The 1153433-nt window shown below is 40.0% G+C and overlaps 16 protein-coding genes and 6 long non-coding RNA genes across 52 annotated transcripts; 11 read left to right on the top strand and 11 right to left on the bottom strand.

Moving 5' to 3' along the window:
- Window positions 1-48474: 48474 nt before the first annotated feature.
- Window positions 48475-57209, bottom strand: PSMG1 (proteasome assembly chaperone 1). The gene is made up of 7 exons (XM_080573767.1): window positions 57041-57209; window positions 56839-56948; window positions 55057-55208; window positions 54604-54666; window positions 52391-52589; window positions 51404-51540; window positions 48475-50414 (listed from the first exon to the last, which is right to left on the bottom strand). The coding sequence occupies exons 1-7, from the start codon at window positions 57175-57177 to the stop codon at window positions 50340-50342; spliced, it is 873 nt and encodes a 290-aa protein (XP_080429893.1). The 5' UTR covers window positions 57178-57209; the 3' UTR covers window positions 48475-50339.
- Window positions 57210-57414: 205 nt separating this feature from the next.
- BRWD1 (bromodomain and WD repeat domain containing 1) lies at window positions 57415-116786 on the bottom strand. Of its 4 annotated transcripts, none has more exons than XM_080573710.1 (41): window positions 116593-116785; window positions 116398-116456; window positions 116134-116163; window positions 115894-115953; window positions 112691-112841; window positions 111350-111448; window positions 110617-110777; window positions 109809-110030; window positions 106676-106776; window positions 105798-105868; window positions 104718-104818; window positions 103094-103134; window positions 100534-100632; window positions 99367-99517; window positions 98617-98751; window positions 97161-97289; window positions 95681-95906; window positions 95063-95245; window positions 93558-93741; window positions 92582-92675; window positions 91644-91784; window positions 89381-89466; window positions 88308-88503; window positions 87310-87426; window positions 87095-87202; window positions 86602-86726; window positions 86415-86497; window positions 85849-85960; window positions 81414-81475; window positions 77634-77789; window positions 77229-77349; window positions 75537-75662; window positions 75059-75137; window positions 73743-73787; window positions 73006-73149; window positions 71489-71641; window positions 71038-71207; window positions 69632-69867; window positions 68460-68651; window positions 67027-68001; window positions 57415-61344 (listed from the first exon to the last, which is right to left on the bottom strand). In XM_080573710.1, exons 1-41 carry the CDS (start codon window positions 116651-116653, stop codon window positions 60200-60202), a joined length of 6930 nt encoding a protein of 2309 aa, XP_080429836.1. In that variant the 5' UTR covers window positions 116654-116785; the 3' UTR covers window positions 57415-60199. The 4 variants fall into 4 exon arrangements, 2 of the variants coding, with proteins under 2 accessions (XP_080429836.1, XP_080429835.1); XM_080573709.1 differs by having other exon boundaries at window positions 69632-69870; XR_013943423.1 differs by having other exon boundaries at window positions 60550-61344; window positions 75059-75160; window positions 116593-116786.
- A 90-nt stretch (window positions 116787-116876) lies between these two features.
- LOC308185545 lies at window positions 116877-120055 on the top strand. The gene is made up of 2 exons (XR_013943452.1): window positions 116877-116973; window positions 117386-120055. It is a non-coding gene; the product is annotated as an uncharacterized lncRNA (long non-coding RNA).
- On the bottom strand, window positions 119620-126183 carry HMGN1 (high mobility group nucleosome binding domain 1). The gene is made up of 6 exons (XM_080573811.1): window positions 125885-126183; window positions 125558-125590; window positions 125446-125475; window positions 125298-125348; window positions 122688-122819; window positions 119620-120589 (listed from the first exon to the last, which is right to left on the bottom strand). The coding sequence occupies exons 1-6, from the start codon at window positions 125897-125899 to the stop codon at window positions 120542-120544; spliced, it is 309 nt and encodes a 102-aa protein (XP_080429937.1). The 5' UTR covers window positions 125900-126183; the 3' UTR covers window positions 119620-120541.
- Window positions 126184-126252: 69 nt separating this feature from the next.
- Window positions 126253-133686, top strand: GET1 (guided entry of tail-anchored proteins factor 1). Its single transcript, XM_080573792.1, has 5 exons — window positions 126253-126412; window positions 127842-128007; window positions 129429-129496; window positions 130370-130484; window positions 132029-133686. The coding sequence occupies exons 1-5, from the start codon at window positions 126323-126325 to the stop codon at window positions 132100-132102; spliced, it is 513 nt and encodes a 170-aa protein (XP_080429918.1). The 5' UTR covers window positions 126253-126322; the 3' UTR covers window positions 132103-133686.
- LCA5L (lebercilin LCA5 like) lies at window positions 132593-151243 on the bottom strand (the record flags this gene model as incomplete). Its single annotated transcript, XM_080573737.1, has 8 exons — window positions 132593-135851; window positions 137389-137521; window positions 137797-137906; window positions 141724-141817; window positions 143203-143340; window positions 144866-145401; window positions 148288-148419; window positions 151117-151243. 8 exons carry the CDS (start codon window positions 151241-151243, stop codon window positions 135274-135276), a joined length of 1848 nt encoding a protein of 615 aa, XP_080429863.1. The 3' UTR covers window positions 132593-135273.
- Window positions 151244-151536: 293 nt separating this feature from the next.
- Window positions 151537-181166, top strand: LOC308185522 (adapter SH3BGRL-like). Of its 3 annotated transcripts, none has more exons than XM_080573769.1 (7): window positions 151537-151628; window positions 158657-158842; window positions 164781-164861; window positions 172815-172928; window positions 177576-177605; window positions 179599-179718; window positions 180660-181166. In XM_080573769.1, the coding sequence occupies exons 1-6, from the start codon at window positions 151626-151628 to the stop codon at window positions 179674-179676; spliced, it is 492 nt and encodes a 163-aa protein (XP_080429895.1). In that variant the 5' UTR covers window positions 151537-151625; the 3' UTR covers window positions 179677-179718; window positions 180660-181166. The 3 variants fall into 3 exon arrangements, with proteins under 3 accessions (XP_080429895.1, XP_080429894.1, XP_080429896.1); XM_080573768.1 differs by lacking the exon at window positions 151537-151628 and adding an exon at window positions 151671-153083; XM_080573770.1 differs by lacking the exon at window positions 151537-151628 and adding an exon at window positions 155102-155139.
- A 13411-nt stretch (window positions 181167-194577) lies between these two features.
- On the top strand, window positions 194578-211279 carry B3GALT5 (beta-1,3-galactosyltransferase 5). Of its 8 annotated transcripts, none has more exons than XR_013954887.1 (6): window positions 194580-195654; window positions 201252-201391; window positions 202737-202820; window positions 204145-204334; window positions 204713-206096; window positions 206239-211279. XR_013954887.1 is itself a non-coding variant. In XM_080604263.1 (6 exons), exons 5-6 carry the CDS (start codon window positions 204242-204244, stop codon window positions 205667-205669), a joined length of 1050 nt encoding a protein of 349 aa, XP_080460389.1. In that variant the 5' UTR covers window positions 194580-195654; window positions 201252-201391; window positions 202737-202820; window positions 203342-203445; window positions 204145-204241; the 3' UTR covers window positions 205670-211279. The 8 variants fall into 8 exon arrangements, 7 of the variants coding, with proteins under 7 accessions (XP_080460391.1, XP_080460389.1, XP_080460385.1 ...); XM_080604263.1 differs by adding an exon at window positions 203342-203445 and having other exon boundaries at window positions 204713-211279; XM_080604265.1 differs by having other exon boundaries at window positions 194578-195654; window positions 204142-204334; window positions 204713-211279.
- Window positions 211280-218173: 6894 nt separating this feature from the next.
- On the bottom strand, window positions 218174-220517 carry LOC308185569. The gene is made up of 3 exons (XR_013943474.1): window positions 220410-220517; window positions 219726-219876; window positions 218174-218972 (listed from the first exon to the last, which is right to left on the bottom strand). It is a non-coding gene; the product is annotated as an uncharacterized lncRNA (long non-coding RNA).
- Window positions 220518-220622: 105 nt separating this feature from the next.
- Window positions 220623-250665, top strand: IGSF5 (immunoglobulin superfamily member 5). 4 transcript variants are annotated; one of them, XM_080573821.1, is made up of 9 exons: window positions 220623-220767; window positions 223010-223212; window positions 230279-230599; window positions 231655-231963; window positions 236284-236412; window positions 236914-236938; window positions 239530-239642; window positions 241465-241541; window positions 249230-250665. In XM_080573821.1, the coding sequence occupies exons 2-9, from the start codon at window positions 223155-223157 to the stop codon at window positions 249296-249298; spliced, it is 1101 nt and encodes a 366-aa protein (XP_080429947.1). In that variant the 5' UTR covers window positions 220623-220767; window positions 223010-223154; the 3' UTR covers window positions 249299-250665. The 4 variants fall into 4 exon arrangements, with proteins under 4 accessions (XP_080429947.1, XP_080429949.1, XP_080429950.1 ...); XM_080573822.1 differs by having other exon boundaries at window positions 220637-220767; window positions 223134-223212; XM_080573823.1 differs by lacking the exon at window positions 236284-236412.
- A 6726-nt stretch (window positions 250666-257391) lies between these two features.
- On the top strand, window positions 257392-320367 carry PCP4 (Purkinje cell protein 4; the record flags this gene model as incomplete). The annotated part of the gene is made up of 4 exons (XM_080575920.1): window positions 257392-257475; window positions 265793-266236; window positions 286072-286123; window positions 317859-320367. The coding sequence occupies 4 exons, from the start codon at window positions 257392-257394 to the stop codon at window positions 317984-317986; spliced, it is 708 nt and encodes a 235-aa protein (XP_080432046.1). The 3' UTR covers window positions 317987-320367.
- A 33953-nt stretch (window positions 320368-354320) lies between these two features.
- DSCAM (DS cell adhesion molecule) lies at window positions 354321-827436 on the bottom strand. 7 transcript variants are annotated; one of them, XM_080576586.1, is made up of 34 exons: window positions 827263-827428; window positions 754085-754402; window positions 748315-748461; window positions 541006-541152; window positions 535200-535478; window positions 532551-532826; window positions 529953-529993; window positions 529697-529778; window positions 528598-528873; window positions 516734-517012; window positions 505437-505556; window positions 501151-501324; window positions 469280-469476; window positions 466126-466222; window positions 464517-464645; window positions 457950-458117; window positions 453909-453979; window positions 447012-447252; window positions 445131-445277; window positions 443141-443296; window positions 435060-435193; window positions 418294-418447; window positions 410038-410155; window positions 409016-409179; window positions 405603-405701; window positions 404823-405011; window positions 402255-402545; window positions 396796-396972; window positions 389759-389789; window positions 383961-384076; window positions 380931-381080; window positions 377334-377531; window positions 372821-373123; window positions 354321-355264 (listed from the first exon to the last, which is right to left on the bottom strand). In XM_080576586.1, the coding sequence occupies exons 1-34, from the start codon at window positions 827303-827305 to the stop codon at window positions 354924-354926; spliced, it is 5853 nt and encodes a 1950-aa protein (XP_080432712.1). In that variant the 5' UTR covers window positions 827306-827428; the 3' UTR covers window positions 354321-354923. The 7 variants fall into 7 exon arrangements, 5 of the variants coding, with proteins under 5 accessions (XP_080432712.1, XP_080432711.1, XP_080432713.1 ...); XM_080576585.1 differs by having other exon boundaries at window positions 529697-529993; window positions 827263-827427; XR_013945106.1 differs by lacking the exons at window positions 354321-355264; window positions 372821-373123 and adding an exon at window positions 379975-380050 and having other exon boundaries at window positions 377394-377531; window positions 529697-529993; window positions 827263-827436.
- On the top strand, window positions 516906-518027 carry LOC308188101. Its single transcript, XR_013945155.1, has 2 exons — window positions 516906-517045; window positions 517195-518027. It is a non-coding gene; the product is annotated as an uncharacterized lncRNA (long non-coding RNA).
- LOC308188083 (uncharacterized protein) lies at window positions 698825-739744 on the top strand. Its single transcript, XM_080576722.1, has 2 exons — window positions 698825-707066; window positions 707212-739744. The coding sequence occupies exons 1-2, from the start codon at window positions 707063-707065 to the stop codon at window positions 708120-708122; spliced, it is 915 nt and encodes a 304-aa protein (XP_080432848.1). The 5' UTR covers window positions 698825-707062; the 3' UTR covers window positions 708123-739744.
- Window positions 827437-834231: 6795 nt separating the features above from the next.
- Window positions 834232-841827, bottom strand: LOC308188088 (uncharacterized protein). Of its 3 annotated transcripts, XR_013945148.1 has the most exons (4): window positions 838257-841827; window positions 836357-836463; window positions 834871-835037; window positions 834232-834368 (listed from the first exon to the last, which is right to left on the bottom strand). XR_013945148.1 is itself a non-coding variant. In XM_080576735.1 (3 exons), exons 1-3 carry the CDS (start codon window positions 838559-838561, stop codon window positions 834982-834984), a joined length of 468 nt encoding a protein of 155 aa, XP_080432861.1. In that variant the 5' UTR covers window positions 838562-841827; the 3' UTR covers window positions 834848-834981. The 3 variants fall into 3 exon arrangements, 2 of the variants coding, with proteins under 2 accessions (XP_080432861.1, XP_080432862.1); XM_080576735.1 differs by lacking the exon at window positions 834232-834368 and having other exon boundaries at window positions 834848-835037; XM_080576736.1 differs by lacking the exons at window positions 834232-834368; window positions 836357-836463 and having other exon boundaries at window positions 834848-835037.
- A 147748-nt stretch (window positions 841828-989575) lies between these two features.
- LOC308176379 lies at window positions 989576-998939 on the bottom strand. Of its 2 annotated transcripts, none has more exons than XR_013938240.1 (3): window positions 998807-998939; window positions 992416-992508; window positions 989576-991765 (listed from the first exon to the last, which is right to left on the bottom strand). It is a non-coding gene; the product is annotated as an uncharacterized lncRNA (long non-coding RNA). The 2 variants fall into 2 exon arrangements; XR_013938241.1 differs by lacking the exon at window positions 998807-998939 and adding an exon at window positions 997496-998751.
- Window positions 998907-1052442, top strand: BACE2 (beta-secretase 2). The gene is made up of 9 exons (XM_080552001.1): window positions 998907-999681; window positions 1020387-1020475; window positions 1026969-1027185; window positions 1028758-1028886; window positions 1030079-1030213; window positions 1034103-1034204; window positions 1037814-1037963; window positions 1039164-1039332; window positions 1045325-1052442. Exons 1-9 carry the CDS (start codon window positions 998971-998973, stop codon window positions 1045576-1045578), a joined length of 1956 nt encoding a protein of 651 aa, XP_080408127.1. The 5' UTR covers window positions 998907-998970; the 3' UTR covers window positions 1045579-1052442.
- An 11795-nt stretch (window positions 1052443-1064237) lies between these two features.
- On the top strand, window positions 1064238-1080626 carry FAM3B (FAM3 metabolism regulating signaling molecule B). 3 transcript variants are annotated; one of them, XM_080576695.1, is made up of 8 exons: window positions 1064238-1064589; window positions 1072292-1072435; window positions 1073221-1073344; window positions 1074750-1074808; window positions 1076956-1077006; window positions 1078194-1078281; window positions 1079019-1079151; window positions 1079807-1080626. In XM_080576695.1, the coding sequence occupies exons 1-8, from the start codon at window positions 1064565-1064567 to the stop codon at window positions 1079894-1079896; spliced, it is 714 nt and encodes a 237-aa protein (XP_080432821.1). In that variant the 5' UTR covers window positions 1064238-1064564; the 3' UTR covers window positions 1079897-1080626. The 3 variants fall into 3 exon arrangements, with proteins under 3 accessions (XP_080432821.1, XP_080432819.1, XP_080432820.1); XM_080576693.1 differs by lacking the exon at window positions 1064238-1064589 and adding an exon at window positions 1064630-1065245; XM_080576694.1 differs by lacking the exon at window positions 1064238-1064589 and adding an exon at window positions 1069177-1069365.
- Window positions 1080627-1080768: 142 nt separating this feature from the next.
- LOC308188104 lies at window positions 1080769-1087069 on the bottom strand. The gene is made up of 3 exons (XR_013945156.1): window positions 1087030-1087069; window positions 1086193-1086304; window positions 1080769-1086058 (listed from the first exon to the last, which is right to left on the bottom strand). It is a non-coding gene; the product is annotated as an uncharacterized lncRNA (long non-coding RNA).
- MX1 (MX dynamin like GTPase 1) lies at window positions 1087070-1114718 on the top strand. 4 transcript variants are annotated; one of them, XM_080576641.1, is made up of 14 exons: window positions 1087070-1087159; window positions 1097527-1097848; window positions 1099371-1099566; window positions 1100979-1101116; window positions 1102372-1102526; window positions 1104142-1104280; window positions 1104784-1104982; window positions 1106424-1106502; window positions 1107412-1107534; window positions 1108269-1108410; window positions 1109086-1109244; window positions 1110042-1110118; window positions 1111843-1112082; window positions 1114195-1114718. In XM_080576641.1, exons 2-14 carry the CDS (start codon window positions 1097618-1097620, stop codon window positions 1114426-1114428), a joined length of 2112 nt encoding a protein of 703 aa, XP_080432767.1. In that variant the 5' UTR covers window positions 1087070-1087159; window positions 1097527-1097617; the 3' UTR covers window positions 1114429-1114718. The 4 variants fall into 4 exon arrangements, with proteins under 4 accessions (XP_080432767.1, XP_080432766.1, XP_080432765.1 ...); XM_080576640.1 differs by lacking the exon at window positions 1087070-1087159 and adding an exon at window positions 1094184-1094324; XM_080576639.1 differs by lacking the exon at window positions 1087070-1087159 and adding an exon at window positions 1094272-1094420.
- Window positions 1114719-1116040: 1322 nt separating this feature from the next.
- TMPRSS2 (transmembrane serine protease 2) lies at window positions 1116041-1139686 on the bottom strand. 2 transcript variants are annotated; one of them, XM_080576674.1, is made up of 15 exons: window positions 1137597-1139685; window positions 1130162-1130319; window positions 1128890-1128960; window positions 1127871-1128063; window positions 1127478-1127561; window positions 1126125-1126244; window positions 1124584-1124713; window positions 1123647-1123757; window positions 1122908-1122951; window positions 1122014-1122188; window positions 1120108-1120283; window positions 1118817-1118912; window positions 1118132-1118274; window positions 1117444-1117596; window positions 1116041-1117270 (listed from the first exon to the last, which is right to left on the bottom strand). In XM_080576674.1, exons 3-15 carry the CDS (start codon window positions 1128902-1128904, stop codon window positions 1117259-1117261), a joined length of 1452 nt encoding a protein of 483 aa, XP_080432800.1. In that variant the 5' UTR covers window positions 1128905-1128960; window positions 1130162-1130319; window positions 1137597-1139685; the 3' UTR covers window positions 1116041-1117258. The 2 variants fall into 2 exon arrangements, with proteins under 2 accessions (XP_080432800.1, XP_080432801.1); XM_080576675.1 differs by lacking the exon at window positions 1130162-1130319 and having other exon boundaries at window positions 1137597-1139686.
- A 6030-nt stretch (window positions 1139687-1145716) lies between these two features.
- LOC308189741 lies at window positions 1145717-1148956 on the bottom strand. The gene is made up of 2 exons (XR_013946564.1): window positions 1148751-1148956; window positions 1145717-1148384 (listed from the first exon to the last, which is right to left on the bottom strand). It is a non-coding gene; the product is annotated as an uncharacterized lncRNA (long non-coding RNA).
- Window positions 1148957-1153433: the final 4477 nt, after the last annotated feature.

A 1153433-nucleotide genomic window follows, 5' to 3' on the forward strand; every position in this document is an offset into this window, starting at 1 on the left:
CCTAGGTGAGACCAGCCAGGAAAGCAAGAGTGTGCTGCAGTGACAGTGCCAACAGGAGCATTGCCGGAGGTGTAAAGCTGTCTCATCCTTTGTGATCCGCTGCACAGATGGCTTTTGTGCCAGGGAAACAACACCTCAAGTTTCTCTGAAATACCACGGTGTGGGAAGGGCGGCGGGCAGACTTTTCTTGACTGGTTCTTCAGCTGGGCTGCGAAGGAGACCCACCTTACAAATACTTTCCTTAAATATCACACAGCGGCATCCAAAAAACACCTTTTATTCCACACATAGCTTTCTTCAAAGAAAGATGGTTTGTGAGAAGAGGAAATGGCTTTTCTTAGGTTTCCTAACATAGCTGGAAAACACGCGTGAGGTTTTGGGCACACAGCCCTTTTTATGGGTTCTTTCTCTTATAATTGCTTTAGGATGTGTAACGGAGGTACAGCACACACAGGGCGAAAAGGATTCAATTCGACAGTATTAGCATGAATGTGAACTTTCCAGCAGGACCGCCCTTTTCACTCCTGGGGCACTCTTCTGCCAAAATTGGGAGCTGTTTAATTATAGCTTGAAGGCTGCTGGTCTTTTGGGCTGTGCCAAGGTGGGAGCAGGCAGGCAGGCTGCTGCAGCCCGGCCTGCAGAGCAAAGGCTAACGGGCAGAAACAGGACGCCTTTTCCCCTCTGACTGCCTCAGTCTCCCAATAGCTTTGCGAGGTTAAAATCACTAATGAATCATTTTCAGACACATTTTACTACACAAACAAATTAGTCTAGAAAGTTTTCAAAGGTGGTTTCTAACCCAGGCAGCAAAACAGACTTAGTATCTTAGCACTCTCCTATCTGAAATATCCTGAAAACAAATAAATCCATTGAATTTGGCAGAGGAAATAAACACATTAAAGCCCTCGAAAACACTCGGGGAAAACAATGGCACTTGCAGTGACTTTCCTCCAGCACATCAAGGGCGAAAGAACAAAGGTCCGATGGATCAGACATGCGAAGAATGGAGTTGTTGTTCTTCTGTCAGCCGCAAACCACCTCCCAAACAGGCACGAGCCCTCCCCAGAGCAGTGCCACGCTGCAGACGCTCGGTGCCCGTCCCATCCGACCCATCCCAGCAGCAAAGCGCGGCGCTGCACTGGGCTGAGCAGGCAGCTACTACCCCTGGGAAGTATCTCGGGGATTTCTGAAGCTAAATTTACATACAGGTGGAACGAAGCAGCTCTGACTTGTCTCCACCTTTGAAATCTCATTAATTTTTCTGTTGATTCATTTGTTCAGTTACCTAGTTAACATGTAACATACTGCATGCCGAAACTTGACCTCCAAGCGTATGAAAAGCCCAGAGAGAAGTACCGGTCTGATTAGCATCTCCATAAACAAGTATTTTCCAGTAAGAAGAAACATTTCTGCAGGATGACTGCAGCAGGAGCTGCTGTGACGTCTGCCACATGTTCCAGCGATGGCTGTGCAAACTCAGGGCTATAAATTACTGCCCAGAAAATGTTCTTTCCCATGTCAGGGCTTCATGCCTGGCCCCGCTGGCTGCTTACTGGCGAAAGCTGCCGAGCCTCGAGGAGCTGCCAGGAGAAAAATATCAAACATATGACGACCACCAGGAACAACTACTGCTTCTGTGATGAATGAGATAGAAACTGTCTGCACGCTGCCTGACATGGTGGTGTCCTAACTCGGGCCTACTGGAGACTGGCTGCAGCAAAGTAAGCATGGATGCCAAGCTCATTTCTTTCTGTTATGTGTAGGACTTCCAGCCTGATTTTTAAAGCTAGCAGAAAAGTAAAAGCAAGTGAAAGCACACAAGAGGCAGCTACCTCTTAAGTAAAGTCCTTCACCTTGCTTTGTGCTTTTATGATTCACTACGAAAATCCTTCCATCAAAATACTTGAAGAATCTTTTAAGTGCAAAATCAGATTTACAGGAGAAAGCATGACAGCATTGTTCTCAGCACAGCTGGCCTTTGTTTTTCTGAGCCACTGAATTTCTGCTCTCTTCACACTGAAATAAAAAAAGAAGTTACCATAACTCCGGGAGTGCTTACATGTTTTCTTACATTATGAGTAAAGCCAAGTGAAATCACTTTACATTTGCCCAGGCTAAAGAGGAAAATCTAGGGCAATTCACCTTACCCTGAGACAGAAAGCAAAAACAGACCAGCTTTTTCTAACGCCCGAAACACACCCATTTCGCCTGTAAACCGTAAAGGTGTCGATGTAGGCAGCCATAGCATAGATATGTAGAGGTGGGTGAGTCGAATCCCACCCTGGCATGGGAACCCTCAGCCTCGGTCCAGTTCCTGCCACCAGAGAGACAAGGATGAGACCAATCTCTTCTCTCCTCACATCCCATACAAAGCAGTCAAAGGGCATTCGTTTCAGAAAGAGAGCATTTCTGTCACTTCCAGGAGTCGTGTGGAGAGATGTTTCCTATCCAGCTCTTGCTACTCGTAACCCAGACCACTGTTGCCCTTCACCACTGAAGAAGACCCATTTGGCTGCAGGGTTTGCCGAGGTGCTTTCCAGTGGTGGCAACAGGTGCCCTGGAGCTCCAATCTCACCTCAGGGATTTTGGGTGCATGTGCATGACATGGCTGCCAGCACACACTGCCACCTCTCCAAACTGGCCAGGGACCTTTTGGTACCCTCACTTGAGCACCACTGGAGCTTTTGGTACCCTCTCCTGAGCCCATGTGCTTGGTCTCCTCAGTTTCTGTGTCAATGTCCCATTGAGCAGAGCGATTACACTTCATTGCTATCACAACTGGCATTAGGCTTAACAGTGATCCTTGTACCTCAGATAAGCCAGCATAGATGCTGGGCACCCTTGGGCCCATGTAGCTCAGAGGAGGGCAGGGGGATGGCCCCTCCACCGAGGCCACCAGCACCTGCTCCCACAATAGACCACAGAGAGAAGGCCTCCAAGGGACAGCAGGACCAGAAAGGTCCCAGAGGTGCCATGGGATCCCCAGGCTCAGCGTAGGGGCCATCAAGCAGCAGCCAGTAACAAACCCCAGCTCTTGGAGGGACGCAGTAACCCAGGGACGGTGCCCACGCTCTCCTCTCAGACGTCCCAGCTCTGATGGGAAGGGCCTGGCGGATGCTGGGGCGAGGGATGAATTGTACACACTGATGGTATTAAGTAATATGCACAGTAGGGAAATGAATGTTACACGTGTGCACAGAGATGTGCATTCACTCAGAGGGTGTAAAAGTTCTTCAGGCGGATTTCAGCTAAGAGAAAACCAGAGGAAAGCAAAGGGATCTCGCCCACTAAGCAAACGTACCACAACGAGAATTTAGCCTGCAAAAGTGAAAAATAACTGCTGCATAGTTCGGAAATATAAAAATAGTTTGGCTGCTCCCTGCCCCTTTCCCTTCAGTCATGCCTTCCCTGCAGCTCTCAGTTTGTTTGCCTGAGTTGCCATGGGGAGGCCGCGCCGCGAGCCCTGCGCCGCGGCACAGGCGCTGCAGTCACGCACCTACCCGGGGCTGGCGGCTCTCTGAAACCATTAACACATGCGTTCTCGCTTTCCTTTTGAGCATCCGACTCCAACGTATCTTGATGCAATAAGGCATCACCGCATCTTCCTTGCAAACTGTTTTCGGAGAAGAGCATGCCCATAGCCATGCCCAGCAAAACCGAGCAGGACAGACTCTGCTTTCTTTTTCACGCCGTGCCCGTGCCGCTGTGCCAGCACTGAAACGTGGGGGCTTTGAATCCTCCCAAATCCAGGGGTGTCAGCGGTGCCCCGGGCTGCTGCAGTTCTTGGGGAGGTTTGGGGAAGTGGATACATATGGGGTCTGCCCAGGGCAGGGTGCCCAGCAGTCCTGTGGTCGTGCTTCCAGTGCGCATCACCCTGCAGGGAAATAAATGCCTCTGGCGTGTGCCCAACAGCAGCGCTGGCAAGTATTTGCAGGCAGGGGCTTGCAGCGCTCACTTTTATCACCCTCGCTCTATTCATAGGCTGCTTGCGGGAAACTTCAGCCTCCTTCATGTCCTCCTTCACCTCTGCCTGTGCCCTCCCAGACGTTCGGTGCCTGGGATCACCAGGCTGTGGATGCGGTGATTCGCCTTTCGGTGTCTGCTGCCTGGTGCCGCCTGTGCTTCGTGGGGTGCCTGCAGTCCATCACCTCCTAATAAATGCATTTTGGCACCTCCTTTATTTGTGAGTTTAAGCATTCCTGTCTGCAATAAACCTGCCTTGCTAGACCCACAACTGTGTGAAGGCCGTATTTCCCTTTCCTGCGGTGTTCAAACACGCTGCTTGGCACCTGAATGCCACACATTCGTATAACACCTCCTATGTTCGCTGCACTGTGCAGACATTCATTGCCTCTCCCACCACCCCAGCGAGGTCGGCAAGCAAATATTATTCTCTTTTCTCACACGGAAGGGCTGGGATGAAGTGCAAGGGGCTTGCCCGAGCCACCACGGCTCAGTTTCTGCAGGCACCCCGGGGCTCTGGAGCCTGCTGTCCCTGTGCAGGAGCGCTGTGATCGCGCTCGGCCTGTGGAGTTGCTCACACCTGGAGCCCATCCGCACGGCTGGCAGAGGCGTTTGTTCTTCATGAGCTTGGCTGCCGGCACAGGGCATCATGTGAGAGTAGCATGAGTAAGAAACATTTCCTGCCGGAGACTTGACTCGGGGCTGCTTTTTCACATCCACCAAGCATGCCGTGGAAACACCCAGCTCCTGAGAGCGTGCTCAGCTTTCTCTGGCCAGCCAGCCTGCAAGTGCCGGAGCGCAGATTTGCAAAGGCAAGCGTGAAAAATGTGCAGGCACTTTCCAGAGCTCGTGGGTGGTCTCGCTGCCATGCAGACGTGGACAGTGAGCTGAGCAGGACAGCAGGAGGGGGGCTGTGTAACCCCCCAAATCCTGGTCCTGTGCTAGCCCCAAATGTCAGACCAACGACAGTTTGCTTCTACACAGAACAGAGGGGTTTTTCACATCAAGCTTCCTGCCCGTTTGAGTCATTGATTCTTATTTACGTAAGGATCAGCAGCCACGTGGCTCCAAAAAATGAGGAGAAAGCTGCCGTGGCCGCCCTGCCAACATTTACTCACTCTTACTCCCTCGCCCTGCAGTGGTGAAGGCAGAGCCCTGAACACGAAGCATCGGGCACAGGCAGTCCCCCGGCAGCACAGCCACCACAGGGCAAGTGGCTGCAGAAAGAGGGCTCTGCCCTCACACCGAGGACAACTCGGCTCCCAGACTGCCGCAGCCAGCACCTGCACACTGGCGGAGGACCCGGGCTCTTCTTCCCCATGCTCCCCAGCAGGTGGGGAGAGCCCCCAGGAGGAGTGGTTTGCAGCTGGAAAGCCTGAACGGGCCACTCCTCATTGATTTTCTAGGGATTGGTTTTTTTTCTCTCTTGGTGTGAGTTTTGACTCTGCACTCGTGCACTTTTGACTCTTGCACTGAGTTCACTTTCAGTTCAGAAACTTGCTCTGTTTGTACATTCAAGGGACAGGGCTTTTTAAAGTGCTTTATGAGCAACACTCACACCTCACACCCTTGCCACACCTTTCAGACACATTGCTGCAGCACTGCAACAGCCCATGCTATTAAAACAAAAATAAAAAGGAGAAAGAGAGGGATGCACCCAAGTATTAGAAAGTTTTTAAGGAGCATTTCAGGCACGCTGGTGGTTCAGCAGAAAATTGGTAGCACATCTACGCCAGCTACAAATTTACCTGGCATTCGCTGTTCCAGATTCCAGGGCATTATCCAGGCTAGGGCACTGCTTCAAGTTATTAGTTTTACAGCCTGCTAGTAACTACAGAGAGCAATTTATATAATTACGTCCTTGCCACAAAAGAGCTTGAAAGCTGGGTGAAAGGAGAATGGGAAGGTATGACAACACTCTTGGAAAACAGATCAGCTGGGGCTGTGGGACAGAAGTGGGTCAGAGACACCTTTGTTGGAGAGATGCTCAGCTAAGCGGACACCTCGCTTCATCCCTGATCGCAGCAGCCCCCCAAATACCTCCCCTCTGGTACCACCAGCATCCGGGCACCATACGGGCACATCGAGCATGCTGCCCACGGAGCAGCCCCTGCTTCCTCTCTAGGAAATGCTCTCGGGGCTCAGAAGGAGAGTTCCTGGGGGCTGAGGAGGGGCCCCTGGGGTGTCACTGGGGACAGGTCGGAGACCCCCGCGTGGCCCCGGTCACCCACATTGCGCCTCCGGGTACCACGCCTGCCAACCAAAAGCACCAGGGGAAATGATGAGGGTTTACACTACAGATCTCTGTTTAGGGCAGCGTTAGTCATCTGCTGTGGGTGTGATTCAGGACCAAAGTTAGCTGACCAAATTCCCTATATAGTCAAGAAAGAGACCAAGAAAGACGGGGGTGTGATCCAAAGTGCCTACGCTACATGCCTAAAGTAAAACAGCGTCAATGCTGCCATTGTATACACAGAGGTATTTTAGTTTCTGGCTGTATTGAATTTTCTGTGGCATCTGCAAAAGTAAAGCAGTCTTTTAATACTTCATCAAAGTGGTTTTCCTTTTTCTGCCACCAGCAGGAGGTATCACATGTGTTTTGCTGGTATGCATTCACCGCCAATAAACAGCACCACTTTGGCTGCACTTACCAGGTGTTTGTGAAGGTTTTGTGCAGAACCAATCCAAAAACCAGCCCAAAAATGGCACTGCTCTTCACCACCTCCAAAGCAGGGCTGGCAAAGAGTGCTGCAAGGCAGATCACAACAAGAAGATTTTAAAAGACCTTAGAAATCCAATGCAAATACACTGAAGTGAAAAAAGTGAGGGCAAAGACAAAGGTGCAAGACCCCTGCAAGTTCCCGTGAGCTCAGGTCGTGGTAAATAATGGAAACAAGGGAAACCCTAAGTAGCTACAGTCACCACGCAGGGGATGACAGCAGGAGCCTGGAAGAAAAATGCGTCCGGGGAATAAAGAGTTAGGATTAGTGAAATACAAATGGCAGAACAACTGAATCATAAATACATCTGCAGAGACACAGGTCACTTACTGCCAGCTGTCAAGGAACTGCGTAAGAAAGAGCTACTATCTTTAGTTATCCATCATCTGTGGAGGCAGAGAAAATGATGCAGTGATGCAGCAGAGATAGAAAAGAGTAAGTAAGCATCATAGAAAGTTCATCCACCAGGGAGGAAGGGGCAGGTTGTCTAACCTAACATTAATATTGGCAAAATAACAAGCCATTCAATTTCTGAGCATTTCTGAAGTTAAAGAGAGCACAGCCAAAACTTTGGTGCCGGTGTTCTTATCAGTTTTCCTAATTCCCTTGTTTCTCCCTCCATCAATCATTTTCCTTCAGGCTGTGTTACAGATTCTGGTTCTCCATCCCTCCCCATCCCGTTAAGCCCGCTTCCTGCTGATCGAAGATGCCTGGATGTTTGTATCAGACAGCTTACCCAGCAACACCACGACTTTCTATCTTTGGAACAACCGAGCCCATATCTATTTCCAAGCACGCTTTCATGACTCGAAGTGATGCAATCTTCCAGTTAGCATCCATCAATTGTTCTTAAACAGTTCACTGGGAGTATTTGTTATTGGCAATTAAGCTGTGTTGCTCACATAAAATTGCACGCCATTGTTTCCATTTCCTGACCGGAGGACAAGGTGAATAAATTCAGTGCTAATATTAACAGTGTGATTTTCCATTTGCTTCTGCAAGTACTAGTACCTGGAGCTTTGAGCTAATCACTCTCTGAGCCACCATGATAACGTGGTCCAGCTAACCTAATGGTAGTGACAGGCACATGCAAATGGAAGGCAAGAACAGTTAAGCAAATTTCCTTAGCCACGTGCACAAGTACGAGTGGGTTTTCACTTTACTGCTAGCTACCCAGTTCTCCATCCCTACAGTTAGCTTGATTTCTCGTGTGTTCTCTTCCTAGTTCTTTTCTTGGTACAGCTTCATCTCATGGCCATTTCCCCTTCTTCCCAGATTCATTCCCAGATTCTGCTACTAACAGAAAGACAGCAAACCTGCTGCTTTACCCATGCTGCTCTCATGTGGTCTGAGGCAGGGCAGAAGGGATGCCTGCCATGTAAGCAGACGATCTGCGTGGCCACCAGGGAACTTCTGCACCGCTTGGCTGGCTTGGCAGCGGGCTCAGCATCCGTCCTCAGACCATCAGCAGCAGTAACACTGAGTTTTTGATGCCTAGAAGTTGCTTATCTGATGTGTCCACACCTAGGATCATTTTGTCCTTTCCACAGGGGACAGTTGTAAAGATAAGCCTGGCAAATTTTCCTGGATGCTTTCAATAAAAAAACACTGAGGGGAATTTTCAGAGTTGAGTGTTACTATAAAGGAAATGTCCTTTTTTCTTAGGGGAAGAGGTGTGACTTGCAGAACGAATGCCCTTCAGCTAAACGTCAGCACCATGAGCTATCGGCAGGCACCGCGTATTTTCCAGGCATGCCCCACCCTGCCAGGATTCCACCTTCTGCCCATGCAACAAGCAGGAGCTCGTCTTTGTTCAGACGGGATGCTCTCAAAATAAACTTTGTGAGGCAAGCACGCCTCTGGTGCCGCTCCATCAAAGCAGAAGGATCTGCACACACACCAATTAAAAAAAAAAAAAAGTGTTGAGAAATACTCGATGTTGGTGTGCAGGTAAGGGAACACACATCCGCAAAATGAAAGGAAATAAAAATTAAGCTACCCAACAGTATTTATCTCCCTATTCATTCAGGCATGGTCCTACGCAATTTTCTACCAATTCAGTTAAAGTGAATCTCCATGCAGATCACAGGATCACAGGGTGGGTGAGGTGGGAAGGGACCCCTGGAGGCCACCTGCTCCAAGCCCTGCCCAAGCAGGACCACCCAGAGCAGGCTGCCCAGGGCCGTGCCCAGGCAGCTTTTGGAGATCCCCAAGGAGGAGCCCCCACAGCTCTCTGGGCAGCCCATGCCAGGGCTCCTCACCCGCACAGCACAAAAGCATTTCCAGATGTGCCATAACCATTCTAGTTTTATCTCCTTTCTGGATTTCAGAGCTTGGCAAGGTAGATGTATTAAAATAATAGTCTAGTTTTCATAGCCCTGCTGTCACAAGCACATCTAAATAGTGTCTGGGGATACAATACTATCTCTTTATATCTTTTATGATCTCTTACTACAGCAAACACAACACGCAGAGATATATAATAGGCCTAATAATAGAAATCAGGAACTTGAGCCAGCGATGCAAATCCCTAATGTCAGGAACAGCCCAGGCACTTTAGAAGATGCAAATTTGCCTCTTGTTCCTGCAGCCAGGCAGTTGCCTGATGACTGGGGAGCCAGGCAAGGGTTTGGAGGCCTGCACTGAAATTTCCAGCGCAACCACAGCTTCCTGCATGACCTTAATCTAGTCACTTAATTAATCCTGTCGATCTGTTTACAGTTGGTAAAACAAGAATGCATGCTTTCCCTATCAGAGGGTGATTATGAAGGTAAAATCCCTTAATTGCTGTATGGAATGAAAGGTTTTGAGGGCTCTGGCAGCCTCTGGCAGGACCGTAAACACAGATTTCACCCCTGAGTCTGCAGGCACAGGTCAGACAAACAGGCTCACAGCCAGGCAGCAATGCCTGTTTTGGGGCAGTCGGACACTGTTTTGGTTGGAGCTGCCACGGATTTAGAGGCAGCCTTACACCCCAGCTGTTCATTGCTGTTTCTAAATCAGCATAGCTGTGCCTGTGCAGACATTTAATTTTAGGAGAGCTGTAGAGCTACAGCCTTAGAATTAACAGTTTAAAGATTAGTTAAACTGTTGCGCCATCTATGTTTGGACAAGTCCCGTGTGAGTATGCTCAGTCACCCCTGATGGGGCACAGCTCTCACCAAAGCCTGTTCCCAGCCACCAGCTCGTAGCAATGAGCTCTGGGGGCTGACATGGGTTTGGGGCACCATCCTTGTATTACAGGGGCATTCACATTTGGGTTGGCAAACCCGCAAGTCCCCAGTGATGCTGTGATGTTCCTTCAGCTGCCAGGAGCGACATCAGCGAAGGTCCACGAGGCTCCGTGCTTGGCCACCTGCAAGGGATAAATAAAACAGCCTAGTCAATAAAAGCAAAGCTTGTCACAGACACTGAGGGAGTTCTGGCTGCTGCAGGCAGGAGAATCAGCTCGTCATTCCTCAAAAACAAGAGACACCCAAACACATTTTTTCCTCAAACGACTGCCCTTTTCACCACTTGCTTTTTAAAGCGCTGTGGTTTCATGCTCCATTTTCTAAAGTGCCAGGAGTTGCACTGCCAGGCATCCCTATTTTATAAGTCTGCTTCTTTTCCTTATTGCCCTGTCTGCACTGTCCTCCTCACAGCTGAACTGATATCACTGCAATAAAGCCATACTGGAGATAACAGAATCACTGCCATCGGCAGAGGCACATAACATCCTTCCAACAGGATGGCTTAAGGGGGAAAAGGGTTTCAAAATGAACATTTGGGATATTTCTTTCTTACGAAAGCTTCCCACTGGATTTTCACCCTAAAAAGAGGTGATTCAGGTCATGGTACCTGTAAATGCCTCATTTTAAACACGCACAGAGTCTCTTAGAGGCTCATACCACGCAAACACCAGGCTAACCATTTGCAAACATAGTCACTGCATTTGCACTCAGCAGAGGAGCTCTTTGTCTCAGCCAAATGAAGGGCTCTGCACATACCCTGCACGTACCTGTGAACAGCACCCGTGCAGCCAGCTACCGTCCTGCGTGCACATTAGCAGCCTGAGTGTGAACCTGGCTCTGAATTCAGCAATTTGTCTTCTTTGCTTCTGTTGTTCTTCCTTCAGTGCTTTCCCCTTCACCTTCTCCCAAAGGAGGGTATGCGGTCTATTCACCAGCTTGTGTCCAAAACTGGCACCTCTTAAACGAGCAGAAAAGGGCCAAACTGAACCAGCCTCTCTGCTCCAAGCTCCATTCCCTCTCCTCCACTTCCCTATCTCACTCCCATGGCAAATCCTCAATTCCCAGTCACTTTTGTTTTTGCAAAAGTGTTCTTTGATCCCACTCCTTCTGTTCCTTCCTCCTTTTCCCAGTGGTTATGACAGTCATGTAGTCTGTAGTGGGCCATGGAGACCCACTCCCAGATCTCAGCAGCCTCTCTGCTTTACACACAATAACCTCTGGAAAGAGCACAGAAGAAGATTTTGGGTAAGCAAAGAGATTCCTGGACCATGTGCAGGCAGAAGCTGTGGTGGCTCCCAAGCAGGGCTCTGCCCCATTCCTCCAGCCCCATGAACGGTGAGCTCCAGGTGCCTTTAGGCTGAGAAGAAGTTGAAAAGATATTTTCAAGACCACAGCTTCAAACTTCATCCTTAACTGGATCTGGGCTCGTCCTCACGCTTACCTCTCTGCTTTATAGGCCCCTGCCAAAGGAGTGCCCCTGCAGCTGAGCTCTGGAGTTGCAAACAAGGCAGATTTTCCAGGGGAGTTTCCCAGAGGTCCAAACAGCAGCCAGATATCCAACCCTCAGTGGCTTTCAGCTCTGCCCATTACTCAAGCGTGGTGCATTTCAAAGCATATTTCAAAGAAGGCTATCTTTCTGGAAAGGTACTAAGCTGTTAACTAACCGAAGTTAGTTGCAGAGTGCGGGGTGGTGGTGGAGGGAGTTTGCAATCCATTAATGACTCCAGAATCACTCAGCAGCAACACATCTGAGGGAGGCTGGGAGATATATGAGCTGCTTGTGAAAACTATTTTATTGTGAAAAGTGTTAAAGGTGTCCTTTAAACTGCTCCTCCTTGGCACGTTTTATTAGCAATTCATTTCTGTCGCACCTCAGGTCAAGCTACTGTGGATCTTGCAGCGATTTTTTTTTAAATGTGTTTGTATTTAATTGGTGTCTCAAAGAGTGTTTTGAATCCTGTGCATGCCCAATGAGCGGCTGTCTGGCTCCTCTTCCAAGTTGGCCTCCACAGGGAAGAGTGAAACTTAACAGTGTTTTGCTTCATGTGACTGCAGTTACTAAAGGACCACTGCCACACACTGGCAAACTTTGAAATCTGTATTTTCTTAACATCCCACTGACATTTTTTTCCATCCATCATCTCAGCTTCCCAAAGGATTTGAGTGGAAACAAAAATTTCTCTTTTCTTAGCCAGATTCCTGCCTTTGCCTGATTAAATTAGGGATGCCGCACAATCTGCTCCGCAGGTGGCACCAAGCTTCATCACCACAAAACCTGTTGGTGCATCCTTGCGGGAGGAATGGCAGGAGGAGAGGGCTGGCCATAGCACAACAAACTGAGCATCTGCACACAAACACTCTTGCAACAAATCAGCGACAACTGGGAACGTCTTAAAGGAAATGCTGACTGCAGTGAGGCTCTGAATTTAGGCAGGTCTCTGGGCAAGCAGGTGAGGGTCTTCTGGGACTCGTCAGCTCCTGAGAAAGTCCTGGTGCCGTACCACAAGGACGGTCCCAGTTCAAGGGTAGCTTGCTACTGAAATCTCCCTCAGGCTTTCAGTGCTCTCTCTGCACAACTGTTCCTGAGAATATGACTGAACTTGTCCTGAAGGAGACATTAACAGAGGGTGGCAAGAAAAACATCACTCAGGCTTTGGGTTCAGCTTGTGCCGACACTTCTCAGGCATCAGGGAAGGCTGAATCCTGCCGCGACTCCTGGCCTAGATGGATGGGGCTGTTGTTTCTCTTCAGAGTCTCAGCTCCATCATTTTGTTCTTCCTCCAGCTGGGTGTTATCAGTGACGCTGGCCTAACACACAGATCTGAACAGATAACTCTGCTCTCGCTTTTATTAACTTTGGCAAATGGCTAACAGTCGTGATTACAGAAGTTTGTTTTAATTGCTTTTGATATCCCAGTGTGTTCTGTTTCCATGAGACTATTTTGCTTTATCAGTTTTCTAGCTGGACTTTTTCCTTCCCCAAAACAAAGATTCACTACCTTTTGTCTTGCTGATAAGAGTTCCTCAGAGCTATCTGCTGGGTGCTATGGTCTGCAGCAAAAGCTTGGCCAAAACCTAATGGAAGTTAACAGGACTGCAATGGAACTGAGACCCACTTTGAAATATTATCACTTTGACTTCTATTTTAAAACAGTTTCAGTTGCATTCTGTAGTTGTCCTGGAATTATTCTTGTAAACCTCAGATGACTTGTTTGAGGCTGGCATCACTTCTTTGACCTGGTTGGGAGCTTCTTGCTGTCTCTGCCAACATTGGTCAAACAGAACTGCTTAGAGCAGCACCCCAAATCTGCTTAAAACTGCTTCTCAGGTAGAAAACCTTTCTACTTCTTCAGTAGCCATACATCAACGACTATTCAAGGAAGTGACTGAGGAGGAGGAAAGCTGATGAGAAGAATGGTTTCAGAAGAAGCTGTTATGCCCCAAGAACTCCAGCCCAGCTGGGAGGTCTCCTCGTGCATCTGTCTTCCTGGTTCAGTACAAAATGCACTGAATTGAAAAAAGAATGAGCACCTTAAAAAAACGAACAAACAAAAAAAAAAACAACACTATGAGGTAATACTTCTATTAATCACTCCTGAAGTCTTGTGATGCTGGAAATTTATTTCATTTGACTAAAAAGTTGGTGCTACTAACACGGTTCCAACCCTTCTGCTTTTCAACTTTTCTTACCTCAAACACCCAAGCACTGAAACACTGACTCGCAACTCACCTGACACAACTCCTTCATATACAGATCCACAAAACTGAAGCTGATGCTGTAAGACATGTTTGTTGGTTGTTTTTAAGCTAAATGGTCACATGAAACTTTTGTCTAATAATTGTGGTCAGTTATAGCTGCTGTGACTTTGTTGTTGTTGTTCCAACATTTTATGACAGCAAAAGCCTTAATATAGAATCAGCCCTTTAAGCACAGAAAAGATTTGCTCTTGTACATCTTATATTGCTCACCATGCCTGCAGTACATATTGTCAAAGCATTTTTGCCAGCGTGTACTGCCTGCAGCCAGGGGTTTGGTCAGGGTGGTTACCCTGGCAGAACTTTTTACGGCTAAACGATGTCCAAAAGCCCTAGCCCCCATAATTACTTTGTGGAGGCAATGGAATTTGCATGCCTGAACTCTGTGAGTGGGTGTTTTAGGGAACATGAGTAGAATACAGGCTTCTTTTTCCCCTCAGAATTTAGTGATTTCAAGTGGATACCCAATATTTTTCTATAGTACGTATAAAGACTCTTTTGCTGAAGACTGTAATTTTTCCTGTTTGATTTTTTTTTTTCATGGAGGTGGAAAGTAGCAGGTTCTTCTTTTCTGAAATGCCTAGCCTTCAGGGTTTGTTGCATGAAGTGTCAGACACGCTATAAGCCTTTCAAAGGAGAGGCTGCTGCATGCTTTTTTTGCTACATTGTTTGTACAATGTTTTCTCGTTCTTTTTCCTTTCATACCAAGTATTCCTTATTTCTTTTTAGAAGAATTTTAGCTGAAAGACCTTCATTTTTCACGAGGTTGTGATACAATCACAATGTAAACAGGTTGCTCAATAATTAATTAGATCTGCCTAGTAATTTAAGTGGCATTATATGGAAAGCCCATTTACTTTAGAAACCCCTTAAAACTCAACAGCCAATGGATCAGCAAGCAGCTTGTCATGGAGCACTAGCATGATGGGGCCCAGTTTCCCTCAGTAGCTCAGACTTCATTCAGAGCACTCAGGATAGCAATGAGAGATGTCCATGAAGACCTAAAACACTCTCAGACCAAACCCAAACAGCCTGACTGGGAAAAGTGGTGAGACTGCCTGTCCTTTCCTTGCACTGGGAGAGACAGTGATCAGTACCACTGGACCATCCAGGACAAGCAGTGGCTGAGGAGGTTTCTTGATGAGGAGAACATTTGAGTGTCTGAGAAATCTTCTGGTTTGGGTTTTTCAGGTGACATTCACTGGGAAGTGTTTTTAATACTTATCTACATGTCAAAATGTCTAGACTCTTTTTGCAGGCCAAGGGACCCGATGTAGGCTTTCCCAGTGGCTTTACTGCTTGGCCTGTTGTTGCTACTGTCTTCTGTACTCCTCAATAAACTGTTCAAAATTTATGAGTGCTGATGGATGGGTGCCTGCCAAAGATGTTCACGCGTTCATCTTTTCCTAAACAGCAGCAGGGCATAGGCACAGCTCTCCGAACTGCCACGGGCGTCATCTTCACCCAGTAACCATGCCATGTGGCAAGAATGACCTCCTGTTTATGTTCTTGTGTAAAGAGCCAGTCTCCTCAGGTCCACACAGTATGCACGTTACTGATACAGCCCAGCTTTCCCTGGCTTGGATTAACTCTACATTCCTCAGAGCAGGAGACCTCTGTCCCCCAGTACCACCTACCACACAGGGACAGAAGGGTGACCACTGCATCCTACCCAGCACATCCAGTTTTTCCACGTCCCGTGTAGCAACCTGAGGCTGCCTACCCTGCTCGAGCTTCTCCTGAACACCTTCACCTCTGTCTTTTACTCTGTTGTACTCTGTTTTACTTTAGGATCTCTTCTTGCTCTGTCCTTGAAACTATCTGAAGTCACTTATCAGAGGATGGTGCTGGAATAAGTGTTCTGACCCAGCAAGTGCTCTTGCGATATTGTTATTGAACTTAGCAGCCAGTAAATCCTGCCACAGTCCTGCTCTGTGTTTCTGCTGTCCGCTTGCCTGCTGTGCTAATTTCTAGCCCTTTTTGTAGTTTCACCATCTTACAGCATCCAATTTTGCTACAAAGCTCAGAAACCCTCCTGCCTGTCTGTGGAGAAGACACTAAAATACCAAACAACAAATTATTGTAGCTATGTGCTGTGCTAAGACCGTCCTCGGCATTTCCTGGGGCGTTTTTATGTCTGAATTTTAATTCACTATATTAAAAGCTGCTTGAAGCAGAAAGTGTGTTTGCCCTCATTTCTCACCCCAGCACCAAACGCAGCATGAGCCCTTGTGTAACTGTGAGGGGCTGTGCAGGCTGGAAGCAGGAGCTCTCATCTCCTTATTCGCAGCTCCAGCTCTCCGTACCCCTCTGGAAAAGAGGCCCCCAGAGCTGGCTGCAGCACTAGCAGCTTGGCCAGACTGCCCTCGTGTGTTTTCCAGCTCTGCTTCTTCTCTCTGGCCTCTGTGGCCTCACTCCAACCTCGTAGGTTCTCACCCTTGTCAGGGCAGCCTCGAGCTCTCCCCAGGACAGAAACCAACAGGTAGATGCGAGCCTCGTGCTTCATCCCAGGAGTCTGTCTACATGAAGGAGGAGGTATTTGCATAAACCTCTTCTTGGGAGGGGGTTTCTTTCTTCAGTGCTTTTTAAATTTTTGATGCTTTGTAATGAGATGCAGTTTTCTGGAGGGCGATGTGACCGCAGGACCACCTTTCATCCCAGCGTGCTGTTGCGCAGTGTTTGGAGGAGCCGCTTGCTTTTATTAGCCTTCTATTCATAGCTCTTCTGCAAAAGTGAGCCCTGCACAGCCAAACTCAACAGAAAATATTCTCTTCTGGAAACAGAACCATTCTCCAGGCTTTGTGTCTATTTACAGCCAAAAGATCAAATGCATAAATTAAAAGGGTAGGTAGAGGCTCCGAAGAGTTTGATCCAGCCAGGGCACTCGCATGCTATGTACATTTATTAAGGATAGGGTTTTTTGGACGGGAAACATTACTTTTTCATGTCTGACTTCTGCAGTTCCAGTAAGATATACGGTGGCATTTGAAGATGGTGGGAACACTGTGACACCTCCTCACTTTGACTTGCTCCCTGGTATGAAACCTTGGCATTTGGAGATGGCAGAGAGGAAATCCTGGAACAGGACTGAGAGCTGAACGAAAGCACAGCTAACAGCTGCAAGATTTAAATACTATGAATGGGAAGTATGTCTCCAGAAAGTCTCAGGGGCCTTTATCTAAAGGAGATATGCCTGGAGGTGGTGGCCATAGGGGGCCATTTGGGGATTTCATCCTCTCCTGCCAGCGTAAGCTTACTTTCTGCCTGCAGGCACCCCAGAGGAACACCCAGGGCTGGAGGCTGGGCAATAAACACTGCCTTCAACATTGGTGCTCACTCTGTGCCGAAGCAGGCTGGCGAGAGCGTGCCGAGCAGCTGAGGTCTCTGCGCTGGGAGCCAGCCGTGCTTCCACACGCAGCCACAGGCTAAATGGAAACCAGACGGGAACCTCTCCAGCCCCACAGGGCTCGCCTTCCACAGGGTCTGCAATTAATTAAGACTGAAGGGGAGGTTTTGAATAACCCCTTTGTGGAACAAAATACACACAGTCAAAACCCAGCTGACAAACACAACAAAACTGACTTCATGGTTTCTTATGAGAAAACCATTAATGGCTGGAGAAATGAAGAAACACTTTGTTCAAGTCACTGGTGTGAATGCAGCATATTCAGATTACAAAGCCATCCTGCCCTGCTATAATAAATATCATATAGCTTTATCCATGGGTAACCAGGTATATAAAAGCCAGTAATAACACATTAGATTTCAAGTTAGCATACAGTACCTACTATTACATTTTCATGGAGCTCACTCACAAAGAGTCAGCATTTCGACACCAGCCGGTGCTTCCAACTCAGCAAACACCAACGGGACGGTCACCTGATACCTTCCACGGCTCTGGCCTGCTTTCAACTCTTTGTTCCTGCTCTCCTCTTATGTCAGTGCTCAAGGGAGAGGGGGGCTAAGCGCTAAAAGGTTTAATAAAGAAATATCTCCTTTACCTCGGTGGCATGTCGTCTTCTTTTCCACTTTGGTGTACGTTAGAGCCTGCTGATGAATAGTGACAGGTTGCTCAAACAGTCAGGCGGGAAGAACTAGGAAAAAAAAAAAAAAAGAGATGGTATTTGGAGAAACATTTACAGCCTCCAGACCGCAGTCAGGGTGAAGTCTGATGGTGTGTGTTATGTGGCAGGTCAGAGCAAAGGCTGTAGCAGGCTCCTCTCCCTGTACGGGCTGTGAAAGCGGTATTCACCACAAGTTTTACTTACTGCCAGCACCCGAGAGAGTCTCACAGGTGTCCAAGCCTGGCTGTTTCCTCTTGGCATAGGTTGGTTAGCCATGCTCCATGATGCCTGTGAACCTGGCAGAGCACTGATGCACCCAGGGCCAACCATAAGAGTCAGCCTATGAAGCACAGACCCAGCAGGTCCTGGTCCGTTCTCATGTCGCATTCTCCCATTACGCATTAGTACTAAAAGCCCCTGAAGTCAGCAAGCATCTTTTTGTCTGCACCAACCCCTCAGCTCTGTCTATGTTCCTCTCCTAAACTGCAGATGACTGAGCTGGAGATGAGACTGCAAAACTCATTGCTTTTTGAGGTCTGATCTAACCTGGGAACCCAAGTCCCCTGTGGGAAAAGGCTGCCACCATGCCAAGTCAGCATTTCAGGCACAAATCTGGATAATTTTTTGTAATATCAGTGTTAGCATCCAGAAACACAGTAATTTCTAACCTTTTGTCACAGTCCTGAAAAGACAATAACTTCAAATCAAATAGGTTCAGATCAACACACAGCACTCATGAGGTTTTCAGAAAAACAGCACCTTATTTTCTTCCACAGTTCTGCAGCAGTTATCTTTGACTGTCCATGCTTGTCTCCATCATTCCAGCATGCCAAGTGGGAGAAAAAATAATTGTTTTACTTCCAGAACACAAAAAGAACCCACTACAAAAGAAATGAAGAAATCCCGTTCTACGTAATGGACAATGGAAATCTTGCTTCACGTTTGTCAGCGTTCAGGAGCCTGAACGATTCAATACCTGAGGTAGTAAGTGTGCAAATTCAACAAGTTTCTATAGGCTGCATTGCAAAGTAATTAACCACTCCATAACAAGCCCTCTTTACAGACTTACGATCTGGGTTGTTTGCTAACGTTTTACACAGTTGTCACCCAATAACTTCAAACATGAATTTGGTCTTACCTCTTCACCTTTTCCTGTCATGCTACAAGACTAACTGTTCTCCTCAGGCCCATGAACAATAAGATAATCAAACAACCCTTCGGGTAAGAAAGATGTGCTGAGAGTAACTATGATCATATGTTATAAGCCTTCCAGTCACAAGAAAGTGGCTCAGCATCCCAGATTTGACCTACTGAGATCAGGAGACCACATCAGAACCACCACTGGCCCTGCAGTTCAGTACTCATCTGCCCACAGGCTTCTGCTGTCTTTCCTAATGGATGTACAGAGCTCTTCCCTTCACAACTGGTAGGAGGTGATTTCTCCCTCTCTCTCCCTCATTTCCAATGTGTGATCATAAAGTCCGTGGTTTATAAACAGGTTCAGGTCAGGTCTTGCCCTCCTCCACAAAGTGTTGTAGGGATGAGGATCTTTTTCATGGACTTACCAGTCTCAAAAACAACTAGAACTGCTAATACAAGCTTTACCACCTTTGGATTTTCAGTGCTCTACTGGTCTCTCAGACTCTTCTATTGAGAGACCATGAAGTTTGATTCAGAAAGATGACCTGAACAGTATGGGTGGGAATCACTGCAAGAACTGAAAGACCTGACTTTTCCCTTCCCCCAGATCATTGCAATATTACTTGGTACACAATTGGCCTTAGAAAGACTTCTCACTACAAGCCATTCATGATTTTAGATTTACAGAAATACTAGAGATTAAGTCAAGCTTTCTCTTAAGATAAGATCTTAACTTCAAAAGGACCACTGAAAATCTGGACAAGGTAATCACCCAGACTGAAGCAGCATATATCCAAATGAACATAAAACCCCATGGTTCCCACTCCTCTCAATAATGCAGGCTTGGTCTTTAGGTCATTTAACATGGATGGTTACAACTCCCACCTGTGGACCAGGTGGCAGGGCCATTGACACCCCTCTAAATGTGCAAGAGACCTTAATTTCAGTGACTTGTCTCCTCAAGCACTTACTCAAATTGCAATTAACTTAATGCACAAATTTCCCCCTCCTAAGGTTTCTCTCATTTCTTCATAACTGACAGGGCATTCAGCTCTCCACAGCTCCTGTCAGAGCTCCCCTTCTTCCCCCTGGTTACTTTGGGTCTTAGTTTCACATTATGACTTTCTGCTTTCATCCATAGGATAAGCTACCTGTCCTTCGAGTCCAGCTACATCCTTAGGCCCTTCAGGAAATACTAAGGAAGAGGTTGTTTCTTCGCACCCCACTTCAACCAAACCACAGGCTACTTCTTAAATATCCATTCTGGCAACCACAAGACCACAGGAGCTGTGTCCTTCCTGGCACTGACCCCAGCTCCCTTTGAGCAGATCATTGCGCCATCCTAACCTACTGAATGCAAGGACCTACTCAGCTTTTTTACCTTGTGTAATTCTTGTACATGGTACGAGTCAATGGGATGCATGCAGCCTTGAGAAAGACCAAAGAACCTGCCACATCTGCACATTCAAAGCTTTAAAAAGTTTCTGAATAGATCTTCTTCCAGAAGTACCACATGTGTGATGATCATCAAAAAGTAAGCTATTTCTACCTAACGTTTCTAAGTGATACCTGTACATGAAATTTCTCATCAAGTCCTCTTCCACACAACTGAAAGGATAAGCTGTGTTTGCTCTGCTTAACCTTCACAGAACAGAATTTCCCTTTTGCCAAGAGAGACCATCATAGCATAGAGCAGTTTCCTCTAGAGAATAAGATGGGCAGAGCTAAGAACAGCTGGGAACGGAGGGGTATGAACAGAAATTAAACCTCAGGCTTACTTATATCCTCCAGTAACAACATTTACTGTAATTTGGAATTTTCTCTATAACAGATTTGTTAAAACGTCAACCACTTTGTTAGAAAGACAATAAAAGTTATCACATCAGAAAGATAATACAAGATATCATTCTGTTCATATGTAGACCTTTTTTTTTCACTGAAGAGAGAATTTCTTTCTGCAGCCCACTGCCCCCACAAAACAGGAGAATGAAATAAAGAAGGAAATGGAAGAACCTAGTAAAAATGTGGTAGGTAGAAAAAGAGGGGAAAAAAAGAGAGTACTCTTTCCCCGATGAATTTATCATAAGACAGAACAACCTTTGCAAAAAAATGAATAGTTGTACTCTGATCAATTATTATATATAGGTGGCTGTTGGATACTGAAACAGAATAAAAACCTTTGTGGAGAAAAGTGGTGGATAAAGCCTATTTTTAAAAGTCTCTGGTTTTGAGGTGATCAGCATAGAGTGCTTTTACAAAATCACACTAAAAAAGTGAAACGGTGATTAGAAGTTCCCAGAAGTCAGGATCTTTTCTAGAGTCTCAAATACAAGATAATTTAAAATTAGTATCAGTACATTGAGGTCATTGCAACAGTCAAAGTTTTAGTCACCACATTGTTCTTTCTCCATGTGTCATGCTCTTTCTTCATTGCTATTTTTTTAAGACATAAGCCCACACATAGATTTTGTCCAAAGTACTACCAATAGCGCATAAATGTTGTTTACTTTTCTATAAATGGAACAGTTTATTACAGCAATTTTTGCGTGATTACTGCTCTGCACAAGAATGTTTTCAATGTCAAAGCAAGAAGGCTGATGAAATTCTGCTTGAAAGCAATTCCTATTGTACATGGAGTATAAAAAGAAAAAAACCACATTTCTTAGCATTTTAATGATTTGATAGTATACTAAAGCTCAGGCCTGAACGCACAACAAAGTGCAATGACTCTGCCCGTTTGAAGCCAAACAAAAGACCAGGGTTGTTAAGGAAACAGCTACCGAAACTCCCACTTTAAGAGAGATAACAAGGTCATGAGAGCTTCTGTTCACTCCATGGACCTCGAGACTCTGCATCATCCAAAGGGCCCTACTGAAGCTCTCATATAGGAAGGGCATCCACTCACCAGCCTTTTGTTCTTGGATTCATTGTAGATGGCCATGGCAAACTCCTCCGCAACCTCCAGCTTCCAGACTCCAAAATGGAGAGTTTCAAAACTCAATTGGAGAAGAGCTTGAGCAACCTGATCCGGCTTTACAGTTACTCATGCTCAGATCTGGGGACATGTCCAGAGGCCTCCAGAGGTCCCTTCGCAGCCAAAACTCACCACAATTCCATCAAAACTTTGTATTTTTTTTTCTATTGAATCAGTTAATATTTGATCCCAATTCAAAGAGGTCTTCCGTTATGTTGAAATCACTTTTTTCTTGGCCAAATCAACACTGGAAAAATGCTTTTCAACCCTACCAGTAAAAAAAAGAACATGACATTTGAAAATCATTGAGTTTAACTGAACACCTGCTGTCTTATTATAATGGAGGAAGAAGTACTGTGAACTGCATGTAACTCTAAAAATAGGAAGGGACTGAAGAAAACCCATAAGATATCCTCTGTGTACAATTTCTGAAAAATACACTCATTATCTGGCTAGAAACTTCAGCTGTCAGCTAAATGCGACGTGGGTACAGGAAAAAACAACTCAGAACTTATTCCTTTGGGAATCTAAATAAGAAATATCTGCATCTTTCAGAGCTGAATCATATTGTACTTCCATTTACAAAGTTCCTATTTACTCCAGTAGCCAAATATTCTCAGGAAATGCATATTTATTTAAAAAGAAAGAAGCTTTTGCTAGGCAGGTGAACACCAGGATGAAAGGCTATCATTTATAAGTTGCCAGTAGAGCAGGGTGAGCTGAATTGGAGACCTTAATGAACATAGCATCAAATAAAAGAGCAGCAGAGGACTTATATCTTCTTCTACTGTTTTGGTCTGGGTGTTTCAAGCTGGTTATTTATTTATTTATTTATTTTTATTTTTAAGGGTCCTTGCAACACAAATACATTCACCCATATCTTATTTTGACCAGCCTTGGTAAATTAAGCACACTATACTCTTATTTCCACATGGAGATTACAGTGGATCACATGCTGGTTTCCACCTGTCCATAATCTGTGCCATATTAAATCAAATTCACTTCATACACACAGAAGTAAGGAGCTAAATCTCTCCTGCAAGGTGTTAAACATTGGTAAGCCATTTTTGGTTTTAGCACAACTAACCTCATTGTTTCCTCTCTGTTTGGCAGTCAGACTCCCTCTAAAGTGCTCCTCAAAGCACCGCCTTTCAGCAGACACCACCTCTGCCTTTGCTCTGCCCAAGTTGACAGCAGAGCAAGGGCCCTATTTCTAGGGTTTTCATATCTACAAATATTGTAGCAAAAAACTGCAAAAGGCTTCAAGCATGAATCTCAAGGGAAAGGTTAGATGCACAGTAGACTATAAGCAAGGGGAAAGGATCTCATGCCTGAAAGCTTCTGGGCTTTACTCCCATTATCTCTCCTTTTAATGAAAGGTACTACTTCTGCTTACCAGTGTCCCCACATCGTGCCTTTGGCACTGTCACGATAACAAGGTTATCTGCCACGATTCACATTCAAGCTGGAGGTGCTGGTGCCAAGGGATGCTCCGAGCAGGGCTCAGCACCTGACGTGCCAGCTGCCCCATGTCCACGCTGCCTGGCTGGAAGGAGGGAGAAGAGCGAGGATTTCCTCTGCAAAACACCCGTGTGTCTCTGGACTTTGAGAGCTGCCTTGAGCAGCAGATGCTTAGCAGTGAGGTTTGAAATACTGTACTTTACAGATTCAAGTAAATCTGCTTTTATAAAATTCTCAGAGAGCAGGAATGACATATACTGTGTCACTTGCTGCAAAGGCTCTCCTTAGCAGATTAAACCAGCAGAAGATAAATGTATGTATTATCCAAATCAGTTATTAATCTATCGCACCTGATGAGAAAATTAATTCATCTACTAATCAGCAGTTTACATCCCTTGTAATTTTTGAAGAAAAAATCCACCTCTGGCTGTCCCCAGGGCTGTCCCCATGTCCAGGTCAAATCGTTGGGGTTGAGGCCCCCCCGAGTTTCCAAGCTAAGCCTGCTGCTCCACCACCTCCTTAAAACCTTTTGCATTTTAGCTTTGCTCAACCCATCATTAACCATCCAGCCCTCTGTCAAGAGTTGTACTACGTTTCTGAAAGTAGCCTCAAAGACGTCAGGTTTCTGACATCTTTTGAAGACATATGTCTGAGCTATGAGTTACTTATGTGTGCTCTTGTGCAAACTGGAACACTGGAGCAATGTGTCCTATTTATATCATCTGGCTCGAAAGTAGAAAAGAGGAGAAGGAAGAGAGGGTACTGCAAAAAGAAAAACCATCTTAACACTGTCCAGGTCCTCCATCTTTCTCTGAAAGAAAGGCAGTGATGCTGGAGGGCTGTGACATGTTGTTTTAGCTCTCAGATAATACTTATCAAGCTCTTGGATCAATTTTCTTCCATGTTACATGAGGGAGAGAGAGTGAAGATGTTGCCTTTTATTATCCCAAATCTCAAGGTACCCGTTTAAAACCAGGCAGAATTACTTTCATATTTCTCTATTATTATTTTTTTAAATCATTCTTTATCTCCTTACACAAAAAAAAAAAAAAAAAAAAAAAAAAGATCTATGTGAATTCTACCAATCTGCATGAGAAAAGGAACCCACCCTTCCCAGGTTCCTACGGTGGACTTGCTACCCATTGTAAACCCAAATGCACCCTTCTGGAGGTACCCGCTGTCTCTGTTTTCAGGGAGAATGATGGAGAAAGACAGTTACTAAGATTTTATTACTTATTCCACGAACAAGGGACTGGATTCCCTTGAAGAGACAATAATCTTCCCATTGTGCATCCCACTGTGCAAATTACAATATTGACATAAAACAGGAAAATGACTGTCTCTTAGACAGAATGAGATCTTTCTGGTCCTGCGCCTGTGGGATAAAACAACCAACCTATCTCATCTTATGTAAGCTGGAGACCTTGATGGCAGAGCCTGACTCCAAGCTAGGTTCCCTCTACCTTCCATGGATGGAGATTATAGAAGAACAAATTATAGAAGATTAATCATCCCATCTTGAAACCAGCGTCTAAAATAGATGGGATTATTCACTCTCTGGAAGTTCCTGCCTCCCTCTATTGACTAGGGAGGGGTTTTTACAGGAAGCATCATAGTAAGTAACAGCCATTTGTTGTGACAGCCCAATCCTGTTCAAGACACTACCAAAACACCCATTTAGTGCCATGGCTGCAGGGTTTCATGCAGTGTTTCCAGGCAAACTGTGGTTTTACGTCACGGCCAGTCCTGAAGGAGGGGCTGGATGGCTGCATTTCTGCAGGGCTCCAGCTGAGTCAAAAAAAGTAGCTCATCAACAGGTTCCCCCACATCCTGGTGGCCAAAGAAGAAGTTTTCCATCCTTTTATGGCTATAATGTGCACTTCTCCCAGGCCTTCTTTCCTAAAAGCAGGCTGCGTCGTGGTCATGCCACCCACCAGCTCAGCAGTCACACTGTCTTTTAACATTTTGGGGAGAGAGTTTACATCCTAGCATGAAGAGTTTACATGCCAACCAGAAGAGTTTCTCCACCAGTCAGTAGAGGTGCTGATGGAAGAAAAGTAAGAGAACTACAAGAAATGCTTACTCCCTTCACCCACTCTGCACTTGCTGCCTTTTTCAGGCACACACAGGTAGGGTTGTAGTTATCAGGAGATCCGTACAGGAATCCCTGCCAGACATCTCCATTTGTGAAGGCAATGGGAAAACCCAGTAGGAGTAGGGGTGCGGAATGGATATTGCAGGTGCCTGAGCTGCGACGGCTGTCCTCCTCACGGAAGCCATAGTTCACTAGCAGGTACAGACAGCCTTGCAAAGAGCAACTGAGAACACACTAGGAGATGCAGCATCAGGCTGCACAATCGTTTAAAGAACACATCCAGAAAGGTGCTGGTTATTTGAGATTGTTCCTAGAGAAAAATATACCTCTGCTCCTGATGCCCATGAGCTACTGAGGGCATGTCACACACAGACCAGGCACTGCACTAACACCAAGCCCTCCGAGCTGGGACCCAGGACCTGCCTTCAAGGCTGAAACCCCCCGTGGTTCAGTGGTCCACGAGGAAGGTCCTTCTCCTCCTGGAGGCACTTACCTGCACCCAACCAGTGCCAGTTGCTCAACCTGCAGAGGAAAAGCCCTGAAAGTATGACCTCTTAAAGGGTCAAACTAGGACATGACTAAAATTTTCAGTTTATTTTTTTGTTTTTAATGCTATGATTTTTGAGGAACAACACTAGTGCATAATCCTGTCTCCACTTCACTAATGGGTTTATTTTTATCCCAAAGTTATATTGTCCTTCGGGGGGGATCTCTCACTCCGCAGAAGACTGTCCTGAGAGGAGAGAAATGCAGCATGAGAGAGGCCAGACCCAGACCCACCCTTAAAGGAACAGCATAGTCAGCACTTTATCAGCCTTTGAAAGTAGTGCCAGTTGGAAAGGAACAGAAAATAAAAGTTTTCTTTTTTTTTTTTTTTTTTAAGAGCTGGAAGAACTGAGCAACAATGAGGTCAAACTGGCTCCAGAAACCACCAAAATTGGCTAAAAAAAATGGAACAAACAGACTGCTCGAACTCTAAACCCACAAACACTTGCACATCAGTAACGCGATTTGTGACAAGTCTCACTCAGGAACTTTCTAGCAAGTGTAAAATATTATGTGTGTAGATTATTCATTGTAAAATAAGTATGCTTTTAGATATCACACACTTAAACATACATTTGTAATGCAGAACACCACATCACAGAGCATCCTAAGACTGTACCTGCTGACAGACAAGCTTCCAAGTTTCACAATAGCTGTATTCTCTGAGAGAGGCAGAAATTATTTTCTTCTGCCTGTTATTATGACAGCTACCCTCCCTGGAGAGGAAAGTTTGTTAAAGAAAGCTCCAAGGCCAGGCCAGGCCATGGTGAACCAAATGGAGAAGCATTCTGCAGCCTCATGCAGCTCCCAACATGGTTCCCCAGCTATCTGGGCTCAGGACAGATCCTGAGCTATCAATAGAGCCCCACACAGGGGGATAGAGATCACTGTTCCTTTGGCTCACATAGGGTAAAGTCAGCCCCAGGCTACCAGGTTAAGAGCATCCCATGGTATCCCTGGTTAACAGCATCCCACGGAGGGTACAGTATTGGCAAGCAGAAAATTAAAAGAGGAAAAAAAAAAAAAAAAAAAAGAAGAAGAAAAGAAGAAATACCAAAAGACCTCCACACAAATTGCACACAAAATGATATAGGCTTCAGACAAAGACAGGTAGAACTGTAGTTCTGCAGTCAGCTTACAGAAATTACATGAAATGTTGCTATTTGTATAATATAAAACATAAAAATAGGGTGTTAGAACAAATGGTTTCTCAAGAAAAGGATGTATGGGCTGGTTAAGTGCAAGATAAGAGTTTATCTTCTAGCTATAGCTTGCTGATAAAGATAGCAGATGCGATGGCAAGACTAGGAGTTGAATGTCACACTAATTTGGGTCTCTCCCTTTATACCTGCTCATTATTAAGTAAGGACAATAATAAAGTTTAGCTCAACACAGCCACTCAGTTCTCAGATACACAGTGACAGCCTCTGACAAATTTGGCTCCTGCATCCACAGCTTGCTGAAGAAGCATCTGAGCCATGTGTCCATGTCAGATGTTGACCTGGTCACTGGCCTGGGCAATGGTGGACAACGAAGCAAGCCTGCACCGCTAAAAGTCAGAGACTGTGCTCCTGCTATTCATGTTGTGTCTTGCACAATGCTCCAGACAAACACACATATATATACATATTTTTAAAGTTTGTCCAGCTGTGTACAGCATAAAACTTTCCAGGGAGACATTCGGCACAGAGGAATACTGTAGCCTCATTCACTTCATTTAAGGTCTCTGTTGCTTTCCCGTCCAAATAATACATGTACAACTTCTAAATTGGTTTAAAAAAGTTAAATGGAAAAAATAAAGGAAGGAAAAAACTCACCCCACAAAACCCTGGGTGAAACTTTAGCAACCAAGCTCCAATTAAGACATGCACGAACCATTTAAGCTTGGGCCCATTGGGCTCTATGGATTACTGTAGCACCCAAATTTTTCCAGAAATATCAGACAAGTTTACCACAGCAATTAAGCTGTCTACCATCTGTAAAAGATTTACCCAAGAGTTTTCTTAATGTTTTTTCCCCTGAATTACATTTAACTTAATTCTTTCAACATTTTGCCTATCACTCAAGTCTATATACATTAAGTATTGCAGAGTTGGCTAGATTTTTGAGGGTAACTTTTCCTTCTAAGGATTAGCTGTGCACTGGTGCGCTGAAATTTTATATACAGAGTAACACTCTGAATATGAATTATTTCTTGAGGAACACTGTGCCTATTCTTGGGAATGGAGAAGTAAAAACTTTACTAGGAATTTCAGCCAAGGAACTGAGATTAACACCCTTTATTCTCCTCCCAAATGGTGAGTTATTTTCAGAATCCTAGACCAGCCTTGAGCTTAATGTCTCCGTTGCACTGTATTAAAAGTGCCCTACGAGTAAATAAGCGCACTCACAGAGTGACAATGAAAGACATGGATCTGAATTCTTCAGAGTGCTGGAGAGAGTTCACATTTTCTCGGCAACATTTAGTGCACCTTGCAGTCCAAGAAAAACAGTGGTTAGAGAAACTGAAGGCTATTCTTGATGTTTCTCTTCCATCTAGATTGAGCATTAAATGGTTGTTCCCAAAGGCTTAGCACTTGGGGAGCGGGGGGTCACTTTTCTCTATGGAGACTATTTGAAGGCACCTTTTTTAGGTGACTCTCAAGATGCAGTTTGCTTATATGAAAAATAACCTGTCTACACCAATTTATTTTCTCTTATTTATGCTCTTATCGCAGCTTTTGTTCTCCCTTCATATGCCCAAATACCAAGTCTCCTAAAATAACCCCTGAACAATTAGCCTGTTCACAATTAAAAGGCAGCAGGGGATGACCTTCTTCTCCTCACATAGGCATGGTGTCCTGTTTGGAACCTGATTTTGACAGAATTGGGAACAAATGTATGCTGCTTCTGTGACTCTGCAGAACCGTAAGATTAGGTCAGGCCTTAGAGCAATTGAGAGTACAGACCAGAGTTTTAACAATGCCCAATAAATGACTACATAACTGAGAAGAGTTGCAATTACAAAAAGGAAGAACTAAACCTGGGTTTTGCAGAGCCTTTGAAATCCTTGAGTGATGAGATCTACCTGTAAAATATAAAACAATCCTTTGCTGCCCAAAGCTCATATTAAATTTTTGGATGGTGGTTTTACATGATTAAAAACAATTTGTCAGTCTCAGTGATTTTACAGCTGATGCTCTGCATTCATAAAACAACACATTCCTGACTTCTTTCAGTTTCTTATCATGCATTGTTTTTTGTTTTCTGAATTTCACCTGGACAGCTGCGTCATCTGGTCACATGTCCAAGGAAAGTACCTGAAAGCACAGAGAAGACTGATCCTGCAACCCATTATGGATGAGTGATTCTAAGACCATGGCACTGTGTGGGTTCCTGGAGCTGGGGCTGAAGCCCTGCTGGCCGCAGGCTGTGTGGGGCTGCAGAGAAACCGCTGGTCCCCCCTCCTAACATCACCCCATTGCCCAGCCTGTGCTGCCAGGGGGTGTGGGGCAGGAACCAAGTGTAAGGTGGTGGCCCCAGCCAGCCCCTGCCACCAGCCACAGGGACATGGCCCAGAGCTTAGCCACACTTGGCTGGTGCACACTGGCACCACGTCTACAACAGGTTCAGGGCAGACAGCTTGCTCTCCTGGAGCCATCACCCGTCACTTCTCCATCAGGAACTGTCACCAGCCCCTCGGCTGTGAGGGCTGGGAGGTCTGTGCCATGGTCGTACTGGACAGTAAGTGTCAGACTTTTTACAAGCTGCACTGCAGGGCAGCAGGGAGAGAAGCATGACTGACATTTACCTTCAGTCAGGGTGCTGAAAACCACCTTAACAGTACATTGAGCACTATTCGGTTAAGCCTTGCTACCTTCCGTGCCATACTGACACGCTTGCTGCTATGCCTCTCCGCTGCTGCTGTTTTTCTTTGAGTTATAGCAGAAGTGCTGGTGATGGAGGAGCTGACACAGATGCCCAAAGGTTTCAACCAGTAAAGTTCTTCGCTGTTTGCTCTTCCCCCTGTACAGAAAGGAAAAATTACAGCATGAAAATGAGGTGTCTGTCCACCCTGCTTCACACGCGCTTTTAAAAATATCGCTGCTATTAAAAACAGTGCGTGTTAGGCGCTAAAAAATAACAATCAGCAGGGTGGCGCAGATTCTTTCCATTCAATTTTATTAAAGCCCACGGTCCCAGCCCTGATCCCACAGAACAGGAGGCACAAAAACCATGGACAAACTGCCAGACGGGCTGTGTGAGGACGGGGAGCCCGGGCAGCAGGAGGAGAGGGGCAGCAGTGAGGGGGTAGAAAAGAGAAAAAGGGCAGCTGTCAGGATTGGGAAGAACGCAGGGCAGCAACAACAGAGAGGGGGAAATTGTGGTCAGGAACGTGGGGGAAAAGGAGGAGGAGAAGGGGGAAACTGAAAGCGATGCTGTAAGAGAGGGGAGGCTGCTGGGCAGGCAGGAGCTGTGTGACAGGCATGGCATGGAGGGGAGCAGGCCTCAGGCAAAGGTCTGAGGTAAACAGAGAGAAAACCAGGTGCGGCCAGCAGCGGACTGAGGGCCTGGCACCCCTCCCTGTCACCCAGAAAATTTGGGGAAAGTATTTCTGAGATAGTTCGAGCACAGCTTCCCTCAGGTCACTGCTAAAATATTCAGTCCCTGCAAAGGGGACAGGATCTGGCCTCAGGTAAATGAAGCAGGTGGATCCACAGAGCTGAGACCCCTGTGGCAGCAGCCCCTGGGCGCCCGCTTCATCCATCCATCACACACATGCCTTCCTTTCCTTGGACACTTCTCACAAGTAACTTAAAATGATCCCATAGCTCCCCGGAGCCACATCCATGATCCTAAATCCCTCCTCCTGCCACGCAGGACTGCCAGCACCCACCCTGCTGTGCTTCACAGCAGGTGGAAAAGCAGGCAGCCACGGTCTACTGCTCCCTTGGACTCATGTGAGAAGGTGCTGCATCCAGAAGACCCAGACACACCACCAGAAACAAAACAAAGGCTTGAAAGAATAGGTTCAGAACTATTTTCTCCTGATTATCACCACTGAAAGAGGGAAAAGGAAAGTAGTGCACAGAGTCCCTCTGAGTTCAGCTTCCTCTCCATCAGGACAGGCTACCAAACATGTTATCTCCACTGAGACATCAACAGTCATCTTCCTGCTGGTTTCTGAGAACTCTGCAAACGCTGCCACCCAAAGAGGCACAATGAATACACTTCCAGCATCAGATTTACCTTGACCCAGAGGTGCCAATCCCCTCAGACACTTCCAGCAGATATCTGACACACCAGAGTGAGCCCTTCCTGGCCTCTGTGATTTCCCAAAACTTTTCACTCCCTTGGAAATGTTAGAAGGAACAATTCCAAAATTGTATCACTGACATCCATTTCTTACAGTTTTGGTTCACTAACAAGAAGTGTAACTGCTACATCCTTATATCCAAAATGGTCACAGGACCCCTGAATCATTTTCCTTCCCTTGTCCTTGCTCATGTTGTTTGTTGTTGGCCAGGCTCTCACGGGAAGGAGACACAGTCTCATACCTTACTCCAGTGTGCAGGCTAAGGAAGGGCCATGTAAACACTGAGTTGTGAGTTACCTGCTGTACCTCAGACCAGAGCCTTTCTTACAACTCCTTCAGCTCCATGGAGTCACCCCTCATCTCCACCACAGCAAGGTCCCAGTTCAGCAGAGCATTCAGACCATGCTTATACTGAACGGCAGTCAGGAGATGAAGGGAGGTGGAGGGACCTTATGGGAGCAAGGAACTGCTGGCTTTCTAGGAAAGTGCTTAAAAACAGAAGGACATAGTAAGGGGAAAATTAAAATAAACCATCTTATGCGAGGAGGTGAAGGGAAAGGAGGTGTGTATAGCATGAATGCCCCGTGAGTAAAGGCTGAAGCTCAGCTGTCATTCCTGCCCATCCCATTAGACCTCTACGTGACTCGAAGTGTCCTGGCCACAAAGCCCAACAGCTACGGCTGCCTCTCCCTGCCTCTCCTCCACTCTGTCTGCACCCTGTCAATTTTATGGACTTCTGCTCTCTCTGTATATCCCAAATATAAATTTCCCGAATCCCCCGAGAGCTACATTCTGCCACAGCTTTCAGTGGTCTCTGTAAGCAGCACCTGGCTGCCAGGCTGCAGTCGCTGCAGAGCTTCCACCACACCTGAGAGAGCAAAGACCAGAGGTCCCCAAACATGGCACACACCAGAGGTGCCAACAGCACTGCCATGCCTGGAGAGACAGCTTCCAAACAGTACCCACGAGGGGAAAAGCTGATGCTGAAAATCCCCCTTTGTGACATCAACTCAGAGTTCGTTCTCCATGTTCATCACAAAAATCACTCTCCAGTTGCACAGCAGCTTTGTCTGTGTGCAACGAGGACAGAGGTTATGTCCTTGGACATCAAGACACATCCTTTCGCAGAGATGGGCCCCAAGGAGGTTTGCTTGTTCAGTCTCCACTTCTGCTCAGTCTGTGCCATACACAATTGCAAGGCACTAACCTGGCTATAAGCCTCTCCCAAGTCTTACTCTTATCCCATTTGTATGCATATTTTGCTCAGCATTTAACTTTGTGGGACATTCATGATAGATATCAAATATGTAATGGGCCCATTTGGAAAAGAAAAATTACAGATAGAGTCAAAGTGCCTGTGAGTGACTAACCCTACATCACTTGGTACAATGCAAAACTCTTATCGGCTTCACTGGAGGGAATTCAAGCAGGAAGGCAGCAATAATAATTTAAAATATTGGGTTTCAGTTTCACTAGGATGTGAATTGTTGTAAAATTGACACTTTGCAGCAAGCAAAAAAATAACAAAAGAAATTTATAATCAGCCGAATATGCTTTATCATAATACGTATGCACAAACACATTTAGGCATATGCTTATCCACAGGCTGGAGGCTGGCAATTTGAAGTCAGTGCATATATTATTTTTAGCATGAGTTAAAATGCTGTCATTGAGGGACAGGTTGTTTATTTTTTTTCCTCCAAATGAAACCTCTGGCAAAAGCATATAAATAAAGCAGGTCCTATTTAATTTTTTTCTCTTTTAAATAACTTCCATGGGAACTCACCAAATTCATTTTGGGAAGGATTAGAAATAGCGTACTTATGCTGACAGCAGCATTGTTCAAAAACATAACGTGTAAAACCAAAAATTCAATGTGAAAGAAGTTGTTGGTTAAAACATCATTGCATACTATCGGGGAAAAAAAAATCTTTGACTTACAGATGTGCATTGAAAACCACAATCCCATTTTCCTAGCAGCTCAGGCCATTTCCACAAAGAACATATATCAGCAAAGACCCAAAGCCAAACTTAGGGCAGGGAGCAAGGATGGGGGCTTTGCTCAGCTGTGGGGTCTCCCCAACACAGAGCTCCATTTACAGAGACACAACGGTTTAAAGCAAAGCAGCAAGTATCAGCGCACTGAAATTCATATGATGTGGCAACACTGCCATCCTGCTTCCTACTGATTCCTGCTCTTTTCTCACAGTCAGCATACCAAAAGATGTCTCGGGCAGCTTCTCCAGCTACAAAAGCGCTAAGGGACTTTGTGTCTCCTTCACCCTGCTACAATCTCCTTGTGCAAGCAGCAAAGAAACATTTCACTAGGGAAAAATAAATTAATTAAAGTAAAAGCCCAAAAGTTTAATTTCACAGTTTTCTCAGGGGCAGTTACACTCAGCTATAAAGACTATTTCAAAATCTGTTGTTCAGTTTCTGGGTTCAGCTTCAAGCTTTATAACTCAGGTTAATACTTTATAACTGAATTAACAACAAATAATAAAATGATAATTAGCTCATTTTATAACTGAAAATGGTTTATTCCTATTATTTTCCTTAGACTAAACACGACAGAAAGGGCTAAAATCACAGGGGAAATAGATCATTGGATCAAATTAGATTAACCCTACTCATTCTGCATTCAGTGTTTTGGTAATGGCAGAGAGGGAAACATGCAACACTCCATCCCTGGCCAGGCTCTCCCCTGCAATTAAAAATATTAATCCCAATGACCTGTTATTCCAATCCACTCATATTGAAAAGGGTGTCTTCTGCAGATCAATGAAACAAGCATCCTGTTGATGAAAATGGGAAAAAGAATGGAAAAAAATTCCTGTTGTCTGTTCTCAAACGCCAGGAGGCTGCCACGCAGCTTCAGCACAGGTCCTGCAACCAGGAACATCCACTAACGCTGCTCCAGGAGAGCTGCGAAGCCCAAAGTGATCAATGGGATGACCGAGTTAATGGAAGTGTATGATACAGAAGGAAAGGAAAATAAGGATGGACACTGCACCTGTTACCTTTGTGTAATATTTTTGTAAAATACTTCATGGAAGCCTCTGCATGTTTTTTTCTTTAAGAAACAAAAATAAGCTGGACTGTGCAAATAAACCAAAGAAGGGAGAAGTAAGAAAGGAGCAGCTTGCAAGGCAATTGTGAAAAACAACTAACAGCAGTAATGAGAGAGGAACAGAAAAAGCTTCTCAAAGAGAGATTGTGGTTCAGGATTTAGAAAGGATCGGAAACACTCCAAAGGTTCAGGAAAAAGCTTGAAAAGGCTTACTGAACACAGGAGCTGAACAAGACGGAATAGCAAAATGAGAAAAAGGAGATTTACAAAGAAAAAAAAAATAAGAAAAAAAAATCTCTTTTCCAAGTTCCTGTAGATCAGGCGCATGGGAACTGCTGGTGAACGAGTTAAGTCTCTGGTACTCGTTGGTACCTGACTGTCCCAGACCCAAAGCTAGCTTTTCAGTCCCCTCCGTTGTCACATAATTGTCCACACTGAAATGGTCTTCACCTGGTGAAAATTGTCTAAGTGCTGGATGCTTCAGGAAGGACGTCTCTGTTTCCAAACACAAACAAAAAGGTAGAAAAAGCAGACATAGGCACTAGTCTTGCCTACTTGGTTGCCTCAAGTTCCCTACAGTTTTGAACCCAAATTGTGGATTAGAACCCAATATATGATGGATTTGTTCAGACCCAAATTATCCAGTAGAGCCCTTTCTCCCTTATCTCCTTGTCTTCCCTCCTCACTGACCCAATTGGACACTTTTCTGCAATTTGCACATTCAGTAATTATCACAGCCAACTTCTCTGGTGGCGCAGCACCACAGGCCCCTGACACTGGGTAGGCCACACTTGCGCGCACCCCAGAGCCTCATGGTGGTGGCACCTGTGGCACTGTCCTCCTTCATCCCTCCCTGAGGGGACAGGGCACTTCGGGAAAAGGAGTTTTGGGGTCCAGACGCGCTGCTTTCCCCATGGTCCTCACAACGTGCTCAATGGCATTTTGTGTCACCCAGCACCAGCGTGGCCAAAGGCCCGCGGGAAATGGCTGAAGCCATTTTCACTGGAGTGTTACTACTCCATCAGCATGGGTCTGCACACCGGCCTCGTGCTGCCCCGCGCCTTCCTTCCAGGCTTTCTCTGTCGGTCGGGCTTTCCTGCCATGTGGCACTGCTTTGATGCCTGTAAGCCCGGCTTTCCTCTGCAGGCAGAGGTCACACAGAGTGCTTTTTCAAAGCATCCTCCACGCCAGCCCCCTGACAATGACAAATCTTGGTTTATTGCCTCTCCCAAGGCCTCACAGTGCTTCCTAACAGACATCCTAGCGGTATTCTCACATCCATCACTCTTGAAGCCAGATGTAAAGCAACCACGGAAAGCTGTACACAGCCATCAAACCATATGAACGGTTTTATAACTACTGGCAACCCACCGCATATTAAATATTGGATTAACATTCAGCAGCTCTGCTGGTGCTTCCTGCACTTTGGCAGCGCACTCTCCCTGATTTGTCACACACTCACAGAGTGACCTAAAACTCATTTTAGGAAAAAATCGCCAAATGGAGGTATTCCTTCTGCTGTGCCAGACCTGCACCCTGCAGCCAGAAGGGAGGGGGATAATGCTGTAAGGCCCTGGGCAGGGGATAGGGATGCTGATGCTTTTTACACCCAGGTGCTGGCTGCACCATGCATGGTGCTAAAAATGCTAACACATGATGAACACATGATGCTAAAAGACCCCTGGGCAGGGGTGGCCACTGCCCTCAAAACACCATTTTAAGAAAGGCAACCTAGTGAGTTTGCTTACACTGCAAGGCTCAGCCCCAGAGGACTGCAGCGTGTTTCCAACACATCCAACTAATTGCAGTTTACATTCGTTTCACTCTGTATTAGCGGTGCTCTGCTTTCCAGGAAACCCAATTTCATCCGCAGCGCTGGCTGGCCACTGCTTGCTGCGTGAAACCGGAGCGGCTCTTTTCCCCGAAAGGGTAACAGCCAGCGGAAAATGTGTGGCGTGTCACCCCGAGCACTGCTACATGCCGAAAATAGTCGGGGCTTCCTCCGCCCCGCGCAGCCTGGAAATAAAACATATGGAGTTAGCACGGCCGCTGATTGGATTTTGATTGTCCTGAAACGCTGCCAAGTTTAAAGTGGAGAGTGCGGCCTGAAAGGAAATACAGTAGACACTAGACAATTTATTTGTTTCTGAGCAGGGACCTGGCTGACAGGCTGCGTCGAAGGTGGCTAACAAGAGCAACATGTTCCCATATGGAAACCATATGGGGAAATCAGCCAGGATCTGGAAACATGGCACAACGTGTGTACCGTGGCAAGGGAAAAAAGCGGCGCGCTGTAAAATCGGTGCCAATCACAACAGCAAATTGCTGATGGATAGTGCTGATAAATAACTGAAATAGTTAACATGCCGGCAGGTTTCAGACAGAGCACTCTCAGGGCTGTTAAGGGGAAACGCAAACACGAGATGGACTCGAAAAAGCAGCGGCGTGCTGGCTGGCATTACCAGTGGGATGCGTTCACCGCGTTCTCCCGGCTTGGCATCGCTGCTAGCCCCGCAAAAATGAGAACCTCCACAACTCTGGAACGTGAAGCCAGCTGAAAGGGCAAATATTTAGATGTAGTGAGAAAGAGTACTGAGCTCCGGGGTGCTATGGGGTGCTGGGAGAGACGGGGCCGAGAGGAAAGGGGCCGAGGGCTGGCAGCGGCTGGCCGGAGCCTTGCGCTGGGCGACGTCGCCCTCCCGCGGCTGGGAAGCGCTTGGGAGCCTTCATTAAAAGGCACCTGTGCAAGGGAGAAGTGGTCTGGACTTAAATAAATTCAATTGTAAAACCCACTAAAAACAACAACAACAAAAAGAAAACACTAAAAATGAATACTTATACTCTAAATAAATGAGACTTTTCGGTCATTAAAAGTCCTTTTTGAATATTTTTTTCTTTTCACCTTGTCGAGACAGCTGAGTTTTTTCGTGCTTTTTATAGACCCCAAAGCACTCACTAGTCCAAGGTTAGTTTGGTTCAGTCACTAAAGCAGAAAATAAGAAATACTCGCACAGTTTTAACTCCGCGTGGAGCGGGAGAAGGAAATAGCTGCAGAACCCTGGTCAATCCAGCAAGCCACTGAGGTCACGTTTTGTGCTGCTAACGAGTTGCTGAAATGCTTCCAGGACAGTAGTATTTCGTACAAAAACAGTAACCAGAGCATTAAAGCACATTACTGTATATATAGGTTACACTACCCTCGTCTTTCAAGAAGGAGACACGCCGTTTTCCCATCTCATGAGTTACTAACTGACTTTTTATTTCTAAAATTTATGATTTTAAAGATATATGGAACAGATTTTTTAAAACTTTCTGTGGAAAAGGTATTAGCTTTTCCACATTAACTTGAAGATTTACAGCTTTCCTTTTCACGGGTGACAGTTTAGGAACTGTTTCACTGGTTCTGTATATTGTTACTTATTCAGTTGATGTCTTCAGTAATATTAAGACCAAAGCAGTGATTTTGTGTTTATTAAACTCATATACGATTTACACACAAGGAAGCTGGTCCAAAGCACACAGAAATCAACAGCATTTATGGTGACTCTGAGAAAAACCCTTGCAGAAAAATATCTTTTGTTACAGTTTTGCCTAGCATCAAACAACCCTTTCACTCTTTCTGAAAGATCCTTGTAGGAAGATTCCTGGAATAACATTTCTCGTGATTTGTCTTGGTTATGCTGGGTCCTCCAGGAATGCCTGCAACATATATTTCTATAGGAAATTCTGCAAACTGCTTTAACCAGACCCCGAGCCCAGGCTGCCCCAGCACGCAGCTTGTGCTACATCCCAGGCCTCTCAGATACCTTTATAAACAGGTGGTTCGTGCTGCAAGGAGGGAGGACTGGGGGCAGCATGGGCCCCCAGCTGGAATATGTAGTGGCTGACCTCTAATTTTAGCTTTAAAAATAATTAAAAAAAAAAAATGAGGGAATAGGGGCAGGTCTTTAAAACCAACCTTGAAGATGTCAGCACCTTAGCACTATCAGCACTGGGAAGTCTGAATTACCCCAGTATTCTCTTGGCCTGGAAGAGACATTCCCAATTTTTTTGTCACCCAAAAATACTTCATCGTATCAGCAGTCTCTGTGCACTGCAGCATTCTCAGCAGCACCAGCTTATCTGCTGGTAACCAGAGCTGCAGGCTCCTACTCTTCTTGCCTTTCCCAGTGCTCATTCTAGGGGCAGACACTACTGGAAATATGAAGTCCTTAACACCAGAGATGTACTCTTGATGAACTTTGGGCCCAGATATTTGGGTCCAAGACTGGATATACAGATGCCTTGTATGGCCTGTTCAGAGGACGGAGCACAAGCACCAAATCCAACACGTTCAGAAAACATCAAAGGTACCACACACACGCACACCCTATTTCAAGCCTGTTGCTTTCTGAGCACCTTGGATTTGCTGCTCCTGGCCTGCACAGGTGGTTGACACAAGCTCGGTGAATGTATCCAGAATTTCTGGATACCCAGAACAAATGCACAAACTCTTCCAATTCTGACTGAACATATTTTAGAGTGGGGAGGAGAGATTTTTTTTTCTTTAAAACTATGTGTGAGTGCGTTGCTTAGCTGGGATTCTGCAGATGAAGGGAGTGGGTTTTGCACAGCAGTGACTTGAAGTGCATGAGTGCATACACATTCACATGCCATTAGTGCTCCCATTTGTCAGACCCTAACAGACATCTTTAATGCTAAACTACGTAGCCAAGACATCAAAGCAGACAATTTTTTTGGTGATGATCTACCTGGTTAAATAAACCAGCCTTCAAAAGAAGAGTAACACATATTTTATTCAAAAGATCCAAAGCTGTAAGTGTCAAAAGGCCTCTGAATATAATCTCAACAATTGTAAATTAATACCTACATGGCAAAAATGCATACATAAACATGCAAATCCATATATATATGTGTATGTTCACATTCAGCGTGATTTGGGACAAAACCAACAAATATTGAGGTGGGTTTTAGCTTATTTCAGGATAATGCAGAAGTTACCACACATTTCACCATCACCTAGTACACAACACAGCAACAAAGATGAATGTTTATTTCAATCATGCAAAAGTTTTGTTTTGTTTTAATGATAGAACAGGAGAAGTCTGCCCCATCCCGGTCTCCAGCTGCAAGCATTTTTTGCCTGTGTAACACCCATACTCCATGAGCAGAAAGGTCACATGAAGGTAGAAACCACATGTCCTGCAGGAAAAGCCAACTAGACTTATTGTTATGAGATCCAGCAGCAGTGGCACTCATACTTTCAGTCCTCAAGTCAGATTTTCATTGGCCATCCATGATCACCCCCGTCAGTACATTTCACTGACTGGTGTTCTTATTTTCTTTCTCAACTCAGAAGATGTAGCAGAACTATGAGTTTTAATGAAACAACAGCCTCTGGAGTATTCCACTCTTCTCTTTAAGCAAAACACATCAATTCTGGCCAAAGACATTGGCACCTGACTTGCACTTTCTCACCTTGGATAAGTTCATTGAGATTCAAGCAGGTGAGACAATCCAGATACCAAAAGTTATGACCAAATCATCTTTGGATAAATAAGGGTAAAACCGAATTCCCTGCAACCAATTGTCCCTTGAAGATTGGGTCCTTTTTCCTACTCCTAATCTTAAACTGAGAGCCACAATGTTTCTGTGACTGTACCACACTTTCCTACTGCAGGAAATAGTGGCAACAGGCTCCAAGTGGCCGGGATGGCACTGTGCGGGTGCGTAGCCCTGGCACAGGCTGCCCAGAGAGCTGTGGGGTCTCCTCCTTGGGGATCTCCAAAAGCCGCCTGGGCACAGCCCTGGGCAGCCTGCTCTGGGTGGCCCTGCTTGGGCAGGGCTTGGAGCAGGTGGCCTCCAGGGGTTCCTTCCCACCTCAGCACTTCTGTGATTCTGTGCCCTACCATCTGCTGGCCATCTAACATATTATCTTCGCATTTAATAGCCTTTGATCAACTTTTTTCTTTCAAGAGTTTGCCAAGTCATTCAGCAAACGGCTCGAATCTTCTGGCCTCTGCACCTTGCCCCCTCTAAGCAGAGCTGCCTCACCTGTGGGCCAGGAGGAGCTGCTGCTCCATCCCCATCACCGCTGCCAGCACAAATAAAGGCAGGAGCACCAGGAGAAAGGCTGAGAGTCTTCCTGCAGAGCACGGGGGCCTAGAAGCTCTCCCTGCAAGAGGCTGGGCAGTGTTCAAAATGCAAGGAGAGGACAGGAGGAGGATGGCAGAGAAGCATGGGCAGGCGGGAGGAGGCAAGGGAGACAACTGGAGAGGGGCAACAGAAGAGTGGGGTGAGTGCATAAAGCAGTATTTATCCCAAGCTGAAGAAGCCAGAGGTGACATTTCCTATGAGAGTGGCTGTAGGAGTGAGTAGGGTCTTGCCCTTTGGTTATTGCTGGCTTAGAGACATTCACTGATTTTCCTGAAGTCCCAGCTCTTAGACATGTGCGACTTCATCAGAACCTTAATTTTCATCACAGGGAAAGAAAGAAAAAAGTCTAGCCCTCATAGTTATAGGATAAACTCAAAACCTCGGGAGACAAATTAAAGAAAAAAAAAAAAGTATTCATATTTTAGAAGTGACGTGGTGTCTGAAGCAGATGCGCAGCTCACACGCTTGGAGCTAGCTGCATCAAATGAGACTGTGTATGTATTTGCTTGTAAACAACATCTTTATCCTTGAAAGCAGCACTTCACTTTGCTTCTAAAGAGACTTGTTAGACAGCCACATAGTACTGTAATGTTTGCCTCTTGCCAGCAACTTTTTCATTTCTGGCTCTCAAGCTCTGACCAAACGAGTAATTTTTCAATCATCAGAGAATAGGCTCGACAGTTAAGATTTATTGCCCCATAATTACGTCTTTAAGGTCAAAAAGTTTAAGTGTAATAATAATAATAATAATAATAATAATAAAACCTGGGCCAGAAAATAGCAGCTGAGAATGCTGCTGGAACAATATATATATATATATATATATATATATACACAAAAAAAAAAAACACTTTTTATCTTTTATACACTCAAATAATTTTGTCCAACTGCAGTAACGACTGAAACTTTTTTTCTCCTCATTTTGAACACACCTCTAAAACAAACCACAACAATGGACAAAGCTTCCTGCACCCACTTCCTGCTAGGAACCATTCTAATTCTTTGAAATAAATATGTTTTGGGTTATTTTTGTAAGGGCAATGTTTAATATCAGTCCCCCAGTGTGTAAATGTGTAGAATACACCAAAGATTTAACATCTGCTGCAAATAATTATACAGAGGATCTCAAGTCCTCTATTTTAAGATTATTAGGATATTGTACAGGTGGCCAAATTATTAAAATATGGTTTAAATTCACCACGCATTAATTTTCATAACACGCGTTGGGTCCTGAAGCCTGGAAGCCACATGTCAGCACCAGAAAAGGCAAGGCTGGCTTGCTGCTGTTCCAACTTGAAAGGCCTCTTTCTGGATGTCGCAGTGTCCCGGCTTGGGCCGCGGGCTGCTCTGCAGGAGCCCTGGGCTGCAGCCCCAGGCAGAGGTGACACAGGGAGCTAAGGCAGAAGGCTTCCCTCTCAGACAACTGACTGTTTCGGTGAGCATTGCTTTCTCTGGCCCCTGCTGATTAAGTCAAGACCTTTACCAGCTGACCTGAATTTTAGGGTCCGACTTGAGGTGCACGCAGCAAGGGTAACTCAGGATGAAAACACCACAGCCAAAAAAACCGCTTTTGATCCTGCTCACAAAGCACTATAAAGGACTGAAAACTAAATAAATGTGATGTTATAGCATCCTACTTACTCTTATGGAGCAAGACTTGTTATTTATTTCCATTACAAATGAGCTGCTTCCCAGTGGATGAAGAGGAGCTTCTTGCCTGCTGCCGAGACACAGCACAGAGCTCTGGGGACATCGCTGGAGAGTTTGGCTCCCATCTGTGAGGAAGTACGTGATTCACACCGGCACACACAACGTGAAACCCACTTCTGCAGCCTGTGGTTTTACTGGGCTGCTCTGAAGACCACAGAACACTTTTAGCACGGGAACTTTTGCACCTTCTTTGGGGGAAGCACTGGCTGTTCTGCTGCCAGGAGAAGACGCCCTCTGCCCCACGGTGCAGCAGTACATGCCATTACCCGCAGCACCGACTGAGCTGCCCGGGTCTGAGACCCCAGCCAGAACAGCTCCTGTTTTATTTCCTAGGAGCAGGCAGGTGTCTTTGTTCCTCCAGGTGATCCCTTCGAAGGCAGGATGTGTGACCAGGAGAAGGAGCTGGGATGGTGCACGGTGCTCATGTGCTCTGAGCACCCCTGCCATGAGCCCTTCCATTCAAACAAGAGGTTTTGTGTTCCAGCAGCATAGTGGGTTTACGTGGCAAGGTTTTGGTAGCAGGGGGCCATAGGGGTGGCTTCTGTGAGAAGGATCTAGAAGCTGCCCCATGTTAGGTAAGGGCCCTGCTGCTGGCCAGAGCTGAGCCAATAAGTGATGTTGTTTGCGCCTCTGTGAGAGCATATTTAAGACAGGGAAAAAAAAACGCTGTGCCACACAGCAGCTGGGAGAGTGATAGGAGTGAGGAACAGCCTTGCAGGCGCCAAGGTCAGTGAAGAAGGAGTGGGAGAGGTGCTCCAGGCGCCGGAGCCGGAGCCTAAGCCTGCGGCCTGTGGAGAGGCCCCCGGTGGAGCAGGCTGTCCCCCTGCAGCCCATGGGTCCCACACGGAGCAGATCTCCACGCTGCAGCCCGTGGAGGAGCCCACGTGGAGCAGGTGGATGTGGCCTGGAGGAGGCTGCGGCCCATGGAGAGCCCCCGCAGGAGCAGGCCCCGGGCCGGAGCTGCAGCCCGTGGAGAGGAGCCCACGCAGGAGCAGGGGGTCTGGGGGGAGCTGCCGCCCGCCCGTGGGGGACCCGTGCTGGAGCAGTTTGCTCCTGGGGGATGGATGGACCCCGTGGTACGGAGCCGTGTGGGAGCAGTTCTGGAAGAGCTGCTGCCTGTGGGCAGCCCCCGCAGGCTCAGCTCGGGAAGGACGGCATCCCGTGGGAGGGACCCCACGGGGAGCAGGGGCAGAGAGGGACCGTGAGGGAGCGGCGGAGACAAAATGCTATAGACTGACCACAGACCCCACTCCCGGATCCCCTGCACTGCTTGGGGGGAGGAGGTAGAAAAGGGTGGATGGGGGGGAAGGTGCTTTTGGTTTCTTTCCTTTGTTTCTCACTTCTCTAGCTTGTTAGTAATAGGCAATAAATCTCACTGTCTCCCTATGCTGAGTCTGTTTTGCCCATCACAATAATTACTGCGCAATCTCCCTGTCCTTATCTCAACCCTTGAGCCCTTTTCATCGTATTTTCTCCCCCTTCCTCTTAGAGAAGGGGGAGTGAGAGCAGTTGTGGTGTAGCTCGGCCGCCCACCCGAGTAAAACCACCACAAGCAGGTGTTATACTCTGAATGTATTTAGGTAACCGCATCAAGGACCAGACTCTTACTGCCTGACGGTGAATAACATCAGGCATGGCTGGGGACGAATCAGAACTGAGCCAAAAAAAATCAGAAATAAACCCGCACAAAATCTGTTTTCCAGCACTGACTTCTCCTCAACTTTTTTTTCTTTTAAATGCAAGTATTCAGCTAATTGAAAAGGTTAATGAAAAACTAAAATTTACATGAGCCTTTGAAAGCAGTATTGCCACAAATGAGTGCCACAGAACTAACTAGCCTGCAGTTTTCATTTCTGACCTTGTAGTCACCTCCACATCGGCATGCTCCAAAAAAGCAAACAATAGGACTATTGTCCAGGAGGACACAAAACAGAGCATTTCCAGTTATAACCAACAAAGTCTTCAATGTCGATTATCCCAGACAAACCCGCACCACCCAAACTTTCTTTACGTGCCAGGCAGGGTGTCAGCTGGGAGCCGTAGGGATTCATGCTTAATTTTCTTCATTCCTAAGACTTCTGCAACAAGAGTCATAGGAGCAGAAGTCCACGTTCACAAAGATAGAAAATGTGCTTACAGTAATCCATAAGTGTAAGTCTACATATTAAAAACCCAGAGATTGAATTATTTTGTTAAAATCTACTAAAATTCGATAGTCCTTTTCAATACGTTCTCACATGCACCCTCATGCACCTCACAGTGAAATGGATAAAGTACAAACCATAAGGGAAGTTGCTGAATCGCCTTTTTTTGTATCCACTATTGCAGAGCATCTCTTCACACGTGGCACTGCAAGACCACCTCAAACGTGCTTGTTTCCTGCCACTCTGCAAAAATTACCAAACTGATGGAGCCCCAAGGGGGGCTCTCAGTTCCCACTTCAGGTGAAAGAGTTTGGTACCAGCATTTCCCAAGCACTGCACAAAAGAACTGCTTGCTGCTGACAGTATCCGTAGGGTTCATTGCGGGGGCTCTCCAGGGTTAAAGGATGGAAATAGCCTGACACAGTACTTCACACTTGCTCTCTGTGCTTGTTCTGTACTAAAAATATCTTTTTCAATCCAAATTGGAAGGGAATTAAGCTGAGCAGCACATAGGCCTTCCCTGTGACCTGTCTGAGCTACCCAGGGCCAGCAGGGAACAGCCAACACTCCTTGCCCCCGCTCCTTTCCTATTTCTCAGCAGCCGTCCCAAACCCCAGTTTTATAGGATGATCAGCATGAAGTTTTTTTCAGCTATGCCATCGCCTTCCTTTTCCATACTGGCTGCCTCTGCTCTCACACAACTGCAGCTCTTCTACCCATAGATGTCTAAGCAAGGCCGTGCACTCACCACTCATCTGTTCGGCTGTGACACTGCTGCACGTAGTGGTGGTGACACTTTTGCCTTCATTCCCCTGACTGTTAATTCTCTACAAAGCAGTAGATGGCTTCAAAGAGCTGGTGGAAAAAATATATGTATTTTTCGGTAGATCATGAAAAAAGGATACAAGTCTGAATCAGACCTAACAGAAGAATTCAAATATCAATCCCAAACACAAGAAATATAGTGCATTTAGCATATGAAAGCATTCTGTAATCCTCTATCAGAGGGGAAGAACCCAAGTTTTTTTCAGGAAATGCCTATGTTTAGAAGCTGCCCTTTGAAGGTATACCACCATTCTTACAAAACACTTGCTGCTTTAAAGCAATTATACAAGCAAGTATATAACCTCCCATATAAAGAATATTTTAAGCATTTTATTATACCATTATTTGAAAGTTTTGTGTTTTTTTTAAAAAAAAGTAAAACAAAAGAAATTATAGCCTGCCATTCAATCTTTAATTTTCTTTGCACATACACACTGTTTGGGGTCTATGGTTTCCTCCCCTCACTGAAGACATCTCAGGACACCCTGCTAAAAAAGTGAAAGCAGTGCTTTATGTTTTTATCCTGGCTGGTTAATGGCTTCCCACAGTATTTATTGTATGAAATTCAAGCCATTTTGATCATAAACTATTCTAGGCTATTAATCAACAGCATCTCTGTTTCCTGTAAAGTAAGAAAGTCCGACCTCAAAGCTCTGAGCTAGGCAAAAGTGCCCATTACTGCTAGCAAAGATTTTAGTCTACAATGCTTAAAGAAAACAAACAAACAAACAGAAAGAACACCTAAGGTTGTACAAAATGTTTTTTTTTTTAAATCGTTTTCATTACCTGCAACGTTTCAACCATTTCCAAGTTTCACTACAATAATTCTGTTTCTACTTTCAGCATCCTGATCCAGATTTATTCCCACAGCTCATCTTGCGAGCGCTCAGGACGCTGGCAAACCAGGTCCCAGGTACCTCTGCTTGGCCACCCTCAAGAGAGGCAGACACCAGCCGCATGCCAGGCACCATTCATGAGGCTCACCCAGCATTACGCAGGAAACTTGCCTGAAGTGGAGGAAGAAACAAATTCCTCCTCCTTCAGCCTTGCCCATCTTTGACATTGGACCTTTAGAGTACTCACTTGCCTCAGTTATCACTCCCTCCAACATGGAGAAAAAATGAAGCCAAGAGGGGAGGACCCCCACAGTGTTTTAGCTGAGCATCGCTAGATAGATTGGTAGATAGATAGATCGCTAAATAGATTGGTAGAGCAGGTTTATGGAGGGAAAAAGTGCTTAACTTTGTAATTAAAGACACAAATGTCTTTGGGCATTGGGACACGTGTGATATGGTTTAGTGGGGGACTTGTTAGTGTTAGGTCAGAGGTTGGACTAGGTGATCTTGGAGGTCTCTTCCAACCTAAATGATTCTGTGATCGGGGCTGAACAAGAGTTTGCACAGGCAACCTTCCAGAATTTTTCTGTATTTTGCCTCCTCCACTACCCCCAACAAGGTTCAGGAGCACATTAAAGGACAGGAGACAGGCAGGCACTGAAAGCAGCCCTCAGAAAGTAAGCACCAAGAGCACTGCCTTAGTGCCACTAAAGGCTTGGGCTCTTTTCTACTGATGAGCCACATGAAGGAGAACTTGTACACAATGTCAAATGAAAAAGGAATAATGAGATAGAGAAAAGGTCAAGGAGAGCACAATTTTTTCATGCTGCACTTTCAGAAGACTGCAGGCATTTCATTACTGGAGAGCCACTGCACTGTACATCACCCCACCAAAAAAAAAAAAAAAGGAAAATGAAAGCAGAGTAATAGCTGTATTGCTACTTTGGGCTTTCAAGTATGGAGGTTTCATAATATATTTGAATAAAATCCAGATTTCTTGTATTAAAGACTACATTCTAAGTGTGTCTGTACAGTCCTGTACTCTCCATCTGTGCTCTGAACTGCACAGACACCAAGGAGTTACCGCCAAGAGTGAGGAGCCTCACTAAATATCCCTGCAGCTCCAAGACTCATGAATTAAGTCCGGCACATCACCTTTGTGTCACACAGAGCCTTTGAGGAAATAAAGAACATTTCTGTCTACCAAACGTATTTGCAGCATGATAAAGCAGACCAGACTTGAGAAAAGGCTGTGACCTTTGCTTGGAAGACAACATTCATCAGCAGAAGAGAGGTTGATGTTTACCTGAAAAAATATTGTCAGCAAGTGGCTTAGATGACGTGAAAAGTGGAAAAAGAAAACTCTTCCAGTCTAACAGTTTGCCCTGTCTGATTTGATCACTTGCATTTAGCTCAATGCCCTAAGGAAACAAGTCTTCAGCAGTCACATTTCAGACTTGCAGGCAAGAATCCACAAGTCACTTCTTCCCCCAAAGCTTCTGAAGCCATCAGCAACATTTGATAAATGAGTTTAATGTTCATACATTCTTGCGTACATTACAAAAGCCAGTACCTGTTATAAACAACAGAAACTTATTGCAGGCTCTTAACTTTACCAGAAAACATATTCAAATATGAGAAAAATTTTAGTCATTACTCACACCTTAGGAGATACTTGAATCGCTAGCTCTGATGCTTCTAGGTGACTCAAGGGGGAAAAGCTGAGCTACTTCATACATATGGAAAAAATAGCATTTTTAAATCAAAATATCTTCTTGCATTGCCCTATACTACTTATCGTGTACCAGAAAAGGTTTCAAATTCGCAGTGCAATCCAGTCCGCACAGATAAGGGACCACTATTACTTAGCGTCTTTGTTGTCTATGTGGACACTGGGATTAATTGCAGCCCTGGAGGTGCTCAAGGCCAGGCTGGATGGGGCTTTGGGCAGCCTGGTCTGGTGGGAGGTGTCCCTGCCCATGGCAGGGGGTGGAACCAGGTGGTCTTTAATGGCCGATTCCAACTCCAATTGTTCTATGATTCTAAGGGAGAGAGAGTGACTTACCATACGGTGTGCACGTGCCCAGACCAACAGATTCACACCAGAGAGAACTACCCCTGCACAAAGCTTGACCTCACCTGCAAAGTCATTCACAGAAACAAACCTGGATGCAGAGTGAAATCACTAGCCAAAAGGTATCTTAACAGAAAAATCATCACATCCCAGGTAAACATTCCCGCCTACAGAGAGTGATCACAGCCTTGGGCAGAATGCTCCGAAACTGTAATTATTCTAGCTTCAAAGTATACAAAGTTTTCAGTCTTTTAATTGTCAAACTGCTAGAGTTTTGTTTGCCACTTTTATTCAAGATGTTCAAGTGTTCTCACATCTCAGCATAAGCCCCGGTAGTAAAAACTGTATTCTGCTTCAAAGGGTAACATTTTAAAACACTGCAAATTGCATAAAAATATATTTACAGTTCTCTAAGAGCCTGCATATTTTTTATTAAAGATTTTTCTTGTTCTGTATTTTTAATCAAACACCTTCAGAATGCAAGAAAACAGCTCATCCAACATGCAACTCTTTCAGAGCAACACAATTCTCAACTTATATTATGTGTACAAACAGATTTTAATTAAAACGCTGTGCAGAAATGGAGAGAACAGCAGGAACTGTGTCCTGCACTTCATGCTTCAAGAGCTTATTTGAAAGTACAGTACCATTTAAAGCAACAGTTTCTTCATTAACTAGTTATATTAACTGAAGTTGAAATAATGTCGTAAGTAATGATCTTTATATCCATAACAAGAATATCCTACTACAGTGGAAACTGATACAGTGTGCAGTTAAAAGCTTCAAAAAAACAGAATTCATAGTGGGCCTGCTGAAGCCAAGAGTGGACACTCAGTGGACATTGACTTCAGCTTCAGAGGACATTGACTAAGCTGACCATTTTCAAACCAGAAGGGATGACAGCTCCATGAAGGGAACATGCACCATTCCAAAATTTCCACTGGACATCCAGTGTAAGTCAAAGTTAAATGAAGCAGAGAACTCTGAAGCTGCTACCCGTATTGCCCAAAAGGACAGGCTATGTGCAATTTGAAGATCTCTGTTCAGTGACTACACCAGTGACGCACCTGGTAGCAACAGAAATATTTTCTTAAGCACCACATACTTAAATAAAATGTTGAGTTAAATAGCATTTTCACAAGTCAGAAATACATGCCAATCCTAATAAACATCTTAAATACACTGTTGAAATTGTCAGGAAATTTCAGGGCTTTTGGAACACTTTAGAATTTGAACTTCTACTTTCCTCTGAAAATCACACATTCAGCATAGAAGACTTTGTACACTTCCTACTATTGACAGCAACTAAAATTATTAAAGTCAAAAGATGAAATTTAAAATTTTAAAGTTCGCCCTGGTGAATCCAGATGAAGCAGTTTGCAAGCCCACCACCCAGTTTCACCAGAAGCTCCTGTCTCTGTCAGAGGTCTGGCACAAGGGATTGCCTGCTCCTGCACCTCTACGGCTCCAGCTCAAGGTCTGAAGCTGAAACTGCCAACAAAGGTGAGCCTGCGGCGAGATACTGCAAACAGGAACTGCAGCAGCTGAATGCAGGCACGCACCTCTTCCTGCCAGACTCGTAGGCGGTGTCATCCTCCTAAACTGCAGTGGTGATTTACGCAGTGAATCCAAGTCACAACCCTTCCACATAGGTCAAAAGAGCTCTGTGTTCCCATCTCTTCTCCTCATCTGTAAAGCAAGCTTGTTGTCCACTAGCAAGTCTTTAAAAGGTATTTACCATACTTTACTTACTGTATTTTGTATCACTACATATAAAGCCTGTATATGCACATGTACATACTTATATATCTTTTATATATATATATACACACAATACACGTGTAGAAAGATGCAGAGAACATTTGCTTCACCATAGACAAATCTTTAAAGAGGATATTAAAAAAAACTTGTTTCAAACTGAAGTAGAAAAAAATAGGTGCCCTCATTAGATACAGACAGAATACCTTAACTGCATTTCCTCTTTTGTATATAGGGGATACATTTAGATAAGACAATTCCTTCAGGAAGAGAAAAAATTGCTTTTTATATACCAGGTATCTTTTCTACATAAAATTGCTCCTGAAGAGAGTCTCCCATCCCCTGCAGAAGAAATATACATGTTTGTATCGATGAATTAGAAAGTACCAAAAATGAATTCAGAAGTAAAAATTGAGCAGAATTTATTCCACTTTTAAGGGAAAACTACAATTCCAACATGTCCTCTACAGAAGAAACAGGAGTTTAAAAAAGTGCAGTCTGTGTTGTAAGTGTCCTCTTTAGATATAGATATTATTGTGATTTTCGTTGGTTGTCAGCAACTTCTTCAAACTCTTCGTGCTTTCGGATACATCCTAGGAAAAGGAAGAGATGATCAGCATTAGCTACGTTAATGACAAAAGCAAACCAAACAAAAAAAAACCCAAGCCCTCACTGTCACCCATGCCAATTTTCAATACCATGAATAACAGTTTGGTTAACGTGTTAACTGTAAGCAAAGCTCATGTCTTCTGAATGAAGGTATCCAGAAAACTGCTAAAGGCTCCAAAGGAATTTGCAATTTAACAATGCAATGGGATTCCTCAATTTGCGTTCCCCCTCCCTCGTACAGTGGAGGGCCTGCATTTCTGTTGTTTTCCTCCAAAGCTTAAACATTTACACGCTAGTCTGGTAGACTTACTTAGCAGACCTGTAACTCCAATTCCTGCACTTAAAGCTGAAGTACTTCAGTACCTATAAACCTCTTCTGTCACTGAAATAGAAGTCCAAGCGGCAAAACTGAGGAATGGATTTTGAATCAACTATACTTCAATTAAAAACACTTCAGAAAGCAGCAAGACATCTGCTTTAGTAGGCAGAACGCCACGATTTCGGAGCTGTTTGGTTAGTGCAAAACTGCAAAATCATCTTTATGGATTCAGTCTTGTAAGTCTAGTAAAAAGCTGTAGGTTAAAAATTTCTTAAGCAGCTTTTGTGTTATCACAAAAGGCAGTTAGATACAGAGCGAAAACAGAACTATCTTTCATATGCACGTAGAATGTCTAAAACAGATACATATACTGAGACATTTTAGACACTTCCAAAGGAGGCTGTAGCTTGAATAATCACAAGAAATTACTCCTTGATATACCAATACCACTGCAAGAGCCTGAAAAGTTGCAGCGAGTACTATTCCAGAAATCACTTCCTACATTAAGGAACTCTGTCAGTAAAGCCTGTACCTTTCTGCACAGTACACACGCTCACTCTTACTGGTGGGTGACATCACCAGCCAAATACAAGAAATGACAGACTGAACAAGACAGACCAAATCTCCCATTAATTTTACAATATGAGATCTTACTTTGACTAAATTCTTCAGGGTCTCAGAAGAAAGCAGAGGCTTGAACGCTTCAATTGTAACCGTGTCCAGTTTGATGACATCAGTGTAACACTGATACAATACTGCAGGAATCTGCCATACTTGACAGTAACTCAGAACTAAATACAAGTGAAAAGAAAACGCGTATTACATTCAGCAGCGAAGAAGCCTTACTTCTAAGTATAAAATCACACTTGATCTTGCCAGAACTTTAAAAGCATGAAAATTTATAAATCAACTACTCAGGATCCTGACTGCTAGAGAAGCCATCCCTCATTCCCCAGTTACACAAGAAAATAAACTAACAAAAAGCAGTAAAATGCAGTTCATCTTTCTTTCTGGTAAATACCTTCACTGGAAATCACGTATTATTAGTAAACAAAAGTAATAGGAGTTTCTGTTAAAACAAAATCAAAGTGCAAATGAGATAAATTTTCTTTTTCTAGAAAAAACATCTGCTTTTAGCTCTTGCAATGCAAATTTTTCCTCGTGATGCTTCCATTAATTTGGTCCTCCATAATGAGTACACAATAGAACTAAATTTAACTTTTTCATGAGGTCAATCAGTAGTATCGAGGAACCTATTTTAACTTTAGAAAGGAGAAAGGAGTTTATAAACCTCAAATTGGACACTACCAGAGGGAAATAACTTACCGGAACATGTTTATTTCACAAGAAACTAAAATACTCCAGAAAACAATATACAGTACACTTCACATAGTTATGCTGAATAATTTGCTAGTACTGATGTCATGCACATAAGTGGTAAAAGGCATTGCGTGTGTTTTTTAGATCTGTCCTTATTTTATGAGGCAACAAAAGATATTGAATAGTTAAGAATAAACTTTCAAAAAGATAACTTGCTAGACACTTCATATAATTAACTAAAAATTCTAATTGCAATGGGATGCTCTTCAAAAAAATTTATATATTGCTACCAGCACCACAATAAATGAGATTGCAAAATACCAGCAGCAGGAAGATCTCGCACTATGTTTGGTTGTTCCAGCAGTGGGCAGCAGACCTGCTCTTTGAATTCTTTTGTCTTTAAGGCTTTCAGAAATGGAGATGGAAGTGTTAAAGTGGATTCCTGAGTTTTATAATCAGCTACAGGACACGTTGAAAGAATGGTTACTTGCAAGCCTTCCTTTCGTATATGGCCAAAAACCTGAAAAAAAAATGTTAATACATCAGCCAAATTTATCTGCTCACAGTAACGGTGTAAAAACACAAAGACAAATTTCATTTTCAGTTTAGGTAGCAAACAGCTGCCTTCTGCTCCAGACACTCTCCTCTCCAGGATCGTGCTCAGCAATGAAACCAAGGGGAGTTGGCAGGAGGGCTGCCGCTGCTCAGAGACAGGCTGGGCATTGGTTGGCTGGTGGTGAGCAGCTCTGTTGTGTACCACGTGCTTTGTATAGTGTTTTTGTTATTTTTTTCCTGTTTCTCTCCCCCCCCATCCTATTTGTATCCCATCCTATATGTATCCCCTTTCTTATTAAATTGACCTTATCTAAAGCCATGAGTTCTTGCACTTTTTAACTTTCACTTCCATCCTGCTGCAGAAGAATAAAGGGTGTGAGGAAATGGCTGTATAGCGTTTTGCTGTCTGCCAGATTAAACCACAATGGTTTATTTTGTTGGAAGCACCAGCTAGTACACATTTCTGCAAAACTTCACTTTCTGCGTTCTTACTTCGTCTGTGATCGCTTACTGAGAAAGCACAGGAATGAAAAGATCTGATTCATGCAGACTGTGAGGATGCACAGTTAATGAGAATTTACACAGCATACAGAACAGGCCCGTAACTCACACTGAAAGCAAAAGCACAACACTTCAGCTGTATGTTTAAAACTAACGATAACCATAACTTCTAAAAATAAATAACACAGTAACATTGGCTCGGTAAAAACTGTGTAATTCTTCTGTTCAAAACCACCTATGTTTGTAATAATACATATGCAAACAGCTGCAAAAAACAGCAGCGGAGAAGACAATGAAGCCACAATAATCTTTCTTTTCTTATACCAATTTAAATGAAGGGGAATATAGCAAAACAAAAACGTTTAAGGTCCTAAGGTTTCTAAACTTTGAAGTCAATCACTAACTCCCAAAAGTGAATTAAACTTTTCAGCAAGCCATGGAACAACAAAAAGCTCGTTTTCCACAAACCTCTGCCTGAAATCTCTAAATCACTCAACGAAGTTACCCCAGCTTTTCATCCTCTTTGCCCTCCCACAATCTCTCTGGCTGTCTCACAGCGGCAGCCTCCTACAGCTCTACCCTGCTCCCGAGGTAATCCTTCTCCGGTGCCAGCTGCCCCAGCTGGCAGGCTGGACAAAGCAGGCACCGCTTAGCTTGGCCTGAGGCCTTGGCAGACACGCTGCTCTGATCTCACACCACAGACCTGCACAACTTCGGCATGATGTAATGGCTTTCGAATCAAAATGCTTGCTCATCGGATCAGTACAGATTCAAAGGAAGGCAGATTAGCAAACAAGCAGCAATACAAAATAAGTCCTTCTTGCCTGAGGCTAAGATGTGACCCAAATTCACACAGAAAAATCAACAGCCAGAAAATTCCCCCTGGTTTTATGTTATTAAAATCAATGTGGTGTTGTCTGGGGCGATCTGAACAACCAGCAGCATTCGTGTACTTGAGTTTGTGTACATGGGGCAGCCCACATAGCAAACAATATATGACAAGAATGGGATAGATACTGCTTTGGAGGCAGCTTCCTTTAGAGTTCCACCTTGTGAATGAAACAGATCACACCCATTAGTAAGGACACTTTCTACCATGAGTTTCACAACATGTTTATCTGGGAACTGTACACGTTGTTATTTTTTAGGGAAGAATTCTCCCACAGCTGCAATACAGTTGAAACAAGCCATGGAAAGAGATCGGAAAACAGAAAAGGAACAAAATTGGAACTCTCTAAAAGATGTAACTGCACAGTGAGTTACAGCAGATATAACTGGCAGCACTAAAAAATTAAATCAAAGGATTTGCGAACAGATTTGTTCATTTGTTGAGTACTCAGGAAAGAAAGCCACAGTAGAAAGTTACTTACAATACTGTTGTGTTTAGAAGAGTAGAGAGAAAAGAAGCAAATGCAGTAACTTAAAGACCCCCCAGTCCTAAGATTTCATTGCTCTATAAATTGTTTTGACAATCATACCTTTTCAAGCCACTGGAACTGTTGATCCTCAGCAACATAGCAACTACACTGACACAACAAAACCTGAAGGGAAAAAAAAAAGGTTGTGTGAGCAAATGGTTTAAAGAACATAACAGCTCATGATCGCATATAAAGGTGGTACGACTGCAGCTGACAACTTGTTAAATATTCTTGGGCTTCTTCACCTTTATTTCAACATGAGCTTTTCATTTATAACTGGTGTTAAAACATTCAGCCGTGCAACGCATCATCTTTGTACTGAACTTCCTCGGACAGAACTTCAGGTGATCTCAGCCAGTGTAACAACCCTTCAAACCTTCTGTGAGTTTAATCCAAATACAGCACCATAATCCTTTGTGTTCAGTTTGCTCCTGGCAGGGCGGGGGTTGCAAGGAGGCTGCTCTCTTTTTCAGAAAGCTAAAATGCAGAAGAATTCACGCATAAGTCACTTACTGTTGGATCTGATATTAATCGATAGAAGAGGCAGAAAGAATCTGTTGGGAGAACGTTTGTTGTATTGGATGTTCGACACCATTCATTCCACAGTTTCACAGCTCCAACTACTTCCCAACACGTAGAATCCAGAATAAAAGACGACAGGAAAGCTGCAAAATAAATTCTGTTAATTTATAAAGAATAAAATCTCTGTTCTACAAATAAGTAGCTGAACTAGCTGTATTTCTTTACAACCTCCTCAAATTAAAATGTAATAATAGCGTATTTATTGACCACATCTAGCAAAGATCAAGAACGTGAGTAATCTCATTGTACCAAGACTTAAGATAAAGAGCAGTTCTAGATATAGGTAGAGATCCCTAACATCGAAAACATGTACTACTAGGAACTGCATTGCTACAATCAACTTTGATTCTGTTAGCATACAGTAAGAACAAATGCTACTAAATATTTAATGCTATTAATTGTTAAGTATTAAATATTACTAAATATTATTAAATGCTACTCTAACACTTTTTTGACATTTACCAGATTTCTCAGACAAAACAAACACTGAGCCAGCAAGGCAAAACTATTAGGCTGTCTCTAGGAAGCAGACACATGAGTACCCAAGGCTTTGTGACAAAAGAGATACTAAATCAAAAGATCATAAATCAAATTAGTTCCTGTTAAACATATGACAGGTCTAAAATATATCTTTAACTATTTTTAAAGGAAACACCTGAATGATAAATGTATTGAAAACTTAAAAAGAAAACTACAAAAAACTTTATATCTACAGGAAAAGAGCTACTCAGAAGCTCAAGACCATGGTGTGGGGAGGAAGGGGGAAGGGAGAGGTTACCTTAAGACTCTGGACCTAATGAGTAAATAGCCACCTCAAACAGGACATTATGAACAATCGTAGAATTAAAAGGTAAAAAAAAGGACTGATCAAGAAAAAAAAGATGTGCAAAACGATCATTGTTCATTAGTAAAGAAAGAAGGTGAGCAAGAACTAAAGTCAGAAGTATTCACATTTAAGCTAGACTTTGCCAAGGATGTTAAAAAAAATGAAATGGACTTTACAGGAGGACATGGAAAATTTCCAAAATTCGGACAATAAAACCTCAGATATATTCTTATACTCACGTAGGAAGAGTTAATGCACATCCGAGAACTTTAAAAGAAAGTGGTGAGCGAAAGAACATTTGCAATTGTAAGAACGCTAACCAAAATATTTGGTCAGTTCTAAACGATCTGAGGACAGCAGGGATGAAGGCAAGTTCATGTAACTCCAGGCCATCTCATGTGTATTTTCAAGTATGGACAGAAACGTTACGGCTTACTGACATGCAGTTTTATAATGTTGATAGTCACCTAACTTGTAAACACCAGACTGCACTGAGCAACCTGTCATCACTGGAAGGAAACTTCCAAATTAACAAACTATCCAGACACCAGACACAAATCAGTTGAAAGATAAAGGGCGCTGTCCCCATTAAGGTCCAGAGAGAAAACAATCTCTGCTTTCTCCCTCTTTACTGAGAAGAGATTGTTTTTCCACGTAAGCTGCTGGAACAAGAACCGTGCTTTATAGGCACAGCCTAACTCCGGCTTTCTCTGGACAGCTCAGCAGCCTCGGGGTTAAACCTGTGCTTCCTAAATGACGGGCTGGACACCCGTGAGGGCTGCAGCACGCAGAGAAAACACCTTCCCCAACTCCTCGCTTTGTGAAGCTCGCACCACACGCCACCCCGGGAGGACCGACCGGCCGGCTTCCCGGCGCGCACCGCCTACCTGCGGCGTTGTGTCCCACGGCGACGACGAACCTGGAGCATGGCAGGGGCTCCGGGGCGACTCCCGGCGCGGCTTCTCCCGCGGGCAGCGCCCAGCGCACGGCCACCTCCCTGCGACACAGCCGGAGGGGCCCTGCAGCAGCCCGGACACCGCCGCCGCGGACCCCCCCCTTCCTCCCCGCCCAGCCTCCCCTCACCGCTACCTCTTCTCCTCCACCCTCCTGCGGATCTCCCGGTCCTCGGGCGTCTCCTCCAGGGCCTCCCCCGCCGCCTCCTCCTCGTCGTCGTCCACGCCGGCCCGGGACGGCGCCGCCACCACCTCCCCGAAGAACGTCGCCATGGCCGCCCGCCCCCGGCCTCTCCCCGTCACCGCCCCGCGCATGCGCGCCGCGCCCGCAGGGCTCCCCTCAGCGCCACCGAGCGGGCGCCCGTTACGGCCGTTAGGGCCGTTACCGCCGTTAGGGCCGTTACCCGCCTCAGCCGCCCCCCCCCCACCCGCACACCCCCTCAGCCCGTTACCAAGGGGGGGGGGGAGTGGAGGTGCCAGGCGTTCGCAAATAATACAGTGAGGTTAGGGTTGAGACGTATAGCTTTACTTTGGTCCGCGTCTACATGTACAGCGCAAGTCTTCGGGACTAAGAGTGATTTCGCCTAACGCTTTTGGCCTGCGCTTTTAGTATTGCCCGCTGTTGGTGCTGTTAGCCTAGTCAGGTCCTGCTTTAAAAAGCAAAAAACAAAAAAAACACCCAAAACACAGAAAACCGGCATCACACATTAAGCAGCTTTAAATAAAAGATACTACTTTTTTTTTTTTTTTCAGGTCTACTTAAATCACTTTACTTCCCTGAGTACAGCTAGACCAAATAATAAATAGTGTTGAATGATTGCGGTCACCAGGAAGAGGGCAAGGGGGGCTTCTCTGCAAGACTCAGGAGACCCAGTTCTCAGAGTAACCGTGCCCCATTTACAAATAAATAAATAAATACATCCAAACTCATAGGGGGTGAAAGAGCAACAAAAATCCCTTTACCATTTAATTGTCTCCCCTCCTCCTGGCTCCGCAATCTGGGTATAAAAACAAGAAATACAAAACAGTATTTGCTTTGCTTACAAAAGAAAGTGTTACAACCCCTAAGCTAGTAATTTCCTCTTGGATAGACAAATACAGAGGCCAGAATCTGCTCTCAGTGGTCTGGGATCATCACGAACATACAGTGCATGAGTGCAGTATGACAGAGAATACAGCATCTGAATGGCAAGAAAGAAAACCTTCTTTTTAAATCTAAGGCTGAATTATAAATACAAACCTAGCAGCCCAATTTTAGCTGTTTGAACTTAATAAAAATTGTGATGATCACTTATAAAAGCTCTTATACCAGTTTTTACCCCTATATTGGAAGTTATATTTCATAGAACGTTACTTATAAGCAGCTGCTAAACAAAGTACTCAATTTATGGATAACACAAAAATACCAGTTGACTTGTTCTTTTTAACAGAGATGCTGATAAGAGATAAAACACACAAAGCCACTTTGAAGAGTCAGGTTTCATCACTAAACACAACTGTGTTCATATTTTATAAACCAACTTAAAGATTTCAAATAAACATGTACGTTGAATGTACAAAATTCTGCTATTATATTAAAGACTATGCACTAAATAAAGAAAATTCCTGGGGCAAGAATGACATAAACTAGGTTAATCTTGGACTTCATACAGAAGTTTTAAGGAAAAAAAATAGTACTTCTCTATACCGAGATGACATTCTAGATCCAAAATGCTGTGATAGTCAATGCACCTTTTGGCACAATGTCAGCACCACTGCTGGAGACGTGGTTCTCACTAACTTCTGGTAGGCAGCACTTGGTCCTTTTTCCATTACTTCACTGCCATTTGCATAAGCACTTGTTAATAAGTCTGATTATAAAGCTGCACTAACATTTTTTTTTTCCCCAAAGCCCTTCCAGATACTATCACCTGTCCAAGCTGCTAGAAAACTAACTCACAAGCTTGCTAGTTCAGTTAAAACGAGCTGAGCTAGGACAGATCTAACACTACCGTATCCCCTATTGAACAAGGAGATCAGGAACTGCATACATCAGCTGTGTGAGAAACTGAACCAGCAGAGGAGAGGCAGGAAAACCTATAGCAGAGTGGGACAGGAGCTGAGATTGCCAAGCACCTCGTGTTGGATTGAAGGCAGTAACCTGGTGGCTTCAGCCAGCACAGCTCCACGAAAAAACAAGGGAAGAATTTAGAGGTGCTACACATTCCCGTTTGATACACAGGCCAACCAAGAATTTATACATTTTTTCCGTGGAGAAATTTTCTCTGATCTCCTATGCAATAATTATTTCTTGACAACAGGAGCCACCTCAAGCATTTCAAAAATCGGTAGATATACTTCAACAGTCCAAACTGATATGTTTAATCAATGCAAAAATCTAACATTAAAGCACTTAGAAGTTTAAATATGGAAGAACAACAGAGATATAGCAAAAAGGTCTGGAATGTAAGAATCCTGCACCTCAAACTTTTCACGCATAAAAAAAACAGAACAAGTGTTTTGTTGGTTTTTCTATTTTATAAAGAAAACACACAAAAACCCTTAGGCCCAAGAGTTCACCTGCATTTCATATTCTTAAGTTTAGTTTACAGGATAGAAGTCACATTAATGATAGTACTACCTGTCAGCATAAACTCTCTTCACCAGCACCAATATGCCTTTTTAATTGGCAAATACACTTTTTCACTGGTAACTGGTCCTAGTTGTATGTTTTCAATTACAAATGTACAGAACATTTAGCATCTGTACTAATACAAGCTGTAATGTTGTTACCTTAGTGACTGCTCATTACGCTTTTGATGCAACACTAGCATCCACCGGATTTTTATAGTGTACATTATTATTTATAAGCCTGTTAATATTGTATATGATTTCATACAGCATTAGAGATGTTTGAAATCTGTTCTTGAATGTTGTATGACCTAGGTAGTATTCCATTGCAGCACCCATAACAATAATACTCAACATACTGCTATTAACCTGTTGCGCAGTGTTTTAACTTCGTTTTTTTTAAACTCTTGTTATATGTAATAAAATACCAGTAAAGACAAAAAAATTGCCCCTATAATGAGGCACATTTTGGCATCTGTGCTAAATGCTGCTACATGGGCAGGCAAGTGCAAGTCAAAATATGAAAAGGAGAAAGTCATGATCTAATCACATTCATAACTTTTTCATAGAAAAATATAAATATATTCCCTGAAATGTAGGACAAGGAAGAGCCAGCATCCGTCGTGAGTTCTAGTGCTATTACCATAATAAAAAAAAAAAAGTGGGCTGGCTTTTCCTCTTAAGGTTACGTTTCACGAACTACGTCACCTAAACCTCTGTCATCGTCGTCGTCATCGTCACAATCGTCGTATCTCACAGTCCGTCTACCCCTATTTCGAGTTCTTATCTTAGAACGCCGATTAGCTCTTCTATATTTGGTGTAATCCAAATCTTCAGAGTCATTTTCTTGATTAGGTTTCCAACGTTTCCTTCGCTGGGGTCTTCTGGAAGGCTTAGATAAATTGGAAGTTTCTTTTCTAATGACGTCTGTTTTTCTTTTTCTCTTTTTTGTTTCTGTGGCATCACTGTAGATACTGTTATCAGTTCCAGAGTCTGAATCAGAAGAACAATTGAAACTGGCTTTTGAGCTTCCTGCAGTCTCAGGTGTTTCCATGTTCTCCGATACTGAGCTTTTTTCATCTTTCTTCCCCCCCGTTTCAGATTCTGGTGTTTCTTTTAAGTCATTTGATAATTTTGATCTTTTGAAGCGAGCTCTAGACTTTCTTTTTGGTACTTGTCTCATATTTTTAGTTTCACGTTTACCTAACTCAGAATCCACCTCCTCCTCAGAGTTGCTCATATGATGGTTGTGAGCTGAAGTTGACTGACCAGAAGTTCTCCAGTTTCTCCCGTTTTCTACCTTGTGGTTTGTGGAATCCTCCCCTGAAGAGTGGCATGCGTTTTTAAGAGCTGCAGCACGGACAGTTCTATGCGTCTGCTTGTTGTTACCATCATTCTGCTTCTGAGTCACTTCTACCTCCACCTCAGATTCCGTTTTTTCATTTTCAGACTCGCTAATATATTTTCTCTTAGGAGCAGATGATTCAGGGCAAGAAAGCTTTTTTCTGCCAGAACACTGTTCTTTCTCATTTTCAGACATTAAGCTAACATCTACCTCCGAGCTGCTGATTGGTTTCTTCCTGGATGCTGCAGATACACCGCCATGAAGCTGCCTCCTGTTCTTTTTCACTGTGTAAACACTTTCTGAGCTTGATAACTCTTCCTTTGTATCACTCATTATCTTTATCTTATTAGCTGCCAGAGTGGCACACCTTCGTGGATTTTTTTTCTCCATCACATTAGACAGCTTTGTATGTTTCTTGTAGTTAATGATACATGTCCGGCTCCTGAGCACTTTTCCACTTTGTCCAGTCTTCTCAGACGTTGATTCTACAAAAAAGATTGAAAAATGCCTTTTAATAACTTACATTCCTGCAACAGCTAGTTCATTAAGCACAAACACTCCCATGTTTAATGAAATACACAAAAGCATTTTTTGATTTCAACTGTTATGTGGAATTTACCTTAAGCCTTTATTAAAAATACAGCCACCGAGTCCCAAGCATATATTTAACTCTCAGGATTAGTCTTTTGCTTTGAGATGATGAAAGGGTTGTAAATTAACATTCTTTAGCATCCCTCTAGAAATTAGCTTACAAATTACCTAGCTTAGCAAACACCTGCTTTCACACTACTAATACTTCCATCATTAAAGCTGTAATTTTCATACCAAAATTACTTTTTAAAATGAATTATTACACTTTTTAGACTCTCTGTTCAAAAAAGAGGTTATTATTTCATGCAGATACAAGCCCTGGATAGATTTCACAATTTTAAGCGCTTTCACATACAGAGAAAGCACTTAAACCGTTCAGTTCCTTAGAGACTGAAACTGCAAGATTACTTCTAACAGGGAATCTTCCAATCAGTATTTTTATTTTTAATACAACACTTGCTTCTTAAGCTGGGCTTTAAAACAGATATTCGATCAGTAAATACCATGAATGATGCTACCAAAATAAATGCTTTAGACATTTTGCATTCTAATGAAAACAGAATTGTTGATAAGATACTGCCAAAAATTAACACCAGAAGTTCTTAAAATAGATTTGCATAGATTTGATTTTTTTTTAAAAATTGCTGTTTTGGTGGAAGTGTCTTTTGCAAAGTTCACTTTCCTCAGAATTGATGCCTATCTCCTATTTCTTTGGAGCCATTACTGATTTTTTCACCAAGATGGGTAAACATGGGAACCACAAAATCATCTACATTATATTACATGACATTATTTCCTGATAACAGAATGAACAGCCAATTTTGTTCTAGCTCGGTCTCATTGCTTTTCATGATTCTCTACCTGTACTCTGCAAACAGAGGGAAAAATCACAGCAGCTCCTGTGTATTCCTTTGCAGAAAGGTAGGCAACTAAACATTTTTTCAAGCAAACATTTAGGGAAGAGGAGGTTTTACAGGTAATGCTCTAATTTCACAGCAGATGAAAAAAGCTCGTCTTGCTAATGCTGTTCAACTGTTGGAATGAGTGGCCCAACGTCTTTTGAGAATGATGGCTCCTCAGGCACTGGAACACCGGCCCGAGACAAACCTGAGCAAGGTTCAGTTCCTTGCTCCTGGCCAGCTTACTGTGTTTAGCACTGGCGAGGCATTTGGTCTTTTTATTCCCCAATATATCACTTGTCAAGCTAGGATAGGGCAACATTTTCCCTAAATTCTGTCAAGGATACATGCAATGAAGATGTATTCTAAGAGACTGGGAAATTATTTAAGTTAAAAAAGAAGTAATAGGACAAATCCAATATGTCCAACTTGAATGCCGATATTAAAAATCTGTTCAGATGCCAAACCTAGTCTTTATGTGAAGGTAGATCCTCTTATTTACTGCTCACATACAGTATTCCTCTTTCAGTATTTCCAAAAGTTAATTCATTTACTGCCTGTTTTAACAGCTTCCAGAAATTACACATGGGTGTTACTATTATTTGTACTGTGTGATTTTATGGCCAAAATATAGCACGCTGCTGAATACTGCATAAAAGCTGAATTAATTCACATAAAAGAAAGTGAAGAGCTGAAACTTAAATTATACACTGTCTTCCAATACTATCACATAGACAAATAGCTGCTGCTCATAGCAGTTATTATATGAAGTAAGGCTGAACAGGCAGATGCAAGATATTTAATGTGGTAAGTTATACCTGAAACAGGAAAAGTATTGTAAATACTTGTAACAGTATATCATAACATACTAGTGGCACACATGTTACTGGTTCAAATTGATCATTTTGACCAGTTATTAAGTGTGGATGAAATTGCGTAACCCAACCTTAGGGTTAAGATCCCCCTATAACTGCTTTGACACACTCCCATTCTAGAAGGGCAATACAGAAAGGTGCAAAGGACAGCATTCAGCATTAAGGTTGAGCAAAACTTAATCCGCTTTGGCCACCTGAAGAAATGACTGTTTAAAAACTTAGATATCATCTGGAAATATCCCAATAGAATCAGCTTTAAAAGAAAAAAACTGCACACAAACATTTTAGCCATTTTTCCACATAGAGAGGCGTTTATAGGTTCATTCTTTTAAAACAAAACAACTTTACCATAACAGATTATGCATATTTTCAAAGTTTCAGCAGCTCATTCATAAAACCAAATGCAAGACTAAAGGATAGAGCAGCATTGCAATCTACTTGGGAGAGGAGTCCAGCCTTTCTGCAACACACTACAAGAATATTAAACCTATACTTTGTACACAAATTGGCAGTAAAATAGTGGAAAGCTCTTCCCCCTCCCCATTCTTTGTCTTTTAAATAAAGCTTCTTACTAGAATTAAAATCCGCTCTGGAATAACTTCAACATCCCCCCACGCCACAGTACTAAAAGAAACAGCTCGCATCAGCTTAATGAAACTTTAAAACAAATATCCAGAATTAAATGCTGCAAACAGATTGCATGGGCAGGAAGAGGGAAGATCAAATAAAAAAACTCCATTTATCACATGAACTGGGAGAGCATTTACAAGAAAGGCACCACGATACGAAGGCCTTGTCCATCAAGTTTACTACTGTGACAAGGAAGGCTGGTGTTCGTGCTACCAGACTCCAAACCTGGTAGTGTGGGCTGCAGCACTGGGCAGAAATATCCAGCCACCCCTTGAGTCATATACAGTCATATATTCAAATAAATGTATTATATACATACGTAAGTATTTAAATAAAAGCATGCATGTACTCCAGCAGCACCTAATGAATAACTTTCACAGGTACAAACAGGTTTAGCTTCTTATTTACAAGCAACTATCAGCCTCTCCAGAGAGAGGAACGCACACACCAGTTTGGCAAACCACAGTAAACTAGGCTGTGCTAGCAGCATGCCTGTTGTACCTGTTATCTGTTAAGGATTAAAATGGGCATCTGCTAATATAAAAATAGTTATTTGACCACCTGTGGTAATATCCCAAAATAAGGATGAGATAAACGGAAATGGAGAATAAATGTGGTTTAGTGTAGATATCCAAGTCTATGTATCAGTTCACACAAAGGACAACAGTTCAACAACACCACGTAGGGAACATCTCCCAAAGTAAAGTAAATGCCCAGAAGTTGCTTGTCAGGAACTCTGTACAGACAATGACACATTCCCCTTTCACATGAGAGGTCTTCACTTCAGCCCTTTGTCTTTAACCATCCTGATTCTGCACATATTGGAAACAATGGTGTGGTTTTTTTTTTTTTCTTTTCCCCCCCTAAGCAAACAGTTCACTGAGCCCTCTTCTCAAATAACCATTCTTACTTAACAGTGAGACCCAAACAATGCAAGTATTCATTACCGTATTTCATCCTTATTTAAAGAACATATTTCATGGCCTCGTAGAAGTTTAATGATACTTGCTCTTGCCCCATATTTATCTTACATATAAGAATTTTCTAACTTTAGATGGGGCCTCTTCATTTAATGTATGAGTTTTAAAAGGGCTTCACCTTAAAAATGTTGTTGAAAATGACAAAAGAATAGTCTACTGCATGTGCACTGCACCATTTGGAAGGTTCGACATGGCAGAGAAGTTAAACATTTCTGTAGAAAATAAGATTGCTCTATAAAAAATGCAAAAATATTAAAGTAAAAAGTATGTCATTTATGCACTAATTCTTATAAAAGCCATTAGTAATTTTATTACGATCATGTAACAGATGCAGCTCATTAACTACTAATACATCCTTGACAGTGGCACCAGTTACAGACTGAAAATAATGCTGAATGTGTTTTTATGATTGGTAGTTTTACCTAATAGATGAACATTGACTACTAATGAATCTAAAGGATAAAGTAGAAAGAAAGCATTCGTCATCCAAAGGAACAGGATATTCACTCTAACCTGAAAACTGATGGAAGAGGAAATCATCGAGGAAGTTTAAGAAAAAAAATAATGTAAGTAAGAGGAGTTCTGCTCCAAGTTATAGCTAGAAGACAATATAACAACACACCCCCAGCCGTAAATGGTACAATACAAGAGAAGCTACAATTTAACCGGAGTGTTAAAAAGCTGGCAGGAAAAAAAAATAAATCACATTTTCAGCAAGCTTTAACCACTCCAGTAAAAACAGTTAAGACACCCATGTTACATTCAAAGGACAACCTAAAGAGACCAAAACCCTGCAGTTCACACGCTGGCTACTCAGTGTGGCAGTTTCTACGTATTTCATGGAGAAACGCTTACATTAAAAAAATGTGTAATGAAAGATTTGTAAGTTGACCAGTGCTAATTTCCCCTTAGAAATGCTGTGTTGGACAAATTTGGTATGGAAAATGTTACTGACTACCCACTTTTAAAAAATACAAATCTCCACTACATGAAGTATTTAAACAGAAATACCTTCTCTCTTTGCCATATTAAAAATCTCTTCAACCTCAAAGTAAGGATGCACGTTTAAAAAAACTAGTTAGAACGGTGTCGTATTCTTCAGTTAGTCACAACATTGCAAAGACACCTATAAACCCATGAAACTAGAGAAAGCAAGGAACAGAAGAGTCACCCCCGTATTTGGTAACAGAACCCCATCCACACGCTCTCCAAAAAAACCCACCCAAACCTCAAATACTCCTAATCTTAAATGGGGGAGAAGCCAGACAAGCATCAGAACATTACCATCACAGCATCAAAACATCTCTACCTTGAAAAGGAGACTACGCATCACTGACAATAAATTCCAAAAGGCAAATTAAGTTAGAAATTCCAGTATATGCCATGGAAGTAAAAAAAAAAAATAATTAAAACATCTATCAATTTTATTTTGAAAGATTACAAAGGTACTTCAGATGAAAAAAATGTCTGTACATCTGCTTTCACACGGAAGTTTGTCAACAGAAAAAGGCAACAATCTAAATAAAGAACTACTATCTTGAGTTTGTGGGTGAAGTAACAGAACTACAACTCAGATTTTCATTTCTGAAGTTCTCCAAACAAGCAGCAGGCTGATGAAAGAGAGTGAACTTTTCTTTTTGAGATTTTCTGGTGCCTTGACCTACATGCGATAGCAATATTCTGAAGGTTGCTGTGAACGTGACTTTAGTTTTGTGCCAACACCCTGAAAGCCAGTGGTTCTTTAATTTATCTGTCAACACACACACAGTAATGCTACTTCAACACAGGTATTTTAGCATCAGTTAATATATACTGCTACATAGGTAAGGAAATGCAGATTAAATATGAAAACAACAATCATTATTTAATGACAACTTTTTCCACAGAAAAATGTATTCCCTGTATTGCTCGAGAACTTCCAGAACCCCTCATGAATTCTAAATACCAAAAAACTGTCACCACAGAACTGTAATACTTTTCTCTCAGTGCTGTTTGGTAACTCTCCAGTTCTCCTGTCAGCATCACTGTACCTTATAATTCACCCTCCCTGATATCTAGTTCAGATTTTAGAACAGCGAGAAAGACTATTACACTGTACAGTTCAAATCCCCCCAGTCATTACCCATTTTAATCCGACTTCGTTTCCTCCCAGTCACCATTAGAATCAGACGCACTAGCTTTAGTAATTTTACCTTTTCTGAAGATTTTTGTTTTTCCTTTCCTTCTCCTCTTTCTTGTTTTTGTAGAAGTGTCGCAATAATTACTGTTATTGGAATTTGCTTCAGATTCTGTATCAGAAGAGTCATTGTAACTGGTACCAGGTCCAGATTTTGAATTCCCTGCAATTCTAGATGGCACCAAGGTCTCCGAAATATAACTTCTCCCATTCTCTCTGCCTTCCACTTCAGATTCTGCTGTGTCCTCTAAGTCACTCAAGACTTTTGCTTTCTTTAAGGGAGCAACAATATGCAGACTAGTCATTTTTTTGTCATTCCACCTATCTGATTCAGAATCCACTTCATCCTCAGAGTTGCTCACTGCAAGCTTATGTGCAGACGTTGACTCATCGGCTTTTTGACTGCTCCCATCCTCTGAATTATGGCTTTTGGAATCATCTTCTGAAGAGTCTTGCGTGGGACTTCTCACTTTGGGAGACGCAGAATGGAGTGTCCCACGTAACTGTCTGTGGCCATTGCTTTGCCAGGTTTTCTGTTTCACCTGCATGTCTATCTCAGAATCTGAACTTCCATTTTCAGATTCACTAACAAATTTTCTTCGTGGAGCAGATGAACCAGGAATAGAAAGATTTTTCCTCTTGGTAAGCTGCTCTTCATTTTCTTTTTCACTTTCAGACTTCACACCTGTGTCATCCTCAGACCCCTCCAGTAACATTCGCCTGGCTGCAGCTGAGGCATTTCGGTGAGGCAGTTTCCTGTTTTTGCACCCAATACCAATACTTTCTGAGCTTGAAACCTCTTCTTCCACATCACTCATTAGCCTTAACTTATTAGCAGCCACAGTAGCACTTCTGCGTGGAATTTTTCTGTGTCTACCAGTACTATTACTCAGAGGCTCAGATGTCACCACTGAAGTATTTTCAGAATCACTTCCATATAACCTTTTCCTGACAGTTTTTCTTGTATTCCCATTCTCCTGCAGAAGTGTTCCTGTAAAGTAGAGAAGGGATTAAAATCTTAAAAGAGTAGAAGCTTCTTAAGCCTTGTCAAACCTGGAACAGATTAAACCTACAGACATGACAAATGCAATACACCCCTAGTAGTAGTTACATGGTTTTGTTCTCTGGCAAGAAAAAAAATGTCAAATTTTGGATTCATTCTAGCTCTGTGAAAACTAGAACTGCTTTATGAACTACTGCTTTTACTTTAAGATATAAAAAGTTGCAAGACATATCCTCTCAGCAGGCTCTTGGCTTCTGCCCTCCTACCCTAAGTACTGAAAGGGATCTTCTGAAAAGTTCAGAAAGTAGTATTTTGAGAGCAACAGAACTAGTACTAATCAAACAATGCCACATATACAACAATTAAAAAAAATACTGATTACATTTAGTTTTATACATACACACCTGGATTACTGGCCATTCGGAAGAAGACTGCTTGAATCTTACCTGTTTGTTTTCTTTGAGCAGCTCGATTCCTAGTTATTCTACAGTTGATGTTCTTTCTCCTACATACACCATTGTGTAGTGGAGGTGACACAAGAGCAACAGAGCTTTCTTTGCTCTCTTCCGAGCTACTTGTAGAGGATGAAGATGAAGAGGATGTAGATGAAGAAGCTAAAGAACCTTCTATTTCACTTTCTGTTAAAAAAATAAAAAAATTGTCAATCAGAATTCTAACCATGCAGTTAGCTTGCAGTTAAGGGCTACATTTTGCTCATCCAGGAAATCTTCAAGTTTCCTCACAGTATTATCTTACAGTACACTGGTTATCATGCTGTAATGTCTTGCACATATGAAATTGCTAGTTCTACGAAATATACCACTCCACATTTATGAGATTTCTGGTGATAAGTTTCTTTGAGCTGCATTTAAGTTTCAAGTAAAATAGCAGAGCTGCTCCCAAATAGCAGACTTAAGAGAAGAGCATGTTAAAAAATCCTGAATCATCTGATAAATCCCTTCTTTTGCCAGGACTTGCATCCTTGTTCTTTGAAAGGAGATGAAGTTTTGCCAAGGTAAAGTGTAGGGGGAGAAAAAAAAGAGACAGGAAACATTTTATGACTCCAGAAACTTTTGCCATTTGCTAATTTTGGATTTTAATTTTTGTGTGACATGCATGGGTGTATAACCTGTATTTTATATCACATACAACGCATTTTCCTCTCAGATAAGAGGCATCCATTCCCCACAACAATTTTCCTAGAAGATCCACTTGAAGAAATTCTATTACTGTATTTGGTAAGAGTTAAGAACATCAAGTAATCATGCAGTTTGTATGTCAGCTTATGCTTATCATTAGTCTTACTCAATTCAGCTTTGCTGTGAATTCCCACACAAGGCCGTAGAAAAGTACACTTGACTGCAAAATGGATATATAACCAAGACAACCCTGCCTCCATGTAAATTATGCTAGTAATAAATTTCTGCTTAGGAGCAGGATTTATCATCAACAAAATTAAGCTAATTGCATTCTATGTTAAAGAATGTTAAAGCAGAGCATTCTTTAGTACACAGAACTTTTTATAATATCCACAGATATAAACAAACATTAGTAGATAATTCACAGATAAGACAGATGAAAATCCTCATCTGAAACAGATCTTTCAAACATTTCTTACCTGATGACAATGCAGAACAGTTTGTTAGTGTTGTAGATCTAGCTTTTCCATTCCTTTCAAAAGATGCCAGGCATACAGAATCAGAGGATTCACCAGAGGAACTATGGTTGTAATTGCTAGCATTTGTTTTATGGCTTGCAACACAGGCTGCTCTGCTTGAGGTAGGTTGACTAAAAGCATCTTCCTGCTCAGATTCAATTTTTGCCTGAGACTTTAATGGTTTCTGCTTCACATTTCTGCTGAAAGGGGAAAGAAGTAAAAGCAACATGGGTTGTAAACTATGAAAAAATATCGGCAATTAAGTATTTCAAAAATTATGTTCTCTGAAAGCTTAATTAACCATATACCATATGATTTTACATTTATGGAATGGCAGTTAGGTTTGTGAGCTAACATGGTATGGGACAATTTTGACAAGGATAAGCATTAACTACTTTCATTAAAATAACAGTCTACAGTCCTAGCAAAGTTCCACACGAAGAAACTTTCTATCTCTAATCAAAACCAAAAAAGGTAACACTGAATACCTTTTAGGTCTATGTCCTCTTATTGTTTACCAAGATATTGCAACAACAGCCTCAACTTCTGGTGAATTCAGTCTCTTGTTAATTGCACATAAGCCTCAAAGCACAAATTAACATTATTCCATGATAAACTGAGTTCTAAAGACATGAAGGCAGCACATTTTTCAAAGTCTACGGTCTAAAATAAAATGCACATTTGGAGAGGAACTCACTGATTTGATCCTTTCTTTAAATGCATGCTATATGTAATCCTGACATCATTTTTGACTAAAGTAAAACAATAGTGATCTAGATGGGATTATTCCTATCCCTTCACTATCAGACAAAAAAGCTGGACAGCAGCAGAAAAGTATACGCTCAGTTCCAACAATTTAGCATGTTTAGTTTTTGTATTTTATCTCACTTCACCCCATATGCAAATTAACAACAAGAGTTAATCATGTCAACCAACAGTGGTGTCAAGCGTGTGTTTTCCTTCAAAAGAGGAGATGCATACTAAATTAGCAACAGAATGCCACAGTAAGTTAAAATCCACAGGACTACCTTTCTTCTGCTCATAGTAAAATAACTGCAATACATGCAGCAAGTTTTGCTAATTATTACAGTCAGATTAAACACTGATTTTCCTCACTTAAGTATTTAAAACAAAGCAAACAAAACAAAGCCACCCCTATTCTATTTTTCAGTCCTTCCACTGTTCCATGGGCAGTTTACATTACAACAGAACTTTTTAAGCATGCCTGCCCTACTGAAAAAGGATTCTAAAAATTCTCACCGAAATTAGCTAACCACTTAATAAAACAATTGTTCTCTTCTTGTATGTCAGTGAATATGAATATTAGTCAGCTGTGATAAGCCTCCACATCTTCATAATTTTGTTACCTGAGCATTTTGGTAGGTTGCTGCATCGAGCTTTGATTCTGAAGTCTTCTAGTATACCTCTGGTTTCTTCTTAGTTTTTCATTCTGTTTTTGACCATTTTTGAAATCTGAAACAATTCTTCTTATTTTCTCTTCAAATAATGCTGACAATCTCAAGGTCATACTGTAAATCTAGGCAAGAAAGTGGCTTATATTAACAACCAAAATTTTCATGCAAGACTAGCATTTCTAAAATGTAAAAATGTACAGAAAAAAGATAGAAAAAGTCTGGCACATGATGGACTGTAGCACTAGATAAACAAGACATGCCATGCACAAACTAATGTTTAATATAATTTATTGCACTTCTCACCTATATCTAATCAACCAGAAACTTTATTCAAAATATTGATAAGGAAGCTAATTCCAAAATAATACTTAATTGCATTAAAAAAAAAAATATTAACAGGTACCTTTGACTTTTTGTTTGGAGTATAAGACTTGGCATTACTAAATATTAGTCTTATATCTTTGCACAGTTCCATTGGAGTGTCATAATTTCCAGCTTCCAGAGTTTCTTTCACTGTACCAAAGTCCATTGGAGTGTCTATAATATGTCTGTAATCCTAGATAAAACATGAAAAGAAATAGTTCAAGAAGTTAGAGGAAAAACACTTTTGAATTTTACTCCTAGAATTTAAGAGGAGCTCAGATTATCTTAACCATCAGCGCTCAAGACACAGACACGTACCACAGCAGAGAACTAAGCTGTTGCAGAAACTACTTGACTTAAAGTCTCTATGTTACCCCCTATAAAACCTCGCTTATTTTCAGTGTCACCTTCAGAATTTATTAAAGATCACTGTTTAATACAATGCCATGTGCTTGTACATGCAGCTTTGCTGTTTTGTTTCTCCTGATTTACCTCAGTATCTACCGACTGACAATACCATGCAGGTTGACCTTTTTATCGGTAATCAAAAAGGGAAAGAAGATTCACTGCAGACTTAATTTACTCATTTCATTGATGCATTTTACAATGAGAAACTGATCTGGCTTTAAAAAAATTATAATAATTAAGAAAGCACTATAACACTGTTATGTAACTTCTTCTCCACTGTAAATGAGTTTTAGAGAACCCCCAACATGTTCTTAAAACCTGACGTGAAACCCAAACTCAAGATGTGAAGCCACAGGAAAACAGCCGCATGCTTATGCTTGTTAAAAAGTTTTTTTTCCCCCCTTAAGTTTCTTTTTCTTTTGGTCTAAATGCCCAATAAAGGGCTTGAAACCACTACTGTAGCAAAGAATAGCAAATTTTACAGAAGAGAGAAATGAAATTCTGATATCAGATAAATTGCTGAAGAAAGTACACCATGAGGCTGCAGAAGGCCTTCAACAACAAAATATTTTATTGATATGGAAGAGGAGCCATTAGAGCACAAAGATGTTCTGAGATGCATTTTAAACAGAATTTAAAAGAATATGCATACCAGATTGGACAGAATCCATACTTCAGAGGTATATATGAACCAATGCCTACATTCTACCTAAATGTGAAGCTTCAAAGTGGGGACAGATTCCTAAAAACATACAGTGAGCTGAAGAGCAGAAAAAATAATAATGGCAGCAGTGAAAACAGGAAAACTAGAAAGTCATGGGACTACAAATAACAAGTTCATGTTTGCAGTCCATTTTTTTGTTTTTAATTTTACCGTCAGAGTTAATAATTAAAGGCAAAACAAAGAACTCATTTAATATATCACGACATTTGTAGACATTATACTGCTGCTCTACAATTGTTTTGTGCTGTCTCAATACTTTGATGGATCTTACCTTGATGCAGTCAAGCATCAATGGTTGGAAACTGAAACCCTAAAGAGAAAAAATAGCTCCAAGAGAAATGTGGAGATCTTATTATGACACCAAATGCTAAAAGAAAGAAACAAATTAACCTTGTAAGATATAAATAATTATAAGAACAACTTACAGGATATTGATCCAAATCAACTGGCTGCCTAAAAGGTTCAGAATCTTCACACTGGAAAATTAAGTTCACGAGTTCCATACACTGCTTTTTCCAACAGTTTTCATCATAGCCGTTTTTAATGCCTTTTCCTTTTTTCCCCCGTCCCTTGAAAAAAAAAGTCAAAAAACATTACTGAAACCCAGCCTGAAAAACTAAACCTAATAGTCTTTCTGGAATTATTTTCGTATTAAGAAATGTGCTTCCAAAAATACTGTTTTGTAACAAAACTTTGCAACTCTACTACTAGAAGATTTTTTTACTGATGTTTATTAATAACACTAACAAATCACACAACTTTTTTGAATTTGTTTTTAAATACTAAATAAAGCACACAAAAAGATACCTCCTGATTTCTTCCAAATTATTCTTAAGAGATCTGAATAATATCTATCGCTCAAAATACTTTTTCCTCACATCTCAGCTGAATAATGCTTTTACTTCAGTAGCATACATATAATTGAAACCTGTTAAACTGAACAGTATTGGTATCAAATTTGTAAGTACAGAAGCATTAAAATAACAATGAACTATTTAGGCAAAGTGTATAATTCCTTTTTATTCCTTTTTATCATCAAAAAAATCTGTTCTATCTATGACTATTAAAAAACAAAACATCACTCCCATAGAATTTCAACAGTCTGCTAACCAATCCCACCAGACCTGAATTGGGTATATATGGTAAAGATTAGCCAACTCACTCTTCTCCTCCTATATGACGTTCTCGGACGACATTTTTCATCATCCTGCATAAAATAAAATTAGTTATGAAACAATAGGCAATGTTTGCTCAAAGCAACATTGAATTTTACACCACAGTTAAAACAGACTTTTATTCTAATTTCTCTCAATGAAACAGAACATGAGTGTATCAAAAACTACAGCACAGTGATTGAAAAACTAGGAAAGTAAGATCCTAAAGATGTCCCACCACTGAAGACTCTTCACTCCAACTCTTGACCTTAATACAAAGGAAAAACCACCATAAGAAGTTGCAAGTTCTCTTTTCGATAAGAATTGAGAAGACATCCACTAGCTTTGAATCTCAATGACTAAAGACCATCAGTAATTCAATTAACATATAATAGAAGTCAAAGAACTCTTTGAATTTTGCTTGTCCTGAGTTTAGGATGAAGAAATCTTTGTGATCAATTTACTTCTGATAAAAGAAGAACATTACAATACGAAAGTAATAAGATAATGCTGAAGTAGAGCGACTGCTCAATGTAATTTCTTCCCTAAATATTACCCTGAAAGAGAATGCTGCCACTTTGTGGTTTTCAGAAGTCTAGCTGCTGAATTAGAAACCAAAATGCGTAAAAGACATTCAGATTAGGTAGTTTGGGGTATATTGTTAATAAATGTAAGATATTGTAGACAACATGCACTGTTATGCAGTGAATGCTACCTCTCAGATTTAAGATAAATATACTTCATTATATTCTCAATGAGGCATGCAAAACTGATGCATGATCATAGCTGGGTATACAAAGAAACTGCAGTGTATGTTACTGCAAAGCACCACTGCAGTAGTCATAACTTGCCAACTTTTAGCATTTACCACTGCATGCCAATTTTACCCTTAGCAATAACCAATTATGCGTATAATTAAAAATATAATGAAAGATATACATTCATACACTCCTGAAATATTACATTACTGCATATTAATATGCTTCAGAAATGTATCACTCACAAAACATCGAAGTATTGTTCTATTTGATGGCAAATAGTCACAGTAGAAAATGCATGTTTGTTGTACTTCTGAACAAGTATTGACAACTCAAATGTTTTCATTAAAGCATCTCCCCATATCACTTCTCACATTCCTAGTATATTAAATGTTTGTATTAGCTACATAAGTAGTTAAGTACATGCAAGGATCTTTATTAAAAAAAGGACAATTTTGTGCACTTTAGTACTTTTAGTAATTTTAGTACTACAAATACTTGAAGATGGGCGTTATTTTCTTACCACTGCTAATGCATTATTGCAGTTATTCACAAGAAAAGCTTACCAGATCATCGTCATCAAGACAATCTTGCTCATCATCTGTTGTGCTACATAGTTCAAAAATGTTTGTACAGTCTTGATCACTGTAATGCAATTAGGTCTGTTACTGGAATAGCAAAAACATACCTATCACTTCCTAGATTAAATCCAGACATGACCAAAAGCTACATATAAACTTAAAGACAGTAACAAAGAATTAACTGAAATATAAACTCACAAGGTGATTATAGTAATCTTTGTACTATAAATACCAGTGAATGCTACTATGAGAAAAAGTCAAAATGTCTCTTTGCGGAACATTTCAGTATTTTCCCCAGTTAAAATAATACTCAAGAAGAATTATACAACTGTCCTGCAGTGCATGGAAGAAGAGTAGGAAATCAAAGGAAGCAGGATTTTCAAAGGGATCTTAGATGTTCATGCTCCCCCACAGTTTAAGATCGCAAACATTCAAGCACTATTTAAATTAAAAAGCCACTCACTTGATAAATTTTAAGAGTTGTGTAGTGATCTTTTTTGCAGCTCTAGCAATAGCACTCCCAGGTTCATTGAAGGTCCTGGCATTGCTTTCAATGTATCTTACTTCCCAAACCAATGCAGAGATTCTCCTTAAAATTAAAAATAAAAATGCACCTTTAAACTAAGCTGAAAAACTGTGAAGTTATTCTCTTAGTAATTATATGTCTGTTATATATATATATATATCCTAGTTCAATGTCCTTTGTTTTAATTGAAGTTTTATTACACTAGACTCAAACTTCTCGTTCACATGGAAAACTGAAGTGTATTCACATATACACAAGCACACACAATTCAAGATAGTGAAATCAACATTGGACACCTTTGTTAACTCATTTTCCAACTAATTACGGATAATTCATCTTCAGAAAGGTTGCAAAATTCTAACAGTCTTCGATTTCATTCCTAAAATTCTGTTAATACAACTAGCCCAGTAAAGCACTGGCTTTTGATACCACTGAATTATGAAATACCACTGAAATAATTTAACTAGTGAGGAATTCCTTGGGTCTTTAAAAATCCATGCATTTTTATAAAGCTTATATTTGACCCTATTCAAAATGGGAAGAAAAACAGAAGTAGTATTTAACCACTACTTTAATTTACAACATTTGTTCTGGAAACATCTAACAGCAGTTGCCTGTGGAACTGTCCTCTCAAATGGAACACAAGTTGTGTAGTACACTAATAATTCTTAAGAACAAATAAACACAAGACACAAGCAATTAAAAAAGCAGTGAGAAAAGGCCTGACCTAAATACATTTTTATATACACCTATTATGATCTTTTCTGTCTCCCCTCAAATACTTTCCTTTGAGACCAACTGATCAGTCATGAAGTAGTTGTCCTCTGTAAGATACACTTGTAGAAACTGCTACAAGCTAACACTATGGAAGTGAGCTAGCACAACTGTATAGCTTTTCTATCATTTCAGTTTCCAATTCCTTGTAATTTTGAAGCCATAATACCCCAGATTTGCAGCTCTTCATCTAAAAAATTTCAAACCATTTCCCAAGTCATTATTTCAGGCTCGCTGAGGAGAAAAACAACCATAAATATCTTTTCATTTTATTTACAGACACTCTGAATGCAAGTCCAGATAAGGAACACCCTTTAATTTCTATTATCAAAATTGATAAGCTGCACATCCAACAAATCAGAACTTTATCAACTCCACACTGAAGCTTCTTCCCCCCTTTCTTTGTGGCGTTTCTATCATTTAAAGTATTGGTGGTAATATTTAACATTTCACCTCTGTGTTTAGACTTGTTTCTGCAAGTACTAAGTGTCTAAGAGCTGAACCCTCTTCAAGTTCAAACTAAGTACAGCACCTCAAAACTTGAATGAAATTGAAAAAAATAAGACAATCATTGAAGTATTTACTCATTTCAAATCGCAAATTTCACAAAAAAATGTCAATGTTCATTGTAACTCTGAAAATAGTATCAATATAGGCTGAAATCAATTTCCTTGAGAAATAAGAAACTTAATAAAATGTACATTAATGTTGCTACAGAGTACTAGTAATGCTGAATTCAGGTACTGGACTGCTGGTTTTCAAAATGTTTATTAAAGGAAAAAGAAAAGTTTAGATCTTCTCACAAGGTACAAACCTAAGACCATATTCCCCCTTGTTTCCGCTGCTAGTACTTACCTGTAAAATCGGTTAGCCAGTCTTGTTCGAATAGTGTTCAGGTCTGTTGGGTAAGCAATCACTGTACAGTACTTGGGATATGTACACAGGTCAACTGGACCAGCAAAAGCTGCTGAAATGTCTGTTAAGAAACAATAAGATTAACTGAACTATTTTGAAGCTTGTATGCATACAAAAATTGAGTCAGACATTCAATTGCTATGCATAATTATCCTTGATAAAACCAATGATGTACAAAAACAAATCTGAGCACAGAGACAGTGAGAGGATTGCACATAGAAATGTGTAAACATTTACAGTACTTTATTATAGGACATTTTTAAAGGATGCCATGTATATTCTGCAGACCTGTTTATAAATTTAATGCGAGGAGAAAACTCCCTAAAGCTTGGAGGACATGCTTACCGAGAGTCAGAAGCTGATCAATACCACTGATAATCCGTTCACAAGCTTCATCACGAGACCGCATCCCCCACTCCCCTTCTTGGGGTTTGTATAGTAGCTTCTCCATTTCTTCAAAAGTCACGGAAACACTAGCTCCTAATTCTTCAGGCTGGTCAACTGAAGAGTAACAGCAAATAGGAAAAAGTGTGAGCAGGGAGAACATGAAACAAGACAAACTGTTAAATATTCATGATCATATAAGTATTTAACAAGAATAACCAAGAAAAAATATCTTGCCTTAAGTGAAGTTTGACACTAATAGCATGGGGAAAAGGAAATACACAAAGAAAATACAACAACGATATCCCTTATTCTCCTTTTGTGCAGTTCTGAATTTCCTGAAGACTTTTTACTCTCTTGATTTAATTACTAGCCTGAAAAGAAGACTTCAACTCTGAGTTAATCACACACTTTTGTTTTAAAATGCATGCCCCAGACTTCACAGTATCATAACTTAGTTTAATGAGTCCATTTGTGCCCTCAACCATTAAACATGTGCAAGATAGGCAATACACTGTGTGATGTCCTTCCCAGAATTACTGTGACCTTTAGGGCATTTTTAAAAAATGTGTGCTTTGAATATGGCAGATCAATTGAATTTCAAAGCAAAAATTACTAGTATACATGTAAAGCTGTGATGGATGGTTCCACAGAAAGTCACGCTTCCAAAGATTAATGCAACCCAGCTAATGCAGAATGACTGAGTAGATAAGGTTTTACCTCTGGGTATCTTTCCCCTCAATTCCACAGACTGTTTTTAGTACATCTTCAGTCTCAGTTTCTGTACTTTATTTTTGAAAAACCAAGTTCCTCATTTTGTTTAAGCACATAAAAAGGAACAAGATCATGAAGGCTCCTGATCAGACACAGTAAGTCCTTCAGTCCATCTTTGTACTGATTAGGACAACTGGAATAGCAGATTAAATTCAGCAGTCTAAAGCATATAGGCTTACAGCTAGAAACTAACAGTAGGAGCTTCTATTAGCATCTGAGAGTCTGTCCATTAAAATGAAAGCAAGAAAGATGATAGGGTACTTGCTAGCATTATGAAGACTGCAATCCACAAATAGGTTACAAATTCTAAAACATTTCCACTCCAACTGTTGTAGAGACCAAAACAAAACAAAAAGATCTAAACAAGTTTACCGGGGATCTTCTAAATTTATGAAAAGGACTGTTTTTTCCTTTGGCTGAACATGTATTAATAACCCAAAGTCTTTTCTAGTTCTTTGTTCATTACTGCATTGACAGAGCCCTAACAACATTTGTTATCCATTCAATACCAAAGATGAGGCAGGTCTTCAAAAAACAAATGGATAAATAACAAAAAGGCACTAGGAAAAGCTGAAGAGAGGGAGGTGACTCACTTGTATTCCTTCTAACTCATCTTTGAGCTGAAACACTTCTGCAATCAGACTTCCTGAAGACAACACTAATAGAAAGCAGCAAGTAATTCTTCTACGCTTACACTTGTATCAAGAAGAACTCTACATCGTACGTGGTACTCCACTGCATAAGCGCTCAAGAGGGACATTCTCCTGCAGGAGTAACATCTAAAGGAGAATGACAGACTAAAACAAATCTCTGTCCTACTCAAGAAGCATGGGAAGATCACTGCTTTGTGTTTTTTTGCAGCACCCCGGTACATGTGAAAGAAGACTTGTCATAATTTGTAGCACATTATATACATAGGGTGACCATATGGTCCACTCTTCAGGAGTAAATGGGTCATAGACAGCTGAACCCTCCGAAGGAGGGTTACAGTGCTCACTGCACAGATCGGTAGTACAGACTACAGACAGTCCACACCAGTAACAGTTTAGTAAGCAGGCTGCTGAAAACTGAGTTTTCATATGCATATTTATCCTGATCTTGACAATGTTGTGCCTGCCAAGACAAGGGTTGGACATCTCATACTCTATCTCGATAATCATGAGACAGAATTTATGCCTGCAGGTTAAAAAAAGGTAATAAATTAAAGTTGTGACCTGCTAGTCAATCCAACTTCAGTGTTGCTCTTGTCCCACACATTTATCTTAGTAAACTGAATAAAGAAAATTTTGAGAGAAGAGTGGCAAATGTAAGATGCAATTTCAATTCAATTTGTAAGTCATTCAATTGAAGAAGGAACAAAAAGCAAAGGAGAAGGGGTGTAACCTGTTTTATATTATATTACTAATATAATAATGCTTTCTAGGAAAGCATAAAACTTTTCCGTAAGAGCCTTATTTCCCTACTAAATCAAAGAAAGAAGTTGCAATTTGCCTCTGATACAGCCAGTAAATGACAATGTACATACATACTACTACCCAGATCTAGATAAGTGTCTGTAGGATGTCTCTGTCATTACATTGTCACTGTAGCAATTTCAGAAATTCTGGTTCCTTGATATCAAACTTAAGTGGTTAGGAACACTACATTTTATATTTCAAACCACAGAGGGAGAACATCATTAATACTCTCATAAAAAGCAACTTAAACCACTGTATAGAATATTCAGAAGAAATTGATGCTGTTTGTCCTGTTAGCAAAACATAAATATTCTGACCAGTTCGCACGTAAGGCTTGTTATAGAGCTTCTGACAATCATATATGGTAAGCATTAACCAGATCATGATGAATAAGAAGAAAACAGAGCTTTATGTTTGAAGGAGACGGATGTTGGTGATGATAAAATGGAGTGTTTCAATTAAATTTCTGGGTAAAAGAGAACACAATCCTGCTGACTCCTTGTTTTATATAAACTGAAATGTATAAAAATTTTAATTCCATATTTTGAATCCAGACTTGCGGCATTCCTCATCACAAGATGCAACTGAAGCAGCCAGCTCATACTTCAAACATTGGATGGTCAGGTGGCTACTGAGAACATCAAAATGTGTGCAACATAATGGTACTTTATTTATATATGTATATATATATATATAAAAATGTGTATATATATAAATATCATAAGCCTTAATATAATAATATCATATATAAATAATTATCATAAACCTTTCTGGCATTTGGGAAACAAGCTAACTCCTGGCAAAGGTGATTAGGAAAATGAATAAATATCCTGTTGACAGCTTATTCAATGATTACTCTCTCAGTATTTCACAAACTTTCCTCCCTTCTCCAAGCTCTTATCATTATCAAGAAGCATTGGAAAACTGAATTGAGTAAGATAAACTAGGAATCCAGCAATTTAATTTAGAATTAATTTGGGTTTGACCAGTAAACCTTGCAAACCGCTGTTTTTAAAGTAACAGTTAACATTTGCTGACTGGAAATTATTTCATATATATTCTTTCCTCCTCCTCCCTCCTATACTGTACCATATTATAGCTAACTATTTTTTTGTTACTTGGGACATTTGCAAAACTTGGCTTTTAGAAATATCAGGCTTTATTGTATTTCAACTATTTCCTTCAAAACTACTTAGGAAGATGGAAAGTTTCAGGGGAAAAAAATAGAGATATATTCAAGATATTTCACCAAACCTGAAGTGAGACTATCTTAATGAGCATTCTTGACTAAAGGCACATAAAAAACCTGCTGATGTTCTTGACATTTCAAAGATAACTACTGCAATACCAGTTCCACCTGTTACATAGATATGCAAAATGGATACTGTACTCAGATGATTCAGTGGCAAGAGTTGCAAAAAAGGTAAGAATCATCTAAGGTCCACTACCCGCATATAACGAAGGGTCTGGAAAGAGAGAGAAGCATATAATTAAGTGAATTTCTACCTACCATTCTCAGATATTGGTTCCATGTCCCACGGACTAAGCTTTTCAACTTCACCGTTGTCCCATCTGATTCACCAAGTTAAAAAAAAAAAAAAAACAACATACAAGTTAACATTACCTTAAGCTAGAAGTATTTCCTCTGAGCATATTTAATGAAATTCTCCATCACTGCTATTTTTAGGCATTAATAAAAATAAACTGTATGAGTGTATATAAAAAAGCATTAGTTAGTAACCAATTGTGACATAAAAAGGAAAAACTCTTCATAATGAATTTCCAACTAAAATTGTACTCCTGATTTTGGCTTTGCACAACTTATCCAATATAAAAAATCGGTATTACAAATGCTATATCAAGAAGTGTCAGAAAAAATAAGCCATACACTTGGAAAAAAATGAGAACATTAAGCAGAAGACATCAAGAAAACAAAAGGGGAACAGACTTTTTTTCCCAACCACAACAGTAGTTGTGTAAGTCTGTGGAATGTTTCAGAGAAAGGAAGAATAAGAATTGAGGTATCGGGCGTATTAATATTTCATTATCTAAGGCATATCACATTAAGACAAAGAAGAATAAAATGTAGAAACTAAAGTTAAGAAACAGGAAGCAAAAGCAGAGCTAATATTCACAGAGCAACTGCATATTCACTCCGATATTTAACTATTACAGCATTAACATAATAGTAGTCTCCCCAAATCACAGAACATTCAGGCAGATTTTTACATGCTTTTATCAACATCAAAGTTACCAATGAATTTTAGTATTTCAAACATAAGAAATAGAAGAAATGGCCTACTGGATCAGTTCAGTGCCCTGTAGGTCCAGCTACACCAGTAATCTGTCTTCCAAAGTATTAGTCTGAAGCCAGTCTGATCCAGGTACAAGTGCATTCTACTCATACATTCAATATTCACTATCACTGCGTTCCTCTAGGCATGTTATTGAATACATTCCACGTTATTTCCTTTAGTATCTATTTTTTGTCTAATACCTTTACCAGCCTGCTAACACTGCCTGTTTCTGTCAATGAGTACCTCAACACTTCCTTCCTCAGCTGTAGCTACTACAAAGAAAAAAGTCACAAGCATAAACAAGACTACTATTCCCTCAGATGTCCTATCTAACATACCTGCGCTGAAAATTACGTGGAACTTTTTTTAACTAGTCATTCATTTTTATTGGGTCTTTGTTAGTCATTTCTTATAGCATTTTGTTTGTCTTCCTTGAAATGACTTGCATCTTCTAGAGACTTGGGTAGTTCACTACTCACGCCCTACAACATGCTTACGAGGACTCTGGGTAAAGCTGGTCCCAGCTCTGATTTGTGCAGGAGCCCATTACCATTGCTCTAGCCTTAAACATGATTGTTAAGAACCGTTCTTTTGCTCCCTATCATTTAACCAGTTTTCAACACACAAAAACATTTGCTCCAATGCCATATCATCTTAGTTTCTTTAACATCTCTTGGAGAGAAATCCTGCCAAAGGCTTCTCTTAAAACAAACAGAAACCAACAAAAAAATGAACACACAAATACTATGCAATAAAGTTGATAATGTAAGTATATGCTTACTAAAAAGTCACAGAGTTGCAAAAGGGCCAGAGGCAGAACCTCCCTATAGAGATGCAATGCTAACTCTCTCCTACATCTGGGTTTAACCATACGCTCAATGGTATTATTATCATACATATTATGTATATTATATGCATATACCAGAAACTGCAGTCAAATACATCAGTCTACAGTTCACTGATTTCCCGCCAGACCCTTTTCTGCTGGCAGGAGCTACAATCTGCTTGCGTACCAGTGCATGATCCAACGGTAGCATAGGTTGCAACTTTGCCAGGAGTTTCAAATTAGAGTTCTTCACATGCCTGATTACATGCCACCTACTTTTGATGACTTAATACATCTAATTTAGTATTGGTCTAATACTTCTTGCATATTTATTTCAAACACAAACTGAAAATTTAGATGATAATCTTCATAATATTTATTAACTAAAAACTCTGCTTATGCAAGAAAACCTCTCTACTATTTTGGACAGTCCATTGATTCAGGAAAACTTTGCTGCATCTACATTCAGCCTGTTTGATTATTTATGAATTAAGAGACTTCTGAAAGCTTGTCTACTGAGTTCTAATCTCAATTAATTCACAATACCTCAAAAGTTATTGTCATAAATAAATTTATACACTACTTCATAATATTTTATGAAAGACCCGTTCAGTTCCGCTTAAGCACCATTCATCCAGACAAAACAACTTACATAATACCCAGAGCTACTTCTATATAAATACCTATTTTTATGGGGCAAATAAAACAAAACGTTCAATTTATACAACTTCTGTCTATTTATTAACTATTCTACAGTGGTGATGATAATTTGAGATGATGCCTATGTGTGATGACCTGGTTACTGAGAAGACTGACTTTAATCTATTCAGAAGAATAAATCAGGAGTAAGCAATTTGAAGGTATGTGTCAAGTACTCCCTTTCATCTCATTCAAATGAGGTTTCCAACATTCCTTGTCATTGACTGTTCTGAAACCATCTTTTGAAGGTTGTTTTTGGTATGAAATAAAAAGCACTTCTATTGTAATAAAGCTCTGACTCAGAAGCAGTGAACAACTGCAGATGCCCAAAATCTGCTGGATTATCAAAATTACGCCAGTTTAGGAAGCACCTTAACCCAAATCCTGCATGACAAAGACAGACAACTGATTGCAGTTTTTCCAAGACAGAGTTGCCTCCCCCCCACACACACTTTAAATAGATGTAAAATGAAGTGAATTAAAAAATTTCTTTGCATCCAATTTTAAAAGCCTGTGAATGCAAATTAGGAAGCCACTGTTACTGAACCAGATGCAGATACTTTGACAAACAAGACATGAGGTTCTCTAATAAAGGATCATGTTTACAAAAAGAGCCAAGAATCCAGCTAAGTTACTAAATCTATCTACACCTGCAAAACACTCCAGACATTTTCATACAGTGTTTACCTATACAAATGTTAGAAATCTTTTCTAGACAAGTTGTTTGAGAGTCACATTCTTGACAGAAGTACCACAAATTTTGGAAGAGCTCTCTTTTGAGAATGATCTTTAAACACCACCGAATTCCTTAACTATTAAATTTTTAAGCCAACTTCAAAGCAGCTCTGGACTGTGCTCTGTTAAAAGCTAGTGCATTGAAAATACTTCAGCACTCAAAGAAGAAAGGAGTCTAGGAAGTTGGCTATAGGCTCTTTTTCATAACTAAAAATGTTATTTTGAACTGGCCAAAAAAGAAACCAAAAACTCATCTGAACTTACTTATAAGGAACAACTGTAATAATATAACAAAACACGTGAAAGGTTTACTGCATGTTCCCCACTGCAACATATCAAAGGGTTTGAGCTATCTTGTAACAGGTAAAAATCCTCTGAGTTCAGATACCAGAATGAAAAGTATTACTACTACCTTTTATTTCAGAGTACTATTTTTTGTTTTTATTTTTTAATTATTTTGGAGTACTTTTCTGTACTGGGGCCTAGTAGGGAGTCATTTTTCAGCACATGCCTACGTCCAAGTATCTTGCTACCAGTTTGAATCTGATGTTCTGGCGTTTCCTGTTCAAGCAGGTTTTTATCCCTACTCTAATATCCCCGTATTTGCCATATTTTGAACAATGCATTTGACACCATATGCCTTCACCTATGCAGTATTATCTCTTGACACGCAGACTGGTCAAATGGATTTCTCTGTCAGACAGTAGCAGGGGGCTACTTTACCTGCAAGTTCTCCTGCTAAATACAACCCAAAGAGGAAAATGCAGGAGAAACCACAAGCCGAATCTGCATAATAGCAAATATGATGGAATACCAATAGGCAGTGAAAGGACAAGTTGTGTCTTCATATTCATTTAGCAAGCATGAGGATAGAGCAACACTTAGAAACATCCTTTACACGAGGCTCAAATGATGGCTTGAAATAAAGTTACAGTTATACTTGTTCTTGTAGACTCAGTGCTAATAGTTCACATAATACATGAAAGACAAAAGTGGGAGAACTTGAAGTGTAAGAATCATGATGTTAATAACAGGAAAGATTCAACATGCCCCATCCAAAACCAATTATCAATGAAGAATAATAATTTATATACATTGGAAATTGCATGGTTTGCTTCATGGAAGATATTCAGCAGTAGTTGTTACAGATCATTTGCAGTTGTGAGAGGTCAATAACTTGTTCTATCCTGTTATTCTTCATTTAAAAAGTTGCTTCAAATTATTACAAATTCACATTATGCCAGATTAGCAACTTTAAGGCATTCAGAAGTGATAATATGGCCAGTAAAATCATTAAACAACTTTCATATTCTTATACCAATAGTCTAGCTACATAAAAGGCAATCCACACTACTAATATCAGAAGTCTAAAACCCTTTTATACTTACTTTACACTGTAACACTGAAAATGACTATCTGGATATTGAGGCTGATACGGTTCTTGACCCAGCACTGTTCCAAACCACCATGCATCATCAATAATGGATCGGAACCTGTCAGCTAGAACAACACCAACAAAAAAGTCTGATCCTGTATTCTATTAACAAGAGTTACTTAAATACACTTCTTCTGTTCGTAATTAAAACCTTTTTAACAATGTATTTCAGTTTAAAGTCCTAAAAATACTGATACTCGGTAAAGATGAGACAACCTATTATGCCAAAAAATGTTACGTTAAAACTGCTTGCTACTTAACTACAAAACAAGAAAAGACAACACTAGAACCTCACTTTATGTTTTAAAGACTTCATCTTAGATCTGTGGTAACCCCTCCAAAATACTTAGTACTGGCACTAGTAGTTTCGTAGTTCAAACAGGCAGAAGAAACTTACATAACAGAAAACCCTTTGAAATTACAAGCAAATAACTAGCATATCCAGTAATTAGACAAGGATATTTTTATTTATTTCATCAGGGTTCTTTTGTCAAACATTCAGAGAACGAACGGACTTACAGGCTTGCCAGTTCCTTTGCCGTGCTTCATCATAGAACTGACGTAATATAAGGAAGTCGATAACATCTGGCATATCATGGTATCTAGGTTAAAAAGAAATTGCTTTCAGATGTGTACCTTGGGGTTTTAGGAAGAAGCTTTAAGAAATATTTTTGAATACTTTTCAGGAAAATAAAGATGCACATACTTGATGGAGAATGATTTGTCTGTATGTTTTCCAGTGGCATGATCTATAAAGGCAAGCTTGAGGCAACACAATGTGGGAGGACCAACCTCGTATCTAATTCCAACAATTTTTACCAACTCCTGATCCTACAGGCAAGAATGAACAGTTTCAGAACGTATTACCCTCTGGTCTATGCACAGAACTATTAATTTAATAATAGTTTAACCAAACACATGATTTGTACCCACATCCAAAATGGCAAAAATATTGACACAATTTCTGAGATTAATGGAACACGCCTATCAGACTCAGAAATATTAGAACAACTATTTATAGTCAGGCTTCCCACGTGTAACTCCAAAGCTATTCTAATAATTGAAGACAATTCATAGGAAAGCAATATAAGGCAAATGGCATAACCTCAGAAATTAATATTTTGGAACAAATTTAACACAACACTTTTCATTCACAGACTACTAGTACTGAACTCACTACATCTTCAATGCAGACCTACCCTAAGGACTACTTTTCTCCAAGGCTCCTTGTGGGGATTCAGTTCATAAATGTTATTTCTTCTAACTGCTTCAATGTAAGCTTCATGTCCTTGTCGAAAATATATTACCTTAAAACAAACACAACAACACAACAAAACAATAGTAAATGTTTCTCCATATTTAGTAACAATAGTAATATGTAAGTAGCATAGGAGATTTTAATAAATATTCTTACTTCATCACCCATCTGAGGGACAAATGGCGATCTCCGAAGAGCTGTGTCTGTTATCCAAACTGGAGGATGCCAGTCATATGACAGTTCCGAGTTTACTGGTTCTGATGGAGCATTAGCCTTCACATTTAAGAGACAGCAAAGTTAGACATGAAACCTTGCTGACAGGACATGAAAAACAACAATTTGGCAGATAAAAGTTTACGTTATGAAAGACAGATGTACATTTCTGAAACTTGTTATTAAAATTCCTTCAAGGCTTTCCTCAAATTGTAACTGTATTTGTAGTACTCACACCACGTAGAAGATTTGAGTGAGCAAGATAACTATTTTGTAGCTCTCAAGAGAATCAAAGCCTTATAATTTAGATGGCATTCTTGGTGCCCAAAAAAAATCTTATCAAGCTGCAAGAAACTATCTGAAGATGGAAAATTATGAGAGAGATCACAAAGTCATTTCAAAGGCCTTGTATACTTACATACTTGACAATATACATCTTTAATTCATTCAGTTCTGGGGGCAGATAAGTTACTTCTGCCCACCCAGAGCATCTTAAAATAGAGCTATAACCAGATTCTTTCGAAGCAGCATTAGCCTAATATCAGAAGCAACAGCGTAATTAAATAAACCAAGTACTTATTCAGTAAATATTAATATTAAAACAGTTGCAAATAATTTAGAGAAATATCTTGAAGAAAGTGAAAGGATTGAGAGAAAATGGCCAAAAATAATTGTTTCAAATTGAAAAATAGAACAACTATTTAACTTAAAAACTTAAGGAACTTGAAAAAAAAGTAATTTTTGTAGTTCACAAAAAATAAAAATTCAACTCAATCAGTAAGTATCCTGGATTTTGAACGTTATCAGATTAATCAAAAGCACACTATTTAGTGATAACTTTCTTGTCTAATGGCAAAAGCCATTACTTCACAAGTTTCCAGTGATAAAGTCTAAAACCTAACAGAAATCTATTAAAAAGATAGAAGAAATCAGTTGTATACCCCCTCCTGCTTTTTTGGTCTGGGCTTTTTTCTCCTTTTTCTTCTTCTTCTCTTTGGAGGAGATGATTTCTCTGCTGACACTTCATCTTCTGAAGTACTGCAGTATCTGATAGCTTTCCGTCGAGAAGTCCGTACAGGAGGTTGCAGGTTAATCCCTGCATCAGCGATCCAGTCAGAGTACCTGCTTGAAGAATCACTGACAACAGTGGACAGGATCAGGGAAGAATACAAACGCAGAACTGAGTTGTCAACACTTTAGAACACTAAGTTCTCTCTGACAAATATCTGCCAATACAGATTATTTTAGAATGTAATATCAGAAGAATTATCAAATTTCTTTGAACTTTTTAAAATTATTTGATATTTTGCTTAATTTTCTGTGAAAACAGAAATTTAAGGCATGTTTTCCACAGCAAAGTCACCCAGTAAATTCTAAAATTATAAATTTATTCAAGAAAGTTGTGCATTGACAGTTTCGGGGACTAGTTAAAAGCCATGCCTACAGAAACATTAAAGCCAAGAGTTACTCAAATTTTTCAAAGACAGTTCAGTTATACAAATCTCACAGGTTCACATTTGTGTTTACCAGTGTTTTTTAATCCTACTACTACACAGTTCTAGAAAGAATATTTAGAAAGCCATATTAAAACCATTAAAAATGCATCTGCTACTTCAGTTCTAAATAAAATTATAACCTGAAACAAACAGAAAAAGTTTGGTTTTGATGAATATTTTCAACCAACCATTTTCTTAAGCACAAGCAACTGACTGTTGCTAGGTTCTTCAAAAACAAAAAATAAAACCAAAATCCCACAGCATTAGAAACATGCTAGTTCATCACCATTTGCCTTGCCATCTAGCAAGAAAATCCAGCAAGTGAAAGGATTAGAAATTACATTAATAGACAGAGGTGTTTGTGCAAAACAGAAGACTAAATAACGACAACAGCGACACTGCAATATTGTAACCTAGAAGTATTACATATGAATCACACTAGAACTTCATACAACTTTAACTTGACAAAATTCATGTGAAATTTGTGACAGTAAAAGTTAGAATTTGTTTGCTTTTACCTAGAGCTATTAGTGTTGCTTTTCTTGTCACTTCTCCATTCTTCCTCTTCATCAGATGAGCCAGAGCCCTCACTTTCTTCAGCTTCCTGAATTTAAAAATACACATCTGAGTCAAACAAAACTTTCTCACAGCACGTTTTAGTGGTTAAACATAAAACAAGTTCTCCATTCATGTTTGCCTATTATCAGGTTAGGAAGAAATCTAGTAAAAAAGAGCTGTTAATACGGAAACAAAAGTACTTCCTTCTTGTAACTTACTCTACTTCAACTTAACCTATTAACCTCAAGACTGCACTATTAATCACTAACTTCTATACATCCACTCCTTTTATTAGCCAAGAGTGGATCTACCTGCTGTAGCCTGTCTTCACAAAGCAATGCTTTCATCCCCCTACCATATGATAGGCCTATTTTTTTTTTTTTACTAATCTAAGTTCACACTGTTTATCAGAATGAACTAGATTGTGATTTTGATTGTTTTGAATTGCAGACTGACGCTGCCACCAGGTCATGTAAAACATACAATAAAATCTAACTCCCTAGAATGCAAAGGAAGAATTTAACAATTGCAACAGGAACAAGTCAAGGAAAGCTGTTATGTCTCCCATCCAAACACAGCCTGGGTATATTCTGTTACAGGAGAAACATTTGTATATTTTTCTTTAATTCAGGTGTTTTTTTTCTCATTTTAGTATTAACTGATTGGTTATTTTCATGCATACATTTAAATGCAAAACTAAGTAGTCCAGATATAGTAAAATATATGACAACATAAGCAATATCCTGACTGTTGTTAAACATCTACATTAACTTCACGTTTAAATAGTTTCCATAACTGAAGTGACTAAATATAATGCATTGCTCATGTCTCCAGCTGTATACTGTCAAGAAAAAAAAAAGATGACTTGCAACTTCAAGTTCAATACTGTTTGAACTAGTCCAACATGATAGTTTGTTCAGTTTGTCAGAGTAACTGAGTCAACAGTTTCCCCCATAAAACCAATGCTGTTCATACAGCATATAGGATCTTTTATCCTACAAATAGCAGGATTTAAAAAGCAACCCTTTTTCCTACATTTACCAAAGCTCATTTTTGTATCATTCATTTTCTTTTTTTTGTTTGTTTGGTTTTGTTTGTTTGTTTGTTTTTTTTAATAGACATTATTTTCACAACGTAAGAGATTTCAAAAATTGATTTCTCTGCCATAAGAAACTTGTATAATAATCATGTTACAAATTGGAAAACTAAAAGCACAGAAGACTGGATGTCAGAAGTTCTAACATCACTTCAAATATTCTTAAGTGTATGTAGTATTTACATGACAGTGCATACTGCTCACTTACTTGTTTGCAGTTTGAGTGCTTAGAATTTGTCAGGTGCCAGAAGTCTCCTGTCAACTCCCCTTCCACCAACTTCCCAAATTAAATAAATTTAATGAAAAGTTCAAGTTTCCCTTAACGTTATTTTTTTTTGTTTGTTTTTAAACACACTGGAGTTCTTCATTAAGAGGCCAAGAAAAGAGTCTTTTTCCAAATAAAAACATCTTTCTTACAGCATTACCTTATCTCCTGAATGACCCCGCTTCATTCAGCATTCTCCGCCACAACAGAGACTAGCAAAAAAAATCTGTCCTTGTCAACTCCTTCCCTCTTTTCCAGTTTGAGACTATTTCCTTGTGTGCAAGGCAAAACAACTGCAGTGCAAGCAGCCATAGCACTCATTTACAGCATCTGATACCATAACAGTCAAAACCTCCTGTTATTCACAGCAAAGCTGTGCTTCATCGCTTAAACTCTGAGCCAGGACTCAGCCAATATAAACAGACTCTGCAGAAGAATTCCTAGACCATAAAAACTCTTTAAATTTAAAACTTTGCAGTTTTAGGTATGCACACAAATTTAGAAGGTTTTCACAACGAAAAAGAAAAAAATCTAAAATCCCAATCTCAGCTTAAGCCAACCTCAGCACTGTACACTGGGTTTTTTTGCATTGGTCTGTAGATTTGACTTAGAAGGTTCTCAGCAAAAATGGTTTAGCCATTTCTGAAGTAACATGAAAGATTATCACTATTAAGGCAACAAAGAACTAGGTTCGAGAAATATTACAGTTTACATTAACAATAATGTTGCTTACAGAAATTATTTCCTTAAAATAAGAGGAGGTTTTGTTACTACTTTGTCTTAAGAGAAAAATGACATTTTTATGAAACCTCACTTATTAAGAAACTTGAGTTCACAATACAGAAGTTAAAATAGAACTTACCTGCTCCATCAAACCAAGGCAGTCCTCTCTCTCCTCATCAGAGGAATCAAGTTGTTCAATGTTATTCCGTGTTCGGTAATTTGGATATTTCCGTCTATGCAGTCTACGCTTAGACTGTATTAATGAAGACTCGGAGTCACTCTAATTTATGTAGAAAGTACAAAAAAAGTTACACAAAAATATATACTTGGCAAACATCTTACAGGGGTCAAAGGGTGTATAAAAAGCACTGATTAACATAAAAACTAAAATGGCCTCATTGCATCACAGCCTTATCACATCACAATTCTTTTTCACAAGAAATAATTTTACTGTAAGCCATTTGTTTTAAATTCCCAGCTCCCAATTTAAGATTTGACAGCTGTTCTAAGAAATTGCTCTTTCTAGACTACTGCAAGCAATAGATCAATTCACATCACTTGACAAATATCAAGAATCAAGATCAGAAATCAGAAATCCTCAACTCCTCCCAACTACGGGAATCATGCAGTACAGTTCTTGTATCAAGCTGTTCTGTACTGCAAGACACAATGAATCAGGCCACAACCTTATAAAGCCAGGCCAGTAACCAATTTTTCCTTCTTACTGATCTCTTCCAAAAAATAGAAAATGAAAAAATTGTTCAAAGTAGGGCAACTCTGATAAAAATTAACCATACACAAAACATTGTAAACTAAAGTAAAACTGCATAGAGCATCACAATATAGCCTATAATTCTTCTTCAAACATAGGATCTTGAACACTCTCGCTTGCATGTCAATGCTTTAGCGTGGACCTGCACAACTGGAAGCAAACCTCGACCTGCAATGAGTGGAAGATGATTCACCAGGAACCTTTGAAGACTATACCTTCAGGAAGTGTCTGCTTTCATTTTTTTAAGAGCATGATTTGTCCTAATCCCATGCAGAACACCTGTTTTCCTAAAAGATGCTGCATACCTTTTCGAATGACTGGAATGACTTCCTTTTCTTCTCTGCCGCATAAAGATCTCTCTCTTCTTCCCCTTTTGCAGTTCGACATTCTTCCTGCTTCCTACAAGGATGGCAAGAAAATCTAATTCTTTATCTCTTTTAACAATATTGAACTTAAGCAGTCCATTTTCTTAAAAAAGAGCTATATAAAAAGCCCTAACACCTAATTCCATTACATTAATTCCAGACATTAATTATTGTTCAAGTGCCTAAGACATAACACAAGTCCTCTCACTTCCAGATAGGGTAAAGAAGTTGGATATTAAAAAAAAAAATCTTCCTCACAAATATCAGAATATAATTAACTTCTGCAACCCCATTTTGAATCTATATTCTTCCCTTTGTAATCTTTCTACCTCCAAGTATTCAACACTGGGAAGGCTTTTTAAAAACTTCAGCGTTGTTGGAACACGTGGTTGTATCATTAAGAAGAATTGTTTACATATCAATATTATTTCTCCTTTTTCACAGATGTGGACTGATAGTACTTTTGAAATCAATCTAACTTCTTTTCCATTGAAGAACCTGTGCTGTTCTGAATTTCACAGTACACCTCTTGGCTTTAGCATATCAAGTGTGCAATGTTGCTTCTGGTCATAACACATTGTGCTTTTCTGAGACTTAGCAATGGCAATCTCTCCAAACTCTTCCACGTATATAAATTTAACCTACACCCCTTTCTTCTGAAAAAAGCATCTTGGATATCTGTCCTTTGAGATGACTCGAAATATTGAAATGTTGGCGAATCACTCTTTAATAAACTAATTTTCCATTCTTTTTGAATGGACTTCACAGTTAAGAGCTTTAAACACAGCTGTCCATTAAATTATTTTAATTCATACCATATGCCTACTTCAATTTAGTTAATAACACTAGATTTAAAAATAATAGCATGATACATTCTCTCTAGTCATGTCAGCAGCTTAGTCAGCTGTCTACAGACCTGAGTAAGCTTGGTGGTATTTCTGGTACAACAACTCTTCGTCTCCAAGCCTGAAGGTCTCGCTCAGTAGCCATCTGGCTTCGTGGAGCATTTTGATGCATCTGACGCACACCTTCAACTTGCCCACTACGGCGCAGACCGATATTGGGAGGAGACTGGATGTCCAGACTTGGTCTTCTAAAAACTAAAATGCACAAGCAAAAACATTTCTTCTAGACTACGCAGAATGGGAACCTTAGTTTTTATCTCTAGTAAGAACAAACAACACTTTTTTTTTTTTTTTTTTTTTACCTCCATGATCCTAGAGCATAGGGATCATATTTAGGAAGTTATCTGTCTTGTAGAACATGTAGTGACAGTACACATATGCTTTTTAAATGGTTGTTTCTACTACTACTTTAAAACAAGTGAAAGTAAGCATAATGTGACAGGTGTTTTTCTGAACTATTTCAGGCAGTGACGTTCAAATAAGCAATCTTTCTGTAGTTGACCGTATGTAATTAAAAGTACATGGACACGCATCATTAAGTTTCCAGTTTAAATTTGCAAAGATGGAAGAAGAGACCCCAGTTTGAATAATAGTAAAATACTGGTTCTCTTTTAAAGTTTTCAGAATAAATGTAGTTCCTGTAAATGACATCTGCATACTCTACGCATATTGCTAAAAGCACAGCACTCTACAATAAATATAATTAATGATTTTTGAAAGGAACAGTGAAAGGCTTTCTTTTGCAATTTAATCACAGCATTAACAGTGTTTTAGAGAAGAAAAAACATCTTAACCAGATATCACCGTTAAGAGAAAGTTGGTCACCAAAACAATGTCCAAGTTAAAGTCCTTTGGAAATAGAACAGAATAATTCAGTTGGAAGGGGCCTACAAAGATCATCAAGTGTAACTGCCTGAGCACCTCAGGGCTACCCAGAAGTTAAAGTATATGAATGAAGGTACTGTCCAAACATCTCTCGAACACTGAGAAGCATGGAGCAACCACCACCACCCTAGGCAGCCTGTTCCAGTGTTTGACCACACTCACAGTAGAGAAATGTTTCCTAATGTTCATCCTGAGCCTCCCCTGGTGCAGCTTAGTGCTGTCACCACGTGTCCTACTGTTGGTTCCCAGGGAGCCGAAGTAAGCACCTCCCTCTCTGCTTCCCCCCTCAGGGAGCTGCCGAGAGCAACGAGGTCACCTCTCAGCCTCCTTTCCCCCAGACTGGACAACCTGTGTCCTCAGCCTCTCCCCACAGGAGATGCCTTCAAGCCCTTCTAACAACTTTTCTGCACTCCTCAGGACACATTCAAGTATCTTAACATCCTTTTTATATTGTGGAGCCCTGAGCTACACACAATATCCAAGGTGAAGCCACACCGACATTAAATACAGTAGGAGGATCATCTCATGACTTACCTGTCCAGAAAACTCTAGTGGATTTTATAATCCATTTCACACAGTAATACAAATGGAGATAAAACAAGCAGCTAAGAACATATCAGCAAGTACTAACCTCTTCTAGGCGTTCCTTCATTCTGTGGGCCACCTGAAGCAGCTTCTTGATCTGCTCCAATTCTTTGATCTTGTTGTAGCTGTAATTGTCTAATCATGCCATCAAGAATGCTGGGCTCCATGCCTTGTTCATCCTGATCAACCGTCTGTTGGCCTATAACTTGTTCAACCACTTCTCCATCACCTTTCAAGTGTAACAGAATGACAAAATGAATGGGTTACCTGACTGATGATGGCAAATGATTTAATCTTTGTTCACATCACAGTGAGACACATTCTGCAACCAAACACAACAAAAACAACTCTGGAAATGATTCAACTTACTTATTCTCAAATGAGACATTTATGGAGCCTAAAACTCAAACACAGTTTATGCATGCCAGCTCCAGGAGGAAAAAAAAAAAGACATTCACTTGAGCTTTTTTTTTTTGGTTGTTTAAAGTAGTATTCACTTTGGGATCCTTCAGGATCCCTAGTGAACAAAAATACACGTGATAGTTGTAAACGTGCAAGAAAAACACCGTATTTATATCACGTGTCATATCTACTTTCTTCCCACGCAGAATTACTGCAGCACGGCTAAGTTTTGGATGTACATCTTTAGCAAGAACGTTCTTACTTGTTGCTACATATCCAAGTTGAGGAATCAAATGTTCATCTGCACAATTCTCTCTTCCTGGCACCAATCTTTGATATCTTGTTGGATGAGGGTTTCCATCCACATCTACTAAGAAGGGAGGGGGCATGAGATGAGGAGCCTGTTGAGTCTGCTCATCTAGGACATAATTGTTAGAGTCTCGAATAAGTGGCCGATAGTCAGTGTGGAAGAACATCTGATCAGGAATCTAGAAAGAAATGAAGAGTTTATGTTGTCAGTTGGAAAGAAAAAAAGAGGTGTGCTAGAGAACATAAAAGAACAAGTGACACTAACTGAAATATCTAAAGCCACCTTAAAAGGTAAAAGGGTAAGTTCTGAACTAGAAGAGTTATGCATCACTACTATAACCTGTGTGTTGCAGTACTCTCATTTTTGATAATGCAAACGCTTTTAGAAAACAATAAACTGCAGTAACTTTAAATGGCACTTAAAACTCAAAATATTTTACATCCCATTCTAATTTTTTCCACGCAATTAAGAAAGCTTCCTTGATTTCTGTGCAAGGAAATCATCATCTCAAGTTCAACGTAAGTTCTCAAAGTAAAGTTCTTTCTTAATCATGCAACGTCCACCAGAAAAGTTTTCTGCAACTGAACAGTCTGTTAAGTCCATGCAGCTGAAGGAAAACAGTTACACAAGTATTAGATCATAGTCAGAATCTTTGCTCCCAGAGATGATGAGCAAGATGAAGAGAGTAAGTTTCAATTTCAGCTAAGAATGTAAAACAAGAAAAAAAATCTTTAAAATGACAAACATAGAATTACCATTGCAACTTTAAAAAAATTGAGGGGGAAGTGAAGAAAAGCATAGGCCAGAACTGCACTTTTGAGAGCTATTTCAAGAGAACAGAAACACATGTTGATACATTCAAAAAAGCAAAGCATTCGATCCTATATACATTTTCCTAGTATTTCAAAGTCAGCAGTGTTGGCTGCATATTTACTTTTGCTTAGACTGCTACAGTGAATTTGGGTTTGAGTAATAAAAGGTCTAAAGAACTGCAAGTTCTAATAATGAAAACAAAACAGCACATTATTCTTAACATAGAAACATTCTGCTTTTTGTTAATTTGGTAGGAGTGCGGTAAACTTTGTGATACATTCCAGCCTTCAAACATTAACCTATTTTGAGAAATCAGAAATAACAGTAATATGTTCTCAAACAATTAACATGCAAATTAGGTGGCTGGGAGATGAATAGATTTATTTCAGGAAAAGTTTACTAGCTACTCCCCAGAGGAATGTTATGACACTGGTTGTTTCTGCCGTGCCAGGACCATATATATAAGAGAACTCACAGGCATCAAGAAACATGTTATATTTAGATCCACTACACATATAAAACTCTTTTTTTACATGCGATGTTTTAGAGGAATTAACATAACTAATCTAATTTCAGTTAGAAGCTTAAATAAACAGTTCTAATAAAAAGCTGAACTTACCTTTTCATAAGGCCTGCTACAGCCAAAACCAAATATCAACAGATGCCCATGAGAATCTGTACATGCAAAATGTTGCCCATCTGGTGAAAATTTACAGTCAAAAACAGCACCGTGTCCTTGGCCTTCAATCTAGATTGAAGGAAAAAAACTCAAGACGATTTTATCAAATTTTTTGAGCAAACAATAATGCAGCATCAAAAGTTAGTTATTCTATCAAAAGCAGCCAAGCACTTCTCAGATACCTCCATTAAAGCACAGATAATGCTCTGTCACTTCAGTTTATTTCGCCTCCCTGATATATTAAGTTCTGAATTATACAATTTTAAAAGGTGGGCACTAAAGGGTATGGAAAACCTACTGTTTAAAAAAAAATAATCTTTTTGAGGCTTTTTAGCTGTTAGTATACTACTGAAGAGTAAATTGTAGCTAATATAAACTGATTGTTAAATCACTTTGAAGAAAAGTACAGGGAATCTTAAAGCTTAAGAAAAAAATCCCTTCCTATTGACAGTAACCAGAAAAAAAGACTAAAAAAATTAATACGAACACTGGATCATACTGAAGCCTCGGAGACGATAACCTACTTATAAGTGTTAATCATAAAGCTGTTAAATATAGTGAATATCACAGGAGCTCTCCAAAAGCACTAAGGTTTATGGTAATAACATTATCATTTTTAGAACAGTTGAGGATACCAATACTTGTCTGTATGACTCCTGAAATGATGGTCTGAAACAGGACCCTTTCAGTCTTTTCCCTGAATCCACCTCATCTCCATTATCAACAGTTACTATGAATGAGGCGCAAAATGATCTCTAGGTCAGTAGTAACAAGGAATGGAAAAGTCCCAGTGTTAACTATCTGCAGCACTCACAGATTGGGAAGTGCTGAAGAACAGGTAAAATCAGAATAGCTGAGACCTCAACTATGATGAAAGCAGTATCTTACTTTGCTCCCTCATGCCTCACATTCTTCCCACCTGACTATAAATTCTCACAATTCATCTTCCTTGACTCAGAAGCTTATCAGAGCACCCTGACCTGACTCAACTCAGGAGCCCTAGAGTAAAGAGGTAGTACAAGAAAGAGGGAAATACTTTTCTAGATTAGTGAACTGACTCAGCTTACTAAATGGTCCAGTGATAGGCATCTTATTCAAGGTAGAAACTGGAAGTTGGGAGCAGACAATGGAGGCTACATCAACCTCCTTTTCTGCCACATTACACTATTAAAACTGGCTTTTGTTTACACTGCACATGTAGTTACAGTAGCCACGGAATTCAAAGGTAAAAGTTCTACAAACAAACTGAACTGAATTTTTGCTGGTGTTGCTTTCTGTTTGATTGTTTTCTAAAAAGGTCCAGCAGGTATGCCTGTTGATGACGATTAATTCTCTAACAAGTAACTGAACACAATGCTGTGTGCTGAGAAAAAGTGGAGTTAAAAAAATGTCTTACCATGTTAAAATAATGCTTTGTTTTTGTGCCTTTTGTAATGTCCCATATGAAGATGTTGCCGTCGTGACCTGCAGACAACATTATCCTGGAATCAAAAGGATGGGTCTCCAAGACAAATACTTCATCCGCATGCCCCTAAAATTCAAAATTGCAAGTCACATGCAAACAAAAGGACAAATCCAAATCAACAGGATATTTACAGTAGAGCCTAAAACACTGTACTATCCCCCCCTCACGCTCAGCCTTTTTGAAAGTGAGATCCCTACAAGCTGCCTCCAAAAAATATATGGATTTTTAGAAACTTCACAGCAATTCCACAGTATCTGGATGGCTACCTGTATGATTAGAGTAGCATACAGAAAGCAGGGCAGAACTCCTGGCAGTCAGAAACTTATTATCATTTGAAATTTAATCATTTCTTAGATTCAAACAAACTCTGGAAATATGGAGCTTCTACCAAATCAATGTGAATTACTAAAAATAGGCAAGGCTTTTTATTTGTTTGCTTGTTTTTTTTTACTCATTTTAATGGAGAGGCAAGTTCAACACAGCACCTAGGGAAGTCTTGTTCAAAAGCAGGAGAGAGCAGTTAGTTTTGGTTAAAAAAATAGCTCCAAGAAACACTACACTTGCCTTACCATTCATATAGAGCTTTCAAGACAAATCAGACCTAATAATGAACTCAGCATGCACATGCCATTCTAAGTATGGAAAGACCATCTACTCCAAAAAGCAAGTAAAATTACATACCACCAAATCATGAAGCAATTGCCCTGTAGAGGAATTCCAAACTTTGAGTAGATGATTATTTACAGCCGTAACAACATAGTTATCATTTTGGTTCCAAGCTATCATGGTTACTTTTGGCTTCATAAATTTGTCCTCTTCTGAACATGTGTCACTATTTTAAAGAGTTACACAGGTATGAGATATTTTTATTAGCCTATCTCAATCTCAAGCTAGAGAAAAATAACCTATTTTTCAGTGTTAACAATCAGGCAAACTATTATTTCCTTATTTTTCTCACCAAACCACATGTATAGGATACCAGGCAGTTCCTCTCAGCATCTTAATTACCTGAAGGAATAGGCTGTCTTTAAAACATACTTTCACACAGAATATTTACATTCCGCATCAACTAAGAAGCCCACCTTACAAAGACTCTCTCAATCATACACAACTATAATTTTACCTACTATGCCAGGAAGATGCCAGTCAAGTCTCAAATACTAATAACTCTATTTCTACCAAAACCACTTACATTTATCCCCCAATCACCTAGTAAAACCTAGGTATCCACCCCCCCAATCTAATCACCTCCAAATTAGTCTCTACAAAAGGTGACTGAGCTTTCATCCACCCTTCAGGTTTATTCAGTGCTGTGTAATATCCCGATCTTCATCTGTAAGGATACTATTCAAACTGCGTGCCACCAGCATACTTCATTAATATGCTTTTTAAAACTGCAAACAGTCAATGAAAATAGTTGGCAAGATCAGTCCTTGATGAAATCCACCTATTATCTTTCATCACCTCTCCTAGAAAAAGCTTATCAAATATATTATTTTTATAAGTTTAATAAGTTCCTCCTCTGATACCATATCAGATGTCTGGCTGAAGGCCAGCTACAGAAAAGTCCTACTGCATTTTCTGTTAACTTTTTGCCTTAACAAATGCAGGCCTGTAATTAATCTGGTTCAGTGTACATTTGAAAGCTATACATTTGAATGCATATTTTTATGCAAGCATAGACAATAATTTAACAAGTTACTACAACACTGAACAGACGTTTCACCCTCCAGAGACCACACCACCCGATCATAACACTGTTAAGTTCTAATTTCTAAGTGTGCTTCATAGTTCTCCAAACATTCTGACCTCACACAACAGATTAAAACAAGGCAACACTTCACCTACCCTGGTAATCGATCAGACATATCCAACAAAATACTCCTCCATTCTGCTTGTTCAAAACGCCAGATCCGAGCTGTTCCATCTCTACTGCCACTTATGAACCTTGAAGAAGTATTAAAAGATAGTTAAAAGATTTTGTTTTAAAGTATTTTCAGAGGTACACGATGCTACAACTTAAAATATCACAACGAAACACCGGTAAAAGTCGTATCTTCGATTTATGCATGAGAGCTCTTTACAGTTACCTGTTATTAGGTTTCTTTCCAGAAGCCCAGGAAAGCCCCCCAGGGCTCAGCACTGGGATGGATTCTATGCAATATGTTTGTCAAAGATCTGGATGAGGGGATCAAGTGCTTCCTCAGTAACTCTGCAGACAACACCAAGTTAGACGGGAGTGTCGATCTGCTTGAGGATAGCAAGGTTCTGCAGAGGGAGCTGGATAGGCTGGATGACGGGCTGAGGCCAATTGTATGAGGTTCAATAAGGCCAAGTGCCAGGTCCTGCACTTGGAGCGCAACAACCCCATGCAATGCTACAGGCTGAGGAAATAGAGGCTGGAAAGCTGCCCAGTGGAAAGGGACCTGGGGGTGCTGGTCAATAGCTGGCTGAACACGAGCCAGTGGTATGCTCAGGTGGCCAAGAAGGCCAACAGCATCCTGGCCTGTATCAGAAATAGCACGGCCAGCAGGACCAGGGAAGTGATTGTTCCTCTGTACTCAGCTCTGGTGAGGCTGCACCTTGAATATTGCTTCACTTGGGGGCCCCCCACTACAAGAAGGACATCGAGGTGCTGGAGTATGTCCAGAGAAGGGCAATGAAGCTGGTGAAGGGTCCAGACAGCAAGTCTTATGAAGAGCAGCTGAGGGAGCTGGGGCTGTTTAGTCTGGAGAAAATGAGGCTCAGGAGAGACCTTACTCTGATCTACAACTACCTCAAAGGAGGTTGTAGCGGGGTGGGGGTCAGTCTCTACTCCCAAGCAAGAAGGGACAGGACAAAGGGAAATGGCCTCAAGTTGCACCAGGGGAGGTTTAGACTGGCACAACGTAAAGGGTTGTGAAGCATTGGAACAGGCTGCCCAGGGAGTAGTGGAGTCATCTTCCCTGGAGGTCTTTAAAAGACTTGTAGATGTGGTGCTTAGGGACATGGTTTAGTGGTAGACTTGGCAGTGCTAGGTTAACAGCTGGACTTGATGATCTCTGAGGTCTTTTCCAAGCTGATGATTCTGTGATTCTACAGAGTTTTTCTGAAGTTGAACAACTTGTCAAAACTCTCCAAATAGAGAAGCAACTTCCAAAGCTAAACTCAATTCACAACTTTATCCTCAACTCCTTCTCAATTACAATTCTCTAAGCATGTATTTTAAGTAAACTGTTCTGAAACTGCAAAGTATCAGGTGCTGATGTAGAGGAAAGGACAGGTCAGCATAACAAAAGCTGAGATGTTCACCCACAGCTGTGCACAGAAGAGAAGACCACTAGGGGTTTTCTCTGAGATATTGAGGTGGAAACCACAGTTCAGGTTTCCATTTCATCAACTGCTGAACTATCAATATAGAAGAATGGAAGTTCCTGAAAAGAGGAACCAAAAAAAAAAAATCTATCAGACATACAAATCACCTCCCTAGTCCATGACTTATAATCCTGAGAAAGACCTCCCACAGAAAAAGTCTGTGTCCTGGGTATATCATGACTATGTTCTAATTAGCTAGAATTCACTTTAGTAGTATTTTAAAATCCTAAACATATTCCATAGAAAGAGTCACCACGAAAAAGTGCAACAGGGGTGGTGTCCTCAAAGCTGATCCATGCAAGTGAGAGGGATCAGTGCAACACAATGGTACCAAAGGTGAGTAATTACAGAAAACCACACTCAAAATGAAGCCACAACAACTTATTTTTTTACAACTTCTAAGCTGAATACTGACTGTTAGCCTTCTTAGTCATAGATGCTTGGCTTTCAAAAAGAGAAAGGACACAAAAATATAGCTGCAACTGATGGTTGCAAATGGAAGTCTGCCCTGAAGGCTAAAATCCCTATTTTAATTTCTGATAGGCCAATGAGAGATCAATTAAGAGATTACTCTGAATTTAAAGTATGGATGAAGATTTACAAATGGAATTTACACAACTACTTTTTTTTTTTATCCCCCAGATGAGCTGTAAAATTGTTGAATTCATTTCCATAAAGAATAATAGTAAGCTAGAAAAAAAAAAGAGCATTAAAACTTATTTTAGACGATTTGCATTGCATTTTCATTGCTTCATATTTTGATCCAATACTTGTTGAAACCAAAAGGGAAGGAGAAGGAAAAGGAGGTTTATGAAGCCACAAATGCATCAGATACGTTAAGAAGTGGCAATATTCCTCCAGATAAGTACAAATTCAACTAGTCCGAAGAGACTGTCTAAAAAAGATCAATAGAAAGCTGAGGTGCACAGCTGCAACTTAACTATACTCTCCTGAATTAGTCCAAGCCTGACCTTTAAATTCAAATAAAATAAAAACACATTATTAATTCCAAAGCAATGTATTGTCTGTTTACATTTGAGTATATTTAACATACCTATCACCACTGTTAGAAAACTGAATGCTGTCAACTTTGTCCTGTAAGAAACACAGTTTGTTAGAAATTATAAACATGAAATATGGTTTTGACAAATCTAAGATTAGGAAAATCTGAAATGATGAAAAATGCATACTGTACAACTTCTAACAGTTTTACTACAGCTTGAGCCAAGCCAAAAGACTTACAGGAACTCACTAATCATTAATGCTATATTTAAAATGCAAGCTTTACAAAAACATTTCTTTTAAATGTGACGTATAGACAGATTAAATAACTGTCCTTTAATAATTTGGCAGCTAGTTAACTTGCATTTGAACATATACTTCTAGTCCTAAACCAATTATAATCTAGAGAAACCCGTTGCTCCCTCTCCTACTTACATATTCCTCAAAGAAATATAAGATTGTATTTATTTTATCAAAATAAAAACAACAGGAAAAGCAAATACCACATTCAAATTAGTTTATCTTACAGAGCTGAAAGTCTTCTCTACAGACAGAATGTGCATTGATCAAATCTTATCACTATAACAAATGGTTAAACTCAGATTTGGTATTAGAAAAAACATATTAAAGCAAACAAAATAAGGGGAGTATTTGAAAAGCTGCCTTTGAAAGAGATTTTAGAGTTCAACTAAATCTAAATTCCCTGTATTAAAGCTAAAACTATGTGGAAAAAAATTAACTGTCTTAACTGATGTTCTATCACAAAGAACATCTAAACAGCACAAAATTCTAAGGAGATTTTAAATCATTTGTTAAAAATATACCTGGCAGAAAAGCTGCCTTCTCATATGAAATATAGAATCATCTTACCAAGCTACACTGGCCTACGAGCAGAGCAATACAAATAGGTGTAAATGACATTATCCAGCAACCTAAGAACCGTACTAATGATTAATTTTACATTCTTATGTTCACATTCAAAAATGACAATGGGGAGCAAGATTGAAATACATTAACAGTGACAGCTGTAAGAAACAAAGTTAAATGCTCAAGTTAAGTGAAAAAAATCCAAGCATAAAATTATACAAATGTAAGGACCCAAGTCCTATTCATGGGAAAATTCACTGTACTGACTGCATAAAAGACACATTAAAAAATATTCCTTAAAGATCCTTTGAGCATCAAGTACTGGAAAAAAAAAAAAAAAAGAAAAAGTGACTCAAACTTCATCATGTGAATGCAAGCCAAGTTTCCCTTAGATTCTTTAGAAGGCAGAATCTGCTAGACTAGGCTACAGAAAAAAAGTAATGGTTCTGGAAAACTCCGGAACCTCAATTCCCAATTAAAGATTTAACACAAAAGGTGTCAAATCATAAATAACTGCATAATGAAATTCGTATTCTCAGTATATATACTTCCTGTATACATCACATAATATGTGGCTAGGCATACTCACATCATAAAGGGAAACAACTGAGCAAGCCACATGCTTTAAAATCGGAGATCCCTGACACCCTTTAAAATGGTCAAGTCACATTGAGATAACTGGCTGAAATATATGCAAGTTCTAAAAATACTTTCAATAAAAACATTGTTAAACATTCACTAACAATATTAATTTGCAACTTTAATACTGCTTTAAGTGACTAACCAGTAGATTTAAAAATCTTACTTACAGCATGACTCTCCAATTCAGCTATTTTCTCAGGTGTTTCGGAGCCAAAAAAATACATCCTTATAACATGGTCAGTACTGCCAGTTGCTAAAAACATGCCACCTGTGAAAAAATAATCAAGCCACCATGTAAGAAATGAAAACAGATCACATTTCTCAAATCCTTATTTCAAATAACTAAAAACTTCTACTGACATCCAGATGTGGAGTGAAATCCCCCCTCTCAGCCTAGAAAGCCTTCTCAGACACTGTAAAAACAAACAGTCATGCTCAATGTTACAAATATTTGTAAATATGTAACTAGGGGAATGCTGAAACATCTACCACCACTGCTTGTGCACACCGGTGTTAGATTATAAGGAATATAGCTAGTCATCATCAGAATTATCTATATGATTCTTTCCCTGTAGCATGTGTGTTATTTGTGGCCTAAGAATCGCTTCACAACTGTGTGGAATTACAGGTACACCAGGATAAGCAGACCAGTGCTTAACTGTGGTACAAAAATATTATCATCTGCTTCTTGGCTCCTGCAAGTCTTGTCCAAAACATTTTGTTGTGAAGAGCTGACAAGCTACACTTCGAGTTGCATTTTATTTCTGTTCCCAAGTTCCTTCTGACATTCATTCTGCCTGGTACAAGCAAACATTCCCACAAAAGTCACCCACGTGATTAGAATGAAAGGAGACTTTCAAGGCCAGGACTGAAGCACTTTTAGAGATACATTTATGAATTCTTAAGTAAGAAGGGATCTTTATGACAATCCTTGCATACAACTGGCACAGAATCAGGAGTCAAATATAAAAATCCAGTAAAGACACGCAAAGAGTAAACAAGCATCAGGTTGATTTTTCCTTCAACAAACCACCAATGGCAGTTCGAAAATAGCATCACTTAGTTCCACAGTCCTTCACCGTCAGCTAAGGCAAAACAATAATGTCCCAGGCTAACAATACACCTATATACAAAGTACACGGTGCCTATTCTTGTATATTTTAAAGCTGTCACCAGAAGAGTATTATAGTATGTGCTCATGGAGGAAGAGAAGTCACAGCGCTAAATTCAATCTGCGCATGACTTACCTACGCTGAACGAAGAACAAAGCATCTGAACTCCTGGTCTAGGTTTCTCTGTGAATTTCACTGGCCGATTGCTACAAAAGAAAGAGTTACTTGAAACAGGACATGTCACACAACTTGGCTTTTCACATAATTTCAGAACATAAGAGTGTGTTTCTTTGAACATCTACATGACAGGTACTTCTTAAACATCTGGGCATCTTGTGCAGGAGGATGAGCAAAAAGGTTTACTTTTCAAAATTCCTGTACAACACAAATGGTATTTGAAGCCCACACACCCAGCAGCTTATGACTCTTCCTGCAAAATGTTATTACCTAGCAAATATAAGATGACATGCCAAAGAGCATGTATTCTCTCTCATCCTTTGATTTGTATGATTTATCCCCTCCAAAACATATCCACGAGGTACCGAACTCGTGCTTTTGCATTACAAATCACCAGTGGTACTTCAAATAAGGCCCACTAGGTTTTGTTACTGCAAAACACCAGGCAAATTCATAACATTTTACAGAAGTAAATACAAGTTTTGCAATACTGCACAATGTGATTTAAAAGACTGGTTTCCTGTTCTGCCAGTCATGTGCATACTCTTCCAGTTGACATGGCCATAATCTCACAAAGCAGCTACTAAGAACAACATTAAGCAGAAAATCCAGCAAACTCAATTAATTTTCCCAGACAACAGAATAACAAGTTTGTAAAGAACATAATTAGTGATCATGCTTTAAAGTAATCATGTCATAGATTATTCCCACAACTTTTTTTAATCACACAAACAAATTTTTGAGCTAGTTAAGCCAAAGTACATTTGCCAAAGCACCCAAATTATTTTAATCGAAGTACGGCATAAGAGGATGTCATCAGCAACCCAGTTACATACTTGAATTTCATGGAATCTGTATCCCATTGCCAAAAGCAAACAGTTCCATCTGCACCCGTAGAGACCATGTAACGCATGGAGCCTTTTACCATTGGACTAAACTGAAGGGGGAAAAAAGCAGAAGTCAGAACCATACAAAACCAGATATTTTAGAACTTTTCAGGAACTTTAAAAAATGCTAATGTGAAATATTGTATTATTATTAACTAAAACTGTTGAGATAAAGTTTTAACTAAAGCAGTTGTTGATAACTGACAATTTTTTAATGTTTCAAAAGTAACACCTCCTATACTCTAAAAATAAGTTTGTGTCGCATGTTCCAATTATTGCATTATATAACAATTCTCTCGCTGCTTTGTTTTGGAAGTTTTAACTAACCACAAGCACTCACTAAAAATTTTTGTCAGAGAAGTAACAAGCAGACAGAGCACTGGAAAAAAATGAAAGCAGATTTCACTAGATAGGCTTTCTTTTTAAATACTATAATTAAACACAGCCTAAGTTATGAGATAGCCTGAGTATGCGTAACCAAGCACATACGACTTCATAGGAAGCCCTCATGCACGCTTAAGACAGTTTTATTGCTGTGCACAAAGCCACCCTTTCAGAAAACTTTACATAACAAGTTGATTAAATTGTTCATCAATTACTACTACCACTGCAATCAGCCGTATAAATCTATTTCAATTATAGCCTTACTGAGAACTATTAAGAAAAAAAACAGCATACTACAATAAAAGAAACAAGTGCTTTGCGAGAAACCAAGAAAAAAATAACAATGAATACAGCAGAAACTGCAAATATTAAGATTGCTCTTGAAGGCAGCATTTTTTTTTTTTTTGAGAAAACTGTGAAGTTGTATATATTTTTAATTGAACTGCAAAAGCTGGCAGGTAACCCCTCTTCAGCCTTCCATGTAAGCCTGTTCGTCTTGAGAAACACAGCAAATCTGGATAATGAGCTGCTGGTTTACCTGATAAATAAGGAATTACAAAGCCCTAAACGAGACTGAGTCCAAAGGGCCACCTTTGGACTGGCACAAGTATCAAAACGCTTTCAAATTTAAATATGCAACATAAAATAATAGAATCACTGAAGTTGGAAAATGCCTTCAAGATCAAGTCCAACCATCAACCTGACCTACTGAGTCCCACCAAAAAATGATGTCCCTCTTCGCCACATGTCTCTTCAATACCCCCAGGGATGGTAGCTTCACCACTCCCCTGGGCAGCCTGTTCCAATACTTCACAACCCTTTCTGAGAAGAAATGTCTCCTTGTTTCCAATCTAAACCTCCCCTGGCACAATCTGAGGCCATTTCCTCTTCTCCTATCACTTGTTGCTTGGGAGAAGAGACTGACCCCCACCCTGCTACAGCCTCCTTTCAGATAGCTACAGAGAGCAATGAGGTCTCTCCTCAGCCTCCTCTCCTCCAGATGAAACAGCCTCAGTTCCCTCAGCCACTCCTCAGAACTTATTGTTTTCTAACATATTACACTAGACATCTTTGCACTTTTGAAATTACATAGTTTTGACAGTAAGACAAATATCCAATCACCGAAGTTGTAAGAATGACCTACTGGACCAGAACAGCCACCCACATAAACCAGCACACCACATCTCCAGGAACTGACACCAGGAGGGCGCAGTGTCACCCAGAACGTCACCCAATGTCACTCCAGTTCCAGCAACTCAAACAGTACAGGTAGAATGTTTGGTGGTTGCCTGGGAACAACTCTCTTAAAGTATTTTAACAAACTGGCTTTACATGTCTTTCAACATCAATGTAGTTCATCTATGAAATTATAAAGTTTAACTTCAGGGGGATTCAGCACTACCATCTTTTATTCAGTGTCTCTAAGTGAGGATAGATTCCTGTCTTTACATTAACTATTCAGGAACTTCACGGAAGCAAGGAACCTATTTTTAAATAGGTTGGTTTCTCTTGTGGTTTTAATTTTTGGCATCAATATTTAAATGTTCAGAAATAATATACACGGTAACACCAAAATAATTTTAGTCGTGTAAAAACCACAGAGACATATGCAGTGAAATTTATTTGCCATTCACATGCCAACTGTCACGGCAAACAGAACATCAGTTCCTTGCATTAGGACGTGAAAAAGTAAGATAGAACAATTGGTGAACTACTTCTTAACCCAGTAACAGCAACCACAAAGTACTTTTCTCCACAAACTGAACATGAGGCACTAATTTTCCTCTCAAAGAAGTAACGACACAAGGACAGATGGCTGTATTCATGTATGGCTTTCATGTAAGTGTGTTTCCCAATATAAGTAAGCAACCAAGAAAAGTGGTTATTTCCCTACCAATATGATAGCTAGCTAATCTTAGGGCATCCCACCAACCTAAATCCTACTACCACACCTGACTCTAAAGTCAGGTGCAAAAATCCCAGCCCCCTCCCCCAAATGACTTCACGTTTTCTACAATTTAAATACCTTCAAACCTTCCATACCATGCTGTCAAGCGAAACTTATCTTTGAGTCTCGCGACCTAGCTGCTTCTTATAACCTATCCACATTTTAAGAGTTTCTACATGCTGAAGCACAAATAACTAGGTTACATGTATAGTCCTCAAGGCCAAGAGGACTTTTTAAGATTTAAGCCATGCACAAGAGTTTTCTAAAAACCTCTCTAGTCACCCAGTGGTCTGGCTGTCCTCACAGTACATTGGCACGCTGGTGCTGGGTAGAAGTGCCAAATGAACAGTAAGACAGGAGGAAAATAACTAAGCAAAACCCCAGAACACCCAAGGTGTATATTCAGTCAGAGCCAAAAACTTCACATTCAATATTAACAAAACAAAGTACTAAATTCTGCTTATGGACTCCTCTTCCACTTCTGTAAATTTACCACTCGCTAATTTGTATGCAAGTACTGATTTTTACTTAGAGAATCTGCAGTACTTACTAAAAGAAATAAAGTTAGCACTAGGCCAAGTTGCATACACCGTTTTATTTTACAAGCCTGAAGCTTTATTTTCAAATGTTCATTTTTAATATCCATTTTGTTCCACATTAAGAAAACAAGCATTGTTTGTTCAATACAACCTCTAATACTGCACAAAGTATCCAACAATCAGAAAATGTAAGCATTAATGCAAAACATACCTGTAATGAGGTAATGGACCCTGTGTGTCCGTGGAGGACAGCAACTGGTGCACAAGTCCTCAGACACCACACTCTGATCATTTTATCACAGCTTCCAGCTGCAATCATAGTGTTCTCATAATTGACAGCCATATCAGAAATCTCTGCTGAATGTCCACGTAATGTGGCAAATAACCTGCCATTATGAGTTGACCAGATCTTTACCAGACAGTCATCTGAACCCTAGAAAGAAATATTTATTATGCTCAGCAAGGAGTTTAAAAGACATTCAGGGTGTTTAGGTGTTCTTTAAAGAACCTGTGCTTTTTCAGAGCTTGGTAAAATTACAAGTCTGTTTAAAATTCTGTATACTACTTAAACTGACAAAAATAATGTCACACTAAGAAATAAAATTTTAATTATGGTTCAAGATTACAGATCTATGCCATATAAAGCAAAAAGTCTGGGCTAAATTTGAGGAGATTCCTTACAGTAATGGCAAGGACCAAAAAAAGGACTGTAAAACAAATTTCTCTTCTACCACTTTATGAAGAACATGAAAAATGCTGAACACACAACTACCTCACCGAAGAAAGCTCCTGCATCAGTATCTGGTCAGGTGCTGACATGAAGTACAGCTATTTCTTAGATGCTTCTGACCTTTTACTTTACCAAATTGTCACACTTGAGCACTGAGATGGAGCTCATCAGCTCTACTTTAACAGCACTGATATCCACCCCGAGAAGTTTTAGCATAGCCTGCATTTCAAAGTACTTTTCCTAGCATCCAACTATGATTATTTTCAGATTCGGATTTATTTCAACTCACAGTAAATATTCTATGTCCAGTCCTATCGAATGCAACACAATACACAGCAGAAAGATGGCCAAGAATCCGTCTGTGCATCTTTACGTGCTGATACATACTTCCTGGAAACGAAGTACTGAACTTTGCATATCCAGTTAATTGCTTTGCTCGATATACTTCCACTAGAACACAAAGAAATCAAAGAATTAACATGTTAACGTGTAAAACAAGTCTACTCTAAAACATCATTATTTACCTTCATTAATACATTACTTAAGGATTTACTAAGAGTGACTTTCATATTTCATGAAGTCAGGGTTGTTGCTTTTTTGAATTTCCAATTTTTTTATCTGTATAAGCAAGACAGTACTTTAAACTTGCTTGAATCCAAACTTTTGCCTCTAAATATGAAGTTCTAAATGTTATCTTTATTTTCCCTTGGCTTTCTATATGTTAAATCGTACGACAGCCCTTCCATCCAAAGGTGAATGATTCACAAATACATACTTGTTGGTTTAACTACTTAATACACAGGCTTTATTAAAAGAGACAGACCTCACCTAGAGGCTACTATCTCACAAGTGCTGTGGGCAGGCCTTTGTACCCATACCTAACTCCACTGAAGGCATACAAAGTTCTCCAGATAAGCCTCCAGATCCAGCTGAGGTGCAATTTTCAGTGTCATAGCAAGACCTGTATCAAGATACACCTCATAAGCGCATATCAACAGAGATGGGTGTTGAACAAGGCTTACCGAGATTTGGTGGTGTGCCATAGTTTACAGGAATTTCAGGAGGTCTTCCTCTATGAAGAGCAGCAAATGCAGAGCCCTTCCAAACAGTGTTCCTGCAGTCTTTAAAATCAAGTGGAAGTTTGTCACAAGCACATGTTAAAAATGCTGTTCAACTGTGGCTTCAAAACATGGTAGTGAATACACCTGTAGATGGTCTTATACGTAGTATTGAAATAACTTAAAAAAAAAAATCAGAAGACTGAAAGCCCCCAAACTTTTGATGAACAGTACAGCACCAGAGAAAGGGAGAGAAAAATTGATATAATAACGAAAGGGAAGGGGGGGGGGCAGGGAACAAGCTTAGAACTACTTCTGAATGGTGATGCCGCTGCAAGTCACATAGCACAAAACTAACTTTTCATCTGAAATTTTCATACTCATTTTCAGAACAAAGTATTTAAGACAAAAAAACAAGCAAAATATACAGCACGTTTATTAATACAAAATTATCAGACTAGATGATCTCAAGAGCTCCCTTCCAATCTTGCAATTCTGTGATTCTTAACTTTACCACAAAGTCATTTTGACTGACTCATGTTGAAATAACTGCAATCCCAACTCTAAGGATAAAACAGTCACCGCATCAGTGTACGTCCTTTAAAGCAGTTAGGACAGATAACTGGAAAAATACTGCATCCAGTAAACCAGTCCCACAACGTAGTATCTAGCTACCCAACAAAACTTTCTACAAACACATGAACACGCCCCTCTCTCCCAAAATGTTCAAAGAGGGAAATTTTAAGCCAAAATCTATTCTGTAAATATCAAATAAACCACATGCTTTTGTATTGCCAACCATTCCTTTAAATTATGGACATGGACTTTCTTTCTGCATACGTACAGAATTTGCATGTACTAATTTTGATGCCATTTGCATTAACCAAGAAAACTTTCAGAAAACTGGTTTTACTGCCTCAGATTTGCACTGAACACAGTACAACAGCAACCACAATCAAAAACCACAGGGGCCAGTGCACTACTCAGAATGCTGGGGGAGGGGAGAGAAGTAGCACCTGTCCCCTGATGGTTCACTATATTGCGCTAACACTGAAAACTGGCAACATTCAGCCCTCAGAGTAACAGTAACTGTCCCGATACAAGTTAAAACTTCCTTTTCACAACAATCAGCATGTAGTTACTCTATTAAGACATAAATCACTGCTGTTTTGGTTCCTTAAGCACAATGCAGGAGTAGCGTGGGCCGCTTTGGTGAAAGCTCACTGCCTTTAAATAATCCAAAAATCTTTACCAGATACTTATGAAAATGTACCATACCCATTTCAAATAATAAACAAACCATACCTTTTGCTGTACGTAACAAGGACTGTCTCCCTGCACCAAGCAAGGAATTCACTCTCGAAATGCTGGGTGGTATCTCTTTATCCAGTATCGGGCCAATACGCTTGCAAATTTGTAATAAATGGTCTGGAGCCACATGTTTGTTGGATAGCACCTGACAGAAATTAAAGTTTTAAACATGTATATGGTACATCCAGAACAGATTAATCTAAAAGTATCAATATTCACATAAATATTTAAACAATGTTTAATATACCCAAAATCAGATTACAAAAAAGCAATTCTGTAAAACTCTCATCTACTGAGCTAAGCAAGTGCTCTTCAGGAATGGGAGAGCTGTAGTAAAAACACCTTCAGCAAAATTACCTACTGCACATCAGTATTTTACTATGGAAAGGCCGCAATATTCATGCATATGGTGTCCATTTCTGTGGTACCCTACAAAGGTTGTCTTTGCCTAACTCACCCAATTATTTTTTTATTAATAAAAATCAGGCACTCGTAACTCTGCATCGTGGAAAATTTTGTTGTAATCAAGCATGAGAATTCATGCAACTAGTACTTCAGCACACAGTACTTGTTCAGTAAAGTGCAGTCTAGTAGGTTTGAGTACAGTATAGTTTCCTTGAAGAACCAGTACTACACAATATAAGACTGACATGCTTCCTTAAACCAAGTGGATCAAAACAATCACCTGTCGAGTCGGGGAGATCCCATGTTATTTACAACTAGCAGTCTAAAAAGATACTTCCCCACATACACTCAGATGCCTCAGTCAAGAACAGATGTGTGGTTTGGGGTTCCCCCACCTGCCCCGGAGGTCAGTCAGAAGAACTCCTAAACTAGCGATGAAGTCAATCACAGTAATGCAGAAGTTAAATGCACAGAGTTTCTACAGACTTGAGTAAACCAAACCAAGAGGATGATAAATTTAAACTAGCGGCAGGTCTGAATCAGCAGGTACAAACATACCCATGGTCACTGTACTCTGTGATCGGGCCACACAAGAACCAGCCAGAGCCAGAAGCCGTGCTGCTGCTCCAGCAGCGAGGCAATTCCCTGACATTGAAGAGAGGCAAAGGGCCACAACAACATCGACATGCGGCCTCTTGCCCATGTTGTTGAAAACACAGGCAGGACTAGCTCATGATGCTACTCCCTCAGCCTCGTGACTGAACATAAATGAGAAACGTCTTGATAAGGCTGATCCCACAATCAGAAGGGCAGGAAAAAAAATACTGTGCGCTGCCAAGTAAGATCTGCTCAACGAAAAGTTGCCCAAACATAAACAGAGTATTGAGAGCAATATGATTTAAGCCACAACCCAACGTGCTTTAAGAATAAAAATCCAAGATAATGTACAAAGTTTGCGGGATTATCAGAAGTATTCTTTGGGGAGTGGCTGGTAACACCAGTGAAACAGTTAACATTACTACACAGCCAAACATACTGAAGTAAATCAGCTCAACAAATGGTTACGGTTGATTATGAGAACAAATTTAGTTGGTAAGACTACAAAAATGCACTTTTTCGTCATTTCTTTCTAAATTTTGCCTCTTCAACTGGCACAGAGTAGTACCAGCCAAGATATTCAGGACAGAATGCTCAGCATAATCTATGTCAAGTATTATAAACCGTTCTGCTTGCACGCCATCATCAGGAATCACTTACAGAAGCATGCTTACCAAACCTAGCATCTTTTTAAAAGTAGCTTTACTCAGATTTTGGAAAGATGGTTATTTTAAACTCTTGCTCCAGTTCCATGATGAACAAAAAGGAAAAGAAATAATCGTACCACTTGATTGTTATCTATCTGCAGTCAATGCAAATTCAGAGTGAGACAGGCAGGACAAAAGGTTCCCAAAGCCCCTCAAAAGCAGAATCTAAAAGCTTCAGAAGATGAATTTTGAGTATTCTGAAATACAACTATCCTGCATACGTACTTCTTGTAAATTGTATGTGGAAAAGAGGTAGAAGTGGCACACATTAAAGAATTCATTTGAGAACTTTATATGCATGAACACAGAAAACTCCTGAAGTCCCAGAAGAACCGGGGTCAAAAAACAAACAACCAAACAAAAAACAGACAAAGCCCTTTTAAACTCAATGCTACTTTCATGTCTGCTAAATTCAAGTCAGAGCTTGAAAGTATTCCTGTTTAGCAAGACTTGGCCTTTTAGTGACTTAAAGCATTAATTTAAGACCTCATCTGCTCAACTGACCACACTGACAACTAAAAGAAATGGAATCCAGTTTATCATTTTAAGCAGCAGTTAAATAATTAAGAAAACGTTATAAACAAAATATCATTCTTTCTCTATACAAGCACTACCCGGAAGTGTTCAAGAAGTACACCCGAGGGACAAGGAGGGGATCTAACTGTAACAGTACACAAGCTGACAGGTAAGGGAGAAGTCCATTAACCTGGGTGGGGGTGGGGGGTGAATAAACATTTGTCTAAAGAAAACACGACCAAGAACAATAAACCAGCACAGAACTACAGCGGCCAGGCACCACCAGGCCATCACTTCACAAGGTTCAAACTGCCAAATACATTCTGCAGTTTAAGAAGCAGTAAAACAAAACGCCAAGATAAAAGCAGCTTTCCATTCTGAAACGGGATGGAAGAAAACATTTGGTGCAAACAATATCGGCGGCAGAAGGCATTCAAGTACACGCCATTGAGAGGTCACTCGTATCTTTGTAATGTTTAGAAACAAAGCTATGACCAGTGAGTGGCCAGAGAAAGAGCGCACACTCGTAGGAACCACAACTGCCAAGCCTTGATTTCTGAACAGCGATTTCATTTCCTAATCTGTTGAAGGGGACTGATGAAGGAAGCCAAGCAGAAAATAAATACCGTCAAATCAAAACGTGCTTGACAAACTTGCTCGCGAAACTCTGAAATGAAACCGTGCTCCAGATTGGCTCCTGCCCGTCTGTAGGCAGCGGCATGTACCAATGCACAACACCAAGCTCCACCTCTGCTATGTAAACAATATCCTCAATTTAAACCACCACTTGTGTTTTTGTTAGTCTAATGTAAAGACATCAAACGCCTTTCCCAACAGGGACTCCAGTGCCTTAACAGAACAGGAATGAATCTGCAAGTTAAAGCTTTGGGCCTAGCTTTAAAGGTTAAAACGTCTTAACATCAGCGTTACCATCATAATTAAAAGGGCTTTTTAAAGAAAAAAAAGTCTCACCAATTCTTCGTAACTTCTGTAATGCTCATTTCCTTCCCAATCCAACCGTTTAGGAAGTAACTAAACAGAGAAGGAAAAAGATAAGTAAGCTAGAGGGGAAGGAGGGAAGAGATCACATCCACAACAATGTGTGTGGAGAGGGGTAAAAAGTTGGGACGTGGGAGCGGAAGAAACTTGAGTGACTTAAGAAGCTTTCTACTACAGCGAGAGGGGTGAGACCGGCGGGGATTCCACACAGACCTGGTGCTGCTCCAGCTCCTGCACCAGCACCTGCGGAGACACGGGAAACAGAAGAGGAGAAAAAAAAAAAAAGAAAAAACAAGGCATCAGCGGGGACGGGAGGCCGGGGGCTGGGGCTTGTCAGGCGGCCGCCGAGGGGCCGGGGGATGGGGGTACCGGCCGCTCACACCTCCCCTGCAATCCTCTCCGCAGCAGCCACCGAACGGCCGAGGGCTCCGAGCGAGCGTGTGCGCCCAGGTGAGCGAGCGGCGCCCCGGTACTCACCTCCAGCGCTCTCCTGCAGGGCCCGGTGGTCAGGAACCGAGCTATGAGGAAGTAGAGCTCTGCGGGAGAGACGGGGACAGAGAGAGAGACACGGGGTGGGGGGGGTGGGGGGGGTGAGGCTGAGCGGCGGCGGCGGCAGCGGGAAGATGGCGGCAGGGAGCGGCGCCGGCTCCCGCCGCGCCCCGCCGGCGTTACCTGATTCAATGAGCGGCACGGACGCGCCGCCGGAGCTGGAGGAAGGCGAGGGCTCGGCCATGGCTCTCTTCGCTTCCTTCCTTCCCTCCCTCCCTCCTGCGGGCGGCCGGGCTCAGGCGGCGGCAGGCGCGGGCCGGGCCCGGCTCAGCAGAGCCCTGTCAGCGCCCCCTCCCCCCTCCTCTGCTCTCCCCCGCCCCCCTCGCTCGCGCTCCCCCCCCCGCGCCTAGCGCAGCCTCAGCGCCGCCATCGCCGCCTGCGCCACCCGCCGCCACCGCCCCGCCGCCGCCTGCGCCGGGCGGAGGGGAAAAGTAGTCCCCGCTCCCGGTGAGGGTGGTTGGCCGGGAAGGAAGGGGGTCGGCGGGGACGGAGCGCGTCGCCGCGGTGAGACGTACGGCGGCGGAGCGGGAGGGGAGAGCGGGACGGCGCGGCGGGGGGGAACGAGAGGGCCGGGCGCGGAAGGATCACGGCCGCGGCTTTGCGCTGCGGCTCGGCGGGCGGGGCCGTTCTGTCAGGAGCGGGAGGGGCCACGGCGCGCGCCGGGGCCGTTACGGCCGTTGGGGCGCTGCGCTCGCGCGGCCGGCAGCCGGCGGCCCGTCAGCCCCTCGTCCCCTGAGGGCCGCCCGCACCGCAGGGCTGAGGGGTGCTTGGCGCTGGAGGAGGAACGGCGGCAGGGCGCTGCCGCGGGGAGCACGTTCTGGAGATCAAATAACCTCGTGGAAACTGGGTTTGCTCTCTAGATGTTGAAGTGGCGTGTTACGTGCAGATCTTCATTAACCGTCACTCCATTCTTCAGTCACACAGAGCAAACGTACCTGCTGTCACAACAGGAAGGAATGCTACTTCCAAAGTACAGCCCTGGAAAGTGTTGTCAGACCTATTTACGTACCTCCCAGTCCAATTCTCCACACGCAGGACTGAGATCTCGTGCCAACACACACAACTCCTCACTCTCCCAGTAGCTGAAGCGTTGGGTTTTGCTGTAACATGCTGACATTTCAAACCATGTGGAGAAGGGCCATAGTAGCTACTGCTTATATCACCTTACTTTTCATGGGGTGTGACTGCCTAGCTTGAAATTTCTTTCAGCTTAAGTGGACTGCTTATGATGACTAACAGTGCTTTGAGAGCTATCATTTTTCTCCCCCTCTTCTCCCAAGTCTGCCCCACCAGCAGCTCCCTTTGCAGGTAAAGCTAAGAGAAGCCTTTCAGGCCTGAGCTTGTGCTGCTCCGAACAGATGTAGGGTTTCTGTGTTCCTGACACAACTACTCTCGTTCCTTTCCTTCTTTCAGTGAGAATTTCTGTCCTGTGAAAGGCAGGCTGCCCGATTTACCTGACAGCTGAGTCCTTTCACTTCCACAATAAAATGAGAAATAACTTTGTCCCCAAGAGTAAATATTAGGGAACAATTATGATTAATATACGTTAGAGACATGTTGGAAGTCAGCAGGATCTCGACATTAGAGACTCAAACCACATGAGAAGTAGGCATTCAATAAGAAGGTAAAAGAGGTTATTTCAGGATACTCACTTGCAAGTTTATTAGTCATTTAACTGTTTTTGACTTGGTAAAAACACAAAGAAAGTGAATAGGCCACATAAGCAGCCATTGCACCCTACTACTAAATTAAACTAACAAATAAGATAATGGAAGGCATGGGAGGTGTTGTAGAAAGAGTGGCATAAACTTAGTTCAAGCCTTTTAAAATACCACAGGATTTGAAGTCAAAGCCAGGTGTGTTCTGCTAGAAACACACCTGTGTCAGGATTGGACCAGCAGCACTTTGTGGTCCAGTGTTGGAAGACATCCTCTGTATAAGGCGAGGAAAAACTAATCTTTTCATAAATAGGTAAGAAGTAAAAAGGGTAAAATGCTTTATTACATGAAAGCATGTGAGAAATTACTCAGATGAAAGTATTCTTTGAGAAAATAAGTCAGAGGTGAAACTTGGGTATCTTTTTATAACTATTAGAAGTTGAAGACAGCACCAAAAATGAAGAGGACTCAGATACTGTACTTGCAGGTGTTAAGAGCATAAACATCAAAGTGAAAAAAAGAAGAAACAAAGACAAAAACATGTTACTTTTTGATCTTGACTCTTCCCAGGAGAAGGTTGACAGCTGACTGGCATCACGCTGATAGGATAAAGCTCTACTACTACGCACAGCTGCAATACAGCAAAAATTAAGTGGTGGTGGTGGGGGGGGGAACAGTTGCACTCTGGGGGAGCTAAAGTGATACTGTCATAGGTTCTCCCAGTCATAGGTTTCATTTTTTAAGATAAAGTAACATATACTTTATATGTCCCCTTCTGATGAAAGGCTGTTAATATATACGTTTTTTAATACAGTGAGTGAGAATCAGGACAGTTTTGTACTGCATGAATGAGCTCTCAGCATGGTTACATTTTACTTTTGTTTGAAACCATGCTCCTCAGCTTGCAACCCTATATAGCAGGCACAGCTGCTCACAGCATGGTTAGCTTACCTAAACAGATCATCAGCATGAGAACAGTCTTCTTGCTCTTCCCTTGCTGCTCCTGCCCGCACTGTTTCCCTGCTTTTCATCTACGGGTTCCACTGCTTGACCCCAGCTAGCTAGCCAGGGAAGTTCACAGCCTAGCTTCATTTCTCTCATGAACAACAGGGAAATTAAAAAAACATTGGGTGTCTTAAAGTCACAAGTCAACTTTCCCCAAAAGTTGATTGGGGAAATTCCAATGCAGTTCCAATGCATTCCAAAAGAAGTTCCAATACAACAGGTAACACTCAAGAGGATTGCTTTTACACATCTTCCTCAGAGCACTGTTTCCACACAAGTGCACGTGCCATCTCTTAGATGCCAGACAAGAAGATCCGATGCTGTTTTTTTTTAAAAGCAAAAGCAGCACCACTACACTATCAACTTTCCATCTCTAAGTCCACTCAAGACTGCAACTACGGTTTTCTATTTGCTGCTCACTGCCTGCGTTACCATCCATCTCTTGGAAAAGTATGGGTTTTACCAACGTTAAGAATACAGTTAGGAATCAAAACCAGGAAGGTATTTATTTATTCATTGTTTTCCAACAGAAACACAACGTGTTCAATGACTACACCACTTATACTGTGAGTTCTCATAGTCAATGCAGGAGCTACAGAAACATCCTTTCTTAATCAAGATTTATTTGGCTTTTGTTTGGTGATCACAGACACTACAAACAATTTTACAATTGTTTTTATTCACATAGGGTTTTTTAATCTAAAAACTATAGGTTTTTTTCTAAGCCTATTTCAAATATTTTTCATCTGATCGTTGTAGACAAGCTGTCCTTTAAAATAGGATGTGAAGTACCAGCTGCCATTAAGTCTACCAATCAGAAACTTTTACCTATTCAGCATTTAAAGTAAAAATTTCCAATCTTTCACACCACAATTACAAAGTTGTTGAGAAAAATCAAGCTGTACCTACCAAAAATAACTTTGTCACAGATATACATCACTCAGCAAGAAATCCAACACTAGGGAGCAGTTTATTAGGTAAGCAATTCTACTGATGGTACAACCATAGATAAATAACTACCATGTTAAGACATCCTCAACATATCGTTACGAACTCTGAAGTCCAACCTGTGTTATGCTTCATTCAATAGGATAAAAAAATTGTCCCTCAATCTATGGAACGTGAAGCCTCATCAAGACTTCAAGAAGCCCCCTCCTTTATGGAACATTCCAGTAATTTCTGGTTTCATAGAAAACAGACAACCAGTACATGATTTTACCACTTAAAAAAAAGCATTTACACTTATCTAAATATGTAAAAAAATGGGTTGGGATTCTCTCCTTTTTAAAAATGTGTTTTCTACAGCTACTAAAAAACTTGCATTTACAAAATAGTTGATAAAAATATTCCTCTGAATTGTACAAGAAGAAAAGTATAAGGACCACCAATCGAAGACTTGGTACCAGATGTTAGTCAGACTTAGCTTCTTTCTCTACAGCTGCATCAGATGCTTGGGTCTGCAAGGGAGAAAACAAAACACTTTAACGCGAAAAATTTCTAAGCAATGAAGTCTTTTAGTTCATAGCATTTTTAACGTGCAATTGAGTTAACTTGACATACAGAACAACCATGCCTTGTTTCTACACACATGCTTTGTAGTCTTAATTAATCGGTGCCATGATCTGCTTACTTCTCTTGGACAACAACCTACTAAAACCAAGCTTTCTTGAAAGGCCTTTTATCTCCTCAGATGCATCAGTATGGATTTCAGAATGTTGATATTGTTACTACTCAATATGTGCTGAAAAGGATTTTTTTTTTAAACCAAGTCTATTTCAATAATTACTGCCTTTATGAAAGAAAGAATTGTTTAAGTTAAAATCCTTGTATAAAATTGTGCTTAGAAAAAACAGATGCATTTTATGCACCCAAGTGCAGCACTGAACATTTTCAAATCTTAGTACATTTTGAGGCAAGCAAGATTTAGGGACTCAGTACTGCACTGAACTAAACATCACTTTGTAAAAATACACTGAATATAGCAGAGCTACATCATTTTTAAGTCAAGCTTCTATATATTGTACTTCAGAACAAGTTCATACAAACTTAATTGATTACAACTGTAACCCCATTTGGATTGGAAAACTCACTGCTTTTGCAGCATACTTTAAAAAAAGGAATGTAACATTATTATCAACATAAAAACTATGCTTAATTTAACTATTCCAAAGCTTTGCAGCACCAACAGAAGATATTTAATCACACTACAACCGAAGCAGGAACCCTAACACCAGCTGTCTTCAGTGCCACCTGGGGGAAGGCTTTGGAAGGATGAAGGACAGTAGCCATTTTTCCCCATGGGCATCACGCTCTTTTTACCATAAGAATTCACTGTCTGTCCAGGAGACTGTGAATTAACAACAGCTTCACTGATTGTATTGGTTGATAACAGTAGTATCTAATGTCAAACAGGACAGACTGCCTTGTCTAGGCTTGGGTATTATATTAGTTCAGTGATTTTGACTGGGGTGACCAACATAAGACAAACATGAAGATGTGCCCCAAAAATCATCATTCATTTCTTAGGTTTATGTCATCTTTACACCAGAGTATTAAACAGATGAGTAACATCACCAAATTTCGATTTGTTATTACTGACATGCCACGTGCACAAATTGAAGGCCTGAATTATGCAATGGTGATAGACAACGAGAGCCATATACAAACTCCAGCCTACCAATGAATTGCTACTTAGAGCACTTTTTTATGAACATCACACCATAAGCTTGCAAATGAAAAAACATTACCCCAAGTAAGTTGTCCTGCATGCTCAAATATCATCCTGTACCTTCCTTGCCCACAAAACCCCACCATCTACCTAAGAAACAAATACACTTTTCCCCTACTTGAAAATACATGTGCACACTGAAAAAAAGAAAATTTAATACACAAACCAGACAGGAAGAATAAATCACATTTAAATTTAAACCAAATCCAAAAACTCAACTAACTGAAGCAAGCAAGGCAGTCAACACTGCAGAAACCTCAGAGTAATTCTAAGCCTACATGAAAACCTGCTTTATCCAATTGTTAACAGCTGCCATAGGAGGCACTGCTGCTCCCTACAAATCTCATCCTGAATTTAAAAACAAGTGATGCCCATCTTCCAGAAAAGGAGTAGCGTGAAGGATGTTTTAAGTTAAATGATCACTAACTCCAAACAGAGAACCACAGCCATTTTAGCAAGGTATTACAATCAAGACTAACTTGGCACGTTCCTCAACAACTATGAGTACTTCTTGCAACTTTCTCTACCATCCCTGCATCAGCCTTTCCCTTCTTCTGGCTGGCAAAACAGCTTCTTGGTGAAGGACATTACTTTAGTAAAATTCTCACCTTTTTCCATAATTTCAAGGACTTACCACATCACTGCAACTCTTTTTGGGGCAACTAGAATTTACCTGGCTTATCTACTAGTGTTTTGATAACCTTTATCTTTCTTTGCACAGAAATAGAATCTAGTAAAAGAACTGCATGTGTTTCTGACAGATGTTTAGGTAACTAGTACAGTAAGTTATCCAGCTGTTTTAGAATAAAGAATACAGACAACTTTACCTCCTCACTTTTCGTTTCCCCATTTTCTGCAGGCAAGTTGTCCTTTGTCTGTTCTTGGTTTGTCTCTTCAGTCTGTTTTCCTTTAGGCCCCTTTTTCCCCTTTGACTGAGCTTTCTTGTCCTCAGACTTATCCTACAATTAAATCAATTTTCAGTAAGTTCATATAACCTACAAGGTAAACTTTGAAAACAATTAAACAAAAACAAGATGGACTTGCCAAACAGCAAGAGCTGCTACCAACAACCAGTGAGCTAATACATAGTTGAATTGCCAAAAAAGCCTCTTCCAAACTACATACAGACAATCCCTATTTCGTGTAGTCAGTACAATGAGAGAATCAAATCAGGACAAAATAAACCTCTCCTGTTCTCTTCCATCCCTCGACCCTGAACAGCAGACATTATGACAATGTTAGGCTCACAGAATCTAAAACCACCACATTGTACAGTAAATAAAAGCACTGCCCAGAGTGGTACAAACCCATCCGAAAAAGCCTATCAGAAAGAAAAGTGGTAGTACTTGATTCTAGCAGCAAGGCAGAACAATTTGTTGTATGTGCTCTAAGTTCTTGCGGCAGAACTAAAAAAACCAAACCAGCAGTGAAGTCCTTCCACTTTGTGTATCACATCCTCTCTACCTGGCGTCACTGTTGTTAAACAGACTGGAGAAAAGTATTTGCTCAGAGCTATTTTTGTATAAACCTGTAACATATCCTCCCAGATACTCCTTACAGCAACCAAATGCTACAAAGTTTGCCTGTCCCCCAGCTGATCCTCAAAATATTTATGTCAATGAAGATTGACATAGGAGCACTGTTTTTAACACCACCTGTCAAACATTAGCGTCACAATTTAATGACGCTAACAAAAGTCTTCCGTAAATGACAAACTAACACTTTTTCTGGGCAGGCTCAATTTGAGTAAGTGACAAGAGAATGTAATGCATTTATTTATACTTCTAAGCTGAAGACTACTACACTGATCTCCCTTAAGGTGCATCTAATCTCATTAAAAATACTGCATGCACTCAATGGAAGGATGTTCTTCAACTTATGGCCTAATTTATTGTCTCTGACCTAAAATTCACTCTGAGAAAAAGAGTTTTCACTTTTGTTCATTCCATGTACTGTAGAAACACGCAGTTCTGATTAGAGACCACTGGGTCACATGTATTCCATACTTTGTGAGGAACACTTGGAGCGAAAACAACAAAAAAGCATCAGGCTACTGGGCTACTTTACACAGCTTTTTACTAGCCGTTTAAATACATTTCCTATTCTATACGAATGCATACGCAAAATATTGTCTTCATCATACAATCTTGCCAAATGATTTTAACTACTGAGCAAAAGTTTTAAATGTTTTACACTGCTGGACACAAACATGCAGTAAGATATGCACATATACAGAGGGCACGATGTAAAAAACAAAAAACACTGCAGCATCTTCTATCCACTAACTACACTGTCAGTGTCCACAGAACTTCAGAAATGCTTTTGTACTGTTTTTAGAAAATGATTTATTAATTTTAAAATCCCCCAGAGCACAGAGACGAATTAAAATACACTGAAGAAAAAAAAACACCTCAGTAGAAGTAATAAATGCTCAGACTCAGTATTACAAAACCAGATAACAATCTCACAACACGCAGACCTCTGTGTTTCAATTTTCAAAATAGCAGTCTCCAACTAGTGGCATCAGCAATTAGATGCACTGCTGAGAAAAACACTTGAAAAAAGGAACTGAAAAACTGAAAGCTTTCAGAAACCTTTAGGCTGTAAACTCAGAGAATGGGGGTACACCAATATTCAACCCATTGGAATGAAGGTGTAGTACTGATCAGTTGAGGACTATAGAAGGGAAGACATCAGAAGGCCCAAAAAGCAGAATTCTGTACTAGTGTCTCTGAAACACTATAAGCCATACATTTGACAACAAAGTTAAACCAAACCCCCTTATAATCACAAACGAACACACAAAAATGCATACACCAACATGCCAATAGATACAGAGCCTCTTTATTTCTTTGAGAATAAGATTTTACACCTCAACTATTGAACTGCTCAGGCTATACTTAAAATTTCATGATTATACTAAACCACAACACACACACACAGACACAAAGCTTGACTACATGAATAGAAGCGTGGATCTTTTTCAACAGCCTGTGTAAGTACTTCAAATAATGTTTTCCTGCTGTAAGACACCGCTTTAATTTGAAAGCATATTCTATCCCCTTCTGTTAGGCAGCAACAAAATCCAATTCTGTGCACAGCTGTCACGATCAGCACCAAAATATCACCTAACAACCAACAAAGCAGCGCCTGTGTTTCTTCGCAATACTTTTGATTACTTTGCAATTATTTTGAGTGCTTTACAAGGGCCTAACCAGGCAGGGTGGAACAAAACTCTCTAGTACACCTGCAGGTCCCAGTACAAGCATGCCAAACCTATCCTTTAGCGAAAGGAGCACTCCCACAGGGAACGGGAGAAGATGAATAAAAACGTTCAGACACCGGGCACCCATGCTGCGAGGCGGGAGGTCCCCAGGCGCCTGCACGGTCAACCGAACCGCCACCTCCCCTCCCTCCCCTCTTCCTCGCTCTCTCACCTTTGCCGCCAGCTTTTTGGGTTTCGGCTCCGCTTTGGCAGGAGCGGGTTTCTGAGGAGACACAACGAGTCAGGGCCCGGCCGCGAGAAGCCGTCAGCCCTCCCCTAGCCCCGTCAGGGGCCGCCTCCCACCTCGCACCCCTACTCACAGCAGACAGCCGCGCCGATCGCCTCTTCGGCTACAGGGAGAGAAGGACAAAGCCCGGCGGCGTCAGGGCCGGCACCGGGACCACCCCCCTTACCCCCCCCCCAATGACTTACCTCCTCAGCGGCCTCCCCTCCCGCCGCGCTCACCTGCCAACACAAACACCGCGCGTCAGGGGCGCGGGGGCGGGGCGCAGCGCCACGAGACACCGCCCCCCTTACACCCCCTCTCGCCCCCCTTACATCCCCCCCCCCCCCCCGCCCCTTCCCGCCGCTGCCTTCGGAGCAGAACCTTCCAGACGCCGCCATTGGGTGCTGTTGAGGGGAACGGGCGGGGTCGCTCCGCTCCTCCCTTAGCCACCCCTCCGCGCCCCGCTGCCCCCTCCCCAGCGGCCCCGCTGCCCCCTCCCCGGCCCCTTTCTCCCCCCCCCCCCATGGCTTCACCTTTCTCTTCGGCATGGCTCCAGCCGCGGCCCTGCGGCGCCCGCTCCCTCCCTCCCTCGTTCCCTTCCCCGCTGCGCGCCGGGTGCCTCACGGCGAGCCGCTGCGGCCGCCCGCCCGCCAGCCGCGCCGCGCAGGGAAGCCGCCCCCCCCCATCCCAGCAGCGCCAGCGGCGCCGCAACAGGATCCAGCCGGATTGGAGGCGGGGGGGGAAGGAAGGAGAAGGGGGGCGCCCCGCTCCCCGCCCTGCCCGCCGGGCTGACCCGGCCCTCCCGCGGGGCGCCCCTCAGCGCCTCCCGTCGTGTGCGCGAGTGTGTGAGGGGAGGGCGGAGCGGCGTGCTGATTGGCCGGCGGCCGTCACGTGGCCGCGACAAGCCGTTCGCCCCCTCGCGCAGGCGCCGTTGGGGTTTTGGCGGAGGGAGGCGGGGGTGTGCGCGCGGCATGGCGGAGAGCGGCGCGTGGCTGCTGGTGCTGAGCGCCGTGCTGGGCTGCAGCGCGCTCAAGGTCCTGCTGCCCTCCTGCTCCTCCGCCGTGAGTGACGTCACCGCCCCGCCCCGCCCCGCCGGCCCACAGCCGCCGGCCGCCATTTCGTTACTGAGGGGGGGCTGGGGAGGGGGCGGCCTGGGAGGGGGGGGAGGGTGAGGGTGAGGAGTCCCGAGGTGTTCCTGTGAGGTGTGGGTGCCGAATAAAGCTGCGTGTGACAAACAGGTGCCCTTCTGCTCGCTCACGTCAATAAATCGGTGTTACGTGGATCATTGCATGCTGCCTGATTATGGATAAGAGTCCTTTAAAGCATAAATTACTGGTGTCCTTTTGGGAATCAACTTGGTGTTACCATCCATCAGTAGTAAAAACCTCAACTTTCTGCAGCGGTTGGTGACAAAGTAATGCTCTCGTTGACTGCGCTACTGATAACACAACTTTTAGGAAAAATGGGTAACTGTGTTGAGAAAGCTGGGAGCATTTCCTAAGTAACCGGAGGGGAAGAGATGTTATGTCCCTTGTGTTTTTCTTCCCAAGATAAAAGAGGTCATGAACCAACCTCATGAAATTAAAGCGGAGAAGTTTATTTTCTTAAAAAAAAAAAGAAAGAGAAGATGCTTGATAACATGATGCGTAATTGCATTTCTACACTTCTACTACTGGAAATTAATTTAAGGAAAAAAAAGGTAGAAAAATGTTATGAGAAGATTGCATTTACACGCATGGCTAACATGTAGATATAGCAAGTGCACATCCATGTTTCTGCTTTTGAGACAGCGGTGAGATGCTGCACTAGAAGGATCACAGCTCCGGTTCAGTCCTTGTGCTTCCAAGAGCCCAGGCTGTAATCTGTAATCGAGAGGAGTGATTCCCGGGTTCTGAGCCTTATGTTATTGGTGAGGTCTGAACTGGGCTCCTGTGAATAAAATTTGGCCACGTTAATCAGTTAAGACTCTTGCTGCAGCTCCTGAATCTGGAAATGGGAACAATGAGTGTAAGGGGTATCGATGGAGCTGGGGAGATGAAAAGGACTGCTTCCCTGGTCCTCCTTCTGCAAGTCTGTGATCCAAGAAGTGCAAGATGAGAATTGCAAGGAGGGAAGACAGCACGTTGGCTCAGGATGCAGGGACAGGGTCCTGCGCAGTTCAAAAGGTTTCAGAAGGCAGCATCACTGAGAGTGGGGAGATGAAGGTAGAAACAGAGACAGAAAAGGCAGTTAACCACAGTTACAAAAGTTGAAAATCGCTGTTTTATGGGAACAGTTTCCTTTGACCCTTTTTGGTTTGTTTCTTAGCTGAGAGAGTATGATTTTTTGACTCTTAGAACATGTTACACTTGTGAAGGTTTTCATATGTATTGGTAAAAGGGTCTTGTTTTATGGGGGCTTTTGAGTATGTATAAGGGAGATAATGCTTTATACATATTGAAATCAGCAGAATTCTGGATAAATAAGTGGTATTATTTCTTTACTTTTTAGATATCCAGGTTGTTACAAAAGGATGCAGAGCAGGAATCCCAAATGAGAGCTGAAATCCAGAACATGAAGCAAGAACTCTCAACCATTAGTATGATGGATGAGTTTGCTAGATATGCCCGTCTGGAAAGAAAGATCAACAAGATGACTGACAAGCTTAAAACTCATGGTAGAGTGCAATGTTTACTCCCTTTTCTACTTCCTGAAAAAAAAAAATAATTTTACAAGCATGTTTTCATTTTTAAGTATATTTCTCTTTCAACTCTCCACCTCCCCTTATCCATCTCCAGTGTTCCCCCCCCCCCTTTTTTTTTTAACCTTAAGTAGTGCATGGCTCTGTATACATTGGTAAGGGAGTAATTTAAATACAAATTTTTTCTTACAAGGATTTTTTTCATCTTTCTCAGTAATGCTTATTTCTGAATCATATTTTGAACACTTTGGCAAAGTCCTTTGCCATTAACAAAAGTAGTGTAGTAAGGCTGCATATATTCATTGCAAAAGGATGAATTGCTTGGTTGGGGCTGTTTGGTTGCTGTGCTACAAAATTCTGGAGAGAAAGTGTTGATCTGTAAGGTAACCAGACGAGATCTTAGCTGTCATTTTGCAATCCCGTTTGACCAAATGCAGTGGCTTTTATGATAAAGCTGTACTGGTGTGTCTCCACTGGGATGATCCATTATGTGATGGCAGAAAGTACACGTAAACCTTTTGCACCAGGGCTTTTGTTCTTGGCTTTGTCCAAACTCACTAACTGAACTTAATAAGATAGGAGAATGCTTGCTTTGTCTGCCTCTTCAGTGGAGAATGCCGGGATGTTTATATGCTTCTTGCTGAGGGAATGGACGGTCTTTACAACTGGCAGTTTTGGACTGTTCTCAGTAGCATTATTCTTTACCAGTAATTTCAATTAAACTAGATTTGAGGAGTATACTTAGCAGCCAACAACATTGTTCAAGAAAACTTCAGGGCACCGTTATGTTTGAAGACGTGCTGTCTTCACTGGGCTTCTCTATGCTGGTCTGGGTTCTGCCACAGAAGACAAGCAGGCATGAGACTTTCGGATATTGAATCTGGCCAAGACTCATTCAGTGCAGGAATAGTCTTCTTGTGAATAGTCTTTAACTGTGTTCCTGAATGAAATAAGGCAACAAGTGCATCTGCTAAAACCACCATTCTCCCGTTTTGTGAAAGGGGAAAACTTGTATTATGCTCCATCTAAAGAAGAGTCTTAAATTAGACAAGACAGTGACTACTCTCATTTGGGAGCAGCATTCTTTATTATATGTGACATTTCTCTGTCTAGGATTTCAGTGTTTTGCAACTTTTCATGGTATCATTAACAAAAAACTCGTGTGTGATATGGACCTAGCACTTCCTTACTTTCACTGTACCTATGAGTCATTTCAAAAGAGATTTTTAAACAGGTATGTGATGTTTAACAGTAACGTGATGGGATGTTTAAACAGGTATGTGATGTTTAACAGTAATGTCCTGATTTGAATACTGTAATATTAATAATTTACTAGTTTTATGTAAGTATAATTTACTATTATACATAATGCAGAGTAATATTTTTTCTTTCAACAGTGAAAGCACGAACTGCCCAATTAGCCAAAATAAAGTGGGTTATAAATATTGTATTCTACATCTTACAAGTAAGTAAATATTTTATTATGAATACAAGCTACTTAACTAAATCCTTGGTAGTGTTACAAATCTCTTCTGCATTTACTGGCTGTATGGTTCTGTGTCAGTAGTTCAGGTCTTTGGCATCCCAATGACACAATTCATACCAAACAGAAACAGTTTCTTGGATGTAGAAAGGAGAGATGCTGCTGATATGCTGTGGTAGTTGTGGATGAAAGAAGTTTGGGATTTTCTTGAAGCTCTGTTTTTCCAGTTTTGTGATGACAAAATAGGAGTTTGTCATAGCTCTTTTATCACTGTTGTTTTGTTTGTTTCATTTATATGTAGTGTTAGACACAGGAAAGTTCTGATACGTGTATATGTATATTTTGCTTATGGTTTTGAAAACATAAAATGTGCTTCAGCTGTGGACGCAAATCTCCTTTTACAGCTGCCACAGCGCCTCATCAGATTATCTTTGTAGTTCAGACTTGATGCCAAAGAATTGTCTAATAAGGAGAAGAGTGCTTAACCTGAAAATGTATTTTGGGTAACGTGAAAGCCAGTTGGATTCCTAGCAGACAAGGATTAGGGCTAAAAACAGTCATCAGAATATAACAATTTGTATTACTATTTTTATCTATGCTAGATTTGACCCAAGGTCTCACAAGAAAGCAGTAGTTTTCAGTGTTGTACTGCTACCTCTTAGTATTGTGTGTAAAGTTAAGGTTATACCCAGTTCAAAATGTTTTGAATTTGCTCGAGGACGATATAAAATATCAGAGAAGCTATATTCTTTCATTAGAATTGGAGATTTACTGATTCAAAATAGCGGTGGAAATCTACTTTGATGTTTTGATTGCTTTGATTGTTACCCAAGCTAATACGAATCTCCACTCTAGGCTGCCCTGATGATCTCTCTCATTTGGAAATACTACTCTGAGCCAGTTACAGTGCTTCCAAGCAAATGGCTCGCTCCACTGGAGCGCTTGGTAGCCTTTCCTACTGGGGTGGCAGGTAAGGACATTTTATGGGGTATTTTACAGTGGAAAACATATTTCCCAAGCCCGTATGGATGCCAAGAATGTAATGATAAGGAGCACCCATGGACTTAAAACACTGCTTCTGTACATTTCATAATAGCAATGTGGCAAGCTTGAGACATTCTTTGCCATGTGTTCGGCTCTTGTTTAACTCACAATGAAATGGGATATCGGTCTTTTTCATCTCTTCTCGAACAGAGCAGCTTTATCTTAATATGGAATACACCCTTGAGAAGACTTCAGAAATATGTTATGTCAGGAATCCACTGAATTAGCAAAATTGGGTTTAGAAATGGGCAAATACTTCATAGGTCTGGATCACTTACATGCGTTTCTTATAAACTCCAGAGGTTTCATAGCGGTGGGACCCTAGAATGATTGAGGTTTGCTCTCTGGTTGGCACTTTGTCTCCTCTGTTCCAACCCTTTTTCTCATTGCGTTTTTATTGCATTTTTACTTAATTAAATCATTCTCTTTTGGTCAGTTTGATGGGTTAATGATCAGAAGAATATTATGAATTGTAGATGCTGGTTTCTGAGTGAAACGTATGCTGGCTGTATGCCAACAGGATAAATAGGCAGAATGACAGGACAGTGTAGTAGGGAAATCTACCATGAAGCTAAAATGCTGCTCATGAATCATCGAATTAGGCTTTTAAGATCCAGCTGCCTTAGAATGAATTCCATATTACATCGTTGTTGTACCATCTTTAATAGCTGTCTAAGGAGTCGTTTGTATCCAGCATGCTGGGTACTGCACAAGATGAGTCTGCTTCTGTGCAGGGTAGAGGAACAGTCCTTGGAAAATACTTATTTAGGTAGACAAGGGTGTCAACCTTGATGCTGCCTTCAAATCTCCTTTTTTCTCCCGGCTGATAATCACAGTATGACTCCGTGTAGTCTGTGACACAGATACACTGCGTGTTACGGTTAGGGTGCACCCTCTGTGCCGTCACACCGATAACAATTTCTACACTGCTCGTTTGAATGACAGCACTCTGTACAACAGAAGTGAGAGGGGTCTGGGGCAGCAGTGAAAGTCTCAGTAGGGGTTTTATGTAGCTCTGGGGGGAGCAAGGGCAAAGGACAGAAGTATGGACTTAAGACTCTTTAAAAATACTGATGTAAGTTTCTGAGAAAATTTACTTTTTAACTTCTCTAAAGTTTCTGAATTTAGGTTCCAAAGCGTTCTGTTATTTGCCATGCCTTTGATTTCAGTGACTTATACATTTTTTCTTAGGTACATAGTGAATGTTTTTAGAAGTTGTAGGTTGTATATACCACACTTTGGCTCACATTCGTGTTATTTGGTGCTCTTCTGCCCCGACAGTCTTCAGGCTCTCTCAGAACCACCGTGGGGTTAACTGCTGTCCCGCGTACCTAGACAGAAAGATGTTCTGTTCCTGTTGACCTGATAACTCTGTGTTTCATTTTTGACACTACAGGGTGGTTTTCAGAAGCTGGCATGCTTCAGGGTTATTGATGCAATAACTTCAGTTGTGTTTTGTATCTCTTTCAGGTGGTGTTGGAATTACCTGTTGGCTTGTGGTTTGTAATAAAGTTGTCGCTATCATGCTTCACCCTTTCAGCTGAAGAAGTCCCAGTAATTCATGGAGTCCTAAAATACGTTTTCATTATTGCTGTTTAAAAAAAAAAAAGTTTGTCTTTCATGACAGACCAGCTCTGAGATATCTTTTGTTAACTTCAGTCAGGTATCAGTCAGTATTCCTTTTGATTTATCTTTCCTTAGTTTGTTTTTCAGTTTTGTAATCAGCAATGTTCAAAGAATGGCATTGCTATTTATAAAACCTCATTTTGACAAGTATGAACATTTATGGTTCTGCCATGAATCAGACTTGCCATGGCATATTCACCAAGGTCTAGAAGTGTTTGATTTTTATAACTGTTAAGGTGGAAATGCACTGGCACTAGGAATTATTTTTGGAGCTTTGTTCGTTCTGTGCTGTATAATATGGCAGTTTCACCCAAAGGTGGGTTTATACTTGGTGATGTGGTTCTAGGTAGAAGTAGGTGATTTGGTTGGCTTAGAGCAAAACAGAATTTATTTCCTCCTTGTTGTTGGTTTCTTTTTTTTTTTTTAAGTCTAGAATTGGGGTATTCTCAGACTGTCTTAGAAAATATTACTGATATATATGCAGAATCAACCTTTTATCTCTTAAGTGACTTTCTCAGTTGACAACTACAGAACAGCTGGCTACTTTTCCCTCACAGAATTTTAAAATTCATTGAACACTTGAATTTCTTCCTACTTTTATTGATAACTGACCTTTTGTTCCTTGACATTTCTTCTGCTTCCCAAGCGGAGTGAATATCAGTGATAGTGCTTCCTTCCATGTTTTGGGAAGAAAGGTCTGGCCAATCTTCTCAAGCTCCACATTAAGAAAGTAAAAGACAGCGCTGTTCCTGCATTCCTAGGAACTACATTCCCAGGGTTTCGGCACATATTAATGACAGTCTGGGACAGTCCAAAACAGCTATGTAAATGTAAAGAGGCAAATGAGTGATTTAACTACCTGAAGTAGTAACAGAATGGTAGCGAGCAGAAGGAGGAGGGAAAAGAATTTTCTGTTTTGTAGTATATGCTTCTTGCTGTATATAGGTAAACAGCCACATCATTTTGAATATAAAGGAGAACAAAATTCTTCCTGGTACCACGTCTGTAGAACAGGGACGAAGCTGTGCTACCTCCTGTGCTGCAGTGCTGCCCACAACTCTGCCCTTGGTGTTCCGCAAGACAAAGCAGTGGTTTTATAAAGCTCTTCTGCGCCTCCCTTTTCTGATGCGAGCCTGAACAAAACTCTCGATGGGCACCCTTCCCTCTTCTGCGGGGCTTTGGGATTCTGGTTCAGCTTCCCACTCTGTACAGCGTTGTGTTATTCCAGGTCCTTTGCCTTCCTGCAGGAAGGCATTAGGGCCCCTCCATAATTAGCATTGTATTTAGAAATTAATTCAGAAGGTCGTGATACATTTTCTGTGTCTGTGTATATGTACATGAATTTTTTTTTCTTAAATGTTAATTAGATTTTTTTTTTAGATTAAGGATTACATTTAGCCAACAGAAAACTGAATGCATTAAATATCAGCAAGAACAAAATGTCAGGATTCAGTCTGTTATGTATAATGGTGTTTTTATTCATGAAATAAAGCTGTTCAGTCTATCTCAGGTTTTCTAATCAATGCTTTTTTAATGTTACAGTTTTCCTAAACAAAACAAAACACAAATACAACCCACCTATGTTTTTGCCTAAGGAGGTACTGTTGGAATCCACAGATTTTTTTTTTAAAGTATTCAGAACAGATTTTTCTAACTGTGACATTGAGGTATTTCTGACTCTAAAGATGTGAGTAATGATATTTCCACTTAGCTTGTTAGAGAGTTTAACACAGTGAAGTCAAGAAAAGCAGTATCCTTTCAAATCTTCTGAATGGTGTTTGCTCTGTATCCACACTTAGCATGAGGTAATCAAATACGCAGTTTGGTGGCAGCTCTAGTCAAACATTTGAGTAAAGGCAGAGAGGCTTTTTGTGATTTAGACAATACAAACAGGATTGTTGCTGTGCTTGTTTACTCTTGACTTTGGTGGCAGCAAGAAAGGCATTATGGAAGTATTAATAGTACGTAATGCAGTCAGAAGAGTGTTTGTCTTTTAAATCATTTTTTAAATCTGTCCACTGCATAGCTCAAGTACTACTTGAAAAACTTCAAAATTGAAGAAAAGTATGCTTCAAGTAGGTTTGGATCAAAATATCTTAATAGCCTTTAAAAGCTTTCGTGGTGTATTTTTTTTCCTTTATGTAAAATTCAGTAAAAAGAAATACACATTTTTTTCCTAGCTTACATTTTAGCAAACGTCTCATGAATTACTATGAGGAACAAGACATAATCCTCCTACCCTCACTTACATAACCTTGAACACAAGATTTTTAAAGGCTTTTTGAGAATTGGATATGCCTGACTTCTCCAAAACAATACTTTACTCTTGCACATTCATCTTTGGATGTCAGCTGTGGAAGTTACCAGGCAAACTGCTTTGATAAGTTCGAACAGCGGAAAAGAACGAAGCTTTAGAGCTTCATAATGCTAGTGAAAACAATGTAATAGCAAATTATTATGTGTGAATTCTGGAAGCTAGTTCAAGAGTGAAGAAAATAAAAAAATATTTTCTTTTAGTGCGCTGTTGGTACTAATCCAATAAAGAACCTTCTGAAAGCAGACAGCTTGCTGCAGCTAGCTAACAAATAGTCAACTTCAAACTGCAGAGAAAACACACACACAAAAATGAAATTTCCCAAAAAGGACCTACTTGGACACCTCTTGATAACAGGTAAACATGTCATATTTGGTAAGGCACTCCTAGTTGCGAAGGTGCATACACATGCACAAAAAACAGAATAATGTTCTGCTGTGACAACTGATTTGCCTGTCATTTTGGAAGAATCATGGAAAGAAATTCTAAAAAGTTATAAGATTTAATATGTGTTTTATGATGTTAGAAACATTGTTTCATTAGGTTTAAAAGATTTAAAGTGCTGTATATTTTAAAAGGAAAGATAAGTTGATATACTTACTGAATATCAAAATAATTATTTGTGTATTCTTAGGACGTTATTCATGATTTCATTGGTGTTAGACACTACATTGTAAAGTAGTGGTGGTGGTTTAAAATTTGGCTTGTGTAGTCATGCATCCCTTCACTGCTTTCTCTCCACTTCTCTCATGCTTGAACTTGAATGGTTGTCTTTTCAAACACAGCTTGGCCCAAAGAGCTCTTCCATAAGACTCTTTTTCTTCTCAGTGAATGTCTTGTAAGCACAGCTTTCTGCTTCAGCTGAACTGTCCCTCTGCCTTGTTTTTGTGGCTTTACCAAAAGATGGTTCATACAGCCCAAACGAATTTTTCACTTTGGATTCAACTCCTTCACTGCAGTCCTGACATGCGTGTCTGTGGTTGCAGTGACTGCACTTCCTGGGTTTTGTACCTGATGCAGGAATCCCATGGTGCAAATTTTCAGCAGCTTCTGAGAACATGTATTGTTTTTTCAGCCTAGTGGGTGATTTGTTTTTTGGACCTGGAGTTACAAATTTACTCCCTGCCTTCCCACTGTTACTTAGTTGTTCATCTAGCTTTTTTTCTTTTTCATATTCTTCCACTGCATCTTGCTCTTGACTGTTCTCTTTTACACTGTCAGTTAGAGGAGTTCGTTCAGTTTTTATCATCTTTTTCAGTTCCTCTTTAAGGAAGTCTCTCTTTCTTTCTTCTTGTTTCATAAATTCCAGACAAGTGTGTTCCTCTGTCAGTGGTTTGTCTTCCTCTAAATATTCTGAAATGGAATATTGTGGTTTTTAGAAATGTTCTTAAATTGGCTAGGATCATAAACTGTCATGAAGCATTAATGAGAGCACATTTTACTTTGTTATTTCATTTCTTAAGTTGTTATTGATGGCTCTTCAGCCTTGAGGGTTCTGACAGTGCTATTTCCTAATACATATAACAGGATGGAGCAAGATTTAAGCAAGATCATTTTCATTGACCTTTTCCATGACACTTAAATGAATTAGCATGCAAATATAATCCGTATTGAATATGTTGCAGTTTCTTAAAGGCTAAATATAGTAGCAATATAGTTGTGTACAAAGTGTCACGGAAACTATATGAGATCTAAACTCTACTTGTCATTTTATTACTATAAAATTGAATTTAAATATAGGTATGGTTTTCTTTCCCTTAGTCGACAACATGCTTCTTGCAGAGAGCAGAATATACTGCAGTTCTCTAACATATAACTGAGTTGGATCCACTTTTTAATGGAAAAGGTATGTGTCTACTGAATGCCTATAAAATGCATTTCTCTGCTATAGGGGACAATTTGTAATAGCTCTGTGCTTTGGAGAGACTCAGAGTACCTCCAGAATGAGACAGAGTCCAAGTTTAAAAGAGAAGTAGGTAGTTGCAATACTGAAAATAACTAAATAAGACTTCAATAAGTCAGTCAAATACTGGCAGTGGGAGAAAGCCAGAGGAGAGACTGGCAAATGGGAGTTAGGAGAGAGTTTTGCAGGCAGAATCAAAAGACCTGAGTTTTCTGTCAGTTTTAACAGGGGATTTGAAATACATAGGGTGACTTTGGCTGTCTGTTTGGGTTCACGGGTGGGCTCTGGAAAGGCTTCAAGCTGAGGAGACGGAATACAATGTACAGGAGTTAAAGCTTTCCAGGTTACTAGCTCTGTTACTGACTGATCTAGTAAGTGACCTCACCAACCTGTTAGTCCTCTGTAAATGTGTGGCCTTCTGGTCACATAATGTCTACCATTTGCGAAGAATTGAGCATGACGGCACTCAGATCTTGGTTGTATATAAAACCCTCACTATAAAAATATGTATAAAAATCTATTTACTGTGATCACTGCAATGAGGAGATACTCCCAGCCCTTGAAGAACTTTTCTTTTCCTTTCTTAGCAATTGATCCTGAGACAGAATTATCTGTTGACATTCACTATGATGAAGATTCACAACCAACAATTTGAGATCAGTATTTGATTATTGGGGAATTAACAGGCAACCATTAACTAAAGTATATTTTTACAGATGAAGCACTGAATTTTTACTAACACCATCAGGAACTGCTTTTAGAAGTACAGCAGTATAACGATGCCTTATACTGTGGAGCTCATCTGCTGTCAGTGTAGCACGACCAGCAGCTGGGTGTCAGCAACTCAAAATACTGCTTTGTAGAGCTAGTTACTGACACTCAGGTGCCAGCTAACGGCTCTCAGACCCGTGTAACTTACCAACATCAGCAGGTCATTCAACTTCTGAAAAGATCAAAGGCATTTCTGAGGAAAATGTTAAAATGTACCTCCATGCATTCTATTGAATGGTTCTGGCTTTGGTGTTTTCTTGGCTGATTGCTTCTTGGTTTTCTGTTGTGCATCTGTGTAAGCTTCATTTGCTTTAGCTTTTTGGTTCTTATCTTCTGAAGGCTTTTTCACCTACAATTGACAATTAAAGGTAAAATACTGGGGAAATAACTTTAGTGACTTTTTAAAGAATACAATCAGTGCAATACTTATAAAAAGACTGATATTTTCTGTTAAGTTCTTTGTATCACAACTTTTGTCCTAGGTATTTTCTGTAATAATTATATTCATACAAAATGCACATCATGAAAAGATAAGATGACTGATAGGTCTGTTACCAAAACTGAGGAAGAACATACAATTTAGTTGAGAGTTTAAGCAAGGGATTGGATCCAGATCTTTCATACCTCCGATAGCAGAATTGGACTTTTTTCTGTTTCCTGGGTTTGGTGCTGTGGCAGCAGCAGTGATCTAAAACTCTGTTTATCTACTTGCACTGATGTGTTTCTGCTGAGACCTATTGAAAAAAGGCAATCATTAGAAATACAGCAGTTTCTGGAATTACATAATTGGTAAAAATAAAATATATGTTTGATGACTAATAATATTGGTATGTGATCTAGGATTTAAGCATCGTTTTGCTGCATGTCTTAAATGCCCTTTAATAAGGGAATTCTTTCTTACGAATCTGGCTGAAATTGGAACCCACATATAGTAAGAGTTAGGTTTTATTAGTTAACACCTGATGTTAATGAGAAGTTTGCAGTTTTAAGTGTACGTCAGTAAATTAAAATCCCACAATGTATCCCACGTTTTGAATATATATCCTTGTATTTATTGCTATGCAAGAGTGCAAACAATGAAAACAAGGAAATAACTAACATAGCTAGTGCACTCTTAGCTGAGTTTGAGGCACAAATGTTGTGGCTTTCCTTTCCAAGGATGTAGTAAAGTTTCATTATCTAAGTTTTCTTGGAATTTTTATTAGAGATTTTGAATTCAGCTACCTAGAAATCCGAGCATTTTCATCAGTACATCAGTGCACTGTAAATATACTTACATTTTAGATTTTCAAAGACATCATGATCAGATAGGACACGTGAAGTCAAGACAAATGTGTCTATAGCCTAAAGACCATATTGGCTTAATTTGTGTGGTAACATCCTAATGTAGATTTAACAGGTCTGGGAAAGGGCCTCAACTTTCAGGCTCCTACATTCAGATCTTACAGAGTATAACAAGCACGCTTGCTTTCATGCCTTCCGACTTGGTTACTCACCTTGCTCAAAGTTAAGCATTTCTATAAGGCTTTGTAGAACCAAACTTTGGGGGCAATACTTCACACTACCTGAAATATCACTGCTATTTGAAAAGGGATTCCAAGGGAGTGATTGAATGCTCCGTTCAAAGAAATACCTGAATGGAGATAGGACAGGATGACAAGGGCAAGGCCAGTATATTGTTCTTTGATTGTATTTTTAGAATAATTTGACATGAGTACAATAGCTAAGAAAGTTGCTAGCACAGGAGCAAGACTGTGATCTTACCTACATCAACATTCAACCTTACTCCCAGTTTTGATATCTGAAATCAGAAGAAGAGTATCCACAAAATGATGATCTTCACATGTTTGTAGTTTGGTGGTAATAAGGATGTTGATAACTAATTTGAGAATAACTTCTGAAATAATGGCACTGATGATGTGGAGGGGAACTGTTTTCTTTTTTGAACCAGTAAGTTTCTTCAGAAGCCTTTTCAACAGGAATCAACAGAACATTCCTCAGATCCAGAACTAGGGGGAGCTGTACCTCTAGATGAGCTGGTGTGACCTTCCAGCAACTGATCAACGTTTGTTCTCACGGACAGCAAACAACGTTAACTAATTTGCTCAAAAGAACAATTTTATTTATGTATATAGAGCTTTCTGATACCCTAAGCCTACCTTCAGTTCTTCATATGGAGTATTAAAAACTGCAGCCCCACAGTTTTTTTTCTTTCCTGCTAAGTAAAAATTTTTACAAACGCAGAAAGGAAAATAACAACTTTAAGAGGTAGCTCTTTCCACATCTGCAAGAGGAAAATTCAGGCCAACAGTGAAAAGGAAAAACAATTCTCAGTAATTCCAGTTCTGGGTTTCTAAATCATCTGTTTCCATTAACTGGCAAAGAATGAAGCACTTACTGGGCAAAAATAACACCAGACAACTTTGCTGAGAACCTATTCACATTGCAAAATATCAGGTCTCTGTTCAGCTAAGCTAACTTAAGTAGTAATCAATGATTTAATAGTGTAATTTAAATAACAATATTGTAAACGTCCACATATGAGTAAAGTTAAAAAAAAACAACACCACAGAGGGTGATGTGATGCAACTGATGTTGGAATTCAGTGCTTCACAAAATAAACTTGTCTGACTTGGAATGAGAAGTAGGAATTTCTTTCTAAATCTTAAAACTTGAATTACCAACTTTATCCCTGTAGTTCACTTATCACTAATGCACAGTAATGGATTTGCAAAAACAATATATTAGGAAAGAAATAAGCATCTGACTACAGCAAGACTTCATACTGATATCATATTTCTAAGAATTCTGGGGGCATGTGCAATATTTCCAGAATTTGTTTGCTACCAAGTAAAATTTAAGTGCTCTTGTGTACCCATGCGAAGAAAGTTCCAATTTCTCCTTTAATATAGAAGCAGGAATATCTAGTATTTTAAAGAGGTGCTTAACGCAGGAAACTCCATGTTCAAATCATTATCCAAAAGTAAAGGGTATTAGGGTGGCTGTGCAGAAAGCTCTCCCACAGAATAGTGACACGATGTTTACAGTCTGGAGTAGGAGACAAAATGTTATTTTCAATGTGGGGAAAGTACTTGAAATTTGTTATTTCCTGTATAAAACACATTTATTAGTAAGTGCTAGATACTACATCTAAAGCATATGTCAATTATTAGAAATGCATAAGTGTTTCAAGAAAACTATCTGCTTCAACATTTTTGTCCCTGAAGAATACAGTGCGCATATGGGCAACAAAGCAGGTTTTGGATTGTATGATTTGTGATTGTTTTCAGCTGCTGCTCCCTCAGGTCAAGGGGTCAGATTCACTTGTCCGAACATAGGTGCTATTTGAGACGCCCTAGAGTATCCAAGGTATCCACATAAGGCTGGCCAACATTACCCAGGAGTGATGGGACACCCGTGTCCTTCTGGAACAGCTACAGGGCCAGGCAATGTGCTGGGACATCTCAAATGCCACTAGATACCCATAATTAGGCAACTGAATCCCACAGAAGGTACCTACTCTGGGAATGGTTGATAGACAAGATTGCGTATGGTAAATAATTCTCTCCAATACCTGTCTGAGTATCAATATGAAGAAAATACTGTTTAATAAAGACTTTTCTTCCTGTTGATAGAATTAACTTTCTATTATTTTATTCCGTCTTTCTACACTATTCTAAATAACATCGATTTTGTCGATGGAATTAATTGAGAGGGTATCCAATTACTGGGTTATTATAGTCTCTGGTTGCCCATTTGAATTTACTTACACTAAATAACCAAAAGACTACTAAGGATAAACACTCGTTTCTCTCAGATATGCTGACAGCATAACCATCAGACTAGCCTTTAAACTTTCTAAACCTTGTATCTGAAAACAACTCCTTTCCTTGCATCCCAACAAAACGAGAGTTGCAGAGGCTTCAATAATGGGCATTGAAGTCTCCCTGCTATTTATAAGCTACAGGCTTGAAGAATTTTAAAAATGAGTGAACAGCTTTTAAAGACCCAACTAAATTCATTATTTTTGGTAATCTAAGGGCACTTTGAAAGTCTGTACTAACACTAGCAACTTGCTACAGGAGGATTGGTCATGAGGTGCTTTGATTTAGTGAGGCATGTTGTAGGAATTTTAACTCTAGATGACCACTTCTGGCCAAATCAAAATGAACAGCCTGAACAAAAACTAGTCTTCAAAAGCTATGTGGAGTGATAGCTTCATGCTCTTAAAAACAAACTGGCAAATGTCTCTTGATGCAAATAGACACTTAAAATAGCAACACTACTTCACTGTCACTGTTAGAATACTAAACCTGTGTGTATCCTAAAGGTTATTCATGATGAAAATTGGGTTAAGTATTAAAAACAGGTCATGTATTTGTATTTATAGAATAAATGAGCAAAAAACAAGCACTTCTGTCCAAAGTGTATGTACGAGAATATTTTTAGCCTATATAAAAGTACCATATTGGCTTTTATTTTGGCATACCTGTCCCAGTTATAAAATAATACTAAGTTTCACATAACTAAGGAAAACGATTATACTCTTACTTTTTTCATGAGGTACTGAATCACCTCTGTCCTTTGGGATTTTAGGCATCCGATTTGCATAGATATTGTTTACATAAAGTTGCCGATCCTTTTCCTAAGAAGAAATTAATACTATTAAGTTTCTAGTATGCATTGAGAATTACTTTTTACCAAACTAATTTTCCTATGCTGGGAGAAAACTGACATCAATTTTGCTTTGTGCCAGATCATTTGGTGACTTTGTCATTTAATTAAACATGGATCAATCATTTTCTTTCATAAGCCAAATCAAAATTCTCCATTTTTAAGGCTAAGAGCACATCTTAGCCTTATAACACAATATTCGGAAGATGGAGCCTTCTGTAACATGACATAAGCTTCAGAGGCACACTTTTAAAAATTATTTTGCAAGAGTCCTGCTTCCATACTGAAATCTATCTTAAAAAAGAGAGATTTCAGTAACATTCTCACTAATCAATTCTTAGTGTGCAAAAGGACCTCCGTTTAATTTGGACATACAGACTGATCTGAAAGAGAATTGTGTGTCTGGACACCCTGAATGGTCTGAATAAGCCAGCTGCGCAAAACTACAAATGTGTGAGTATAAACTCCGTTCTGGCACGGAAATAAGGTTAATAAGCATGATTGTTCTTTGTGGTAAAACAATAGAAGGCTTGGGGAATCTAAATATAACATTAAGAGAACTGAACATGCACAGAAAACTGTGGAAAACACATGAAGTAGAAATATTTAGAGAAGTCTTAAGGTGTGAACTATACTTTAAAATAATTTGCATTCTCGAACAGTTTTACATTAGTGTCCCTGGGACTGTAGTTATTCCCATCTCCCACATTTCCACACGTAGAACAGACTCTGTGGCAGGGAATTAGCACATGCTGTTCAGGGCACCTTGGCAGACTAGGTACGGCACTGTATATCTTCCTCTCCCAGCAGTTCGCTGGTTGCCCAGGTGCGACCCAGGGATATTTGTTCTACTGTACGTTTAGTTTACAACTGTTACAGTATGTGCTGAACTTGACATATTTCTCCCCAAAACACTTGTGTAAAGAACGAGCTGGAATTTGAAACAAACTCTTGAAATATTTACATAAGACTTTTTGTTAAACTGTAGTTTTCCAGATCGCAATATTTGGCTTATTTTGATTGCAAGGTATTTCTGTAAAGGAGCTCATAAAAAGTTATTAGATGGATATATTGGCCTACATTTATCCAAACGGTAACAGGTTGCTGGGGGTTGTGTGTTCAAATTGTGATACATTAGTCTGTTCCAATTAGCTACTGAACTACTTTTAACTTTTGACAAATAGACCCCACAACAATCTCCTTGTATTCTGACTTTTTTTTTTTTTTGGTAGACTGTAGACTCAAACAGGAAACAAAAACTCCGTTAGTAAATAATAAATGAGGCAAAAAGAATAGATAAAATTAAAGACTTGAATCTTCCTGCAGCAGCAGAAACCTCTTTAGAATCTGGAATACCTTAATTTTTTGGTGAAGAGTGCTAATTTCCATTTGCAAGTTCTTTGTAATTATCCCAGCTTCAACAGCTTTTTTACTCTCCTCTGCCAGCTGACGACTAAAGGTGCCATTGTTCAACTTCAGCTGCTTTTCTAGGCTCTTAAAAAAATTACATATTTTACAATATGGATATACTCAGCATGACCATTTAAAAAAAACAATTCTTACCAGATCTAGAAAATAAGCACACTAATATAATGAAAAGTAAGCTTCTAATTATTGTAAACAGTGAATGACATTAAGGAGCATCTCAAAATTTACTTTAAAAATGAGCAAAAACTGGTTTAAAATCTCATTGTATTAAACAAAAAAATAGATATTTGGCATTCAAACATAAAAATTAAGCCTGTACATGAATTAATGAAAATGATAACTTCTGAGACATTTTAAGACATTTCTATTCACACTGAGATGTATTAACTATGGCAGCATAAGGAGGTGTAAATGAAGAGTAGCTACTTTACTGAGCACTTTATCACCAGAACCCAGTGCCATGCACTGAAGTGATAGTTACTAAAATTGTAGGGTGGGAACCCAATCCTGCAAGCTTTTTATAGCTTCTCACTGGGACTTCTGTAAATAGAAAGTTTTCAAAACAGTGTCTGAATTCAGCTGTTTATATTTTCTTTCATGTAATAAAAGTATTTCAGACCTAGCTGTTCAAATGGTTGATTACCTGGCTCTTTGTTTAATTCTATGAATAATGTACCCAATAGAAAATAGAAATTAATTCCCGGAGGACAATGGAAATTTCACTCTTCTAGTTTTGTAGTAAAGAGTGTCTTCTTGTGAAAGGTTCGTTAAGACTAAAGATGCATGAAATAAAGAAGACAAAATGAATTAACTCCTCTTAAACTCTGACCTGGCTTCTACTGCAGTTGCATAATAAATCAGCCGTAGAACCAACCCTAAAATCTACGACTCTGGACTGTTGCCTCATGCAGCAGCTGCCGTCCAGCCAACTGCAGAGAGCAACATTAATTAGTGAACTGGGGATGTAGTTAAGCCCATGCTGCCCACAAACACTGCTTTAAAGGCAAAGTGCACGTTCCAGGTTAGGCAGCTTCGGCTGTACAGGTAGCTCAGCAGCGGGCAGGTGTGCTCTGCCTGTCACGTTAACCCAGGTTTCACCTGGGTGAATCAGGGCTCGGCGAGCTCCACACCATTGCAGCTAGACTGCCCAAGCAATGCTGGGTAACTCCATGCTGCTGGCAGGGAGCAGAGCAGCAAATTTGGGATTAAAACAAAAATAATTTGAGGTTCTCTACCTTCGGCAAATTGGCATTGCCTGCTCTACTGAAGATCACCTGCTCTATTGAAGATTGCTCTCCAGCTACATGCTATGCTTCTCACCTAACAGGGGCAAGACAGAAAACTTAAGTCTTAAAAATTGTTATTGCCGGATTTAATTCAGTCACTCATTACTGACAGATTTTAAAATATTGGAAGGGGGTCCTACTTCCATTTTTAGTACCTTATACTCTGGATTAAAAAGAATGCTCAGTGTTAAAGGACTGTATCAAAATCATCAATGTGACAAGAAGCAGCCAAAACATTTCCACTGCTCATGTACAGAAACCTCTCCTGTTATACTTCTACAAATACAAACATATGCACATATTACCTGTATTCTCTTATTATTCTCATCCATTTTTTCTGTAAGGGCTGATAATCTGTGATAAAGTTCCTCTCTTTCTCCAAGAGCCTGATCTTCTGAAAGCATATGCAAGGCCTGCAAAGCATCTTTAGTTTTTAGCAGCTCTGCTTCAACTTTTCTAAGCTTCATGGATGTGCTTCTTTCTTCCTTCTGAGACATCCTCAGATGTTTCCTTAAAGCTCTCACCTCACTGTAATGCCTTGCTAAAAGATCGGGCAAAATGCTTTCTGAATTTTCATATCCACCTATGGCCTTCAAGTGCCGCCACTGAAGCTGTTTCAACACCTGGTTTTCTAAGTTTGATGCTCTTAATTTCTGTTGTAAATCAAATATTTCATTCTTCAGCTCTTTAATTTTGTGAAGTCTTGCTGATAATATTCGCTGAGCCACTGTATTTTTTTTCTGGGAAATCATATTATTCTGCAGGCTTAAAAATGAAGGATTCTGATGTGGTTTCTTCTTAGCTGGCAATTTTTTTCCCCCTGCATTCAGACCAAAGTAAACTGACATTGATATATAGCAATCATCTGAGACAGCAAAATCACTGTACTTCTTTACTGCCCACATAAGCTCCTATACTACTCATCCAGGCTACTTACACGTGGTACATTTGACAAAACGCCCAAAATCTATACTAAGACACCAATGTTCAAATATTTCATAGATAACTCCATTACAGATTTTATACCTGTGTGTGTATGCATTTATGTGGCTGTACTGGGCTAGAGCTAGCTAAGTTCTCTCCTTTCATTCTCAGAAGCCATTTTCATTTAAGAAATGCCATTAATAGCGTGGCATCATGCTCACTTTCCTTTAATAAGGGTAACTAAGTAGGTGTCATCTTCTGGGGCAAACACTAATAAAACTCTGTGAATAATTTAGTGAAGTATGCTTATAAAGTACACAGTACTCCAGTATCAACAGAAAGTTTTTCCTTCTCTGTAAATATTCACTTAACTAATGTATTCATCATTTGGGGATTGATGAACCAAATGCATCCCATCTAGAAAGATTCCTACAAGCTTCAAGAGCGGGACCTGTGACTTGAATAAGGATGTGATATAAGAAAAATAACAGTAATCTGCAGGTCTGCAAGAACTCAGAAACACGACGTGGTTAAATTTCTCTGCAGCTATGACTTCTAACCAGCATTCTAGAACTTTTAAGTCAGCTTCAAATTGAATTAGGTTTTTAACCCTTACATGCTTGTAAGCATAGAACAATTACGCAGTTGTGTATGCTGCTTCTATACAGTAATTTAAAAAAATCTTTATTGCCTTGCTTTCTAAGTATATCACTGTCATTTGCCTTTCTGTCTGGCCAACATTCTAAGTGAATTATTTTCATTTTCCTTTCCTGAAATCTAATTAGAATTTGAAAATAGTCAAGGCTGTAAATCTCTGTATGCTCTTCTTTTTCAGGCACATACTCAGTTTCACTATAGTTCTCAAGACATTCCAAGCTGTATTTTGCTGAAGTTTATAATAATAATTTATAGATCAAATAACATTTTAAGTATAAACCACACAAGGTCCTAACCCCAAAAATGAACAATTGAAAAGGACAGATTTTTTTCAGAACTTCTGTTGAATTCAAGGGGTTTCTGCACACAAACTATTTAGGGGAGCAGGCCCTGACTAGAATGCCCTGTGGCAGAAGGGAAGCAACATCAAAGGCATGGCAGGAAAAAGCAAAGTAGGACATTGCCTCTGGCAGCAGAAAGCCACAGCCTCGCTCCTTCCGTGACCGCAGCTAGAACAGTGGAAAGCTGTGGAAGGAGTGTTACCTAGGAAGACAGAGGTGAGTGGAACAGTGGCTTCTTTTGGGGGAAAGGTTCTTCCTGCAGCAGCACTTATTCCTATCTTTCCGCTTCCCTGCTGGGGACAGCCAGAACAGCCTTCCTGGTCTCTGCAGCTTCTGTCCAGCTCTGGCACTCCCCTTCCTAGGATGTCTCTTGCCTTGGACCTGACACTGATACCTGATTTTTAAGGCAGGAAGCTAAAAAAAAGTATTGAAAGTGGTCAGCTATATAATTTGGATACAATAAGTAGGCAGATGATAATGGAGTTGGAATGGCAGGAGAGACTGTGATAGGGGCAGGGCGGTTTATTTTTTCACTTGGGCTTTAAATGAATTAAGAAGGATTACCATGGAGATTCAAGTAAGCAGAGAAGAAATTATAGCAGTGACCTAAGGTCAGCGATGTTTAAGACCTTCTGCAGCGAGGAAAATTAACAGGTGCTGTGAAAAAAAACCTCATCAGTTGTAAAAAACAAAGCAAATATGCGATTATCATGCCTGTATGTTCTCTGCAATATGATTCCACTGCAGAAAGACTACAATAAGACCACAAATATGGTCATGCAAATATTTGTAAAATGAGAACAACCATTACAGTACTATCTTATTTTTCCAGAATATAATGACAGGATGTGAATCAAACTGGAAAATACCTTCCTGAAAAAAAATGATGAAAATGCTGTGAAATCTATACAGGTCATACAGGACAAAAAATGTGGGTTATAAGCATCTTCTTGGGAAATTGACCATACCAAGTAACCATGAACAAACAAAAATAATCACTTAAAATATCCAACACAGCAGTTAGCCAATAATAATATTTCTGCTAAAAAGATTTTAAAAACTGGTTATTTTTTTGGTCCTCTAGTTTGATGCCTGTCTGACTTGACACCAGCACATAACTTACATAATAGAAAGATAATCAGTGTTTCTTCTCTCCTTTTTGGTAGATCTAGATGAAGTTTCAAAGCTTAACAGCAAAAAGGTCAACGGTTTGACAGTCATTCTTTGACCTTGTATGGTGGGATTTAGGAAAGCATAGGTCTAGAAATGAAAATACACAGGATAGATTCTTCACTGTTAACATGTACATAGAGGTAATATATTTGTGCTCTGTGGTCATTCAGTTAAAGCATAAATTTAATTTTTACATAATATACTATGATTAAGCTGGCCAAAACATGGCGTTTTGTGTCAAAAACAACACATTTGTGCAGAAATGTCAATTTTGAGTAACCTTCCTCAGGAAAGGCTTTTTCAGATTCGTCATCTTATGAATGGTCAAAACCAGAGCAATTGGAATATTTGCAGGAAAGCTGTTTTAACAATGAGGAATATAGACTATAGAGGTGTTCTTGCATCTCAGCTGATTATCCTGCCTCTTGGATCACTGAACTTTGTGGAATAACATGATAAGGAATCCCTACCTCTTTTTCTCCCCTTCCCAGTGTTTGAAACATGATTTATTATTTTTATTCACTGTCAGAATGTTTCCCTTGCCTTTCTAATTACTGAAAAAATGCCAAAAAGGGGGAGCAGCCATATTTCTCAAGACAGTTTAATTTGCCTACTAACAGAAAACAAATTACCATTTTGGGAGAAGTTATGCTGTCCTTTTTTCTTCTTTTTCTTTTTTTCATCCTTCAGTGTTTTCTTCTTTTCATCTTTCGGTGTTTTCTTTTCTTCAGTTCCTGATAGTTCTAAACAATCACTGCTTCCAGCTGTTTCAGAGCAAGTCATTGACAAAGCCCTCTGAATAGTTAGCGTGAGGATTTTTGCTTCTGTATTCTCCGCTGCGTCGCATACAATCATTACCTCTGCTACAGCTCCTGCTTCTGATACTTCTGTGCTTTAGGGAACCATATGTCCCTGACTTCTCTGCCACATACTGACTTCCTGACTTCTCTGCCACATACTGACTTCCTATGACTTAGTATCTTCTTGCACTAAAATGGGGAGGAAACAATCATCCAAGTTCATCACTGTATTGAGGTAGAAGTCTTAAAAATTAACCTCTATAACCTGTTAGGAATCATAACGTTTGTGAGTTGTTTGCACTTAAATAATACTAAACAGTATGCAACTAAATTAAGCAGTGCTAAGAAACACTAATCCATTAAAATAATTCTGTAGTCTGTAGGAAGCAGCAGGTTTATTTACATAAAGAACTGCAATATGAGATTCAATAATTTTTATCTCAGAATTTACTGTAATACTGGCATAGGTTTTCTGAAGGTTTAAGAGAAGGTTTTCTAAAGGTTTATTACTGTTCAAATGTAATCAGATAGCATAGTTTGTTTCCAGTAACGTACGCATTTTCTCCATGATTAGCATTATTTAAAAGAAGTGCAATTGTATTTATGTTCAATGTCTAAAAAGTGCTTTACAATATTAAAAAATAATTGTTTCTTAAGTCTCTAGATGCCAGATATTGATAGTATTCTTATATTATTTTTAGCTTTCCATTCATATTATAAAAATATCATTTAGTCATATTTTTCAATACTTAGATCACAAATCAGATCACAAAATAAAGTTATGCATTAAAATAGGAAAAAATCTTAACCGGCCCAGTAACCCTGTAAGCAGAGGATGTAGCAGCACATAAAGCTTTACAACAGAGTATTTTATGACTGAAATAAAAGTCTTTTTGAACTCTCGTGTGTTATTTTATCTATTTTCAAACAAAATCAATCAATCAAATAAAAAAACTTCCCAATGTAATCAAAGTATCTCTGCACAATATCAGAAGAACCAGTATGGAAAACTCTACTGTTGCTTAACGAAGGCAATTTATTCACACTCTAACTACACTTAGTACATTTGTTTGCTTTTGAAAATGCTGTAAGAAATTTCATGACATATCTAGGCACTCACATAACTCTGAAAATACCACTTGTAATGCACTGTTGCTGTCAAAGATGTGGAGATCTTATTTTGTCTACGTTCTAAGTAGCATTGCTGCTTCCTTTGGAACTGTCTTTTTTCAATAGTCAATTTTCAAATAAAATGATTTTTCCTAATTGTTTAATTTTTTTTTAAAGAGAACATAATTTGCATAAAATATAAAATGCTAACATTTTCTGTTTCTTTGTAAATATGTTATACCTCAATTTTTTTTGCTTACTGAGTCTACTGGAGCATAAAAGAGATCAGTTTGGCAACATTATTTAAACACTGTAGTTCTGTTAAAAAAAATATTTCCTGGGATACACTTCAGTCTCTTTCTTAATATGACACAAAGACCACCCAGACCATAGTTTTACAAATGCAGAATTCTACCCACTGGTATAATAAGGTGTATATTTTGGGGGGATTTAGGAGGGAATATCAATTACGTAAAAGAAATTTGAGGAGAGCTTAAAATGATATTCTAGTTCAGGTAAATTTTAACAAGTGGCTTCATCTTAAAAAAAAAAAAGGGGGGGGGGTAATATTTATAGTACATTCTAACTACTTGGTTGACATTTTTGCTTTGTGGTAGCATTTTATTTTTAATTAAATTAAATTTCTTAAGGGGAAGAGGTGAATCTCCTACCTCCCCCCTCTGCCCCCACGCCCCCAAAAATAAAAGAAAAAAATGGTGTAATTTAGGATTGAACAAAATATTTTAGGTCAAATCAACACAATTTCCTTACTCTTCATTCCCTTATACAAACTATTCCTTGTTATGGAAGATTAGGCAGTGCCCACGGTCCTGCTAAATTTGAGCCGCTGCCAGAAGCCCTGGCTGATGGGAACTCATATTTTGAGGATTAGACAAAGGACAGCTTGGTACACAGATTTGTAGTTCTGTTTCAGATTGATTTGGCACTGTCAACACTTTCTGGCCAAATTGTGTTTAAATCAAATAAGCTTAAATTAAACTTGAAATTACTGCTTTAATTTGATTTGATGAGAAGCGTGGGTTGAAACTCGCTATCCGACTTCAAAAAGCAGACATTGGGAAGTAAATAAAACAGAAAAGAAGAAGCCAAGAGGCCACCAGCTGACCGCCACCCGCCGTCCAACCCCACCGCCCGGCCCCTCACGCCCCTCCTGCCGCCATTACCGGCCTCTTCTGCCCACGGGGCGCCGCCGTTGCCATGGGGACCGGCGGCGGCCGCAGGGCACCCTGGGACTCGTAGTCTCAGGCGGCTCCGCCATTTTCTCTCGCTCCCGCCCCGTGCAATGTCCCCAGATGAATCCCCCTTCCCCGGCCCCCGCACATATGTGAACCCCACTGATGGGGGTACTGCCCCCACTTTTAGGGGCAGATGCTCCACATTGGCCGCTGGGGAGGTCCAGTGTGCGTCCCGAAACAGCACAAGGCCTTACGTGGAGGGGCGAGGCTAATGGGGGAAAAAGGGAGATCCGAGGGGGAAAATCGCCTAGAAATGAATGCAGCCATGCTGCGAATCGTGCTCTAAAATCCTTACCTGTAAAGATTTCTGGGGACAGAGGCCTTGGGCCGTATCCTGTTTTCTCCCCATCTGTTTCAGGAGGGGTTTTGGGTGCGAAGGACAGGAGAGTGGCATTTACCAGTTCTGTCCCAGCTCTGACCATGTGGTGGTGCAAATATTTAGCACTTTAAGTATTAATTATTAATATTGCAATATTTGCAAGAGTTCATCAGTACACTTTGAAGCAAATGACCTCACCGTCCTTTCTTGCTAACTCTTCAGGGCATTACTATCCAAATTAACTAATTTGGAAACAGTATGTTCCCAATCGCTCATCATTTTCATTCAATTTAGTAGAGTGTACTTACATACAAATTTTCCTGAGAAACAGTCACATATAATAACGCCTGGCAAAAATTTTATGTTTTCAGACTAAGTTGTTTATCTTCCTTTGCAGGTAAATACTCCGTGAAAATACCCGATTCTAACTGGCTTTTCTTTTTGCTGGACCTCCTGTTGCCTCTTAAAAGAAGAAAAAATGACAGATGGCGAGCTACAGTAAACACCGCAAACTATCCATAGCATTATTTTTAGTTTTCACTAAGGTTTCTCAGGATTCCTGTTCAATATAAGAAATACCACATTTGCTGCATTTTCAGCTTCATATAATGGTTCAAACATGCAAAAAAAAACAAAACAAAACAAAACAAAAACTTAGTTTCAAGGGTAGCACTGCTAACTATTGTGTTTTCAGCCCTAATCAACCCTAACAGGAATTTCTATTTAAAGGATTTTTAGGATTGAACACTGCAATGTTCAATCTTAATAATTAGTCCTGCATGAACACTTTCTGAAACCTAGAATTTTCGTCTCTGACACCAGGTCAGCTTGCTGAACTCAGTATCATGGTGCTCGTTTACAGCAAAACCGAACTTGGCCCTTAATACTTGAAAGTTGTCTGTTAACGTTTAACATTCTCAAAATAACTTTCATGCTCAGAGACCTTCTTAAGCAAATATGTGCAGGCAGACACTGAATTGTGACCATCTCTGGGACAGAAGGCAACAACCAGATGGAAAAAAGAGCATCCTGCATACCACAGCAGAACGGAATATTTTTTACCAAGAGTTCTGGACCTCTTCTTGTGCCTTGGGAGTTTTCACTGATGATGCAAAAAGAAGGAAAAAAAAATCCAGTAATAGAGACTGGATACATACAATTGACAAAATCACCCTCCTCAGTATCAGGAAATATAGTGACATACTCATTTCAGATAAGCGCCTGAGCCCTGCCGTTTGGATCATGATCTGAGTTCTTTACAGCTGAGAGCGTTTGTTACAGAGGCTTATTTCAATATGATCTCTACTAGAATTACCTCTGATCCTATGCTCCCCCTACTCTCTCTCCTCCCCTCCCCTTTTTAACGTGAAATTTGTATCTACCACTCTGAAATCTCTTTGTTGTTGTCAGGGAGAGGGCACAAGCCCTTTTATGCAGGAGGTGGCTGTGACAACACCGATGCAACTTTAAACGTTACCCTACGGCTCTGTGATCCTGTTCCCTGTTCCCAGTCCCTTCTCCCTTGTCCCTTCCCCCTCTCCCTAACATTTCTGCAGCCTGCCTCATTGGTGCAGGACTCTCCTTTGCCTTTTACGGGCTGCCATCCTGTCAATCTAATGCAATAAGGCCAGGGGCAGGTGCAAACCTCTTGCTGTGGCTCCTCTTACTAACCAATCCTTTACTGGCCCCTCATCCCAAAATACCTACGAGACAACTGAGTGGGAAAACCCGGGACCCCCAGGGAGAGAGAGAGGCCAAAGCTGGTGGATTGCTGTGGGGTGCACCCATTTAGGATCCGGGTTAGCCCAGGAGCTGCCGAAGGCTGGGATTCCTCTCGGGACTTTGTTGACTTGTGGATAGCAGGCGTGCTCTGCTGATTCCTTTTCATCACTGTCAAAATGGTGATCAAAGTCTTTGTAGCCACATCTTCGGGGTCTACAGCGGTAGGTGTCTCATTTAACATACGTCTCTTTCTGGCTCAGGTTGGTAAATTAGCCTAGAAGATCCCAGGACAGCCTGAGTTTGCATGTAAGAGAAAAACACCAATTTTGTTCTGGACTGTATTTAACACTTTATTCTTGAAAGCAACTCAAAATGTAGAGAATTAGTGTTAATGCAGGCTTGCTTGCATGCTATATTTTACTATAGGTATAACATTTCCATATGAATTATTTGCCAGTTAATAGATTTAATTCTGAAGGAAAGGAAAGGAAAGGAAAGGAAAGGAAAGGAAAGGAAAGGAAAGGAAAGGGAAGGAAAGGGAAGGAAAGGGAAGGAAAGGGAAGGAAAGGGAAGGAAAGGGAAGGAAAGGGAAGGAAAGGGAAGGAAAGGGAAGGAAAGGGAAGGAAAGGGAAGGAAAGGGAAGGAAAGGGAAGGAAAGGGAAGGAAAGGGAAGGAAAGGGAAGGAAAGGGAAGGAAAGGGAAGGAAAGGGAAAGGGAAGGAAAGGGAAGGAAAGGGAAGAAAGAAAGAGAAAGAAAGAAAGAGAAAGAAAGAAAGAAAGAAAGAAAGAAAGAAAGAAAAAGAAAAAAGCAATATATATTCCCTGAAGAAGGAAAAAGTGGATATTGTATTTGCACAAATACCGAGGTAGATTGTTTACAGTAGAAATTAATCTATTTATTTTTAAAAGAGACTTTAGGACACTGCACCTGCTGAAGGGGAACAGTGTCTAGTAAAGAACCTGCAGTCAAAGTAAGCTGAATGAAGTTATGTAGATAAAAATGTCTTCCCATCCTCCTCCCTTTCCCTAGCCCCCTTTTTTTTCATATATATAATGCCTCTTGAAATGGTGTACTGATGATTTTTAGTATTGAGCTCTACTGCTGTATCTGTCAGTATAGTGTATCAGCTGAAGGAAAGGGCATGTGAATAGTAGAGAGATTGGAAGTCTGTGGGAGGTGGAAACCGGGAAAGGACTGTTTCCTTTTATATCCAGTTCCCATATGAGCTCAGATTGCAGCTTTCCTTTGGCGGTCATTCATTCCCAGTGACATGGCTAAACAAATTGGCTGGTGCTTGCACATAGCTTAACTACATCTCTGTTTCTCTGACACCAGCTCCATGTCTTTAAGAAGCTTCCAGAGTTGAACGGTTCCAAAAACACCCCCTGTTCACAGGGCTATCATCTCTAGAAAATGAAATGGGAAACATTCACTAAAATTCAAACTGGAACACAGCTAAGGCAAGTTTGCAGTTCCCTCATCAGCTTTTTTTTTTTTTCTTTTTCTTTTTTTCTTTTCCTTTGCCAGCCTATCTGTAAGCCTGACACTGAATTTACTATTGATATTTTCCCATTCCTTTTTTGCTCAAACAATGTTGTAAATTGCCACACATTGTGCATTGGCAGTCTTTTCTCTCTTGTTTGGTCTCCCGTTTTGGTTTCCTTTGGTTGACCAAACAAGATCCTTACCTGCCTCCTTTGCCAGTCATCCATTTCTGGGGAAAAGCTGTGACCGTGACTGGAATCCCACTGCAGACATCCTGGATGTGTGTCTTGTGGCCATCACCTTGGTTCTCCTTCAAGACTGATGCTGTGTGACGAAGGCATGGATTGTTGCCATTGCAGCTACAGGAGTGGGGCTGTAGTTCAGCAAGTCAGTTTTTCGAGTGCTTCAACTAAACACCGGCATTTAGGAGATCGCTTATGCAATTAAAACTAAGTATATTTAGCACTAGCCAAACCCAAATCTTTCCTACACCGTACATGTTTCTTGTATCTCCCTCCCAGCGAGCAGCTATAGCTAGCTCCTTTCCTTTTGGACTGCAATGAAGGGGTGTGTATGCTACGCTGTGCAACATGCAAGCTTTCTCTGGTCATTTTGAGTTGTTAAGCATTGCTACTGTAGTTTATTACTGCAGAGAAAGATAACTAATGTCAGTGAACTGTAATAGGTCTTAAGCTTATCAATGCCAATCTCTACTATATGTTAGCAGCCTACAAAAGCTGTCAGTGGGATCCTAGACACATACTGGAAGGAAGAGTATGGCATCTTTACATGGTAATGTGCCTCTATATTTCCTTCTTCCTTGTGCAGTGGGTGTATGTATGGCTATAATAATATGAGTAGGTAGCGTGTGTTCAGCTTATTGATACATAATTGCAATTCCAAGTAAACACCATGTTCAGCTGAAGAAGTTTTCCACATTTACTGATGAAATAGATGGAAGGTATCCTTTCAATGAACCTTTAATGAGTTTTGATATATATAAAATAAAACTCACTCCTGCAAGGAGCCAACCCAAACCCTAATATATCACTAAAATCCTATTAAAAACAAATTTTCTATTGGCCTTGTACAGCTTCTCCCTGAGAAGTATGAATTTCATTCCTGTGGAGCTTAAATTGTAAGACTAAATTGTCCTAGTATCACTGATGCTCTCTTCATTGTGGCTGATCTCCATCAAATACATGTTGTTCATTTTGAATTTCAAAATATGATGGGCCTGTATCAGCAGAGTATCATTGGTAAAGAATGAAAATCTTTTCTATTTTATGTACTGTACAATTGCACTACTAATTGCAACTGGTTATCACATTATTAAGTACTTTTCCAAAGTGAATATAGTGAACCCAGTAACATTCTTGTGCTCTGGATAAGTTGCTTGAACGATGTAATTCGGTGTTGCTCTAGAGCAAACCTGAGGTCTGTACTTTCCCTCTCAGTGATTCAGAAATGTATTTTAAATAACTTTCACTTTATTATCTTTGTTTGCCAAACATAGCTGATACTGAGCTATGCATTAAGACAAGCAGAAGTGGAGACACTCATAGCCTAAAAGGGTACTAAATGGTTGTCTTGAAATGTCTTTAGTAAAAACTAAAATAATTTTGGTACTAGCTGCAGAGGTGTTTAGAAATGGGTAATGTCCTGTAAGGTTCTAGTCTACCATAAACCATGAGAGAATTGGGTCTTACACAGAGGATGTCTTCCAAAGCCTTGCTTACTGCTGCTCATGGTTAGGACACCTCTAAAATCCCTTTTTATTCTCAGTGTTTCTGCAGTCATTTTGTGAACTTGCCCATGTTCAAATCTGCAGGTCTCAGTTTTCGTGTAATCCATTCACATCAGAAAGATTGAGCAAAACACAGACTAATGAGACTAACACCTCACTAAATAAAGAGCCATAGCAGAAGTTAGAATCTAATAAATAAGAACAGTGATCAAGAACAGGTTGTCTCTGTCTCAGAACGGAGAGCTGGGGCAGCTCTGCCTGCTGGCATTAATGTTCCTGCTGCGGTAAGCTGTTGACTAGATAACATTTGCTTCTGCCATGGGCAGCTGGTCAACGGGAATGATCTGAATTGCAACAATATAGAAGATAATAGCCAATTATGCATTAGGTGAAATTAATATTAGCTGTAGCTCTTACACTCTAGCTAGGTAATATTTATTTAAAACAGTTCTTTCTTAATGTAAAGGACTATCAGCCATGGGGGAATTTAAGCTCTGTTGAAAGCCAGAATGGCATTGATGAAATAGTATCGTGCTCACCACTACTTTCCAGGGAATCTATGGCCAAGTTATCTGAATTCTCCCCATGCCATCAGACACAAGTGAGGGCACAAACAAGCTCCTGCAATCTCATCCATTCTGGGAAAACCTTTGCATGTCCTCTGTGTTGTTTCATCCTGGAAGATTTCCCTCTCTGAGTGCTGCTTGCTGGAGACCCTTTCAGCTGCCAAGCAACCTAGCGCCAGCCATGGCTTTATGGTTTCATGCTTAATGTATGTCCCAGAAACTAAATCTTTTTCGCTGCTTAAGCCCTAGTAATTGTTAAGACACAGCTCATCTTCTGCATGGTTTATTATTATCGTCATCATGAAAAACATCTTGCCTTATCTTTATTCAGCATAATTACATATAACTGCTTATTTTTCCTCAGCATTCATTTTTCTGGTGCTGTCTGAGCCTCTTGGGTATTATGAACTTCAAACTGAAGAAAAATTGTTTATCCAGTTTTACTGCTACAAGTTATAGCTGCAGCCATAAGCAAGGGAGCTCAGACTCAGTGGTTCCATTTACCTTATCTCCTCAGTGACGTTATCTGTCCAGGCACTAGCTATTCCAGGAGCCGTATCTCCTTCAGTGCCTGTGTCCAAAGAGACAAGCTGATGCTGAAATTGCAGCTGACAGCACTTGAAAGGACTGGCTTTCAGAGCATGTGGTAGCACTCTTAGTACTGGTTCAGGCAGATTTTTTTAACTATTTATGCAAACATTATCCTGCCACCTCCTCCAATGAAGTGGGCATGTGCATTCCTCAGGCAATCCTTTCTGCCATCTGAATGTGTTTGACAAATAATTGTGCGGCTAAATGGCCATTAGGAAAATGACTTCTGTTTAAAAAGTGAAAATAAGAATATATGTGCGATCTGTCAGCTGTGTGGCTTGTGAACACATTAGAGTAGTATTTCCATTCAAAGTGATTTGCTTTTTCTAGCTCACAGTAAGCCTCTCCTGCTGTCTTAAGAATGTACAGCATTCTGTGTGCGTTATTTTTTGCAAGCAAACGTAGCTGTATGGATAGATATTTCCTCACTTAAACAAGAACAAGAAATTGTATCCTTAATAATAAGAATGAAAATGAACTCCTCCAATATAACAGGCTATCATTCTACTTCTTCAGCTTTTCAGGTTTATTAGATTACAGAAATACATAATCCATGGGTTATTTCTCATCTCATTGCATGTCTCAGACTGATTTACACTGGTCTGGTGTCACTTTAAATTTAGGTGTTCGTATTTCTGATTTGTGGAAGACCTGGTTTCAAGTCATAGGAGCAGTTATATGTAAAAACTACATGGATACATCATGCTGGCTACCATCTCTATATGACACTAGCAGGCTGCATGGAGTAGCATAACTGGGAGGAGAAGAGAGTCATCTCTGGATTGTGCTAGGTAGTAATGTGGTTGTGTGTGACCAAAGAGAAAGGTGAGAAAGATTGTACAGATCAGTTAAACAGCGCTTGCTTCAAATACAAACAGAACGTTGCTGTCTATAATGTGGGACATATTCAAGTACAGGAATTAAGCTGTACTTGATTTCTGTTGACTTTATTTAATTATGCCTAGCATTTAAGAACAGGGACAGAAAAACAAATGTGGCTCAGTGAAATCTAAATGTCACATGCAAAGAGTAAGAAAAAAGTGTGTATGGTATATTGGGGAGAGTATGTACATATGTAGGCAGGATTAGTTTAGCTGTTTGTACGTGGCACTCACAGATCTGGTTCGGAGTAGGAGGCTTCCTGCTGAGTTTCTTTTCAAAGATGGAGGTACCACTGCTTCCAGGGAGGAAAGAAAGAAGGTGAGGGAAAGAGAAGTAGTGGCAGTGGTCTGGGTGCTGAGAAGCAATGTTGAATCTGAATCTCAGTTTCAAAAGTGTGGGGGCTCCTGGAGCACTGGATCAAACTTGACATACTTGTATCAGCTCTGCTCGTAATAGTAATCACTTTTGGAAAACATACTGCAATTTTATGAAGCAATTCTGTTTTCTTCTCTTTCCTAACCAGATCAAAAAGAAACAGCAAGAAGTAGTGGGATTTTTAGAGGCCAATAAGATTGACTTTCAGCAAATGGACATAGCAGGTGATGAGGACAACAGGAAATGGATGAGAGAGAATGTCCCAGGTGAAAAAAAGCCTCAAAATGGAATTCCTCTCCCTCCACAGATCTTCAATGAGGAGCGGTACTGTGGGGTAAGAAGCTGTTTGGAAATTTAATGCCTTCAGAGGCACTAAATGTCTTCTTTCCCAGAAAGTCACTCTTTTCCATTAGTTGGAAGTGTCCAATTTGAGATTCAGTTTGAAAGAACAATTGTTAGAAAGTGTTTTTAGGCACAGAAAGGAAATTAAAGACAAAAATATTCCTTTTTAAGACAAAAATACGGTTGGAGGGAAAACTGACTAGAGAAACTCTGCATAATAGGCTGTATGTATTATCCCCCCCCGACCCAGAGCCTGTGCAGGACCCAGAGCTCACTGCAAGGTGTGGAGTTTGCTGCCTGTGAGGAGCTCTGTGTTTTTCCTCTCACATTCTCCTACCTCCTGCTGTGTAGCTCACTCACAAGTTGGCCTGCTGTTGGCTCACTGCCTACACTCTCACTTCAGCTCCTGAAGACCAAAGGCAGTACTGGCTAGGTGATAGTATGGCTTCTTCACACAATATCACAGGATAACCAAATGTAGACTGTAAAAACAGCTCAGCTGCGTTTGGAGTAGTAAGTGCTCAGTTGTGTGGTTTAACAGTACTGACTTATTCAAGACTAGCTGTATGGCACTTCCCTTTTCAAACTTTCAGTTAATTTTGCATGCTGTGTGTTGGTCTTTTGTCTGTTTGACACGGAGCCATCTGGGGTGCTGGGATGTCTGAGACACCAGAGGCCATGAACAGGCATCTTTCTTTTCCGCCATGTTATAAATATAAATAAATAGGAAATGCATTTGACTGGAATAACTCTAATATGTGGTTTGAGTTATTGAAATTATATTGCTTATTCAATAAATCCAACTCTTCGTAACAGAAATTTTAACACATTTTCATATATACTTGTAACAGGTTATTCTCTTGAAAAAGGTCAGATCAGTGGCACATAATACTGCAAAAACATTAATATTAGGACTTGGAATCAAAGCAGATATCAGAGAGTTTTTTGCTCATAGTCTGTATGGAAACAGACTGGAAAGTACTCTAATATGATCTCTGAAATGAACTTGCAAAGTACTATGAAACGCAGCTCACATAGTGAGTCCAGTTTTAGGTTACTCAACAAATCCACTGTGAACTACTGTGAAGGTTGTTTTGGGAGAGAAGGGATTTACATGCCACTACGTTTTCAGAATTAACTTAAGTGCTTTGAGAGAAAGAGTTGCTACTATGAGTAAAGAGTACAATAATTTCCTCATTTTATCATAGCAATCTTAAAAGAGAACTTGGTAGGTTAGAGTTCATGTAATTTCAACATCTAATCGGTACCAATAAAATGTATCACTTGATATATCTTACTCTGAGTTTCGTGGCAGCCAATGTTGCCATAAATATTTCTGAGATTCCCTAGAGAGGTTACTTAGTGAATTAAAGAGTTATTGCCTTGCAGAGCATTGCAGCCCGTCAGCCTTGTCAGTAAATGATAAATATACAATTTTTACTCCATGTGTAAAGCTATTTCAGGAAGCCAAATAATCTGCATCTTAAAATAAAGCTCTGTTAAAGAAGAGTCCTTTGCAAAAACACCCCACATTGGAAAGGGGTCTAGAAAGCAATTGTAGGTACTGTTTTAAAACTAAATCAAATTTATAATTAGTTTGAAAGTCTCCAGAGTTCTCATGTGGCCAGCTCTCAAAGCTCATAGCTAGTGATCCCAGTGGGTGCATAACGAACATTCATTTTTTGCATAGTATCTCAGCACACTTTCCAAATAAATGATGTAAGGATATCAATACATGATCCTTACCCTTCTACACGGGAGGAGGTGCCTTCAGGGAGCTGCACAGTGTGTGCGAAGTGGGATTAGGTGGGCTGCTTGAGAACAAGGCAGGTGGCTGGCAGACTGCTGCAAAATTCCTCAAACATGCACGATGTCTTCCACAGTATATCTACAGCACAAAGCTGGGGATTTGCATTCTACTTCCCTGCAGAGCCTTTGCAGGCCCAACAGACCAATCATTCTGAAATCAAGGACTGTTTCACCCTGTTTGAGGTTTATATAAGGTATATACCTTAACTCTTCCCCTGTGTCCCAATTCCTTTGTCATTGGCCACTTTAGGAAAAACAGCATTGAGGATAAAGAAGATCAGTCTAAGTCACGGACTCCAGTTCTGTGTCCTGAATTCATGAAAGTCCCTTTAAAATATGTTGTCCTTGTTACAACAGTCTTCAGAGATCTCAGCTTCATGGCATCAGGAAACCTTAGAATTTCTAGTCTGGATATATGCAGCAAATTTATACACATTTTCTTGTATGACAAGGTTGCCCTTTAGCATAAGAAGTTCACATCCAGTGTATTTATAACTGGAGATTATATCTTCTTTTAATCTTATTTTTGCAGTGTTAAACAAGTCAAGCTCTTTACGCCATTTTTATACCTTTTTTTTTCTTAAGTCTTTTTTTTTTCTTCTTCCTACTAAATTTTTAATTCCCAAATAGTCTTTATTATTATTATTATTATTTTTAAGGTTAGAACTTGTTACATTTCATTTCTGCTCATTCTTCGTTCTGAGATCTGCCCTTTCCCTCACTTCCTTTCCAATTGATCGTCCTATATGTTTTGTTCCCATTCACATATTTAAGCCTATAATATATACATATAAGCAACATCTTGGTCTGGGGGCAATGGGGATATGAAAATTCAGGATAAAAGGTTTCTTTCCTCACCCAAAGAAAGAGAGATTTGGAGAGAGACACGACAACCTCCAAACACTTTAAAGGCTGAGCCTGTAGCAGAGAGGAATTTGTTATTGGTCTGAATTAAGTAGTGAGCGTGCTATGAGGAGGTTGGACTAGATGGTCTCCTGAGGTTTCTCCCATCTGAATTACCATGTGGGTCTAGGATTTTGTAAAATATGTTCTGTTCCATACCCACTAGAGACAGAAAAAATGTAATGGGCAAAAAATAAAGCAAACGAAGTTTAAATCAGGCACCAAAAAAAAAAAAAAAAAGAAAAAAGAAAAAAAAAGTAATGTTATCTAGTAACCACTTGAAGAAGCAGATTAGAAACATTCGTTTTCTATGCCTGGCTATAGCACCAGTCTCAAGTATCCATTCTAATCCATCAGTGTTGGCAATTAAGTTCTTATCTGATCTTTTTCTTAAGCTGCTTCTTCGCTCATGTCTAGACAGACGTCTGCATCTGTGTCACTTTCTAAATATACTGAACACTGTTGCTCTTGTCTAAATTTCGCTTAAAAAAAAAGGAAAATTGGAAAGAAATGTAAAGTAATCTGATTTTCTCTGTAAACAGAAATCTATGATTTTCTCCTTGAACTTAAATCTATAGACTAGCTTACATTGCATATCTTATAACAAACAAACAAACAAACAAAAAACAACAACACACAACTGTTTTTTAAGTAAGACTTTTATTTCATGCCTTGCATAACTGCTAAAGTCAAATATGGAGAAATCATAGGAACCTTTGGAGGTCTGTGGTCCACCCTCCTGCTCAATTCAGGGGTAGCTGTAAAGTTGTAGAGTGTGTTGCTTGGGGATTTGGCTGTCTGAGTTCCCAAATGCGCCAAGGATGGCGTTTCCACACCGTCTCTGTGCACTCTGGTCTGGGGCTGTACCACTCACTCTGGGAAGAGCTTTCCACTAATGTCCAACTGCAGTTTACTGTTTTGCTGTCTGGCATTTCTACAGTGGCCATATAAAGGATGATATGTAGATTGTATGTGTGCTCATTTCGTAATTTTGTTTTGTTTTGTTTTTATTTTTATTTTTTGGGGGGCAAAATATATGTTTTGCTGTATTTTTCAAAGACTCATTCCAAAGACAGATGACACCCCCACCCTCTGCATATACAATTTATGTGTTCTTATACAGATATAATATTATTGCTTACCTGAAATAAACCGTTGCTGCTTTTTTTTTTTTTTTTCTTACTGCCTTCCTTGGGAGCAGTTATCTTCAGTGGTTCAGTGAGTGGTGATTTGAACGAGTCACCATTAAGAAAGCAAGAGTGCAAATGTACAACACAAAAACTGTTCCACAATCACTGTAATCCTGCTTTTACTTGATTTACCTTACAATTTACTGTGAGATACCACATTTACTCTTTCATATTGTGCACTGCCTCTTGCCAAGGAGTACTTGATATGCTGGAAGATTGTATCCTTCATTGATAAGGGGTTCGTGTGGTCATTCGCACGTCTTGCTTGTGACCTCAGGTCTTGTTATCTACAAGGCTACGTGCCTCTGGAGATTTTTTGTGCATTTGCAGTCTGCTGCTTTTGCTCTGGGGGAGAGCTAACAACATAAAATATCAAGTCCACTTCATGGCCATTCCTTGTTACAGTCTTCTCCTTATTTCCCACCTATTGATACGCTGCGCCATAGTTTGCTCGGTCTGTTTGATGAGTGTGTGGTATGCAGAAGGACACAAAGGTTTCATGTGTTTGTATGGCTTGTCAAAGGCCTGTGTCAAATTCCAGCCTTTCGAATTGCAGAAAATCTTCATGCTCTTGTTTGCTGTAGCACTCTAAAATGTATGGGTCTTCAGACACTTAAGGCAGACTTGGATTAAACAAGAAGGGGAACCCCACAGCAACATGAAAGCAGCAAAGAGGTGGTTTGAGGAATGAATGACCCAGAGCAGCAACAGGTATTCTGCCTGGTCAGGGCGAAAAGTGTTCTGGGGCTTCTCCCAGATGGGGCAGTTCCCACTGCCTGTAGCCAGGCCTGTGTGAAAACCAAGCTGTCCCTCCGATAAATCAGTGAAATGGGCTGTCATTTAACCTGGCTGTTAAGCTATGTTGCCTCTTCCAAACTGGACTGAAATGTCATTGATTCCAGTCTTGTTGGTGTTAGAGTGGCTTCTAAATCATTTGCTGCAGCCTTTCCCTAGGATAGCCTTCGCCAGTCATTTATGGAAATACCAAAACAGCCCAATAAAACAACTCGGGTCCTAAGTCAGCTTTACAAACAAGTCTCAGTGATGAGTCATCACCTTCTTATTTACAGGGTTCTATTTTTGGAGTTATTTGGGGTGAGAGGAAAGATGATAAAGTGGTCATGGCAGTAGTCTAGGACTCAGCAGATGTATTCAGTCCCCTGTCCGATACAGAGCTGCCTTGTGATCGTGGGCCAGCTACTTATGACCAGAGTTTCTGTTAACTTCTTGCACACGTGTTGACTTTTACCTGCCTGAGATGTGAGTTGTGAACTCCCCAGCAACACGCTAGTGATAGCAGAGTTTCCTTACTTGATAGGAAGGTTGTACGGATGAATACAGGAAAGACCGAGTGAGTTCTAGGTGGTAGGATAGGAGCCATCCATTCCATCTTTTCAGTTAGTTTTCATTTTTCAGCACTGAAGAGAAAATGGACATTTTTGATACTGACTTAGCTCTTCAGCTCACATATGGACAAGACATTCTGGCTGGTACATACGTGTCAGAGGGAACAACAAAGCCCTTTGCTAAGTTTGTCTGAAAAGATACTGCATTTTCTGATTAGAGTGCCTTTCTTTAAAATAGTTTTCTCATTGCCCTTTCACTTGTGCCATTATGTTGACTGTTCCCTTTTCTTTGTCATAAAGCTGTCTAAGGTTTTGAGGGCCTATTTTGTGTTCTTTCAGCAAGGTTTATTTTAACATTTAAATGGGAATAGCTTTGCTTTGGTGTGTATAGCTGAGGCACATTAAAATGAGACGTTTGATTTTATCTGATTCTGACATAGATGTGATATTATTAAAGTGTAAGTCTCTGGAGAGATTTGCCCATTTGTTCATTTTGCCAGCCAGGATGAAGCTCCCTTTATCTGAATATTCTTCCTGGGGTTTAGATAATGCAGGCACTGCTACAAATGCATAGTCATTCTCATCAATATAAGGAAGATGTGCCTGTACTAGTCTCTTCCTCCTGTGCTTTTTGTTTTATTGTTGTTACCAATTCTCTGTTGTTTGTTTGTTCCATTTTTAGGACTTTGAATCCTTTTTCTCTGCTAAAGAAGAAAATATTATTTATTCATTCCTGGGTCTTGCTCCTCCTCCAGGCACAAAGGTAGGCACTGCTGTCCTTCCACGGGAGACATATATTTTATTTTCGTAAAAGATGAAGAGAAGCAATGACTCAGCATGTCAAATAAGGGACGGTGACAAGCATTACATTAGACGCTGGTGCATCAAAGTGTTCTTAAGGGGAAAAAAAATATTGCTGGTTCAGTACTAAAAAAATACTTTTCTCTTCCCTTCTTTCACTAAAAGCTTGTGACCATGCCTCCAGCTGATGATTTTCTCTTTTCTTTTTCCCCTCTCCTCTCCTCTCCTCTCCTCTCCTCTCCTCTCCTCTCCTCTCCTCTCCTCTCCTCTCCTCTCCTCTCCTCTCCTCTCCTCTCCTCTCCTCTCCTCTCCTCTCCTCTCCTCTCCTCTCCTCTCCTCTCCTCTCCTCTCCTCTCCTCTCCTCTCCTCTCCTCTCCTCTCCTCTCCTCTCCTCTCCTCTCCTCTCCTCTCCTCTCCTCTCCTCTCCTCTCCTCTCCTCTCCTCTCCTCTCCTCTCCTCTCCTCTCCTCTCCTCTCCTCTCCTCTCCTCTCCTCTCCTCTCCTCTCCTCTCCTCTCCTCTCCTCTCCTCTCCTCTCCTCTCCTCTCCTCTCCTCTCCTCTCCTCTCTCACAAAACAGTATTTTATCATGTTCAGCTTTTAAATGATGCAGAATTTCCAAATGAAATTTATAGATTGTGCTACTTACATGAAGCATTCACTTCTCCCTGACTGCATCAATCTGAGCAAACCAAGTCTGTACACCAGCAGAGGGGCCGAGGTGCTGGACCCATTCCATCCTGAATGGGTGCACAAAGACTGGCACTATAGAGTTCCCTCCCTCTGCCTTGAGATAAGTTAGGGTCCTACCTAGGGCCTCACAAACTCTCTTTGGCAAGTCTACCCCTTTTTCTTCATCCACTATGTTTTGAAAATGTTCTGATATATTTCTGGCAAAAGAATTAGATTTATTTTTCTTTTTCATTTACAGAAAGCAATATTTTGTCTCTCACAAAGGCTTTTCCTAGGTAGAAGCTTTGTAAGTGGGAGTATTATAGCTCTCTTATCTCAAGATCATGCTAGATCATAATCAGATGTTACCATCTTTAATACGGGTGATTCAACAAACAGAAGGAATCAAGAGAGTGATGAGTCAGTGACAGCAGAGGACCTGCAGTGTTGTGGTGACCTGGCTGAAGAACTGCCCCGGAGCATGGGTTCTGCTTTCTGGTCTAACTCTGCTGCCAACTGTGTAGCAACTCTGAGTAAAATGCCATTGTAAATGCCTCTGTTCTTCCTCTTCTATAAAAGCAGAGAGAAAAAACAAGCCTTTTCTTAGTGCTTTGAGAACTACAGATGAAGAGATACACAGGGGAGAGAGACAGTTGCTATAAATGTTGCCTTTGACACTGAGTCCCAGTGTGATAAGGAACTAGTGATTTAAACCTTCTGCTTTAGCTGTCCCATCACCCACTAAGGGAAATAAAAAGTACTTGCCTACCTCACAAGGGTCTTCTGAGATTTCATTTAATTAACATCCACAAAGCCATGCAAGGCTTAAAGGACTCCAGGTATTACATATAATAATCATTATAAAAGATACGTGAAGAATCAATGAGATAAAGAAAATTGCATTTTTCTGTCTTCCCACTTCATACATTATCTGCTGCTTCATGCAAGGTTCTGTTAGATAGCAGGTCTTGAAGCAAAGTAGCAATTTTTTAGAATTCATTCATTCCAAGATGTCAGCTAAGGCTGTTACAGTTTCTACTTCGTGAAAACTTTGTAAATGTTGAAAATAATATGTTCAGTAACTTCTTCTGGGCAGATAACTGTTAGTGCTTTTCATAGAAAACAAGCATGGTTTATACTGATTAATGGCTGCATTGGTTTGGTGATTGTTTCAGTCCAGAAAGGGGAAATAAGTGACAGTGCTTTTAAAAAATCTTTGTAAAGAGTAAAAGTATGCATCCATCCTTTTGGAATCTGTTACTGAATTTGAGAAAGACATATAAAATCTTTTAGCATTTATTTCAGAAGTGTTTCTTAGCATCTTCACTGCATGACAGTCTGGCTGTGCTTTGTCATACAGATAACCTTGCTGCACTGCTTCTGCTTTCCTTTCATTAGGCTGTCAATTCAGCCCTAGCATGAAGTACAATGGGTGGCTCGTGACATTGCTTTTCAGCGGCATGAATCTAGGATAATAAGTCAGGTGTGAAAGAAATGCTAATGATGACACATATGAGAGGGTTTCCTACTAATTCCTTCATAATCAACCTTCCTTCCTTCCTTCCTTCCTCCCTTCCTCCCTCCCTTCCTTCCTTCCTTCCTTCCTTCCTTCCTTCCTTCCTTCCTTCCTTCCTTCCTTCCTTCCTTCCTTCCTTCCTTCCTTCCTTCCTTCCTTCCTTCCTTCCTTTCTTTTTCTTTCCTTCCTTCCTTCCTTCCTTCCTTCCTTCCTTCCTTCCTTCCTTCCTTTTCTTTCTTACTTTTCTTTCTTACTTTTCTTTCTTTCTTTCTTTTCTTTCTTACTTTCTTTTTTTTTCTTCTCTGGAATATGGTGATAATTTAAAACTATAAAGCATGGAAACGCCATAAAACAGCCAGTGAGCATTTGCTTTATAGGTGTTAATACTTCATGGAGTCATTGTAAAGATTAATATGAAGCTGATATGCCTTTTATATTGACTACTCTTGCCTCAGAAGATTCTCTTTCCTTTTCCATTTTTTGACTCATGTTGCTCCAGCAGTAAAAAACCTCTTTAATGACCATGTTGTTTCACAGCACAGCCCACTAGGAACTCGACCAAAGGCTGTTCTGAACTCCATTTCTAGAGCAAGCAGAGAAACTTTTTTGCTACTCCCTTAACAAACTCTAACTTCCCAACAAAATAGTTGGAGTTAAATTCCTTGCTGTGTCAGCCTGCTGAGTGCAAAATATGTTTCAATTTTGCAAATTCTCTTTCTTGTAGCCTCCATGTCTCTCTGAATTAGGTGGCTACAACTTGTCACCAGATAATCATCCAGTGTTTACACTGAACTGTTACTGCTAGGTGTTGCAGCTCTGATGGTGCCAGAGCCTAATGTGCAGGCTTACAGCCTGAGTCTGATATGTCTGAAACACATCAAGACTGTCACCAAGGTGCAGATTGACAGTAAGACACATGTAAAGATTCTTTGAATACACAGGTACATAAAAAAGATCCTTCTCAAATCTGCAGCACGCTCAAATTGGTCTTCACGCACTTATTTAAATATTCTTTTACTTAAGAAAAAGCTTTAATTATTTCACTAGGAAACTGCAAATCAACAACAAAGTTAACCAGGCTGGTCAGCAAACAGTCTGCAGGGCAGCTGCTTAAGAGGCATCTACTACTCCCTACAGTCATGTCCTGACCTATGCTAGATAAAGGGTCTTGGTAAGGTACCACTGTGCAAGTAATGACTTCATGCTGATCTGTGTTCCCAGTTCCAATACAAGGAAGTGTTTTGATGCATGAGTGGCACATGAAAACTTCTGCAGATCTCAGTGGAAAGGATGATGCTCTAATTGCTAAGTATTTGCGTAGTCCACTGTGGGAGTTGGGCAAAGATCTTCAAACTTCTTTTCCTATAAACCAAACATATTACTATCATTTTCACAAAGAGTGCCATGTGGCCATAAAACACAGTGACCCTACCAGGAATCAGTGCATGTTTTTGGTACTTCTGAAAGAGTCAATTAGCTCACACAGTTCTCTCTCCCCTGTTGCCTCGCCATCACACTGGTTACCATATTTTCTAAAGCATCATTTAACAGGAATGATAACACAGTTTTAAATCACAGAATATCCCGAGTTGGAAGGGACCCACAAGAAGATCAAGTTGGATTCCTGGCTTCACACAGGACCACCCAAAAATCAGACCCTATGTCTGAGGGCATTGTCTAAATACTTCTTGAATTCTGCCAGGCTCAGTGCTGTGATCACTGCCCTGGGGAGCTTGTCCCAGTGCCCAACCACCCTATGCCTAAAAGAAGAAGCTGTCAGGGTGTTTGTGCTATAAGTTTTTTAGTCTATTAATATGAAATAACTTCCCACTTGAAGGAATACATGGACTTAAATACCTCTATTGTAATTTTTAAACATCTTTCAAGGCAGGCTGGCACTTATGCCAGACCCAAAGATCACTTGAGTTAGTGATAAATTTCTGAAGGATCCCATTTAATCTTGGATTAAGGGCATGAACAGATAATGATGTGCTAACATGTAAACATATATACAGTTGAGCTATAATCAATGTACTTTTTATGTCTAGGGTCATGCATGTCATTCTCAGCTGCCCCCAAAGCTTTCTTTTTGAAACCCTCATCATGTTTATGAGCCTGAGACTGTTCTCAATGTTCTTGAAAATGCTCTGAAATATTGTTAATATATAAAAAGCCCATTAAAAGCAATGGCTACACTATTTTATTTATTTATTTAATTTATTTATTTTTGGTAAAATGACACAGGTGAATTGTTCTGTTAATGAGATGCATATTACTTAAACTAAGATGACAAACAGTATGCTGCATTATTACACCTTTGAGTATCTTAACAAGGTTTGAATGCAGGCAATTAATTGCTTTTTATTTTCAGGGACCAACAGTTTTTTTGACAATTGTATTAACCAAAACGCAATACTGCTTCCATTTCCCTGAACTCCAGAGAGCGGGTAGCTTGTACAGAGATCATTTACGTTTGCGGCTGTTCTGTGAACTCAAAGAAGCTGCTTTACTCAGACTGAAGGTCTTGTTTCAAATCTTGCATAAACTTAAATCCTTAATCTTAGAATTCTTAATCTTAATACTAAAATCCTGATATCCCCAAACCCATAGATACTTGAGATTTAGTCTTTTAGTTCAAGAAGACTTCTACTAAGACTGCTTTGAATTCCAAATTTACAGTATATGTATTTTATTTAAAGGAAAAGTAACTGGTCAGCCAATCTTAATGAAAGGGAGTTCATTTTACATTAACAAAAAAATAAATAAATTTTGTATTGCTCTGAAGAGCTAGTATGATAATGGTATTCCAAATGCCACAGTTCTCCATAAAAGCAATGAGAACAATGTGTGTGCATGCGTGTGCGTGTCCTTGCTAACAAAAAACTGCTTCTAGAGTTCAGATCTCTCAGCCATCACTTTTATTTGCCTTATGTTCTGAGTGAGTATATGATTCATCTGAGGTAGTTTTACACAATAGGTACATTTGAATTAGAATGCCATCTTCACTCTTTATGTGTTTTGTGTATCTGCCAAAAATATTGACTGCAGGGATTTTGCAATGAAATGTTAAGATACATGCTGAAAATAGATTTCTAACCAATTCAGTTTTCACGAACACTATCCTTTTCGTTTTAGGAATTGCTACAAAGAAAGGATCTGCAAGGATGTTATAGTTTTCTTACAGAAACAATGTATAAACACAGCATTGGACAAGAGAATTTCAATATCTTATGTGTTGCTACATATTTTAATCTTCAAATATTTTGTTATCTTTTGGGGGAAAGTAAAAGATAAATTAAGCCAAACAGTTGTCTCTGTAGATCTGTTTTTCAGAAAAACAGTGCCACCAGCATCAGAGTGCAGTGAGCCTGCAGTTTTATGTACGTTTCAGATGAGACAGCATTGGCAGAAAAAGTAGTCTTTGGTCCTTCCTCTGTCCTCCTTCTCCTGTTTACTCATCGCTGACCCCAGGCATCATCCACGTGCTGGCAAAAACATTCATGTGGCTGTGTAATGGAGGGAACAAATTGTGTGAGGTGCTGGAGAAGCTTTTCTTTCTAAAGCTTTAATCTTGATCAGTCTCCCACTACAATTCACCTTGCAGCCCCGCAGAGGTTTTTGCTGACAGTGGGTAAGGGACAGGGCAGTACTGGGAAGGGCTGCTGGGAGAGCCTGGCAGCTTCTGCGGTGCTGGCTGCTGGTAGTTTACTTGCTGCTGTTCCCAGGAGAGAGGCATGGCAGCCTCTGTGCCCACTCTCTTTTCATTACAGGCTTCTTACAGACGAAATATGTTTTCCCTGATTCAGGAAAAAATTGACAAAAAGAGCATCAAATCTTACAGACAGTGAAGTTTTGGGAAGAAAACACATCTGCAGGATTATTTTGTCTATTTTCACTCTATCGTGATACCTGCTTCCAAACATTCCTGACCTCCTTTCTACCATTTTAATCCCAGTTCAGCAGAGCATCTGAGCAGGAGGACATGTCTTGTATTGCACTCCAGATTTTGGGATAAAGATGTCAGAGTCAGAATTCACTCGAATCTGCACTGGGGCTAAAAGCCAGGTAGATGCACTAGTGTCATGCTTCCACAAGCTAAGTACAGTGGCTGAGGAAATCGTACACGATCATACACAATAAGGACACCAGAGGAGGACCTGTGAAGCTTAAAGGCCAGGGGATCATGACCAATGGATTTTGTGTAACACTAGGGACAGAGATGAAATTATTGAAAAAAAAAAAAAAAGAAAAAAGAAACCCCCAAAGCAATTGGGTGAATGAGTTGTAAGGGTTTGGTCACAGGGATGAGAAAGGAGCTTCTCTTCTGTTCAGGGATGTGCTGCTCTGCCCATAGTGTGTAGGACTTCAGATGGCACAGGACAGAATCTCTGAACCCAATTCTCTGTCGTTGGAGGAAACCACACCAGGTAACACTTCTCAGAAGTGGTCAAATTCCCTTTTGATGAATGAGGTCCATTGCCTCCACTTCTCTACTAGAAACCTCTTCCAGTTTCACACTGCTGATGGTTAGAATTTTTATTTACAGCTGGTTTTACTCATTTTGCATCTACCTCAGTGCTCTTCTTTATCCTATCCCTCCCTGATATTATTCTGATATATTTTTAGAGAGCCATCACGTCCTCTCACTGCATTGCATTCAATAGATTAAAGTAGTAAAGTTTTTTTTTGTCACCCTTTCATAAGACAGGCTCTCCACTCCTTCAGATATTTCTGTGACCCCCCTCTGCACCTGTTCCAGGCTAAATCTCTTTCTTGAGCCTGGATGACTGGAATGGTACAGAGTGATCCAGAGGAGGTTTCACTTTTGCTTCATACAATGGCATTAGTATTTGCTTTCAGCTCCAGCAGATATAATTCACCTCGTGCATCTGAGGATCGTGTTTATTACTGCTTTCACTGTTGCATCATGTTTGTGGCTCAGTTATTCTGTCATTACTTAAATCCATCTATCTTTTTCTTATTTCATGATCGTCAGCTAACAAGGTCCCAAAATACATTATAAACATCTGTTTCTAATATCTGTCCCAGGACTACCTCTCCCAAATAATGTGACTTTGCACTTAATGCTATTGCAGTTCATCCTATTTCTATTATTCCACTCAAGGCCACACAGGTCTCCTTTTATCTGACACAGTGTGTAATGCAGTGTGACCTTTCACAGCTACTTCGCCTGGGCAGGACTTGAAAGGAAGAGTTTTCTGGGAGCTGCTTGGTCATGCTGCTGGAATAAATAGATATGATAGATTGGTGTGTGAATTGAGGGATAGTTACCTAATGGTTTAAAAAAAAAAAAAAGACTATTAAGAGACTGTGCATGAAATCCTTTATTACATCTGCTTTTCTGTAGCCTCCTGGTGAAGTTTAATTGGAGTGCATGCTGGTGAAAAAGCTTTTTTTCTCTGAAGCCATCAGGGTGAGCATCCAATTCTATTAAACTTTCTACAGAAAAGTTAGGGGATCTGCTATGCTCTGAAAAGGAAGAGGTGCTTCAGTTCTTGTTTTCTGTATACAAACCCCAGGCCTTTACCAACAAAGCAACATGCCAACACGCTTCTTTCAAAGGAAAATGTCCGAAAGGGTCGATTTTGATTTGACTGCTGAAGTAAAATTAGAAAAACACCTCCCCAGACCATGAAGTCAAGAGTTGTATGGAAAGGAGTTGTTGTTTATGTGTCCTGAGGCTAATAATGACTTCTTCTTTTCTGCCAGGAAACTGAAAAGTCTGATACCACTAATGAAGCTGTGGCACACACGGAAGACAGTGCAAATGAAGGGACTCATGAAGAGTCTCAGTCTGCTCAGTCACCATCAGAAGATCAACAGGTAATTTTTCCTTTTCCACTTTGTGATTTGAGGATTTCACCTGTGCTAAGCTCAAGAAACAAAACCCCACAGGCCCTCCTAATACATCTTAGGGTGGGAAGACTGATTGCAGAGTGCTCCTGCTTGTCTTTTGGATGCATTTTCTTTGACATCATGGTGATACTAAACAGATGAAACTCCAGGGAACCCCGCTCTGAATCATGGATAACAATTGTCTTTCTTTAGCAGTTTCCTTTTGCTACTTGCTATCATATGCCACTTGCCACTTGCTATCATATGCTTTTTTTTTTTTTTTAACGCTCACTTGGATCTCAACTCTCATTATGGAGAATAATTTAGAACTAGACATCTGAGTCCTATCCATGTGGAAAAATTGGCTGCTGTCAATGACCAGCATCTGCAGTGCTCGTAAATCTATTTGTTAATGTTTGCTGTCAGGTACCAGCGTTGACCTCTGCCACAGCAAGCCATATCTGACAGTGTCTTCTCTAGTCCACGCAGGAGCCCCTGCAGAAATGGAGACCACTGTTATCCTTCCTGCATGCCTTATGGTATGATATCAAAGTCAAACAGGCGGATCTCAAACTGCAGTGCAAGAGGTTCTTGGAAGAAATCGTCTGAGTTCCTTCGACTTTCTAAAATAATAGCTGCAAAACATAACATTTACGTTCCCCTGCAGTTAGCTGACATCAGTAAAGTAGTTATGGTTAAAAGCATAGATGGATCGTGTGAAAAGGGGCAATTTTCTTGTGTAGTCTTCTTCCTCAGTGGGATGTTTGTGTCACTGGCCAGGGTCTAGACAAAGTAGAGACTAAGCAGAAATGGGCCCTGTGTCTGGAGATAGGAATCCTGATACTTTATTTCTCCTGCTGCTGTGCCAGTTTGGCATTTAAGGATGGCTTTGGTTTGATCTTGCAGTATCAGGTGACTCTCTTCCCAAAGAGGCAAGCCTACTGCTGAATCAAGCACTTACACATCTTTTTTTTTTTTTTTTTTTTGTGGTTTCAAATCAGACAGTCCTTGTGGAATATCAGTAACAAATGCATCATCTCTCACTAATTTATTTATGTATTTATTTATTTTTTACATCAGTTGCAATGTTTTTCCAGAGGAAGTACCTCAGTCTTTACAAATTTCCCCATTCCCATTTTTAACAATGACTGAATCATTAGGTTGGAAATGCACCCTTTTGCACAGCCTCATGCAAGTCTGAGGCACTGGAAGTCCCATTTAACATTCCAAAGTTGATCCTACATGATGATGAAAAGAGACACAGTCCTCAGTGGGAACTGAAATTTCTGCTTAAATTGTATCTAAGCACTTTTCATGTCTCTATAAATTCAGCCAACACATGAATGCCATCGAATACCTTTTTCTCTTAAGAGAAATGCCAGCTTTTAAGAGAAACCCAGCATAAAACAGTAGCGCATCCCCTGGCTGGATTAGATTACTTGCCGTTCTGGCTGGCAGTCTACTCTGATGTTTTTCAAATGAGGACAAACTGCTGGAACACGTCTGCAAATATGTCAAGCAGCTACGTATGAGCAGTTTTGTGATGACAATGCAACGCCGCTTCTATACAACAAGCACCGTGCTCCATTTCTCACTGAACAGGTAGGAGCTGTAAGTGGAAAACATATTGCCCTTTAGTTTTGCAGGGAGGGGAGTGGCAGAGGAGTGAACACCAGGCAACAGGGTGCATTTGAACTGATATTTCTGTTGTTATGAGGACATAACACGATTAGTCTTACAAATCCTCCTCTTTCACCTGCATGGTCTTGGCAATGTTGAAATGTTCTTACATGGTCTTACATAAGGGGGAGGAAAAGCCTTCCTGAAATCGCCTGGCTCTGATACCCGCCTTCATTTTGCCAGAGGTGCACTAGCTCCTAGGGGAACTAAAAAGCACTTTTTCTGTTCCTGTCCCAGTCATTGTCAGAGAGGGTACTCACAACTGCAGGCCACGAGGTATTAGTAGCTCATGCCAAGGATGAACAAAGAAACATCTTTCATCCTGTTCTACCGCCCACTTCCCATGTCACATAGGACAAATCACTTCAGTGACGTGGCATCTGTCTGCCTTGCCACAGTTCATCGTAATTAGCACTTCTGTATGGATGGCATGAATCATTCTTTAGAAATTCTGGTATTTTCATTCACTACGGTGAGCATGCAAAGGACTAGTTTAGAAGAGAAGAATAACTTTGAGGTAACTACAGTGGGATGAATTCTGTCTTTTGTGTCTGACTCTCATTTTTTCCCCTGCAAAAGAGAGCTAGAATAACATTTCCTTACCTGGCCAGGGTTTTATGAAGGCAAATACATTTAAAGATCATGAGACTGCCGTTGGAGTATCTCCATTGGATGCTGGGCCCTAAAGGACACATGAGGTATCAATGCAGTATTTTTAGTATTTCCCTCTCCTCTCATTGTGCAGCCCAGCACGTCTTGTTTGACCACTTGACCACACTGAATAGATGTTTTCTGTTTGCTCTACCCACCCATGTTTTATTTATTTATTTATTTTCCTTCTGGCTTATTAAAAGTTGGTCTCTGTGTATCAGGTTCTGAAAGGATGACCTTTTTATCAGTGGCCCATGGTGTTTTGCAGCCACACACTTTCATCTTTTGAACTGTAGTCACGTCCTATTTGGAATGTCAACTTATTTTCACAGACTCTCAGATCAAATTGAGGCAATGTAAATAAACATCACAATTTCATGTTCTGCTACTGAATTAAAATATATTGATGTGAAATTATGCGTGGCATTTTGGCCTCATTTAGCACTCTGTTTCAAGCAAGGTTAAAAACGACTCTCCTGTGTTAAGGCGTAACCCAGCCTGCTTTTCTCCAGCGACTCTGCAAGAGAATTGCAAGTGCTATGGAAAAATTCTAGAAGACTCTTGGCAATGTAAAGGTATCTCAGTCTTCTCAGTCTTTGCCAATGAACATCAGACAGATGACAGAATTTACTGTGGCTCTCTCAATTGTGGAGCCGCACGGAGGTCCCAGGTTTCAGAAGGCTTCTCCAAAGCCTCAGTGGCAGGGCTGGTAACTGGTGGCCAGTGTGGGTCCATGTGGAGGCTGTACCCCTCCCCTGCTGCTTCTGCTGCCCTTGCTGGTAGAAGCAGGAGTTCAGAAGCCCCATCTCTGTCTCAGGCAGGTAGGACTCTGGGGAAGACAGCGAGAGACCCTAATCCTCTGGAAAACAAATTTCTTCCGTCAGAAGCTGCTTCCTGGAAGCAGAAGGAATAAGTGCACAGTGCAACAGGTTGTTCTTCACGCACCTCATGTTAGACCTGCCAGCAGCTTTTCAGACTGCCTAGGATTCAGGAGCTCCAGCTCCTCATTCAAATGTGTGTCCAGGAAAGCCCAGAGCAGATGTTGAAATAGAAAGTCCCTTACACAGGGACTGTAGTAAAGGACAGGAACAGCTCTCAGTCTGTTGCCAAGGGACGGGTGCACTTGGATTTCTTTTGATTATAATTTCTTTCTCACTTTAAACCTGTTGCATTCTTTCCTTCCCTAATCACTTCATCAAGCTTATCCTTCTTAATAATTAGGACATCCCCCTAATCTTTTTTTTTTTTTTCATTCCTAATCCCACAGAGATGGAGAAGGTTGAGGAACCAATTTGCTTGGATATAGTGCCCCTTTCCCCTACTTTGTTTGTCCTTTCATTTTTGAGTTTTTGGAGGAAAAGGCTGTGACCTTCTATGCACTTATTTTTCATTATTTTTACTATACGATTTTAACTTTAGTTTTTAGCTTGGGGGGGTAGAATCTTTTTTAAAGTGGTGTCCCAGTTAAATCAGTTTGTGGTACAGATTAGGCTCACTTCAGGGCAGAATTATTTTAGAAACATGTTCAAAAATCATATTAAAATGCAAGTCTGTATCCTGTCTCCACAATTCCCCAGGCCATATATAAACCCTGGCACTGCAGCTCGCTTCCTTTTCTCAACTCATTCTGTGTAAAGTTGTAACAACCGCTGACACCTCCTGCATGGTGCCGCTGCATTTGCCCTTTCTCTTCGAATTTTTGTGAAAGATTAGCTCTTCTCTCCAACAGTCGGCTTGGTATCTAACATCAAATATTATTCACTGTACATTTATATTTTCTCTCTTTTATCCCTCTTCTCTTCACCACTTTGTCTCGATCTACAGTCAAAAGCCAGTCTGTAGTATTCCTTATTCCTCAGTACTGTTGAGCCAAGGCATCTGTTCCAGCCTACAACAGTTAACAGCATTGCAAGCCAGATCCTGAGAGACAATATATAACACAGATAGATCTCTGTATAATTCTGATTTAACTTTGATTTTGAAGACCAGCTAATTACCACCACCACCACCACCCAATGAAAAAGCAAACAAAACTCAAGCTCTAATGCTTTGCTTGCAAATGACGCAGATTTAACTGGAAGTAATTGAGAAAAAGGGAGCTGTGTCTTAAGATTTTATGTCCCCTTTTCAAAGTAAATGCTTAGCTTAACTGTGCTTTGTGAGCTAATCTGGAGGACTTTATCCCAAAATAAATCCACTGAATTCCATGTAATTTCCGAAATTCCCTGTGTTTTGCCTGTATGACCTCTGAGGTTTTCTTTTTGATCTATCTTTTAAACATTTTCTTTTGTATCTTTCACTTAGGAAAACAAGGAAGAAGATGCAGCAACAGGGGTATAGTATATTCTTTGGACATTTTGCTTTCAGTATTTGTTTGTGTGCACTTCATTCCTTTCCAGTCTCATCAACGCTCAAAAGTTAGCAAATTCTTATTCATGAAATTGAATATACCAGTTATATATTCTGATAGAGAAAATTATTGGTCATAACATAGTCATACTTGGTACCAAAAATAGGTCATTAATTGTTAAAAGCTGTATATTGAAGAGAAGTTTTCTTTCATGGATTCTTTAATAAAATTCACCAAGGGCTCACAAGACAGCTAGGTCTTTGGAAATCTCTAAATGACACCATGCTGATTACAGTGTTATGCTGACAATTTAGGCAGTTCTGCCTACAAAGGGTATATATTCCTTGCCAGAGTTTGTAAGGCCCAGGTGCAAATCCTTATATGCTTTTCTGCTTTGCCCAGCATTGTGAGTTTATGCCTTGAATATTTCTTCAGTCTTCTCAGTAAAGCTAATTATTACTTTAGGCTGTTTTCCACTACAAGCTTGCAATTAGTGAAAGGGCACATTTAATCTTCCCACTTCCAAATGGCAATACATGCATATATACGTGGGTATACATACAGATGCCTCCTGTCAGAGTTGTGAATTGTGGGCCTGGAAGCTGAAATGGAGCTCCTGAGCTCATGGGCAGAGCGTGGAGGTTTCTGGTGGTGAGGCAGGTGAGGGCTCTGAAGGCTTGATAGTGCACCCTGACACCACTACCTCATGCTTCAAGCAAGAAAAATGCCTAGATCTTTTTGTAAAGGGTAATTGAATTCTGAACTAAAGTTGTTCATATTTTAAAAATGTTGCTTGTCTTTGGGTTTCCCAAGCTCCATTTCAAAAACAGTGAAAAAAAAAAAATCAAAGACAATTTTTCTGAGGAAAGACTCAGAAAGATAAAATATTTCACTGGAAGGAGAACTTTGGCTGACCTGTGTGGAAGTTCATATTACATTTCTGGTTTTGTAAGGAAGATCCCCTAGTGCAATAGTTTTCTCTAAAAACATCTACTCAAAACAGGATTCTGATTACAACAGTTCCATTCTCAAGCACATGTATAAACAGGTTTTTACTTCAGTGACTCAGATATGATTCTCATACAGAAAACCTAAGTTCTGTGCTTATACACTACCAGAAATCTGACTGAAAAATATTTATGAAATCTTTAATTAGTTGATTGCTCCGGGAGGAATTTCCCTTAGTTTTTGTAATCAAGATAGTAGATGTAAGTATGACACTTTTGAGATAAAACTGTTTATATTGCAGAGGGAGTGCCTTTAGGCAAGAGTTTGCCAGAAGAGAAGGAACAGAGAAGACTACAGTGCAATTTTTTTTTTTTCAGAGTAGGACTATACTTTAAAGCTTCATTTGCTAGCTACTAAAAAACAGTAAACACAGACATAACATCTCTGTTATACAAATGCTACCATTCAGATGACTGTTCATTTAGTTTACTGAAGGAAAGAAGGAAAGGGCTATTGCCTCTAACTTGTACCTTTTCTTCTTCATAAAACAAAGAGAAAAAAAGTACTTTAGAAACAGAAATAAAGCCTTGTTTTTTATCTCCAAATAATTTTTGGGTTATTTGGGAGTTTAGTTCCTGTGCCATGAATCTTTATTTGTTTACTCCAAGAAAACATCTAATTCCAAATACATTAAACTCTTTGCCATATTTACATATATTTCATATTATCATTTTAATCCTAACCATCTATTTACAACTTAACTATGAACTGTGTTCTAACCTATCTCAGAAAAGGATTCTTATATTCCTTTTCTTGCCTATTAACTGCACAAGGCTAGAGCTGTGGCACGTTAAGAATAAAGACTCCATACATCACACTACTGTTCTATTTTTTAAGCTTTATTAAGATTTATTTTGCTAGAAACATAGCAGTTGCAAAGGCAGAGCTCTGCATTTCAAGACTGTTTATTTTCCTTTAATTCCTAATTGTTCAACTACAACTCTTTTCTGTTTAAAAAAAAAAAAAAAGGAAGAAGAAAAGCAAGAAGAAGAAAAGCAAGAAGAAGGAGAAGAAAAGGAAGAGGTGGAGGAGCAAGAAGAGTCTTAGTACACTTCCTTATGACACATTCTTTCTTGAACAGGTTTTCAGGTAACTATTAAGATTTCCAGCACAGTTTCTAAATCTTCTAAAAGAAACATCAACTTGAAAATTTTGTGTATGTTGTTATATGCAATGCCTGCAATACAAGAATGGAAAGAAATTACCAAAACCATACATATGCCCTAGTTGTCCAACTGGCAGGCCAAATGTACACTTTTCTGCTTATTCATTGCAGCTTCTCTTTTACCTCAGGTAAGAATTCATCTCTCTCCTCTTTCTAATTTCACTGACACTTTTAAGAGCTTCATGTTTCAAAAGAAGTGCTCCCTCAGATGTAGTTGAACTTGGTCAACATGCTCAAAAAACATTAATGGGGAAGGGTGAAGAACCTGACCAGAAGTATGATACACTATAATCTATTAACTATGATTGCTTAGAAACTGGGCCAAAAGTGAGTTTGAGTTTAAAAACTCAAAACAGGAAGCATCTGGGAGGCACAATTTGTACCCATACAGATGTACAAGCATCCAGCATAGCTCGTTTTGTCAGAACAGGTTTTAATCTTCAGATTTCCTTCTTCCTTCTACTGTCTCATCTCCTGTGCACAGAAATAAAGATCAAACAATCTCTTACTAGGGAAAAAAATTCATCTACAAGAGAGTTGGAATTTCCAGCAGATTTTCCTCTGGGTGGTGGGACACCCTCCTGACTGCAGACACAAGGTGTTACAAGCTTTTTCTAGAACTGGTGGGTTTCCCAGCTAACTCTGTTTCTGAGTTAACTGCCATAGGTTTCAGCAAATGTGCTGACACTGATGTGAGACCTAGTGCCTCAACAGGACAGAAAAGGTCAGCTCTTCCACACTGCCTCTCCCAGATCTGGGCCTGTTTCATGGAAATTAATTCAGCCTAATGCTGTCCAGTGTTCAGATATGTAAAGTCACAGAAGGAATGCTAAACTCTGCTCTACTTTTCCTTATTTTTGTTCAGGAAGCACAAACTGGAGCAGCCCTGCCAAAGAAAAAATCACCCTCTCAAGCAAACTGTCACTACCTTTCACACCTGTGTACATGTGAACATATAAATATGTAGCAGCAAAGATGCCACCCTATCCTACCTGCGGCCTTTATATATATATTTGGTATTACAATTGCTTGTTAAAATGGGTCTTCTTATATCTGACTGATGATATTTCAGTTGATTGTTATATGTTGGAATAGAATTGTCCTTGTCATATTTTAGATTGTAAGCTCCTCAGGGCAAGAACCATGTCTTTCTCCATGTTTATGTACTGCCAAACACACTGCTGCCACTCAGCAGATAACTGCACTCACACAAGTGATGTTGTATTCAGAGAAAATGAAATTCAGCACTGAAAACTACAAAGAGGCTTCCTGCATGCAACCTATGTGAGTCACTTCTTCCCCAACTGACTTTTGAAAATGATTAAGATTTCCATTGTACAGAAGTTTAAATAAACATTTTCTGTCACAACTATTCTCTGTCTGTAAAAAGTATTAATTTAATCCTAGAAAGCTCCACCAGCATCTGTAAAATTACGTTTTCTCCATCATTAGAGTTTTAGTTTATACAGTTTTTCGCCTCGCCTCATGTTCCTGCTAATGTTTCTGGTGCTGTGTATACATTTACCTGAGTCCGAAAGGATGTACAAAATACATGAGCATGCTCCTTTCTCAGCAGAGAGGCAGAAATAGATCAGGCACAATCAGAAGCTCATACAAAACAAGAAAAGAAAATAAGGTACTTTCTTCCCCTCTTACCTGGTTGAACCAGGATTAACATATTTATTTAAGACATGGAGAGCACAGGTGTTTATCCTATCTTTGTTTATGAAGGCATCAGCAGCCCAGCTGCAGAAGACCCTAGCCACAAAGATACATGATCTTCTTTGTAGGAAAGAGATGTCCCAGCCTTGTCACTTTTCATGGATAGATCTGTATTCACTGGGTCGGAGAGGCAGAGAAAATTAATTCAGATTTGTGTTCTAACTGTTAGGTAGAAGTTCACCAAGCAGGATGGAGCTTGGATTTCATCCCCTTGTCCAATTACTTGCTAGGAGATTTATAATAACTGCTTACAGGGGAAGTGAGAGGATAAAAAGTACTTATTGCCCAAGTAGCCCATAGCTACATACCCAAAGGAACCGTAACTTTGTGTTTAACTCTGATCCAGAAGAGGCCGGCTTTTTGAACAGAAATTTCCAGTGCTGTGTGTGAGCACTTTAAAAATAACACAACAAATTAGGTAGAAGAAAAAAATGGGGAGGCTTCCTGAACTGCTTGAGCGGGTCCATTTGTTTGTTCAGGATACATCTGAAGTCTGCAGAGCGCTGGGAGGGGAAAGATGGGTAAGCAGTTCTCTGCCCACGCTGTTCTTATGCTTGTAGGTGATGCGGAGCTCAGAGCTGCCAGCTGCAGCGAGGGAAGGACCTTGGAGCCCTCACTGACAGCTCACCAAAATCATCAGCTCAACCTGCAGCAGCAGCCAAGACCCAGCAAAACGCTGGATGCCATCAGGAGACAGCATGACTCTGTTGTCATCTAAAGCCTTGCTGAGTTGACATCTTGAGCATTTTGTGCTGTCTGGGCTCTGCGTTTCGGGGAAGATGTGGTGATATAAGTGGGACAAAGAAAACAACAAAACATCTCGAGAGAATGGAGCAGCTGCTCCACGAGGAGACTAAAAAGACTCTTATATTTTGAGAGGAAGCCAAGGCATTTAGAAAATCATAAAGGCACTGAATAAGATGAATGCAGAACTGCTAGTCAAAAAATACTGCAACACTGTAAAGAAAATCAGTATACACAGCTAGGATGCACAATGAAATTAGAAGATCAGTGTGCAAGACACAAAAGAGAGGGCTTTTTTAGACTGTGGGTAGTGGACTTTTGCAATTTGCTGTCACAGGAAGTTATGGAGACACCTGGAAATACAGAGTCACCCTGGAAATGAGATAAACCCAACACAGTGAGCTCGTGCTGTGTGACAACCTGCACATTTGCAGTAGCCTCGTTGCATTTCGGGCTGCAGAGCTTCGTGCGGCTGATGTCCCCGTAGGCTCTGCCTTCCCCCTGCTGTGGTGCAGAGCCAAGAGCCCCAGCGTACCCAGTCCATCGGGCAGACGCGACAGCTTCAGTCGTGAAACAAAACGACCACACCTCACATATCCAGGTATTACTTTTTAAGGCAGAAATATGGCAACCATCTTCTTGAGAGCGCATAATCTGGCGAGGCCCTCAGGGAATGTGAGGAATGCTAAGCCTCACCTACAGACGCAGTGCACTGACCCAGTCCTAGGATACTCTCAGTGCCTAGGGAGAAAGCCAGCGGTGCACAGCCGTACCTACCAAACAGACCCTCGGGGCTTTCCTTGGGATAACACTTTTTAGCATTTGCTGATCGCCTTTTCTGCCAGACGAAAGGAGGTTGTGAGTATGCAAAGGATAAACTCACTGAAAGCCAGCTGCTGCTCTGCAGGAGTGCCCTGTGATTTTAGCCCTAATGCTACTTCTGCTTGTGTAAGCTTAACACTTTCTGCAGTCGTTTGGTGCAACTAGGAAAAGCATTAAGTCTTTTCTGACTCCACTTTTCTAACAGCAAAAATACGAGAGCTAATGAATTAGATGCAATAGAAAACATACTGTCTGCATTATTCTATCATTTATTTTTTACTGGGAGAAAAAAAAAAACAGCTGGGTAGCAGGGACTGCCTGACACTGCATCTCACTGTGGATGCAAAATCATTTCTGGTGAACCATGGTTAAACACAAAACAGCATGCTGCTTTTGGTGACACTTTGGTATGTAGAGCATTTTCCTCAGGGATTGATGCTAGAAACGTCTAGTATACTGAAACAAGCTAACATTAGAAAGGTTTCAAGCTGTGCTTCCTACAGACCCATGCATGCCATGGGGTGGTGGCTGTTTGCACTTTAAATTAATTGATTGCCAAATTTAACAGACTAATGAAATACGAAAGAAATGACAAGTATCATCACGAAGCACCTGGGCAGACAGGGCTATTCAGTGGCTTGTTTTCCATGAAAATGAGTATTAGGGGCTTCAATCTCTTGCTAGCAATATTGGGGGCTGAATTACAGGTCCAGAAGGCAACCTCTGCCATGTTTTCTCTTGCATGAGAGCACTTCGGAGACACCAAATCTTGTAAGAGGTTTTCTTCTGAGAAAACTCTAAGGGAAATTTATTTCAGAGAAACAAAACTACTCGGTAGTTTTGGCAACACTGTGCTAGCCTTCAGAGTGTGTTTCTGGACGCATTTCCAGCCCCCCTATCTGTTCACCTGCCTTCCATCTAATAAGACTTGCTAATAGTCTTCTGTGTACTGCGAGAATATCGGTGTTAAAGGAGATAAGCTATTTATCGGCATCCTTTGACAACTTCAGAAAGATGGAGATACACTTGACAAACAATCTGGGAAGCTGAAAATTTGACAGAGTAATTTGTTCAGAAGACAGATTGAAAGTTTATGGTTTGATGTCAAATATCTTGAAGAATGAGGACCGTTCCTGCAGTCACACAGTCATTGCCATGCACACAGCAAACAGGGAAACATCAACACTCAGCTGAGACTCTCATCCTTAATGAGTTACTGTCTCCTTCTTGCTCATGGGAAAACAAGTTGCAGAGGTTGGATGATGTGCTTCATGCCACAGGTCAAGGGTACTGGAGTCCAAATTAGATGTGGACTACCTGGTGTGTATCCCCCTGCTTCACAACATATAGCACCCATGGTTTGAAGTAGGAGGGAGCTGTGCAATCCTTACCTCAGAGGGACTACGGATGAATCTGAGAACACCGGGACCTGCATTATGTTGACCACAGCTTCACTGAGGAAAAGTATCCTTCACTTTCAGGATGCTTTGCAAGGAATAAAGTTGTCATGACAGTAAACAAGTTTAAGAGAAGCTGAGTTTTGATACCAGCCTGTCCAAAAACATTTTGGACCACAGACTGTCCAATTAACTTCCTTACACTTTACCTTCCCTATGAAAGCAAAAAAATTATTGTTACAGAAAATTTATGGGCATAAAATCAAAGTATCAATACGTCAATCAGAAGATGGAATTATAACTGCATCTTCTTTCGTTGATAAGCTTTTATGTGTCTGAGTTGTCCACTCCACATTAGAAAATACTCACTTCTACTTTTTTTTCAGTACAGTGATACCTGACAGCTATCAAAACCACCTTCTCCTCCACATTGTATCTTCAATGCTTGCCATCACCTAACTCTACACAGCCTGCAGAATAAATGGTGAACTAAATGGTCATCGGGTGCTGCTGCGCTGGTGGCAGGGGGCGGCTCTTGGTGCTGTGCTGACTTCCAGGATGGCATCCTTGATGATTGTTGTTTTCCTATCAATGCCAATTTCCAGCCTTCTGGGGAAGTTTTTGATTTCTTTTTGACTTTGAAACTTGATGATGTTTCAGCAGAAATCCCCCAGCATCTGCGTGGGCTCAGAAGGGCAGGGCAGAGGCAGAGGTGAGAGCAGAGCAGAGCAACTGAGGGGCACCTGCTGCTGCTGGCCTTAGCTTTTGGAGCCACACCACCCTGACAAAATTAGCATCCTAGGCAGCACAAGGCACACCAGCGGCTTTCTTTCTTGCTGCCCAGCCTGTACTTCCTTCTCCCACTATGGGGATAGTTTTTTTTTTTTCATTTTTGTTTTTAATTTTAGCAAAAATGAGTCACCCACACAATAAGCTCCAAAGAAACAAACAAAACAGAGGACACATCCTCTTCCAGCATCCTCTTTAGTATCCCTCTGGCCAGGGAGACCCCACAGCAGCAGCCCCAGCTCAGAAGCATCCTCTGGTTATCCTATGTGTGTGGTTGCTAGCAGTCGAGGATGGAGCACGGATTATCAGAGTCTTTTTGGCTTCCCGTGTGCTCTAGTACTTTTCCATAAGGGTTGCAAGATCTCTGGATTTTAATGATGCAGCATGCTGTGTTAATGCTGGCTGCAGGCAACTTAAACGGGTCTGGTACCAGTGTCTATGCGCTCCTAATCAGATTTTGATGAAAGCTAGAGGCAGTGATAGAAAATGATATCCAACTTCTGGCCAGCCTGGGGCTGGTTTCAGAGAAGCAGCCGGTACATCCCATCATGGATGCCTGCAGCAGCTGGAAGAAACGGCTCCAGCAGGACTGTGGGGGCCTGAACAGCCAAAATCTGCTGCCCTGGGGGCTGGACAGGATGGGGACGAGGCAGAGAGGATCTGCAGGGATGGGTTTTGGGAACCACGCTTAGCTGATGGCCTGGCACAGGATGACGTGCTGATGAAGTTCAGCACTGGCGAGAAGCTGGGAGGTGTTGTGTGGAGGAGAACAGGGCAATGGGCCAGGCCAGCAGGCCCTGAAGGATACAAACGAGGTAAAATTTGACAGTATGGAGAACCAGCATCACACGCTTTGGGGATAAATAATATTTTCTGCTACCAGCTGGGTGCTTGTCCTGCTGGGGCTGGTCTGGGAGGAGAGGGGCTGCACATGCGTGTGGCACGGGTTCATCTGGGAGCCAGGAGGAGCTGTAACGTGATGCAGTGGTGGCAAGGAGAAATGTGATGAGTGGATGTGTTCAGGAGCTATTTTCAGAAGCGCAGGGTATTACATACCAAGTAATGTTGCATAAGGCTGCAGCGGCACCTTGTTTGGGTATGGGGTGGTGTTTGATACTCTGGTCCAAAAGGATGAATTCACACTGGGCGATCAGGAAAAAGCTGTTCCAGATACCTGGGGCTTGCGCGGCCCTATTTACCATAGGAGGCAACAGGGCCGTGGTTGGTTCAGTCCAGCAAAATGGTGGGTGTTGAGAGTTGCTGTGTGATTGGTGACAGAGGAAGGATGAAGCTGGAGAAGGAACTTGATGCAGAGAAAGGGGAATATGAATGTTCAGCAGATGCACCTGGTGCATCATGCATTGCACGTCATGGGGAACTGCATGAGAGATAAAGCAAGGAAAAGGTATGGCTGACTGTACAACAGCACATACCCAACACATAAGATGGGCCGCCTGACGTGCTGAAAAACAGGGTCTCAGCATGAATATTTCCAAAATCTGGAAATGTCTCTCACCTGAAGAGAGGAAGCAGATGGAGAGACACAAGCATGGGGAATGAGAGGCCTCCTTTACACTGCTACATGGCTTTTCTGTGCAGTGAGAAGGCCAATACTTTGCAGGACTTTGTGAGGTGGCTGGGAATTTCCCTTAAGCAGCTGTCTGCTGTTAGCAGCTGGGGTTTCACGGGTGGAAATCTGCCTGTGGTGCTACCGTCGTGTCAGAGGTGGCTCCAGAGAGTGAGCTCAGGCAGTGCAATATATGTGGTAATGCACTAGTGGTACGTTTTTTCCCCTGTAGAGATCTCAGCCTGACTGTTGCTATTCCTAATGTCAGCACCACCATCTTCCCCCAAGTGACTCATGCAGAAACCACAGGTATCTCGGTGCATGATGTCTTGAAGGCGCATGTTGAAGCCTCGTCAAGGCTGTTTGAACAGCTCGAGGGCCTGGCAGACACTTGATCCCTGTCAGCCTCAGCAGGTGGGCTTCAGAAATGCCCAGGGTGATAATCCCCGTCGAGGCGACGAGCCTCTTTGGGTTACAGAGGGGCCCGTCCGGCGGTCGCCGCGGGGTCTGCCGGCGCTGCAGGAGCTGGCAGCCAGCTTTATCGCCGTGGCTGGGGTGAAGGTCAGCCGCTTTCAGAGGACGGCGCCTCGGCCTGCCCTTCGTGCTCCCAAATTAGAGGTGAGGCCTGGGGCAGGCTCCCCGTGTTGGGGCAGGGCGTAGCACGGGAGGCCAGGCAGCGGCTCCTGCCGTGGGATGGGGGCTGCAGTGGGGCAGCCGCTGCCCCCTAAGAGCCAGCTCCTGGCGCCTGCTGTGCCATGGCAGAAGTGGCATGGAGCAGGAACATTTGGCATAGTGCAGGAGCATTTGATCCTGCACCATCAATGACAGACCAGTCGCTTGCCTCCCAAGCTGTTGGTCTGGCCCCTCTTGCTGTATCCTGAACCTACAAGTCCTCGGGGCTGGCTTGAGCCATTGTCTTGCTTGCCTTGATTTTGTGGCTGATGGTAACGAAAACTTACTGCCCAATGTGGGAATTGTTTTTGGTGCTGAGGGAAACAAGGAAGAAGAAAGATGCTTGCTGTTTTCTACAGGGTAGCAATGGAGGGTGCAATGGCTGTCTTGCAAAGTGGGGAGGGAAGTGATAGATGATGCTAAGAAAGTCACTTCATATTAATGTGCTGTGCTCTAAGTGCATTGCAGAGGGTGTGCGTTAACCTTCAAGATATAGCAGAGAAGTGCAGTGTGTACCTATTTAAAGTTTCTGAGCTATCTATGTTCAGCCATTAAAAATCTTCTTAGACATCTGAGAACATGCATCAGTTTTTTATTTTTACTTTTTGCCCCAAGTGTCTTTTCCTATCGTAACCAGTAGCATGGCTTCATGACTTCCTCCAGGACCACAAGTGCAACACCACGCACTGATGAGTTTGGAGGAGGCTGAAGGCAGTATAGGCATTGGCACGTTTCTGAGCCCAAGGACCAAGGGGGAAAACATGAGCTGGACGTGCAGAATTACCCAGAAACATTTAAATAGCCTTAGCAGAAGGTGCCTGCATCTTTGGGAGATGTGGGTGTCTGGATGTCCTTGGCAAGCAGAGCCGGGAGCCAAAGCCTGGTGTGCTGCCCTCGCTGGGCTGTGTGTATGGGACTGCTGCACAACCCCCGTGGTGTTAATTGATGGAGAAAGATATTAGGGGATATGCTTTGTGGTTGTTAACATGGGGACTGCTTCCAGATAAAAAGCTTTTTTCTTTCTTAATTACAACTCCATTTCCTGAATCCCGTTCAACAGGAAGGAGCATGGAGTGGATTAAGTGGGCAGGAGGAAAAAAGGCCAGGTACATTTATTGCTCCTCTGCGTTTCATGGCATGGTGCTAAAGATTAACAAGCTCCAAACTGGCAAGTGAGGAATCAGAAATAACACAACAGTACTCAACTGGATACCGCGTGCACTCCTGAGATACCCATGTCTAACAGCTAGCTGTAGGAGGGTCAAGGGGAACAAGGGCTAAAGCCAAACCACCAGTCACGAGCACCCTGGAGGCAGACAGACCTGCGCTCCCCAGCTGCCCTTATGCTGAGAAGAGCTGAGGGTGCAGAGGCATGGAGCAGGAGGAGCGGGGCTTTTTGGTGTCATGTTTGAGCTGCCTGCTTGGACAGGGTAAAGAAGAGAGCAGGGTCTGCTCCTGGTCTCACTGACCGCTTGCTTTACGGAGAAACTCCTAAATGAGCTCATGGTGCCCCTTGTAAAGGCAAGTGCTGTAAGCACCAGCCCAGCATATAACAATGAGGGAAGTCTCTGCCCCAAGGAGACGTGCCCTAGGAGGAAGGAGAGTTTCTCTGCTGTGTGAAGGACAGACTGAGTGCACCACTGCCCTCCGTTTCTGTCTGTCAGTCAAAAAAAGAAGAAAAGTTGGAAGCTGTTGATGTAGGAGATGTAAGGCATGAGTTAGATACCTGGAAATCAGATGGAAGATGGACACCCATCAATCTAGCGATAGTTGCCCTCGTTCATCCGGAAAAAAAAATGGAGAAGAACCTGTACAGTTTCTTAAGTATAATATCTAAATCTCTGTGAATGTTACCTCTCTGAGGCAACAGAAAGGGTCAGAGTGCAGCAGAGCTGACCTGTAAACAAGTGGATGAGAGGGAGCAGTGCTGATTAACAGGGTTTCCCTGAAAAAAAGTAGGTGAAAGTTTGCATTTGATTTCAGAGGCTTATGTGGCAAGGCTTTATACATCCATTACAGGTTTTTAAGGAAACAAGTGTTCGCTGAATGGCCTTTTTTTCTTCGTGGAAAAACATGTTTCACTTCTTGAAATTCTGTTTTAAACCAAGTGGGAACATTTCAAAAAGGAATGATGTCAAAAATGATTTCATTTGTGTTGAGCTTTCAGGATAACTTTTTTCCTGAATTTTAAATGTCATTAAAAGTAATATTGGGCCGGATTTCCTTTGAGTCCCGTCCACTGCTGTGTCTGACAGCAAGTTAGCGTAGTGCATTCAGCTGGATTTGCAGCATTTTGCTGCAGAAAAATAGTGTAGGAGCCACTTCTGCTGGTGCTGCAGTACCCCGGTGCTTTTTTTAAAGAAACCCTTGGCTTAGACCAAAACCACCTGCTGGGGTGCACTTGATCCATTAGGGCAAACACATAACAAAGCACCTGATTTCTCAGTCAGCTTTAAACTCATTGAACAACATCACACACTGGGGCTGGCTATACATAGCACCTGCTGGGATGGGCAATTGCCCAGGAGGTAGGCTCACCCTGCCTCCGGGCTGTCCCTGTGGGCTGCTGTTTTTTTAAATGTGAAAGCTTTGGTATACTTGGTTTTGATCCAAATGAACAGAAACTTTCCTGTTGACAGCCTTCGTTTTGAGCCAGATCAAAACTATGCTCTTTGGATACATTCCCCTTGGCATTTCCTCTCTTGCTGGCCCAGCAGAGAAACAGGCTGATAATAAATAAATAAGTAAGAAACTGCATTAAACGCAGTAGCTCAGAGGGATCCATTTGTCAGAGACACAACTGAAGGGTTGGCTTTCTGGCACTGCAGCCAAGCTCCATCCAAGGCTTCATCCCAAGCCACGTACCCGATAATGGTGCTCGGATCAATCAGCACTGAGAAAATGCTTGCAGGCAGATGGGTCAGAGGGGAAGGAGTGGAGGCCATGCCAAACCTGCTTCTCAATCATTTTTTCCTCAGGATCACACCTCTGCCCGGTGGGACGGGGACGTCTGGATGCCTACCTGGGCAACCTGCTCTAGGGAACCTGCTTTGGCAGGGGGGTTGGACCCGGTGATCTCTTGAGGTCCCTTCCAACCCCTACAATTCTGTGATTCTGTGATTCCCCGGGGACCTGGCATCCTGGTCCCTCTGTTTCTTATCATCTTCTGGATGCTCACAAGGCTATGGCAGAAGGAGAACGCCTTCCTGATCAGGATGGGACCAGAAGGCAGGCAGTGGATGCACAGAAGGCCGGGTGGCGGAGCCACAACCTCTGGTGCAGAACAAAAGCAAACCCTCCACATCTGCCCCGGGTCAGGCAGTGGGCTTGGGAGCAGAAATCTCTTCCTGAAAGGAAATCATGGAGCAATGCACGCACTTTTTGGGTTTGCAGCCATTCTGGCCCAGTCGCCTGTAGCTGATCAGGACAGGGTTTTAGTGTCTTTGTTTTGTAGGTTTTTTTTCTATTTTTTTTTTCTTTTCCTTACATTCACTTTGGAGAAAAGCCTACAGAAACAAATAAATAAAAAAGCTCCACATACCTCCCATTAATTACACAGTGAGCAAGGGTGAAAAAAATGCCTTTCCTTATTCCTGTCAGTTGAAGCCCTGGAGCATGTGTTTGATTATCACCACTGTTGTAAAGCAGTGCTTAGCACCTGCTGCAAGACAGCCATGAGGAAGGACTCTTTTGGGGGACTCAGAGGGTCACAGGCTGCTGAAGCAGTGGGGCACCCCTGGCTGTGTCTCTGGAAAGAGCCCACAAGAGAGTAGCAGAAGCACAGTGTAGGAGGTTACAGTTAATGGGTCATAGAATCAGAGAATCACAGAATGGTTTGGGCCAGAAGGGACCTTAAAGACCACCTGGTTCCACCCCCTGCCATGGGCAGGGACACCTCCCACCAGACCGGGCTGCCCAAAGCCCCATCCAGCCTGGCCTTGAACACCTCCAGGGATGGGGCACCCACAGCTTCTCTGGGCAGCCTGTGCCAATGCCTCACCACCCTTTGAGCAAAGAATTTCCTCCTAAACTCTAATCTAAATCTCCCCTCTGTCAGTTTAAACCATTACCTCTTGTCCTACCATGAGGAAGCCGCAGGAGCCCAAACCTCCACACCACAGCCAGGATCCCATGGCCAGGGGTTGGAACCAGATGATCTTTAAGGTCCCTTCCAACCCAAGCCATTTCATGATCCCGCAGCCTCCCATGCTGTGTAGACACCCACCAGGTGTAGCCCTCATCTTGACCTGTCTACCATGGAAGAAGATTGTGGGGAAAATATTGGGCAGCTTATTAATAAGAAAATCAAAAGGCAGCTTCATTGCAGCCTACACTCTCCTTCTGAGTGAGTGTTGCTGTACATGGTGAAGGACCAAGCTCCAGACCTCAGCTGGAGATGCTCTTTGGCTCTCAGAAGGTCTTTGTGCTTTGCAGGAAGGATTAGACAGCAAGAGTCTCACTTAGCTAGCAAAAAAATTTTAGCAATGTATACCAAGAGAAATCAGAACATTTTACTTTTCTACATCTGAATGCAGTTCTCTTCACATATCACTAGCAGGCTTTCTTACAAATAATGGGTAGAAGCTGGTATTAGGCACTCAAACAAAATTAATGCTAAGAACACTATCTACATTGTGAAGGTAAATTAGAGAAACTTTTAAATCAGTATTGGTTTATTTGAGCATTTATTGCCTTTTCTCAGTAAGTGACTTGTCCTTTTATCGATTACCTTAGCTCCTGTATGCAAAATAAGGTGTGAACTGCTGTGGGGCAACTTAAGATTTTTCCCTCTGAATGAAATTCCTATGGGAAATTATTTGTCAGAGTTTTGCATCTGACTGTTCAGGCTTTGGCACTTTCATAAATGGCTTCGTGTTATGTTGTGGTGTGCTACGGCGGAGGTTCACGGGCCTGGGCTCAATCTGCTCTGTAAAAAATGTATGAAGAAACTGCATGAGTATAACACTTAGGGTCATAGTGTGCACATGTTTTTCAAATGGGATGCTTGCTTTCCATAAGCCCCCTTTAAGATGCACTTAAAACATTTTCATTCACATGCAGTGGGCCCATAGTGTATCTGCTGCAGCACTGACCCGAGCCTGGCCAAGGGAGCATAGAGTCCCCTCCCTCCCTGTCCCCATCCCTGTCCTTGTCCCCATGCCACCACAGGAGCACCTGTGCCCAGCAGACGTTAATGAAATGGGGATATAAAAACAAGTGATGTCCTCTGTATTCCCGCATTCACCAGGCAATGTTTCGACAAGCAGATCCTGGACTGAAAATACTTTGTATTTTCAGGTTTGCCTGCAGACAGCCCCAAGCCCCGAGCTGCTGACTCCCTCGGGCACCGTGGAGGAGCGGGGCAGGGCGTGCAGGAGGCAGGGCAGGAGCAGGCCAGCAGAGGAGGGATGGCCCCGTGCCCGCGGGCGGCTGCGGGCAGCGATGCGTGGCACAGGCCGCACAGGTAGGCGTCAGGTATTTAAGGCCTTGTTTGGACAAGTTGTGGTGAGACTTCTAGTATTTTGGTATGGTTAAGTGAGCACGACTCCCACCTTCATTTATCAGGGATGCCATTATGTAGATGAAGGTACACATATAGCGAGGTAACTGGCGTGCCTAGCTCACTGACAGAGCTTGCTCTGTCTGTCAGAGGAGCAGTTCTGCATCACTGGACTTACAATACTATAAATATGAGGGTAGAAGCCATTTGGCTACTATACAAATCGGTTTTATTGGTACCGCTGCTGCTTGCATGAGGTTAAACTGCACTGCTATTAATGTCATTATGACAAACTTTGCCCCGAAACTTCCAACAGCGGTCCTCCTCCTGACTGAAAAAAGTCTGCACAGAGATTCAGTGTAGAAAAATGCTGAAAAGTTCAACTTGAAAATTGGATTTCATGTTGCATAAAGTGAATAACCTTGAAACTCCCAGTGCATCCAGTACCTCTTGCTGGTACACAGCCCGCAAACCACTCACCCTCTTCAGCTGTAAGCACTGCTCTGCCTTCACCCATCTTATCAGCACATGCATTCAGAATAGCCCAAGGACATAGCTCCTATTCACTTTTTCATAATGTTAAAAAAAAAAAACAAAGCAACTACAAAACAACACCACAGCAAATCAAAGCTAATCCCCCACCAAACAACGGCACCTTCTGATGGGTGACTGCAGTTTGACCTTCCCTTTGCCTGCCTTGTGCCGCAGCGAGCTGCGGAAATATTACCTGTCACTTTTTAAGGGCTCTTCCAACCCAAATCACTTGTCTGAGGAGATGACAACACAGAGCCACCAGCGCAATCAGTGCTTCAAGCTCCAGTGTCCTCCTGGAAGGAGAAAGGAGCTATGGGGAGTGCTGGGGGAGAGGGGCTTGGGGACAAATCTGGTTTGGAAGGCAGAAACTTTCCTTTTCCAAGCCCTCTGTGAGCCCCTCTGTGAGCTCCTCAGCCAGCTGAGCAGCATCCATGTTTTCTTTCCTTTTTTTTTTTTTTTTTTTTTTAATTTGATCTAGCCTCTTTTGATGACTAAGGGAACAGGAAGATTATAGTTTAAGTATATAATTTTCATTTGATGTGACAGGTTAAAGCTATGTGCTTTTCGAGAAGGCTGAGGATTATTTTAGTTCAACTACAATGCTGATTTGGGCCCTGACTCACTCTTTGAGAACCGATTTCATGTAGACATATGTTGACTTAAATTGAAATATAGGCATATGTTTACATTACTCTGCTTAAATGCTTTCCCGGCGTAGGGGTGGCCCTACACACCAAGTGCAGTGTTGAATCAGAGGTGGGGTTTGCCTCCTTTTCCCAGCACCAAGGCTATGTTTCTCTGAGTTCCCCTTTATTCCTCACCTCCCCAAAAGACGCCAGCCTCTCAGCCTGCCGTGAACAGGAGCCCTTCAGCGTGTGACCCTTCCCGGGGCTGTGTGTGCCCCATTGGAGCAGTGCTGTCTGCAGTAGGTTTGGAAGTGGTGCCCAACCTATCCTCTTGTATTTCCCCTGCAAAGGAGAAGAAGGAAACGGCGTTTTGTGCATCTCCTACGTGACGTCTATCTATCTATACCCTTGGAGCGGAGGGGGAGGAGGAAGGGAGCTGCCAGCAGCCCGTGGTGATTGATTCGTCCCTTGTTCTTATGCTGCACTGGAGCAACCCATTTCAAAACCTGACAGTGACTAATCAAAGGGAATATTTCTTGCTGGAAGTTCAAACTCCCTGAGTTGTTAGTGGGAAGGCAGCTATTAAATGGGCCTCTTTACCCATAACGTCGATCTGGAAGCGTTCGATCCTGCTCGAGCTTGCAGCCCCAAAGAAAGAAATGTATTTGCCTGAAGCCATTTGCTTCAGTAGCTGTTGTCAAGTGAAACTTTCACCCACTGATTGCAGCCACGGGGGTCGATGTGCATCAGTGGAGGTAAAAATCCTGCGCGTCTCTCTTTTCTGCCGAGGTCCTGGAGGCGGTCCTGGGGCAGATATGGGGTGCTCTTTGCCCCCTGTTTACCTCTTCATCAGGGTGTTGTGGCTCTTAAAGGGAAACCCCATGGCTCAGAGGGTGCCTGGGTGCAAGATTTCCCTCGGGCTGTGAACACCGAGGCAGCCTTGCTCTTAACCCAGAGCACGGTGCCCAACTTTCCCAGCGCTGCAGAGGGCTAGCCCCGCTCCGGCAGAATTTGCGGCTCCGTTAGCAGGGCCGGCATCACCACGGGGGGTCTTTGCCTCCCTCCCCCCCCCCCAGATAAATGCGGAATAACCCCATTTGTGGACAGTTGCTAACTTTCCTTTCCCTGCCGATCCCACTGCAGTGGCATCGCGAGGCTGTTACCTACGGGTGGGAGGGAGAGAGGAAGGGAGGGAGGGAGAGGGAGGAGGAGGAGGAGGATAGAGGGAGGGAAAGAGAGACAGGCAGAGAGCTCGGGTTTCCACCGCCGCAGCGGTGCCTTCCCCGTCTCACCCCACAGCCCACGAGGGGCCGGAGGTGGCCACGCAGCAGCCGCCGTGGGGTCGCTGGGCGGCGCGGGGAGGAGAGCGGAGCGCAGGCAGCGCCTTGCGACCGCCGTGGGAGCCCACTCGCCGCAGCTCCGCGCAGCATGGCCCTGAGAGCCGGAGGATGCTCGTGAGGGAAGGAGGTGCGGATCTCCAAGCGCAGGTACGATCGTGATCACGCGTGGGGCCTCCGCTCGCCCGCCAGCCTTCCCCCGCGGGAGCGGGGTAAGACGAGGCAGCAGGTGCCGTCACGCTTGCCGGGGAGCCAGTGGCGAGGCTTGCTCCGAAGAGCGGTGTCAAAGTCCAGAGCCTGCTACCTGTGAGATCCCGAGCTGAGCCCCGTGCAACCCCAAAGCGGTGGGGAGTTCGTCCCAGGGCTCAGGGCTGCAGCTTCCCTCCTGGGGTAAAAGGGGCAGGAGGTGCACCTTGGCAGGAGAGGCACGCTGATCTGACAGGAGGCAGGTAGCAATCACCGCTCTCGTTTGCCGGAGCTTTAGGGTAGGTTTTAATATCGAGGAGTGTTTTGGCCGCCCGCGAACCTTCCCCCCAGCTACAGAACAGGTTCTGTTTGGGCAGATGAGGTGCGATGTTTTTCTCGCTGTCCCGTGTGTTTGCTGAGACCTTGGAGAAAATGCTTTAAAAGACTCGCGAGGTACAGGTAAGTAATTAAATTGGGCTGCCTCTGTTCTGGGTGGGACTATATGGTGGAGGAAAGCATATGGTGGTGGGAGCTATAGGACAGGAAATATATGATGCCCGGGAACATCCTCCTAAAGTACTGGTTTGCCTCCTTAGTAGGCACGTAAATGCAAAGACTTAGTTAAACTGTTATATGGATAGGGGAAAAATTAAACTTCAAACACTGATAAAGAAATGGTGCCAAGAGGCAGCATGAAAGGAAAGGGCAGAGAAAGGCAGAAGGGCTCACCTACTCCGTGCAAGTGCTGCCCCAGGTTAAAATAGAAAATAAAAACACATCTAAAGGGTAACATCCTGCAAAGTCCTCATTCTACAGTGGCACTGGCTGGGCTGAGAAGCACTCTGTCTGTAAAAGATTTGAGTGACGTTACAATGTCTTTATTGGTAATTTTTCTTGGTTCAGACATTTTCTGTACAGTGTGCATAGCTATTTCTTCTCCGCATTGTTCTTCCTTCTTCCTTCACGTATCTTGAGATTGCTTCTGAGGGAGAAGAGCAGGACCCTCATCCTGTCTCAAATATCATTTTCAGGTTTGTTTTTCAATTTCACTGAGATGAGAAATCCAACTTGTAGCGCTACTTGTAAATGAGGTTGCAATACGTAATTAGTTTTGGGGGACACAAACTCAAGTATAATTTTTGAAGCACAGTGCTCCCACAGATCAGTGAACCAGGCTTTTGGAGTCACAGCACTGAAATCAAGAGCTGAAGGAAGAATTGTTGTCATTGATTTATTTCATTATGAAGGCAAGAGAGTGGCTGTGAGTTGTACCTTACTCCTGTTCAGCACAATGAACCACACTGGCTCATGCTAGGGAAGGCTGCTCTGGTGCATTCAGCTGCGGACAGCCACTAACCTTTGGCATGATCAGGAGTTTGGTATGTAGCAAGTGAAAACAGTAATTGTACTACACCCATTGATTCACAAGGTAATAATAAAAAAGGAAGAGAGCGCATTGGCATTGAAGAGAAATCCAGAAAGGGACATTTGGCACAGAGGCTGTGAGGGGAGGACGGAGACAGAAAGTTTTCAGACCAAACTTTTGGAGGAAATGACTACCAAGAAGGGTAAAGGTCCGTCTGTCAGGGCGAGGAGGCTGCGCCCAGAGGCGCCGCCATCTTCTCCATCCGCGAGGCAGGACGCCTCTCTGCTGGTTGCCTGCCAGCTCTCCATTGATAGCCTGTATTCAGTAAAACCATCCCAATATGCTCCTAAAAATGAGGAAAAGTGACAGCTCTGGGTGCTGGGCTGCAGTGGCTGCCCCTGCGCTGACAGCCTGAGCTTTGCGCAGGGAGCTTCTGCCACAGCCTCTGCTGCCCTGCTGTCCTCCTGCCTCCTGAGAAAGGACTTTGGCCGCATTAACTGCCCAAACTGGTATTTTGGTGGGCTTTTTTCAGAGCCAGGATGTCATCAAGAGGATTTTGTAGGAAGCTTGGAAAAGCAGAATTATATTTAAAACAGAAGTTAGTTTTCCTACTTGGCTAAGTTCCCTGGAAGTGCATTTCTTTTTGACTCTTCAGGTGCAGCATTTCTTTCCTGTGGTGTTACGGGAGCAGCTCCACCTCCTGCCAAACTTTTTGCTGGTTTTGAGAGCAACGGTGTGTTTTGGTCTGAGGATGCTCTTTGGCTTTTCCCAATGAGTGTTACGAGCACGTGGTCATGGCTGTGTCAATGAGGTCAGCGTGTATCAAGAGCATGCAATTCTTGGTGAACTTTTTAACAAGGAGAAAGATGCAGCCTCTGATGCAGAAGGCCCAAAGCTCTGTGAAAACATGCTCGTCCTGGTCTGTATTCTCCTGTAGGTATTGGCCACCAGGGTACTAAGGTGTGCACCTCTGGCCTGGGCCACTTCAGGAATGGAAATCTGCACAGGTGGTGCTGCTGTGTCTGAACTGGGAGGACTGTGTCTGGCGGATGGGAGCCATGAACCTTTGTTCTCTCCTCACGCCCCTCTTGCTTGTGAATGCTGTGTGGCAAAATGTTTGTGTGCCTGGATGATGCACCTGAGAGAGCTGCCATGCTAAGGCTGTGCTTATATGCATGTGCTCGCTCCTTTGCCTACCGGTGCTGTAGTTCACCTCTAGTATATTACCTTGGGTACTATGGGAAACATCATTCAGAGAAGGAATTGGCATAAACTGCTCCCTGAAGAGGTAAGAAGCAAGAAGAAGCTGCAGCAGGTCAGGCAGCTATTCTAAAACTGTCTGTGCTATAGCACAGGCATAGGAGATCTAGGGCAAGCAGGTGAAACCTTCAGAGGCTTTTCCTCCATTACTGAATTTTAAAAAGTTTTATACTTACAAGTCTCTCTCTCTTTTTTTCTTCTTCTTCCTTTTTTTTTTTTTTGGTCATGTTCTTTCTTCGATTTTTAGGAAAAAAGTTTCTCTACTTATTACAACTGTAACAGTGTTTAGGCTGTATTGATCATGATGCTTAAAAATACAGCTGTATGCATATATCTGAATGCAGATCCTATACGCATAGAATTTCCTTGGGATGAGTATTATTCTAGAATTTAACGCATCTCTCGAATCTGTTTTTTACCCTAGAACTACTTAATTTTTCAAAGATGGACTTGTTTCTACTCTTCATTTTTTAAAGACAAAAAATGTTTTTTATTCCTCGTAAGATCCAAAGTAGTAAATAAAACAAGCGCAATCTTCTACGAAGGCAATTCAATTTGCTGGTACAGTTACATGGTCAATAGGCCAAATGTGCATTAGCAGCATAATGACGGTGAACAAGCCAGGCAGCACAGTAGGATTTGCAAATTGGTGACAATAACGCTCCTTCTCCATCCGTCATGTAGCTGCTCACTTGTGGCATAGGAGGACTCTTTGGATAGGCAAGGTTAGGGAAGTCTGTAACTCTGTGTAGGACTGGTAGCACAAGCACCCTGGGTTGATGTGTGATCCTGCAGCACAGAAAGGGTTTTCGGCTGCCCGGCTCTCTCCTTCCACCTGCCCCTCAGGCTATTTAACCTGCAGTGCCACCTGCCCCACAAGGAATAGTCTTCTTTAAATGTTTTTCCATTTAAAAATAGTAGGAAAAGCATTCCTTGTGAGGGACCAGAGTCCACAAGTCTTGTTCATGTGGCTTCTATCTTGTCCTGGTGGCAATCCCATTATGGTTACTACCGGTAGAATAAAATACTATTGTTTGTGAAAACGAAGAGAAAAACAAAACACAAACCAAACCGAAACAAAAAAAACAACACCAGGATTTTGCTGTAAATAAAGTGTCTAACAACTCCATGTTTCAGTGACAGAAACTGGCTTGTATGAAGCACAAGTACAATGTCTTGCATAGATTTGCTGATGGACTGACGAAGGGAGAAAATTCTGATATTGAAGGTTGATGACAAGTAGTAGGGAGAAGAAGGCTTCCTGTGATCTGACAGAAAGACCAGAAGACGGCTTTCCCCTGTCCTTCGCCCTTTTTGGTTTTCCGTCTTCCTTGCCAGCCAATCTTGACTTTCAGTTTGGGTGAGGATGTTAATGTATGCTGCCGTGCGTAGTTCCTTCTGAAGTGAAAAGAGATGTTTTAAAGCATCGTGGAGGACACATTTAGCCACACTGCCTCAGCTGCTACCTGCGTTCAGTTGGAGGTGGCACCACGGCCTAGATCGGCCACCATGGGTGGTGGCCCCGTGGGATGTGGGCACCAAGAACATTCTTGGACAGGGGTCAGCCGGTGCTTCGAGGGGGCAAGGCAGAGTTGTGTGTCCCTGGGCATTGCTTTATTTCAGATACAGGTCAGATGGGTTGGCCGGCCCTAGCTTCCGAGCTTGGCCTAATGAGGGAACCCAGCTGCCCATCAAAGGAACAATTTTTCCTCCCCTTGAAATGTTAGCCTAGCCACTGCCTCGCCAGGGACCTTGACTTTGGGAGCTCAGAGCTGGCCCCCGCTCTTCTAAAATGCTTGTGTTTAGGAAAAAAATAAATGTTTCCTGCTGTACTTGACATTTTCTAATTATCTATGCACATTTAATCCCTCTCTGTGTCCTGCTGAGCTTCTGAGAAAGCAATTTAAAGACTTTGTTCCAGTGAAAATCAAAATTTAGCAGGTATTAGTAGTGCTTACACCAGGATACACGCTACTTTTGCTTATTAGGAAAGGCAAATTGGCATTCCTCTGCTGGCTTTAGCTGTGCCCAAGGTTCCAACTCCCATTTGCATGTTTCAATGGCAGACAGGCTTTTTTTTCAAGGGTCTGCCCTGTAGCAGCCGCGTGCTTCTCTCTTGTACAAGGTGGTGACTGCTGCTGACGGTCAGAAGTGCTTGGGTTGGCTTGTGCTTTGGGTCCTTCACGGCCACTGCCTGCAACCTCAGTGCAAAGCCAACGGTGATCACCCACTGCACTCAGTAGTATGAGAGCAGCAGCTTTGCCCCAGAAAAATTTAGCAACCTTCAGTTCTTTAAATTGGTATTTTGAATCTTTTTCTCATGGGGACTCTAGACCTACTTACCTCCTCTGCCGCCAGCCAGATGGCTTTCCCTGACCCATATGGCACGTAGCCCTGATCTCCTGGTGCTGTTTAGATAATTATACTGATTAACAGACCTAAAGGGGGTGATGGATTAATTTTGATGGAATAACTAGGCTCAGTCAAATGAGTTAACATGGCCCATTCATGGCAGAACACAAAGGAATTTATCAAGGGTCAGTGTTGTAGCAGACACCCTAGAAAATTTGCTCAGCATGGCAAACTTCCACCACGCTTGGGAAACCTCCTGGGACAGCAGAGATGCATTTTTCCCTTTCTCCTCCTTTGCTGAGAGAAATGAAATTCGGGGAGGTTTTATCTTGGTGAGTGCCAGCGAGCTCCAAGTTGCTGTTTTGCTGCTTTCCAGATCACTCTGAGACTTAGGGTGGAAGTGGCTCCTGGTTCTCCAGCAAAGAGCTGCCACCTCAGGCCCCCGGGGATCTTCCCGAGCCGAACTGCAAATACCCCCAATACCTAATGAGTTCAGCTGCTTGCAAGGCAGAGGGCAGCAGCTCAGCTGTCTGGGATCGCAGACCTACATTACCTTCTCCTTTCCTTCCTTTGCTCATTTTAGGTGTGTGCCAGGACAGTGCCCAGATGCAGGCTGCCGTAGCTCTGGTCCCAGGCTTTAGCACAAACCTGGCTGGATCTACCGGAGCCGTATCGCACCCTGCCAGGCTGGGTGAACAAACCCCTCTCTAGGACATGAAGCAGGTAATTTTTTAGCAACGCGCTACATAAAAATATTTTGCAGTTGCAACAATAGGAGATGGAAAAAGCCTTGAGATAATTGCAAACTGCAATTTCTGACTCAGATCAGAGAGAAAACTCAAATAGACCTTAATGCAAAAGGATTTTCTGTAAAGCCTAAAAGATTTATTTTGATGCTAGGGTGCTCTTCAAAATAACCTATGGAAAAGAGACTGTTTGCTAATAAGTCTCCATTGTTTTCTAGACCACCTTCTGTAGACTTATTGTTCACTTCACATTAACATTTCCGGGACTCTTCCATAAAGATAGCTGCTCACAGGCTGGAAATCTTGAATCACAGGCTGTATTATTTGTCAGATGCAGACAAAGGAGAAAAAATACAGTGGAAGTCAAATTTAATTTAGCAACCACGTGTCTTGTCACACCTAACCCATGCTGTAGAACAATATGCTTTAGGCTGGATGACTGCTAAATGCACTCGTGGCCATATTGTGCTGTTTAAACATGACAGAAGCCATTGTTTTCCACCCATCCTTCATATAATAGCAATTTTCCCAGGAAATGAGGGAGACGGAGCATCTGCTTCACCCATTAAGCTAACCCTGCTGTTTACAGGTAGGATGAGGGTGAGATGGGGGCTCAGGAGCCAATGCTGGTAGGATTTAATTCCCTGATAAGACATTTTACATGGTCCCTTGAATCTTCCTACCTCTGCGAGAGGGAAGGAGAGAAGAAGCACCTGGTCTGGGGCTTGTGGGGGTCTGCGGGGCTGGGGGCAGTGGCATGTTGCTGCAGCCAGGGTGAGCGCCCGGACCAGGGCTCAGCATGGGATGCAGACGGGTTGGGAGGCAGTGAAAGGTGAGCCCCCAGCCTATGAATGCCTGAGGTGCTGCTCATACCTCTGAGGGATGATGTAGAAATTTCATTTGAGAAAAAAATAATAAATAAATAGTTCACAGTTCCACAGTTCATAAGTCTATATTTGCTTTTGGTGATTAAACCTATGACAAAAGCCAGCATTTCCCAGCTCTCAGAAGAGACTTTGCTCCAGGAAGTCAATATTTCTTATCAGAGGCCACTGCCCCACTGGCAGTAGGCAGGGACCTGCTGTGATACTGCATGTTTATGTTACATGACTTTCAAAGTTTACAACTACCTTTTACAATTAACATAAATATGCAAGCATTTGCACAGCCCGCACATCTATAGGCAGTATGCTTCTTCATCTGCAGACTGAAAAGGAGGATGGATACTTGCCAGGATACCTGCCAGGATGTGTGCTGGGGACTGCTCTGCCAGACACCCACCCCAGGGGATTTTTGCCTTTTTTTTTTTTTTTTTTTTGCAGATGTGTTACCAGTGACCAAACCCAGAAGAGATGTGAGAGGTAGCTGCAGTCAAGCCATCATCAGTCTGATTCTGCTGAGATCAGGTAAAATGAGCATGGTGTGTTATGGTTGCTTGCTTTTGAGGATTTCCGAAGAAGTTTTAATGGGCTTCTACTGAAGGAAGGGCTTATCTGAAGGGCTTCTGTTTGCGCATGTCCTGGAAGTCCTGCTACAGAGCAATGGCAGACCCTTGAACAGCCTCATGAGAGGCAATGACAGGAGCAGACCCCTTCTGCAGTTCTGTTGGCATTCTCAGAACATCATAATATATATATATATAATGTATATATATACATATGTACACACATATATGCATATGTATATATACATATATACACACATATGCATATATATATGCATTTCCTTCTATCTACACTCTCACACAATTTTACATGTGCATTTAGTTAAAACAACTTTTGAGTTAATCCCAAGTAAGCTATATATACATGAAAAAAAAAATCAGATTTGAGGAATATTCAATTTAAAGACAATATTTTCAATACAAGTGGCAGAAGAAACGTGAAATTTGTTTGCATTTTCAAAAATGATTAGTGAATCATTACAGAAATACATTTCACTATGGGAGGAGTATCAGGATCCAGGACTCCAGTTCTGCTCATTTCATGCTTTTGTGGATACCTATCAAAATTAATGGGACTATTCTTACAGGTAAGGTGAGCTGGACTTGGTCTCAGGCACACCTGGCTGGACTTTAAAATATATTTACGCCTGTAATGAAAAACCTGTTCATTGCATGGAAAGGGAATAAGCTGTGTCTGGATTTGAGCAATTTGAGGGCACTAGAGTGGCTTGGGGGAGTCCAGGCAGAACTGTCCTACTCAGAAGGCAGAGATCAAGTTTCCCTGAAATCTGCATCTCTGAGGCTTGTCAGCTCCTTTTTTTTGTGTGTTTTTGGATGTAAGGCCAGATCAAATTCGTTGTTAGGGAGGGGGGGAAGAGGAAGGGAAAGCTTTTCCCCCAGTGAGAATTCCTGGTGTTCTGAAACAGGAGCTGGTGGGGTCAGGGACTGCGGAGCTCAGGCATCAGGCTTTTCTCAACAGGTTAATTTATGGAGGTATGTAATCCTTTTTGGCACTGTGGCCTTTTTGGCTTTACTTCCATTGTTTTTGTCTCTCTTAAGATTTGTACTAGGTTTGTAACCAGTTACGCAGCACGTTAATCTGTTACAATGATGACCGAATGAGTGTTGTTGTTGTTGATGGGACCGCTTTCACCTAAAAGCATAGGAGTGTACAGACTACCCCCTTTTCCCCTCAGCATGCCCTAGTGAGTCACCTGAATTCTGCAAAAGGGGAAAAATCCCAGCAATCTGACCCACTGCTTTTTTTTTTTTTTTTTTCCAAGCAGCTGACCCAATGTCAAATAAACGGCTCATGGCCCTTCCAGCAGCAAGACCGGGAGCAGTCTCCGGGTTGGTGCAAGAGTCCCACAGGATGCGAAGAAAATGAAGACGGGAGGAACCTGGTTAGGTCTGCTAATGGGCCAGGGCTTGCTGGCTTCAAGAACCAGACATTTTTCCAGTGAATGGATAAATATGGTATTTAAAAAAGCTATTACTGTTATTCTCTCTCATCTGGCATGAGCACATATCTGCCTCTTCCCCACTGTCTGGCTTGTGAGACAGGTCTGAAGCGTTGGTCAGGGTGGCCTGGTGTTGGTGAGCCCTCTTGTGTGGGTTTGTGAGGATATACGGGCTTGGGGCCAGGTTCAGGGAAGCACAAGTGCAAATTTGATTGCCAGCAGAATGCCTTGTAGGGACGATCCTCAGAGAAAAAGTGTGTAGGTGAGTGCCCTGAAAAAGGTAGCTTTTAATTAGAGATGACCTGGCTTTAAATCCCTACACAGGGGGTTTTGTATACAGCACTGAAAGGAACCAGATATTTTTTAATATGCCATTCCTTCTTGTTTCTTTCAGATGGATTTCACAAAACTCAAGATTCTTGTTTGCCTTGTAGGGCTTAGTTGTGCCAGCTTCTGGTTTTCTTACATGAATTTGACCAAACTCTGTATATTCTGTGAAAAAAAACAGAATTTCTTACTACCTACACAGACTTTTAGGAGAATCCAAGGAAGCTTCTTGCAGCTCCCAGATATAGATTGCCATAAGAACCCACCTTTTCTCGTCCTGCTTGTGGCATCCTCATACCAGCACAGCAATGCCAGGATGGCCATCCGGCAAACCTGGGGGAAGGAGAGAATGGTGGCCAGCAAACGCCTTGTGACATATTTCCTCCTGGGAACCACTGTGAATCTCACACAGCAGGCTGACATCACTGATGAAAGCCAAAAATACAAAGACATTATTCAAAAGGACTTTATAGACACATACTACAACCTGACTTTGAAGACCATGATGGGAGTTGAGTGGATTCACAAGTTTTGTAACCAGTCCAGCTTTGTGATGAAAACCGACACAGATGTGTTTGTCAATGTTTTTTACCTCACTGAGCTGCTTCTAAGGAAAAATAGGACCACAAGGTTCTTCACAGGCTTTTTAAAACTGCACGAGTACCCCATAAGGGACAGAGAGAGTAAGTGGTATGTGAGCATAGAAGAATATCCAGGAAAGACCTACCCACCGTTTTGTTCAGGGACTGGCTATGTTTTATCCACTGATGTTGCTAGTCAGATCTATAATGTTTCAGAGAGCATTTTGTTCATCAAACTGGAGGATGTATTCATAGGACTGTGCCTTGACAAATTAAACATTCAGCTGGAAGAGCTTCATTCAGAGCAGACATTTTTTCCAGAAAAGATTACATTCTCTGTTTCTCGCTTTAAGAAAATAGTGATGTGCCATAAAGTAAAACCATCTGAACAGCTGAGCTACTGGAATCACTTAGTGACAGAAGAACACAGAGGAGTGCTCTAGCACATTCCCTGATTGAATTAACAAGCTGAAATGCTCCGAATTTACAGGGCTGCTCTTAACTCCAGCAAAACTCCCAGTTAATTCTAGACCCATCATGTTAAAGACAATTTTCATGGTTATTTTAATCTCCATTTCTGCCTCAGAACACTGTAACCTCTTTCTCTCCTATTCACTCTCATATCTTTCCATCCCTTCTCTACATAAGCCATTATTAATATTTTTTTTTTCTAAGAGATGCAGGCACACAAAACTGTCCTCTCCATGGATCAACTCTCCAAATCTTGCTGCTACAGGACTGGGAACATATCTACGGTGAAAAAAAAAAAATCAAGGTTCCTTCATTCAGAGAAAAAAATTGCACTACCTTCCCTGTCTCCCTTGATAGATTACTGTATTTGCACTCATCTGTGCAGGCATTTAAGAAAAGGTGATTGCTGCTGTCAGGGCATTCCCCTCCTGGCATAGGGAACCACAGCTCTGCAGTTGTGCCTTTGCAGTGAGCTCTGCGAAGGCAAAACTGCGTAGTGGCACAGATACTTCCTTCAATCTACACATATATTTTTTTTCAGAGATGGAAGAATTTTCCCATGCAGCACTCCTGGGATAACCCTAGGTATTGCAGACCATCTTGTGAACATGTAAGACTACACATGAAATGCGTGACATGAAATGTGCATTTGTTTCCCTGTACATGCCACCCATTTGAAATGATCATATGGTAGAGATGGATCCATATCACAGAATCACAGACCGGTTGAGGTTGGAAAGGTCCTCTGGAGGTCATCTGCTCAAACAGGGCCACCTAGTTCCAGTTGCCCAGGATCACTTGGGTTTTGAGTAACTTCAAGGAGGAGACCCCACAGCTCTCTGGGCAGCCTGTGCCAGGGCTCCTCACCCACACAGCACAGAAGGGCTGCCTGGCGTTCAGAAGGAGGCTCCTGGGCTCCACTTTGTGCCCACTGCCTCTGGTCCTGGTGCTGGGCACCACTGAAAAGGGCCTGGCTCCGTCCTCTTTGCACCCTCCCTTCAGGTATTTATGGACATTGATGAGATCCCCCTGAGCCTTCCCTTCTCCAGGCTGAACAGCCCCAGCTCTCTCAGCCTCTCCTCACAGGAGAGGTGCTCCAGTGCCTTCATCATCTTGGTGACCCTTCACTGGACTCTCCCAGATGTCCATGAGGAGTGTCTGTGCAGACTGTCCAGGTCTCTCTATTGCAATAGACCCAGGAGATGCCGTTTACATTTATGCCTCGCTTTGATTGATTGAAAGCTACTGTAAATGGTTTATCAAGGCTAAACTAGATTCCTTAAAGTGAACTAAATAATATATCTGAGATAGATGTTTTCCCTGTGAGGAACTGGGTGTGTATGGTGGAAAAGACAGCAGGATTTTTCTTTTATAAACAAGACCTAGTAGGAGAATATGGCCAAGTAATCATTCAGGCTAGGAAGCTCATTTCTTATTTCATTACCAACTAAACACTCAGGAAATCACTGGGATGTCTGTAGGTTTCATAGGTAAGGAATTGAGTCCTCACAGCAGATGCAGGGAAAACACATTTGGGCAGGGAGGCAGGAGTTCATAAATTCATGAGTTATTCAATACTCTTATTTCATTTGATCCACGCAAAGAAAAGGTCAGTTTTACCAGCAAAGAAAGATTGAATGCCTGTGGAGTGCATGAAATATATTTTCCAGAGAGCAGCAAGAGTGGGGCTTCTCCCTAGGAGAAGTGAGCTGGGATCTGAGCAGATCCCTGCCATGGCTGGCAGGGTTCAGCCCTACACAGCCATGTGAGGGAGCAGAACCGCCAGACCCAACCAAGAGTCCAGATCATAATGGTCGTGAGTTTGGTCCTGAGATCAACGGTGGGCCATAGCGATGACAGGTGGGGTCAGGATTAGGACCGGTGAGGGGAAGCAGGGTCAGACACGGCCCTGGGATGGCAGAGCAGAACCCTCCCTACAGAGCGGTGAGGTTGTGCTCCACAAAACGCCCCATGGTCCCAATCCCCACGTTACCCTGGCCCAGACAGGCAGTGCTGGGCTCTCCTTCTGCCTGAGCCTCGTGGTTTCCTCACGGTGAAAGCCAGGAGGGGTGGGAAGTGCACTTCTGGCTCTGAGGGCTCCTGGCCACATTTGGCCTTCTTGGAAGCAATGTGGTTGGCAGGTGAACACCACCCACGCTTCCAGCCAGGGCAAGGATCACGCAAATAAAGTTAGGTGTCTAACTTGTTATTTAGGATGAGTGAAGAAGCAAGAACTGCCAGCCTTTCTGAGTCTTTTTTGAGGGGCTCACAAGGGAAGATCCAGCGATGAAGAGAGCAAGGAGTGGTATAGGTATTCTGGTCTTTCAAGGTTTTCTATGACACTCTTTCAAATACAGAAATTCTAACATAGAATACTTTTATTACTTTAGTTTTATTTATTTTTATTGTTTCAGTTCTTTTTATTCATCTCAGTGACCATTGTCCAAGTGTCCTTTTTCACTTGCTTGTGTTTGAAGAGCAGGATAAATATTTTCAGCAGAAATATGTCCCATCCTGAAAAATATTTAATAAGAGAGTTATATTTATATAGAGAATATAATGTAGAGAATAGAATATACATTATATTATTTATTTTCTTCTGATGTAAAGTAACCTGAGTCCACAGATTATGATGAAAGAAATACAGGAAAGACTTTTTTTTTTTTTTTGATTGAAGAATAATCTCTATTTTAAGTTTCCCATTCAGAAAATAGCCATGCATATGGTGTTTACAGGGACATGGCTAACCAGGTGGTTGGGTGGGTGGCAAAGGAGGTGTTTGCCTTCCCCTAGCACATAACCTGTGCCAGCGAGTGGGGAGTCCAGCTCCAGGCTGAATGGCATCTCCCTGCCTCCCCTACTAACTTTGCAGGTGTATCCGGCCTTGGACTCAAAGCTCTGCTGTAGCACATCTACTTGTGCTGCTGCCTTCAATACGTGCAAAGGGTCGGACTGGACAAGCCCAGCAACAGCATTTAAATCGCTATTCTTTCCATGTAAACAGCAGAAAAGTCTTTTTGCCATTCGTTGTCATTGTACCTAAGGTGCAAGCTGGCAATTGTACTGCTTGAATTACTTCATTCGGCTCTGGGGTCCCCAGCACAAGGACATGGGCCTGTTGGAGTGGGTCCAGTGGAGGGCCACGAGGATGCTCAGAGGGCTGGAGCACCTCTCCTGTGAAGACAGGCTGAGGGAGCTGGGGTTGTTCAGCCTGGAGAAAAGAAGGCCCTACAGTGGCCTTCCAGTACCTAAAGGGGGCCTGCAGGACAGCTTGGGAGGGACTCTGTGTCAGGGAGTGCAGTGACAGGACAAGACAATGGCTTTAAACTTAAAGCGGGGAGATTTAGATTAGATATAAGGGGGAAATTCTTCACTATGAGGGTGGTGAGGCACTGGGACAGGCTGCGCAGAGAAGCTATGGGTGCCTCATCCCTGGAGGTGTTCAAGGTCTGGGTAGATGGGGCTTTGGGCAACCTGGTCTGGTGGGAGGTGTCCCTGCCCATGGCAGGGGGGTGGAACTGGATGATCTTTAAGGTCCTTTCCAACCCAAACCTGTGATTCTGTGATTCTGTTATTTTCTTTTATGGAAAAATACTGATCATAAAGGAAAGTTTTCTGGCCTCTCCTAGCTCCCACTCCTGTGGGGCAGGAGGGGCTGTGAGCTGGGACAGCACAGTGCAGCCTGGTGCTCACACTGGCCTCTTCTGGTACACAGAGAAATAATCCTTCAGTCCCTGGTGGGTCTCTCCTCCCTTTACACACCACGACATGTGCTTCACTTCCACCTCTGGGCCTGGCGCCAGCCTTACCCCAGATGGCAGGGCCAGTCCAGTCAATGTGTGTGGGCAGAACAGCCCTTTGTTTACATACAGATGAGTTTACTTTTTCACCTTCACTAGGTGTTGAGATCCAAGAGGTATGGTGGCACCTGGCTCCTGGGACGGTGCCGCTGCTGGTCTTCTGTCAGTCTGAGTTGGTGGCCATGGGTGAAGTCTCCTTTCTGGAGACATTTTGTGTTGTTTACTGAAGGATGGCTGTTCTTGAACAGCATTAAAATATGTCTTACCCTAGCTGTTTGTGGCCTTGTACCATCACGGAAATGTTACCCTTGACAGACAGGTTCAGCTAGCCTTATAGACTACGGGTTTAATTTTAGTTAGGAGTGTTCCTGCTTACCTGAATATAGCTACTATCAGGGAAGATGATTCTAGTCGCTGTTAATCACATTTGCAGATGCTAACCCTATATTTTTGGGTTAAATTCATAGCTGCTGTGCCACTGCTAATAAGGTCCTCGGGCCTGTTTTTGCCCCATTCTGGATGCTTTTTCCTGGGAGCATATTTGAAATTTCTAGCAACCTGTGCAAGATGACTACTTATTACTGCATTTGAAATATTTTGTCCCCACTGAATATATGTTGTTAAGCATTTAACGTCCTGCCTAACTGAAACATTTGGCCTACCACCACTAAATCTCCAATAATAAGCAAATGAGTACAGGCTGAAATGTTACGGATTCAGGTAGTTTTTTCCTCTCCTTTTTACAAATTGGCTTCCCAAGTGAACGCTTTAGGTTGCTGCACATTATTTTCCTCAACCTATGATTTTCTGTGTGCTCACATAAATTAGAATTTGATTTCATAAATCTACCAGTTCAATAGACTACTTTGAATTAGAACATAGTAAATGAATAATTAATTATTCAAAATATAAGATTATACTGCTGTAAAAGGTGATTTAAGAGAAGTAGCTGATTGCATGTAAGGCAAATTTATTTACTGAAACAAAGCCACAAAGATAGTCAGTTTTCATGTGTCAGCTAAATAAAATGAGTTTTTGCTGCTTCAGCCACATATCATAACTTTTAACACAATCAAAACTGTTCAGTGGCCTTTTGCCAAAATATGTGTATTTTCCTATGATAGACGACCAGAAAAAGAGTGGAAATATAACTAGGATGATAAATAAAATACTGCAGTGTACATACACTTATCTTTCTAAATTTTTTTATAGACTGATAAGAGAACGTAGACAAATTCTTGGAAGCTTATGTGCATTATCCTAACATTTTTATGCTGCTTGGGTCAGTAGATCATTAAATCAATTTTTTATGAATAGCTTTGGAAAGTTACTCTGAAAAGTTACTTAAGTGCTTCTCGTTTAGTAATAAGACATGTAGAAATCAACAGAGTTTATAGTGTCTTAGAGCTGGTTAAGTGCACTTCAGCATAATGTATTTCTTCCAATGCAAGATCGGTTTTTGAATACAGAAAAATGAATATACTTTTCACAATCCTAACTCATCAACTAACCTATTCTTAATTTAGGTTAAGATTTTCAAAAATGTCCATGAAGGATTTGATCACATACCTTGTCTGATTCAGCATTGCTGAAGAGGTATCACCCTTCCAAGATATTTTGAGAATACGGGGTAGATTTTTGCAATCAAACATTTGCCTTATGTAAAAGCTGAGTGGAACACAAGGGCTAACCACCTATAATGGATCTGGCAGAGACATTGCTCTGAGAATGTTGAGCTAACTATTCAATGTATAATATTTTAGTAAAATATTTTGTTACCATAGATTTGTGTGTTCACTTCTTTTTCAGTTGTGAATGTATTGACATTTTGGGATGAAGTCAAGTCAGGAGGTTTGCTCTTTTTCCAATTAAAATTGATTTTCTTCTCTTCTCTGAAACACTTATTTTTCACATCCTAAAATAAGAGTTGTTGGTTCCTCTTCCTAAGGCAAGTGCATAATTCCCATGAAAGACAAAGTGACCAAGAATGGGAATGTTTTCTCAAGTATTAAGCATGCAGTCCTGCCACATGACACTCTTGTCATTAACAATCTGCACATGGTACACCTTTAAGTCAAAGGCAGCTTAAAACAGAATCTTATAAACAGGCTGTGATCTGAAATACAGAGTAGTTTTGTTTGTTTTTGCTTGTTTGTTTTCAAAAATGACAAGAACGTCAAGTACGAGATTATTAAAACCGTAACAAAGGTAGCAATAAATAAATAAATAAATACAGTTTTAACCACAGTTTATACCATTCTGAAGATCCAGATCCAGAAACAACACAATCCTGAAACTGTGTTGCCTGTGTCACAGTAGCCAGTAGTGTTTGACTGTGCTTGACTGGCATGCTTCTTCGGATCAGGAAGAACAGCTCTGCCCCCCTATCACTTACAAGGGAAGTGTCAAATAACTTAAGCTAGTCAGATTGCCTGCCAAACACAAGCAGTTATGAACTAGGAACTGCAACTAGAAAAGTTCTCCCTCACTATCTGTATCTTTTGATTTATCTTTTTTTTTTTTCTTTTCCCTTGTTTAACTTTCTGGAATGTTTTGCTTTTTTTTTTTTTTTTTTTTTTTGTAGGTGGCCTTAACTTTTTTAGTTCATTCCAACAATAAATTTCCCAAGTATTTACAGATAGTATCGCACTACATAGAGGGAAAGCATCTCAGTCACAAGACAGAGATATGCAGGACATATGAGAGCCAATCTGAAAAAAACAGATCTGTATTTTGAACATGTTCTGACGGAGAAAATAAAGATTTTTTTTTTCAAAGTCTAATAATACAGTGGTCTAAGGCTATCCTTTTAAAAAAATTACTCAAGTACATTTTCACTGAAAAATGTAATTGGACAATTTCTCTTCTTCAGAAATGCCCTTGTTTTTGCCTTATGTTTCAGAAAATCAAAAGCTCATTATTTCTGTGGAAAAAAAAATATCCAAGTCCCCTCTTTGGATTTCTCCAGCTGAACCACTTACATGATAGCCCTTGTGTCTGGCTTCTGACCTAACCTGGCCTTGCTTCCTTTGTGGCTTTGGGTGCAGGGACAGAGGCACACGCAGTCAGTTTCCTGTTCTTCCGTCACCAAAAACACTTAGAAATCACAGCCGCCCTTACACTTAAAAAACATCAGCGTACAGCTGTAGGCACAGAATGTCATAAATTAGTTATGTGGTGTGATTTACACCTCCAGCTTGTAGATCTTCCAGGCAGCTATATTCCCTTCATGTTTAATTTAATTGTTATTGCTGGAACAGTGGTTGTAAGTAAATGTTTGACTCCAGTACATAAAGAGACCTGCAGCTTTTACACGTGCTTCTGCTAGCAAAGGTGCAACGAGGGAATTAAAGAGGGAGCAAAGCCAGGAGGCAGGAGCGGGAGTGAGCTGCGGTGTGCATGAGCCATGCAGCTTGCTCCTGCTGGGGAGAGGAGGCAGCCGAGGAGCAGCACTTGGTGCTGGCATGAAGAGCTCTGTGCCCAGGGTGAGGATGTACAAAGGCACCAAGGCTGGGCTCACCTGGGCCCCCAGCCCATTTTGGGGGTCCCGACCCCTCATGCTGAGGCCAGGTCCTGCATGCATTGCACGTTTATCTTGAGGGGCAGAAGGGTTGCTGCTGGAGACCAATGTAGCTGAGCAGTACTGCCTTCTGTAGAAAATAGTCCATGAAATAGGTGAGAAGAGGGACTGGAAACTTTAGCCTAAAAACACATAAATCTTTACGATATTCTTGAGATCTTTCCATACTCATCAGTTCCCTAAGCTTCTGGGGAATCTTATTTTACATATGAGTGTTGCAAAAGTAATGGCTAAATATCAAAGTAAGTTTTACTGCTCCCATATAAGAGAAAGCCAAAATATAGCAGTGAACACAAGCATAAAGAGAAGCTGAATATCTGAAGCAACCTCTGCTGGGGACTGAGGTTTTCTTACTGCGAAAGGGCAGCTTTCAAATACAGACTCTCTATCACAAGTGCAGTGCATAGGAGACATATTTCAAAGTAAAAAACAAAACCACCACCACCAACAACCACAACAAAACACAAAACCAAACCTGCCTTTTATACATTGTGATCTTGACTGAATGCCCAAAAGGCATTCAGTTAACTGCTGTAAGATGTCAGTCATAAGGATGTATTTCATGAAAATGCAAAAAGGACAGAGCTCTTCCTGTACAGTGTCTACTTTTACGGTGATAATCTGCTCTCTCATCTTTGCAGTGTCAGCTTGGAGCATGCCTGTAGGTCACTTAGGGAATATTCATTAATATTCTATTTTAAGAAGAGTAAGCATTAATGTTTCTCATAACCGTCAACCTTGCAAAAATACCAGCAAAGAAAGAAAAAGGGTATAATTTCATACCCCACGGTAGTTTTCCTGGCACTATCAGGGATGTCCAGGGGAATTTGGAACCCTGGAAATAGTGCTTATGAATGCATATCACTGATGAGGCTTGTGCCCTGTTCATGTGATGCGTGGAGTTGCACTGACTTATTGACAGGTATTGAGAGCGCCAGGTTTAAGGGAGCTCTGGGTAGAGCTGTACTTTACCCAAACTCCTTAAAGACTCTTGTTATGCATATAAAACTCAGAAGGGAATCTAAAATCATGACCCTAAGCAATAACGAAGAATGTAATAGTGATTATAATGAGTGTACAGAATGATGTTTACATTTTCTTGGCATGCTACTGTGCATTGAGAAGTTCCTTAGAATAAACTGAATGATAACTAAAGCAATTAAGCTAACGGTTTGGACCAGAGACAAAACATTTCTAAAGCTGAAGAAAATGTTGCTAGGGTAACTGATATATGAGAGTGCACTAAAAATTTCCTTCTCAGATTTACACTCCTCCTAACAGCACCAAAGCTGCATCTTCTTTCATCCTGTGATTAACTTTCTTACTTACTTACTTATTGTTGCCTGGACTCCATGCTGAATGTTTTCAATATGTTTCCTAAATTATGACATTTTCGTTTTAACAGCTACAACTCATCACCAATTTCAGTACTGGAGAGGAGCAATATACCTGCCAAAGGGGAAGCGAGGAATGATTTTCAGAAGGAATCCTGTCCAGGAAAATACTGGAAGAAAATACTGCAGATGCGCAGGCTTATTAAGGTCAAATAAAAACTGCAAGGATATTAATTCATATAAAGTGTTTAATCATGTGGCCTCCTGTGTGTGAAAATCTGGGAAAAGATTATTTTTAAAGCTCTCCTCATAAAGGGTCCAAGGCAATTCTTCACTGAGTTATGGCTTTATAATAAACTCTAAAGAAAAAAAATCTAAATGAAAAAAATCAGATGAGCTATATTAGTATGATGAGGACTTACTGAGGCCTAGAATTATGGTAACATCACTTTATGAATCTTTAGGTCAAGACAAAAATGACCTGCCTTCCTAGGCAGATAGGACAAGGAGAAGGAGGTAGGACAGGGTGCAACAGCCCACTTCCTCAGACCAATGGGAAGCATCTTCTGTTGGTGGGATTGGTCTCATCTAACTTTTGCAGTCTAAAACAGCATATCCAGTCCAATCCAGTCTTTCAAATTATTCCGTAGTCAAAATAATCTGGAAAATCTCACCAAGTGTGATTTATTTCAGGTTGGAAATTTCTTCTCAGAAAGAGCAGTCAGGCATTGGGACAGGTTGCCAGGGAGATGGAGGAGTCCCTGACCCTGGGGGTGTTTAAGGAAAGGTTGGACGTGGTGCTTAGGGACATGGTTTAGTGGGTGATAGTGGTGGTACAGGGATGGTTGGACCAGATGATCTTGGAGGTCTTTTCCAACCTTAATGATTCTGTGATTCTGTGCTTCTTTATCTTACCTGCCTTAGAACCCTCTTTCAGGATAGGAGAAGTATCAGCTGGTAGTGGTTTTCTATCTTTAGTGACTACAGAAAAACATCCATGATAAATAGTTTAGGATAGACAGGTCTTAGCTGGCTAGCAGCAGTTAAGGGGTGTCCTGCATGCTGTGTACTGTTACTGGTATTCATGAGGATTGTAGCTCCTCTGGAAGTGTCCACACAGCCACACTTTGTAGCACATCAGCTGTTCAAAGGTGGTGTCACAGGAAACAGCCCTGTCTTTCAGACAGTTAATTTATCTGTCCAGTAATTCTCTTTTGTTCACTCACAAAAACATCTTTTACAAATTGACATTTTATTTAAAATGTGAGTTTTCCTCCAGTGCATCTGGGTTCTGATTAAGGAGAATAGTGAAACAAAGCTTAAAGCGATTATTAGTCTTCAATATATTAACAGATGAATTAAAAAAATATATTTAAAACTAAAGCTTGTGAGAGCAGGAGGGCGGGATCTGTATGTCTCACTTAGACTGCTGTAGCTAACTAACACAAACAAAAACTGTTATGAATGAGAAACACCTTACAGAGGGCAAAATATTTTATCAAACAGTAGAAAAAATATGAGTAAGAGCATAGAGAAAGAAACAAAAATGTGGCAGAATTGGAAAAGTCATGTCTTAGCATCACTTTGTCCTGAGCAGCTACTAGACAGAAGGGTCATGTAGGTATCAAGGTAAGAGACAGCTAATTCAATTCCTAGGTCAGCTTGTCTCCTACCCCAGCCTTTTCCAAAGGTTTCACTTCTCCTATTCTTCACTAGAGAAAAGAACATGTATTTCTTAACATACAGCTATTTCTCAAAATCTTTATAATGTTCAAACCACTTTTCAAGCCAATTTCCATAGGAAAATGGAGAATTTTATTCCTGCTTTTAGCACTGATGTCAAGTCAGCTTTAGTGTTGTTTGTAAGTGCCTCTTCCTTATTTCAGTGCTCCCATTCTCTGATCATACTTTCTTTGATAAGTATGATCAGACTTTAAGATCATAAGTATGATCATACTTTCTTTGATAAGTATGAAGCTTTGATAAGCTTCTTTCTAAATAAGCTAATGTACAACATGGAAGTGCAGGGACCGGTGATTTCCCGCACTGTGTTCTTGCTTATTAGAAGTAACTTACAAATGAAAGGAGTCTAACTGCTTTTCAATTCCCGTCACGACAATTTGTCCAATTCTCCTGTGAGGAAAAAAAAATACACTTATGGCCACAGTAACAATGACAAAAGCCTTCACTAGGCAACTCTTTAAAAGTCCATTTCACTCAGAGTGTGGCTTGGCACAGCAGGCTGTATAGACATATGTTCCAGACTAACACAGCCCAGAACAAAAAAATCCTGAGGGTTGCTCCAGCAGCTTACACATTTGAGTAGCTGTAGAAGAAATGATATGGTGTATGAAAAAGACTTTGGAAAGGTTGGAAAAAATGGGCAAAAATCCTCCTACTCACAGGCAGAAGAAAAAGGGAGAATTGGAAAGAAGTGTCTAGAGAAACTGGAGTGGGAGGAAGGAATCTGCATGGTACACAGGCTGATGATTCACAAAATGATTTTCCATTTGCATCAGGCTGGCAAACTTAGGACTTGATCTTTCAAACACTCATGAGTATGGGTAATCTTGTATGTGTACCTTGTTCTTGGTGGCTGGGGATTTGTACCCTTTACCATGCTGCGTAATGTCTTATCCCACGCGCATACTAACCAATGCCAATGGCTGCATTCATCATGATATGACGGTTCATTAGAAAAGTCAAAGCAAAGAAGGAACTAACAAGGGCAGTGAAAAATAATAATAAAATACTAATACATGCGTTGGTTGCCTAAGCAGCCCCAGGGAAAACAAAGGACATTTGAACCCAGTCACTGTGCACCAGATGCACCCAGGAGGATTTCAGCTGATGAGATCAAGCCAGACAGTGCGTGGGTGGAGGTGACAGGTGCTTTTCTGATGACTCCCACTCGGGTCAGATCCAGAACCAGACATGGTGGATGCTCTAGGCCACAGTGCACCCAGTTCCTGCTGTGGGCTTCAACTAATCCTATCTACATCGAGGGGGTGAGAATGATATGCCTGTAACCGAGGCCAGTAGGCTGTGTGAGGGGACAGCAAAACCAGTGAGGTACTGAACAGATGAAGCCTTATCTTCTGCATAGATGGAGGTGCCCCAGCAGAACTGTGAACGTGGAATGTCGAGCTAAAAACCACTTTCCCTGAGCATGCTGGTGGTCTATTGTGCAGTAGTCATCAGGTAATTTTTTCATGAGGTGGGAAATGTGAGTCTTCAGACCACTTTGACCTGAAGAACTCCAAAATCAGAAGGAACCCAGCCTTCCAGGAGAGTGCCTCACCAAGGTACATCTGGGCCTTTGGAAGCAAAAACCTCCTCCCAGACCAGTGGTGCCCCCTGTACGTGACATCTGAGCCTGTTTGGAGAAATCTGGCAATGCTCAGAGTCCTGCGGGCAGTTCCTCCCACTCCCCGTACTCCACTTCTTCCAGAATGGCTGCCAACGTATCTTCACCTCCTCTGTGCTGGCCCTAGTGGCCTGAGTACTAAAGCTCATATAATAAGTCCAGACTGACTCAGAGTCTGCCTACAGATACAGATTTATATGTGTTGCATCCACCAGTCTGCCTGGTTTGAGAAGAACGATGGACCCTGATGCAGATACATGCCCAAGCTCCATGGACATGTTTCCAACATGGTCTGGCCAAATTTAGGTGCTCAGGCACGTCATCTGGTAGGTACTAACATATAAAGCATTCATAGACTGGGGACCACTGCTCAACTCGTCCTGTCAAAGATGGGCCAGAGCATAGCAAATACCAGTTTGCTCATTTGTGGCTGTTTTCCAAGGCCCAATCAATCAGAAACCCTCCCTTTAGAAAAAGGAGAAGGGGGAATGCTGTGTTTGAAAATTCCCTCCAATACTTAGGCATGAAGTAGTGTTTTGTTTTTTTTTTTTTTCTTTTCCTTAAAACTTCTGTATGAAGCCCAAGATTAACCTAGTTTATGTCATTCTTGCCCCAGGAATTTTCTTTATTTAGTGCATAGTCTTTAATATAATAGCAGAATTTTGTACATTCAACGTCCATGTTTATTTGAAATCTTTAAGTTGGTTTATAAAATATGAACACAGTTGTGTTTAGTGATGAAACCTGACTCTTCAAAGTGGCTTTGTGTGTTTTATCTCTTATCAGCATCTTTGTTAGAAAGAACAAGTCAACTGGTATTTTTGTGTTACCCATAAATTGAGTACTTTGTTTAGCAGCTGCTTATGAGTAATGTTCTATGAAAAATAACTTCCAATATAGGGGTAAAAACTGGTATAAGAGCTTTTATAAGTGATCATCACAATTTTTGTTAAGTTCTATTTGTAAATATGACAAACCATGTGCTAGGTCATGTTCAGAGATGAGCTGCCAGCAAGTTCGTAGAAATTATTATGCTCCTTACTAGACACATCTGGAAATCAGTGTATGTCTTCGTGTCCCTCAGTTCAAGTAGGGCATGGAAAACCTGGAGAGGGTCCGGTGACAGGAGGTCAAGTGGTCAGGAATCTAGAGCACGGCACTGGTGAAGAGATGCTGAGGGGGTAGAGCTTTAGTCTGGCAGAGGAGAGGTTAAAGGGTGATCTAATAGCAGCTTAAATCTACCTGAAGATCAATTACAAAGATGACAGCCAATCTCTTCTTGGTAGTGCCGAATGATAGTTTTGTACAAGTTCTAAAAGCAGCTATTATCCTTTCTGAAGCTTTTTTACAAAGAGTTATCTTTATTAATCTAAACTGAAAATCCAGTCAATCCATTTTAACCTTCTGCACTTTTCCCACTTGGGCAACTAGAGATGGAAACTGTTTATTAGATGTTTCCCTTTTTCTTACTATAGTTCTATTTGGATGGAAATCAAAGTATTCATAGAAAGTATCTCAAGAAAACTGTTATGAAATTAGGGCTTTTGGTTGAACAAGAGTGCAATATTTTAGACTTGATAAAAGAGACATGTTTGGAAAAGCAAAGAAGCAAAATGAAAAAAAATATAATTGCTCAGAAAGTCCCAGTAGGTTTGCTCTTTGTTTGTTAACAAGTCAGGGTGATAGTTTTTCTAATAAGGTGAATTTTCTGAAATTTAATTTTGGAAATTGATCAAAATTCCCCAAACAGAATGTTTTGTTTCCCTTTGCTGAAGTGAATCTTTTCTTTTTGAGTCAGCATGGCATTAATTTCTACTTGCTAGAACTGTTACTGTGCTTAGTAGGAAATACAGTTCAGGAAAATCATATGTCCCTTCTTTACGATTTAAGCTTCCCGGCAGAGGGAAGTATCAGTATCTCCTGATGTGTCACATTCATTCAACTTACTGGCCAATGTTGGTGTAACATGAAGGATGCAGTTCAGCTCTCAGAGGAAGAAGGCTGCAGCAGTTGCAAGAGCATCTCTCACAAGGCAGCACTGCAGCTTTGATGAACAGAAATGACTATGGATGTAGCAGAAAAAAGGTTTGGTTTAACCCTGCAAAGTAAATCAAAATATTTTAGAATCAAATAAAAATACATGAATGAACATTTTCTTGACATAGTGTAAAAAAATCCACAAAATAAAAACTGGAAGGCAAGGAAGATAAAAAACGAAAACCCAAATCACATGGGGACTGTTTTCTCCACTAAAAGATGGAAAAACAGTCTAGTTTTCTCACCACCTGCTTATAAACTTGTACTTCACAGGAAGGGCCCGTTTTGCCAGGTCCCTGAGGGCACTCCCTCAGCAGCCCCCCACTGCCAAGGACCCCATCTCAGCCCTTGGGGCCATCATTCCCTGCCCCAGCAATGCCGCAGGCTGGCCCTGGCCCTGGCCCAGTCCCCTTGGTGCCATGTCGTGGGTCTTGTCTCCAGCTCTGTCCCCAGCCCCACCTCTCAGACGGGACCCCATGCTTCTGCTCCCTGCCACGTTGCATGCAGCACTATGATGGTGGCACTAGCTCCATCCCGGGCACACAGCACCAGTGCACACTCTCGTGCCTACAGAATGTGATAAGTAAATGTCACCAAGTCCGTCACTGCGCCCTGTGCAGGCAGCCCAGCAGCCCTCTCCCGAGACATCAGGTGTCGTCGCCAATCCAGCTTTTCAGGTCGGGACGGTCTGCAGCTTTCTGCTGCCAGCCTGCCATCAGCATGACGCCCTTCCTCCTGCAGGACTGGTTAAATATTAACACCACAATATGCATATTGGGGCGGGTGGGAGGAGGCTGGTGGGGGGAAGACACAACCCTTTCCTTATCTACGGAAAGGACAATGTCACACCGAAGCCCAAGCCCAGCGGCAGAGCGGGGAGAGGTCGGCACTCCTGGCCAGAGGTGGCGGCGGCTAGGCCGGGGCCTGGGGAAGGATTCCTCCAGGAGAAAAGGTGAGGGCTTGCCCAGGGCTGGGAGCGTGGCTTTGAATGCTGGCGGTCTGTAAGGGAAAGTGGGCGGAAAAACTCTTTTTGGCGTTCAGGGGAGGTGATCCAGAGGCACTGCGCTGTCTTGGCAGAGGGAGTGGCTGGGAAACACAGCTTAACCCTGTCCCCGGCTCCTTCCTCAGTTGGGCTGGCGGTGGGACGTCGGCTGCCAAGTGTTTAGGCAGATACTGTCCCCTTCCTCTGGTGTGGGTGCGGGATAGGCTCAGGTCAGGGCAAGGCCAGCGATACCGATCACCAGTGCACCTGTGGACCAGGAAAAGATCACTACCGGAGATAAAAAAAGTGGCTGGGGCTAGCCCCAGGCATTTAATTTACCATGAGGCAAAATACTCTGCTTCAGAATATTTTCCCTCTGTGGGGATGAGATCGTTTTTCTTTGAAAGTCCATTTCGAAATGTACAAGGTAAAACTGAAAGCTAGGTTTCCCTTCTTTTCCCTGGTCATTTTATGTCACCCCAAGTTATTTACTGATCTTGGCCTGAATTGTACGGAAGGTCCTAGCACATTTGTTTTCCTCCATAACAATTTGCTCTGCTGAGTTTATATGGGTGCAACTGAGTTTTTAAGTGGGATTACGAGCCACGGCTGCTGGCTTTAGGGATATGCTGGCTCCCGGGGTGCTCTCTGGACATGCAGATCCTCCCTGGGTTGGTGACTTCCTAGAAAAGGACACGACACTGTCTTTTGGACTTGCTTCCTGGTGTTTTGCTCGGGCTGTTTCAGTTAACACCACAGATAATACTAACACTGAAATGCCACCAGCTAGCGTGTGTACGTGCGGAAGGCTAGGGCAGTGAGAGAGAAGGGAAAAGCCCCTGCAGGTCTCACACCCTGACCCTCCCCTCAGCTGCCTGCACCGGGCTCCTCGGCACACAACCCTGCAGGTGAGCGTGTAGCCAAGGAAACACACAGGCTTTCAAAATACCTCAGGAAAACCCAAAGCAACCTGCAAACTAACCCCCTTCCCAACCTACAGATGAAGAAATCAGCACACAGGCTCGGTTTAGAACGTTGATTAACTCACAGGGCTGCCCTTTTAAATTTGTGGGGCAAACTGAAAGCTGGCAAAACGGGGAAAAACAAAGCAAACTGCCAGCCGGTCACGTCACAGCTGCCTCGCTCAGCTCAGCCAGACCCCTGTGTCCAAAGCACAGATTAGTGAACTGAGCTTTTGTGGTTTGTCCCTTGGCACAGTTTTGGTTTAAGCAAGAAGGCGATTAAATGTACACTTCTGACAGCAAACTCACAGTCTCTGTGGTGACACTAATATTTATGCACTGCCACAATGAACACTTCTGAAATCAAAACCGCTTTCCTGACAAGACGTTTGAGCTGACCACAAAACCGCAGCCTCCGGCCTGCATCCCTTTCACGAAGGAAAGCTTGAATTTCCCAGCTGAGAAGTTTGTAAACCAAGCAGCTCAGTCAAACTGCCTCCCACATATTTTGAGGGGGAGGAGAGTAGTATCACAGAAGTGAATCAGAAAAGCTGGAAAAACAGAAAATGCAGAATTAAGGTGATGGCTCCCACCCAAGCTCTGTATCTTATCTCTGTCCACTGTGGAAAGCTGATGGTGTTTTGTTTTGGGGAGTAAGAGCATAGTTTTTGAATCCTAGTTTTGGAGTAAAACATACAGAAAAGCAATACAATATTTTTGGGGGTGTAGGGATGCATCGGGATGTATTTCTACTTCCCACCCCAAAGGCTGCCTGGCACAGAAGGCATTCCTTTGCGCCTGTTTCCCAGGTGGGAAACAGCCCCTCCATACACAGGTCTGCTCCTCTGCAGCCCCAGGGGAGGCTGTGGCCCTGTGCAGTTGCTCTGCGTGACAGTAAGTGATGGAGCACAGGGTTCATTAGCCTGCCAGGACACCGCCGCCGGCACAGGCAGGGCACCCACCACACACACGCAATTGCAGGCAACTAAGAGAATTATTTTCCCCGGCTGCGCCTGATTAACTTTAATGATGCAGATGGGGCTACCCTGACACAGTCAATCCTGAAGCAGTAGCATTGTAATAGCCAGGATGGACTGGGCCTGAGGGATGCCAGGTCTTTCTATGCTGAAGAAAGGTCTGTGTGTTGAAAGCTCATCTACTTCTTTTCAAACAGTTTTTCTGAGAAAAGATACTGTTTTTCTCAGACCAACTGTTCTACTACTGTTTTTCTCCCCTTGTTTGTAATACAGGTCACATAAAGTCACGTTTTGTCAGAGGACACAAAACAGCAGCTGATTTCCAAATTCCTTGACAAGTTCTGTCCTTGAGCTTCTTCTCAAGCATGCAATGACCACCGGTGGCTTTCTGCCTTAGGGACCAGGAGAGAATGCTCCAATGGGGAGGTTCCAGAAATTCTCTTTACTTCTTTTCATCGTATCTGCCTCGCTAACAGGTAGGACACGTTCATAACCCTTGAAGTGAGCCACCGTGGACTAAATGTGTGAACTAATTTTAAAGCTATGTAAATGGCAGTTACTGGCAATATCAGATTAAACAGTAAGTCCCAGAGGGGGATTATTCGAAGTGTTTCAAGTGGATAAGTTTGCATTTGAAGTCTGAATGTTTTAATGGCTTAGATTATAGTATGTATGAATTGGGTTTCAGTATACAGGACTGAGCAGTGGGTGGGGTGGGGAGGCTGCCTTCTCACTTCCAATGAGCTGGGATGTCCCCACTCATTTCTCCTTCTCCTTAGCTCATCCTTCTCTTGTCCATTCAGGACTGCTCTTGAGGGGGTGTCTGCAAAGAACTCAATATCAGCAGCTGATTTTGCTTCTAGAAAGACATGTAAATTATAATTTTCCTATTTGGCCTCCAATTTACATTTCATTTGCCTGAATCTCATACTGAATTCAGATAAAAGGTATCCTGGTGGCAGAGCTTTAAAGAAAATGTGAATATAAAGTGACTAGTTGGGTAATGGAGACAAGGCTGATTTGTTTCCTGTAGTCTGGCTGGGGTTTTAAGAGGCTCTGAAAGGAGAGAGCTGCAGTGGGATGAGAGGGAAGGTATAACTGGTGAAAGGAAACACAATGCAGCAGTATACGGTGAGTTCTCTGAGCAGAGTGGTGTTCCCAGTGGAGTTGCACTGGGATGTGTGATATTCAACAAACTCTTAAACAACCTCATGAAGAGGAGTATGAACTGTGAGGTGGCAGACTTTGCAGGTGGTGCGGAATTACTTGGGACAGCCAAGTGCAAAAAGAGACTATGGGGATTTGTCAGAAAATGTCACAATGCCAAGTGAGTAAGTAATAAAGGAGCAGAAAATATTCAGTTCAAAGCATCACTTAACTGAAGATGTATAGTGGGGGAAAAGAATAGACATCTTTGGAAAGAGAGAGAAAATTACTGAAAAAGAGAAAATTTCACCACTTAGTGTTTTCAACAGGGGAAATACAATGACATTAGAAAAATCCACAGAAAGCTTTTATCTCAAATACTGGATGTTGTGTTAGCCCTTCCATTTCAAAGTGGATATACTAGGTCTGAGAAAGGAATAAAGTGTGACAGAGGTGATCAAAAGTATAAGAAGAGGATTCATTAAACTGGATTATTTTTCTGCTTGTGAAGAAAGAAATAGTAAAGATATTTTAAAATAATTATATGGAGGTGAATAGTGGAGTGGCTACTCACGATTTCTCTAACAAAAAGAACTAATGGAAGGCAGTAAAATGACTAGAAAGTAGATTTAAGGCAAACCAAAGAATGTACTTTTCCTCACAGAATGTCATCAAGTTGTGAAGCTCACGATCACTGGATATGGGTGATACCAAATTACAAAGAGGCTGAACAAAATGAAATAGTTATCATGGAAGGTAGATCCATATGTGCCGATGCAGTTGTTGGCTTGGGCAGTTCCTAAATCTTGTAATTTTGGATGTTGAGTAATTATTGCAAGGAAGCCTCAATTTTGTTCTCTTTTGCCACAGTGGGGTAGCAGGCATTGCTCACACTGCGCCGTGCAGCCATGGGATCACACCCCAAAGCTGGGAGAAAAAGTGTATTGTGGGGAGAGAAAATGCTATTCTTGGAAGAAATGTTGCTGCTCTCGTGATTTGAGGAGGTGTAAGGCCACGTGATGTGGCTAGGCTGCAGAGATAGCTGCATGGCACAGCTGGTTTGAGCATCACCCTGGCTGGCACCACATGCTATTCATCATCAGTAGCTCTGCAGATCGCAGGGTTGATGTGCAGTGCAGGGTCCCAGCTTGCCGTCAGGACGCTGGAGGTGCTCCCAGCACAGGGACCTTCACGACTGGAGACAAGAGACTGTGCAGGAGGAGGATTAATCCAGGGAGAGGTTGCATTAGGCATCTATCAAATAGTGACTGAGAGAAGAGATTGGGAAGACACTCTTGGGGGCTATGGAGAGGTTTGTGTGGGTGGCAAAATATGTCACTGAGTACCAATAGACCAGTGTTACTTGACAGAAACATCCTATATAAATATTTTAAAGCCTTGTTAACATCAAAAAAACAAGCTAGTCCTTCTCTTCAGGCTTTGACAAGCTCTAACCTATTTTGGTTTTCAAAAAGTTCGGCTTTGGGGCTGTTGGTTTGTGAAGTAAACTTGAGATGTGCTGAAGAAAAGTCTTACCAAATCCAAAACAATTTATTGCAGAGCTGTTGCTGGAGCAGTGGGCAAGCTGGGAGGTAGGGGAGGCAGAAAGCAAGGTGTGATGAGCAGGAGACTAAAGAAAGAGTGAAAATAAAAAGGAATTTAAAACAGACTGGAAGTAAAAAATGTAGAAAAGCAAATAAACAGCAGAGAGAGAAGGGAAAGAGACTAGATGCAAAAACTGAAGGATAAAAGGCAGGGTTTATGGGAGGTTGATAAGGGTACAGAGGGGGAGAAAATTTTGGAGTATGATAATGAGGCTAAATAAAGGGAGTCATTATGGCAAAAGGATAAACCCATCCTGTCCTTTGCTGTGTTGCATCCAAATAGACCACTTATAAAAGGAGGACAAACTGACTCAGCAGAGAAGAGGGAAGGAAGAGAAAGGAGCCATGTCTCAGTGCCCTTGTTACTGAAACCTTCATCATGAAAAAGTGGTTCTTTGAAGTTAGTTCAGGTGGGGAAGGAAAAATGTTGGTGACAAAGGGCAAGGGTGGTTCTTCAGGAAATGACATTCCCTCGGTGCAGGCATCACCTGCCACAGCCCCGAAAGCTGAACAATGCACTTCTGTTTCTTCAAAACCCACAACGATGTGACAGTGAATTCATGCAACAGGAAGGAATAAGCAGTTCATACAAGCATTGATGTACATTAAACCTGCTGTTGGGAAGGACTGAGCAACAAACACTTGGCACTTAAACTTTTACCATTGGTGGCCCCAATCTAAGGGTATAGTGATGTGCCTCAAAGAAGGTGTCCCAACAGAGCTCTGTGTTTCAAAATTCAAGGGGTAATGCAGTATCACAAAGACTGTTTGAAATTTCCCTACTGCAAAGACATCAGTGTTGTTATTTGTCTGGGTGGGATATTTTACTGGTTGCGTGTGGGAAAGCAGATGTTAAACCAGCTGTTAAGAGCTGAACACATAATTCCTGTAAAGTGCGAAGGCAATCTAGCCTGAGGCCTTAATTTGTCTGAAAGCAACCATCTGCGAGATATTTTTTAAGCAGTATGCAAATGAAACCAGTGCTGAAATTTTCTCCCTAGTGCAGGAAGCAAAGCCCAGCAAAAGGACTTAGAGCACTGATTTAAAGCACTGGTAACTGTGTTCAGATCACATTTCTGTCGTGAATGTCCTCTTTGACCTTACAGAAGTTACTTTATCAGTGTTTGTATATGGGTTGGACAGTGGAACCCACTATTGGTTTGGGACTTGGCATGCTATTGCAAGATAAAAATTTAAAGCAAAAAGATAAAGAGACAAGGTTATAATTACAAAAAATGTTTTGGCAACAGGTGGAGAAGGCTCATAAAGCTCCATTTTGGTTGTGCTGGGGCTTTACTGAGATCCAAATGAAGGCAAAGTTGAGCTACTTTCCATTTCTTGATTCTCTTGCCACCCATAGGATCCCCATCCAGGGCTTATGGATCTGTTCTCTAGCTCAGGAAAGTCATTGGAAAGCTGTATGTTGCTCCAGCAGGCCTGCTTGGTGGAAAAAAATGTAGATCCCACCATACCTATGGACTGATAAAAAATGATTATATTAGATAAATGAAGGAGTAACTCATACCTACCTGCTATAGTGTCCTGACTGCCTGAACAAGACAAAAGCAGTATCAGCCATACTTTTTTTTTAGAGCAGATGATCCCTCACTGTTCATGTTTAGGGATAAATTTCAAGACTATAGTGGAACTCACAGACATGATCTCATAGCAAATGATTAATTAACAGCTAACAGAGTACTGAAAGTCATTTATTCAGAGCCATGCCAAACCATTATACTCCTTAAGAAAGAAAAGTGTTTACACAGGCTAAGAAATAAAATACAAATGCACAGATACCAACTTGCATTAAGGGGGGCAGTGTGAATAAGTACTGCAGCTCCTGCTTCGTGAGCAACTAAATTCATTTTAGTGTTAATTCTAAGGGTGTTTGTGGACAGCTGAGTCTATCATCATGGTAGCTGTTTATGTCTACTTCAACCAAACGGGAAGAATTCAAACAAAGTGTGAGAGTCAAAAAGCTCAGTACATCAACTTGTAGGCACCATAGATGTACAGGGAGCAGTATTGTAAAGGCTGGTTACAGTATCCGTCCAAAAATATATATATAACTCAAAGATGAATTTGAGCTTAGAACTGTGTCTCAAGCCCAGTAATATCAGTTATGAACAGAAATGGTGGCAAAAAATATCAAGGAAAGGGGGCGTATTACGTGATGTATGGTCTCACTGGAGTGCACTTTCTCAGTGCACTTTCGAAAGAGAACTGGTAGCTCTGCAAATGATGCCATCCACAGACGTGAGCAATCACTAACATTCAGAGTGACAAAGAAAGAGAGACAAAATGGCTTTTAAGCATTTTGTTGGGTTAACTGTTTATAAAGCAATGTATTAATGTATGTGTATAGATTTGACTGCTGAGTTAGTCTTCAAGCTGTATCATGATTTAAAGCATTTCGGTTCACCTTTACATGACTGACGAGAGCTTTGAGTAAATGTTACTGGAAAAAAAGAACCATCTAAGTCAAACATTTAACGTATCTTATCTGGCTTTATTAACTATCAGTAGAAGTGAAGTTTGCTTTTTATTTAATGTTTTATTGCTCACATACAGATATACTTTGGAGAATGAGGTGCTTGACAGAGGTAACATAACCCAGGAATGTGCAAAATTTTTGTGAAGGTTTTTGTAAACAGGAGAGAACTTGGAGTCAACCATACAATGGTCCAGGGAGAGCTAAGTTTGTGTAAACCTGCAAAACAAAGAATGAAAAGACTCTTGTCTGTAAACACATGCGGTGGGTGGGAGGAAAGAGAGGAGCTATTTATATTAAAGAACGATTCTTGGCACGAAGCTGGGTAGATATAAACTCCCAAGGATTAAGTGAGAGCTGGGAATTAGAAATTAATGTGCACATTGGAGCAATGAGATTATGGGCCATATGTGTTGGGTGCATGCTCCAAGGTTCTGTTTGCAACATCGTAACTGAGACTGGGCTCTGGTAGCATTTATGCAAGCATTAAACATCTCTTTTGTGTGAAACAACACAGCATATTCTCCCCTTATCGTGGGAGTTAATGACCAAATGAAAAATTACTTTTTCAGTAATTTGTGAATTAATCCATTAATAATTAAACTACCTAAAATGAACTAAACCCAGGTTGAATGAAATCTTTAAAACCACTTCATTGCCCTGACTTAGCAAGGGAGTAACAGCCATTTCACTCTCCCTTTCTCCTGGAAAATAGCTGAACACTTAGGCTCAGGCTGAATTTGCAGACAGGGGTTTTAGTTACACTGCTGTGGACTGTAGTGTCTAATTGCTGTAACTGTGCAGAACTACAGCTTGAATCATTAGGAGTAATGCTGGCAGTCCTGGTGCTTCTGCGGGATGAATGTTTGCCAGTAAGTGATGTAAAACTTACTGGTGAGTTAGGTCTCACTGGCAGGTCTGCAGGGAGCTCATGAAATCTCTGTCCTAGGAGACATTCAGCATTTTTGACTCCTTGAAAGCCATTGATATTACCTCTGCTTTTGCTCTACTGCACCTGGACATAGCATGTTCTGGAGAACCTAGCCAAAACCCAAAGGGAGTCACAAAGTACAAAGACCCAGAGAAGCAGGCTCTTAATTTCATCCAGTGCTGCTCACTCTTAATCTTTGAAGGTTTGTGCCTCAGAGTATATAATGTTATCTCCTTGACAAATATTTAAAGATTTGCCCACTTTCCCTGGGTATTTCAGGGACTGAAGTCGCAGCTGCCATTTTGGAAAGAGGCTTAATCCCTTACTTTCTGCTTAGTAGAACTGCATGCTTCTGCCTTCCCACGCACACGGGATCCACCACCTGCCTGGGCAACAGCTGCACCTTCGCTCCCTCTGAGGGCAATGAGAGGCCCTGGGTCTGCTGACAAGGAGGAGAAAACAAAATGCCTTGATTAGAAATAAGCTTTCATTTCTGAAAGATAGTATCTAAAATTCATGGTACCTTTTAAGGAGAAAAACTCATGAATTCAAGCAGCTCCGGTTAGCAGAAAGCCTGGGATGGTGGGAAACAATGTATGGGGTGCATGCAAGAGAAATGAGCGAAGAGGCAGGCAAATAGGGGAAAGAGTATGGAAGGAGGCAAAAATTAGTGGCAATAAGAGTTTTGGAGAAAGGACTGGCTACATACTCCTTTATTCATTCAGCATCTAAAGAACTCATGTATTTTCTTATCTAAAAGTGGATTTTTTTTCCTTCAGCAAAATGGTAATTCTGCTCTTTAGTGATCTGCTGAAGAGAGAAAAGTAGGTGATTTCAGAATAGGAGGAGAGACAAAAAGTCACATGCATCTTTAAAGAAAAGCATTTAATCTAAGACACAGCTGAAAGATATCTCCATTTCTGTTAAAAAGGTTTCAGGTTAAATTTTAAAAAAATCCTTGTAAACCTATACTTCCAGGGTTCTAGGTTTAGGGATCCATTAAAACAACGTAGCATTTGATCACTGCTTATGGCTGTGTGGTTAACATTCCTAAGTCACAATTTCAATTCACCATTAATGACTTCAACTATTTTCTGCTGGGCATTATAGAAAATGAGATAAGAATCTTCTTCTGAAAGCATCATGTACTGTTGGCTGTCAGAGGGGAAGTGGTGGCTCAGTTGAGTCAACAGCCTTTTCCAATATGTAACAAAGTGCTCAATACCCCAGTGCCTCCAATTAAAAATACAATTTCAACCAGGGCTCCTGGCTTTTGAGCCTTAAATTGCTGGAAGTAAAAATTAAGTCAGATGTCTTTGTTGGTATTTATGTATTTACAGGTTGTGTGATTTTTTTTTCCTTCCTTCCAGGTCTTGGCTTTTGTTATTCTATTGTAAATGGCCCTACTAATGCAACAGTCCTTGCTGGTTCAGAAGCCCGGTTTAATTGCACTGTTATGAAAGGATGGGTCATTCTCATTTGGTTGTTCAAGGCAAATCCTGTCCTCACTGTCATTAATTCTCAAGGACCTATTGAAACATCAGGCCGCTTCACCTCTCAAAATTATACCAATAATGATGAATTTACCTCAGAGCTGATCATCCACAACACCCAGCTAAATGACTCTGGAAAAATTGAATGCAGCATCCAGCAAGCTGGTGAGAGCAGCTTTGCCTTTCTTTCTGTTCAAGGTGCGTATAACTGCCAATAGAAAGCTATTTTATTGTACCACACTTAAAGATATTCTCTGACGGATTGCCCAAATTATCTCTGTCAAGGAGTACATGCCCTCATTCACCATCATTTGTCTTCTTTCTTCTTTATCTTAATTTTACTGTCAAAGCAGGTTTCAGAGTCACATTCAAAGTGCCATTAACAAAGGTTTGAACTGTCCTGTCTTTTTTCCTGTTATATCTCTTATTCTTTATTGGATTTCATTAAAGTGCCTGGAGGCTGTAGCAGGCCCACCAGCAGTCAGTCAAAAAGAATCTTTTGTCTAGAAACAGTATGGATTACTTCCCTCCACACATGCACGTCTTTGTGCATGAACCTTTACTGTCTTTTGGACAGATCTCCCTCTTGCTTTCTAACTGAGGGATCAGTCTGTGTGCCACTTATTTGAGTTTGATTTAATGGTGTGTAGAAATAAATCCTTTGAGACACAAAGCAATGCTCTTCATGTGATTGCTGCTGTGAGCTATGATTTCCAAGGAACAAAAAGATCCTGCATATCAAGTCCCTGTGTATGAGACCTCTTCCTCCTCTCTGAAGCTTTAGTGGTGACATAGTGCAGGCTGTAAAGCAGAATCTAACCATCAGACACCATCCGTTTGTCAAAGAGGTGCTTAGTGCAGTGAGAACATCTCATCGTCTGTCTGTAAACTTTTCCCAAGAAAACCCAAGAGCTTACTTAAAACTTACAGAGAAACATTGTTATTTCATTATGTTGTCCTTCAGCTATAAATATAAAAGGATGCCTAAAAAGTGTAATTTTCTGCTTTTTATTGAAAAGATATTGAAAGCTGAGACTCGTGCTGTAGACACACTGGACAACATGTCTATGAAGTTGCAATATCTGCATGTTTATATCATGCATATGGTATATCTGTGTTAATAATGACTGTTTTTAAATTCATATCTCAAGATATAGCTAATTTTGGGTAGCAAGGTAAGATTTAAGACTGTCAGCAGGAAAGCAATGCAGATAACTATTCTGAAGGAACAAAACATCTTTTCCCTCCCACAGTTAATGGATCTTTATTCATCAAAAATAGCACCTTAACAGTTAAAGAGAATGAAACACTTGAAATTGTTTGTGAAGCCTTAGGATGGGCTCCAGCTCCAGACATTACTTGGATGACAAATGACTCTCTGATTGATAAGTCGAGGTATGTTACCCAGCAAAGTCAAGGATCTAATGACCTCCACAATGCCTTGAGCGTCCTGACTTTGACTCCAACAGACACTGAGATTTTGACTTGTTTAGCTGATATAGAAGCACTCCCTAGACCTCAGAATGCAACTATAACTGTTTTCTTTGTCAACTCTACTCTAGGTAAGTGAATGTTTGTTGTACTTTGCCTATACTATTTTCTCAGAACTGTGCATTATGCTTTGTATTGTTTTGAAAAGTATTTTATTTGCAAATTAAATACTGTGAGATATGCAAAGGTGATAGAATTAGGACTTGATAGTCACAGCCTGACACATAGGTACAGTTCATTTCACCTCTGTGAAAGGACTGGTACAAGTCTAATGAGCCACAAAGTCCACTTAGACCAAAGAGCCATTGTGCCTGCATTCCTTTATCTGTCATGTTCTTTTTTACATCCTAGAGGAAAGTAAAAATTGTACTACAGCAATATACATGGAATTCTTTGGGCAACGCATTGGTTGCTTCTTATTGCCTTTTATTTAAGGAAATTCAGTGTCTAAGCCAAGCATGAATGTTGAGCAGATCTTTCAAGAACCGCTCGCAAGACTTTGATAACCCTAAGCATTGTTACTAGTGTTGTCAACATATATATATATTTTCATAATACCACAAATCTTTAATTTAATACATTCACAGGTTAGTCGGTAGGTTCATTAGGAAGTTCATCAGTAAAAGGGTGCTTTTATCTGATTTGCTCTGCTAATGTAGAGCAAAGCAATGACTATGATTAAAGATCTGCTTCATGATCTAACTGAATCCTCTGAAAAATATTTTTCTTTTCCAAACCATAACAAAGTAAGAGCAAGTAAGAGAAAGTCTCTCCCTGTGGGTTGACAATGTTTAATGCAGATGAGGGAGACAATACCAGATCATCCTTAAGAGCATTTATCTGTTGGGACTGGCCAAGTGTCTCAACTGTAAGGGAGAAGACTCTCAAGACAAACTGAACTTGAAGGACTAATCACGTGGCAGGGAGCTGAGGTTACTGGGCATAAGTACACTGCCACCGATGGTGACATAGTCCACCCTATGGTGACATCCTTTAAATTAGCCTTTAAATTAGCCTTAGCGTGTGGTATGGGAAATGCACGGAATGTGTAGGGTTTGCAGTGAGTCTATACAACCCCAGCTGCCTGCTGTGTGGAGTAGGGCCTAGAATCTACATTTCTTTTTATGATGTGGTAAGCATCATGAGCTTCTATAATCACATTGACAGCTTCTCTTGATGAACTGATTCATTTTCTGCAATGGGTGAATGTGACACATACAAAGACATTCTCATAGTGGATTGATGAGGGGTATGCTATAGAAGTTTTTACATACAAACAACTGAGGAGGCTGAGTAACTGTGCCTTTTATTTTATGGATGAGTCAATATTAGAGTCTTTCCAGAAGTACTTGCTTTGTAAAGCAGTTGAAAAAGGTCATTTCACCATTCTTAATATGACTATTTTGTAGTCAGATTGCTCGTAATTACTGACTAAGCAAAATAGAACTATCCTGAGGAAATTAATAAATTCCCCTGCCTACTTGTTTGTGAAGTACTGAGGTATCCACCCTCAGTTTCCATAGCTACTCATTGTAAATCAGAAGAGGAGAAAAACAGATGTCATGAAGCACAATTAGTGTATAATTAGTGATTGTATAGGACCATCATTCATTGCTCTTTGGAAAAATCATTTTGCAGCATCAGACACTCAAAATTTGTCAGCAGTTGAGAATATGAAGTCTTCAGATTATTAGAATGAAATAAAGACATGACATTTATGGCAGAAGAAAATTTCTAATGTATGTCACATGTGAAATCTCAGGGCTTGTCTGACTTTTCATATGCAGACTCAACCTCAGCTAGATGGTGTCAGGAACGAAGATTAGCTTTAAAAATTTAAGAAATCCTTCCCCAAAACTGTTGTATTATCAGTTTCAGTTGCTCCTCCTCCAGAGGTACTTCACTCACAGCAGAGTTTTGCTGGGTCCCAGAATTGCGAACTTCTATGGAGTTATCCCAGCAGATGTATTCACAGAGCCATTATTGGAAAATGAGGTCCTCAGTAGAGTCCCTTAGCTGGTCCCAAGCTCTTTGAGGCTTCAGTGTTGACTGCATGCGTTCTTTGTACTGCAGAAGGTGAATGTAGGGAATCCACCAGGAGCCTGATCTTCCTCTGCTTTTTATCTTAGCCAGAAAACTCCAAAGTGTCCAACAAGTGATATCCAGTTTTGTCCAGTCTCTCCTTTCTCCTTGGTCACCAGCACGTGCCTGGGAAAATTCCCTTTTCTGCAAATACTTTGCCCAAGTAAATTCTTAGGTTGCTTTAGGAGGAACCATGTGTCAGAACAGCAGCTGAGAATGGGCCCCATGGAATGAGGAGGTGGCTTTGTACACACCAAACACCTAACGTAATGTGGTGTGGATTTACTCCTACTTTCACGTTGAGCTGGCAGCTCCTGTATTCATACCTGCTGGTCCCAGCCCCAGTTTCTTTCTGGATCCTCCAAAACTGGGAAGAAGCTGCGATGCTGAAGAGCCAGAAGTGTTTGTGTTGCATTTTTTTTAGCTCTGTAGAGCCTCTTTGGACATGTAACCTGAACCTGACAGGGTGGAAAATACCTTGGTCTGACAGCCAGCTTGGACATATGGGCCTGTGTAGGTGTGTTAACTCCACCCTTCATGCAGATGTTAAATTTACCTCTATATTTAAACAGCTATGTGTTTCATATCTTAGCCATCTTGAAACCCTGTGGCATGTTTTATGGAATGAATTAGGATAATATATATGTGTATTTGTTGTGGTACTTCTGGATAAAAATATAATGAACAAGTTTCTCATCAATTGTAATCACAACTGTTTACAGCCTACTGATTTAACTACTAGTCTGCAGGTTAGTGAGTGCTTGTTTTCTCTAATTGTCAGAAGAAATTCAAAACATGCTGATTGTGCATTATGATTAAAGAAGACTGGAACAAATTGCTTAATCATAATGACCTGAGCTTTGGATAACTCAGACTCCTAACAAAGGTCCAAGCTTCATAGGAGGCTCTGCTCCTGTATCTTTGTCGTCTGAAGCCTCCAAACCTCAAGCAAACCAGGCAAATTCATAGATAGAATGGATTTGCTTCTTTATTCCTTACCATAAGTAAAGCAGTGGGTACCCTGGGTCACGCATCAGGGGAACAGCTCTGACACTGTGCAGCTACCAGCCATCTACATGGCTGCGGTACCTTTCCCAGAGGCTGCCAGCTAAATATAACCATGCAGTTGTTAACTGTGACCTCTAATGAGGATGTGACAATCATGAGCCCAGTGTGACAGAAGGGGTATTGTTGAGTTTGGATGTGTTTCACACCCATAATTTGGATTGAAATGTTTCTCTAAACAACTGTCAAAATGATTTGGTGGCTGCTTTTCAAAGGGTAGACAAATTAGATGTAGTTCTGAAATACCTGGTCAAAACCAAAGGGCAGGATGATGTGGCAGGGAGAACTGACACCTTCCTTATGCATCCAGCTGTGTAAGAAACGTGGGGTATTTTTAAAGTTCTGTGATGTGGGAGCTCTCTTAGGAAACCTGCTCATAGCAACCAGGTTCACCAGGATGTTGAATTATCTTGAAATCACCTCATTTAGCACTGTAGTTTACAGCAAAGACAAAGGAATAATTTAATGTTGTTAAAATGCCAGTAGTGAAGATGGGCTAGTAGCTGCAGTATCCCAAACTGTGCTACTCTTTACAGTTTTTGGTCGTCACTGCTCTTTAAGTGAAGACCAAACAGATGAACTACAAAGTATGTCCCAAAATCAAACACCTGCTTAAATTAGTGGGAGAAATTCCAAGGTGGGATTCATCAGAAAGTCATATTTACAGGCTAGAGATCTCCACCTGTACCAGGCACCTGAGACCGTTACTGTGGTCAGTGGGGAAAAATGGACACTTCTTCAGAGCTGACCATCTTATCCAGAGGGACAAATACACATTTGGCCAGGTGAATTGTAACCCAAAATACCTATTTTCTCTCCAGTGACAAATGTAGTTAGGCAAGATGCTTAATATCTTCAGTATAGATATCTAAATTGCATCTTGACCCCTATCCCCAGCCCAAAAGGTCTCCAAAGGATGATGGGAGACTCAGCATATCTGCAAAATAAAACTTTGGGTGGAATATTACAGCTGTATATTCTTCTGAAAAAAAAAAAAATAGCTGTCGGAGAAGTTACCATTGCAATAAAGAAATTTCTTTTGGAAACATTTTGAGTGCTTGGCCACTGCCCATAAATAGAGACCAGCATCAGGAAAACACAGCCTCCTTGCTAAATAGACAAGAAGCAGTTAATAGGTTCTCACAGAAAAGTTAAAAAATATTTTGAAAACAATGTTTTGAGACTCTGATAAAACAATATTTATCCATTCTGATGAAACAATATTTATCCATTTAATTTAACAGAAAATGGTTACAGTGAAGACAGCATAAGCACATGGGTTATTGTACTTGCAGTCGTGTTTTCAGTTGTTGGTTTTATTCTCCTGGTCATTATTATTGTGGTTGTCGTACGCTGCTGCTGCCTGAAGAAAGGTAAGTGGACCTTCACAATTGGCCTATACATTAAAAAGTATCTTGAATTAGGTATAAATCTACTACTCGTGACAGTCCTTGTGTAGTGCAAAGACCTGTAAGCAGAAATGCAAGCAGACTGATCGTGCTTTTAACCAAGACCTCCTTAAGATGCTCCTTACTCTCACCTTGCTCCTTCTCCTATAACTCGGTCCCAAAGTAGTCTGTGGTACAGTTTTGCTACCCACGTTAACGAGAAGGGCATTTCAGGAGCACGTTAACTTCCAATGACGTATAGTTCCTGTGCCGAGGTTCTCTGTTTAAACTTATCTTCAGGGCTGTGATCCTGATTTCCAATTAATTTGTGAGCTGTTCTGCAGGACTATTGCACAGTCCTGGAAATAAGGAGGAGAGATGCTCCCGTGGTAGCTGGAGCACAGTGCACTCTCGGAGAGGAGCTCTCCAGTAGGTCGCGTTTTATTTTCTAGCATTTTAAATACATTTTTCTTTCCTCCCCCCCAGGATCCACGTACGAAAGCGAAGCAAGGTAAGCTGAATAAGGTGGGAACAGCAGGCTGCCTGCCACCGGGTCCCGGGCGTTTGCCGGCACGTCCACAGGAGGTCACTGTGAGCCCAGCAGCGGGGCCCGGGGCTCCGCGGCACATTGGCAGGCAAATAAATTAATAAAATAAAACAAAACATAACAAAACAAAATAAATAAGATAAAGTAAAACAAAACTAAACAAAATAAAATAAAAATAAACAAAACAAAATAAAAAATGTAATAAGCTGCCCTGCCGGTGAGTGTTGACGCTTAATCAAGTGATTACCAGGGGCGCTTGAATACCAAGCTGTTGGTACGGCATTGCACAGAGTTGGAAAATGTTAAAAATCGTGAGCTGATGAGTTTGAATATTAAGGTCCTATCCTTCAGCGGTAGTGCAGCTCTAATAGCAATGTCAGTGGGGTTACTGGAGTTATTTTTCTAAGCTGATAGGGAGCGGTGTAAATTCATGCACAACTTGAGCTTGCGGGGCGTTTATCTCCCTGTCTCTTAATGAGTTTACAAAACGTTACGACACCTTGCCTCTCAATTTGGTAATACCTAGCTTCATTAACGGCCTCTTGTGGGGAAATTTTGTGAAAGTCTGTTGGCAGATTTCCATTTATACACTGTTTTTGGACATGAAATAAAATAAAAACAATACCGTTTTCTCCTGAGGAAACAATGCTAATCATACCATGCCATGCCAGTAAGCTTCCATGTGACTTCTTAGTTTATGATGCTTAATCGATCATTTTACCAAGTGCAGCTATATAAATAGGGCAGGACTACATCAGCAGGGAACGGGAGGTCAAAAGCAAGCGCAACTTACATATTGGTTTTGGTACGAATACGACGCTACAAAGCCTTTTTGCCTCAATTCTGACCTGGTTGTGCCAAAAGCCCTTTGCAAGGGTCAACCCTGCTACGACAAAATCAATTGTACATTCAGGGAGGCATTTACCCAGTCGCAGGGACTGCTATGGCCAGGTCCGTGCCCTCCCTGGGTCCCTGCCTTGCCAGTGCTGCCCCCGGAGGGTCTGCACACTGCCTTCTTACAGGCAACATGAACAGGCCCAGAGGAGGGCTTAGCATTACTTTTTCCCTATGTCTTTGAATGTGGTCTAGAGCAAATATCGTTATATCCTCATGAAAAAAATCCTAGTACAGTAAAGCTCCTATTTTCCCATTAACTTGAATCATGAGTTATCATTCCAGCTTTGTAAAAGTTGCTTCCAGCCTGAGAGTTAAGCAAAAGCTAAAGCACATACTTAAGCACTGGGATGAGTCCAGGCTTTATGGATTAGCTGGGACAAGTCAGTGTTGACAGTTGCGCAAAGGCTTAGTGGTTTTTTTTTTTTCTTTTATTTTCTTGGGGGAACCTACCGGCAGTAAAAAGAATTATGACTGTCCAGACTGTGGAAGCTATGTTGAGGTAGTAGTGAAGAAATAGTGAGACCAAAGATATATTGTTTTAATTCCTACAACATTTGTTTTTAGCTTGGCTGGTTATTTTTCTGTACCTCCCACAGTTTTTTGTAACTGATTTTGGCTTAGCTACAATGCTGGATTTGTTGAGACCTAAGGATCAGATAAAATAGACTGAAAACCATCTTGTGGAGGTAGTACTTCTGAACAATTGCTATCTCCTATCAACCATGACAGATTTCTTAGTGGTATTTAACACATTTATCTCCTAAAAAAAGCAACCATGTAGTCACAACTGGCTACTCAGACTTCCGTGTGCATCAGAAATACTCATCTGAAGCTCTACAGACCTGTAAAGTGATTCTTACTGAACATAAATAAGTTGATGCAACAGTTTCCACAAGTACAGCTAACCGAGAATATTTCCCTCTTTCCCTACAAGTCCCTGGATCATCATAGTCCTGCCATCAGTTTATGCTGGCCACGCTATAAAGCTAGGCAAAGATGGACCTGGGATTATCCCAGAGAGGAATCTGTGGTTAGAACAAATGAATAGTAGCGTTTTTCCTAGCATAAGTTTTGAGTAAAAATGCCCTCTTTTCTCAGCGTGTAGCTCTGCAGGTCACCTCTGCAAGTTCAGAGATGTGTAACTTTAACCAAAGTTCTATCAACTTCCCTGTGACTATGTTCACGTGCACAGTAAATTAACTCTGGGGTGTACAGGTGAATCACCTGGGAGCCAAACCGTGTTGATGTGAGCTGGCATGCTTTGTTATTGCAGTTGGGTGGGTTCAGTCAAAAATGATGACTCGCTGTAGGTGACTTGATTGGTGTTCCCTTGTTGGGCCACTGACTATCCGGTCACTCAGAGATAAAAATTAATTTCCTACAAAGCCTGTGATCTGGAACAGAGTCTTCACTCTGAGAAGATTGCCCACTCTATTTTCCTTCTTGCTGGTAAAGCAGCTGATGGAAACTTTCTATCGAGAACTTCATAAGTAGTATTTATATAGGACAAGATTTGCAGTAGCTAAATATTTGTAAGGCCCAGATGTATTTTGCAGCTATTTTTTTAGAAGTAGGACATATAATATTTTCTCTGTTGCCTACTACCCAGGAGTTCTCATATGATAATGAAGTTCTAATGACAGTATTTTTTTTTCTAGGAAAATTTCAACTACAAAGAAAACAGATGGCCGTGCAGAAAAAAGGCAAAGGAATGGTAGCGAAAATGAGGGATACATTCCAGAGGAACCACAGCACACAGAACGAATCCCTAGTGAGTGAATTACATATTGTCAAGCTGTTTCTCAACACGGGCACACACATTTGGATAACGCATCATGTAATTAAATAACAAGATTCCACAACTACTTGTGAAGGACGTGTTCTCATAAAATTTTGGATCACTGGAGTACAGTCGTTCAAAAGTATTGAGAAAACATTCAAGTTCTTTGGAGCTGAATTTAGTTGTAATTATGTTTTGGTTTGTTTTTAATGACTTTGTTCTTCCAAATACTTTTGAGGGCTAGTACTGGACTACCATGATTGTTGATTTAGGCAACATTTTGCACATGGGACTGAAAAACAAACAAACAAAAAAAAAACAAAAAAAAAGCAACAAAACACAAACCAAACAAACAAAAAAGGAATTAAAAAAGAAAAAAAGAAGAAAGAAAATGAAAAAAAAATAATCCATGGGAAACACAAGAGACATGACAATTGACATTTTGAAGAAGTTCTTTTCATTCGGTTAGCTCCTGGGACTTGTGCTACATCCCTGACTACAGCTGAATCTCTGAAGGTTTTAATGCTAGTTCATTATTATTTTTTTTTGATTTTTTTGTTAATAGCTTTTTCCTGCCCATGCAACTGAAAAATAATAATATTTTTGTTATTTAATTCAATCAGTTATTGGAAGGTCCGTCTGTGCAACATTATTGTCCGAAGTATTCCCTTTGGTAATGATATTTCAGGATAGCATATCACTATCCTCACCTTACTTCCAGAGAGTGTTTCCATATTCTTGGGGAATGATATAGCCATGGGTAAGAGAATGCATCCCTTTGTTGTGCTGAGTAGCATATGTGTTGTCTCCAGCAGTTGTACCATAACAAGACACATAACAGAGGAAGGAGGTCTTTATACATGTCTTTCCTTCCACTCCTTTCCCCTGTCTCTAGCCCAAGTAATTCCATGAAAAAGAGAAGCAATGAAGCCCGGTTTCCAGTCTCACCTGTTGACATGAAAGACTTTGAATATGTCAAAATTTCTGAGACTGTCCAATAAGTTCAAATGCTATTGAGTTACTGAAGTGGGTGGAGATTCACATCCACGGTGAGCATAAGCAGATATTGTTAATTTCCTTAAGAAACCAGGCTTGCAATTACATTTTATGGCAATGGTTCTTACGAATTTTATTCATCTGTGGTCTCTATAGAATAGTTGCTGCACAGTGACTGCAGAGCCATGACAGGGTAGAACATACAGACAGCTAGAGAGGCAGGGATTGGAAGAAATCTTATTTTCAAATGGCTTATGTTTTCCACATGAAAACAGTTGAGCAACCATTCTTTACAGTCCTTTTCCTCACATTGCTGACTTCATTAATAAAAATATGCTAGTGAATTATGATTTTCCCGATAAATTAAGGCATTATAAATTCTAGTCCTTAAGCACAAAGCCTCTTCAAAAGCAAATGTAAATCTCCACCAAATCTTTACCCACCACTTGCATTTAGAACTGCATTATTATCAAAACGTTTAATCAAACACTTAATGGCATAAAATTATTGTGCGGAGTCTGTAATCCAGGCATATACCCTTATCTCTCTAACAAATAAATTGTGAAGAAATAAGTACAGTGGAAAGATTTCAAGAGCATGTGGTATTGTAAAATGTAGCAGGTTCAAAAAATAAAAGGAAAACTAAGATAAACCCAGACAAATTGATTCTGCTGGCTTCTAGATAGGCTTCTTTCATATTCATTAACTAGTGTTTGGCTGACAGTATTAAAGCATATTTAGCTGTATTCCTGAATGGCTTGTGGTTCATACTATAGTGGATACTGAATAACAGTAATTTTGTATATTCTTATTACAGGAATTGTCTCTCCTCCTCCAATGTCTACAAAGTTCATTGTCCGTGATGCAGATTTACAAACCAGTTCTGTACTAAAGGTAATTGTAATGCTGATACCTTGATTTTTTTTTCCACACAGTGCGTATTGTACTTTAACCAAACATAGATTTTGGGTGGATGTAGATGTTTAAAACTCAGTTACAGCTGTAATTGGATAAGTGGAATGATCCCTTAAGCATTCCTGAATCTTCTGTTTATAATGATGCATGCCTTGTGTTTTAGTCTTGCATTTAGATTGATTTATTAGTAGGTGGGAGGAGGGGGAGAAACAGACACCCCAGGTATTTGGAAGAAATGTCTAATAATGCTTTAGCCACCATCTGGTCTCCCCAGATCCCTGTTACATCTTTCTCCCTACCTCCTAGGCTAAAGATACAGAGTCACAGACTGCTCCTCCTCAGTCTGTCTGCTTTTTCATTTCCACTGCTGCTCATATTTTTCTTCCTCCAAATGTCAGGGAGGCCTTTCTCCCAGCACAGTGGGTAGCCCTGACTAGGACAGACTTGCCATAGGAAAAGGCAGTTGTCTTCTCATCATTCCAAGGATTAAAAAATCACCTTCTCTCTCACCAGTCCACTTGATACCACTAATTAAATCTTCCAGCCTCACCAGACAGAATAACTCTGGCTCAGCTTTTGAGATTTCACCTCTGCATACATTAATGTGGAGGTTTGCTTTGCTCCAGGTGTGTAATAATGCTGGACAGCTGTTACACATGTACTGCTGCAAAAGTAGATGTCTGCAATGTTTTTTTTTTCCCCCAGTCACCAGGCTGGACAAGGCGTGGATATGAGATGGAAGCACAGTTGAGTGTGGAGCTTGATGTTCCTTTATAAACAAAATCCAGTGCAGATGCAGTCGATAAATGTGCTTTTTCTCTGGATAATTTAAAGATTGCATTTTCCAGTTGCACTTCCACACTGCAGAAGTTTCTTCAGTCAGGAACTTTGCACCCATCTAAGAGACCTTTGGTATCTCAGCAGAAAATGGTGGAAGGGGAAGCAAGGAGCTAACACCCAGTCCTCATGTGTTTTCCCCTTTCCACAAGGCTAAAAGCATAAAGAAGCAGGGTTCAGTTTTTATTCCTCTACTTCTTTCATCCTCATCTGCCCCTATTCTGAAGCATGGTGCTAGGCTCTCAGCTTCTTGCACAACAGCAACATGGATCTTAATTTATGCCATACATTTGTAAAATAGATTTAATATCTTCATGATGCTTTTTTTTTTTTTTTTTGCCAATATTCTCTTGGGAAAGTAGCAGTGATGTGGTACCAAGTTCGCCATTCAACACAACGATAACTCGTTTATTTTTGAAGATATGTTTCAACATGTGCAATGCAGAAATCTGTCTTGAGATGACATTGCATATAAATCATAGCAGAGTATGTCTAGTTCTTGCAGCACACAATGAAATTTAGGAAGTACTCAATCGATGATTAAAGCAATGATCACAATAATCACAGTAAAAATAATAGGAATGATAATGATGTATCTGTAGCTGGTAGTTATTATGTTTGACATTAATTACTTGTTAAACAAAATATTATTAATGTGAAGCTGAAAAGCATGCACAACACAGCTGAGGGTTGAAACATGAAACTGAAACACAAAGGTGCAGCCCTCTATGTCAGATGCTAGGTGGGATGGCCTAGGAGGTCCTTTGCAGCCCAGTATCTAGGGAAACTTTGAAATCCATCAGAGGGACACAGCATAGAGTTGAACCATTTCTGTTAAACCACTTGTCCCTGGGCAATGTTTGGTACTAGTCTGCTAAGGTGGCTTCTAGTTGCTTTGGTAACTGCATGCAGATTTTTGAAAGATACCGAGAGATAATTTGCAGGTGAAAATTATTTATATGTTTTAATATGTTGAAGGAATATTTAGCAATCTAAAAATGGCTTGTGAACACAAACTATTTCTCAGTGTGAAAGGGCTTCTCAGAATTTTGTGATGGCACCATCTTGTACATACAGGAGCTGATAAAGGAAATGCAAATATTGTCTGATGAATGTTTACCTAAAACTGTGGATTTACAGTCCATGATTTAGGTTTACAGGATTATATAGAAACATAGTGAAACATTTCCCAGGCAAAATACAGTGTTTTTGTCTTTTACATTCATAACCTTCCCTGATAAATGCAAAAGCTCTCTTTTCTGACAAAGAGGTGAGTTACTGGATGCGTTTTAATAAAGTTCAGTCACCACTGTAGCCAATATATTGCACAATAAACATTGTGGTGCTCCTTCATTATAACACATTTCTCGTCTAGCAGCAGAAATCAGGTGGCAAGCCATTTAACTGTTTGCTGATAAGTTGTGTCTCTTTGTTCCCTTTCCCTATATGGATACTGGAAAAATTCCAAAAGGATTTTTTGGGGATTTTTTTTTTTTTGATTTTTTAATGAGAAATGGAGGGAGAACCAGGACAAAGAGGGGTTGCTCAGACAATTTTCTGCAGTCAAGGAGGTTTTATAGGGGTGGACTCCAGCAAGCTACCATTCTCTTTCCTGGGTAATCAGGAAAAATGAGCAAACATCTGTGTGGTGCTTCCATGGGGGTCAATAAGAAGTGAAGAACCCAGGTTCTCCCTCAGGAGCAGTGTGGGGAGGGAACAAGGAGCCCAGCTACTGATGGGAAGAGTCACGGAGACCGAAGACCTAAATCTTTGTCTCTCCCTCTCTGGAAGGTGAAGTTAAGATTTTTGTATCTGGCTTCCTTGAAACCTTAGGGGATCAGGATTCACCACAGCAACAAGGCCAGAAAATAGGGCCAAATGGGCAAAATTTGAATGGAATTCAGAATTAAAATTAGAAGAAACTCATAGATGTGGGGACAAGATGGAAAGCAGGGCAATCATGGTGAATGAAGATTTTTCGACTTAGTATTTTGAATGGGCAAGGGCAAACATACTTGCTACACAGTACGTTTCCCCCACCACCAGGAGAAAACTAGGTGGAAAGTTTCAGCTTGTATAAGCTCCACCAGCACAGACTGGAGGCATTAGAAATCTCCCTGGGTCTCTGAGGGTATCAGCTTTAAATTTGATACCTTCTGTTCCATATGTAAAAGGATCCAGTTTTAAACGATTTGAGAGATTAATGGGGACTCAGTATCAAAGATTTTGCTTCCTCAGAAGTCCTTGCCCATTGACCCAACCTGGTACAAAGCCTGAAACACCTGCTGGGTCTCACAGTAAAAGGTGACAACAGAAATTCATGTAGGTGTAGGCCAATCAAACTCATTGAGTCAGAAACTAAAGCAAAATGTTCACAGAAGATAAATGTTGTCCAGTAATTGCACTGATAAATTCACAACATGAACAAAAGATCTGGCAAGTCATCTCAGGGAAGAGTAATGCGTAAGTGAAGGAGAAGGGAAAAAAAAAAAAGAAAAGAAAAAAAAATGTGCTAGACATTAAAAAAATGAGGAATATCGAACTAAATTATTGAGCTGAGGAAAAAATTACCAGCCACTAGAAGAGGAGGCCAGGAGCATCAGTCAGGGGTGCTGGAAGGTCCTCTTTTTGATTACATTAGCCAAGAAAAGGTCAAATGGAGAGCAGAGTTACCGGCTGCTGCTTAATTGCATATTTTGTTACCGTCAGCAATGGCAGGAGAGCAATCCTTGCTCCCAGTACCAGGGCTGAGCTGCAGGCCAAGTGCCCAGGGGGCTGTTTCATACTCCCTGACCCACTACAGAGAGCTCCTTCCAAAACCCAAGTGCAGTGTGGGGCATCCTTCAGCCCGGCTCCGGCAGATTTTGGGGTAGCCCCATGACCAGCTTAGCCTGAGCAAGGGCCATAGGGCCACCTCAGAGGAATGGTGATGTTGCAAGTCCCACTGCTAGAAAAGGAGCTCTAGGGACTCAGGATCTTGCAGGACTGGACAGTCTCATACACAATAATCATAATTAGTCCATTTAATATGCCATAAATGTCTATGATAAATCAGACCATTTTGTTAAAGGGAGTGCTCGTTTACAGTGGGACAGCCTCACCCCTGCTGTAATTCAGCTGACTTCAGCAGAGCTACCCAAGGCTTGGATTGACCACCACAGCCACACTCTTCAGTCCAGACTGAGTCACTGTTAATGGGGACGGATCTATTTTTCTCCTTAACTACTCCAAATGACACTCTATAAACTGCAAATATTATGTAGTTGTGGTTGTGGTTGTGGTTTTATACCGAGGAGGTAATGAGTGATGGAGTGTAGCTACATTTATTGCGTTGTATATAACTGCTCTGACTCCGTGGATTGTTTGAGAAGAAAAATTAAGCCATCAAAATCAAATTAAAAGACCAATAAAACAGAAATATAAGCCAATGACAGCAAATAATTTTACCCTTCCTGGTGAAATGTACTATAGAGTATGTCATGTTATGACATTCATTGGTCAGCATACCTTGATTAAGAGAGTAATAAATATTGATGATACAGATGTGGAAAGGCAGGTGCAGCTTGAAGACTGAAGTATAATTTTTCCCAAGTGTCTGTGGCAGAAGGGGAGGGGTGAAGCTCCATGGGTGGGAACAAATGACAAAGAAGTAAGAAGGAATTGCCAGTTTGTGTGTCTGTTGATGGACAGGGAAATGCGCTGAGTGTACTAAGAGCTGACAGGATGGAACTGGTTTGCTATTTGAAGCAATGGTGTATCTAAAATATTTTGAGGGTATCCAGAGTTTTTGGGTGGGTGTTTTCCTGTAAATGAAGTGAATTTAGAAAGAGAATTAAAAACTGAGGGAAGGGGGAAAAATAACCTTCAGAAAGCTGTGCCTCCATGATTTTTTGTTCTAGCAGTTAGCAGAATGTGTGATGCATGCAGACACATTTGGAAGTACTCCTACCACATTAATTTCAGCAATTTGTTCTAATGCAGTTAGACTTGGATTTTTTTGGCTGGCTAATAGCAGGCAAAGCCTTCAGCTTGTCACATATTTCCACAGCGTCAGTGTCTGAGGAGCTGCCATCTGTCAAATCAATTTAGAGATCAGAGCCCTGTTTCATAATGCCAGATGTGTGTTCATCATTCATATGACTGATGTCATATGGGTTGCACAAATGACTACAACATGCTTGCAGTAGCAGAAGTCCTTTCTTCATTGACTGAGGAACAGTATCCAAGACATCACCAAAGGATTCAACCCTGCAATCAGCTGATACGCACACTCATTTTGCCCTCTGATTCACCCATGTATTGCTGGAAGAGCTGAAAGAGATGGAAAGATCTGGGCATCTATTTCCCCAACCAAACCACCAAACTATGCAACACTTTTCCCAGTGTAATAGTTCCTTTATACTAATCCCTATAAAAAGGCAGCCAGGGCAGAATGACAGTCAACAGGCAGGTTTTGAAATGAATCAGAAAATGAAGTTTAGGTCAGTGAACCAGCAGCCCCAATTTCAGCAGAGTTATACGTAATTAACTGCAACCTCAGTAAGGCTATGCTACTTCAGAGAAAGCTCCACAGAAAATGGGACAGTAGCCATCATGAACTGATTGGAATTCATGAAATTCTTCATTAATTGATATCACAGCACAGTGAGAATAAAATGTAAGTAACACAGAGCATTTGCTCTAAAGCAGGTAACAATGGAAGATGGAGCAGGGCAGAGAGGAACTTGGTCCATTGTGGGCACAGTCCCCACCCCAGCAGCAAATTTGCTGCTCGGTTCCTTCTTTGGTGGAGAGGAGAAGTGGCACGACAAGGTAGGGACTGGAAGGCTCAGCTTTGCAGATGAGATTTTTAAGGCAAAAGAGGAATACAGGGGTTACATTTTCCCAAGTGCTATCAGATAGGGAAGAATAGTGCAGTTTAGACCCAGCTGGTGCAAGTCCTCAGCCTGTCTCCTTTTCATAAGCACACACAAAACAGCATCTTCTGTAGTATGGCCTCCTAGTGGCCATAAACACTGCCTCTTTCATTGGCATTATCTGATGGCCTTCCTGGTTAGTGTCTTTTTCTTCCTTCTGTAAATCTGGGTGCAAGAATATTTTTGTGCAACAAGTTCTTGGAAGTGTTCCCACCCCCATATTTTGTGAAATATAGGATTCAAATAATTACCTATGCCAGGAATTTTCAGAGACAGCATTCAGTGAGACGTTCTTGGACTCCCTCTGCAATTTTCCAGTTATTCTGTATGCGAACTAGTTCAGTATACTTTATACTCAAAGGACAATGTAGAGTATCTGGGAATGCTTGCTTTCCACAAATATAGCACTTGCCTTCAGCTTTTTCCAGCTGTTCTTTTTTCGTTGTTCTACTCGTTAATTTTTCTGAAGGAGCGGTGGCAGAGAGCATCTCGAAACCTCTGCCCTAGTGAGAATGCCAGCCTTAACAGACCTGTCACTGAAGGACCAGGAAATGCCAAATAACTGTTCTGCAATAAACAGAGCAAATCGCATCATATATTAATCTCCCGGGTAACACAGACCAGAGGAAACTTCTCATATGCTCTGGAAATGAATGAGTGATGTCTCTGTTGAGCACCACTAAGGTCTTTGGGCTATCGCTGAACTATAAGAAATTAAGAGCAGCAGAGAGATCTTGGAAAAGGTCTTTTGAGCAGAGACAGACAATCCTGTTACTTCCCAGAGCACCGCTCCTCTCTGCTGAAATAAACAGTAAAGGAGGGTAAATTTGGAAAACAGCAGCATGTTCTTGCAACAAAAAAAAGAGGGGGGAGGGCAGCGAACAGAGTTGTGTTTAGAACAGAAGGCATCTGTCTTATGAAATGTTTCTAGGATAGTTATATTTATCCCATGGTTTTCCTTGAGGTGCTGGGACTCATTAAATACCAGAGAAATGTTGTCCACATTAGTTATCTAACATTTTCCTCTATGGCTTATTCAATAATGTAGAGGTACCAAATACATTATTAATGATGTTTCATGCTGGAAGAACACCAAGGCAATACAGGCTGTACATGATTAATGATTGAGAAACAAACTATATGAAGTTTGGTCAATAGTTGGGAACCAGCGTAGGCTTGATAAAAATTTCGGCTGGGAAGAAAAGCGAAATTTCCATTAATGCCCAAGGGACTGAGACCAGGTGGGAAAATGCAAGGAACAGTAGCCAGCAGCAGAAGCATGTAAGTAACTGGGACTGGAAATCCACAGCATTGATTTCGAATGAGGACAGCGTTTTCAAAACTGCCGAGCTGATCTCACTGGGGTCAGCTTGAAAACACTGCCGTTGGTGGAAGCAGAATGATGCTAGTCATGGGAACTTTAAAAAAGCCAGCCTTGGATAAACATGGAGATGTTGAGAATGTTCTTTCAGGTGCATGAAATATTGGCATGGTTATTGTTGCAATTTCCAGTGTATTAGGAAAGCAATGTCAGATGTTGAGCTTTTATTACAGCTTATGGGTTAGTTTCTTTAAGAAACCTGGAGGGGAAATGCCCAACACCATCTTCTGCTTGGAATAATAAAGACTGCAGAGCACACAAGTTCTTAGATAGCATAAGACCAATTAATGAATTCCCAAAACTGCCATCGGTGCGTTGCACGTGAGAGTTATATAAGTATTTTTTTTTTTTTGGTTTTGTTCTGCCGTTCCTCCTTTTCTTTGTATTTAGATGTTGAGTGGGTTGCTGATGATAGATTTAATTTTGTCATAACGCTTTGGGGTGAGGGGCGGCAGGTAACCTCCTGAGGACCCTTGTGGGACTGCTTTTCTAGGATTTATTTTAGTTCTATAACTGCTTTTATTCTGTCCTAGGGGCAACCTCAAAGACGTAATGATCATCCAGTCAGCCCAAAGAAAATTAGAAACGTGACACATGTTTAGAATGGACTTCTGGAAATTCCTCTGTCAGCTGCATTTTATACATTTGGATGGCTTCCTGTGACCAAGAAAGGTCACCACCAGTTCTCTCAATTTATAGATTATTTTTGTGTTTATTTATCATGTAACGAAATAAAATTGCAACCTCTGCAATGTAGCATATGATAGCTCAGCAAAATAATGGACACAAATGGCAGCCTTAAATTCAGAGACAATGAGTTTCATGGGACTCTACAACAACAAGAATCTGGTTTGGAACTCGAAGGAATCACCAAAACTCCTATCAGACAGAAATATCAGGTTATCCACAGCAAGTTCAAGGACTGGAACTGTTAGTGATTGATTAGCTCAGAAGAATACTGGTTAATAAACTATCTATTGCTTTTTTAAAATTTACATACAGCTGATCATCTCAAGCTCATAGATCAACCGCATTTTTCAGTTCCTGTTCTGTAATAAAACCAAGGGAAGTTTTCATCAGGGCTGTTTCAAAATTTCTAACAAAAATATCTGTGGATCAGAAGTGATTTTTTTTTAATAAATGAATACATTCTTTTGTTAAAGGTATTTGTCTTAAAAATGTTGTTCCAGTGTTAATTAAAAAGCAATTACCCATATGCCAAAAATCCTGTTTTGACTGAAAGGCAAAAATCTTGAGCTGAAAAATATGGATCTGAAAATCCTGATTTTTAAGAGTTGCTGCTTAATGCTTTATGTCTCTGTTCTACTTGTGGGCTGAGTTTGGCAGCCAAATGATGTGGGTCACAACAAAGGGTGGCTGTTCCCAATCTAAAAACGATGGTTTCATTAAAAAAATGCTTAAACATATCAATTTTTATTTTATTTTATTTTTTTTTAACGCAAAGACAAACTTCTTTCAGAAAAACAAGTTCTTTTCCAGTGTGCTCATCCTTCTACCCACTCAAGGCATTCTGAATTATTCAGCGTTTTGCATGCTAATCTTTTGTATGAACCAATGCAGGTGCTCTTTGAATGCCAAAAGAAGTTGCTGCATCTCAGTGATAATCTGTGTAATGAAAATAAGATATTTGAAACCTAATCTCAGGAAAAAAAAAATGTTATTTTGCATGTTTAGCATTTAGGATCTCATTAAATTGTGACGGATTTTGCACTGCTAGTCACATTTTCATTCAGTCTGTCAGAACAAGCACTGGGACTAATTCATCATCTGCCATGTGCAATTGTATCAAAAGCTCTTTCAGATTCTGTCCATCTCCACTGTTTCTGTCTTGTTTGGTTAAGGAGGAGCTTTGAAATGTATTCCCTTTGAATGTAATTGTACCAAAAACATGTTATGTAAATAACTATAGTGTTTTACAGAGAAAATATAAGTAATTTACACTGTGAAATGTGTCTTTTTTTTTTTTTTTTTTTTCTGAAATAACCATGCATTGAGAGAAAGCTCTGTCATATTCTGGTACGAGTATTGGTATTGCTGACAACTCCTAGTTGCTCTTGCAGCTCAATGTAGCCTAAAAAAACAACAAAAATCCGCTTTATTACAGAAATACCCGTTGCACAAGACAGACGGGCCAAGGGTAACACCAGCCTGTGACCTGGGGGTAAAAGCCATAGACCTTTGGCTTTCTGTGCACATGCATGGTTAGCAAGCCTCCTCTCATCAGAAGAGTAACTGTGCAGTACAGAAATGAAAACTGGATGGAAGCAGTTGTTTTCCTCCAGAAAGTGTTCATTCATTAGAATGCATTTTGAAAAGGAATCAAAATAGAGTGTGTTGCTTATCTCAGAGTCCTTGTTTTCAGGCTTAGCTTTGATATTGTTTGGTGCCACATTAACGTAGCCAACCTTGAACTGAAGACAATTTTTTCTCCATTTCATCTGTATCCTTCCACATTAGTCAAAAAATGGTTGCGTTGAGGACAGCATTAAGAGGACACATGCTGTGAGCCAAAAGAGGGACTCCTGTGTCAATACCACGGTGCCGTCCGTGCTGGCGAGTCCTCATGGAGACCTCCACGCTGTGCTACCTGGTACTTGCGGCTCCTTGGAGGACACCAGCAGTGCTTCCCGAATCATTTCTTTGGCTGTGGTTGGGCCAAAGCACCTCCCAGCACTGCTGTCGAATGAACGAGCCGATGTCAGGTCCCTCATCTGGGAATTGTGTGGGAGACCCTTCCCAGCCGACAGCTCCGAGCTGTCACAGTCAGATGTCCAGGGCCCTCCAGCAGTGCACCTTGCTCCAGAGTGCCACTTTTGCCCTGGGGACCACTTGCCAGCAGATGATTGCCAGTGGATAACACATGGCATCTACAGGAACTACACCTCACTGACTGCACACCTCGATGACTATGGCAAGTGGGTGTTTTTTTTTTTTTTTTTTTTTTCACCTATAGGTACAACAACCATGGAAACATGCCTGATAAACAGAGTCTGGAGCAGTTTTCCTTCCTGCGAGCTACAAGAAAGCATCCCACACAGCTATGGTATACTCTTAACAGAATTAGCATGAGGTTAAAAATTCTTATAGTGTCCTTGAAATTTATAGTTGGAAGGTTCCAGCATTTGTATGCTTCCAGATTTGTTTTCCTCAGGCATGCTATACAGCCTGTATATCATCTCCAGTACTAGCTGTTAGTTATGTTTGCAAATAGAGCTCTACAAACAACAATACATAAAATACAGAGACAATTTTTAGCACTCGGGGAATATAAAATATGCAGGCACTTTCAGAAGACAGAGTAGGCTAAAAATATTGAATTTCAGGCACTTTATGGAGACACCAATCTTTTGAACACATGCATCTAGATTTATAATTATGACTTGGGGGACATTTTAGTAATCTAGAAGTACCTAGTTTTTTACTGCTCACAGACTGTGTGCACAGTTTGATCGTATACAACCCTTCCACGTTCCCTTACAAAATGTTCTGATTTGAATTCCACTTGTGTGTACGATGAAAAAATGCATCAGAGACATCCAGAATTTCATTCTGCAGCAAGGTTTCCTAAAGTTGTCCCTCCGGTTTTATATTTCACAGAGAATTCAGGCTACCTGAAGAGAAAGCCACTTAAAAATAACACTGGCTCCATGTGAAGGTTTCTTTTTACAATGAAAAAGCACCTCATGTGGGGTGAGCACAATCAACAGATGCGCTCTTAGGAAAGGGTACGCACAATATTGACAAAACACTTGGTTTCTTACTGGTCTGATTGAACAGAGCTACTATTTTTGATATTTGTTTGGCAGTATATATAATACGTGCTGTTGCAAACCTACAATAGACCACTCTCAGTCAAGTGTACCTGGGCATCCCAGGTGGATACTCCTTGCTTACCAGCCAACGAGCCTGCCTATCTCTTTCCTCACAAGGATGGACATCATCAGGAAGGACACAGTTTCTTACAAGCTCCCCTGAAACCAGAGTATGGTCCCCTCAAAGTGTTGCAGATAACTCATCTTATTCCCCTGCCCATCCCAAGTGGGGCCCACCTCGTTAACTCTCCCTCCCTGAATTTCTCTAAATCCCACACCCGCATTCCCAGAAATACAATAAAATTAATCCAGTGGCCTCATTGTGCCTGTGTAAGTAAAACTAAGCAATCTGTATGCTCCAGAATGGTCTCTCATGGCCAACCTGTAACTGAAAGATTACCCAGGCTGCCAATAGGGGAACGCTTCCCACAAAACATCTTTGGTATTTTAGTGCTCTTTTTCAGATCAGTCTCCAAAAGTCTGTGCAACAGAAGAGGCTGAGCAGAGAAATTCGTAGAGCCCCTTGACACGAAGGCGCACGCTCTCAGTAGATGTGACTGTCATGATTATACTCTCCTCCTACTCACCACGATCCGCTCTTGTTCCCCAGGCTGTGAACTAGCTGTCTCTTCCCCCCCTAGGTGATAAGTAGCTTTCTTTAACTTTCTAAACTTTCTCTGTCTCTCACTTTCCTCCCTCTTTACCATCCTTTTTTTTTTTTTTTTTCCTCCACAGCTACTGAATACCTTTTCTTTAAACAAAGGGCTAATTGATACATATCTAATTAACATCTGAGCATTTGTTCTCAGCTTGTATTTAGCTTCGCAAATTGCTGCTTCTATTTCAGACCTAAGGAAGGGCTTGCATGTCAGAAAGCTTGTCTAGTATTTCCAGCGATGCCAGCTGATCCAATAAAACACACAACCTCTACCTGCATGCTCTGTCCTGCCTATGCACAGATGCTGATGCCCGCGTATTTCAGTCATTGCACCCACTGGGATGTCAGGAGGACACCATGCAAATTTAAACTGACCTTCCTAAATTGCTGTCGGGAAAAAGTGGAGAGGTAACTGAGGGGATTTCCACTGTGACAGTAAAAGGCAGCCAGTCACTGATTTCTTAAATTCACCAAGGTGATGGAGAAGGCAGGGAGCATAAAAAAACTTGAGCTGGCTTCCCACATACTCAGCCCCTCCAATCCCAAGATATTTAGATTAACCAATGTAACCGATTAGATTAACCAGATGTAACCAATTAGAGAAAGAAGATGGTAAAATTAACCCAACATGGAAGCGAAAGCTTGTCAATAAAGAGGAAATAAAACAACATGTTATTGGTGGAGTGACGACAAGGAGGTGCAGGTTGCTAACAACTCCTTTACATGATCCTAGAAATCGCTGATGGTTTATACTAGATTAGCACAGCTATTTATTTAAACAAGCACGGATATTTGCAGGCTCAGAGGCTATACAATAGGTTATTCCTTCTCAGTTCAGAGTGAATTTCAGTGTTCTCTCTCATATCAGAACTCATGTCACACAGATGCTATTTATGCTGCTTATTTGCTACTGTGGTATGACCACTCCCTCAAATGAGGGCTTACACTAAGTGCTTTTTCTCAAATAACGTTCCAGCAAAACACTCTGTTTGTTTTTGTTTTGGGGAAAGAATGCCAAAATCCAGGGAAAACAATATTGAGATGTTTTGACTCGAGAAGCCAGCCAGAGCCATCTTTGCTCTGCCCCCATCTCATTAGCTTCTCGGCACAAAACGCCCAGGGGCTGCTCTGACCTTGGATCGGCTCAGCTGTGCTATCGATCCCCTTCATCCCAGTGACGTCCCAGCTGGATACGGCTGCTGCGGTCTCAGCTCCACCGGCTTGGGCCACGTGCTCCCACTCCCCGGGTCCCTCTGCTGCACACACCAGTGTTGCTACCACTCATTTTAGACCTAGTGTGCAAGGGCAAAGGGAGACTTGGGAGTCAGACCTCCTGCCCCGCGGCTGGCAGGCTCTCAGAGATAGTGTCAGGCTGCATTTTTCTTTCCCAGGTCAGCAGGGATTCCCAAGGGGCGTTGAGCTGCCAGGTGTTGGGGCAGCTTCATATCGCTCTTCAGAGACACGGGGCGTCATTTAGATGTTTCCCGACTGTCCTTCCAAACAGCAGGCAATGGATTTCCCTTGATGAGGCAACACATCTACTTGGTTTTACCACAAAGCTATACAATTTGCTAAAAGAGCCCCATGCCCCCATGGGTTTGTCTCAGCACTTCTCTTGCATGTTGCAGTGTTGATGCTGAAGCCAGTAACCACCATGAAGATGGCTAGTAGACAGCAAGAGTGGCGGGGCAGCAGCTTCTGCTGGAAAATTAGCCTGATGGATTCTCCAAGCTGGGCAGCCGCCTGCTTCATCACACAGCATGGGAGCACAAATAGTCTGCCACGTGCTCATGGAGGGAAGGATGAGACAAGCCATTTGTCTTTATTAATCTGTGCTCTCTGAGCAACCTGTGTGTATCAGTGCAGCCCCTCACTCCTGTCACGCCGTGGTGCTGCCCTTAAACAGATGTCTGATGAAAATTGCTCATGTCCAGAAATCTCTCCCGTGCAATGCTCTCCTGCTGAGCAGCTATGGCTGTCACCTCTGAGTGACCCACATGTGAACTGTGCCACTGCAAATGTTTCATTTCCCTCAAGAAAGGTTTCCTCTTTCCTCTTGTTTGCAGATGTTTCTTCTCTCCCCCTCTGCCCTCAGTTTGCTGTCACCTCTCCTGGCGCCATGTGTTTAACCAGGAGCCCCGGGCCTGCTCAGCCGGCTGTGAAGCACTGCAGGAGCCACACGGCACCGTGGAAATACCAAGGAAGGACATCTATATTTCTTTACCCTCAGTGGCCAGACTGCTGACAAGTTTTGCCCTGCATTGCAGATGCTCCTCAATTACTGCAATGAACCCCGTCACCAATAATTAATGAAGACTTTCTAATGCATGTTGGGAAGATCATCCAACAAACTCGGGGAGGTTTCCTTTCATCTCTTGCTACGCTCAGCAGCTTCACAGCTAATAAGTTACAAAGCCTTAGCTTCCTTAATTTCAACAGCTAATTCCTTTTAACAGAGCAGAGGTAGACACAATTAAAGCCAGACGATTATGAAGCCGGTGATGTTGCCCTGAAATGGAAGCTGTAAGAAGAGCCATGAGCTACGGTTACTGACAGCGCATGACTAAAGTCACTCTGCTCCTAGTTGTTAATTTTGCTGTTGGCTAAGATTTGCTTAGCAGACACCTATGTCCTTTGTGCCCTTTGTAGCTGCTTAATGGCCAAAGCTGACAGTGGGCAAGCGAGTGACAGCGCACGCCGCCTCGTATTTTCTGTATGTTTAGTCTTCCAGGGGAGCACTGCTCCCAGACATGCTCATGTGTCATTGACCATCTTAACTCGAAACACCAACTCAATAGCCTATAATTGCAACTATTTGCATGCAAGTGCTAGACTGTAGCTACGCTATTTTTTTTCCTACTGTAGATGCACAGTGCAGAGTATTCAGCTCGCACTGCCTGAGCTGATGTTATGCTGGAGACCGCATAGGTAAGAGTTCATTGAACTCGCTTTGCTCCTGTTGCCGTGTTTTCTGCTTCACAAAATGTTGTCAAATGAATAAAATTGCTAGCACAGGGTTGCCGGCTTTTTTCCTGTGAAGGAGAAAGAGGACTTTATGAAGGCGTAGTGATCTTACAAAAAGGTCAATTGGCATAATCAACAATTTAAGGTTACATCTATTATCATGCTTTCAATTTCATTACCCCAATTAATGATTCCTCCCTCTGGGTTAGAACTGGCATTTCAGTGCACAGAGCACAGCGATTCTCATCAGTCAGGTACATTTTTGAATGTACTTTATGGCCAAGATAATTTATAATATGAAAACTCAAAAGGACATAATGGTTACTTTGTTCTCTAGGCATCAGTCATGCACTTCTGTGAATTAGAAATGCATAAACTGGAACAAGGGGAATAAACATCTAATATGGAAATGGGCTCGACTTGGGATGTTTACGTACTTGCCCATCTTTTTGCATTATATTAACTGAAACAAATAAGAAACACTCTGCCCAAGCTTTTAGTGACAGTCCAAAATAGTTCCCCCTCTTTTGCAGCACGGAGGGAGGAAAGTGAGCAAGGAAGGGGAGGGAAAAGCACATTTCAGCAGCAGAAAGCAGAAAGAAGCTGACTGTCATGTCTTTGCTGTTGCAAATCAAACCTCGTTCATTTGAAACCATTTTGTTCAGACACTACACCGAAGATCCTCTGGAGTGACTGGGCCAAGATACCGGTGCGTTCTGCTAACAACTCTCCCAAGAGTCAGTCATGCAGGACTTGCTTTCTAGCTTTATACTAATCATAATTGCCTTTTCCCATTGAACCCCATATATTGCTGATATGCTGTCCATAGGGCAGTGATAGCATTTTCTCACTGCTTTCTAATACAGAATTTAAATGTGGTCTGAGCAGATAAGTAGCAAACTGTTTACGGATGCAGAACAGAGAGCTCAATTAACCATCCTGCTTAATGAGGTACTAGTGGGTATCACCCAAGAGCTCCAGGATATGTATAAAGTATGCTTTCACCTGCCTCTCACTCCTTGTCCTGATCAGTGCCTCGCCACGCTGAGCTCTCAGGAATGAACAACAACAACAAACCCCATTGGGAAGTGAGGCTTCAGGATTCATTAAAGACACTGAGTCAAACCACAGGCTAGGCAGGAGCAGCAGAGTTTTCTCACCGCACCCAGGACTGATATTTGGCAGCCTTTGCCCTCAGGGCCTGGGCTGGGAGGTTTCCTGCCTCCCATACAGCTCGGGCATGGGTCAAAGCCCTAGAAGTGCTGTGGCCTCCAGGGATACACTGAGGGGCACTTCTATGAAACCCTTTGAAACAAGAAGCAAGGTAGGTTTCTGCTCACCAAAATGGCAACGCCCTCTGTAAAAGCAGTTAGCAAGTTTTTGGCCTTCCCTGGATAAGAGATATGTTATTTAATATCTTTCCTCAATATCAGGTGAGCTGTACAGTTGCATAATGTCATTAAAGTTTCAGCTTCTGAAGCTTCAAATACAAACAGATGATAAACTAAATATTTAAGAGAACCTGGGTTTAGATTTCACTGACCTTCAGAAACTCCTAGTAATTTCTATAAACTGATCTACTAATTATTCATAAAAACAAAATGCCTGAAAAGAATGTAAATACAGGACTATTACTGAATTTTACAGCTGGGAAAAGAGTTAGTCTGCATGTTAGTACCCTGCCATTCTGCCAAGTCCACTGAAGAACCTAACCTGCTTCTAATTGTCTTAAAACAACTTATTATTATTATTATTGCCTGGTAATATAGGATGTAGGGGGCACTGGGCTTTTGTTTTTGTCAAATCATAGTGTCCCAGGGTTAATGCCAGACCCTTCTATACTTCATTGCACTACAGCCGCCCAGGGACGAACTACAGGAGAACGCATTAAATCTAAGGGTGCTTTTTTTCCTAGTGCTAAGTAACACGAGGCAGCTATTTTTAATTTCTGTGCAGCAGCAAGTGTTGAACAAGCTACATGTGACCTAGCTTGCATTTTTATGAGGGAGGATAAGAAACAAAGTTTGTAGAAACTGCACAGTGCCAGTTACCCAGACCATGAGGCTGGAATTGGCGGATCCCATGACTTGGCCTTCTTCTCACCCTCTCCCATTGCCATTTGTAGAAGTTTTTCATCTTTTTGGGGAAGGGTTTCTGTCTGGCTCCTAAGGGAACAGCCACAATAGCTGAGAAAAAAGCTTGAGTGCTTTTTTTTCCCTCAGCCAACTAGAAAGTTAAAGGAGGGGGAGAGAGAGCAAAAGAGAGATGCTCTGCTGGGACACAAATCAAGGCGATCACTGGTGTCCTGAAATTCCTGGAGGGAAACTTGTCCTCTCATGGTCTGTGGAGAGATCCCCAAGGGCTCAGCCCTCCAAGCTTGCCATTGTTCTTTCTTCTGTGCTTTGGAAATGCTGCCGAGGGAAACTCTGTGCTGAATAAAATGGCACTGTGGTGAGTCAGGACAGAGAACCACGTCTCTTTTGTGTTCACGGATCTATTTTAGAGTTATGTTGACCTTTACAAGAACCTCTACTTAATAACACCTCAATTAGAGATACTGGGTCAGAGAGAGAGCGCTTTCTAGCAGGTGTGGAAGGTAGACAAGGCCCTCCGAAAAGTCATCAGCCATTCAATTGAAATGTCACCACTAGCCCATAGGAAATGGCTGAACAAGGCATTATTATTGATAACAGGGACATTATAGAAGAAAGATGAAGGAAACAGATCTAAGCATTTATTCTCTTTTAAAAGTGAGACGCTTTTGCTGAGAAGTCATTCATTCCCATTAGTTTGCTGTTAGTTCCTTTTATTTCCATCTCTATTTTAACATTTCTAAGGAAAACTAAACCAAACCCAAATAATTTCATTTAAAAAGACTGTCAAATGAGCCACATCTGCTCGTCTGGTTACTCATACTGGTAGCACATCAGAGCTACTCATCTGGTTAGGTCTTTAGATGCTGAACACGCATAGCTGTTTTCTTCTCTCAGATTTTGTCTTCTTTCCCTTCCCTCCCTCATACTCCTCTCAGCAAACTAACCCTTGCCATAAGGAGAGATTTAACTCAGTGACACGGAACGGGCTATGTTAAAGTGCTTGTTTTTGTATCTCTGAGTATGCCCGTTGCTAAATGGATATTTCTAGAAGCCAGTGCAATTTATCTTGGTCTGTTGTCACACTTCACAGCTCAGAAATCAAAAAGTGCTGATCCTACTTTTTCTTTGACCAGCTCCCTTTCTGAATGGTAACTAAATATTCTTACTTTGATAAGTGGAACAGATCCTATTTCATGAATAAGCTGAAGGTACGAAATAGGCCTAAGAGAGACCTCTTGGATAATCGAGTCCGTATTAGTTGTGGATCCCTGGAGGTGTTCAAGGCCAGGCTGGATGGGGCTTTGAGCAGCCTGGTCTGGTGGGAGGTGTCCCTGCCCATGGCAGGGGCTGGAACCAGGTGGTCCTTAAGGTCCCTTCCAACCCAAACCATGCTATGAAATTATCCAGCTTCCTACCTCCAGCCAACCTCTTATACAATGGTAATTTTAACTAGCTCCATTTCTAAACCAGGTGCATAAGGGTAAAAAGGCACCAGAAGCTGAAGCTGAGAACTCCAAAACTTCAGATATCTATAAATATACCAGAAAAGATACTAGGCAACAGAGACAAGTCTTTCTTCTTTTTATTGACCTTTTTTTTTGTGTGAGCCCTAACATAGTAAGCTTTTCCCTATCCATCTAACTATTTGCTCTTGATTCATGCCCTAAGCTGGAGCATCCTGCACAGCAGAGGCAGGCTCCTGCCCTCTGAGACCATGAAGAACCCCAATTTGTGTTTGTATGAGGTAAGAGCAGAGCTGGAATACATTTGCACTGGGGTCTTCATTTTGGCAGCCACCAATTATGGATCACTTGACCTGATGACTTTAAATTCCTTTTACTGGAATATGTTATGTATAATTACTATCAATACAGCACTAAAATGTTTCTAGGGCAAGTGGAAAGAAAGGGTTTGGATGTCTTGTTTATTTTATTTTATTTTATTTTATTTTATTTTATTTTATCCTGTAAAATGTCTCACAAAACTTGGGAGTGCTGTGACACAAAGATCAGAGGTTGTTTTGAAGCTTCTGCTCTGTCTAAAGATGAAAAGCAAACAGCACAGAAACCTTTCTGAACCTCAGCACTACGCTGCGATAGAGAACAAGAACAAGGAATCCAGTGGATCCAGCAATCACTGTAGCAGTGCTATGTGGTGCACAATGGAGAGGGTCGTACAGCACTAGCACCACCTTTCATTTTTTGGTCAAACCAGCTTTCTGTAGTTGGGGTGGGAGAGAAGACTCTGATCCCTGAGCACTGGTTACCTTTGCAATGTACCTCAGCTCTTCTGAAGCTGGGAGCCTTCTAGATCCATCCTCTGAGCAGAACAGGGATTTAGCGAGTACACAGAGGGGAAAAGGCTCCCTGAACCCTGGCTCCTGTGCAACAGCCCAGGACCAATGAGACCCTCCTAGATGTCTTATCTCACCTTGACATTTGCTGTGTAAATTCATATGTGTACATATATATGGAACGCCTAATGCTCTCAGCTTGTATTGCAACAAAATCCTTCATTTTTGTAAGACACTACTGAGAATTTTAGGGGGACCAATTCAATTTTTTTCATTGCTTGTTTAATCTAAAGGGCACAGAAAACACCAAGAGTTTGCCCTTAACCGTAATTTCTCCAAAGTCACTGAAGTAAGGGAAGGAGGTATGCTTTAAACTTCCTTCTCTCTCCACACTGCAAACTGTAATTGTTGTGGATCTTTTTAATCACATTAATTTCTTTGTCTGTATAGAGATTGAAAATTGTTAACTGATAATTAATATGTCTTTTTACCATTTAATTAAAAAGTTAACTGCCATGGGTAAGTGCCAAGTAACACCTGAATACTATACATTTTCGTATCCTTTCTCCTCTGCAAATCAAAAGCCAATAAAAGAGTCAAAAACCACAGCACACTTCAGGCTTTGAAAGGTTTCGAGAATTTGACTTAAACTGAGAGAGTGGCTTTCTTTACACCAAAGTTCAGGACACTTCTAGGAATTACATCCCTCAAAATTCTTTGTCCAGACTGGAGAATTTGGAGAATTGACACTTATATTTGGGTATTGCTTTTTTTTTTTTTTTTTTTTTTTTTAGGATAGAAGATGACTCATACTGTACAGTAAGTCATGTCATGCAAATCTCTGGAGAAAAGACTCAATTTTTCAAGATTATGTTTGAAATTATACTTGTGACACCAACAGCGGTAAGATTTTGTTGGAACCATTGACTCATTGCTCTTGCATGGGAACAAAGGCTAGATTGTAACAAAGGCCCTAAGGCCCAGATCTTCAAAGGTATTTTGTTCCTCAACTACCCACAGCCATTAGCTTCTTAATTAAAAGGTAAAAAGGCATACTAATGGGAGCTAAGCCTGTGGAAAGTGCTTTTATTCTACATTTGCAATTTTTTAGTTGGGCAAATTAGCTGATATGTATGAACGACCAGTCACGCGGTCTAGGGCTATGCTTGTTAAATCTATTGCTATCAAGGAGCAGACCAAAGCCAATAATTACAGCATGTTCTCTGTAATAAGGTCATGTTCCAGATCCCCTTCTGTTTTCCAGTATTCAAATGCATGTCTTTCTGAAACAAGACCTTCCCATTTGAAATCAGCATCCTTGATTTCAGCTGCAACACAGATTTCCTTTTCTGAAAGTTTGTGTAAAGTTGTTCTACCCATCTCTTGAAAAATTCATAAAACGAAAAAGAGAAAGAGGCACTAGTTTCACTTCAGTGTACCAATCTCAAGCACTTGGAAACTTCAGTTTCTGCAGTCACAATCAAAATTCAAATCTATTTTAGCACCAGAGGAATATGGAACACCTTTCAAGGCACAGTCATATTTCTTTTTTTCTGGGGGGGTGGGGGATGATTTGATTTGAATCAAATTTTGACTGAAAAATAGAGCAGCCTAAGAAGTTATCTTCCCCTGTGTTTTCTATTACTGTTTCTTCTGGAGTGATCCTGCAGCTAGCCATACTTCTAATAAAGCCACCTCACTTCCTAGGCACCTCCAGTGGTGGGGTTTGAGGTGAAGCAAGACTGTGCAGCCACATGTCATTGCCACAGACAAAGACTGAGCGTACAATTACTTGTTTTGTTACATATATGGAATATATGGTTCTCCAAGCAGGCCTCATTCACACTTGCAGAGAAGAGTCGTCTTCAGTCTTCTTGCACAGGTGAAACTCCTCGGAAGTCTGTGAGCATTTCTGCTTCAGAAGCCAGCTCAGATGCTCTTCTCTGTGTTAATTCGTTCAGGTAAGTGGGAGTAAGAGGCAGTAAAATTGTAGTCATATGCCAGCAGACAAGATTGAACGCATAGCAGGTGCAGACATGATGAACAAGAAGGTGGTATTTTAATAGTCAATTTTCAGAATATAACGGCTCTGGAAAATAGAATAGCTTAGAACATTTTCTCTATTTAGAAGTGTCACTACTTGGCAGTGCACTTTAGTAAAAGCTGAGCTTTGGGGCACCTTTAAGGTAAAGCATTGCCAGAGGCTAGAAAGGCTGTCAGCGAAGCCTGAAAACTTAAAAAACTCAAAACTAAAACCTGGTGCCATCAGATAGCATAAATGACAGAACACAAATGAAAAAGAATATTAGAGGTATCTTTATTCTAAGAAAATTCAACTTGCTGCTGCATTTAAAGGTTGGACTAGATGATCGTAGAAGTCTTTTCCAGCCTACATGATTCCATAATTCTATGCTTTCCAGAGCAAGAGATATGTCAAACTAAGCTGGCTCATAAATGAACAAGTCAGAACTCAGGTCGCACCTGGGATTAGGGTGGATCTGTGCGTCTGTGTGTGTGGATGTCCAAGAGCTGTGAAGTTCAGTAGTGCCACTCTAAGAACAAGGAGAGGCACATTGTGTTTCAACCCCCAGTTTATACCTAGATTGCTTTGGTTGGCTGTGGAATTTTTCTCCAGGGTATGAAAAGTAAATCCAGGAGGCAGGAACGAGACGTTCAGAGAGAGAGAGAACAGGAGCACAGCTGGTGCATCACATACTGGGACTGCACGCTGCAGTACATGCAAGCTGTCCCCAAAGCAGGGAGCTAGCACGTGGAGGACATTGCCATCCCCCTCAGCATCACTGCTGTGGAAGAAGAGTGCTGTATTTGCAAAGAGCAAGCTCGGCACCTGGCTATGAACTGCAATTTAACACAGCGCCCTGAGAAGCGAGGGACTGCCACCCTCCTCCACGTCTCCCACTAGATAATCTAGGCAGCTCATTCCTCAAAATGCCAGCTCACATCGACTCATGCCCTGAACTGGGACCTCTGGGCTTTCCTGGGTGCAGCTCAGTGTGCTCTGCAGAGTGCCCCTCTTGAAGCCTGGAAACTCCTCAACGCGGGTCAGAAAATAAAAACACTGTATGTTCCCACGCTGAATCCGGTGGGAAGTGCCTTCCCTGTTAGCACACTTCTCTGCGCACAGCGGAGTACAGCCTGAATTGTAACTCTGGGCTTTTCTGCTTGAATCTGACATATTTGTTTCGATGATGGAGAGACCAGCTCTCGGACAGAAATTAAATTTTTATGTCATATCTCACCAGCACACGTTACACATGCAGTTACAAAATGAACACAGACTACCTGCAACCCAGCTGGCTAACTGGCAACCACCGCGGCCAGTGGCTGTACCCGAGGAGGACATGTGGTGGCCTGTGTTTATGACCCACCTCATCATCCTGCTACTCCTTGGTGTGATTTTGTGGGATTGGATGAGCAAATATATGGAGGGGAAAGAAATGGATTCTGTTTGGGCATGATACAAAAGGAGGCTGTGCCATGCTCCTGGCATTTTTTTTTTCCTCCACTGAGGTAAGCAGCAAGAGGATTTCAGATCCAGCTTTATTATTCTGCAACTAAACTAAAAGGCTCCCAGCATTGTCAGTGGAAACTGAAAAGATTTTCTCTCAGCTGTCTGTATCACCTACCATGTGTTTGTGAGCTCTTTGGTCAGAAGTAACCCTTTAAGAATTTTTTGTTCGCATTGTGCCTTGTACCCATAAGCTCACAGACCAACAGCACTCTAGTCAGAATACAAGTACTAATGCAATATGCCAATGATTACTTTTCACTGGAAAACGTTGTCACATAAGCTGCTTCAGGGGCTGAACTTCATCATTTTTACTTTGTGTCCTCACACCGTACTGACACTCCTGAAGCTGCAGAACAAACTGCTACCCATGCAACGAGCTCTTACCGTGCTTATTGCCCACTTGGTCCACTCGCTACAAGACCTTGGACAATTATTGTCAGTTTTGTAAAATGCCAGATGCCAGTGGAGGTCCTGGTGAAATTAATATAATAAAAGAAGACTGAAGATGGTATTTTAAATAGGGTCTTCCCCCCCCCCCATTTGCTACAGCCAGTAACCTGGGAAAGCCTAAAAAAAATTAAAAAAACAAACAAACAAACAAAAAAAGGGACTGCAGCATTGTGATCCCCAGTTGTAAATGGCAGGATTTATCCATGCATTTGGTGAGGTGATTCTTCTCCAAACACTTCATGCTGTGAACTGTTTCTTTTAAAGAATATGAATAGCTGCAAACACATCATGGGCTCAAGTTAAAGAAGATCAAATGAGAAACTACACAAACTGCAAATGCGCCACTGTGTTTAACAGGGCAAAAGAAAGCTCTCGACCTGGTGCTGGATCGATGCTGCAGAGATTGACGTAGTTCTGCTTCCCTGCAAGACTGGGATCCCAGGTAACCTCACTGAAAATCAAGACGGTGACAGCCCTGATGGCTGCCTGAGGTTAGGAACCGACTCTGTGATTGAGAAGAGCTACGGTGGCTTTTACCTTGCTGGGAAATAGTAAGTTTATCCAGAGCATGGATAAAGCACCATTTAGCATTTAATTCCTGCCCAGAAGTCAGGGCGGCAAGTTTCTGGGTTGGTACAAGATGACATTTATCAGTTCAAGCAAATGGATGTAGAAAGGCTTCCGTGTTCTCCGTCCTCCACGTGAAGGCTAAACTGCACCCCTGAGCCTCTGCAGGTAGCGTGGTGAGAGGCAAAGGCGGCTTCCAGAAAGGCCTCATCACATTTCTTCTGTTGCCTTCACCAAGGCTGGCCCTGGACATGGGCTGTGTAAAAAACCCTGGGCGTGCAAAGGTTGGCAATCCTGGGCTCTCCAAAATGCTGCTTTAACTTTTTTTTTCATCGATTTGAGAGAAATTTGAGGGAGTTGAGTGCATTCCCAGAGCAAATTGAATCTATATTTCTTCACAGATACATGAGTCAGAGCATCTGAGATGTGTATTGCCAAATATAGTAATTGTGCTCCATCAAAAGATGGATACAGGAGTGGAACCGCATAATTTCCAAAGTTTTAATTATTTTTTTCTGAGAAAATTATTGAAAGCACTCTTTTCCATCTTCTTTGGCAAGCAGCCCAATGAAGTAACAGTGAAGGTTTTGAGAGCCGTGGCAGCGGGGCTCGCACCATGGCTGACCCAGCTCAGCTGTAAGAGAGGACAAAGCCGGGTGACAAGAGCAGGGCCCTGAAACTTTCCCCACTTCGCCTCTGACAGCACTTCACGTTTTCAGAGCGCTCCGCCACACGGGCTGGGGAGCTCACCCCTCGCCTCCCTCTGCGCCTGGCAGGCACAAAGCCAGCAGCCCCAGCTTCGAGACCCGTTTTGAGGACGGCGAGCAAACCGCCCCAGCCACAGCCCCAGCCACAGCCTCAGTCCCAGCAACACTCCCAGCCCCAGTCCCCCCTCTCCACCCGCCGCCATTTTGTCCCGGCCTCCCCGCCGCCACCAGGGGGCGCCGCGGCCCCTCGAAATGGCGGCCGGGGGGGCGACGGCGGTGAGGGGGGCGCAGGGGGGCTCGGCGCGGGGCGCGGCGCTCATTGGCTGGGGCCGGGCGGGCCGGGCGCGCGGCGCCGCTTCTTAAAGGGCGACGCGGGGCGGCGGGCGCGCGGCGCGGTGCGGGGCGGGTGCTGCCGGCGGGGCGCGGGCGAGATGAGCGAGGTGGGTGAGCGGCCGGCGGGGGGCCGGGTGTGGGGCACGTCTGCCTGGGGGGGGGGCTGAAATTCACAGCGTCTTTTAAAGCTTCTTCTAATGAACCTCCACAGGTGTCCGTGCGCCTTCAAGGCACGAACCGGTGCAATGCTTCATGCTGTGAAGGAGCATGTGCACCGCCGGGCGATAAATTAACAAAAAAAAACATACTTTAAAGATGTATTTATGGCTTTGCACAGGGACAGGGCGTGTAATGAGTTGTGTGGGCTCACGGAGGAAAAATGCCCTGCTTGTAGTTGATGCAAACTTTGTAAATATTGTCCTGGGGAGGGTTATAATTAAGGGGAAAAAATGCAAGCAGTGCCAAGCATGAAAGGATCGCTGTGTGCTTGTAAATAAATAAGCTGAGAAATATATATATATTTTTTCTGTGGAAGCATTCTTGGGACAAACTAGTATTTTTTTCTTAAAAGTGTGTTCAGGCAGGATGGCTAGTGACAGTCAGTGGATCAAGTGCCTGGTGGAGGCAGCTAGCAGAATCCCAGATTCTCTAGTGCACCTTTTGTGGGGATCAGGAGAGAGATCTACAATTACACCTTATCCAGCACCCTATTTCTAGGGGCTAGCTCCGGTCATAGAAGACCTGCTGCTGCTTTAACAAATGGATGTTCCTTTCTTAGCAACCTGCAAAAAGCAATGCCAAGTAAGTTCAGGCTGTAGTTACTGTGCAGATGTTACACTTGGTGTATTTTTAGGTAAGCGACTTGAAGGGTAAACCTGAGGCAGATGGAGAGCAGTGTAGCAGCATGGTCTCTGGCTAAGAGATCTGTGAGGAGCAGCTTACCTTTTGGTTTGCAGGTCAGGCTAAATGGCGAACACGGAGGAAATCCTCACCGTGCTTTTCTGCTGCTCGCAGAGATCAGACAGTCCAGGTGTAATGCAGCACGCTGTCCGTGACCTCTCCTTGCTCCTGCCTGCATTTGAGTCAGCTGGATAGAGTTCATGCAGTAGGCTTTTAATGCAACTATACTTCTGCCACTCACATTGGCTACTGCTTCAAGATAGCATTTGGGGGGGAAAGAAATTCTGAAGAGGAATGGTAGGGTGATGCTGCTGTGCTTACTGCAACTGTGCAAGGCACTGTTAGGTTATAGTCCTGTGCCTGGCTGTATTTGCTCAGTAATTACCCCTTGATAGTTTGAATTATATTGCTCGCTTTGTGTGCGGTAAGTCCCAATAAACATCAAGATCACTGCTAATACCAGCACAGGGGTTCTCTATTCGTAATGTGTTTCCCAGTGCCTAACAGAATAGCATTCCCAGCACACCTCCAGAGCCAGAAATGATGTCTCTCTGGTGCAGCACTAAGCCCTATACAGATGACACTTTAGAGTGCAGTCAGTGTCTTCGGTCCTATCGTCACTGTCATTCAACAGATAACATTAGAGTGTTTATTGCCCACAGCTCCAGTGAAGAAAAGCTTCCTTGCTGTTACCTGCCTGCCAGCTGTTACTCAAAAGACCATTCTGTTTCCGACGGGCAGGGGAAAGCAACTGGACCCGTCCAAACCACTTCAGTGTGAAAGACTGCTTAAATACAGAGGCAAAAAAAGATCAGCAGAAAGCAAGCTCCTTAGACATCTGTTTGCTGTATTTTGATGGGGGTTCTGGTGGATTTTGCTTGTAATGCTGTAACTGAAAAATATTTTGATTTTTCTCTGTCCTAATCTGCCAGAAAATCTGAGGACAGTGATTAAAAAGGGCTCCTGTAGAGCCATGGAAAGATTACTTGAAAGTGGTGCTGAGATGGTGAGAAGGTTCTTGCTTATGTTAATAATTGTTAGGATTTGAGTGGAACTTAAAATGCGGTTGTAGAAGCCTCTGAAGGGAGCTTTCAGGTCCCTTGGAAGTTACTTGCTGAGACTTTGCATGGATTCTTATTTTACTGCCTCCAGCTAAACTAACTTATTTCCTGTTTGTTTACGGTGATTACCAGTCTCCTGATGGAGAAAGCTGAAGAGAAAGCAGCTGTTAATCTGACTATAGTACTTTATTTTTTAGCAGCTAACACCTTTCAGAACAGATAAAGAATTTTCTTCTACAGAAAAAAAAAAACAAAACACTTTCACTTCATCTGCAGTTTGTCTGAATGTTTAAGATTCTCTGACTGCTGGGCTAAGCTCTGGCACTGTAAATAGTTACAGGGAAGCTGAGGTATAAGGGCTTACCTAGTAGTATTGTGCAAGTGTCCAAACAAATTTAGTACTAGATGCATCTTGGTTTGAGCTGGGGACGGTTCACTTAGCTGCATGGGAGCTTCTCAAACTTCATTAAGTATTGAAATGCATTTTTAGGTGTTGAAGTAACTTGGAAAATCTGTCCTCAAATAACTGAGGAGCCTTTTTTCTAGGTCTGTAGGTGTTTTCCTTCATCTTTAATGAGCCTAGAGAGAACGGCAATGCTGTAAAATGTCAGCTACTGTCAGTGAGCATCTAGGAGACAGGTGCAGCACTTCCATTGAAGATCTCTGGTCACCTAGGGTGAACTGGGGGAAGTGATCTTGGGTACTGGGTTCATAGAAGAATGCCAAATAACTACTCACAACCACCAGTGAGCCTCTGTACTCAACAGTGGCATAAGCTTGATTCACCTCAATGAATCCTGTCATCTTGTCAGAGACTTAACTGATGCTCTGGGTATGATGCCTGGTCATGGTGAGAGTGCCGCTCACAAGAAGCATTTTTACAACTTCACACAAACACTTTTACAACATTCATTGCCACACCTGCCACCTGTGTTGAATGACTCTGGCTTTTGGAGTCAGATCTGGATTTGGGAAGGAGCACATGCAAATGATAGGGTATTAACAGCCCTGGATGCTGTTCCCGTGGTTCAGGGTTGAAGCACATGTGTAATGAGACTGCCTTGTTGGATGAATTTGTTTCCTTTTGTTATTAAAGTGTTTCCTAACAATTGAAGAGTTAGAGTGGTATTTTTGGGGCAGGGGTGGAGTTCAGCTTCAATGTGTAATCTGTGTGCCTAGCTTCAGGAGACCCATTCAGGAAAAATACCTAATCAACATGTGCCCCAGGCTCCTGTGGCTTCGGGGAAGAACATGCCTTGGAAAAGCCTTACACAACCTGACTGACGTGCTCTACTGATAGCCAGTGTGCTGACGTGCCCACCTAAGGCAGGGTTTGAAACAGCAACACTGTATGTCTGGGGAGCAGTCTAGCTAGCAGAGAGCAGCAAAAATATTCCATCTTGTCTTCTGCAGCAGATGCCAAGCAATGGGGCACGTATAATTCACTGGGCACATGTAATTCATAAGTCACCAGAAGAGAGCTATTGGGGTCTCACTCTGTAGAGTGCTTAGGTCTCTTAGCTGGGGACTTGACCTGTGCGTAAATGCTTTTTTTGTCACACTTTGAATACAGACAACCCCAGCTTGTGCATCTCCCTTGGTGTGCAGCAAGCTTCACGTTGTCTTACGTTCCTTCTGGGCTCTTCAATTCTGCACCACCTGCTGTGTTGTGCCCACCTCCTAAAGGATCACAAAGGGGGTGTGTGTGGTTGTGTGACGTGCGATGGGGATGTGCAGGGTATTTCTGGCTCATCAGCTGTCAGTTCAGATCTCATGGGATGTGCCTAATGGCTCACATCTGCAGCCCGAAGCACTTACTTGGTGTGTTCTGGGGCTCAGATCACCTTCAGGTAGGTACCCAGGCAGTCTAATCGGCAAAGATGGAGGCGTCACTGGAAACGTGGTGTGCCATTACACAGGGGTCAAAGACTTCTCAGAAGTCTGAGCTTCACCCACCTTTGGGGTGGGAGGAGACACTTGCCACCAAGGCAGTCTCTCTGTCTGTCTTCAAAACTGGTGGTGTGGGCATGCCCCCAGCTTGGCAAAGCAACATAAGGTGTCTGCTTCCTTCCAGGCTGAGGGAGAACCTGGAGGATGTTTCCATCCCTCCAGACAAGTACTCTCGCCAAGAGGCTGTTACAGAAGGAGAGGAATGTGGCCAAGAATGAAATGCTAGGCAGACGTGGAGGTTTCTGCCTGGAACTGTAGCTGGATCAGGTGGTTAAGTGGGAAAACTGTGTCGCCTTCATGGATTGCTCTCCTGAATGTGGCTTAATATATTCCTGAAACAGAGGAAAACTTGTGGGGTCTTGGGTTATGGGACCAGATACGTTTAAACACTGAAGTGAGGATTTTAACACCAATCCTGGATAGCAGTAAATCAAAAAACTGGTGTTTGTAGGGGGGACAAGATGCAATGTTAGTTCAAAGCAGCTATTTTCCTCTGAGGTGCTTGCAGTCCTGGGGGGTGTCCGAGCAAGCCAGACTTCTATGGTATGTGCGGGAAGATGACACCCTTCTGTATGCATTTTTTTCGGATACTGTGGAGACCCCCAGCTGTTAAACTGCCAGCTTTGCTGAGGGTATAACCACAGCAGTTCTGAAGTACAGCAAGAGCATGGCAGGGTTGAGGAGGAAACTGCAGCTGTTGTAGGATGGGGGTGGGATAAGGAAGGCGCATGAACATCAGTTTTTAATTTTAGCTCAAATCTATTTATTAGCTGGGTGGTAAATTGCAGCTCAGAAGAGGAGGAAGAAGGGAGAACAATAAGTTTTTATCTGTCACTTTGCCCACTCCTTCCATCAGAGTGGATTCAGTGGGATAAGGCATTTTCTAAAATAGCACTTAGAAATGAGGTTGGAAGTTAATTTCCTTAATTTGGTGAAGCTGGCAGATGCACTCTTTAGAAAGAATCATGTTAGTATTCTTGCAATGTGTGTAATGCCAACAGATTAAAACAATGCTCTAATAAAGGACAGTTAGCTTTGGAAGTATGCTTCAGACCATATTTCCTTGTAAGAGTAACTTAAAAACTGCTGCACTTGTAGAATGGGAAAGCTCCATCCAGCACTTCAGCATGAAGATTAATAGAATATTGTTCCAGGCTGCAAAAGCATATTACTTTCTAGTCAGATGTCCCTAAATCTAATATATTGGATAGCTTACAAGAATCATCTTCCAACAGTTTCTGCGCTGGATCATGCTCACGATGACCCGTGTCATATGGTAGTAGGCCACCACTGTTCCTGCTGAAGTTAACTGCTATCAAAGCTTGCTGGATATTTCATTATTGACTTTAATAAAATATTTCATTTCCAGGCCAATGTTTGCTATTGTCTGCCTTGCTTTTTTTTTTTTTTCCTTAGAGATGACTTGGAAGATGTCTGTGTTTACAGGTTTTTCTCTATAACTGCACTACAAAAGAACTTGTAATAGAGTGGCTAGACCTAGACACAGGGTATGTAAATCATGAGACACCCACTTCTTGGCTGAAGAGGACTGGGAGAAGGCTGTGTGCATCATAGGAAAGCGATGCCTTCCTTCATCCTGTCAGTTGCAACAGAGCCTTAAAATCACAGAGCCGTGTAGCACTTAAAGGGATCCTACACCTTGCAGAGAGTAATGATGATGAGTAACAGTCTCGTTTTTCTAAGAAAAGGTGTTCCGTGTTTTTCTCAGTTGTTTGGACACTGGTTTAACAAAAATAGACATGCTAAATAAACAGAAACCAGGTAAAATAACCAACATCCTTCTTCCCTTCTACTTTTAATAGTGACAATTATTCATTATTTCTCTTACGGAAACAGATGCAAGAGAGATCATATAGTCTACTTCTCTCTTGTTAGGAAAATGAATGGCAATCTTCATGGAGTAAGCTCAGAGTAAGCAACTATAGAAGAGCTGCAATTGCAAAACTTGTTTTTAATGACAGGATTTGGGGGGCTCACAATTCATCCCCACTCCAGCCTAGTCTTGGGTCAGTCTCCAGATGGGGAAGCTGTGCAAGTGTCACCTAGGCCAAGTTCAGCTGGTGCTTTCTCATCTGCTCTGTTCATATCCCGTGGCATACAGCCTCATTTATGCGCCAACATGGAACTTGGAGGAAGAAGCACAACTTTAGTCAGAAGTGAAAATTGTCTGCCTACATGCCTTGAATGCTAGTTAGAGCTGAATTGTCTTTCCTCTTGAAAAGTATTGTTTTACAGACACTGAGCGTTCCTACGTTACCACCTTAGTATGCAGTGCATGAAACGTGACCCTGAGCAGAGGTGTAGCTGATACTGTGAGTACAGCAACAGCAGGCAGAATGATGGTAGGGATCTTTTGTTAAAGCTGAAAGTAAAAAACAAAGGGTGAGGAAATGCTGTTAAAGGTGGTGCCCTCCTGACTTCAGAGATTCCCAGATTAGAGACAGCAAACTGGTGAGGAGGGTTGTGCTAGGTCATCAGGTGGGAGAGCTGCAGATTCTCTCTTGTGGGGAGGGTGCTAGCTATGGCAAAGCATGTGCAAGCAATTGTATATTTAGTGTCACAAACAGGGTCTTGGTGTCCAAGTGCCTGGTGGAGAGGAGGTGCAAGCTGCTTTGTCACCAGCCTTATTTGCTGCTCTTTGGCTGGCTGGTTTGATTCTAGCTGCACTGTGGAGCCAGCTGCCCGATAGTGCCAGCAGGACCAGGAAAATGCAGTAGCAGAACCAGATAAACAGGAAACAAATGTTCAGGCTATAACGGCCTAAACTCAAAGGCTGTATGCTGCTGTGCACTTGAGCAGGGGAAGGTTATGTGTAGGATCACCACGCAACACGGCTGTCCTAAAAATGGAGAAGAGCAAAGATCTGCAGGGATCCTGGCTAGTTGTATGCTGATGTAGATGCATTCGTAGCGATTTTAGGTGCCTTCTGTCATCACCAGAAAAGGTGCAGTTCAGAAATGCCCAAGTAAACGCTGACCAGACCTATCCATGGAAATAGGACAACTCTCAGTGCAGTGTTGTGCTTAAGTTTGTTAATCTTGCCAACAGTTAGTAGGCTCTTCCCAAGTGAATTGGTGAGACAGCTGAAATGCTCCTGTTAAGTCAGCATATCTAGCAGGAACTGGTAGGTTTGTGTATGAGAAGCAGCGTTTGATAGAAAGTGCTTTAGTTTTGTAGGGGATGGAAGAGTAGTTTGAGGGAAATTAGGGACCTGTACAGCTTCAAAACCCCTGGAGAGAGCACTGGAAAGCAGACAGTACCTGCTGCTAGTGCCTGGGGATGCTTTTCATCTGCATCTACCCCCTGAGACATCCAAATTAAGTTTTCCAAGACAGCAGATATCATGGCCGTTAATCTGCTTTGACGGTGCTTTGTTCTCTACAAATCTAACACTAGAGGGATTACCAAGCGCTGAGATTGTAGTTGGTGGCATTCTGACTACAGAAGATAAATTTCAAGGAAAAGAGTATCGAGATCATGGTAACTCCCAAATTGGTGCAAGTGTATTTTGGGTATAAAGTAGATGACACAAAGCTGAATAGATCTGAAGGCATCTCTTGATTCCTTGAGGATTTTCGTGAGATTGGACCTTTTCCTAATAACACGCAGGATATGAAGGAAGACCAGTGATTTGTGAGGATCTTTTTATAGTTACGGTAATACTTTCCCACAAAAAGTTTGCCATTAGTGGATTAGTGTTTCCAAGCCAGAGGTATTCAGCTGATTCATGTCTGACCAGACCTACTACCCACATCCTGCTTTACATGCACATCTCTACAAAGAAGTGGTGTGTGTTTCAGCAAAGCCCCCAGTAGGCTCTAGGGTGAAGTTGTGCTGAAGAGAGGAAAGAGTGCCCTCTTCTACTAGAGGGTGGGGGAGCTGGGGTTTGGATGTGCAAGGTAGGCTTATCTTTAGAAGCGACTCACCACTAAATCAGACAAGGTGAGAGTAGACGTCAGGAGGTAGCTGCAATGCTATCTTGTGTGGGAGAGAGGCTGGCCTGAGATAAGCCAAAATGTGTAACACCTAGCTAAATATGAAAACGTGACAGTGCTCAAGTCCAAGTTTCGGGTGAAGCAGTAGGGGACAGGTACAGAGACAGAAAAATAATTCTTATAAAGATCACAAGCATGCCTTTCATCTGATTTCTCATGCTTTTTATCCTCTAGTTCTAATGGTATAAGTAATGAGATTACTGCTGTCTCTACCCTCCCGCTGCAGAAAATATGCTTCTCTTTTAAATCCCAATGATTAAACTATTTTTAGTTTAAGACACTGAATATTCTGCATACTGAATTTTTAAGCAGAATTTCAACACTAGTTGAAATACCCTGTACAATGTCTTTTATTGGAGCTTGAGATATTGTGTGATGTTCAGGAAAGAAATCTGAGCAACACTGAAAGCCAATTCCTTCAATTCCTAACATGTATTAGTGAAATGTGAGGTGAAGGGAGATGGAAGATGGAAACTGCTACAAATTAGGCTAGGCAGACAGCTTTCTGGAAATGGTGGAAAAATAAAACACGAAGCTTCATAGCTACTTCATACATATCACTACTCCACTCAGATCTGACAGGTAACTCAGCAACAGAAAAGAGAGCAAGCACATTGTTGGCTTGGCACACTTTTGAAACACATGTGCCAGCACACGTGTGCTGCAGTTTAAGCAGGTCAGCCAAATGCCTAAGGCAGGCCAACTTCATGCCAATTTTAATTGTCCAGTCAGACGTGGCTAGCTATCACTTCAGCTCATTTCCCAAGCTATGGGACAGCGCTGGCATCCAAGCCAAGCCAAAGGAAGCTCTCATGTAAGGTTGCAGGAGTGTTTGCAGTGATTTCTGAGTGCTGCCTTGTATTCCTGGCTTTGGCTAAAAGCTTGGTGTGCTTGGTGGACATCCTGGAGCTCGGCTTGTGACACAGACCTGCAAATGCAAAAGAATAGTTAGCTAAGGATCTAGCATTAATGGTGTGAATTGCAATACATATATATATATATATATATATCTTGCAAATCTGAATCCTAACTGTCTTTTGTGGTCATGTCATGTAAGACTTAAATTAATAGATGTTTTTGTCAGACTGCAGTGTGTCAGACAGCACAAAGCTGGATCTAAATGAGTGTTGTAATCTGCTTTCTGCATGAAACTTCTCTAAGGAATGTATTTTCTATCTAGTCACAGGATGGGTCTGTTAGGATATTAACAAAATGAATGCATGGCTTTATTTCCTGGAGGAGCACTTTGAAGTCCTCTTTTTAATGTCTTTGCATGATGGGTTGTCATGTCTATGTGTTAGTAAGGTGAATATGTCTAGTTGCGTAACATTGTTCTTCCACTTCATATGCAAGTCACAAAGTGCAGAAGGGACCTTAGTACATAATGGGAGACTGATGATGGAGTGACAGATAACTATTTGGAGTGCAGAAAATGCAAATTTTCATTGAACTTGCATTGGAAGTCACAGTACTGTAGAGGGGGAGTGTTTGAAACAATGTGGTGGGGAAGCTTTTGGTGAATCTGTTTGGCCAGATTTGAAAAAGTGGATTTGAGCCAGCAATGTGCACTTGCAGCCCAGAAAGCCAACTGTATCCTGGGCTGCATCAAAAGCAGCGTGGCCAGCAGGGTGAGGGAGGTGATTCTGCCCCTCTGCTCTGCTCTTCTGAGACCCCACCTGGAGCAGGTGGGTACATTTGGGGCCCCAGCACAAGAAGGACATGGACCTGTTGGAGCAAGTCCATAGGAGGGCCATGAGGATGCTCAGAGGGCTGGAGCACCTCTCCTATGAAGCCACACTGAGGAAGCTGGGGTTGTTCAGCCTGGAGAAGAGAAGGCTCCAAGGAGACCTCAGAGCGGCCTTCCAGTACCTAAAGGGGGCCTGCAGGAAAGCTGGGGAGGGACTCTGTCGGGGAGTGCAGTGATAAGACAAGGGGTAATGGCTTTAAACTAGAAGAGGGTAGGTTTGCATTAGATATTAGGAAGAAATTCTTCACTCAGAGAGAGGGAGGTGAGGCACTGGCACAGGTTGCCCAGAGAAGCTGTGGGTGCCCCATCCCTGGAGGTGTTCAAGGCCAGGCTGGATGGGGCTTTGGGCAGCCTGGCCTGGTGGGAGGTGTCCCTGACCATGGCAGGAGGGCTGGAACTAGACAATCTTTAAGGTCCCTTCCTGCCCAAATCATCCTGTGGTTGTGTGATTTCCCCTGGACTCATTCCAAGGCTAGGGCACTACAGGAACTGGAGAACGTTTAGTCCTAGAGCAGATGAACTTGGTGAGTCTGTGCTAGGTCCAGGGAGCTTGGGAACTACCTACAGCTACACTGCAAATTGCTTTCTTAATTTCTCTGCTGCTATTAATAATGAAGCTGATAGTAGCATCAATTTCACTGAGCAGATGCAGGGTCATGGGAACTTCTGATATGTGGAAATCCCGATTTTCCAGCCAGCTCTTGGACAGAGCTGGTGATCTAGCTTTTTTTCTGCTTTCTGTGGATGAACACGTATGATTGCTGTCCCTGACGCTTGGCAATCAAAGTGACCTTGTGCATCACCCTGTTCATTCTCCTTCTTAGTGTGGTGGGTTTATTTCTAATCGCTTGGCTGCTGTTTAGACTCGCGGTGCCAAGGCAGCTTTGTTCTGAGCTGTGTCACACTCGGAACAAAGCAGCTCCCCCAGAGTCTCAGCGGGCCGGTTTCAATACGGGTTTCAACAATGCGGGACAAATCCTCCATCGAGCGCGGCCCAATTTCAAGGCTGCTTCAGCTGCCAATTCAGGGCTCCCCGTGCAGGGATCCCCTGGTGGCACGGGGCCAAAGATAACAGGTCTGCGTCATCTCTCTGTGCAGCTGGCCCCTGGGCAGGGTGCGCTGCCAAGGCTGCTGCGTGCTCTCCGTCCGTGTCCAGTGATTCCCCCGCTGCTGGAACAGCCTGGCAAGGAGCTGCTGTCGTAGCTGCAAATGGCTCTGGGGATGCTTGTGGTAGCTGCCTGTGACCACGCAGGCTGCCCAGGGGGGTAAAGTGATGCATAAACGTCCGTGCTGCTTCCTCTTGCTGTCGTCTTGAAAAATCAGAAGGCTTTGCCTTATGGCGGGGGCAGAAAGTTGCTTTGTATGGCAACTGGAAACTGCTGTAATTAATACCTTTTCAAAACCCAGCTGGCCAGTTCTAGCAGGCTGTAATAACATCTGTAATAAGACTGTAGTAACATCTGTTTACCTCTGAAATATATAGGAAAAAGGAAAGAGAACAAATTTGGTTTGAACTGTACAGCTGGAAATAAAAAAGCCAACAGCAAAAAGACCAGAACTTCTGCAGACTGGGAAGACGCACACGCAGTCTGTTTTAATAATGTTAAAGTCGATATGATCAGATATGAAGCAATTTGTCAGCGCAGACTTTTGCCATTAATAACCAAGCTGTCCCTTGAAGACAGCCTCTAACTCAATTACAGCTGGGCTTGTATCTCAGTGAATTAAATTACCCTGAATTTCAGAAGGGTTTGGAAGAATGAAATATAAAGTAAATACTTGTTAAAAAAAAAAAAAACAAAACACATCCATAATCAGTTATATCATGCCTGAACAAGGAGCCTGACCCCTTAATTGGTTTAGGGCACTCTTCCTATCCAGGGATGCTAATATTAAAGGGTACCCAGGATCCCTTCTGAATCCAAACACTTGATCCCCAAGGTTCTGAATTGCTCCTAATCAAGTGCCACAGTCAGCTGCCATTATCTGTCTGCTCTGCCTGCACAGACGGCCGAGGCTTACAGCTGAGGCATGCTATTTGAACACGACTAGACTGCCTCTGTCTGTGAGCTGTTTTGGTTCTGCCTGGCTGCATGGACGCAGCCCTTCAGGTACTTGTGTTGCTCTATGTTTTGTTCCACTGCCAGGTGGAGATTTCTAGGAGGTGATGCAACATCACAGGGAGATGCAGATCCGTGTTGAGCTGACCAGTGATTAAATTTTGAGGGATCTATGCAGCAAACAAAATATTTCACATCAGGAACATTAAAATAATTTAAAATTTAAAGATTTTAATGACTCCAAACCATTTTTTGATTAGAACACCATGGCTTCCAAATCCTTTTTATCAATAATTTTTGATTCATCTACAGTCCAGCTCTTTAGGAGGAACCCAGCTCAGAATAAGAGTAACTGCCCAAATCCTTGTGGGATGTAAAGAGTTGCTTTCCCAGCAGTGCTGGAACAGATCTCCCAGAGGGGGGTTTGGATTCTCTGCCCTTGGAGGCTTGCAGGACTTGGCTTGGCATAGAACTGCAGTGTTCCCCTTGGGGTGTTTGTGGGGCCAGGGACTAACAGAGGTACCTTCCAGCCCTGCTTACAAGACTGAAATTCTGCTGTCTTCCAGCTGTACTCCCTCATTTTTGAGCTAGGGCTATTACATCTTTGTTCCCCTGTGGCCAGCAGCCTAAGATTATAGTGGTTCCCACTGTGCTTTAAAGAAATAGAGAAAAAAAGGTTTCTCAAACGTTTCAAAGCAAGGTATGGTTTAGTACTCAGAAGGAAGCACTGACCTGCTCAGATTTTCGGTTCCCAGAGCCAAATTGTGGTGCTTTCTCCCCACGTTGCAGGCTGTTGCCTGTTCTGTTGGACTGAAACAGCTGTGGGTGGGAGATGTCAATTACATTACTGAAGTGATCGAAAGAGACAATTAAGCTCTATATTTATTTATTTATTTCAGCTGGACCATTTCGATGATTGTTTTCAGCACAGCTCTGCAGAAATCTTACTTTTCACTGCAATAATCGTAGTGCTGCTATTTTCTATATGACCTTGCAAACAATTGTGTCCAGACAAATGAGGCCTTGGGGATGGAGAGGTGTGGCTGGATTGGGCCAGACGGGGAAGTGGGAGTTCTCAAGGCTGGTTTCCTGCCACAAACAGCCCTTTTATAGGACTGCGGTACCAAATCTGATGCTACCAGTAGATAAGAAATAATAGGAGGAAAAAAAAATAAAAGGAGAGACCACCTTAAAAACCTCAGTCATTTTTCATTTATACCACTCAGCTTAATCAATCTATTTTTATATAATTGAAATACTCCTCTTGGGTCACCTTGATGTTTCCTCTTTATCAATTTTCAGGGTAATTAGGATATGGGCTGTATCAGCCTTGTCCAAATGAGAGCTGAGGTAATTTTTTGGCAATTGGTGTTTGAAGGCTTATTCCACAGTTAATTTTATTCTGTTTACCCGTTGCTTAACAAAACCTAACATGAAGTTTAGAGATTTCGCAGTACTGCAGTGAGGTTCCAGCTCTTACTAAAGCAAGTAATGCTGCTGAAGTAAAGACAAGTACTTGTCCACATGTGAGTTACCCCTGTAAATAAGCCTTGCAGGATCAAGCCCTGTGTTTCCTGCAGAACAGATGAGGGATTACTTCTCATGGCTGGCATGGTAATTAACAGGATTTGGAAAATACATTCTTGCAGCTGCTTTCAAAATTAACTTCAAAGATTCCATTAATCCCTTCCTCCAAAAAAAAAAAAAAGTGATTACAATGTCTTTGGAGAAATATCTGCTGAATAATGTTTTAATTCAAGATATGCTAATAACCTAAATATTAAGCAAGCTACCGTTTTTGCTAATGATGTTGATTACGTTTGGTGTTGGTGTAAATACTCTGTTTAGAACATTATATTGAATTTGAATACAAAATCAGCAGGTTCTCACTGTGTTGATTTATAAATTGCAGCGCAGTGTTGGTGAAAGTGGGGCACAGGGAAAGTTCCCCTCCGTGCTATTAGGATCTATAAATACAGCACTGTAAGTGGGTTCCTGCATCCCAGGCAGTGATGCTCCGCCCGCCTTCTCTAGCTGCCTCCCTCTTTGCCCTGGAAGCGTGCTGGGTGCTCCTGCTCTGCTGTCCACGTACGCTTAGAAGTGCCTTTTCTGAGGGCTTTTCTCAAGCCAAAAAAACATCTCTCCGGCCCGAATTTTCGGTTCCCATTGCTTTTCTGTGCCTGGCTGTCAGTCCAGTGGTTCAAGAGGGGGGCCAGGACCTCCACCAGCATGCCTCCCTGTGCTGTCCCACGGGAGCTCTGGGTTCACCCGACATAGGCAGTGCTTAAACAACCTGCATGGCCTCCTTCCCAGGGAAATGCGGCACCCCGTGCCTCTCTAGTTATCCACAGCTGTGTTATTAATTTCTGAGGAGTACCTTCTTTGCTAGGATGTCAGTGTGCATGTGTGTGCATGTGTGTGCACGCCCGTCAGTGACTCCAGAAGTTACAGAAAATCATTACTGCTCAAATGTTAATTTTTAGCTGCTGCAGCTTGAATCACGTCACTTCATCTCAGCCCACTTGTGGGGTTTTAATTTATAAAAAAAGCTATAGGAGATCCTTAATAAAATTGAGGACAATCAAGAGCTAGTCAAGTACAACACTGCTTGACCCATGAAGACAATTACAGAAATAGTCAGGGTGCCAGGGATCATTTAATTTTGACAGCCGGTATTGAAAGATGGATTCTGGCACTGCTGCTCTGGCAATATTACACTGCCCTGGCAACACACGAGCCAGAAAGCAGCCCGTAGAGAATTCCCATTGTGTAAAGGGACACGTGGAGAAAGTGCCAAGTGGGTTTCTACTCTTGCACAAAGAGCTGAGATCCTAGGGTGAGAGCAGCCAGGAAAAAGTGGTATTCTCCAGAAAGTCACTTCTACCAGAAACTGTTGGTCATAAAAAGGAGTGGACTGCTCTGTACTGAAGCCTGTGTTGATAAATGGTTTTCCTTTCTGTCAAGTGCACAAAAGATGATCTGTGATTTCTTGCAAAGATGTGTAAGAAGTCATCAGACTCACCCCTCATTCAGACAAAATATTGGCTGGATGTTCTGTGCTTGGTGCTGTTACCTTAAATGTGGGCTTTGAAGGACGCTTTCATCTCATAAATATTCAGTACAAGGTCTGCAGTGGGGAAAAAAAAGTGGGAGAAACTTGTTAGGGTCTCAAATAGACAAGTGAGGAGAGTTTACTTCTAGTGCAGTTTTCATAATGATATTCAAGCTTCTCTGGGATTCTTCAATTCTGCTTGTAAGTGTTTTTCGGTGACTAGCTGTTACGGATGTGAATGGGCCTGTATTGCCACAGCAGTTTGTTTGGGATTTACCACCTGGCTATACCACAGACTAGTTTTGGAGACCTACAGTTGGAGCGAATGAGTGTGACAGTAGAGGTTGTGCATGGCTCTCCAGTAATACACCTCGTATTGCTCACCCAGTTGCTCAGCTTTATGCTCTTTTGTATATAACACCTCCCCTCTCCTTAAAAAAAAAAAAAAAAAAAAGTGTCGCTGCAATTTGGGCCCCATTATTAAGAGGTGAGGTATTCTCTGGGAACTTTGGTAAACAGAAATCTTTCTGTCACAGAACCATCTTTTTTCCTATTCTCAACTTTTTAACTTAAGCATAGCAGTATCCTTTGTCCTTATTAGCAATGATTTACTGAGATATGGTTAAGAGTGGCAAAGAGTGATGTTTTTCACACCTAAATGTGCAAATGCTGAGTGCTATAGTTTCAAGCCAATATATGACCCTAAAAAGGTTGTTGAACACAACAAACCAGAAATGTCCAGTAAATAACAATGTAACCTAATGAGTTATATGAATTCCAAATACTGCAGAGTGTATCTGTACATGTTCCAGGTCGTAGCTGCTTGATTCTTGCCCATACTTAAATTCCGGGTCTTCATCTAGTTTCTGACATACAGTAGTTCTTTGCAAGAGCTTGAAAGAACTTTGTTTTCCTTCGTTCCCGGATGAAGTCCACACCAATTGTAATAATTCAAGGTACTGTACAGGAAATATTTAGTTCTGAAAAACAGCAGATATCAATTGCTGTTACCTCATTCTGCTGAAGACTAGGAAAATTACAAGCTGTACTTACATGGAAAACATGGAAAGTCCTTAAGCAGGTACTTAACATGACATTTTTATTTGCAGAAAGGTTACAAACTTTTAAATTTTCTATAGTGTGTTTTTCAATACTTTTTTTCATTCTGATGCTAAAGCAGCTGAACTCATTGATTAAAGCAGAAGGCTATGAGAAAAGACACTGACGAAATAGTTAGGATACAATTTATACTTTTTACAGAGGATTCTGTACAGAGAACAGATGGTAGTGATGGTAGTACGGATTAAATTCTTCCTTGCTGGCTGACCCCTGACAGACGTTTTTGTGCTGTATTGTACTAACATGTATTTCCTTCTGTCACACACCTAATGACTTTTGTGTTAGAGATGGACATGGTAGCAAAATGAGGCTTAAAAGCTTAGGATATCCACAGATTTCACTGCTGTCCCTTTAGTCAATGAGAACAGAACATCCTAATAACATATTTCATATGTCAGTGAAATTAATTGTTTTTCTCCTGAGTCAAGGCTACACCGGCCATTTCTGATATTAACTTTACAAAACCTTTCCACTGTTTTTAGTCTTTTAATTTTACCCTTGTGTGCTCTTTTTACTTCGATGCAGAAATAAAATACGTCTAAAAATCTGCAGCCACCGCTTTGCTGGGATACAGCATGCTATACCTTATCATCCCTGCACTCTGACGAAAAAGTAGAATAATGTTATTACTGTAAAGCCCCATTTGTCAGGGCTTTCTGGCAGTTTCACCTCCCTGATCTTGGGCTTTCTGAAGCTCATCAAAAAACAAACAGTCCTTCTCCCCCGGGAAACTTAGTAATCAACACCTGGATTCAATCCTTAATGCTGAGGTGCTATAGCCTAACTGAAAAGGTCAAGAAATTTCAAGACGAGAAGGGAATGTTATAAGATAAAAAGCAAAAATTAGGCTGGGGAGTACAGGATGGGTTAGAAGAATGAATCAAAAACCCTACTGCAGTAATTTAACTTTCTTACTGAAACGTCCTCCTGGCTGAAAACTCCATGTTGACCTTAGTTTGTACACCTAGGGGACTAATTTGTGTAGTTGTTATACAACATTATCTAGCTGTTGTGCATAGCAATGAGAATTTATCAGGAAAGTAATGCTGTTCTTCTCTTGCCGTGGCTTTTGGCATATGGTGGGAGCCCTTCTTCCTTCCTTTTCTGACAAACTGGGAGTGACTTTGATTCTGGAGACATTTTTAACGATGTGCCTTTGATGTTCTGCAAAACCGCTGAGTTAAAAATTAATATAGCCCCAAGCAGTCATAAACTATGTTTCCTCCTACGCAACACAGCAACAAAATTGTTTATCCCGTTTTAGTGGATAATCATTATGTTTTTGCCCTCATGTTCATTTTAGCTCTGATGTTTCTTTTTTCATACCTAATGGACAGTTTCTTCAGTGTTTCTGTCCTAGTGCTTGCCTTAGAGGATCTAGAAAATTTTAGAAGCTTTGAATGAGGGAAGCTGGCTACAAGTTATAGAAAACAGAAGAATTAGACTGCTTTTAGCTTTTAAAATACGGTCTGCAACTTGGAGATTGCCTGTTCAAAAACAAAACCAGAAATACAGAACAAAAACCAAAACAAAACAGAAATAAATATTGTTTTTCTTGTATTTCAGTGTTTTTAATTTGATCTCTCGTGTCTAAGGACAATATCAGTTATACCAGCTTTTGAAGGGTTTTCAGCCATTGCTTCTTGAAAATACCCCCAGCAACTCCTCCTGGTGTTCAGTCCTCCTGTGCTTTGGATGACATTAAAAAGCTAAGCCTTGTTTTGCAGCCTGTGGTGGCATCAAGAAAGGTGATGAAAAGAGCAAGAGGCTCCAGGTGCTAATAATATCAGCATCTTGAAATTGTTTTTTAAAAACAGGTTCACTGAATGTACTGAAATAAAAGGCTAAAGGCTTTACAGGTGGATGACCATGCCGTATATGGCTTTTTCATAACAGTTGCAATGTCTTGTTAACAAGAAACTGATTCTTGCTTTCAAATCCGTTGCACTCATTTGGAAAACAGTACAGTGCTTATAGATAGAAATAAATATGTATGTGGCAGAGAAGGAAAGGCTTTCAGAAGCTTGTTCAACAGACTTTCAGGCATCATTCTCCGTATGTCCAGTGGCCTCCAAACAAAGGGCTGTAGTGTGCTTAGACTGATTTCAAACTTACAAAACAATATTGACCTTATGCATGGAAAAAATCTTTATCGACTGAAGCTGAGATTTCATTTGTTTTCTTTATGAGAACTTTCCCCGCTCCCAGAGGGGAAATCCTGAGACACAAAATGCGTGCATCCGTATTCCAGCACTCCATAACAGCAGACCAACCCTGACAGGTATAGCCTAGGGAGGAAAGAGAAGCCTTCATAACAGCTAAGCAGCACAGCCTGAAACACTCAGGAGGACAGACAACCTGGAAAAAAGCATTTCAAAATAAATTTAAAAAAAGCAATATAGTTACCATTTTTTAGATAGTAAAGATCAGTTATATTATTTTTTTAGGAAGTCTTGGTAAATTCGCATGATGAAATCTGGGTTGAGATATGGATTGGAACTGAAATATTGGAATATTAATCAAACTTTAAATAAAAGCATAAATGTTAACGTCTTTAGCAAAATTGTTTTCTGGATCGATTTATTGACTTCTGGCTGTTCTTAATTTATACTTTTATAAAAATAAAATATTTATCCCTTTAGGATCCCATTCTTTGGCATTATTGGCCAAGTTTTCTCTGCTGTCTTAGGCTCTAGGGCTCCAGGAAGAAACAAAAATATATTTCCATTGCACGGGGAAATAGTAGCTGTGATGATGGACTCAGAGTTGTTTTCTGGAGGGATTCTGTCTCATTGCACAGAGTGTGAGATAAAAGGCAAAGGCAGTGGATCAGAGACATGCACTGGAGTCTGCTGCAGAGAGGAAGATGAGAAACCCCACCATGGGCATGTGGATGCGCGATAGACCACATGTAGCTCTTTTCAAACCCCTCAGGAGGATAGCAAGAACTTCTTTCTCCTTCTGGCTTTCTTAATAAGAGCTAAGAGTGGACATGAAGGTTTTGTACTTATGCCCTGATTAGCTCCGTATACACAGAATACCCTGAAAATTCAGCCTCTGTGAGAGATGAAGGACAGAAACCAGATCAGTAGAGGAGGTTTTAACCAGCTATTCTAGAGTAAATACCGAAGGATAAGTATGCCTGTATGATTTTTCATAGCAGAACTAATATGACTGTCCATATTTTGACACAAACCGTTTGGTTTGCAGTGCAGCTGCGGTTGTTAACTTCCCTGATACATGAAGATGTGCTGCCTCTGAATGCAGCTGGATTTATTCCCTGTGAATTTAATATTCCCGTTTTTTCACATGGGCAGCCCTAGAGGATGGATTCTTTAATCCGTTTCTGTAATACACCGAAGTATGAATAATTTTGCATAAGAAATGCAAATTTTACCATACTAGTTTGCTAAAGTACCTTAATTCTACCTGCGAGATGCTGTCTCTGGGGGATGCAGCATAATTTCCATTGAGTAGCCATTCCTAAGCTAGTAAATTACAGAAGTGTAACCACACCAATACGGTTTTGCCACTGCGAATGCCACTGTTCGGGGCTGTGCTGGTATTTGCCACATGTCACTTAGTAAAGAGACATCACAGTTTGCTTCATGGAAAGTCTTGGGGCTGTTCCTTAGACTTGGTGAACTTAAGTGGGAAGTTCCATCTCTGCTTGTGGACAAAAAGGGAAATGCACGTCTTCTGACCAAGGTCCGATCAAAAGAAACATGGGAATGGAGGCACAGCAGAGACCTGAGGGAATGTCCTACTGCAGTTCATACCCTTGCATTTGACTACACAAACCCCGTCGTTAACAGGTGCTAATTGAGTACTATTCCATGCATGGTTATACAGCTGTGCCGAGGTGGTACCAAGGATTTCTGTTCTGGCTGGTAGTTTTTCAAAGCAGCATTACATGAGGGTGAGTGACTATCCAAAGTACTGAAGAAAAATCAGGCTGTAACTGCTAGTAATTCCAAGGGGAAAATGCACTTCCAAGTTTGTTCTAACCACTTCTTTTTTTTTTCCTCCTCTACCAGAGACAAGGAACTGGAGCTACAAATGGAAAAGACAAGACATCTGGTGAGAACGGTAAGGGTAGGCTATATTTCTTGATGGAGAGTATTGAGCCAAAATGAGTCAAAATCTGGTTTTACTATAATGACAGATGTCAGACAGCATCAGCCTTGTTTTTTCTGTTATCTCTTGCATGTGTTTGAAAAACTAGAAGGACTTACTGGGATCTTGTCCTTTGTATATTCAAGTCATGTATTTAAGAAGAGACTTGATTGTGAGCTTGTACTATGGTAAACCAAAGGACTCTGTATAAGAGAGTGCAGATGCAAAGGAGGCTAGAACAAAACACTGTTTGGTGTGTGAGAAAAGAACACAAGAGATTAGGTTCAATACTATGAGCAGTTGCTCTGTGGATGGGGAAGGTGAGCAGAAGTAAACTAATTATGAGGACTTACATAGTTTTTGTGGTCTCATTCATGCCACCTAATTTTGGGCCCATAACTGAGCTACCAAGGTTAGAAGCCACTTGCACAGGCTCATTTGAGAGTTGACAGAGAGAGGCAATGGATGGAGCTGCTCACAGGGAGGGAACATATGGCAAATAGGCTCCTAACTTCAGCATTCCATGTAGTTGGGTGAATCCAGATGTGTGCTCTGCTGTTATAAGAGGTGTTTTGTTGCTTTTTTTGACCTCTAACAAAGGGGCAGGTAGGGATCAATTTCTGCCCCATAAATGACACAATCAATTCTAATTGGATTTTATTTTTATTTTTTCTAAGAAAGAAGAAAATCAAACAATTTTCAGTAGAAACAATTGTTATTTAGTTGAGAACTAATCTTATTTCCTATAGGAGGCAGAAACACTTTACATACAAATGATCACTTGATTAAAATCCAATTACCATCAGAAACATTTTTCAAAGGAAAACATTTTGATCAGCTTTAATTATAGACTCAGCCGAATATGATGCAACATTAGTTTGTAGACATTCATGAACAGGATGAGGATTGAGCTATATAAATATTCTGTTTGCTTCTGTTTGATCATCCAGTTCTAATCAAGAGAAAATATGTTCTGGTAGTCTGTCTTCTCTAGTGAAAAGCAGGAAAAATGTAAGTCTCTTTTCTGAAGAGCCAAGGGTTTTCTGGGATGAGATTTCTGAGCAGCTGTTTTGGATATGCACTTTGGCCTGTGTGTTGGTCTGAACAGAATCTTTGGGCCCTCTGAGGCAACGCATCCTAAAACATCAGCAGTCTTCTTTATGCTTAGTTTTCCTACTACAGAGAGGTGACTTTCCCATAAGGGTTGTTTGCATAACGCTACAGTAAATGAAATCAGTCAACGATGTTCCCAATATGATAAAATACAAATTAAAGACTGGAAAAAAGAAATAAATATTTTGGCTTGTTATAGTGTCTTGAATTAGTGGGAACAAATGTACCCTGACAACAAAGCCATTTGCATCCTGAAGTTAACAGGAAAGGAAAGCAGCAAAATTATGCCAGCCATTTGGGCAGCATGGAAAGCATGTTTTTCTCTTACTGTTAGAGCACATTATGAACTGAGCTCATTTACTTTGAATTTCTTTACAAATAAAATCGTCCTGTTGTCAAATTTAGCTAAGATTTACTGACCCTGCAGCCTTTTAGAGGCAAGTTCTTTTTTTTTTTTTTTTATTTTTTCTTAAGGGGAATTTTGACTGAGAAAGGGCTGCATTATTAATTCAGAAATATATTATTCTAGTTAGTTGTAGCATAGTTTTATGTATAGTATAGACAAGCAGATGCACACTGAATCTTGGACAAATAGATGTCTATTATTTTTTATAATGAAGTTATAACCAAAAAAACCCTGTTACCTACTTAAAATAAAGGAGCAACAGGGGAGATGGAACAGAGTCCTCTGTCCTCCTAAATCCTTATGCTTGCATGAAAATGGAGCAGAATCAGAACTTTCAACCTGAGGTTGGATTATGTATCAAAGAAGCAGAAAATGTATAGCTCTTTGTACTTATTAGCTGTGTGTAGTTAGAACTCAAGCAGAAGTGATTTATTCCTTTGGAAATTGTGATGTGCTATAAACCTACTTGCACAATATAAATCCTCCATAACCTGTTTTTTGGCCAGAAGTCTGTGATATGTGCATGTCTTAAATTTCTATTGTGGTCATTATTATCAGGCACTTCTGATGGTCATTTCCCTATTAAAATGAAACTTTCCCTCTTGTTGAAAAGGGGGAGAGGGGAGGGAGGAAGAAACCAAATGCCCTTTGATTTTAGTCTAAAATAAGGAGTCATGCTACGAAACCGTTTGCAAAGTTGAAGTGGTCTGGTCACTGTCCTTGCTTTTGATTACACATTCAGGAAAAGCTGCTGAAAGCTAACCCTAACAACGAATAATGATGCTCAGTTGTTTTTAGGGTTGTTGATTCACACAGTGGAGACGCTGTTTGTGGAAAATTAATTTGGGGCCATCTCTAGGCTGAGTCAAAACTGGAGAAAATAAAACCAATGACCACTACAATCAGTACCCTTCCTCTTTGAAGGCGCGTATGGCATTGCTGTCACTGCAAAGTGTTTAGGGAAACTAAGTCTGTGGAGACTTCTTTTATAGTAGTGGAAGGTTTGGTAGGCATCTATGAATGCATGCTCTTGTTTGACCTTTGTTAGGGAGCAACACTATATCCTTAGTCATATTTACTTCGTATGACCAAAGCAGTGGCCTCTCTTAGTCTTGCTTCCAGCAGAGGTGTTTGTCACACACAAAATGCAGGCACAGTCCCAACTTCTACTGAATTGACACTGCCTTGTTTCGGTATCCTTGCTTGTTGACTTAGGGGAATGTGCAGTGGGAAAGACTGAGCTTCAGAAAAGCCAGTATCGTGTGGAGCAGTAATTATGCCACAGTATATGTAAGAGTTTGTGATTACAGGAGAAGAAAATCTGTGCATGAACTGTACTGGTTATGTTGATGAATGGAATGTACCTGTACTATATGGGACCTTCATTCATCAGCAGTATTTTCCTTCAGCTGCCTTCCTGAATTCTCTTCCAGACTGCAAGGTGGTAGCATCCCTCTTCTCTTGCAGAACACTGGGCATTAGCAGACTTCCACTGTATTTTGGATAGTATACACTAGTGTATCTTCCTGTTTTTATGCAGCAACAATCCAGTAGTTCTTGAAGATATATCTGGATTATAACTACTGAATAATCACTTGGGATGAAGCAAGTTTCACTGACACTGAAGGTTAACAGCAAAATTCTCAATGACTTTTGTCTGTCCTGACCTTTTAAACAAGTTGTAGTTTGTCCTCTTACAGGTTTATGATCAAGACAAGATGATGATTCATTTCTTCCTAAGGAGGAACAACTATTGCATTACAGCGTGCTATCGTGGTACATCCGTGGTTTGGAAAAGGCTAGTGAAGTCAGTGGAAAATCTCCTGACAACTTCAGTGGGCACTGTACAATGCTGAGTAGCTTTTCCATCCAGTAAAGTACTATATTGCTCTAAGGAAAGTGTATATAATCTCATTCTGTTGTCAGAGTGGAAAGAACAAAAATACTATTAGGAGTAAATTATATAAACTAGCTTTCCTGGGCAAGAGCTAGTTGAAGGACTATTCTTACAAAAACACCACCCTAGTAGATCGTAATTAGCAGTAATAGTTTGCATATGGAAGCACCTATATGAAAACTTGTACATAGGAGCTATATAAGTATAGCTACCATAAACCTCACAGGGTCTTGAAGGACCTTAGTCTATCTGAAAGCTAGGTCATATTGTTAGTATGTGCCATTATGAACTTGGAATCTCTATTACATAATGCTGTTCTCTACGGTCAAAAATCCAAAGGGAACCAAGTAGCACTATCCCCGCATGCCCCTTCTGTTACAAATCTGGCTTAGTCCAACAGAATCTGCATAGGATAAGATGCTGTAATTTCTTTTTTGCTTACCTAGCTTGACTAATCTGGCCCATCATGTTTGCAAATGCATTTTAAACGAAAACAAGATGGTTCTACCTTCCTGTTCTTACCGCCTTGGCAATGTCACACTGTTTCTTTGTAAGTTAACATCTGTCACTTCTCATTTTGTTTTGCATTCTCCTTCATTTATCCTATGTAACTTGCAAGCTGGTATCATGCACTCTACTTTTAACAGTGTAGCACATCTAGCAGGGTAATGGCTGCATCAGAACCAATTATTTTTGTCTTCAAATTTAGAATCACCCCTTTTCCTATTAGTAGATTTCTTCTGAAACTACATAAGGCACGTGGTTATTAGCTGATATTTGTGAATCATTTTCTCAGAATATTTCTCACAATATTAGATTCAGCAATATGAATATTTGCAATAAAAAATATGTTTTTTGACATGATGAATTCTAAAACTTTCTGGGTCTAAATGAAAATGAAAGGTTTTGCATTAAGTTGCATGTCATGGTGGAGTAGGCCTATGCAGTAAAGACAAGATGGTCAGTTGTACGCCAAAATCTGAAGCCATTCTTTTCAGTTTCTAATCTGTTCTCAAGCATTTGTCCTGTGAGTACATGATCTTGGCCTTGGGTGATCAGAAAACTATAAAGGAATAAACTCTGGATTTCTTCCTCTCCCTAGGGTATACCATGGGTTGGCTCTGTGTAAGAGTTTACTTTATGAACTCCGTTGTTTCTTTATCCTTCTCCTTTACATCTAAAATGGAGGCCTCTGAACTCACTTAAATCTGAATGCTTCTAGAAAACATGTACAGTAACTGTAAAGAATTGTGTGTGTTGGGATAGAGATATCTCATTAGTAAGCTCTTCTGCTTGTGCATCTTGCAGGGCAACTGTGCATTCACCAACTTCATCTATTCAAGGAATTCGGGAAATTCTGCACTTTGTGCACAGTGCATGTAGAGGAGTAAAGAAACTTGATAGGTCCAGCAGAGTAAATAATTATCTTCATAGTTATTTATGTGGAGTGCTTATATCAACAGAGCTTTAATTCCTGGCCAGAGCCCAGGATCATTATTGTAGTATGCTTTAATATAAATATTTGTTTAAGAACTCAAAATCAATTTTCCACTAATATTCTCGGATGACCATTTAAAAATATACTGGTTTTGGGAACAGCCCTATGAATGAACTTGTGGAAAAAAGGAAGGGAACACATGAGGCTAATTTGTATAAATATTAAAATGTGCTCATGGAACATGGTTTGCTATATCCACCCAGGTCTAGAGGTCACATTCTTTAGTCACAGGGAAGGACAGTGACTGAGCTGTAGCATTGCAATGCCTTGTGTATTTTGTTTTTCCCACAGAGTATGACTCTTGTGGCAAAAGACAAAATAGGTCTTGCAAGGAACTGCTCAGTTTAAAACAAACAAAAACAAACCCCCACCACTACCACCACCACTACCAACAAAACCTTTCCAGAGTGCTTTTCTCTCTCTTTGATACTTCACCCCCCATAGCACTAACCAGAAGTTACGAAGGGTAGCACTGTATGGAACTAATACTAAATTTTCCTGGATACTATATTGAGTATTGGGAGGAAATGGCCTTGTCCTCTTAACTCTCTTCTCTATGGTACTCCGCTAAAATACTTTTGTCCTTTGAAAGCAGTGCTTCACAGAATATGATCTCCCTGCGAGCAATCCTGTCCCCCTCCCCTATTTCTTTCCATCTATGCCCTGAGCCAAATTTTGTCCTATCTTATAAAACCCACCTGGTTCCAGTGGGGATTTAGGAAGTGTGAGAGGAGAATTATTTGCTGTACCTCAGCCCCCGTCTCTTAAAATAGGAAGTCTGTGTCTCAGCAACATTCCTCGATGTATATGCAACCATCAAATAATGTAACACCTTCACAGAGCCTAAATACAAAAGTGTATGAACCCTTTGCATAGTTACGTAAGTTGTATTTCATCATGTACAGATCGCTCAGGCTCAGATGAAGGTGTAAAAATCCTGTGTGAACTCAGTGCCATGATCCATAGCTGAGGGCGTTTCAGATGAGTACTGGCAGAAAAAAGTTAAGTAGTTCTAGATGAATCCCCTCTCAAAGGCATAGCTACACATGGCAGAAACACCACAGGCAGCCTTATCCACTGAATTTCAGGCAATTTCCTGGGGATAGCCACACACAAAGTGTAGCCAGAACTAAGCCTATTATGTCCCAGGTCCTCTCCTGGCCCGTGTCTCCTCCTTTGCCCAGACTCGTCTGTGTATCCAGGAGTCCAGTCATCTCCTCAGGCAGCTGATGTATCTCAGCTAAAGACAGATTTAGCTTTTCATAACAAGGCTCTCAGATAGTTCACAGATCTTCCCTAGAGAAGATGCTGAAAGGAAAAGAGGGGAATTATACATGAACTTCATTTCCTCTCCTAGGTGAATTTCCATTTCTTGAGGCCAGGGATTAGTATAAGTTCTCTCCAGAGTAATGCTGTGTGCTTATTTATCTGGAGCAGTGTTAACAAGGACGGTTCACAAAAAAAGTTCATATCAGCAACTTCTGATGGTTTTCTAGCAACAAAAGCTTCAAAACAACAACTTTTTATGTGTTTTTGATAAACTAAACACCTTCCATTTGAAACTTCACCTACCCCCACGTCTGCATACACACATTTGGCCATCTGGTCTCCTGGGGAGAATTGTCTGCTGGAATTCAAAGTAATGAATATACCTGACTGAAACTGAAATAGTACTTGTGAGAGACTAGATACTATTCTCATTCTTCTGTTGTCTGACATATCTGGTGTCACACTGTGTATTACTGCTGCACTTCAACCGGTAAGCAGGAGCTTTCGTTTTTAAATGTTTCTTAAAGCATCTTAAAACACCTTGTTAAAAGTCTCAGCAATTGACAGAGCCAGCTGTGCTGATGCAGTCTGGCCAATGTCCTGTCTTTGGACTTCCCTGGTAGTTTTCGTTTTGTGTATCATTTATAACCACTCATGACTACCAAATAAGTCCATCTCCTGACACAAAGAATATGGCATTATGCACAAGCACGTCTGCATGTATGTTGATACATAATGGTAGTTATGCAGCTTCTTTCTGCCATGTTGTTTGTTTTTTAGAGATTTTTTTCCTTATATGTTTGTATTTTTTTTTCTCCTAGAAGAATTGCACTGAAGAGGAAAAGAATGGTTTCTTTTGAAATGAAAGAGTACCAGGAAAGCAAATTAAATGCAGAAGTTCCCTAGGGAAGAAAAAAAAAAAAACAAACCAGCACAACCATATAAGAACTATTTCAGTTTTTTAAGCTCTTTTAAAAGACTGAAAAATATGAAATGATTTCAAAATAGATTTCTCCCTTTTTTCCCTTAGAGGCCCCTTCAGTCCCCAGCTAGCTGGCACCTTTGAGATGGAAAAACCCTCACGCTTAACACTCCTGCCACAAGTGAATCTGTGTAGGTACTTATATGGTCCTCACCACCATAGTAACTGAGTGCCTTCCAAGTATTTAAAAATAGAGATAACAATAACAATTTCTGCCTCGGTCCATCTCTTTCTTTCCAGCTTGTTACAAGAATAACTTGATTAATTTATGGGATCTTTGTTGTGCACACAGTGCCTACATACAAACCGGGAGACTTGCGTGTGTGCCTGCTTACATGTGATGTTCTCAAACTAAGTACACTCAAAAATACAGCTGCATTTCTGAAATGTGAAGTATACACATGTACATAAGCATATACTTATGGTCACTAATACAGTCTGGTCCTTTACACAGCATTTGCAGTAGGTAGAAATCAGTAGAGATGCAGCCATCCTGCAGCACTAAGGTTGGAAGTAGCCCAAGGAAATAAACATGAATTATGCTCACTGGTGACTTAGTTTCAATAGTTACTAGAGGATCTTGTTTCTATTGTGTTAGTTGTTGTGCACATACTCCAAGAAAGCTTATATAATGTCAGGTAAGCCAAGTTGGGTGAGGACACGGAGGAACAGTGAAATTGTCTGAAAGAAGGGAGCCCTGACAGCATTGTGTAAGTCCCAGACCCAAGCCTCTTCAACATACTAAAAGGGTCTTGGTATGTTCCTGTGTCCTCTGGTTTTGAAATATTTGCACTAAGTGTGCCCTTGTCTTCTCGTACATTCAGGGTTTGGACTTTCTGACTTCCAGTTTCCTCCCTTAGCTGGTGGCCACCACTTTCCTATTTGGTAAAATTTTGTCTCGGTTCCTTTGTCATTGCCATGATGACAATGTGAGTTGGATCCAACAGCATTTAGGACCTCAGGCACACAGGGGGTGTCTAATTCTTGCATTTTGGTGGGCATTTGAGCACCTGAAAGGTGGTAGGAGCTCTAATCCTTTCTGAGAAGCTGGTGTGTAAAGATCAGGATAGGGCACTAAGGGGAAAAAAAATCCCACAAAACAACGGTTGTAAATTAAGAAAAAATACTACAAAACCTTTGGTGATGCTGGTGGTTTTTGCCTTTTAGATGACTCATAAATATGCTGGAGTTCCTGTCAAGTGTTAATGAGGAAAGGCAGAACTGAAATTATGCCTTTGACAAGTGCCATATTTCTTTTGGAAATCAGTCTGTAATTATCAGTGCTCTGTCTGACTATGCACCAGGGAGAACGAGACCTCTTTCCATGACTGGCACGTAGCTGACATGCACTGGCTTGCTTCCACAAATGAGTACTCATCTAAAACCATGCTGTCATCAATACTCTTAAAAGAGGAACATTTAGTTCTGCTTTGCTGCTGATAGGAACCCAAATGAAGGACAGAGGTCAAGGTTGTTCCTAGATAACCCTAGGAAAACCAATAACGTTATCTCTGAAATGAATCTATCCGTACATCACCAAGGATGGTTTGGTGTAGTATCAGTGTTAGAGTCAATGGCATACGAAAGCTGGCATATTTACACTGGAAGTCCATGGAGCTAGGCTGATGCAAGTTACAGATCTTTCTCTCTGTGTTCCCAGACTCTAACAAGAGGTGATTAAAAGGCCACAAGAGGTGGATGTAGCTCAGCAGCATGACTTTTTAATTAAGAGGAAGCAAAAAATGAAAGAGGAGCACAATCAATGCACAACAGAGGTTACCAGAATTTACTGTTATGGAAACATCACTTTTCTTTTTGACTACAAATTATCTGCCTTACTTCCTATGATAGATTTTTGGTTTGTTCTGTTGTTTTTCTTTTCCAGAAGACTTGGTTTTGCAAATGAAATGAAAATGCTTTTCCACTTATGAGTTCCTTGCATATGACTAGTTCAGTAAAGTATTAATCATTTTCTTCTGAAGGTTTTTAAGATTTTAATTTATAGCACACGGCTTTCTTAATACACTTAACTTGATGCTCCAAAATTAGCTTGCAATTTGGTATTATCAGGCTCCCTTATGCAAGCAGGCACTAGAATGTAGAACAGCAGGAGTGTTACAGGCATGATTAAAGTTTGGTCCTTAGCTGAACTAGTTACCAGAACAAAGTAGTTAAGGCTACAGAAGTGAATTTGACACTACAGTGTGAACCAGTGCAACACTGCACCTCCAATCCTGGCACTCAGAGTGGATTTCAGGACGTTATATAAAATGCCCAGGAATGCAAGAGAATTTTTTCAGCCCATTATATCTAGGGTTTCTGTGCTGAATAAGAGCCATTAGAATCAATTAACAGTAAACTCTTTTCCTCTCTAGAAGTTAGGGGTTGAATTCCTCTTGCCTGGCTGTAAACATGTATGTATGAGAGACCTAAAGCTCCAGTTACTGACATCAGAGAGAAACAGATTCTTCTGTGACATGACACTATTTGAATGAGCTTCTCTGGAGAGCTGGGTGTTCAGAGATCCTAATCTTGTTTAGGTATAAAATGGCTTCTGACTTGCTCAGCCCTGTCAAGGCTGAAGAATCTGTGGATAATACTACAGAGCCTGTGTGTCTCTGGAATTAAGTGGATGCTAACCAGGGTTTTTCAGAACGTCAGTTTTGGACATGGGCATTTAATTTCTCCTCAATCCTACCTCAAGCAATTCATCCTTATTTAGATCTTAGCTGATCTTAGCTTCTTCATGCAAGCTCTTCCAGACATTTTCTGTATGGAAATCTGGATGTGAAAACATAAAAATATTTCCTGGCTTGAGATCTTTTGTTAGCTAAGATACTGGATCTGAAAGCATTTGCTTTGGTCAAGCGCACTTGGTTCATTTTTCCCCAGTCTGCACAGCGTTAGGAATAGGAAGGACTGAGAAAAATACATATTTCCAAGGAGGAATTTTCAAGAAAAGAAAAAACTTAAATAGCACCAGATACGGAAAAGTCATTTCAAGAGTTGCAGTGGAAAATAGGGCAGGGTGCTCTGGCAGCTCCTGGGAGATGGTGCGGGTAGTCCAGGGACTGGAACTGAGCTCTCAGCACTTCTGGGGTCTCGCAGTAACATTATTTAACAGCAGCTGATGAATGAGCACTCTAACTGCATTTTGAGTATATCATCTTTCATTCTAATTTATACCAAAGAAAACGGGAGACTGCTGGTTGACTCTAGGTAGGGAAAGCATTAATTATTTGTTAGGTATTAGTGAAACACTGGCACTCCACAGCGACCAATTTACCAGCTCCTCTAAAAGCTGCCAATAAAGAATGGACATGTACAAATGTATTCATTAGTGGAAACTAATTAAAATCCGGGCTAATAGCCAGAAAAACAATACATTATTGTAGGATTTTGGAATTCATTATGTGTCTGTACTAATCTAACAGTAACTATCCTGGCTCCACAGTTTCTAATCTTAGTTACAGATCTCATGATGATGGCCAGAGCAACAGCTAAGAAGAGTTAGCCTTTTGCATTGCTAATGACCTTTTTACTCCAAGTCATTTCTGCTTATATAGATATTTCAGAAGCTCTCCTTCCTGAGAATATATTGCAACAATTGTCTCTTTGAGACACAAAGTGTAGGACAGAGTCCCTTGTCTGAGCATCTTTAGTTTGATTGCACAGTGATGGTGCATTAACTTCTCATACACTTTGACTTTTATCTCTGTAGGTTACAGCTTAGGTTAGCCTTGATCAGCTCTTTACTTGTGTATTTTTAAGGGCTTGTCCTATTCATTCTGCCTGCTTGATACACGTGCTGATTTCTTCGGCTACGTAAATGATTTTTACTAATAATATTATATTTCAGTGTTGATAGTATAATTTAATTCTCATTAAGATTGGCAGAACCTTCCATTATTATTTTTCTGACTTCATCGATTTAGAGATTTTAAATATATACTTCAGACAAAAAGGTGCTTAGATGTGAAGAGGATACTGTTCCTTTCCTCCCTCACCCCTCCATCCTTTCTTCCACACGCTGCAGCATCAGCCTTGTTTTAGTGACAGTCCATAAGCTGCTAATTGCATCGTGTCACTCCCATGGGGAGGGAGGCAGAGTGGAGAGGAAGGGGCACTCTCACAAATATTGCAATTACACCAGGGCCTCACCCCATTTCAGGGTGAGGGCGTAGGGCCAGGCAGTACCGACCCTGAGTATTGCACCCAACACTGCCCTGTCTGTACAGTATCACCACAGAGTGCATGAGACATGTCTCAGATTAAATTAAAAACATCAAAACTCAAACCAAATGACAGAGGTTCTGAAACTGATACTTACCATTAAGTTCAGGTAAAGGGATGTTTGCTTTAAGGCTTTGGGGCAGATGTCCCTGTAGCCACTGCAGAGAGATTCTGGCTGTTTTTAAGACAGGAAGCAAAAATTAATTATGGAGAAATTTTTCAGTTGGATTCTCTGGTTTATGGCAGATGTGGTACAACTAAACAGAAGGGTAGGAGGGGTGAGATTAATATAGCTTGAAGATATGCTTACTCTTCTGGCCTTGGATTTCACCGAGTGAACACTCGGGATGATGTAGAGTATCAGGTGTGGTACCTTTGAGAAAAGATGCTGATGTTGAAGTGCACATGTAACAGCAGAGCTTCAGTTATGTCTGGGCTCCGTCTTGGGGTATGAAGGGGATGCACGTACCCCCCATACTGGTTTACACAGCACAGATGAGAACCAGATATCCCCTTGCCCCCTCACCCCAGATAACGAGGGAAAGAAATCTAGACAGAGCCTGAGGCAGCTGGATTCAAGGCTGTTTGGCATCCTGAAGCAGCTACCTCCTGGTCTAGCAGCCAGCAGGCTAATTATTAGCAGACAGTGCAGAGCACAGGTGTAGTATGATCTCATCTAATGATTTTGTTCATAAAGCAGACAGCAGGATTTTTCACTAGCAAAAAATTCTTGGTGACCTTTACAATGGATCTATTCATAACTAAACCCTGAATATCTCTTGTGAGGTCTGCCTTTGGGTGCCAAAGATGTGTTGTGCTACTTAGCAGAAGTTGAAAAAAAACCACCACATTCCTGGCTTCTCTTATTCAAGAGGGTAGGAAGGCAGATGGAAGATGTGTGGTTTGGGACCTCTTTATCAGTGGGTGACAGATGCTGTCAGTGGAGGGCACAGACACAGGCTTTGCCAATCAGTCATGAGTCATTCTATCAATAAGCACCACTTTATCTCATCTGAGACAAACTTAAGCCCTTGGCTTAAGTTCCTTTCTCTATTGAATTCAGGAGAAAGAAATAGCTCTGCTAGACTCCAGTGCAAAGAGCTCTGGAGATTAAGGATCCATAAACAGCACTGCCAGCACACTGGCAGACAAGCCCAGTGGGACCAGGTGCGTGACTTGGAGCTCCTCTGCCCACATGCAGGAGGTCTGATGCACCTAGCCTGCAATGACTATGGGACCTCTTTCAAGCCCTATGCTAGAGAAAAGCATCATAACTGTCTTTGAAGCATTTATGGTTTTCGAATAAGGGACCACATAAATAAAAAGCAAGAGACTGAGTCATAAGATGGAGTCCTCTGGGGTCTTTCAGCTAAAAGCCATCCCGTTACAGAAGAGCCTCAAAAAGAAACTAATTTTTAGCTATTCTCTCCTTACCTGACATGCCACAGGCAGGCCTTGTGAGCAATGCAGTCTAGAGGCTGTTCTCAGATGCAACAACATTACTATAGAATTTTGGTGTTTATTCATCCCTTTTAGATTATTGCTGCTAAGGTTAGCATTTTCTTTATTACATGGTGGACTGGCTGAAGTCCAGAGTAAGTTCGAATTAGAAAACTTATTTTTTTTTTCTTTTTGTCTTTTTCTTCTCACAGCAGAAAGTGCTGCACACAAAAATCAGTGAAGTCAGTTACATTAAGGGATACTAGTGTTTCTGTGTAGTTTCTCCTCTATACATGTTTGTGTGAACTTCTAATTCCCAGTGAATTTGGTCCTAAGTTTCAGTTTTTAATGAACCTAAATGCAAGCACAACCAAAGCTGCCATTATTTTTGGAGTGGGCACGATGCATTATCACTAAGAAGCGATTATTTTCCTCTCCAAAGTATAAATAGATCCAAATTTACTTGAAACTTGGTATGGAAAGATGGTGTAACTACCATAAATATGACTTCACACAACTCTTAGGAAATCACAGTAATTCCTAAGCCTGTAAGTAGTTTTCTCCAGGATTAAGTAGTACCATGCAGCATATTTAAGGGCATATCTCTTGACTGAACTTTCAGAATAGAAACTAGCATCTAATTAACCTGAGCTGAAATAGACTGCAGCTGGGTCTGTTCTGCTGTGTGTTTGTGAGGTTTCTGGCCTAGAAGCGTGAGGCCGGGTACTGCTTCCACCATTGTTCATCACAACATTTCAGTGTAATTGCTGAGTTAGTGAGTGATCTGGCTAGAGCTGTCAGCCTCCTCTTCGAGTGTCAATTTACAACAACCTTTTGTTGTTGTAAATGATGCTGCCTGGATGTGACAAAACAGTTGTTATGCTTGACCAAGCATGCCAAAAAACAAAACAAAGAAAAACAATGTAGAATTTCAGTTCAGTCAGTCCAAGAAAAGCAAAGGTGTTTTGTTTCCCCCTTGGGGAAGCGGCTTGCTTCAGAGAAAAGTCAGATCAATTTGGAAAAACAAAAATGTTCTACTAGTCAGAAGAGGTTGCGTAGATTGAGGTAGGCAACAGAAAGCAGGATCAGATCCTGGGTTGGTGCAGATTGCCATAGATGTGCTGGCTTCAGTGATTCCTGCTGGTTTACACGAGGTCCTAGAGGCTTTCACCATCCTGAAGCTTTTTACCAGTCGTTGTCTTGTGTAAGCAGATAGCTTTCTGCCAGTATGTCCCCTTATTCTCACAGGGAACATGAGTGTGCCCATGAGAGTGGGGTGAAGCCCCCGATGCAGTGGGATGTCCTGGTATGATTCCCAGCTACTGGTCCTACTGCTAGGCAGACCATGCTGCTGTGATGGGTCAAGTTAGTTATTCCTTACTTTATTCCCATCTCCATAAAAGCCGAAGTTTCCCTTTTATCTTTTATGCAAGCTGTTTCTTTTCTGGCATACTTTCTTACTGTCTCCCTGTGAGAGGGAGACTGTATTTCTGTCTCATTCCTCATTCTTTTCTCCTCGCCAGGGAATTTCTTGTCTACAGCACAGCTAGGTCAAGTGCTACTTCTTCCTCTAACTGCCTAATTTTCCCTCCCCTTATTTTGCCAGGCAAACTTCCTGTTTGGGTCTGTGATGAGGAACATAGATTCATCAGAAGAGGGTAATTGACCAATGCTCTAATTTGGAGTCGCGGTCGATCCTCACCTGAAGCCTGTTATTTCTCTTCACTCTCACAAAACATTTACTGTTTCCCAAACTAGATTTAAGCAGGGCCCAGGTGGGTAGACAGGAAAGAAATATCTGGAAGAAGAGCATCACATTTAAGGAAGAGGCAAAGCAGTCTTTAAAAGTGGAAGATCAGAAACAAGAACACTTTCAATTGTCCTCTCTTTTCTTCCTTGTCAGCTTGGGAAGGAGGGAAAGAAGGAGTAAACACTTGGTTTCCTGAGGAAAAGAGAAAAAAATATTTAATTTGTCTTCTTTACACTCAGGTCTGAAATTCAAGCAGTGTAGAAAGTAGAAAATGAGGTGGTTTTAGATAGAGCAATGGGGACTAGTTCTGTGATGTGCTATATACTGCATATACTGCATTCTGCATATGCCAACACTTGAGGTGTCAGTCAGTGACTTATGTCCTAGCCTAAATTCGTTATTGCACTGGCCCAGCTTGTGTTCTCTAATGCAGAGGAAAGGCATGAAATTTCTAGTCATTCTTCTAGATGTTGACATTGTAAGCTTATGGGCCTTGTAATCCTCAGAAACAGGGGAAGTAAAAATACATTCATACAGGTTAGAAAAACATGGGCTCGAGTGATGATCTGTGGTTGGTCAACTGTGTGTGTCAGCTAAGATGCTGGTTTCGATTGGTTTTATTGACAATCTGACATGTCTGTAAATCCAAGCAGAACTCAAAAAGTATTTGTCAAAGCTTATATTCATACAAGGGAAAGTGATTTGTATACAAGTTTCAAATAAGCAGCAGAGTTAAGTGCTAGAGTAATCCTCAAACACAAAATGTATAAGGGAGAGCTTTGATTAACTTTCGCCTTCTGTGTAATCATTCTAAGTTGCAAACTATTTTCTATTTTTTTCTGAGGTTAAAACTTCACGGAATCATTGGCAATTCTCAAAAAAAAAAAGCACAAGAATATTCACGTTCCATTTTTGGCACATATAAAGATTTTCCAGCTTTCTGTAACTTTTATCTTTACTTCATTTAATTTACAACATTTTACTCACTTTATATACCCTTATTTTGTTTGTTATTTTCTGGACTGGTGGCAAGGTCTATTCATAGAACTGCTGAACTCTGCTGGTTAAAAGCTCCCTTTTCAGTTGTATATAGCCTTGCCAAAATTTTGCTAAAATTTGTCATGTTGATTGCTTGCCTCAAGCAGAATTATTTTGGACGGGTTCAGCAAAGTCATTCCAGTTGTTTCCAGAAATGAGGCTTGAACAAAATGCTAGAATGTCTACCAATTAAAAACAATTTCTGGTGGCCTTTTTTTTGGATTGTTCTGAGCCCTTGTCGTTTTGAACAGAAACTTAAGATTTACCATCTGGGATGTGACTTTTCTATCTTCAAATGTTGCCAAGTTATAAATGCTTGGAAAGACGAGCCTTGCGTTTGATGAAGCAGTTAATTTTTTTTAATGAAAACTCAACATTACTGAGCCAAATACTACACATCAAGACAACTAAACCATTGCTGTCTTTGCAGGGCTTGAGAAAATTGCAGTTTAATTGCTGCTGCTTGCTTCTGTAAGCTAGACTTTGGCCAGGAACTGCAACTGAGAGCATGGTGTTCCCAAGACACCACGGTTGCTTAGGAGGAAACATACCTTCTTCCTTGAATCCAGAGAAGACAGAAGATAGAGCAGGAAGGTCAAAGGATGTATTGATGATGGAGTTCAGTTAAGTCTTGTCAGGAAATTACAGCCCCAGAATATTAGGGAGGGATTGGTACTTGTGAATGGAAACTTGGACTGGGAGGGAGGAATATGGAATGGGATGAGAGAATTGGAGGAGACCAACAGCCAGCTGGTGTGGGAAGGGGCCAGGATGGAGTTCTGAGGTTAGGGCATGCCCTAGTACAGTTGTGGGGATTAAGACTAACCAGATAAAGAAAAAGCATTATTGAGATCTACTGGGAACCATAATGAGGATCTAGGCTGGGGAAGATACGGGGCTAGGCCTGAGTTATACAAGAGGTAGAACAAAAAGGGCCACCACATCTAAAGACATCAATAAGTGAAGAAGTCTATGTCTCTGATGTCCATACCCTTCATCGTCTCATTGTTCCTTTCCTGTTAGCCACATGAAAACCAGTGGCAAAACACGCAAGTCATCCCATTTGCTGCTGACTCAAGTAGAGGACAACAAACTACTGCTGCTGTCAGCTACTTCATTAAAACAAGAGGTCCGTGGGGTGGATCTAACAGTTCCAAGCAGTCATGCTGACGAGCCACGTGGGTGTCCATATGTTGCAGCAGAATATATATATATTTTCTTTAAATCTAGGAAACACATGCTCCTAAGACTATAAAGGTTGCAAAGTCAAGAATTTCAAACAGAATTTTCCGGAATTAAAGTCATCTATGCAAAATTAACTGAATTAATTGCACAGTAGTTTGTCGTTTACTAACTTTTTTGTGCTCAACTTTATGACCTTAATATTCTTTCAAGATAACTTTATGTGTGCAATAAACACACAACTTAAGCAGGAGGGAAACTTTAATTCCCTGGCCTCAGTTAGATTTTCATGTCAATTAGACTATCTGGCACTGGGTTTAATAACTGTCTAATTGCAATTGCAGCACTTGGTTAAATCAATGCCCACCCTTCCTGATAAAATTGTTTTTAAATAGCAGTTGTTAAAAGGCATCAGGTGAAAACTTAGTGAGGTGAAAAGAAAGGTAGACAGAATGGGAAGCCTTCTTGTTGTCCAATCTCACTTTAGTAAACTTTTTTTTGTGTGTTTTCTTTTTAATTTAAAACATTTTGTATTAAAAAGCAAACCCCTCCATCACCTTCTGAGTTGCAGGGAGAACATGAATCCACAAGGATATAAAACATTTAGTATAAATTTATAGCAAAGAATTTCTTTTTGAACCTTGCTGAGGTTTATTGTGCTGGCACTTCCCAGTTCATTGCCTGGATGTTGGTTTTTTGCTGTTGATGTTGTTTGTTTTTTGTGTTTGTTTGTTTTAATTATGCTTGAGATATGCGATCATGCCTCCCTCCAATATGTAAATATTTTTATTAAAAAACAAATGAAAATCAAAGTCCCCCCCTCGAATGAATGAACATGTGCAGTGGCCACCTGCTGAAATCTGTGCACAGCTTAATGCCCTTTCCCTGTCTTGCTGCGGCTGCAGTTCCTTTCAGCACAAGGCAGAGGTCTCAGTCTCCTATTCCTCCACTTTGAGGCCATGTATACATACTCTGTAAAGACGAATGGGGCTACGCTAAGGGTACTCTGGTAGGGTGGTCGTGCTTTAACCCTTTTAGCTGGGACTGCCAGGCAAAAGGAGGTGCTGCTGGATGAGGATGGGAAGGAGAAAAGGGAGGACAGTCCCTCCTGGAGAAGGAGGCAGGGAATACTCCAGGTGACAGAAGTCTTTAGCTGCAGCTCTGAGGGCAGGGAAATAGCTTTGATTGTGGGCCAGTGTAGTACTTCATAGCCACTGCTTTATTGGCAGCTCAGGAATGCACTGTGCTTTAGGCACGTACAACCTTTCCTTGTGTCCTCGGTGTACTGCGTTGGTTTGTTAAGTGGACCATCTGTCAGGAAAATGAGAACATTTTACCCTCCCTGCTCCACAGTCTACTGATATATATAAAATGGTACAAATACGGGCTTACCTTCTCCTTTCACAGGGACTTTATTGGAAAATCATGCTTGCTTCTACCAACATAAAAAAAAAAGTTGGTATGATTACAATAAGCCCACTGCAACCTAGCCTTAATGATCTACACATTAGTTAGATACTTGTCAGAACATATAGCTATGTTCTAATGGGAGAAAAAAAACCTCTACCCTTTGTCTGAAATAGCATCAAGCTCAAAAAAGGATGTTGCTGAGTCGGAGCCTGGGACCTCGAAGGTTTGGAATTTTACTTTTTTTTTTATGGGATGGTCAGAGGAAAAAAAAAAAGTAGAAGCAGGGTTTGAAGTATTGTCTTGTGCCTTTGGTGCCCGACCTTGCTCATTAATCTCTGCTACTTTGAAAAAGCTTGGAAAATTACATTACCCTATACCATCAGTCCTCACTCAATAAATACAGTCACTAAAGTCAGGAATGAGAACTCCCACAGAGCTTTGGTATTGACTTGTTAGAATTCCAGGCTTCAGCCTTGCCGTACAGGAACTGTCTATAAGTAATGAGCAAGCTGCTGAGAAGGACAGTTTGCCCTTCTTGATTTGTTCCCCACTCTTTCAGAGAATCTATTCATTGCCGTTTTTTACTCCCTTATGCCTAACAGTATTGTCCTATGTGCCAGTAAGGCCTTTTCTATTAGTCTATGAAAAGAAATCTGGAAGAACAGAGCTATGTTCTGTCTCAGAGATAACAGTCATGTTATTAGCCTTAGCATCAGTTTCTACAGTAGGAAACAAACAAAAATAAAAACAAAAGAATGTAAAAAACAACAATGATGTATGATATTTGTCTATTTCTTCCATTAAGGAGTGATGAAGGATTAATTTGTGTTATTTGACATTTAAAGAGCATAAACGTATCCTTCCCCTGTAAAATCCAAATTCTCAATTGAGTGCTCGTCAGCTAGGATTTCAGTGCAGAAGCCGTGCCTCCTTCTCACCCACAGATGCTGCATGGGACTGAGGAGGAAAGGAGAGAGGATTTGTGTTGGGGAACTGCACAGGGAGGTGGTCCCTACGGTTTTGTGTGTTCTCAGTGCAGATAACTTCATGTCAGTGAGGGCCTGCCTTGGCTCAGATCAGCAATGAGAAGCGCTGCTAGCAATACCTTTAAGAAGGTACTTGTCTTCCTCAGCACATCTGACTCGCCCATTTTATTTCTTCTCCTTTATGTGGTCTCATCCCTGCAATCAAGCGATGGCTGCCTTTGACACGTGCTAGGTGTAACAAAGTTCCTTGTGATCATCTCCACTCTTCGGGAGAATGGCAGCAGCCATCACTTGGCTCATTAGCTAAATAGCAGAGCAGAGATTTGGTGTTTGCAGAAACTTGCAAATTCAATTATAGTTCTCACAGCAACTGTCATTTGTCTGCTTGTTCGTATGAAGTATTCAATATTGCTTGTCATGGTGTTAACTGTAATCCCTTATTAGGGAAATATAAGGAGTCTTAATGATGTACACTTAAAAAAAAAGGCTTCTGTGCATGAAATAGTCTCTCCCTAGCACACAGAAACACATGCATGCAAAAAAAAATAAAAATCCACTCTTCTTGAAATTAATGGAAATGATGGCAAGAGGTGCTGATACAGTTTTTTTTCTCTGTTCAACTATTTATCTGTAAAAAGAGGAATGTATGCAGACTGTTCAGTCAGCTCCTGAGGGATCATGAGAGGATCCAGATCAGTTGCATGACTGGCAGCTTCACTGGCAATCTCAGCGGAGGGAACAAATGCTTATTTTGACCCTCTGTTGAAGGTGAGCTGTTCTCTGCTCACTGTCAGTGGGATGGAAGCACACAGATGGAGCAGTATGAGAAGGCTTGCAGTACTTCTCTTTATTTTGTCTTCCTTCCTGAAGCAAATAAGGTTTCTTAGCTGCTACAGTTTCAGCATAGTACTGTTCATTAAGGTCTAAATAATTTATTTGATGAGAAGGAATTTCGTGTGAAATAGCAGGTAAGTTTGTCCATATGAATTTTGACAGTTGATGTACCTCTCAAAGTCAGGGAATGTGATCCGTTTGATTAAGTATCAATATCTACATTGGAGCTCATCACCATGAGCTCCCTTTACAGCCGATAGAGAACTAGATAACATAGGAAGAGGATTTGAGGGTGAGATCGATGCTATCCTAAAATGGATGCCTAAAGTAGGTCAGATGAATTGCACCCTCTGAGTGCCTGTTTTCTCCAGTGGGCAGTAGGTTTCTTTCTAAAGCAAGCTGCTGATGAGCTCTGATGTAAACAACTACAAGTTAGGTTAGGCACATTCTGCTCAGGAATTGGAGAGAGCTTTTAATCTAGAATCCATTTTGTAAATGTTTGGCCTAATGAGTTTCTGCATGATGTGTAACAAGGCTTTCCAAATGGCTGCTGGTCAAGACAGCCTGCAGTACGTTGACAACACCCTCCAGCATATAATTCCTTCTCATCCTCTTTCAGAGCCATATTGCCATAAGATCTCCATTTTTCTCCCCCTTATGTCTATTTCAGTGCTATCATATATTCTCCTGAGGTGCCTCTCTCTTCTTTAGAAAGTCAAGCAAACCAGCCTGCAGGGGAAATAAACATATAATGCAGCTTTCTGTGTTCAGTGGAGACATAGTAAACTCAAAGTAATGATTCTGTTCAGATAACAGCCCAAGCAAAAGAAAACAGTGGAAATTTCCTAGAACTCTCCTGCTACAGAATTGCTTTGCTTTATGGTGGAAAACTAAATCTGGGTAGCAGCTTTCAGGAGCCAGAGGAATTTAAATTCTGTACCTTTAGTGAGAGAGTTTCTTTACATGGCACATTCAGCAAAAGACTACTTCTGGCCGAACTGCATCAGTCCAGCACCGTACTGGTTGTGCTTGTGGATGCTGGAAGAGAAGTTACAAAGCCACCTGCTGCAGGAGTGTGTAAGGTCTACTGGTGTGTGACGGAAGTCAGCACAAGCCTGAGTCTCTTGATAAATTCACGTCTATCAGAGTATGCTGGTCTTTACTCAGACTGTGACCTTAGAGTTGCTCTAGACTAGAGTTTATATCCATCACATCTCTGGGGCTCTACTGATAGCATGTGTTTGGTTTTATGGAGGGATGGCAAACTCTTTTGCTAAATACACTCCTAAAAGAATCTCTTAGAGCAAGACTGTTCAACTCTGTGAGCTGGATCAGGTACTCCACGACAATTTAGTTGTCTCTAAAGAACACCAAATACTTCCCAGGGCATTTTTAACTTTACGATATCCACTTGTACCTGCAAGACTTTGAGAATGGCCCAGGCACCCCCAAGCTGCCATGTAATGCAAGACGTTAAAAAACACTGTACATACTTGTATTAAAGCAGTGGCTTTTTCATGGTGAGGCTGTGTCAAAGTAATTATCCTATTACCAACACAGAATAGTGCCTGTATTTGTGCAAATTAAAGTCACGATGTTTGGACATAATTCATTTCTTTTGCATTTAATCTCTGCAGTAAAGTAAATGCTTCTTACAGCTAATCTTATTTATAAGGCATTTCTAGATACCATGTGATAAGACACAGAAGATACAAAGGTACCGAAATGACTCCTTTACTTAAGTGTATAATGTTGAATGGCAAAGCTCAGAGTTCCTACACCTTACACTGCCCATTGCTGAGTAAGCAGTTAAATACTTCATAATTAAAATACGACAATGAATTTTACAAGAGGAGAATCTCTTCTCACTGTGACTTTCCAAGCTCTCATGTAACAGTTTTTGTAAAAGTTACTGTGAAAACTTAAAATAGAGGTCTCATTAGTTGCTAACAGAGCTCTGCTGGTATACAATGATGCCTGGAAATTGCCCTCATTTTACACTTGGAAGATGAGCAGGGCAAAATCACTCTCTTCCTTTTCCTTCATTTTGTGCGTGAAGAGAAACACCTTCTGACTCCATAGCATGGTTCTTTTGATTGACTCCCCTCCTTCTTCTGATTGACAGGTTTTCTTCTGTAACCTATGCCATCTTCCCCAGCTTGTCTTACTTTGTCAGTGCATGAATTTGAGCCCCCTTTTTGCTACTTCTGTGTGGCATATTGTGAACACTGCCATTTCTGTGAGCTTATTCCCTAGCTAAACTGCAAAGAGAGAAGGATTAAAAAAAAAGAAAAAACATTCCTGGAAAGTGCTGCCGTTATGCAATGCAAGGGAGGCAGTGTCACGTTTGAGGATGAACACCCCTCTTTTGCATTTTCCTTGCAAGGGCTCTCAGTTACCGTCGGTCTTCATGCAATTAATAGCATGTGCCAACTCATTTTGAATCGGTTCCCAAGTGGTCTAGAGCTACAAAGCCTTTCGAAGTGCTGGAGGCAACATCTCTATTAGAAAATAAAATGGGCTAGAGCCTTTTCACTGATGCCAAGTGGCGCAGCACGGCTCGTATCAACAGGGCTAGACCTGTGGCCCTGGGTAGTGTGCTGGGGTAGCCACGGCCTGGGTGGCAGCCTTGAGGAGGTTCTCCAGCCTTTGTTTTAAACATTTGCAGCTGAGGATGCTTTGGAGAAGGTCACAGTGCTGAGGGGTAGATGAGGGGGGAGGAATTTATCATTCTGCAGTTGTAAGCGCCTACCACATTAGGGCTCCTATCTAGGACTTGGAGTGCCTGAATGCTACCATAATAGGGAAGTTGCTGATCATATATTAATCAAGCGGTTGACTAGCGAGGCAAGAGGGCGGTTTGCTTCACACGCTGCTGAAATGCAGCTCTTTCCACAGCAAAGCTGTTTAAAGACACAGTGTTGACTGAGGATGGGAGAATTGGAAATTGCACAGGACATTAAAACCACATCATAACGATTCACTTTTAAAACCTGACTGGGACGGGACACTGGGAGTCACATTCAAGCAGAAACTCCCGTAAATTTGGGATGAATTTGTGAGGAGGATCGTGGCACTTTTTCCTTAAGGATGGGACTCGGGGCATCCCTGCTGGTGGGGCATCATTCTGCAGCGAGACAGGGTCATGGCTGTGCCATCACTTGGTCCCCAGCACCACTTCATTTTAGCTCCCAGAGATTCCCATTGGATTTGGCAGTCAGTCTAGCACTCCTCAGATGCAGATTTAGCTATTAAGAGAGAGCTAATGAGATTATGCAGCTAAAATGGACATTTTAATTTGCACTGTTCCTAGCCAAACTTCCACAAAGTTTCATTTCCCCGTAAGAATGTGAATTACGGCTTATATTTTCATAGCCAGAATACCTTCTAGATCCCCATTAACACTTACATACCTATTTATGCATCAGTTATGCAGTTGTAAGCCATTTTCAAAGTCTGTAAATGCTACGTAAATTATTTTGGAGATGAGGAATGATTGTTTAAGTAATATTAACATTTAAAGAAAAACAGTATTTGCTTCCATATTAACTGTTGAGCAAAATCAATTTATCTGTAGTTTGCTATGAATTACTTGAAAATACAATTTTTGTAAATTGAATTTTATTACTGTTCCTTTCTGTTTCATTATATTTTACCCCAATATGCGTAATTTTGCTCTACTTCATTTATCTTATGTCAGAAATAATATTTCTGCTCTGCCACATTATTAGAGCTAGGAAAGAAGGATTAATCAGACACTTCAGAAGCCTCATGCTGAAATAACATTCTAAATTTATAGAAGAACAACCACTATTTTATACAGCAAAACTAATTTTTCAAACTTGAGATAACAACAATGTATTACAAAAGTAAAGGTCAATTTGAAGAAGAAAGGATTATGATTTTCTAATGAAGTCATCTTCTTGATACCAAATTGTAATTTACGGTGTAATAGAAGGATGTTAATTCTTCTCTAGCTTGCTTTAAGTGACATTAAGGGGCTGGTCGGTGTGGTTCAGATAAAAATAGCTGTTACATTTAATTTGATCACTAATGATAACCTTTATTTTTCTTCATAGTGTGCTTTTGAAGTCCCAGGAGCCTGCTGAGCTCCAAGGTTTGCTCTTTGGTTGCAGAGATGATTGCTGTGTGGACACTGCACTTCTCCAGTACCTGCCATCTTCAAATAACTGACCGTGAAAAATGAACACCTTTGTATAAACTCATAACCTCCCCCACTGTTGAGTGCCTGTTTACTGATACAGAACAGAAAGCCTTTGACTTTGGAAGGTGGCCCTTGAATATCTGAGTTCATTACGAAGTGAAGAAACAGGAATGAATGTAGTGATGCCTTCCGTGTCACAAAATGCATACCTCACCCTGAGGCATTTTTAATGAGTAAGAAGGAAAATTAAGATGTTATTCGTAAGCTAATTTATGTCCTTAAGAAATGTTGTAGCTGAACATTTGAGTTGGATTATCTATTTGAGGCAGTCGGTGATACATGGTTGTGCAGACACGGATAGGAAGGGGAAGAAGGCAGAGTTGCGTAGTGTCATGGTCACTGCTCAGAGGACTGAAGGGATTGTGCTTCTTGTGGCTGAGGAGGCGATGGGGCCACAGAGCTCATGTGGAAGCAGTTGCACAGAGGCCTGGTACTGTGTTGGCATTATTGCTAGCATGTTGGTAAAGCAATTAATCACAAGAAACATTGACTTTAAACTGCTCCATCAGTCTAGGAAAGTTAGACCAAAATTTCGTAGCTTTGTGTCATGACATCAGCAGCATGCATGTGAAATTTGTAATCACCAAGTGGTTTGTACCTAGGTATTAGCTCAGGAGGCAGGCTGAGCTGACTGAAAGACCAATAACATCCTGATCTTGGTTCAGTAAGGTAGTTCTAGGTGACAGGAATTGAATAATACCAGCAATATCATGGAGGTCTGTCCCTCAACATGCATAGGTACTGTGCTAATAAACTTCCATCAGCCCACTGTGCTGTAACAGGCTCTTTGCATAAGCAAACCCCTTTGAATCATCCCATCATTGGAGGGTTGCTGAGGCAAAGCCCGCACAGCAGCCTGCCTCAACAGTTGCAAGCTGTTTACACTAGGCTAGCGAGGACGTAGGACCGGTACGATGCTGAAGGATCTGAGAGATGTTTGTTCCTGTTATCACAGAGAGCAACAAGCTGTAGCGGCTGAGCTGATGATCTCAGAGAGGCCTCGATTTGACATTTTATTCAACAAAAGGAGAGGTTAAGATATAAATCAATAAAAGGAGGCAACAGCAGATTAAGGCTCTCTTCCGCATGCCAGTACTACCTTCCTTTCTTCTCCTGGGCTCGGGCAACATCCACTCCCCCAGTGTTCCCATCTGTTCAGATGCTCTGTGAAGTGGGAGCCTGCCTGGGAGCAGCCGGGTGACCAAAGCAAAGGCTCAGAGCCAACTGCTGTGTAATTTGGCCCTGGCAACTGACTGGAGAGGTTTTGTTGTTGAGAAGTAGGCTGTCTCCTTTAATCAGCCATAAGGTCAGTTTTGGTGTTATTTCTCCTCATCTTGCAGAGAAGGAAAAGACTAGGTTGAGTCCCCTAGCTCTCCCTCCTTTTTGTCCCTCTAAGAGAAGACAAGACCCTGTCTTTCTCTTCCTCACCTCTCAATTGAATACGGAGGGGAGAGAATGATCACATCAGCTCTTGGCTTTCAAACTGGCAGTTACACGGCCTAAAACGTGGCTGTCCATACACCTAAGCACCCGTGTTTTCTGTAGCTGGCTGGTGGCTTTGTGCAGTCCTGTTGGAAAAAAAAATGACTCTTCCCATCACATAAAAATAATGCTCCACATGAATGTCAATATCCGTGAGATTCCTGCCCATTTTGGTCCTCTTTAATTAGGGACTGCTCTGCCTCATTGGGCAGCCTGGTGTAATAGCTTGGGATCAGGGTGGCATAAAGACTGTCACAGCTTGAACAATCTTTTGAACAGTGGGAGGTAATGATCCTGCCTAAGGCAAAATACTGCTTCCAGCATGTTAAGGGGCATTGTGATTCTGTCCCACATTTCATTTAGTCTTTTTCCAAATGCTGCAGTTTACCCCCTGAAAAATGAAGTGTTTTTATGAGTATATTCCACCTCCAGCATAGTCCCGTAATTCCTATTGGATGTGGGCCGGGTGAGCAGGGGCGGAGGATAGCACTTAAGATGTGAAATGCCACTTAGAGACTCCAGCCCATGCAATTTTTCATGCTGAATATTTTTCCAGGCAGTGACAAACAATCTTTATTTCATCTGGAGGGTGGAGAAATTCTGAGTATAAAAAGTGAGTCCTCTTTTCCCCCAAATCCAGCCAACCAGCTTTCATCCATCAATGAACACTTCTAGGAAACATTAATCTCTTACCCCTTTATTCAAAGGTCACAAAAGACTTCTTCAGGCTTTTGGCCCGTAAGGAATAAGCCGTGTTTTCTTTTTCCAGTGTTGTCATAGTTCGTTTTTCTTTATAGTAAAAAAGTAAGTGAAAGAAATAGCTGAAGGCATACTTGTGAATAATTACACTTGCACCACATTTCTCCAGAGTTTGCTGGGTAGATTTGAACATGTAAGATTTGATCGTTTTCCTTGTTATAGGCAGTTTCATTATCCATCCAATGTTTGCAATGGATTATGAGGCACTGTGGCAGATTACAGAGAGAGCTTTCTAATGTTTCATCTAGAAATGGAGTTAAAATAGATCTTTTTCAATTGCAACGCTGTGAAATGAGCTTTCAGGGTATTAGATTTGGAAAACAGCTAATTAGATGCAGTTTCAGGCTCTCCTGCTGGGACGACTATTGCATATACAGAAGTAAAATTTGGACTGTGCAAGTTGTCTCAGTCTGTAGTCCTACAAAGTAGTATGCTGGTGCGCGGGTACTCATTACGATGGTGGGGCTCATCAAGAAGTTCATGTTGCACTCCTTGGAGTTCATTCCACCGGAGCTCAGATTTGCCTGACATGGCACATGGCCAGAGTTATCCTACAATAAATATATGATTTTGAAAAACTCAGCAGATGATAGACTTTTCTTATGGCCACCCTGTGACAAGGGCTGAGACTGTTCTTTTCACCTCCACTGTTGGTGGTGATCAGAACCCATATGGGACACATTGTATAAAGGACTCCCTGTTTCTTACAAACTAGTCTCTACCAGTTTGTCATGGCCCGTTCATAAGAAAAGTGGAAGTCACTATCTAGAAGAGGGAATTTGGACCAAGTCTGAAGAAATCTTCCATGGAAAGCCTTGAAATACCTAAGTGTGGTGAGAAAGGTTAGGATTTTCTTTTTTTAATTATGCTAATGAAACCAAGTCCCCTTAGTAAGTGGAAGGTGCAGGCTAGTGCTTATCAACCCTTTTTAATTTCTGAACCCCTCAAAATCATGACTACCTTGTGAATTGAAGGCTACTGAATACAGTCTTGTTCATCCTACTTTCCTCATGTGGGCCTGTGAAAGAAGACCAGAGATCCTTTGATATCCAAGTGGAATTTGCATCTAAGTAGAAAATTATCGTTTTCCTAATTTTATGTTTTCCACCTAAATGGAAAAATCTACACCTAAATTAGTCTAGAAAGTGTGGTTATCAACAAAAGTGTGTATGTGTGACAGGGAGGGGAGGGAATTCAGATCTACCTTTATGGCTTTGTAAAGGTAGCTTAGATAAAGGTGGCTTGTTATCAAACAATTGTTGGCCCAAACTGGTACAAATGAAAAACAACAACAACAACAACAAAAAATAAGTCCAACTGTAAACTCTGTGCAAGAGCTTGCCTATACTCTGGCCTGCTGAGGGTGAAAATTGTCTGGGTTTGCAGATCACTTCCAAGCTAATGATCCCTTATGAAAGAAAAGCTAAGAATGAGAGATGGTGTATGAAAGAGGGACATTTGTATGGGCTTGCATTCAATTCTCTGCATAAATTCCATGATTTGAACATTCAAACTTAGCAGCCTGCATGTTTGAAATTTATGAGCGCTACTGATGGGTAAAGCTAGTGTGGCATAAGTGCATGTATAGTAAAAAGGGTACAAAAAGGCTTTGTCACTCCTACTGGTGAAGTGAGGTCATCTCTAATCTGTTCAAGTCCCATGTACAGGCAGGGTTTTTGTTGTAATTAAGTGGGTCAATTCTTAACTCCTGCTTTTATCTCTGACCATCCAGTAAAGCAGAAGCAGTGGAGTTAGTGGGGAGTGATATATTTTGAATCATTAGGCTACTTTTAGTAAAGCAACTCAAGCTAAAAGCTAAAATCTTTTTCCCGTAGCATAGACAAAGTCAAAGAAGGTACACCGCTTCATTCTCTTCCCAGATTGACAATCCATCTGTTAAAGTGTCTGTGTTTTGACAGTCATCAATAGAAACTGTTTCGGGGAGAACTGCAAGACAATCCACTCCCACCATTTATGGAATACCCCATCTAGCTATTTTCATTTTAACACGGGACTTAAAACTCTTTAAACAAATATGTCTGTGTATTTCTCTATAAATTCACTTACATTCTCTATATATTCAAATGTGGATATACACATATATGCCTATAGAAAGATAAGGATGGACATAGGGAGAAAGAAAACAGGTATGTCATATCCATTATGTCTAGATGATATACATGTTGTATTATAATGTACATTATGCACATGTGTGATAATTTTATATATATATATTTATATTCTTTTCATACCATCTGTAAGCAAGCAATGAAAATCTTAATTAGCCATATAATTGTCTCGAATAGTGTTTATTTTTTAATCTATAAGTCTAAATCATGGTTGAAAACAAAGGGTCCTAACATTCCTATTTATTAATTGGAAGAACAGAGATACAGAAAGAATTTGTAAGGATTTGGGGTTTTGATTTCAACAAGAATGAGCCCAGAAATAAAAGGCAGTAAAATAGATCTTCAGGTATGACGAATTATTGTAGCACAGTTAATTTTAATGCAATAATGATGATTCTGATCAGGCAAAGATTATCTCATTAAAAATTAAATTATAGAGAAATTAAAAGATTAAATTCTAGAGAAAAATAATAATAAATGCCCTTTTTTGAGTCTCTAAGATCTTAAGGTAAGATTGCTGAGTCACTACTGCAACATACTGCCAAGACTAGCCTGTTATAGGACATGAGTTGTACAAGCCAGATTTCAAGTGGTACGAAACCCGTTGTGTCTACTCATCCATCCATCCAGCTTTCCCTATTGACATTTCTAAGTGACAGGAATTTATATACTGAAAAACTTAAATTGATGCATAAACTCCGCTTTTGTTTTCCACTGTTGAGACTGACTACTGTGTCTAGTGAGCTAGGGATTAACCTAAAGATCAAAATGTTACAGCAGAAATGAAAATCATGAAGCAAAGAGATAAGTCTCATCAATTTCAAAGCTGATTAAATGATTTTTTCATTGCTAGTATATATTTTTTTGATAAAATGTATCAAGAGTATTTCTCTGTAAGCGATACTCTTCAGAATAAAACTAAGTTAGTAGGCCCCTATTAATGGCAGAGAGATTTTGACATATGGAAAAATAAAACAGTTTTTATTATCTTATTGCTGATATCACGATGTGGCTACTGTTAGAGCTGATCATGCTATTGATATTTTTTACTCAAAAATTTCAAATGAAAAGTCTATATTTGCATGTTCTGACTGCAGATTCTTAGTTTTTCACAGCAGGATTTTAAAGTACTTTTTTTGATTTCTTTCCATATAAAATGTTGTGATTACTTATCTTAGTTCCCTTCAACCCACAAATACCAAATCAAAATAACCCCCCAAAATACCAACTAAATGTTACTATGTCATTGTGAAAATACTGCTTCCTTTTAAAATGTAATTTAAAAAATAATCTTGGTTTCTGTAGTTGCATACACAGCAATGTGGAGGAGATGGTATCTAGCAATAGGAAAATTTTCACAAAGCATGTTGCTGTGTTATCGATATCAGTTTAGGCACTGGTACAGACGTTTCTGTTTCTTTAAGAAGCCACTTTAAGTTTCAGTTTATATCATGCCTTTAATATGAGAGTTCTTTTTCCTCCTTGGTTGTGTCAACAGCTTGCAAGCACAAGGAATTCATTTCTGAATAAGGTGATAATTTTATTTCTGTACTTAAGGTGGTTGTGTTGCGTGAACACTTACACAAACCATAGAGATTCCTGGATTTAATTGCTATGGAAGTTTGTTTTAATATTAGTGTGATTCCTTATCTTCCATAAAGTCTTAGTTTTGATAACTACACTTTCCTTTATACCTTGTAATCAAAGTTACGATAAGCTCTCAAGCTATTCTTCCTCTCCAGACTTTCTCTTTCTTGTTCTGTTTTCACCTTTCTTCTTAAATGTTCTTTTAGATAAAACAAAATACTGAGCAAACATATCTTTTACATTAACATAGCTGCATTTATTTGGTTACAGAAGGAAGAGCAAGGAATACTGCAAGACGCATGCTAACATCATGCAGTGTTACTAGTGGAAAATGTTACCTGTTTTCTAGTGAGAGGGAGAAAAAAAGAGTAGGGAATAAGTTTCATTTTAATTATACACTTGAAAGTGTTTCTCTTGATTTACATTAACAGTGCTTGGGGGTGGGCATCCCTGAGGTATTAATGTCAAGAATAAAAAAGGAAAATGGTTTAAAATAAGTGAATTGCCACACCTGTTTAAAGTGGAGCTGTCTGCAGACTCTTAGCATGACGTTCACTGCAGGTCTGGCATACAACAATTATATAAGTGAACACAACAAACAACTTCATAGAGAAGAGAGAAACGCAGTGGTACTATGAGGTTGGTGGAGTGAATATGTGTTCTTGCCTTGCTAGTCCAGGTAGATTAGGGTTATCTCTGCAATGAGGGCAGGAGTTTTCCCACAGCTGCACTTTTAACACATAGGTGGATGAAACAAAATTCAGCAAAGTCAGCTGGGCTGTCCATTTGGAGATTGAATGCAATCGAACAAGACGCTGAGGACTGGGAATAAAAGAAGGCAAGGAGCCAAGGATCAAGGCTAAAAGGCAATAACAGAGCCTGGAGAGAAGTGAAGGGAAGCAGCACAGTGGCAGAAAGAGAGATTGAACATAAATGATTTAGAGGGGAAGAGCGTTACGTGCTGAAAGGGATGAGGCAGGAAACAAGTGAAAAGGATGGAAATTAGCCTTAGGAAGTAATCTCTCTTCCTCTAACACCGGAGATGGAATAGGAATAGGGTCTTTATTGGTAATGTAGAATATTTTAATGTGCTTTTGTTCTGAAGTAAAGATGGGGAAGTGAGTAACTTCTGCCTGCTAGAGGCACAGAAGGGTCCCTCAGCCCCCCACTGTTAATTAGCCCGGCAGAGAAGGACTTCCTCAGATGTCAGGGTGATGCTCGGTAACTGCTGAGCAGAGCACTGCTTGGATGTCACTCCTCAGTGCCTAACTATAAACAGGCAGTCAGAGACGCTGCTATTTGGGGGAGAGAGGAGGATTTGATAAGCTATGTTTGCCGAAACTGATCCTAGCGTTTTTCTGAATATACTCCCCGTCATCATGTCTATGTTTGTGAAGGAGAGAGGGACAGGGTTTTTCACATGTGCTGTCCAGTGATTATCTCTATTTGAAAAATATATTGATGTTTTGTTTTGCTTTCCTTGGGCAGATGGACAGAAGAAGGTTCAAGAAGAATTTGACATAGACATGGACGCACCAGAGACAGAGCGGGCGGCCGTGGCGATACAGTCCCAGTTCAGGAAATTCCAGAAGAAAAAAGCGGGGTCCCAGTCCTAGTAGCTACCTCACAGCTTAAATCAAAGTAATCCTGAAATGATTTATCAAGAAAATCAGAAATAACACAAAGATGCATGTACAGAAATGATCAATATTTAAAACCCCATTGGCAGATAACAAACCATGAGCTTGTGTGTGACTTCATCCCAGGTGTTTCACACCCATTATACTCTGTAACTCACCATTTTACTTGATGTTGTAATAAAAAGTTAGGGTGAAGTAATTAAAGTGTCTCCCTTCATCTGTCTTTTCACATTAATCCAGCAAGCACAGTGTTACAGATGAACCCGGCCCAGATGCCTATTTTCCTCTTCACTTAAAGCTTGGAGACATAACAGCACCGTATGTTACAAGGCTTTTGCTGAGGGACGAGAGCACGTGCCTCAGCTGTGCTTACCTCATTTAGAGAATTCCTGCTGCCAGCCAAATGTGACACTAAAATTACTTTCCTGTAATGAGCTTAAAGTAAAAAGTTGCAGACAGAAGCTGGCACGAAGAGGTGTGGGAAGCCATAAGCTTTTATTTTTGTCTTGCAATTATGTCAATAACGTGGCTTAAGTGAGGAAATTGTCATTTTCCTCCCTCTTTGGATGATGATGTTCAAATTGCCCAGCTTGGATGCGCATTGACTTATGGAGAAAAAAAATAAGCAAAATACAAAAAGCAAAATCCAATTCCAGAAAGCTTTGGAAGGCTTTTTTTTTTTTTTTTTTTTTTTTAACACTATTAGTAAAAATACAAACTGCTCCTCTAAACTGTTTTTGATGCAGCTGTTTACCCTCTACATACTCAGTAATTATTTCTATGCTATCTCTGTCTTTTCATATTATTTTCAGTATTTGATGAGTAAATCATAAGACTCCCTGTCTCTATCTATGCTATTTGTAATTTAAAGTGATTTTGTATGAGCCCCTTACTCTATCACTATGTTAGCCCAGTTTCTGATTAATAGAAAACAGCCACAACAATTTCAATTTTCTCCCTGCTGCAAAAGAGCAACAGACCAATTCCAGACTGAACCTATGTAAGGATCTTGCCTGGCTTCAGACGTGATCAGGAATTAGCTGCCTATATAGTGCACAGGGAAGGTTCAGAAAAGATTTTAAAAGTAGCTGGTACTCAGAAAAGGGAGCTATTTAGATGGAGCAACTTGGGCATGCACTGCACAGATACGTCAAAAATCCCATCCTCGGCTTCATCAGCAGGCTTAGGGGTTCCAATAGGCATCTTCATCCCTGGGGAAATCAGAGACAGACATGTTTTCTAAAGGACTGGAGGTTATAGCAGTTCTTCAAGATAGCAGCATGAGCCTCACCTCTAGGCTGGTGGAGGCAGGCATACTGGCTGAGCAGTGGCAGCCTGCCTACCCTTAACTGAACAGCCTGAAGTTGAGATTGCTTCAAGTGTGAGAGGTTTAGGTATAATTCCCAGCTGTCTAGAGGCATTCATTTCCTCCTCTCCCACCTCCCACAGGCATATTCTGATCACCAGGACAGATTGTCAGGCCTCTCATATAAATTGGAAGCTACCAGTAAGGGGTGGGCATAGAGGGAAAGGAAATATCTCATGCTGGTGGCGATCGCTTCCTATGAGAACCCCCCCATAGCAGCGATACTGACAAGGTGCAGAGCTGTGAGTGAAAGCCAGACTGCAAGATTGCGGAGGGAAGGCCCTCAGATTTACACAGGTTAAGGCACTTACGGTGCTGGGCAACAATTTAGTGAGAAGTCAAAATGTGATGGTCAGTGTTAGGAACTCTGGTACCGTGCTGGGTAGGGGGTCCCCTCAGAAATACTGGGCAGAGGAAGCCTGATGGATCCTGTGAGCAGTGCAGAAGGAATATGCAGAGAGAGCATGTGAGGTATTTAATACACACAGCAAAATGGGGCAGGAATGGACAGGACTTTTAAAATCTTTGTTCAGGGATAAGACCCTAAGTGCTGCCCAGACCCTGCCTTAGGCACCTCTGTCTGTCAGACCCTGGCCATATGCCTGACTCACTGCACAACACCTGTGAAGTCAGCATTCTCCAAGCTGCAACTGAGTGCTGCCACTCCAGGAGCATATTTTAGCATCGCTGTTGCTCTGCATTTATGAATTTCACAAATAAATCTCTAACAACACTGCTGCTGTGCTCTAAGTGTAGTTTCTGGAGGCTACAGATTCTCCACTTACCTTTCACAGACTGCTCACCATCTAATAATCACCTCAGTGTAATAATTTAAAAATTGTAATGGGTTTGGATTGTGTTGGTGCCATTTTGTTTAAATGAACATATGTCTGTAATAAAGGACTACATTTGCGTTCTGCATTATGTCATGTGAAATAGCATGAGCTCTGTAATGGCTACTTAATTGAATAAAAAGTATGGGTAAGCACTAGGCTTTTATATTTGATCTGACATTCCTTGGACTTAAATTTCCTACACAACAGGAATAATCATATGGCTGGGACACAATGAAAACAATTACATTACTGAAGCACAGCAACAAGGGCTGTTAGTAAAGGAATTATGGCTCTTTCAGCAGCAGGGCTATTCTTTAATGTGAAGTTCAGAGCACATCTTACAAATACAGTCTTAATATACAGTGAAACATAATGAGGAAATAGTCAACTGGCATGATATTCATATTAATTGTGGCTGCCCTTGCCAGACAATTCCCTTTTTATAAAATGTTTGCATCATAGATTCAGCTCATCTTTCCAAAAGAGGAGAGCTTTCTTGCTCCCAAGTCTTGCTTTTCATCCTTTGTGCATATTGAAGGTGGCAGTTTTTAATTTCCTTTCTTGTCACTAAATCATACTTTTCAAAGACCTCTCAGGGTGTTACTGAGGTGAGGAAAGGAGTTCGATTCAACCAGGAGCTCCACTAAGATGGGAAAAAGAGGACATTTACACATTCCAGGCATTAATTTGGGTCTTTAACGACCAAACACTCAACAAGCTCTCTATTTAACTGGCACTACATAGATGGCAGTAACCAAGTCATGAAAAGCAAGATTTAAATTAGGTGGATATCTTCACTGAAATCCCATGAGTTCCTCTAGGTAACATGAAGGATTATTCAGAGCAGTATGTGTTACAGAAAACAGGGTTATCACTCCCACCACGTACACCTACATCCTCCCCAGACACATCTGCTTCTGCTCCAAATTACCTATCAGATTGTCCCAAAAGAGAATAACCTATGGTTGAATGATCAGAACAATTGCCTGAGCATTAGAAATCCTTTGTTCACATTGTTGCCTGGACCATGAAAATAGCCTGTAGAACTAAACAGCAAAGGAGACTATTAGAAGGAAAGAAACACTATCAGAAAGAACAAGAATGCCCAAATGAGGGGAAAAAAAAAAAAAGCAAAAATTGTGATTTCTAACAAATTAAATGCAGAAAGGGAAGCCTGCAGCTTGCTGAACGTAGAGTTATAAATGAAACTTTCTTCAAGCCCTCCTCAAACTGGTAGCCTACTGAAGGACTGTGGGGATGCAGGCAAGCTGAGGTCTTGCAGAAAGTAGAAATTAATCTTGCATTAACGCTCACAGCAGAGGTTCGCACAACAGGGGTCTTTTTTTATAATGCATCAACCTGAGGAATTCATTGTCAAACTGAAAAGTCAGTAGGAGAGAGTTTGGAGTAAACTGACAAAATGAATAGTAACAGATTGCTGGGACTGGGTGGGATCCATCCACATCTTCTACAGGAACTCAGATACACAGAAGCTGTCTTGTTTAACCCTTCACACTGATCTCAATTCTAGGGGAATAAGCAGTGGCAAATAGATTTTAAGAAGAGTTCTAGGAGGATTTGTGGATTTATGAAGACTGTCTTTATTAGGTGGTTCTACAGAAGCTATGGTGTGCCATCATACAACCATAATAGAGCAACACTGGCCTGAGAGCAGTTGTAATTCACAAATCTTTTGGTGGTTGCTGATGGAGTAAACAGAGAGGTGGCTGATGACAACCCAGGTGCATCCGGATTTTCAAAAAGTTTAGAAAAGGTCTCTTGAAGAAATTAGGGAGTCTTGAAACAATTGATAAGGTCCTCTTGCAGTGAAATAACTGGTTAAGGAACAGGCGGCAAAAGGGTTCGATGGTATGCCCAGCTCTCTCAGGAGTGGGGTTTTGCCACTGGAACTCCAACAGCATGGGTTGTGCAATATCCTTACAAATCCCCTGAAAAAAAAGGGATGAAAAGCAAGGTGACAAATTGTGTTATCAATCCTTTCTACATGAAAAATCCCATTCCTCACTTCCTAGTTTTACAGAAGGCTTGCTGAGAGGACCCATGAGGAAAGAAAGATCACGTCAGACCATTAGCCCAGCCTGTCCCTGCCCACCCCAGGGCTCTCCCACCTGCCCAGGACCCAAGATCACGCAAAGCCCCAGGGCCGTCTGCCTCTGCCCAAGTGAGGTTGCAGCAGGGTTAGGGCTCCTGCTCCCCACAGCCCTGCCCTGCCCAGCCATGGGCCTTCGGCCCACCAGAAGGTCACAGGACCTATATAAATAAGTGGCCTTCACCTCCCCTTGCTGCTGCGCCCTCAGTCACCCAAGCTGCATGCAGTGTGGATCAAAGCAAGCCTCGGCCAGCCTCTGTGTCTGCATTGCGGGGCAGAGACACTCCGGGAAGAGGGCAACCCATCTGAGTTGTGGGTGCTGTGTCTTGTGCCCCAGTGATTGCAAAGATCACCCCAAGCAGGTCCAGGGAGCGTGTGATGAGTTCCCTGATGGGTTCCCTGTGGGGCAGCATTTCTGCCAGGCCTGCCTATTGGAGTGGATGTCAGCACAGCTGAGTAATCTGCTTCAGCCAAGGAGCAATACTTCAGCTCGTCCAACGGCCTGCTTGAAATTGTTCCAAAGACCAATAGCCACGTGCAGCCGTGCCAATATGTCAGAGAAACCATTTACAGGAGTATGAAATGGAGAGGGAAGGGAGGCAGGGAATTGTTGGAGAAAAAGAGGAGTGCATTTGGGAAAGGATTGATAAGAGAGGTCTGCTGAAACTCCCTGACTTATCGGAAGGTGATTTTTATTCAGCTCAGGTAATTTTTTTTTTTGGTTGTTTGATTGTTTCATTTGAGTCTGCAAGCTGCTCTCTGCCAGCTTCTCCCCAGTGTGCCACACACTCTGTCGCAGCCATGCCATTGGGCTTAGCACTGACTGCAGACCTGCAGTGGCAAGGCAACAGTCTGGGAACCCTCAAAATCAAGAATCTTGGGGGCGGTTCACTGAATAGATGTTGTTTCCATGTCCATGCTACACATCCCCTGCTCCCAAAACGCAGCACCAGAACAGTGCGCAGTCTCTCGTAATGAGCCCTTGCATTTGGGTTGTTTCAGGACTACAAAGAAACAAGGGCTCTTCGAAGCAAAGCTGGCTGCTGCCAGAAGGTATGTATGTACTCCAGTGAATCTTACCTGCCACGTAGTGTTTCCCAAACACTGGTCCCATTGGATCCAGAGGAAAAATGCAGCATAGTGGAGGCATTCCCAAGCAAGAATGGAAGCCATCCCTACAGCTGTGGTCCCTGCTCATCTACCTCAGGAGACCAGCTGGAGTGTGTCACAGTTTCTCGGTCACAAAAAACAAAGTTTGAGGACTATGTATGGAGGAGGGAAGAAGTGGTACTCAACCAGGCTGTATAATGGCCCACTTCTGGGACATGGCTGTGGTGCACATCTCACCCCAGGTGGTGGTGTTCTCATTTAGACAGAACCGGAGGCCTCTGCATCTGAGTGGTATCTTAGGTGCCTTCTGCTACCCTCAGTTATTACCTGCCAGCTCCCATTTTAGACCTGGCAGCTGACTGTGGAAACTTCCAAAACAAAGTCACGGCGGTTCAGCTGAATCACCTCTGAAGGCCACTTGGGCTAGGTTGCTTAAAATGTCCGTAAAACCCACGAGCTACCAGATGCCTTGCAGCATGGAGAAGCTTGCTAAGGTGTGTCCTGAAAGTCAGTGGTTTGTTGTGAGGCTAAAAGAGATGCTCAGACTCCAGTGTCATCTCAGTGCCATAACAGTATGGCAAAGCAGTCATGGCTTTATATCCATTATTGACCATTTACTACTGACCGGTTTTGACCTGATCTGAAATCTTTTAAATGTGAAAATCATTATTTTCTTGCAATACTAAGAGAGATGACAAACTGCAGGCTTAAGCTGAATAAATTATTGTTTTTTTTCTATATCAGCTTTAAGGTACACACTATACACATAAGCAAAGCATGATGGGGAAAAAAAGGAGTGTGTTCTTGCTATGGTTACATTAACATTTAGATGTCTATCCCCTCTAAATACTCAAATGCAAATATCCTTCCCCATCTGAAATCAACAGAATTGACTTGTGCTGGTTTATATGATCAAGGCAATCTTCACAGTGAAAATATCTAGGAAATTACCCTAAAAAAGTACCCATGCCGCTTCTAGTCCATTATAGTCTAGTCATGAATGGGTTATTTAGCCCAACTCCTAAATTGTGACAGCGCTTTTTTTTTTTTTTCTTTTTTAATTATCCCTGAACTCTTCCTGACAGATGGTCTCCTGCCTTTTAGTATCTCTAGTGATGGTGAGTCTAAAACCTTCCTTGGCAGCTTGTTCCATGGCTGAACTTTTCTAAAAGCTATAAAGTTTGTTTGTATTTAACCTAAACCTTCCCTCCTGCCATTTCATTTGTTCCAGACCACCGATACTGAGTTTCCCTAACCTTATCTTGTAGATCTTCTTTTCCAAACCTTTTCATCATTTTTGTTATTCTCCTTTGAACTGCCAATTTATCTTTTTGTCTGAAATGAAATGTAGCCATCCAAAGTAAACTTAACTAGTGTCAAGCACAGTAGAATAATCATCTTGACTATTTTATAAGTGACAATCCCCTTACCACAAATTTACATCTTTTGGTATTTTCCGTGACAACATTATTTTGTTGGCTTATAGTCTAAACATAATTTCGCAGGAATCTGGAGCCTCTCTGAGCTCTCTGTCTAGTCAGGATTTTTCCTTTCTTTATACAAATATATTTTTTAAAAGAGACTATACTGATTGTAAAACACCTTTCTTAACTTTATAGTCCCACTGCACCTCTGCAATACTGGGATGATACAGAAATCCATGTAAATGTCTTTATCTTCAAATCTTTGGCCTGCAAAATAGGCTGGAATTGTAACTGGTTCAGACTTTTTTATGCTTTCCCCTCCCCCATTATTAAATCATTACAATCAGGTGCAGGCTTCAGTGATCTCCAAATCAACCTTTATTTTTTGGAAGCTCAGGAAAGGTTTTAATGGATTCCTATTTTATTCTCACAAGCTAGTTTTTCTTTACTTATTATGTCTAATTATTTGACAAGAAAAGTCTGAATAAGCATATCTAAATATAGCCCTTGAAATAAGCCTGAGAACTCTTGCCCCTTCTCAGTGATTTAATGTTCTTTCACAAAGGCCAAGCTGATACTATTACTCACATTCAGTAGTAGTTTTCACCATAAATATTCCCACTGAAGTCTTCAGCACTAATGTGACACAGAGAGAGGGTGCTTGAGGGGATGACACATTGGCTTCAGCAAGAGCACAAAGTATAGTGACTTTCTGAACTTACTTTGCAGCTTTTGGCAAAATGATGTCACTGTTTATTGTTGTTGTGTTTTTTTTTTCTCTTTTTTTCTTTTCAACCATTGCCATTTTTACTTGGGAGCCACATCCACATTTAAAGTAATGAAAAATATATATAAAAAAAAACCGAACCCTTCACAGTATAGTGGCAATAATGAAACATCATGATAATAATAATAATTACAGCACAGGACAGACCAGCAGAACACTGTGGTATTTCTCCCAAATGCATTAAAATGGCTCAAACCATGCACACAAGCCACAATGAAATATTTATGTGTGTGGCATGGCTGTACCTTTAATCCTCCTCCTGGTGTGGCCAAGCTCAGTTGTCTTGATGGCATAAAATAGTTTGCTTTTGTCACCAAGGACCTTGGTGGTCCTCAAGAGCACTTGCTGGCAACAAGCCAGACATGGGAAATGTGCTTGGTCCTCACTTAAATGCCATATGGAGGTACATGCGTCACCTTTGTAGGAATATGGCATTGGGTTTTGTTTTATCTTGGATAACCAGATAATTCATCCCAAAAATTTCATCACAAAGATTTTTGTCCCAAAAATTCATCACAAAACTCATTCCAGTCCTGCACAGCCTTGATGCAGCGCTAGCTTGGAGGGTAATTTGGTAGCTGATGGGAGCACACATCTGTCTCCCTGGCTAGAATTAGGCTAACCCAAACAGGCAAACCTCATTGGCAAAACACCAGGCAGCTCAAAAATAAGCACCACCGCTAGACCTTTTGGTTGGGCAGCCACAAGGCTATGGAGTCAACACATTTCCTTTAAGTCCAGAGTGGACCCAACAGCAATCACTGCTTCTTGGGCTACGGCGTCTGGGGAAGAGGAAGAAGTGGACACTCTGTTGGGAGACACCAGCAAAGCATGGTGAGCAAAGGGAATTTGCTATAATGGAAAGTGAGCTCCTGTGGGAAAGGTGGAAAGGGCATATATAATGACAGTGCGTTAAGGAGGAGGTGGAAGGTGTAGGTAGAGAATTACAGCAGAAAAGGTGGGTGGAGGGGGAACAATGGCAGGGAAAGGAGGTGGTTGCCTGACAAAGAGCTGGAGTATTTCATTCCCCACTCACTCTTTTTCTCATATGATGAATTACTTAGATATTTCCCATTCAGTTATGTAAAACTAAACAATGCAGTGTTGTCTTTAGGGGATACCTGGGCAACGTCACAAGTGCTGAGGCATTGCAATGTGTTCAAGTTATGCAAGACAATTGGCAGGCTTTAGGGATCACAGCTGTGCTGTGTGAATTTTGTCTTAGAGTTAAAAATAAAAATCTCAGTGTTTGATCAGACATCTTGCAGTTTGCCCTCTAAACTTTCCTCTGACATATGGTACCTACAGTCTCTGGAGAATCTGTGAAACATCTCTTGGATCTGGGATTTAAAAAGTGAATTGGAAGGCATTGTATTTAGAGAAATTAAAATCATTGTTTAAGAGGGAAAGGCAATTTTTTTCCCCACTAGAATTCTTCTGCTGTCAGTATTCCCCTGACCATAGAGGCTTTTTCTTTATAATGGATAAGTTAAGGCAATCAATAGTTTTTATCTAGTAAATGAAAAGGGATAAAATACAATTTGGAAGTAGGTAAACAGAGAAGTCATTTTCTACTCTGCATTAGCTCACATCTCAATGGACATTAGACCTGTGTTTATTGAAAGATGGGTTATTGCCTGGGACACTGGGATTTTAATAGAATGGAACACAAAGTCCAGTTTATTGACATCTACTGCATAGCAAAAAGATGGATGATTAACTCCTCTTTTTCTGCTTTTCCAGTGTCACTGTGTGGATGCTTACAAGGAAAAAACATGCATTAAGTATCATATTCTATATACTTTTACACAAAAGAAGTAAATTGTCTTTTCCTAGTTAAAAAGATGCTTTTTCATTAATTTATTTTTCTCTTGGTATTACAGAGGTACCTACATTTGCTCCATTCTTACAATTGTACGTGAGTTAGTGCCCCTCTTCTGAACTGAAAGTCCCTTATCCCAATTCTGTGCTGTGCTTTGCAATTGAAATCCTGCAAGCTTTGTATTCAATAAGACTAATTTAAATGAGTAATTTTCAATAGTATTTATAGTTTATATCTGCCAAAGCTTCAAGGTTAGGGCTAGCAACAAAGAAAAAAGAAAGAGAATAAAAGAGTAACGGAAATCCTGAAGGCATCCAGTGAGAAGGCAAATTCTCTTTTTGCCTGCACAGAAGCAGATTTTGATGAAACAAACACAAAATGCTGAACATCCCTTTTTTCATCTGCACAGCATTCCTTCAGTGCCAACGCACAGTCAGAGCTCTAGCTCAAACGTAGCATAAATGTGCAGCTGGTACACAGGAAAACAGGAGAACAGCCCTGTGTGCACCAGCGTGACTTACACTTAGACTATGTCTGCCCTTGAGTTTTAGTTGCATCGTTTGCCACCATGCTGCACAAGCAGCCCAGTGGCATGAAGCAGGGGGCTGGGCTGCACAAGGGGACTGCAGCACAAGGGAGTATGTGCAGGCACATAAAGGTGAGGCATAACCTTGGAGCTGGATCTGCTTCCGTGCGGCTGGTACTGAGAGTTATCACCTCAAAATTCGTCACTCCATGTACTGAATATCCCCTAAAACTCAGAGTACCCACAGCCCCTTCTTGCCCTCATGCTCGCAGGCATGGGTGGGCAGCCCATGTGCAGATGTGTCCCACCAGCCAGGGTTCCTCAGCCTCCCTAGGGTGGCAGCTTTGGTGAGGTGTATCGTGTTCCTGAATGATAACAAAACAGGCCACAAAGTGTGCGTGTGTGGGGAACAGATTGCTTCATTCAAATGCATATTCATCAGAAAACCTTGAAGACATAACACAATGCCCTTTGCAATTCCTGTCACTGCCGAGCAGCAGCCTGCTTGCCAGTTCTGGAGAGTCCTTCTGACTCTCTGCCTTGGAAATAGCTGACAATGCACAGGTGACAGATTTAATGCTTGCAAAATGCCACTGAAAAATGTTTTTTACCTCAAAATACAAAACTACATGGCCAACGGAGACGCATTTACACAGAAATATGATTTCTCAGCTATTGCGAAACTTTCAGGGAGTGCCTGAACTATTGTGGCATGAACAGTCATGCATTTGTGTTGCGTTTTCTCTGTACTAGCAACCAGATTTCATTCCCTCTAGATTTTCCTGCTGTTTCTTGCTAAAACACTCTCAGATGAATAGCTTTTCTGTTGATACACTACTGATAACGCTTGATTGGGTTGCTGGAGTCAACATTATTATTTTTAGAAAATAGGCCGAGGACTCTGATGCAAATCAATGTTAGAAGTTTACTTTTGTTTGCATGCTTTAGGCTACGCTATTCCCTCTTACGAATCCATTTTCATATGGTGTCAGCAGTGGTATTCATTAGGTGAGATGATTAGTCTAGGTCAGTTAGCTCCCTTCTCTTGCCTCTTCTCAGACAGAAAATAACCTGTTGATTTCTACCTGCTGTTTTCTTTTAGTAGTTAAGAATACTTGCATCAGTGACCCTATCAAGCTAAATATTATTCTGAATGTTATTTTCCAGTTTGATAATATGTGAAAAAGCAGGGGTTTTTGTCTGTTTTCTTCTTACAGCATCAGTCAGATTAAAACAAAAGCAAGACTTGTCAAACTTACGTAAAGCTAGATAGCAATTCAGACTGTTTCTTTTTTATTTTTTTTCTTTTTTTTTTTTCCCCTCTTTGTGTGTGTGTGTGTCTCATTATATTTACTGTAGTCTCTGGATTAAATTCACAAAAGCAAGTACCACTTGAAGGCATTGACACTTATGCACTTTAATCTCCTGTGTGCTTTTGAAAATCTTTCACAGACTGGGTAAATGTGCTATATTCAGCTGCAACAATTTCATGTTGGATGAGGATTCTGCCAACCAGGGTGAACAGCACCTCTCTTCATAGTGCCTTTCAGTGTTATTAGCAAGCTCTCACCTAGAACAAAATCAATCTGACTTAATTTGCGCCAGCTTCCAGTTGTTAGCCATCCATTTATAAACATAGCTGCAGTGCCATCTGATTGTTTTCTTGATACATCTGTTGCATTGAAAATGAAAACAGACAATTTTTCTCTTGTTATGTATCTGTTTCTGCTAGCAGTTGTGTAAGATTTACCTGCAAGGAAACGTCTGAGAAAGAACTAGTATTGTAGAACAGGTATTTTCCTCACTACTCTTTGAATTAATCTCAGGTCTGCTCCTTGCCATGAAAGCTCCCAGCTTGTGAGGCCAGGCAGAGCTCGATCAAAGCATTTGTAGCGCAGGTCAGTGGATCCTATCTAGGACAAGATGCCCGGCTCCAGAAATCATCCAGTCACAGACAGAACCCTGATTCTGCAGTTTGTGCAGATTCAAAGAAATCTTGAAAATGTGCACTGAGCACAACCAGAGCAGTACTGCCTGTAGTTCCTGGCAGGTGCAAATAGCGTTGCTGAGGTACAGCTACTAAGCACATCATTCTGGGATTGCAAAGTGCAAGATGGATGCGAGGCAAGTGCATTCATCGGGGAAGAGTACAACAGCCTGGTAATCCTCATGCCTGTAAATGTGCTCCTCTCATCTCCTTGCTGCTGTCTCTGTTCTATTAGAAATGGCTCTGACAGTACTGATGAGTAAAGAGCTCTAAGCCTGCTGTGGTAAGCCATGCATTGGCCATCACCTTCCATGTAGATACCCCCAATTCATTCTGTCCATTATTTATTTATTTATTTATTTTAAATTTTCATTGCCTATCTGGAAATTAGCCTGCTTCAGATTCCTCTTTTTTGATATTTCACATAATATGGTAGTAATGGAATGGGACTTCCAAAAATAATATATATATATTAGCAAGCTCTCTCTGTCTATATATATGTACATATATATATACACACATATCTACATATATATATATTGCAAGGAAGCTTTCAAGAAGATCAGATAGGCCTGTGTGTGTGTGGTCAGGGGGTGAGATGGTCCCTCACAACCAGTCCTTTTTTCTCGTGGAGGAGAGGGCTCTTATGTGCTGCTGCTGTTGTACTGTGACAGCTGAAACACAGGGTGCCAAAAGGCGCCCTGTGCTACCACCTCCCTTGATTGACTGCATCCATTCCCAAGGCTGAGCTTGGCTGAGGAACGTGTACTTCTGGGCTTCTGCAGTTGAATGGGACACATCTCTTTGGTCCAGCCGAGCTTCAATGTGGCAGTCTGGGGGGATACAACCTTTTCCTGGCACTGAAATTCCTGTTCCTGGGGGGCAAACCAAGCTGACCCATTGCCTATTGAGGTCCTGACACACATTTCTGTGGCTGCAGTAATCTTTCTTCCAACACAACCTTGAAAGTATCCAGCCTCTTTCTCCAGCGAGAAACTCACCTTGGTTTGGTCCTTTAGAAAGAGCTCCTGCCTGAGGTAGTGAAGAGTTTATCCCATTTCCAGACAGAGCTGATCCAATTCACTACTCCTTCATTATTTATATATCACCTACATTTACTTCAGGAGTGCTTATGTTAGACATGCTTATGTGACACCAAATGTAAATAGTTAATAAACTAGAAAGTCACAGTTAATGGAGACTTGGAAATCCATCTAATAAATCCCTCAGCAACAGAAGCCAGGTGCTGAAGACAGACTGCTTCCAAACCAGTTTTCACGTAAATTGGAAAAAATGAGGGAAAAGAGAATGGTACTAAAGGCATCACTTTTAGTGAGAAGAGGCTGTTATATAACCCAGGAATTTTATGACTTCATTTCATAGCATTTTAGGGACCTTTGCTCTAAAGTCAAATATCAGTAGGAAACCTTCAGTGGGAAATGGATAATTCTCACAGATTATTTTTTCCTCTGGCCTGAAAAGGAGGAAAGAAAAGGAGCTCATTGCTACAGCCCAACACTGCTTCTGTGACCAAATACTTGAGAGAAATCTGTTCCACACCTACATACAATCAAACAAATTAATTGATCTAAGAGAGATTTCTTTTTAAATACCCTTTTCAGGAAAATAGCCGTATTCCCACTCAATGCAACACGAGCTGCTTTGCATCATTCAGCTGAAGTTTCAGAAAAGTGTAGTGCTTCTTGCCTTGGTAACAGCTGTATTGCTAAAATAAGACGCTAGTCCTGGTCTCTGGGTTTAAAAATTCTTTTTTCTTTTTTATTTCCCCCCCTGCAGTTTACAGTGTCACGTAAAGGCATTATTTGTCCTGGAAAAAATGCGTATCACTTAGAGGAGCCACCTTTTCAAATTTTGTCAACGAGCTGATGGATGACTGTCTTTGGATTTCAGTAATGGAACAATTGAACCAGATGGGATTTCTTCTGGGTGCTGGGCTCTAGCCATCACCTTTTGTCTTGAAACTGTTACATTTAGTGAAGTCAGATTGAGGAGAAAACCAGGGAGAAAACCTTTCCTTAGCTGTGGCATTTAACTTCAGGCCTTTCAGGGCTGTCTAGTTAAGGTCACTAACTAAATTGTCAGTTAGAGAACAAGTTATCTTTAGCTCTCTTTTGTGGACAAGTGGCCAGTTTGAAAACATGCTGGATATGAGATAGTTAGGTACGAGGTGAGTTTCTGGCTATCATATGCAGCTGCTGCGTTTAGCTATATCTATTGTCCATATAGGTGCAAACATGTACATTTTAAAAACTCTGAAAGACAAAAGCATTTAGATTTGATGTTTTGATGCCCACAAAACCTGCATTTCACGTAATAGCTCTAATAATTCCTCCCGCGCAGTTCAGTTCTTTCAAAAGTGCACGCGTGACCTTTAAAAGAAATTACTCTTTTAAGAACCCTCCTGAGTGGGTTATTTCTGCTTTACAAATGAATCTGAGCTCAAGGTCCAAGGGAAGCTAATGGGAAGCATATTCACCAGGCAGTCGTTTTCTCTAATTGAATTCCTGGAGAGGAATAGTGAGAGGAACTGGTGGCTGATCCGTTTGCCTTGGTGTCTGACTAAAGAGAAATGAGTGACAGAGGTCTTTGGTAAGACAGCTCCTGCCTTTCCTGGGTGAAAGTAAGGGACAACATGAAAAATAAGGGATCGTTTAGAGAAGTATGTTTCCCTTAGCATCCTGGGGTGTTTTTCTCCTGAATTTTTCTATGACTGTGACATGTAAAATTCAGCTATTATAAACTTCAATTTCTTGTTTTAAAATATTATGCAAGTTCAATAGAATCATAATACATGTTGTATTTCATAATCATTTGAAACTTCTTTGCATGTGTGAGTGAGACATAAGCCTTACAGGATTTAATGTTTAGCATATTTCTGCAATCTGGCAAGGTCGCCTTTCTGCTAATATATTTGAGTTAGGAATTTACACGATAAATGCCATTACTATTAAGCATGAGAGTTAAGCTAGAATTTTGAAAAATAAAAGTGTTTAAAAATAGAACAGGACCGTTTCTAATACTGGGCTACTGACAACCTCCCCCCCCCCGCCCCACATTTTACTTAATATTTCAGTTCACGTTATACATTGTACAAACACAAGTCAATTAGAAGTTTCCCTCTTTTGCTTGTCTAGTTTCCAAAGTCACATTTTCTCTTTCTCCAGAAAATGTAGTTCATTCAGTGAATAAAAATTTTCCTCTCAGAAATCAGAATTTGAATTCAATTACTTAAGAACAAATGTGCAGCTGTGAATTCAATAATTTTGCATTTTATTTAAGAGGAGTTATTTTTATGAGCAAGTAATCTGTCATCTGTTCTTTGTTGTAATTTACTCTTAAGTTAATATGTTTTGTAAAACCTCAGCAGATGCAGGATGAGATTGTTCTAATTTTGTCATAGTTTCTCAGAGATTTTGTATTAAAAAGCTGTGCTCATCTTTCTCCATCTCACCATCTTCAGGAGACTTAAGAATTACAATTTAGCAAATATAAATTAATATAGGAAAGTAATTTTTAATATCTCCAGAATATTTCAGGTTTCTTTATGCTTTCCTGTGCAGAGCTGAGTATTCTCAAAAATTCCCCATGGCCGAGGCTGACATGAACAGTCTGCTGCTAGATACGGAAATGTGACCAAACCCTCCTGTCCTATAGGCTTTAAAGATCAAATGATGTCTTAGTGAGAGCATGGTTTGCTATTGCTGCAGTGTATGTGCTAAGGTTGAAAGTAGATTGGTTTCTTCCAAAGTTAACTTCAGTGTTACCAGCTGCACATCATGATACACTGTCAAACAGTTTTAAGGGCAGTTTTATGGTAGCATACTGTTTATATTTACAAACATTGCTAATGATTGACCTCAGTCTTGGAAATAATTATGCAGACATGTTTCCTTTCAGCTAATTGCATACCAAGAGATAAAGCTCAGAAACATTTTGATATTGCTTTAGCTTGAGTGGCCACAGAAAAACAAATACCACTCTTTTCAATAAATCTTAACTTACTTCTTCAGCTGAAAAAGGCGCTAATACATTGCTGATAATGCATGAAATGTGCTTGTTATCAAGATCTGTCTTTGTGCAGGGTGAAAGATCCTGGAAAACAACCTTCTGTCCTTGTCAAATTATTGATAAGAGTGAGCACAGAATATTCCATGCTATGTTTTTATGCTCTAAGCAGTCATATTATCTTCTGTATTTCCACATTTCCAAACAAGAAAAAGAGTTTTTAAACTGTCGTTCTCACAGAGTATACTTCTCACAGGCCACACATATACAGATAAACTCCTCTGCAGGTGCCTTGTGATCTGCCACTGTAGTTCGGTACCATGTCAAGGAACTGGAAATGTCTTACACTGAAGCTGTCCTCAGCCACGTGGCCATTCTCTCCTCAGCCATACAACATCATTTATGTACTCAGAGCAAAAAGTGCAATGCCTTTTCTTCTTTTTGAAGGTGCAGTTTGCCTCACTGATGGATCATTACTACTGCGTTACTTTTACACACACAGTGCACAAAAGGTTGTAATTTGAACAACTGACATAAATCAAACCTAGCCTCAAACCTAGCCTCAATGGTCTTGCTGACTATTCTGCTTCATTCGTGTGTTGGGCTAACGAAAGGCTCCAGATGCTTTGCCACATATAGCCAGTATTTATTGCCTGGAAAAAAATCATGGGATAAACTGATCATCAAACTCTAAGCTATGGTAAAATAGCAGAGCAAACCTAGCCCAGCCTGCCAGAGTAAAGCTAGCATGTATTTAGGTAATCTGCAACATTCTGGAACAGAATTATTATTATTTATTTATTTATTTTATTTATTTATTTAGAGTTGTGGTTCTTGTTGTGACTGAAGACAAATTACATAGATGACAAAAACTGAAGACCCTTTGGTGGTAAAGGTGCACACATGTAAACTTTTCTATGATACTACATTAGGATTTGCTCTCAAAGAGATGGTCTGGGAGAAATGAAGCTGTGTGTGGCACCCAGCTCAGATGCTCAGGAGGTGGTGGTGGCTCTCACCTTGCTCTCTGGTTTGTCCCAGACCCTCTCTGGCAGGTTTTCAGGTTTTCTATCTGCATAATCCAAGGGAATCCCCATTCAGGGGGTTTTGGATGGCAATTGTCACCTGCTTCCTGCCGTGCTTGGTCCCAAAGGACCCTGCTTCCCTCTCAAGGAGACCCAGCTTTTGGCATACAGTGCAGTCAGTGCATATGGTGCTCCTGGGAAGAATTCAGGTTTTAAAAGTGTCTTTTTTTTTTTTCTTTTTTTCTTTTTTTCTTTTTTTTTTTTTGTTTTTTTAGGAGCTTCTTTTGACTAGTAGTTTCCCACCTTGGAATTTTTTTGTTTGTCTAACATGCAGCCCACAGGCAATAGGGTGCCATAAAATTCACATCCACTGTTACCTGCTCCCTTCTGCTAGAGGATTTCTTGTCAGAGGCAAACTTAGTCCCCATTCACTTGAAATCAAATTTAGGGAAGGAAGTCTGCCTCAGCCTGGGCAGAAGGCCACTCCCTTCCTTAACTCTAGTGAGGGACTCCTATAAACAATTGCTGAGGGAGCACATAATTCACCTCTTTAAACAACTCCATTTTGAGACTTTATCCCAACACAATACTTCTTCAGTCCCAATACTTGAAACAATTCATATTTCTGAAAAGAAAAATAAAAAATAAAACAATAACTCAATACAATTTGGATCTCCACAAAGGTAAGAATTTTTTCTTTTGCTCCCTCTCCTGTTCCCTAAGAAGACCCCATCTCAGCCCAGTTTCTGGCACCTTTGTGTTCCTCCATCAGTTGTGCCTGCTGCCTGCTGCCTGGCTCACTGTCCCTTTCTGTTCGACTACTTGATAAAGCCATGGTGTTAACTGCTGTGCAAAATCACACTTCTTGCCATGATGGATCATTTCTAGAAGAGCCACTTTAAATCAGCTCCAAATAGTCTTCAGCAGGCAGGGCTGCTGAGTGCTCAGCTCTTCTGACAGTATGACCATTTAACTCCCTGCCTGTCTGTGGCTCTAGGAAAATAGCTGGAGGCAGCAGTTAAAATCATGCTGTATTTTGTATTTGCAGCTTCAGGTACTTAAAAGCATTTTTGCATCCAGCAGTGGTGAAAAGAGTAGGATGGCATGAGAAAATGTAGGTACCTCTTCTGAATTTCCCCAGAAATCTGAACAGATATCCTCTCATTCTCTTTACGGCTTGTGTTTCACATCATCTGTCTGTTGAAGGGTGACTGGAGGGAAAAACCTTTAATCACAGCCCGTGCTGGCTAGTTTTCAATCAGCAATCCTCAGTCACTCCAATCAGTAACTAGGAGGGAGCGCTGCTATGGCCACCGCTATTGAACTGCTTGCTCCATCAGCTCAGTGGGAAGCATGGTTTCTTTGGGGTCCATCCTCCATTTTACCTTTCCTTGCTTTCCTTCTCTCCTTTAACCCTCTCTTGGAGAGCAAGATACATTATGACCACGGTCAAGATACTCCAAAACCCATCAAAAAGGCTGAGTGCTGATGCCTGATGAGATGCAGAAATCAGCCTTCAGTGATCAGACCCTTCTGTCTGCATAAGCAGGAAACTTTTCACGATTCAAGTCTATTTATTGCCTGAGCTAGCTAAAGGCCATGAAATGCTAATGTTAATGCTACAGGCACATTACTGCCTCTTTAATTTATTTCAGCTAACTTCTGTTGATGGCATTTGGGTAAGCTAAACTGCCAGTTGAACTGGATTTGTTGTGCAGTTCGACGTAAAAACCGTGCTGGAAATAGAGCTGCATTCAGAGGCATCTAATTAGGAAAACATCATGATAGTCAATGCAAATGCTTTCCAAGGCACTGCATCTGTGCACCATGCATCAATTGCACATTGAGATTGCAATATCCATTTTCCAAGTCATAAAAGCCATATAATGAGACAAAGGCTGCACTTTCAGCCTGCCTGTGTGAAAGAAGAACAAACCTCAGGTGCTGGTGCTTAAGCCCCTGTGAGTAAATTTACTCAGTGAAATAAAATACAAAAGAAGAAGGAAAATTTGTGGGGCAGGATATAACAGATATCTGTGCAATGCTTATTTGTTGAGTCATGGTTCAGAGAAGCCCACCCCTATAGCATTAGGCTGCATACATACTGTTTGATATGCGAGTTATCAGCCCAAACAGCTCATTTTTGCAGCCCCCACCATAGAACTACTCTGAGCATTATGACCTGTGCATCCCTCGGTCTCTTGTTGAAATGTGTGTTTATGTATTAAAGTACAAATATACATGTGTATATATACACACATATATGAATATACACATAAACACACCTATGTGTGTATACATACCCCCCAAAAGTTCTCTTTCCTGAACTGTGTACGGAAATCAAAGGCTTGGGGCTCAATTTCTCCAGAGAGCAAAAATAAGCCTGAAAATGAATCAGATTCTCCATCAGTTACATTAGCACAGTCTTTCTCATAACTTCATGATGCACTTTTTTTTTTTTCTTTCCTTTTTTCCTTTATTGACTTCACTTTGGAGAAAAGTGGAAGCATTTGCTTCATTGAGCATGCTTCCAGATGTGTGATCAGCGTTCTTGTGATCAGACCTTCTAGACTGGCTGGAAGTTATATGTGAATTAGGAACTTTTCTAGACGTGGTGTAGCCTGAGCATGTTAGCAGTATGAGGGAGAGTCTCTCCTATATAAAAAGTTACTTAGTGCATAATATACTTTTTCATTGTCTTTCTGCAATACATTACTGAAGGGAATAAACTTTCTACAAAAGACGAAAAAGCTGTTAGGAACATCATTAACCATTAAAAGCCTTATTGGAAAACAAAGAAACAAGAACAACAAAAACATTTAGAGGAGTTTTTCTTACATATGCTAAAGCTGATAGGTACTGACATACAATAAAAATGAACTAGTCTGTCTTGCAGTGTATTAAAGTACTGGGTTTTAGATAAAATAGCCCCCCAAAAATAAATAAAAAATCAGTAACTGCTAAAATAGAAGTGTTAATATTCTTACAGATAGAACAGTATCTCTTGAAGAGGTTTTCTTGTTTTTTTCTTAAAAGCATTAAAGATATTTTGAAAGCATCAGAAGTGCTGTGTTTTTCCTGCACTTCCAAAGTGGTGTAAAAACCCTTAAGATCTGTGCAAGCTCTATTGCTCCTAAAAAGAAAAAAAAAAAGAAAGCTTGTTTCCAGTGACTAAACCTGACTAAAAATAACTAGTCCATCAAGCTGAAAAGAACAAGCAATTTTATGCAAGTTCATTTGGGGATTTGATTCTTCTTTTGAAAATGATAAAGAACAGCAATCCTGAAAATCGAGGCAGAAAATTAGTTTGATCTCATGGTTCTGTTTCATTGCTCTCCTTCAAGGCATAAGGGACAGCCCCTTTTCTTAAAGTATGTATATCATTTCTGGCCTCTCACATCCGTAAAAAAAACTACTTTTCAGGAAGAACTTATTCAACAAGTCAGCCCTGTTCTATTTGTAGAACAAAGGGGTCTTTAATGGCTCTCAGTCTTATGTGAATATTCATGATAATTTGCATTTTTCCATTTAGGAAATAATTGTGTGGTAACCAACCACTTCGATTAGCTGCAAAATGCAGTTCTTTCAGAAAAATAGTTTACACTGATTCTGGACCAAGTTGAGGAAACTGCTATGTCTGTTAGGGAAATTAAAAACACCATATGTTTTCATCTACCTGTCCTGGCATTACTATATAAAGCATACAATTTATAGCTGTAGTGCTTTCCAAGGATCATCCTGTTTATAAATATTAAAAAATCTGACTGGTCATCATTCTTTAGAAATGAACATAAAAAAGAAGTAGTCACTGCAGATCCCAATACTTAATGTTATACAAAATACTATTAAGATATGAGGAAAAATTAGGAAGAAAAAGAAAAATGAAGAATTTAAGCAGGTACTTGGTCTTCTAACTCAGCTGGTCTGAGGTGTCTTCATGAAAGTCTGAGCTGGTCTTCATGAAAACTCAGTACCTTTTTCATGATTAGACTTACTGAAGACACAGCCCACATTAAACAAGGATTCAGCAAGTCACAGATGCTTGGTTACAGAGGTGTACATATGGATGTGCCCACCAAACACCCTCCTTTACTCTCTCCTGAGATACTTCCAAAACGAACTAACCAGTAATGCAGTGTTTCTGAGTTCTGGAGCTACAGAGGTCAGCCCAATGCCGCCACTGACTGGGACAGTTTCCCAGAAACAGTTTTTGGACTGTCCCACTGGAAATAAAAAAATAAAAATAAAAATAAGGTTTAACAAATGTTTATGGTAGTAGTTTTAGAGGTATCTATTATTTGCTGTCATATAAGTTAAAGAACACAAGAAGAGAGGGAAACGAACAAGGAAACCTAAAACGTTTCTATATCGTTATCCATTTACTAAAGCACTTAGGAGTGTGTAACTAACTGTGGTAGTAACCCATACATTGATATCTGAGACCCATTCCAAAAACTACTGGCCACACTGAATTAATGGTTGCTTTGCCATGGAGACAGAGCTTCGCAGGCTGGTCTTTATGTGCATCCGCATTTTGCCTGATGATCTGGGACTCGTGGTTACAAAAAAAACAGAGGTTAAAAGCCCTGCTGACAAAACTAATAGGGCTGTGAGAAATTGAACTGAGCAGCATTGCACAGAGGAACGACTGGAGAAAATAAAAATCCTACTAGAAGAACTGGGAGAATGGATGCAAGGTTTGCAGGAAGGGTGTGTTGTCATTTGCTGTCTTTCTTTGATACCTTCTCATAGTTTCATCTACTGCCTTTATAGCTTGCTTTTTTAAAAAACCAACAGTAAAAACTCTGCATTATTGAATCCATTTCTCCTGAAACCTCTGAAGAGTGGCCAGTCTATGTGCGTGATGTTTTCCAGCTGCTGTCTCCAAGCCCCAGGGCAGTCCACAGCAGCTCCCTCCAAGGCAGACGGTGCAGCACTGACCCATTGAGGCATTATCCCAGGGCAGGAGAGGGGCAAAGGAGAGGGTGAACCACCTCTCCTGGCTCCCGAGTCCAGAGATGATCTACAACGGCTGGCTATATGCACAACCCTATATTGTCATGTGTGTCTATTTTAACACATGTAGAGAACACATACATGATCCCAGATGTAAGCCCCTACGCACCACAGACATTGGTGTATCACAGAGCTGTCAGAGCACTTTTTTCTTTATTAAACCGCTTAAAATGAAACTAAACCATTTTATTTGTTTTTCACCAGGAGCTCCCATGTAACTATTTTCCTTCTCCAGAGGTCATTTTTCTTTGTATTAGGTTTCCTCTAACAAATTTTTGTGCTTACAAACTCCCATTTTTTGTCCACTAAATGTCTAGTAGGACATTTAGAGAAGTCAATAAGATTTGGGAAAGCACTTTGACCTGTCTACTTTAGCCAGATCGCAGTGATGTTGAATGAGCTCCTTTTAATAATTCATTCCTGCAAAATCTGGTTTAGATAACTCTCTTAGCTAGTTCTTACAGAAGAAAAAAGGCTTTTGGCTTCTGTGCTTCATCTTGCAGAGCTGATATATTGCTCCCAGGCTGCTGTCCAGATGCTCCTCAAAACTGGACTGCCAGGAAAAATGCCCCACATCTTCTTTCTGACATCCAAAGTACAATATCTCTGTGCCTTGTGTCAGCAGCCCTGATACAGGCAGTGATAAATTGAAAAGATAATTGCCTATGCATCTTCCCATCGTAAAGACAAGGAAAGCTTTTCATCTGCTGATTGACAGGTTTAACTAAGCCTTCTCTGCTCAGTCACCACAGGTACCAGCACATCTCAGGGCACACCGTGGTCACTGAACAGAGGAGCTGTGTTATGCATTGTGGTGTTTGGGATCACACCAGGACAAACAGATTTTGCAAGGGGTGAATGGAAAATATTTGGTTTTGCTGATTTCAGCAAGTAAAACATGAAAAATCAACCCGAACACAAGCCAGAAAAATAACAGTGCTTTTCCACAGACACACAATGAGCGCTGTTCAATGGGCACAACACCAAAAAGAGGGAGAGCGGTTTAATTGGCAATATAAATCAATATAATGCCATCTGTTGGAAAAGAAGTGGTCTTCGTTTTATCTAGCTGGGGGTATGGAGGTAGCATGGGTTCACGTTGTGTGGCAGCTTTCCCAGGGGCCAGGGAAGGGAGGCAGGGAGGTCTCTCTGCAGGAGCTCTTTGGTGAAAGGGCTGGCTTGCAGAAGTCATTGCTTCTCTGCAGGTTAACTCCAGGATGGGAAATGTGTAATGGCAATTAAAAAAAAATATCATAAAGCATGGAGTGTTTATGGAGTCAATTCGGATTAGTCTCATGGGATATTCTCTTATGGTATACGTTCAAATGTTTTTAAAAGCTTTACGTAACATCCTTATTTTTATAGTCATACTGCTCTTCTATTTGTCAAACAGGAGCTGTTTTCTTGCCGTCTGAAAGATGCTGTTTGGGTTGACTGGGGTCAAATTCAGCATTTGGAAGCACTTATGACCAGCCACATGAACACTAGCCAGGGCTCAGAGGTAGCCAAGAAGAGAAAAAGGGGGGACTTCATGGGACTTCAGTAAACAATTATTTGGATTACACTTTGGCTTCAATTTGTAAGCTGCACCAGCAGAAAAAGAGAAATGGAAATGTCACAAAAGATTGTGACCTTTAATATGTATGTGCTTTTATAAAAAGGAAAAAAAGAAAAAAAGAAAAAAAAAGAAAAACCGTGAAAAAAAAAAAGCACTGAAAAAAACTTACTATGTATATACCAGCCTGCAGCAGTGTTCTTAGCCTTCAGTGAAATTATTTCACTATTGCAGCCTGACTGCCCTGCAGTGGTACCCAACCTTGGGAGCCAGGACATGCAGGGCAGCCGTCAGTCACTGCTCCCAGTGCTGGACCCCAGAGGCACCAGGGGGTGCCACCAGCAGCAGGTTTGCACCACTGCCCTCACCACCATCTCTGGAGCATGGTACACAGGATCCATAAGGACAGTTTTGTCTTTGCAAATGGAAAGTGTTTTGGCTTTGTGTGTAAAAGAAGTATCTGTGTTTGTCCTTTTGAATCTTCTTTTAAGAGGATTGCCAAACTGCTTAAAAGGATTAATGCTCTGCCCGAAGTGATCAGATGTGGCCAATACTCTTAGTTTATGATAATCCTGGCATGTTTCCTGTATGCGTGGAAATGCTCTTCTGTGAACAGAGTGCTGGAATAAAGGTGTCTTGGAGTAAAAACTCACTGACCTTTTGGACATATTCTGCAAACATGAGAAATTAACCACATATGAGATATAAAGCCTGTAGAAACCATGTGGTAAATACTGTAGTAGAAAAAGAAAGATAAATAACAGCATTTTCTAGAAGTATAGGAAAAAATTGAATTGCTTACAGATCAGTCAATCTTTCCTCCATAGAAACATAATTTAAGTATTTATTTAAAACATATATTTGCATGTATGTATATTTTGATTCAGTAGGTATTTTCAAACACTCTGGAGTGTTCTGGGATGTAATTGACATCCTTAATTGTAAACCTGCAAAGGATTTCATTTTTTATTTTTTTGAAATTAAAATTGACACTTCTTCAGGCAGAGTGTATTTAGGTTTGGGCCCAAGAGTACCCTGCTGGTTATAAACATCAGATATAAAAGTTATCTGAAAGTCATTAGAATACCATAGATGCTCTTTTCAGACAAGGTCATTGGTTAGCAAAACATCAGAATGTTTCTGCACATCAGTAAGAACTACATTGAAAAGCCACCCGTATGAAGCTGGGAAATGCCAGAATTAGATAACCCCACAGTACTGATGACACTTACTCTCCTGTGATTAAATGCATTATGACAAAGGTTTCAACTTCATGAGCCTATATTCCCCCCTTCCCCAGCCCACTCCTGGGAAAATTACTGGGAAATTACTTCTTATTTTCATTTATAATACCCATATTTTATGTAAAATTTACCACTCAGCAGCTGAGCTGAACATAAGACTATTCATTGGTTCCCTGGAGGTTTCATGATTTTCATTTCCTTTCACGGATGCTGTCACCAATGTCCAAGCACTCCCCCAAAATTTTGGAGTTTCTCTGCATGAGACCATGGTGAGATGAAGTAGCAATCACCTGCACCCTTTATCACAGGAAATTACACTATAGGGAGGTGGAGGCCAAACTTTCAACTGATTTTTGAGAGCCTACATATGACCAGATTTGGAGAACCTAAAGCTGGAGGGTTCTTGCTGGCCCCCTGCAAGGTGCACCACTGAGGAACCAGAGAAAAGGGATTTCTTTTCCAGATGTGGAAGTATTTGTTTCTTTCCCAATGTTCAGGAAAGAAAACAACCAGTGTTTTGTTATTAACAATAAAGATGAATGCTGGTTCTTGTGGCCCCAGTGCTCTGTGTGCAATTCTGCTCCCCAGGAAATCACAGAATAATTTTGACCTTGGGGATTATCCCTCCCTTACTCAGAGCAGGGCCAATGCAGGTAATTTGGGGTTTGCCCACTCAAATTTGGAGTACCTCCAAGGATGGAAACCCCACAACCTCACTGGGCAATCTGCCACCAAGCTTGGTGGTGCAGAACCAAGCCCTGCATGAAAACCTTGAGTGACCTTGAAGAAAGCATTTGATCCCTGCAGCCTTTGCTTCCTTGTAGGTATGGTGGGGGGGGGGGGGTGGATAAAGCATTCAGGCTTCAGAGGCATTTAGTTACACTCCTGACATGTGCTGTAGACATACCAATGAAATGCTATACCAGCAGCATTCCCTCTGTAAGATATACAGCTCCTGATGCCTTATTACTAGAAATGTTGCTGTGCCCTATTCAGAGGGGAGACTCCCAACTTCTTGGTGGGAATAAGATTAAATGAAAAGCTCAGAGACATCTGACCTTAATATTTTGTCATCTTTGAGGCTATGTCATGTCCCCATCAGAGCCACAATAATATTTGACACTGCCTCTGTTGCTAAATGCTGAAGTTTTCAATTTTGATTAAAGCTGCAAAAGGAAGAACTGTGCTGTCAAGCGTCATCTTGACACAGACATCATCTGCACATAACATGTCTACATGGCAATTCCTGATGAATTTAAAATTGTGGCAATTTTTTGCCAAGGTGTTAGCTCAGTCTCTGTCATTTTTCATCTCTGATTGGATTACTTGCATTCATGATTACAAGCTTCTCTGCCTGCTTCTCTTATCCTAATCCCCCAAGTCCCAAGGACTTCACTGACTGTAAAAATACAGAAGATTTTGGCTCGTCAGACCTGAATGTGTATTTTACTGTGGCTGTGCAGACATTGGAGATGAGTTTCTCTTATTGAACTGTGCAAGGAACAAGCCAATACATTGCTAGGTAAATGGGCAAAGCTTACTCTTTTCTAACGTGACCTAGACTAATGTTCTTTGCTTCCTTAGTGAGCTCTAAAGACTGCTTCAGAGCTCATGATCTGGAAATTGTTTACACCCAAGGGGATGTGCAAAAAGCTGTGCTTTTTGTTAGTGTTTGGAAGTTGCCCCAGGGGTACACCCTGCTTTCCATGTACCTTGAGCTCCTTGATAAGTTCAAACCCGTCACACCAGCTGGTTGCTCTGCTGGTTCATCTTCCTGACCAGCTGAGCAATCGGTCACTTACAGGACAAAATTTCCAGCTTCTTTCAGGCCCAGCGCACACAGCTACGTGTGTCCTATGTAGGAACCCAAACTGAAGGGCTGAGAAACATGTTTTAAACTTGGGCTCAGTATCAGCCAATTTCATCAAAGCTGCTGAGCCCCAGCCTTTGTATGCTCCCTTCTTCAGGAAGTGCAGCATGGATAGAGCAGTTAATCATTGGATGTGGCCAAAAATGTTCTTTAGGTAATGGCAGAGTGTTGGAAACACTGTCTTTTCCCTCTCAGGGCAGAGAAGGGAAATGTGCACCTTGCCAGGAGAACAGAAATTCTGAAACTCGCCTTCTGTTATTTTATAAGAAAAAAAAAATCAAAATGTTTCCTTTCTATTTCCAGCCTGTTGTGGCTGTAGAGGGTGGCGTGGGCTGCTTCTTGTCCATTAAGGGAAGATGCCAAGATCACCCAAAGTGGGGGGATTTGCCCTGGTGTTGGGAAGAGCCTCTTGAAGCGCCTACCTAAAAGGTGAATCCCTACAAACCTCGCTAGACACTAAATCCAGGACAAAAAAGGCTACTAAAAGGTGGATGCCCTGGAATGCCAGCCCCAATTCAGCCAGTGGTTTGTTGGCCTCAGAGCCTCAGACTCAGGTCACTCTTGTATCTGGAGCCAGCTGAGCCAACTGGCAGGAGACCAGGCTGCTTTTATGGTGGATGTTACTGAAAATGAGGGACTGTCATGGAAAGTTGGGATCCACTGAGTGGTCTTTTCCAGTGAGAGCCCAAATCATCCAAGTATGCTGAAACAAGACTATTGAGAGTAATCCTGATTAGTAGCAGTGGTTCACAGCCTGTAAAGGGGGATTATGGGCTTGCTGCATTTTTGAGGCTGATGCACTTTCTAGCACCCAGACCCCATCCAGTCCTTATCCATCTCTTCTAGTCCCAGTCAGAGTAAGTCACACCCTGTCCCCTGGTGCCACCCCTGGTGACAGCTGGCTCTGTGATGCCAGATGGACCAGAAATGACCACTAGCCCTCCCACTGCCCGCACTCCCCCTGTTTGGGCCATCCCAGTCCTGCATTGCTGTGCTGCGGCCTGGGCAGAGCCAGGAGCGGCCTTAAACCCAGACCTGACCCGCATGCCGCGAGCCACCCACACAAGCAATGCCCACTCCTACTAGGTTTGCTACAGCTGCTAAATCCATATTTTTTCTCTAGTAAACACTGCTCTGGAATGAGCTTCGCCCCCTCCTTCAGGTTTTGTCTGGGCTCTCTTTGCAGTGATGGGGAGGGTGCAGGGTTATTTTTAACAGTGCCTCGTCAGCTCCGTGCCGCTTGGTGCCGAGGTTCGCGGCTGCTCCACCCGAGGTGATGCTGCTTATGAATACCTGAAAGGGTTCACCTTCAAGGATGATGATTTAATTGCAAGTGCAAAGAGCTATGGCCAAACGCATCAGAGACTAATGGACGAGCTTTTCTGCTCAGTGGAGAGTAGCCTGCCAATGCAGCCACTCATTCCTTCAGGTGTAAGATGAAACACAACTGAAGCGGTTGCCATTTAAAATGAAAAAAAAAATCAAAAATCTTATTAGAGCCCAGGAGAGGATACCAGAATAAAATAAATGGCTTTTGGTGCTTCATGTGTTTATATGTAGGTTTAGGTGCGATTATGTACTCTGCCACCAATTTTAATTAAGCTTTCCCTTTGCTCCTGACCTTGAGGGCTTAAATGTAATTTGTTCTATAGGTAAGACAGTGGTATGAGCTCAGTGTTTTAAAGTTCAAGTTGATTTAGGTTACATTTAATTTAAATTTCCTCACAGAAGCATATAATTTTTACTGTTACTAATGCTGGAGCAATTACATAGAGGTGAAGCAGCTAGCACAGAGCAGAGCCTTGCAGCCCTTGAATGCTTTCCTTCACAAGCAGAAGTGTCCCTGCCTGACACTTGTGTGATAGCATTACTCACAACCAACAGAGTCCCAGTAAGCTCCCAGTTTGCTGTGGGTCCCTGGCTGCCCAGATAGACAGGAGGTGACAGTCGAACAATAGTCACCAGTATGGTGGTGTGCAAAGGCATGGGTGGGCTCCAGCACCCATGGGTGGGAGCTGTGGCACGAGAGGGGCTTGGAGATGCTGGAGTTGCTGCCAGACGGTGGAGATGAAAGGAAGGAGAAGACTTTCACCAGGATGCAGAGGCAGCTGCATCACGCTTCTGCAACCTTGGAAGCCTCTGAAAATCAAGGGCAGGACAGGAGGAGGGGGGTGGCTGCAAGAGGGTGGGAGGAGAGAGGATTTCCAAGCCCTGCATCAGCAAGGCTCTAGCTGAAGGATGATCTGTCACAACACACATTTCAATGCGCGCTTTGTATTTCCAAGCCCCCAGATGCAATGCTGCTTTCCCTCCCTACTCCCCAAAAGTCGTAGTTTGGGCAACATTCCCAAATGATGTTACAGCTTTGATGACACATTTCCTTAATGCCTGAATTTGTCTGGGTTTTTCACTTTGTTTTACTGTTGTGTTGTGGATTTCTCTATTCTTCCACCATCAGGTGATGTCCCTTTGTGACACACCTATCTTATTTGCTTTCAATTAAGTAAAAATAGTCCAAAGGTTTGAACTATGTTTCTTTTTCTTTATATCTTCTGACTGACACTCAGATAATGGAAACTTGTCAATTTCAAACTAAAGCCTCTAACTTCCACAATTTATCTCAATATAAAATTCCATATGGAGTATGCTTCCATAATCTAAGAAATCAGTTCTGACATTAGTTTTATACAGGTGAGGGTAGTGATCATTTTCTTTCAAGCTCAGTCCCAGAGATTTCAAAATCTTATATATGTAGGTACTTCCCATTTATATATATATATATATATGTATGTACATATATATATAGGCTAGAAATATTGTTTGTTTCTAATCCAGCAATGCCAGAACAAACACCTGGTGCATTCTTCCTCCTGAAAACTGTAAAAAACAAATCCCACAGAGACAAGCATGCATTTTAAGCTGAACTATGCCCACTGGACAGAAAGCTACCACGTCTTGTTGCAACTGTATCTGACCATCTCCAGACCTGAAGGCTATCTGGAAAGTTTACAGACCCCTGTTGATCAGTGTAGGGGATGAATCATCCCTCACATTTGGGAGGCTTAGGAAAGCCCAGAGAAATTTTATAGTGGAAAGTACTCTCTTTTCCCTTCTGTGGCCTCACAGTTGGCCATGAGAGCCCATTAAGCAGCTGCTAAGACCTAAAATAACCTGACTAACACTAAAACTATGAAGGGCTGTTCAAACTGTATGTTTATTTTGCTTTTTACTTTTTATTTTTTTTTTAAACAGAGCTCCCCTTCATTGCTTCCCTCACTAATATTCTTGGCTCCATTTATTTTAAAGCTTGAGTATTTGGGCTAGCATTTTAGGCAGGTGAGCATCCAGGTGAACATCTATGAGCAGCTTTGCTCCAGCCAGCTGAGCACCTCTGGTTCTCACCAGAAGCAGCCGCTCTGCTGGTGCCAGCAGGGAGCTGTGCCTGCTGCTTGCCCCGCAGCCCTCCACCACCCCTGGGAAGAAGCACGGTGTCTGCATACACTGCCATGCCTCTTGCCTGAAGGAAGCCATGTACCTTGGCTTTTCAGCCCAGCCAGGAAAACAATGCACAGGAGTTTGCCTTTCCAGCTGCAACCTTTATCCCACTTGCTTGCTGTTTGTGCCTTCAGAAACAAAACAAAACAAAGCAAGGAAAAAAAAGCAAACACAAAACAACCAAAAATCTACAGCATACATATCTGGCTGTCCAGGAAAAAGGCATGTTTGGGAGTCCAAGTTTGAAGATATTTACCCCCAATTATTTAAACCAAGAAACCAGGGACAGGCTTATTTCCATTCACCCAGCTGTGAACAAGGGCTGGGCGTCATCCCGCAGCTTCCTGGGAAAGTATGAAACCTGCTTGCACAAAGCTCCTCTGTGTTCTCCACTTGTCCCAGGTAGTACCCAGGGTTGGACTTGTTTTTCTGTGGTATTTGATACTACTGGGCACCAATGATACCTCACTTTGCTCATGACTCCTAGCTACTCTTAGTTACAGTAACCCGTCTATGGATCTCACCTGGTTAAAAAAATAAGCAACCAAAGAACAAACTTTTAAATGTACAAAACTGTCTTTGGTTGGGAACAGAAATGCAAACTCCTACCTAAAAACAAGGAGAGGGAAAAACTGTATTGGGTTTAATGTAATTGTGTTAATCAGACAATTTAAGTGAAACAGTAATGGAATAAAGAAGGATAAAAGGGATCTTAGAAAAGGCAGGAGTGAGGGAGTTGCTAACTCATTTGAGACAAAAAGGGAGAGTTAATTACTATCTGTGAATCATTAAAGGGTTAGCTGAGGTTGGGGCATGGGGAAAAGTATAATGTGAAAAAGAATCAGGCTCTCTAAGGAGGTGTGATTTTTAGTAATCAGAAGACGTGGAAGAATTTTAGCTCTTAAATTCATCTTTTAAAGTAGTTTGCAAGTCTCCTGTCTCCCTCAGGACTGGGGGGGGGGGGGGGGGGGGGCGGTGTCACAGATTTGTGCAAGATGTGCTTCCCTTGATAACTAGATGTTCTGGTACTTTAGGGCTTGTCTTTTTAGATCTTATGCTGATGCCATCATGCCATCCCCCCCCCCTTTTTTTTTTTTTGGCGGGGGGGGGGGGGGAGAGGGGGGTTGTTTTGTTTTTTTACACTTCCACGAATATTTTCCAAGAGGGCATTTGGTATGATGGGGGTAAAATCCACATGCTGTCATGCAGATGTATAGGATCCATGGATTTTGATTGTTGTGTTACAGGCAAGTGTTTAAGAGTGCTGGCAGAGATGCATCAGCACATTTTCTCTTACCTTGTTCCTATCAACCAATGCATCCTGCAGAGTGGACTGCTCCCAGCTGTATTGATCTGAGCAAAGAGATTACTCCTTCCTCCAAACCTTGACTAGATGAGAGCGGGACAGGCATTTATTTACAGCTTCTCTTACATGTTTAACTAGCTCTGCAGCTCCAGTGCTGTTTTGAAAATTAAAAGCCATTAAAGCTCCAAAGTCAAGGGGACTGTGTGTTTGTTCAACCCATTTTAACCAGCTAGGGGTCTGCCATCAAATTGTTTGAAAATGGGGGCCCAAAGGAGCCTTCACTGCCTAAGGAGGATGAATAATACCAAGCATCTTGTACAGAAATGAGGAGGAAGCCTTGTTAAGTTGGCACACTCCAGGTTGTCAACCAAATGTAAATGCGGGGGATATTGGAACATTTCCACAATCAGCAGTCACCAGGAGTTTAAAAGGTGCTTGTTTCCTCTCCCCAACTCACGCTCCTTCTCATCTGTCACTGAAGGCAGTTTTGGCAGGGAGTGCTGCCGCAGCCCTGTGCCACTCAGCTGGCGTCCTGGCATCCCTGGGCTTGAGGGCAGCAAACAGCCACCAGAACAAAAGGATCCAGCCTCAGTTTTGCCCAAGAGCTTCTCACCTTCCTTCAGAGGACATGAGAAGGAAGCTGGAATGGAAGATGAAGAAGATTCTTCATCTGAAGAATGGAAGATGAAGAAGATTCGGGCAGAAGCCGCAAAATCGTCAGCGCTTGTTCTTGTGGGGGACTTCAACTTCCCAGACATATCCTGGAAGCACAACACAGCCCAGAGAAAGCAGTCTAGGAGGTTTCTGGAGAGCGTGGAAGATAGCTTCCTGACACAGCTGGTTAGAGAGCCTACCAGGGGAGGTGCACCGCTAGACCTTCTGTTCACAAACAGTGATGGACTGGTGGGAGATGTGGTGGTCGGGAGCTGTCTTGGGCAGAGTGACCACAAAATGGTAGAGTTCTCTATTCTTGGCGAAGTCAGGAAGGGGACCAGTAAAACTGCTGTATTGGACTTCCGGAGGGCTGACTTTGAGCTGTTCAGGACACTGGTTGGCAGAGTCCCTTGGGAGGTGGTTCTGAAGGGCAGAGGAGTCCAGGAAGGCTGGGCACGCCTCAAGAAGGAAATCTTAATGGCTCAGGAGCAGTCTGTCCTCACGTGCCCAAAGACGAACCGGCGTGGATGAAGACCGGCCTGGCTGAACAGAGAGTTGTGGCTCGACCTTAGGAGAAAAAAGAGGGTTTATAATCTTTGGAAAAGAGGGCGGGCCACTCAGGAGGACTATAAGGATGTTGTGAGGCTGTGCAGGGACAAAATTAGAAAGGCCAAAGCTCATCTGGAGCTCAATCTGGCTACTGCCATTAAAGATAACAAAAAATGTTTTTACAAATACATCAACACAAAAAGGAGGACTAAGGAGAATCTCCATCCTTTACTGGATGCGGGGGGGAACTTAGTTACAAAAGATGAGGAAAAGGCTGAGGTGCTCAATGCTTTCTTTGCCTCAGTCTTTAGTGGCAAGACCGGTTGTTCTCTGGATACCCGGTACCCTGAGCTGGTGGAAGGGGATGGGGAGCAGGATGTGGCCCTCACTATCCACGAGGAAATGGTTGGTGACCTGCTACAACACTTGGATGTACGCAAGTCAATGGGGCCGGATGGGATCCACCCAAGGGTACTGAGCGAACTGGTGGAGGAGCTGGCCAAGCCGCTTTCCATCATTTATCGGCAGTCCTGGCTATCAGGGGAGGTCCCAGTCGATTGGCGGCTAGCAAACGTGATGCCCATCTACAAGAAGGTTCGGAGGGTAGACCCGGGGAACTATAGGCCTGTTAGTTTGACCTCAGTGCCAGGGAAGCTCATGGAGCAGATTATCTTGAGTGTCATCACGCGGCACTTGCAGGGCAACCAGGCGATCAGGCCCAGTCAGCATGGGTTTATGAAAGGCAGGTCCTGCTTGACGAACCTGATCTCCTTCTATGACCAAGTGACGCGCTTGGTGGATGAGGGGAAGGCTGTGGATGTGGTCTACCTTGACTGCAGTAAGGCTTTTGACACCATTTCCCGCAACATTCTCCTCAAGAAACTGGCTGCTCGTGGCTTGGACTGGCGTATGCTTTGTTGGGTTAAAAACTGGCTGGATGGCCGGGCCCAAAGAGTTGTGGTGAACGGAGCCAAATCCAGTTGGAGGCCGGTTACTAGTGGAGTCTCCCAGGGCTCAGTGCTGGGGCCGGTCCTCTTCAATATCTTTATCGATGACCTGGATGAGGGGATCGAGTGCACCCTCAGTAAGTTTGCAGATGACACCAAGTTAGGTGCGTGTGTCGATCTGCTCGAGGGTAGGAAGGCTCTGCAGGAGGATCTGGATAGGCTGGACCAATGGGCTGAGGTCAACTGTATGAAGTTCAACAAGGCCAAGTGCCGGGTCCTGCACCTGGGGCACAACCCCAAGCAGCGCTACAGGCTGGGAGATGAGTGGTTGGAAAGCTGCCTGGCAGAGAAGGACCTGGGAGTACTGGTTGATAGTCGGCTGAATATGAGCCAGCAGTGTGCCCAGGTGGCCAAGAAGGCCAACAGCATCCTGGCCTGCATAAGAAGCAGTGTGGCTAGCAGGTCTAGGGAAGTGATTGTCCCCCTGTACTCGGCTCTGGTGAGGCCGCACCTCGAGTACTGTGTTCAATTTTGGGCCCCTCACTACAAGAAGGACATGGAGGTGCTCGAGAGAGTCTAGAGAAGGGTGACAAAGCTGGTGAGGGGTCTGGAGAACAAGTTTTACGAGAAGCGGCTGAGGGAGCTGGGGTTGTTTAGCCTGGAGAAGAGGAGGCTCAGGGGTGACCTCATCGCTCCCTACAGGTACCTTAAAGGAGGCTGTAGAGAGGTGGGGGTTGGTCTCTCCTACGTGCCTGGTGACAGGACGAGGGGGAATGGGCTAAAGTTGCGCCAGGGGAGGTTTAGGTTGGATGTTAGGAAGAACTTCTTTACTGAAAGGGTTGTTAGGCATTGGAATGGGCTGCCCAGGGAGGTGGTTGAGTCGCCATCCCTGGAGGTCTTAGACGTTTAGATGTAGCCCTTAGTGATATGGTTTAGTGTAGGACTTGTTAGTGTTAGGACAGAGGTTGGACTAGATGATCTTGGAGGTCTCTTCCAACCTAGACGATTCTGTGATTCTGTGATATGAAAATGGCCTGAGCACAAAGTCCTGAACACTACTGATAAAATACACTTTTATATGTAAGTGCAGTAGTGATGTCTCAGCCAGCTAAAGCTGCGCACACTGGAAAGACTCTTGTGGGAGTCAGAAATAATTGGATTGCCTGAAAGTCAGATCTCCAATAAAAAATTATCTTTCTATGTAGTTTTTCAAGGGGAAACAGTAAAATAAATTTCTCTCTGTATGCTTAAATTAGGTTCTTATCAAGAAAATATTTCACCATGAAATAAAATAAATCATCAAAGCTAGTAAATAACCTTTTTTGAACACTTTTTTTTTTTTTTTTCATTCTGTGTGGAAATACTTCATGGGCAAACCTTAATTCTTTATTATTCTTAGTATACATAGGCAAAAGGTTGATTATATTTTTTGTTGTTTTTTGTTTGTTTTAAAATTTGCTTTATCACCATATCAGTCAAATAACTGGACTAGATGGGAAATACTTCCTTATTTGAGTGAGATCTCAGCAGTTCTTGGTAGGTCTGTAAGAATTACATACCTTAAAGACATCTTCATTTGGCTTCTTCTGTAGGACTTGCCAGAAATTTAGCACTTAGGCTTAACAGAACTAAGGACGCAAATGCAACTTGATTCATTTCAAGACACTTAAGTACTTTGCTAAGTTAGTGCCATTATAACAACATAATTGCATTAATAATAGTAATGAAACAATTATACATAACTGCATTTTTCTATTTTAAAACAACCTGAACTGAGCATAGTGCAGAAATGTTTGAATTAGCAGTGCCCACACTGTCAGCAACCAGGGAAACTGCATGATTTTCCCAGTGTGCTGAAGCTAACTGGGTTTTATTCCTTTCAGACCCCATTTAATATTTCCAGATAGTGCTGAACAGTGTGTTCATACGGGCACTAATTTGGGATGCTCCACACCATATTCTCTTGATCAGGGCACAAAAAGGTAGCCAGAACACACACAAAGAGGCACTTAGCAAGACAGGTCAAACGTTGTGTTAAAATGAGTATTCAATCATTTATACTTCTTATAAAACAAGCAGGATTACTTCTCATATAATCAAAAGATGCAATAAAGTAATATGAGCTGGCAGCTCCCCTGTAAAAAGATTTTTTTTCCTCCAAAGAAAGCCATGTTGGTCTTCAAACTAGAATAACTTTTTCCTCCCTTTTCTCCTATTATGGGAAAAGCTGCATTTTTTTCCCCAATCCTTACGTAAGCAACTCATTTGTGTGAGCACAGCTCCCAAATGGAGCCTCCCAGAGATCCATCCCCAGGGAGTAAGTAAAGTAACGTCAACACATTTCTTCTGATCCAAAATATACTGAAGCGAAATGAAAGCCTCCTGGTTTCAGATGAAGGGAGTGCAGGGTCTAGGTTAGTTTGATGGGGAAGAGGCTACATTTGTGCTGTTCTGGCTCTCTGCCCCTGGGTAGCAAAAATGCTGTGGGAGAGTGAACCCCATTTTTATTTTATATAGATTTTTGGAAGGCATGACCCCACTTGCCTTTGCTGACCAAGGTACAAGAATACAGTGTTCAGAGGACAGTACTAAAATGGTTATTATGTTTAGGGAAAGCCAAGTACAGCAGAAGTCAATGGAAGCAGACGTCACAAATAAAGGCAGAAGACCCTTTTATTTCGCATAGACAAAATGCAAAGAGTGTCTCATTAAATTAATATTTAAAAAAAAAATCAGTCCCCTCACTCCACTGACATCACTCATCCTAATTAACAACAAAAAAAAAAGAACAATCAAGGACCCATTTTCTAATTAAAAAAAAAAAAGTGCAAAACATGACAAAAGACTTTTTGTTTTCCCATGTTCCTGTTAAATTCACAAATAGGGTGATTTTTTAAAGTGATTTTTTTTTCCCTTTTTAATCTTGTCTGATGGAACTTCCAGTTAAAATGTTTCAGTTAAGTCTCCATGCACTTCGTAGAAAATCAGTAAAAACACAAACGTTTGTGAAGATCAGAAAACTGGACTCTTTTACCCAAAAATTCAGATGTCCAGTCAGATGAAGCTCACACTCAGACAGAAAAAAAGCAAGAGAGTCTTTGCACTGTCTGTCGCTCATATTATTTTTTTTTTGTCAAATATTTTGGCAATCTTCTTCTTTAATTATAAATATTGGAATTCAATAAAAAAAAGGTAGCTTTCATTGGATTTTTTTTCAGTGTAAATATTTACAGCCACTGTCCAGCCATGCTCTTTTTGTTATACCAGGGTGTAAGATTTTGCGTAGGGGTTGTTTCCTTTCAAGTGGCCCCGGGAGTCCAGCAGGGATTCTTGGGAGCTGCTCATTTTCGCTGCCTGTCCTAGCTCAGCTCCTTCTCGCTGAGGTAACGTTGCCACAGCACCAGGTTGCCATGACTGGACGTCTCTCGTGGAGGATGCCTCCATGGGGATCGGCTCCAGGACAGTGGGGCGCTTCAAGGTTCGGCTTTTCTGTGGCTCCAAGCAGGCTTGCCCCAAACCCAGGTCTCTGCTCGCGCCCTGCACGCCACGGTTCAACAAAAAGTCCATCCGGAGGTACGGTGGCAAATGCACGAGATCACCTGGAGAGGCAAAAGAGAAAAACACCACCTTACGTATGGTCCATGCACTGGCTGGGGGATTCAGATGGATGCATTTGGCCACCCCAGTGAAGGATCTGTAATCAACCCAGCTGCAGCATTTACAACTCATGTATCATCTCTCATCTGTTTACTATGCTGTGACCTTGCAGAGTCAAGTGTAATGGGTCAAGGAGCTCCTGTGGGCAGATCCCTAGGAGTTTGTTGTTCATATTTGCTATCATAATGGGATGATTATAGTAAGAAGCACAATATCTTTTACATGCACTCATAGCATGAAGAAGGTAAACCAAAAAGAACAGCAAGTTTTTTCTCAAATTCCTTAAACACAAGGTCTTGGTTCTCATTTCTCAAAACTTGGACAACGTGGAGTCTTGGTAGATTTCTATGTTTTATTTTCTGTTTAGAATGGAAACTTCCACAATTAATGACCCCAACCCAAAGTAAAATGCCTGACTCATTTAAAAGGGATGCAAGGATGTTAAGGCTATAGATTTAGAGATATTTCCAAATAAAACAGAAAAGCATTTTTGTCATAACATTTTCCTGCCATCCATCATCATTGTGTTTAAGCCACTAATGATTTTCTACCACTAACAGTCCTATGGCCAGCAATATGCTGTTTTTTTATTTTTATTTTTATTTTTTATTTTTTTTTTGGCAATGAAATGCACTGGAGCTGGCACCCTGGCTCTTGTTTCACCCTTCTTCCTTTCTGTTTTGTATTGTCAGTACATATTCTGGTGCGAGCATGAGAAATAGGTAATACATGCAAGAAGAAGCCTTCTCAGGACCCCTTATTTATTATTTCCCCTGATTTGTGAGCATTTCTATTTGGGTTTGATGATGGCTCATACCAGATGATTTGCCTTTGCTAAGCTGTTGAGTTCCAACAGATGCCTTGGACCTGCTGTCAGGAATAAGCCACTGGTTAGCATTACCACCCCTGTATCTGCACATCTATTAGAACTGCTACAGAAATCAGTTTGACTTATTTATTCTAGCCCTGCCTGTTAGGTATTCATAAAATTGCTTCAAGAAAATGAGGGGCAATCAAGCACATAATGAAATGCATTTCTAAAAATATTTGATGGTGTAACCTCACATATTTACAAAAAAGAAAAAAAAAAACACTGTTACAGGCACAGTCAGGAACAGCATTTTCACTTCTTTACAGGCTTCTGCTGCAGGTATATAGATTCCTTCTTATGGCTGATATAAAAACCAGAGCCTTAACCACAGATGGGATGCATCCTGAATGTTTAAAGTAGAAGATTCTTGGACCTATCACTCCTGTGTCTACATGAGCTATTTACAGCTCGAGAAACTAAGGCTGACCTGTGCCAGTGGCATAAACAGTAGACCAGGAAAGCACTTCTTCGTAATAAAACAGCCTATAAAAATTTCATTTTTCCTAACCAAGCTAAAAGCTCTCCAGTGCTCTAAAATAAAACAGGTCCTTTACTGCAATTCTTACCTGGAAGACTAATAGCATCTGCTCTACCCATGATTTCAGGTCATGGACCAGGAATTGCTGAGGAGCTACATTTGGGCAGAATCACTGTTTATTCCTATAGAAATCCCCCAGGCACTGTCTGACACCGTATGCTTTATTCTAGTTGCACCTCCAACACGGATGCACAGCGCAGGGTATTTAACCCCCACAGTGCACATCTCAAGGTTAGGCTGACAACGGCAACATTCACGTAAGGTTGAGAGAGAGGGGGAGGCTTGTGCTCATAATCACACCGATTACTGCTTGAAAAATGGATTGTGGTAGCGTTAATTGGTTTTGCTCATTTACCTTATTTTCCTATAGCACATTCCACGCCAAACACATTAGGCGCATGGGGGCCAGTTCAGCTGAGACAGAAACGTGCCTGCTGCTGGGGTGAAGTACATCAGGACACAGACACACAAATTGGCAGGCACAGGGAGGTGCCCACTTGCTCTGCTTCACTACAGGCATCAAATTGAGCAGCTGTAGAGCTTGCTGCAATGACCACTCCCTGCAGGCTGCAGGGAGAAGACTCTGAGGCTGTATCTTTTGTAGCATCCTAAATAAGGAGCCTTACAGCAGCCACAGTGGTGGGCAGAGACAAGCACCTCCAGAGTGTAGGAGAGGGTGGTTGTGTCCCCATCTCTGCTTGAAAATGAAGGCAATGAGGGTCTTTGTTTGGCTGCCTCAGGCACGGGATTGCTCAGAGAGATATTGCCTCTGAGATGGCAGTGGTTTTGTTAGGCAGGAAAATCTTACAACTAACTATAATACCAAAGTATTATCTTCTCTCTTATCAGGGGAAACAAGGAGTGTTTAGAAACTGTTGGGGCCAGAAAGTAGGGTTTCTCTTGTGATCCTGTATATAATCCCCCATCAAAACACAGCAGTCCCTTTTGCCTAGCAGGTGAGGACCAGCTTTCTGTGCTGCACCTCCATCCCTGCTTCTCACAGCGATGGGCATTTTCCTGAAGATCTCTGCCATCCTGACACCCTCTGAGGCAGGCTGCACTCCTCTCACCTGGCATGTCCAATGGCACAATGCACATGGCTCCACTAAGACCGGCCAGGCCACCTCATGCACATTACCCCTTACTTTTATGCCTTGCAGTCAACTTTTTGTGAAGGAGCCAGTGCAGAGCAGCATCCGGAGCATAGCTCATTGGCAGCCTCTAGCTGTCCCCTCAGTCAGACGTTCCCGTATCTTAACACATCCCCATCTCTTGAGAGCAATGGGTATGCACGGACTATAAAAAGGATGTGTTGAACCTTACAGATATGAAGGTTGGTTTTCAAGCTGCTGTCTAGACATTTCTCACATGTAGTTAAGAGCTTCGGGCTATGTTAAAAAAAAAAATAAAATCCCCCTCCATAAATTTACACAGGAAGGCGTAGTCAATAATCTGTGTAAAAAATATGCAGTCACTTTACTGTGATTTTTTAAATGACTGGGGGCAAAGTTTCAACAGGACTATAGTAGTGAGAAACTAGAAGACGTAACTCCTTCTCCAGACCTAGATACGCAGTGCACAATCTCTGGCATCACTTAAACAGTGCACTAATAATTTGATTAGGATGTACATATTTATGTACATTTATGTAAAAAGTGCCAGTCCTACTTATAATCATCAAGAAGTATCTTTCCCTCCAACTACTTCCAAAATAAAACAAACATTTAAATTTACTGGGGAAAAAAAAAAAAAAAAGAGAATGTAACTTTTTGCTAGGATTGAAACGGTATCATAGTATTAAAGAAAGTCTTTGATTTATAAGGACTAACATGTTTCTGACTTAAAAACATAGCCCTTGAAATATAACCACAAAGCTTCACTTTTGGCATTCCTTCATCAATTCTGAAGGTGTTTTAAAGAAGATTAAAAGCCTCTTACCATATCTATATATGGAGTTATACCGTATCTATCTATATGGAGATCTATCTTACCATATCTATCTATATGGAGTTACTTGGAAAGATTTTGGTTCTCATTCTTCTGGACACAACCGTATAGATATTTTTTTGATTTCTTACTAGTCAGCTGAACAAAATTTTTTTTATTTTTTTTTTCAGGCAAAGCATTATGAAGTTTCAGGATGGTTCACTGCCTTTGATGCTCTAATTACCTCTTCTCAGTGGTGTGTGTGCCTTATTAGTAATGAAAGCAAACCTTTCAAGTGCATGAGCACTACAAATGAGCGTGTTTAATAATTCATGCATTTTGGCTTAATTAGTACAAAAATCATTCAAAAACATAATTTTATGATTTTTTTTAAAGGAAAATTTGCTGTATTTAGAAAAATAGAGTTTGTATAAAAATAATAAGCATCCAGTCAAATCCGAATGTGGCAATTTAAGCCAGAGCAACCCCGGACTTTTTTTTTCCTTTTTTTTTTTTTTTTTTCAAGTGGCCAACTCTCTAATGAATTACTTAGTATAGTACATTTAAGAAAATGATACCTTCAATAAATATTTGCAAACAAATGTTAAAAATCACTTGCCGTATTTACCAGAAACAATGCAATTTACAAAAAATGGAGTATTTTCTGAGTTAATGCATCATTGAGAAAAAAATTATATACTTTTATTTCAGTGCAGCCAAGGTGATACAAAAAGTTTTAAAAACCAGTATCTATTTTTCTTCTGGAAGTCAGCACCATGTACAGGAGGGTGTGGGATGAATTTCACAGCCTACATGAAGGAAAACATACCACTGCCTATCTTTTCTGGGATTTTATTCAAGGAAGCTATCTTGTTTGCAGAACTAAACCAAACTGGGATGCACTCTTTTCTCCCTGACGATTCACTCTTTCAAATGCTAGAAAGCTTGCATGTGTTTTTGCTTTCATCTGCTCCAGAAAATCTAACAATCTGTGCTATATTCAGTACAGAGATTATCACAGACTGTAAAAAAGATACTCTTAGCAAGTAGTCACGTGATAGCTATATGCATTTGCTGATGAATCATAACTTCTACTAAAGCAAAAGCAATTTTCCTTCACAAAGCTCCAGAACAGATCCCCTCAACTGCCTGATGAGTTTCAAGGTCTGATTGCCATGTGAAAGAAATTCCACATTGCTTGCAGTATTATTTCAGAAAAGTTTATAATGTAGGATCAGTGACTCTGACAGGATATTTTCGTTAACAAAGGTAAGAATAAGACGGGGTGAATAGGGCACTCACATGACTTACTGGAATAAGGGATTGTGTACAAAAAGCTCTTGAAGATGTCCCTGGCATGATCTCACAGGATCAGTGATCATGCCAGAACTGAATCTATACAGCCCCATCAGCACGGGTAAAGTGCCTCGCTAATGCAGTTATTTTGATTTTGGAGGCTTTCTGCCATTTGGAGTGCTATGGGGGCGGCACTTTGCAAAGTGCCACTGTGCTCAGCATCGCCTGCCTTGCCCTGTGTTTGAAGGGGAAGCGCTGGTGGGATATTGTGTTCTCATGCGAAAGGAAGCGAAGGAGACAGAGCTGCTGACAGCTAGCTTTAAGTTCAGTTTCAAGCTGATTAAAAAGTTTAGCGGGGCTTTCCAGCTCTCTAGCACAGTAAATAAATCAGTGAAATCTTTGCTAATACTCACAGGCTGGTTGCTGATACTCACAGGCTGTTTTTCAGAAGATTGCCATAGGAAAAGTGAATACTGGAAATGAAGAAAGGGTGGAAAGTTTGCAAGGCCAAGGTGAGAGGCTTGACTGAAAAAAAAAAAAAAGAGCACAAGCAGTGCTCGGAGTCTTTGCCACTTCAAAACCTGGCACACTGTTAAAAGCTAGCAGGCAGAGCTTTCTTAGAGAGCTGTAGCTTGAGCTGCAGCTGGGCTGATAGCAGCAACAACATTTCTCACAACTGCTGCTGTCAGCATGTGGAGCAGGCTCGTGCTCCCTCTCCTCCGTCTCCAGTCAGTGTGTCCGCTCCCAGCACCTGCTGAGCTTCGTGGTGCCTGCCTTGGCTCAGCATCCACTCGAAGGATGAGGTGGATGCTTGCTGGAAGCTTGGAGGATAATTTTTTTTTTTTCCCTCCTTCAATGTCTGTTCAGTGTGGAGCCACTTTCCAAATGCTCTTTATTTAATAATTATTATTTTCTCAGAAATGTTGCAGCAAAATGAAACAACTGAACAATCAAAAAGTTCAGAGGGATGCTTTAAGCAACACAGCTCCCCTCTCTGAAGCCAGTATTGATCTGTACTGGAAATGGAGGTGACGTTATCTGGCAGATGAAATAAAATCATGTCTTTACCCTGTTCAGGTTTGTGATCACATTTAGGAAACAGCCACAATACTTTAGGAAAACATGCTGATCTTCCCATTTCTAGACTGAGAAGTTGGAATCCCTTAACACACTTCTGAGTCTGTCATTTATATCTGGCAAGTTTCCCTTTTCTTTCTCCGTGAAGACTGCACACTCATTTGAAGACCTTAATTAAATGCTGCACATTGCAATCTGCTAAAACTGGCATTGTCATAAAAGCATTAACAATACCAGTTAAGTTTCACACACAAAAATAAAATCAACTGTTGCTGTTGACTACAGTCATTGCACTTACCTCATGTGAAACACCAGAATATCAGTAAAACTGTAATTCAGGAGCCAAATTTTCTGCCATTATAATTCAGAGTAGCTGTATTGATTTCAGCAAGACTATAAATTGATTTATACTTACTGGAGATTAGGTTTAAGTGACTGAAAATGATAATTCAACCTAATGTGGATCTTTTTTTTTTTAATAAGATGATTCATTTTATTTAGATTTAAGCCTTCTAATTCCAAGAAAAAGTCCTTAATCAATGTGTCTTAAAGCAAAAGCATGGCTGTTACAGTTTAACTGAGCTCACACATCTGTAATATATCAGCATAACATACTGTTCATCTGTCCAACTGGATGCCAGGAGACCTGACTATGAGATTGTTACCTAGTCTTGAAATGCCTAATGAAACAGGAACCGAAGCACTACATTTTGCTTTGTGCTCGTACAAGCAGAACTTTGGTCTCACGTATGCGGCTGCACTTGTAAAAATCTGTCAGGATGCTCAGTACCTTTCAGAAGTAACTTTACTGTTTAAGGCAAACTGCCTTATTTTTAGAGGACTCCCGACTGCTGAGCTGGGGATGTAAGGACGTAAGAAGTGATTAACTCCAGGGGCCAGATGACCTATGGAGATACCTTGTGGATGTTCAGTCTCACAGGGCAAGTGCACCTGCAGAACTGGAGCCTTTCTGCTTCGATTTAATGCAATGTCTAAGTTAAAAAAAAAACTTGTAAAATGGACCTCACCATGTAAATCAATATACTCTCTAAAACAGAAAGTTAGAAAAAATTGTCAATAAATAATGAAATGGTGATAGAAAAGCAAAGTATGGGAGCTCTCTGTTCCCATCTTTGTCTTGTCACGCAAGCTGCTTCATGCATTTTTTAAGGATGCTCTGAGACAGCCCTCTCCTGTCTGCTGGTTAAGCTAGGGGAGTGGTGCTGCAGCCCTCGCTCAGGTGCCTGTAGTTAGAAACACTGGAGTTTCAAGATGAGTTTGCTGATCCTTCTGCAGTGACCAGAAACTGTTTAATTATGCATCACTTCATCTAGGGTTAAATTGATTGTGGCTCCATGGAAAGGGGCTTCCATCACAGGTTTATTCCTGGGATATCTTGGGAACCCAGGCTAGAGAGGTGAGAAATTCGAACCATACTTATGGTTCACTGAAGTCAGTGGGAGCCACTCTGTTGACCTCAACAGGCTTTGCACCATGCCCATGACTTTACGGCTAAACCTGACCTCACCTGTGATGGGAGGCATAAGGCTCCAGTAATAGTTGTGGGGAGGTCAGGCTGCAACAAGGAAACCAATATCAGCCCTGCCCTGCTGCTCTGATGAAGATGTCTTCACGGATGGATTGCTGTAGCTTGGCCTCCTCAGGTCCATCAGTTTGAATCATCTGAGTGCTGCTGACAAAGTGCAGCATTGCATATTTTTTAATTAATCCACTGGGGCAAGAGCTCCACCTTTCACATTTAAATTAAGGATGCTGGCATGAAAAGGTAAACAATACTGAAATATGCCTATGTATACATACAGCTATGCTTTAAAAATAAGCGTAAAAGGAGCTTTTACGTGGATAGCAAAGACTATCACTACAGCCAAATTAGGAACGTATTGTTATTTTTTCTTTTCTCTAGTTACACCAGTTCTCAAATTACTTTCAATAGTCTATTAGATCTCTTCTAAATCTAAAACTACAGTAATATCTTGTGGCACAGGAGAAACTAGGAGAGCCCACTGGGTGAAGTAATTAAAAGCAAAAACACCTGTAAATAACCACAAGGACCTTAAAGCAAGGCTGGAACAGCTCTTGTCTGTATCAGAGCAATTGCTTCTGGTTACCTTGGGCGGACTGAGAGGCCTCACAGAAATCATACACACTGCCTCAACAATATAAAGATGAAATGCTTTGACATTTTCAAAATTAAAATGCTGTGAGCAGGCCAAATCTATTTTCTTTTTTAAAGTGAGATTTTTTCCATAGGCGTGGTTAATCTTCAAATCAAAACAATAAATAAATTAAATGTCAGCAAGAAAATATAATTGTGTTGTCAGACACTCCCGGTAAAGTTCCTGAGGAAGAGGTACCAGTTGTTTATCTCCTTTAACAAATAAATAAATAAAAATCTTCCTAACACCGATATCACTGATTCATAGACGACAGTTGTAAAAATAATTCAAATTACTTTTGTTGTCAGTGAATTGAGTTTAGCTTTCAGACTTTTTGTTTGCTACCTAAAATGGAATTTTCATATCATAATTGTACAGAGAGTTTGTAACTGAACAGCTGCCCTATTTAAACTCATGATTCACACTGATAGTTTCCCTTTTTGATCTCATAGTGTTTTAGCTTCTGATCTGATCCTGTTTATGTTCCGTTTTATTGTGCTGCCAAGGTTAAAAAACTTGCAGTGTGAACCTTCCTCTACAAGTCCACCAGAAGCAAGGCAATGATTGCAAGTATGTGTTCATGTCAAATTAAATGCAGAATTAAATGGGTTTCATCTCTGCAGAACATTCAGCTTTACACAGCAGAAGGAGAAAAAGCTCCTGATAGCTTCTGCAGAAATAAAAGCTGAGAGAGGATAAAGGCAATTTACTCTCATCACTAAAGTGCCATTTCTATGATAAGAAACAAATAGCACAGTCTTTTTTTTGTGACATATTCCTAGTTTTCCAACAGCATAAGAGGAAATAAAAAGAAAGTGTTCCAGGTACAAGAGAATCTAATATGATAACATTAGAAATGCTCACCTAGGGGTGTAATTTCAGCATATATCACGTATGTGTAAGTAATTATACATACAAGTTAACATGCATGTTAAAAGTATTTGCTACAGTTAGAAACATAGGCACGGAATTTTATTTTCCCCACTTAACAACAGTTCTGCCTATCTTATTGTTTTGCCACCTGCCTGTTTTGATTTGTCTCCTTATGTAGTTTTCTCAGAGCTGGACATTGGTCTCCGGTTGTGGAGCCATGTTGATGATTTCTTCATTCTATATATACACTATATATGGTATATGCATATGCATTTATCTCTCTCTCTATATATATTCCATTGCATTTGAAACCAGACAGTGCAAGTATGGAACTAAAAAAGAAAACAACCCACATGTTATCATTTCCTACTTTGCTGCAGGATTCCTGAACAAAAAATGTCAAATATAGATCCCCCCATATCTTCAAGAAATTCAGTTTTGGATCTATGAACTGCTGAACTGTACAACTCCATTTTCAGTCAATGCAGAATAACATAACATACATGGGAAAAGGAGGCAAAAAGTAAACTGGAGGCCTTAAGTCAAGGGCCCCAGCTATTAGTGAATCTCCCGTGGCAGAATTTGTATCGGATTCAGTTACTGCTGCAGCTTATAGAGTGCTGACAGCAACTTCTCCATAGAAAGCATGTCTCTAAATAGATTCCATCACTACGTTGCACTTGTCTTCATGGAGTGGAAGAGCAAAATAACTCCTTCACCCTTCAATTCATTGATCAGTGGAAAAGAGTTCACATCTTTTTATCTCAGGTTACAGGGCTGACATTGGAAATATACAGTGCTTTCTATTAACGTGTACTTCATATTTTCCTTATTGTGCTAAGCAGCTTATTTTTAGCTGTAGTGACTGAATACTGGAAAAGAAGATTTGCATCCTGAACATAAATTTTACCTTCCTCTTGGTTGTTTATAACTACATTTATGCACTGCAGGTGAGGTCCAGCCTCTATTTCAACGGCCACTTGTAAACAATTATTTAGTAAAGTGTTTTCATTCTGTAGCTTAAGAATTGTCTGTAAGCTAAGGTTTTGCCATTCAAGTCGGCAGAATGAGTTAAAGCAGCTAGAAATTTGTAAATTGGGTCAACAATGCTAACTGAGGTATCTTAAACACTGAAAGGATTTCAGTATTTGTGTCTTTTCTAGAAAACATGCAGGAGCCTTAGGGTGAAACTCACTCTACCTGACTTAGATGCCCAGCTGAAGAAACCCAGACCAAAGTGTCCACCTCTCCCTTCCCAGTGGCTGCATAAGGGGAGAGCTCACACGGTGGTACCCCTTCAAGAATTGGGTCTCTCTGGGTAACAGCTGGCCTGCACTGCTCAATAGTTTCACCTGTAGACATCACTGAAGGTGCTGATGCCCACACTTGCTTACTGAGAACTTGTCTGGGAGCAGGCCTGTCCTCTGGCTGCTGCAAGAAGGCAGTGGCTGCCTGCCAGATCTCCTCTGGGAAGGAGAGGCTGAGCAGGAGCGCTGGCAGACAGAGGATGGAGCTCTATCCTCAGGCATTAGCCAACAACCCAACGGCGGCAAGAAGAAAATGCTTCCCTTCGAGTATCAGCTTAGCAAACCGGTGCTTCTGCTTTGTAGGGACCCAGGAAAGCACTTAGCTTTCCTATCGAGCGATGTGGTTTTCTTGCCATCTTCATGGCTGTGGAATCAGTTTCAGGAAAATCTTTTTTTTCAGAGTTTGTCTGTCTGCACCTGCGTTTTTTCCTCCACCCACATGCAGGTTTCTTTATAAACTGATTCCTTTCAGCAGCTGAAAGCCTGTAGAGAAGGTTCTGGGATATAAAACCTTGGGGTCCTTTAAATAGATTCAAAAATATCTTAGTCTGATACACCCAGTGAAAGATATCTGTTCTCTAAAAGTGTATCTGAGATGCTGTTAGTCATTCAGAGTTTATCAATTAATAGGATATCCAAAGAGGAAGGGAAGAGGGATTGCCAAAATGAGATTGTTCCTTTTTTTTTTTTTTTTTTTTTAACAACGTTATGTAGAAAAATTTCTGTCTGGTTCATCAAGTCAGGCTAATCCTTAAGGATAATATCATAAAATCAGAGTATTTTCAGTGACAATTAACATCAGAAAAAAAAAATATAAAAATCTGCGGGTCTGAGTTTTGCAGCAGCACTGCTAAAGGAAGCCTTCTGCAAATTGCAAGAGACCTGATGAAATTTTCTAGATATTTCCTATTCAAGCACTGGTCATCTATTATTTCTTCTAAGTATGAATTCCATTGCCGGAGGATGCAAGCAAATGATCTGTCCACAAAAAAAAGGATATAGATAGCACTTCGAAAGCATGGAAATATCAAAAGATCGCCCAGTTAATAAGCCCAATAATTTAGTAGAGAAGGAAGGAAAAAAAAAAAAAAAAGGCTTCTTCGCTGAAACTATTACCAAGATTTAAAATTATAATAACAGAAATCTATTTTTAATAAACTCTGCTACTGCAATGTTTACTGCAGTTAAAAATAACTGTTCTGGTAACTCAATTTGTGGTTAATATTTTTGAAACTGAAAAGAAAAACAATATTGGAAATCTTTTTCAACCTCTGCAATTATCTTCCACCTTTTTACATTACAGACTTTTTGACGGCACAGTGGGAGGTAGGAAAAGTGTATATTTCTTTCTAATTTCTGTCCAACCTAGTTTCTGAATGAAATATTTGAATGACAGCTTTGGAGCATGAAGGACTGACTCATTTGTCAACCTCTCAGGTAAACTTGGGGTAGCAATTGTTGAAACCTCTCAATATTAATATGACAGTGTGCCTCAGTCTTGATCTGAAAGGCCCTAGTATATTGTTGAGATAATTGCCCAGTGTGCAAATTCCTTGAGAACCTGATCTTGCTAATGATAATTCTAGTGACAACTGTGGTGAACAATGCAACGTAAACTATGTTGATACCATTTTTATATCATGAAGAGTATTAACAGTGAACATATGTTAGGATTTCAAAAAACACTTTTCTAAAGGGTCTGATTTATCCCTTGTGTTTAAAGTACTGCTGTGCTATCTCTACTGCTCCAATTTTCTCTTATAATGTGCCTCCTGGGACACATTACCACTCTAATGGCTTACTGAGCAATGTCACCATCTCCAGTGTGTCAGCCCCATGACCTGGGCAGATCAGGTCTGCCAGCTCTGGGAAGCCCAGAAAAACTTGTGTGAAAATCTGCATCTATCTTTTCAGTTTTTAGAAACTATGCCAAAGCTGTTGTTAGACAGCAAGGCTAGTTTGATTGGTGGTTTAACATGTGAGATTCACAGTTATTATAAAGGAAAAATAACAATGTTATTGTTGATGCTGAAGAAAAACCTACAAATAATCTCATCTCTTTTCAAAGATCTGTCTATGAAGTTGTAAAGATCAGAAAGAAAGGATGCCTAAGACATGCTTTCAAAACACTGAATGTGAGAATTCATAAAAATTTCACTTTCATGCTCCATTTCTGGTAGTTATAACTTTTCAGAAGTTTAAGACAAGTGTAACTCCCAATTATTTATTTGTTTGTTTAGACTGGAGAAAAATTAATAACGCTGTCTCTATATACTTGAAAGTTTTGGTCTGGTCTCAAGACAATGATGCAGAAAACATCTTCAGCTGCTTCTACATACAGATAGAAGTAACCTCTATCATATCTAAGAAAGTCGAATGATATTCAAGGATCACTTCCTCCAAGCTCAAGAGAGGTTTCTCAAAGAGCAGGAAGTCAGGCAAAAATGCTGGGAGGCCTGCATGGATGAACGAGAGCTCCTGCCAAAACTCAGAAGAAAAAAATGAGTATACAGAGGGTGGAAACAGAGACAGGTAACTTGGGGGAAATGCAGAGGTACTGTCCAAGCATCCAGAAATGAGGTTAGGAAAGTGAAAGCCCATTTAGAGCTGAGTCTGGTTAGGGATTTCAAAAGCATCAAGAAGGGTTTCTATAAGTACATAGGTGATAAAAGGAAGACCAGGGAAAATGTGAGCCCACTACTGCATGGAGCCAGAGATCTTGTGAAAAAGGACAGGGAAAAGGCTGAGGTACTGAATGCCTTCCTTTCTCGGTTTTTAGCAAAATCCATCTTCAGGAATCCCAGGCCCCAGAGATCAGGGGGAAATGCTGAAGTAAAGAATATGCACTCTTGGTGGAAGAGGATCGGGTCAGGAAATGCTTAAACAAACTGGACATACATGAACAGATGAGCCTTAATGGGGTACACCCACAAATTTGCAGATGACACAAAATTGCGAGGAGTGGATGATAAACGAGAGGCTAGTGTTGCCATCTTGAGGGACCCAGACAGGCTGGAGAAATGGGATGAATTTCAAGAAGTATAACACAGGAAAGTGCAAAGTCCTTTGCCTGGGGCGGAACAACCCTATGTGCTAGAACATGTTAGGAGCCACTTAGCTAAAAACAAAAATAGGTTTGCAGAAAATGCCCTGGGGTTCCCAGTGGACACCAAATTGGAGATGAAGCAGAAATGTACCGTTACAGCAAGAAGGCCAACAGTATCCTGGAATGCAGGAGGAGTGCAGCCAGAAGGTCAAGGGAAATGATCCTTCCTTTGCAGCACTGCTGGAGTTCTGGGCTCCCTGCTACAAGACAGACATGGACATTCTGGACGGAGTCCAGCTAAGGACCACTGAAGATGGATGAGGGACAGTGGCATCTCTCCTATGAGGAAAAGTTGAGACAGATGGGACTGTTTAGTGTAGACAAGAGAATGATCAGGGAGGAATTTCCTATGTATAAAAACACCTCAAGGGAGGGTGCAATGAAGACAGAGACAGGCTCTTTTCAGTGGTGTCCAGTGCCAGGACAAGAGGCAATGGGCAAAAAGTGGAACACAGGAGGCACTGACTGAACACTAGAAAACATGTCCTTACTGTGCAGGTGATAGAACACTGGCACAGGTTGTCCAGAGAGGCTGTGGAGTCTCCTTCATTGCAGATCTTCAAAAGCTGTTTGGGCATGGTCCTGAGCAAGTGGCTCTAGGTGGCCCTGTTTAAGCATGGGATTGGACCAGGTGACCTTCAGAGCTCTCTTCCAGCCAGAACCATTTTGTGATTTTGTGATGCATTAACTTCAGCTGATATGTAGGGACATGTACTACAGCACAATAGGCTTGGCAGTCTGAGTTATAAAAGAATAACCATGCCAAATATTTAGATCATTCTGAAGTCATGGTGCATATCTCAGATTTAGTATGACAAAATTGCTTCATTGCCATATTTGCTAGTTACTGCGTCATTAGGCATGATTACTCTGTTTTTCTTTATAAGTATAGTATTATTTTTTCATGGCATAATCCATGCTTTTTTTGCCTCTAATGTCTGAGCTGACTTCATGAAACTGATTCTTGTTTCCATAAACCAAACATCAAGAAAAAGGAGCAGAAATCCAGGAGAAGTCAGAAGCAGTTCTGACTGCTAACCTGAGTGCATATCTGCGGTATCAACTAACTAGAAGGGAAAAGGTCTGTAAGACTTGCATTGAGCTAGAATATGAGGCAGCCAACTATTACACATTACTAATTGCAGAAACAGAGTAGTGCATACTGTGAAGAAGTTCGGAAAAGACAGTTGTAATTCATAGTTATAGTGCTGGAAATGATCAATTACTAAGCTTTCCTGGACATTTGATGAGCCATCAAATTTAATTCAAGGTGATGGAGCGAACGAAGACACAAAAGTTTTGATTCAATTTCTGAATGAAAATGGTGGGGAAGTTGGGAACATCAAACCAGGCTGATGTCAACCCCTGGAATATAAGCCATTGAATCTTGATGACCATCACCACCCCCACCCACCCCCTTTTTCCCCCCCTGCAAACAAAGAACATTCAAGCTCCCTTCTCCTTATAATTAATCTCAACATGGAGTGACCTGAGGTTTCTAATACTGCTGGATAAAGCAGATTGTTGGATGATCAGGCTTGACCAAATAGGCACAGAACTGTCCTGTGAAATGTTGAGCAAAAGCAAGAAAGGAAACAGTGACATGAGCTAGGATGCCTTCAGAACCTCACAGGAAGGTCTTCTGAAACCAAACCTCAAATTGTAACTTTTTGCTTGCTCACCCCAAACACTTATGGTAGCAACAAGGTAAGAAACAGGTGCTGTTACAGCTGAAAAAGTCTTTAGAAATCAACTCCATCATTACCTTTCTTGAGTAAAGTTGTATCTTTACTATTGGCTAGTTTTAAAATGACCTGTTTACCAAACTAATTTTTTATTACTGTCTTTCTGAGACAGAATAGTTGGAGATTATTTTGCAAAACAAAAACTCTTTATTGCAGAACTCTAAACCTTTATTGCAACCATGAAAGTTGCTGCAGGTAGCATTACAAGAAGTTTTAAAAGTGAGGTAAGAAATTAGGAAAGGGAAGGCATAATTTATTTAAAGTGACATTGTTCAAGAAAGAGAGAGAGTTGGGTAAGAAGAAAAGCAAGCACCATCAAAATAGGTAAAAGATATCTTGAAATAAAAAACTGACTTCAAGGAAAAATAAAGATGGGCTAAAGGAGCATAGTCAGTGTTTAATTTCAGATGTTATCTGCTTTATCTGTTTTATGTCTCTCTCTCTTTTTTTTTTTTTTTTTTTTATTTCTTGTCCCTGTTCCCGAATGTACAGGTTACTTTGATCAGTTATGTTTGAATTATGAAGAACTTCTGCAGAATTTCTGAAGTGGTGGGTGAAAGAATAAAGATGCCCTGTAAGTCCTTCCTGACTGATTTTGAACACTAAACATATTGGTCTGTCTGCTACTACTGACAATTCTCTTTGCCAATATGTTTTGTTCAAAGCCCCTCATAAAGTATCCTTTAATAATTTATCATTCAACAATTATGGGCCAATATTTAAGGTGTTCCACTGGAACATTACATTTATTGTCAAGATATTGAAACTAATTATTCAGTTCACAGAATATTTCATTTTCTTACTGCAAGGTAAAGCTTAATGCCAGTCATGAATAGCAGGTACAAATTAAAAGTCAAACCATTTAACAGACAGAGTAAAGATGACTAGAAGTGTGTAGATCGCTAGAGGATCTTTGATGATATTCCAACACCAGAAGCTTTTAACTTAAGCCTGGGTACTAAATTTTAGTGCAGTATGCCCCTAAGAAAATCATCTTTATGTGAATAATTAGAATATTTCCAAATACTAAATATACATAAATAATGTATATGGAACATGAAAGGAAGAGAGTAAACTATTTGTTAAAGAAATTATGAAAATGTTTTTTGACTGACTGGAAAGAGAGGACTGCAATTTTGACCTAGCTGTGAATGCAGATGCTTCCCTTCAGCAGAACAAGTACAAATATTTATCTTTTTTTTTTTTTTTTTTTTTAGCTAGGAGTGAAAGTTATTTCTATCTTTATCTATTTTTACAGCTTCTGGGTATGTGGTTCTACTCTGTGACTACAGAGAAATCAGTCATTTCTCTCACTATATTATTTCCTACTTATTTTCCCTCTTATCTATTTGTATGATACAGTAATTTCCTGCCTTGTCTATTATAACTTCCTATCTTCTGCTTGGTTTTGTTCTTCCCATGTTCTACTTTTAGCCTTCTCTTCTGAAATCTTTTATGCCTTTTTTTTTTTTCCTTCCAATGTCAGGTCCTACTTTTGAATGACCTTCCTAATACCATTGGCTATCTTCATTCCTCTGTCCCCAGAACAACTGCTTCATTTTATAGTGTATACTAAGCAAAAGTCTACTGATTACTTTCTTTGTGTATAAGTATCTCCATCCACAGTCGCAAATGTATATACAAAATAAAAATAAAATAAGAGAAAATACAATACGATACAATAAACCATGTTTTCAGTAAGCACACAAATATTATTTCATCTTTTTCCCATTTGAATCTTTCTCCACAATGTCACGTCATGTATTCTCTAAGAAAGATTGACAAAGATTTTGCAATATACTTGATATCAGAATATCACAAATAATCTACCTATGCTATTGTAAATTAGGGTATCACTAAAAATAGTATTCTTCTTGAACTAGAAATTTGATTGAGACCAGTAGATGGATGTCCCTAAGATACCTTCAGTCAGTTTGAAGTTGGAGTAGGGTTTAAATTTGTCTGAAGGTATAAAATACCATATCCCCTGAGCTATTGCATTGTCTTCATTTTCTTTGCTTTTATTTTCCCTCCTTTAGATAATCCTGACTTGATATTTGGAGATGTCAAAGAGAGAGTATAACAGCTGAACAACATCACCAAAAGGATATTACATTTTCTCCAAGCTACAAGGCAGAAGGGATAGTACATCTTCTACAATCTGTCTTCATGAAGTGTTCTGATAGCAAATTTTGCCCTCATGCAGAAATTATTGCTGTAAGACATGTTTTATTAGTGGGTGGTTGGAGTTGGAGATGGGCATATGAACCCCCATATGGTCTTTTTTAGCCCAGAAGGGTTTATTGCCTGATGGCTGCAGCTGTAGAGGAATGGATTTATTGGCCTAGATTGTGCCTTTCTGTTCCTAAATTTCCAGATTCCTTCTTTATCTGTATACTGGAGAATATACTCACTTAAATTTTATATTATCTGGGATAAAAAGCAATTATCTCTGTAAGTAATTACATGATATATTGCGCACCTTCTTTCTTCCTTGTGATATAACCTGTCCTGTTAACCAGTCTAGGCACGGGGTGAAATGCTTACCCCCAAGGACCAAAATGTTACCTCTAATGTCTCACCTGGCCGATGTGCCTTTGGAACTGCCATGTTCATCACTCGCCCTCCATCCTGAGGTTTGGGGGGGGACGCAGTAAACCTGCAAATCCCCGACTCTGACGGCGTGCTTGAGGTCAGACTGTCTGTGTAGTCATTAGTCCCTGCCGTGAGCTGCTCTGACGACGTGTCTGATATGAAGCATTCTGTAATGGTGAACTTGGCATGTCTCAGCTGCTCTTCCATTTTTGCATGCTCATATGCTCTTGCTAGCTCTTCATATGTTGAGGAGGCACTTTCTGTGGAGACCATGCTGCTTCTTGCTCGATCTAACCAACCAAAAGATAAACAGTGGGAGAAAGAAAATGTCTGTACAATACTTTCTGGAAGAAGACAGAAAAGCATGACAGTGTTTCTTAATAAAATGCAGAAGCCTTGAAATTATCATGGTGATTTGAATAAATCTGCTTTGCTTTAAATGTCTCTACAATTTTAAGTTTAGTCAGTTGCTTGATAATTAGAGATAATCTAAAGTGAAGTCTTATTCTGCTAGCAGCATTATGTGGCTTAACATTAACTTCATAGTTTAGAAAAAATAACCTTTAATGCATGGAAAAGGTTTCTTTTCTTTTCTTTCCTTTTTTTTTTTTTTTTTCAAAAAATAATTTCTCTGAAAGTTAAATGCTTTAAAAATGTTAGAAGCCCACAGAACAGATTTAGTAAAAACAGGAATAGTTTCTTAACATTCTCCTTTCAATGAATCTCACAGATATTTCTGAGAGGTGACTTCTGAGTGGAAAAGTGTTTTTTTTTTTTTGTATCTGTTTCATCCTTTTTCTTAATCTTTTTTTTTTTTCTTTTTATGTTTTGAGAAATCCCTGAGAACAAAGGTCAAATATAAAGGCAGTGACTGATACACTTATGTCTGGTCTAGATGCCAACTGAAATATTAACTCATTTCATATAGAACAAATGGTCTTAAGAAAGCAATATTGTTTAGTAGCTACCAGTCTGCAGTGATTCAAGAGCTCTTTTAAATGCTGCTGAAGTTAATGGGGGCTTCATATTTGACTCATGGGCTATTGTGACCTAGAAGCTGTTGTTTCTGCTGATGATTTTCTAAGAACTTCAATATTTTTAAACAAGCACTGTTACTGAAGATGTAAATGGCAACTGATACACTAAAAACATTCTGGAAACACAACACTGGTTTCTGCACAGTTAAGGAGTCAAATCACTGGTCAGTTGCACCCATTGCACTTTTACTTCAATAGGCTGGAAGAGCATAGGTCTTTCAAAAGTTCCTTAGGAAGGAGTCATGTTTCCTTATAAGATCCGTACAATTCCAGACATTATTGGCGATGTTCCATAAGCAGGCTTAATGTAATAGCTAATTCATAAAAATGGGACTTCTATGGCAGCCAGAAGCAACTATGTTGTTATTGCAAACCTTTATCTTTTTTATTGTATGCTAGGATCCTTGCACCAGTTTTCATAGAATGAAAAGAACACTTTGTAAATAGGTCCATACATTATTTAAAATGACAAGTGATTCAACAATATGCTGTAACTTGCTTAAGATTTTGACCTGGACAGAACTTAAGACTTTTAGTTTTTTGTTTTTTTTTTTTTTTTTCCCTCCCCACTCCTCTCACTCTCCCAGAAACATCATTCTCTTTCTCCATTTGATTTGTAAATCAGACCAAAACAATGTCTTTCAATTTATTTATATTTTTTTCATCAACTGGAAGCTACTGGAAGGCTGCTGTTTGCCAGCGGCATGAAGCAGTGTCTATAAACACTGATGGTCATGTAGAGCTCTCAGTTTGGTCCATGAAGATCAAGACTTGCAGTTTCTCATATCCCATGTCCTGGGGTGACTATTCCAGGAAGGATCTGCTTGAACACCTACTTTAGACTAGCTAAAAGTTCAGGGTGAATGTGAAATTTAGTTTCATCATAATTTTTCTAGTGACATCTAGTTAGAACATTTTTAATTATTTAGAGCTATGAATGGCTGCAATGCATTTCTACTGAGCTTAAAAAGTACTACCTTTTAAACCCGGAATAATTTCTATATGAAATGCTAAATTCTGCCAAATATCAACTGCATCAATAAGATTCAGAAATCTCAACACCATATTGGAAAAGGGATCAAAGGCTCTAAGGGGTGCTGATTGATGCTCACCTGAACATGAGCTGGCAGTGTGCCCAGGTGGCCAAGAAGGCCAATGGCATCCTGGCTTGTATCAGGAATGGTGTAGCCAGCAGGAACAGGGAGGTGATCGTCCCCCTGTACTCTGCTCTGGTGAGGCCACACCGCAAGTACTGTGTCCAGCTTTAGGCCCCTCAGTACAAGAGGGACATCGAGGCCCTGGAGCATGTCCAGAGAAAGGCTATGAAGCTGGTGAAGGGCCTGGAACCCATGTCCTATGAGGAGCAGCTGAGGGAACTGGGGTTGTTTAGTCTGGAGAAGAGGAGGCTCAGGGGAGACCTTATTGCTCTCTTCAGCTACCTGAAAGGAAGGTGTGGGGATTTGGGGGGTCGGCCTCTTCTCACAGGTAACTACTGATAGGACTAGAGGGAATGGCCTCAAGTTGTGCCAGGGGAGGTTTAGGTTGGAAATGAAGAGACATTTCTTCTCAGAAAGAGCAGTCAGGTGTTGGAACGGGTTGCCCAGGGAAGTGGTGGTGTCGCCATCCCTGGGGGTGTTCAAGGAAAGGTTGGACGTGGTCCTTAGGGACATGGTTTAGTGGGTGACATTGGTAGTAGAGGGATGGTTGGACCAGATGATCTTGGAGGTCTTTCCCAACCTTAATGATTCTATGATTCTATTATTAGTTCAACTGATTCTTGAACACATTATTTGGCTACATCTACTGTGATGTTTATTTGGAAATTTTAAACATCTGAAGCATTTAGATTACACTGATTCTATACTTTCCCCAGAAATGAAAATGCATAATACAGCTACGTTTTGCCACAAGAAATCCTTTCTTGAGCACGGTCTACACATTACTATCAATTACATAAATCACTGTGTGTTCAAAGGCAGGCACAGAGTAGGAAAGTAGCCATGCTAAAATATACATTATGAAGTATGCTTACAAAATTGCATGTAGTTTGTCAATTAAACCAGACAGCAAATTAAATTCCCTACCTTTTGCCATACTCACTGGAAAATAACCTTGGGAGATGAAATATTAGAACATGTGCAACCACACCTGAATAATCAGGAATGTCTATAATAAGAGTTTCTGAGATAACATCTGATATTCATATTTATATCTGTATAGGTGTTAGAACAAATCCTTAAAACCTCATGATCCTTCTACCTGAAAAAATCAGGAAGAAGTTCATTAACTGGCTAGAGGTATCTGTTGAATGGCGTTACCTTGTGAAGACAACATACAGGTCTGCAAGTTTAAGAGAATGAATTATGAAAAGATGAGCATTTCAACCTATAAATTACACGTTGCAAGGGAAGTCAGATGCCTGTTCTTACAGAGAGAATAAAAGCAGTCATATTAGTTCTCATGGTGAAAGGTGAGTTACACCTACTGCTCTTTCTCTAAAGGACACACCTGCCTCACACAACCCATGCTTTTCCTTCCAAATCAGAACAGAAGATAGGCAATTTCTTCTGAGGAAGCCATTGTATGCCCAGATTCATTTCTGTCAGGCATACCTTGAAAGCTATTTTATCTTTCTTCAAGTGTAACCTTTATTAGATTTGCTTCGTGACTACTCTTCTGCTTAGTCATTTACTCATTTATTCACCATATTTTTTTGTCACTTGTTCAGTGGAGGGCAGAAGGAGAAAGCTTTATCTTTCTGTTACAATTGGGTTTATAATGTGAAGACATCAAGGAGAGATGAAGACTGCAGGCAGAATATGTATTCAGTGTCTCCCCACTTACCATCTAGAGGAAAAAAGCCTACGTTGTTTCTGAGGAAAATCAGAGCTAACTGCTACTATATTCAGTGCTATGAATGGATTTTGGTTTGGACTCAAATTACAGACATTCCCGTCTCTCTCTCTCTCTCTCTTTTTTTTTTTTCCTGCTTAGAATATCCCTACGAACACAGTACATTACTGGAAAAAGGAAAAAACAAAACGAAAAAAAAAAACACCTTACCTCAGTGTAGCTCAAACCTTAAAACATTTCCACCTTTGACCAAGATATACTGTAGGCTGCTAATACTGCCCCTTCCTGGTCAATGACATTTCATGCAGCAAATTCTTCTACTTCTTCCTTCAGACACAGGAAATACAGAGTTTTGGCTACCAGAAGAATACCATATCTTTCAAAGGACTCCAGTATGCATGTGTCATGAGAAAGTAAGGGCACAGTATTTGTTATCATTGGAATTATATGCATTTGTGGCAACTATTATAAATAGCCTACTGAAAAAACACCCTGGCCAGGAATAAATAGCAGCACCTAAGCATCAAACAAAGTATATTGAGGACCAAGAAGGTTAATCCAGCTACTGCCGACCCAGTTTTGCTGAGCAGCCCTGCAGAGAGACCTGTACCTGTGTCCTGTGAGGGGCTGACACTGTAGCTGTCGCTTTCCTTGTCCACGGATCCTGCTGGCCTGGGGGTGGGAAGCCTCCAGTCTGTGGTGAGGGTATGAGCTGATATGGTGGGGTGAGGTCTGTTGAGGGTCCACTGACTAGCATAGCGGTTGCGAGCTGTGGGTCCGGTTTTGGCACTCCTCCTTGTGGTAGGATCTGTGATGGATAACAGAGTGTCTTTGCCATTAGGCTCTTGAATAGACAAGGAAACAAGCCCTGTCAGGAGGGACTGGCCACTCATTTTGGTTAAAAAAGAACACAAAACATTCTTTGGGGGAAAAAAAAAAGGGTAAAAGCACTTTCTTTAAATACCCTCTTTCTAATAAAAATGGAGCAGCTGAAGAACTGAGCCAGCCTCCCATTGACATGTTCATTAATCCGACACAACCAGTTCTTCAGCAGCAAAGCCACTCTAAGATGTGAAACAGCATGTGGCAAACAGACCTGGTCAGGGATTTCACACCACATCTCAAGTGAATTCTCAGGTAAATTATCCGTGTACGTGCCCTCAGAAACCCCCCAAAACAGGCACTTGCTCTCAGTTTGTAAAAATATGTGCTTAGAACTGTGGTGGCATAGTTTTCTATTCCAGCCATTTCACTAATACTTTTATCATATTATGCTGTTAATCAGCTACAGATTTTTTTTTTTTTTAATAAATAGTCAGGATGTATGATATAGCATATATTAGATCCCTCAGAGTTTCAATAGTGACAGGCTTTTAAAGATCTGACTGTTTAAAAAAACAGTAAATAAAATTTCTTAAACTTTAAAAATCATTTGTTACTTGTTTAAGTATTTTACTTTTACAACATTTTACTTTTTATTGCCCTAGAGAAAATCTGGTGACCAACTGAGTGAAAATGAACTATTGACAAAAAACATCTTCTATGATTTTGTTAAAAATAATTCTTCTGTAAAAGTGAGGCTGGTACACCCTAACAAAGCAAGTGGAATAGAAAAAAAAACACCATTATTTGGCAAACAGAAAGTGACTAAATCAGCACTGAAAGATTTCTTTTTGAAGCTTCTGAAAGGCTATTACTAACAATAGAGAGAAAAGGTATTAGAAATGAAAAATTCAAATGTATTCAAATGATCTTTGGCATTCAAATGGTGAAGTCATCAGTCTTTGAGGTAACAGACTTCAGCAGAAGCAAATTTAAAGAAAAAAAAAAAGAAAAAACAATACCTAGATAATGACTCTGAGCATTGCTTCTCCTAAGCATTCCCAGTAAGAATATGTATCCTGTTGCTTCTAACCAAGTAATTTATTTGCAAACACCAGCTATAGTCTGTTCCTTCTCATATTTCATATATTCCCCCCCCAGCAGTGGAAAAATATGAGCTGCCATTGATAATTGATCCTGCTGGTCATGCAACACATAACAGCCTCACATAGATAACACCCAAAAGCACACTTGGTACAAAGCGCCCAGTACAGACTGTCTGTGTAAACCACCCAATTGTACTGGCTGTGGAAAGTTGTCATGGGGCTGCTGCATGGCCAGAAGTGAGCCTTGTACCTGCTTCAAGGAAAGTCATGAAGGGACTGTCAGAGGGAGAGTGCTCATGGGAAAACACAGGGCACAGCGCTGGGACCGTTTGGTCTGGAGCAGAGAAGGCTTGGTGGGCAGGGATGCTCTGATGCTCTGACTCACCAGGCCTTCACTCACAATTTGGATGAGGGTAGGAGAGCCTGCTGCCAGCATGCAGGAGGTCGGTGCTAGTCCTGCTGAACATGTGCTGAGCAATAGCGCTGCACCAGCTGTGCTGCGCCTGTGTAAGGGATTTTGTAGCAGGGACTCTGCAAGGTCCACTGCCTACGTGGTGGAAAACAGCACGCATCTGGTGCTCCAGCTGTTAAGACAGCCCTGCTGTCACATGCTGGAACACAGGAGCAGAATGCTGAGGTGAGCAGCAAAAAGGTTCATGAAACAAAAGGGTTCATAAATACAAAAGAATTAGATGGCAACTTAGAAAGGGCTCTAATGGGAAATTCGGCATTCACTGTGTATGCTCAGACCAGTACCTCTGCAACCTCTGAGCCACGTGTCCTGCACAAGCAGCTTTACAAAATCTCACAGCCCAGCTTCTCTCAAAGCTACAATAGTGTCTTAAATCCAGAGAAGGCTACCTAAAAGTGTTCAACCCAGCTCTGTGCACTGCTGCAATCAGATCTTTACTAAATAACAAACGTGTTGGTGGATTTCTATTTCCAAAGCAAGGCTGGACACAGATCACACTCTTACATACAACTTAAATCCCAGCCCAATCTGAGGGAAGTCTCTCAATGACTCCAGTGGCCTGAATCACGTAACTGTACACATAAAAAAGGGAGTAGGAGTGGAAGAGGCTGGTGCTATAGACTACTGTGGTTTGGGACAGGTAGGTAATTTTAGGGTGGTACCTCTTTCCTTATAAAACATAGAGTTTGAAAACAATTGAGAGTACGTTGGTTGCTCAGATAAACTTGACCTACTAACATGCTAAAAAGATGGATGATTTTTTTCCGCTCTTACCAGACAGGCTAGCCAGCATACACATGAACCAAAGGAGGGAGAAAAAAGTACTACCAGAAGGAAAACAAATGTTTTACCTTGAGTCTTCTCATTCAAACGACATGACTCTCCATAGATGAAAAAGGGATTCCAAATGACCGTACTAATCTAGTCCTCAAGAAATAATGAACCATAACTTATAGATCTCAGAGCTAGAAAATCAGCAAGGTCAGGACTACAACAGCTATAATTAATAAAGAGTGGGGTGGTAATGAAAATTAAATGAAGATTTTTCAAATAATCTGCATTCTAGGTGATTCACAACAGAAATATCAGCATTTATCTTCACCAAACTCACCAAGTAAACAAATTCTAAAACTGTCAGGGGATGAAAATAATCCAAGAGATTTTAGAGATTGCATACAGCTAGTGAATGTATTCCTTCAATCTAGTAAATTCCATTTACATAGATATGGAATACATTCTTGAGAGAAATTAAGAAGGATGGATTGCAGAAGCATATTCATTTATTTTAGTTTTTAATCACTGTAACTCAACATGAAGATGTCTGGGAAAAGTAATTTACCATAATAACTAAAAGTGGAAATACATCTTTTTCAGAAAAGCAATAATGAGAAATGTATTTCTTCCCTGACGGAGATGTAAGGACGGAAGACATTTTGAAATACAGTACAGATTGATCACTGAGAAAAAAATGCATTAGACATTAAAAGCCATTAAGCTAATTTACTCAATAAATTCTAGAAATTAAAAACTAGCATGAATTTGGTTTAATGAAAGCCAAATACTTCAAATTACACCTACATTTCAGATACATATGCAATTTTTACCATATTGAATTACTAAATGCAATTGTACAAGAAATGTTCTCTGCTGACCTAAATAGATTTCTCTCAACTTTCAGATTAAAGAAAACAGACAAACAAACAAACAAACAAAAAACCCAACACATAAGGATACAAACGCAGGAGCACCACATTCATTTTCTTACACCTTTCTCCTCTCCAGATAACAAATCCTCCTATACTCTTACTTGTTCCTGGCCGGGCATCAGAAACATCCACCAGTGGTCCTGTAGCCTGTGACACAGACTGGTAATGTACTGTGTGGGTGACAGTCAGTGACTTCTGTTTAGACGTCTCTCCAAAGTCAGCATCAGTTAGTAGAACTGTTGATCTGTCATCTGCAAGCAAAAATACTCATCAAATATTGAATAACGAAATTTATTTTTGTCTTCGTAACAGTTTTAAAATAAGTTCCCACATTAGTTTTCATCTGGGCTTCACCAAAGACAATGCAGTTTCCATTTCTGTGCAGGGCTGGAGTTGGTTTTGAAGTGTGCACAGCAGCCTGGGAGCCTCTGGCTTTAATTGCAAATTTCACAAAAAAATAAGGAATAAGTGTAATTTTCCTGTTTTTATTTGGGATTTCACCTTGGAGTTGTGCAACTGAGACAGGCCATTAAGCATCCTTCCAAAAATTCTGTTGTGTGTAAATATTTTTGGCCATAATTCTTTCTTCTCCATCTTTTGTATGCTGCCCTGTTTCCTCTTCATTTTCAGAGAACTCAGCTGATCCCTTCAACAACATATTATTATTATTATTATTTTTATTAGCATAATTAGTAATGTCCTCAGTGTAATTACCCATGTCTTCCCCAAAGGAGGTCTTCAGGTAATATCACTAACTAGCCCTCTACTAGTCATCTTTTTTTTTTTTTTTTCCACAGACAGAATTAAGGCCATGACCCAAGACTTGTCTTAGGGTTCTGCTTAAATTTAAGCACCTCAGTACCCTACTAAAGACAATGGAAACACTCCTGCAGGGCAATTAAGCACCCTTAAGTCCAGCAAAAGCTGTTCTACAAGCTAAGGACTAAGCCCTACCAGCTCTCTCTGCACCAAAGAGTCCTTCCTACAACAAACTTCACTACTGTAGGTCTGAAAGAGGAGCTCTGGAGAGCTTTATACAAGTCATGAAAGTTGTAACATGAAGCTGGACCTTTGGAAGGACTGGAAAAAAGGTTGAGCACTGACCTTTGCTGCTGTACAGTTCTGCTGTCTATTGCCTCCCAAGGGCTAAGCTATGTTCACCAAATTTCTGTACAGACCTTGCAGCCTGCAGAAAGCTAGTGCTACACAGATTATTTTTTTCCCCCAGTTGTGAACACCTTATTGTATTTCTTTCACTTTAAAGAGGAATCTGGTCTACTTGACTGTGGAAGGATTAACAGTGATAAATCTTCCACTGAATTTGTATTTGCAGAACAATTATGTGCATGCTATCAGATTTTCTTTTGCATTCTTTTCAGTCTTTTTATCTATTCTTGCTATGCTATATAGCTTTATAATGCATTTCTGAGGGTACTGGCAGCAACAGGGCTTCTATCCATTTACTGATGAGCAGAGGGTGATCCACTTCTTCTAAATATTCCTTTTTTTTATTTATTTTTAATCTTGACAAGACACTGTTAATGTGAACAGTGCACAAAAATATAACTAGCATTTTTTACCCAAAGAAGGCCATAAATAGAATGAGCATTATGAAACCAAATTATTCTATCTCTGGCAAAAGATGAGCTCTTATTCAGGTTGGGAATAAAGCCTCTTGGCAGTAAACTATGTCAAAGCCTGCCAAAGTGACTACTTATTCTGAATGCTTTGTGTAGAGCTGTCTATTTCCAAGGCACTGATCGCACTGCTATAGTTAAGGTACTAATGGTATTTCCACTATAACCCCCTATTGCTCAGCAATTGTAACTCAAAAGTAAAAGCTGTCTTTAGGATGAAACTTGGCACAAAAGACTGCATCAAAGTGGCGAACTTTGGGAAGCTCAAATTTAAAAAAAAAATAAAAAGTATGTTTTTCAGGTGAAGTGTAAGTCTCCTCTTCAAATCCACTGCACTGTGAAATGGCACCCCACTATGCCAGACCCTATCAGGTGTGACAAGGTGTGGGATTAAAGCAGCTTGTTCCTCCCCAGTATGGGCATGGACAGGAGATGCTGCTCCTGGTTTGTGGAGCCTTCTCCAGCTATGCAGTCCCTGAGGTGCTACTACATTCTCATCCATCAAAGACTTTTTCTACATAGATTTTGACCCCAAAAGTTAGAAGTCCAACAAGGTCAGTCATTCTGGAGTGTCTTTCCACAGTCTGTACCCACAGAGTCATGAAATCAGGTTATATTTCTATTCTGTTGAGACTTCAGACATCTTGTGTTTTGATTATTTGAAAAAGGCAAACAAATCTGTTTACATGACACTTCAGCTATGTGCCAGCCACACAAGAAATACTGTTTTCTGATGTGTGAAATATTCTAGATTTGAATTTTGCATAGATAAACAAAAGTTGAAACAGATCAATATGTTGATCATGTAACTTGATAAGAACAAGTGGATACAATGTGCAACATGTAAGTTTTAGAAGATGTCTGTTTGAAATCCTTGAATACTAGTTTTGTAGTTTCAGAATTTCATTTTCATTTTCCTTATACGTAATGCCAATGATCCAACTGTTTAGTCAAAGTCAATTGAGAAATCAAAATGAAAATCATTAAACTGCCAGTCTTCATTTTCTCCAAGCTTCTCTTTCCACTAGTTTTATTTTCCTAATGTTCTGAATTATTTTAAATATTATACTGAGACTACTGAAAGCAGAAACTGATTTAAAGGGGAGGAAAAAGGGGAGATTTAAATTAGAGGTTAGGAGGAAATTATTCTCTTGGAAGGATGTGAGGCACTGGAACAGGTTGCCCAGAGAAGCTGTGGGTTCCCCATCCCTGGAGGTGTTCAAGACCAGGCTGGATGGGGCTTTGAGCAACCTGATCTAGTGGGTGGCATCCCTGCCTATGGCAGGGAGTTGGAACTAGATGATCTTTAAGGTCCTTTCCAACCCGAGCCATTCTATTATATGAAAAGAAACAGTTAATTTCTCAAATGTGACAAATTACTCTGCAGCTCTTCCTTCTTGATGCATGCAGTCAGAGGAAAGGTGTGAGGTAAAGGATGTCCACCAGAAGTGCTTGTTTTATTAACTGGTGAAAACAAACCCAACAATAATTTACCAATGGTCTCCATCGTGTCCCTCTCCTCAATCAGAAGCTGTGCTCTGGGAATGTCTATGTGCATCCTCAGCGTTTGCTGCTGCTTATTAAGTGTATCTGATGTCCGGGTATTCTTGCTGGAAACAAAAGAGAGGCAAACACAGTAAGATTCAGCCTAACTGAAAAGATACTTGCAAACTTGCTAACTATAAGTCTGCCCAGCTCAAACTAAAAATAATAGAACAAATCAGCAAAATACTCATACATTTTATATTCCCCTCTTCAGAACAAGCACTTGGTATTATTTTATTGCATGCGGCAAGGCATTTAGATGAATGCACAGTGTCGAAGGTTTGGTCTATTATTTTTCAGCAGGGATCTTTTGAAAATTTCATATAGTTTTCTACAAGTGTTGTCATATAAGGAAATTAATAAAAAGTTTTTAAGATTGACCTTTTCTTTCATTCCTTATGAATGTAAGTAAAGAAATATGTAACTGATCAAACAGGTTGGTAGGAAAATGTCTTGTAGTAATTTCTAATTATTTCTAAACTTTCCATTATTTTTCCTCAGATAAATTCCAAATGTCACTAGAATTGATAAATGACAAAGCAAACAAATGACTAGAGATTTAATTAGTACTAACAAATTGCACAAAATAAATAAAGGTTTTAGGTCCATTGATGCTGCAAGAGTAAAATTGCAAATCTTGTTTGCATTCATGGATTATTTCTAATTGATTGATGCGATATTCTAAAAAAGAATCTAAAACAATTACTCTATCATCATGCAAATTGAAACAATTTCATTTTGAAGTTTGTGTACCAGAAAATGACTTCTTAAATGAACTGTCTACCAAAAGCAAATGAAAATAGATAGTAAAATTGAGTGCTACAACCATTTCCAGTACAGAACTTGCACCAAGGAATCTTCAGACTGCACTAAAAACACAGGAACTTTTTACCTTTTCAGATGTAATTACTCCGTTGAGAAGAAGAAATATTTGCAAATACTTGTTTAGGTAAGATGGCTGAGAAAAATTAAGACAAATGACCTATTGGTGTGATTCAAGTACTCACATATTAAAGGACTTTAAAATTCAGTAGAGGGTCATTTTCTGGTGCAAAGTAACTGTAAATCACTCACTTTAATTCTCCTTGGGCAAAGAATTATTGTTATTAATGGAATCTTCAGAGGACTATTAAGCTGCATGATGATAAACTCACTCCTTTCCTAAATGAGGACCTCTACGTAGGAGTTTAATGCCACTTTGATGCATGCCAGATGAGACGACATTTCTAGCAATTTGCCTTAACTTCCTGCTGTTTCCATGCCAGCAGGACATAACTATTCTAGGTTTGGGGGTACCCTTACATCTTTTTTATGAGGAATTTCCTTGTCACTCAGTTGTCAGAAATTCTGACACAAATCCAGGACTAAGATCTTCAAGGCACACAGGTACACACCTCTGATTCTCACCTTCTGTTTTACCCTCCTCTTGTGGTCCCCAGCATGATCACTATCTATCCATCTCACAAACTTTAATGTCTCTGTCTTTCAGAGGTCAGGCAGTACTATTGCTCTGATAGTACAGATGGATAGCTGAAATGCATTCAGACAGCCTACAACTGGTGCATCATTTAATCATTCTGAAAGCAAAATATCAAGAGAGCTACACAGGGCTGACAGACTTGTCTCCATATGTAATCAGTGGAGAATAGTAGTCACAGTGTCTTATTAACCACATAAATTTTCAAAGACATTTAGGATTCTCAAATGCAGATAAATTCCACAATGACGTTCTCAAAGTCTCTGCAAAATCTCTGCATGGATTAGATGCCACTATCCTATTGGTTTCCACTCAAGCTGCTGAAATGTTCTGAGAATTGGAGACTAATATATTATCTGCATGCCAAATATGCATGAATAGATGCCCTTGAAAAGTCAGGCCACACTGGGCTTGTCCAAGATCACACAACAAACCTGTGATCAAACAGAAAACTGAATTTGTGAGATCCAATTTCAAATAAAAATCAATAATTCAATACTTATTAGATACATTCAGATACATATACAACACATGCAATACAAAATCAAGTCCAATAAATGAATCCTTGCACCCTTCACCTGCTCACCAGAGTTTTAGGAGGCAAAATGATCAAATCACACATCTTCCTCAGAGAATGCAGAATACAGAATGCTCTAACCCTGGCATCATGGTTAGAGCTAGAAGCTCTTCTGCAGTACACTCTGTATTCCTACTATTGCAAAGTATTGAACAGTACAGAAAGAATTGTTTGCACCACAAAGTGCAGAAGGGCAGTTCCACAGCTTTGTAGCTGTACTGTTCACCTGCCCAGAGGGAACTCTGAATTTATTCTTGGCTCCAGGGAGAGTTTAGTGCAAAATGTGTGGAAAGTCCTTCAAGTCAGAACTGAAACCTAAGACTTTTTATGTTCAGGAAGATTCCCTACTACTAATCTTGAGTTATGCCTCATCTTGTGTGATCTCTCTCCTCTTTCTTACTGGTCTAATTAATTCTCTATGCAACAGCACTGTGGCATGGAGTGTCCAAACACAGAACAGGCAATTGGCAGTGCCAAGAAGGTTGATGCTAATTAGCATGTAACCTCTTTCTGGCTCAATGAATTTTAAATTATTTTCTGCAGACCACAATAACTCAACTGTCAGCTTAAAAAAACTGAAGTGCCAACAGCAATTATGTGCCTCTAGGACTTGGCAGTGAGGCAGAGATTTTTAGTATTGCAATTTTTGAAGTTTGGTGCCCAAGTATTTTCTAACCTAGCAAAATTCAGGCATCCAAGTATTATAATGGCCTGGTGGATGAGGAGCCCAACAATTAATTCTTTAAAGGGAGGAAACACATCTACCTGTATTTTCATTCATCTACAGATACAAAATTTCAAAACTTAAACATGTGCTATGTGTCTATTCTTTACCTGTCAGACCTGGAAATGATTTGTGTGTAATATAGCTCATTCTCTCCAATTCATTGAACCTCTGAGCTCCAAATTGTTAGAGACTAGGAGCCTGTCTGGGGAACGAGTCAGTATGTATTTGCTGCATTGCTTTCCTCTACCCAAGTGTCTGCTTTGGGCCACTATTATAGACAAATACTTGGCTACACCTGTGCCTTTGGGTCTGATTGAGCAGAGCTTTTATGTACAGTCTGTGGATAAACAAGCCCTTCTCCAGAGCCAGTACAGTGCATGATGCATTTTGAAAGAGCGCAAGTGCACATAGTTATAAGAATATTTCCTCTTTAAATATTCTTCCTAGATATGTAATAAAAAAATACTTATCTGAGTGACTGAAAATGTCCGTATGCACAGCAGGGTGTTAGATCAAGCTAGTTTTGTAAAGGGATAAAATATATCACTCTGTAAAGTTATTCTGGGTGCTTGCTGCCAAATCAAGAGTCAAGCCACCTCAGTGTTTCCTGATGTCTAAGCTGGTAGTTGTAAAAACATACCAGAAACTAAACTTTGTAAATAATCTGCCAGTCAAGGGGATTTTCAGGGAGAAAATATTCCTTACCCTGTGTTCAAAATTAGAAAGCTCAGCCAATTGCTACACCAATTCACAGTGAACAACTACAAAGAAGATGGCTGGATCTGCTTTCACCCCAAAAAAGATCAAAAAGCTGTGATTGTACAGCAGCAGAGATTTTTATTTGCTAGTTTAAAGTATCAGCAACAAGTTGTGCAGCTCCTGTTAAACTGCTAACTGCTGGGGCTTACCCTGCTCCCCAGGTATTTGACTTAAACAGCCAAAGCTGGCAACTTTCAAAGCAAAGACTCAAGCTCCATTCTTAATCCGCTTTACACACACTTATAAAAATCTCCTCAAACGGGAAGATACACAAAGCTCTCTCCATCCCTCACACCTTCTTAGCAAGGAGGGAATCTTCTTCTCTGCATTATATCCCATACTCAAGTGGCAAGGCACAACCAATGGCCACCCTTTTTCTTGATATTTGTAACACAGCAGATTTTGGTGAAATCTAAAATATATAAAATATCAGAAGCTTTATAATATGTTACTATTGTTTTGGAAAGGGCCGTTTATCCTTTGATTATTAACATGCTACATCTTCAGGAGCATATAGTGTTGGTGGGTGGCTCAGGTTTTTGGTTGGGGGTATTTCATAGCTGTTTCAGAAGTAACTGAGTGTGTACCATGTGGAAAGTTCATCAAAATAGCATCACTTTGAGAGTTCCAAGTTGAGAGGCTTCTCCATATGTAGGACCTTAAAGTCCTGCCTTATTAGTCATTTGCCTTTGTTCACACTTTAAGTATAAAATATGACTATTTAATAAAAATAAGATTATTTTCAAATAAATGAATGGGAGAAAATGAAAGGAGAAGCAAAAAGAAACAGTGGCAGACAATTACGTAGAAAAGCAGCTCTCAACTAAAGGCTAGGAAGGGATCCAACTGCTGTCTGAGTGTATCAGGTGCAGAGAGCAAAAAATCTTTAAACTTAAGGTTAGCATTGGCAGAGGGAAAAATGGACCATTTATGCTGGCAGTTTGATAATTTTCTAAGCATCAGAGGAGTAAGGCTCTGAAATTGCCATGCAGAGGTGGTGATAAGACCAATGGAGTTAAGCAGGGTTAAGGCAGAGGTTTACTAGTTTTGCAGAGGTATTATGTGTGGTTGTCCATGGGACCGAATATCTTCATTCAGAAGTTGCATACTGAAGTCCATGCTGGGTTTCTTTAGGGAACAGGCATACTGCATATGCTAATCTGTGCCTTTTTTTTGTGTCATGAAAAATGTGTCGCAGCATATCTCCTTGAAATTGCTTAAACCTGCAATTTGCTGCTAGCAGGGGTTTCTAAGTTGCAAAAAAGAATAAAGTGACCTGAACTGCATGACCAGTTTTGTTAAAATCAATGGGACTATTCAGGTGTATTTGGAGACTGATGTCATAGAGCTGAGTTCACATTAAAACCATCTGTCACCATGTCTTGGGTAAGTGTATTCTTATAGTAGCAGGTGAAGCTTATCATAGGTGAGGAAGTTTAGAGTATGCTTCATTTGATAAAATATCCATGACATTCTCAAATTTGTTCCTTAAAAATAAAAAAGATTTTCTAGCAAACAAAAGCTCACTTGAACTTAGAAATATTCCCTTGTTGATCTCATTTTCAAATATATGCAGCAGATTTAAAGTCCAACATTTTCCCCAGATAAAACAATAAACACTGTAGATATGAAATTTCCATCTCCGAAGGAATTTAGATGCCACAATAGTCATTCTGTTGCAATTCCACAACTGAATTAGATTTCTGGGTGCTGAACTGATGGAACAGAACTGAAAAATAATAAATGGATTTTCCTGCTCTTATACACCTGAGGGTATAAGCAGCTACATAAATATAACTGTAGTATTACATAAATAAAACTATAAAGTTTAGAGATATTCACATCCAGGCACTTACTGCCTTCAAACCCATGATCTCAAAAGGGCAATTTCTTTGGTACATATTATGCAAATGTTTTTCTGAATAGGAAAAATGTCCAAATTAACCCACATGTATTCTATAATTTAATCCACTAATACAAGAGACGGCAAATTTTACTATTGTGTTCTGTTACAGGACTGACCACAAACTGTCTGTTTTCTCGTATTTCTAGCCATCAGTGTATCCTAGTTTTTAACAGAGTCAAATGGTGTGTTTTGAGAAAGGCTTTAGGAATAGAAGACTCCTTTTGTCCCTATAATAATTTTTAAGTATGATGCCATAGCTGACAATTAATTTTCAATTTAAGAAGATTGAATTTATTCTTACCTCATAAGCATTTCAGCCAAACTCTTTGCATCTAGAATAAAACAGAAAAGATGTCAGGAGTTGCTATCTGTTTGTATCACAAATGAAAATTTTTGTGATAGATGGATTATTAGGAAGTGATTTGAATCAGCCATATGTAAGACTACTGTCAATTCTCAGATCAGTAATGAAGACAAAATAGTGTCCAAAAGTTCCTACTTTTGTTGGAACTGCATTTCACTACATTAGATCTTTCTGCCCCAAAGAGCCCTGTTTAGTTCCTCAGTAGCACTGAAAATGCTTAGAGATGTACAACAACTGTTGGATTTGAAGAAAAGGGAGCATGGAATAAAATAGACTTTAACTGGAAACAACTACAGACACTCTTTAGAAATGCAGATATTTTAACAACCAGCAGGGTTCTCTGTTCCTTCATGCCATAGTTAGCAAGCAAGAGGGTGAGGAAGGAAGAAAGGGCAAGAGGACAGAAATGCTGACATCCATCTCTGGACAGGAGCTGAAGCTGATCTGGACGAGCAATTGCCAGCCTGCCGTTTTCAAACCCAACCTGACTGCATGGAGGAGGTGCAAGGGAGGTCTCCAAGGAGAGATTGGTTGCTCTCAGGTATGAATGCTTTGCAACTAGCAATAATTCAAAACTTCTGGGTCTTCAGAGGGCTGTCTGTATGCAAAACAGAAGGTAGCTGATTCCCACTTGGATCAGCCCTGCAAAATGAGGTACTGCTGATGGAGAAGTATTCCCATTATCATTGCTGCTATTATTAACATAAAACCCTTTGGGGATATCATTATTATGGTAAACACCAGATCAAAGTACACAGCTGAAGGTTGGTTCACCCAGTGTTCTTCAGGTAGCTTCCTGTGAAACTTTATAAACATACAATAATGATTTCTGTGGTATTATTCGGCAAAAAGACAGCTACACTTTGTTCTCCTACAGTTTGCCACTAAACAAACTCACTTGAAAATGCTGAATTCAGAGTCCCTAAATAACAATATCACAGAGCAACAAAGCAGCCTTTTGTGCAACCAAGTAAAGCAAATCCGAGAAGAAAACAATTCAAGTTCCAAGTCTTCAAGGAACTCTCCTGTTAGGTGAAACTTTAAATTCCTCCTCTTATCTCCTGCTTGTAAATCTACCTGCATCTTCTAAGACATTTACTGAATTTGTCTTTGTTTTCTCCCTCTCACTTCTGAAACCCTTTTTATTCCTTAATCACCTCTTGGGTCTCCTACACCTATTGCAATTTCTTTGTCTGTGATCCTATTAAATTTCCTGCCTTTAAAATTCAGAGGATGCAGGCAGAAACAAACCATCAACTTAATGCATCACTCTGGTTACATTTATATTTGTTTTTAAAAGGGATAAACAAAGTGCTCTTTTTATTTTTAACAAAACATCTTCCACCAACTTTCTGCATTCGGTTTCTCTGACACTGTGCCAGCTTGCCTGTCTTAGACTTCATTCTTCACAATTACTGTTGCAGCTGAAATTCTGTGCTTCTTCTGGGTCTGCTTGTTCCACTCCTTTATTTTTAATCTTCCCCTTATTCATTTTCAGCACAAAGAATGGAAGATTCCTGCTGAAGGGAAGGACTCTGTCTGAGATGTCTGATCTTATTCAAACAGCACTACATTTAGGCATATAGACTTTCTGTTTTTTTTGCTATGGGATAGATTTTGCTGTGAACGCTCCTGTAAGTGCTTCTTCACAGTACAATACCACAAGGACAACATCTTTATGTCATAAGGCAAAGTACAAGCATGCTGCTGCTCCAAATGACACCAGAGATAGTTTTCGTACTGACTTCTAAGGACCTTGAAAGGGATTTAGATCTTTTGAAGAATAGAAGGGAAAAAAAGAAAAAGAAAAAAAGAAAAAAAAAATCTGATTCCAAGTCTATTTTATTTTATTTATTTTATTTTATTTTAAACAAGCTTTATGATGCTTCCTGTTTCCTGTTGTTGTAGCAGCACTGGGATCATGTAGGGCCTTGACGCACACATTCTCCCTCTGGCACACCCAGTAATGGTGATTTAATATACAAATATTTCTTTCACTCAGAGAGTGGATTTGTAAAGTAATGACTGCATCCTTGACTGAAGACTGTGGATATTTGTGCAAGTAGTGCACAACTCAAGGAAAATGAAAGGAATAGACTTGAAGATTGACTGACCTATTTCAGTTCCTTTCTAGATTAGTTTCCCAGGATTAAATAACAATATTCATGGGATTTTTGTTTGTTTGTTTTTGTTTCAACCATAAATGTTTTAAAAATGCTAGGAACCCAGAGTTCTGAAGTGTGTAATTCAGTCCCTTGACTGTATTGACTAGATTGTCAGAGCGCCTTGGATGACCAGCTCAGATGAGTATGCTCGGTTTGGTGAAACACACTGGAGGAACTGAACACAGGTATGTTCACTCTTGTGCCTTTTCCCTAGCATTGAAACAACTTCCCTCATATATTCTCAGATGCTGCACAGCTGTGTTCCATGCTGCATCTGGGAAAGATGTTATGTTTTCACCATTAAACATGTGGCTCATATTCAAATGCACATTTACATATGCTCTTGGTCAAGGAGATGCAAAGGATCAAATCGTCTGTGCATCTTCAATCAAAAATAGCACGAGACTTCACACAAGATCATGTTACATATCAAAAACTGAATGAAATAGTAGTGCAGAAAATAAAATAATAAAGTCATCAGGGTTTAACAGATGAAGAAAGTTGTTGCAATGGACAGCAGTATTAGTAAAGATAATGGTGGCTCTACTGGACACACCGTTTGGTGTAGGACTGGACGAAAACAAATGTCCCAAGAAGATAAGGGATCTTATGTATTTGTCAAAGGAAAACCACAAACCCTAAAGCTACTGAATATGATAACAATGTGTCCAAAACATCAGCTACAGAAGAAATGTCTTTTTCACCAGATAATGGGTATAGACTGCAGACTACTGTATATTTCCTGTAATACTGTAAATATTTCTGTATATAAATATATAAATAATATATATAAATATAATACTGTATATTTCCTACATGACACATTTCATCAGTAAATTGAGAAAGCTTCATAAAAGGAATCAATATCCCAGCCAGCGGCTTGTCTCCTAGCTTTTGGGTAGGGAAAACAGGGTTCAGAGAGGCTATGGATGACTGACTGAAGGTGACAATCTCCCGTCCCAGCCAAGCATCACCCTTAGTGAAAAAGTCAAACTCCTCTCAGTGGTTTTGTAACATGACTGCACAAACAAGGATATACTCAGCAGCAGCCCTCACTTTCATTTGCTTCTTTAAAATACTTAACACATTTGGCTTGCCACTTGGGAAATCAGGGTCCATGATACAGTTTTAAATAGCATGGTGCTGCTTTTGAACTACCATGCTGCACTGACACTTTCTGCTTGGGTTAAGGTGAGCTGAGTTTGAAAACAAAGGGAAAACTATTTCAGTGGTAGTGGAGCTAGGTTAATAGTAGAGAGAAAGTGGTAAGTCATCGGGTTTCTCTGCTCTAATGTGTGCTTACCTACTGAATCACTGCATGAATTCTAGCACTCAATTGACCTTCTTGTGCCTTGACCTGTGGAACTACTAAATTGGACAAAAACTCAGGGTTTTGCTGTAAAGTACATTTTCCTTCTAAACAGAGTACTGCTGGAAAAATAAAATCATACTATGTATGGCACAGGAGGAAGACAAGGGTTTACGCATTCCTATGTGCTAAAACAAGCAGTAAAATGATTAAGAATGGAAAGACTACTGCTTTAATGCCATATTTACCGCACAAACTGGAACCAGGACCCTATCTGTCTGTAAGCATAAATCTAAATGTTTGCATGAAGAATATACTGCAAATAAATCTGGAATTCCCACTCATGTTTGTCAAGCAGGTTTGAAGAGAACACATCTCCTGGAGCAACAAAAGCAAGAATTATGCAATTTGTTACTTGCACAAAATTGCTTAGAGGGTCCAACAGCGGAAAATATTATTTCTGATGTAGACTGAAAGAAAGTAGCTAGTGGGTTTAGAATCATGATTTAGGAAAAAGGTGTCCTGAGTCTCAAGAAACCCCACCAAATAATATATATCATATCAAGTGATAATGACAGGATATTTTCCATTTTCCATTCAAAATGAATTCAGAAGAAAGTTGAACACAGCAACTACTACAGAAGAACATTTTTTATTTAGGAGATCAGGAAAACTTGCAAGCAGGAGTTTTCTGGAGAACTTACTAAGGAGTTCTCTGGAACAGCAATGCTGATTGTCACTAAGAATTTTAGAACATGAAATATTCTCCAGAAGAGCAGAAATGGCTAACATTAGGTCAGTCTTCAAAAAGAATGAACAACAGAAAAATCTGAATTACTGTCAATCTGATCTTGGCAATGAACAAAGGGGATGGAAAAAATGGTATGAGTCTTGATGAGATGAATGAAAGGAGATTGACTACAAGTCTATATTCATTGACCTTAATTATTGAATCAGCCACGTCAAGCTAAGTATTCTGATGAAAATAAAATTCACTGAGAATTGTTGATGTTGAAAAAACCTCTCACTGAGATAGGATTAGGTAAATTCTAAATATTATATTTAAATTCCTTTAAAACAAAGTTTTTGTACTTCAAAACATTTTACTAAGAAAGGAGCAATAATGCAAAAAATTAATATGGCAACCATCATATATGATTTCCAACATATAAATTGATACATATCAAAATACAATTTTAAACAAAGTATTTATTATCTTCATGCACCATGGAACATTACACTGTTGGTAGTTTTCTCAGTGGTCTGGAAGTAAATAAGATAATATCTAATAAAAGTTTGAAAATGACATAAGAATTAGGTAGCTAAAATATAATAAAAGTCACCAATCTGGATCATCAGGTAGGCTGATCACAAGCTAATAATTTATCTATATTTATATTATATGACCACATGGTTACATATATCAAGAATACAATTCTTAGCTGTACAATGGAGAATGTTATCCTATTGCACTGTAATTAGAGAATTATCAGATGATCTCAGTGGATAAAAAATTAAAGGCAAACTCTTAGTGTAATGTTGCAGCCAAAAAGGTGATTCTCACAGGTATGGAGAAAAGAATAAAAAGGACAAGAAGAAAGATTTTTTGTCTCTATATCTGGTGCTGACGTGTGTGTTGTTGGAATACTAAATTAATTCCTAACATACACAGATGAGGAAAGGTACTGGAAGATTACAAGGGGACCAGAGAAAAGCCTTGAAAGGAATGAATGATGGGATAATTACAGAGAAAGATTCAAGAAGATTCATCTGTTCAGTTTACCAATTAAAGTATTAAAGAATTACTTGATCACTACCATATAAAAAGAATATCCTCAAAGACCAAAAATATGATACAAAAGAGAACTTCAGTCACTGCATGACAGACACAAGTATAATGGGACTAAATGGTTTTGAGGTTGAGTTGTAGCTTGACAAATTCAGATGAGAAGCGAGATGTAACTTTTACAGAAATTGTAGTTAAATACTGATGACCATCAAAAGGAGTGATGATTTCTTTGTCACTGGCTATGTTTAAGTGAAGATATTTTTTGAGATTCCTATATTTTGAGAGAAAATAATTCAGATAAATCTTACATTGTAGAAAAGCCACATTGGCTGGTAATCATAAGCCTTCCTTAAGCGATTGTAACTCAAGAATCTAAGAAAAACTAGATGTTCACAGCCATGATTTCCTGGAGCAAGACTGCTCAAAATATCCTGCTCATTACTGGATGGAATTACACAATATTTCTCAGAAGATAAGATAATAACATTTTCTTCACCACTCCACCACTTTTTTGATGAAGAAAATATTTCTCAGAGGTAAATGACTTAAAAAATTTCAAATGAGAGAGTTATTATACAACAACCTAAAGAATCAAAAGGCCCTAATTTCAAGAGCTCTGTCTGAACTATAAGGCTAGTGTCCTCTTTGATCCAGGAATTTGCCCATGCCTAAGGGCCCTTTATCTCTGTCTTCATTGCAAAAAAAATATCCAAAATATCATTCCAAGAGAAAAATGAGACCCAAAAGAGACAAGAACAGATGCAAAGGTGAGATACATAAGGTTGGCCCTGATTTTAATATCATAAACATATTTTGGTTAAAATACTAAGCATTTTGGTCATTCTTAGAAATCCTTAGATTCGTATTTGTGGATGATAAATCATGTTGCTTTTTATTCAGTATGTGATTTGAAAGGTATTTTTCAAATTATTTCAGTGTAATGTTTACTATCGTGTGCTACTGCAAAGCCCACAAGGCCAAGTGCAGAAGTTGCAGAGTGCAAGGGTCAAAAACCTCGTTGGGACTCAGCTGGAGGTGCTTACTAGAAGCCCAATACAGCTAAATGAATTCATAAATCTAAGACTTATTCACATAGGAAACATGAATTTGAATAAAGATTAGAGAAAAGGACTTTCAGCTACAATGAATTGTGAGTGAACAGTGAAAAGTTGTTTTAAGAGTTTTGTTATAATACATCATAAGGAAAACAATATGGTAACAAATCTGAGAATATCTGGATGTGTTTTCTAGCCTAACATCTGGCTACATTAATTGCATAATTCTGGAATCACTTAACGTCTGCTAGAAAACTGAAACCCTTCCATCTCCAGAACATCTGATTTTAGTCTTTTTTTTTTTTTTAAAAAAAAAAGATTTTATGTTATTGAGACTATTCACAAGATAAAGAAAAAAAAAAGAAAGAAAAAAAAAACACAACAAAAATCCCCAAACACCAGTACTTGAGAATTATTTTCCTTTCCCTCATGCAAAATAATGGTTAACAGTGGTTATATGGTTCATTGTTCGACTAGACTACAAAATGATGAAAGAAGGAATTTCTGTAAAAAACACATATGTTTTACCTGCTACATGTTATAGGAAAATTATACCAATTGGGGATTGAACCATTTGGTCACATGCAGCCCCACTTGTACTTCTGGGTTTGGAGAGTGTGTATATGTAAGAATAAGTGCCACAGCTCTCAACTTACCTCGCAGCCTCTTCAGTCTCTGCTCCCTCCTCCTCCTTCGCACAATCAGCAGCATCACAAAAAGCAGCAAGACCCCAACCAAGATACAGGAAATGGTCACCAGCATCTTTAACCCTTCGTTGGTTGCCAGCCCTTCCTCACTTTGCACAACTGACTTAATGAGTGGAGGGATTGTACCTGGAAACAGTGTCATGATATTAGATGCCTATTAATGAAGACAAAAGATTGAGTTCTCAGGAAATATGGCATATCATATGCTTCAACCACATGCAAAACATAAAGAAGGATTTCTCATGTTCAGGATGGATGCTATGTTTGTATGTATAATGGCTATGCATGCATAATCAGTCACACTGGTAACAAGCCACTGACAGCAGGGACTCAAATTATTAGAAATTGAGAAGAGGCATAAAGAGGTGTATACATCAACAATGTCATGGCTTTTTTTTTTTCCCAAAAAAAATATGGAAAAGAAGTCTGTGTTCATTACACAATCATGTACTACAATTAATTTTAAGTACTTTAAATCATTCCAAAGTTCTAAGACATCTCAGAATTGCTACCTATATTAATCTTTACTATGGAAAAGTAGCATGGCTACAACAGATTTATGCTCTGCTTGGCTTTTCTTTGTAAGGGACATATATGACAACACACATTTTGTGCTACACGCATCACATGAATCTTCTACATTCTTTTATCATGTCTTAGGGGTTCAGCAGTGTTATTGATCTTAGATTCAGATAGCCAACCTGATGCTAATTCTCTAAAGAGAGTCTGACATTATACTTATCAGTAAAACAGGAGAGTAACGCTGGATAAAAATGAGCAAATTTTGAGAGTGAAATGAAGGAAATGAATCTGCAAAGCACTCACATTGGCAGGCAGCTCACTTTTTCATTCTGGGACATATTTGCATTTTGAATATACCTGGCTTCCTGGTGATATGTAATACCTGAACTTTTCTATTCTTTTTTTCTTTACTTCTAAAGGACGTGAGAAGAATACAGCATTTTCTTTGGAAAACTATTTAGGTATGGAAAGCTTCTCACTCATTTCCTGATTACAATTAAACTGCTACATGCAACTACAAATGAGGCTATAAAATGCAGATTTGTTTGAAATGGGTACAAATACGCAAGTATTGTGAACTGTGATGACTGTCGATGAAAGCTATTCAATTTTAACCAGCTACTGAAACATAAAATTGGCTACTTACTTGCTAAAAGTAAGGAAGATGAGAAAGAAAAACAGGCACATTTTTTACATTTTAATTGCTGAATTGTGTGATATAGTTATATCTCATTACGTACCACAGAGTATCACAGAAACAAAAGAAAAAAAAAAAGTGAAAAAAGATATGATGCAGTACAATGCAAGGGTGATAACCACAGTGGAAATGTGAATCTGTAGGCATGTTTTGTTTGTTTGTTTGTTTATAAGAGCTGTTTGAGTTGTATATAAAAAGAATAGTTCTCTTAAGGGATGGAGATAAACAAAAAAGCTACAACCCAAAGCTATATTAAGTACTTCAGAAAAAAAAAAATCTTACAGTTGTATTCTGAATATTTTTCTAATTTTATATTGCATTTCTTTCCCATAATTTTCTATAATTTTGTAATTTTCCATTGCTTGGAATAAATACACAGCAGGATTTTTTCTTCTTGTCTTAACCGACTGAAGGCAAAGAAAGTGATTAGACGGAGAAATGGAAAGGCCTGTGAATTCTTGAAGGAAATACTAATAACTGTCTCTAGATCCTGCTGAATACTAAAGGGACGAACTTTACACTGAATTAGAGTGACACAGATGACTGGCTAAAGACTGTTGCGTTCAATATTGCCTGAAATTATGTCTTGATCTCCCTAATACTTTGATTCAAGTGGCTTCAATTTCAGTTAAACTGTAAGTTTACGTATCCTCCACATTATCCATGTGTGGATATTCACCAATGGAATTAAAAATTGCCATAACCTAAATCTGCTATCCATTGAGAAAATACCATTTCAACATTTGTTGCAATCCTAGGTTGTGGCTAGAAGTAAAAAAGTGAAAGGTTTTCCCAGAGTAAAGTCCCAGACAAACTGGAAATATTTATTTATTTATTTATTTTAAATTTCAGGTCAATTCATCATTGTCTTTTGTTAGCCTGCTTTACTGGTGCTTCATAGGAGTTGAAATCTGAATGTCTCTGACCCAATTTTCCCCTATGTCCTTCCAGCATCTCCCATTGCACCTTGTGACTTTAGGACTGTGAAGTGTTTTCCTGTGTCCTAAGTGTTCTTCATGGTAGGAAGTCTCCTGGTGGGCTAAAATCAATTAACAGAGTTTAGAGCTCCTACCAAGCTGATCTGATTTAATGTCAGGGCTACTGAGCAGCTGATCTCTGAGCCAGGAAGCTCCTTTTCAGTACTACACTCTACAGCTGCACATTGCTAAAAATATCTCCTTAAGCGTTGAGTGCAAATGTTCTGAAAAACAAGGGGCAGGGAGGTCACAATATCCTGCAAGCTGAAAGTGGTTAGCTGAAATATCTATGAACAGAAAGCAAAGACCTGCACATAGACCTATCATTAACCTTTTGACACGATTCATCGTGAAGGGATTTCAGGTGAATTATACTTAGCCATGATATTTCTCAGGAGCTCTAGTGCAGATCAGCTATTGAAGTTCAGACAAATTGACTGAAAGAAGATGTAACTCAAGGACTTCTACAAATTTGGCAAAGGCTTTAGCTTAAGACAACTAATGCTCCTAACACATTTGCAGCATTTTGTATCCTAGAACATTCATAGGAGTATTGTCAGAACTTCAAAGACCCATCCTTGTATCTGCTTTACCCTAAGGGCAGTTGTGACCCCTAGAAGCTGGAAGAAGCTAGTCTCATATCACAAAAGGAATCAATGGTAGAGGTAGGATTAGTACTCAAAAGCAAGAGCTGGCCAGAAAGTTTCCACTGGCATGTTTTTTGTGAAAGAAAAAAAAAATCACTGTCTATGAAAGCAAAAAGATTCTGCAGGAATTATTGTTAGAACATGTTGATTTCTTGGCAGACACTATTTTCCAGGTCTGAAGCACCTTTAAGCCTACACAGTTTATCACTGAATGAATGAATGGGAAGCTGGGACTCTGTAGGGACATATTTTGTTTTAGAAGCACTGAAAAAGCTCTTCCATAAAACCCTTTATGTGGGAATACACCAGTTTCAGTTTCCCTAATGATAATAAGAATGATCTTATCATTTTAGTTCTGCAACAAATATAACAAATTCAGAAAACTTGAGAACTGAAATCCACTTGTCTAGTCATGTCTTCCCCTCTCAATGTTGTGGCTATTATTTGAGATCATATTGCCTCTCTGAGGCACAATAAAGTCCTGGCAAGGCATGCTTGACAAATAAAACCATCAATGCCATAAATGAAAAATTTTCAAGCTGACCAAAAGCAGTGGCCCAGGAAATTTAATGCTGCAACCATTTTTATTGTTTCATTTTCTCACTTTTAAAGATGCCATACAGTAACACAGAATCAAAATGGCATGTAGGTCACAGTAAGTGAAAACAAGCTATGTAGACAAAAATCAGAGTCTGACAACATTTCAAATCAGGTCATTGTAAGAATGTTTGATTGCAGTGTTATCAGTGGGAGTTTGAGGTTCCAGAATTGCGTTTGCAGATCATCCCATTTTAAGATATGTCTTAAGACTGTCCCAGCCATATACATGTAACAATAATTGTGAATATATTTAAAAAAAAAATAACTGAAAGTTATGGCACCAGTAGAAAGAAATTGGAAAGGAAAGAAGATAAGCTAAGTAAAATGGAAATAAGTTAGCCCATAATATTTGAACAAGTTTTTGACATTTACTGCTTAATAAAACAGGTTCTAAGTCTACCCGGCAAGATCTGTCAGCATTTGTATAAGAAGTACTTGGATCTTCTTTTTCTATAGGCCTCAAGAGCTGAGAAAAAAATTTCTCTTAATTTTTTTTTTTTGGAGTTTCTGAAAGAATGTGAGGGCCCTGTGGCAGCTTATCAAAATGATACATGCCCTCATGTTTTCACTGTGGTGAGTGTTATTCGTGAAAGGACAGCTACAAGAGCATGTGTTAGTTGTCTGCAAGAACTGTTAGTTAGCAGGTACACAGAGTGTGGTAGCATTAGAAGATGGGTAAGGTGCAGAGGTTTAAGCCCTGACAGATCCATAGCCTACACTTCTGGCTGGGAATGGGCCTTGTTGCCTGCTCTTCCCTGAACCATAGCAGGGGATTCTCCTGGAGAGCGCTGGTTTGTGTGGGCCAGCTCTGTGGCAGGGAGATGTGTTAACAATACAGAATCATGAATGGTTAGCAATTTGGTGCTGTAGCTGGGCAATTATCTGTTCTTGTTTGAACTTGCTCACTAGTCCTGTTGTTTAATTTAACAGTACAGATGTAACAAAGTGATTGCATAATGCAGCACAATATCTCTGGCGACATGACAACGTATTACACTGAATGTCTCCAGAAAAGCTCTGGCAATTCACACTAGAACAATTCAAGAGATCGCCATCTGGAGCCATCTGTACTGCTGTTTTGCCAGAAATACCGCCATTCCCCACTACAGAGTCAGCAGAAGCACACATGTGCCACCATCACTTTCAATAAATACAGCAGGATATGAGCTGAAGTGACTGACAAATTGGCGTGTTTGCTCTCACCCTCTTGTTCTGGCTTATGCAAGAGTGGGCAGTAACCCCTGGCAAAAAAGGCAGGATGCAACGATTCCTCCATCCCCTGTGCCCTGCTGCTGAGCATGATAGAGCCATCTGTCACACCCATTAGTTTCACTCTTCCCTGTCTGTAAATAGGGATAATAGCACTGCCATCGCTTTGCCCTTGGAGGATGTTGTCCGGCGGCTTTCCCGGAAGACAAGCTAGTTAGCTGCTCCGTTGTGTCACGTAATAGGTTTTCAGCTGTGTCACAAGGACATTGCATGGAATGGCAATGAGGCAAGTCACCACAATAAATTGCTGCAGGAACCAATTGTATGGAAGACAAAAATCTCGTGGAAGAGATGCATGAAATACTAGCAAGTGCTTCTGTGAGCACTGGAAGTAATGACACCTGGTGTCTTATGGTTATGTGTCTTATGGTCGATTGACTTTGGTGCTGGATATGTTCCTCAGTGAGGACAAATAAACAATTCCTCTTTTCTGCCTGGCAGCCTAGTGTCATGAAATCTATAGGCATTTTACATCTTTGAGACAGTTATCCCTCTTACAGCACAGCTAAGCAGATTTAAAAAGGATTTTGTGTGAAAAAAAAAAGGAAGGAAGGAAGGAAGGAAGGAAGGGAGGAAGGAAAGAAGGAAGGAAGGAAGGAAGGAAGGAAACAGACAGAGAGACATAAGCAAAAGCATCAGACAAGAAGTCAGAATAAAAACAGTACCTTGGACACGTAACTAAAAAGATATACTTACTGCCATCATAATTAAGCGTTGCAAATTTGGCTTGTTTCTCTGCACAGCCAGCACTGTTGCATACTCTCATTTGCAGTTCGTACCAGGTTGCCTCCTGGAGGTCATACAGTATGTAGGACTTTGACAGGGATGTCCGCTGAGCAGTTGTCCAGACTGTCGTCCCAAATGGCCGGTACTCCAGGGTGAAGGAGGTGATGGGGCAGCCACCATCATTCCAGCCTATCAGGTTCAGCCTCACTCTTGTGGTATTGATACTAGCAAAGAGTTCTTGTTCCTTTGAAAACTGTGGCTCTGGACGCAATGATATATTTCAAGTGAAACTCTTGAGTATTACAGATATAGGGCTCTCAAAAATATAATATTAAAATATATTATTTCTGGTACAGTCCTAGCTGTACCAGACTCAATATCTATATATTTTACTCCTTCCCTGCTACCTCCTTCCCCGCTACCTCCTTCCCTGCAACCCCTTGCCTTCTTAAAGGTTTCTTCACACTATGTGCCAGACTCAAAAACCTAGATTTTCAAATCCATATGTGAAAAATATCCATATGCCTCTGTATGGACCTGATTTGTCAGTTTGCATATATTGGCAAGAGTCAGCTTGTGAATCTAGGGCAGAAACTTCATATCATTAAATGCCCCTGTTTACTGCCTTGCAAAAAAAAAGAAAAGAAATTGTGTGCTTTCCTTTTTTTTTTTTTCTGAGTATACAGAGGTTTTTCATTTGCAGAAAATGTCAATTTTGAGGAAAATGCAACAATATATATATATTTGAAATATTGATATGTTGGCATTGCACATGTATTTGAAAATAATATATACTTTGAGTTTTTTATTTATGAGTTGTTTCCATTCAGAAAAGGGTTGGCAGGTTGACATTTCTACATACTGGTCTTGCTTTGGGATCTAATATTGTTTCAGATGATATATAAATTAAAGTTTTTTGACAATTCTATGTAATAGGTGTATACTGACAGTTAAAGTGGCACTTTAGAACTGAAATAATAACAGTAGGTGGACAAAACAGGTCATCAGCAAATGTTATTTACATCAGAGATTATTGTAGAGTACTTAAAAGTATTATTCTGCTAACTGCTTAGCAGAAAAAAATATTTTTACTTTTGGAAGCTACAACTAATCTAATAAAAATTATCTATAATGTGCTGTTTCATCCCATGCCATATCAGCATCTTATCCTATGAGGCCTTTTTTATTTTTGTCTTTCTTGATGATGTTCCAAAATATATACTCACTTCTACAGGAATCTAAAAGAAATTGGTGATTCCTGTTATGGATTATGAATTATTTTAGTTGGCTTTGTTAATAGCTTTAGATAGAGATGCTTCTACAGCATTCACGTGAACAAGAATGACTTTAATATTCTAAATCACACAATACTTTTTTCAGTCTGTAAATGTAACACAGGTATGTATGTCAAATCCCAGAGAAATTCAAAAGGCTGAGAAATCTGCTTTCTCATGAACTACTTGCATGTTACCTGTAGCATGCATAAACCTCTCCCCATTTCAGTCAAAGAAATCTAGAACATCCATCATCTTGTTCTCTACATGTCACTTTCTTTAAAGTCAGTGAGTGGATCATTCTCCCTGGCCACCAATATACTCAGTATGTACGAAGTGATCTGCTGCCTCTCCTGAGCTTCAGCAAGTCATAGCAGTTACATCTACTGCATACCAGGTCTTCCTTATGCCACTGAGTGTCAAATAAAATTTCCCACTTTGCTGTGACACTCTAGAGATTTGCAACAGCGCAGGTGTGATAAATAGTATATAGGACAGACATACCTATCACTGTAAACTAACTTTATTATGAAACAACTCTCAAATCAGAGTACTTATAACCAGTGTGAAGAGATGCAAGGTGGGGCGATCTTCAAGGCATTATGCAAAGCTACTCCACTCTGCGGACTTACTACATCTTTAACTGGGTGTATGCCAAATCTGTTCATAATTGCAAGACATTTTCATGTAGAACTACACTCAGCAACTAGGACCATGGGACCTACTGCTCAGTTACTTGAAAACTCCACAGATTTATCTGTTTTGCCTTGCAGAACTTTACGCAAACTTCTACTTTATTTTTGGCACCTATTCTGTTCAAAGGGTGTTTGTTACTTGCATAGCTCCTGCAATACCAGCTCAGAGCAGAAATAAGACATTGGCTCCACTTGCACTATATATAAACGTATGCTCCTCTTCCTTCAGCACTCAGACAAATAACATCCTGATTTTTACATCAGTACAGGAAGCAATTTCCTCTTGGAAAATGTTATAGCCTGTGATAACAGCGATACTGACTTCCAAAGTATCTACCAACCCATTTTTGAATGAAATTATTAATGATATAAGGAAAAAATATCAGCTGATACACACTTTGAGTCTCACAGAGACAGCCGTTTCTGTCATAACATGGACAAAATGGACAGAATTGGAAATGTTTTCAAAGCCAATATTAAAATATCCAAACCCATCATCTAATCAAACCAAGATCTACAGCACAATGCAAAAGCTTTAGGTGGGCAAAGGGGGATGCAAATTAACATACCTTTTCCAAGCGTTTTGGCCTCAATGATCTCACTGATGCGTCCTGGCCCCACTCCATTCTGTGCAGTTAGAGTAAACTTGTACCAAGTGCCACATTTCAATGTTTCTAAGCGGTAGGACCTCTCACTAGGGCTAATGGGAAAACTGCCCCACTGCTCACTGTTATCTTCTGAGTACTGCAAAATATAACCTGCAGACAAGGCACAAATGGCAATGATAAACCTGACATGAATCACAAATTCTGAAGATAATATGACAAATAATTTTAAAGACCTCATGAAGCTAGATAAGTCCTGTGCACAGGGAGACATACAGCTCTCCCCTGACTAAAAGACATCAAGCAATACACACATTGCCTACCCTTACAACAGCTTAAATATCATTTTAATGATAGCTTCAAAGGGAAAAGAAAGGGACAGACATTTCTAAATACCCTTCAATCAGCAATAAAGACCAGATGATAAACCTGGACCCTCAATAATGAATGGTTAGAGATTACATGTCTAGAAAATCAGAGAGTGTAACTGTCATAACAGATGAGGATACACTAGAAGAAAGTGATTAAATCTGTGATTAAACCACCACAAAGAGAAACTGCAATTTGCTGAAAGCTGTTATTGCTATGATGGTGCACATTAAAAACTGACAGCAATACAGATTACTTTGTTTTTCTTTATTCTTTTTCTTTTTTTTTTTTTTTTGAGCCAATCATAATTATATACTAATCCTATCAACATATGACAATTTAGGAAGAAGTTGCAATTAACCTGGATTATATTACCTCGGATAGAACTGCCACCATTGTCTCCAGGTATCCAGGAAAGAGTGATGGAGGAAGATGTAGTTTTGGACACAGTAAGTCTTGGCTGGTCTGGTGGAACTGGATGGGGAATAGTTAAAAATAGAAAATAGATTCAAATTATTAGATGTGATCTTAATCCCACCTAACAGTCATTTATCAAATAACTGTTTTGAGTTGCAAAAAAATGCAAATTATTTCTGTCAAAGTGTCTGTTTGGCTGACATCCTTGGTTAAGACAAGAGCAGACAGGCTCTCATTTTTTATGTTTAAATTTTTACACAGTTTTGTCTTTCAGTTCTTAACCCTTGATTTTCTTTGAATTTTGAGTATATGTCCTGTCAGACCTCTTTCTACATGCCATACGAGCTACCCAAATATTTTTTTTTCCATTATTTTTCGTATCTGTTTTAGGAAGAAGCTGAATTCTTAGTGGCAGGGAACAGATGTCCATTTGCAAATGATGTCCCACCCACTCATGAATGCGTTTGAAAGCTATTATGGTAAAAATGAAAAGAGAAGTGCTTAACAAAAGTTTCTGCAAGCGTAACTGGGAGGCTGAACAAACCCCGAAATACTTCAATTCTGTTTCTCCCTATAAACATTACGGTTGTGTCCAAACTATGAGACCTAAGAATGTCATGGTTCTCAGAATCTGCTTCTGAAAGAGCACAGGGATAAGATCTTGTCTCCCATCCTCTACCCAGTGTCCAGTTTCCTTTGGAGGAAAATCCATCATGAAGGTAAGGAGGCATGTCGTACCCCAATAAGGCACCCAACCTAGGGAGAACCGAAATTCCTCCAATTGCATCAAGATTAGTGGCTGGGTTTGCAGAGCTCAATGCTCAGTAGCAGAAAGTGGAAAAGTACCCACCTTTCTTTCCACCTTTATAGAGCTGTCAAGAGTCTGGCATATAAAATGTGTCCACTGAGCCAATATGGTAACATCTAAGTTATAGCCTGGCAAGATGATTTTTGACTTCTTCCAGAATCATTTAGCTAGTCCTGTTGTACTAGTGGGGTAGCCAGAACCATGGCACAAAAACATCAAGGCCATATAGGATAATGTTTGTTAAAAAAGAGAAGATTGACAGATGAAATCTAAAGAGCTAGTCAAATTAGTAAAAAGATCCTGAAGGGTAAATATTTACTGACACTTTACAAAAGAGCTTTACATCTACAATTCTAGATTCAGAAATAGAAAGCAGGGGAAAAGGAGTTCCTGTTTCAAATTCTTTGTATTGCTCTGCTCATGCACAGTGACACTCTATCTGTCTCATCTTATGGGTTGTTTTCTTAAGTGTTCCAGATATCTCCAAGGTTCTTGGAAAGGTAATCAACATTGAGTTTTGCTGCCTCAAGATCAAGGAGAGAGGCATGGACTGTGCCTGTAATGGGAAGAGGATCCAAGAAGCAGGGGCAGGACTGGGTCAGAAAGTTAGGGAAAAGAGACACCAGGGCAGCCTCTGGTCACGGCCATTGCAAGAGTGGGAAGGGGTGGTGGTGTTCTTGCTTATTCTGGCATGAACTACCTTTCCCCTGCCATGGTTACTGCTTGACAGACCCTGTCCCATGTGCAAAGCAGCCCAGAGTCACAAATGCTCTGTCACGTCCAGCAGTCTGCTGCCAGAGGACATTCCCTACTTTGCCTGTGTTTAAGGGGTAGCTCTACCAGCAGAGTAGTAAAACTCCAAGAAACACTCCCTGCTTCAGTTCAAGTGGAGGCTGTTGGTTTACCACTAAGGCCTAGTTCACAGAGAAGTTGTATTGTACTGCCCTTACAGGCTTAAATAATGCTGAAGAAAACAAAAAAGACACTTTATATTCTAAATGAAAATTTCCTACATTAGATGGATTATTCTGACTGACTTTGCTTATTCCATGGAGAGAGACTGCACACACTACCCTGTGGAAGATTTATTGTAAAACCTTTCATCATAGTTTCACCCTACCTACAAAAGATGATGGTCCCACTTATTAAATGCCAGTCCTGCTCTGCCCCTGAGGGAAGTAATGTTGATTTCCTTTTAGTTACTGCTGTTCAATAACAGCAAGGATATGCAATTATGAAAGTACTTAGTGAAATATAAATTTACGATTTCCATTTGACAGTGTTTCTCTCCCTGCTTCCTGTTGTGGTCATGCTTCAAACATTGCAAAAAAACATCATTAGGCTCACTTGGATTGGAGCTAAGTTAATATAAACTGTGGCATTTGTTTCAAGGCTTAGTGGACTGGTCTAAGCAGAGAGAGTTGCATTGTGGTTGAGACAATCTATTTCTGTGCTCTCATATGTCTGCACTAGAAACTTAGTTTGCATATCCAGGGAATGGAGAGTGACTGGCTGCAGTGTGGTAGACATTCCTAACTCAGTGGTTTGCTTCCCCCTAGTATGACAGTTTGCAGCCAATTAAAGCACATTTATCTTCTGAGCATTTGTTCAAATTTTGTTGTGGTGTGAGAGAGCAAGATCATCTCCTGAGTAGTGAATTCTTGGTATGCAAATTCATATACTCTTTTTGACATTACTGTTAATGTGTACTCCTGTATTGTCATTACTTTTCACTTATCAACAATGTTAGGAAAAATTTCTTTACTTCAGGAAAAAATTCTGTACAATGATGGTGGTAAAACACTGGAACAGGTTTCCTAGAGACGTGGTTGATGCCACATGTCTGCCAGCATTGAAGAGGCAATTGGATAATGATGTCCTCATTATTATGGTTAGCTGTGAAATGGTCAGGCAGTTGGACTAGAGGATCTTTAAAGGTCTGTTCCAACTGAACTATTCTATTCTATTCCAATAAATGCATTATATACATTTCAACATGCATATGGAAATTAGTTGGCAGTATGTGCTAGTTGACCTTATCCTGACATTTCATTTTAAATGTTTCTTCATATTTTTCATCAGCAAAATTCTGCTCTTGCATAATGAAGTTTTTGTTCCCAGTGTCAGTAGAGAGGCAAACTTCTGCTGATAGCTTCTTAAGAGCTAAAGAAAAGATTTCTTCTCTTTCCGAATATTGCAATATTTAAATAAATACATGTACTTTTTACTGGAAGAAGGCATAAGGTCATACCTTCTTGGAAAATAACAAGAAAATAACTGGATGCAAACAGTTGTCAATCCAACATCCAAATCTTACATGCAGAGTTAACTGCAAGTGTGTTAAATGTTCAATCAAAAGCAAAATATATACCATATAAGAAAATACTGACATCTGAGTCAAAATGACATGCATTATACTTTCTTCACTAATCTGGAAGAATAAAATTTTTATTAATGTAGATTAGTACTAATATTTTACATATACCTGCAAACGCACATACCTGTGTATTACCAACACATAGCAGTTAACAGTTGTGATAACAGTTATGAGATAGATTCTTACCTTGTACCTGCAAATTCAAAATTATTTCATCTGATCCCCAGTTGTTACTGGCGACACAGCTGTAGTATCCAGAGTCTTCTGCTTTCACAGTACGGATGACAAAGCTGCCATTGCTAAAGATGCTTCTTCGTCCATCAATCATCACTAGACTGGGTGTCCCGTTACTACCTCACAGGAAAAAAAATGCATACATTAAAGAAGTTACAATCAAAATTACTCAGAATTGGACTTTTCTGAACTAAGAATAGAAAGAAACAAAGAAAATTGGGGCGGAGATGGGGTGAGGGGAGGTCCTCCTTTATAAAAATAACAAAGGAGTACTTTCTGCTGGGAAACACCTGCCATTCACTTAAAGAACACACATATCCTGGTCCCCGTTCGAGTGAAAATGAGAACTCACTTCGTCCTTAACTATCTGCCCTTTCATAAATTGTAAAAATAAAAAACTGTTCCTGGCTACAAAGTACATCATTATAAAAAAAAGGTTATGTATGTGTATCAATCCAAAAGATGGTATCAGAGCACTGCAGTATCACTGCTTACACAGTGCTTGGATGAAAATTATTGTCCGTGTGTGTTTCCATGTGTGACTCTGTCAAACTGTGAAACTACAGATCAAAACAAAATAAGGGAAAACAAGAAATGTGTAAGGCACATGTTTATACACTGTTCATACACTCCACAGTGACTGAAATGCATCAAACATTTTCTTTCTCAGATTGAAATGCTACTGTGGCCCTAAAGTTAAAAGAGAAAGGTCACCAAGATTTAACATTTTGATTTAACCTTTGCCCCTTCTTCATAACTTTTCCTCTCTTTTCGATACCTTCTAATCACCACAGCCAATTACTTTTAGTTCAAGGAATTTTTGAACTCCTCTACTGTGACTGCATGCAGTCCCTGCAAATGAGCCTTTTCTTATCTTCTGATCCTTCTCTGTCATGAAGGATCACTAGCATCGCCATCTTCAGGATTTGAGGCAAATGGACTTTATTTGAGTAATACATTTATTTGCTGGTTACCTATCCTTCATCCATTTCACTGTTGGAGCTGGGTCTCCAACAGCTTTGCAAGGGAGGACAATGTCCTTCATCCAGGGAGTTGTCACCGTGCCGCTGAAAGTCAAAATCCTGGCAGGAGCTGAGCAAGAGAGAGTGAGGAAGACTGAAATGAGGTGCTTATTCATACAGTCATTTGAAGGGAAACACACACACACAGAACTAAACCTTGAAACACGAAACAATCTCTTTCAAAGCCATGCTTTTAGGTAACTCACTCCACTTAATTCATAACAACAGCTACTTACTTAAGAACAAATGCTGCAGTTTTAGTATCTGGAAGACAAATAACTAGCAGAGAAATGAAAAGGAAGACTGGAAGAGTCCTTGTGGAACAAAAGAGTAAAACTAGTTATTGATCATCTTTACTGATCTTTATCTGTTTTGTAGTAAATATTATGGATGAAAATTATGTGAAATGGGTGCTTCTCTCCAAAATTCCAGCAGAAAGGGTCTGCAATTGACAGGTGTCTTACAAAAGCTAAATTACTGATACATGACGTTTGTTATAATAAGTCTTGGCTTCATTTAAACTATGAGAAAACCAATGCTTATATTCCTGAGGAGAAAGTTGCATGTACTCTCAATTTCTCTGTCAAGTTTAGGTTACTGGGATTAGTTCTTAATTACTAAGCTATGCTTTCATTGGCTCAGGAGCTATCTTTTAACTTGTCTCTTCTATAAAACAGGTAATTTCTGAAAAGCTCTTTTCATGTCTCAGTTATAACTCTGTGATCATCATTTTTCTTGTTATCTCTTTCTTTTTTTTTTTTTTTTCCTTTTTCTTTTTTTGGGTGATTCTGGTTACCTACAATAAACATACTTCTCTCAACTCTTTGTGGAAATGGACCATATAAAGCTCTTCACAAGTACCCTTCGCTGTCTGCTGTCCAAACTGGTCCTAGTTCTTGAAAAACAGATTTTTCACCATGGATGAGATGATTTATGTGATCATGCAGTCCAGTATATTTTATCTCTAGCAACAGGGTGGTGTTGGTCAACATCTGAATCTAAACCTCTTTTTTCCAATGGTAATTACACTGTTTAATGGGATGGCATAAGTGTGATTCCACAGAATATACTCAAACTGTGTTGGTAGTTTTTTTCCAGGTCAGTTAAAGGCAGGATGGTTTGTTGTCACTGCTTTGGTCAGGGAGTGGAGCCAGAAAGGAGTGTTCGGTACTTTTTTGCAAAGACAAATTGGAGCCATTCTGGCAGCTGAGAATTACCAGAAATGAACAGGACTGATTTTAGGACAGCTTATAGTCCATAATAGTTCCAAAATACTGGATTGAATACACAGAGAAGCTTTTAGGTGCCTTAGAAAAGTTCATTCGAGTGTGTAGATATATCCTCAGAGTAATATAAATGATCATACTGTGTGTTTAAATAAACAAACGAACAAAAGTTTGGGTCTATTAAGTTTGTATTAGAACCCAAAAGACAACCCCAAATTAATATTTCTGTATATTATCTGTCAGGTATTTCTGTAGAGGCTAAGCTATACAAGAACACTGACTTCAAATGTGGAGATAAGAGTGGCTTCTTTTTGGAAAATGTTCTGCAAAAGAACTCATGAAAAATGTAGAGATAATTATGTATTTTCAGCTTATGACCTCAAGACTGAAGGAGTTCAAGACATGTCAACTGAAGTTTCTCTTTCCTGTTTTCTGAGAAAGCACAGATTCTAACAAAGTGCCTGGAAATATTATTTTCTTTTTTATTCATTGAGAAAGCTCAATTTATTTTAATGCTAAGTTCTAGTGATAATTTATATTTTAAATATATTGCCCAATTCCCCTATTGGCTCCAGAATTCAAACCTATTTTTTTTCTTTCAACATGACATTTTCCCATGAACTTTAAGAGGGATAGGCTTGTTACAACAGTTAAAGAATTAAGCAAAATAAACCTCCATATATTAACATGTTAGTACACCTCAAAGAGTCTATGTGAAGTCCACAAACATGAACAGACACTTACATCAGTTCTATTCATGTCACCTTTCAGGTCAGCTAAATATGTAAACAAAGTATCATTCCTGTAGTTTCAGTGTATAATATACATAAACACTGAAGATGTGTTAAGTTTCATTCTGATTTATTACTCAAAAATTACCTTTGATATAGAAATTGACTTTTCAGACTTTAAACATACATTTCAAAGACACATACTGAATACAGATACTTGAAATATTTAATAATACTTTTAATCTTGATCTTCTTCAATCATGCACATTGATCAGACCTTGCATTTAATAATCCTTTTTGCACCAATTGGAAAAATTGCTAGCTAGCATCAAATATAACTGTGATGTTTCAACTCAATGGGTTTTTATCCTCTACTAACGAAATTAAAAAAAAATAATCTTACGTAATGGAAAAAACCTTTTGGAGTGAAGGGAAATTACTTCAGTGGACTGCAGTGGGATTTGAGATATTCATAAAAAGAAATGATTTCATAGATTATACGACCAGTTTGGACAGTGTAGTCTATGTTCTCTTCAAGCCTTGTGGAAGATTAAGCTTTCGAAGAGATTTTTCTTTGGTCACAATTTTAATTGAAAACATAAGAAATAGCTTTTTAAAAGATTTAGTATAACGGAAAAAGTCCAGGTTAGGTATTGGCACGATGCTACTTTACCAACTACCAAATACTGGCACATCCACTCCTGGCATTACAGGAGCTGAGCAGACCTGGCTCCCTCCTGGCCGCTCTGATGGTTAGCCTCTGAGGAGGGTGTTGCTGCTTGTGCTGCCTCAGGGAGGTGATACACTTGAATAATGCTAAGGCAATGGTTGGTCATTAAGTCTAATGAAACAGACTTGCTTTCCACTGTGGCACTCCTAAGGACATATCTTCTAGAAAAGATTTACAAAGGCCTATACTGCCACAAGCCATGGGCTAATTAGCTACTGAAACTGAAAAATACTCATTCTACCCAGAGACTGCATACGTGATACAAAATGTTGATACCACTACAATTAGTGTTACAAGGCTCATTTTTCTTCAGTGATGGCAGGTTTTTGTTGCAGGAGATGTCTAATGGCACTCATGCAATCTTTAAAAAGCAGCAGGAGATGCTGTCAGCTATGACTGTCTACAAAACACATCTGTAAGCATCTGGACTGCTGCTAGTAGCTCTAGTGCATTCTGAACAACAGTGGTCAAAAACTCAAATTCCTGTTCCATGCAGGCATTCCCTCTGCAACATGAAATCTGAAATCTCATTTAAAATGAGATATTAATCCTGTTGTCCCTATCTTCTCCACCTCTCCGATGTTTCTCAAAATATTCAGCTATTTCTAACTGCTGCCAGTTACATTAGAACAAAGCATGTATAATGCAGGAATCCTGCTGAAGCCTTCAGCATGACTTGGCACCATTATTACCAAACTTTTTCTTGATATTCATTTATTTTTAGTAGTTATTTTAACAGTGAATACTTCATTAAGTCATAGGTTTGGTACTAGATCTCCAGAGCACATTTCTGTTGTAGTTCTGATTTTCAATATCCTGTGTGTTTCATTGTATTGTGATGTGCGAAAGTAATACAAACTTCACAGCAGCATAGGACAGTGGTAGGATTGCAGATCATAACTCAGAAGTGCACATTACAAAAGCATAGAGGATTATTTTTGTGAAAATACCCACAGCTTCTTATGCATTATCTATTTCTTTCATGCACTGAGTGCTTTTAACGAGGTGGTAAAACAACATGAAAATTCTTAACTTCAATTTTCTTTATAGCTTAACTTCTAATAATGTTCTGAGACTGCTAACAGGTGCACAAACAATAGAAAACTAGTAACAAAATAAATGCCTAGTGAAATTCATCTGACAGTAATAGGTTTGGAATGTTAAGATGTATTCATGAGGTTGAAATACCTTGAGTCTCATAGACCTCTCCCTTTTGAGCCAAGAGAACTTTATGTAGCATATAGGCAATTCAGCTGTAGGCCTTGCCTCGTTGCTATCAAAGCTACCCAAATACCTACTAACTACCCACCAGCCTGACCTTGGATGGCATGGCATTGGATTAGGACCATGTCTGTTCATATTTATTGCAAATTATCCAGTCATTAATTGAAGATAAAGAGGTACCTTCACTGAAGAATGCGCTTTCTCATGTTAATGAGGTTTTCTCTGTGTTTAATTGTTTAAATTATGAATCCTATTACCTACTCTAACTATCATGGAAGAAGTGGCCATAACTTCTTTGCAAGATGTAATAATTTTTTTCCCCTTCCTGTAGAGAACACAATCAGATTTTAAAGGCATAGGGGAACGAGAATTATGGCAGTTCACTGCAGCTTAATCCAAACAAAAGAGCAATTGGTTAATACCATGGGTTAGGAGTCTCTTTCACTTACTTTCTCAAAGAATATAGTATGTACTCCTGTATGCTGAATTGTTAAAGAAACAGACTGATAAGGTGCATATAGTATCATGTCAGCCCTGTATGCAGTTTAGAAACATTAAATACACAAAGCAACATAGACCGGGAGAAAAATCTGTTAAACATTAATGCTCAGGTGGTCTACAAGAACAGGAGAAACTTAACATTAAAGTCAGAGATTTCTTCCAAAAGGATCAGATTGTTACACACCTAGTTCTGTCATCGTCATGTTGCTGGGAAATGCCATTCTCAATCAATCATGATCAGAAAACAATAAGAACAAAGTGCATGCAAGGTTTTCTGTTTTTAAATATATTTGATAGGCTAAAAACAACTTTCAAGTCAACAATGAAGCATAATTTGGGGGGACATGACCTGCTTACATGGAGACTGAACTTTGATCTCTGTGGTTACTTTTCATTTGTTGGGGTTGTATTTGCTTATTCTTGACAGTTAATTACAGAGAATAACAATCTGTTCTGAGACACTAAAGGAAAAAATGTTAACTTGAATTAAGCTTTCATTTAAATTGGACTAGTCCTTTCACATCAACCCCCTATCTAGACATTCTCATTGTTCTCAGAGGGGTTCTTAAGGAGGTTATAATTAAGTTGGCATAATTCAATTCCAAGTTAACTCTCATTAGTTGTCATGATGGTATCATTATTTGGACAGTTACTGTGAAATAAGTGGAGAAAGAAGGAAGCAAACAACTTCAGAATACTGGTCAGTCAAATGTTCATGCACTGCGGACTTACCCATCCCCGTATTGCATCCCTTTGCACTTCTTTTGAAAAAATTAGTTTATAACTGCTTCTAAAACTGTGATGTGTTACTTGTTTCAGATGTGCTGGGGGGAGAAAGATCTTCAAGGCTATTAACTCTGCCCATCCTTCTTTATGTGTGTGTGTCCACTGTCCTCATCGCTGATCACCACTTCTCCCAACTATCTAAAAGGCCCAGTGATGCATTCATACAGGAAATCTTGTCCATGATATAATAATTTCTAACCTGGCTATATCTAAAGTTCATAAAATCACAACATATCAGTATTCCTAGTGCCCATCACAACTTCCACAAACAGATTACAGAATCACAGAATCATCTAGGTTGGAAGAGATCTCCAAGATCACCTAGTCCAACCTCTGACCTAACACTAACAAGTCCTCCACTAAACCATATCACTAAGCTCTACATCTAAACGTCTCTTAAAGACCTCCAGGGATGGTGACTCAACCACTTCCCTGGGCAGACCATTCCAATGCCTAACAACCCTTTCAGTAAAGAAGTTTTTCCTAATATCCGATCTAAACCTCCCCTGGCACAACTTTAGCCCATTCCCCCTCGTCCTGTCACCAGGCACGTGGGAGAATAGACCAATCCCCACCTTGCTACAGCCTCCTTTAAGGTCCCTATAGAGAGCAATAACGTCGCCCCTGAGCCTCCTCTTCTCCAGGCTGAACAAACCTAGCTCCCTCAGCCGCTTCTCGTAAAACTTGTTCTCCAGACCCCTCACCAACTTTGTCACCCTTCTCTGGACTCTCTCAAGCACCTCCATGTCCTTCTTGTAGCGAGGGGCCCAAAACTGAACACAGTACTCGAGGTGCGGCCTCACCAGAGCCGAGTACAGGGGGACAATCACTTCCCTAGACCTGCTGGCCACACTGTTTCTGATACAAGCCAGAATGCTGTTGGCCTTCTTGGCCACCTGGGCACACTGCTGGCTCATATTCAGCGGACTATCAACCAGTACTCCCAGATCCTTCTCTGCCAGACAGCTTTGCAACCACTCATCTCCCAGCCTGTAGCGCTGCTTGGGGTTGTTGTGCCCCAAGTGCAGGACCCGACACTTGGCCTTGTTGAATTTCATATGGGTTATTCATCACTTTTTTCAGTCCAAAGTGCATAGTTGTAAGAGAGGTTTTTCCTCTAGCATCATCCAAATTTTATATCGGAGTATCGCTATTAGTTCTAACCTTGACTGGATGCATTCTATTGTCCTTCAAAATAAAGTCCCGTCCATACTGACTTGTCTATATTGAAGTAAATACTTGCTTTTCCTTAAGGTACCCTTGTCTTTTCATACAAGCAGACATTGAAACCTTTGCCCTGCTTCCCTGAGATGTTTTTCCAATGTTCCTCATCCACCTTTTAAAATTTCAGCTTTGGTGTCACCAAAGTTCAAAATGCTGTGTGCAATTGTCCTACAAGGAATTCTACAATGGGAAAGCTTCGGACTTTTCATAGCCTTTCAGGTCACTCTATTAACACTGTATAGCTACTAAGAGAAAAGATTTTCTGAAAGAATGTGCAGAAACTGCCTGATATCAAAAGAAGCTGAAAGTAAAAGGAACTTGTCAGTTGGCAAAAGCAACCTGCCAGCAATAGGAAGCAAGCATTTGCCTGTTTCTTCCAATTTACACTATTTTACCTTGCTAGACCCTCCCAATATTGCCACCAATAAATCTTCGATGGTGTTCTACAGTAGAAACACAGTAGTTCATACAACTTTCTTACAGTCATGTTGAAAAATATCCATCTCATATGGTAAAAACTTTGGCCTAGAACAGTGGCAAAGAGGACGTGAGTTCCCATCACAAGCCTGAGGAACTCTGTTTTTAACTTCTATGTATTGGTAACTATTTTTTTGTGTTAAAATAGTACCCTCCAAACACCATCACTGGCATCCATGACAATAGCTCTGATAGTTAATTTACCGTCATCAAATTGGTTAGCTACCAGCTGAGTAGGTAGGAACAGCAAGCCTCCCTATGGTGATAGCATATGCTCTTCCATGCAGAAAATGCTTTCATGTTGGTGGCATTTTGCTGAAGTTCTGTAATGCTTTTTAAAGAAGTATCTGTCTTTGTAAAGCACTAGACACTTTACATTATTACATCATTAGCAATATGACTGAAGCATAGCAGGCTTTTAAAACTCTAAAGTCAATCAAATACATCTACTTTTGCAACTCTAGGGACCTGTGCACTACATGGTTCATATTGTCAAATGCTCTCATATTACCAATTCGAATGGAAAAAATAGAAAATCAGGCTGAATACTCCATGGAAAGACTGACTCTGATGGAACTCTTCTCACCTTCTTATACAAAACGTTACGTTTCTATTTCCAAACTAAGGACCAATAGTGTTGTGAGCATCATGTCTCACAGAACAGGTAATGAAGAATACATGGGCCCAAGTAATATATTTTTTTAGAACAACTAATACAGCTGGAAAAAATATGCAAGATTTGAGGCACATCACATTCAGATTTGAAATAGAAGCAGCAAACTTAATATATATAAAAAAGAAACAAATTACAAAATAAATGCAAATTGAGAACTATTGTTCAGAGTTTAGATATACTAATCAGACCGCTTAGCACTGAAGGTAGTGGAGTACCTGTGGAGTACACAAGAGATATTAGTAAAGAGAGGAATTATAAAGAAGTTATCTTGTGTGACAAAAAAAAAAAAAAAAAAAAAAGAGGCACATTCGGAAAGGGAGATCATCTGCAAACTCTCTGTACCCAACAAAAGAAGATAAAAATTGCTCAAAAAAAACCCTATGTATTTCCTTCTATGGTGGGTGGGTTGAATTACCCCCTAGAGGAGCACATCATTCTTTCTCTCTCTGCTGACTACTGCAAAAGCTTGGGTAATTAGCTGAGAGTTGTCACCTAACTTTTGGAGAGAACTGAAGTTGCTACTGACAAATCCCATACTTAGTAAGCAATGAGACCTAAATAAACCACATGCCAATTATAACAGTAATTAACATTGTAAAGTTCTGAATTGCTTAAAAAGTGCCATCATCATACCTTTTGCTAGTGGTTCTACAGTGATGATCTCGCTGCTGTTGCCTCTTCCTGCAGCAGTCACTGCTACCACCCAGACGCTGTACTGGCGATTCCGACTCAGGTTGGGGATTCTGTAGGAAAATGAGTCGGGAGAGGCTTCAAACTCGCTGATTACCTGTTATGGGAGAGACAAATATTTCCAAACTAAAATAAATGGCATTTGGAAAGGTCTGCTAAGCTGAGTGCTACAAAGCCTGTTACTTCAGGGTAATTGGAATGACTGTCAATTGCTCCACATAGATGGTGGATGGCAATAAACAGAGCGGACACAGTAACTCATTGCAATCTATTTATATTCAGTGAATTTGGGCCTATATTTTGTTTACAAATTATTTTTATTTAGCTTAGGTTTTTTATGTGTCTGTTTATTTTTACAGGGTTGGATAAGCAATTTAAGTGAAAGTATTTGAAAAATTTGTACCATGAATTGTTCTGACAAACCAGTTTTGGTTTAGACTAAACAACAGAGGATTCAGCACTGCATCTGCTATGAAAACTGGAGTTTACAACTCCATAGGTCACCTAGAATCTTTGTGCTGGTGCACCTTATCCCTGGGTTCGGTGGCTTATTCCCTTAGTAATGGAGTGAATCAAGAAATAATACTCTGTTCTGTAACAGACTATTCAAACTTCCCATGAGTCTAGTTTTGTTTTATCCCAAAATTACTTTCATTCAAAGATTCCTAGGTGAAGGTCATCTCCACTATTTGGCTGCATTAGCAGTGAAGAAGCGCAAGCACTGGAGGAAATGCCAGTTGAGACTGGAGAATATAGATTTATATTTTTGTGCATTGTGGCATATAGTCCAAAAGAAGCTCTACTCCTTGGTGGAGGAGAAGGGAAACCTCATCATGCCTGAGCAGTATTACAGTATTCAGTGCAGCCATTTTCATTTCTAACACGAGCTTTGTGATTCTTGTATGTAAAAACGGATAGGTCACCAACCATTAGAAGGAATAATAAAGGCTCACTTTCCTATGCCATATTAAGCATGACAATAGCTAACTAACATCAGGCTAAAAATAATTAGAATGTTAATGACGTAGAAAAGAAGCTTTCACTGTGAATCTGCATTAAAAATAATGTGTCGATGTAATCTAAACTTGATTCAGACTGACAGAAGGTGAGCAAGGAAACTCTTTGATATACAAATATCTGCTGCTGGTAAAGGCCAATTTCAGCTGATTAGCATTTCAAAAGGTAGTTTGAGCTGAAAGCATTGGAATATATAGTTGACTTTTCAAAGTGAATTCCAAATAAATAAGTGATTTTTTTCGAGGTGTCTTTAAATAACTCTTCAGTGTGAACTGGCAGCCAGTTTCAGCTACTTAATGTGTCACTGTGTTTCTCTGTTCTTGATCTGGCATCTCCTATGGCTAGGGGAGGGTGGGATTCATCTCATCTCCTGAAATCTACAGTAAGACATGTAGGTCTATGCCAGACTAAACCTCGACTCCTGTTAGAGACAGTACAAAGAAACATGCGCATCTAAGGCAAGGTTCTTCTGGCCTATTTGGGACACATACACTGCAGTGGAATGAATCATGCCTTAGACATACCTATTTTTCCCCATCATCTCTAGAAGTGTTGCTCAACATTCAACTCTAGAGCGAGCTCATAACTAGCTCAAGGATAGTTGTCCTGAAGACATCTTAATTTGAGTAAGATGGAAAACACTCCATCAAGTTAATGTGCTTATTTACTAAAATACTTACCTCCCTGGCTTTTATACAAATGTGTGTTTCTATTTGATAACTGTCCACAACATAATTTGATAACAGTCCACAAACTGTTTCCTCTATAAACTTTTCTGGGGAGACTGGTTTGCTCCAGCTCACAGTTATCTACACTCAGCACAAGCACAATAGGAACCTCACTATACTTTCTAGACAATCTCATTGCTACTGTCAAAATGCCAAGTCAGTTTGTCCCATTTAGCAAGCTTTTGCCTGGGTTTCCACTTCTGATATGAAGAGGTCAGTGCAGGGAGACACTTCTATTATTATGTGAAATATTACAGCAGGTTTTGAGAGCCATCTGTCTTGACATTTACATGAGAATATTGGACAAATGCCTGTGGCTTGACAGGCTGGATCTTTGTGAGGTCATACATAAAAATTAATATATTGATCAATGCACAGGAAGCTGAATTTTAATATTCATGAAGCAGCATTTCCTAGGGTTAATTTGAAAGTCAAACAGGCTAGGCTGTCTCTGGTACTTAGGTTCCACTCATTAATGCAGCCATCTAGCACAAGCTACTTCCAAAACACCTAATGAGATGGAACGTGAATATAGTATTTAAGAACAGAAAACCATTACAGAACTCTGTATTGCTAAAATTTAATTCCAGCAAGCATCATTCCAGTTAAAGTTACACTGTGTTTTCCTAGACTCCTATGACTTTTGAAAGGGACATATGGCTGCCTTTGGAAGCTAGTCCTAATTCTGCAGATCTCCCGCTTGAAATGCCTTACTGTTCAGCTCCCCTCTGCCATGGCAGAAGCTAAGCCAGTCAGACAGACAAGAACCTTGTATAAAATTGCTAAACACAACTTGGGGAGTGGAGATTTTATGTTTGGGACAAAGAGAGAATCTAAGTAGAAAAGGAAAACCTCAGCCTTGGAGCTACAACACTGTCACTAAGCTCTCCTGCTCTCAGGGCTGACGTAAGAGAGAAAACTGAAAAAAAACCAACCATCCAAAATTCCCATTTGCAATGTGGTCAGCTGTGAGAGAAGGCAAAACAGTCTCAAAGCAGAGAAGCTCTCTCTCCCTGGGGCTCCAAAGGCAGAAGAATCACAGAATTAGTTTCTCTATTGTCTTTTTAAATGCCTTGTCTTTAATTCCTTTCCTCCTCCTACAGAGAATCGGCTTCATTAATACATTTGCAATTGTAGTCCTTTCAAATATAAATTCAATTATTCATTAAATTAATTTAAAAAAACAATTCTGGAAAATATATCTTCACTAGATTTGTGATTCTTATTTTCTTAAAAGAAACCGCTATAGCAAAAGATTTTGGTTTCTAACTGGTTAACATACACCTTCTGTTTCCTCAGCTAACATTCTCTGTTAAACACTTGGGGATGCTCCAGTGACAAAGAATCAATTTTACTTGTAACTTTTACTTGTCATTTCAATTAGACTAACATGCTAGAGACTTTCATTACACAAGAAGAAGAAAAGGAGCTTTGTCAGCAAAGAGAAGATTAAACAACTGAAATAAGAAAAGGAATTAAAGGAATGTCACCTTGTCACATACTGGTCTTTCCATGTGCCAGTATGAAACATTTACTGTTATGTTATCCCAAAAGCAGTAACATGTTTGCTCAAGGGATTTTTTTTTCAACTGCCTATTTTTATTTTTTAAATTTAGTTTATAGATGATGGGCTAATTTTTCTCCCATCTTCATCTCTCTGTCTAAGAAGCACAGACAGGGACAAAACACTAAAAAAGCCAGCGAGGGCTGCGCATAGTAACATGAAATCAAAGCCCTTTACGAGAGTGCAGTCAATCTACTTCTCAAACAAGGCAACAGCAAGAGATCCTGAGGAACAGCCACTGCAGGTAGTATTGTTTTCTTCTGATGCAACTTCAGCTGAACTGGTATGCATTGCTTTGTATGCTTTGAAATAGTATGCCATCTCCTGGCAAATAAATAGAAGATGTGCATAAACTCAGAACCCTTAGACTGTTTTTTACTTGTTTGCTTGATTGTTGTATTTTCTAACACAAACTGGAAAAAAATCAAAAGGGTGAATTCAAAAATTATGTTTTTAACAGTACTCAAGCAAGCATGGAATTTCCCAAGCAGGGAATTAAGGTAACAAGTATCATTTACTCTGTACTGGAAGATTACATGAGTCAAAGCCTGTCTGTACCTTGCCTACAACTGCATATACACAATTTCTGATCTAAGGTAGGCACACTAAAGATCTATATGTTCTTGTTCTCTGCAAGTTGTGAGGAAACACGGAGGTGAACTGAGAAAGCCATATGGAGACTTTTGCAACAAGAGTGAAAAGCAGGAAAGGCAGATTTGCAGTGTGTTCTGTGAAGTATGAGAACATATGAGTTATTTACCTTTATGCTGGCTGCCCGATCGTGAAAATTAAAAATATATATTCGTACTACATAGAGAGTAGCATGTGTGCTTTCACTGAGAATTTGAGTATAAAATATGACTATAGAATCATGGCTGGAAGGACCTTAAGAGTTCACCCAAGTCTATCCTCCTTCTCTAAGCCAGGTTCAACTATAGCTGCACAATTTCAGAAGAATGTTTGTCCAACATGATTTTGAAGACTTACAGTAAGTGGAGATTCTGCAACTCCCTAAGCTGCATGAGCTATTCCACTGCTTAAGTAATCTTATTATTAGAAAGCATTCCTAAAGTCTACCTTGAGTTTCCTGCTGCAGTTTAAGCTCATATCTTATTTTTCCAGTTTACAAGAAACACACAGAATAGATTCTAACCTTCATATTTCCACCAGTCTTTAATCTGCATGAAGATTTATCATTCCTTTCCTCATCAGTACCCTTATCTGTGTGACTTAATAACCCCAGTGCTTTCAACTTTTCCAAGAAATCACATCTTTGCTAATAATATATGCTGTAGTGCTGTATATTGTGCTGTAGTGTGTATATAGTGCTGTATATTCTTGTAGTGAGGGGCCCAAAACTGAACACAGTACTCGAGGTGCGGCCTCACCAGAGCCGAGTACAGGGGGACAATCACTTCCCTAGACCTGCTGGCCACACTGCTTCTTATGCAGGCCAGGATGCTGTTGGCCTTCTTGGCCACCTGGGCACACTGCTGGCTCATATTCAGCCGACTATCAACCAATACTCCCAGGTCCTTCTCTGCCAGGCAGCTTTCTAACCACTCATCTCCCAGCCTGTAGCTCTGCTTGGGGTTGTTGCGCCCCAGGTGCAGGACCCGGCACTTGGCCTTGTTGAACTTCATGCAGTTGGCCTCAGCCCATCGGTCCAGCCTATCCAGATCCTCCTGCAGAGCCTTCCTACCCTCGAGCAGATCGACACACGCACCTAACTTGGTGTCGTCTGCAAACTTACTGAGGGTGCACTCGATCCCCTCATCCAGATCATCGATAAAGATATTAAAGAGAACTGACCCCAGTACTGAGCCCTGGGGGACGCCACTAGTAACCGGCCTCCAACTGGAATTGACCCCATTCACCACAACTCTTTGGGCCCGGCTATCCAGCCAGTTTTTAACCCAACAAAGCATATGCCAATCCAAGCCACGAGCAGCCAGTTTCTTGAGGAGAATGCTGTGGGAAATGGTGTCAAAAGCCTTACTGACATCAAGGTAGACCACATCCACAGCCTTCCCCTCATCCACTAAGCGTGTCACTTGGTCATAGAAGGAGGTCAGATTTGTCAAGCAGGACCTGCCTTTCATAAACCCATGCTGACTGGGCCTGATCGCCTGGTTACCCTGTAAGTGCCATGTGATGACACTCAAGATAATCTGCTCCATGAGCTTCCCTGGCACTGAGGTCAAACTAACAAGCCATTAGTTCCCCGGGTCTACCCTCCGAACCTTCTTGTAGATGGGCATCACGTTTGCTAGCCGCCAGTTGACTGGGACCTCCCCTGATAGCCAGGACTGCCGATAAATGATGGAGAGCAGCTTGGCCAGCTCCTCCGCCAGTTCGCTCAGTACTCTCGGGTGGATCCCATCCGGCCCCATCAACTTGCATACATCCAAGTGTTGTAGCAGGTCGCCAACCATTTCCTCATGGATAGTGAGGGCCACATCCTGCTCCCCATCCCCTTCCACCAGCTCAGAGTACTGGGTATCCGGAGAACAACTGGTTTTGCCGCTAAAGACTGAGGCAAAGAAGGCATTAAGCACCTCAGCCTTTTCCTCATCTTTTGTAACTGTTTCCCCCCGCATCCAGCAAAGGATGGAGATTCTCCTTAGTCCTCCTTTTTGGTGTTGATGTGTTTGTAAAAACATTTTTTGTTATCTTTAATGGCAGTAGCCAGACTGAGTTCCAGATGAGCTTTGGCCTTTCTAATTTTGTCCCTGCACAGCCTCGCAACATCCTTATAGTCCTCTTGAGTAGCCCGCCCTCTTTTCCAAAGATTATAAACCCTCTTTTTTCTCCTAAGCTCGAGCCACAACTCTCTGCTCAGCCAGGCCGGTCTTCTTCCACGCCGGTTCGTCTTTGGGCACGTGAGGACAGACTGCTCCTGAGCCATTAAGATTTCCTTCTTGAAGAGTGCCAAGCCTTCCTGGACTCCTCTGCCCTTCAGAACCACCTCCCAAGGGACTCTGCCAACCAGTGTCCTGAACAGCTCAAAGTCAGCCCTCCGGAAGTCCAAGACAGCAGTTTTACTGGTCCCCTTCCTGACTTCGCCAAGAATAGAGAACTCTACCATTTTGTGGTCACTCTGCCCAAGACAGCTCCCGACCACCACATCTCCCACCAGTCCATCACTGTTTGTGAACAGAAGGTGTAGGGGGGCACCTCCCCTGGTAGGCTCTCTAACCAGCTGCATCAGGAAGCTATCTTCCATGCTCTCCAGAAACCTCCTAGACTGCTTTCTCTGGGCTGTGTTGTGCTTCCAGGATATGTCTGGGAAGTTGAAGTTCCCCATGAGAACAAGCGTTGACGATTTCACAACTTCTGCCAGCTGCCTGTAGAACTCCTCATCTGTCTCCTCATCCTGGTTTGGCGATCTGTAACAGACCCCCACCAGGATGCTTGCCTTGTTGGCCTTCCCTCTGATCCTAACCCATAGGGACTCAACCTTATCATTCTCAGCCTCAAGTTCCACAACATCAAAACACTCTCTAATATAGAGAGTCACACCACCACCCCTTCTGTGCTGCCTGTCCTTTCTGAAGACCCTATAGCCAGACATTGCAGCACTCCAGTCATGAGAGTGGTCCCACCACGTTTCCGTGATGGCAACCAAGTCATAGCCTGCCTGCTGCACGATGGCTTCCAGCTCCTCTTGTTTGTTACCCATGCTGCATGCATTAGTGTAGATGCACTTCAGCTGGGCCATTGCCTTCTCCCCCGGCCTTGCCATTGTTCCCCCTGGCACAGCTCCAACAAGCCTTATTTCAGCCCCGTCCCCCTTCTTACCTAGTTTAAAGCCCTCTCAATGAGCCTTGCCAGCTCCTGGGCTAGGATCTGTTTTCCCCTTAGAGATAGGGACCCGTCTGCGGCCATCAGGCCGGGTGCCGAGTAAAGCGCCCCATGGTCAAAAAAAACAAAATTTCTGTGTTGGCACCAGCCTCTGAGCCACGTGTTAATCAGGCGGGCTTTCTGTGTCCTCTCTGTACCCCTTCCTGCCACTGCAGGGATAGACAAAAACACCACCTGTATACAAAATATACAAAATATACAAAATAAAAATATACAAAATAACCTCAAAATCCTCCTGTGAAGAATGTAGCCACTTGCTCTCTGCCTACTACCTCTGTAATTGGTTCTTCATAGTACCCATTTTCATGTACTTTTACCTCCACTAAATTTTATCTATTTTTCTTCCCAGACCAATTTCCCCATTTATCAAGATCATTCTGAATTCTAGTTTTGTCTCCAATGTACTTGCAATCCACCCCAGTCTTGTATCTCCTGCATATTTAATAGACACACTATTTCGTTATCTGGGTCACTACCAAAACCACTGAACAAAAGTGGACTCGAGAAAGATAAATATGCTGCTCTTTCCTGTGCACAATAAGGAACCCCTGGTTTCATTGCCTCCTACAGTGATCAGTTTTATACCTATCCTGAGCTGTCTCTGAAACTGTGTTTGCATGTTTATTGTTTCAATAAACATGCTTCTGGTGGGCTTATCTTCATTGCTAAATGCGGAGAACCAGGGAGAATGTTGATGACCTCAAACCCAACGGTCCACTCTGCTTTTAAATTAGAACTCTGGCTCATTTTTGGACTACTTTAAACAGCTCTCTTCAAAACAAATCTGCTTTAAAGGGGCTAGTACTAAGCAGTGTGGACAGTTGTCAGTCAATGTCACTTATTCCTGGGGCCAGGAGCTGCTCCTTGGCTCGTATTTATTCAACACTATAGATGCGGCCTACAATGAACATGGAAACACATCTGTAATAAAAGTAAGCTTTTAGTTCTATAAGGTTGAAACAGAGATCTACATCTTTTTGCACAACTCCATCAGAGAATTGTCTACCCTGTTGTACCTCAGACCTTTGTTGCACCTGGAAACAATACTTTAGAATTTATTTGACCGATGAGTTATTGGTAATGGGGGCTACAATAAGTAATTTTTACCCCAAAGTGAATTGGTTAACATGAAATCAGTACTTTACTGTGTTTACGAAGATTGAGTTACTATGTCTCTGAGACAGACCTGTGAGTATGCTCTCTCACTGAATTCCCTAAAGAAGTAGAACTCTGCCTACAAACTTTTTTCCGGGGTTATGGACAACTATTTTTCTTCAAATCTGCTGTTTTTTGCCTTGCTTCCTTTCACAGTTAGGCAGGCTGTCAGAGCTGCCAACAACAGTCAATCCACATTTTCAGTGAAAACGGACATCACTTTAGTTATATAATGTTTTCTAATCAGGTCTTGGTATTTTGGCTCATGTTTTGACATACGACATGTTTCTCACTCAGTGCTATTGAAGCTAACTGTTGTAAGCTGTGCACAAAACAGAATGAATCTTCTGTGTAAATTTTTTTCCCTGTTCTTCAGTTCTGAACTGAAATGTTGGAAAGTGCAGGACAGAGATTTCAGAAACAGCTGAGGTGGCTCCCTGCCTTCCCACCTGCAGGAAAGACTTGTGAATCCATTTCCAGAAACTAGGCCCAGGAGACAGCCCACTGCCTAGACCTCCAGGTAGCTCATGTAGCCAAGAAGTCTGTTGCTTGGGAGCCACAGATACATACCATCTGCTCGTCCTTTTGCAGAACCCACAGGGGCCAGAATGCCCATCCATATTCCTGGGCTCATGATCAGGGAAGCAGTTATGTGGTGTCACATGCAAGTAACCACAGGAAGGTCATGAGACCTCCTCTAGGCTGACAGTAGCTCTACTGCCTGCTCTGGTGGCCCCAAGAAGTCACCAGGTTTGTTCAGAGCATTTCAGTCAAATCACAAATTGTGTGACCCCCTCTGGTCTCGAGTCTTCTGCTGCCTGTACAATACAGAATGGGACAAAACCATACCTGCTGAAATAATCTGCAACTGATGCCAAGGACTTATTGTTAGACTATACTGATATATGTGTATGGGAGACTAGGTACTGAGACAAAACCAGAGTTTTATGAAAAAATCAATATCAAATTTGTTTTAGTAGGGCTTTGCAAGGAGACCTTTTAAAAATTGCATCAAACAGCACAGCAGCAGAATTAATTTATACTCTGTCACATCTCTCTTGAGATCTGCTCCATGACAAAAATAAGATAGGCAAAAAACGTAAAGTTGGCAAAGCAATTAAAAGAATGAATGTGCTATATTTGGGAGCTGGTAACAAAGCTGTGACCTAACTATGAAAAAGCTGTAAACACTATGTGTGGTATATTAAAAAGGGCATATTTTAGATACCATTCTAAATATGTTTTTTTTTTTTTTTAAATAACCCCCCAAATTATAGACTAGTTCTATACTATATAAAGAATGAGAATTAATAAACATAAATACCTTCATGCTGTGAAAAGTACTGTACAGGCACAGTGATAAATACTGCTGGTAGCACATAAATCAATGAGCAGGTATTTTAAATTCAACCTCACAGACTCTGCTGACTCTAAATAAGCTTCCATTCACCAGTAACTATATCTACTAAGTCCTCTCTTGACAGTTACTTTTCCCTCTCTTTTAAGAGACTTTCAGCATACTTTTAACCACAAAGTCTCCACAGAATAACAACAAATCACTTCCTGCTTATAACTGCTTTTGTACTGCTCTCCATGAGTTTTATTCAAGTCTTTAGGACCAGAAAGAAGCTGTGGGTCAGAGAGTATGATACAACACCACTACACATTGAGTAAGAATTTGGGCAGTTGCCAGGCAAAAGCAAGACAAAAACTGTGTCAGAAAAAAAAATAAAAATGTATAGAATGTCTTCTACGACTACAGGACTCTCCTCAAGGAATGAGAGCTATTAAGCAGGGATGAAGTATACCTGGCAAAGTGTGGAAAGTACATCTTTGCAAACAAGCTTGCTAACTTAGTGAAGGGGACTTCAAAGTAGGTGTGCTTGAGGAGGGTTACCATAACAGAGAAGTAAGAGTACAAGGCACAAAGCAGATAGGACATGCTTCTGACCTTTCTCCTCTAAGAGCTGCATGGCTTAGGACCATTTAATATATTTGTATTCTACTGCATGTAGCTCTAGAGAATACACAATTAGAAGTCTGTGCATAATTGCAGAGCTACAACCTCACTGAGATTGTGGTTACTTGGTAGGATAGCACTCATGATTGGTGTGCTGCAATGGAGGGATGCAGACTCTTCAGGAACGACGTCTGGGAATGTGTGAAGGACATCTTGCTTGCTGTGTAAAGGAGTGTCATGAATACATGGAATGTTGTCTTGGGGGCAGGATCAGAGGACAGACCAGTAATGGTGATATTATAGTAGGTGTCTGCTACAGATGAGGCAGATCAGGCCTTCTTTAAGCAGCTGAAGAAAGCCCCACAAGCACATGGCTTGGCACTTGTAAGTGACTAACCATAGTGGAAACTGCTGGATGGGTAATATGATTGGAAGCAAGCAACCCAGGAGATTTCTAGAGCATTATAAGACCATTTCTTTTTGCAGGTGATCTGTAAACTGGCTAGTGGATATACTCTGTTGGACCTGTTGCTACAAACAAGGAAGAACTGGTTGAAAATGTGAAGATTTATGACAGCGTTGGCTGAGGTGATGAGGAGGATAGAGTTTAAGACCCTCAGAGAAATGAACTCATGGGAAACTGTCCTGGAGGGTAAAGGGGCTCAGGACAGCTGGCTGGTCTTTAAGGACAATCTCCTCAGAATGCAAGAATGGTCTTCTGTAACATATGAGAAGTTGAGAAAGTTTGGCAGAAGGCCATAGATCCCAACTGAGCTCAACACAAAAATGAATGACACAGAAGGTGAAAAAAGGGACAGGCTACTTGGGAGGAAGACAAACACACTGTATTTGTAGGGATAACATTAGAAAAGCAAAAGCTCAGATGGAGATGAAATTACCAAGGCAGATGAAGGGCAACAAAAAAGGTTTCTTTAAGTAATTAAGCAGCATGTGAAAGTCTAGGAGGAGTTTAGATGCACTGCTCAGTGAGGCAGGGGAACTAATGAAAAGGAATTTGGAAAAAAAGTTGAGGTAGTCAATTTTTTTTCCCCCTCTGTTTTAACTGGTAAAGTTTACACTCAGATCTCCAGATCACTGAATCTCCTCAAACAGTATGTGGGAGTGAAGCTGTACTTACAATAGAGGGAGAGTGAGTTAGGGAGCATTTAAGAATCACTTAATTAGACATACACCCCATTTGGTGCTATGGGTTTCTGTATCTGAAGGTGATGAAAGAGGTGGCTAATGCCATTGTGAGGCTAATGTTGGTTGTATTTGAAAGGCCATGGCATTCAGAGGAAGCTTCTGAAGACTGGGAAAAGGTAAATGCCGTGTTCATCTTCAAGAAGTGCAAGAAAAAGTATCCAGATAACTACAGGCTGGTCAGCCTAGTCTCAATGACCCGATAAAGTTATTGAGCAAATCCCACTGGAATCCATTTTTAAACACATGAAGGAGGGGAAGGAACAACTGATCTGGATTTACCAAGGGCAAACCACACCTAACCAACCTGATTGCATTCTATGACAAGGTGAATTGCACTGTGGACAAGGGGCAGTGGATGTTGTGTACCCTGGCTTTAGCAAGGTCTTTGACCAAGTCTCCTGTAGCCTCCTTGTCACCAGACTGGTGAAATACCAGCTGGAGTAGCGGACAATAAAGCTGAATGGAAAATTGTCCGCACTCTTGGGATCAGTAGTACGAAGTTCAGGTGCAGGACAGTAATTAGTAGCATCCCTCAGGGATTGTTTTTTGGGACCAATACTGTTTAATGTTTTCATTAGTGACAGAATAGAGTACACTCTCAGCAAGTAAGTGAATGGCCCAAAACTGGGGGGAATATTTTATATGCTGGAGAACAGGGCTGTTGTTCAGAGCGACCTAGACAGGCTGATCAGAGACTCATGAAGTTCAGAAACATCAAATACAAAGGCCTAAATCTTGGATGGAATAACTCCATGAACCAGCACTACGTGGTGGCCAAATGTCCAAGAGGAAGCTCTGCAGACAAACAGGCCTGGTGTTAGCAGCTCTTCATTCCTAATGGTATAGGCCAGCTGACCCAGGGAGGTGATTCTTCCCCTCCACTCTGCACTTGTGAGACTGCATCTAAGTACTGTGTCCAGTCTTGGGCTCTCCAGGAAAAAAAAAGACATGTACATACTGGAGCAAGTATAGAACAGGGTTGCCAGGGGATAGTCAGGAGGCTGGAGCACAGGACATATATACCAGGACAGGCTGAGCCATCAGGGTCTGTCACCCTTAAGAAGACAAGGCTCAGAAGAGACTGTATTGCTGCCTACACATACTTGATCAGATGACACACAGAAGACGGAGCCATGCTCTTCACGAAGCTGCAGGGTGGGAAACATTTTCGACGTGGGAAATGACTTGAGCAATCTGATGTAATTAAACTCACTTTGAGAAGGGTGTTGGACTAGGTCAAATCCAGAAGTACCTTCTGATCTAAATTATCCTATTATTCTATGAAAGATTAAAAATCGCAGTCCTGTTCCATGCAAGATACATATATATTAACTGAAACCAAACACCAACAGAGATAACGCGCAACTCTCTGAGAAAAAGAAACACATTAGAATGCCACCAAGATGTCTCCTCAGTTATACAGTGGGAAAGACTCCAGTAAAACAAGTATGGCATTTTAGGCCCTTGGCAGAATTGTATGTCTTTCACATCAGAACGCTTTCTATGCACAGTTGTCTAAACAAGTTCTGCTTTTAGCTTTCACTACCAGGAAATCAGAAAGTGATAGAGAGGTCATCCTATTCCATATCTTAATATGAGTGGAATGAAGACAAGAACCAACTGACAGTATCCTGAAAAGGAAAATCACTGAGAAGGAAAGCAGTCTCCCTTTATTGTCTTTTTATAGCACAGTTCTACTTACATGACTCCTTTCCATTAATCTCTAGGCATCACACAGAGGTAGCAGAAGACCGATGCACAGTTTAAAGACCTGCTTCATTGGAACCACCAGGACAAGCCCATTTAAAGGGTTTGATCCTCTGAGTGAACAGCTGATGAATGAATCACTGCTTGTCTAACAAAACCCTCCCTTCCCCCAAAAAAGTAAAACCCCAACCACAAATCAACGAGAGCACTTTTCTAATCAAGGGAGCAAAATAGATTTTAAAGTGTATTTCTGACTGAGTGATGCCGTAGTGTTTGTTGACACTCTAATTATATAGCTGATCTATATTTACTCGTGTCTTAACCTCTCCCTGCTTTCTGTATCTGTTGCAATGTTTCCCAGCCCTTCCTGCAGCAGTGAACCTTTTTTCTCCTACCTTGGGCACATGCCAGGTTTCTTTCCATGTTGCTTTTTAACTGTCCCGAGATTGCAATTTTCCAGGCTGAGAAAGAGAAATCTAACTCAATTAGCACTGAGGGCTAGCTGACAGCTTGTATGTAAATACATCAGTACTCGTAGCTCTGTATTTTTTCTGTATTTGTAGAATAAAAAAGAGAAAGTTATATTTAATAATGCCTATATAATAATATAGGCAACACATATAAACAGGGTAATATTGGATCCTTGCTTGCCGTTTATCTTTCCTACATAATAGACTGCAGTGGAGAATAATTTTTATTTTTCCACACATTAATCATTCTTGCTTCTTGAACCATCCCAGGCAGATATTGTCCTTGAGATTCAAAATAGTTAAACAGGGGCAGCAAAAGTCTTATTAGCTTCTACCCTTGCAAAGCAAACTGAACTGTGCAAGAGACAGCAAATCTTTGTCTTAGAGTATCTCAAGGTCATGTGAGGGTTGTACTTTGTAGTAAAAATGTGCACAATATGACCAACAGAGATAATTTGTTTTCCTTACGGTGACAAATACCAGAGGAACATTTTTATGTAAAGGAACTTTGTCCATCTTGTTAGCCAAAGAACATTGTCTGAAATGTACTGTACTGACTTGTTCTCAGTAGCCACATAATGTTTGTAAAACTTAATCTGCAAAGATGATAACTTCCCCATAAGTTTTCATTTACCATTGCTCTTTTCTCTTTCACTTCACCGGTGCTGCTTTCTATTTAAATGGCAGATATTTAGCAAAGTTATCTTGCTACTAAGGCTTTGACTGAGGGAAGAAGTCTGTTCAGGAATTTTATACAGCTCTATGCCTCCAACTACAACATTTAAAATCTATGGTGGCAGGAGAATTGATAAGGAAATAGGCCTTCTGTTTATTCCCCTCCCCAACTTAATTTAAGGCCATTTTCTCTGTCATCTGCTTGTCTCTATGAACAGTGAATACAAGAACTTCAAGAACTTCCATGGGATACATAGACCACACTTGCACAGGAGTGCTGGCATGTAAGCACCTCTGCAGCAGACTTGTTCCACTGTAAAACTAGCTCATAAACTAACTCTACTAAAATATTTTTTTTTATTTAACAATCCTTTTATGGACAAAAGATAACAAAGCATTTTGTTAGAAATAAAACTGTGGGTGGGGGTTTCTGTGTTAAATGTGTCCTGCAGTCTGGCATTTAGAGAAAAGTGCAACCTGGCATCTGAAAACAGATAACTGAGTATGATTACTGCATTGCTCATGACACAGGACTGATACAGACCAGCTCTGTAAAGCCTCCCTTAATGCTGATCTGTGAAACACTACTAAGAAATAGTACAGGGACTGTCTTCACAGATATAAATGCGCGCACATACACACACACCCCTTCAAGCACACAGGGAGCAGTAGGATAGCTATAGAAGTATATACCAGTAATTAATAATAACCACAAACATCTCCAAGTGCTTCTACTGTGGGCTATGGAATACAATGACAACCTCTCATCACTCTTTAATGAACATCACAAAAATATACAAGTAGAATTCAGTACAGGTCAAGCAAAAAAGGTAAGTGTTCCTGTCATCATCTATCACATTTTGTTCTGAGGTACTCCAAAGTGTACCCATACAATAAGTAGTCATGAAAAGGTAGTTCTATAGATGAAAGAGCAGCAAACTGGAGAGCAAATGTGAAGGTAGAAAGTTTATCTTTCTGATGATGTAAATATACTGGGGGAAAAAAAAAAAAAAAAAAGAAACATTGCAGCTTTCTGTGTGGTTAAGTAGCTAAAGAGCCAGCAGCACCATCTGGCGTTCCTTCCAACCACTGGTGAAGCATTTACTTTCCACTCTGATGAGAGCCCTAAAAGCAAGGTCCAGTTCTGTAAAACGTGACCTCTTTAACCGACTGCACGCCATAGAAATGTATGAGCCATGATAGAAAAATCTCTGGTCAGTTTGCACTTTAACTGTACAGTCAAGACATTTTGGTTTGCACGGTTACAATTATTAAATTAATAGCGTTAAGAATAAGCACTCCCAAATCATAAATAAAGCAATGATCTCCAGTCCTGAGCTTCATAAATGACCAATAAATCCTGTTTACATCAGAATGTATGAGTTTGAGCTCACGTGGTTTTCGTTCCATCCCTCCTTGAGTACTTGCAGAATTAGTTCACTTGGTAGAAGAGTGGGCTGGGTGAGACTGTGTCTGCCTCCAAGGTGCCATGCAGACGTACCTCAGGCCTTCTACTGTCTCAGCAAGCTTTGGAAACAATCCTGAGGCACAACTGGAAGTTTCCTGTCAAACTCTTACTAGCTGTGGAACAATACCTTTATTGTTTATTAAACTAAGATTGCATTTTGCAACTTGCATCAAACTACATTTGATGAGAAGCCCTACTTAAAAGCTAAATCAAAACCTTGGATAAAACCTAAATACATTCTTTGTCAAAGCATATTAAAATAAATATGCATTGCTATTTAAAAAGAACAGTTGACCCTTGTGTTTAATGATAGCTAGTCTTTTGTGATTCAGAGAAAGAGATGCCTGATAATCGATTCAATTTTTCTCATCGCATTCTCAGAAAGTAATAGTGTGTAAACCTAGAATGAGCAAATACTCCTGCCACAAATAAGCTTATTCACAAGCAAATATGTTTGTTCATAAGTCATTATGCTCCTTCACGCATGAATACCCGGGCCAAAAAGGTAGGAAACTAAGATGAAAACACTAATCCAATTCAGCAATTAGGAGCTTAAATACATGTTTTCAGATACAACAGAGCTCTACAAAGCTTGCAGCTGATCCTGTGTAGGAAACATTTTGTAAGTCAGCACTCTGCAATATCTTTTAAGTACTGTAAAAGTTTGATAGGTGGGAAAAAATAAACCAACTTCTCAGCCCCAGAATCCCCCTTTACTCTTAGAGGAAACAACAACAACAACCAAAACAAAACAAAACAAGCACCACCAAACTCAACAAAAACAAATAGCAAGAAAGTAAGTGACAAAGAAAATATCAAGCACTGAACATCTGCAAATACAGTTTTAGCTCTGCAAATCTGTGCAGCCTTTTTGTGGCTGTGCTGTGGGACTTACCGTGGGATAGGGGTGTGAGCAGAATACGGTGTATTTCCGGATGATGCCATTGAGCTTGAGGGGAGGGAGCCAGGACACAAAGACAGTGGAGGCTGAAGATGCAGCTGCTTTGACACCAGCAGGAGGACCTGGAACTGGAGGAAAAAGCTGTGTTAGAGAGGGCCGGAGAAGTATGCTGCTTTGGTAACCCTGCCCCTCTGGACTGAGGGGGACACCCTGCACTAAGAAGCAGCCTCCACACTGCCCATACCGGAGGAGAGGGTTTGAAGGGTTATTCCCCTATCTGTAGGAGGAGAAAGCCTCTCCTTTAGAAGGAGGGGAAAGCCTCTGCTTCAGAGGGCCCCAAAGAAGAAGCTGCCACTGACAGTTAAACTTCTGTGTAGCATCATCCCCATCCTGCATACATGAAACTGTATCAGCTGTGGCCAGTGAAAATCGCCAAACAACATAATACTGTAAACGTTAGCTCAATTTTGAAGGAATGACTCATGCCAAATGATTATATGCTGTATAAATAATAGGCATGTGAACAGCTTAATGGCTATACACAGTAGAGCTGTGAATTTAATGAAGTGGAGAGCAAACGAGCTGTAGTCCTGTGCAATTAGCACTGCCTGATGTGACCCAGGTACACCCAGTAGCATAATGTGAGAGCAGCCATATGGCCTCACAGTCTCCTTCCCCTAGCCTTGCCCTCAACAGCTCAGACCTGTATCTAACATTGCAGTATGTGAGCACATATTTATTTTGCTATTAGTAGTAGCTATCTTTATAAGTTATTGAAAACTGACAGAAAGGAAAAACAGTTCTCTGAAACTGGAAAATACTTAAACTAGGAAATGTTAAATTCTTGGTACATAATCCTAACTCTTTGCACACTTGCACTTTGAGAAGGACTTTAAATTCATGAGCATATATTATTTTTCAAGCTTATGTTATGCTGTATAATATTCTCTAACTTTGCAGTTGCTCCTGTATGTGAACAAAATTCCTGCATGCTAGAATACCCATGAAGTTACACATACATATAAGCTTATACTTAAACCAAATAGGAAGGGTAAAATAAAGTTTCCCAGAAAAAAAAAATCTGAACAAGAGAATATTTTAAAATAGATTTACAATCATAACAATTTGGAAGATATTTTAGTATTGCATGTGCGGAATATTTATGGTAAAGTATTAAAATAGGTATGTTGCATGGAAATTATTACATGTGGTATTAAAGACAAAATGAAACATTTTGATGGATTCTCTTCTCTGCAGACATTTTGGGTCATAAGGAATTTCATATTTTTGTTAAATTTCAAATAAAACAAGCAGAACATTAGAATTTCCAGTAAAATAAAAATTCCAGAGCTTGATCAACTTTCTCTACACTAACTGAGAACATTGATTGTGTACTACAGATAGACAAAACATTGTCCAGCAAGCTCATCTTTATAGGTGGTCCTTAATCTTTGTTCTACCTCATTTAAATAAATAGATATTACACTGGTACAAAAATTTGCTTATAAAGAGAAGTCAGACTGTCTGGGACCTAACTTTGCTTAGCTATGTAGCTAACTATTTCAGACTGTAAAAATCATATAACGAAACCTTCAATTTTATGTCTGTACAGGTACTAGTAGAAGATGCAAGAAAACTGATGGATAAGCACCAGTCAGTGCAACGTTTCTGAATATGCATTTTCTATTTATAATGTGTTGAAACAGCTAATAAGGCATCAAGTGAGAATGTCATGATTATAGTTGCATGCAAACCCAGCCCCTTGCTGCAAAGGGGCTAGTTCAGTTAGCAGTTCTATACAATGCAGAGTAAATATTGATGCTTGACAGCATTCAACTTGTTATTTATACCCAGTTCATTAGAAATGCTATTTGCTCCCGCTGCTGAAGAGTGAAAGCTAGCTCTCCAGGGTAATTACTTAACCCACTGGAGGATTCCTTTACGGTTAGTAATGTTTTCTGGAAATCACTGCAAATAGACGTATGAGGTTAAAGTAATTTATTGTTAAATTAGGGTGTGATCTATAGGGACAGGTTCTGGTGGTAATTGGTCGTGGATGTCAGCTGTTGAGGGATTAACTCAGTATTCATCTAGCATTTTCCAGTCAATGGACACATGTGGAAGATATTACTTGTCATTGGACAGTATTTCTATTTGGTATACAGACTAGCAGAAAGGGAGGCTAGAAAGAATTCAAGAAGCCATATAGTGAAATTTCTGAACCTTTTCTAATCTGAGGACCCTTTCCACCTTTTTGGTGCAGGGACTGGAATTGGGTAACAGTTTTGGCAGTGCTGCCGAACTTATTCCAAATATTCCTTTATTCCTCTTCTTTTTGTTACAGTACCTTTGTTTGCTATGTTGCACATGTGGAAATGAAAGCATGTGAGGAAGCATTTATATTTCATTGGCAAGAATTCTGCAGGCTTTCATTTGATGTCTTACAGACCACCTCTGTCCTCAGTCCAGAGGGTAAAGTCATTGTTCATCGTCATTCCCTTGACCTAAACAAGACTATTATGAGCTAACGCAGCACTGGCTGAAACATTTGTTACTAAACATGGTTTCCTTTCAAATCTGAAGAAGTTGTGCTGGGGGAATGTGGTGCCTACCTTTCCTTGGTGAGAAAAAAAAAATATTTCTATGCTAACAAAACATTTTCTCTCATTGCACCCTGTAGCTTTGCTCAGCCATACTGAGACCTCAGTAGTAAGAGACCTGGGCTGTCTCACTGAGCTCCACACAGGTCTTTGTTTAGAATACTAATTCCCATAGAGCCCAGAAAAGACAAGCTAAATATGTTCTATACGAGATTCTTTTTCCTTTGGTCACCAGGGGTAAAACAGTGATAAGAAGCTGGAGAAAAAATGGGGCTGAGCACTGAGAACTACTTTTAGCTGACTTTTCCTTCTTCCAGAGCAGATTTGGCAAGTTTAAAATCAAAGATTTTAAATTCTCATTCTCCAGCTAACAAGGCTTTGAGACATAGAAATAGCATACAGCTTTCATGTGGAGGAGAACACTTTGTATTCTTGACACTGCAACTGAAATGCAAACGCAGAGAAAAGCAATTATACAACTAGTCCAGGGAACAGTGTATTTAGATGTGTGGGATAATGGGGAGGAGCTCCAGGAACTTTCTCATTCCCCTTTTCATAAGCAGTGAGATTATCACCATTTTTCTTCACAGTACTGCACAGCAGGGAGGCAACTGCACTAAATGCTCTGCTTTTAAGAGTGATATCACCAATATATCAGAAAACCAAACCCTGCTCCTTAAAAGGTTTTGTACCACACAAGACCATCCTATGCAATGTTACATTTATGAAAAACAAAACAAAATAAAATCCAGACCTTTTCCAGTAGTGTCTATGTTTGTATAAATATTCCATCTGCAATTTATATATATAGTAGCTAAAATACATTCACAGATGCTGTCCATCCCTCATTCCCTCTAAACTGGCCTCTATTAATTAGACCATTCCCACCAAATTCTGCCAGTTGACAAGGGGATCACTTATTGTTTTGTACTTTCTTTTGTTAGTCAATAAGATAAAGTCAGAGATCTCTGAAAATAAAACAGATAGATATGATATGCAATCTCTGAAAAGAAACTGATGTAAAAAGGAAACATGCATCCTCCTGCATCACATAAACCTCTACCAGGCACTAAATCGAAAGCAGCTGTGCCAGGAAAAATTGCCAACTGCAGGAAGTTTTCCTTGGGATGGGGCTCTGGAGGCCATGTCCTCCACTACTCCCTTCCGTACAAAATCAGAAGTGCTCCTGCCAGCCAAGCTGTTGGCTGATGTGTCCAGCTTGTATGGGAAACAAATTCATTCGCTCAAATACAGTTTCACAATACTTCATTCGCAGTGCAGAACCAGAGGGAATTTGTCACACCCATCACTACCAAGTGGGGTAGTTTTTGAGACCATACTTTGAACACTGAGAGGAAGAGAATTTGAAGAACTATTTCAATTTTCAATGATTTAGAAAAAAAGTCCTCAGATGAAGAAGAGAACCAGCTTATTAGAAACTCTGTGCAAAGTGACAAAACCAAAATCAGTTCTTAAAAGTTGGACATTTCCACTTCACTTATTTTTCTGCCAAAAGGGACTTTTAGAAAAGCAGTTTCTTCTTCAGAAGGCTAATGGGGATAAAAAAAAAAAAAAAAAAAAAAAGCCCAAATATGATCACATTTAGAAGAAAGCTCCTTTCCTACTATTTGCTGCAACTATTCCCATTTCGTAAGCAGATCAGCAGTGGTGTCTGACCTCTGGTGTCTAAAATCAGTATCAAATGTTATATAAAATCGAAGCATTAAATTAATTTTACCCAGGCTGACTGCTTTACTCCCCGGGACATGCTTATTTTGCCACATTGGAGATTTTGGGCCTGCTAAAGAAATTTTGGGCTGATGTCTCTAAGCTGAACACCAGCAGGGAAGTAACAGGAGGCTATGATCTGCCTTTCAACAGTGGCAAGGGAACATGCTGCACCATCGATTTTACAATGAAAAGTTTCCCCTAATATAAAGGAAATGAAAAAAGGAAAAGAAATCAATGGTGTGAGATGGCCTCATAGTAATAATGATGCAGAGGGCTTGGAAACTACCCAAAAATGTCTCAGATTAACAAAATTTTATTAGAGGAGGGTGGAATATCTTGTGTCATACTTTTAACTAGAAGAGGTCTGGGAGCAGAACTACAAGGTTTCCATATCTAAGTTATGTTAAGATTTCAGTTACTTATATTCCTCATGATGAGAGGCTACTGAAAACTAATTTTAGAGCAGGATCTTTTAGGTCTACTGAAATTAGGCCTATGGAATAATCCTCCACAGGAGCCTCTTTTTTTCACAGAATATTACAGAAGAAATGCCTGCTCTTCCTGAGGACTGAGGCACCTGTTAGATGCATATACTTTGGCAATTTGAATGCTCTTTTCCCAGTTAACTTCCGTAGCCTAAAGGATGTTTAGATGTGGGATTTGGGCTTGACCTTATTTTTAATGGCAGCCCTTTATACATTTTTCATACTGGACCTTTATTGCTCTTAAAAAATTGTGAAGCTGAAGCAAAACATGAAATCATTGCACTTTCTGGCAACACCTTTCAGTTTACTTTTTCTGGACAAAAGATTTGATGAGTGGAACCACTGTGAGGCATCACAAAACATCTGAAAAGGTTAGTCACACTGCCTCAGGGTGAATTACTGCTGAACTACTGGCTTCGTTGCCAGAAGGATTAAAAATGAGAGATGAGCTGTTGCACAGCAGCCAGACACAGGCGGGGACTATGTGCCTCCCAGATCTCAGGGCCTGTCTGATCTCAGAAAGAGAGAGAGCAAAAGAGCCACCTGGAATTAGGGAGAAGCAAACTATGCAGAAGAGGATTAAGAAAAATGAAAAAAAAAAGCAGGGGGGGGGGGGGCTTCAGAAATGGTGTTTCAGAACTGTTTTGAACTGGTGACAGATCAGTGCAGATGGAATGGTGTATGTGACAGGGAGAGGGAGCAATGGACACAGAAACACTTCCAATAAGAAATACTGTTATAAAGCAGGTAGTTTTCCATTGGCATCCCTGGCCAGAAGGGCAGAGGGAAGTACCCAACCACTTTGCAGCAAAGGAGATTGCATTATGGTGCATCCCCAACTGATACAGAATATTTAGGAGGCTATGGAGTCCCCAGCACTGCAAGCTTTAGAGAAAAGTTTAGTAAACATCAGCAATGACTGCAATATATCTGATCCTCTTTAGAGCAAGTGGATGGTCTTGGTCACGTGTCAGGAAACTTTCAGGAGCATTACAACATTCATCTGTTGTCCCAGGTAAGAGACAGAGGTGCTGCAGGCTCCACTTCTGCCATCTGTTCAATCCCAGAAGCCAAAGGAACCTCACACAGAGACAAAGTGCTGTCTGCACCCAGGCAAGTTTTGGTAGCACCACATTTTTAACTTGAGAGGAACCAGTGCACGGCCTTCACAGATAGACCTTATGACTTGCTTTGCATATGTGTCATAGTGTTGACCCAGGAGTTGTCTCTGCGGTTGGGTTTTTTGAGGATTTCAGGAAATACGTTATCCCAGCATTGGATTGGCTGGCCGATTTGACATAAGGCAGCAGGACCATCAGGCCTATTTAACACATAAAGACACAGGCTGCAATGTTGCTCAAAGGTGTAGAAAAGCAAGCACATTCTTGCTGACTGCAGGGAGGCTCTAACATGGTTTGTGTCTCCCTGAGAACAGCCTGCCCCTGAGCTTCTGGAGCAGTGTGGGGCAATCCCCATGTTTGCCTATGGCTTAAGTTCCAGTCCCAAGGCTCTGGGGTGAGAGCTTTTGTATTCGGAGAACATTTAGGGAAAAGTTGCCTGCTGGGATCTGCTCAAGAAATAGAAAAAAAAAAAAAAGTAACTTGAAAATGCAGCAGGTGATTGTACAATTCTCCATATTTTATCTTTTTTTTTTTTTAATTATTTTTTAGATTTTTCTTTGGGATAACACCATCTACCTCCAATCGTCATGTGTTTCAAGGACACCTGAAACAAGACTCCTGTGCACCAAGTTAGTTAAAGGACTTTAGGGTGGGCTCCAGGTTTAAGATACACAAGTCTATGGCTGATCATTTGATGTCCTTTGCAGTTTCAGACTAGCTGCAGTATCTCAACACAGCTTTATACAGAGCCATTACTACAAGTTGGTTCAGGATCTCAGTGATGCCTACATCTAGTGAGTGCTGGAAGTAGACACACATTAACCAACATTGTTATATACCTAAATTTCCTCACATTTCTCAGCTATAAGACATCGACTGACTGTTTTTGCTGTTAATACAACTTTGATCAAAGTAGTGGAAATTATTAAGTACATGAAAATAGAACAAGGAGCAAATAAGTAATGTGATAATGTGAGAAAAACGTTTAGAAGTTCAATTTTGATTTGCATTAAACCCCCTGGATACAACTACATCTACAGCTTTCCAATGAATGTAAATTTTAGAATGAATCCCTTAATACTTAATTGGAAAAAAATCATAACATTCACCAAGTCAGTTAATCACTGAATTTACTCCCTTAGGCACTTTTGTAGATCTTATTAAAAGCAATTTATAAAAAAAAAAGTAAAATATATTTTTATGTTCATGAATGACCAGTAAACTGGATGAGTAACAATGAAAAATCTATTGACTAATTTCCTTGAAAAAAATGTTGTAATTGGAGAATTTTCCAATCTGATATTAGTGAAGTAACTTCATTGCTAGGACTGTGTGAATGTTTATTTCTGCCAAGAAATTCTTATGTAATAGGACCCAGATTTTCTAAAGTTTTTACTGAAGTATTTGGGCATTCTCATGTTTATTTTTGTTTGTTTGTTTGGTTTTGTTTGTTTGTTTTCTTCTTCTTCCAGGCATTTAATTGGGCTAGGGAGAAAACACAACCTGAATTTGAAATTCTGGTTCTTGAGAAATAGCTTAGTATGTAGCATCCCACTGAGGCAACCTGAACTGATTTCCATATTTCCATAGCTAAAGTTATAGGAAAGAGCTTATGAAACTTTTTTTTTTTCCCAGTAAGAATTTCATAAATTTTCAACATTCGTTTCTATGCTCTTGTCTATGAAGAATGGCAGAAGATTTTACTTTTGAAAGAAGAGGTGTTTGGAGGAAATTTTTGTTATACTGAAGAAAGTCTTAGATGTATATTAGTTATACAAGAAAGTCCCAGAATAGTCTTTCCACTTTCCCCATTTTCAATCATTTTGAATAAATCAACTCAAAAACTCTCAAAATTCTCATATAAAATCCTGAAGTATTTCAAGACAAAAATAGAGACGAACCTGTTCACATCATTAGAATTATCTACAAACTTCTAGCTAACCTGAACTGGAGTCTTGGAAACACTGTGATTGTTTTAAAAGTTGTGGGTGCAGACTGCTCTCTGCACACTCCCAACTCAAAACCTTCAGACAGAAATATCACTCTGGCTGTTTCTATACAATATTTGCACTATTTTGAAAGCCTGAGGCATACAAGCATCTTGTGGAAGTGGGAATGGAAAATGTTTTACTCCTTACCATCTTCTTTAGTGCGGGTGAAAATTTGTTCACTTCTCACTCCATCTCCAGCTCGTGTGAAAGCCAACACCTGTATGCTGTAGTTGGTATATTTTTCCAGACCATCAAGCTCCAGTGATGGCTGTGTGGTGGTGACATTCTTTATTTCTCCTAGCTCTGTAGAATAAAAAGGAATTTGAATTATTTGTTAGGTCAGTCTTTTCCCAGCTATTGGTACCTACTGTAAAAATCTTGAGGATTGAAAATCATATCAGAGAAGTAATGTTTCATTTTTACAAAATAGCAATGAATTGTAATCAATTAAAATAAATTCCTTTGTGTTCTGACTTCTTACAGTTCAAAGAAGATCCAGTTTTCAGTTTCAAAATGTTTCAAATTTTAAAAATACAGATAATAGAACTGAACATTTTATAATTATATACACAAATTATAAGATTTTTTTTATAAAGAACAGATAACAAGAAGAGATTATTATAAATTAAATGTTACTGAATTATTATATATTAAATTGCATATGTTAAATTATTATATATTAAAATATTATATATTATCTAATGCAAAAAATGAGAAAGCTATTTTCATAGTGTTTCCATTTTTAAGAAATGACTTTTCTTATACGAAACAACAAACAAAAAAAGCCTCTGTTTCAAAATATGTATCAAGTACTTCTGCAAAGCACTTGATGGCAGTAATACCAGCTAACAATAGATTTAAGCACAGTAAAACCAGATTTATTTGCAGAAAGATGATGCACTTCATATGATTTGTTTTTGCAACAGGCTAAGAACTACAACCCATACAGCAAAAAAGCTTGGAACATATTTCAGGCAGAAAATAAAGCTGAAAAAAACATTGCATGAACATCATCTTTCTTCATCATGTTGTAAGACGTCACGTAGGAGCTTAGATGTGCACTGATATTATTCACATAAGATCTGTTCCAAATACTGCAGGCATCACTGAAAAAGTTAGTTTTATATCAGTCATGTCTACATTGTTTGCACGCTTCTAATATATTTTTTATCTTTATGTTTAAATATACAAAGGAATCTAGTGGATTATTCCCAAATATTTTCGACTCTGGCATTACCAGCAGTAGCAAAAGGCCTCGGGGTAATTTTTCCAATCCAAGTTACCTTTGCCATACCAACAGAGGCCAGAATTTACAGGACAATTGTATATTACAGTAAACTATGATCCTGATTGATGCATACAAAAGAAGGGAGACAGCTCATTGCCCTAGAACTGTGAAAATTCAGCAGGGCAAAAAAGAATAAAGGCGTGTGCATCTCAAACCTACTACTTCTTAATATACAAGAAAGGACCACATATAGAATTATCATAATGTGATAAATGGCAGATATGGCAGATTATTAAGGTATCTCGGATATCCTTTGGTCATTTCCCTCATTCTCAGATCAGAACTCTATTTCCCTAGGAATTTTGCTGATAGTACAAAATATAAGCACAACAGGAGAGGCTAATATGAAAATAACAAGCCTTTTCCCAAAATCTTTTCTTCTTTTTTTTTTTTTTTTTCTTCTTCTTTTACCCTCACTGCAGAGATTAAATACATTCTGGAAAGGAAAAAAAAAAAAAAAGCAATAACCAATTGCCAACTAGCTACTCAAAAAAAGCTAAAATACAATACAGGATTAGGTAAGTGTGTTCTAGCTTTCTATCGTCATTCTTTAGGAAAGACTTTCTGAGCTATGTAACTGATGAAATTTGCTTGAGTCATTTTGGGTACTTTGGCGGGTCTATGGACTGTTGCAACCTCATGGTGGAAGCCTTCCTCAAAGACCTCTCTAGTCAGCTTTGCAATGTCCCCTACCATGTTAAAGCTCTACAGAAGATGGCTTCCTTCATGGGTATATGAAGCTTTCTCTAAACCAAAGAGAAAAATAAGTACAATGCCTTCACAACAGAGAATAAGTGATACAAATGCTATATATGACTTGTTACTCGGTGACAGTTTGAATTCTCTTACCTCCATCCAAGAGATTGGCCCAGTAGATAACTCTGAATCCTTGCAGAATCCCATTCAGTGTTTCTTTTGCCAGTGTTGACCAAGAAATAGAAATTGTTTCTGGTGATGTTGCAGTGGCTTGCACATTCCCTGGAGGACAACTGGGCACTGGAATAAGATATTCATCATTTTTAATTTGATGAACACAACTCAATGTTTACCACATTCATGTACGCCTTTTAGTAGAAATCTATATAAAAGAGCACTCTTCACTGTTATCAGCAGAATCCCCTTCAGCTACACTTTGAATTTGCATTGCTATCCTTCCACCCATTATTTAACTAGCAGTTACACATGGTTAAAAATGCAAGGCCTTTATTCTTGCTACAATCCCCATGTTTCTGCAAGTACAGCTGATTTTCCTGGAATTACTTTTGATGTACTCTTTCCCACTAGCTGACTAGTCTTTTAATGGTTTCTTTGTCATGTCTGTTGAAATGGGTCCTAAAGCTGAAATATGCAGAATATATTCTGTAAACTATTTAAACTTATTTTTGGAATTTTGTGTCCATATTGCCATCTTTCTGAACAATTCTAATCTCCTAAAATCAGTGCAGGGGAAAAGTGGCCAATTCTAGAAAAAAATACCATGAAAAATGTTCATAAAATACTTTCACTGACATTTAGAAAAAGTGGAAAAAGTCAGTGAAACATAAGGCATTTCCTGTTGGTCATTTAGCATCAGAGCAATAACTGCAGTATTAGTTTTTGGTGCTTATAGCTCATTTTTAATTTTGAGAGTGACCTGAAACTGAATGAGGACATTAAAAAAAAAAAAAAAGCAAACAAAAAAAAGACACCAATAAAAGTAAATATGCATGCCAGATTCTGAAGGAAATTCAGATTCTAGCAAAAAATACTACATGCCATAATACAAAATATATGTATGTGTGTGTATACTGTCTTCCGATATCTTGTGGTGATCTGTCTGGGCTTGGAAATGTTCAGAGTAAATGGAAAACTCCAGCTTTCCATGAAGTATATGCCTCAAAATCTATAGCTGTCAAGAACAGATGTGTGCTGCTCCATTTCCCACATGTAAAAAGACAGATTCCTAGACGGCACTTAATTCATTACACTGACATTAACATACAGTAGCTGAAAACCTCACCTACACTATCTTTTAGGATTATGTAGAGTTTTCTTTTATACTCCTCTAAAATATTGTGTCTCTTTTTGGATAAAGTATCATTCTCTTTTTCCACTAGAGGACTCCCTCTCATTGTTTGAGGAGTGAATTTTACATAGTTTGAAAAAAAAAACACAAACACAAAACAAACAAATAAACAAACAAAAAAAACCACTGAATTGTTCCTTAGATTAGACAGTTTGCATTTTGTCTGAAATGATGATTTTTCTCTCATTAGTTTGGATATCCTTGAAAAAAACACATATCTCTTTTTAGGTTGACAAGATGTAATACAAGAGCTCCTGTTTTCACAGCAGACTAATTTGAAAACAAAGCCAACAAAATTAACAGTATCACTTTAACTTTCTGAGTTATACTTCTTAGTATCTCAAAGTGCACTTTGAAGCTACAATGAGGTCACAAAATTTGCAAATATGAAAACGTCAGAGCAATAAGCTTCTTAATGAAAGCTAGTCAATATTATCCACACTGTGATATAATCCATCAATACATTCTGCATCACTTGCAATGACAATTGTACATGCTCATTGGCTAACCTCTTCCCATCCAGCTGTCTTCTGTGTCTAACATCTATGAAGTCTGGTCTTCTGCTATCCACTCTACAATAATCACTAATCAAACAGCAAATGTAACAAGGGAAAAAGAAATAAAGAAAGCATGTGACCCACAATAGCTGTTTATCAAGGACCTACCATCCTCAAGAGTCGTGGTGATGATTTCCTGAGAAGAAGGTCCTATTCCAGCCCGGTTACAGGCCTGGACTACCATGCCATATTGGGTGAATTTTTTCAGGTTATTCAGTGTATAAACTTCACTGTCCCCTGTGGTATCAATACTGATGATGTTAAACTGGAAATTGCCTCCTGCACTGTACTCCCGATAACCTATCTGGTATCCACGGATAATTCCATTTTGCAAGTGCTTCTTTGGAGCCTAAAAAGGATATGAAAAATTACATGTTAAATATCTATTGCCAAAGTCAAGTTGTCTCCCTTGAAAATTTTGAAATACGCACAAAGTCAGCTATTATTTTATCACTGAATGCAAGTCTATTTCTAGGTAACAATTCAAAAATCTTCTCTGAATATGACACAGAAACATTTTACAATGATATATAAATATGAATGTAGGATGTTTTCATACTGCATTCCTATGTTAAAAGAAAGACTATTAAATGGTTCATACACAGAAAAATCTGATAAGAAAATATTTTTTAGTTATAATTTAAATTTATAATATTTTGTTCTTCTATCAGATGAATCAATCAAAGTTGAGTTGATAAGGGTATATTTGCATTACAAGCATACAATTCGCAACTAATTCTGATTTTGTCAGAAGCCACTACCACTCACTTGCTAAGTCTTTAGTAAGGCATTTATAGATCTGTTGAAGGCAGTCATGTAAGTTTATTCAACTAGAAGTATTAGGAGATTTTTATGCTGTGCTTTGAAATATGCTTCTGTTCATTCAGTGTGTAGTGTGCAAAGATGATTAGATAATGAGTGCTGAAGGCAATAATGAATTGGAAAGCTGGGATTTGCATAATGAATAGCTATGAAAACAAGGTGTACAATATCTGGCTTTCAAGAATATGGACAGTACACATTTTTTGACCATAATTATGTACTGTAGTTCTCAGGCGAAGTATAAGATTCCCTGTACTTCCACTAGTGGAAATAATTTCTGCAGTAAAAAATGTAGTCTACAGTAAAATAAGGACTGGCAACTCAGGAAGAAAGACCATTATTGACAGAAATACGTTTTGATTCCGTTTAAACAGTAGCGGAGTACTTTCAATATGTGATTATGTTCTTGTCTGATATTCTAATGGATATTAGGTGTAATTAGAAAAAAACAATTTAAGTCACAGTTTATAATCCATGGACAAAAAGCTCTTCCAAATCCTTCAGCCTTCTTTCAAATTCTCACCAGATGCCCATGAGCTTATCTGTTCCACTGACCCATAAAAAAGGTCTTTGTGATGCATCTTATCGAAGAGAAGCATTAGATGAGTTCAACTGGCACAGACAGAATTTTCTCTTGTTACTATATCCAGCTAAATCTGCTGAGGAACACTTTCTCAAGAAGAATATCCTTTTCTGCCACAGGACCTGTCTATTTCAGCACATTTACTCTCTGCTGGAACAAAGTCTCACTGGAGCTAATAAAACCAGCATAGAATTTGCCTTTCATCCTCTACCAACAAATCATTGCTCTGCAAAAATCACCCTCTCCATATACAAAAGATATCACTGGATGGATCTGACTCACTGTATTATCCTTTAAGATGATTTATTTTCTTTCTTCCTTCTGCCTTCAGAAACAGAAGCAAAACTTGAAGCAAGAATAATATTTCCACTGTTATTTCAGTTTTTCTGGTACTGATAAGCTCTCTACAAACATGGTGCATTCTGCTCAGGTGTAGGTGACCAAATTAGGATTTAGCATACAGACTCAGGGCTTGAACTCCTTGTAAGGCACATTGCAAGGATTAGAATTATTTTTGTAATCTAATAGAATATTTTTTTCTTGTTTGAATACTTCTATGTTTTGTCAAAAAATTCTTTAGAAAGTTGTCACTACTGATGAGGAGAGGCAAAAAGGCCGAATTAAACTAATCTATAAACATTTCACACTGGCTAAAAGAAAGAGCTTGGACAAAGTAGCAGACAACTCAAACATTATTGTTAGAGGAATGAGAGCTTTCAGACCATGTTGCAGGTCTCTTTTTTAAATGCATTAAAGTCTGGAGGCACCGGTTTAATTATTACAGGACATCACTTCTCTCCATCAGTGTTAGATTCCACCATAATTTGGCAAATCCTCTACAGTCTGCATGGAATTTCTTGACTGAAATGTTAACATGAGCACTGCTGCAGGTGCAAATCTCAAGGTCTAAAGAATCTCAGAGTTAAAGGCTGCAAATGGAACTTTCCCAGGTACTGCCACAGGAGACTTTTGATCAAAAGCCTTTGCTGCAAACACACGCTGCACATTGAGCTCACAAAGAACACATGTAAAATACATACATACACCAGATAATGAAGTTAACTTATTGTTTAGTGAGTGGTATACGCTACCTACTGACACATACAGCACACATTAAGATACTGGATGTACAACACTATATACCATAAGGCATGGACTGCGTACAAAGAGAAGTGAGTGTATACCTTTTACATACTGGAATACAGAACTATATAGCACATATACACATATCATACTGTAAAGCAGATGAAACATAATGGTAAGTCATAAATCATAAATTTACTATGCATTGAAATGTTCTAGAGCAGAATAGCTTTTTCACTGAGAATTCTGTAATTATATACTTTCTTATTTTTTAATTGGAATAAGATGGTGAATTTGCCATTTTTTATGAAACATTTTTGTAATTTTTTTTAGATCAGGGGATTCTTTTTTCTTTAAGTAAAATATAAACATTTTGTTTTATTTTTCTTTTTCCACTTTCAAACATTATACAATAAAAAACAAGCTCTGAGTCACTCCAGAACAAAGCAGTGAAATATTCTGCTCCACAAAATTTCAAATGTTCCCTGTTAGCACTATCTAAATGCTTCATTTTGGACTGACTTTTTGCACAAATAAATCACATTTGATGTATATACCTCCTTGTTTATAGGTCCATTTTCAGTAGAAAATTCATTTGTCCATTAAAAGGTGTTCATGGGAAAAAATATTGTTAACCTTGCCAGTGGTTGCAGAATGTTATGAAAAAGTTTCAGTCCATGATCTTACTTCTTATCTCATAAAATGCAATATTTGTAAAATAAGGTACCAATGACTTCTGCAAAGTACGACAAAGTAATTGTGTGCATGCATAAACAAGAGAACAAATATTTCACATGCCTAAATTTAATGGTTTCTTTTACTTTATAAAGTGCCATAAGAAAAAATAACAAAAATTTTCATTCTCTTTCCTAAATGAGAATTCCTGTTTAATTCTCATTCTCACTGCATTATTATAGACAACCAAAAGTGCTGAGTGTTAAAAAGTCAGTCTGTTACCCAACATCTTACATGGACACATAGACATGGAATAGCGTCGAACAGTTTAGTTGGAAGGGACCTGCAAATATCATCTAATCTAACTGCTTGACCACTTGTACGGGGCATCAACAACCTCTCTAGGAAGCCTGCCCAAGTGTTTGACCACCCTCAGGGTAAGAAATCTTTCCTAACAAACATCCTGTCTGAACCTCCCCTGGCACAGCTTTGCACTGTTCCCTTGTGTTCTATCATTGGTTACCAGGGAGAAGGGATTAAATAGAACATAGACCTATGAAACTTTGTTTAAATAGGATTTTCTAAAAAGGGTGCTAAAATAAACTTTAAATGAAGATTAATGATGGCAGCAAGCTGCAGAAATAGTACTTAATACAAGATAAAATATAACTGATATGTTGTTCTCTCCTCTTGCTGTAACACTGTATTTAAATTAGGTTTTTCAACTTTAAACATAACTATGGTTCTGAACACAATCCCTTTTCTATAATGTCTTCATATGTTTCTATGGCAAAAGCTCCACATGCTTCTGAAAAAAAAAAAATATATATGACCAGGCTATTACTGGATGTTTTTTTCCCTCCATGACAAAACAGCATTGATTTCATGGGAATATTTCTTTACTCTCAAGTACTTGGTGTTGCACAATGCAACAAGTGCCTTCAGCAGTCCTACTCCTCTCTGTACTGCATAATGGGGACCTACCCAAAAGCCAGGATTCAGCATGGGACAGAACTACAGGATGTCTTGTGGTACCTTGTTGAGTATTGGACTAAAAGTGATCTTTTACAGAATCACAGAATTGTAGGGGTTGGAAGGGACCTCGAAAGATCATCGGGTCCAACCCCCCTGCCAAAGCAGGTTCCTTGGAGCAGGCTGCCCAGGTAGGCATCCAGACGGGCCTTGAATATCTCCAGAGAAGGAGATATTCTGCCTAGGCTAGAACTGTAAAATTTCAAGGAAAGTGAATGGCTCACTCCTGGCTTGGGATTTCTTAATTAGGGGACAGCTGCTACAAATTGTCATTCACAAAATAACTTGTCCAGTAAAGGTGGGACTAAGTGAGCACTAAACCCTCAGGAAGGTAGCTGTGACTTCAACTTTATCTGCAAAGGAACTTCCAGGTCAAGGAAAAGAATTAGGTTTGGACTGCATCCAACACCACACCTGCCATCAGATAAAGCAATGATTGTAAATCAAGGCAAATAGTTTCAAGCTCAGCATTCAGGCTCTTGAAAGTACAAAGATCACAATGAGCAGAATTTCAGTGAAATGCCAATGTTGCCTCCTGCTGTTGATCTCTCACAAGGAGACCTCTTAAGTTTCTGCTGCTTGCAAAACAGCACATCACAGGGTCTTGTGGCATGATGGGACCATAAGCTATTGCTGGCTAGAGGATATGCTACCAAGATAAGCTCACTGCCAAAGCTCCTCTTGTGTTGCATGACCACATATCAGACACCGCTGGTTAATAAATTTAAAGATCTGACATCTTGCCCATTTGGCAGATGTAGAGACACCATGGTGCTGTAAATGCATAGCCTTGGCTGTGAAGGAAAAATAAGGCAGACAGCAGTTTTGTGCAAACACAAATTTAACATTTAACATGGGTCGGGTCTCTGGGAATAAGACACTGGAGACCAGGTGTACAGTCTGGCAGTGCTGCCTGCAGCAAACACCAAATGTCTGGCCAGAGTCTGCACAGTACATGGTACCAGGTTCACCTGGGGTGTGTTCTCGAAGCACAGACCTGCCTTCCTGGTCTTAATATGTGCTGCAGGGTTACCAGCTGGCATTTCCAAGGTCACAAGTAGCTCGCAACCTGAGCTCACTACAGCCGTGAAAATCCCTCTCTGTACTCAGCTCATGAGACAGGCTGGGACAATGGAGTATATATTCAATACATAGCTCATTTCTGTGATTATTTTGCTGTAGCAGATACTGATCATCACTTGACAAGCATTCACAAAACAAACTAGTTCCAAACATGATCCTGAGAATTGTTTACACAAAAACACAACTCCAGTTGTTCTTTTCATATGCTTCTGCTCTACAGACAACACCTAGAAATCAGGGCACTAGGTTGTAGCTGATATAGCCTGGAAGTACAAAATTGAATCATATTTTAGGCAGTGTTATAAAAATATATATGGAAATTTTAATTGTCCTGTGGCTGTCCGCACATGTCTGCATCTAGAAAATGTAATGGTGCATCTTCAGAATCACAAAGGGCAGCTATAAACCCCAGCAGTAAAGCAATGGTGCCTATCTTCTGTTGTTGCTTTTGAAAATTTTCCCCAAAGTGAACTTTAAAAAAACAAACAAAGCCTTTCAATCTGCCTACCCACATGTCCATAAGAGAAAGGGAAAAGATTAAAACAAGTTCATGCATAGAGTCTTGGATGTTATAGTTGGCTAGATCTGATTGCAGTTACATTTCTCAAGTGCTTTAAAAAGCAACAACCCATTAAGCATTTATTTTGGTTGCTGAGAATCACTGTACACTATGCATTACTTTAATATTTACTTCCTTTTCTCTACTTACTATGTTGAACTTAAATCATTGCTTCATGTATGCCTTTCATAAGTACATTACTGTGTTTCACTTCACCCACCAAGTAACCCTGTGGTTAGAGACCACAAGCCTTTGGTTTTCTGCAATCCATCTAATGAAAACCAGTTTTGATGTAATTTGAAAATGTGGAAGAGATCCAAGAATCAGCATCATATTTGTGTCCTGTGCATAAGATGTCTGATAAAGTCTACTTTTTTTTGAGCTTAGTATTGAAATGTCTCATGGAGATAGAATTTTTAATGCACTGTTTTAAAAACATCATTGAACTATTTGAAAAATCCTGTCAGATAAGGTTCCTCTGTATGAGCTGAACATCTCAGCAGTTATAAGTCCACCTGCACCGTGCAGAGATCATGCACAAAACCAATTCAAACATAGATGAAATACCTCTGATATCATCCTGAAAGCATTTAAAACATTATGTGGTTGTCAGAACACTGATCAAAATTTAGAGAAGATGAACTGAATCACAAGACATGTGAGAACTTTTTAATAATAACAGTTGCTGGTATTTTTAAATTAGTTTCTCTGATTCATCAATTTTCACGGACTATATTAAGACACTATATTGCTCTTTCTGTGCAAATATGATGTCAGTACGGCTCTCTCCCAAAGTCCATTGCAATAGAAAAAAAGAATCCCATTATCTCCAATGGTCTGAGGAAAATTTGCCCAAAACCACACTGGAATTCTGCAAGTGCTCATTTTCCATGCATATAGCCTTACCTCTGAAACCAGAAGTAGGAGATTTAATTCTCATTGGTAGAGGCAAGAGTCTGCTGCTCTTACTCTCTACTGGAATGTACTTTCTTTAAAAAATGCACCAGTCTTAATGACAAATACTGTAAGATTTGCTGGTAAAAATATCTGCAAGGTCTCCCCGAAATAAAATAATTCTGATCCACAGTTATAATATGTATCTCAATGGATACTCTCTGAATACACAAAAATATTGTCAGAGCTTTTATTCTTGGCTGTGTGTATTTACCTTCCAGGTGACTCTAATGCTTTGTGAAGATACAGGCTCAAGCTGAACATCCTGAGGTGGACCATCGGGAGCTGGAAAGAAAGAAAAGAGATACACCAAATCTGTCCTCACAGAACTCAGAATTCTGCACTTCATATGCTATGCTACCATATTAACATACCAGCATCACAAAGACCTGGACAGTGACACTATCATACGATAAACTGAAGACACTACTTTGATCAAAGAAAACCAGAGCCTAGCATCTTACTTATTTAGGTATCATCTCTGATCAACAGTGAAATACAACAAACACCAAAATGTAGCAACCTGCAAATGAAATAAGAGTGAATTATAATGACTTTTCTCTCTTAGCGATATGCTCACAATGGTGTTTCTGTTTTGTAAATAGGGAAGATGTATTTTCGTGAGTCAGAGCCGTGGAAGTGATAGCAAAGTAGCAGAACCCATTTAAAGGCGGGTAAGACTGGACCTCCTCAGCCAGCCTTCATCATGCTGCACTTTTCAGAGGGTCTCCCTTTGTTTGCTGGAGACTGAGCACATACAGCCGGATATCAAATGTTTTATACATGAAAACCTGCACACTTTATAATCCTTCTCTGCCACCCTCCCCTTGACCAATGTAGGTATCCCAGCCTGGGAATCAGACAAAAAATAACTATCAGGTGGAAGAAGCGTGCTACAGCCCATGTTAAGTAAGGAGGAGTTTCATCTACTATTGATATGCTGCCAAGACTGTGCGTGATGACTTAAATACAAATGAGAAAAGAAGGCCCTGAGTCTAGAGGCACCTGCTTGTCAGCTGGACAGCTACAAAGCAGATCAAGAATCGACTGGGACTGAACGGAGAGGTATGAAGTAAATTGCTTGCTCAGCGAGGTAAATCATTGCAAAAGGAAGATCTGAAGAAAGAAATGAAATAATCTCAAGCTGTTCCATGAGAGTTCCCTAGATGCAGAATGTGGCCTCAGTATAAAGTTAAATTAAGCTTAATAGCATGACAAGGGAAGTAAAGCAATAAAAAGGGTGAGATGGGGCTCTTAGAGGTGGAGCAGCAGTAAATGACAGCTGTAGTGAAAGGAACCAGAACATTTAACTGATGAAAGCAGGAAGGCCCAGAATACAGCCTATAATATGTTTAAGTTATTAAATATGCCCTATTCTTTGCTGTTCTTGACTGTCCTTCATAGGGAAAAATTTCAAAGTTCGAAAAAACTTTATTTCCATTCTCCTTGCGTTCATGTACAGGAAGGAGAGGAGAAAAAGTCCACTGCAAAAATGAGGTCTCTATGATTTTTTTTGAATCCCGTCCTTGATTCTGTCCCCCCTGCTTACTAACATGAATGCCATTTCTCTGGGAAGATTACAATGTAGTGGAATCTGAAAAAGCATTTGATCCTAAAAATGGAATTTAAAATGTACTCCTTAAAGTCTTGCCTTTTCCTTGAAAGACCCCAAAAGTTTTTACAGACCTGGATAGTTAATTGTTCCCAGCATCCATGGTGAAATGTTAATGTTGTTAAATAAAAGGTCATTTATTTTATGCCTTTAATGACATAGAGATTTTGTGACAAAGGCATAACCCAGAAATCTCAGCTTTCTCTATTGATTTCAGTATTAAACAACTGCTATAAAGTCCCTTTTTTTTTTTTTTTTTCCCTGACAAGCATTAGTGAAAGAGTGTACTTGCAGTGCATTTTCCAACACAGGACCAAATTGGGGTTGTACAGAGAGAAAGGTATGGTCTGTAAGCTTTGAATCATGGCTAGCTGCATGAAAGTATGAAACTAAGTGCTTGACTGTCTATGTGCCACAGAGACCTTTTATAACTTTCTTTCTAATAGCTAGTGCTGGGTCACTTAATTTACGGTAATATGTGATATGTAATCCACACCCTTGCCAATGGCCTGGCTTGAGTTGTTCAGTTTTTATATTGCCTTTCTTGTACCTTTATTTTGCTCCCTTCTTATTAGCTTTTCCCTTATTCCCTTCACCCATGTTGTTTTCCATTTGCTATTGTAAAAACAGAGGACTGAAGTAAACAGTGATCAAAAAATGATAGTCCTGTGCGTTGCACACCGCCTGAAATCAAAATCCAGGAGGCAAACATCACATACTTTGCCTAGGCCTGACCTCCCCTCTTCCAGTCGTTCCCTAAGTAGATCAGTGACTTCTGAATACAGTTCCACACCGCTGGTCTCTCCAAATAGATGGTGCTTTTAAAGACAGCAACAAAAAGATCAATCATTTTGAAACTTGTTTACAAAGAACTAAATAAAATGTTATAATAAGGTTCCATTCTATTCATGGGGAAGCTTTTAAAAATTATTTTATTTATTGATTTATTTCGGGTCAGCTGCTGATCCTGACAACTTAATTATCAGTCAGAAAAAACTCAGCAAGTAAGAAATATTCTAAGCATGAGCGAACAACTGAGAATGAGAGAGTAGATCCAAGAACCAACACTCTACTTGGATGTTTATGGACAAGGAAAGATGGGCATTTTGGAGATATAGATGATGCCAGATGGAAGAAGGGATAATCTGTTTTCTACAGGGATTTCACGTTTTCATTGAATAAAATAAGAGAAAAACATGACCAAATGAGAAATATTTTGCAAACTGTTCACCACGAATAAATCTGTTCGCTGAAAGCTCATAAAAATGTGAATGTTCTTCACAACTTTCCTTCCACTAGGATGAAAAACAACACCTGGTGAAGAAAGAAATGCATCTCACGTTGTCTCCTGTTTACTCAGCGTTGCCCTGTGAGCCCTTGCATCCTATTCTTATTCAAAAAGTCCCTTGGAACCAAAAACATGTTCTCCTCACAAGGGGTATATTTTCACTGTGGTAGTTTCACCCACGGTGAAAATGAGTGGGAATTATACAATTGTACTCATATGAACTGAACTGAAAATCCATCACCAAGTGCTTAAAGTCTAGACCAACATGAATCTTGAAAAAGAAATAGGGTTTTCACTGCCAGGACAGTCATCCAGATATCTGCATTATGGTTTTCCTTTCAAAATCTCCAAAGAGGAGAGCATTTCTGACTTCAGACAAAATAGCAGAAAAACTAAAATTAGCAAGATAAAAAGGTGTTTTCAAAAGCAAATAATCAACTTCCTGTCTGATCAAGTTTTTTCAGGGTAACTTTACCCAGTTTCAGTGGGCTAAGGGTGTTGAACCTACTTTGCTACTTTTAAAAGTGCACCTTTGCATGTTAAGTATAATTGCAATATGTATCTGGCAGAAGTATTTACAGCCATTCAACTTTTTCATTCCTAACTGCTTCAAGAGAGCTGTAGCACTTTTCTCCCATACGTCTTCACCAGTGTCACACGTAACATGCAGGACTTGTGATGTGAGAGCATGCATGAGGCATAGCCCTGAGAAATAAATGTAAGACAGCACTGGAAGACAGCAATTAGAGCACACAAAAGAGAGGCTCCAGACATTAAAGTGAAAATGCAGGCACAGCTCTCTTGCTACAGAAACATGTAATAATATAGAAGAATACATGGAAACAAAGAACAGGAGGATGACCCTAATTAATGACAGCCAACTGACTTATACAGTAATTAGAAAACTAGATGGTGAGTGGGCTGGGGGATGGAATAGACAAAGGAATTTTGCATTCCTGAAGACTAAATGTTCTCAAATGAGGATAACTTAAAATAGTTACCTATACTAATACCTCAGCATCTAAAGAAAGCCACAAGATCCACAGGGGCTGAACCATACATAGAAATATAATGCTGGTTGTGATGCCTAACTGCAGATACATGTGTGCATTTTCCAGTAACCAAAGTTGAAAATTTGGAGCATAATATCTTCTTTGACCACTAGATGCCACTGAACTGCTTTAATTACAGGCCTGCATGATGAAGTTACAAAAGTCACAGTGTTTCATGGGAAAAAAATCAGTATTTCTTTTGATGTAGCTGCAGCAACAGAGGCAGAATTTCAAGTAAAGACTCCTCACGTCAGAGAACAATAATTCCCAGCACGATTTAGATGCTATGGAACCAGAGTGTACCTGCTTCATCAGTTGTGATGGTGAGCTCATTGCTGGCCTCACTCTTGCCGATGCGGTTCTTGGCATACATGCGAATGTTGTAAGTTGAGGAAGGGTGGAGGTCAATGATAGTGGCTTGGTTTAGCTGAGGGGAAACATCTTTGGTTCTCTGAACAGAATCCCAAGAGTCTATTTAATAAGAGATTAAAACAAAACAGACATATAAAATATGATGTTAATGTTACCAACACAAGTCTGCATTTAAACCATCTAGTGCAGCAGGATTCTGCCCTTGTAGAATTAACCCAGATAATACCTGGAGCTATATACAAAAAACAAGCGATCACATTCCTTCATGGCTTGCCCAACTGCTCCAAGTATAGCACTGTAAAGAATAAGATCTCAGCCCAGGGGACATCAACAAGTCTGAGGGAATAGGTGATCCTCTGCCTTTTTGAGGGTTGGTGAGAGCAGCAAAGATTCTCCAGCTTTGTTTCTGTGTGTACACACAGTTTATTTATTTATTTATTTATTAGTACTGTTACAGTGGAACAACTGTGAAAAAGATGGGAGCTGCTGCCCCAGAGGAGTCTGATTCAGCGTGGAAGTTGGTTATGCTCACAAAAGGTGGGGAAGGGGAATTCATAAATAAGAATGAAGAGTTCTTGGATTAGCAGAGATCAAGCAGAAAGTTTTGTTCCAAACTCCAGGAACTCAGACCACAGTTAGCACAAGCTTGGAGTACCTTACTGGCTTAGACATGGGACTCAGCACCCTCCAGTACTGATGTTATTGCCCTAACTCATGTTAGGATACAAGACTTAGCTGTTTGCATACATCTGTAAAAAAAAAAAAAAGAAAGAAAGAAAAAAAAAGAAAGGAGCACATTGCTATTAATCATAATTACTATTCCTCTCTGTTATGTTTTTAATAAATTCTCCACACATATAATAGAAAAAAAAAGGATTGAAATTGGCTAAATACAGCAACCCCTCAATTTCATCTATGCAGTTAGTTTCTGCAAACAGAATCACAGAATCTATCTGTTTAAAGCATCTTGATATCTCTTTTGAGCTGCCATCCACCATGTTTTTTCTTACAGCAGCCAATGTTTCTCTTTCAACCTCTGCAGCATCCTAAGGGGGATGTTGCTGTGAGCTCTACAGTAGTGTTTTACAGTATGGGTCACTGTAGGCAGAATCACAGAAAGCTCAGCAGATGAGAAAGACTAGTTTAAAAATAGAAAGTTTACTCAGATACAGAATATTTGCACACACTGTGTAAATTCTTTATGTGTAGCTTGCTAGAAAGTACACAAGTTGTCACAATGACATCTGCAGCTTCACTGGTTACAAAGCCTTTTTTGCTTGTCTATGTGGCTTAATTTACCCAGAAAACACTTAGGAATTAGCCATTTATGTGCTAACCAAATGCACTTGGATTTATTTTTCCTTGGTAACTGAGATTGCCAAAACTTCCTCTGTAGGATACCTTCAGAAGCTCTAAAAGAGTTACCCACAGGCAGTACCACCTGCTTTCAGTTGGTTTTCTTAAACTCTACAAAATTTCTTAAACATGCTAATAGACAAGTGTTGTCAATGTCCTACATTATGGTTCATAATACCTGATACTCTGCTTTAAAATATGTCACTTACTAAGTGCCATAGTAACCATTTGCTCACATATGAAGCTCTTCAAAGCCAAATGCTTCACAGAATAGTATGAAACCCCCACAATGTACCAAAACGAGAAGATTTCAGACACTGTGGGTTAAGAATTACCCAGAAATGAGAGGCTCACTACAGATATGAACTTTACATCTCTGTATAAGCTAGAAAACAGGAGAACTTGTAGGGGGGTGACGAGGTTGATCTAGGGTGTAGTGAAGCCCACTTGCTCTCCTCAGCTCTGAAGAGAGTCCTTGACCTGGCTGGTGTATGTCATGGTAACAAGGGGTCTGCATTAGAGGCCATGAAAAGATCTGGGGACCTTTGAATCCGATGCACAAAACTGCAATACCAGGATCTGTACTAAACTGCAGCAGTGGTAATAACCTTGGTTATTTCTGTATCCCTGGGAAATGTTGACCAGCAGTTACATTCTGTTGTGTCAGACATTCTGCAAGCAAAGAAGGAGGCTCTGTTTAAGTGTACCATGCCAACAGGAAAAGAATTGTAAAGAAAAGACATTTGGCTTGGAGAATGTGTTAAATTTCCCTTGATGTGGATGATATTTTCTTTTAATATTGCCCATATATTATTAAATTGCTGAAGTTTTCAAGCATTTGTTTGAAATACTGACCTCTGAGTGGTAAAACTCTGTAGTATATATTAACTGCAGAAATCAAATAAATGGATTTGAAAATTCCTGTGATTCTTAGTAGATTAAATAATGGCATACCATGGAGAAAGAGAGATGAAAACTCAGTCTTCTGTACTTATAAATGTAGGCTTCCAATGTTTATTTATAACTAAGGTTTGAACTTCAGGACTATATTTTGACAGGTGTATCCCCTTTTTGAAGAGGAAAGCAAATGAACAAAAGCAATCACCCCAACTGAGTAAGTGCAGAAAAAAAATAATCAATTTGTCTCCAAAATTGCTTTCACTTGAAAAACAGTTTAAAAAGTGTTAATCAGGAAAAAAAAAATAAGTGTTAATTCATTTTGTTTCTGACAAATCCTAAAAATATTTTCTTGCTTACAGGTGTTAAGTATTTGTTCAATGACATATTGGGACTGACTGTTGGCTCCTTTTATTGCCATTCCAGAGTGGTTTAAAATCTACTCACCTAGAAGATAGAAAAAGCACAGAAAACAAGTAGCAATAGGCTAACAACAGCAAAAAGTTAAAGTTAAGCATGGAAATTTTAATGTGATTTTTATTCCACTCATGAAATGTGACATCCAGGCACTTCTCAGTGTTATATAAAATGCACATTGACACAATGATTTATGAAACATTTATGATTTTATGAAAACCAACAGCTTCTCACTCATTCCTAAAATAAAGGCTGAAGCTTTGGGATTGCTCTACAGAAGACAATTAGGCCTATGTGCTCTTCGGTTCTAATTTCAGTGAAATGATTGCCTCTTCCCACGCCCGGGTGAGGAACTATCTGTCTTTGACTGCGGTGCCATCTAGTGACACGGTCCAACACCGCAGCCAGCTGAGGCTGCCTGCTCAACACCCTGCTTCCCTGGCAGGTTTTGGGGGAAAAAGCCTCAGTTCTGCAAAAGCATCTGCATCCTGAAGAAGCAGGGGTTTACCTAAGGATGCAGAAAACACCCACCTACCTGTTTCTACCTTCAAAACATTTTGTACACCTCAGATAGAAAGGCCTGATGGCTACACATCAGTGGTTTCAATGAAGGACCAGGTCTGAGTGCCACAGGTACATTTCTATACAGACAGACATTGTATCTAAATACTGAAATGGCCTGAAATGCTGAGCTCCCACTATTCATACTGCTCTTGCACTGCAACTAGACCACAAAACAAACAAACAAGCAAATAAAAAAAACATGTGGAATATGCAACTTCACACTCTTAGAGGGTACCCAATGTGTCTTTTTTGTCTGATGGCATGGCAAGGGTTGTCGGGATACATGAGGGCAGTACCATATAGCAGAGTTCGTGCGTGATAAGTGGTCATCTGAACAGTCTCTGAAACTGAGAGGTTTTGCAATTTTCCTTGAGAAGTCTATGTTATGCATCCCACTGCAGACCCATTTTTGAGTCCCCAGGATAAGTAAAATAGATGGAAAATTTAGCATTAGACTCAGCTTTGAAATCTGCTTTTAGTTTTAGTATATCACCTTACGTATGCAAACCACCTGCTGGAGTCAACTAATTATAGCAGAATTAAACCTTTTGATGAAGGGAGAAACAGTAAAAGAAAAATACTTGGACATCTTGGTTGTGAAGAAAGACTGGGAAAAAGAAACACCATGCAACTAAGCGAGAAATGTTTTCCAGCATTTACAGAGAGTTTAAGACACAGCTGTTGTCACAGCCAGGCAGAAGCCATCTCCAAGAACATTGTTCTGGAGAGCTTTCTTGGCTGTCTGAGCAAGGAACACCATAGGTTGCAGAATAAAAGTTTCACCATCCTCCTAGTGACTTTGTAGTCATTGAGGCATATCTGTAAGCCACCCTTGCCTTTGTGGCAGGAACATTTTCCCTTTGTTTTCTCAAAGAGAGAAAAGTAGTCCTAGCTGCTCAGTGCAGAGGACTATGCTGCACCATCCATTCATCCTCCAATTTCTCACAGAGCCAGTGCCTCCCAGTCTTGCTCATCATGTCTCAAGTTATAACACCAAGAATCTGACTTGTTGAGAATAACGGTCATGGACAAACAACAGCAAAGTGAACGAAAAAGGCTAAAAAAATTACCATAGGCCACAACAGAGTAATGCTCTTTAAATTGGATTTTGAAATTGTTCATCTTCATTGTTCATCTTCTTGATGATATAATTATGAAAAAAAATGTGTGCAACAATTCAGAAAAACTGATCCTAGTTTCTCCAAACATTTATCCCCAGATTAAAAACCAACAAACAAACAAGGAAACACTTCTGTTGTTTGTAGTGAGAGAATCTGCTCTTTTCAGGATATAACCTCAAGTATTTACCTTGATACCCAGGTAAATAAGTATTTCTCCTACACTGGTTCTGCCACCCCCCATTTTTTTCTTTCTTTCAAATTTTAAACCTCTGTTACTATGTTTTGTCCTGATATTTTCATCCAATCTGATGAGGCTTCCTTTGCTGTCTTGCTATTGATTTGTCATGTCATATTACGGAGACATAATTTTGCAATGCAAGTTCACAGTGATCACCTCTTAATTTTTGCCTGCATTCAGTCTTGTCACTTGATGACATTGAACTAAATCTAACAAAGATATTTTAGAGCTCTGAAGTCAGAAGGGACTTTGTCCAGTCCTCCAAAAGGAAAGCAGCTAAATCTTCCTAGCTATGGGTTATGCTGAGTTATACTGTTCCTTCAGAAATACAACTGATGTTTTAGGGTCAAAAAGGAGCCTATCAGGCCAAAATGACTTTCAAAAACTGTTCTGGAACAAGTGGATGGCGGAAAAGAAAGAAAAAGAAACAAAGAGTAAAAATCCAGGAACTTTTAGGTATATATGTCCCTTGAAGGCATCCTTGCCTAGTCTGTATCTCCAAACCTGTGATTCCTGACCACAGCCTCAGTGGGGAGTTTCTACATGAAGCCTCTCAGTTGTCATGTTCACCTGTGCTTTATCAATTTCATTTACAAAGCCATGAGAAAATGGTGACTGATAATTTAACACTCTTGAAAATATTTTGTCCAGTAATACAAGTATCACAATACTTCTGCCTAACAAAGTAAAGCACAAAGGAAAAACACAATATATGAGAAATGAAGGATAGTAAAGATGGTTAGAAGGATATTTTTAGTTGGCGAATTTTAGAGTTTTATGAACAAGTACATTTTTACACCTCAGAACTAAAAGGAGAAGACTATAAAAATACTATAGTTGCTTTCATAAACTGAGTATAAACAATCTCACACAAAACATTCCTACGTCACCTTACAAATAGTGCAATAAACTCCAACATAAGGCAGTATAATACAATTTCTCAGTGTCTTTTTAATCATACTTAAAATATGAAAATGTTGTTCTATTTCAATTTTCTTTCTATTCCCTTCTCAAAACATGACTCAAGGACAGTGCCTATCAATGTTCTTAATTTAAAGCATGATCTTACATCACAAACATAGTTCCAACACAGCTTGAATGGTGTTAGATTTCAAAAGACAGTGAACACTTTTAGGGGCTTAAGAAAAAAAACTATTTTTAAAACACCTACCAGAACCGGAATATTTTCCTGATTTAGGAGGTTGTATTTATTTTTTCACATTCATCTCACTCATCTTATTAAATGTTCATTGATATGACTCTATGGTGACCTAGCAGAAAGGTCTCTGCTTGCATTAGCCTGCCAGTATGTCCTGCTGGTCTTATCCTTCAAAGTATTTCCAGTACATTACTGAAAACTCAGCATGGTGCTTCACAAAACTACCACACAGCTTTCTTCACCCATAAATTATAATAACTACACAATTTCACTGCTAAATTTCCAGGTAAGGTGCCATGTACTCATACATAGATAGAAAAATGAAAATCAGCACTACAGGAGAAGCTAATTGTAAAGGCAGGTATTTTTCTATAGGGAAAAACAGAAAATGAAATGAAAAAAAAAATCCAAATGGAAAAAAGATTGGGGACTGTATCAGGGACCAAAAATCAGCTAGAAAAAGCACTGTTACCAACTACTACTTACACAGAATTTTTCCCCCTTACTTGTATGTAGCTTTCTCAGGTAAATGGAAAATGCAGCAATTCTTACACATAATGTCCTTACCTCAGAAAAAGACAACAAATGAAGATAAATCATACTGTGAAAGATTAAATAAATCTTGGTAAAATTTCCCATCAGGAACTTTCAATTTTTGAATTATCTTTTATAACACAAATTCAATGACGAATGGCTTGAAGAAAGTTAAGTGACAGGGATTTCTTCGAGGGAAGATTATTTCTTACCGGACTTATTCTTGCATTCAATATCATAGCCAGTGATAGGGCTGTTTCCATCAAATCCCATGGTCCATCTGAGGGCAATACTGCGCGCTCTCACCTCTCTGATTTCTATCTCAGGAGGGTCAGGGGGCTCTGAGTAAACACAAATGCTCAGTTTTAGTCAGAAGAAAGCCCACACCCAAAACAAGATAACACTAATGAGCGTGGCACTCACATGGCTTACTGGTGATAAACTTTCATGTCATTTTCTCCAGTCACTCATTAGTACCCTGAGCCAGTTAATCACCCACAGAAGAATACTCAACAGAGGAAGCAAAAGTCACTTTTCAGCTAAGAGCCACAGATATAAGATTGAATACTAACTTCTGTTTAACCATCTAATATGCTACATACAGTTACACTTCCTTAAAAGCACTCCAGATTGGACTATTAATTCTGGGAAAGACGTTTGCCTTGAACATGACATTTCAATTATACTCTACAGTTTTTACATTGAAGGTGATGGTAGAAATATGAATGCTAAACTTGAAAGTTCTAAATTTGGTGAGGAAAGGGAGTAAGAATCTGAGTATGTTTAAAAGCCTTAACTACACTAAAGCCTCTTTCTACCTCTACAGAATTAAGAAAGTAAATAAATAGCATTTGTATCCAAACTAATGTCTTTTTAAATTGTAAAGGCAGTTTAATTGAGCTCTGGTGTTGCCGTGAACTTTTTCCCAAACTCCATCTGAATTTCTTGACAGGCTGCTTTAGGAATTGGACTTCATGACCCTTGTGAGTCCCTTCCAACTTGGGGTATTCTATGATTCTGTGATTCTATGATTAGGCATTCAGTGAAATCTGCAGGTACGTGAACTAAAGAATGGGGAGAAAGAAATCTGCAAGTCCTGGAAATTTGCTGTGTGCATACTCAAAGGCACATAGGCACAGGAACAAGTATCATAGAAAAATGAGGAGTGGCCAGTGGCCAAGTCATGCCTCTGCTCTGCATCTCCAAGACTGTCACCTCAACCATTCCAGAATTTGCTGCTGTCTGCCTGAGTGAGACCCTGTGGGAGGGGAACCCCAGCCTCAGGCAACGTAGATTCCTGGAGCTTTCATTGTAGAAACTGATTACAATTTATTTTGACTGATTAAACTTGAAATATTTTGTTCGTAGACACACATTGGGTTTAACATTTTTTTTTTAGAAATAAAATCAGATTGTTTTTGCTTTATTTGTGTTTTAAGCACATTCATTCTTTAAAAACAAATGCAACCCTCTCTCCCTTCTCCCTAATGTAAACCCCTTATATCCACTGTTCCTACTGAAGATATTAGTTTTAAGTATTTTTAGTAGATTGTCAGCTAGTGTATTTAAGAAAAAAACACTCTCCTTATTAATTTGTACAGATCTAGAAAGACTCTGGAGCTTATCCTTTGTTTTGATTTAATTTGCAAGGCTGGAAAATGAGAGACTGAGCATCTTAATGCAGCTCCTCATTTCTTTGACAATGAGGAATACATTTAATTAGGAACCAGAGCCTCCCTCCCCCAACAGATTTCTGAGCATGGCATACACTTACTGTACTACAATAGCTGTGTTTTTTTCCTTATGTTGTCCTCTTCCTACCTTGCACAGTGAGCTGAATTATTCCGCGATCCTCCCCATAAGAATTGATGGCATGGCAGGAAAAGAAGCCAGAATCTTCACGTACAGTTGGCAAAATCTATAGGTGGTTTGAAAAGAAGTGATTGATTGAACAGCACGCAGAGAAAATAAACCAACAGCTTTTCTGTATGGTGCAAGAAAAATTGTACAAACTGTTTTACTTGACAGTAGTAAACAGATATTGCATGTTATACACATATATACATATGCACAGTAAAGGATCCAAAATACTGAAACTTATCAAAACTAGCAACACCTGGATTGAGGAAGCAGGCTATCAGCTCTACATGTGTAGTCAGGAGTTGGAGAACCACCTATTCCTGTAGCTTCTCATCAGGAGCCTTGTTCCGAGTCGCTCATAAGTTTGCCAAGTATTTAACAGTTGGCTAAAATTTGCCATACAAAATGGTGCCTTCTGCTGCCTCCAAAATTTTCCAGATAGTTCTGAAAATAACTCAAGTCACTGAAGTCTGTGTGGAGGAAATAAAGGTTCAAATACTGCTGGTGAACCGTGTAGTATTCTGCATGATGCCTCATAATAAAATTTGGGTGGTCTTTCCTTTCAATTTTCTATTTTATAACATAGACAATTATATATATTCTTTACATACATGATCATAATGATATTTTTCTACAGGACCACTGCTTCATTCAAAGTACGAGAGGGAGAGGATTTTATAAATGAGCACATATTCCAAATGACGTTTTCTTCTCATTGTTCAGTGTGCTCTTCACACTTTATTTACTGCACACAGTTCAAACTGTGCCCTGAAGACAGACGTATTCATTCTCTCATAGCATTTTCTGTGACATTCACCTATGCAATTCCCATTGCAGGAACATGAGTGAATTTATTTTCATAAACCCTGACATCATGAAAAGCATTACCACCATTTTGTATGGGGAATTAAGGAACCAGACATATGATAATGTTTGTGGCTGCTTGACAAGTTGCCACATATTAGCTCATCCATGGTAACTCCATGTGCTCTTTACTCCTTGGTGAAGCCAAGGTAATATGAGTGCAACTCTTATTCACCACTGGTTAAGATAAATGGATTTATTTCCCACTCACTACAAGGATATTGAAGAGTTACCATCTGAGATGTGGTAACTTGCCAATCTGTGTTAAGTTGCACATGTGGCTGAGCTTTAAGATAGAAGAACAAAAGTTTTCAGAGCCCAATTTGATACATCTAGGGCCTTCTTTTCCCCCCTCGGAGTCCTTAGCAATAAATAGCATTTCATGTGTTCATAACAGCTTCCTTTGAGTTAAGCTGCAGCTATGAGGGCTTAGTACTTCTGCAAATCAGACCCCAAGGGCTCAAGGCAAGTACCTAGAAAACAAAGAACACACAATTATTGGCCACCTGTGAAAAGTTTGGTTTCAATGATCAGCCTTGCATCACACAGTGTCTTTCATTACTTAACCCTAATTCAACTCCAGAGAAAATCCAAGTCATGCCTGACTGAGGCAGGGGTCCTGCAGAAAAAATAAAAGCTGAGTATACAACTAAGGATCACATCATCATACACACACAAAAGCACTCAATTAAAGGCTTCAAAGACAACCTTAATCCCAATGTTTTCTAGTTTGAGGGCATTTTGTCTCTCAGAAGTCAAAAGTTTTGTATGTAAAATAGATATGGATGTAGAATGCCACTACTGTATACAACAGCTTCAGAAGGGAATTCTCCAAGCAGGTCTCCAGCCTTCAAAAAATAAACATTGTTGTGCATCCAGGCACTATCTTTTTAAAGCCAATAAGATGAATGAGGGCAGAAAAGTCTAAATGTCTATTCTGTACTTGAATATTATTCAAAACACAAATGTACTAATATATACAAATTCACACATCCTTCCTCAATGACAAAGTTCCCTCAATGAAAGCAAAACCAAACTTTCGCTGGATATCATCCAACAAAATTTTTGGCTAGTGAAGAAAGAGATATACCTTAAGACTTACAACAGAATATAGGTAGAATCAGAGGAGAGCTGGAGAATTATTTCCCTGAGCCCAATAAATATATTTTTAGGAATGTGACTGAAAAATGGAAAATGAATATTTTTGAATTAAAATATATATTTAAAAATATTTTAGATTTCCTAAAGTACATGTAAAAATATAAAGGTATGGACTGGAAACTTGCTTGTGTTGGAAAAGTTCAAACTTGAGTGGAAAAAGTTTTATACTGAGGTTAATATCATAACCCTATCCATTATAGGTGACACCAGAACAGCATGAATTTCCTTTGCTTCCATGACCTTGGGATGGCCTTAAGTTCCCAAAACAACAGTGCTACTCATGTAGCCTCTCAATCTAACCCATGTCAGCTACTTAGAAGTTAGTGGAGCCCCACATACTGATTTATCAGCCAAGATGGCACTGTTGCCGCATCACCAGAGAGCTGCCTGTCAGAGAAGGAGAAGTGAAGATGAAGATTATGCCCTGTTGCTATGTGGCTTGGTGACTTCTGCTACTGTATATAAGTGCCAAATACTACTGGCAGCAGTAGCTATACTACTTACTACATGTGCTTTTTCCTTCTATTTTATTTTGAATCTGATGACTAACCTTACTTTGTAAAATTGTCCATGTATGGCTCACAAGCCCCACAGAGTAAAAGGAAGGGAGAAAAAATATTTTTAAATGACTGTATTTTTATATCAGAATAGCTTAACGACTTTGGTCAAGTTAAACCTGACACCCATCACATCTAATGGTCAGATATTCACTCAATGCTTATCAGCAGTGTACTGAAAATTGAGCCATGTTGCCCCATGAAGGACAGGACAAGGCATGAGCCATGTTGCTCCTGAGACAGAAAGGATGGAGGGGCTGTGAGTCAGCCTTGCTCTCTTGTTGCCTCTGTAGCATAAGGTCATGAAGATGGTGACTGATTTTTCTGGGAGATGGGACATCGACATTTCCTCTACTTCCTCTTGGTGGCAACAGTAGTCAGCCTAGCTCTCCAGGTCTGTGCCACAGATGGAGCAAGTGGTGGGGCTTTGGCCTTCTAGGAAGAAATAGCTGTGCATCCCTATCAAAATCAAAATCAAACCAAGCAACAATCTCATACATGTAAATGAGTCATGGGTCACTTTATTTTCTTACCTGCAGAGTAGAGATCACTTCATCTCCAACTTCTTTGGTGGAAACAAGATAACGGGACATTTCAGGGTTAATTATTCGGTCCTCTTTCTCCCAGCGGACTATGATGGGTTTCTCTCCATGTGCCGTGCAGCTCATCTCCTTCTTTTGACCTTGTGTTGCAAGGGTGGTGTTTGGATAGGAAGTTATCATAGCTGGAACTAAAAACAGACAGAGCAACAAAAACAGTTCTTCAGTGAGGTAACTACTCTGACCGGGAAGGTTGACCGTCCAGTCTGTGTCTCATTCAGTTTGTCCATATTTGAACAGATGGCCGAAAATGCATGAAAGGATTTTACTTTCAATTTTATGTGAGAAAATCTTAAAAGAGAAGATGAGCCTCAAAGGGAACTTAACAGAGAAGAGCAAAGACTGGACAGTGTGTCTATAGAGACAGAAGATGCACATCCAAATGAAACTTGGCTCCATTTATTTTTCTGCCCATAGGAAAATTTGTACCATAACTACAATATGCACAGCACATAAAAGTACTGTAAGTAACAAACACTCAGAAATTGGACCAATAAAGAACTGATAGAAATTTCTTATACCTTCTGGTGAACATTTTACTATACGTTTATCACAAATATGCACAAAGTTAACAGAAAGTACATTTACCTGTTTTATTTACTGACAGATATATGCTCTATCCTTGTACATTACAGTAATGGCCTATCAAAATGAGAGCTCCATTAAGCCAGAAGATGTACAAAATGAAAAGAGCAGCTCTGTACCAAAGGGCTTATAGTACATGTATGTGCTGAAGACATAGTTAAACTGTACTCAACTGCAGGTATAATTAAATATATAAATAAACCTATCTTGAAAATAAACCTATCTTGATTTGCATTTAATATATTTGAAAGTTATTTGCAGAATTTGCAGAACAGTTGGGATACAATCATCAACTTCATTAATTATTCAGGACTCTAAAATTTCTTAAAGTTGAAAAAATACTTTCTTTCTCATGAGAATTGACATAAAATCTAAGTATTTTTTACATTTTGGAAGGATAATTCATTTTCTGAAACAGGATGGTCGCTTTTATGTCCTCACTAGTCAGTCTTTTTCTTACCATATGATTTGTCCACTGATGAATAGCATCTGGGCATTTGTGAATACAAGAAATAAAAGTCTGTAAGTCTCTCTTATAGTTATGACAACTTACCTGCTTGGGAAAAGCTGGAAAGCCCTGGATAGCACACAGAACTGCTCTCCCTTGAAAGTATCAGTCCACTCCTTTCAACTTACATAAAGTGGCAATAAAGAATCACTTCACTAAGCTCTTATACTCCAGGGCTGACTCCTGAAATAGTCCTATTCTCATTTTTATGCATGAACACTTGCCCCTTATCAGTACAATTCACTTATTCCATCTTAACTTCCCTGGGTCTCAATTTTAAGAAGATGACATTGGCACTGAACCTGGTTTGAGGCCTTCCTAATTCTTTCTCCTGTATAGATTATATCTATTACTATCAGACAGAAAAAAAAAATACATAAATTTAAAAAAGTCTTATTGAAATGAATTACTATAATTGCTGTTTTGAAATGCTAATGTTTGGTGGCATGACCTTTTCACATGTCAGAGCTATTGATGCTTGGATATGACAATATGTCAGGATGCAGCCCATTCTGTACAAAGGACTCCTGAACCAATAAACCAATTTTAAAATGATCAAGGCCGTGGAGTGTGGGTGAGAATTACGAATGGGATCTAATTACAGGAAGAATCCTTAGAACGATCTTGTGTGAGACATAAGGCTCTTTAAGCAGTGATATACATTAGTGACAATGTATGTCATTTGACTATTTTGTTATTAGATTCCAATTATTTTTGTCAAAGAGAAGCACTCAAAGAGAAGAAATGATGAATAATCAAAATTGAAAATTAGGACGTGACTGATATCGTCTTCTAGAGAACAGAAAAATCTTCAGTTTTACTTAGAGTCTTTCCAGGCACTGATACCCCCAAGGAGGTTATTTTCAAAAGGTCATTTTTTCAGGCCATCAAAGTTTTGTGTCTGAACAAAGAAACTACGAGGCCTGCAGAGTTGTAGGCTTGTGGGCCCCGTATGCACAAGTATGTGCACTTGAACATATCTGCCCTTTTCCACAATACTTAAAATAGACCCATACATCCCTTTATGCAGTAAGAGAACCAATTCAGATGAGTGGCAGATTATTAAAGAGTTCACACTGACATCATTAGTTTGTGTCACCCCCTTGCTTTCTTCCATAATTTTCCAAGACTCCCACACATCCCTTCCTTCTTCATTTGAAGAATTTCTGCACATCTTCCTCATTTCCCCTCAGTGAAACACACTCCACTCCCCTTCACCTCTTTCTGTCTTCTTCTTACTGCAACCTCCTCACGTTCGCACATGCTCCCTAACCCCCTACAGCAACATTTTCTTTCTCCAGTCTCATTTTACTTCCCTAATGAAATCCTTCCAACCTCCCAAATGCCCTAATTATTTTCTCTACAACTGCAATCTTCTTTCCCATCAGTATCTCCTACTTATCTCCTGTTTCAAATATCTTGTTCTCCCGTGATAGAGGGAGCATGTGTTTGGCCCACCCTGGAGCTGAGGGGTGGCATGTGCCTCCCCACAAGGTACATGAGCACTCGGGGTGTCCATGCATCCGGGCAAGAGGGCTCAGCATTTGGAGCAGGTGAGCCTTGCACTGGCAGGTCTACCTTCTTCCTGCTTCTCAGGCACTATGCCCCCACAGAAAATGAGAAGATGATTGGATCTGAATTTTAATCCCATGGACCTCCATGAGTCTGTCTCACAGACTACTGGTCCACATTCGGCTCTCCTGAACAAGTGTCTATCAAAAGTCCCCTGATGTCCCACAGTACCAAAGAAAACACCATGACCATCTTGCTTCCTTTTTTAAAAACAGATGCTGTCTTATGAAGCTTATTTTTTTCCAACAAACTTTCTTAATAAGAATGGCATAAAAACGTGTAAAAAAAGATAACTTTATTCTTCAGATACAGCCTTAACCATACTTATCTTTTCCTTCCTCTCACATAATCTTCCACACTGATTCTTTATTGCCATAGCAATGCCTCACAGCTAAATATTTCTCCTTCCTCCAAAGCTGATTTTTTACTTTTCACATTTATCTCCAATGATCCTAAACCATAAGCTCTTCTTTTTATCTTCCTCGTTGTCAAAAGATTTCTGGTAACAAAGCCATGTTCCCAAAGATATTTTAGGCAATGTATATCTTCATCCTCAAACTATCTTTAATCAGATTATTGATGCAAATAACTTGAGTTGAATATGCTGCTTCTTTTCTGAAAAAAAATATTCTAAAAAAAATGTAAAAAACCAAACTGAGTATATATTTTATATATAAATGTGATATTGTCCTAGGATGCCTTAGTTAAGCATTGGAATGGGTTGCCCAGGGAGATGGTGGAGTCACCGTCCCTGGGGGTGTTTAAGTAAAGGTTGGACGTGGTTAGAGATATGGTTTAGTGGGTGACATTGGTGGTAGCGGGATGGTTGGGCCAGATATCTTGGAGGTCTTTTCCAACCTTAACGATTCTGTGATTCTATGATTCTATGCATCTAAGCAGATGCAATTGGAAGTATATCGAGATGATTCACATGCCATAATTTGTCCCTGTGGGACAAATTAATCCAAGTCTATTATTTCCTCTGGGGTTCTCCCCATCATTCTCTGAAGCATGCCATGTGGCTCTGGACAATGTTAAAGCTGGTCTATTGGACCAAATAGAAGCTATAGTTTATAGATTATGGTGATTTCAATTTCAATGTCAGTGGCATTAATCTAGGAGATTTCTCTGTTTAATGTTGGGCTTCCATTTGGAAAGCTGATTTGTTTACTCCTTTTTCCAGGTCAATTCATTATCTTACCCTTCTTCATGCCAATCCTGTAGGGAATAACCTCATTACTTTATACTATTAACAACTTCATCATTAAAAATTGAAATGAATACATCAGCAGTAGAAATTACTCGTAATAATCATGGAACTGGTCAAGATGAAATAAGAAAATTTTGTTCAATTCTTAAAAAAAATCAAATTTGGACCTTTCCTGAGATTCAGTAAAAATTACTTAATTTGACTTTCTATTCTCTGCTACTGCTTAATGTTCTGTCAGAAACTGAATGCAACTAAAAATGAAAACATTTAATTATCTTGATAAGACTTTTAATTTGTAATTAAACACTAAATATCATGGCGGAACCCTAAATGATTCTAAGACTGACTGAAGTTCTCAATACATTTAAGAACTAAACTAACTAAACTAAACTAAACTAAACTATCTATAGACTCCAAATGGCAATTTTTCTGGCAACTTAGTGGTGGTTAGGAGAGGAATACAACACAGTCAACAACAAAATCAGTGGGAGATGCCATATGACACTGTACAATGTGTTTTGAGCTGTTTTAAAAGTTGGAGTGCTGCTCACATCCAAACATTAATGAAAATTAAAATTGCTCTTGAGAAAGAATAGAAAAGATGCAGCAGAAAAACAAATTTCATGACTTAATGACATGTACATAACTCAATGCAGTGAGAATTTGAGTGTGCTTGATAACAGACATGTCCTGGCTGCTGTCAGTGATACAACTCCTGGCACATCACCATGTCTCATCATGTCTCCACTTTTGGTCTTAAGATCTCTTCCCTGACATTGTAAATACCAAGTAACTTGATTTCTTTACTGGAGCATGCATGAAGAGGCCAGTTTGGAGTCTGCCTGCACCCATCCAGGCAGCAGCTATGCCAACAGCTCCACGAAGTGGGAAATATCTGCCATCACAGTGGGATTCATCTTGCAAGCATCTTGGTAGTCATCCTAGACTTCCTCAATGGAAAGATTTTCACAGTGGTGTTCATCAAACCAGATAAACTGTGCCCTCAAAAGCCTTTTCTTTACACTGATCCTTCAAGTACCTGCAATGCCTTGCTCAGTTGCAGAGAAATGCACAACAATACTCTAATAAGCATGGTGATGAACCACATCTGGTTTTCTTGTACAACTTCTAGAACAAAGTACCATGGCCCTGTGATGTGCTTTAACAACCCTAGGTAAAAATAACATCAAAAATGAGAATAGGGACTTGGGTAAGAGCAAACTGCACTAAAGTTGGATTATATTGAAAAAATAATAATAATTTTAATTCTAATTTAACATTTAAGCCAAATTTAGCATATCCTCTCATGTTGGTCTACCACAGCGAGAATATTTTTCTCTCCATGACAGATGATATTTTCCATCACACACAATAAACTCTGTCTTTCTCAATCCGCTTTTGCTCAGGCAAAGAAAGCTCATACAAAAAAATGACTTTTAAGAGGGACAAGCTATCACAGTATAATTACTTGATTTCTACTTATTACCATATTTTCAAATTTAGTAGACTTCTACAACTTAATTAGTGAGTTACTGAAATTCTTCTCTTAACTTCAGCTTTCCCTTTCTGTTGTGACATTCTTGCTTACTTAAGCAGCATTTCTCCAGAATTCAAATGGTGCAATGAGCCTAGCAGTGAATTTTAAATCGATGGGACTCCTCAATGGGACTTGGCAAAACTATGACCTCTGTAGCAGGTGAAAATATTGCTCTTAACCCTCATCCTCAAGAGATATGTAAGACTAGAAATCAAAGAATACTGCATGCCTCAAAAGGTGAAAAAAGTATGTTAAAACAAAAGTAAGCATCCTGTTTTTATGAATAGAAATTATTTTCACAAAAACGATGGTTGTATAATTATTCCCTCCTGTTTTTCTTTAACTTCTGTTTTCCTTAGTAGAATAATGAAAATGAGCAAAGCGAATAATTAAAATTATTTTCTATAAATATTCAGTAAATTTGAAAATGAACTTCATGTTTGTGATCCAGTTGTGCTCTTTATTGTGAACCTTCTCAGAGACATATTCTTTTAGGATAAATATTTTAAAAATTCAATCTCATATATTTAAATATTTCATGAAGGTGAATTCTGAATGCATATTTTATTATATTGCTTTGAATAGGTAATGATTCTTTTTTTTTTTTTTTTTTTTTCCGTTGGTGTAAGCAATGCAACTCTCAAATAGAAACATTACTTACATAAGTCACCTAGTCACTAACTAATCAATATGGTATAAATTCCAAATTGAAAAAGCAAATCCTTTGAAATTAATTACTGCTGAGGTTTCAGACTAGGGGAAATGATTTCAAATGCATAAACCTGAGAATTTTGAGGAGAGAAGCAAAAACTTGATGAATTAATGTGACAGGCTAAATTATATACTCAGTGTTAGTTTCAGTAATCTACAGCATATACAAAATAAATCCAGATGAGTGTATTCCTGATATTTTTGTTAATAAAGCAAAACAAATCATATGACTCTCAACCTGCCCTAAAAGGAGGGCTACTGACTTTCCATTAGTAACTGTTACATAAACAGATTTCTGGAGAATAAGCAAGAGCTTCATTAGCAGTCCTATTAGCATAACAATTTTCTGAAAGAACAGTATGAAACACAGTACTGTCATGGAAAAAGATCCTGTGCACAGCAGAAATTGCAACTTTATATTTAGTGAAGAGTGACATCCATGAGAATGATGACATATAAATAATAGAGGGAAAGTAAACACAGACATGATCAGCCCATGTCCCAGCAACCTAAGTTTGCATTACAAATCCTGTATCAAAACATGGAACTCAGTGATACGTAAAAACTTCATTATTAGGACATTAGAACATCTCTGCAAGGTAATCTTTGAAAAAAAAATCTAAAGACATATATCACAAGGTAGGAATGAATAAGGATTCTGTTCACTTTAAGATATGATTTCAGCTAGGTATTCCACTGATATAAATTAAGTTACTTTGATTATAAGTATTATTCAAACATGTGTTTCCAAGCTAGAACAGGCCTTGTTTGATGCTAAGCTTTAATAAGAATGACAATGATGTCTTGAAAACTTGGCAGTTTCACCAGCGCCTCATGATCTGATTGAATATGTCAGGCTAAAGGCTGCGAACATTTAGGGTTCATATCTTATTCACTCAGAAGCAGTTTCAGGTCACATTATAGGAAAAGAAGTTGATTTATTTTGCATGACAACTATGAATTTTAACCAAAAGACACATTAATAAAATAAAAAAGGTCTTTTCTCTCAAATTGCAGAGGTATTTTTTCCCTCTTCCTGAGGTCTTTCCATGCATTAGCATTATGTTTGTATAGTGCAAACTGCTGTCTTCAGATGATACACAGCAGCTTCTTATATTTTTTGGTCTTTCCTTTGACTTTGACATGGTACTGAAATGAATGACTTTCTTTTGCATTGTCATGCAGCTTCAATTGCCATTTTGTCTAACTGCACTTCCTAATAACCAAGAGAAAGAAAATGGGAAATGATAAGCTGACAGCTTTGTTCCCTGCAGTCAGTTATAGTAAAAGCCTGTGGAAATTTATGACAAATTATGGTAACCCACATGAGGCACTGGAAAATCAGTATTCTCAGAGCTTGTCTAATTGTCAAGAAAAATAAGTGATCAAAGATCTATTAAAATATAAATATATTAACATATATTTGTGATTTATGAAAATTTAGACCATCTTCTTTCACAATAAATTAATGGATGGTGTTATTCTTATCATCACTACTGTTGAAAAGTATAGATGTTTAAAAATTTATATTAGAAACATGTATCCATTAAGTATAAATTTCTTTTGGGTCACTTTCTATTCCAGATCAATTGCCATGTTTCTTCTCCCTGTATAAAAGTCAGTTTGCAATGAGCAGGACTGTTATAGTTAAAACCAGCAGTATATAATTTTACATATCTTGTCCTATGCTTTGATCTTAAATTGAATTTAATCTGCCATCAAGACAGCATGAAGTTTTAATGCTATATTAGAGGTTTAATGTTATCATAATTGTAAAGTACAGTGCTCTAATTTTTTGAGACTTACTGAACACAAATCAGTAAAAGCACAGACTGCAGAATCACATGGTAGGACTCATTTTCTTAGAACTTGTTATTCTTTAAACTTTCTGTAAGTGCTTTTTAATTAAAAAAAAATAATACACTTGTGTCTTTTGTTTTTGTTTTTGTTATTGTTTTTTCATTAAAAACAACCAAACAGTTTACGGTTCTGGTGGTGGTGGGGTTTTTTGTTTGTTTTTGTTTTTTTTTAAACCAGAAAATCACTGGAAAACATAAACTCCGATCAGGCTGTATTTTATGACCCAACTATTCCCATGGGTTTTTTAGATTTTGGAGGCTGTAAAATGACATGTGTAAATGTCCCTCACAGAGGAAGAGAAGCAAGCGCTAATTGAGGTATTGACAGGTTTAGATGAAGCAGAAACACGCTAAGAAACTCTGGCTACAACAAAAATGAGTATTGGTGAGTAGTGCATTCTGGGACATTAATGGTTTTCACTCACTGTTCATTCATGCAAGTAAGTATACTTTTAAGCACAGTGACTTGGCTCTGTAACAGCACAGTTATGAGCTAAAAAACCATGAAATATTATCTGCTGATGTATAAGAAAGAGTTCTGGTAGAACCAGTCTTGCCTAACCTTTCAGATGAATTATATTTTTATTGTCTGGATAGCTGCAAATAGCTCAGTAGCATCTGAAACTCTGATGATCGGGACAAAACTCAAAGATATTAAAATCAGCAAGGTACAACTCTCTCTGTATTAATGTAGGCATTTGCTATATAAATAAATTAACATACAGAATATAAATAAATATACATATGTATTCTGCATATTAATGCTAACAAGGGTGTTATGACATTGTATATATACACAAAAGTATTCCCATACATGTGGAAGTAGAGTATGCTCATAGAACCAGGCATTCATATCAACCTGATTTCAGGTGGCTATTTAGGATGTCAACAAATGCTTCTATCTCAGGAAAGATAGGAAAGGAGGTTCAGCTGGGGAGAATAAGAAACTAATAAAAAGCTCTGAAGACATTTATTTTAATGGACATCAATCTGGTTTCTCCAATCAAAATTCTAACATTTGGCCCTGTCACAGAGACTGTCTGGGAATGGCCTGACTGTCTATGGAATATTAGCTCTACTTGTTGCTGAAAAACAACAAACTTGATTCCTAATCTACTCTATCTTTTGTTTTCCAGCATTAGGTCTGTTTTCTACTTTGTCTGCTCAGCATGCCAGAATTTTTTACAAGGAAAAATAGATCTCTTCAGCTGATCAGTAAAAGGAGACAATTTTTAGAAGAGAGGGGAACCATCTTAAAAGCCACATGGTGTAAGAAAAGCTGATAGACTACTTGTGTGTTTAACAACATTTTTTAAAATACTTGTTATGGAAGAAGAGAATTGCTAGTATTGAAAAACTAAGACAGCTTAGAGAAACACAATGTTTATAAAGTAAAGATATTCAGAATACTTCTGCGAGTTATATGTACCCATAAATAAGCAGCAGTTCTTAACAGCAGAAAATCAGAAATGAAAAATCTCATTTGTTACGATTAACTCTAAAATTAGGACCCGGCTTGGGAAATTTTTGTGCTTTTTACATTAATTACTAATATGTCTTTGCAGTGTTTTGTCTACTCTAAAGGCTAGGTCTTTCCACTGAGGATTTTGAGACTATTACACTGAACAATTATTAAAGCTCCCAGACAAAAGCAGCAGCTGACAATTTGGCTTCAGTACCCAAATGCCTAAGGCCAGAGGAAATAGGCCTTAATTTGAACCAGGGCTATAGTTATTTGGGCTTATCTAGGGGAACCAATATGCTCATCCAGCTGTGAACCAAGAGAACAGGTGCAAATGAGTTTTAAAGCCAAATTTTACACTGCTGTTCCCAGTATTCACAGTGTCCAGCAATATGACTAGGGTACTCCTATATAACTGGGGTCAAGGCGTGTGTGTGTCTCTGCTTACATGCATGTGCATGCATGTGTGACTGACACAGGAAAAAAATGTTTTTCATGCAGTCACATAAGGAGAGTTATTCTGATTACTTGGAAAAGAAAAAGCAACCCTGTTTACGTCTTTCACTTGACCTTCAGCAGTCTTGAGCATTTCTCGTTTAAAAAAAAATATATATAAAAAATCTATTTATCTGGAGATGGTGTTTACCCTTTGGCCAAGGAAAGACATAATAAATACCAGTGTTTCAGGCAGGAGTAAATTATAGCCATCTATCTCATGAGCAAAGCATGTTGCATGGGGGCTGCAGGTCACTTTCCTCTACAATACCTTCCTGCATCACAAATTTTGCAAGGAGTTCAAGAGACTTGGTTAATTTTTTTTTTCCTTTAAATTGTCTTTCTAGTGAATAGGAATTCACACTCCCTCTTGCACATGCAGAATGAAACTCAAAAACAGAAGCCAAAATGGTAGTGGTAGTAATTCAACTACTGGCAAAGGAAGAAAGAAGTCATGCCGCTAAACATAGTTTCACATTTTGAATGCAACAGACATTGAATATAATCAGTGAAGCAGCTAGTTACAGGGTCAACATGAAAACATTCTCTCTCTCTCTCTCTCTCTCTCTCTTTTTAACCAGCTCCTCATTCCGCTTTTACTACCATCTTCCTGAGGGGGATTCATAGTCAGCTATGGCTATTCTGCTGCATCAGATCCTGGTTTCCAGGCATTGATTTACACATGAAATCTACCAGTGGGGAGCCAATGGGTGGACTTTTCTAAATATTTTTGAGCCTTTTACTTAATTTTCTTTATAAATATATAATATTTTTTTTCTGTCAACAAACATGTTTGAACATATACACAGAAATGAAGTAATGTTTAGCAAGTCATAACTATCATTTCCCTATGACATGGAAATATTCTGTTTATTTTATTCATAAACAAATGCAACAGTCATCAGCTGCTGTGCAAGCTTCCCTTCTTGTTAAACTGTGTTATGAAACTGGATTCAGAGCACCAACCACTTGTTCAATAGTAAGGCCACTTCATTGACCATGAATACAGACAGCTTTCAAATACTAAGAGGCAAAAGGCACTGCTTTCCATTTGCAGCTTCAGCTGTTGAATAGCTCCAAGGCTATTCAACTCCTTGCATGACCTGACTGATAAGACACTTGACCAATGGCTTAACCACTTAGATAAACCTTTTTTTCTATTTGTGCAAACTCTATAGTAAGCAATAGATAGAGTTATTTATCTTATAAAGATGGTGACATAAGCACAGAAATGGTAAAATTTGTTTTATAACTGTGTACTGCTTCTTCACCTACTCCAGAATCTTTTGCCAAATGAGACCTCCTAGTTAGTGGTGATACAAAATCGTGAAATCTGGAGGAATAAAAATATATATTCCAGTTCCGAACTTGTCCAAAAATCAGATGAATATGCTTACAAAAATCTTCAAAATGCATTTTTTTCTGAAAATTTGTGAAAATTCTCATATTTTTTTTTTCCCAGCCAAACAATACTAGTACAATAGCTCAAATTCCTAAAATCTAAAGATAAAATCACTCTAAGGCACATGGATTCCCTGGTGGTCAGCTAGGAATACATCCTTGATTAATTCATAGAATCATAGAATATCAAAGTTGGAAGGGACTCACAAGGATCATCAAGTCCAACTCCTGGATCCCCAAAGGATCACCCAAAAAATCAGACAATGTGTCTGAGAGCACTGTGCAAAGGCTTTTTGAACTCTGGCAGGAGTGGTGCCGTGGCTACTTCCCTGGGGAGCATGTTCCAGTGCTTTACCACACTCTTGGTGAAGAACCTTTTCCTGATACCCATTCATTCCGTGAGGAAATAAAAAAAATAGTTTTGTCAAGTAAAATATAAATAAAATTTCTCTTTTCTACCATGAAGTAGAGTTTTCACTGTTTTCTAGTCAGCTTCTGCTTTCCACATGGATGAATGCTTCTAGACTTCTTGTTAAGAACAGACTGCCTGATTGATGGGTAGGATACAATCTCACATTGTATAGCCATACTGCTACTCCTCTGCAAATAACTTTTCTAACCCAGCTTTTATTTTTTTTTCTTTTTTCTTTTTTTCTTTTTAAACTACTTGTAAAATAACGAAAAAAAAAAAGATTTATCAGATTACCTAAAATCCTGTCAAAAACATTCTGAGATTTTATCTTGAGAAGCACTTGCACTTTTCTGCTCTCTGTTAGTTGATAGACAATCTGGCTGTTCTTTGAAATTTGACAGAAAAATCCCTTATTAGAGTTATACCTTTGTCCTATAGTATTTCACCAAGATTTCATAATTGAAAGATGTCGAAAAATAACATATCTTTTTCACTTGCTTTACTAGTAAGAGAAATTAAAATAATAACAATATCAGAATGACACCAAACTATTAACTGAATATGAATGTTCTAAAAATGCAGGGGCTGTCACTGTCAAAGCAGCTGCAACTGCAACTTTCGACTGAGACAAAAGCATAGATTCCTGTATCATCTTTCCTTTACCTACACAAGGAAAAGGTTATTGAAAGCAGAGTGTTCCCCCCACACCTTTTTCTTTCTTTTTTTTTCTCTTTTTCTTTCTTTCTTTCTTTTTCTTTCTTTCTTTCTTTCTTTCTTTCTTTCTTTCTTTCTTTCTTTCTTTCTTTCTTTCTTTCTTTCTTTCTTTCTTTCGTTCTTTCTTTCTTCTTTCTTTCTTTCTTTCTTTCTTTCTTTCTTTCTTTCTTTCTTTCTTTTCTTTTCTTTTCTTTTCTTTTTCTTTTCTTCTTTCTCTTCCCTCCTTCCCTCCCTCCCTCCTTTCTTCCTTCCTCCCTTCCTCCCTTCCTTCCTTCCTTCCCTCCCTCCTTCCTTCCTTCCTTCCTTCCTTCCTTCTTTCTCTCTCTCTCTCTCTCTCTCTCTCTTCCTCTTTCCCCTTCTAGTAAGTAGATTGATGATCACATGAGATGCCTTCAGGACATCTTGTGGGCAACAGTTTCCCTCAATTCCCAGGAAAGAGAAAGGAGGAGTATACAACTAGGCTGCTTTGACTACTTCTCCAGATCAAACAATTGGCTCAAAGAGTTTGCTTCATCTTCCGCTAGTATTTAGTCCTGCAACTTGAATAAGTACTTTAACAGTACTTTATTTTGAAGATTCAGGCTCTAGCGGTGGCAGATTTTAAAAATATGTAAGAGTTAAGGTAGAAAGAGAAATTCGGATTCATCTTATACGGAGTAGAAAAGAAATTTATTTTCCATGTCAAGTTCACGCACTTACAATTTCAATAAACAGAAGAACTGAAACTTCCAGTCTCCTTTGTTGCGGTCGTGTTTGTTGATATATACTTTAATTACACAAATATTGTTTTCCCACAGGACACAATCACCTTCAATAAAGGGGATTACATAGTGCTCAGGGTTATGCAGTTAGTGAATGATGCTACTTCTCCTATTCCTGCATTATTTTTAGTTATGCACCTGGCTAGAAAATAGTAAATGCATGGAAAACTGCAAGAAAGAAGACTCGTCTTTCAGTTAGGCTTGATGAATGCCATGTAGGATACTTTCATTTTACTCCATTTTCTGCATCAAAATTCCAGTTTCCTAGAAGGTGACCTCCCACATGCTTTGACAGATGTTGATACATTCCTTCCTTTATTTCTAGATGCTCAAGTTGTTTTGCAAAATTGCTTAACATTCCTGAATGCAACTGAAGTCTTCCTAACAATATGCCCTGATTATCTAGAAAGCAAATAATTTCTAATAATATTTCTTTTAACATGTGGCATATGTTTGCTCTCTTTTGAGGTGGTTACACAAGTAGAAAATAAAAGATCCAAACATATTTAACAAAGTTTTCCAAGGACAACTCAAAAACTTTTTAAAGTTGTGTGGTTCCTGAAATGTTTTTGTATTTACGTTGTGTACGTGACTCGGTTGTTCTGTATGAGTGATATCAACCAAGAGACAGAAAGCCCAGAACTAGTCTTACAATGAAGAGCTCATTAGGGAGCTGAACTCCAGTGAACTGTGGAGGAAAAAAAAAAGAAAAAAAGAAAAAAAAGAAAAAAAGCATGCAGTCATATCTGCAGTGCCAAAGAAAGTAAAAGCCTTCTCAGCCATGTGTCAGTTAAATACATTTTTAATGTGGCTGCTAACAAATAATAATCCTTTGATTTTTCTTTCCAAAAGCTTGCAAAGTTGCTGGCAGCTCCAGCAACTCTTCTAGTTTCTATTGTCAGCTCTGGCAGTCTCATAAATCTCACCACTCTCTTACACCTCTCTATCCAGAGCTCATGTTACCTGCCTCAGAATTTGCCAGAATAAATCCCTATAATATCACACAGTTTCTTTCCCCAAAATTCTAACCTCCTTTCTGAGCAGGCTGTTGTTGTGTTTTTAATTAGATAGTGTCCTTTGTAGAGAAAGGGAGTTTGAGGCAAAAAGGTGAAAAAAGGGGTTACTGATAATTTATTGCACGTACCAGAGCTGAGCTAGCTGGTAACTGCAAGACTGTAAAACTGAAAAATTAGTTTTGTAGAAGATTTGGTACTCCAATTCAGGTAAAAACAGAGAGGAATATGAACCCTTATCTTAATCTTATTGAAACCTTTGAGGAAATGCACAAAAAGGTCATCTGTCAAGAATTACCATGTCATTACTCCTGGTAAAGAAAAATACATAATTCAAGAGCAGCCTGTGAGACAGTTTTCTCTTTCTGTTTAGGGATCAACTAGTATCACAGAGCACAAAGATGTAAACTAAACCATTGCTTTAGAGACCAGTCTTTCAACTTTAAATTTTCTGAATTATTTGCGTGTCAGCCATCTTGGACTTGATTCAGGGAGACTGGTTCACTCATATTCATATTTCATACAGAATAGCACCAGTATCAGGAGCACATGCTTTGTGAAGCCCAGTGTATAGAGAAAGCAAATGGAGAGCCAAATCCTTCTACACTGTTACTGACAGCTAATTACTGCCTGACTACTGCAGTACTATTGCTATCAGCAGCGCATCTAAAGGTACAGTCTTGTGGATTAAAAAAAAGCACAGCTCTGGAAGATGATGATATGAACAGCTTTTCTACCAAGCTGTTTGTCAATGGGTCCCATATATAACCCTACAGAGAAGGCAGTGTTAGAGAAAGACTGCTCCTGGGAGCCCTGTAACAAGAATCCTGCGCAGCATGGGGGAAATCCCTCTACTTTTCTGTGCCTGGCAAACCCATAAGTCTTGGCAATTTTGCACAGATGGAGAATAATTATTTTTCTCAGTTCTGTAAAAGAAAAACAGGAAAACAAAAAACATACAGATTAATCAATTTTTACTTTTATAGTTCAGAGGGAAAACTTCGAAAGACAGCAACACTGCCAAAATATACAAGTAAAAAAAAAAAAAAGGAGGATTTCAGTCATTCTTAATGCACTGGGCTGAGCAGATGCAAAAACAGTATGTGTATATGATCACCAGGCTGTCATCCAGGAATTTCTTGCACCTGCTTTCAGACCTCTGCAAGAGAAGATCGTGGGGTCACAGTATAGAGAGGGATGTAAGCACCACCATCGTGTAATTCATCCTAAGACAACTTTTTCAAATAGGATGAAGCTTGACTAGATATAGGAAGAGCCTAATGGCTAGCTGAGATTAGACTGAAGCACAGCTAATTTTACTAACTCTGGATATACTGTCCATAGACTAGATCCTGGAGGAGCCAGTTTCCTCACTCGCGCCACATCAGTGTTTCTGGGAGCTTCCTGGCCAAGAGTGATGTGAATGCCCACTCCAGCACTTTCTCTCAAATCCAGAGTGCAGAGACTGCTAAGAGAGAGGCAGAGACATCTTACTAGCTTTGGAAAAATGCTTTGTGTCCAGTAGGACTGAAGTTGTGCTGAAGCTGATCAGCCTGCTGGAGATAATCCCATGCACTGCAGAAACACTAATGTATCTCAAAAACCTTACGCTTTCAGAAGAATGTAGATAAATGCTGTGGGACCCATGCTGGGTCCACTGACTCTGATAATATGAACAGCTCTGTGCCTGTGACTATCAAAAGTAAAAACCATGTGCCAACCACAGGTTTGAAAAGGTTGCTGCACCAGGACATCTTTGCAGCAGTGTGAGATTGCTGATATTTTTAGACAATGGTAGGCTGCTTGGGTGAAACTCTGATCCTGCAGAAGTCCAGAGGAGTTCTGTAACTGACTTTTCCTTTGCCAGGATTTAATTTGCTGGAATATGAGTTATACTGAAAACTTCTATTATCTTATTATTCAGTACTTATACACGCTAAAAGAGATGTGCTAAACGAGACCTAATCTGTAGAATATTTAAAAAAAAAAATAAAAAATTAATTCCTTTCTATGTTTATAAAGTCAAGGAAAAAAAAATCTGAAGCTCCTTAATATTGCCCATTATTATGCATATCCTCGATTCATGACTAATGTACTTTAATTCAGTCACAGGGTATGCTTTAAACAATTCACTGCTGCATTATGTGCTTCACTTAGTATGTTCAGGATTTTGTTTGTTCCCTTCAGTATCCCACACCGAAGATACTAATGAAAAATTTAGTCATGATGGCATTGTTTATGACATACATATCTGTGACACATGATAATTTCACAACCATTTCAAGACACCATGTGGTTTCTTTTGACATTTTGTGACAGGCTGTGTTATCAAGCACAATTGTTTGCACAGGAAACAACTGTGACATGTGGTCCTTGGGATATTATGTTATCTTCTGATAATGATGTCATTAACATGTGTATACTATAATTAATGACTACAAGAGCGATTCATTTGAGTAAGGCTTATGAATCAATTTCATGTAAAAAAGGAAAGAAAACCTGTAATTATTAGGGCTCAGATCCTGAAAGCTACTAACTTGCAACCTGCTACAGCTACACTGGGTGACCCATTAATTGAGGCATATTAACTAAGAAGCATTTATTTCTCAGTTACATTATAGAAGCTTGGATTAGAATCCAAGATTTATTAGAATAGATTGTTCTTGTAGAGATCAATGAGAGGAACAGGAACCTAGCAGTGCTCCAAAACCCTTTTCCAACTTATCTCCTACCAGTGGTAGCCAGAAAACAATTACATTTCATCAGCCTAAATTAAAGAAGCTGAAGACATGTAGATAGCAGACCCACTGGAGTGGGTCTTTCTCCCATAGTCCACAAGACAGAAAAACACATTCTTGTCTGCATGCTGCATAGAAAGTGGACTATCTTAAAGGCAGTCGCAGACACATAAAACTCTCTTATATAAGCTTAATTGTTTCTGTCTCTCACTGTTGTAATGGACATCCTCTTGACCAGGTAATTTTTTTTTGCCATCATATTTTTGGCTTATATATACATGACTGTTTGATGTCCTCATGTTAGTCATACCATGGGCTTAGAATAATGTCTGTTGTGGTTTCATTATAAACTTAATCCCGCTTTTCACCACTTACAGCTTATAAAAACAAATATATTTATATCCCAAAATTTGTTTTCAAGCCCAATGTTTCACTCCACTCCCATAAGGCTAGCAAAATTTCTCAGACTCTTTTTAACTTGATTTTTTAGAAGGCTGTGTTTGGGCATAAAGTGAATTTTCACAGGGATATTTGCATTCAGAAGGAGCCACACAAGAATAGTTGGTAGTGAACAAAACTGCCAACTTGCCACAGTCCTAGGCCTCAAGAAAACTGCCTATGTTGTGTCAAAAGAGACTGGAATGAGACCAGGTCCCTGTTAAGACATCTGAAAATATGCTGTTTGCAGAAGCTACAGCCAATGAAGGCTGGATCAAGCTGAATTCTCCAAACAGATGAAAACCTATAGCATCTCCACTTAGTTAGAGAGGCACAGATACAGAAGGAAAGCTGGTTCCATGTGTGTCTTGCTGGCCACCCTTCCATTTCTGTTTGAAAGATGAACCTCCAAAACATCCTCGAGTGAATGAACAGTGACTTTTCAGTCACGCCAGCCACAGGGCTGGGAGAGGAGAGGAGGGAGACAGAACCACAAACAGAGCCACTCCCTGCCTATCCTGGTAGCCCCCAAAGCACACATTTTGAACTGGATTCAATAATGCACGAGGCATTAGACAGGTTTTTCCAGAACAAAGGCAGTTGCTTATGTTCATGCAAAACCAAACCAATGAACCTTTTTTTTTCAAGAGATACCACTACCTTCCAGAAATAATCTTGAATATTTCTTGAAATAGCAGAAATAATCTTGAATATGGACAAGATCTAAGGAACTTAATGAGAATTGGAGAAGACAGCATATATTGGTATATGTGTATAAACACCTAAACACACAGTTTATTTGTAACATCTGAGGAACCATCTATCAGTAAAGCTGTGGTAACTGCCCACGTCCACATGACTATCCTACAGCAAATGGGAGGAAATTCAGCCTCTTTCTCTTTAATTGTTGAGTAATTACCTTGCATCACACCCATGTTAGGCAGGCATGGATAGCTACCACTACCACTACTCTCTTTGGGAGACCTGAGTATACCCCTCCTGTCCTACTGCTTTATATACACAGTTGATCTCATTAACTTTTCTGTTGCCTCTTGTATATTATTTTTATAGAGTGAGCATGCAGATTGTATAAATATATTGCATAAATAATGATTTATATGTATCATTAACTTCATTCTGAGGCTTGAAATACTGAACATATACATATTAGCTCTCCTTACATCTGTAACTCTGGAATCACTGTATCTATCTCAATGAGTATTATACATTTTTAAGTGAAAAGGAATAAAATTACAAATACATTTTGATGATGTAAACTGCAAAAATATATAAAAAGTCAACAAATACAACCTTTGAATCCCTGAAACAGTAACTAATAGAGGAGTATTAACACCAATTGACATGAGACATAATTAAGGAGTTAACATTGGGAACTCATTCTGTCTACCTCAAAAATATGTTATATCTTTATTTGTACACATATTTACCATTAATAGAACTGTCGCATTTCAAAAATGCTACTGTGATTCTATTAAAAATAAGCAAAATATGATTGTTCCTCCAAAAGAAAGCTCCCTCTGTTAGGGAGGGGCATAAAAGTGGATTTCCAATGTATTTATTAAAAACAAATAAACAAACAAAACATTTAAATGAGGTGTATGAAATGCCAAATAAATCAGATTTACAGCAAATGGACAATTTCTACTGGGAAAACATTACATGGTAGACATAGAGTATGATAGACTTAAAAGTCACTACATGATTTGCATAAGGTTCTGAATACTCCTCATGTACAGATCCCACACAACCTGAACTAAGTAGATAGTACATAACATTTCATACAGTATGACACTCCCTCTTCTGGGCATGAAAGCATGAGAATAAGTTATTCTGTTGTAAGGTAAAAGGAGGGAAGCAGAAATGCATAATCATTCTGGTATAACTCCCCTCATTTCAGCATCGATGTGGAATTCGCTGGGTAACCTTACATTATGTTGTGTGAGAAACAGGTTAATGTACTGGTGAGTCAGGCTGTCTCGCCCTCGGTAGGCTGGAAGTACATGATGTATCCCCTAAAAGCACTCTGACTCCTGTGTTTTCCAGGCAAAGGTGTCCCTGGATGGCTCCATGTTAGACCCCAAACTCCTATAATTCACAGACACAGCTTGCTCATTCATATGCAGAAGCTGGGGCATAATTTTTTTCAGGTTAATGCCTTGGGTTTTATCTGTCCATTCATGTTTCCCCTGCCTTTGGAATTAATTTCAACTAAGCTGCAAAAAGTCTCCAGAAAAATTACCCACATGAGAAATTTGTATTAATACAGCTATGTAATGTTGCTATTAGAGTGTACTACAATAACCAGCAAAAGCAGAAATAATCCTGAATATGGACAAGATCTAAGGAACTTAATGAGAATTGGAGAAGACAGCATATATTGATATATGTGTATAAACACCTAAACACACAGTTTATTTGTAACATCTGAGGAACCATCTATCAGTAAAGCTGTGGTAACTGCCCAGGTCCACATGACTATCCTACAGCAAATGGGAGGAAATTCAGCCTCTTTCTCTTTAATTGTTGAGTAATTACCTTGCATCACACCCATGTTAGGCAGGCATGGATAGCTACCACAGCTTAGTGGAGGCCAAGCCATCAGCTTATTGGTGCTCACTTGACTGTACATCTGAGTTCCCCCTTCTAGAAGAGGGGTTCACTCTGCTACTGTACCTCATCAAATAAATAACTAGCTAGCAATGGTTAAAAGCAGATTGCAACAGAAGAAGGAGCCCTAGTCATTCCGAGTCAAGATAATAGTGGGGACTGCCAAACTGTTACTCCTCACCAGGTTGTTCTCTCCTTTTTCAGTTATCTGAATACCTCTTTAATTGCTCTGGGAGGTCTCTACATCCACGCTAAAGGCTCTAAAACCAGAAAGGGAGCTAACTAGCTCTGCACAATGAGTTATGCAGCTGGGAATGCCTAAACAAAGTCAATCCTGAAAGGCAAGGAATGCTATAAGTAATTGAACCCCAGAACTCTTTGTTCACATCAGTCTATCCACTGCCTAGTTCATTGAAATATGTCTGGGAACACATAAAAATGTTACATGGAGCCAGCAAAAATCCCGAGGGCAGCCTGGATTGCTTTGCACTCCTGCAATGATCTTCCTCAACATTTAAGTATGTGCTCACTTTCCTTAAAAGCTAGAACTTCATTTAACTATTATTTAAATCTTAGAGATGAGCATTTAGCAAACGGTAATTGGATTTTCAACAACAATATGCAACCACTTATGAAAAGTCTGTTCTTCCTTATTTCAGCTTGGCAAGTCACCGCTTAAAATCTGATAGCAGATTTTCCTTGCTAAAAGTATGGGTTTATGCCTCTAAGTGCATGGCAAAGAGCCAGCTTGTACCAGAAGAAAATGCTACAGATATGCTGCATTGCAAAGTTAGACAAAAATAGCAGAGCACTGCTTTCTTATGGAGCACTTACAGTAATAGGCACTCATTTAAAAAGACAGTTTTGAGATAAGACCACAGAAGTTAAATCCTGCTGCATTACTGTGTATGTACATGTATGCAATTACCAAAATCAATGATTAGTAATTAAAAGTCAGGAAAAAATAGTCATCTAATAGATGCTCTTTTTAATCTCTGAAGGCATGCAACAGAATGTACTTATGTAAGACCTCTGTTGAGGTATTCTTTTTTGAAGGAAGGGGGAAAAGAATTATTTTTGAGAAAGCGTCTCCCATTTCATGATCACAACTTTATATCAGCTAATCTTCAGAAAATACATTTGATGATATGAATTTTTTTTTTTTTTTTTTTTTTTTTTGAGGAGAGAGATGGAAGTAAGAGGAGAATGGGAGGCATCAGTTAGTAGAAACAAATTCAGCTTAGGTCAGTGGTGATATGATTTAGGAATGTATTTTAGCTGATACAAGAAAATGTCAGAATGGGAAACTGGAACTGAGAGAACTTGTGGTGCTGACTGAAAGCAAGACTACTGATGTCAGTTGGTGTATTTATTACCAAAGACTAACAATATTTGCTGAAGATTGATTACACATACCTACAGAGTATGCATATGATATATACACACAGGATTTTCCTTAAAAGCTTAAGTTAAATTTTAAAACACCACCAACAAAACCCAAACCTCAAACCAACTCCTAGAAACATATGCTTAAATTCCTAGTCTTCTGCTTTGCTAAGCATCCTTCAGCATCTCTGATGAAATGAAAAAACATTGTATGCACATCATTTTTATAAATCAGGGCTCTACTTTCAGAATGAAGACATGGCTTTAACAACATAATATTAAGGATGCATCTTTGGGTGAATGCATAGGGAATACATCATAAAAGGGAATAAATTTAATGTAAAAAAAATTAATAACAGTGCCACATATGAAAGAATTATTCTTTTTAATAAAGGCAAGATTTCCATCATAGCTCTAAATCTTTTTTGCTGCTAAAAACCTAGATATGTGATTTTATTTTGTTGTAATAATTTGAAATCAGTCACTTTCATCAGATCAACCACAGACCAATCATTTTATGTGTCTTTGAAACCTGTATTACAGTTAAGTAAATAGAATAAGAAGTACATTCAGAAAATTGCTATAATACCTGATCATGTCTAGATTTTTGTTGTTGTTCCTTTTTACATTCTTTATTTTGGTGAGAATCAAATAACATATTTATGCAGGTGTCCACATATTCATGCATATTCCTAGATCACCTGAGAACACATCTGCTTGCACAATGCAGTATGCCATGGTGAAGCTTCGCAGCAACCACAGCTAAAACAATTTCACCATGGCAAGCCCATGGACCTACTTGTGCCTGCACACACTGCTCTGTTTTAATGTTCTGATAAAGGTGGACTGTGGCGAACTTTCATAAACATCTAAATGCTTAACGGATACCGTTACTTACTCTTTTGCAAAGTCAGAAGGAGGCTTTGCATATTTCAAAACAAGACAAGAACTTTAATGGAAAATACTAATCCGCCAGTCAAGAACTATAGTTGGAAGTATAACATTTATTCTCTCATTGAAAAATCATTTCCGTTTTCTTAATTTGATTGTGTGCTCACCTACATCCATACAGTTACGTGACACAGCTTTCCTGGAGTCTACTATGAATTTACCAGATGGAAGTTAAGCATTGAATAAATGATGCTAGAGAAGGTAAAATGAATTTCATAAAGATGTACATAGTGCCTGGACAACACAATTCCTACATGATCAAATATTCTAACTCAATATGGAAAGGAAAAAGAAAAATGGATGTAAGATTAATTATTCTGTAGCCTGATGGAAACAGTTAAAAAAAATATATGGATTTGGTCAGATTAACTATAAGTAATTAGGACAACAGTAAGAGCTCATTCATTCATTAGCTCCTGGTTTGTTAGACCTAATCGATTCATTTCATAACCCTGCAGGATCCTAATAAGATTTATCTAAAAATGGAGCCATGCTTCTTCAGTTACCCATACTGTGGAGATACTCAGAAATCAATCAATTGATGTGGCCGTAAGTGGACACGTTTTTTTTTTTTTTACCCACAAAGAACATAAAAGCAACTGATTAAGAAATGTTCAAGCATCACATATCAAAAAAATAACTGAAAGAACAACATGGAGGGGAGCTCATGTGCTGATGCAGAGGTTGAATCTTAATGGCTAGGAACACAGTTCAGGGGGAAGAAAACCTGTTTTGCACAAGGCAAATACATTTAGACTGCTGAAAGAAAATCTACATTTACAAATCCTTCATTCTGATTGTACCTGACATGCACAGCAGGAATGAGTATAAAAAACAATGCCTTAAATTCTTTTGTACACAGCATCTTCAGCTTGTAGACAGCTTTTCTTCTTACCTTGCATTTTCTGTTCCTTTTGCATGCCTCCCAGATGTAAATTTTGTTTTTATGTTGATTATCATGGAATCTGTACACAGTATTTATACTGTGTACCATGGCAGGATTTTCACAGAGGACTATGAACAGAGCTACCATGCAAGACTTTTTGGGAAAAAAAAAAAAGGAAAAAAAAAAAGAAACTATTTTTCAAGCAAACAGTACTACAGAAAATGACACTTTCTTTATATTTGAAGACAAAATTGCTTCCTTTAAGAAAAGCTTAAAATTGCACCGATAGAAGCAGTTGCATAAGATTGTCTTCAGGTAATAGCGACATTTGATATAATATTTAAAAAGAAATAAACTCTTCTTATAAAAAGCATTAAATATTTGCATATAAACTACTTTTTTTTTCTTTTTTCTCTTTTTTTTTTTTTTCTGTTGCCGCAAGAGAATTATACAGCAAAATGTATGTAACTGATTTGGGGTCTCTGTCACTTGATATTCAAATACAGTTTATACCTACTTATTTTTAAGCTACTGCAATTTTTTTTGTTATTGTTGTTATAACTCAATGTTTCTTTCTTTCCTTGTTTTATGTAAATGTTAATTTTACATCAAATTAAACCTATGAATTAATAATCAGCTATGGAAGAAAGATACTTTAGTACACATACTAATAAAAGAACAAACTCCCAGTCATTGCTGGGGAACAGAAAAAAAACATTTTAATGACCCTAAATCCCAAATAAATTAATTTAAGAAGAGTTATGATGCAGCTTCTATGATGGCATTCAGTAATCAAAACTAGTCAATAACCTTTTGAAACAGGTATTGTGCTGAAAAAGACTGTGGTTAGCTCATTCAAAGTGCAGAATAACCCTTGGTATATAAGAAGAAACATTATGATTTAAGACACCATCCACACTTTTTACTGCTCAAATAGCATTTTGTGAATCCCAGACTCACAAAAGATGATTAATGCAAAACTGTGACGTGGATAGTTGGAAGGGTGAATGTGGAATGGTGGTGACCGTGAGGTCACTCATTCAAATGGATTAAGAAAAAAGAATAGTCTTTTATGAAAAAAAAAATCAGCAAAGTCTGACATGCAACTGGCTGCTACACTCTTTCTGTGCCTTGATGAACTCTGCACATTGTTAAGGTGTGGGTTAGCTGGGGGGGATGTACAGCCCATGGGAAGAAGCCTTTCCTTGGCAAAGCATGGCAAACAACAGTCAGGCTGGAACAGGCCAAGGGAAGAAAAAGAGAAGAATTACATTACCTTTTACAGGTTGCCTGTTCAAAGTCTGTAAGGAGGTGACGTATAAATATATTGTGGCAGATACCATTCTGTTTTCATTCATTTCTCGTTATGTGTAGAATTTTGGCTTCCCTTTTTTCAGATAAACTTTGAAAGAGAATGTGATCAAAATCATACTGAAGTTAGTCTGAGTGAAAAGAGACTCACGCTGTTGCAAAAAAAATAAATTGGTTAGATGAGGATGGACAGAAGAAAGAAAAGAAAAGGAAAAATGAAGATCCTGTCCTCTTTGAACCTGAGGTTTTGTCCTACTGGAACATGGCTACAACTTTTTAAATGAGATGTACCTTAAAGTTAGTATGCCAGACACAGAAAAAAGAGATGTGGGGAAAAAGGTAGGGACAGGGTGGATGAAGGGGAAGCGAAAGGGATAAGAAACACAGTACTATAAAAGCTAACTCTTCTGAAGTGGAAATAGTCATGTGTAGAGCACATACCTGCTAAATTAATTTACATCCCACTATTGCTTTACAATGCACTCTTGACTGAAGTTTATTTAATCTTTATTAATAAAATAGGCCCAAGTCCTGATGACATTGCAAATATAAAAATAAGCAACAATACATCATGCCTGCACTTCCTCTACAAGAAGTCAACATTAAACCCAGCAAACACATTGCATACCACTCCACCTCCCCCCTGTAATTTAAACTAATGTATTCACAGAATCATCTGTATTTTAAAATGTTACTCAGGAAAATTATTTGGCTGAATACAAACAAAAACATGAAAATCCGGGGAGCCATATACACCATAAACATTAAATGCTTCTTAAGGTAAACATTCAAGAAAAATGACTGCACACCTTTATATGTGCTGAATTTGAAATCCATTTGACTCTATATAAACCAGTGAACATCACTACTGAATTACAGACATGGTTAGTTTTTAGTCATTACCACGTGGATTATAGGAAAAAAAAAAAAAAAAAGAAATAACCTCTCAGAACAGTGTCCTAACATTATTTGTATTAAGACGCACTTTTATATAGCTGACTTTGAGATTTAGAACCACTCCAAAATTTGCATAGCTTACTATTCTAAGAAAACAAGAGGAAAAAGAAAAAAAAAAAAAAAGAATCTTTTTCTGAGGATGTTCTATCTGTTCTATCAAACTAGAAGGAAAAGTAAACTAAACTCTAAACTCTGAGCCTGATACATGAGTAATGAGCAACTCAAAAATGAGTAATATTCAGCGGCATGTATTTTCCTTAAAAATTTACTGGGACGTTGCATTCCAGAAGTGTCTTTATTCACATTTCATGTGAAGGTAAACCTAAAACCGAATAGTTATTTTTTAAGTTCTCTTTCAAGAAAACAACCTTTCGAATTATCAGTAAGAATAAATTCCAGAGTATTTCTTCTCAGACAAGACAGCTTCAAGATTACCAGAATATTATATTTTAGCACAGTGTAGTTTACAGTACACTGAAACATTTGGGCTTACTTCCTTGATGAATTCATTATTGTGAATGGATTATTTATCTAGCTTGTATCAACCACTGCAAGACCAGCATCTCAAGTGGAGAAGAAGAGTAGAGCAGGCAATATTCTGAGGTGTTGTTTCAGCAGTGTTCAAGTACATAAAAACCATAATCCTTGATCTGGAATAAATTCTGCTCAGAAACCTACTGACAACAGCTGGCTAAACCTGAACACCAAATTCATTACAAGAGACATGTAAATTCTTCTCTGAATAAACTAGTAATTTAAGAGAAAATTAAGAGAAAAGAGATATTGAGATTGAGAAAGGAGGACACGCTGTAAAAATGTGTGTTTAAGTATTGGTGATGTTCTCAGTAACTTAAATAAAACAGCAGCTAGAGTACACACACTGTGAATCCTATTGCCTACGAGGCTTTCTAAGAACAGTGAAGATGTGAAGGTTTTCAAAAGATAAGATCACCACAGCTTTAAACTCATCATTTTTTCAAGAAAGCCTTAATATTCTGTATCCGCTATGTATCCACTTCAATAGAAAGAGAACTTCTGAAAATAACCCCCACCCATGTGTCATTTTGAATGTTGATATTTAGGCAACATGACACTGAGAGATGGAAAAAAATCTCAAAAAAAATCAATTAATATGATATTCTTGATACAAATACAAAAAGATACAACGGGTCCTATGTGCACTTTCTAGCTAGCTAGCTAGAGATAAATTCTTATTTCACCTTCCTGCCAGAAACATTGCTGTGCAGCCAGCCTCCCAGACAAGAAAAAAGACTGCTATATTCTTTTTCTCCTTGCACCCTACAAGATTATCTTTTTTTTTTAAAGAGAGAGAGAGAGAAGTCCTTACCTCCTTTTCTTAAATGAGAGTATTGCAAAGATTTGCATACAAAAGCACTTGAGTATTTGTACTGCAGTGCATCTGACAATTATCTTACAAGAGAAAGCATTCGTTTTAGCCAATTGCCACAGGCTTGGCATTACTGAGAGAAGTAGAAAGCATTTGAATTTACAGAAAAAAAGGGATATTCCAGCTTTCTACCAGCTACCTTGAACATACTTCACGTTTAATTTCACCCTGTTGCCACAGGCACTGTGTTGTTATGACAGCTGATCTGCCATTGAATAGCTGTAAAGGAAAATCAACAAAGGATCGCTTCAGCGATTTTCAGTGCAATTTATTGGAGCTTGTATCTTGCGGCTGCTGCCGCCTGTTGGGGTAATGACACATGATGGGTGATTAAAGTGCAAGTCCTTAAATCAAAGCTGTGCCAATGGTCTGAAGAGGCAGAAAACAGTATTCAGACCTTGTTCATTTCTTCTAGTGGAAGGACCTCATTAGGAAAAAATGGGCTCTTTTACTAACAAGAGAAAGTACTCGTGTCTAGGGAGAATTTACATGTTTCCAAGATTTACTGTAGCTTTCTTACAGCTTCTTTTAAGCCGTGCATTTAATGAAAATAAATAAGTAATTAAAACAGGGAGAGAGTATTGAAATCCACTGAGCTATAGAACTGAGCTATACTCTAGTTTGCTCACATCATCACCATTGGACACAGATTTTGCATTTGTCTGCCAAAACTAGGTGGTGAAAGATACAGCTGCCTGTGATGAGGTTAAAGACAAAGATATGTAAGGGTAGCCAGCTGGCCAACTCATAAGAAAAGACACTTTGGGATATAGGAGTACTTTTGGCCAAATTTGTGCACTGGACAAAAATTCACTTTACCTGAGGTAGATGCAAAATAGGTTTGAAGAAGATAATAAATAAAAAGCTCTTTGTTCAAAGATAGGAGAATGTCAGTAGAAAAATAGTAAAACAGAGCACACAATCAGACTAGGTGACTTTGTTTTGTTTTGCCTCAGAAAATACTATTTATAGACCATGGAACTATGAAAAATGGAGCAGAGATAGATTACAAAATATCAGAATAGCTGGGCTCAAGGGAATTTGTAACAGTATGATTGTTGTTCTCCCTATAAACATTTTTTGAAGGTGTTAGGGAGGGTGATTTTTATTATTGTGTACAACGTATTGCAGATAATCCATCTTTGCAAATGCTCAACAAGTAATGCCACCCTTACCAGCATCTTGTGGAATATATGCATTTTTGATGAGAAATTCAACATAGACAAAAGGCTATTATCTCTATATAAATGCTATTATTTTCTCACAGAAATAAAAATAGCAATCAGGCAGATCTCAACATTCCTATATTCTCGATAAGGAATTATATTCCCAAAGATTAAGATGCGTATTTAGAGGCCCCCTGGTGAGGAGAACACAGCGAATTCTCCATCACATCACACTGGCATTACTGCAGGTGTTACAGCAAAGCAAACTCATTTGAATGGCCACACGGGAAGTGCACCTTTATCTTGCGCAGATCAAGTTCATGGAGGAAGCCAGGCATAGACTCCTAGACATTTTAACAAACAAATGCTGCAGTGCTGCAGCAATATGGTGGAACAATTGTTAGACAGCAGTTGAAGAAACATCTTCACTAGATTTAGAATCTCCCTTCATAAGTGTATTTTGGGATTGTGTTTATAACTACTATTTTATTTCTTTTGCAGTTAAAGCTAGTTTTGCAATCAGGGTTCCTTTGTTCCATGAGTTGTCTGAGGATGAAGAGAAACAGCTCTTGACTGGACAAGAGGCATCAAAGGAGGCAGAAGCAGCAGAAGTGTTAAATTGCCACAGACAAGACTCAAGGCAGCTGCGGGAACAGGGTACTAAACTTCTTTTTACACTCTGACCAGGCTCCCTTTCCCAAACAAAGAGATAAGAGAACAAAATATAAAAGATTTAAAAAAAAAATATTTATTTATTTATTTATTAATGTTTAAATGGTGAAACTTAACATTAAAAGTATTAGCTGGGATTAATATGCTCCTGCTGGAGGGAAGTGTGGGTCTGATTGGAGCTTACAGCTTTAGGCTGACGTATTAAACACATAATGCAAATAGCTAAGAAGCATACTTGAGAGGAAAGTTAATGAAACAATCCTGTTTTGTTGGCAGACGGTTTCTTGGAGATGTTTTGGTGATCAGATTAAAATTTCTCAGTCTCCATATGAACAGTGAAATAAGTGATGGATTTAGGAAAGGGCAGGGTTAACATGAGTGCCCCCCAACAGATTATTTGTATAGGATCATACATACCTTACAGAAAGCTTGCTTTCCAATGGGGATTTATTTATTTATTTATTTTGCAATACTGTTCTATCATGTTATATATAGCTCCTAAAGCAGAATTAGGAAGTGTGAGGTTTATTCAGATGAAAGCAAGAAGGCAGCCCATTTTAAGCAGAAATCTCTTCCCTTGTGAGTCCCAGGCAACCTTTAAATAATTTTAGTTCTTTCCTTCATGTTAAAGGCTCATTATCTTTTATAGAAATTCTTTAGAAGTCTTCTCATCCCAAGCACCAGGAGTCATTTCTCAAGATAGCACTAGATCTCTTATTCCAGATCTCTCTCATAATTTTGTAATATTGTATTAGTGAATAACTATTCAGAATCACTTATCCTTGGTTCCAAAGAAAATAAAAACTCACTGATCACAGTTTTTATGTGCATTTGTTAAAAAGAAAGGGGGAAGGATAATAACCACTGAATGAAGATTCTCTGCTTTCACAGTTGCCATTCTAGCCCTGTGGTTTCTGATTCAGCATTGACTCTGGCAGCTCTTTCTTTACACATTTCTTTTACTATTCCTGAATCCTCTTTCTTTTCCTCTCAACTTTTTTTTTTTTTCTTTCCACTCCCTCCTTATACAATCTCCCTTCAACCAAAAAGTTGGATCTTCTTCTCTAAGGTAAAGGCATCACATGGCAAACTCTGAGACACTAAATAAATGTGTATCTGGAGCTACCAACATTTCCTTCATACCTTGAAGAATCTTATTATGCAAGCTAAGTTGGTTTAAAGAAGCTTGAGCTGTCTTTACACTGAGAAAAAAAATCCTTTCTGTTTACAAACAGGTGACACAGGAAATGCTGGAAGACTAAAACATCCACTCTCATTTAAGAGAAGACTAGTCATAAGAACTATGGAAGGCAGAAATTTATCCAGCAATGTTACTGAGAGAGTAGCTGGAAACTTTCATTAAATTTGGAGGAAAAGAATCACCTGCACGTAAGTGTTTTTAAGTTCACAGTGATGTTATCAATAATTAACATCTGTATAAATGATGTGTCACTGGTACAAGGGAGAGTTAAGAAGAAGAGCAGGACGTTGTCAAGGGACTGTAAACTTCTTTCTCAGGTGATTTGAACTGCTTCTCGTGAACAACCTACATACAGACTGAAGGAAAGTAAGAAGACAATTTATCACAAGGAAGATATATTGATGCTAATCTTTATTTACATTTTGGAAGGCTGTTTCTTATCAATGTTTTCACCAGGTCTGATCATCTTCTGCAACTGAATAGAGGAGGTATTAAGGGTGACCTTGTGAAGCAGGGTAGCACAGTATGCAGGACCAATTAATTAAGAATACTGTGAATTCATGAAGGAAGCCTGAGGCTTTGGACTAGTAATAGGGCTATTACCAAGGATTAGGGTCCAGAAACTGTTTTTTGGGGGAAGGGGAAAAGGAGACAGAATAACCACGGAGAAAATGAAAACAATAAACAAGATACAGTACCAGGGAGAGTAAAGGCAGGTACAGACCCTCACTTTGGAGTTACTTCGTCTGATTAGGTGCAAGTATTTTGTGCCACAATCATGCTACCAGACCTGGGGATCCAGCTATACATGAAGTCCATCATGGCACACTCCCATAAAGTCATTCCCGAAAGCAGCTTGTTCTTAATGTGTACTTGATTAAAGCTAAAGCCATGCCTTTTCTATGCAAGCACCAACACACTAACAGCATTTGCTTTAATAGCCATGCTGGGAGCAGTGCATGTGTTAGTGTGGATGTATAAGGATGTACAGACGTGCTTGCCTGCTATCTTAGAGCCAGAGGGGTTTTCATTAGATTCAAACAGCAACTGACTCTCCAGGGAAGCTCCTGCTCTTACTTGATAAGGGATGCTCTTTTATCATACATGAAACTGCATGCAGTGATCAGACAGGCAGTGTGCATAGTTGCCAACCAGAGGAAAGCTGTTTTTCTTTAGCATATTACAGCAGTGCATTGCTACTACAGTTGAAGATTGGACTAGAAATGTTTTGTTATGAAAGCCACAGAAGCTGGTGCTACTGATCCCCAGAAGAAATATGCAATTAATGTACTTACTTGAGAGATTTAGGATATCATGTTATTTTTAGGAAAACAGAGCCAGTATGGTGAATGAGAATGGACAAGACATTTGAAGTACTGGGCTTGCAAATCTAATAAGGTTGACACTCTTGCTTTCAAAGAATTTAGTTATGTATTCTCTGACTTTGCAACAAATGAACACCCTTAAAACCAAACTTTAGTGGTCTAAAATATAGCTGTCCATTGGAGAACAGGTTGGATTTTCCTTTCTTCGATAAAATAATGTCTTTTTATTTTCCCACTTACTATTCAACTGTACCTCAGAAAAGTTAAACACATTTTTGAAATGAGGTGTTAACCCTTTACATCTTTAAATCTCCTTTTCTCTCTCTGCTAAGCAATGTTTTTTATCAATCACATAGACTTTTCAGATGCTACCATATGCAGTTGAGTACAACATTAAATTAAAAATAACAAAAAAAAGTCTAAACTAAGGATGCAGTAGTCAAGCCTTTTTCACTCAGTGGTAATATCTGGATCACAGAGAAGTGTTTTAGTTCTTACTTTTAACAGTGAGGTACATGGACTTGCTGACGTCTGCTCCCACATCATTGCTGACCTTGCAGAGGTAGTATCCACTGTCTTCTTCCAAAACATGTTTAATCAGCAAGGAACCATTTGTGAGAAGCTGGATACGACCGTTCAGTGCAATTGGCTGGAACTGAGGAACTCCGGCACCTAAATCAGGACCGACACAAAAGTAGGTTAGTTAGGAAGAAAAGTGTTTCTCTCCCTCTTTTTTTTTTTTTTTTTTTTTTTTTAATAAGGCAGGAACTATAGCTTCCTGTTCTTAGAGGCTCAGTTCAATTAAAATACAAATGGTTCTGGCACCACTGGAACAAATGGAGTACTTCTTTGCCAAAACCAAATTCATTAAATGGAAAGAAGAAAGGCTTTTGGAATATAATGGCAGGAATAATTTCCCATGTTAAAGGTAAGGGGACAAAAAAGGCAGAAAGCAGGAGCAGAAGGAAGGGGAAGAGAGAAAATGAAGAAGATTTTCAGACAGCTCATGGGTAAAAAGGCACATTTGTTGTACATTTAGCAGCTGATAAATTATTGACAATTACAGCTGAACAGTCATACAAGTGTGCATCCCTTATGCATACACCAGATGAATTTCTTATGACTAAGAGGGATGTTTGTTGTAGTAAATATGGAATACTCAAGGGACCTCTAGGACCTTGTTTGCTAAACTCTGGGTAACGTATAAAAACACGTCAGTGACTGTGTTGCTCTTTTCCTCCTACAGCTGACTGACTGATGACACAAAATCCCTGTTCCAGCATGTCTGGAGCCAATATTCATTCAGACTGATTAAAAAAAAAAAAAGACAAAGTAATAAAGAAATTAATCAGACATGAATTTCCATGTTTGGTAATAACATAATAATGGAAAGTCCATAAAAACACAGGAAGCCAAAGATTTCTGTATTAACTTTGGTATTAAGAAAGAAAATCTTAAGACTGAAACAACCTTTCAAAACCCATCAGATGTGTACACTTTTAGACACACACTCAAACTCTTCAAGATATGGAACTGTGGAAGAAGGGCCAGCTGGTTGGACACAGCCACGAGGAACTGGCCCATGTACGTTTTCTCTCATGCCTTCACCAATGACTACTTTACAAGTTTATGGACCACCATGTCTTTGTCCTTTCCTAGAGAAGTTTCCTCCCACCTCTGCATGTTTCTTCTTAAATAAGAACCAGAAAAGAGAAATATAGAGAATGGCTACTTCATCTTTTAATATTGTAGGTGAGTGCACTGTTCCCTTCCACCATGGAGAACAAGCTAAGAATTACACATTTAGCAGAGTTATTGGATATACTGTCTGATGACTCTTGAATTTCTGTTGGAGAGTTGGTCATAATCAAAGAGGAAAGGTCCAAATCCCAAACCTAGCTGGTTTTATTGGACCTACTTTGCCTTGGAAACAAGACATTGGTGATTTAAGGAAGGGAATTAGATACTGCCATATTGCCTGCATTGCTGTGCCATCCAGAGGTCTGCCACAAATTCAGGTTCTCACAGCATCAGGAACCGTCTCAGGGTATATTAAGATACAATTCTTGTAACAAGGGCTTTGCAACCTACTTTATCAGCAGAAGAGAGGATTTGGGGGGAAAATCATAAGGTAGCCTTCTTCAATGTAATTCTTTTATGCAACCTTCTGCAAACTAAGTTGATATCTGTCAGGATTAAGTACTATGTACAATAGGCTGAGTCAGACCAGGAGGAAATACAATGAGGAAATATTTTGGGGAATGATTTAATACAAAATAGCAAGCTATAAAAACCCATGAATACAACATCAAGAATATTAAAAAAGACTGGACATGCGTAGTTAAAATTCTTCTATTCCTAGACGAGTTTGCTTTGGGGACTTAACAGTTACACTGAAGGTTCCCAAGGCTGATACTGTGAACTTAGAAATGTAAAATGGATAATACTTTCACAAAAATCAGTTGCCATTGTTGATTTTTTCAACTGTTTTAGTCATATACTTATCCTTCCTTGTGTTTTTTTTTTTTTTTTTTTTTTAATAAGCCATTTTTTCCTGTCACTTAGCTGGAAGGCACATTTATGCTTCACTAATTCTACCTGTCTGCAATGTATTGCTCAAGCAGATAGATGCATCCACTCACTTTTTATGTTTCTTCACATTAAAAGTTCTGAGAAAAATTTGGTGCTCATAGAAGGGAAAGGGCTGTTAGTCCTGAGGATAAACACACCTGGGCAACATTTTGCATAAGAATTTGCACAGGCTTCTAATTCTTCACACATACCTCTTCTGCTATTACAGCTGAAATATGTCCTGAGTAATGACAGCAACTGCATGCATGTACCTGGAAGAGCTCATGAATCATGAATAACAGAATTGCAGAATGGCTGAGGTTGGTAGGAAGCTCTGGAGGTCACCTGCTCCAACCCCCTGCTTAAGCAGGGTGACCCAGAGCAGGTTACCCAGGACCATGCCCAGGTGGCTTTTGAAGATCTCCAAGGAAGAGATTCCACAACATCCCTGGGCAAACTCTGCCAGTGCTCTGTCAACTGCACAGTAAAAAAAAGTATTTTCTGACATTCAGACAGGGCCTCTGGTGTTTCAGTTTGTACCCATCACCTTTTTAAGTCTGATGGACTTAAAACATTCTTGATGATTATGGTGTGTCTGTATTGATCTCCGTTCTTATTCTTTAGAAACTGCAAGTTTGTTATCTATCTATCCCAACGTACAAAAAAATGAACTCTCTTTTTCCATTCTTCACCAACACAATAGGCCAATGACACTAACTTGCCTGCAGGTGTCCAGATGTCCTTTGTGCTTTATTGTGGTACGTACAAATGAACTATGAACTGATTGTTTTACTCCTGCTGGCCTCACTTTGGCAATTACTTCAGAATTTCATATAAACCCAGCTCATAAAGTAATTATATAAAGGGTCTCTTTAAGACAAAAAGTACCACATAGCCTACAGATTTGTACAGCACTTGAATTGAACCTGGTATTGAAATTGCTATCATGCTTTAGGAAAATAAAGGCTTCTGCAAAAATACTGACCTTTACAGCCAGAGTTATTTTGGCCAAAAACTTAAACTGCAATTTGATGGCTATGACTACATCAAGTATCTTCTAAAACTTTCTCTGACTTAAATACTTCAGAGCTGTTAATCAAAAACATTAAAAATAGTTCCTTGGTGGTAGAGTATCACTAAAATCAAACCACTGTCCTGTTCTCTTTTATTAAAATGGGCTGCTTATCTCTTCATAGTTAATTACAACTCCACTAGCTTGACGTGGCTTCCTTCTTCAACATACAAACAAAATAAAACAGAATTGCTTCTTTGTGACCTATATTCTTAATTAAAAACCCACAATCAATGGGATTTGGAGAGCTGCATCCTTCTTTCCATGACACGGAAAGTATGAATAAAAGTAAGAATAGGTTTTAATGTGAACATTTCTCCTCCTCAAAATATTTCTTCAAGTATAATTTAGACTTACATCATACGGAAACAAAAATTTACATGGAGCATGAAATAAGTATTTCTTCTCAACGACACCTAATTTTCTGCTTGTAAGTATATCATCTGATGTACATATACATTAGAGAATTAACTCATGTACACTGGATATGGAGTTTGGAGAGTTTGTTTTCTTGTTAAAACCAACTAGAAGGCAACGGGCAAAAGGAAGAAATCTAACAGGCAGCAAATTTTAATTAAAAGGCAGTCAATTTCCTATGGTTACTTAGGGTCAAGTGGGGCCAGTTCTAATGCTCTGTTACATGAGAAGAAAATGTTAAATCATTATGTAAAGCGCATACTGAATTACTGCTTATGCTAATGCTACCTGACCTTTCTTCATTGCTAAAAAGATATGATTGGCCATGTTATCATGGATTTTGAAGGGAAAAAAAAAAAGTCAGCCAAATGCTTCCAGTGAACCTTGTTCTAAGGTTGTTTCAATTAAAACAGTATCTCTTTTCTTTCAGCTGTCCACTCCATTGCTCTCCCATTGAGGCCATAGCTAACACATGCACATTCACAGCTCAAGGAAGTCTCTAAGGCAGACCAAAAAGTCCATTTAGGTCAGTCTTGCATCTGTGACAGTTGCCAGTATGATGCGCTTGGGGAAATGATAGAACAGTATAAACATAACTGATACTTCCCTTATTGCACCCTGCTAGCTTTTGACTACATGAACTTTAAACCACTAGCTTAGTGATAAGTAAGCTGTTGCTAAATCAGAATTAATTTGTCCCCAGTGATCACAGGAGGAATCCTACCTTTTGAGTACTTCCAGACAATGGTAGGAACAGGATAACCCTCTGCAGAGCAGTTGAGAATTACAGCTTTTCCATATATCCCATCTTGGTCGCTTGGTTGAACCACAAACCTAGGGGGCACTGTAGGAGGAAGCAAAAGATGCAGTGAGAATTTATGCAAAATTTAAAAACAGCTTTTTGATGATCTGGTGACATAGTAAAGTAAGTTTTATGCAATTGTTTACTTACTGTGCAAAACTATGCATTTCTGGCCAAGGAATACAAAAGTAGTGATCTTGTTAGGGTACAAAAATAAGTTAATAAAAATCTCTGTAGAAGAGATTACAAAATGGACTAAGAGATAAACCTAACTGTCATGGTCAGAAAAGAAATGGTTGTTTACAAAGGGAGAGGTCTGACAGATGTCAAACAACTGAAGTTTTCTTCCTTTTTTTTTTATAACAATTAACTGGTAGGTTTTAGAAAAAGAAGAAATAAAATATATATCCTAAATAATCTTAAATATATAAAATCAATCAGATCATTTCATATTCAAATGAGGGTGTTTGGACTATAAATTCTGATAGGACCTGTCTTTCCAAGACCAGCCATAGGAAGGTTCAACACGTTTTGTTTGCATGATGTTGAAGAGAAAAAGTTTTACTAGAAATAGACGTATGTCAAAGTATACATATTATTAGACTTATTCTAGGGGAGCGTAAAACCAGTGTGAGTCTTCCAGCCATAGTCAAGTACATATATATCTATACATATATAAAAAAACAAGCTGCTCATCTCAAGGAAAAGCTGTACATTTTCTAAATACAGTCACTCAGCAAGAAAACAACTGGTGACAATGCTAGACCTACCTACAGTTTACCACAGAGGATAGATACAAAATGTCATTTGTCAATAAAACCTGAAGATTTGTCGAAAGTTTGAATGAAGAGCTGAAAAGTGAAGAATGTTCAAAGAACCACCAAAGTTATTAAAAAACAAGGGTGTTTAATGGTTTTATCAAAAAGTCAGTTAAAGTCAGAGATTTTCATTGACCTACTGTTCTTTGGTTCAGAGATGAACATGTAAATACCCCCCAAAAAGTCAATTATTTGTGTTGTTATTCCATAAATTCTTCCTTTTATGGTTTCTTAGAGTACTGCATAGAAAATGTAGCCAGGTGACTGAGCCTGACAGAGATATTTTTGTCTCAAACTGAGTATAGTAACACACTGAGATCTAATGCAATAAGGAGAAATTCTAATAGTTCATTCCTTGAACTAAGTGTAAGGGCCACTGCAGCATGTGCACATGGAGACACACATATGGTCATGGTTTCACAGCTTCCCAGGTCCAGCCAGGGCTGAGTTTGTCTGAAAGCTGGGTGCAGGAGGACAGAAAGCCAAGACATCCCTCCTTGCTTTAGCGTGACACATCTTCCCAAATCCCCATCAGGCCCCATCATCTGCCTCCCCAGAGGTGCCAGAGATAATAAAGGAAGCAAAGGAGAGGGCTATAATGTGGGGAAGTGTAAGGCAGTGTAGAAAGGGATCATCAGTGCAGTGACTATTTGTTCGGGGCCCTGAAACTGCTTGTAAAGGCCATGAGTACAGTACTGTTTATACATCAGAAAAAAGTGTATGGCAGAAACACAGCAGAATCACCAATAAATTACTTTTAAAAAATATTTTATTATAAACACTCTCATAATTAAAGCAAATAGCACATCCCATTACACCAGACAGTCCCAAGTCTTCCCTAATGAGAAACTTGATGTCAATGTTGGGTATGGCAGAGGAGTGCCAAAATTTGGAGGTATCTAAAGACATTCTCCAGGTGCAGAGAACCTTTCTCAAAATGGCTTGAGCCTTCTTCCCTGTATCTCCATAATGCACTGCTCCTCTCAAATTTTCTCTTTCCACCTTCAGAGCTACAAGTGATTTTTAAAAGATGAAAACTTTCTTCCAGAGAGGAAACAATCCCTTTAACTGGACTTTTTACTCATTGAATCCTAGAGCTATAGTAAAAGCTGCTTTTTGCCTAAATATGCACAAAGAAGGTCCACTTACTTTAAAAAACATGGCAACAAGAAACAGAAGGAATCAACAGCAACAGATGCAAGAGCCACATTTGTACTAGGAAAGATCTTCTCCTTCTGTAATGGAAACCTTTGCTTCATTTATTGATGTCAAACATTTCAGCTTTTCGAACAGCTGCCACCATGACAAGCAGAAATCATATGTTGTGTTAATTCATGATTGGTAAGCACCAAACATGAAACCCCAACAGCAGCAGCCCTGGGCAATCACCTACCCTGTTCTCATTAGAAACTCATAGAAAACATTCACTTCAGTGGCTCAGTTCTCACTGTTCTGTTCATTTTATCACCAAACACAAAGGAGTTCCAAGTACTTATTTTCCAAAGCAGGCTAAAAGTATAATTAGTTGTACAAATATGTTTGATTTTATACTACTCAGCACAGTGGCATCAGCTTGTTTCACCTGGAGAACTGTAAATAAATTTATATTTGCAGCTCATGAAAAATCAATTACAAGCTGCTTATCCATAAAGAGAATAAAATATAAATATTAAAGGAGGAAAAAAACCCACTGATTAAAAGATATTATGTAAATAAATATATTGTAGTTTAAGGTGTATGGAGAAACTACTTATGTTCACAGAAATCCATCTGTATGTTTATAGAAGTCCAACATTATGATAAACATGGCACATGCATCTAGGCCTGTATGCTGACTCTAGCAAAGGGCATGCTATTTGGGGAGGGGATGTGAGGAATATTCTGTAGCCCATTCCCTTTGCAGTCCCTCAGTATTCACAGCTTCTGTCTAAGGAACACCAGAAGGCCCATACCTGTTCACTATACATTTAAAGACCTTTGTTTTGCCCTACCATCTTTTAAATCTGCTGATAAATATTACTTTCACAACCTCCTCAAATGGAATGTTACAGAAATGTTACAGGTGAAAATATTCACACAAAAGTATTCACACAACAGGAGAAGTCACACACTTCCTTGTGTGATTCTCATATCCAATACCAGGGGACCTGATGAAGGACAGTTCCGTGGTCTTCTTATCCATTACCTTCTTGATTTGGCAGACCTAGTTACCCATCATTGCATCACCTAGGAGTGAATAGAAGCGTGCAGTATTCCCATAGGCAGAAAGTAACTGAAGTGGAATTTTAGCCAGTGGATAATGGGTCAATTCAAGGACTTAAGGGTATTCAGAAATTAAAATTCAAGTTTACTCATCTGAGATTATTCAAAAGAAAGATGGGTATCATCTATATATTGTTCATCTATATATTGTTGTATATATCATCTATATATTGTTAATGTAACTATTAGGGTTTTACTTCACAAGATGACTTTAAAAGCTGTGCCTCCTCTGAAACTGAAAGACACTACTTTTTACCCATCTCCTCTATCCCTAAATATTTGATTTAGTTGTATCAGTCTTAAAGGTGAATGATTACAACTGATGTTGTGGGGTGACTGATAATTACTGGACTCCTCTACTGCTGAAAAGTGTGATGAGTATAATATTTTTTAAATTCTCACTTGCATTTTTTAAACATCTTTGGTTTATTCCCTTCTTATTTTAAAAACATTTTCTTTGTGTTGCCTTATTTCCTCTGGATGACACTGGGAAGAAATATTTTTTTTTTCAGGGAACAATTTCATTATTGTCTTAAATGGGTAGGCACATGAAGAAAGCTCTGAAGAAGCTAAGCAAGATTGCGTACTATAGAATAAAGGCAAGCAGCCATTAAAATACTATTTGCATGAAAGTTATCTCTTTCAATAATGTATTTGTCTAACCACTTTTGCCATATACAGAGAAGAATGGATAGATGTCAAGGATAAATGTTTTTTGAACATTTCTATCATTTCTGTGGCAATGCATCTTTCCACGTCTTTAACAAACTCATGGACTGTAGGCATTCTTGATGTGTTGCACCTTGAATGATGACAAGCTCTGAATTAGGCTTTTCATCGTATTAATTTCATTATATTTTGGTGTATTCCCAGTGTATTTATATTCACTTAAAAAACATAAGATTTAGCTCTGATATTCTTGGTATTATCAACCCTAATAGTTACTTTCAATGCAGAATTTGATAATCAGAATGGTAACTGTGGAAATTGAATTTTGCCTTATAAGTTCCAGAACCAGGCACACGATTAAAAATCAGACTGTTTCCTTATAGCGCCCTATGTACAGAGTAGGTTTCAATTCAACCTTGGCAAAAAACATACCCTTATCTCATAACAGCACCAACATTTGCATTCAGTGAAACTTCCTTGACAATCCAAACAGCCTTCCTTTAGGACTACTTAGAAAAGTGCCAACTGCTGTTTTGATTTTGAGGACATGAACCCTTAACACTTAGTTTTGTGATTGCAAGTAGAAATTAGAAATAATGCAACAGCAAAACAAAATTATGTATTCAATGACTTTTTGATTATTTCTGTATTGCTGTCTAGGTAAAACCACGGGATTTTTCTTCATATAGAAGCGATTAAGAAACAAACAGAGGAGTATTTTTCTTTGTATTTTTCTTTCCTATTGGTAGTCTCTTTCTTAATTTTTTTCAAACGAATAACTTCAGTGCTATGTGCTAGCATATTTTGGAAGATGATGGAGTTAACTACATAAAATAGATTTTGATACTTAGATTTAAATTATAAAGTTACATTCAGCATTTCATTATCTTTGAGGAATTCATTAACCCTTAAAGAAGACTTAGTAAGAACTTATCCAAGTTCATTTGTCTAATGTGTTTAAGTAGAGTTAAAACAGAAAAGAAAGCGATTAGTTTTCTTCCTCTCTAGTCATAAATATGTGAGCCTCCTCTGCCCATTTATAAATGAAATATTCTGAAATAGCTCACAAATATGACTGAAGAGTTCTGCTTTTATTATCACCTTTGTTTCAGCAGCACAGTCCCCTGAGTCCATAAAGAGGGCATTTAAAATTGCTTTAACTGTGAGTTTCTCTCATTTAATGCAGCCCACGGATCTGTGACGAGAAATGAGCTGTTGAATTGTTTAGTGTAAGAGCAGTAAGTTGACAGATGCAAACTATTTAATGGCTGAACTCAAAGGACCTAAAAAAGGTATTTTCCATCAATATTATGACTAACAGACTCAAGATCTTACACAGGGAAAACAAAGAATGAGATAAATCAGAATAGGATGTTGAAGATAACAGGAATGTTATATTGTCATTTTAAAGGCAGGAAAATGTTTAAATTGTCTCCTTGTGTGAAACAATCCTGATAAGATGAGAAAATATGAGTTGGTATCTTAAGAAGATACTGCTTACCAATGTCCTTGCTGCTCACTTGGACTTTACAATCTAGTAATATAAATTAATTTAGGAGTGCCTGTCGACATTCCCTAATTTAATTTTGCTTTATGTAAATCCCAGAATTCTTTCTGACTGTGCTTCATGGCAGAGACCAGGTGGCAAACTCACACACATTTTCCTGGACTTCCAATCTCTGGAGGTACTTCAGGCTCCCAAGTACAGAGATGAGTACGTTACACTCAAGTGCAATCCTGAAGGCCCTTAACATGAGCTTCTGCAGTGGGCTACTGGAGTAAGTTAAGAAATAATCTATGACATTTGCCTAGAACACAATGTTTCATTTTTACATGGAATATTTGTACTTTACATTTAGATCATACTGTCAAAATGATGGAAGAAATTTAATCAGCCAAAGCAACCATTGATGTATTAATGAATGAGATCATTAAACACTGTACTTTAGCAAAGATGAACAGTTATTAAATTTGGTCATTGGACCTAAGGGGTCGATTTAGCTGGTTTAGTAAAACCATTTGCTATGCAGTTCGAGGAAAAAGATGTACTTTTGCAAAATGAGACAGTGCCTAGTGGTTTTGTGTTGATCAGGTTTGTCTCATGAGAACATTAGATAGGAAGTGAATCATTCAACAATAATTTTCAGAGCTACAGTGTAAACACCAGCAAAGAAAGTAAATGAGTTTTGACACTAGCTGCAGCCATGAATCTTTCCCCTTTGTTTTTCCATCAGACTGCATTTGCTGCATCATACCACCTCCAAGCACCAGAAAGCAGGCTGATACTCACTTCCTATATAGAAGATTCAAGGCTCAGGGATTGCTCATTGGGTACTTAACTATATAACAAAATTTGATATTCCTGGCAAGCACAAAATGAAAACACATTTACACTTAATGTACTAAATGCATTAAGGGGGGTTATTAGGTATTTAAAGACCTTATCTCAATTTTAACTTATGATGTGTTCACTAACTAGAATTTTAAAATCGTGATTTATGCACCCACTGCTATCATTGAATTCTCTGTTCTTGCAGCATCTGATACATCATAATACATTTATGAACTTCTTCTACTTGGCTATCAATTAAAATATTTTTCACCTCTTTCTATTATTATTTCATTCTCATTTTAGGAAACCCTTTAGAAATGAATAACATGATAAACTGTATACATATTTTTAATCACTCTTTAGAAGACAGGCATAATGAGTAAAGCCTTAATTAATTCTGCATGATGTGTAAGTATTTAACAGGGAAGATATTTTCCTAATTTCCATGAGTGCCTTTTATGACAGAATCCTATTCTTTCCTTTTTGTTAATAGCATGCCTAGCAAACCAGGAGTGCAGAAATAAATAAAATAATCAAATTAAGGATTTATGAGTTTTTGAGAAACCCTTCTAACTTGCAAACTTTTAAAAATGAATTTCCAGAAGAATTGCAGGTTGGGATCCTGTGCAATGCAAGATGATGAGAATGAAAGCTCTGTTTTCACTCACCTGGGCTGCCTATCTGCACTCTCTGGATGCAGTAAAGAGAGTAGACTTCTCCCAAAGGCTAGTTCATGAGCTTTTACAAGACATTCCCTAAATATAAGAACTAATTGTGAGAAACAAAGTTGTGTTTTTGCAGTAGAGAATTACTTTTCTGTATTCCAAGGTAGTCGTGTAGTCATAATAAGGAGAAATGCTAAGTAGATAAGTGGACAGTAGAAGGTCTCACTGTTCCAAAATAAGGTAGAAGCTTGAGAAAAACAGGATGAGTGGTGTGAGATCAGTAAAACAAAGGTCACAAGTTCTCAAAACTTAAGAAAGGAGAAATTAAAGGTTGAAAAAAAAGAGAAATTGTACATATAGGGTATAGAGGAGCGTCGAGTAGCTTGTGAACCTGTAGTACTCAGCCAGTGAGGAAACAGGGAAGGTGATCAGGGGTCGGGTAATAGGGAATAAAAGGTTATGATTTGTTTACTAAAATGCGCTCCTGATTGACTGGACGCCCGCCATTGCAATCGCGAATAAAATAGCTTCACAGAAGATCCTGTCTGAATAAAATTATTTGAGATTTTTATAAAGCCTTATTTTAGGTGGATTTTTATCTCATGGTTGAGTATAGACTGTAGTTGGAGCATTTCTTGTGTTTGCAGCGGAGCTCACCCGAGCTTGCCATTCTCTGGAGCTCACTAATATCTGGCATCTAGTATTACACTGCACCACACTTAGTAAAGGTGTTTCTAATAATTTCATTAAGTTTTTAGGCTTTCAGATCCACTGGAGGTATTTTCTCCTCTTCAGATTTGTCTGAAATCAGACGATAAGTTGTGGAGGGGAGAAGTACTGGCAGATTTATGCCCAGAGAATGTGGCTAAGTTTCATTTCCAGCTCCTCACTAAGAAACCTGTGACAGAGATCCAAGATTGCCCTGAAAGCTTCTTACCCAGGGTTGTACAGCTGCTCAACAACTTTCTACCCTCACTTTATTTCTCTCTGCAGGCGTCTTCCATCTACTAGGTGATACTCTACAAGGAAGCTCTGTAGAAGCTGGTCATCCTCCTCTGATATTTAAGGCAGGGAAAATCCAGCCTTGATTGCCAGGTATTTTTAGGACTTCTCATCATTGTTTGCTTGCTTTTACTCAGCACAGAATAACAGGAATGGCAGTGAAGGTACACCGTACAGTGTCCACATATTTTAAGAGACCGGTTCTTGTTTATCTTTTGCTATTTTATACTTCTAGCAAAACAGTAGTTCATCTTACATATGAAAAATATTTGTAGGAAGAATCTATTTAGAAAAATAAAAAATCTATTTAGCTGACTTAAAAAATAACAGAAAAATATGAATGCTAAACAACAGGGCATACATATGATCTAACAGATAAAATATCAGGGGAAAAAAATCTCAGGTTACAAACCCGAAGAATTTATGTGGTTGTATGCATTCTGCAAAAGTTTGGGTATTCACTAGTGGTTAAAATGTAACAACAAGCAGTTGGCCTGGGCTTCTCCATTCATCTTAGAAATGGATTGGATTTGGATACTTCCAAGTCTCTCCACGTACCGTAAAATGATATGGGCTCCCACATATATTTGAAATATATTTAGTATTCATCATTTTTAAATCTACTTCTAAAAAGAAAACAATGACTGGAACTTTGTGGTGAACAGTCATATTTCTCTCTACTTTCTTCTCTCATTCATTGTCTACTTGCATATCAAAAACCACATAAATAAGATACTCCCTGAACACATCCCCTGACCAAAAAAAAAAAAAAGAAAAAGACAAAAACACAATGAAGTGTAAATCATACTGCTGAAAAATCATCACACAGCATGGATTAGAAACAAGAATGTAAGCACCACTTCTTCTCCCTTTATTTAGAGAAAAACTGCACAGTGGATTTAGAAAAATATTACATTTCAGTTATACAGCACTCACGAACAGACGAGGATGGATTGGAAAGCTTGGAGAAGAAACAGCAGAAAATCAAGTAGTTATTAAAATGTTTATAGGTCAGGTTGGACGGAGACTAGTAGTGACCACAAATAACCCTCTAATTGCTGTCTTCTGACCTATGTGGAATGAGACAGCAGAAGCAGTTCAATATGAGGGAAAGAGGTCAGTCCAGACTTTTGGCAGAAAATTCAGGTCAGATATCGTATTATATTTCCCCCTTCTCCTCTGAGTGAGAATTATTATCTCAGATGCATAAGCAAAAGTGATTAAGCCATTACCATTTAAATTGAGAGAGAGAGAGAAGAGAAGGTCTTAAGGGAGGCTGCCACAGAGCACTAGCTGGGGCAGAAAGAGAGGGAAGAGGGGAAAAATTAAATAGCCCTCATAACCTCTTAAAAAATGGCAGTACCAGGACTCCAGAAAGCTCCTCCAAGCCTCTGGGCAAAACAGAGTGAAAAGCTACCTTCTATCACATAGGATGTCTTTTAGGTACAAGCACTGAACCCATGTCATCTTACAAAAAGAGGTGCAATTATAGTGACATGTGGGGAGGACAGAGGTATCAGTGTCAATGATGTGAAAGGAGTTTGAAAGCAAAACTTCTCACTACTTGGACAGGGAAGGAAAGCTAAGTTAATACCAGATAAATGCAGGGGGAGAGCAAGACAGTGAGAGGCAGTTGTGTCTGGGGAGCAGAGGTCAGGCCAAGCAAGGGCTCGCTAGAAGAAGACAACAGGAGGCACTTCAGGCAAGGCAGGGAGAGCAGGGCTGCTGTTATGGGAAGGCAGGACTTGCCCCAATCAGTGGGGTGCAGAGCAGAAATCCTAACATGGGATCTCTTGAGCTGTTATAGCCTTGTGGTTCTTGGTAAGGAAAATAGGACAGACAGTGTTTCCAGAGAGCTAGTTTTCAGTGCTACAACCTATCCTACCTATGGTAGAATAATCTTAGATTAGAAACCCATACCGAGTTGCTAGAATGATTCTTTCGCACAATTTCAAGCAGTGAGTATGGTTACTGCATATCACATACTATCTCAGCTGTTATTAAATGGGCATTTCTATGTAGAGCAGACATAGCCAGTGCACTGTCTGTTATGATAGGAGGTTGTGAACTTTCCTTTATCCAGAAAAAGAGGAGAGGAAATTCTTGTGCTGTTTGAATGATAACTAGGGTTAAAAACCAACAGAACAGCACAGGAAAAGAATAATCAAATGCATGTAGTTAATTAAACTACTTCATTTAAGAATTACTAGACAGATGGAAAGACCAACAGACAACTGTACTGAATAATACTTTTAAAAAGTTAAAAGCAGTGAAACTAAAAACAACAACAACAACAAACTGTTCAAGTATTATTCATACCAAAACTTGTGAAAAAGCAATGTACCCATTTGCAGCTGAGTTTTGGGAACATAACATAAGAAAAAGTAAGCATATAAATTCTGTAAGTATAAACTAAGTCCATTAGGGACTCAGACAATGGGAAGTATTGACTTAAAAAAAAAAAAAAAGCTGCTTAACATTTTAAGCTTCAAATGAATTTCTGAGGGGGAAAAAAGGCCTGGAAAAGATGGCAAAAAACAAAAAAAAAGTCCTAAGTGCTTGTAAGAATTATCTTGGTAAAACTCATAAGACGTAGTGTTCTTCAACACAAATAACCAGGGTTATTTGCAGTATTACTTTATGCGCCCTCTTGCTATCAATAGTTTGGTAGCAAGAAAGAAATGGTGAAGAGTATAATAGCCTTATTTTATTTATTTATTTTTTTAACAAAGTGCTTTGAAAAACTTTCAAAAAGAAAAAGAAGCAATTTGTTTATTCTGAAGCTTTGCACAGTAAGTCTGAAAGTGTATCACAAGGTGTAGTCTCTAGGGAGCTTGGCCAAGGTGTGACTTTAAAGATGTAAGATATTGGAGGTGAGGTATCTTTCTAAAATGTCTTTTCCACGTAAAATATTTCTTTACTGAAATTCTATATTAACATTTATTTCAAGGCAAAATGATATGAAGTCAGCATGATCAAAGGGACCATGCTAACTGAGTAACAAACAAATAAGAAAAAGAACAGCAACACACCAACAAAGGAGAGTCTTTTTCCCATGAAGTCAACATCAATGTTTTGCTTTTTTACTGATGTAATGTTATAGGAGAGGCTGTTGTAAATCAAAAACGGGGTTAATCAGACCAGAAAAATAACAGAGAGGAATTTGATACCATTACAAACTCTTGAACCCAATGAGTTGGTTTGCGCGTCAAAATTTTTCAGAATGTCATTACTGTGGCCCCCCTATCTACCCTGTACACTTCAGAGTTGTTGATTAGTTTCAGGACTCACTACTTCTAGATAGAAAAGCCTTATGAGTTTCTATGCTTCACTGCTCTGTGTGCTCTCTATTATGAGGAGAGGATTACCGTATTTTCCTCTGTTTTATAATTCCTATCAAACAGATGTCACTACGAAATACTGATGAAATCCACTTAATTGGTGCCCTTCAAGCTATTTACATCTACTTACCTCTCACAATTAATTGGCTTTGGTGCTCCACAGCTGCTGCATCATTTCTGGCTATACAGGTGTAATTCCCATTGTGCATCAGCGAAAGATTAGAGATCCTTAAGGAGCTGGTGAAGTCGATGTTGTCAATAGTCACCCCAAGGCTGGCTGGGATGGGTCTGCCGTCCTTCTGCCAGGTGATGGTGATGGGCAGATCTCCAGAGACCACCACACAGGGAATGAAGACCCGCTGTCCAATGGAGAACCTTGGGAACTCAAAAGGCTGAATAAAAGGTGGAACTGAAACAAAACAGAAAAGAGGAGCTATTGCAGGTATGGTCCCATGCCTGAAAATAGCATAACTGAACAGATACTTAGCATGTGAGACGCTGAATATGTAATAACAATATCTTTGATAGTCATAAAAAAAGTACATCTTTTGCAAATGCCTTTCTGAAATTGGTTTTCTTTTTCTTGGCCAGATGCATTAAGCAGAGATGACAAGCACTGAAATCCCTGGCTTCTACAGACACCAGAAACTGCTGGCAGGTTCCTGCGAGAGTAATCAGCCCCTCTCCAAAAAATTCCACTTCCAGCTCATGACTCGCCAGATTTTTCACCAGTGTTATTGCCTGGATAGTCCAGAAAGATCTAATCAGCTTTCAGTATTTGGTGTGAGGACCTTGTTTAGGATCATACAATAAACCTGGAAGAAGCTCCAGCTTTGTCTCTGAGACATAATGAAAGGGAGCGTAAGCTTCTATAACTCTTCTTAGATTTTTTTTCAAAATGTTTCAAGGCACAGTTTTCACTAAGACTGTGTGGAGTTGTGCAGTGAAAGGTACATACAGTATTTGTAGGTCAGAACTTCAGTAAAAGATGATTTCTAAACAGAGGGCCAGTACAAGACATAAAATCTCAAGCTGGAATTTAATTCCTGCTAAGCATATTTTGCTTGAATTTATTTCTGCTTTATTATTCTGTGGATGGAAAAAACAAACAAACAAAAAAGACACCAACACACAAAAGAAACAAACAAAAAAAAAAAAACAAGAAAAAACACAAACAAAAGCACTTTTTTGAATTATAGGGAAGAATTTCACTTTTAAGGAAATATTTTGTTCTCAGGTACTGTAAATAAAAACAAAGGAAATAATGGTTTGGATTCAGTAAACAAAACAGGAAGTAATAGGGGGGTCTTACTTTCTGCCAGCTTGGGTTGAAACATTTGCCCCAAATCAGGCAGATTGGAAATCAAATACCTACCCAGCTGAAGAAATTTGAACCTTCTCCCAGTCTCAGGGGAGCACTCTAACAACCAGAGCATTGGTCTAAAATGGGTTTCTGTCAGCCACTCCTAAGAAGACTATAAAACCAACTTTGCAGTCAATACTCAAATACTCACTTATCAAAAGAGAAGACTCTTAGAGGTTATGTACCTTAGATATAGGAGTGCATTTGCCTGTTCTTGCCTGAGAGATTACTTATACATAGTCTGAACTACATTTGAACATCTTTAACAGGAACGATCAAAGGACACCCACAGCAGAACATTTATACTGCTCTATATCAGTTAGCTTCAGAAGAAAATGGAGCTGCTGGATTTATCTATTTGTGTTTCTTTTGTCCTTTCACCCTTTAGCAAAACTAAAGCTGTATTTTCACGGAAAATGAAGTAGAAAAGGAGAAAAGCTCTTCAAAACATTTGCAAGGTATGCCAGCCCATTGACTTTCTTAGCAGCACTTTTACTCCTCCGCCAGTCTCCTTCTTCTGGGATACAGGGACAGGTACTTCTGACCATTACATTGTGGCTGCTCTTCCATTAGGAGTAAGAACGATTATTATTAAGGAAGTGATACCAAACTCCCCGAAGGACAAAAACGTTATTCAATGGCTTATACAAGTGTACATAAGCATCACGGTGCAAGAGGGAGATAAGTAAGATGATAAATCTGCTGCTTTTGGCTTAGACATGTTACAATTTAATGAGGAGAAGTTACAGCCATGCTCGTCTGTCACTGAGAGGTGACATCAGGCCTCAGGTACACAAATGCAGAGTGTAACATCTTCTTACAGGTTTTCCATTACCTTTTTCTTTTTCTCTTGGGACCTAGTGTTACACAGTGAGACAAAATGTCTGCCTGCCTCTTCTATTTGTCTTGGTGTGCCTTACACAATGATTGAGATTTGGTTTCCTTGTGCATCAACAGAAAATGACCAAATTTCTCTCAGTATTTTTGACACACATTTTACAATGTAAGTGGGAATGAGAAATTTTAAGTATGAGACTGTCAGGAGGTTTTGATAAAACCTTTCCCCTTGATGAGTGCTGCTATCTGCTAAATGCCAAACAGACCCTCTACACTGACTGTGTTGGCCAGCACATTTCTGCTCAAACCCTTCTCATATGTATCGTTACCAAAAGATACACTAAAATTCAGGACAAAGTAGTAAATTGCTTCTGTATTTTCTGCTGAGCATGTAATAGATTTGAACTGATCTTTCACAGACAAAATATATCAGGAGTCAGACAACATATTGCTCAAGGATTATTCAATGCATCCTCACCCTTCATCTCCCTGATGAAAAAAAAAATTAGGAGCAAGATCATTAGGTCACGTTAAAATAAAGTATTCCTCACAAAATAATAATTTGCAAAGCTGCATTTACCAACTCTAAAATTTAAGCAGCAGCCTGCAGAGCATTTCAGAAATTGGGTAAAATATTTACAGATAGTACATTTTACCACTGCTTAGGGTTTTAAGATATAGAGGAAACCAACATTTATTTCTGCTTCATAACATATAATGTATATTCAACCTGCAGCATCTTGCAGTCCTGACAAGGACCTTGTTTTGAAAATCAGTGAGTAACGTAAAATCAGTACTTAAAAAAAGTAGATAGTCTAAGGATAACTTCAACGTTTGCAATAATGTTTTTAAAGCTACAATATTTATCAGTTGGGGCTGGTAAAAGGAGTTTCTGATGTCCTAACACAGCAGATAAATTATCCTCCTGCTAATTTGCAGAAGGCAAAAATCACCAAATATCACTTATTAAAAGCTTAGGAATAGAATAAAACACAGACAAAGTCAGGAAAATCACTTCTGAAATACAAGGTTTGCCTTGTATATATTTCTGAAGTAAAACGCTAACATATACTCCTAACAGAAGAGACTATTCTGCTCGATTAACAATCACGTTTTGAGATTTTTTGGAAAATAAAGCATTATCATTGACAAACAGCGCTTTAAAAAAAAAAAAAAAAAAGAGAGAGGGAGGTATACAACTTTAAATCTGAGAGAAAAGTTCCCATATGGTAGATGTATTTAAAATGTGTTTTAAATACTTTAAAGTGTATTGAAGTATTTTTCTTACTCTATGCATAGATTCTGTTTGACCATATTTCTGAGCTTGTATTTGTTTTTGTTCAGTAAATTGTGCTATTATATATAACATGTTACATATTAACTACATAGAGAGAAGGTTGTGTGTGCATGTGTATATGGAAGAGAAGCTTCCTCCTTTACTCACAACAAGCAAAAGAGTGAAAATTGCTTCTCCATGCAATGAAGTACAATGACTTGGGAATACTTTATTGATGAGTGCTTGAATTAAGTGTCTATTTAAGAAGAGGATCATGGGCCAGACTCATTAGTGCTAATGCAGGAAAATTTAAATTATGTTTTTGTGACCTAGCAAGGTCTTCTCTACCTCTGGGAGATTACTTTAAAGGAGAGCTTCCATGCTGCTCTCCATTAGCAAAGGAACATCCTTAATTTCTTGCCCTCTGTTCCAGGGGAATTATGTTGGAAGGATCTGCTGAGTTGATTCACTAAAACAGAGTATCCTGCAGATACCCTGTCTCCTGTAGCAGCCTTGTGAAAACAGTGTTGCTCTCCTGCAGCAGTAAAATAGTAAGATAAAAGTCATTCTCTTGTTTATCATTAGAAAGTGCTCCCTAATGGATTTTCCTGTAACAACACTGTTGAAGGAGCTGTGCTCACACTATGAAGTACCCTTCGCAATGAGTACACAGAACACAGGTCCATTGGCTGATGCAAAGTAATAGCCACCAAACTATATAACCCTCTAAAGCAACTATGTGAATGCAGATTTCATGCACTGGGATTGCAAGAATAAAAACTGTTTTGTCTTTGCACAGAATCTAGCCACAGTCTAGTCATATTTAAGTTTTATCAGCCTTCACTTGTTTCTCCTAAGCACCGCCATCCCTTGTGGATGACAGCTGAGCAATTGCACACAGCTACTGAAGCACTGCATTTTTCTGCTTCTCTCTTTTATGTATTGAGTCTATCAGTAGGACACATCATTCACCAAACTGTTGATAGCATTTACCAATCTGAGCTAAATATGCTGCTCTCTTGTTGAGTGCTAGTGGATCCTGTCTTGAAAAGGGGGAATACCATTATATTATTAGGCCTTTTTAACTGTATGCATTGAAAAAAAACAAACTAGTCTCCATAATGCGTCTGCTGTTGCACAACATTTCCATACACTTGTAGGCTCATTAGTTACCAGAATTAACCCATTATTCAAAGGTTTTCAAAATCTTACCACTACAGAGTGTGGCTGAGGAAATGTTGTGGTGCACCTTTCCAAGCCTCAGCCCCAACTCCCCCTTCCTGCAATAAAACACTGGTAGTGACAGGCTCCCCCCTGCTCCTCCAAAATAAGAGAGGAATTAAAATGTTGCATAGAAGCCAAGAGTGCTTCTATGTCAGTTTTCATCCATCTATCAAACCACCTCTTTCAGCCTCCATTGTGAGGGTAAGGAAGCATGCCCTTATCATAGAAACCACCCTGAAAATCTAGGATGGGGAGAAGCTCAGTTCCTTGCCCAAGGGGATGCATTTGCTTATGTTTTTTTAAAGAGAAAACTTTCCTGATGTAAAGATAAGTTAACAGCTGTGAGAGCATATTAACAGAAAAGCTGTTATCTTCATTGTTAAAGTGCCATGTGATAAAAGGCCCCTCTTGTAGGTTGTACATCCAGAAGCACTTACCCGGTACATTACTTTTTGTATGCTTTTGGAACCTGGTTCTGAGCTATTGCCCTTGTTTAGCCCCTACGTGATCTAAAGTGATCTCTGTCCTCAGGTAATACTGTGAAAAGTTGAACCCAACTAAATCACAAGATCCAAAAGTTCCAGATTTAGATGAGAAAGGACTTCAACAGAAGGACCGCTTGCTCTGAAAATTATTCCTGTAAGTAGTTTGACTGGTTTCACACTAGCTTCCTCTTCATCGCTATTCCATGACTGTACATAAGCAGCTGATTTTGTAGCTTTCTGCCCTTCTGTTACGTCAGTGTTGATGTCCTCCATTTCACTCCCCACACACACCCTTCCCCACCATCTCCTGCTATGTACTATACACTGACTTGAAGTTAAGGTAGCATATTCCGTACCTGCTCTACCGTGTGCATGCACACTCATGCTTTTTACTTACTTACTATGTACTTACTATATGGATTTACATATACTGCTAATAGCACAAACTAACTTGACAAAACAGTCATTAACATTTTAAGAACAATTCTAACAAATATATATAAAAGTATTTCAAATATAATTGAATGCAAAAATGCAAGAACATGCTTTCTTCCAAACCCAAACTAAACAAAGCTGCATTGGAAGAGAGGAGTGCTAGCTTTTGAAAGACCCAAGTGTAAATATACAGATCTTCTTGAACTGCTATTCAAGTATTAAGACTCATTTCATATTTTTTTTACCTAAAAATGACTATTAAGTGGATTTCTGCAGGATCATTTGCACAACTGGACATCCATTCTCATCACACGGACCTTTTGTGATTCCTGCATATGCCAACTCCAGTGACTTCAGGAGATCTGAATATTTCTTCCTGAAGGAGTTGGAACAAGCTTGGAGGGATCCAAAAAAATATTGCATGGGAGAGTGAGAGAAAGAAATGCAGGACCTGTTATAGTGAAAGAAGTTTCTGAAGGACATCAAAGCCAGAAGTTTATTCTCATTCAAACTATTGGAAATTTTCAGTCAAAAGTACATATGAGAAGTTATGTCCTGCATATATGCAGGAAACAGAATTCACACATGCTGTAATCCACACTATAGATTGAAAGGAGCATAAATAAGTTAGCAAACTGTTTGACAACAGCATGAACCATGGTCCAAAGAACACTTGAAAGATCCTCCCCTCAAAGGTTTTTCCATTCTTTGTCTGCCAGACTATGCCTGTCCATCTCACTGTCCAGAATAGCCCTCCCTGAACTGATCTGCAATGCAAATCCATCAACAATCTATCTCTATATAATTATATATAAATTACATGTATAATATATATATATATATCTCTAATATTATAATATGTATTATATAAATATTATCCTGGTTTCAGCTAGAATAGAGTTGATTTTTCTCATAGTAGCTGGTATGGTGCTGTGTATGGGGTTTAGGATGAGAATAATGTAGATAACATCCTGATTTTTTAATCGTTGTTGAGCAGTGCTTACACTAACTCAAGGACTTTTCAGCTTCTTCTACAGCTGAAGATTGTACATCACTTACTTCATACATATTATTACTATAATCATTATTATTATTATTTCTCTTCCTTTTCTGTCCTATTAAACCATTTTTATTTCAACCTGCAATCTTTTACTTTTTTATTTTTTCCCAACTCCCTTCCCCGTCCCACTGGGGGAGGTGGGGGGGGAGAGGCAGCTGGAGCAAACGGCTGCGTGGTGCTTAGCTGCCTGCTGGGTTGAACCACCACAAATATATAATTTTGTATATTAGAAAAGGCTGAATCCTTCCCAGGAGAGATGAGGAGGATCTATTCAAACAGTTGGAACATGGAGTTTTTCAGGAACAGCCCCTGTTCAGTTTGCATGTTTTCTAAAATGAAACAGACTGGTACAATTATTTTATGCAGTTCACAACAGGTGAAGTGCTATCACTTCAGCACCAGGTAATGAGAAGCCTTCTAAATCAATGGGATATATAAGCTTTACCAGATCAGAAACAGCACTTTTGGACACCACTTTTTTTTTTTTTTTTGGATGCTGCACCCGTCCTCTCAGGGGCTTCTTTTTCAATTAATTTCTGTCTGAGAAGTGTGAATAGCAGCAGGCTGTTTACATGAGAAGTGTGTCCCATGAGACTGATGAAAAGAAAATCATCACTTAATACTGATAGCTTCTACTGTAGCGGAGAAAACTGTTACTATAAATTTCATAATAAAAAAAAAAATGGAGATAATGACACTCCTGCTTTTAAAATGCTTCCAGATCCACTAAAATGCTGCAGAAGAGATATTGCTAATATTATTTTACCACCTTGCCAATTGAAGGGTTGTTTTTCAGTGCAAATATGAAAGTTACAGATGGGGTGGGTAATATAAGCTTTTATTTTTTTGCCAACACTTCCCATTGTAAGACTACTTTCAATTGCTTGCTGTTTGACTTTTGTTTGGATAGTAATTTTCCAGGCCAGGTGTCTGCCTCAGGCTCACTCATTTCAGCTGGAAAGTTGCAGCTACAACTGTTTGGCCACTTCCAAGAATAAGGGAAGAGGGTGGAAAAACAGGGATGATATTTTGATCCTACCATAAAAGCAAAAAATAAAAAGCCATTATGAGAATTTGAGCAGTCCAACTTGCCCCATGGCTTTCAACCTCAGCAGGTGACAGCACTATCACAGATGTTCTTGCTGTTCCTATGAAAAGTCATCAAAAGGGTGCCCAAATTTTGTAGTCTGAGCACAAACAGTTGTATAAATAGACAAACAGCAGTTATTACATCCTCAGAAGTGATTTTCCAGTAATGAACAGCTAAGAGCTTCCATCATTGACTCTGAACACATCCTAGAACTACCCTCAGTGGCTAAGTTAGTTACAGCCACATGCACAGGTATAGTCTGGTGAGACCTCAGAAATCAAGGCAAACAGAATTCCCTCTCTAGTGCTTGTACAGCTGCCCATACTAGGCCCAGGAAGCATGGACAAGAAAGTAATCTGAATGCACAGAGAAAGAGAGGAAACCTGGGGGCCCAGATGAGTGTTGGAAATCAGTCTCTGTTGCTGGGCATGCAGACAGCAGCAATGAGAGATGGAGCAGAAACTCAAAATGGTGCCCAGGACAATAAAAGGGAATTGCAGAACTGGATTTAAGAGCAGTGGGAGAAAGTCAGAAGTCAGAATCAGGCTTACAGTGGGATTTCAGGTGATGGAGGCTGCTAAAGAGTAGTTGGGAAAACAGCTGGGGATGTGAGACCGAAACAAGAAAATAGTGGGGTGGGATACAGCACTGACAGAGGGTGAAGACCCACATGAAGGAGAGACAGATTGAAAAACAGTGGAAATGGAGAAAATGAAGACTGGCAGAAAGTTTGGAGTGTAAATGGAGACTGGGAGGATGGCTGGGAATTCTGAGGGGAAGACTAGCTCTGAGTCATGAGAACAAGGCCCCAGGAAAATAAAGACGGAGGTGTGAAAGACATGGAGTGTAGACAGGACTAGGGCAAGAATGAGCAGGAGAAGATGGAGGAGAACAGGTCATACTTAGGAGGAATGAACACAAAAGTCTACCTCTTCTACAAAATATTCTTCTCTATCTGTCATCCTGTAATAGTCCTCTTCTGCCAGCAGAAGCATAAGAATCTCACAGGCAAACCACTAGAGCTGGGTGACATAAGGACTAAGAAACTAGTGCTGCTAGGAATAATTCTGTTCTTGGCAAGGACCTGCACAGTGTCCTTAACAAGGTTAATCTTGATGATTACTTCTGAGGATGTCATAAATGCTGTTTCCATTTTGCAGGAGGGGAAGAAGAGGGCACTTAGTTTACAACAAAAGCTAGAAGGAAATTGCATTTAACACAGGCCAGAACAAAACATGTTGAAAGATTATTACAGTTGAAAATGAAAGCACTCAAAAGGTATAAAAATATCAGAAATTAAGTATGCAAGTATAGCCATAGCCTCCCCATTACGTACGGATTACAGCGTGGGTAGATTTCATGGCTGTTGTCAGAACTCAGAACTGGCCAATTCATTTGTCTAAATGAAAAAAAGAAATTGCCAAGATGGCTTGATTTCCAAAAAGCTCCGTTAGGACTCAGGAATGGTTCCAACAGTGCTGTGTCTGCCAAACAGAAACCTGCTTATTTTCCTGCCAGCTTATCCACTCAGCTTCCAGCAGCCAGCTTACAAGGCTGCTAGCTTCCAAGATCCAGATTCTGGGGCTTAGACAATGGACAGGCAAGGGGCTGGGGGTGGGAGGGCTGGCATGCCACATCTCTCTGGGCCAGCCATTTGGAGTCCGCAGACCACTTGGGAAAGTGGCTCTGTGGACATGGGTACCAGCTCTTCCTAAAAACGTGGCAACTGATTTAATGTAGTGTCTAATTGATTCTTCTAATGAGTAACACAAAGAAGTAGCTGGCTCAGTGCTGAATAACACATAGATGCCCAGCTCAAAGATTCTGGCTTCTTGACAGCCTCCCAGGTGCAGAGCAAGGCTCTGTAAATCCCACTCTTAGGTTCTCTGGCAGTCAGGATTTCATTCTGAAGTTAGTGCCAAGAAACTTTCTGTTCTGAGATCTTACAGTGATTTGCAAAGAATGTCCTCAAGATTTTGCTTTCATTTAGATATTTATAAATCTCAAAATACCGTACAGAATGGACAGCCCTCTTGTATTTAATTACATGCTCATGCTGTTGCATATCTTTGTTTGGACGGTGCTTTTGACAAATCCTCATTCAAGACAGAATAAGGATGCCTCATGTACTGGAGAATTTGGTAAGTAGGCAGTAAATGAGGCAGAGGTTTGCAGACACGAATGGCCAGTTGTATGTGTAATAGATATAAGCACTACCCTGTAGAGCCAAAATCTGAATCCACCTTTGCAACAGATCTCTCAGATGGTGCTAATTAAATGACTTAAATCTATCTTTCCCATCAGGTTGCCAAGCTGTATAATGGAATGTATTAAAGACAAAGAACTCTTATTTTGATGAAAGCAGTGCATTGAACATATAAACTCTATATAACATCATGTAAACTGGGGGAAAAAAAAATCAAGCTGTAGGCATCTGAAAGTGAATATACAAAAAATTGTGGATAGTTTTAAGTTTTGTCTATGCCTCAGCTGCCATTTGCCAAAGAGGTCCTTATCAACTTCTTTGGGGGTTTTGAAAAAACTTGTTTCTGAAACATTCTGATATCACAGAGATTATCACCTCAAAAAAACTCATGAGGAAATTTGTAATTATATCTTAAGAATGGAACATGGAGGAAACCAGATACCAAATAGCCCATTAAGTACCACCTATTTTGAATAAACCCTCAGATGACTGGTTTGGGGTCACTCAGGAAGCTTGCAGCAGAAATGAGAACAACCCAAAGGACCCATGGTGTTGTGCATGGGCAATAATCCTCCTTCTGTTTCTCTGAAGAAGAAATAAGTAGAGTGATAATATGAGAAGCTGAACTAAAGATAATGATATCATATACCTTGAAAAAGTCCAGGGCATGTTGAAATGCCTAAGACACTTTTTCTGTAGCCAGCTTTGGCTGCCCAACTGCCCAAGCTGAATGGATAGACTGATGGATTGTTCTGTCTGGCTACATTCATTCTGATCATCACTTGAAGAAATGTATCATTTAGAAGGTAGCATTCCTCACCAGATTTACCCTAGTAAGCTTTCAGTGCAATAGCAACACAGTTATTAATTTGGCATTCATTTCTTCAGCTGCTTCAATAGATCTGCAATATTATTTTGATGTCAAGCAAAGTACCACAAATGTGAAAAGAAATGGTGACATTAGCTTTTTATGACACAGGATGTGACCAGTGATCCTGTTGGTTTCAGGTACATGAGTTACCACACCTTTCAGAGAACAAATTGCTAGTGTTTTAAGGCTAATCCCCTAACCTCTTGAAATAAATAGCAATTACTTCACTCGAATCTGAAAGCAAGAATGGGCTAAACAAACCAAACAGAAAGAAAATAAAAGATCAGGTATCTGTAACAAAGTAATTTTAGCTATGTCCTCTATTTCTGAGTTCCCAAGGACTTCAAGAATGGTAAAATTATATTTCAATTCTTCCTACAGGCTCACGTGAAGCTCATTGTTTAGTGGCCCCATTGCTCAAAACAAGGTGTTACTACAATCAGGTTCTGTATCTTCTGTGTCCTTGTGAATAGGTCTGAACATCACCAAGATCAGAATAGCCTGAACAAATGTTAAAAAAAAAAAAAACAAACTGTTCTTGTCTATTGCTGAAGTCTTTCAGGTCCATCTGAACATCCTCGTTTGGGACTATTTGAATAGATTTTAAGCATCCTGTTAGAATTTCAAGTCAAATTTGTTTATAGTGCTAACTTTCTACAGCAGACACTGAAAGGCTTGCTTAATAACAATAAAGAAAGGTGAATGCTTGTAGTTCCTGTCTCTGCTTATTAGTAGAAAGACATGCTTTAAAATTCTCATCTTATTTGTTAAAGGCTAGAAAGCCACCAGCTAATGAAAATGTGGACTTGGCCATCCAGCAGAGAAAGAGTCACCAGTGAAATTTAGGTGACAAAACATTCATCTACTGTAGTGAAAACTGCTCATAGAAAATGTATTTCTGTAAGGCTTCCTGTTGGAAAGCAAGGGGAATATACCCCACAAACTGAATAAAGGAGGGTAAAAATTGAGACAGAACAAGACAGTGTCTGATTATTATCTGTCATCATGTAAAATAAAAATAAAAATTTCAGATTTTTGTTTAAGAGTTCATTATCTAACTGACAGGAGAATCCTATGTGTGCAGTTCTGTCTTTCTATAAACCACAAAAGCTATTAGCTCCACTGTAGTTTTCCAAGTCAATCTTACCTTTTACTGTCACGTGAACACTCTGGCTGGTGGACAGCTGGGGCTGAACGAGGACATTGCATGTGTATTCACCCTCATCTACTTCCTTCTGCACATCTGAAAGCTTCAGTGTCCCGTTGTTCTCAAATGCCACTTGGCGATGGTTAAAGGGTAGCAGGTTAGAGTTCTTGTACCACTTGATGGAGTAATATGGGTAGCCAATTACACGGCAGTGGATGTAGGTGTCCCGTCCTGCTATTGCTGTGATGTTTTTCATTGGTCGAATACTTGCTGGCCCTGGAATTGTAAAAATGAACTCTTGAAAACAATTTAAATGTGCATTTGCTTGTGGAAACAGGCGTATATATTTCTGAATATACCAATGTTGTTAACATTTACAAATGCAGCTTACACAACACTTCTTAGTATTTGACAGTTTTTGCTTTTAAGAGCCACTTAAGCAGTTTCCCTAATCTTTATATGCTCTAGTTTTAACTCACCCTGCAGCTTACATACCAATTACGTGGAGATACATATTTGCATTATCCAACACTCGTCTGATAAAATCTTTGCTGCATTACAAATTAAAAGGCAGAGGATGATTTAATTAATGTGAAATACTAACACCGATACAAAGCAAAAACCCTGTTACACATGAGAATGCTGACAAAGTTAGCATTTATTTTGACGTATATAAAGTATAATACCATGAGGATGGGTATTATGCCATGTAGAGCTGGAAATGCAAGCTAAAGTACTGTGTACATGAATAATTACAATGAATGTTGGACAAGTAAAGGAGGAAAGAAAAAGAAAAAAATCATGCACAGTAGGACTAAAGTAAAGAAACTGTGAACTAATAAAAATGGATATAGGAAAGATAGACTATAGAACACAAGCCAAAAGAGATCTTCCAACATTTAACCATATCATACACTTTCTAGATGGGGCTAGAAAGGTGGGGTTGGGAAAAAAAAAAGAGGGGGGGAGGGAGGAACAGGAGAGGGAAAACAGTCAGTTGGTTTTGGCATTCCAAGACTCATTTCAACACATGCAACAATCTTCTTCTCAACTACAATGAGTTATGTGTGTTTTTTTGAGGAGCTGATTTGACAAGCACCTCTTACGTTTATTCGAGCCTGGTACAGGACGACTCCAGCAGAGTTGTTGGCAATACAGCGATAAACTCCACCATCTCGGACCTGAGTGTTAGAGATATTCAGGTAACTGACCACGTTCCCTTCAGAGGTGATAATCTGGCTGATACGATGACTGCCATCCTTCACAATGGGATCTTCGTCCAGTGTCCAAGTGATGGTAGGCAGTGGGGTCCCCTTCACATTGCACATAAGAGAGACAGGCTCTCCTGGACTCACCACTTTCTCACTGAAGGCAGAAATGATTTTGGGAGTTCCATCTGCCAAGGGAAAGAAAAGCAAGAGATGAGTACTTACATGCTGTAAATCTGTTCCCTCTATCCTGAAGCCTAATCACATAAACCAAGATCTTTTTAGAAGAGATGTAAATAACTGTATTCCAGGATGTAACTCTAATCACTAAAGGACAGAAACAAATTTTGGTAGATTACTTAAGTAATACTTTTCTTACTGCAGGTGTCTTTGTCATCTTCTAAGAACACTTGTATGGACCCCACTGAAGGAAAAGCACTTGAATAGATGGACCAGGGCTCTGCACAGCTATATGAACTGCCAGATTCTTGCAGAGAGGTGTCAGTCATAGACAATTCATCACTAACAACATGCAGCAAAGCCTTAACATGCTTGGAATTTTACCTCTTCTGGTACATTTCAGGTCCTTTAAAAGTTAAGGATGAACCCTGCTGACAAGAGTCGGGCATAACTTGTATAGGCTAATTTCACACAGCTGTGTCAATTCAGTTTAGTCCTGACCCACAATACCCCATTTAGAGAAGTATTATGTTAAGCTTCTCCTGAATACAGATTGCCAGTAATAGTAGTGATGCTATTTTCTTTCTCTGGTCATATTGTGCTACACATAAATATCGCTCTGTGATGAGAGCATTCAAATACTTTCTTGTGTGGTCCATGTCACAATTCACTCAGCCTCTGCCAGGTAAATGAATAAAGAGAATGGATGGATACACAGACTTTGAGATTTTAAGTAGGAAGCAGGATTATATAATCACCTAACCAGAGAGCTTGGAGGTGTAACATTTAGGAATGCTGACACTCTGCTATTAGTTAGGAAGTTCTTTCTGAGATCATGTAATGCATGGTTGTTCTCCTTTGAAAATTATACTTTCAAAGCTGTATCTAGAAGGGATTTCATTGTAATTGGGAGCAAAAGTGCAAAAGGCCATGTATCAAGATCATTAGGCAGAACACTGGAAACAAGCCAGTCAGAAGTTTGGACAACAATGCTGTAGGCTACTGTCTGGTTTTAAAGAACCAAGTGGCAAGTAAACTAACTTCAGTGTTCCTACAGTGTTAGCACCTGCAAGAAACAACAGGAAAAGGCTACTCATTACCTAGAGAAAGGACAAAGTCACTCGAAAACTCACCTTGTTCATGAGGCTTTTTAAACACAACAATTTCAGTTTCACACAGGACAAAGGATGTCAGGACAGGACTTACAAGCCTCACCCTCTGTGTGATGTGCTATTTGTGTGTGCTATGTGTTGTCTCCTCACATACACTTTGCTATATGCTACCCATACATTTGGGGGGCTTGAACCATAATGATACCCCTGGAAATCACAATTCTTATATAGAAATTTCAGTGCAACATCACCCAGGAAACTGAGGGAACTGGCATGATGTATACAAAGCCCTCCCCCCAAAACATGCTGAATCACAGTGAAATTAACAATAGCGCAGAAATATTCCTTTGCTTGCCACATAGTGAAAATCATAAAACACAGACACTCTCAGACTGCTGAAAGAACTCGGCATACAAAAAGGTACATTTAATTTTGTTTGATTTCATAATTTTCTCTTCTTTCCTCCTCTCCATTTTATTTCTGTCCCATCAATTGTGTGACAAAGTTCTAATTTATTTATTTATTTTCATCTCTGACTCTCTTCCTTTCCTTTACTGTATATTAGATACTGTCATTCCTCAGAAAACAAAGCAGCAGCAATAGGGGGAAAAAAAGCTTTTTACCCTGAAAGGAAACTGACACTGGACCAATAAACCTTTGAGTGTGCACACTATGTACCTCTGCTACCCCTCCCTCTCCCTCCCCCCACCCTCCACCTTTTTTTTTTTTTTTAATTCAAGTGACAGGCTTTTTTTTTTTTTTTGGAGATGAAAGCAGACATTATTTTCCCAGCGAGACGCAAGTGTCTTTGAAATCTTTCCTGCTGTTGCTCTCTGATAACCTGCACTCCCTCGACATCATGATAGATTATCAATATGCTCTTTAGGCTTTCTTGTCACAGGAGATGGTTGCCGAGGTAACTCAGCTCAGGCAGGTAATCTCTTCTTTTTCTATAAAGACTCTAAAAATAGTGTCCATGCCACAACTGCACTACAGCCTCATTAGAAAACTGGCTCTGTACAAATTGATTACTTTCCTCACTTGTTTATCATGTGGAGCATTGTGTCAGTAACTTAATATGATCTCCAGGTCTTTAGCCAATATGTCCAACCAGAAAAGGAGATGTTCATCTCTCTCTTCCTGCCTAGAAGGAGATGTTTGGAGCTGAATAGAGAACTCTTATCTCGTGTCCTGCTGAAAAGCTAGTGTACAAAATCAGCACCATCCCCCAAAGAGAAAGACTGGAAAGACTGTTCAAAAGAAGTGTTTTTATCAAACTGACACTTTCTGTTCATTTTTCTTCAGGATGAGGAGGCACAATAAACTCTGCTGACAGCTCGTAGGTAACTATTTCTCTTGTTTAGGGTCTCCTGTCCCTCACTTTACAACAGTGACACCAAAGACAATCATATACAATATGGAGACCAGAATCACTAAACAGGTTGTGACTCACCTTCTAGTACCACCTGAACATAATCTTGAGCAGACATCTTGTCCTTACGCACAAAGCACTGGTATGCTCCACCATCACTCTTAGCCATGCCATCCATAATAAGGTTCTCCCGGTTGACCCCAGTGATCCGGACATTGTTGCCAGGGTTGATGATTTCACCATTACGGTACCAGGAGAGCTCCTGGTCCTCAGTTCCTGTCACACTGCAGGACAAGGACACTTGGCTACCAACACTGCTTTTTACTTTCCGTGGGCTGATTGTGGCTTTTAGTGGTTCTGAAGATTTAAATCAAAATAAGGGGAGGGAAAGGGAAATAACATTAAGTATACATGTACATTTATGTGTGAGTAACATTAACTCTCACGTAAGAAGAACAAAAATCAAATCCATGCCCTTCTGAGAAAAACAAAACAAAACACTACAACAACAACAACAACAAAACAATGGATTATTTTTTTTGCTTGAAAAAAACATTTTCATCCATGACACAAAACATAAGTGAAAACCTACTTAACATATGATAGAATTCCCTAGATTATGCCTAAATGAATGGTAGGAACAGATGTACTAGTAATACCATTTACTGGGGGCTTATCAATAGCACTACACATGTTTTTGGAGGGTAGGACACTATTTCAGATTAGTTCAGTGCGGACTTCAAACTGGTGCATTAGGTGTAATCCTGAAGCTCATCTTCTGTTTTCATTTCCTCCAAAGTCACATAGTTCACATTATCTGATGTGAACAACTGTAGTAAATGCCAAGGACCAGGAGATTTTGTTTTTAAGACTGGAAGATCCACACTAAAATGTTACCAGAAGTGTAGCTATAAAGATCTGTGGAATCTGTCCATACCCAAGTGCTTCTTTGTGTGGGATCATTAAATTTTCCACTTTGATGTGGGAGGAGTACAGTGTTTTCAAGTCATCCTTAAGAAGCTGTAGGACATAAGTAGAAATTTTATATGGCAGCAAACAAAAGGAATGAATGGTGTTAAAGAAAAATCATAAATGTAAATGCAAGGAAAACAATCTTTATCCTGCCAATAGTTACTGGCATTAATGAATGCAGATCTGATCTCATGTTTTGTATATTTAGGTTTGACTTCCTTATAAAGATGAGGGACTTGTTTGAAGTGTACATTTATAATAGATTCTGGTGTATGTTCAATACTGCCTTTAAAAATAAGAATGAAATATATAACACATTTCCTTCTTCACTTGTGGATAATCAATGCTGATATCATCTCTGATAATAAACACATACTATTCTATTTTTTTAGCCAGCTTACGTACATACATACACATATATATACTCACACTTACATATAAAAAATTCCTCAACTAACTCATTCACTTTACAGAAAAATTTGTAACATGCAAGTTAGAATAAATCTTTAGTGCTTCTCCAATATGTACTGCCAAAAATTACAGGCCAGTTGGGAACACAGGCCTGGAAAAAAAAACACATGTGGGTCCATGGTCCCCATCATTCCAGATCCCATACATTTATGTAATAGACTTTTCCTCCAAAATGATCCAGATCAGTAGTTAATCTGTGATCACATGCATGTTACAAGTCACTGAATATCCTATGTTTTTTAAAGAAAAGGCCATAAAGCCTCCAAACTGTCAACAACCAATTAAACAAAGTAGGTATGCTGAAGAGTACTACCACCACCTTAAAGCCAAGATGAGTCAAGAAAGTGAACCATATCCTCCATTATAGAGAAGAGTAACACTTTTTCCCCAACTTTTTCTTCCTGCCAACACTATCCATTAGATATCTACCCATTGATAACTGCTAATGGTCTGGCTGACCATTGAGTCCATAAGTAAAACATATCACTAGGGTGTGAGGATGCATTCAGTATCACTAACAACACTGTTACGTCATGTTTCTGGACATTTTGGCTTAGTGTCACACATGGCAAACTGAATTAAACTAATTTTTATGCATATATGTAACAGCAAAGATCCTTCGTTATAATACATAAATTACTGATCTGTTTTATTTTGCCTAAATCCACTATGTGTAATTAGTGGTAAAGATATTTTAATGGCCTGAACTATTCACAAACTTGTCCCTTTTCAGTTTGCTAGTTGTGCTGTACAGGTGGAAATGTTAGTTCACAAAGCATTATTTCTATTTCAGGAAATAATTTCTTTTTAACAATAGAAGAATAACACTTTTCCAGTGCAGTGCTTCTGAGTAATAATTATCTTTGCTAGAATTTGTGAAACATTCAGAATATTCACACATGAATACTCAACTGAGAGGAGGTATGAGTATTCAATATTACTGAACAGCATGAGTCATGGCAACAAGAGTTTGGCAGCTTTATTCATGAGAACATTTGCAATTTCTTTTTAAGCATCCAATTGAAGCTTCTAAATTACATATCCTCTGTGTGATAAATTATATAGCTACATTATAAATTGCATCTGTTTGCACTTATGATCGCTCAATTGTCCAACTAACTCATCTCCACAGAGCCTACTTTCTGATGTTGCACAACTTTGAGAAGTTAAAACATTGCTAAGGTAAAGTAACACAACAGAAGGTTCAGTAAGGCATAGCAACATCTTCCCACATGCAAATGCCCAAGCAGGAGGCAGTCCAAGAGCTTCACTCAGGCAAGGACTTACGTTTTACATATAGTCGCCCTATCATCTCAGCAGTACCATAGTTGTTCCACACCTCGCAGACGTAGTTGCCTGAGTCTGAGGGACGCGTGTTCTCTATCAGCAAACCTGTAACTGTCTGCCGAAACCTGCTGTCAGGCTCCCAGGGAACATTGTCCTTCAGCCAACGATACTTTGGTGTGGGGTGCCCTGATGCTTTGCAAGGCAGCTCCACTCGCTGTCCTGCCATGGCTTTACGGTGGTCAAACCCATCTAGAATAGATGGAGCTGAATTCGCTGGATCTGAAAGAACAAATAGTGGTTTTCAATGGGAGTATTACAATTATTACATTCACTAAGCAATATATCAATATTTATTCTCCTGCCTTTCTGACTCACTAGCCCGGTGTTTTATGTACTGCAGTTAGCTACGGTGCCCCAGCCATCAGCCTGTAATATCTCAGTGGTGGTGGCTGAGATCAAACAGCATGTGCTACTGAAACATCTCATGTCTACTTGGAAACTCTCCCATTGGACTTTTTCCAGATGGCAACCACTTCCCTGGTCATCCTTCATGTCCCCTATCAGAAGAATAGAGAGCCAAAAATATGTTGCCTCACCAATTATGACAGTTATCCCTCCACTACTCTATTAGAACAAAGCCAAAACACTCTCCATGCTTCTCAGTGATCCAAAGGCTTTGAATTAAAGGAGCAATATATTCCTTTGTCAGGAAAGAAATGGGCAAAGACATGGGAATTTCTATCTGTAGTCTAACTGACAGACCAGCCTTTTTTTTTTTTTTTCTGTAAAAAGAGCTTAAGGTGACAAGAACAATTTACAACTTAATACTCCAACTTTCTGTGCACAGCTTACTGAGAAAAGCAGCTCTCATATAAACATGCTTGTTTAATACTGGTATGTATTTATGCATCTCACAGAAGTCTGGTAGAGTACTTTCACAAAATGTGTATGTCCCCCATCAAAAATAGTACTCTATTTGTGATGCCAACTCTTTTAATTTGAAAACTCTTGGAAAAAGAGGCTGACATGGTTTACAGCTCTGAGCAGCATGATGGAAGCTTGTCCTGGATCTAGCGTGACAGAAATACCGAACAATACATCAACAATTATTCATTAAAGAATTTGCTTATCGCATGAACATATTTTGATAGGATTTTTGTCTCACAGAGAAACTCCACATGCTGATCAACTCTTCTGGCTCCTGTCTGACATGTTGATGTCCTTTGGATATATCTACATAGCAGTTCTCTAGGTGTAGGTGTGATTACAACAACGTTGACGTTTTCTAGTGGTCTTTGACTTAGCTAGTTCAGGTACTGCTCACAACAGCTGCAGCAGGTTCCTGTCGGAAGCAGGACAGATTAAATGAGCAGTCCATGCTGAATCCAAGTGATAGTGTAATCCCTACCTGAGTTAGTTAAGTTTAAAAATAATTTAGCTATATTTTCATGAGCTTTAGCCACACCTGGCAAAATACATGTACTGTATTAGGTATAATCACTATGCATGTTAAACTATCAGTCCAGAAACTAAAATTGTGATGGTAAACAAATGGGCTAATTAAATTTTGTATGAATACCTAAATGAAACTCCAAATGCCAAATTCAATTAAAGATAACCACATTTTTTTCTCCTTCTCTGTGGGTACCAGCAGAAATTTGAACCACTGAAGGTAAAAACACATTCAGTTTACAGCAATTTACTTGTCAGTCTCATCAGAAACAAGTCAGCCAGTAGTTAAACAGATGATTTTGTATGCATTGGTAGCCACTGGGTCCATACTTGGCATCGAGGAGTTTATTTTTTAGCTTGCCATGCTGTTTATGTCTGGCTTAGTGAGAGCACACTCTGCCAGGATGTTATTGGAAATGCCAATGTCAATTTGACTAATTGATTATTCTTCTCCTTTTCTCCCCTTTGGGGTCATCAGGCATCTATGTTTTCTGTGCACAGATTCCTCTGTTTAGCCTGAGGAATTAACTCCATGAAAATGTAAGCATGCGAGGGATTACAGCTCTGGCTGCTAGAAAGATTACGTCTACATGAAAACAGTTTCTTCAGTTGAAAATAACAATTAAATAATGAAAAAGTAGAAGTGACTTTTAGAGTTATTGCCTGTGCAATCCTACTTAAAAGCTCCCAGTAACATCACATTTTCTTCATATGTTTTTAATTTCAAAAGGCTTTGTGGAGGATATATGTGGTCCCATTTACAATCCTGTAAGTACAAAAATACAAAGTACTATTTGGACTTGAAACAAGACAGGGGAATACCAGAGAAGGAACTAAGGTAAGGAAAAGATGTGACTAATAAATACCACGTGTTGAAAAACCCAATTTTGCTGTAGAGAACCACACATGCTTCAATGCTAGGCTCAGGGAAATTGTGAAACCACCTTAGATAACAAACTGACGGTGAAAACAAAGCAGCCATTGCCTCAGCAGAAGTCAGGGAGCGGGAAGGCAGGCAGGCTGCCCCCAGGAGATGGATAGGATGTCAGTAGCCACGGTGGGAAGCATGACCCCTCTCTTTAACTGTTGTGTCTCACCCTTCAAGAAAAGCCCACCTGTTCCCAGGTCGTCTGTCCCAGGTCAAAGCCACTTCCCCTTTTTCCTTCTTGAACTGAGCCTGAGCAGGAATAACCCTACCTGAATCCCCATCTGCAGAACAACTGAACTGAGATTTGCTTATGTACTTGGGAAACCTTGAACTGGTTCTTATTGAGGAGATATTTCAAATTTATTGCATTCTGTTCTTATATATTGAAAAGGATGGTAAAAACATCTCTTTGCGATGTCCCTGGACCAGACTTCTAGTCTGAACTCCTACATACAGTACATCTAACCAACTAAATAAAAAGAAAAAAGCACAAAAGAAACCCCAGTGTTCATATGCAATCACCTCCAATGAGGCAAACAATAAAGTAAAATACCCCAATTACAATATGTAATATGGAGTATTTTGAGTTATTATTTTACTGTGCTTCAGCAGTCAGCAGCAAATGACTTCTGGCAAGGACAACAGGGAAAAAAATGAGACAAAATACTGTTGTACATACTAAAACATTCACCTTTGGATCTTCTTTGAAGGACAGAGCAAGAAATTCATTACGCTTTCAATATCATGTGGTCTTTGTATTTATTTATTTATTTTTCTTGAGGGTCAGGGGGTGAAAAAAGTTAAAGATTTTAGGAGCTGGAACTCATGGCTTGACAAAATTATTTTTTGAAATGTACACTATAATGGGCATCATAGAGATATTCTTTACCACATTATTGGTCTTGGGTACAGTTTTATTTTGAAAAGTCACATGATTTGAAAGCAATGTTCCTACTGCAAATGAAATTTAGAACTCTGCTTCAATTATAGGCATACTAATTATTCACCTTTGTATTTTCTCTCATATACACATTACCTTCCTCACTCTTTCAAACAATAAAGAAACTTAATTATTTAAAATATGACCAAGAGAACATAATCAATATCCATGACAATTTTTTTCATCCTCAATTAAGCTAAGAATATTTATGGCTGTAAAAGGCAGGCAAAAATGTAGGTCTCATGCAAGTAGAACTTTCACGACTATGTTCATGGATTCTCTGATCTCAGCTCTTGAAGGACTCACTATTTTAAAACATAATATATTTCTCTAAAGAATAATGAAAGAAGAAAAGTAGCATGAGAAGTATTAAGAGACAAACTGCACATAATTGCTGCACTTGTTCAGTAGATTAACGGGACTGGAAATCAGAGCCCTGTATAGATCTAAAAGAGAACAATTAATCCCACAGAATTCAAAAAAAGCCATCTATAATACACAGGTAAACTTCCTATTTTGATTTGGTCTGTGGAAGAGGAATAGAAGAGGGAAGTCCAGACAGGGCACATTTTTTAGAGTGCATGTTATGAAAGATGAGCAAGACAGAGCTTTCAGTTTTACCCTTTTGTTCAGTGAAATAACTACAAATTTGCCTGTGGTAACCAAGATACAAGCTTGATTTTATTTATGTTACCACTGGCTCAGCCTTAGCATGATTTCATACGGAAGCAGACCATATTATGGAGCCAGATAGAAGGATAGGACCCTGCCTATCCTTATAAGACCAAAGCAGATAGATTATTGTGCAGGAAAAATATTTTTTCATCTGTCTGGAAAAAGCAGAGGCAAGAGTTTTACCCACAGGAGAAAGATATCAAAGGAAGAAACTCCTGGATCTGACTGGTAAGTGATTCTTGAACTTGAACAATGACACTATTTTTAGCATTAGCATATTTAAGTACTGATTTGTGTGTTCAGAGGGCTCCCATATCTTTCAGCAATGATCATATTGGAGGAGGGTAGGAAGTATACTACTAATGCAAGACCTTGTGCCCACTTCTGTCTCCCTTATTGCTCTCAAACAGAGGATAGAGAGTTAAGACTTAATCACTAGGTGCTGTGTTCGTTTTGTTTGTTTGTTTTTGTTTTCCTGATAAAAAGAGCAAAATACAAGAGGACAAGGTTAAAAGGAGAATGTTCACACTGTTAGATTATGAAGGTCACTATACCCTGATGGATCTGTAAGGTTATTTGGCAACTTAATAACAGTGAAAAGGAAAAAGCTCTGTGGGCATTCAGTGGGATGGTGGACATGTCTTCAGTAAGGTAAAGACACAGGGAGAGAGAGGAGAAAGCCTATTGTCAGCTAACTATGGATTCAGGAATACAACTGTAGATTTGCACACATGCAAACATACGGTGCAGTTACAGGCACCCAGCAGGGAGAGGAAGGGGAGATGGAAAATGGCTATTCTTATATAGAGGTATTTAGGAGAGAGCTGCAAACCCAGGCCTAGCATCTGCTCCTCCTTCTCACCTCACCTTACCCACAACTGGCACCTCTCACTGAGATAAAATGGGAGAATTGGAGCAATACCATATTGACCACCCCATGTGTTTAGTCAGGTGGGGGGACCCTGGCAATCCTTCACACACACAACAATCAGTAGATAATTAGCAAATTGAAAGAAAAATGAAAATACCCTACCTATCTTCTAATTTTCCTACCTGCTGCACAAGGCCATTTGCCCAGGGTCTAAGCTTTGCCCATGTACAGCCACCTGCTAGCCCTCCAGTCTACCTGCAGCACCCTTAGTGGCCTCAGCCAGGTCACATTCCCTTTCTGGCTAGAGATCCCTGCTGGAAGTAGGAGAAAACACTGCTTACCCTGGGGAAGGAGCATTTGAAATGAAAGAGGAAAGTTGAAATGCACCTCAGCTGACCTGAAGCTCCTGCAGTGAAAATACCTACAGCTGAGCTAAATACCCTGAGCTCCTGCTGTGGTTAAAGAAAAATAGGCACCGTAGGGCAATTCATCTCACCCCAATAGAAGCAGCTGAAGTAGGCCAGATGCACTACTCTGTAAAGTGTCTATGGCTCCCCTTTGATTTCAAAGGGGAAGCTAGGGTAACTAGATACTTTCACTGTGAATGTCTACTTTAACATCCACAGTCCTTTTACAAAGCATGCTAAAAATCACTGTACTAAATGTCAGTGACACGCCGTGTACCCTACTGATTCTCTGGAAATATCTACTAGTAGCAGTAAAATCAAAAAAAATATTTAAAAAAAAAAGCGGATTTTAAAGTAGGGAGCTGCAATAAGCTCACTTCTACCTTCCATTTGACAGACAACTTGGTTGTTGGTGCATATTAATACAAGATCAAGATCCTGCCATATCAGTTCAGCATACTAGAGAGAGGCATATATAGTATTTATTTCAACACACTATATATATATATATATATATATATAAAAGGGAGCACCTGATACAAAAAGTCTTGCACTGTTGCTTTGTCGTGTTTCTCCAGTGTATCTGTGCCTTGTGATACATCGGTAGTTGTACAGTCCGTCTTCATTCTGTACATCTAAAATATACAAGGCTCCCGTGGATGTGATGAGAAATCTAGGTCCTGAAAGACACAAGAATTTGCAGTGTTTAAAATACCTGCAGGTTGTTAATGTGTTCTGCTTGCTCACACTGGGCGATGGAGGATGCAGGCTGAAGGGTCCTGAAGGTTTTGTTGCCAGAGTCTAGAGGCTGCAAATTATAAGTCTACTACGTGCTCTCTGCAAATGCATATAAAGATATTAACACATGTATTTCTTATTGAAAATGTAAGGATCTGTAAGACAAATGTGAGGAATGAAAGAAAGAAAGGTGTCGTGGTCTACATCACAATCACAAAACAATATCCAAGAGGTATCTGAAATAAAATATAAGGTAAAGAATTTAATCTAGTATAACTTAACATCATAGAGTGATATGGTCATTCACTAGCAGAGTTGTGCACACTAGCAGAGTTGTGCATACAAACCTCTATCTGTGTATTATAAAAAATGTCTCCCAAATTAAGCGAGAGAATACACAAAGAAGAAACACATTATGATCTAATATTCAGTAATATGCGGTAAGAAATATTTCCTTTTCTTCGGAACTGTATTTGAGCAATGACTTTTTAATAATTAAGTGTAGTCAAGGTGCTTGCTCAAAAATGAGTCAGTGGGAAAGCAATCCAGGAGAGAAAAGACAGAAAGGAAATGGTATTATTACCAAAGGCAATCTCCTTTAAATCACAATCTAAAAGAAGTGAAAAAAAAAAAAAATACAACCATTTAATAGCACTGGACAAGACTGACCCTTAGAACAGAGAATATTGAATAACACAACCTCAGCTCACCTCTCTCATCCTTGTATGCATACTGAATTATAAAATAACCATGCTACTTGTCTTGGCAGCCCTGTTCTCCTGAAAGTCAAGGCATAAACATGGAAGCAGTCAGGTCACACCTTCAGAAAAGCTTATGCCATATTGTACATACTCTTCTAAAGTATCTGTTTTATTCTAACAGCATGTGCCATTAATAATAAATATATTAACAAAATAAATCCACAGCATGGAGACACAGAAGATGCTGAGCTACTCCCAGCTGTCAAGGGGGAGAGCTGGGCAAGGGAAGACCCAAGGGAAGATGTGTGACTGGGAGGCAAGTGTGCTTTCCTCAGCCATGAGCTATCAGTGACACTGTACAGCACTATATTCCAACCTAGTGGGGGGTTCCCTCTGATACAAAGGCCATATTGATGTCATATGCCCCTGAAAATGCAAGTGCTTATATATGGAAATCTTATGTTTCAAATACAGTTGAGCAGAGCAGGAAAAGCACCTGAGTAGGTAATATTTCACAATTTCACAGCCAGGTATGTATGGCATTGTAAAGGCTACATGAGAAAAGCAAAGCTATCGTGCATCTTATATTTCAATATGTTTAGTTGTAATGTTTGGATGAAACAATATACACAGTTAATAAAAATATGTTAAACTGATAAAATATGTTTTACCTAGCTTTTCAATTACTAGTTATTACAAGTTATTTATTCGCTAGTCTGCAAAATAGCTTGGCTTGACCAAACAAACTGAGTGCATTTTCTACAAATATCTGGCAACTAACAGCTATGAGCAACCAGAAAACATCCGATCTGCAAGTATTCTGGCAACCAGCTAGTACATCTCTTAACAGTCATAGGGCTGTTCCTTACCTCCTGTCATATGTACAGCACAGTTTGAAAGCCACAGCTGAGGAGAATTCTTCCTCCTTTTAGGGAGGCAGATTCATGTCAGTTCACAAAGAGGTTGTACTTTCTGATGGCCAGAGGATAAAATTTTTTTTCTGGTTGATTTTCACACTACAACTCCTAGATACAGTGTTCTGTATTTCTTCCTTTCCTCTTCACAGTCCCCATTATGCAGACATAATCAATCAGCCCATTCCACCCTATCTCCTCATAACATAGGTGCTCAACATCTGTACCCTTAAACCAGGTTTACATTCATCCATAATTCTAGGTGAGAAAGGATGTTTAGAATTTTGTTGTGAAAACCCTGGGCTGTTTGACTCCTGCATCATGCAGATTTTGCACAACCGTAATATTCATAAAGCAAATCTACCTTTGCCAAGAAATATGTTACAAGGGCTAAAGGTAATTAAGGCACAATTGTCTCCCTTAGTCTTTAGGCAGCATGAAATGATAGCTTCGGGAGAAAGGAATCACATTTAAGGATTTTACTTGGGGTTAATGGTGGGTATGTGGCAGAGGCAATCTCTTGCTTCCGTTTCCAGCTGTGTGAGCATTATGCAGCTCTGTATTTCAGATAGCACAGCCACTTCAGATGTGTGTTTGCCCACAGCAATGCAACTCGGCTGGCAGGGCTGATGGGCCGCTGATTAGGGACTGTACACACCATACAGACCTGTCCTCTGGAGCCCGATCAAGAATCAGATCAGGCTTTCCAAACTAGGATGTAACTCCATTATCAAACAGTACAGGGGTGGATGTCAGTGGAGAAGCTGCTCAGCTGCTGTAACATCAGAGGACCAGGACCATAAGTGAGATAAGAAGGGGCTAACAGGATGGCTGTGACCCTTCTGGCCCCTCCAGTAAACCTTCAAAGGCTGTTCATTTAGGTCAAGCAACTGGAAACTAAACAGTTGATGAGCAGAAATGTGCTCATTGTACAATGGCTTCATGTAGGTTTCTTTTCCTGGGCTCCAATTTTAGCTTTGCTAAATATACATAATTCTAGTTCTACAAAAATTTGCACTGTTGGAGACCATTAGTAGGCACAAGTATAAAACTGTACAAATTTGTGTAAAAAGCTTAGAAATTAATTGCATTCTCTGTTTTCCTAAAGCTTGCAAAAATTTGAGGTATGTTCTATACAGGCCATCGCTAATAATTAAATTTGTTTCTCTTAGGATAAGCTTGAAGTAGCTGTCACAGAGGATGAAATTCATAGCTTTCCTTAAACCTGCCAAAAGCCCACCTCCTCACTGTCTCAACACTGCACCCATTATTCTCACTAATACTTACACTGGAATCAAAACTGGGGAAACATAAGGAATGGCTACTGCCAGGCTGAAGACTCTGTATAGATTTGTGGGCTGTTTCCAGATCCCGTAGTACTGCCTCATACTTTCAGGTGAAGCCTTCCTTCTTCAGTCCTGGCAGCAAGTTTCCTCAGGTGCAGTTTTACATCTCTGTCAAGCAGAGCTGGTACACTTATTAAAAGCCTGCCACTTATTAAAAGAGGCTTGTGGAAGCTATACAGAGCCAAGAAATTGTTCAGTGTTATCTTGCTATGTTTTCTAGAGAAGTTATGAATGTACTTGAGCTATCTAACACTGCTTAGATCATCTTCCTGTTCGAAATTACTCAGGCAATTGTATAATAAAACCTTCATTTAATGCATTATCTAGAGAATTTGCCTCTCCCTCTTTAAATATAACTAAAAATAAATAGTTATTGCCACACATCAGATGTTATCCCACAATATACATTTCTCACCAACACATTATATATAATTGCAGGGCTAAAGCTTTTCCTTTTCTTCCTTCTTCTTAATATATTTTGCATACTTATGTAATGCTTTAATAACCAATTCCACCTTCTACTGTAAAAACGCAAGACAGAAAAGATGACAGAAAAATAAAAGGGGAAATGCATGTAATTTCTGTCATCTTCTAAATGGAGAGCATTTTCATTAAAACTGACAGGCTGTCAATGGTGACAAACCTGAAGTGTTGAGCTCTCTGTGTTCTGTACTTCAAAAAGTGTTTAGAAATGCACTGGGATAGGGATCGACTAGTTTTTATTACCCTGTTGATCTAGGGGAGTGTTCTGTTCTTGAGGCACATTTAATTTAATTGCTCTCACTTTGCTGTAACAAAGTCTAATTTTTTTGACTCATCTACTTAATATAGCAAATAAGTGGGGTTTTTTTGTTTTTTTTTTTTTTTTTTTTATGGAACATCCTTTCAGATAAGCTGAAGCTTTCTGTTTGTTTGGCTGTTAGCAGTCTTCAAGGGAGGAAGACAGAGAAGCCTCCTTCACAACAATTAAAAAGAAGAGTGTCAAAATATATCTCATAATTCCCATTTATTATTCTGAAGTGTTTTTATTAATGCCTTGAAAACTTGATTATAATAATTTCATAATCTGATTTTCAGAGATGTTGAAAGCTTACATCTTTTTTCGTTTTCAGTGCTTGGAGGCTTTGAAGACCTGGCCCAATATCTTTAGTATGTCTTTCATTTAAAGAATTCAAAGGACATTAGCAACCTTTACTACCTTGGTGAAGTAGGCAAGCGTAGTAACATATTATTATTTAAAATTTAAAAGTTTTACAAATAAGCTTACTGAGATATGTAGATTGATGTAAACAAGTCAGTGGAAAAACGTAAACGGAACCCATCATTCTTTCTTCAGGGCTTCATCTGTCACTGATACATAACTTTGTCTTGCAGAGACTGAAAAAATATATAGATCCAAGGACTAGAAAGAACTATTAGAGTCATTTATTCTCACCTTTCATGCTTCACCCATTAATTCCTGCATCAAGTCCATATCTGGAAGTTAAGCTACAGCTTTTTAAAAAGACATTAGTCATGATTAAAGACTTCCTATAGTGGAGAGCATTTGATACCCCTGGGTAAATTATTCCAGTGGTTAATTATTCTCACTTTTGAAAGTTAGAGTATTGTTTGTGGTCTATCTGGCTTTGACCCCAGCTATCAAATCTTACTGTGCCTTCATTAAAGATTTCCTCTGCAGTCAGAAATCTTCTGTTTAAGTAATTACGGAATGTGAAGAAATTACCTCTTAAACCACATATCTCCTTAATTAGTTATATAGATTGAACTTCCTAACTCATTTACTGTGAATAATTCATATCTTGAAATATTCCTGCAGTTTTTGCCCAACACCTTAACAAGTTTTTGAAATTCTTTTTAAAGTTTGGATCATGCAGATAGTTTCATTAACAGTTCTGGTAATAGTGAATGCAAAATGTCACCACTCTCTTTTATAGAAATATTCCATGCATTTATGCATCCAGAAATTGCACTAGTTCTCTTACCAATGATAACTTACTTTGGTTATTGATAAAAAATTCTGGTATCCTTTTCAGACTTACAGGACAGATTTCCCCCATTCTATAGATTGAACCTACTGTCTTTCTTGACACGAGCACTGTCTGTATGAAAAGCTACATATTCATACATGACATCTTTATCACACAATCCAATCTCCCTACGTAACTCACCGAACCATAAGATTATTTGCCATCATACAAACACTTGGTCCATTTGTATACTTCATCAACGTGTTTCCTTAACTAAACTTCATTCCTTAACTGAAACTTTATGTTTTTATTTGAGCTGTTATCAAAATCTTTGTTTTGAAAGTACATATTTTGAACTAGTAAGACCCTGAAGAGAAGAAAGGGGGAAAAGCAGAAGGAAACTGGGTCATACTTAGTCTTGACCAACCAAGGGGCCAAAATCCCGTGACATTTTAGAAGCATACCCCTAAATTTACCATCTGCTGACTAGTATTCTGAATAACCTAGTGACTTCATTAAAGTTTAGCTGCATTGGTAAATCATGTATTCATTTCTTTAAGTGAGAAGAGGTCACATTAACAATTATGAAATTGCTCTTATGTAAGGTTTTAATGCCTTCCATTAAACTGTACGATATCAGAGATTAAAATAAAATTTTACAGGTCTTAGTAATAAGTTAAAATAATTCTGTTTAGGTTTCCTATGTGAAATTGTTCTCATGTATAATTCATAAGAAAACGTGAACACTTTCCTGTAGAATTACTGTAAAATATTCTTGTATTAAAATGAGAATATTTTAAAACTGTAACATTAATTATTCTTGTATAATGCCTTTTTTTTTTTCCCTCAGCACGCTGTTAGTCTTTAAATAGGGGCCATGTTATCCTCAAGATGTTTTTAAAAATCATATTTGATTTTCACTTTGTTGGAAACACATCTTATGGCATTATGTTATTGCAGTCTAAATTGGGTTGATAGAAATTAAGGGAACAGATGGCTGCTCTAATCGTGTGCCAAATGATAATATAGAACAAATAAACTTTTATCAGCTGTACTTGTCACCTCTGCTGGATAGAACTGCTTCTGCTAGCAAGTTTCTAGCATGACCTGTGCATGCAAGGGGAGAAACCTCCCTGCAGAGCCAAAGCAAAGTGTAACCTATAACTCAGTTTTATAGTACTGCTACAACATCATTCTCAAAGCAAAGCAATCTGCTGCTTTGGGCATGGAAAATGTGCTAGAAGCAGCCATGCTGAAACTGTACGCTGAAGTCACAGTCCTGCCAGTGCATTTGATACACAAACCAATGATTAGATGATGAAAGAGAGGAATGTGGGGAAGGAGAGAGGTAAGGATTTCACTTTTCCAAGCACCGCTCATATATATATAATGTTCTCAACCTACAAGAGATGCCTGGGATGTTGCTCACAGTAGGTGGTGCAGATGGTCAAAACATGGCTACACTCTGCTCAGCACAGCCTTCCCCTCTGTGGATGTAGCCAAGCTTACAGGCCTCATTATCAGATCTTACAGAGGATAAACTGATTTTTTCTGGTCCCTTGTTTTCCTTCAGCACTGGGGTCTATATATTGCCCCTTTGGAGTGCATTGACCACTGCTGCTCTCCCTGTCAGGGACACAACCCACAGCTTACTTCCAGGAGAGCAGGCAAGGGAAATCATAGCATTGCCCTGCAGCCCAGGGACAATTATCTTCCTTAATCAATTACACTGAAATTAGCCCTCCCTTGTGTTACCACCTCCACCGTTCAGGCATACCTGCTGAATCAAATACTTATTTGCACTACATTGCCTGGTTCTTGACTCTCACAGATTTGAATTTAGGTAACTGGAGAAGCCACCATGAGCATGACTCACTTTCTGGGTGAAAAATTCAGTGACAAATTTTCTCAAGTACTACCAGAGGGAGATGTTACTCCTGAGGAATTAAGGTCTTTGATCTTCCCATTTTTTCCCGAGACAAGGAAAGAAATAGGCATAAAAGCCATGAGAAGTGGCAAAAGAGGCTGCTGGTACATGTGAGCTGTTGTTCCAAACTCCTCAGAGTTCTCTGAAATACATCTGTATCACTAGACTGAGCTTGTAGGTCTGAAGAGTTCTTCAGTTCCACAGCTATAAGCAACCCTTTTCATCCTTTTTTTTTTTTTCTCCTAGAATTAAATTTGAGAATTTATAAAAGAAGCCAGCAGCCTCACATGAGGTGTTTTTTTCTCTTTTATCTGGACACATAATCTGTTCTGAGTTCAATAAAAAGTAACTGAGGTTCTCTCTCCACAAAAAAGTTGAGGATGTTCATGAATGTTTTCAACACTATGACTGACATGGTTCTAATTGTAACATAGACAAAAACTTTCCAAAAACTTTCCAAAATTTGTATAGAACTCATAGCTCAAAAAATAATATATATATATACATTTTTCTTACACCATCACTCTTTAACTCCTTTTACCCTCCTCACCTCCTCTACCTCAGTCAGGTCTCCCCTCGGGAAACTTCTGTTGTGTTGGCAGCTCAGTCTACGTTTGGGATGCAAATAAATCAGTTACTGATCAGTCACCCTGCCCCTCTGCCAGCAGAGGTCAGAGCTGCTCAAAGTCTAGGCTGTCCATCATCATCACCATCCTTCTACACCAGCATGAGACAAAAGGAGAAAGGTCATGAAATATTTTCTATCGAATCATTGAAGGTATAAAAACTAAAAGAGGTAAATATTTAACATACAAGAATTATTATTATTTTGGCACCTATAATTCTCAGTAATATTAGGGACCAACATTCTCTCTGCATCTCTCCAAAGAAAATAGATTTAGTCAAATCTAGATACTGTGGTGTTTACTTCTCTATTCCAAGATGTTTCACTGTCTCTTGTACTTTAGGTTGTACTATAGCTATAGTTTCCAGATTTCCCTTAAAGTTTTGCATACAACATTACTACACTAAGACAACAAACCTGCCTAATTCTTGCATACAGAACCATAAGGTGCATAAAATTAAAATAGAGAGAAAGAGAAAGTAAAAAGAAAGCAAAGAAAGCAAGTAAGCAAGAAACAAAAAGAGTGAGGGATGGAGGGAGGAGAGGAAAATAGGAAAATAAAGCTCCAGTTTTGAATTTATAAACTGAGCTGATATAGATAATCTGCTGACTCAGTTACAGTATTGCCATAGGAACAAGGGTTGTGGTACCATGCTGGATTCAAATTCAGACAAGATGAGGCCTGAACACAATGCTCAAAAATTAAACAGGTTCTGAAAGCCATTGGCATCTCTATTCCTGGTTTTAGCTCCTTTAAATTTAACAGTAATATGAGTACATTTGTGTTTCTGTAACCACAGAACAAGGAAAGAAATACGAGCATTAGTGCTATTATAATGCACAGCTCTATTATTTTCTGAATAAATTTTGATACTATGATAATGGCCATTCTTAAAACCAGATTGTTGGACGGATTACAAACTTCAGACCATAGAGAGGATCATTTTATTGCTCTCTCCATGTTTCTGAGACTGCAAAAATATATTTCATGCCAATTGACAGTATCAATTCCACTTATATTATGTATACAGTATTGAAGTTTTATAAAGGAGAAATAAACATAATCTTTTCTTTTAAGCATAAACAGTTGCAGGAGCTGTATATTTGTGTACACAATGTTATGTTAATTGTTACTACTTTATGATTAAATGGCACAAACGTGACTGATCACATAACGTTTGTGTTTAATTGTTTACCATCTTAATCTTTTATGAATATATTAGGCATGAGCAGCTAGAGTTCTCTACCCACTGTTGTTAACTGTCAGTCCTCCAGGACTTTAAATAAAACTGCCATAATCTTTAATAACACAGTTTAGGTGATTTGGGTCCTTGCACATATTGCTGTAGAAGCTGCTTTCCTTATTTCATCTAGAAAGAAAGCAGATAATTTTAAATCACTAGCTAGCTTTAAGGGCTCTGATTAAAGAGGATTCATCTCTGTCCATGATATATAGAGTTGTCTGGAGGATTAAAATTTCTTCTCTCAGGCTTTTGCTGGTGCATCCCAGATAAATAAATGGCCTACAGCTGACCAGTAGCTTAGCACAGATAAACTTGCACTTTACTCTCCGCAACATCCAGAAACAAAACCCATCTCTCCTTCTAGCCGCATGTATATTTAAACACAAGGAAGACCTTACTTGTTAAGTAAAGGGAGAAACTCCATCTCCTCCAGCATGAACAGCAGTTGGTTTATGTCACCATCATCAAGTGTGCACCTTAATAGTTTATAGCTTCAAAATCATTGCATATGCAGAATACGTACTGTTATAGACAATATGATCAGAATAAATCACAGCCTTGCATACACAGAATTACAAGTGCCACCAGCAGCAGAATTATTTTAACAAACTGCAAATAATCAATATTATGCTACATTAATTATAGCAGCTGCAGCTCTGTGGCCCCACATGTTTAACCACATTTATTCTGCAAGTAACTATGAAGGTAATGAAGGATCTCAACCTGAAAGAACATTTTTATGAGAAACAGTTTAATGAGAAACAGTACCAACTTCCCTTCATGAAAAACTCCGTTCAGAAATTCACAATTCATCTGAACATTGGGAATATTTATTTAAGGTGAATACAATAACTAACAAAGCCTCATATGGTACATTCTAGAGTATTTTTTCACCTAATGTCTTATTTTGAAAGTGTAAAATTAGGGAAACTTAAACAGGTTAATTTGGTTTTAGGGTAATGACTTGGGAAAGAGTTATTTTCTTTCTTGCTCAATTTGATAAAGGAAACTTATGGTGTCTTTTGGATAAAAAATATTCAAAATATACACTGTAGGAGACCCTCAGTGGAATTCCCTCTGGAGACTCCTGGCCAGTTCCCTGGGGACAGCAGTCTAGTATTCAATGAGTAATTTTTAAAGGGTAGAAAAAAAACAATTAATGATATACATTTCTGTCTTTCTAAACATGATGATAATGTTGTCTATAGAGCTGCTTTTCAACAGCTCTTTGAAAAAATAATAATTATTATTTTTAAATCCCCTACCAATAGCTGCTTGCTACTTTTCCTCTTGGAACTTGTCCTCTCTCATGCACACTGATTTTGACTCTAAACATACTGAGCCACGGCATATGATAGGAACCTGATTCTGTAACAGGTTTACCCTGTCAGACAACATAGGTAAGGTACAGATATCCATTTCATTTATGTTTTTAACTTCTTTCAACTCGTAGTACACTTAACATGCTTGCATTTTTAAAACAGCCTCCTGTCACGCTAGTCTCATCTTTTAGGACTTGCCATATGTTTTCCTCAGTATAGAATGATACAGAATAGTTGTTGGGTCCCTGGTGAAGCAGTGTTTTAAACAGGAGAGATACAGCATCAGGATCACAGTAATAGGAGCAGAAACGTGTAAAAACTATTCCATATTGTATTCTGAAACAAAAGGACTCATGCTGACTCTAATCCAATGAAATTACCATGTAAAGAAATATTAGAAAATTAGCGACTAATTATTATACAAGATAAGCCACACATATAATCAGCTTTGAAAAAAGAAAAAAAAGACCACCAATTTTATATCAAAATAAATGCAAATAATTCCTGCAGAATTTGATTCCAGGTTGCACTGAATCAGTATATTCTTAGAATATTATATTATATATTATATATTATATATAATATATATTATAATTTATATCTTAGAATATTATATTTATTTATGAACTGTTCTGGAAATCAGGACTTGGAAGCCTTTCCGTGTGTCAGAAACATTATGCAAATATGCTCATGCACATTTCTCAGGTAATTTTCATCATTTGCATATTTTTTAATTGATTGGAAAATTGAAGCACAGTAAAACTACTTGGTATGCCCAATGTTATCTTGTGTGTTTGTGGCAGATCTGGGAATCCTGTATCCCAGTCCTGGGCTTTGAGCATAAAAGCATCCTTTCTTACTTCTCATTTTACATGCAATGCCTGAAGACTGGCCAGATACTATTCAGCCCTTTGTGTACGTACATAATAAGGACACAGTTTGAATATGTAAAACTCTATGTTTGAGCTAAATATTACTACTATTCTACTATTTCAGTTGTCATAGAATTTACAAGCCCACTGTACTGTTTTTGTTTGCATTGTTTTTCATTCTATATAAAGACGTGAAAATAAATTAATTTGAAAATATAGCCTTTTGCCAGACTACTGTTTCAGGCAAACCTCTCTTAAACCTTCTTCTGATCTTCCTGAGTTTCCAAAACATTTGTTCTTATGAAACTGATTTTTGAAGAATAGCATTGCATTAAAAAAAGAAAAAAAGAAAAAAAAAGAAAAAGATAAATATCAAAGCAGACAGACAAGTATTGTCTGGATCCTAAGCAGTCTTCTTGAGCAGTCATTCTCTTTCTTTAACTTCACATGCCATTAAAGAACATGTTGAGTCAGACTGGCTTTGCTTGTCAGCATCATATATTAGTACAGATGGCCTTGACCATGTTAATAACATTTATCCATGAAGATTTATATGACTGACATTTCTCACATTCCCAGAACATGTAAGCATCAGAAAAGTTGCCTAAACAAGACTGACTTGACAGAAATGCCTGCAAATGTACATGTTCAGTCAGTCCAAGATGTGCTGAATCTAAATTGCATCCTTTGTACTCATGGTCAGTGTAGCACAACTGGTGGAGCACACACATAATAAGGCAGACACATCGATGACCAGCTGCAGATGACTACGTCTATAACACCTAAGGCCAAATGCACCCATGTAATCTGCTTTTAAAAGATTAGTTCACGTGGATTAAATGCATCTTTACATAGGTGCATTCATATAGGTACATTATGAAACCTGTGAAGTACATATCTGTCATTTAAGACATCAGAACAGAGCTCAAAAGGGATTTAAAGTGATGCATCTGTGATTTGTTCTTACTTGTGCACAGTGATTTAAACACATAAGGTCTAAAAGTATTCTTTTGGACAAAGGCATATAATGTAGGGACGTTTGATTTGCGTCAATGCACTTCTTTTTATTGAGAAAACACACTGCAGTTTTGGGGACTTGACATTTTAAATGATCATTTGAAAAATGTTAGTGTCCCTGAGATAAGAACATTTTAAAATAATTATCCTTGTTTTTCAAACCCAGACAGCAAAATCATAATGATGAAAAAGCTCTGAACTAAAATTATTTTTCTTCTTTTTTCTTGATATTCAACTGTAATCTGGGTATAGTCTTTCATGCAGCCAGTGGCTTAGGGATGTGAGCAGCCATAAATGAATCTTATAAAAAGAAAATTAATGTAGCAAAATCTGACAGCTGCATGGCATTTATTCTAAGCAAATTCTGCATTGGTTCAATCTTTTGAGCAACTGTTATCTGGGTCAGCATTATTACTTTCATAGTTCACAGTTTTTATCTCCCAGGAGAAAGTCAATTTTTCTTCACTCAAATTCTCCTAGGCAGAACCCCAAGAGTTTGTATCACTGACCCTAGATTTGCATTCTACACCACATCCACAGTCGAGACATGGTATCCCCTCCCTAGAGCATTTTCATTAAGAAGGTGTAACATATATGCAATCCCTGTAAATTGAGCTTTGTTGACTTACATTCTTTCTGGAGCAAAGGGGCCACTGCAAAAAGCACAGCACCTTGCAGAATAAAGAACGCAGCAGACGATAGGAGAAAAATTAAATAAATAATATCCAAAAGATCCAAAAGTCAATATACTGTGCTTCATTTCTTTTTTGTTTCTGACAGGAGCGCTGGCCCGAGAGCCTAGTAAGTAGCAGTTCAATAATAATGATTTAAGGCTGGTCTTCAATAGAGACTCAACAGCTGTCAGCTTTTCTGTTCAAATTGACAAGAGCACAAAGAAAGCCTTGAATAATTAATTGTAAGCAGTTTGATGGGATCTGATTGTGACTGACCTGTTACATTGACTTCCTTTGACCTAATCTTTCAAAATGAGGTATTAAAGCTGAAACTGTTCTACACTCTTCCTATTACCTGTCTAGCTCTTCTTCTGAGGCATACCTGCAGACTATCCCCATGAGATAATAGGTACTGAAGGAGAGATGATTTTACTTGGGTGACTTGGATTCTGTTCTGTAGGCCTACCTAGTCTTTATAAAAACTACTTTTAAATTCTAGTATGCAAATGCAGACATCTAAAAACGGTCAGGGAGAGACCGTTACCAAAAGTAACAGCTATTCACTAATGAATATCTTCCTGCCTTGAAAAACCACTCAATAAAAGGCTACTCTTTCTCATTTAATTTCTGAGATACTTTTTAGCTAAGATTTCCAAGAGTCATTTTCAATTTAAATAGAAAATGCAAATACCTGAACATTCATGGGCAAGTTGTGTGGTTAACCCAATTTCAAACATCATCTGCACTTATTTTTTTTTAGGGAGATAATATATTAAAGTGGAAGCCTTCAACATAGTAAAGTCTTTAACTCAGATGATGCTTTCTTAAAACCCAGGCTTCTCTCTCTCTTTTTATTCAGACAAAACTTGCACTGAATTTTATTGTGTACAGGAAGGCTGACCAATAGAAGATTGCATATTATAAAGCTTGTTTTATAGTTTGTCTTCTGAACAACAGACAATGCTTACGTGAAATACAATGTGATTTTTTTTTTCAGGACCATCCTGATGATCTCACTGCACTGTAGTCCCAACTTAATGCTGTATTGTGCATACAGAACAGAATTGAAATAGTCTCCAGTGCTTAATGCTTAAAAAACAAACAAAAAACCCTTGTCTCTTTTTAATATATAACTTATGCTTAAGGCCAATACTGAATCTTAAAAAGACAGTGAGTTCTGAACAAGAAATTGGAATATCTTGAAATAGGACATACCTTTATTAAGATGATAAAATTTTAAATGATATTAATTCTTCCTCACATTTAAAATAATATTCTATAGAGATGCATCACCTGTTTCTTTCAATAGTGTGCCCTATGGTACATATTAAATATATTGGGGGGAAAAAAATCCAAAATTTTAAAGAGTAATATTTCTGTAGACTATAACCTCTGTTAAATATTTATACATTAATAAGAGTATGTATTTAAGAAAATATCACATATATGCATGTGTGCACATGAATGTCTTCACACAGGTGATAAATAATAGAAGGTCCCTCTTTATGGTAAATTATAGATGAGATGTATAATACATGACTTAGAGTTAACAACGGGAAAAGTCATTGGCACACAAGAAGCTGTGGGGAAGAACTCAGTGAAGTCCCAGTGTCTGCTGGAGAGAGATGGCATACAAATAAAATGTTAAGTTCAAAATAATAGATCTGAAGATTTCATAATTGTGCACCTTTCTGTGCTCCATTTATGGAAGCATTTACTATGAAAACAACTTGAAAAATGTGAAAATTAAATCTCACTTCACTGAAATAATGTTGAAAATTTGGCAGGATTCAGGGAAGAGCTAAAAGAGTGAATCAAAACTGGAAGCCCAACTTTATAGTGGTAGCTTTAAGATGGTAAGTTAGGAGACTTAGGGAAGACTTGAGACTGCAAAAAGTTCTTTTATTTTAACAGGTCAAGATATAACCGCATACACTGTCAAAGAGTGGAAACTAATTCAGAATAGATAGAAAATGTAAAATTAAAGTATCAGGACAGTCATAACAAATTCCACAATTAATTACAAAGTGATAGGTGATAAAGGAATTCTAGGATAAATTCCAGGCATAAATGTGGAAGGTGAAAATAGTTTAAAAGGTTGTCGAGAAGAAAGCAGAACATTTGTCTTTCCCATGAGAATTTGCAGACGTGTAGGAATTAGGCACTTCAATGTGGCAGAACTGAAGTCTACTACCACTGAAACTGCTCCTATTACCTTCCTCTGAGCAGCCCCATCCCTTCATTTGTGTTCCTAGAAGACAAGTGGGGACCACAGATTTGCAGGGATTTATTTCCTTCAGTGGAACACTTCTGCAAGTGGTTCCAGCTAATAATTCAAGGACACATGCTTTTGGTTTTTCATGTGACTTAATCAAAATTTCTCAATGAAATTACCCCTCTGCACATTGCCATACATGTCTCTCCCCTTCTGCACTAAAAATCTTCTGAGTAAATAAACTCCCAGGACTCATGAGCAACCATTTCTCTAACTTTATTATTACTTCTGAGTTCCTGACCAGAGCGAATGTATTGCATTCACAGAAGAAAATCAGAATATCCTATACTAAAATAATGAGGCAGGGACTTGAAAGAAGCAATACCTTTCCAGAAAAGAACAGAGAAAATATTAAAAATGTATACAGTGGGAACTTCACTCACACAGAACAAGAATTGGTCTCACTAGTTGCTGATAGCTTTATCCAAGCATAATGTGGGCCAACGATAAAAGAAATGTCTTCTGAGACTTGGAGGGTCAGAGATGAGGAAATTATGTTAATTTTAGATCCACATCTTCATGATCTTCCTTCTAACTTCTGTAGTTCCTGGTTGCAGCCTGGATTAGGACAGTATCTATGCTATGAAATTAGCAGAGATACTTGCGATCTAATCATCCTTTCAGAATTAACAAAGCATGAATTTTCTTCTTTTTTTTTTTTTCAATTTAAAAATGTTAACATAAAAGCCATATCTTGCTCAGAAGCCAAACTGATATTTTTCACATTGGTTCCTAATTTTAAGATTAAACAGGTAAGGAGGTTTTGTAGACGAAGAGAAGCAGTAATACCGTTGTGGTAGGTGTAGGTAAGAGCTCATGTAGAATATCATCTGTAATTCAGGTTGATTTTGTTCACAAAGAACATCTCAAACAAGAATAACAGAAACAATTACATAGTGCTTAAGCAAAAAGAGAACCTATTATTTTAGAAGGAATTTTAATAATTTGGTTTATGTACACCACTAAGTAAAAGTCAGTAATAAATGTGTCAATAGTGTTACAGTAAAATAATAAAATAAGTATCACTGGGGGTATATACACCAGGGAAAGAGAGAGAAAAGAATTATTGAATTTAAAGAGCATTACTGGAATGAGATTTAATGGCTTTGAATTAGCCATGAATAAAACTTAAGTCTAGACATTTGGAGATTAGATAAAGATCTGAAGATGAAAAGAAAGCCTTCCAAACAAAGAAGTAGGGAAAACTTCCTTGTTTCATGATGGAGCCTGAGGAGGAGATGGAAATGATTATCTAACATGATCTGGAAATTCAGAAATGAATGCTTGTGAAGTAAAGCTTTGGGCTTTCAATTCAAGAAAACTGGCACTTTTTAATACTTCTCAGCATGTTTGTTTTTTTTTTTTTTTTATATCCTGTGATTCAGATCTGCTGATCATTATCAGCAGAGTGGGTCCTCTGCAGCACAATGAAGGGATACTTGGCAGAAAACAATATTCTAAGTGGAAAGGCTTAGAAAAACACGAAGTGCTTAGTTAGCATATGTTGTCTGAATGCTCAGGATTACAGATAGTCTCCTAATTTGGGATCAATAAAGAATTATGATACCAACTAGACTGGCAAGGTCTACTGTTGTGTTTTTGTTGTTGTTGTTGTTGTTGTTGTTTTTGTTTTTTTTTTGTAAACTTTTCTCTACATTACTTAGAAGCTGTTTTTTTGTTTGCTTGTTTTTTATATAACAGAACTGTTCTGCCACGGGAAGGTTATAGGACATCACTCTTTCATCCTTTCTCGTGTATCATACTTTTTTTTTTTTAAACATATATATAATTTTAGATTCTGTGTGCCAACTGTTAAGACAGGGAGTGCTTTTTTGTCTTTTTTTTGGGGGGCGGGGAGGGGAGGAGAGGGAGGAGAGATTAAGAATAGATATTCTGTGAACTCCTCAGTATTATGTATTTATGCTTGTGGAACTGAACCTGATGACCCAGGTCATTCTTTTCCTAAATTCTAACGGCAGAGACAGTTGTTCTTTGCTTTTACTTCCCCACTTCAACTGAATTTCTGACCATGGATGGTTTCACAGCTGGGAATAAAGGAAAAGACCAATTTTTGTTTTCTTTTTCTCCCTTTTTTGTTTCTTTCCAGTTCTGCACAAGGGGTTACAAGGACAAAACCGTTTTGGACTGATGGATCTTAGTTGAGAAGCTTCACTTTCTAACAGAAAATGTCTCATTGTCTATCTTGACATAATTCTCGCATTTATTTGCAGTAAGTTAACGATGAAGAAGACAGAAAACAGAAAATCAATCCATCTAGTATTGCCTGCAAATATGTAAAAGACCTTCAAATGATTGTTATGTTTTGAGATGTATGTACAAGGAGATAGATTATAATGAGTATCACTATTCATGCACTACATCATACTTCACAAAACTACATCGTTTATCAAGGCCACCAAGTGCACAATGAAAATCTTTGTTTTCTCTTCAAATTTACTATTTGGATAATATGGATATGTTTGCCAGAGTGTCACTGTAGCCACTAGAAGGTTTCAGATGGACAAGTATTCTGCTTACTGTTCTTACCACAGTTGTCTTGATTTAGAGACAGCTTTAAGGAGCAGTTTGAATAAAGAATTACTAACTTACATGTGTGTAAAGGAGACTAAGAGACAGGTCTGTCCTTGAAAAGTTGTAACAAATAGATAAGTATAACAGTTTGGCCTCCAAACTCTTCAAAAGATTGAAATCTGGAGTATAATATTGCTAATTTTATATCTACCAATAACAACATTAAAAAAAAAAAACACCAAGAAGCTAACACAAGTTTTTGGACTTTGAAGATCTAAGTCACATAAAATGGATATACTCAAATTTGATGGGTTTGTTGTTGTAAGGGACTACGAAGAAGCATAGAAAATGAAAGAAAATAATTTACTATTTATTTTGTATTGCAGGGTGGGAGGGAAATAATGGTAGAGTGGACAAGTAGGGAAGCAGATAGATTCCCAGGAGATGTTAATAATAAGGTGTAAGCCAGTTAAAGTATTTTGTGGTACAATGGTGCAAGAGCTACTTAAAGTAGTTGAACATCTGCCTGTAGGGTAACAAGGAGTAATGTGGTGAACAGTTATTTGTGCAAGTTTGATCCACAAGAACACTCTAAGAGTCCTTCCTTCTCTGATTAATGCACTCTCTCTATAAAATATCTTGCCAGGAAACAGTACCCAAACTACTGACTGATATCAATTGTCACATGCTCATGACTGTAAGACTCATGCTTCAGGTTATTAAGAAACAAAATAATAATAAAAACCAAACCCAGCATTATTTAAAACAACCAGTTTTACCACCAGAGAAAGTTATCACACATTTCCAGACTATTCACCACCATTCTATTATCAACTAGACAAGATCATTAAGTCAAACCATCAACTTGACCTACTGACTCCTATCAATAAACCATGACCCATAGTGCCATATCCACATGTCTCTTAAATACTTCCAGGGTTGGGGACTCTACCTTGGGCAACTTGTTCAATTACTTGACAGCCCTCTCCATGGAGAGACTCTTCCTAACATCCAGCCTAAACATCCCTTTGTGCAATTTGAGATCACTAATGAAACAAAGTTACAGTGTATGCATCCTATCAGCAACACATAAACATGAGCCTAAGGAAAATATGAGTATAAACAGAAAAAAAACCAGTCTTCTTCCAGTCTTCTTGCAGAGCTGCAGAGACATAGAGCATGTGTAGAAAAAGAAAGTAAAATGTCATATATATCCAGTTAAACCAGTAACACAAAGTGTTGTCGTGGGTAAACTTGAAGTTTCCTAAGGGATTCTTGGACAACACTGGTAGTTTTTGTCTTTCACCCAAAAATATTTGCAATCAGTTCCCCTAAAACTGAAATCTATGGTGGAACTGAGCTTTACAGTTCAGCTTTTGAGAAATAGGCAATCAATTGTGAGACTTTACATTCCCACAACTGGGAAGGGGCAACCCTGGCTATGCATACAGACTGGGAGACAAGACTCTGGAGAGCACCCTGCAGAGAGGGATCTGGGGGTTTTGGTTGGTAGCAAGCTGAATATGAGTGAGCAACGTGCCCTGGCATCCAGGAGGGCCAACTGTATCCTTGGGTGCATCAAGCACAGCATTGCTAGTCAGTTGAGGGAAGGGATTGTCCTGCTCTACTCCGCACTGGTGCGGCCTCACCTTGAGTACTGTGTGCAGTTCTGGGCACCACAGTACAAAAAGGATGTGAAACTATTGGACAGTGTCCAGAGAAGGGCTACTAAAGATGGTGAAGGGCCTAAAGGGGAAGATGTATGAGGAGCAGCTGAGATCACTTGGCCTGTTCAGCCTGGAAAAGAGGAGGCTGAGGGGAGGCCTCATCATGGTCAACGGCTTCCTTGAGAGGGGGAGTGGAGGGGCAGGCGCCAATCTATTCTCTTTAGTGACCAGCGATAGGACCTGAGGGAACGGTGTCCATCTGCAACAGGGGAGTCATCTACCTTGTTAAATGGCAACACTCCAACATGCTAACCACCGCTACTTGGAAAATTTTTACCTTTTCCACATCAGAAATGAAATTATTACATACTGTATATAGTACCATAGTTTCTTTGTGGTGAGAGCATTACAGTACTGTTTCCCAAAGCATTTCCTACAGGTAATATCCACAAGTATCTCTAATAATGCTCTAGGCAACAGGGAATTTAGAAAGCTAAAAATAAGACTGTAAGAGCATAGCATGTTAGGAAATAGTCATAATACATACAAGTAAGTTGATCTCCTGTTGATCATTATGCCTTCTAAAAATCTTTTGAGTATTATAAGTAATCATGAAATGGAGGAATTCAAAAATCATTACTATTTTAAATATACATGAATTCTAATAGAGAAGTCACTGACTTAGTTAGTATTAGGTTTTCAGATATTCCAATAAGTTTTGCTCAGAATCTAAGTGAATGAGAAGAGAGAAAAAGCTCTTCCCAGGTCCCGTTATGGAATAGAGAGGGTGTGGATCCCACTTCTAAGGGACTATGGCCATCCATTAGGTCTACTACTTGCCAACAGAAGAGAAGGACATGAAAAATTTTGGAAAGAACATCTAATTAAGACAGGATGCTTCTCAGCGTCCTCTTGCAGGGTAACACTGCTTTAATTAGGTCTTTCTTAATATTACACTAATAAACAGAAAATGAATCCTCAAAGAATTCATAAGTAGCATACAAATCTCAAGGGAAAATTACAATTATTACTTGTCTGTATAAAGCTTATTCCTTTAATCTCTTTTCTGTCTTTTCTGTCTTTTTTTTTTTTAATTTTCCTTAAAGATACTGTGATTATCTTGACTAAGTCTGCAGTTCTGTGCTTCCTTTAGTTTTGTTTTTCTCTTTGCTTCTAACTTACTGAGAGGTGGGGAAAGATATTGGCATCTACAAAGTGATTGACTGTGCAGCCTGATCATTTGCTAAGCATTATTAAAAGCTCCCTGAAATCACTCCAGTGCATTGCCCTTTACAAGCCATCAGCCATCAATTCAGACCGTCAAATGCGATTACCAGCACTCGTCCTGAAGCCACTTCCAAGCCATTAGTCTGATCGAAAAGCTGTGTCTTTTTTTCCCAAGTGCATGTAAATCCACCATACCAGTGTTTTTGTGTTTATGTGGTGAGTCATTACACTTTTGAATAGCATTTATGGTGTTAAATCTCCAAGACAAGACAGAATCTGTTAACTTTTCAAAAATCACCTTTAAGGAAACATTTTTAAAGATATGCTCACATGTACATCTCTCTTCTATGCACATCTATTAAATATGTATTTCAAATGTCCATTTTCTGCTCGTATGTGCAAAAGAGATTATCTGGCAGTTGCTTAGAAAAGTTCAGTTAGACAGGAACCAAACTGCTACCAGTATCTATCAAACAACCTGTTGTTGTAGAGTATATTGTGACTGCTTTTGCACTTTTGTCTGACCAGGCATGGATGAGATCTCAAACAACATTCACCTAGAGCAATATGAAATATTTTGTAGAGAAGCAGTAAATGCTTTTTATTTATCATATATTTATTCTGCGAAATCAAACTCTGCATGTGTATAATTTTCTACACAGAGTTAAAATTGAACCTGAAAGTTGAATCTTCTTCCATCACTGCCTTTGCTTCAAGCACACACAAAATTACAAATATAAACAGTTCATACAGGAACTCTGAGAGGTACTGAATTGAGACAGTCAGGACTAGCCACCAATAGCGAATTACTATATCTATGCTCCTCCCTTCTCACAGTTCTTTTGCAGGGCAGATCAGTGAACTCTATTCTTCAAAAAATATATTGCATCTAATCACATCTAATCAATCTAATCACAAAATTCATACTTTTTCACATGTACACACATTTGCCACCTTGATAGAGTTCATATTTCTTCATCACCATGTAGTAAATATGAGTGATGAACAAAGATGATGTACTCATGGTCCAGACTCAAAAAGATGATCCTTGGGATACTTTGATATGTTGTCTAGATACTGATGTCTGAATACATGAATTTGAAGAGCAGAGTGTTATAATTACCATGGAAAATGATTAAGTCCTTCACTTCTAAAGCATGGATTTAGGTGCCTTACTTGGCTACCCAGACTTGCAAATGCCACTGGAGGACTCTCCTGTATGCACTGAGACCCATTCACAAAGTGGAAGGTGTTGGGGGGAAGAGGAACAAGACAAACAACCCCCAGTTGCTTAGTTTCGTCTTGACTGAAAAAGTAGGAAACAGAACTAGGAACAGGAAATGAATATTCTTATATAAATTCATCTCTCAGTCCAGTTACTGTCTCCTCCTATTGTACAATTGAACAAATGACCAACTTATCATTTCTGTGGGAAATGTCTTTCATGTAGTTTTCCATTCTATAATTGGAACATAATATGCCAAGTTTGTTTATCTTCACCTGATTGAGAAACCAGAACAAATCCTCAAAAAATGAAGAGGTCCTGTAGCAACAACAGCAGTAAAAATCATTATAAATGCAAGATAGCAAGATAGATGGGTAACTAGAAGACGCACCATTCCCCACAAATAATTTATAACAAATCATTTATTTATCCAATTTCACTGTTTTTTCCCCCTGCTCACAATGTGTTAGCAAGATGCCACAGTCCTAGAATTTACTTTTCACTTGAAATTATTCATGATTTTTCCCTTTAAAGATAAAAAGGTTTCTCTCCTTTCCTTTTCAAAAAGGTTTTATCAGGTTTGAAAATGATGTAGAATTAGATTTAAACTAAACAATTTCATTTGTCTAGACAACTTTAGAGTGCTGAAAACTTATCTAGATCTTAATTTTATGGCGTAATTATTCTTAACTGCAATTTTCTTTTGCTTCCCCAAGCAATATACTTCAGTAGTCTTACATAAGTACTTAACATTTATTTCACTGTGAGTTTAAGCAAGTCAAACATCTAAATAACACATATCTTTAAGGCATGCCAAAAATATTGATCACTGGGCATCTTCTATATTTGTCTTTCAATTTAGATTTCTTTCTTTGTTGCCCTTCTCTCATTTCAGTAGTTTGCACTTTGCCACAGACCACATCCTATGCACCTGTGTGCAGAATGGGTCACTTACAGAGAAACAATGAGCAAGCTCTTTGCATTCATGTAAAGGCATAGAATCACAGAGTGGCTTGGGTTGGAAGGGATCTCAAAGATCATCTAGTTCCAACACCCCTGCCATAGGCAAGGAAGCCACCTGCTAAATCAGGTTGCTCAGGGCCTCATCTAACCTGGTGGTCTTAAACATCTCCAGGGATGGGGCATCCACAAGCTCTCTGGGCAACTTGTTCCAGTGCCTCATCATCCTCTGAGTGAAGAATTTCCTCCTAACCTCTAATCCAAATCTCCCCTCTTTTAGGTTAAAACCATTCCCCCTTGTCCTGTCAAGGCTTCCCTTGGGCTGCCTGTGCTCTAGCTTGGGGGCCACCAGCAGAACTTTCTTTCAGCGTGCACAGAGATGTGAGATGCACCCACAGCTTTTAACAACACAGATGGAAGTAATCTCACTCAAATGCAAAGCTGAAAATCAGAGACACAATTTTCCTCATTACTGAGGCCTTTTGAATCCATTTTTATCAGAAACTTCTCTTCTTTACCAAATTTCTATTCAACTGAGAATAACAACTGCTTCCACACGTAAACTGTTCCTTGCACAACGGAATGCCTCCAAGAAATCCAGTAGCAAGGTACCTTGCATTCAGGTCTAGAGCATAAACATTTTCCTAAAATGCGAAGCACGAATAACAAGCACAAATAGTTTTGGGTATCATTTCAAAGGGCACTGGGCATTAACCATGGAGAATGCAGTTCAGCACTGCTATTCTGACTTTGGGGCATAGTGTCATATTTGAGCTGCGTATCCCATATGTCTGAATCACGCAGCAGACCTATTTCACTGCTGCTGGCTGCAGAGAGTCATGTTTCACCAGCCATGCATTGGCAACTTTCTTCAGCTGCTTAGCGTTAGTACCTAACTTACACGTTAGTAGCTACAACACCTGAATTAAGCACTAGCATAAGGCAATATGAATATCAAATCCAGACTTAAAATATTTAAGAGCTCACTTATTTAAACACATCCCTTTGTGTGAGCAGTTATCATAGCTATTCAGTGGCACTGAGCACAAAACAAGCAATGCAGAGGCTGAAACAAAAGAATGGAACTCTCAAAGATTATTCTGAGGGCTACACAGCAAAAAAATGACAAGGGATGAGGAACTTTAGCAAGCAATTAACAAATACTTCTGAAGCAGTGTTAAAAGTAGTTGCAATATTAATAATTCTAGTTCCCAAACAATATAATATTATTCATCATGTCTGTAGCACAAAATAATATACTTAACATTTTGACTTTCTTTCAGTATTAGAATATATATTAAAAGACACATAAAACTCGTAATGCATTGCAGTATATATAAAGGGCATAAAACCATACATATCAGTCACCTTGTAAATACAAATAACAGACAGCATATTCAAAATGTTTTCTTATGCAGTTCCTCAATATTTTACAAAACATATATTTACCAAACATAACGTATTTTCCTCAGAAATGCTGCTCATAATGAGAATGGGCACAAAGCACATGCTAAAATCAACACGTGACCAAAGGGAAACAGAATAGGGAAAACCACAGGTCTTCTGAATTTTTGCAGTCCTCCATAGCTTTGTCGGTTATTAGGTAACAAAATGATACAGGTTTATAAATAAAGTAACCATCGCTACAATGTTTAAAGTACACAAGGACCACATTTTTGTAGCTGGTGCCCAAAATCACTTATTTCTGTCATCAAAAGACTGTCAGGTAACGATTGATTTAAAGATCCTGAAAACCAGAATCAAAGAAGTATAGAATGACTCAGCCTTCTTGCTTTTACCTACTTCTACCAAAAAACACTTTTGTATGCCAAGTAATCTGAATTATTTCCGGAGACTAAACATTTCAGAAGAAATACACAGTCTTAGTACTGCAAATAGTTAAGTAGAAAAATATTAGAAATGTGGAACTGTGAGAATTTCAGATGCTTAGTATTTTAATTAGAGAAAGTTATGTGGTTTTTTGTTTGTTTTGTTTTGTTTGTTTGTTTGCGAATATTCTTGGAGCAATTGTACTGGTAGGAAGACAGAAGTATTGAACATGGCACAACTAGACACTCAATTTCACTATCAATAGGAAAACAAATGAGTTAATTACTACATTTTGCAAAAGACTCAAGGTAGTATTTATACTGTTTTAATAGCAATGCTATATTTCCATCCATGTAAGAATTTATGACGAAATGAAAAAATTTGCTATTTCAGTGCTTAACAGCCAGAATGATCTTCCTGTGTTTTTTAAAACTGAAAGCTATAGCACTTAGCTTACAATAGTTCTAAACTTTACATCCTTTCTGCCATCTGATTAGATGTTGGGTGATATTTTTCCTCCATGGTGAGTCTTCAAACTACTCGTATAATTCTGAAATGTCATTAGAACTAAATTTTCTTTTATACAGATGGATTTTTAACACAGGCACCTCAAACTATGCTGAGAATACACAGTATGTGATGCTACTTTACACTTCAAGGTCCTAAACAAACTTCTTTTCCAAGGAAAGACCACTGGGGGTGAGGGGAAGATGATAATCACAGGCACTTGAATATCACCTTGATTTGGAGTCAATGCAACCAGGCCATGTATCTGAGCTCAGAAACACTCTCATCACAGAGTTTAAACATAATCAGAGAGAAATCACCTTTTTATTTTTCAAAAGCCAACACAATACAGATAGCTGAATTCCAGAAATAAGCTACAATAAAATAGTCCCTGTGTGAGTCACAAACAGGAAAAGCAACCTTACGTGTATGCCTGTGCACACCTGTGAGGTCTTTGTGCCATTCAGTTGAGATGTCTGTATAAAAACACTACTTAAACATTTCAATTCTACATAATCTCAATCAATCATTTACCTTTCAAAATTTTTTGACATCTTAAAAAATGTCTAAGCCCAACTTCAATGCTACCACTAAAAGACAGAAGAATTTGAGATATTTAAGGTACATAAAATCTAAGTGAAAGAGTCCTATAGTGGAGTCCACCAATGCATGGAGACAGTAGTATTCAGCACATAGTTACCTAAAAAATGAAATGACTGGGAAACAAGTTTCATGAACCTTCCAGCAGCACAGATGCAGAAATGGGAAAGCATTTTACTGTGAATATGTATGGTCCTCTAAAGTGAAAATACAGGGAGCCTGGGAATTACCTCAGGACAAGAGTAAGACGTCTCTCTACAGCTTTGTTGTAGTGTAAAAGTGGCTCTGGCTGTTATGTTTTGGGAAAGGTCTTAAACAACCAAAGTAAGTGTAAGATCTCAGATTTCAACTGAAGATCAAATGCAATACAAGGAACCAGCTGGTCAGTACTGTCAAAAGGAAGGCAATTCTGGGCATGTACATAAAGAAATGTGAATGTTTGTGGAGCTACATGGGTGAAAACTTAGGGATCATGCACACATAATGTAAATAGAGAATCAATTGAGAACATTTTTCTACTTCTATTTTAGTCATCAAAATTCCTGTGGAAAGTTGTACCACAGTTTTGTGGGATTTTATTTTTATTTGTTTAAGACCTTGACAAAAATGCAATTTTGTGACTTCAAATATATGCATATAAATTGCATATTCTGTATTTCAGGGAAATCAGAGTTGTATTTCAGAGATGGTTCTGAAACATCAACCAACTAAATCTCAGGTTACCATTCCCACAGTCCATCTACATGGTAAATTGCTTATTAAAGAAAGTATTATCTATACTCTAAGATAGCTGAACTTCCACTCCCTTTGAACCAGTAGTTGTGTAATTTTGCTAAGTCTGGGTATGAAGTTTTGCTGAACGATTAAGGATTTTAGATTAGACTCAACACTATGTGAACACAGCAGGTAGTTGGCTTATATATATATATATGTATATATATAAGCTCTACTGCATGCAGCTCAAAGCACAGAAAAAGCAAACTCTGGACTACATCCATGTCAGTTTAAAGTTTAGGTATATATGTATATATATCTCCTAAAGCTAAGGCAGATATATATATATATATATACAGAGTATTTGCCTAAACTGGAATGTGTGTGTGTATATATATATATATATAGGTAAATTACAAGCCTACGCTCTCCATATATAGAGTATATATAAGCTCATTCTCCAGCCCTGACATCTTTTTTGCCCTAGCTAAGCTCCCTCTTTTCTTCAGTCTGAATTCTACCACAGGGAGGACTTTGGGATTCTTGCATTTAAAATTAAGTTACCCACTATGTTGTGAGATAGTCTAAAGAGGGTTCCCTTATTAAACTATTTATACTATTTTAGTGTCTAGAGCCGCATAACTTCCTTTTTCACACAATGTTTTTGCATAGGTTCAGACCATATTCCCATGATGAAAACATGTCCTCCATGCATGTACAAGTCTATACAAAATTGCATCCACTTACATGTAACATTGTACACACTGCATTCCCTGTAATCTCTTTCATAATTCTATCTGACATAACTAGTGTTCTTAAGCTGATGCATTTCTGATTAATGAGGCATTTGTTCTGTATCAGGTAGCAATTTCAGAATAGTCTACTTCCAATCAGTTATGAATATGACTTGATTATTACCATTTGACCTACTCTTGTGTTGAGATGATTTGTGGCTGTATTTTCCCAGAGGACCGACCAAATGTCATTGCCTTGAAATACCACTGTTATGTTCCAGTAATTAAGTGAAGATTAAAAAAATGCGTGGCAGGCAAGGAGTATGTGCATGATAGTCAGGAATCTGAAATCATTGTACACTTACAAGAGAATTTCCTTAACATGAAAGAAAGCAAGTGACAAAAATTCTACAACTGCTACTCTAATACAAAATACAGCTGCTCCAATCTTCCAGACATTTGAAAATATCTTAAGTTCTCTCCTTTATTGCATTTACATCAGCCTAATGCAGAATGCACTGAAACCACAGGGATTCTGGTTCCTGACTTCAGTGAGCTTTAAGTATGGCATATAGATAATCCTATGACATCACACAACTAATTTGTAATAAAAAAAAAAAAAGACTTGAATTCAAAACTTAACTCATGGCCTATCTTAACCTACTTGTTTTGTGAGTATTAAAGTGATAGAGAAAAGTAATAAGAGAAATGACTAAGTTTTAAAAGAAGTGTTTATTTTCTGGAAATGATAAAGCTCAAAGGCAGATGAAAAAAGAACTGACACTGGAGGATGAAGTTTTTAGAGAAAATGAGAAAATTCTAATGCAAAAGCCTACAAAATAGTCTCTTATTTGTGAATTGATTATAATATATTGCTAGAAAATCTACATGAATCTTGCTAAAGAGCTGCAACAAAATAAAAAAGTAACTAAAAAAATATATCTGATATATAGAAGACAAGGTTCAGCATCTATGATACTTTTATATTTCATTTCTGGAGCTCACTGGCTAAGACAAGTAGAAGTTGAGTTCAAAGAAACTCCTACGGAGAAATTTACTTGCTTCCCTTGTGGAATTTGTATAAAGTATGTATACATGCTCTTCATACTGCCCTAAATGGAGCTCCAAGGAATCCCATCAGCTGGTTACACTGCAGCTTCATATAACTCAGGTAATTCTGTTAATAGTCTGAAAAGAACTTAGACAATGAAGTCAATATTTTAAATAATTTCACATTTCAACACTGATCTAATTACCTAGATTAAAAAAAAAAAAAAAAAAGGAAACTACTCACAACATTAAAATTAAAAAGAACTGTGAACAGATCTCCTTTAATAAGGACAGATTATGGTTCTATACACATAGAAGATTTTCAAAATTAAACACAAATCACATTATAATAGCAAGTGTAAATCTTTAAAATTTCATTGTTATAATTAACTACACCATAGTTACACCATAGAGAAAATCCATATTTTCTCACAATATCTGAACTCTTAAAATGTACCTCATATGACTTATTTGGTAGGAAAGCAGAGAGATGACATTGGTAGGATTACATTTTTTGCATTATTTATTCTTTTATTATTATTATTATTCATATTTAAGGAATTTAGCATATTATTTGTGTTTGTTTTGAGTTTTTTTTTAGTTTTGAAGCAATCTCTGAATTATTCACACATTCAAAGACTGAATGTAAGTTTATAAATCTAATTCCAAACTTTTTATAATTTTTAAGTTTTCAAATATATGTATTTTATATAACAAATTAGAATTCAGTCTAGCTAAGAAGACTTGAAGAAAGCTACGAAATGATTAAAACCCAATATAAATTGTAAAAGGTAAGATGATTTTAGTTTCACTTTAGCCTCTAAATGGCAAACAGATGCAGATATTTATCATCCTCAGACCAACTTTGCAATTGTTCCAAACTGTAACTTTACTAAAAGGAATCTGAAAAATGTTGAAATGTGTAAAAATGTATTTACCTATATCGAGGAGTTGTTTCATCATCTCACTTTTCTTGCTAGCTGTAACCTGACCTAGTTAGTAATCACGATTTTATATTTACCTTCATTACATTTATGATTTCCTGGTTTTTTGATGTTACTATTATATAACAATAGAATTACTGTTACTATCCCTTAAACATATTTAGAAGTATATAACCTTGAAGAGCACAGAAAAAGAAGTCTTGTATGATTTTGTCATTTAATGAGAAGACCAAACAATAATATTAATAGTAACCTTGTAATAGTAACCTAAAGTATTTTATTAAAATATCAAATATATTATCATAACGTTGTGAAAAATAATAGCTGCACAAATGTTTTCATAGGAGATCTATAAAAGAGAAGTACTACTCCTTGCAGAAACAATAACAGAAATGAAGGACAGTCTTCTTTAAAATTCTGTTTGCTTTGTGAGTATCTGTGTAACTCAGCACACTTTGTTCATACTCATCTTTTTCAAAAGAGTACCTGAATTTGAGTGCTAACATGGATGCTCCTTTAAACTGGTAATTTAAATTGAAAAGTATGCGGAGGAAAATTTGTCTGTGACAAGAGGGTCCTATCTGTGAATGGAGCTTCTTGATGTCCTACTGGTTTTGTCTTCACTGTTTAAGACTTTCCACTGCTTTTGCAGACTGGAGAGAGCACTGGTAGAAAAAAAAAAAAAATGTGCACATGACCTGCAGGTCAATGGCAGAGACTAGCATGCATCCACTGGATTACCAGTCTAAATTCCCCCCCGCCCCCCAGTTTATTTTCTGTATTTATTTCACTCCTCTTGTATTAAGTCTCTTGTTAAACCTGGAAAATGAAGTAGTGCAATGAGAGGATAACCGCAGCACGTGCTCTCCACTAAATGCAGTTAACTTAACCTAAAATAAGGCTATTTTCCACAAAATTGTAGACAAGTACTTTTTCTTTTCATAGCAAGGACCGAGCAGTTTCATATGCATTTAACAGTTCTGCTTCAACTGTTCTGAAGGTCTGACTTCTTTTTTTTCATACGTATTAAAATATGAAAATCAGATGCAGGCTGTAACCAATTACCTGTGCTCTCCATAACCTAAGTGCACTACCACAGTTTCTGGACAGGGAGTGTGTCCCAGGGGCAACCAAGACTACCACCCAAAGTAGGGAACCTGGGGAAGCTCTGAGCTTCAGCACGAGACAAGGCCGTGAGTAAAGAGCGCTGTCATTTAATAAGGTCTGTTCTCAGTAATTACAGCGACACAATTTGATCAGTGAGGACTAAGTATCTTCATCTGAAAGGGATCAGATGAAATTAGTGCTGATGTAATAAGTGCCATTTGTCACTATTAGCCAGAGAGGTGTTGGCAGGCCCCTGCCGCTGTCACGGTAACGCTGCAGCGCTGTTTCTCCTGATCTGGGTTGAAATTCCAGGAAGTCGCTGAACTCGAGGAGGTGCCACCACAGTCACCCAGTTCACAGAATCATAGAATGGAATCGTAGAATGGCTTGGGTCTAAGGGACCTCAAAGATCATCTAGTTCCAGCTCCCCTGATATAGGCAGGGATGTCACCCACTAAATCAGGTTGCCCAGGGCCTCATCTAACCTGGTATTGAACACTCCCAGGGGATGGGGCATCCACAGCCTCTCTGGGCAACTCATTCCAGTGCCTTACCACCAAAGTTGTGCTCTTTCCCAGCATGAGTCACTCAGGACCATCTAATGCTACCAATGCTGGTATTCCTGGCTATCAGCCATCTCGAGGCTGCATCCTCAGGAATGCACCCTCTGGACAATGATGTCTCTGGCATTTGTTGGCATAAGAGCCTTTCATGTGACTGGAACCAGATAGAAGACCACTTTCCAATAGGCAGCCCCGCAAAGGAAACTTTCATCTTCAGCACAGGCACGTATCTCTCCAAAAGAGAAATTCTGATTCCATGTAGTGAGATTATTCATATATAAATTACATACTGTTACAACATCTTCCACTGGCACTTTCCAGGACATGAAATGAAAAGGAAAGAGCTGCTCCTAACAGAGTAAAATATTCAGTGTGAAATACTGCATGACAGAAAAAGAAATTCCCTTGATCAGATACTCATTATCAATGCAAGTAGCCAAAATGCGATCTTAATTACTATCAGTAGGTGGAAGTTTCTTGGATGTTAAATTACCTGCAGCAATTACAAACTACTGAGTAACCTGTTTACAGCTTCCTGAAATTATCATCACCTAATTTGGCAATCTGCCATATTTTTATTTCATTAAAAACTTAATGTACCATAACATAATAGCAATAATAAAGCTGTCAAGGGCCACTCTTCACGATTTACTTAGATATCATCTGTTTATTATTTCTCAAAAACAACAGCCAAGCAGAAAGAAAATGTGGAGACTAACAGGTCATCTGAGGAATGAAGAATATGAAGAGCTCCCTCATTCTGCTCATTCCAAATTTGTATCCATCCCATTTGTCTCACAGTCAAAATTATGCACAGAAAATACCTAATAACCTGGCTTTGAAGAACTTAAATGCTTGCTACGGTATAATGCATTAAGATAAGATCAAACATAACTTGCCAGAACCAAGTAATAATTACTGGTGTCTTGCACTATATATAACATTAACGATGCCAATGAATTCTATCATGATTTTCAAGCTGTCATTTGGAAGAACTACTTCTTCTGTCAGGATACCTTTACAATTAAATATTGAAGCATCTGAATAAATTGGAGTAGCTGGAACTAACGCAAAATTGAAAAATAAGTGACTATCACAAAACCCAAAGTTACTAGATGACTGGTTAATCCCTCCAATTAGAACCCCCCAGCATCAGACAAAATGGAGGAAGGTAGTAGGCTGTGCTCTTAGCAGGCACTGTTTGCTTAGAGGTTTCATCATTCACGTGGAGTGTAGGTCTAAAACCATGAGTATTTAAGTGTCGTCTATAAAACCAACTGTTCCCTTTCCAGCAGAAGTGTTGATTTGCTTCTACATGTACCTGCTCAAGTACTGATATGCACCAAGTCTGCTTAAGTTTTGATGCATATGAAGTGCTAAGAGATGCAGGTTTTTGTAAGCAACAATTGTGTATTGCTAGATATAGGCGGAACAACAGTATCAACAGTAGTACTAGGTATGAGTAGAAAGACAACAATGACAACAGAGCTGAGCCCCTAGAAAAAAAGTACGTTGGTGCTTCTGGATTTAATGCACTAATCTCTCGTGCATTGCTGACAAATGCTGAAGTAGTGTAGCACATATTTATATTAAAAATAGGCTTACTGAGTAACACATTAGGCAGTATACTTTGCCAACTTGGGATTTTGTTTGTTTCTTGCTTAGTTATCAAGAAAAGTGATAAAATGCCTTTACATTATATTTTTGTGCATCACTAAGTTATTGAAATCACAATGACAGAGCATTTTATTTACAAAATATTCAACGACAACTTCACAAGTGGGGCAAATAAACCAAGACATGATGTATTAAGTTCTCAAGTAGTGAGGGATAAATTAACACCATGTTTCACTACTGACAGAGAGCTAAAAGAAACAGTAGTTGGTATTGTTTAGGTAATTCACAGTTTTAATCTCGAGTTTTCAAGTAAGGGAAAAACTGCTGGATATACTCACATACACACAGTATGTCTCTGAGCTTTAGATTAATGCATCAAATAGAAGACAATCAACATATATGTACTAAAGAAATCTGAAGGGAACCTGCAGTAAAATAAAACCCTTGCAGGAAAAAAAAAAAAAAAAAGCCCTTTTTATTAAAACAATTCTGCTCGTACCATTTCTCCCCTGGTATGGGCATTAACCATAAGTGTGATTTACAATGAACATTTCTTCTGGTTACAAGCACTTCATAGCTACACTAGTACACATTTCTATGGGTAAGCAAGCAGAGTAGTACATTTTCCTCACTTTCAAGCTAGGAACAACTGCTTATCCTACAGCACCTTTAACAGGGAATATCTAAAAAATGAAAAGCAAATATTAAACTGACATTCAAATTTGTATCCAAGTATATCCTGTGAAATAACAATAATTTACAACAGTTACACCAAAATCTCCACACTATTTCACATACTCTATCAGATCCATATCAGTCATTATTGGAATACATGTATAGGTTTTCCCATTTTTTCTCCAGGTGCAATCTGAGAGTGCAAAGGCGGGGGGAAAAGTTGTTATTCTCCATCTGAAGCACCTCACAGAGACTACACAACTAGCAGAAGGGGAATCAAAACTTAAATTCTACACCCGAACTGGGGAACAAAATCTGAAATTTAAAGTTCATGTTTTATGCCATGCTAACTTGCAGACTAAAATGAGGGTACAAGGGACTTTATCTTATTCCATCTTCTGCTTATATAGACCTTCTGTGGTCAATCTGATACTGTGCCTACAAAAAACATCTTTATCTGGTCTCTACACCTGGTAAAATGACCTCCTGGTTACTATGAATGTGTCTACACTGCTCTGTATCCTACCTTGTAAGTGAACTTATGCAGACGTTGGAAAGAAGCAAAAGAAGTATGAAAAATTACGCCAGTCCAAATGCCAGGCTCAGAAGGCTATACCGTTTCCAGTACATGGACTAGCTCATTCAACCCCTTATATTACTGAATTGGACAATGTAGACGTAGCTTTACAAGCTATGCTATTGGCAACATTACTAGTGGCAGATCATCTAGTGAGCTGGCACTGGAGTGCCTGTATTCTTCATGTGTCGATCACAACGTCCGTAAAAATTTTTAAAAGAAGATGATTTACTAGCTATGTGGGAAGGCAAACAGGCCTGCTGATACCTGGGTACCATCAGATATGGTATGACAATTGCTACCTCAACCTTAGTTTTTCTCCTTCTTATTTGTTATGGCAATGATGTCAATGAATTACTGGACTCCTGGATGAGTTTTCACCACAACACTTCTTCGAGATTTTTTTTTTTAAGTAATCTTCAGCTAACATTCTTTAACCAATTATTTGTAAGCAACTTATTAAAAATGCACTTTGAGACAGTTCAGGAATGATTACATCATCCCATCCTTCATGCTGCTATCATTAAAGCCCAAAATTTCTGAAAAGACTTAAAAAAAACAAAAGAACCACGAAAGGACATCAACACTTCTGAACATGCTTTGGTGATAATTTCAGCTTTTACAAAGGCTTAATTTAATCTGAAACTTGTACTTAAAGGGAAAAAGCTCAAAATAGTATCTGCTCACAGCACAGCAGATGGTCCAGACAATAAAAAAGACAGAATTATTTGAGGAACGTGAATTGCTCACTGATGCAGACGGAGACAGTTAGGAACTGTGCAGTGAAAAATAGTATTTTACTGGAATAGACTGTTTTGTAAAACAAATGTTGAAAGCTTGATATGGATTAATGTACCCAATGTAGACTCAGATACATATTCCATAGATATCTTATTACAGGATGAGAGAAAAAACTTTAACTTGTAGTTTTTCTAGGCATAAAAATGTTTCTTACCAAGATCTATTCCAAATGATGTTTAATGTAGTCATGGAAAGGGAAAAACAATCATGAAGAACAACTTAGATCTAATTGGAAAACCATAGCTAAATATTCAAGTTATCTGATCTGTTTATTTTTATTTTTTTGCATACAGAGCTATAGTCCATGCCCATAAATCATTTAGTATGTCTCCTTGAGATTGAAACATTTAAATAACAGCTTAATTTGGGATAGCTGTAGAGTTTACTTATTTAATAATTATATAATCTCTGTTTCTCAATTTACCCTATTTCCAGCTCTTTCCATTAGCTTCATTAGTAATTTCTTTTGTACATTTACCATATTTTCTTGCAGTTAAAATGAAGAAAAAGTCTCATTTAACCTGAAATGCCTTTTGTTTATTATAGCTTATTTTCATTCAGTTCATGCAACAGTTCTTTAAAGATTATTCAGAAGAAGATGGAAGTTGAAGGAACTTTGTCTTGTAACACACTCTGGCTTCTGCTCTAGCAAACACATCAAACAATTCCTTTCAGAGGCCAAGGAACTACCATACAGACCTCTTTTTTTGTCCACACTGATTTCTCTTGAAAAGCTTTTTTCAGAACTTTGCATCTGATGATGCCTGCCAGCTTTCTTCCCATTTCCAGGCTAGATGTATTTGGTATAAATTAATATTTTCCTTTAGCTTAACATCTCCCTGACACTATCACATTGCTCTGTTTAGAGAAGGCAATAGCATTTCCCCCTTCCCTGCCATATTTATTGTAATAAATTAAACCATCCCCGCTCTTAACCTTATGTCCTAATAAAATGTTTTTTGTCCCTATGTCATGTCAGTGGGCCTTCTCTACACTTATTCCAATTTGAATTGATCTCTGTTGATTGAGCAAAAATTCCAAATTAAATTGTACATTGATTCACATAACAATACTAAAGCTTCCATATCTCTTTTGGAAATACAACCTCTACCAAGTACTCTCTGTGCTTTGGATGGTGATCTACTGACTTTCTGAATGTCTAGCAGACTAGGCTATCTGTCACAGATAAATAAACCCTGTGCACATGCAGGGCAACCCAGTCTATCTCTGTAGTCAATAGGATACATCCTAATAAGTTATCAATGGCTCTATGATACAAAGCTAATCTGGAGGTTCATGATAAATCTGGGGTACACTTGAGGCACACCAGCACAACAGCTGCAGAAGGTAGAAACAAATCAGCTGCCCAAGATGTGAAAACTAGGCACAATGAACTGGACATTACCTCTTTTTGTTCAACAAGGATAACATCCGCCTTTTTCATAGTCTCACCAAAAGTGGTTGCTTATAGTTACTTTGCAATCTGCTTGTACATTGACGCTGTATTAGTAAGTTCCTCATATTTTCAGCCAACAAGAAAATAAAAATAGGATAAAATTCTCATGTAAATGATTTTGCTCTTTTTTTTTTTTTCCTACCACATTTCATCCATCTCTTTTCTCTGTAAGCTACTGTCTCATCTTCATCCTGTTTTTCTTGTATCCATTTCAGTATGGATAATGCCTCCTAACTTTATATTATGAGCAAGTAACTAAATTTTTTTCAGGCAATAGTTGTCTTTATAAGCAAAACTAATTTTGTAAGGAACATACCACAGCAAAATTACAGGAGAAGAAATTGATACACAGAAATATACAATAGCTGATTTAAGAGAGAAGGAATAAAAGGTTAGAACAAAGATTTCTGGAGTTAAGAAAAATATATTGTTACTTGAAGATTATTCCCTATGGCCTTGTTTCATCAGAAGCCTGGAAATTGTCTTCACTCCTCCACTGTAATGACTGCCTGGTATTCACTGGAGAGCATGTTTTACACCTTCTGTAAGGCCGAAGCCTGTGACAGAAATCACCACTGTCCATGATTTCAAAGGAAACTTCAGCATTCGCTGTCTCCATAGCTTTGACTAGCAGTTAAACACTCACAATAATTCTTGCTGTTAATGAGAAAGCAATCACCAGGACAAGGAATTTCAGTGTTTCCACATTAACAGTTACCATTACATGCTAATCACATTTTAATTGCCAACCAGTTGCTACCAAAAAAGAACAGGCTACAAAAGCAGAAAATAAAATTGATGGGGCAGAAGTTTCAGTTTATTACTTCTTTCATGTTTAATTTCTGTTACTTACTGTCTGACCAGCATCTGTGTGAAATGTAACATTACGTTAGAGGGCTCAGAGCCCTTGGGTCAGGTAATTCCATAAAAATCAGTCTGAGAAATATTTCACTTTCCAGTGAGTCTAGGCTGAAACTGTAGATTTTCATGCCATCAATCAGCTTTGGGGTGGGTTCAAAAACTTGTCACCCCTATTGCTCTCAGTTTAAGCCACCCAAAGTTTTCTGTGTCCAACCTGTGCTTGTTATTTCAATTATCCTGCCAACTTAATGCCCATGCATATCTTCCAGATCTGTCAGCATGGTGAAGCAGAGACTTTTAAACCGTGGCAAAGTACAAGGGTAATGCAGCCATGTAATTACCAGGTGGTAAGATAGGGACCAGAAGCTCAGTACTCTGTGCTTTGGAAAACCTGACAAACCTGCCCAGGTAATCCTACAGGGGAAAGAAGTTCTCAGGAAAACAGAGCAAAACAAAAGCCAACCCAGTAATCCAAACAGGAACAGCTTGGTAAGAGGGAATCCCAATCAATACGTTTCTCTACATTAGTGTTGATGGTTCTCCTTTTAATCCCTAATTTTGCATTTTATTTTTTTTTGTATGCTTCTAATATGGTTTCCTACAACAGGAGAGACATTTTTTAAGGCCCACAGCTTTTGTCAATATTGATTGAAAGACCTCACTCCCACTAACACTATGATTTCAAAGTTAAACAGTTCTCAGATCTAACTGGTACAGTGCTTAATAGTGCTAAAAATCACTTTCATCCATATTAGATTGTGGAAAGACAGCAGTTGAGCTATGAACTTTTTGCTTTGTTTCTAGGCTACCTACAGTGTTTTAAAATTCAGCATCGTAGAAAAAGCGAAAATAAGTCAAAAGGAAAAATTCTAAAATTGAAGTTATCTTGATATAAAAGCACATTCTATAACATACTATTGTCTAAAACCATCAGCTCCTACAGGCTAACTAGCAACTGTAGTTAGTTGTTCTTAAATAATGGCTTTAAGAAGCACAGAGAGAGCACCTTTGCCTTGTAACCTTTCCCTGGCAGTTGTCAGCAAATGGACATCTCACTAATTAGGTGGGGTTTGAGTGCAAGTTTTCTAGCTTCTACAGAAGAAATAGGAATTTAACCCTTACCAGCAATGGATACAGTATGACCAAACAACAATACCACAGAAATCAATTTGTTACATATATGACTAAGAGGGAAATGGTTATAAGGAGTTAAGCCAGACACTAGGAGAGGATGTTCCCTTCATCTTTCATTGACAGGATGTTGTTTGCAAAACAAAGCCTCATACTTGTATTTGCATGTTAAATTTGTATGACATTACCAGATTCAGTGGTGCTGGAAGACGACATAACCAATTATCTCTGACTTACATTAAAAAAAATAACCTTTTCTTAATTTCACTTGCAAGCTGTCCATCCCCCTCTGATTCTTACTGGCATCTGGTGGTACAGATTTTTGTTGTTGTTGTTGGAAATACAGATTCTTTGCTGGTCAGAACAGGAATTTCCTAGTATAAATGCAGTCTCTGGACTGTAGAGGGTTAAGAGAATTGGAGTTAGGCCTGAGTTTATAGGTCTGATGGTGTCACTAGGCAACAAGTAACCTGCTGCAGCCAGCTCTTTTCAACCTCCTTGCTTCCTAATGAAGCCTGGTCTGCAATTGCTTTAGAGACAACAATAAAACAGTGTTTATTCTCTCTTCTTCTCACTCCCACCAAAAAATAATATAAAACAACACCCCACCACCACCATCACCCCCAGACCCAAGGGTGATGCTGCAGCTGCAGGTACACCAGGCTGAAAGCAGGAGTTAAAAGTGGTAGCTTCTGTGTGGTGAGGGTGACTGGAGCTCCTATGTTTTATACATGTTTCAAGAGCTAAGTCCAGGAAAAGGTCTGTAGCTATACGTCCAGGAGAAAATATAAAGATAGAAAAAAGGAGAACAAAAAAATTAAAGGAAGGAAAAAAAGAAAATGTCACGACTATTTTGAGCAGTTTTGAGCTTGTAACTACATCATAGTGCTTTTCCAAAGACCCATTAAAGTACAATCCAAAGTTGTTCACATCCATTTAAATTGAAAATTTAGTCATGTTGTTTCTGTGGCTTGGCTGATTGTGTCTTATATTCTTACCTGTTCTAAAGGATTACAACACGAGTCTGATTTAAACAGCTAATTCTGTAATGTTGTCTCGTAGACACTATTATTTCCCCTCACACAGGAATATTAAACATATTCTGATGAACTAATGCAAACCTCTTCATTGGTTCTTTTGAAAAACATTTAACTACACAAAATCTCTTATAAAAATAAAAGAATGACCTTTAAATTCCACAGAAATATTGTAGAATTTGAATACAATGCAGTGAAAATATATCAGTGCTATGCAATCATCAAGTCATACTTTGTTTTCTGCACTGAAACAGAACAGTATCACATATGCTTTTAATTTGTACGGTCCAAGAGATTACATGTTCTAGCACTCGATACTTCTTGCTCTTTATTATAAATCTTAATTCTGTTATCTTAAATACCACACCCTATACACCCCTAATTTTTTTGACAAGCTAAGACATCTGTTTTACTAGAAGTGAGGTCCTTGTACATTAGGTAAGCTTAGTATCTCACCAATAGGTTAAAAATATGAACATATTGCACAAGATTGTCAGAACAACAGCCCTGCATAGTTATGAATACACACAACATGACCTGTGCCCTGCTACTTTGCAATTGCAGCACATTTTCCCCAGAGGTAAGATTCAGACACACTAAAGCTAATTTGACACTTCATGTCAGCAACGTAAAACTAGTGACTCTGTTGTCCTGGCTAAGATACAACATGTTTCTCTCTCTCTCCCTCATTTTTTTTTTTTTTTAAACAATGCATATTATGGATTTAATTAATATAGCCTCTCTCAAAATAGAGATTGAAAGCTGTTTCCATTGCAGTATTGATTCTGCACACTATTCAGTATTTCTTTGCATTTGTGAGTAAGCTCAGCACTGCTGGGCCTTTACTGCAAGTAGGTTTTTGTTTCTGAAGACAATATGCCTAATTTCCTCCTTTGAAATAACTTTTTAGTCAGTCTGCTTTCATGCCCACTGTCTTTCAGGTTTAAAGCCCTCCCTTTTTATTGGGGATGTTTAGTCTAGACAAGAGAAGGCTCCAGGGAAACCTTATAGCAGCTTTCCAGTACTTAAAGGGGGCCTACAAGTGAGATGGGGAGACAGACTTCATTAGCGAGTATAGTGATAGGACAAGGGCTAATGGCTTTCAGCTGAAAGAGGGTAGATTTTGGTTAGATATAAGGAAGAAACTCTCTATAAGGGTGGTGAGACACTGGAACAGGTTGCCCAGAGAGGCTATGTGTGCCTGATCCCTGGAAGTGTTTAAGGCCAGGTTGGATGGGGCTTTGAGCAACCTGATCTGGTGGGAGGTGTCCCAGAGTTGGAAGGTAGCATTTAAGCTTTCTTCCAACTCTAACCATTCTGTGATTATGCTGGACAAGCAGCAAGTTCTTAATCTTCATCTGCTCCAGACCCTCTGCAGCCTAGAAAAGCCAGAACTGAGATAACATAGGAGTAAGGATGCTGCTACTATACATGGAGCTGAAATGAATTTCAGCAACAAAGAAATGTATTCGCAGTTTGGTGATCTCTGTTTACAGCCAGAAAACAAGTAATCAGGTTCACAGAGAAAGAATAGTTACTAGCTGAGTAATGAAGAGGTTACACACAGCTCTCTAATCTCTTCTTAAGATGAAGGGAAAGCAGCAAGCTAAATAAGTAGGTTCTAGGTCATTCATCCATCTAGCAATCTTGGTTAACTCCCTTAGTGCCACATAAAAACAAGTGAAATCAAACCTTTTCTTACAGATGCAGCTTGTAGCCACAACAGTTTGCCTCATGCAGGAGGCAGGCCAGATCAGCAGAAAGCCTCTTCAGTGACTGACAAGAAATTTATGCCCAAGGAGAGCGTATCATAAAAACACAATACAGTTACAATATCATAAATTCGAAGTGATAAAGCTGTGCTTCACCAACGAAAGGTATCAGCCTCCCATGCACCCACAATGGATGGAAAAGTACTTGCTCTAGCAGGGGCCAAGGGGACCACTGTGCTTCACTCTTATCTGGTTCACCCCCATTTGGGCGTCTGGTTCAGGCAGCCATAAGGAAACCACAGAATTAGCCTCAGAGTACGGAAATTACAGTCAAAATAACATCACCATGTCAACAGCTAAGTCCTCCACGAGGAGGAGAGATCAAAGCCCTCACATCTAATATACTGACTATACACGTTATGCAAAAACTGGCCCAGTTTGATGAAAGAACTAAGCTTCTCAGACAGAGTTCATAGCTTATGTGCAAATCTCTTACTGAGCACAGGCAGTTGCATAGCAAATGTTGCAGGTGGTTAAAAAATTACTACCATCCTCTTTTGCAACAAGACACCTATGACTGTTCTGATCCCAGGACTGACAGCTTACCAGGTACATGCTCCTTTCCCTTTCCCACTTCAGCACTAGCTCTGAATGCTGATGAGACGTGTCACCCCAAGTAGTTAACTCAAGTACTTCAGATTCTCTTAGGACCTGACCCATAAACATTCAGGGACCAGTCAATCCTGTTACCTGAAGCAGTGCCAGGTGCTTTGTTGGTGCTGCTTGGATCATAAAAAAACTACACACGTGCACACAAATACAACCCTTGTGCAGGTGGTGGGGAGGAACAAAACCAAGACCACAGCTTTTAACATAACAGGGATTAAGGAAAGGTATTTACTGTCAAAATGCAACATCTCTTGCTTGCTTCTCAGAAGCATACAGTAATTAAGGAAAACAGCAACTTAAATGTATTTTGTTTTATCTGCAACATTGAAAGCTTCAATTTTCTTTTGAAGGGGAAACATTGAAGGGGGAACAATGAATTTCTTTCCAGTAGGGAGAAAATTGTTCTGTGATTATAATGACATCATGCTGCCTTTCATAGACTGCAGCAAGTCTAAGAACTTAAGGAAGAGGAAGGGCACATGAAATACTGTACAGCATTTCAGTTGTAAAAAAACAAACAAACAAACAAAAAAACTTATACATATGTATATTCCAGAAATAAGGAGTAAAATTATTTATTTCTTTATTTGAACCTGAGTCAACTCCCTTTCCATTAGCCAAAACACTTGTAAGATTTGGGACTGGCAGAAATAAGTGATTTTTAATTCTATTTTCTTCAGTAAAGTAGCAATAAGCCAGAACAAGAAGATGGATCTAAATACCTTTGGAAGGAAATCAAGATCACAATAATGCTCAAAATCTGCAGTGCAATTTCATCACCATGTTTTTTGCAACATTACATACAGAAAAAAGCTTATTTGTTTACAGCACATTATGTTATAATGAGAACTTTTTTCATGTCACTTGTAGAATTAAAATACTGAAGTGAAAAAGCATAAATTTGTTCCCAGCAATCTGAGTTTGTTTCATAAAAAATTATAATTCTTATACTCAAATATGTTCCACAGTTGCGTAAGTGAACAACCATCAAGCCCTGTTTAGATTTTCGGGTCTTTGGGACCAGGACCATAATATTCATATATTTTGGGTCCCATTTAGTCTCAGTGCAAAAGAGTGGCCATTCTTAATCTATAGTGAAAAGTAACTGTTGGGTGTTGCCAAGCATCATGATGGGTCAGGCAGGGAGACCTCTTGCAGAGGAACTGCGCCTACTCCTGCTACTTCCTCCCCTGCTGCAGCAAGGCCTCTCTGAGGTCATCTTCCCCTTCCTTCTACCACTAGTCACTTCTTATGATTCAGGTCCCTCATCTTTAGAGCAGCGTAATTCAGTTGTGTCTGCTTTACCGAGATGCCTAAAGCTTCCTCCAAGCTAAGCCAATACACAAAGGAGGTACTGCTTTGAGCTCTTTTTCCTGGGAGTCTAGCAACCTTGTTGTCATTCTCAAATGTGAAGCACAAAACTCCCTTACAAAAGACTGCAGCAAAGCCTCAACCACCAAGGAATTGCTGGATATCATTACTCAAAACAACAGGGCAGAAAGCAGTGCACTGCTTCTTTGCACATCACTGTTATTTGGAAAATGTTTTTCTTACAGAGAAATGGAAGAGAACACATGTATCTCATGAAACTCTGCTCATACAGTACTGAAAAGGTTGCTTTCATGTCTGAAGTTTTAACACTTGAAAGAAAAAGTTTTGTCAGGTAGTGGTCAAAATATCCTATCACTTGTGGCTAAAGGAAAATAGTTCTACGGAGACATCCCCAGAACATGGTAGAGTTATTTTTGATCCAAACAAGATTTTACAAGACTCATAATGCAAAGACATACTATATTGCTTTATTTTGATATCTATCACAGGTTTTACAAGTGCACATATTGTCCTAGTAAGAATCTCAGATATACTGTAAGACACTATCTGAGACGACCTTCGTTTTCTAGGTTCTCCTTGCCCAAACTCAGAAATCTGCCAGGGAAAAATCTGAGCTTTATAGATTGCAATGCTAATACATCAGTGTAATTTTCAACCCTTCTCACCAGGCACAGATGTGAGGACACCATTAAGGCTACATCTGTAACTGGTTCTTTTAAGAGCAGCCCAGGCTATAATCGAACCCTGAAGTTGCAAATGTAACTTACAGTGCTATCTTGCTTCTGCATGAAAGGGTGTAAATACCTTTTCATATATTGCTTCTGGTTGCCATGGCTGTTGCGGTTGTCATCTGTAGGTTTGTGCCCAGTACACCCAGCCAGCAAGCGCGCAGAGTAGGAATACACACAAACGTCTTTTAATTAAATAATTCAGTTACATAATTCTACAATATCAGGTACTTGGCAATCTTTCGCAAAACAAGCACCCATCTGATTTGAATCACTGTTGTTTATACACGGCTAACTTATAATACTCTTCCTCTGGCTACTAACTGATCGGTTGTTTTAGCTCTTCTAACTTATCTCTATTGAGCATGTACATTACAGAAGATGGGAGGCACCAAATTTCCATACTTTTGCATTTTTATGGGTGTGTTTTTTAATACGTTAACAACCCTTAGTGAGGAAAAGGTTGCCATTGGTCAGTCTGGAATCTTCCTTCAGCTGTTTTCCTCCTTGTTTTCTAGTTTTCATCCCTTGCTTCTGCTAGCTCAAGGCTAAGAGTTTCCCTGTTTTCTTCATGGTTTCCTTGTTTTCTTCAGCTTAAGACGACAAGGTTGTCTGATGTACTGCTTTGTTTGGTCGTCTTCAGCATCACCGTCACTTAGATGTCACAACTATTATATGCTGTTGACTCCCAAGTGTGGCAAATTTTTACTTAATTAATGTTGTTGGAAACATAAGATTTATTTAGTACCTGCTGTGAGGACCTGATGACAATAAATCAGGAGAGGCATTTTTTGAAAATGTGAACTTGTTACAGGCACTAATGTAAATACACCTTAAAAAAATAGTATTTCTGCAATCTGTCCCACAGATATCCAGATTCAGAGCATGACCATCTGCAAAGGGTGTGATAAAAAATTCCTGGAACGGTTTCTTGATGGTCCTGACAGGCATGAAATTCCATAATAAACCATTGAAAACGTACCCGTGCACACTCAAACTATTAAATTCTACTAGTTTTTCTGTTCACTGTTGCCAGCAAAGAAAGAAAGAAAAAAAAAATCAAGATATTCCTGGCAGTCACTATCACCAGCCTTTTCTCATCTGCAGCTCAGACTTCTGTGTCCAATGGACTGAGTTCAGTCAGTCCATGGAGATCTGTCTTCTCGATCTCAGCACATCTATTCTTGAAACTAATTTATTAAAAGCAGATCCAACCATCTTTTGGGACTTCTTGCTGAACCATGTACTGTCAAATAATTCCAATTTGGTGCGAAGTTTTAAAAACATGATGGCTTTTCTGTTTTCCCAGAGTGTACCACTGATTTCAAAACAAGACAGAATCTATACCAGATATTTATATATATATATTTAACACAGATATTAAAGGAAAAACAAAAAGAACAAGGTATGTGTTTTAAAAACTGTGTCTAGCAGAGCTTAATTCAAATAAGACCAAATGCTAAACTCGTAAAACTACTCAAATTCACTATATTTCTGAGATTTTCATTGTAAATCACCATATCAAAGTTCAAATTCCAATCAAGATCATTAAACTTGTTCCTTTTAAAGCCTGGAAATTATTTGCTACGCATGTAAAGGGTTCTTTTTGGTGTTTTTTAAAGCTCCTACAGTCAGTTTGCTATAATTACAGGATGAATAAGGATAAACATGTAGGAAGGCACCCCTCCTTGCAAATCAGCTGGAAGCCAGTTGTTATGATTTAAAAAACATTTCCATGCTTCTGCTCTGGCAATGTTTAAGCATTTGTAATCATCCTAAAATGTTATGTGGTAAGGCAAGTGATAGCAGATACAAGGAACAGAGAGTGACAATTTCAGTCAAAGAACTAGTGAAAAGAAAATGGCCTGACTGCAAACTTAGGAGAGATCCTTGGAAATATTTCATCTTACCCACTGTCAGCTATGGCTATAGCTTAGTCATTGTAACTTGGCAGATGAAAAAACATATACCCTTTTCCTCCCTTCTCAAATGAAAAAAAAAAAGGATAAAAAGTAATAATAAAATAAATTTCCCAATACTATTTTGAACATAAACCAATGCTGTGTACTATTAATATATTAAGCTAATATTTAACTTCATAATTCTTTTTTTTTTTCTAGTCGTACACCCTATTCATATTAACAACTGCTAGGCTCCAATTATTGTTCTCCTCTAGCATCAAGATGATATGAGCCTGACTTCCAAGGGATTTAATTAACATATAAATCATCAGAAAGTTTTCCAAACAAAGAGAACACAAAACAAGTAGACTAAGGCGAAAAATAAATGGCATGTTAGCTTTATTTTATTTATGTATTTATTTATTTTCCCCACGACTGGATCAGTCATGACCACTCAGATACAGAGACCATGTCTACCTCCTCTGACAGCCTGGTTAAGCAGTAGTCACCACCCAGATATTTCCTGCTCTCTGTGTTTCTCCTCTGTTGCCTCTGAGTGATCCATGCCTACAAAAAGGTAAAATCAGCTTGTCCTGCCTGATTATGTAATAACAGTTGGGATGAGATTCATTTTACTGCTTTTACTCAATCCCAGAGGAATGAGTTTGCTCTGTCTCCACCTTAAGAGAACATAACACACAGACTCAAGGAAGGGTTTCTACAACTACATAATCATTTAAGCCATGTAAGAAACACAAACTTGAACTCTTCCAGAAAAAAAGGATGAAGATCCAGATTTTCAATATAGAGTTTCTGCTGCTAATCTAGGTAACCTGAGAATGTGGCATTTCAGGCTTTAAGGGAGTAAAAGAAGAAAAGGATGCTATAGTTGACAATTTCTTACATGAGCAGCAAAGGCAATGAAACCAAGTTTCTTATTTGTATGGCAGAGCTGGATTCTCTGTTGTGTGATAGAGTATGAACATTGAAGCTCTTCCCACCATTACAGTATTCACAGCAACTATCTCCCATTCAGATCCTTGTGAACCTTAAAATAGTTGAACTCTGAGTCCCACTCAGTAAGAATATAGGTCATGTCTTCTGCCTCTGTACTTCAACAGAACTTGTAGGGCTGTATAGCATCTCTGGGGTCATCTGTGTTCATTCAAACAGCAGAACCTATTGGTCAGCAGGTTCAAAAGCTTCTGGGGCTGGAAGGGGGAGCTAGGAGGATACGGGCACAAGTGGAAATAGGAGAAACAAGATCGTGTAAGTTGTCTTTTCTTCAGAAACCTATCTTTAAAAGTATTCTTTAGTTTTGGACATGGGCTGTGCTGAGTTTTCACCTTGATGAGAGAAATTAACTTCACAGTCCAAGTTCAGAAAACAGTAACAAACTGTATTAAGTATGCAATCTCTGCTGTACCTGTTTATACCCAGGCATGTGGCAACATAAGTAAAATATGCACCTGTGCACAAATTATTAACTACATTTATACTAATTAAAGAATTGGTCATAAATGTGCTATAATAATCATAGATAAAAATGACCATCTGCCTGTTACAATTAGAACTGGAAAAATATGTGATAACTTTATTCATTTTAACTGTGTTCCACTGCATATTTGCAATGAGGTGAATAATATGAAAACTCAAGTAACCAATTAAAAATCTTCTTCTTGCTATAATTTTACTCCCAGTGTTTTAAATCAAACAACAAAAAGATCAGAAAAATCTGCAAAAAATAAAATTCTTGTAATCTGTGTGTCTATAATCTATTTGAAGCTGAGTTCTACAATTTATGATAAAATTAGACATACTACCTGTCTGTGTAAATGGATCTGTTATTTGCACAATCCTTGTCTTTCTGTATTCTCAGTCACCAGCTGTAAACTGGAGCTAGAATTGGGCATTCTCATTTAGGTTGCATTTGTTAGATTTACAACGATGTCTGCATAAAGAATCTGCCTGACATTCCAAACCAGCTCTGACATTTCAAGTTTTTTCTTGTCACCTAATGTTAAAGCACCACACTGCTTTCCCATTTTATTTCCATTTTATGTTTTTTCTTAAAAAAAATAAAAAATTATAACACACAAGTTGCTCTGCTATGTGACCTTTCTTGTTATAGTGGCTACTGAATCATCAAGCAATGAATATACTATACCTTCTTCTTCTTTAGGATGAAAGCACTTTTGAGAAGGTGAAGGGGAAATATTAGAAAAGCTTGGCTCTGTCCTGTCATATTGTCTTAGTGTGACATGAAATTCTGTGACGTGTGACATTAAAAAAGGTCACTTTGACAACCTGACTACTAGCATGCCAGCATATTTCCTCACTACTGCTGGCAAATGAATGGCAAATTATATGATGTCTGCAGCTAACATTAAAAATATTTTCTTCTTTTTCTACTTTATGAAGATTTATGACTTTATGGAGCTTTATAACATTATGGAGCTTCTCAATTCTCTCCACTTTTGTCATTTCTTTCTTGTAGAATTTTCTTAGTTGCAATGAGGTTTGTTTTGTTTATTTTTAAAGGTGTTATTTAATGTGTGAATGGTTACATTATTCCTTCTTACTACATCAGATAGAAAAAGGAGCAGAATGGCATTTTTAGTACTGTTTCAAATTCAAAATAGGAAGGAGTCCATGAGAGATGTCAAACAGCCCCAAATCTTTCCTTTGAACATTGATCAGCATTTTTGTAGATCAGCTGGGAACCTCCACCATCATTGAATCTGAAATGACAGAAGCTCTAATTGATACCACAGCAGACAACTCCCCCTGTATTAAAGTTTTAGCTGTTAAAAAAGAACATCATTCTTAAAGGCTGATGTGATTGTTCCTAACCTACATCTAAAACCCATGGCATAGGTGGGGCAGGGAATAAACCTGATGAAGCTTTGCCAGAGACCAAAAATAAACTCTATTTCTCTTGATTTTCCTTGTACTTATCATGACAGCTATCCGGGTCACTGTAGTATGTTCTGTCAGCTTTTTTAAATTTAAGCATTGTTCTCATGGCTATATTACTCGTCTGTTCTATTATAATTCATATTGTTGGGTTGCTGGGGTTTTGAAATGGTTACGCAGTCTTCCAAGTGCATATTTAAAAGATAACGGGGCGGGGTGTGTGTGTGTGTGTGTGTGAAGTGTTTTGTTCTTCCCCTATACACAAAACAAAACAGAAATACTGAATTTGGTGAAATGAGTTTGCAATTTAATATACTGAGAGAGGGACTGGTTTCTGTCAATACTTTGAAAATGGAAATGAAAAAAGAATAAACAACTAATAATTTCCTCCTTTTTCCCATTTTTTTTCTTTTTTTCTTTCTTTTTTTAGCTAATCAGTGGAAAATATCACAGGTGTTTTGTAAACATGATGGATCACTAAGCTAGGCAGAGTTTACCAATCTGAAATACTGATGTATAGATTGTGTCGGTTTACTGAGTTCATTAATGATGTGGGATTCCAGGTGTTGACCTATTGGAACTTTTCTTAAGAGCTTGGTTGATCTTGCTCAAATTTGTCTGCTTAAATTGCATAGATTTCTTGGAAGATACCACTCTTTACAGTAGTTAAAACTTATGGCTCTAAAGCTTTAGGCAAATGTTTTTTACACACAGAGAAAAAATTCTAACTTTTAGCAGAGGCTATAATACCGTATTGTCTAACCTCACACGATTTAAGACTTTTCAGGGGGAGGAAGTTTCAAAAAAATGATATGGAACAGTAAATCTTTTGTAGTAAAGGAGAATGGATGAGGGTTGTTTTGTTGTTGTTTGCATGTCATGCAACTGGGATTTGAATCGTTTTCATTACATCATTTCATACATTCATTTTTGGAATTTATAATTCTTTGGTCTTGAAAAACATAATTTATCTTTCTTACAACTAACAGGAGTGCTGCTGGGAGAAATCTTTTCCTTGTCTGCTGCTTTGACCGTATCACTTTTCTCTTTTCATTCCTCCACTGACTTCCCCTTTCTCAGTCATATCAATCAAAAGTTTTTTGTCATTTCCATCTAGGTGCTTGATTTCTCACCGTATGCTCTTCATCACCATGGACAGGTGATTTTGGTATGCACTTGCCCTGAGATGTCAACTCCCTGCAGCTCCCTGCACCTGGAAGCAGTCCTCAACCATCTCCAAACACCAACTTCCTTCTGACATTCTCCTAAGACTCTTCTCTGGAAGAAGTTGCCCATAGAAACTTAACAGCTTCTGCTACACACTGCACCTACCATGTTGACAGTCTCACTGCTTCATTGTTTCCCCCATTTATCTGAAACCATCTGCTTTGTGTTTGCACTGAGCTTCAGAGAAGTAAGATTTTAAGGAGAGGTAATATCTTTCATTAGATCAACTGAAGCAAATGGAAGAAACACACAAACATTTGGGTACTTTGAGGTTTTTTTTTTCTGTTTTTTTTTGATCTATAGAAAAACACCAATTTTTCTCTTTACAAATCTCACCTCTCTTATACCCTTAAAGAGAGACAGATGAAACACCACCACCATAACAGTATAGGAGTATAGACCAAATGATTATTCCTTTAGGTTGCAAATTCCACGCAGCCAACAAAAATAAGTGTTCATGTCTGGAAAAAACAGTGAACTTGCTTCTGAGGAAAAAGTATTTTGGGGGTAAGAGCTTAATAAATCAATGGCTATTTTTATACATTATTATCTATAGATTCTATTTATAGAATCATAGAATATCCTGCGTTGGAAGGAACCCTGAAGGACAATTGAGTCCAACTCCTGGATCCACACAGGACCACCCAAATATCAGATCACTTCTCATACATCTTGCCCTCTAGACCCTTTGCCATCTTCATAGTCCTCTTTTGATGCTCTCTGCTAGTTTTATGTCCTTCTTATACTGTGGTACCCCAAACTGCACACAGTACTCAAGGTGAGGCTGCACCAGTGCAGAGCAGAGCAGGCCAGTCCCTTCCGTCGACCAGCTGGCAGTGCTGTGCCTGATGCACTGCAGGCCTGTCTGGCCCTCCTGGCTGTCAGGGCACACTGCTGGCTCATGTTCAATTTGCCATCAGCCCCACTTTCTGTGGGGCTGCTCTCCAGCCTCTCATCCCCCAGCCCATATGTATAACCAACATTGCCCCATCCCAGGTGCAGAATCCAGAACTTTCTCTTGTTAAATTTCATGTGGTTGGTGATTGCCCAGCCCTCTAACTTGTTAAGATCTCTTAGCAAAGCCTTGAATCCCTCAATGAATTCAACAGCTTCCCCCAGTTCAGTGTCATACAGAAGAGAGTGGAAGCTGGTTTCCACTGAGGGTAGGAGGCGAATCCCCTCCCTGCCTACCTCACATTTCCAGGTGCCCATTACAATAGGTATAAGGCTTTGGAACCTGATGAACAAGCAAAGAGTGATGTGGACAAAGGTCTGTCTAAGTTGGAGGGGTCACCTACGGCCAGTCAGCCTACCCCCCGTATCACCGATGGTGCTCAAAGTCACACGCTACCTTCAGTTTCCGAATAAAATTAACGTTATTAGATAGGTTAAACTTGAACCCTGCAATAGGACACTACTGTAATAGTTTATCCACAAAGGGGGTCAGGGTACTTTCAGCAGTTTTGGTGTTCACATCTTAGGCTTCACATTACTGCTGATCCAAGTAAAGATTTGAGCATGGGACAGGACTAGTGACTGCAGGGGAATTTCCTTCAAAGTTAAGGAGTTGCCAGCAAAATATTTTTACAGCCAAGAATCAATTCACAGTGACATGCCAAATGTACTATCTTAGGAGATGTGTGAGTTATCAAAGGGTTGACAAATAAGGAGATCAAACAGCTCAGATGACATCAGTAGATAACTGAAATTAATATTGTAGCCATGGCTCACTACTTGCTCCTTGGGACTGGAAGTCAGTCAGAATATGCAATTGCTAGACAGTTACTGTACAAAACGAAAAATACCTTTTATATTTTTAATTTTTCTCATAATGCCACCCATTTCTCAGTATCCTAATGGAGTCTATGCCAGTCTTCCTTATTTACTACCTACAAGATGTGTTGCTTCAGAACCATAAATTAACACTTTGTTACTTTAATAGTACTATTGTCATTTTTCCCCCATCGGAAAAAAAAGTGCTTCTTAAGTATACCCACAGATGGCGTGCAAGAGGAGAGAGAAACCAAAAGTTCTTCCTGCACAAGGGGAAATAAAAGCACAGATTATCAAGCAGGAAAGCTGTTTCTAACACTTTGCATAGTAGGTTCTGGGTTGCTATTTTATTTCATTCTTTGAAGACAGGCACTGGCAATAAAATAACATCACACTTGCATAACTGGCATTTTAATTTTGCCATGAACTTTACTAGAAGCTCATACAACCCCAAAGGATGCAGGGTCAGGCTGAACAATAATTCTGTCCAGCTTTCATGCCACAAACAAATCTTAAAGCTGTGCAAAAGCTGAATATCAGATATAAGGGTGAGTGAAAGTTGTGTAATATTTGACATGCTCAAAATCAAAGTATCACATTTTTTTAAATTGTTATTTTTTTTCCAGAGATTTAAAACTAAGAAAAATAGTGATGCTCAGCTACCATTTTAGCCACTTAATATAGTGATTTCACTGCATCCTTGTGTTCAGAAAGCAAGCTCAGCAAAAAGTTTGTACTGAGGTATCTCCTAGAATGGACCTGAAAGAATTAAGGCAAATGGCTATGCAAACCCCGAAAGGAAGAAGCTTACTGAATTCCAAAATCTGTTCTTCATGTTTATATTCAGCTCAATGCACTGGTGCATTTTTTTTTAATTCCTTAGAATTTCACCAAGTCAAATCATAATTGTTAACATAACTGCCTAAAGCCTTTTAGGTGTAAATCAGTAAGCAATGAAGTGAGGTGGAAAAGTAGCTTCCCTCTGACAGATGTGTTCTTGAAAATGAGGTGATAATAGGTAAAATGGTATTAAGAAGACTAATGACATACAATAACAAGCCTGTCTAATTGTGAAGATTTAATTAAAGCAGAGCTGCTGTGATGCTGATGTAATTATTAAAAGAATATCTTGCTTTGTGTCAGATCAAGCAGCTATTTCAATATAATGTAATCTAGATCTTTAAAAAGGTCTAGATCCTAACAAATCATAAAAGTATTTTAATCTATTTAATTATTTTGAATTGAAAGTATATCAACAGAGTTGGGAAAAAAAATGATTTCTGAGATGCTTCAGAAGCACATTATATAGTAAGTCCGGCCATTTTGCAACACACAGTGTCTGCAATTTGTATAAAAAATGTGTAAATGATAAAAATGCTGGATGAATGATAAACTGCAAAACACACAACATCTTAGTATAAGCTTGGGTGGCTTGTGACAGACAGCTCTAAAGGTGCTCTGAGTTCTTTCATACTGAATTATATTTGCAACTGCACCATTTGGTGGCAAAACTGTGGCAAACGGCGCAACCCTGGCTATACGTACAGATTGGGCAACGAGACGCTGGAGAGCAGACCCGCAGAGAGCGATCTGGGGGTTGTGGTTGACAGCAAGTTGAATATGAGCCGAAAGTGTGCCCTGGCAGCCAGGAGGGCCAACCGTATCCTGGCATTCATCAAGCACGGCATTGCTAGTTGGTCGAGGGAAGTGATTGTCCCGCTCTACTCTGCGCTAGTGCGGCCTCACCTCGAGTACTGTGTGCAGTTCTGGGCACCACAGTACAAAAAAGACATTAAACTGTTGGAGAGTGTCCAGAGGAGGGCAATGAAGATGGTGAAGGGCCTAGAGGGAAAGACGTATGAGGAGCGGCTGAGGTCACTGGGCCTGTTCAGCCTGGAGAAGAGGAGGCTGAGGGGGGACCTCATCATGGCCTACAACTTCCTCGCGAGGGGGAGTGGAGAGGCAGGTGACCTATTCTCCGTTATCACCAGTGATAGGACCTGCTGGAACGGTGTTAAGCTGAGGCAGGGGAAGTTTAGGCTGGACATCAGGAAGAGGTTCTTCACCGAGAGGGTGGTCGCACACTGGAACAGGCTCCCCAGTGAAGTAGTCACTGCACCAAGCCTGTCTGAATTTAAGAAGAGATTGGACTGCGCACTTAGTCACATGGTCTAAACTTTTGGGCAGACCTGTGCAGTGCCAGGAGTTGGACTTGATGATCCTTATGGGTCCCTTCCAACTCGGGATATTCTATGATTCTATGATTCTATGATTTGCAAATAGCACCAGATGCTATTTGGCATTAGCAAATATGTATTAAGCATTTGCACCATCACAGAAAAGCCGCATACTACCTTAGGTTAGTAATTCAGAGCAGGAGTCCAGCTTGTCTGATCTAGATACTGAAATAGCTGGTAAGAATTCATAGAATCATTTATGTTGCAAAAGACCTCTAAGAGCATCTACTCCAACCTTTAACCTAGTAATGCCAAGTCCACCATTTAACCATGTCACTAAGCTCCCCATCTACACATTTTTTAAGACTTCCAGGGAAGGTGACTCCACCACTTCCCTGAGCAGCCTGTTCCAATGCCCCACAACCATTTCAGTGAAGAAATTTTTCCTAATATCCAACCTAAACCTCCACTGTCGCAACTTAAGGCCATTTCCTCTTGTCTTATCACTTGGTGCTTGGAAGAAGCATTCCCTCAGCTGTTCCTCATAAGAATTGTTCTCTAAACCCTCCACCAGCTTCACTGCCCTTCTTAGGACATGCCTGAGCACCTTGATGTCCTTCTTGTAGTGAGAGGCACCAAACTGAACACAGTACTCAAGGTGCGGCCTCACCACAGCCGAATACAGAGGGACAATCACTTACCTAGTCCTGCTGGCCACACTGCTTCTGATACAAGCCAGGATGCTAGGTCCAGAGGAGGGCCACAAAGATGATAAGAGGCTGTAGCACCTGTCCTATGAACACAGGCTGACAGAGCTAGGGATGTTCAGCCTGGAGAAGAGAAGGCTCCAGGGAGACCTTATTGCAATCTTTCAGCACTTAGAGGGGACTTATAAAAAAGAGGGAGAGTGACTTTTCACAAAGGCAGATAGTGATAGGACAAGGGGGAATGGGAACTAAAAGAAGGGAGGTTTGGAGTAGATGTTACAAGAAAGTTCTTCACTCAGAAGGTGGTGAGGCCCTGGAACAGGTTGCCCAGAGAAGTTGTGGATGCCCCATCCCTGGAGGTGTTCAAGGCCAGGCTGGATGGGGCTTTGGGCAGCCTGGTCTGGTGGGTGGCGTCCCTGCCCATGGCAGGGGGGTTGGAACTAGATGATCTTTAAGGTCCCTTCCAACCCAAGCCATTCTGTGATTTTGTGATTCTATTATTTTATGATTCTCTTTTCAATATCCATTTATTCCTTGGTCTCCACTTCAATAACTGAGATGGTCAAGCAACTCAGTCAGCATCTGTCTTTAGAAAGTGTTAAAATGTACAAGATCTACTTGCTCTAATATGATTCAAGTTCTTCAATGACCCCTTCCTTTCCCTCCACTGATTCCTTATTCATGTGGAGGAAATTTTTGCATCCTGTCTAACCCCATCAATACCTAATGCCGTGGGGGATTTTGACTGCCAATTAAATCTAGGTTCAAGATTTTTCTTGAAAACAGACTCACCAGTTATACAGCAATATACAGCAATGATGCAGACAGTGTGAGTTCTGCATGCCTCTGCAGTAGGAGAGCCCAAGTGTACCTGTTACAGACCTAGAGGTCCAAAAATCTCGTGGCATCTGGACAGATCAGTGGTAGAAAAGCAAGCATACTACAGCTCAGCTGAACACATAGTATACTCTGTATACTAATCTTAAAAATTAATCCACCTTACGGTTGCTCTACAGTTGGACTGGCATCCAACAATTTGGGGAGAAAGCAGAATCAAGAGGTACAGCTGCACCCACACTCCTGTCTACCACTCACTTATATCACAGGAGTATCTACTCCATCTGCTTTGCCATATTGCCTTGTAGTGGCCCAAAAGCTTTAAGGACAAAGTGTGGCTTTATAAAAGCATCTCAGATAGACTGATTTAAAATATCCCAACTGCAACTACTTAAGAGGTAATATAAATTCTATTATTGTTTAATTTAAATTAAGCAGAATTTCCCAGTGGAGAGAAAGCTTCTTTTCCCTTGTCTCTGTACAGAGCAATAAGAAAAATTAACAGCAGATGGTACGTTATCTATAAGGCATTTGGATAGTCATTCAAAATTTTTTAATCTTTCCACATGCGATTTTCATTCTTTTTCCTTCCAGTCACAGATATATCTACAGGGAGAAAAATATCTTTCCTAGCTATTTCATCTAAAAGACAGAAATGAACATCTAACTGTAGTCCTTAATGTTAAAGAAGGTTTAGTTCAAATTTAACCCTGTGAATACCATCATATTTGTAGCCAAGGAGGGAAATGGACAAAAATGACATTTTACATGGCCAGAGAAATCAGCTAGAAGCGGTTATAGGCTTGAGGTGGTAGCCTGCAGGCAGTGGGATTCATACGTCCTAACCACCAGATTTGCCGCCCCATCAAGCTACTTTGATGAATTCTGTTTTCTCTGGTTTATATTAATTGATCTAACAAATTAGAAAGAACACCCGTCTAAGGTTTCCTCCATTTTCAGCTTGTCAAACATTGTTCTGCCTTCACACACTGTTCTGCAGACATACTCTCCTCACACCTTCAGCACTTTATGCAGGGTCTGTACACCCAAATTTATTTTAGCACTGTATTATGCTAAGACATCTTGTTTTCAGCATCAACATCAGTAATGACAGTTGCAAGTAGATCATGATTTAAAGGCTGATCTTAGCATAAAAATGTTGCAAAAATTAAGCTCGTGAGTTTCATAAAAATAATGTAGAGTTTTCTTTATCATTACAGAATTAGTTTTCAGCAGCTGAATTAAATAAAAATCACAAAAAGATGTCTATAAATGCTCATTTTACAAGAATTTTGCTCTTGCACTGCTCATTACATTTTAAACATGTACATTCTAAAGCTGAATGAAGTATCAATCTATTCTTCCCCCAAATCTTTCTTAACCTTGCTTTCCTCCTTTTTTGCTCACTTGTTCTTACTTCTAAAAACAGAACTGAGAGGCTTTACTCTCAGTACATTCACTTATTTCAAAGCCCTTTTCAATTATTCCTAACTTGTTGATGCACTTGTTCATTCCTAACTAGTCATGAAACAAACAAACAAAAAACACTCTTTGTTATGGCGTTTAATCTCTAGTGATGTCCATACTTGTTCCATTCCTACTGTGCCATGTTAAACGCCACCACAATTGATCATATTTTCTAGTTTGTGGAATGAACAAAAGATTACAAGCTGACAGTGGCAAAGGACTTCCTGTAAGAAATTAGCTTGATATGTCCTAATTCAAGCAGGACTGAAAACTGTTGAGTGTCAGCCAGAATTTCCATGTTGTGAAATTTTGAAAGGCTAAACAACGTGGGCTGAGGACAGTTCCTGGCTGTTCTGCTAATGGTATGAAGTGGGGTATCAAAGACTTGCTCTATCAACTGCCCTAGGATATTTGACATAGGTGGAATATTAGAGGCCAAAAAAAAATAAATAAAAGTAACTGTTTGCCTGGTCTATAGATGTGCTGATGAACAAAAAAATATACTCTGTACTTTTAACCAAATATTGATTTCTTATACTCTAAGTATTTCTTTGCTGATCAGAGCCTGAATCTATTTGCTTTCCAGACCAAAAGTGTGGTTAAAAATATTGAACATTATCAAAATTCCCAGAAGACACCATTGGTAAACTTCAAAGCCATAAGAGGCTTGTGGACTCACAGAGACCTTAAAACACATTTGACAGCAGGGGACATCACAGAATCCAGGACATTACTTTAATGAGAGGTATATGCTTTTTAGTCCCTGAGTTGAGGAGGACAGTCAGTCATAACTCAATTAAGAAAAAGGAAAAGAGGGAACTCTTAGAAAACTTCTGGGTGTACTTCTCTTGCATTGGCAAAAGGAAGATGTCTTAAAATAAAACATAACAAAACAGAAAAAAAACACAACTCACTCTCCTTCCAGGTAAAATAACAATGCAATTTAAAATTTCGGGAAGAAATCAAAATGAAAACATAACTTTCTGTTCCAGAACACAGGGGAAAAAAAAAAAAAAAAAAAGTTCAGTTCCTACCACTTTATCTCCCTGTTCCAAATGTAATTAGTTGTGTTTTAACTTATCAAGGAAAAGAAAGGAAGGAATCATTTCCATACAATACCTAAAGAGAAAGAACACCTATGTAAGATAGATGCATGATAAAATAACTCTTATGATTATTGTCAATTTAAATAGTGTCTCTATACAAATATAAACATCTTGTCTATCTCGGGCAACCACTCAGGCAAACACCTCACATAGAAAATGGAAAGACAGAATCATGGACACGGAGAGATGGAAATAAATCTGGACATGGAAAAATAAATGAAAGATGCAAAATAAGTTAGTGGAGAAATTGAAGTTGTTTATTATTATGTGAAGTAAACCCTTTGGTTTTACCAAAGAATAACTTGCCCAAACACAACTTTTATGTTGTGTGATACCTACTTTGTTCCACTGAATTCCCCATCTGTAAAACAGGTGATACAAACAAAATGTGCTTGTACTGCCAATGACTTCTATAGGCAAGGTAAAAATAAGTCCCCATTGAAATCATCCGTTCAGCCAAAATCTTACTATTTCTCAGTATCCAGACGTAGCTAAGCTAATGGCCTGATCCTGCAAATCTTTCTGTGGATGAGCATCTACACTCACTACAAGATTTCTCATCACTAAGTAACAGTCTGTTTCATAGTGTGACAAGCAACTGTTAAGGAACAAGTAAGCAAATGGTACCTTGGGGCAATATTACTATGGTAGCAGACCATTCTATCCTACTCTTTTGTATTACTTGCAAGCTCTTCAGTCTTAGTGAACTGACTGGGATTTAACCTGAAGGGTGCCCCACTCCACAAGGCAAGACCAGAGGGATCTTGTGTATAAGCAATGTTACAGTATGCTCAAAATGCAATGGAGAAATCTCTGCATGTGTTCACAGCTCTCAGTTGTCATGTGGCCAATTGACAGCAAAATTCAAATGTAGATTCCTGTGAAACTTATGGGTGGCCCACATCCTAGCAAATGCTGGGTGCTGTTTAACTGGGCCATGTGAGAAGTGATTCGTTAAACTGCTGTCTGCAGTACACTGGCCTTTTACTTCCATGTAGTGCAAATTATTTGGGTGGGTTTTCCCTCTTCCAGCCCTGTGGTGAATCATCTCTTTTATTCACAAGTCATTGCTAAGGTAAAATGTATTGCTTGCAGAGTTTATCAGTAAATTAAACTTTAAACCAATCTTGATTCCAGGGATATATTATTCACTTCTGCATTTAAAGGAATACAGGCATGACAGAGAATCCAAATATAAATATGTATTTCTAGAGACATCAGACACATTAAAGGGTTTATACAAGGTCTAATGTTCTTCCAACATATATATATATATATATATTTATGACAACATTATACTCTAATGAATTAAATCTGATTAATGCAAGGAAAATAATTTATTGCCAAGTAACAGCTGCTCTTAGAATTCAAGAAATTTAAAGTCTATCTTTAAGAGGTGAAATTATTTTTTGAATTACTTTAAAGAGTCCTATGTCCTAGACTCATGTCTATTCTCATTGCTTCCACTGGAGCCTTTCCAGATTCTCCACAGCTGTATTCCAGCTGTGTCCTCACTACCAGCAGACAGAGGATAACTTTGTTCATTCTGTTGTCCATGATTTTCCCAATATAGCTCAGTATTTGGTTTTCTTTATTCACAGTGGAAGATGAGTTTGGGGTTCAAGGTGTTTCTGTTACAAAAGAATTTGTACCATGATGTCCATTTTAGAAAGTATTCCACAGTTAAAAAATTATGTAGTAGAAAACCTTTTCTAATGTCCTATTCATATTTGTAAGTTTTATTATTATTATTATCATTTATTATTGGAGATGATTTAGATACATAATCATTGATAATAGTAGTGCCACTCTGGCACAGAGCCACCATTGTGTACCATAAGTGCTACAACAGACCCTGTCCAAACACTTATCGAAGAAGATTCTCCAGAAAAGAATGTGCTCAAACTTCAAGATTCTGCTCCATAGTATTAATCTTTCATTCTAAATGATTTTGGACATGGTACAGCCAACGTGAAACCATAAAAAACTGCAGTAATTTCTACATCTGGAAAATTAACTTAGCAACTTAGTCATTTGGTATTCGTTGCTATGTATAAAACAGTTGTGTTGCACTTCCATGCTATTAACTTTTTCTTTCTTTCTCATAATGTCCTACATGAACCTCCCAGTGTGCAACTTGTGACCCTTTTCTCCGAGGGGGTAGTTTTTCTCTGTTATCTTTGTGACTGCCTTTCAAACAGTAGGTTAGCTCACCCCTTAAGTTCTGACATTTATCCAGATGAGGTTTAATGAGCACTGAACAGAGGGGAATAGCCACTTCCCACAATCTGTTGGCTGCCACTGTTCATACTTCCCAGGGTACAGTTGGTCCTCTTTGTTGCCAGGGCATGCTGTGGCCTCGTGTCCAGATTGTTGCCAATCACCACCGTCAGGGCCTTTCCCACAGAGCTGGTACTCAGCTCGGCAGTCCACAGCCTGTGTGCTGCCAGGACTTTGGTCCATCCTAGGGACAGGACTTTGCATTTCTCCTTGTTGAATTTCATGAGGTTCCTGCTGTCCCATCCCTGAAGCCTGCCTGAAGTCTGGCAACCCAGCTCTTGCATATATTGACCCCAGTTCAGTGTCATTTGCAGACAGGATGAGAGTGCATTTCATTGCTTCTTCTAGGTCATTAATAAAGATTTTAAACAGTACAGGTCCCAACACAGACTCCTCTGATACTCCACTTTTTATCAGAATTCAGTTAAAATACAAACAATTAATTAAGATCCTCTGAGCCCAGTCATCCAACTTGTTGCAATCCATGCAGTTGTGCATGCATCCACACCACAAAATCCTGACTTGGATACAAGATTTTTTTTCTCAGATATTGTTGAAAACCTTCCTAAAGTTGAAGGTAAATGACATCCACCACACTACCCTTACTCACAAAGCCAGCCATTTTATCTCAGAAGGCAATAAAGTTGGCCAGGAAATATACACACCTGGTCAATCTATGCTGGCCGTTCTCAGTCAACTTCTCCTTCTTGTGCCCAGCTATACATTCTAAGAGGAATCTCTGATTTTTCATCATTTAATGAAATTAGACCCTATAACATTATCTTTAACGTAAGCTCTTTCCTCTTAGATGCTTTTTCCTCTTAGATGCAAAGTTTATAATGTCAATTCACTGGACATTCATACTACTAAGACTCCAATGATTTCAGTGAGGTTACTTTTCATTTATGAAAGTTTCCAATAACAGAGTAGTGCAGCAGTGGACAAGAGTGCCCAAGAAGGTTATGAAATCCCAAAATTCAATTGTAAGCAATTTACAGATTTATTCATCTGGAAAAAAAAAAATTAAATCCTTAGGTTTATTTGTGTTAAGGACAATAAAAATAATTTCAGTTTCCTGTAATTCTGTAAGATTCCCATTTATGACATAGAAAGTCAACATTTAAGAATCAATTTTCAGAAAAGTAATTTGCAATTACAATTCATCCCCTTATTGCAATACAAGATTGTGCTTGGGAAGACAAATAGAACAGAATAAGCTATAAATTTCCTTCCTTGTTATAAATGATCAGGATCCTGCAAAGACGTTATGCCTGGTATGTAAAACATGGTCTTTCACTAGTGAATTTAAGTAAGTTAGGTTTAATAAAAGCAAACTGAAAGAGTCTTTGTGTACACAGAATTCCTGCTGCAAGAGAGAAAATGGCCAGGATGGCAAAAGGAGATGTCTAACATAATTTCTTAAGAAGTATTCTGATAATCTTGATTCCTCACTGTATGAGAAGTAAGCCACATGAAGAGAAGTATATTTCACACGTTTCTGTCTGTCCTCTCCTTTTTCCTTGCCCAAATGAAGAGAAATCAAACATGTCACATGAACATTTACATTCACAAAAAATAATTGTAGCCTCTAGAACCAAGGCAAAAAGTAATTATAGCCTAAACTTTTATATTGAGGTAGTTGTTTTGTATGACCAATTGCTAACAATGATTCTGTTCATGTTTTGTTCATTTTTTTCCTCAAACTATTTTGTTGTTCCATTATGATTTTTTTTTTGGTTCAACAAACTTGTCAAAAATATTATTTTATAAATAGTAAAATTATTTTATAAATATTGCAGCCTGCAGCATGATAAAAATAATGTAATATTTTGTACTGCTGGATTTTAAATTTATTTTGTACTGTATTATTTATTATTAGTGTTCCATTCCTAACTTCATCTCACCATTTTGAAAGTTCTGTTCACCTAAAAAGAAAATAACAATTCTTTTCTGTAATTTATGCACTTAGACCCTGTACTGTCAGCTTTAGCATAAATTTTTGCTTTTAGATAATGAAACCAATATTTACAGTACCAGTTCTCTAGTAATTTGTACTGCTACTACTACACTGACTGCAGGGAAGTCATTACTGATTTACAGAAGTATTCGTGTGGAATGGGACAACACAGAGTACAACAGTGCAGAACTCACAAGAAATGGTATTTGAACATAACACATTCTGGGTTTTGAAGTTTGCAGGTTTACTTCTCAAGTTAAGACTTTTCAGTGGCTGCTGATCAATCACTGAGCAGGAATGTCCTCATCATTAATATGAATAAACATCACTTAATTATTTAGATTGAAATAGAGCACTAGATCAACTCTACAACACTTTGTTTATTCAGTGTTATAAAGTTAATCATTAGTATAGCAGCTTATCTCACAGCTACCACTGAAGTAGGAATCCTGAAATGTTGTTTTATCCCTTCCTTAAGTGACAATTGAAGCTGAACAACTCCTATCCCCTTCCTTAGTAAAAGGATATTCTGGCAATGATCCTTTAAAGGAAGACTCTCTCACATTTGTGTACATCAGTTCAGCAAGAACTTTCCTTTGGACAAACACTACAAATGGTTTCCCAAACAGATTTCAAAAACATGAGCATATTTAAAGGTGTTTTGAACAGGTGTTAGAGAGAGAGATTTCAATATCCTACCTTTAGTGGGTTTACGTGGCAAGGTTTTGGTAGCAGGGGGCCATAGGGGTGGTTACTGTGAGAAGAATCTAGAAGCTGCCCCATGTTAGGTAAGGGCTCCACTGCTGACCAGAGCTGAGCCAATACGCGATGTTGTTTGTGCCTCTGTGAGAGCATATTTAAGACGGGGAAAAAAAATAAATAAATGCTGCACCTCAGCAGCTGGGAGAGTGAGAAGAGTGAGGAACAGCCTTGCAGCCACCAAGGTCAGTGAAGAAGGAGGGGGAGAGGTGCTCCAGGTGCTGGAGCAGAAGTCCCCTGCTGCCTGTGGTGAGGACCATGGTGAAGCAGCCTGTCCCTCTGCAGCCCATGGGTCCCACGGTCGAGCAGGGTTCCACACTGCCACCCATGGAGGAGACCACGGTGGAGCAGGTGGACCTGCACCAATGGAGGCTGCAGCCTGTGGATGACCCCTGCTGGAGCAGATTCCGGGCCCGACCTGCAGCCTGTGGAGAGGAGCCCATGCAGGAGCATGAGGTCTGGGGGGAGCTGCTGCCTGTGGGGGACCCAGGTTGGAGCAATTTGCTCCTGAGGAATGGACCCTGTGGAAAAGACCCATATGGGAGCAGTTCTTGAAGAGCTGCTGCCTGTGGAAAGCCCACGCCGGATCAGTTCAGCAAGGACTGCATCCCGTGGGAGGGACCCCACAGCACAGGGGGTGAAAGTGACTGAGAAGGAGCGGCGGCGAAGTAGTGCTATAGACTGACCATACTCCCCGTTCCCCCATTCCCCTGCATCGCTCGGGGGGAGGAGGTGGAAGAGGGTGGATGGGGGGGAAGGTGCTTTTGGTTTCTTTGTTTCTCACTTCTCTAGTTTGTTAGTAATAGACAATAAATCCTACTATCTCCCTATGCTAAGTCTGTTTCGCCTGTCACGATAATTGTTGAGTGATCCCCCCATCCTTATTTCAATCCTTGAGCCCTTTGCATCATATTTTCTTCCCCCTTTCCTTTGAGGAGGGGGAGTGAGAGAGCGGTTGTGGTGGAGCTCAGCCGCCCACCCGAGTAAAACCACCACACTACCTAAAACAATTATTTTTTTTCCTAGTAGTAAAAGGAAAGCAAGAACCCCTTCCATATATGTATAACACATTTTTGTCACTGATTAAACCATTTGACTTACCTATCTCTTCCAAATACCATTTGAGGACCAAACTGTTGTACAATTTTAATTTGAGTGAAACTTAAACAAGGGAGCTTTGCTACCTGTGTCAAGTGAACCAGGCTTTCATCATTTAAAAATACAGTTAAATTATAAGCTGAAGAAAAATTAAAAGAATACAAAAGGCTGCAGAACTTCAAGCCACACAGGGTGCCAGGAGGCTTTAAGCCCCTAGGTTTTCATATACCTGCAGATGCATCAAGTGACACAAGAGCTACGCCCTTTAAGTCTCCATGTATCATTCTTTCTCACCCACTGCCTTTAGACACCAGTAACATTTTTATTTTTTTTTATTTTTTGACTATGTCCAGCACAATTGCACTGTAGCAGCTTTTATGGAGGGGAAAAAAAAAAAAAAAAAAAAAAAAAAAAAGCTCACATTTACTTTTGTAAATTTTAAAAATATAAGAAAACAGCAAAATGCTATCTATAACAGCATAGCCCCTAGGAGATATCCCTAGCAGATATCCATTATCATCTATGATAACCATTATCATTCATGTTGTAAAAATATATACATAGCCTGTTACAGAATCTCCTTCAGAGAATTTGCAATTTAAAGGGGAAAGACAGAGAGGGAAAAGACAAAACTGAGTTACAACAAAGACAACTTGTCCGAGGTCATAGTACAGCTGTCTAATCACTTTGTTGACACAACAAAGCCAATATTGGCAGCACTACCAAAAGTTTCCATATTTTCTAAACCTTGGCATACAGCTCTATTCATGGGACCATGCAATTCATTGAAATTAGCAACATAGGGTTAATCATTGAAATAAGGTGGTCAGGAAGTCACCTGCACTTTAAGTATTACTCCAGTCTGGCAAGTTACCAAACAAACAGGAAAAACAGTGAGCAGCTTGATGTTAAAATATTGAACAACAGTATTAACCTTCTCAGTATTCAGATTTACAAGTGAATTTCACACAGTAAGAAGAGTATCTTGGAGTTGTTGCCAACATTAATAAAGTCTCATTAATGGTCTTCTCTTTCCTAATTACACCTCCATTCATAACAGCTGTGAAGAATGGTGCAAAAAAATGAAAAGGGCGAAAATAAAGGAGAAATAGTAGGAGTACATCTACCCCAAATAGCTAATGGTCAGAAAAACAAAACACATAAAACATTTCACTATACTGCAAGGAAGCTGATAGCAATTGCAACATGAAAGCAAGCTGCAGGAATGTGTAAAATGGTTTATTGTTCTATTATTGTAATCATCAAAGGAGAGATTCAGAGCCCTGAACAAACCAGTTTCGGAGGGAATATAATTTCTGGCAAAATACTATAGCAAAACCAGGTTGAAATAACCACAATATTATAATACAAAATTAAGGACAATTAAACAGAGCGGAGGAGCAAGAAATCCTTTGTTACAGCAATAAAAAAGTTACTTCAGAATAATTGCTTGTACCATATTCTACTATTTATCTAAGGAAGAAGATGGAAATGTGGCTTATAAAACATAATTTGTTCCTTAAAATCTATATAAGTAACAGGAAACTCCATTGTCAGCTCTGTGATTTTAGATAACACCATGCAACACACACATGAAAAGCACTAACAGATTGAGAAACTGGAAGATAATTTTATCTGCTGTCCAGAAAAAAATACTGCAAGCATAAAAATTTATGTTTATAGCAGCAACAATAGCTTTAAGTATAGACTTTTCTGTTGCAGATCAAAAGAATGAGCAGGGAGGGAAAACCTTTCATTTTGTGCAAGGTAGTAGAAAAGACTCATGTGCGTGTGCTGATTTAAGATGATGAATCCAAGCTCTTAATAAAAGGAGTAGCCTGTCTGATACAATTTATTTCCAATAAATGTTGTATAAGCTTTGGAATAACCAAATCATAAATATTATGAAACTTCAGTTTCTGAAGTTTCAGCTTCAACTGTCCCATCTCTCTATCTGAATTAAAGTCTACCACATGTCTTTTCTGTATACATCACTTTAGAAGAGGAATGAAAGAGAATCTATGGTCATAATTACTTGCATTTCTTTAGGCTTCTGAAAGTTCAGTTTAGGCCAACTGTTGTACATGATTTTCAGAATGAATCAGAACTCAAAACTATGCTTTCACATTAAAAGTTACAGTTGTAAATCATAGCTTACCCAGAAGCTCTAGTCTATAGTAGTTATTTTCTAAAGATACGTTCTTTTTCACTGGGAGAACAGCAGTCCTAAATGAAGAAATCTGAGTACCCTGAGAGTGCAATGCAGATGTAAAGCTAACCATTTCAATAACGTATTAAAGTGTTGGAATATTAATAATGAAAAGCAGTTCTAAAGACTTTATGCAGAGCATATATGAATAAAAATCAAGGCCAGCAATTAATAAGACAGAGCTGACAGTCTTACGTGCCTCCTGCCAAAAATAATGTCTATTTTGACACTTACTCTTTCACCATAACACAGGAAATATCATGTTTTGAGTTTAGGTGGTTATTCTCCCCTTAGGAACCATGGTCTGGTACTAGGACACTCTTCATTCATTGGCCCTTATACTTTATATGGCTGGTCATTACTTTATTGCTGACACCCCTAAAACATGCCTGACAAGGGAACCATACATCCCATAGCTCCTATTGTTTAAGTCCATTGCATGTGAAAACTGCATGTCTTTGTTTCCTCTCCTTCATTTTCCCTTTGTCACCAACATTTACCATCTTTCTTATCTCTCAGAGGACATGACTTCAGATGGGTGCGAGTAGGTCCAAGCCCATCTGCCCATCATGTTTTCATCAGGCCATAGCAAAAACAGACATAGTTTGGATGTTTATGCACATAAAGTGGAGAATCATGCTCAAAAAAAAAATTGCCCTCACTCACAGCAGACCTTATTCCATAATTATAAAGATACACCATGTTGGGTACGCAGAACTGTCAAACTGTTACTTCTATTTCTTTGAATGTGGATAGGTTTGTCACTTGTTAGTTTGAAAAATAGGTGCTTTCAACCACAACCATGATTCTGAATATCACAGACTTTAGAGCCGTACAGAATAAGCTTAACTACAGTAACTTTTGTGTATGGGATCATTTTTGCTACCCTGTTCCATTAAGTGGTCATTCCAAGGCCATAATATCTATCATTCCTACTTCATTGCTCCTACAGAGCAATGCCACATACAAAATACTAGATGGTGGCCAAAAATTTCTTACACAATTATGTGTCATCTTCACAGTACTAAATACTTAGTGAAGTATATTTGTTAAGGTCTTAAGCATCACTTATAAGGAAATATTGATTTTTCTTAATTCTATGATCATATGTAAAAAATAGATCTTCCAAACAGGAATAAGATCACACATTTTCTCTTTAGCCTCTTGCTCAATCAGACTAATGACTGGTTTGCACAGCTCCCTACTGCTGTGTACTGTCTTGATTATTTCAGCGACTTCTTCATAATAACCAAAACTTCTTTCCTTACCAGTGTAGTGGATAATTGTTTTCTTTTGCCTAGATTAATTATTTTACATATTCCTATACCACACTGCATTTACCATATGTTGACCCAGCTACCTAAATGATCCAAATCCTCTTCAATCTGGTTGCAGTTTCTCATTATTTGCTTTAAGTTCCATTTCAGTAAAACCCATAGGCCATGAGGGCTTATTTTCTATTCTACATCCATTTATTAGTAGATCTTAAGACTGCAAATCCCACAACCAATCTAGGGGTAAGATCCACAGAAGAAAATTCTGAATTAGATGCATTGGACAATTATTTCTTCAAATTACATGAAAGATGATACCAGCCAATATATATGAATCATCTGGCTTGCTTTCAGTTCAGGTCCAAATATTCATTCGTATCTCCAGCATATTGTATTCCTCACTTCTAAGGATTTCAGTGATTTTGAAGAAGTTTGAAGCTATCATTGCAACTATAAAGCCTTCGCTTCTCAGTTTTACTAGGTTTGTCTAAGACTAACTAACTATTAGAAAGAAGGCCAGCACGCAAGTGACTGCTTATGTCCTAAGGCACTCCTGACAACGAGTTGCTTCACTCATATACTGCAAGGATTAAACATTTCATTTCCTACACTTGTAAGAGAGTTTCTAAAGTATATTATACGTTTCATATAAGAATGGCTGTGATAGCAGCTCAATATGCTACAGTAAAACTTCAGTAAGCAGTAGTGGCTTTGAATTTTACTAAAGAAGATATTAATATAGTTTCTTTCTGAGAAGGATTGGGATGGATGAGGGTTTCTAAGAGACAATAAAAAGTGTTTTGTCACTGTGAGTTTTAAGTAAGTGGGAGAAATCAGAAGGGAATGGTATTTGCACTGAGGGAGTTAAAAGGCTGGAGGGTTTTTAGGGTGAGGGATTTGGAGTTTGCTCTAATTGCCTGCTTATTCCTTCATTATGGTTGAAGGGTTCTGGTAATTCACCATTATTAAATATTCAAGGACTGGTCCAGAGGAAGCATTCTTTGGGGATTGCTCTCATCACTTCAGTGCCAGTTGAAAATCCTGCTTTGTGCCTGTTCATGTGTGCAAATAAAGCTCTGCTTTTCCCTTTTATTGACTTCCTTTACTAAAAAGGCTTCAAGCATTGTGGTAATGTGAGATTATTTAACAAATTAATGCTTGTGAATCTTTCATGGAACTTTCTTCATATTTCAAAAGCAGTGTGTTTACATTTTGGAAGCAGATTTTTCCTCCCACTTGGTAGAGCCTTTATGTCTTCACTTCCTCCACTCTCTCCATGCTAATAGTCTCCCCAGCCTGCACTTTCCTCACCTACATATCTCTTAGCATGAAAAAGGTCATGCTCTTGCTTCTTTGTCAAGGTGGACCGATATAAAAGATACAGCCATAAATTACACAGTAGCTACAAGTGATTTGACTAACAAATTGTCAGTTACATTGAGGAAATATTGCATTATTGGAAAGCTTCCATCAACACCAGGACCCTGTCTTACTAGGGAGTATTAATACATAGAGGGATGGAACATCCTTTCTCCCAGAGTCTTCAGAACAGAGAGGCACAAAATACCTTATTCTACTATGTAGGGACAAACAGGATCTAGGAAAAATCTGAGAATGCTCAGCCTATGCACTAGAAGCTCGTAGTACTAGAAACTGGCATAAAGGTTAGTCTCACTTCTAAGTAAGGATTTAGTTGACTTCTGAGGTCTGTATGGGAGTAATGGTTCAAGTCCTTAAATGGTGCAGAAAGATCACAACTGCTGTATGTGGAAATGGATTGTCGCTAGCAATCACCTTCTAAGAAGGCTTGAGAGCCACCCTTGGAAATTTCTATGACATGATGGTCTCACGTTTGCCCTTCAGCATGCAGGTCTATATATAACTGTTCACTTTAGTCCAACAGTTACTAAGGAGCATACAAAATATATTAAAATTCAAATATTATGGCTTGCTACATAGAAAATAATAGATAAGCATAGATAAGCGATATCTTTTTTTTTTTTTTTTTTCTTTTCTCAGCAGATCCTTGTGTATGATCCCAGTCATATCAAACTTAATTTGGCAGGAAAAAACTGTAGTTGTGTTGGATTTTGTTCTGGTTAACCTTGGAGAGTCAACAAAGCTATGGCAAATGTCCTGGATTGTGTTGAGGTTTGTTCTTCAAAAATTACATTTATTTTATTTTTCAAATGAAGACAAATTCTGCTTTCATATTCATAAGCTAAGGCACAATCTGACAAAAATGAAGTTCTGAAACCTTGTGTTGATCATGACCAAGCAAACAAGAAGCCCTTAAAAACCTGATGACAAAATTCAAACCATAGAATCAGTATTACAAGAGGTAACATATAATTCTGAGGATTACTCACTCCCTTTATTTAAGGTTTGAAAACTTTTGATGTTAGGGAAATTTTCTATGTTGTTGTTACAACTATACTAGATTTGACACTTTTTATTAGAATTTCTCGTAGAAATGGGGAAAACTTAGATTTGTTCTCCAATCTTAATAAAATAAACATGACTCTTTCTTCCTTGAACCACTCAATAAGAAAATTTTCTGAACTTGATACAATTACCAAAAAAAGCAATTTAGTCAGACTCAAGTTCTTTGTGAATTTGGCTGAAATTCACCAAATATTTTCAACTAAGTAAAAAATAAAAAATAAAAATAAAAAAGATCTGAGTGCTGATTTTCACAAAACTGTGTTTTAGTGGTTTAAGCACTTCAATACACAGATGATCAATTTCTTCTCTGACTGAAGAAGCTTGAAATACATATCCTCCCTCCTTGGAGAATATACTGACTAGCAGTCTGTAAGCACTTTTGTTTGTTTGTTTGTTTTTTCAGTTTGCATAACTGATTAAATGAAGGTTAACTGATTAAATTCTTTCATATCTGCAACAAACATCCTATCCATCGTTACTTTTTTTTCCTTAAGGTTGATCTTTCTTCAGACTAATCTTAAAATATTAAGGTAGTCACTGAGGCAGAGAGGAGGAAAGAGAAGGAAAGATTCCCTGGTCTGATAGTTTGAAAAACAATTTAGGAGGATTTCAGGATTCCAGAATTTGCACTACTAAGCATTAACTTATTTCCCCAAAGTGAAAGTGAGAGACTGAGACTGTGCTTTAGCTTGATCTGAACGTAAATATCCTACAACTTCGTGACTGTGTTGTTCCTTGTGAATGGGCAGACAATAAGGGTTGGATTACTTTCTGACTGGAAAGGATCTAGACCTATGTCTCTTATATCTTTTTATCCAACTGCTTAAGGGGCACCATTTTCAGCAGTTTTGCAAAAATCTTACTTTTCATTAAAAAAGACAGAATTTTTATTTAAAAAAAAAAAATAAAAAAAGAGAGAGAGAAAGAAAGAAAAAAGAAAAAGGCCAGACAAATTGGGTCAGATCATCCAGTCTTAGATAGCAAGTAACAGTAGATAGCCTAATAAGGACTAAGAACAGGGCAACCATACCAATATTTCAAAAGAATATTTTCCCATTTTCTAGCAGCCTGTAATATGGGGACCTTCTGAGCTTCTGATGGCATCTTTGTATTTAATAGTCCCTGATGAGATGTTTCCTGCCATGGAATTATCCGACCACTTTTCAAATCCATGTGAATTTGTAGTGTCTTTGACATCATGTGCAATAAGTTTCTCAGCTTAATTATGTGAGGTGTGAGGAAGTACATCCCACTGCTCGTTCAAATCTACCACCAGATAATGTAATCTGAAGGCTTGTTGTTGAAGCAGGAAGGAGTACAGAGAAATAGGACAATCATTTACTACCCCATCTTCCATGACATCTGGGATTTTATGATCTTCTGTCATATGCTTTCCAGCTATCTTTTCCCAGACTGAAGACTTCCTCTATATGATCGCTCTATGTGCACAAGTGGATCCATACAAACCTACTCTGTTACCTTCATCTGAATCTGTTCTGATTCTACTTCTTGAGGTGGAAGAGAATCAAGTTGCTCATTGCATTTAGGTACAGCATGGGTTGATGTGCACATACACCATGAATGTACACAATAACATAGTAATGGTTGTTTTGAAGTCTTCTCTTTTCTCAATTCCTAAAATATAGTTTGTCTTTGACCTGAAAGAATGCTGAGCTGAGAACCACTAAGGTTCTGACAACTCAACCACCTCAAGGTCTTACAACTGAATGTTAATGGCTACATGGCTACACATACATACACATATTTATATTACTAAGCTTTGCCTGTTGCTTTGTCACACAATTACTTAACTTCTAATAACCGGTCCTCACCTATCTCTTAGCCAGAAAAACTTCAGCTCATTCTTCACACACTTTCAAACTTTTGCTGGTGACTTCCTAATGGAAGTTTCTTAAAACAGTGTTCTATCTTTCAAACAGGTTTTTGTACCAACAGTGTGGTGGTGGTTTGATTTGGTTTTCTAGGTGCTTGTGAATGTCTGGTGCTAGCAATTCACTACCATTCATTTTCTCTATTCATTCCATAGACCTCTTTGGCAACTGATCTATTTTCTCTATATTTTTTTTTTCTTTTGTTAGTCTTATCTTCTCTTAGCAGCCCTTTTGTACATTCCAAATCTATTGGACCTCTGCATACTCTGGCAGAATTCCTGCTTCTCTTGTGTCTGAAAGTAGATTTTCAAGTTGCTCTTAAAACTCTTTTTAGCCTGACATGTTATGTTTCTACACAATAAATTCAGCTAGTGGTAATTTCCTATTCTTCTGTTTTGTACATAAGAGTAGATTTCTGAAGGATGACTTATTTAATCCTCCCCTGCTCCCTTGTTTAAAAATGGAAGCTTCTGATAGTCTTTCTAAAGCCTTTTTAATAGATGATATTGTCTCCAATAGTTTATCTTTCAGCAGTTGTCATGACACCTGTAAAGATTTAAGCTGTCCTTTTTAGTTTACCTTTTTAAGGCTCTTCCTCATTTTTCTTGGGGTTTCTTTTTTGCTTGCACATAGAAAGTGAACATTGGCATCTATCACTCCTGCAAGAATGGTATTATAGGCATAACCAAGGGCCGCACAGTTCACCTTGAGAGAGAAGTGATTCGGTGTTTTGACAGAGTTTTGAACAGTGTTTGTGAACTCTTCAGGCCCAAGGTAAGTCTGGCTTATCTTCTGTGCTTCCTTACATGAATTAGTTGTTTGTGGGAATGTAGGCAGCAGGGAAGCCTTGCTGTTTCTGTCCAGGCCTGAGATTTCAATCTGTGGCACCTGTTGTTTCACTTACTTTTGTGACATGAGTTAACTCTAAGCTTTTTAACATACATACTAACATGATTTATTTCGTAATACCATGCTTCAAAGGGTAGAGGAAAGGCAATGTCTTGCTTTCATCTGTCTGGTACATTCGTATTGGCCCAACAGATCATTTTCTGAGTTTCATTTCAATGGGGAGTGGACGGAGATTTAAAAAAAATATATTAGAGCTACATCATAGATTTTTTTTACTCTTCCATTTTCAAGTTTGAAGACAAGAAAAAAGACAACTATTACCCAGACCTAATTTCAGCAGTTTTCACAGAAGAAACACTAAAAATTTTCCTTGTTTCAGTGTTTTTCCAGTTGACCACTATTTATCGCTGTAAGTTAAATTTCAATATATTTATGTCTGTATTTAACAGCTTAGAAAATATAAATTAAAAGTTAATTACACTGAAATATGAGAAGAAATATAATTATGAGAAGAAATATAATTATCTCAATGTTAATAGTTTCAAGGCAACATATTTCAATACTTGAGTTGAAGTGTGTTGTTATCAAGATCTGCATTAGATTGTATGGCTTATGCTATCCATAAGGGCAAACAAGATTATCATTTATTTCTTCTGCCTTTAGTATTTCTGAAAATATATAGTCACCTGACATATCATAATATCTGATTGTTTTTTATTTTTCTTTTATTTTTTTCCCTTAAGTCTTACATCAGAACATCAGTAAGTGAAACACTACAGCTAGTTATTTTGACTCAATCTACCTCTGCTTTACTGCAAGCACACCAGCCTTGGCTGGGACTAACTTTGACAGGTAAATTCCAGTTACTTTAGTCATCAAACATTCTGAATTACCAAAGGAAAGCTATTAAGAAATTTATGATATGAAAATACTGTGTCTTGTCACTACTATGCAATAATGAGAATAAGCAAATAAGCAAGTGTGTATTTTCTCACTGAGCTGCCATGTCTTCAGTCTTACCCACCTAGGTCTTGATACCTAGTGTGTCACATACCTACAGGAACTATGTAATTAAAATTTGAAAACTTTTCAAAAGCAAGTACCAATTCAGTTTATAACCCTGTGATGTTCTGTTCTTTCACAAATGGCATTTGGAGGTTAATATGTGAAAGCTGTAGGATGAGGAACCAAATCTAGTTGAACCTCTTCTCCTTTACTTACCACTGTAATGTCTGAAGCAATTCAAAACTTGACACATCACAATTCAAATAAAAACAATGTCAGCAATGTTCCCTAGTGACTTTTGTCCAGATAGAGTGCAGTACCTCCATATTTGCCTAGGTTTAAATATCATAGAATCGTAGAATCATAGAATGGTTTGGGTTGGAAGGGACATTAAAGATCATCTAGTTCCAATCCCCTTGCCATGGGCAGGGATACCTCCCACCAGACCAGGTTGCTCAGAGCCCCATCCAGCCTGGCCTTGAACACTTCCAGGGATAGCTTCTCTGGGCAACCTGTTCCAGTGCCTCACCACTCTCATAGTTAAGAATTTCTTCCTTATACCTAATCTAAATCTACCCTCTTTTAGTTTAAAACCATTACTCCTTGTCCTATCACTACAGTCCCTGACAGAGTCCCTCTCCAGCTTTCCTATAGGCCCCCTTTAAGTTACTGGAAGTTTGCTATAAGGACTGCTGAACAACCTAGAGAAGAGAAGGCTCTGATAGAGAGTATAGTAGAGTATAAGAGAGATAGTAGATCGCGTCTAGTCTACCTAGTGTCTATCTAGGAATAGTCTGTCTGCCTTTCACTGACTCTCAAACCTCCTAAATTTTAATTTCCAAAAGGTGTCTCTTTCATCGAGCTACAAACTCAAAGGAGTTTTATATTACAGGAGAACCTTTTCTCTGTCATGACTACAATGAATGGAACAGCAACAAGTTGTATCTGTATGCACAGGAGCCCTCCAAATATTGTTACTAGTGATAGAGCTGATATGGTGATAACCCTGGCTGAATATTTTTATATCATCTGCCTGCTCCAGGAAAACATTTGGAAAGAAGCCACAGTTTTCCTGTTCTCATTATTGCAAAAACACACTTTTAGAGTGATAATCATTGGTGATAAATGCAGATTTGAGTACATAACACCAGTGATTGAATCACTCAGAATTCTCTTTGAAATGATCTTCTTCTCAAAAGAAGAAATATGTAATCTTTGAATAAAGAATTATTACTTCCCTGGCACTATATTTCTTACCTTTAAAACTAGGTTTTGGGTAGAATCAGTAATTCAAATACCCTAGGAATCTTTGAAAATGTTAAATTTCAATTAACATTCTCACATTGCATTGTGGAGATTTCATTTCTGGTGTAAAGCGATATAGGAACAAAAGTTAGATTTTTGAAAGTTGATTAATGTTACAGCACTTTACACCTTTGGGCTGAAAGAAGTGGTAGCTGTTTCCAAGATCTTTTAAGGAATTTCACACTAAATTCTTTGCAATCTTTAGAAACAAGGGACTTAACCTTAATTGCTTTCCCATCATTTTGAAAATGTGGTAGTCTTTCTGATGGTGAAATCTACTTTTTTTTTTTTTTTTAAAATGGCACTTTAATTCACAGCTATAAAATCTAACTATAATGGCATTCTCCTGGTTGAATTTTCTCCATTTAATGCCCACTTATATTAATCACAGTAGCCTATGCTGATAAGAAAACAGACTAGAAATGGTGGTCAGAGAGTAACGTTCAGTTTTTAATACTCCAATTAAACTATTCCATGGGACTTCCACTTGCAAAACAATATCATTTGAAGTCTTCCCAGGAACAGTGACAAAAAATGCTTCTAATTTAAAAAATAAAAAAAAATCCCTGTAAGTGCAGTTTGCAGTTTCTCAGTGGCTAATAAGAAACATATTTTGGTCTCACACTTTATTGATAATTATTAAATAAATATATTTTTGCAATTAATGAGCATGGACAAATAAAAAACTTTTGGCTTCAATTTCATTCATGTGTACAGTGACATAAGATCACATTAATAGTGATGAGTGGTCTCGTACAGAGCATGGAAACAAACACATTCAACAGACCTGTGCTGCTGCAAAGCATCTTTACAGACTACTGGAGAAACGTTCATTACAGTGTACTAAACTCATGGTTTATTAATACGTAACCAATGTATAGAATTGCTCTGTTAATCTTAAAGACTAATGACTACTGTCAAAGCTTTGTTCCAGACTTATCTCTATGCCCAGCACTTGTGTACTGAGACAATAGCAATGCTGTATTTGGTCTTGAGTAAAGGTTAAAAAAATATATGAATATTCCAAGTAATTAAAGATGCTCAATTTAGGCAGCTGTTCTAATTTTCCAGGAGCTGGTAATGTAGGTTTCCCTAATGAGTCAATATAAGTACCAAACACCAGCACTAACCTATAAATTCTCAACCTGCAGAAAAACAGATTAATGATACTATGTGACTGGGGGCTTTTTATCAGTTTCTTTAAGGCAAGAGATAAAAAGGTCAAAGGTTAAGAAAGATTGAGCTGTAATTAACTTTTAAATTGTTCTGTAGAGAACTTAGCTTAATGGTCATGCGCATATTCTTGGACTTTGTATTTTTTTCTTCAGCTTGATGCCTGGTCAGATCAGATTAATGTGCACCTAAAGTGATGGCTTTGCAAAACAGCAAAAAAAAAAAAAAAGAAAAAGGAAAGTCTTGCAGACTGTGCTTGAATTTTTGTGACCTTGATACCTACTTGCACTTGTCTGGTTTAGTGTCTATGAGGGAAGTGAATGTCATAGTTCAGGATGGAATGGGCAAACACCAAAATGGGCTACTTGGAAAGCACACTCACTTAGATCCCTAAGCTCTCTTGTAGCACATTGGGGCTTCAGAGAACTGAAAGCTTCAGTAAACAGTAAGTTTCCAAGTCTACAACTCCAACATTGCTTCTTACTGTGCAAAGTTAGCATACTCTTGTAGATTGTTATCTAACAGCACAAATTTTAATGTGATGTATGTGTCCACATCACGTGAACCTGGTGACCCATCCTGTTACCTAAGCACTCAGGAGATTTGTGGGACTAGGTCCAAGAAAGGCAGACTATTTTCTTTTAGCAAATCACGGATTAATGAGATATGCATTTTATAATAGAAAGTGGCCTTTTCACTTTCCCTGCAGTAAAAAAGAACAGAAAAATATAATTTCCAAAGAATTACGATTTCATTCTGTTGTGAAAATGTTGACTATATTTGGAAGTGCATTAAATAGAAACAACATTTAATCAATAATGAAAAAGTAAAAAGTAAAAATTATTCCTATAAAGACAAAATATTTCTGCAATTACTTTTTCAACACTTCCAAAACTGACTGCTTTCCAGTAATGGTGAATGCTCTAGTTCAATGTGCTCTGCCTCACCTTTCATATGACCAGTTTTCTACGTTTAAATTAAACTATGCCCTTAATTGTTTTGGCGAATGTGTGTCATTATCGTGAGTTTGCTACAATTATTTATAAGATTTCATATGATAAATGTGGCATATAAATTTCACAAAAAATTAGGCTATCCCTGGAAAAATTATTGAACTTAGGATAAATAATAATCAAAATTAAACGTTTTCTGAGAGGAAATGAGAGGGTTGGTAGAGAATGGATAAAAGAACAAACAGCAGGTATTTGGTGATCTTAAGACCGACATACTTAAATTTGGCTTTAGGGTTTTTTAAGGCTAACATACTTAAATTTGCTGCTTCATTTTATTTCCTAAGTTAATAACACCTTTGCTAAAGGAGCAGAATATTTAGGAGTAGCATAAGCAATCTATAGACAATTCTTCTTCATGGAACAGGATCCTATGCTTGTATTTGTCCATCTATCTATTCTGTGTTTAGTTTCTCATTACCTGGCATAAAATTATATTTTCATGTATTGCTAAATATACCTCATTACCCAGGCGTTAAGTCTCATTTGTATTCCATGAATATTTTTATATGTTTGAAGTTACCATGATTTGAGATATTTATTTTCTTGTCTTTATTTGGTGGAGATGGAACAGCATAATGGCAGGGAAACAAGGAGAGAAAAATGGTTTTGAAAATTTGAGTTTTAAGGGTTAGAGAAATTCAGATAGACATTCTGCCTCAAAGAGGATGGAATCTGTAGCCTGGGTAGGGTGGATGAGGTTATAGCCTTTAAGCCATGCTGTGTAGGAAGATCCACAAGAAAATCTAGGTCAGTCTCTCACTAAAGACTGCAAAATGCTCAGTAGTAGTGGCAATCTATATTTGGTACTTATGTGAGAGAGAGACAGGAGAAGATCCTCACTTGACCCCAAGGACAGCACCAGACAAGAGTCAGTGTTGGGAGAAAATAGGGTAGGTGCCAGGGTAGCTGTAGGGGCTAAATCTCTGTTAGGCTCCCCACTTCCAGGCAATCCAGATGTGAACTCCCTCCAACTGGTTTCATTTATTTCCCATTACTGGTAAATATAATTTTTTTATGCATTTTAATGTCTGCAGTTGTCTACTATTTTGAATTGCTTAAATATTTATAGAGAAAATTAATCATTTCCAGAACGATCCATAGATTTCCCCTGTTTTTGTGTACGGCAAGGATCTCTTTCTTTTCCAGAGTGTATAAAATGTGGCCTGTGGTGCTGTTTTCTATTTGTACCCATTCTGTCTTTGCCTTTTCAATGCATCACCAACAGATTTCTGCTCTTTGCTTTTAATACATTTATTTACCGTACAGTTTCACTCAATGCTATTAATTTATCAAGCTTCTCTCCTCCTATTATACTGCCAGTCATCTCCAGTTGCACCAATCTTCGAATCTCCATGTAAACTCTCAAGAATGAGAGGAAACAGGAGAACTGTAAAGGTTCAGTCCATGGTGAGAAATATGTTCCTCTGCCCGATGTCTCTGAGGGCTACCTCTCAAAATTAGTAAAGGGAATCTGGGAACACTGGCCTTAGCGCAAAAAGCCAGCCTTCATCCATACCACAATAAGTCCTATAAAAGATTTAAGAAGTTGGCATCTTAATCTCTTTTGGTGAGATAGGATAACTTGTTACATGACTTCTTTCATAATTCCATAGCCGTCAGTCCTTACCCCACAGCCCCACGTTGTTGGGTATGCTTTGTTCAACCTAACCTTCTGGCACAGCCTGCTCTCTAGAGGACACATGGACTTTTCAAAATATACTTATCTGAACAGTGCACAACATAGCATCAAGGTTTTTTTGAGATACATATTCTGCCAGAATGCTATCACAATTAAGTTGTCGCAGATTAAATTAATAACTCTGCTTAATTAGTTAGACATCACTACAAGCAGGATTTGCTGGTTATTGACCTATCACTGCCAAAGACAGCTGGAGAGTATATCTGAGGTAGTTTCAAATGAGTAAACATGGAGCATCATGCTGCTAGATTGCTCCTAGCTCTATCAAAAATAGTTCAAAAGACAGCTTCCAAAGGTGGTACCTTTACGCTGCACTGAGGTTTGTAACATTGATATGTGAATCTGTGTGATGAAGTACTATCAACATTTCTCATTTACTAGATGCAGTAGAAGAGGTGGATAAAACACAGGAGTGTCGGCTAAGAAGACGTACAGGGGAATATCCAGGCATTAGTATGTTGAAGTGAGAATCAAGAGCTCAATTTCTGACTCTCTAAGGTCACTCTTTTACCTTTCCTCTCTCTATGCCTCAATTCCACATCTGTCAGAGAGTATGACAACTCCCCTTCTAGTTCTCAGAGAATTGGATGGCTAAATACCAGTACTCAATCAAAATAAAATAAAATAAAATACAGTAAGGTTTCTCAAATGCTATTGAATAAGTAGGATCTTAAAGGTATCTATGTCGAACAGCAAAGACACAGGCTAGAAAATATGAAGATTCTGGTTTTGCAGAAACTAGAAATGGAGGTTGTAACCTTTCTAAGCACCCTGAAGAATTCAAGTTACATTTGCTTAATGAAAGAGATAGCACTACTTTACTTGACAAGGATGTTTTCAGTCAGAATGACGAGAGATGTAGCAAATTTTCTTTCCTAATGAAAATGAGATGAGTGAATAGCCCTACTGTTTTTGCTTTTTTTTTCTTGTGTGTTTTAACAGTGTATTACCAAAATGTGAACTGCTTTGTCCGACTTTCTTCTGTATTTACAGGTACCATTAAAAGCAGCCATGTTGCACTGATGTGCCTTCTAATGGCCTGTGGTAACATCTAATGGTGTGAACAAGATGGGAAATACCTGATATTCCTTTAAATGACAGGAAGGCAGTGCATTACAGGTCATGGAAGTAACACACACTGCCATCAGTAAGGATGCCCTGGAAATGTTTATGCCTTCTTCACATATTATTCTCACATGCCGTGTTTGTAGATTTGATAAAAGCTAATCATCCTTGCCTAATGTGAAGACTACTCCAGGAATATCTGTGTGGATTGCCCACTAGGTGTCATACTAGGAGGCCTGTGCTTAATGCACCCTTGTGAGTCAGCTTGTGTTCAGATAAAACACGTATCATACACTCTCCATAAGACAGGTCATAAATACATTAAAAAAAAAAAAAAAAAAAAAAAGGTCCTTGTATACATCAGCTTTTAAAATAAAATAAGTAACACTCCTGGATGCATTACCAACCCATATGTGAGAAGGGTTTCAGAAGCAGTAACTCCCAAAGGAATACATTAACTTAAAGATCTTCCCAGAGAATCTGATTATGTTTAGATAGCAATATTACTACATTGCATCTTAAAAATATCAAAGTAGGATTCCTACTATTGATTATGTTATAGAAAAAAAGTTTTAAAATAAACAAATAGGCCATAAGTGAAAGAAACAATTACTTATGAAATATGACATTATAAAAACACCAAACATTATCAAAAATTAGTAAGCACTTCAACAGATAAGGTGAAAAGCACAACAGTGAATACATTACTATACTAAAAGCTACTTGTAGTGGTTTAAATACACTGTACAATACTGTATATACACCACATCAGCAGTGGTGAATACATAAAAATAACAGGATATAATTATTATGCATCTGTGTAAGCAATCTTTTCTTCTACAGCTGAAAAAAATTTCAGAGCTTGAATGTAGCCTTTTAACTACCTGAACTTGTTCATATTTGGCATGCTTAGAGTTTACCATGGCATTTTGGAGTGATGTATAAATCTGCTAGCACATACAGAGAGGTTTTAAAATGTTAATATCCCAAATAACTTTCTATGTGGACCTAAAACTGACTTATATCCAAATCTAACTCATTTGACGGGCTGACCATTTACCTCCCAAAGCAGTAACCCTACAGTAAACTCAATATGCAGGCAGGTCTGCAGAACCTTGGAGCTAAATGAAGGCAAAATCTTTCAAGAAAATACTGTAATTAATTTAATTTTTTTTGCTTTACAAGTTTAAGTTAAAAAGATTTTAACAACTAACCTTACGGAATCCTTTTATCTCTGCCTAAGTTTAAGTGGTGAAATGACCATTTTTTCTCTAGCAAGAGCTGGGTGCATTCACTTTCCCAAAACTACCATTAAAAGAATATCACCCTATGTCCTTCTTGAGGATGGCATATTTGCAGAGTTTTCAACAAATCAGCACAGGATTGTCTGTCTCAACTTCAATTAAGTTAATTAGGTGTAATTACAGGTCTAAACATTACCTATGCACTTGATGGAAAAAAAAAAAAAAAAAAAACTTTTTTTTTCCTTACTGCCTCATATTGAATACTCTTATGAAGCACTCATACAACACCTGTTTCCCATTAAAATCTGCTCAAGACAGGTAACAGTGATACCAATTTTAGTATCTTATGTTAATATCTAATTACTGATAGTACTTTATCATGAAATGGTTATGAAAGTAATAATTCTGTCTCTCAGAAAGTGCCACTAGAAAGTCCGACTAAGAAAAAATGATTTACTTCCATTAGAATTCATTTTAAATAACTGCCTAGTTTCATCACTGTAACTTCAAAAATGCTAATTAATTCTGCATCAGAATGTATGTAATTATAGTAGTTTTCTGCTGGAAAACAAATTACCTGGTGCCCTTGGGGTGAACTAGACAGAAGATATTTCATATTCCTTTCAACAGCATAAATATTTTACTTTTCAGGCCATGAAAATAATGTGCCAACCATAAACATTCCTTTTTCCTCTCAAATGTTTAGAGAGGCTGTTTTCTTCCTCTTAGCAAGAAGACACTGAACGAGTTGACAGTCTGCTTGCCAGTCAGTTTAATCTCACTCTCTCTGTGGGTTTGTGGAAAAATTGTGGCATGCCAAGTTATTTTTGGCCAAATGTTGCAGTATAAAGAGCCTTCAGGAGCTTTCATTCACTGACTGGACTAACTGGCAGCTGTTGTACCTGCAGAATGTGAATTGATGTTGCCATGGAAATAAAATAACTTTCTCTGTTCTGTCTTTGCATATTTGGATTTGCTCTAGTACAAAAGTCAGATTAGGAAGAATCTTCACAAACTAAATGAAAGAGAAGAAGCCCTTTCTGAGAGAAATCCAAAATTATATGCATTAGCAATCAGTCTCAGATAATGGTCACTTCTGAGCAAACCACCTGAGCTTCTCTACTTAAATGGGAAGAAGGTGAAAAATAAAAATCCACATTTCATCCTTTTTTTTTTCCTGTTGTTGACAAAAACATATTTTCTATATATTTTCCATTACATACAGATCAAATTTCGCAAAAAAAAAAAAAAAAAAAAAAGTGCCTCTTTCAAAAGACACTGGGGGACAGTTCTGTTTCCTTTAGTGCAAACTGTGTTATAAGAAATATAATAAAAATACATAAGTTTTACAAATTAAAGGAATTTACACTTTTGCAAATAATCCAGAGCCACAAAACCATGCAAAAGACAGAACCTCCAGCTGCATGAGAACAGTAGCCCGAGAAGGAAAATTTATGTGCCTCAAGATTACGCAGTTCTATGGGAGACCTCCCCACCCCAGACTGGCTCCATCTTTAAAAAAAAGTCTGAGAGACTTTTCCTTACAGTCATAAAATTATCATCATTTCATCAGACAACATGTTAACCTTGGACTCTTCAAATCATCTAAATATGAAGTCACTTAAAGTGTTGCAAATCATATTTCTGCTGGGGGAGGATTTCAGAAAGAGGATGTATTATTGACATTGTCACTAATGTTTATTTTCTGTACGAATCTAAAGAGTTCAGCAAAAAGCAAAGGTGCTATAAACCTAAGAATTTACCTCAGTTTGACAAAAAGTCGAGAGCCCACCATGTCTGCAGGATACTATAGACTACAATGAGAAGATAAAAAAATGCATGGATTAAGTTCAAGTGACTTATGCACTAAGAGGAATACGGTCCATGCACAGCTGTGCGGAGACAGGGCGTGGTGGTAGGAGACAAATCCAAATCCACAACAGGTTGGGATTTTCATCTAAACAGATTAGATGCACAAGTCTCACCAGAAGCCAGTAGGTCTTGCACGCTTCATATAAAACTGAAGAACTGATAAGCATTTTGTGGCAAAGAAATATTATTTATTTACTTATTTATTTATTTTTCTGAATGCAGTTGTTTGTTTGTTTGTTTTTCTGACTGCAGTTGAGATCCCACTGTTTTCCTATTGTGGATATTTTATCTCCCACTCAAATCTCAGAGGGGAGGCAAGATCTTCCGATATGCTGGCTGTCAGCACTTTAACAGCTACAAGCTGATCAAGGAAGGAAAATGAAGCTTTTTTGTGTTGCTGAAATACTCTTTCAGGGTTTAGAAAGATAAATTCAAACACTGTTGCCCCTCCAGCTCTTCGCATTTTCTTCACTTTTCCTCATTTAGTTCTACATCTACTTTAATAAATATTTAACTACATGTACCAGCACTTCCCATTTACTCTCTCCTTAGCTTAAAGATTAATGTAGATATCTGAAGAAACAGCTTAAAAACAAGGAAAAAATAATTTTGTTTATATGTGCATTTAGACACAATGATGTTTACCTGATTTGCTTAACAGGATAGAAGATTTCACAACTGTGTATTAGCCTAAGAGCCAGAAAATATTAAAGGAAACACATGGAAAGGATATTTCTTTGTGAAAACTTTTTATTGCCTCATTTATGATTTTGATTGTCACCACTGGCATCAACAGCAAAACTACTGCCATCTCCAGCATGATCTGAATTTCATTCCTGTTTTGGTTTTATTTTATATATTTCTTATTTTTTTAACCCATAAATGAAACATACTTTCTGAGTTCCATAATTTTCTTTTATATCTTTGTTGCAAAGGATGAAATCACAGTCCAATATACAAATGAGGCTTAAATTCTCTATCAGACACGTCAAGGACAAAGAAAGTGCTATACCCACATGGACTCTAGACACAAAGCACCACTGCAGTGTACCTAGGCATAGACGATGTGTCTATAACCTGTCTAGCTGGGGTTCTGGTACCCATGAACATCTGGGAGAACATTTAGACCCTACCTGAGATCTGCTATCCTTATGAATGAAGCTCTAAACTTAGTCACCTGTCACTTGAGTAAGACAGACTGAAGTCAGTCCTAGTATGCCTCTAATTTAAAAGAAATTTGGCTTATTTATTGAGCTGAAGGTATGTCTGCCTGGAAGATATACACAGGTACATGCAAGAGCTATTATCAACCTCAGTTTTATTTTCAAATCTATTCAAGTTCTCTGCATATCTCATTAGTCAAAGGCAATGATTCTAAAGCCATTATAGTGTTATTTATTTATTTATTATTATTATTTTTTATTTAATAACAGAAATAAGAGGTTTTGCTTTCTGAAGAGGTCGGGGGCATATTTGTGACTCACTGATGATCAGATTCCCCAGAATCCTGGGCCATTTCAGCACGCTATGTATAACAAAATATTGCATTTATCAGAGCTATGTAATATTCAGATTCTTTCAGGTCTTCACAGCAGCCATAGGATCTCAGGTTTATTTGTTGACAAGATTCCCCAGCTGCACATAAATGTTTTTGCTTTTGCTCTAGAATTGTGACTTGTAAACCTGAGCTGACATTCACCAATACCCCTTATTGCTTTCAACTGATTCAAGGACAAAATATTCTTATGGTAAATTCATCACTCTCAGTGGACTTCCATGGTGATGGACTTGAATACAATCTACTGGATTTAATATGATTTTAACATGAAAGAGTAGCAAATAGCAAGTTATCTCTAAAAGAAAACTGTATTTCAAATTTCCTACTCGTATTTAATGAGTTCTAGCACTGTATTTTAAAATGGCACTATATTTAGGCTGTGGTATTGCATCTATAAATATAATGTAGTGCCAATAAATATTTCTCTGTTGACATGCAATGCAGAATTCTTGCTACATCCATACATCAACACACTTTTTGTCAGCCTATCAGTCCGACTGACTAGAAGCTAATACATCTGCTTCTGCTTGCATTTTTAAACTTAGAAAAGTCTAGTTTGGACTTTGCTTATTCTGATGGAAATCTCTGGATCTTCCTGAAAACTTTCACTTGTTTTTTTTTTTTTTTGGTCTCTAAAGTGTCCATTAACCACTGATATTTAATAAATACAAATTAAACAGGCTCCATTTAAGCCTTTTTTAATTTGTTCTTCTCAGGTTAACAACTCCCCTTCTCCTTCTCCCACACCACTCTTAATTGTCCCGCAGTCAGCTATCAGGTTACATCAAATGCTTGAAGTCTTGTGAAAAGAACAAGAATTATCTCGGATTAGAGCAAACCAAGTTTCAAATCTTCCTCATACATCATGGAGAAAATGAGGAGAGGGGAAGTAAAAAGAACATAAGCCTCTATTTTTTATCTCCTTAAAATACTTTTAAAAATTACTGTCATGTTTTGACCAGTTACATACGAAGGTAGGTCTACAGAAGCACACTGTAACTGTAATGAAGAACAGTTGCTCCTACAGCTGTGGGCACATGCAGGCACCTGCATGTTCTGCAAATGCAACTGCAGCATGCACAAACCTCCCTTGAGAAACCCAAAGACACAGCAACACAGCAAACAATCTTGTCATTTCAAGGACCCTCCTCAAATGTAACTCATTTTCATATCTTTCATCTAATAATTAATATCAAATAATCCCTTGCCTACCCTCATGGGGATAACTCTTCAATACCATATAGTATTTCCACTATTGTCTCACTAACAGTAAATGCAGTCTAGCAAAATAAACAATGTTGAATGATAATATCTTGCAAATTAGTCACTTGTGCTTAAAAAAAATAAAAAAAAGTTAAATTCCTGAATTTTTCAGAAAAATGTGTAAATGTCAATGCTGCAGATTGATTTCTTGATTGCTCTTCTCCCCACAGCATTTCTTCCTTTAGTATACCATGCAGCACTGAAACGGTTATCCTATTTTAACTTAGGAAAGCTGCTTAAAAAATCTCAAACCAAATATCTAACACTGTTCTACAGACATGATTCAAAGCCAGAGTAGTCAATAAAAAGCCACTGCTGTAAAAAATAGTCTCCTCTCTTTTGCATATCAGTGCACTTTACTGTCCAAGAAGGAATCCCAATATAGAAAATTAAAAAGCAATCATGCTGCTGAGACTAGACCAGATTCCCAACCATACTCTTTTAAGTTTTTTTTTTTTGTGTGTCTGTGTGCAGGTTTTGTAGATGAAATGCCAAAAGCAGAGAATCTGATTGCAGTGACCTCATTATTGCTATAAAGATCCTTCAGCGGACAGTAAATGTGATGAAGTACTAAATAATTGATTATTTCACAAACTTAATGCTGAGTGCTTTTCACGCATCAGTACAACATACTATTTTATAGGTATTGGTGTGTCAGCAAAACTCTGAACCACTCACCTACAGTTCTGGCTGAGTAGAAAAACAGAGAAGTGGGAGGCAAAGGCAGTTCTCTTGAAAGCTGAAAAGCATGGTTTGCCACCAGCTTCTTCAAAATTGAACTGCAGTAAAGTTTTTACCTAGCTCTTTACACTTAATGAGCAAACTTCTGATATTAGTATTGCTGAGGAGATGTTATTTTTTTATGGCAATAAAGCAGCAAAATTTCATATGCTTGGTAGCTTTTAATGGAAATTTTCACAGCAGGTAGAAATCTTACTCCACCCCCACACAGCATATTGCTCTGTGGCAACTGCTATTAATCCCAGCCATGGGCTGTGATGCAATTTATCTTAAATTTCTTCTTCTCTGTGGACCTTGTAGCTTGGCAGACAAATAAAGGTCAACAAAGGTGACCTAAATGTTAGGGAATAGGACAGAAAGATTCCAAACTAGGAACTTAGGGATAAAAAAGCTACATTTAGTAAGCCCTTCTTAGAGATGTGTGCAGTACATGAATGATACTGACATACTGGAAGGAGCCCTGTGGAGGTCATGGTGCTAGAGAACATCACACATAAACAGAAGCTAAGAGAAGTGGGCACATGCAGCTCGGAGAAGAGAGGGTGAAGGGGATATCTTATTGCTGTATGGACCTCCCTGATCACAGAATACACAGAAGCTCAAACTAGAGTTCTTTGGAGGTACACAGAGAAAGGACAAGGGGAAAAGAACATGAGTTGGAACACTAGAAATTCTTATTAGAAATCAGGGATTATTTTGTTTTTTTGTTTGTTTGTTTGTTTGGAGTTTATGGGACCTCAGTTCTCGGAGCTATCCAAGATTTGACTAGTCATGATCCTGAGAAACGTGATCTGATTATACCCATTTTGAGCAGGTCATTGGGTTGGATTAACTTCTGGATGACTCCTTCAATATAAAAATTATGATGGTATAAGACATGATAAGGAGAATACTTCACATCTCTAACCTAATTTCCAAACCAATATAAAATATTGCCCATTCAAAATACATGCACTGGGGAAAAAACAAAACAAAACAGAAGAAAACAATAAAAAAAAATAATAAAATAAAATAAAATAAAATAATCATACTACAACAACAAGACCTCTGGTTCAAAGTTGAAAGCTTTAAAGCTGTTGTGAACATGAGCGTTCCCAGTAGGGACTGAAAAAAAATCTATCTTGAGGGCTTAAAATAAATGAACAAAAATTCAAATAAAATCTGAATAGGAAAATAGGGAATAAATAAATAATTTACTAGGCTGGATTTTTCCCCTCTCCTCAGTCATGTCTACTCATACCAGATCTAAGAGAAATGTTCCCCTTCTTTGGAATAAGCTTAATTTTTTCCTAAAATGATATCACATCTGGAAGTCACTTAGGAGCAAGCTTGACATTCTGAAACCATATGCATTCACGAGTGAAAGAGAAATAAATAATATTGACAACCAAACTGTGAATAATTATTACCATCTTTGGAGATTGTGATCTATGTTCATACTAGGCAGAAGGATGTGCTGGGTCTGGCTGGGATGGAGTTAACTTTCCCCACAGCAACCCATACAGTGCTGTGCTCTGCACTTGTAGCTAGAACAGCAGTGATATTGCACTAATGTTTTGTTTATTGTTGAGCAATGCTAGCATGGCATCAAGCCTTTCTCCAAACCCTGCCCATCCCCATTCTCTCCTCCCCCCAAGGCTGAGGGTGTCCAAGAGGTGTGGAGGGGACATCACCAGGGCAACTGACTTAAGCCAAAGGCATATTTAATACTGTATGATGTCACGCTCAGCAATAAAAGCTGGGAAAAGGGAAGGAGAAGGGGAGGCTTTCGTTATGAAAGTGTCTGTCCTCCCAAACAATCACTATGCATATTGAGGCTCTGGTTCCCAAGATGTGGCTTTAGCCACAATACTTGTTGATGGGAAGTAGAGAATAATTGTTTTCTCCCTCTCTTTGCTTCTGTACAACCTTTTTTTTTTTTTTCCTTTTTTTTTTTCCCTCTTTCTTTTCCCTTTAATTAAATTATCCTTATCTCAACCCATGAGCCTTTTTCTTTCCCATCATACTTTTTCCCTCACAATCTCCCTTTGAGGAGGGGGAGTGAGAGAGAGGTTGTGGTGGAGTTCAGCTGTCCATCAGGATGAAACCAGTAGAAGGAGAACATGTTTTGTTTCTTATATTTAACTGTTCCCAATTTTTGTTGATTCTGGCAAGGTTTCACCCGAGAGATTTAATATGACTCTCAATAAACTGAAGGTTGTATATAAGGATCTATAGCAAAAATCATTGTTTTGGGCTCCCATTAAAAGATAACATGTAAAACAGAAATCAGAGATAAACTGGGTGCATGAGGACATCCATTTAGAGTCCTCTAATAAAAATCATCTTAGAGGTCTAGGCACAGAACTCAATCTTGGTGCAAATTAATTATCAAAGTTCACACAATATATTTACTGATACCAATCATTTGCATTTTTAATGCTCCCTCCTGTCTTGTTTCGTTGACTGTTCTTAGCTTGAAATCCTTATTTATATAATAAGACTGAATGGCCCCAAATGGTGGTTACTCCGACAACTAAAGAAAATGAGAACACTGTGACATCAGCAACGTCTCCCTTTTTTCTGCACCATAATACATGGTTCTCACATATTCTTTCCATAAACTCTGAAGTAGTAGATAATCCCAAGAAAAATGCTTGTGTATATTAATCAGGAAAGCAAGAAAATAGTCTTTTTTTTTTTCTGTGCTTTCTACATGTCCTAACTAATATAAAAAAAAAAAAAAGCAGCAGTAACAAAAATAAACAAAAAATGGTTTAGATGGTTTTAGGATGTTGAAACACAGCAATAAATTCTCTACAGATACAAAAAATTCATTATGGGAAAAAAAAAAAAAAAAACATTTCACTGTAAAGTTACTCACTTCCGGATTGCCACTTACAATTATCTATTTGTCATTTTCGTCACAGACAATAAACATTTGGTATTCTATACTTGAACCAAAATATAGATATCTGCAGTCAGTAGAACTCAACGGCAAAGGCCTCCAGTATTCAACCTTTACTGAGTGTTCTGTAATCTGAGGGCAAACAGAGCTGTTCCTGTGACTGCTCCTCCTTGGGAGCACAGTGTCAGTAGGTCAGACAGAGAGACTGTATCTTCTTGATTTTCCTCCCTGCTTCCATCCTGACAATAGGGAAGTGAAGGCAAAAACAGCTGACATGGATACATGAAAAAGAGAACTATGCCTAGCAGGTGGATCATGTAAAGGGCATGGGCAAAAAGAAAAAGGTCAAAAAGCAGCTAAATCAGAAAGGAAACGGGTGGAAAAGGTCTGTAACCAGGCCAGAAAGGTCTTTCTCAGAACTTGAAGGTATCTTGGGTTTCCTCTCTGAAATCGTCGGTACAGAGAATTTTTTTAAAATATTCATCTGTTTTCTGAACCCCTATAAAGAAAAAAACATTTTTGCTGCCACCACTTCCCACATGAGTTCTTGAAGCAGAATGTTGTTGTGCAGCTAGATGGTGTCCAAAACCCAGCTGATAACTCACGAGACTGAAAGTGGTGAATATGATAAAGATGTCACTTAATTTTTTTTTATTTATTTATTTTTGTGTAGGAAAATGCATGTAAAAATGTATTTTGAAATTTTATTTGTGTTATAAAAGCAAGCAGGCTACCAGAAGTTGGGCAATGCCAGAGATTAAGTAGCTGGCATGGTCTGGTTCTTTCCCTTTTTCTCATGTCCCCAGGTTGTCCATCACCATTAAATGCTGCTGCACTTATATGCTGCCTTTGCCTTAAGCAATTTCTTTCTCATTGCACAGCAGAAATGGCACCTGCAGCTCTAGGCAAGAGTGCAGACAGATATGACTGGTTCTAGGAAGCAATAGATGAAAAGGAGCAGGGCATGTATCTCTTGGAAGGATGATTGCCAAATTTGTAGGCAGGCCAGACACAACCAAAAAGCAAAAGCCTGGGGAAATCTGTAACAAATTTGGAGTAATGCCTTATGACCTTATCTGACATGTCTAACAAGCTGCAGGGAAACACCAGAGAGTGCTGTCTGTAGGGTGTGTCGTTGCAGAGGCTTAGTGTGGTTGAGTCTTATTCAGTGCAAATAGAAGGTTCTCAATCCTTTTCTTAACAGCAAGGATCTAACAAGCTCTGTGGAGCATAACATCTACTGCAAAGGGCAAGCTTTGCAGATTACAGCTGAGCCAATTCTGAACAGACTTTCATTAAGACATCAGAAGGATCCTCTCTGATTTCAGGATTATCTCCCTGCCTGTGCTACGAACATGAAGAAATCCCAAATATTCTAAACACCTAAACACACTTAGATCTTTGTATACATGACACAAGTTAGGTTACCTTGCTACCCACTCCAACAGACTGTTATCAGTTCAGATCACAAATTCCAGCAATACTACTAAACAAGCAAGTAACTGAACTGCATACTTGGTTGCATTTCCAGGAAATCACTGGGTATCATATTTCACAGAGAAATAAATGCTCTGCACTACTCAGTATTATACGTTTCCTTCCATCACCCCCTATTTTCTGTAACATGTTATTGTGCACTTGGAAGAAGCTGGCTTGTGGATCTAGACAATGTGTGTCTCATTTCCATGTTAAAAAAGAAAAAAAAGACATTCATGTTTTCTTTCTTTAATATTAATTGCACTGATTCATATGATAGTGGTATCCACGCTTTGTACTTGATTCCACTGTAAGTAGTGGAAGTCTATTTAAAAAAGCCCTGAGATAAGCAAACAGTGCCAATGTAAAAAATGAAAAAACTGCAAATAATATCCTAGCTAGAGGAAAAGGTTGGTGGGAGTTTTTTTTTTTTGTTTTTTTTTTTTTTTATTTCAGTGCAACTGTTTTTCAATCTATTACAGTAATTGTTGATAGTAATGGTTATTTTTATATATTCTGCTTCTTGTCAATGTGAAACGTAAAATAGGTTAACTCATATCTTTATGAAGAAATCCTGAATATTAGATAAAGCCAATAACTTTGTTATTATTAAGAATAATAATAGGTATTTTCAATTAGAAGAAATAACAAAATTTGATTTTTTTTTCCAGAAACATATTTCATTTTCTTTTATTTTATATAAGAATTTATGTATATGCATACTGTAACTATCTAGAACTTTTATTTGATTTCACTGAAAACTCGGGTGATATCTGGCAAAGTTTTAGAAAATCAGGAATTGATAAATATACTTAACTGAGATTATATACAACATTTTGCTATTGCAACAGAATCTTTAATGTCCTTAAAAGAATTTTTTTATTCCTCTCCTCTCATACGCTTTATTAGTTAAGTCAAAAGATTTTTTTTTTATTCCTCTCCACTCATACCCTTTATTAGTTAAGTCTGCTGCTTAAGTGCCCTGTATTTGTTGGCATTTCATTTTATCTTGAGGTGATTCGAAGAGGATTCTGAAATACTTATTTCCATGCTTTTAAATAATCAATATTTACAATTTATTCAATCTTTTTGAAGACCAAAAGATATCTGTGCCTTCCAGTTGACTGTATTGGCAAATGCTCTGAACGTCACCTACTTTATTCTGAATGAGGCAGAGCAATGATTCTGTAAAAGAAGCTACGAAAACTTAACAGGAAAATTCCTTATCCCACTCAAAAATGTAGCTGAAAACTAATCCGATTAATGCAATACTTCAACAGGCCTTTGGAATGCTGAAGACCATATTGCCAGTGAACATTTATTCTACATTATTGCTGCAGATACTGAAACTCCATTACCATGTAATCTGTAGAAATGCCAAAAGCAAACTGTATCTAAAATTGACACTATTTAGGGACAAGGTCAAAACTTCATCTCTCTCAAGCTTAGGTGGTCCACAGGGCTACTGTAATTAGGGTATAACAATATTTGGGATTGTTCATACGTGAAAAGGGTTTTTTTTCGTTTGTTTGTTTGTGGTTTTTTTTCAAATCAGGGCTTAAAGTAAGTTCTGTAAATCTTGGAAGAGCTGCAAATGTGAGGAATACAATCAGAAAAAAAAAAAATCCATCAACCCACAAAGATAGCTTAAAAAAAAGCATATATGGCTTCATTATTGCAATACCCTCCCAGGACTAAACAGGCTTATGTGTGTAGTACAGCAGGATTTTAAACAAGTTGGGAAGTCAGAAGTGTTGGAAGTAAATTGTATTTGCTGTATGCAAAAAAAAGAAACCAAGTAAAATCTACAAACAAAAATGCTGACGTCTGATACTTAGAAGACGAAGAAATATCTTTACTTCCTAAAGTTTCAAGGTTCTCATTATTTACTACCTTTTAATCAAGTGTGAACAGATCTAGGAAGTGAAAAGACATTCAGATACCTGTCCTTTTTGTTTCTTTGACTTTTCATTGCTGGATGTCATAATTCTGATTGCAGAGAATCCCCAGCCCCCACCCCACCCCACCCCACGGAAAAAAAAAAAATACCCGGTATATATAAGGTATTACAAATCATATAGTGTCTTTGAGAACCAGATTTTCAATTGCACGTGCCTACACTGGGCATATAAAATGTTTTCACACTCTGATTTGACAGGAAAACTTCAGACACCTGTTTGAAAATATGATCCCAGCTAAGAGTTAGGTGGAAAGCTGGCACTGCAATCTGACAGTAGGGATTGTTTTTTAGTTACTACACCACTAATATGCTCTGATGCAAAGCTGCTGCTCTGAAAGGTAATGGTCCAAAGCCTATTCAGCTCAATGGGAGACTTTTCAATGACTTCATTAGATTTTGGATTGGGCTCAAAAGGCTTAATTTAAAGGTCTTTCATGACAGAATTTCACTCCAGTGACAGCACTATCCCAAATTTTGCTGCTTCCTAAAGCAACAAACCAATCTTAATTTAAGCATCTCAGTTAACTGCTACAAATTTCAACTCCAGAATATAGAGATTGTCCCACCTGACAAATGCTGATTATTATGTTATCCTCATCCACAAATAAAAGATCTATATATAGAAAGGCAAAAAAGTTCTTTCACACAGATTATTGAGTCACAGTGAGTATATTTCATATGGGAAATATTTTATATATAATTCAATATGTGAACAGTTATTCACACAACCACAGAATCACAGAATGGCTGAGAATGGAAGGGACCTCTGAAGATCATCTAGTCCAACCCCTCTTGCTGAGCAGGATCACCTAGAGCACGTTGTGAAGGATGGCATCCAGGTGGGTTTTAAATATCTCTGGAGAAGCAGACTTCACAGCCTCTCTGGGCAACCTGTGCCAGTGCTCTGTCACCTTCACAGTAAAGAAGTGCCCTCTCATATTCAGCCGGAATCTCCTGTGCTTCAGTTTGTGCCTGTTGCCTCTCATCCTGTCGCTGGGCACAACTGAAAAGAGACTGGCTCCATCCTCTCGACATCCTCCCATCAGATACTTATACACATTGATGAGGTCTCCCCTCAGTCTTCTCTTTTCCAGGCTAAGCAGGCCCAGCTCTCTCAGCTTGTCCTCGTATAACAGGTGCTCCAGGCCTCTTATCATCTTCGTAACCCTCTGGACTCGCACCAGTAGCTCCATGTCCCTCTGGTGCTGGGGAGCCCAGAACTGGACACAGTACTCCAGGTGTGGCCTCACCAGGGCTGAGTAGAGGGGGAGGATCACCTCCCTTGACCTGCTGGCAACACTCTTCCGAATGCACCCCAGGATACCATTGGCCTTCTTGGCCACAAGGGCACACTGCTGACTCATGGTCAGTCTGCTGTCCACCAGGACTCCCAGGTCCCTCTCTGCAGAGCTGCTCTCCAGCAGGACACCCCCCAGCCTGTACTGGTGCTTAGGGTTATTCCTCCCTAGGTGCAGGACCCTGCACTTGCCCTTGTTGAACTTCATGAGCTTTCTCTTAGCCCAACCCTCCAGCCTGTTGAAGTCATAAATCACAGCACAGCCCTTTAGGGTATCAATATCAATTAGAATTGGATATCCAGCTCCCAATGTATCACACAGCTGATATATACATATTTCATTTGAAAAAGGTTAAATCTATCAAAAAGTAACTTAGTTTTGACAGTGAGCAAAATACAGCATTTCCAACTCATCAGAAATTGCACCTGTAAATGTATAGAGGCTAAAAGTTGGTACTTCAATGTTCTTCATTGAACAGGTGTTCATTGAAAAGGGCTTCAGATTCTGAAATATGTATCTTTAGAATCCCAATCAAAATGAAAAAAATCCAATTTCCCAAACTGTTTTATTTATTTATTTATTTATTTATTTTTGAATGACACTAAACTCTTGTTTTCAATCAGGGGAAAAAAAAAAAAAAGCATAGGTTATACGGCACTTGAGGGTTGGATCACCGTTCTCACCTACAGGTCAGCTCCTTGAAGATTTACACTTCCCAGGGGTAATGAAGCTTTCCTCCTAGCAAGGCCCACAGGTTGCCTTGTGGGATCTGAAATTTGAGAGCTGAATGGCATTATTATTTCCTGTGCAGAGCTTTCTCATACAGCTGTATCTGCTGTAAACCATACAGTATCAGTCAATTCACTATACCAAACAGCTGACCAAAATAAATCTTTGCTGTCTTCTGAGAAATATGTTTTTTCAATAAGTCTGGCCTATGGGGAGGCATCCAAACTGTAACTTCAATAAGGCAGTACAGAACAAGGGAACGTGCTTCTGGGTTTTGCTTACCTGGTTTGAAAAAGAATATTTCTGGGAAAATAATAGAATTTAACTGGAAATTATGTAAGTGGAACCAGCCTCAAAGGGAAATCTGCATACAGAAAACTGAGGGGGGAAAACCCTGAGATTTGCTGACAAGCTGTATCCATGATTTAGCCCAGCAGTTAGGGCCATAACCATAGCTCTAGGCTGTGGCAGAGCATGCCATGCAGCTGAGAAATGCAAAAATGAGAGAAAGCTCATCTCTATATTTCCTTTCCTTGGGCCAGTTTGCCAGTGTAAGTTAGATTGTTCTCTGATGACAGATGGCTATAACCTCTGGGGGGGCCAAGAACCCTAACCAAAAGCTCATGAAAGTCCACATGAGGTTTTGCACTGATTATGTGCTATCAGTTGTTTTGGTTTGGGCAGTTAAATTCTGGAGAGGGATGGAGGGTGAAAGAATTGGAAAGTAGCTTGAAACAATTCCAGGTTGTAGAGCTGCCTTCTCTAATAGAAATGCAAATTTTCTCTGTCTCCCAAAATCTGGACTTGAAATGAGCTCTAATAGTTTAGAATAATTACAGAAAACAATGAAAGAGGAAGAAGGCCAAAGGAGAACGCATGAATGCATGTATTTCTAGAGATTAATAATTGCCATTCTCTAGCCAAGTCCAGACCTACAGATGAATTGAACCTAAAATAAGTCTAAGTCTGATATCTTACTAAGTTTTTTTTTTTGTTTTATTTTGTTTTTGATGTGTGTATGTGTTCTACAACCTGTTCAGCTTAATTCTAGCAGTTTTCAATGCAAATTAAAAACAGGAAAAAATAATGGTTTGAGGTAGCAGAAGTAGACTGACTAGATTTGGGACATACCTGTCGTGAAACAGAAACAGTCACGAGAAAGGTTTCTGTGAGTAGGATTCATGTTAAATGCCTAGTCAATCAATTCTGAAGGCTGTAGTAATTTTAGTGCTTCAGTTTCCAAGACTTTATATTCAATGGCTACACTTGCAATCTAACACCAGCACAGTCACATCTGGCGATGCTGACTGGCCAAAATCAACATCCACACAGAAATCCCAAATATCCCTCTAAAGAAAATAGTTAGTGATTCATAGAAAGTATAGCAAAAACACCACTGCAGATTGGCAGGTAGGAAATACCTACAGCAATATTTGGATCAATTATTTCTCATGAGTCCCTTTGCAACTGTACACCAGCTGTACTATTCAGGCCAATAACCAGAAGATGTTAAGAGGAATTGTCTTAAAACACTTTAAAAAAAAAAAGATAATACATCATTTCAAGATTTTAACATATGTGTATAACAAAAGCAGTAGCTCAACAGAATGCTCAGTGTAAGCCTAATAAAAGGAAATCTGATGTTAAACACTCAGAACCACACTGATATCATTCATATTTGCTTTTTAATATCATACAGTCATGTAAACAAAGCATGTTCTCAGTCAAGTATAGAAGCATGTTGAAAATAAAAGTACATCTGATTTCCTAACAAATTAGAAGAATAAGGAGATCCTTTAGGAAAAAAAAAATCAACAAAAAAGAAACCTTGCAGTCACTCTTAGATGTCAAATACCATTAAGTACAACTTTGTCTGTTGCTAGAGAAGATAAAAGCTGTATTTAAAAGCCTTGCCAAAAATGTCCTTTTCAGTACTAATTAGCATCAATAGTCAAAGCCGCTAGAGCAAAAGAAGAACAGAGAGAGGGAGGACAAGAGAAATAAGTACCATCACTGACACTAACAGGATTTTTTAAGCTTTGTCTCATGATACATTAAAGAATATTTTTCTTTTAATATGAAATCCTAAACTTACAAGTACTATGAGTACTATATGCCCTTCTCAATCTGTTCTAAAATCAAGTCTAATAGTATGCAAAGAAAAACCACATGCAGAAACTACCTCTTCCTAGAGTTATTCCATACAAGAAATTAGTAATTTTATAGGGTAAAATGAAGCAGAAACCTCCTTGTCATGTTTGAAAACACCTTTGGTTCTTAATTCAGGAATATTCAGCCAATGCCCCAGATCATAGGGAAAAGACTAAAGTACAATTAGACATCCTTCAAATAAAATTAGCGCATACTACGGTGTGGCTTTTGTCTTCAGTTTTTTTTACATTCACATGAATTTTATAGTTTCACTAAGCAGGGAATCTTACTCTTGCAGTAATCCCATTTATTGGGAATTATAGTGGATGTACTTTTGTTTCTTTGCTTGCTCCAGATTAGACTGTGCAAAACAGACCCATGTTAATAAAGTAAAGTATCATACGTCAAGAGATATGTGTATTTCTGATGTTTTGGTGTGGAAAGCTCTCTGTCAGGTCTGTTCTACAATGTTGCTAAAATAAACTTGATATTATGGGATATATTGAGAGGGTGTTTGGGCACTGGAACAGGCTCCCCAGGGCAGTGATCATGACATCGAGCCTGCCAGAGTTCAAGAAGCATTTGGACAATGCCCTCAGATATATGGTCTGATTTCTGGGTGGTCCTGTGCGGATTCAGGAGTTGGACTCAGTGATGCTCGTTGGTCCCTTTTAACTCAGGATATTCTATGATTTTATGATTCTATGATTCTAGTTTATCTTTTGGGAGAGCTGGTGAGCTGGTGACCGGATTATGCTCTTGTCTTCCTTTCTCTGCTACCTCTAATGCACCTGGCACAGCTTTAAAAAAAAAAAAAAATCACTCACATCATCATCACCTGCATTTTGTTTTCATTCCCTTCCACTGTTTAGTTTCTCTCAAAAAGATATGGAGCCTGATTAACTTCTCATTCACACAGAGTTAATTCTGGAGCAACTGTGGAATCATTGCCTTTCTCAGGATACAATAAGACATGAGAATTCCTATATTTCATAATTTTGCTAACTCAAAATGCGGGTCAGAGCCTAAAAACTGATTAGCCCCTTGAGCTTTTCATGTCTCTTCTTGTCAAAAGTGGCATGACAGGGGAGGAAGAATAAACAAGCTTCCCCACTCACGCTCAGCAAACAGGCAGCCTGGGCCATTGAAACCCTCTATGCATAGGCTAGAAACAGCACTGGTATAATAGCTACACCAGCTTTCCAAATTTAAACTGTTGTTATATTTCAGTCCCATTTACAAGGGGATCCTCTTTCATATTCCTTTCAGACTGACCTAATGTCCCAAGATCTCTGAATTGTTGCTAAATGCTTGAACCAGCCTTCCCAAAGATGAAAGCTTAGTTTGTCCTCAGCTTCTTGGCAGTATTTGGATTTGTTACTGGAATGGTCATCGAGAGTATGACCCATGCAGTATATCTGTGGTATAGACATGCTGTCCTAATCAACAGGACCTCTAGCTAAGTGATCATTTAGACAGCTCACCTAACGCTGCACAGATGGAAATGATTTTACTCACTATCAGTCTTGTAGGAGAATCAGTGAGTTAATGGTGAATGTCCCCATATATCACTGTTAAACTACTGAATATACTTTGTTTGGTATTAAGTGCATGGATGTTCACACAAAGAAACGTGCTTTTGCTTGGATTCTGAAACAGGATCTTCAAAACGTCCAAGGGACTGTTTTGAGGGAATGACCTTCAGTTCACATGGTGCAATAAAGCCAATCTCTTTCCATGCAACAAAAACTAGAAGCAACCAACTTCAGCATTTCCACAGCAGAGAACCACAGTGATTGCTCTTGATGCACAGCATGTCAACAGGCACAAGTTTGCTAGAAAGAATCCAAGATAATTTAGGGTCTAGGCTGAGTCATCTAGCAGGCCACCATTTGGATAGATTAGATCTATATTAAAATATGCAAAATATCAGACATTATTGTTTCAAAGGGCACATTTCAGAATATCTGACAATCATCTGTAAATATCTCCATGGCTTCAAAAGCTAATTTTTAGAATATCCACCAACATATCTTCTGTAAAATGAAGACTTAAGAGAGGACAAGGAGGAATGGTTTTAAACTAAAAGAGGGGAGATTTAGATTAGAGGGTTGAAGGAAATTCTTCACGCAGAGAGTAGAGCACTGGAACAGGTTGCCCAGAGAGGTTGTGGATGCCCCATCCCTGGAGGTGTTCAAGACCAGGTTAGATGAGGTCCTGAGCAACCTGGAACCTAGTGGGTGGCATCCCTGCCTATGGCAGGGGTGTTGGAACTAGATGATCTTTGAGGTCCCTTCCAACCCAAACCATTCTATGATTCTATGAAGACAGCCTTGCATTTTACTGCAGCACTACATCCAGTTTCAAAGAAAAACAAAACAACCTAAAAGTGAAGACATCCCTGCATGTTTTTCAGTTCTGAAATGTAGGTAGAACACTTATCTAGGATACTGAAATGTCACATTAAAATATGTTTCTGAAGAGCTCAGTGTGTACTTGTATGCATATATTATACATACTAATTACATCTTCCACTCAACATCAGATATGAAAATCAAAATGCTAAGACGGAAAATTAGGGTTATTTTGTTAAGACAGAAAAAGCAATTTCTGTCTCAAAACAACAACAACAAAAAAATTGCCATTTGAACTAAGGTTTACAGGATTCTTTATTTCATTTATTTTAAGTAATTGAGTTCTGCAACTGGTATGACAGGAAATTGTATTATTGCTTGTTATTCATTTTCTTTTCATTATTAATATCATTCTATCGGGTGCCCCCTCCCTGCCCCAGGAGACAAAGCTATGAGGAATTCAAACTGCTGCTAAGCAAAGTGAATGCCCCCATCCAGACCTCCACAGAAATCAAGCTGGCTGTGATTCCTCTATGGGAACTGGAGCATCAGCATGCTGAAGGTTATTCTGCATAAGCAAGTCCAACCCACATGGGATGAGGAGGACATGAAGGTCAGCACAGAATGCCCAGTTCTTCCTCTCTACCTGTGTTTTGCTTCACGTCTAAAGTTTGGAATCGGAAGGGTCAGATACAACACAAGAGGAAGGAATAGGAAGGCAACACGAGATTTTAATTTCCAGCATGTTTTGTGCAGTCTCAGAAATGCCTTTTGACAGCACCTCATGTGTTGAAGAGGAATTCTTCAATGTGCAATCAGCAAGGGGGTCTCTGTAGACGCAGGTTGGCATATGGTATCTCAAATTTCTCAGTGACAAGTGGCATGTTAGCAGAGCAACAGAGTAGCAGGGAAAAAGACGTTTTGCTAATCACTCCCTGTTGCCCACACCCTCAGGCAGAATCATATTGCTTTATGCAGATGAGCTCATAACAGTTTCTTCAATTTAGCTTTTATATAAAAAAGTGCCAGCTCCTAACGCTATGTCAACAGGCACCCGAGGGCCTTCCACTTTACATTGCAAGTGTATTACTATTTAAAGATGAGCTTTTAGCTTAACATCATTGCTTGCCTTCAGAGTTTAATTACCGCCCTCCCCATGAGGCCCAATGAGCCATCCACTCCTCCCACGGGAGTTCTGCTTGGCAATGATCTTTAACTAAATAAGTAAATGCCAAATAAGCACTTCTTAAAGATGCAGTGTCTTGTTTTCTGCCCAGCTTTGAAGCTTGCAGAAGCCAGGCTCTAATTTGCATTTCACTGGCAGCAAGCCATGTTGAATGTAGAGATCTCTGTTATAGATCTCATCTCTGATGTGAACTAGAAAGGGGATTTAAAAGAAGAAAAACTTTTTTTCCTTTGTTTTTTTCTTGTGGTCAATTATCCTACATCATTACCTATAGGCAGACATAAACCACTGAAACAAGAGCTTCTTGTACTCAGTTATGCTGTCTGTGTCTTACACAGCTACAGCACTCTAGTCAGCCTGTATTGGTTGCAATAGTCCTCCAAAACACCTTCCCATATTTCTTTCCACCACATCCATCTGTAATATGATAGTATTATGGAACAATTCATTCCCTTGAAATAAATACCCAAGACTGAAAACAGGAGTCAGGCTAGAGAACCTTAATACTGTAAAAAGTCAAGCTACTGGGCAAGACACAAAGGCTAACAGACTCAGTTGTGACCATAGAAAGTTAAACTGGCTTTTCTTTTGAGGAAGGAGATAACGAAAATTGGCATAACCAGTTATTCCTGAGACACAGCAGTATGGTGAAGCAGCTATAGACAGAAAAATGATCAGCTTTCCTAGTTCTTGGACTGCTTTACAAAAAAAAAAAAAAAAAAGAGAGATTAATGAACCATAACTTAGGACCCAACAGCTAGCCTTGCAAGGGCTAGTCACTCAGCAAAGAACCAGGAAGGATATATAACACTGCAAAACAGCAAAGAGCTGTGAAGGAGACATAAGGCATGCACTCCTTTCACCATCTATACCTCAAAGCAGTATACACAGATGTAGCTAAGCTGGAAAGGAACACGCCATGGGATCTGTTTCACCTTACTTCTGTTCTAATAGGAACATAACAGACTTTTGAGACATCCTAAGTGAATAGCAATTGCAACACTTCATTATTTCATAAGGCTCAGCCACTGGTTGTGGTATCTACTGTACTGTTCAGCAAATTTTGCAGAAGATACTGTGAATGCCTCTCTAGTTATTTGTACCTGGCTTCAGAAAGAAAACTCAGGCTCCAAAGTCAGAGTGGAATTACAGAAGGATCACTCTGAACTTAAAATGAAACTTTTCAGCACATAATTGTATAAAAACAAAACGAGCCTTTTTATAACAGTTGCAAGAAAGCATTTTCTTTTGCTATGTTACAGGATATAAAATCTCTAATTGTAATATTCTAGATGAAACTAAACATCTTCCATTTAAAATAGAGAAGGGGAAATACTGTTTTGTTTGTGCTTCAGGTTGGAAAAACAGCCAAACTTCCAAGCAAAAGGAGTTCACAAAAAATTCACCTTTTTCAGAAGAAAATAGAAAGCTGCAGTTTCTTGCAAGCTCCCTATGAATTATGGATGTGTGGTTATTATAGTAGCAGGCCTCTGGCAACATTTTGCTATAAAGCTAATTTTCCTCTTTTTGATTTTCTACTATTTATATTTATAAGGAAAGCTACTGAGAATCAAAACACAGGAATATCCTTAAAATAGTTACCGGCTCTCTGAAGATGTAAACTGCAGCTGAATGAAATGGGTTCTTCCTCATCTTTAAGCTTTTATTTTTATATTCTGCTCCTCATCAGAGCACCTGAATGCTTTACACACATGACCATTCCATCCTTTTAAAACATTAACTCCCGTGAAAACTAAGCACACATATCTTCACCTATCAACTCCTGTTCACATTGCAGGGTTTGTTTAGTCATTGTGGCAAAATGAAGCCAGACAGGATTTTTTTTTTTTTCCTGAGACAAAACCAGTGACGACTGCAAGAACATGGCTACCTACATGCAGGTTTAACTCTAATTCACTATTCTCAAAACAAACAAACAAACAAAGAAAATATAGAAATATACAGGAATAAGGTCCAAACACACATTCTGCCCATCCATTTGAGAAGATACTTCACTGGCTCAAACACATTTGGAGAATTGTATAATGATGGGTATTCTGCTGCCAGTACACTTTTTTGAACAGGATAGTTAATACTGACAAAAATAGCTAGGTATACAGGTCAGCCACTGCTTCTGTCCTCCACAGCATGCAGCTTTTAGATACTGAATCCCAGAAGAAAAAAAAAAAAAAAGAAAAAAAAAAAAGCCTGCAGTGCCACTACTGCAAGGGAGCAAGGTGAGAGTGAAAGGCTGAAACAATGCTGGAAAGTGAGGAGTAAATAAATGCTCAGGATCTGCTTACAGGGAAAAAAGTGAGAGAGAGGATTGCTGCAATGATTATGAAGGGAAAGGTGACTTTCTTCGCTGTGCATATGCTTGTCCCTAGAGGTAAGGGCAGGAACCCTGCAGCTAGCAGAAACACCCAAAACAATGTGGAAGCCAGCAAGAGACCTTGAGCCAGCCAACCTGGAAGGACAGTGAAGAAGAGAGAGGCTGCCACAACACATGACTGCTACTGTGGAGCAGCAGTGAAAACTTCCATATTTTCTGGACTTGAAGCACCTGCCAGTATGGAAAGCTTCCAGGAGAGGCCAGGGAGCAGGAGTTTTCCAGCACAGCTTGTCCAAAATGGTCTTGGCTGGGTTGTTGTCTCCTTGTGGACTATCCTGTGCTGACTCCTTCCTTAAGCAACTCCCTGCTCCCTCATCCAGAAGCAGTCAAAGAGCTAATTTGGTCTCATATGTTATTAAATCACTAATTTTAAAGCATTTAGAATGGCCTCAACAAGATTCCTTGTATTCTAATGCTACAAGTTAATTAAAATGAGTCAGTTCACATCAAATAGTACCTTAAATTTTGATATCCAAACATTAAGGAGACAGATCTTCAATGAATGTGAACCAACATTGCTTTCTTTAGCTCAAACACCCACATGAATTTTCACTATTACAGAAGATGGCCCTTAATGTCTCCACCAAAAGGCAAGCATGTGTGTTCAGCAAAACTATGTTTGAAGCATGAGAACAAATTCAGTATCAGCTTCTGCCACCTTAGATATTTTATCCCTCCTCACACGATACCTAAAAGGCCCAAGCAAAATACCACTTGAAGAAAGTTGCATTGAACACGTGTGTAATGTGTATGTGATATCTTACTAGTACAACAACATTGACATGCTTCCTGCTGACACAAAAGCTCTCATCTTGTCAAAAGCTGCAGAAAACTTAGGGGTCAACACTGAAGTTGTGACTGACACTGTACAGCTGCTGCAAGATACAGACCCATCAGTCAGAAATCACACAGAGGCGATTACTTATATATGTTTTAAAATGATATGTCATGATCTTTTATCAACTTAAAATGTCTATATTACGGACTCATGGCAATGGTGTTATTTGAAACCTTGAAACCGATACGGTGTCCCCATAAAATTTTGAATCAATGGAAGTATTGCACAGCCTTAAAACTTATACTTTTGCCCATGTCTATGTTTTAAGAAGAGAAAGGCAGAATTTCCTGAAAAGATGTTAGCAAGTGAATCATTCTGGGAGTCTTCAGCTATTTCCTCCACATTAAATAACTGTTCTGAAGAGCTTCTCATGCATCTCAGTTTCTTCACTGTGGTATTGCATCTGCAAAATCAAACCTCCCTTGATGGTAGAAGACCCTTCTTGCACAGCTACATGAAGCAGAAAGTTGTGCCACAATGTGCCACCGGCTGAAGAGCTGGACACTGTTACACAGACTGCTTACAGATTTATTCCTCCACTAAAGAAGACGATCTTTAAGGTCCCTTCCAACCCAAGTCATTCCATGATTCTAAACATAATCATGGTATTTTACATACATACTGTAATCACTGAAATATGTCAACTATCTGTAAACGGGCATTAAAGTTCAGGTAAAAACAGATTTCTTATGTTTCAGACATAGATTACTGTTAAAATCCAACCCGGAAATTGAAGCAATCCTAAGCATCTTTGTTTATCAGCATTACAGCTCCAAACCATCTGTACTTAATTGTTAGACAACAAATTGTCTAAAAACCAGGGAGGATTAAGAGGACAAAGCTTCTTATGGAGGGTTTATGTTAGAGAAACTTAAAGGCTGGTAAGATCACAGTACGTCTTGCACAGTTGTTTTATTTCAGTCAAGTCCCTAGGTTTACCTTCTTTTAAAATGGAAATACATACAGCATGTTGATCATCACCACAGCATCAGTAAGAGCTTTACCAGGGTCTTAAAGTTTGATGAGAAATCCACTGCTAGCTTAGGAGCTTGCTGACATTTACTCCTAAAGTTCATGCTGGGCAAGACCAACTGCTGACCTTCAGTGCTCCACTGACTCGCAGAACTGAAGAAACTGGGACAGTAAAGGAGGATGGGAGGCGTTCTGCATACTATGCTTCATGTTCAGTAAAACAAATAATTTCATTTTACAAGGAACAGAGATTTGGTTATAGCTAGGTGGAAGGGGAGAAAAGCAGACATTTGTCACCAAATGCACTACCCAAGTACAGATTCTTCGGCATGAATGATATTATGTTGATTTGCTCCTGATGAATACCTGCAATATACTGAGCAGCTCCAAAGATTTTTCACGTGTCATGCCTATTCAGCTATACTTGCATTCTTTTTAATTTATTCTATTTACTAGCTATGCTTTGTTTCAATCACTGTATAGGAAGTAATATTATGCAATTAAATAACAATTCACATGAGATGAATAACTAATAACTACCAGTCAAAGTCAGCAGTTTGCCTACTTGCTAACTACAGTACTCATCATTAAAACATCACTTGGTATATCTTCCAAGTAAATCTATTTCTGCAGAGGAGAAAAATTTGCACTACTGCCAACAGTAACTTCCTTTGGGGGCTCTTTCCTCATATCTTTAAGCTCCTCCCTCTTTTAATTCTTTTATTCTGTTATATCTCTGTTTTTCTCTTTGCAAGCTCTGCCTTTTTCTGTTTCAGATTCAGCTACCCAACTGCCCACAGTATATATCATCCCTGTTGCTGCTTATTTTCTCCATCCATTCTTGAATATTTTGTGTAAAGGTTTTCACAAAATGGAAATGCTGTAAAAGACATGCTGTAAATGCTGTAAAACTGAAAAAGAGTGCAGGAAATGCACTACAGCAATCATGAGCTTTACAGAATCTTCCAGAGTTGTTTCAAACAGAACATTATTTTGGAAATATATATATATTCAGATAAAATAAAAATATATACATATTTTTTTTTAAAAGAAAAAAAAGGAAATTCAAGCATTCTATAAAACACACCAAAACACACCAAAAACTCAGACAAAGCTTTAAGTGACATGCCTCCTGGGATCTCTTACACAGTAAATGAAATGAATTTGCTTTAAATATAACTCGTAAAATATTTAAAGATGAATAAGATGTTACAGCTAAATAATCTACTACTTAAAATAAAGATGCACTTTAAAAAAGTATAATGGTAAATAATTGTTTGTTTGGCATACAGACTACTCTAAACAGTTTTCAGATCTTACCAAGCCTGCATACCGTTGGCTGAATTCAAATTACAAGTTTGTTTTCAAAATACTTTCTTTTCTGTGTTGTTACTTTTAACCCAAAATGTCAAATGTCATATATGAGGGACAGTGAGCAACAACACCTCTAAATTTTCTCATCAGTTAAGATACATGTTTAAGATTCCTTGGTTTGAGATTCACACTAACGGTAGACAATGTCTTTTTTTTTTTTAAAAAAAAAAAAAAAGCCTCCAAACAAAAGGCTTCCTCCCCCTCCAACCCACCCCCCCCACCCCCATCTTCAAGGATTTTCATTGCCAGCTTCTGTTAACATTTGTATTATTTTAGGTATGTGCCTTTCAATAAACTGGAAATAGTTTCAAAAATATAGAAAAAAAGGAAAAAGAGCTGTTTTTAAAGCAAAAGCTTTAAAAAACTCTACAACTTAAACTTAAATTTTAATACAAAAAAAATACTTCTGGTTTGAAAAGGTGACAAAAAAAGAAGATTTAAAGTGATCCAGTTTCATTTATAGTAGCAAAACTTTTCTGCATACTGAAATGAAGATCATTTGTGAATTAGGGACCTGGTTCAGCACTCTTCTTAAGCATATTGCCTTATCGGCTTACCCAACATATAGACCAAACTAAAATTTTAGACCACATTCTAAAAGCTAAAGAATCAATGTGAAAATATACAAAGCAGCACATTATCAAGTTAGAATGTCTTTGGCCTCTTAACCTCTTTGTCTCCACGGAGGTTGTTTAGTTTGAATATTTTGTGCTAATTTATATGTATACACATGCCAAACTGTAGTGAGAAGTCACATTTTTAAGGCAAATTTTTTATAAATCTATTTAAAAAGTGCGTTATGTCCATACCTTCTGGGAAAGACTGAGTTTTGTGAATGGGGCAATTCAGTAGAATCATAGCAATTTTTAAAATGACTGAAATCCTGAATTTCTAATTCCATACTTTTAAACGAGATGCTGTTCCACAATAAATATAGAAGATGAAAATTACATGCTTATAAGTATTTTCAAGAAACATGAGAATTTTTTTTTCTTTAGAGAAAAAAAGAAAAAAGAAAGAAAAGAAACCACCTTCTAATGCTCTGTAGGACATTTCTCACAGTAGTTCATTTCATTTTTCATGCCTCTTATACATTACTACAGAAGGAAACAGTGAGTACTAAAAAGTAATTTTTATTCAGTATTTCTTCAGTGCTAATTTCTAGTTCTACTGTATACCTCTAACTAACTGACCTTCAGTAATGTATTTTAGTTAGGCAAGGAAGGTCTTGTCAAAATGAAGGACAGTTTCACCTATTTCTTAATATAATTATTTAACCACTTTCCCGCATTTCATTTTCACTTGGAATTATGAGAAAGACTGCTTATATGATTTAGATTTTTAAAAAGTTATATGTCTGTTTAATAAAACACAACTAACAAACATATTTATAGCTGATATAAACCCAAATAATTTCAGCAACTTCACTCTTGTCCATATGTTAAGGCATGTTCTACATCAATCATACCAGCCAATGTTATATTTCCCATACATGCATACCACACTTCCATCAATGAAACTGTTACAACACATAAGGGGAAAAAAAATGCAGAAGGAAAAGAAAAGAAAGAACGGTGAGAGCCACAATGCCAAACAAAGCTTGGCTTCCAGCTCCTTACTGCTGAGGTTCACTTGGCCTTGTTTCTCAGCCCCTGAGGAAAAGCAATTAAAATATCAGTAAATATGAGTAAATGTGGATCCTGCATGAATTCCTGTACTCATTTTACTCAAAATGAAAAATATGATTTTCTGTGAAAATCAAGGAAGTTCCAATTTTTCTTGATTACCTAAAGAGGGATCTTGTCTAGTCATGAACTCCAAGAATAACTGATAACTTACAGCTTCTAAAATTTCTCCAGGATTCAGTGTAGATGATAGCCACTAGTGACTATTTTCATTTATGTGAATATTTTCATTTCTTCTATAGCAATTACTCCAGGTCTTCTATAGATCTTTAAAAATTCAGATAATTATTTGCTTATCATCAAAGACTGAGGAATAAAACAGACGGGAAAATAAAAATCTTTCTGAAAAAAAAAAAAAAGTCAGAAAAAAAAAAAGACCAAAATATTTCCATTCATTGAAGGTACTCAAAATGAAAGAGTCTGAAACCGAGCTCAAACTTTCCATCAGAAGAAAAAAAACTAAGCTAACTGAAATATCAAGACTTGTCAAAGCATGGTAGTGAAGGCCTTGCTCAGTGTGCATTAGAGCTGCATGGCTAGAGTTTTCTGTGAGAGAAGCAGTTTGGGGCTTTCCATGCCTCCTGTTTCCCTTCCAAGAAGGACCTGCAGTCAGGATGCATCTCACACGATGAGCCATGCTGATTCATGTCTATAGGTTTTTCTCCTGCCTTATAAAAGAAGCTGTCCATAAAGGAAAGCCGATCCACAAAGACGGCACTAGGCTGCTAACGGGGAACTTTGAAAGGGTTAACCTATTACAGTTAAATCTTATAATAACTAAATATTGTCATAATCTTATAATCTTCATAATTACTAAGTATGCCAGTGGGATCCTGTTCTGTTTACTGCTATACAGAGACACACAGACATCCAAGGTCACAAAATGACTGATCTTGCAGATCTACGTAGATAAAAACACTATTTAAGCATGGAAAGCCAACAGAACAGAAGCAGAAAAATCTCACAAGACTGTGAAGAATGAGACAAACAGCACAGATTTTTTTATGATAGTTAAAAATATTAACTAACAATGAAGGTTTTGCAGATATTGCTTAAGAATGGTGTAATAACTAGGATATTTATTTAATAATTAGTATTCTTATATTGTATTCTTTCTAACCCTACTGCTAAGGTTCTGGAAATCAATGCAATGAAGCAATTAAATTGATCTTTAAAAAAATAAAAGACGAGTAATGTCCTTCAGTGGCTAGAAATCAGAAGCTATCCGAAGCTATCCTGGAATAGCACCCCAAAAAGAAAGAAAAACAAAAAGCAAAACAACAACAAAAACACACGCACATCAGAAACACAGCCCATCTTTTTAACAAGTATTAATAACAATTCTGATTACTTGGTTGTATCACTGTTTCAATACAAACACCACCCACCACCCAGCAGACGAGATTAGCTCCTAATCGGAGTTTACAGTCCCTAAATACTAGCTGGGATTATTTCATTAGTCCTGACTCATTTTCTGTTACCACCTCTGCCCTCACAGGAAAAAAATAAAAGGTTTCAGATTTATACAAGTCATCATTATTACCTGACTGGCTTAAAACAGCGCAATCAATTTAGGCATAAAATCATCAGCCTGGAGGAAGCTAGAGCCTGGACATAACACACCTGTCCTCTGCTCTCTAAATTGGCTCCCTGCTGGATATCATGTCAGGTAGAAGAGTTCAGTCTGAGTTTCAAGTTGCTTAATGATTGGCAGCTGGGATCCCTAAAAGACTGCCAAAAGCTTGAGGACTGCCTTTGACTACTCTGAAATCCTGGCACTAAGGAGAATCAGAGGCATGCATGCTCTTGTTGAGTGAAGTTTTACTAGCATTTTGTCAGACACTCAAAAGCTGCAGTGCACACAATGTTAATAAAGATTTCAAGTTATTGTAAAATGTTGGCATTAACCACTCTATCAAATCAGAAGTCACCTTTTAATTTCATTCATTTCTGTTTTCCCACTAGTACCTATTTTGATGAGTCCTCCCTCCATTTTTAAGGAATATTTTATGCTTAGGTTACTTTCTCCTTAATTTAGTGACTGATACCATTGTCCATCAATTCTCATTTCCCCAAAGTGTTACTCTTCCTTAAAACTCTGTTGCTTTCCTTGGCTGTCCATTCTGGTCTTACTTCAGATCTTGTTCTCTCTCTTTTCTGTTTTTCCCCAAACATCTTCTATTCCTTTATAACTAATCTACCACCACTCATTTTCCTCCATGTTCCTGAATTTTCTTTGACAACACTAAATTCCTTCCCCCCCATACAAACACACTCACAGTTCTGCTCCCAGTAATTCTTTCTCTGTAGATTGTTCTCCCTGACCCTGTCATAGCTGTCAATCAAATTATATCATATTCTCTGAATATGCCTATTCTGTGAGCAGGGTACCAGTGCTGAACTATTCTCAGCGGGTGCTTTCTACTGAGATGATACAGAGGGATATTTGTTCTTTCAAATTTCTTGCTATCGACCCACTGCAGAAAGCATGTGGACAAAGGGATAGTTAATTTCTCTGTCCAAAATGAAAGAAGAGACATCCTACTTAACTGGCCTAATCAGTACTGTGGTGTGGTAGGGCACACACAGAACGATAGAAAGTTCAATTTGCTTACTCTGACAGCAATCCAAGGGCAACAAAATGATGATTACCGGACCTGGGCTAACTGAATATGAAGAGAGCAGACCAGCTGGCTGAAATTCCTGGGAAAGATCGCCCTATCATGACCAGTCTAGGACCACAGCACAGACTTCAAAAACACCAGACAAGTTTTTCAAAGACAGACCAAAGTCTTCCAACTACATTCTTCCAGTATGAAATCACATGAGAGAACCACCTCATAAACACACAAATCTAGAGTGAGATTCACCTTGTACAACCAGGCAGTCTGAGATGATTGGGTGGGCACCCTCTAATCAATAGAGAGAGCAAGAGCTTTCCAAAGGGGTTTGTTCCAAGACAGGTGCCTTAGACTGAGGTGAAATAACTTACCAACTTCTATAATTCCTTAGAAAGAGGAGACCAAGATGGCTTGTTTGGCTTGGATCAATGGATAAAATGGACCCTTGTCTTGACAAGGTCTTCCTGCTTGGAATCAGTTCCTTCTTTGAAACACAACTCCTGTATATCAAGCAGCCCTACCTTCCAATATTTCCAAGTGAAGCAAAAAGTAGTTAACTAGGGTAGAAAAATATATGGCCAAATGCATTAAAAACACTTATATGCTGTTTGGATGCAATAAAACTTCAGACAAGGACAATGAGGGCATTCCTAGGCTCAACTTAAACTGTGGAGAATCCTATAAGACAATGAACTTCTAGGGAGACTCAGTCCTATCTGTCTGTGTTTTAACTGCATCCTCAAAAAACTTCGTGTTCTCAGTCAGAGCAATGCAGCTTTATGGAATCTGAACTGACACATTACTTAGAAAACCGATTTAGAGGTGGTCATAACTGCTCCAGGAAAGTAGTTTCTGTGTTGCAATAAACCAGGTTTATTGAGTAGTTGTCTAGTAATCAGTTTGCAGTATGTTTATTATTATTTGCTATCACCTGACTTCACTCTCCATTATGTAATAGTTGACAAATTAACAAGATTGGCAGAAGACTTTTATTTTTCTTTCTCTCTTTTCTTTTAAATATTTTTTACAACTCCAGAAGCATTGCATTTTCATGCACACATGCATTTATTTATGTACATATGCTAACACAATTTTATGTTTTATTTCAGAAGACTTCAGAGAAGAGGACAAGACTCATGTAAGCTAATTCTGCTTTGGTTTAACTGTTCTAGGCAGCTCTTCTCTGTTAGTTCTGATGCCTACAGTTGTTTGTTTCATAACTTATCACGTGAGTGCCTGCTGGAAGTGTTCTTGGCTTCAAGTAAAGGAACGTCCTTCATCAGGGACAACAAGATGGGGTTGGTAAGAATTTATGAGCCAATGGCTAGATGTCACTGCTGGATAGAAATCATTTTTATTATGTGCATAAAATGATGTTTGGATTAAAGGACAACTACATTTCTCAAGATGACAACAAATCCAACACCTTAGACAAGAGAATAATGCCTGCAGTTTGGTGTTTGCTTTTAGTGGCTTTTATGGAGATTTTCTCTTTTACTTACCCAAGAATGTAAGGACTAACGGATACACAATGGATGTTTAGTTTTTATGTTTCATAAAAGGGCAAATTTGACAGAAAATATTTTCTGTAAAATAAACTCTGAAACCTACTTAGATACTGAAGAAAAGACTTTAAAACAACTCTAAAGAGACATGAGCCAAGGATGTTTTCTTGACGACTTTCTTCAATCACATTTCTGAGACTAATCAAAGTGGTCTCAAAGGTGTTGTTATTACAGACTTTAATAAAGGTAGCTGATTTTTTCTACTGAAGCTTATGCTGCCTCTAGCAATTAATGGACATTGTTGTGCCTTAAGAGTATTGCTTGAGACATCAGAACCTGATGTATCAATCCAAAGATATCCTGCTATTTTAACTCTTTAAATTTTTATAAATATTTCTTTATGAACAACTTTAGTTTCAGAGTTTTTCCTGTAATTATTTGATAATAATATCATGAAGAATAGAGTAAAATATTTTTTAAAAGTTCATATCACAAAATATCTTTTGCAAAGAGAAGGAATTCGGGGAGATTTTCAGGAAAACAAAAAACTTGCCCAGCAGTACAGTAGAAACAGAAGACGACTTGGAAGCTGTAAATGTTGACACTGCCTCCCTCCCACACATATCAAACTCCACTTCCTTATTACAGTTCCTCTGTTGATAGATCCAATTTAGGAGATCCTTCTTATCAGAAGGATTTATATTCTCCCTACCATATCCATGATGAGTTCTACTATCATGTCCCAAAGTAAAGTAAAACCCTAACAAGGCTTTATTATTGTTTAAAATTAAAACTTTTCATAGTCAGTCTCATCATACAAAGCATATCACACAACAGAGCTGTCGATGTCCTCCTGCAAAGTGAGAGGAGTGATCAGCTGAGTGAAGTATACTAACCTAGAAGTACAGCTGTAGATATTTCAACAGGTCAATTTACTATTCAGATCTTAGCAATCACACAAGAGAAAGCACTGTGTGATCTCCTGTGGAGGGGACAAGCAACAAATCACTTGGGAAGAGTGGGGAGAAGGATGACTTGGAAATTCCTATACCAGATCTGCTATTAGAGGATTAGTAACTACATGGAAATAGAGAATAAGGACTGCGATGAGCAGAGATGGTTTACTTCAGAAGGCAGAACCATCAGTGCTCAACTCCTACATGCTTAATCTCACTGCAGGGTGGTTCCACTGCAGTCTGCTACAATGTACAGCCTTGCTGCACTGAAATAAACCAGCTGAGACAATGCTGCAGTGGGGCAGAAAACACAGAGACCAAACTAGACATCTAGAGCTAGAACTTCCTTGCTGGTCAGCCAGGGCCCTCAACTTCAACGTTACCTGCTGTGTTTTGTTCAGCAGATATGATGGCAAGATTAGCATTTGATTAGCTAAAGTCATCTGGAGCTTCTCTGTTCTTGCTTTATTACCAGCTTTGGCTGAGCAGCCTTTCACCATGTAGCCCATAATCTCCTTTTCATAAAGTACCCCCCCTATTCAGAAGAAATTATTTGTGTCAGGTGGAATCTGACTCAGGGCAAACTTGAAGTGGAGCTTAAAACTAAATATTTACTGAGGACAAGAATAATAAAGTAGAGATGTATTATGCGAAATTTAGATTGGCTGCAATTGTTTCATAATCCTAACATGAGTGCTTTCTTTCCACATATGTTTTTCACCCTTCTCTGAACAGCTGAAGAACCATATAAAAGGAAATTTTCTGCACAAGAAAAATCACTATTTTTTGCTCAAAGTGTCCATCTGAAAAATAACATTCTGTGCTTAAAAAAGAACTAGGAGCATCAGGAAGAAAAACAAAATGCCATATTTCTAGAGGTATTAAGATATCAAATATACAGCAAAGTAAGACAGAGTTAGGTATTTATGAAAATATCACTATGCTCAAGGCACCTCCTCACCTACACAAATCACTCCGACAGTCCCAGTGGTGCTAAGGCTTCACTTGAGAACACTGTCTATATGAATTGCACAATCCTCCTGTTGCAAGAGTATCTACTTCGTGTTTTAAGGTAAACCCAAAGGTCATGATATGACGAAGAAGTATCTGATGGCATTTTTTAAGCATATGGAGGACTTCCTTGTCTTCTCACTGTAGCTCTTTAAATTGTGAATAGTTCCAACGAAAGAGATAGAATTAGTCCAGTGTAAAAAGAAATGTGCTAGGGAGAACAAAATTATGCCAGCTGGTCTTTGCCTTATGTTATCCTGCTATTAGACCTACAGTAGTGATGTTTATTACTAAGTAGTAGTTATTTCCCCAAACCAAAAATTCATATGATAATTATTTAGTAGTATTCTTTGAAGAGATTTTCTGCTAATTCTATTTAGACATAGTCAAGAACATGATTGCTTTTTTTTCAGCTCTAATAAAAAAAAAAAAAAAAGACCACAATTTATTTTCTTTCATTTTTTGCCATAATTATATTTTAGTATAGTAAGATTCCTCATCATAGATAATTTGGTACCTCTGTTCTAATAGGAGTTTTTTTTTTCCTTGCTACTGCTGTTTCCCTCCTAGACTTTATTTCCCAGAAATTTAGATATTGTTTAACTGCTTGTCCCTTAACCCGGCACTGTTATTTCTGTCTGATTAAATGAGGCTGTAGATGAGTTATTATACATTTCCGTCCTTCCCCCAATCAATAACACCTCACATTAAATGGTTTAGACAAGCAGCTTTCTGTAGACTTACAGGAAAACTTTTCTTGAAAGTTCTGAAGAAATCATTTGATAGGATTTCTGAATCTCCTGCACATCTTCATTTTCCTCTCTACAGCAGATATTTTACTTTGGAAATACACAGGAGAGCACAGTAAAATGGCATATGGTGAGAATATGTATAACACTGGATTTATATGCAGCACTGATTCTCGGCAGGCAGCACAAAGGAAACTGATCAAATCTGACCAGGAAGCTAACACTATACTAGAACTCATCAGAGGTGCAAAATTTCAGTTAAACTAATGGATTTGCTATTCAAGACAGAAAATAACCCACTCACTCACTGTAAGGATCTACTGATTTAGATCAAGTTCAAGCTGATAAGTTAGCATAAGGTATATTGAGAGGCCATTTAAGCACAAGTTCAGTTTTGGTCACTACCAAGTGGTAAAGGGGTAACACTAAATCAGTAAGAACAGAACTATGTATTAGAAAAAAAAGGTCAACAACTTCACTTGAGTCCATTCAGATGATAGAAAAGGATGATAAAACTTTCTCTCTAATTCCTGGAAAATTTATCGAAATAAATCTGACTGTTTAAATCCATGACAATTCAATGACTTTTCAAAAAATTCCATTAAGATTTTTTTTTAAGTAAAATTGCACAATTCTCTAAAAACTGTTCAGTTACTAATCCTATAACTTCTCCCACAGTTTTCTATTTGTATGAAATATCTTGTTGCCTTTGCATCTTCCCTGTTTATTGTTCAAGCTATTCATATCTCATCTTAGAGCTCTCACTACCTGGAAAACCTTGAAAATTTGCTAACAAAAATAATTTATGCAGCTTATTTCCAGTTGACACATACATAGAAACACAAGTCTTAACAAGAATAATACCCGGGATTTACTTGTCAAGAGTACTAACCATGTGCTGAAGTACCTATCTGCTCTCCCACATTAAAAATATAAAAACAAAACCAAAAACAAACAAAACCAACAAAAACATGGAAGTAACTAAACTAATTTACTCATTTTTTTAATTAACTTCAGATCATGCCAAACTGCATCTCATAAAAAAAAAAAAAAAAAAAAAGAGGTCTAAGAGGTCTAGGCATGCATATGTCCATTACTCCTGTGAGAATATGAGATGTCAAATTCTTATTTAAATCCCTCAACATTAATTTGTTCAATGAGTGTATCAAAAGTATTAATAAAACAGGATTTCTGTGAAGCAAACATGCTTTAATTCTACATTTATAGCTTTATTTATCGTTAAATAGCTCTCGGCATTTCTACCATTTTATAAGCATTGTTCAATCTACCTCTGCTCAACTTGAGTGGTATGCAATAATCCTACATTATTTGTCTAATTTACAATGGGAAGCTTTATAGAAAATATAACACAAAGAAAACCATAAAGTTACTATGCACCTAGTAATAACAACGCTACAAACATGATTTTTTCCTCCTACTTATTTGACTACTGGGGCACAGTTTTGATTCTCTCACTTTATGGTATACTAGTAATGCTGTAGATTATGTCAAAGCAAGGATTTGGGAATGCATTCCTGCAAAGACATTTGATTATCTAACCTTTGCTAGCAAGTGGAGAAGAGAATAACAATGTGTCAATACCATTAAGCAGAGATATTGTCTTCTTCAGTTTTACATAACCTTAGACCAAAATGTTTGCTATGCTTCATTCATTCTTGTACGTTTTCCATACTACAGGTGAGAATACTTCCTGAAGTGCCTCATTAGCTTAAACATCTAAAACATTACCATTTTACCTCTTTCATTTATTAGTGAAACTATTTACAGTTTAGTTTCTATTTTTCATTTGGCATGCTTGTGCATATAATGTGACTAATTTTTATTCTGTAAGACATACTTCCATATTTACTGGTTTCTAAAATATGATTTTTCCTTAACTTTTTTTCTTTTTTTCCTTTTGAGCTTTTTCCTACCAGTATAAATCATTCATCTTCATCCTGTTTTTCCCACATAGGACTTTAAAGCCATCCATTTCTGTTTAGTTTTTACCACATTTCTTTCTTTCTTGTTTGCATTATCCTTTGATTTCACAACAGCACTTTTTAAAGTTACTTTATTGCTCCCCCTTCTGTAAGTTTTTCTTTTGTAGTAATACCAATGATTAAACTGTAGAATGCTCATGGTTGCTGTAACATTTTCTTTCTTTCCATTACATCACATAATGCTCCCTATACTCATTCATTTCTTCCTATTCAAGTTCTTGAAATCTTGTACTATGCTTCTCTGATACTGTACGCAGTCTATCTTAGAACACTGCATTTTATAAATTTAGGACTATTGTAATTAAAATTTTACATTCCTAACCAGATCTTGCATTAATAATTTGCATATCCAAGATGGTTACTGTCTCTCCTGTTTGGTTTATGATTGTAACTCTTTTCTAAGCCTAAAGAAAGAAGTGTCTGGTTTCCCACATTTAACTCATCCTGCATGGATCCATGCACTGTAAATCCCATTTATAAGGTTCTCTATGGTTCCCACCTACGTATACCTAATCTGAGCACTTTAAAATTGACTTTACTTTTAAATCTGTAGAAATAATAAGTTTTTAATATCAACATATAAAAGAATCATTCAGGTTGGAAAAGACCTCAAAGATCATCTAGTCAAACCTTTATCCTGATAATAAAGTCTACCACTAAACCGTGCTACTAAGTTCTGAATCTACACATTTCTTGAAGACCTCCAGGGACAGTGACTCAACCATTTCCCTGGGCAGCCTATTCTAATGTCGCACAACCTTTTCTGTAAAAAAAATTCTCCAAATATCTAACCTTTCCCAACATTTTGACTCATATCTCTTTCCATTTTTTTCCCCTATCACTAGTTAGGCTTGAGGTGATTTTTTTTTCAAAAGGCATTTAAAGAAAAAAGATGATAGTAGCACAGGATACCTCAGATAGGAAGGGACCTCACAAAGTCTGTAGTCCAACCCCATGCTCAAAGCAAGGTCAGCTCTGAAACAAAAACCATGTTGCTCCAGTCAGGTCTTGAAAACCTCCAAGGACAGAGATGGCACAACCTCTCTGGGCAACCTGCCCAGCTGTCCTGATGGGAAAAGACGTCTTCCTCACAATCACCCTGAAGATCTTATTTCTTGTTGTCCCTCATCCTCTTGCCATGGACCTAAGAGTGGCTCCTAGGTCTCCCCTACTGTTGCAGTCTCCTGTCCAGCTTGCCACTCAGCTTGCCAACCAACTCTCCCCCAAGGCCTTTCCCACAGAGTTGCTCCCCAGCCAGGCAGGCCCCAGCCTATGCCCTGCCAGGGAATTGCTCCATCCCAGGGGCAGGGGAAGGAAAGTGGTCTCATGAGGATGGAAATCAGAAAGCACAACTCCTGCTTGTCAGAGGTTAGTAGAATTGTACATACCTTGTGCATATAGATGAAGCAGCAAATCTGACGTTTGCACTCTCCACACACCCCCTCTTATTTATTATAGGTTTCAATCAAAAACATACAAACAAACAAACAAAAAATAATGCACAAACGATCAAAAAGCAAAGCAGCAGTGTGTTGATTTTTGAGTTTGCAGCTTTCATTCTTAAAGAAAAAGCCAGGGACAGATGAGATCCCTAAATATGGCATCTTTAGGATTTGCCATTGAGCTCCAGTCCCATGCTGAGACAGACTGAAGCTCACTAATCATGGTGTTTTCCAGCCAAGAATAGCACTGTTATCAGCCACATGCAGGCTTTGACCCTCAAAGGCTGCCTATTGTGCATCAGGCCAGCATCATCTTGGGCCGCCAGCAAGGACAATAGATTGACCTGCTCAGCCTTTGCAAATTGAAGCTCCCTGAAAAAATACACAGGTTTAATACACAGCTAGCTGAGAAGAAAAAAAAAAAGGCGAGAAAAAAAAACAACGCAAAACCATCAGGAATCTTCAACTGTCACTGGCAGAAGCAGATAACTGCAACAAATCTGATCTAGAGGGCAAAGAATAGCATTTCAGGACAGAAGAACTGAATGTATTTAACCAATTAAGAATGCTACAGTTTTAGATCACATATTTTATCTTCAAACAAGTGGAGAGATGAGACAATAAACTGTAGAAACATTTCAGTGAAACAGAGGTACTGCAATGAATATGCAGTAAACGCAAAAGTAAGAGAAAACCTGAATCAGAAAGAGAGGAAGAAATAGAGATGCAGTTCTATATTTTTAAAGCTTAAAAAAAAAAAAAATTAAGTAGTGATAAGAAGCAAGTTTACTTTGAACAAGGACATTTTCCTAATATAGTATGGCTTTCTGAAATGTGCTATGTTCTAACTGCTAACTAGGTTAAGGATTAGTAACACTAAGAAAACAAAATCTCAACACCAAAAGTGAATGTTTTCCAGTGTGTTATATAGTCTGTTCATGTTGGGTTTGCAGGAAGGGACCTGTTTATACTTTTGTAACAACACATGAAAAACATTAATGGCAATTATACACATACAGAGTGCAGACTATACAAAAAACATAAGATAAGAGCACTAATTTAATTTCTACCCAGCAGGAGTTTCAAAGGCACATCTCTCCCTGTTCTTTTATATTTAAAGATATATTGTATTATGCTGACAAACTGGTATTTAAGTCTTATTAAATTAATTAGTAAAAAAAAAAAAAAGTTGCATAGAGGTGAATTTATCCCTGAACAAGGAAAACTATACCTAAATTCTGTGATAACTTGTTCAGTGCCTCCTCAAATACAAACTTCTGCACTTTCTAAGCTTTGAAAATTGGAGAACTCAACCAAAAGTTCTTAGCCAAAAAAATACATATAGAAAGGACTAGTCCATGAGTTGCAAACATAGGGACATTAACGATTATCAATGCTTAATAAATGATAGCAAATACCATTTGGCTTTAAATTGTTCATTTCCGTATATTTAAAATGATCTGACAGATCATTGCAGTTGGAGAGGAAACTTTCTGGCGTCAGACATAAATACAATTTCTTTATCATCTTTTCTTACACTAGCCACAGAAGATAATCTTGGCTAATTAAAGCAAGATCCTCAAAAGATATATAAATATAAATATATACATATCTTTTCTCCAGTTGAAACTGCACACCCCACAGGCTTCAAGATAATAGAAGGAAATATGCCCAATACCACAGCCCAAAACATTTTTTCATTTAAAAAACAGTGGAAGTCAAAATTCACAGCCATTTCCAGACCCCTTTGTATGATGGAGTTGTTGACTTTGGAAATATTGGAAATCATGTCATGCCAAAAATGCAGCCAGACCTGTGATTTTGCATGCAAACTATCCTTTCTAAAACTCATGCAAAGCTTTTGCAGTTAACAGAAAAAAATCTCTCCTCAGTAACAGTGCTAATGTTGCAAAATCAGTTTGCAAAAGGTGAAATAATTTAATTTCAGCAACATTATACATTGCAGATTTCAACTTATACAGCACGTTATTGCTCATTCATTCACATAGAAAAAAAAATATTTAGTGTAGAACTTGAAATCCAATTCACTATTCTACCATAAACATGTACACACACACACACACACACAAAGTCACAGTCCAGATAGTTATGTTTCACACTGATAATTACCAGATTCTTTATACGAGAGGTTATTATCATGCATTTATCTTCCTTTCTGGGAGTCATCTAGGTAATTACCTTAGAAAGTAGTCACTGTGGTTTCGGAATACAAAGAGGATCAATTTTTGACAGGTCACCATTGGAGACAATTAAAAGCGGCTGCTTCTGGCAGTTAGGGTTACACTGATATGATGGTTTAGTGCAAACTATACAATCAATCTGTAATGCAAATATCTTTTGAGGACTGAATTAATGTTTGATTGAATGAACTCACATTTTACAAGTTAGAGCAAGCAAAGTACTTAGAGTTATCAGACAAATATTAATTAAAATAATGACAAGGACATGAGTACAAAAGGTGCGCAATTTGAAGCAGAGGGTGACGTGATTGTCTTCTGTTTACAGAGAATTTTTCTGTGCCACACATAGTAGATGGTAGCAGACAGAAGAGACAATGGTACAGAGCAGCGTGCAGCCTGGTCCCCAGGAGGCACAGCTCTGGTCCAACACAGGGGTGAAGGCTTTGCAGCTGCAGAGGCATGGCCCATACTCCCTCTGGCAAACCTGAGATAAGCTTAAAGACTAAAGCAAAGCTGGGCTCACAGATCTACTAGGCTGTAGGCTCCAGCTGCCAATCCTAGGTTCATATCTTTGTGTTTACCACACTACAAAATTCATGGAAGTGAATAGAAAATCAGGTTCAAGATATAGTAATAAAAAAAGTACTAACATGAAAACTGAGAGCTAACATGAGCTGAAAACAATTCATTCTACTTCAGACAAAGTAGTCAAAAAAGTAACATAGTATTGCCGAAACTGATCTGCTACCACACCAAACTCTCGGTACTGCCAGTTAGCAGGATGCCTAAATTATTACCTGGCCTCAAATTCTTCAGCTCAAAGTAGTGTGTGGCACAATCTAGGATACTGGCATATAAGGTTTCAACTTGTATTTCACAAACATGCCTCAAATATAAAATCTGACAAGCTGGCAACAATTTAGAACAGGGATCTCAAGGTCTAGATCACGACACTGAAGTGCCGCTTCTGAGAACTGAAATCTTTCAACTAGACACATTGAAAACAAGATACTAAATGATGAAACTTAAAAATAAAAGATGAACATTTAATGTAGTGACTGAAGCATAACAAGTTTGTGTTCTCCAAAGAGAAGCTTGCAGATGTCATTTCTGAATGCAGTTAGAGCTGCAGGAGCTAAACATCACAAACATGTAGCTGTGATGGCAAAAGCCTACTTCATATCAAACTACCTCAAGAAGAAAAAATCTTTTGTCACAGACTTCTTTGGGCGTGCTAATTTAAACAGCAAAATAACTTTTCATCTGGCTCGACCTGCATCTCTCTTGTAGGGAGTATGTGATGGAATTACTAGGTCCACATGAAGATTTTACATGGTCCTTGAAGGTCCATGGGTTCAAACCCCAGACAGAGGTAATTGTACCCAGTTACTTGGATGATGTGATCAAGAGAATGTGTTACACACAACACACAAGACCAGGATGTGCCTCACTGTAGTGAGAGCCAGAAGTTGGACCACGTGCCCTTTGAGCTAAGCTTCCCCCACTCTAGGCACTTCTCTAGGATCCTCACAGTAAGTATCACTGAGCACCTGCAGACCTTTGAGTTGCTCAGAGTCTGGCTCAGCTGTGCCTGATCTCTCACAGAATGGAAGGAGTTAGGGAACAACTCATAGAAAACACACACTACCTTCACTAATGTTTCGATTTTTCTAAGACAGATGAAATGAGTAAATAATCGGATTTGGTCTAGATCCCTCAAACTTCTGCTGTTGGAATGCATTCAATTTTAATCCAAGTTATATCACCTAACCTTAATAAAGGCTTCATGTTTTGAGGCAGGAGACTGCAACGATTTAGGCAGAACTGGATATAGACATGTTAATCTGTTGTCTGTATCAGGTATCTGCACCTGTAATCTGAGCCCTTTCTCCTCTAGGAGGAAAAGACGAAAGAAGTCTTACTCAGATTTCAACAATCTCATATAGATCTCTGCACAAAGTTAACTGGTTCTAGCATTTTATGCTATATCATGTATTCTGTTTGCCCAAAGTGAGGTGGACAAAGTCAATAATATGTTTTCACATTATCGCTAAAGCAACTGGTGCATGAAGTATCCAACAAGAGGCATAAGAGATCTTGATAAAAAAAAAAAAAACCAGCATCACAAACACCCCTTCTTATTTCTTACTGCTGTTTCTCATCAAAGCCTCAATCCTCAAATCTCTGAGGGGGAGTAGATTAGATACAAAAGAAGGAAAGGAAACCATATTTGAAGAAAAGTTCATCTTCATATACAATATCCGAAAACTTATTTCCATCAGGTACCACAGCAAATTTGAGATGGGTATGTGGTGGCAATGGCAACTCAGTGGAAATACATTGGTATCAGTAAATGTTATTGCACATGTAGTTTGGATAAAATATAGGTATATTAGAGATATACCAAGTGCAGTTTAGATAAATTAAACTATTGAATTTCTACATCAGCAATTCACCAATGATCATCCTTACTGACAGCCTTGGAAGATGGACTTCTTTAAGTGTAGATGTGGAGAGTAGAAAGTGATCTTTCTTTCTCATGCCTACAGGTGTTTGCTTATACTTGATTTCATGAGACGTGCAGAGAGATTTAAGTCCTCTGCTTCTTGCATTGTCCTTGGCCTGAGACTAACAGCAAGTGCCTGCAGTCAGTGTTCCAGCAACCCAGCAAGAAATTAATTTTATCATAAAATGGAGGGGAGGGTGGAGAGAAAACAAAAACCCTGAAACCCAGACTCAGTAATACGAAAAAATAATACGGATATACAAGGTGCATTATTCACTTGTTAGCCACTGCTATAACTCAAGCAAGATATTGATAGGCATGACTGGAATGGAAAAATAAAATAACATTTGTTCTTATTGCGATTCCAAAGAATCTGTCAACATAAAAAGCTGTTAAATATTTAGTACCACCAGAATCAAAATTCCTTAAGACTTTCAAACTTTCAGTTTTACATTTATGTTAGAAAGAAAGAAAGAAAGAAAGAAAGAAAGAAAGAAAGAAAGAAAGAAAGAAAGAAAGAAAGAAAGAAAGAAAGAAAGAAAGAAAGAAAAAGAAAGAGAAAGAAAAGAGAAAGAAAGAAAGAAAGAAAGAAAGAAAGAAAGAAAGAAAGAAAGAAAGAAAGAAAGAAAGAAAGAAAGAAAGAAAGAAAGAGAGAGGAAGGAAAAAGAGGAAGAAAGAAAGAAAGAAAAAGAAAGAAAATAATGATTTAAAAATTATTTAGTGGTTTGCATTCCAGAGGGAAACATTGAAAATTGTGTGTTTTACTGTGTGAAAATGCTACTGTATCATACAGGGTTAATAATAACAGCCCTCACAGATTAGCAAAACTTTCATCCAGAAAGCCCTTTTTGTGCAGTTTTTGTGAGAGTCACATTGTATTTTTATATGCAGTATATGACCACCTGCTCTGAGCACTAGCAATTTTTCAGAGCTGTATTTATTTTTAGGCTATTTGCAAATGTTGGCTGTCCAACCCCGAAAGCAAAAGCATCACTTCAGTCAGATTCCCTTCTATGTATACATTATAGAAGTCTTCAAGTCACAGCATATTTTAAAATCCTCCGTTCATCCAATGATTCAGTGCTTAAGGGGTCTCTCATACAGACACTACTGTATGTTTCGTTTAAATTCTAGTGCAGTCATCTAGGCCAAGAATCTCAGCTTTGGGATTCTTTGCCCGTCACCTTCAATATGCGTTACTATGGGTACTGGAAAGCCTATTACTGTACACAGAGAAGAGCCACAAGAAAGAAAAGGCACGTAGATTTGTAGCACCACCACCAACAACAAAAAACATAGCAAAGGGGAAGAAAATTCACAGCCACCAGTAGGATATAATTTTGTATGATATCTTTCTCTTGAGAGAAGCTGAAAATCTTTATGCAGTTAGAAGAAAAGAAAAATTGAAAGAGAGATAGCAGCATTTCCTACCCCACAGTGTCATATAGAACATATATTACACATTGTGTCTTTCCTATACTTTTCACCTCTGCTGCAATATTATGGGAAGTAAATATTACTCACATAAGAACAGCACTCTGTCAACAAGTCTTTTTTACCACTGAAATAATCAATGAAGAAACAGCAATCTGCCCTGCAGCCTTCCACACTCTCTAACATCTACAATAAGATTTCTACATGTTGGCAGTCAATACAGTTCAATTAATGTTTAATTCATGCTTTCTTCCTGAAGCAAGATGAAAAGACAGAACATTTATCAATAGCACAGCTACAGCAAAAACAAACACTTTTTGTTCCAGTATTACCATATTTTTTAGATGCAAGGCACTGTAGCTGAGAAAAGCCAAAATGTCATCTGTCATTTATTTTCCAGAGCTGTATTATGTTCTGCAGATGATTAAATAAAATGTTAGTGTAAAAATATATGGGGAAAGGAATTCTTCAGCCAATGCAGCAGCCAAACTGAAGCAGAATGTAACCATTTTTGTTCTTTTCAGTGGAGATATTCTGGAAACTAAACAAAACCCCATCAAATTTAAGTGCGTATCAGCTAAAAACTCAGTCTCACTAAAAAGCTTTTTTTTTCTTTTTCCTGTCCTGCTTATTTCTGATTCTCAGCTAGATCACAGGTCATTGAATTTAATGCTGACTGCTCCTAAGAGGCTGGCAAAGAACTCCCTGCTGAACTGCCATGATCCCCTTCTCGACAGCAAGCATCTGTCTTGCTGGAGATACAGAGTGTTTTATCTCTGTGGCAGGCTTGATTCAAACATCGAAGGCTCTAAAAATATGAGTTTAAATCTAATTTGTGTCTACGGTCCACCTAATCACCCAGCAGGCTCCAGTAAATGCTTTTTCATTGTTTCCTTTTTAGCTTCCTCTGCTTAACTGGCAGACACAGTTATTCACAGTGCAGTTGTGCATTAACCTCTTGGACCCCAATGTGAATCTGAGTCATTCACCAGGAAAGATTGGTGAAGAGAGAGTGCCAAACTACCAGGGGTATCTTATATAATGAACATCTTCAATAATATGATCAGCTGTGAAAGTTTAGAACAAAATATATTTCTGCCCATTATTTTGAAAGTTCTCATATGAAAATGTTGGAGATTTCAAAGAGGCAGAATAAAAAATGTTTTGTATGTGGTGCTGGACCCGCAGGAATAAGGGAAGGAGGACAGGCAACATTTTGACATACTTCACAGAGTACCAGGAAAGTTACATGAAGGTCATCATTTTGTACCGAAGATGTAGTCTACAGCACATGTCAAGAGACTGAAATGCCACTGTTCAAAGGTTGATTAAAGCAGTATCATGTGAAGTTTTGCTTGCTTTTCAATGTCCTGGAAAGAAAATGGTTTTATAGCAGCATAACAGCACCATTTCTGTGCTGAGGTACACAATAAGCACAGGCATCAGCATGCTAAATTTTCATACCAGGGTTTGGAAACCCCACCAGAGATGCAGACATCAACAAACACATTGGTCTCTTTCACCTCATCCTGAAGACATATCTAAATTTGGGCACATCTCCTGAAAATTTATTAATGAAATGCTTAGAGTACTGATCTGGAACAACAAGTATCTAATACATTAAGCAGGATATTCTGGATGGGACTAATGAAAACATTGGAAGGTCTAGAAAACAAAACACAGGATGAAAGACTGAAGGAAAGGATGTTGTTTAGTCTAAATAAGAAAATACTTTGAAAGAGTAAAAGGCAGTCTTCAAACACAGTAAATGTGTAAAGGGCAGGTAGAAAGAAGAAAGATTTTGCTTCAACCGCCATAAGCTTGACAAAGTTGACTTAGGTTCTGTTCAGGAGAATAGAATCAGAAATTTGAGCAAGAGCAGGGTGTATGTGGGAAAGAACAGGTGACCTGAAGGTCTGACCTTCAGTTTAGCAAAACATTGGCTCAGCATCTCTCAGAAATGGCATAGAGTTTATGGTGTTCCTACCCTCAGGCACAGAGATGGGCCAGGTGATCTGTCAAGATCCCTTCCAAACTATGCTGATTGTAGGATTACACAAACCTTGAGCAAGAACAGATGGCATCCAGCATAAACCTCCATAGATGACATCCATAGTGTACATCCTACCCAGTGGGACCCCTGGATGATGAAGCACTTGAAGTAGGCAAAAGAATACAGCACTGAGTTTGTTGCCTGGATAATTAAAACAAATCTATCAATAAAATGGGAAAACATTCAGGGAAATAACTATGTGTAAAGATCATGAGTACACTGATCACACATGACTAACTGACTGCAGGCCAGTCACATTTCTAGCAGGCCTGTTCCCTACGGATGACCATGTGTCAGCCTTTGACATCCAAAAGGATGAACTTGGCATTTCAAGCCACATGTTCAGGGACACAGATATAGCACTTGCCTGGTCCTCACTGTCCATACCCCACCAGGGAGTTTGGGAGCCAACAGCTATAAAGACTAAGTGTGATATATGCACTAACCAGGGTGAATGAGATCACGGCCAAATATGTTTTAAAAATGAATCCCATTCCAGGAAAAATGCTAGAAAGGTAATACACAGTTATTGTTTTTGTTTTTACAACAGCACATGTATGTAAGGGTAACAATGCCTAGAAGACCACTATCTCCTCATCAAACAGCATGGGACATTTCTCGCCCAGAGGGGAAAGACCAGCCAGACTCAAGCAACAAAATCTTATGGAAAAGACTGTCTAGGCAGCTGCAAAACTGAGAGCTCAATAAGGCAGTAAATGATACTTCTCCACATCAGGTGATGGATTTTGATTCTTTCACTTTTATCAGATTATGCTGAGTACATAAGAAAATAAAAGCAGAAAGGATGTTTCTTGTCTCATAAGCACAGTTCAGATAAGGATAAGAAGGAAAGTTGTGCTTCCCTTTCAAAAGGCAATGGAGTGAGGAGGTATTGTTATTCAGCTGCCAAGAGCTCTCTCCCTTATGTATAGACATCAGTGTTTTCTCTGAGATATTGTCTGATATCTTAATTGGAGGCTACCTTTCACATATGCCCATGGAGAAATGAGGCACTGATTCACTTTCTTGCAAGGAGAAACACTGCCATAGGCCCTAGCAGAGCTGATAGTTGCTGGAAGGGGGTGCCACAGCATTAATGCACACAGCCTCATACACTGGTGGGCTGTGCTTCAAACGGTTCCCTTTATGCTGTCCTGGATTATTATGGTGTGAAAATTAGCCCCTGCTCCAAGGGAAGTACAGTGCAATTTCCATCCCTGGGGATTTCCCAGAGCAGAAGGACTTGCAAAAGCTGAAGGAGTCAAACCTGACAAAGCACTGAGAGAATAAATCAAACCGAAAAGAATCCCACTGAACTGTGAGCAGGTAACCCTTCCAATAACTCCCTCATAAAGCTTCACGTGGAAAAAAGGCAGAGTCCTGTACTCATCTACTGTGAAAGTGGTCACTGCAGCTTCCTTGTTTGTTTGTTTTATGTTCTATTTATGTTCCTAAAATGATCCAGCCCTATTTATGGCAAAATTTGGCCTAACTCTGAACTTGGTTTCTTCAACTTACTGTTTTACCCCAGCATTTCAACTTTGCTTTTTTGCACTCTGTTCTATGAAGACACTAAGAAATTTAATAACAGATTTTTTACAGCACTAGCTGAGCTCATCTGTACAGGAAATGTTCATTGAAAATTAGACAGGCGTAGGGGGAAAAGAAGCCATATTTTGATATTGATTTAGATATTTTGTCTACCTCTGTCCTGGTCTCTGATTATCTAACTTAAAAAGGGCTGGTCACCATGTAATATCAGTCAACTGAAGTTATTCTTGTTTGCAAACATCTGACTTATAGAAACACTGTGAGGTCCTAATCGAGAGGAAGGCCCCCATAATAAATGACATTTCCACCCTGGTAGGTATCTCTACAAGCAAGAGCGCATTTAAACCAGTAGTGTTAGCAAGAGATTAAAATAAATTGAAATTCTGATAAATACTCGAGTGCTTTATCTGTAGTTCTGTACTTATATCTATAAGTATCCATCATTTTGCCATATCACTTCTCTTTAAATTGATTAATTACTAAATTTGAAGTAGTTATTCTTGTCTCTCTGTCTATCTACTTTTTTCCCCAAAGGTATAAAAAGACATTAGTAATTGCTGCAGATGAAGAATAAGGTTTTTATAGATGAAATGTTTGCTAAAGAAAACATTATGAAAAAAAAAAAAAGCAGGTTTATTTCATTTCTGATAGAACAAAATAATGCTGTTCACCTTTAATCTTAACTAACCAAGTGGCTGTTTAGACACCTGCAAGGTAAAATGCTTTATCCCTTCATACAGAAAGGATTTTGACATTTAGCTCACCAATTCAGCTAATGTTTAATTCATTTTCTTGTCTTCTAGCTAGATTAAAAGAAAGAACATTTGTCAACAGGACGGAGGCAGCAAAAATCCAGCTTTGCACTCCAATCCTAATTTACAAGAGTACCAAGTTCCAATTTCTTGATAAAAGATGTCTTGGAAGAGAGGCCAAAGTTGAGATTGCAAACCATAAAGGAGGTACTGGGACACAGATATCACTGATGATAAATCCTTTAGGCAAAGTCAAATTTATGATCTAGTTAAAATGGAATATCCTGGCATCTAATGTCATCACAGCACTAATGGGATATATCTGTTGCAACTAAATGTTTTCTTCCATAAAATACATTACTTTCTTTATTTCCTGTTTCTCAGCTTGCCTCTAGTTTTATGCTAGGCAAAGAGCACTAACAGAGCATGGTACAGGTGAGTGTTGTTGTTTTTTTTTTTCCTAAGTGCTCTGCAGAGTTGTTGCACTCAGTATCACTATAAAATAGCACCAGTATGAAGTACCAGAAAGAACACTACTGACAAAAATATGCAGACTTGTACGTTCTGCCAAGATTTAAAGAGAAACTGGGAGAGTAGAGGAAAACGTGTTTTATTTTTCAGGCATTTTATTTGTCGGTTGGGTGTGTTTGTTTTTTTTTTTCTCCAAGCCATAAGAAAGGTAGTTTTTAATCATAGCCAGGTGTCACAGAACGAGGCACACAGAACAATGTGTATGTGAAAGGTAGACACCGTCAGTGGGACCACAATTCCCACCTTTCCTAATTGGAGATCCCCCTTCTACCAAAATGGAAAATATATGGTATATGCCCGTTTTAAGACCTATGACTTTTGTTATAATAATTCAGACTTCTGACAGAACCGTAAGAAGCTGAGAATCCCCAGATTCTGGTTTATTCCTCATATATCTACCCTTTCCAAAAATACATTGATTTTTATAGGTATGACAAGCTGGTTCAATTCATCTCTCTGTGAAGCAATCTTTTATATCTGTACATGAATACTAGAAGATATTTTGAGCACACCAGAAAGGGTAACAAATGCAAACTGCTGTAGGCTCACATATCTGGCAGGATGACATCTAGAAAACTGTAGAACTGCTGCAATTCCTACAATATAATGACACTGCATCAGATAATATACTACCTGATGGAAACTGCTAAAAAACATATGAAGTATAAGGAGAGGGAAAGCAAATGTGTGCAGGAATAAATATGTCTACTAACCTTCTATTTGTCTTTCTCTATTCACCCCCATTCCCTCCCCCAGCTATTTTGATTTTAGTGTAATAGAGTTTTGTTGATATTACAGCATGAAAATGAAAGGAGGGAAGAGAATTAACCCTAAGAGGAAAGAGAAACCTTTGCAGTTTTCATTTATTTCTAGTTCTTCAAACTAATCCATTTACAAGTCAATCTTATCCCTGCCCCCGCAAAAAAAAAAAAAAAAAAAAAAAAAGGCTCTTTATTGAAATGTTCCAGGGGAGAAAAAATAAAAAAAAAACAAAAGCCTAAAAGCCTCATGTTGAATGATCTCTATAGACAGAATAATTCAAATGTAGAGTTTTTTCTCTCTCTGTATCCCTTACAGATCAGTCACTGCTTGGCATGTGCACACCATTCATTTCCAAAACCATCTTCTGATTCAATCAAACACTCCAAACATCTGAGCATTAAAAAAAAAAATAATAGTAATAATGAACACACACACACAAAAAAAAAAAAAAACACAATCCACTTAAGTTCAACCCCTAATAGAAGTAAGGAAGATAAATAAAGGAGTTCTTTTAAGTCTCTGAACTAGGCATCTGTGCCTCCTGCTCTATGCTTTCCAAAAATCAGGCATAAACAAAAAAATGTATATTCTGACTCCCCACTTGCAGAATTTGCAGCTGAATCTTTCCCTTACAGCAGTACTGCTTCTATGGTTTCATTATTTAATACTTTTCTAGCCTATGAACACAGCTTTAAAAATGAAACCTGAATATAAACTCGTGCAGTACCATTTCTAAGCCTGCAGCAGAATTTAAAAAAAAAAAAAAAAAAAAAGCCGCATCATTACAGATAATACAAATAAATAATAATGAAATTATAAAATCCATGAGTTAACATGTATCTTAGTCTTTGTATCACAGGTTTGTCTCTCATTAATATGAGTAGCCATATGAGTATTCATTCATTTCAGTGAGGTGCTGGATTTAAGCAGCAAAGATGATGGTGAAGTGCAAGCTTTGTTAAAAGCATGATAGCCTGTTTTCACAAAAGCAGGTCCTCTCCATTCATCCAAAGCCCTAAATTCCCTATCTCCAGATTTCTTTCATGGTTTAATAGGAGTCAGCTCCACATCCTCAACAGACAACAATCATTAGAGTGTTGAGACTTGAAATCATGAAATCATAATGCAAAGATTGGAACCGAACATACAGGGCACCTCATGGGATTGTGTGCAAGATGCTGCTGTTCACTTTCCTACGCTATTCCCATGCACCATCCATTTAATTCAAGGTAAAATAAACTGCTGACAAAATTCCACAGCTGGAAACCACACAATACTGACATTTTTATGCAAGCCTTAGGTCCAGCTCACTCCCAAGATTACTATGTGCCAGAGAAACTGCTTTGTCTCCTGTCAGGATGCAAAGGCATTAAAAACAATGGCTAATGGGGCTGATATTCCACTGCCATCCAAGCAGGTCTTCATTGCAGCAAGGGCAGTTTCTGCCAGCTCTTCAAAACTAGGCCTTTTTCTGCCAACTTCATTAGGCTTTTTTTTCACAGTGCACCATTCCCCTGCTTACCATCAGCTTCTCCTGTAATGAAATGCCCACCAGAATACTGGCTCATCACAGAACATTAAGAGTATCTGTATGCTGAATCTCACAGTATTGCCGATTGTTCTGAAAAGTTCTAAACATCAGGAGGGCTTTGTGATCATTCAAAGAGGCTTTCTTGTTCACTTTAGTTTTTAGTTCTTTCTTTTTCTCATTCAGGAGGGTAAGGTTAAAAAAAAAAAAAGGTAAAGTAAATAAATAAATAAATAAATAAGTTAAAAAAAGGCAATAAATAAACTGGAGCAGACAAGGCTGAGCACCCAACTCATTTAGTAGGGCCCACTAATGCTCTAAAATGTTGGTAAACAGTGATTAACTTTTCTGCCTATGCTCAATTCTTTTCTTGTATTTCGTAAGCACCAGCCTTGTGCCATTTTGAGTGATAGTCCTTTTTGTCTCTTTTTCCTTCCAATCTAATACCTGTCACAACCATCACACAACTGAAAGCCTACTCATAGGCATAGTTAACCCACTGATCCATGGAAAAGCAGAATCAGGAGCTTGCAGTAGTGTTTGCTTACTGAAACCTGTATTTGCTTATAGCTTGCCTCTAAAAAACTATGTTTGCATACATTTTGAATCTTTTACTTGTTTTATTTTTTGATGAAGAAAGCAGTGAAATACAAGCTCGGCTAAGGTAATAGGTTAACAACATCTAAATTTTAAGTCTCGCATTATAAAATATCTCTGGATATTTCAAAGGGTGAGAGGAACAACTCAAAAGCATATCAAATTAAACATCTTTGAGTCCTCAGGGATAGAGTCAGAGGGGGGGAGGGAAAAAATGTCAACTAATTTCTCCAGTCAGTACTGCCTGCAGATGCAGGTTAGGAAGCAGGCCTTCTGTGGAGAACAGAGATCCTTTTGTTAAAATGCTCTTCCCCTCATATTCATCTCCCTCTCTTTCTTAGTGTTCTTCATCATCATTTCCTCTATTTTTATAATAAGCTTAATGTGTGTTTTTTTAAATGAAGTTCTCTGAAATATTCATTCAAATGTTTCTCAATAAAGATCCTGAACAGCAACCTTAATTAAGAAAAGCTCTCATTTTACCCTTTTTTTTTCAAATAAACTACTGGATTCCACTGATAACTAATTAAAATTAAATTTTAAAAATAAAAGCAATGTAGGCATCAAAATCTATCAATAATTAATTAAGGAATTAAATTGATCAGTTAGGTGTACCATGCATGACAGCACAGGTGTCCTCTGTTGATAATTTGTCACACACTGATACCTTACATCACGTGTTGGAAGGTCTGAAGGTTGAATACATGGGTTTTGCTCCCAATTATGGGTCTGCAGGAAAGCTACAGGCTATAGATTGGCTGGTTGTTAATTAATTGGCAAAATGTAATTTCTGACTCTTCCCACCTTTGTACTGGATGACCTTCCCTTTCACCTCCCTCTTTGGAAAATAAAATTGGTTCCCCTGGCAATTGACATTGTTCACCTTCTCTAGGTTCTTGCCATCAACTTGATATACTGTTTTCTGCTATGGTATGACCATCATCCATGACTTTCATGATAGAAAGAAATAATAACACTACTGTCTTTTTGTTGTTGTTTTGTTTTGTGTTTGCTTTTTTTTTTCAGACACAGAATGCAGTAAAATTTTCAGATTTTTTCATCTGCTGTAAACTGCATTACTCTCTGCATCAACACCAGTTTCACACCCTACCAAGCCAATCCTTCCTAGGAGTGCTCCAATACAAAGCTACATCTCTCTTCTTGCCTTCTCCAAGGCAAACCCTCCAGGCTTACAATTAACATGTTGGGAATGGAGGTATTAGAGAGCCCCATCTTTGTGGAGAGAAACATTAAGAACTAGGAAAAGGCAAAAAACAGGTGAAGTGAACACCTGTTCATGACTGCTCTGCCTGCCCACAGCAGCTTGCAGTATTTCTCTGGCTTAACACAGCAGTGGAGCACACACAGACACTTGCTGCAGCCCAGAGACTCTGAAGCGGTCACATTGGGAACCGTAGTCATGGTGGTGGCAGTGAGCAGAAGAGACAGGAGGAAGGGAGGGCAAGAACTGCAGGACTTCGGGGTAGTCCTTACAGGGAAGCTTCAGAGGTTGCATTTCTGATTATTCCAATTGTGATTTTGGACCTGTGCCGTGTGATGAGTCAGTGTTTGTCACTAGCAGGGTTCTGTAATGGGGAAATCTACAGCGGTATGACAGCCTGTCACCACCAGCAAAGTAAGATGGCACTGCGGAGTTAATAAGCCAGGGAGACTGTAAACACAAAGAAAACAGAAAAAAAGCAGAATAAGGAGGAACAAGAAGCAATAAACAGCAAAATACAGAGGATATCATGCACACAAATAATGTTTCTGCACAAGGAGCTGTTTGTTCACTTTTAAGCTTTACATCCCTATATTCTAGGAAAGTAGCTTTAAATTGCTCTCAGCCAGCCAAAAACTTAAGCATATTTACATGCACAGTCCAATTGAAGATGCACACACACACACCTTGTAAAGAAAGTCAGTTCTAAAGCAGAAAGCTCCAGAAAAAAAAAACCTGAGTCAATAATTACACTGCTATGGATAAGAGAAGACAGATTCCATGGTGGGTCATGCGGCAGGACCTTGCTATAAGGGCATCAATGCAGGAGGGAAACAAGGAGGCAGACTTTGGTAGGGTGTGGAAATATGGCCCCATCCTGACAACCTGTATTCTCTTTGGCCACTTGCTCTGTTGAGCTGGGCATCCCTGATGCAAATCACATACAGAAGGTGATTTGGACCACATCAATGTGCTGCCAACACCCAGGGCTGATCCCAGCTTGGGGGCCCAGCTGCACATGTGTGCTGCTTCCTTAGAAAGCACAGGTCTTCAGAGCCTTCCTCGGGCCTCCCAGAAGCACAGTGAATATCACATGCTGTGCCCGTTATTTTTCTGTCACGTTCCTGTTTGGTCTTTGCACAGAACTAGAAAAATGTGGGGAAAAAAATAGTACAACATGGCAAATACTGGAAAGAGAACTGTCTGAAATTTCAGGCATCAGTTGTTCATTTTTTTCAGCACTATGTGTCTATTTAAGGGTTCAAAGACAATAAAAAAGCATCTATTGTAAGAGTAAATCGTAATGCACCATTTGACCCTTAGCAAAGAGATACAGTTTGAATGTTTAGACTATGTGCTCTTGATTTTCTACTGGTTCCTCAACAACTACCACACAGATACAGCATTTCATCCCTCCCTTGTTTCCCCAAACTTGGCTTTTAACTGAGCAACCTCTTTTCTTCTTACTTAGACTCCCTTCACAGCTCGATCCTTTCTAATTTTGGACATATCCAAGTTCTAGGGATGTCTAGGAAAAAAAAAAAAAAAAAAAGGTCTATTAAGTCATCAAAAGCCCTCAGCATACTTAAGATTCATTTACAGCATGAAAAGAGCAAAGCACCTTCCTGGTACTTGCCAATTGCATAATATTTCGGCCAACTACATTAAATTGTGCCAGAAAGAAAATTCCGAAGTGTGCATTATGTTCATTTCCAAACCCTGTTAATTATCACTTAAATGAACACTGATCTTAGACCTAAAGCATGTGTGAGAAGGTATTTTTTTCATTGGCAAAATAAAAAAATTGAAATGTGCAAACCATTTATAACAACAGAAAATATCATGGAATATATGACTTAGAAGGGACCCACAAGGGTCATCGAGTCCATCTACTGAGACCCCAAAGGACCCCTCCCCCTCCCCCCCCCCCCAAAAAAAAATCAGATCTTGTGTCTGAGAGTGTTGTCCAAATGTTTCTTGAACTCCAGCAGCCTCGATGCCTCGGAAGAGAAGACTTCCATCACAACATTGTATACAACACACATTCACTTCGTGGTCAGTGAAGGTTTATTTTCTGTTTGTACTTGTTTATGTTCTTGTCAGTATGACTTGGATCATGAAATATAATTCAGGCCATACTATCCATCAAACATGAAATATAATATTCTGCATTGCCAGTACTGTTTAACATGCATGAACAAGCAATATGAAAAATGATTAACCTATCCAGTAGCAGCTGTATTTAACCTGCTATGCCACTGCTAAATTCACTAACTCTGAGTGCTTGGTCAGTGGAATTATGAGAGGCACAAATCCAGGTACTCATATCCTCATAACCTACAGGCATATAGCTATTTCTAAAAATAAAGAAAGAAAAGCAGGGAAGGGGCTTATCACTCTTAGCAGAGCTGCAACAGTTTTTAATAAATCTAGATGCACATCAGAAATAACTAGAAGATGGTGCACTTCACTAGCCACTAACAACTTTGTTGCCTGCAAATCAATTATTATCTCAGAATGCTTTTACAAAAATAAAATCTCATACCCAGATGTGACATACACTAATGTAGAGGTTACAGTTTGCAATGGGAAAGTAGCCTGGCAAACCCCCAAAGCATGTGCCATGAAAACAAATTGTTACTACCAGAAGAGACAGGCGGGCCTGCCTGTTAGAACAGGTAGTTAAATGGGACAGCGACTCTCTGCTCTGTGTTAGACCTAATACTGCAGAAAGTTTGCTCCCCACAGCATCCTGTGCATTATAAAAAGCAGCTTCTAAAAACCACAGCTGGACAAGTCTGTCCTACTTTCTTCAAGCAAAATGATCTCTTAAGAGTATTTTAGGTCAGCAGAAGAAGCAAAACACGGTATTAAATTGATGCCACCCACATTGTGCTGCTTCCTCACCTACTGTTTCAAAATAAAACACCAGAGTATAGAACTCATGCATAGGCACAGAGTCAGGCGTGGCACAGAGAAGGTTTTACTGACATACTGAAATGAATACAGGGCACTATGTAGTCATTCTTCTGTCATTAGGCAGATTAAAGCATAAGAAGAGTTAGATACCATGGCAGATCCAAAAATAAGCTCACTAAGTTAAACAGAGTTATGGTCTCTGACTGTGGACTGCATTTCATGTGGCCAGATAACTGCCAGTCTGATAAGATTTCCCAGCTTTCCTGAAGGTTAAACTGACAGGAAATACTTCCCTGACTCTCTTAAAACAGAAACATTCAGACTCTAGCAGGCTATACCACCTCTGTCTTTCTGCATCAATGAGTCCAGAAAAGCTCCAAAGAGCTTTCTGATTTTTGTGTCTTATTTGTAAGAGGTGGGCAGAGGAGTGCACAAGCTGCCTTTTTTCATTTCTGCTGCAGTTTCCTTTGACATACAATTTGTTCCATACCATTGCTAACTTCATCTCCTTGTTCCCTGCTCATGGAGCTCCAGAATGTTTAGGATGTCCCATGTACCTGAATGAGCAAGGCAAGCTCATGCAACGTTTTCTGTACAGACAGCTCCTCTTCCCATGCAAGATAAGTGCATGGGAAGATGCTGCTCATCCCAATTCTGCTCCTTTTGCTACTTCTCCCTAGCTATCAACATTCTTGCTGTAGTTACTCTACAGACATAGCAGAACATTTTTATCAGCATCTGGTCATCTAATCAGAAGTTACTTTTATTTATTTCTTAAAAAAATACACCAACATAGCCTACATTTCCTGCAACTCAGCACCAGCTGATGTTTGTCCTTTACTCACCCATTACAATGCCTGTTCATAGAATACACAGTACTTCAAAGGAACCTTTTTAACCTGAATAGGAGAACAGCCCTCACACACACACCTTAATTTTGCCTACTAGAAGATGCTTGGTTTAGTGTGAAGTTAATTTGCATACTGATAGATCTCTTCCCCTTCCAGTCATAATATAAGAACTCAACCGATTGCTAAAAGAATTCATCATACATCAAACCTGATTTTGTTTGATGCATTCAGCCACCTACTGTTGTTAATGCATTTTCCAGCATACACACTGCTTCATATGAAAATATTTATGCTAACACTCAATTCAATTAATTTTTTCCTCAAAGTTGAAAAAAAAATAAATGGAGATGTATTCACCTCTTCAAAAGAATCAACATTTTCAAGTTGCAGAAAACAAGAATTCAAGAACTTCAAGTTATGGAAAAGGAAATTGAAGAACTATTCCATTTCTTCGATACTTAATTCAGCTAGTTTTACACTGAAGTTGCGAAGTTAACCAGTCATTTCTTTCTTTATCTTTTGTTAATGTCTACTCAATATAAGGAAAAGCACATAGCTCCTCAAAATTTACCATAGAATCAGACCAAGAGAAAGATATTAAAAGATGTGAGGAGTACATAGGTCATATAGCAAGGCAGGAAACCCATATCATTCTCTCTTCGTAGAAAACAATCAGAATACAAAGCCAGAAAGAATTATGTGTAAGTGCATGATGTTTATATGCCATATAGTCCAGTCTCATAGTCAACAAGCCACTGCCATTACTTTCCTGATGAAAGAAAAGAGGAAAATTATATGCATAAAATGATTTATTTCACTTTTTACAGAGTTATGTTTTCATATTAGTGACACTTAACAGGTTAATTTGCAAACACCGTTTTCTCCTCTCTCAAAGTACTTCCTGTGCTTGGTGGTTATTATTTACATGCTGTTTTTACAGTACTGTCAAAGTTTGTCATTTAACTACTTGCAGTTCTTCAATCTTCCCATTACTATCTGATGATCTCTTGGCACTAGCCATGCTTTAATATAAAGGTGCATTAAATTACATTACTTTTCATTTAAAGGCTACTTGCAATGGGTACCTTTTCAAAAAGATGCCTATGGATATGATGTAGGAGTCTTCACACTTTGCAATTCTAAATATGTATATGTGTTTTATCATATTATCATAGAACCATAGAATGGTTTGGATCGGAAGGGACCTTAAAGATCATCTGGTTCCAAGCCCCGTGCCATGGGCAGGGCAGGGCAGGGCAGGGCAGGGAACCCCAAATAAAATAGGAGAAGAAGAATATGTTGAAGATGCTGCTATTCCATTTTCACTGATCCTTCAAGGTACTAAGCACAGGGACTACTGTCCTCCTACAAAGCTTCTGAGACTGTTCTGACAGATAAACCAGCATTGAGAACTTTGTTTACCCAGCTATGTTTCCACTGATTGGAGAACATGGGAAGAGAACTGGCAACGATACAACGTGCTCTTTCCAATTTTGTCTCCCTACTGGTGCTTTCATTAAAGCTGAACCTGCAAGCTGAGAATTTCATCCATGCTAGTAGTGCTCAGAGGTTCATCAGATTTGTTTTCACTGACTCACTGATTGATTTTATTTCTCTCATTTCTGGGTCAGTGAATTCTTACATGTGGCTATTTTCCAGGCAAGTGTTAACTGTAGCAAAGCATTGACTATTAAGCCAGTGCACTTCAGCTTGGAAAATAATAATAATAATAATAATAATAATAAAGCAGAATTCAGTACAGAGGCTTTGTCATTCACATGTGTGTGTACACATGCACATGTGCTCAACTTCCAAAATATTACCTTGATTGAGAAAAAATTCCTTTAAAGACATAAAGGTTTAGGAATTACAGAACATCTCAATATAATACCAACAGGTTTCTGACCTTGAGCTCTATTGCTCATTTTCAGCAAATGTTTCCTATGAGTTTAAAGGCAGAAGTGTACTAATTATGCAGTACATTTATGGATGAAAAAAAAAATGTAAAAACTGAGTTTAAAATGCTATTGTCCTAGAATTTTATGTATTCATCAATTCAATGTCCTCCCCAACAGTCTCTATGGGATAATGAAATTTTATCAGATTCTGTGAGTTAGTTTTTTGTTTGTTTCTTTTAGCATTTCCTTGGGGACCTTTTTAACATGTTAAGTGAGGTATTTCAGCTTCACCATTTGCCAAAAGCCAGGAATTTAGGCAAGACCTCATATGCCTTAAAACAGTAATCAGAGGTATAACTGAAGCCTTTTGTTAAGTTCCTTTTTGCAGTTAAGAAAGAACAACCTCACTGCTCACTGCTCTACTGGCTACTCAATTCTGCACTTTACAGAAAAGGTACATTTTGCCTTTTTGCTTTAGTGTTGATTTCAAGACCTACTTCAGATGGAAAAAAAATCGCGTACAGAGAAAAAAATATTTGAGCTGGTATAAGACAGGTATTAACAGTGCTTTGCAATGAAAGAACATTCTAAACTGACTGTAGATAATTCCTCTGAGTCATCAGGTTGTTCTCCTGACCCTAAGACATATTTGTTAAGACTTCCATTATTTCTCATGTTCTTATTTGGCAAGGAAAGGCTCCATGAAGAAATAAACCAAGAGCAATACTGAACAAACACAAATATTCTATTTGCCTGTCTGTGAACTGGTATAGGCATCTCTGTCAAAATGCCATAGACTGTAAATTTTACAGCACCAGACTGATATACCTACAGATCTTCATCACTGAGGTGCTTCAGACAAGTGGAACAAACAGCCCTCTTTCAGGTAGCATGAGCAGCTGAGCACACTGTGCTCCTGCAGGATTCAAATGTTGGGTTTGCATCACATGTTACATATCAGGGGAAAGGAGAGTCCAGCTGCATGTGGCAAAGTTGCCTTTAGAAAAGCAAATCACACATTCCCTTCAACAATACAATCTCACCACTTTCATTAGGAAAATCAACTACCAGTTGGACACAAAGAGGTCAGAGCTTATTACATCTATACTCATAAATACGACAGGGCAAGGCCTCATGCTTTTAGCCTCTCAGTCAAATTCATTATTGAATCCATTCTACATAAACCTTGCTGTCCTCCAGTCCTTGCAGCATGACTTTTGTATGGCTGAACTTTCCTTTTCCACCACGCTCTTTTCCCATTTCAAATGAACATGACATAATGTGAAGCCTGTCTGCTGCTCATCACAGCAGTATTTTTAAAACCGTGGGGAAGAGCTGCATGGTATTCAACTTTGTGGAGTCTGAGATTGCAAAACCTTCTACAATAGAAAAGTAGAACAGTGTAAACTGGCAGGATTATCTCTGCTGCTGTCTTGCCCCTACTGCTCACTTGGCAAGGGGATCTAGTGCATGGTCTCCTCTCAGCACTGTGGGCCACAGTGTCTGGCTGGTACTGGTGAAAATCATGCCCAAGAGCACACTAACAGGTAGGAAGGCTTTGCACAATCAGCACTGGACAGTCTGGTACTCCAGCTCACTCCCTAGTCCTGTTTTATTTATCAGTACAGATGTGGCCAGTAAGCCTTATCTAACAACCATTTATGTTAGCTGCAAATCATTCTGTTCACTTTAACAAACTGGAAAAAGGCCAGGTGGAGTAAGCAATATTGTCACCCTTGTTTTAAGAAAGAGATCAATCCATATAAGAGCATTTTGCAACAACATTATCAACACCTCATCCCTCCTATCACACAGCACAGATATTTTGCCTCAGTGATTTCTGCTTTCTCTTCAGCACCCTGCAGCTGTCCTAAACATATTTTAGAAGACTACCCAAGGAGTGGACTGAAAGATTAAAGGATGAATAAATGACCACAACACTTTGCAGCATGTTCCCATGGTTATATCACCTAAATCTACAATAGAACTACCCTAAAAAAATAACAAAGGAGAACATTGTAACAAGCCTGGAGTTTCCAGATTTGATTGTAGTTTCATGAAATTAGCAGAGTTTTTCCCTGAGTATATACTTATATCACAGTAAAACCATTCTTGAAAACTAAACATTGCATTTGAAAAAGATCTTGCTCTTTAACTTACTCACAGCAAGGCGCATTTTCAGCATGTCAGATTATTTCTGAGCTTTTTTCTGGGCTCTAATTTTCTATATCCTTTTTAGCATAGAGATTGAGTGAGGTGCAATTCAGCCATAACCTCACCGGTGCTGCCTGCAGACTACTGCTGTTTGACATACCCTAGGAACAATTCAAGAACAACAACAATTCCTTCTGTCACAGGTGTGCAATAGGAAAGCACTCTTAATAGAGATCCAAAAACCTTCTACTTGCAGAAGAAATCAGTAGAGAGACTTACAAATTCTGAGAATGACAGCAAAGTCCCCAGTTAAACTACCACTGTGCACTTGGTGTCAGTTGATTCCCCATCTCCTCCTGAGCACTCAGAGCTTTGTAACCTTTGTGGTCCAGACCTTTTTAGGGCTGAGGCATACTGCTGCTTGTGCTACCTTCCTGCTTCTTAATAGTCATCACACATCAGTCAGAAGAGCTAACTTTTTCCTCACTCCCTCCTTCTTTTTGTCGGTTAACATATACACTTGAAACTCTGTTTAGCATTCACACTGTATTTCCAAGCCACAGCACACACTCATAATCATTCCTTGGTGTTTGTAAACTGCTCAGATATATTACAATGTTGTCAAAATAAAAATTACAGTAGCTTTATCAAGAACAAGATAACATGGCCTTATCCCATCTCAAATTCCAATGGGAAATGAACAGTATTTCCTTCATAGTTCAAACAGCAAAGAGAATAAACAAGATGATGAAGTAGCAGTAATGTAAAATCTAAAAATAAATAATAATAAAGAACTAGATCATGAGCACTGTTTGGCCATTCATTATACATTGGTTGAGTTGATTTCTAAAGCTAACGGATCCCTCTGCTTTTAAGTACTAGTTCAAAAACTTCCTCCCTGTGTGGATATCACACAGTGCATACAACAGAGAGAGACAGATTATCTCTTGGGTCATTACTTTGACCTCAGGGTCAGAAATTTCCCCTTACACTCCTGACACACCTCTAGCAAGAAAAGCAACTGTATATATGGAAAAGTAACGCTGGGAATATTACACGTATTTAGAAATATATTAATATATTTTCATATGCTCAATGAGGCATAGCAACTAAGAGCAGAGCTTGCAACATGGGTCCAAAGTGCTGTACAGACCACTAAGCTTTCAAAGGACATGATCTAAAAAAAAACGCAAGTAAATGAGACTGAGAGATGATCAAAGGGTAAAAACATAATTTATAAAAGTGATGTTTCAGTGTCTGAAAGGTGAAAGATTACAAAAAGATCTACTGCTCAAAAATTGATATGTATACTGTGCATTTTTTAAAAGTACATTTATCAGATATATAGATTTCTAATATACTATCACAGTTTAATAAAAACAGCCATGCAAATAGTTATTAAAACTGAAAATTGGATTTTTGCTGTTGTTGGTTTATTATTTTGTCTTTTTTTTGGAGTGTGTGTGTGACTACTAACCTAGAAGCTATCTTGACCAAAGATGACTAGTAATACATTAGGTTAGATTAGTCCATTTGTTGAATAGTTGCCTTCTCCATGTATGTCAAGTTCACTTTCTGCTAATCACTGACCAAAATGCGGTAAATGATGGCATGTTATCCTGCCACTTCACTAAGCAGGCACATCAGAACATCTTTCTATAGATGCATGTTATAAGAGAGGGATTGATTTCTCACTTGGGCTAGTTGGTAAAAAAAAAAAAAAAAAAAAGTATTCACTAGCCCAAAAGATAAATCTTAAGTATTTGTAAATGTTTTGAAATACAATTCCTGAGATCAATAAGTTATATCCTATCAAATGAAGAAAAACACTACCACTTAAAAAGCTGTCACAAGTCCAGAAATAAAAAATCCTCCCTTAGAAACTATAGCAATTTTCTTCATTCTGTCTATACATCTAAATCTAGTTAAGAAAAGGAGCAGCCTAGAAGAAAATAAATCTTAATTATTTTAGAAGAAAAGGAATAAAAAAGGGGACAGAAACTGGCAATATTTTTCTGCTTTAGTGAATAATACTAACTTGATAACACCAAAATGCTCTGGGATTGCATTCATTAGGCTATATTTTCCTGAAATGAAAGGACAAATAACAAATACCCAGTTTTACCATTGGAAAAAAAAAAAAAAAAAGTCATTATTAATCTAAAAAAAAAAATTAAGATTTTAAAAATTAAAGAAACAAAACAACCCAATCCTGTATTGCCTGGTATATCTTTTCAAGAATTGAAAACAATATTTTATTTTCCAATTGGCTTAATTTCAATTTTGCCAATGAACTAAAATGAGAGCTCATTAAACGGTGCTTTTTTAGGATGACTATTCATCTCTTCCAAGGTCAAATACCTACAATTCATAGAATACAACTGGATAGTGGAAAGATTTGCTGGCCATGCTTCAAGTGGAAAGTTGGATCAGAAGACCTCCAAAGGTCCCTTACAACCTTAACAATGCTGTGATTCTCTGAATAAAACTCCTGTCTCTTCAGAAATAGTCCCTAGCTATCATAGCTGGACATATGGCATCAATTACCATAATACTCCCGTTCTATGCAATTTTTAATGTATTTATTCTCACAATCTTTTTGAGAGGTAAGAAAGTCTATTATCTCAGTTTTATAGATAGAGGACTCTAACGTAAATGGTTCCAGTTAAATATTTTTATTCTATTCTGCTTGCTCAAGGTTCCTTTAATACTGCATATATGTGGATATTTATGCATTAAATAATAAAAACAGCCTTAAGTCCTTCTAGATGACGTCATTTGTGTAGTTTCAGATCTGATAACTTCAATAATTTCACAACACTAGAAAGATCCAGTATTCACATTTTGATTTAACCACTTGAACACTCTTCAAACTCATGCTAAGACAACAGCTTCTGACTTGATATCCTACCCTCAACCCTGCGAAAGCCAGCCACTCAAATAAGTAGCACAGCCATTTGAATGGCCTGTGTTAAATACCCAGTCAATGTTTAGATAATATTTAATAGAACTCACACAGGTAAAAGAGCTGGGTGCTAACATTATCAACACATTGTTATGAGACACAGGTTAGCAGCTCTACTCAGATAGAGAAGAGGAAGAGACAAGCTCTGTAATGAGTGTCATCTGGGGATTCAAAGGTGAATTGCAACAGAGTAATTAACACAATTCCTTAAGATTTCAATTCACAAGGCTCATCTATATAATTCAAAGATGGCTCCTCATCTTTGTGATCCAAAAGAATACTAGTAGGTTGTTTAGTAAACCAAACCAATAAAAAACAAAAGGAAAGAAAAAAAAAAAAAAGAAGAAGAAAAAAAAATAAAAGAAGAAGAAAAAGAAACAAAACAAACAAACAAAAAAACAACGAGAGACTATATTTTAAAACTTCATCAAATACAAATTTTGGTCCACACTTCACTCTATGATTCAATGCAATAACCTGCTTGCTTATTGTCTAAACTAGGGACCTATAAACAAGGAGGAGTTCAGACAATGATGTTAAGCTCTGTGATCCAAGAGATATCCACAGACAACAAATCTCATGAAATCTAACTACAGATATTTTGCATAGTTCTAGAAATTTATATGAAGAGGCATAGGTTTCATCTTTGACATTCACAATGTATTGAACTTATAGTGCTAATATATCATAAAAACAACAAAGTGAAAATGGTAAATGTGGATAGGTTAGCAGGAAACAATGTCTGCATTGAACCTGGTATAAACTCAGTAATATTTTGTTATGCATACTTGCTGAAATCTTAATTACATCCCCTTACTCAGTTTATATGCCTGGGAGTGATATTCTTTTGCTTTAGTGTATGCTGTTCCCTTTGTGGCAGATTGTTTTAAAAATACTGTAAAGGAGACACTCAGCGTGCAGTTAAGGCTCTTTCTATCAAAGGTTGAACAACAGAGTTCTCCACAGAAAGGGTTCACTCCATTTCGTGTTCAATCTCCTGAGCAGTGTGAATTTATTAACCACTTTGAAGTGGTAAAAATGTGATGTGTGTGTGTGTGTGTACAGATGATCCAAACAGTATAAAAACCAGCCAGGAAATCAATAAAGCAGCTTTTTAACAAATGCATTTCCAACCGATCAAAAGAATAGCCTAACGGCTACATACGGCTGATCTAACACTCATTACATTATCATTTCAAGGAAACATCTTTTGCAACTGAAAGGTGAAGTCTTTCCATAATGAGCTCCTTCTGAGTCAGCAACAAGAGCCTTTTTTATAATGCTGAGACAAAATAAATATGTGACAAACACCAGGGAGGAATTATTCTCTGCAAACAAATGTTTTTCTGCATGTAAGAGCTCTTGCTTCAGACTGGAATCCAGTTAAAAGCAAGGAAACATAGAGAGAAGGGGGCCTCTAATGTAGGACCTTTTCATTAAGAGAGGAAAAATGTAGCTCATCAGTGGTTGCCTCTGAGGGACAGGTAAGAGGCTGGGGGCAGGGGGGGAATGTATTCTGTCTGGCATTAGCAGATTCAAATATATGCTGAAGGCAGAACAGGATCTGAGCTGGCCCTGGAGAAGTTCTCTGATGTTTTTCACCGGTCTCACCATTGGAGGAATGTTTCCCTCACTAATGGTATCAAAGCTGAATGCCTTTTGCAAATGAAGAAGTTAAACCCCAAATAAACGACTTTATTTAGATTTTCAGAAACAAATAAAAGATGCAGATCACATCCTCAGACAGCATAAATTACCAAAGGTCTGCCAAGCCACAGATTACAGAAACTGATGTATTGGCCCTAACGGTACAAGTGGGTCTTTTTTGTTGTTTTTTGTGTGCTGCTTCATCTAGAATAACTGGTAGGAAAGTGAGAAGCAGAAGTGGTTATTTCTGTAGCAGGAATTTAGTTGCTTGACCCAGAAATAACTGACAGCAATGATAGATTAGGACACAGGACACACACCATCCTTTTTCTCCCTTCCCTTATCAAAGAATTCTCTTACAAATAAAACCGTGTCCTAAAAATTACTGCCGAGGAAACAAGCAGCTACTACAAATAACCAAAACGCACTACACATTTTCTATGAATTTAATTTTTTTTTTCTTTTAAGTAAAAGGTAGTGGCTTGGGGTCACCCCATAGATCATTCTGAAGCAGCAAGGAAATTCAATATCCTCAAAATGTCTTTGGATTACATAAACAAATAGAAGGAAAGTACTGGCTCAAAAAGTATCACTGTCTCTATCCCATCAGTTAAAATCACCTATAGGCACTTCCTAAATCTATGCAATCAGGATAACCGTGTGCATCTTGAAGCAAGAGTGCAGTATCGGAGAAAAAATATTTCTTCCACAGCATTCATTAAAGGGAGAACTGATAAAGCAAGTTATTGATGTAAGGCCAGGCAGGCTAAAGCTGAGACTCCTCTGTTTTCCTCAGTGCCTGACTTGTCTGGAGTAATGTAGTTTGCCATATAAATCTTGTTGGCACTAGCGCACAAGAGGGTTCCCACAGGGACCAGAAAGAGAATCAGAAATTCTTGTCCCATTATCTGCTCTCACAGTGCTTCAAGGAGAGTCAGGCGATCTCTTCTTCATGCAGTAATCTCAACCCCTCAGAACTAAACACTAATGTAGAATTCATCTCCTCTAATGTTACAGCTTCACTGTTAATGTCTATGTCTGAAGCTCTTAAGTCCAGGCTTTCTTTATAGCAAATGGATAAAAACAGATGCTTTTAGGGCATGATTTCTCTGACCAGACATAAATGTGTTCCTCAAGAAAAGATGAATCTCTCCCTAGAAATGTCTGTTACTCTTATCTCTTAATAAGAACATAAGATGACTTACTCCGAGGTAGCATTTACATCATAGATGTTTATATGTGATGAGTTAAATTCACCCTGACAGTCCAAAGAAGTATCCTTCTTTGCAGATTGCTGTTTTTCTGGTGACGACATCTGCAAACCAGCTCCTGCAGTTCTCTATGGAATCCAACAACTTCAAAAGGAAAAGAAAGTAGCACCATTCTTATGGAATTAATAAATTTTCTCTCCTTTGCCTCTCTGCAAATTGCTTTTGCTTCATGTGACGTGTGTGGGTTTGCACAGATGCACTCATCTCTACCAAACTTCCTATCAACTTCCAACAGGAATTAGATACCATTCTTCTCAGAAAGAGCAGTCAGGCATTGGAATGGGTTGCCCAGGGAAGTGGTGGAGTCACCGTCCCTGGGGGTGTTCAAGGAAAGTTTAGTCCTGGTGCTTAGGGACATGGCTTAGTGGGTGACATTGGTAGTAGGGTGATGGTTGGACCAGATGATCTTGAAAGTATTTTCCAACCTTAAGGATTTTCCAACCTTAATGATTCTATGACTTTCATGCTTTTGTTGACATGGCAAAAATATGGGCTTATTTCTTTTTCTCATCAGCCCTGTTAAATCCTTCTTACACACTCCTTCTCCTTTTTAATATTGTTACCTATTCTATCAGCCTTCAGTTGCCTTAAAGGGTTTTCAGAGGATGCTGGAGGAAGAAAGCAGTAACCCAGTGTAAAAACATTGAGAAAGGCAGAGGAAGTAGAACAGAGTGACAATTTTATGCTGTTGCTGTCCCTAAAGAACAAGAAGGTATTTCTCCTAGATGTCTGGCACATTTCTGCTGTTTTAACCATCTGAATACTCTAAAAATAAAACAAAGAGACCAAGTGAATTGTTGGAAGTTTCCTCCCACTCACAACAGAAAACTAATTTTGGGGACATAAATTGTGCATGAGATTTGCTGTGGATGACAATGAATAGAGGAAGATTCGTTGGCCACTGGATGGTGGTTGTTTTTGCGTGTATGTGGTGGGTTTTTTTGTTTGTTTGTTTGCAAAATAGAAGCATTGCTTATATTGTCACAAGGCAAAAACCTTTTACTTCTAATATTCACAGGCAAAGCAGCTATCATTAAAGTGATGCAGTTTCCTTCCCTACTTTATTTCTGCATGTTCTTCCCACACTTTGTTTCTTTTTCAAAGTTGTTGATAGAGGAATACATCCTCATTCTTAAGCCCAGTTCAGATTATTCTAAATACAGTTATGTATCACTACCGAAAATTGGGATTTAACTGCTATAGCCTGCATAGCCTGTAAATTTCCCATAAAGCTGATGGCATTTAAACTATTCTTCTTGCTTGCAATATGAGCTGCTGAAGTAGGTTTGGTTTTTTTTCATTGTCACATTTCATACTCCTAATTGTTGCATTCATATTACTCTACAAATAGCACTGAACCTTTTAATATTTTATAATTTATAGCATGGTCCTGCAACAGCTAAATATCTGTTGGATTTTTATTCTCAACCTGTCATCAGTGCATTTGAATACACTTCAACAGGAATATTTGCTCTTTCATTTTCTGCTGTAGATGGTAGCTAATACTAAAATGTTAATAACAGAGTGAAATGACCAAAATCTTTATTTGACCCCCTAAATCCACTCTTCCCAAAAGTATAGCTAATTTATATGATAATTAAAAGGAAATAGGAAAATATCAAGTTTCCCTGAAAGATTCTCTGAGGTGAAAATATTGGCTAATACAATTTTTGCAAGGACTGAAACCATAGGAAGTCTACTTTAATATATTTTGTTTAGATTCCAATAGTGCTTTCTGTGCTTTTAGTAACCTAAAATTTACGAATGTGTTAAAATTTCAATGTACAGCAATAACTCTTATGATAGTAAAGAAATTCTCAATATACAGATTAAGCTATATGATTTGAAGGGTAAGACAAGCCAGTAATAAACACTGACTTGCTTCTAAATAAAAATATAAGAGCAGTATGAAAGAAATAGATCATTAATAAAGAACACTGTGTTCTCAGCCTGGCTTTTCTCCTGTTTTTTGCAACTTGGACATTTTTTTGTTATTATTTATTTGATGGTATAAATCAATATACACACAGTGAGTCTGGCTTCTTCCCTTCCAGTCCAGTTTCAACACCGAAACTTCCTGAGCACATCTGCTGTTGACAAACACTAAGGCAAGTAAAACAAACACAACTGAAAGGTCTGAGCTGCTGTTGCTGCTGCTGCTGCTGCTAAGAGTATTTGCTCTTCCCTCACTATCACCTGCCATCTCACTTTATGCAGATGGCATCCCAGCTGCTATGTGACCATCCAAAAAAGGTCAGTTTACACAGAGCTCAACAGGTGACATTTTATCAGCACAGTGGAAAGTACACCTTCTCCACCAGCTGTAAAATAAGGACCCTCAAATTGGTTCAATATGAACTGCACATTGAACACTTTCTGTAACCTCTTTGTGTCAAGTCAATATAAACTTGCCAGGCTACCAAGTTTTCTGTGCTATCTGGCATTTTCATCCTATAATCCTTTTCCATTTATTATTTTAATAAAATTCTAAATTTATATAAATATAAATAATACTATTTAAACTGCACTTTAGAAGTATTTATTCACATATGGCTTGCATGTACCCTCTCTGTGATCTGTATTTTATTATCCCATATGTGGTTGGCACTGGCAGCTGGGGGGCAAATTCATTACATCTACTGCTTAATGGTACAACATACTGATCAATATATGAGCAAAATCACTTCAGTTAGAGGGTGTAGAGAAGAGGGAAATGGTCAAATTTTCCTTCTCTGTTTTCAGGATATGCTCACAAGTGTATTTCAGTCTTTCTGATACATTGAGGGACTTCACAGCAGAGCTCTGGCACAAGCCCTCCTCAAAGATGAACACCAGAATACAGCCCAATTTTGGGGCATATCTTGACTTTGATTCCTTCACAGAGAAATTCAGAAAGAAGCCTGAACCCTGGGGAGCTCAGTGAGTGTCGGTCAGCAGCTCCTCCAACGATGCTGAGCTCCTTCCTGGGTGGCTCTCAGCTCAGAAAGGGAAGATGTCCTGTCCCCTCAAGCAAGGTTCACCTGGTGATACTAGATGAAACTACGGGTGACCTGCTGGGAATGCAGGCAGACCATCCCTCTTGGCCTAACAAGATTTATATAACAGAGGATGGTGAGGCACTGGAACAGGTTACCCAGAGAGGTTATGGATGCCCCATCTCTGGAGGTGTTCAGGTTAGATGAGACCCTGAGCAACCTGATCTAGTGGATGGCCTCCATGCCTATGGCAGGGGTGTTGGAACTAGATGACCTACGAGGTCCCTTCCAAGCCAGGCAATTCTATGACATTATGATTCTGTGAACAGTGTATGATGGTTTTCTTTCTTTTTTGAGGGGTATCAGTGAAATTACCCCAGGGAAATCACACCACTCTGAGCATGTTTCTCAGGTATTGCAAACCGAAGGAAAGCTTGTTCCACTGCTATTTGTACTTGGGGTAACTAAAAAAAACTAATATGAGGAAATGTACACTGAGATAGTTTCTTTATTTTGCAGTGTTGGCAGAATCTCAGACCAACATTAAAATGAATACAGATTCTGAAGGATAAGAACACCCTCTTTCATGTATTCTCAGTTCCAAGTTTGCAACTCAGAAAGATAAGGCACTTCTGTCTTCATATAATCCCTTCCTATTTTAGGTGTTTTCCATTAAAATAAATTTTTAAAACTGGATGTAATGCTGGGATGGAAATGGTACCTCAAAATACCATTTTGTCTTAATGTATGAACTTTGCTCTTCACTATAATAATTTGCTATTTTACCTAGCAAAACTTAAAAAAAAAAAAGGCCCTAAAGGTGTTTCTAGCTACAACCCACAGTTAATCAGAATAAATAATGAATATTAGTGTATTTTCAACATTAAGACATGTCTAGAGATTTAGAGAAATAGATTATAAGCAAGAAACATTGCAATTCACAAATATTTTAAAGAGTTTGCTAGGAAATAACATTTTCTTCTCCCTTTACTTAGTAGTTAAAGCAGTTAATAAAGGTTAATATTTACATAGTGTATATATTTCATAATTCTTTGCATTGCTCTGAAATAAAATGAATGCTCCAAATTTGTGCAAATGTGATTCGAACAGAGAAAATATTAATAGAGGCTTCATCTACAACAAATGAACCATTTCTTCCATGAAATGTTAAAATTTAGAAGGATACCTTCAGAAGCCAACAATAAAAATAATGTTCCCAGAATCAAAGCTACTTAGGCTTGTTCTCATATAACACTGTAAAAAGTGAATACCAACAAATATATGAAGGTCAAAATGTTTCCAAGTTGTTCCAAACCAAGCTTTCATTTGTGCTTCAGTGGAGTTGCTCCCACCCACACCTGCTCATCCCCTTCTCCCATACAAATCTCAAGTCATATGATTTAAAGAAGGTAAATACATGGCCCACAAAATTTCTAAGTGAGTTTGTACAAGTAAACTCCATCTCCTGAGTATAGATATATAAGTGCTTCTTAAATGGATGCACGAGTGTGAGAAAGTTCAATCTTGTGTACACAAACAGACCATTTTTTCACTCTTATTTCATTAATATTCATTATTTACCTGAACAACCAACGTAACACACCTCTGAAGCTGATGATGCCTAAAGCTGCAGTCATCATTGCTCTTTTGCATTATATATATTATGAAGCTCATCTAACAGTATCTTTTCCCCTCAGATGTGCAGCTGCTAGAGCAAGACCCCTGCAATCGAGTAAAGTAAATAAGCTATCTGAAGTGTCAGCTGTATCTTTGCTGGCTTCTGCCAACCATTGGAAGCCTCTGGTATCCTCTTAGGTACTACAGGTTTATTGCAGTTAGCTGGTTAGAATTCAGACACTGACACTTATCTTCCATAATTTCATAGTTACCATGCAACTACCAGCCAGTATTCCTGCTATATCCCCATAACTCTGCTTCTTGAGGTGAAAGTATCAGATGTTTTCAAACATGGATCCATCACTTGGAGAACTTTTGAGCAGAATGATTTACCACCTCATCACATCGCAAGGGGAGGAACATTTGTCAGAGCTCTTCCCATGAGGAGGAGGAGAAAGATGGCAACATCCTGTGCCTATGACAGAATAACTGCATAACGTGCACAGATCAGGCGGGGTTATATTTTCAGGTGATTCTCACCACCAGTTAGGCTGGACCAACAGCCACAAAGAATATTTTATTGTCAACAGAATGGTTCACATCTGCCATATGAGAGATCTATTATTTTCTCAACTATGTTCAAATGGCCTACCTATGGACATATATTTCAAATGCAAGTAGCAATGTACTATGGTGGAAGAAGGCCGAATATTTACCTTATATTCAAAACATTTACCTAAAACTAATTATTTCCTTTGATTAAAATAAAGCAAAAATAAGCCTAAGCACTCATCTTCTCTTTCCTCTCTCCAACTTGCTTATCAATATACGGTCAGATAGAAATTACTAATTTTGTCATGCTGATTTTGACCATTATCAAAAAAAAAAAAAAGAAAGAAAGAAAGACCAAGAGGCAGACTTTCAGAAGGATTCTATTCTGCAATAAAAAATAAAATAAAATAATAATAATAAATAAAAAAAACAGTAAGCACAGAAGACAGTAAAAAGATGCTTATTACACAACTGTTTTAAAACCTCTGACACAACAGTACAGCATAATGGCCCAGCACTATTTGTTTTATTCTTTTGCTCTGAGTCCCTGCTGGGCCTACATTAATTTTGCTGGAAGCTACTCCTTAGATTATATGCTTTACATAGCATTTGCTTCAGCTACTTATCTGCAGCAATCCAGCTCAGAGTTTTCCTGGATTTTATGACAGCACTCCTTCAGTTTAACTGCTCCCTATTTTTCTATGAGCAGTTAATAACAGTACTGCTTGTTCTGTTATTGGGTAATCAAAAACTTAATAGCAATCATCCTATAATGGCAATTCTGTGGCATTACTTTAGTCAACTTCTTCTGTCCGAAGTTGTTCTTACGAATATTACTCCTTTTTTAATCTTTTTAATTAAGCATATTTGCTTTTCCCAGAATAGTCTCAAGCACTCTCAGACTGGCGTTATGGAGGTTACCATTGTAAAGCTTCTTCTGGACACAGTTAATTTAGCATTTGCAAATTTCCCATTGCAGACGAGATAAATAGGAGACTTTACATCAGTGTTTCTAAAAAGTTGTAGCTAATTGCATCGCAGGGTCCAATCAGAACCATAGAGTGATCTCCTCTATATAGTAAGTAAATGCTCCTGGACCTACAACTTAATTCAAACAAACGCTAATGAAGCCCACTGACACAAGACCTTTCTCCACATATGATACAGGCACACAGTTCTACCTCCCCTGGGATTTCCTACAGAAACTCTAAAATATATATTTTAGTCTGGTTTTGAAACGCCACAGTTCGCAAATGATCAGCTCAGCATCAAGACAGGAATGCCTGGGACTGCTGGGGTGCCAGAGGGCACTGTAGCATCACCATTCATAGGAGAGGTTTCAGATCCCCACAGCAGTCAATGATTTTTCCACTGCCAGATCTCAGCTTATGCAAGGAGCCACCTCCATGCTCAAAAACCAGCACCAGCACCACACTGAGGGTAGGAGGCTTTCCAGTGCCCCAACCCTCAGAAATCAGTGACAATAAAACAAAGCAGGAGGACAGCAAGTATCTGCAGGGTACAAGGAATTGGCAACTTAAGGTCCCCCACAAGACAGCACGGGCACCATGCAGCCCCTTTGGTATTCAGAGGCCATCAACTTCATCAGGCTTGAGTGAAACAAAGGTGAGCAACCAAGGTGAGCCCAGTACAAGTAAAGCATTAGGCTAACTTTTCAAAAAACAACTTAATACCTTAAAGTAAACGTAAAGTCTGTCCACCCTGTTCTTGATGTTCTTTCCATTATAAAATCGAGGAATGAAGCTGTCACGCATCTGCAGGCAACTCAAATTCACTCCAAATAAGGGAAGAGTTCCAGATAAGTGCAGCATACATGAAAATCACTTCAAGGGTGCATCTAAACATCAAAATCTCTGCTAATCAGCCCACTAAAAATGTAAATCAGTTCTATCACCGCAGAAATCCTTGAAAGGCAGCAATGGTTATTCTCTTCTATCACTTTTGTCTTGCTTAGAAACACACATGGTGTGTTTGATGTTCAGCAAATCATTGCATCATGGTATGAATTGTATCTTTTTTCTGCTTTGTGAATTAAGTAATTGAAGCACCTAGTCAACACAGAGATGATTTGCTTCCAAGCCTTACTCAAGATATGTTCACGTCACTATTAGCAAAAGCAGAGAACAGTTGTTTAGCATTACTCTGTAATGACACAATTTTTAAAATGGCATGTCTTGGAGACTTGGAGAAAACAAGAGACTTGAAGGAAAATGTTTCTGTGTTGTTCATTTTCACCACATGGGCAATATTAAACCAGCAGAAGCTGAATCAAACATGTTTTAATTCTTGACTAAAAACTGATGCTTTTTTTTTAATACAATTTATTGTTAAAGATGCAGAAAAGATGAAAATATTTACTATCACTCATAAAAGTGAAGTTGAATTAAAAAATGAAGGCTCCAATGCAGAAAGACATTTAAACATGTACATAGTGGTCTGCAGTTGCTAGAACTGAATACCTTAATCAAATTCCATGTCTTGAATAGACAGTGCTTTTTTTTCTGCTGAAAACCTATGAGTATTCTGTGTAGACAGAGAGAACACAGATCCCGCTGCATATCTGACAGCTTTCTTTGCCATTTACAAATTGCATTTAATGATGTGAAAAGTGGTGTGTAATATCTGTAAGAATGTAAGATTTTAAGGGTTTGCTTAGTACTTCCATTATCTTGATTAGGGTTCTGTGATAAGCATCTTTTAAAAATCTTATTTCCTTCTGGTTTTTCCTTTGTAGCTTCATTGCTCTCACTTATTCTAAATTCAATTGCATGCATCATCTTTCTGCCACAGCCTTCTACTTTATTCAAGTAATTTTGAATGTTATTGTCCCCTTGCTAACCCCAGATGTGTACTTTCTGATTTCACTGCCTTGTTGGATATGCTTTTTCCTAGGTCATTGTTGCATAAGGACAGATTCACTGCAGGAATAAAATGGGCACATTCTAACTCTTCCAGAATTTATAAAAATAATGAATAAATAAATAAATAAATAAATGGTCCATTGTCTACAGCCAAGTGCAAAAATAAAATTAAATTAAGAGGTATATTTCTATTGATAGTCTCTAAGGATAGGTTTGGTCCTGCTTTCTTAAACCCCCTTGCTAGGGAGTAGTCTCTGCTGCTGTTGGAATGAGGTAACGCACAGCCATATATCATTGTGTACCACACTCCTGAGACATTGTGAAATCACACAAGACCTTGTGAGCTTATGAGCTTGCCTTTGAAGCATCCTGACAAGAGTATACATATGCAGATTGCAGTACTCATAGTGACTGAAAACACAGAGTTTTTTGGCACAAAAGTTATTTTAGTAACATTGTCAGCGGAGCCTCTGTAAGAACCTTGTGTCCTGGAAAGGGACGTGGCTGTGTGGTGTTTAGCTGCTTGATGGGTTAAACCACAGTAAAGCTTTTCCTGCAACGTGCACCAGGAATAGGATAACTGTTTCACATTTGGACAGGAGCACTTATGTTAGCACAACTACCCCTTTTCATGGCATTTTTCTCACCTTAAGAAAAGGGGGGGAAACAGAGATATCATTTCCAAATTACTGGCAAAATATCCCCACTCCTGAATCCTACTTCACAATTATAAAATAAATCCTTATTCCTATCTTTGAATTTTGTTGGCATCTCAAATATAAACATTTGCTCCAGAAGGCAGGATCCATGGCAATGATTCACACCAGTGAACTGCTGTAGCGACTTGGGTGGCGAAGAAGGAGGACACGTGTCAACTCACCTCAACTGGTGGAAACACACTGAGACTTCTGAAAGACGGCAAATAATTCATCCAACAAGGTATCATACATGAGGACCTCAAACAAGTATTCAGGTCATGAGGACACATACTAGTGGCCATGCCCAGGACTCTGAGGCATGAATGGCAATCCTTAGCAGAAGAAACAACAAGAAAGGGGGGGTAAGGGAGAGAGGTGGAAAGAAAAAGAGGATGGGTGGGAAGAGAAATTGTCACAGGGAACAATCTCAGAAACTCTCAGGCTGCAATACATGTCTGTGGGTATTTAAATTGCCACAGATGAACAGTGAGGTAGGTCTGCAACACCTTCAGAAAGCAAACACTTGGCATCTACTTAAATATCTAAATGGTTAGTGTGTGATCTTATTTTAGTAAATGAGACATTAAAATATGTTGAAGATATATGGAAATTCCAACATAACTCTCTGGGATTAAACAGTCAGAACAGAGATTCAGTTGCTGTATAGCATGGACAAGATTTTCAGCTGTTCTCCCACTTGAGAGCAGTGAGCACTGACCCTTTGGAGAAAATGTGACCAGTTGCTTGGGGTCGAGGTAGGTGCTCTTCAGTGCCAAGATCCTCTGGGAAATCTAGTCTAGAGGGCTTAGTTTTCTAGGGAGGAGTACTACATACTTTAGTTGCTTTGTGAAACTGAGTTTTCTGAAAGTGGAAACATTCAAAAGAAAAGCAAAATTAAAAGTCACCTACACATCTACTGATGCCAAAGTCATATGCCCTGAAAACCCCTCTTTACTGATGCCTCTGTTACAATTGTGCACAGGCTCAGACAGCAGAGAAAAACGATGTTTCTAAGTCACACACAACTTTCTGAAAGTGGTTTACATTACAAGCAAGTCAGCAGCTGAGATGAGGATGACCTTTTGACTATAACCACAGCTTCCCTCACACATAATTTCTCCAGAGCCATATTTTTCTGCTTTATCTTAGCAGATGATACTATTCTCCTGCCAAAATTACTCTAAAATTCCTTTTATCTATTTTCTAGCTATTATGTGCCTAATAATTATAATGTAAATGTGCTTTCATATCTATTGGGCAATTCTTGTTTTTTCTCTATTCATAATAAATTACTCATATTAAATTACAAACAGGAGCCTAAGGCTGTAGATTTGATAGCCAGAGGCTATTAAAAACTTTCAACCTCATGTCTGACAACTGGGGAATTAAACAAACATCCTCACATATGTTACAGTTACAATAAAACTGATAGTTATCTTCTATTATAAAGGATGTTAACAGTCCTTCAAAATTATTTTTCTTAAAATTTCATGTAGATGCACAACTATTTTTATAGCTTTTACTACCATTTTCAATGCTGTATGGTTTGTGACACCTTTTCAAAAACCTGAAATTAACTTTTTATTTGTAAATTTGTTTTACTTTAAAATAAAAATGGCCAAGAAATATCCACTTTCTTTAAATTTCTCACTCTTCCTCAATGTTCAATAGTGCTGAAAATACTGTTCTAGATATGTTCAAGGTTTCCCTCATGGCAGATGATATCATCTAAAATTTTAAGTTTTATTTTTATTTTTTCATACCAGTTTATTTATGTGATCGTGAATCACTTCAAGTTAAAACAAAAATAACCACATTTAAAATGGTCTTAAGCACCAGACAAGCCAACTGTCATAAAAATGCTTCATAAATGCAACTTAGGCAGACAAAGCTAGAGCCTATGAACAGATTAACCTTGGCAAATCAAGTTGGTGAAAGAAAGCCTACATTGTAGATCCTGAAAGCAAGGCCTACTCCTCCAATGGAGATGAATTAGGTAATTATTTCACGCTTCCAAGTACTTTCTTTGCACTGCCTGACCTGCTCCTTTGTGCACAAACACACAGTGCCATTTATGCCAGGTCTGTGCATTCAGCTCTAGCTATCCCTTTAGCTGTCCAAAGCCTCAGCATAGATGCTGCAGAGTCAAGAGATATGAAATTCATTTAATTTGTGAAAGTAGGGTGGTTCGAAAGTAGCTCTATTCTGATGGCAAATGATATTTTATGAATAGCTAAATCAGCTTTAGCCACTTGTAGCAGTCCTTAAAACAATGAATAAAGAGCTGTTGTATTTGCAACAGAGATGATTAAAAATATCTAATAGAAAACTTTATTCTAATATTCAAGGGAATATACATGTACAATGCCACAACATAATATACAAACGCACTATGTTTTAATGCAGAAGTGTTCTGCAGAAAGATGTTCAGAATATTTTCTCCATTTATCCATTATGCAGTCTTATCAGTGCACCAGAAAATGTGTTTGAACTCCTTTCTGTTAAAGAAACAGCTATGTTACATAAGTTTTGATTTTTTATTGGATATTTACACTGCTATACTGGACAATTATACTGTAAATATCAGATGTTTACGTTGCAAGCACAAAAATACAATCTAAAATTGAATATTTTTTTCATTTTCTGGTAGAACAACAGACTTTTGACCCAAAACTACCCAAGGATCTTGCTATTTCAGAGAAAAATATCCACCTTTCCTCTGTGACTTAATTTTCATCTTAATTTCTAGGAGGAGGGGGGGGAAAAATAAAGGAAAAAAAAATATTTTTGAGATAGTTGACAAAAATAAAGACCTTTACACACCCAGTCCTTATTGTATGAAAGCAGTTTAACTATAGTGAAGATTACATATCTGTATAATACTCACATTGTCCCCTCTTCCCTGAAATTCTGCAGAGAAAGGGGTATTCTCTTCTTTGCAAAACATCACAAACAGTTCAACAAACAGAAAAAGGTCATATATATTGAGTTGAAAAGAACATTTGGAAGTACAGGACCTATGCTAAAATAAATTGCAGTGAGCTAATTTTGCAGGAAAAACAAACAAACAAACAAACAAAAAAACTTTCCCTGTTGTTCTGCATGAGGAGAATGAACTTACAGCATTTAAAATAGGAGCTATTATTCTGAAATAAAATGTTCCTAAAATGAATATAAAGCAGTTTAAATCTTTTAGACCAAGAGAGAAAAATCAAATGCATATGGTCAGAAGGAAAAGTATTTTTCCCTAAATATTTCCCTAATAGATTATTCCAAACATGTTAAGCTGCTTTCAAGAAATCTAGGTGACTCTAGAAAGATTATGCAAATAATTATTTCATTTCAGCTCTTTTTCTGGTGAAGTATCTCCACCATTTTTAAAGTAGCAAAGTCCCAGCAGCCCCTATCTCTACTACACAGCTGGCAAGCATATCTAAAGGATTATGCATAATATGCATGAAACCATGAAAAAAATACATTTATTCAGAACTGAAAAGCAGGAGGAAATCTTCAGTTCTCTAGCCACAGAGCAAAAATGCTTAAATAAATTTTTATTGTTCTTCCATCCTTTTCCTCAAATCCCAGCCTCTCACTATGTGCACTTCTGGTCCCATGACAAGGTTAAACCATCACCAGAACCACCCTGCTCTCTGCCAAAGCAGTGCATCCTTAAAAAGGGTTGGGTTTGTTTCTTTTTTGTTGTTATTGGTTGGTTGGTTTGGGGTGTTTTTGTTTTGTTTTGTTTTGGTGTGATTCCTGGATGCTTTTGTTTCTTAAAACCAGATGAATGTACAGAACCTTTCCCCTCCTCCTCTTTAGTTAAACATTTGTCACTGACATTTGCGAGAGTTACACAGGCACACCAAGGCAAGGCTGCTGTGCATTCACATCTGCCAGTATCAAAGACAACCGTTTTTCTCCTCAGACGTCTTCCTGGGCAAGCAAATGTGCAAATGCTTTCTAAAGTCTGAAGCTACAGCTAAAGCAAAAACAAAATTGTGGTTTTGTTGTTGTTTTTGTTGTTGTTGACTGCTTATCCCAGGTAATTAGTACTTCACACAGTTCATCATTCTTTTTAAATCTAAGATAACCCCTTAAATATAGTGCCCAAATTCTAACTTTTTTTAATGCATAATTTCTCTTCAATATTTTTTTATTGACCTAATTCTTCAATGAATGTGAACGTGGGTGGTACATCCCTTCTTCTCCTTTCTTTAGAAACGGATGGCCTGTATTGGAAGATCTGGACTAAAAACTATGAAACAAACCTTTTATGGAGGCACAATGGCTAGTTGTATTTTCTTCATAGTTTATACCATTTGGATTCCACCCAGAGTTTCCTCACATCTTGTTCACCAGAAATAACACTAGCTAGAGAAAAGTGAGTTTTTATTTTATTTTATGGGCAAATTAAAACAGAAGGTTTTAAACTGAGTGGTTCACCTGCAGCCAAAAATCAGGCCAAGACAATAGGAAGCCTTCACACCTACTAAGCTTCTGCGAGGGTTTTTGCCACTGCTCCAACTAGGATATAACCACCATTGAAGCAGGCTAGGGGCATCTCAACTACTCTGTAGATATGGGTAATCCACACAGAGGTACTGCTGATAGGACTAAGTGCTGTGATTTTGGAGTGGGAGATTTTACCACCTAAACCATACCAACACAGTGCTCACCCAGAAAAATGAATTCTGTCCTGTTATACTTTTTTCCAATTTTTCTAGCATTTCATTTCATGACTCCATCTGTGGCTTCATCCTGCTTCTAAACACCAACACCTTAGCTTGTAGCTAAGGGTTTCCTATGAGAACCTACCACACCAGTTTTTCAATCTTTTCCCATTTGTGAACCCATAAATATCCGCCGGTAGAAGTGTGGATCCCATGCTGTGAAGTTCAGTCTACAGGCCATTACGTCTGCCTTGCTTTGGTGCCACGCTAAAATCCCTTTGAGTTGTGATCCCAGAAACTGCTAGGTTGACAGCTCTGTTGTTCAGCTTCCTTAATCTTCTATCACCATTCTGTATTTTTTACCATTGTTTTTAAGAGCCAAAATCCCGTGCAATAACAACTCCAGGCTTTTGCAAATGAGCAAAATCCGGTCGGTTTTCTGTCCTTCACCTCTTATACTGAACCACACTCAAACAAGGTAAGTTAACCCTCATGGACTTCAGAGCCCCTGTGGCGAGATGCCATCTGAAACCTGATGGACAAAAGGTGGCCAGGACTGTGTGACCACAGATCTGCCACCTCAGGCACACCCTGGCTCTAAATGACTTAGCCTTCCCAGGGCAAATAAAGACAGCTCAGCTATCTTAGTGCAGACTGAAACATAAGACATACCGTCATCTGACCCACTTTGAGATAATCAGATAAAGAAAAAGAAGCACAAAGTAAGGCAAGTACTACTAACTCGTGGCTACCATAATTTTTGCTTCCTCATTGGAATTACTTCCCTTGACCTACCATAAATTTCAGAGCATTTAATCTTCTCTAAATTAGAAATTAAAATGTAGACTTGAAAAAATAGGAAAAAAAGGAGTGGTGATAATTCCACTGAGAGACAAATCTTCAGCTGATATACCTAGATGCTGATTTCTGTCAGCCAAGGATCTGACCAGCAAGGCCAATATTGAAAAGATGCTTTTACCAGAGGGGTTAATTCAGACAACTCTTTTAAAATGCAAATTTTCTGCTTTTTGCTTTTCTTGATTTCAGCACAGCAAAGCAGGGGCTGTAATTAGAGAATGGGTAGTCGGCACTGTTCACCAGTTGTGCGTAAGCTTTAAACTAATAACTCAGCAATTAGAAGAAAAATGAGCAGTAATTACACACATTTTACTCACTGCTAGACAGATGGAACATTTTCTGCTCGTTATTGGCAAACTGTCAGTGCGTTTATTTCATTTTTAGTGTTTACTGTTTGTTGTAGTTTGATTAGGAATAATTACAGGCTAGGAAAAATATGAAAGAAATGAACAGCCTTTTTATTTTTATGCTTTTAAAGGAATACAGCAATTTCTTCCCCCAGCTTCTCCAAGATGAACATACCTTCTTTTAAAATCAGGCTGCATCTTACAGAGCTTGGTGAGAAAGAGGGGTGAGATGCCACAAGAAAGGCCACCCTTCCCTAGAAAGTCTGTCTCAAACGCTGTTCGACTCACAGGCAGCTTCCCTTGTGGGCACTGCTCCATATTGCTAAGCTATTGCACAAATTGGTTTATATTTATTGCAGCTACTAGGCTTTAGTCAAAAGCAGCATCTAAGCCAGATCAGAGCCTACAGGGTGGGAGCTGCAGAGAACCATCAGTGCTGTTAGCCCAGTTAAGCAGGCATGGAAAACAGAAGAGGCTGCAGGCAAGACCTTCTTTATGCAAAGATGCTGGAGTATTCTTCCCAATCCCCTCCCATCTAAACCTGGATATTTTAGTCTTTATGTTGCACAAATCTTCCCTTACTCCCAATCTTTGGGGATAGCATTGGGAAGTGGGTTGGGTAAGGGTCACCTGTGGGTGGACTGAGTTGTAGAGTAAGGTATCCAGAGTAAAAACTATGCACTTCGAGAGATTTATACATATTGTTATCCATCCGTTGCCAATTATCAACCTGCTATTTTAATTCCATTTGAAAAAAAAAAAAAAAAAAAAGATTTTCTAGGACCTTAACAAAAACAGAAAAACAGACTGAAGTATTCAAGTCACAGCTTGCTCATTTTCCCAAAGTCCCAGCTGCAGAGCAGGGCTAAGTTGCATCACTGAGACTGACCTGTACCAGTCTCCCAGATATTTCTAATATATATATATATATATATTTAATAAAGTTGTGAATAGGGAAAAAAATAAATAAATACAAGTGTTTATATCAATATATCCTTCTGACATTATAGACTTAACACATCTTGTAACAAGGTGCTAGGCAGCATGAGATAGATCAAGCCTGCTTTGCCCCAGGAATGCAATCAGTGATTTAATATGTCTGAAGGCCAAGGTCCAAACAACCATTTATGTGAAGATGTCCTCTGTTTTCCTTTAACTCTTTCCAGCACAATTTCTTTCATCAACCCTCTAACCATCCCTCCCTTCTTCCAACTTCTTTTTTTAATTATTTTTTCCCAAATAATGAGTCAAAGCAACAAACCTGAAAAACAGACTGATGAATTTCCCAGCAGTTAACATAAGATTTGAATGTTGGGGATAAGGCGTATCAGTAACTGATTTAAGTTTACTGGTAATGACACGTATAACCCTACAGCAGTTGAAAGAACTTAGGATACTATCAAAGTCCTAAGAAAATATGAACAAGTCCCATCATAAAATATGGCTGCTTACCTTAAAAGAAGCAGCAGCAGATAATCTCCCATTTCTTTTAGAAGTGTAATGTCTCAGAAAAAACTTCCTCTCTTTATGGCAACATCTTTAAAGTAACAAATTTTCAGTATTGCTAGTAAATCAAGTATTAACCATGTGCCATGGACAGCATTATAGTTGGACGGTTCTCCTACTGCCAGTCTTTTTGTCTGATACAAAGCTGCTAAGCACTGTTTCTACCACTCCCTTTCACAATTCATAGACAATGGTTTTCACAGCAACTGAAAAGGGGAAGGTTTTTCTATCATGCCATAGAAGTAAAGAGAACATGAATAAACTCAAGAACATGTAGCATCACTTGCATTGCATGAAGCAGCTTTTACAAGGCCTGAAATATATGGTAACCGTGAGACAGGCTTCCCCTGAAAAAGTGAGATTAGCTTTGACTGTAGGTGATATTTTAATCTTTTATCTTCCGAGTATCCATTAGTTACATCCTCTAGTCTTTTCCCAGAGCAATATGTACTAGGTGCTTCGTAGTATTTCCTTCTTCCATACTGACCTCTTAAAGACCAGAGCCTCTAAAAACCCTAGAAGAGATGGTAAAGAGGAAAAAAAAAAATTCAACATCACAAGATTTGGATGAAAATTATGAGGCTGTGCATATTAGGAGGCTTGAAACAGCCATGAATGGTCTTGATGGAGGAGTTCCAAAAGTTTCTTGTAGGCTGCAGTATCAGAAGTTAATATGTATGAAGTAGACATAAGGAGAAGAACGGTAGCTGTGAAAGTCACAGACAAAGATCCTTACTGTTACTTTCAAGCTAGGCTTGAAAGCCAAGGCTATGAATGCATTTAGTGTAGAGGAGCTGTGGGTAGATGGAATGTGTCAGGTTGCCAGGTATATCTTCCAGCTTCTCCTGACAGGGAAGAAGAACAACTCCAGAACTGCACCCTGTGCAGCCATGCAGTAATGGGCAAGCAGAGCCATTACTACTGCAGCAAGGCAGAGCTATAGTTTTCTGCAGCTGGAGAAAATAACAAAATAGTAATAAAAAAGAAACAGAAAGCATTAAAAGTGGCTGAAGAAGCAAAGCCTGTGCAGTAATAGAAGGCTGCAACAATTTAGCAAGGTCATAACTGCAAGGTGCTGGCACCTTCGTGTATTTAGGTATGTGTATGTGGCAATTAAGGAAATTTCTAAACAAAGAGAAAAAGGGTGTAGAATCAAGGTTATATTTATTAATAGGATAGAAAGCTATTTTAATCAGGTGGTGAACTGAAATCTAACTGTCCCTTGTTTCTTAAGGTGGAACATCTGTACCAGTGGAGCTGAGACACTAAATCAAGTCAAGCTTCTGCCCAGCAAACAGCAACAGGAATTTGTCCTTGCAATATTATTCACTACCTGAACACTTGGGAGCACCCTTCAGCCAGCCACAAGGTATAGCAACAAGGTCAGATAGCTGTATTTTTTTAAACTATATTCATAATAACTGCAAGATATATTTCACTTCAGCCATGCTTTAAATGGAATAAAATAAATATGCTAGTAGTTTCACTTTTCTCATTTTCAACAAAAATCTGGGGGGGGGGGAAGCATTTTCCTTATTGTCACAGAAGAAAAGGAATTTATGTCTAGTTGTAAAACCGTACTCTTAACGATATTTAATTACACACGCTTAATTACACTTGGCACTCTCCATCTTTGGCTCCTAAGGATTTTCCTAGTCAAATGATTAATGTGCATATAAGTGTGGAAAATTTCAAAGCTAGGGTTTTTAGAGTTACTTAACCTTGGTACTGATGTATAGCAATTTGAAGCATCTGTACATCTATACCTGGACTTCATTTCTTTTTGTACTGTATCACTACATTAGTACAACTGCTTGCTGATAACTCAATATCTATTAACAAAGTGGTAAAAAGATCTCTGATTACTTCTGAGTTCTTTGACATCTGCCTTGTTTTGTTGTTGTTGTTTGTTTGTTTATTTTGTTTCCCTAATTAAGGTTTTAGACAAGGTCTTCAAGCTGAAGCACAGATTTGAGATGCCGTTCATTAGATCTACACAGGAATAGTTTAATATCTCGGCTCCACAATACAGAAAAGATGTTAAGGTATTTGAAAGCATCCAGAAGAGGGCAACAAAGCTGCTATAGGAGCTGGAAGGCATGTCTTATGAGGATAGGGGAGGACACTCGGGTTGTTTAGTCTGCAGAAAAGGAAGCTGAGATGTGACCTCATTGCTTTCTGCAACTTCCTGAGGAGAAGAGGAAACAAGATACATGGAAATGTCACAAAACAGTGCCAGGGGAGGTTCGGGGGAGTTTCAGACTGGACATTAAGAAAAATTTCTTTACTGTGACAGTGGTATAATAGTGGGAGAGGCTATCTGTGCAGGTGTTTGATGTCTCATGCCTGTCAGTGTTCTAGACATGTTTGGATAATGCCCTCAGTAATATACTTTAACCTTTGGTTATCCATGAAGTGGTCAGACAGTTGGACTGGATAATTTATGAAGGTCACTTCCAACTGAACTGTTCTACTCTAATCAAAATAACACTCTACTCAATAAACCTCAAGTAAGTATGACAAACTTGTTAGATGGGATAACCCAAAAGCATCTCTTCTGTGTGCATTTTTGATTACAACACTCTATTTCTATTCTGCTCTTGTATGTTTTAGTTTTTCAAAGGAAGATGCCCAGAGGATCAGAACTGTTCCATCATTGCTTCCACAGAAGTCTGCATCATTAATTACATGCTAAACAACACTTGAATAGTATTCTTGAATGGCTTTCAGAACAACTTTAAGAATATTCCACTTTTGTCCAAGAGGAGAAATTTTAATTGTAGAAGCCCATAAGGAAAAAACGGAGATATGACGGTGGGAATGAAAAACTCCCAACCGACCCTGAACGTGTGCGGGATTTGCTGCTCCACCTGGATTCATACAAGTCCATGGGTCCGGATGGAATTCATCCCAGGGTGCTTAAAGAGCTGGCTGACATCATCGGGGGACATCTCTCAATTATTTTTCAACGATCTTGGGAATCTGGAGAGGTCCCATTGGACTGGAAGCTGGCAAATGTTGTGCCAATTTTCAAGAAGGGTAAGAAAGAAGACCCTAGCAATTACGGGCCTGTCAGTCTCACGTCAGTGCCTGGTAAAATTATGGAGAGGATGATCCTTGAAGTTATTGAAGCGCACCTGGGGGACAATGCAGTCATTGGTCCCAGTCAACATGGGTTCATGAGAGGTAGGTCCTGCCTAACAAATTTGATTTCTTTTTATGATAAGATCACCCATCTAGTCGATCAAGGGAAACCAGCTGATGTGATCTTTTTGGACTTCAGCAAAGCTTTTGACACGGTTTCCCATAGGATCCTACTGGACAAAATGTCCAGCATACAGCTAAACAAAAACATCATACGATGGGTGAGCAATTGGTTGACAGGCAGGGCTCAAAGGGTTGTAGTAAATGGGGCCACATCTGGCTGGTGGATGGTCACTAGTGGGGTCCCTCAAGGCTCCATTTTAGGGCCAGTCCTCTTCAATATTTTTATAAATGATTTGGATGTAGGACTAGAAGGTGTTTCGAGCAAATTTGCCGACAAAACCAAACTTGGAGGAGTTGTGGACTCAGATGAGGGTGGAAAGGCCTTGCGGAGAGATCTGGACAGATTGGAGAGCTGGGCAGTCACCAACCGCATGAAGTTTAACAAAAGCAAGTGCCGGGTCCTGCACCTGGGACGGAGCAACCCTGGCTATACGTACAGACTGGGCAACGAGACGCTGGAGAGCAGACCCGCAGAGAGGGATCTGGGGGTTGTGGTTGATAGCAAGTTGAATATGATCCAGAAGTGTGCCCTGGCAGCCAGGAGGGCCAACCATATCCTGGGATTCATCAAGCACGGCATTGCTAGTCGGTCGAGGGAAGTGATTGTCCCGCTCTACTCTGCGCTAGTGCGGCCTCACCTCGAGTACTGTGTGCGGTTCTGGGCACCACAGTACAAAAAGGACATTAAACTGTTGGAGAGTGTCCAGAGGAGGGTGACGAAGATGGTGAAGGGCCTAGAGGGGAAGACATATGAGGAGCGGCTGAGGGCACTGGGCCTGTTCAGCCTGGAGAAGAGGAGGCTGAGGGGGGACCTCATCGCGGTCTACAACTTCCTCGCGAGGGGGAGTGGAGAGGCAGGTGACCTATTCTCCGTTATCACCAGTGATAGGACCCACGGGAACGGTGTTAAGCTGAGGCAGGGGAAGTTTAAGCTAGACATCAGGAAGAGGTTCTTCACCGAGAGGGTGGTCGCACACTGGAACAGGCTCCCCAGTGAAGGAGTCACTGCACCAAGCCTGTCTGAATTTAAGAAGAGATTGGTCTGTGCACTTAGTCACATGGCCAAAACTTTTGGGCAGACCTGTGCAGTGCCAGGAGTTGGACTTGATGATCCTTATGGGTCCCTTCCAACTCATGATTCTATGATTTGGTAGTGGTGGTGGTGATGGTGGTGTTTTAAATGTAGAACTGGCAGGATGGGAAAATGTATGTATATAATACAAAGGCATCAATATGACCATCTTAGAAAAAGAACTTATACAGTAACAGCAATGTGCCATGTAAAAGGAAGTTAAAGTTTGCTTTTAGAGTATGAATCTCATTCAAGTTGCATGAGATTTGTGCTGCTCAATTCCTGCACCTGAGTTGCATGCGATAAAACTTAATTTATATTCTAGTGCTGGGGCTCACCAAATAACACACTATGTTTTTATAAAGATAACTTTATGTATCTTTTGAAGTAAAAGGGTACCATATCTTTTTTTTTTTTTTTTTTTTAATACTTCTATCCCATGTAATGCATGCAGCAGAAGTCAGGGAATCCCACTGGCTAGGGAAAAAAAAAAAAAAAAAAAGAAAGGCAGCATAATCTGTTTGATGAATAAACCATCTGGGAAATAAGCAGCCACCGTCTGGTTCCTTTACAAGAATTTCAACAATGTATCTCAGCTTACAAAAATGAAAAAAGCTCACTTTTACTACAGAAGTTATACACACACATTTTATAGTCTCACCACTACAAGCTGTGCTACAAGTCAAACAACTGTTGAGAAAACAAAATGATTCTGTGGCAAATGGACTGCAAGTTATGGTGCACAAATTGAACTTTCAGATTGTTATGCAAAGTTTGTTTTTTTTTTAAGAGCATGAATACTAAAACCAAAGCTAATGCGCTGATAAAGTATGAATTGAAATATACAATCAAAAACTTTGCTTGCAGTACAATAAAATTCTTTGCTAGATAGCTAATGAAAACTTGTTTAGAGACCATTTTAGATTAACTTTCTTTACCTTTTCCGATTGGACTATTTATAAAGATACAGCATCCATAAAGCCTAAATTGAGCCAACCTAATGCAAATGGTGAAATGTGACTGGTCATCTCAATTCTGAATATGTAACAAAATGTTTAAATGACATGAAAATACGAATGAATTTCAGTTTGTTATGGGACAAAATAATAGGACCAGAGAAAACAGGAGATCACCAACCAAGTAACATGTACAAATAATTGTTATTTCCAGGGAAGCAGAGCACAGTTAAATCTTCCTTTACTCTTCTAAGCAAAACTCACATGGACTCACCACAAGTATTTATGAACTGGTTTTTGCTGACTGAGCCAGAACACTAACTTCTTTGCTGAGCAAACTAAACAAATTGTTCCTCCAATATTAAAGCATATATTCCCCTTCCTTGGTTCTGACTCAGCTGTGAGGGAAATATTTTTTCCAGTGACTGAAAAGATAGATGACCAATGTAATTTCACTGCCAACTTCTCTTCTTTCAAAGACTGATCCAAGGTAACGCTATTAAAGCTTTGTTTTATTAATGTTCTGTGACAACTTTCCTTATTAAACACTATCCGTGAAGACTGTCCTGAGGGTATTCAAGTTAAAGGGTATTTGTTTTCCTCTTAAAATTAAAATGAAGTGAATGAGAGGAAAAACATTCCTTAGTTACTTACACATACACTATATGAAGGCAGTTATTAAAAATTGTGGGAAATCCAGAAAGTTCAAGTTCAACACTCCCTCATGGCTTTCCTGTGTGCCAAGATGCCTCTGGCTGCTGGGATTCACTAACCCTCATCCCATGCATGCAGCCAAGCTGTGGTTTTCTCCACTCTTCACAGCGGGGTTTCCTACCCTAAGACCCAATTCCTTAGTCTCAGACCTGCACTGGCCTCTTGGCACTACCCACCGCTACTGTCCCTGCTCTGCATTATGTCCTGCATAAATGCTTCTGCTGCTGTGTGCTGACTCTATTTAAGGATATGAGTAGTCTGAGAAAAAGACATGGTTGGTTGGTTTGTTACATATTCAGGTATTTGGGGTACACCAGTCAGATAAAATGAGCTACCTTACCAAGACATGTTGCGGGCATGTGCAGGAGGCAGCAGGGGGGAATATGCAGAGCAGTCAGAGACCAGTTTTTTGCTGTTTTTTTCTTAGCTACACCATTTTTAATACCCCCACCAAATTAAGGCAAAGGAATGAGGAACAGTTTTTGTTGTTTTAGTTAGTTTTTAAATTACTAACAACCCAAATGAGTAGAAATCCTTCTTGAAGAAGTTCCTATTTTCAAAGCTGTGACTGATGCCCTGGTATGACTTACTGGTTGAAGAGACTGTCATTCTGTTATATTTGTTTCTTCCATTTTATGCTAAGGGATTGCAGGAAACAAAGATATTCCCTCTTGGAATATGTACATGGTTGCAAGGAGTGATACAATGAGCTATTTGGTTTTGCCTTACAACTAAATATGTCAGTTACTGCTAGTCTTAACTTTCAAACTCTGACAATCATCCCAAATAGAAGCTGTAACTGATATATTTCAACATGTGGTAAGAAGATGGTTTGTAAAGGATTTCAATAGTTTTGAGCTCAGACTGTTGCTCATCTCTGCACTGGACTATACCTATTGTATGTAAAAGGAGTGTTTTTTCTGGAAGCTGAAGTGGAAAGACAGTTGAGACCAATCTTGCTTGGCACTATAGATGGATATATCACCTTTTTTTATAGAAACCAACTTATTTCAGCCAAAGTGTGTATGGGAATGAGGGTCACTGTTAGCAGAGAGAGTTTCCAGCACTCAAGAGTAAGTATCCTTGCAAACCAATTACAGTGTTTAAGCAAGAAAAATAGGATGGTATTATGTCTCCCCTGAAGTCAAAGGACATTTACAACTAGCCACTAACCCCACCTTCAGAAATAAAAGGCACTCACCTGCCCTAGTAAGCTGATAGATCTTTTTTTCCCTCATACCTCCTCACATATTTTTTCTCTTACGCTACACGGAGAAACCTCAGAGTTTGACTGTTCCCTTGGACCCTTCCTCCCTTCAGCACTGACCATTGCAGACCTTCACTCCAGTTGAAGGAAGAGCAGGAGGGGATGCTTCTTACTCCTTACACCTCCTTGCTGTCTGACCAGTCACACTGAGTCCAGGGTAATTACTTAGCACAGGCCCATCAGCTGGCTTCAGATATTTTATTAAGAGGAACCAAAGGCTTCTTGCCAGCCTGTAATACAGCTTCTTTAGAAGATGCATATTAGAAATGCACAGAGAAAAAAAGTGAAGTGAGAAGGAAAATGAACCAAAAGAACAAGTTTTACAGTGACTACCACAGGGGAAGGGTAGCAAAGGAAAGCTGTCTTTTTAACTACAATATTTTTTTAATATCAAAAGGGAGTCTGGTAGAGGTGACAAATGTAAAATATGTTCTTCAAGTATAACCATTTAATTGCCTCTCTTTTATAAAGAATTAATCTGCTTGCTTCCCTTGTCTTTTAACATTTTCTTCCATTTTTATCTTCCACCTAGAGCTTTGGTAATGATGAAGAACATAGAGGTTCTAAAAATGTCCGAAGAAATTCATATTTCTTTTATGGCCTGCAAAAATTAGTACATAGGTAAATTTTGCAACAGGTACAGGTAATACTAATAGGCATCACACAAGAGGAACAGGGAGGAGAAAACATTACTTGAAAGAGAGAGTTTTACCAGCAAGACTGGATGAAGGTGAAAGTTAAATTGAAGAGCTGCTACCTTGCCAATTCACTCTTGTAATAACTGTTCTAAAACAGACACCAGTATAACAGCTAATATAAAGTTATTGATGTTACTAATCGTACTTTGTCATATATTGCACCATTGTTCTGCCAGGTTCCTGAAGAAATTTCTGACAAATACAGTACTTACATTTCCCAGCCAGCTAGTAGCATTTTAATATGCCATTCTCTGGAAGAAATGTCAAAAATCTAAGGTATTTTCAAAAACTTGCTTCATTATAAACTAGTCCACTGTCACACACAGGAAGCTTTTCATTCCCCTGTCTGTTTTCAGAAAAGAAAATGAAATAATTAGATATAGGAAATGTAGAACAGAGTCATTTCTCATTCCACTTGTTAGTAGCTACCACTTGCATGACAGGAACAACCAGAGAGATCAGACATGATGGTGGCCAACATTTTCAGGAACATTATCATATTTTGCACCTAGTGATACAAGCTGGCACCCAGCAAGATTTCCAAAATAGCTGAAGGGGTGTTAGCTACTTGTGTCCAATTTATTTAACTACCTATCTAAAGGTCATAAAGAAGACCAGTGGGAAAGATGGGAACTGAGCTCGGATCATCTGAGTTGCTCTGAACCAGATGATGACACTTTCCCCATGATCAGCATTTCACACTACTCACTGCTATAAAATATTACATATTAAAGGTTGCTTTTTTTGTTGTTGTTGTTGTTGTTTTGGTGGTAGTGGTGGTTTTTTGTTTGGAGGGAGGGAGGGAGGGAGGGATTATAAGCATAAGCGTGCTTAGATAAAGAAAAACAACTAGCTACTTTTGTCCTGGAGAACAAAAAGCAACCTGAGCAGAGAGCTTTCCAGCAGGATGAAATAAATTAAGGTCCTTTGTGAAAGGTGAGGCACCTATTCCAGGAAAAGATGAATAAGGTTTCTGCTGACTCACTTGCTGCCTATCAAGACTCAATTATGAGCCCTGTCTCAGAAAAACAATAATTATTATTATTATCATCAGATGTTCTTTCATGGAGATTTTTCATGAAGATATATATATATTTGGCTCATTTGCTCTTCAAGGTTAAAACAGAATAATTGTGGGTAAAGATATAACTTCTCTGGGAAGTACAAACAGAATTTCAGTTACACTTTCTGTGCAAAAGGTTTGGAAGACAAAGTCCGAGTCATGCTCAAATTAAGATTTAATCTTTCACTTCATGGCATCCTCTTCTAAGTTAGAGTGTATTAGAAATGTTCACAGCCATAGGGTTCCAAAGGCTTGTTACCAAAAGTCATCCATACAAGCACCTAACCACTGACTAATTGCCACAGGAGAGCTTGTTTGTGGGGGAAGGAGAAGGAGGAAAATTCTTCTACATGGGTTATGTTGCTTGCAATTAATATAGGAAGGCTGTAGTGAAAATATATATATGTGACACTAAAATTTGGTTTAAATCTCAGACCGGATTTAAAGCAGATTAAGGAAGTGAGGTACCATACCCTTTTTAGGCCATAACAGAAAAAATGAAAGCAAGGTGGTATTCTTAAATCAGCAAAGCCACACAGAAGTTATTTATTTGATATCACTGAATTACTTACATTGTTCTCTGTCTAACATGGGCACATTAATGTCTTACCTGGTAAACATGGTATGTCTGGGCATAAGCCACTGCCATATTAATTAGTAGGGATAAATACAAATAGGTTCATGAAGAAACATAACGATAGCCAAGCTAAAGAAAACCCATTTTAAAGGGCAAAGTGTATTTTATATTTTACACAGTGCTCTGGATAAGTAGAAAGGGTAATATTAAACATGTTGAACTGAGAAAGTATTCTTTGCTTCAAAGGCAATGGGTTCCTGGTAAATTGAACAGAGACTAGATTAACAGAGACTAGATTACATAGCTGGGGACTCAGCTGAGTAGTCCATAGATTTGGAAAAATTGTCTTTCTTTTGATTATTGATGTACATGGCTGATTTAATAAGAAGACTCTGGATGATGCATAGAATTGGAGCCTCCATGTACTCCCTATTCAGTACAGAATAAATCAGCTTTCAAACGTGCTTCATATGGAAAGAGTTGAGTAAGACAGACAAGGTTAACTGTGGGAAAAAAAGGGCCAACTATCAGGTAAATAATGTATACTGACTGAACTGATGGTAGAAAATAAGAGTGTTGTGGATTTATGGGTGAATTTATATGAGTATTTGTCAGTGAGAGTGAATCTGGTTGACTTCCCAGAAATACCAAAGTACAAATAGGCGATCTGTTAAACTATTCTGCTAATATTAATATCTCATCAGGGATGATTATTTCTGATAACATTATCCTATGCACTGCAAAAGGAAAAACAGAAAGGAGCAAGTACCACGTATGCATACATAGGGAGAGCCAAGCCCCTTCCTCCAACAAGGCATGGTCCAAAATTTTATGTGATAAAATCAACCCATTATGCACTCTCATGACATATCTTCCCAAGAGTCCCAAGTCATGTCCTTCAGCCAGTGCACCTTATTCTCTTCCTACTGCACACTGACACTGCATCACTCCAAAGAAGGCCCCTAGCTCCAGGACCATCCTTCCCACATCTTCCTTACATTTCTCAGAGAAAAGACTCCCTCCCACCCATTTTCCTTGGTATCTTTCATCCCTTGCCATCATTAAATTATCTCAACACCAGTACCACAATGGCAGCAGAGAAGGGAAGGCACAGACTGATCATTAGTCCACGTTTCAGTGGCCTGTGAGCCATTGCCCCCACCCCTGCCCAGCCCATTGTGTTTGGCATAATACCGTTCTTTCTGACACCAATGACAATCTTCACTGTCTCGAATGACAAACAGCCAGCCTTATGAAGCTGTTTGTGTTAACAACTCGGCAAACATCAGTTTTCTCTAGAAGGTGGTAGCCATTTTTTCCATCATAAAGTCCAAGAAAACAGTGGTGTAATCAAAGCACCTATAAATACCAAAAAAATTTTATCTCTCTGGCCAATGCTACATCTTCAAGAAGTTGCATTTTGTTCAGGCAGTTGTTTTTAGACACATATTTTCAAGACCCTTGTCAGACCTTTTCTATTAATATATCTTATCATGAACATCATAAAACATCAGATGCAGTTACGGTTCTAGTGGTGGCCATCTGAAGAGCAGAAAACGTTGTCATTTAAGCCTATCAATTAAATGTTACTGAACCCCCACTGGCACGTGAACTTTCAGCTTAGACTTTATATTTAAGCTATTATATTTAAGCTATTATATTATATCTGCAGGCAATTCAGGAAAAAAAAAAGTTTAAATCACTTCAGAGATTTGTTAGGGTTGTAACCAGATTATAGAAGTTATTCAATATCAAATTCCATTGCAATGTGTTGAGAACATGGCAGAGTGGAAGTACGGTCATGAATAAATTGAAAGGAAAACTACTTGTTGCCTGATCAGAGTTACTGCAAAACATCTATGAAAGCTATATAGTCCTGTCCACGTAGATTTCAAATACGTTTGGAAAACTCCACAAGAACATCTCCTTTTAGTCTGAGAGTTACTCTTTACCAGTCTAAGCCTTATTTTTGAAAAGCTAAGCTGTCTCCAAGCTGTTCCAAACCTGCTCATTCAAACTCTTCCATTCTGATGGATACTTAGGTCTATGTGATATTAAACTTTGCCCCCTTCCATCCAAGGAAGAAGGAAAACAACATCATTCATGGACCCAAGGTGTCTCGTTCACATACCAAGTCTTGTAATAGAACTCTGCACATTTACATGCTGAATTTAATAAGTATCAGGAAATCAGGAACATTCTAGACCTAAACTACCTGGGTGGCCTAGAATTTTAGCATGAACAACAAAATCTTTTGAAATAAATGTTAGAATTTGTATACTGTAGCAATCACTTTTAAGCTCACTTGCCTATTCTTTTGGGGGTGAAATGTCTGCTTTCTTTAGGCCTTCACACACCCACACATACACAAAAAAAAAAAAAGCAATACCAGCAACATATGGAAAATATCTTCACTAAGCTGCAGATTGATAAACTAACTCAGCAGGCATGAGGTCAGACTGTCAGACCAACATTTTTTATTTATTTTTATTTTCACTGCTATTCTGAACTTTATACACAACTACTAACCATCTAAACTACTTAGATCAAACATGGGCCACTGTGTCATATTCTCATGCTATTGGTCACCTGGAACCAAAACCAACACTTTATGTATTTACGTATGAACAGAGTATATATCACTCATTCCATATGGCTGAAGAATTCTAACTGGAAACCTTGCCACCTTATAAACCACAGAAAATCACTTGATCATACCCAAACAAGAAATTGGAAGTCTTAACGTTTCCTCATTTTATTTTAATTACTTTTGTTTTCACTGTTTCACAGGCTGAAGTCTATGCATCCCATTTATCTCTTAGCAACACCACCAGTCTCTTCAGCTCCCCAGCCAACTTGACACCACTGCATTTCCATCTTTTTTTCCACAAGATTTCTAGACACTCCCTGGTGTGCATTGAGCAAAAAGCTATTGTCACTTACCCCTATCAGTCACAGGGCTGTCAAACAAGCTGGAGCTGCATTTTATTTCATTTTATTTTAAATACCTCCTCAAGCTGACAAGATTGAACTAAATTGCATTATTATGTACTTCAGTGCAAAAAGATGGCCTGAACAATTCCTACAGTTTCCTATACACACTTTTTCAGAGAACAGGACAGTTTATTTTTATAGTATCTCTACCATCAATTGGCTGTATCTTTCTTCTGGCACGATCGCTTCAGGAAAGCTAATTGTGATATTAAACGTAATCTTTTTGCCTGTCTGTCCTCAGGGGAAAAGAAAAGTTAGGAATGAAGCATGGGATTACAATCAAGCCTGACACATGTACAGAGCATGACCTTCTCTGAGCTCACTGATATTGCGGCTACCCAAAACAAGGAGAGATGGCAAAGTTAAAATGCAAACAAACATTAAGAAACATGCTTGATGTATGACCCCAAGTGAGAAAAGGAAAATTTTCTTACTTTTGTTTGTTTGTTTTCTGAAGAGAACAAAATTATTACTTTCCCAAGAAGACACAGTAAATTAAATGCAGGTCTGTAGAACATTGTATTCTGTAACATTCTGCACAGTTCATTCTGTGTTCTGACTTAAATGTAGCAATTATTGTCTGAAAAGGATATTTTCAGAAATAAGCAGCACTTCTGAAATCCAGTTTGGAATTTACCTTGAGAGGAGCTTAATGAGTTGAACAGTCGCAGCTCCACCCCTCCAGAGCACCAGTTCATATCAGAAAAAAAATACTGTTTTTAATATAGCGTGACATATTGGACAATCTCTTCTCTACAGAGCTTTTTTTACAGCTGACATGGATAATATATCAAAATCAGTCCTTGAGAAGTTGCTCATTCTAGGACAGAAATAAGGCTATTATTTTGAAATTACGTTTTTGCACAATTTATGCCTCTTGCCATGCTTGGCCAATGAACAAACAAATGGTTACACAGAAGCAAATATTCTCACTCATGGAGGAAGGTGGGAAGACTGGAGAGAAGGAGGGGGAGGGGAAAAAGGAATGTCTTACAGCAAACAACATGCACAGAAGCGAATATACTAATTGATGGGAGAGTGATTCAGCTTTTTTTTTCTTCAGTGTACACTTCTATATTAAACTGACGCTGCATTTTAAGTTTTTTAACAATATCTTTCCTATTGCATGACAAAATGGTTTTCATGTTCAGTACCCTGGACAGCACACTATTATTTCTTTATTTATTCTTTTTTAAGAGAGACTTCTTTTTTAACTGATCTGAAATAATCATCAGTCTCAATATAGCTCATATTTTTACCCTGGTGATCCAAGCTCATAATTTCTTGTTGTGCTAGAGCACATCTTTCTGCAAGTCATTACAGCTTGATATAAATGCTAAGTTTTAAAGGACTGTTTTCATTGTTAAAACTTTGCATTTATTCTCACTCACATTGTTAACTAGCTTCAGCCTTTGCATTTTATCCTCACAGACCTTCTAGCTATTGGTATTACTCACCATCTCTGAATAAATAATTTCTATCTAGATAATCAATAAGAAGCTGAAGAGGAAACTCCTTCAGTTTCTCCTTTTGGGGCAGTTTTTCAGAACCCAAATCATTTACTAAACTCTCTCAAAGAGTTCACCATCCAGAATATGAAATTCAGCTGCATTTGTCACTGAATCTAAATACCAAATATTATCATCTTCTCTCTACTTAGTATTCACTTTTTCTCATGGCAGCTTAATTGTTTCACCACACTAGTGCAGGCCAAATTACACGCACACACCATCCCAAAGCACCTTCCTCAAGTAAGACCCCATTCCAGCCCATATGCACATTCTTTGCTTCTAACATGACTTCTGTTCTGTTATGTTAAAACAGCCAAAGTGTTCAAAGAAGCCTATTTTATTGAGAAAAACGTAGTTGTTAAGCATAATTTGGATCACCACTCTTAATCCTTTCTCTAAATGTTTGTTAGGTGGCTAGTAGCATTGGCAAGTCTTCAACAGCTTCCATTCATTGGGCTATCCTAAGACACAGAGTAGGAAACAGACATCTGAACTCTTCCCCTCCCTTCTTGACTCTTACAGTTGTTTTCACAGCCTCGTGTTCAGTTATCTTAAAACAGCCAAATGATGGAGAAATATTGCCATGCTCCAACCCTAGTTTGGAGCCAATGCTGACTTTCTTCTAGGTCACTCTTGTGCACAATATGTCCTATATTATCAAGTGCCACCCTGTCTGAACAAGATTTCCTGCCTTCACTGCCTAGCATGTAGGCTCTCAAGATGAGATACTTTTTAGCAAGAACTATTTCATGTTTCCTTCCAGGTGATAAATATATTGACAGACACTGAGCCAAGAAGAGACTCACGGTACTTATTACTTTTGAAGCATATTATGTGGCCTGGGGTGGTTTTTCAAAACTATTTTAGAAAGTTCTGTGTAGTTTCTGTCTGCTGATAAATGTTTTAATCACTTTTGTGACAGTAAGTTAATTACTTAATGTTACAGTCCATTATCATAGTACTTCTTGTCTAGCATATTTTTGAATCTTAAAACAATTTTAAAAGAAAGAGTGAGATCAGGTTTTCTGACAAGACCTAGTTTTATAAAACTGAAAATTATGTTGCCATCTTTCAGGGATTTTTTTTTTCCTCCAAATCCCAGATCAGCCTTTCTGTGATTCTGAATGGAATTGGTGCTTGGCTAATACATTTTGAAATAGCATGAAATTAATGTTCTGTACTATATTTTGAGGGAATAAGTAAATCTGATTAGCATGAGACCTCCCTATCATACGCCAAAATTGCATACTGATGAAAGCTAAAACTATATGTGGAATATAAACCAGATGAAAGTTATAAAACTGATCTGCAAGTTATTCTGAAACATATATAATTATCTCTTAACAAGTTATATCAATACTTTGAGTCAGAAATATTATTGGAAAAAAAAAAATAAAAAGGAGGCAAGAGGGTGGGAAAGATTCCTTATTTATTATGCTAGATAACTCTAGAAGTTTAAAGACAATTTCTGAAGGTCATGTTTTGAAGTCACTAATTCTATATGGAAAAGCAGAATAAAAATTTCTACAATTCCAATTCCATCAATATATACAACATCCTTTTTAAAAATTGTGTGTAGGTATGTACACTTTTTAAAAATGTAACTGTTCCTTTTTTTTAATGTTATACAGTATTTTCAGCCTATTTCTCAATGCTTTTCTTCTTTATTGTTATATTTTCCTTTGAAGTTTTTAAAATTTTGTAGAAGGAAAATACTTTTTGTTGTTTTGTTTTTCCTATGACAACTTGATACCATGCATGCTTTTGCTTGAGATTTAATTCACTCCTGTGCAGAGGATAAATTTATGCTCCACATATTCAGAAATGTCCCAGGAAGTATATTTTGAGTTTTCCAATATAATCCCTACTTGCACGATACTGCTGCCTAAAAGCTAGCTGAGAATGGCATCACTTGCACTGCGTGGTGTAGACATGTAATTAAAGCCAGTACCTGCTGTGAAAATCTTACGCTGTTTTACAAATAAATAAATAAGGAAATAGAGAAAGAACATGAGGTGGAACCTGCTCAAAGGCAAAAAGATATAAAGGGCCCCAGTCCAAGTCAACCATACAGAAAGTCAGAAATAGTCCTATAAATTCAATCAGGGCTCAAAACTTAGAGTCCATGGCTTTGTTCAGTAGACTACACTATCTATTTTTATAGGCTTTATTAAATTCCAAACTCTTTCTAAAGTTGTAAGTAAAATGATTTTCAGATATTGGTCAACCCTTTCCTCCCTTTTCCCACCCCACTGTCTGCTAAACAACCATTGCAGTCTATGTAGGCTTAAAAAATAAAAAACAAAAATTAGCCAGTACGTACTCTGCATTTCTTGAGAATTTTGATGGTGTTACAATTTAGTGAAAGTGACATGATAATGGGTTACAGTGAGATGAGAAAATCTTACTGCTAAACCTAACTGTAGGACACCATGGGAATACTACATGAATCTTCATATTCATGAAGCTTAATTATAGCAAAATAGCCAATCTGTAAAATACAGCTACATTCAAGTACTGATTTCAAGACTAAAACATGAAGAAAGAGAAAATGTTTCCCAAGAGATGCCTCTAAGAGATGTGCAGAGACACGAATGTAAGCAAAAAAAAAAAAAAGATCAACAGGTATTATACATGGAAGAAATAGAGCAGAAGCCAAGGAAAAAATTAACATACCTTTGGGAATTAAGAGAGTTTTTAAAGAAAAATTATGGTAGCAGAGGTCTACAGCAACTGTAAGGTATGTTATCTGGCTATCAAAACAAACAAACAAGGTAAAGCACTGTTGTGCTTTAGAACCAGCAGGCAGCTCAGCACCACACAGCTACTTGATCACTATCCCCAGGTGGGATAAGAGAGAGTTAAAAGTGTGAAAACTCATGGATTGAAATAAAGATGGTTTTCTAGGTAAAGCAAAAGCTGTGCATGCAAGCAACGCAAAACAAGGAATTAATTCACTATTTTGCATCGGCAGGTAGGCTCATCTCGTGTAACAGTTCCTTGGTAAGACAAACACCATCACTTTGAACACCCCCCTTCTTCCTCCTTCTTTACCCCAGCTTTTATTGCTGAGGATGACGCCACATAGTATGGGACATCTTCTTGTCAGTCTGGGCCAGCTGCCCTGGCTGTGTCCCCTCCAGCTTCTGGTGCACCCCCAGCCTCTTTGTTGGCACGGCAGCATGAGAAGCAGAAAAGCCTTTGGCTCAGTGTAAGCACTGCTTTGCAACAGCTAAAAACATTGGTGTATTATCACTGCTATTCCCATCAAAAATCCACAACATAGGATTATGTGAGCCTTTATGAAGAAAAGTAACACTGTCCTAGCCAAAAACAATGACAAGCACAAAACAGAAAGATTGCAAAGCATTAGGGGTCAAAGAACACGTTTCTTTGCCAAGAATAATAGTAAATGGGCCCAAGCTACTCTCAAGTCAAATTTACTAAAATGGTGGTCAAGCAGGGCACATTATGTCATTCCTGGAGATTCATCCTTTTTTTGCTATTGCTTCAGAGGCTGCCAATGTTAAGACATGAGACAGAAATTAATGTGAAGGGGAATTGTATGAAAGTCCTGGGTTGGCTGCGTCATCTCAGCCTGAGGACAGAATGATTAAACCAGGTGTGTAGCTCATTGCCAGTATATAGGGTACAGAAGGGTGGGAGCAGAATGAGTATTCCTCTCATTTGCCTCTGAAGACCTTGGAAACAGAGGTGACAAGGCGTAGGTTGGAGACTTGCGTGGGGAAGGAGTAACGCAAAGCCATATTGAGTTTGCACTGTGATTAGGAAGGGCAGGAAGTTTAGTCCAGGATCTAGGCACTGGATCTATGTAAACAACATAGTGAAACAAAGTTGAGACATAAATGTCAACATGAGCCAAACCTTTCAGCTAAAGGTGGCCAAATACTCATGGTATTGAAGAGTACTTGAATATCTACACTCAACCCATGAAAATTTCAATGGATAAAGATAGATGATAACAAAATATCCTGAAGAGCAGTTGCAGGAAGAATTTTGGGAAGGCAGACGTGATACCTCTTCCTTTGACCCAAAGCTGGACAACGTCCTTGGAGGATGATAAGAAATAATATTACCCTGTAGCACCCTCTCCCTTTCAGATGGACCAGAACATTATCACTATACAAGTAATTTCAAGGGAATGTCACAAATGTCACTTGGTGAGGATGTACAGTTATATGCAAGGGTTCGCTACTGGTCCAAAAGGTTCAGGCTCAGTTTCTCCACAGGGAAAGGGAAAGGGAAAGTCTTGTCTAATTCTAACTGCATGAATCATACTTTACCTGACAGTAAATGTTTTTCAGAAGTAAATTTCTAAATAATCTTTTCAAGGCTCTTCTGATCCTAGAAAGGGACAGGGACTGTAAGATTTGAATCTGCACTGCATTAGACTGTAGTTAACAAACTGAATTTGGTGTTCCTCTATGGAACTATTTCCACCTTACTTGTTTTGAAGTTTGCAGCTCTTCACCCACCTTCCCAAGCAAACCCTTCAGGCAGGTTAACTTAAAAGTAATTGTCTTCCCCAAAACTAAGATATATTTAGAGGTAGTTTTCTATTCCTATGAATACCACTCAAACCTTCTTATTTAGAATGTATCTAATACTCTATTCCTTATATTATTATAGATTAGGCAATTTCAGAAAAGAATTACATATCAGATCACATCTTTCAATGAGGAAAAAAAAAAAAAAAAGGCCAACACATCAGAGGAACAGCTTGCAAGAACTAGCCATAAATCCTATAATTTCAGAAGAGACTGGCACTCTGTCCAGTAAGATTTAGCTGTTGGCAAGGTATCTCTGAAGTGCATCCTTATGGTCTCCCATTTCAACATCAACAGGAACAAGAAAGTGGAAGGTTAGTGCTGGGGGAAAAAAAATAAAAATAAAAATTAAAAAAAAGGAAAAAGAAAAGGCAGAGGAAAGCAGGTCTTTCCCTGAGGATAATGTTTTCTCTAATTTAAAATACAAAACATATACCACGTTGTCAGTAATTCTTAAAATATAACAGTAGTGATATATGGGAGAAAATAATGTGTCATCTTAGAGTTAGCGCTAGCAGGAGTAGAAGAATGGTTCCACAGTCAAAAAGAAGAAACTCGATCTCAGCATTGACCTGTTTAGTAAACCTTGCTTTCTACTGTGAGCAATGACTTTTTTTCTAATGAAACACAACTCCTTTTAGCCTTCCTACACACATACCAAATAAATAAATCAAAAAATAAAAAAGTACCTCCTAGATGAAGACAGATTTTGTTGCACAAAGATCTGAAGAACTGCCTTCACTAAAATTTCAGAGATTTAAAAGCTCAAAGGTGTTCCTATATTTCTTAGTTTATATTTGCACTTAGTAGTAAACATAAGGCCGGAGTGATAGTTGTTTTAATGAATTCATGATTTTTTATCTTTTCATGAATATTTCTGAAGATACATAATTGCAATGCAGGAACAATGCTCAGAGAAGTCTGTCAAATTTAAGTCTGTAAGCACATTCCTTAATGTCTGTACCTGTATACCGTTGTCACTGTCTCTATCAAAGCAAACAGAATTGATAAAATTTGACATCCGCACTTCATTTGGCATCCACACTTCATTTTAAAAAGAGATTTTCAAGATGTCTTAAGGCCATCTGCATTATTAACCTTTGCATATCTATTACACAGTGGTGATCATACCACAGTAGTCTACTTAACTCACATTGGTATAATTTTAAGCATAAAGATAAGAATTTCTTAAGTCAGAAATGAGAGATCAAATAACTGCCTACAATTACAGCAGTGAAGCAGGAGATTTTATAAAGCAAAGAAAATATTGAATTTTGTGAAGGCAATTTTTTTATTTTTTACTTTTTATTTTTTTAAAGATTGAATGCACTAAAATGCCCACCCTCTGTCCATCCACTCTGTGTGGGAGCACAGCCTTTAGAATTACAGTTAATTACTTGTGACTACATGTCACCTGCCATTTTAGCAAACTACAAAGTCAGTGCTCTCTCCATCTGGAGACCTTTTCATTCCAAAGCTAATCAAATGCATAGTTTGCATAGTTTGCAGTCATGAGAATTTACTTCTTACTGTCTCACTGCAGATACTTTCTCTAATGCCTTCTCCCCTTGCATTAAACTCAACTTTCTCCAATCAGCATCCTGCAACACCCCTCATGCAAAGCTGAGGGCTAGTACTCCTGCTTTTTCTCCTTACTAGATACCTTCAAGTCAAATACCACGATCATCTTGCAGGAGCGCTGTCCTCCTTTGGGCTCTGCAATTCCTTTTTGCCCTCATCCCTGCTTCCATACATCCTTCAGAGATTCCTCCTCAGACTGATGAACACAGAGGTTCACCCAAAAGTCTCCTTTTGGTGATCATTCACTCTTCTTCTTGAAACTTAAACTGCAAACACAATGTTTGAACTGCTCATTTAATGCAAGAAGCAACACACTGCAATCTGCAGTCAGACCTAGCTAATACGCTCATCTACCCCGCACCATAGAGACAGGGATTATAGTACTTTGTTTGGTGTTTGCATGGTACCCAAGCCAAATAGATACTGTTTTTTGACCAGAGCAACACACTAATCAGTAGTGACAGACACCCTATACATTTCAGTAACCAGTGTGATTTTTTTGGAAGAGATTCTCCTGAAGTTTCAAAATTAGCAAAGTTTTCTAAGATATTACTTATAAGGTCACTCATTTTGATTTCATCTCTATGTGAATATTTTGCACAGGACTCAAAAAATCACACGAAGAAACACCAGGATGATAGAACTATGGTCTGCGTATCCAAACTAACCAAGTGATAGTACCAAGTCTTTGGAAAAACAGATCTGGATAATACAGGCCATTTTTGCAGATGAAAAAGATAAGGTCAAATCTTTGTGGACAACTATCACTCAGTGTGGAATTAGAATGGATTGTAGGGCTTTTAAGTAGAAGTTCTTTGCACCTACCCATACAGAGGTTAGCAGAGAAGTTTGCATTTTTACTTTGAACATTTTTGTAAAGCTTTTTAAGATCCTCTGGGACAGAAGATACCACAGGAGAAATGCTGCTACTAATACACCTTCATCTGTATTTCTCTCACTTCCTTCTTTTAATTCCTCCTTTCCCCGTTCCCCTTCTTAGTCCATTTTTAAATGTACCTTTCTTTCATTCCTGTTCCTTATATCTCTGCAAAGCTAGAGAAAAAATATATTGTAAAGTATAACGGTATCTCAAACAAGAATCTAATTTCTAACTACACAACAAAGATTATTTAAGAGTTCAAGGTTAGTGTATAATTAGAATGGGCCTTAGAAACAGGTTATCATTCCTCATAAGACAGTTACTTTGTAATCAGATGCTGAACTGTGGTTAAAAGTGGTTAAAATAAATAATAAAAAGCCATGCTCAGCTTACAAAGTTACATCATGTTTATGGAAAGGTTGGATGTGGCGCTTAGGGACATGATTTAGTGGGTGATATTGGTGGTAGGGGTATGGCTGGACCAGATGATCTTGGAGGTCTTTTCCAACCTTTATGATTTTATGATCATCCTGTGCTGGAGCATACTGAGAGCTCACCTGTTTTGGCTGGGAAGTGATTTGTTGCCCTCTCTCATGATCATGTTGATTGGTTCGTCATGCGTTTACACAAAAAAGCTAATCCTTGCTTTGAGGAAAGGCCATCCTTCCTACCCGATATCTGTCCAAGTGTCCCGTTGTCACAGAGTACTGCCCTCAGAGGCAATAGGCTTTGGCATGCTAAGCTTATGCCTGCACAGACAAGAGACTTCTAAGGTTTAGGGATCTTTTAGGGCCCTGGAGGTTCCAGCTTTTTACTTCCATTATAGCTGTGCATTTGCAACAATATAACAGTACAACTTAAATGTGAAGTACCTCTAAGCTTTTTATATTTATTGTAAGCACATTAGATACTGCTATCTTCAAGTTCATAGAAGAGTCGCTAGATATTATTACCTTGCAAACAATTTTTGATGAAATAAGAAAACAAGCCTGAAGAAAAATTTGCCCTTAGAAATTAGATATTTTTAGTTTATTCAGAAACTCTCCATTTCTAACATCCAACCCAGTGACTTTCCTAAATTGACCTGGAGCTTGCAAGTTTCTAAGCAGAAAGTGGAATTTTGTTTGTAAGTCATTTAATTTAATTCTTGATCTGTTACTTAGTCCTAAACTTCATATACTTTCTATGAGCTCTCCAAAGGCATACCTTTATCTTTGTGTTTTCCACTTTTTTTTTCTAGCTGGAGGAGGTTTTATCTTCATTTTTTTATAAACACATCAAGGTTTTAAAAAGTCCTCCAACACCACATACTAACAACCTGTATTCCACTGTTTTCCACTGTATTCCACACCACCTGTATTCCACTATTTAATTCTGCACCAGCTTTTTATAGTTCTATAGCATCTTAGTCAATACAAAAGCTGTACTTACAGCAGATTAAACATGTAAGTGAAAAAAAAAAAGAAAAGTGAACTACATACATTTCAAAACACATCAAACTGAAAACAAAATAAATGAAAACCATGCTTCTTTCACAAAATATGAGTCAGAAAAACTATTACTTCATAATGTACATGGAACAGTAATGATTTTGGATGCTTCCAATACCTATTTTCTCACCTTCAAGATCTTATTTCTGTAACTTTAGACACTGGAAAAAAGAAAGCCCAGCTTCTCAAGCAACACCTACTATTGAAATGTTAATCTTTATTTAAATATAGAACAAATAATAACATTTGCATTTAAACTGCAGCAATTAAGCTCTGAAGGGCCAGAAATTAAGTTACTTATCTTCTGCGGGGATTTTATAAATCCCTGCACCACAGCAAATAAGTACTGAATTAAAAAAAAAAAAAAAAAAAAAACACACTGACTTGCTCTCCTCTTTGCTTATTATAATTTTTGCATCTGCAAAATAGGACAGCACAATATGATTATAAAACTGTTCCCACAACAGAAAGTGCTAGGTGCTCGGTATAGTACAAATGAAAATTATGAAGGATTCCATCAGTGCTATACAAATTGGAAAAAAAAAAATGTAAAAATAGAGGCAGGCAGACATCTATCTAAAGAACTTGCCCTCTAGTGCACAGAAACCAAACTGAGATGTATGTTTCAAAATAGAATTAGGTTTGAAATTGGTCTGAGCTTGTGGAAGACATTTGCTGATAGCAGTTTTGGGAAGAACAGAAGAAAAAAGTTGAATTCTGAAGAATGTAATAGACAGTTAGATATTCTCTGTCTTAAATAACAAAATCAAACAATTGTTTTCAAATTTATTCCTTTGTAGTTTATTGCTTTAGCTAAAAATACACTTATAGGTCAAACAAAGGTTTTGCTTCAACGTGAATGACATATTTTGTGTTATTCACGGGAAGCATTCTATCTTTTCTGTCCCATACACAGAGGAAAAAATGGGAAAAAAATGTATTTTTGATTCATATCTTGTTTTGGTTTTGTTCTCCAAAAAATTATGTTATTTAGTTTTGTAGCCAAACAGAACAGAAATTCAATTATTCACACCCTTGCAATAAAAACCCTAGTTACAGATTCATTTTATCTATTACTAAAGTATCAGATCAGTCATTGCCATATTCAGTTCTATTAAATGCACAAGTACAAACTTGTATTTGCCATTTCCACCAAGATATAGGCAGACAGAAAACAAATTTTACCTGAAATAAATGAGTTATCTGTCAACACGGAGACCTGCAGAAATGTTTCTGTCATGAACAGAACTGGCTTGGCATTGAAGATTTTAGATTCAACTGAAAATTTTCTTCAATGTGTGCAGACATGCTTTTACACTAAAAATTCATAAGAAAATCTCTTAAAACTAATGATATCCATTTCTGATTCAACCTTCCATAAAACTCAACACAACCAATTTTATACATTGCCATACCCTTGCCTCATTATTAACGGCCCAGAGAGGAGCTATGTTCAAGGCAGTGACTCACAAACATCACGTACTTGACACTAGCTCCAGCTGTACATCACCATGTAGGAAAAGTTTCTTCTTGATTTTAGTAAGGTCAATCAGTATCCACTGACCCATGTTGAAATTTAGAGGAGCACTTCCAATATATTTAAGCCTAAATAAAATGTTTTTATCTTTTAGGATATTTTTGGAACATTAACAAAAAAAAAAAAAAAAAAGGAATTTCTCAAGTAAAGAATCCTCTGTAATTTAAAGCAAGAAAAATATTTAAAAATAATGTTCTAACCTTCTTAATGTTCAAATTATTTTAATATAATCTTTTGGGATGTATTACATGATCATCTATTTAAGTAGTGTTCACAAGCAGTGAACACAGCAAATGCAACTAGAAATAATTTTGGGGAAAACCTCACAAGAAGCCAACAACTTCAGCTCCTGTATTTTGAGAAAACAGTCTCTCCTCTCCTTCCTCCCCCTCCCAAAAGAGAGAGATGTCAAACTTGAATATCTGTTGCTCTAGGCAATAGACTGATGGATGGTATAACCAGATGTCCTTTGCTTATCATTAGATGAGACACACATTTCTCTAATCTCCACACAGAAATATGCTCCCAATCTTGCTTGCTTTGTTTGAAAGAAAATTCAAAGATAACCGTGTTATATGGAGCCCTCGTCTACCTTTATATGTGTTCTGTCTGCATAATAAAAGCAGTATCTCCCTTTTAAATATGCATACACAAGAGAGATTTTCCATTTTTAGGAAACTGCTTGGAAGGCACAACCTTCTGCTTACAAGCTGATCATGCTAGTGACAGTAAACCACAGCCACAAGGCAATAATCCATTTACAAAGGGTAGCATAAAGACCATATAGTCCCCATTCATATTCTGCTGCAGTCACCCACTGCTGAACCATCTCTCCAAAAAGACATTTTTCAGCAAAGAGGAGCAGGAGCAATTAATAGGAATGCTATTCATCTCTCTCTCCTCTGCCTTCCCTTTACCTATATACACACAAGCATAGGTCACAGCCCCATGGCACTCAATCTTTAGTACAGAACGCTAGGTAATTTTTCTCAAGGCCTGCACAGCAGAGAGCAATACAACAGCTCCCTTCCCAAAGGGCAGACCGTTGCTGAGCTCAGAGATGCAGCAGCATGCTGCGTTTGCTCCTTAAAGGCAGGACAAAGAAATACAGGATTGCCAGAGGAACTACAGAAGATAATACTTATGAGACTTTGGAGAGAATAAAATGTCCATAGCAATTTCTTTCGTGGTCTAGACCATCCATGATCCAGACCATCCCGTCATACAAGAGCACCTGGAGTGGTCACTTTTATGTTACATTACAAAAAGCAAAAATTTGCATTGCACATACCTGGTGCTAGACATACTGGTGAAGTGAAGGCTGTTGTGAACACCCCCCAAGACTCTCCCATGCAGTGGGAAAATGGAGAGAGTGGCCAAGGACATTTAGCCCCTTTTGGCAGTCTCTGCCCTAGGCAACTGTCTCATTTGCTGAAGCTTAGAGACTGACTTGTCTACATCAGTATTCTGCAGCAAACAATAATACAAGACCCTGTGCTTAACCGCAGGAAAAGAATACTGCTGGAAATATTTTCGTTACACAAGAAGATTATTGAGAAACTTTGCAAAATGAGGTCACTATTCATTTCCACACTGATCAATAGCCACAGTTTTAAAACAAATGGAAGTTTTATAATGCATCTTTTTGATGAAATTAAAAACAAAAACAAAAAAAAATTCATGACTTCTATTCAGGAAAAAATATATGATATTTTCATTAAGGAGACTACACAGAGTTCATCAAGGTTATATTAGCATGACATTGCACCAGTTCAGTACCGCTTCAGGTACTGTCATGTGTCACTGCAATGTTCAGTACACATAATCTATTGTTCTTGTCTGCCCTCTTTTTCCCCCTTGTATGAAACTAATGCAAATTTTCCTTACAACGTGAAGTCTGGTTGTGCACAAACTACAATACAGCATATTCTGTAAAAAGGCATGCACACATTTGTAGAAGAGGAAGTGGTAGTAGCAGTTCTAAACCTGGGTGATTCAGCCTTTCCAACACAAAACGATTATGGAGGTCAAGTGTATCCTTTCCTTTTAAAATAGAAATTATCCATCCTTTGAGGCAAAAGAAAAGAAGTATGCCTTTGCATAAAATAGGCCCTCTACAAAAGCTGCTTTGGTTCTTAATAGGAAAGTCAGCTAGCATATTGTGTAACAGCTACAACATTTTTCCAAACTTTCATCATTTCAGTTTTTTTTAACTATCATTTTTCAGAACAAGTCATATTTTTTGAAACGTATAATAATTGAACAGATAACAGAGCAGTCAATGGTGACAGTCCAATGAAAAGAGGATCCCATTAAAGAGCAGCTTGCTCTTCAAAACATCCACAGATAGCAGAATATCTAGCTCCTTTACATCAGCAGCCTTGAATATGCTTTTTCAGTGACCTCTGACACATACTAAGGTACTTACTTTCCATTGTTTTCAGAGTCATAATCAGCTCTGTCAACAGGTGTTATAGTGCTTTTTATGATCTTGTCTAGTCACAACATTTTTGGAAAATAGGTGTGAAATCAAGGCAATTATATCTTCTAGATCAGAAACAATTAGATAAAAATGTCAAGTTCCCTAACTGACATCAGCAAAGTTTCTTTAAAAGCTTTACCAAACAATGGTAATACGAAACCTACAGTTAAAGCAACTACAGTGTCATTTGTGACTTCCCATGTGCAAGCACTGGCAGCATTACTTGAGGAATAACCTGCCTACCATTCAGTTCAGGCCCACATCGCTGAACTTGTCTTTCTCTTTTTCCTACTCCACATCTAAGAGAGCAGCTCAGCAGAAAGAGATCTAGGGGTGCTGCTTGAAAGCAGGATCAACACGAGCCAGTACCGTCGCCTGTCAATGAGATGACAAACCGCATTTTGATGCATTTAAGACAGCATAGCTAGCCAGCCAGCCAAAAGAGGTGATTCTCCCACTATGTTTAGCATTGGTGTGGCATCACCTTGAATATTGTGTGCAGCTCTGGGCTCCACAATACAGAAAGGTCATTAAGGTCCTTGAATGTGTCCAGAGAAGGGCAACTAATTTGGTAAAAGGGCTGGAAGGCATGTCATGTGAGGAGAGGCTGACACTTGGCAACGCTTGAGCTGTCCAGTCTGGAGAAGAAGAGACCAAGAAGTGACCTCATTGCTCTCTGCAACTTTCTGAAGAGGGAAAGTGGAGAGGGAGGCATTAGCCTCTGCTCCCTGGTCACCAATGACAGGACGCATGGGAACAGCACAAACCTGTGCCAGGGGAGGTTCAGGTTAGATGTCAGGAAAAATTTCTTTCCTGTGAGGGTGGTTGATATTTGTTAGACTGTAAGTTACTCTTTTATATCTTATTTTAAAATAATATTTTTCTAGATCATTTCTGAAATTATAAGCGTTAAAAAAAATAAGTGTGTGAGGAAAAGCTTCTTGCCAAAAGTCCAATTTCAAATACTTTAAATGGCTTTAAGTTTCTCTGCCAGTCTACTAAACCTTAGTAAAAAAGGCCTTTGGCTACAGACAAAAGGAGCTATCAGAAACCAGTGCTTATTCATCTTTAGAGAGTACAGTGCTGAGAAAATCTCTCTCAAAGAGTGCAAGATTCTTCCACAATGTTCACAAATCCTTGAAATTTAGTTTGACGTTATTCATGTAAAATAAATAAAAGGCAAAAAATAGCATATCCTCTTTACTTTTCCTTAATTTGCCTGCCTTTTAGGTTTAGTTTTAGGTTAGAAATTTGGAGGCATTTCTTCTCAGAAAGTAGTCAGGCATTGGAATGGGTTGTCAAGGGAAGTGGTGGAGTCACCATCCCTGGGGGTGTTCAAGGAAAGGTTGGATTTGGTGCTTAGGGACATGGTTTAGTGGGTGACATTGGTAGTAGGGTGATGGTTGGACTAGATGATCTTGAAAGTCTTTTCCAACCTTAATGATTCAATAACTCTATTCAGAGCAAAGTCTCAAAAAGTCAAAATCGAAGGAGTCAAACAGAAAACACCAACTTACCATGAGAAACATTGTGAAAATGTGGCCTGAAGTTTGCCCAGTGTGGGGCCAAGAAGATGCTGAAGTACAGAACTTTAAATCTAGCGAAAGCTTTGAGACAGATCAGATATTTATCCCATGCTCATGTACTGTCTGTTTTTATATATGCAGAATAGAGATAGCGCTTACTGAATTACTACTTACTGCACAGGAAGAGATTTATATATGAAAAGTGTAAAGCCTTATGTGAGAGATAAATATTGTTAATCGTTCACTGCTGTACAGCAATATTTAGGTTCCCCTAATTCCTAGACATAATTATCTGGTTTTTTTCCCATTGTTTCCAAAGTGTATCCTCAAAGACAAGAGTAAAGAATGAGAATGTTGATTTGCTTCACTATGACATTTTAATATCCTTTGAGCCACTGAAGGATACTTGTGATTTATCATAACAGCATTTCCATGTTTCTGCCAATTCAACGGTTTATACATCCAAGGACTATTCTGCACTGTTGTCCAAGAGAGAGGGGGAAAGGGGCTGACTGCTTTTTGTCTTTCTTAAGTGTTCTAAAGTAACTTTACAGTCACCCTTTTAATTACAGAAAATCAAAAAAAGAGGCTTGCTTATTATTAGAAAAACTGAGTCATGCCCACTGCTATTACATGAGAACCCATGCACAGAGGCATCTGAGACTGCTCATGCAACACTCATGCAGCATGAGAGTTTGTTATACTGGATCAGTTATACATACCAGTTATATATACCAGTTATACTGGATCTTGACAAGGGCCCAAGAAAAACAGACGTGGAAAATAACATCGGTGAATATATCTGACAGGGCTGATCTACCCTACCACTTAGGCAGAAGAACATCTACATTTTGACTAACACAGGCCACTTGAGGGCCATGATAGCTGCTGCTTATTTTGAGCTACAGCTGCTACATTTCAGGACTCTTCAGCCAATAGGCCCTTCTATTGTTAACACTGGCAAATATCTTCACTAAAATTTACTCCACTGCTTTGCTCTCCATATTATAAAGGCATTTCCCAAAGTTTAGACAGATGTTCAGAGATGCAAGCTTCAGCTGAACCCGCCAGCAAGAAAGCAATGAAAATGTTTCTTCAAAACAATTTACTTGGTATCTACAAATGTGACTCCATCTAACACTGGAATAAGAAAAAGTTATAAAACTTGATAGTGGGAAGGAAGCAGCCAACTGCAACAGATGCTGAACCATGTACAGCTCTGCTCCCCTTTTCCACCCCTGCCCGGTATTGTTGTAGGAGCTCAGGAAAGGCTCTGTCACAGCTGAGCACTCCTCCAAGGGTGGTTCACCCTTCTGAAAGACGCAGTATAAATGCTATGTTACCATCCATAAATTATCCCCATATTCAAGTTTAACATCCCTCCAAGGTGACACCATCCAAGGTGACAAATCTGAATGCAAATCCTATAATTTGTCATGTTCTAGGCCTACAAAGCAGAGCCTAAACATCTTGAGGGCATGCTCTTTGCTGTCACCTCAGCCCCTACCTGCAAGAACCAAAATTTGCCCAACTAAAGATAAACCAGAAAATAATCCATCACAAGGCCCAAGTCCTAGGTACTCCTTGTGCCTATATAAGGCTATTCAGTTTCTTCTTTGGAGCCTGACATTTCCAAGGGCCAAACCTCCAGATGCCAGGAGGCAGCTGAAGACACCTTTTGGAGAAAAAATGGACAAACTTCTGTGTCCTCTCTGAAGGATTTGGGAGTGTTATGCTTGAAGAAGTGCACAGAGGAGCAATAATTGGAAACTGCTTTATAGGCCACCGTGATGGTTATTGGTTTACAGTGATCAACAGATAGGGCTTCACATGAGTGTCTGGCATATTTCTTAATGTTGAACCCCTTTCCCCATAAGTGCAAATGATGATTTTCAATGCCTGCTAATGAATAGCAGTAATAGCGTTATAAACTATCTCCGAGTGATAGGGGTCATAATGACTAAAGGAAGATCAAACCAAAATACTTTATCAATTTAAGCCCTATTGATGAAACTTGATGATTCAACAGAACAACAAGAAATAAAGCTCTGAATCAGCTTTTTTAAGTGCATAGTACAGCTCATTATTCAACTGCTTGAGTCTATGCTGTTTAAGTATTTTAGGGGATGTACTAGTTTCAGCATTTTTTAAACTGAATTTTATTATTTTTGAAGTGTTTAAATAGAGGTATGCTGGTCACTTTGGATGAAATTTTGCCAAAAAAATAGAACAGAAACTCATGTTTAGTTCCTTCTTTTCCTTCACATACTTGATTGGAGATTACACCCTAATCACTTTGCCTAAGATTTGTAAAATAGATGTAGAAGTCAAAGATTTCCCAAATAATTAAACCCAAAAAGCACAAACTGACACATAAAACAATAGAATAGGGCTGCCAGAGATCAGTAAAGGAAATAACTCACAGAAAGCTCTGCTCAGCCCCTATCCAGTGTTGTTCCCCAACGTAGCTGTCTATCTCCCAGCCACAACACAACCAGATAGAGAGATAACTGTTGATTTTGTCCCAACTTCTCCATTCAACTTTCAGTTACTGAATGCAACAGAATATGTATACTGTTTTTTTTCTCCTCATCCTTCTTCCTTTACAAATCCTCACTTCCTATTTGCAGACATCATGCAATTTCTTAAAATGTCCTTAGTTTGGAGGGGTAAGGAAGTGGAGGAGACGCCACTAAAATGTCTGTTTAAATTCACACTTTTATGCTAGCAAAAAAAGTGTAAGGCTTTGTGGAAGAGGGGAGAAATAGGAGGTGGGGATTATATATATATATATAAAAACATGAAATGTTAATCATGAAAATTCTCAAAGTTTTTCAACCAAAAAAAACCCTTGTCTGCCTCAATTCTAAGATCCTCCAGGCCACAGCAGTCACGTTTTGACCTCTCCCTGTTGTTTTAGAAAGAGGAAGAAACATTCTCTCCTGGGAACAGATGGATACATTTGGACTAAGTGTGAGAAGCAGCTGGTTATGCTGAGACCTGGCCTAATTGCTTTCTCCTCAGTCTCTTCCTAGTCTTTCTAGGGCAACATTATATAAAGCTACGAAGATACCTGTTGCAGTGCGAGAAGGGAAAGGAGCCTTATTTTTGCTTGCAGACTGTTGGTTTTGATCTCTCCTACACATTTTACTACTGTTCTATTCTAATCTGTATCTATTCCTTGTTCTTAAAAACAAGCAAATATACACTTCCCAAATCAGAATGAATATAAACCACTTTTCCTTCCTCTGCTCTTCTAGTTTCCCTCTCCTTTCAATTCACATAGTATACATTCCTACAGCCAGTCTTTCCTAAACTGTTTTGCAGTTCCCATCCTTATTGACTTTAAAGGCCATAAATGTACAGTGGCCTAATAGATCATTCATAGTTCAAACTGAAATCATGTGAAGTCAAGCTTCAAACCAGAATTTATTTTTTATGGCCATCTGTGAACTCCAGAAGACAAGAATTCTGAACAGAAGCATTAAAAGTATTCTGAACAACAGTCAAGCAGGCAAAGAGATACCTGTTAGAGTATTAGAGATGGAAGAGTTTAAATTATCCTCTAGATTGGCATCTTGACATGACACAACACATCAACAAAGTGCTTCTAAATCCAGAAGCCAAGCTGCCCAGACACAGGATCATATATTGCAATGCTCCTCATTAATATGCTGGATTGAATCCAGTACTGACTTGCCCCTGCAATGTGTCTGAGGTTAAAAATGCCTGTGTACTTAGCTTAATAGGTTCCCATTAGGGAAATGCAAAAATAGCATTGATTTTATTTAAGAAAAGCAGCTGAGATAAATGGTGCAGTTTAGTGGTTACACACAAAATTTTTCTGAGTTCTGGCAATTTTGTTTCAAAGAAAGTAATCTACATGAATGTTATGGAGTCTGTTAGCATCCATGTTTTACTTAAATTAATCCAAAATATTCAATACTCCTTTTCCAAAGCAGAAATTCATAAAAAAAAAAAAAAAAGTGAAAAATAAGCAGCACATCAAAAACAAACAAACAAAACAAAATGATCAAAAAAAAAAAAAGTAACACTGCTATAATTGATAACAAAACAAAGCAATCAAACAAAAATCATGGGAATTTTTTGTCCTGAGATTCTTTTTTCTTCTACAAAAATTATGTGAAGAGGAAGGAAGGAAGGAAGGAAAATCTTCTTTAAGACAGGAAAGAGGAAGATATTTCTGATTCTAAATGCAAATAATTTTCATTGATTAAAACTGCACAGAGTTTAAATATACATACATTTGACAAATGTATGGTCCAATGGACAAATTATGGTCCAATGTTCCTGTGGTTTCCTTACAACAACTTATCCTTAGGTATCAAATGTAATAAGAACATAAATCTAAATGAAAATGACACAGCAAAGGGAAACTCATCATCTTTCAGCTGACTACTTTTCTAAGCAATGCTTTCCAAACCCACCTCTCCCACCGAGCTTCATCTTCCAGGTCCTCACACAGGCTGCTCCAGTCCAAGGTAATAAGAGCTCCATAAATCTGAAGCACTGAGGACATGTGGTACTGGATTTATTCATGGGAATATAAGATATTGCCACCAAAGTACCACATGTTCCTAAAAAACGCCTTCACACTTAATCCGTACCTTTTGCTGTTACAGCGCTTGGGAAGAAACAGAAAGCATGGGCCCAAGTAAAGAACTTTGCTTAGGAGAGCCTGCCCAAGCTTTCATGACAGCCTCCATGAGTAACAGGAAATCTTGAAGCTTCTTTGGTTTTTAATTTCCCTTTACGCAAAATGAGGCTTAGAAATTGAATTAACTTAAAGGGATTTTGAATTTCTCATAAGGGAAGAGATTCCAAAGCAGGCAGAAATACAAGCTTTTCTGATTTTCTACAGGCCTTGTGATATCTAATTTTTTTAACACTTAAAAAAAAAAAAAAAAGAGAGATGCAAAGTACTATCAACAAACAAAGCTCATGCAACAAAGAAACAAAGACTACATGTGAAAGAGAAAGAAACCAAAATCTAGTAAATAACTTCTTAAATCCCTTCTGAAAATGCATACAGCAACTCACGAAGTCTTTTTTGGGAATTGACATTTAGAGGGGCTTAGAGGGATTCTCTTTTTCTCACTCATTCTATAAAAGTGCTGTGGCACAGCATACAGTATCCAAACACTTCCTATTTATAGGTACACTTTTGCTTTCCATCGCTAAAATTGTCTTTTTTTTTTTTTTGCAAGTAACAAACATCCACTTTGAAAAGAACAGTTTTGATTCTCTTGCTCTAAGTGCTTTTCCGAGAAAATCCATGTTTTGTTTTCAGCAAAAAAAGATTTCAAGATATTCAGTATATTTATGCATTCAAAAAACATTTATGTGAGTAAAAAGAATTACATTAATCCCCTTATTTCACTGGATTCTTCCACAAGGTGTATGCATTTAAATACAATAGAATATATTGAGAGGGGCTGTTTTTTCCCAATATTTTTTTTCCTGACCTGTCCACTCACGTCAGCAGTTGCTGAGTTATTTTGTTATAATTTAGAACAAATTGCAAAATATTTCAGAAAAATACAATAAGATCTCAAAATATTTTAAATTATATTGTGCATAAATACAAAGATTGTTACACTTGCTGGGACAATTGCACTGAAATTTCACTGAAACAATCTACAGAAGTGATTTGCTTTCAGAACACAGTAACTATAATCAATATTTCTTCATATGGAATATTTCTGTTTAGTTGTATCCTTAAAAACAAAATAAAACAAAAAAACTGCACCTTATTTCATACATTTAAGAGATCAGTTTTACTGACAATATAGCTATATATTTCCAGAAGTGAATTTCAGCATTTCAGTTCATGCCTTTTTTTCTTCTTTTACATGTTAGAAATATTCTCTAATTTTAAATAAATGTTTTTCTCCTCCATGTTGTGTAAAAAACTGTAATAGATCAGAAGAGAAAATGGAGTACTCTCAGTCCTCAGTACAGACAAAACATTCTTACATGCTCAAAACAAATGCAAGTCCAAAAAGCAGAGAGAAATATTTTTCCATCATTATCACCCAGTTAGTGCCTGTAGGATCACTTGATCGCTTGCAGAAAAAAAAAAAGGCAAAAAAAAAGAAAAATATATAGATATATATCTATTCCAGGAGAAAATATGTTACTTTTCTATGGGTTATGTCTCTTTAAAGTAAAATGTCTGTTTATTAGACAATAATATTTAACTAGATGCAGTTGGGGAGGACGTTTTACAAAGGAAGGGCATTAAAAATTCCTCTGTCCCCCAAAAAATTATAATCTGTCTCTTTCTTAGTTCAAAAATTAAAAAATCAGATCCACAGCTGTACTCAAATGTATTTTCTGAGTGTGTCAGGAATTTGGTGCTCTCTTTTAATGGAGAAAGTGGAAAAACATTTAGGAAAAAAAAAAAACTAGGCATGAAATTGGAGGGGAAAAAAAAAAAAAAAAGAACGCTGTATGTCAGCTCTGTTTTCCCTGCAGGAATATATAATCCCTGCACAGAGCTGCCCTGACCTTCCAGAAGTAGCAGGGTAATTGTTCTTGGGGATTTTATGAATATCACAATCTATTTGAAAAGAAAGCTATGGATAAAAGAGGAAAATGAATTTGAATTTGCAGTGAAAGTGAGCATCCAGTACTAGGCTATTCCCCAGATGGAAGAGAGACAGACTTGATCCCTGGGCAGACAGCCAAGAAGATATCCTTGTGGTGGTGCACGACCAAGTTCTGCAGCTGGAGATTTTGGCTGTGCACAGAGGAGGGACAGGAGAGCATTGTCTTTAGAGCAGGTAAGGATTTAAAGACACTGGAGCATTAATTTCACCAGCCTTCCTCACTACCAGACCCAGAAGCAGGGCAGCAGTAAAATGAAGTTTTGCATGGGGAAGCTATATTAGAAGAGTCCCTCCAGGGCACCACAATGAAGGATAAATTCTTCATAGAAAGAGAGAATGAAACCCAAGCTTAGAGCTGAAGCCACAAAGATATACCAAGAGGATGCACCTCCTAATTCATAATACCTTACAGTCCTCCCCAGCACGTCCCTGGTGTCAGGTTGCTCCCTCCTGAGCTGCTTTTAGTTCTTCATGATTGCATCCAGCTGTGGCCCAGCTTCAGAGATCAGGGTTTGAAATGTTCTGTTTTGGTAATGATGTCTATTGGCCACGGCTCCCTGTGAGACAGAGGTGCCTAGCCCTAGGATGAGGGACCTGGCCCATGGGTTTAGGCCCATCTCGGTCAGGACTCAGCCACCACCATGCTGCTGCAGAAGGGCTCAAGGAGGATGGCCACTCACCTGAGACATCAGAAGCATGGGCATGAATTTTTAACTCCTCTGTTCACTGAAGCAGCAGTTGTTTTTGGTCTACTTCACTGCACAAGATGTGCAATCTTAGTTTTATGTGGAGGTGAAATTCCTGTATTAATTCATATTGAGTGCACACAAAAGTCAGAGAGAAAAGTGGCAGTGAAGAGAGAGAACAGTAAGGGCTTTTTGTAATCCATATTGAATTAGTCACTTTAAAATGAGTGGTGAGTATTCCATGATGGTATCAGAATAAAGACAGGACCACTCCGATGGAGGTAGAGGGGAGAAAACTTTCACAGGTGTAAAAAAAAAAAAAAGAAAAGGATACAATAAGGCAGGAGAGTATAGTTGCCATAGATATATACCTGCTTCCTTCATTCCATGCACCCATAATTCTCTCTGGCAGCTGCATGATTAATTCAAAGATTTATTGATTTTTTTTTCTTGCTCAATCCTGCTGACCTGCTTTTGTTGACAGGTCTGTGCAGATCACACTCCTTCACCAGCTGAAAGCATGGCATCACGTTGGTCTCCGTGGCCTGCAGTAAACATTTTGACTCATTCAACATAAACAGTGTTTGAATGCATGGTAAAAACATGGAGAGTTTATTTCAAACCAAAAAAACATGAACTAGCAAACTGAGAGACTATTTTTTTTGCCATGAAAAACAATACCTAATAGCAATTTCAGTGCAATTTTGTTGGGGAAAAAGAATATCTAAGCAGTTCAATCTCTCTTCTTCTGTATTCTGACTTTTGTAAGAAATTCACTAGCTTTAAGTTTTCTAGAAAACCAAAGAAATTTTGGTACAGCCACTGCTTACTTCAAAAAATATTTAGCCTTTGGATCCACCACCTTGCTGCATCAGAGCAGAGCATGTTCCACACAGCCTGAGCTCACCTATCAGATCACAGACAGTAAAAATTCACTTGATTCTAACTAAAATATTTCCTGGTCTTCATCATAAACTTTGTCTGAAGAGAAAACATACATACTGGTATTAAAATATGCCTCTACAATTTAACAACCCAGGTGAAACAGCAGAGATGGAACGCTGATGTCACTTTCAGATATAAATTTGCTCTCATTGGGGAAGACAAACCAAATGAGCATCTGCATGGCTATCTACAGCTCTAAAAATTTGCAGGCTTATCCACAGTGAAAACATCATACTGTACAACGATATTTTACTGGAAATCAGTTAGCTAGTACAAGTGTCTATTTTTGTTTCTTACAGATGTCACTTGTTAGGAGTCTCCTTGATGCATTAAAAACAACAATAATACAGATCAGTATCATAGGCTGTATGGTATAATGCGTCCTGGGCAGTAAGGCATGCACTCATTAAAATGAATCTCATGCATCGATTTTGTCCCCTCACATCGAAACTGTCAGAGCTCATTGGCTGTTTGCTCAGGTTAGATAGGATTTTGTTGGGAAACCCCAACCGTACAGCACTTAATTTGGTCATCTATTTATCTGTTACCATTCAAGGTGACAAGATCACAAGCTACTAGCAAAGCAGATTATAAAGAAGAAAACAATGCTATGACCACTACTAAATAAAATAAAATAAAAAAGCATATATATAAGCATATATATCACCCACATATATTACTGTTCCTTGCCCATTGCTGTGAAGTTTGATAGCACTAGGTCTTGCTGTCTAAATATCACACAAAAAAAATCCTGCATATCAGACCAAGTTGATACGTATATTGCTTCAAATATTCAGGAAAATTGTGTAAACCAAAACCTGCCTTAAGAGTTGTGAACAAAGAATAAAGGCAAAACAGAAAATTGTTGAGTGAACCCCTATGAAGGTTAGCAGTCAGTCTGCTCTGATTTCACCTTTAATAAAGATTTGGTAAACACCACATTAATTAAAGTGCAGCCCATATTTATTTAAAGGTTTTAGAAACCCCAAAGAGAATTAATATTTCAGGAACTGAGGCTAGAAAAGTCTGGCCAGATGATAAAATGGGATTCACCCCATTAAAATGAATGAAACTTTAAGTACATTTGGAGGTAAGATCATACAACAGATAGTTCCAGTGAGAGACTAACTGTGCCACTGAATTCAACCATGCTGAAAGAAACCTCTTCATGACTGGCAACATCAATAACAAGGCGGTAAAACAGAACAGTTAGGGCATTACATGTAATAATGTTTTGCATGGTCCAACAGACTCTTAGGCCTGTAGAGATCCATGATAGGTATCTATATATGTGGGTGTATACACATAGACACACTCATGGATATGGATGGAGAGAGAGATAGAAATGTATATCAAGAAACCATATCCAAATATTTGAAGCCCTAACAAAGAAAGCAGAGTTAAAACCTCCCCTCTCGCCCTCTCTTTTCAATTAATTCACAAGAGCACAAGATGTAATTCTGAAGGGGGCCTGAATCCAATCAAGATTTCATGCTTCATAACTGAGTAAGCAGAGAAAAAAAAATAGACGGTTGAGAAAAAATAGAGAAAGAGGATTGAGGGGATGTTGGATGTATTTTATTTTTTTATTTGTTTGTTTTTAAAGTGAATAGAAGGACAGGATACCTCCAACTGATGGAAGTAGAGGGCCATCCAAAACAGATGAAAAAAAGATTACAACATACTTGTCCCCCTAGACACGCTTTGTTACTGAAATGCCAGTAATACTGTTACTAATTGCAAAACCTACTAGTATTAAATATGCTGGCTGGAGTGAGACAAAACAAATTTCAGCTTTCAGCAATTTAGGCAATAAGATACCACATTGAGGTACTGTTTTCTCCTCAGTCTCTCACAAATAGCCACTGATGTTCTATACCCTCAGAGCAGCCACGACATCCAGTCATGCCAAAGAAGATCCGCAAGTTCCTTCTCTGAGGACAACAGTGTCTCTGACATTAACAATTCAATTTCACATGTATGCTTCCCTGTGCCAGTAAAATGCACACTCCTTTGCCTACAGTCTTATCACCTACCTTCTTCTGTGCTATCAAAATACTAGTCTATGACATGTGAGTCAGATGCTGTCCGTCTTCATCCCTCCAAGCCACTCTGAACATCTACCTCCCACAAAGCCATGGAACCCCTTGCATCCAATCCTATTTATCCCTCTGACCTAATTTTAGAATGACTAGTCTGATCAAAATACTCCAGCGTAATATCTCAGGAAGCAATGGACCATATGCTGCAGAGTAGCTAGAAGAAAGGTCCTCCAATGAAGAGCTGAGGCACATTGCCTTACAACCCTGGTATACAGTGAGTCAAAGCAAAGCATTAAAATGTTTGCACAACCAGGAAGTGCTAAGTTTTTACTGTCTCCACTTTCTAGGATTCTGAAATAGTCTAATCTTAAAAGAATGGTGCTCTTAGGAAAAATGAAGGTAACGAGACATTTCTTAAATAATGTAGCAAATGACTTTTTCCAAGGTCCCATAGGAAATCAGCTTTGTTGAAAGAGAAAGTGAGGAAGCTGCATATTGTCTTTAGGGATGGGTATGTGCACTTTACACTTCTTCAAGAAGCTTAAAAAACACATTACTGCAAGAGCAAAACTACAGTCTGACCTGAGCATTGCTGAAAACTACACACATTATCTTTCCAGGGAGTCAAGGATGTTCAGTAGGTGTAGGAGTCTGACTGCTTAATTTTCTGCCCTATCACAATTTTGAATAGCAGGTTTAAATCCCATTGCCATCTTTCTGATAGAAGGTAGTTTACGCTCAGAACTTTTTTGTTTTATATACATTGCCAAAGTGTAAAAAATCACACTTCATCCAACTGCACCTGGACCGAGAAAAAAGCTTGCATCTAAAAGCAGTCAGTGGCATACATTGAGTGTCTGCTGAATGCTTGTTGTTTGGCAACCATGTTTAAGCCCTGACATCAAACCAAAACAAGAAAGATCACATCTCATCTCTACTAGGCACAGCCTCAATCAAATGGCTGGACTTAACCAGTGTGATCATCAGCAATAATCTAATTCTGAGCACGGGTCTCTGCACACAGGACCACTCTCTATAAAGAGATTTCTTTTTCCCCTCTATGTACAAACCTCATGGCTGAAAAAAAAAAAAAAAGTGATCACTCTATGTAAACAGAATCAGTGTTGTAATTTCCAAACCCCAGCATAAACAAAAACTGCAGTGCTGCATTTCAGATGCCGCCACGTGATAACTACTGGCAAACATACACTGCTTGCTGTCAACCGCAGCAGTTCGGAAAAGCCCTCTGTGCGGAAAGAGATCCAACAGCCTCTGAGCCTTTTAAAGACAAGACTTGAGGAATGGTGTGTAAATAAATAATGTAATTCATTACATCAAATGTAGGTCATTGTACATCAGTGACACTTCTCAAACTGTGGTCCACTGTGTCTAATTTCTGGCCCAAGTAAAATGTGCTGTCTGAAAGGCTCATCGGCCGTCATCTGCATGTCAGTCAAAGCCCTTCAGGGAGCTGTGTTCCATTCATGCTTACACACCTTTCATTCGAGCTGCTATTCTTTCTGGACAAATTTAAATATGCCATTGTGCACAGTTGTTATTATCTGTCTCTCTTCTTTTCTGCCTTTTTAAAGCAGTCGCATTCTATCTATATCGGACAGATTCTCGCAAGGTATGTCATTAGACAGGAAAATAGGAATTCAGAAAGGTCAGGGCATGAACCTATTCATGATCCTGCTCGTGGCACTAAGGTATTCAGATACTTGGAAAATGCCTCATAGTTATCAGCACCAGGATAGGAGGCATCCATAAAGAAAATACAGTATGTAGTCACAGACCAAAATTTAATCTTCAGCCTTTCTCTTTGTTTCCATCTGTTCTTCATTCTCCTCTTTTCTGTCTCTTTGCTGATCCTTTCTACTGACCTTTATTTTTAATAATCCCTTTCTGTCTTCTTTCCCCTACAACCACACCCATCCTTTGCTCTCTCTGGGGCTAATTAACACATGAACGGACTCTGCTCTTTGCTTTCACCCACACAGAGTAGAATCAGCAGTTATTATGTCTTTGCCTTCCCCTCTAGTCCAGCTTCGCTACTTTGTGTGTGAAGAACAAATACAAGCCAAGCACTAGTCTCCCACCTGCCTCGCAGTTGCTCAACAGCAGCAGGAGCACAGTCTGCACCCATGACACATTTCTACACTATCATTCCTCGTTTTTACAGCTGTAGCCTGCAAAAACGTACTTCATTGCATCCTTTGGTCCTGCAGGGCCTATGCTGTTTTCAATGGTTACAAGGTCAACACAAAGCTGATTCCAGAAGTCTCTTTCTGTGGGAATAGTTTGTAAAGGAGAGCAATGAGAAGGAAAGGAAACTTGACCTTTAAGCAAGCTGTATGCAGCTATCAGTCATACAACATTAGAGGATTATTTAAGCTTTTATGTTTAGTATCATCTAATGAAAATGCATAAGAGCTGGTGACTGATGCAAATACAAGGCAGAAAACTGCACATCATTACACTATTTATAATTCATATGAATTTCAGACTCAGTTTCAAGTCAACTGACAATATACAACTCTTCAGACAAGAAGCATCTTCTTGAAAAAATATTCTGAAGATACAGCTGCAGAGCTTTGTACAGTGACAACATGCACTTTGCACATCCACAAAGACTTCTCAAAATTGCTGTTGGTCCTTCTATTTTGCCAGCATTTTAGAGATTGCTAGGCATGACACGCACCACTGGAAAGTCTGATTCCTTTTTCTAGGAGACGCAGATGGGCAAATTAGATATATTTCATGCATTTGTAGTGGACTTATAACTGCAAAGGTCTGTTGCTGTTCTTATCTGTGTCTATCGTGAGAGCGTGCAATACAGCTGTGTCTAGCAGAGATGGCTGAATATTTCATCTAACAAATACTATTCAAAATGGATCTTTATAGTATGAAAATATTTCTGTGTATTGTTGGGAGTTGAGGTTTTGCATTTTTTTCCCAGAATAGATTCATCTGAAAATGCTTTTTAGCCTCAGATTGACTGTCATATTGCAAGACAAAAGGAAGGATCAAAACCTCAACTATCTGGCTGTTTCTCTGGCAGATGCAAAACTTTTTAGTCCACAGCTGTTCTTTTGCGTGGAAAATTCATGGAATTCAATATTACTAGCTTCAGAAGTAGGCACCTTTTATTGAACAAGGAGCCTGACCTATCTGGTCACTCCTTGGAAATGCTGTAGCAATATGTCTTAGTAAGTTTCAACCCCCAATTACTTTACAGTAACCTGAAGGCATGACATACAATTGCAACCAGGAAACAGAAGATGTTTTTGCCCAGATATTTATTACATACTTTGATTACTGTGGACTTCACTGTGCTCTCTTCTGATAACTAAGAATTACAGAACAAAAGCAGATATACCCATATGTCCAGTTCTGCAACAGGGAGGGGGAAAAAAAAAAGGACTCTTAATCAAAGAATATGCATCTAAAAATGCTCTTTGCAAAAGGTAGATCTTTTTAACAGTAGAGAAGTAAAAACTTTCCTTTTTTTTTTCTTTAAAATGTTCAATTTGCATAGAAAGACGAATGATATCTAAAACAGTAAATAACAGCTGAAAGAAAAGATTCTGTTTCAAAAGTATCTTTCCCACAAATTTTTCTACCCTAGCAGTCAGAATGGGGCTACAAATATTCAGGTATATGAAATATTTTCTCTAAATTATACTTGGAAGTATTGCATTGGGACTAAGACCTTTCAGAAGAAAAGTTTCTCTGTTAAACCACTCAGATAAGGAGCTTCCCCACTGGGAAATAAATAAAAAACAAACAAAAAACATGCTGATAATGATTGTATAAGCATGCATATGAAAATGGCTCAATAGCTGTGTTACATCTTGCATCTTATTCATCAGCACTGACATTCTGAGAAGACATGCTTGATCAATATCTACCATTTGAGTTCATGGCCAGATTATTGCAAAATTGATTACGAGTAAAACTCAAGGCAATTTTATTTTTATTTTTTAATAAAACACTTGGGCTCTGGTTTTTAAATGCTGTCACTATTAAGCTGCATTTAAAGAGTGTAAGTGGTAAACAAACAAATCTTACAGTCATTTTGGTTAAACTGGAGCAATGTTTTCCTGTCTCACTTTTGCCCTTGCACAACAGATAGCATCAACCTGTAATCTAACCTGGGATTTCATCTCTAAAACTAAATCTTTTATGTGATGTGATCCAATATGTTAAACAGATATTTTTAATATCATTGGTTTTAATGAATTTTATTTTATCCTTATTTAGATTTCTAACTGTCAAAGTAAGGGATGGTGAGATAATTAGAAACTGTTTTTAAGTGTTGAAAATTGTAATAGATTTTTAATGATTGTAGCCTAGTCAACCAGAATCAGAAATGTCAGTCTATGTAGTTAAACGTTCTAATGCACTTTTATCCCCCAGAAGTCTGAAGGAAAAAATCAAGATAGACTAACCAGAATGAAATTATCTTAACAAAGCAGTCATGATGGTCTGCAGAAATGTCACACTTTCTTCCCTAAAGTAGTGGTTACAGAGACCTGTGTGCCCTACTCCTTATTCCTGAAGAGAAAATATTCATGTTTTCTTGTAATATAAAATGAATAGACATTAAAAAAAATCTTAAAGTAGTTAACTATGTAGGTATTCATATTCTTTCTGTCAATCAATTCTCTTACGGACAGATGTGTATGAACCTTCTATCAGCCTATTTTAAGATAAAGCAAAGGAGACACATCCATCCACTGTTGGATTAGATAACCTTAATCACAGTTCTATATTTTTATAAGCAGAATAATAGACAGCTCATTACTATATTCACTACAACCTTATTATATTGGTTGAGTTGTTCCACTGGTGAGTCCTACAGTCCAGATATTAAAAACCTGTTTGTGGAGACACGTTCATGTCTGTTGCCCAGTGATGAAAATAACATGCCAGACCAAAAAGGAACGTAACAATGTAGATTTACCAAGCTTAAACAACGTGGCAGTAATATAGGACAACTGATCATGAATTATCTTGCACTTGCATAGCTACCAAATCTTTAGAGAGCTATTTGGAATATTAAAAAACAACCAAAAAATGCTTATGTAAGAAATCAATAAACTACCAAGAGAAATAAATACTAGAACATGAGTCATATAAAAACATAAATATTTCCATCAATGTCACTTTTGCCAGAAAGGAAATATTATTAATTTGCTGAGAAGTGAAAAAACATTTCCCCACATTGTAGGATCATAAACACAAACACACTCTTAAACATCCTCTGTAGCAACATTTAACTTAAACTATTTTTCCTGTTCTCCACTACCCTGGAACAATATATTTCAAATTCCTGCACATGTAAATCATTTGTATGTATACCAACAGAAGCACTGTGTGTAATATATAATTTAGATATGTAACATACTAAAAATATTTTTAATGTATATATACAGTCTTTTATTAATTTCTTAAAATGTTTATGTTTTAAAATGCTGGATATTCCCTGCTTGAAATCCCTGTACTTCCTAAGCAATACCTCAAATTGGCAGTAAATAGATTAATACATATAACTTTTAGAATAGATTGTTTCACTTCAATGTGTTTGGCTTACAGCCCAGTTTGCAATGTGCCTAAGACCCCAGTGTTACCTATGAAGATACTTGAGATAAAAATGTCATGAAAGTATGAATACCGATTACATACCACATTTAAACATAAACAAACTTTAGACTCAGAATTTCTTTAATCAACATTACTACTGAAAAACATTTACAACTAAACACGTTTTATGACACTAAAATTTATTTGGCATGTAGTGGGGGTTCCTTATCAAAGTTAAAACATAAACCTATTGCTACAGTACCAGGAAGCTGATTTTATGTCTGGCATAAAAACAAAAAACATGTTATTTCCCCCTCAAGCATGCTAGAACAAGTAGGGCTGTCTAAAACCTTCATGTCACACACAATCATAAGGATGCAGCAACACTAATGTGAAATATGTTACTGCAAAGATGACACACCATTCAGCTATAATTGATTCAAAGCAAACATTAGGCATTTTTGGAAGAGAAAAAAAAAAAAAAAACCAGCAACCACAGCTGCCATTGCCAAGTGGCAAAGAAAGCCATAAAAGCCTACCTGAGACAAGCGAGACTGTGTCTTTCTCCCATGAGACAACAGTGATGTATGCCTCCACAGAGGAGGGGATAATGCACTTGAACACTGCTACATTGCCTCTCATGGCTTTCTGGTCCTCCACACGGACTGTATAGGGTTCCCGTAAAACTGCAAATAGAAGCACATGTTTCGTTAAAAGAAATCATAATCACACATCCCTCCTAATTCTTAGGTTAGGATCACAAAGTTCCTCCAGGAAGGTTATTCAGGTGATTTTTTTTTTTTTATCTGATTAAATTATAGTTATATTGCGAGGCTGACTGCAAATTAATTAAAAAAAAAAAAAAGCCAGATCTTTGCATTTACTCAAAATTTGCACTTCACCATGTTTCTGTGTTCCTTCCCTACCTAATTCTGGGAGCAAGGAGAAAGAATTTTGCAAGAACTGTGTATTTATATGGGCAAATTGTGTTAAGTCTTCAGCTGCTTGTCTCGTTTCTCATGTCACCTTTTCCATCATAAATTGTTTTCTGCTCTGTCAAAAGGTATAAATTACATGCAACTACTGTGGGTGAATAAGGCAGCCAAAGTGTAGAAGAGAAGGACGGTGTCGTTGAGGATTTTGAAGAACTGAAGGAGAAAATCAATGCAAGCGTGTAGTGGGTTTATGTGGCAAGGTTTTGGTAGCAGGGGGCTGCAGGGGTGGTGGCCTCTGTGAGAAGAACCCAGAAGCTGCCCCATGTCAGGTAAGGGGCTTGCTGCTGGCCAGAGCCAAGCAAATAAGCGATGTTGTTTGCACCTTTGTGAGAGCATATTTGGGGGGTGGGGGGGGGGGGGGGTAAAACAAAAAATAAAAAACTGTGGCACAACAGCAGCTGGGAGAGTGAGGAGTGAGAACCAGCCCTGCAGACCCCAAGGTCAGTGACAGCAAGTACGGAAGTGCTTCAGGTGCTGGAGCAGCAGTTCCCCTGCAGCCTGTGGAGAGGCCCCTGGTGGAGCAGGCTGTCCCCCTGCAGCCCATGGGTCCCACACGGAGCAGATCTCCACGCTGCAGCCCGTGGAGGAGCCCACGTGGAGCAGGTGGATGTGGCCTGGAGGAGGCTGCGGCCCATGGAGAGCCCCCACAGGAGCAGGCCCCGGGCCGGAGCTGCAGCCCGTGGAGAGGAGCCCACGCAGGAGCAGGGGGTCTGGGGGGAGCTGCCGCCCGCCCGTGGGGGACCCGTGCTGGAGCAGTTTGCTCCTGGGGGATGGATAGACCCTGTGGCACGGAGCCATGTGGGAGCAGTTCTTGAAGAGCTGCTGCCTGTGGGCAGCCCATGCAGGATCAGTTTGGGAAGGACGGCATCCCGTGGGAGGGACTCCACATTGGAGCAGGGGAAAAGAGTGGCTGAGAAGGAGCAGTGGAGACGAAGTGCTATAACACTGATCGCAGGCCCTATTCCCCTGTGTCACTCAGGGGGAGAAAGTGGAAGAGGGTGGATGGGGTGAAGGTGTTTTTGGTTACTTTCCTTTGTTTCTCACTTCTCTAGCTTGTTAGTAATAGGCAATAAATCATACTATATCTCCCTATGCTGAGTCTGTTTTGCCCGTCACGATAATTGTTGAGTGATCTCCCTGTCCGTATCTCAAACATTGAACCCTTTGCATCATATTTTCTCCCCCTTTCCCTTTGAGGAAGGGGAGTGAGAGAGTGGTTGTGGTGGAGCTCAGCTTCCCACGTGAGTAAAACTACCACAAAGTGACAGCCAGAGAAAACGCGAAGTGTTTCAGAGACACAGAGAAATGATAGCAGGTAAGTTAAGAAATGCATTCAATTGACCAGCACTGAAAGAAATAAGTCAGTGATAAGAAAACAGAAATTGTGTTTGGGAGTTGTTTTAAATAAGAAAGTTAAGAGCACTGAGATCCAGGATGTGACTACCAAATGGAAGAACTAAATAATTAGCCAAAGAGAAAAAAGAACAGGACAAATTCTTAGCACCAAACTAGTATTGCTGGAATGAGATGAAATTTCACTGAGTAGAAGAATGGAAAGTAGGAAAACTGACACTGAAACAATGCAACGAAGAAGGAGGGGTGAAAATCCTTCAAGTAATAGCAGAGAAGAAGATAGAGCAGAGAAGAAACAGGTGTTATATACTGCAAGTAGCAGTGAGTGGGTAAGACAAGAAGTACAAGCAGTAATGTAGCATCTCCACAGTATCATAAGGTGAAGGTGCAAGAAAAGAAATCACTGCAGCCAACATAATTATGTATCTTGAGGTAGTGGTGAAGTGAGAAAAGAGTTTCAGTGAAAATACGGGTAAATGTATTGTAAAATGACATGTGTCTGAGGCATGTATGTGTCTGAAGGTAAGAATTATTTCCAAGAACAATCCCAGTGCAGCAATGCAACCAAGTCAGCAATGCTGAACAGTGGTACTTCTTGCCCGTATACCGTGCCCACAAACATACACTGAGCTCTACCCATTACATTCTAGACTGAAGAGCCAGTAAGTGCTTTGCACTTTTTGTGCATGTATTTCCATACACCAGAAGAACTGGAATTTTTAAAGGTCACTTCTACTCAGTGTCTTTAAAGAAAAAAAAAAAAACACAAACAAACAAACAAAAAAAAGCATACTGAAGTGTAACTGTATTTTTCACAAATGCAAACAGTAGCAAGTTTTCAGGTTCAGTGCCACCACTGTGAAAAGGAAGACCAGAATTCGCCATCCCTATCTCAACCCTAAACAAGACTGTAGCAATATACCAGTTAGGAACCGTAGCCAAAAGTAAATAAATTTAATGATAAATTAAATATTGTTTTTAAAAAAATCAAAATAAATCCATCTTCTGTGATAAGATAGACTACTCATTAAAAAAAAAAAGTCAACAATTTCTTTTTAATCAAAAAGATATATTTTTTTAACCCTATTATAAACACACCTTTGATAAACACACATTTGCTGAACTGATAATATTGTAAGTACCTTTAATGCAATGAATTTACAACTGTGGTTGCCCTGTGATGAAGCAGTCCCCCTAATCTTTTTCTACACTGGAGGGAATGTTCCAGAGAACATAGGTCATATTTATGAGGCTGACTTTTGACTAATGCTCATGCTCCATCATTTACAGACAAGTTTGTTGTGTTTTTTGTTGTTTGTTTGTTTGTTTGTTTTTAACAGCAATATCCTAACACACTGCTAAAGGTGTGTTTTTTTTCCAAAACTGCTGGCCATTTTGAAAATCTTCCGTATTATTTTAAAGCTGACTGCCCAGTTGATCATTTTAGTAAGCAAACACAGAAACCACCTGTAGGGCACAAAAGCTGGAAAGAGTGCTTGAGAGAGTCCAGAGAAGGGCAATGAAGCTGGTGAGGGGTCTGGAGAACGAGTCTTATGAGGAGCGGTTGAGGGAGCCGGGGTTGTTCAGCCTGGAGAAGAGGAGGCTCAGGGGAGACCTTATCGCTCTCTATAGGTACCTTAAAGGAGGCTGTAGAGAGGTGGGGGTTGGTCTATTCTCCCACGTGCCTGGTGACAGGACGAGGGGGAATGGGCTAAAGTTGCGCCAGGGGAGGTTTAGGTTGGATGTTAGGAAGAACTTCTTTACTGAAAGGGTTGTTAGGCATTGGAATGGACTGCCCAGGGAGGTGGTTGAGTCACCATCCCTGGAGGTCTTTAAAAGACGTTTAGATGTAGCCCTTAGTGATGTGGTTTAGTGTAGGACTTGTTAGTGTTAGGGCTGAGGTTGGACTAGATGATCTTGGAGGTCTCTTCCAACCTAGACGATTCTGTGATTCTGTGAGGTTTATTATTCACTTCTTTGAGAAGTTTACATTATTGGGATTTCAGAGGCTCCTCAGTTATTTCCAGATCACAGTTTGCCAGCTCCCATGGATGTTTTGCTGATTGTTTTGAAAATCCCAATTCCCAGAGACATGAATGTATATGAGAACTTCAGTCTTTGCTAAAATAAATAAATAAATAAATAGGTCCCTGCCATTATTGCACAGAAAAGCTTGAAGGTAAAATGGAGGTAAACGCCTTTATTCCCTTGTCAGACTGGTCTGGAGGAGAGCTGAGTTTGTTTTTTTTAGCTATGGGTTTACCTCTTTGGAGTGTTTGTTTGTTTATTTTCTGTTTTGTTTGGTTTGGGGGGAGGGGAGGGAGTGGGGTGCATCATATGCAAAAAACACTAATATAATCATCAGCAAGTTTGAACGCTTATCTCTACTACCACTTGAACAGAAATGTGACTGAAAGTAACACAAAACCAAATGAAGTTTATCATTTCATCTTTGAGCTCCACAGGGTTTACCATCTGAACATAAAATACAGTTACCGTTACGCATAGGAGACTTTCTCAAAAACTGTATATTCCTTTCTCTGGAGATTACGCAAGTCTACAAGACTCACTAATAGATATTGTCTCCTGTCAGGCACAACAACAGCGGTCCATAAGAAGGAAGAAGACTTGTATAACTCATTACCCAAGCCTCATATTATCTATATAAATAATGGACCAAGGGTAAGAGGCTAAAAAGGAGAGGAAAGGGTGTTAAAAAAAGGCATTTCTGACTTGGCTAAAACAGTTGTTAGTTTATTGTACATATTTCAAAGCCTTTTTTCATGCCCTACTTCCATTTGAGAGGTTTTTCCTCTAAAGCAGGATAGGGAGACTTCTTTTGGAGTTCCATGGATAAATGGGTCAATGCTGAGCAATGGACACAGCCACATCCTGTTATCTAAATCCTATGCTTTTATAGCTAAATGAGTATTAGTTCAGAGCCTTAGCTGACAAAGTTGTGAGTTTTAGCATTCTTTATAACATCTCACTAGTTTATCTGAAAAATAGAAAAATTGGAAACGATGCCCCAAAAATACAAAACTGGAATGTATTAACAAATCCACAAAGGACAGCCAATATTATGTTCTTTCTAAATATAAGTCTGACAGATGTCATGTCCAAAAATTCATTAAACAAAATACAAAAGTACAAAAAACAGAAACAAGCTCACCTTCTAATTGACTATAAACTACTAATCTGTGAATGGTAGCTTATTTTTAAGAAGAGCAGAATAAATTCTCTTACTTACAGACACAAAGGGAAAGTCTACTTGGTAACTGTTCGCAGTTTTCCCTACAAAAATCCTGTGAAGGCATATCTCCAAATAAAAGATACTTCTCTTCTAAGAAAAGACTATCACAGCTCCACCAAAAAAAAAAAAAAGGCTATGAGGATTTGCATTAGGCAAAAGTCAGCTTCCAGACTAGCTTTTCTTTGTTTCTTCGAATATTTTAATTAGCTGAAGTGGGTAGACAAAACCTTCAAAAAGTATGCAATCATATGATTATGCATTGTAACAAAAAGCTTGATTTTGATCCCTCTTTAATTCTCTACTGGTTGACCCAGTCTGCACACACTAAGAAGGGATGTGATTAGGCAAGCATTTCACTTTTTTTTCCAACTGTTATACAAAATCCAAAGACCAAGTCCTTCTCTCTCACAGCTTTTTAATGAGTAAGCATGGTCTGAATAATTACTTCATTATTGGTTCATTTTTCTGTTTACTTGTCCAGAAGCTCAACTGATTATTATCTTTGGAAAACTAACTTTTCACCATCAAAATAAAATCAAACCTTGAAGACAGAAGAATATACTATCTCACTTAATATTCTGAGACTTTCAAAGGTTACCATTTTAGCCCATCTCCTTTGATGCACGACTACTGGCTACTCATTGCCTGAAACACCCAAATTTCCTCCCACCTTGATCCCATTTGAGCCACATAAAAGACTGTACTTACCGGCCTTAATGTGAACATCCTGACTTCTGATTTTCCCTGAAGGATTTTCAGCTGTGCAATAGTAAGTGTTATCATGGATTAAGTTATTAAAGCTTGAAGGAGGGAAGGGGAAAATTTGGAGAGTGCCATTGGGGTGGACGTGGCGGATCCCTGGGACATCGTAGATCTCCTCGCCCGTTGCTAGATACCATCTGAGCGTCACAGGGGGGATCCCTGCTGCTGGACAGGGTACCAATGTCCCTGTGGTGCTAGCAAACACTACCTCTTGCAGAGATGCATTGACAAAATATAGACTGGCGTGTAGATCTTCACTGAAAACTGCAAGACAAAAGGGAGAAAAAAAAAAAAAGAGACCTTGAAAATCTAATAAATTTCAATTACACAAAACAACTTCACTGTTATTTGTCACAACATCAAATGTAAACTTTTACGATGTTAGGGAAGTTAAACAAAATATTTGGATCCTAATGCAATGGTAATAAAACCTTTCTCATTTTAGGAGAAAATATCACTGAATTAAACCCAATAAGTGGTTTGGATACAAAAATGAAATGGGAAAATTCCTACTTTGTACTGTGAACTGAAATAAATCTGATCGTTTTTGCATTTGCTGATGCAGCACTTTTTGTAACACCAGTAAAAATCTAGTAGTTGTCTGTTTCCATGAAATTTCTAATATCAAATTCCTGCCTGAAGCATGGGCTGCTTCTGTTAGCACTTACAAATTTATTTTTACAGTCCTTCCATGGCAAAATGATTTATGAAGTAAATCATGGAGGACTAAGCAAACAATGAAAAATCCCTGTAAATCCTAAATAGCAATATATACCTATATTTAATACAGATACAACTTAATAGATACATTACATAATTGCCCAGGTCTTTCTAACAAAGACTTAAAAACTTAAGTACAAAGCACGCTTATTGTAATGGTGGTTCTGCCATCTGTGTGACTGTAGTCCCCCTCCCAATCACGAACAGCAGTTTCTGTCACACTGAAACGCGTCAGTATTGGTCAGAACACAGGATTAACCCTCTTTCTTTTGAACACTTCATCCATAGGATATTCAACTATTACCCAGATGGTCTGAAAGCTTAAAACAGCTTGAAGGTGCCCTGACATTTCATCTGAAATACCTTTCTACTGCTCTTCTGCTTGAGAGCAAATCAGCATAAGACAAGATTTTTATTTTTCAGTAAAAAGAGATGTTACCAATAATACCACCCTATAGTACATTTGTATATACAGCTCACCACAAAAATCTACCAATTTTGCTCAAAAAAAATATATGCATATTTCACAATGTCTTGAATACAGAAGATTTTGACATGATTTTCCCATGCAGGTCAAGTGAGAAGTTTTTGAAAATGTGATTATAAGTCGTCAGGCCCAAGTAAGCATCAACAAGACTGATTTCAGGGCTAACCTTCATTTACACAAGATGGGTGCTATTGTCCTCCAGAAATAACTAGCAATCCCAACATGAAGCCATGAAGCACTTTGTCTACCTCTGCTACTTAGTTTTCTAATAGCTTGGAACAAAAAATGGACTATTTTCTCTTTCTCTTTCCAGGCAGTTTGAGGTAAGGAGACATAAGGTGGGAAGAGATTCTTTTCTAAATGTCATCTTGGTATTGACTGTCAGCAGAGTCCATCTCAAAAGATGTTGGGATTGGCTCTGGGAGTCCCTAAAGAGGGAGAAGTAGGAGAGACTCTCCTAAAGCAATAGGGAAAGATATCTCACATGCAGAAGACAGCCAAATAAAACGACATCACATAACAAGATGAAAGGCACTTGGAGATTTAGAAAGAACAAATTTCAAGCACTGGAGCCAACAAGTCCCTGCATACAGATGAGATAGGTGCTAGTTCAGAATAAGTCCTTTGCAAGAAGTTGGCTCAGCTCTAGCAGAAACTTGTGTTTCAGGAAAGCAAAAAGACACATAATAAGACTAAGCACAAGAGGAAGCACAGCTGAATAAGATGGTGCCACTTTTACATAATACATTTCTAATTATAGTTGTACACTTTGAAGCAGAGAACGGTATTGTTGGTAACATAATAGAGAACTAAAAAAATAAAATTTGGCATTGTTCATCTGCTCTACAAGCTATTCTCTACAAATACAAGGGAAATAATCAATAGGGCATTTTAATTTTCATTGGCCAAGAAGGTGTTCACATAGAGGTAATAAATACAGTTCACATTGGCCAAATTTTATGTTAAACTGCTTCTCAACAAACATTCAGATAAAACAGCAGACTTGCTGGCGAAGAAAAGAGGTGAATACCAAATTGCAAATGCCATAAAAATAGAGAATATCAGGAACTATGTTTGACACTTCTACGGAATCTAACTTTCTAATCAAAATGCAGCACAGCCAAACTAGGGATTCATACTAGCAGCACATAACAATGAATTTTTCTGGCTGCTTTGTATCCCCTGTAGAAGCTTTCACTACTTTTGACAAACTTTCCATCCATCAGCCAGCATAATAGCGTTTCATTTTAAAGAAGCATCTGGTAAACATTCATCTTAATGGCAGACAAACACACAAAGATACAAGGAAAATAACTATGGTGCTGTAATATACACACACATACACAATGCTGACAATCCAGATGCATTTTGTAGTGGAAAACCATGCATAAGCTACTTGGATACAATCAACAACAAAAATGGGATTTCAGAGTCTTTTATTAAAAAGATATTTATCTGCAATTTTCCATAGGAAGAAAGAGATTAGCTAAATAACAGAACAAGTGATACATCAAAACCTAATTGAAACTGAGACAAGTCAAAGACGATATGTAATTATACGAATTATATGTTACTTAATGGTAAAATGCAATCCAGTTAAACACTGTATTTTACAGTAAACAGCAGCAAACTCAGACTAAAAGTTACAAGGGAGAGAGGTAGGGAAATTTGATTAAAGTTAGAGCTATAAAAGAGTGAACAGAAATAGTGATGAACCAAAACAAAGGTAAGAACAGAAGGAGGAAAAAAATATTAGACTCATACTACCTAAATATGAAAACAAGGTTTTTAAAGTGTTTTATCTCCAGAACAATGGCTAAAATGACAAGTGCCCAAGCAAACAGGCATAGGCCTTCCCCAAAAGCTAGCTCTGCAGGAACGGACCCCATGACACCTCTAAGCTGGACTTCAAATGAGCAGCAGTGGCATCTGATTACACTTGGCGTGGACAAAGAAACATCAGCACTTTGGAACATATGACATCAGTATCAGTTAGCAGTTCAAGGGAAAGAAAGTCAAAGATTCCTCTGGGGAAAAAATAAATAAATAAATAAATATATATATATATATATATTACTGAAACCAATAAAACTTGAGGGAAACAGGAGGAAGCTTGCATCTCAGAACTCATTGGATACCCCAACCCCGAAATGACAAACACAACCTACACCTGTATACATTATTTTCAGGGCAATGAAGTGAAGGTCTTTCTCCTTATCCATGTGGTTAGAGGAGCACAAAGATTTTATCAGATCGATAGACACAGGACAGGAGACATTTCTTGAATCTTAGGCTAAATAGATACCATAATCTTATTCATACAACAAGAATAGGAAGGAAAGATGTATTTTTTGCAAGTTCAGTCAAAATTTCTTAGACTCAACTACCTGAAGTGATAAAGAGAACTGACAAAGTATAATAGCCAAGGAAATTTCTCTTCCTTTTCAGGAGAGACAGCGCTGCCATGTTCTGCTTAGCAAAGTGCTGAACATGTCAACAGGATACAAATTCTCTTTTAGCACTTGAGAAGTCTCTTGTCAAGTAAGCTGGCTTATTTCAAGACAAGCTGGTCGGTGGGGCTGCAAGTCGATCACACTCAGCAACAGAAAATATGACTGAGTGTTGTGTAGCCAGTTAGTCTGGGTAGACATAACCAGACTGGACAGACACAGAGACTGGACTAGCTTTTTTAGTTTGTGCAGAGGTTAACCTTACTCTTATCTGGTAATGTCATTCCTTCCTTAGGTCTCCAGGACACTGCGATCCTACATATACATATGCTGTCAATGCAAAGGTCTTACATAAGAGCCTAGCAAATAACACCTCTGGTATTTCTGCCTACAAGGGTGTCATTTGCCTGGGCTTCATTATATGTTGCACAAGACAAAATAGGCTGAAAATGTTTCTTCATAATTCTTTTTAGTGGATTGAAAGAAGTGTCACCAAGACACCAGAGAGAAGACGCTGCATAAACTACCACACTGAGTCAGGCTTGGGCTTGGTCTGCGTAGGATCTCACATCCTGGAGGGATCAGCACCAGCTGCAACACAGATGAAAGATGACATGCAAAAGCAAACTGTGAAACTGTCAGTCCAAGGGAGATCATGTCTTCCCTTCCTTCACCATTCTTTATGTCCTCTCCATACTATATTACATTGAAGAATCCTTACTATATTGACTCCAAAAGTGAAAACGTTCTCAGAGTTTGGATGTAGAATAAAGAAATTATATATATACACGACTGGGTGCCAGAACATACTAGAGCAGCTTAGTGTTGTATATTTCCTTTTCATCATATTCTTTTTCTCTAGTTTTCTTTCTCCAGTTTTAGTAAGTTCAGATAACATTTTTGATTTTTACAGCTAGCTATTTGTTCAAATTCTCCAACACCCTTCTTTCTATATGCTATATTAACCTCTTAAAGCCCCAGTTATCTTTACATGAAAGAACTGAGGTACCTTTGGGTGACAGACAACTCAACATATTCAAAAATATTAGGAAAATATCTCTTAACAATTATTTGATACTTATATTACTTTTCCTGTCCTATTCATAAACTGAATACTATTCCCACAATGCTTATTCAAGGGGAAAGTTTGGTTCTGAATGAATAGCAACTGAAAAACAAAGGAGAAATTATCTCTCCTTATCTTTTTGATTAATCAAATTCAACATGAAATATAGATAAAAGATATGAATCAAAGTGAAAGGCTGAAGCAAAGAGAGCACTGAGATTATTTAAAAAAAATAAAAATCAAAGTAGAAAAGATAAATTATATAATTAAGCAGATGACCGCTCTTCTGCACTACAGCAGGTTTAAGGCAACAGCCTTACCAGTCTTACAACAGAGCATCAAGTTTGCCACGGCCCTGGACATTAATATTTCCTTTCCTTTTCTCCTCAGTGATGGGACTGATGGATTGGGAAACAATGAAGTATTTTCTTTAGATCTAGTAGGTCATAGAAAGTCTCGCCTTAGAATTTAAGAATTTCTCACTGCTAAATACCAGCAAAGTAAATGCAGGAAATTTGGAGGCAAACCCACAAAATATAATAAAAGTATAAACATAAAAATGGACAGTATAGAATAAAGTCTAAACTTCACCTCTGTTGGAAATTAGAACATCCCTTTTTCAGTAAGTTTCTTCCCAGCACAGACACTTGTAGTCTGCAGATGGAATAGTGGGTGCCTGGAACTACTTTGTACCATCATGGGACAACATACTCCGGTAAAAATTGACAGCTGGGAATTCTGCTGCTGGCATACTGTCACACACATATATGGCAGGTACAAAACAGGATGAGATACAGTCCCTTGACTGGATAGGTGACCAGGAACACAGGTAGTCTCAACAACACATCAATCTTCGATCAAAGTTTAAGGAAAAAATAAAAAAAAAAATCTATCAGCAGCCAGTGTGCCTTCTGGAGTATACCATTTCCTGAGATACCTCAGGCATCATACCTAGGTTAGGAGAGTAGCTGTCCTGAGCCTCCTTCACAGCTAACATAGAATGACAAACACAGTCTAAAAACACTCCAGACCCCACTTTAGTGGGGTAAATCATGCACTTGACCTGGTCCTTCATCTCCACCATTTAAAGAGAGATTAAGGTAACTCCACATCTTTCCTGAATACCTCAATTATCTAGACAAGGCTTGCACAGCTACCCCAATACTTTTAGATTCTGGATGGATGTTTGTTGTCTACAGTTACAGGTCCTTCTACAGCAAGTCCAGTCTGTCTGGCACACGCATTAGTCTAAAAGCGTTGCATCCTTCACCATTCGTCACACCAGCAACTGCCCAGTACATGTCTAGGCTGAAGAAAGTTTAAAACAAGGATCCCATATCTCCTGAGAGCTGCTATAAATGAGCCAGTTCCTTTTTCACTAGCCTGAACCCAGAGAAGGAGACAGACAAGAAAACATCATCTTGAGCATAATCTTTCAAAAATATGTGGCTATTAGGCAGAGTTTAACGTAGCTTTGAATACCTTTGCATCTAGTTTTTTTTAAAGCTAAGGAAAAAGCGTACACATCTGAAGGACAATATTCCACTTGTCATTAGTAAAATATGCATTTGCCTTTTAGGGTTTGAACTTCTCTGGGAAATTTTGGGACCCAAATATAACAAAACAATTGAGAAATTTAAAGAACAGAACTTAAGCACCATATTAAAATCCTCCTTGTCATAGGAAAATAAAAAAATGATACTTCACTGTTAAGGGCAAATATTCTTTAAGACAGTTTAAATAAATTAATGTAAGAAAAAGCAATCAGAAAAGCCCAAAACATTTGAAATAAAACGTCTGGATACCTCTAAACAATAAATTATGTATAAGGATACTGAATTATAGGATCATATCATAGGTTAATTACCCTCTCAACATCCAAACAATACAGTGTACTAGATAATCTTTTTCACATAAACACACACAGAGAAATAATAAATGAGACATTGCAGAGTGCATTGGTGTGCCTTTCAAACTAGTAGAAGAAGTATTACAAATACAATCACAAATATGAAGATTATTTCGTGCAGAGCAGAGCCACAGACAGTCTGGATGAGTGGCAGGGTGCCGTGCTAGTGAACTATGTCATTAAAATCACAGAATCATTAGGGTTAGAAAAGACCTCCAAGATCATCTGGTCCAACCATAACCAATGTCACCCACTAACCTATGTCCCTAAGCACCACGTCCAACCTTTTCTTGAACATCCCCAGGGATGGTGACTCCACCACTTCCTTGGGCAACCCATTCCAATGCCTGACTGCTCTTTCTGAGAAGAAATGTCTCCTCATTTCCAACCTGAACCTGAACCCTGGCACAACTTGAGGCCATTCCCTCTAGTCCTATCACTAGTTACCTGTGAGAAGAGGCCAACACCCAGCTCCCCATAGCTTCCTTTCAGGTAGTTGTAGAGAGCAATGACGTCTCCCCTGAGCCTCCTCCTCTCCAGACTAATCAAACCCAGTTCCGTCAGCCGCTCCTCACAGGACTTGTGCTCCAGGCCCTTCACCAGCTTCATAGCCCTTCTCTGGACACGCTCCAGGGCCTTGATGTCCTTCTTGTAGTGAGGGGCCCAAAGCTGGACACAGTACTCAAGGTGCGGCCTCACCAGAGCAGAGCACAGGGGCACGATCACCTCCCTGGTCCTGCTGGCTACACTATTCCTGATACAAGCCAGGATGCTGTTGGCCTTCTTGGCCACCTGGGCACACTGCCGGCTCACATTCAGGTGGACATCGATCAGCACCCCCAGGTCCTTTTCTTTTGTACAGATTTCGAGTCACTCTGCCCCAAGCCTGTAGTGCTGCATAGGGTTGTTGTGGCCAAAGTGCAGGACCCAGAACTTAGCCATGTTAAAACTTACCCCCTTGGCATCTGCCCATCAACCCATCCTGACCAGGTCCCTCTGCAGGGCCTTCCTACCCTCCGGCAGATCGACACTGCCCCACAACTTGGTGTCATCTGCAAACTTACTGAGGGTGCACCCAATTCCCCCATCCAAATAGTCAATAAAGATATTAAAGATATTAACCAGTCACTACTGGTGACTGGTTGCCAGCTGGATTTCACTCCATCTATCACTGCTCTCTGGGCCCGGCCATCCAGCCAGCTTTTAACCCAGCAAAGAGTGTACCTGTCCAAGCCATGGGCTGCCAGTTTCTCCAGTAGAATACTATGGGAGACCGTGTCAAAGGCCTTGCTGAAGTCTAGGTAGACTACATCTTTATTCAGGATGAAATTTTTTCAAGATGCATTACTATGTCACTAGTGCTGAGACTTTCTGAGAGAGAGAGGGGGAGAGAGAGAGAGACTCTTATTTAAAATTAAAAAAAAAAAAAGAAGAACTGGACACCTACAAACAATAGCATTGCTAACAGTGCACAATTATCAAGTAACAGGCTATGCAAAGTAACCTAGAGAAATTACTTCAGCTATTGTGAAAAGATCAGAGTGATGGGGAATTACAATAATCCATCTGTGATCATGTCTCCCTCTAGGGGTTTTATCTAATGACTAAATTATAAGGTTGCTAAATATTATAGATTTTATTACAGCAAGAGTAAAATGAGTGACCTTTTTCAATTTTGGCTTAGATTTTTACTCCTGACAGGAATTTCATATACCTCTGTAAATCAGGAAGGATTGAATATTCCTGACAATTTGAGGACAGAGAGGTAAATCAGAGCTCATGCAGGGAATAAGATACAGGTGAAGGCAAGACAGCTATCTTCCAGACCAAGGAACAGCAAAACAGCACTAGATAAAAAAGCTCTGACCAGGCTATGAAATATGTATAACTAAAAGGAACTAAAAGAATAAAGAAAACAGAAGACAACGCTAAAGAAAAGATGAGAAAGAATGATGAAAGAATCATGAAAAAATGAGAGAAAGATTAGATCAACACAAAATGGCCTGAATAGGGAAAACAAAATAAAGTCAAATGTACAAACTTTGAGATTTGAGATTACAAGTATAATTAACAAAGAGATGACTCTATTACATTACTACACTATTATAAGTGGATACGAAAGCACCAATTAAACACCACCACATACAACAGTTGTAAATCAAGTCAATGGAATCAAAGGAAAAGTATATTTATCTGCTATCAGCCAGTTTGACCTCTTTGATCGATGCCACTTTCTTGCAAACTGCTGAGAAAGCCTGAATTTATTTATATATTTATTGTCTGCAGTTGTCATCTCCTACAGAAATGAATATAACTTTTGTGCTCCGCACTGGTCAGATCACAGGTGTTCATGAGAACAATTGGCAGAAAAAACTTTTCTTCCCCCCTTCCCTTCCTCCACACACCCCCCCCCCCCAAAAAAAATAAATCCTGCTAACAACTGCTTAAGCATCCCTTGCTCAAGCAAAACAAGTTTTTACAATACTTCTTATTGAGGCCTCCTAAACTGTGAACAAGCAGAAGCAAGAAGAACCTTGTTCACCAATTTTTCAATTAGAAAATGCTAATTTGTCCAAATGAGGGCTGTGCATGGGTGACCTGCTAGTAGTCCACAACAGGCCACCCTGCTAGGCTTGCAATGAGCCCTAGCACCTGAAGGAGCCTTGATCAGAACAAGGCAAAGAAAGAGACACAGTGCACCTCAGACCGGTGCTTTGAAACCTGAAACCTCTGTATTTGACTAAAATGCTCCTTCCTTTCTCTTTGTGGTGTCTATCAAAGACTCTGACGAAGCAAAATGAACATTCATTATACAAAATGAATCCTGATCACTCCCTGCTGGGCATTTATCCCAGACTTGACGTCCAGAGCATAGTGGCAGAGAGTGTCCCAGAAGATGGGCTATGTTTGTAAACAAACAGTGAGTTATTCACTAACTTCACTCAGCCAGTTTCAGTAGTTATTACAAAGACCTAGGTTACCATGGTTAAAAAAAAAAAAAAAGTTTGAAAGCATATGAAAGCGTATCACGGGTGTTTGACTTTTTGCTGTTCATCTGATCACATAAATTGTTACAATTGTTACTGCAGTATGATGCAATGGAAATAAAATGAAAAGGATATAGTCTAAAGCAAGTACAGATGAGCTGGTTAGTTTTTCTACTGCTTAAATGTATATGATTATGTAATTGGTATCATTCAGGAAGCCAAAATTCTTTCCACAGTATGTAATCTCTAAATGAAGAACTGCTTCCTATGTAGTGTGTGTAATTGCAGCCAGTATTTTTAGGACTAAACACTACAAAATTACATGTCCAAAAGCAACAAAAAATTGACTATGCTTTTTCAAATTGCTACTCTGATTCAATATGCTAGTGCTCAACCTTTTATTCCAAAAGGGTATTCATTTGAATCAGTTTCAAAATCAGAACCACTAATGAGGATAATTAAGTATGCAATTGTTTTTGCGTACAAAAAAAAATCACTACAGGAAAAAGCACACAGCGTTACATTATCATTCTCACAGGACAGCAGCCTCCATTAAATCAAAGCAATCTTCCACAATTAAAAGAAAAGGTCCTCAGGTCAAACCATAAAAAGAAGTGGAACTCATAAATGAGATACATCTCTGGAAAGGGGAGAAGTATGGGTTTTAGCAGAGTGTACTGTAGAGACCTGAGCATACAGGCTAATGCTCAAATGCAATGGAAACAAGTCATGGGAGCCTTTAATCAGCTAAAAAGGAATAACCTACCTGTCATTTAATGCTTACTTTTAATTGTGTGTTCAATAATGAATATCTACCCTTTCATTCAACCTATGTGGGATAGGTGTTCCAGTGCTTACTAGATTAAGATGTGTAGGTAAGATTATTTTCCCTTATTTGAGACAGAAAAAAAAAAAAAAAAAAGAAAAAAAAGAGAGAGAAATTAAGGAAAAGGCAAATAAATAGTTGTCAGCTTAGGGACAAACAAACATGCATTGTTGCTTCTTGAAAAGTCCATTCACAACCTTCACTCCACTTACTTTCTCATAAAGGACACATTGTGAGATCATCAAAAGCAACAATACAGAAATGAGATAAGAGCCTCAGATTTACCTTTTCTCCCTCTCTCTCAAAAAAAAAAATATTTTTTTTATATACATATATATGTATTTGAGCAGTACAAATATAGTTACTTAGCTTTGTCATGGAGTTCTGAAAAAAATGATTTAATCAATATTTGTATAGGTTTCATTTTGACTTACAAAATCACCATATTTTCCACAAACAGAGTCATTTCTTACAAGGATCCTTTGGCTGAGGTCTATTAGTTTTCAGTCTGGGGCTTGTCTGAAAACACTGCAGCAGACCTAATATTTTCTTATAGTATACTGCTAGCCACCTGCATCACATCCTAATAGGATAAGAGAGTTTTACAACTAAAAAACAGCAAAGGCTAGCATACTTCTCATTGGATCTGTGTAAGAAAGAATCAATTTTTAAAAATAAATAAATAAATAAATCTCTTCCACACAAAGACGGAAGTAAAATAAAAATTTGCAGGGGAAGCAAATGATGTAGAAGATGTCCCACAGATAGATATGGGTGTATATTTTAGACAAGAGCAGTCAACTACAGTATGAGTCCCACAGTCTATTAACTTTTCTGTCATCTTTCTCACATCCCATATGAATGTTCTAACACTTATGCAAGAGCCTGCAAGGTTTTACATCTGGATTCAGAAAACAGTTGGGATGCTCTTCTGGGATGGTCTCTGCTCTGATTTTTCATGTAGGTGACCTTCACTTCATGTGGGTAAGGTCTACAGCAAGAGTGGGCCTTAGTCTCCCACCAGACCCCACAAGCCTTCCATCCTCCCCTGCCCTCAAGAAGTCTTCAGAAGCCCTCACTAGAAATGATTACCACAAGTTCAGCAGAGCCCTGCATCTACAAATTAAAACTGATCTTTGTCATCACACCAGGACACTGACTCTAGTAAAATTTTCTGTAAATTTATAGCAGGGTTGAGCACGTACCACTCAAAGGTCTATCCCATTGTTACAATACGATAATAAGCTTAAAGTTTTGATCAGCAAAAGTATTATTCAGCTATCAGAGGACACAAAGCAGAGGATGAAAGCTGAGGGAAAGGTCCTGATGTACATTGTTCCTCCATATTCAGACACTTGAAGGGAAAGTATGTTCTCCTTGGAGGAACTGAACATTTGGGAAAAAAAATATTGTCCCAAAAGAAAGATAAGAATGGAGGTCTAGGGTTAGGTTGGGTCTGCACAGTTCTTCACTCAGACACCTTCAGAGAGCTCATATAGTAAATACAAGCATGGGCATCTGAAACACATGCTGACGAGTATCAACATATGAAGTACAAGATTTTACCACAAGAAGTCACACAGAAACATTGTTAAATACTTCAGCATTAACAAATGCAGAAAGAATTAGGTCAAAGCTTTGGTAGCAAACCATTTCCAACATAGACACTGTTCTGCTCAGAACAGTTTCTTCCCTAGAAGAAAACACAAAATCTGCCCACCAGGTCATGGGGATAAGCAGAGCATGAGCATAGCAAGAGCAACCCCTGCTGTACTGCCCCAAAAACAGAGTTGTTCCAGACACCATTAAACAGTATTAGTACTGTGCTTTACTGTATTTCCTAGTCAGGAAATATTGAACAAAACCTGTAGTCTTAATGGTCCCAAGTCACCATCATCACCTACTAGCATATCAGACAAAATGTAATACCAGTGTGGTGAATCCTTTGCATCACACATCATATAGTATTGTGGCTTAAGAGAATTTCCATTCAGGAAGCATGAGTTTACTGCTTCCCACCCCTTCTCTGTGATTCTTCCCCTTTCCACTAGTTCTTTATTCCAAAAGTCTGCAGAAGCAGAACAGGTCAATTTTCATTCCTAAAAATGCAGGAATGGAAGAAGTTCCTGGGTCAGAGGCAAGACATATTATGTCATAATGGCAATACCATTATGGATGACTCTGGAGGGATCAAACCCCTGGTTCTAGAAAAGGCTGTCTTGAGCAAACCTTTGCTTGGTCTAGAAACCCCTCCAAGAGCACAGCCGCTTGCCATTTGGATTTTCTGGGCTGCTGTGCATTTTCAAACCACTGTAGAACATGCAGCACATCTTAAACGCTTTGCTACACTAATGCTACTTCACAACTGTGCTAGATTTTTTCACCCAGGGGGACAAGAGCTCAATTTGACTGTATTTTTTCTGACAGTTTGCCCATCATATCAGACTGTGCTGGCTTGGGCTGAGTCACGGCAACATCCCAGTTGAAGAACAAGAGCAGCCTTTCCCACACACCATGTGCAGCACTGGCAAAGGAACTTGGAGTGAAGGGGGCACAGCTGCCCTTCTTGCTTGAGGGATGGCTCTCAAGTAATGCAGAGTTCAAATAAAGGGGAGAGGAAAAAAAATAGTAAAACAAAACAAAACGATCCCACCACTTAACAATTACTTCTGGTCAACATAAGCAGCCAGTAAGTGTAAGCAGATAGCTTCACTTCTGCAAAGAGAACTCAAGTTGTATACAATACTGAATATTTTAATAATCAAACTGCTGAAAGGTGCCTGAAGTGATTTGGCTCTAGTAAGCATCAAAACAAAACCAGTAATTATGTAGGCATTAAGTAGCTAAAACACTACAACACAACTAGGCATAATGAAGAAAAGAAGTCTCATTAGCATTTAGTTATTGCTCACATTTTTCCTATACTGCTTCTGAGATCATCATGATGTACTAATTTTTGTTTAGATCTCACTAAATAAAAAGAAAGCATAATGTACTGGTTTTCATAGCTACTGCTACGGAAGATTAGGGTTGTGACAAATTACTCTAATCTTAATAACAAAAACATCAAAAACAAAATTAGACATTCACTGTACCTGTCACTTGAGAGGAAAAAAAGAAAACAGGCAGATCTGAAACAAATATTCAGCATTTAATTTGTCTTCTTAAAAAGACAAACTATAACTTCTGCAGTGTTCTCTATCTGAACAGCTGCAGGCTATTGCTCTCTTTTCCATGGGCTTAATATATAATTCATACAATAAAGAACATACAGAAAATATTAGTATTTCAAAATACACACAATCTATTTCCAAGGACATCAGTACATTTGTTCTTCTTGATGACAGTTAAAAGTTTCAGAGGTTTGGTTTTGCTGGAGAAAGAAAGGTTTTAAGATGAAAACAATAAACATATCTAAAATAAAATGACAACACCTCACAATTTTTCCATAAAACCTAAAACTGAGGACAGGTACTGCCACATAAAAATAACTTCTCGAAGAGTAGTTTAACATTATGAATGATTCCAAGATAACATTCAGAGTTTGGAAGTGGCAAGTTTAACACGCTAATTAGTTGAGAAAAAGAAGAAATGTATATGAAAACACTGAACAGACAGTATATGGACATTTTAGATATTCTTGACAAAATTCAAGAACGTTTTGCCTTAAAAGCTTCTTTGCTTACCTGGAAAACAAAAACAGAATACATGAAACACTGGGCTGCAACTCAGCAATCTCTATTTCAGTACCCCATCAGATTTCCAGTGTCACTACAAGGTAGTCACAAGCCTCAAAATCCCAGCAACTGCAAAACCTAGCTTTACTGAATTCCAGTGAAGTTTGAGCATTTAAATACCAGCGACAATTTGTGTCTGTGTCTTCTAGCCATTCAAATGTTAATTATTTATTACAACATTTATTTAATGTTATTTATACAAACAACAAAGTATCACTTTCTGACACACGGCCAATGAGGGAAAAAAGGTCCTACATCCTCATGGCAGCAAATGTCCTAGTGTTTCTTTTTGTGCATGTGTGTGTGTTTTGTTTGTTTGTTTGTTTGTTGTTGTTGGGTTTGGTTGTGGTTTTTTTTGTTTGTTGTATTTTTTTTTACATTAGACAAAATAATATTCACCATAGCTGAATATATATATGGTATATATATATGGTATATAATGGTATCATCTTCACATTGTGGCATTTCTCTTCTCCAACTATACACTTTAAGAGAGTTAGTCTAAAGGAGCATTTTGATAAATGTATCCAAAAGGATAGTAAATAGTATCAGTGGCCTTCAGTGGGACTGGCCTATATGAAATATTTTTTTAAGACTTATACGATTGAATTAACAGCACTATGTACTTTTCTTACACGGTTGTAACTTGAGTCTAAACAAATCTGTTCCTTTCCAGCTTCCCTGGAAGAATTATTTATGAAGACCATGCCTTAAGAATACCTGCACAAAATAATTGTATTAAATTAGTTTTGGCAATAGGATGACAATGTCCTACATAAAGGATAGGGAAAGGAATTATTAGATCCTTAAATCTTTCTAAAAAAAATGTATAACAGTAAAACAAGATGTTATCATAGAATCACAGAATAGTTTGGGTTAGAAGGGACCTTAAAGACCATCCACTTCTACCCCCTTGCCACAGGCAAGGACACCTTCCACCAGACCAGGTTGCCCAAAGCGCAATCCAGCCTGGCCTTGAACACTTCCAGGGATGGGGCATCCTCAGCTTCTCTGGGCAACCTGGTCCAGTGCCTCACTGCTCTCATAGTAAATAATTTCTAATGAATATCTAATCTAAATCTACCCTTCCTTCATTTTAAACCATTACTCCTTGTCCTATCACTACACTCCCTGACAGAGTCCCTCTCCTGCTTTCTTGTAGGCCCCCATTAGGTACTGGAAGTTCGCTATGAGGTCTCCCTGTGGCCTTCTCTTCTGCAGGCTGAACAACTCCCTCAGCCTGTCTTTGCAAGAGAAGCGCTCCAGCCCCTTGATCATCTTTGTGGCCTTCCTCTGTACTCATTCTAATACATCCGTGTGCTGGGGCCTCAGAGCTGAATTCAGTACTCTAGCTGGAGTCTCACAAAAGGAGACTAGAGAGGAAGAATCACCTCCCTCAACCCGCTGGGCATGCTTCTTTTGATGCATCCCAGAATACAGGGGGCTTTCTGGGCTGCAAGTGCACATTGCTGGCTCATGTTCAGCTTCTCATCAACCAACATCCCCAAGTCTTTCTCCTCAGGGCTGCTCTCAATCCATTCTCCACTCAGCCTGTGTTTGTGCTTGGGATTGCCCCAGCCCAGATGCAGGACCTTGCACTTGGCCTTGTAGAACCTCATGAAGTTAGCACAAGCCCACTCTTGAGCCTGTCCAGGTCCCTCTGGATAGCATCCCTTCTCTCCAGCATGTTAAGCGCACCACATGTCTTGGTGTCATTGGCAAACTTGCTAAGGGTGCACTCAATCCCAGTGTCCATGTCACCACCAAAGAGGTTAAACAGCACTGGTCCCAGTATTGACCCCTGAGGAACACCACTCATTACTGGCTCAATGTCCATGTGGAGATCATTAACTGCAACTCTTTACGTTACCATCCAGCCAATTCCTGACCCACTGAGTGGTCCATCTTTCAAATCTATGATTCTCCAATTTATAGACAAGGATCTCATGTGGAACAGTGTCAAATGCCTTGCACAGGTACAGGTAGATGACATCAGTTGCTCTTCCTCCATCCATCAATGCTGTAACCCCATTGCAGAAGGCCAACAGATTTGTCAGGCATGATCTGCTCTTAGTGAAACCATGTTGGCTGTAACCAATCGCTTCTTTAATTTCCACGTGTCTTACTCTTTCCAGAAGGATCTGCTCCATGATCTTGCTATACAAGTGAGACTGACTGGCCAGTAGTTCCCCAGGTCTACCTTTTTTCCCTTTTATCTTTTAGGGGGGAGTGGAGGGTTGTTTTTCCCCTCTTCCAGTCTAGTTGGAACTCCACCAGACTGACACAACTTCTCAAATATGATGGATAGTGGCTTAAGCAACTACATCTGCCAGTTCCTTCAGGACCTATTGATGTACCTCATCAGGTCCTGTGCAGATTCAGGTTCCTTAGCTGGTCTCAGATATGGTCTCCTACAGGTGGTCGGTTCATCATTCTCCCAGTTCCTGACTTTGCCTTCTAGGACCTGGGCTATTTAGCTAGAGCTCTTACCAGTGAAGACTGAATTAAAAATGTTATTGAGTACCTCAGCCATCTCCACATCCCAGGTGACCAGGTCTCCTGATTCCTTCAGGAGAGGGCCCACATTTTTCCTAGTCTTCCTTTAATCACTGATGTACCTAGAGAAGCCTTTCTTGTTGCCCTTGACACCCCTGGACAAATTTAATTCTAACAGGGCTTTGGCTTTCCTAACCTGATCCCTGGCTGCTTGGATAATGCTTCTGTATTCCTCCCAGGCTATCTGTCCTTGCTTCCACTCTCTGTAAGCCTCCTTTATCTGTTTGAGTTCAGCCAGGAGCTCCTTGTTCATCCACGCAGGCCTCCTAGCATTTTTGCCTGATTTCCTCTTTCTTAGGATGCATCGCTCCGCAGTTTGGAGATTTTCAAATATTAACCAGCTTTCTTGGGCCCCTCTTCCCTCCAAGACCATGTCCTATGGTACTCTACCAAGTAGATCCCTGAAGAGGCTAAAGTCTTCTCTCCCAAATTCCAGGGCAGACTGGACTAGTCCCTCCTCACTGCCCTCGGGATCCTAAACTGCACCATTTCATGGTCAGTGCAGCCAAGGCTATCTTTAAGCTTCACAATCCCCACCAGACCCTCCTTGTTGGTGAGAACAAGGTCCAGCACAGCAACTCTCCTGGTGGGCTCCTCCATCACTTGGAGAAGGAAGTTATCATCAGTACATTTCAGGAACACCCTGAATTGCTTATGCTTTGCTGTCTTGTCCCTCCAACAGATATCAGGATGGTTGAAGTCCCCCATGAAGACCAGGGCTTGTGAACACGAAGTTGCTTCTGTCTGTAGAAGACTTCAACTGTTTGGTCTTCCTGGTCAGGTTCCCTTTAGTAGACCCCCACTATAATGTCCCCTGTCCCTGCCCTCCCTTTAGTCCTGACCCCCAAGCTCTCTGTCAGCTCCTCGCCTATCCCCAGGCAGAGCTCCATGCACTCAAGCTGCCCATTGGCATAGAGGGCGATTGATGCCCCCTCCTCATCTCCCCTGCCTGTCCTTCCTAAAGAGCCTGTATCCTTCCATTCCAACACTCCAGTTACGGAAGCCATCCCAGCACAACTCCCTAATGCCAATGACGTCATAGCCTTGTGGGCGCGCATATTTATTCTCCATGTATTGGCATAGAGACGTGGAATTTGGGCCTCTGGTGAATTTGACTTACTGTCCCGAGTGGCTGCCACGGCCCTTTCTCCAGGTTCTGGGCATTTATCACTGACATTGGTGTCAAACTGGAAGGAGTGGGATGGATTGAGGTTCCCCTCCCTTGGCAATTCTAGTTGAAAGCCCTCTTCACCGGCTTGTCAAGCCTATGACCAAAGATCCTCTTCTCTTTCTCTGACAAGTGGACCCATCAGCCCCCAGCAGACCAGCATTCTCAAAGCAAATCCCATGGTCTGATCAGCTGAACCCCTGGTTATGGCACCAGTTCTGAAACCATCTGTTGATTTTCCAGATTTGACTGGCCCTTTCAATCCCCTTTCCTTTGACTGGCAGGACTCATGAAAAAAATACCCGTGCCCCTGAGTTGTTTACTGCTGCTCCCATGGTTCTGTAATCCCTCTTGGTACTCCTCAGACTGCTCCTGGCTGTATCACTGGTGTCCACGTGAAACAGCAGCAGTGGATAAGCAGATAATAGTCTTTGGGCTGTACAAGGCTTGGCTGTCTCTTGGTTACATCCCAACCTTCTGTCTACCCCTCATCCAACCTCAAACAGTGGCTAATACAGAATACTTAGGAAACAGTCTCTCATACTTTCCTAGTGGTAACAGCTAATTTGAAGTCCAGTATAACACAACTACTTTTTCTGTTGGCAGTGTTCAACACTCACTTTACTCCCCATTATACTCCCCAATGATATCTCTCATGGGGAACAACACTTGCATACTGTTGGGTTATCCTAAATACTATTTTAATCAGAAGACCTTTTCACTTTATGATTTATGACCTTCTTCAGTTCATTTATGCATATGTTGAAAAACCCATAACCCAGATGTTTCCTGACAGTGATTTCTCTACAGCATGAAAATCATGTTTGTTTCCTGTTTGTTTTCTAGGCTATCATTTATCTTCATGAGGATCTCTCTTATCCTGTGGCATCTTTCTTTCATACTATTTCACATGACACTTTGATGAACCCTTCTTAAAGATCTGATTATGTTATACTGACTGCATTTTTGCATCCTTTTTTCTTGCATTCTCCTTTTTCATCCACTTTGGTTCCCTAAAAACTCTATCGAACTTCTTTCCCCAGTATATTGCATTTACCTATGTGCTCTAATAACTTTGTTCTTTCTCAAGTAGACATAACAAAGACCTGCCAGCCTATAATTCTCCACCATAATCCTTTAAATCAACAAAAATCCCTGACATTAAATACCCAAATAAAAATAGCAAATCTAAGTCAATATAAGCAAAAGGTTACAGAAGTCACTATTTCTCCATGTAATTGCATATCTATTTTTATTTACAGCTCTTGAAGGATTCTCATCCATGGCTGAGTTTCTTCTAAAAGTTCTTCCACTTGCACTGCAGTTTTGGATCATTCCTGAGAATTACCTTTCAAAGAAAATGAGGATGGCAAAGAGTTTACCTCACTCCCCGCTTTGAGGCATACAGTGCACAGAATTATTAGGGATTTTCTAGTTCAGCTGTGCAGCAAGATCAAGTACACTTGTCCTGACAATGGACTGAAAAGCTGCTCCTGTGAAACCTCTCTGTGCAGGCAGCTTAGGTCTTGAGAATTGCCAGTGCAGACAGATCATGGAATTCATGTCCAGTTTTGTACCTTCTGCACACTTTATATGGGACCAGAGACCAATGACCCAACCTTAAAACATCTCTGCTGCTGAGAGTGTCACAAACAGAAAAGTCGAAGAGGTCACCATAGAGAACTCATGTGGCTTCTCTGCAAAAACTCTATCTCCCTGATGAAGCAGCAAAGGAAATGTCATTCTCACCAGCTCTTTCATGTCTTAAGCAAGCTGTTTCTCAAAATCTGGTTTTATCATGAACAGACATTTCATGAGGTAAGTTTCAATAATTTTTTGTTTCCATGTTGGGACACAACACACATTTTGAAGATTGCTTTTAATGTACTCTTCTGCTTAAACACATTCAGTCCAGTGCAGTATGCATGAAAGAGTACACTTAATGTGTGGCCCTTTTAGAAGTTTTAAAAATTATTTGAAATCAAGTTCCTAATACTGATTTCTTAAGGACTGAATTGCTTTGGCACAGTTGAACATTTTTAAATATTTGCTTAATTTGGTAATTTTCTACTTTGTTCTTCACTGTTTTTCACCTTGACTTTACCACTATTTGCTGAAGATTGAAGGACAAAACATGGATGTCCTTTGGGATTTCAGCCCCGCAAGACAAGTCTTTGCTAATGATGTGTTCTTCCACACTCATTGACTTCCTCCATCCTTAATTTTCAAATCATCTCAGTTTCCTTGTCTTGTTCTGGTTTGTGTCACTTTTCCAACTTACCTTTACAGATTTCCCTTTCCTCTCATAAATCTTGCTCCTTCCTTCCAGTATTGTTTTTCAGCATTATACTGAGTCTGGGCAAATGGTACAACGGCTTTCAAGAAAAGGCTAGTAGAGATGCCCTACTGTCTAGCTCTTTATTAAAACAGTCTACTTCTAGCAAGTCTTTTCTTATTATTTCCTGTGTTGCTGGTAGTTGTTAAATCATTACAGCTCCAGTTCCTACATCTTATGCCAGGCCAGGGCAAAAGCTGTGAGGATGCACTGTCTCTGGAAGCTCCCAACCATAACAATGTACTTTTCTCCCATCAGCTTCATGGACTGCATTCAAATCAGTGTGACCATGTTAACCTTAACAAGCTGCAAATACACCTTTTCATTCATCAACCACATTAAATCATAATATTTAAGGCTTAATAAAATGCCTGTATTTGGCAAAATAGCTTCTCCCACACACACTCCTGTTTCTAATCAGTGCTAATTAAGTATCTGCATCATATAAATTGACAGCAATGTAGAATCTGAAGCAGAGTTTAAAGTGTAAATAATGATGAGATAAAAGATCTTTTGAGCAAAATCAAAGCATCAAGTAGTCATTATGTGTAATCACTATCACAATTTAATGACACTTTGTGCTGGAACAGGAATATGAACAGGAATTAAATTGTCTAATTTATTTTATTTATTTATTTAAACTTATATTCATCACAACTTATATTTATCTCTTTAAAGTTGCTGTATCTGTAAATAACAAGATTAAGATAGAAAGATAGTAGTCTGCTTTCCCATCACACAAATGAATCCACATCTAATATATGTGTGTAACCACAGGTGGATGCAACAGAGTACACACAAACACTATTTGGAGATAATGGGAAATATCTTATGGAATAACAAGACTTCTTTGCTCCCACAGACTTGATAAGCATGACATGCTTGCCAGAAAACAGTAACTCCTGAAAGTGTGTTCAATTGTAGGTATACGAAGGTTACGTTACATGCAGAGGAAAAGCAAATCGTAGCAGAACAGAGGAAAAAAATTCTAGCTGCTTTTGAACTTCATGTATATTTGGAAATACTTTTATTTTATGCCCAGTTCAAAGCATTATTAATAAAGGAAATAATTTTGTCCAGCATAGTGGTGTTAGCTAACACTAGGTTTGCAATAGTCAGAAAATTCATTGAGTGGAATGGGCTTCTGGATAACCAGCCATGACTAGCATTTCCCATGGGATCAAGTCCTGAAAGTGGCATTATTAATATCAGTACACAACTAATCAGTACAGCATTGAGAAACCAGCATGAGAGGAAAAGGTAAGTAAAAGAGAAGACCAGGAACCCAAATGACTAAAAATACTGGCTTCCTAGCTGTCATTTCACCCAAAATACTACGTGAAGGGGAAGCTTCTCATACTGCCAGAACACAAAGAGAACAACAACAAAAAAACACTTTAACTATGTACAGCAGTGATAATGGAGTTTAAATTCATCATTTTAATATTGCTTCTTATATGGAGACAGAGAGACACTAAGGGCAGAACATTCAGAGAGAAAGGTCTTTTTTTTTTTAATCCACCAACTATTATTTGAAACCTTATCACTGTTCTGTCATATCAAAGTCCAGATACAGGATAATACCACAGTTATCCCTAGAGACTGTTTGCATGCACAAATACAGAGCTCATAATGTACGAAGAGTACAGGGGTCAGTCACTTCAACTTTGAGGGTTAAATCAGAGAATCTTATTTCATCTTTCTCCTTCTCCCCTTTTTTCACCCAGTATTTCCAAAAATTTCTTCTTTCCCAAGTATCTGTAAGTGGAGGGGAAGGAGAGATGGGAATTTCCCTTTCTTCCACTAAAAGCATGCCTCCCAAAATAGAAAGACGGTATCTTTATTCCACCACTTTGGGAATGGTAATGTGAAATGTGGGAATGTAGTATCTGGCATGAATGGTTATGATCATCTTAAACCATTCCTTTCCATGAATTGAAAACATTAATAAGATCATCTGACTGGTAAATTACAAAAGGAAGAAATAATAATATTCTCCTTTAGTGACAGAGTTGTTAAGGAAAGAGTTTATATAGATATATGTGGATATACACACACAAATAGTTAAACTTTCTCATCAAAATGTCTGCAATTTTTCACTTTGCTGTATCACCTTTAAAGGTGTACACATCAAACAGCTGGTACACTAAAACAGGCAAATTAATGGCCAAATGTACAGTGCTTGGTACTATAAGAATTATTTTGCTAGATCAAACTAATAGCCCACCTGCAGTACTTCATGGCTGGAAATGACAGTGCAAGAACCCACAGACACACACGTACATTATAATCACTCCCCTGCAAAGGCCATCACCCTATTTTCTTCTCTGTATTTGGGCTACAGCACAACTAAAACTTTCTATTCCCTTCATTATTTGCTTGCACAACAACTTGGAATATTGTGGCTGCCTATAGAGAATTGCACTCTCTGGTTGTTGGTTCTCTGGTTCCCAGACTTGAAAAAAATAACTAAATAATAAGTAAATAAATAATAAATAAAATAAATAAAATAAATAAAATAAATAAAATAAAATAACTAAAAATAATAAATAAATAAAAATAAAAGCCACCCAATCGCAACACCTATCCCACTCCCAATATAATTCACATCCAATTTTTTCCAATTGAAAACACTCAACTAAACATTCCTAGATATATGCCAAACACTATAGTATATAATCAGGTAGTTTAACACTCTTTTCAGCAAATTTCTGAACGTGCTGGTTTGTTTTTATTGTTCCATAGTGAAATGAATACTTGGCTTAAGCTTGTACCTATATTTAATGGCTTGTTTTTATTCCCCCATTGATCTGTTGTCATCTTTAATCTTTAATCAAGATGACAAAAAAAAAACACTAGGTAAGCTTCAAGTACTGCACATTTAATTACATGAAGGACTCGGTTGCGAGGAAGGGAAGACATTGACCTTTGTATCAGTTTTCATGAGCTTAGGTGTCCTTTTTAGCCTCCCAGAACATTAACCCTGAGAGTGGGGAAATAAAGCAACTCTACATTTGGATCAAATAAAACATCACCCTTGGGAACAGTCTTTCTTTCATGTGATTTTCTTTAGAATTCTCTTATCTAATATAAAATTGAACAAATATTTGAGAATATAGGCAACTATGGAAGGGCAGAACAATGGCAGCAAGCAGGCATTTCTTGTGTCTCTAGTCACCGATTTACCCACACAGCAACAGCCCCATTCTTGACAAAACCAAACACACACACAAATACAGGAACAGTTTTTCAGATTATGTAAAGCAACAACAAAACAATAAGATATACATCTGTGGTATGATACGTAGAAACCTGATGCTTTCATGATTCAGAGGATAATATGACAGTTTCCATAGGGATTTCAACAGGATCTTAAATTCTGTATTTCTTATCCTTAGGAAGGTTGGAAATAATTTAATTTGTTTCTTCCAGATTCTAGCCCTTGGGATCTTTATTCTGTACATATATATCTCACTAATAAACAAATGTGATTGATCTAGTGGGAAAAAGGCAAGCATATCATGCTACACTGATCGCAAGCACTACACCAAACTGAGCATCTTAAGTGAGTGATGTTAAGAGCATAATTACTTTCTCTTAAATACACATACACAAAATATCAGGTGATTGTCAGAACTACTTTTGGGACAATATGCGAGCCCCACTTTGCAGTTTCCAGCAACGTCTCCTCAGATGTTGTCATGAGTATCTTCATCCAAAATGTTATCCTGCAGAATGGATCCCAGGTGTAAGAAACTAAAGGTGGTCAGATAAACAATAGCCTAGCTTATCCTGGGAGACCTGAGTAAACAGGAAAAGCCCTCTAAGTGATCCATATTTTGATGATCTGAAGCACAGTTTTGCACTATGTAGAAATTATCAATGATATGGTTGATATGGATGAAACTTGGGTTTATCCTGATAGCAAGCACAGGTAACATTCATGAAAGAAATCAAGGGTATACATAAGTGGCTCACATGGATTTCAGAATATTAATAAATCAGCAGATTGTGCAAATTCACTCTGCCAATACTAAAATTTTACACAGACTTTCTGCAAAGCACATGTATGTTACCTTTCAATAGAATGGTAGGATGATTCATTAACCATGTAATGGACAAGAATATATTTGACGTTAAACTGAGTGCAAAAGAAGAGGAATATATGAAAGTCTTCATCTGGAGACTCAGGTGGTTTGCTATAGACCTTATTATTAAAGAAAACATATCTTTACAGACCAATTTATTACAACATCATATTTATTAAAATTGCAACTGCATGTTTTAATCATATAAGAGGTGGCTCAGATATCATGTCTTTCTGCAATAGACACCAGGAAGTTCCTAGGCAAGAAGCAGTCTGAGAGCAACCATCTAAATGGGAAAAATAAACTCACAAGTAATCTTATTTTCAGGTCTACATAAAAATTCTACAACTGGTGTAAAGGAGGGGAATGAAGGCAGATGAGCAAGAAATATAAGATTTGCTTGAAGATTTACAGAAAAAGCTGAGGTAGCAGCCAACCTCACTATGGGCACTGCCCAGTCTGACAAACACGCAGCAGTAGTCATGCAGAAGGTTGAAGTGTAACTCCCCTCTCCATAGATCAAGGCTACATCAGTCTTTGCAAAGCGCAGAAGTAACTGTTTACCTAGCTGCAGTCACACTGCTTCAACCACAGCTCTACACAGGCCCGCACAAAACTCACTTTAAGAAAAAAGTAACAGCCGAAATTTTGCTGCAGTGCAACCATACCTGTAGAACACTTTGATGCTTAAGTACGCTTGGCTACTTGGAGCTCCACACTGATGTGGTTGCTCTGCTACCACTGAGCCACCCTGCTCCCAAGTAAGCAATTGTAAAGATCACTTTGCAACAGCCAACTTCAGGGGTACCATTGCTTCAAAGAGCTCAGCCACTGGTGGCCACTCTTCTGGAACCACCCTTTTGGCAGCAACTCACCAAAGATCTGTCTTGCTGAGGTGAAAGGAAACATTGATTCTCATTCCACATCAAGAAAAACATTTTGCCTATATTCACAACTGAGGTGCTGCAGGTGAATTAATATAAAAACTTCTTACAAATTTTGATTACTAAGTTCTTTATTTGTTCTTTTTTTTTTTTTAATCAGTATTTAATCTTAAAAGCTAGACCGAGATTTTCACTGTAAAGTAATTAGGTATTTTTAACAAATGTATTATGCAAATGCTATCACAGGTAACGGTGCAGTACAGAGAAAGCTCAAAAACAGGTGCAGAAAAGTAAAAACAAAGACAAACATAGCAAGAGAGGCAGAAAACAAATATCTTGCACACTAAAAAAATGACATTACATCCCAGCCAGCTTGCATCCTCACAAACACTAGCCTAGCATTTTAGTCAGCAGGACTCTTCCAAAAGCACTCTTTAATTTGAGTTAGAGACATACACATATACGTGAATAAAGGGTAGTGATAGAGGTAAGGAAATGTTCCAAATGACTTCAGTAGAAAAGCATAGATTTTGATCACTCAATAAAACAATATTAAGGACTATATTTCTCTATACATTCCGCAGGCATAATCCAGGACCTCCCTCAGGAGCTCCACACATACACAGGATGGACTCCTTGTGTCCTGTGCAAAAACCTTCTGGGGCTGGGGTTGTGGGAGCTGCACCTTCTCATCGGCATAACACCAGGTCACATGAGGGGCACCTGTGTCACACTTGTGATGCCAGTATGTCCTTCAGACTTGCATTTTAGGGGAAATTTCCCATACAAACTCATCATGAGAAAACTTCTCACCATCTTATGTTTTTACTCAAATTTAAAGACCTGAGATCTCCATCGAACAGTTGCAAATAATTTTTTATTTTTGATTTTTTAAGAAGGTGAGACATTTCTTTCTTTCCTTTCTTTATACTGGTCAGTTTTCCCTATTCATATGTAGGCTTAGTTCCTTTTCTCAATCTTATTTTCTGTTTTGGGGATCTTCCTAGTCAGATGAGCCATCTCAGACAACAGCTACCAAATCTAACAAGTAAGGCCTGTAACAAATAGACATGCAATAGGGTACCTTCTGAAATAAATTTCCTTAATTTTGAAAGAGCCTAGATTGGTATCCACCCAATATATCATAAATTAAAAACAAGGATTATCAGGAGATTTGTCCTCTATCCCTTCAGAAACGAAGATAAATTTTGTATTTTCACCCTATTCTTTATTTTTGACAATTTTTTCAGCCAGCCTTTCATCTTACGAAAAAATCGATCTTTCTGTTCTGTATCTGCTAAATTCTCAATCCCCAATATTTTATGGTTATGAAATGAGGAGGCTATATACTGTGGAAAGAGGTTTTTTTTTTTTTTCTTTTTCACTTCTTTCAATGTTCTATTGTTCTTAACTCCTAAGAAAAGACAATCCACTTCATCTTCTCTGTGCTATGTGTTTCTTACATCTTTCATCTCAGTCATGACGCCTCTTCAACTAAGAACTGTAATCATATTATTGTCTCTCCCCATCACTTGGAAGTGTCCTTTCATTTGCAATCATTTGTATAGTGTCTCTGGACTTCTTTTAGAGATGGGGGTGAACAAAACTCATTGTTAGATAAATCCAGGGCTCAGTGAAGTCAAGTGGGAGTTCTGCAATTTATTTCACTAGTGCTAGGATATCATTCAGTATTTACAGTCTCACTTCTTCTTTCCATTTATTTTCCACACCTTTCTGAATACGTTAGCATGCTATTTGCTCTTCTGACAGCATCCAACAGCAAGCCTTCCTTCTGCTGTCAACCTCCATTTGGTCCCTTTTGCTTGCAGCACTATCCCTTCCTTGTCCACACCTCACATTTCTCTACTTGGATGCTAGTTCATGATCCTAAAGTGGAAATTATTTCCTCCCACCCCCTTATTTTTTCTCCATTTCTGTCCTCTCAACACCTGTAAACTGCTTAGAGGGTCCCTGAGTAAAGGAGAACAGGCAAGCACTCTTGTACAAAACACACTAAATATGGCCAGCAATCCCATCTAGTTCTCTTTGTAGAGAGCCCTGCCTTCTCCAAGAGCTACCAGAAGGACACCCAATCCCCAGAAGAACAGTTTGACTCCTCTTTCATTGTTCCATTATCCCCCAAGCTGCACTAACTTATCAGTATTAGGGAAAAAACGAAGACCTGTGTGCTACAGCAGGTACCAACTCCAGGCATAAGCACGTCTGCCAGTTTCCCAGAATGACAGGGAGAGCAAACGTATAGCATTAAGTGGGAGACAGAGACACATGCTCTGTTTTGTGGCATGGCTCCCTTGACCACTGATTTACCCAGCCTTACCAGCTTGCCTGCTCTTGCACTGCCCTTATGGAGCTCACAATAGGGCCAGGTGAGTTCCCATACATCCCACATCCACCTGTACTTGTCTGTCACAGCTCCAACCCACCTATGGCTGGCAGAAGAGGTAACACTGGTAGTGGGATGTGCTAACAGGGAAAGAAGAGAAAGTGTAAAAGAAGAACTGAGGTTAACTCTACTCTCGTTTGGCTTTTACCTTACATTAGCAAGGTGGATTACAGTGAGCCCAAGCTCTGACAAGAAGTACATCACAGCTGCCCATCAGAGGGTAGGGAGGTCACCCAGGCAGTCCAATATAAGCCACTTAGGGATGTCAGAAAGACAGTGATGCAAAAGTGAATCTGAATGCCTGAAGATGAAGGACTTTAAACATTTGAGTTTTGCATACACTTCCAAACATTCTCAAGGTTCCTCTATGGATCATATGAGATGCTGCAACACAAACACTGGTAGCTGAAACCTAGGCAAGAGCACTCCATAAAAGGAGAGTTGTCTGTACATATACAAAGAGGAAGTAGGTAAAGAAGTGAAAGTCAAGTGTCTTTAAATACACTTTAAACATCAATATAATGTAAATGCAGCATTGTCTGCTTGATGCATTCAAGATTCAGGCCTCAGAAGCTCAGATTCTTTTATGTTTTTAAGATCGAGAGTCAACACAAACTAACACATACAAAAGAATTGTTACTTTTAAATTCTTCAGAAAAACTCTTCAGGTATTTCTTCAGAAAAAGAGTTTTGTTTTCATTTTGTGGGTTGTTTTTTTTTTTTTAAAGCATTTTTACAAATGGATCATTCTTTAAGAATGTGTACTGTCTACATGGAACATGCAGCTCAGTTTGTACATAGCCAATACTTAAATGCCTTGTTATTGTTGGCTTCTCTTTCTAAATATACACAAACACACTTCTTTTTCCCGGTCTTCATATTTCATGGATGTGACTTCCTCAGGCCTATTTGGCATAATGAGGAGAAAATGCCTTGAAACCAAATGAGGGGAAGAAAATAATAAGGCTACACACATTATGCTTTTACTAACTTTAACAGCAATTAGCTAAAAAAATGATCTGCCTAGGAAGGGAGTTGAGGGAATGTCATTAGAGGCGTTAAGAATATGATCAACACAATACTTGAGGGAACAATAGAAGATTGGGGGAAAACAAAAGGAAAAAACATACACACACAAAAAATGCACTTCTTACTCTAATTATAGGACAGACCAAATGACCCAGGTGGTGGAGAACAGAACCTAGGCCCAAAACCTAAAAATATAAAGCAACGATTTTAACTAGTCAAAAAAAATACAAAGCCAAAAAACAGTGACTGATTTTTAAAACACTAAAGCTCACCTGGTGTCGAAGGCAGGAATCAGTAGCTACTTTTTTTTTTTTAAACACCCTTAATATATTTTCTAGTTGTTCATCTTCTAGAAGTATGCTTTTCGTGCACTGTACTTCAAGTAACTCCACTTAAATAATAAGGTCTTCAAACTGACCTTGTAAAAGTCTTCCTTTAGAAATGCACAGATAGAAATGAACTTTAAAGGTCAACCTTACAGGGGAGAAAAGATATCTGTTCTCCAAGCTGCAACTCATATGTGCAGGCAAGGGGTGATTGTTCCTTGTAACAGAGAACTATGACATGGAGGCAGGGTGATTTTCATTTTAGTTAATGAAACGTAAACTAAAATTCAACACTAAACCTACTAATAGACTCTTTATCCCTTTGCCAAAACAGACTTTCCTAGACAGCCTATTGGAATTTTGCTTTTCAGCCAAATCAGTCATTCTAAACTCACATGCAGAGCTGCTGGGGACTTGATGAGAGTGACAAATGCACCTTCTTTCCCAAGGCCTGCACGCCTACACAGCATTACTCGAGAAGTGACCTAGAACAGTGTCTTTTCCCAACTTTTCTGTGGCCAAAAGGGATCATGTTCACAGACCAGTACTAATAGAGGGGGATAAAGTTTGCAGAGCAAATACACAGCTTTCCTCCTGCTGGCCACAGACTTTGCACACAGGAGAGGTACAGGTGCTTTTCCTTGCTCAGTGGCACACCCAGGAGTGGGATCCCCACCAGCACAGAGGGTGCCGATGCAGTGGATGGGGAGATAGAGGACCACCTCCATTCTTTCCCCTTCTAGCATCACATCCGTCCTACTCTCAAATGTCATTGGCCCAATTGAGGAGAAAAATAATTAGTCTCACTCTACTTCCTGCTAATTACGAAGTATATAATCTGCCAAACGATGTACACACTCATGTTGGCTGTGGCCTGCTGCCTCCCCCTGCTATCACAGACATCCTCACTCTGAGGCAGGCAGCGAATGGCTCACCAGTGACAGCTGGCAAACCAGCCTCTGGGAATAAAACATTTTAGCACTTCATAAATTTCTAACAAGGTTTCAAATTGCTTCAGTTTCCCTCCTCTCAGCTCTATCAGCCTAGCAAAGGACTTGGGGAGGGGGAAGGGGGGGAGGTGAACACTAATTAAATCTGCAACAGAAAAGTACAACTAGTAAGATAGTTCATTATTTTTAATAAGTAGCAATTAGACCACAAATCCAAGGAAAGCTGAATTCTTCCTGCAATCCATTGGCAGCATGGGAAATCCAAAACATTCATCTGCCTCATCTTTTTTAACATACGAACAAGTAAAGCTCTTTAAAGTACAGCTGCATGACATGCTTAAACTTAATGGAAGGTGATGCTCAATGTGCTTAAAACTTGAAGGGAACATGCAGCATGGTTGGTGTTAATGTCAAGGTTTTATATCACTATTCACATAACAAGTGGTTTCCAAATTCCTCCATGAAGCTGCCATCAAGATAAAAAGCTGAATTATCATTATTGTTATTGATCAGTCAACACACTACATTACAATGAATCTGACATCCTGCCCATAAGAATATAGCTAGGATAAAAGTAATCGGATGCAAATAGCTATTGATCGTATTTATAGCCCTCTACCTCACAGGTGTAAGCTAGCAACTCCTTTCATTATGAATATAAAGTACTGAGGAACTGATTTAGATGCCAAATGCTGCAGAAAATCTAATTTTTGTGCATTTGATAATAGAGAAATGCTGTAAAAGATTTTACATGGAAAATAGGTTTATGGTAAAGAGACAAAAAGGAATATCTACAAAAAAAAGTGTTTAATAGGAAATGAACATCACAGTAAAATATTACTGCCACATTATTAGATCCATACTTCTCATTTGGACAAAATTGACCCTTAGTACATGCAACCTCATTTTACTATCGGTGGAAAGAAAAAGCCAGTATCTGTGAGCAGATTGATTTGTTTTCATTATATTTATTTTTCCAGTGTGAGAATGGCACTCCTTTCAACTTCAAAGGGAAAAAAGAACAAAAGGGGCATAAAGGTATCAAGTCTGAGCTGTGCTACACACAGTAGTATCCCAGTAAAGTACAAAATCCTGCAGGAGGAAACTGAAGGAAAAGAAGAAAAAGAAAACAACCCAAACCCCAAAATGAACATACAGCAGAGCAGATGTTTACATTTTGGAAGAGGAAGAATTGGAAGAATTTGCCATCAGGACCACCACTTGCTGTGTCCTCTTCTCATCAGAATCTCTAAATACAGATGTCTCTCCAGAGAAAGTAATTTGTCTGAAAATACTTAGTTTTAAAACAAAGTTTAATGCCTACAGGAAAAGGTATGATATCATATCTCTAGGCATCTTCATTGGAAAAGTCTGAGGTACTGAATGTCATCTTTACCTCCGTCTTTACTAGCAAAACCAGCCTTGAGGAATCTCAGGTCCCAGAGATCAGGGGAAAGTCTAGAGCAAGAAAGGTGTGCCCTTGCTGGAAGAGGACTGGGTCAGGGAATGCCTAAGCAAAGCAAACATACATAAATCCATGGACCCTGATGGGATGCTTATATGAGTGCTCTTCAAAGTGGCTGTAAGGCCATTCTTGATAATCTTTGAAAGGTCATTGTAACTGGGAGAGGTGACTAAGGACTAGAGGAAAACAAATGTCATTCTTATCTTCTAAAAGGCCAAGAACAATGACCCAGGGAACTACAGACTGGTCAGCTTCACCTCCATTACCGGGAAGATGATGAAGCAGCTAATCCCAGAGACCATTTCCAGGTACATGAAGAACATGAAAGTCATCATGAATAGTCTGCATGGATTGACCAAGGGGAAGTCATGCCTGACCAACTTGATAACCTTCTACAATGGAGTGACTAGCTTCGTAGATGATAGATCAAGCAGCGGATATTGCTGTCTAAACTGTCAAGAGCCTTTACAACAAAGTGCCATAACCATTTTGGGGGAAGCAGAGAGTGGTGGAAGGATTCACTAGTTCAGGTTGAGTATTGAGTTGACTGGGAAAAAAAAGGGATGAAGATAGGAAAATATTTTAAAGCACTGAAATAATGTTATGTTTTATCTAAATTGCTGAAAGACTTATTTCAACATTTCCTAAACACAACAGTGGCCATTTCATAGCAATGTTATTCACTATTTAAGATAATAATATTATTATTTTAACCTGAGAAATTAAACACAAGTTTTCACTTCTCTTCCTGTACCTCATATGTTTAGGCCGTTAGACCCCAAGTTTAAGATGACATTCAAATTAAATGACATTTTTATGTTTAATCTCTAAATTAGTTTCACCTCCTCTTTCTTATTTCGGTTCAACCACAAAGACAAACTTTTCTTCCCCATTGCAGAAATTTCATTGACTATGATACAAAGAACTCATAATTCACCCAATTTTATTCTATTATTTCTTCATCAGAAATGGATACAAGCAGGAGGGATGCTAGCAAGAGAGGATACAAAAAAGGTGAAAGAAATTAGAAGAAGGAAGGGAGGCAGGAAAAGAAGAGGATGAAAAATTAGCGTGTGCAAAGGGAAAATAAGTGACAATGAAAAAAGGGCTAGGGAATAACTATCACAAAAGTCTGTAAAACATTTCTATCAGATTCTAATTCTAAAAGATATCAGAATTCCAGACTTAGGCCAGTTGAACTAAATCCAAAAACTTAATGTTACGCTGCCTTTCTCAAGCATGGACCTAAGAGTCCTCAGAAAGACACCTTCTGAAAAAACAAGACCTCCGCCAAGTACAACCTTGCAGCTTTGCTGTGAAAATGAAGGACAAATATATTCTAATCTCACTTTTGTGCTTTAAGATCTTACCAAAGAAGAGCCTGTTCAAACAATTAACATGGAGACATTCAACACCAAGTTGTGATAGAGGCAAAGCTGCTTCACTGCGCATTTTCTAGCTGTAGGATTTCAAGAAAAGGAGACACTAGTTTTTTCAGCCTTTATACTGAAAGCAGAGGTCAGCAAAATTCAAGCAATAAACAACATGCATTTACAAAGCAAACACACAAAAAAAACCAGAATCATTACTATTGGGATAGTGCACCAAACAGGTTACTAAACTGCTAATCATCTGAATTCCTTAAATCAAGGCTGGCTGTTTATGTAAGTTCAGCCACTAACAAATAAGCCTTAGCTGTATGGAAGAGAAAAAAAAGTATCGAGGAAAATAATATTTAAAAAATTTTAGGAGACTTGGAACAGCTCAGGAAAGAAGTCTTCTGTGTTATTAAATAATGGAAGGTGAAATAATTTTAAAAACGATCCTTTCCTTTCCTCAAATGAGGGTATAAAGGAAAATAGATAATTTTTATTTATTTACTTATTTATTTATTGCTTGTGAGTAAAAAGTCATACAGAACATTTTGATTTCTGATTATTTTCTGTTAAAGATGGCACAATGGAACCTTCCAACTAAATTCTGTAGTCATGAGTTCATATGCACTCATTTTTGCTGCACTTCTAAAATAAGTGATATAAATACTACAACGCAACTTTAATGAATATGTTATTTAATTGCAACTATGTCCAAGAGTACATGCTACACTCATTGTTATAGCTTGCATTGCCACCTCTTTATACTAAAATGATCAGGGATACAAATTGGTAACATTTATTTTTCGGCCTACAGATTTTCTGTTTTTAAAAGAGATTTTGCTTTAGAGAATTTATCCTCTTCCAGGAAGAAGTCTATTTTTTCAATTAAGAAGTCAGTAGAGACAAGTTGGCACCAGCCATAGATCACCTTTACCTCAGTTGTCCTATTGCTAAATAAGGTCACAATAAACTATTTCTGGGTCATTCCAAAGCTTTCTATTTATCTTGGAACACATGCTGCTTCTAATCCCTGGTCTTATTATAGACAACACCACACACGTAGGCTTAAGTAACCTGCATTACATAATATTGGCCTAATAATTTCCTACAGAAGCACCAAGGAAACACACCCATTAAGAATGAGCAATACACATCATCAGCGCAAATTAAATAACAGGAAAAATGTGTAATGGCAATATTGTGTGAGTTACACACAGAACAAAAATATAATTGTGTCACTCTTGCCTAATTTTCCCAGGACAAGCAGCAATCTTCTCCAGTGCAAGTACCATAAGCACAATGATGACTCAAATCTGGCAGGACTCCCACAGCAAGTTTGACTTTCACTTTTGATGGGCAGCAAGACTGAACAGATTAATGGGTCCACCTATGGGGTGGCCTGATCACTGGTGTTGCCTGCTTTGCTCACCTCTCCCATGGTGGTGTATGACATTGCTGTGTGGCTGGCATTGGTGCAAGGCTTGAGCCAGGGACATTTGGTGCTGTGCACAAAAACTCGCAGCTCAGCTCTACCACTTACTAGCCAGCCACTAAGTCTTGAACACACATGCTGAGTGCAGCAGAACTGTATCACCTGACCCCATAGCCTCACAAAGCAGAGGTTATGGGAAAAAAGGAGGGTTGAAAGGCACCCTTCAGATAGCCCAGATGTCTAGTGCATTGGCTGACAGGCAAGTAAGAGCAGGATGCTGTGGGACAGTGCCACATGGATTAGTACTGTAGCGTTATTTTTACAAATATAAATTGAACTGTTCGCCCAGATGGAAAGATATTAGTGGAGGACAGCAGCACATCTGGGGCCAGAGCATAACAGTAACATACTAGAAATGTCAGCCTGAGCTCAGTTATTGCACCTACACAGCAGAAGCAAAATCAAGGTACCTCATTCTCACGTTGTGTGACACCAGTTGCTTTGCTGGTCCTGGCAAATTCACATTCATTCTTTCCCTGGGTGTTTTGCCTTTCATGTGCCCTGCCCCGACAGGAACTCATCTTCACTGCATAATATTGTGTTCCATCTGGTTTTTATTGCCTATAATAATCTTTTAATTCCTTGACCTTTCCTTAACCCAAATTTTCCAGATCCCAAATCTAATTTCTTACAAATCATTAGCTTAACAAATCAAAGTGCATTCCCATCAAAAATACTAACATCTTGCTGTTAGCTGTTAAAAAACTAGCAAACCCCTTTTCAGCATGTAGATTCAGGCAATGATCTAACATCCGTAGATTCTTGCAAAGTTTGGCCAAGCTATATTAAAAAATGAGACAAAATTTTTCATCCAATTCACTAAATAAAATGCAAAAGCTTTCATCTCGTACTAGCATCACCTACAAATTACTGGAATGAGTATGCAATGGAGTATATTTTCATCAAGCTGAGTCCTCTTACAGGCACTCCCCTTCTAAGGGGCATACATGCCTTTCACAAAAGGATAGGGACCAAGAATGTTTAAGCTCAGATGAGCCATTTGTACCTTCCATAAATCTACATACCTAGGGCTTTCACAATCCCATCAAATATTAATAAATGCTTTTAGGTTACTCCAAGTGCAGAGAAAGATTTAGGAGTATAAAACTACTAAAAGATGTTCATTTTCAAAGCTTTCATTCCAAATCTTTTATTCCGCATGAATTCCTGCCACTGGGAGGGACTCAGGACTGGAATGCTATGTGCCTATCTAAAAGAGTAAAAATGGACAGACTTAATAATATACGCTTGATTTGTGCCTTCAAACTCCACAGGCAATCCCAGCAAAGTACAGGCCAATGGATGAACAGGACAGATGTACAGTGAAAGAAACGTTGATTACAAAAGAGAAGGGCACATATATAGGTCACATACAATCTCAGATACCATCAGAAATATTCACATAGAAGAAGCATCTAGTCATTATTCAGATTATATACAGTTAGTAGAGTTGATAGATACATTACTATTATTTATAAAAATATTACTGTAATGTTATTGCATTATGAAAGTGAAATCCGTGTTATGAAACAAGTATATGTTATGCTTAACAACCTAGTAGGGAATCTTAAGCATGCCCATTGCTTTGAATGGCACAGTTTCACTAACCTTTGAATAACAGAATTAACAGCAAAATTTATCAAAAATTTACCTTTATTTTAATGCAGGATGTGGATGTAAATTGCCTAAGCTACAAAACACCTGAAAAAATATACATATATCTTAAGAATACAAAAGGTTTTAATGTTCATTTAAGCAGAACCTACACATTTTTTCTTGATGTTAATGTTTAGTGCTAGCGATGCTTTAGGATACCATATTTTACCCTGATGAATACGTATATTAAGGATAGATTTTAAGGGAGATATTAACATAACATTTAATGCTATTTTAAAACGAAAGTTGAGACACAGGAGAATGGCGAAGGATGGGGGCATGTTTCCAAGATGTAAAATGATCTTAACAGGACAGCTTTGAGTGATAATCTTATGACATGGTTTTAAGACAAAATTTTATGTCTTCATGAACATTTCCACAGACTTCTACAGCATCTGTGCCCTTTACAGGATGCAAGGAGAAGGCAGACAGAGGCTGTCATAGGTTCTCTCCGTGCACAACAAATGGTCGTATCAGAGACTGTACAACTACAAAATGGTAGAGGGCTGATAAGGGAACTAAAGCAGCTGTAAAACTGGCAATATTTCAGGCTAAAAATCAACTACTACCTTAATGCACAGTGATGAACTCTTTATGTGATTAGAATATCAGATGACACAGTAATATAGACAAATTTTCCACCCTATTTCCTGAGGTTATATTTTCATTCCTGCACTGAAAAGGTGAGCCCAAATCCAGGTTAAGGGTTGAAATCATTGTAAGGGCACTGACAGATACCTTTGTAAACACAAGTTGTATATTTACATACCACTAAATGAAATAAGCCCTTTACCTTGCATTTTGAAACAATGATTTTAAGAGATATTGTTATAAACACAAGCAAAAGATTTGTTTATTTTAAAAGGTGGGATTAAAACAATTTTCTCTGCTTTCTTATCAATGAATTTTCATGTATATTTCAATATCACATGTAAAAACAAAAACATTAGTTATCTAAAGGTGCTGGGTAAATCCTACAGAGAATTAAAATAAAATGCTTAATAGTTCACTCTTTATTATGATTTTTTTGGAAGAAAATGCATCTAATTTTGATCAACTATGATGGTATTTGATTTGTAATGCACAGAAGTCATTAGAGAGTTTTAAATACTGTCCTCCTCCAAGCATATTTACATCAGAGATGCACACTGAAAAAGTCGGAGGGATGTTTAAGGTCAAGTACAATATAAGTAAAGAAACAAAGTTAACTGTGAAGATATTTGGGATGAAAATTAGAATGTTTTAAAGCCAAAATAAAGCAAATTCTCCCAATACAACTAAGAGGGACAAACAACCCAACAAGTACATTTTAGAGGTAGATTACGCGATGATGCTATGATTGCCTGCTGTCACAGGGGGCTGGAGCTGAAGAAACAGGAATTCTCTCCAGTCTCTTGTTCTCACAAATATTATACAAGAATATGACAAAAATATACAAGTTACAAGCAAAGCAACCACATAGATAATAGCCAATTTACTTCTATATTTAATTCAAACTAATGGGACCTTATTAAAATTCACTGAGCCCAAGGAGGAAACATTTGGAGGTAGGGACATAGTCTATATAACTGTGTACTAAGTAAGCTGGATTCAGACAAACATTTCACTACCAGAAACATGAAAACATGAGTATGCCGACGTACTTCCCTGGAGGAAAACAAATTAAAAAGCAAAAGGAAACAGACAATGAATACATCTCAGCTACAAGATCCCAAAAGGTACATAGGGTCTGGCCTATGGTGAGCTTTTTTTCTGAATATGCACTAGCATGCAAGCAATATGCTGTGATCTCCTAGGCTGCAGCTAGAACCTACACAACCACTTTCCGTAAATACACCTAACATAAAACAACTTCACATCAAAGCTGTGAACAAAACTAATCAAGAGGCATTAGGCACTCAGTTCACTGCCTATGGAAGAGCCGCAAACCAGGAGAGCAAAAATGGCCTCCCAAAGCATTTATGGTGCTGTAGGGCCTGGGGTCAAGGACAGAAGGACTAAATTACTGACCTTAGGTAATATTAGCAGATAAGCATCTATTTTTCAGTGGAGCATGGAGCAGGAGTCTTGGCCACAATTAGTGTTTTTTTGTGGTTTTTTTTTTTTTTTTTTTTCCGTGCAATAATACTGTTTACCTTCCTATTAGCAGTCAACTCCCCAGTTTGTTCCAGCAGCTCTTGTGGACACAACCACCACAGAGAACATCCACCTGTCATCCTTTTGGGAAACGTCCAGTGTGGTACAACTTTACCATGGTACTCTGAGGTCATCTTACCTCTCTATAAAGAAATCATTGTTTTAAGACAACACGTCACGGAGATGGAAGCTACATCAGCAATTAAGAGCTCACTTATAAACTTTAACAAAGGTCTCCAATACCCTCAAGCATTCAGGGTTTTCTTTACATAACGCTTGACCTACACTAAACAGATAAGGTGAAAAAATAAAAAGGTGAATTTTTTTTTTTAGTATTTTTTTTTTCTAAACATCTGAGATCTTTACATCATTCAACATATTCTTATAACTATCCCCAGCTTTCCAATTGTTTTAGTTTGGTCAAATCTTCATCCATTCTTATTTCATACATTCCATTTAGTGTTTTCTACAGAAAAGATTTTGACTTACACTACTCAGCTTGTACACTTTCCTCAGAGCAACTTTTTTTCCTTTGATAAAAAAATGATTTTGTATCCTATATTGGTTATTCTTCAATAAAGACTTCCTTCTCCTTTATTTGTACTCACTAAAATAAAATAAAACCCCTTTCCATCATGCAATCAAAAGAATTATTGTATGAGGAGGAAACTAGTCCCCAGCCAGTTTATCACATAATAAAAACAGCATCATGGTGCAGCCTGTCGATACACAGGCCCTTGATAAGTCAGCCTGAAGTGGCACTGCCTCTCAAGAGATGCTTTTGCAGCTTCTCATGCACTAGCTACTAATAGGGGCTAATATGATTGTTAGAGGGCATTAAAACAGCTGTTGAACTAGATAAACATACAGGATAACTTACAACAAGTGACATTTGTTTTATCACCCATAAAATAAAATATTTGTAGCATTAATATGTCTATAATGTGAGTCTATAATATAGCCTTGGGAAAATGCTGAAATCTCAGACCTCCAAGTAACAAAATAAGCCCTTGGAATTAAAAGCCTCAATAGATCAGATAAGAGCTGAAGAAAGTCTAACAGCAAAGAGCATTTATTCTTTAGCACTTCTCCTCCAGTACACCTTTAGCCTCAATTTAATTCTAAAACTTTGCTCCCCATCCCCATTAGCTGTCTGATTCTTCTATAAGCTGAAATATAGGCTTTCCAGATCTGCACAAAAATGTTCTTTGAATAAGGAAGGGGGAAAAAAAAATTTACAATGCTTTTCCATCAAATGCTTCATCAGAAATGCATACTCATGAGCTCTTCTCAGGAAATTCAGAACAGAAAAAGGGAGAAGAGCCTTACCAAATCATTAAACATAGATGTGCACATCTGGCCTGTTGAGCATCATGATTTCCATGTACCAAGAGACAGCACTAGACTTAATTCAAACAAACTGGAATATTTAAAAAAATATGAAGTTTTTTGTCTCTAAGAGTTATAGGAAATTGATCATAAAATAATTTTAAATAATACTGGAATTCCTTAATACACATAATCCAATCTCAGCGTTTTATATGATCATACAGGACTGAAACAATTGTTGAGGTTTTCATTTTTCCTTGCTAAGCAACCATGACCAGAAAGTGACGAGTACCTGGTCTGGTGAAACATCTGCAGAAGCATTGAATGTGAATGTAAAAGGTTGACTTGGAACATCAGTGACTGTAGTTAGTGTAAGACCTCTAGAGATAAGGAAAATTTTGCAACCTCTGATTGATTTCAACACTTGAGAGCAGGATGGAAAGTTTCATAAGTAGCTATATTGTTCTTTGTAGGTTTCAGTTAAATTCATGTTAAGACACCAAAATCCAAGAGTCCATCTCCCATCATAGCCTATCAACTATCCAAATTCTCTCTCCAAAGCATGCAGGGAGAGACGTATCTGACCACGACCACTTCAAGGTGGAAAAGAAACAGAAATGGGGAAAGAACTCAGTTGACTAAAGATCAACATCTAGAGTTCTGTTCTACAAGACACCAACACAGAGCTGGACCTGCAGGAGGACACACCCCTTCCAAGACAGCTGATTGTGGAATATGACACAGAACTCAGAGGGATACTAACCAACTAGGCTTGGGCAACCAAGTCTCCAACTTGAGGTTAACCTCAGGATGTGCTGAGTAGCTCCCTGCTCCCCATTGGTTATAATGGCTAGCTTTCAACAGACTAAATCAGAGCTTGCCACCTTTCTAATTAGCAAGCAGATAGTCATTTATAGACAGGCAACTAAATGTCTTACCTTGATCTCAAATTAACTCACCCCTTCCTTACTGCAGGCTTTATTTAATCAAGCCACTGTATCACCAAATGGCATGCAGAACATTTTACCTAACTTTTAAAATATGTGATATTAAATATAAAGTTATGGGTGAGGACAGTAAAACATCTGTCTGTCAGCCACTCGATAGAGAACTCCATAAAAAGAAATGCTCAAACCCTGTAGAAATAAACAAAAAATTACGGCTATTTCACTGGTGCTACAAAATTCACCTGAAGAATATGGATTTATGTTAATTACTCGTCCCCTTTAAGACAGTTGTATAAATAACACCATCTTGCTTTGCTACATATCATAGGTATGCATGCCTTCCTGTTCAGTAACAGTCATAAGATGCTGCTGCTCTGTTTCTATTTCTGCCAACTTTGGTCTCCTCTTTGATTTTACCCTTCCTATTCCCTTCTTTTTCCTAATAATTATTCCCATAATTAGTATATGCTACCTCACACAGCACCTTTTTGAGATTTCTGATGATCTGACTCCTGCCTGATTCATATAATTTCCTAGTCCTATTTTTGTTTTTCAGCTTCTGCCCAGCCACAGAACAGTATTTGTACTGCACATTAAATCTTTCTTCTGTGTAACCTTTAAAATCTGCAAATCTCTCAATCTAATTTGCCAGTCATTTTTAGTATAATGTATAAACATTTTCTTTCTTTTAGAAACTGTCTATGCTGTGCCAATACCTTCAAAAAAAAGTGCTAATGGTGGTGTAGAGTACACGCAAAAGGGGGAAGATCCGCTGAACACTTTGTACATTAGCCTAATATCCCTGGAATTTTAAATGCATCAGAAGTGGGACATGGCAGGGCATCAAACTTCTGTGAGTACTTCTCAGCAGGTTGATGTTAGCCTAAATAAAACACCCACCCTAAACTTAGGTTTGGCATTATTCCAAATGAGTTCTAATAAAACCTTTGCTTCTCACCACATTCAATATTTCTCACTTGCAACTGTCCACAGATGTAAGCATACGTATTTTGTGTATAGTGTAGTGATAGATCCAAGCAAACAGGGAAATTACACAGCAGAAACTAAAAAAAAAAAAAATACAAAACAAGAAACTACTGAAAGGAAAAGCAGTAATTTGAAGCAATTAGACCATGTTTTGTGCTTGAGAAGAGAGTCATCGCCAAACAGATACAGACATACCTGTTTAAACTTGAGGAAAATAAACAGTAAGACAAAAACAAAGATCTATACAGAAATAAACATAGTCCTAGCTGTAGCGTCCTTCAAATTATTAAAAGCCATAAGAAGTAGAGGGGGAAAAAAACCAGCATTGGAGATATCAGTATCATAAACATTTTTTACAGCTATAGCCAACAGATGTTTTTCAAGACCCAAAGATCTTCCAGCAGAGACAAGTGAGCTCAGGTATGTTTGGGTATTAAGGACGGTACACAAGCTGATGTCACCAAGGAGATGGGACACAAGCCCTCTAGATCTACTCTCTCATACTTAATCTGTGTTGTTCATTCTGCATTCATCACCACTGAGTCCAACATAAATACTTTCACAAGATCAGAAATGAATGGGGGAAAAAAAAAAAACTCATCAGTAATACCAAGGAGCCAGTTAGGGTCAGAGCACAGGAATGAATCATCCTTCATTACTCTTGAGGAAATGGGATATTATAATTAATGGAAAAGACTGCATCTATTTCATGCATATAACATGAATGCTATGGAAAACAAGACATTTTTGACAAATTGGACATCACACATAACATGCTTATTAATTCATAAATTAAACATACATTCTGTTACCCTATCAGAAGAAATTTTTTCTTGTTTTTGTCTCTCAGGAATCTTTTTTTTCCCCCCTTTTTTTTTATCACCATAGTTGTTAAAAAAAAAATCACGCATTTTTGAAGGAAAATTGTAAAGGACTTCACATCCATCTTGAACCATCATGCCCCTCTGCATTTCAGATTGAGTTGAAATTTCTAATTGAAATGATTTTTCTTGAGTTAAACTATAAAGGAGAAATAAGTGATACATTTAAATTATTTATTCATCTTATTTATAATAAATTAGGTTTTTCTCTGTGCACAGTCAGGCTATAGTGGAGTGTTTGATTTTTAAGACCTTCTCTATCATCAGGCAACAATGGATGACTGCTTTTCTCACGTGACTCGTTTTAGTTTGCTCTAGAGATTCAGACAACTCCCATTCGCATCTCGGTCGATTTTAATGTATTAACCCACTTAAGGCACAACTGACAGCTAGAATTGCACGTGAGAGAGGGAGAGAGACATCAGGCAGGGCTATGTGCTAGACTGCACGTGTACGCGCTGATCTACATGTAGAGGTGAGGAGAGCAAAGTTGGGATCAACCCTGGTTGAGCACAAGTCTTTCCCCCTAATCTCTGCTGCAGGACAAGAGAAGAAAATTATGCCCAATGTACAGTCCCACAGTCACTTCTGGATTTGAGCAATTTCTTCACCTGAAGAACAAGAATAAAGAAAAGAGGAGGAACTGCCTAAAATAGTTAGGGAAACAGGAACTTTTGAAGAAAATTGGAAAAAACTTCTAGACTGTTCTCTCAAGACAGTGCTCAAGGTTGGCTCCAGACACTCTGAGAAGCAGCAAAACCTCCCTGCATAGCACAAAAGGGCCTCAAGCAGGGGTGTGGGGAGCTGCTCCTCACAGGTGCTTGGACAAGGCTGCACCAATGTTTCAGCACAGCCTGACCACCAGCTGTCACGTGTTGTCCTAACATGTTTGTCCAAGCTGCAAGGAAATGGGAAGAAGGGGTTTTTGTGTTTGGTTTTTTTTTTTTTTTTTTTTTTTTGCATGGTAGGATTCAGAGTGTAAGTAGTAGAAATAAGATCTTAATCTCAACAAGGCCATTTCTAAAATAAATAAATAAATAAATTTTAAAAGGTTTCTGGTTTTACCTTTTGCCCCCAGTTATGAATAATAGCTTTAAAATCCTAAGTTCAAAAATACTGAGTACTTTTACATTTAAAAACATGAGACTTAAGCTTTGTCACCTAGTCTCAGGGGTCAGAAACATCCCCCTTGTTAAACAAAGACTGACGATAATAATCACACAATGACTTTTTCAAGAAAAGGGAAAAGTATAAAGATGTGCAATAACATCCAAGACAGGTTAAAAAGTTTTTTTGTAAGGAAAAAATAAAAGGTCCTGCATTTGTGGAACAAGACAAACACTTCAACAAACTAAAAAACAAGCAAACAAAATCTTTGGACTGGATAATTTTCACAATTTTTTTTTTTTAAAGAAAAGCTTTAAAGAACAGCTTAGAAATTATTAAGCTTCAATTTATCCAAAGGCCTCTAGTAAGAGTACAACAAAGGCCACAGTTCCGTACAAATCACTAAGCTCAGGATGTGAAGCTTCAGAAAAATGGCAAACAGTACAAATAAGGTAAGATCTTGGCATGCAGTAGAACCCTAGTTTTCATATAGAAATATTTTAAGATTTCCAAACATTTATACCATGCTTGAACCAGAAAGATTTTAATGTGAAGAATAATACAAATGAGCGTTAAAATCTGCACTACTGAATTTCAGAAATTCAGTGAATTTCTGAAAATTCATTCAGAAATGAATAAATAGGGGAGAAAAACTCAGAGTTTTATGGCAAGTATTAAAAAGAAACAAAGTTATATTTTACAGAAGCTAGAGAGCTGTAAATCTTAGGAAATACCAACTTTTCCAAACAATAGTTGATACTTGGTTGCTTTGATGTCTTAAAAGTCCCCTTCTCACCTTGTGTGAATGGGGGTGAAGTGGTACAGGGCAGGGAAACTGTGCAGGTCCCAAAGAGCTTACCACGCTGGCGCTTGCCCTTTCCCCTCTACACCAGGAAGCAAACTACACATGCTACTGCTCTGAGGAAGTAAAACCACCTGCCATGTAGAACTAATGCAAAATTAATGCATGAGGTGTGATGGAAAGTGCAATGCCCTCTGCTGCAAGCACATAGTTGAGGGCTAGGCTGATGTACTGCCTGTACAGCCCCAGCCAGGAAACATAACTGGTGCACAGCAGGATGGTTGTGCCACTAAGAGGAAGGACAGAGAGGGATGGAGCTCTTTCATCAGCCCAGCAGAGAGGAAAATGCAGCACACCTGTGCACTTCCCATGCCCCAGAGCTGCAGGGAGATCTGTCCCATGGCCCCCAACAGCACACTGAGCTCTGGAGGACAGTGCTTTGCCTGGGAAGCAGGAAACGCAGGGTTCAGCCCAGTGGGCTCAGCTCCACATCCACCCTGCTGGCAGTCAGCCTCAAAGGACTCTGGCAGTGCAAATCCAGCAAACAGCTGCAATAACCTGAACACTCCCTACACCATCCCTGCAATCCCCTCACATTACTCTCTCGTGTGAAAAAGCCATTCCTTTTTAACCTGCTGGATTCTAGCACTAGCCAAGCACACACACCGCTTCTGCATTTACTCCGTGAGACAACACATGCCCAGTGTACACACCCTTCTTCCAAGACCTCTGTGGCTCCAGGAGCTGAGCTAATGGGGAGTATTTCACAGCAAACCTCCTGCAGCTTCCTCTCTCACTGTCTGCCATCTCCCCACCACAGCTGCAGCTCACCAGCATACCGGAGCTTGTACAAGTGCTCTCCGTGGGGCTTCATGGCTCCCCAGCACCAGGAGTCACTGGGTCCCCATGAGGTTTGAAGCCCTTACTGTCACTACCTACAAAGATTTGCTGCACTGTTATCTCATACAGAGAAAATACAAACCTCACCCCTCCCCAAAACACAGAGAGAAAAAGCCTAATCATATACCTATTACCACCAGCTACCACCAGAGTAGCTCCCAAACAAATCCTATGAGCAGAGTGAATCAATCAAGTATTGGGATGCTAACGGATAACAGCCAAGCCAAGTAAAATATGACAGACAATGACAACAGGTCACTTCAGATTTGGGGCCCTGTCTTTTCTCTGTAGGGTGTTTTATGGTCTGCTAGCTCAGAATTTTTAGTAACCACAAAAACATGAGCTCTCCATGGGACAGGAGCAAATCTGAATTCAAGATGAATGATGTACCATACTGTCATATCTGAAATGCGGAAATAATTCTTCTTAAAAAAATAAATACAATTTTTCAGCCTATGCAAAGCTGTTATATTACACTGTTTATTTCTAATGTGGAAGTTGTACAGAATTATGTGCAGCTATTCCCCTTGGGGGGGCTCTATTTCACCTTTTGATGTAATCTCATTTGATGTTTCCCTCACCATATTAGAAATGTTTTCAAAGCAGACAATCTCCTATTGAATATCATCTTAAAAAAAAAAAAGGCTTGTTATGGTTGTTGCTTTATTTAGGTCAAAAATAGTTTTACAGATTCTCATGTAAATAAGGCTTGAAGCAAACAGCCCATAGGGATTCCCATGACCCCAGGTACTATAATGTTTTAATTCGGTTGGTTACACAAATCCTACTTTTTCAAAAACAAATTTTGTTTTTGTTTGTTAGAAGCACAAACTTCCTTGTTCCATAGCCTAAGGGCTTCTTTTGCTTGTTTGTTTAGTTAAAAAGCTGTGGTTTTGGCAGCATGCCTGGTGAGGGTGTACAGTGCTGGAGAGATTTCATGTGCTCTCCTATCATTTGCAGGTATTTTTATTGTTACAGATTTAAAGGTTTGATTCTGAATCAACATTCAAACAGCACCTGCAGAAGCCCCCCCGAAATGTTAAAAAGCACCCCATTTGGGTGGAGGTGTTATAATTATGCTTCACTCTTTCAGTAGCTCCCTGGCAAGTAGCCCTATAGAATAGGTTAAGGTTTCATATTGACTTGTACATGATACTTTTAATCTTATCAGTTATAGAGAACAACTCAACGTGATCAGCCACTCGCGGCTGGACTGCATAAAAAAATAAAAAATAATGTAAAAAGAAATGATGGAGGACAGGATTGAGAAAAATGAAAAGCAGGTAGAGTCTTGTGATATTGGTACCTAACTTTACTTTATACCACATTACACTTCTCATCTTTTAAAAGAAGACATTTTCAAACAGAAATGGACAAAACTAATAACTGAACAGCTATAAAATACTTGACGATCTCTTGTACAACACCTTTCAGTGTCCAAATAAACAGAGGCATCTCTGAAACCCAGAAAACACCCAAGCAAAACATGCACTAACAGCTGAAACAAGATAATGAAGTGCCCAACACTAATGCTAGCCCAGTGGATTGCTGTTGCACTCCTGCTGAATTTTATGAGGAATGATGAAGTAGATAATAGCAATAATTAACAGAACAGTGTAAATCATATCAGAAAGAAGAATTTAAATCTTTTATAACAGAGCTAAAAAATTATTTCATCTGGAGAGCTGTCTTTTTTTAAAAAAGGCTTGAATATGACATTCTGGAATTTAGTCACTGTGTCTGAAATACCACCTCAGACTCTTACAGAGACAGATCTCTCATTCAAAAATTAAGAGAGATCTTCCCTTCAGTAAGGGGAACAGAGGCAGGGGTGGAAGTCAATGTTCATTTTGTCAGAAGAGAAAGACATCATCATGAATAACTTTTTGTTTATGGAAGAAAATCTGCAGAACACAATCCAGAACTATTAAGACATGAAAGCTCCTGCAGAAGGGAAGGCACAGCACCCCCTTTGTCCAGATACTTTCAGTAAAGAAGTTTAAAGGAATTTTTTTTTTTTAAATAATTAGATTATACACTTGACAAGCAGTCCAAGTACATACAGATGGGCCCACAACTGGCAGTTTTTAAGTCTTCTCACTGATTTTTAAGTGCTGCAAAAAAAAGATATCCTTCATACTAGCTCAGCTACTGCTGCTATAAGGAAAGTGTTGGGGAACACAGGAGGGAAACATCCCCACCAGAATTCAGTTTCTCTTAAAATCCTACCCCAAGAAATTCACATGCAAAATATCACATACACTCCAATCAGTCTTTTGCCTTCTTCAAAGCTCAAATCTTCATTGTCTTAAAGACCATCAACATCACTTAATGCAAATCTGTGAAGTTTCCTTTGGAGAGAAGATATCTTTGCAAGCACGTATAATGCAACCACTTAGGCTTCCTAAATTGCCCTGTTCTAGATTAACTAGATTTAAAAAAAAAAGTTACTTGGTAAAAAGAGGTTTTCTTTTGTTTTGTTTGTTGTTGTTTTAAATCACTAGAGGCAACTTTACATTTGTCCCACTATTTAATATGCCCCCAACAGAAGCACACAACAAACAAAGGCTGTGTGAAGATCACAACTAAGGGTGCAGGGTAGCAAGTTTCCATTGCATAGAAATAACTTCTAGTTACTTCTTTCAAAGACTAACTCTTATTAAACTGATAGCATACTATAGGCCCCAGAAGAACCTTCCATCCCTCATCCATCCTGCCATTTTGACATGATAGTGCCTTTACAAATTGTATAATGTATGTTTAATACGTTAAACTACATAGATGTATAAAACAAGGCATATTCTTTCACTGATAAACGTATTTAGCTCGTCAACACTAACAGGAGCTCCAGAAAACAATTATAGAATATATATAATTTGCATTAGCCAACAGAAGAGAACTTCTGTTTCAAAAGGTACAGTTTAGTTTTACCCTTTCTTCCTCTTCTTTCTGCAGCCACCTACGTAAAACATTTTGTCACATTTTGAGACTAGGAAGATGCAAAGTATTTTTACTGGCATAAACTTAAGCATTTCCAAAATGCACAAAATTATTTAGATGCATCCATTTTAATCCCAGACAGATGAAAATTTGCCCTTGGAAGGACAATAGGAACTATATTTTAAAGAATAAAAAGCTAGATTTATGGGAAGCATGTATGCACCTGAAAATAAAGCTTTAAATAACAATTGTCAACTCAAATATGATTACGTTTACAACAGCTGACAAACTAGTAAAATTCATCAGTAATGGATAAAATTGCCCAGCCATTGCATACAATTTGGAACACCTCAAGATTTCTATGCAAGTAAATAACAAATGAAGATTAGCTTTTTGTTGTCTGTTTGTTTGGGGAGAAAGCATTCCAGCAAGAAAGAGATTCAGAAATCTCCAAATATTGATTTCTCTTCTACCTTGTCACATTCATCTGCAAAAGTGGTGCATCCAGACATTTTATACTCCGAAAGACAGCTTTCTCCCCTTTATTTCCTCATGTTAAAAATTCTTTGCTTAACTTGGCAAACTGGAGGCGATCATATACGTTTGGCAAAGGTACTTGTTTTCCATTCCCCAAAGTCTTTTGTCTTTTTAATTTACATCTTAACATAGCTCCACAGTTTATTCATCAGAAGTCACTGTGCTCATAAGCTGTTGCTACTTGATTAATGATATTTCCCCCTACACACACATTAACTGCATAGGTGTTAAGTCACAAAGGGGGTTAACCTAACTAAAAAACGCGTGCAAAGGAAAATCTAGCTTCTGTAAAGAGTTTATAAACCTCAATAAATGGCACTGGCTTCAGACTTGACAGACCACCAAGCGCAAGTCAACCATGAATTCTCTCATTGTCAAATTTAATAGAATCTCAGCAATGAGAGAATCATCATTCTGTGCTGCAAATATTCAAAGTCACAGCCTGCTGCTCATTTCTTAATTATGTAAAAACCTATTTAGTGCTTATGCTCAGTATACCATTTTCATCTGATGAAAACTTTTAGGAAGTATTCTTAAAATGGAGAATACTCATTTGAGAGCTAATAACAACTGTAAACATTATTTTGCAGATGCCACATTTTCTAATTAAAATCAAAAAGTGCCAAAAATTCTCCAAATGATTTTCCTTTTTCTCTTTCTATATTTTAGGGCAAGTTCTGTGAACATTTTTTTTTCACAAAACGAATAGAAAATGGATAGTTTTTCTTCCATCCTCACTTCTAGTCACATGCTTCTATGTTGTGTTCAGTACAGGAAGATTCTGAAACAGAGCCATTTATAATAAAACAAGGTAAAAAGACTCACTGGAACAAGAACCTAACTGGTTGAAAAATAAAACAAATAAATAAACAAACATACAGAAAAATGTGTAAGCAACCTATGAAAAAAATCATTTCACCATAATACTTCAAAAAAAAAAAAGGGAATGAGTCTTGATAGGTCATTTAATCTTTGGCTACTAGGTGCAGCTCTCTCCTTTGCCAAACTGAGCATCACACATAAGCAGTAGCTTCAACTGCAATTTCCCTATCAGTATTCAGTCTAAATGGTATGGATTTTATTCTAGCATACATTTCTACTAAGCCTTATAGCAACAAGAGAGATCAACCAGTACTAGAAATGTGTTGTGCCTCATTATGCATTTTAACTCTTTTCTTCTTTTCTTTTTTTGATACACATAGAAAAAATATCCTGTGTAGGCTTACTCTTATTTAGGTGTATTATACAAAACTATGGCATTTTTACAGAGCCATGATACCATAAACTATTTCTAAAGACAAACAGCGTAGCTCTCTGTAAAGCAATTTACTACAACTTCAATACTCCCACAGAAGCTGACTGAAAGAAGACCGAGTTCAATAGGACTGAAAGCAAACCAACAATGCACATGTGCTGAACGTGCTCAAATTTGAGTAAGCAGCACAGCAACACCTCCTAGTTGTCCTTTCTTCTCAGATCTCCTTACAGCCTAATAAAACATGTTGAAACAGCAGGGGCACAGTGAAGTGGGAACAATCCTCCTGTAAATTGGCACAACTTTTTCACAGTATTGGCATTTCCTTTGGTTCCGTCAGTAGAGCCTGACAACAACAGGGATTTCAATTTTGCACAGGACACATTCAAAAACCTCAGGCTAAGGAAGTATGTCCAAAGATGTTCAAAGGTAACAACCACCACCACTGTTAGAAGGAAAGATGGCAAGGAATCCCTTTCTGTGACAGCAGGCAATGCAGATTTTATTATTAGCCAGAAACTTCACAATCATATTGCTGTATTTGCATTCAAAGAAAGGTTTTGAGAAGAAAGTACAGATATGCCTGACCATGCTGGCTACTAATAAACCTCAAGACAAAGTGTGGGTGCATTTAAATGTGTTCTTTTGTTATTAGAAGGGAAGGGGGTGGCGGGGAGAAGAAAAAACAACAGGACACATTGCAGAATGGGGAGACGGGAAAAGGAAAAGGAAGAGAAATAAGGAGAATAATTCTCTTCAGAAACTTCTACAAGGAAGAGGAAAACATGGGCAGCCCAGTTTTCTCTTTTCTTAGGTCAAGCTAGTACCATTCAATTGCTTCTCCCTCAAGAACTGAGGGGCTGCAAGACTTGGCCAGGACAACTGATGCCTCTCAGAATTAAAGAGAAACTGTAGTTGGCTGGATTTCACAGCTGTATTATTATCCTAGCCTTGCTAGCTCTGTAGATTTCTCTTCATCCCATAAATCCCATAAATTTTTTCACATATTTCACTACTGTGAAGATCATTGGCCACAGGATCCCTCTTCCCACCTGCAGGAATGAAGGATGAACTCCCACTTTAGAAAGGAGCAGAGCAGGTTCTGCTTGGCATCTTACAAGTAATTCAGGCTTTGTGCTCTCTTTTTGGATCTCAGAAAATATCCTCTGTAAAAAAATGTTTTCTTTCCTCCTTCTCTTATGTTTGTGCTCTTCCACAGTAAAGGAAGGTCACCTGTGTGGGTACAACCACCAGGCTAGGTCAAGTCACATCCATTTTAGCTAAACATAGCATGCCCATCCAACTTGACCAGGAGACAGTTTACTATGGCAGCAGTAACAGCCCATCCTAGGAAACGTGGATTTTTAGAACAATCTGAACTGCAATGCGTCTTTTGGCAGGACACTGGTTTTTAACATCAAGGAAATGGTGCAAGAGGGACTAGAAGAAACATAGCCATTAAAATTTTGTTGCTGTTTTCTTTTTTCTTCAACTATGTTCCTATATCCTCTTTGAAAATCTCTCTGATAAACTGTGGCATAAGAACATTAAGGGATGGGAAGATGCAGACAGAAAGGGAAGCAGAGCAAGAGAGTCAGAGAAAACAAAACAAAAACATTTCTTCATCCTGTTGCTTACTGTATAATCTCCATTCCTATTTTCTTTTCATCTATCCGAGTATGTAGGAGTTGCAAAGAGAAGACTGTAATCACAGTTTAAACAAGGATCTTTTGCAAGTCCTAGGACACTTCAAGACAAAGAAAAGTTAGGACAGAAGAAGCAGCTGCACATGTAGGACACTGTAGGGAACTTCAATAGGAAAAAAAAAGAAGAAATCCTGTGTGGAGAGCGTAGAGAAGTTATGTGGATGAAGGGTTCAAAGGCTTGCATTGGGCAAAATAAATGGGGATGGAAAGAAAGTACCTCATGACCCAAGAGTGAAGTGGAGGTTGCCAAGAACTCAACGCATAAGCTGACATGACAGAGGCTCTTCTAAACATCCCAAACACTGAATAGAACTCTCAATGGTTGAAAATACATCTGTAAGACGCATTATAGGATATATAAGATGATAATAGGATCTTAGAGTTGGCTTTTTCTTGCTATCCCAGCATAGGTGAAACAAGATACAAAGACATGCAGGTCTTGCTGTTGAGCATGAGCTTTGACTCAATGCCCTCCCTAGCAATGAAAAGGGGGGACTACATGATGAACATTTCTTTCTATATCGTTACAGAAGGTTAGCCAGAGCTACTGGGAGAAAGCAAGAGGTAAGATTTTATGTCCAACATCTACTGCAGAGTAACAACATTGAAACACAACACCACAGATATTATTACTGTCTTATTAAATTGGGTGGGGAGGCATTAGTTATCTTTCTGTAACCACAAAGATAAAAAGAAATTCTAGGAATACTGAATATAATAATAAAATAAAAAAGTAACAACCCAAATTTGCTTTCATGTCTCATGGCAGAGCCCCACATTGCACCCCCAGCTTCAGCCTGGAGGCAGATTTCTATTCCCAGCTGTGGAGCGTGTGGCACCACTGCCACAGGCAGAGCTACAGCCCTTCCTCACATACCAGTATGCAGCTTCACAGCTCAGGCTTGGGCAGTGAAGGTGACACCATCCTCCTACAAACATAATGCATTCCTCAGCAGCAGTCTATGCAGCACCAAAGCAGCCTTTATAAAACAGCATACATACATAGAGAGAAGAGGACTTTTTTATTCCCCTTTTGGAGAAAAAAAAGGCAAAAAAAAGGCAACAACTACCAGCCAATTAATTCTGCTTATACAGGAGGCCAGAGGAGGGTGGATTTGAGATTTTCCTGATAAGTATCTCAGGGACAAATGCAGTTGCCAACTGTCTGTGGGTCACTGAGCAATATCTTCTGTAAGGTCCATGATGACACTGAAATTTCATTTCCCCAACCCTCAAATATGAAATATTGTATTCTACTTGCCTTCTGGGGAAGTACAGTTTTTTTTTTTTCCCTCTCACAAATCCACTGCCTGCTGTGACTCCTTAAATATCTATTCAGACAAACCAGCCTTCCTCTCTCTCCCTCAATCTCTACAGGATGCAGCCCAGGCAATCCCTGTGACTATTAAAAAATAGGCTTTATTAAAGAAAAGAATGCACAGTTCTCCATTTTCTCCTCCTCTATCTCTGCAACGCCTAAATATCAGATTGTTTTCAAGGGAAAAGTCACCATTTATTTGGGGCAGGGGGTGAGTGGGGAGCAGGAAAGAAGAAAAAGCAGCTCTAGCACTGAATCTATTGTATCCAATCAGCTCTTTAATCAGTCCCACCACCACTATATTTTCAGTAGTATGCATGCCTGGGTGGGGGAAAAGCAAGTTAAAGAAAGCAAATTCTGAGCCTCAGCAGTAATTTGCAGGTGGTTTCAATGGAAGCATGGTCAAATTTAAAGACAGCAGCACCCACGCTCCATCGTTTTTACTTTTCAACAAATGGGTTTGTTATCCAGTTTACCAGGAGAGCACCATTGGAAAAACCTTGCCTTGATGACTACCTGGCAGCTAATTACTAGCATGCTTCCAAGTGCCTTTTTAAGTTTGCTTATCCTTTGGTTTCATATTACAGCAGTGCTGAAATTCCTTGGAAACAGAATATGACATCATAAGAAGGTTTTGCAGCAGCTCTCACTGTATGTCCATTTATATTAGTCTCATCATCCATAACAAGTGTTTAAAAAGCAGAAAAACAACCATGATGCATAATGCATTGTGTCATGATGCATAATAATTAAAACCCCTCCCCCGGCTCTTGAGGTTTAAAATCTTTCCAAGTAAGCATTTCAGCATAAAGGCTTTGACAAAAACACCATTTAGGGACTTTCAAATTTACAACTATGCAATTTGTCATCATTTATATTAGAAAGAAGGCTTAAAATAAAAACAACAATGAAAAGAAGATAATACAATGCAATTCTGCACTTGATGAATCTGCTGTTTACTAAAAATCCTTATGCCTGGCAGACAGAAAAGTTATTAACCTGCCAAATCACAGATGGAATTGGAGTATTTTTTTCTTTAAAATTCTTTAAGCAGAACAATATTGAGTATCCCATGTTCAAGTATTAGCAAAGGTTACTTGCCTTTGGAATATTGATTAGCACAACCCTTGTGGGAATTATTTCACTTTTCCAAAGCAAATTAAAGATCTGAAAAGCAATTCTCAACTTAACTTCAAATGCAGTTATTTAAAAATGGATGATTAACGCAATTACTGCCTGGCGCAGAGAGCACGGCTTTCCAGAGGCAGCCAGAGGAATTCACAGTTAATGCTGAAATCAGATTATCTTGAAAGAGCTCCCTTGATCCAGGGAAGAAAAAATAAAATTGATACCTGGGAGTTTATTTCTCACCTGAATAACACATATTTCCTTCTTAACCATGAACTGTAGTGCAGTCGGATGTGCATGTAGCTGGAGCGTTCCAGGTTTTTCAGACTAAGGTACACAGGGGTAATTTATTTACTTCCATCCTTATGACATGGATGGAAGTAGATTCACCTCCAAGGTTTCCAAAGTACCTGCTGAACAATGCTATATTGCTTAGAATAAAAATTTCTGTGGGTTGTTTTCTTTAGTAATGATTCACCCCACAATAAACTCTTTTTTCTTTCAAATTTCCATTTACCAACTACCAGCATGGTGTACCCATTTCATGTTCCTGACCATGTTCATGCTAACATCCTTAGAAGCAGAACACCTTTATCAACCAGTGAGGTACCAGCACCCATAGAAACCAAGCAAATTCCTTGACATCACATCTGAAAATATGCAGCAAAGCAGGGGATTTGAGCTTAGGTCTTCTAAGCTGTAATGCCTAGCCACCATAACACTGTTCTTCTACCTACTATGGAGCCATTAAGATCAAATACACTTTCAAAATCAATGCAGAAATATTTCCACTGAAACTTTATGTCAACTGCTACTCAGTTTTAAAACACTAACACATACCTGTGCTAAAATAAGGATTCGATTACACATTTCAGAGGTAATTATTTTAGTCACATTTTTTCCTATTTCAGGTTCAAAAATGTACCACTTTTAAATCTTTACTAGATAGCATAAGTGATAATGAGCTGTAAATCCACAGAACTAAAATGTTGCTGGGAGCACTACTTATGACTTGTCAATCAGTACGTCTAAAAGTATATCACTAGTCTATGAAGTTTATAGACTATATATACACATGTAGACTATGTATATTTCTTCAGTCACATAAGTTAGACTACAGACCATGAACATAAAATTGGAAAACCCTGAATGCTTTTCCTTTAATAGTTTTACAAAATGTTCATACTATGCCTTTAAAAAAAAATGACCACATAGGATAACTTAACACTCGCTTTTCTTTTCTTTTTTGAATGAAGAGAAGGGCAGGCTGGCAATGGAAGCCCTTTGTCAGTAGTACCTCATGCAGTGTTTCATATTCCAATCAATATCTTAATTAATTGGGCAACTGTGTACTAGCAAATGCAATTGTTAACTAGACCCCAAAACAAGGGAATACAGTCAAGAACAAGCAATTACTTGCTATGTGTACTAGAAAATATAGGACTTTTTGTAATATCAAATACCTCTAATAATGTTTAGTATTTCAGAAGATATCAAGAAGCTATATAATGTTGCTCAATCTTGTTTCCTATGTCCTGGAGCACCATACCTCTTTTATGATATGAAATAAACAACGTATTTCCCAGTCTAGGCAGAGGAATTTTGGTTTAGGAGAGCTAAGCAGTGAAAATTCATACACAAAGAGGACCTAGAAAGCATTTCTTGCTGCCTTGATTGCTTAATAATAATAATAATGCACACGTAGAGGTTTCCTTGCACAAGCACTAATGCATGTCCTTTAGATGTTAATATTAGCTAGAGCATCATCCAGAAATGAGTCTTGATTTTGCCCCAGTACTTTGAGTTCATTAATTGTGGCTATAACAATCTTATCCTGGAATAAATCCCAAAAGATCAAATAGACACATAAGAAGCATCACAACCAACTGCTCATATCCAGCACATACAAAGCAACTGTGTCATTCCCGAATGGACAGCATGGAGGAGAACAGGCCAAATAGACTCTTCTAGGAGCAGATTCCTCATGGTTCAGATCAAACTGGGTAGGGCTTAAAGGCTAATACTGTGACTTTTAGTCAGACCTAATAAATTGGCTAGGGTCTCAATAATAAGAGGATTAAAATTGTTTGGGTACACTGGCAAGGAAACAGAACTCAAGTAAGAGGCATATTTTCAGTATTTTGCTAATGCATCACTGCTGACATGATGTGTCCCTTGAGAGCTTCAGTTGCGAAAGGACACATTTTCTCATACATTTGCACATTGCAATCATGTACCACAGCACAACAAATTAAACACCACTTTCCTAGGACCTTCACATTTGTTATGACCTATCATTATCAAAAGTCAAAACGGATTTGTAAAAATACATGTGTTCGTTTTGAAATTGCATGCCAGGTTTTGTTTCTGAGGTTTAACAAAATTTTTTTTCCTATGATATTTTTTCAAATAAGTTTATTCACTAGAGTTGCCAGTAAGATACAACTGGTCCCAGATGTAAGATTTCTGGCTAATAAAGTTAAATCACTCCAATTCTCTTTTCTGTGGAAATTTCATTGATCTGATCTGTGATCTCTTTCTTTGCCAGAAAGCATTTTTCTGAATATTCTTTCTAACCATTCTCCCCACACATACACACACCAACCTGATGAAAGCACAGGCAGAACATGAAAGAAATATTGACTTTGTGGAATCACATTTATTTTGATTAAGTTAGTTTTTCCAAGAGGGAATAAAAGTAAGTCACTCTAGGTGTTTGAATCCAAGCTTCTCTCTGGCAGGCTAAAGTAAAAATTCTTATTCAATTTTAATCAACTCTGAGGTTGGATTTTCTTTGAATATTTACTTTTCTGGTGTGACTGGAGGAGGACAGAAAAGGGAATGACTGGAGGAAAATAAAGTGTAGGTGAATTGCTCTCCTTACTTTCAAATCAGTGTGGCAACTGACAAGTGCTATGAGATGATGCCAGAGAAAATCCAGGGCAGGAGAGGTGAAGCCACCAGGAGGAGGGTAGACTTCTCTCCTGAGGTGCAAGCTATTACGGTACTAGTTATTGCTAATGTCAGAGGTAAAGACAAAAAGCAAGAAAATTAAAATTTCTGCACCCTACAGCAAAGAAAATCTTCCCCATGTGGACAAGTGTATAGTGTTTAAGTACGTACAGTTCACAGAGTTTAAGTTTATATAGTAGCTAAGTAGAACTGATTCACTAATTCCTCCTCGAAAATACAGCACATGGGTTATCCAGTGTGTTGTACCCCCCCCCGCCCCACTTCCCCAGTGAGTTTTATTATGGACTCATGGACCCAACTCAGACTTTTCGGAAGGCTTTTTTTTTTTTCTTAAAGGAAAAATCAGTTTTGTGCCATGGAACCATTTTCTCGTTTTAGTACCTCCCTGTCCCTCTCTCTCTCTCAATATGCACAGAATAGTTGTTGCAAACAAGAGAGAACAGAGCCACCTGCATGGCAAGTGAATTTTCAAGACAGTTGGATAGGACAGGACTCTAAATGCACATACTTCTTGCAGACTAGATATTTGCAGGAGTTGAAGGCTGGAGGAAAATGGAAAAGCAAAAAGCCTGTGAAGTCTTAAGTAGTAGTAGTGACATTTTCTCTGGCAGAAAAAAAAATAAATAAAAATACTTGGAATAAATCAATCAAGCTTTTAAAAAGGTAACACCCCAAGACTAAGTTTTAAAAGTTAGGGCCAAAACCGTATGAGAAAGTAGCTGTAGGCTTTGCTAGGTTCTGATAAGTTTCTGACCCACTTCTTTCCCTCTGCAAGAGAGGTGGTCAGCCATACAACTCCAGCGTGGACCAGCGATGCCTGTAATGTGAGAAATCCTGCCTGTAAACTGTTTTAGGGATGAAGAGAGTGCAAGTTACTTTTTCTTCTAGGTTGGGTCCTCAAAACAGCTTGCTGTGGGGTGGAATCCAAAAGGCAGCAGCCCACATCATGCTGTTCTCAGGCCTACAAATGGCCCATTTAAACTCTGGTCATGCCAACATTCACTAAGCCTGCCTGAAGTTGCACCTTGCACATGCTTGCAAATAAAAACAAGATAAGGAGAATTGATTACATTTTCCTTAAGCTTACTATGTACTTCAGCATGCAACACAGGAGCAGCAATTTCTGAAAAGAAATTATAAGTTCTGAGCGGTCAATAGTGCAAACAAGATACACAGGTGGGCTAGAAACTGGGACAAGGATACCCAGGGTGATGGTCTCTCTCCCCAGCACTAGCACAGGCTTCAAGTGCCATGACAGGGAGGGAGCTGCTCCCTCTTGCAGACTTGCTCTTTTTCTCCTTCACCCTTCCAGGTGCAACAGTGCACAGCCCTGACCACCAGACCACAACACTGGCAACTATGAAGAGCAACCTAATCTGAAGACACCAAGCTGATATAAGCTTTAAATCACCACACTCAACTTTAATCAAATAAACCAGCCGACCGCAAATACATTGAGAAAGTGAGAAGGTGAGGGAGAATAGTTGGGAGAGTGAAAGAGGAAGGTTTACATCCATTAAAAGTGGTTGAGGAAGTGTGACTATTTCCCAGAAAGGACAATGTGTGTGTCAGGCAACACCAACTGTCTTACAAATCTGCTAGTACTACAGGCTGTTTCAGAGGATCTATCCCTGCAACAAAGTACAGACACAGTCAGTGCCATGTTTAAAAAGGAAAAGAAAGTTCATCAAGTTTCTGTGCAAGACTTAGGACCACTGAGGTCAGAACTACTTGTCCCTCAGGACAGACCATCTTCACACTCCCTCTTTATTTGTAACTATTTGAAGGTAGGAAGCCAGACTAACTACACTCCAGATACTTTTGAAGCAAAGTTTAACATGCTTAGGAAGAGATTGTATGCCTAAAATAGCAACAGCTAAATCTAAGGACCTTGGAAGTGTCATCCTATCCACTGTTACCATTTTTTTTTTAATCACAGGACAACATGACTTAAGCAGTGGATACCATTAACAAAAAAATGAGTTGTATTTTTGTATACTGTAGGTTAGAGAAGTTGCCTCTTCCTCCTTATTTTAGGTTTGCTTCTCCAATGCAAATCAGTACTGACCTCTACTGCTAGATTATCAGCATGTGTATTTACCGGGGAAAAGACTGCTCAATAACACAGAGATAGCATTTTCAAAAGGGCATGCATACTGCACAACATGATTTTCTCAACATCTAGAAGTCAGAAGAGCTAAGGATATTTATATTCAGCCAAAAGACTGCTTAGCAGGTGGGTATAGAAGTTGTTCCCACCACACAGATAAGGAAGTGAGATACAGACTTAAGAAGAAATAGTTGGGAACACCTCATCCTCCACAGACATATTGCTAGTTTCCTACTTGTATACTCCTACTTACCCTACTCTAAGATCACCATGATGAAGATCACCATCTGTCTGCTATGGAAGACCACACAAAGGATATTTTCCATTAAGAAAAAGGAGCAGGCATACAGTTAGTTTACATGGAAAATCTAGAGCGCTTCCCACACAGCTTAGCTTATTCTGCAGTAACGTCCTCAGGTCACAAGCTTAAGTAGCTTACCCAAGGCTAGGCAGAGTCTGAGGACCTGTCCACATGGGGAAACTCAGGAAATGAATCTGAAATTAAACTTTAAAAAAGAATGAGCTAAGCACCATCCTAAGCTAGCACTTTCATTTAGAATTAGAGCCTTAATTCAGCTTAGCCTAATTCTTTCAGTTCTAAAATGGGGATGTTGACACAAGCCTGCTTCCAGACCTGTTTATCTGAATCAGTTGAAGGCATTACTGCCTCCAGCTACTCATCACTGCTTTCCAGATGGAGGTTTCTACCCCACACAGTTATGACAGCAGAGTGATTCATGTGAGTGGTCCTGCTTACAGACAACTACATCAGCTGCAATTTAAAACAGGAGGTTTGCATTAATCTTAGCCTGTTATTAAAAGAGATCAGAAGGCACTCAAAAAAAAAAAAAACACACCATTCAAAGGGTAACTTGTAGGGGCTATAACCTCTCCTTGCCAGGCAGAAGTAGGCATCCAAAGGTTGCAGCTCCTTAAGTCTGCACAGATGTTTACAGAATGAACATCTGCCCACAATCTTGTTGGAGGGTGTATGCAAGTGGGACAATTGCCCAGGATGGACACCTGACTAACTAAGGCAAAACCATACATCAGTGAGCCAAGGGTGAGAGAGACCCACAGGCTAGGGCCCCGGCAAAGGATGAGGCTGAATTCATCGACAAGGCATAGACTATAAGCTTGATGAGATCTCAATATTCAATTACTGCTACATGGCTGTGCTTTAAAGTATGAAGGTGCTTGTGGCCTCTGTGACCTTAATTATGGAGACTTATTTACCCCATGTTGTTTTATGGCTGGTAATAGATTGTAACATGCCAGTCACCTCACAGGTAAAATTGCTTCCTAGACAGTCCGAAAGAAGTGAAATAAGATGTTATAGGAGCTCTATGAGTCTCTGACAGCTTTTAAGGTAAACAAAGAGAAGGAGAGAGAAGAGAAAACATCCTTTACATTCCTATTCCCTTGCTCTACCTTCCCACACCTGGGGTACAGCAAAGCCAAATCCCCCTAGACAAGGTCTTGGCAACCCTATTTTCAATCTGTCTCACACTTCCCCTGAGGAAAACTGAGGAGAGAAAGGGAGGGAGGAAGGTTGCTATATGTTGGGGTTATTTATTTTTTGCACTGTAGAATGGAAACAAACCAGATGATTTAAATTTAGCATTCTTTTCTGAACTCAGGCCACTCATTACTATCCAGCAGTCTCTGACAGAGGAAGCAATGGATGTTCAGAGAGAATACCCTACATCTGGAAAAATGGAGAAGTGATTTAACACATCCAATTATGTAATAACTACTTACATTTAATATTTAAACCCTAAGTACCTCCTTTTTATGATTTTTTTTTTTTAACTCTCCAATCTGTGTAACTTAGTCACATTAAATAACCTAAAAATGCAGGACCCCAAAGACAAAGAAAGCAATGCTGCAGCTAAACATTCATCTCACAGTGGCACCAAGGTTATAAATTCTGTGTCCTGCTTTCTACACTCCTGCTGGAGATTATCTCATACAGATGACATGCAGAAATAAACCTGGATGAAAAGGGATGGGAAAGTAAGTAAATGGAGGAAAAACATCCTTCTGCTCCCCCCCCCCCCCCCCCAAATCACACACACCAATACATTCTGCAAAGAAGAGCCTTCTTGACCAAAATAAATTTCAGCTTTGAAAAGGGGGGAATTATTAAGGGAAAGCACAACTCATAATGGGAACAGATAGAAGACTTAGCCATATCACTGTTTTTGCCTTGGTAAATCGTGAATGGAACATGAGGGGTGTGTATTAAAAGAAAAACATATTTGATCCTTCCCCCCCCCCCTTTTTTTATAATCCCTAGAAATAATTGGTTCATATAAGGGGAACATACATATTTCTGGTTCTGTTCAGTACAGTAGGAAACAAAAAGCCCATTTCTCTGCTTCCTAACGTCAAAGGGAACTATAGTGTTTTTAAAATAGAAAACCCATTAGGTACGGAAAAAGGCAAGAGCTTCATATCAAGCTGCAAACAGGAACGTTTAAGCACAAGGCATTCAGGCGATGGAAATGCATTCAGAGCGTTTAGCGCACAGGATTAATCGAATTATAATTTAATCATCTGATCAAACACTAATTAGCATAATCACTTGAGGGGAAAAGCTACTAGAGGAACAGACGAAGAAACACCTTGGGCACCCAGCACATTTTAATGACGCAAGATCATACACAGATTTATTTTTTTTCCATAATGAAACACAACGGAGATGGAGGTTCACAGTGCTGAAGAAGCAGTTTAAATACTCTAGTCCTGCACCACACACAGTTCTCCAGCATGGAAGATGTTGAAGCTGGGTCTACAAACTATATCTTATTCAGATACAAGGAAGAGCTCTAAAACCCCAAAAACAATCCACTACCCTGCTTTGCCAGATGAAGACTTGAGCATGAGCACACACTTTAGCCCACAGTGTTTCCATTATAATCATTCCTTGCTGTCTCCCCCAAGAGTCTCCCACATGAATGTTTAACTATAGATCACTTAGACGACCTTCAGGGATATAGCAAAGTATTAGCATCCTTTTACAAACTGCATTTAAAGTAATTAGTCTAAATCAGCACTACTGGGTTTTTCAGCTTAGAGCTGAGGGGGAGAATAGGAAAGGAAGACATATTAAGAGAGTTATTCTGCCTAACATTGTCTAGATTTTCTGGTAAAATCACATCACTTCTCTAAAACAGAAACCTGGGTAGATGAGAAAATCTTCCCAATGCATACCCAAACAATCAAACAACACTTGTGTCTGGAGAGTGGGCAGGAAAAGATATGTACGGACAGAAGGAAGCCTGGAAGATAGTGTGGGAAGGTGGAAGGGGAGAAGCAGAATGCCGGGTGGAGAGGATCGTAGGAATCATCTTTTGTTTGAATGTTTATGTAAAATAAAGTAATTTATTCTTAAAAATAACTATTTATCTTTTCAAATTGATTATTCTTCCAGACACTAAAAATATTTAAGTGATGAACTGCAACATTCATAGGTAAAATTGGACTTGGAAAAAAGTTTTCTACAATATTATATAAGGAATCAAAATGATGAGCTGCTTACCTACATTTTAAAGATGCCAGATCACATAGGATCAATTGTGAACTAATTTAAGTTGATTATATCCCTCTTACAGAGCTATACTAATAATCCTTTAGCCTTCTAAGAATGACTGCACATTAATAAAATAATGTAACCAATTACCACATAAGGCCAGTATGCCCTAGGCTTTCTGCATACTGGGCACTATATGCAATTGGTGCAAGCAGCCTGGAGACTCTCACGAGTGTAGCGTGCAGCTTTCCACTGCAGCTGACATTTCCAAAAAGCAGCCCAGCAGCAAAGAGCTGTGTCAACAGTATATCACTTTAAGGCACTGTCACACTTTTAATAAGAAACGTGACTGATAGATGAATTAATAAAAGGAAATAAATTAGTTTCTGACTAGCATAAAGGTAGAACCACCATCCGGCAAACATTCCCAGCTCAAAGAGGGAGGTCATATACCAGCATATATGGAGTCCATTTAATTAAAAAGCAAAAGTAATTTTATTAAAAAGTAAAAAAGTTATGTTATTTTAAAATATCTTAAGTTGTTTTACTATCTAGCTTGTTTCTTTCTAAGCCATGACTTCAAAGACAGGAGATTCCGCATCATTTCACACACACAAAAAAAAAGCGATACAGTGAAGTGATGGGGGAGCAACATAGAGCTGGTAATGCTACTTAAGACTGCACCATGGTCAGAAATAGTATGGGACACAAGAAAACCACCACCATCCATTTTGGGGACATGGTTTAGAGGTGGACTTGCAGTGTTTGGTGGATAGCTGGACTTGATCTTAAAGGTCTTTTCCAACCTAAACAATTCTATAATCTCCCTAAACCTCTCTTTTCTTACTGCCCTCTAAGAGTGCAAAAGGCCTGATCCAAATGATAGCATCCCCTGATGGTATCAGTAGTATAGCTCCCTGTTTCATCCACTTTCTGATGTCATGAGAGCACCAACATTGTGCCATGTCCTAATTTTTTCATTTTTGATGAGCTAGCTATTTAATACACACTACTTACTTTAAACAGAACTCTCTGAGCACAAGGCCCAATTCACTGGCCTTTGGAAATACCAGAGCTAAGGTACTCAGCCAGCCATAATCCCCTCCTCTAATGAATGTCCACACTAGGGACTGAGATTGGTAGAGATGATGTAAGGAACAAGAGTAACAGCATTATATAGTGGTCAAACATTTTTGTTTTTTTGTCTTTGAACACGGCTGAGACAAAAACACATTTAACTCATCAAAAAAAATCTCAGAATTTCTCAAAATTAAGTAGCAGTCAGACCACTATTATGGAGCTGAGGAAAATATATATTTTTAAACTCATTAACTCCCTTTGTAATTACCAAAAAATCAGCATTCTTCTCTTCTATAGAAACATATTCTGAGATGTGGTAGGAAGATTGTAATTGCTTTTATCCACTAGGGACTAACTTTTGAACATAATAAATATGCACTGAACTGCTATAGCTACGGTTTCTTCAGATGGGTATTTCTTTTCCTCTGCGTCACCTTTGCATTCACCTCTAGCTGAAACCTTCATACAGGCCTCTACCTCTGTCACCACGCAGAGCTCACAGGACCCAGCGCCCAGGAAGGGCCTGAGGAGCAGGGCCGGGTGTTCGGGCGCATGCTCCAAGCAGCCCCCCTTGCACCAAACCTGCCAGTTGTAGCTTCCAAAAGCAGAACAACAAATCACGGCTGCCAGTGTGTTTCTGTGAAAGCCTGACAGCTCAGCCTCTTTTTCTGAGGATTAATTATCTCCCTCCTGCCCAATAAAGGAGCTCAGTTTCTTTGTCCTTTGCTCAGACAGGGGACTCACACATCCTACCTTACAGCCGTACTGACATTCACAGGACTGCTTTCTGTCCTTGATCCCCCTTCACTTGCACAAATCCATTTGTTGTTTCAGTGGACAAACTTCTAGGGAGAAGAAATACTTTTGCTACCCAAATAAATACAAACAACTATAAGAATAAGGTGGAGATAAAAGTGTTGTAGGCCTCAAATTAAGCCTATATCACAGTTGAAACAACATGAGCAGACACAAATGACAGAAAAGGCTGAATACGGGTAGGTGAAGGATAAGAACACTCAGGGGTTTGAGCTCTCCCTTTACAAGGCACAGAGGACCCACGTGGAACACCGGCTTGCTCCCTGGCACAGACCAGCAGCAGTATGTGGTTACAGGAACCAGCAATGCGGAGTCCTTGGGTTCCCTACCCATGGTTCCTGTTTGCAAAGGAACAGGTTCAGCCTTGCCTTCCCCACTGCAAACTGTGAAGCACAGAGACTTTAGAGCCTCCTGCCGTAATGTATACGAGCTCAGACTTGGCCTCTGGACACTGTCCTTCTGCTGTCCCACAGGGCTTCAGGCTCTGAGCACCTTACCTCTTCTCATCATACACCTTGCAATACTGTCTAGATCTCTACACAGTTTGAAGCTCTCCCTTTCCTTCCCTCATCTTACCCACCAAAAAAACTCTTCATATCCCCTTCCTTCCCTTCTCCCCCAAGCATCAATTTATGTACTTTTTAACACACACAAAAAGCCAAGAACAAAAAGCTCCATCCTCATCTGATATCACGACCAAACAGGGCAAGCATCTCCCATGACTCAGGTCCCATAGTGAGTTGAGCCTTACTCTCTGTGCTTTCCATTCACCCTTGCAATGATAAAAAGCTGCTTTCTAGAACCCCCTATGCAACAAGGTTGTAAAAAAAACATTGCCAAGATGAAAGAGAAACCTTTGAGTCATACAACAGACCTAGAAAGAAATGAAAGGTACAAAAGGAAGCTTCCTGAATATGTACAGCTGAAAGCATGAACTAGTATAAAGCAGATCATTACTCTAGTATACTAGGATTCATGTTATTATGCCAAAAAGCTCTACAGACATATTGAGGCAACAGGGACTTCAGTGAGAGTCTCCCAAATTAACTACCTATCATGACATAGTGATGCCTGGCTTCATGCCTTTCAACTGCAGTTGCAACCCAAACTATGGTCCACCTCTCTTTTCTGGAATACACGAACACCAGTATATTTTGATACTACCCCACAGCAAACCACCTAATGGGAAGAGAAGTGTAGAGCCAGCTGGAGATGTAGGACCTTCTGGATGGTGAACCACACTAGGCTTTCCTGTTTAAATTGAGTTCTGCTTAGAGTCTGGTCTGCTCGAATGACACTTTTTCCACTAAGATCCATCCTCCTCAAGGGACATCAGAATCAGCTTTTCTTAACAAAAAGGATTTTGTCGAGGACTGCCCCTGTCCTTAGATCAAGGCAGAAAGTGGTCTAACAGCATGTCATGCACTCACCTCTTCATTTTCAAGAGACTGACTTTATGCATTCAGGGTGTGATTCCTGAGTCAGGGCCAAAATCCCAAATAACAGCCCCAGAGAAAACCCCAGGGAATTCCTTTATGCTTTCAGTTTTAGAAAGTAATACAGTTTATAAAAATAATAAATAAAGACTTCTGATGGACAAAGCAATCATGCAAGCAAAAACCAGAGCTTGCATTTTATACATCTCATTCCTATGGTCTGGAAAAAAAGCAAATGATCAACCAGCATTTCAGTGCACTCAAATCCTACCATGCAATTCATCCAGTCCAGCACACACTGTAGCAACAACATCTGGGTTCCTCCAAGGCAGTACATTTCAATACCCCACCTAGTCTTCTCTGTCAGGTTAAACAGAATCTGTGTGTCAAAGACTTACATTTGGTATTTTAACTCCATACTACTAAGCCTCCAGGAGACTGAACTACGTGTTATAATGAAGATACCTCTAAAGAGCAGAACTGAAAATATGCAAGCAGTTTTAAACCCGTTCTTTCAAGACAACTTTCAGCAAATTCTTTAATTCTGCAGCACCAATAAAGTGAGACCATGAAGGGCTGCCATTCAAAAATGATGGAGACAAACACCCTTAATGTGCAGGTTTAGCATAAGCCACTTCTTGGCAAAACCACATGTAAAGATTTCATGCCAACAGATATTTATATGGACAGAGCTGCCCTATGATCTTATCTACAGAATCACTGCGAGTAGATTACATAGATAAACGACTATTTGAAGCCACAGTGCAATGTAATTATATTCCAGTTGTATTGAAAGATTCCTGGTCCTTTCAGGAATCATGTTTCTGATATTCTTAAGATATTGGAGGTCTCCTCAAAACTTTCTCCAAAAATTACTTTAGATGACAGGAGGTTACTAAAGATAATTTTTAGCCTAATACAAACAGAAATCTAAAGCCATAAATCTTCTGCATAGGATTACCATGTGATTAATTAGAAGAAAATAGCATCAGTACACTCAGACAGCAGAACAAGTGCCAGGTATTCCATACACAGTAGCTTTTAAGCAATTGCAAACTATGTATAAATATAGATATCGATATCAGAAGGAACTGTATTCTCAGCACACAAGATTTAGAGATACAGGAGCAGAACAGTTGTCTTCAGCTCTACAGAGGCCTGCATGTTAAGGCTTTGAATATTAATCAGTCCAACAGTTTCTCAGGTGGTGCAATTCCATTTCCTTGCGTGTGCCCTTGCATCTGCCACACTGATGTGCACCCGTGGGCTATTTTCAGATGAGTTCTCAGGCCACGCTGTGGCCCATGCCCCTGTGCTCGTGTAGGCTCTGTCCTTCTGGAAGCTTCACCAGAGGCACATCAGCAATGCAGCTCGGGTCGCCAGGCTGCTCCCTCCCTCAATTACCAGGGAGCTCCAGGGAGGCTGGTGTTTAGTATGGAGGTGACTCTCTTTCTCAGAGTCTTTGCATTTAAAAATGTCTTTCTATAAATAGGATCGCCGGCTCACTCTTAAACCTTACTCCCTGCCTTCTAAGTAAAAATAGCTTAAACAGGGATGCTGGGAAGACTTGTTAATCTCTGTCACCCTTTCTGTCCATCCATTTGCCCTTCTTTCTTTCATCTGGGTACATCATAATATCTGTTGCCCACTTCACTACGATAAATGCCCACTGATAAACCTCAGTTTTTCTTTCTGATAAGTAATCCAATATTCTAACAGAAAAAAAAAAATACTTGAGATAATAAAAATGTGAATAGCAATATAAAAAGAAAAGCAATGGCAATTGAAGCCCACAGTACATGAGGAATCTGTGGCTTGTTCTTAAAGAGGGTCTCTTCAGTGCTCCAAAACATTGTGCTGCAATAGGCTCTTATAATATCTCTCTCATTTTATGTTACTTCATTTTTGAAAATATCAGTTGTTTGATGAAATGCATTTAAGAGAAAGACAAAGATTGAGAAGATGGAGTTTCTTTTGTATAATAAAGTTGTTTGAAATTTTAATTTCATTGATTTCAAAACAAGTTAAAAGAAAGGAAGTGCTGTTTAAAATGGATTGTGAAATATCTCAAGCTATATTATGAAACAAGTGATTTAATGGCATACACCTACACATTCACCTTGAAATAATTGAGTATTCTGATCTACAGACCTGTATTGCTTCAATTGATTTTTTTAGTACTTTTAGTTTCAGCAACTCAAAAGAAATAATTTAAAAAAAAAAAATCAAATAATTGTACCTTAGAATAATTAAGTTGAATGTAACGTTTTTTTCTTCCTTCTCCAGTCCTTAAAGTGAAAGTTGGAATTAGTGCATTCCCCAATGGAAATCTGAAAGATCCCTAGACTGACAGACCAAGATACGGCATGTTCCAATTAAAATTAAAGTCTAAATGAGTAATACATTTGAAGACGCCTCAATTCAACACGTTAACTAGAGTAAACTTTAAGGGGAAAGAGCGCTATCCGTTTTACTCCTCAGTTCATTACCCACAACCTCCCTCCTCCCCCCCCCCCCCCAAGATGTTCGGTTTCATATCTTTTTGCTTGTTATCTTTTCAATGTTTATTGAATAGGTAAAGGAGATTATTTTCACTCCCCAGTCACCACTGCCCCTGAGAAAACGGCATATTCATGAAGACACTCATCCAGGCAGAGAGACAAAATCTGAGGTCCAACCTGAGCACAGCTGCTGCTGTAATCAGAGCCTTGCACAGCTCATGTGCTAAAGGAACTTTACGGATGAGCTGCTCATTAAAATCCACAAGATTTTCCCAAATAATCTCATTTAATGGCATATTACATGACAAAGGTTTACTCAAGAACAAACAAAACTGAAACCAACTCAAACATCTCTGGATGCAGCATCACTGAGGAGACGCCCCTGAAATCAGCAAGAAAGAGGAACAGCACAGAACTGCAAGCTACTTCGCAGGGTTTATGGTTTTGTTTTTATCATTTGTGGAAATCAACCTAACTTTAAACTGTTCCCAAAACGACCTTCATTGTCACACACATCTGTTACTCAGCCCTTGTGGAAAGAAAATGCAGTGTCCACTAGTCAAAAAGTTTAGTGACCACTTATTATTAAAAAAAAAAAAAAAAAAGGCAAAATGCCTCCTTCGGGTACTGTGCGTTTCCACTGCTTGTCAGAAATGCCGCCAGACTCGTGTGGTTTGCTGCCCACTAGTGTCGTGTGGCACCAGCTCAGCCGTGCCAGCAGCATCCCGCACCGAGCCCCCCTAGGGCCTGGGGTCATCCCTCCTGAGCACAACACAGGGTGAAGGCTTTCTTTTGAAATGGGAATAGAGATCTCCAGTGTGCTGTGATAGCTAAGAAGTCCGAGATTTCTCTATTAGGCACTGGGTGATGAATTAATAGCTATTTGTATCTGATAAGTAACACTAGATAAGAAACACCATCAGCTGTACTGTGCTTTCCACAAACATACAGTCAGCTCAATGCTTCCTGCATGTGCAGTGACACTAAAAGGATTTGGTTATGCAGTTCCACATAAGCTATACACATACTACAGTGTTTCTACAAAGATTTTAGAGATGATTTGTTGTCTTCCTTAAATGTTTTCGCCCAGCAGCGAGTCACCATTTTCTTTGGAGAGCATCACTGGCACCACCAGCACTCTTGATGCTGCTCCTCCTCCAGCCTAACCCCTGCTCTCAGCTCAGTGTGCTGCTCTTCTCAGTATTCTGGTGCGCTACTAAAACCCATGCTTGTAGACAAAGGGGGGGGGAAAGGGACGTGTGTGTACTCTAGACTTACAGGTTCAAATGGGAAGTCATATTAACGGGAATTTATTTTTAGTGTCAACTGTACTGCATCGTGTGTCTCCTGATGCTCTGTTCATTTCAGCAGAACCCTGGACACCAGGCACATAAGAAATGCAGCCAGAAAGCAGACTGCAAATCAGTTCAGCATATCTATACCACGGATTAAATGCTACTGGATTATATTAATTTCTGAAAAGAGCACCCCTAATTCTGAACAAACTTTATCACACAAATTACAATAGCCAGGATTTTGAAGGAGGTTGTTCTCTTTTCTGTGTCTCCCCTCCCTGCAATCAGCAAAATGCCCCCTTACTGATTATGACCAGGCTATAACAGACTTTCTTCATCAGCACAGTTAAATATACATGCTTCTACATGGAATACTTCGGTATAGTAACACAGAAGGCAGTATAGGTACAGTAATCTTGAAGATAATTTCAAGTATTGCTCAGGATTGTAACTGAGCATGACTCAGGTTTTCACAGTGGTGAATGCAGCTGCATAGCTCCCACTGATGTCTGTATAGTCCCGTGCACTTATTAAGGTTGAAATGCATTTACTAGGGCTGCAGTACATTTGTGGTTAACAGTACCTGTTACCCGTATTTTTAAGAAACTCCCAGCACTGAGAGTTTAAAGCCTTTATAAATTCAAAGAACTTTAACAGGGTATTTGGGAAGGTTTTGTTTCAGGTTTCAGAAATACTAATTGGATGTAACAGCATGTCAGTATTTTATTGTCCCCAGAAGGAAGCTGTTTTACAAACACAAAGCCTACCCAGTGGCACCACTCATATCTAATTTGACAAAACGTATTTGTGCTGAGTGACTGCAGGGAAATATGGGGGGCAATCTCGCTATTGTTATTCAGATAATTTCCATTATGTTCAGTAGAAATTTAGCCCAAGATGACAACTACAGGGTTAAAAAATGAATTAACACTTTATGGGTTTAAGCTATCTACACCCTTACCCCCCCCCAAAAAAAAAAGGAAAAAATGTTACAGAATATAAATATGAACAATCTTACACATTTTAAGGTTCAAATTAGAATGAGATGTAACACAGTTGAAAACCACTCATACATGTACATGTTTTTTTAAGTTAATGTACTACAGTTCCATAAGGAGTTCAGAAAAAACAATGGCAAAAGCTAAATAAGCTTCAGCGTCTCCCCCCACATCAAGATATAGTCATAGAAGAACACTACCTCTCACACAATGGAATTAGATATAGTTATAGATAGAATAATGAAAATAAATGTATACGTGACATTTCTATTTATATATGCAGTCATTTCCTTCAAAAAGATACATATCTGATATGACAGTGCATTAAAATCTAAAGTCCTTTAAAAATATTATTCTCTGACTCTTGGCTCTGATACAATAGTCTCAAATAAAACTGAACAACTTCGGTTTTGTTATTAGTACCACTGAATATGAAGATAGGTGTCAGTTCCAAAATTTTCCTTTTAAAACGTCCTAAATGCATACCAATTTTGACATCAGGTATGATGTCAAAAATAAAAACACTTAAGTTTGCAAAGAGTCATTGAAGCATCCATTAAGTATTTCTACAATGCTTTTATCTTAAAATACCAGCATACATAAAATATTTTATTTTAGTAACCTGGACGCACAAGTGCATAAACGTTGCTGCATGACAGTACAGAATCTATGCAGATGCATGTGTCACTTACATTTTACACTATTAAAAACAAAAACATTTGGAATACAATTTCCTGTTTGACTGTGGTCCAAAAACACATGGATACTGAAAGTGAAATTGCTACTGACTTCACAGATAAAGGAGTAAATTAAAGCAATTTCTATATTATTTCAACCTCGTAAAGTAAAAATTATTCGGTTCCTTCAAAATCCTTTGGGGTAGAATGGAACTACTTAACTTGGAGAATATGTAGCATCAGTACAGCAGACAAAAATATATATCTTCTTTTTTAAAAATATAAGATTTCTGTATAGGAAGAGAGTTCCTTTCTATGCAAATCTAGGATTAACTGAACAGCGCTGGTAAAAAAAGAAAAAAGATACTTTCAGACTGATTCTGTCTCATTGATAGCGAATATCTCCTTCCAAGAGATCTGCCTGAATAGAACAGAGAAAGGCACAGTGCTGCCTGACACAAATAAATAAATAAATAAATAAGCAAGCACGCTTTTAATGTTAAAACTTGTTGCAGTTGTCTTACTGCTAGACAAAATGAAAAAATGTAAAGTTTAAGGTTTGGAGATTTTCAATCATTTTGCATTCTGCGGTACTTGGAACATGAAAACATCTCAAGATAGCCCCAAACACATGCTTAAGATTCACCTCCTGATTTATGACCTATCCACCTAGTTGCACTGGACTGGCCATGCCTGTCAATGCATTTTCTCATCCAGCATATACTTAAGCAGATGTGAAGACACACTCATCCAGCATTCATCCCTCATCCTCTGGTAGAGGTTCAATTATTTGTATCTTCCAGGAAAGCCTTACGCTCTGCCCTCTGCTTCTCTCCCATTCATTCAATGCAAGAATCATTTTCCCACTCTACCTGCTTTGCCTATTTTGGAAATTGCGTGTTTAATCTTTCTGTTTTAACTGTCAGGATGTAATGTATTACAGGCAACACTACATTCTCAAATCCGAGAAGCAGGCGATGTAGTGGAATAGCTAGAATCACACACCACAGCAGAATTTGTTTTCCATCCTTAAAACTGCACTGATAATATACATCTTAATAAAAGTTATGCAATTTAAACTGGTTTTTACATGACTCTTTTCAATCACATATACCAAGTGCTCCAAAATACCCCCATCCACTACTTAAAATAATAATATTCGAGGAGCTACACAAAAAAAAAAAAAGGTCAAAGAGTTTGCAGAATGAAGAGAAAAAACAGAATAGGTTTACCCTTATTACATCTCCACTCTAATTTCTCCTTCCTAACTTTATAATCGACTGTCTCGAACATTTTTGGATGATGTAATGCTTATCCGTGCATATTTTTACATAAGTGACTGAGGGGGGGGATAAAAAAGCAAACTACCGGGGAGCAGGTAGATTTTTAGTGAAATGATGGAGAGGAAATAATCTGAAAGTATCTGAAAAAAATAATAAGGAAATAAAAAAATAAGAAAAGAAAAAAAATGAAATTGTTAGGTGAAAGCGCGGGGCGATTAAGAAGCAAAGGTAAAAGCAGGAAAGGTCTCAGCGCGAAAGCTGGGGATGAAAGCCTTTCAGAGAGCCTCCGCGCACTCAGCCGGGCTCAGGCGGCACTTAGCAAAAATTCCGCACTCGGGCGGCTCGGGAGGCGAGGGAAAGCGCCTCCATCCCCAGCCCTGCCGGCCCCGTCTTCCCCCGCCCGGCGGGGACCGGCGGCTCCCGGGGCGCCTTCGCCCTTCTCCCGGCGGCCGCGTCCGGCACAAAGGGCGCCGCGGCGACCCTCGCCCCTCTCCCGGCAAGCCGAGGGGACCCCCCCAGCCCCGCGCCGCGCTCACCGTGCGAGATGCTGTGGAGCAAGGCGACGGCCAACATCCACATGCCCCCGCCGCTGCCCCTCGCCCGCCGCGCCCACGGCCGGGCCGGAGCCGCCAGGCAGCGCGCACCGGGTCCGGCCGCCTGGGCCGGGGGCTGCTGGCAGCCTGCGGGGCCGCCGGTCCGCGCAGCGAGCGCTCAGCCCCGCCTGCAGCCCCGCGGCTCCGCCGACGCTCGCCTGCCGGCTCTCGGGCGGGGGAAGAGGCGGCCGGCGGCGGGGGCGGGCGGCGGGGGCGCGGCGCCCAGGTGCGTCCTCGGCGCGGGGAGACGCCCGCGGGGCCGCGCCGGCAGGGCCACAGGTGAGGAGCGGGGCCTCCGGCGCCGGCACCCGAGCATCCCCGGCCCAGGCGGCCGGCCCGCAGCCCGCAGCCCCCAGCGCCGAGACCCCAGCCCCGGCCAGCCGGCTCCTCACGCAGCGCCCGGCGGCCCGGCGGCAGGCGGGCACATCTCCTCTCCTCGCCTCTCCCCTCCTCTCCTCTTCTCTCCCCTCCTCTCTCCTCCACTCCCCTTCTCTCCTCTCCCCTCCTCGCCTCTCGGATCGCGCCGGTCCCGCTGCTCGGCCCCCTGCCTCCCGCAGTCTTAAAGCAGCGCCGAGTCTCCGCGGTGGAAAAAAAAACCCAAGACCAATAGAAGGACGCAGAGGAATAGCCTGCCTTTCAATAGTTGGCTGAACTGCGGCCGTTTGGCATCAGCTGAGTTGTATATGACTAATGTGTTGACAAGTCTTGGGGGGGGACCGGAGGAGGGGGCCCTGCTGGAAGGTCACAGCCCAGGCAGGCGAGCACGTCCAAGAACTGACTAGGAGTCTTTGCACAACTGCAGGGGGGGGAAAAACTTCTGCCTTTCCCAGTACTTACACAGCCCTAGATATAGTTTGGCCTTTCATGTGTTTCTTTTTTTCCTGTGGTAACAAATTCCTCCCCCCGGTAGAGAAAGAATAAATTACAGTCTCTCTAACTAAAAGCAATTTCTGCATCTTTTCTTTCTTTCATGATGTGAAGGTTGGTCTAAAAAGGCAAAAAAAAAAAGTGAAAAAATATTAAAGGAAGACAGCTAAAAAAAATCAATACTGTGAAATACATAACAGCATTAGGGCTACTCTGAGTTTAAGCTATAAAATGAAAAGCAAACACAATAAAACTATACAGACTCTCAACCTGCAAAATCCCCATGTGGTGCCAAGCAGGATCACTTCACATTTGGGGGTCTTCCTATGACATTATTAATTTAAAAAAAAAAAAAAGTTATATAGAGGCAGAGATGGCCTCAGCCTTGTTTCACCACAATGAAACTCAAGAAAGGATGACCCCTCTCTAAAGACAGTGGGATGAACCTAAGCAAAAAGCTCAGCAAGACAGCCAGACAGGAAGGAGAATCTGTCTGGAGATGTTTCTAGAGACATACAGAACTGACCAAAATGTGCTTGCAAAGCTTTGTATAAGGCTCTTCACTCTAATTCTTGAGAAAACCAAAGTCACAACTGAAACACGGTGAATTCCATCACAGACGTGCCCTGCATCGCATTTTGGCTGGGATATCAGCCAGAAGACACCGAAGCCCTGAAGTGAAAGTAGGAGAGATGAAACTAACGCTGGGCAAGGACAAGGTGCTCGTGGTTGCCCTTAAGGCTAAGATGTATCCAGGGAAGTCATTCGGTGCAAAGGAATATCTGATGCTATTAAAATGAATAAAAGAAAAGAAAGAAAGAAATACAAACATCTTCAGGGAAGAAAGAGGAAGTTTGCTTTTAGTGGGAGGGAAGTTCTGTTAAAAATGACAATTATTTTATCTCTTTGCTTTGAAGAGAGCTAGTGACTAGCAGAAATGCATAATTGTTCATCTGAGAGTATTTTGGAGAAGCTCATGCCAGATCTATTCATGCAGCTCTTTCAGAACTGCTTTGTTTTCCATTTTGAAGCCCAACATACTTTGGGTTTAAGAGAAACAATGCTGTACCACACAGAATAAACATACCATCTTCTTTTACCTTTCTACCTCCTTTACTCATCTACATAACTCTGGAAGCCCTTGACAAGTTTCAGTTTCATGTAAAGAAATCTCAAGCGAATTTCTGTAAGTTTCAGTGCATTTCAAGCAACAACAGCATCAAACTAGAAGAGTCTAATTTGTTCTTCTGTGACTCTTAAAGGCAAGGGAGAAACTTTCACTAGGTATATAACTTTTTTAACCATCAGCCAGCCAACTACTCGGTATATTCAGACATAGCTCCGAGCTGGGTTTAAGGAAGACAGGACACACTGTGGCATGAAAGCAGGGTTCACTGGCTCTGCTGCTCAGGGAATAAGTTGACTGAAACCAAAATTAAACAATCTGTCAAAGTGGAGAAACAAGACTATATGATAACTTGTACATTTTAGAGTACATGAAAATCAGTCAGAATGCTATCGTTCAAGTCTGAAAAATCAAGCATGACCAGGCTTCAACAGCAAACAAGGCTACTTAAGGTCATTAGCCAAGGAGAACCCTGTTTTGTGGTTTTCCATTTGGTTAAAACAAAGTGTTCTAGATTAAGTGGATGGAAATTATAGAATTCTTCCTAAAACAAACTCAAGCATTTTCCAGCAAGAGAGCTGAATTTGAAATTGCATATAATTTTATCTTTTCTGGAAAATAATAATAATAAACCCTGTGCAATTATTACTGTAGCTGTGATTAATGATCCAAAAGCTTGCACTGGGCTTAAATTAAGTTCTTAAACAGGGTTTAGATCTTGTACTGGTTGACTGTAACAAGCTGATCATCCTTACTCTCTAGCTTTCTGCAGCTATCACGCAGACTCTATGAGTAAGACCTCTTGAAATTAACAGATACGGCAACAGTATACACCAGCTGACAATCACCCTAAGTGTAACTCAAACAATTAACAGTCCAGATTACAATATACTGCAGAAAGCACAAGCAAAAGACTCCTATATTAGGACCTCAACAAAACCCCAAAACATTTGAGCCATCTGATTCAATGGAGCATTGAGAACACCAGCATACTTTTTGACAGCCCTAGATGCAGACATTCAAGATATTCTGTGTCCTGAGCCACCAACATAAAGTACATAGAGAAATACCACTAGCACAATCAGACTGACAATGATCAGCCCAGCCTTCTACCTTTCAGTTGAGCAAACCTGGAAAGGGCTAAATGGCAAGATCTGTAAATGCAATGTGTGTACATCATGCTCTCATATTTTGAGAGAGGACACACAAGAAATGACCCCTGTGGTCCAAAAAGCAAAGAGAAAGCATGGTGTGAGAGAGAGTTCTCAACAGCCAGAAGACCTGGGGGGAGGGGCTGGGGGATAAAATTGAGCATACGTGAAACATGAATCTAGATGACTGATCAGTCCAGTTTCTGGAAGAGATGATACCTTGGCTCACTCCTCCCTCAGTTTCTAAGTCATTCTACGTATCTTTATTAAAGAGCCCTTTCCCTGACTGTAGTCTTCTTGAATACGTTCTTTCAGCATAGTTAACAGAAACAAAAATGTCAGTCACCTAGTTTGTAGACTAGATGAAGATAACTGATGGGGGCTATCATCCAAGTAAACCAACTGTAGCTATAAATTTAGTTACAATTTTCATTTTAATAATATCTGGTTTTAGTTCTACTGAGGAGGGAGTTATAGTCCCAGTTAGCAAAAAAAAAAAAGCAGAAGCATATCACCCCAAGAGAGCACCAGTAAAGAAAAAAAGCCTGGAACATTTCAGTAAGTAATTATTTTTTTCCCCTTTTAATAAAACCATGTAAAGAGGAGTTATGTAAAGAACTTGTGAATATCTAGATAAAATAAATACTAGTCCAAAGTATTCAGACCCGAGCCTTCTTTCTAAATCAAATCTATTTTAAAGCTGAATATAACACATTTGAATGACTCTTCACAAAATTTTGTGGAAGTCCAGACCTTTGCCACTGTAGCCATGATGAAGTAAGATGCATTCTAAGAGTGATAAAGGGGCCAAGGGTTAGGAATGGAAGAGAAGCAGTAGTGGGAAAGCTTTTCAGTAGTTTCTATCAGTCTGGAAGTGGGAGAATCAAAAGCCTCGTGAGAACAGGTTTTCCTCACAAGACTTCAAGCTCGATTTGATACTGGAAAGATTCAGATAAATGTTGAATGCTTGTCAAAACCAATAGCTAAACCTTCTGATATTCACTGGCTACCAAGCTTAATGCTTATATTTATAAGCTCACAGTAAGCCATTTTTATCAGAACAAGCCGCAAAAATTAAATATTTTCCATTAGATTTTTAAGAATTTAAAAGCAATTTCTAGTTCTGTAGGTACTATTATGAAGATACTAGTTGAAATGCTGTTCATTAGTATGAATACTGGGAATACTCAAGATGGACAAAGAAATCTAAACACACGCATACAATTATTTTTAAGAGCATCTATACTACTGACATCTATCTTGTCCACCTCCCAGAATATAAGGCAATAAGTACAATTTGCTTCCTAAGCTTTGTGAGAAACCATTAACTATTCTAAACTGATAACGTGCAAAAACGGTGTTATCTGGCAAAAAATGCCCTTTCTCACCTGATCTGCCTTTACAATATGCATACAATCAACCATTCACTCTTGATATACAGCAGCTTGCAAGACCGTGTAGATGACTTATTAGACTGTTTCTGCCTACCAAGCTTAAAAGCACAAAATGGATATTTTTTCCCTTCCCTCTTTACTGCTGCAGCTCTCGCTCTTAGGGTTGCAGCAACATCTGGAAGACACGAGCAAGCCAGCCTACCTTCTGAGGTGGTTCTGTGAGCACAGAATCAGTGGGAAGAGAAAGAATTTCCTCTGGATGAATACCTAAGTGGATTCTCAAATGTCTATTATTTTCCAATGCGTTCAAGAACTTAGAGTGTGATTACTTTCTCTTCTCTGCCCAGGTGAATGTTACTTATACACACATAAATGCAATGATTTAACTTTTTTTTTTTTTTTTTACACTCATCTACCAAATTGAAACTGGCCAGTATGTTTGAACATTACCATAAGGAAGCAGGAGAGAAGCTGACAGAGGCTTTTCTTAGAAAAACATGGTAGAGTAAGTCACAGAAAAATCCAATCCAGTCTGTGGGTAGGATTTTAAAAGTGTGTGACTGATGTTTTCTTGAGGAAAATACCAGATTTTCCTCTTTAAAACAACATCAAAACATAGGGCTATTATTATCATTTGCATGTGTGCCTGCAGACTTCTTTTTGCATTGCACCTTGCAAACAAACAAAAAGGTAAGATTCTTGCCTATTTACAGGATTAGCAGTCAACTAAAAGAAAAACATTCTCTTTCAGAAGGAAAAGGCCAGAAAAAATATATATACTATTTTCATATCTTCATACAGACAAGTTTGTTCCTATGATAGAAAAGAAGAGCGGTGGGAGGGATTAGGGGCACATAAAATAGCTAAAGATAAAAGCTGTGAACACAGCATATAAGATATCAGAAGACAATTGGGTAAAAAACTGGGCTTGCAGAAGGGCAGAAAGGTTTCTCTTGGTACTAATTGGTTCTCATAAGGGAAAGTAGTATAACATGACATACAAGCATTGTGGCACTGCAGATATCCATTTAAAAGTCTCCAAATAAAGATGAACTAAATCCTTTGTGTGTCTGATGTATGTATAAAGACAAGACATTAAAGACCACAGCACGAAATGGTTTTAATGCCAAGATATGATGGAGTGAATTACATATATTGAAATCATAGGCAGAGCTATGCCATACAGTATATATCATAATATTATAGCATGAAATGGCTGAGTCAAGAGTGCTATTTCACCTTCAAATCTGGTTTTTGATTATTTGGATTAAGAGTCTGAGCCTTTTTTGAGAGGCATATGACTACTCTGGGTTTGAATATGGGCATGTATGTATACAGGGCTGCTTCTTATTAAAAAAGAATGGGGGGAAGGAAATATGAAGAAGTATTGCAGCTTCTATGAGGCCTTTTTTTTTTTAAAGAATAAATTAATTTTTGTTTCAGAGCTCTGCAGATTTATTTTTTTTTTTTTAATAATTCTTACAGTGCAATTCATTAAGCACTGTAATTATGTGAAAAGAAGGTTGCACCTGGTCCTGAGCCAAATACTGCTTGCTCTCTGTTACCTGCCCAGGATGCCAGTGGCTTGCACAGAATAGCAACCACATAAACAAAAGAAGAATTGAATTATTGGGAGCCAATACCCCCCTGGCCAGAGTCAGTACGCAGAAGGAAACAGGAAGAGCAAAGCTCGCCATGCTTCAGAAAATGCAGTGTCCTCTGGACTCTCATCTTCCTCCTTGTGCAGCTCCTACCTATTTCAGAGTGCTGAAGAAGAGGCAATCTCTCTGCCTGCAGACTGCTGGGAGCACATACGGTCACACCTCTTCCCAACCCCAGTACAGCCGTGGGGGCTGAGGGGGGGGAGAAGAAATGTAGAGCAGCTGTGGAGCAAGGAGGCATGGTTGCCAAGCAACAGCCTACCGGGGAGGGTGTTAAAACGAGGAAAGGAAACAGATATAAATTGCATTTGCTCGTGTGGGGCAATGGTAGCCCTTCCATCTGCTCTTCTTCCTGCTTCCATTGAGTTATTGGTGTGCATTTCATGGGAGGGGTTGGCCACAAGCGTTTCTTGTGTCATGAGCTCCAGTCTGCTCCTCGAGAAGGTTGTATCAGGGACAGCCTGTGAGGAATGCTTTCTTTGCCAACTTGTTGTCATGGATAACATCGCAAGAACAAAAGCAGACTGTCATAGGTTCTCCAGATGGTCTGCCCCAAGAGTCAGGAGCACGAGCTAAAATCAAACTTTCCCCATTCACACATCTGTGCTGGCAATGTTCATTCCGGTACACCATCATTTGTCTTAGCGGGAAAGATGAACAATGTATGGGGGAATTTTTTTTTATTATTTATTTCCCTTCACACCATATAGACTTTCCCAGTGACAAGCAGAGCTCAGCCTCTGAAGATCTTTCTGCTTCTTATTTCCATAAAAAAATTCTTGTTCCCATTTTGTGACAAAGACTGTTCTGTGAGGTCATAAACACTTGACAGCATGGCATTGGAGGAGGTCTTCACAAACCACCAGGTGGAAGGTATTTTGGTGAGGAAAGACAAAATTGGAGAGGGGATGGAAAATACAAAAATAAAAACCCACTGACAGCTCACCAGAACAGACCACATATAGCAGAGAGACTTTCACAGAGGCTGACCTTATAGATCCCAACTTTCTCTCAACACAGATGACCTACTGCTGAACCAGCTGTTCACAGTTGGGCACGTTACAGCTCTCACTTCTGGAAAGGGACCCCAGGTGCAAAGCATCTGCCTCTCCCCTGGTGCAACTGGTTGTTTGCAGGTGTGGTCACCAGAACTAATTGGGAAACCTCTTTTGTTAACTTTTTTGCACTTTCACACATTATATACTCTATCACAGACCACCAGGAGACTATGTGCTTGCACACCACTTTAGAAAATGCACTGTGAAGTCAAAATTATTTGTAATAACCTATCATTGTTTGCTTTTACAGACAAAAGAAACAAATCTATAGAGGTAACAGCATTTGTTTTTTACCTTTGAATACTGAACATAAGTTTCACTAATGAAAAATGTTTCCAGATAAGCAGATGATGTGTACTTTCTTCATATCTTTCACGTCATGAAGTAATCCATAGAAACTCAAAATTATAGAGCAGACCTCTCTTGTTCATGCTCTCGCTTTCTGCCAGAGATCTTGGTCCCTGTTAGCAGTCAAAAGGGAGAAGTATGTACATTTAAAGTTATTTCTCTCAACTTACTGTGGTTTTCCAAAATAGAACAGAAATTGCACACCTGAAGTCCTTGTTTCTCTCTTTTCATTGACTATATAAAGAAGCTAAAATGACTCACACCATTAACACCTTAAATTAAGGCAAGCTTACCAATGACCATAGCAGAAAAGCATTGCCAAGTTTTGAAGCAACAGTAAGTCCACAGGCAGAATCTGAAGGAGGCTAATGGAGATCTTGTCTTTTTGGCAGAAAATTCTTATACAAGAGCAGAAAAATACTTGTCTGAGAATCTGGCTAACAAGTGGAAATTGATATACTGGTTGGAGCTGGAAAGTGACTGCAAGTAATTCACGGGAGAAGTTGGGTAGGGCACCACTATGAAGGACATCGACGACAGAGGAAAGCAACATCTGACAGATGCAATGGTGTATCTTGTCTACTGAAGGGTTTCCACAGTAAAATAAAAATCTAGGTAAATATGAGTGACAGCAGTATTCTGGACTGGTGTCAGAGAAGAAAAAAGACACCATTATCGCATCATCACTGGCAACACCACATCTGGAGTACTGTGTACCAGACCTGGGCTCCCCAGTCTAAGAAAGACATGGATGTAGCAGAGAGTACTGTAGTGAAGGGTTACAAAGTTGGTTAAGGGATTTGCCAAACAAGAAAGTCCACTGGTGGTGGTCTAACACTGGAGCAGGTTGCCCAGAGAAGCCGTGAAGTCTCCATCCTTGGAGACATTGAAAGCCTGACAGGACGTATTCCCGTGCAACCAGCCATAGTATCTACCTCTGCTTTGGGCAGGGGGGATGGACAATATTTCTCAGAGTCCCTCTCAGATTCTGTGGCAAAACAGTTGGCTTTGTTCTCCACAGAGAAGCTGATTCAGGTCCAGCTGACATTGGTGCTGTGGTACTTTTGCTCAGCTTTCCTTGGGTAGTTTTATTTTGATTAAGTACATCCACTTGTCAACAATGGTCTCTTCACCACCACTACTTATTTTTAGATAATGGTGGCTTCTTTAGAAATCCTGCATTTACTAACAGTTACCACAGTTGGGTCTTTCCTCTGAGTTTAAGTGTTTATAAAGTGACTGCTACTAAGTAATCACTGTAAATATCATCTTTACAGGATACAAAAGGGAAAAGGAAAGAGAGCATGACCACCTTGCCTGGAAAAGACTGCAGTTTAGAGGAGTGGGAAGTAGCTGAAAATGCTTTTTCTCCCACTGCTCTGGAACACTTTTTCCAAAACTACTAAGAAATAACAAATAAAAAGATCCCCACCTACCATCCTGGGATACAGGAACAGCACACAGGACACAGTCATATGGTGGGGAGGACTCAGTTGTTTGGCAGAAGGCATAGAGCAGCGATGTTTGCTTCTACATCTCCTGTTTTGCAGAGCAAATAAGGATGCCCATTTTCTTACATGATGGTTTATACATGGTTATCACATCCTCATCACTTCATCTCTTTCTTTAACATGCTATTTTCTCTCTCTCCCCACCTCAGATTCCTCTCATACAGAATACCTTCCTGCTTCTGTTGTATAAACCTTGATCCTGTCTGTTTCTAATAACTCTTTCTGTGAAATGATAGGACTAGAACACAATGGGCTTTAAGCATTTTTTAGCTCAACATTAATCTAGAAGTCCTAAAAAGGTACACCTGTCTTGCGTAACATCTCCTGCCTTTCTTACACAGCAATGTTGAGAGAATTACTTCTTACTATTTTGGTCTACATATCTTTGCCTGAAAGCTTAGATTTAAAAAAAAAAAGGGGGGGGGGGGAGGGAGGGCCATAAAAAAAGAACAACAACAACCAAAGTTATACTTAGTTGGCTATAAGTCAATAAACGGATTGAGAAGATTTTCTATCGAAATAGCATTATTTAAAAAAAAAATGAAGAAAAGATGCTGAGGAAGGAAAATAATCCTAAGAGGCAAGGTATACATCAATACTCCATATAATATAAGTATTTTATTTCATTCAAGTGAATATTGTATTGTTTTCCTGGTCTGTGAATCACCACCTACTTACGTTGCTAAGCTGTTTCAAGGCTGATTCACTAAACTTCACTAATTTTTATGGTTAGATGTAAGTTAAGGGCTGATCAGAGATTTAATTGACATAACATCTCCTTTTCCAAAATCACAGAATTCAGTACACTTGAAACATCCTGCTGTATAAGCTAAAAATTTCAACTACTGTTCCTTGACTAGTTAATTCAAATTACAGTAAGAAAATAAACATGTGAAAATAAGAAAACAGCAGCAATATGAACTTCTCTTTCCATACGAAGTTCAGGCTTTTTGTCAGTTGAGAACTCAAAGAATTAGCATGTTAACATTTGTCATTAATTCAAATTCTGTTTTTCAAATAATTTTAAATTCACATGGTGAGATCTTCATCAGGTATCTTCAGCACTGTAAGTACAGGTTTTCATTTCTGAGCTCAGATCATAAACCTCTGCACTCAGTATGGTTTCCAGAAGTGATCAGCAGCTGTTTCAGGTCATGACTGATGGTCATTGGCAAAGCTTTGTGGGAAAATGGCAAAATGCCTACATGTATACATCCAGCTGAAGGGATTCACCCAAACAAGCTTTACAGGACACTGGGGGAGGGGGGGATATAGCATTTGTCTTCAATAGTTAATGTTAAAAGAGGACTTCTCAAGGAGTGGATGCTTCTAAATCATGTAACAGAAATTTCCTCTATGACTCGGAAATTTGCCCTAATCATTTCTTTTACCAAACATACTTCTGTAAAGGCAGCAGATATTTTTAAAAACCCATTTCTAAATCCGGTGTGTCGGAAGACGTATTTATATAAGGATTCCGAGGAAACTGTTAGATGCAACCCACCAGAAATAACGCTCGCAGCTCTTACACACAGCCTTCTAAAAGCACACGAGAGCACAAACCGCGTTAAGCGCGGACCTCCCGACCACCACCCGCGTTAGTTTCCCTTCCCAGGCAGCGACCGGCGGCACGGAGTTGGCTGCCGATTCAGAAGAACCAAAATGATAACCTGCCAAAACGAGAGGGGGCGGTCGGCTCCTCCGTGCCTCCCCCGGGAAAGGTCAGCCTGCCGCCGGCACAACCGCGGGGGACCCCGGGGGACCCTCGCCCCTCTCCCCGCGGCGGGGAACCGAAGCGAAGGGGACCGGCGGCGCGCTCACCGTGCGAGATGCTGTGGAGCAAGGCGACGGCCAACATCCACATGCCCCCGCCGGAGCCGCCAGGCAGCGCGCACCGGGTCCGGCCGCCTGGGCCGGGGGCTGCTGGCAGCCTGCGGGGCCGCCGGTCCGCGCAGCGAGCGCTCGGCCCCGCCTGCAGCCCTCCGCGGTCTTAAAGCGGGAGAGAAAGCCCGGAGAGCAAAAGAAACGCCGCCCAGGTGCGCTGTAACAGGTAAATTTGTTCGCGGCGCCGGCTGCGTGCGCACAAAGTGCATGCTTCGTCGTCGTCGAAGCGTTCTAGATGACATGCTGGAGGGGCCGCTGGGGAAAAGTATTAGATTGGGTTGTTCGTAGGACAGTGCTTACCCGTTTTTAAGGACGTTTGATCAGTCATACAAAATTGTATTTTCAAAGGAAGGATCCCGAATATTGACCTTCTTCACTTGCAATATCCTTGCTGAGTCATAAATCTTTCAGTGAATGGAATAGCTTGATTTCCCACTTATATGTGAGTAAATGAGAGAGTGTGTTAGAGCTCTCCAGAATGTAATATTTTCTCCTAGACAGGTGACAGCACTAGTTTGGCTTGTGACCTGGACCACAGATCCTAGACACAGGTCCTGCAGACATTTAGCTCCTTATCCACCTGGGAGAAATGAAACTTCTCTTTAGGCATTCACACAGCTGAGCAGCAAGTTAAGGTAAAAGAATATTAAAAGTGGTTTTCCCTAGAACAGAACGGTAGTCACACTGGCAGCAAAACAGGAACAGGCCTTTAAGATGGGCTCACAGGTGAAATGGGGATAGGTCTTGGGAACATCCTGATCCTGAAGAGGCTGTATGGAAGAATACCTGAAGTGGTTATATGTGCAGCTGAACAACACACTGTGATAAAGGCATAATACTCAACAGGAAGAACAACAAAAAAAAGAAGGAAGATGTACCACCTGGAAGAAAAAAAAAAAAAAAAAGACAAGACAGTAGATGTAAAGTTGCTGAAGCATTTGAAGTATGAAATTAGTTATTGTTTAACTTTTGGACTGGCAAGATATCTACAGACTTGACTAAATGATTTATACATATATATACATGATTTATACTTATTCACTATATATGTAATAGGCATAACTGTCAGAATTTGGGTAGCAGGGGGCTGCAGGATGCCCTGTGTGGGAGAAGGCCAGGAGTGCCCTGTGCAGACCACAGCTGGGTCCAGCATCACCCACCAGTAATGCAGCAAGAGCAGCATCTGGCACCAGGAAGGTTTAAGAAAGGGTGGTAGCCACTGGAGCAGGGCACACACACACAAAAAGAGATGCACGAGGTTGCACAAAAGGAGGCACAAGAGGAGGTCTGTCTGTGAAGGGACTGTGGCTGGTGGGTAAATCACACTAGGAAAGGGGCACCCCCTGGGGGTCTGGAGCCCACAGAGGAATCCAGAGAGGTGTCTGGAGTGAAGATGAGCCTTGGGAAGGAGAGGAAAGATGTTTCCCTAAGTATTTGTTTAATTAATTGTCTTCTTTGTTTCCCAATGCCCAAACCAGTAATTAAAAGTTTATGTTCATTGACAATAAAATTAAGTGGAATTCCCTGAGTTGAGACCACTTGTGACAATGTATTAGTAGCCCTGCAAACAAATATAACTCTTGAAAATACCTGCTAAAGGATTGTTGGAAAAAGAAGAAAGGGAAAAAAAATCAAATTTCAAATTAAGGCCAACTGCAAAAATACTGAATTAATTATTTGTAAGATTCTAAACATGGACTTGGCTTCCCTTTGCTTCTTACCTAAATGAAATATATGGAAACAACAGCAAGTCTTCTATAGAACAGTACTATTTTCTCTATTATAGGATGGATAGCAGGAATCCTCTATCCAGAAACATCTTTCCTTGGAATTTTATATATAATTTCCCTAAGAAGTAATGATCAATAGCGAGACAAATACTCTCCTCTTGATTTGAATCTATCAAAACAGCTTGGTAAACCAGCAGAGGAGAAAAATATCAGATAGTCTTGCTATTGGTTCTTAAATTAAACACTTCAGCTGTTGATTTCCTAAACCTGTAGCTTGGAGGTTATACTGTAAACGTTGTCATGAAAATAAGTAGTGAATGTCTAGGAATGTATTTTAATGCTAAAACATGAAGATCGAGAACACTGTTTAATGCTTTGCTCCCACCATTTTTCTTGGGGGATGCTAAATGCTTTTTTGGGGATGCTAAATGCACCTAATGCTCCTTGGTGGTGCACAGTCTCAGTCTGCAATGAGTGCTATTGAAAGCCTTATGTTGATTAACACTGAAATATACAGAATCCAGTTGCCCAGGAAGTGTTCTGGACTTCCCCAGGGTGGATAGATGATAGCTGTGTCTCTGTTACAAAGAGATGTGATCCAGACTCTTCCTCATGACTTCCCTTATCTGCTTCTATTGCCCCTCACAACTATGTCTCAACACTGGACAATCTTTCATGCCTTTGTCTTCCACAGCATCAATGAGAGTTCAAACTTTGTAGTTAATGCCTGTATCAAAGAAGAACTGAAACACAGGGCAGTCAAGGGCTAACCCATTAAGGGACACAGGTATTGAACTCATCAGCATTGCAAAAGTCATATTTTAAGTGAACTGATATATATCAGAACTTGTAACCCTGTATAGTATCCAGCATCCTGGTACTGTAGAAGAATTAGGCACTGCAGAATTAGGTTCAAAGAAAATAAGTGGAGAGGCACCTCAAGTGATGGGAAGCACCTAAGAGAGAAGGGCCCACTGCCTATGAGCTGGGCAATGGTCACTGAGTGCTGACACTACATCAGTCCTCTCTCAGGAGAAGCAGAACTGGAGACAATTGACTTCTGTACTTGCTCTACACCCAACAGTTGGCAGAGACTTGGGTTCTCTGTCAAATATTAAAGAAAACCTTGAAGCTAGTTACCCTATCTTTTTCACAGTAGCTCACTTGCCTAGGAGACTTAAATCCTGCTCCTATTTTTTCCCAAAGTAGTATTCTTCCATACCCTCTTCACATAGCAAAGGTAAGGGCTATTTAAAAATTATCATATAGCGCCATTGTAACTTTGTCTTCCCTGAGGGAAAAGAGTTGGAATCCTTTTCCAAATCAAGCAGGGAACATGGATCTCCCACTTTCAAGGCTAGCGCTCTCGGCATTTGGGTACAGGGTGGTATAGGTGGTCAAGAGGAAGGACAATTCCTCTACTCTGTTCTGATACTTCAGTAGGCGTAAGTGCAGCAGACCACCGCCTGCCAAGAAGCAAGTCACAGCTTTCACGTCACTAGCACCCTTGAGACCTGAGCATCTTCATGCATGTTCTAGGGCAAGAAAAGCCAGGAGTTGAATGTAGGCATATCTAACCCCACAGTAGCACTCTGCTGATATTTTTTGTTTGTTTATTGTTTGTTGTTTGTTTGTGGGTTTTTTGAATAACACAATAGAACAAGATACACCACAACCTGAGAATTTATAGACTTCCATTCCCTGTGATTTTCTAAACATATTTTTCAATTTTAATTCATGAAAGCATATTCTGAGTTTGTTTTCAAGTCCTTCTATTATCTGCCTAGCTTTTTTTTTTTTTTCTGAAAAGTACCCGAGTCATTACAAATGCAAGTATAACTATATATATCTCTCTAATACCATATATATTGTTATGGAGATAGTTCTAAGAGATAACATTATGAAGGATCTTATGAAAGATCTTATCTTCATGTGAAAGCTATTTTAATACCTTACTGAAGGTAACTGGGGATCAGTTTTGCCCTCTGTAATTACCTAAAATTACCTCAACTTTCTCTTCAGGCTGGATGAACATCATGTAATACTGTTATCTTAATTATTCGTGGTTCTGAATATACATATGTTAAAAGAACAAAATGTGAGGAATAGGGAAGAGGGGAAAAAAGAAGACAATAGAGAAGGATGGATACTCCATAACCAGCTAACTCTCTCCCATTGACTGTATATAATACAGTATATTTTAGTTGCCTATTTACAATTATTCCCCAGGATCCTATCTCACAGACACATGTCAGAGTTCCTAGATTTGGGTCCTCTTCAGAAGGAAAGGAATATCGGAAACCTATGGCCAGCTGTAACAAAAGCTAGTTCAGTAAGTTAACAAGTCCCTTTCCATCACCAAATTAACATTTTTTTCACAGCAACCATGTTCATGTGCAAGGCTGTCATCTTTCCCCCTCTTTCCGTAGCATCTGGGTTTAGTTAAATGTGAGCGTGTGGCCAGGCTCTCCTCACGTCGCCAGCTGAAGTTCCAAACAGCTTTCACATTGAGCCCTGTCACCCCACATTCAGAGAAAAAAATAGTTGCAGAGATAATAAAACACAATCTTGTCAACAGCTTCTAACTAAACATGCGAAAGGAGCAGGTGTAATTTTAGAAAGACCTGAGTTATAGATCTGAACAGCAAGTGGCAGGTGCACATTCTCAATTAGGGATGCTGATGTAATTTCTGCCAAATCTTCCAGTTGTTTTCCTCAGTCTTCATCTGGCAGAGAATTAGCAAGCTGGCATTTATCCAAGCCCCAGCCTCACTTAGGCTCTAACCAAGTTGCTCATTCAAAGTATCAGAACTGGATTAGATGAGCACCAAAGCTAGGTGTTGTAAGTAAGCTTAAGGTAGCACTGCCTGTCCTCAGTACCTCAGCTGCTTTAGCTGCACATTAAATGCAGGAGGAGGTGAGGGGTCACTTCAGACTTGTGAATTCTCATGAAGAAGAGCCTCAGGGCAGGTGAGCAACTGTGCAGTAGCAGTCTCTGAGATGCCAAAAAGCAGCAATGTGATTTTTGCTGGCATTTCTTAAATAAATAATAATAATAATAATAATAAAGGCCACATCAGCTATACCAAGCTGGGCCAAGAAGTCTAAAAAAAAAAATGTGAAGCAAAAAATCTCCACTGTCATGTCTATCTGATCACTGTTGATATACATAGCTCAGTTTCAGGCTTTACCCAAGCCTGAAACCAGAATGACCGGTGTCTTTGGCAGTGGAATCACTGACGTGCAAAGGTTGTCTTAGACCAGGCACCATTAGCTGTTTTGTCACAAGGAACAACAGCTCAGGTTCTATTACTGCTATAAACTGAAGTGCAGAGTTGGCTCTCTGAACATGTCCCGGCTCCATTTTCCTTTATCATCTCAAGGAACTCCTCAGGTTAGTAAAGCTGTGTCTTACCACTGTTCATTGGTGGAAAAGAGAAAGAAAGACTCAAAACAGAGCAAGACTTCATAGAATCATAGAATCATAGAATATCCCGACTTGGAAGGGACCCATAAGGATCATCAAGTCCAACTCCTGGCACCGCACAGGTCTGCCCAAAGTTTAGACCATGTGACTAAGTGCACAGTCCAATCGCTTCTCAAATTTAGACAGACTTGGTGCAGTGACTACGTCCCTGGGGAGCCTGTTCCAGTGTGCGACCACCCTCTCAGTGAATAACCTCTTCCTGATGTCCAGCCTAAACTTCCCCCGCCTCAGCTTAACACCATTCCCACGGGTCCTATCACTGGTGTTTACAGTGAATAGGTCACCTGCCTCTCCACTCCCCCTCGCGAGGAAGTTGAAGACTGCGATGAGGTCCCCCCTCAGCCTCCTCTTCTCCAGGCTGAACAGGCCCAGTGACCTCAGCCGCTCCTCATACGTCTTCCCCTCTAGGCCCTTAACCATCTTCGTTGCCCTCCTCTGGACACTTTTTGGGCAGAAGACAGCTTCTTGAGCAAATGTTTAAACAAATGTTTCCTTAAAATAAAAAAAAAAAATGAAGAAGAAAAAAAAAAAAGCACTTCATTCTCCTGAAATAAAACACTACCCATATCGACTAAGAAAGCGTATCTGTATCTGTATTTACAGTGATTCTCAGCAACTGGGAACAGTAGGTGGCACAAATAAGGAAACAGCATGACTAAACTTCTAATTTGGTTTGACATGGCAATAACCCTACATATATCTGCTTTCTCTTCAGAGGAACAAAGCTCAAGACAGTAGTGCATGTGGGGAGCCCTTCATTGGGATCAGTTGTTTCACATCTTCTGGATTTGAGATGAAAAAATTCAACATGCAAAGATTCCACTGAACGGTAGCTCAATAATAAATTGAGTCTGCCTTTATCATCATTACCTTTATACAGTGGTACTGTTAGTGTGGAAAGTTTTTCAGGGGAATGCGAAGTATTTTGGACTACTCAAGAGAACGTGTTTCTCCATGGACAAATTGCTACTGGGCTTCTGTTTCAATTTCATCTGCATTCGCTGTGCTGGTAGCACCTTGTAGGTAAGTGAGCTCACTTTTCCATGGTCAAGTGGCCTCAGGAGAAGCAAACTGTTCAGCAGACAGGCATCTCATGCTGACTAGCAAACATTCAAAGAGTTCAAATGCACGCATTTACATATTACAGACACAAACCGCAAAGGAAAACAGTGCCATGGATCAACCTCAGATTAATATTCTGTTTAGCTGACTGGCCAAAACATTGCTGGCAGGATGCCAGTTAGAATCATAGCTAACTTATAATAGCTATTGCTTGACCTCTTTGTAATGCTTTATTGTGCCTAAGCATGTCCAGGCAGGTACGTACCTATTGACACGCCATTACCTTCTGTCACCCCATGATGGATGTGATTGCCTCTTATTTGGTTCCAGTGGTGTAACTGATACTGCAATTTCACCCACTGTGTACCACACAGAGACATGTTTGAGCAGCTGAACCCTACCACAATGCTATTTACAAACAAGGGAAAGGGATCTAACTACGACATAAAAACACTTAAGTTAGATGTGTGGATCTAAAGCCCTTAGGATGTTTTGGAAGTAGTAGCCCTCAAATACACGTTTCACGTCTCCAGACCTCAGTGACTCCATCTGCAGAGTTGGAGGAGAAAAAAGTTTCATTCTTTGCAAAGCATTGGAGCTCTTCTGATAGGACATGGGGATCTGGGACACAGCACAATCTGACACACTGAAGAGAGGAATGAAGGAAGGAAGCCTGCTGAAATCAGGTGATTTGCTCAGGCAGGCAAATCTTGGTAATGAAAGTGCCAAGAACATGCTTGTCTTTCAGCTCTGAAGAACTGAAGTTCTGAAGAACTGAAACTCAGGAAAAGGTTTCTCGGGGGATTTATAGCCTTCAGTTCTGAGAAGCAATGAAGATGAAGGCCACAATCTGGAATTTTGTAGAACAACATAAAACTCAATGTGCAAAAGACAGCAATTTCATGAAGACTCACCTGAGGAAGTGGAACCTGTCCCTCAAGAGGTACTGACACAGGCTTGTTTATCTACCCCTCTAAGCACATCGTGGGTTTCTTTGCCTCTACCTTATCTGAGGTGGAAATAAAGCAACAAGCAGATATATGCATGACACAAACTTGAAATACACATAGAAAGAGAACTAGCGGCACATAACAGATATTATTCATGCCAAACCAGCACTGACTCCAACAACAGCCATAGCCACAAGGATACAACTCAAGAAGGCTTTCTGTTGTGCAAGAACTATACAGAAATGGAAGTCTTGGCCTGTAATATATGCCCAAAAAATACTTATTAAGTACATAAAAGCAGTGACTTTAGACATCCCAAGGCAGTTTCCTTACTGCTTTTTTTTTTTTTTTTTAATGTTATTTGTTATATTGGCCTCCTCAGTAAAGAACTAATGTAAGGTCCCTTTCCCTGACCTAATTAGGCAAAAGTAGGTCTTCATATCTTCTGCTTTTACATGACTCAGATTTCTTGGTGTCCTGTTAAGACCCACAGTAGCAACATTGTTTTAAAGCACCATCCAAGACTGAAATTTGCCTCAGCAAATAACATCCCTGGGGAGGGTCAGCTATTTCTTTCTTCTGTTGCCTGATTGGAACAAACCAGATTATTAACCCTCGCAGAATTACTGATTTTACTAATTTACCAACTCTGCCACTGCAGTATGTGTTCGTTGCTCCAGGTAGAAAGTAATACCTTAAAAATGTATTGGTTAATAAATCAACATCACATTTTAATATTAATCGTCCCTTTGAAACTGATTCTCGCCAAGTATCACAGTTAGTGGTTGCTTTGCTAACATGTTAATGGGTCATTAACTAAAACCAGTCATTAGCTGCTGCTGTTACAGTTTCCATAAGGATTTATTAAGGCAACTTCATGTATTATTAAAAAGAAAGTTTGTGGTTTTAACGTTCTGAAACTTTGTCTCCCTCAGGCTTCCACTGATATTGCTTCAAAGGCAGAAACATTTGCCAAACACATAAGTGTGTCGCTCAGTTCTATCGTTTAAAATAAAATTTCTTGCTCTTAACATTCCATTTTCCCACCTTTTTTTTTTTTTTTTGAGAATTAAGTGGCTCTGTATTAAAAAAAAAAAGGATGTGTGAAAGTACCCTTATTAAAAAAATGATAATAAAAATAAAAAAAGAATATCTTTTGTTTTTATAGCTATTAAAGCACAAGGAGGTGCGCCTAGCATACCAAAAAAGATCAATTTATAAAGCTAGACCTATGACTGTAATTAACACCACTAAGAGGAAACTTTTCCTTACACAAGTTAATAAACTGTGAATCTCATTGCCACTAGAAGTCACTAAGGCAAAGATCATATCAAGATTCACCATAGAGTTCAAACTTTATATGGATCTCAGGAATCCTAAACCTTATAACTCTGATAATTGAAGATAGTCTTAAATGATAGAGCATGAGGCTTAGAATTACCTTAATGACTTTCTGAGGTAATTAATTCCAAAGTCTAAATAAAATCTGTAGTTGTTAGTAGTCATAGTGACATATTTGGGGGGAAAGTTTTGTATTTGCACCTTATACGGTTCTTGCACCTTTTTCACCTTAACATCAATGGAGCAGACAAAGCTAAGGTCAACCCAGTATGAGAAGACTTGCACTCCATTAGACTCCTATGTTTTCCTGACTTCATCTCTTTTTTTTCTTTTTTTTTCTTTTCTTTTTTTTTTAGCGTAGAGATATCAAAAAGCAACAGTTTCATACTTATACTTCATCACATTCTTACTGTCCTACCAATAATTTAAAATATGCCCCCGCCCCCCACTAATAACAGTAATATACACCCAATAACAAACAGTTTCCAAGCTGTGACATGAGGCAAATGAAGACATTTCCCATCCATCCTGTAAAATCTGACACAAGTCCACAACCAGCTCTGTGCTATCTTATTCCACATCCTTGGGCACAAGTCCTTTGATTTAACCAGGCTGCCATTCAAAGTTGCAAAGGTGTGGTAAAGAAAGGGGAAGGATGAGAGTCTGTCTCACCTGTGTGCACTGCAAGAGCTGAACTTTTGGGGCTACAGCTAACTTTTCAAAGAATGTCACTGTAAGATACCACTGTGGGATAATGTTGTATGTTGGACAGTGCATAAGCACAGGTTCTTGGCACCAAGAGGTATTGAACACTCAGTTTCCTTCAAAAATATGCATCTGAAAATTATACTGCCATGAAAATTGGCAGATTTTATTCACAGGGAGTTTATGTGAACCCAAACAAATCAAGCCATCAAACCACAGTAATTTACATTGCTGCAAAAAATAAAACTGACTTACAGACTGCTGAAGATTTGTAACCTGGTACTAAATGGTTCAAATTAAATCCTGTATTGTTATCTGTGGATAAGCTGATATTATTTATGAACGCCATTTTTTCTCCAAATGGCCTGGATTTATTTCATCTCTGCAAGGCAATGCTATAGAGATTCATCTAAGAGTATTGCAGATAATAGTGATAATGTCTTAATTTATACCTCTTGGGAAAAAACAGAGAAACACCAGGCTTGTGAATGATATCTGATGATAAAACTTCATAGCTTCCCATTTTTGAGAAATCATCTGTGAAACATTCTTGTATATTACCAAAAAAAACTTCAGAACTATCCCTTAAGCACCTTTTCCCACTGAGGTTCCTATAACTGAATACTGATTCATAGAAAGCCTGGTTTGATGCCTGAATAATTACAACATCTATAGCAAGAACTGTACTGCTTTTATTTTAATTAATTTATTTATTTATTTATTATTAGCAACTGCTAGTTAACTGAACAACTGGTTGATCTCAAACTGTACTGTACCTTTGTAAATCAAGAATTCATTTACAACAAGGAAGTGCAAGTATTGAGTATACAACTGCTAAATGAACATGCAAATGCTTTTACATAAGCTAATGTCTTCTGAGTGACAAAAAACACAGGCTTCTAGATCCAAGTGAATCTTGTAAATTAGAAAGGCTCATACTTTGTTAGAAGAGAAAACCTTGTAGCTTTGCAGGACACATAGATTACTTGCTGTGAGTAAAGAACAAAGGTGTCTAAATGCTAAAAAAATCCAGAACAAATGGACTTAAAACCACTTTTAACAAAGACAAAGTTTACCATCTAAACTGTTATGGAAATAAAACATTTACTTCTGAATGGCATTTGACAATGTGAAATGATGTCTCACATAGAAGGCAGACAAATATGCCAAGATTCACAACCTAAAATAACCTTTAGGTGAATATTTCAATATGATGTTCCACCTAAGACAGGTCACAGAAGCCCACTTTGTTTACAACTGTTCATAACTCTCTAGTTCAAGAAAAAAAAAAATCCTTTCTATTTCAAGTAAGAAACCTGAATATGAAGCCATCTTTTCACTTCTAGTCAGCCAACCAAACTCTTTTTTTTGTTTTCTCCAGGCCTTGATCATCCTTATATCCATTTCCATATCATCTACCTGTACGCTTATTCACAATCTCTCTTGTCTATGGAAGGAAAAATATCCTGCAAGACTTATGAAAACCATTCTTTGTTCTTAGGTCCTTTCTCTGCCACTATACCCTGATGATGTCATGATAATATTTTATTAGTTAAGACAGAGATCATAGAATCATAGAATCACAGAATGGCTCGGGTTGGAAGGGACCTCAAAGACCGTCTACTTCCAACCCCCCTGCCATGGGCAGGGACACCTCCCACCAGACCAGGTTGCCCAAAGCCCCATCCAGCCTGGCCTTGAACGCCTCCAGGGATGGGGCACCCACAGCTTCTCTGGGCAGCCTGCGCCAGTGCCTCACCACCCTCAAAGTAAAGAATTTCCTCCTTATATCTAATCTAAACCTACCCTCTTCAAGTTTAAAGCCATTACCCCTTGTCCTATCACTGCACCTCCTGACAAAGAGCCCTTCCCCAGCTTTTCTGTAGGCCTCCTTTAGGTACTTTAGAAAAACCGCTATAAGGTCTCCTTGGATCCTTCTATTCTCCAGGCTGAACAACCCCAACTTCCCCAGCCTGTCTTTGCAGGAGAAGTGCTACAGCCCCTTGATCATCTTCATGGCCTTCCTCTGGACTTGTTCTAATGTGTCCACATACTTCTTGTGCTGGGGACCCCAGAACTGAATGCAGTGCTCCAGGTGGGGTCTCACAAGAGCAGAGTAGAGATGCAGAATCACCTCCCTTGACCTGCTGGGCATGCTTCTTTTGATGCAGCCTAGGATACTGTTGGCTTCCTGGGTTGCAAGCATACATTGCTGGTTCATGTCAAGCTTCTCGTCAACCAACATCCCCAGGTCCTTCTTGTCAGATGGTAACTTTTTCTGTAACTTTCACTGAATTCTTTTCTAAGTATTTCCTTGTGCTTCCAAAACACCCTAATCCACTTTTTTTCTTGTCCCTACCAGCCCTACTGTGTTGTGTGCTCCCTACACAGATAATATATTTTTCTTAGTTTTCTCTAATAAGGCAAGTACAATATCTACCTGATTCTTAATTAGGCTCAAAAGATACAATAAACAATTACAAGCCTGCAGGAACTTACCTATATAGATGCGGCTTTTCAATTATTTTGGTAATGATAAAAGAAAATGAGAATGAGTGACTAATGGATTAATGGGAAAAACTTCTACTGCTAGCTCCTCTTTCGCAATGAAAGGGCATTTAGCACTTTTTGTATAGGTAAGAGTCTATCCCCTCCTCTGCTGCCTTTTTTTTTTTTTTTTAAATGACAATTTCAGACCCCAGTGTATGTTGGAAGAATAACTACCAGCATCTGGACATTTTCATGAGATCCTTACATTGACTTTAGTGCATTGCACATGTGCAGTGAGTTTAATTTAGCCCAGAACCACTAATCCAAGTATATGGGAACAATTCTTCACTACTTTATGTCTTGTATAGGTCATTTTCTCCAAAGTAATGTGCATAGTGACCATTTTGTCTCACTCTGCAAAGAGGCTGGGAGTGGAAGAGAAGGAGACAAAACACAGTTCTTAAGCACTATGGTTCAGTAACCATCTCTCTCAGCAATTAATTTTAAAGGAGTAAAAAGAAAGTATTAGGAAAATTCATAAGGGTAAATCATAGCATACTTATTTATCATTCAGATTCACTACTAGTTGATAAAATCAGAACACTAAATTATGTGCATCCATATTCCAAAGATTAAAAAAAAAAAAATTGTCTCTTCTCAGACAATGAAGATGTTAGCATGGATACGTGGATATTCTGCTTTTATTCACCGTCCGGACTGTATTAGCACCTATAGTACTCAATTATAATCAACAGCTCAATACCATTGTAACCAACAATCCTTTCCTTAATTTATTATCAACCTAGAGAGGCCCACTTGCATGGCCTGATGCAGACAGCTCTGTGTTAATCCTGCCCGTCCTCTGAGTTGGCCAGGTATGAGTCAGCCCCAGTCCAAAAGCCATAAAGCCACATTAATGAGGCACCAAGAGAGAGGTCTTATCACCATGGGCTAATTACTGCACTAACAAGGCCAGGCTCTGATTCACATCCGGCAAGCTTTGAGGCTGGATACAGTTAGGCCTGCCTGTGCCAGAGGAGAAGCATGAGAAAAAATATTAATGTGAGGAGGCTTAATCAAGGTGTTTTGTTGGAATTGTTTGTTTTTTTTAATAGAAAAAAAATCATAATAAAAATGAAAAATTCACAGAGATCATTCACTTATGACAAAATTGAGGAGAGTTTTGGGTTCTAGGAAGAGCACTGTCAGCAGGTACAGGGAGGTGATGTTTGCCATCTGCCGACTACTGGTTGAGACACATCTGGGTACTAGTTCTGGGCTCTCCAGTACAAGAGAGACATGGGCACACTAGAAGAAATCCAGCAAAGGACTAAAAAGATGATTAATGGACTGGAGCATTTGACATATGAGGAAAGAAAGAGCTGGGACTGTTTAGCCTGGAGAAGAGAAGACTCGGGGAGGATCTTATCAAATACCTGGTATGAGGAGTGAAAAAGATGGAGACATTCTTCTCATTGCTTCCCAGTGAGAGGACAAGAGGAAATGGGCACAGGCTGAAATATATTAAATTCCTATACCATTTATTTATTTATTTATTACTGTAGGGGTGACAAACACTGGGAATATGTTTCCCAGAGAGTCTGTGGGCTCTTCATCCTCAGATATATTCAGAACCCACCTGGACACAACTATAGTTGACCTTGCTTTGAACAGATGGACTGGACTAGAAAACTTTGAAAGGTCCCTTCCAATCTTAATGATTTTCTGATTTTGTAATTCTGTAATTTCTTCTAAATAAAAACTCCTTTCCTAAACTAAGAATCTTTTAAGGAGAAATTTTAGTCTGGAGAGAAACAATCAACATCAGAATATTCATTCCAGGCTAAGACAGAGGTGAGGTTGATATCATTAGGTGCGATTTCTCTCTCTCTTTGCTATACAAAGAAGGCTCAGCCAGCTCCCACTTCAATATCCAAAATTAGAAGAGATGAATCCCAGCCTCCTTCACCAATCATAATCAACACCCAAATTGGTGTTGAGGTGAAACACAAAGCAATTAAAGACATGTTTTGTGGCGCAATGCAGCGCAATACATCCAGAGCTAAATAATTGGAGAAACACCATGCTCACAAGATAACATTGCTTCTGGCACCCAAGCTAATGCTGTGCTCTGTGAAATGCTCTGTGACAGGGCTTTTTTCAAGTGGCTATGCTCTGAGTGGTTTGCTTAGGTTTGTCACAGGCCAAGAACTAATTTCTATTCTATGCAGTCCCACAACAGAAGCAAGAACAGAAGATTGTTACTTCTTCCTGTGTGCAAAGACTTAATGATATATAACTGTGAGGTATGAAATGCTCATTGGCAACAAAACTTAACTCCAGATATGCAGTTCAAGCCTTTTTTTAAGGCACTGTATTTCTGAAAAGGTGGGAAATGGATCACCAGAGAGTTCACCTCACAAGACTTAACAACAAAATCCTAACTTGAGTGCTAGTGGAAAATAGACAATCACGTTATCCTCCAGCATGAGGAATCACACAGAGCAAAATCCGCAGCGGTTAGAACACAGTAATACGGCTACTCATGCTTGCATAATCATATTAAACATTTTCATTCATTTCTGCTTGTTAAAGTAATATGATGACTTCCTCTAGTTTCAAACATGGCAATGAAAGGAAGCTTTACTTTCCTCAGCCTGCTGTGCAGCTTTAGTGCCAAAGGCAACAGCTTTTTAATCCAAAGCAAGAGTTTCAAGATGAAATACATTTACCAGCACAGGGGAAAAAAAAAAGAAAAAGAAATGAAAAAGGGAAATGGGCCCTTCTCACCTGCCCATGTATAACCATGTGAGCTAAATTAAAAACATACATTGTCAGCTGGAAACTCATTTGCGTGAAGAACCGTTGGCAGGTTTTGACAGTGTACAGTAGAGCAGCATTACATAGCTGTGCGTCTTTCCCTTCCTCTTGGCTGCTCAGTAGTACAGAAGTGAGAGCTGAGGAGCAATTTCACTGCAAGACCAAGACAGCTTTTATGAAGGTGAGTCACAGGATTCAAAGGACAGTGTGTAAAGGAGAGTCTGCTTTGGAGTCCATTTATAACACAGAGCGGGACAGAACCAGAAGCCTGTGGTTCTCCCTCAGGGATTTGCTACACAATGAAGGAGATGCCAATTTTGAAATCCAGAGATTGAAATGTAGCAATCATGAAAGTGCAGACACCTTCTCCTCTAGTCCACTCAATCCCCTGAAATTTTAATTGACAGAAAAGAGTAACATCAATTTGTTCCCCGCTGCTGCCAGCTTTACATAGAGCATGCAGTTATGTGTTAGGAGTGCTAAAGAATTAAAAGAAAGTGAACTGAGAATGATCTGTGCAGTGTAGTTCAGTACAAACAGAATTAAAGAGAGTTTTACCCAGTGACATTAAAGCAAGCAGAACTACAGCCTGAATAATAGGGCTTTATGTCTTACTCCCTTACTATCAAAAAAAACAATATTTTAAAAAGCTTGAGCCATAATTACAGATTTTAATTCATCTGATCAGCTCAGTCTCACTGGCGACACAACAATTTCTGTCTGTCTCTCCTCACCACTGTGGCAACATCTATGTCCGTCTGTTATGAGAGTCTCTTGAGCAAGCAGAACTTACTGTTTTCAGAGAATAAAAGGCAGCTGGGCTCTTCTCTCACAAAACACCTCTACATATTACTAGTTAGTCAAAGAAACAGGTAGTGTTCACCTTTCTGAAATGAAACTACCAAAATGAGAAAGGTCTGTTTATCACTTTGGAAAGATTACATTTTCTGATACCTTCAGGGGGCCTTCAGGAATGGGGAGTTAAGCAGAATCCAGGACTGATTGTTCTTATAACTTCTGGTGCAAATCCTGCATGTGTTTCTAGTACCTTGTCGTGTCTGCATCTCCTACAGGTTATTGAACTGTTTCTTGCAGATGTCTGGCAATGCCCTGCATAGGTTGCTAATCCACTCACTCATGACTGTGCTCCATTCAACTTTAAAAGTTTTTTCCTTTTAAAATTTTTTTTTTCTTTTTTTTTTTTTTTCAGTTTCCCAGAATAATGAAACAAGAGCAAACATTAGCTGCTTATTTTCCTGGAAGTATTTTTAGAAATACACTGAATGAATATTAACTCATTTTTTCAGTATTTCAGTTAATTGCTCTCCCCTTGCACGTGCCATGCAGACTGCCAATTTGAATTGTGTACTGCTGACTATTTATAAGTCATTATCAGTCCAATAAAGCAAGCAGAAGAAACTCATAATTGTAGAGGATATTTTGTGAATAGGTAGGAATGCTCAGATTTGTTGACAATTATTTAAAGAGGTGATTTATTGATGATCATTTAAGGATGTGATTTTTTTCCCAGTGAAGTTTTTCTTTCATTCCTTCCCTAAAAAAAAAAAAAAAAAAAAAAAAATCAGCCTTTGTCTCAAAAGTTATACTGAGCTAGTCTCTGGGAGGTACTGCTAGCTCTTGTAGTTCTTAGCTATTTAGTTTAAGGTTTAAGTGAACATTTGATTAGAAGCTACAATTTCTGTGAGTAAGGACTGAGTGGGGAAATAATCATGTTGAAACCAGTAGTGACTGATGGAAGTAGAACATCTTCTAATAAGTGACCTGAGTTGATTTTTTTATTATTATTTATTTGTTTTTTTTTGGCAATGGCTTCCTTAAATTTGTGTGGAAATTTATTTATTTATTTATTTATTTGTTGTATTTTAGGGAATAGGAATATACAATCTCTCAGGCCTTTATGCCCTCCCAGGTTTTGGAAAACAAAATTTACACAATTATTATCATATCTATTAAAGGATTTAATATGTCCACACACTGAAAAGTTATGCTGAAATATTCACATCTCAAAAACAAATATCTCACCTACATTTTGCTCAACAAATTAATAATCTATACATCATTTGCAAAGCACTTTGGGAGAGCTACAGATGGGTTTTCGTGTAAGATGCAGGTATTATAAATTACTAGCATTGACAATCCTGTTTAAAGAAGTTGTTTGTATAATAGGGAGGTGAACAGAGTAAACACATTCATTCGGGTCACCAAAATAGGAACTTTTCATTGTTTAGGAACTGGCACAATTACATATTTCTCTATTAGTTCCTGGGTAAACTTCTTTTTCCATCCCTTCTGTCACATCATCCATCCTACATAGTAAAGTACACCTAGATCAAAGCTGATAGCTGGAAGCCATTCTTTTCATAACAATGTGCAGAATAACTGCAAAATAACTGCAAATTTCTATGGAAAGAACAGCAACATATCCTTGCACTTCTCTTCCATAAGTTTCCTTCCCCCACCATTTCTCACATCTTCCTCACAAAATAATAAGATGCTTGTATAAATTGCCAACATGAATTTGGAGCGGATGGAGAATATTATTCTCAGACATGCAAAATACTCTGGAGATGCTCAGAACAGTTTAGCATAAGTATAGCACTGATATTAGTGAGAAGAAAGCTAAGTTATGTCTTGCAGCTGCAACTATTAGTTGACTGCTTGTGCAATTAATTACTTTCCAGAAAATTCAAGCCAGTATTTGTGACAGGAATATTTATTGGTAATCACTCAGTAAGAAAGCAGCCATCCACAACTGACCTACACACAAACATCTAGTCTCCAAAACGCCTGGCTGGGTTTTTTTGTGATGTCGTGTCAAAGAAGACAAAACCGAACAAGCTAAATTCAAGAACATATACTATAGCAAGCAGACAAAAGAAAACAGTATCTTTGTATCTTCGTGGAATAACACTCTCTCTCTCTTTCCATTTTTACAAACATTAAAATCAGTACACCAACATATACTTAACTGTGAGGCTATTTGTATCTCTGTCTTTTCTCCCCTAATGCTTTTCTCCCCTCTTACATTCTCTTTATCTGTGTGCTTAACTCAGATGAGTAAGATTGTACATGTAGAGACTTAAAGGATCTGGGGCCTCAGATTTCAGATGTTCATAGGCAAAATACAGGAATTAGATATGTGACAATGAGAGAACAAGACACCGTTGCTTCAGTCTAGAGGGATCAGACCATGGTTTTATTTCAGTGGGGTTACAGCAGACAAGAGAAGGCAGCAGTATATTTTTACAGCTAGTCTAAAAAGTTGATTCAAACTAACATGGATTTGGATCAACAAACCTAAACTAAAAATGCTTGGTATTTTTATGATCTTTTCTATCCATAAGTGAAAATCACATGTAAACAGCAGATCAGTGGAATGTGCGGTCACAGGTCAAGGACCACCGACTAGATCAGCTTCAAGGACTTGTATCTTCAGTTGATGAACAATACCCTCAAAATGAGGTCTATGACAGCTCCATGTTTGTTCTAACTTCACAACACATGGCATATACTGATGAGTGTTTTCATATATCAACTAAACAAAAAGCTTGCTCTGAGAGCTGAGATAAACTGGAGCTCGAATCCCAGAATACCCACCATTTGCATTACAGTTCCTACTTAGACCCACCCTTAGCTGAAAAATCCGTACACATCTCTCTATTGGAGGAGACATTCAAAGTACAACCACACTGATATTTGGAATTAATCCTGCAGCCAGCTCTAGTGAAAAGAGCTATCCCTTTTTCATCAGATCTGAGGTAGATGGTGGGATTAAGGTGTAAGATTAAGGTTTATCCTACCCATCAAAGCAAGTATTGATAAACATGGTGTTTTTCATCTCCTCAATGTATATTACGTCTCCTTCCTCAGACAGTAGGGTATCTGAGGAGCCGTTGAATAGACGCCAAATGTGTAGCTTTTGGTTCCTGCAAGGGGTCAAAACAACCACAATATTTCTGCAGCTGTGGAGACTAAATGAGAGGCACTGTACTAAAGTATGAACTAAAAACTCCAGCTGAATATGAGATTGGACTCACAGCTTCTGTGGTCAGACACAAAGGAAGGACTGTATCACAAACTGATCTGTGAACAACAGAAACCTACTTCCACAAGTGACAGTGGTGCTAGCTATGTTACAATCTGTCTGCAGTTCTTGGAACATCACTGTGGTGGTTTTACCGTGCTAGGCAGCTGAGCACCACAACCGCTCTCTCCCTCCCCCTCCTTAGATGAGGACGGGAAGTAGTAAAGGAAAGAACAACTCACGGGTTGAGATAAGGATGATTTAATTAAAGGAAAAAAAATAATTAAGGAAAGATTATTATTAATTAAACAATTTAACTAAACAATTTAACTAAACAATTAACAATTTAAACTAAAGGGGAAAAAGGAAAGGGGAAAAGGGAGGGGGAAAGGGAAAACTAAGCGAAACAAGCAAAGGCTATGTGGAAGTGCAGAGGAAAGAAATTACTCTCTACTTCCCACAAATGAGCGATGCTTGACAACGTCCTTGAAGCAGGGCCTCAACGCACGTAGCCGGTGTTTGGGAGGAGGACAGACGTTTTCACAACAAGAGCCCACCCCTCCCCTCTTCCTCCTTTTTCCACCTTTTATTGCTGAGTGTGACATCATATGGTATGGAATATCCCTTTGGTTGGTTTAGGTCAGCTGCCCTGGTGATGTTTCTTTTCTCACATCTTTGCCCACCCCCAGGGGAATTAGGGAGAGTCCTGATGCTGTGCCAGCACTGCTCAGCAGCAGACACAACACTGGTGTGATACCATTACTGTTTTAGCTACGAGTGCAGAGCACAGCACTGTATGGGCTACTGCAGGGAAAGTTAACATCCCAGCCCAACCCAGTACAATCACTCATTTCACTCATTTTATGGATTCCAAAGGAAACAGTGAAGCCCAGATCTGAGTCTCCAATTGAAACAGTCAAAAACCTCAAGAATATTTCCCCTATTGAACAGGAAATCACAGTTATTATGAATGTCTTGTTTTAATCTGTCCTGAATTCCTCACAGTAAAAGTGAATTAGGTTGGATATTTTCTTTTTGGTCAGCTTTCCATGAGTGTGAGTGGCGGATCAGAAGGTCTTCATGGAAGGCTATAGTAAGTCTGCCAAGAGCAGAAGCAGTTCAAGATCAGGATTTAAGCTTAGGAAGACTGTATATGCGTATTGGCATCACATCAGTTAAAATACGCTGTGTTTTAAAAACAATGATCTGTTGCAATGGCACACAGACAGTAATCTTATTATTGTGGTAAAAGAAACAGTACATACAAATACAAGTCAAAAAATCTGAATCTTGCCCCAGTCTCCAGACATATTCAGATTTGGGATTAAAGTTTGGGCCAGCTGTAAACTCCAGCTCTAAAATTGTGGTGTAGCTGTTTATTCTAATCAAAACTTTTATATTTTTTCTTTTTCTTAATAAATAAATATATTTTCAAGAAAGAATAACTATTTCTACTTTAGTACATTGTAAAAATGGAAGCTTACAGAAGTTTTAGTATCTTGAAATCTTGAACATGTTTTTATTGGGACAGGACAGGCTAATTGACTCATAAACCTATTCTGTTGTTTACTCCTCCTTCTAAAATTGTGTCTTTTCATATTGCTTCCTTCTTTTTTTTTCCTTTTTTTTTTTCCCACTTATTAACAATGGACATGCAGAAACTAAAATACTGCACTAAGAATATTTGAGATTCATTAATTACACTATCTGAAATGAGGCAGAGAATTTTTCATTGCTGATCTAAGGAAAAAAAATGAAGATGCAGAGATTTGCTAAGTGTTTATGCAATGAGCTCTGAAATTCCCAGTGAATGTGGAAATTAGTTCACAGTTACTCGTTAGTTTACACGTCCATCTTGATAACATCTGAAAAACTCAATTTTAGTAGCTTAGACATGAAAATAATTGAAATTTTTATTATTTTCACCAGTTTCCCACCGGAGTTCAAGAGTCTGTCTTGATTAGAAATCTGTGAAGTGATGGCAAGCAGAAGATAAAACCAATATTGTTTACTGCAATAGTTTGTTTGGTAGCTGCTTTACAACTTTATAGTATTTTTTTTCTTTATTTTCTGAATTTTATAGAAAAAAATAGTCAAAAGCATTTTCAGCAATGCTTTTGATTTCTTTGGTCACAATTTCAGTGGAAGAAATACAACATCCAAAAGAAAGTACTAACACAAGATCAGAAAGATGTGCATCTTTACAAAATAAAAGCAAAGCTATGTTTTCCTGAACGGGAAAAGTCTAACGCTTCTTCAAGGAATGACAAGGATAAATGCCTAGAGACAGTGTTATATATTTATACTGAGTATACCAAGGAAGAATATTTAATAACAGAGATAGAAATAGTCATTCTCTTTGTGATAGAAAGACTACACAACCTCTCTTCTGTTGCCTGATATGCAAACCTCAAATACACACTATACACACCAGACAGAAAGGAAACAAGAAAACCCCTAGATTGGCCGTCTGTGACAACAACCAAACATGACAAAGAAGGAGAAAAATGACAAACTCTGAAAAAATAGTCGGATAATTAATTTTAATCACATTTCTTGCAAGAGCGTTTTCTAGGATTCAGACAAAGTGAACACTAAAACATGTTTTGAAATTTAGCAGCCACACAACCCAAAATTGTCACAGGTCAAGTTGTCTACACTCTTCACTGTGGCAAGATACATTTCCAACAGAATTCCCCAGGCAGTCTACTGATTTTACTTTAAACTTCTGTAAATCCAGATGACTCTGTGAGGAACTATGTTAATGGAATCACTCTGGCATAAACCTGCAGTAACTCAGAGGAGGCTCAGACTCAGGAGATGAAAGGTTATGTGTGAAAAACACTGGGTAATGGGCAGCACTACTCATACGGCAATATAAAGATTTTGTAAATTCACTGTAAAGAGTTTGTATCAAAGCTCACCAATCTATAGTTGAGAGAATCTTTGTTTGCTGTTGTTGATAAGCATACTTTTAACGTCCAAATAATTAATATGCAGGTCTTATTTCTGAAATAATAGTATGTTTATTATTTTCTCAGTGCTTAACAAAGTCCAGCAATTACAGGCTTCATTAAACAACATGCAGACAATTAAAACAAGTTAAGTAAATGATGGAAGAAGTAAAAGAAAAATATTTGATAGTAAAATACCACATTTTCACAGTAATTTTACGACCACACACTTATGTAAAATTGTTGATAGCAGTATTATAATAAAATATTTATGTCGTTTGCTCTGAATAAAATGGCAATCTTTCTATCTGGCTACTGCTCAATATGAAACACAACAACAAAATACATATAAATCTATTAGCAAGCTAGCACAGAAAGGTATCTCTACTCTGTCTTGAGACTTTGTGTGCCTTATTAAAGGATAATTTGTTTCTATCCTTGGACCCTGAATGCTATATTTATTATTCAGAGTATTCATTTATGTTCTTAATTTCTTTAAATCAAATTTTACAATGCTAGCAAACCCTGAACTTTCACTACATCCTATGAAATGACTGTCCTTAAGGATTTGAAATCTCATTAATATTACATCATAATATTTTTACTATGTGTTCTAGAAAGTGATTTCTTATGGATCTTAGAACATATATTAGAAGTAGGCCAGAAATTTAGTTTATCTTAAATATATCAGACTTGATCATCGGTGTTTTGCCTCTAATGATGGAGAATGACTTCCTTGAGTAGTGTGCTTTATATCCCAATTAGCTTATTTGTCATTGCCAAGGCAACTCTAATATTAGCAACATCCAAATCATTGAATTTACCATCTTTGTTATTTTGTTAATCCTGAAACATTCTCAAAAAGCCACTCAGGGTCAAGTTATGTCAAAACAACATCTAAGGAAAGAAGCTCTTGTACATCACAGCTCCATTTATATGCTCAAGAGATTCCTGAAGGTCAACTGCAAAGCTCTGACAAACAAGCACTCTTGAGATGCCAAGACAGTAAGGAGGCTGTATGAGTTGTCTTAAAACTGTACATTAATATACTTTTAGTGCTTTTGAAATCTTCTAGCCATACTTCTCAGGAGACAGAATCTCTCTAGCTAGATATTAAAACAGACAGTGTGAACCCCCTTGCATTTGTACACCAGTTTCCTGCAGAGAGCCATAAAGCAGACCTAGTGATGTTGATATTTTGGCAAATATCAATATTCTAAAAGTACATAGGTGATAACCTAGGACAAAGTAGTGGATTAAATCCTGCTTCCAGTGAGGATTCTGGAAACATCCCATTTACTTTATGGACAACAAAGTTTGGCCAAATCTGAGGGTGACTGGAAACTGCACCCTGAAGTCTGTAAATGGCCTGAACATCTCTGACTTTCAATTAGAGTGATCACTTTTTACAATAAACTGTTTGAAAAATCAATATATTTTCTGTTTATCTGCCCTCATCTTAAGAGGGTTTCATCTTTCTCCTCAGAGGTGATAACTTCATTAACTTCATACTTAACCCTTCCAAGCAGCTGAGGAAATACTATGAAATACAGCAAGAATTCTGAGGCTTAGGGAAGAGAAAGAAGTACAGACCTTGACAATACACTGTTCTGGACAACAAGTGACCAGCAATATTTAATTCTACACATCTTTGTTTAAGGATCTAAAATTAAAAAAAAAAAAAAAAAACAAAACTCTGAGAAATACACACGAAAATCTAAATTCATACATATACACACAAATCTTGCCAAAATAAATAAATAAGACCAAACCGACACCATATTTTGAGAAATAAAAAGGACACAGGAAGACAGGATCTTGTTCTTGACCACAAAGCTGAAAGGAGAGCCGACTTCAACATTTATAAAAAAGAAAAAAACAAAAAAAGGGGGGGGGACAGGATTTAGTAGCCACAAAGTATCAGGGCTTACTAGCTAGGCACAGTCTTTCCTGTATTTTCCCCATGGCTTTTGTCTGGTTTTGCAGGTGACCTCTCTGTCACCTCAGACCACCCAATGTCACTCACAGAAGACTTTTTCTCTTCATTCCATCTTTAATATTTGGCTGTTATCACTTACATGATATTCATACCAGGGGAAGTATGACATTCCCCTGATGGATTTCCATATTGCAATAAATCATAATGCATTTGCATTATCAAAATTCAAACAAGATTGTTCACCTAGCCCAAAAGACCTCCCCCCCCCCTTTTTTTTTTCAGGAGACTGAGGTTGCTGGGTCCAGCATAATGATGTATTGCAAGCTGTTCCACAAGCAGAGTTTTTCTGATTAATATATTGCGTGCAACAATACACAGCAAGTAAGTCACCTTGGGTCTGCCTTCATTGGGGTTATTAACTGTGTCAGAATACGTCAGCCAAAATGATCGTAATTTCTCCTATGGATTGGATATAGCTGCATGTTCTGATCTGGCTGAGTAGAGATTTCAAAGTTGCCTCCTTAAGGCTTCAAAAGGCAAAAGAATTCACATTTGAGCTTTACAGCAAATTTCTCCTTCCTAAGCATGTCGTGATTCAGAGCCTCCTTTCCATTTGTCTTCTCCTTGCAGATTGGGTAAGAAACTTCAACAGCCAGTCGCTCCAAGGGGACTTCCAAATAAGAGCATCCTCAGAAATTACCCTGCATACATATGCTCTGTTCTCTGATGACAGACCAGCTCCAAAAAGGACCTTGGTTCAAGCTGTCGATCCAATACCACCAAATCTTTGTTCACTGTAAGTAGCTTGCAGTGGAAATCTGACATTCAACTGGAATAATATGGATTTCCCCCCTTCTCAGTAGTGTGAACTACATAGCTACATGGGAACTGAATGAACTTTATTTAAAAAAGGAACATTTGTGTGTTGTTGTTTTTTCATGGGGAATCCCATAACTTCAATTTATTTTTTCCACATTCAACAAAGGAATGGGAAAGAGAAAGAGAAATTGCCCTGCAGCTCAATATTAGGAAATATATTTTGTTGAGGTTGATCTACATGTAATAAAAATAAGACATTAGGATGCTAAACAATATTTAAGATCAAAGCTTTTTCTCTCCTGGCCTCTTCTTGTGAGATCAATAGGACATGCTTTGAACAAATGGTGATAGTGTTAGGAAAGGAACCTGTTTAGTTTTTACTCCAGATTTGAAAATTATTATAATAGTCTCTACCTTTGTTTCAGAGGTTTTCAACGAGCAAGGAAACCAACTCATAAGAACACCACTCATCATCTCTAATTATGACCTTGTTACCACTTTTAGGCTGTTTAATTTTCTAGAGTCTCAAGCCTTTACATCAAGACATCCAAGCCCTACTGATAACCTAACGAATTACACTAAGCTACATAACATGCTTGGTCCACAACACAATGTTCAAAATGATTTACAAAACTTCCCATTAGTTCTTTCTGCTCTTAGCACAGTTAAGAATTAAAAAGTCATCTTACAGAATGGAGAATCATACAAAATTCCTTGCAGTTGTATTTAACTACAGGCCAGTTAAAAGGGTTATAACTATTTCAGATTCCGGATATGTGTAAGATATATCAGTTCAGCAGGAATTAGGGTTTTTGATAAAGTAAGAACTAATATATATATATATCATTATGAAAGATAGCATATGCTTTTAATAAAATATAGAAGGACTTTCTTTTATCCTCTTTGTGAGATTTCAGAATAGTCGCAGCATGGTCTATGTTATTCTTTAGTCTTCAGATAACAGGAAGGACTACATGATAAGAGCAGCTCTCTGGACCGAACCGAAAGTCTGTTTTTTGTTGTTGTTGTTTGTTTTTGGTTTTTTTCTTCTTCCGCAGAGTTGTATCTAGGAAAGTAGCCACTTCCTAGCAGCAGATGGAGAAAAGCAAGCCACACATGAAGCCAGGACTCCCCGTACACCACACCTTATTCCTAACAATCTGTAGCTGAAAGGCTTCCTGCACTAGGGGCTTTTCTTGGACCCTTCCTTTGCACCAAGATACAGCAGTTCAGTGAAAGCCCTGATGAATGACAAGGTTTTCTGAGCCCCGGCTCTAGATTATCTATCAGATAGTGAGAAATAGGTTCTGAAAGAGTCTCCTATGAGATTTGTGTGATTTGGATTCCAGAAACGTGTCTCAGACTGCTCTTATTGCCACCCTCATGGTGTACTTTTTCAGTGCAAGGCCACATCCCGAAGCAGACCACTCTTCTTGACTGTCTGAAAAACAATTCTAAGACATCTAACCTGTAACTCCTCTCAGAGAATTTTAGAAAGGTTTTCTACCTAATCAATTCATTTCAAAAATTTGTGACAAGGTTTAATTATGCACTAACCCCAGATTTTCTCTTGTATACTGGTTTAATGTCTCAGAACATCTCCATTCATAATGGATCAGATCTCTCTTGGTCTCTCTTCCTTCCATAAGATTTAAAAAGGGAACATGCCATTGCATTTGAAGCAGTCATACAGATACAGTTATGAAGCTTACTCACTAATCATGAGGTCAAGGCTACAGTGGAGAGCATAAAAGAGGTGTAAAATAACAAAATAACTCAAATTAGCCTGTAAGAACTGCTTATCTTCAGGGGAAAAAAAAAAGAAATAAAAAAAAAAGAGAGAGAGAGAGAGATGCTAAATATTCCTTCTGAAATATAGGCAAAAAGACTTAGAAATGTGCAGTCCTAGAGTTTTTCAGGTCCATCTCTTTTTATTTTCTCAGGAACTAACAGCTAATAAGCCAGCAAGAACTTCAACAGTTAATGAGCGTTAGTGACAACGAATGACCCACAGGCAATCATTTCCTACGTCTGTTTCTTACCTTTCTGATGCAACTTCCCCACCACAAACCCCCTCCTTGCACAGAACTGATGGTTGTCCTCTACTCATTATCATTGTCACGTAACTAAATTTTACTCTCAGTTCTCAAGCTGTTCAAAAATAACAGGTAAAAGACCAAATTTTGCTTGCAATGGGACACACCTGCTTTCTTGGGGATTTGTATCCACCTTGTACATCTAAATCTTATCACAATCATACCAATTCTGAGAAATAATTCATATCTGCCTAGTCAGAAGGAACTTGGACTTCTGAGGTGGCATAAGATCTATTATATAAGTAATATAGGGAAATAGCAGAGATGTAGTTTGTGCTAGACTGTGAAACAACAGTAATAACTACGGGGATTTTCTTTTAGGTTCTGATTTTAGCTTTTGTCTTACCAAGCACTTAACAAACAACAAATGACGTAAGGAAGGTAAAAAACTGAGAACTGCCATGACACTAAAGAATACTCTAGAAGAGTACCTTAGATGGCAGTCTGGCTTTTATGGCCAGCCTCAACTGTAACTGAAAAGCATAAAGAACTCTGCATTGCCAGAAGAGAGGCAGCATTGTGGTTTAGCCCCAGAAGGCAGCTCAGCACCACACAGCTGCTCACTCACTCTCCCCAGGTGGGACTGTGGAGAGACTCAGAAAGGTGAAAGAGCCAGAAGTCATGGGTTGAGATAAAGACAGTTCAATATGGAAAGCAAAAGCTGTGCACACAAGCAAAGCAAAACAAGGAATTTGTTCACTACTTTCCATCAGCAGTCGGGTGTTCAGCAACATCCAGAAAAGCAGGGCTCATCGTATATAATGATCTCTTGGGAAGACAAACACCATCACTCTGAACATCCCCCTTTCCTCCTTCTTTCCCCCAGTTTTATTGCTGCGTATGACACCATGTGGTGTGGGACATCCCTTTGGTCAGCCTGGGCCACCTGTCCTGGCTGCATCCCCCCCCCAACTCCTGGTGCACCCCCAGCCTCCTCACTGGCAGGGCAGCACGAGGAGCTAAAAAGTCCTTGGCTCTGTGTAAGCACAGCTCTGTAAAAACTAAAACATTGGCATGTTATCACCATTATTTTCATCAAAAATCCAAAACACAGCACAATACTAGCTACTAGGAAGAAAATTAACTCTGTCCCAACTGAAACCAGGGCAGGCATCACCAAAGGGAAATTGCATAATCAAGATACAAGTGAAGGCTTGGTCATGCACTGAAGAGAATAAGTTAATCAACAAGGTGACTGTGACTTTAAATTTTCCAAATCTTAATCTCTTAAGTAAATTCTCTGCTTTGATAGATAAGATGAATTTGGCAAGTTTTAAAGCCAGATAGGATCAGAGCTTAAACTAAAAATTAGGAATCACAAAAAATATTGCTAAACCAGTTTCATAAAACTGCAGGGAGTTTCCTCAAGTCAAATAGGTAATACCAAAACTTTGGGCTTCTGTTCACAAAAAGAAATTCAGGATGCCTTGATTTCTTTGTCTGCAGAGTTATAAACTGAGCTCCTCGCTCAATTTCCGTGAAGAGCCCATTAGAGATAATGTCCTTTCATCTAGGGGAAAGGCTGTTCGTCATGAATCCTTTTCTTTTTTGGAAGATACTAAATCTTGTGATATGTAAATATTGTGATATGATTCTCACAGCATCCTAGAAAATGCATTACAGAGAAACGTTTGTTTAGTTGCACCAAGGAAACAACAAAAATATTTTATAAAGTTCAATAATTATATATATTACTGAAGAGCATCAGCAGGTTTATCAAGTTGATTAATGTTGATTGAGGTTTCATAGAGTAAAAGACATTTACAGTCTTGAGTCGGGTTAATCTACAGAATACCCCTGGATTAAATTCCAGTTTATTTTCAGATTTATTTTATTGTTTCCTCTTCTCTGTAATCAAAACAAATTTCATAAGCATCTGTAGATAATGACCTGTATCTTTCTGTTGCTCTTCCCAGTCTTGGGTCAGATAAGCCTCATAAGTGTTATTTATGATATTCTGTGCTGTTATTTTATGGCCTTTTGCATATTATTGTTGTATGTGACAGGATGATTATATATAATTGATAGTTAGTTTCATATTGCACAGAAAGAGCTTGATAGGCAACTCATATCCCAAACCATTTTTATTTGTCGGGGTATATATTTTAAGCCATCTCAACCAGGTACTCTTTTGAAATACACAATGCATGTCTCTTCAAATCTGTGCTTTAACTGATTTATCATGGAAATATTTTTTTAACAAAGGATATATCACATGTGGCAAAGCAGATTAATTTCCTCAGATACTATTTTCTACTGTAGCATGAAGGAAAAAAGCATGAGATATCCATCTCCCTATATATCGCTATATATAGAATTACTATGATCTTGGGACCCAGTATTTTCTGCATAAAAATATTGACAGCACAATGCACACATTTCTTCAAGAAATTTGATTTTGAGCTAGGATCAAACTAGGGGCATTTAAACTAAAGGTTTCATGCCTTCACTGGGGATCCCAAGACCAGTTCCTGACATACTGCTGAACTCTTCTTAAAACTAATCTGAAAATATGTTTAACGGAGAGAATCAAGGTATTGAAAACAAGCTAAAGACCTCCCTTTATGACTGCAGATCTGCCATGTGAATATTTATCACTGTTTCCAAGTCAGGTAATTGAGAAGAAGTAGTCTCTGCTAAACCAAACCAAAATTTTCGGCCTACTTTCATCCCGCTTCAACCTCAGGCACCTGCTTGAAGTGTCTAAGTCAGGAGAATATTTGCCTTAGGCTCCTGCTAAAGCCAATGATGAGTTATAGGATAAATTGCCATCTGGAAGTGCCTATCTGTCTTTGACAATCTTTGACAATCAAGGATATCTAAACTCCTAACTCTTTATCTTCAACATAGTTAAGCGTCTTATGTTAGTTGGGAGGAATCCATACTTTCAGTCATAAAGAAAAAGTGCAAAGAAAGAAATGTCAGCGTCTGATTCATCCACCTTCTCCCCACTGTGCAGATCAATCCTTAATTATACTATCTGCTTGAGAACAATTTCAAATCTTATCCTCAGGGCAACGTTCTTGAAAATAAAAATGCACTTCTTTGAGAGGAATAACAAAAAAAAAAAAAAGTCATGATCCTATATACTTCATAGATAATTAACAGTTATGACTGATACAATTTAAAACACAAACATAGCAGGTTATATCTCTGCTGTTTTCAATAATGGCTAATTATTTTTAATAAAAAACATGGAATCCACAGACATTTTAATACACTTTACTAGTTTCTCTGTGTTCTATTTCTGAGAATTATGAAAAAATTCACTGTACAGGTTTTTCTGCAGTCGGCCCCCTAATAAGGGAGTTCACATTCCTTTAAGCTTCAGAAACAATTAATGTTTTGCAGCATTTGGACATGTAAAGCAGTGCAGTCTTACTATTGAAAAGCAGATTCATGTGTGTTACTCAGCAACTTCTCAATCCTTAGAGAAACCCAGTGTTCCTCTAACATATATCAGATGGAAGCAATTAACAGTATGCTGAACTAATGTGATAGGGGCCAAGCCCAAATCTAACACTGTCCCTCATAGGACAAGCAAAAGAGCAAGAGACTGAGAGTACTGCAGAGCTCACAGCAGGGGAAATGGGTTGGATTCTCATCTTTCCTATGTTAGGTGACTCCACTTAATATCAACATAAAATAAAGATGAGGGTCATAGACAGAGAAGCCATGTTTACTCACAGCCTGAAAATAAAGTCAGCCCAAATATGGAGAGAAGAAAAAGAATTATCTTCTATAATGCTACTGAATATGGGAATAAATGCCATAGATACAGTTATGTAGAGCAATGACTATCAAACGACTGTGCTTGTGAGCTGTCCTTCCAGACATTGCTTCTTTCTGAGAGTCCTTTAAATTTAAGAGACATCTGTGATTCTGCTGGTAAGGTCATAATTGCTCAGTCCCAGGCTCTCAAAATATAATATTTTACAATGATAAATTATTAGCTTCCCAGCCACAAATGTGTAATAATAAAACAGTCTGATTTGGTAGGATGCCTTGTTTATGCCTTTTTCTCTTTCATTCTGAATTAGTTTGCATTAGAACATATAACAGCTGTATTTGTCAGACATGGGGAATGCAAGTGAACCTGTTAGCTAGGCTCTTGCACAGTCCCTGGACAATAGCCAGGGGACACTTCAGTAAAACCTTCTGCAGTTGGTGGGATAACTGTCTCCTTGCCTCAGGGAACCTCAGCATTAAAGTTATTAAATAAAACAGCCGGCCTGGCAGTTGGCTATGAGAAGCAATTTATACCATTGTAAATGGATTAGCAAAATGTAATTTCTTTTAACGTTTCCGTTTCAATTATTTCAAATAGATGTGCAGTTATAAATGTTAAGGAATTGTTCAAATGTTTCTCACTATGGAAAAAGTAAATATAGGTTAGAGGACTCCCAGGTGAATTTCCTATGTTTTCCTGTTTTCTGTTATGCTAAGGCTTTCTGTGTACTGCTGTAAAAGTTGCCATTTGGAGACCAGGAGAAAAAATATTTGCGGTCCTGATGAAACAGGTTATTATACTAATCAGGAAAGTATAGACTTGAAATGTCTTGAGGACCAGAGGAAAGCCTATGGCTGTTCTTATCCTACATTCTCAGCTGGTATATTTTGACATCAAGAGCCTGCAGCAGTGCATGAGATACCAGGAAAGAGACTATGCCGCATATCTGTTTGTGTGAGAAACAGGGGGAATCTCTCTTGAAAGTGTGCCTCTGTGGATTTTCTCTGAGAAGGGTTAATTAATAAACATAGCTAGAAGCTCAGAAACTATCAAACTCTCTTGCAGTGATTTCAGCAATATCTCACCTGATCTCTCCTTTTTTTTTTTTTTTTTTTTGGTAAGATGTTGCAATTAAGCAGTAAGATATAACAAGAAATATGACTACTGGCATGGGATAATCACGTCCTTGGGGTGTGATCAAGAATCAAGAACAGATGAGTGCTTCTAATCCCCCATGGGTGCGATTACCTCATGATAGCCATATCCACTGAGAAACTACATTGCTACTGTGAATTGTTCACTTTTATATTCAAATACATTATCCAGGCAAGTGACCGTGATCGCCTCAAACTGCCATTTTGTGTCAGACTGCTTAGAAGCAGGATGCAGCATAGTTGTAGCCAGCTCCCTCGATGCTCTGCAAACGCCACTCACCAGAGCAGAGAAAAGCCCACCAGAAATACTGCTGGGTGTGCAAACCTCCTGCTTTCAAAAAAATAAAAAGCTCTCCACAGCAGCCACGGTCACAAGCCAAATTAAAGTTGCCGTAGACTTTAAAAGAGGGGGTGGTGAGGGGCAAAAGTAGGGCAGCAAGAAACTGCGGACAAGACTAGCTCAATAGAAATCAGCCGTGCAGAAGCCTGAGGGCTAAGATGGCAGTCATCATCGATTCAAGGGGAGGGAGATGTCAAGGACAGGGAATGTCAAGCAGGAACAACAATAAGGCATCATAAGAGTGCTTAGCAGTGCCAAGTCTTCCAAAAACAGAACAAATAAAGCTACCCGCCTGTTGTGATTGGTCTATTTGCTGCTTGATATCACAAGAAAAATGTATAAAGAAAAAAAAATGATACATTTAAAATGTACATCTGTCCTCTCCCTCCCTCCTACACAAAACTAATTAAAAATATTCTCTCTCTGTCTTCCTCTCACACCCCCACCCCCATCGGCATCATGTTGAAATAGTCTTTGCAAACAAAGTTAGATACAAGCAAATGCTCTATGTGGAACCAATAATGTCAATGTATAGATAAGCAGCAGCAACACATTGGCCCTGAAAGAATAATCAAATGCTAAAGGAAGAGCTTTAAAAACACAAACAGACTCCAATTTTCTGCAATCTGCAACATTGTCTACAATATGAATGTTTTCCTGAAGCATTAACACCTGCCTTTGCAGGTGACAGAATTTTATGGCACAAAATGTATTTATCCAATAAGTTTTTACACATACTTTACTGCAGCTTCTCACATAGGTGACAAAATGAATTATGTTCTTGCTGATGCTCACACACCAAACATGCTGATATTTTCAGGTGACTGTACACTTGCATGTTTACACACACAGCAGCTTGAAGGCACATTGAAAACCAGGTCGCCCCACAATATCTGTTAGGTGGGACCACTGAACCTATTGATGTATAAATGATAGCACTACAGGAAAAGGAAAAAAAAAAAGGAAAAAAGAAAGAAAAAAAAAAGATGTTGAATGAATTGTAAATACAGTCAATGATTTCAAAATTTGATTTTGTTTCATATTAAACAATTCTGAAATTACTTCTAAGAGAGAAATAAGCCTTAGCACTTGGGCCACTGACCTGTGCTAGAATCGTGTCAGCCCTAAAACTTTCTGACCACAGAGGGAATAATGAATACGGGACTGTGAAAAATGCTGGACTTCCAGGCATGGCTGTGAAGAGGAGCCCAAAGCCCCACATGTGCTTATTTCATAAAGCTATGGAGCATTGTAGAAAACTAACATGATTTCAAAATCTGCTTTGGCTTACTGCATCATCTCTGAAACCAAACTACCTTTGTTTGACTGCAGCTTCAGTGGAGAAACCTTCCATTATTTGCAACTCAATTAAGGGAGTTGAAATGTCTCTTCTATTGCAGCCCTAAAGGTATATAGCAAGTTCATGGGGTATACAGCCATGTCCTTAGGCAGAAAAAAAAAAAAAAAAAAACATAATAAAGTTATATATTTATGATATACAAGTCTTTTTTTCTTCTTTTCAACTTTTGACATATCATAATGCATGACCCTTGTAACTGAGAGAAATCCACTCTTTAGCAGAAGAGCTCATTTTTGACCTTTCTAAAAATAAAAATTCTGTTTCACAGTAAACATGGCATGATATTCACCAAAAATTTGCACTTACCTAGGATCTGTGTGACATGAATCCTCCTCATTCATGGCACAGGAGTGAATTTCACTGTAATGAACTGAACCCAAGGCAAAATCCACTTTTTTTTTTTTCTTTTTTTCCACTTCTGGCCCTACCATGCATCTGATTTTCTATGTGTCCAGGAAAAGGAAGATATTTCTTTCTGAATAAGATTAGTTTGTTCAGCAGGTCATCTAAAATATATTTCCTGTTTTCCACCTACATAATGAAGTATTATCCCCATTGACCACAGTCTTCCAATTTGAAGGGGGAAAAAAATGAGGATAGAAAAGTGAAATGCAGGGGAAGACTTTATCATGTTGCTTATTTTAAGCTTTGGCCATTTAAATAGCTATTGCCAGAAATTAGTTTAAGTACTTGCTGGCTGAAACTGGACAGATTTAGCAAGCAACCCAGACATATTTCTCAGTGGCTGTTGGCCTCCTTCTGCAGCAGAGACAGACTCTGCTGATCAAACTTCCACAGTTTTGAAGAATGGCATTATCAATAAAAACAAAGGCAAATCAGAAGCCGCAGCTGGTTCTTCACCTTTCAATTAATACTTTGGGGGATATTTATGCCTGAAGCATGTCCTCATAGAAATAAAGAGAGATGCAGAGGCAAGGGACACAGCTGGAAATGGCTGTGGTGGTCGGATAAGCAGCCATGGTTACAAAGGAACGTGGCAAAAGGAAAGCTGAGTCACAGGTCACAGATTTTAAGCACCAGTTGGCTGAGACAACCTCAGCCTGTGTAACCACTTGAGCTTTGTCTCTGTAAGGAAGACAGAGGCTGAGTGTCAGCAGAAGTCAGGTACTCCCCATGGGGTTTGTCAGGGCAGGACCTGGCTGCCAAGCTCTGCCTGTCCGGGTGCATGTGCAGCCCTCTTGCTTCCTTCCAGCCTGGAAAGCTGCCAAGTCAGACTTTTGGTGGGTCGTGCTCTCGGCTTCAGCAGAGCACTATGCATCCTCGCTGCCCCCTCATTGCACAGGGAGCTGAAGGGGTCCACTCTGAGCACCATCAGCACACCTATTTCCAGCAGCATCTATTACTTTCTCATCCCAGCTCTGGTTCTCCATCTGCCTAGCTATTCATTTACCTTGTTAAAACTCAGCAAGTAAAAGCTCTGTGGGGCTGGCTTGTCTGGAGGCTGTTTGTCTTTTCAATACAGCTGCAGACAGCCATCTGTAAAGTTTCAATATTTGCTCTGAATGAAACATCTCTCAGCTAGAACTCCGACCCACGCAGTATTGCTGGTGCAGACAAGATGTACCCCGTAAACCAAAAAAAAAAAAAATCTGTTGGGACAGTGGTGCCCCTAGCAGCACAGGTGAGAATTGCTTTTACTTGGCCTAATTATAGGTACCTATGCCTCACCTTTGTTACTATTAACGTCTGTTCTTACTGTCTACTTTAAACTGTCACCATAAACTTATCTAGAGATAGATCATTTATTATGAGAGATACTGGACATCTTTATTAACTGTTGTGTGAATTTTACATATGAAGAAAGACAGCATAGCTGTGGGCAGAGGGGATTTTTAATCATATTAAAATGATTTTAAGAAACATGAGAATTCAGTTGATCTTCCCTATCTCAAAACAGGATCACTGTTAATATCTTATTACTTACTGACATATGGTAGTCCAATTTGTTCTTATGGAAAAACAAAATATGTTCTCCATTGATGGGCGTGCTGCAATTTTTGTAGCCATTTTGTTTGTGTGTGTGTCATGAAATAGGCCAACACAAACGTTCCTTGTGAAAATGTTAACTTGCTGTTTCTTACCTTCTCCAGAGTGGAGCAGTAACTCATGCTTTACCTGCTTATATGGCTGGCATACAGTTTCCTTCTCCTTAGCCTCAAACAACTCTAGTGTCACCTTTTCAAGGCACAGAGCAGGAATAATACAAGCCTCAGCAAATACCACTGAAGAATCTCTATGTTTCCTGGAAGAGTAATATAAGACAATTTTCTGTTTTCACCTTTAGGTTCAAATCTGCAAATCCATAAACTATAGAATCAAATACAACAGCAAACCCTAATCTCTTCAACCATGACCAGCAGCAAAAGTTTACATTTTCTGTGAAAACGCACAAGAAACTAGAGTCTGCCACACAGTTATATGGAAAGGGTAATGGCTTTCATTTTTAAACCCAGGCATTATCTAACATAGCTATCCAGAAAGGAAAGTCTATCGCTTCTGCTACCAAGTCACAGAGGAAAATATATTTAACCTCACGTTAACTAAAAGCAACTGAAACTTGTTCTGTTGGTTAGGTTTCCAAAGCCTCTTTTTTCTCACATAGCAGTTTAAAGCATTGGATTGGAAAGAAGAATTTTAGTTGTTTAGTTACATAATACAATTATTTTCTGTTTTATATATGCATCGTAAAAGCTACATTTACCATACTATTAACATTAGTGCTTGAAGACATCTTTCATTCAGATACGCTGAGATTGTTACACAGATCTCACAGAGTTAAAAGCCATCATCTTGCTGAGTTTAAAAGTTCTCCGTTGCAGCATCTTATTCTTCCATGTCAAAGACCCAATACTTTTTAAACTCTAGGCATTCTCTTTAGTAACGAGGTTGTGCTACATCAATTTGGCTTCAGTTTGATGCCTCACTGAGGCACAGCCTGGCTGAAATATGGATGCCAACCATCTATTGGGATAACTAAGTAAAAAATCAGCTGCTCTCAGGCTGTAACTGAGAAAGAGCACTACCCCATAAGTAAGAATGAATTTATTTTTATGAATTGATAGAAATATAAGTTGCTGTGTATATAATAAAAGTTACCATCAATTCAAGGGGTATTTAGACTAATCTGGCAGCAAGGCACTTACTCACTATACTTTTGAGAACACGATGATTTCATGAACTGATTTAATAGCAAAACAAACATTCACTCCTGAGAGGAAAAGAAAACCAAACTAAACTAAAATTAATGGAGATTGGTCCCAGTGGATTTTTTTTTTTTTATCCCTTGATGCTGTCTCATAGCCTTCAAACGTTCTTGTGTTCCATGCAAATGAGCTGCTTCCGAAATCCAACTCTTTCAAGTATGTTGCAAGCACTACTGTCTATGTCATTTTACTGTAAACACATTTTCGTTGCATAGCAATGTTTCTTTTATAAAATGGGTAAATATGCAAAGTGTTTCTGTAACTATTTGTCAGAAAATCAAACAGATTTTTTGTCTATCTTTGGGCCCCTTTTATGTTCACCCTCTGTGAACATATGCAACAAGATCTCTCCTAGCACAAACACTTGCAGGAATCAAGGAATCAAGTTGAAAGCTCTTTTTATATCAGCATATAAAAAAAATAAAAATAAAAAATAAAAGAGAGAATAAGAGTATATTTTATCATGTAATGGAGTAGAAACACCTCAAAGTGACCAGTTCTTACAGTTCCTGATTTTGCAGGAAGCTGTAAAATTTTGTTGACCCTCATGCTGGTACTATTCAACAATATAAAGATCTTAGGAAGAAATGTGAGAAATGGAAGCCAAAGTCCTTGTTAATATGTCAGTAACCAGATGTCAATGAAACTATCTCCCAGTTTCCTTGGAATCATTCCAGATGCAATATGTGAAAAATGAGCAACTGTTTAAATCATAGCACAAGCAAAACTAATATGCTCCAGAGAGAAGACAGGCATGCCAAAGGACTTACCTCCTCTGCAGCATCCACTGTTATTGAGAGCACTTGTTCCAAGATCAATTGATTTATAGGTTCAAAGACTCATTGTATTTCCTGCACTGATATAAGTTCTCTAGTTTCCTAAGCCAGTGATAAGCCACAGGCTGTAGTGGGCACACACCTCAATAACTATCTCACCAGGCTAATTTAAACCAAAAATGCCCTGGGGTAAGTTGGCATTTTATTGTAAGTATAGGATGGAATCCCACCTGGAAGCAGCTTTGCTGAAAGCCCATGAATTAAGCTCAGTCTGCCTGCATCATGTTTCATCGCTTCATGTTCTTGTGATATCTCCATGTGTCAGCCTACCAAATGCCCAGGACACAGAATAGGTATGGCCTATGAGGACATTGGAACAATAACTCTCAAGAGCTGTGAAGCTGCTATGAAACAGTCTCCTGTGATGACACCGGAATAAAAGCTTTTGAGGGATATGAAATTTTTCAGCTATATAAGCAAACAACTGGATCTGCATCATGCGCAGAATTGCACACACCACTGTCCTTTTCACATTTAAATTTATTACATTTGTTTGATTATTTTGTTCTTCTTGCAATCTAAGCTAAAGCCCTTAGACTTCAGTGGATCTTATTTTCTAGGAGAAAAATATATTGTTGTTAGCAAATAGTCCCTTTAAAATGTTCCAGAAGACAGTAAAAGAAAGGACAGTCCTTTATTCTTCCACTTTTCTTCCCATGACTTAATTTCAGCTTTGGCTATTTAGGTGGCTGTGTTGCTGCATTAATCTGATAAGATATAATGGAACAAAGATTCAACCATAATTATTCTTAAAGCACAACTTCAACAGCATCTTTTCAAGACTTGTATAAAGAACGCTTTGATTCAAGCTTCTATGTATCCAAATGAATGGGACCTTTTATGACGAGTGCTTACAAATGCACCCAGGAAGCTGCAAATGATGTGACTGGCCGCAGGCATGCCTCCAGGCTGCTAGGAATTACTAAAACAAACAGTCATTCTACTTTATTTGGGGGAAAGTTTTTCCATTTATGAACAAATAACCAGTCTGCCACTTTCCCTGTCATTCCCTTGCACGTGCAAGGAAGTGCAGTTTCCATGGAAGGTCGCAGGTTTTGAGATTAGTGTGGTAAATACTCAAGTATTTTTTGTTCCACTGTCACACAATCACAGAGGCACAAATGTTTTTTGTATTAAGAGACTAGCCAACAATTCTAATTCTCAACCTACAAGAACTATACATTCACGCAAAGCTCCATGTCTTAATATTGCTAGAAGTCCTGTAAGTTGTATACAGGTATTCTTACCAATTTTACAATAACACATGATTAAGCAGAGGATACAAACTTAGAGCCTGAAGACATCTTCTTATGGACAAACAGAGTCTCATTTTTATATCTAGGTCCACTCCCAGTCTTGCCATAAGTAGATACCTGTCATTTAGGAAGAGGAATTAAGAGCACTAGTTGTGAGAAATTACATCGCACCCTGGTGTGCCTTTGGCCATAGAAAGCTATATGATTCTGCCTCAGCAAGATGGGCCCATTAAACTCCAGCAAGCATTGATCTTCTAGGTGAAGTGATGAATATAGATCTCAGCAAGAACAGTTTACTACAAAATATGTGAATGTTTATAAAGATGAGGAGCTAAAACTGAGAATTTAAATTAGGAACTACTATTACCAGCATAAATAAGAACTTTGTTACAGATATTTTCAAAGTTATCTAGGGTAATGCCAAGATTAAGTAGAATACTCATTTTTATGGTGAATTTAAAAGTTTTTCTTTGAAACTAAAATTAGCTCGTGGAATGAAGGCTTTCCACATTTAAGTCATAGTGGGACACACATCCACAAATGAAAGTTAGGTATAAACTTAAAATAAAAGGTAGAACTTAAGCAAGTATGGAATACTATCAGAGGTAAGTTTTCCCATATATATAAAAAAAAAAATCCCCTAATGCTACCTCAATCATGATATAGTGTAATTAGCAATATTAAATTAGATTTTAAAATATTAACAGGAAAAGAAGAGTAAAGCATAAAAAGCTTTATTTTTCCGAAAGTTAGATACCACCTAATGGATGGGTAGATAATATGTAGAGTCACTTACCCAACCTAAATGGTGGAGTCATTACCCAGAATAAAACTGTGTTCTGGGTAACAATGAATTGTGTTCATTGTTAAATTTAAAGAAAATTAAACAGTACCAAGTAAAAGTAAAAACAGTGGAAAAGCCTAAGGCCTGTTTATTGATCACAGAATCATAGAATCGTAGAATGGCTCGGGTTGGAAGGGACCTTAAAGACCATCCAGTTCCAACCCCCCTGCTAGGGGCAGGGACACCACCCATGAGATCAGATTGCCCAAAGCTCCATCCAGCCTGGTCCTGAATACTTCCAGGGATGGGGCATCCACAGCTTCTCTAGGCATCCTGTTCAGTGCTTCACCACCCTCTGAGTGAAGAATTTCCTCCTAACCTCTAATGTACATCTCCCCTCTTTTAGTTTAATACCATTCCTCCTTGTCCTGTCATTATCTGATTGAGCAAAAAGTCACTCTCCGTCTCTTTTATAAGCCCCTTTTAAGTACTGAAAAGCTGCAATGCGGTCTCCCTGGAGCCTTCTCTTCTCCAGGCTAAACATCCCCAACTCTCTCAGCCTTTCTTCATAGGAGAGATGCTCCAGCCCTCTGAGCATCTTTGTGGCCCTCCTCTGGCCCCACTCTAACAGACCCACATCCTGCTTGTGCCGGGACTCCTTTTGCAGCACTCCAAGTGCAGACTCACAAATGCAGAGCAGAGGGGGACAATCACCTCCCTCCACCTGCTGCCCACCCCTCTGTTGATGCAGCCCAGAATGCAGTTGGCCTTCTGGGTTGCAAGCACACACTGCTTGCTCTTGTTGAGCTTTTTGTCCACCAGAACCCCCAAGTCCTTCTCCGCCGGGCTGCTCCCAATGATTTCCTCTGCCAGCCTGTGCTCATGTCTGGGATTGCCCCGTCCCAGGTACAGCACCTTGTACTTGGACTTGTTGAACCTCATGCAGTTCACATGGGCCCACATGATTGATACATCTGGATGGAGTTCCAATCAATTTTAAAAGTTGTCCAGAATCAGATGGATATACCTGATTTCATCACAGAATGATCAAAATGTACTGTGAGTTGAATTTGCCTGAACTGATGATGTATTTGAAATGTTACCTAATATAAATGAGAGTGTTTAGTCCTTTGATGCTTTTTTCCTAAGGAAGAGATACTTCCTTTAAAACCTTTAAGACAAGAACTATTTAGAACTATGAATAACAGAATTAGGACTTTGGAGCTTTCCTAATAATCAAACATACCAACATATACTGACAACCATATGAAAAAATGCAAGGACAGATAAGAGAGGGACTACTGCAATTTAGTCTAAAGGACAGAGAAAAGAAGAAATCAATATTTATTTCTAAAAGACTCCATTGGGAATTTCTCAGCTTCAAAGGAAGTCAAAACCTATCCTTGAAGAGTGAAAAAATTGCTTTTCTAGAATAGCAACCTGACTGGAATCCAAATCATTTTTCTACAGATTCAGACTCATGCCAGGCTCTGATTTTAGGGATATCCAAAATCAATAGCCCTACCATGCCTCCACAGATCTCTGCGAAGGATTCTTATTCCATATAGTATCTGAGAAGGTTATGACAGAAGCAAAAAAAGAAAAGTGACTACTCTGTAGCAATCTTCAGATTTTTAAATCTTTCTCTTGAAAACAATAATCAGACTGGATTATAGGATTTACATCTGATATCTGAGGCAAATTTGCCTTGGTAACTAATCGCCTCTGTTCACATGGGGAGTACTGCAACTAGAAGAAGATATGGTTTGCATTCTGTCTTTTAAGCTGAATTTAATCATAACCTAATTTAATAAGTTACCTTGTTCACAGTTCCTATTCTTGCTAAAGTGCAATGAGGTCATAATTTTTGCAGTGCATTTCCCTGACAACAGTATGCTGTGTATGGACCTTACAGCAATATGTACCGTGTCATATCTTTCTGAGTTTATTATCTTAAGGTTACCTTTCATTCTAAAGGTCACAGAATTGCCAGGGCACTAGAGGTGTCCTGGCAATTAGCCATACTAAAGCCATACCCATGCTACTGTCATAGGACTATGTCATTAGCCATACTAAAACTAATTGCCAATTTGAATACAGCAAAGGATTTACTAGTACTATCAGCACCGTTATTTTATTTTAAGTTCAATTTAGCTCATTCTCAGCCCCTCTCGTCCTGTATGTGTGTATCAAGTTAACATATGCAAAAGAGAAAACTAGCACTCTCCCTTTTACAATAGGTATCATCTGTGTGTATGAGGGGCAAAAGAAGGAGAATTTTCCTACAATTCTTAGGTTTGCTTACACCTTCATGCCTGTGTTATATAAAATGTAGAAATCCATTTCTACTCTTTTTCAATGTGTCCTGCGTTTCTGTTTAGGGAAGCCTTTCAATGTGTGCAAATACCATGTTCTTTTAAATTCTGCTGCATTTCCATTCTGGGTCTGTAATTAAAATAGATAGTGATTACTCTAACTAAATACCAAAGCTCAGAGTTTTTTTGTTGTTTGTTTTGTTTTTGTGGTTTTTTTTCTTTTTTGTACTTTAAATTGGTCACTATTTATTCATTTTTTTTGCCATATGTGTTTCGCATTTGACGATATTTTCAGAAGGCATCTCTTATCTACAATATAAAACAAGTGATGCAAATACCTCACTGCACTTAAGGTAAACAATTCTTCACGTTAATTACTTTCAACTTTTTCCTTTTATAGTACTTAACAGGACTGATTTTTTTAAACTTTCAGTATTTTTAACACTAACCCTCTTATATTGGAGCTCATCTAGCCATTTTGACGTTCATACAACACAGAGTTATTGTAACTCGACCTTGAAAAATATTCTATCTTCTCTAAAATTATGCACATAAGGATGCCTTCATGACTCTAAGCAGCAACTGGCAAATGACTGTGAGAGTTCTTTCTAAATCCCATACTTTGATTTAGTAACACCATTTCTTAACAGAATCTTTTTATTAATTTAACCATATTGTCCTATCCAATTTACTTAATTTTGTATTTTTTCTTCATTTTAAAGCATTTTTGATACTACCTAAACAATAATATTGTTTGAGGAAGGTTTTCTTCACTAAATAATCATATACTATTGAATTATCCCTTTAAGTCTGATTACTAAACTATGTTAATAATGATCTACTATTATCTTACAACTGTGGAATGATAATATCCTTTGAAGTTTTCTGTGTTGTAATAGGTTGCATAATGCCATGATGACACCTTACTTCTTGTTGAAGACATTGGTTTCTAAATAACTCATTATTTCTTCTACTAATTCATTACCAATTATTGCAGTGCCCAAGAGTCATAGACCAGAATGCTCTGCACTATATGAATATTGAACAAACAATAGCTTTTCTTTCATGTAGAAAGGGAGTTACTGTTAAAACTAGTGACAGACATATTTTAATAATATGTATGCTTTTGCTCATTTACCTTTCATTTTATGAAGCGCTGCTATTCATCTGTATATTTTAGAAGTTATTTTAGAAGTTGATGAAGTTATTATTTTTATTTAATTAGATTAAAATATAATAAAGATTCTTAATAGAAAAATAACAATGAAATAAAAATTGCTTTATTTCAAAGTGTAGTTCCTTTTTTTTTTTTTTTTCTATTTTGGCAACCTCATTTAATACCTGAAATGGGATAGAAATTGAGTATTCATCTCACGAACACCATTTATCAATAATTCCATATATTTGTTTATAAATTAGGTTTGTGAGAAACAAGTGTTTAATCCTATTCTACAATTAATCTTGATGATAAGACTTGTTCTCTTTTCTTTCTGCCATAATTAATGTAAAAATAACTAACTACTAAGTAGCACTTTGATAAAATATGCTCCTCCCATTTTTTTCCAATTTATGGAGAGAACACCAAATCACATGCCCCTGTAAGGTTATCCAACCAGAGTCTCAGGCTTTATGACTGGTAGGCTTTCCATCACCATAGGTCCCTACAAAATCCTGTTCTACAGACAGGAGAAGACAAACTTGAGAAGAGCCTGTAGTGCCCAGGTATCATCACATCACTTTAAAGTCTAAATGCAAAACTGTGCGGTTTTGTGCATGTTTTCCTCAGCAAAGGACCCTGTAGTTACAGATGAAGAACAGTGAAATCACAGAGGTTCCAGAATGCAAGGCTTGATAGAGCATCAAGATGCCATCCTTTGTCTTCTGGTCCCAAGCCAGCATATTCATAACACTCCTGGCAAATATCTGAAGGAGTTATCATTATTTTTAATTCTCAGGGACAGGGAAAATAAACTTCAGATAGCGGCAAAGAACTACATATGTTTAGCTCATGGGGAAAGAGCAGCAGTGACACACAGATTTTAAGATATATATATGCATGTATATATATCAAAGCCATTTGAAATAGCAAGGCAGAGATTACGTAGATTTCATGAAAAAGACTAAACGGGATCAAGAAAATTCAGATTTTATGCGAGGCCTTGCGTTGGAAGAAAAGATCATTCTGATGCATTTTGTGTTGTTTAGTATTTTTTTTCTGCTTTAATTGATCCTGTGGTGTTTTGCATTTCACAGACATGCTATTGCTCCTTTGACACAGCAAGTCGTTGACCATATGCTTGACAGGATGGGGTAGTACTCACAAGAAATCTTGCCTACTGATAAAACTACTGTTGACAGATTTAGAAGTTTTGTTGTTGTTTTTCTCTAGAGAGTGATTCTGTACAACTGCACAGAGAGTTGCATGTTTATTGTCTTGCAGTTGCTTTCAGATGCAGCCCACTTTTGGTTTACACAGAGATTTGTTCTGACTGTCACCCAGCAAATTCTGAGAGCCAAGTTTGTGGATTCTAGCATGGGCATCACACCAATAAATCTGGCAACCAAAATTTGTTATAAGGAAAACCAGCTGAAGTGTAAAAGTCTCTTTGGACATTATTTGAAGAGGAGATTCCACAAGCAGAATTCAGTTCATAATTCCTCACATAATAGGTAAGTGAGACTAGAAACCTGCTGTATTGCCTGTATTCCCTCCACAGCATTAGAAGAAATGGAAAGTAATTCAGAAAATATTGTCATAAAATTTAGTAGATCATATTCAGAAGGGAAAAAAACAGAGATGGGAGGTGGGGGAGAGGATAATGAATCACACATGAGTAATAACACTTTCAAGTGAAGGGAAAAGCAGTTATATAACAGAGAAAAAATACAAACAATAAAACCTGTACCAAATATTCATGTGCAATGTTTTCTATTTTTCTTTTTACTTGAATATTTGGGAACTGAGAAAAGTAATTAAGAAACTATGGAAGTATACTTGTCAAAATTCAATAAGAAACATTTTCTTACCATATACTTGGTTTGATGAAAATCTTAGAGATGCTCACCCCCAAGGAAGCTGGTGCTATACACATTGCATATTCTCAATGATTAAAGCTTTGGGGAGTTCCTCTAGGGCTTTGAATCACAGGAATTTGACCCATCAACACAAGGCTGTGGCATGTTGTAGAGAATAAGTTGTCTTTTCCCAGTAGATTTTGCTTTACTTATTAAAAAGAACTGCTTATAATCATTGTCTTATGAAACTCCTGAACTTATCTTATAACCCAACAATGGATGTAAGTCAACACAGCCATGTAAGGTGGGGAGCGAGGGCTGTCCTTTAAGCACAGATGCTAGGCAGAGAGCGTTTTGACGATGCAGGCAGACATCGCTTCCCCATTGAGCCCCAAAACGGGGAACATGAACTCACTACAGCATGCCACTTCTAGAAGCATGCTCTCTCCATGCTAACCAAATCTAAACAAATCTCTGTGCGTAGGCAAAGCTCATGCATACATTCTGGGCCAGAATATTGGAAAGGTCACGGGCTGTGGAGAGCAGCCAGTCAACCTCGTGGCACTTTAGCGCTTTGGGTAAGTTCTAATATGCAAGTCCCCGAGGACTTAACCTGCTGCGCTGGTTGGAGGCCCCCTACTTTAAAAGAATATTGTTCTTTCAGCATTGCTTGTATTCAGAGAAGCCCAATTACTGATCTCTTTCCCTGTATTTGCTGTAGCAACTCTTAGATAACATATAAGAAACAAAAGACATGTTGTTTTACCAGGATTTTTAAGAAGATATTCATTGCTATACTTTAGTTGAGATCTGTGAAGAAACACATGCAGCATATTTTGAGAATGTGCTATGCCAGGTTACCCTAAGTCACAGTGTGTTTAAACAACCACTTTATTCTACCATCTGGTACGTGATAGGTTTCTGATAAATACATGCCTGCGCTTTGACTGTGGGATGCATACAAGTATGTTGACTGGATTTTTCCAAGATGTTTGTCTAAGTCTCAGACAAACAATTTTGGCAATGTGCAGGAGCCTTCTGCGGGTGCAACAGTAATCCTTCCCTTTAATTCCCACCCACCACCAGCTTCCATCCCCCCAGGGTGAGCTCAGACTATTTCTGTAAGTCAAAGAGGTGACTGCAGCTCAGACAAATGTACCCAAGTACAAGACTGGATCTATGTATAGACAAAGCCAGCATTTGCCTAAGGCAGCTGACTACTAAGCATCCCTGAGTCCCTGCTTCGGAGAAATAGAGGAGAGAGAGTGACTGACCTTTGAGCAACAGATTGTAGTAACCCTCCAGGTTTGACCAGCCACATCCTCTGTCACTGCTCTCCCCACCCACTTACATTTGCCCTTCCTCTGCTGCAGAAGGCTTTGCCCCTGCCCTGTCCCCAGCCCTCCCTCCTCATACAACACTGACAGCTCAAGTGAGCAAAAGCTGCCGAGGGAGGAAGAGGAGGAGAAGGAAAATACTGCAGAAGGGTGAGGGGGCTTCTTGCAAGGGTACACAGGTACATGGTCACCTGAGGCAGGAGGAAGGAGCTCCAGCACTATAAAAGAAACAGCCATAGGTAAAGAAGCAGGGGGGGTGGTTCTTCCAGGAAATGACAAACTGAGGGACAGGAAAGAGAGAAATAGTCCTGCAGCACCCACAGCCCTCCAAAGGCTGCACTAGACCCTACAACCCCCATGGGCCTCTCCCAGGGCCACAGAAACTCCAGGAACCCCTCCAGCTCTCCTGCTTTTATCTGCAGCTCCTAAAGCTGTGCAGCTTTTCTGTCCTTCCTCACCCAGTTCTCCTCAGTGGTTCAGCTCAGCCCTCCTCCACTCCTTACTATCTTCAGAGTTGATCACTGGCTCCTTGAGGATGACCTCATTCAGCTTTGCCAGCACCACTGAAAAGCCTTGAGGTGGCTCCAAGCTTGTTTTATTTTCCATAGAGTGTGGCAATGTAGCTGCAGCAGCATGCTGCTCAGTGCAGGCTGCAAAAGCTGCCCAAATACCTGGTAAGTGCTCAGAATTTTAAGCTGCAAAGCGATGGAGCTGAGAGGTCAGCTGTGCAATACCAAACCTAGGCTCACTTGTTTAAACAGATTATTCCTCAAGGTGCAGTCACGTGCTGTGGACAGCAGGCCTGGTACATTTATGTCGAGTAACTAAGGACCTTTCTGGCCAGTGATGGTATCATTAGATAACACTTTAGAGAATGTGTTATTGAGAAAAATCTATGTAATGCAGAACAGATCAGACAACTGGGATCTGATCCAAACTTTACCACTTTTTTCATTGTTCCCACTTAAACTTCAGATCCAAAGAATTTGTCTTCTAAACCCTACTCTATATTTCAGTCTCTTGGAATATGAAGCTTCTTAAAAACATAACCTCTTAATACTTCATCACTTTTGTGGTTGACAAGCATATTAGATAATATATGATAGGAACAACACAACCCTGCTGCTCTCTACTTTTTGGAGAAATTGCTGTACCAGATCAGGCCTGTGTCACATCTTGTCAGACACATCACCAGTGTCAGCCATTGTCTGACAGGACTTTGAAGCGCAAGCAATAAATACCCTTATGACCAAGATGAAAGTTAATTTGTGTTCCCACTTAATTAGTTCTTAATTTATATCCTGAAGTGCAAGGGTTGAGCTCTCATAAAACTGTGTCCTTTAGAAAATAAGTGTTTCCATTTTTCATACTCTACTGCAGTTGTTTTCACTGCTATCAGCGAGTTGTTTTAATAATATCCTGTAGCAATAAGTTCCATAATTTTTTTCTGTGCTGAATAATATATGGAAAAAGAGCCTGATAGGAGTTTTGCAAGCTGTTACTTACTTGGCATTCTATATCTACACAGTGCATGAGTGTATAAGAAAGTAAACAAGCGTACAATCCATTTCCTCTATCAGACTTTCTCCTATAGACTCATCTCTTACACACCTATCATGTTTCCTGTTGCACAGCCTAGGAATTAGCTACTTCTACCTTGTTTAATCTTACATTTCAAGCAACTCTCTGCATACCACTAATCATTTTTGTTGTCACTTCAGGGTTTTTCTTACTTCTTCATCCTGGTTGAGGTGAGACAAGTAAAACTGAGCAGTACTTCAGGTTAGTACATTGCACTAGTCATTATTATGCACCTAACACTGCTATCTGACCTTGGCAGAGCATTATGTTGTTCAGATTTGTACCGCTGTCATTTCCTTAAGTATTTGCAGTTATTTGTGAACACAAAACCATGGAGTTGTTCTCTCCATTGCATGCTGCCTTGCTTTGCTGAAGAGAACATCTTGAACTCTTCACATACGTTGACTTATTATGACTGATGAAGAAGTATGTGACATTCCACTTGCAGTTCCCCGGCATAAACAGTTTAAACATAATAAGAGCTCCCATCTGCCTTGCTCCCCCAAAACTGAAAACAAAATGAAGAACCGAAGTCATTCACATTTTCATTCAGAGAATAACATGAAAAAGCAAGAACATGCACATTTTCAAGTAGGTATCAATGCTGAAGTTACATTACTATTACTGCAAACAAAAGCAAAATTCTTACTAGCTTTGGAGAAGAAAATACATTATGGGGACTTGTTGTTGATACAATTTTATGTCTATCTGGAGAAATTTTGTCCACAGGCTGGCTTACGTTAGAGGCTTCTACACTGCATATTGTTATCTGGCGGTGCAAACTGAAATTTATCTGAAGTGAAAAGATGGGGTTTGCTATTTCTCAGCACAACATGGCTGTAACAGGAACATAATAATCTCTGGGGCAGGAATCTATTCTTGACCTGATTTTCTTCTGTAATTAATGAACAGTGTAACAGAGTTCACTGAAAGTCTCGCTAGGACTGCTGTGCATAGGAACATTTTCATAGGTATCCCACTGTATCAGAATAAACTGTAATTTTTCTATTTCCTGTAGATACTTCCAGACAGTGAATGCCACCCAGGACTTTAGTTACCAGGAATGAAAAAGTAATTTATGTCCAAAGCAACAGGGAAAAAAAGTCTATAAAAGCGAACTTGAAAAAATACCATTTTATGGTGATACTTTTTTCGGAAAAAAAGCTTCCAAAACCCAGCTGAGATTTAAGTCATGTAAGTCCAAAGTACTTTGAGAGCTTTGATGGAAAAGATTTAAAGTATTATTTAAAATCAAATTCAACCTCTATACAGTTCTATGGGAATTTGACCTATTATATTTCATATTATTACCACTACTTCATAGGTCAGGGACATTTCTAAGTTATAATGACTAGTAACTTTATGTGCTCTCACTTAAATTAAATTATTGAATTTGTTGTTGTTGTTTTTAAAAACTCATCACTAAATAAAATATCAACATGAATTAAATAATGGTTTTCTTTGGTGAAAATCCTACCCTCAAAGAATAAATAGATATGAATTTTGAACGCTGACTTTATCTGCACAAAGCCGTTAGCATAGAAATGGAGGCTATTGAGAAATAGCCTTATGCAACTGAGAAGTTGAAATAGTTCTGTAGCAATGGAGCATTGCAGCTGTGTTAGCAGAGTACTTGCTCCAGTCTATTCAGCCTTGTTGAGAAAGACAAGCTAACCCGAACAGGGGAACACTCTTATCTCCATCTCATCATGTCAGAAGGTATATTAGAACAGCTATGTGGGACCAGATCAAAGTACATGTGGAGTGAAAGGTCTTTCACTCAAAGTGGTGAGTGAACCTCATTTTCCAGTGGTGTTATGGGAAGAGAAAACAGCACTCCTGCCCTGTTATACTGCCCTAACAACACAAGCAGATCCTCAGCCACAGCTGCATCTGGACTTCTTACTCAGTGGCCGTTGGTGAAGGTGTCTCCATGAATTTGCTGAATCCTGGTTTTAATCCAATTATGTTTTTTCAGCCCAGTTATATTTCTATATCCACAACATCTTGTGACAATGAGATCTACAGCTTCAACTAAATGCTAAATGAAAATCTTTATTTATGTCTTAAATATGCTATCTAATCACCTTGTTTTAGTGTTATAAGAAACAGCAAAAGTAACTCCCTGTTCAAATTGTTCACAACATTTGTGGGTTTTTAGCCCTTGTTGGTGCTTCTGTCTTTGCAAAGATGAAGCATGGTGTACTTCATCTCTTCTGACTCAGTTGGAAAGCTATGCTATATCCCTGGACATTTTTCTTTCCCTTCTCCATGCCTTTTTTGTTCACTGACGTTTCTGAGGTAGTATGACCAAAATTGTAAAGTGTTCAGAATATACATACACCAGGGAGTTTGGCACAGACATGAGGTTTTCCTCTCCAGTTTTCGTCCTTTCCTTTTTTCTAATTCAACTTGCTTTTTTGAATGCTGTAGACAATGAGATGACACTTTCAGAGGATTATTCTCAATGGCCTCCCTAGGGACTCTTTTTTATCAGCTAATTTAGAGTCTATCATTATGTTCCTATACTTTAAATTATTAGATATGTTGGGTACAATTTTACTCAGTCTACCAATTAGAGCAATAAGCTACCACTTTCACTAGTTTTCCACTGAATTTTTAGTGATGCCAGGCAGCACCCATGGCCCATATATCAAGTGACTACCTTACATAAAGAGAGCATCCAGTTTACTAACACATCTTAAGATGTATACAATTTTCTCTTACAGTCTTAATTTTGCACCTTGTATATGTTTCAGCTTAGTTTTAGGTAAGTTGTTGTTCAATAGCAAGATTTCCAGAATAAATTATATCATGTCTTCCCAGATACTTTCTGTATATGTTATCTATATTTTTCCACTACCTCATATCCATTCACCTGTTCACTAGCTGTACCGTGTATGTAGTCTATCATTTAGGTTTGAACTTACTGTTCTTCACAAAAAGGTATAAAACAGTATGCACATGTAACACACATGAAATTAATCCTTATTTTAATAAACAGATGCATTATTTTGTGTGAAATGGAAATCTCTTGTATAAATAGCCTGTTGTGACAGACTGTTGCATAATTCATTAAAAATATATTCATTTATGCATTTAGATATTTATGGAAACCTTTTTTTTTTAAAAATTAATCCTTTCAATACAATCATCAAACCCTATAAAATGTTCTTCTAACCACTGGGTCTTACTGAGAAGAGAAATGTAAAGCTGTTGAATTACTCTGTTTCAAAAGCCAGATAGATCTAAAAGGGTTTAGGAAAATGATTGAGGGGCAACCAGCAAGAAACAATTCAAAAATAAAAATAAAAAAATAGAAAACACTATAACTTTTTTTTGTATGATTTGCCTGGGAAAATCTCTATCCTGGCAATAGCAAGTGGTTTTGAAGTGGCATGTTTAGCTTTGGTGAATCAAGGCTGGAGAGTACCAGGATCAGGCCAAGTCTAAATAGAAGAGGAGATTTTTGGTGAGGGAAAGGAAGGGTTGTTTCTGTTTGATTTAGCTAACAAATATTGAAAATGCATGTTTTTTTTCAAGGGATACGTGCTTGACAAGCCAAACTCATAAGTCACTTCAGAAAACAAAAACTCTTGGCTTATTTAAAGAAGACAGATGCAGAGTATTGTGTCTACCATGCTGTATCAGTGCCTACAAACCCTAACAGAAAGCTGTAGCTTTAGCTGAACTTTTTCAAGAGCAGTTTGCTGCAGATGCCTTGCATGGGAAATTGCATCCCAGTGATTAATGTGTGGCAGCGTGCAACATAAAACCATGTGCCAGTCTGGCAACTCCATTTGCAACGTCCAGAGACACCTCTACTGAGGGCTATGCCAACTACCCGCACGTGCGCCAGTAAAGCAGCTTTAAGGGAGAGGTTCTGAGATGGGTGAAACCTTGCTGATGGGAGGCTGACAGGGGTAGCCCTGATGGGAGGAAGGCAGCATGGTCAAGAGACACCGTTACCATGGTAACACTGCCTGGGAAAGACAAAAGAGGAAACCTGTGATTAAACAGGAACGGCTGAAATAGGGAGGAAAACAGGACTACCAACCCTATGCCAGCTCAACGACGGTGTGTGCTCTGACAGACTGACACGCACTCATCACGTCAAATGAGTAAAGCTGTCAGTCACTCTGTCAAGTGATGATTTCTCTTGGCTGTCTGGTCAAATGCCGAGTGCTCCTACGGAGCCATGGACTGAAACTGAGTTTGGGGTGTTGGGATAAAGTCTTCAAATCTTTTTGTGTCAGCATCTTGTACCCCAAGGAAGAGGGACAACATGTCACAAAATAGCTTGAATATTTAAATAGACTCAGATGGGTCTCAGAAACCTTTCACAAGCCCCCAGTATCAAAGTAACTTCTAGTGAAAATAAGTATGCTAAATGATATATATATGTATATCCATTGCATCTATATGAGATAAACATGAACAGAACAGTCACTAACTCATATGCATTGTTTCCTATCTGCTTACAGTAAAAGCAATTGCAGGTTGAGTAAACCCGACTTAACAACTCCAAGGCACAACAGCAATTGCCAGGGTTTGCTTTGTGAATGGATTGAGGCAGAAGAACTCCCTTAAAATCACCCACTTGACTTAATAGAAATTCAGAAGACTTGCAGACCAGTGCAAATTACCTTGACAACACTGAATCATCTGTACAGAAACTCAAAACTAGCATTAGTCTGGTGTCCAGGACAGCTGGTAGATATATATATATATATACACACAATAGAAACTGACCTAAATTACACCAATTTGCAGACCAATATTCCCCTGTCAAATGATCATATAAAGGTACTGAAAGCCACTCAGCCCATGTACTCCCTTCTAGGGGAGTTTTCACTGTCTATATACTGCTTCCAGCCAGAAGAGAAACCCAATTTCCTTGCACAGAGAAAACACTCCAATGCAATTAGTTCTCAAGACACTCCAGAGTAGTACAGGCTCCTGTATCATTATTTTCTACTAAAATCACAAATAAAGGTATCTAAAAGAAAACAGAAAAAGAGGAGAAAGAAGAGTTATATATCTATATAATTACATATAGCTCCCATGGCTGTTTATCTTTTGAACTTTTTACGATACATTTTCACAACATTGTTGAAAAGAATGGAAAATAACAGCCTCCTTTTATAGCGTGGAATTGATACATGGTAAGATTAAATGAATTACTGAAGATCACTCAGGAAATCCACACTGGAACAAAAACTTAAATTTCTCATGTTCCTATTCTGCACCTGAGGAAAAGGTTAGTGTTCCCTTAGGCACAGGTACTCTGCAGCACTGCAATATACATGGGGAAAATAAGGCTGCAGCAAGCACAGAGCATTACACAGAGAATGGGTTGATTTTTTGTGTTGGTTTTGTTTTGTGTTTCTCCCAGTGCTCTTTCAGAAAGTAAAATAAGTTATTCAAGCTCTGCTTTTCCATAATCTCAAGGGTTCTTGCTGTGCGGATAAGCCATCGATTTTTGTTCTCAGTCTGTTACAGTCACATACATGCAGTAAAAGTAATTTCCTCGGGACTAATATCATTTGTTCTCCAGGGCTTTTCCTTATGAAAACTGAATTTTGAAGAATCCTTTTGTAACCTTTGCTATTAAGGTTATAGGAGATTGAGATCCATTTGTGAGATGAGCAAGGCATAAAATCTTGCTCCTGCAAAAAAAAATCCTAACAAAGTCCTTTATGTAAGGGAAAGGGTGAAGCTTTTTCAATGTGGTAAAATTTCAAACTGAACTTAAAAAATCGGGTAACATACTTTCCCCTCTTGGTTTGGCCATCCATGGCATTGAAAATTCTTTTTAATTTCACTTTGGTTTTCACTCTAAGGTCATTAAAATTCAGGTTTAAGAAAACATGACTTTTCCCCTCTTAGAATAGTATTAAATGGTTCATTGTTGTATTCTAAATCAGAGACAAAATGGTCTTACAAATAAATCTCTTGTTATACTGGAACTTGATGAAATAGTACACAGGAATATGAGTAAGCCTTAAACTTAGGAAAACTGGACTGAAACTTTACTGCAATCATATACAAAATATATTTGTGTATTCAGACTATGGGCATTTGTCCATCTTAGCTAAAAGGGTATTAGAAACACTTAGTGAGGGCAGTTTCTCCCAACAGACAATTCTGTCCCAAACAAACTACATTGCTTGGGCTGTGTTCCTGAGGAAGAGCTGATGGCTACAGTCTGCTGTTCTCAGATTTAATAAGAAAGCCTACACAATCCTGAGCAAAAAGGCACCACACTCTTTCCTCTTCTGTGTCTGTAAAGTTTTAATACATCAGAAAGGAAAGTCTTGGGTAGGACATCTGACCTTGCTGGATATTGATATCCTACTTGTCAACTTAGCATCATCAGTGGCGAGAGGTTTTCCTCATTAAGGCACCCTGGTCATTACAGTGTGCAACAACACTGTGATGTGACTACAAGGCAAAAAAATCAGATGCCTGCCAACTGTTAAGTGGTGGACCTTTCTTTGCAGCTGGGCAGCTACAGTACATCCATATTGCTGTCGTCAGTTGAAGTGAACTTCTGAACAGCAAGGCCTGGGGCGTAATGTAAGAGGGAGTAAAGGACAGCTGGTGGAAGTGCTGGTGTGTAACCATAGGATGATGAGATACCTTTATTTAGAGGTGGTTAAAAGCAAGATTTCCTCAAAAAATTGCTTTCAGTTCCTGTTGAGAAAATAATAACCACCAGAACAGAATCAGAAATTAGTACATTACTATTCTCTGAAATGTGACTGTTTAAAAACAAAACAAAAAAAATGTCCATGCATGAAAATACCCCTGAGAACACCCATCCACCCCCAACTTTTCATGCAACATCTCATTATACCCCAGATGGACAGGCCTGAAAGTGGTGTCATGGAACTCAAGGATAACAACCCCACTGTATTTCCTGAGCGAGGGTGGGATTAGTAGTCATATCTTTGGGTGGCAGGTCCCCTCCCAAAACCAGGTGTCCCCAGAAAACAGGTTGGCCTCTGTTGGTTTGATACAGGATTCCATGCACCCTATGATACCTTATACCATGTTACTGACACATCCTCTAGACACTTCCAAGCACAGGAACTCTATGGAAATAACATTTGTTCATTTGTTATGCCACTTTGTGTCCGTGAAGTGTTTAAGACATAGGAAGACAGCTCAAGAACCCTGCTTTGTGCAACATCTGAACCCCAACTTTGATAGCCACTTCCACTACACCTACATGGTTCCTAACATCATGGAAAGTAGAGAGAGGCAGGAGATGGGAGGCATTGCTATAGCTATTTGTGGGCTCCACTGTGTGAAAAACAAGATCAGTATGTGACCAGGGACATCCTCTGAATAATTTTTATCTACTTTGTAGGAGAATGAATGTCCTATCCAAACTGCTTGCACATTCATCCAGCAGGACCAAGAACATCAGAAGAGAAAGTACAGTACATTGTGAAACAGTTCTTTTTCCATAGGGAGCAAAGCACATTCCCAAATTATATTGGTAACAATAAACCTCTGAAATAATACAGTACATCTCTCTCCAGTGAACAGCATCATTCTGTATTCTTTAGAGCTGGGTGGAATAAAACTGAACAGAACAAAGGTTTCAAGTTTCCCTTTTTGATACTCTCAGACCTGAGCAAAAATAATTAATTTCTCCACCTCCACAAAGGATTTTGGCAGTTTTGCCATCAGTGGAACACAATAATTGTCAGTAAAAAGACAGCCACAGAGAAACTAATATGCAAGAAACCAAGCAGCATGTATGAGGACACCTCCTCTTATTCATTTCAGATCCACTTGGGGACAGGAAACTCTTGCTTTACTTTTGAAAGTAATGCTCAGCATGAGTCTTAACTCTTATTCGTTGCAGAAAAGGGTTTCTGAGGGTGTGAACACGCTCCTTTTGTATGCAGTGTGAATTACAGACCAGCTCCTGTTGTTCTACATCTGGGTTAGAAAGCTTCAGGGCTTCCTAGTCTGGGTATTGCCTCTTTTTAGCATACAGGAAGAGACAAGAAATGATCCTCCGTGGTTGCAATGCTCCAGGCAACCTGCCAAAGGTGGTTCTGTCAAGATATAATTAACTCAGGCCCTAGGTTTACCAGAAGGTTGTGGAGATTGTTAAAGCCCCCACTCTCCCACCTCTACAATGCTGCTTGTGATTTGGAGAGCTGTGTGATGCAACCAGGAAGAAGGCTGGTAATGCAGCAATGGGGATAATGAAGTTTTCCCAGTGCTTTCCATTCTAAACCCCTTGCTTTTTGCTGCCTTTGATGCTACTGAACTGTGATGACCAGGCTACAGGCTTCAAAAAGCATATTTCTCTGACGATGATCCTATTGAGAGGTTTCAGCTAAAGTATTTCAAGCATTTCTCAACAAACTGTAACTCACCAGCTAGGGGAAAAAAAGAAAAAAAAAAGAAAAAAGGAAGAAAGAAAAGAAATGGGAAAAAAGAAAAAGTAACCATTTTCTTTACAGATTCTAAGTATTCTTCTACTGAAAACCAGGAACCTGAAATATGATGCTGCAGTAGAGAGAGGTGGACGTGCACTAGGCCCAGTGATGTGCTGTTGGGTTGGCTAGGGATTAACCTCAACAGAAAACGGTATATTTCAATTCATTAATGCAGAATGACCTGTTCTGTGCTACATTTGGGCAACTAACAGATGTGAGCTGAGCCTGCCTCCTACTTCTCTTTGCAGGGTCTCAATGCCAAGCAGAATAAATGCTTACATTGCCACTGTAAGGATGGAGACACTGAACAGGATTTCCTCCTAGCTAGCTACTACTGAGATATCACCAGTAGGAAAAGAAGACAGGGAGACTATTCTGTTCTCAAAAGTTTACTTGGCTGCAGCCTCAGAGGCTGAAGGAAAGGGAAACATGCTACATTCATTATCAGGGAAAAAGCCTCTCAGAAAAAAAAAAAAAAGGAGAGTGGGGATAAAGAAATAGGCAGAAATAGCAATGGCAAGGAGCAGTTAGGGAGGAAGGAGTGGGGAAAGGAAAAAGAGTGCAAGGTGCTGTTTACAAGTCTTGAAAGTGATAGCCAGTACAGCACATTTGCTGCCAGAGACCTGGAGATCAGTCCTGCTCTTTGTTGTCCACTCGATACCAATGGCAAAGGGTGTCTTCAGGCCCATAGCTAGTGGAAACAACAGCTATGCATAGCTGCTTGTGACCCTCCACTGAAAGAAGACCACACCACTGATGGTAGAGCCCAGTCCTACAGCCAGTGTGCTTATACATGGGAAGAGCAGAGCAGATCAAAGACAAGGACAGGAGAGGGTGGAAATATAATTTTGTAATATATATATTTTTTAATTCTAAACATTGTTCAAAAATACAATTAGCAAATTCCACTGCAACCAGTCAGACTGGAAAGACCTTCACCCCTTTCCAAGGACTCTGCTTCTTACATATGCTGAAGGGTACAGCCTTCCTCTGGAAAAATTAGTATGCAGTCGCGTAATTAAGGATTGTGTCAATACACATGGAGAGGGGAATCGTTTAAAATATGTACCAGTAGATCTTATAATTTTTCTAACATTTGGGGGATGTGGTTTTCTTATATATATACACATGCATGTGTACATATTTCTTATTATAAATATATATACACATATTTTATGTGTGTGTGTTTTTGTGTGTGAGCCCTGTCACAGCCATCAGAAAAATAAAAACTGTAAGAAATGGTTCTGCTCCTTAGGCTCTGTGACAATTCTGTTTCCATCAGTGGTTAGCCTCTTTGCAAGGGGACCTGTTTCTGTCCTGGTTTTGCCACCAGATATTAGGATTCTCCGTAGAACACATCTCGTGCTCACTCAGCAAATCCCTTCATTTTTTCTCTGGGAAACTGCTCGTAGGTACTCCATCACTCTGACATTTTTCAGCCAGGATAATGATGGAGCAAACAAGCACAGTAGCTGACTCAGGAGGAAGGTATAAGACTGCAAAGTGGCTGAGCACAGAAACTACTGTTTATTTATTTATTTATTAATTTTAAAAGCCACACGGTAGAACATTTTCTGTCTTATAAACAACCACCTTTTCCAAGATTAGAAATTACCTCAACACTGACCAACAGATAGCGTCAAAATCAACCAAAGTGTACAGCAGTAACTGAAATGATGGCAGCAAAGATAGCAGCAAATAAATATTTCGAAGGTAGGTGAGATGGCTAGGAGCTAGCAGTAACTGAAGGATCAGGCATGCTTGACGCTCAGTAGACAAGAAGTAGAGGGTTACATAGAATTTGGGAAAAGCTTCTCCTTTACATACTTGTGTGTATTCAGGAAACTTCCTGAGCCAGTAAACAATTAAATATAAAAGCAATAGACCTAGAGCAAAATATCATAATGGTTGGATGAATACATCATCTTTTTTTTATCTTATTAACAATTTCATTTTACAAAGTGACACATAGCTTTATATAGGAATAATTTTTTTCTTCTTACTCTGATGTATATCTGTCATAACTTGAATACAAGCTTGCTGTGCCATTTTAGGAATGGAAATAAAGTCACAGTGTTCACCAAGTCATCCTACTTCAGATTTTCTACAGGGTTATATTCTCCCCTCTGTTTCACAAAGCTTGCCAACTTTCAAACCAAGTCATTACTTTTACTTGGAAACTGATACTTTTCTCATCACATTGATAGTTTTACTTTCTTTAGAATACAGAGACTGGTGTGATTTATATTACGTGACTTTAAGTAATAAATTATCATATTAAGATCTAGCATAGTTTATGGCATTTTGGTGTACTTCTCAGTTCACATGCTCCTTCATATTATTTTCTTGTAGCTGCCATGCTGTTTCTTAGTCACTGTCTAAGAAATCTAAAAAGTACTTTTTAGTAACCTCAATACACCTCTCAATTACACCAGTGCAACTTTAGCAGTTTGGCACTACAGAGTAAGAGAAAGGAAACAATTATAGTGCTACAGCTAATGCAACTCTACAAGGCAAAATTTTCAGAATCACTTCTACAGTTAATCCAAATTAGTTTTTGTGTAAGTAAAGTTTTAAGTGGTCCCCAAAGGGACAAAGAATTAAAAATTTGAATTCACAGCATGTCAGATAAATCATTCACTTTGGGTATGGAAGAGCAAGCCAAGCCATTTCTCCAGCAACATATAATCACAACTATAATGGATCAAAGCAAACATTGACTCTCAATGTCCTAAAGCAACAGAAAGTTTTATATTTACATGTTACTGTGGACAGGAATCTGACCAGCTCTCTGTATTAGCAGACATTACAGAGTCCTGCATAACAAACAACTCCCCAGAGCCACGGAGTAATGGAGTGAAAGGGGACCTCAGGAGGTACCTGGTCAAACCACTACCATCCCAAGGCAGGTCCAAAAGCAATATCAGATCAGGTTGCTCAGGATCTGGTCCAGCTAAATGTCAAATCTTATAAATGTTACATTGCACTATTCAAGATAGTAGATTACTCTGCTGTCCTAAAGTCCACTGCCTCCAGTGCCAGCTTTCAGCGTAAGTGCTATACTAGGAAGGCCCCATTTTGGCACACAAGGCAACAGCTTGAACTGGACTTGAAATCTGGGCCACAGTGCTGGCCTTCATTTACCAAAGTATCACATCACAAAAGTTTTTGTTTGTTTGTTTGTTTGTTGTTTTTTTTCTTCCCAAGGACTTCACCATAGGAAACTATAATTTGAGGAAAAAAAATCTGAGAGACACCTCAAAGTTCCTCACATGCTGGTGATTAAAACATATCAGAGAATGTAAGCTCGGCTAAGGTCAAAATCAAAGCTACTGTTAACTGCAATTAATCACTGAGGGACCCTTTCATCTCAATTCTACTCCTGCTGATAAAAAAAGGCAAAATTTTTGCTGACTTTGGTGACCCAGCATCAGACCTTTCAAAAGAAACTGGGGTGAAGGGGCAAGGGAGTTTTCTTCCACCACATCTCTAAACTCACTTTTAATTTCATATTGGAGCAACTTTTTATGGCCAAAATATAAGAACCTGAAAAATAAGGTTTTTAATGGAATTGCTGACAGACTGTTAAGTAGAGTGCCACAAACAGCACTGCTGTAATGATTAGTTGAACAGGCTGATTACACTGGGCTTGTCTGCTCTCAGCATTGGCAAAAACTCATTTGATTTTCAATACAGCAACCCTCTTGAATCAATATTTTGTATTACGTATTCCATTTGAAGTACTTGTATAAAGAGTACAGTATTATTTTACCTTAATATTTTATTTTTAGAGCTCTTGTACCATAGTCAGGTACATTTTATGTAGGTTTGGCATGCAGTCTAACAATAGCTAGAATTACCTGTTTGCACTAGTTAGATCTGCAGGCAGATTTATGTATGTGTACGTAGGCATATGCGAGAATGCACATCTCTATAATTGCAGTTCCTGATATTTATCTGATATATGACCTATGATTTTGTGTGCCATTTCCTACTGGATGCGTATCCAGTGACATCTTAAAGCAGACTAATTTTTAGGATGCACCGAGAGTTGTTCATAGAGGAATGCAGACAGAGAGATACTGAAGCTCGGTAGTCATTTTTTAAAGGTTAGGTCATATCGTAGATCTCTCTCAGTATCTTTCTCTCTCATTGTTCATCTTCCCGTGTCCACTAATTAGTCTGCATGGAAGACAGACATACAAAGCTGATATGTGCTTAATCTTCTCAGATTTAAATAAGCTCCTTTTCATCAGCATCCCCATGACCCATGCAGCCCTATCTATTATTCCACCCAGGTGTCATAGAAATAGAAATGGCCATGGCAGTTGCGGGGCTTGGGGGGTTCTCTTCGTCACAAAGCAGCTCTACTTTACTTCCTTCTTAAATAAATTACTTATACCAGTCAAAGTATACTGGCTAAAGAATTTTGCAGAAAGAGATATGGGGGTGCTGCTTGACAGCAGGCTCACCATGAGTCAGCAGTGTGCATTGGCAGTCAAGATGGAAAACCACATTTTGGGATGCATTAAACACAGCAGAGTCAGCCAGTCAAAAGAGGTGATTCTCTCACTATATTTAGCATTGGTGCTGCCTCACCTTGAATACTGTGTGCAGTTCTGGGCCCCACAATATAAAAAGGACATTAAGATACCTGAAAGACTCCAGAGGAGGGCAACAAAGCTGGTAAAGGGCTGTCCTATGAGAAGAGGCTGAGGACACTCGGGCTGTCTTCTCTGGAGAAGAGGCTCAGAGACAAACTTGTTGCTCTCTAAAACTTTCTGAGGTGGGGAAGTGGAGAGGGAAGCGCTGGTCTTTGTTCCCTAGTCACCACTGGCAGGACAGGCACAAAGCTGTACCAGGGGAGATTCAGAGTGGACATTAGGAAAAATGTCTTTATTGTGAGGGTGGTCTAATACTGGAAAGAGGCTGCCTAGAGAGGTGGTTGATGCCCATGCCTGTCACTGTTCATGGGACGTTTAGACAATGCCCTCAATAATATGTTTTAACTTTTGGTTAGCACTGAAGTGGTCAGGCAGGTGGACTAGTCGATCTTTGAAGGTCCCTTCCAGCTCCTCTCTCCTCTCCTCTCCTCTCCTCTCCTCTCCTCTCCTCTCCTCTCCTCTCCTCTCCTCTCCTCTCCTCTCCTCTCCTCTCCTCTCCTCTCCTCTCCTCTCCTCTCCTCTCCTCTCCTCTCCTCTCCTCTCCTCTCCTCTCCTCTCCTCTCCTCTCCTCTCCTCTCCTCTCCTCTCCTCTCCTCTCCTCTCCTCTCCTCTCCTCTCCTCTCCTCTCCTCTCCTCTCCTCTCCTCTCCTCTCCTCTCCTCTCCTCTCCTCTCCTCTCCTCTCCTCTCCTCTCCTCTCCTCTCCTCTCCTCTCCTCTCCTCTCCTCTCCTCTCCTCTCCTCTCCTCTCCTCTCCTCTCCTCTCCTCTCCTCTCCTCTCCTCTCCTCCCCTCCCCTCCCCTCCCCTCCCCTCCCCTCTCCTCTCCTCTCCTCTCCTCTCCTCTCCTCTCCCCTCCCCTCCCCTCCCCTCCCCTCCCCTCCCCTCCCCTCCCCTCCCCTCATTACGCAGAGAAAAAGCCTTTCAGAAACAAATCCCTCTTCTGTGTAGGTACGTTGTATTTCCTTTTCATCCCTAAATCCTTTCATCCACCTGTTCACTGTGTCAGAGAACTAATTTCACACATTCCCAGTTTCCTCTCCAATAAGCAGGTGTGTCACAGGATCATGGAACCAGCTTTAGGGTTACCAAAGCAGTTATCTACCTCTTAGGTCTCACTCTGCTGTAGGCTCACCCACCGAGCTGTTTTTTCTCTCTGCCATGTTATATGGCTTCTTTCTCCCATCCTCAGAGCTCAGACCAGCAGTCCTGAAGGTGCTGTGCAGAACTCTTCTCTTCATCCTTTTCCTCCCATGGTCTTCCTCTTCCACCATCACAAAGAGATGCAGGCCAAGGCAAGGGGTTACAGAGCTAGAAGGTGGCTGTGCCCCTGGGCCAACATATGAGGACTTGCCTTCAAAATGAGCCCTTGCCATAAACGATGGTCCCTTCAGCACCCTGTCATCTGTACTTCCCACTGCCAGGGGACAAGCCATGTCCTATCGGGTGACCTCATGCAGTAATTGCCCTGGGTGACCGGAGGGACCTTCAACCTGTGGCCAGAAAGCAGCTGAAGGATCCAAAATAATATGGTGACTCCAGTACTAGAAACACCTCTGAGCAAAGCGTAGCCCAAGCAGGTGTGGTTTTGGGATAAGTACCTGATTAAGGCTACCTGGACCTTGAAAGGCTTCCATGGATTCACAAGTCCACAACTGGCACCACAGTCTGGCTGAGATTTGCACAAGCATAATGGACCTGAGTCTGCGCCTAAATGACATCTGTCTGATATTTGCCAAGCAGGGAGGCAAACCCTCTCATTCTTGGTTTTTGTATGTTTCTTTCTTTCTCTCTTTCTTTGATTTCCTTTTCAAACCACTGACCATTTGTTTTGGCACTGTGTAAAACAGCCAGGACTGCTGAGTTCACTGCTGCCATAGCAGTTTTTGGTGACAACATTAAATTCCAGGGCTGTGAATCTGTTTTCAAGAAGAAACATTTCAGTTAGGGCCTTCTCACACTAATATATAAGAATTTTTATTTTGAGGAAACAGTATTAAATTTGTGAATATCACCCCGGAGTGCAGTATCTAAATACCTTATTTGCAAGAAATTCTTTGGTTGAGTAAAACCCTGAATTCAGTGGGAGTTTACCACTGATTTCAGTAGGGGAGGATTTTAATGTTTTTATCTCCTGGGAAGAAGAAAAAAAGAAAAATCCAAGAACATAAGCCACTGAAATAGTCATTGCCTAAAAACACTAAGTAAAAAGAAAAAAAAAAAAAACTTGGCAAAAATCAAACAAAATTTCTTCATTACCAAAGGGACCGAAAATTATTAAAGCAAATTCTCATGCATGCTCATTTACACTGGGATCAGCTTACAGTTTTCTCCAGGCAGTGATTAACAAACTGCAGTCCTCCTCCATTCTCCATTGCTGTTGATAAACAAATGATAGTGTAAGAGGACGTAGAAAAATGCAGAGCAGTGAGAGCAATAATAAGGGATACCTCTTACCAACAAAGAACTAGATTCAGGATCGCATGGAAGCATATGCATAGAAACCTTTTTGACTTCCATGGCTTGTCACCATGTTTAAAGCACATGCTGAACTGTGATCCCTGGATGGAGACAGTTTCCTAAATCAGGACCAAAAGGATTTTCAAAATATCCCTTTCAATAGTAATCAACTGGCTTCAGGCTTTTTACAGCTGTATGTCAAAGCAAACGGTTCTGGGGTTTCATGAAATTTCTTTCATTGCCGTGAGATATGACTGGAAAAGAGGGTAAATAACTCTGAAATGTTGCCGGGTGACAATCTGAAAGTCCCAAAGGACCACTGAAATCTCTGATCTGCTACAAAATGTGAAGCTTTAATGGATCAAGAGTTTTAAATACAATAGGCAGATGTTTCCTAAGTAATGCGTTTAAAAATACACTCATCTGTTACAGAAGTTCCCATTCCTTAGTACTGAAAGGGAGTATGCCAAGACCTTCAGAAACTCCAAGAAAAAGCCCATTTTTCCCAGATGCTTCTTAAGTCTGAGTAAGGGAACCTGTAACACTGTTGCTTCACTTAAGCAAAATGAAGTACCTGGAAAGCAGCATGAAGCACGGCTCCTCAGACACCAAAATACGATGGAGAGCTCATCTCCAGTTAGGAAGACCTGCAGGGAATCTCTGACTGCTGACGTTATAGACTGGACTGGAAGAAAGACACGGAGTCCTGGGTCTGAGAGGAGCCTACCAGCTGCCCTTGGGAATCAGCTCAGGAGCTTACCAGGTCAGAATCATAGAAACCAACCTGCTAATTGGCAGCTTTTTCTGTTCGGGATTTCTCTTAGACAGACTTTTATAATTATTATTCACGAGTAACAAAATCTTGTTGGCAATCAGTAGGTGACCCAGCCTATAGCTATAATTTAGCAGTGGAACAGGCACCCAGGTTTCCTGGTATATGTGACATGTCAATGAGTACGGTAAAAATGAATTTTTACTTTTTTTTTTTTTTTTTTTTTAATCAATGAGCAGTGAGCACACTTGGGAGGATTTTTACAATCCTCTCAGCACTGGCCTGGGAATTTTTCATATCTCAGGCAATTCAGAGGTTTGTTTTACTGCTTTCTATGTCATTATATCAGGAGCACTCTGCTACCTGACCTTGACAGCACATCTCAGAGCCAGGATGGTAGCTGCAAGTCAATATCCAGAAATCCACTCAGGCAGGTACAGTTCTCCCGCACCTGGAAGAAACCACCTTAGCTTTTTAAAAGTGAGATGTCCCAAAAGTAGGAACCAATGGGAAATTCAACACCCTTGTGGAAAACAAACTTTGCCATGAGGCAGCGCAGCCTGGCCAGAGGTCCCAGATGCTGTCAGACCTGGGAAGAAGGGGGCTAAGCTTTCAGTGAGGCTTCAGGTCATAGGCCTGAGTGTATTCCTGAGTGTATGCTCAGAAGGGAGTTGTTCTAAGTATAGCTTTGTCTGACATGGGTTAAAAACCCAGAAAAACTCTAGATTAATAATTATTGTAACTGAAATTACCCACTCATTCCAATTACACAGTGGTCTACTGATGATTTAAACATACTACATCATTTTCAACAAGGATGAGCTAGAAAAATAGAGGCAAATATTTCTTTTCAGGACAAGAATAATTATTTTAAGCAATTGCAAGGGAAGAGAAGACTGTCTGCTCTGTGATGATTACGTTATATGACTAAACCAAAGGGAACACTGAGGAATGAGGATGGATGGACCCCAATAATCTCCCCTGATCCCTGACCCAACCTGGCTTGAGCCATCTCAGGAGAGCTGTCAGTCCCATGGTCTCAGGGGTGACATACATGAAGACGAGTCAACAGGAGAGGCACTCCCAATCACCTTTCAGCACAATACACAGTGGGTATGGGGCCCATTATGCAACATGGGAAGAGCACTGTGGGATTGCCTAAGACTTCAATGGGAAGTTTAAGGGAGAAACTAAAGGAGGGGAAAGGGAAGGTTCAGTGAGGTTTGGAGGGGAATAACAATGGGAAAACAGACGGATAAGGGAATAAAACAGCTGATCATGTGAAAACAGGATACGGATCAGTACACCTGCCTGGACATGCTCTGCACCCGATCACTGCTCTCTCTTGTCTTCTCATCAAACTGCTTCTGATTATTTTCCTGCATGAAGGGCTCTCTTTTCTACGTGCATGTTTGCATGTGGATCTATGTGCTAGCAAGTAGAGTCAGACCATGGTCACAGGGGCCTGTGTGTCTGAGGTAGCAGCAGCTGGGGAGACCAGAGAGTGTGCATATTGTGTGGGTTTATGTGTAGAAGCATATAATCACTAGTAAACATCAAGCTGCAGAGTGAGATAAGAGTCCACAGTTTTCTCCCCATATCTAGGTTGCTTCCAAAGGTATAATCTCCCCAGAGAACCGCCACTTCCTGCAGTGCCCAGATGCTACTGCAACTGCACAAATATGGGAAACAGAAAGACTAAGTGATGATGTGGCTGTCTTGTTGAGGGATGTCTGAGCCCAGAGGTCTCAGGGGCAGTAGGGCTATGCGGGCTGAACTTCACATTCCTCATAGGGGAGCTGGAGCATCTCTCACAGAGTAGGGTGGCGAAAACTCAGTAGAAAACTATTGATCATTGCTTCGTGGAAATAGCCTGAAAAGGAAATTCTCCAGTTGAATTTTCCTTTATTTTAATGCATTTATTATTTGCAGGTGTCTTGTAAATAGTTCTCCAGAGGGACATAAGAATATATGAACAGATACACCGGGTAAGACCAAAGGCTCATTTAGCACAGTAACCTGGCTTCAGTATTCATCAGTGCTGAAGCATACAGTGTGCAGAAAAAGTAAAGTATATGCAACCAAAGCATACAGAGAGCCTTTTCTGGCACAGCCCATGTCCTTTAATGAACTATGCTTCAGGAAGTATCCCTGTCTTTTCCTTATCAATGAAACCTGGTTAAAAATTATGAGTTCAAAAAATAATCTGTGTATTCATTTTATATTCAGATTTCTTTGGCCTTTGGTGGGTTCAGTGCCAGAGACCTAAAAGCACTAATAGTCCTCCATGTCCCTGACCTGTCTGACCCAGGACGCCCACCCCTGCCCATGGGCCTGCCTCTTGTATGGGCCTCTGCCCTACACTATGACAGCTCATCTCCTGGATGGACCCCTCAGACAGACATCGTAGCCTGTCCCTCCCTCTGCCTCTGGTCCTGTCCCCTGGATGAACCCCTTGGGCCCAGAGCATGGCCTTGTCTCCAGCCGTTGATCCTGGCTCTGTCTCCTTCAGTTCATGATTGGACCTCCTAGATGGATGCTGGCCCTGGCTCACACCTTTGCCCTGTCGGTGGCTGGAATGGACCCTGTTAACCCTCAGGTCCGGCCACCACGCTCAGACCCTGCAGGACAGTGCCTGTCGGTGAGGGCACCACCAGTGCCAGGTCACTTCTGTGGCCAGCTTCCTGGCCCTTAGGCTTTTGCTTCTCCCTGAGTTTCAGACATCTGAGCTTGTCTGCACACTCCTTGTAGCAAGCAACTTTCTTTACAACAGAAAGAAACCTAAGATTCTTATGTGACTTTGGGAAAAAATACCAGTTCTCAAGGCTTTAGATAAAACCTTAAGAGATAGCAGTAACCTTGCAAAGAAATCATTTGGTTCTATAGATTATGCAACGGGTAATTCTCAGAAATGTTAGGACAGTAAATCAATAGTAAACTCTGAGAGATATATTCTCAACTCATTATGTAGTGCTTTAGTTCTTAAATTCGTATTAATTTGAAGGACAGCCATCCAGGTCTAGTTCCATGCAGTGAGTTGAAGATAAGTTGACAAAATGTGCATTTTTCTCCTAGTTAGAAAGATTATTCAAAAGCCCTTATAGACATTCTAAATAAATACAGAACAGCAAAATCTTTTGTAATCCTTTCAGTTCTATTTTCACATGATTGTCAGAGTTGAGACAGGAAAATAAGATGAAATGTCATAAATTTGTCAATATACGATGGGTAATTAGAATCCTCGCATGCCCTCCTTACCACAACTCCACAAATGGGCACAGTAGAGCATAACTAAACTGCCTTAGCTCTGAGAATTGTGATCAAAAAATTATCCTAGAGAGACTGCACCACAGGTCACCTCATGATTGCACACCAGGTTCGAGCCCAAGCTTCTCTCTGCCTCGTTCACAGTACTTAAAGGCAACAGTCCCAGCTCTGTCCATGTGCTATCACTGGTTGAAGGTGACAAGAGAGAGAAGATGGAAAAGGTATGTCCCTTCTCTTCCTGTGCACTGGTTTTGTTCTCTCCTCAAACTGTTTGGGCTTAGAGTGAAAAATATGAGGTTTGTTTGATTTATGTTGGAAAAAGCATTTTGATTTAAAAAAAAAAAAAAGAATCAGAAAGTAACCTACCACCTAACCACCACCTACCATGCTTGCTGAGAAAAGAGGAAAGGGAACCCATGACACAACAGTGCCACAAGAATATTCTGAATACAGCCAGGAGAGACATGTGAGTAGCTTAAATGCAAAATTAAAATTAACAAGTTGCATACTGAGCCCTGGATTGCATGGGACCAGACTACTGCTTGCATGGCGTTATGCAACAAATTTGTTGAGGCTTAGGCAAAGGTTGTCTTGTTGGGGACACATCTTTACACAAATGACCGAAACTGAGCACAGAAAGTTGTTTAAGCTAGTTCTTTGTGTGACATCCAAACAACGAATGCACACAAGTATCCCAGCCCTGCTTCCTGCCCAGCCTTCGCAGGTAAAGTCTGCCTCCATCACCAGCCCAAACACAAACAGCAGAAAGCCCCATGTGCCAGCAACTTACTCAGAGCTAATACATTTCTGAAGTTACCTTGATTTGGCACAGCTCCTTTGAGTTCAAGAAATGTATAAAACTCCATAGCAGACTACGGTATCTGCACTGTGCTGGAGTAGAGAGTATTTGCTCACAAAATCACATTAACAGTCATGGAACCGGAGCACTTAATTCCCCATACACAGCTTTGAAAACACAGCTTTAAAACAGCCCTTGGTGGAAGATGGGGGTGGAGAAGGAAAGGCTTAGCCTGAGGAATGGCTTAAATTAAAATTTGTGAGCTTCTCTTAAAGCTGCCTGACTTTAACATGAATATAGGTCTTCCCCATCTCCTACAGCTCACAGCAATTCAAGCCATCACACATACAGTGTCATTGTCCTTAAAGCAGGGAGAAATCCTCATCTTGCCACATCAGGAGGAAACAGAGACGGTTACTGGAGGAAGGAGCTGATGTGTGTTTACCCAGAGGGGCTAGTAGGCTTGAGCCTGCAGAAAATTTTGCAGTTTTTCTTTATGCATTTTTAATCAATTCTAAGCTACTTACAAATATGTGCAATTACTTTCTGCACTTCGCTTTGTAATAAGATTTAATGACTGTTCTGTAATCCTCTTGGAGAGTACTGATAATCAAACACTATGATTTAAATTTTAGATTTAACAGAGCAGTTTTCTATGAAATTAGAAGTATATTTTTCATCTTTTATCTTTTTAATGGAAGTTAAATTTTCATTTTTTATTATACAGAGTTAAAAAATAAAAGGCAGTATTGGGTTGGGGATTTTTGTTTGTTTGTTTGTTTTTGAATTTTTTTTTCTAATGGATGCCAGAAACACCACAGACCTTGCTTATTTTGTTGGAATTTTCTCTTTCTATGAAAATGTTTTATCTCCTACAAATTTATGGTCCTATTTTCAGTGTGCTTGGGCATCTCCTAGAGTTGATGAGTTATAAAATTATGTAAACTTTCCATACAGAGAGATCCAAGATGTGAAATAACCATTTCTGTATATCAGTGTACCTTTGAAAAGAAAATTTTCTCATAAAATTTGTTAGCTCTTTATAAAGTGAATTTACTGCTTGTGGAAAGCATGGGCCAGTGTGATGGCAGTAAGTCAGGCTGTGAATCCACCAAACCGACAAAGCTTCCTTTTCTTGTTAGAAAATGCAGGACACCTAAAACAAGACAAAAAGCCCAAGGGCCACAGACTGAGCAGCGTGGGGTCAGGAGAGACTTAAGGGGAGGAGACACATTACTGAACATATCCATCAAAGCTGCAGTGAATAACTGCAGGCAGTCAGGGATACTGCCCAGTGACAATACTGCCTTCAGCTTCTGGGTTGATTTCAAACCATCAGCTGCTGGCTCTGGCCCCACCTACGCCTTCCTTTTCACTACACTGAACCAATAATGCAGGACCAGCAGCAGCAGAGAATTACATCTTGCTACCTGCCCCAGTCAGCTCCAGCCCCTCTAGCAGGTGAAGCAGCTCCTTTGCAATACACACAGAATTATCCCTCCATCAGGTGGGACAATTTCCAAGGTCACCTTCAATGCCAAGATAGGTGATAAGAGGACATAGAGCCAGTAGGCACTAGTTGTGTCTTGCAGAGTCCCAGTAGGATCAGCTTGACTGTAATATGGCTCCAGAAGGTCAGGACCTCAACCTCTCTGTCTCTTCTGCAGGGCTCAGCTTGACTTGTCCTGCTGAGGTAAGAATCAGAACTTTATTTTCAAATAAATAAAATACTTAAAAAGTAAATTATTTGTATTTATTTTCCTGCTGTAAAAACTATCCCTTTTTGTCAGAGAAAGTATGTCCTGAACATGATAAGGCATCACAGTTATCTAAACTACTTTTCTTCATGTATAAAGTGAATGCTTTTCATAGGTAGTATAAACATTTCAAGTTCACAACAAACTTGTTGTGTGTGACTGTTGAGTGACTCGTGCCAGCAGGTGACTTCTGATCTGAGACAGGACAGGAGTAATGGATGTACCTTCCCAGGCAGTACAGGGAAGGAATTTAAAGCAAGGGAAGTTCTTCAGCAGAAACTTTATGAACAGTGAAGCTTTAGGAGAAACCCTAGCCTGATTTAATATTTGATTATCTGAGTAATAAGTAAGTCAGTGAAAATTCTTAAAATTTGGTAGCTGTGCATTATTTAGAGATTATTTATATGTGAGAATTTTGTGGAAGGTTTTTAAGTGTAAAAAATCTGAGTGACCTATTTTAATGGGTGGCATAAGCCTGCCAGAAGAATCAATGCAGAGTATTGTTAACGCAAACTTTACAGACAAAAATATCCAGAGAAAGCAAATGTTTCATACCTCTCTCTGACACAGGTTACTGACATTTCAGCTTTGATACATCATCACAGACAGGTCTTACCATGTTCATGAAAAAGCTGAGAGAGTCAGCCTAGGTTTCCTAGCAAATCAGGAACAAGCAGTCTTAACACTAATCTACTTATAGTAGGAAAAACATTAGAGTTAATACAATAAATCTCTTGTGTTAACTGAGTGACTTTCTTTAAGCTCATGGACACGAGCTTAAAGAATGATCACCCCCGTGCTCCTAGCAGCAAAGATCGCCAGCTTCAAGCCATCTAGCATTGAGAAAGGAGTCCACCATACTGCTGTCTCTCCCATTTCCTTTCACATCTCCATTTCCACTCTCCAACCAGCTAGTCTAAAGGACTAGGACATATGAACCTTATAGAAAAAATAAAATAAAGAGAGGACAGGAGAAGACTACTATAAAGAGGGCTGAAAGGGAATGAAAAGTTCATCAAATCCATTTCCTTGTGCCAATGCTTGATTAGTTCAATCTCTGTATTGCTGGCTGGCATCTGTTTGACCTTGTATATCTTGATGCTCCTTCCCAGTAAAGATGATGATTTTCCCTTTCCTATGCTTTTTATTACATAGCGTATAAACTCTCTGGACTCCTCGTGCATGTTCATAAAGTGAACAATATCCCAGAAGGATACTGATTTAAACCTTTGGGTGTTACAGCAATAATAATGGGTAATATTTTAACTAGAGTAGTTTGCATTACTTCAATAACTCATGGTAGTGATAAAACTAACATATGTCACTATCATCAAATAACAAGACCTTTGCTCTTTATTGTAAAAGATGTTTTACATCTCCTCATTGTTGGGCTGCCTTGTGATTTCGATGCCCATGGGCAGGGAAAGAGGGTCCCAAGTGAGTCTGGTCAGAGCCATTCAGCTCTGTTAGTGCTGCCAGGGCCCTGATGTCTACCCTTGAAAGAAGCAACCAATTCATATAGTGAAAGAATGTGGTCTGCCTTGAACATTTATACCACACCTTCTCAGATGTGTTTGTGTAACACAAAGGCTTTAAAATCAGTTATATTTTATCTGCATTATTTCTGCATAAGAAAAAAAAAAAACATATAAAGCAATATAAACTGGAAAAATGTAAATGTGAACATGCATTGTCCTTCAGATGGGATACGCTCATTATCAGGTGAAACGCATTGTAGGAATATCTGATTTCAATTTTTGTATTGAGTAGAGCTATTAAGAAAGCTACTTTATCTGTAATTTGATAGAAAGTACAGACACAGCAGGCTTCCAGTATCTGAGTTAGTTTTGAACTACTTTGTCCAGTGTACCTCTCTTTAATTTAAAGCTAAAAACAAATGTAAGGGAAGATTAAGAAATAGAAAAATAATACTACACAGCCAAGCAGACAGTTTGATTGGATCTGTTGCAGTTATGCAAGCAGAAGAAAGTGAGTCCTTAGACACTTGGTTGTTTCTTCAAAAATAACATAATGATTTGATACGTTTGTTCCATTTGAATATGTGGGATGCTTACTAGCACTGTATTTGATTAGGATTGAAGCCCAATTGTATTTACAAGAATGAGATAGCATGGATATTTTGATACAGTGGTAAGTGTTGGTATATATATGAAAATATATATATATGTAAATTGTACTCTAGTGTCTTAACAATGCATAAAAGTGGCTTAAAATACAGATAGGTGAACTGGGTAAAGCAAGGTATAGACAAGACTCATTCAGGATGACTCCTTGAGTTTTTCATCCAGGTGACACTTATGGAGGCAATGTCACCCTGCCAGACCAGCTCAGACTGATCTGTAGTATATGCAACACTGATATTTGCTATTTGCCATTGTGAGTACAAGGCAGAAAACAACTGATTTTGTCCAGTTCATGCATGTTGACATGGTTCCATTTTTGTGACAATCACAGAGAAATATCCAATGGAGTGTAGAGGTCAAGGGCAAAGGGTGAAAGGGCAAAAGGTCTTGGGTGATGGGTGAGAAGCAAGATGAAAGGGAGATATTGAGGGGGATCTATGAAGTTTTCCAAGGACTGTGTCTGCCATTTTCTGTCTTCCACCTCTAATGAAATTTCTCTGCCTCTCTCCATGAACACCTCAGAGCACTTCAGCCCAGAGATGCCCAAACAGCTTGCACTACTGCTTCCTTGCCACATCTGAGCCCAGAAGACAGGGGACAAAGGATAAGGAGGAGAGCAGTCCAGATTCAGGATTCCCTTCACCCACTGGTCCTCGTATCGAATACTAGGCAAGGATGTCCACCTTGTGTTTTTCTTTTCCTATGCTCTCAGCATTAACAGTATGAAATGATAGGAGGGCTGCAGAACAGGGCCAGGCACACATTTCTCCCAGAAAACACCTACTTTGATAATTTGTCAGCACATGGAGATACCTCCTGCCTCTGTCTTCTGTCCAGCCATAGGGAGATAAAGAAACAGCTCTGATTTTAGCAATAATATTATCTCTGACCCCCTGCTTACATAAAGCTGTTACTTTCTGTAATAATTCTAGTGTGAGAACTTAGAAATAAACACAGGTGGCAAATGGTGATGGAGCCCTATCTCAGGCCCATCTGGTGGCCACTGCCTTTGACCTTGACTTTGTTCCCATCACTGACAAACATTTAGGTATCTCTTTGAATGAACAGGATTGAGGTAAAATTACTTTCCTCCCCCTCTGCCCTGACATTTTATAGGTGCGTGTGTGTATGTGTGTGTACGCAGTCACATATATATGACACTCTTTACAAAAGAAAACACAGCAGTGATTGTTAAGAAGGGGTAAAGGTTGCAGGAATTTAAATTATTGCCTGCTTCACATTTTGCTGAATTCCTATATCACTCTGAGGTACATTTAATTACCTTAGTATATATTCAGAAAGAACTTTTATATTTTTTTCACTTAGTGAACAAAACTTATTTTTAAAAATGTAAAGAGTATTAATGAGAACATTGAGTGAGATACTTCCTGTGTATTCTGAGAAAGTTATGAAAAGGAACAAAACAAAGCCTGTGGTGCCTGAATGGGGTAGGGGATGATGGAGGCTTTTTGTGTTTGCAGAAGTAAACACTAAATAGAATCCATAGTCACTGCATATATAATAGGGAAATAGTGGAATTGCAAACTATTAGGGGAGCTAGAAATTTCTGGTGGGTAGGCACAGCATCTCAAAATGAAGTTCTATATGAAAACAATTATCAGCTTGAATTTTCAGTGTTCAATACACAGAGTAGCTGTTTTGCAGTCTACTGTGCAAAAAGTGAAAGCTGATGATCCGTACCATCACTGAATTGCAAATAGCAGGGTTGTTACAAAGATAGAAAAAGCTGTCACTTAAAATAATATCTTCAGCCTAAATCATGTTTGTTTTTTTGTTTGTTTTTTTTTGTGTGTGTGGTTGTTTTTTGTTTTGTTTTGTTTTCTTCACCCCAATAAAATTGTAAGGAATTCAAACCTATCCCTGAGAGGGACTGGGCAATAGACAGAAATGTTCACCAGAAGATAGAAAATGTTCTGGGTTTTTATTATATCAAACTTTTGGATCTCAAAGTAATCCTGAAAATACCTGCCATTTCAATTAGCTATAGTGATTAAATCATTGAATGAATGCATCAGACTGAATATGCTTAAAGTTTAAAGCAGTGGTAGAGGTGTTAGGAGGTTAAGTATTGAAAACTCAAGTATTTCAAAACAAGATATAAATAATATCAAAAAATAAGCAGCATCATAATAAATCACCAAGAATTAAAATACTGACACGAACAAAATGCTGATGGCATGACAATGAAGCAAAGGAGACATCATCATTGGATCGAGAGGAGGGCCACAAAGATGATCAAGGGGCAGGAGCACCTCTCCTATGTAGAAAGGCTGAGAGAGCTGGGACTGCTCAGCCTATAGAAGAGAAGGCTCTGGGGAGACCGCATCGCAACCCTTCAGTACTTGAAGGAGACTTATAAAAAAGATGGGGAGCAACTCTTTGCTCAATCAGATAATGACAGGATGAGGTAGAATGGTTTTAAACTAAAAGAGGGGAGATTTAGATTAGATATGAGGAAATTCTTCACTCAGAGGGTGGTGAGGCAGTGGCACAGGATGCCTAGAGAGGTTGCAGATGCCTAGAGAGGTTGCGGATGCCCCATCCCTGGAGGTGCTCAAGGCCAGGCTGGATGGGGCTTTGGGCAACCTGGTCTGGTGGGAGGTGTCCCTTCCCATGGCAGGGGGGTTGGAACCAGATGGTCTTTGAGCTCCCTTCCAACCCGAGCCATTCTATAATTTTATGATTCACTGTAATCAAAATACAGCCACCATAGTAATTAAGGCTCTTGGAACACTATTTCCCAAAAACTACTGTCCTCAAGACCGGCTGATTGAAGGAAGAAGTAATGCATCAGTTTTTTGATACATATTGGTAATCTCAGGAAAACTGTTGATATCTGCATCCAAATACCAGAAGCATTTTGAGAAAATTCTACTTAGCTTCTTAGACACACCAAAATGAGTCCATTAATCTTTTTTAAGCACTTTCATACTGGTCAGATTGGAATTTCAACCTAGACAATCTACTGAAACCGCAAAGGGCACATGCAAAAAAAAAAAAAAAAAAAAGTGAGTCCCAATGAGAGTTAGTAAATTAACTGTTACGTTTCACTTACAGATCACATTTGAAATTTTATATTTTATGTATGAATATCGTACAGAGTCAATCGTACAGACTCTGTTCTAAGTTTCCCTTAAAGTCGTCCCAAGTATCTCTACCTTCACTTTTACAGCATTTGTTTCCCTAGAACTAAGATTTTAAGAAATCATGGCAGGCATAAGTTTCTCTAATATGTTATCTACATATTCCTCATGATACCACCTAAATCAAGCAAATCAGTTTTATTGTGGACCAGATCACCTAGTTCTTTTGGTGAAAAAAATCCTTTGGTTTCATCAGCAGTTATTCATATAAAGAAATTACAGAACGAAGGCCTGATCAGCAGCAGTTGTTAAAGAGCAAACTCTGTCACCATATGGCTTTCTTTCATCAGCTTGCATTTTTTCCTACTACAGCATGAGGCCATTTCCCAAATGGGGCTTGAGGACAGGAAGGTATAGGAATCTGAAAGGCACTATACGAGTGCAGTATTTCCAAAGTTTGCACCTACTCATGTCTATTCCTGCTTCAGGAAAGGCACCAGCAGGGTTTTGCCAAGCTGTTCTTCACCGTGTGGATTTGTAACCTCCTCTTGGACCTCCTGACATTATCAGAAACAGATCATGAGGCAGTGCTGTTTAAAAAAAAAAAAAAAGAAAATCCCTGTTTTATTCTGCATCAAACCATGACATTGCTGCCTGGCATTTCAGGTTTTCTGCATGTAGAATAATTTTATACAAAAGGGAGAAATACATTTTACTCTACCCCTGGCTATTTTTTAACAACATCTTAAGTATTGTAGCTTCATACTTATTACCTTTGTCATTTATTCTTTCATTTCTAGCCACTCAGAAGGCTGGCCAGAGGAAAAAATACTTTCTGTATTCTGATAATATTTTAGTGTTTTTGTTTTTATGTTTTTTGTTTGTTTTTCATAAAATCTTTGTACATGTCTTTGTATGGAGACCACTAGTTTTATAGCCATGTACAACTGCTACTCCACAAAACAACAAAACCAGGATTCGTTGATAACAGGAGAACCATGTACCAGGAAATGGAGATACAGAGAGAGATGGGAATGGGAAGGATTTGGGACAGAAACTGAGAGTTTTAAACTGAGAAGAAGACTTCTAGATAGCTGTGTCTGTGAGACATGTTGATCAGGGGAGGGATAGGAGAGTAGACTTCCAAAAATAGAGGAAGATAAGGGGATGAAGGGGATCGCTCACACAGGCTAGCTAACAAAAGAAAAGAAAGGATGGACCAAGAGCAGGAAAGCACAGAGTACCATACCAGGAAAAGTTGTAGTTTTTTGTAGTAAGAGGTGAGCCCCTTAAATCTTTAATGAAAGCAACATGACTGACCTGTTTGTTCATGCAACTCTCCTTCTATACTTCGAGTATTCTCACAGGAATCAGCAAGAATATGGAAACCAGCAGAAATGACAGACAGCTGACCCAGAAAAAAAAAGACTTTTCAGATTTATTATGCAACATACTGTATCCAAAACAAAGACTTAATTAAAAATCTGCTCATGATCTTTTTGTAGAATCACTAAAAGACACACACCTCAAAAATTTTAGGAAGAACTGCAATAGACTGTGTTCAGATATCAAAAGGTGCTTCAGATTTTCTGACTGCAGAGGGCATTTGAGTCCAATGTAGGAGGGACTACAGTCACCAAGCACTCTGCTTTCAGACATGCCATTAGACATTTTACCAATGCTTTAGTGAAGAAATCTGATCAATAGAGTGTATTACCCACAGAACAATGGAGAAGCCACATTTTGCTTGCTAACAGCGTAATTTCCCAGGAGCTATTGATAGTACTAACATCTCTGCCGATGCAGACAGAGGACATAGTTGGTAAGGCCACCTGTTCCCTCAGCCCATGCGTGATGTGCAGGACTGACGCCACCCTGAGCATGGCAGCCTGCACTCCCCAAGGCAGAGAAGACCTGAGCCAGAATCACAGGCACAGACACACCTTCAATGGTCCAAAGGATCATGGTTTTTCTCTCCTGAGACAGTTCATTCAAGATTAGCCCATGGGTGCACACATACATTATAGGAAATAAATAAATAAATAAATAAGGAAAGGGGGGGGAAAAAAAAAAGCCTTAAAGAGCAGCAGTAGGTTCCATATTCGCTTGCTAGGTTTTCTCTCCAGAACTGCAGACATATCCCACAAAATACAGAAGCAGATGAAAGAAATAACAGATTTAGAGACTGACATTCCATCAAGGCATCCTGGTGACAAACAAGAATAAAATGTTTATTGTTTGAGTAGCTGCTCAAACCTAAAGGAAAACATATGATACAAATCTTGTCTTCTGGTGTTCACAAAACATCAGAGTTTTTTCAGATCTGTGCCATGGGAACACATTTTCCTTTGCTTAAAAGGGTGGCTTTTCTCTACTGCCAGGTACCATCACCTTTTCAGTCTTCTGCTGACCCCCTGCCAACCTGCCCTATATTGCAGAGAGCCATATTCTTCTGATTCTCCTTTTCTGGTAGCACTCCAACAGTGTCTCTTCATTTGGCTTCTCTGTTATTCTCCCTGGACAAAAACTCGTAGAAAAAGGATAGCTGCCATCTATGGAGATGTGTGTGGACCTCAGCAGCAAGGAAATAAACACACCTTTCCTGAATACTCCAATCCAAAGACACGCTGGTACAAAGTTCATCTTTCAAGAGCCTTTTCTCAGAAATGTGTTGTATGCACTTTGTAGGGATTTCTAGCACAAGCATCCTCTACCTTAGGTATTATGATAGAACAGTCAAACACCCCAATGGTTTTCCTTGTCCTCATTTTCCACCTTAATCTCAGGTACTGTTTGGGGTGCAGTTAGTGTCACCTAGAATTTCTCCCTTGCCTGACTTGTTTAGATCAAGGAGTCATTCTGGCCTGCAGCAAACTTTCTCTGACTTTGTGCAGTGTTTTCACTGTGGAAACTCCCTTTTTTAGTCTCCTCTTACTCTTTGTTGTTTTAAACATTAGCAACCCTTAGATTCCCTGATCTTGCTGAGGAAGTCCCATCAAGAGAAAGATGCTTAGAAAATTGGTTTCACATTGGAAGGAACCTTACATGTGAAATGGAGCCATTCATTTTCCCTGAGGTGGGAGAGATGTGACACCAAGCCTCACTTCATAATTCACTGAGGATAAATACAGCATTTTCCTGTCTACTCTCAATTTTTTCACTTTCAATATCTGCGTAGCATCAATGTGAGGTGGATGTTATTGCTTATGTCTGGCCTTTCACACGAATTCTTTTTAGCTTTAAAAATGTATTGACTTTGACTCACTTTTGAGGAAGGAGGAAAGGGTTGAGAGAATGGATGATCTGTTTGATCTTAACCATTTCATACAGGACTGGTTACAGTCCCTCACAGAAAGCAGTCAGGGGGATGATCTTGCAGTACTCACCTGCAGAAACTTAACTGACATGGCACAGCTTGAAGAAATGTTTTGTCAGCTTATGCTCCTTGTTGCAGCAGTGTTTGGCATAAGTGATGGATGAATGTAATAACTACCACTATTTCTTTTTACTACCATGTCATTAATGTGTTGCTTCTTACTGTTAATGGCAAAGAAATAAAATATGCACTAAACTTTATAATGTAATACTTCAGTGTCATAAAGGCTCTTTCTGTGTGAGTGGGTTCTATAGCTACCTTGTAAGTTTGAATGGGAAAAGAATGTTGCAAGAAAACACCACGCCAAAAAGAAGACATGCTGAGAATGTAATAAGTGAAAGTTCCCCAAGAACTGAGAAGCCCTGGAGATTAACAGTCCTGCTGAACCTGCAAGAACTGATAAATCTAGGACCAAGAGTTGGCTGCATTTATGCAACGTCGAGTGCACACATGAGCATCAAACAGTGGCTTGTGTAAGTCAGACCACATCCAAGAAAGTGGCAACTGCTGTATGCAAAGACTGCAAGATTACGTATATGCCTGTTGAAAGAAAGGACCCTCTAAAGGACTTCCCCAAAAAGCTCTGCAGAAGCCACCAGGGCAACAGTATAACCCTCTGCTTCTGAGTAAAAGGTTGAGGTTGGCTTCAAAGATGCTGCTCCAACTGGGAGCTGTGTGATAAGTGACCGTGTGAGTGAGTTGTTAGAGTGAATGTGCTGTGTAAACAGTCATTTGCCATTAATAGTAACAGCTTGTTTTTATCGCTAAAAACAGCTTAATGAATAAAAAGCATTTTAAATAATATTGGCTGTGATCTGTGTCTCGCCCATCTCCCTTCCCTATCAGGAAAAAAAAAAAAAAAAGGAATTTACAGCATAAGAATGGTAAGAATGGTGGACATTTAATTTCAGTTGCTGAAAAACTTCACATAAACAATAATCAGTGAGAAAAGAAAAGGATTTTTTTGTTGTTGTACTGAAATCTGTTGGAGGAACAAGGGAGCTTTATGTAAGGGTGGTATGATAACTGGAAGCCATTTGAAGAGGGGACTGGAAAAAGATGAAGAAGCAGCAGAAAGATTGTACTTCCTAACTAAAGACAAATGGTGCCTGTGGTTTCTGTCCTAGGTGTGTTCTTGCTTCCCTGGGTGCATTCGCAACTACACACAGTGTGGTCACAATTTGAGATGCTTGTAGAAAAATTTGCTTATTGGAATATTGAACCCACCAGTTTATGATGTTTTTCCTAAAGACATCAGAGCTATTGGGTAATGGAAAGAAACTGAAAAATAATAATAATTAAAAAAAAAAAAAGAGCCCGCTTCAACAGTATATCTTACTTCTTCAGTGTAGCTTCCTGAGACTCAGAAAATAAATATTTCTTTTCCAGCATCCTCACAATCCTTCCCTATTGTGTCCCATATACCACTGTGTTGTGTTGCCATTTATAGCCCACTGTAGTCTTTCTTTCCACATAGGAAAGCTCAATGCATGGAAAGGCCTCCTGGCACCACAGCTCACTCCATGTGTAGCAGCTGGAAAGCTCAAAGGGCTGGAGCAGTGAACATTAACAAGGAACTAGACAGAATGAGAGACACAACTATGGTTACTTCTTGAAAGACGAAATGCATCAGGATGTTTTTTTACAGCAGAAAAATGATCAAAAACACATGACAGCTTCTGCTTACAGGTATTCTGTGTCATGTCACCCTTCTCTGTATGAAGTGCCTTCATTCCGCAGAAATCGTTCTGTCTGGTAAAGATTAAAAGAGAGGATTTAGAATATAAAGCTCAGAGAATGTGTGCATACCATCCTGTCCTGTCCCATCCCTCTCTGATCATCCAAAAAGAAAACTCCCAGGCTGCAATCTTTGCAACGTTTGCTGCATTGCATTCTTCAGCCCTTGGTTTCCTGTGGTTTTAGTCCATTGGTGTAATATGGGAGGACAGTAGGTTTGCTTCTCCCCTTTCAAGTTCCAATTTTGATTCATAAGATATTTTATGAGGCTGAGAGGAAGGTTATCTCAATTCCTCCAAAATAAACATCCAGCAAATAAATTTTCTCTCTTTATCCCCCCATTCTTGCATAATGCTGAAAAAGCATAAGGAAGATAAAAAAATCTACACATGTCCATAGTTCCACTCATACCCCAAAGGAATGCCAAAAGTCCCTGAGAACATGGTTAAAAAAATCCTTTGTTTCTCACAGACAATGGAACCAAAAGGTCATGTACTCATATTCACTTCTGAGCTGTGAGTCCCTGCCTTTCTGACAGCTCCTGTAGCTGCACTGGGAGCTGCAGTGTAAGCCAAGATATGATCAGTTCAATATTCCCTGACTTCCCTGTCAGTGGGTACAGTCACCCCAGAACGGATGGATGGCTTCATCCAGAATGGCTCATTGTTAATACAGCTCCAACTGGAGAGCTTTGGAGCAAGACAAGACATGGAAGTCATGTGCATACGACCTGCATCTGGCCCCCAGTATCTCAGATAAGGGGGCTCTGTACACCTTCACCTATGGATGGCAGAGAAAGCCTCATATTCTCCCAGATACTCTTTCACATCTATATGACTGCCCTTCATGTAGACTTTCCTCTATTTATGAATTTATCCTCACTCCTGTCCTCAAATATATTTAGTTCCTTTATAAGGAATAATCAAAGGTCTCCTGTTATTGTGCATGCCCAGAAAACTAGGCTAAAAAAATTTGAAGAAAAACTGCAAAATGCCATCTAGAGAAGAATCAGATAACCTCAGTGGAGGGGCCTTTTTAGGATTAAACATGAAAAGGTATACGGTAATGCAGAATCCACTGCATTATCTATACTACATTAAATTCAGTTTATTTTATCCTGCTGTATACCATCAGTGTTCTGCACACTGCAGTTTTCTTCAGAAAGCGCAGAGCTACACATTCAAAGCTGAAAGTGAAGGAGAGAAAACTGGAGCTTTTCACATTCAAAGTAAAGCATATAGGAGACCCTTGGGAAAGTCCATGGCAATGATTTAGGATTAAGACAAAACCATACTAACCAGACTCTTCTGCTAAATTGATTAGAAGTGAAATTAGCTACATCAGCCTTTCCCAACTTCAGGTTTCAAATTGACCCAAAAGATTAATTTGGGCATTTCATACATCTCAGAGCTATTGCTGCTCTGATTGCTGCCTACGGGAGCTGTCACCACACTGGTCAGGCATTGCTCGTGCTACTTTTTTTAAGCTCTCTTTGCAGTCACAGGGGCTAGAAATACTGGGCTTGATTCAGCCATCCAGACCTAGACAAAATAGATGGTAAAAAATGCCTCTTGCTCATCTTGGGGGAGTGGAAGGGGGGGGGGGGAGAAGGGGGGGGAGGTTCTGGCGACAGAGGGAATGTTTCATAACTTCACAGGAGCCAACTGCTCCCGACAGCTGGGATTTCCTGCCCTGCCACTCATTTCAGCAATGACTCACTGTGGACTGTGTGCTGCTGAATACGGCCCCTGAATGATGAAGTGACTCCTTTTCCCTCTCCCAGAAAGGACCATTGTCCAGCAAAAAATGTACTCAGCTGCACAGCCAGGGATGAAGCCAATGCTAACATTTCAATTTGCAGATACTCTTCCTCAACAAAGTGCTACCCACCCGTTTGAAGCTCAGATCTCCCAGGCTGTTATTTTCAAGGTTATGACTACAGACTAACAGTAATAACCATCTTTATTTATGAGTGTTTATGATGATATTAAACACGTCCTCACAAAATCTGTGACCACTGGAGGTGTGCTCGCTGAGCATAGCAAGTAAAATGCCTGAACTGACGTGGATCAATACAAGTTTATCATAGCAAGCATTGACACAAAGACAAAAGGCCTCATGCAAGCACATCAAACATAGCAGCAGAGAGTTCAGGCAGTGGTTTCCAGAGATTCTTAGTGGCCTGCTAATGAGACACCAATTAACTCTTTGGAGCTTCATTGGGCTGACACCCACCACGAGCTGATGAAGCCAGGCAGGACACTGGAAATGTAAAAGCACATTCAGAGCCAGCTCACAGCTCGAGGAGGGAACCCTGCGTTCCCTGACTTGGTGTGAAAGCTCTGGCCTCCACTGCTAACAGCCGCAGTCACAGCACTTGGTGTACACCGATAAGAAACCAGCAAAACTTATCTCAGAGCAGACGAGATGCCATCAGGAATGATCAGATTTCCATGTAAATTCTCTAGTGACCCTCACTTCTGACCTCAGAACAGCAGCAGTGACTAATTTTGGACAGTGACTCGGTGTACCTGTTCTGTGCAGCACTTTTTTGCTGTGGGTGATGAAGGCAAACATGTCTTCTTCTGTGTTCTTTTGCATTTAACGGGATGCACAAATGCCCCAGGTATTTAAGGGGACAATGCTGTTACCTCCATGCTGCGACTCTGTTCTCCAGTGATAATGTCCATGCCCTAACCCACATCAGTCAGAACCGTGAGCTTTTTCTGCCTTTCCAGATCACAATGCTAATACCATTCATGTCTTATGAAATATCTACTACAAAACGTTCATCATCTTTTGAAGAATCCCGTGCTCTTTTTTGGAGAAAGACAACTCAGATAATTCCTCAGCCCAGGTATTCCCTACAGCAGCACTTTGCTCACATTGCTGAATCAAAGAGTCTTCTAATGCAAAACAGCTCTGGGTTGCAGATTAGCTTCACAAGAAACATCATGAGCTCGGAGCTCAGGACAGTAATCATGACGTTTGAATAAAAAACATATTTTACAATATTGTTCAAACATAATAAGTACCTCAGGCAAAAATTTCAAATCTGTCAACTGACTAAAAAAAGATATCCCATTAGAGGCGTCTGAAAATGTTACCCCTGTCATTAATGCACCTTAGGAACAGCAATGGTTTCACAGACTCTGAGCCACAGAAAATGCAGCCACAAGCAGCATCTACATTCATCACTACCCTGTACACAGATTAACATCATCCATTCCCCTCCCACCTTGGCAACTTTAAAGGTGCTCTCCAGGAAATTCAAGAAAATAGAAAGCAATTCCTATCTCTTACATAGGACACAATACCAAAAACCTCTGGCAGCAATAGAGCAAGAAGATTAGTAAAGCTTTATTAAAAGGAAAACTGTGAGAAAATATTAGCTGCACTGCTGCTACTTCTGTTTTGTGTAGATATGTGTCCAGTTCAGCTGGAGTAATTTTAAAGAGAAACTAGCATACCTTAAAGTTGTAGAAAAACATCTATTAAAATTGTAGAAGATTAAAAAGCTGGCATTGGCAGACAAAGCTCATGTTGAGGCAGGCACATGCCTCCATCTTCGCTGTCATCCATCAGCACAGCTCCTCTGTGTTGCTCAGCACCTGCAGCAATTTGGTCCTTGATGTCAGGCTGAAATGTCTGGACAGCTGTCACTGGGGATGGTGGCACTACATCTTGGTTACTTTTGAAGTGGTGAATGGAGGAAGCCACTATTAACTGCCACAAGAATTATCAATCTTGCCTCTAAATTGCTCAGCTTAGCTCTCTTGCAATCACACTGTCAGCAGTGGTACAGATAGGAGAGAAGACTATAATCTGTTATTATGAATTTTAATGTAATGCTTTATATTTATACCCAAGCTATATTCGATAAAACTGAAATGAATTTCTAATACTGTAAGTATTATTTGCTATTTTCTATTCTGTTTGCCATTTCATTCAGATTTTCTTTAATAATGTATTTTTATAGGCCCGTACCTCTGCAAGTCTCATCTGCCAGCTCCGCTCCTCTGCTAACAGGAGCGATGCCTCACAAAGCCCTGTGATTTGAAGTGACCTTGGGACTACCCTTTTCCCTGGCAAAAATCACAGCATTAGCTGCAAGCAGCCTTGAATTTCTTGGCTTTTGCTAGCTTATCTAGGTTTGTCCTGACACACGTTTTTGATGTTTAATTCCTTTTGTATTTGGCCACCTCTTTAAGCTAGAAGGGAAGCAAAGTACTTCTTCCCAAACACCAGCCAGAAGCATCAACAACCACCTGCACACCTCCAGGAAGCCTCTCAGCCCCAAACCTCCCCATCAGTGTGACCGTCACCTCATCAGCACAGCTGTCACGTACCTCTCATCCCCGTGACGGTGCACAGATGAGGATGCTAAAGGTTGCAAAGAGAGGCAAGTTTCTTGAAAGCACCCTGCTGATGATTCCCCGCCTCATGACTGGCATGCTGATGATACCTCCTGTCAAGTGTCATTTCCCTGCCTTCCTCCCCAGACAGGTACCCTTCTCGCTCCTAGGACAGAGGATCTCAGAAAAGAAGAGCAACAGACCCTCCATGCTGTCATCTTGCTACCTTTCTGGGACTCGCTACTTCAATTAAACCCTGGAATTGCTCCTCCTGTTTTTGTCTCGCATCCCTCCCCCTGTGCCCATGCTCTTTCCCACCCTCTCACATCTCCTCTTTCCTCATTTTACAGTGGCAGAGCTGCGTGCTAGTGGGGGACAGCTTCTTCCCACCCTGGATGCTTCACTGCTACCATCCTTGAGTCCAAGGCCCTGCTCAGCTCAAACAGGGAGTAAAGAGGCTTTTGACCAGGTAGGCCTTGCTTTACCAGCTTTGCTATATCACCTAGCACTGCTTAACATGTGCCCTTAATAGTCAAACATTAAGTTAGCTTTTCCAAATAGCATATGGACAAATTCTTGTTCAGGTTTGTACTGCATCCACAGAACAACCAAACTCTTTCCTTCAAGAAAAATACACTTAATTCGGCCTACTGCATCAACAGAGTCTATTCATTTACCAAAGGACTGGAGAAGAGGACACCAAAATAAATTACCAAAATATGGTTTGACAAGGTATAAATTAATGTATTTTTAGTAGTGACTCAGCAAGCAGCTTAACCTCTCTGGCTTGTCCTCACACAGCACTGTGTGCATGTAAGTACTTTTAAAGCTAAATGAGTATACAGAGAACTTTCTGAAACATTTCTGAAGTTGGTCTCAGGGCACTGGAAACATCGGTGTCAAGGCATAATTCACTGTCCACCACCACAACAAAACAAATACCACAGATAAAGCAAAATATGTTTGTGATTCTACAAAATATGGAAATAATGCACATGGAATATGGAAATCTTCCTAGCCATCTGGAATCTAAGTATTTGCCATGAATATTAGATCCTGCAGCAATGAAGCTAGCTAGCATTTTGCTGCTGATTTCAATGAGGTCAGGAATCACATGCAGCCACAAGAGCTTGGAAGTGGAAGCACAGCACTAAAGAGGCGGAAGAGCTCTCTCCCAGTACTCGTGAGGTTAGGGGTGCGCAGCTGGCTAGGTAATTTTATTTCTACATGTGCTAGGTAGTAGGGGCGGGGAGGGAGAACAAAAAAGCGATCTTTAAACTCAGTGTTCCTCACTGATTACTTTATATAATGCCAAAACTCCTACCAGAAAATTGTTATGTTATTTAAAATATATGCTTCAGCAAGCGAGAACAAAAGTTGAAAGTTTGGAACTCACTACTTAAAGAATATTACTTTGTACCTTGTTGTGCAAAAAAAAAAAACAACTGCATTTCATGCAAAACAGAACAAAATCTCTTCACTATGCATCATGCAGGCAGCACAAGCAGGTGCATTGCTCCCTTGTGCTGATCTGCCAGCTGGTATGGCCTGCATGTAACAAAGAATGTGGGTGTTACTAAACCATTAGTGTAGGCTCAAATCTCACAGAATGCAAAACTTTTCTCGTGAGGCAGGTGGCTTTTCTCCAGAACTCCTCTGATTCATCCAGAGCTTCACAAAACATCTCAAAAGTTCCCTCCTCATACCCTGAACTTCTAGACCAGCTGTTGCTCTTCTAAGGCTACATGGATAGTAACTGCAGCCTCTAATTAGCATGGGGAAACAAAGCAGTTGAAAAACCTAAAGCAGAGTATACCTGCACCTTCCAAGTCTCTTACCAGGTGGGAAGGTGGCAACATGAAATGCGGGTATGTTCTCAGTACAGTCCAGTTTTGACATTCACTGAAGGATTCAGCTGCAAGAGAGAGTGGAGATCATTTAGCCACTATGCTCCTCACTACCTCACCAGGAAAATGCATGCCTCCTCTAGGGCCTTCATCACATCTACCAGCTCTTGGCTGCTGTTTTGAATACCCTAGAGAGTCTCAAATGTCATTACCTGCCTGTGCTTATGTGACACAATCACAATCTCTGATTCAATCCTTGATTGGAGATGGCCACAAAAGAAATCTTTCTTCTAGGTCCTTTTGGTAATTTCTCAACCAAAAGGAAATCTACATCACAAAATGAGAAGCACGGGATTTCTTCGAAGGCTGTCTACACCCCAAAAATAAATAAATAAATAAATAAAATAAGAACCACCATAGATAATTTTACACTCTTAAGTCATTTTATTAAGCAGCTTAAGTGTTTACAATGAAGGAATATTATAGTGACATAAAGACAGGTGAGTACTCAAAAATCGTTATAAAGTCTTTTCAATGTTTGTGCATCATACAGTCTTTTCAATACATGTGCAGGTGGTAGATGTATGGTAGAAGGCACACCATCTCCAAATACACACTGTAGCATGGAGAATACAGCCCCACAACAGTCTGTACTTGTGCTCCAGGGAACCTTCCCCTGGTAGAGCTCAATAGTCAGCGTGATTATAAAGGTATGGGAGAAGAATCTGTCGGAGGGAGTCAAACACAGCAGAGAGAAGCATGAGGCACACTGAAAGGAGGAATTCAAGCACGTGCAGTGAGCGTGAAGGTGATAGAGAAAGACACCGTCTCCACGCAACCTCTCTGTAAGCAGCTGCAGGCAGGCAGACCTGGTGATGCTGCAAAGTGCCACTGCAGTCAATAAGCTCAGCATAAATCCTAGGGTACCTTCCTCCCCAGGCAGCCTGCAGGTGATGAGAATGCCTGCCTCTGCAAAGCAAGAGCGAGGGAGGGGTGAGAAATGCAAAGACAGAGACAGAGACAGGTGAGGTTTCAGTAAGACAAGGTGTTTGCAATAGATACAGCAGGTAGAAAAGCACTGCTGGCAGAATTCCGGTACTGGAGAAATGTAGCCCAAGTTTAGGGAAAAGAATAAGACAATTTTGTATTGCTGTGGTCAGCCTGACTCGGAGGGAGGGAAAGCTCTGCGAAACTGCATCTTGCAGGGGAGAATCAAAGCACAGGATAAGCAGTTAAGCCACACAGAAAGAGAGAAAGGGTCAAATATTAGATGTGGGTGTGAGGGGAGAGGAACAGCATGAATGCTTGTAAAGAGTTGTAATAATCAAAACATTGGCAGGGCCTTAACTAGGCAGCCCTGCTGGGTGCCCACATAATACAGCTGATTTTAATTGCTGACGTGTGCATTTTATGTCATTTGCCTGATTCACAGCCCTTTTATGACCATTCCATTTGACCACAAATCAACAGACAGTCATAAAGCATCAAGCAAATGACCTCCTCCCCAATAAGGCTGTATTATTTTCATTCATACTCAATATCAATAAATTGCATTTTTAGAAGGCATTTTAGAAGACCTCTTAGAAGGCCTTCGAAGGCCTGTTTCAGGAACCTTCGAAGGCCTCTGTTAGGAGCCTACGAAAGCCTCTGTTAGGAGCCCTTTTAGAAGGCCTGTTTTAGAAGCCTTCAAAGGCCTGTTAGAAATGTGAGAAAAATCTCAATAATTTTCTTCAGACAGGATCTTCTGTGAAGCTATTTTATTTGCGATTGCAATGGCGGGTGTCCTGCAAGCAGGAGCGCACAGTGAAAGTTTATCATAACCTTATATTCCCTATTACCCGACACCTGATTTCTTCCGTTTCCTCATTGGCTGAGTACTACAGGTTCACAACCTACTCAACGCACTTCTATACCATATAAGTACAATTTTATTTGACCAACCGTTAATTTCTCCTTTTCCTTGTTTTTTTCCTTCTTCTCTCATGACTAGAGGGCCCATGATTTTTTTTATTTTTTTTTTTACTGATTTTGTACTGCTCATCCTGTTTTTCTTAGCTATCCTTCTTATTTCGTCACAGTGGGACCTTCCCCTTATCTGCTTAACATACTCCCCACTGCTATGCTGCACAATCACTTTTGAACATGCAGTTAGTGGAATTTTCTACTGCAAAAACACCTTCTATTGCAAAAACACAACTTTGTTTCTCCCAATTCTCCCCCCCCCTTCTTTTCTTACTCCTAATGTTTTTGCACCTCTCCACATACCCCACTCTTGAGTTTTGCCAGCATTAAGGCACGATATTATTCTTTGGATGTCACAGGGGATGACATATACAATGCCATTATTATTATAATATCAACAAATAGTTGTCTGAGCCAGTTCCATTCAGGTAACCATGAAGTTAGTTTCTCACAAATGTTTCTAAATCCCCAGGAACTGTCATCTTGAGACACTCTATGTAGGATTTTTTTTTCCCCCAAATATTTTTGAGATCAGTCAAATTCATCCCATTTGATCTACATATATACAGCAACTAGCATTAATTACAGTGCACACTCCTCCTTGTGAGGTTAGTAATAGTCTAATACCATTCGATTCTGGAGTACTAATTTTGCAAACTTGTTACCTCCTTTTATAGTGTCTGGACTGCATCCAGAGTGTTATTTTCTAGTTCTTCAGTTATAGCTGAGATATTTACAATAGCTTTTTCTAATTCATTCATCCCTAACCAAGGTAAAAAACACCTTGCAAAACTGTGAAATGGCCTGTTTCTTTTTACTAAAGGATTATCTGGAGTCTGCTTAATTCTGTGTGTGGTCTCAAAGGGGCTTTGGCTTTGTGGGTCTTCAATAATAGTTACATTTGAAATTATTGCCCCCAGGGTGCAAGCTCCCTTCCATCCTAGGGGCAACACCTTCCTGGCTTGATGGCCACATAACCAGTACCACCCCTTGCCATTTGGGACAGGCCATCCGGTTACAGGATTCTCATGTTGTATCTGGTGTGTGTTATGTATATTAGCACTCCCGTAGCCACCATATTCGATACAGTATGGGTTATTGCTTACTTTGTGGATAATATTTCCATACCCAGGGTCAGTACTATTGCCCCCTGAGTTTCTATCAGTGTTGTTTAAAAGGCATCTTTGATAACACGCTATATTGTAGCCAGGATTATGTGTAGCGAGCTCAACTTCAAAATCTATTACTTCCTGGGACCGAGTACGATCCGATGTTTTTAGAAATCTAGAGAATCCAGACACAGTTGCTGCTGGAATAGCAATCAGAGCCAAGGCCTGTTCAGTCTTTCTAGGCACCTGGGTGCAAATTCAAAAATTATTTTGAGATAGAACTCGATAGATGTTCTGGATTAATTGGAAATGCTGATTTTTCCCTCCATTCTATCATTAATCCACTGAGAACAGATATTTCTAAGATAATCTTAAAATACATCATTTCTATATATATATATACCCCTACAATAATTAAGAAATAATAATTAAGAAAGAAAATAAAAATCACAAACTAATAAGGGTTCTTGTGGTGGGGATTAAATACTCCCCACCCCCACACTCCTTTTTCTCCCACTTCCAGGGAGTGTTCCCTGTAAACACTCTAATTCTGTGTAATTCAGTTCCTGTTACTCATTAATTCATTAAGAATTTTTCTAAGGAGAAGTTAAAGGTTTACAATATTAAGTTTTAACAATTTTAACTTTAAAAGTCTTTGTTAATGCAGTCTCTCTTGTATCAAGGTTAACTGATCCTTTTACCTGGGCATAATGAGCCCACCATTTCTTGGCCGCTCTTACTGTCGTCTCAATAGTCAGAAGCCCTTGGAACAGTCTGTCCCACTCAGTTTGCAGTTTCGATTCTCTTCATGTTCGCATCAGAACCCCATCTCCTGCTCGAAATGGATGGATCAGGGCTTCCAATGGTGGGGTTTGAGCTAATGATCCACAGGTCCTGAGAGATGACAAAGCGGACGACAGCCCGAGTATATAGTTCTTAAGAAGAGCATCTTTTGTCTCAAATTGAGGTAATTTATTCCCTTTGTCCAGATACAGCAATCCAAATAATATTTTATATGGTGAAAATCCCACATCTTTTCTTGGTACAGTTTGAATTTGTAGAAGTACCAAAGGTAAGCACTCTGTTTAGGGACGCCGAGTTTCCAGAACTTAGTCAATTGCTTCTTTACTGTCTGATCTGCTCCACCCTTCCAGAAGAGGAAGGATGCCAAGGAGTGTGAAATTTCCACTTAATTCCTAGAGTCCACATTAGCCCTTGCAGTATTTCTGACATAAAGTGATTTCCTTGATCAGAGACAATATTTTCAACAAATCCATACCTGGGAATTATTTCATAGAATCATAGAATATCCCGAGTTGGAAGGGACCCATAAGGATCATCAAGTCCAACTCCTGGCACCACACAGGTCTACCCAAAAGTTTAGACCATGTGACTAAGTGCACAGTCCAATCGCTTCTTAAATTCAGACAGGTTTGGTGCAGTGACTCCTTCACTGGGGAGCCTGTTCCAGTGTGCAACCACCCTCTCGGTGAAGAACCTCTTCCTGATGTCCAGCCTAAACTTCCCCTGCCTCAGCTTAACACCGTTCCAGCAGGTCCTATCACTGGTGATAACGGAGAATAGGTCACCTGCCTCTCCACTCGCCCTTGCAAGGAAGTTGTAGAGCGCGATGATGTCCCCCCTCAGCCTCCTCTTCTTCAGGCTGAACAGGCTCAGTGACCTCAGCCGCTCCTCATATGTCTTCCCCTCTAGGCCCTTCACCATCTTCGTTGCCCTCCTCTGGACACTCTCCAACAGTTTAATGTCCTTTTTGTACTGTGGTGCCCAGAACTGCACACAGTACTCGAGGTGAGGCCGCACCAGCGCAGAGTAGAGCGGGACAGTCACTTCCCTTGAATGACTAGCAATGCCGTGCTTGATGCACCCCAGGGTACGGTTGGCCCTCCTGGCTGCCAGGGCACACTGCTGGCTCATATTCAGCTTGCTGTCAACCACAACCCCCAGATCCCTCTCTGCGGGGCTGCTCTCCAGCATCTCGTTGCCCAGTCTGTACGTATAGCCAGGGTTGCTCCGTCCCAGGTGCAGGACCTGGCACTTGCTCTTGTTGAACTTCATGCGGTTGGTGACTGCCCAGCTCTCCAATCTGTCCAGATCTCTCTGCAAGGCCTTTCCACCCTCATCCGAGTCCACAACTCCTCCAAGTTTGGTTTTGTCGGCAAATTTGCTCAAAACACCTTCTAGTCCTACATCCAAATCATTTATAAAAATATTGAAGAGGACTGGCCCTAAAATGGAGCCTTGAGGGACCCCACTAGTGACCATCCACCAGCCAGATGTGGTCCCATTTACCACAATTATTTGTGGTTTTATTACCACATATGGAACCACATGTGGTTCTATTACCACATATTATTTGTTCTAGAATTACTTTAGTTACTATGTTTGAAGTAGCAGATACTGAAGGGAAAGCTTCCACCCACCCTGACAAATGATTGACCAAGACTAATAAGTATTTAAATCTACCTACTCTAAGGAATTCTGTAAAATCTACCTGTACATTTTGTAAGCGTTGAATTCCTGGTTCTCGACCCATTTTGGGCTGACTGCAGATAATTTTCCTATTTACCTTTTGACATACTACACAATTCTTGCTTGCTTGGTCAGCCAGAGTATATATATTTCTACACATACATATTTCCATAGCACAGCATCACACATTGCTTGAATTCCCCAATGACTCTCTTGGTGTAAAACAGTTAATATTTGCCTCATTATTACTTTATTCAGCATTTCTCTCCCATCAGGGAGTATCTATTTTCCTTTGGACTTCGTGACTCCTAATTCCTTAAAAACCTCTTTCTCTTAAAACTTTTTGCTCTTTTTAGTTTTGGGTAGGGGTAGCTCAACAATTCCCTGAATCCTCTCTGGATTTATTCTTCGTTCCCCCTCAGACAATACATCCCCTAAATACTTGACTTCTCTTTCTATGAATTTTAAGTTATTTTCCAATACTTTTAAGCCCTGTTTTCCCAGAAAGTTGAATAGCTTTTTAGTGGCTTCCTTCGCAACTGTTTTCTCTCGTCCTGACAATAAAAGTTCATCCAAATATTGTAACAGTAACACCTCCTCCAAAGGTTGGAATTGCTCAGAAATTTGTTCTAGAACTTGCCCAAATAAATTTGGTGGCCCTGTAAATCCCTGAGGTAGAATTGTCCATCTGTATTTTTACTTCTGCCCCATTTCAAGGTCTTTCCACTCAAAAGCAAATATATCTTTGCTCTCAGGGTCTGAGAGCACCCCATTAATAACACTGCTATTCCAGTCTAACAATTTACTATTTGAATGCCCAATTTCATTATCAAATCCTTTCCTACCAAGTTAGTCCAGGCCTTGGGTACATACAATAATTGCCCAATGATAATTCTATCCTTAGTCTCAGCTTGGTATCCCCAAAAAGTAACACTGTTATCCCAGTCTCTTCTACCCCCATCACATTTAGGGTTTCATTAGTTAATTTAAGCTCTGATACTTCACAGGCCAGCAATGACCTACTTGCCCTAGTGTATTGGGTTTACGTGGCAAGGTTCTGGTAGCAGGGGGGCTGCAGTGGTAGCCCCTGCGAGAAGAATCCAGCAGCTGCCCTGTGGCAGATAAGGGCCAGTTTCAGCCGGCTCCAAAGGGGCCCACCACTGCCCAGAGCCAAGCCATGAGCAATGCAGTTTGTGCCTCTGTGAGAGCACATCCAAGAAAAGGAAAAAAAAAAAAAAATCTGCTGCAGAACAGCAGCTGGAAGAGTGAGGAGTGAGAAACCTCCCTGCAGACACTAAGGTCAGTGCAGAAGGAGGGGGAGAAGGCACTCCAGGTGCCAGAGCTAAAACACCCCCGCAGCCCACAGAGAAGCCCGTGGTGGAGCAGGCTGACTCCCCCCACACAGCCCATGGTGTACCACAGCAGAGCACATCTCCATGCTGCAGCCCATGGAGAGGAGCCCATGCGGGAGCAGGTGATCGGAGGGGGGAGGTCCCCTGGGTGTTCCAAGCCAGACCAACCTGTTCCTGACGAATAGACCCCGCAGCACAGACCCACACCTGGAGCAGCTCCCAAAGAGCCACTGCCTGTGGAAAAACCCACACAGGACCAGCCCAGGAAGGTCGACACCCCATGGGAAGGACCCCACACCAGAGCAGGGGAGAGGGCAACTGTGAAGGAGCAGTGGAAACTAAGCACCACGGACTGACCACGGCCCCAACTCCTGGTCCCCCATCGCCACTCAAGACAGGGAAGATGTGGAAGAGAGTGGATGGGGGAAGGAACCCCCAGGTTGTTTCTTTATTTCTCACCGCTCCAGCCCGTAGGCAATAGGTAATAAATTTTATTAGTCTTCCTATGCTAAGTCTGTTCTGCCCACGACAATAGTTGTAGAGTGATCCCCATATCCATATCTCAACCACTAAGGTACACTTTTTCACTTATCAGAGAGCTGGCTTTCTGAGAAGCCCCAACTCCCCTATTCTGAATTTATAACAGCAATCTCTCCTCCTTCTTCCACTCCGGATACTCCTATTTGAAATGGCCGGCCTGGCCACACTTAAAAAACGTCTTCTCAAAGCCTGCCCCTGCTAGGATTAAGGTTACTATACAGGTAGCTTTCCCTGCCTGCTATTCCTTCGTCTCTCTTCCTCTCCTTTCCAGCCTGGGCCCGACTCCTCCTGAAAGTCCCTCTATCTCCAATCCTCTGCCTCATTACCCAGTACACTGTGAATACCATTAGTTTCAATCTCTGCTTTTTCTTCTCTTATCCCCTCCTCGCATACACCTTCATACTACCTACATTTTTCACTCCATTCTCCCACCTTCTGGAACTTTTTCTGTGCATCTGGCCAGCCTTTAATCACAAAATGAACTTTCAAGAGCCCTTGGGCTACTGGGTCCTCAGGATTCATCCCTGAGTACTTTCTCATTCTGACCCCGAGTCTCTCACACGATTTCTGTGTTGTGGATTGTTATTATGTTCTTCCCATTCTTACATAGCTGCCTGCTGAATCATTCCCCTCCTAAACATTCTTCTCCAGTGAATAACATACTCAAGATTAACATTCCCCCCCCCCCCCCCAGGAATACAGTTTAGGCCTTAGAAATGGATGCTCCTCAAGCTCTGCCCAAGGAAGCCATCAAAAACCCCTCTGCTCAAGGAGGCGGAGTTGCCCTTTATGTGAGAGAGCAATTAAAATGTACTCAGCTCCACCTGGGGGAGGCTGAAGAACGATTGGAGAGCTTGTGGGTGAGAATTAAGAGGCAAGCTGGTATGGGTGACACTGTTGTGGGGGTGTGATACAGGTTACCAGATCAGGTGGAGGAGGTTGATGAGGCCTTCTACAAGCAGCTGGAAGTAGCCTCGTGATCTGGAATGCTGGTTCTCATGGGGGACTTCAATCATCCGGACATCTGTTGAGTAAGCAAGTCAGCCAGGCACGCACAGTCCAAACGGTTCCTATAATGTGTTGAAGATAATTTTCTGACACAAGTGGTGAAGGAGACAACGAGGTGGGGGGGTGCTGCTTCTTCTTTACTTTGTTCTTATCAACAGGGATGGGCTTGTTAGGGATGTAAAGGTTGGGGGCAGCTTGGGATGCAGCAATCATGAGATGGTGGAGTTCAAGATGGAACTTGGTGGAAGAAGTAAGGCAAAAAGCAGCATTGCTACCCTGGACTTTCAGAGAGCCAACTTCGACCTCTTCCGGGACCTACTTGGGAATTTCTCACGGGCTAGTTTGCTAGAAGGCAAGGGTGCTTGTGAGAGCTGGGCAACATTTAAACAGCACTTCTTCCAAGCGCAGGATCGGTGCACCCCAAAGAGTAGGAAATTGGGGAAGGAGGGCAGGAGACCTGCGTGGATGAGCAAGGAGCTCATCAACAAGATCAAAAGGAAGAGGAAGGTCTAGGAAATGTGGAAAAAGGGCCTGTCCCCTTGGGAGGAGTATAGAAGTGTTGCCAGGGCCTGCAGGGATGTGACGAGGAAGGCTAAAGCCCACCTGGGGATGAAGCTGGCAAAGTAGAGGAGAAGGGAGGAGAAAGAGTCTGGGAAATGGAGAGCTCTCGTCTGGTTGAGGAGGGAGTGGTTCAGGAGCGTCTGAGTGGGATCAACACACACAAATCCATGGGTCCTGATGGGATGCATCTACGTGTGCTGAGCAAGCTGGCAGAGGTGATTGCCGAACAGCTCTCTATCATCTTTAACAGGTCTTGGAGAACAGGATAAGTGCCTGAAGAACGGAGGATAGCCAATGTCATTCCAGTCTTCAAAAAGGGCAAGAAGGAGGATCTGGGAAACCACAGGCCAGTCAGTCTCACCTCTGTCCCTGAAAAGGTGTTGGAACAGCTTATTCTGGATGTCATCTCCAAGCAATTGGAAGAGAAGAAGGTTATGAGTAGTAGTCAGCATAGATTCACCAAGGGGAAATCATGCTCAGCCAACCTCATTGCCTTCTATGATGACATCACCAGCTGGGTAGATGGGGGGAGAACAGTGGATGTTGTCTACCTTGACTTTAGCAAGGTTTTTGATACTGTCTCCCACAACATCCTACTAACAAAGCTAAGAAACTGTGGGATAGACGAGTGGACAGTAAGGTGGGTTGAGAACTGGCTGACTGGCCGAGCTCAGAGAGTGGTGATCAGCAGCGCAGAGTCTGGTTGGAGACCTTTGACAAGCGGTGTTCCCCAGGGGTCAGTGCTGGGTCCGGTCTTGTTCAACATCTTCATCGACGATCTTGATGAAGGAACGGTGTCCACCCTCAGCAAGTATACTGATGATACGAAGCTGGGAGGAGTGGCTGACATGCCAGAAGGCTGTGCTGCCATTCAGCGAGACCTGGACAGGCTGGAGACCTGGGCAGGAAGAAACCAAATGAGGTTTAACAAGAGCAAGTCTTGCACCTGGGAAGGAACAACTGCACGTATCAGTACAGGCTGGGAGATGACCTGCTGGAGAGGAGCTCTCTGGAGAAGGACCTGGGGGTCCTGGTGGACGACAGGTTGACCATGAGCCAGCAGTGTGCCCTAGCCAAGAAGGCCAATGGCATCCTGGCATGTATAAAAAGGAGCATGGCCAGCAGGTCAAGGGAGGTGATCCTCCCCCTCTACTCTGCCTTGGTCAGGCCTCACCTGGAGTACTATGTTCAGTCCTGAGCTCCCCGGTACAGAAAAGACAGGGATCTCCTGGAAAGAGTCCAGCGGAGGGCCACAAAGATGATACAGGGCCTGGAGCATCTTCCCTATGAGGAAAGGCTGAGAGACCTGGGTCTGTTCAGCCTTGAGAAAAGAAGACTGACGGGGGATCTTATCAATATTTATAAATACCTGAAGTGTGGGAGACAAAGGGATATGGCCAACCTCTTTTCAGTGGTTTGTGGGGATAGGACAAGGGGCAATGGCCACAAAACGGATCACAGGAAGTTCCGCACCAATATGCGAAAGAACTTCATGGTGAGGGTAACAGAGCACTGGAACAGGCTGCCCAGGGAGGTTGTGGAGTCTCCTTCTCTGAAGATATTCAAGACCCATCTGGATGCCTACCTGTGCAACTTGGTATCAAACTTAGGGCCAGTTCTCTTCAATATTTTTATAAATGATTTGGATGTAGGACTAGAAGGTGTTTTGAGCAAATTTGCCGACAAAACCAACCTTGGAGGAGTTGTGGACTCAGATGAGGGTGGAAAGGCCTTGCAGAGAGATCTGGACAGATTGGAGAGCTGGGCAATCACCAACCGCATGAAGTTTAACAAGAGCAAGTGCCAGGTCCTGCACCTGGGACGGAGCAACCCTGGCTATACGTACAGACTGGGCGACGAGACGCTGGAGAGCAGCCCCGCAGAGAGGGATCTGGGGGTTGTGGTTGACAGCAAGTTGAATATGAGCCAGCAGTGTGCCCTGGCAGCCAGGAGGGCCAACCGTATCCTGGGGTGCATCAAGCATGGCATTGCTAGTCACGTGCTGGAACAGGCTCCCCAGGGACGTAGTCATGGTACCAAACCTGTTGGAGTTTAAGAAACGTTTGGACTGTGCTCTTAGTCATATGATCTGAATTTTTGGATAGACCTGTGTGGAGCCAGGGGTTGGACTCAATGATCCTTATGTGTCCCTTCCAACTCAGGATATTCTATGATTCTAATATTTAGATTTTAATGGAGATGGATGGATAGGCTTAAGGGCAGCAGCAAGATGGGGCACAGAGAACCTGATATGAAATAAACAGGTTGACAGAACATAAAGGCAGGAAGCAAGAGACAGATGAATAGTCAGGGAGGTGCCTGCCACCAAGGTAGGCAGATATCATCTGGAGGCATACTGCTTGGGAAGGGCTGACAGATGACGAAACTGTCAGGAAACAGAGAAATATGAGAATGAAATAGGAAAAGGTCCAAAGAGACTGAAAAGAAAAATAATTTTATAAACAAATCCCATTATTTCACATTCCCCTTTCCTCTACGCCACCACTCTGCTCCCTCCCACTTCCCATTTTCAAGTAGCACAGTATAAAAGGTTTCATTTCAGGACTATCATGCTTCATATTTTCAGATGTAACATTGTTATCTGGAGGTCTACCAGAGGATGCATATTGCTTCTCTCCCACCTGCTGTTCATTTCATAAACTGCAATCAGTACACAGTCAGTCAACACCTCTCTTGTTTATTATGTGGTACAGCAGGGGATTTCATTAGACCCGGATTGTACTGGACAAAATTCCACACATCCCAAGTTGTGCTAGTGGGTAAAGAAGGAGTCTGTGCAGCACAGGCACCCTATTTGGTCCACAGATCTCAGAGACTGGTTTCTTTCCCATGCATATACCTTAGAATTGCATTACCTTGAATTCCTTTGCATTGCCTTGAATTACTGCTCCTGTTCTCATTGATTCACTCATTGTTTGTGCATGCTCATCCAAGAAGTTAGTACAGAGACCAAAATAAGAATCCATTTCTGTAGAACAGTAACAAAGGACTACTGCATTGTTAGATAGTTATCATATCTGTAGTATGACGCAGGAAGTAGTTATTTGCTCTTGTCAAAGAGGAGGTATCTCATGCCCGGACTAGAACTGCTTTGGATACAGGGCCAACTCTGCAAGGCCGCCTACCGCTGATATCAGCTAACGCTTTCAGCTAATCCTAGAAGCATACACAACTTCATTGGCATGTGCATGGCTACGTTCCTTCGACTTTTACTTCTAAAAGTCTTGCAAACATCATCTTTCATGAATTTGTTCCACAGATCTTTCTATACAGTCAATGCAAAAATGGAGGTCTGGCAGGACATGAGTGTTGTGGTTTAACCCGGCTGGCAGCTAAACACCACACAGCCGTTCGCTCACCCTCCCCCCTCCCTCTCTGGGATGGGGGGAGAGAAACGGGAAAGTGAAGCCTGTGAGTTGAGATAAAGACAGTTTATTAAGACAGGAAAATAATAATAACAATAATAATAATAATAGTGATAATGGTAATAGTATTAACAATAATAATGTGTAAGAAAACAAGTGATGCACAATGCAATTGCTCACCACCCGCTGACCGATGCCCAGCCTATTCCCGAGCAGCCGGCCCCCCCACCCCGGCCAGCCACCCCTATATATTGTTTAGCATGACGTCAGATGGTATGGAATACCCCTTTGGCCAGTTTGGGTCAGCTGTCCTGGGTCTGTCCCCTCCCAGCTCCTGCTGCACCCCCAGCCTGCTCGCTGGCAGGACAGAGCAAGAAGCCGAAAAGTCCTTGGCCTGGTGTAAACACTGCTCTGCAACAGTTAAAACATCAGCATGTTATCAGCGCTCTTCTCATCCTAATCCAAAACATAGCACCCTACCAGCTACTATGAGCTACTTAACTCTGTCCTAACTGGAACCAGGACAGATATCCACCCCTTATTCCATACCATTTATGTCATGCTCAGGTTACACTCTGTCCAATACATTCTAATTAATCACCATTTTCATCTATGATATATAGCAATCATGGTAGTGATGACATACATTATTATATAATAATTAACATACTACAATTCAACTCATGGGCTATTCTCACCCAGTATCAAATCCCCTTGAGGTACACACCGGACCTCCCCATTCTTTTGCATTACCCACCAAGTGCATCCAGGTCCCTGAGCAAAAGCAATTCCACGAATGGGTTTGCCTTTTCCTGAGGCAGGAGTAGCCCAGACTGTTTTACCCAGCATGTTTCTTACGTGCACTACAGGAACTTTATCCCCTTCTACAGTGCGTAACAGGTTTGATTGGGCAGGTCCAGCTCGGTTGGCAGATCCCCTGGTATTGACTAACCAGGTGGCCTTTGCCAAATGTGTATCCCAATTTTTGAATGTCCCAGCACCCATTGCTTTCAGTGTAGTCTTCAACAGTCCATTGTATCGTTCAACTTTTCCAGAGGCTGGTGCATGATAGGGGATGTGATACACCCACTCAATACCATGTTCTTTGGCCCAAGTGTCTATAAGGTTGTTTCGGAAATGAGTCCCGTTGTCTGACTCAATTCTCTCTGGGGTGCCATGTCGCCATAAGACTTGCTTTTCAAGGCCCAGGATAGTGTTCCGGGCGGTGGCATGGGGCACAGGATATGTTTCCAGCCATCCGGTGGTTGCTTCCACCATTGTAAGTACGTGGCGCTTGCCGTTGCGGGTTTGAGGGAGTGTGATGTAATCAATCTGCCAGGCCTCTCCATATTTATATTTCAGCCATCGTCCTCCATACCAAAGAGGTTTTGACCGTTTGGCTTGCTTGATTGCAGCACATGTTTCACAGTCATGAATAACCTGTGCTATAGTGTCCATGGTCAGGTCCACCCCTCGATCACGAGCCCATCTGTAGGTTGCATCTCTACCTTGATGGCCTGAGGTGTCATGGGCCCATCGGGCTATAAATAATTCACCTTTATGTTGCCAGTCCAGGTCCACCTGAGCCACTTCAATCTTAGCAGCCTGATCCACCTGCTGGTTGTTTTGGTGTTCTTCAGTAGCCCGATTCTTGGGCACATGAGCATCTACATGGCGTACCTTTACAACCAGGTTCTCTACCCGGGCAGCAATATCTTGCCACAATGCCGCAGCCCAGATGGGCTTGCCCCTGCGCTGCCAGTTGTTCTGCTTCCATTGCTGTAACCACCCCCACAGGGCATTTGCTACCATCCATGAATCAGTATAGAGATAGAGAACTGGCCACTTTTCTCGTTCAGCAATATCTAAAGCCAGCTGAATGGCTTTTACTTCTGCAAACTGACTCGATTCACCTTCTCCCTCAGCAGCTTCTGCAACTCGTCGTGTAGGACTCCATACAGCAGCTTTCCATCTCCGATGCTTTCCCACAATACGACAGGACCCGTCAGTGAACAAGGCATATTTCTTCTCATTTTCCGGTAGCTTGTTGTACAGGGGGGCTTCTTCAGCACGAACCACCTCCTCCTCTGGTGATATCCCAAAGTATTTGCCTTCTGGCCAGTCCATAATCACCTCCAAGATTCCTGGGCGACTGGGGTTTCCTATTCGAGCCCGCTGAGTAATCAGTGCAACCCACTTGCTCCATGTAGCATCAGTTGCATGATGCGTAGAGGGGACCCTTCCTTTGAACATCCAGCCTAGTACCGGCAGTCGGGGTGCCAGGAGGAGCTGCGCTTCAGTACCGACCACTTCCGAAGCAGATCGAACTCCTTCATATGCTGCCAATATCTCCTTTTCAGTTGGAGTATAGCGGGCTTCAGATCCTCTGTATCCCCGACTCCAAAACCCCAGGGGTCGACCTCGAGTTTCCCCAGGTTCTTTCTGCCAGAGGCTCCAGGTGGGACCATTCTCTCCGGCTGCGGTGTAGAGCACATTCTTTACATCTGGTCCTGTTCGGACTGGCCCGAGGGCTACTGCATGAACTATTTCCTGCTTAATTTGTTCAAAGGCTTGTCGTTGCTCAGGGCCCCATTCAAAAGCATTCTTCTTACGGGTTACTTGGTAGAGCGGGTTTACAATCAGACTGTAATTTGGAATATGCATTCTCCAAAACCCCACGACACCTAGGAAAGTTTGTGTTTCTTTTTTGCTAGTTGGTGGAGACATAGCTGTTATTTTGTTGATCACATCCATTGGGATTTGACGGCGTCCATCTTGCCATTTTATTCCTAAAAACTGGATCTCTCGTGCAGGTCCTTTAACTTTATTCTGTTTTATGGCAAAACCGGCCTTCAGAAGGATTTGGACTATTTTCTTCCCTTTCTCGAAAACTTCTTCTGCAGTGTCACCCCACACAATGATGTCATCGATGTACTGCAGGTGTTCAGGAGCTTCCCCCTGCTCCAGCGCAGACTGGATCAGTCCATGGCAAATGGTAGGGCTGTGTTTCCACCCCTGGGGCAGCCGATTCCAAGTATATTGGACTCCCCTCCAAGTGAAAGCAAACTGTGGCCTGCACTGTGCTGCTAGAGGGATGGAGAAAAATGCATTAGCGATATCAATTGTGGCATACCACTTGGCTGCCTTTGATTCCAGTTCATACTGGAGTTCTAGCATGTCCGGCACTGCAGCACTCAGTGGTGGCGTGACTTCGTTCAGGCCACGATAGTCCACTGTTAGTCTCCACTCACCATTAGACTTTCGCACTGGCCATATGGGACTATTAAAAGGTGAATGAGTCTTGCTGATCACTCCTTGGCTCTCCAGTTGACGAATTAGCTTATGGATGGGACTCAGGGAGTCTCGGTTGGTGCGATATTGCCGCCGGTGCACAGTTGTGGTAGCGATCGGCACTTGCTGTTCTTCAACCCTCAGCAACCCCACAACAGAAGGGTCCTCTGAGAGACCAGGCAAGGTAGACAACTGTTTAATGTCCTCTGTCTCCAAAGCAGCTATGCCAAAAGCCCAGCGGAACCCTTTTGGGTCCTTGAAATATCCTCTTCTAAGATAGTCTATGCCAAGGATGCACGGAGCATCTGGGCCAGTCACAATACGGTGCTTTTGCCACTCATTACCGGTTAGACTCACTTCAGCCTCCAATACAGTTAACTGCTGGGATCCCCCCGTCACACCATAAATACAGATGGGCTCTGGCCCTTTATAGCTTGATGGCATTAGAGTACATTGTGCACCGGTGTCTACCAAAGCCTTATACTTCTGTGCGTCTGACGTGCCAGGCCATCGAATCCACACAGTCCAATAAACTCGATTGTCCCTTTCCTCCCCCTGGCTGGAGGCAGGGCCCCTCTAGTCCTGGTCAGAATCTTCATTTCTGTGTTTAAAGGACTGCCTGCTGGAAGTTGGAGCAGCAAACCTTTCAGAGAACTCCTTTTTCCCAATTGTTTTCCTTTGCAATTCACGTACCCGTGCCTCTAGGGTCGCAGTAGATTTTCCATCCCATTTTCTCATGTCCTCTCCATGGTCACGTAGGTAAAACCACAGGGTGGCGCGGTGTGTGTGCCCACCATATTGTCTTCCTTGCATAGATGAACGTTTACCCCTAATAGCTGAGACACTGGTTTGTACAGGTGGGGAGGAAAATAAACTCTCTTTAAGTTGGTGGATCTCTTCAGAAAGTTTCTCCAAGGTATTCTCTTTTAGCTGGTGAACACTAGTTCGTTCAGGTGAAGGGGAAGATAATCTTTCTTCAAGTTGGTGGATCTTTTCAGAAAGTTTCTCCAAAGCATTCTCTTTTAGCTGGTGGACACTGGTTCGTTCAGGTGAAGGGGAAGATAATCTTTCTTCAAGTTGGTGGATCTTTTCAGAAAGTTTCTCCAAAGCATTCTCTTTTAGCTGGTGGACACTGGTTCGTTCAGGTGGAGGGGAAGATAAATTCTCTTTAAGTTGGTGGACCTCTTCAGAGAGTTTCTCCACAGCTGAGACACAGGCCTTTAGGGAAGAGGAGAGATTTCCTTCGTACTGCCGGAGTATTTTAGTCACTTCATTCACTGTGGGATTCTCCTCCGTTTTCCAGGTTAGTATTGCCAATGAGTTGGCATATGATGATGGGGCACTCCGTACAAACTTCCGCCACATGGGTGGTGTACACTGGACTGCATCTGGATCTGTGGATGTTTGTGCGTCATCTAGGTCCTTATAAATTACTTCCCGTACGGCCAATTCCCTCAGGTACTGAATTCCCTTCTCCATGGTGGTCCATTTGCTTGGTAAACATACAAGTTCTTCCTTGAAGAGATACCTTTCCTTCACAGCTGACAGGAGACGCCTCCAGAGGCTGCGAGATTGTGCTCCATCTCCAATTGCTTTGTCAATGCATGCGTCCCTAGCAAGGGATCCCAGCCGCCTGGCTTCCTTGCCCTCCAATTCCACATAATTGGCTCCCGTGTCCCAGCACCGGAGCAGCCAGGTGACAAGCTGCTCGCCTATACAGCGACCAAAATCTTTTCGCACATCTCGTAGCTCACGCTGGTATAGAGTCCGGGTAATTACTGTTGATTTTCCGACATCCTCATCCTCATCTTCAGTCTCCTGCACCTTTGATGGCTGGTATGGAGTCCGGGTAGTTACTGTTGATTTTTCGCCATCCTCATCCTCATCTTCAGTCTCCTGCACCTTTGATGGCCCAGCCTCGTCTTCACTTCGCCCAGACTTAGCAGAAGACTGTCTGCGTTTTAAACGACCTGAGCCTCTATACCATTTTTTCACCTTGTCTACAGGGGCAACTTGCACTGCTACAGCTCGTTTCTCTGACCCAGCCACAGGGTCTGCCACAGGGCTTGGAATACACTCTGCGGGGTCAACTTGCACTGCTACAGCTCGTTTCTCTGACCCAGACACAGGGTCTGCCACAGGGGTTGGGATACCCTCTGCGGGGTCAACTTGCACTGCTACAGCTCGTTTCTCTGACCCAGCCACAGGAGTGGGAGCAGCTGCACGAGCTGGGGCAGCTGCAGGAGCTGGGGCAGCTGCAGGAGCTGGGGCAGCTGCAGGAGCTGGAGCGGCTGCAGGGGCTGGAGCTGGAGTAGCTGCAGGAGCTGGAACTGGAGCGGCTGCAGGAGCTGGAGCTGGAGCTGGAGCGGCTGCAGGAGCTGGAGCTGGAGTAGCTGCAGGAGCTGGAGCGGCTGCAGGAGCTGGAGCTGGAGTAGCTGCAGGAGCTGGAACTGGAGCGGCTGCAGGAGCTGCAGCTGGAGTAGCTGCAGGAGCTGGAACTGGAGCGGCTGCAGGAGCTGCAGCTGGAGTAGCTGCAGGAGCTGGAACTGGAGCGGCTGCAGGAGCTGGAGCTGGAGTAGCTGCAGGAGCTGGAGCGGCTGCAGGAGCTGGAGCTGGAGTAGCTGCAGGAGCTGGAACTGGAGCGGCTGCAGGAGCTGCAGCTGGAGTAGCTGCAGGAGCTGGAACTGGAGCGGCTGCAGGAGCTGCAGCTGGAGTAGCTGCAGGAGCTGGAACTGGAGCGGCTGCAGGAGCTGGAGCGGCTGCAGGAGCTGGAACTGGAGCGGCTGCAGGAGCTGCAGCTGGAGCGGCTGCAGGAGCTGGAGCTAGGTTGCTAATAACATCAATTGCAGCTCGATAGGCACAAGCCAGACCCCAGCACGCTACAGTGATTTGTGCCACTTTGGAACTGCCAGAGTCATGACACCTTTTTTTCAAGCATTCTGCCAGCTTTTTAGGATTTTGCAGTTGTTCAGGGGTGAATGTCCAAAACACTGGAGGTGACCACTGCTCTAGAAACCTGCCCATATCCTCCCACACTCCCTGCCACTCGCAACTACCCCGCCTCAAGACAGATCTCCGGATGAGATTCCTAAGTAGTTGTTTAACCCTCCACAAAATCTGAAGCGCATTCAGGAGACATAACAACAAGAGCAGGCTGGTCTGAGTATCCCAAGGATATTCAACATCTCGGAGAACCACCGTAACTAACTCGGGGGATAAGAGGGTGGTGGTGAAGGAGAAAGGGAGAGTGAACAGGTAGGGAAACATGTCTTCCCCTGTCCCCTTCACAGATTGGCTCCCTAACGAAAACAGGCAATAGGTGTAATTGCTAATAGTTTCCGAGATATGGGTTCCAAAGTATAGAGTCGACGTCAGTGCTGAGTACAAATACCAGGTTAAAGTCGTGACCAGATATTTCATCATTTCATAAGCCATTGTTACACCGCACAGTACCATAACAATCTTAAACCAGGGCCCGGAAAGGATAAACAGTGCAACAGGGAGCACATACAGAAAGTAACGCACCATAAAACTCAATTTGGAATACAGGTACAGCAGACTGGAGATTAAGGCAATCAACATCGTGACTAGCAACTATTAAGCAGGTCCAATACTTATACCAATTTTAGTTTAACACACTCTGGTCAGATTTGTCGATATCTCAACCCTTCGGGCCCCACGTTGGGCGCCAAAAAGACTGTTGTGGTTTAACCCGGCTGGCAGCTAAACACCACACAGCCGTTCGCTCACCCTCCCCCCTCCCTCTCTGGGATGGGGGGAGAGAAACGGGAAAGTGAAGCCTGTGAGTTGAGATAAAGACAGTTTATTAAGACAGGAAAATAATAATAACAATAATAATAATAATAGTGATAATGGTAATAGTATTAACAATAATAATGTGTAAGAAAACAAGTGATGCACAATGCAATTGCTCACCACCCGCTGACCGATGCCCAGCCTATTCCCGAGCAGCCGGCCCCCCCACCCCGGCCAGCCACCCCTATATATTGTTTAGCATGACGTCAGATGGTATGGAATACCCCTTTGGCCAGTTTGGGTCAGCTGTCCTGGGTCTGTCCCCTCCCAGCTCCTGCTGCACCCCCAGCCTGCTCGCTGGCAGGACAGAGCAAGAAGCCGAAAAGTCCTTGGCCTGGTGTAAACACTGCTCTGCAACAGTTAAAACATCAGCATGTTATCAGCGCTCTTCTCATCCTAATCCAAAACATAGCACCCTACCAGCTACTATGAGCTACTTAACTCTGTCCTAACTGGAACCAGGACAATGAGCTAGCTACCCCTATGTTAATCTGGAATATCCTGCATACACAGAGTGTACATGCATGATATAGGCCATGACATGTATCTAGCCTTCTGGAAAACATCAGTTCGTGTGCATGCCTAGAATGAAAAAAAAGACATGTCAATGCTCTCCAAAAGTCCTAATGAAGTGTATAGATTACACAGTCATATTGGGCTTTCATAGCTATCTGAAGGTATGATAGCCTCTATTGAAAGGCTCAACATACCATACCAGTATACAGAACATGTGCAGATATATTGACCCCTCTTTGAAGAAGAGGGCACTGCTAACTAGAAATTCAAGACAAAGTTAGAAATGCGTTGTTATTTGCCTGTGTATAATTTCCGAACAACAAAGACTGTCTCTAGGACCTAAGAGAATGGCTGTTTTCACAGACTGGTTAATGTTTCTGTAACACCTCCTCGCTTGTACCACTGGTCAAGCTTCATTCTTCATGGGAGGATTAGACAAATATAATCTTGTGCCTATCTTAGAAATAGGAACTTTTACTAGTTTTATATTTCACTTCCTGCAAATATGAAATTATGACTTCAGCTGTAAGGTGGCCCACTCACATCTCCACTGGTGATTCATACTGTCTTTCCACACAAATGTACTAAGTTAATGTGCTTGTCAGTGACAGCTCTAAGTGACCACACTCCCCAAAGTCAGAAATAAAATTTAAGACATATCCTTCAAGCAATTGTAGCTAGCAAATAGCATATGACCCACTAGCAATGTCTAAGTTGCACTCTTTTCTCACGGATTAAAGATAAAAGAGTTTCAGTTCCCTGACATTTAGTTCAGATCTGAACTGGGAATCTGAATGAATACTGATATAAAGGATTCAGTAAAGCTTCATATGATTTGATTTCAATCTTATTTTTTTTTAAGAATTACATTCAAAATGTTGCATTGCTCAACTAAACCCTTAAAAAAAAAAGAAAAAAGAACAAAAGAGACCCATGAAACTTTAATTCTGTCTAGCTCCTTACTCACGCATAACTTCTATCATGCAATCATATATTTTGATCTTTATGGGTAAGCATTGCATATCTTCCTTGGGTAGCATGAAATGTCTCATTGAAAGCTGTATCAAACTACCTAGTTAGTGCTTTAGCAAAGACAACATAGTACTTCTTACCAGACGACACCTTTGCATGATGGGGAGTCAAATAATGTGGAACAGTTGTACCACACGTGAGAAAGAAGAGTAAGGACTGATATAAAAATGGAAAGAGTCAGACGTAGACGAGGAGGTAACACCTTTTGCATTTTTTCACGAGAAAGCTGTTACTTCAGACAGGACAGTGGACATTATCAGGATGTTCATCTGAGGTCATGGGCCTCCATTCCCTTTCCCACTGAGGATTTGAAAAAGAACATCCAGGAAGTGAACCTGTTTACACAGAATAAGATACTTTCACTGACAACATTGCATTTAGATGAACTTCTAGAAGACAGTGAACATGTTATTTTGAGAATCCTGCCTTCTGTTGCCAAAGCATTCCAGACAAACCTCAGAGATGGAGATAACAGCCGCGCAAAACACCTGAAGAGTTTGTATGAAGTGCTAAAAACTAATTTGTAGCACCCAGGATTTTGCAACCTGGTCACCCTGTGACAGCTTGCACTCTCCAAGAGTTTGTGCGCATAAACAGCCTCCCTGAGCCTACCCAGCACTGAAGGTCATGTCTGCAGAACAGCAGGTTGTTGCTACCTGTGAAGGCAAGGAGTAGCTCTCCTTGGAAAAAATATATAATAATACAGTGAAAAAGAATCTACCTGCCCTACGCATGGGGCTGGCCACACTGCTTCCCAGGTAAGTATAGAAAATTTGTGAGGAACTGACCTGCAAGGCTGGAGCCTGTCCTGTGGTTAATGCTCTGCAAATCCGTTTCACAGAACAGGATACTGACCCCATTCAGGGAAGACACATGGACGAATGGTAAGGGTCTGAGGTGAGAATGCAAAGGCTTCCTGACAGTGAGGACAAATCAGGTCAAAGTCAAAAAGCTGGTTCCTTATCTCCTTTCATGTAGACTTTTTCAGCAAAACAGAAAAGGCCAAACAGACTTAAATGTGCCTGGATAAGGAGAAGATCAGAAGGGAAAGGAAAGGCTTTTGAATTTGAGATTTTTTACCCATTTTATCTGTTTCAGAGGGCTGGACTCTGAAGATCTGGCCTCTTGGCTGCCAAAATTCTGAATAATTTGGGCATGAGGACTTTGTAGAAAGATGCTCACCAAGACAAAAATCTTCCCCTCCATATTCATTCATCCTTACCCTGGCTGAGGAGACAATTTTATTTTTAAAAGAAAAATATTTTCATGAAATAGGATCAGTAGGCTTTTAAAAGCCAGTTTTTCCTTCCCTGCAGTACTTATTATCACTGCAAGCAATGGCGATACCTGGGGTGATCAAAACCAAAAGAAGCAAGAGCAGTTCACATAAAAGGTCCCCCTCCCAAAGAGAAATGGGCTGCACATCTCTACAAAGCCCCCAGAGCCCAGCACAGTGCTCAGCACACATCCCAGCTCTACAGAGCTATCCCAGCCCAACAAGACTGTAACAATGACCAGGCCCTGAGCAACCTCAGATCCATGCACCTGAGTGGTCACTGAAATAGTTTCTAGGACCACAGCCAGTCTCCTGCAGTCTTCTTCTCTCTGAACCAGTGTGAAAGAAACCTTCACCCAAGAGCACATCTCCAAGAGTGGCTCTGTATGAGCCAGGTACAGAAGTTATTCGTGTGAAATGCTCTCAGGAATTAGGTACAGGATGCTATGTGGTAGAACCCATGCTTCAGAGGGCCAAAAGTGTGAACAATTTCTGAGTCAAACAGATGAAAATCAGACATTGATTGGTTACATCTGCATCAGACTGCCACTTTTTGAGCTAGATAACAAGTCGTTCTCTTGCTGTAACACAGTACTTACTGTATTCAGGAGGAGGCTCTGACAGTGAAGACAGAGATGCCATCTCTACAGCTTACTGACTTTTTAATATTTCATATGCATGAATGGAACCAGTTTATCTTCCATTGACATTACCCTCCAGGTGACTAGGAGGAGACAGCACACAAAACAAGGTGGCAGATACATGTTGCCATTCCTGGTAGGAGTGAGTTACTACTGCTACTCGCTATCTGCGTGATAAACAAGTGCCAGCAGCCCCAGCCAGCACCCACAACTAACTTTACTGACTGATCTATGCCTGTAATATTGCATGGTATTTATGAAATGAATGAAATACAGTTATAGGTGCATACCACAACAGTTCTAAACTTATTTTTCTTGAGCATGCCCACAAGGGTTGCTATTACAGATAAGGTCTTCTGCGGCAATCATTTTTTGCAAACTCATAGTGCCTTTCAGGAACAAATCCAGAGCAATTTTCCATTTTTGAGAGCTAGAGAAATCTACAGCCAGTGAGACGCTGAGAGCTGCTAGTCCAGAACCTGGAAATGCTGCCAATAGCTAGAGCAGGAAATGTGAATTTGCAAATGACAGATACATTCACATCATCCTTTTCATACAGCACTGGATTTCATCCTGAACACAAAAGAAATGGGATCTCCAGGTCAGGGCAATAGCTGAAGGTACTGGAGGTAAGAAGCAGAGCTAAAAAGCTTCACAGGTGGGCTTCTGCTGCAAAGGACATGTGGAACTGTCTTTGAAAATAGTGTGAAGAAAATATGAATCACTTTTGTCACTCAAAAACAGTTAAGTAGATGAAGAAAATGAAGGAAGGAGCTAGAAGTTAGGTTTCCCCACCCTCTTTACTTTTATTTTCCTATCCTCTTAAGGATTTATTTTTTTTGAACTTTCAGAAAGTGAACGTATGTTTTTATGTTAAGGATGTAAAAGGGCTCTCAGTTTCCCTCAATTCATTTTCAGTACCTGGACGGTTTTGCATACAGACCTAGCTAATTTGCCATGTGCTCCCAGAGCACATGGCTCCCTGCTTTGTGAAACATTTCAGTATGGAGGAACTTGCTCCTTCTCATTTCCCTCATATACACCAGAGAAAGGAACTTCTCCCTAGAGATGCCAGATCCCCTGGCATGTTACTAAGATAGTTGACTGATGGGTGCCAAAGCCATTTGTTGTACGTAAGTGAAGTAACAGGTACAACTGTTCATAAGACCTGGTTGCAGTGCTGCTCATTTTAGTGTCAGGCATAAGAAACCTACATAGGGAATGTTCAGGGGCATGAGTTGAGGGTGATTAAAGTTCAAATGAAAACCTTTCAGAGACTTTATCAATTTCAGAAAGTTGGAATAACAGTAAAGAAAATTAATGGCAGATGGTTAATATTTTGCCATGTAATATAATGTTAACCACTGAGAAAAAGTAAATCAAAACTAAACATATATTAAAGTCATTCCCTGCAGCAATCTCAGAGAAAGACAGAAAACAGTGTTTAAGACTTAGAAAGCCTTTACATGTATTAACAGTTTGGAGAACACACTTACGAATGTGTCTGTGTGCTTTGGGGTGGGGAGAATGAGCAATGAAAATCACATTCTCGATCTTCCCTTTCACCAGCAATAGAAAACCCTTATTTTCTGGTCTGTAATCTTTCCAAAAACAAGAAAACAGAACTATGCAAAATTATGCTGAGAGACAGAGCATCTCTTTCTCCAGAGAGCACATATATCATGAGGGTATGTATATATCATAATTTTCTTTCACTCTCTCACTGCCCTCATTGCAGTGATAGCAAATTTATCATCAGGAACTTGCATAAACCTTCATTAGTGTGTTGCCAGAAATGCAAGAGGACGTGAACTGTTGTTGTTGTTGTTGTTGTTGTTGTTGTTGTTGTTGTTTTGTTTTGTTTTGTTTTGTTTTAATCAAGCTGTCTACAAAGGCTTCTCATAACTGGATAACAACATCTGTATACTTTTCTGCTATCACAAGGCTGAGTCAACTGTTGTTGATATCAGGATATCATACAAAGAACAGTAATGATGTGCTAGACGTGAAGTTTGTTTCCACAATGATTGAAATAATGAGGTAAAATAAAACATATATTAGGACGAGAACCTTTCTGCAGTCTTCCACTCCAACTTTGCTCTCCCCATCTTACTCTCAGTTGTAAACCTTGCTCATACAGAGAAGTCTTGATATTTATTTCTTGACTTATCTACCAACAGTAATGCTGATTACAAGGTTAATATTTGAATTTATAATAAAAAGAGGGTGGGTAAGATTTAAGGGGTTAGTATAACTCCAGGAGGATGCCACTTATATTTCCACATTAACAGCAAGAGTCAGCATAAATATGCTCCCAGGCACCCTCCAGCAGTGAAAATCTAAATTCAACCAGAACCACTTGTGCTTTTCTGACATGTAGTTCCTAATGGAAGTTCTAATTCACAGTATGATCAATTCCTATTAAAAGTGGGTTAACCAAACCCAGGAAAAATAGCTTCATTTTAAGCACCAGGCAAACACAATAATTCTCTATTTACTCTCAAGCCTCAAGACTGTAAGTTTCTAAACAATAGCTACTCTAAGAGCTGAAAACATAGCAGAAATATTCTTGAATTATCAGAATGTGGTTCCAAAGAAGTGCTTTCCAGATTGGAAATGATGGTACATTCCACTTACAGTTGTGAGACAAGTTAATTAGACAGATACAGTAAACTACATAGTAATTTCAAAGTAACTCCACTGGAAATGATGGTAATTACATAGTCATTGAAGTAAAAAGGTCCAAAATAGAAAAACAGAGCTCAAATGTCTATGTGCGTGTAGATACTTTAACCTCTGCTTCGCTTTTTCCCTCATAACAGTTCAAAATAGTAAGTAGCTACCTATCCTGTATGCATGTTTCTTGGCAATTCATGGCTCAATTTGAAGTATTGTATCATTTTGTGAGACTCTCTGAAAGCAGTCATATGCCTAAGGGCTTTACTGGACTGGAGCTATGGCATTTGACAAAGTGCATGACTAAGCCCCTGGCCATTTCACCTCCACTGTATGATACCACTCCATTAAACTTCATTTCTGGTGAGAGGACAGAAGCACAGCCAAAAGGGAAAAGAGAAAAAGAAAAAAAAAAAATACAGAAATATCTCATGTGTGAGGTGTTTTCTTACTCAGAATGCCATGCTAAGTTTAGAGTATGCTTTGCTTTGGGTCTTAAGCCAAAATACTTGGCTTCTAGTCCCTGCCTTTACTTATGCCAACATAATGTCTATTATCTTCACTGCAGTTAACCCTGGCAAAAAAGACATGAGAATGAAGCCCTAGAGCTTTACTTTTTTCTAAAGAAACACATCTGTATGCTTGAAAATAAATGAAAGTATATACAGAAATGCTGGCAAGCCCTTTTTGAACACTAAAACTTGCTTTTGCCGGAGTGGAGAAAAGAGGGTTATTGATATCCAGAGCACAGACACACAACCTCTCTCATTCAGGACTGAAAGGGCTTCACCAAGGCACAGCAGTGGGATCGTGAAGTTAGTGAGTGTCGCTTGCCCCAGCCCATGGCCAACACCATCTTTTGCAGGAAATGACAAGGTAAAGGTGAAACGCCCAGTGGCAAAGACTAGGATTGCCTCTTCGTAATGGTGGTTTCCATGAGAAGCCATGTGGTGCTTGAAGCAAAATATTTCTTAAAGCCCCCTGAGGAAAGTGGTAGTGAAGAGTAGATGGAGACTATTCCAGCCTTTGAGGACAATGGAAAAGCTTCAAGGAGTGGCATGCAGTGACCTAGATGTGCCATATGAGGAGGTGTCATACAGCTTGATTCCTCACATGCAGTCAGGTAGAAGCTGTGGGAAAAGACTAAATCTTTCAAATACTCAACCATATATTTCTCCTCCCTCCATTAAGATTTCATTGTGTGACTCAAGAAATATGTCGTTTTAAAACCTTAGAGGATAAATTGTCAAAATGCATTGTCCTTCAAAGACTTCCTTTGGTTCCTCATTTAAATCTTTGAAATGCTTTGTGAGTTATCTTTTCACATTCACTCTGATTTTAATATTGTTGAGATGAATGTGCCTTCCCTCTTGTGAGTTAAGCACTTAAAACATCCTAGACAAACAAAATGAATCGTGAAAAGCACAATTGTTCCTTATGGCCTTCTATATGCAGAGCAGGTCCAAGTCTCACAGACCCTTCAGACTTGCATCTCCTCCTTCTGGTGATTACAGCTTAACACCATACTGATGATAAAAGGTAAATGAGTTCCTGCAGCAGAATAAGTATCAAGTCTACAAAGCTTTCGTGAATGTGGATGCTGCTCTTACCATTATGGGCAATTAGAGCGCTTTGAAAGTGTGTTGCCTGACTTTCTGTTGCTTGGTAACTGGTGCACCTAATTCTTTCTCTAAGAGGTCACAGAAATGTCAGAAAATCCATTTTGTTGGGTGGGAGGGGGGGAGACAAATGCCCCCAGCAGAACAGCAGCACATAGATTTGTTAAAAGAACTTCATGTCTTCCATTAGCAGATAGAAAATAGTATTATTATTTGCCTAGCACTATAAAGCTGTACTATTTCCAAGCAGTGCCAACTCTATAACATTCTTGTTGTGCCAAAGAGCTTAGGAACTGCAAACACACTGATGAAATTTGGCATGATACAGGTCAATATAATTCATGGATACACTGACAAATAGTCTTTATTGGCCTGATGCTGAGCCTGTTGGAGTCAATGGAAAAGCACACTAAAATGGCTATGGTTCAGTAAAACAAGTTTTAAGGAGTTTCTGAGACTGGAAGCTTTGCAAACATTGACTGGCACAGGGAAAAAATATGAACTTTGAAGCAAGCTAATGAGACAGGAGATAAAATTCTCTCTAAAGAGAACCAAGTTGCAGTCTCTGCAGCCCCTGAAGTGCTTTTGCTGAGGGAGAACAAATTAAGTGATATCTGAAAGGGAAGAGCTTGGCTATTTTTACCTGCATTTTAGGGAACAGGACTTTGAAAGTATATCTCATCTTCAGCAAACTCCCAGATCTTTCTACTTTAAGACAGGTTCAGTAATACACACTCCATATTATATACTATTCCCCACAAATGGGTACTGTCAAAAAAACCTACTTCACTATAACATGAGCAGGGTACTCCAGTTTGCAAAACGCAGTTTAGATTAAATGAATGCCCCTGAGATCAAATGAATGCGTTTCAACAGGGGTGCAATATGCAGGTGCTTACCGTTGGCCATCAATAATTTCTTGCAGAGCTGGAGTCTTCTCAGTGTTGTTACTGTAAGCGTTCTGCAAGAATTTGCAATCATTTTCTAAAGGTGTCTTTAGAAGGGGCAGACAACACATTCTGTCTTTAAGAAACCAGGTCCATGCTATCAGAAAAATAAAGCATACTTCCTTGCTGAAACAGCCTGCACCGTTCGAGAAATAGCACACCTATGTGATGTTCAGACCCCTCATGGGACAATCTCAAGGTTGTGGGCAGCACAAAAAAGCAAGGGTCTGTGTCACAGCCTGGCTTTAGCCACAAAGTCTCTACACAACACAAAATAAATTAAGATCAGGTCAGCACCTAGTGAAGGCAGACATATTGATGGAAACCTAGAACTTCATTTTTAATGAGTTGGTAGAGTAGGACAAACTTGATTTTTCCTTATGATCTTCCACTGAATAGAATTCTTTAAGTTAGAATTACCAAAATAATGTGATTCTGTAATGCAAATCATTAATATCATTAAAATAAAATATATTTAAAAAAATTTAAAAATCACAGATCACTAAAAGAAGCAGACCTTTAAAGTAAAGGGAAGACAAAAATGCAATCCAACTACAATAACACCATTTGCTCTTTAAATACATGTATGCATTTTAATCACCACTTTTTCTTCAATGGTTCAAGGAAACTGCATCAAATCATATCCTTTGGATGCTATTGTGTGTTTACATAAAGGGAGAGTTCATGTGAGTCAAGAAATCTCATCAGTGAGGATTTCAAGCATAACTAAAATAAAGCAGTGGAACATGCCAGTCCAAAAAACACATCTTCATAGAATCATGGAATGGTTTGGGTTGGAAGGGACCTTAAAGATCTTGACAAAGCCCAGCAAAACTTTGCAAAGATGCCTGTACCATTATTTTGGTCCACAGACTAACAAGGTTCCTGAATAACTTTAACACATAATTAAATTTCAGTGTGCTAAGTGTCAATGTTTCTTCTGACATGATTTTACAAGGACACAATGGAAGGTGGAAAAACGTATTATACAGCATACTTGAAAAATGTCAACTTACAGAAAAACTCCTGAAATATTTTTGAGGGAATCAAAATTTGGTGGAATTTAGGTTGGTTGAAGATTTGGGGAAAAATAGACCTACAGAGACAAGAGGAGTCCATTGGTGAATAACCAGGAAAACAAGAAAACAATAATGTTACAGCAAAATAAGTAAGTTTTTCAGTATTAAATGTGGATGCAAATTTAACATCTTCTGAGAATGAGCTTTGCCAGCTGCATGGAGACCTGTGTGGGTAATGCAAGTGCTGTCTCTTGCCTTCCTACCTCTTCCTGTGGATGGTTCAAAAATGCTACAAGGTTTATAAATGTAGTAAAATGATACTAAAGGACCACTGGCATTTAGGCAGCACAAAAGCTGCAGACAGACACATCCACACACCCACACACCTTAAGTAAATTAACTGTCATCTTCAAGTTCAATGCCTTCATTTCTCTATTCCACATACTTTCTCAACAGAACCAGCAAACAATTCAAGCAAGTTACTCAACATGCATATGCCTGTCTGGCCAGGGCTTCGAGTTCCTGTTTTTGAAGGGTCTGATATTTACCTTGAATGGAGGATGTAGGACATTTAGCTAAGGTGGAGTAGCTTTCCTGATATGCCCCTCACTAAAGCAGTAAGGCACAAATCTGAGCTCCCTGTATACTGTCTTTTTTCGGTTTCAGCCCCATGAAACTCCCTAGGTGGACTGTCAAATGTTGAGATGCATGTGGTTGTGCAGGTCTTCTGTAGAGAAGCGAAGACTATGTTCACCTGGAGAAAGAGGGATGGGCAGGAAAATAGTTCAGTGGTCTGAACAGGCAGAAGCACATTGCCACAGTGAACATTCAGGAAGAAAAAGGATCACAAGAAAGCCTTTAAGGATCACAATAAAGCCTTTACAACACATGGATTAAGCAAGCCTCTTCTTCCTTAGCAGAAGCTGAATATCCCAACAGAACTGCTATCAGAGCTCCCTCTTCTGCATGAGCTGTTGCAGTATTTTGGTTCACGCCCAAGTCCCAGAAAACAGCCAGAATATTGCCTTGCTGAGCAAGTACAGTACTCTCTCAGCAGCATCTCCAATGGGACATACATGGGGCAAAGTCCACGAATGTTCTGCAGTTGTGCCCAACACACGTTTTCACACTTTGGTGAAAAGTCACTTGCAGAGGAAGCTTCTGAGGCAAGCACCACTGTGACTCTTTACTGCCATGTTGCTTGCCTCTGCAGTATCATTTCTTGCTCCATACAGCATCCAATTCTTCTCTTCCAGTCCCTTCTTAAAGCTCAGTGTGTTGTATCAGCTCTTATGTACCCGTTTGCATAGATGTAATTACAAAGGACGTTGATAACACTGCTTTGCAGTAAGACAAAGCATACTGTGCCATCTTGATGACTGTTCAACCACTGGCCTTCTGCCCCTTCCCTAGCACTTGCCTTCACCATACCACAGCTGCTACTTCTTGCTCTCCTGTAAATGCACATACATCTGAACAGTCCTGCTGGAAATTCTACAGTCCAATCTTGTGAAAAGGGAAAGACACATCATGGTCTCCTTCACAGGTACATTTGATGCCTTAACCACAAAACTTGAGGGCAGATTGCATTAGCAGCCTCCAGAGGCAGCCACATCCAAGCTTTCTGCCCAGCTTACTGATGCTAGAGCCCATTTTCCCCAAATGCTTGGTTCTCTCGGTAAAAATTCATCTCCATTTCTACTCCACAGAAATACACATAGAATTACACAGAGGAAAGGAAGACCACAAGGTACAATTGTTCATTTGGGAAAAAAAAAAGGAATGGAGACCTTCTGATCATGCCGTAACACACAGACCACACGAGGCCTAAGTAAATGCACTCCCAGGTCCAAACACAAGGACTTCAGTGATTTCAGAAAGAAATTAAATGAAATCTTATGTACAGAGCAGGAACAGGGAGAGAAGCAGATATACCGTGAGTTACAATGAGATTTCTCTAGCGTATTATTCTTTTTAAGTGGAAACATGTGGTGTAAGATTAAGCAGCATCTTTTTAATCTCCGATTGTCCAGCTCCCCCTGCTGTAATTACATATTGGGCACAAATGGCAACAGATGTTCAGTGTCTAAGCTAAGAATTATATACTTACTCAATAACCTAGCAATTCAAAAAACTGATTGGGAGGCTTGAATTTAAATTTACATGGAGTGACAAATGAAAGAGTTCCTAGACACAGGTGAGGCACAGAGAATATTAATGTAAACCTGAAAATGTACCCTTAATGGAAGGAGACAAACAGACTCTGGATACCAGTTAGAGTGTTTTTAATTACAGCAATTTCTTCGTGAATTATTTTAACCCATCCTCCTTATAAAGCTGAGTCTCCATTGTTATTTTTTACATAACCTAATCAAATCTCTGCAGCCCTGTGTATACAGCTAGATAGAAGGTTCTACCTAATCATTTCATTATACATCCAGTGGGCAGTCTAATTTCCCTGTATTAAACCTAATAAGAGCAGATACATCAGTATGTATTTTATCTTGTTTATTTTCCTTGAGATACATGATCTAATGACATAAAAGATTTTTGCCTGATTTGCTGAAAAAATTTAAACAAATAGTTACTACATCCTCTAAATGGATTTGAATTTAGCCCAAAGTGTTCCTTGAATTACCACATTACTAAGAAAGAAGATGCTTTAAATTGGAGTAATTGCCTTACCCAACATAGACACAAATAAATCTCCCCTAAAATATTGGGGCATTCAGCTCAGAGAGGAAAGGCAATTCTAAGGTGCCTTGGGCACATGAACTTCCACAGACTGTATCACGCTACAACCAGTATGGGCCTCTCTGACTTCCTAAAACAGCACACTTGCTCCATTTTCTCCCAAACACACAACCATTTGCGCACACACTTTGGGTAGCCTATACCAGTTTAAAACCCATAATCCAATTCCTCCCACTGTAGTGGCTCAGACACAAATGCAGATTTGGATGTTCTGAACGCTTGGAGGGTGCATATGTGCACAAACAACAGTGTTTCTGAGTATGACATAAATTCCTTTACTCCTATGCACACCACAACTGAGAGCAGATACTTGTTTACCCAAACATTTTCTGACAGATAACTGGAAACACTTTTAAGTCCATTAGTTCCACTGAACATTACTGAAAATGTTGTCTTTTAAAGTGCATTTTATTATATATGATTTAATTTTTCTTGCAAGATCACAGGCTGGGATGCAAACCAATCTACTATTTGCTGCCAGATGGTATGTTGGAAGGGTATAAACTTATTTAACACAGAGCGCTATGTGGCATGAGAACGCTGTTCTTACACTTCTAAACAGTCGTTCTTCTTTGAATGGTTTAGCTTTACATTAGTCTTCCAGTAAGCTCATAAGCTTTTCCCATTTTAGCTAAAGCTTTGTGAAGTTGCTACATAAATACCACAGAACCTTTGGTGAAATTGTTAGCGATAACTATTTCCCCCCGCCCTATATTTACCAGTTGCAGATTGGCCGACCCAGGCATTCAGCTCATGTCCACAGAGCCAGAAGAGACCACCTTTGCCAGGTGTTAAAGCAGCTGAGAAAGTGATTCGCAAACTCAAATGCACATGTGTTCTGATAAAGGAAGAAACCCCTGCAAAAACCCACTGTGCCTGCAGCAGGTCCCCACGAAGACAGGGCACAATTTGAAGTTCATGCCCCACCGGTCTGCAGCCTTGGTTCGTCACGGGAAAGAGCTGGCAATGTCCTCAACAGCATCAGACACTCCAGAAACACGACCTATGTGTTTTGCCTGAATTATGAGAACGCAGAGGGCATTCTTCAAAAATACTTTGGGTAGCATGCTGATGGACACATACTGTGTCGGTAGGCAGGTTTACATGCATAGCCATAATGTTGATGGACAGAATAGTGTTCAGTTTGCAGTGGCAGCTTCTGTGTAGCCATCCTGCATGGCTACCCTGTGCATTTCAATTTTCTACATAAATGCTTTGGAAAAGGAGATGGAAAACCTCTCTCTCTTTCCAACGCAACATACAGTCTGCACCCACTGCTAAAAATTGTATCAGTATCAATCTCCTCAGCATCACAAACACACCCACATGCGTCTGAATCCTGAAATGCTTATTTTGCAAAGAGTGTGCCAAAAGATTTACTTACTCTTTAGAACCGTTTAATAATGTTGTGGGGATCAAAGGAGCAAGCATTTTCATGACAAAAGGAATTTGTACTCCAGGCTCTACAGCACAGACAGTGATTAGTGAGTCATACAGAAGAAAGTGTCTCTCTTTTCTCTTTTAAATAGCTGTTGTAGCATTTACCTAAACATTACAGTGCTGAATCAGTAGTTTCTCAAGTCTTCACAGTGACTGCCTGAACTACACACCTTTACCTGGTACTCTCCCGGTGCTCTCTCCTCACCTGCAAAATGTGTTCAGCACAGTTAGGTGGCTGCTAGCAGACAGCCAGACATAAGTATGCATGCAGGATTACCTGGAGGGGTTACAGAGCAACAGCTATATCTGAATGAGATTTAAAAACACCAATTCTGAAAAGTATATTTATTCACAAACAAACAAGAACAAAAGGATTAAAAAGCATCTCACTGTGAAGCTCAGCTAACCCAAAACAACATTTGAATTTTACTAGTTAATCTCTCAAAAAAAAAAAAAAAAAAAAAAAAAAAAAACTATCTCCTAGAACTGAAGCATTTACTCTCACTGTGATACAACCTCAGCCCTCGAGCACTCACCCCTCCTCCTTTTGACTTCTGGTTTGGTTTAAGCTCTACTCTACTCCTCACATACTACAGCCCCCACCCTGCTGCCTGCCTTCCTTCACAGCTCTATTCCTCTCTCCCCAGTAGTGGTTGTTGCTGAAGATAAGCCTTCCTCTGCCCTCATTGCTCTCTCTGCCTCTTTCTCTGGGTAGTGCCCCTTCAATATTGCTTCCTTCATCATATTCATGCTGCCCATTATATCCATCCCATAGTCACAGTGGTTTACAACTGGAAACTGGGAGAGGGCAAGGGAGAACAGGATTTTCTGTTTTAATTGCCGGGGGTGGGAAAAAGGGTTGTTTTGTGGGTGCTGTGGACACATTCTGACACCTGAAAACTTTTAGGAGAGTTGTTTTTTTTACATTCCATGTTCTCCCTCCCTCTTTGCTAAGCAAGAAAAGCTTTCAGTTTTGAAAAAAAGGCTTTGCGAAGAAGAGTCTCCTTTCTTGTGTAGTTCTAGGGAAAACCTACAACCTCTTGAAGGAAATGAAAAACTGTATGAAAGCAAGCAGTTTTCTCCCAAAAGTCATTTATGAAGAAAAATATTAAAACCCCCCAAAATTACTACCTAAACTGTGATCACATTTTATTTTTGATATGCGAAGTCTTCTTTTCCCCTGTCACTATGTATTTCTTCTCTTTCATTACCAATTCCCTTCATTCCCTTCAAGCAGTTCATTAGAAATCTCCCTTTCTGTTGGTTTTCCTCAGTGTGTCTCAACAGGGAGGACCTTCAGGCATCATATCTGACACTGTAGTGACAGCGGCCCCAGTGGGTGGCATATCCCACAGCCTCTTCTCCATCATGTGGCTTAATTCCCTCCTGTATGGCAACCCCTGACCCAACTGAAAGAGCAACTGAGACTTCTGTCTACTTTTGTGCTTGTCTTTCTTATTTTCCTCCTCCACAGAGCAGGGGATGTATGTTTTGCTGCAGGGCATGGTCTCAGCTCCACCACTGCCTTCTCCCGCCTGCCTATGGTCCTGCTTTGCGGCCCAGATGGCTTCCCAAGGTTGGGGGCAGGAGCAGCTGCTCACCTGTGTGCCAGCGGCATGGGAGAGCTCGGTGCGTGCTTCTGCTGCCAGACACAGTGCTGTGTGAGCAGAAGCTCTGTTACCAGGAACTCTGAAAAACACTTAGGGTCCCAGATTGCAGGAAAAAAACACTGTTCAGAAGAAAAACGTTACTGGAGCGGGAGCTTTATACATGACTCATGGGCAGCATGACACCTGAAATATTTCTGTGATGCATTTTCTTCAAAGAACAGTGTGAGGATTTCAAGAGAACATGTCAATGTACCCACAGTATTTTCGTACAGCTCCCTGAATAGATACTGGTAAATGTATCTGAAGGAAAGATTGTAAAGCTGCACTGAACTCCTGTGTTAATGCACACAAGAACTTGGTATCTTTTCTTGCCTGGTTTGCCTAGTGCTAGGAGAAAATACATGTATTTGTTATATAACCATTAAGAAAAATGCCTTAATACCCTGACAAAGGTTATATCAGAGAAGCTAGCTTGTGATGCCTAGCTATAAAAATCATTTTCCAAAAAGGGGAATATTCAGACTAAAACTGAAAGCCTAGGCAGAGTAAGGAGAAAAGTCTGCAATACAGTCAGTCAGATCAGGGTGGAAGATTGGCATAGATAGCAGATTGCTCAACTGGAACTGAGGCTTGGCTTTATAAGAAAACAAAGTTCTTCTGTCTAATGAGTGTGGAGGTGCACACAGCTAAGGCCAGGACAGCTTGTAGGATGACACATGCCTGGGGAGATAGATGCCTTCCCTTTAGCTGAGCCACAGAGGGAAATTCTGGGTTGGGAGAGGGAAGTGGCTTCAAGGTGTAAGACAAAAAAAAATAAAAAAAATAAAAATAAAAAACATTGCCATCCATGTTCCCTGATTCTAAAAGAGAAATTCAGAATCAGTCCATAAAATTCATGTTCCTGATTTCATGGCTAAGCTCCTAAGCAGAAATGCTCTGGGAGGTGCTGAGTACCTGCAAAAGTTATTTATGTCAACAACAGCTGCAAATATTTGGTATCTTTGAAATTTTATGTAGCCACCTTTTGACAGATTAAACTGTCTAATACTTTAATGCAATTTTTGCTATCTTGACTAATATTTGAGATCCTCAACTTGCTCTCTGATAAGGTAAATTCTGCAGACCTCACATGGTTCATCGGCTCTAACTTGTCACCACTCTTTTGTTAAAGTGTTGACACCCGAACAGATGGTATTCCCAGAGTGATCTCGCTAATAATCAGAAGTACTGCCCCCTGCCTCCTTTTTCATTGCTATTTAGCTATGCTGCTGCACTGGAGCTCATGCTTGATTGATTACCTGCTACTGCCTCCGCCTCCTGTGCAGATCTGCTGCTTCCGAAACACACTGCTTCGTCTGATAAGTGAGCCCTCCTTTCTTTGTCCCTGGATGGATGCCCTGGCATGTCACATTAGTAAAATGCATGTTGTTCAGATGAACCCACCTCCTCAAGAGATCGAGGGGAGCCTGTACCACTAACAGGCTAACTTCCCCTTCCTGTTTATTTATTTCTGTCATCACCTGGGGTTTATTGTAATTAGCTCCGAAGATACTAAATAGCACTGAACCAAGAACAGATTCCTGGAGAAACCTTATATTAACACCCTCATTACCCGCATTGCTCTCATGGTCCATTAGCAAGGCTGATTTTAACCCACCTTACTGCTCCCTTTGTAACTTACTTAATTTTTCTTCTATCAAAGGGGCAGGCCGGAGCCATTCAGAAACCTCTGAGAAATCAGAGCAAATCCTGCCAACAATAACTCCTTGCTTCATTAAAAACTATGAAGTTGGAGAATGATTAATCTACCTGGAATTAATGTTGACCGATTTCGTCATACAACCGTAGTTTAATTTTTGCCCCACCCCAGTGAGGACAAAAGGTTTTCTGGGAGTTTTCTTAGAAACAATGTCAAATGAACCTGTTTAAACTTTCTGGGCTTATACCAATTATAATTTCTAAAAATTAGCATATCACTATCTTCTTCAAGTAGTTTGCAACTTTCTTGTTAAAAGTCAAGAGGAAATTTTCATCCAAAGCCTCAGCCATTTCTTGTAACACCTTTGAATGAGTGTCATCCAATCCTGAAGAACTTAAAATGTTATTCCTTAGTAGCTGCTGTTTAATTCCTGGGGGGAAAGCAAGCTGTTAGAATGTAAGCGAATCACTGCATCTTTCTAAATACACACAGGTTTTTTTTTAATGCTTTTGCCATTTTTTAAATTAGGATGAGAACTCTCTCATTCTTGCCTACTGGGTGAGAAAAGGGGTAGTGGGAAAAAGAATTCCCTACTTCTCAAGCTCTTTCAAAAATTGAAATGCACTGATTGTCCTTTAACTCTTTCAAGGGACCAACACTTGTTCCAAAAGGAACATGCCCTTACACTCCCCATACAACTTTTCCATAGCGTATGAAACTACCAAGCACTTGATCTGCATCTCATAATAGATTCTAGCTGATATCTACAGCACTTACATAAAATCTCTTGCTGATTTGGTGTCTCAGGTATCTGTGATCTTGTAAAACACTACACGAAAGTCTTTCCCTCCATGCTTTACTTACCCAACCATTTCCTTATACAGAAAGGCTAAAAACAAGCAACACCAACAAAGCAAAAAACCATCGTATTTTTCATCTGCCTTCCTTCTCTCTTTATGAACATTGGCATTTTTCTTCACACAAGTAGGTTATGAAAAGCTGTCCTCCTTAAATCCCTGCCCCAAACCAATCTTTATTTCCTTCTCTGCCCACTTCTCCAGTCTGTACCCTTTCCACTCTTAGTTCTATTTACCCAAATGCCATATGGGTTGTTGTGTTTTGTTGTTGTTGGTTTTTGTTGTAGTTGTTTTTTCTTTTTTTCCCTCTGATAACCATTTTACAAGAAGAAAATGCTATATTTAATGACAACTAAACCCTCCTGGTTTGGCCTCTTTGCTCTGACACTGGTTAACATCAACTGTGTCAGAGGCAGATATTGGTTAGCTGGCTGCCCAAGGAGATTCTGTCTGATTTCTAATGCTTAGGTTTTGTTATAATCTCCATCTTTTCTCCCTTCTCCTTTTCCAGAATCATATTTTTAAAGCACACTTCAGTACAACTATAGGCAGGATAATGAGAGTAAAATCCAATCACCTGTTTTTCACAGGGATCAACAGTGAATCTTCTGAGCCAAGACTTTGACAGAAATAGGCAGTTTCTGTAATGGAACTGTGAATCAAAACATATCCCATTGATAGTGGAAAGAATTATTATTGAGCTACCATCCTATAAACTGGAAATGTATTTTTGAACTACTGCTTTTAGTATATATTACTTCATATTCGCCATACTTTAAGTATATAGCATCCCTTGGTTACGAAAGAGGATTCATTATTGCTTTGTGAAATTTTAGTGCTTACTGCTACTGTAACACTTACCATATGCAACCTTAAAACTTCTTAAATGTGTTATTTTAAATGTATACAGTATGAATAGGATGCACTATATAGATAATGCAATATGCATAAAGAATATCAAACATGAATGATACACAGTGATAACATATCATTTTCCTAACACATTCCTATATATTCATGCCAGCCTTTCTGACAGGTCTGCAAATGGAAGGGCCATGCATACTAAATACTGGAAATTTTCTAATTAATGCCGGCGGAAGATGTGAAACCAGGTTAATTGTTCTAAATGCAGCAGAAAATTAACTATAGTATATTGTGAGAATGAACAAAAAAATGCAAGCAAATTTTTGAAAAACAAACCTCCCCAGGCCTCAAGAAATGATAGGACAGATCCAGGAGAAGAAGGAGTCACACAGCTGAAATGGGGCCGCCATGACCCTGGCCAAGGGCTGCCTTGCTTGCTAGAAGGCTGCTGACAATGTCAGAACTACTATACAGAGCTGCAACTGTCTTGTGGGGCACCCAGCAGCTGCAGTAGTTTTTAGCTTTTTCTGGTTAGCCATGTTGTTTTCCTTCATGTCTCAAGTCCTAGAGGCAAGAGACTATATCAGTACCTCAACTTACTTGTTTTTTTTCAAATAATTTCTAGCCTCCAAGTTTGCAGAGAAGTGCCTAACAAATGTGCTGTGAATAATTCAGAAGCTAGAAGGCAAATGCAAACAATTTTTAACTTATTTTTCCAAGTCTTACACATTACTCTTCTATGCCTATTTTAGCCTGACTCATCTTGACTAAAAGCTTGGCAATAGCAAAGGTTGCCAGTGACTCTAAACAACACCCAAGTGAGAAACTGGTAGGCTGGCAGAGGTAATGAGGTTTGATGATAAAAAATAAATCTCTCAGTTTACCAGCAAAGTCATGTATCTAGTAGCCCCACCACTTGAACCCCAGGCATGCTGGATGGCATGGCATGAAGTGGAGGAGCACAGAGTAAGGAGGAGAACCTGCTGGAGAGAGCCCATGCACTGAGCATCACGCTGCCATGACAACTCACCCGCTGCAGCCCCAGGGAGCATGCTACTGAAACCTGCAGTTCAGCACACAAGAAATGATTGAAGCTATAATTTATTCTTCACTCTGGCCTCTTTAGCAAAGCTGCTAAGCGCCTAGCCAATTGTTTGCAGGATCAGAAGCAAAAGTGAAATTAAATTTTTCAGTGGCCTAAAACTACACTATAGGGAGAAATTTTTAAAGGGGAAAAAAATTATTTTATCTCTTGGTTATCAGAGCCTATTCTAAAGCATTCCTCTTAAGGTGCCATTCGTAATATTTGACTAACTAGCCATCTGTGACACAAATGTGTTTTCAGGTTGTGCACCTTATTTTAGGGGCTCGTCATGCATCTGTTACAGCATAAAAATGGTAGAACATTAATGCTGGCAGTCCTCTGAGCACAAAGGAGACCTTTTGTTTGCTAGCAGCTGATGAAGTTGCCTACAGGTGAGATAAGCAGTATGAGAAGCCATCTGTATACTAACTACCTATTTGAATTAAAACATGCACATCGATAACTTCTCGGACAAAAAGAAATGTACGTTTAATGTCTGCCTATCATCTTTCCAGTACACCCCCAGAAATCAGCTTACCTGCCATAACATTTTATCTGCCCAAGTAGTGAGTCAAGGCAAGCCTCAACATTCCCCAAATCCAGGGTTACGCAGTGGCTCCCTCCCAGAATCAGAGGAACTGTGATGCTACAGTGAAAGTAAGTCAGTACACAGTGACCCCAAAAAGCTGAAAAACATTGGAGTTAGTGGTAATTACCATGGCCTTTAAAGATGGCTAGAAACATACACCCAGCAACAGGGATAAGGACAGGACTATTAGTAGCCTGGACTTAGACTAGTCTGAGTCAGTCATGAAAATCCACTCTCAGAAAAATCATCGATTGCAGAAGACTTTAGGTAATTCACAGGATCACAGGAGGGGTGAGGTGGGAAGGGACCTCTGGAGCCCATCTGCTCCAACCCCTGCTCAACAGGGCCACCCAGAGCAGGCTGCCCAGGGCCATGCCCAGGAGGCTTTTGAAGATCTCCAAGGAGGAGACTCCACAGCAATCTGGGCAGCCTGTGTCAGTACACAGTTTCCCACACAGTGTTTCCTGGTATTCAGAGTTCCTCTGTGTTCCAGTTTGTGCCCAGTGCCTCTTGTCCTTGTGCTGGGCACAACTGAAAAGAGCCTGGCTCTGTCCTCTCTGCATCCTCCCTTCAGGTATTTGTGGGCATTGATGAGCTCCTTTCCTGAGCCTCCTCTTCTGCAGGCTGAACTTTCCCAGCTCTCTCAGCCTTTCCTCACAGGAGAGGTGCTCCAGTGCCTTGATTATTTTCCTTTTCCTGTTCATTTTAAAGCCCTAGAGCTTCACAGATAAGAGGCTGTATATCTTCAGAATTAAAGTTTGGTACAGAAGATCCTTTATGCTGAACAGGTAAGCCCAGAAGATTCACATGCTTGAAAGGTCTGCAGCAGTGAATGGTCTGAGCCTCAGATGCTTGCTCCACTGTGGCTGATGAGAAGTGATCATACCTGGCCAACGGAACCTCTCTTGTACCACAGACTTGTATGATTTTGAAGGAAGTCCCTCATGCCAGGCTGTAAGACTGCTGTTTCTGTAACTACACTGGTGAGGAGGCACTGAAAATTGGCTTGTGACTGTGACCAAAACCACCAAGGTTGTCACAATTAAACTGGCATGGTGTGGGTTTTTTGGAAATATAAAAATATAGGCTTCAGAAAGGAAGGAAAGGTGGGGGTGAGGGTACACTATAGGAGGAGATGTGTAGTTCTGATGGCAAAATCTATCTCCATAGCAGCCCTGTGTTGGTAGGAAATGGCTGCACATGCTTCTAAGCATAATTTCAGTATTATGAATATAAAAAGGAAGTGCAATGGTGGCTCTTTCTGTACAGTCCAGTGAAGCTCAATTGGTGTTCCACACATTTCCAAAGCAAAAATAAAGTTTCTTTCCTGCTTCATGTGCAGGCCCAGTGGCTGCACTGGCCTGTGACCCACTACTCAGTTGTGAATTGAGGGAATCTTCAGCAGGGCTCCGTACCTGGAGCGTCACTAGCAAATGCCCAGGACTGGTGCACTTGCTCTTTCATGGCTCTTTTGTGAGCCAATATGAACCCTGAGGACTGTTAAACATTTTTTTTAAGGATGGTAAGAGAAGAGATCTGAAGGACTCGCTCCTGGCATTGACCAGGACTTTTTCACCCAGTGTCTCATTTTGCCTGAGCTGAATGAGCACTTGCTTACCCCACTGTGTTCTGGCAGGGAGGGCAGTGATGGGGCAACACGTCCTGCTCAGGCAAGGGTAGGAGGTCGCACACATATGCAGGCAGACTTACAGTACTGCACCAGTAATCGGACAGAAATTAAACGGTCTCAAGAAACCTAACCCTATGGCAAAAACTTCTTTAAAGACAAATAAAGACTTAAAGTGTGTGGAAGAGTGTGATCAATTAGCATTTTTTTGCCTTGTGGATTTGTTTTAGTTTTGCATTTGTAATTACTTAAATCAGTGTTCTTCTCAACAGACATAATTCACAGGCCTTTAATGCCATGCCTTTCAAAACAAACATGAGTCACAGCCCCTAGGTAAACTTCCTGGGCTGGCAGTGAATATCATTATTGTGTGACAGAGTGCAGCAAGCTGTTTGCCAGATTACTCAAGCCCCTAAAGCTAGCAAAATGCATTGCCATTTATTTATTATGCTCATGATAATTACAATTATCATCACTGCAGTGCCAATCTGTTTGCTGCAGAATGAAGGCCTCTTCATGATGTCTCCAAGGATTTGATGTTAGGCCTGAGTAGTTAGCCAAATTATGGGGCCTTGCAGGACTTTTTTTTTTCTTTTTTTTTCTGTAGGAATGAGAATTGACTAAGAGCAGCACACTCCTGTTCATTCAAGCAATGCACAAAATGCCAGGAACCCCCTGCCACAAACCTCTCGTTCTGCACAAAGCACTACCTCAGTCTTTGTTTTAGGAGCCAACCATCTTCCAAGACACTATCCAAGCACAGCTCCCAGCTCAATGGCAAGTGCACTGAACTTAAAAATTGATACATATTTCCATTTCCTCACAACTGTGTCTTTCCATATATATAAGAATCCGTAGAAATTACGTAATGTCTGAGTATATGTACAAAGTAAACACGAATCTGTCTCTGCCTTTATTTCAAGCCAGTTTCTCAGTGCGTCTTGGCACTATGAAGGAGGAGTCAGAACATACTGAGACATTAGGCCAGGGAGAGCAGCAAAACCCAGATTGTGAGCAGAGGGGGTGGGAACACGGAGTGTAGGCAGGTGAGAAATGTGAGATCATTTATCCAACCCTGCAGCAGTCTAAAAGAATACTTAGCCTCATATGGTGCTTTAAATCTTCAAAATCCTCAACGAACATTAGTCAAACTAATGAAATTAGTCATCTGAGGTCATATTCTTCTTTCTATTCTCATTTTAAAGGAATTTTTCCTAGATGATTGTGATGAGTCACATTAATTCCAAACTATACAAATGAGTTCTCTTAACTTACCTTGGATTTCCCTTCAAAACTCTTCTGGCAAACTATCTCTAGGTTATCTAAGCATTGGTTCCTTGAAGGCTCTTGACATGATCAAACAGTATGTTTCCTGGTAACACATGTTACAATGTTAGGTGACATTTGTCGAACAAGATAAGACTGCATCCTTGGGACCTACTCTAGCTAACTGGGTTTAGAGTGTTGTCGTGTTAATGTACCTTCACTTTACTGGTGCTCAAATATGCTCAGTACAAGTGCATTAATCTTTGTCTTTCATTTTCATATACAAGGAGATACTGAATTAAAATAAGCTTCTCTGCTCATCTCAGTGGGATATGCAGATGATTGTCATTACAGTAAAATTATTGCAGATTACCACATTGAACCTTGGCAGTTCAAATATGGATCTAAAGCTGAACTACAAACTGAAGTCAGCTCTTGGATTGTATTATTGTATTAGTGTTAGTCATTTGTTGTTAGTCATTCGCGTTGTCTTAATTAGGAACCACTGGACAGTAAGATATGTGGTATAAATGGCACATCTGGTCTCTCTTTGGATGCAGAGCACTAGCAAAGGTCTATCTCTGCAGAAGAGTAGACTAAACCACAGGTTACCCTACCTCAAAACTTATCAAAGAACTTTTTCAAAGGCATTTGTTATTGTTCTGCAGTGAGAGGGAAAATGAGGGGAGAAAAGCAAGTCTTTAACATTCACCTAGTCAAATTTCCCAAAATAATGAATGCTAAAAGTTCTCAGAAACTGACACTTATTGCATGGCAGTAATTTTGGCAAAATATCAAGAGCTGAAACTGTTTATCTTTCATTTTGCTACTGTGCATAATAGACCAATTTAGATATATCATGAGCTGCTCACCGATGTCAAACATAAGATGGAGGAACAGAGTAGATGGAAATTTAATCATATTGCCAAGGACAAATATAAAAGAATAGCATAAGCACATAAGGAGACAGCAATGAGCAGGAGACACAGAGGGTAACAAGAATCATTCCATAAATACATTAATAGTAAGAGAGAGGCTAAAAAAAAAAAAAAAAAAGCTTTGTTCACTATAAACATGGAAAGTGTTACTCTGCTATTTAACAGGAAGGTAAAGTGACTGACAGATGATGCTGAAAAGACCACAGTGGTTACTGCTCTTTTTGCATTGAGTCTTCCCTACAAACATGTACCCTGTAAAGTATCCTGTTACTGTTATTAACAAAAGGACATAATAAAAGAGAGAGCAGAGAGAACAAAGCATCCTTCCCTTATGAAAGAAAGATAGTAATTGTCTTGGCCTGAGGAGCTTTATCCTAGGGTTTCTACAGAACTCTCACAAGCAATCTCAGAAGCCTTAGCAATCATCTTTGAGGACAAGGGAAGACAGGTGAGGTGGTAGTAGAAGGCTGTAATGGGGCATAACTGTGCACATCATTAAAAAGGAAAAACAGAAAAAACAGGGAAGTGCAGACTGGTCTTTGTAAATACAAGCTCTGTAAATAGTCTGGGATAAAAGAACATATTTGTAAGCTTCCAAAAGCTTTTCATTTCAAACCAATACAATTTCTATCTATAAAAGGGTAAGGGGTCTTATGAATATAGGATAGGCAGAAGATGTCCTCTGCTGTAACTTTAATAAGATTTTTGATATGGTCTGACATACCATTTACATAACCAATCTGTAAAACCTAGTCTAGAAAGAACCGTCCACATATGCTTACCCTAGATTCAGTCCTGTTCAGTGCTTTCATTAATAACTATGACTACGGAATAAGGCTAGAGGATCCACAGAGGAATAGAACGCAAAATTATGTTTACAAACTAACAAAATGAGAAAAAAGAATAAAGTTCAACAGGTACAACAACAATATTCTACACCCAACAGACTGTACAAATACAGAATGGGGAGAAACAGGTTAGGTAACAGCTCTGCAAGAAAGGATGCAGGTGTTACAGTCAATGACAAGCTGAGCATGAGTCAGCAGCGTCACATTGTTGTGAAAATAGCAAGTGTCACACTGAGATACAGAAACAGAAGTAAGGGTTTTGAGACATGAATCGATCCCTCTGTTCTGCTCAGTACTGGCAAAAACACAGCCAGCATGCTGCTTCTAGGCTGGGGCACTGCTCTCCAGGGAGGTGTGGACTGGAGAAGAATCCAAAGGGGAAGAAACTCTCAGAGAAGTAGGATGTTCAGCTTAAAGGGAAGAGTAAAGAAATACAGGTTAATTATCTTCAAATAAATAGAAGGCTGTCACAGAGAGGAAGGGAATAATCTGTTCTTCATGGAAATAGTAGATAGGAGAGAAGGTTAAGTTGCAGCAGGAAAGAGGAGGATTAAACAGTAGGGAAACATATTTTGCTGAAAAGCCTAGCAAAGCGGAGATGTAGATTTCCTGGTGAGGCTGCCTCTCCATCACTAGAGATCTAGTAATATGTTAGAAAAACATCTGTCAGAAATCACATAGGTCTACCTGATCTTCTTTAGAGGAATGGACTTGATTACCTTCGGATGTTCCTTCCAGCTCTATGGCTACCCTTCAGCTGACACCTATGTCATTTTTTGATGATCACAGCAAATGAACCTTAATCTTAACGAGTGCTTTTGCTCCTACAGTCACACTGGCTAGTGTACATTACTTCCCACCTCACTATCAATGTGTATTGTGAATAAAAAGATATTCTGTAACTTGTTACAGTTCTCTCTTCTAAGTAAGCAACAAAGTTATTTTTAATTATAAGCCTTTTTATACCACTTCGTCCATTTTGGGCAAAATTATACCTTGTGCTTAAGTAGTTATTTCAGAAAATGTACACATACTCCTTTCTTAAACAATAAATATTTATTCTGTTTAAAATGCATTCAAAAAAAAGTAATATTTTACTAGTACTTTCAGTCCTTTTAAGGAACATCACAAAGATCAAAATGTAATACTCTATAATTTTAATAGGAAAAAGACACAACCAAACAAATCCAGTATCATTTCATTCCAAACAAGGATTTATCTGTAAGCAACCTAAATAAACTGAACTAGAAAACCAAGTTACTTTACATCATGTGCAAGTTCTCTCACAATGCTGACTCTCCTGTTCCTGTGGAAAAGCTATGAATTGAACTCTGCTCCAGCAAACATTTATAATACAACTGCTATAATCAATACTTTCTTAGTGCCTTCCCTCAGGGACGCTCAAATAACTGATCAAAAACTGATGCTGTTCTCGTTTTACCAAAGGAAAAATAGCAGCACCCATGACTTCGTCAAAGGTTGGAAGTGACTTCTCAAGGTCAAACAGGAAATCACTGCCAAAGTTGGGAAATTTGCCATTTGGCCCCTACACATCTTTATGGGTCTGGCTCTAACACTGCAGTTGTGAGAAGAATAAATATACCAGATTTTTTTCTACATAACGTAGATGCCAAATGTCCAGTTATAGGCTGAGTACCCTTTTGTGCTTAACTATAGAAACATAATGAGCACTCCTATCTTTGTTTGTTTGTTTTCAGAAAACACTGTACTGTGTTAACCATTGATGTTTTATTGTCATTGATTTAGTAGCTGCCAGAGAGCTGCAGCAGGAGATAAATTGCTGTTATTTTAGCCTACAAAAGGTCTTATGCCTCTGTCAGCAAACACTTTGGTTCCTTCAAATAAATAAGTAATCTGAAAGAAATACACAAGCTGGAGAAATCTTTTAGAAAAAGAAAGAAAAAAATATTGCTACATTGGATATTTATTGGCATATGCTCCCATCACAGAATCATTAGGGTTGGAAAAGACCTCCAAGATCATGTGGTCCAACCATCACCCTACCACCAATATCACCCACCAAACCATGTCCCTAAGCACCAGGTCCAACCTTTCCTTGAACACCCCCAGGGACGGTGACTCCACCACCTCCCTGGGCAGCCCATTCCAAGGCCCGCACTCTTTCCGAGAAGACATGTCTCCTAATTTCTAACCTAAACCTCCCCTGGCACAACTTGAGGCTATTCCCTCTAGTCAATCTCACTTCAGTGCCAGGTAAAACTATGGAGAAAATTATTCTAGGAGTTACTGAAAAACACCTGAAGGACAATGCCATCATCAGTCATAAACAACACAGATTCAGGAGGGGAAAGTCCTGCTTAATGAACTTAATTTCCTTTTACAACAAGGTTACCCATCTAGTTGACCAAGAGTTGATGGAATTTGCTCATGTCCAAGAGCTTCAAGGACCTTCACACAAACTTAGAGGAAGGGATGGGACAATGGGAACCCAACAGGGAGCTGCAGATACAAGGTGTTACAGCAAGGGCTGTTACTGGGCATCAGTAATTGACTGCAATGTGCAACAGTTTTGACACAGGAGTTGCAGTTGCCCAAGGACTGACTTCAAGCATGAGCCAAGTAGAAATTCAGATGCCTGGGTGACATCAGAATGAGGTGTGTTGTCAGTCCCTGGAATGCATGGTCACAGCTACTGTTTGCATATGGACAGACACCTGAATGATGCCCCACTGGGAATGCTTGTACTGGCATGACTGGCAGGGTTTGGGTAGCGGGGGACTGCAGGGTGGCCTGTGTGGGAGGAGGCCATGAACTGCCCAGGGCTAATCACAGCCAGGTCCAGACAGCTCTGAAACAGATGAAAGCACCCTATACCCCAAAATTTTAACCAGTCAGAGAAGCGGATGGCACATGTGCTTAGACATAAGAAATGGTGGCAAGTGGCAGGAGATACAAGAGGACACACCAAAGGAGACCTGTGAAAAGAAAAGTAAAAAGACGGATTTGGAGAAATGGCAGAGGCGGGGTACATGGAAGAGGTTGCTGGGGACACAGCTGGGGAAACACTGATAGAAGGATGCACTACATGTCAGAGGAAGTTTATCCCTGAGGGATGCCAGCACATGGGTAACCCAAACTGGGGCAGGGACACCCTGGAGAGACTGTGTCTATGGGTGAGCCGTGCTGGGACAGAGACATCCCAAAGGAACTATGGCTGTGGGAGACCCGTCACAAAGCAGGGACACCTCTGAAGCAAAAATCATGCCAGAGCATCCCTGAAAGAAATGCAGCTCATGGAAGATCCCTCCCTAGAACAGAAAGAAGCAGGCAGCAGTAGAGGAAAAGATCAGGAAGCAAAGATTAGAAGGGAAAAAGTAAAATAAAATAAAATCATAAAATAAAATAAAATAAAATAAAATAAAATAAAATAAAATAAATAAATAAAGTAAAATAAAATCATATAGTAAAGTAAAGTAAAGTAAAGTAAAGTAAAATAAAATAAAATAAAATAAAATAAAATAAATAAGAAGGAAGGAAGGAAGGAAGGAAGGAAGGAAGGAAGGAAGGAAGGAAGGAAGGAAGGAAGGAAGGAAGGAAGGAAGGAAGGAAGGAAGGAAGGAAGGAAGGAAGGAAGGAAGGAAGGAAGGAAGGAAGGAAGGAAGGAAAAAAAAAGAAAGAAAATTACACAGTGATCCCACCTCCTGCTGCCCATTGCCTCCCCAGTGGAGTTGGTAGGGACTTAATGTAACACACAGGAACAAGGGAAGTGGAGACAGAAGAGAGGAAGAGAGGTGCTGGAGTGATGATGATCCTGGGGAGAGGGAGGAAAGGTGTTTCTCTAAGTGTTTGTTTAATTGTTTTCCTGCTTTTTCTCAATGTCTGAATCAGTAATTAATGGCTTATGTTAAATGGTTGTGGTTTTGAGTTGTGCTCAAAACAACACGTACTTACATTCCTGTTCCTGTACCTTCAAAGAAGAAAACTTACCAGCACTGGGAATATCCACAGAGCATAACCATGCACAGAGTAGGAGAGTGTTATCAGTGCTTCATGAGGCATCAACTTTACACAGTTAGTATTTAGCCAAAAGCTAAGGACTTGGCCAACATACTTCAATTATCTAATTTGTAAGGCTATGTTTCATATATGTTTTAGATTGATTTAATTAGTGTTAATTAACATATCTTTATGTATTATGAGAGACAGCAGATACCCATAAAGATTTTTATATTGAGCCATATGGCAGCCTGCAATAGACTAGCCAAAAAAAGTATAATGAGGCATATAAAAAAGTCTGCTGCACAACAGTCCTCAGTAATTTTGAAAAATGAATTTCAGAGTTTGCACAATACAAGCAATGCCATGCTGTTCGTGCCTTACCGAGTCTGTCTATGGGAGCTGGACCAAGCTCCAGTTAGGACTATGGAAGATGTAGACTCTGTAATAACAAGGCTGATCTGAAGAGAGTCCGTCCCCATCTCTGGAACTTTGTTTCCCCACAAAGGAGAGTAGATGGAAATGTTTCTTTTAAGGTCAGGAAGACTCTAGATGGAAGATACGTCCTGAACTCTTCCCCAGGAAGGAGATAGGCATTTCTCTCTCTTAGTCTTTTTTGCTGGCACCACAAAGGTTTTGCATATTTTGTATGAAAGTTTTTCAACTTGCTACGAGGAGCTGGGGAGTGTGTGGGTTTGTAGTGTGCAGAATGAATATTCCCTGGGTTTTCCTGGACTAAACGCCTAGTAGCCAATTGTCTGAGACGGTGGGACCTGGGTGAGTTTCTGCCTGGTCCTCTCCAACCCTACTTTGCAAAAACAGGGGCAAACAGAGTTTGATGTGAAAGAGGTGACCAATCACTGCCTCCAGCCATGATCACTCCCCTGTCACAGGACAAGGAAGAGCCACAGGCATGAAGCTGTGGGAAAAACAAAAGAAGCTGGAGAACAGCGGACATATATTTCAAGACAGCTTGTGATTGGAAGGGGGGCAATAAAATCCCTTTATCTCTCACAGTAAATGTCCACCTAGCAAACCCAGGCACAATCATCTCTGGACAGGAATCCTCTTGTGCAGGAAAAAAATGGTCTGTTAATTTGAATAGTACCTTCCTTTTGTTGCCTTTCTGTCACCCATGCAGGCAGGATTCTGGAGTCTTCACTGCCAAGAATGAGACACGGTGGATGAGAAACAAAAAAACGATTCCACAAGAAGACTCCTTATTTCTTTCTCCTGGTGTTCAAAGCAGCACAGTTTCCACACAGAATGAATAGCTTTCACATAGCCACAGCTTTTCTTTTCAGATTATTTTAAGGCCAGTTTCAGAGATGAGGCGGGGGGGAAAGCTTTTGGAATACCACAGAAAAAAAATGGAAAGCACTGTAAGGACAAAATGTTCCAATTAACTGTCATTACTGGTCTAGAAATATGAACTTCAAGAGGGGGTGCTGGAGAGAGGAAGAATCAGCATTGTGGGGTTTTGTTTTGTTTTTTATTTTGGCCACAGAAAAGTATGATGGAAAATAGTATGACCAAAAAAAAAAAAAAAAAGATACTCATAAACAAATGCAATCTTCTTCCTGCCAGCTGCCGTAAGTACTGAACACCCCTACACTCCAGACTCTGCCAAGAGCTCAAAATCAGGGACTCAACCTGGTATTTTGGCTTCCTGGGTGAGTGCCAACACCATCAGAGTAAGGACTATTCTTTATAGACTTTGTTATCCTGGGCCTGAAGAGACAAATGTGCCTTACAAGACTGCCATGACTAATAAATTCTGGCATAAGAGCTTTGCAGAGCTGAAGTATTTGTTCCTGGCCTAGTGCCTCTTTTTATCTATATCATACTGACATCTGGTGGGAATGGGCATGAATCGACCTGTTTGAGAGGCTTGGACTCTTCCTGCTTTAGTGTAATGGAAGACAAGAATATATCCTGAAATGTGACCAGAAAGTGAAAATTGTTCAAAAGTGAAAATTATTCTCAGTTAGACTTCTCTTTAACAACCAAAGGACTTTTAAATGTAGCTTATTTGGAGAAATTCATGAAAAATTCTTTATCAATTTCCAATTTGTATGTTTCTTTTTTGTTTCTTTTTTTTTTTTCCTGATAAAATAGGCATAGCTAAAATGAATATACATAAGTGACACACGATGTGTGGTTATTACTCAAATAAATTTTTTCATTATGGTTACTACTTCCTTTTATAAGGAATCAATGCCAAAACAAACACTTTTCCACATAGAAGTTGATGCTCCCATCTTCTCGAAATCTAGGACTGGAAATAAACAGCTTGTTGGTTTGTTCATGTATGTAAAGACAATTAAATTTCTGTACAGATAAACAGTGTTCTTCTTTCAGATAGCGTTCAAAAATAGAACCACAAAAATTCACAGTACTTTTAAGTGTTCTCTTCTGAAAGAGAAAGCATTCAAGTCACAAGGTTAAGATTATACCGCAGGCGTCTGAGCTCTTCATCAGCTGCACTGGTTATCTCATTTACATGTCTCAGGACAATGTTGTTCAATGTGAAACATAATTAGTGGTCAGGAAGACCAGAACTTAGAGAAGTCAAAGTTCCAAGGGAGAAGAGAGCTCTTTAGATTTATGGAGCAAATTCCTGTGCAGGAATGTCCTAATGGCAGGATACAATCCTCTTAATACACAACATTACAATAACTATTTTGAACTAAATGTTCTTGTATTTAAGGTATTTGACAGTAGAATGTCCACTTTCAGCATCACAGACATTTCACCAGGTAGAGTGAATTGCCAATAGCAGACCACAACAGGTACATCAGGTTCTTCTGTTGATCCAACACCAGTAACATTTCTAGTTTTGCTAGACCTCTGAGGACTCATTAGCCTCAAAAGAAAAATGAAAGCTCGCCCCTCTTCTAAACAAAGAGTGCACATGAACTGTTATTCCACACGGTTGCTACTAGGTCTGATACCATTGCTGGCCTGGCACTTCTATGAGTGAGACAATCTAAATGGTCCATCTTCTTGTCTCTTGCTACAACTGCATTTTCATGAGGTTCTGTATCAACACATTAACACCTCATGGGGATAAACAAAATATTTCTCTGCATGTAACAGCATATAACAAAATACTAGTTGTAAATATTCCAAGTAGTACAAAAATGAAATCTTACCTCATACACTCAACATTATTATCATCAAAGGAAAAGTACTGCTCTGCGTAGTTTCATGGTTTGAATGAGACACTGAGATGGGAGACTTGATACATCAGCATGCAAGGAGTCTATATTTCCTACACCATTTTTCACTGAGATTGCTTTAAAATGCAAAGTCCTTTATAACCTTCATCATTTGTCATTTCACTGGCTATAACAGCTATCTTTCACTTTGTTCTCAGATCTGATTCACTCAGTAATATAAATATCTGTAAACTGTGCATCACACACGACTAGTAACCCCTTGAAATTTCATCAGCATACTTGTCACAAGCGTGCAAAGACTGTCAGACTGAGGAACCCTCTCTCATAGATCACAGAGTTACCCCTCAACACTTTCAAACCCAGTCCGCAGCAGCTTTCAGCTGCCCTAGCCATACAATTTATGATCGTTCTCAACGCCAACCCTCCTCACTTGAAATGCTTTGTGAGCTATGCAAGTAGTTAATAATTTATTAGTTTCTCCTCCTGGTCAAGAATGAAGTTGCATATTTTGCAAAACAATGTTTCTTTCTGTCCCAAGCTGTTCTCTAAAAATAGTTAATAAAATTGTTCAAGGCTGAAGCTGGAGATAAGTCTTGTTTATTTTTTAGTTGTAATGGCTCTACAAAGTAATGTTATGTCTTTATGTGTTGGCCCCAAACAGATCTCTAAATATTACCCTTTCAACTTTAAGAAAGACCTGGTGACATCTGTGTTCTCACAGCAGATAATTTGTAAGGCCAAGCAAGCATGTGGTCTGGGCTGTCATGAACCACTGTCAACCAAATGAATATCTCCCTGGACCAGTAGTCCCTCTGGTCAGATGGCTGCACTGCCCCAGGTGATTAGAGGTTACACCAGGACTCCTTTCCTGGAGCTTCAAGAAAACCAAAGTCCACCAGCCTATATTTCTTTCTCTCTAATAGTTACTGCCATCCAATCATTACTTAGGTAACCCACTTGGACTTTTCTCTTAGTACATTTTTTGACTTATGTAAGAGCACAGCCAACAATATATTTTAAATATACTAAACATACTTTAGCTTTTAGACATCCGGAAGTCCTTTCTGCTAAGAAAGGTTAAGGTTTAGGCCAGCACAAGTGTATTGGGCACATGTGCTAAGGTTTTGGTAGTCTGGGGAGGTCTGCAGGGGTGGCTGTGAGAAGAGTCATGGGGCTGCCCCATGCTGGACACAGCCAGTTCTGGGCATCTCCAAAATGGACCCACTGCAGGTCACAGCTGAGTTTCTCAGCAACACTGGTGGCACCTGTGTGATAACATATTTAAGAAAGTGTAAAAAACACTGCACAAGAGCTGTGAGTGAGAGAAACAGCCCTGCAGACACCAAGGTCAGTGAAGAAGGAGGGGGAGGAGGTGCTCCAGGCACCAGAGCAGAGATTCCCCCACAGCACATGGAGAAGACCATGGTGAAACAGGCTGTCCCCTGCAGCCCATGAAGGACCATGTCAGAGCAGATATCCATGCTGAATCCCATGGAGAGGAGCCCACACTGGAACAGAAGTTCTTGTGGGAACTGCCACCCATGGGGGACATGTGCTGGGGCAATTTGCTCTTGAAGGATACACCCTGTGGTACAGACCCATATTGGAGCATCCCTTGAGGAACTGCAGTTTGTGGGAACCCCACATAGGATCTTTTTGTGAAGGACAGCATCCTGTGGGAGGGATCCCTTGCTGGAGCAGGGGAAAAGTGTGAGGAGAAATGTGACCACGTGTTATGAACAGAGCACAGCCCCCCTTCCCATCCCCCCTAAATTACTCAGGGCCAGGAGGAGGTAAAAGAGTCAAGACTGCACATCAAGGACTGACGTTTAGCCTGGGAAGAATGAATGAGGCGGAGAAGGTGTTTTTAGTCTGTTTGGGGTTTTTGTTTGTTTGTTTTTCTCACTATCCTACTCTATTTTTAATTGGCAATAAATTTAATTAATCTTCCCAGGGTCAAGTCTGTTTTGTCTGTGAAGATAACTGGTGAAAAATCTTCCTGTACTCATCTCAACCCATAAGCTTTTTCATCTTATTTTCTTCCCCTGCCTTGCTGAGGATGGGGAGTGAGAGAGCAACATGGTGGGCACCTGGCAGACAGCAAAGGTTAACCCACGACAACGTGCAGAATGAAATACTATTTATAACGTTACTTTAATGCATTACTGGAGAAATCCTTGGGATGTAAAAAGACTAGAGTCTGTTATATACTCTGTCCTCTCTAACTGGACTTACAAGAGGTCAGTAATTTCAGCCAAGGGATCTCAAATATTTCCATATGATGCTAATCTCAAGTCACTTCTGAGACTAGTTTTAAATGACTTAAACAATTCTGCTATTTCCCTTGAAGTCTTGCAATGAAAGGCTTCCCCATTATCTCTCCTACACTTTCCTCTTCATTTCATACTGTTATATCTAATTACTCAACAATTCTTTTCCTAGCCTAATATTTATGTTTTTTAAAAACATGTTAGAAGTATTTTTAGACAAGACAATACAAAGCCATGTTTCTCTGGTAAACTCAGAAGAAATGCAGCATAAAATTTCACTTCCCATGACTTTAGACATGAGATAAAAGTCCATGGGAGAAAAAATAAGGCTGAATAAAGAAACTGCGCACCACTCCCAGCTCAATGAAATCAGAGGATGAGACTCCAGCTGTCTTGCTCTTTGGAATTCTGTCCTATGGCCCAAGTAAGAAACAGACATCAATCTCATTTCTTGTGCCCTCTGCTTTTATTATTTTTATTTTATTTTATTTTATTTTATTTTATTTTATTTTATTTATTTATTTATTTATTTCTGGAGAGCACCTTGTTCAGCACTTAGAATCATAGAAAGATTCAGATTACTTGGGACTTCTGATCCAACCTCCTGCTCAGAGCATGGCCACCTTCACAGTTAGATAGGGTTGCTCCAGGCCTCATTCAGGAGAGTTTTGAAAATCTTCAGGGACAGAAATAGCACGTGTTCCAGTGCTGAATGAACCACTCAATCATGGGATACTCCTTCCCAATTACAGTATTTCTTTCATGGCTAAAGAATCATGAGATCAGTGGTGAGTCTGCATGTAATTTATTAATCAAACAACACACATCGTGCTTCAAGTATGACATTCATAGTCCAAACTACCCAGTTTGACCAGTGGTCAGCTTATTTTTAGTCTGTCCCCTGCAGTTTGGTGAAACTTGAGAAATTCCAAGTAAACAAACCACAAAACACCCCTTCAAGGCCATATTTTGGAGTCCCTCAACAGTCAACAGGTGGCAATTCCTTCAAACTCTCCCTGACTCCAGGATCATTCATCTAGTCGAAGAGTTTCAAGACAATGTTACAGAAGAGAGATTAAAATAAAAAGTTTTGTCTGTGAAGGATGACAGTCATTTTTAATACTGTCATTCCCTTTCCTGGTTGCCTGCAGATCTCAGCAGTCCCCTAGATTACAACCTCTAGATGACATAAATATTTTAACAAAAACAGAAACTTGGAACACTTCGCCTTTCTAAATATTCAGTGCCTATATCACCAGAATGTTAAACAGTAAGCAGAGAGGCAGCAGTGACACTTGGCCTAAGGCTGGCACAGCCAAGTGATGTTTAAGAATGCCTCTTTGAATTCTGAAGCACTCTTATGTTCTTTTCTGTTCATGTACCCCTGCTTTGAAGTTCATAAACATTCCAATGAATAGTTTTTGATTCATGTGAATGCTTGAAAAATATATATTCTCTCCAAAATGCCTGCACATAATCAAGTTTTTCAATGCAGTGGCACAAATATTTACTATTCAGCATTCTACTTAAAAAATCTGTGCTTCAGCCTAGGAAAATCTATGTAGCCATGCAACCACACATATATCACAGAGGGTAAATAGTCAAACTGAATAGATTGCACATGTAAATTGAAAATTGTTCATCTATTTGAGACACAGAATAGATTTTCAGAATCCAGATACAGTTTATAAACAGTTCCTGAACAGCAAAAAAACTACATTCCACCTGAATGATTTGTTAGTTCCTTAATATTTCTGAGTTTTAATAATAAAAAGTAATCAGTATTTTCACCTCTTGAAGCATTACTCCCTATTAGGTTTTATTTAAAGGCATGAAAACTACCAGATATTTAAGGACTTTTTTTGTTTGCTTTTTTTTTTTGTTTGTGTTTTTGTTTTTGTTTTGTTTTGTTTTGTTTTTCATTTGTATTGATGATAATAAAAATGTGAGTCTGCTTCATTTCTCACATGCAGATGTGATAGTTTGGTGCTTCAAATCATCACAGCATTGCCTTGGAGAAAATACCCCACTCCACTAATTGCCTCACATAGGACCTGCTGGAGATTTATTTAGTTATGAAAGTTTTAATTATTAAAGAGATTGAAGTGTTTTGCAATCTTCACAAAATAGCCTTACTTAGAAAAAAAGTTGTGATTCAAGGTCCAGCATTTACCAAAATTACTACACTTCAGATAGTCCCAAGAAAAAAATGAAATCCATAGTGCACCTCACTGTTAGTACTGTTGACTGAAGGTACTGTGACTGAAAGCAGTCTTTGTGAGATTAATTCTGCATATTAAACTTATGCTTTGAAACACTGGGTATATCCCCAACTATATTTTTAGCCTGGATACAAACCTTACCTTTTGATGTTGTGGAAGGGCAGAAAGAGCATAAGGCAACATGAAGCTTTATACAAAGCTCATTTTCCACCAGGAAAAGCTAACACAATGGCCTTTTGTTGGCATTTCTCCTGATTCCTGCTGGAGGAGGGTGCATTGAGATAATGCTGGCAGGTAGATGCAAAGCAAAGCAGGTAACTATATCTTCCCCAAAACTGCTTGGATTTATGGCAGGCGTTTAGTGGATGCTTGCCAGGCTTTGAGCTCAGAAAGTGCATGGTCTGGTGTGGCTTCCCCAGTGTGTCCTCAGCCCAGCCATTCCTACACTAAGAGGAAATGAGCCCTTCATCTCTGTTGCCTGCAACAGGTTGCTGTTACACAAAGCACTTGTGGTTTGACTTGTTTGTTATGAATTCACTGCCTTCCTTTCTCATAAAGAAACCTCTTGATCTTTGAAGTGGGAAAGAGTTTCAAAAAAAAAAAAACTTGTTTCTTTGAATCTAAACTCTTTACCAAGTTACATAAGCACTCTGTTTAAAGTTCCCATTATGCAAAAGCATGCCTTTGTCTTGCAGTTGTGGTCCACCTTCATTAAATTCTTCTGATCTCTCAGATAATTTGATTATCTCTCATTTAAAATGACAGAAGAGTGCCCCGGTCTATTCTTGTTCAGATCACTACCTACTACTAGAACTATAAAAAAGGTGGATGTAAGTCACACACAGTTATATTGCCCTCATCCTGGTGGGAACACAAAAGCCCTTAACAGAGCAAATGTCCTGGAGATGAAGGAGTCTGACATTCTCACATTACTTTTGTGCAGCTCCCTCCAAAGTACTCTGAGGACGACATTGTGTCACAGTTTAACAAATTACCATGCATCAGCTGAGCTATGGTCACTATCAGTATTACCATGCTCTGAAACCATACAAAACCTCAAGGAAAGCATTTAAAACAGATGCACATTCTTTTGAGTTTCCTACAATTACAGAGCATGATTGTTTCATCAAAATGAAGCTTGACTAAGAAATTTTCGACAGACATTTTCAGACAGAATGTGCTGCACCTCAGCTAAGGCATAATTTTGAGTAATAAGAACAGGCCCGATCGGCTGCAATGCAAAACTGTTTTTTTCTTAAATCAGTATCAGCAATTGACACTAAAAACCCTCTGAGAACATCCCAACAGTACATGCACAGACAGTGTGTAGTTCAGTGTACACACGCAGAGACAGACAATGCAAAAAGTAGCAATGTATTCAATGCTTAATTTTTACCTTAGTCTTCAAAGTTAAAGTCTTGTCTAATTCCTCTGTGCTTATCACAGAGGTTGGGAAGGAGAAGTATAGCCAGCGATGGGAGGGTAACTGATTACAGGTTTGTGGTGGTTTTACTTGGGTGGGCAGTCAAGCTCCACGTCGGCCACTCTCTCACTCCCCCTCCTCAAGGGGAAAGGGTGAGAAAATACGATGCAAAGCGCTCAAGGGTTGAGATAAGGACGGGGAAATTGCTCAACAATTAATGGGCAAATCACACTCATAGTAGGGAGATAATAACATTTATTGTGTATTATTACTAACAGGCTAGAGAAGTAAGAAACAAAGGAAAGAAACCAAAAACACCTTCACATCCATCCACCCTCTTCCACCTCCTCCCCCTGAGCAGTGCAGAGGAAATGGAAGTGGGGGCTGCAGTCAGTCCCTGACACTTCATCTCTGCTGCTCCTTCAAGTTCACTCCCTGCCCCTGCTCCCCATGGGGTCCCTCCCACGGGATGCCGTCCTTCCCGAACTGAGCCTGCGGGGGCTGCCCACAGGCAGCAGCTCTTCCAGCACTGCTCCCACACGGCTCCGTACCACGGGGTCCATCCATCCCCCAGGAGCAAACTGCTCCAGCACGGGGCCCCCACGGGCGGGCGGCAGCTCCCCCCAGACCCCCTGCTCCTGCGTGGGCTCCTCTCCACGGGCTGCAGCTCCGGCCCGGGGCCTGCTCCTGCGGGGGCTCTCCATGGGCCGCAGCCTCCTCCAGGCCACATCCACCTGCTCCACCGGGGGCTCCTCCACGGGCTGCAGCGTGGAGATCTGCTCCGTGTGGGACCCATGGGCTGCAGGGGGACAGCCTGCTCCACCGGGGGCCTCTCCACAGGCCGCAGGGGAACTGCTGCTGCCTGCCTGGAGCACCTCCTGCCCTCCTGCTACATTGACCTTGGCATCTGCAAGGCTGTTTCTCATTCCTCTCTCTCCCAGCTGCTGTTAAGCAGCATCTTTATTTTATTTTATTTTATTTTATTTTATTTTATTTTATTTTATTTTATTTTATTTTATTTTATTTTATTTTATTTTATTTTATTTTTTTATTTTATTTTATTTTATTTTATTTTATTTTATTTTATTTTATTTTATTTTATTCCTTTCTTAAATATGCTCTCACAGAGGCACAAACATTGCTTATTGGCTCGGCTCTGGCCAGCAGCGGGGCCCTTATCTAACATGGGGCAGCTTCTGGATTCTTCTCACAGAAACCACCATCATAGGCCCCCACTACCAAAACCTTGCCATGTAAACCCACTATAAGACTATACAGAAAAACTAATCCAGATCTGCAAGATTTCCCTAGGGTGCTGCAAGTGCTGGCTGATGTGATAGCAAGGCCCCTGCCTACCATCTGTACAAAATCGTGATAATCAGGGAAGGTGACCTGACTACAGGAAAAAGACTATCATAAGGCCAGTCTCAAGAAGAGAAAGCAGCAGGGCACGAGGCACTACAGGCCCATTGGCTTCACCTCAGCTCAGGAAGAGACACATAAACCACCTCCTGAAATCCATTCCTAAGCACATGAAGGGCAAAAAAGGTACAAAGGGACACCCAGTGAGCAATTTCACAGACCTATCACCCTGCCTGACCAACCTCACTGCCCTCTATGACAAGATGACTGGCTACTGGGATGGGCAGAGAGCAGGGTCTGTAGCACACCTTCACTTCAGTCAGGCTTTTGACACCATCACCCACAGGATTCCCATTTTTGTCATGCTGGACAAACAGACCACTGGGCTATGCCACTGCACCCAAAAGAGCAGAGATCAATGACTCAGTGTCAGGCAGAGTGCCCCAGGGGTCATCAGTGGAGGGAAAATGGTTTAACATCTCCATCAAGAACCCACCTGAAGGACAGACTTCACTCTCAGGCACTGCATTAAGGAGCATATTTGGCATGCTGAATGGCACAGCTTAAATCCAAGGCAACCCTGAAGAAGGGGAAGATTGGGCCAACAGGAACCTCATGCTATTCAACAAGGAGAAGGACAAAGTTTTGCCGCTCAGGTGAAAAAACCCCATGTATCACCACAAGCTGGGAAGCAACTGTCAGTTGCTTCCAAGGGACTCTTCAGTTGCTTCCGAAGGACTTCAGGTGATGGTGGACACCAGGTTGAAGAAGAGACAGCAGTGTACTCACACTGTGCATACAGCAAACTACAACAGCTCACACTTGGAGGGCTGTGGACAACATGCCCAAGCAAGTTTGTTATACTCGTCTGGTCAGCACTGGTGAGAGCACACCTGGAATACTGTGGCCAGCTGTGGGTACCCAGTTCAACAGGGACAGAGGGAATCAGGAGAGGGACTGGCAGAGGGCTACCAAATAGGTCAGGGACCTCAAGCATAGGTCCTGTGAGGAGAGGTTGCGGGGAGCTGGGTTTGTTTTGTAAACGAGGCTAAAAGGAGAATTCATAGCAGCTTACACTGACTTGAAAAACAGTTACAAAGGTAACACACACAGAGAAAAAATCTCAATGGAGTCAGGAAATAACAAAAGAGGTAACATCTACGTATTACATTTTGTGAAGTTCAGGTTGAACATATAGGACAGCATTGCACACCATGAAAACATGCTGCTCAGAGAGACCATGGATTTTCCATCCTCGGAGGTTTACAGAAGGAACCAGCTGGAGAGAACCCCAGCTGACCTGACCTAGTGTCAGGAATAGTCTGATTTTAAGTGTGAAGCTGTTCTCCATGACCTCTAGTGATCCCATCCAGTCAGATTTTTCTATGACTCTATGATATTGAAATGATTGTGTCCCTATGTACATAGGAATGCTCATTCAGATATATTTCAGCAGAGCAAAATATCAGGGGATAGGAGGAGAGAAGACAAAGGGACCCAGCAGTCTCCGAGTTTAGATGATAACGAGCAGATGGTGCTTGGAATCATAGGTTGGACTCAGGTGCCTAAAATCCTCATAAGGACTTCATGGCTTTTGAGTATGTCTGTTAGGAAAAATACGAATCCACTGCTTATACCACAGAATGCCACTTTGTGACTTTTGTCCAGAGAGGTATGCAGGCACCCTGAAGCAAACATTGCCTTGCTTTTGCAGTTAGGTGGGAAGCATGTGCAAATCTCTTCCCTCCTGTCTCCTAATCTCAAACTAGCCTGACTAGACTAGCTGCCAATTCTTATGATAATAATATGTTAATATGTTAATAATGTTAATAAGACAGTCCAGCAGCAAGTCTGCCTGAATACTCTTTTGGGATATGGAAGAAACTACAAAGAGGTTGTTCTCCTGAAGAACATTTCCTTCCGGAGATATTTTGGGAGTGTAGACTATATGACGCTGCAGTACAGGAGACAGAAAAAGGCCCAAGAGTTGTGTCCAGCATGTATACATCTTTCAAGGGACCACAGGACAGATGTTCTCCAGACCAGCAAACCCACCTGGCTCAGCGTATCAAGACACACACATACTGGCCGAGGTCCAAAAGCACTATAGCTGTGTTCTACAATTTGACATTCAAACTAAAGAATTCCCCTACATGGGCTAAACTACTCCTGCAATTAGATAGTCTCCTGAGGTGTCAGAGAAGCAGCAATAAATTAGCTGCCAGAGCCTCTGAACTAGGCCCACTGTTTAAACAACATATTGAAAGTGGCCTCAGGCTAGTCTCGCCTTCAAGGCTAATGAGCATCATGATACCCTGGTGAGAAATCTCCTCACCAATCCTCATTACTTGACTCCCTTACCTGCGTTTTCCTCCTCTCAGCAAAAAGTGCAGGATTCTTCAGGCTCCCCTTACCCTAAGCATATCCTGTCCCTTTCCACGAAGCTTTGTCATTTATTTTCCCTTGTTCTATGCTGGTTCTTATAAGCCAAATCAAATGATCAAATGCTTGGTCTAAATCCCCACAGCTGTGCATCACTGAATTGCACAGTGGAGCCAGCCATTCTTCCAGGTCTCTAAAGAGCTAGCATGCCCTATTGCAGGTCTCCAAGCTTGACATCTCTGAACTACAGGCGTAAGCCCACTCAAGATTTACAGCTAAGCGTATTTTAAGAGATCTTTATCCTCTCAGGCATGCAAGCACATGAAACAGTTTCTATTAACTCCTTTCCAGTTTCCTCAGTTTGCACATGACTCTGCCTCTCCCCTGATAATCATATCATGTAAACCCAGCTCCTTCAGTGATTTTTGTATGGAAATACTCTTCTCCCCCACTGTTTCTCTTATTACAAAGGCCTATCAAAAGAAGTGATCCTTCTACATCTCTTCACCTCTGGTCGGAATAAGAACTATTTCCACCGAGTACTTTCAAACTCTGAATATGATGGCAAATGACAAATCACTTGTCCTCCAAATCATGAGCATGGATTTTAAAATCCTAACATAATTAAAAAATAAAAATAAAAAAATAAAAATAAAAATAAAAAGCCCTCGTATAGCAACCACATTCTGGTTTATGAACCTTTCAGACATATTCACATCACATGTTCTTTCCTCTAGAAATGTTAAGGATAGAAGCAAGCTTTATTTATTTATTTATTTATTTAATGAAAGAAGAGACACCAAAAGAACCCGTCTGCAGGATCTGGGTGCTGCAGACACACAATAAATAACAAAAGGCTCAAGATAAAATCAGGACCCTAAACAGTATGGTGTATCCCTAAACCAGATGTATTTTACTTTGACTTTCACAGTTGGGTTCTGCCTCTAGGCTTCCAGCTTTAGAGCACACTTGTGGCCTTTTCATTGCTCTGCATGGTTCAGATGGAAATCTGTGACAGTTTGTATTTGGCCCATGGGATGAAAAGGCATAGGATGTAAAAAGACAAGAAAATTTCTGCAGCCCAAGATGTTGCTTTTAGCTGGGCCTTGTACACCCTTCAAAGTTTTCCTCTCGCTCTCCTTCCACTGTTGGATTGCACTTCCACTGCAGTATTTTTTCAGGCACTACAGGAGATGCTTGTGAGTTCTTGTATCTTTGGTCCCTTTCAAAAGAAGTCTCCTGATATTTTTGTCTTTCTGGGAAATATAATCCTAAAATTATTCTTTTTCTACTTATAATCAGGGTAACGGTGAACCTGGAAATAAAAAGCCTATACACTTATTAATGGTTTCTAGTATGACTCGTGGAGGAGGATTATAAAAACAACAACAACACAGAAACATCATGCAAGCTCAATACCTTCCAGGGCTGTATAGTTACTAAAGAAAACAAGCATTGATGATATATGAGAGACAGTATGCTGGGGATTAAGTAGAAGAACATAGAAATTCCTTTTGAAAAGAGATTTAAATTGTGGAAACAAATGAGAAGTGAAAGGAGTAATGAAAAAAATCCAAAGGACAAAATGAGAAAAGCATGATGTAGAAATGTCAAGGAATGAGAAAACTCTGCTAAAATGAAACATTTGAATTGGCAGGTGGTAAGGGAGCTGAGAAGAATAAACAGAACAGCCATAATAAGAAGGTAAGAATATTAGGCTAACAATAGGTAGTCTTCAGAAAAGATGGGAACAATGAGGAATGGTGAAGAGTGAAAAATCAGTCTGATCTGCATAAGCTTTAAGAGACTGCAAAGAGTATGTAGTGAAATGAAAAAATAGGCATAGATGATATGGTTGATGTTGAGGTGCAAAACGAGAGAAACATGGAGGAGCTTATCCACTGAACCAAAATTAAGAAACTTGGTGACTGTGCTTAAAAATATACATGCCTGTTTTGACAGTGTGGGAGAGAAGGGTCTAGGGCAGAACACCACTTGTTTTTAAAAAGGTATTTTCTTGGCAATAACAACCAAAATGACACAAATGTTGCTACTGAGAAAAGAAAGATGAATAGTGAGAATCAGAGGGGAAGAAACGAATTTCTGTTTTTGTTATCTTTAAAGCAGTTGTATCTCTCCAAGAGGAAGATAAGGGAGGTAGAAACAGAATTATTGATGAGAATGTGAGCAGACAAGAAAGAAGAAAGTTACCTAGGTGCTATGAGCATTCCAATATCACTGGCCAAGTGCAAAAGTGCTGCTGATAGGGTAAATGTAAAGATAACATACAGACTGAAAACAATACCCTGGCCAACCTTCTAAGAGAAGCACCTCAAAACAGTTAAAAACTCAAGAAAATTCAGTCAGTGAGGTGGGAAGAAATGTGAGCTACAAACCCTACAAACCCAATACCATGATAATGAAGAAGAAGGAAATTACCCAGTGTTAAACACAGCTCAGGAGAGTTGATTCCTGTGCAAAGCAAGAATGTGTGGTAGTAGAATGACACAGAGCAAGAGCATTAAAGAGCTTCAAGGGCTCATCCCTTAGTGCTTAAGCACTATCGTTAAGGTTACATTTTTCTCCTGTGGAATTTCTTTCTAACTTAGCACATTCCTAGCTTGGTCGCTTGCTTACACTGATTTGTGTCTGGGGTATCTCTTCCCAGACAGGCAAAGCAGTCATATGGCAGAGGGAAGGAGCAACATCTAAAGTTCATAGAATACCACCACCACTCATCTCTGCTACAATAAGTATACCGTCACTGCCCACTCAAGAAATGAGAAGTTTAACCTTCAGCTGTAGCCCAAACAGCTCTAGGGGAGACTTCAAAAACAGCAAAATGAAAATGTTAAATGACCACAGCCAAAATAAGTCACAGGGCAAGAATGAGAACAAGGACTAAAGACTCTTCTAGTCTGCTGTCCACAGAATAGAAAGAAAGATGCTTTAGAAAGTAATCTTCTTGCATCTCAAAAAAAAAAAAAAAGTTGATCCTAGCTTACACAGTAGGAAACCATTTTAAGTTTACAAAGAAATATAGAGAAAGAACAACCAGAAATAATAAGGAAGAGAAGGCACTGATAAATTCTCTGTGTGACTGAAAAAAAAAAAAAAGTGTAAGACAAAAACACTGATCAAATGAACCTCAGAGAGTTAAAGTAACATGAGTTATATACTTGTACATATCTTAGAAGAATAATCCCTGTAGGTGAAGGAAAACACGTGCATTACATGTACCTTGATTAGTTTCAGCAGCAACTGTTTTTGCTGCAGTTTTAAACAAATAAGGCATTGTTTGTTTCTGTCTTAAAATGGCCTGTAGATCTACTGGAAAACGTTCAGCAATCACCAGTGCTAACTTCAGAAGAGGTTGCTCTTTAGTCATTACTGAATTCCAGTACAGCACCACTTGCAAGAGTCAAAACTATACTGAACAGACATTCCACTCCAATCCCACATTTTCACTGACTCAGGCCTCTCTAGGGGAAAAAAATGGACAGAATCATTTCATGTTCCTAAGTACAAAGGGAGCTTTATTTTTTTCCCCCATTAGGCTTGAGAATTATTCTTTGGACTACAGGGTTTGCAAAGACAGCATATGCATACAGATAAACATGTGCATGTGTATACCAGAACTACTTTAAAAGAAGAGAACGTGAAAAAGAAGAGAACAAAATGAAGAACATGAGGAACATGAAGACAAGCACTACATCAAAGTGAGAATTAAGACCAGAATAGCTTTCTCTCGTGCTTTCTCCCTGCTTAGTAATTATTATTTAGCATCTTAATCACATTCAGTTGTGTTTTTTTGTTTGTTTGTTTTTTGTTTTTTTTTGCAGGACCTCATGGGGGAGAATATACAGCAGTCTGACTGTCCCCCAAATCTACATGTTTCTGTAGCAAACAGCAGAGAGAACATTCCTCAAAACAGGTGATGGGATTCTTCAGCGAGCAAAGAACAGTACTGGTCTCCCCTTCTATTTCCTTTCCTGCTGAAGGAGACCCTTCAGTACTGGTCTCCCCTTCTACTTCCCTTCTTCTCCCCTTCATGCTTCCCTCTTTGAAAAAATGGTGTTGTAAGTTTAAAATACGTCTGTTGGCCTGCGTGAGCTGCATTTCCTCAGCAGATTATCCCTGATCTCACTGCCCTTGGCAGCATTAGAGCGGTCACATTTTTACACGGCTGAACTAGTTGAACAATTTCTTCGAAGTATGAAATAAAAACATTCTTTCCTTCAAAGCATCCATGCATGCTTTCTTCTTTATTCTGTTTGTTCAGTTTTTCTTTTTAAGTCAATAAACACTTTATACCTTGTATTCATTGCAAGAAAAACAAATTATACTCCATTCCTAGTATCTGCATTCCGTTTATAGCATCAGCTGCTGAAAATTAAGTATTTCACATGTCAAGGTTTAATTGCAATCCCTAAATGATGTTCTCCGCAGCAAAAGTTCTAACTGTATTTGGCAGGAATGGAGTAGGAAGTGACATCTCTGATTTTCTTCTGCCAAGCCTCAAAGAGTTGCTGTGTCCTCCTTTCTGGTTCCCTGGAGAGAGCCAGTACAGTAAACACCAACTTCCTAGGTACTACATGTAGCAGCAGCAGCCACATTTGCAAAGGTCACCTAGCAGAAGGCATTCCTGCCAACTTTCTTACAAATTCAAGTGGTAATCATGAACTATATAATGCAGAGTCTGCTTATAGTTAGTAGAGTGAACCTAAACCGCATGTTACGGCTCTCATTTGTTATACCCATAAAGGGTATAAGAGATGGATAGGGTACTGTGAACATAAAGTAACCTAAAACACACCCAGTCCCTTCGTACAGTCAAAACATGGAACTTCAGCCTTTCTGAGACCCCGGAAAGATGAGACAGCCATTTTTCAACGTTTTTTTCTCTTTGAAACATGTATTCTCATACAAGTCCAATAAAGGAGATTACCTTCAACACTGAGTCAACTTTCATTTCATATTTTTTTGTTTCCTAGACAGACTAATAGGATTATCGGTACTATATCCCGAAATTCATATTCAAAAGCAATAGCAGCCAAACCTTTGCCATGGAGACCAGAGTACTGTGAAGGTGTTGGGTTTTTTTAGCATTTTTTTTTTATGTGTGGTTCTTCAGAAGGCATTAAAATGCAGTCAATAAACTCATCCAGCAGAGAGAGACTATGAAGGAAAAAGCAATGACATGCCTGTAAGAATCCAGAAGGTCTACTTGTTCTGAAAAAAGAAAAAGGAGAAAAAAAAAAGAAAAAAAAAAAGATTCCCTTATGGGAATTCTTAATTAGTTAACAAACTAATACATCTGAGGCATGTTGAATTTGTGCAGTCATATTCTCATTGGGTAAGAAGAGTTTTAAAGTTACCACAGCTTCTTTAGCTCTGTGCTGATAGCCTGCTCCTGCTGCTCCCACATATGCACCCCTTCTTCGCCTCCAAGTCATGCTACTGTACATGTCCCTTTCTCTTTGCACTTTCAGAGCTCTCCTCTTCACAGCCCTGCACCTGCCAAACCAAGCCCTGCTCCATTACACTGTGGAAGCTGTCTTCTCTTGCATTCTCCTCAGAGTTGTATAGACATTTCTGCGATCTCCATTCCTACATCCAGAAGTGCAGCACCAAAGAGCAGTAACTCCAAAGAAAGTCTTACTGAGCCCCAGGTGAGGACCAAACAGCGCTCCTGAGCCTGAAGATGAAGACCAAAAGAGATGGAACACGTTCAGTGTAAAAGTAGTCCTTGGAAGAAATAAGCTGCTAGGCGGGTTGCTGCTGTGCATGTGTAAAATGAGGTTTGGGGGGAATAATAACTAGACAAGGTTCAGATTTTTTTTTAAGTAAACAACAGAAGACATATACCTCATAGACAGGCAACTTTTTTTTTTCCTAGTACCCAGGCATTCCAGATCTGCTCCTCACAAAATAATAATAATAATAATAATAATAATAATAATAATAATAATAATAATAATCTCCCACTGGACTGTTTTTCTTTAAGCTGCAAAGCACAGTATTTTTCTCCAGCGCATTTCTCAGGAAGGCCAGAAACAAACTTGCACAAAACAGTACATGTCTCTGGCAGACGTGCAGCCTGAAAAAGTTCATCCTCTAAGATTAGCAAAGCTATAAGCTTCTCTAACTTGCCTTGCATTATCAACCAGAAGTCATGCAACCAGCTCCAAGTAATATGCATTTTTAATATCCATCATAAGCAGTAGTATAAACTATTATGGATGAAAGAAAAATTGAAATAAAATGGCCAGATCTTGCCCTTATCAGCAACAAATCAGCCTGGTTTATCTCAATGGGCTCTAAAGTAATAAATGAGGGAAGAATCACCTGAAGTTTTTTCAGCTGTTTTCAGACTTCTGCCTCTTGGCTGTCTGCCTGTGAGAGTTTGAGTCTGAAACAGCCTCCCTGATGCATTGTTTCCTGAAAACAAAGAATACAAAAAGGCAAGCATAATTATTCTCATTGTTGGGTACTTGAAACAAACGGCAGGAGACATAAATAATGAGAAGACCTATAAGCCTGTATCTGATGAGGAATAATGAATTTTTGTAAAGACGGAGAAAAATTGAAGTGCAAAGGCATGTAACATTTTACACATTAATAATGTAATCACACTTTCTAAGATCATGGATTTTTTTTTTTTTAAGTGGGATCATAGTGTTTTGCCTTAGGACATACTTTATCTGGATCATTTCATCTACTATCATTACCAGGTGACTGTAGGGTAACAGTCCTTTTACTGATTGACTTGTTTAACCTTAAAGTACCTAAACTGTTTTTTAGCTCTGTCCTATAGGAAGACCAACACTCACCACTAAAAACAGTTCATTATCGGTTTTCAAAAGTATGTGTGAGTTTTAAGTAGCATTTGGGGCTTATCATTAGCAGTAACACTCAAAAGGCTAAATATACCCTGGAACATCATGAACTAGCATTACAGTCACTATTGGATTTGGTTCTGTAAAACACAATTCCATTTCACCTTTCTCTAGCCCCAGTAAAGCATTTCAGGGGTCTCCAGAGGCTCAGAAGGATAACAATAAAACCTTATTTTGCCAAGCTGATAGCTGCAAACCTCTCTCAGATGCACTGGGTTTTCCCTCTGGCTTAGATGCCAAGAATATTTCAGCACTTGTGGACTACTTCACTAGTAACATATTCATTTTTCATGCACATGTTCATCTTTATGTGCCTTCACAGAAGAAATTCAATCTTTCTAAGAATTTTGGGAAAAAAAGAGCTCAAGTTTTAGGTTATTTTTTCATCAGAAAGAAATGGATCACAGAATAGATTATTTAGATCCAGGTCACTGGGAGCAGTGTAATAGTTTTTTTTTTTTTTTTCCAGTGGGATGAATACTTTACCCATATCCCTGCTACTATTTTGGACCAAAAAAGGGGCAAATTTTATAAATAAAGGATCATTTCAACACTAGAAAGCCAAAAATAAAAAATAAAGAACTCATTATCAGATTGCAAATAATCATTTAACAAAACAAAACAAAGAAAGATTTTAAAAATCTTTAATTAATCCTTCTAACTAGAGACAGCTAGATCGTCATTCCAAATTTTTTCATCTAAGTGTCAATCAGACACTTGGCCTGAAGTCTGTGGTTCACATTCAGCCTTCAGCATTTCAGATTTTATTTACTACCTCAGTATATCTAAACTAGAAGCCAGTAATTTATTGGTCCAGGAGGATGGGAAAGGAAGGAAGCTCCATGTCCAACCAGCAGCCACTGAGTTATGGAATATAAGTTAAAGAAACTGCAGCTCTTTATAGATTATGGCCAAACATACTTGCTGCATCCAGTCTTCAGGGACTGGATGCATTATGATCAACTTCATGATCAACATCAGGTTGATAAGGAACGGTGGACAAGGAAAAAAAAAAAAAAGCAAATTATAAAGACAGGCTACAGGAACTGATTTCGCCATCCACAAGATCATTTAGTGCTTGAACTTTTCAGCATGAATTTGTTAAGCAGAATACCACAAAGAAAACAAAGACAGACAGCAAATTCCCAGCTTTGAGTTGGCCGTGTGGACAATGTGATTCATTATAAGATTCCTCAGTGTCTCCAAAGGACGGACATAGATACAGACACACTGCTCCATTAAATGACAAGGTTATTTACAAACAGATCCTGGCTGCAGCTTCTAAGAGGGGTGCAGCCAGGAACATGCCTGTAACCTCCTTTGTTGAACATCTGGTACACAGATGGACTGGAACAAAACTGTACTCCGTGCATTTACCTCCCAAAAGTGACTAATGCCCAGCCTTTCAGAAGGATTCTATATCCCATCTCCTGCATTTGCCAGTAAACACTGTCGAGGTCTAAGCACTTCTGAAAAATCTTGACCAAGATTACTAGTTTCCTGAACGTCCACTAACTATCACGTCTTTCTACTCTTACTATTAACAATAAATGAATAGTCTATCAATTCTGGGCAAGGAGATTGCAGCCCCACATGATTGTGAAAGTATCTGAGGAATCTCAGCAGTATGTGCCAGCTCTGAATATGGTGTTTTTAAAGTGCTGTTATAGTTCACTGCATGTTTAATTTTTCATAGTTTATAAATTTATAACTATTGCCTATTTGTGGTGTAGGAAGATCTGGAATCAGAAGGTCGATATCGGATCATTTTAAGGTCTAACCCACAAATGATTTCTTCCATGGTGCCAGCTAGAGAATAGAGTTGAGGATGCCTGCAGAGCTTTCTGAGGAAAAAAAAAAAAAAAAAAAAAAAAACACTGTTCTGAGAGTGGTCAATGCATTCAACCAGAATTCTGCAGTCTGCCTCAGACATGGGGCAGAAACTCAAACACCCACTCTCCCAGTTAGCAAAGAGCTACGTCAGGCCCACAGTTTACAAGAGTTAAACCACAGGTGATACAAGAAGTACGAATCATAGTACCAAATTTACTGATGGGATTTTTGTATCAGGAGGTCCAAGACCCTAATCTTGACCTCTGCTCTGTGCTGCCATCTGAGCCTATAGTGCCTGGGCCAGCTGCACTTTGAGGCACTTCAACCTGCAGCTGTAGTTCTGCCTCCCCTTCCTTTGCTCCTGCCCCTTTCCACAAGGGAGGGGTGGTGCCATCTATGCATACCCTCTGCTCTAGTGGTGTGACAAGCAGAAATCAAGCTCATTTTCACATCTCCTTTGGTCAGTGGCACATCACTTTTCCCCTGACAAAGGGATGAGCTGGGGCAGAGAAGAGTGTATGAAGGCTTGAGGGCTCAGGGGAGAAAGAAAATGTTTTGGGGTGTGGAGGTTTCAATGGGAGAAAGGGCCTCATGCTCCAAATGGAGATGAGCTCACAACCTGAGAAATCGTGCTTGGGTAAAGGACCTTGCTCCACGGAAGATGTGGAATAGGGACCTCAGCACCCAACCGGGTGACAGCCTCTACCACAAAACAATGCCTTTGGATAATTCCTGAGTTCAATTCAGCCAGTCTCCAGTACTGGCAGCAGCAACTAAGAATTATGTTTTGCTTGTTTTTAATGGAGCTTTGACAGCAGACAGTTGGATCTTCAACATCCCGTATCATTCAGCTGTAGCCAAATGGATATATAATCATTCAGAAACCTATCTGCATAGACAGTGGTCAAAGACAACTACCTTACCAAGATATTCTACCCACAGCAAAGAGATAAAGGACACTAAACATTTGCACCTACATACCCAACCATGTATTCTTCAGCCATAAAATAAATTTTGGACAAGTTCTACGCACTGTGCATATGCTCAGTCCTTAAACAAGACCCCAGACTGTCCACGCCCTCACTTTGGCACAGGAGATGCTACTAGAGCCTTAGGAGCATCACTGGAATAGCTCTCCTGAGTGACACATATCTCACCCCACAAGGCAGACGGTTTGTTCAATGCCTTGGAAGATGTTCTGCCTTGGCAGACATGCAACAGAGCCAAACCGTGTGGTCTCTGCTGCCACTTGATTGTTTACTGCTCTGTCACTTGCCAGCAGTATTTCCCTGGACTAGGCCCAAAGTATGAAAAGGCTGATGCAAGAAGACCGCAAACAGAGAAGACCATTTCCCAGTGAGGTGCAAGAAGAACAAAATCTCCCCTCTCTTAATGCTATTGCAGTTTTCAAATTAACTGTTTGTACACTGCAGATCCAGCTGGGTTTCTTTCCATATAGGTGTGCAATTAGCAGTAAAGAGCAGTCTTCTTAAAACTGAAGTATTGATTATACTAACAGTAGGAACATGGAAAGTAGACAAAGCAATTTTAGAATAGAAGTCTTTGTGTTCATCTTGCCTTATCATTGTATAATGATAGCATAGGTCAGCCTGACTTCTTCAGACGCACAGCTGAGAACCACTTCAGTCTAAGCAGTCCCCTAATAGCTTCCCTTTTTGGAAAGAGAGGATCTCTTTTTAGTCATCCAGAGTTCCTCTGTTCCTATTAGCTCCAGCACTTCCTCTGCATCTTCAGCCTTCTTCAGTCCTGTTTTCCCAACAGCCCTAATTTAGTATCTCCATATAGCAACTGTCCCTCAGACTTAGTTAACATACCTCATCCATAACACACAACAGTTACATGTTTATGACACACTGTACTCTGTAAATACTGGTGGAAGGTTATGTTATAGAGATGTACGTCAATTCACTTTCAAGTGGCTCAGGGTTTTAAGTACCATAATACCAGCAAAGTAAATGGTTTCAGAGGTTGGACTAGGTGATCTTGGAAGTCTCTTCCAACCCAGATTATTCTATGATTCTGTGGTTCCGTAAATGAATGCAAACTTGGATCAAAGTCAAGATATACCTGCAAATTTACATGTGAAATAATGACTTTTTAAAGAGACCTATTCTCACAGGCTGATATTTAAAGGTTTTTAAAAGCTATTTACTCAAAGATACATATTTGGAATAACAAAAATACAGAAAGAAAAAAATATAGATTCTTCAAAAATTCTATAAAATAAGGAGTCCAGACACTCCTTTATTTGTATCTATTTCCAACATTTCATTTATTTGGTGTATGTGGCACACAAACAAATAAACGTGCACATTGAACGTAATTGCATTGCATACAGATGATTTCCTCTCTATGGAACATTGTGTACAGTTATGTTCCGCTCTCTGGGAGGAGTTTATAATGTCTTCTCCAAAAGCAGTTGTTTGCATTGCTCTTACAAGGCCCCCTCCTGCCATTGTTCATAAGTGTGCTAGGTCTACTCACCTGCGCACAGTACAGTCTAAGCCTCATCAGATTCTTAGGTAAATAAAGGAGAGATGAGGGCAGACAGAAACCGCACAACTCGCTTTTGTACAAACACGGGCCCAGCTGTGATGATGTGATTGGAAGGATGGAAAGGTTACGCATACACCTCATGCAGCAGCTCTCTGATATACATGTGCTGTAAGACTTACCTACGTCTGCAGAAAACAGGACACGGGGAACTTTTAACAAACAGTCCGACAAAAAGACAAGTTTTTGCTTGAACACTTAAAGGCTATGCTGTATCTCCTATACTTCGGGAACTATACACTTCCTCTGACAGGGATTGCTTTGCCCAGAAGTATGGTAATGTATCTTAGCAACAGTGGCGGGGGGAAGGCTTACTGTACTGTAAAAGAATTCAAACAAAATGTATATAGCTGCTGACTGTTATAAATATATCCCTTCCACTCTGAGGGGGTGTTCAATTATACTCTTGGTTTCTTCCCACATTTCCTTTCTCAGAAGGGCGGGGGCATTTCTCCACCTCTCAGCTCACCCACGAAGATCCCTAACCACTTGAAATCCCCTTCAGCCTCAGCTCTGACCACGCAGGCCTTGCATCATAACCTGTCGCTATCCCAGCCGCATCAGAAAAAGCCATTACTGTAGCACCCTGGAGATAACCTCTTCTGAGCCCAGCTGCCGCTCCCCCAGGTGTTCAGCTGCCATCCCTCCAGAGCAGCACTTCCCAGCTCTTCTGTCCTGAGCAGGTGGGACTACGCAGAGCAGGACTGCAATATTTAACCTTCCTACTTGTCAGGCAAGCAGAAAGCTTCCTGCGGCCAGGGAGGTGAAGAGTTTGCACAATTGAGCCTTTCAGTAAGACGCATTGTTTCCCACAAGTAAAACAGAGCAACCTTTATCTATGCCCTCTACTCAAGTTCTCTGTCAGGGCAATCCCACTGCTCGCTTCCCACCTTCATCACTGTAAGGCTGAGAGCCTGACAGAGCATTTCTCCTCCCTATGGAGAGCTCTGAGGTGGACGTTGGGGACTGCATCACCTAGTGCTGAAATACCCCAGAAGCACTGGAATGATCTAAGGGATGAGTTACAATGCGAGGAGAGGGGTTCCAGAAATTGAATGACACGTCAGGGTATAGAAAATGTCAGTGAGAAAAGTGAAGGCACCCGTTTTTCCTTCAGAAAGAGCGGGTGGGTTCCAGCTGCTTTGCAAGGAGTACCCTCTGCAAGCACCTCTGGCACTAGCTACGAATAACAGCCTCACCAGAGTGCCCTGCCAGCAAAGAGCTTGCTCAGTCTTCCTGGGGGAGAGCACCAGCACGTCCATGGGAAACTTCATTCAAGTTCACTGAAACACTTGGAAACCCTAAGGAGGACTCTTCCTTCGCAGGGAGGGAGGGATCCCTCGCTATTAGGAGAGAGATCTCAACTTGGAGCAGGTTTACACCTAAGGAGAGAACAAGCAGTTGCCTAGGGAGTGCCTAGGACACCAAAGTACCTGGGCAAAGATGGCCAAGCCTTCCCATCCCCCGAAAGGCCGCACTGGCCTGCCGCTATTAATTCCGCGCATGATGAAGGCATTTAAAGCCTCGCAGTCGGTCTTTCTGATAAGCAGGCGTCTGTCGTGCCGGGTTTTATGGCAACGCGCCGTTAATACAGGAGATGAATTTCCACACAGGCACATGGACACACGGACGCACGGACACCGCCAGCCCACAGCGCGGATCCCCGGGGGGCCCGGATCCCCCGCCGTCCCCCCCGGGGCTGTCGGAAACTTTCCGCCCCGGGGCCGAGCCTCCAAGTTTCTCAGCCTCCGCCTCCCCTCCGGCGGAGGCCGGGCGGCCTGAGCGAGCAGCACAACTTCCCCGGCCGGGAGAAAGGCGAGGAGGAGCTCGGCGCCGAGGGGAGGGGGGAGATGGAGCCGGGGCGTGGGGAAGCCGCTCCCGCCTTCCTCCTCCTCCTCCTCCTCCTCCTCCTCCTGCTGGCTGCTCCAGCCCGGCAGCCAGGCGGCCGCTGCCTCCCTGCCGAGCCCCGCCGCAGCCGGGACGTGCCTCCGGGATGGGGGCGCCGCCGGCCGCCCCCAGCCTCCTGCTGCTGCTGGCCGGCGCCGCGGGGCTGTGCCGGGCTTTCTTCTCGCTGCCGCTCCGCGTGTCCCAGCCGGCCGCCCCCCGGGGGTCGCCGCCCGCCCCGGTGCCGCTGCGGCCGGGGAGCGGCGGGGGCCGGCAGCGGGATGCGCCGGGAGAGCCGGGAGGCTTGGCCTTGGCCTCGGAGCCCGGGGGCAGCATCAACTTTTTGGCCATGGTGGACAACCTGCAGGGGGACTCCGGCCGCGGGTACTACCTGGAGATGCTCATCGGGACCCCGCCGCAGGCGGTAGGAGCGGGCCGGGAGGGAGGGCGATATTTTGGAGGGGGGGGGAGGATATTTTGGGGGGGGGAGTCGCATCTCAGCGGCTGGGCTCTGCCGCCCTCCCCCGTGCCTGCCCAAACGCAACTTTCTGTCTCCGTGCCGTGCCGTGCCGTGCAGTGCCGGGCGGGACGCAACTTCTGCTGCTGAACCCCGGGGGACCCCCCCCAAGGATGGGGACCCCCCCCCCCCCCCCTTAGGACGGGAACCCCGTCCCCCCATTGAAAAGCGTCGCGATCGCGGCTTAGAGTAACCCATCCGCGCGGGTGTGTTTCTATTTTCTGTTAAAGCCGCGCCTGGGCGCTCCGGGGTGGTGGTGGGGGGCGGGGGGGGTGGTGCTCGCAGTGCCCTCCCCCGGCGAGAATCGCTCCGAATCCTCCGCTGGAGCTGAGCAGCGGGCAGGCAGCGCCAGCCCTTGAGGGGGGGGGGTGAGAAGTTTCCCCGAGCCTCCCCCGCCGAGTCACGGGGCGGCCGAGACGGCTGCTCGGGCTCCTCAGCTGAGCCGAGCTCGTTTCCTGCCGGCCCTCGGGGCTTTTCTCCTCCCTGCCTCGGTGCCTGCTTCTCGCAGGCCGAGCCCCGGCCTCGGCCCTGCACGCAGGGATCCTCCTCCTCCTCCTGCCCGGGCTGCTGGCGAAGAGCTACAGGAATGCCGAAACGCCTAGCCAACGGGGAGCGTGCGGCTGTTACATGTTTGCGATTCTGTGGGATCTTTACTTTTTTATTTATTTATTTTTACACCTGGACGTAAGAGGCTTGGTCAGATTGTTGCTCCGTGCCATCAGGCTCAACACCTGTATTTAAAAAGGGTTGCGTTGTTGTACGGTCAATAAATGTAGTTAAGAAGAAGCCGACCCCGTCCGATGTATCAAAGCGTGGCCCGATAGCCACAGAGGCTGTGAAATAATTTTTCCCTCTGTGTTACAGGCTGCGTGTGTGGTGAGCTCTGTTAGCGTGGCATCGTGCGGTCTTCATTACTCAGGGGAACATTCAATATTGGTTTCTGCCAGAATCCAGATACCAGGTTTGATTGGGCTAATAATCCAATTCAGTCTGTCTTAGATTAAAAAAAAACAATTTTTGGAAGAAAAAGTGAATGTAAAGGATGTCATCTCCTTACACGTCTATGGGGATTCTGAAAGTGAAAGAAATGGAAAAGGAAAAATATGACAGGCACTTGATAATGTAACTGGATGTCTGCCCTCAGTGCACCTTGAGACTTCACTTAACAGCTAGGATTACTTGGATTACACGTGATGTAAGGTTTCAGTTAAACTTGTCTCCCTGATTTTTCATCTGAAAAACAGCTCTGAATCCAGTTGCAAAGCTTTTACTATTTCGAGCTAAGTTCTGAGTTCTTTCAAAATTAATTATTTAAAAGATTGCTACTGGTGGTTAGCATATACAAAGTTTTATTCACAGGACTAGGCCCACCAAGGTTGTAAATGTAAGCAAATAAGGGTATAAATGCACTTGGGTTTCCAAAAAGTCAGACCCCAGTGCGTAGCAACTCAGTAGAGGGGTGTTAAAATTTATTAGCTGCTTTGGATAGGAATTTGTTATCTTCTTCCCTGCCTGAAACTGGAAGACTTTAAGACCACAAATGCGCTTGCTGCTTTTCTGCTCTACAACAAATAGCGTAAAGCTGCAAAGCTGCTACAGGCAGGTTCCACTTGCGTCCTTCACAGTGCTCTCACTAAAAGCAAATATCTTGGCCCTGCTAAGTGCTGGGATCGCATTAAACTCCTTGGGCAAGCAGTCACTGGAGTCAGAGTGGGGCATGATCAGGTAGGAAAGGGATGTTTCTTATTAAATGTTACTCCCATCCTGACTTCGCCACCCATCAGAAACTGCAGTGTATGGTGATGCTTGGACACCTCCCTTCTCCCCTGCAGCCCTCTGGCGTGGGACTTTTCCCCCAGGCTGACTCTTTCTCACCCAGTCCCCTCCCAGGACCGCTGAGCCCACGTACAGGGCAAGGCACCGCTGCCCTGACACTTCGCCTCGGGTGAGGAGGAACCCTGCCAGTGAGGAAGTTATGGAGAAACTGGAGCAGAAAGGTGGGGAGCAGAGCTGCTGCTCCGCACAGCGTCTTGGCGAGGGGGTGAGCGAATGCAGGCAAGGCAGCAGCAGACCGAGACCAAATAGCGGGTTGTGAAAAAAGGCATAAGATTTAATGTTGTGGTTACAAGACTGCTGGTGCCTGGTAACTTTGCAAGTGTGCATTTAGTGCTGAAAGCCTGCTGTGCCGGTATGGGGATAAACATTTGTTTCATGGGGGACTTTAGCACTGCTGAACTTGTATTACTGCTCAATTGCATTTGTAGAAATTTCCCTTTTTTAATTTCTGTTCTTGGAAGGAAGCTACTATGAAAGAACTTCTCTTTTCAGGTCATTTAAGACATGCAATTTGGCTTTCGTTCCAATGCTGGTTTGTCATACAGCAGATAAACACAGTACAGAGCTGAGCTTCACAATGGCAGTTCTGAAATAATTGCTCTGCCAATATAAAAATAGAGTAGTTGTGTGAAGTCAGATTTTTTCTTTTTTTCCAAGGGAGGAAATTTGAGTGCAGTCAGTCCAGTTTTGCAAAGTGTTTGCAGCCAAAGTATTTCTGACCGTTTCCAGTTTTACGATACAGTATCCTAATAATAGATCTCCAGACTATCTACCGTATCGGAGTCAGCTGTCACTAAATCTCCCCAGCTAATTCTCGTTAATTCACATACAGTTCTACTTAGGAATTATGTGAAAGCTGAAAAAGGAAAAAGTTTTGTATTGTATTGAAGAGTGTGATATATTTGTCTCTTTCTTCAGGGATGTATTGTGTCCTACTTCTGATGGATTACATGCTTTACACCTGTCTGCATAGGTGCGCTTTCTCCAATGCCAGATTTAAATATGAGGTGGCAAGGGTCCAATATGAATTGTGTGCATGGCTCTTTTTATTTCTTTAAATAATCTGATGGAATACCTTTGCTCTATCTTTTATTGTTTTGCCTGCCCTGAGAAGCCCTGTGAGGAAGAGAATCAAAGATCATTTAGGGTTTTTTCCACTTTCTTCACCACAGTTCTGTTCATATTAATTTTGCTTCTCTTACAAGCTTTTGACGAATGGAATAGTCAAACTCTTAAGGCACCCTGTGTTCTTCACAGCTTCCTTGAAGTCCATCTGGACAGCATTAAATCTTAGCAAAGAAACTACTGTTGTCTCATCTTGCCACTTATGTTAGTCTTGATTATATGAAGTAGAGGTAAACCTGCCTGTCTCATTGTATTTCCAAACTGCACATTTGGTGAAATCATGTAAATAATGTATGTGCAACATCATTGCAAAGGGAGGCTCAGCATGCACCTCCTGAGAGCTCAGAGTCCTGTAGCTGTGATTTGGTTAGTGGGTACTGAAACCACAACAGGATCTGATTTATGCTCTGAACGCACAGGTCCTTTCTGAAATTTAAATCTTTCATTCTATGCATGAGGAGGTTTTGTTTATTGTTCTTCCTTATGGCAGTTTGTTCTGTGCAGGGGGTGAGCATAAACCTCTCCTGTAAACTTGCTCTGAAGTTTGCAGGTTAACGTGAGTGTTGGGTCTAGCAGGTTAATGTGAGTGTTGCTGCAAAACACAAACTTCAATTTCCATGTAATTGGTGAGAGGTTACGTTTCCTTCAGTTTATTCCAGCTATTAGAGAAAAGAAGGATATGTATTAAACACCTTAAGTGTGTCATGGACTCTTAAAATTTATAGCCTGATATTTTGAAGGTGATGAACATGCACATTAGCAAGTTCTGAATATGCAGCCATTCTTTCTTAATTGTTAATAGCTCTTATTTCATGAGAGTTGTAAGGAATGAACAGTGTGAGGAAAAAATCAGCTACTTTTGTAATTTTATCACTTCACTGGTCTTACTATAATAGGTGGTAAGGGCCTGATTTCTGGAGCTGTGTCATTACCTGAGAAGCTGAGCTCCATTGTCTTAATTTTGTTGAAAAGAATTTACCCTCTTTTTAGATACAAGGAGAAATTTTGAAAATGTTATCCTCCTGGGTTCAAATGCCAGAAGGCAAGCTCCAACTCAAATCTGTGTATTTTTTTTGTCCTTTTTTTTGTTTTGTTTTGTTTTTAATAGTTACATGGGCCTTTTGTGTTTATTTTTGAGCTTTTTATAGAAGCTGAAAAAAGGAAAGCTTGAGGAGCAAAGACAAGTACTGGGGCATATTGGACTATTTTGAGGTGGCAGCCTCAAAATCCCTTCAGATCCCTCTAATGGAAGTACTATGGAAATGTAGTTGGGTAGGGTTTGTTGCTGCTGTTGGATAAGTACTATGGATAAATTGGGTAGGTTTTTCTTTTGTTGTTGTTTTTTGGGGTTTTGGTTTTTTTTGATTGCTGTTGGATCCCAGCAAAATAAAAGGACAAGGACCTGAAAGTTATAGGAGACAGGACTAATACTGTGGTGTAATGTGGTGAGGCATAATATATTTTTGGCCAAAGACAAAGTAAACAAACATACCAGGTTTAGGTTGACAAAAGTGTCCCTGCCTTTACAGATCAACATTCTGGCACCCCCTTCGTACAAAACCAGTCCTTGCAAATGGCCTGCATGGAAGCAGTGGAACCTGTACTATAAAAAAAGTCCAAACCATGAGTATAGCACGGTTAGTGTTTTGTAGCAAGGCTTTGCCTGTGTGTGTTTTTGAGAGGGTTGTAATGGACTGCGATGTCTATGTGCAGTGACACTGGAGGGAGGAGGCTCATCACGGCCGTTCCTCAGGACGTGCTCCTCTCCCAGCACAAGTAGGTTCGATTAGAGCTCCACTAGTTTCTCCCAGGACTGCTTCTTTTAAGGCACTCACTTACCTTCAGAGCAACGCTGGAAGCTCTTATCCGTGGTCACTGGTCACAGCAACCATGCCAGTGGTTCCTGGTGGGTCGTGGCAGAAGGTCTGTTGTGAAGATCAGGGAAGAGGCAGGAGGTGGCAGGTTCATGCTTTTACTGCTCCATGGATTTCATCCCCTGCTAAGGCAAAAACATCAGTTAAATTGGAAAGGGAAAACTAGCCAGTGGGCAAATAACAATGTTGCCTACTATGCAGGAGTGAATCAGCTGGGATTTAGAGTAGGAGTGAGATGAAAACAAGGCAGTGAAGAAAAGAAAGCCCACGTGGAATTCCCATATGTTTGGGATTATCAAGGAATGTATTTATTTATTTATTTATTTTTAAGCTCTGACCAGAGGCCAGTGAGCTCTAGGGACAGTCTTTGGCAAGACCTGTTTAAAAATTACTACATTTTGTAGTGGTCTTTCTTTTTGTGAAGTGCACTTGTGACTTTGAGCCTGTGCAGACACATTAACTGTTACATTTTGTCTCCACATTTTTTATCTTTGAAATTTTCTCACTTATTGTAGGTGAAGTGAGTGACCTGAAATTTTATCTGGTCATTGTCAAGTGCAACTACCTTTGAAAAATGAAGCTGAGACAGTTACATAGCCCTGTACATGTGCATCTCCAGTGTGAATCAAATGTACCACTCTCCCATTTCTTACTTACGATAAAATATAGATTTAATCATAATTTATGTAAATAAGTAAAGGAACTTGTTGCTCCTGTTTCTGACCAGATTAGGATTTGAAATCGTCTTCAAAGTAAATGAGGTAGCATTCAGCTGCCCCAGAAAAAGGAAATGCTTTTTCCTGCCATTGATGGGATTGTCATGCATCTTGCTGCTTTTCAGTCTCATTTTGCTATGTAAATCTGAGCTTCTGAAGCAAATGGTGTACCCGTTCTACAGATACTAGGCTGCTGTTAAAATAAAAAAGTTTCACATTTCAATTTGTATCTGTTGGCTCAGTGCCCTTCAAAGCACTTAAATAGCCCAGGACTGGAATAGATTTTATTTGCAGTATTTTGCACATGAGTTCCCTTAGTTTTAAAATATCATGTTAGCTGACTATCTGTCTTCTTTTCTCTGCATATGTCTACATCACAGTCAAAAAAAATTGGCCAGCTGGACCTCTCACTACTACTGCTTTACAGGGCTGCGGCAGGGGAAAGATGTTCTGGATCTTGGTTACTATTTTGTAAGAGTCCTTCTCGACTAGATAAAGTCTGTGGGGTACAGTGGAGAGGAAATCAGAGGAAAATAAATGAGCTGGAAAAATCTTATACAAGTAAAAATTAGAATTCATGGGATATGATTAATGTGTCATAATTAAAAGGCTCTTTTGAAGAGAATCTGTGAAGACAGTAATTGCACTCTGCAATCCTTGTTCCACTCACCACTGCTTACTAATAATTTTAAATTGTGAAAAGTAAATTATTTGTGGATTTTTGTCATCTTCGCTCAGCTTGCGTGTACTAAAATTAGTTGATTTTATTTAGCTTTATGGTTGGTTTATTTTTGTACTTACTAGCAAAAAACTGCTGTTAAGCTAGGCTGCATGTGTTTAGGGAAAATGTTTGTCCAGTTTTAATTTAAAAGAGGAAAGGTATTAATGCTACAGGAATACTCGGGAAGCTCCTATTTAAAGACATGAATCAATTCCTAGGGATCTCAAAGTGCTTGGTAGCATGGCTTTTTCCCATTATTTTTTCTGTTTGTTTGTTTTAGGAAAAAAGACAACTGGGGAGCTAAGAGTAACCTTTGCACTCGAGGGCCAGACCATAAGCCTTCTCTCATTTAAAGGCCAGCTCCTGCCATTTGACAGGGAAAAAGCAATCGGACCATTTTGGCAGCTCTCCCTCGGGTGATTCCTTCTGATATTTGTCTGTGGATCTGCTGATGCGAGCGGCCTGGAGGCCGGCACCTCGGGGCCTGCTGCACCAGTGAGGCCTGCGCACGGCCTCACAGCGGGGCCAGGTGAGGGGATTTTCTCCCCGGCCCAGGCTCTTCCAGTTTCTCACTTCACTGCCATAGGAGTCTGCAGGCCGGAGAAGATCGGCCATCTGAGGCTTTTATAGTACTGGAAGGGTTACCTACAAAGCTGTTATATGGAAAGGTGGGTCCTGCTCCCCACCCCCCCCCACCCCCCAACATTTTAAATAGTATTAGGGAAGACAGTGTAAGTTTCAACTGCAGATCTGTTTTTTCCAAATTACAACTTTGACTGCAAAATCTTGAGACAAGTTTTTTTTTTTTTCCTTTTACTGTTTTCTACATAATTAGAAACATAACTTCAAAAATTCCACTGTAATCAACCAACTAATACAGAAACTTTGACTGTCAGTGTTTGCAGCATAAGAAATTGATAGTTGAAACGTCTTTTCAAGACAGAGCATGCTGTACCGGTTTGGAAGGGCTTCAGGGAAGTGTTATCATGCTGCCTAAACATGATACGGAAAACCCTGTGCTTTCCTCCACTGTGCTGGCTGGTAGGCGTCTGCCACAGGTGAGAGGGAAGTGAGGCCTGTCAGAAACTGATTCATCAATCCTGCTGATATTTTCCCGTGAATAAAGAGATTTTTATTTATTATTTCGTTCGTTTTTCTTCTCTGTGACTCTCAGGTTGCAAATAAGAGACAGAGGAGTCCAAAGGTGGTCACACTTTCAAGAAGTCTGAGACATGCTGTAGCAAGAAAACATCTGATGCAGTCACACTGCTTCAGTTTATCTGTCACAGAATAATCTTCTCATTTCTTCGCGGATGCAAAGTCCTTCAGGGAATAGCACTATCATTTCACACAATCCGATATGCCAGATTTTTGCATTTGGACTGGTGAGATAAATAATGTATGAAAAAAAATCTTAAAAGTTCTCAGCAGCTGTAGTCATGAATGCTGGCGCATGTTACATGTTCCAGCTAAAGTTAAGTTTCGTTGGCTTTCTGCTTATTGTTTGGTTTAGAGTTGTCTCGGCAAGTGCCCAAATACCAGTGATATTATCTGCACATTTTTATTAACGTTTGGAAACTTTCTTAATGGCGGGTGTGCCCTGCAGCATTTGCCATTGCCAATAGCCAGACTTTTAGAACTCCACTGGCCTGAGCTTCAGCATGGGCAGCAGTGTGACTGCATGCTGCAAGACTTTAGGAAAGCCCTTCCAGGTAGTATGTGAAGTGTAAGAACCTTGGGCTGCTGTAGATCCTGAGAAACCATCATCAGACAGTGTTTTTTAGATCCTGGCTGAAGCAGAGGGTAGTTTACTTCTACATACAGACTGATATTTGGAGGAAAGAGTAGCAGGAACCTCTCCTCTACATGAAGCAGCCTCTGTAAACCCAAGAGAATAAAAAAGTCTTTTAACTTCCTGCCCTACAAACTCAACCTGTTATCTGAAAATAAAGCTGTGTTCCTGCACGCTTCTGTGTTCTCCTGTGTAATAAAGATTTTTATAGTGGAACTTAGTTAACAGTTGTAATGATGTATGAGCCACAGGCGAAGCTAGTTCATTTCCCAGAGCTGCTGCCTCCACAGTATTAGCCAGGGTAAAGAGAGTAAAGTGTGCATGTTTGAGAAAGAGAGAGAAAAATAAATGAGTCCAAGAGCATGGGGAGTAGCATGGTGTTTTGTTTTGTTTTTGCAATAAGAAATCATATCTTATTTCACGTGAAAATCAAATCTGCCTTTTAAATTGCCCTGCCAATTTTTAAGTAAAAATGTTAGGATAAATGTGAATAAAAAAAGATTGTACCTATTTTTAATAAATCAAACACACTATTGTGACACAGCATAGCAGCTTGTTTGTTTGTTTGTTTCCCAATCAAATAGCTATTCCTGGTGTTATGGATCTGAAAGCTGCTTTCTCTGTGTGCCTTTGAATTCCAATGTATGATTCCAAGAAATGCCAATGATGGCAATCAAATTCTACTCTTTAGTAATACCCTAAATAGGTCAGGTGGAATGGGGAGCAGAAGCCTTCTGTCTGTTGCATTCCCTGTATTAATTACAAGGGAAGTTAAAACACTGGAGTTGCATCACCTTGTTTGTGCTCGGAGACCTGGGGCTGCCTGTACATTCCCATGGCTGCTCAAGACAGCACGGAGCAGCGGGCAGCTGTTTGACCCAACACCTTTCCCCAGAGATGTGGCACAGCTTTTCTAGCAGTGAATGCAATCTGAATAGCCAAATTACAATCGTGCTTGACATAGCTGGACCTGGTCTTTTTTCTGATCTCTTCCCTCCCTTTCTCCTCCTTCCTGCAGCAGCTGATCCAGTCGTGTCCCTTACTATCCACATGGCAGCTACCCAGTAGGTGTGCAAAAGTATGTGATGGTGGCTGTTTTGGGGCAGAAGGGGAGGAATGGAGGTTGGAGCTGCTCTGGCACATGGGGATGAGATAGTTCAAGGGAGGCTGAAGATGTATAAATGCAGGGACCAGTCTCTTCTGCTCCCTAGGTGGAAACACCCCTATACTGCCATGTAAAATACTATAGAAGCTATCCTATGTTAATCAAAATATAACAGTGCTGCAACTCCTGTCCTGAAGAACAAGTTGTGGCATTTTTATAGCAGAGGTCATGACTTGAAATATGAGGAGCTGCATAGTTGGTTTTCCAAGGAAGGTGCTGATGTATTTACCTCCCTGTGTCCAACAATCCTGGCTAATCCAGGAATGCCAATGTGTGACCGTGGGCTAGTCTGTGGTTTTCTGGCCTCCAGGAGGGAGAGGCTGCTCTCGCAGCCACAAACTCCACTTCAGCAGTGAGGTGGGCATTCTTATGTAGTCATTTCCATTGATTTTCATGTTTTAGGAAGGTTTGTTTCACCATTGGGGTGTATAGATGGAGAAAATCCAATAAAAATTATGCTTATCTACTTTGGTTTCGTTACGATGTTTTGAGAGTATGGATGGAAAATACCGTATAAACATTCAATGTCTTGTTTTAAGAAGAGCACTGAAAAATACAAGCGAGATCTTCCTGAAGCCAGTCATTACGTGCAACTGGAAGGATGTTACAATGAGCGGCAGCCCTACAGTGTGGGTACGGCACCTGGATGAGGACAGCCTGCCTGGGGAGAGCAGCTCAGCTTGATGTGTCAGGATTGTCCTTCCTTCACCTTTCCTTCTTGTAGCTCTCCAGGCTTTGAAAAACCTTCACTAACAAACACCCGTCTCCACAACTAACATCTTGACAGGGAGGAAAAAACCTGAACACAGTCGTGTAGCTGCTGGAGTGAGCTGACAGGGGGAGGAGAGGGAAAAGGGCCTGGCATTTGAGATCAGGCCAAGCATGCAGCATTCTTAAAACACTGATTTTTTTTCACTGCTATCCTGCAAATGTCTTTTTCTCCTTACCTGTCTCCAAAATGTAGCCTTTTTCAAAGTTCATCTTTGCCTTCAAAAACTCCTTAAATATTGTGGGAGCAGCTTTGGCGCTTAGTTTCACATCGCTGGTGCGCTATGAAAGGCAGGGCTTTATTTAAATTTGAGATTGAAATTCAGATCTTTGGTGGGAGGGAGACCTTTAAATGGATGAGGGAGTACAGGACCGAGACTGAGGCTCTCCTGAGAGGCTTCTGCCAGCACTGCCCACCGCTGAAATGTAAGGGTACCATGGTGTATTTGACAAAAGGGAGATTTAAAAAAAATACAGCAGCACTTGTGAGGATAGAGATACCTCCTAACCTCTCACTCACTGTAGTGTTAAGAAGGGATTTCATAAGCTTTGTTGAAGCTTGAAATGTGGCCTTTGATTAGTTATATCATTTCCAACTGGCACAGTAAACAAGGGTAGTGACTCACGGTGTAGAAGCTTGTACAGCATGAGGAAGGTCATAAAATTAGTGGGGTCAAGCCTTCTTCAGTTTATTTGGTGTAGTGTGGTTCTGCGTAAATGCACAGAACTCTTTCAATCTTACAGACACTGCAGCTGGAGGGGTGTTTTTTTATTTTTTTATTTTTTTTTAACACAGGGTAGGACTTCTGAAGCTAGGTAGAAAAAAAGGACTAAAAATGCAAGGTGTTTTTCACACAGCAGTTTCTCTGATTCTAATGAACAATAGAGGTAAAGAAAAGGGTGAACTGACAAAATAAATTGGAAGCTAATTTTGGAGAGCAAAAGCCTCAGAAAATTGAAATTCTAAACTGTATGCAGCTTCTAACTATAATAATTCACTGCATATAATACATTAATGTAGGCTTACTGATTTAATTTCCTTTAAAAAAAAAACACAAAGCACAAATCCCTGCTTGGATATCATATTTTGAAAGGTATTATATTGGTATGATGAGTCCCTTTCTCCTGTTTTTTGTTTGTTTGTTTGTTTTTTAAGAAAAAGAATACCTTCTGAAATTGTTTGGCATAGTACTGTATTTTTAGAAGAATTATGCCCTAAGAAATACTGGTAAACAGAACAGACAGAGCAGACACTTAACCTAAGACACTTGAGGTGGATGTGTTGTTTATTTTATTATTTTTTTTTTCCCAGTAAGATGGTTGTAAGTTTTACAGAGAAAGTTTAGCTTCAGGTCAACTGAAACAATTTGACAGTGTTTTCTTTTACTTAAGGAATGAAGTGTGGTTAAGCACGTGGGTACAAGTGCGTAGAGGATTACTGAGGAGGAGCTGGCTGGGGACAGTGAAACCCTTTATGTCTGGCGGGTGTTCCTGTATTGTGAAACACAGCTGTGCGCTCCTTCCCCCATCTCCATCACTCTGCTATTTACTGAGGAGCTATAAACTGCCCTTTTCCCCAAGTCCACCTACAGCACACACAGCTCCATGAACTAGTCATCTGGGTGGCCATTGCTCCAAGGAGCTCAAAATCTTGCCCAGGAGGTCTCCTCTACCTTGGCTGTGTTTGGTGGTTTCAAAGCAAGAACAGGGTTCAGGTTGAGAGGGTGACTGTGAAATCTGTCATGGCATTCACAAGCGTATTTCCAAGAGTCAGGCTGGTGGTAGAGAGAGGCCGCAGGCATTTCTCCTAATGTGTGTTGTTTTAATGTGTGTTGTTTTTTTGTTTGTTTGCTTGCTTGCTTGCTTGCTTGGTTTTTTAGCTGTTGGATTTATAAATTAATAGCTGTCTCTCCAACACCTTGACCACTTTGGTCACTGGGGAAGGAGGAGTGAGCTCTGGATGAGATGCTTTCTAATTCAGATGTTGCACACAGATTAGACGTAGTCCATCTGAGTGGGCACTGAGTTTCCTTGCGAGCCTTGCAGTTAGATGGGAGAGTTGGTCCCAGTGGTGTTCAGCCTGTCTCCCTTGTCTCTCAGTGCTGTACTGTAATTAGTGGAAAATTGATGGATTTCCATCTACTAACAGGTGGAAACTTGCTTTTGGTTTAATCAGGGTTTTGTGTATACTTATGTGTAAATGCCTGATGTTTTCTGCTTTCATTCTTAAATATCAGGGTGTGTTTGTGGGTTTTTTTTAATCTTCCATTTACGTAAGCACATAGTAATCTTTGAATTCACAAACATGCTTACTATAAATATAGAAAAAATATACTTTTTCCTCACTGAAATTTGTGAGCACATTGGTGTCTTACTGCTGTTAGTAAGAGCTAGCTGTCTCTTACTTCACTTTAAAAGTTCATGCATTGCTGGCTAAAATGGGAAAGGCTGGTGAAGAGACAATGAGCTCATGTGTAACCATACGTCTGTCAAAAGATTATCACAGTTTTCCACAACCTTGCAAACTAGTCTGAGCCTACCAATGTCTATTTACAGATTTTTGTAGACTGCTAGATGATTGTTATTAATGAACTTTCTCTAACTAGTCCAGATTTTCCTTAAAACACAATGTCTAGAACAGGGCATGCCTTCAGTTGGGGCATAAATGTTTAAGGTGAGTGAGGGGGTTGCTTCACACACTTAAATTCTTTGTCAGCTATTGGGTGTCCAAGTCAGTGATATGGGAGGGGGACTTATATCCAGGAAAAAAAAAAAAAAAAAAAAAACGAGAAAAATAAGGTTAATCTTTTCTGAAAAGGCAGTAAGACAAAATAGCTACGATTCACACAGCTCTAAGATAAACAAGTAATAGCTCATGTTCAACAGCAAAGCATGTTCATATAGCATGAATAGGATGGATGTGTTGTATGATAAATCTAGACACAGCAAATAAATTTCAGCTTGAAAAATAAGATACCACATGAGACAGCATGTGCAGCTAGAATGTTAATGTTTAGGAAAGTGAAGGAACTGGTGAAAAGGAGAGTGCAGAAATGAAGAATAGATATTTTGCTTTTTTACCAGGATTGATTGGGTGACTTTTTTTTTTTTTTTTGGTCTTTAAACCATAATAGCCTTCCCTTATTGTCAAAATGATAATATATATAAAGCACTTCCTGTAATATTTCTCTTCAAAATGACTATTCATCAGTCCCAGAGTCAGACGCTCATATTTCAACTCACAATTTAGTTTAGCAAGTTTATACTTCATAGCAATCAGTCATCTTTAGCATTTGTGTTTTTAATACAAATCTCATCTACAGAAACACACAGTGCTCTTAAGCAGGGAAAGATTGGCTAATCCTGATAGTACGTTTCATCTTCTGACAAAGAAAGAGATTATTGCTTTTCAGAGAGAAAAAAATAATGGTGTTTTTCCCAGTCCAGCAGTTCAGTTCAGACCATGAAAAGACTGAGGGCAGAAGACTCTCTGTCTTCTGTTAGCCCAATGCGGGTGTGACAGTGCCCAGTGACAGATGAGTGTTTCAGGGGCTTGGTGGAGGAGACTGAAGGTAAGGGTAGTATAAATAGGGTATAAATAGGTATAAATCTAGTGCACCCCTGAAGAGCCTCCATTTACAATTTGTTCTTCAGTTTACTACATAACGTACTTTATATACCACGCTTTCTCGGACAAACATCCTGCAATTGCCAGAGAAGGAATAATCTTTAGTAACTTGCTTGACTTTCTGGTTTGGCCAAGATTTCGAGCTGCAATAGATCACCTTCCCCTGTGTCCTAAGCATGACGTTGCAGTGAAACGCGGGCACCACCTGCTTAGCAAACTGCATTAGAAAATCATTAATCTTTGTTCCATTTTTTTATTTGTACTGCCTCTCATATCTCATCTGAATAGTTAAACCTTTCTTATGAAAACAGGAGGATTTCTGGGGGGGTGGTATCAAAGAATTTGTCTGTTGTCTCCTGTGAAGTGACACCCCCTACCCCTCTCAAGGCACCACATGGAAATTCTCCTCCCGGATCCAGTGTAATGTGGGCTTCCCGCTTCCTCCTCCTCCTCAAAGGTGAAGTGTGTTATGGTCCAAGCTGCAGGGAGTTGCTTGGCTCTGGGTACGGTGTTTTTCCAACAACACCAGTGGCCGGGCTGTCAGTCAGACAGCAGAGTTGTTTTCTGGATTCCTCTGCTCAGCACTGGTGAGACCACACCTGTAGTACTGGGTCCAGTCCTGGGCCCCCCAGTAGCAGAGAGAGAGACAGGCTGGAGAGAGTCCAACAGAGGGTCGCCAAGATGATGAAGGGGCAGGAGCACCTCTCCTGTGAGGAGAGGATGAAAGAGCTGGGGCTGTTCAGCCTGGAGAAGGGAAGGCTCAGGGGGATCTCATCAACGTCCATAAATACCTGAAGGGAGGGTGCAAAGAGGATGGTTTCAGTGGTGCCCAGCACCAGGACCAGAGGCAGTGGGCACAAAGTGGAGCCCAGGAGGCTCCCTCTGAGCCCCAGGCAGCCCTTCTGTGCTGTGCGGGTGAGGAGCCCTGGCACAGGCTGCCCCGAGAGCTGTGGGGTCTCCTCCTTGGGGATCTCCAAAAGCCGCCTGGGCACGGCCCTGGGCAGCCTGCGCTGGGTGGCCCTGCTTGGGCAGGGCTTGGAGCAGGTGGCCTCCAGGGGTCCTTTCCCACCTCACACATCCTGTGATCCTGTGAAGTGCTGCAGAGTAACAAGGACTGGGCTGCTCCAGTCCAGGGACTGCTCTTGAGACTGCTAAAATCAGAGAATCCTGTCCCTGCTCCAGTGTTCAGCAGCAGTGTGCCAGTATTTTGTATGGACTGGCAAACTTACCCCTTTTTTGTTTCAGTCTTGCCTGTGCAGCAAAATATACAGCATCCTACAAGCAGAAGTGTTTTCATCATTGAGGATTTTTCAGTCTACGTGCAGCTTTGCAGGCCCCTACATCTAGACATGCTTCCAAAGGTTCCCCTAACTCATGTTTTAATTAGATTTTATTTCCATATCTTAAAAAGAAGAGATGAAGAATCTGCATTAAACGTTGGTCTTCTGAATTAGTTTACTAGAAAGTAGACTGTAAATGCTAATTCTAGATAATACTGAAAGTAGTGTACAGTAACTCTGCTTAAAAAGGTGCTTTATATTATAACATTATTAATTTGTAGAAACAAATTGCTGAAATAACCTGACTGACAGTCTGTGCCAATAATAACACATAATAACTGTGGGCAAACACTGCATATAGTTGCTAGAGTGTTTTCTGTTTTGCATGATGGTTGTAAGCAATTCTTGCCAGATGGGCTGATAATGTAATTAGGAATCGTTGTGTTAAATGAGGCAATTTTTAAATTGGCAACTAATTTTCCTATCTATTAACCGGCTTAAAAAAGAAGAGCTGTTACCCAAATGATTTCTAGCTGCTAATCCCTAACAAGAAACGTAGCACTTCTTTGCACTTTTTTCGAAAGCACCATCTAGCAAATTATTTCCTGTAGGGTCTAATATGTATGGGACAAAATAATAAAGGGAGTTACGAAATGTTGCAAGTTATGAGGTTTTTAGATGGAGTGGACTTGTGCTAAGCCAGTACATCATGATATGTGGTAGCAGCTCATGAGCCAGTAATGGGATGCTTCCTATTTATAGTCTCTAAATGTGGAAAAAAAACCCACATTTTTACTTTGTGATGGTTCACTGTGTTGCATACTCCATCAAGCAGAGTAGGACTATAAGCCCTATTTTAAGCGTGTGTGTGCGAGAAATCAAGAAAGCACAGCAGGACAAGATTTTGAACGGCATATGAATGTTACTAGCGTAGAACAGTCGCACTTTACTGGGGAAGGGAGAGAGGGGGATAGAAAGGGAGGGCATTGGGTCAAGTTAAAATCCCAGGGAAGGCACGTTCATTTGTAGTTTTCATTGTGATCACTTACGCATCCAGCTTCATTTGACCTGCCGGCTTACATGATGGAAGCTATCAGTTGCCTAACATCAAGATTTTGACTGAGCCCCAGAGTAAACATACAACTGAATGAGATTCATTATTTACGGGTCTAACTCTGCAGGTCTTATTCTGTTCTTTATTCCCCCATGCATCAGCTGAAGCAGGGATGAAGATCCAAATGCATTTTTGCAGTCTGGTTCCTTTTGTTCAGTGATGAATCTTCATTGCTTGACCTAAAAGAATCAGGCCCATTAACTTGAAAAACTATAGTGGATTTTTCCACAGGCCCCTCTTTTAATGGGGATGAAGATTATCACTGTCTCAGTGTGGGTTACCCAGGGAATTACATCAAAACAACAGCGCAACAGGGCTGCATGCAAGCCCCGGGATTCCACACCTGGCAAAGTCTGTGTGTGCTAAGCCACACAGGGAGCTGCTTCAAAGAAACGCATTATGCACTTGCAGCCTGTGGGATTGGTTTTGTATGTTTTTATGAACATTACAAAAAACTTCTGACCTCAGACTAAAACAGGAAAGAGAAACTTCGCCGAGTCTGAGTACGGTGTAGGTCAGAACAGAGGTAAGGTTTGTCCCTGCTAGAGGACAAGGAAGTCACTTTCTGAATACATGGTGCATTTTGCAAACTGCACATTACTGCTCACTGATGCAGTTAAAGTAGGGATAGATAACGCCTAGTGTTGATGACGTTGCATTGACATCACTTGTGGTAAGAGAGAGGGCAGGTACCTGAACCACAGACAGAAGAAGCTTTGTTGAGTGAAAAAAAGCTGATAGATCAACAGAAAAATTTTACTGATATCAAAATACAACAATATTCAGCAGTGGAAAGAATTAAAGACATAGTAGTAAGTTAAATTATTGAAGCAGGAGAGTATACAGTAAGTGCTATTTGATGCTGATGCTAAATCAAATACTGGAAAGCTTGAGGGATCCTTGAAGTATTGACAGTGTATTTGACTACCAGATGAAATGAATCATTACAACTGTTTTATTTTTTCAGTGTCTCCACCAGTTGGAGTAGAAAACAACATATAAGATGCATGGCCCAAGGAGACTTCTGCTTCTCTGTCAACGCATTTCAATGTTCACAACTTTCAGTAAACAGCTTTTGATTTGAGCACAACTTAATGGCATACAGATAGGGTGCCAGATTTCCTCTGTAACTTTGTCATGGCTGAGGTGGTTGTTACCGTCATGGTCACTCTATACCCAGGAATCTTTTTTAACCTCTCATTAATAACCATACTATTTCTGTTCAGGAAATGCATCCAGCAAAATAATCTCCCAGTATGGTATGAGATGCAGGTTTCACATGCTACAGCTGTGGTAAAAGTGACCTTTGGGGGGGGGGAAAGGGCTTTTATATCTGCTGTATAGATCTGAAATTGAACTTGGAAATGACCAAAAAAAAAAAAACACAAACAAAAAAACAAACATGTAGGCTTTCCTTTTGGGCCTCACAGTGTGAAAGGAAAGGAGTCTTTCGACTAGCACATGATCAGTCAGCAGCCTTTGGGCAATTTCTCCTTCATAGTCTCATTCAGATGTGCCTCTCTGATCTTGGCTTTTGCCAAACCTGACTTTTCTGACAAAACACGTTGATCGCTAAATAATCAGCTCTAAGTGACAGGACACGATTCTTTGGAGGTGGCTGTCATAAATCCAGTGGACCTGCTTTGCCAGTGAGGAGAGCAATGGTTCATGGTCTCTGGTGCTTTGCCAGGAGGCTGTTGAAGAGGATGCTACCACCACTGCTGGCTCTCCCTCAATATCAGTAACTTCCTGCTACAGAAAGGTGAAGGTACAGAGAAGTATGACCCCTCTCCAGCTCAACGCGTTGAGGTGGCGTTGAGCGGGTGGTGAAGTGCGGCGGCTGGGGAACGAGCGTGCTGCGCGTTCACCTCCATCTCCTGGGGACTGGGCAGGGCTGACCTCTGGAGACGGGGCAGGGCAGGCAGCCCTGAACCACGAGGCCTCCAGCTGCCGCCCCGTGACTTACCAGAGCTGGTCTGGAAGCTGCCCAGCAGCCCAGTTAAACTGGCAGAGAATTGGCACAGAATAAAGTAGGCTCCAGCAGTGACAACATGAAAGTGGATCTTAATGAGACGTGGAGGCACTAAAGAAAATTCAGACCCAAAGGGCGGCAGGCAGAGAAAGAGCGCCCAGTCAGTTATACCCACCCCAAAATGATCTGCTGATCACTGGCGCTATTGTGAGGGCCACAATAAATCTGTGTCTACCCTGGCCGCCTGCATCTCATTATGTGCAAACATGCAGATCGGGAATGTCAGCCTCAATAGCGATCTGTCGTGTGAGCGTGGCCGCGGCCGAGTGGGCTGGGACCTGCGTGGTTAGCTGCCTTTGTGTTTTCCCCTTTTTTTGGAGGGGGGAGATACCAGTTTTCTTTTGGAAATGTTGATTTGCTCCATCCTGTGGGCAGTAAACTTGCCCTTTTCTTCAGCGATTTCTGAATTCTGTGATAGTAACATTTTATTCAAGGTGTGGGGGTAAAATATCTTTTATATATGTCATAGTTAGTGGTTGGGCTTTTTTTTTTATTATTATTATTATTTTATTTCCCCAGTCCTCCTCCATGTACAGTATCATACATACTACTGAAGTTAGGGTAACACCTACATCTATTTATCCAGTTGATGTATAGTGCCCATTACTCAAACATCACAGACTGCCTTGGAAATGCTAATTAATTTAAGCCCTGCAGCACTCCTTGGAGGCAACTTTTGTTGGTCCTGATAGATGCACACATTGTAGCTGCTCTTTGTTATTTATTTTTAATACGATTTCTTTCCAAGAGAGGGAAAAAAAGAGAGGGAAAAAAGAAAAAAAAAAAAGAAAAAAAAAAAGAACAGTTCTTACTTTGTTAGGTGTTTGACAGAATGTTAGATTTTAATCTCGGTGAAACAAAGTAGGAAGCAAACTTTGGATTTTATTGCAAGTCATGTCTCAGAGGTTCTTACTTTCTTTTAAAGCCTCAGCTCCTAGAGCCAGGTGAACTTGGATATGTCCTTTTCTTTTTAAAAGTCTGTCTAGCTTGCCTGTTTGCAAAATAAATTTTAATGTATTGTTTTCACTTAATCTAAAATCTGAGATGCATTGAGGCAAGTAAATAACTTGACTGAAGTTGTGGTTTTGTTTATGTTTAGTCTTAAAATTTTTTCATGATTAGGATTGGGAATACCAATGACAGAGTTCGTGCAGTTCAAAAGAGAGTCCCACAGATTACTAGTTGCTTTTGTGGCTTTTTTTGTTTGTTTTTTTGTTGTTTTTTTAGAGGTCCTCAGTCCCATATTATATTTACTAGGTAAAATAGGGGCAACCTTCTTCCTCCCCCTCCATGAGCAAACCAAAAATGTTTTTAAACATCAGCTCACACTTTTTTTTTTGCCTGTGCTCAGTCTATATCTATTAAAAAGAATTCAGCGTATCTTCTCCAAGTGCTTTATCCTCCTTTGTCTTTACACTCCTTTCTGAACTCGATTCTCTTTCTCCATTTCCTTTGTCAACTTAAGCTCATTTCCCCCATCTTTCTCTCTTACAATCCAGCAAATTGAAAAGGGCAATCACCCTTTTCTAGTATCTGCTCCTCCCATCTCTTTTCAAGTAGCTGTCTGATAAGACAGATTACTATGTTTTTTGCAACTGTAGGTAAGGAACCTGATCTGATTTGCAGTACAGCCACATGGGTACTAGTACTTGTGCCAAGAAGCCATGGGAAACATCCAGCCAAGAGCAGGAAAAAAGCGTGACCACCACTTTTGGTAGTGACTGACTTAAATTATCATTTAATGACACTCCCAAGCTGTAGTTTCAACGTCGCTGAAAGAGGTGATCCTGCATCTCAGCTCATTCCCATGCTGTGACCTGCTTCGTGCTAGCACAAGCGTTCATACAACTGTGGTGAACCTGACTGGTCACCTGAGCCAAATGGGGAAAGGGAAGGACCCATTTTTTTCTGTGTGGTTTTGTTAGGCAATTTTTGGCCTCAGTCATCCTCCCAATTAATTGAACAAGTGGTCCCCCTCTTAGGCTGCCTTCCAATCAGTGCTTTTCACTGTGTCTATAAGTCTGCCATCTTCCTGTTCCCAGGCAGTGAAGACTGTGGTAGGTTGCCACCGCTCAGAAGGAGTTGCACCTTCTCCCAGTGCTTTCTAAGCTTCATGTTTCTGCTTCGTGTTTCTGCTTCTTTCTGCTCAGACTGGCACTCAGCCCTCTACCTAGAAACCTCATCAGCCCTAAGGCAAGCAGTGCTTTAAAGAGGGCAAAAACCAGCATGTGTCCCTGACAAGGCAGGTTGCTGATACACAAGGACTGGGCCAAAAAGGAATTTGAGATGGTCACGAATTCATCTGCTGAATAAATACGGGTTTGGCGGATATTCCCCTTCCGTGACCATGGCTATTTTAAAGCATTTCATTATAATCAGCTGGGGCTAGAGGGGCCACAGCAGCATGTCTTTCCCAAAAGTGACATTTTGCATTTATTTTTCAGGACAACTGTCATCTTCATTTTTAAACTAAAGGTAGCTTAGACAAAAAAACTTTAATGATTTTTTTTGTTTGTTTAGTTGAATATGAAAAACACCTCTCCTTTCTTCTGTTTCGGCAGTTAAATATTCTGGTTGACACTGGAAGCAGTAATTTTGCTGTAGCAGGTGTGCCTGATCCTGATGTCACCTCCTACTTCAATACAGAGCTGTAAGTACCTGTTCTGCACGCCTCGGTGGGATAGGATGTCTTTGAGATTCTGACTCCTCCATGCCATAGAGGATGATCAGGCAGTTCATGGGGCTTCTCTGACATCCCATGACAGTGGGGTGTTTGCTGCCTGAACCAGAAGGTTGGCTCTTCCTGATGCAGAGGCCAGACTGACACTACAAACGGTCTCACTGATAACAGCAAGACTGAGATCTGAGCCCAATACTGATTAGAGCTGGGGAAAAAAGAAGAAGATCACAGGGTAAAAATCATTTCTAAAATCACACCAACTTCAGCCAATTTCTTATCCGAATAGTCTTGGAAGGAATTAGAAATGGGAATTAGAAATAGGAATTAGAAATTTTCCTTTTCTTAAAACAAAACAAAACAACCAACCAAACAAACAAAAAAATGGTAATTGTATCTGCTACTTAACATTTCATCCAACACAAAACTTGATTAGTCAAAAACTAATTTGTTATTTAGTTTGGGCAAGGACCTCAGTCAGTCAGTGGTTGGGACAGACCCTCTGCTGAACTGGGTTGTTTATAAGATACAACTTGGAGATTTTGGTGCCCGTTATGCACAAAATTTGCTGTTTAGCAAGAGCTGACATTAGTCACAGCCAAGCACAGCTTTGTCTGAATCACTTTTCCTCCTTTCTTCCTTCCCTTCTGCCCGTCTCTAGTTTAAATTATTTAGGTAAATTTCTACAAAACAGTGTCTATCTTTAGCTGAAGAATATGGTTCAAGTTGCTTAGAGGACAGGGAGGCAGGAGAACATCACCTCTTCTTGTATTTTAACATGGGGTATTGTTTTCTTCCAATAAGATGCACTGGTAATGGAGGCAAAGTCAGTATTTCCATGCTGACTAGTACAATAGCCTTACCTCCTGTCACATATTCAGCTGTTAATGGAGATACTTCACATTGGTCTGAAAAGTCCAGAATTTGCACCTGAGAGCTATTTCTGCACTAGTGCAGAATTTTGCTTGCCAGCTGTCCCCTTCCATAGGTAGTGGCTACAATTATAAGGAAACTTATAAGTCAAGAATTAAAAGCACAAGTATTTCCTTCGCACTTTTCTCTTCAGTGATGTTACTTTGGAAGGGCAAGGCCTCTCATAAGAACCACACACTGTTACAAAAAGTAACAGCAACAGGCGCTCTGTGTTGAGAAAGGCTGTGAAATCACTTGAAGGTTACAGCCTCTTATCAGTGTTCTCTGTGTACATTGTGTTTTCAGAACTTTGGTACAAAATTAATAATGAAACCTTGAAAATTAGTCCCTGCAGAGTTAAGGGTGCTTTATCAAATGATTCAAACTCAAGTAATAATAGAAGAGAGCAATTGCAATAGCAGTTCCTGGTTTGGTTTGGATTGATGGAGAACGGGAATATGTTCAGAATAAAGTGCAGGTATTAGCATGCTTGAACCTGGCTACATCATGCTTTTTTCATTTCAAATAGTTTAAGCATAAATATCATCTGGGGGGCATCTTGGCCCTATTGAAATCAGTGAGACATTTAAATGCTGTTTGGAAGAAAATTCTGTAGGTCACCTAGTACTGGTGCTGGGCTGTCATTAGATTGGATCAGCCATGGCTGAGTCCAGCCAAGTCTTGTAAGCCTCTGAGGGTGGAGAATCCATGAACTCTGGGCAGTGTGTTTCAGTGGTGGGCCACGCTCTCCAGGGGAGGAAATTACTACCTAATATCCAAACTGAACCTCAAAAAATGTTACTCAAAGGGTGATATCCCTTGCATGATTGTTTGACAAAGAAGGTTGTCTGTGTCATTTTAGTAGCTGTCTTTCAAGTCAGTGTAAGCTGCTATGAATTCTCCTTTTAGCCTCATTTACAAAACAGGCCCAGGTCCCTGCAACCTCTCCTCACAGCTCCTGTGTTTGAGGTCCCTGGCCTATTTGGTAGCCCTCTGCCAGTCCCTCTTCTGTTTCTCTCTGTCCCAGTTGAACTGGGTTCCTACAGCTAGCCACAGTATTCCAGGTGTGGAATGCCAGCTATGCTCCTTAATGCAGTGCCTGAGAGTGCCATGATATGTCTGTGAAATTGCTTGCTGAGTGTCCCTTTGTACTTTTTTGCCCTTCATGTGCTTAGGAATGGATTGCAGGAGGTGGTTTCTGTGGCTCTTCCTGAGCTGAGGTGAAGCCAATGGGCCCATAGTGCCTTGGGCCCTGCTGCTTTCTCTTCTTGAGACTGGCCTTATGACAGTCTTTTCCCTGTAGTCACAATTTTGCACAGATGGTAGGTGGGGGCCTTGCTATCACATCAGCCAGATCTGAAAAATGACCTAGGAGTGACCTTTACCTGTGTGTAAGTGAAACAAATAGTCTATGTGCACTTTTGTTCCATGATATCTCGGTCACTTTAAAATTAAATAAAGACGTCACCTCTCATCTGGTAATTATTCCTGCAGCTTTTCCCTTTATCATTAAGAAGTGCTTCCATATCAAAGTCATAAACTGCAAATTGAAGACAAGGGGAGTGAAGGGTTAGTAATTTGTTAAGTTAATAAAACTACTGGGACTGAGTTAGATGTGTGCTTATTAGAATATTAATATTGTGTTGGAGAAACACAGTGATGGGTTTGAATTTCCTGATTGCCAAGATCTTAGTTTAATTTTATTCAAATTATCAAAATATAAAGTTAAATGTGTGATTATTTTTGGGCTGAAATTGGGAGGGTATGTAGAAATGTTGTTGTCTTTGTTTTAGAGTCTCTAAGAACATGGCATGTGTGTTTTTCAGGACAACCCTCCTTGAGCAGTTTTGGAACTAATTTGTTAAATCATGTTATGTGTCACATTTTGATATTATATAATTGCATTATTCAATTATCTGGCGTTTTATGTGCAAAATAAATAGAGCTATTCTCATGAACTCTTTCATGACTGGTTTTTGAGTGGCTCTTACAAAATTCTGCTGTGAAAAGTTCTGAGTCTGCTGTGATGATCATGTTTTATAAGTCACCAAGTTATGTAAGTTTTTGGGCAACAGCCTGATTTGTCCTCCTAAACTGGAAAAAGCAGTCACAGTATTTATTTCTCATGCTGTTCAAAATAATAAGTAGGTTTTGTTGAATATGCTACTTATGATAGAAGAGCTACTTAAATTTATAAAGGGATTTTCACACTTGAAACTAAATCAGTGTTGGCGTGGTATGTGAAAGAGTGACATACTCAGGCTGTCAGTATTCAGCAGTAGTATCTAGTAATAGTATCCAGTCTTATTTCAGTGTGAGTATTGCTGCCTCACGGTATGAAGTTTCAAGAGCAAACTACTCGAGAGATGATCATTTGATGAGGTAGGGGGGGTAAGAAAATCATGAGCAATAAATTGAGATAATACAATAAAGTACATACCATTTAACAAAACAAAGCTTCTGCTTTGTAGCATGATCCTGTACGTTTGGTTGTGTACGCTGTAAGTTTTATGGTTTGGAGTAAATTATAAACTTGTTCCAGAACCCCTACAAATTAGATGGGACTTGTTGGTTAAAAAACAGTAATTTAGGTTGTTAAATATTCTTTAGACAACCAGGTTGGTTGTTGGGTTTTCACTTGCTTTGCCTTAAAGTCATTGGCCCTAAATCACTTGTTTTGTGCCATGTATCGCTAGAGAGGGGATCAAAATTTCTGTTCAGATTTTTCGGTCCTTTGCTTCTTTCCATCCATTCTTTTCCATTGCTGTCTGTAGAGATGTTGATGGGTGCTTAGGAAAAAGTGAATGGGTAAACAAGAAAACCTGAAGTCCTGGTTTATTGCAGACTGGCAATGGGAGAGCATGGAATGAAGAAGGAGTTGCATGTCTGGTGAGGTCAGTGTTAAGCAGGGCTTTCTGCCTAGTGGTTTTGCTGTTGCCTTGTTGAGCATCCTTCAAATATAGAATGACATGAGAAATAATATTTTGGCTATGTTTCATCCAGTGATATAAGCTGGAAATGACGAGCAACTCTGCACGAGGAAATCAACTCCTTGCTAGTTTTCTCAGATAAGGCTGGAGAGCTATTCAAGGTCTGAGAACCATTTTTCTGTTTGCTGCTTTGGAAAGAAGACGATAACTGCTAAGGAGAGGGAGAAGGAAGTGGTGGTACCACAGCACTATCATCTAATAGACCTTTTTCCTTTCCTCTGGCAAAGGTACACTCTGTCCTACTGGAAGAGTTGAATTTTTTATATTTGTATCATAGCCAAAATGGTTTGTTTGGAATTTCTTATGTCGTGTGTTTGTCTCAAAACACTCTGCCTGTAAATTAAAACAACTCTCTCGTTTTGACCTCTAAAGATGTTCCCTTCTTTTGGAGCAGTGAGATGGAAAAACATGGGCTGATTACAGTCAATAAGATGGAGCAGGAAATGTTTTTGCAGAACAGAATATAATTACTGCCACAAGGACTGCATGAGATCCCTCCCTAGGACAGTAGGGATTTTGCTCCTTGAAGTACATAATAAGGCCTCCTCTCCAATATGACATTTGTGTGCTTTACAAGTGAGATGAGCATCCTCATACCCATTTCTACAGGTAGGGAGGCACAGAGGAAGTGACTTGTCCTGCCTTTCCACAGAAACGTTCACCAGCAATACATGATCCCAGTCTTTCTGTATCCTGTTCCAGAGTGCAATCATGAGGGATTCTTCTTGCCTCCTACCTGAGGGAAGAAGACATATGTGCTCCTACTGTTGCTGGTCATATGTACAGTCTGTATTTGCAGATGTTCTCCTGGTACTCACCTTTCTCTCCAGTTTTAGATGATTCCTCTTCAGTTGCACAGCCATACACTTTTCTACATGAACAGCCCTGTATTTTCCCTTCCTTTTTCTATTCCTTTGGTTTCTTTTATGTCACTAGTTGTTTGGACTCTTTTTTTGATTTATAAAATGTACTTCTGGTATCAGTGGTGCTCTGAAAACCATGACTGAGCAGAGATGTCCCTTTGTCTAAATGTTGCAGAAATGCAAAATTACATATAAAGTTAAAACAGCAGTAACAGTGACCGGATACAGGCAGTAAGTACCGGAATCTCAGGCACATTTGTGCATTTTGATGTGCAATCAGCATGGCCTATTGCCTGATTTATTTCTGCTGTCTTGGATGTTACAAGCCACTGGGTCCTGAAGACCCTTGAAGGGCTAGGCATTGGGAGTATCAAGAACTAGTCGGGTTTAGAGCCTGGCCTCTTATTCCTTCTCCCCTCTCCCTTAGATAGGAAGAGAATCACTTGCATGGTCCATATGGTCAAATCGCTCCACAAGATGAGATGTGTGCTCAAACAGGTCAGGAGTCATCCATGTAGCCATCTGAAGAGAGTTCCCCATAGCAGGCTAAATCAAACCAGCTTTCTTCTGGCTAGCTCAGGTAGGGGTGGCTGTGAAGCTATCTGTGGATGAGCTGGCTCCGAGCCGGCTCTTGTCAGCAAGCTCCCGTCTCCTGCGCTCCAGCCACAGACTTCACAGCTTCACGGCTGCTTCTGTCAGAGCAACTGCTAGATTAAAGCTGGGTGGATAAAGCTGTCTGCACTTGATAAATCACCTGCACTTTCTATTGTGTTACACACATGTACTTTTTTAAAATTTACTTTTGAAAAGTCTGTCAAGCTAAAAGTCTGTTCAGATGAAGCAAGCATGGTCATTTGTCTCTCTAGGAGAAACTGCATGCCAAAGAATGGGACCAAAATAGATTGTAAGGGATCTAGGACTTCTGTAACTCTATGGTAGTGATGCAGGTGGAAGGTGATGGCTGTGTTTATACTATAGAATTTTAAAATGAAAAATCTCATGGTGTTTTCTATAATGCTTTTGTTAAGCCTTCTAAACAGGATTCTTTTTCTTTGCTCCTTTGCTTTTGCTATCTTTGTCTAGAAGGAACTCCTTCCTTTCCTCCTATAAGTTAGTGAATCATTTGGTAGTTATATCCAAATCCACTTACTTCCTTATAGGCAGGCCAGACTGCAGATTTAGACAACCTGTGTCTTGCTGCTGTTGCTCACCGTAATATTCTATTTTACCCAAAATGGAATTTTAATACTATTAATGAGGTAGTAGTCTACAGCTATTCAGTTAGCTTGGCATTTCAATATTGGGTTTGAATTCAGAAGCCTTTTATTTCCTAGCACCACTTAATATGTTCCATCCCTAGTTAAAGAGTATTGCTCCTATTGTGATGGACCAGTCTGAGTCAGGGACACATTGCACTGGATGGCATAATATCTTAGATTAAAAACAAAAACAAAAAAACACGTTGTGAAAAACTGAGTCATTGATGGCTTCAGGATAAAAACAGGAGCTCAAGGTTTTTTATTATTATTATTATCACATGGTACTGCTTTTACAATATGACCCTGTTCTGTAAGGATATGCGATCAACTTTGCAGACTTCACTATTTTTCCTCTCTGGGAAAAAATAATATTGGATGGTATTTTGTTGTCTTGCATTGTAAATAAACAGCTCATGCATAAGTATATCTTATTCTTTTAAAGGTCAAGTACATACAAATCTCAAGGGATCGATGTCACAGTTAAGTACAGTCAAGGAAGCTGGACTGGAGTGCTGGGTACAGATGTCATTACTATCCCTAAAGGAATTGATGGCAGCTACACCATCAATATTGCAACCATTCTTGAATCGGAGAATTTCTTCTTACCGGGGGTTCAATGGCATGGGATTCTTGGTCTTGCCTATGACACCTTAGCCAAGGTAAATTATCCTTTCTCCTGCTTTTATCTTTCGCAATGATGATGAATAGAAATCTAAATATTAAAGTAAAGAGGGTAGGTGATCTGTCAGCACAAAGTTCCTCCCTTCCAACCACTCATTCCTAAGGATCTTTTGCATTTGTTAAATTCCAGAGAGAACAAATTGGGTTGTGATGGTACCACAGTCCCATATGAGGATTTAGTCTTTTCTGGTGATAAAGGCTTCAATTTTAGCTCATCTGGAATGAATAAGCTTTTACAGAGCTTGTAGTACCAAAGGATGGGAGTAAAGGTTATAAGGCTTCTGGTATGTGTGTGGAAAGCATTTATTAGGGCTCTAATTATGTCCTTCAAGACTTGTCAATGGACTGATGAACTTTCTTGGCAAAGCTCTTGGCAGCTTGTTCTAAGACATTCTCCATTCATCAAGTAAAGTTTGAGACGGAGGGCATATGTGAGTAATTTCAGAACAAATATTAGCTACCTTGTTTTTATGAACATAAAACCAAACACATTCTGTTCTTATGGACGTAAGAAATTCAGGTAGAAATTTAAATTAGAACCTAAAAATTATAGACTAAAATTTGTAAGCTTATAATCTAAAACTGAAAACGTGATTGTAATGCTACATAGTCATAGCTTCCAACCTACACAGAACTGTCTGAGAAATTCACAAAACGAGATGTATCCATTTAGAACAAATGATTCAATACTGTCTGCCAACTCTGGAATTAAAAAGCTTTATTCAAGAGCTGTGTGATCATTGTATTGACTTCTGCCTTAGTTGCTGTCATGCGCTGTCAACAGACAGACAGGGAGGAACTGCTTCTCAGACTCTGCTTTGGGCAAATAGTGCATTCAGGGTATTTATTTTTCCCTTCTTCCAAATACTTAAATGTTAGCTTCTGAGGCTGCTCTATGCTCTGTGTAGTAAGAGCACTTGGCACCTTGCAAACTAACCAGTGGCCCGGCCTCTCATCAGATGTACCCACACAGAAATCTGAATTACAGTGAAATTGCAATACTCCAATAAATGCAAAGGTAGGCATGGTATACAGTGTAGGAAATAACCTGTTAGCCAGTAACCAGTTGAACTTAGACAGAAAGTTCTTTAAAAAAAAGAAGAGGAAATAAGAGCATTGGATTCAAGGTTCATTAGAATTAAACTGTGTTTAAAAACCAAGCATGGGAGGTGGGAAGGGCATGTCATATTTGACTCTTCTGATAATCCAAAGCGTCTTCCAAGCAGAAAGTATCGTTGAGAGTTTCTGCCTGAAAACTAAAACTAGTATTTGAATTTGAAAACTGCAGTTCAAAAATACTCTTATGCTTTAGGGATTTCTATGACAATGGTCAAGAGTAAAAATGCCTTAAAGAATAACAGAAGAGAAATGACAGGTGTTGTTTTTCTAATGACTTATTATATAGGATTTTCATCATTTGGTTGTCAGAAATTCAATTTACTTGCTAAAAGTAGTCTTATTTGAATGACTTGCTCATTTCCGCAAGGAAACTTTATAATGAATACTTCTGCAATTTTTTTAATTTTTTTGTTTTTCTCTTCACCTTCAAGCCTTCAAGTTCTGTGGAGACGTTCTTTGATTCCCTTGTGAGGCAGGCAAAAATCCCCAACATTTTCTCCTTGCAGATGTGTGGTGCTGGACTGCCTGTTTCTGGAAGTGGTACCAACGGAGGTAGTCTTGTGGGTATCTGTCAATCTGAGAGGGAAGATGTATCTTTGTTAAACTCTCTCCCTCTTTTCTATGACTATCTTATTTCTTCCAAATTTAGTAGTTAAATATATGAAATGTTTTACATTTTTTTAAGGCAAAGTTAAGCATTTAGGCAAAATTTAAAGTGTCTGTTTTCATTCCCCATTCTTTTTTTCTCTCTCAAGTTTGAGTAAACTTCGGCATTTGGAGTTTTGTTTCAATAAAGAAAAAATAAATTTCATGGTGCACCTCCTTACCTATTGTGTTTCCCTTACCCAGCTACTAAGCTTGTTCAAATTTATCAAAATGCATAGTACTTTTTCATGTGATGTGAAAAGGGGGAGAGGAATCAAGGCTCTTTGTCTTTTTTTGTAGACAACACAGGAAAGGAAAAAACTGAGGACAAGATCTTTCTCTTGTTATTAATCAGGGAAGTCTTTCCACCCATTTTAGTGGTTCCAGGAATTGGCTATTATTTATGTGAGATCATTATTTGGAATAACTCTTCATGACTTATGCTGAAATAAACATATCAGCAAAGGAATTAATCACTAATAGTTATTTTGCTGTAAATTCACATACTGTTGTAAATGTTAATACATTTGAGATAGATGAAGCCCAAGAGAGAACTTTCTTATGTTAGTTCAGTTCAAAGTTTGATGGTCTGGTATGCTCCCAGAGAGCTTCAATGAAAGTCCTGATAGAAGCTAATTGTGATAGCCACAACATGATGGTCACATTTCATTTTGCCTGTGCATATGAAAAATGGAATGTTGATAAGCAGCATTAAGGCTGTTTTGACCTGATAAAGTGAATTTATGATGTGCAAGTTTTCAATTCTGTCCTGGTTTCATACATTGCCTAACTCAAACCACCAAAGATATGGTTTTGATTTGAAACACTAGAGCTTTCATGAGAAAATCTGTGTGAGTTTGTAGAAGATGCTGGAAATTTGGCCCAGCATTGGAACAGTGGTTTACTGAAGCAACATCTTCTTAATTTCTAGTTGTTTCAAACTGTTCTATGATTGGTAAAGAATTTGTTAGCAAAATCCACAGAAATTGTGCTAAATTAAGATTTTGATGTGCTGTCACAATGAAATGTTCCCATTTTTACCTGTACTTGCCCCAGAACTAAACATCCAAGATTTTAAAACGTGAATTCTTTTCTCTTTTCCCTCAGGTTCTAGGTGGCATTGAACCAAGTCTCTACAGGGGTGATATATGGTACACACCTATCAAAGAGGAGTGGTATTATCAGGTTGAAATTCTCAAGCTGGAGGTTGGAGGACAGAATCTGGAACTGGACTGCAGAGAGGTATTTGCAATAGATTGTTTCTGTCCATATAAAACACAGGTTTATTTAAGAAAAGCACCTAATTGATCATTTTTGTCCTTGCAGGCAGATGTATATTTCAGTCTCCTCTTAGAATAAAGTCTGTATAGTAACTTTGAAAAGAAATGAACAAGCCATGTGAAATATAATGTATACATGCTAAAATTGCTTCAGAGGACTTCAGAGTTGTGAATAGTATTTTCAGTAAACTAGGGACCAATCTATGATCATTAAGTGAACAATCCACTGAAAATATAGCTGCTGCAGTTTGCTCAGCCCCTTGACTAGTTTCAGTTGTATCTAAACACTGAAGGTTGTGCATTGATTCAAGGAGACAACAGTCTTTAAAAAACTACAGGCTTCCTGTTATGCAGTAAAATCAAATCAAAGCATTTAAAAACAGTTCTGGTCAAACAAAGAAAAGGGAAGATTTTGGAATGAGCCCTGTGGAGGTATCTAAGCACATAATTCATTATGGTGGTTGGCTTCCCATGGAAGCTTCCCAAAACATCTCGTCCCATGCTTCCTTTTTATCTTTGTACCCCCAACAGATATCGGGATGGTTGAAGTCCCCCATGAAGACCAGGGCTTATGAATGTGAGACTGCTCCTATCTGTCTGTAGAGGGCCTCATCCACTTGTTCTTCCTGGTCAGGTGCCCTGTAGTAGACCCCCACTATAATGTCCCCTGTCCCTGCCCTCCCTTTAATCCTGACCCCCAAGCCCTCTGTCAGCTCCTCGCCCATCCCCAGGCAGAGCTCCATGCACTCCAGCTGCTCATTGGCATGGAGGGCGACTGATGCCCCCTCCTCATCTCCCCTGCCTGTCCTTCCTAAAGAGCCTGTATCCTTCCATTACACTCCAGTCATGGGAGCCATCCCACCATGTCTCAGTGATGCCATATATTCATTGCCCTGCAGACACATGCACCTCCCTTACTCGTTTTGTTTATTGCCCATACTGCGTGCATTGATGTATAGGCACTTACAAGGGGCACTGCAGCATGTTTAGTTCCTAGAAAGTATTTTGGGGTTTCTCCATAATGCTGCCTTGTAGGCATTTACTTGTTAGCCTGCAAGTGCTGGAGGTGACCCCTCTCAAGCCCCCTATCATCGATTTTGTGATCCCTCCCGATTATATCACTCCATGCCCGTTGTTCAGCAGCCCTGTGCATCACTTACTCCTTCATGGGGCTACTGGTTACCCTCTGCCACCTTCTTAGCTTAAAGCCGTCCTAACAAGGCTAGCCATCCTACTAGCAAAAATGTCTTTTCTCCACTAGAGTGTATCCTGTCCCTCCCAAGCAGACACTGATCCTCAAACAAGGTCCCATGGTCATAGAACCCCAAACCCATATTTTGCTCACTTCAGCCTTACCAGTTATTTTTCCTCATGTATATGTTTCCTGTTCATATTAGGAATAATGTTTTGCTGTCACTGAATCATTTTAATAAGACTGTGTTGGTGGAATTTTTGCTCCAAAGTTGTTTTGTTTTTCTGGATATGTATATGCGTGTGTTTCATTTGTTTCTTGCTGTTGCTTGTTGCTATTTGTGTTCTATAATTTTCATGCCCTGTTTTCATTAGACATCTTAATTTTATCTTGTGCTGGTTCTCTTAGTTGGAAATAAGTGGAATATGATCATTCTAAAGTTTTAATAGTTCTTACAAATTAAGTGAAATTAATGATAAAAAACTTACATATGCATAAATATAATTCCATACAAAATATGGAATTCATATTTCCATATAAAATATTTTAAATTGATCATATCACCTCCAACTTAATAAGCAGACCAAGGTCTATTTAAATGCCTCTCTATTATATTGTTAGGAATGCAGAACTGCTGGGTTTCTAACATAAATATGTTTGCTTTTCTTTCCTACTTTAAAAAACAATCAACATATTTTGAAGAGGAGTCCTTGTGCTGATGGTTTAATACATGCTGTTTCCAAAAAACAACTCACTTAAAAATGTATCAGGGTTATGAAAATTTCCTGTTATTGTCACTCTTTCTAAGCTATGGTTTTTTCACCTTGGATGTATTAACATAGTATGCACATCACTGGTACAAAAAGCATCATTCCTTTCTTGATTTAAGGATATTTCCCAGCAGAAGTTTAGGGGAAAAGTAGTAAATTAAGGCTAGTATGATGAAAAGTTAGCTAGTTAAGGGCTTGCCACGGATGCATAATTCTTTTTGTGGGGTGATGAACTATGTGCCCTGTCTTCTCCTAATTGTTTTCTAGGAAATGGAACATTTTTGTAACAGTCACCAGAGACTACTCCTTTCCTGGCAAGGAAAAAACAGTCCCCTGCACTTCAGATCTGGGGATAGGGCCAGAATAACACTGCAGCTTTGGCCAGGACCCTGGCAGAGCAGGGCCTAGGAAGCACAAAGCTGCCACTGGTGCACACTGCCTAGGGTGCTCTGTTAAATATTAACCAGCAAGACTGAGAAGGCGAGAAGTTACTGCACACTGAAAGTACACTGTACACAGCATGGAAATCTATAAGTCAGGAGTTCTGCATGGTTTTTTGGTTTTTTTTTATGTTAGTGGTTGGCTCTTTTTGGCTGTGCTTTTTTCCTGAGGTGGTGATCTTGGTGATTGCATATTTGTATTGTAAATATGTTAAAATGGATTCCACAATGCCATAATATTTCTCTCCCCTCGTCAGAAATGTTTCTGAGTGTGGGATAAACGGCAGGTGGTGCATATCAGTGCTTTTCCTGTTTGCTTTTCTTTCAGTGCTGCTTGGCAGCCTATAACACCTCTTCTTTCAAAAAGAAAGTCAGCCAGTTTTTGTGGTTTTTTTTTATCACTGCACTGAAGATAGTGCACGTGACTTGATAATATCTAAACCAATGTATTTTGAATTCACTTTCTCTTTGACCTCTTCCTAAAAACTTTATGCTGTCTGTTTGCTTTTGTATTTTGATTATGCCATAAACATGTAATTGTTTGGTTATATTGATCCTGCTGCCTAACCTGGTAACAAAAGTAGTTAATACAAATAGCTAACACTGCTGCTTGCCTTTTCTTTTTACAATTAATTAATTAAGTTTTTTAAGGGTCCATAAAACAATATGTACCTCTTAAAATATTTATTCTTTGTTTTTAGTGTATCTGAGGTTTGATGAAGTATCTCAGTCTGAGGATTCGGGTTTTAATAATGAAGAGACTTTATATGAGGCGTGTTTTTTGTGCAGACTTTGGAGCAGCAGGATTGAAATTTTCCAGTTTCTTTGTAGTTGCTTTTGCCTGTGTTTTCATGGTTTTCCAAAGAGACAAGATGTACTCTTGAGCTAGAACCAAACCTGACATGTAATGAGGACTTATGTTCCCTGACTATTCTCAAGGTAGAAACACTAGTTATTAAAAACAAGCTGCTGTATTATGTTTAAATTAGAGTGAGTTGTTTTCATTATAGCTGAAACCACGATTCAGGGCATAGACATGCATGTAAGCCACATCAGTGTGCTTACCCTGTGCCTGAACTAACCATGAGAGTGCTTTGTGCCCAAGGCATATGAGAGGTAAAGTGGACTAGTGTACATCTCTGAGAGAGGCTGTGCTATACTTCTTTCTAGAACACTTTGGCCACTTGCAACAGCTGTGGTGACATGCAGTAATTTCTTGAGCAATGCAGATAAACTCAGTCTTGTGTCTAGGCTGTCCTTATGTTGTTTTTGCTCTCAAACTTCATATGAATCCAAGCTATCAACTCAAGAGAGCTGCTGAAAAGTATGACGTACAGTTTTGTGAAGACAGCTACCAAAAAGGAACAGCTTTGTAATCGCTATGAAACAGTTTAATCTGCATTACATTAACTACAGTGTGTAATTTATCTCCTTTTTCCCCTTTCCTAGTATAATGCTGATAAAGCAATAGTAGACAGTGGGACCACCCTCCTCCGTCTGCCCCAGAAAGTCTTCAGCGCTGTTGTGCAAGCAATAGCTCGCACATCCCTGGTAAGCTAGTGTCATTAACACTGCTTGAAATGTTAATTTCCTATTAAGTGATCGCGTGATCTTTGAAAGGAGTGTCATCTTTGCTATCTGCCAGGTAAGTCAGGAGGTCTCTGACTTGAGAGGAGCAGAACCTTTCCTGGTGTACTCCTATTATTAAATAAAAAATGATGGATGGTCTTTGATGGAGGCAGAAGAGGGAAAGGGAGGTGAGAAGAAGTCCAAGTATAGGCAAGAGGTGCATGCATGTACAAAAATGCATCAGAAATAGTGTGGAGACTGAGTATTTTGCTCTAAGCATTTCAGAAATACGGATGTAATTCTTGTCTTTCCAATTCAGAGTATTAAGAGCACAAAAATCAGTCCTTTCATTCAAAACACAGTGTTTATAAAGTAAAAGAACCTGCTACTGCAAGCAGTTATTTTCCAAATATAAAGCTTATAGTTGTATAGAATGGATGTCATTCATAAGGATTGTTCATATCAAAAAAGCTGCTTTTGAACTTCATTATTTATGTTTAAAAGTATCTTTCTTTGGAAATAGAGTGAGCTTTAGAAGTAGGGCAGGGGCATGGTGGATTTCTTTCAGCGTAGAGTAACTGGAGCAGTGTTTTCTGGTTAACAAAAGCAAGCTATTCATAAATTTTGTTTGAATACGATTAGCAGCATTGAGAAGGTTAAAGCTGAAGAATAAATCCCAGATATTTCAATGTCAGCAAGTTTCATATTTTTATCCTGGCTTCAGGAATGGACAGTGGTAGGATGGGCAAATCACGGGAAATGCAGTAAGCAGGCTGTTGGCCAGTTGACCGAAAGGCAGCGTATTTGCCTGTATGCTGATAGATCAAGACTGAGACCTTTTGCCTGACTGAGAGCAGAGATTTGGCCTGAGGAGTTCTTCACTGCCAATACATGTCCAATATCTGAAATAAATATATGAATTATCTTATGTAACTTAATGCCCCTGATTGAAAAGTTCTACTCTTTTCAAAGCACTTAAATATTGACTGAAACAATTGCAGCCAAGGGGTGGAGAATGGAAAGACTACCCCAGAGCTCTTGTAATATGGGTACAGCATCCTCCTGTGAAGTGATCACAGTGGTCTAGATTCCTCCCCAATGTTGGTCAGGAGGGCATTTGACCAAGAGCCTTCCACATGCCAACTAAATAGTCAACTGATCAATAAAATATTAGAAGGGAACGACTCACTCGCTTCACCTCATGATTTTTATTCATCTTATTAAAAATTCATTCTCTTCTAGGGTTTCTTGTTAGTCTCAAGGACCTTGTTGTACTCCTTTCCCTCTACACACACCAGAAGTTATTTTCACAGCTCTAAACAAAGGAGATAGTCTATTAAATAAGAAAATAATTACAAGATGTAAGGATTAGTTTCTGGCATTGTAAGAGCAATGGTAGCAAAATGGGTACTTTCAGCAGCTATACCATGGCATCACAAATGCACTCTTAGTGCCCTGTGCTTCTGGCAGGCTATGTATCACTGAAACGTAAAATCATCTGCTGTAGTCAGACATACTGCTCTGACCACAGGTGAACCAGGTTAACAAGTTCCTGCTGCTAGCTGCTTCTTACAAGCTTCCCAGCAAGACATTATTGCCCCCTCAGGTATACTGGCATAACTGCACATGTAGTGTTCCTTTATTCAGCTCCATTAAAAAAAAAAAAAAAAAGTCTGTGGGCTTTATGCTCTTTGATGGTGTAGATTGCTTTTTTAAACCCCACTTGATTGGACTGAAGTCTTTTAGGGGGCAGCTATAGATACAGTTTGATGATGGCAGGTATGAAGGGTAGAGGTGAGCCACTGAGGAGTGGCAGCTACTACACCTCACTGAGCTGAAGTTAGAACAGCATGTCTTCTCACAGCGTCGAAGTAATGCTAAGTTGTTAAGCTGGAGAAGGGAAGGCTCAAGTACACTTAAAATCTTTATTTTAATAACCTTTTGGGTATCATAAAGCCAAATCCCTCTCAATGCATTTGTTCAGCATACATAAGTAAGGCAAAGAAACGCCTTGTAATAAGCAGTCTTACTGGGAAATCAAAGTAGGTGCTTAAAATAGAGCACTTGATAGATTTTGTCTGTCTGGTCTGGGTGCTACCTGGGAGCTCTTCTCGCATCACAAGCTTTGTTTTCCAATAGGAAATGGAAAGAGAGGATAACTACATTTTTAGCAGGTCTGACCTTGGACTCAGCCATGATGGGTAGAGCATTTCTGTCCCATGCCAAGAGACTTACTGAAGCGTGCACTGAGAGTTAAGTGTAAAAACAGGCTGTTTGTGGCTGTAAGTCTCATTCTGTGTTTATATGAGTGTATACATGTTGGCCCAAGAAGCACCTGGAAGTATAAGGTCTCTAATACAGCCTTGACAAATATTTATTTCATTGGCAAGTATGTGGGGGTGTGTGAGCACTTGTCACTTGTAAAATGCCATATAACTAATGTATGAGCCGCTGTTTGCAAAACAATCAATATCACAGGTAATTACAAATGAGGAGGTTAGAAAGACTGGATTCCGTCTTTCTTCTGCACCTGAACTGCTTTGGCTCTACAATGTCGGAACAAGATACTGTCTTGTATGTTGCTTCACAGGGGAGTCAGAGCCAAGCCAGCACGAAGCATTGCATGCAAATAATGAAGTGTTTTCCTCTGATCTGGCAGCACATCAACTTTGTGTGTTTTAGGGAGCGTGCACTTCAGGCAAGATTTCTGTCTTAGGGGAAGAAGCTCTGTAGGGGTTTAATGTGTCCACTTTGTTAGTGTCATGGATACATTAAGAAACACTGTTAATCAACCTTATTTCAAAAGCATGTCAAGTTATACTGGTAGTCAGTGGAAGGGCAGCAAGAGAAACAAAGGGATGTGTTTCTTTTTGTTGACCAACAGACCTTGATTCCTTTGCATGCTAGGGGATTTTGGCTTATCCCTTGGTTTCAAAACCCTGAAGTTCATAGAATCACAGAATATCTGAGTTGGAAGTGTCCCACAAGGATCATTAAGTCCAGCTCCTGGATCCCCAAAGACCACCCAAAAATCAGACCCTATGTCTGAGAGCCTTGTCCAAATGCTTCTTGAACTCCAGCAGCTCGGTGCTGTGACCACTGCCCTGGGCAGCCTGTCCCAGTGCCCGACCACCCTCTGGGTGCAGACCCTTTCCCTAGCACCCAGCCTGACCCTCCCCTGTCCCAGCCCCATGCCGTTCCCTCGGGTCCTGTCGCTGTCCCCAGGGAGCAGAGCTCAGCGCCTGCCCCTCCGCTCCCCTCGTGAGGGAGCTGCAGGCCGCCATGAGGCCTCCCCTCGGCCTGCTCTGCTCTGGGCTGCACGAACCAAGGGACCTCAGCCGCTCCTCATACATCTTGCCCTCCAGACCCTCCACCATCTTTGTAGCCCTCCTTTGACAGCTTTATATCTTTAAGTTAAGTTGACTACAAAACAATGTGTGGGAGGAATGGAAGCAACTCATTAAACATTCATGTAGTTTGTATTTCGCTTTGTTTTTAAAAACTATCTGCTTCTTTAAATTGTTGGTGTTGGGGCAGAGCTATCAAAATCTATTAAAATGTATGTAATCTGTATGCATCATTTTTTCATAGGTACAAGAATTCTCTTCTGGTTTCTGGACTGGTACGCAGCTTGCATGCTGGGATAAAACGGAAAGACCCTGGTCCTTATTTCCCAAACTCTCCATTTACATGAGGGATGAAAACTCCAGCAGGTCATTTCGCATCTCTATCCTGCCACAGGTCTCAGCTTTCTTCGTTTATTCAGTTATATGTTTATTCTTACTATTGTAACGCATATGCTCTTAAAAAGTAGAAGCTATTTTTAGCAGTAATAGAAAATTAATTTATTGCATGTGAGGGAATATAATGATTTTTTAAAATCAATATTTAAATAGGAAAAATTACAAAGAAACTTGTGTATTAGAAGAGACTCAATACCTAAAGCCAAAAAAGAAAAACAGAATTTCCTTGAGTGCAGTCCATGTAGCTGGAAATGAATTTTTCAAATTGTCAGGAAAATATGCAAGTTTTGTTTTGTTCTCTTGAGCATTAGCCGCATTAGGTATCGATACAGAGTGTCGCTACTCATTTTGATCTTCTCATTTTGGGGGAAGCAAATTGATTTGTTTTTCGTGGCATTCTGAGTTGGAGCACTTCTCCCGAAAATGACACTCTTGGCAAGGAGCCTGTGTGATCTCTTCACCAGTTCATATTACTTGGTTGGTTTATCTTTTATTAATATTCCACACCAGCTTTTAGAATGTAATGTTGTGCCACTTTCATTTTGTTCTCTGGCTTTTTTTTTCCCCTATATAGATTGCAGTACAGCCTCGTATCCTCTAACATTACTAATACAATCTATTACCTCAGGGGATGGTCAGGAGCAAAGGGGAGAATGAGCCTTTTAAGTACATTTTAACTTGAAATATAGTAAATCTTCACAATAAGCTTTTTCTGTATTGATCATGTAGCGTGTCAATCTTTCATCTTTCCTGAGGATACAAGGGGTAAAATGTGACTTGAATTTATGAATCTGGAGACATCAAGATGACACTGAAGAGAATGCTCTCTGAGTCAATTGTATCCTGATAATTTTTTTTAATAATAGTTTTTTTTCTCTAATTCAAGTTTACATTCCAAGTTCTTTCTTACCTATCCTCCCCTTATGGAACATACAATAAAAAATGGTTTCTGTGAATTTGCTGGTGCTCTTCATGTGTTGAATGATTATGTTCAAATTTAAGCTTAGACTCCCAAGAGTATTACCTCTTACCTGCATGTAAGCACTTTGACTAAATTTAAATTATATACAGAAGTCTGTTTGATCCTATTAATTCTTGATTACCAGTGGAGTTTGAGTGCTTGATTGTAAAAATCAAAAGGTCTGTCGTTTTCTAAGTACTGTGTGGTGTTGCTTCTTACACTTTTTTTTTTTAATAGCTTTATATTCAACCCATCCTTGGAATAGGAGAGAACTTGCAGTGCTACCGATTTGGGATCTCTTCATCTGCGAATGCCCTGGTTATTGGTGCTACAGTCATGGAAGGCTTCTATGTAATATTTGACAGAGCTCAGAGGAGAGTGGGCTTTGCAGTGAGTCCATGTGCAGGTAAGAGAAATACTGTTCAGGACTGGTGAGTGAGGAAACACCTGCTACTCTCAAAAAAACATCTTTGTCCCTTACATGATGGGAGACAGCGTGGTTACCAATGAAGTGTGAGGGTTATATTTTTGAGCAATCCCATGGTGTTCAGATTTCATGGGGAGAAAAAAAAAAGTTTGTATTGCACACAACAGTCTTTTGGTGTGAAGTAAATCATCATCAACTTTGGATATCTTAGCTGCATTCTTCCCACTGAGAGAGGATATTCTTTCTCAGTCTGTCTGTGTGTGCAGTTTCCCCAATACAGTTGGGGAAAGAGAGCCCTTATTTTTAATTCAGCTTTATTTATGTAGTCCTGTTCTAATTTGCAGATAAATGGATTCTTAACTAATTTTTGCATTGTGCAGTGAAGTACTTTACTCACATTTTTCTCCAAATTGTGCCTTTTCAGCCCTTCAGAAATACTCACAGCAAAGATGAAAATGGGACTCAAATTAAGACTTGTGATGTTTGTCTTAGTTCTAAACAAATAGTTTTCTTGGTGTAAACAGAAAATCATTAATGTTTTCATTAGCTGCTGAGGAAATGTGAAGAAAAGCACTGATAATTTTAAGATGATTTCACAGTGCTGGTTAACTTTCTTGCTTTTTCATGATTCATCTTATCTCACTAAGGGTAGCTAAAGACAAATACAAGTTTTGATGTGTCCTCCCTTTTCTGATGAGACATTGCATTGGCACCACAAGAACATACAAACTGCAGAGGAGGGAAAGGCTGCATACCCATATGGAAGTCCCTATCCCAAACAGAAGTGGTCTATGCCCAGAAAAACATTGTAGCATCTATTACCTGCTTGAGAAAAGGAGCGTGACTGATCGTGCTACTTTACTCCCCAGTAGTTATGATAGGGAAGGTAAGGGCAGTAAGTACCTGAGTGCTTAATGCAACTAGGTAATTGAGGGGTAAAAAAGACAGACACTAGCTAGTTTGGGTTGTAGCTCTAGGGCATTCTAAAAGCCTTTTTTTTTTTTTCTTTTTAATCTATCCATTGTTAATGGGTTCAAAATTGTTGTCTTTGAGCTTGCTAAGCAAAAAAAAAAAAAATCCGGACATAGATGCAGGTTGCTTAATGAAGACCTCTATGAGAGATCCTGCAGTGATGAAAGACATTTTGAATGCATCTGGAAGGAGGGTGTAACTAGACAAATACTACAGACCAGGTTTTCCTGCCTGTCACTCTTCTGTTTGCTTCCTGACTGCATTTTTAGCAAGCCTACAGCTGCCTCCTGTTCCTGTCATGCTGCAGCCATTAATGGAGAGGAGAAGGGGCATTTTGACACAGCATACTGACTGACATCAGGTCGGCAGGGCACTTTAGCCTGCTGGTGCTGATAAGAAATGCTTTGAGAGCATGTCTGTGTTGAGAAAAAGAGTTAGGGAACCGTAATAGTACCTTAATGTTAATATTGCTACACAGAAACATGGAGTTTGGCCACTGCATGTAGATCTGCCAACCTCTTCTAGAACAGAAGAACTGAGCTTGCTGACTAGAAATCTGAATTCACATGAGCTTGGACACATGATGATCCCTGGCTGGTGTTAGATTGCATTTAATTATATGTTTCATGCATATGTCTAACCTAACATCATGGGAACTTAGCTTCTTGAGGAATCAGGTGATACAAACCACTGAATGAGACAAGATAAACCGATTTGTCAGACTTTATTCACATGGGGCAGATGACATTTTGCTGGATGTGCCAGTTATTCTGAATTCACTTCTTCACAGCTTGTGGTTTCCATATTTAACATTACTTTCATCAGAAAACCACAACTGTGAGTGGTTGTGCACTGACTGGCGAGCAGTCAGTGCAGTGTGAGGGATTAAGCTGCCTAACTGGCTTCCTGCGGAGGCCAGCCGTGTCCTCCATAGCAACTATATTAATGTAATTTGTTTGGATCTTTTTAGTCTGTTAGTGGGCATAAATTAAATGGAATTACTGGTGGCATAAATCATCAAAACTAGAGAAATATAAAGGACTTTTTTGGTGGGGCTGTGCTTCTTTGTATTCACTTGTACTTTCTTGTTTACAATAGTATGTTAACAATAAAGTTAAGCCTATCTTTTTGTAAGGTATTAAACAGGTATAGGCTGAATTTAAAAATGGCAAAAACAGAAAATAAGGCTAAAGCCCTTAACTTCATTGAACTCCAAGTTTCTGTTGAGACTTGGTTTGAGATGAGAAATTATTTACTCTTCAGTTCTCCTTCCTTTGTTTTCATTCTCCAGAATGTACCCCCCCACCCAAAAAAAAAAAAAAAGTTGAAGAGAGTTAGTTACAAAGCAGTGGGAGACTAATCCATTTTGGCAGGAAAATTTGCTTTTTCCTCAATTAGGTGAAGCCCTGTAACATTTATTCCGCCTGTTAATTATTTTGAATCATTTCAAGTTGTCTGTTGTTAATTTCAGAGATACTCTAGTATTTAAAGGATGACTAGGAAAGGTTTGAGGTCAGGCCCGTTCTTGAGACCAGATGTTCAGATCACCTAGTTAGGTGATGCAACCTAATGGTACTTCAGCATTGAGTAGGACTACACCCCTTGTTATTTTTGTAGTAAATGAGAAAATCACAGAAGCAAGGCTTGAGTGTTTGAAGGGAAGAAATGCACCAAGCACTGCAATCATAAGTGACTTCTACACTAAACTGTGACAAGGCAGAATGCACCCTCGGCAATTTTTTGAGCCCTAAACTTGGAAGAACAGCTGTCATGGTGAATAACAGAGCTTCAAGCCATAAAGGTCATAGTAACATGGAGGACCGAGCAGCTGAAACCAGGTTCAGTGAAAAGAACGGTGGAGTTTTGCATCGTGACAAGAGAACCATCTTGCATGAGAACCGTGTGGGAAGGGGCCAGCTGAAGAGCAGCCCTGCAAAAAGAGAGCTGGGAGTTATGGTGGGCACCAAGTTGAATGCAAGCCAAGGGTGAATGCAAGTGAAACCATGTAACAAAGGGCAACATCCACCAGTTAGATTCAGAGGTTTGAGCTCAACGTTAGGAAATCCTTCTTCACAAGGAAAGAAGTACAGCACTAAAACAGGAAACAGATTGCCCACAGAGATCATGGGTTCTCTGTCCTCGGGGTTATACAATCGGCTGGTCATAGCTGCAGCTGACTTGATCAAGTGATAGTAACAGTCTTGCTCTGTACAGGAGGCTGGACGATGTGACCTCCAAAGGTCCCTTCCAGGCAGCATTCTACTGTTCCATGCTATACTCAATCTAACTTTAGGTTTGCTTCCTTTCCAAAACATCCAAGGTAGTGAGAAAGAGTGTTTGACCTTTTCAACTTTGAGTTCTACACAGATGTTATAAAATAGCATTTTTCCAGAGGTTCCATTTTTGTCCTGTAATCATCAATAATGTAGAAAATCCCATTGTTTTCAAGGTCAAGAAATTACTGTAAGTAGCTAGAACCAAGTATTCTAAAAAAGAAAATGCCAAAATATCCTATCATCTAATGTGTAATAGGTTAAGTATGGGACTTGGTTTATATTAAGGGTTTGTTTGAACAATTTAGGCAAATTTCCCCCTTTTTATTTCCTTTCAAGTTCCCTGGGGGTAGAAGAGGGTGAAGGAAAAGTTTTCTTTTTGGAGGGAAGAAAGCGAAGGCTATGCTGCTATCAAGCATTCTCAAAATGTAATTTACAATGTCAGCCACTACAGCAACAAGTTTGTATTGCCTTTTTTAACAGCAGTAGTTATTGTACTCAAGCTAAATAACGAGTAATTAGGGACTGTTTATTTTGAAAGCTATCTACAAGGTGGAAAATTGTGCTGCCTTTTTTTTTTTTCTTCTTCTTCAAAATACTGAATTCCTAAATAGTAATAATTATGCCTTGCATTTCATATCAGTATTATATGTGGCTTAGTTTGGTTTTCCTGAAGGACTTAATAGAGACAGAGGAAACGGTGGGGGGCCTACAGGGAGTGAAATGTCCCGACAAAATAATTGCATGGCAGACAAAATGTAATACTGGGAGTACGAACGGAACAGATTTCAGTTTTGTTTCTGCCACAGGCCTTCTAGGCAGTCTTTTGCAACTCTATCCATTCCTGTGCAGTTCCCTCACCATATCTGTGCAACAGCAGTGCCTTGGCAAAGACATGTTGATGATACAGGGTACACAGGCCACTTTATTTCAATCTGATGAGTTGAGATATACATGTTTGGTACTCACCAATGTCAGGATGCTTCTGGGTGCATCCTTAGGTTTCACCCAGCACACTCTAACAGCGCCATGCCACTAAAGAAGACTTTCCACACCTGCTGCTGGAGAAAGGGTTGGTTCAGTGAGTGATCCCACAGACAATTCCTGGCTTTGGCGTTACTTTGTTATGACAGGTGTGTTTTCCATCAAATCAGTGAGCTGCTCTGACTGTCCTTGCAACCCACCCATCACTAACATCAACACAAAAGAGGCAGTGACGGCAAGCAGGACTGCCCCCTTCAGCAACACCCTACCATTAAGTTGAATTAAGTCTAATGAGACTTAAACCTTTATATAATATGAGGTCATGGGAGGGCAGGGACTGAATACCAAATCTCTCCATTTCCTTCCAAAGGGTATTTTATGCCAATCTCTTTAAATGTGCTTCCAGGAAACTTGTTGAAGCTCTGTGTAAATATCAGATGCTGTTTACAGTAGGCAGGGTCACTTATGATTTCGCATGAGCGTGCGTGTGTGTAAAATGAACAAGAAATGAAGCAGGAAGCTTAAAACTGAGGACTTTATAAGAAATACACAAATGTGTCTTGGAGTATCTGACTAGAAAAGTGAATACAACCATTTGGAAAATTTTCTAAAATGCACAGACTAACTGTGTGCTCCTGGTCCCCCTAAGCAAGCTAAAAGACGCGCGTCCTTCCCCAGCCACAGACCTGCAAGTATGAAATGCTCCGAATATTTTGTTGCCGTAGGCAACTCCCTTGCTCTGCCTTTACAATACATGTAGCCCTGTCCACAACTCAGGGGAACTTTGCTGTGCTTGCCATGGTTACTGTGACAACCATGGGCAGCATAACCTTTTTCAGCAAATACTGATTTAACAAGTACTGGCTTGTGATGGTAATGAAACAAGTCACACAGCCTGTGATGTTACCAAGATGGATGGCTGTTCAAAAACAGCTTCCAAGGCACCCCTTCATGCTTCTTGATTTAACTTTGTCTCATCCATTTTTGAGTTGCTTGGTTAGCTTCTCCCTGCCTGTTTACAGCACTGCTCCTTCATGTCTCAGCTCCTCACTACTGATATTGAGCATCCCCTCCAACATTCCCCTTTCCTCTGCATCTGTCACTGAGCCATCCCTGCTTTATCTCCCCTTCCTTCTAAATTTTCATCTCAGCAGTACCACTCATAAGGCTAATGTTGCTGGTTTCTGCCCAGTGCCTTGTGCTTAGGATATGGCCCTCTAAGGTATCTGTGAAGCTAATGAACCTGCATGCTGCTCCCTAAGACCTTGGGAAGTAGCTAACACAGAAGATCTAAGAATCCTCTGAGGTGCTCTTCCACTTGTTGCAAATGCCAGAAACAACAAAAGCTCTCCATACCCTGAACTACCCCAGTGTATTGATACTGTTGGATTTTTAAGCTTCATTAAGTTGATGCTTCTGAAAGGTTAGTTCAGAAAGAAAAGGTGATCCAGTGGCTGGGGCTTTTAAGTTGGGCCATGGGACACCTGAGTTAAATTTCTGCTCTCTCATTGACAGCCTATGTAGATGTGGAAGTATTATGGTCTCCATATGCCTCAGATTTCCATTTTATGAACATGGAGTACTAGCATTTTTTTGCAATAAGAAATAGATTAAAAATAAGTATGCTGAGATGCATGATGATGGAGGGAGAGGGGTATATAGTTATTTAGGCTAGATCTTCTGTTGTTTGCTTTTAAATGGTGTCCTACAGACTTAATGTTTCTCATTTTGTAATTTCTCAGAAGTCGATGGCTCTCCAGTGTCTGAGATTGAAGGTCCCTTCACAACAGCAGATGTTGCAAGCAACTGTGTTTCTGTCATTTCTTTCCATGAACCAGTGTTGTGGATTGCCTCCTATGCTCTCATGAGCCTGTGTGGGATTATCCTCCTTGCACTGATCATCCTGCTGCTTATTCCACCACGTTGTCAGCATCGCTACACTGACAACGACGTGGTCAATGATGAGTCCTCCTTAGTGCGCCACCGATGGAAATGAGAACCTCGATTGTGAAACCTGGGACTTCAGCAGAATGAAGAATAAAGTACTTCACCAACAGGAAGAAGCCAACGCCTCAGTCCTTTTTACATCCATTACAAATTGCTGTGGAAATCCCTCCAAATATCATAACTTTTAAAGCTTTATTTTCTAACACTGATTCTGAACCAAAGCACTGTTAACCACCTCATAAGTGCTACGGTACTGGATTTGCTACTGCAGTACAAAGAGCCTTTATGCTCTCAATAGTACCTTCTTTTTCTAAAAAAAAGAGAAAGAAAAAAACACGATAATGTTCTTCCACTATCTGAACAAAATTGTCCATCCTTCTTTCACAAAAAAGGAGCTGTTAGTATTTGCTAACTAATCAAGCCCTGACTGTAAAAAAAAAAGAGAAAAAAAAAATAACCTTTCTTACTAATCATATTAAATGAATACTGCTTTGTGTTTACATCAATTCATTTTGAAGCTGTGCTTACGGTGCGGGCAAAAGAGAAAGGTCAGACATATGCAGCAGTAAAGCAAATGAGGTCAAGAAGAAATGGCAGTTTGGGTTTTCATTCCTCAGAATTACTGCTGCCACTTGAGAGGGTCACCATTCCTGAGTGTCATTGCAAAATAGCTTGAGGAGGTAAAAACTGGGAAACAAACTTGTTCAGCCTTAGTGTAAAACAAGACTACCTCTCTTAATTTTACAAGGATGCTACCACTGGTAAGCATGTGACTTAGAACTGGTCTTTAAACACAGGGTGTCCAAATATAACTCCTGTGCTTGTAAGTAGTTGATTTTTTAGAAATTAATTCTTCATCACTTTCCACTTTGCTGCACAAAAAAACCTTTCAGTTTTCCCCCTAATGTGGGGGTTTGGGTGGTTGTTTGTTTGTTTGTTTGTTTGAATTCAGGATGAGTGATATTTAGTAAAGGCTGGATTGCAAATGTATAGACATTATAATCCTAAGGTCCACGTTCTGTCATCTCTTTTCCTATTTCTAGTGAATGTGTAACGAAAAGGAAACAACAAAATGAGAAAGACAACCAATTTTTTTGCTGAGCTCAGCAACATACAAGTTCAAGTGTCTTCATAGACAGACTGTGAAGTGAAAGTCTTAATGCTGGCTTGTCTTTAAACATGAGCAACGGTGGGAGGCTTTTTGTCTAGCTCCAGTGGTGTGTCAGTCAAATGAAAAGTCTACGTACTGACTGACTGACTGAAAACACATGTGGTGAGACTGGAAAATATGAAGGGAAAGAGAAGGAACGAACGTATTTGCCAGACCTCCATTGTGCAAGCATAGATTTTAAGGCAGAAGTCAGAACATGGCATTTTCTTTGCAGACAGAACAACTTTTTGTGTATCTAGTCAGTGAGCACTGCACCTCCATCATTTTTCTAGCGCACTTGCATAGTGGGTTCAAAAGATAAACAATGCAAGGTTGAGGAGTCCAGTGACAACTACTAGTTATCTCTTTGAAAAATAACTTTAAAAAAATCCTTTGCATTTCAATTGCACAGCAGTTTACAAATCTGTGTGGGTAACAAGAAAAAAAAGAAAAGAAAAGAAAAAAAAAAAAAAAAAAAAAAGGAAGCTTAGCTCAGAATCTCCCAATCCCTTGCCTAGAAATTTTTCTGCCTGTAATCCCTTCATGCAGCTTTCTGATTCACACTGCCTCTGTTTCTGACTCTGCAGGGAATAAGCAAAGATTTCTTTTTTTCAGGAATGATGCTTTTACAGAAGTACAAGTACTGTGTGTGAAAATAAAGCACTGCTGTTTTTTAAACTAATGGAAGTTCATAACTGGAAGTGCCTGTGTTTTCCTTTTCTTTTTAATTCCTGCACATTCAGACTGCTTGGCTGCATAAAGTGTAATGATTCATGTTTTGATCTAACACCTGAAAATGTTTTTTTTCGGAATTAGGAGTTGGAAGTAGGAGGAAATTTTGAGTTTGCCTCCTTCTTCCCCCTCCTCTTAGTTTGTAAGGGGAGAAAAGCAATTAATTAAAAGGAATGTAAGAAACAACAGAGTTTAGGTGTTTTCTCCCTAGCATATCTTCCATATGTCTCTTTCGTAATGTCTTACAATTAGGATTTGTAGTACATTTTATAAAAATAAGTCATTCCTTTGGGTTTTTCTTAAAGCAATAGACTTTGCTCTGAAAAGAGTGATGTTTCCAGTTCTGATTTGGTTCCACGTCATCCTCCTGCGTTGGGTTCAATACATAGCAAACCATTTCAAAGTTATATTCCTTCTTTTACAGGACAGTAATACAAATAATGCGTTTGTAACCTGTTCCAAACAGAAACACATCATGCATGTTTGGATTGATAGAGTGGTAAACAATGAGCCCTTTCAGTTCATAAAGTAGTACCAGTTGTATGTATTAGGTTCTTCTCTTTCCCTACCCTCTCTTACTTCATTACACAAGGAGTTTTACAAAGGAATTTATTGGGAAAGGTTCCAGGTGTGCTTTCTGATGATAAGCTAGATATCTTCTGAGTTGTTTAACAAAGTCTTCTTAGTGTAGAGGATTTCACATAAAGGCCTTTCAGTTTTACCCTTCTGTTTCAAATGTCATTGGTCAAGACATTTTAATCGAAATACTTGAATTATACGAGCAATAATCAAGTAGCATAAATGAAACAGTAATATATATTTGAGTTTTTATGGCATACCTCGCCCCTAAAATTTGGATTATAGTAAAAATGCTGTTAGTGACATCTGCTCTCAGCACAAAATTCATCTCGGCTTGTAAATTGATACTTACACTGGCAGATATTCAGGTGAGTATTGCTTTGTTGCTCTGGCAACAAGAAGAGCAATAGAAGCCCTTGAGGGTTCATTTTTAGCCTGCGGCACATTAAGAAAAATAATGCTCTTGAGCATTTTTCTACGAAAGAATAAATGCAATGATAGACTACGGTGTTACCAAGTGTGTCTCACCAGTGATCTTTTTCCCCAATATATTTTTTTAAAGTAGACTTCCATGAGGTGTTTTATACTCTTGCTAACTAACTTCAGAGATCAGATTAAACCATACCTAGAGGCAAACAAAAAACGAAAAACCACCAAAGCCAAAAAGCAACCCTTTGGGTAAGGATAGTGCTATAAAAAATTCTCTATTTATTATGGAAGACAGGATACTCCAAATCACAGCACTCCAAATCATTCCTTGTATACATATCAATATTTGTTGCAGAACCAGCATTCTCCTAATGTGAATGGAGTATCATGTAACATGAAAATGTCAGAAAGCCATGTTTCATTGGATGCAGCCTTTTAGATAATTGGTACGATCAGTTCAGTCATTAGGGATTTGAAGATGCGTGATTTGAGTTAAAATAGTTAAACCTGAGTTCAGGCATGGGAATATGTTAGTTATATCCCAATGCCTTCACAGGTTTTAGAAATCTTATCATAGCCTTTTTGGCTTAGTTTAAGAGCTGAAGAAAACATATGAAGAATTTTTATAAGCTTTTTTTTTTTTTTCAGTTTCAGTAAAAGGAGTTGAAGGGGATTGTTCTGGTTAAGGTGAAAGAGCTTGCACTTAGGATTTGTATGTTGGACCAACTTAAATACAATGTATTAAGGCAGGGTGCCATTCCAGTTCTCAGCTTTGATGTTATGCATGTTAATCAGTTGTAACCACAGACCTATTGTTTTTGTATCTCTTGTTAACCTATCAATTGTTTAACACTTAACTCTTCATCAGCTGAAATCAAACGATGGGTATTCTACCCCCTGACTTGTTGTCTCTATGAATTAGGAAGGATGACTCATTTGTATACTAACCTTTTTGATAGCCTCTTAACATGGTGCTTTTTCAAGGAGAGTTGTTCTTAAATTGTCCAATAATCCCGAACAATTGTGCTGTTGAAATGTTCTTTGATTTCTATAGAAGTTCTGAACAGCAAGGTTGGTTGGTTGTCATATTCTGACCTCTGACATGAGCCTCACATACACGAGTAGTAGTGCCTCATCATATAGAGTGAACTATTGACAGTACAATGACCTATTGACGTAAAAGTAAAGGAAATTAAAGAAAGAGGAATAAGTAAGTTACTCATAGCTTCACTTAATAAAAATTAAGAGCATAATTGATTGATCCTTTTAAGAAACATCTGTACAATTTAGCAAGATATTAGTTGCTGTCAAACTTGACTCTGATTGAAAAATTGTTCATTTCTGGCTGCTGAAATCCCTTCTGCTGTTCAGAAAAGGGAAGACAGATGGTAATGGGATAAGAGCAATCTTCCAAGCCAGTCAGATCTTCTGTCTTTTGGAGCCTAATTAGACTTTAGACCAGGCTTGTGAATAATCTAGAGTCTTATTAATGGCTCCTCAGGAACATTTCCTGAAATCTAGTTGTTGGCTGCAGCCAAACCCCTGGATGGGGTCAATCTGTACTGCAAAAGCCACCATTAAGACTTGCACTAACTGACAGAGAGACCAAGGTGAGCTGAGGCTGGCTGATTGTGTGAAATGAGGAGATGCTAAATTATTGAGTCTTCTCCCAGACTTCCAGATCAAGGCTGAGGATGGTTGGTAGAGTTCTGTTGACTCCAACTTCTAGACCTCTTTCACTTCTCACTTGGACATATTTAGCTGCTGGTCTTCCTTGCTGGTCCTGTACTTTTTGGCCCCAGATTGCTATCCCTTTCTCAGTACTGGAAAGCACTTGGTGTGGCACACTCTTTCCCTCCTGGACTTATTTTCCAGCATACAGAACTGAGATCTGTAGCTGCATAACACGGGGCAGACCTCCAGGGAATATGCCCTGGAAACCACTGGTGTGTACCTGTGTTTCTTCCTTGTTCTCTGCCCGTACGAAATACAGGGGTGGAAGGAGAACCACAAGGAGCAGTGAGTCAGCACCATTCTTTCAGCAGGTGATGGCCCCCTCATTGAAGGCCTGTCTGGTTTTGTCTCCCCGCCAACTATAATGACTTTTGGTTCTTCTTTCTGAATGAGAAACTTCTGCTTTTTCAAGTTGAACAATTCAGCCTTACTCCTATTTTACGGTGATCTGTAGTTAAGCAAAATACTTGAATAAACTACATAGTTTGTAACCATTACATTCTTCTTTGAAGGATACCTTCCCTCACAGAAATACGTCAAACCTGTAAACGGTATGTTTATTCCTGTTTTGTTAGAGGCAAGTCATGTAACTAAATGTTTAAATCGCTGTATTTGCAATATAGCTGTCCTCTGGAAAATTCTGGAAAAAAAAAAAAAAAAAAACAGATTCAAGCAAGTCAAGTTGAAGTGGTACTGAAAAGACAAATAACAATTTCTTGACAGCACCAAGGCATGGATTACTGCAATATGTCCTGAAAAAATTGCTTCACTAGCCAATACTCTGTGTGTGTATAAAACTACATAGGGTGGAATGTTTAAATAAGATTTATCTGAAACAGGCAGTTCACATTTTTTATTGAAAATTTTATATGGAGATACAGAAATCTTTTAAGACTAACACTATGGTCAACTGTTATTTGATGGTTCTTCAGGAAGTGTGGAAAGGTTTTCGCCTTTAAGGAATGATTCCATCCAGTAGGGGCATTTCCTCATCTGTTTTTTTTGTTTGTTTGTTTGTTTTGTTTTTTTGTAATAGATGCTATGTAACATGGAATGAAAGAAAAATAGGGTCAGTACTTTGAAAAAAGTGCTACAGTCTTTTTTTTTAATTCAGTGTTCAGGTGATGTTAGGTTGTCTATCCCAATTACTGCCAAGCCTCATTACTGAATTTTCCAGAAGTTGGTATTTTGTACATTCAGGTCTTGCCATTTTCAGATAAATACTATGTAAAAATCAAATTTTCTGCTGCTTAAAATAAATGATTAATTCTTTCAAACCATTCAGCGTGTCTTTTAAATCCTGTTAAGATGAACTTCAAGGCCTATAAATCATATCCATCCAAATTCTTCCTAGTACTTTGAGACTTTCAATGCTAACTTCTGGCTTTAGCTCTGAGAAGAAAGCAGAACTGCTGAACGTTGAAGGGAGGGGAGGAGGCAAGCATGTTTAGCTCCAAAGTGATTTTTTCCTGCTTACACTCAGATAACTCGATACATTCTTTCTTCAACCGTTTGTCAGTGCATTTCCATATTGGACAAAAATATCATGCATAGGCAACAATTAACTCGAGAAGATAAAGCTTCTGATCATCTGGAATTGATTGAAGTATTTTGGACTGCTGCCTAAGCTCCAGAACAAGAAGGCATCCAAACTGAATGTCCCTGTCACGGGACAGCCTTAGACTACGTCGATTTCATACCTTTGGAGAGCAAGTAGGGTAGTTATGTGCGCTGCGTTTTGTACCCCGGGAGGTGGCGCACGAGTGTTGTTTTTCAAATGCAAGTTTCGAGTCCTTGAGTAGCAATTCTGTTGGCTTTGGTTGAATTCTATTAAACGTACTTTTTTTTTTTTTTCCTAAATATCCGACCTAAAAAAGGTCCTTAACATCCTGATCATTTAGAATTAACCGTCTTCCCTTGCCCTAAAAGACTTATTTTAGAAACCTATTATTTTTACGCCCTGAGTTTTTTTCTTTAATGGTAGTAAGTTATATACATGTTGATATATCAAGGGGACTGGTCAAGCACAACAGGTTAGTACAAATTGTTTAATGTGGTGTTTTTATTTCACAGATTGGAAAGCTGGTTTTGCTTATTACTGTCGTAACCATCAGTGAAGCCCACCTACCATTACACAGCTCTGTTCACAGGATCACTAGATGTTTTCAATTCTTTCTTATGCTTAAACTTCTCCTGTGTGTCTGAAATTACAAGAACCCTTTGTGCTTCAGGCTTTTTGAATCCAAAACTGTAAAACTGTCTATTCTGACACATATTAATAACTATCAATCATTCACATGTCTCTTGCTTTTTTTCTCCATTAAAGGTGGCCCATCTAGACCTTTTAAGTTTGTTTTCAAGAAGACAGTAAGAATTTATTGCAAGAACAGGGTTTTTTGATCACCACAGTGCAATATAGACAAGTACGTGCTGAATTGTTTACAATTCAAGTACTCAGTCTAATTTTTCAGGACATGTAATTCTAATATGTAATTCAACAATTCATGTAAATGGATGTTTAAACTGTAAACATTAACTATTCTCGTTCCATCACATCTCTTTGCTTGTCCATTTCTACCAAAATTCATTCATTATTATCTGCATGGCTGTTACTCTGATACCATTAATAGGACATTGACCTATAGCAATCATGGTAGTGATGACATTCAGTATTATATAATAATTAACATACTACAATTCAACTCATGGGCTATTCTCACCCAGTATTACATCCCTTTGAGGTACACACTGGACCTCCCCATTATTTTGCATTACCCACCAAGTGCATCCAGATCCCTGAGAAAAAGCAATCCCACAAATGGGTTTGCCTTTTCCTGAGGCAGGAGTAGCCCAGACTGTCTTACCCAGCATGTTTATTATGTGCACTACAGGAACTTTATCCCCTTCTACAGCACATAAGAGGTTTGACTGGGCAGGTCCAGATCGGTTGGCAGATCCCCTAGTATTGACTAACCAGGTGGCTTTTGCCAAATGCATATCCCAATTTTTGAATGTCCCACCAACCATTGCTTTCAGTGTAGTCTTTAACAGTCCATTGTATCGCCCAACTTTCCCAGAGGCTGGTGCATGATAGGGGATGTGATATACCCACTCAATACCATGTTCTTTGGCCCAAGTATCTATAAGGCTGTTTCAGAAATGAGGCCCATTGTCTGACTCAATTCTTTCTGGGGTGCCATGTCGCCACAGGACTTGCTTTTCAAGGCCCAGGATAGTGTTCCGGGCGGTGGCATGGGGCACAGGATATGTTTCCAGCCATCCGGTGGTTGCTTCCACCATTGTAAGTACATGGCGCTTGCCGTTGTGGGTTTGAGGGAGTGTGATGTAATCAATCTGCCAGGCCTCTCCATATTTATATTTCAGCCATCGTCCTCCATACCAAAGAGGTTTTGACCGTTTGGCTTGCTTGATTGCAGCACATGTTTCACAGTCATGAATAACCTGTGCTATAGTGTCCATGGTCAGGTCCACCCCTCGATCACAAGCCCATCTGTAGGTTGCATCTCTACCTTGATGGCCTGAGGTGTGATGGGCCCATCGGGCTATAAATAATTCACCCTTATGTTGCCAGTCCAGGTCCACCTGAGCCACTTCAATCTTAGCAGCCTGATCCATCTTCTGGTTGTTCTGATGTTCTTCAGTAGCCCGATTCTTGGCACATGAGCATCTACATGGCGTACCTTTACAACCAGGTTCTCTACCCGGGCAGCAATATCTTGCCACAATGCAGCAGCCCAAATGAGTCTACCCCTGCGCTGCCAGTTGTTCTGCTTCCATTGCTGTAACCACACCACAGGGCATTTGCTACCATCCATGAATCAGTATAGAGATAGATAACTGGCCACTTTTCTCGTTCAGCAATATCTAAAGCCGTCTGGATGGCTTTCACTTCTGCAAACTGACTCGATTCACAATCTTCCTCAGCATCTTCTGCAACTCATCATGTAGGACTCCATACAGTAGCCTTCCATGCTCTTCTTCAACCCTCAGCAACCCCAAAACAGAAGGATCTTCCAAGAGAAAGGGGAAGGTAGACAACTGTATAATGTCCTCCATATCTAAGGCAGCTATGCCAAAAGCCCACCAGAACCCTTTTGGGTCTTTGAAATATCCTCTTCTGAGATGCTCTAAGCCAAGGATGCATGGAGCATCGAATTTCATGCAGTGAAAACAGCATTTCTTTTATGAACAGCACATTATCATAATCTCCACTTAGTGAAAGTAATGATAATGCCCCCAATATCTATCCAAATCTGTTTCTACTTACCACAAGGCAAAATTTGAACTCACGTTACGGCACCCTTTTCACACAGCCTGTTGTTCAGTCTTAACAAATACTTAAGAACATTCTTCAAAGTCAGGCTTACCTGTATGCACTTGAGTTTCTAAGGTCGTGGGTTTTTTTTTGTTTGTTTGTTTCTTTTTGTTTGTTTGTTTGCTTTTAAGGGTTGTTCCTTCACCTCCTCTTCAGATACAAGGACATGCGTCTCTTTCAAGCTCCTTCATTAGTAAACAAACCAGGATAGATTAAAGCTTCTTTCTTCAGGTCAGTAAGATAACTGTCTTTGGTTTCAGTGAGAATTCAGGCCCTACCAACTGAAGTTTCTTCTGTATGATGTTTCTTCTGCATAGGATAATTTCATTTCCATTTTGAAGACTTAGAAGGATGTAGGAACAAAAGCAAAGGCATAAAACAGTACCTGAGGTATTTCACCTAAATTTTATTATTTTGCAACTCCTTCAGGTGCCCACAAGGAATTATGCCCACCCCCTCCCCCCCCCCCAAAAAAAAAAAAAAAACAGACATTGAGCATAGAGGTATAATCTCAGTTCACACCAGAAGACATTCTTCTCACTGAAGTACAGTTAAGCCCCACAAAGTGCCAAAAAAACTGCCAAAAAAGTAATGTATTTACAAGTTAGTTTTATATGTTGGCTTTATTTACTTGTCTGGTCTTGCATTCAGGGCTTGATCTATATGGAGGGGACCATGTAGAAAAAAAAAAAAAAGTTGTTAAAATAAAAAAGTAATTTTTTTTAGGACATTTCAACGAATATGTAATATTTAGTAGTAACCAGACTACAAATGAAAGGGAAGATGAATTGACTATTGACTAAAATTTAACTATTTATGGTTAAAAAGAATTTCTGGTCAATAACCCTGGCTGAAAAAAGTTCTGGATTAAGGCAGTGTGATATAACACATAACACTAGGAATATTTTGAAGGAACTTTAAAAGTCAGGTTGCCACAGAGTACCTAATTCCTAAAGAAGGCATCTTACATGGAGGAAGTTTTCTGGTACACAGCATATCCTAAGCCACGGCTGGGATCTCAAGCTGTCGTCTCAGCATGACTGTCTCATAAAGTTGGAAGTATGCAAAAAAACCTTAAACAATGCATTCCACAATTTTTAGCCCTAATGTCTAATCTGTGGTGGTTTGCAAATGAGTTTTCCAACTGGCAAGAATACATTCAAGTAGTTTTGTGGCAATGCAATCTATTTCTGGAAGTTGTCTTGCCCTTTTATACATCTACAACCTCCTCCGTTCATCGAGAGGCGACATTATGAAGTCTGAAGTTACAAATCTCTTATGCAAAATATGAGCCCCACAAAGTAAATGGAGTTCTTCATCTTGTAGGGGGTATATTTGAATCCAAAACTCATCTTAAGGACAGAAGCAAGATATGAAGCTCTTTATGTAAATACGAACATGAGTTTTTGTGCCTGGAACACAATTCAACAGAGCAGTCAACCATTTCTTGAGCTTTGACGATGCTGAAATGGACCCTCGGTCAAAAAGAACCAGTTCCCAGCCTGTCCCTAAAAATAGTTGCTTAGGGTTAAAATCTGAGTTTCCTTTCTGTTACGTGAAGATCCAAAGAGACTCAACCTCCCTTCTCAGTTGAGTTCGGTGCTGCCTAGTCTTAAGATTTTTCAGTACTCAGTAGCGGACCCCAGCCTCTCGGTTTTTGAGAGGGATTGCACTCCCCTTAAATAAGATGGGAATCCCATTTTTCTGTCTCAAGGGGGAATGGTGTAAGGCACTTAGAAATCATATTGCAGATTGTGGTGGTTGTCAATTGCCAAGTAAATTAGGCTGTGCAAGTACCTTCTCCTTTTTCATCTTCCCTTTCATTTGTAGTCTGGTTACTACTAAATATTACTTAGTTGGTGAAAAGTCCTACAAAGACATTACTTTTTAATTTTAACAACTTTTTTTTTTCTTTTTTTTCTAAGGCTGCTGGTAGCTGACAAGGTGGAAGGATATGCTTTTCTCTTTCATTCTTGTGAAGTCAGAGGCAGTGCCAATTTAAACTGTGACTGAGGCTCTGCAATGATGCAAGTCTATCTTACTAGTTCAAATTCCGTGATGCTACCTGAGTTTACATTAATTAACTTTCAAGGATTCAACCAATTTAAAGCTTTGGGGCAATGACAATTATTTGAAAACATTCCGACAGGTTTATTTTCTTCATTTACATTTGTTTGCTCTCTCCATTTCATTCAAAGCACACAGGACTGGTTTGCTTCTCTCTTCTCTGGAAATTTGCTAGGAACCATTGCTAGAATCAGAATCCTGATCTAAGAGTACGATGAAAAACGTTGCACTCCAAGTTGGAAATGGGAGAGGAAAATGTTCATGTATACATACGAATTGTACTCAAACAGCTGATTACACCTTTTCTTACACCTTAACAGATGCTTACACCTTTTAAGAGAAAACTCTGAACCTGAGAAGCAACAGGTAGTTTCTACATTTTCCCTTGGGGATAGTGTACTCTTCTGTATTTTGCTTCTCTACAAAGAGTTCAAAATGTTTTGAAGTTATTTTGTCAGTCATACAACCAAACACCCTTGCACGGCATTACATGTTCCCCCCCAGATAGATCAAGCCCTGAATGCAAGATCAGACAAGTAAATAATGCCAACATGTAAAACTAACTTGTAAATACATTACTTTTTGGCAGGTTTTTTGGCACTTTGCGGAGCTTAACTGTACTTCAGTGAGAAGAATGTCTTCTGGTGTGAACTGAAATTATACCTCTATGCTCAATGTCTCTTTTTTTTTTTTTTTGGGGGGGGGGGGACACGAATTCCTTGTGGGCACCTGAAGGAGTTGCAAAATAATAAAATTCAGGTGAAGGAAAAGTTCCTTCTCGTTGTTGTTGTTGTTTTTGTTTTCTTTTCCATACAGTCTCAAAATGAAGGTCACGTTTTCTGGCCCTTGGCAGAGTATGAGCGTGCTGGAACACTTCACATTACATAGATCATATTTGTCTGAAATGATAATATCATACCTATAGTCTGCTGCAGGCTCAAAAGTAGCCTATGCCTCAGGTACTGTTTTATGCCTTTGCTTTTGTTCCTACATCCTTCTAAGTCTTCAAAATGGAAATGAAATTATCCCATGCAGAAGAAACACCATACAGAAGAAACTTCAGTTGGTAGGGACTGAATTCTCACTGAAACCAAAGGCGGGTATAGAATCATAGAATAGCCCGAGTTGGAAGGGTCCCATAAGGATCATCGAGTCCAATTCCTGGCACCACACAGGTCTACCCAAAAATTCAGACTGGGTACTAAGTGCACAGTCCAAACACCTCTTAAACTCCAACAGGCTTGGTGCAGGGACAACTTCCCTGGGGAGCCTGTTCCAGTGTGCGACAACCCTCTCAGTGAAGAACCTCTTCCTGATGTCTAGCCTGAACCTCTCCTGCCGCAGCTTGACACCATTCCCGCGGGTCCTATCACTGGTGACTAAAGAGAATAGATCGGCGCATTCCCCTCCACTCCCCCTCGTGAGGAAGCTGTAGGCCACGATGAGGTCTCCCCTCAGCCTCCTCTTTTCCAGGCTGAACAGGCCAAGTGACCTCAGCCGCTCCTCATACGTCTTCCCCTCTAGGCCCTTCACCATCTTACTGACTTGAAGAAAGAGGCTTTAATCTACCCTGGTTTGTTTACTAATGAAGGAGCGTGAAAGAGACGCATGTCCTTGTATGTGAAGAGGAGGTGAAGAAACAGCTAGTGGAAGGAACACAGAAATCAGTTGCGCCAGACTAATATGTGGTTGCAGCTGAGCTTGGAGACTGCAGCCATCTTCAAACTTCCAGATCTAGAGGAACACTTTGGCTGCAGCCTAAAAACCACGTGCACATAACCTCCCCCAAGCCAGCCAATCTTCTTCCCATGACCTGCCAGGAAACAGCAATGTAGGCATGTAACCAAATGAAAGCCCAAGCTTTCAGCCCAGTCCTTGACCTGAATAGTGAGTGAGGATCCGGATCCTGGCATTGATACGTGATAGTTTATATGCAGCCAAAGTAAATACTGTAGTCAGAGGTCACGGGGCTAGATTTTGAAAAGTCCTACATAAAGAAAAGATCTCAGAAAAGCAAATTTAAATAACATTAATGTCAAGAAAAGTAATTCTGACTGCTATATTCTTTATCTGTCGGGACTAGACAGATGAAAATCTGTGATAACAATTTTGCCTTTAAGGCCGTCATCATTTTCTTTCTTTAATTTATTTATATTTATTTTTTTGCAACACGCTCTACACTAATTTCCCTCACAGAATGACTAACAGAAACATGACCCTTGTGCACCCTTTGTAGTTAATTCATTAGGTCAACTCTAACCACTAAGCCCCTTGCCAGGTTATTTCTATTAGTGATAAGGAGCAATTGACTTTAAAAGACTGAAGCCAGGTAGATGAGCCTATTCCACAAGGTCTCTTGGCTCCACCGTTGTTAAGTGAAATCTGCCAGGTGTGGATCATCTGACCTTTGCTATATAGGAAGCATGAGGACTTGGGGGGAATTGCCTTCCCAAGGGAGTCTGAGGCTTGGGTTATCTGGGGGGGGTTGGTGGTGTTTTTCCTGCTATTGTGGTGAAGTGGACTCAGTGTTCCCCAGTATGCTGCTTTTTCTTTATGTTTTCTAACATCTCTGTGGAATAGTTTTAGAGACTCCATGAGCTAGTTACATTGGTGGTGCCTTCTCAGTACAGTAATACCCTGGTGGAGCTACTTCACTGTGAAGTAGTTTGGAAGTGACTCAAGTTCAGAAGCTGGCAGGTAAGTGTTTCTGGGTTCTACAGTTGTTTAATGTTGAGGAGTTTGAGTGCTTCCTTCACCTTGTCTGTTTTCCGTGAAATTACTTACATGGATTCTAAGCTCCCTTCCCAGCCCTAAAAAAAAAAAAGGACAATAACAAAAAACCAAGCTCAGAAGCTCAAGTGCATACAGGTAAGCCTGACTTTGAAGAATGTTCTTAAGTATTTGTTAAGACTGAACAACAGGCTGTGTGAAAAGGGTGCCTTAATGTGAGTTCAAATTTTGCCTTGTGGTAAGCAGAAACAGATTTGGATAGATATTGGGGGCATTATCATTACTTTCACTAAGTGGAGATTATAATAATGTGCTGTTCATAAAAGAAATGCTGTTTTCACAATATGCAAGTCAAAAGCCTTTAAACTACCAGAAGTTATAGCTTCAAGGAGATAACTTTAAAGAAAGAAATTATTGCTGGACATCTTCCCCTGATCCCTCTATAGATTGGCTCCCTGAAGAAAAAGCATGAAAGGTGTAATTGTTAATAGTTTCTGAGGCAGGGTCGGGGTAGATGTTTTTTCCCACTTGTTCACTCTCCCTTTCTTCTCCACCAAGAGAGTAAGGGTGGCTTTCCAAAACTTGGACTATCCTTGGGATGTTCAGACCAGCATGTTCTTATTGTTATGTCTCCTGAATGCACTTCAGGTTTTGTCTAAGAGTGTCTACAACTACTTAAGAGTGTCACCAGCGATCTGTCCTGAGGCAGGATAGTTATGAGTGGCAGGGAGAGTTGGAGGAACTGAAGGCATGTATCTTCTTGACTTGAAGAAAGAGGCTTTAATCTATTTTACTGTTGTGGTTTAACCCAGCCATCAGCTAGGAACCACATAGCTGTTCGCTCACCCTTCCCCTGTCTCTCTCTGGCATGGGGAAGAGAAAAAGGAAAAGGAAGTCTGTAGGTTTGGATAGAGACAGTTTATTAAGACAGAAAAAGAATAATAATGATAATAGTACTACTACTACTACTAACCATGTGTATGAAACAAGTGATGCACAATGCAGTTGCTCGCTACCTGCTGACCGATGCCCAGCTGATGCCGAGCCCCCCACCCCAGCTAGCTACCCCTATGTATTGTTTAGCATGATGTCAGATGGTATGGAATACCCCTTTGGCCAGTTTGGGTCAGCTGTCCTGGGTCTGTCCCCTCCCAGCTCCTGCTGCACCCCCAGCCTGCCCGCTGGTGGGACAGAGTGAGAAGCTGAAAAGTCCTTGGCTTAGTGTAAGCACTGCTCTGCAACAATTAAAACATCAGCATGTTATCAGCACTCTTCTTGTCCTAATCCAAAACATAGCACCCTACCAGCTACTAGGAGGAAAATTAACTCTATCCTAGCTGAAACCAGGACAGTTTGCAACAAGACAGTAAGAATTTATTGCAAGAACAGGGTTTTTCAATCACCACAGTGCAATATAGACAAGTATGCGCTGAATTGTTTGCAATTCAAGTACTCAATCTAATTTTTCAGGACATGTAATTCTGATGGATGTTTAAACTGTAAACATTAACTATTCTTCATTTTTCTACACCAAAACAGTAAAAGGCTTGTATTTTTTTTCTTCTAGAGGCTTAAAAGTAACTAATGCCTAGACCTTAACTCATTTGTGGTTTTTTTGTTTGTTTTTCAGGAAATTCAATAGCATTTATTAAGAAATGTGGGTGACCTTAAAGAGTCTGAGAATCTGCACTGACAGTTTATGCATAAATATTAGCATATTTAATTTTTACAGTTGGCAGGTAAAATAAACTACTTTTTATGAATAAAACAGGTATTGTGGTTCTTCAGCTTCTTTATTTTTATGCACCCACCACAGTTCTGAAGTATTCTGTATGAGAATATTACTTTTTTATATTACAAAGCACCCTGGGGCTTGAAACTTTTATCCATGGAGTACATGACTTACCACTGGTCATACGATAAATTTATTGCAAAGTTAAATTAGCCCAAGTCCTAGTTAATTTTTCTTGCTTTAAATTTTATTAAATTCTGGTTTTACAGCAGAATTCTTCATTTGGCTGCCACCAGTAAGTGTAACGTTTTGGGTTTAAAGGCACACTTTTTTATTTAGTGGCTAGAAATACCCTCGATAATAGTCTCAATCATTTAGTAAAAGACGCAATTTTCTGATAGGCCGTCTTACAGAATGACAGTTCCTCCAAAAATAATTGCATCTTTTATTTGGAAGACTAACCCAGAACAGTGTGGTCCTTAACTTTTCTTGCCCTCTCATAACTCCTTTTCCTTTTTGCTCTATGCTTCTTATTTAAGTTTATTTGTCCTATGCTACCACTTTAATTATTTGCATGCCTAGCTTTTAATGGATATTGCTTTTCATTTTCAAGCTCCAGTATGTTTGACAGTAACCAGCAGTAATTGATTCTTTAGATTTTACCTTCCCTTTATAGGATACTATAATACCCCATTCACAGATGGGACAAGAAATGCCTCTTCCCCATCTGGACTGGAAACATCTGTAGTTCTTGCAAGTATCATGGGAGGAAGGCAGAAGTCCCAGTCTGGCTGACATCCTGGTATGTGCCCTCCTGTAGGATTTTCTTCCTCTGACTAAACTAAACATCATTTCTGTGCATCATCAGAGGCAGTGGGAATGAAGCTTGAGGGAAACTAAGGCAGACAATTCTAAGGGTAAATATTAATACACATTGTAGTTTGCACAATTTTAAGAATAAAATTACTAGCTCCCTTGTTTGAATTTTTGCCCCACTGGAGGTCTTTAGCTTGGTTTACTGAAAAAGTCTGAGTGGCTACTTCAGTCCTTAGAAGACATCTTTGTGTGCTGTAATTTCCTCATGTCAATGTCAGGGTTGACAGATGTTACTGAGGCTCAGTGCCCACACAGGCCTGTAAACACCCATTAACCAAATCCTGCTGGAAATTGGAATAGTTAAAATCAGAACAGCAAGTCCATGGTGTAGGGCTCCAGGTGGGCAATGGCTTTATCTTGTGTCATCTGCTCTAGACTAGAAAACATGCATTGACAGCACTGTGCTGTAGTTTCATACTCCTTAATCTGGCCTGTAGGGCTGGGGAGTGGGAGAGAAGTGGGGCTGCTGTTCTACAATGTTAGTCCAAGAGGTGCTCAGTTTTTTCACAAGGTGATGGGAGCCAGGCATTGACCAGGTTGCCCCACTGGTAAGGAAACATGTCCAGGCAAGGGCCTACGATGCCTTGCCCACAGCACCAGCACAGCTCATAGCAGAGAAAGGTGAATGAAAGGCTTGGTCCAGTGGCCATGATAGGTGCCAATGGTTGGGCTTGCATCTGGAATGGCGAGAGGGTCCTAATGGGATCCTGCTCTGAAGTTTTGGCCAGTGCACAGCTACCATCTGCTGGAACACCAGACAGACCTAAGGCATTGCCAAGAAAAACCTCTTACTTGTGTCTTGTTTTCCAGGTTGGGTTCAACTAAGACTTAAAAATCATAGAATCATAAAATATCCCAAGTAGGAGGGTACCCACAAGGATCACTGAGTCTAACTCTGGGATCCACCCTTGATCACCTAAAAATCAGGCTCTGTGTCTGAGAGTGTTGTCCAAATGCTTCTTGAACTCCAGCAGGCTTGCTGCTGTGACCACTGCCCTGGGGAGCCTGTTCCAGTGCCCAACCACCCTCTTCAGAATATCCACTCTGAACTTCTGAGAGAGGGAGTTAGGGGAATCTTATCAAGTAGAGATAGAGTGCTGACGGCATGAAACTAGGATCCTACTTAGTGTCTTTACTAACTATGGTGCTTGTGCAAATTAATTAATGCAACAAGCCTTGGGCCCCTTTACCAAGGTCAGTCTCTTATTAAGAGTGTGAGCCTATCTTAAGAAACTGGTAGAAACTGGTCCTGTGGATGGACAAGATCCAAGAAGCAACTGAGTCTGCGCAGAGACAAGAGGTCAACTGGCGGTGACAAGGAAGAGTCATCAATCTTCATCCCCACGACCCCCGAAGACCACCACCAGAATACACTGCGCAAGTGCAGATGGGAGGAGTTTATAGAAATGATTCCTTGGAACTAATTTTAATATGAAGGGGGGACAGGTTATGAATATGTATAGGTGTATTGTGAAACTTCATGCATATGTAACTCTTTGCTGCATATAACCATGGCAAGTTGCCGCGTCAGGTGCGCACGACTTTGGTGGGACTACCCCCTGTGCTGCCCAGAGCTGAATAAACATACCTACTTTACAATCTTACTGATTGTGGAGTCTGTTTTCCGCAAGTCACCTCCCCTGTCCCAGCTCCATGCCATTCACTTGGCTCCTGTCACTGTCCCCAGAGAGCAAAGTTCAGCACCTGCCCCTCCGCTCCCCTCAAGAGGAAGGTGCAGGCTGCCATGAGGCCTCCCCTCATTCTCCTCTTCTCCAGGATGAACAAACCAAGGGACTTCAGCCGCTCCTCATACATCTGTGGTGGTTTTACCCTGCTACAGCTGAATTTCACCAAAACAGCTTTCTCACTCCCCTTCCTCAAAGGAAAAAGGGGAGAAAATATGATGGAAAGGGCTCAAGAGTTGAGATAACGATAGGGAAATCACTCAACCATTATCATCACAGGCAAAACAGACTCAGCATAGGGAGATCAATATAATTTCATGCCTATCACTAGCAGACTAGAGCAGTGAGAAATTAAAAGCACACTAAAAACACCTTCCATCCATCCACCGTCTTTTACATCCTCCCCCCAAGCAGTGCAGGGGATCCGGGAATGGTGGCTGGGGTCAGTCCCTGATGCTTCATCTCCACTGCTCCCTCACGGTCACTCTGCCCCTGCTCCACGCGGGGTCCCTCCCACGGGATGCCGTCCTTCCCGAACTGAGCCTGCGGGGGCTGCCCACAGGCAGCAGCTCTTCCAGCACTGCTCCCACACGGCTCCGTACCACGGGGTCCATCCATCCCCCAGGAGCAAACTGCTCCAGCACGGGTCCCCCACGGGTGGCAGCTCCCCCCAGACCCCCTGCTCCTGCGTGGGCTCCTCTCCACGGGCTGCAGCTCCGGCCCGGGGCCTGCTCCTGCGGGGGCTCTCCATGGGCCCTGGCTTGGCTCTGGCCAGTAGCAGGTCCCTTTTGGAGCTGGTTCTTCTCTGACATGGGGCAGCTGCTGGGCACTGCTCACAGAGGCCACCCCCGCAGCCCCCCTGCTACCAAGCCCTTGCTACATAAACCCAATGCACCATCTTGCCCTCTAGACCCTTCACCAAAATTAACTGTTTTACTTTGAGATTTGGGGCATTAACAGCTTCTCAGATAGACTGCTGGATGGCATGAGCCTTGCTTCGGACCCTGCAGGTAAGTTGTTTTCAGTCTGCAGAAAATAACTTTTAGCACTCTCTCTCATGCAGCTGTATGAGCATGTTAGGGGCATTAGCTTTTCTGCATAAGAGCCATGGTTGTACTCTACAAGCTCAAAACGCAGTCTGCTTCACCGATGAATCCTCCTTCCCCTACTCGCATGTGCCCTCAACAGCGGCCTTAGCCATTACCAGTGTCTGGCCTTTCATCGCCCCTGCCAAGGAGGTAAGGGGAGACCTCCATGTCTCCCAGTCCTCCCCGACACCAGCTAACGGAGCAGTCGAGCAGGGCTTCGCGGCTCCCCGGCCGCACACCGCCCCGTGGCCTCGCAGCTCCCTCGGAAAATGGAGGCTGCGGCTCCTTCCCTGCCCGGCAGCGCTTCGGGGCTGAGGCAGCCCTAAGCTCAAGGCAGCGGCGCAGTCCGAGCAAGCCTCCTGCTTTCTTTCCGGGGAGAAGAAATCGCCCAGGGCTGCGGGGTACGGGGCGGTGCGGACAGGTGGCCGCTCCCCTTCCCGAGCCGCCGCCCTGCTGGCTGCCCGGCCAGTGCCCGGCCCCAGAGGAAGAGAAGGCGAAGGAGGAGGAGCTGCTGCGCGGGACGGCGGTGGGCAGGGGACAGGCAACCCCGTCCCGAATAATGTGGCAGAGCCGGCAAAGTGAGTAGCGGCCCGGCGGCGGCTCGCCCTGCCGGGGGAGGAGCGGGCGCGGGGGCCGCCGGCGCCTTGTCCCGCCTTGCGCCCTCCCCAGGTGGGTCCTGAGGCAGCCCCAGCCCCCTGCGGCCGCGGGCAGGGGCGGGATGGTCGCCCTCGGCTGGGCCGGTGGCTCTGAGGACGGCGAGGGTCTGGGTTGCCACTTGGTCCCGGCCCTGGTTGGGGGCCGGTGCCTGACCTCGCAGCTGGGAGACCTCGGGGTGCCCCTGCGCCGAGGAAGGGGGGATAGGTTTCTCCTCCATTTCTCTTTCCTTCCTCCTCAAAGTTTGTGGGGTTTTGGGTGTGGAGGGTGAGTAAATGGCCCTGCGTAACCCACCGCCCACATGGTGCGCCCCTCGTTTTCCCTCAGCACCCAGCTTCCCCCGGGTTTCAGTCACCTGAATTGCAAGCCCCTGGCCAGCACTACAGCAAATCCACACCAAGACTCGTAGGTCAGAATAATTGAGGCGATTTTTTCCCCCTTTTAAAATTCTGGCTTGTAGAGGCGGGTATGTATTAGTGAGGTGTGGCAGAGTGAACATTTGAAGTCAGCTAAACAGAAAGAAATATATTGCACTTAAATTGCTGCCAAGGTACAAGCAAGCAACTGATGGAGAAAGGAAAGTGGGAGCTGCCGGAAAGTGGGATGACTAATCTTTCCCCGTGCTTTCCCACGTGCCCTTCCTCACCGCCATCTGGATTGCCCGTGCCTTTTCATCCACTGGGTACCCTCTGCCTTTTCATCTTATCAGACACTATGTACGTGCGCGTGTATATCCCCGAGTGGCTGATCCTTCTCCTTGAACAGATGGCAGGAAGAAAACCTGTGGCACCTGTTACTGCTGACAACATGCCTCTCTGTGACATGTGATTCCCATACTGGTCTTTCTTTCTGAGTGTAATACTGGTGAGGATCCACAACCTCAGAAATGAGCACTAGCGCAGTCTTGCTTTTGTGAATGTAGACCTAACTTTGCACTTTGTAACTTCTAAGTGCTGTGTATAGCAAGTCTTACAATTTCTTAAATACATTGTTTGACCTTGTCATTTAGCTGCTATAGTGTAGGTTTTTATGCATGTCTCTGTGGGTACTCAGTAAAGAAAATGTATGTGCAGGATACACAACCTCGGTGAATGTAAGTGTTCCAGGTGGACCCAATAGATTCCTTCAGTGCAGTCCCTTACTGGCTTCTGAATCCAAGAAAACAAAACCAGAAGTTCATTGGCAATATTTTACAGCAGTTTTGTGAACTGAATACAAACTGTGCTGGAGAGTTGATAAATGTATCAACCATCCTGCTATCTGTTGTGGATGCAAGACAGCGGGACGTAAGCAATCCAGGGGGCTTCTGGAGTGTGTTGACAACTTCCTTCTCCAAGTGACAGAGGAGCCAACAAGGCAAGGTGTTACGCTGGACCTCATTCTCACCAAGAAGGAGGGGCTTGTGGAGAATGTTAATTTCAAGGGCAGCCTTGGCTGCAGTGACCATGAAATGGTGGAGTGCAAGATCCTTAAGGCATTGAGGAGGGCACGCAACAAGCTTACTGCGCTGGATTTCAGGAGTGCAGACTTTGGCCTCTTTGGGGATCTGCTTGGTAGAGTACCACTGGATAAAGTTCTGGAGGGAAACAGGTTAATATTGGAGGATTACCTCTTCCAAACTGAGGAGCAATGCATCCCAACAAAGAGGAAGTCAGGCAGAAATACCAGGAGGCCCACATGAATGAACAAGGAGCTCCTGGCCAAGCTCAAACACAAAAAGGAAGCCTACAGACGATGGAAGCAAGGACAAGTAATATGGGAGGAATACAGAGAAGTTGTCCAAGCAGGCAGGGATCAAGTGAGGAAAGCTAAAGCCCTGATAGAATTAAGTCTGACGGGGGACAAGAGGGGCAGCGAGAAATGCTTCTGTAAGTGAGGCAGGGATAAAAGGAAGACTAGGGAAAATGTCAGCCCTCTCCTGAAAGAAACGGGAGACCTGGTACCCGAGATACAGAGAAGGCTGAGGTACTCAACGATTTTTTTGCAAGTACTCTAGAAGCCGCACAGGCCAAGTCACAGAAGGCAGAGGCAAGGACAGGGAGAATGAAGAACTACCCACTGAAGAAGATTGGGTTCAAGACCATCTAAGGGACCTGAAGCTGCATAGGTCCATAGGACCTGATGAGATGCATCCATGGGTCCTGAGGGAACTGGCAGATGAAGTTGCTAAGACAGTCTATCATATTCAAGAAGTTGTGGCAGTCCGGTGGAGTTCCCGCTGACCGGAAGAAGGGAAACATAACCCCCATTTTCAAAAAGGGTGAAAAGGAAGACCCAGGGAACTACAGACCAGTCAGTCTCACCTCTGTGCCCAGCAAGATCATGGAGCTAATCCTCCTGGAAACTATGCTAAGACACATGGAAAATAAAGAGATGACTGGCAACAGCCAGCATGTCATTACTAAGGGCAAATCATGCCTGAGAAACTGGGTGGCCATCTATGATGGGGTTACAGCATTGATGGATAGAGGAAGGCCAACTGACATCATCTACCTGTACTTGTGCAAAGCATTTGATACTGTCCCCCATGATATCCTTGTCTCTAAATTGGAGAGACATAGATTTGATGGATGGACCACTTGGTGGGTAAGGAATTGGCTGGATGGTCACACTCAAACAGAGCTGCAGTCAATGACTCAATGTCCAGGTGGAGACCAGTGACAAGTAGTGTTCTTCAGGGGTCACTGTTGGGACCAGCACTGTTTAACATCTTTGTCTGTGACATGGACAGTGAAATTCAGAGCAGCAAGTTTGACGATGCCACTAAGCTGTGCAGTGCAGTCGACATGCTGGAGGGAAGGGATGCCATCCAGAGGGACCTGAGCAGGCTCAAGAGGTGGGCTTGTGCAAACCTCATGGAGTTCAACAAGGCCAAGTGCAAGGTCCTACATCTGGGCTGGGTCAGTCCCAAGCACAAATACAAGCTGGGTGTGAGAGCAGGAGAACGACCTGGGAGTGTTGTTGAATGAAAAACTGAACTTGAACCGGCAATGTGTGCTTGCAGCCCAGAAAGACAACCATATCCTGGGCTGCATCAAAAGAAGCGTGGCCAGCAGACCAAGGGAGGTGATTGTACCCCTCTGCTCTGGGTCTCCCTCTGAGACCCCACCTGGAGTGCTGCATTCAACATGAGAAGGATGTGGACCTGTTGGAGCAAGTCCAGAGGAGGGGGCTGGAGCGTCTCTCCTGTGAACACAGGCTGGGAGAGTTGGGGTTGTTCAGCCTGGAGATGAGAAGGCTCCAGGGAGACATTATAGCAACCTGCCAGTATGTACAGGGGATCTACAGGAAAGCTGGGGAGGGACTTTTTACAAGAGCATGTAATGATAGGACAAGGAACAATGGCTTTAAACTAAAAGAGGGTAGGTTTAGATTAGATGTAAGGAAGAAGTTTTTCACTGTGAGGGTGGTGAGGTGCTGGAACAGGTTGCCCAGAGAAGCTGTGGATGCCCCATCCCTGGATGTGTTCGAGGCCAGGCTGGATGGGACTTTGGGCAACCTGGTCTGGTGGGAGGTGTCCCTGCCCACTGGAGGGGGGTGGAACTGGATGGTCTTTAAGGTCGCTTCCACTCCAAACCATTCCTTAAGGTAACTCCTGATCCAACCATTCTGTGATTCTATGATCTACATTCTATTCTTCCCCTTTGAGATTCAAGGACAGAAGTACCACAGTTTTACCTCAGTTGTTAATGATGACTGTGTCAGAGAGAAATTGTTACTTCTAGTATAAAGAACATGGAGTTTTTGTGACTCTTCCTAGTAATGTTCAGTGTTAACTTTACCAATTAGTATTTTTTGTAGAGTTTTGTTTTTCATGTGTGTTTTTTTTTTTTTTTTTTTAGGTACAATACAGGAATAATGTCATATAAAATACAGTATAAGGAATAGCTAAAGAGTTCAAATCCTTGCAGAACAATAGATTTCTTTATGGGGATTATAAACTGAACTTGAGGCAGTAATTTCTACTCATACGAAAAGAAGTCAAACTTCCTTCTGACATGAATAAACAGAAGCAGAGCCTCCAGAACGTGTGTATTGGACCAGGTATCTCTTCTGCAGTAAAGTATGCAGACCAATTAGGCAGTCAACGGGAAGTTGGTAAGACCTGCAGAACAAGACTTAAGGAGAACAAGTGAACAACTTGGCTTTATTCTAGAGAGGGCAAAAACAGGGAAGGGGCAGAAATCATAAAATTTATAGAGGGCTGTTCCAGGAAGGAAAGGAATGTCCTCTTAAGTGTGAGCTATTATAAGGAAGATTATGGCTAGGCAATATATACTAGTAGGTTGGCAAAGTGAACATCCTGGATATTCTTGGACTGTGGTTTTATTAAACTAGATGTTTGGGACTGCAAAACTCAGAATTTTCAACTTTCAGTTTAATGGACCATTATGTTCCAGGACATGTAAAGATCAGGAAGTATCTCACAACCTCAAAACCTTAGTGTTTCTCAATCCCGGTGACCTGATGATGCAGTTGTTCTTGTCAGCCTTCTGATGTGATGGGTTGGCTCCCGGCTCCTCTGTTGCTGACTTTACTCTCCTTGCCCTAATGGAGGAGAAAGGGCAGGTGGGCAAGCCTGGGTTACAGAAGCAGTGAAAACAAGAGCCTGTTATGCAAAATGCTGCCATCCGGTAGGACCTGGACAGGCTGGAGAAATGGGCTGACAGGAAACTCATGAAGTTCAACAAGGGAAAGTGCAGAGTCCTACACCTGGGGAGGAACAACCCCAGGCAAGACATGCTGGGAGACACCCAGCTGGAAAGCAGCTCTGCAGAGGAGGACCTAGGAGTCCTGATGGACACCAGGTCGGACATGAGTTAGCATGTGCCCTTGGTGCTAAAAGGGATAATGGTATTCTTGGTTTCATTAGGCAGATTCACGTCAGCAGGTGAGTGGGAGGTGATCCTTCCCTCTACTCAGCATTGGTGAGGCCACACCTGGAGTGCTGGGTCCAGTTCTGGGGCCCCAGTACAAGAGAGCTATGGGCAGACTGGAGAGAGTTCAACGAGGGGCCACCGAGATGATGAAGGCACTGGAGCACCTCTCCTGTGAGGAGAGGCTGAGAGAGCTGGGGCTGTTCAGCCTGGAGAAGGGAAGGCTCAGGGGGATCTCATCAATGTCCATAAATACCTGAAGGGAGGGAGCAAAGAGGACGGAGCCAGGCCCTTTTCAGTGGTGCCCAGCACCAGGACCAGAGGCAGTGGGCACAAAGTGGAGCCCAGGAGGCTCTCTCTGAGCACCAGGCAGCCCTTCTGTGCTGTGTGGGGGAGGAGCCCTGGCACAGGCTGCCCCGAGAGCTGTGGGGGCTCCTCCTTGGGGATCTCCAAAAGCCGCCTGGGCACGGCCCTGGGCAGCCTGCTCTGGGTGGCCCTGCTTGGGCAGGGCTTGGAGCAGGTGGCCTCCAGGGGTCCTTCCCACCTCAGCCATCCTGTGATGCTGCATGTCTATAAAATGATCCCTGACTCTGAGGCAGTGTTACATCAGCACCCTATGCCCACATTCCCCGACAAAGTGCCGCACAGAAACTCACCAACATGGCGTTTGTTCAAGGGGTGCGTTTGTTCAGCCTTTGCTCAGGCAGAAGCTCCTGAAGGAACCAACTCTCGAAGAGTATGGGTGGTTGCTGCCCGGGTGATCAGGCAGCACAAGCCTCCTCCCCACAGCCTCTTGAGCTGCAGGCTCCACAAAGTGTGGTTTTGCTGTGGAGGAAATGTGCAGGAGCAGCTCCCGCTGCCTATTGTTCAGTGTCTTCTCCGTGTCCAGTGTGCTCAGCCCTGCAGCACTGGTGCCCAGCGACTTGGCCAGGCAGGTTCCCCGGTTCTCCACCTGTCCCCCGGTGTGAGCACACCAAGGCCCATCAGCAGTGTCTCTCACTTGGTCTCCATTGAGCTGGAGCTGCAAAGGGAAAATTCTGGGCCCCTGTGAATTACCATCTGGGCAGTGCCAGTCAGTGTGAGGGGAAAGCAGGGTGAAAATTAATGATTGCGCTGGCTACAACACCGTAGTCATCACTGGCTGAAGCTCTGTTCGTCCGGAGGAGAAAGTTGCCTGTCTTGGCAGTGGACTGCTGCACAGGGCTTTCCCTCTCCTTTTCTCTACTGCATCCTTCCCTCTTTTTCACTCTGGGAGCAGGCTGGCTGGGAGCCCAGGGACAAGACCAGCTCCCCAGGTACCCTCTTGTTGCCTAAAAGGAAGCGGCTGAGGCATTTCTTTGCAGGCTGCAGCAAGGTGCCGCAGGAGATCATCCATCTGCAGCAGGAAATCCCTCCTGCGCCAGGCTTGACAGGGCTCTGTGGTCATCAGGAGGTGCCTCACAATTGTCTTCAAGGCATGGGGGGAAGAAGCCTTCACCTGTCAGTATACAGGCTTGGGTCTGCAGATTTTTGAGGTGGAAGCTGTGGTGCCTGGCTGTGAGCCTGAGAACTTAATCTCTGCAAGAGCACTGCTCTCCAGCCCCACAGTGCTGCTGGTGAAGAAGGCTTCCTGAGCCTGCTTGATGCTCAGGAAACTGTCTGAGTCATCTAGATCCAGATCCCATGTGTCATCAGTCATCAATGTCTTCTACCGCGGGGGGTGAAGGGAACTCCCTGCTTGGTCAGTGTAGGTGTTTAAACCCTTCTTGTAGTGTCTGCCTATTGCACAAAACCGGCAGTAAATGCATACTACCTGTATAGTTGTGTGTGGTATCTGGTACTTACTTTTCAGAGTCAAATTCTGCTAGGACTGAGTTGAACTTCATGTTTCTTTGCAGCATTATGGTCGTGGATTGAGGGGATTGGGGGGGCATTCTCGTTGACGATCGAGTTTTAGAAATGAAATGGGTTGTCAGAGATGGGAATGCAACAAACTCTCTATTGCTGCATCTCCAAAGGCCATTTTTGCAGCAATGCCGGAGGAAACACATTATTTTGTGTGTTGCTGTGAGTACATCTCTATGTCTTTGCGGTTTTCTCTTTTTTCTTGGCAGATATTGTGAAATTATCAGGGCTTCTGTTGGCATCACTGTTGGCTTGGTACATGGGATACTTATTCGCTGGTCTTTTATCCGAAGACTCAATGTCAACACCTATCACTTATCTTCAAGACATTGGAAAGAAACCAGTGTTGAAGGGTATATAGTTGTATTTCCTTTTTTTTTTTTCTTTTACCTAACATTCAGTGTTAAATGACAAATGGCTTTTTAGCTAGTATGCTATTGTAAGAATGAGATGGCTGTGTAAAGTTAATTAATTCGTGCAAGTCTGAACTTCCTTAGACACAATCTTTGATGAAACGTAACGTCAGCCTATATTTACCAGTATGCAAATACAAATAATTGGCTAGTAATATAACAATGCTTTATTTGTTTGTTTGCATGTAAGCACAAATCATGTGCAAAGCTGCAGCTGCAGCTTTGGTTCTATCACATGTATTTTAGAGTTACGGGAACTAACCAGACTGTGACGTAGTTCTCATTTTTCTTCCTCTGATCTGACTGCGTGGTTTAATTTGTACATTTTTCTCGTTGTGTGACTATGTTCTTGTATGAAAAAGATTTTAAGTTAGAATTATAACTATTTACTTGAAGCTATCTGTAGGAATGCTTCATCCTTCTAGCCCTCGTTTACCGTTAAATGAAACAACAGAATAATTAGTATGGTCTGATTTGAATCAAGAGTATATGGGACCTTTTTTATCAAAATAAGCTTGCTTTTGGTCCCAACAGCTGTTTGAAAGCCAACAATAACCTAAAGCCAGGCAAATCTGTGATGATGTTGCCAGGATACTGGAAAACTGGCAGGATTGGCCTCCATACATATAGTTTGAGATTAGTATGTTGACATTAAGTGGTTCTTTCCACGTAGAAATTTTTTATGTAGCATTCAAGAAAACATTTTCTTATGTTTGTCATTGTAGCTCCAGTTCCCAAAAGGCAAAAATGTGATCACTGGTCTCCCTGCTTACCTGGGAACTACGCCTATCGGGTTCGTAGTGGCGGTGGCAGAGAAAATCTGGCTAAAATCTGTTTTGAGGATGAGCTGTAAGTACCAGCCTGACTTTAAATATAAGCAAGTGCTTTGTAGTATGAAGAAAGGTGTTCCATTTTGGTACGCTATCAGCAAGTAGGCTCCTACCAAGGGAAAGAAAAGGTTTCTTTGGTAAAAATATATGCAAAAAAAAAGGCCACTGTTGTATCTTCCCTTTTCAGTGCTAGTAAGTATGCAGTAGACTCTAAGGAGCATATGAGTTCTCCCCTTCTGTTCCAATTTTGAATTATTGTTTCTTCATCTGTTTGAGGTTTCACTTTTTATGGTATTTTACGTGCAGCATGCCTCATGGGGTCCATCTTAAATACAACATCTCTGCTTCCTTCATTCAAATGGTCTTTGCGGTGATGATTCAAACCAAGACAATCCATCTCCATGGAACTCTGGCCTAAAACAAAAGCTCAAAAAATGGTGATATGAGGACTAAAGATAATTTGGAGATAGTTAGCTTGAATATATACTTCTAAACTATTTTTTTTTAAGTTGTCTTAAATTTTTCTCTACTTCTTGTGCGTTCTACTTTTTTGAATAGAACATTGTTGTCACATGGGTGACAGCAGCAATACTGTTTTCACTGAAGGGTGTGTTTTCCACTCGTGGACCCTGTAATTTCTATGTAGTATACTTCCCCTTGCCCTGTCTCCTAGGTGTTCGTATGGCTTTCTTTTATTAGCTCTGACTGACTCATAATTTTTTATTGCTAAGTAGTAGTAATATTAGTGCTTGGGAGACATGCCCTCTGAGTCATTTTAGCATAGATAGAAATAATTCCAAATTGTTGATGTTTTACTGGTGATAAATGTCAGAATATATCTGACGCTATTTAGATCTTTTTTTCTTTCCTTTTTAAATACTTAAATCTCAGGTTATTTTCTTTGTTCCTCTATATAAGCTGCATTCAGCTGTTCATTTCAACTATGATTTTTAATTTTTGTTGTTCAGGATAGACAGCTTAAAACTTGTTGAATGGTCACCATCTTCTGAAAGTTGGTTTCATTCTTAGTTTTTTCAAACTGGACAAATAGACTTACTTTAAAACCCTGAAGTGATTTTTCTTATTGATATAGTGCACACAGACTACTACCACCAAAAACAAACAAACAAACAAAAAACAACATTTTGTTATGTTTTCTTCCTACTAAAGCAGACAAAGAAAAAATAGAAAAAGATCTTTCTTGATCTGTCTCATTTTGCAAGACTCATGCATCTTTGAAGGAAATTAACTGGTATAATATGCAAGATTTTTAAGCCATAGCTCTTCTTTACTACAAACTCTTGAATTAAATAACTGAAGAAAACAAGAACACCAAAAAGTGACTTAGCATTGGTGAATCTGACTTTGGATCAGAGCCTCTGTAAGGATGAATTCTACTGATACTATCTTTATTTCAATTCCAGGATTATAAGTGAAGAGAAGGGTAATGTTGGAAGAGGTATAAACATTGCCATTGTGAATTGTAAGTAAGAGAAAAAATGTTAGAGACATAGCTTTATAATGGAATAAATTTAAAACGTTGGGATTTTTTTAGTAGGTAGTATGGAAGAAAAGGAAAACAATTGCAAACTTGATTTGTGTTAAATATAAGAAAAATTACTGCTTGAGAAGTAGTCTTCTGGATAAACAAAAGAAACGTTCATAATCAATATAAGAAAATAACAAATGTGTATACAGAAGTGGTGTATGTGTATTTTGTCAGAAAAAAATTACTGCTTCTAAGTAACGTAGCAAAATATCTGTGACCTCCAGCAGTAACACTCAATTTCCAGGTTCAGTCCTTGGTTTAAAGCATATCTACTGCTCTGCTGATGGGGCAAACCATGACCGAGAATTGCAGTTCTGCTGCAAGGTACAAATTCCTTTTCCAGACTTGGTCAGTAGACGGAAAGAGAAATTCAAGGCTTAATTAAAATCAAACTGCCATTATATGTCTTTGCTCATAGGAGGAGCTGCTGGATAGCAGAAGCTGTAGTTTGTTCCAGATTTGGATGAACCATTTTAATTTAGATGAATGGGTATGGTGATGAAGCTGGGACTACAAAGTGTGATTTATTTTTTCCAGTTAACTACTACATGTTTTCTCGTTTCCAGTGAGGAATCTTAAAAGCTTTACTGGTTATAATAGGTAAATAGTTAACAGTGAGTTTTCAGCATAGAGCCATATATGCCTTTGCATCCATCTTGAATGAGGAAGAGGAAGTTCTATATCAAATTTTACACATTTTAAAAGACTGAACAGCCACTTCCTTCATCACATACATAGTCGTTTTAGCTACCCCTCCGTCTCCCTCTGCAGGTAAATCTGTCCGGTGTCTCAAAGTAATTTGTAGTGAAACATATTTTCTGCATGTCCTCTAATTAGATCAGTCAAGTTAATGACTGTGTCCAATAAATGTCCTGTAGCATCCACATTCATATTTTATTTCATAATTTCTCTTTCTTTTCTGAATGAATGTGCTCTTTTGTAAGAAGGAAGACAGAGCTATTAAGCCCAAGTTACAAACACAGAAAGAGAAAAAGAGTTGTGTGGACCTCCACTGTCCGTACTATAGTCCTTCCCTTTCCCTATCCCTGTCCCTTTCCCGGGTGATCTCCACTTAGAAGAAGCCCAGTTCTAGAATTTTGTTTTACTAATGACAGATTTTACCACCTTCTTCCCTCATCAGTGTGATAAACCTGACATTTAGAGTCCTATGATTGGAAGAATTTTCCTCCATGATTTTACCATGTGTGGATCAAAGATAAGCTAGAAAGAAATCACGAACTGCTGGATCTTATGATAAAAAATAAGTTGACTGTATAATAAATAGAAAAAAACCTCTCACATAGCGGGGGTATAGGATAACCAAAGTAAATTAGTTCAGTTAGCATGGATTTAGAAATTTGAAAAGTATTTCCAATTGTACATGTCTTCCGAAAACAAAGATAACCATTTCAACAGCAGCATAACCAACTATGAATATTGACCATAATGTTTTGGAATGACTAATTGTTTGCATGCCCAAATTTTGTTATGATAATGATGTCTATGTGTTGAGTTTCTGTCCACTGAGATTCAAATAGAATGAAAGCCTGCACATCTGAATCACGGCACCGAATAGGCCCATTCACATACACCCAGGCTTAGCCAGTTTTCTGATGTATGGCTGTGACCTAGTGTTGTATGTGTGTATATATAAAACCATGGAAGTGCACAATAAACTGAATACCTTCCTTAAAATAAAAAGTAATAAAAATGTTTTAATCATTAATGATGATTCAGATTCAGTCTGCAAGTGACTTGCTTTAGTTGAAAGGAGAATGCATTTATTTCCAGTGTGATTTTCTTTGACAATTTGCAGGTCTGTGCTGTAATAGAAATGATTTGTGAAGATTTTCTTTTCAGCTGACTGCTGCCACAGGCAGAGACTATACAAAACAAAATATTCTCCCCAAATCTTAAACTTACATTATTCTATATTCCTTCCAATTTAAAATTCAAACAAAGGAAAACTCAGAACCACAATAATACTGAAAATTGGGGATGCCTTGCTTTAGCTGAAACTGCTGCGTATGCTGACTAAATGTAATCATTTTTGCTCATATTTCCTTTTTTTTTAATTACAGATAAAACAGGAAAAATGATATCAGCAAAATTTTTTGACATGTGGGAAGGAGGTAGGAAAAAGTGCAGTAGAGCTTTTGTTAATGTTTTAGTGTTAAGTAAAGACATTAAATATTTATCCTGCTCTTTAAATGACTGTGTCATTGCAAGGGATCAGCTAGAAGCTAACAGCTGTTGTTTTTGTTAGAATATGCTGTGGCCAGGCCTTCTGACAACAAATTTTGCCTGAAAAACTGCATTTCTCCTGTTGGTTGAGTTAGTTAATGTTTATTGTAGTTAATTGTCCTTTTTTTTTTCTCTCCATTTTTTCAGTCTGGTAAGGATAGCACTTGTCCAGGATGTGGTATCTCAGTCTGCAATCTCAGTCACCATTTTCTGATACGTTTTGTTCTATTCTGGTTGTAAAATCATCATAGAAAATATGCTAGTCTGTCTCTTAATATCCTTCAATGTATCTAGAAAGATCTACTTTAAGAATAGCTTTTAATACATTTTCCAGACTTTGAATGATACCAATTTCCTTACATGCTAGTAAGGAGAAACAGAATGCTGTGAGGCACTGGCAGTTGATTCTTTGACCACTTAAGAATGCTTATGGCCATACATGCATGAATAGAAATCACACTGGGTCTAATCATGGGGCTACAGTTTTATATACAGTACGTAGACTGCCACGTCTCCAGTGTTCCTGTTACACAAGATGTTTATTTTCTGTAGAAAATAATGTATGCCTAGCAATTACCAAACCAATAAATAGCTTAGTGCTGCAAATAAGCAGCCCCTCTTAATGAAAACGGGCATACAATGGAGTGTGTTACTTAGCTCTACAGTTAGCACAGTAGTTAGCACACAAAAATAAAGGCACAGAATATAAGTGACTTCTGCTGGACTATTCCATGTTTTGCCTGCTTTTGTTATCTTATATGAGGTAAACATGAGAAACCATCTATACATTTGTGTATAAATGTTTTCTTTTTCAGAGGTTCAGAAGTGTCTTTACTGGGAACTGTAGATCTACCTTTGCTCTCCTAGTCTTCAGTGAGAGCTAGCAGCTTTCTCCATCTTTCAGAATTAGACAGGCCCTCTGCCTGCAGATAGAATAATTGCCTAATTAGGTCTCATTTTGAATAGACAAGTCCAAAAAGTGAAGAGAAATTGAAAGCAATAGAAAGTAGGTGGAATGTGCTGTGTGTGTATGTAAGGGAGAAATGAATAATCAGCTGTGTAATTAACTCAACAGAGCACTCAGCGGAGATGGCGACTTTCATCAAAAATGCACCACAAGGGTCCCTGCTTTTGATGGTGACTCATGACGATGGAAGCACCCGGTAAGCAAACTATTCATGACAGGCTGAGAGATAGAGCAGCACATAGTCTGACAATCATTGTCTTAAAATGGTGTAAAGGAATGATTTATTTCATCATGTAGTCAGGTTTGTTCTCTCATTGCTTCTCTTTTGGTTTTGATTTCATATGCATTCAGTGCTTGCACATGTCATGTATGTTGATGCTCCCAAAGATGGAAGGAGTGTGTTAAACTTGCTTAAAAACAACGATTATTCTCATAAAGGGCCATGCTATTACCTCTGGGTCACAACCTTCTATTAAGAAGGTATCTACAATTCTAATTAGAATGTATGCAGTTAGCATTCCTTTTTACATCTTAACCTGATTCTTCAAGTCCTTTCAAATTGTATGTTATTTTGTTCTGAAGTGATGATATCATAATTAAACAGGAACAATCTTAATCATTTGGCTGATAAACATTTGATGCCCTTGTCCATATTTAAAAAGGGATGAAATATCAAACAGTATTTGAGACACATTTACTTCCATTGTGGTGTTACAAACAGTTATTAACATCAGGAAAGCAGAGAGGAAGAGGAAAAGATGATTTTGTTCTGTAAGTTTAATGGCATGCTACTAGGACAGCGCTCAGGAAGTTTTAAACTTCTTATTATTGCTTTTGCTGACATACTAACATAAACCATGAAGCCACTGTGTTCTTTTTCAGGTTGTTTCATGTCATGTATTTTTAATACTTTTTTTCACTAAAATTTCCTAGGTTAAAAAGTGATGCCAAAACATTGATAGAAGCCCTGGGAAGTAAAGAAATACAGAATATGAAGTTCAGGTCAAGCTGGGCTTTTATAGCTGCCAAAGGCTTCAAGCTGCCAGATGATATCCAAACAGAAAAGGTCAGGTTAATTTTATCTTCACTTTGTATTTGTCTGTATATCAGGTATAACCTTCAGGTGCAGATTTCATGGAGTATCTGTCTTAACTGTAGTCTGCTCAGTAAGCCTCAGTTGTACAAAGGAAGTTCTCTAATGTGTCATCATTCTTTGCTTTGAATCTGGGCCACGTACACTACTGACTTCTACCACTCCAGCATTAAATCATGTTGAGACTTTTTTTTTCTGTAGACTAATTTCAGAAGTGACCAGTGATTCTAGATAGTCTCAGTTTTGGAATGTCCAATCTGAGATGCTGTATAGAATCTTGCATTTTCTTCTGAAAGGACAAATTCCAAGGGCTTCCTAAAAATCATGACTGCTTTTGCATCAAAACTGGGCTGTCTCAAATTGGCCATGCAAGAACAGCAATCCTTGCATTGAAAAACTTTTTTGAAAAACTTGTCCTCAGGCTTCAGGAAGTCTAAAAGTACCATTTTTATATCAGATTTGTGTTTACATCTGTGACCTTGTCGTATTTGTTTTCTATAAGCCCATAAGTGCTTATCTGTATGACAGGGAAGCAGATAGAAATGAGGTTTAACAAACTAATTTGTAAATGATAAGCCAAGTATCAATGATGATGATTATGATGATTATTGTTATTATTTTAAAACAGATAAACCACTCTGACAATAAGAAGAACAGATACAGTGGCTGGCCAGCTGAAATTGTGATAGAAGGCTGTATCCCAAGAAACTTGATCTGAACAAATGCCTCATTAATAAAGATACTTCTATACTTTTATATGTATGACTAGTAGGCTGCATCCAGAACCCAGTAAGCATCTGAACAGCAGCTGTAAAATAAGTCATAGATACAGTTTTCACCTTTGCTTTCAACTGTGAGGTTTTTCTCTAATCTGAAAACAAATAGATATTTTGATGACAAGTGGAAATAAAATACTCTGTTTTGGTATTATAGTGCTCAGGCAGTTGTCAAATACCAGGATTGTTGAAAGTGATTGGCACATTGTCCTTAATAATTTGTTGGTTATTTGTTTTCAATACGTTTTCTTTTGGTTCCCTTTAAAAACTAACATAAAATAGAATTTCATATAACTGGTAATATAAAATCACTAGCAATAAAACAAGTTATTTTGATGTTAATTTATTAGTAGCGTTGCTTCTCTTCAGAAGAAGTAAGGAGAGAGCTGTTATGTTTGTTGAGCTGTTTTTGGTAATGTTAATGACATAGTATAACATTGTTAACATGTAAAGATAAGTTACTTGAATTATTTTAGTAAACGTAAGCTGCAAATTTACTTGGTTCATTGTATTTTCCCTTCCTGTATGTTTAACTTAATTTAAAAGTTTGTACTGACTTCATGCAAGCTTAAGTGTTATTCATGCAAACCGGAATGAAACACATATATGATAGGAAACTGTAGGATCAATTTATTCAATGTTCCTTTTTCTGAAGTAAATGAAGTATGTCTGGACTGTTCTTAACTGGTGTTTGTCCCACCTGTTGTTCAGAAGCATCCCGTAAAGCAGATGCCAAGTTGCTTCTTGTAGCATTTCACTGTTTTCAACTGTTGAAGTTGCTTTCTGTAGCATTTCACTGTTTACAGCTATTTCCTGAACATACAGAATTAACATAAATGGGCCAAGCCAATTGCACAGAGAATAACTTGACACCATTCTCTTTATGCCAGTCTCATCCTCTCATTCCTGGACTGAATCTACCAGGTGCGTTTTAATCTTTCTTTACATTCTTCTCATCATTGAAATGTTCATTTAGCAGCAACTTTCTTAACATGCTGTGCTTCAAATGGGCCACGGCAGCCTTCACAGCTCTGTACTATAGTCCTGCACTCTAGACTTTGGGCAGGAGAAGATCTGAAGTGGCGACCTGAGGAGGTGGCAACCTGAGGAGGTGGCTGCCAACAGCCAGAGATTGTCTGCTCTTGCTTTCTGTGTTGCCTGGTTAAAGCCCTCGCAGCAGTGCTCCCTATCCCTACCCTTGTCATAGCTGCCACTACTCACTGCTGTGTTCCCAGCAGCTTTCTGGTAGCAGTTCCCCCTGCAGTCCCTAAGCTTAGTGATATGGTTTAGTGTAGGACTTGTTAGTGTTAGGTCAGAGGTTGGACTCGGTGATCTTGGAGGTCTCTTCCAACCTAGATGATTGTGTGTGCTTCTTTGTAAAGCTAGATTTTCTGCTGCCAGTTTAAGAACTGCTCCATAGCCCAGGGACGCAGCCAAAGAAAGCAGCTAAATTAGTTTAACACAACTTGACTTTGGCAGACTCACAATGGGGTTGTTCCTTATCACATTGCTACTGATTAGTCAGTAAAAAAATGAGTACTTAAATGGCTGTTTCAATATTTTTATACATTTAAATTATTCTTCTTTTGTTCTTTTGCTTGTTCATCCTACAAATTTCATAGGTCAAAGGCCTCATTTTGGTATTTTACATATCTAGCAGTAAATGTACTGTTTGCAACGAACTGTTGTGCCACATCCTAAATTTGGAAGCATTCTTGAAACCTAGATATTTGGATGAGAAACCCAAGATCTTCCAGCAGTTGCAGGCTAGTTATCAGTTAAGAAAAGTTCTCTGCATCTGTTTCTTAGATTTTACTGAGAGAAAGGAGAGATATCATATGCATCTACTTTGCATGCGAGACTTGCAGCTTTCTGGAGCTCTAGAGATATTTCAGAGCTTATTCCTTAGGAGATTCAAAGCAGTAGGCTGCAGGTGCTCTGTATATGCTTCCTAGGGATGTTATAACATGGCAGATAAATTATATCTCACCTGTGCTTCTGATAAGTGATCTAACCAATTTTACTTCAGCACTCATGTCAGACAAATCTGTGCTAATACATATGGCTTGTGTATGTTCATTTTCTTGAGTGTACACCTTCACATGATCAGTAATTTGTTCAGGAAGTGTTCATGTTACTGGCTGAACCTTTACATCATAACTATTCCTTTACATCATAATCACCCTTTGTTACATGCCTGATATAATGTAATTACAGTAATAATGGTAGGTGAGCCTCAGGATGCCGAGCTCTGAGACAGTCGTGGGACTCTGCAGTTTGACAGTGATTGCCTTCTACTCTAGCCCACAATTAAGTCAGTTACAATTAAATTTTACATCAATGTCTGTTTAGCAATTGTCACAAAGTGTACTGCTGCTACCCTTTGGAGATAAAAAGCAAAATACCAAATACAACCAAAGCTCTGCCATCACCAAGCCTCAACAGCATCTTGCTTTACTGCTCCTCTGATTGCTTACAAGCCTTAACACCCCCAAAGAAATCCCCTCTTAATGTCATGATAAGGATGTTCCCCTGTTGCCCAAACAACCTTTCTTTGTTAGAAGGCCCTGGACATTTGGTTTTGCACATCCACCCACTAGACAACTGCTCTGATGTACCTAAGAACAGGGACACCAGTTACAAGCACAGTCTTTTGCATTATTAGCACTCTGCCCATCGAATCTGGATCACACAGGTACTGCTTGTCTGGGGAATGTGTCAAGACATGTTTTGCCCAGCTGGCAATACAATTAGTTTCTATTAACTGTGTATCTTCTAATTTCTTAGCTATTTAGGTAGAAACACCTGCAGTGCATATAAGCTACCACTGATTTACAGAGCAAGAGCCGTTTCAGGCAGCGTGTACCTTGCCTAACAATTCCAAAGGAAGCTTTTAGTGCCTTTGTTTGTACTGAGAGGGGTTGGTTTCTTTGCCCATCCCTATGGGGCAAGTTCACAGTGCTCCGTTCTTTACAAATGGACAACAGGAGGAGGTGCATCCTGGCAGTTTGAATCAAAGCTGACTACCAGAGTGCTCTTCACAACACGTCCCTGCAAAATGCTCCATCAGGTTTTCACTTTCTCAGAGATGCAGTTGAGTCACCTAGACAAAGACAGGTAATACTGTGCAGTGCTGAGGAGCTGTTGGCTTTGTTTTCCTTCACTCCTGCCCCAATGCTTACATATGGTAGGTGGAGGAGCCTCGACAGCTTTGATACCTCTCCGATCTCAATAAATCACAGAGAAGTGATCACTTGAGTAAAACGATGTCACTTTTTCAATCACTTTTCAGAACAATCTTACAATCAAAGCAATCTTGCAGAGAACTGGTTTGAAAATGGGATTTCATTTTGCACACAACGAGCACATTTAAAAGAACTGCCTTCTAAATTAGAGTGAAAAGCACTTTCAGGGAACAGTAATTCTGAAAAAGTGACCTGGGGAAATGTTAAATAGCTTTGGATTTCAACATGATGACAAAAATCAGGAAAATATTTAGTTTTATTTGAAGGTGAGGCAATAGGGCATAGGATCCCTTGTGCAGATCTCTTTACCGTCTCTGTCACACACTGTGGACCACAAGCAAACTTCAGCAGTGGACAGCACTGTTGAATTCAGGTAACATCATTGACCACAAGCAGCAGGTAGGAAGCAAGTTGCTGCACTCCTCTCAGTCAGGTAACTGCTGTGGTCTTCATCATGCTTCATGAAATAATACTCAGGGTGGTTAGTAAAGGAAGGGTGTCACCACCAACAAACAGGATTAAAGCCTTCAGAGGAACCAGGCTTTTTCTAAGCCATAGTACACACGTAGAATGGGAAAACGTGAGCTTTAGGCAGTAGTCCTTACTGCTCGGGGATGGGTTTATGTATTTGAAAGCAAAACGGCACAGCAGGTGGCAGCAGTGCCGTTCCAGATCCCGTCTCTGTGGGGTCCCCAGAGCTGTCACACCGAATAGATGCCTGCTGCCACCTGGCCGTGCTCCTGCAGCTGGGAAGGGAGCCAGCAGCTCTGCCTGCAGCGTGCCTGATCCCCCCCTGTGCTTTGCCGGCAGCAGGCTCCCATTTCAAGCATCTCCACAGGCAGCAGCCTGTTGGTCGGCATTCCTCACTGGAAGCGTCCAAACAGGCCCTTCGTATACCCTGGGCATTTAGATAGACTTCTGGACGGAAACAGTTAGAAAAAGTAGCTGCCATCCCCACTTTTCCCTCCAGTGCAAACATGACAGAAGCAATCCTGTAAAGAATGGAGTGCCAGGACAGAAGCCCTTTTTATCTTTCTGTTTAAGAAAATGAAAAGTGTTTCAGGGTCCTGACGTGCCTCTTAAAAATCCCTGATGGATCTTGCAATCCGGCTTGATGGCAGTAATCAAATAATAGGTAACACTTTCAGTTTCTCAGTGGTAACTGTTGCTTTAGGTTCTTTGTATAATGCTATCCATTGCCAACTGGGAAGTTTCCAGAATATTTGAAAGAAAAATGAGGTAAAAATAAAGAAGAAGTAATTCAGTGAAAGATGCCCTTTCATTGGCAGGCTGTGCTTAAAGCAAAACTCGTGCTGACTGCAATCCACTCAGACGAGCAAAGAGGAGCCGATGCTTTTACTTAAGCATGGTGGGAAGCAGTACATGAGTGCCGTATCTCTGATCTCTTCTTAGCTGCCAGTGGATTGCTGAAGGATGACTTGAATTCGGGGGATTAAGATGGGTGTTTTTAATACTGTCTGAGTGACAGCAAGTTGACTTCTCTGCTGCAGTTGTTTTTTTCTTTGTTTGTTTGTTTGTTTGGTGTGATTTTGTGCCCCCCCCCATCCCCGGAGATATTGAACAGCACAGGAAATGTAGAGTCAAATACAAACTTCACACTACAAGCTCTAACATGATTATCTCCCTGTTACGAAGACAAGAGCATAGAGATAAATGCTTTAGGCTTGCCCTGTCTCCAATGCATGTCTTGTTAAAAATAAATATTTTTAGTAGCTATCTTTCAGCCAAAAGCACTATGCATTTCATCCATGTACTTATGAAAAAAAAAAAATCTAATGAAGTTATACTTTCTATAGCTGCTTTCTATCTCTTGGACATTTACTACCAGAGAGTTTTCAGGAATGAGACTGAACTTCTACCTTCTCCCCAAGGCCAGAAGGTCTGTGACAACTTGTACCTAGAAAAGAGGAACTGAGTCCTGATATAAGCCTTTCCAAAGGGTTATACATGCTTTGAAGTCACATCTGACTCTTAAGTTCCAGTCTTCCTCCCATTCTCGCTCATTGAACATTATTGTGCTACACGATCAGATTTTATTCTCTGCAAGAACTGAAAGTGACAGAATTAGACCTTGAGTATCTGGTCTTGCTTCACTCATGCCAGTCCCAATCCACAGTAGCTGATTTGGGAACACACACCACTCCCACCCCACAGCTGGGAGCAGGATATAGCTATTCACCCCAGTAGCTGAAGCTAGGACCGCACTCGCTCCAGTAGCTGACACCACAGGCTGGGGGCACCCATACCCACAGTCTGACCAGCTTTACTTTACACACAACTAGCCCTTTCATACCCTTTTCTACCTGTTCCCCCCAACACATTTTGTTCCTCCTGCTCCCCTTGCATACCCCCTATGGGTTTGCTGAGCTCTGCAATTTCTGCACCCTCCGAGGGTGGGCTTCTTGGTTCACAATCTTATCGGTTGCAAGGTTCATCCTTCCTGGAAGTGGTACTTGTAGCTTGTTAGCCCACCAATTAGCGTGGCTGGGTGGTTTGTTTCTTGTGATTGTCTTCCAGCTTAGAAATCCTCCATCAGGTGACCGTGCTGGAATAAACATTCCTACATTGTCACATGCTCTCATAAATGAGTGTGACTGACCAGATTTGGTTGCATCACTGCCTCCCTTTTGTTATTATCCCTTCTTGCCTTGAAAAGGACCCTTGACCAGATACCCTTAAAGGAGCAGGGACTCTCCTTCTATGTACCCTTACTCCTTCCACAAGAAACCTTCTACCCTAAGGAAAAGTCACTTCAGCAGTAAATTGTATTGACGACTCTACCAGGAACCCCTGCTGAATTTCCTTGAGAAGACTGTCTGGAAACACTGAGGAAAAATCCTATGAAAGAAATACACTATGTAGAGCATGGAGTCAGGGTAGCAGAGCAGCTGGAAGAAGCTCAGACATTTTGGGATGAAGGGAGGTACTGGGGTTTGGCAAGAAGAAGTTAGGTGAGAAAACGGAGACCTTACCATCTGGCTTGGATCACAAGACCTGGGTTCAGGTGTCATTGGACTGATGTTCTCCTGCAGACAGAAGAACTTGCAGGTAAATCTACCAGTTGGAGCCTGTTCTCAGGTAGGACTGAGTGGGTAACAAGGGTCAGGATTTCCAAAAGCAGAGGCAAAAAAGAAAAAAAAAATGTAAGGCATTTGAGGAAATAGGCCCATCTGCAAAACTGCAGGCTAGCTTCTTTAACCAGCTCAAGCACGGTTTTCATTAGCCATGGCCAACATTCACACAAATTGCAGAAAAGCTCCATGGCTTATCACAAATGATCTAGACCAGGAGGTTCTTGAGAGATGTTTTATTCTTCCCTTCAAAATCTTCCTAATATTGATGGTCTCTTTCCACTCATAAAGAAGATTGTGGGATTGCTCTTTGTTTTCCATATAGTTACTGTATTTCAGTCTGTGACTTGTCACCATGGTCCTGAAGCTGCTCCAGCTCAACTGCTGCCAAAGCCAGTTTCAAGCCAGCTCCTGAACTTCCACACCTGCTTTCTGGCATTGCAGCGCAGCAAAACTCCTAGCCATAGCACACAGCACCCCACCCTGTCAATAGCTCAACAGTTTGCTGAAGCCTTAATCAGCCCTTGAGATGCATGGCTCTCAAAACCAAAGCAAATAACAGGCACTCCTCTTGATAATTTTTGGAATTTTTGGTAAGCATTGTTCTAACAATAAGTAATCCTTCCTAGTTTCAATTGCTTGTCGATCATACTTTTAGTCCCTTTCTCTTGTTCTCTTTTTATGCCTATAACTCTTCTTTGTCATGAAAGAAAGAAGGAAGGAAAGAAAGATAGCAACCCTACTATAACTCCATCCGAAAAATCCTGTAAACATCCAGAAGCACTGCTGCCCCAGCTGGTACAAATTTTAGCCCTGATTACCATCTGCTGCAGGAAATAGTATGGGCAAGATGGAGCTATTTGCTGAGGTATTTTTGTTTGTCCTAAGATTTATTGCTTTTTTTCACACAGCTCTTTAAATGTTTTATTGCTTGCTGATGAGCACAGTAAGTATTTTTTTCCAGGTTACTGGCAAATAATTGGATTTTTAACAAAAAGCAGAGGTAGCAAACAGGAATGTGTTCCTTAGCTGCTCCCTGTTGCTGTGTGCCTTGCCAACACAAATGTGCAGCTAAAAGCCTTGGGTGCTAGAGGGGGCAACAGGTCAGAGGAATTGCAAAGGAATCTAGGCATGGTGCTAAAATAGAAATGTGTCTGCAAAGATGGTGTTCATGTAGGTACAGCCTGGGGCTTGGGGTGTTACTGCAAGTAGGTGAAATTAAACATCTCCATGTGTGTTGTTTGCTGAGCTCAAACAATGCTGCATAGCAGAGCATATGGGAAGGCCTGAATAAGATATTGCTGGAAACTGACCATTGCTTTATTGGTATTGTTGTAGTTGTAAAAGTATATGATGCTTTTGGAGAGTGAAAGTGTAGTTTCATAACACAAATACAATGAGACTGCAGCTGTTCTGGCATAGGAAAACATGTGTTTCTGGAGGAGAGGGTCTAAGGCTATGTCCTGGTTTTGGCTGGGAGAGAGTTAATTTTCTTCCTAGTAGCTGGTAAGGTGCTGTTCTGTGTATTTGGAATGAGAATAATGCTAATAACGCACCAGTGTTGTCGCTGAGAGGTGCTTGCACAGAGCCAAGGACTCTTCAGCTTCTCGCACAGCCTTGCCAGCAAGGAGGCAGGGAATGCACTAAGAACTGGGGGGGAGGGGGGAGACACAGCCAGGACAGCTGGCCCAAACTGGCCAAGGGCATGTCCCCCACCACGTGGCATCATGCTCAGCAATGAAACTGGGGGGAGTTGGCTGGGGGGCTGCCGTCACTCGGGGACTGGCTGGACATCATTTAGCCAGTGGTGAGCAGTTGCATTGTGCATCAGTTGCTACTTCCTTTGCTTACTCTTTTTGCCTTTTTTTTCTCCTTTTCTTTCCTTATTTTTCCTTATTAAACTGTCTTTATCTCAATCCGTAATTTCTTGCACTTTTCAATTTACTCCCCCATCCCACTGTGTGTGTGTATGAGGTGGGGGGTGGAGGTCAAATGCTGTTCAGCTGTCTCGTGGGATAAACAACAGCAGGCTAACACAAATTTCTTTTGCTCCCCACAAATGTAGAAGATGAAGGATACTCCAACATGCTGTAATCACGTAGCTTTTTAGTTGGTATTGTCATTAATACCCACAGGCTGTAAACTTTATGCTGCATTTGTGAGGCCTCAGCACTGGGGTTTGTCAGATCCGTTCTATCTGAAATTTCTATGGTCTGCCTGTAGACTGTCTATTTGGTTAAGCGATGACAACAGTTTCTGTAATTGATCAGGTATCTATATCTAGTTTGTTTTAATCTTGTTTATTTTTGCATGGTACAATCATGGTTTTATACAAAAAGCAGTAACAAACAGTAGAATATGATATCTGCAACTCCAAAACAGCAATGCAGTGTAGAGAAATACAAACAGCAGAGGACTCAAGAAGCAAAGAAATGGACTGTGACATCAAGGAGTGCAGGTGCAGGATGGCAAGAGATGGGATATGGGCTTGGCACTGGAAACCCCAACTCACTAATAGTCAGTTAAAAAAATAACACAAACTTTCAGAGCTGGAGCTGGACATAACTGGCTGTAGGTGAAGTAAAGAGAACAAGGAAATGCTATTTCACATGTGTAAATGGTACCGTATATTGTAAATTCAGATGTAACTTGGAGCTACGTACCAATGAAGACAGAGAAAGGTGTAAATATGTGCTAGTGAGCACAGAGATGACCCTAAGTAGAGGGAGGAAAAGAGAAAAATGAGAGGAGGATGAAGCCATCAGCATGGACGTCATATTCTACCCCACCCCTGGTGAATGACTCACTGTACTGACAACTCACTGTAATATCCCAACACCAGCATGATTTATTAGCAGTCTAGACTTTTCCTCACTCCTCCCCCAAATGCACAGTATGGGTGGGGTGGTGTGTAACCATTTCTGCCCAAGTTCTTATGTTCGTTCTGCAAGGATCACCAGCATGGTCACAGGTTTTCCAGTATTTTTAAGTGTGTGAATCATATAGAAACAGCAAATGGGCTTACAGGGCTTTGCATGCAACTACATCTTCAGCAAGGCCTGGACAGGCTGGAGAGTTGGGCAGAGAGGAACCTGATGAGGTTCAACAAGAGCAAACGTAGAGTCTTGCACCTGGGCAGGAATAACTGCGGGCTGACCCGCTAGAAAGCAGCTCTGAGAAGGAGCTGGGTGGACAACAGGTTGTCCATGAGCCAGCAGTGTGCCCTAGCCAAGAAGGCCAATGGCATCCTGGGCTGCATGAAAAGGAGTGTGGCCAGCAGGTCAATGGAGATGATCCTCCCCCTCTACTCTGCCTTGGTCAGGCCTCACCTGGAGTACTGTGTCCACTTCTGGGGTCCCCAGTTCAAAAAAGACAGGGAACTCCTGGGAAGAGTCCAGCAGAGAGCCACAAAGATGATACGGGGCCTGGAGCATCTTCCCTATGAGGAAAGGCTGAGAGACCTGGGTCTGTTCAGCCTGGAGAACACTGAGAGGGGATCTGATCAACATTTATAAATATCTAAAGTGCGGGAGGCAAATGGATGGGGCCAGGCTCTTTTCAGTGGTGTGCAGCGACAGGACAAAGGGCAATGGCCAAAAACTGGATCACAGGAAGTTCCACGCAAACATGTTGTAAGAACTTCTTCACGGTGAGGGTGACAGAGCACTGGAACAGGCTGCTCAGAGAGGTTGCAGAGTCTCCTTCTCTGGAGATATTCAAGACCAGCCTGGACACTTTCCTGCTCAACCTACTGTAGGGAACGTGCTTTTAGCAGGGGGGTTGGACTCAGTGATCTCCAGATGTCCCTTGCAACCCCTATGGCTTGGTATGCTGACTCATCTACCCTACATTTGTGTGAAGAATGACTTGATTGCCTCAGGGTTTTTTCTAAGGAGCAATCTGGAAGCAATGTTGTGGAAAATGAGCTCCAGTGAGCATGAGACAGAGAAGCACAGGGAGGAGAGAGGAGACTGCTCCCGAAATGACGTGGCCACTACTTGCCCAGAGCTCTGCTTTGCATAAAAGCATCACTGCCTATCAGGGGAGCCAGGATCCAGGCTCACTCTGTCACACCCCTGCACACAAATTACAGGGCTTTCCTCCAATAGTGGCAGCATCTTAGTCATGCTGCAAGGAAAAAAGCAAACTCCCTCACTTCGTCTTTCAACAGTAGTCAAAGGGAAAGGCAATGAGAAATGTCTGAGAAGTTAAAGAGAGCAGAGAAAGAAAAAGTGCAGAGTGAGCCCTAAAATCAGAGCCTCCTGGGGCTGCAAACCCAAGCCCTGGTTGAGAAGAGAATTCTTCTGCACAATCCTAACTAAAGTCTCCTTGTTCCCAGAATAACACCCCGGCCTGCTGAGTTAAGTTGTTTCCCTACATTCAGACGTGATGGCACACAGCGGTCTCTCTCAGTGCGAACCTTACAGCCTTCATTTGTGCTCTGTGCAGTCTTCTTGGGAAACAAACCATGGCTTTGTTCAGTGCCTTTCAAGAAACCGCCCCCGCTCACAGAAGAGCTCTGCAAACATCGGGATGCTTTGACTTTTACTCGTATAAATATACCAGCTTCCCAGCCAGAGCCCCATCGTCTCTCTGGGTTCAGCATCTGTGGCTGATCTCCCACTCACTCCCGCTCACTGCCCTAGCATCTGCGACCCAGGGGACCTTATTTCATTGGATATTCATTATCTGTTAAAAAGCAACTTCTGCAACCAGCCATTAAATCCTGGCCTAGAGACAGGATCCCCACTGCCAGTACTCAGTGCATCTACAGGGGCATTTACTCAGCAAGTTAAAGCTAGAACAGGAAATAACTTCTTGCTGAACTTGTTTCTGTAGCTGACGTGTTCAATGCAAAGCCTCATGCAGAAGGAATAGGAAGTAGGCATTCTCTTCCCATTTAAAGCCGCGTGACTCCTCATAAGTCTTTGCTATTGAAGGCATCAGTGGTAATTAGCTTGCAGTTGGCCAGTATCAAACACCAAGGAATCTAGTATTTATTGTTGAGACTGTTTTCTCCTGCCATGGAGGATCAGGCTTTTAACCCCTTCACTTAAAACACAGCGTTCTTTGTTATCACATATAGGAACGTACAAATATGTTACAGCCAGGCATGCCAGCTTTACAGCAGATAACTCAGTCTGACAGGCAGGGCTGGGGAGCAGAGTCACCCAAGGGCTGGCACAGCGGGTGGACCTGGGTTCTCCTGTCCCTGGGACCACAGAGCCCATCTGTTTTTCATCATGGTTCTCCAGCTCACCTAGGCCATGCCTGCCTCCCTTGGCATGCACCAACAGGGGCAGATCTGTGGGTCAAAATACTCTTTGCACAGTCCATGGGAAGGAGGAGGAGGTTGCTTCAGATGATCTTGTTTGCTCTCAAGGACCATGTACCTGCAAGTGGCTGTGGTATATGAGGTACAGTCTCGGAGCACATCTGCTGGCTTTCTCTTGCTCCAAAGCAATCCAGAAAGGATGCTCCAAGTCTCCTCTGTGACATGAGGCAAAATGCAATAGCTGGGGACAACCCTGAAATTTGCTTCAAAAGCATGTAACGGAGATGAAGTAAAATGCACCCTTATACAAAACAGTGCTGCCTCCACAAGCCACATTACTGCAAGAAACTTGGGGTGAAAGGCCAAAAAAATGAATTCTTATCATCTCTAGGAAAAGCAATACAAGCAAAGCTTTTAGCATTGAGCTTTTGTCCGTTTCCAGTCCATGCAATTGCTGGGAAAGCCAGGTCCTCTTCTACTCTGAGGGGTCTCCAGCTGTTGATGATTTCAATGCACGGCCAGGTTATCTTCTCTCATTCACCTCCCTAGATAGGTCAAATCTGCCATGGGGTGATATCTTCTACTTCTTCAATGCCAAATAACCTTGCTCTGGAACACCGCGCTTACTGAATAACCGGAGGTACTTTGTCAAAGAAGTGAAGGAAAAATTCCCTGCTGCTTCCTGTTATGTGGACCAAAGTGTGGCCCACTCAAAGTGTGAGCACTCCTTTTCCACATTTTTCTTACAGAGCACATCAGCGGGGAAGCACCACCTCCCTCAGCTGCCAAGGCTGGATTTACCTGCATTAGGGATGCAGTAAAATTGAGGAAATGGAGGCTTTCTCACTCTGCTCAGCAGAGGGTAGGAGAAACCTGGAGAAGCAGAGATGATGTGCTTCACCCTCTAGTCTCTCCTGGGCATTGTGGCATAATGAAGTGGGGCCATCTCCTCTCTCAAAACAAGGTTACAGAAGTGTCTGCCCTTTCTCTTCCAGGACATGTGCCTTGACCAGCAGCTCTACCCTCTGTTAACAGCCTCCTGCTTGGATGGGACACTAAGTTGCCCATGGTGGGCAACACAGCAAGATGATTTGCCAGCAAATGGCTCTTATTTAGGAGGTACAGTGACATAGCTGCTCTCTTCACTGGCTTTCCCTACAGCTGCTGCTCACAGGCTTAAACATTGTGTGATTCAGCAAGGATCAGTGCATACTTTTACAGTATGTCCCATTTTTCTCTTCATCAAAATTATTTCCAAACATACTCTATACAGCTGAGATTTGAATGAAATTCAGTTTAATCTATTTTTATACATCCTTTATTGTGTTGTCTTAATCCGTAGAATTGTACTGCCAGTGGGACATGCTGGTATAAGTCATTACATAAACATGAAACCTGTTTTCAATGCATTATTTCCCAGTGGGTTTTCCAGTGGGTTAAAGGTGTTATTACGCTGATTCACGAGAAAATAGGAGAACCTAAATCTCTACAATAGGAGAAAGGAGAACCCTGGCCTGTACCTGCAAAGCAAGCTGCAGAATCCTTCTGGTGCTGCTCAGAGCTCCTCTCTGAAACATACAGAGGATTGAACAAAACCCTTTAACCAAGACAACCCCATCGGCAATGCTCAAAATTAATAAGCCAGTTGGTGCATGTGGGAGCCCATTCCCTTGCAGGTCTGTCTCCTGCATACCTAAGGGCATGATGACCAGTGCCAGAAGGAGGCCAGGACCGGCCGCAGCCCTGATAGTGGTGACCAGCAGGTGAGACAGGGAGGGACAGGGAGGGAGAAAGATGGGCTGGCTCTGAAAGTGCAACAGTGCCATTTCTGGTCAGTCTAGCCTGCAGGGGACATTAGGGCAGTTTGAGAATCACTTTAAAAAAAAAAATGGAATCGAGAGTGGCTGATAAAGACAGCAGTCAGAAACGGAGGAAGTGAGAAATAGCAGAGAAAGCTGATTTTGCCTAACAGCTCAGAACCCATAAAACATCAAAAATGGGGGCAGGAGGGTGAAGACAGCAGAAGAGGGAGCATCCTGACCCAATAACCCTGAGAAACAGTGCAGAAGCACTGGAGACTTCACCTGCCCTGCAGTGGTGCGCAGCCCTGAGAAGTGCCTGGCAGCAGTGGCTCAGCCCTGCCAGCCTGACCGGGCCGGAGGGGCTGGCATGGAGGTGCCAAAAGCACACACACACACACACAGCCGTCCTGCTGTTTGTACAAATTGGGGTGCTGGGTAGCAGCAAGAAATCAATTTCTTTGATTTTTTTCCCCACCCCAGTAAACAACAAATTCCTCCCCTGATCCTTTTCCTTACACACCAGCCAACTCTCTTCCTGATGTTTTGCAGAGACCAGAAACAAAACTCCCTGTTTTCCCCTGCAGTGGGACCAGTGGGCAAATGGCAGAGGAGCCAAGCAATATTGTTGGTGAGCAACAGAGGTGCAGAGTGGCCGCTTTGATGAGCCAGCCTTTTGGGCGGAAGCAAGGGGCTGTTGCTTGCCGGCACAGGGGAAAGGCACAGGATGAGGAGGCAGTTTCATTTCTGGCCTCTACAAAGCACCGGGAAGAAAGTTGGCTCTGGTATAAAAAGGAAAAAGACATCACGTTCCTATTTCCAAAGCTGTCAGGAGGGAGCACCAGTTTCGTTTCTCCCAACTGTTGTCACAGTGTGTAGGTGGAGCCTGTACATAGAAAAGCACCCAAAGCAATTGAGAACAGTTCTGTTTCACCTTGCTGCCAGACAGACACTGTGAGGTACAACTTTACCTTCTTTTAAAAATAACCACGTGATTTTTAATTGTTGTCTTTATTGCTTTAACAGTTGGTGAGAAGGCTGCATAAGAATCTAAAGTAAGTGTGATTAAAAATTAGGTTGTCGGGAGAGGAATTTGTTGGTTTCTGGGGTGGGGAAAAATTAATGAAATTAGTAGTTCTGCCAACCTATAGTCATATTATACAAAGCACAGGTTAAAACAAAAAATACTCGGTTTGGCTTAACTCTCTTTAAAAGAAGACAACTGAAAGATGGCATTTAAATTGGAATACACTCCTTAAAATATGTAATGTGGGGAGGCAGTGCTCAGTAGCATGGTCTAGCCAGCGGTTTGTGTGTATAGCATTGTGAGCATTTCATTGTTTTCTTGTTTTCTGAGAAGACAGAATTAAAAAACACACAACCCAAAGGGCTGTGCAGATAGCACATCTATCCTGTGGTCAGGCAGAAGTCTGTGCGCTCCTCTGGCAGGACACAAACTGGATAAATTTTGCTTCAGAAGAGAGGAGGGAGGTTGCAGGCTCAGCACCGCGGTTTGCATTTTGGATTCAGTGATGGGTTTTGTGACTTCTTCTGGAGATGTAGAGCCAGGACTGTCAGAGGAAAGTGAAGCAACTCGTCTCCAGGCTGGCAATTTGTGCCGCCCTCACTGGGTCATCCTGCCCAAAAGAGCTTCCTGTGGTGCAGGAGGACCTTGCTGGCACGAAAGCAGGCAAACGCTTTAAGTTTGAGGAAACCAGTATCGTACCAATGCCATGGCAGTTTTGGTGTCAACAGGGTGTTGTTTGACTTGTGCAATCGTTACGTGTCCTTCAGGTGCCAGGTTTTGCCTGTTGACTCTGGCCAGCTTCAGAAGGGTGCTTTAACCATTGCAGCTGTTTAGCTCCTGGCTCTCTTATGTATGTGGTCAGAAACAGCCCTTGCACCAAAACATTTCAAAGTTGTCACTGTGTTTTCAGAGTCCCTAGTATTCCCAGGTGCCACAAGTTTATCTTCCAGGAGCCTTCTTTTTCTTTTGTTTCCTGGTGGTCTCACTTCACCACTTCTGCATCTCATCCTAGTCACTATAAAGCTTGCTGCACAGCCACTGTCTGAAGGAACTACATCCATGTCTGTGAGGCCACATGCTAATAGTAGTACAAGAACAGCTCTCAACTCAGCACAATGAATATAAATAACAATGTAAAAGTGATGGACAATTGTTCCTGGGTAATATTTATGTTAAAACCAAAACGTGTAGAATACGTTCATTCCACTGAATTGAAAGGAGGGTGGAGAATGAGAGAGAGGGGCGCTAGAAGGGATTACTGTCAGAAACAGTATCATCAGTACTTTATTTTCCATGGCAATAGATAAACACAAAAGAATCTGGTTGCCTATGTGGGAATAAAAATGTTGTTTTTTCAGAGTTACACTGTTTAAAGGTAAGGAATGGGGCATTGAGATATGCTTGCAGTGATAAGAAAACTTAGCATGCGACCTTGTAAAATGCAGACAACCAGACTCCTTAGAAAAATTAGGTGAAAATCATGGTGTTAAGTCAAGTCAGGTAAGTGAAGAAACATTACCACTTCAAACAGTAAAAAAAGTCAAAAGAAATTTGAAATTTAACAGGCCAGCAACTGAAGGCCATGCATCGTCTGTGAACCTGGATTGCCCATTCAGTGGGGAAACAGGGGAGGGTCCTGGCATCAAAAAGTATATAAATTGTGTTTTGGAACCAGTAGGTGCGCTCCTGCTTGTGGGACGCCCGCCACTGCAATCGCGAATAAATTACTACTTCACTGAGATCCTCGCCTGAGCCTAGGTTATTGGCTACGGAGTGTTTCTCACACCTGTGAATGGGGAATGTTGGTTGCAGATAAGGCTCTGAGTCATCATTCAAGGAAAAAAATCTTAAAATTCATTAATAGATCAAGTTCATAGTGAAACGAGAGTGAAAGGGAAAGTGTGGAAAAAGGTGAGGAAACTGAGAAATGAATACCTATATGGAAATGAAAGTAGTTCTGTTGTCTTTTATTGTTGATAAGAAAAATCAAGCTTTTTCCTCATAGACATTTATTTTGTATGTTGATTAAAGGAGACAGGAATATTTAAAAATGTACTGTTTTATTAAAAAGAGACTGAATAGCAATTAAGGAAGTAATTTGTTTGTTTTTAAACTTTTTATGCATTGGAAAAATAGCTTATGTTGTGTCTAATCTTCCTGTTTTGATGTCTGCTAAAAAGACAAAACCTGTATGCTTAATTCAACTAAAAACATCAAAGAACAGGAGTTATTTCAAGAAAAAAAAATGAGTTTTTTATCATTCATAATTTCAAAAATTCATCATTTTCCCAAATGTTTAGTATAAGCAGATTTTGGGAAAGACAGGGAGGTTAAAAAAATAGTTTAAAAAAAAATAATGCTTTTTTTGTTTGTTTGTTCTGTTTGTTTCTTTAAATCATTCTCTCTGGAAATCACTTTCGCTGGAATATGCCTCATCCCTGGCATTCATTTTCCCTGGAATATGGGAATATGCTCCCAGTTTCTTCAGTCAATAGTAGACTGTTCCCAGTCGGCAGAGACGAAGCACCAGGGACTGACCCCAGCCCCAATTCCCTGTTCCCCTGCACTGCCTGGGGGGAGGACGTAAAAGAGGGTGGACGGATGGAAGGTGGTTTTGGTTTGCTTTTAGTTTCTCACTGCTCTAGTCTGATAGTGATAGGCAGTAAGTTATACTGATCTCCCTATGCTGAGTCTGTTTTGCCCGTGACAGTAGTTGGTGAGTGATCTCCCTGTCCTTGTTTCAACCCATGAGGTTTTTTCCATTGTATTTTCTCCCCCGTTTTCTTGAGGAGGGAGACTGAGAGAGGATATTGTGGAGTTTAGCTAGCCATAAGTGTGAAACCACCACCTCCCCCCCCAAAAAAAAACAAATAATAATAATAATATTCTTGTTTATCCTGTAACAACTTTTTTTTTAAAAAAAAAAAAAAAGAAAAAAAGAAAAGAAAAATGGCCTAAGTGAGGTAGGGAGAAGTGTTTCAACTCCGGAGATCAATTTCAGTGATTTGAAAAGAATTCTGCCACTTAATCTCTGCTACGGGTTTGAACCAGTAGGTAAATGCAGTGCTTTGATTTTCTGTGCTGTGGTTTCTGTTGCAAGTTGGAGTCACTCAGTGCCCCATGTTTGATTTTAGAAGCTGTACAGAAGAGTGGTTGGAGCTGATAAGAATCACTACTCCGCGTAACACAGACAAGCCACATAGCAAGCCAGAAGACCAGTGGAACATGTACCACAGAAGTCCCAAGTTCAAAGCAGTGGCCAAAAGACACAGTCCAATCCTGATGAAAGATGGTTTTCCGTCACTTTCTTTACCAGTATGTGTAGATGCTTCTGGAGTGCCGCTGCCACCAGATTTGGATGATCAAATAGATTTTCCTGTGACAGAGCAGACTACCAGAGAGTCTCAACAGGAGCAGAAGGTGTCCATGAAGCTGCACGAAGGAGAACAGGACATGGTAAGGCAAGCAGCAGGGAACAGCACAGATCTTCTCATGCTCGCCCCTGCGCTCCACTTTGTGCTCCAAATGAATTCTTCTGTTCCTTCAGGCACTTGTTCGGCCTAAGCAGTGGAGAACTTCAGAGATCAAGGCCAAGCACTCATTTGTGTAGCTGGGAAGGTGTGTGCCTACCATTAATCGGAAGGCATAAATAGTGCAGTTGTGGTAAAAAGCATGGCAGAGTCATAGCAGCCAATTTAATGTGTGAGATACATCTGTTTCATTAGGAACAATTAGCAAGCGTTAAATGGGAATCCTGAAATCTGAGATACTCTTTATTTGAGGCTCTGCAACCTTCAACAGAAATATAAAGTAATATTAAAAATAATCTGTTGTATATATAACACTGGAAAATATTTTTTTAAGTCTTTTTTTTTTTTTTTTAATTAATGGGGTTCCTTGAGAATGGCTGGGATTTACTAGCCAGCAAACACTGTAATGAAGATAATGGGGAAGGGTTAACAATAGGGTTTTTTAATTCCTGCAGCTAGGGACATGTATCCCCTTTCTTATCTTGAAAGAAAAATCTGCTTTCTGATTACATCTGACAGATATTTTCAGAGGTGGCTTTCTTATAAAAAAAAGTGATGGTGGTGGCCCATTAGGGTCTGTAAAATACTGATATTCTCAAAATTGCATTTCTGGAGATGGCCAACTGGAATATGGTGAGAGGAATTGAGAGAAGGCACCAGGATGATCTTTATACTCTTAAATAGACATCTTTAACCGGCTGGTGGACCACCTGGGTAAAGGGTTGGAAATTACTCAGTGTGGTTTCATGAAAATGAAGAGCATGTGTATAATACCTTGCAGTTAGTATTTAATAATAATAATAGTAGTAATAGTAATAATAGTAATAGTAATAACAATAATTCATTTAAAATAAATCACTAATTCATTCCATATCTTCACCTGAAATGAAGCAAAAGGAGAAGAGATATCATGAGATTTTAGCCACCTACTAAGAACACCATAGCAGAATGATTTGGTGCTTGCTCAACAACTAAACCTCCAAACTTCAAAACAAAGATTTTATAATCTTCTCTGTACTAAATTGTTTTATTACTGTGACCAGTCTGTATTTGCATATATATCCTTCAATACATCTGTAGATGGGTGGAAGAAAATGTCAGTTATTAAAAAAAAAAAAAAAAAGCACATTTAATGTTGAGATCTCCTTTCACTTTTCACCTTTCAGGACAGCTTACAACATTTTTTATTTTTACCAAGGTTATTTCAGTCACTGAGCCAACCTCAACTGATTTAGCTATATTTACAGACATCCATTTATAGCATGGAGGTGCAAGGATGCATGGTGATACAAAGTACAGCCAGAAGATAGTACATAAGGTCTACTAGAGAATGATGAACTGAAAAAGGTGCCAAGAAGGATGTTGGGGTTTTATTTGTTTTGTTTTGTGGAAATAGTTTATTTTAAAATTATAGAAAATTCATAAGATCATTGTAAGTTTAACTCCAGCAGGCAGCAGAACACACCTTGTACAATCAGTATGAGGAAAAGATCCGGCCTTGCATTGATCTCATTGACAGCCTGAGAGCACTTGGAATAGAAAAAGACCTGTCATTGCCTGCAATTGCAGTGATTGGAGACCAAAGCTCTGGGAAAAGCTCCATCCTAGAAGCCCTGTCTGGTGTTTCTCTTCCTAGGGGCAACGGTAAGAAATCACCTTCTCAGGGTCTCACCTGAATTTCACTCTGATGAGGTGAAAGGTTTTTTGTTGGTGGTGGTTTTTCCTAGTATCTGGGAGTAGATAACACCATGACTGAGGCTATATCTGAATGATGAGACTCCAGGGGCTTTCTCAGCTCTGGTTTCCAGTTGAAGAAATGGCTGTGAAGGTGGGGCACTGTAGTGTTACCCAAAGAGGTTGCATGGTTTGGGTGGTCAAGGAAGCAGGAATAAGAAGCATGTAGTGTAGCATACTTGTGTCCAGGTCGGGAGCCCGCAGCACAAGAAGGATGTAGATCTGTTAGAGGAGGGCCACAAAGATGATTAAGGATCTGGAGCACCTCTCCTATGAAGAAAGGCTGGGAGAGCTGGGGATGTTCAACCTAAAGAAGAGAAGGCTCTGGGGGGACCTCATTGCAGCTTTTCAGTACTTAAAGGGGTCTTATAAAAAGGATGGAGAAGGACTCTTTACTTGGGAAGATAATGATAGGACAAGGGGGGAAGGTTTTACACTAAAAGAGGGGAAATTTAAAGTGGAGGTTAGGAGGAAATTCTTCACTCAGAGGGGTGGTGAGACACTGGAGCAAGTTGCCCAGAGAGGTTGTGGATGCCCCATCCCTGGAGGTGTTCAAGACTTCATGAGACCCTGGGCAACCTGATCTAGTGGGTGGCATCCTGCCTATGGCAGGGGATTTGGAACCAGATGATCTTTGTGGTCCCTTCCAGCCCAAGCCATTCTATGATTCTATGATACTTGCCTGAAAATGTAGACAGGCTGAAAGGCAGCAGCATCAGCTAACCACGTGTATTTTCCAACAAAGAGTGACTAGGTTTGAAATTTGCCTCTGTTTTTTGTTTCTTTGTTTGTTGGACCAAGATTTTCCTGCAGAAAAGATTTTTTCTTACAAAGATCTTTGCTTATTAGCATACGGATATCAGAGAAGATAATTGGAAGAGTTCATTTGCAGCTCAGGAAGATTCACTTTCCAGCTTCATATGTGTGTGCATCTACGTGCATGTATGTACACACACATGGGTTCTGCGAGTCCTGTATTGGCTGGCAATACCTGAGCACATCTAGGCTTTCAGGGTGGACTTGAGGAAAAGGTTTTATTTCATAAGATGTAGGTGCAGCGTCGAAACAGGTCGTGCAGAGAGGAACAAATCTCCATCCTTGTAGTTTGCAAGGCAAGACTTGGCTGGCCAAGCCATGTTTGACATCACATAGTGCTGGTGACACCAAGCAGGAAGTCAGATGAGTGTCCTTTGGCCATGTCCCTTGAAACTTTTCGGTACATCTCTCTGAAATATTAGGCAATGCTGTGCGCACACACACTTTCTGTCTCTCATGTATGACAACTGCTAACGGCATTACCTCTGTCTTTGGCATCACTATAGGTATTGTTACTCGATGTCCCCTGGAACTTAAACTGAAAAAAATACCCACTTCACAGCAATGGAAAGGGAAAATTTCTTACCGCAATATCAGTATAGAGCTGCAGCATGCATCGGAGGTGGAGAGTGCAATAAGTGATGGTGAGTTGTAGCATATTGCCCTGATCTGACTTGCTCAATCTCCTTTGAAGCCTTGCTCCCTGTTTCCTAGGCTGAGCTGAAGTCTGTGGACTAACACAGGGATCATAGCTGCTAAGAGCTGAATTCAAAGCAGAAGAAGGTGGGGTAGTGCAATATAGGCCAAGGAAGTTGTGCTACTTATTGCTTCAGTGATGAAGATGATCCATGATGTCTGATAAAAGCTCAGGCCATGTCCTCACATAGCTGCCATTTGCCCAGTTTGGGGAGTGTGTCTGTCAAGCTTGAAACATGAGAAACCCTAAATGGTTTGTGTTATCACCTCAAAAACTTGAAGAATGCTTGTGGTGTCTGTGTCTGGAAATCCAATGATTTTGGAGAAAGTTAAAAGATGACAGAGTGGAGGGCATACAGAGCTTCCATCAGTTAGTGTGACTACAGCCTCAGGTGCTGCCCTTCCCATGTCACATCTTTACTTTTATTCTATTTCCTGTGGTAAAAGAAAACACTTTCCTTACCTAAAGGGTAGTAAGCACTTGCCCTAAGTGTGAGAGTGAGATTGTTCGTATTTCCTTGAACAGGACAGCTCCACAATGTTGTTATTCACTACAATGTTTCATTAGTTTTTCAATATGTTATTTGGAGATTTTCAATATGTCCTTCAAAAACTGCAAGGTAAAGTGGTATGATTTGAACAAGCTAATTACAGAGCTGAAAATCTTTAATGAGCATGGTCACAGTGTCTCCCTACTCCTCAGTGCTGCTCACAGTCCATCATTGCCTTATAAGATCTGGGGCAAAATGCCTGGCCTCTCAACCTCACTATCAATGTGTGAAGAATATAGAATAATACCTATTGATCTTTTAAGGCAACCAAGGATTAATGTCTACAAAGTATCTTGATGTTGAGGAATAATTTCCGCAACTGAATAATACCTTATCCTATCACTTTTGTTATTGATTATTTATGTGTATTTTGTCTTCGTATGTTGCAGTCCACAAGCATATGCTCTGTGAAATACTGCAGTTCCCATTCCAAAAGGACTCCACATAGTCCATAATAATTTCCTTGGATCTTTGCAGAAATAGATTTACATTCATGGCTGCATCTAAAAAAAAAAAAAAAAATCATGCCTAAAATAACTAGTTGCCTAGGTGGTAGTACATACTTTCTGAAGCCATCATATTCTCACTTCATCTTCACTGCGATGCATCATTTGAAGCCTGTATTCATTGCTTTGCTCTTTTCCCCTTGCAGCCCAGGATGTTGTGGCTGGTACAAAGCGCAACATTAGTGGAGAACTAATTTCCCTAGAAATCTATTCCCCAGATGTCCCAGACCTGACACTAATTGATCTTCCTGGAATTGCCAGAGTGGCTGTGAGGAATCAGCCACAAGACATTGGAGAACAGGTAAAATACAATCTCTTATGCAAACCTATGGAAAGACTCACTTTTGTAACCTACCTTACATGCAGGTCTCTGCTGCAGGACATTGCAATAATTGTGCTGGGCTTCTGAACTAGAATGATAGCTATGCTAGCAAGCAGCCAGGCCTGGTTTTCAGCAAAGCAGTGCTAATATGAACAGCAATGACCAGGATCCACCCCAGGTGCCTGCCAGGGCAGCACAGAACATCCCAGCTACACAGACCTAGGCAGGCAGTCTCTGAACACAGCGCTGCCTCTGTGCCCCTGGGCTAGACTGCAGGCTGGAGGATAGATGCATCCCAAGAGGGTTGTGTCTTCCCAGTGCTGGGGAAATACTTGGTGAATGTGTCTGAGTTCTCCTATGTTATTCCAGAGCAAGAAGGCAGATCAGCCCTCTTACTGGCTTGGTGTACTGTCATTCCTTGCTTACAACACACATCAGAAGGGTACTCGTGCTCATTGTTCTCATTGCCTACCAGATCAGAAGAGACCCTTTCTGAAGTATAAAGAATATGCATTAACGTGGAGGATATCTCTATGCTTCCCCTGGCGGCTTTTTGAGGAAATGCTGGGGAACACAAAACTCCAGGAGACGGGGTCAGCTGTGAGGGTGTTGTGCAGGAGCTGACTATGTTGTTTCTCCTAAAATACCTTTACACAGGAATTTGGAATAAAAGTAGAACAAATTAAACTAGACATATCGACATTAAAAGTGAGACGTGGTTGAATAGTCTGGTCTTCTTTCTCTGGGAAAGTGTAATTTCATTTTACAATTAGACAGTAACCTTTCTACTATATTCAGAAGAAAGCGGCAGGTTTGATGTGGCACTGCCCCATTGTACCCAGCTGCCTGCATGCTTCAGACATATAGCACTTACATGTCTGTGCTATAGCACTTCATCATGTCAGAAATTGGGATGAATGGGGATTAGAGAAGAGAGACACCTTTCCCAAAACTCAGAATAAAGAGTTAAATTGCTTCAGTATAAGCTCAATAGAGCTGTGTGTGCCTTTTAAAATACAACACAAACTCTGAGAAACTCATTTGCTTTGGCATTGAAACATAGAAACGATACCAACTAGATGTCACGAGAGATGGTTTTTCACAAATCATCCACAGAAAGGTAAGCCAAAGATATTTTCTCTCCTTTCAGAGATACAAATTTCATGTCAGCATAATGACTTCCTTTCATTCTATAAGTGTGTAACTAGGCATCACAACTCGTTTTTCTTATGTCAGATTATTTATGAAATATCATTAGTACTTCCTTATTGAAAGATGATATGTATGAGTTTAAATTTTACATAGTATGAGGGGTTAAATTTTCCCTAGTTTACATATTTTTTTCAGGACAGGTCTAACAATAATCTGCTCTCATTCACATTAGATGTTTTTATTTATCTTTACGTAGGAAAACAGGCTGCATTCTTCTCTTGACACATTTCCATGTTATCCTTTAGTATTTAATAGCATCCTCAGTGTATGTGACATTTCGTGTCATCAGACAGTGAGGTGGCTTGTATTGCTAGAAATGTTCATATCCTACATGCAAGCATTTTATTTCACTGAACTTCATTACTACTGTATTACATTTCAGATCAAAATGCTAATTAAAAAAATTATTAGCAGCAAAGAGACAATCAATTTGGTAGTGGTGCCATGTAATGTGGATATTGCAACAACAGAAGCACTAAAAATGGCTCAAGAGGTGGACCCTAAGGGAGAAAGGACACTTGGTAAGATATTTTTTTAAGCTGCAAGTATGAATCTTTTACTTCCATGAAGGTCAAATGTTTTGCACTGCACACCAGAACTACAAAGTTCTAGTTCAAAGCTTGTAGGAGGCAAATAAATAAATAAATAAATAATGCCTACATAAACTGTTTACAAAGCTGGAGTAGTTCTAAAAATACCTCAGTAGAGAGGTATTCCCACTGGCATTCCCACTGCGAATAATTGGAAATTGACAATCTCAGAGGTACTTGCGAGAAAACCTTGCTGCTCCCTGTTAAAAAGGTTTGCAAGGCAATAGGCGTGGTGGGAACCCTACTATAGAGCAAGTTTTACAGTGCAAGGTCCAGGAGCTGAGAGCTTTCTAGAAGAGAAAATGAAACGAAGAGCAGCTGCTTTGTAAAATGCTGCGGGGAACGTTTCCACTCTGACAGCTAGATGTCCTACTGCACCTCTTCCACTGTCAACTTCTGCACCTGACTAACTTTCTCTTTGGGTAACTTCACAGGGATCCTCACAAAACCTGATCTGGTCGACATAGGAACTGAAGAGTCCATCATTAGCATAGTACAAAATGAGGTCATCCCCCTTAGAAAAGGCTACATGATTGTGAAGTGTCGTGGGCAACGGGACATCCACAACAAACTGACCTTGGCTTCTGCCATCCAGCAGGAGAGACAATTCTTCAAGACTCACAAATACTTCAGGTACTTCTCATATAAAGGACCTAACCCAAAGCATATTAAAGTCACTTCAAAGCTTCCTGTTGACATGTTGAAATTTAAATTAGAGTTAAAACCAGAAATGAATTATATTCACTATTTCTCATTGTCCATGTAGTATTCCTTTCTAGTAAGCCAGAATAATTTTACATGGCAAATACTCTTTTAAAATATATTTTTGTTGCAAGTTTGATTTGTAACTCTCCTTGACTCTGACTTAGAGGAAGTTTGGCTGGGAAGTTGCCAAGCAGTAAAGGACCTGGGGGTATTGGTCAACAGCCGGCTGAATATGAGCCAGCAGTGTGCTCATGTGGCCAAGAAGGCCAACAGCATCCTGGCCTGTACCAGAAATAGCATGGCCAGCAGGACCAGGGAGGTGATTGTCCCCTTGTCCTTGGTTCTGGTGAGGCCACACCTCGAGTACTGTGTTCAGTTTGGGGCGCCTCATTACAGGAAGGACATCGAGGTGCTGGTACACAACCGGAGAAGGGCAACAAAGCTGGTGAAGGGATGAGAATGCAATTGTTACGAGAAGAGACAGAGGGAACTGGAGTTGGTTAGTTATGAGAAGAGGAGGCTGAGGGGAGACCTCGTTGCTCTCCACAACTACTGAAGAGAGGTCGCAGCAAGGAGGCTGTGTACTTTGTGAACTTTTCCCAGGTGACAAGTGAAAGGACGCGAGGAAATGACCTCAAATTGTGCCAGGGGATGTTTAGGTTGGATATCAGAAAGAATATCTTCACAGAGAGGTTGGCTGCCCAGGGAAGTGTAGAAGCTCCCATCCTGGAGATATTTAAGAAATGTGTGGATGTGGCACTAAGGAGCATGGTTTGGTGATGGGACTCAGTAGACAGGTTGATGGTCGGACTTGATGATCTTGAAGGTCTATTCCAACCCAGATGACTATGATTCTAAGTGCAATTAGCCTCATGAGATCAGAATAGTCCCAAAGAAGCCAAGTTAAGCATCTGAGCACAACCAGTTAAGCACTGAAGTATTTCTGTTCACTGGAAAACACCACAAAATTCAGTATGATAAAAGATAATGCTTGTGCTGATGTTTCCCCAGAAAACGACTCAGCAGCAAATCAATCATTACATGAAGAATAACAGGTAAAAATGGTTTTGAACCAGCATACTTCCCACAGGAAGAAGTAACAGCAGTACAATAATCTGTTGTTAGAAATGGCCATTTTCAAATTCATCTCTGTTTCCTTTGGCTCCATTAGCTGCAGTGGCTGTCAAGCAAGTCTTGCAGAAAAGATGTGGAGTCCACAGAGCCCTTTGCTGCTGCTGCATCTGACCTGGCACTCCCCTGAGGGCTTTTTTTTTTTTTTTTACTCAGTGTGTGCAGCAGAACATCAGTGCTGCCTCCTTACCCCGTAAACAGGCTCTGTCCCAAACCTCCTTTTCCCCCTTTTTTGCAGCATTCTTCTGGATCAAAACAAGGCTACTATTCCTCATCTGGCAATGAAGCTCACAAATGAACTTGTGGCACATATTATTGTAAGTAACAGAGGTGTCATACTAAGCTATGTGTACCAGTTACTATCTAAAATATGTCCAACCTTTCCCCCTTTCTTTATATGCGTAGATAAGACTTAACTGTCCTTCAATATGGCAATCTGAGAGCAAATTGAGGTGAGAGTTAGAGGCAAGGAAAACCATGGTGTGTCCTCAGATTTGCCTTTAACCAAAGGAATGGCAATAGGCAACTCATTTCATCTGTTTGTGTATTATAACCCCTGCCTTCTAAATGGCAGTCATGATACTTTTTTTTTGTCTGTAAAGTGTTGATAGGTTGAGCAACAAGTTACTATCAGCTTTCTAAAACACAGTAATTTCTATCAAGTGAAAATGTCTTCAAAACCTCAATTAAGATCTAATTATTTTATGATACTAGTAAACTAATATATTATTTTATTATTTTATAGAAATATATCCAAAATAATATAAGTTGCTCCATGAAGGGAAATGCTAAAATACAGGAATCATCTAAACTCAGCCCTGAAGGAGAAAAAAATTCTGTATTTATGTAAACTTACATTAAAAAAGCAATCAAACAGACCTGTCCAGCCATGTATTTGTCAGGAACAGAAGGATCAGCACATTCCCATCACAGGCTGCCAGGAGACACTTTTTGGCTCACTGTATGTGAAACCTAGACTGCAGTTCCTGTGCAGTGAGGTCCACCCTGGTATCTCAGGTAGCCCCTGAGATATATAAGGCCACATTTGCACTGTGGTGCTATCCCACCGTTACTCTTGGGATGCAGGTGACATGGAGCTCTTTGACTCTCGAGAGCAGCAAAGGTCATGTGCAGGCCTAGGTCACTCCTGCAGCTATTTTGTTTTCCTTCCCAAACCAGATGTGTTCAGCCTACCTAAGAGTCCTTCTTTCCTGTCTACCCTCCAGAAAACTTTGCCTACAATCGAGAACCAAATACGTGAGGTGCTGCAAAAATCAGTGCAGGAACTACAAAAGTACAGACGAGGCACACCCACAATAGAAACAGAAAAGCTGGCTTTCCTCACAGATGTAAGTATCAATATTGATTTAGTTACAGAGTAGAGCAGACCTTTTTAAAGATAGCAAAGCAACAGGATGGACAAGAGAGCTTCTTGGATCTGTCACTGCGAGGTTTTGAGAGTTACCTAGGCAGACCTCTGGCAGGAATACATCATACCTGCAAAAATTTTGGACTACAGGACTTCATGTTCCTATCTAGCAATTTCTTTCCTCTCATTATGTGACAAAAGAACTCAACAACAAACTGTTTGATCGGTCAAAATCAAGCATCTCAGAGAAAGAAAATCTACACTCTTGTCTGCCCAGCTCCCTGAAACTCTCTGAAGAGTTTCCATTGTTTACAGCACTCATAAGAATAAATGCCTTCCTGATATCAATATGGTTTGCAAGTCCATCTGACTGTCTCCTCTCAGGGAGCTCATCTGTTGCAATAAGCTTTTGGTTGGCCAGCAGAGAGGCTTGCTCAGGCTCAATGGCCTTCAAAGGCTGGTCCATTACAATTTAGTAAATGGTTCTAAGAATTCACAGGGAAAAAAAAAATAATAATAATTAAAAAAAAAAAAAGAGCTAAGAGCATAAAAATTGTAAGGAAGGAATATTTTCAATGAATCCTATCTCATCATCACAATAGCAGATTTACCTAACAAATATAAGTTAGTCTGAAGAAATGAAACTTTAGTAAATTGTTTTTGTTTTGTTTATTGTTTTGTTTTGTTTTTGTTTTGTTTTTTAATTCATTACAGTTGATCAAACTATTTAATCAAGATGTCTCTCGAGTGATACGTGGAGAGGAACACTTGCTTGGAAATGAAAACAGACTTTTTGCAAAACTCCGCAAAGAATTTCAAACATGGGGACTAATTCTCATGGAAAATGCTGCCAAGGGTAAGTATAGGAAAACATAATTTACACCTTATTTGAGAGAAGCTAGGAGCATTTATCTGCTGTTATGCCAGGCAAGTTATGCTTTGATTCTTAGGAACAGAGACCCAGCTTGTGTAAACTGCTGTCTTTACAGAGATTCTGAGCCTCTCTTTTCTCAGCAGAGCAATAAAAGCAAGACTGTGGACCCTGGCAGAGAATTGGGTGCTGATTCTCTGAACCATTCTTCTCAATAACAGCAAAACCAACAATAATAATATTTATACTATGTAATGAATTGGTTTTGTTGGTATTGTTGTTGGTATTATTCACGTTTTGTAATTTTGGTCTTTTTTGTTGTGGTTTAGTTTTGAACTCAGCAGTGACTGGTACTGGCCAATATTGTGAGGGTAGCAGTTCCAGGAAGAACAGGTATTTCTGAGCCCTCTCACTTCTGAATTGCTTTCTGTCTGCTGGATGCTTGATCCAGTGGGTGAGATGGCTCATTCACTGAGCACTGAGAGCCAGCTCCATTCTGCAGTAACCATGTTGCTTGAAAGATGGGCTCAGTAGCTGTTATTCGCACGAGCATTTTCAAAGACAAGAAAGAGACTTTCTTTAAGAAATTTAAGAGAATTTCTTTAATCAGAAATTTATGCAGTGACTTAGTAGTAAAGCAATGTTATCTTAATATTACAGTTCAAAAAAGCATACCCAGTAAAATGTGGAAATATGAAGACCAGTACCGCGGACGGGAGTTTCCAGGCTTTATCAACTACAGGACATTTGAGGACATTATAAAAGAGCACATCCTAGACCTAGAGGAGCCAGCTATTGTGATACTGAACAACGTGATCCGTATGTCTTACAGGCCACATGAGGCCATCACATGGGTGACGCTGGTGTGCCTGATTATTTTTTTTTCCAGGATAAGCTGAAATGAATCTCATTCAACCTGTGGGATTGCTCCTTGTCTAGAGCTGAGACCTCAAATCTCTGCACATGCTCTTCAGAATTTGTTAACACACTTCCCAGTGGCTGGGAATGGGGAGTTAGTTAACTATAATAGATAACACTGTAATGAAGTGGTGCAGTGGAAGTACCTGGTGCCAGCCAAGCTGGTTGGTATTCCCAGGTGCAGGGAGTGGCATGCACAAAACCCAAACCAAGATCCCAGCTTCTTTGCCAGTTCTTTGCCTGTTATATAAATTAAACAGCGACTGCTGGGAGTGGGGGAAAGGGATTAACGTATCCAGTAAAAAACACCAAAGGAAAAAGTATGTCACAGTTCCCATGTTTGCCTTAGAAGGCAGCTTTGGCACCTGTGCCAGACTCAGTGCTTCCCTGGGGAGGCCACTCTGGGATGTGCTTACATGGCCAAGTGATAGCCCACCTGGTCAAACACAGCTGCAAGTACATAAATTGCTTTATCAAAGAAATCTCAGCAATATTCAATTTCTGACAAGATAAGTGGTTACAGGAGGTCTTTAATGGCTCATGCTCTTCAACCTAGAAATCTAAATTCCCATTTGTCTATATTAGTTATAAGGGCATACTGCAGGAAGCAAGCAGTTTTCCCAAGCCTCATATTGACAATAGCTTTAAAAACTTATTTGCTTACCTGACTTTATTTTGTCTGTCTGTTCTTCCCTTAGGACTGGTTGAAGAGAAATTTCTGGAGCTCACTAACAAGCATTTTGCTAATTTTCAAAATTTAAATAGAGCTGCTCAGGTGAGGAACTAGCTATAACCTGAGGTGGGGGTTGGTTTATTCTCCCACGTGCCTGGTGACAGGACGAGGGGGAATGGGCTAAAGTTGCACCAGGGGAGGTTTAGGTTGGATGTTAGGAAGAACTTCTTTACTGAAAGGGTTGTTAGGCATTGGAATGGGCTGCCCAGGGAAGTGGTTGAGTCACCATCCCTGGAGGTCTTTAAGAGACGTTTAGATGTAGAGCTCAGTGATATGGTTTAGCGGAGGACTTGATAGTGTTCGGTCAGAGGTTGGACTAGGTGATCTTGGAGGTCTCTTCCAACCTAGATGATTCTGTGATTCTGTGATAATTCAAGAGCAAAATAGAATGTAATTTGTAAACACACCCATGCTTATGGTACCTATCCTGTTGTTTTACCTTTATGCAACCATGCAATTTCATGACAGTCTATGATTTGTATAAATTAAGTAAGAAATTGAAAATGAGCACATGTTTGTAATGACACTAATGAAAGTGCATTTTGCCTTTCTGTACAACTTTGACAAGATCTAAAATATACATCCATTCTGGTCACATTCTTGATGCACACAACACTGTGCAAAGAAAACTTGGTGTGGCTGCCTTGAAAAGTCTATCATTAATTTCAGTTTTAAATTCTGCAATGATTTCTAAGCATGTGGGTAGTCTCTGAGCACTGAGGGGTGCTTTTTGCTTTCTGAAAGGCAAGCCAGAGTGTTAGCCAGGGCAGGCTCCTCACCTTTGACAAAAAGGAGCAGTGGCAGACAAGCCAAAAATCATTTAACCATGAAAGCCAGTATACTCCTATTCACAGTTTGGAGGCTTCCAGGTTTTGGGGTGGAGTTAAATGACATTGATGTCCTCGAAGACCTTTTCTGTGAAAGAGCTTTGAGGAAGAGGTGAGAAGCATTGCAGGCCAGCCAGAAAGCAGAGCCCACTCACATGGCACAATGCTTAAAGGGAAACTCAAAGGCAAATGTGAGTGAAACAGGTGGTTTGCTATGTGACTTGCATGACCAAATCCTACCGAAGTCCCAGGTCAACCAGACAGCAAGAAAATAAGCTATTACAGCCAAGCACAGAGGTGTTTTGGGTGAATCTTTAGGCACAGCACAATCAGAGAAATGAAGGAGGAGGTGTTGGTAGACTGAAAAAAAAAAAAAGACTTTATTCTGATGCAGGGATGCTAAGGTAGCATTTTAGGAGACCTTAAGGATGAGTGAGGGGAATTTGTTGCCCCTGCAGATAGCAAGGAGGTAGACAAGGTTGGTTTGCTGACAACAGACAGAGAACAGCAGTTTTTGAGAACAGTGGGAGGGAAAATGGATTTCACTTCAGTGCCTGCTATCACGGCTTACTGCAAGAGGGAGAAGCAATTGAAATGCATGCAAAAGCATCCAAAAGGCATGCAAAAAAAAGAGGGCAGGCTGAACTAATTTCTGGCATTTGCTGCTTGTTCCCACCAATCTTGGGATCTTCCCTCAGGGTCCAAGCACCAGGGTATGACTGAACCCCCTCCTGTTTAATGGATGGACCAAATGCTACCTGCTCCTGCTCTTTCTGCAGTGGCAGAGGAACCTGTAGCTAGAGCATTACTGCATGCACCAAGAGCCAGCCTGGGATTAGCCAGCATTGCAGTGAGGTGTGGAATACCACGTCCTCCTCACCTTGCCCCAAGAACACTGCTAAGCATCTCTGAACTCTTTTTCTTTTTTTTTTTTCCTAGACCAGAATTGATGTCATTAGAGATATACAAGCAATGAATGCTGAAAATCACATCCGGAACCAGTTTAAAATGGAGAGAATCGTATACTGCCAGGATAACATTTACTTGGATGATTTAAACTCCACCAAGGCAGAAATACTCAGCAAAGACAGCGGGAAGGAGATCAGTTTTGGATCTGTTTCAAATCAGAATGCCATCTTCATCCAGGAAATGATTTCTCACACGAAGGCCTATTTTACTGTGAGTTTACAGCCTACAAGCCAGCACAGCAATGCTCTCTGCCTGGTTTTCCTATGGGGACAAGTGCTGGGGGGATGGAAGGACTGTTACTTACCTGGTTTAGGGGAGAGGAGAAGATGGGGAAGAGCCCTTAGCCCTGTAATGAAAAGTTATTGATACTCAGATGATGGCAAGCCTCGTACTCCAGTAAAGGAGCTTTGATCATGCAATCTGCTACCTCCAGAAAGTGGCTGCTGTGGCTTCCAGTCGGGTACTAACTCATGGGGCAGGAGGAGTGGTAATCAGATGTTTGGTTAAAATGAATTTGGCTCTATATAGAGATCAGCTGAATACAACACATTGCAGATAGCTCAGCAGAAATTAGGTGAAGACAAATGGGATGCTTTAATAAAGAAACATTTCAGAGCAAGAGAGCAAAGAGAACGCATAGTATCAGAAGGTGCTTTTGGTCTCTGTTTCATAGAACTCCCTCAGAAAGCACCAATTAAATATTAATAATGCAGTAACTTAGGTAGTGGTTCACCTTGAATTTCAATAGCAAGGTTTTGACAAATTCCTACAATTAAACGTTCAGGCTACTCTTCCAGATTTTCATACTGAGAGGGAGAGAAAGCCATCAGTTTTAATGGAGCAAGAGATAAAGGCAGAATTGCATAAGCTTCTTCCCTCCAGCCCCACAATACCCTCTGCTATACCACAAAGTCTTGAGTTGTACATTTTTGTAAATGCCCTAAGCAGCCTTTTCAACAATAACCAATGGGTGCCAGGGCATCACATCTCCATGCAACTTATGAGAGGCCAAATATATGAGACGAAATGAGGTGAAAGCTCTTAAGTGTCTATGGCCTTCACAAAGGGCAAGCATGAACCCATGTCACCTATGGCAGGTCTGCCAGAGTTCTGGGTAGAGCTCTGCTGCAGAAAAGCACACATTTTTAAAGTATCTACACCCCCCAACAATAGTCAGCGGTGCCTGGAGGATACATAGGCTTAGTAAGTTTCTTGCTGACTCAGCTGAACTGCTCCTTATTACTAGATCTCTGCAAACTAGTAAGAGAAACTAAATATCTATCCGTCAGTATTTTTCAGCATAAGCATGATCCCATCCTTGTAAATCAAAGATTTGCAGCTGCCGAGCTCCAAAGATATCTGAAAGCAGAAAAACCTTAGACTTTCATGGAGATGGTGCCCTAAACCCTTTAAGGCCTCCAAATCAAATGTGCCTCTGCCTGGTCTTCTTACTGGTGTTTTCAAGCCACATGCCACAAAAAGAAAGGCAGATCTGTCATTTGTGGCCAGCCAGTCACCCTTACATGCTCCCCTGCCAACAGGAGGACTGGGTTCAGTTCCCTCCCAGCCTCCGAGAGGTTTTGCACCTCCCATCACCCAAGAGCACCAGCTAAGCCCCCATGGCCTGAGGACATCTCTATGGAAAGGGCCTCACAATCTCTTCTAGGACAATCTGTTTCCATTTGCATAGATAAACCAGGCCAGAGAGTTGTTCAGGTTATGTAGAAAATTCTTATAGTTTTTTTTTTTACAATAGATGGAATGTACTTGCAGCCCAGTCTCACTGTTGCTGAAGATGCTTTCCCTTAAGGCTAAAGTTTACTCCAAACCTGTCATACTCAAAGGACAATCACATTGAAACCCCATCTAAATATAGAAATTTGCTACCTTTTGGGGGGAACAAAAGAAGCACAATTTAATTTCCAGTACCATAACAGATTGGCGGTGTTCAGAGAACACGTTTGATACCAGAAATTGTTGACAAGTTTTATTCGTGGCTATGTCTAGCATAAATCTTAAAAATGATAGCTGATAGAGCTAAGTAGGGAATGAAATACCTTGGCTTTAGTTCACAGGAAAAAAAAAAAAAAGAACAGCTGATATTCCCATAAATTTTAACTTTTAGATTTTTAGGCATGAAAGAGACTAACAGGAAACATTTTTTAGTTCCTAGAAGCACTCACTTCTTGAACAGTAACTCAATAAACTCAATATAATGTTTTAAAACGTGCTGTCACTTATTAGATTACCTATACCCCCCCCCCCCCCTTTTTTCTCTTTTTGGGAGACAAATCTTGTAACTTCTTTTTTTCCTCCTTGCAGGGAGCAAGTAAACGCCTCTCCAATCAGATTCCTCTGATCATCCTGTCTGCTGTCCTTCATGACTTTGGAGACAACTTGCAGACCTCAATGCTGCATCTTTTGCAAGAAAGGGAACAATTAAACATTTTACTTCAAGAGGACAGTGAAGCTGCTAGAATTAGGAATTACCTCAGTGGCCGAGTTAATCGTCTCAGCAAAGCCTACCAGTGCCTGAAGACCTTTAGCTGTCTGTAGATTTCTTCACTTTTCAGACATTTTTCTACTTTTGTTTTCTAGCATTACTGATGTAAAATCCTCTAAAATATAACATCAGCACTGACCTTTACTGCCAGTTTCTCAAATTTTCAAGAGTGGTCAATTCTGTCTTATTTTCCATAGTCACACAAACACCTACTCTTGTTTAAAATGCTCCATTAGGAGAGATGTGGTTAAACAAATGTTATCCCATTTCTAAATGTTCATTTTATAAACTTTGCCTACTGTGCATCATTGAAATATTTTTTAAAGAAAAGCTTGAGCTCCAAGTTCGGTGGGTCTGGTGTTTTATTTGCTGGTGTTGTTACACTTACTGCCCATCCCTAGTGTTCCTCTGCTTCGCTCTGTGTTTGTGCTGGTTGTTGTATTTCCTGCCCTTGCCTGAAAGATGCCTGTGCAAGGTGTCATCACTGTTAAATCTCATCCCAGCAGGTAGAAATGGTGCTCACAGTGAGTATGAAACAGTTCCAGCCTAAAGGGAAATAAAGTTAACTACATCTGATAAGTATATCCCCAGGATGATGTTAGGTGTGCTTCTCCTTTTTCAGATCTCTGAGTTGTAGAGAAACCATTAACGCTCCTTTCTTTTGGATGCCTGGAGCCTTGGCTGAAATTTTGGGTCCGATGGAGGATTCACTGGACAGCTGGATTTGGATGTCCATAACGGATTAAACCACCCAGGACACTGAACATTGGAAGGATGTTTCAGCATGGGGGTTGGTACCTGTCATCTTACCCTCCAAAGGGTGAGGAAAACCTTTCCAAAAGCTGTCTTTTGTTTCATGGAAGCCAGTACAAAATGTAACGCTGCACTGTATTTGTGATATCTTTCACCTGGAGGATTTATTTTGTGGGCAATGCTGTGCTACTGGCTGCATAGAGCTAAAAAACACATGCCTATGACAGTTTGTCATGAAAGGATTTTCAAGATGGTTATAAGCAAAGCCTTCTCTTCACAACACTGCAGCAGCAGATGGCTGACTTTTGCAGCACAGCACTCACCCCAGTGGAGCATACAGCTTTTACAACCCTGTTCAGCACTATTGACAGTTTTCCACATTTGCTACTGTAGACTTGCAATACTGCAGTTCAAGAGCCATATAATGGCCTGATACCAAAACAATGAACATACTTAATTTCTGTTTTGCACGCACTTCAAATTCAATGACTAATTCATGGTATCCCCCAAGGCACACTTGACACTAGTGCCATTAAAAACACCCTGCAGCACCTTGAGAAAAGAGGCAGGTGCACATTGCTTCAGGCTGCATGAGATGCAATAACAAAACAGGGTGCAAGTGCCTCAACCCACTGCCTTCAGGCTAAGCTTCCTTTTACCTCAGTTTCACCAGTCTGAGTGATTTCATCAGACCCAGCCACCGAAGACATCCAGCACTCCTGGACATCCAGCTCTTCTCCTGGATTTCTCTAAGGACCTGAAATACTGGAGTTAAAGAAATCTCTTGGATCACCCTCTTACATGTTTTTGTCTTGTTTCTTTTTTTCTTAAATCAGATTCTCAGAGGATTTCAGACACTGAAAGCAATTGCTGAATTCAAAACATTCCAGACAGAAAACACTACAAAGGAAATTTATTTGTAAAAAAAAATATATTTATTTGGCGCAGTGTTTTCATGCAAGATAATTGCATTTCAGTACCAAAAGAGAAAACAAGACTAATAGAGTCATTTCATTCAAAAAAAATTTATCCTTCTTAACAAATGTGACTTGTTATGGCTTTTTGATCCTGTGTACTGGCTGTAAATTATTTTCAAAAACCTAGTAGAGGTGGCACTGTGATATTAACTGCCTTTTGCTAAAAACATCATACAGGTACCTAAAGGAGAGCTCTAAGGAATTAAAAGCCAAATTTAATAAATGAGGTAGTTCATCTGGTTAGGCAGAAACATGGGGTTGTATTTCTTCTCACAGAACATCCAGCCTCTGGACATGCACTGCAGCCAGAGGTCCGCTGCCTGCAGCACAGCCTCACGGTCAGGACAGGACAGGACAGACCAGACGTCAGCTTTCACAGCAGGGAGAGTTCAAGATTCATCACGATGTGCTCAGCCAGGGACCCCTGTCAGGATGGTTAACTCCCTGCTTCCCGCTGCAGCTCCAAAGCATCCTTCTCCTTGGCCTACATCAAGTGACGGCAGGTCCTGCTCCTTCCAGATTCAGAGCAGTTTAAGGCAGAAGAGCACTTTTAATTACTGAGACAGCCAGACTGATCTCTCTTAGAACAGTTTGACTTGAATGACGGCAGTCAAGGTCCTGAGGATTAACTACCTGAATATACAGTATTTTTTTCCTGTGTCTCTACCGTAGTGCATGAAGACTTCCCTTCATATATACCAAAAAACATTCAATTCTTCTTAAATTGCCAACCAGCAGCTCAGAGATTCAGTGTTCACATTACTTAACATTTAATTTAAAACACTACTAAACCTTCTCAGTATCCTGCTACAAAAATCTTACGCTAAATTGTGATCAAAATTGCCATTACAAACCTGTACTTGATTATCAAGTGAAAGTACTCAACTAAAAAAAAAGACATCTTAGAAAGCAGCTGGCAGAACAACTTTCTGCCAGGCACCATATCAAGAAGAAAGGTGCTCATTGTGATAATCCTTCACTGATTAAAATCGGTCACTGTAGCCAGTACAGAACCGAGTGTGCAATCCTTCATGTTATTTTTAAAAAGAAAATTCAAGGAGAAAAATCATTTGTAAAAGTGAATAAATATCCCATGGCTTCATTTTTTCTTGTTCTCAGAAACATTGATCATCAACAAGGACAGACAGCATTGTCATCTGTTTGCCTGTTTAAAACAAAAAACAGAAGTTTCTAGTTGTGCTAACAGACCATCTTATCCATTATTTGGATGCTTCTCAATGGAATAGCTTTATCAGACAACTCACAGGATATGAATGATTAAATTTAAAGTTTCAGGATTTGGGGCATTTAAAAATATTAAAGACCAAAATATCTTACCTGCATATTTTTATAAATCCAGTCTGTAAACACAGTCATATTCCCATAAACTCCAGGTCTATTGGGAGTAGCACAGCCAGATCCCCAGCTGGTATCTCCAACCAACCACCACACGGAGTTTTTATTTGTTACCAGAGGACCTCCGCTGTCACCCTGCACAAAAATATCCATACTATCAGTGACCTGGCCATCAGGAAAGACACAAAATATGATCCATTTCATTTCAGGACTACAGGTTAGGTTTCAAAAAAGCTAAAGACCATTTCAAGAGAACAACTAAAACAAAATGCTATGGCAATTACAGTATTGAATGATAACTGTTTGCCATAGGAATGAAAATTGTTTGCCCAAAGCACTAGATGAGATAGACTTTATTGACTTTCTTGTTCACAAGTGTAATGCTAGGGTATTGTAGTGATTACGAAGAGCTTCTTTTTCAAGCACACAATCACAAAATATCGTCAAAGCATTAATAAGGGCCACCTCACCCTCTTGGCATATATAACGACTTCAGGCACTTGTTACCATTCAGGACACCACAAAATGAACTGGAAGCCCAACCAAAGTGTTAGTCATAAAAATATATAATTGTAGGATCTGTTTTTAATTAATAGATGACAAAATTCCTACTAAGAAGATGAAAAATAATCAGCCAGATTATTATTAAGTGTTTATTAGGAATAATTACCTGACAGGAATCAATTCCTCCTTCTAGATATCCAGCACAGACCATTGTAGGCAAAATCATGCCGTTATAGATATAGATAGAGTTACATCTAGAATGTTCTATTAAAGGTACCATAACATAATTCAAGTTAGTTGATGTTTTACCTAAAATTGAAACATGCACATAAACACACACACAAAGACAAGATTAGAACAAGCGTCAAGTCACACTGCTATTACAAGTCCCAGCAGCTAGCACTGTTCAGGGTGAAATAAACCCACTAGAAACTTTAGCATGGGCTCTTAAGACATATGGTCCATCATGCAGAATACTTTGACATTAAAACTCCCTTCCCAGAGGTCAGCAAGTTACTCTGCATTGCTGTCAGTGTACCCTAAGGCAAGAGAACAAGGACCCGCTCACCACAACCCAGAACCAACTGCATAAGACACAGGGCTGTTAAAGGCCCATGAGCAAAGGAAGGGGTGAGAAGGTCCCCTGTTTCGCAGTCCAGAACAAGGGGGCAGCAATACCCAAATTCCGAGTCCATTTTCCCCACAACAGCCCCCCCACACCTACCACAGACCAGGACCTTCTGCACTGAAAGAAAGCTTGCTTCCCTTTTCCTTCTCACTTCTTATACATTTACCTAGCCAGAAGAGAACCGGCTCTGTAGAAGACCCATATATCCCAGAGCCACGCTTACCTCCTTGGTACTCTGCTCCCCATCCAGATATCCAGCACTCTTGATTGGGCTGGAACATCATTCCTGGATTAGGCAGACAAACTGGCTGTATAGTATCTACAAAAAAAAAAGCAAAAAAACACAGTGACAGTCTGCAATCCCAGATGTCCAGCTATAATGCAAAACAAATGCATATGAAACTTCTCAGCATGACCATCACTTGCTTTAAATATATACACACTGTTTTTTCTACTTTCCTTAAGGATAATGCAATACCGTGCAACACAAGCAGCAGTAGAAATTTCAGCAGTGGCCCTTTCCCAGAGGGCTACCTACTGCATCCTGACCTCAAAGTGAGGAACAAACACAGTTAATGGTTCTAGCTCAATTCATCAACAATTAACACCAGTCCTCTTGATCAGTAAAGGAGGACAAAGAAGAGAACAAAGACTTCTAACAGCTAGCTTCATTCTGTTTACAAAACCCTGCTGACAATTATCAATGCAAGCAGGATTCAATACCTGTATACAAGAAGTATGAAATGCAGAAGAAAAAGAGACAAACTTTCTTGGTAAAAGCAACCTCCCTACACCCAGCAGAAGATGAGCCCTACAGATTACCTCTATCAGTTTTAAACTGATGCACTGAAATATACAGGACCTGTACATAAAGCACCTATACACATATAGGACCTATATACTTAAAGCACTTAAAAGATTAAATAATGCTTTGTCTTCTCATTTATCCTGATTGCTTACAAAGAATATGCGTCTGCTTTTAAGAAAAGCCCCTTTCAGCTTTATGCGTTTAAAAAAAAAAATGTTAGCAACCTACTACCGTGAGGTGTTATGTTCCTCCATCTGAGCAGGAACTTCTTAGAACAAAGTTTTTGTTTCTTTGGACTTTGTGGGTGTGGGATGGGTGGGGGTGGTGTGTGTTCCCCCCCCATCCCAGTAGTTATTTGATATAACTTGGTTTACCACTTAGTCAGTTGCTCCACCCTTACTCCCTGAGACTGCACATACAGGAGTGATAACACTTAAACACCTTACAGTACTCTGCAGTAAATGTACATTACTGACCATGGAGAAAAGTGAACAAGCTTAAACCTAGTCCAAACTCCCTTACCTGGTACTAGATGTAAATAAACCCTACTTAGGAAATTAAAAGGCACTTGAAGGTGTCTCTACCCACATTTTGTGTTTTTCCCATGAGTAAATATCTGCAAGGAGGATTTCTTCATTAACTTCAGAAGTTTTAGATGTGCTCATTGCCATTGGATTTTTTTCCTTAAGAAGAACAGAATACATACCAGTAAAACTCAACGGTGTCTCTAACTTCATAAGGGCAACATCATTGTCTTTAGTGTCCGTATCATAACCTGGATGGGAAATTATTTGTTGCACTCTATATCCAGCTCTTAAACTAATGACACTCTGGCTCACAATCCCAGCATAAACTCTCCAGACATATGGGTCAGAAAGTTGTCTACAGAAAAAAAAAAAAAAAAAAAAGACACAAAGGTCAGAAGGTTTGCTTCCCTGGTAGGGAGTTCAGCTTACAAACTTCAAAGAATTGTCTTTAGCATCCATGACCAAGAACGTACATGAATTTGACTACTACTTCTGAAGATAAATTAGGAAGTAACTCATGCTTTCTCTGTTTTTGGCCAGCCTCCCCTCATCAGCCACCTAACAGCATGATTTTTACTGATGTTAATGCAAAAGTATTAACACGCCCCCCTCCAAAAAAAAGAGAAATCCTTGTCCAGATACCTGTGTCTCATGCACATCAAAAAAAGGTGAAATGGACAAATAGCATAAAAGGGAGCTAATTTAATCTAAAAAAATCTTGTAGTCAGTTTTTCTGAAAGACAAAGTACAAGATACCTAACTTTGTGAAAGCTTGACTCTAGTTTCATAAATATAAAAAAAAATTTCAAATAGGTTAAGAATTACTGTCTATCCCCTTAGTCACTCAGCACAGCAAATTATAGGTTGAGACTGCAACACTGAAGCCTCTTTTTTGATTTCAGTTGCTGAGTGATCAAGCTGTTATTTCTAAAGTCTCACATGTCAGTGTTATCACTTGTGCACTATCCAAAGCACAGAAGGACAACAGAAGCCAGAATTAGTAAAAACATGATCTAGTGAAGGAATTTCATTATCTTGAAAATGTTATTAGGCTGTTCAGTTGGGTTGTGTTTTTTTGTTTTGGTGGTGTTTGTTGCTTTTTTTTTTTTTAATTGCTAAGCATATGGTCTAGATTTAATTTAAGTAGTTACTGTGCTCCAGTACAATTTACAAATGCTCAGTAGAAAGCTTTCCACAACTGTTAAATTCCCTCCCTCAGAATTGTCAAAAAAAATATCCTGAAAGCATGTATTATTTTTAATCCAACTACACTTTTGTTGCCCTTCCTAAAATGTTGCATATTACAGAGCTCACACCTGAAAACAGAGGTGGGGGATAAGATCTTCACATAAAACTAAACACTTGCATTCCTTTCTCAAGGTGAAGGACAAAGTTATTTTTCTCTGGCTGCGTTTCAAACTGTGAACCAGCCAACCAACCATTAAAATGTTTTTGCTTACTGGATTTTCCTCCAATAGAAGAGGAAACATTCTGCCAGAGAACACCCTTAACTGTCCTTTAAGATTGGGCTTCCATGTTAAAAAGGGACAAAGCTTTTCTTTTTCTTTTCTTCTGTTGATGCCTACAATGCCTACATAAAGCGTTCCTTGGATAGGTATAAATCTGCAGTTAATACTGACTTGGGCTTTACTACTTGACCATGTAGCATGAAGATATGAGGAAATAAAGGGTACAGACATGTTTGAACTGAACATATCTACAGTTTTGTAATATTGGACATTTTGGGGGCAAAGTGTAATGCCTTTGTGACAGCACTGTGTTGTCTGGCATCAGTTTGGTGCCTTGAATTTGCCTTTTAAGTTGGGTGGGCATCCGTGCCCAGCACCTCCGTCCAATTTAATTTCCCCCTTCAACAAGCAAAAAAGTCTGATTTCTACAGGAAGAAAATCCCATCTGCAGCTTCCAAAACTTCCCTTAACACTTTAAGTCTATATAGCTAAAATACCACATCCGATGCCTGCATTTGACTCTGTTTTAAAGCAGAAAGCTGCAAGATCTGTTCTGCCCCCCCTGCCAACCAGAAGCAAGGAAGACCACCCACAGGCAGACCCGCGCGGCACTCACCCCTCCACGCAGTGAGCCGCCGTCACCAGCCACTCGCGGGTGATGATGGAGCCCCCGCAGACGTGGGTGCCCTGCACGTGGAGGCTGAGCTGCCACGGCCACTGCCCCAGTGCCGCCGTGCTGCCGCCCACGATCCTGTTCATGATGGCCGTGCTTTTGGTGGGCAGGCCGCACTCTGGGGAGTCAGGCACACACAGACAGATGTTAGAGAGAGATGGTCTTAAAGGTGGTTTCTTCAGCCCAGGCTTCGCTGTGGCACAGCGGAGAGGGGAGAGCAGACTCTGCTGGTGGTTGATCCCACATCCCAGCCATCGCCCTACAATGCTCACTCACGGGATCGAGCTGGGCTGAGCCTCACACGACCCAGGCACCCTTCACATTGCAAACACTGCCCTGCCTTGCCGGTAGCTGTTGCCCTCAGTTCATCACTTCAGAAGTGAACCATAAGAGGGTGGTTCACTGAATGCTCTAAATGCTGCCGTTCGAGTATCTTTAATGAGCCACATAAACACACAACATTGTGTTGTGCAACGGAACAGGCAACACCCAGGAGTCACCTCACCACAGTTATTACAGTGAGGAACGGTGTCCACCTGATGGCCACGTCAGTGACTGCGCTACAGGCTTCCCACCACAGCGACATAGCAATGGATACAGAGCACACAACGTGCAAGCCATTTAAAGGAACTGGAGGCAACAGAGAGAGCAACTGGGGACCTAATATCCCCCTCGTCTCCTCTTCAATCCTGCTCCTTAAAATGTGAAACTTGGGAGGCATGGTTTTTTAATGTGTAGATGAAATAACAGCAATTATTTACGTTGATTCAAAAAGATTTACTGCCACAGCATTCAAAGGTGTGAACATGCAAAGGTCTGGAAAACAAGGACACTTACTTATGCAGCGTAGAGAAACCACATTTCCTGATGCACAGACATTGCTGCAATAGAAATAAAAAAAAAGAAAACAGGCTTTTAGGCATCCAGCAAGGCAAATGGTGGGCAAAGCTCACCCTCCAGCTGCTTCCTACCCGTTCCAGCTATGTGCCCTGCCTTCACACTCATCTTCCTGGTGAGGCTTCCCTCCTTTCTTCACTCTCTCCAGCTACCCTACCAACACCCATCTGGCCTCCACCATTTCTTGCATTCACCAAAACTGTCATGTGGAAGACCGCAGACTCCAGTAGAGGTAGGCAGCACAAAAGGCTTGTAAGCCTATTGAGGAGCAAGATAAAGAACAGCATAAGATAAAGTTGAGATGATTTACAAAGCAGTCGTAGAAGAATTTGAACAACAAGGGAGCCATGGAAACTTTGCAAGTACAGCAGTCTACAGGTAAGGAAACGAGAGGCTTCAGAGTTGTTTAAGGCATCGTAGACAAGGCAACCTTCTGTACAGCATGGGAGCAGGATGGGACACCTACGTTTTTTGAAAAGGAGTGGAAGGATGGAAAAGTGACAGATGTGCTTTTAAATAGAGGTAAAGCAGTTGCTGCAAGCAGATTTAAAAGGAAGCCTCTTTCCCTCAACAATCCCCACAGAAAGAAGTGCTTGCATTATGCTGTAGGCAGAAGCTATGTGTCCCACAACAGCTAAAGGTACCCCTCATAAAAGGAAATTAGTTTGTATTAAGATACCTGTAATGTAGCCTTTTATACAAGTCTGTATTCCCAGCACTTGTGTTCACCTTCATAAAGCTTTTAAAGCTGACTTCAGCTGCTACTCCTTGACTATAGTAATATGTATCTCTGTGAAACAGAAAGACTCTGTTAAGAAACCCAGCAGTTTCAGTTTTCAAACAAGTGAAAATAAATAGTGCCAAGCCAGAGCTTCTGACATGAACAACACTAATATATATATATATTACATTAAGCACAGAACCCAATGGAGCAGTACAATGCCAGACAAACAGATTTCTTTAAACATTCATCAATCTCAGTTTCCCATCAGACAGTTACTAGATTAAAATATTTTTATCTAGTATGTGTATGTACATGGTAGGAATCTTCAGCCTTATGAAACAGGACATAAAGAAGAGATGCCGTTGCTGGTACACTTACACAGCATAGCAAAGTTCAGGTCCAATAGGATGTAACAGCCACATTCTGTGGGACATCTGCAGGGGTAGTAAGTGCTGCTGCTCTGCAGGGCTTTCCGGCTGAGGACCAGCCTTGTACAGTAGCTGCTGGGCTGTCTTACTGATTGGAAACTACTTCAGGCATTGCTGGTTCGGAGACCTTAATTCTGAGTGGGGTGTATGCAAGTTCTTCCTGGACAATAAATTCACTGCCCTACCCCACCCACACCAGAAGACAGCATTTGCCAACCACATCAAAGAGAGGCAACACGGAGTATTTCAACTGTGGAAGAATTTACGCTAGTGTTTACACAGGGAGAACATGGACAGCATTCCGGCCACAAACATTTATGCTGGTCTTCACACCAGCATCTGTTATGTGTGTCCTCAGGAGACTGCCAGCTGCTTTTTACTTCACATATGTATTCTTAAAAACTGCAAGAGGAAAATTTTAACCACTCTATGCATTTTCAAAGACTGATAAAGGTTAGACTTACACATTATAGCCCATATCTTTACACGCAATCTTTCCAAAATCATCAGTCCAGTCATCTTGACAAACAGGATACCAGTCTTTGCTGACAGGTGAATAAACTTCAAGGATGAAGTTTGGTCCAAAAAGTCTAACTGCCAGAAAAGAAAAAAAAAAATAATAATAAGAACACCACACATGCTATACTACTTCTTTCTCTACTTAAAGCTATTAAATACCCGTTATATTTGCTTGCATCTATAAACCAGTGTTAATTTAATGCTGCCATCTACTCAAATTCTAGTTAAATACCAAGTAGACAGAAATATAACAGTGATTTAATTCCTTTATGCAAGGGAATTTAAAATAACTACCAGTTTAAAAGGCAAGTGTGCAATATAGTGTTCATCTTGTCATTTCAGTTTTTATTCTCAAATTTTTTTCATATTCCACCACTGCAAAAGACTGAAATACCCAATCATTTTTATCATCTACCTACACAACCGTGTATTATGTATAAATAAAATATAAACTGTTATAATATATAATATCTTAAATACACCAAAAAGACAAGCGCCTGTAGACAAAGAATGTAACAAGGAGCAATTAGCTCTGACATTCCATGCCCCACTATGTACTTATTTTCAGAAGAATTCAATATAAAATAGTTCAAATGAAAGAGCAGACTGAACAAGCTTCTTCAAAAACACATTATTCAACCAAACGGAGAGGAACAGCTTTAGAGCATATGCTAGTAAACACTAACACTGCATGAAGCATGTACAGAAGAAGAGTTCCCAAACAGACAATGAGCACAACACAGGTGTTAGAATCAAGATGCCACACTTTTGGAATGGGTGAATTGATGCCATTTCCACCTTACGTTTTCAGCTCTGCACCAAAACTCCTCTTAACATCTTTTGAGATGGAAACACTAATCAGACTAAGCTTTCTTACACAAAGCAGTTATAAAGTTGAAAATAAAGTACTGTGAGAAGAAGGAATGTGAAATATATGGAAAAAGACTTACACTATCACCTGAAGTTCTACTAAGAAGTCAATTATGACTGTTCATTCCAGAACCAATGTTATATTCAGGTTTGCACAAACTAGACTTAAATTAGAAGGTAATATTTTAAAGCTTATTCTAAATCAAGCCAGCTTGACTTTTAGGCATTGGAAGGGGTTGCCCAGGGAGGTGGTACAGTCACAGTCCCCAGGGGTGCTTAAGGAAAGGTTGGACGTGGTGCTTAGGAACATGGTTCAGTGGGTGACATTGGTGGTGGGGGGGGTGGTTGGACCAGCTGATCTTGGAAGTTTTTACCAACCTTAATTATTGTATGACCCGCTGAGCCAGTCATTTTGTTCCAGCTGTGCAATTGGACTGAAAACAGACTGAAGATCTGAATATAGGATTTGAAGCACTCAAACTTCCTAAAGCATTATGGAGATATAACTGAGCCTAAGCCGGCCCTATGGTAACTTAGGCAAGCTTTAGACAAGGGGATTTGCTCAAGAATGCTTGCAGCTGGCTAAAAGTCCCCTGCCTTGACCACCAGCACTCACCACAACGGTTTTCATCCTCCCCATTTGGGCAGTTGATCACTCCGTCACACCAGTCTGAGGGAGACACGCACACTCCCGAAGACCCACACTCTATTAACGATCCGAGGCAACGATTCTGCACTGTAAGGAGAAAGCCGCACAGTCATTAGACTGAACATCAGTTTAGCCTCAGGCAACCACTGCCAACTCTCACCTTAAGGAGCATGCCAGTTTGACGGAGTAAAGCATCAGAAAGCTTAAACTCAGAGATAGGAAGAAATCTAGCCTGACACAACAAGATTTATTGCTATCTGTCCTTTACATCGCTTGTCAAATTCAGTCATAGATGCAGCTGACTGGATTTTGTCTATTGTCTCCCTCAAATAAACAAACACCATTAAGTTGTCTAAAAGGAATTAACTTCACACTGATAAAGCATAGCATTTATAATCAGAAAAGGAGGAAGAAAGAAATTACTCTAATTACATCCTGTTGCTTTCAGTCCTGTTTAAAACAAGACTACGTTCACTCTGTATAAATCACAGTTAAAAAAACAACCACCCTAAGAACACAAAGTGTCATCTAATAGCTTTAAATGAACTACCTTCTCTCTTCCCTTTCCTTTCCTGCACAGAACATATCACTTGTGTTCCAGCTTACGGTGGTTACTTGGACTGGGCTCACACAATTTTAACACACTTTCAAATCAAAGCCATCACAGAAACAAACAAACATGCATGAATTACTTCTGCTCTGAAAGAGATCCCATTTTACCAAAATAAAATACATCTTAATCATTTATACTCTGCCAGTTAAGCTACAAAAATTTACTTCAGTCTCCTTCCTACCCTTGAATTTAAGTCAAGTTACAACAGAGTTTCATGTCAGAGACAATATACAGTAGTCATTTCCCTAATGAAACGTACTGTAGGACCAGTTGTCCACAGACAGACACATGCCAGGTATCCACCAACGCAAAAAACCCTTGTAAAACATCAAAGTGCTCTGCAGCAAAGCTACTGCAATGTACACTTGTACTACACCAGCTTTTCCCAGACAGTTTGTAGCTTTCCAGAAAAGCCAACTGAATAAGGTGCTTCAGGAGTCAAAAAGGTGATGACATCACTTGATGTCAAAAACATATTTACTTGACAAATGGAAAAGAAAGCAATAGCAACATTGTTTACTTAAAAATAATTTTAAGAAGCGTATAGTTGTGGCTTATTTTTACAAGCAACATCAGTTTCTCTCTTATGAGATAGTCTTTCCTGTCCTTAATTCAGCATAAAAAGATAAAAAATGCACGCTTCTAACCATACAAGTTTACTACTTCCTTTCTTTCAGAACAATACAAAACAAAAAAGTAATTCTTACCAAAATACCAAATGAAGAAAGCACCAACTGCACAACAAATGACTATTAAAATGGATATTATAATTATTATGGTTTTCTTTACACCTGAAACGGAAACAAGGACAAAAAGAGAAATTAGGTTTACAAATAAGGTAATTTCCAACATGGAGACCAGCATTATGTGTATTTCCTTGAAATTAAAACTAGATGGTGTTTGTCCATCAGACTTTCTCCATTCCAACACCCTTCCTTCACTGCAGATGCAGTTACACCTGCATCCCACCCATCACTTCTTCATCCACAAGGAGGAAGCAGGCTTTTGCATATTCCTTCAACACAGGAATGTGAAGGGAAGACCCCCTTACTCTGGAGGACATTAAGCCTGAAACTGGAAGAAATCCCGACAAATCTTACCTGATGAACAAGTCCTCCCAGATGAAGGGGCTACTGGACTAGTTGACTGGTAGGTTGAAACTCTTGGGACATAGGTTGGCACTGATGGAGCATTTGTAGAGAAGTACGGTGGATATGGGTTAGCACCTGCTGGTGGCCTGGCAAAATAGTTTTCTGGCTGAAAGCCACCGTTTTCATAGTATGGTGGTGGGCCCTAAATGATAACATTACAGGAAAGGAAACAAAAAAAAGGCAAGACTGCAATTAAGACAAAGTAAATTTAAGATACCATTTCCATACAGAACCCTAATAAGTAATTCTGTTACTGCAGGAATCCACCACACGTGCTCATACATACCAGTGACTCCAATTTACATGGAGAGAGATTTACAGCACATGCCTAATTCCTTATACTTTGAATAATAAAAATAACAGAGTGATGCCCAAAGGCATAGTAAGAGATCAGTTTCCTGGTCCAAAGTAACTCAATCTAAAAAAGATTTTTGAACCCAGCCCACCAGGTGGCTGCACCAACTATTTCACTGGAACATCTGACAGCGAACAAATAAGCAGCACGGACTGTTTTAGGCAATACCATCACCAAAAGAAATGCTGGCAACTAACAGCCTTTGTGTACTCAGCTGTCCATGTCTAAGAAAAATGCTTACTTACCATTCTGTCCTATGGGAAGACCTAGTACACCTGAGCTACTTCTGAAACACATTGGCCTAACAACAGGTTGTGGAATACTTACCTTGCGAGAGATTTAAGAATTAATCAGAAACCATGCCAATCTCTCTTGAACAATCTTTGAAAGCATAAATCTCTCCTAGAGGTATCTGAGCACTTGAAATCCTAGTTAATCCAAGCCTCTTACACCTGTCCCACAGTATATCTTTCCCATTATGCAAAAAACATAAGAAATACTTATATCCACATTTTAAAAGACTTACTAACCAGTACATAACTCAATAGTCTGTTACTTGTAAAGAAATAAAACCCCATTAAAAAAGAAATAAAGAAGCATTTTGTTTACTTACTACAGTAGAGGTCATCTTTCCTTTGTCAGTAGTACTGAAACAACCCAAGTGTTTGGAAGTAAAGCGTGAACCTACAAAAAACAGGAAACGATCATAACCAAAAGCTTTATCCACCTCTCTTGTTTTTCCTTTGAAAAAATGCCAAATCGAGAGAAAAAAATAGGGAAGTATTTCAAGACAGGGTATAAATTAAGGTACAGACTGAAATCAGATCTCAATAGCCTCTCAATACAACCTTGAGCATTATACAGTGGCCACTATTCATCAGCACGAGCGCCTAGCAAACCGAGAGGACTGAGGCAGTGCTCACCCTCGCTGACAGGAGGAGCATTGTAGGGCACCCTGGCAGCAACCCACCCGCTGTCAGCGCTAGGCACGGTTCCTCCTGCCTCTCTCAACACTTACTCATGTATCACCGAAGTTTATGACATGGAAACAAGACGACGAACAACGCATAAGGAAATACAAATGCCACCAACTCATTTAATAATGCTACAGATGGTAGCCCTGCAAACCACACCATTTTCACTCCACTGTGTTGCAAACAGTTTTCTTCTTGGTTATACTTCGTGGCCACCACACCAAAAAGAGGGGAAAGAAGGATTGCAGTGAAACAGCATGCCACACCAATACAAATCTTACTGAAACAGAGTAAAACAAAGGAGCTGCATCCAAAGTTTCAGGCATATAGCAGTTTATTTTGAAGTTAAACATTAACATTAGGTAAAACCAAAGATTAGCAGAAACACAAGAAATGCACAATGTTTGCTGTCGCCTTTCTAACAGGTGGCTATACACAGCCACAAGCGATCATTTTAATAAATAATTTAATCTACAGAGACCTCTCATAGTATTACCCTACTTGAGAAAAAGCACGGGAAGTGCCTCAGTCACACGCTGAGCAACACAGTTCTCCATCTTCCAGAACAAGCCCTGCACACCAGCACAATGCCACCACCCCTGTTGCAAGCCACTACTATATAGAGCAGCTGCACTAAGACACAGCATAATTTAGCCTAAAGCAGAAGGTTGTTTTAGAGCCTGCACCTAGGTGTCACCTCACCCAGAACTGAATTTCAAATGTCTTTGAAGCAGATGTCAACTGCAGCTTAGCACCCAGAACATGCCAATACTTCATGACAGTTTAGGAAGGCTGATCATGGTATTCGCCTATTTGTGCTACCAAAAAGAAAAATAAATAAATAAAATAACACACAGTTGAACTCTTACTTGCATGGCAGACAAGAAAAAACAAGCCCTACTCCTACTTACAGTAAGTCCATCAAGACTGGTGACTAAGTCTGCAGGACTTCTCTTTTATGTTGCATCCATTCTTAGTCAGTTCTTCATTGTAGAGCTGGGAAATGCAGTTCTGCCTAAACTCAGAGGACAAGTAACACTTCACAGGAAGATATGTTGTTACTTGTTCTCTGAAAAGGAAGGAAAAAAAGGTACAGAAGTTTAATGATAACAGATGGAAGGAAGAATACTAGGCGATTCTGAGGTAAGCCAGGCATGACAAACAAACAAACAAACAAACAAGAAAAAAGAATATTTTCTACATTTCAATTTGAAATTCTTTACAAGCTGACAGATGACACGCTTCCTCACTATTTCTCTTTAATTAACTACAGAAAAAAATAAATCGCTGTTGCTTAACTCGCTGTTAACCACCTCTCCCATTTCAGTCCTTGTTAAACTACTTCCCATCCAACTTCTAATTAATAAGAGATTTTCCATTACCACACCACAAAACGTAGGTAAGACATAGGTACATACACATTTCAATTAAATTATTTGCCATGGTATTAAAAAGAGATTAAACCAAAAACACTAGACTTCCATTAGACTGCACGTTTCAAATACAAAAAAGTGATGGCTAGCATCCAATAATGATACAATTTTCTTGAACATACATCACTGAGACACTTCAAGATGTTTTACAGGCAAATCAAGGATACTGCAGCAAATTCATGGATAAGCAAGCTGGGCCATGGAAAAACAAACTGACCTGCCAAATAGTCCCCATTCCAAGAGCGACAGAACTGGAAGGCATGGGACTGCCTTATCTCAGGCCAATAGTTTAGGCTCACACATCTGACAGATTTAAATACATCCCACATAAAAGTAGTGTAAACCCACATCGATAAGAAAAGAGTTTAGTGGGAACACGGAATTACCCTTCCCTTCCCCCACCAGTCATTTCCCCAAATACGTGCCAAGTTATAATGGCACATTACCGGGTACATCTGAAGAAACCTCAAACGTTCTTTAAAATGAGATAGCAGAGTTAAAGAGTACTGGGATCCCTAGGCAAGAACACAAGGATGGAGGTCATCCCTGCAGCAGGCTTGAAAGAACAAGACAATGCCCAGGGGGCAAAGCCTTGCAGATCGGCTTGCCATGCAACACCTTACAGCATTGAGAAAACTATAGCCAATGAACGAAAGAGAATCATCATTCATATGCTGTCAAGCCCTTGAATTTCAAACCCTTCAGTTTACTCCAATATTGAGCAGAACAAGCACTTGGCCCTTCAGCATTCCAGAAGTTCCAAAAATCAAGTTTGCCTTTTTTTTTTTCCACAACTCTGAAAGCAAAGAAATAATGCTATAATTTCACAGAATCACAGAATTGTAGGGGTTGGAAGGGACCTCAAGAGATCATCAGGTCCAAGCCCCCTGCCAAAGCAGGTTCCCTAGAGCAGGTTGCCCAGGTAGGCGTCCAGACGGGCCTTGAATATCTCCAGAGAAGGAGACTCCACAGCCTCCCTGGGCAGCCTGTTCCAGTGCTCCATCACGCTTACCATGAGGAAGTTCTTTCGCATGTTGGTGCAGAACTTCCTGTGCTCCAGTTTGTGACCATTGCCCTTTGTCCTGTCACCACAAACCACTGAAAATAGGCTGGCCAAATCCCTCTGTCTCCCACACTTCAGGTATTTATAAATATTGATAAGATCTCCCCTCAGTCTTCTCTTCCCAAGGCTGAACAGACCCAGGTCTCTTAGTCTTTCCTCATAAGGGAGATGCTCCAGGCCCCGTATCATCTTTGTTGCCCTCCGCTGGACTCTTTCCAGGAGATCCCTGTCTTTTTTTGTACCGGGGAGTCCAGAACTGGACACAGTGCTCCAGGTGACTGGAGTCCCTGACCAGGGCAGAGTAGAGGGGGAGGATCACCTCCCTTGACCTGCTGGCCACGCTCCTTTTAATGCACGCCAGGATGCCATTGGCCCTCTTGGCCACCAGGGCACGCTGCTGGCTCGTGGCCAACCTGTCATCCACGAGGACCCCCAGGTCCTTCTCCACAGAGCTCCTCTCCAGCAGGTCATCCCCCAGCCTGTACTGATAAATGCGGTTGTTCCTTCCCAGGTGCAGGACTCTACACTTGCTCTTGTTAAACCTCGTTTGGTTTCTTCCTGCCCAGATCTCCAGGTCTCACTGAATGGCAGCACAGCCTTCTGGCGTGTCGGCCACTCCTCCCAGCTTTGTGTCATCTGCGTATTTGCTGAGGGTGGACCCTATTCTCTCATCAAGGTCGCCAATGAAGATGGCTGTCATTAGAAATGTTCAACATATTTAGAGTACAAAATATACAGCCATCATCACAAGAAGGTTGTAGATCTGTTAGAGCAGGTCCAGAGGAGGCCTACAAAGATGATCAAGGGGCTGGAGCACCTCTCCTACATAGAAAGGCTGAGAGAGCTGGGAATGTTCAACCTACAGAAGACAAGGCTCTGGGGGAATCTCATTGCCACCTTTCAGTACTTGAAGGGGACTTATAGGGGAGACTTAGATTAGATGTTAGGAGGAAATTCTTCACTCAGAGGGAGGTGAAACACTGAAACAGGTTGTCCAGAAAGGTTGTGGATGCTCCATTCCTGGAGGTGTTCAAGGCCAGTCTGGACGAGGCCCCAGGCAACACGATCTAGTGGGTGCCATCCCTGCCTATGGCAGGACGAGGGTGGAAGTAGATTGTCTGTGAGGTCCCTTCCAACCCAAGCCATTCCATTCTATGAAACACTGCCTCACAGCAGACAGCTATTACTTAAAATATCTTAGCTCCTTCTTACATGTGTCTAAGGAGTGTTTTAAGTACAGTTCTGTCACAGTTTATTAGACTTAAAAAACATACATTTTTTTTCCAAGAAAAGTTGTCAGAATGGAAGAAAATTGAAAAGATTAGATTCACCCAAGACAAATTAAATCCAACACTTTTTGGTGGGAAAAAAAAAAAGAAAAAAGTTTTCAATGAATTCCTACAAATCAATCCTGTATATTAAAAAAAAAATGGCAATTTGATAGGTCTCTACCTCATTTGATAACTTGCTACTTAACTGGATATAGACTCCCTAGAACATGAGTTCCCCAAAGGCTTGTCTTCCTCCTCCCTACCACTGTCCCATGGACAAGAAAAGCACTGAGCAGAGTTGTGCTGCTCAGTGGTAGGTGCTTCTCACCGCCCCACCCTCCTAAGCCCCTCACCTTGCTACTGCCAGGTGAAGGTAAGCCTCTGCTTTCGCCTCCTTGCAGCAGCAACAGGTCACGGCTCCTTTATACCGCGTGTGTCCTTCAATAACCAGGAGCCAACGTCCCATAAAGACGAATAAAAAAATTACAAGGGAAAAACAAACAGGAGACAGAGTCCCATTTTTGTTCATAAAAACCAGACTTTTACCCTAGGCTTTTACCCTAGTTTCTCCACGCAAGAAATAAACATGTTACTTCCTTATTACACACCATGTTGTAACTGCTAATTAAGAGCAGTACCATGGTTCTGGAGGTGCAGAACTCTGGATGTACTACCAGCTACCTTAGTTCCCACAGCCTTTTCCATAGAGATAGCTATATATTGTGTCCAGGTGACACATGTAAGTCAACAAGATGGAATAGTTACCTTCAACCATACTAATATAACACTGTAAATTCAGTCAATTGGCTAATGATGCCAGGATTATATTGCCAACAGTCTACTTCCCATATTTCTTTATTATTTCAATATGTATTTTGTGCCATTTCCTTAAACAGAAATACTATCATAGAGCTTAGCAAACAGCTAATAAAGACCATCAACTGAATAAATAAATAAGTAAAAAACAGACCAGTTCCTGATAACTATACCTATGTAAAAGCAAACACGTGCAAACAAGAAAGAAGAAAAAAAAGAACTGTTAAAAACCAAATGCATAAAGACAAGTTCAGCTTCTAAGAAGAGGAAGCATAAAAGTATCCAAACAATCTACATAAGCAGTGACTAACACCAATTCATATCCAAAAATATCCATTCTTATTATCCAGATAAAGAAATACAGCATACTCATTAAAATGTTAATGGAGTGCAAAGCTCAATCTTAATACAGAATAAACCAACAAATTATGGCTTTTCTTGATGATGCTACAAAGGAAGTATGCTTTTATTTGTTTACATCCAACTCTTTTATGTTATCCAAGAAACTTCAGTAGCTACAGGAAGACAATTGTGATAGTAAGGGGTGGGGAGCAAATGAGCAAAGAGGTGATTCCAAATTTACTTGCATAATCTTTTCACACAATGGGCAATTCTTGCTTTTACTGCCTGGACAACAGAAAAAGAAACATGGTCAAGGTCCCTGTTTAACAAGCAGCACTAAAAATATCATGAATTACAAATAAACTATAAAAAGGTTTAAAATCCATTTATTTTTGAAAGAGGAAAGGAATTAAATAAGAATGTTCATATAATTTCATCAACAAGATTTCCTCAATACATCTGGAAGTAGTACTGGATATTTTTACTGCGATGATAAAAAAAAAGTAATTTACTCCTTTGGGGTGAAATCTAACCTCTGGATGGGTCAAAACCAAATCAACAAGAACCTGAATGTCTAAAGTAATTGAAATTGAGTTATTTCAGCGTCCTCGCTTTTCAGCTAACCTTCTCAATAAGGGTAAGCTCTGCTCAATGTGCCCAAGCGGTAATATTAAGTGTTGGTTTGTTCAGCCCAGAGCAGAGCAGGCCGAGGGGAGGCCTCATGGCGGCCTGCAGCTCCCTCACGAGGGGAGCGGAGGGGCAGGCGCTGAGCTCTGCTCTCTGGGGACAGCGACAGGACCCGAGGGAACGGCATGGAGCTGGGACAGGGGAGGATCAGGCTGGGTGTTAGGGAAAGGGTCTGCACCCAGAGGGTGGTCGGGCACTGGGACAGGCTCCCCAGGGCAGTGGTCATGGCCCTGAGCCTGTCAAGAGTTCAAGAAACATTTGGACAAGGCTCTCAGACACACGGTCTGGTTTTAGGGTGGTCCTGTGTGGAGCCTGGAGTTGGACTCGATGATTCTTGTGGGTCCCTTCCAACTCGGATATTCTGTGATTCTGTGGTCTTGCAGAGAACTATACAAGACTGTGCAAATATTTACAAGAAAGTCAGTTTGCCACAATAGAGCCTCAGCATTCCTAGGTCTCCTAAGAAATAGTTTTGGAGCTCTTCCAGATTAGCTCCTAAAACATCATTAAACTATAGAACCACTTATCAACAGGTGGTAAAAAAAAAAAAAGCACCTCTTGATAAGCTCTACCAGAAACTCAAATAAAGTCCACAATACAACAGCATTCTCGAGGCCAGCAAACCAAGATTCATACTACTTTCACAGGCAAAAAAAAAAAGCATTAAAAAGTTCTACGCGTACCAGTCTCATTTTAAACGGTTGTAGGATACTGTATTCATAATATGAGTAATGCTCTATTTGTCTTCCCTGAAAACAAATGTTACCATGAAACTGCCTATCACAAGTAAATGAGATGCTTATATATGGGGGGGGGGGGGGGGGAGATCACGTGCAAGCAATTAGGAAAGGTGGAGTGGGAAAGGAGGCAGAGAAGGCATTGCCTAGCTGAGTGGATGATGAGTGGCAGAAGAGTTATAGCCCTACTAAAAGCTGTTTCCAAGACAGAGAGGGCAAGAGTTCAAGAGAATCATATTTGCAGGCATGGTGGGAGTTGGATCTATCCATTGGTACAGATGCAGTTATTGCCCATGGCACCCAGCACCTCATACACAGATCACTGAATTGCTAAACGATGCTCTAACTGCCAGCCTGGCATTTCGATGCTTTCTTTCCCTATATTACACCCCTGGTTCTGCCTCTGCCCATTTCCCCTATAGCAGAAGCAAACAACCTCAGCTTCACGTAGCAAAATTCAAGTCTCGGGTTGCAGCAGTGAGAGCCTCTGGCTGCTTCTTGGCAGGGGGGAAGCTCTCAAGAACACCTGTTTACCACATCCGAGTTACAAACAAATGAGCTTGCAGACAGTTATCACTTAGCGGGAGGCACCCACCCCACAGAAAAATAAATAAAAACTAGCAATGTTAATAAATCTGGCTTATTTAGGTATTTGTCTAGGTCAGCTGTTTTCAACCTGTGAGCACCACCTCCTGAGGAGCTATAAACCACTTTCAAGGGGTCTATGGCAGATAAGGAAGAAAAGCAAGCTGACCAGCAGGAGGTTTGAATCCAACCCACGGGGTGAACCCTCATTGCCAGGGACTGGTTTAGGGATCCACGCATCGAAGACACAGGACAAGTACTAACGCAGCGGCAGACCCTGCACTAAGGCAGACTGCACACAGCAGGGGAAGGGCCCGCACCTCCAGGAGTGGCATCTCCAAGGGAAATATTCCGACCAGCAACCCAGAATGCTGCTTCAGTCTGTTTTTCCTAGAATACCATTTCGTCCTAGGCTGGACTACCACGACAGATTTGCTCTAGATCCACTGCCCTACGTAAACTTTTGATGTCCCACACAGCATCCGTCTCGTTCCTCACCTAGCGCTGCCCCACCTAACACAAGTCAGCCTTCAGAGGGCAAGCTGCTCCCTCCGGCTCTTTCTAAAGCGCTGAAGGTGTAATTTAACTCAGGGCAAACAGGGATACTCGGGACAACGGCGCAGTGTGAAAGCAGCCTCTCAAATTCACTGACCTACACGTAGCCCTGCAAACCTGCAGTGAAACTCTAGGTGCCAGTAAGGTGTGATCACCAAGAAAGCTGCCCAAAGCAGCGTGCAGAGGGAAGCTTTATTCCAACCCTCAAAGTCTTGGCCTGGAAGTTTTGATAAGATGGATCGGGCTGGAAGGCACTCTGCTCTATCAACAACGTTGCTCTTCCAAAATGCTACTCAACAAACCGTGTCACCTGTAGCCGCGAATCAGCGCTTTTGCAAGAAACCAAACAGTGGTGACACAGCGAGGAGGTCCCAGAATTAGGTGCTGGTTTGGTTTAACCTCCATGGGAACAGCCACAGCCTCCACGACCTCGAAGGAGCTGCCCCATCTCACAGCATCTCTCTTCCCTTCATCACGATGGCAAGAATAGATAACATTCACCTCGAGAAGCACCAGTTGGGGCGCCTTCAGCATGCACAGAGCTCTCTGCAGCTTGGCCCCAGCACCCCAAAAGACCACGTTACCGGCTTCCAGGTCCCACCTCGCCTCACCCACCGCTGCAGGGACGACCTTTGGGAAGGGGGCAAGCAGCTGGACCGGGGATGGGGGACACGGCCTCCATGCTGCCGCCGGGGTCCCTCGGCGCCCCCAAAAGCCAAGCCTCGGTTAAACGCCAGCAAACGCAGGGGGAGGGGGGCGGCCGGGACTGGGCGGCGAAGCGAGGGTCAGGCGGCAGCCCCCCGGCCCCGGAGGCGCCGAGGCCCGGCCGGGCATGGCAGGGGGGAGCCCCCGCTTACCTGGGGCCGCCCCCGCTGCGGCGGAGCAGAAGCGGAGCGGATCCGGAGCGGGACGCGGCGCCGACCGGGAGCAGCGGCGGTGGCGGCCAGGGAGGAGCCGGGGCGGGGGGAGAGGAGGGAAGGGGCCGGGCACCTCATCCACCTGCGGGCACCTGCCCCCGCCGAGGCCGGGCACCGGCAAAGGGGAGCCGGGGTTTTCCCTTCCCCCAGCACCTCCTCTTCCTCCTGCGCCCGTCTGCAAAACAAACGCGCCGCAGGGAAGCGAGCAGCGAGAGACACCGGCCCCCGAGCCGGGGGGGTTGAGACGGAGTTTTTTGAAGCTCAGTAATCAGCACTCATTAGTCGTCTGCTTCTCAAAGCGCCGTATGCAAATAAGGAGCCTCAGCCCTTCCCTAAACCGAGCTGATAGCGAGTGCTCGTAAAATAATAAGGCCAGGGAAATTACTTCCTTTTTTCTTTTGCCGTTGAGGTCTGTTTAAGAAAGTGGCACTCTGAAAAGATTACTGCTGTCAGTGGTCTTATAAGACTCTAGTGATTTGGGGTAACTCACCTGTAAAGCAGATCTACAAAGGAATAAGGTTGTTCTCTGCCAAAACAGCTCACAAGTTCGATAAAAATTCTCTTACATCCAAAAGCCTCAGAGTATGACTGGGTAAGTTCATAGGTGCATGGAGAACTTCCACTCACTTTAATAACAGCTCCAAATTAGCTGCAGCATCGTTGCATGCTGTGCTTAGCACCTCTGCAGTGAGACTCCAGATAAGGGAAAGTACCGAAGCAAGGCATGATGAGTGTTTGGGCTTTGTTTATATTTTCCAACGCACATCAAGAAATCACATCCAGGGCACCAAGAAGCCAGAATCATACCTTCAGTATTTTTCCAGCTCTATGTATTTATTCAAAGACATTATGAACTTACCATTCTGATCTTTTAGTACTAATACGTGGGAAGCATTTGCTGAAACATCTTCAAACTTTTGCTCAGACGTTCCAGCTGGACCTTTTTGTGGGGCTATTTCTGCTCATGTTCTCCCAAAAGGAGTTGGTGAAATTCAGTAATTTTCCACTGTGGATTTAGTTGCAGGAACTGGTCTTGAATTTCTCCTGAAGCAAAATGTAAGATTGTCCCAAGTCATGCCTACAGTATTTCTCTAAAGTTTTCACCTTTTTGGCTTGTCCTTGTCTTTAATCTGCCAATCTAGTCTTTAAATCTGCCTTGTCTTTAAATCCGCCAGTAGCCTTCAGAGCTTAAAGACATTTTACTTTTGAAGCAGGGTGCCTGGTCATGAGGTTTCCTGATAAGCTTCCTTGCCAGGACAGAGGGAGATGGCCCTGCAAACTGCCACATCATTATGGCCACAAAAGAGAGATGCCACATGACCATCAAGGAGAGCTGTGCTGCTCTACAGGCAGAATCTGAAAGAGCCTCCACCTTCAAAATTCACTTTTTCTTTGAAGATCATGTGGAGGCTCCTGTACTGGTGGCGTGTTCCATTCCTCTCTCAAGACAGCTCCCTCAGTTATTAGGATGCCTAACAATTTAGGTTTCTAAAGGCAAATTTTCTGTGCTTAGGATCCCCCTTTGGATTTGTCCAAATACCTAGCACAACGGCTACAGGTAAGGAGAAAGGGAGATGTAAAATACCTAGGAAAGTCCCTCTGTATATTGATGTTGTCCATATGTAGCCACTTCTAATGTCTTACATCAGTTCAGGAGTTATAAACAAAAGTGAGCAGGAGGACAGGGTAGCAGGGAACGGATAAGTATGCTCTGCTGAGGAGAAGCTTAGATGGGTAACCATGTGGCTTTGTGAACCACAAAATAATACCAGATCTGCCATGGCAGGGATTCAGCGCGGCCCCATTACAATTAATGGCGCTCCGCTTAGTTACAGACTTGAAGACCTGGGCACCCGCCAGCAGCCCGTTGATTAACACTGTTAACACCTTTTCTTCTCGGAGCAAAGTCAGGCAGAACGGCTGAGCTGGTCAGGGAAAAGTGCATTCCCTCATTTCCCCAATCCTTCTCCTTTTTGCTTCAGGCTGGGAGGTTGGGTTTCTGGCTCACTGAAGGGTTGACATTTCGGTTCTCTATCGTAGTAAAAGCCTCCTTTTTTTTTTTTTTTTTTTTTTTTTTTTTTTTTAACTGGGTTAATATTCTGCAAGCTTAACTCAGTTTGCTAACGAAGGTCAAACGGACACGAGCTGGAGCGGCGGAGGTGGAGGTGGGGAGGGGGACACTGCCTCCTCTTGGCAGCAGAAGTTGAAAGGTCTGTTCAGCTTGTCTTTTCTAGCCGAGGACTAGTTGTGGTCCTGTAAGCTCTTACAAAATATTTGTGCGTATATGGCTTTTAATTATTCAAGCTGGCTTTCGCAGCACAGGATGCCAAGCGTTCGTTTTAGTAATGCAGTACAAGCCGCCTTCGACAGGGCAGGGCTGGGTTTGGTGTTTCAGGGCCACTGCATGCTTGCGGAGGGGTCCTGCTCTCCAGGGGCTCTCTCTTGTCCAGCAGCCCAGACCTCCAGGTGTCCGAGGACTCAGACGTCATCCTGCCTGCTGCTGCTTGTCTCCATGCTCGCTCCAAACACCTTTTTCTCACTTAATAGTTTAAGCGCTCAGTGAACCGCTTCCTCCTCCATATTTATGAATGTGCATTTATGAATGTGAGGGGCAGGGGAGGGTGCTTTCTTTTGTTTTTACAGGCTCGGATGTTGATGCTTCTGTATACTTGTGCTAAGCATCTGAATGTCAGCATGTAAATGAACTGATCTTAAGTGTCTGGCATCACCTACCATCCCACCACAGGAAAACTTCATCATTCTTTGCTTCCCACTTCTACTCTATTGTTTAAGGCAGGTCTGCCCACCCTTTAATCATAACTTGTACTGTTCCTGCAGCCCTCCATCAACACAGTTCATTTCCTACTCTGTTAATACCCAACGTATAATTTGCTCCATTGTCTTTCTTTCTTACGTCTGATTTTTTGCATGTGTTTCTATTGTCCAATAAAAAACTCAGGGTGTGGGAGATAGTTTCTCTAAAGCAAAGCTACAGAATACTTCCTTAAAGCATGTCAGGATGAGCTTGTCTTTGCCACTTTGAGACCACAGCACAGGACTGTTTTACCCCACCAAGAGAACCAGAATTAAAGGCATCTCCAGGCAAATTTGGTGCCAAAGCCCCGAGCTTTGCAAAACCATTCAGATGACAAACTGGCTAATCCAACTCAACACTGCCTTCACCCAGCTTTAAGCACTGGGAATCTCATTATGCCCTACTGGCATTTCTTCATCAACACCATGAGAAACAGCTCTGTTCGGCACTGCCTGAGAGATGCTGCAGTTATGCATTCATCTGCAAAACTACATCAATAACCTCTCAAAATTTGGAAATGTAGTCATTTAATAAGTAAGCTAAAACTAAACATATGTTGACTTTGGAAGTGCATTTGCATCTGCTGGTATTATCAAGAATACACACACACATAAACTTACCTGCTTCAGGTCCAGTTGGAAATCAAAATAAATGGGCAGACATATCCAAAAATCATTTCTTATTCTAACTGTTGAACGCCTGTGAAACAAAAGGTAGTCTTTTGTTAGCATATTAACTAAAGATGCTGAAAAATACACAACTACTGAAACCAATTACCTGTTATCTGGGACCAGGAGAGGGTAACACACACTTGCAGATTAGAAAGGTGTGGCCCTGGGAACATTCTCACTTCTTTCCCAACCATTCAGGAAGTCCTTCTGGAGTTTCAAGCCCTACACAGAAAAAACATGAAAAAACAGAAAATTACCTAGGTTTTTCTTGATTCTTTCTCACTTCCCCTACAGAAACAAAGAAAGTCTTAGAGTTATGAAATTCTTTGCTTTCTCCCAGAGGGAAGAAACTGTCAGGGATAATAAGTGACCTTAACTTGCCTTCAACTGCATGGAGTTTCAATGTGTTTCTTGTCTGTTATTGTAAAACAAGAAAATAAAAGATCAAATACTGTTCTTTGTGTGATTTTTCTGGGTGTACCATGCAAATGCAGCTGCATTTTCCTCCATCAGAACGGGATCTGACCTATGAATTTGGCTTGCTATCCACATTCAAATAGCGATTGTCTTGTGGCACAGAAATTGAATGATAACTTTAATTTATTGTATGACTTTTTCTGATTCTTTGGACTTTTTTTCACTGATCTGGTTGTTAGCTTTGTGTTGCACCTGTAACACAAAGCAGCCATAAATCCAATGTCCTCAGCCAGTTAAACCAGGTTTATAGTTACTCTTGTGCCAGCAAACAGGCCTGAAGCAACTAAATGCATCAGTGAATATGAGTTTCGATGCAGACTGATCTCACCGTTCTTATAAAAATAGAGATTACACAAATACATTGTGAGATGCATTTTAAAATATTTAATAGGAATTTGCAAAAGGAAAGTGACTCAATACTTATTAGTATTTTAGTAGAAATTAGAATCAGATGTACTAGTTTTGCTGACAAATACAGAAAAATGCTGACAGGGAAAATAAAAAGACAAACCACATTTTTTTTATTTATTTTTTGTAATTAGAAACTATACATTATGTTTTTAATCTAAATATAACCTTGGAGAAAATTACTATCAATTTAGAGGAGCCAGATTTTCTCAACTGATCATTTAATGATATTTTGTTTTGAAAGCATTGAGTGTTCCTCATAACATCTTATATCAAGAAATAACTAATTTTTTAAAGATCCAGGAAGACCACTGTTCCACTGAGTTTAATTTCTTTGATAATAATTCTAGGCAGAAGAAAAAAAAAAAAAAGGAATTAGATGAGCTGAATTTTCTGAATACCTGCATGAGATAACCAGAGATAAATTGTATCCAAAAAGAATTGCCTTTTGTTTGTCTGAATAATTAGACTTAGGGTTTTCTTCACTTTCAATCCTACTTCTGCTCCAAATTTGCTGCATAGCTTTGGTTGACTTGTCCCTATCTGCCTTCATTTCTTCCTCTGTAAAAGGGAATTAAAGGTATGCATTATCAGGAGCACTGTAGCTATTTTCACATTTAACCAAATATTTGTAAAAGTGCTCAGAGACTTGTTGATTAGACTGCTACAAAAGGGTAAAAATAAAATGTCCTCTTTATATTTACCTGCAGCTAAGCAAGCTTTTATGGTCTGTTCCCGCATCAGGTAGAAGTACTTGATTTTTATCAACAATTGAACATTGTTTTAATTCCATGATAAACTGGGGAGATGAAGTCAGAAAACTGTAAATCATGGATTGGTCACAAACAAAATAACTGACCCAGCTCACTGGATCAGGCATGCTATAGGCAAGTGAAAATGCAGTTCAACTTCATGTGCTTATATTCTTCAGCAAGCCAAATTTTGGGGGGAAAAACATATTTAACTGCAATTATGAGAAAGTAATATTTACATATGCAAATGTAAGATTTTGGTTTCTGTTTGTGTAAATCTGAACCAGTATTCCTAGTAAAGGGATTTTTGCCATTCCTTGAGTTTCAGGAAGTTGTGCTTTCCATGAAAGCATCTAGATGTTTTTCCATGAGTTTTTACAGGATAACTTTATGGTCATGACTAAAGACTTACAACAACATTTTACAGTTCATTTAAAAAAAAAAAAAAAAAAACAGAAGTGCCTCAGTGAAGCCCTGTTTGCAATATGGGTAAATATTGGAGTAGAGAAAAAATTGTGTTTTTGAAATTTTCTGAATCAGTAGTTACTATTCCACACCTCTGTATAAACATTATTAGTAAAAGAATATCATACATTCAGCTGTCTTACCACTTGCTACATTTTCCTCTTTAATGACTAGAATATGTTTAGATTTCTTTGTCTTACTTCATCGTTCTTGGTTTAGGTCTGACTCTCTTCATTGGTTTATTCTTGTTCACTTGCTGCATTAATTCCTTCAGAAAGAATTCTGTTTGCTTGTCTGCTACCTATGTAAAAAAGTCTTGTGTTTAAAAGTGCAAAAGAAACCAAGCCAAATACTTCTTATCTTTAGAGAAGGCGGCATGAGGAAGCAGATCTTTTCTAATGAATAATGGGAACCACAGCATTACTATTTTATTCTAAGAGGTGAAAGATTTATACTTGATTCTACCTTTACTTAATTGCCAACACTTCATCATTAAGCAAGCATGTTTTTGAACAGGAAATTCCTATGCTGATTTAACCACTTACTTATCAAACTTCGTCTTTCTAGTTTTACAACTCCTTTGGTATCAAATCCCAAACACATCAAAATATATCAAAGCCTCATATGAAGCTAGAAGAAGCTAACTGGAAGTGTTTGCTTTCTGTGGAATTGGTTGGACATAGGTCATCAACCACTCTATAGCCACCAGGTAAATAATTTTCAGAAAGTAATTTGAACTCATCTTGGGAAAGGAGTACAGGCTGGTTAATACAAGTTTTTACTGGTGATGGACCTCTTTTCCCAAATATTTCTGTGGTAACAGCAACAGTACTCATAAAACAAATACCAAACAAATACCAGCTAGGGCTGGCATCTTCACTGTTGATTTATTTAAAACATTTCAAGTTATAGGTACCGTGAAACACATTTAGACATTCCTGCATGGAGCCAAGAGTTGGACTCGATGATCCCCTCGATGGGTCCCTTCCAACTCGGGATACTCTGTGATTCTACGAACATTGCATGTACTCTGCAGAAAACAACATTATTGGGTAAGAAAACCGTGTTTCCACAAACATCCAAAGCTAACAAAGCCCATGCTTTAAGTGGTAACTTTGTACCACTGTTGCTAATTATGACTTTGGAAAAGTGGGGCTGATAAAGTCTCTTCACAAAATCCTGATCATCTTCTTGACTGTCTGCGCATGCTTTGAGGAGAAAATAGAATAGATAGCATAGATGGAATCCATATAAGAGAAGTAGATTCACTGAGAGTTAATTTTATTAATATGTTGTGTCTGTTCTCAGATTTTTTTCCACCTTTTCTGTTATCCACAGAGAAGCTAGGGAAGCAAAAGGCATGACAAAATAAGTTACTCAGTACGTTTCCCAAGAAAAGTCCTGCCTGGGACAACTTTCCATGTTCCCAAGCTTTGTTCTACCATTTTGCTTTTTCTCTTATGTTACACTAAATTTCTCTTTCTTCCAATCTTGTTCTATTATTCAAACAAATACTTTCCACCTTTCTATATTGGTAGGCAGATTCTACTTTCCACATGATTCTGTTCACCTCTCTCTAATAGTGCTGATCTCTTGCTGCTGCTTTCCTAAAGCTTGTGTTGCTATTGACTGCACAGCTAGAAAACTGTTTAGAGATATGGGAACGTCAGTACCCAGGACTGCATGGAATATTACAAGAATGTTACTTGAGGAGTAAAAAGGTTTTCTGTGAGACAAGATGCCTCCTGTATGTGGACTGCATTAATATTGCCACTTTTTTGCTGTTACATTGCCAACTAATACCACAGATGGCAAGCATGCACCAACTGGGTTGTAATTGTACTGGGGGTTTGTATTTCCGTTTTGTGTTAAGTCTGTTTCTATAAAACTATCCTCCCTTATTCAGATTTTGTGGGAGGCACATTGCAAATATCTATAAATAATTTAGGTGAACATTTACTCATTTTCATTTATTTTACTCTTTTATTAATGTCTCTGTTTTTGTTTAACTTCTCCCCATGTCTATGTACATGTTTCAGCTGTTAGCATTACCTATACAGGAGCTGAAAGCATTATCTTATTCTCTCTCTTTCTGTTGTTTCATCTTCCAGACGAAGCAATCCCATGCCCTGTTTCCAGGGAACTCAGTTCTACTGAACTACTCTGCCACAATAAAGAGGATTTTCACACCTTTGAACAGAGCATGAATATTGCCAGATGCCAATTGCACAGAAACATGGAGTTAAACCTTCCTTAAACTGCCTGCGTGGAGGCGGGAGAGAGAGTTATGACTGCGGGCTGCAGTTCATGGGTGTTCAAGAAGAGCTCTGTGCATTTGTGTCCTGCCACTTGCTGTGCTCTCCAGGCTTGTTCCTGGGGAGACCGGCTTGTCAGGAGAGCATGAGTGCAGAAGCTAGGAGGGTCAATCGGTAACCAGTTGAAGGTTCAAACCTGGGGGACTGATTCAAAGGGTTGTGGATTGGGGCAGCCCTATAATCCCTCCAAACCAGTAGGAACAACCAAGGTTGAACACCTGACCACAGCACAGGTCATATATGTCAGCAACCTTTAGGAGAGCTAGACAATATGTAGTGTTTTTTAATATTTTTAGTGCCTTAAACTTCCTAAGGTTTATAAATACAAAAGAATCCCCTCAAAATTATGTTATTCTGCTCTTGTTTGTGTGTCTTGATACCACTGAGATTTGTTAGGAAAGCCTAGTCAGTGGACAATCTTTTAACATTGTACTGCATTTAAAACAAGAACTGTGGGATTCCACCCAGAAAACATGATTTTTCTCATATCCTTGCATAAATTAGAGATGAAACTCAGAGAAAAGTTTACCCTGTGATTGTTGGGAACCGTGAGATGAATTTAGGGCAATGAATCCACAAAATAGAAAAAAAAAAATCCACAAAAAAATCGACTTTTAGCAGCGCGTAGCATGAACCAGAAGGGTAGGTATGGAGCTAGTGATTGAGGAGAGTTCCTGTATTTCAGCAAGACACCACTTGTTTGAACCCCATCTGAGGAGACTTGCAATTTGTGTCTTAGATATGAAGCAGGTGACAAATTAATCCAGATGACCATTAGTCATTTCATTCAGCACAAACCCGCTGACTGTCAGACATTCAGAGTTAGTCAGTTACCAGAAGACTTCAAAGAGACCACTGCACCCTATGTACCCAGAATCTCTTGACTGTGTGTATTTTCAATGCAACCCTGTGTTGAAATATGAGTGCGCTGATCCAAAAATTGTAGCGGTATATGATGGGGCTAGAAAAGCTACAAGAGCCCAGTAAGAACAGGAAACAATATCAAAATAGGCTGCCTGGGCTAAGCCATGCCACCGGGCCACGCCATGCCACTGGGCCGGATGCTGGGCCTGCAGTATGGATAGCACGGGTCCAGCAGGGTGCCCAGGCTCAGCCCAGGCTGCAGAAGGCAGCTGCAAAATGGACCTTAGAGAGGGCATTGTTTCCTCCCTCTTTTTGGCTGCTCTCCTGAGAGTTGCTGGTAGAGCTGACCTTAACCCAGTCCCCTGCACAGGGAATGGACTGAGAGAACAGCCGGCTGATATTGGTGCTGGAGTAGGGCACAGGCTGCAGTAGCCTTATGATAAGCACTGGAAAGATGGACCTCTAACGTTTCTGTGCTGTTGGACCACACCATCATGATCAGCAGCATTTTCAAGCAGTCAGACAGAAGGACATTTGAGCTGCACTGCCTCAGATGAACTGGGATGCTAAACACAGCACAGGAAGGCGGTTGAGGGTTATCCAGAGGCAAATGTCTTACTCCTGGGAGAGGGACAATCCTGTCCTAATAGTCTCAAGGACAATAGGGTTCTTTGCTCAGACTCCTATCTAGATGGGTCAACCAGGCTGCCTGTCAGGCTCTGAATGGGTGCCAGAACTGGCTTTGACTGCACTGAGATTTCACATTTTTGCATGTGAATAGAGAAATCCAGTACCAGTGTTTCTGCATGGAAGCACTTCGTCATCCTCAAAGGGCTGCAAGAAGGACCAGCAATAATCTTTTAACAACTTATTCAGATACTGCCTTCTGGAGGTAGAAAGTAGGCTAGCAAAAATGCTTTCAGTTGGCTGGGGTTAGCTTGCTTTACCTGTGAAGGAGGGGCAATGCCAAGTCCCTGGAAGAGGTAATCACAGAAATCAGCCTTTACAGCCAGGAAGGACTTGTGGTACAAGCCCAGTAAGACAGGATTGCATATCTGTCCATCTGTATACTCAGACTATCTTGATACGTCCAGGTGCAGACTGTCCAGAGGTAAGTGGAAGATGTGACCTATATCCAGCAGGCTGAGGATGGAGGGCTTAGTCCGCTCCTACTGGGGCAGACCGGCCCCATATGGAGTATGCTGCTGTGAATGCATTATATGCTGAAATGTGGCTAGGCAGTACATAGGTTAATGGTGCAAGTGTTTATTAATGGTGCAGTGTCTCTTGCTCACAGCAACCCCGCAAAGCTCTGAGCAGGTCAGATGTACACCCCCAAATCGGTCTCTCCCTCCTAGGAGCAACAGTTCTCTGTTTTCAGCCAGGACATTTTCATATCCTGTTGTCCTGGGGGCATTCAGCGTCCTAATGCAGAAGGTTAACAGTCCTGCGAAATGCCCCTGAAACTGGCTGTCCATTTTAGTAGATGCCATTATGCTCATAGCTGCATACCCAAAGCTAAAACCACAAAGGGAAAGACAGGTAGACTGTCATGCCTGTTATGGGGTAACATCCCTAACACTGGCATCTTCTTCAGGGTGCTCTTGGAAGTGAGAGATGTCCTGATTGCCCTCCCATCACCCGAGTAAAAGGAAAGGGAGCAGAAAAAGAAAAGTCTGAAGAAAAAATTCTGTGTACCTCTCTCACAGGTGCCTAAAAGATTGAACTTTCCTTAACAGCAGGAGCTGTAGACACATGCTTGGACACATGCTCGCAGGTTGGTTTAAACCCAGAAGGAAGAAATCTCTTCAGTGGAACTTTCTGAAAAAGGTAGCTGTGATGCACAATGGATGAGAATCTCGGCCAGCCTCACAGTGAATGTGTTACATAGCATGAAATACCTCTCGTGGCTGTGATCTGCAGGCCTCCAGAACAGCAGAGTCAGGTGGCAAGTTGCTGTTCTGTAGAACAAAAATGAAGGTTGAGGAACCTTGCTTTCTCCCTTTCCTTTCCTTTCCTTTCCTTTCCTTTCCTTTCCTTTCCTTTCCTTTCCTTTCCTTTCCTTTCCTTTCCTTTCCTTTCCTTTCCTTTCCTTTCCTTTCCTTTCCTTTCCTTTCCTTTCCTTTCCTTTCCTTTCCTTTCCTTTCCTTTCCTTTCCTTTCCTTTCCTTTCCTTTCCTTTCCTTTCCTTTCCTTTCCTTTCCTTTCCTTTCCTTTCCTTTCCTTTCCTTTCCTTTCCCTCTCTCTTTTTCCTTCCATTCAATTCTCCATAATAACATTGAAGTTTTTTTAGGTTACTGTCTCCAAATTGCACAATTAAGAAGCTACCTTCTAAGTGTAGGTAGCCACTGAAGGAACTGGAAGGAACACTATTCCAGAGAGTGCTCTGAATACACCTTTGGTTATGTGTAAGACTATGATCTTCACAGCCTCTTATAAACAGCACATACTGTTCTCCTGCCAGTATTTCTTTCCCCCAGGAGTACAGCTGTTACAAATTACCTTGAGTTGAAGCTATTTTCTAGTGGGATTCTGGATCAAAAACTTGATTTTCCTGCCTGGCTTTTGCATAAAACTCACAAAAGTCTTGTGACTGAGCCAACCAGGAACTGTCTAACATCCGCAAATACAGGATCAATGGGGACTTTTGACAGAACTATAAAACACATGCTGAAAGAAAGATACACAGCAGCACAATGTATACTAACTGCTGCTAAGGGAGGTGAGGCACTGGCACAGGCTGCCCAGAGAAGCTGTGGGTGCCCCATCCCTGGAGGTGCTCAAGGCCAGGCTGGATGGGGCTTTGGGCAGCCTGGGCTGGTGGGAGGTGTCCCTGACCATGGCAGGGGGGTGGAACCGGGTGGGCTTTAAGGTCCCTTCCAACACAAACCTTTCTATGACTCTTTGATTCTATGATTCATATCCTCCTAGGAAGTACCACAGGCCTTGATGGGATTTCTGCCCCCAGCGTCTGCTAGGAATGTTTGCCCATAAGAATAATAGACCTATACAAGCAATTTCTTTTCAACACGCCAAAATGTATTCAGATCTATTCTGTCTTATGTTCAAATGCTGGTGGGTGGTTATGACGGATCTGTAAAAAGCCCAATGTAGCCACTGCAAGTGCTGTGGAAGAGTCAGCTAGACTTTAAGGCTGAAATCAAAAACTCTTCCCTACCCTCCCTCAAGTCTTGTGATCCATGCAGACAGATTACTTATGTCATCTCATAGGTGAGCATAAAAGAACCTTGCCAAATACCTAATGTGACCTACTAAAACCTGTCCTGGAAACAGAAACAGAGAGAACTACAGATCTCTGCCAAATCAAGATAGTTCTCCTGCCTGGTGCAGACAGAGCAGCCACTGTACTTCTGTGGTACCTTTGCTGGTATTTCTGTTATCACATCCAGAAAATCTCTGAGCTAAGGTAAGATGTAGACCATGAAGCCCCTGAGGCTTTCTGACAAGTATTTTCAGACTTAGCTATGTTCAGTCTGAGGATGAGTGCAGAGCTGGCATCCCTATGCATCCTTGGTCTTCACCATCTTCAAGATTGTAAATACCACATCCCAGTTTGATATTTACTCAGGCCTGTCTTAAGAAGATATTAAAATGCATATGGAAGGTCAGAGGCATAATGATCTCTGTCTTTATGAAAAAATACTGGGAAATTCTTCTCACAGTTGCAGTTTGCTGTGCGTAGGTCTACAACTAAGTCTGGGATCAAGGTATCTCATCCTTGTTCTTAGTATTTCTCTACCTATTTAAGTGATGTGATCATCTAGGGCAGTGTGAGTCCTAACCAGCTCCTGATGGTTGTTCTGTATTCACTGCAAACAAGGGCTTCAACCTGCTCAAGCTTGATACTAGCCAATGTCCAAGTTTTCTTGAAGGGACAATCAAGCACAGCCTGCTGTTTCTCAAAGCGGTTGCCTTATTTCAAAGCCCAGTTCCTCAGGATAAAGAGGCAGGTGTGTTCCTCTTTTTCCTTGTGGGCAATTATAGATGGTCCATCTTGTGCTGTGCTACCTTCCATGGCTGCAGTGACGGGCTCCATGAAGGATGCCACTACAAAAAAAAAAAAAAGAAGAAGAAAAAAAATCTTTCAGAATCCTGAAGGAAAAATTCTGTGCTTCTCCAAACAAGAATAATCCTGACTGGAGGCAAAAAAAAAAAAAAAAAAAAAAGTGCTTTGGAAGAGAAAATCTGCCATTCTGGAAGAAGACCATCCAGAATGACCCCCAAGTCCACAATGAGGACTGAATATAAGAGGGAAGTAGCTCAGACCTGTAAGTGAATCTTTAAACATACACAGCTGTATCTAAAGGTGTTGGGACTAGATCCGGAAGACATACCTGAGTGCCACCATCCTTGCTAAGGTAGTAACCATTTCTGCTGTTGCTGACCTGAAATGACCCTGAAGACTCACTGGCTCTGATCTCAGCTCACAGTAGACTACTTGCACCTGTGACAAGCACCAGCAACCTGCTCCCCCACATCCCACCCTACAGCAAAGCAGCAACAGCTTCCTATAAGAAGCAGTTGGAGTGGTCTTGGAGAAGACCCCTGCCCTTCAGAGCCTGGAGTGTTCTTCTGTTCCCACAGTCTCTTCAAACTGCTCCATTAGGGCCTGCTCGGAGGACAGACTTTGTCCTGGGCTGCTGAATAAAAAGGATGTTTTCTTTTCAAGGAAGATCCTCGCTGACTCTGTGACACTGCCCGCATCAAATGTGCCCTCTGCTTGGCTTTGTCCCAGATCATTTGAACTCAGAGCAACATGAAAGGGTGAAACTAGGGAACAGGAGTCCCGACAGGATGGTTTGAGAGATGGAAGATAGAGAGTTCACTGCAAAAAGTCTTCCACATTCTCCAGAGACCAACTGATGGACAGATACCCTCTTGGGCAGGCAGACTGGCTCTGTCAGCCTTAAAGGGCAGGTAGCTGGAACAGGCTTTTCACATGAGGAGTGCATCAGCTGCAGAAAAAAAATAAAGGGGGGGGGGGGGGGGGAATGTAGTAACAACCCTCATCTGACAAACATTTAGTAGAGTATTGCATAAAGCTGTCTGCTACAAGATGACTTGAAAGACTTGTTTCAATAGTGCTGTGTGGGAAACAAACAGAAAGACAGCTATTTTGTGTCACAAGACACATTTTTTTTCTTTTTTCCTTTTTTTTCTTCCTCCTGTGTGTTAGCAAGTCTAAAGCTAGTATGTGCTCCAGAAGCTAGTGCATGTCTTACCCATTCTGCTAAACTTAAGTCAGGGTTGCTGGACACAGTTTTGTACAGCTTTTCCGCAGACAACTTCACCTGAAGCGTGAGATGCTTGGACAACATGTACCACTCATGCCTGTGTGTGTTTTTGGTTTGGAGGTTTTTAGGTGTCACACATCCCTTAGGAGGAACTAGAGGAATGCTGAGATCTAGTGCTGCGTTTCACACACCATGGTAGACCAAATCCTGCTCATCCACCACAACTGACTGTCTGTTACCTAAGTTGAAATGATACATGCATAAATATTTACCCCTAAAACATATTGCACCATAAGTAGTGTTCACTTCTTCCTAGATGAAACTGCAGCAGACATGCCTACTCTTTCCTGTGGAAGCCCCTGGCAGAGGAGCAGAGCGCATCTGTAGCTGTTCTCTTTCTGCAGACTGAGGCAGAAGAGGAAAAGTTTTGACCTAAATATATGCTTCCTGGCCTGGGCCCACAGGCTGTCCTGTGACCGGCCCCATAGATAATCTCAGCATCAAGGCTCAGGTCCAGCAGTTCTTCCAAGCCACTGAAAAACACTGGCGTGAAGAGTTATGTACAGCTAGTGGACTGAAACTTTCCCTGGAGTATTAGAAAGTTAAAAATGGTTACAAAGTATTGGGGTTTTTGGTTTGTTTGTTTTTAAGAAAAGATAGGAATTTCTACATGCTTTGGGACCTGAAGATCCATGCAAGCAGGTGGACTGAAAAGGGGTGACATTTAAATCAAGAACTTCCTGGGTTGGGATGTGTACTAATATACTGTAATAGGCAGTAGCTGCAAGCTACAGCTGTTCCTTCACCCAAGGATCTGACCTGATTTGCTGTTGTAAACCAACTTCCTGCACCCTCCTCCCTTCTTTCTCTGCCCATGCCAGTTGTTTTCTTTAAAAAAAAGAGGCTTCCCTATTCATGCCTTCTGTTTGTAAGCTTCTGCTTTCTTCCCTCTTTTTTTTTTCTTGAAGAAATCTACCATGAGAACTGAGGCTTTGGTGATTATTTATTAATTTATTTGATTCATTTTCCCCCTCCTACAAGGGCAAAAGGGAGTTTGTCTTCAGATGACTTGAGGTTTCTGCTGAGGTAGATGCTGGCAAGGTACATAAAGAGAAATACTATGGCTTGTCAAAATGTTAATGTCGGTAAGTAAAACGTAAAATGAAAAAAAAAAAAACAATTAAAAAAATCCTTAAAAATCCAGCTTCTCACAGACTGTGCTGCAATCACAAAAAGTAATACTTTGAAAAAAAAAATTGCAATAGCCATCTCCTTTAAAGTCCAGTTTATTTCGTCGTCATACACCAAGTAAGGTACTGTACCCCATTTTTAAAGGAACACAATGTACCTTCATCCTTAGCAAGGAAGGCTGACCTCACAGAGCCCAGCATGGATGCATGGTTTATATCCATCTGTTTCCTGCTGCAGCTAATCTGATGGAACATCTCGCTTAAAAGCACAAGGCTGAGATTGCAAAGCAGCAGTTTTGCCCTTGATTGCAACACAGGTGAAGTACAGTTAATACCTGTGACGTGGCTCTGGCTATCAGCTGTAAGAACTGAAATTTCCCAAAGCAAACAGGCCGTGAGCCGAGGGCCCCTTGCTGGGGGCACTGCCCCTGAGGTGCGTTGGATGCGGCCAGCCCTTGCTGCAGGGCAAGCTGTTTCTGTGGTGGGTGGGGAACGCAGAGGGCAATAAAGCGAGCCTGGAGACACCTCTGCTTTCTAACCCCCGTGCATTTTTTCCCCCAGTGTAG

Source organism: Anser brachyrhynchus, assembly GCF_964034855.1.
Source record: "Anser brachyrhynchus genome assembly, chromosome: 1".
NCBI lineage: Eukaryota > Metazoa > Chordata > Aves > Anseriformes > Anatidae > Anser > Anser brachyrhynchus.

What these genes read in the sequence shown, in the direction of transcription:
- PSMG1 (XM_080573767.1), bottom strand. Translation starts at nt 57,177, where the DNA reads ATGGCGACGTTCTTCGGGGAGGTGGTGGCGGCGCCGTCCCGGGCCGGC. An exon ending in AGGAGGGTGGAGGAGAAGAG is followed by an intron (nt 56,949 to 57,040) that starts GTAGCGGTGAGG and finishes GCTGTGTCGCAG; the next exon opens with GGAGGTGGCCGTGCGCTGGG. An exon ending in CCCTGAAGAATTTAGTCAAA is followed by an intron (nt 50,415 to 51,403) that starts GTAAGATCTCAT and finishes TCCTTTTCCTAG; the next exon opens with GATGTATCCGAAAGCACGAA.
- BRWD1 (XM_080573709.1), bottom strand. Translation starts at nt 116,653, where the DNA reads ATGGCCGAGCCCTCGCCTTCCTCCAGCTCCGGCGGCGCGTCCGTGCCG. An exon ending in ATACCACCAAGCTTACTCAG is followed by an intron (nt 92,676 to 93,557) that starts GTCTGTAGACAG and finishes CCATCCTTGTAG; the next exon opens with GAAGCAGGAAGAATGTCGAA. An exon ending in CTGGCTAACCGATTTTACAG is followed by an intron (nt 75,663 to 77,228) that starts GTAAGTACTAGC and finishes TTTAATTTTAAG; the next exon opens with GAGAATCTCTGCATTGGTTT.
- HMGN1 (XM_080573811.1), bottom strand. An exon ending in GAGGGGAGGCCGCTGAGGAG is followed by an intron (nt 125,476 to 125,557) that starts GTAAGTCATTGG and finishes CTCTCCCTGTAG; the next exon opens with CCGAAGAGGCGATCGGCGCG. An exon ending in CCAAAAAGCTGGCGGCAAAG is followed by an intron (nt 122,820 to 125,297) that starts GTGAGAGAGCGA and finishes ATTTAATTGTAG; the next exon opens with GATAAGTCTGAGGACAAGAA.
- GET1 (XM_080573792.1), top strand. Translation starts at nt 126,323, where the DNA reads ATGGCGGAGAGCGGCGCGTGGCTGCTGGTGCTGAGCGCCGTGCTGGGC. An exon ending in TGCCCTCCTGCTCCTCCGCC is followed by an intron (nt 126,413 to 127,841) that starts GTGAGTGACGTC and finishes TTTACTTTTTAG; the next exon opens with ATATCCAGGTTGTTACAAAA. An exon ending in TGACAAGCTTAAAACTCATG is followed by an intron (nt 128,008 to 129,428) that starts GTAGAGTGCAAT and finishes TTCTTTCAACAG; the next exon opens with TGAAAGCACGAACTGCCCAA.
- LOC308185522 (XM_080573768.1), top strand. Translation starts at nt 153,039, where the DNA reads ATGGTGATCAAAGTCTTTGTAGCCACATCTTCGGGGTCTACAGCG. An exon ending in CACCATCAGAAGATCAACAG is followed by an intron (nt 172,929 to 177,575) that starts GTAATTTTTCCT and finishes TCTTTCACTTAG; the next exon opens with GAAAACAAGGAAGAAGATGC. An exon ending in AAGAAGATGCAGCAACAGGG is followed by an intron (nt 177,606 to 179,598) that starts GTATAGTATATT and finishes AAAAAAAAAAAG; the next exon opens with GAAGAAGAAAAGCAAGAAGA.
- B3GALT5 (XM_080604265.1), top strand. Translation starts at nt 204,242, where the DNA reads ATGAAGACGGGAGGAACCTGGTTAGGTCTGCTAATGGGCCAGGGCTTG. An exon ending in CCAGTGAATGGATAAATATG is followed by an intron (nt 204,335 to 204,712) that starts GTATTTAAAAAA and finishes TGTTTCTTTCAG; the next exon opens with ATGGATTTCACAAAACTCAA.
- IGSF5 (XM_080573821.1), top strand. Translation starts at nt 223,155, where the DNA reads ATGGGGAGGTTCCAGAAATTCTCTTTACTTCTTTTCATCGTATCTGCC. An exon ending in CTTTGTCAACTCTACTCTAG is followed by an intron (nt 231,964 to 236,283) that starts GTAAGTGAATGT and finishes TTAATTTAACAG; the next exon opens with AAAATGGTTACAGTGAAGAC. An exon ending in GCACACAGAACGAATCCCTA is followed by an intron (nt 239,643 to 241,464) that starts GTGAGTGAATTA and finishes TTCTTATTACAG; the next exon opens with GAATTGTCTCTCCTCCTCCA.
- DSCAM (XM_080576585.1), bottom strand. Translation starts at nt 827,305, where the DNA reads ATGTGGATGTTGGCCGTCGCCTTGCTCCACAGCATCTCGCACG. An exon ending in TGTTCACGTGACAGTAAAAG is followed by an intron (nt 517,013 to 528,597) that starts GTAAGATTGACT and finishes GTTTTGTTTCAG; the next exon opens with TTCCACCTTTTATTCAGCCT. An exon ending in AACGCTTAATTATGATGGCA is followed by an intron (nt 396,973 to 402,254) that starts GTAAGTATATCT and finishes CACTGTTTCCAG; the next exon opens with GTACAATCCCTCCACTCATT.
- LOC308188088 (XM_080576735.1), bottom strand. Translation starts at nt 838,561, where the DNA reads ATGTCATCTAGAACGCTTCGACGACGACGAAGCATGCACTTTGTGCGC. An exon ending in GCTCCACAGCATCTCGCACG is followed by an intron (nt 836,464 to 838,256) that starts GTGAGCGCGCCG and finishes TCTGCAAAACAG; the next exon opens with GAGATGTAGAAGCAAACATC. An exon ending in CCTGTATCCCAGGATGGTAG is followed by an intron (nt 835,038 to 836,356) that starts GTGGGGATCTTT and finishes GACTGCTAACAG; the next exon opens with GGACCAAGATCTCTGGCAGA.
- BACE2 (XM_080552001.1), top strand. Translation starts at nt 998,971, where the DNA reads ATGAATTTCCACACAGGCACATGGACACACGGACGCACGGACACCGCC. An exon ending in TCCTACTTCAATACAGAGCT is followed by an intron (nt 1,020,476 to 1,026,968) that starts GTAAGTACCTGT and finishes ATTCTTTTAAAG; the next exon opens with GTCAAGTACATACAAATCTC. An exon ending in TGGAACTGGACTGCAGAGAG is followed by an intron (nt 1,030,214 to 1,034,102) that starts GTATTTGCAATA and finishes CCCCTTTCCTAG; the next exon opens with TATAATGCTGATAAAGCAAT.
- FAM3B (XM_080576693.1), top strand. Translation starts at nt 1,064,834, where the DNA reads ATGTCTCCCAGTCCTCCCCGACACCAGCTAACGGAGCAGTCGAGCAGG. An exon ending in ATCTGTTTTGAGGATGAGCT is followed by an intron (nt 1,073,345 to 1,074,749) that starts GTAAGTACCAGC and finishes TTTCAATTCCAG; the next exon opens with GATTATAAGTGAAGAGAAGG. An exon ending in TTTTGACATGTGGGAAGGAG is followed by an intron (nt 1,077,007 to 1,078,193) that starts GTAGGAAAAAGT and finishes TTAACTCAACAG; the next exon opens with AGCACTCAGCGGAGATGGCG.
- MX1 (XM_080576641.1), top strand. Translation starts at nt 1,097,618, where the DNA reads ATGTACCACAGAAGTCCCAAGTTCAAAGCAGTGGCCAAAAGACACAGT. An exon ending in GGAGAGTGCAATAAGTGATG is followed by an intron (nt 1,101,117 to 1,102,371) that starts GTGAGTTGTAGC and finishes TTCCCCTTGCAG; the next exon opens with CCCAGGATGTTGTGGCTGGT. An exon ending in ATTTAAATAGAGCTGCTCAG is followed by an intron (nt 1,110,119 to 1,111,842) that starts GTGAGGAACTAG and finishes TTTTTTTCCTAG; the next exon opens with ACCAGAATTGATGTCATTAG.
- TMPRSS2 (XM_080576675.1), bottom strand. An exon ending in GACACCGTTGAGTTTTACTG is followed by an intron (nt 1,118,913 to 1,120,107) that starts GTATGTATTCTG and finishes TTTTTTTTGTAG; the next exon opens with ATACTATACAGCCAGTTTGT. An exon ending in GGGAGCAGAGTACCAAGGAG is followed by an intron (nt 1,118,275 to 1,118,816) that starts GTAAGCGTGGCT and finishes TTTCAATTTTAG; the next exon opens with GTAAAACATCAACTAACTTG.